The sequence below is a fragment of the Balaenoptera ricei genome, chromosome 4, assembly GCF_028023285.1.
Source record: "Balaenoptera ricei isolate mBalRic1 chromosome 4, mBalRic1.hap2, whole genome shotgun sequence".
NCBI lineage: Eukaryota > Metazoa > Chordata > Mammalia > Artiodactyla > Balaenopteridae > Balaenoptera > Balaenoptera ricei.
Window position 1 is genome coordinate 101,333,699 of NC_082642.1, and position 1,060,074 is coordinate 102,393,772.

The following is a 1,060,074-nucleotide window of genomic DNA, read 5'->3' on the forward strand; positions in this document are numbered from 1 at the left end:
AAAATGAGAGGGAGTAACCAACAAAAATGGCAGAGTAGGGAATTCTGAAAGTCTGTACCTTCACAAAAGCAACAATTAAGCTGGCAAAAACTGTCAGGACCTACTTATTCGGAACTCAGGAATCCAACAAAAAGCTTACAATAATCAGGGGAATGCTTAACTAAGAAAAAAGAGCTGAGTCTCAGTAAGAGAGCTTTGTGACATTTTAATTTACTCTGCTACCACCCCCTGCTTCACAATAGCCCACATTTCTAGGACCGGTTCCCACTATTAGAGGAGTAGCACAGAACTTATTAAAGAATTGTGGTTGTTTGCTTTGACCTGTCTTGGTGGCTCCCGGAAGGACCAGCTAAAGGATTTGCCTTATTTCCCCTAACTCAGAACTCTCTACCTAAAGGAGGGGAAATGGGTGGGATTTACGGAAAACATCTGAAGGTAAACACTGTAATAGCCACTGCCTGCCATTTGGGACAAGGGAAAACAGTTGAGGCAAACAATAGACAATCTGAGAAGTCTGAGAGGAAAGGCTAGGGAATAAGGGCTTTGAAAAGCTCCCACAAATTCCAGGGAATCCAGAAAGTCACACACATGTCCAGAGCTTGGATCATGCACAGAAAAGACCTAAGGCCCTAAGCTCTCACCTCTGGCTGACTTTCACCCTCTTCAGAAAGGGAAAGCTAGGGCAGAGTTGTAAATTGCCTAGTTGAGTTTTGAAGTCAGGGCATCTGCAAAGACTGAACTAACTTTCTTTCTTTCCTCCCTCCCTCCCTCTCTCTCTCTCTCTCTCTCTTTCTTTCTTTCTGTTCCTGGAGTTTAAGGAAATCTCTGTCAAATCTCTAGCTGACCACTAAGCTAACAGAGATTTCCGTGGCCACACATGATAAAGAGTATAAACTTTCCAAAATTAGTTCAACTTATGAGGTACTTAGAGTAGTCAGATTCAGAGACAGAAAGTAGAACAGTGGTTTCAAGGGGCTGGGGACAGGGCAGAATGGATCCCCTATTGTTTAATAGGTACAGAATTTCAGTTTGGGAAGATGAAAAAGTCCATCCATGTTGCTGCAAATGGCAAAATTTCATTCTTTTTTTATGGCTGAGAAGTATTCCACTGTATATATACCCCACATATTCTTTATCCATTCATCTGTTGATGGACACTTAGGTTGCTTCCATATCTTGGCAATTGTAAATAATGTTGCTAGAAACATTGGGGTGCATGTAACTTTTCGAATTACTGTTTCTGTTTTTTTTCAGATATATACCCAGGAGTGGAGTTGCTGGGTCATATGGTAGTTCTAATTTTAGTTTTTTGATAAACCTCCATATTGTTTTCCACAGTGGCTGCATCAATTTATATCCCCACCAACAGTGTAGGAGGGTTCCCTTTTCTCCACATCCTCGCCAACAATTGTTATTTGTGTTCTTTTTGATGATAGCCATTCTGGCAGGTATGAGGTGATTGGAGTTAGTGTTCTTATAGAAGAGATCCAACGGGGCTTCCCTGGTGGCGCAGTGGTTGAGAGGCTGCCTGCCAATGCAGGGGACACGGGTTCGAGCCCTGGTGTGGGAAGATCCCACATGCCGCGGAGCAGCTGGGCCCGTGAGCCACAATTACTTAGCCTGCACGTCTGGAGCCTGTGCTCCACAACAAGAGAGGCCGCGACAGTGAGAGGCCTGCGCACCGCGATAAAGGGTGGCCCCTGCTCGCCGCAGCCGGAGAAAGCCCTCACACAGAAACGAAGACCCAACACAGCCAAAGATAAATAAATAAATAAATAAATTTATATTAAAAAAAAGAGACTCCACGGAGATTCCTTGCCCTCCCACCAAGTAAGGACACAGAGAGTAGGCGCCGGCCATAAATCAAGAAAAGGGCACTCACCAAAACACAACCATACTGGCACCTTAATCCTGGACTTCCAGCCTCCAGAACTGGAAGAAATAAATTTCTGTTGTTTATAAGCTACCCAGTCTGTGGTATTTTGTTATAGCAGCCTGAACAAACCAAGAAACCAAGTATAAAAAGAGTAGCACAGAGGAAAGTGACCATGAACAAGGAAAAAAATCTTCAGTAAAGAAGAGTCTGTGGACTGGGTCTTGGTAGATGACTGCCATGAAGAGAGGTCGTCCGTGGCATAGTTTTCTGGCATGAAAGTGAGAGCTAGGGTTTTAGGGAAGAGTGAAGGAGAAGAGTCTGGAAGTACTAGTCAGCAGAAGGAAAGGCAATCACTTTTCCTCTGGGCCCAGTGGTGTTCCAGTTAGTATAGCTGCATGACAAAACGCCCAAAACCTTAGTGGCTTGAAAATAACAATAATCATTATCTCTCATGGTTTCTGTGGATCAGGAATTTGGGAGCAGCTTGGCCTGGAAGTTCTGGCTCACTGTCTCTCATGAGGTTGCCCACAGTAATCCTGTGGGGCTCCAGTCATCAAAAGGCCTGACTAAGGCTGGAGAAAGCACTTTCAAGGTGTCTCACATAGTGGCTGGCAACTTGGTGCAGGCTGTTGGTTTGGGGCCTTAGTTTCTCTCCACATGGGCCTTTCTAAGATGCTGCCTGGCGGGGCCTTCCTCAGAGCATGTTGATCCAGGAGAACAAGGTGAAAGCCGCAATGCTTTTTATGACCTAGCCTTGGAAGTTATACAGTGTCGCCTATACCACATTCTATTGGAGTCAGTGGTCAGCTGTGATTCACTCCGGAAAGAGGGGAACAAGTGGTAACTGACTTATAAAACTGAGAAAGCCAACTCCTAAACTGGTAGTGGGGAAAACTGAGACCAATCCAATTTATACCACAGAATCCCCCAAAAGCATAGGAATTGGCAACACCAAAATATGTGTGGAACTGGTAATAAATAAAAAGGGAAGAGGAAGTAGAATAGCAGCTAAAATAAGGAGAACGAGGTCAAAGTTGTTTGAGAAGCAGTTACATACGCTAGATCACCTCCCTACCTCCAGGTTACGAGGCAACTATATGTTATACAGTGTCTCAAAAAATTTACCACCCCGTCTGAGAAAGAAGCTACTGGAGAAACTGCTCATTGAGAGACCAATAAAGACAAAAAGTGGGATACGAAAAAACAGGAAATGGAACCAGGAGAGAAATGAAGGGAACCCCCAAGAAGATGCTGAAGGAAGATCCCAGAATGACAGCTGGAGACAAGATATAGAAGACAACTGTTTAGACAGGGGCAGTGCAACTCGAGACAAACCAACTGAGTGCTCATTTCCAAGATCCCTGTTGCCATTTACCTTCTTATAGTTGAGGACAAAACCCCCCCAGGGGTCTTGCTCAGATTCTTTCCCGTACTTAGTTTGTGAAGCTCCTATTCTCTCTCCATGCTCTGCTGCTTCACTTCACAAGTTTCTGCTTTGACTTCCTCCTGAGAGCTGGAAGTAGCCAGAGGAGGTTTAGAAGCAGAAAACATAGAGCAGTCTACTCTCTCTGACCATATTTTTGCTAAATGTCTGTTATCTGGTCCAGGGGCCTAAACTATGATGAGCGCTATGCTCTCAGGGCTCCATAAAGCCCTTGCCCCCTGACTTCCCAGAAGAGGTTCTTATAAATGCTCAGGGAACCCGACACCAAATCATGCCCCGTAGACTCTGTTCAGTTTATTTTCTCCTAGAAGCTGTTATCAGATACTGGCAATGTCACCCTTCCTTTACACGGGAAGCTTGGTGCTTGCTACTCAGCTTTTCTTTTCTTTTTCTTTTTTTTTTTTAACTAAGGAATATTGTTTAGGAATACATATGTGAGTGGTAAATCTGTAAATAAGACAAGGGACTGATTAACACAAAGTTCAGAGTGATGTGTATCTTTGGGGGGAGGAAGATGGATGCAACTGAGGAGAGACACAGGGTTTCTATGTTCCTTTAATGTTCTATTTCTTAATCTGAGTAATGGGTACATACATATTTATGCTATTCTTTAAATTGCCCATGTAAATATTATATATTCTTCTGTATGCATGATACATTTCATAGTATTTTTAAGTTAATAAAAAATAAACAACTAACAAAAGTAATTCCCTTTTTATTTAAATGTTGCTTGTTGAATGTTGGATTGACAGAAAGATTTTGGTTTTGATTTGAATCACTTTTGTAAGATGCAAGTGGCCTGAATGTATTTTTAGCCTAGAAGGAAAGAGCCAAAAGAGAAAAAGAGGATTGAGAAAGGGAAAGGGATAATAATGTTACCTGGGAGAGTAGCATAAGATCTACTGGACAGAACAACTTTAGAGACTGGCAAAATCTAAGGGTACATGTGAAGTAGAAGTTAGTGTTGGGATAAAAAGAGAGAAGAGCAAGCTGAGAGAGCTCCTACGTCACTTGCTAAAGGTATTGGGTTTCTAAATTTCATTTCATTAAACCGTGAATTATTTAAATCCACCTTGAGCCAATTTCTGAAATGGGATGCCTTATATTATCTATAATATATAGATGTAGCACTGTAACCTATGGTGTTAAATAAATAAACATACCTAAATTTGACCTGCCATCTCTCACACCCCTTTCCTATTCCTTTGCTTTAATGGTATCACTTAACCTCACAATTCTAGCATTGCTACTTTAAGTAGAAATGCTTTGCTTTTACAAAGATATAAGTAAATGTTTTCTAATGGACTATTCATAGTGTAATTAAATTCAGAGATCATCAAACATGTTGAGACAATGTTTTCCCCTATATAACACTCTTCCTGGAAATTAGACATATTTAGAAACTATATTATCTATTTTATTGAATCTAACAGGCCACAGGAGTATTATTTTTTTTAATCTCTAGCAAGATCATTAGCAGTTTAGCATTGAATTATAACAATTCATGGATAAGTGTTCATTCTGCCTACAAAAGATAAGAATACAAATTGTGCTCACGGTGATTAGAACTCAATGCTAAATATATACAAATTGTAAAATATGTAGTATTTTTTGTGTAGCTATGTTTGTTGGGGACAGAGAATAGAATACTAATATCAGTGAGTATCTTGCCTTGGACCACACAACGGTGCATTTAAAAGTAAGTCCAACCCCTGGGAAACAGCATCTGTATGTGATTCAGATCCTAGAAAAGAAGAAGGTCATAGAAGAAAACTATGTGGACTTGAATTCTCAATTCTTTCAAAATGAAGATTACAATTTGAAGGACTTTTTTCAGTGAAAACTTCTCAGAACAAGATGCCTGACCATGTTCAACATGGCTGGAAAAATCCTGGTAGTTATTTCTACTCAGTGAGAAAGTCTGTGGAAGAGAAAATGGTCCAAAGGGAGGAAATGGAAGGTGATGTGTTTGGTTCCATTCCCCAGAAATTGAACCTGAGAAAGAGATTCCTGTACAAGTGACTTGCTGAGGGAGTGCTGCTCAGGGGAAACTTATAAGGGAAGCAGGAAAGGAGAGGCAAAGTAGACACTCATGTGGGTGCAGCTGAAGTTCATCCTGATCCCACAGGGAGCTCTAGAGCATGAATGTCGTCACAGGCACACATGACGACATTCACCTTGAGGCAAGAGGATTGGTCTTTGATACCCTCATATTGGCTTGGGACCACCGGGCGTGGCGTGGTGGGAGAGCACAGGCACAGAATGCTTAACCTTCCAGGCATTGCCACATGTGGCAGCTCCTTTTGGTTGAGGGCAAGTTTCAGTACAAATATGCTGCTGTGCATCTTAGCGGTCAACAATCAGTTGGAGGCAGTGAACTGGCCTGGTAAACGGACTATGGGCAGTTCACCAACAGGATCAACTACAGGTAATATTTTTATTTGTGTTCTTTTCTCTTTTTTCCTAGGCTGTCACCATTTCCTTCAGTTGCATATTCTAACTCCAGAACATTTTTGGTAGTTGTTATTAATATATTTGTTCAAAATAAAACTGGATTTGATCCCAGGTTCCAGCACCAAAAAGAAAAAAAAAAAAAAAAAAAAACGGATTCTAGTGTTCAAACACCTTTTTATTTAGCATCTGGGTTCACTGTTATCTAATACTTTAAAAAAGCAAAATAAAAAGGTTAAATTACTTTTCAGAAAAGTTACCAAAAGTCTTCACTCTGCGTAAGGCATATTGTTGGGTAGTTAAGGGAAAAAGCTTTGAGCGAAATAGAAGTGGATTTTTTTGTTGTTGTTGTTGCACCTTGCAGCTTGTGGGATCCCCGACCAGGGACTGAACCTAGGCCTTTGGCAGTGAGAGCACCAAGTCCTAACCACTGGACTGCCAAGGAATTCCCAAAATAGAAGTGAATTTAAATTCTGGCTCTAATGTTCACTAGCTGTATGATTGCGTGTAAGTTTCTTCTATGTGCCTTATCTGCTTCTTTACCTAGAAAAAAGAGGAATAGTAATCCCTTCTTAGAATTGTTTTGAGGTTTAAAGAACACATGGTAGAGTTCTAATTGTAGTTCTGGTAATAGGGTGGGCCACTTACTTGGACCAACCTGCCCACTAAGAATAACTACAAATGCTTTATAAAATATTTTTCAAAAATCTTCTGTAAATTATCAGAGAGCTGACAAGATAGTAAGAATTATCAGGCCAGTATCTAAGGAACCCAGAAATGTGAGTGAAGTAAGGAAGCCGCTTTTGCTTTGAATCTGGCCAAACACTAAGTTGTAGTTTCCAAGGCGTGGTGAAGAGAATGACAGAAGATAAAGTCCCAATGTGGAGAGTCTAATGGGAAACCACCTCCTCATAAAGCTGGGCATGAACTTGAAGAAAGCTCATCCCATGCTCTCACCTGTAAGAGATTAGAAGGTGAGTTGGGGAACGCATACTTGAAATTTTGTTACTATAGACCAACCATTACGCTGCTTTGCAGACCATATTCACACTACCTAGGTGGTCCAAACAAATTTCAATGTGAATTTAGTTTAAAACCATCCTGCAAGTCCTTTTTATATAGAAAATTCCAAGCTAATAAATATAGAAGAAATGATAAAATTGGATATCACAAGTATGAAATAATGGATCTAGACCTGTGCTCTCCAGTACAGTAAGCACAACCACAATTTGCTAAATTTAAATCAATTAAAATTAAAATTCAGTTCCTTAGTCACACTGCCACACTTCAAGTGCTCTCTTGACTCTAGTGGCTACCGTATTAACAGCACAGATTTAGAATACTTCCATCAACTTAAAGTTCTATTGGGCAGCCCTAATCAAGACAATGGTCATCAACGGCTGCTATTTCACCACTGGGTGAAATATGATGTTAAGGTAGATGGATTGGCTGACAACATCTAAATCCACCATCAGTTTTAACACACACACACACACACACACCACACACACACTCTAACACATACATTCATTGTGACAAATTTGAAAGACCTTCATAAATTTCAGAACTCCCTTAAGGATGATGCTACCGTCACTGCGAAACCCTGATCTTTGTCTTGGCTCACGGCTACCTGGAATAAAGACTATATATCTCCCAATTTCTTTGCAGATAGGTGTGGCCTTGTAACTAATAACTGGCCAATTTTATGTTAATAGAAATGTTCTAAAAGGGAAGGACATTTTCTTCTTGTTTCTGATGGTTGGGATATGTTATGTAGGCCTAAATGGCAGGAGCTGGAGCTGTGTTGGATGAAAGACATATATTGAGGATGAAGAACAAATCTGAGTACCTGAAGTACTGAGTAAAGTACTGGAATGCTTACACTTATGTGAAAGAAATAAACTTTAACCTTATTTTAACCACTTCGTTTTGGATTTCTGTCACTCAAGCTGAACCTAACCCTAACTAAAACAGGTAGATATTTTTATCATCTCTATTTTACAGATGGGAAAAGAGAGGCTAACTTGACTGCCCGAGGTCATACAGCTAGTAAGTAACAGACTTGGGATTTGAAATTGGACCATCTAATTTAAGAACTTATGCTCTTACTGACCATGATATTTTATCCCTGCTACCAGATAAAGGGGAAAGAGACTACTGGAACAGGAGCAACTGATGATATATATATATATTTTTTTTTAAATTTTATTTACTTATTTATTTATTTTTGGCTGCATTGGGTCTTTGTTGCTGTGCGCGGGCTTTCTCTAGTTGCGGCGAGCGGGGGCTATCTTTGTTGTGGTGTGCGGGCTTCTCATTGCAGTGGCTTTTCTTATTGCAGAGTACAGGCTCTAGGTGCGTGTGCTTCAGTAGTTGTGGCACATGGGCTCAGTAGTTGTGGCGCGCGGGCTTTGTTGCTCCGTGGCATGTGTGATCTTCCCAGACCAGGGCTCGAACCCACGTCCCCTGTATTGGCAGGCGGATTCTTAACCACTGTGCCACCAGGGAAGTCCCAACTGATGATATTTTAAGTATGAGATAATTGTTGGAACAAATTTCTCAGGAGATGATGGGGACAGTAATGAGAACTGCTTATGTTTCAAAGCTTAGAAAGAAATTACACTTACATGCATTTAGTTTAACATTTTATGTAGCTGTAATTCAGGAATTATTTTCCAAAACAGCAAGCCCATCCTTTTGGCTTCTGTTATATTTGTGAAGTAAGTTATTTTGATGATGTATAATTTTAAAATCTTCACTTCATAACATTTAAATGGATATTGCTTATACTTCAACCTAATTTGTTGTAAAATCAAGGTGCATGTTTCCCCTTCTGCTCAGTATACAGACTCAATAGTCTGTGTTTCTGTTTACAAAGTTTCTAGGGATTAATTTAATTTTCTCATGAACATACGTTTTGAGGACAACGTATAGGTGACTCTTGCTATGACACAGGCCCCTTTCTTTATGGGCAAAGAATTGTTAACTAAGTTAGAATCTAATGAATGGAGGGTTCAAATAAATTAGTCACTGAATTTGGGTTACAATACAGGCAATGTGGCACATGCAAAATTCCCTTTGGGAAGCCCAAAAAGACACCTCAAAGACACAAAGCAGCTGCAGAGGTGCATTGTGTTATTTCTTACTTGAGCAAATCTATAAATACCAGAGATTTATTTAATTATGTTTATCACAGAACTACTGCTTACCTGGCAGTAGTTTAATCAAAGTAATACCAAGAGGTGCTGCTACAAGAAAGAAATATATTTGAAATGGTTCTTGTCGGTTCATTCTATTTAATTTTTAATTTTAACTATTTGACTTAGGTAAGTCACATGATTCAAGTGTGAAGAAATATGTTTTATTATTTTTGAATTAGTCACTTCCTGAAGAGTTTTGCATTTGATGATGAATTTCTATATGGAATCAGGCCAACATTGGTCCTTTCAGAAGTATTCAGTAAGCACTGACATTTTAACAAGCACTAAAAGAGTCCGGCTTTTCACTTGTAGGGGTTGTTAAAATTTCTGGTTTGAAGACTGCCTTCATGATCTGGCCATATCTTCTTATTGCCTGCACTTTTCTGTACTTAATATTTTTCTTTAGAAATGGCTCAAAATTTATTTTACTAGTTTGGCCTCCTCCCTAACCAAATCCTTGAAATCTTGGATATGAAGTACATTTTCATATGTACATATGAAAATGTACTTATTTCATAAGTACATTTTCATGAAGTACATTTTAATGTACACTATACATCTGTCTCTCCCCCGAAACTATCTCATGGACACAGAGCTGTGCTGTGCGATCCCCCGTCAAGAAAAGACTTGTTGGTCAGCTCCCAGGAGTGTGGTCAGCAGACAGCTGCCAGCTGTCAGCTCCTTCTGGGCTAGGTCTGCAGATGCCACCTCACCTGAGGTCACATCCTCCCAGGGCAGCCTGAACCGGGATTCCGTGAGGTGGGGGAGAGGAGAGAGAGAGAGAGAGGCACTGGGGTACTAAGGCCTGGCCGTCTCAATCTGATGCATGTCAACTCTGATCCGCAATATTTCCTCCAGAGCTTCCCCACTGGAGTGGCTAAGGCTTTGCCAAACCTGCTTTGTATTTTGATTTCCTCTCTGCCCAATCCCGCTTCACCCCCTTCCTTTCTCGTGTTGATTCCAAATAAGCAACTTGTACCTCCATCTCTATCTCAGTATCTGTTTCCAAAGAACCCAACCTACAATACCATGCTTGAGAAAATACTGTCCTAAATCATATTTTTAGGGCAAGTGTCAAAAGGTCTTTATAAAGACTTTGAAATAAAGCATGCAATTTAAAAATAAAGGCCATAGAGTTCCCTGGTGGTGCAGTGGTTAAGAATCCGCCTGCCAATGCAGGGGACACTGGTTCGAGCCCTGGTCCAGGAAGATCCCACATGCCGGAGCAACTAAGCCCGTGCACCACAACTACTGAGCCTGCGCTCTAGAACCCACGTGCCACAGCTACTGAAGTCCCCGCGCACCTAGAGCCCATGCTCCACAACAAGAGAAGCCACCGCAATGAGAAGCCCGTGCACTGCAACGAAGAGCAGCCCCCACTCGCTGCAACTACAGAAAGCCCGCGCACAGCAACGAAGACCCAACGCAGACATAAATAAATAAATAAATAAACGAAAATAAAGGCCATGAATATGATTTTATGTGATTGACAGTAACGTGGCTTTTATACAAGGTGTCTAAAACTCAGTGCAATTTTAAGTCATCTAGTAAATGCTAGATGTACTACTTGGAAGCTATAAAAGTATAAGAGCTGTTCAGATGATGGTTGGAAAACAAACTAAAAAATTATTGTAATGGGTTAAAGAAAAAGGAATGTTAAATCCCAGGACAAATGCTGTTTTTTAAAAATGAGACTAAATTATATTCTTCTATCATTTTATTCACAAATTAAGCCTGTGTATGAAAAAATTCAAATATATCACAGAATTTTGATTCCTATCTGAAATCTCCTGCATACAAAGAAATGAGAAGAGAAACTGCTAGTCCATTCAGTAAATACCCGAAACCACTGTAACAGAATCCTGTTTGAAATCCATAGGTGTAACAATTATTATTGCTCAAATTTCATGATTTAGGAAAACTTTGTCTTACTGCCAGACAATTCTGAATCTAAATTAGGCAGAATACACGTGAATCAGTAGAGCACTGTTTAAGGCCAATAACAGGGGATGTCTTAAAGGATAAATGGTTCAGCAAAATCTTAAAATACTGAGATTGTGGTAAAACTGTTAGTATTCAGAGAATACTTATTTAATTCTCCTGGGTTATCTTTTATATCTAAGCATTGAATAAAGATACTTATGTCCTAAAACTTGCCCCATGGTAAGAATTATGTGGGATATTTGTTAAGTTGACTCCTATACCTTTTCCCTAGAATGGATTCCAATTCAGTTGGTTTGGTGCAGGGCCTAGGAATCTGTATCATTAACACAGTCCCATATTTCCTATATTCAGACAAGTTTGAGAAACAGCTCATTAAGACATCTATATTTAAAACATCAAACCTGCTTTTAACAGTCATCCACTGCTGCTTTAAGGGCTGTGACGTGTATTCAGGGACACCTGAATACGTATTTGCATGCGACCGGCTATAGCACTGTTAACAAGCCAACCAGTGTCTGCATTCTATGACAGTGTGGTCTGGTTAGCTTCATTCTGTTCCAAGAACATACTTTCCCCAAATCCTGGTCAGCTGTCTGGCAAAGTAAGTTACTTGTTGCAAACAGAACTGAGAGCTCCTGGAATGAAAAATTCAAATCTATCACCACTGCTAGAAAAGTGCACATTTAAAAATCAAACAAACAAAAATGTGATCATTTTACTAGGTAAAATTCAAAAGCACTTTAAAACCACCACTATATATATCTTACTGTGAAACTACTTTAAATAAATAGAAATCCCTTAAGTGTAATGTTTTTGGTAAACATTATTTAAGTATGATATACATACAGGAAAGTGCTTGAATCATGTGTGAATTTTTACAAAATGAACACACCCATGTATGGCAGGATCCACAAGAATCAGAACATTACCAGCACCCTAGAAGCCCCCCCATATTCCACCCTCTTGATGACACTCCCTTCCCCACATGTGTAACTGCTATCCTGACTTCAAACACCATATATTAGTTTTATGCTTTTGAATTCTATATAAATGGAATCATACAGTATTCTTTCTTTTGTTTGGCTTCTTTAAACATTATTAGTGAGGTTCATTCATGTTGTTGCATTAACTCTCACGTCTATATAGTATTTCACTGTGTGAATATACCACAACCCACTTATCCATTCTTTCATACTACCATTTAGGTACTTTCCAGTTTGGGGCTATTACAAATAGTGCTGCTATAAACGTTTAGGGTCATATCTTCTGGTTGTGAACATGTATGTATGCATTTCTATCGTGTATTAGGTATTACTAACTCAACTTTATAGATACCACCCAAAGTAGTTCTCCAAAGTGGCTGTAGAAATATATGCTCCCACCAAAAATGTATGAGTTCTGGTTGCTCCACATCTGTATCAACACTTGGTATTCTCTGCCCTTTCCATTTTAGTCATTCTAGTGTATATAAAATTGTATCTCATAGTAATTTTAATTCACATTTCCCAGATGACTAGAAGCTGAGCATCATTATTCAACGATTTTGTGAGGTGCCTGTTCAGGTCTTTCATCCATTTATCAATGTCATCATTTATCTCTGTCTTTTTGTTTTTTTGACTTGGAGTTCTTCATATATTCTGGATACAAATCCTTAATAAGGTATTTATAATTGTTTATGTTCTTACTCCTCCCCACTTTAAAGACTTCTGTTATATAATTTTGGTAAAAATGGCTATTTCTAGACTCACCTTCCTAAACTCTGGCTCAAACTCAACAGTCTCTCAAACACATTTTCCTTCTAAAAATGACTTGAGTCATGACAATGTCCACAAGCACCTTGGCTAGCCAGTCATTTCTCCTTACTTTTCTTCTGATTACTTTATCTGTCTCACATTTATAAACCCAACTTCTTGGTTCTGAATGAAAAATACATAATAAGGAAAAGATATACAGTATGATTGAGTACAAAGAGACACTAGAAATCAGGAGGTCTGAATTCTGATATTAAGTGGCTGTGTGACACTGGGCAAATCAGTTAAACTTCCATTTCTCTTCTGTATTATGAGGGGGTTGGAATATATGATCAAAATCCCCACTAATCCAAAAGCTGCTTTACTTTCAGGAGCATTAAACCCCACATCTGCCTATTTATAACCATAATTGGTGTGTGTACTATCTGCTCTTTAAAAGACATCTTTTCTCTTTGAAGAGATGCTCTTTTAAAAACTCTTTTCAAAGAGTGTCCCGATCCTTTTACAGGGTGCTTCTTTATGTTGCAGAACAATGGCTTTTCAGTTATTGATTGAACAATCTTTTTTTCCTGTGTTCTTAAGAGGCCTGAAGCAGATGCTATGAGTTCCCCACCCAAATCTCTTCAGCCACGAGTACCATTTCAGTTCCCACCAGCTGACCTCCCAACTGCCAGCACCTAAATCTCTTTGCGGAGGGTTTCCTGTGGCCACCAGAGCCCGATCTACTTATACTCATGTGCTGGGCACTGACTCTCCTTGTCTTTGTGGGAACAGCCTTCAGTGGATGACTGACAGCAGGTGGCTGTCAATCAATGATGCTGAAAGGACGCTAGTTCCTTTGCACCCCAGGTGGAATATAACGAGGTGCATATTTTTCAGTTGTTCCCACAACTCCCCAGCAGGATGGTGCTCCAAAATGTTGACTTGCTTGATAAGAACACATATTGGGGGGCTTCCCTGGTGGCGCAGTGGTTGAGAATCTGCCTGCCAATGCAGGGGACACGGGTTCGAGCCCTGGTCTGGGAAGATCCCACGTGCCACGGAGCAACTAAGCCTGTGCGCCACAACTGCTGATCCTGCGCGTCTGGAGCCTGTGCTCCGCAACGAGAGAGGCCGCCATGGTGAGAGGCCCGCGCACTGCGATGAAGAGTGGCCCCCGCTTGCCACAACTGGAGAAAGCCCTCTCACAGAAACCAAGACCCACCACAGCCAAAAAAATAAATTAAAAAAAAAAAAGAACACGTATTGGCTTCCTTCAATTCTGTCTTAATTCTCTGTTCCCCCACTGGTGCTTTCCTAGGATCACATCCCAAAGAAACTGCCTGCACGCAAATACATGTCTCAGTGTCAACTTCTGGGGGAACTCGAACTAAAAGGGAGCCCTTAGAACAACTTCAGAGGCATTTTATCATACCTCACCTGGGAAAATTGGTTCCCTTCTTCATACTCTTATATTGTGGCAATACGTTAAAACTAATAACCTGAAAATATTGGATTATTACCAAAAAAGACTAAAAATCACCCATTCTATAATGAATAAGCTTTCCCATGAATTTTTAAGTATTTCTCTACATAAAGTTGGTGCTCAACAGTAATGTAGAGTTTTTCATTTCACATTGTTTCTTACTCCTTTAGAAATTGTTAAAAATACACTTAAGGAAATAAAATCCTTGTTGCTACATTGGATCTTAAGTACTTTGGCTTGCAAAATTACCAATTACAAAGCTTTAGTTCATCTGCCAAGAGTAGAGATGAGGACACTGATTTCCTTTCATTTATAAGTCTACTTTTAGAAACCATTCATTTTTTCAATTTAAAGTAATATTCAGAATGCTATGGGATTCCATGTACTATATTTCCAAATCACAGTGGTACATGATTATAGGACTTTTTGCAGTCTATAGTGAGGGCGCCAATTCAATTTCATGATCTTAAGTAACAATCTATAAAGAGGGAAATAAAAAACTTTAAAGTTCATACTGAAAACAAGCCAAAACACAATAAGGTGGCACGTTTTTTTAGCAGATCTTGCCACACCCACAAAAAAAAGGAAAAATGTTAATTTAAATCCACTTTTTATTCTTTCATAGATTTTAACAATTATACACAACTTTTAACATAAAGATAGTGAAACCTCAAGGATAAGGAGACAATATATATGACCTCTTCTATTCGTTCGTCAGGATGGAAGGAAGTTTCCAAAGGGTACAATGTGTGAGATTTAACACTGGAAAAATACATATGAAACTTGTTAACTGGCTCCACTTAGGATCAGGCACAGCACAATAAATATAGAACTGCATCATCTTTTTAAAAGATTGTTGTTAACTTTAACACATTCTTACTAAAGAAATATGATCAGTGACCAATGTGAAATTCTACAACATATGGGTGAAGGGACACTTACAATGAAATGAGGCTCTGAGCAAAGTTTCTCTAGCATCTTCACACCCATACATCAACATTCTTAAAAAGGAGTTAAGAACGTACATTGCAAATTCAGAACAACACAAAAGAAGCTTGGTCAAACTTTCTTCGTCATATCATTCATTACTAACACAATCCTAGTTTGCTGGTAGGTTTAAGGTAGGAATTGAAAGTTTTTGAAATTCTTTTAATTTCCACTGGTCTTAGAGCCTCTGGGTAGGAGGCCACATTGGAAAGCAAACTGATTCAGCAGCACCATTACATCCACGTCTCAACAAATCACTGCACAATTTTTATCTTCCAATATTCTGAAAGGTTAAAAAAAGATACATGGCAGAATACTTATCCTGAATAGCAGGCCACTGTAAGAACATGTAATCTGCAAGGATTTAAACAAACATAGCTGAATTCTCTAGCTGCATCTTTCCTTCACAGACCAAAAGAAATACATTACCTAATGTGCCTTATCATACAAACACAGAAACTTTTATTTTAAAACATATACTTAAAAGATAGGAAGAAATGATCTTTTTTTCACATGACCCAGATTCTGTTATCAGCAGATATAAGAATTAACTTCATCCCTATGAAACAGAATGGAAACTGTTATGCTGCTACAGCTACAGGTATTCTGGGAAATCTTTTGAGCCAGTGAATCAAAAACCACATGAAAGAATAATATTTTTTACAATCAGGAAGCTGGTTCTTCAAAAATTCAATTAGCAAACAAACAAACATGTGACACATGTCATTATCTTGTAAAAACATAATGCCACTCTGGCCCCAAGAATCACTAAAGCCCAGCTGGTCCTTAAAGGTGCAAACAGCCTTTAACCACTACTAAATATCTTCTCTGTGGCATTTTACTGCCCATCACACTGCCACATGATTCTCACAAGCTTAGGCTTCTACGATGTTTGAGGAAAAAAAAGAGGGTGTGATGTGGATCAAGTTCTCGGTGATTATTTTAAATGTAATTTTAAAAAGAATTTCCTAGTAATGTAGTATAATAGTCCTTGATACTGAATTTTTCCTAGTGAAATAAAATAGGCTTTAACAAGATGATGTTAATCTAAGTTTGATCACCTGGCTCCTTTTTCACTTTTTTAGAGGGCACTGATTCATCTATTGTGCTGAGTCCCACAAATGCCTGCTTTAAAAACAGTACAGTTCTCAACAGTTTCCCACAAATATTCTTGATTTATACTGGGGGAACAACACATAATAGAAACATTAATTATTCATGTTTAAAAAAGGTAATTATTTCCTACAAAGAAGGTTACTTAGCAAAATGCTAAGCTGCAAATAACTTTACCACACAGATATTGAGTCATTTCACAAAGAACCTGAAAAAATGTATAGAAGTCTGGCCTTCCATTCCAAATCCATTGCAAAGAGAGTACATGCAGTAGTCCTGTTTACAATTTAATGGTGATGAGGAAAGGGCAAACCTAGGACAAGGAGAGACATCACCCTACATACAAGTTTACAGTAGTGTAGCCATTGTATATCATATTTACTACATTCACCACTTTGGAGAAAGGATCAGGGAGGCCCTTCAAACACTGGAACAAAGGAATGTTTGTTTTATATAAGACCTACCAAATAAACAGGGAAACAAATGATAACACACATAGGCACTAGTCTCAAAGCTGCACAATAAAGAAGCAAAGGGTTTGAGATGAGAAATTTAGGAAAATATACACATATGAGGGCTTGCTGAGGAAAAGGAGGAAAGAAATCACAGTTCTAATCTTCAAGGCTACGGAATGCATTCTGCATATCTTCAAGAAGTTGTGCATAGTCGGCCTTGATCTTTGCCTCACCATCTTTCACTGGATCCTGAAAGAAGACATTATAGAATTCAACTTACCTTTGGAAACTAATTTTCAGAACACATAGTGAGTTATTTATATTTACTATATTTGAGTACTAGGTTGAGGTACACTGGTAAAACACAGGCAGGAGGCAGAATTAACCTTATTTTTCTTTTTTCCTTTAAGGGTAGAAATGTATAAAGGAGTAGTTTATAGACAAAATTTTAAAGACAAAAGTTTAAAGACAAAATTTCTGTTTTGTGTCTTGCTTGCTAACTGTATTCAACAACCAATGGATTTACCCCCAACAATATGCAAAATATTAGGAAATTATGCAGCAATGCGTATTAGATGCATTCCTCTCTGTGTATATGATAGTTGGAATTTAATCAAAACAGAATTTACTATTCAAGGTCTGGTAGTATCACGTTGGGACAGGGGAGTAAAATTTCTAAAATAACCTCAAAATGCACCCCATTTAAAATCTGTATGGAAAGCAACTTAATTGAATAAAATGTATGAAAGAAACCTTAAAGTGTTTAAGCCCTCTGACCCAATCATTCCACTTCTGAGAACATATACTAGGAAAATACACAAAACCAACTACATGAACAAAGTTGTCCATACCAACAACTGGAAATTTCCTAAATGCCTAAGAATAAGAAAATATTATTCTCCAGCCACAAAATAGTACTATAGAAAAATACTTAATGATATTAAAGAACAACTGAAATGTTAATTTGATACAATGTACCTGTAAACAGAAAAAAGACAGCACCTTTAGTTATACTACCAGAAGTCATCACTATTGCATATATTTTTTTATCATCTTCCTATGAATGTATAATTTTTAAAAATAAAATTTGGATCAAATTACATATGGAATTTCTTTGCAACCAACTTTTTTCACTAATTATACCATAAGCGTTTCCCTGTGTCTTCGGATATTCTTTGAAAAAAAGATGTTAATGCCTTTATAATATTTTTTGCTGTAATGTACATGCCACAATGGCTCCGTTCACTTTTGGATGACGTTTAAAAGTTTAATATACAATCTTCTACATACATCCATATCAAAATCTCTAATTATTTCCTTGGGTTATATGTTTTGAAATGGAAAGACAGGACTCAAAGGGTGTCAATATTTTAAAATCCTTGACACAGTGAGTGTCTATTCACACAAATTTACTTCCAATCTATAATGCAAACACTATATACATAACATACACATTCAGAGAATCACTCTTAATTTCTCAGTAGGAGATAGTAAATATACTTGGATGTCATGACTTAGAAATAATTAAATACAACTCAACTGATCAAGTATTTTAAAAACAATCTTACACATTTGAGTTTCTACAGATAATTTCACTTAATTATCTATTTATGTCTTGTGTACTTCCCAAAGAATGAGAGTCTACTTAAAAGTAAAAATGATGTGTAATAGGATACTTGAAGTAAGCAGCAGAAATCGTTTCAGAGGAGCATCGGGATTAGATATTAACAGGCACTTGAGGTAAGGTAATTGCTGCTTAGCAATGATTTTAGCTCTAAATTGCCTGGCAGTTAAGACAAAAGAGAAAACACGTCAGCGTTTATTTTAGACGTGACATACTATAATCTTTATCATGCGAATTCCTATTTGAACATAGCTTTGAGGTCTCTTCTGGTTTTACATAACCCGAGCATGTATGAAAATGATAAATGCCAGTTTCACACACCAGGTTTGGGACCCAAATATTTTAAAAAATCAAAAAGAAACACTTACTACTAAAACAAGTTTATGGTAGAAACAAATATACCTTGAATTTCATGGAGGAAAGCTTATAGAGGATCTCCCCCATGTGCTCACGGATAATGGACCATGTGATTTTATTGTCACTCTGGGCAGTGGTTTCAACAGCTCTGCGGGCCATATCATAAAATGCAATCATGTTCGACAGCATCCCTACTGTCTTGTAGAATGGGCAGAACCTAGGATAAATGAAAGTCAAAATAATAAACAAAAACAAAATCCAAAGCAAGTTCATAGTTTTTACTTCATCTGTAAAATACCAGAGCATTAACTTCTTTATTTAGATATGCACACTACTTATATTTATTGCATGATACATAAGGAATGAAAAAAGAATAGTGGAAAAGATCAATAATACTTAACCAGAGTTTTTGAACAGAGATGTCTCAGGAATAGGGGGTGGATGGAGAGAAGGAGCTATGTATTCTTTTATTTAAAGAGTGACGTTAATTTTTGTTAACACAATCAAACAGGAAGAACAATGAAACAGTACTGCTACAATCTAATGACTCTCTGAGGGTTTGTGTTTGTACAGTGCAGTTAAAGCAGTTACCCAAATGGTAAAATAACTGAGTTGTAAAGACTCCCTTGTGACAGTCGGTGAAGGTTTAATAAATAATAGGAAAGCAGGGAACTGTAATTTCCTAAAGTTAATAAGCATTCCCTTTCTCCATTAATGTGTTCATTTTCATTTACCCATATCTTTTAATAATGAAGACACAGAAGTTAATATTCAACTTGGATCACATGCATTCTAATCAAATTTCCAACGCATTTAAACTTATTTGCATATACAATTTCATGCACACCCTCTATTACACTCTTTTCAAATAATTTTCCCCTTGTGGAGTTATCTTTGTGTGGATGGTTCTTAGAGCTTCTTAAGTTCCTGATACAGATTTTTTTTGAGCCTTACTGATTATACTGTCATATTTTCTGCTTGTCTTACATTCTGGTAATCTTCCTATATGTTCAGTTTCCACTTCAGACTTATATGGGGCCAAATATGATTGAGGGAGAAAAACTAGCCTATGATGAAAGGGTTCAAATTATCAAAGTTTAAAAGAAATGGAAACTTTTAAATAAGCCATGGAAGTAGCAGAGACAATAATGAAAAACAAGCACTGGGCAGGAGTAGCAGGGACTGGTGAGACATCCGACAGGGACTTCAGTAGAAAGAAAAAGAACAGGACTCTTGGGCTTCCCTGGTGGTGCAGTGGTTAAGAATCCACCTGCCAATGCAGGGGACATGAGTTCAAGTCCTTGTCCAGGAAGATCCCACATGCCGCGGAGCAACTAAGCCCATGCACCACAAATACTGAGCCTGCACTCTAGAGCCCACGAGCCACAACTACTGAGCCCACGTGCCACAACTACTGAAGTCCGCATGCCTAGAGCCTGTGCTCTGCAATAAGAGAAGCCACCATAATAAGAAGCCCGTGCTCTGCAACAAAGAGTAGCCTCCGCTCTCTGCAACTAGAGAAAGCCCGCGTGCAGCAACGAAGACCCAACGCAGCCAAAAATAAATAAGTAAATAAAGAATAGAACTCTTGGGAAATGAGGCACGAAAGTATATTATTTAGGAAAAGAGTAGAAGAGGCACGGGCTGTGGTAACAGGTAGTGAGAAAAGCTTCTGAAAGAGGCAATGATCCCAGGCTCCGTACACTAAGCCACAATTTAATCTAATTAAAGATGGCTGGATAATGAGTGAAAACACTGTCATAACTGGGAAAATGAGCCAACTCAAGATAAGGGAACATACTGGATCACTAGATGTCTGCTATGAAAATATAAAATAAACCTATACACTGAGTCAGAGTGTGTCTGTATGAGGAAAAAAAAGGCGGGGAGGGTTTTAATGTGTAGGCAGCTCCTTCTTCAAAACTTGATAGAATATCCTCAAATTAAAAAAAGAATATCAGGCTAGATTACCTGTCATAAGGAGTATATCCATTTTGTTGAAGGAAATCATCTTTGATAAGTTTTGCTACCTCCAGAGTGATTTTATCTGTTTCTGCTAGTGAAGCCTAGAAGAGGAAAAAATACATTTTTAGAAATTTACTGCCACAATCTGGGACCAATAGTTCTAATCAGTTAGCATGCAGAAACCACATAATCAACACACGATCACCTATCATTAATAAATTCACTTCATAACTGCTTCCTGATTGATGTTCTTTTTTGGATTTTGTTGTGAAAAACATTTAACATAAATTCACCATCATAACCATTTTTAAGTGTAGTTCAGTAGGTTAAATATGTTCACATTGTTGTGAAACAGATTTCCATTAACTTTTCATCTTACAAATTTGAAACTCTATACCCATTAAACAACAACTCTTCTTCCACCCTCCCGGCCCCTGTTAACCACTACTCTACTTTCTATTTCTATGAATTTGACTACTTTAGATACATTATATGTAAGTATTTGTCTTTTTGTGACTCATTTATTTCACCTAACATAATGTCCCCTCAAGGTTCATCCATGTTGCAGCATGTGTTAGAATTTCCCTTCCTTTTCAAGGCTGAGATGGAACATTAATTCCATTGTGTGTGCGTGTGTGCGCGCGTGTGCATGTGTGTGTGCGTGTGCACGCGAGTGTGTTGCAAAGGACATCTGGGTTGCTCCCCCTTTTAGTGCTTAGATGTTTCTATGAACACGGGTACACAAATAGGCTGATTTTTTTTGAAACGCCACATAGAGGGAGAAATGCCCAGCCAACCCTTAGCTATTCCAGTCATCCTAGCCCAGGCACTAGACATGTGAGGGAAGCAACTTTCAAATGACTATGGTCTCAGCCACCATATGACTGCAAAAACTGTATGAGGGGACCCAAGCAAGACTTCTATCTGAGCCCACTAACCCCAAAAACCATGAGCAAAAAAACCACTATTTAAGCCACTAAATGTCAGAGTGGTTTGTTATTCAATAATAATCTAAACACCAATCATCTTTCCACAACACAAGCAGGTCCCTCAAATATCTGCTGGATAAAGGAATAATCTAAAATTCTATTCGTTTAAAGAATATTTAATAAATACTCATTTTCCCAGCAAGAATCTGCATATCCAAGGTTCTGTTTGTCCTTAAAAAGCTTCAGTGCAACTCACAGACCTGTCTTCCACAAGATTTTACAACCTACCTTTCCCACAAGCTGTACAATTTCTGCCAAGTCTTCTTCTTCCTGCAGAATCTCCTTAGCTTTGGTCCTCAGAGGAACAAACTCTGTGAAGTGTTTGTCATAGTACTCATCCAAGGCACGCATGTACTTGCTGTAGCTGATGAGCCAGTTGACAGACGGGAAATGCTTACGTTGAGCTAGTTTCTTATCTAAGCCCCAGAACACCTGATTTAAAGACAAAATCAAAAACAAAACGTAAAAATTTTTCTTAAAAACAATTTTTTTGAAGTACTGAAATATATTTGTTTGTCCTAAATATGCAATTCTATACTTTTCTGGTCAAATTATTTATCTTTTTAGTATATAACAAGTATAAATGAAATAGAATAAAACTGCAAATAGGAAAATGTATTTCTTTTCGTTTCAGTATGGGTAATATCTACAAATCAAAATTTCCTTAATAGTATGTCAAATCTGATAGCAAAAAAACTGACTCCTTTGAAATTATGATGGTGCAATATAAACAGATGAACCAGAAAATGCTTATTAAGATAGATACTTCACTTTAGTGAAAACCTCTAAATGTTCTGAATAAATTCAGTTCCCTATCATTAAGGGCCAATCCTAAAAGATCTGACAGTCATTTTTCCAAGGCCAAACATTCACATGTATTTTATGCATTCCTAAATTTGCTCTCCATTTCCCTGTAATTCAAAATTCAAAATTTTAGCAAAGGTTAAACATCTTGAAAGTTGTAAATTTAGCCTCTGCCACTTCCTTTTATCTGAAACTGACCAAAATATAGGCAAATATTCTGTTTTTCCCATATGAATAATACATATGCTTATAAATATATCAACATTAAAAAAATTATATGTCTGATTTATATACATCTTTCATTTAGGCTTACTTTTTAAAAATTTATTTATTTATTTATTTTTTATACAGCAGGTTCTTATTAGTTATCTATTTTATACATATTAGTGTATACATGTCAATCCCAGTTTTCCAGTTCGTCCCACCCACCCCTCCCAGGCTTACTTTTAATGGCCAAGTTAGCTGGCTACCCACTAGAATTCATGCCCTTGTCACTGGGAAGCTGCCTAGGCAGAAACTACACTTTCTAAGCTTTGCTTTCGTCTGGGTGTGGCTAACAGAACGAGTGGAGTGACCAGGCCTGAGCCCAAAGTAGGTGTGCCTTCTACACAGTCCCCCTGTACCAGCCAGATGCAGACAATTACCAGGTTAGGTGGAGCCCAAGGTGGAAGAAGCCCTGGTTCTGGATTACTATGGAATGGAAAAGAGCTGCCCTCTGATAGGGTTACCTGCCTTGGACCATACCACGAGGAGAAACTTCTATGGGGTTTTTGCCATTGTATCTTTTTGGGCCCATTTGTTTCTACTCCTAGGGTTACTCTAACTCAAAGTGTAGTATTACTCTAACACGAATAAAACTTGGCTACCCAGATGTATTTTCCACTTAACAGATATTAAGTCTATTATAAACTCTAGATAAAGAGCTAAGAAAGAACAGACAGCACTGAAGACTTTCAGTAGTAAGAATGTTGCTAAAACAGACTTTACCATTGCCTACTCTTCAGTGACCAAATGAAATACTTCACAATGATGATGCGGATAACATGAGGACAGCCTGGGGTGGGGTGGGGCTCAGAAGCTGACTACACTAGGGAAAGATATACCTGAACAATACCGAGAGTAGCAGATGTAACTGGATCAGAAAAATCACCACCAGGTGGAGAAACTCTAAATTTAAAAGAAGAAAAAGTCATTAGAAATGCTTATGGAAAATAACTTGTATATAAAAGCAATTTTTTGCAAGTCAATTTTAATGTAAATAACTTTAGAAATATGACCTTTGGAAAGAAAAACTTATACAAAAATCTTAAATAAAAACCAGTACTAAGTTGAAAATTAAGAATGACAACTATTAAACACCTTCTAGTTTGAGAAATGAGACAGATTTAATTATAATCTGTTTCACAATTCTAATCAAACAGATGAAGCAGGAAGGAAGGAAAAGGTCTGAGAACAAAGTATGGCTTTATGTGGGGATCGTGAATCTTCACATTGTTTTAATCATGATACAGTCTTACCTTAACATGTCTATAATTTTCTAAATTATTTCTAGGATATCGTGACTTGAATATAATAAATCAGTCAAGTCAAATCTATAGAACCAGAACATGTAGGGATGACCTAAACATGTGCATTTTAAAGAGCTCCTTGGATGACTCGAGTGCAACCTTGGTTAAGAATCACTGCTCTGGGCTTCCCTGGTGGCGCAGTGGTTGAGAGTCTGCCTGCCAATGCAGGGGACATGGGTTCGAGCCATGGTCTGGGAAGATCCCACATGCCACGGAGCAACTAGGCCCGTGAGCCACAATTACTGAGCCTGCGCGTCTGGAGCCTGTGCTCCGCAACAAGAGAGGCTGCGATAGTGAGAGGCCCGCGCACCGCGATGAAGAGTGGCCCCCACTTGCCGCAACTAGAGAAAGCCCTCGCACAGAAACGAAGACCCAACACAGCCATAAATAAATAGATAAATAATAAAGAATGAGGATTAAAAATTAAAAAAAAAAAAAAAAAAAAAAGAATCACTGCTCTCAGGGGGACTAAATATTGTCTCTTTAAAATAAATAACCTTTTTTCTTATGAAAAGTACAGTTTTGATGCTTACGCTCCTACAATGCTGACACTCCCTTCTCTCTCAGGATTTCCAAGACATTTCACTCTGCCAGCTCGCTCATAGAATGAGGCCAGACGGGCACCGAGATATGCAGGATATCCACTATCTGAAAAATGAAAAGAAATTTTAAAGAGAGGTTCTAAGCCAATCCCCAAACCCTAACAGTCTTGCTTATGTAATAAGCAATACAAAGACTTACCTGCAGGCATTTCAGCTAAGCGGCCAGAGATTTCTCTAAGAGCCTCAGCCCATCTAGAGGTAGAGTCAGCCATCATACTGACGTGGTAGCCCATGTCACGGAAATATTCTGACAGTGTAATTCCTAAATTGGGAAGAATATTACAAGTTATAATCCTATAAAGTGTAATCCTGACTTTTTCACCCTCAAGAAAAATTTAAAGCAATAAGTTCCTAAGACTGCTAGCTGTTCATCATAATCTGTGCTGCTTCTTTTGGGCGCACAGCTGAATTATATTGTCTAGTCTCCTCTGCATTTAGATGTGGCAAGTAACTGACCCCTATCTAATGGAATGTAAGAGTCATGTGTTCCACCACCAGGCAAGCCACACATCCTTCCATGCTACTTCTTCCGTCTGGCTTACTGAGAGGGCGAGAACTCCCAGGACCCATGGAAGATATGTGTTGAAATGAAAGAGCTCTTTTCAGCCTGCGTCCCAGCCCAAAAATGATAGAATAATGAAGACTGCCCTGATCATCTGAAACAAACATCTATTATATTGAGCAATTACATGTTTGGGTTTATCATAGCCTAGTATACATTTTTTAAAGTAGGAAAAGACTTTCCTCCCATTTTTTGTTGAGATAATTAGACACAGGCATCAAAAAATCCTCAACTAATTAGCTTGTTTGGTTATTTTTCAAAAGTAACAAATGTTATTAACGTGAGTAATAATCTTCATTATCCAGCCATTCTGCTATGCAGATTGGGTCCTCTCTTGTAAAATCACATACAGTAAACCATTTAGAAGAAGCTAATATATACAGAAAGAAGTCCTGGGTTCTACTTTCTATTCTGTCATTAATCTTAGCAAAATAACTTCATTTTCCCAGTGTGGTTTCCTAATCTGTGAAAATAACTCTCACCCTACCTATCTATACATATCAGATGAAATGATTTCTATAAATGCCCTCTGCAAAGTACAAAGTACTATACAACTCTAACATATTAGAAATATATATTTGTTGCTACCTCATAAGCATCCCCAAATCTACTGCCCTAATTCCCTTATTTTACCAGTAAAGAAACAGATGCTTATATAAGTAAAACAAAATAGTTGCTGGAAAACTCAGAACTTTACTATTTATCATATTACATCCTTCAGAATAAAAAATACTGACTTAGGCTTCCAAAATATGATCCAAGGAACAAAGTCTTTAAGAAATACCACTTATCATTATTAAGGCTTAAAAAACACAGTAATTATCACATATTTCAATCTGATGGTAGAATCAGATCCTCTCTTATACAAGCACGCTATGTCTCTGTGATAACATTCACTAATGCCTGTGTGTATATATTTATTAAAAAGACTTGATAGAAGAGACAGATATGTATGACTAAACCTCAAAGAAGTCTCATAGACCACTTTCACAGACCTAAAGATATCAGTGCCTACAAGAAAAAAAAAACAAACCCTCAGACAAAAATCAAAAGACAAGCAGTGGCTTCCCTGGTGGCGCAGTGGTTGAGAATCTGCCTGCTAATGCAGGGGACACAGGTTCGAGCCCTGGTCTGGGAAGATCCCACATGCCGCGGAGCAACTAGGCCCGTGAGCCACAACTACTGAGCCTGCGCGTCTGGAGCCTGTGCTCCGCAACAAGAGAGGTCACTATAGTGAGAGGCCCGCTCACCGTGATGAAGGATGGTCCCCGCTTGCCACAACTAGAGAAGGCCCTCGCACAGAAACGAAGACCCAACACAGCCAAAAGTAAATAAATTAATTAGTTAAAAAAAAAAAAAGAGATAAGCAAACTAGGACAATATCTGCAACTCATAACAGATGAAAGACTGATTTCAAAGAACTTTACCAATCAGTATGATAAACAACTACTACCAACACAAAAATGGACAGAAGGCAGTTTTCAAATGGTTAATACACACAGAAAAGATGCTAGCTCACTGTAAGAAATACAGACCGAATAGGCATCTAATAAGGTAGGGACAGTAAAATGCTAATTGTCAGATCTAGGTGTGGGGTACATGGGAATTCACTGTAATAGTCTTCTAACTTTTCTGTATGATAATTATCATAAGAAAGCGTTGAAGAAATTAGCATTGGTGAGTATGTGAAGAAGCAGAAATCTTGTCCACTGTTATTCCTTTTGAAGAGCTATTAGAAACTAAAATCTACATTAACAGTTGTATTCTTAGCAATTTTACTTCTAAGAACTTACCTGACAAAAATACAAAGAAACATGCGCATAAAACATACAAAGCCACAGTGTAAAAAACATGCTTAAGAATGTTTTATGGTGTGAAGTTTGTGGGAGCAAAAAAATTATCAATAATCCAAGTGCCCCCTAAACGGATGCTGGTTAAATAAATTATGATATATCCATACAAAGGGATACTGTGCAGCCATTTAAAAGAAGTAGGTAGACTTCTTGTCCTAAAATAGTAGATGAATACGTCACTTTCTCCTTCTTCTCATAAGAGTAATCACCAGACAAGGAGAACAAGAAATACAGAAACACAAACTCCACTGTCAAAAACTAGTGGCCATGTTTAGCTTCACAACAAAATAATGAGGAAAGCCAACTAAATGAGATAAAAAACAAACAAGGGGGTGGAAAGACACCAAGAATTCACCTGAAGCTGCACATCTCAGATTAAGCTTTTGCAAACTAGAAGGTACATCCTGAGGGGCAAAACCAAGAATCCATTGTCTGGAACACAGTAAAAGGGGTACAGGGCTAGTGGCGGGGGTTCCTTGGACCCAGTTTGGCATCAAGGGGAAGTAGAGAGATGGGGACAAATAAAACAAAGGAAGGCACTCCTTTTCAGTAAGTAAACAGTGAATGAGGCATGGTAGAAGAGAAAGAATTCATTGTAAGTGGCCTTGTAGCTGTGGATTTTTGCTGGCAGGAAAGAAAAAGTAAAATAACTTACACAACTCTATGCTATAACAAACTTCACAGATTACCAGGAAGAATTCCTGCTACCCTGGACCATAGTAGCAACCATTCCCTCCCGTCTCCTGCAAAGATGAGTAATAGTAATCATAAACATCAGCACAGGAACTAAACAAAAATAAAAGGAGAAAAAAAGAGACAGAAGAGCAGAGTACAACAATGAACCTGCCAAGAAACAAATGAAAACTGTGACCACAATTAATTAATAAAAGAAAATCTTAATATTGTATCCTACCACAAAATAAAAATCTCAAGGAATATACAGTAAGATCACAAAAGATGTTTCATGAGCCAGCAGAACTCAGCAAAGAGCTAGAAGGACATAAAGTCTTCATTGGAAGCAATACAGAGAATACATGTTGATTACCCTGTGAAAAAATGGATAAAAGGCTAAATAAAAAGAATTAGAGAGGAAATGATGCATACGGAAACAGCTAAAGGAGGCGCTATATGTTTAGCTTCAAGAAGATAACAATAATGGAAGAGAAAAAGTTTCAGAAACAATTCTCAAAAATTTTCCAAAATAAAAGACATATTCATAGATTGAAAAGGTTCACTATGTCTCAGGAAAAAATTATCAGAACTATCAATACTGGGATATATCCTAATCAAGTTATAAGACTTCAAGGTTAGGACTTCCCTGGTGGCGCCGTGGTTAAGAATCCGCCTGCCAATGCAGGGGACACTGTTTTGAGCCCTCGTCTGAGCAGATCCCACATGCCACGGGGCAACTAAGCACGTGTGCCAGAACTACTGAGCCTGAGCTCTAGAGCCCACGAGCCACAACTACTGAGCCCATGTGCCACAAGTACTGAAGCCCGCGCACCTAGAGCCCAAGCTCCAAAACAAGAGAAGATGCTGCAATGAGAAGCCCGTGCAATGCAAGGAAGAGTAGCCCTCACTTGTGGCAACTAGAGAAAGCCCGAGCGCAGCAACGAAGACCCAACAATGAAGGCCCGATGCAGCCAAAAATAAATTAAAAAAAAAAAAAGAAGAAGACTTCAAAGTTAAAGAGACATTCCTTTGGGTAAAAAGAAAAATCACCTATAAAAGGAAAAAAAGTAGGCCAGTGTCAGATCTCTCCCCAGCACTTAATGCTGAAATAAGAGTTCTCTAGGCAAGAAATACTGATCAAAAAATTTTATACTCTGTTAAAATTTAAAGGCAGCTGAAAAAACCCAGACTTACAAAGAAACAAGAATTCAAATTTTGTCCAACCATGAAACAAATGGAAAAACTGTAGTCAAGGGACTGCCAGTGGGCATGACTCCATTTTACTAGGTCTAAGGCTAATACAAATATTGGATTTATGGTTATAGAACAGAATACGTAGAATACGTAGAATATGTAGAAATCAAAGCACCAAAAGCTGGATGGAAGTGGGAGCAAAGATGGAAGATAATATATAAACATACTGATATTCAAAGTATTACAGTTCAAAGCTGATAATTCAAGTTACAGAGATACAGATATATTCAGAGATAGAGCAATGATAAAACATGTAATGAAAAAAAAAAAACCAGTAGTAGAAGATACATCATTTTAAAGTCATCAAAAAGATTGTGGCAGCTCTATTAATGTCTTAAACTGACATATTCTCAAGATATAATAATATGTGAAATATTTTAAAAAAATATTCTAGGAACATGGTTGTATGTATGAAGGTACTTTAGAATGAAAGAAAAGTTCTTTGGAAAAGAAAAAGTTTGGTGCTAGCTTTAAACTTACGAACAGATATGTTAATCGCTTTTATTCCAATTCATATACTCACCAGTATAAATAGAGGCTTCCCTAGCAGCAACAGGCATATTAGAGGTATTGGCTACCAACGCTGTCCTCTTCATAATTGACTCTACCTTACCATCAACTTCCATCGTGAGCTAGAGGCAAACAATCTATTAGTGATCCCCAGAACATTTCAGTCCCCTTTTCACAACTTGTTTATATTTAATCCCTCTTATAATCTGTATTCCCCATCGCTCCAACCTCTTCCCTCTATCCCACTGTGCTGTAAAGAAAACAGCCAGTGTTTCCATTTCATAAATGAAGTCCATTCTTTTATGGAAAAAGGAATATTACTACAGTAACCTAGTAGATCATATAAAGGCTATGTAAAGTTCACACCTATAAATATTTTGCCTATTGTATCTTTCTCCCAATAACTGAAAACCACCAGACCACAAAAAGAAACTTTCAAGTGTTTGACTGAAAAATTCAAATTCCTCTCCTTGAGTATACAAACTGAATCACAGATATAATTAGAAAATTCCTTAAAAGATCCTTGACAAATGAGAGCATTGCTCCAGATCCAACATAAAGCTTTATTAATTGCCAATTAAAGTTGATTAGTGGTATTTTCTCTAGATTAGTATTGGAAGCTTTATAGATACAGACCTCTGGGAAGTCCCGGAGGACTTCAGACATCTCATTTCCTCTCTCACCACATCCTACGTAGATGATCACATCACTGTTGGAATACTTGGATAGAGACTGCGATATCACTGTCTTTCCACAGCCAAAAGCCCCAGGGATTGCAGTAGTTCCTCCCTGTACACATCTACACAAATTAAACAAGCACTGATTACTTTACTCGTTAATACATACCAATAAATAAAGTAGGTAAGTGACACAGAAATACAAGTTAAAGAACAAAAGCACTTTATAATACTGTCATCTGTATCTATATATATACTTACAAAGACAGATATACAGATAGATATATAACAATTGCTCCCCTAGTTTCCACCTATAGCAGTATATGTTGTTTATTATAAATTAATCATTTCTATCATCTTTAATAGCAAAAAGTGAAAGTATATTCCATAAGGTAACTGGGGAAGAGGAATATGAAAATAAATAAAATAGTACTAATGATATTCTGAATGCTTAAATAAATTAGTTTATGAAAGGACAATATAAGAATTAAAGCTAAAAGAAAAATATAAACACTCTGAAAGTTGTCTTCTGAGGTAAAAAATAAGATCTAAGAAATTCCTCTTGTTACAGAGGTTAATAAACAAAGACTTTTGTTAAGGTGTTAAGTCAATCCCCTTTTACCCATTCAATAACGATTTATGAAGTACTTCCAAGGTACTACAAACTATGCTTGGAGATGCTGGAGAGACAACAGCGGAGAAAATAGCCATGTTTCTGTATTCACAGAGCTCACATTCCAGTGGAGTAAACTGGTGTCAGCTTGTGATTACATGATTACAGTACCATTTAGCAACCACTTTCAAACTTTCCCTAAAAAGTGTCAGTGGAGACTGAAATACCCTTAAGGGCAGAGGGAAGTTAAGGGCAGAGGGAAGTGAATGTCACAGGTGTGTGTGTGTGTGCAGGTGAGTGTGTGTGTCAGGCAGGAGTGTCTGGGCAGGAGAAATGAGACATAATGTTAAGAGAAATTCCTTGGAAATAGTGTGTTTATCATAAAATTCACAAACACTGCATCCTTAATAATAATAATAGAGTTTTCTCATATGAAACTAATACGCATTAAAATGTTTTCTCCTTCAAACCTTTCAGTGACTCTGATACACTAAGAAGGCATGTCCATTCATCCTATGGCTTTGTATACCTCTTTCAAATCACCTTTAAGGCAGGGTGGGGAGGCAAGGCTGGGTGTGCCCCACTTTAGAAGTTCAACAATCCAATGTGAAAAGTGCTATCATAGAGACCATCCAAGGTTTGTGCGAGTACACAGGAAGGAGTACAAAGTCTGACACTGGATGGGAGTGGGGTTAGGAAATTCTTTCCGAAAGAAGCTAAGACCTGAAAGAAAATAGAAATTAGCCAGATACAGGGAAATAACATTCCACATAGAGGGAAAAGAATGCCCAAAGGTCCAGGGACAAGAGGGAGCATTGCTTGAAGAATTAAAAGTCCTTCGTTAAGCCTGGAAGATGGTGTATAAGGAAGTAGTTGGGCAGGCAAGTGGCTGAGACAATACTGGAAGGTAAGCAATAGCCAGATCATGGGTGGCTTTGTGAGGAGTTAAGGAGTGTGTGTTTGTCTTGAGAGCAATAAAGAGTGCTGAAGGGTTTCAGGCAAAATTGTGCAGGATCACATATGTGTTTTAGTTGGATCACTATGTAATATGGACAACCACTTGGAAAGAAGGCAAAACTGAAGAAGGGAAGTCTGATTAAATGAGTTTATTACAGGAATTAGGGTAAGATCCTTAATTATAGTCATGGAGTAGAGATGACAGATGCAGATAAAAAATATTTAGGGAATAGAATAACAGCATTAGTTCACTAATTAGATGTGGGAGGGTAAAAATGATACTTGAGAGAGGCAGCAAAGTTTCAAGGAAAGGAGTGGTGATTAAGATGATGATTTTAGTTTTAAACATACTGACTTTGAGGCACCTATAAGATATTCAAAAGGAGAGGTATAATCAGAAGTGGATATATGAGTCTGGAACTCAGAAGAGATCTGGGATGAAGATACAGGTTTAGAAATCATCATATATAGATGAACATTTAAGTCTCGAGAGTGAATGAAGTCATCCACAGAGGGTAAGACGTATAATGCGGAAAGAAAAGAGAAAACCTCTAAGAAATATCAAAATTAAGGGAGAAGGAACCTGCAACGGAGAATAAGCAATAGCTTCTTGTAGACAGAAGCTAACTGGAAAAGCAAAGAAAGAGGGTGTTTCAAAGAGGAAGGAGTAGAAAGCAATATCCAATATCCAAAGTTGTAGGAATTAAGAAAACACTAAAGCTTACTTATTGAATTGGGAGTGACTGATGATGTTAGTGAGAGTAGTTTCGGTTGAGGGGTGGCACCACGGGCAGAGCAGTACAGTGAATTAGAGTGGGAAAAGTGGAGACAACTAATTTACTTTTTTTAAGAGATTTGGCTGTGAAGATAGGGAGAAAGGTAGTGGAAGGTAGAAAGGGGAAAAGGGTCGAAGGTAGATTTCTTCTCATTAGATGGGAGATAAAGAGAATATCACTTAATGGGAGGTCTTTGAGGAAACATGAGGTGGGATAAACTCCAGAAAAAGGAGAGGAGTAAGGGATGGATGGGAATGTACGTTAACTGATGGAGTTCCAAATCTGATGGCCTCTCATTTCTCTGTCAAGGATCTAGCATGATCATTTGTTGAGAAAGACTGGAGTTGAAGCTCTGAGGCAAGTGGAGAGGTTTGAAATAGTCACTAAGGAGAGCAGGAGAATGATAATTAGGGAAATGCTGAACGACTGTGCCACAGTGGTGAGATACCAACTTGCACTTATTTATTTTTCTCAGCAGCCTGTGTGTAGATTTGGGAGAAGGAGATAGCAGGACTGATTCACAGTTGATATTTCGCCAGGTGGGCGTGACAGAAGACAAAGGAACCAAGAAAATTTAATATACTGACAGATGTTAGTAAAAGTGATAGACTATTAAATTTAAACTGGATAGTGAAGGATATGGAAACAGGAGGTACTGACTAAATAGGAAGAGTCAAAGTACTGAAGATCTTATGAGAGAGTAACAGTGAGAACAACGCACAGAGTAGGTTTAAAGGTAAGAGGCTGAAGAGTAAGTGAGACATACATGGGTTGGTGATCAGAAGTTGAAAGAATTACTACATCCCGGCTTCAGTCTTTTCTGTGAATTAAATGATGAAGTTATTTGTTAAAAGTAAAGCAGGGTATCGTGATGCCTAAGATTTAAAGAGAAAGGAGGTTTTTAAGCAGGTGATGAAGAAAATGGCAAAGAGCAGACTACAAAGTAAGATAGACTGCTGGGTAGCATAGAGAACCCAGCTGATGTTAGAAGTCATCAATTTATAGTGACACCAATCTACTAATTCTAGGATAACTTAAGAAAAATAGTTATATTGTTTTGGCACAGATTTCCTTCTGGAAATTTCATTTTTTCAGAAAGTTTTAGAAATAATGCTTTCCTTTTGCAACTGTGAAAAAATAAATTTTCTTCAACAGTTTGATTCTCTAAATAAGCACTGGTAAAATATATTTCTCTAGATAAAACGTATTACAGGATTAGCACATAAAATCTTTATCTATAAAGAAGTGAAACAATAAGCACATATAATAACTCTGAGGGAAAACCATGGGACACAAATCAAACTTACGGAAAAAGGGCATCAAGGACTCTCTGGCCAGTCAACAGAGGATGATTAGCTGGCAACTTCTCAGTGACAGGCCGAACCTGACGTACAGGCCATACTTGGACCATGCTGAACTTCTCCTTTATACCTTCAAATTCAAGCTCCAACACAACATCCTACAAAAATACAGCAGGACTTTAAGTACATTATAAACATTTCTTCCTCTAAAACCAAAGTAATGCCAGATTTCTCTTGGGGGGTTAGGGAGGTGGTATGTGGAAGTGGGGAGGGAGATTTACACTTTTTTATTGTAAATCTTTACATACTGTTCTAATTTTTTTTAAACCAGGTGCATTATTATGATTTTTTAAAAAAGCTTAGACGTTTTGGAGAAAGGAGTATCTCAAGTAATAGAGGGATAGTTAAATAAATTACATGAATATGCATAGGAAAAATTCTTGAAGGGTACAGAAGATACTCCTGGGACTGAGGGAGGGAAGAAATGAAAGCTTTCATAATTTATTTTCCATTCTTTATTTTGCTTACTTTATTATAATGCTCTTATACTGCTTTAATGAAAAATACTAATCTATTAAGAACCCTAACATATTTAATAAAGTTAAATATTTTAAATTATTTACAAAAGCAAAAAGATAATGAATAATACTCTAACATCTGTGAACACTGAGGTGGTTTTAACTATTCACAAACAATCTCAAAGCCCATAGACCTATAGAAATCTGTAATCTTGTTGATGCATGAATCTGAATTGTCTACTTCAGGGTTTTCTTGCAAGTATAGGTGAGTCTCTAAGCTAGTGAGTAACGTTAGCTGACTGCCCAGAATCCCGATCTTAATTCTTTTGTTCTGTATATGTTGTAGAGCACAGACTGATTCTTGTGAAATGATTAGAAAATTATTATCTTTTATCATATTTTATTGGAAAAAAATTATATCCTACAATGATCTTCTCAATAAAGCTATCTTCATACCCACGAAGATTATCATGCATCTACTGTATTTGGTATGATGTGACTATCAATAACATTAAAGGACTAAGTTTTAAATGGCTCACCCAGAGTAAGAACTTATATAATCCATTCTACAATTCATTATGTGAATAGAGATTGACAAAAAGATCAAAGTCTATTCTATGCCTAAAGAATCAGAGGTTTAAATAATGTAGCATAAGTTAAGAAGGTAGGAAAATACTATACTAGCTATTTCTCTTCAAAAAGAAATAATATATTTTGCTTTTTTGTATTCCCAAGCTCAAGTTTTAAAGAAAAAAAATCTTAAATAAAAAAATAATTATGGGAGTAACTTAAAACATACACATTAAATATGAATTCTGTAACTATTCAGAGTACTAAAACTGGGCAACTATCACATATAAGTGGGGCCATTTTTGTGAGATAAAGTTTATATGATACTTACAGAGGTATCATAATTTCCAGGTGGAGCAATGTAAGTGACAGTTCCTCTGTTTCGTGGGGGCAACATGATTTTGTGTTTGATGAGTGAGTTCTCGTTGACAATTGCATAAATATCTCCACCAGTGATGTGACTACCAACCTAGAGAACAAATGCACTTGTTTAATGTTCAAATAAACGTCAAGCCATTTAATGTTCAATAAACGTCAAGCAGACTCACCTTGCTATTATTTAAATCATTTGCTTCACTTATGAATAGAACACATTTGTTCTATAATCCTTCTAGTGGAGCTAAAAAAAAGATGTAAACTATGCTTCTGTGGTCTATTTTTATTTTGACTAAGAGTACAAAATAGTTCAGTAAACACTCTTTTCACATTCTTTCACCAACTTCAGAAATTTATGTTACAAAGACATACCCGTAGGTTTTTGCAAGGTGTGAAATCCCATTTGACATCTCTGCTAAGAGCAGACACATTTACTCCTCTGGGAATGTAAATACTTTGAGTCTGACTGCTGATATCCGACAAAGGTCTTTGAATACCATCAAAAATGGCTCCCATAATGCCAGGACCAAGCTCTACTGAGAGGGGTTTCCCAGTGCGGAGTACAGGATCTCCAACAGACACACCAGCTGGAAATGGCAGCTGAGGAAAACTCACTATGAAAGATTAGAGATACTATAAAAAGGAAATACCACAGCTTAACAGGAAATGATACATAAGGCGCTAAACCTGAAATTCTCAAACTTTTAGTCCACAGCATCCTTAGTGTTTCAGTAACTTTTTCATAGTGACCTACAACAAAAGATATATATATATATATATATATATATATATATATATATATATATATATATAATAATTCCATCTATTAAATAATTATGTCCAAACGTCTTAATAAATGTGTATGTCCTAACAACTAAGTGGTACTTTGAAAAATATACATAAATTGAAAGAAAAAACAACATTTTAATTTCATTTTAAAATAATCTCTATTTTTACAAATGGGATTTATGTGCCTGTTGGGTATTCTACAATTTCGAAACCTTGGAGTCAGACTGAATACACATCCCACATCATTTTTGTATGACACTTGGTTTTTAGCTTAGCAATTGCCAAAACTCAGCTTCACAAAGATATGATATCATCGACAAGAATATAGTACAGTCAAATAATAGAAGTGTTTATTATCTCAAGCAACTAGTTCTCGTGGTGTCTGACAAAACGTCTAATATTCCCGTGTTTACCGCAAAACCTTAAAATATCCTGGGGCACCTACATGAGTTTGCTGCAGCTGCCCAGAGTGCCCTGGTGCACAGTTTGGGAACCACAGGCTATAAAATAGAAGCAAAAGCCCTCCATAATACTTTGTTTCAACTATCCTGGTGAGGAATATCAGTTCCCTAAAAAGGATATTAGAACCTGGACAAAAACTTAAACTCTTAAGACTAAGAAACAACCAAAAAAATCTTTAGACTTAACAATCATTAAGGGATTTATTAATAAATGTTGGTATATTCATAAGCTGGAATTCTATGTAGCTGTAAAAAAGACTAGGCACTTCTATGAATTTTTCAAGAAAGATCTCCAAAATATATTTTCATTTCCAATATTTGATTATGAAATATTTCAAACCTACAGCAAAGCTGAAAGAATTTTACAGTGATCTACCATAAACATTGTACTATATTTATCACACATTTATCCATCTTCCACCATACATATATTTTTAAGTGAAAAAAACAAGGTGCAGAACAGTGCATATAATATGCTATCTTTTGGGGAAAAAAAGGAAATAAAAAAAAATATATATATTTATATTGGTTCATATAACAAACTAGAAGGATACAAAATAAATGGAACTAACAAAATGGGCTGCATGAATGCATGTCTGTTTTGAAAAGTGGCCAAATACAGGATAATAAAGGCAGAGCGGGTTCTCACTATACACATGTTCATTTATTTTAAATCTTCAAACCACGTAGAAGACTAAATAAAAGATAAACCTAACAATAGAAAAAAATCCTTTTGATTAGTGATGATTTCATAGCTATGAAGACTTTTAATTTTATTAAAACTTTCAAATTAAAAATTTTAACTTTTTAAAAATTTTCAGATTTTGTTTAGAATTAGCACTCCAATACTGACAGAGAGAACAGGTACCATAAGCATATATTTTAGTATGGCAAAAAAGCTGTACCAAATAAAACTTAATTAAGTAGCCAAAGAAGTAATGCTGATCTTGAGAATAAAAGCAATGAAATATTAAGAGCAATGAAAGGTCAGGAGATAATACTAATTTCTTAAAATAAGAGCACTAATTCCTAGTACCTCTCTTCAATAAACTCCTATATATCAGGTTTCTTCAAAACACCAACATTCCACGTTTCTGATCTCATTGGTGCTGCTTCTACCTTTGCCATAAATCTTTCAATTCTGATTTGTAGAAAATGGTTAGAAATTGAACCAAAAAGGATACAGGTTTCTTCATACACCTGGATAGTGGCCATGTCACCCTCCAATCGGATAATCTCTCCAACCAACTCACTGTGGCCCACTCTCACCAGTTCATACATGGCTGCACCTGCCATGTCACAAGCTGTAACCACTGAAAAGAACAAATGAGTATTAAGATAATTAAAACATCCAATAAATCCGATAATACACTTCTCTCATATATTCATAGGAAAAATAAAATACCTACTATGGAACATACTATCTCATAAAAAGACAGTTTTAAAAAATTATACTTGATTTAAAAATACTGTGTTAGCCGCAGGAATACAAAGCATCCTAAGAGACTACTACAAGCAACTCAATGCCAATAAAATGGACAACTTGGAAGAAATGGACAAATTCTTAGAAAGGTATAACCTTCCAAGACTGGACCAGGAAGAAATAGAAAATATGAACAGACCAATCACAAGTAATGAAATTGAAACTGTGATTAAAAATCTTCCAACAAACGAAAGCCCAGGACAGATGGCTTCACAGGTGAATTCTATCAAACATTTAGAGAAGAGCTAACACCCATCCTTCTCAAACTCTCCCAAAAAAGTGCAGAGGAAGGAATACTCCCAAACTCACTCTATGAAGCCACCATCACCCCAATACCAAAACCAGACAAAGATACTACAAAAAAAGAAAATTGCAGGCCAATATCACTGATGAACATAGATGCAAAAATCCTCAACAAAATACTAGCAAACAACACATTAAAAGGATTACACCATGATCAAGTGAGGTTTATCCCAGGGATGCAAGGATTCTTCAATATATTCAAGTCAATCAAGGTGATACACCATAGTAACAAACTGAAGAATAAAAACCATATGATCATCTCAATAGATGCAGAAAAAGCTTCTGACAAAATTCAACACCCATTCATGATAAAAACTCTTCAGAAAGTGGGCATAGAGGGAACCTACCTCAACATAATAAAGGTCATATACGACAAACTGACAGCAAACATCATTCTCAATGGTGAAAAACTGAAAGCATTTCCTCTAAGATCAGGAACAAGACAAGGATGTCCACTCTCACCATTATTATTCAACATAGTTTTGGAAGTCCTAGCCACGGCAATCAGAGAAGAAAAAGAAATAAAAGGAACACAAATTGGAAAAGAAGAAGTAAAACTGTCACTGTTTGCAGGTGACATGATACTATACATAGTGAAGCCTAAAGATGCCACCAGAAAACTACTAGAGCTAATCAATTAATTTGGTAAAGTTGCAGGATACAAAATTAATGCACAGAAATTTCTTGCATTCCTATACACTAACAACGAAAGATCAGAAAGAGAAATTAAGGAAACAACTCCATTCACTACTGCAACAAAAAGAATAAAATACCTAGGAATAAACCTACCTAAGGAGGTAAAAGACCTGTACGCAGAAAACTATAAGACATTGATGAAAGAAATCAAACATGACACAAACAGATGGAGAGATACCATGTTCTTGGATTGGAAGAATCAATCTTGTGAAAATGTCTATATTACCCAAAGCAATCTACAGATTCAATGCAATCCCTATCAAATTATGAGTGGCATTTTTTACAGAACTAGAACAAAAAAATCTTAAAATTTGTATGGAGACCCCGAATAGCCAAAGCAGCTTTGAGGGAAAAAATGGAGCTGGAGGAATCAGACTCCCTGACATCAGACTATACTACAAAGCTACAGTAATCAAGACAATATGGTACTGGCACAAAAACAGAAATATAGATCAATGGAACAGGATAGAAAGCCCAGAGATAAACCCACGCACCTACGGTCAACTAATCTATGACAAAGGAGGCAAGGATATACAATGGAGAAAAGACAGTCTCTTCAATAAGTGGTGCTGGGAAAAGAATGAAATTAGAACACTCCCTAACACCATACACAAAAATAAACTCAAAGTGGATTAGAGACCTAAATGTAAGACCAGACACTATAAAACTCTTGGAGGAAAACATAGGAAGAACATTCTTTGACATAAATCATAGCAAGATCTTTTTTGATCCACCTCCTAGAGTAATGGAAATAAAAACAATAATAAACAAATGGGACCTAACGAAACTTAAAAGCTTTTGCAAAGCAAAGGAAACCATAAACAAGACGAAAAGACAACCCTCAGAATGGGAGAAAATATTTGCAAATGAAGCAACGGACAAAGGATTAATCTCCAAGATATATGAACAGTTCATGCAGCTCAATATTAAAAAAACAAACAACCCAATCAAAAAATGGGCAGAAGACCTAAATAGACATTTCTCCAAAGAAGACATACAGATGGCCAAGAAGCACATGGAAAGCTGCTCAACATCACTAATTATTAGAGAAATGCAAATCAAAACTACAATGAGGTATCACCTCACACCAGTTAGAATGGGCATCATCAGAAAATCTACAAACAACAAATGCTGGAGAGGGTGTGGAGAAAAGGGAACCCTCTTGCACTGTTGGTGGGAATGTAAATTGATAGAGCCACTATGCAGAACAGTATGGAGGTTCCTTAAAAAACTAAAAATAGAATTACCATATGACCCAGCAATCCCACTACTGGGCAAATACCCAGAGAAAACTATACTTCAAAAAGACAGATGCACCCCAATGTTCATTGTAGCACTATTTACAATAGCCAGGTCATGGAAGCAACCTAAACGCCCATAGACAGACAAGTGGATAAAGAAGATATGGTACATATATACAATGGAATATTACTCAGCCATAAAAAGGAATGAAATTGGGTCATTTGTAGAGACATGGATGGATCTAGAGGCTGTCATACAGAGTGAAGTAAGTCAGAAAGAGAAAAACAAATATATATTAATGCATTTATGTGGAACCTAGAAAAATGGTACAGATGAACTGGTTTGCAGGGTAGAAATAGAGACACAGATGTAGAGAACAAACGTATGGACACCAAGAGGCTAAAGTGGGGGGTGTGGGGTGGAGGTGGCAGTGGGATGAATTGGGAGATTGGGATTGATATGTATGCACTGATGTGTATAAAATGGATGACTAATAAGAACCTGCTGTATAAAAAAATAAATAACATTCAAAAATTAAAAAATATATATATAAAAAAATAAAATACTGTGTTAGTTTCAGGTATACAGCAAATGATTCAGTCATATACATTTTTTTTCAGATTATTTTCCATTTATAGATTATTACAATATATGGAATATAATTCCCTGTGCTATACAGTAAATCCTTGTCGCTTATCTATTTTATGCACAATAGTTTGTATCTGTTAATCCCATACTCCTAATTTGTCCCCTCCTGCTTCCCTCTCCCTTTTGGTAACCATTAATTTGTTTTCTATGTCTGTGAGTCTGTTTCTGTTTCATATACAGATTTATTTGTATTATTTTTTAGATTCCACATATAAGTGATATCATACAATATTTGTCTTTGACTTACTTCACTAAGTATAATATTCTCTAGGTTCATCCATGTTGCTGCAAATGGCAATATTTCATTCTTTTTATGCCTGAGTAATATTCCATTGTATATATATACCATATCTTCTTAAGCCAATCATCTGTTGATGGACACTTAGTTTGCTTCTATGTCTTGCCTACTGTAAATAGTGATGCTATGAACATTGGGGTAGATGCATCTTTTCAAATTAAGAGTTTTCCTCTTTGCTGGACATATACCCAGAAGTAGGATTGCTGATCATATGGTAGCTCTATTTTCAGTTTTTTAAGGAACATCCATATTGTTTTCCATAGTAGCTACACCAATTTACATTCTCACCAACAGTGTAGGAGGGTTCGCTTTTCTCCGCATCCTCTTCATCATTTATTATTTGCAGACTTTTTGATGACAGCCATTCTAACTGCTGTGAGAAGATACTTCACCGTGGTTTTGATTTGCAACTCTCTAGTAATTAGTGATGTTGAACATCTTTTTATATGCCTGTTGGTCAGATGTGTGCCTTCTTTGGTAAAATGTCTATTTAGGTCTTCTGCCCAGTTTTTGATTGGGTTGTTTGTTTTTTCGATATTGAGTTGCATGAGCTGTTTGTATATTTTGGATATTAATCCTTTGTCAGTCACATCATCTGCAAATATTTTTTTCCATTCCATATGTTGTCTTTTCGTTTTGTTGACCACAAGACACATTTTTAGGGACTCCCCTGGTGGCGCAGTGTTTAAGAACCCATCTGCCAATGCAGGGAACACGGGTTCGATCCCTGGTCTGGGAAGATCCCACATGCCATGGAGCAACTAAGCCTGTGTGCCACAACTACTGAGCCTGCACTCTAGAGCCCACGTGCTGAAACTACTGAGCCCACGTGCTGAAACTACTGAAGCCTGCGCGCCTAGAGCCCGTGCTCCGCAACAGGAGAAGCCACTGCAATGAGAAGCCTGTGCACCACAACAAAGAGTAGCCCCCGCTCGCCGCAACTAGAGGAAGCCTGCACGCAGCAATGAAGACCCAATGCAGCCAAAAAAAAAAAAAAAAGACACTTTTAGCATATGACATAGTCAGGGTAAACAATAAAATTTGTTAGGCTAAAGATTACTTATTTACATAATATACATGAAAACTATATTCATTTTGAAGTTCTATATGACAAACTCTTACCTAGTAGCATTGAGGCAAGTTTTGATCAACCTAGGTTGCTATAATATATGGAATGATGGGTTTCGGAACAATAGTAATAAAAAAATCCTTTAAAACTAAAATGAGAACAAGAGCTTTGGCTAGTTGCATGATAGAATGCCACACAATTATCAGTTTGCTGTGTTGTCACCATCACTTTGAGAAATATTATATAAAACAACATCTTTACTTTCTAACACTTTATACCAGTGGTTCTTAAAACTCTTCTGGAACAAAGACTCTTGATAAACTAATGACAGCTCTACCTAGAAAACCTCCCCTTTGCATCAAAAATTTTTTTCATAATCCATAGGATGTTTATAATCAGTCACCACCACTGGGTGAAATCCTAATTAAAAATCCCTATTTCTTATAAATACTGAACTAGAATTTACACTTATTATTTTGGTTTATTTATTTATTTGTTTGTTTATTTATTTATTTATGGCTGAGTTGGGTCTTTGTTGCTGTGCACGGGCTTTCTCTAGTGGCGGTGAGCAGGGGCTACTCTTCGTTGCAGTGCGCAGGCTTCTCATTGCGGTGGCTTGTCTTTGTTGCGGAGCACAGGCTCTAGGGCATGCGGGCTTCAGTAGTTGTGGCACACGGGCTCAGCAGTTGTGGTTCGTGGGCTCTGGAGCGCAGGCTCAGTAGTTGTGGCGCACGGGCTTAGTTGCTCCACGACATGTGGGATCTTCTGGGACCAGGGATGGAACCTGTGTCCCCTGCATTGGCAGGCACATTTTTAACCACTGCACCACCAGGGAAGTCCTGATTATGTTGTCTAGTAAGCAAAAATTACTTTTCTGTAAGGAGGGGAATGTTGTACATTTTCAGATATGTAGAAATAAGTCTTTTTTTTTATTAAGGAATCCACTTCTACGACTGTCATGAAGCCCAGGCTGAGTTAACAGTGACAAGTTATGGAAGTAACAACATCCCACTCTGGACTTTCTTGTTATAACCACTGTCTTCTCTCTCTAACCTCAACCTCTCTACCTCTACCTCTCTCTGTCTCTCTACCAGACTCATGAGGCCTCAATCCCTGCCCTCCTATTCCTGGAAGATGCCAAAGACAGCTATGTAAGAGGCCTTTTCAGGAGAAGACGACTTCTGTCCTCCCAGAAGACAAAGCCTCTACTATGTTTTATGAGGCGGATAGCAACCCCAAACCACAGACAGGCTGGGACCTGCGCAGGCCTCAATGGAATAAGTCCATTTTAATATTTAGCCTTCTGATACAATTAATTAGAACTATGAATTAGGTAATATTCGAGTGAAAACTATTAAGGTATTAATATTTATTTAACATTGAACAATGGAAATTTATTAATTTTATAAATACTTACCTCTGAACCTATATATAAGAATAGTTAAGATGCACCAAAATACCAGAGATCACTAAAGTTTTAAATCATATTTCATAAACAAAAGTATGCCATTTTTCTACTATCTCATTAAGTACTTAAAAATTATAAATAGGTTCCAAGAGCAGTTAACTACAAGTTTCAGAAAAATATTTTTACCTAAACTCTTTTGATAGTGTTCTTTTGCCTTTTCCCTAAGAGTTCTTGTGTATAGCCTGTCTTTCCTGAAGACCTTACGATCCTCAAGGGGAAAAATTGTTTCTCCGAATGGCAAAAGAGATTGAAAACAGTGAAATATATTATCTGCTAATAAGTTCAAGCTCAAACACCAATTTCTAAGTGGTAGAAGCTTCTTAGGGAGAAATAGGCACAGTGACTGACAGTGTTTCCTTTGCATTAACACCAAAAAAGGGTCATCACCTCTTCTGTGATTAGAACAAGAAAAAGACTACAACATGACTTTGTAAAAAGATATAAGGAAAAATGAATTTCCATGGCACTAAAGATACAAATCAATGAGCAGCTTTACCTATGGAAACTATGAATCACATTTTGCAGTAGAAGTGTGGAATAACAAAATGAATACTAGAACGAAATTTATTATTTAAAATGCAGTACCCCAAGTGTGGGCAGAACAAACATAAACTGCTTTCCATTCTCATTATCATGTCTTAAGACTATTTTCCTACAGGTAGCTAGTTATGTGATATCTGAATAACCATTCAGAAGGATTTATACATGCAAAGAGCCAAGGTTGATATTTCTGAGAAATGCTCTGAAAGCAATTATTAAAATTCAAATCCAATTAACAGATATCTAGGTATCACATACTAAAACCTATAAACTTTATAGTTTTTTAACCTCACGTTTAACAAAAAAATTAAGACATATAACACCAACTACACATTCATATAATAAACAGGATATCACAAATTAGTACCTCAATAATTATCAAATTTAGATAATAAATGTTACAGTAGCCCTTATGATGGAGGTATTACCTCAGTCTTACAGCAGCTATGAAATCTCTTAAAGACAGAATTTATGTAGGTGAACAGAAACTTGTGTATTTCTGCCTAAAACACCTTGAAAAGACATTAATTGATGTTAGGAATTATTACTATTGAGATTATTATGTATTACTTACCAGGTCCTGAGACTCCATGCACAAAACCAAACGTGCTTTCTTTATCTTCATCACGTATTTTGGGTAGCTTGGAGAAATCCATCATGTTAACTTACCTATGGTAAAAAAAAAAAAAAAAATTAAGTTATAATTACAAACTTTAAAGCAAAAGAACCAATATAGGTAGTGAACTTTGGTGTATTCTTGAGTTATTACCACGTATTCAAAGTAAAATATAAAATTCTTAAGATTTGGTTAAAAGTACCTCATTCCTGGATAGTCTACAGTTATTAAAGCTCAGAATTATATATCCGTATGCAAGACATTCAATAGAAAATACCCCATGGAATGTAACAGACTGTGAATTATTTCCAACGTCTGATCTAGCCTGACAACATCTTGCCCTCCCATTATTTCTCTGACCTCCTCTCTAACTACTCTTCCCCTTAATCAGGCTGCATAAACACTGAACTCTTTACCATTACTCAAAGCACATACACATTCTGCCTCAGGGTCTTTGTACATGTTGTTCCCCCTGTCTGGAGTACTCTTCTGCCAGATGTCAGCTCCTATATACCTGCTTCAGGTCTTTACTCAAATATCCCCTTCTCTGAGAGGCTTCTCTGCCTATCTGCCCATCTATTTAAAATACCTCCCCTCCTTCCCTGCTTTATTTTTTTATCAGCTAACAAGTTATATCTTACATTTAAAAAATGTTTAAATGTAAAATCTACCTTTAAAATATTTCTGGGATCATTTTTCCCTTTTTTCTTTTTTCAGCAAAACACAGAATAGTGTAAGAAATTTAGTTCAACTTCTTTACTTTAGAGATGTGCAATCTGAAAAACCCAAACAATGAACTATTCAAGTCCAAATAGAAAACTGGTTACAGATCCCAAAGTAGAAAGTTTCTATGTAACTGCTGGTCTAACTTATTACTGACAATTTAATAAAGAAGATAAAATATATGTATATTTAAAAAGCTAAATAATGTCTCCAAACAACCATAAAGTAAAGATCACAGGTCAATATGTAATAAAGTACCAAATAATACACACTTATTTACTAAAAGTTCAAAGATTAGAATGTTTGGGGAAAACATCTTGAAGGTCAGGTAGAATTAGCATAGGTAAAGAAGGAGAGCAAAAGGCATTTCAGGTGGGGAAATAACGAGAACAAAAGAAGGGAAATAAAAATTTCAGGAACAGTTAACAGACCAGCCTGACTGGAATAAAAGGTTTATGTTACGGCAACAGTGAGAAATAAGGATTAGAGAGACTTAATTTGTGGGTCTTGAAATGAATGCCTAGTGGACTTTATCCTACAAACAATAGGAAATAACCGAAGATTGAGGGAGAACTGTTATGAGAAGAATGATGTTTAACCAATCTAACGTTAAGTAGGGGAAGGGATGCAGGCATGAAGAGAAGTTGAAAAGCTCTGGAAATAGTTATGGGTTGAGTGTCAATATGTTACCAGAGTTGTCACCAGACCCTTGCTCAAAACCCACCAACCCTCCTTGGAATAGGAACTAACGTATATCTTTAATCACAGGGTCTGGACACAAAGAAAGGAAGCTATAGGAAGAGAAAAACAAAAACCGGATAGAACCAGCTGAAACCAAGATGGCGATGAATCTGAACTCCAAGAGACCCCGAGTCTCTTTCTATACTGATTTTACTACATTAGTGTACTAAATGACACACCTACCAGCGGCCGTGACTGGAAGTCACTGACCAAAAAAGGACAGAAAAGTGGTGGCATCCCATTTCCAGGAAAATCTGCCTCTTTCCCAGAAAACTAATGCATATGCATCCCCATCATTAGTCTCACTCCTTCCCCCCATTATCCTTATTCCTTAAAAGCAAATCCGTCTTGCCATTAAGGCGAGAACTTGATTTGTGAACTAAGTTCCCACTTATCCATTCTCTGGCCATTGAATAAAGCTTCTGTTGCTTCAATTTCTGCTTTGGTTTCATTTTTGGGCTGCTGGAACCCTAATGGAAAAAAACCTTCTCTGTGGAGGCAGAGGGCCTCAGTGGGCTAGGGCCCGAGCAGGGGTCCATACAACTTAACTGGTAACAAATGGACTCAATTTATTAAATGTTTACTGAGCTCCTACCAAGGAAAAGGTACTGTGTTAAACTTAGGGAATAAAGACTATGAATAAAAGGAGATTTCACTGGCTTTAAACAACTGTACCATAAAACAAAATTACTTAAGTGTTCAAAATGACAACACATTGGGAGCAAAGGAGAAATTGATTCAGATGTGGGAAAAGTGTAAACCATTGGGGATGAGTTAGGGGAACAGGTAACTGGAAAGTAAGTTTCAAGGCTGAGTTGAGTCCAGATAGAAAGAATACAGAAAGAGAGGAAAATCAAACCCTGAGGCTTAGGTATTAAATCAGGCAGGGTAGAGTGGTGTTTTTCAGTCTTTCCGGAGTCATTGAAGGACGGCTACAGAACCCTACACTCCTTGGAATACAATTTGTAATCCATTAACCAAGGTATCAAAGAATTCCAGAGGGGAGTGTAACAATACAGTCATTAACAGTGGATTTCTGGTTTGATACACTTAGTGCCTTCAGAAGGGGGATGGTGTACAGGGATAGCAGGGAAGAATTAAAGAGTGATTAAAGAAACAAGCAAGAGTAAAAACAATTAAAGATCAAAACCATATGGTGATTCACTTTGTTATACAGCAGAAACTAACACAACATTGTAAAGCAATTATACTCCAATAAACAAAAAATAAAAAACAAAAAACACCACATGGCGATATGGGAGATCTTCCAAGTGAGAAGAATATGATCAAAGGGGCAAGAAAAGTACCAATACCTTAAAGATGGTATCAGTGATAAGGTAGAGACTATCATCATTTTGGTCGTTTATTGATAAAGATAAAGTTAGTGTATAAGTCCTTGGAAATCATGGAAAAATAATAATAAATCTGATATTACAGTCACAAATGTCAATGTAAAGGAGGCAAGGATTTTGGTGTCAGTAGGAAAATTGGAGGAAGGGCAAGTTGAGGGAGGAAGTAAAGAAAAGGGGAAACTGGTTTACAGGATTTTCCAGCCTCCTAAAGATGCAGAAGGGAACTGTTGAGTAAGTAGGAATGGGACTGCAAAAGATTAGAATATAAAAAGATGAAAGTTTTTCTAGAAACTACTTAGATAACAGGGGAAAAAACAAAGTTTAAAGATAAGCATTTATTTGGGAAATGGGTTGGGCAAAGTCTTCAAAGAAGTACTAAACAAGCAAAGGACGTCAAATTTTAATCTCCAGAAAATCAAAGATTTTCAAAGTCAGAAGAGAATTTTATAATAATACAGCCTAACTTCTTCCCCAAATATGGGTATTTCCTATGATACATGATCATCTGCCTATTAAAGTGGAAATATCATGAAATATTGAGTCAGCAGGCTTAGGAAATATCCTGATTCTACCAGTGACATGCTGCAGGAGATCTTGGACAAATCAAAATCTCTTAACATCTTCATTTGAAAAACACGAGTACCACCTACCCTGGGGCTATGATTAAATTACAGTTTGTCAAAATGTTCCTTGTGAGATGTAAAATGCTCACAAAAAATTCATCTGTAATACCTACCATTTAAACAGGGCTTCAATTTTGAAAAAGCCATTCTATTTTTAGAAATCGCCTCTTAGAGAGTTGTTTTGTATCCAACCTAAATCTACTTCCCCAACTTCTACCCTCTGGCCGTTTCTTCCAACTACTGTAGCCACACAGAGTATCTTCCCTCCCCAAGGAATTCTCTTTGGTGTCTTCAACTGTCCCTCAAAGGATAGCCTTTTTCAGATCTTTCTCCCCTGAGGCTACCCTCTTCTGGAAGTATTCAGGATGTCAATGTTTCTTTTAAAACAGAACAAACAAAATTAAAAACTGTATTCTAAATGTCATATGAGTAAGTTCTGAAGAGTACCACTTTCATCTGTTCTGGCTGCTTTCTTTTTATTGAGAAACAGAGACCAAGGCTTTGAGTCAGACAAATGGAGTCTGAAATTATAAATTGTGCCCTTGAGCAAATCAAATTCTTTCAACCTTTTGAGACTCATTTCATCTGTAAAATCTACTGGGATTGTTGTGACGCACCTAACAGTAAGTCTAACAGAAAAGTATTACTGATGACTACTAACTTTATTCTGTTAGTACAAGCTAATATTGCCTATATTTCTAAAAAGAACCTAACATATTCTTATCTTCTTGTTATATGAACCAAATCTAGTCAAGTGGCTAGTTTTTTTCTTAGCTATTATGTGTATTTTACCATAACTTTATTTTCTAAAACTAAGTAGATTTTATTTTAAGCATCAGTGATATGCCAGGTGCTGTATCATAGATTGAAAATACTGTGGAGTAAGAATAGTTACAATAGGGTAACAAATGTGCTCTCATAGAGCAGTGCAGAGTGATTTAGAAGAGGCATCTAACCTTGACTTGGGCAGGACAAGAGTGACTTAGAGGAGGCTAAGCTGAAACTTGAAAGATGAGGAGGCATTAGAGTATACAGTAGAACTTTCTTACAGATGCTTTAAATCTCTTAGGGTTCATGAAGGTGTTCTAGAATGTTCATGAGGCAATAACAGTATCTGTTCTGATTTTTAAACACAGGTGTTTACATACTTTCCCTTTTAAACAACAAGAGCCTCCAAATGTATGAGCAATAATTAGTGGAAATGAAATGAGTTTGTTCATGATTCAGCTGCCTTGTGGATTTATCACTCAGCTGGATAATCCTAGCCACCATAGGAAACTGATGATTCTACAGTTTTAAACTTATTTTTAGGCATATATTGTTTAATTTATGCCAAAGGCAGCAGGCATTAGGAACAGTGATAGCAAACTAATAAGTGAACCAAGAGCCTAAGTGATAATACTATAAATTCACTTAAATATGCTTTTCATCAGATCCACAAATTTCCATTCATCTGATTAATATTCTTATAGCAAATCAAGATGATTCTACTTTTTAAAAAGTCATTGTTGGGCTTCCCTGGTGACACAGTGGTTGAGAATCTGCCTGCCAATGCAGGGTTCGAGCCCTGGTCTGGGAAGATCCCACATGCCGCAGAGCAACTAGGCCCGTGAGCCACAACTACTGAGCCTGCGCGTCTGGAGCCTGTGCTCCGCAACAAGAGAGGCCGCGATAGTGAGAGGCCCGCGCACCGCGATGAAGAGTGGCCCCTGCTTGCCACAACTAGAGGAAGCCCTCGCACAGAAACGAAGACCCAACACAGCCAAAAATTAAAAAAAAAAAAAAAAAAAAGTCAGTGTTTACAACAGCCAAGATATGGAAGCAACCTAAATGCCCATCAATAGATGAATAGGTAAAGAAGATGTGGTATACAAATATAATGGAATATTTCTCAGTTATAAAAAAGAACGAAATCTTGCCATTTTCAACAACATGGACCTAGAGGGTATTATGCTTAGTGAAATAAGTCAGACAGAAAAGGACAAATACTGCATGAGTTCACTTAAATGTGTAATCTAAAAAACAAAACAGGACTTCCCTGGTGGCCCAGTGGTTAAGACTCTGCACTTCCACTGCCAGGGGCACAGGTTCCATCCCTGGTCAGGGAACTAAGATCCCGCATGCTGCACTGCGCAGCCAAAAGAAAAACACAACAAAACAAAACAAATGAAGAAACATAACAAAACACAAACAGAGTCATGGATACAGAGAACAAACAGGTGGTTGCCAGAGGGGAAAGAGGTGGGGTAAGGAAAGAAATGCGAGATTAAGAGGTACAAACTTCCAGTTGCAAAATGAATGTCACAGGCATGAATGTACAGTGTGGGGAATATAGTCAATAAGTATAAAACTGGAAGGAAAAAAAAAGTCAATGTTAAGAGGAGAAAAACATGATGATGGTCACAAGTAATTTAGCTTTTTGTACACCATTGTATGATATGCAGAGAAGTGGTTACAAATACATTCAAAAACCAGCTCTTAACACATCTTTCATGATAAAATAAGAAAATTATGAAAACACCAGTTTTTAAAGAATAAAATGTAGGAATTCCAAGCACTTTTGTCCATTTTTGATGCTTCAACATGTTAAATTTTAATCTCGGCTTCAGCAACTCAGACCTTTATATTTGCTGTGCCCTGCCTAGAATGTCTTTTCCTCACTCTCATGAAATAGTCCCTCTCTTCCCATTGTCATCCTCAATGCTCTTACCCTGCTTTTCTTCATAGAAATTTTAACTACCTGAAAGAATATTTTTTCTTTTTAATTTACTTGTTTACTGTGTTTAGTATAAGCATCTGTATCACTCCCTAGAATACTTAGTTTCATGAGGGTAATGAAAACAGTGCCTGGGCAAAGAAAATAAGCACTCAGTTAATAGTTACTGAATAACTTCATACCCCCTAATACCATCTCCATTTTACAAATGTGGAAACTGAAAAATGGAGGTGTACGTAACTTTGCCCAAGATCACAAAACCAGCAAACAGTAAAGGTGGGATTATGAACCGAGGCAGTCTGACTCCAAAGCCTATGCTCTTTAAGCACTGCACTCTGCCTCCTCAATTAACTAGGCTGATTTCTATTGTATACATCTAAACAATCCTATGTGGTACAGAGGGCAATAGTCTCTACCTCAAGACTATATGTTTTATCTTATTAGACACAGAGCTGCAACATTCAGATTCCACTTCAAGGAAGTGGATAGCCTACAGCTGTCAGCCCTTCAGGGTCGGCCTCAGATGCAGAGAGCTGCCTTGCCCACATTCACACCCTTCATAGAGCAAGCTGCACCGGGTGACTGAGCAAAGTGGGGGTATAAAGAAAGGCCCAGCCCTATCACCCCAATGCGGGACATGTCACAAGCAATAAATGCTCACTCCAGATCATCCCCCCTGGTCAGCTGAGGCTTTGTCGGGCTTGCATTGCATTTGCACTTCTTTCCCAGACCAACTCTGTTTCCGTCCCCTTCCTTTCACATGTGTTGATCCTTAAGAAAATCTTATACACCAGACTCCTTTTAGACATCTGATTCCAGAGAACCTTAAATACTTACAATGAACAAACTGAATAATTACTCCCTGGATAACTGAAACTTAGACTCACACTTGAAGCACTACAATTTTTGGCCTGTTTTCTGTCTTAGTAATCTTGTAATTAGTTACTTTGTGAAATGGAAAACAATACAAAAGTGGGTTTAGAAAGCACGGCCCAATAGGCAATTCTCTGGCTAAGGTTCCCATACAACGGAAGCCTTAGTTTCTGAAAGGAACTTGCTCCTCCTCCTTCAACATAAACCTTAGATACAGCCCATCACCGGTAGTCACAGGAAAAGAAGTCTGAAGTACTATTTTCTGATATTGGAAAATATGTTTTCCTGGTCCATAAGTTTCAGGCTCCAACCTCTTAACAGTTAAACACTTTGAGAAACTTCCAAGGATCAGTCCAAGGTAACAGGCTTTCTTGAACATTAAAATCTGCAATTCCCACAGCACAGATATAAGGATATATACACACACACACACACACACACACACATATATATATAGATAATATACTTCTAAAGCTTTTTCATCAAAGCACCCCAGTTGCAGAAAAACAAGTAAGCACTAAAGTAATAAATACCTCCCCAACACTTCCCCAGAATCTTGACAGACAACAGGATGTTACAGCAGTCTACTGTAAGCAGCCAAATTTCTTTGTCTGCTCTTATTTACCCTCTTAATCCAAACAAGTTTTGCCCTCTACTTCATCATACACAATGTGTGTTTTACAAGAAAAATATGGAAGTGTTTCCTCCCCACAAATAAAATAAAAACGATAAATTAGGTAGACATATTATATTGACAACCACTGAATAGGGCAAAGCATATAGCAGTTTGATAGACATGGTCATACAACATACTAATTTGTATCCATTAACCACCCTTCATTGTTATCTATGAAAAGAGTGAAAATAAAAATACCGCACTAAAATCTTCTGCTTCACTACTGAATGCTTATGTCTCTATGTGAAAAAGCACAGGCCTTTTTTCTTTTTTTGGCCATGCGCACGGCTTACGGGATCTCAGTTCCCCAACCAGGGACTCAACCCATGCCCTCGGCAGTGAAATCGTGGAGTCCTAGCCACTGGGCTGCCAAGGAATTCCCAGCGTAGGCTTTCAAAAATGTTAAGACAACAACCTCCCAAAACAGTTTAACTTGCTATAAGCAAATGATACTGCAAGTCAGATTATACTGAAAGTTAATCTTATGCCAAATGTCCATAAGATCCAAACTATCATGATATGATTTAATCCTACATGAAGTTTTATGTGCTATGTAATAACTCCTTTCTAATACGATATGCAGCTATCATTGTTGCTTTCAATCGTTTAAAAAATAAAAGCATATTTACTTTAAAAACAGCTGCTTTCACGAAAACAATGTGTTATATGTACCTGCGCTCATAGAGAAATCAACTCGATTATATTTTTAAAATTGGCTTCAGCTGCTGGACTCCTCTTTTAAGGATAAAAAGTAAATGCAATTAAAACCAAGCTTCTAGGGACTTCCTTGTGGTGCAGTGGTTAAGAATCCGCCTGCCAATGCAGGGGACACGGGTTCAATCCCTGGTCTAGGAAGATCTCACATGCCGCGGAGCAACTAAGCCCGTGCGCCACAACTACTGAGGCTGCACTCTAAAGCCTGTGAGCCACAACTACTGAAACCCACATGCCGCAACTACTGAAGCCCGCACTCCACAACAAGAAGCCACCGCAATGAGAAGCACACGAACCGCAAAGACGAATAGCCCCCACTCACCGCAACTAGAGAAAAGCCCGCACACAGCAATGAAGACCCAATGCAGCCAAAAAAAAAAAAAAAATCCAAAATTCTAATAGTCACAAACTGTAACCACCCCCCATATTTGTGAAAGATTTAAAAAAAAACAAAAAAACAAAAAACCCTGCTGTAGAAGGGGAAAAATCCAGATAGCACAGGCAACCATCCGATCTAATGAGTCACCAGTCTCTCCCCCAAACGCTGCAGAACACTGCAGTGGCAAATCACAACACCAGAGGCCCAGTTTTGTTCCTTCTGTTTTACAAGATCCCTTACAAATTGTTACTGGTTAATGCACTATACCTAGCAATTTCATTAGTCGAGAAATGTTTTCACTACCAGTCTTGGATGATACAATTGTTGGAGGCAAGGGTAAGGTGTTATGTAAAAGCTAAATACCAAGGTTCTAAGACAATATTTATTTACATACAAAATCCTTAATTGATACCGGGGCACTTCATTGATACTTAACATAACGCTTGGAAATATACATCCTATCCAACTGACTGAAGACTATCTTTGGAAATAATAGATTTTTTTTTTTTTTAAGATGAAGAAGAATCTAGTTGATTAAAAGCAAATACTTATTTTCATACACAGTTTACCTTCTTGGAGAAAGGCATCAAGAATCTGTCTAATATTTTTATGCTTGCTATAAATTATAATGAAAGTTATAGAATTGGTAGAATTCCAGCTAATAGCACTACCTTATATTCATATAGTACAAAATCATTTTGTGAAGCACTTTTCTATTTATTTTATTTAACCTACCTCCCTAGCAACACCATTAGAAAGGCTTATGTGGCAGATTACTGACTAGCATAACTAGTTCCCCCTTTTTATCTTGTTAGGAAAACCCTAAATTGGTTCAAATTTTGGTAGACACATCAAGGTAATTCCAGGTCCCCTGTCAATGACTGGTTTGGAAATGAGCATGTTATGATGTTCTGACCAATAAGGGGTAAGGCAAAGTCTACTGGGGAGCTTCTGGGAATGATTTCTTTGCTCTCTTAAAATACACAGGCCATGAAAAACACTTTTTCCCTTGGGATCTGGTCATCTGCATGGGACATGCAGCCATCTTGGGACCTTGAAAGAAGCAAATCTAAGCAGACAGGCCACCTTGCTAAGGACAGCAAAACCAAAAGACAGAAAGCATCTGGGTCCTTGTTGCCTTTATAACATTACAGAAAGGAGAGGATTTCAAGAATAAATATTTTTATATGGTATACATATTTCATGGTGTTATTTTTTTAAAAATGGATAGGCCAAAAGGCTAAGAATAAAGGCAACTATAAGGTCATTACTTAAATAGTTCACAAAAAATTACTTGAGATGGACTACAAGGAAATATGCAGACAAAAGTGGGAATCAGAGTAGAGAAGTATAGAAAGATCACAGATGGCAAACTGGACTAACAGAATCAGAAAACATTTATTCCTACTACAATAAAGGCACACACAGATAACACCCTTTCACTTATTAAAATACAACTAATCCTGTAAAAGAAATAGTAAAGATAAAAGCTAGGGTGGACAATCAAGCTGGGAATAGAATTCAAATCTTATTGGCTACATATTCTTATGCTTTGATGACAAGCTTATCCATAAACAATTTTGATAGCATTTCTAGAAATAAACAATCACAGATTCCTTTCACTTCAAAATTTAAAAAAAAAAAAAAAAATTTTAAAAATAAAATTGGGTTATACTGAGGTGATAATCCAAAGCATTAACCAGAATAACAAAATACTCTATTTAGTGTATAAGTTCTATGGTTTGAATTTATAGGCTAGAAGCCTATGACCAATGGTAGAACTGTCATATGAACAGACTCAAGTATCCCTGCCTTCAGGGAGCATAAATTTATCATTTTCTTACTCTCTTCCCTCCATATAGCATGGAGCCTTGCACAGCAGTAACTCAATAAAATGTTCTGATATTAAAAACAGATAAACTACTAATTGTTAAGCCCATATCACACTCCGGGCATTATGTTAAAAAATAAACACATCTCATTTAACCCTTAACAACAGTCCTAGGAAGCAGGTATTATTTGATTAGTAAACAGGTTTTGAGACTTTAAGCAACCCACTCAAGATTAGAGCTATGGAGTGGAGAAGCCCAAATTTAGTCTGATTTTAACATCTAAGCATTTATAATAATAACAAATAATTCAGAAGACCTTATTTAGACAGTAGCTTTAACCTCTATTACCTTAAAAAAAAAAAAAAAAAAGCCCAGGATGCCTCTTTTCCATTATTAACTGACTCTGTTAGAATGGCAAAGAATAATATGCAGGCAAAAGGGAGAAGATGAAAAAGAGATGACATAACAGATCATTCACAAACTAAAGAGCAAGTAGTAAAACAACCAAGAATTGACTGTTTCTAGAATATCCATCTCCTAAAAACTAAGATTTTTTTTTTTTTTTAACTTTTGGGTTTATTTATTTATTTATGGCTCCGCTGGGTCTTCGTGTCTGTGCGAGGGCTTCCTCCAGCTGCGGCGAGCAGGGGCCACTCTTCATCGCGGTGCGCGGGCCTCTCACCATCGCGGCCTCTCCTGTTGCGGAGCACAGGCTCCAGACGCGCAGGCTCAGTAGTTGTGGCTCACGGGCCCAGTTGCTGCGCGGCATGTGGGATCTTCCCAGACCAGAGCTCGAACCCGTGTCCCCTGCATTGGCAGGCAGATTCTCAACCACTGCGCCACCAGGGAAGCCCAAGAACTAAGATTTTTAAAGAACAACACACAATGCTGTGTTTTATTAATGCCTAGAGCTTTATAACACAAACATAAATAACTGACAATAATAGTAAAAATAAATTTAACTGTGAAGTAAATGGGCATATTTGGAACTAATAAGAATATTAATGAAAACAGACCCAATATAATTTTGCTACACGGAATAGTAGTAGAAAATTTCTGGTTAATAGACTGTCATAAATTTGGAATAATAAAATTACCTGAAACAGTATCTGAGAAATTCCTCTTATTTTTCTTATAAGATAAAACTTATTAAAGAGTTAAAAGTTATAGTGAAGCTAACATTAATATCCCATAAGACTTCTATGTGAATTTTTAGAATATTTCTTGATTTCAGGTTACAAAGAAAAAAATGAGTCACTGATTTTATATTTTAACTTACCAAGAACGTAAAAGGCCAAGAAGATAGCTAAATGATACAAACAGTAAAGAAAATAAGCATTTGTTACATACTTTTGCTTAAAATTTATTTTCAGAAGCAATATGCTTATAATTTTAAAAATACCCAAAGAAAAGTCTCACAACTTGAATATTGTTGACTTTAATGTTATTTCCTCACAATTTTTTATATAATTGTAATCAATACTGTAATACAACTTTACATATTTTAATAAGTATCATCTTAAACTGTATGATAGTCCATTAAATGGATACCATAGTTTATTTAATAATTCTCTTTAAACTACAGTACCCCACTTTTTGTTATTTATATTTTTTATGGCTTCCCATTTTTTGCTATTTTTATTTTTTACGCTTTGCTAGTATACTTTCATTCACTTTAACTTACTGACTAGGTGAAGCCAAGGTAAGGCAACCAACTAAGGATTCATATGAATCCTCTTATGCTGCTGTCTCACAAGAGCAATTCTTACATACACACTCTCCTACCTAGAAGTACTACCATATTTCATCTAATCTAAGATACCATCAATTATAACATATTCCTTTATTTGATGTACTACTAAGAGAAAAACCAACACATTAAACTAAGGCACTCCAGAAACTGCAGGACAGACACTAACTTCAAAGGTATGAGATATGGGGGGAAAAAGTATGTCCTAGAAACGACAATATATGGTATTAGAACTAAATACAGCACAATAATGTTTATATATAAAGTGGTCAGACTTGCCAACCTTTACTGGAATAAAAACCTAAGAGACAGAAAAACAAGATCTCTGAACTGCTAGAATGACAGTCTTAAAGCTTCTGCACATTGCAAGAGAACTTTGTATAGTCTTATTGACTCAATTTATGCACAATTAAAAATTATTACCTAATATTTTAGACCACTGCAGATTTAAAGTAACAAATCATTAAAGAGCTACACTCAAAGAATAAATAGAAGAGACAAGGAAAGATTTTATGAATTGATTAATGGCCATGAGAATGACCTATAAGCATCAAAGAAAGGTCAATTTGGGTTTATTATTTTGTAAGAAATGTGGGAAGCAATTTGGCAATACACAAGGCCTTTAAAAATATTCAGACCTTTTGATTTGTAAATTGTACTTCTGGAAATATATCTGACATGTGGATAAGGATTTATTTATATATGTGTTATTTATTTATTTATGTATTATTTATTTATTTATTTATTTATTTCTGCCTGCCTGCACTGCGCGGCTTGTGGGATCTTAGTTCCCCAACCAGGGATTGAACCCGAGCCCTCAGCAGTGAAAGCATGGAGTCCTAACCACTGGACCGCCAGGGAATTCCCTATGTGTTTATTTTAACATTATAATAGTGAAAAACTAGAAATATTTTTAAAATCCAATAATGATAAAAAATGAAGTATTAGTTTATTTCAAATCCTACAGTCTTCCCCCCCAAAAGTATTTAATAATAACAATAACAATAATAATAATAATGAAATTTCTGGGGTTAAACAGTCTATATAACTCCAGGTTCACATTGCCGAGGACTGTCCTTAACAAATTTTCTTCTGAGAGGATCCTTACTCTTCATGGGCTTTGAGCATTGCAATGGCTCTTCGGCTTTTGGATAGGTTTTCTCAGGCCTATGAGTTGCTTGTAATTATTTTTTTTTAAATGCCAACAGTCTTGTATGACAACTATCCCTTTCAAAAGCAGTCAACCCAGAAATTTTACAACTACTTAAAAATAAACTATTGCTCAAAATACCTAGAAACTTCTCTTGAAAACTGCCTACAATTACCATACCACTCTTTTGAACGTTAACTGAGAAATTTCCTTGATTGCTTTGCCAAGAAAACACATCATGAGCAGGCCAAACACAAGCAATGCACGTATTTGAGAATGATATACACAGGAGAAGAGCCAGCATCAGCAGTGTTGCAGTAAAAGTGCTACTACACCTTGTGTTATAAAATCATGCTTACATATTCAAATGGATCTGTCCTGTCATTTATTTCATGGATGGGATAGAAAAGAAAGAAGATTCACAAACTGTGCGAAGGCTTATTAACTCAATGTTTAAAAGGAACCATCACCCTAACTAGGTTTACCTCCAACTCAGGAATTCATAAAATCTCTGCAATAAAATAAAAATATGACATAAAGCATAAACTGAGGACAAAAGAGGAAAAGAACGCTGCTTAATATACATAGGTGAAAAAACACTTCACAATCTGGATTTAAAGATATGACTTCAGTCAAAGTCCACAGACTGAATTCAGAGGGCAAGAAATTTGCATTTCTAACAGTCTGCCTAGTATTCTATGATTAATAACAACCAGGGTTTATTTAACTAAATTGGCTGTGGGGAGAGAAGGACTTAATCACAGATGGAGGTTTTCAATAGTATGGTTTGCTAAGGAATTAACTTCCAGTTCCCCCTGGTATGTGCTCACAGCCTTCAATATTGTTCTTCTGTAGCATTTACCACTGCTGTAATTAAAAATCTGGGAACAGAATTTTTCAGTGTCTGTCTCTACTGCCAGACTTTAAGTGTGAGGAAAACAGGGACCACACCTGCTTTCTTCAATGAGTACCCCAATTAGATAGTAAAGCGCCTTGACACATAGTAGGCAATTACTAAATACTGCTCAGAGACAGTACTGGCAAAGGTGTGTGGGAAATAGGCACACGCCTTCACTGACTGAAAACTGATACAACCCCTTTGAAGTGCACTGAATATACATTCGGGCCTAATGCCCAACGGCCAAGGTTTTAAAAATCAGTATTTACCTGAGGCCAAAGCTGAAGCCAAATATTACCATCATAGAATGACCTTTTGATTTAAAAGAATAAAAATGTTTGTTAAAAGTTTAAAATGTTATAGTTTTAGTGGTTATTTTGTTTGATGTTATAAATGCTAGAACACCAAACAATTATACAAAGAATAGATAAAATCTTGTCTCCATTATTCTGCCTGGTATTATTATTTTAAATTTTACACACAAATATTAGCTCAAAAAGGCTATACAGGGACTTCCCTGGTGGTGTGGTGGTTAAGAATCCACCTGCCAGTGCAGGGGACATGGGTTCGAGCCCTGGTCCAGGAAGATCCCACATGCCGCAGAGCAACTGAGCCTGTGCGCCACAACTACTGAGCCTGCGCTCTAGAGCCTGAGTACCCCAACTGCTGAGCCCGCATGCCACAACTACTGAAGCCTGCGTGCCTAGAGCCCGTGCTCCGCAACAAGAGAAGCCGCCACAATGAGAAGCCTGCACACTGCAACAAAGGGTAGCCCCCGCTCGCCGCAATTAGAGAAAGCCCGCGCAGCAACGAAGACCCAACGCAGCCAAAAACATAAAATAAATTTATTAAAAAAAAAAAGGCTATACAACCACACACAGAAATGGACAACTGACTAAAATGGACAATTTTACACAATTAAAATGATGGGCAAGAGATCTGAAGATATACTGCACAAAGAAGACCCATGAATGGCAAATAAATACATGAAAATATGCTTAATATTAGGAAAATGCAAAGGAAAACCACAATGAAATGCCATTCCATACATAGCGGGGCTAACATTTTAAAAGACTGACCACAGGAAGTGTTGGTAAGGATGTAGAACTAGAACTCTCACGTAATGCTGGTAGGAATGTAAAATGTACAACCACTATAAAAACAATCTGGCAGTTTCTTAGAGAGTTAAGCATACACCTATCATATGACCCAGTCATTCTACTCCTTGGTATTTACCCATGAGAAATGAAAGCTTATGTCCAAACAAAGACTTCTACATGGATGTTCATAGCAGCTTTATTCATAACAGCCAAAAAGCAGAAACACAACCCAAATATCTATCAACAAGTGAAGGGATAGACAAATTGTGGCATTTGTGGTATACAGTGAATACTCAGCAATAAAAAGAAATGCATCATTGAAACAGGTAAAAGTAAGAGGTAGACCCCCCCGCCCTGGGCAAAGGGTTCCATTTATATAAAACTCTAGAAGATACAAACTAACCTACAGTGATAGAAAAGAGATCAGTGGTTCCTTGGGGACGGGCAGTGGGGAGGTCCACTCCCCCACTATGGAAGGAAGGGATTACAAAGAGGCACGAGGAAATTTCTTTTGAGGGTGATGGATATGTTCACGATATTGACTGTAGTGATGGTTTCATGGGTGTATACATGTATCAAAATGTCAAACAGTACACTTGAAATATGTTTGCAATTATGTCAATTATACCTCAATAAAACTTTTTTTAAAAAGCACAAAGTATTGACAATATGACTCCTGTAAGGGCATAATGCTTACACAGAACACATCATATTCTTTTGTTTTTACTTGTCAACTAACAGTTATAGAAGACTACATGATGTTATGTATACCTATGATGCTAATAAGAGAACCTTAACCCCAGGAATACTGTAGGGGAAACAGCTGAAAACCACCACACAGGCTTTTGTCTGTTTAGAATGAACTGATGTGGCTCTTGATAAGGCTGTGTGGGCACCCACTTGTCCAGTCAAGTTCGGCAAATCCTGAGAATTTCCACAGTCCCTTAACAGCTCAGGAGTATATTAGTCAGAAATGCCTCTAAAGTACTTACTCATTTTTGTTTCAGAACAGGGCTTAATGGCAATATCTTGGGTGAGGATTTAGGAATCTTATCTTGAACTGTTGAGCCATGAGACATGAGGCATAGAAGGGTTTGTCCTCCAAGATTCAGGCTCAGCTCTAATATTTTGAATATCAAAGTTCCTATGGTGCAATGATTCATTTGGAGGGTGAAGGTAGAGGGAGTTCTTGTCTGTTGTTTTATTCTTCTCTGAGGTAGAAATAGTTAACAATAAAGAATTAATGGTCTTTATCATTGCCTATTTTTAGGAACTTCCCCCACCCTCCTTATCCAACAGCATCTTTGGGTGAAGATGAGATCATGTTTAAAACACACACACACCACTGAACAATAGCAGGTACTATAAATCTACATTCAAGCACTGCAGGTGTACCAAGTTGGGACTTGAGCATTCTGTACTTTAAGGGTCTGTTTTGGATCACATTGAAGAGTTTGGGTGTCACTTAGCCTATTCTTTGGATTAATAAGAGATACTTTTCTTTCTTGAAACAAATGAAATAGAGCACACTGAACAGAAGTATGTTATATTCAAAATTATTTGTGGATATTGTAACTCATCTTAATAGTCCCTCACTGTCTGATTCTGCATTATCTAAGACTAGGACTTATAGAGTGACAACCCGTTTTTCACAAGATACAGTTATTCTTACATTTAGCTAGCTATCACACCCTCAATGTTCATATTAATTGGCAATCTGATTCCCTATGTATTATTTGAGAGCTCTAACATAATTGTTTCGGTACATAAAATCAGCAACTTTCACAATTATTAACAACGGTAGTATTTTACTTTTAATAATTTACATTCAAACTTCAATTGATAGAATTTCAAGGTATGAGTCACATAAACAGCACTTCAAGTTATATCTAGAATGCTTACCATTATTTGAAAGTAACAAAACGTCATGACATTTGTCAGACCTTGTTCTCATACTGACACTGTTATACTGATTAGATATGGGGTAACCTATGCTATCACATGATGGTAGATCACACGTAATTCAGGGATGCTAGAAATGTTAAAGGCATTCAGCTATTCAGCTTCCCAAAGACTCAAGCTAAATGGGCAGATTTTGGCAAAATACTGAGGACAAACCTGACCTTCAGTGCATCCCTAAATTGGACAATAATTTGGCAATACCCACCAAAATTCAAAATCCTTTGACCCACCTCTTCCATTTTTAGGAATTTACTTTGTGTACAAAATGTGCTATTAACAAAATAATCTATTACAGCACTGTTTCTTACAGCAAAAGACTGGAATGTCCATTAATATGGAGACTACGCAGTTAAATAACTTTTAGTAGTCTGAGAGCTGTGGTGTTAAGATAGTAATCTCTGGAAAAAGACTCTCTAGGTTCAACTCCAGAGTCCTATTACTTATGAACTGTGTGACATTGGTGGGCATTTAACCACTCAAAGCCTAAACTGCCTCATCTGTTAAATGGGGATAAAAATAATACCTATCTCATAAGGTTGTTGCGAGCCTTGCATGACTTAATTCAAGAAAAGTGCCTGATACAGGAGTAAACTCTCAAAAAATTGTTGTGTAGGATGATGATGGTACATCAGTACAAGTGAATACTAGACTATTATTAAAAAGAATGTGGCATCTTTAACTGTATCAATGTGGAAAAATCTCCAAGGTAACATTGTTAAATGAAAAATGTAAGTCCCGGGAATAACATGACAAGATGCTACCTTTGTGAACAAATACATGAAAAAAAAGAGTAAGGATGGAGAGAGGGGGAGAAAACGCACACATGTATGAATATAAAAATTTTACTGTATTTGTACATGTATTATCCATTCAACTTAGTTAAAAATACTGAGTGATTCGATGAGGGCTAAACCAATTAAGCCAAGTGATAAAATTACTATATATACCTAATTAACTGAGCAAAAAGCATAGTAACTAAATAATAATGGCAAATATGTACATGGCTGTTATTATGTAACAGTCGTTCTAATCACTTTTCTTATATTATTCATTTAATCCTCACAACACTTAATGAAATAAATATACTCTTAATATCCTTATTTTAAAGCTGAGAAAAATGCAATACAGAAACATAAAAGAAACTTCCCCAAAGTCACACTGCTAAGAAGTAACAGAGCCAGGGTTTGAGCCAGTCTGGCTCCAGTACCTACACCACTAACCTCCTTGCTTGCTATGTTGCCTCTCAATACTACTCTAAAATTACTTTTTATTTACATATATCCCAATTCTTTTCAAAAGGAATTTGTACATTCCTCAAAAAATGAAAAACAGAACTCCCATATGAACCAGCAATTCCACTCCTGGTTATTTATTTAAAGGAAACAAAAACACTAACTAGAAAAGGTATATGCACCCCACTAAGTTCATTGCGGTATTACTGACAATAGCCCAGATATGGAAGCAACCTAAGTGTCCATCAACAGAAAAATGGATAAAGATGATGTGGTGTGTGCATACAATGGAATATTAGCCGTAAAAAAGAATGAAATCTTTCCATTTGCAACAACAGAGATGGACCTACAGGGTATTAGTGAAATAAGTCAGACAGAGAAAGACAAATACTGTATGATTTCAGTTATATGTGTAATTTAAAAAACAAAACAAATGAACAAACAAAACAAAGTCATAGATACAGAGAACAAACAGGTGATTGCCAGAAGGAAGGGGATTGAGGGAGGAAAGAAACATGTGAGGGAGATTAAGAGGTACAAACTTCCAGTTGCAAAATAAATGAGTCACAGGTATGAAATGTATAGTGTAGGGAATATAGTCAATAAGTATGTAATATCTTTGTATGGTGACATGTCGTAACTAGACTTATTGTGATTATTTTAAAATGTATAGAAATATCGAATCACTATGTTGTGTAGCAGGAACTAACATAGTATTTGCTTTAAGTCAATTATACTTCGAAAACAAACAAATTCATAGAAAAAGAGATCAGATTTGTGATTACTAGAAATAAGGGAGCAGGGGGAGGGGTAACTGGATGAAGGTGGTCAAAAGGTACAAACTTCCAGTTATAAATAAGTGCTAGGGATGTACTGTATAACATGATATATAATTACATTACTGAATGTTAAATATGAAAGTTAAGAGAGTAAATCCTAAGAGTCTTCATCACAAGAAAAAAAAAATTTGTTTAACTTTCCTTAATTTTGTATCTACATGAGATGATGGATGTTTACTAAACTTACTGTGGTCATCATTTCATGATGTATGTAAGTCAAGTCATTATGCTGTACACCTTAAACTTATACAGTGCTGTATGTCAATTATATCTCAATAAAACTGGAGGGGAAAAATGTGTACAGTTTACAATAAAGAACATATACATAATTAAGTTAGTAAAACTGATAAGGAAAAGGGGAAACAAAAAATATCAACACGAGAAACAAATACAAATGCTTTAAACATGCAACAAATCTCACTCTAAAGCAGGGGTCCCTAACCCCTCGGAACCCAGCCACACAGCAGGAGGTGAGTGGCAGGCAAGCGAGCGAAGCTTCATCTGCCGCTCCCCATTACCGCCTGACCCCTCCCCCACTCCCCCCCACCCCCCCGCTGCCACCCACCCCGTCTTCGGAAAAACTGTCTTCCATGAAACCGGTGCCGGATGCCAAAAAGGTTGGGGACCGCTGCTCTAAAGCATCTGTTATTTTCTATTACGGCTTTGAATGATATATTAATTTCAGATTCTTAAAAGGACTGAAATCAAGTATTAAATAACTTAATTTTGCTTCTTTACAGGCATTCTTATTTGAAGCTTTCTAAGGAGAGTTAACGTTGTATCTAGTTTTTTTATTCACCAAAATCCAAATGTGGACTTTCCCTTATGCTGACCGTCATACGATTACGTCAGGTAACAGACCCATAATTGTGCAATATGCTCTATTATCCCCAAGGCAGAAAACATTTCTGGAGGACTTAATATCCATACCAAAAATAAAATTTGTAACCCTATCTGGTAATGCCTATCACTTTCCTGTACATTTTTAATGACAACTTCTTATTGTATGCCCACGGGTTATCACATACACAAAATTAAGGAGAATTTGTGGAATTAGCAGGGTAATTTATACACTTTCCCCTCAGATACCTAAGTAATTAAGACAAAAAAAAATTTCAGACAATTGCCATTTCTGGCCATTTCAAATGGAATTCTTCCTTTTGTTAATTCCTTCTTTGCCCTAACAGATCTTTTACTTTTAATTAATTAACTTATTAATTAATTAATTTCTGGCTGTGTTGGGTCTTCATTGCTGTGCGCGGGCTTTCTCTAGTTGCGGCGAGCGGGGGGCTTCTCTTCCTTGCGGTGCGCGGGCTTCTCCTGCTGCGGAGCACAGGCTCTAGGCGTGCGGGCTCAGTAGTGGTGGCTCGCCGGCTCCACAGCGCAGGCTCAATAGTTGTGGCACACGGGCTTAGTTGCTTCGAGGCAAGTGGGATCTTCCCGGACCAGGGCTCGAACCCGTGTCCCCTGCATTGGCAGGTGGATTCTTAACCACTGCGCCACCAGGGAAGTCCCTTCTTTTTAAAAAAGGTAGTTTTTTCTAATTACAGAAACACTACATGTTCATTGTAAAAATAAAAACACGTAATACAGAAAAGGGTAAGAAAATAAAAACCACCTAAAATGCCCATCCATGTACTGAGGTAACCACTAAACATACATTTTGGTGACTATCCTTTCTGCAATTCAACTTGTACAGATATGCACAAACATGTAGTTTTATGCATGTGTTATTGTGAATACCCTGCCTTTTTTTCTTTGTCTTTCTGTTTTCTTTTGCTTACTTCCTCCTTCCAGTGTTGACAATCATATAGGCACATACAAAACTCATGGTGCTTTTCAGCTGTTTAACAAAAATGGGATCTCGTTACATATATTTCTCTAAACTTTGCCTTTCTCACTTCAGATACATGATGGATCCTTTTAGGATGTATTTGGAAATCCTTTCGATTCACCAGTATGGATTTAACTCCTACTTTTAATGGATTTTAAAAACATAAAATCTATAAGTTATATATCAATACCCCTACTGACAGGCATTCCCTTTGTTCCCAGGTTTTTGCTACTTCAAACACTGCTTCAATCGACATTCACGTGAACACTTGCTACTTACTGGTGTTTTTATTCTAAGGAAAAGAGTCCACACGGTGGGATTGCTGGATGGAAGAATATGTATTTTTAATATTAACAGATACTGCCTGATTGTTTACTAAAAAAACTGTAACAATTTACATCTCCACTAGCATTTTATGAGAAAATCCTTTACCACACATCCCTGCTAGCGGTAAGTTTACCACTTAATTTCTGCTAATCAGAAAAAAATTTTCATTGTTAGTATATTGATTACTAGTGAAGTTATACATCTTTTCATAAGTTTGTTGAATGTTTGGATTTCTCTTCTTGAAGTTCTGGTCATATGCTTTACCCATGTTTCTACTGTGTGGACTTTTTCTTAATACGTAAAAGTTCTGACAAATGTTAACTCTATCTGTTATACATATTTCAATTTTTTTTCAACCTGGCTTTTGTCCTCTATTTTTGCCATTGAAAAATTCTTCATTTCTATGTGTTCTCATACACCTATGTTTACTTTTATGACTTTCAGATTTCCTATCTTGGTTTAAAAGTTCATCACTACATCTAGATTGTATATATAAAAAAATTTTAGAAATTAATATTTTTAATATTTTATTTTAAATATTTAAGTTCTTAATCCATCTTGAAACTAGTTTCTGCATATGTTGCAAAGTACTCGCTCAAGTTAATTTCTTCCAGACAGACAAGTTGTGTCAGTTACATTTACTATATATGTCCCAGTTCTTCCCACTGGATTGAAATATCACTTCACCATGTATTAAATTCTTTTATATGCTGGGATTTACTTCTGCTTTTTAAAATTCTGCTGAGCTTACAGAGGCCTAAAAACATACCTGCACCTATAAACTTAAATAATGTATTCAGTTATCTGGATAAGTCAAAAAACATTTTCACTTAGGATATCCAAGTAATTAAGAAGAAATCATCATTTAAATGCCTTAATTCTCCATACCAAATTAAAAAATTATTGCCCAAAGCAATAAACAGTGATTGTAGGAACTCAAATATAAATTTTAAAACTTTCTTAAATCTCCTAATCTAAGATGACTTATTTTGATGCATATCTGTCCATCTTTTTCAATATGTATATACAATCATTACTACACATACAGTTTCTGTATCATGCCCTTTCTTCAATTTTATAAGTGTTTTCTAATTTAGTCTTCTCTATTTTATTTTTAAATAAACACTTAAAAGAATTAAACTAAGAAATAACTAAAACAAAACAAAGTCTGGTTGTTTTTCATTGCTCAAGCACATGTGGAGCTCTTCTGCATTATATCATGCATTACCCATTTTATTTTCAATGAAATAAGCTTAACTATTTTTCAGAAAAGAAATAAAACATGGCATGTTGTTGATATAATTTTTAAAAAGGTTTGTCAACGAAAGAACAACCGTTTCTACAGATAGCATTAAGATTCAGAAAAACACTGAAAATTTTATTGTAGTAGCTAGTCATAATATTGACACCAAAAAAATAGCAACAAAAAAAATCATAGGCTAAATCTCAAAATATCTATGAAATACCACCAATTTTGAAGGCTAAGTGCAGTTGTGAAATTTATTAAACAGAGCTAACTACGAACAAATATAAAGGGGCGTTTCAAATAAATTAATCATTAAATAATTTTACTCACAGTAGTAACTAATTCTAAAGATGACTTTAATAGTTACAGGTAAAAATAAAGATTTATTACTATGGAAATATACATCTATTTCAGCTATCTTTATAAACACACACACAATGTATATGTATTTACTATACATATAATATGTATATACTATATATATATAAAATAATACACTTATATAAACCGAAGTCACTTTCAGTTCACAACAGAAAACAAAGAAAATAGTAAATTTTTAAAGTCTCTACAGAGAAATTAAATGGAAAATATGGTTATTGATCATAATTTATTTCACTATAATAGAAAACTTGACATTAAAGAGAATATTCAATAATCTCTTAATAAAATCTTTCCTTAGAACAAATGAGTTATTTTTTTCAGGATTAAGGTGAAACATAAACTCATGATAGCTACACTTCAATTATTGTTTAATTTACTGATATTTTCCAATACAAAACCACCAAACCTTGTGAATCATCAACCTAGGAAGGGAAAAATTTTACTCTAGTTCACGTCTCCATTGTGTTCTCTATATTCCTATGCCTACTTCAAATGAGGATAAAAATAAGGCATAAAAACATTTAGAATAAGAGGCAGAAATTTTAAATATAAGCTAAACTCAAAAGTTCCACCTCTATAGGGTGGTATAATTTTAATATATTTCTATAATCTATTGTAGGGATAATAATTTAGAAATACAATACTTCCTTAAATTGATTCCACATATTAATGATCACAAGCTCTGGAAAATCTTTATATAGAAAATATTAAGTCACTGCAGTTGCCAAAATAATAGACTTTATGTTGATATTTCTTAGCTCCTATTAATAAATCTATTTTAGAATCTTTGCTAGAAGTACATTTTTCTTGCTATTTTTTGGTAACAGCCTCATTTCAAATTCTACTCTTTACTTCATACGCCAAACTTGTTGCTTAATTTTATAGGATATCTAAAAGTCTCCTTTAGAAATTCAGTATATAAAATCAAACTAGATATCAGCAAAGTTAATTTTTTAAATGTACAAAGTATGTACTAGGCCCTCTGCATTCATGATCTAATTTAACAGTATCTATGGCATAGATTTAAACACGAAATTTAAGCTTAGATTAAGTAAACTGTCCAAGGTCACACAGCTTAAATAAGTGGTAAGGCCAGACTTGAACCCAGGTCTATAGGATCACAAAATACCACTTAGTTTTAAAAATACTTTCACATAGATTACCTAGGGTTTATCTCACTTGAAATCATAATACCCTTGATAGAAAGTTTCCTAAGTATCAAACCATAAGCCCCCATCCCCAACTTTACTTAAAAGCATATAGCTAAAGTGGCAGTACTTAATGATGATTTTCTGACTTTTAGTCTAGGGCTATATCACGTGTAGCCTGTACAGTGCCCCTTTTTTCAATAAACACAACTCACTCCTCTTCCCTTCCCTATCACGCAAACACATATGTTGTGAAAATAAGTTTATCACTACATTAATAAAGTCCATCTGAGGTTTATATCTATTCTATTGACCATGATTTGGATGGTTACTATTAACAATTTATATTTGAAAGCTAATACCTAGTGCATAAACTCAGTAGGAGCTATATCTGCAAGAACTTTAAAAGTAGTTTAATCTCCCTGTCCAACTGTCAAACACTCATTCAATAAACAATTTACTGAATGCCTATCAAGTACTTCAGCATCCTGGTGCTAAAGACACCACAGTAGAGACACTGTCCTTGAATTCCTAGGAGCTTAACAGTTTAGTAAGGACAGCCCAGCAAACAGTAATTAAATACAATGTGCTAGAAATGAAAATAGAAGAATAGAAAATATCGTGTAGTAGTCTATAGAAGTGAGTGCCTAGTTCTGCCCACAGAGGAAGAAAGCATCTTGGTGGTGGCCATAATCTACAAAGGCAGTGACATATAAGAAAGACCTCAGAGTAAGCACACAAGAGGTGTCAGGGACCCGAACACAAAAACCCCTGTGTGCCATTTTATGTTGGACTACAGCACAATTCTCTACTGAATGTTAAGATTTCTACATATAGGGAATTCCCTGGTGGCCCAGTGGTTAGGACTTAGCGCTTTCACTGCAGGGCGGGGGTGGGGGGGGTGGGGGGGCGGTTCAATCCCTGGTCGGTGAACTAAGAACTAAGATCCCATGAGCCACGTGGCATGGCCTAAAAAAAAAAAAAAAGATTTCTGCATATAATACTCATAGATTGATAAAAAGCTAGTCTCAGAAATGGTTTCCACACTTCACATCACTTGTTTGTGTGTGTAAATCGTGTATAACGTCAAAGCGCTTTTTCAAATTCAACTTTAGTAGCAATTTAGTCACCAATTCCTGCTGCCAATCTTCCAGATTTCATTAGTGGTCTAAATTACTGCTTTTGTAAGTTCCCTAAAATCAGGGGAATTGTGAAGTAAAACTGCAAACTCATTCAACCTCTTTCACATTGACATTCTCTCCTCTGGTACTCAATCCTTTTTAGCCTGTTTTCTCTATCCCATTTTGGTCTCACCCAGACAGGACTGGTTTGGACTTCAAGAATTCCTCTTATTTGGTGGAATGTTACCTGGGCAATGAAGCAACACTGCTTACATTTTTCTCTCCTCTAGTGATCAGGGAACCTCACTCTGGAGCAAACTAATGGATAAAACTATATTTATATCGGTAGCAAGCACACCGATACAAAAACATCTCAAACAAATTAGTGCTTTTGTCCAATATAAGTTATGTGCACAAAATGCTAAAACCGTAAATCATAATAGTGGCCTTCGTCATTAGTTAGAGAAAGCAAGAAAGATCTTTAAGGTTATGTTTTCTAGTAATGAGCATCAATAAGCGAGTTTCTCTATTTTGAACTTACTGTAAAACATTTTGTTCAAGTGATATTACTCTAGAATTTTAACTTCCCCCTTAACAAAATAAGACCAGTTTATTGCAGAGAATTTGGAAGATACCAGAAAAACAAAAATAAGTCAGTCATACCCACCACTCAACGATAATGATTCCATCTTCCTCATTTTTCAGCTGTCTTTTTAATGGATTCTTCAATGACATGGGTTAGAAAACTCTAAGGCTTAACTAAGAATATAATTTTTTCAGATTAAGAAAATGTGTAATTTAAATTTTAAAAATCAAATTTGTAATTTCTGTAAGGCTTTTCAATTTAAAAGAACCAAGGGACTTGCTGAGTTTGCAGTATAAACAAGAGTTTAACCCCAAACAGAAAAACACTCTTCCCTAAGGCACATTGTTTGGGGTCAAAACATTGGTTACTATATTACATGTGAAATGGGAGTACATTGGGTTGGGTAAAAACCTAAACAATCTTTTCTGCACTTTCAGAAAATACAGTTCATCAAAATCTGAAGAGGTCACCTGGAGTTTTACAAATGGGGAAAGCTAAGGAGGGATACAAATGCTACTTAACATAAATTTACCACTAGTCAAGGAACTGACTGGGAGTGGCAATTAAGTAGGATTTTAGGGAGAAATGGCAAGAGGATGTCAAAGGCAGAAAATATGAAGTCAGCAATATCTCGACTTAACCTCCTTACCTTTAAGTTTGTGGTCAAACACATTGGTTTAATTATCTTTCCAGCCCAATGAGTTTCTGAAGAATTACTTCCCTTTCAGAGAGGTCACTTTTCCATAAGCTAGCCTGGGTCTCCTGCAGATCATGACACCGCAACACCATCTTTCAACGCCTCCCCATTCAATCTAGACTGTCGCATTACCAACACCTCCTGTTTTGAAGGTAGTATATATTTATTCTTTCAACTGTCCTCTCCTTTTCTGCACCATTAAGTCAGAGAAGAGAAAGGTAAACGGCCACCTTTTACCCTTCCAGATCCATTCAAAGCTTGTGGACATCTATAAAACGCCTCTCGCAAGGATGTCAGATAAAAACTCAGAATTAACTGAGAATGCACATTCGGAAGCAAGCTTTACGGTGACTCCGCAGTGAGGGCCACATCGGTGACATTCTCTCGCAAGCCTGTCTCACAGGAGACGCCTCTGCCTCCGAGGTTTTTCCTATCTCCCCGCTCCCCAGCCCGGGGCTGAAGGTAAAGACCTTACAAGGCCTCTGCCAAAGAACAGGCTTTGGGGATTGAGACCTGGAGGCTACTGCAGACCCCGAAGAATGCCTGAACCAATCCCACTACCCGAAGCCCCAAAGACTCGAAAGGGGAACCATAATGGCCGCACTCACCCCCAGCCCCGGGAAAGGTGGACATGTGAACTCCTAGGCTGCAGGGGCGACCACAGTGGGGGAGCGGGTGTCAAGACAACTGGAGAAATTACATCGCCGGTGCAGGATGACAGAGGGGGGAAGCCCGAGACAGCAGAGGTCACCATTCACACTCTCTCTTCTCTTCCTCCTCCCACCTCTTCTCTTCTATCCCAACCAGCCACCGGTTACCGGTCGCCACTCACCTGCCGGGGCGCGAGGTCCAGAAACTGTGCCGATCACCTACCCAGAGGCTCTGTCACTGTGGGAGGGGAAGTCTTCAGCTGCAGAGGGGGGCGGGCCCAGACAGTCACGTGACCCCCGGGCTCCGCCCTGTTCTCCCCAACCGGGCTTGCTGCATCTCCGGCGCCTGTATTTTTGCGGATCGTTTGAACATTAATTTTATTGCGATTAGATTTTAGGAAAACAAAAACAAAACAAAAATGTCCGCAAAGATTATGTTGTAAAGTGCAACGTAGAAGGCGTGGGTGAAACGGGCTAAAGTGCATTGCTAAGGAAGTGACGTTCACGCCGTGGTCTAGGGGCCGGAAATGGCGATGGAGTTCCGCCCCCCTGGGGCCCGCCGGCAAAATCCCAGGCTTACGGGTTTGGGCCCCTCACGTGATATCAAAACCGAAACGAGCTGGACTGAAGCCAAGTTATCCGGCCAATTGTTAATTACACCTATTTGTCTTAAAAGCACTAATTTACATAAGTCTCCCACAGACTTCTTTACATTTAGAGGAACCACCTTTATAAAATCTTATTAGGAAACAGCGTTTGAAGGTCATACTGGAGACTACCAGCTGGGAAGACCAGGGTCGGGGAAGACTGATCTTGTTGAGTGGGAGAGGTGAGGGAGGGGTGGAAAAATCTGGCTTTTACCGCCAAGGCCTACCCGGCAAGCCCCACAAGTTGCGTCGTAAGGGATGGGAGGAGGAAGATGACGCCGGAAGGCAGAGCCCAGTAGAAAGATGGAGGTCCTCAAGTGGAGGGGGAAGGGTACTCGGAGGCCTGCAGTGCGGCTGCGCGCCGGTCTGCCGACGCGCCGGCGCGCAGAGGGGGCGGGGTGAAAGGTCACAGCGCGGCGGCGGGTCTGGCTGGCGGCTGCGGTGGCGGCGGGCGGGAGGAGAGTGCCCCGTGTGCACGTGTGGAGAAGCGGCGGCACCAGCGCGGCGGCGGGAGGCACCCCCGCCCCCTCTGGAGACGCAGGGCCGTGCTCGACTCTCGCGGCCTCCGTCACCCGCTCAGCTCCCTGCCCTAAGCGAGGAGGCCGGCTTGCGGGGTGGAGTGGCCCGAGCTGAGGGCGCGGAGAGCTCAGGGCGGCGACGACAACGGCGTTGATATCTGTGGTAACAACGGCCTCAGCAGGCGGGGAAGATGAAAGGGTGAGGAAGGGCAGTCGGGCAGGGCCCGACCGGCGGGGGAGAGGGGCTGCGAAGGAAGGGAGAGACTCCGGGCAAAGACCCGGCGGAGGGAGGTTTCTGGGCTTCTCTGCTCATGGAGGGGGCGGAGGCTCGGCTCCGGCTGTTGGCGGGCGAGACCCGGGGAACCTAGGGTTTGGGCCCGGAGGACGAGTGCGGGTTTAGTGCACACCAGCTGCTGAGTGGGGCGGCGGGGAAAAGCTGTCGTGAGGCGCCTGGGGCCTCCTGCCCGGGAGCGGACGGCGGAGCCACCCCCGGCCCGCCACTCCAAGTGAAGCGGTCTGGTTGTCCTCTTCAGATCCCGGCTCGACACTGAGAACTGTGGTCTTCGACACCTTTCGGGCTTATTCACACTTGGAAGCGATGCAGAACCTTCTGGAGGGAGCAGGAATTGGAATAAAGAGCATGGAAAGGAGTATTAAGAGCTAGTGACTCAACTGGATTTGGGTTGGGTCAGAGCGAGTGGAGGAGGGGGGGAGAGCGTGAGCACTGAAGACTTGGGGTGCCAAAATGTTTAAGGAAGTATTGCTGATCAGTAGGTGGAGCTATTGCTCCAGCCGTTTACTGTTGCCCTTGTGCCGCGAGGGGGTCCTGGGTTCCTAGGAAGCTTTCTTCAGGGGTTTGGCGAAGTGAATATTCTTTCACGGGTTCCCTCTTGGACAAAGTTAGGGATTATTTTGATTCGACTATTTCCATTTGGATTAGATGTCATCTTACTATTAAATTGCATACTGTTAAAAGTATTAATTACCTAACACGGTGTTTTAACATATTGACGGAGTGAGCCGTTTTGAAGCTTGCCTTTACCCTCCTTAGAGAACGAAATGGCATCTTAATCAGTGTTAAAAGTTTTCTGAGGTGCTGAGTGTTTTCTACGACAGCAGGTCAGTTAAAGAATTGTAACTGTGTTTTGAGTTAGCGAAGCCTTTCAGACTGTTTAGCAGCCCTTTTGAAGATGAAGTAGAAGTCAGTGTTCGAAGTAATCTCATACTGCCTAAAACAAGGGTCTGTATATTACTTCGGTGTGTATATGTGTTTGAGGTCGCAGAAGAGGTCCAAGAAAGTTTAATTTGAAGGTCTGTAGTGTGATTCCTTACTCTGATTTTGCTGTAAATATTGAGAATGCACTGTAATGTCGAATTGCGTGTTTTGTATCAAGTTTAGAAATCATGAAGAAAATTTCACAGTACCTGCATTAGTTCACATCAAGTTCTAAAGAGTTGTAATCAGGATACTAATTGAGGGGTATTTGAAGTATGTGCTGCACTTGAATCATGATCTAGGAAGTTTGGCTGTTTTGTATATGATCCAGTGTAACTTGGCGAGATTTATCTCTTTTTTTCCTTGAGTATGGATGCTGTCTCTTACTTGTTTTTGTGTTCTCATTGGCACTCAATACTTATTTGTCTTTGTTAAAGTAATAAAAATGAGGCTGAAGAGTTCTTGGTGTTGAGATTGTGCATGGATTTATAAACGAGTGCCTCCAGGGAATTATTCTGGATGTTTAGGTCCAAAATCTTTTGGTCTAGCTCAGTCTGCCTAGGATGTAATGCTCTTCCTGATACTAACTTGGCAACAGAAATAATCTGCCTTCAGTTAACATACTCATGAGGCAATTATCTTTTTATTTAAAATGGTTATTTTATGTATAACAAACTGATGGAGGCCAATCTCCAGAAATGAGTAACTGGTCAAATTTAGAGGAAATTTATAGTTATTGAATCTGTACCTTAAGCCAGCAACTATGCCTAAAATGTAGAGTCCTTAAGTCTAGTTCCTGTCACCTCTTACTATTGGGAGCTTAAGATCATGTTCTTAATGGTAAACTTGTAAGATGATTTCAGAGGAATACTCCCTTTAACTTCTAAGGTGAACTAACTCCCAGGTAAGATGGGACTGTAAAATTTTTTTCATTTGTTAGTCTTGCCCTTAAGGCACTGAACAAATGAAGACAGTGGATATTATTTAAAAGATTTTAAGGTTCTTGAGTTCAAAGATTTGTATCACCGTGTACAATGTAGTCAGTGTTACAGTCCTGACTCTTGGTTTATGAAGGCCTGTGAAAATGAAACAGTGGTCCTGATTATGTGGTTTTTGTACGAAATATTATTTGCTAAGCGTTTTATTGTATATTGAGCTAATTGGACTGTAAGTTGAATACAAATATCTAAAATTGAAAACATGCAGAACTCCTCACTCTGAATCAGTCTACTGTTCCAATATTTTACATCGTTGCCTATATTGTCTATCGTTTTGAAACTTTTAAGACTTAACTATTTTACCTGGGTTTTTCTTCTTACTTTTACTTAGTTTTTTATTAGTAGGACATTCCATGGTATTGGCATGTATTTGCCTTTCCTCCATAGTAGATAAACGTCCAGTTGTTAATTACTGCATGCATTTATATGCATGGTTTAGAAATTTGAAGTATATTATGAGATGTTACATCCCTTGTACTGAGGTTGCTTGTTTTTATGAACCAGGGACATTATAGGTTGAATTTGTGGATGGTAAGCTGATTATTTTTATCTGTTCCCCTTTAGGGAGGGTGATATTCAAGCAAGAAGGTGTGCTGTACACGGCCATGACTGAAATGAGATGGCAGTGTAATTAGTCGATATAATAGAAAGTAAAACTGAATCCATTTGCCCTTCAATTGTAGCAAAGAGGTGTGAATTCTAATAAAGATGTCTTTAACTAGATGTGAATACATGTGAACAAAGTAAAGATGACAGCAATAATATAGTATATAGAACAGTGTAGTTTCCTAATTGAAGTGTTAAAATATAGGATTCTGCAAGTGGAAATGAATCTATGTTGAGGAACTCAGAAAATAATTGTTACCTCTGACAGTTTATGGACTGGGAAAGGGCACAAATAACTTTACTGAGGTGCTAGAGACATTGCGTATCTTTACCTTGGGTATTGGTTGCAGAGGTGTATACATATGTATAAAATCATTGAGCTGTAACAAGATTTGTGCTCTTTACCAAGTGTATCTTATACGTCAATAAAAGGTTTTTTTTTTTTAAGGTTTTATTGCTGTTTTTGTCAGGGGAAAAAAACCCCAAAAACAAAAAAAGCCAGTAAGGCAGAAGTATATAGAATTCGGGAACTTGTGTAAAACTGCAATTCATACTCCTTGCTTCTGTGAAGCCAGTGATTTGTGGGATGTTGATTAAGTTACTGGATTTTAACAAATACTTTGTAATGTTCCCTTGCTTTGTTCAGATGAATTCATATAAAATATAACCTGTCTGTACCATAATTAAAAAAAATTAATATCCTAACTAATATAAAGGAGAATAAAAGGAAAGTAAACTGCAATATCTATTTCAATATGTAGATGAGCAGGTACAACAACACCATAAATCATAAGATCAGCTGTTTGCATCTATCTGTAAATATAATAAACTGTATAATTTAAAAAGTATATCTGCTACCAGTACAGATGTGTGCATTGGTGAGTAATGCTGTGTTGCCATCAGTTGTGATTTCTTCCCCAAATTGTGGACAGCTGTTGGTAAAGTTCTGAACAAAATGCACAATAATCAAGAATTTGTGGGTTGGAAAAGGTCTTTAAAAGGCACTCATAAAGCATTATCTTTCAAAGCCAGTGCTTTTGCCAGACCAAACTAATATCTATATTAAATTTCACTTTGCTAAATCCTCTCTTTTGGTCTGTAGAAATTCTTTTGACTCCTGATTTTCGCTTCTAGGTATTAGCTATGGCTTCCAGCTTTGTGCCATCTAAAAAGATACACCTTCTCAATTATTTAAATGGCTGTCCTTTTTTCTTTTTTTGAAAGTGCAGCCTACAGAAACCTTTAGAATACCAGTAGTAATCAATAGAAACATCCTTCCCATCATAGAATGAGAATTGTATGATTATAGTTTAATAACTACAAAATTGTTTAATTGTGCTATCACAGAACACTCCTTTCTCTTGAGCTGTTCTCTTCCATCACCTGCTGTTTACATTCATTCAATGCCTGACGTATTAGCAGAACGTTAGTCCTGTCTTGTCCAATACAGTAGTGACTAGCTATGGTTGGCTGTGGAGCAGTTGAAATGTGTCTTGTGTTACTGAGGAGCTGAATTAAAATGTCAGTTGTTGGACAATTTTTATGTATGTTTCGAACAACTTGGATATGTGAATCCACTGTAAATTTTATGAAATATAAGTACAGATAAAACATTTCCAAGGAAAATTACCATCTGAATTGAGATGTGCCGTAAGTGTAATGTACACTGGATTTAAAGACTTAGTATGAAAAAAAAGATTTTTTTAAAAGGTCATGATTAAATTTCATTTTGATTACATGTTGCAATGATTTCAGCTGTTTCTTTTTGCCTTGTTAGTGTAGATATTAGGGGAAAAAAGTTTTTTTTAACAGGGATTTGACCCCTGGACCTAGAAATTTTTAAATTACATAAGTGACTCGAATTATATTTCTGTTGGACGGTGCTGTGCTAGACCCTGAAAAAAACAAATTTGTCTAAAACATGATCTCTTCCCTTAGGATCTAGTTCCTGGATGGTAAATGTTTCAACTGTGGGACAACACATAGTGTGTGGCTGTTTATACCTCTGTGGTAACCACTCCTGGTTTTCGATTAAGATATTATAATCCAGTCATATCCTCTGGGTAAATGAAGGGGTAATTGGAAGTATGTATTTGCCTTGCCTGAGCTAGTACAGCCTGTATTCTACCTCTGTCATTGCTAAAGCTGTTCTTAAGGGAAAACTTTGTTTCCCAAGTTCAGACCTCTCCTCTCAGTCTTCGGTAGAGCAGAATGCTTGCTTGTATAACTACTGGACACACATCCTTAATTATTTCTTTTGGATAATTCACTAGAGGAGAATTTTTTGGATCAGAAAGTACTGCCATTTTTAAAGCTCTGATATTTGTTGCCAACTGACCTCCAGAAAAATAGTAACAATTTATACTGCCAGCAGTGTATGAGAGTGCCCTTCTCTTCTTCAAGGGCTGATGGAGAAAGGGAGGAGCACTTGCAGAAACTTAAAGGAAATGGAGGAAGACATTGTGGCTGCCATTTCAGTGATGGGTGGTGTAAATTACCTTTGTCTGCGATGAGTGGCATACGTTGAGCATTCCTAAAATGATAGAAATAACTAATAGTTTCTTGACAAGTTGGTTTTGAGGACATATACCCATATACCCTTAATTCTAATTTTACTTTGCTGATTAGGTGATAAATGGCCTTTCTTTCTTTCTTCCTTTCTTGTTGATTACTTGGTGGAGTTGGACATTTCCCACTTTTACTGGCCATTTGTATGCATTTTAAACATTTCTTATTTCTCCTTCCAGAAAACTAAGATATATTTAAGGAAATATTTGGATGCCCCCCACCCCCCAGAATGTAGAGTTTGTTATATGTAGCATAATTTATCTTCAAAAAGGAGATTTACTACAATGCAAAAGGCATTTGAACTAAAAGCAACCACATTTTATAGTTCAGTGTGCCACCAATAATAGCAGTAGTAGGGACACTGACTAATAAGTTTCTTGGCTTCTGGGCCCTCATTTCTTTGTCTCTTTTGCAGGTTGTGGGATCTTTAGTTCCCCAACCAGGGATTGAACCCAGGCCCCGGCAGTGAAATCACTTGAATCCTAACCACTGGACCACCAGGGAATTCCCTCATTTCTTTGTCTTTAAAGAGAACAGCTTGAACCTGAATAGGAAAGGCCGAAGGTTTGAGTTCTTGTGCCAGTTCTAATCTGTTGATAGTATCTTATCAGTATTATATTTAGTCTGTTGATAGCTTTGATGAGTTCTCAGACTGTGGGGAAAACAAGTGATGTCATTGATTATTAATGGCATGTGTGTTGCATGTTTGCCATTCCTGGTCTCTGTCAGCTCTAGCTTTCTATGATACCAAGAAACAAAACTTTGGAATCATATTTGAATTGTTCTCTTTTCAGCTGCTCTCTTCATTTTGCTCTTGTGTCTGCTTTTTGGGACCTGCTCTCCCATCCCTTCCCCATGCCACTATTACCTTTTACAGAGGAGGCACTGTTAAGGCAGTGTGCCAGGCAATAGTCTCATTTAATCCTCCCGGTAGCTCTAAGATAGTATACATACTCTACTAATGTATCTGTAAATATAGTATAAAACATATAGAGGTGGGCCAAGAAGGGAAGAAAGCTTGTTGGGTGGTGGGGTTTTTGAGTAGTTTTATATGGCCAAAAAGCAATGGGGGGGTGGTGGGGAGAAGGCTAGGCCAGTGGCCACAGCTAGGTGATGAAGGGGTAATTGAATTTTATTTGGTAGATTATGTGCAACTTTTTTGAAAGATTTTACGCAGAGAAGTAAAGTGGTCAGATTTGTGTTTTAGAAGGATTATTCTGACTGTATTGTGATGGCTTTGTCTCCTTGGCTCTAGTCTTATTCCCCTTTATTAGGCTATTAAAATATGTGTTGAAATGAGGGGTTGAAATGATGGCCTGAACCATGCTGCTAAGAGAAAGGGTATAGGAACAGGTTATAAAGTTAGTTGGGAGGCAGAAGTACCAGGGATTAAAATGGGATGTTAGAGTACATCTAAAGCTCAGTGTCTGTATTGGATGAATGATGGAGCTGTTCTTAAAGGTAGAGAACAGATTTCCTATGGAGAACGATGAGTTCAGTTTTTGATGTGTTGAATTTGTGATTCCTGTAGAGATAGCCAGTAAGCCGTTGGAAATATGTGCTTGAATTCAGAGATTTGTAAGTAAAAACATCAGTGTTTAGGTAGTAGTAGGGGAAGAGCCATAGCTGGGAAGGGGCTCTCCTAATTGAACATATAGATAACGATGGAAAAATTTTTCAAAGGATAATTTTATTCTTTTTTAGGTTATAACCTTGAGTATATTGTGTCCCTGTGTGTGTGTTTAGCATTTCTAGTACCCAAACAAATAATTACTGAGATTTTTACACACTTGATACTTGCAGTCACACAGCTTGGAGGACTGATTCACCCACCACTGCTTTTTTGATACCTGCTAAACCTCTAGAACAGTGACTTTCAACCAGCGGTACACCTCCCACCCCACTCCGGACATCTGACAATGTCTGGAGACATTTTTAGTTGTCACAGTGGGGTGGGATGGTTACTGACATCTAGTGGGTAAGGCTAGCAATGCTGCTAAACATCCCACAGTGCTCCGGGAAACCCCTCACAACAAAATTATCAAGCCCTAAATATCAGTAGTACCAAGATTGAGAAACTGCTCTAAAATCTAGATGAAATGAAAGAGAGCTCATCGGTTTTACTAAGGTCCTAGAGATTCTTAGATTTACTAAAAGTAACTTAGCAGTCCTTGAAATAGTTGAGGTTCTGCCCTAAGTCTTGTAGTTCAGTAGAAGAGGTAAGGTTCGAAAACAGACGCTTATAGCAGTGCAGAAATTCTGTGCCTTGGAAGAGTACAACTGTAATATAGTTCAAATGAGGTGGAAATCTCAGCAGGATGACAGGTTAAGGCCTCATGAGCAGTTAGTATTTAAGCTGTGCTTTGATAAATGCTGAGTGGGCTTACTTTTAGGTTGAAGGAATTTATACTTTAGAGGAATCACTCTTTCATGTAATTTACTTGAAGGCAAGAGTTGAGAACCAGATTACTGCTAGCTAAGAAAAAATTAAGTCTAAGCCCCTTGAAATTTTTAATCAAAGGACCATGGGCATACTTTGATCCTTGCTAAAAGACTTAAATTTTATGCAAAAGTCCTTTATCAGTACACCTTGGATAAATGTTGGGTATTTCTCTCTCTCTTAACCTTGAGAAGTAAAGATGACTCCTTTGAGGGAAGTCATATGGTGTGGCTGATCTTGCACTATAATGGAATTCGTAGACATAGGCCTGATTCTGGCTTTATTGATAATTGACTGTATAACTACAGGCACATCTGTCTCTGGGCTTCAGTTCCATCATCTGCAAAATGAAGGGGAAGAGAGCCAGTGGTTCTAAGGTCCCTTCCAGATCAAACACTCTTCATAAGAAGTGACCAGACAGTTAAAATTTTGTGCCAGGGTGCACTTAAATACCCATCTAAAGTATAAAGGCTTTGGGGCTTCCCTGGTGGTGCAGTGGTTAAGAATCTACCTGCCAATGCAGGGGACACAGGTTCAAGCCCTGGTCCGGGAAGATCCCACATGCTGCAGAGCAACTAAGCCCGTGCGCCACAACTACTGAGCCTGCGCTCTAGAGCCCATGAGCCACAACTACTGAAGCCTGCGCGCCTAGAGCCGGTGCTCTGCAACAAGAGAAGCCACGACAGTGAGAAGCCCGCGCACCTCAATGAGGGGTAGCCACCGCTCGCCGCAACTAGATAAAGCCCGTGGACAGCAACAAAGACCCAACACAGCCATAAATAAATAGATAAATACATTTATATTAAAAAAGAAAGTATAAAGGATTTAAGCTTTCTCTATACATCATTTCCTCTTTTTGCTATGTAACTTTAGCAGTCAGACTTTGCACAAGAAAGACCCACTTTTGTGTAATCGTATCTCCATCTTGTGGCCTTTCAGAATATTGCCACTAAATTTTGTTTTTGTAATTATGGCCATAATTGACATTACCCTTAAAAGCTAGAAACATTTGAGTGCTTATTATCTGATGTTGCTGTACTAAATACTTTTCCCATTTTATCATACCATTTGTTTTTTAAGCCAAGGGTAAAGGTTTCCTACTACCATATTCTAAGTGCAAAGGTTATCTGAGATTTGACTGAGTAACAGGCTAATCTTGTGGTGCTACTCTCTAAAAGTAGGAGGCAAGTAGCTGTGTTTTCCAGATCTAAGTACTTGGTTCACATTTCTGTGGGTGCTTGTGCTGTATGAGTCTGTCCCCCCCCTTAGATCCTTAACCTCAAAACTTTGGTATGAAGATGCGTTAGAGTTTGTTATGGATTTGAAAAACAAGAAAAAATAACATGTCATGTGAATTTACTTGAGCTAAGAGAATAATTTAGTTTCTTTAATAACTACTGTCTTCAGTTTTTTAGTTAGGGTTGTGAACTCTAGTGCCAGCAGGAACCCAGGACCTGGGACCAAGCAGATAAGGTAAATGAGTAAAACAAGAAACGTAGGCTTTATGTAAAATCTTCTGATTTAAATATTAGCAACCAAGTTAATTTGGAAAAACAAAAAATTGTTGAGTCAAGTAGATGTGGCCACATGGCTGATTTGACTTTTAGGCCAGGAATTTGGGGCTTATCTACAGAACAGAGATCTTGAACCGATAAATTAAAAATAGTCTATATTGTTAAATTATATTGAAATCTTACCTGAAGTAAGCAGTCAGTGTAGTGATTTAAAAAATCCAGCTTTCAGAGTTAGGCTGATTTGAGTTTGAGTCATAGCTCCTCGATACCAGTTATGTCACAAACATTAAAGCTATAGTGTAACATAACTGTACTGCTTGCATAAGGGAAATGATTAACATTTTATGGGGAAATGATTAATATTTTATGGAAACCCACTCTGATCATATAGTTTATTTTTTTGCAGTGGTCTATTCCACTTCTCTATGTCTGTCTTTAGTCTCTATTTCCCTTACCAGACTCGTTGGATTTAGAAATTTACACACATGCAGTAGGAAGTTTCTTGATTAAAGTGGGTGTTTAATTTTGTATGGTTAAAAGAACAAGCTTTATTACAGAAGTAAAGATCCCAGAGTAGGATGTAGGAATTTGAATTTTTAACCGCAAAATGATTCTGGTGTATAGCCAAGTTTGGAACCCAATCTTGGATTTTACGACACTGCTTCTCCAGATTTATCCCTACTCTCTTGAACATTGTTTCTCAGACACTTTTATGGGCTCCTACTCTTTTACTTCTGAAATGAGATTATCACTTCACACCACTAGAATAGCTATAAACAGAAAGGCAGTAAAAAGCATTGGTGAGGATCTGGAGAAACTGGAACCCTAAAACATAGCTAATGGGAATGTAAATGGTCTGGCCACTTAGGGAAACAGTTTAGAAACATATTAGTTTTCCCTTACTACTGTAACAAATTACTACAAATTTAGTGGCTTAAACAACACAAATGTATCATCTTTGTTCCTGAGATACAAAGTCTGAAAGGGGTTTCACTCTGTTAAAATCAAGATGTTGGTATGTACAGTGACTCCTGTTTACCTGAAATTTTAGCATGTGACCTTATTTAGAAATAGGGTCTTTGCAGATGTAATTAAGATGAGGTCATGCTCAATTGGGGTGGGCCCTAAATGACTAATGTCCTTATAAGAAGAAGAGAGCATACATACACACAGAAGACCATGTGAAGATAGAGGCAGACATTAGAGTTATGCTGCCACAAGCCAAGAAACACTTGAGGCCACCAGAAGCTGGCAAAGGCAAGGAAGGATTCTGCTCCAGAGCCTAGAGGGCATGGCCCTGCCGACATTCTGATTTTGGACTTCCAGCCTCCAATACTTCGAGAGAATACATTTCTGTTGTTTTAAGCCACTGAGTTTGTGGTAATTTGTTAAGGCAGTTCTGGGAAACTGATACAACAGGACTGTGTTTCTTCTAGAGGCTCAAGATGATAGTATGTTTCCTTGCCTTTTCAGCTTCTAAGACCACTTGCATTCCTTGGTTCATGAGCCTTCATCTTCAAAGCCAGCAGCAGAGCATCTTTAAGTCTTTCTTGTCTCTGCTTTTATCACATCTTCTCTGACTCCTAAGGACCTGTGTGATTACAGGGGGCCCACCCAGATAATCCTGGTTAATTTTCCCATCTCAAGGTCTTACATCTGCAAAGCCCATTTTTCATGTAAAATAACATATTAAAGGTTCCTGAGATTAGAACATGGACAGTCTCTGGGGGCCATTATTCTGCCTACCACAGGTAGTTTCTTTAAAAAGTAAAACATGTACCCCAGTGTTCATTGCAGCACTATTTACAATAGCCAGGACATGGAAACAAATGTCCAACGACAGATGAATGGAAAAGAAGATGTGGTACATATATACAAAGGAATATTACTCAGCCATAAAAAGGAATGAAATTGAGTCATTTGTAGAGATGTGGATGGACCTAGAGTCTGTCATACAGAGTGAAGTGAGCCAGAAAAAGAAAAATATTATATATTAACGCATATATGTGGAATCTAGAAAAATGGTGCAGATGAACCTATTTGCAGGGCAGGAATAGAGATGTAGACGTAGAGAACGGACATGTGGACACGGGGCAGGGGAGAGGTGGGTGGGATGAATTGGGAGGTAAGGATGGACATATATACACTACCATGCATAAAATAGATAGCTAGCGGGAACATGCTATAAAGCATAGGAAGCTCAGCTTGGTGCTCTCTGACGACCTAGATGGGTGGGGTGGGAGGGAGGTCCAAGAGGGAGGGGATATAGGTATACATATAGCTGATTTACTTCATTGTACAGTAGAAGCTAACACAACATTGTAAAGCAATTATACTCCAATTAAAAAAAAAAAAGTGAAACATATTTGCCATACGACCCAGCAGCCCCACTTCTAGGTATCTACCAGAAAAAAACTAAAGCCTATGTCTGCACGCATACTTGTATGCAGTAATCATAGCAGCATTGTTTATAATAGCCAGGAAGTAAATACAGTTAAAATGCCCATCAAGTGGTAAATGGATAAACAAAATGTGATATATTCATACAATGGAGTACTGTTCAGCTACTGACACAAATTGCAATATGGATGAACCTCAAAAACATTATGCTGTGTGAAGGAAGTCTAGTCCAAAAGATCACATTTATTGTATGAAATGTTCAGAAATGGCAAGTCTTTAGAAAGAAGGTAGATTTAGTGGCTGGCTTGGAGTACGTAAGGGGATTTATCTTAGCTGTGCACAAGGGATTTTGGGGGTGTGATGTGAGTACTCTAAAGCTGAATTGAGATGATGATTTCAGAACCCTATAAATAGTTTAAAACCATTGAATTGTACACTTAAAATAGGTGAATTTTATAGTATGTAAATTATACCTCAAGAAGGCTGTTTAAGAGAAAAATAAATGAGTGGGATGTAAGGGGATGAGACTCATACACCTAAATGTAATAAAACTTCTAGAAGAAAACAAACATCTAAATGTTAGTGGCCTTGGGTTAGGCAAAGATTTGTTAGATAGTACCCTGAAAAGCATGATCCACAAAGAAATTCATCAAAATGTATAACTTCTGCTGTGTGAAAACCACTGTTAAGAAAATGAAAAAAGCCACAGACTGGGAGAAATCCTCTGCAACATACATAACTCGCAAAGGGCATGTATTCATAGTAACTTAAATCTCAATAATTCGAACCCAGGATTTTTTTAAGAGCAAAAGATTTCAACAGCACCTTTACCAACTAAGATAATATGGGTAGCAAAGAAGTACATGAAAAGATGTTCACCATTATTTAGGGATATGCAAATTAGAACCACAGTGAAATGTCAGTACACACCTATTAGAATGGCATAAATTTTAAAAGTTGATAGTGCCAAACACTGGTTTGGATGCAGAACACCTGAAACTCTCGTACACTTAACTAATGATCCAGTATCCCCTCTCCTACGTGTTTATTCAAGGGAAAGAAAAACTTATGTTCACACAAGAACCTGTACAGAAATTGTTTGTGGCAGCTTTATTCATAATCTCCAAAAACTGGAAACACCCAAATGCCCTTCAACAAAAGTATAAACCATGGTACATCCATACAATGGAGTACTACTCAGCAATAGCAAGGAATGAAGTTGATACAGTAGTGTGGTAAATCTCAAAGGCATTGTGCTGAATGAAAGAAGCCAAGCAAATGGGAATGTATTGTGTGATTCCATTTATGTGGTATTCTTGAAAAGGCAAAACTATGGGAAACAAAACATTAATGGTTGCCTGGGAGTGGTGGTAGAGCTGAACTGCAAAGGGTCATGTGGGAGACTTTTGGGGTGATAGAACCATTGTGTTTCTTGATAATTGTGGTAGTTAGGTGACTATACGTATTTGTCAAAACTCAGAACTATATGCCTGAAGTTAATTTTATATAGGGAATTCCTTGGTGGTCCAGTGGTTAGGACTCGGTGCTTTCACTGCTGTGGGCCTGGGTTCGATCCCTGGGTGGGGAACTAAGATCCCACAAGCCATGCAGCCAAAAAAAAAAGGAATTAAAAAAAAAGTTTATGTGAACTTTTAAAAGTTTTTTTTGTTTTGTTTTAGCTAAGAAAGAAATATTTTTTTTTCCAAAGAAAGTAAATTGACCCGCAAAAACGGCTGGAAAATAAAGGAGCAACTAATAGTTGATACAAATCAGAAAATTGCAAGCTGGTGGACTTGAATACACTACAACAATAATTATATTAAATCTGAACAGACTAAATACTCTGATTACCAAATTAAAGGAACAAGACTCTTATGCATTTGCTGTTTATAAAAAGACACTTTAAATATAAGGCCACAGAAGTTCAAAGTAAAGGGTGGTAGAAGATACACCATGCAACACTGATTAGAAGAAAACAGTGTGTCTGTACTGATAAAGTAGACTTTAAGGCAAGAAATATTACAGCAAAGAGGGACATTTCAAAATGATAAAAGGATCGATTCATCAACTCATAACAGTCCCAAATATTTATGCTGTTAATAACATAACTTGAAAATACAGAAGCAAGCATTGACAGAACTGAAGAGCAAGAAGAAACACTTCCAAACTTTCTTTGAGGCCAACAAACCTTATTGATAACAAAACCTATCAAGAATATTATAAGGGAAAAAAAGGGTGTGTCAGAGTAAGTCTTCCTGACATATCATTTGAACAGACCTAAAGGTGAGAGAGTAAACTTGCAGCCAAGAATGGAAAGGCCACCAACTGAGATAGGGAAAGCTACAGGTGAAGCAGATTTTGCGGGGAAGATCAGATAGCTAGTTTTGGATATGTTTAATTTGAGCTGTCTACTAGAGATGCTTTGGCATTTAGGAGTGATTTCTAGGCTAGAGACAGAAATTTGGGAGTTGGCAGCATTAAATCCATAAGACTATATATAGATTGAGGTCACCGAGAGAATGTAGAGAAGACAATGAAGTACCATCTTGATGTGCAAGGCGCTCCTCTCCAACCCCGGCTTCCACATTTACACAAAGCATACTTTGTTTTACCACAGCAAACTGCCTGTGGTTTGGGGAATACATGAATGTAAAGTCCTTTGCATTCCAGGTGTTAGCACATAGGTGTTGAAATATTTATTGAAATAGAACTGATTTATGCTTTGAATAGGCAACTATTATGTTCATAAGGACTATAGAAAATTTTAGATTCATGATGGAATTCTTAAAATCTCTATTATTTAATTTTCTAATCAAGTTCTTTTAACTTCTAAAAGCTTTTTGGTTGTTTACAGTCAAATGATGTTCTAATTTACTTGACATTTCTACATAACTCTCTGTGTTTATGCCTTTGGTACTACACGTTCTTTACTGAATTATATTTACAAGTTGGTGATATTACTCTGATATATTTAGAATATCCACATCTTAGAATAATTTGGAGCTAAGTGATCAGGATTACAGAAGTGTTCCGTTTCAATCAGACATATCATGTTCAGGAAAGTTAAACTGTATCTGAAGGTCAATTTTGCTGACAAAGTTATATTTAATAGACATTTTAAAATTCTGTTTCTAGCATATGCTGACAGTCTGGTAATAATAAAAATTGATTATAAACAGCAATGTCCTACTGTATAGCACAGGGAACTATATCCAGTCTCCTGGGATAAACCATAATGGAAAAGAATATTAAACAAAGAATGTATATATGTATAAAACTGAGTCACTTTGCTGTACAGCAGAGATTGGCACAATATTGTAAATCAACTGTACTTCAATTTAAAAAAATCAAACTTGATTAATTTCTTTCTTAAATTTAAACAGCTACCAAACAATACTCACAGTATTCCAATTCTGTTTTAAAACTTGTCAGTATATATGTGCATGGAAGAATATTGGAAGACTGTATATGTCTAACTCATTTCTATGGTGTTGGGTTTGTTTTTTTGTTTTTTTTTTTAAATCAAGACATGTTTTTTTAAATTAGGCATGGAAAGATTAAGCTGCTTATTCCTTAATGATTCAATATTGTATTTTGTATTTAGTCTTGATCTGCCCACCCTAATGGAAATTTTTTTAGTAGTTACCTTTTATTAGTTTCAGTCTACCATACTGCACCATGACCACTTTTTCCTTCTGTATGAAGTCATGAAATACCTAGTTATTATCCTTTTAAAACTTATACATATACTTGAAGCATGGTAATTACCTAGAAATTATTCTTAAACTCTTAAAAACTCAAGTTCTTTCACTTATTATCTAGAAACTTAACTTCCTAGATTCTGAAGTTTTCCTTTATTGTTGTTTACTATTAGATTTCATGATGTAATTTTTCAATCACTATTAAAATACAGAGACTGGCTTTTGAGTGCAGTGGAGTAATTTTTTTTTTTTTTCCGTGTGGCATGTGGGATCTTAGTTCCCCAACCAGGGATCGGTCCTGTGCCCCCTGCAGTGGAAGCGAGGAGTCCTAACCACTGGACCGCTAGGGAATTCCCCTGGATTAATTTTTAAATGGTGTGTTCTAAATATAATCAATATAATAAACTATCTTATATTTAAAATAAATTACTGCACCCAATCTGTGGTACAATACTAAAGAGTAGCATTAGGTTAAGTGAAATAAGCCAGATAGAGAAAGACAAATACTGCATATATTACTTGTATGTGGAATCTTAAAAAAAAAAAAAAAAAGTCAAGCTCTTAGAGAGTAGAAAAGTGGTTTCCAGGTGGGGAAGATAGGGAAAGGTTGGTTAAAGGGTACAAACTTTCAGCTGTAAGGTGAATAAGTTCGGAGAATCCAAAGTATAACATAGTTGATAACACCGTATCGTATAATTTAAATTTGCTAAGAGAGTAGAACTTAAGTGTTCTCACCAAAAAAAAAAAAAGGTAGGTGATGGATGTATTAATTAAGTGGGAGGAATCCTTTTTTAAAAAAAAAGAATAGACTGTGCAGGTAAGATGTGATCCCTGTATTTTAAGGTGAAATGTCATTTACCTCAGCCTTAAAGAAGAGAAAGCCAGGATGTGCTTTAATGAAAAGGGAAGTTTTTCTGTGAATGAGATGTAATCTAGTAAAGAAGACATGACTCAGTACTTCCCTGGTGGCGCAGTGGTTAAGAATCCGCCTGCCGATGCAGGGGACACAGGTTCAATCCCTGGTCCAGGAAGATCCCACATGAGCAACTAAGTCCATGCGCCGCAACTACTGAGCACATGTGCCACCACTACAGAAACCCACGCCCCTAGAGCCCGTGCACCGCAACAAGAGAAGCCACCGCAATGAGAAGCCCGCGCACTGTGAAGCCTGTGCACTGCAACAAAGAGTAGCCCCCACTCGTGGCAACTAGAGAAAGCCCACGCGCAGGAACGAAGACCCAATGCAGCCAAAGATAAAAGACATGCAAGATATACAAGGGTGGTCGGTCACAATAGTGAATAATAAAAAACAGTAGCATACAAATGAAATAATTGAGGCAGGAAGGCTAAAGTTCCAAATGAGTATACTGGTATGTAATCAGGTTTTTTTGTTTTTTAAGAACTGTAATACATTCTGTTGGTTTCTGATTATCTTATTAACATTTCAGAGAACATTGTTATAAAAATTATCCACAAACCACACATTGTTTGAATGTGCTTTTAAACATTTTTCTGTATGTTAACAAAAGTTGGAGATACATATATATATATCCCCAGGAAAGAATATATCAATGTCTTTCTAATGTAAATGTATCATGCTTTATTTAATTAACCAGTCCCCTAATGGTGGACACTCAGATTTTTTTCTTTTCCTTTTTTTTTTTAACCATTATAAAAGTGTGATAATTAGCTTTCTTGTTTAGTCATTTCTCTAACAGAGAGTTTTCAAAACCTCTGTGCATGTGATGTAAATGGTTAATTAGGGTGCATTGTTTGCATTTTCCTGCTATTGACTAATGCAGTTGTGATGTGGAACTAGCACCTAGTGGTAGGACATACGTCATTTTCTAGCTGCTTGGTTGGCATCAGATTGTTTTGTTTATTTTTGAACTCATTTTTAGTTTGATTTGACAATTTTTTTTTATAAGATACTATTTTTTAAATTTATTTATATTTTGGCTGCATTGGGTCTTCGTTGCTGCGCTCAGGTTTTCTCTAGTTGCGGCTAGTGGGGACTTCTATTCGTTGCAATGTGTGTACTTCTCATTGTGGTGGCTTCTCTTGTTGCGGAGCACAGGTTCTAGGCACGCGGGCTTCAGTAGCTGTGGTGCGTGGGCTCAGTAGTTGTGGCTCGCGGGCTCTAGAGCGCAGGCTCAATAGTTGTGGTGCACGGTGGGATCTTCCCGGACCAGGGATTGAACCCGTGTCCCCTGCATTGGCAGGCGGATGACATTGTTTTCTTTAAATGTTTTTATGACCCACTGTTAAGATTTTTTTTAATTTTTTTAAAACTTTTTATTTTATATTGGAGTATAGTTGATTAACAATGTTGTGTTAGTTTCAGGTGTGTTAAGGTTTTTAAGAAGGCAAATAGTGTATATAAGCAACTCTACAAATGTTAGTGCTGGTGGTAATAGGAAGAAAAATTGTGTAGTTGCTATTCAGGTTTGTCTTGTCACTTTTGATCAACCTTTAGCATGTGGTGGTGAGATTGATTTGAGCGCTTAAAAATTTGTTGACAGCTCTATAGGCAAATCAACTTTATTACTATGAGTCTGACACTTTTTAGTGGTTATCCCTTTTTCCATGGAACCGATTGTTTTGGTTAAGTATGGTTACTTAGCAGTGCTACTGTTGTGTTCTTGATAAGTAGTTTTCAAGCTGGGGTTTGTTTTGTTTGGTTGGTTGGTTTTGTTTTGTTTCTGAAATGTAGATTCCCATGTTCCATTTCCAGAGACTCTGCTTCTGAAGGGGGTGGGGGTGGGGCGTCCAGGAATCTGGATTTGGTCGCCACCCTCTGTGACTCTGGTGTATGTGGTTCCTGTGTCCAGTGGCTAGAATACACGTGATCCTTGCATATTTTGATTATTTTCTTAGAATAAATTCTTAGAGTGGGGATACTTTGACAAAGGAGGTGTACTTTTTAGGCTTTTTAGTACATAGTTGTAGATTGTCTTCCAGAGATGTTGTATCTATTTACATCCCTGCCAGCAGAGTATAAATATCTTACTTACCACCCCTTTGCCAATTAGGTATCATCAGTCTTTTTGATCAGTAATAGATGTCTTTAAATTTTTCTGAAAATTTCAGCATTTGTATGTAGATTATTATTCTGGCCTTCTTAGTAATTGTTGTTTACTGTATTTGTCTCTAAATGTATACAATTGTATGAAAGCTAGGAGTTGGAACCTGGATGGAATGACTGGCAAAATCTGCTTATAAATGGTGATCTTCATAGGAGTGTAAGGTTACTGTGAAAGGGTTGGATTTATCAGTCATGTAAAAAAGACTTGGTACCCTTTTAATATGTCCATCTTAACAAATGAAGCTAATTATATTTTATTGAGTACATTTTGGTTTGTTCCAGTAGCCGGATCGAGCTGGGAGATGTGACACCACACAATATTAAGCAGTTGAAGAGATTAAACCAGGTGATCTTCCCAGTCAGCTACAATGACAAGTTCTATAAGGATGTGCTGGAGGTTGGCGAGCTAGCAAAACTTGGTATGATACGGTTTTTCTTCTTCCCTTCATTTGTTTATTCATGTTCTTGACCTCTAGTTTTTAATATCAGGGCAAAAAAAGAGTTAACTGATTTAATCTCCTTGTCTTACAAGTGAGGAAATGGGGGTGATCCAGGTTCTGAGAAAAATCAAGATAAAATAAAATACTTGAATTTCAAACGGAAATGCTAAATATCTTTTCTTATTTAGGCTGTGTCTGTGTTTTCACATATTTAAGAGGGGTCTTAAATTCTTAAGGTATAGGATATTTTTGAGGCTATTGATACTCAGAGTAGCTGATAAAATTTAATTAATGCTAATAACAATTTAGTCGTTATATAAGGGGAGGGAAAGATTCAGTAAAATGTGTTATTCTGTCTGCTAAACTTTGTATCTTTATATTTTCCTTGGCAGCCTATTTCAATGATATTGCAGTAGGTGCAGTATGCTGTAGGGTGGATCATTCACAGAATCAGAAGAGACTTTACATCATGACACTAGGATGTCTGGCACCATACCGAAGGCTAGGAATAGGTAAAATTATTTTTGGTTTTTGGTTTTGTTTTTTTCTTTAAAGAAGCATAAATACATTGGTACTGTTCCTGACCCCACTAAGGCAATATTTCTTCTAGGAATACTGGGAAAGGGTTACTGAATTATATAAAGTAAGGTGGAAAAGAACTGTTTTATATGTCAATTGAACATAATTCGATTGAAAGCCCTATATATAAATAGATTTGTTACTAATACTACCCTTGTGCTTTTTCTGTTTTCCTTCTTCCTGGAAGGGCTGTATATAAAGATTGCTTGTCTGCTAGCAGTTTTAAACACAGCAGGTAGTGTAGAGAGAAAAAAATGGTGGAAAATCAGGATGTCTGGTGTTTACCTCAAATTCTATTAGGACTCAGTAAGATGTTTAGTTTAAAGATTGATTTTTATGAGATTACTTATTTGTTGTTTGTCTTGTTAATAGGAACTAAAATGTTAAATCATGTCTTAAACATCTGTGAAAAAGATGGCACTTTTGACAACATCTATCTGTAAGTAAAGTCATATTTAATGATCTTATCTAAAGAATTTAATAAATTGGCAATAGAAATCTTTACTAGAAAATTTAAAATCTGGTCACTTATTGTCTTTTGGAAATACCATGGAAGTGGTAGTTAGGAAGTTTGTTTTAATAATAGATAAGGAACCTGCGATAAAACATTCTTGTTTTGCTTTATTACATTGGGGTGGGAGCTCCAAAGTCACATATGTGAAACCAAGATTAAAGCTCAAATCTTCAGAATTTAAGAAATTAATACCATTAATACTACTTTTATCATGCCATCTGTTTACACTCTGAGTTTTGTTCAAGGCTCTCAGTGACACGCTCATTAGTAGTAGAATTTAATCATCAAAATCAGAGTGTACCTAGCTGATTTATACTTGAATCTTAAGAGTAAGGCTAAGATGGCAACTATGGATTCTTTTTTTCTTTTTTTTTTCATTGAAGTATAGTTGATTTACAATGCTGTGCCAATCTCTGCTGTACAGCAAAGTGACTTATACACATATATACGTTCTTTTTTAATATTCTTTTCCATTATGGTTTATCCCAGGAGATTGAATATAGTTCCCTATGTGGATTCTTTATAATACAGATATTGAGATTATTCTCATTTTCACTTTGGCATTGGGAGAGATTAAATTATATAATGCTGTTTTGAGGAGTAATTGAGAAAGCACAAATTATTTTCAAAATCTAACATGTTTTTTATCAATGAGAAAGATATATTCAGGCATTTGAGACCCTAGGTTTTGTTTGTTTGTTTTTTAGTGTGTTACTGTGGTCTCTGAATCATCCCTATAGTTATTTACGCACTTTTAGTTACAGGAACCTTTTCTCCTCTTGCAGTAAAAAATGTTATGATACTTTAACCTTTGTTGATTTTAAGAATAAACGCTGTTCCTGCATCTGCTGATCTCAGCTAGCTGTCTTCCAAATGTTAGATTAAGAGTTAGGTTAGAAGTATAAATTTGTCATCAAAGTTTCTCTGTAATGAATACCTAATCTTTGTTGATAGCTAGTAATTGTAAAGAGAGTCTAACAAATGTCTGCAGTATTCCAGCTCCAACCAGTAGCTATCTGTGGAGGACACATAAAAGCTGATGGAATCTTAATTTTTTTTTTCCGATACCCTCTTGTATCTCAGGCATGTCCAGATCAGCAATGAGTCTGCAATTGACTTCTACAGAAAGTTTGGCTTTGAGATTATTGAGACAAAGAAGAACTACTATAAGAGAATAGAGCCCGCTGATGCTCATGTGCTGCAGAAAAACCTCAAAGTCCCTTCTGGCCAGAATGCAGATGTGCAAAAGACAGACAACTGAACAAATTACAGATGAACTTTCTTGCACTTGCTTGTCGCCAAATAAAAGAGAGGCCCATTGATTCCCCCCCCCTTTCTTTTAAACCTTTCCCCCTTCCTTGTTCTTGTGTTTCCTCCTTTCAAAACTTCCTTCCCTTTCCTCTAAAAGTTTTAAACTTTTAAGGACTTATTAATCATGTTTGGATTGTTTTAGTTTTCTTATTTTTGTGAGGTGGTTTGATTGTAGGAAGGAGAAGGTATAGATCTGTTTAGTTTCACAGTTAAGATATATGGTCCCAAAAACTTGAGTGTCAATTTCATTTTTTTTTAATGTCCTGCTTTCACATTGAAGGGCAGAGCCTACAAAATATTGTATATTTCAGAGGACGAGAAGCAGCAGCAGCAATATCTTGTTCTCTCACTCATAGACAAGTTTAGTGTGTTCGTGGTACTTTGGGGTTTTCAAGATTCTGTGGGATACTAATCCCTGTACATTGCCTTCACTCCACCTTTTGTCCTTCTGAGTATTATCTCAGGAGTTGGACCATTGTTATCCTTGTAAGAAATACTAAGCTTATTTTGTTCTGTTAAGCAGTTATTTCTTCCTTCCTCGCTGGTGGCTGACGGTGGGTGGGACAGTCTGAGTAGGTAGTATTATACTTTGGTCTCAGCATTTGAGTTAAACTGCTTTTTGCTAATGAATGGGCTGGTTGTTAGCAGGTTTATTTTTCCTGCTGTTGATTGTTAGAAGTGGCATTAACTTTTGGAGTGTGGGCTGGTGAGATTAATTTTTTTTAATATCCCAGCTAGAGATAATGGCCTTTAACTGACCTAAAGAGGTTTGTTGTGATTTGCTTTTTTTTCTCCTGTCCTTTTTCTTTAGTAAATCCACAATAGTTAGTCAAACCTTAAAAATGGAGTTGATGTCCTTATAGGTCAATGCCCCTAAATAAACCTGAAGCAGGTGTTGTCTCTTGGACATATTAAAAAATACCTAAAAGGAAGCTTAGATGGACTTGTGGCACAACAAATGCATTTAATGTCAGCTAATGCAGACTGTTAGAAGTGTGGCCACTGAGCATTTGATTTTAGAGGAAGGAATATCTAGACAGTATTTTTGAGAATAACATAGCTGTGCTAATTGCTTATCTGTTGGAGAACATCCCAGATTTGCTTACATTCTGTGCCTGTGATATTGAGTTTAAGGATTTGGGGGTGGGAGAATTATTAAACATATTGCTTCTATTCTTGGAAAAAGTAGAAGTCTAGAAGTGTTAATAACGCAAATGTCACTGTGACCTCCTCTACTGACAGGACTGGTTTATGCCAGATCGTTTCCTGGCACATAGGGAGTGGCTTTGACGGGTCGATAACTTTTTGTAAGATAGAAGACATCTGAAATTTTCATGTTTTCCTCCATAATCCCATCTCCAATATTTAAAATTTTCTACATTGCCAATACTGGTGGCCCAAGAAATGTTTTCATTAGACTTTAAAATAATGCACAGAGCTTGAATTTTCTGTTATTCGACTTTAAAAGGAAGATTGATTCGTAATATTTATCCTCTTATGTAAATTCTGGCATAAAAGTTTCATCTCTTCAAATATGTTGAATGACAAAATTATTTTACACAATGTTTATGCACATTTTATAATCTTAAGTTCTTACTTGAGAATGTAAAAATACAAGGTACAATAAACTTCAGCAGTCTTAGTTGAGTGCCAAGAATAATATAGAAAAGGAAGATAGTTGATAAATGAGTTTATAGGGTTATAATCTTAAGATAGTAAAAATGTAGAAAGACCATGCTGGTTTCTTGGGTATCAGTTTCTTAAGCAGTCCAAATCTAAGCTTAGAAGAAAAGTTTAGCATTAAGCACCTTTACCTTCATGGATAAGCTTCAGCTTGCTCTTGCCAAGAGAAGAGTGCTTGAGTTACAGAAGGCATAATTAGTTTGAAGATTCAGCCTTTTTGTAAACTTCGCATATCAAAATAGATTTTGATATATAAATGAGTTTTGTGAGATGACACTGCCTCTATTTCTATAACCATTTCACCTGGACTATCTAATCAGTCCTATGAATGTATCCCTGAATGTGGTTAATGAAAACCGAATAGCTGCCTCATGACAATTAAGTACATATTATTTATGGAGGAAAAAATATTAAATTTTGAATTGAGTGTGTAGGCTCCCTATCATTTTAGTGTTTCTTTTTCCACACTAGTCACTGACTTTAACCTAAATTCTAAGTGTTTGTAAAGGGTGAATTGTCCTACATCAAACTTACATGAAATAATTCCATCCACTTATGGAGGAGGAGGATGTAGAAGAGGTAGAAGCTGGGCACTAGTTCATGTGCCTATGAGTCAGTAAAGACTGAAATAATGTCCCATGTTCAGTTGGTTATTTTGATAAAAATTATCATTGAGGTAAAACAATTCTGTTAACTGGAAGATCACAGGATATATCCATCATATTTTTCAGGGCAGATAGTTTTTTTCTGTAGGACAAATAGATAAACATTATATTGTATGGTAATTGCATTAGGTTCTAAAGAAAAGAATCTGCAGAGAAATCTATTGTCCAGATTAGTTTTCATTTGGGGAAAGAAGTTCTGAAATATCCCCAAAGCGGCTTACTCATCAATTGAAAGTCCTCCAAAAATAGAACTATTGGGAAACCATGACATATGGGGTGGAAAAGAAAAGCTCCCTCAGTTTTTTGGAGGGAATAACTTTAAAAATACTTAAATAGCTGAGTTTACTTGGTGCAGTTAAGATTTAAACTTGTTGATTTTAACATTGCTGTTACATCTGAAATAAACTTACGTGATGTTCTGGTAGTAATCTGTGATGTCTGGTAAATGTCAAAGAAATGTAAATGCATTGTGTTGAATTCTGAGGTCAGCAGCTATATGTAGTCATTGTTTACTGTTGCCCATACTGGTTTATGTACTTTCACTTTTCTTTAAGACCTAACTTAAAACTAATTAAAATAGGCCAAGTGTAATCAAGGCCTCCTAATTCAGACCTTTGGAACTTGCTAGAAACACTGCCTGGCATCTGCAGTTCAGTCCCAATGAGAGAAAAAATAAGATCTGAAGAGCTGTCTTAACTGCTACTATATTTTGAATGCAATTGTTAAAAGCACCGGACACTTTCGGCTGTGATCTAATTAGCAGTGTGCATTGACTAGAGATAACATATATTCAGATTTTTTTCTTTTTGTTAAGAGTGAGGAAGGAGTTTAGTTGAGTTGGGAATTGCTTTTTAAGTTTTTTCTGAGTACCAAACAAACATGAATTTAGAATTTTGTCTTTAACAAAATTAACTCAATATCTTAGTCAAAAGTGTTAGAATTTTGCTTATTCCATTCAAGAAACAATGGGTGATCTTTGCCCGATGTGTCTTAATCATATTATCCCCAAATTTAACAGCTTAAAACAATGAACATGCATCATCACCCACAGTTTCTGAGTCAGGAATCCAAGGGCAGCTTAGTTGCATGGTTCTGGCTTAAGGTCTCATCAGGTTACAGGACTGTAAGCCAGGGCTGGAGAAGCCACTTCTGAGATGACTGACTCACTTGGTTGTTGGAGGGATTCAGTTCCTCACTATGTGGGTGGGTCTACAGGGCTGCCTGAGTGACAGCTGGCAGCTGACTTGCCCCAGAGCGAGTGATCCAAGAGAGTAAGCAGAAGCCATACTCTTGTATGACCTACCTTCAGAGTGACATACCTATTCTGCATTATTGCATTGGTCACACAGACCAGCCATTGTCCTAGCCTGGTAGTGTGGGGGGGGAATACACAAGGATATTAATACCAGGAGGTGGGAATCAGTGGACCTGGCTATGTCATGTTTGGAGAAAATGTCGGGCTTTATTGACAACCAACACAGGGAAGTTGGAAAGGTTCTGTTAATCTTACTCTTTGAAGGGCTTAATTTCCTAAATGAGGGTTAGAAAACATTGCACTTTACTGTTATTCAGAATGTTAAAGAAGGAACTTCCCTGGTGGCCCAGTGGCTAAGACTCTGTGCTCCCAGTGCAGGGGGCCCAGGTTCCATCCCTGGTCAGGGAACTAGATCCCGCGTGCCACAACTAAGACTCAGTGCAGCCAAATAAATAAGTAAATAAATTAATTTTGAAAAAAAAGAATGTTAAAGAAGTAGGGAGTGGACCTAAAAGTTCTGCTCTTAGGGTTGGGTTTTCAACTGCGTGGGCTCACTAATCTGTCTCCCAGGTTGGTGCTTTTCTAGTTGTGTGATCTGAATATTCTGGGGAAGTTGAGTACTGTGGGGATGAGTAGGAGTGATGAGCCTTTGAGAATTTTTCAGGGAATAAACCATATGACAGAGGGTCCTGAATTGGACTTCTTTACAGTGCTGTACTCCTGAATTGGACTTCTTTACAGTGCTGTACTACAGGAATTTAGTCCTAGTTTAAGATACAGCCAAGTAGCATAGCCATATGGAAAAAAAGGCTTGAGTCAGATTTTTAAATGTATCGATAGGTATAGTTATCTTGACAGAACATTGAGGAATGTAAAGTGAAGAGAATAGGTAATCTTTTACTGGGGCAGAAGTTCTCAACATTTTCAATTCTCTAAAACAGTTTGGTAAAAAGTATCTAGAATCAAAGTCTACTCCAAGAATAACTGGGAGCATAAAGCTAACATGAATCAATCACCACTTAAACAGGCTGGAATTTAAATCTCAAAGACTTATAGCCTGTTTTTATATTAATTTGTGATGGAAGCTTAAATCCAACATTTGGGAAAATAGTCTGTTGTGCAGGGATATTTGGAGTGAGTGAACTTGGAATTAGTTATTCCTGATATACTGAAACTAATCTGCCACATACCTGAATTTCGTCCCGGTTTTTACTCTTATTTATTTACTGTCTTCAAAAACTCAAGACATCCTTGGGACTTCCCTGGTGGCGCAGTGGGTAAGACTCTGCGCTCCCAATGCAGGGGGCCCAGGTTCGTTCCCTGGTCAGGGAACTAGATCCCATACGCGTGCTGCAACTAAGAGTTCGCATGCCGCAACTAAGGAGCCCGCCCACCTGCTGCTACTAAGACCCGGTGCAACCAAATAAATAAATATTTTTAAAAACCCTCAAGACATCCTTTATAAAGGAATCTAAGTAGTATAAATTAAATCACGTTAAATGGCTGTACCCTCAAGAAGATACCTGATTATAATGTTTTTCTTTGTTTCCTTGACCAAACTTCTGAGCTCATCTAGTTAGTTCATCTTTTAGAAACTGTACTGGCAATATCAAAAGTTCTCTATAGGGACTTCCCTGGTGGCACAGTGGTTAAGAATCCGCCTGCCAATGCAGGGGACACAGGTTCGATCCCTGGTCCTGGAAGATCCCACGTGCCACGGAGCAGCTAAGCCCGTGCGCCACAACTACTGAGCCTGCGCTCTAGAGCCCGCGAGCCACAACTACTGAGCCTGCGTGCCACAACTACTGAAGCTCTCGCGCCTAGAGCCCCTGCTCTGCAACAAGAGAAGCCACCACAATGAGAAGCCCGCACACCACAACGGAGAATAGCCCCTGCTCACTGCAACTAGAGAGAGCCCCTGCACAGCAATGAAGACCCAATGCAGCCATAAATAAATAAATAAATTTATTTTTTTAAAAAAAAGTTCTCTATAAAGATTTGAACAATCTTAAATCCTATTTGTCACTAGTAATCTCTATACTAAAGTGAAATAAAACTGTATACTAAAAACAGGTACAAGTATAACTGCTTATGCAGGTGAAATTTGAATACACAACTTGAAATAATCAGTATATAGAACAGTAAAATCTGGTAAGATGAGGGCTTTCTTACAGCAGTCTAAAAGCAGTTTAATGACTTTCTTTATCCTTACCATCTTCCAATGTGAGAAAGTTATCTGCTTTTCACTGATGTAAATGTTGAAAATTGTTTTTGCGAATTTATTGAACACCTGCTATTCTAAGCTTTAGGGATATGTCAATGAACTAGGCAGATAAGAATCATAGTCTCTTTAAAGGGAAGTAAAATTCTAATTAATTTACATAGAATTCATGTCTAAGTAGAGGCCAGCTTCTTTACTAAAATAACCAGAGCCTCCAAGGACCTTGACTTTACCTTAACTTTGGAAGGAACTTGGTGGAGAGGAATATTCCCCGTGCTGACTTGTTTTCTTTAACGTTAGTTTGAGTATAAACAAAAAGCCTAATTCCCATAGAAGAACTGAGACTAAAAATATGAAAGGGAGTGCAAAAGGGATACAAATTCAGAATTTATACAACAGAAACCATCTAAGTTACATTTTGTAGAGCTTCTGCTTGTCCCCCAGTTCTCAGCCTCTACCATTCTAAACTGCCTTGAGGAAGCTATAATTTAGAAACAGCAAGCTAGCTCAACTGGCATCTTAGCTGGAGATTATACTATTAGCCAAATTAAGAATGACCTTCCACAAAATTTGACCTTTTGCATCAAAATCCAAAGAAAACTTCTACCTCCCTAGGTCTTCCTTCATCATTGGTTTCTCTTCTCTAACAAATTTGTTCTGATGACAGACACTAGGAAAGACCACCTATTAGAGACTTGATTCAATTCATTTGTTTTACATATAAGTAAATCTACATAACCTTTGTTCATACTGTGCAGGTTTCATCAGACGTCTTATTTAGTTGGTTATAGTTGAAACACTGATAGCTCTTGAAATTTTTTAAAAATTAATTTTCTTTTTTGTCTGCGTTGGGTCTTCGTTGCAGTGCACGGGCTTCTCAACAAGCTTCTCTTGTTGCGGAGCCGGTGCTCTTTGCGTGTGGGCTTCAGTAGTTGTGGCTCACAGGCTCTAGAGTGCAGCCTCAGTAGTTGTGGCGCATGGGCTTAGTTGCTCCGTGGTATGTGGGATCTTCCCGGACCAGGGCTTGAACCCGTGTCCGCTGCATTGGCAGGTGGATTCTTAACCACTGAGCCACCAGGGAAGCCCACTCCTGCAATTTTAACTGCAACTACCGCATATTAAAAGCTTCCCCTTCTCTTGCAAAACCCTCTTTCCCTACATGAGATTGTCTAGTGTCTCTTCACTCCAAATTGAAATCCAGCTAGTAATATGTAACCTGGGACAAATTTAGAGCATGGTTCCTGGATTATTGCCAGTCCTTAAAGTTATTTTTTTTTTTAAATGTTCTGGTAACTTAGATAAGGTCAAAGAATGTACCCACAATGGTTCAGGCACTGACGATACAACAGTGAAAAAGATAGGCATAGACCTGCCCTGGTGATCTTAACAGGTAGGGAACAAACATTACATTATTTCAATTGCCATGAGGTACTATGTTGGAGTGGTAGGTGTAATACATTTTACAGAATTTTGGAGAAAACATTTCAGTCAATTTTTACTTTGGTTCTCAATACAAAATGAATAATTGTTAATGTTCTTTTTATACCTAAGAGTGGGGGGAAAAAAGAGAGATGAATGATCACTGTAAAACTTTGGAATTGAAAAGCCCAAGTTATCTCAACATTTCAGTACAGAACCAACTAAGTTTAATAAAAGCTAGACACAAGTATCAGGAGCATACTGTCAGCACTCACCAGCTAGATAATGGGAAACTAACCCATTCACAGTGATCACAGAGGAGAGAGATTAATTTAGTAAAAGCTATAGTTTATACAAAATATGAAGTTCCTTTGAAACTGAATGAACTAATGGAAGAGATAAAGTGGTGATATAACACATTCGTGGATGTGAAGAATATAAAATGCCTGTAAAAATGTCTGAAAGAGTGAAGTTTTAAAAAATTCTAGTAGGCATATCCTCCAGGAAAGTTACAAAAATCATAAAGTTTTAAAAATATGGTCAGATTTAACATTTACAAATAAGTGTATTAGAAAGGGGACTGCAAAATTTTGCATTAACACAGTTTTTCTGTCTAAAGAGCTCATACCTAAGAAAAACATTGAGATCTTTTGATGGTGAAAGGACATAATTCACAAAGGAAATACAATTAATGGAAAAGGAAACTAATAAGGCAGCTTACAGAAGTATGGCCTTATTTTTGCCTAAATGATGAGAATTTGAAAATACGTGCATCCTCAGGGCCTAACCCCACTGTCTGGCATTGAATTCATTCATTACTATCACACTTACTGAAAGATTACCATGTGGCAGGCACTTTGATCGAGATGCTCTCACTGAATTCACACAACAGTCTTTTGTGGTAGGAACTTTCATTAGCTCCATTTGACAGTTTCAGAAACAGGCTTAGAGAAGGTAACTTTCTCAAGGTCACAATTAGTTAAGGGGCTGAGCTGTATAATAATGTTCACAATAAATATGATATCTCAGTATTACCCAGCTTTTAAAAACTAACAATATGATTGAAGTGGAAGAAGGCAAGGTATAAAATTGTACACAACAAAGAATAGATGGGACAAATAGAAAACAGATGGCAAGATGGAAACTTCAAATACAACCATATTGATCCTTACATTGAATGTAAATAGTCTAAACACACCAATTAAAAGGCGGAGATTTTTCATACTGAATTAAACAAAACAACATGCTACCTATAAGAAACCCACTTTAAATACAAGTGAACCAGAAGAGGGGTGGAAAAGATATACCATGTAAACACAAATGAAAGGGAAGTTGGAGTGGCTAAATTAATACCAAAGTAGATTTTGGAACAAAATATATTTCCAGGGATAAAAGAGGGATATTTATGATAAAGGAATCCACCAAGAGAATATAATCTTAAATGAATGTGAACCTAATAATAAGAGAAAACTGACAAGAGAAATAGACAAATCTTCTGCTATAGAGATTTTGAACTCTTGGTAAATGGTATGTCACAATATATTAAAGAGGATTGATACTATGCAAACCACATCCTTTAACCACCCCAGAACTAAACAAGAAATCAATAAATCTGGAAAATCCCCCAAATATTTGGAAATTAAGCAACATTCTTCTAAATACTCATGTGTCTAAAAAGGAATTGCAAGAGAAGTTAGAAAAAAATTGAATAGAAGGAAACTGAAAACAATATGTCAAAGCTGTAGGATTAAATGCTTAAAAGATAATTTATAGGGGCTTCCCTGGTGGTGCAGTGGTTGAGAATCTGCCTGCCAATGCAGGGGACACGGGTTCGAGCCCTGGTCTGGGAAGATCCCACATGCCGCGGAGCAGCTAGGCCTGTGAGCCACAACTACTGAGCCAGCACGTCTGGAGCCTGTGCTCCTCAACAAGAGAGGCCACGACAGTGAGAGGCCTGCATACCGCGATGAAGAGCGGCCCCCACTCGCCACAACTGGAGAAAGCCCTCACACAGAAACGAAGACCCAACACAGCCCAAAATTAATTAATTAATTAATTTAATTTTAAAAAGTCAAATAAAAGAAGAAACTACCATTTAAAAAAAAAAAGATAATTTATAGCATTAAATGTGTATATGAGATCTTTTTTTTTTTTCCCTTAAAGTATAGTTGATTTAGAATATTGTGTTTCAGGTGCACAGCAAAGTAATTCAGTTATTTGTTTATTTCAGATTATTTTCTATTATAGTTTATTACAAGATATTGAATCTAGTTACCTGTGCTATACAGTAAATCTTTGTTGCTTGTATATGAGATCTTGAATCAAAGATCTAAGATTTTACCTTAAGAAACTAGAAAAAGAAGAGCCAATTAAACCTAAAGTAGGCTGAAGGAAGGAAATAATAAAGAGCAGAAAGCCATCAAATTGAAAACAGTAAGAGTAGAAAAATTAAATGAAAATAAAAGGTACTTCTTTGAAAAACTAAAATTGATAGACCTCTCCTCTAGGCAGACTGACCACTGCCCCCGACCCCCTACACAGAAGACACAAATTACCAACATCAGCAAAGAAAGAGAGGACATCACTACAGAACTTACAATAAAAAGATAATAAAGGAATATTGCAAACCACTTTATTCAATAAATTCAACAAATAACATGGACAAATTTTTTGAAAGACACAAGTCACTCAGGTCACCCAAAAAGAAATAGTGTTTGGCAGTTCTTCAAAAGGTTGAACATATGACTCAGCAGTTCCACTCTTAGGTATGTAAGTATATAATTTCAAGAGAAATTAAAACATGTCCACACAAAAACTTGTACATGAGTGTTCATAGCAGTGTTATTCATAGTAGCCAAAGAGTGGATGCAACTCAAATGTTCATTAACTGATGAATGGATAAACAAAATGTTTCACATGCGTATAATGGAATATTATTCAACCATAATGGGTGAATTGTAAGGTATGTGAATTATATCTCAATAAAGCTGATACCAAAAAAAAAGTCAAATATTAGAAAAAAATAAAGAATAGGTAACTTGAATAGCCTTATATGTATGAAAGAAACTGAATTTGTAGTCAAAATTCTTCCTGCAAAGAAAATTTCAGGCCCAGATGGCTTCTCTTGTGAATTCTAAAAAATATTTAAGGAAGAAATAATACCAATTCTACACTCTTCAAGAAATAGTAGAAAAAAGAATATTGCTTAACTCATGTTATGAGGACAACATTCTACTAGTACCAAAACCAGACAAAGACATTACAAGAAAACAGTAGACCAATATCCCTCATGATTATCTCAGTAGATGCAGAAAAGTTCAGTACTCATTCATGATAAAAACTTTCAATGACAAAGGAATAAAAAGGAAATTAACTTGGAAAGGGTATCTGTAAAAACCCTACAGCTGCCATCATACTTAATAGTGAAAAACTGGATGCTTTATGTGTAAGATTGTGAAAAAGGCAAGGATGACTGCTCTCACCACTTCTATACAATATTGCCCTGGAAGCCCTAGCCAGTCCAGTAAGACAAGAAAAAGAAATAATAAGCCTGTAGGTAGATTGGATAGAAAGAAAGAAAATTTATTTGCAGATAATATGATGTAGTAGAAAATGCTAAGATAACATAAAAAAAAAAACAACTACTAGGACTAATAAGTGAGTGTAACAAGTCCACAAGATACAAATATCAATCGTATATCCAGCTATTAAAATTAGAAATTTAAATTAATATAGCATAAACATATGCGATATTTAGAGATAAATTTAGCAAAATACATGCAAGACCTGTTTACAGAAAGCTATAAAACACTCCTCAGAGAAAAATTTAAAAGACCCAAATAAATGGAGAGAGAGAACACATTCATGAATCCAAAGACTCAATATTAAGTTGTAATTTCTTCCCAAATTGAATTATAAATCCCACTCAAAATTTTAGCAGGCTTTTTTTTATCTTCTTAACTTGACAAGCTTAAGTCTATGTGGAAATGAGAAAGACCTAGAACAGTTAAGACAATTTTTTTAAGAACAAGAAAATTGGAGGACTTACATACACTACCTGACTTCAAGACTTATAAAGCTGCAGTGAATTAAAAAAAAAAAAAAAGCTGCAGTGATTAAAACAGTGTGGTATTGGTGTCAAGATCAACAAATAGATCAATGGAACAGAATAGAGTCCAGAAATAACAACCACACATACATGGTCAACTGATTTTTGCCCAAGGTACAAAGACATCTCAGTGGAAGAAGGATGGTCTTTACAGTTGGTGCTTGAGTACTTCCCTGGTGGTCCAGTGGTTAGGACTGCTGTTTCCATTGCAGGGGGGCACGGGTTGTGTTCAATACCTGGTTGGGGAAGTTCCACGTGCCACGCTGTGCGGCCAGAAAGAAAAACAAACAAACTAAAAAACCACAATTGGTGCTTGAAAAACTGGACTTCCCAATACAAAAATATAATCCTTATTCCCAATACAAAAGAATTTTTCATCCATAGTTCTGCGATATACACCAATTAATTTAAAATGCACCATGGATCTAAATATAAAACATGAAACTATAATACTTCTAGAAGAAAAATAGAAAAATCTGTGTGACTTTGTGTTAGTCAAAGATTTCTTAGATATGACCCCATAAGCATAATTCATAAAAGACATAATTGATAAATTGGACTGAAAATTAAGAACAGCTATTTGAAAAACACAGTTAAGAGAATGAAAAGACAACCCAGAACTGGTAGAATATATTGTATATCACACATCTGATAAAGGCTATGTAGCCAGAATCCATAAAGAACTCTTAAAACTCCATAAATAACAAATGACCCAATAAAAATGGGCATAAGATTTAAACAGAACTTCATAAAAGATATACAAATGGCTAATAAGTACATGAAAAATGCTCAGTATCATTAGTCATTATGGAAATGCAAATTAAGGTCACAAGGAAATACCTCTATATACCTATCAGAATGACTAAAATTTTAAAAGATTGACCATATTAAGTGTTGATAAGGCTATGGTACAATTCAGATCCTCATAGTCTACTAGTGACAATATAAAATAGTACAACAACTTTGGGAAACAATATGGCAGTTTTTTAAAAAAGGTACACTTAGCATCTGACTCAGCCATTCCACTGGATATTTACCAAATTGTTACCCAAGGAAAATGAAAGCAAATGTCCATGCAAAAATTTATACACAAATGTTCTAGCATCTTTATTTGTAATAGTCAAAAATTGCAAACAATCTAACTGTTCACCAACATGAATATATATGATATATCCATATGATGGAATACTACTTAGCAACAAAAGCTAATGAATTATTGATACACACAACAAAGTGGATGAATCTCTCCCTCCCCGCCCCATGCTGAATGAAAGAAGATAGACAAAAAAAAAAAAAAAGTATAAACAGAAAGATTCCATTTATATACAATTCTAGAAAATGAAATGAATGTATACTGACAGAAAGCAGATTAGTGGTTGCCTGGAGAACAGGATGAGGGCAAGAGGAAGGAGTGAATAAGGAGGATGAGGAAAACTGAGGGCAGGCTAGATATGTTCATTTTTTATTGTGGAGATGGTTTCACAGGTGCTTACAAACTTCAAAACTTGCCATGTTGTACATTTTAAATATGTTCAGTTTATTGAAGATACCTTAAGAAAGCGATCTTGGTTTTGTCCCTCTCCCCCCAGGATACAGACTAGGTGAAAATATTTGCACAACATATATCTGAGAAAGAACTTTTATCCAGAGGGTACAAAGAGCTTTTACAACTCAATAACTAGACAAGCATCCTGCTTTTAAAATGGGCTAAAGATTTGAACACTTTACCAAAGAAGATGTGCATCTGTCCAATAAACATGGAACATATGCTCAACACCAGTAGTAATTAGTGAAGTGCAAATTAAAATCACGAGAGACCACTTCACACTCACCATAGGGCTACAATGAAAAGGACTGACCATGTCAAGGGTTGGCGATGTGGAGTACCTGGAATCCGCATATATTTCTGTTGACAATGCGAAATACTACAACCATCCTGGAAAACAACTGACCGTTCGCTTGTACCGCTGCCATTCATTTCTGAAAACTTCTAAAAAGAACACGCAAGCTTGGAGCCTCTCTAGCCCTCCATGCATCTGGGGAAGGGGCCCAGCGTGAGCTCCGCACGGGTCTGGCATCCTGCAACACAGGGCGCCCGGAGGTTGGGTAGAAGAAGGGCGCGCGTACCCCCCATTCTCGTGCCCCACCTGGCTCCGCACGCAGGGGTCCCCCGCGAGGAGGCACACTCTGCGCGGGCCCCTCCTCTGGGAGAAGACAGGTGTTGGGTAGAGCAGAGCCCAGAGAACCCCTTCGTCCCCCAGTCTTTCATCCCCAGGAACAGGAAAAAAGAGATGGCAGGAAATGAAACTGGGGAGGCAAGCAAGGGGCTTGTGAGTGGTGCAAAGAGTCTTTTAGAGCCATTGAAGGATCTTAAGTATGTGGGTGAAAATCAGATTTACTCCAGCGGTGTGAAAAATGGACTTGGCCTAGAGGCAGGGAGACCAGTTTCACTTGGCCACCATATTTTATTATCAGTGTAGGCACTATAAGCACATGTCAGCTAGCGGGGAATTGGACTGGTGCGATATTCTGATGTCATCCTCTCATCTAGAGCAGTAAACCAACGTTGAATAGGCAAAGTCAATGAAGAGATCTATGATTGGGACTTGGGCTTCAGTCAGGAATGAGGATTAAACTAAAAAGCGAACATTCAGACCTTTCTGTTGTTGTTTTTAATTTTTTATTGAAGTATGGCTGATTTACAGTGTTTCAGGGGTACAGCAAAGTGATTAAGATTCTTTTCCATTATAGGTTATTACAAGATATTGAATATGGTTCCCTGTGGTATACAGTAGGTCCTCGTTTTTTATATAGTTTGTATCTGTTAATCCCAAATTCCCAATTTACCACCCCCACCTTTTATCAAATAGAAATTTATCTTATTTAACACTTCTACACTGTGCCAGAAAGGTATTCATGTATGTTTTCAATGGTGGTCCAAAGAAACTCTTAACAACTGTTTTCTGAACTGTCAAAACTATTTGTGTTATTTTACTTTAGGCTCGATGCATTGCACTTGCTTAGAAAATCATACATACCCGAGATATGATGTTTATTAACCAGAATAATTTTTAACCAGAATACCTTATATTCTGATCACAATGGAAATTATTTCCTACAGCTGGACATACTAATACTATACAATTTCAGGCGCTATATTAGCATTACTATTAGGCTCTGAATCCTAGGGTCTTTCTTATCTGCAGCTTTGATTTGGGTATGCTAAATGCATTCAGAGGCTAGAACTTTATATGCTGAGATACAAGAGTTAAAGAAAATTTCCAGGCTGTTTATCATGCCATAGTTTACAAGTAACACTAAAGGCCTTCTGTTTCATCATAGCTTTTAAACTGCTGTACAAACATAAGGTGTGGTTACTGTTTAACTTTACACCTTTTCCCAATACAAGGTCAGCTTCCTCTGTACACAGGCTCAAGTAATTCCCACTATGCCATGCCCTGTGTGCACCTTCTGGAAGTTGCCTGGTCTAGCCCCTGGACATGTAAGATCTGGGACATTTCCGAACCTGGTGGTGGAAGCTCTTGGAAATCTTTCACCACCACTAGGTGGAGGACACCTGTTTCAGGGGAGGAGGGGTTATGAAATAGGAAGTAAAACCAGGAAAAGGGAGTTGTGACCACGGTTCCAGGGCCTCAAACCCATCTTGGAATTAGCAGACCCTCAGGTCTCCATGCCATCACCCGCAGCTCTGTACCTCCCAGATCTAGGTCTATAAGAACCCAAGCTTGAAGTTCCAAATCCCATCCCCGAACGTCACATATTCGCTTCCCCCAGCTAGGAGGCCCCCAGGACATTTCTGAACACTGTCATCTCCAGTTCGCAGGAATCCGCCTTTGTGGCAAATGAAAAATGACAGATGACCACAGCCAACAAATTTGAGCAGCGTCAGGTCGGCAACGATCTTCCAGTGAAATGGCAGCCGGAGACGTCTGCATTCTCTTTTCTCTTCACCACCTCCTGTGTTACAGAGGCATCAACCCGCCTTCCTGCCCTCTAGGCTAAGAGGATCTCTCTAATCGTTTCTGAAAGCCTTCCGTGCCCTCCTCCTTTCCAGTTTTTCCGCTTCCAAACTCCTACCGAAGACGTGTAAAGCAGAACAGAGACCATGATACAAAGAAGTTTCTTAAAACACCTCCTTTTCTGGGTTCTCAAGGCGTCCCCTTTAAGGAACCAGGCCCACCTCTTTCCCATTCACCTACTGGCTTTCCGTCCTGCCCATCACTCTACCTTTAAGAATATTTCCTGTTCCTTCAACCCAACTTGCACACCTCCGCCCCCCGGCCCTCCTCATTGGGCCGCCAGAGGCCCGTTCACTCTTCACTTTTCCCTCCACCTCCTCCCGCCCTCTAGCCGAGCGCAACGGCGTCTCGGGTTCTGATCGGCTACCACGGCAGCCTCCCCGGGATCGGATTGGTGCCATGAGTGGCAGAGGCGGGACCGCGGTGCACCCAGGATAGGCTGTTCGCGAGCCGAGCGGCGGCCGCGGGAGGGGCGGGGGGAGGGGTCGGGAGGGGCGGGGGGAGGGGGGCTGGGAAAGTTGAGGCCGCGCTGCCGCCGGGTCTCCGGCCTTGAAGGCTCGGGCTCGCAGCTGCGGCAGTGGCCGCAGGAAGAGGCGGCGGGGGCGGGGGGAGAGGAGGGCCTGGGCCCGCGCTCCCCCAGCCCCAGAGGAGCAGGCGGCGGCCGCAGACTGAGAGATTCGCCCGGGCGGTCGGACAACCCTGCGGAACCCGCTTGGGATCATGACCCAGGCTGGGGTCGCCGCCGCCGCCGCCGCGGCCGAGACCACGCAGCCCCGGGGTGAGTGACTGTTGGAGGGGGCCGCTGACAGCTGGGGCGGGGGGCGGGGGCCGGGGCTGCGGGGGCGGCTCCGGGGGGCGGCTCCGGGCTCTGCTCCACCCACCCCTTCCCCGCTCCCGGAGGCGAGGGCTGCGCAAAGTGTGTCTTCCTCCTGGGGACCCCTGCGTGCGGAGCCTAGTGGGGCGCGAGCGCCGAAGGTGCGCGCACCCCTCTTCTCCCCGACCTCCCGGCGCCCCGCGTCCCCTGGTGCCAGGCCCGTGGGGGGCTCGCGCTGCGTCCCGACCCCCGACATGCGCGCGGGGCGAGAAGGGCTCCACGCTGCCCCGGGTGCATAAAGAGCTGGGCATTCAGGTTCATACCGGATGGCCTTTGCCCGCCTTCTTCACCTTTTCCTGTTTCCTTCATTCCCTCTTCTTTCCTTGCCCTCCGAATTTCCTTCGGACCCACTGGTCAGACTCCTGTGACTTGCTTTTTAACTCTGACACCATGTCGGAGAGTTAGGCTTGCGTCTTCTTTTTAGAAGCCTTTCTTTTCCTTTCTGAATAGGAACGATTCTCCCATACCCGCTGTCCCCTTCCCCCTCCCCCCACTACGGTTACAGTGGGATATGGTCCTTTGAATTTATTAACTTTATCTGGAAATAAGAGAATGCATAAACCTATATGTGGGATCCCAGCTAAAGACTTCCAGCTTACGTTCTCATGCTGTTTTTACTATTAAGTATATATATTGACCTAACACCACACAAAACTAGACAGTTGTGGCTAACTTAAGTTTGCGGAAAAAAGACAGTTGCCTACTTATCAAAGTACAGGTTTCTTGAATAAACCCTTCCGCGAGTAACATGGATTCTGAAGCATATTTGTACCTTTGCTTTTTCTTAAAAAGCAATCAAGCAAACCAGCAAACCTGCTTTTTGAAGGATCAACAGGCTGTCATGCACTCTAATCACTTTGATGACTTTTTCCTCCTGCACAGGACGCGTGTTTAATGTAGTACAGAGTTGCTGTATGGGATACATTTGGTGTTTCCCTTTATTTGCGAAGTACTTTAAAAGTAATTGTTACAAAATAAGCAAAGTACTTTGTAATCATTGCACTTCTGAAACCAGGAACAGTATCCTGTCTCAGCAACAGTGTAAAGAAGAACTTAATCTCACGTTTTGCTCTAATCTAAGCAGTATGACTTTTTTTATACATAGGTATTACATTCTCTCTATATTTAAAAAAGAAGTTTTATAAAATCCAGACATGCATGCAGCCTAGAACATTCTTTGGAATAAAAGCACCTCATTGCAGGGATTCAAGGGCAGCATAGGATTGAAATGCTATAAATAAAATTCCATGAATTTTATTTCATGGAAATAAAATTCTAAAGTTGCAGACTGTGCAGTCAGTGAAATAGGCAGGTAAGAGAAATTGATTTGCTGTTTTCCTATTTTCAGACCTTAGCATTGTCAACAAGGGAAAAGAAACAAGAAAACTGAGAATGTTTAACTCAAGTTAGGAGATAAGCTTCCACAGGCAATCAGCTCAAAATTGTTGCTTATAAACAGAGACTGAATCAAGCTTGGGTCTTAACCATATCTTTCATGTCTTACCTTTTTATCCTCTAACCCAGTGGTTCTCAGTCTGGACTATACAGTAGAATCATCTTATGTACTTTTACATTTTAATGCCCAGACTGCTTGCCCCAGAGAGTCTCTTACTTTTGATGTGGGGTTAACCTCAGCTGTAGGTGTATTTTTTAAAGCTCCCCAGGTGTTTCTATTCAGCAGTCAGGGTTGAGAACTACTATGTGTCTAGAACAATGTCCAATCTACTAGGCTTGCGTTCCAGGCTCTTCTAAATTAGGCCTTCACTCATGTGTCCAGCTTTCCCCCCCACTACTTCCCAACATGAGCCTCCTTGTGGTCCCACAGATATGCAGTTCAGATCCCTGCTTTTGTTAATGACATTGGTCTTTCTCAGCATATGGATGCCCCTCCCTGTGCTCCCTCTCCCCAATGACAACAGTTCTAACCCTAAACTTTAATGAAGGTTTTCCTGGACAGCTCTTTCTCTTTAGTGATTGGCTCCCTTTGAAATTTTAATCCACATATTGTTTAAAAGACTCCCTTTGTGGTTACATCATGTGGTAGTTTAACTTTCTTTTTCTTTAATAAATTTATTTATAACTTCTTTTGTATATGTGTTTCATTATTCTCAAACTTAACAGCAAGGAGTATTTTATTTTTCACTCTTCTACAGCAGTTTGCTGTGAGTTGGATTGATTTGCTTTGAAGCCTCCCCACTCTGCTTGCAACCATAGTTTCAGGTTTGATTCCATCCCAGATGTTTCTGTCGTGGTAGCTTCCTCACACCTTAACTCACATTGAATTCATGTATGGATGTCAGTTTCTTCCATGTATTTTGCTGACTTCTTCAGTAGGTTGATTATTTTCTCTTCTGTGGCCCCATAACAGCTTGTACTTATTTCTGTGTTAACACTAATCACATTGCCATTGAGTATGTGTTTATCCACCTTCTCCATGAGCCTGCTACCCCTAAAGCGTCCACATTGAGAGCTCCAGGAGGTACGATTCACACTGTATTCTTAAATACCATTGCAGCATGTGGAGCTAGAACCCCGTGAACATAGCAACTGTGTTCTCTTCATCTTTGTACTTCTGGGACCTAACATAGCACTTATTAGTAGGCACTCAAAAAATGTTTGTGAAATGAGTAAATGTTGTGTTATATATTATGCAAAGATAACCATATACATCTTTAGCATAGGTTGATTTGGCTTTAATTTATTTCACTATTAAATATTTTTATGTCCTAGACTCCTATTATGGATTTATTAAGGATTAGTGGAATTTAAGTAATTATGGTTATGATAGATCGCTTAAACATGTAATCATCCTTCCAATATGCATGGAGATATATACCTTGAGTCTTTTATTCTGAGCTGTGGAAGTCGACTCTTGTTATCTGTAAAATATTTGTGGAACTCTAAGAGAAAAGCTGTTAACTGTCCAATTAGATAATTTTTCTTTTTCTCGTTAAATTTTCCATATGGGTACAATTGCACTACTTCAGAAGTCCAGATCTTTTAATTAGATCAGTAGGGCATAATATGTTGCTCCTATTAATGTGCTAATATCCTGTTTTTAATTCAGTTCGTCAAGTATTTATTGAGTGCTTACCATGTGTCCAGTACTCTTAGGCGCTAAAGAGAATACAGAAGTAGTAAATGGTGTGGACTCAGCTCTCAAGAAGTTTTTAGACTTAAACGGGGAGGATTGGAGAGCATCATATCAAATAAGGGACTGAACACAATATTCATTAGCTAATTTAAACGTAAGTACTCAAAATTGATGATGCAGTGATTAATACCACGTAAAATTAAGAAAAACCAGATATTCCTTCAATAGACATTTATTACTCCCATACTGAGTACTAATTGTTGAGCATACAAATATGGAAGATGTGGTGTCTACCATTTAGAAGCTTACGGTCCAGTGGGAATACCCAATAAGCATATAGAGTGTATTTCCTGTTAAGATATTGTAGAGTATGTATTATGTCAGGATGTTTGGGACTAACCTCTAGGGATCAGAGAAAGTTTCAAAGAGGATAATTAGGAGTTCCCAGTTGGAAAGTTGATATGAGCATTCCAAACAAAGTGATAGGTGCAAAGGCATGGAAATGAGAGAGGGCATTTCTTGATTAAGGAGCTACCAGTAGATTGTCGTGGTAGAAAGTGGTATGTTAAAGAGCATGGACTTTGGAGTCAGACATGTGTGGTTTGCAAACTTTTATTCCTGAGAGGTCTGAGCCCTGGCAGACCTTGTCTGTGTAATGTAGCAGTAGTGTGGTAATTTTGCTGCTAGTATTAGTAAATAGAGGTGCCCCAGGGTTCTCCCAGTTCCCACCTATGCTCCTTGTGACTTCCCTTTTGTCTATTACCTGGCTGCATGAGGAGCCCCAGACAGCCTTCCCTCCAAATTAATGAAGCCATTATTGGGTCCCTTGGCAAAAGCAGTCTCCCCTTAGCTACTGTAATTTCTTAAACAGCAGAAGCCTGTAGTGAAGGTGACAGGGAGAAGAAATTTGTAGTGTAACCATGAGAGGTACCACTTCTACCTCTACTCCAATTGCAGGATCAATTTCTCTTTGGTTAAAGCAACAGAAATTGTCTTTGGCTAACTTAAGCAGAAAAGGGGGATTTATGGATAGATACTGGTAAGTTCATGGAAGTGAAGGAAGGTAGAATAATGAAGCCTTGGGAAGACCAGAGAAAGCAGCTTCTAGGATCACATGGGTCTGTGGGGCTAACTCAGCCTCAGCCAGTTTTCCTCCTTGTGCACAGAGTCTTGTTGGTCAGCCCTGTGCCCACCCCAGAGGTGAGCCCATGTTTGATAGTCATATCAGACCTCAGGAATCAGACAGAGAAGCTGTCCAAAGGAAGAGCGAGGCGGTATTGCCAGAAGGCCAAAAACAAGATATTTCCTACAGAGTTCGTAGGATCTGGCAGTGTGGAGATCTTGATGTGTGAGCTTGATGTAAACAGTTTTAGGAATAAAAGCCATGTAACAGGGAGTTGAAGAGTGAATGGGAAGTGAGGAAGAAAGGACAGTGAGTATAAACTACTTGTTCAAGGAGCCTGATGGTGGGAAGAGAGAAGAAAATAGGAACATCTAGAATCTGTGGCAAGGTCAGAAAAGGAAAAAAAATTTTTTTAATCTTTTAAATGGGAAAAAAATGAATAATACATTTTAATGTAAAAGCACTAATAGGGAAGGAGAGATTAATAATATATGAGAGAAAGGATATACTTTTGTAACAAAATTGCTAAGAAGTGGGAGTGATAGAGTCCAGAACAAAGGTAGAAGGTTTAGTCTTAGCTGGAAATGTTAGGGAAGGTTTTATAGAAGAGGACAGATTTGCACTGGGCTTTAAAGAGTTAATAGGATTTGGATAAGCAGAGCAAAGTGGAAAAGTTGTGTCAGTGGGAAAATAGCATAGATTTAGCAAAAAATAAACTAGATGATAAGGAGCACAGGGAAAAATCAGTCTGAACTGGGGAGGAGGGAAGAGTAGATGATGTGATCAGCTGTATAACCCTGCTCCTCTGTGTGTTGTACTGGGTAGAAATGGTTGAGTGAGCCCTGCCAATAAATAAGGCAGTGTGAGGTAGAGTCATGAAAGGTAGGATCCAAGAGTTTGGATTTGATACAGTAGATGTTGGAAAATGGTACTGTAGATTCTGGAGCAGGACAGGCATGTGATGGGATACAGTGCAATGGAAAGATGAATGAAACATTGGAGAATAGGGAAAAGACTGGGAGCAAAAAAGAGCCAGACCTGTGTAAAATGGGGACCCATCTAAGGTGGTAGTGACAAACATGAGAAGAACATTGTGAAACAAATTGATAGGATTCGGTGAGAAGATCTGAAGGTTACTTTTGAGTTTAAAGCCATGTTAAAATTTTGGTGTCGTCGATAAAATGGAAAAATTGGAAATAGGTCTCTTAAGAGGCAAGGCCATTTGACATGTTGCAAACAGACTCTTGTTTATTGGTTTTGAAATGAATTGTTCTGAAGAGAGCTTTGCCTAACCAAAGATTTGGAACAAGATCAGTGTTGAAATATAGCTTTATTGTAAAAAACATAACAGCTTTTACACAGAAACAATTTGAAACTTTGCAGGGAAAAAGCAAATAGAAAAAAGCATTCAGCTTTGGAAGTCAAAGTGAGAGAAAGACAAGGATTCATGTTAGAGAAAGATGATGCATAATTGGAGAGAGAAAGACAGCCTGGGAGAGAGAATTTCAAGAAAAGGCAGAGATCAGCAGCCTCAAATCCTGCAGAGAGGAGAAGACCTTTGACTTGGTGAAAAATAGTCCCTGACCTCTAAGAAAGCAGTTTCGGTTGGCAGGAGCAATCAGAAGGCATACTGCCATGGGGTTTAGGAGAGATTGGCCAGTGAAGGAAAGGTGAGAAGTTTCATAGGAAAGGAGGAAAGAAACGGAATGATAGACAGAAAAGGCAGTAAATTCCAGTTTAATATGAGGAAACTCTTTGTATTTTGGAAACAAGAGGGAAATGGTTAAGGAGGGAATATAGTACTAAAGAGGAAAGAATCGAGTATAGAATCTCTCTCCACAGATGGTGGAATTAGCTTTAGGATGTTCTGGTAGGCTGAAAGAACAGATGTATAGACAGAGGTCTGTTATGATAAATGTAGGATCCAGTTAAGGAACGTGAACCAGATGACCTTCGTCTTCCCAGTGAATTAGGGGGGAAATGGAAGAAAGGCAAGTAAAGTGTCTTTAGCTCTTGCTACATACCAGACACTTTGCTTGATCCATTAAATGTATTATTGTCTGTCATATAGAGTGAAGTAAGTCAGAAAGAGAAAAACAAATACAGTATGCTAACACATATATATGGAATCTAAGGGAAAATAAAGGTCATGAAGAACCTAGTGGCAAGATGGGAATAAAGACACAGACCTACTAGAGAATGGACTTGAGGATATGGGGAGGGGGAGGGGTAAGATGTGACAGGGGGAGAGAGTGGCATAGACATATATACACTACCAAATGTAAAATAGATAGCTAGTGGGAAGCAGCCGCATAGCACAGGGAGATCAGCTCGGTGCTTTGTGACCACCTAGAGGGGTGGGATAGGGAGGGTGGGAGGGAGGGAGATGCAAGAGGGAAGAGATATGGGAACATATGTATATGTATAACTGATTCACTTTGTTATAAAGCAGAAACTAACAAAAACAAAAAACAAAAAAAACACACACACAAAAACGTATTATCATGTAAACTCCTAAGAGTTCTTTAAGGGGTTGGTGATAATCTCCCAATTTTAAATGTGAGGGTGCTAAGACTTCAAGGAACACTTATTTTTAAAACCAAATAGCTAGTAAATGTCAACTTTGAGATTTGATCCTCAGTCTGATATCAAAGGCTAGTCTCATTCCACTCTACCATTCATTCATTAATGTGAGGTGAAGAACATGGGGAACTTGAGAGAATCTGTATTACTGATTACAGTGGCCATGCCTCAGAATCACTTGAGGAGCTTCAAAAAGCTCCTGCACCTTACCCCTGTCACTCATTCCTTTAGCAGCATGCTCACTGATTACCCACTATATTAGTCAGGCTTCTCCAGAGAAACAGTAGGATATATGTCACAAGATGAGTCTGGAGCATCTTACAGTGCCAAAAAGTAAGAAAGTACTAGAGTGTTAATAGGAAATTTGAGGAGGGCAGTTGGTGGAGAAGACTACTACTTTTACAGCTTAAATCCTTCAGAATGATCGGAGTAGTTTAATATAAGGGTGTTTTATTTGTATAATGAAAAAAATCCAGTTAAATAACAAGAAGAATAAGAAAATGGGAGAATAAGGACATATCCTTATTAGTGTTGAAAAGCTGGGAAAGGTGTCATCTAAAGACGAAAAACATTGAGGACTTTAGGAGAAATGAAAAGCATATAGGAGCAGGTTGATGACAAACCTTATAGCATTGAGAAATCTGCAACCTGATACAGGCTTAAAGGAGAAACACTAGAAAGTGAGTTTTGCCAACACAATTCTGGAAAACCCTAAAAAATCAGAGACTTTGAAAAGTTGAGGTTGGTTGTTTTAGTCCATTTTGGTTGTTGTAACAAAATACCATAGACTGGGTGGCTTATAAACAACTGAAATTTATTTCTCACATTTCTGGAGGCTGGGAGTCCAGATCAGGGTGCCAGCATGGTTGGATTCTGGTGAAGGCCTTCTTCTGAGTTGCAGACCGCCTACTTCTTGCTGCATCCTCACAAGGTGGAAGGGGCAAGCGACTTCTCTGGGCCTTGTTTTATAAGGGCACCAATCCCATTCATGAGGCCTCTGCCCTCATGACCTAATCATCTCCTAAAGGTCCCACCTCTTAATACTATCACCTTAGGGATTAGGATTTCAGCATATGAATTTTGGGGGGGGGGGGATGCAAATATTCAGATGGTAACAGTGGTCAAAACGTAATTAGTTACTGGATTTTAGAACAACTGTACTAGGCCTAATTAGAATAGCTAATTACAGTGTTTACTCGTGGGCTAAGCTACTAGAACTTATTTATACAAATCGGGTGTATCTCCATCTTGGGCTTGAGGGCCAGAGAGAGAATCAGGGTTATACCTCAGAGAACTTCTGACTGCCCCTGTGAATGTAGGGCTCCTTCCTTCCGAAGTTACCCATCTAGCTGCTTCCCTCCATCTCTGCATGATACTCTAGATAGCCAGCACTCTCATAATCAGCATACACTTTCATGATGGGGAGAAGTGTGATATTCACATATATTAAAGCAGTGGTTGTTAGTGGTGGATGCCCATTAAAACACCTAGGGAGCTTTTCTTTTTCTTTTCTTTTTTTTTTTTTAAAAGATGATTTCTACAGTGCATCCAGAGTTGAGAACCACTGTGCTGGGGAAACCAACTTTAGCTATCAGTTCGATTAACCAAGACTCACTAAATATTTAAGGAAACTCAAGAGGGTGAAAGAGGGACACCAAGCTGAACAAACAGAGGAATTGATTTTTGAGAAAACAAATTGAATATAATAGATAAAAGATAACATTTGTTATTCAAAAATATCCTGAAAGGTTTTAGGTAATATAATTTCCATAAAATAACAATGGGGTGCTATGAAAAAGAAACAAGAACAAGACAGTTTTTGGAAATTGAAAACATATTTTCTGAAATAAAAACTTTAATAGCAGGCTGAATAGCAGCATGACTGAATTAATGAACTAGAAGATCAGACCAAGGAGTTCTTCCAAAATATGGTACAAAAGAACAAAGAAGAAAACTATGAGCTGTTGGACATGAAATATATATCTAGGAGGAGAACTAATACTCTAGAACTAAAATTCTGCACAATTTCAGTAAGTCTTTAGCAGAGGGGAGATGATGGGCATTTGGTGGGTAAGAATTAGAGTGTGTTAAAACTTCTGTAGTGGTAGAAAGGAGACCATAGATACTATTTTTAATAGGAAGAAAATTTGTTTAAATTTAATATTAGTATATCTTAAGTTATTGATATGTGATTCCTTTTCTGTCAGCTTTATCCTCTCAGCTTTGCTTTTCTTTGTCAATTTCATCCTCAGGCTTTCTTCCCTCTTTTGCAAGATGTCTGCAAGTTCAGTATTTGGAATTACCTGCTTTCTCTTTAAATTGGAGAGAGAAAGGGCACAGCTACCCACATCAACAAAGAAAAGTCCTGAGCTTTGCTTTGATTGGATAGGTCAGAGACCAGTCACTGTTGTCAGAAAAAAAATCATTTGCCAAGACCTGCCAAGGCCTACTACTGAAGCACAAGGGCTGTGCTGGGGAGGGGTACATACCTAAGTGAGAATTGGGGAAGTTCATGGAGTGGAGAGGAGAAAATGTCTAACAAATGTCCACTACAGTATGTTTCTTAAAATTGTTAAGGATATTTATGAATAGAATAGATATAGAAGGAAAGAAGATATTGAGGAAAATAAACAAAAAGCCAGAGAAGGAAAAGTAAAAACTTAGTGGAGGAGGGAAGAGAAAAAAAGCAAAATATGACCAAATGTAGCAATAGTTACAATAAATGTGACTGTAATACATTCTCATTTTTTTTTAAAAAAGCTCTTAAATTATGTAGAAACAAATCTCCAGATTTGTGTTATTTTAGACATATATAAACAAAATAATGCAGAAAGGTTAAAAATAAAATACACACATACATACTCCAGGCAAATGTTGAATGGAAGAAAATGCATAGTAATTTGTTATCAAAATTTAATTCCAGACAACAAACATTTAATTTAAAATAGCTGATAAAACTTTATACCTAAGGAGCTAAAAATACACACTCTTCTCAAATACTCATATAACACTTAACAAAAATATATTATGTAACAGGGCTACACAGAAAATCTCAAATTCTGAAAACTGAAAATTTCTTATTGCCAGTTGTAATGCAAGGAAATAGTTCTCTCTCTCTCTGTCTCTCTCTCTCACACACACACACACACACACACACACACACTCTTAACAAAAGTGGAACCAAAAAAGAAGAAATATAACTTCTTGGAAAGCTTTTTACTTTACCTAAGTTTGAAGAGGATATAAAAGTTGAAATTACAAGGAAGAAAAAGTCAAGGTAATAAAAACAAGCAAATCATGGAAAAAAGAAATATAAATGATTTATAACATGTGAAAGGGTATTCAGCCTCACTAGTCCTCAAGGAGATGCAAGTTAAGCAATAATAAGATATTTTGTGTTGCTTTGGACTGAAAAATTTAAAAGATGTTGATTGTACCCTTTTTTTGTCAGCATTGTTTTTAATAGCAAACAAAACAAAACAAAACCCAGAAGTAAAAAAGGAAGAGAGATAACAACATTGTAAATCAACTATACCCCAATAAAAATTTTAAAAATAAAATAAAATAAATAAAAAAGAAAGAGGGATAAAGAGTATTCATCACTGGGTAACAGCTAAATAAATGATGGCTCATCCATGTTACACAATGCTATGCAGGTATTAGAAAGAGTAAGTTAAATTGATATGTACTTACTAGAAAGATGTCCATAATGTATTTCTAAGTAAAAATAAAGCAGATTTCAGAGTGACATAGAGCATGATTTAATTTTTATAAAAAAATTTGTGCATGTGATAATACATATATGTAAATAACTCTGTAGAAAGATCAAGAAAATTGATGTCAAATTGATTACCAACTGGGAGAGGGTAGAATGAATAGGTGGTAATGGGGACTTTGATTTTCCTCCTTGAAAAAAGGGATGTGGTTAGGGGTAATGTTTATTTTTTTGTTTTTCAGTATAGCATTTAAAAAATAATTTAATATTTAAGTGAAACTGTATACTATTTAGAAATTAATAACTTGAAAATATTACCTATCAAAATTTATGGGCTGTGGACAAAGTTGTACCTTGAGGAAATATTATAGCCTTAAATGCATTTATTAGAAAGACAAAAATTAATTCATAATGCATACATGTGGCAAAAATTAAAATTGCATTTGAAGATATACACTAGGTCTCCTGTGTACTGTGTCCCCCATTTCCCTTCCTCAAAGGCAGTCCTTCCAGAGAAATTCTGTGCATCATTTATTAACATATGTCCTCCTCCCCATCCCAAAGGATAGGTATTATATACAAGTTTACTTGTAACATTTATTTATTAATCAATATTTATTTACTTATTTATTTATTTACTTATTTGCTAGGGCTGCCATAACAAAATACACAGGCTGGATGGCTTAAACAAGAAAAATTAATTTTCTTAAAGTTCTTGAGGCTCAAAATCCAAGATTAAGGTGTCAGCAGGTTTAGTTTCTTCTGAAGCCTCTCCTTGGCTTGTAGGTGGTTGCTTTCTCCTCATGTGGTCCTCCCTATGTCTGTGTGGTCTGCATTCTAATCTCCTTTTCTTATAAGGACACCAGTCATCTTGGATTAGGGCCTACCCTAATGACCCCATTTTAACTTAATTACCTCTTTAAAGATCCTGTCCTCAAATACAGTCACATCCTGAAGTATTGGGCATTAGGACTTCAACATGTGAATTTGGGGGAGATACAATACAGCCCATAACAAATAAATAGGTAAATAAATAAATAGATAAATAAATAAATTTGACTATCAGTACATATAACTACATTGTATGGGTGGAGCTATTAGGTTGAACCATCTGAAATTGTAGTTTCTAGAGGCAGAAAATATCGCATATGGGCAGTTTCAGGGGTTCAACATGATACTGTGACATATTTAATCAGTCTCCTTTTGATGAGCATTTCCGTGTCTTTTGTTACTTGAATATCCTTGAATAAATGTCTTCTGCCACATACATACTTGCGGTAAATTTCTAGGAGTTGTTGCATTAAAGAGGTACGTGTTTCTGTGGACCAGGTATGGGTCCACATTATGTCAGGAGGGAGCTGGTCTGGTCACTGTGCTACAGGCCTTCCTGACAGGGGCAAGGGCACCTCAGCAGAAAGAGACTGGGGCTGTAAGGACAGAGGCAGAAGGCAGGTGGGGAGAGTGCAAGAGATTGTGTGGCGGGAGGCATTACCTCCATTAAAGGAACTGTACTGATACATTCTCAATGGATTATTTTGTGACTAGAAATGACTAGAGGATTTTTATTATGTAATTGTGACCAGTAGAGTCATGGGATCTGCCCTAAATTTTATCCAAGGAGCAGGATCACCCAACAGAGGAGATTTGAACTGGGACTGGAAGATATTTTATACTATTTGCATTTTATGTGTCCTGCTCTTTCAGTATAACAGTTACTAATATGTACATAAATAATTGCTTGGACATACATAGGAAAAATATCTGGAATTGATACCACCAGACTGTTAAGAGCAGAAGGGCACTGGTACTTCATGTACATCTGTGCTGTTTAAAATTTTTACAAAGAGCAAGGATTATTTTTGCAACTGAATTAAAAAAAAAAAGCCTGAAAGCATGGAGTTCTCTTGGAATTTAATTATGATATAGTTTCTGAGCCAGAAGTATCAATATTTGTAGTTTGTATGGGCAAGAGCAAGGAAAAGGTCTAAAAAATGCCGAGCTGTTTACAGTGATTATTCCTGAAGAGTGCAATTATAGAGCTAAATAACTTTCCCATTTAACTTTATACATTTCTAGACTCTTCAGAAATGATTTTTAAAATAATACTGTATTGAATATTTGGAAGTTGCTAAGAAAGTAGATGTTAAAACTTCTCATCACAAGAAAAAATTTTGTAACTCTGTGTAGTGATGGATGTTATCTAGACTTATTGTGGTGAGCATTTTGCAATATATGCAAATATCAAATCATTATGTTATATACCTGAAACTAATATAATGTTATATGTCAATTATATCTCAATAAAAACATGTTTTTTATACAAACAGGTTACTTGTGTAGCTTAAAAATAAAAATTTAAAACTGCATTCAGCAAATTACTATGCCCTTGGCTTATTTCTTTTTCTTGAAATATAGTTTCACTCAACTGCACAGTAAAAGCAGGACTTCATTATTTCATATTCCTATATATGTCATAGCATCTCAAGATTGGCATTTATGAAAACTCCATGACTGATTGCACCCAACATGATGGTGGGAGCCAACAGACATCGTTAAAGGACGTAGTATTTCTTTAACGGCAGAGAAAATTAGAACTTCTGATAGCAGTTAGAGAAAGCAGAAGACAACACAGCACACTCATAAACAGTTCCTCAAGTTCCCACCAAGATGGAAAGCAGCTGCTGAAACCACGTGTATAGAGGAAGGATTCTTTTGGGTGTGAAAAGCACCCCTGTGCTATTCCCACTATTAATACATACATGCCAGATTTCAATATTTAATGAGTTGAACCCCGTAGACCAGGTGGGAGGTTATTAACCTAAAATGCTGGAGAAGATAAATGCAAATAGTAGCTCATCTAGCAAAATACAGAGAGCAAAGATGCCTCAAAGCACTAAATAAGATGATAGCGTACATATATCCAAGATACTAAACATAAATGCTGTAATCACAATTTTGAATGACATGGAGAAATGCCCACCTTAAGTAAAAAACAGAACATAGCATTGCCTATGGCCTAACATTTTAATGACTGTGACCCAGACCAAGAATTAATGCTTAATTGTGTTGTAATTTCTGTGGATCATATTCTAGTTCAGTAGTGTAAATCATTTTTTTTTTTTTTTTTTTTTTTTTTTGGCTGTGTTGGGTCTTCGTTTCTGTGAGGGCTTTCTCTAGTTTCTGTGAGGGCAAGTGGGGGCCACTCTTCATCGCGGTGCGCGGGCCTCTCACTATTGCAGCCTCTCTTGTTGCGGAGCACAGGCTCCAGACGCGCAGGCTCAGTAATTGTGGCTCACGGGCCTAGTTGCTCCGCGGCATGTGGGATCTTCCCAGACCAGGGCTCGAACCCGTGTCCCCTGCATTAGCAGGCAGATTCTCAACCACTGCGCCACCAGGGAAGCCCCTGTAAATCATTTTGATTGGAGAGGACTAAGGATTTATTATAGATCTCATATAAAGAAATGGAACATATTTTAAAATTGCATATCTGCGTAGCCACTCTTAGAACATTTTAAGTAATTGTAAAATGCTTAGGAATGCGTTCAACAGCAGCAAGACGAATACAGAGATTGAAAAGATCTTTCTCAACCCATGGACAAATGATGTTTAAGCAACGTGCCATAAAATATTTTCAATTAAGACACTTTAATTCCAACTTGAAATTTTTATAAGAATTAGGTTTTTCTCTTCATAATATCTAAAGACACAATTAAAATTAACCTTTACCACTAAATTGCTTCTTGGTGGGAAGAAAATGCAACTTGCCACTGAAAGTTAAACTAAATCTTCTCTTAAATAAATGCCAGTACTTTTTGGTGGCTTCACATTTTCCCTGTATTGGGGAAATTGCAGATGACTGGTGACTAAGTGGAATTTTGAAATTATATGCTGAAAGAAAGCAGATGTACAAAGTGATGAAAAAGATGAATGGGTGGAGAGTTTCAAATTACCCAAAGAGACTTCTATCAAACAGTTTTTTTTTAATTTAAGATCTTGATTGAGATATAATTCACATACCATGAAGTTTACCATTTAAAGAGTAATTCAATGGTTTTTAGTATGTTTACGGAGTTGTGCAACCATCACCATTATCTAATTTTAGAACATTTCATCATCCCCCAAAGACCACCTCCCCCCCCCCCACCTTCTTCATTAGCATTCACTCCCCATCCTTCTCAGCCCCTGGCAACCACTTTCTTTCTCTATGGGTTTACCTGTTATGGACATTTCTTATAAATGGAATATATAAAGGTCGCAATATGTGACATTTTGTGTCAGACTTCTTTCATTTAATATAATGTTTATAATATAAAGGATCACCCATGCTGTAGCATGTATCAGTACTTCATGTCTTTTTATTGCTGAATAATATTCCATTGTGTGGATATATCACATTTTATTTATTTGTCATTTGAGGACATTTCGCTTGTTCCAACTCTTAAACTATTACGAACATTGCTGCTACAAATATCCATGTACAAGTTTTTGTGTGAACATGTGTTTTCAATTCTCTTGGGTATATACCTAGGTGGAATTGCTGGATTATATGGCAACTCTGTGTTTAACTATTTGAGGAACTGCCAGACTGTTTTCCAAAGTGACCACACCATTTTACATTCCCGCCAGCAATGTATGAGGTAGTAGCACACTTCTGAATATATACATATATTTTTTCCAGCTTTATTGAGGTATGATTGACAAATAAAAATTACATATATTTAAGGTGTATAAAATAATGCTTTGATATAAGTATACATTGTGAAATGATTACCACAGTCAAGCTAATTAACACGTCCGTCACCTCACATAGCTACTGTTTGTGGTGAGAACAATTAAGATTTTCTCTCAGCAAATTTCAAATATACAATACCTTATATTAACTATAGTCACCATGCTGTACATTAGGTCTTCAGAACTTTTTCAATGTGTAACTGTTTGTACACTTTGACCATTTCCTCCACCCCCTGGCCCCTGGTAACAACAATTTTACCCTCTGTTACTATGAGTTCGACTTTTTTAGTTTCCACATATAAGTGAGATAATACAGTGTTTGTTTGTCTGTGTCTGGCTTATTTCATTTAGCATAATGTCCTTCAGGCTGATCCATGTTGTTACAAGTGTCAGAATTTCCCTTTTTTTAAGGCCGAATGATATATACATACACATATATATATCACATACAATATACAAAATAATACATTCATATAGTACAGTATTTTCTTTACCCATTCATCTGTCAATGGACACTTAGGTTGTTTCCATATCTTGGCTACTGTGGATGATGCGGCAATGAATAGAGTACAGAGATTTCTTTGAGATAGTGATTTATTTCCTTTGGATATATACCCAGAAGTGTGATGCTGGAACATATGGTAGTTCTATTTTTAATTTTTTGAGGAACCTCCATGCTGTTTTCCATAATGGCTGTACCAGTTTATGTTCCCACCAACAGTACAAGAGGGTTCCCTTTTCTCCACACCCTCACCAACACTTATCTTTCGACTTTTTGATAATAGCCATTTTAACAGGTGTGAAGTGAGATCTCTTTGTGGTTTTGATTTGCATTTACCTGATGATTAATGATGTTGAGCATCTTTTCACATACCTGTTGGTCATTTGTATGTCTTCTTTGGAAATATATATTCTTCTTTCTATATATATATATATATATATATATATATATATATATATATATATATATATATATATATATTTATTTATTATTTTTTGATATGGACCATTTTTAAAGTCTTTATTGAATTTGTTACAGTATTGCTTCTGTTTTATGTTTTGGTTTTCTGGCCACAAGGCATGTGGGATCTTAGCTCCCCGACCAGGGATCGAGCCTGCACCCCCTGCATTGGAAGGCAAAGTCTTAACCACCAGACTGCCAGGGAAATCCCTGAATATATATTTTTAAAAGAAACTTCAGGGAATTAAGTGGCAGTGACCTCGAAAGAGCCTTTTGAGATGCTGGTAATGTTCTATATATTGATCAGAGTGGTGGTTACATGGTTGTATTCATGTATAAAAATGCATGAGGAGTTCCCTGGTGGCCTAGTGGTTAGGATCATGGGCTTTCGCTGCCGTGGCCTGCAAAAAAGCATGGAGCAGTGAACTTAAGTTAGTGACTTATTGTATGTAAGTTATATTACCAATAAAAAAGAAAAAATATCCTAACTGCATTGTCCTTTTTTCTATTTTACTGTAGACCGGGGGACTTCATTTTACTTCAGGCCAGTGGTGCTGGGCTAGTTTCTTGGATTGCTATTCAAGAACCACTGATTTTAAGATAAAATCTGAACACATTCATTAGGCATAGAAAATTCCTTTACAGTCTGGTCCAGGTTCTCTTTCTGCCCTCCACACCCCTGGCCCTTGGCAGTGAATGTGCGGAGTCCTAACCACTGGACCACCAGGGAATTCCCTAAATTCGCTTTTAAAAACTTTTTTATTTTTAAAATAATTATAGACTCAAAGGAAGATACAAACACAGTACAAAGAGTCCATGTGCTCTTCACCCCGCTTCACCCAAAGGTGACATCTTTTATAACTGTAGGACAATACCAAAACCAGGAAGCTGACATTCATTAACCAATCTTTTAATTCATCTTTCACCTTTTAACTTATTTTTTACATTCCCTGTGTTTTCCAGTACAGTAGCCACTAGCCACAAGTAGCTATTTAAATTACTTAAAAATATATAAAATGAAAAATTTAATTCCATGGTCTCGCCCCATTTCAAGCACTTAATAGCCACGTGTGACTAGTGGTGACCATATGGAAAGTGGATTTTCCACTGCACAAAGCTTTTTTGGAAAGCCCTGATCTAGACTGTATTCATCTTTATTTCTGCAATTGCTAGGCAGTGTACGTACTCAATCCATACTTGAACAGTTGAGTCTAGACCTACCCTCTTCTTTTACACATGAAAAAACTTAGGCCCTGGATTATGGTAAATAAAGTGGAATATAGCTATTCAGTAGCAAATCTGAGACACAGCTCAGGTTCACTGGTCTTTCCAAGTGGACCCTAATTTGTCAGCTCACCAATTTGTATCAGTTTTAGAGAAAGGGGTTTTAAAGTAATGTAATACTTTCTAACTTTGGGGTGTATAAGAATCAGCTAGGAAGCTTGTTAGAACTGCATATTCCTGAACCTCTCCCTCCCAAGATTCTGATACATTAGGTCTGGGGTGGGGTGTAGGAATCTATATTTTAAACATAAGCTTAATCAAGACTGTGTGGTAATAATATAAGGATAGATCAGAATATAGAGCAACAGAATAGAGAGCCTAGAAACGGAACTGCACTGTTACAGATATTTATCTTTTAACAAAGATGCCATTGAAGAAAGGAAATCTTTTCAAGCAATGGTGTTGGAACAACTAAATATCCATATGAAAAACAAAGAACTTTGACCCCTACCTCATGCCATAAATAATATGGATCATTGACCTAAATATTATAATTAGTAATTAATTTATAATTAATTATAAACTTTCTAGAAGCAACCATTGGAGAATTTCTTTGGGATGGGTAAAGGCTTTTTGGACAGGACACACAAAAAAATAATCATAAAAGAAAAAATTGATAAGAAAAATTTATGTTATATTTCATCAAGAACTTTTGCTCACCAAAAGGCACAGTTAAGAAAATGCAGAGGCTGGGACTTCCCTGGCGGTCCAGTGGTTAAGACTCCTTGCTTCCTCTGCAGGGGGCGCGGGTTCCATCCCTGGGTGGGGAACTAAGGTCCCACGTGCCCTGAGGTAGGGCCAAAAAATCAATCAATCAATCCAGTCAAATCAAATCAGAGAATCAATGAACTTGAAGAGAGAAAAAAAAGAAAATAAGAAAAAGCATCGGCAAGCCACGTAATAGGAGAAAGTATTTGCAAAATGTATTTCAGACAAAGGACAGGTGGCCAGAAGAAATGTCAGTTAATAACTCAGAATATATAAAGACTTCCTATAAATCAATAATAAAAAGATAAACAGTCCAATTAAAAAACTGATTAAAGATATGAACAGACAAAAGAAGATCTACAAATGGTCTTAATAGGCACATAAAAAGCATTCAGGGGAATTCCGTGGCGGTCAAGTGGTTCGGACTCTACGCTTCCACTGCAGGGGGCATGGGCTGGATCCCTGGGGTTGGGGAACTAAGATCCCGCAAGCTGCATGACGCAGCAAAAAAAAAAAAAAAAGCATTCAATATCATTAGTCATGAAGAAGGGCAAATTAAACTAGAATGGGATACTGCTATATACTCACCAGCATGGCTGAAATTAACAGGCTGACAAAACCCAGTACTGGCGAGGCTGTGGAGCAACCAGCAATTCTTCTACATCGTGGGCGGTGCGAAACGGTACTACCACTCTGGAGAAAGTGTGACAGATGTTCTTTGTGTTAGGCTTTTTGTGGATAGAATCTTTCATTTCTCTTGGGTAAATACCTAGGAGTGGAACTTCAGGGGACATGATAAACAATTATACTTGTAGGTATTTACCAAGAGAAATGAAAGACTGTATCCACAAAGAGACTTACACAGCAGTGTTCTTGGGTAGCAGCTTTATTCATAGTAGCCAAAACATGGAAGCAATCCAGGTGTCCGTGAACAGAAAAATGAATGAACAAATTGGGTTGTAAATTCACACACAATTATATATTCGTACTCAGGAGTAAAGAGGAACAAACTACAAATGAATTTTAACAACATGTTGAGTAAAAGTTTGAAACAGTAGCATTCTCAGTTAATACATTATAAAGCTCTGTGGTGAAAAAAATGAGAAGGCTGGTCACCTCTCTGGGAGTAGGGGGAAGGGACTGATTAGGAAGGGTCATGAGAGAACTTTCTCTGATGATAATAATGTTCCGTACCTTGCCAGGGGTTGTGTCACACAGGTGTATGCATTTGTCAGAACTCTCTGAATGTTACACTAAAATCTGTGCATTTGTCTAATATGTAAGCTTTACCCTGAGGGGAAAAAAAGTTTTAAAAGATGTGATTTTGATGCAGGTGATCTGAAGGCCACACTTTGAGAACCACTGGGTTTGACTAATTTCAGAAATAATTCTTTCTTACTGTGAAAAATAATAATCCATAGATTACTAATGTAACGTTTGGACAATTTTCAAAAATTCATGGCACTTTAAATATTTTAAAGGGTATATTTGTATTTAGTTACATAAATATTGTATTAAAAGTGCCATTTCCTTATTAGTAGGTTAATTAATAAGTGGACAAGGATTTATGACAATATTATATAGTTCTTCATTCCAGTAAATGTTCTTTTTCAGTGTCAGGAATGCAATTTTAATATCAGGAGGTAATGGACGTGGAAATGATTTTGCACTGAATTAGATTAATTGAATTGGTTAAAATGTGCTTTGAGATGGATATTTATAGTGACATTTGGTAAACTGGATGATTTTGATTTGCCGTTATATTCCTCTCTCAGTAAACTACTGGCTTTCACCACAGTGAAGTTTATTGAATGTATTTACTTATGTGATAGGCCTCTAGTGTCATTTACTTTTAAGATTCTAGATGTTAAAAAAAATTAAAACTTTTACTTCATGTATCTTAATTGTAACATGAGTCCGCAAACTTGCAAAAGGGCTACAGGGCAACAACTGGAACTGTGATATTAATGACCAAACGCTGACTCATGTGGGTATGAGGCAAATCTGACTTTACTGGTTTATAGGTAAAATTATCTGGTCACCTCTCATACCACATCCCAAACAATCTCTCCTACAGTAGAGAATTGGTCAGGTCCCTGAAATTTCACCAAGATATCTGCCTGTGCTTTCAAATTGTCCTGATAAGAACCACCTGGGGGCACTCATTAAATTTCAGGTCCCTCCCTCAGAGATTTGAATTCCTTCCTTAGAGACTGATTCAGTGGATCTGGGATGGGCTGAGAATCTGTATTTTTAAGCTAATACCTTCAGATTATCAGGAATGTTTAGGAAGTATTGTCCTAAAGAGGAGCTAAGTTTGTCCAAAAAAAAAAAAAGAAAAAAATCACCCAGAGACCTTGTTGAAAATACGGATTCCTGGGCCCTACCTAACACTTCTCATTTGTCTGGGATGAAGTCCCCATATATCTGCTTTTTAATTTTGGCCATGCTGCAAGGCTTGTGGGCTCTTCGTTCCCCGACCAGGGACTGAACCCAGGCCCTGGCAGTGAAAGCGCCGAGTGCTAACCACTGGATCACCAGGGAATCCCCCCCCCCCCATATTTGCATTTTTTAAGAGCACAGACAATGCACAGATCCGAGGGCTGTCTTCCTCGTGCCTGAGTGGTAGGTCCTTGAGTAGATTTTCAGTCTTTTGCACAAGAGAGAATGGGGAAGTAAGAGATTGAAGGAAAGATAATTTTAGAATTGAGGACAGCGGAGGGCAAGGAAAACTGAGCATGCATGAGAAAGGGGAGAATCACCTCCTGGAGACTGTCCAATGGCTGCTGTGCTACCATCTTTGTGCAGGGTGGAGCACTCACAACCCACGGGGAAGTGACTTTTGAAAGCAACCAGGTTCATTAACTTTTGAGAGGTGGGGAGAATTCAGGATCATCCTGTTTGCCACAGAAAATCTGCCTGCCTGCTCTAGGTTGCTAGTCCTTGTTTTCCATGCTGCTAATGGAAACGTATAAACACTCACTGATTTTTCTCTTGTGTAGTAAGAAGAAAACATAACTTATAGACCATCTTCTGGCAGAAGATGATAGATTTGGATCAGAAACGGGAGGCGTTGGAAGCCAGGAATCAAAAGTGAAGAAATTCTGCAAGCCCTTGGGTGAGAAAGGTGACAGGGATTGATTTATTTACTCACGTGTCCCACATTGTCATTCTATGGTTATCTAATGTGAACTTGTTTTTTAGGCTGATCTGGACCTTCATAAATGTTAGGGAGAAGGTGGAATAAGCTGCTGGAAATGGGTCTAGAGCACACATTTCTCCTCAGGCTGCTTCAGTTAGTACTTTTCTGTCAGCACCTTGTCTGCATCTACTTCTCCTTCTTTCCCAGGACCCTTCTCCCTCCTTTCTAGAGCTAAAGCCTTAACCTGAAATACCTCATTAATATCCATGGCTAATGTTGATTAAATTCTTACTACAGCTAGGCACCACGCTGTTGTCCTCTCCCTGCATTATTTCATCATTCCTTTCTTGAAACAGCCCAATAATCTAGATACTGTGATTATGATCCACTTTCGAGATTAAGCATCTGAGGTTCCAAGACGTTACATAACTTGCCCAGGACCTCACAGCTGGGAAATGGCAGAACCAGATTTTAAACTCACGCTGACTTCGGTTCCTTACTTGCTGCCTTCTTTCTCTCTCAAAGAGAAAATAGGAAACTGCTCTTGCAACCTCCTCCAGTGTATCAGAACAGGTATCCCAACTTGACAGACCTCTTTTGAAAAGTTGTCAATCCCTGGGATTTAAAAGCATTAAGTTTGTCATTACAAAATTCTTAAAAATCAGAAAAGAGAAAGAAGTCACCTATAATATTCCTGACCTTATATAACTGTGATTAATATTTTAATGTATTTGCTTTCAGGCTTTTTTGGCATAGGTGTATATTTCCATATTGTACATATATTCTTTAGTATCATGATATTTTAAATATAAATAGAATTTTCATACTCAAACTCAGATTTTAATGATTCTCAAGTGGTAATGTTTAAGACTTCTAGCAGTTTGAAATGAAAGAAGCCTGGCAAATGAGTGAATGAATAAATGAATGAATGCTTGCTTCCATGTATGGAATATTATATATTTGTGTACTTGTCACTTTTGTTTTTTCTGCGTTCAGAGAGGAGGACCATTGTTTTAAATTTTGTATCATGAACAAAGAACATACTCTCCCAACTCAAGTGTGTTTTACCTGTCTTTCTAGGTCTTGCTCAAATCTACACCCCCTTTAGGCTTTTCTTGATTTCCAAACCTATAACGACCTTTCTCTCCTCCAATCTTCTCAAGCACTTTCTGGCTATACCTCACATTTGACATTCACCATGTTCTCTACCTGCTGGTTATAATATTTTTTGTCCTATCTTCTTATACTTATCTACAACACCTAATCCAGTGCTTTTTCATGATGTCACTTTTATTTCTTAGAATCTTGGTATTCAAACCAAATTGCTATTAATCAGTTTCTCCAAGATACTAGAATGCCTTTAGACTTTCTGACATGTCTTTCCGTGCCTTGTAGGTTCCTATCACTGTAACCATGCCAGAAATGACAGAGAATGAGACTCCTACAAAAAAGCAGCACAGGTATGAAGACACAGTCCAAAAATAATATAGTTTGGCAGATAAGAGGCAGAATTAGTCCCCACTTTGCTAAATAGGTAGTCCTTTAGGGGACTTTCATTTGGATGCCTAGAAAACCATTACTCTTCAAAAATAGGTGTGGATAAATATAAACAGATTTACTGAAAGGGGTACATAATTAAAATTTACCTGTCCTTTAACTTCTACTAGCAGTGTAAGAAATAAAATGACTATCAGTAGTTAAAATAGTATAATACCTAATCTATGCTAAACGTTTAGTTTCTCCTGAAATTTTTACTTGCATTCAATATTAGTCTGTGTGGTGGATACTAAGTTCACTTAGGCTGCAGTCAGTTTGAATAGACATTTTGTGATATTACAAACCATTAATGCCAATATGCACATTAGTACAATATTAGTTCTGGTTCTTTGTATAATACCTCCTTCAAAATTTCTAGCATTTTGGGGGATGTTTCTGCTTAGAATTGCATGGCCAATGCTTCCATTATTAAATATTAAAATCATTATTTTCTTTCCTTACCAAATAGCTGTTAGAGAATTCTTATGTATTGAGTAATTGTACATAAAAGGGAAAATTGGTGTTTTTAGTACATTAGCTTTTAAGAAAATGTAAGAGTTTGGATAACCTAAGGTACATAAATGCAAAAGATGGCTCAGATGCCGGTTGTTAGTGCATGAGTGCTAGTGACTACCACACTTCCCTCCCTGGGGGTTACAAGGTTCTTCTGTACCATTGCTTGTCTTCTGTACATACTCATCCCTACCCCTGGCCAGGTGCCAGAGCAAACATCAGAAATCACCTACAGGGACTTTCCTGGTGGCGCAGTGGTTAAGAATCCACCTGCCAATGCAGGGGACATGGGTTCAAGCCCTGGTCTGGGAAGATCCCACATGCCCCAGAGCAACTAAGCCTGTGTGCCACAACTGCTGAGCCCGCGAGCCACAACTACTGAAGCCCGTGCACCTAGAGCCCGTGCTCCACAACAAGAGAAGCCACTGCAATGAGAAGCCCACGCACTGCAACAAAGAGTAGCCCCCGCTCACCGCAACTAGAAAAAGCCTGCGTGCAGCAATGAAGACCCAACGCAGACAAAAATAAATAAATAAAAATAAAATAAATTTATAAAAAAAAAGAAATCACCGACAGTTGACCCTTGAACAGTGTGTAGTTAGGGGTATAGCCAGACCTCCTATTCACAGTTCTCCATATCCACGGTTCCATATCCATGGATTCAACCAACTGCGGATCCTGTGATACTGTAGTATTTACAATTGAAGAAAATACAAGTATAAGTGGATCCGTGTAGTTCAAACCCATGTAGTTCAAGGGGCAGCTGTACTTGGCACATCACTTAGAGAGCTGACTAGCCCCTTAAGTACATTTTTCAAATAGGTAAGATTTTCAATGATTGACTTACTTCCCAACCAATGACTTCTGGGTATGGAAAAATGGAGAATTGTAGTTACTTTGAGAAATTGTGAATTCTAAGTTTATATTGATGTATCTGCAGTTAGGTTTTTATACCATAATATATTATTAAGAAAATTTTCCTTCAAATGGCTTCTCATTGATACAACAAATACAAATTCATAAAATTAATTTTTATGGCTCTCAAAATATAAAGTAAAATGTTTTCCTATTATTTTCATGTTCCTTTTATCTGTACTTTTTGTTTCAGAAAGAAAAATCGGGAGACACACAATGCAGGTAGAAACAGCAATTTAAGTTTTGTTTGTTAGCATTTTTTGCATTCAAAATGAAATTATACTGCAGTTGATTGTGTTTTATGTTATAAGCACAGAATCATTATTACATTTTAGGAAAGTGTTCCTTTATTGTTTGGGTTATTTTTTTTTTTTTTTTTGCATCTTTTATATTGAAGTATAGTTGTGCAATGTTATATAAATTACAGGTGTATGACATGGTGATTCAAACTTTTAAAGGTTATATTCCATTTATAGTTATTATAAAATATTGACTGTATTCCCTGTGTTGTACAATATACCCTTGTATCTTATTTATTTTATACAAAATAATTTGTTTTATATTGTTTTTAGTTGACAAAATACTCCCTAAGTCTCATGAAGATGGCTTATCATTTTCTGATTCACAGTCCATTAAATAATTTAAGGATTAATATACCCCTGGTGCTAGTGTTTTAAGTGATTTCACCCGCTGAGGAATTCCAGAAATACTCTTCCTGAAAAGAGTGAAGCGTATGTACCTCTGCAGAAATTCTAGAGTGGGCTAGCTGCCTACAGGAGTAGGGAAGAAATGGGGAGCAGGCTGTAGATCTTAAAGGTACTTGAAATGTGAACGGTCTTAAATTAAGCTGTGGAGTTCTCAATTATAAGAAGAAATGTAGAAAAAAATATTTGATTTTTATCTCAAACATCAAAATTATAGGCCACAGCCAGGTAAACATTTATAGAAGTAATTGTGCATACGTTGACAATTTGGTACATTTTTAACATTTTATTTTCCATCAGGGACTACAGTCAGATCTAAAAATATATATTTTAGACTCAATTTCTATTACTCTATAAATAATCTCTTCCCTTCCCTAAGGAAAGGACCCTGGGGAAAACTTTATCTATGGAAAGATGTGTTGAACACTGGTAGGACATTGCTGTTCCTCAGAATGGGAGTTTACTACCTTTGAATTCCCTTTTATCACTGTGGATAGAGTCTTAATGTTGTTGTTCTTGTTGTTTTATCTACACATATTAAAAAATATGCTCTTAGATAACAGCAAATACTATTGTTAGAGAATTCAGAAGAAAGGTGAGCTATACTTTATTGCTTTGTGGTTTTTTTTTTTTTTGGCCACATCAATAAATCTAATTTTTTTGGCCATATGAACTAAATCTTTTTATTGGAATCAAATGTCACATGGGACCATAAATATGTCCTGATGGTAATTTATTAAGAGAGAGTAAATGGATGTCATTGAAAGGATGTTCTTACTGCTAGATTATGAAGCAAAAAGTATATATTTTGAAAAACAAGACCTACTTATGCTATATCTGAAAGATCATCCTCTTAGAAGCGCTGAAGTCCTTTGTTAAATGGAAGGTTTTAGAAAACTAACAGAAAGTAGACTGATTTTTCTATTTACAGTGTCTTATAGAAAAACTATTTAGATCATCTCTTGTATCTTCTTGCCCCTTTCATACAACTTTTAAAGTTGTAGCACGTAAGCCTGGAACATTTCTCAGTTAATTGAGAAGTTGTCAGTTGTTCAGCTTCTTAGATGGGCCAAAGTGAACAGCACAAACCCCATAGAAAAAAATAAACCAGTGCCTTTTCTTGTCTATTTTAAGTCACAACTAATAGCCGTTTCTATTCCAAAAATGCCTTCTAGTCAGCCTAAAAGGTGTGTTAAAGTTCTTTAATCTGTCTAGAAAGGTCTAACTTGCCCATTTGCTATAAAGAAGCAGCTTTCTAGTAACATAGCTAGTGGGTTCTTGTAATTTAGTTATCGTTAAAATCTCTAATAATTACTTGAAATATAATAATGGCCTAAGAGTAATGTAGTATTAGCACTTTGTGTTTATAATTTGAATTTAATTATTATAGATTCCATTATTTTAAATCCTAATAAATGGTATGGCTTATATTGATTTCCATAACACTAGACCTAGAATATGACATTCTTAGAAATCTTATTGTAGTTATTTGTACTCAGTAGATACTATTTGATAAGACTTTCTTAGGGATCTCTTTACCTAAAATTTCTTTACCCAGGGAGAATGAGACACTTTGGCAGTAGTACTGTAAGGTGTGATAAATGAATTTTTCCTCTATCTAGTGGAGAGGCATAGAAAGAAGAAAATCAATGCTGGGATAAACAGAATAGGAGAGCTGATCCCATGCTCCCCTGCGCTGAAACAGGTAAGAAATCCACTCATACTTTCACCAATTGCTTGTGATCAGATAATTCCCTAAGTTGTTTCTGTGCTCAGAATGATTATTTTTGTTCCCTGCCATTAATGGTTTTTTAGAGTTAATAATTGCCTCATTGATTTTCATTTGCTCAATTTTCTATATACCTGCCTATCTTTAATTCTTTCCACACCTCCAACAGTCTCTTACTAGAGTTTCTATATGGTCAAATTGCCACATAATTTCCATTTTCCCTATTTTTCCTTTGAACCTTTACTTCTGGAACCCTCTACCCTTCCTTTTCAATCTCAATTAGTTGGTTTCTTTCAACTCTTCTGTTTTTTTTTTTTAATTAATTAATTAATTAATTTTTTTTTTGGCTGTGTTGGGTCTTTGTTTCTGTGCGAGGGCTTTCTCTAGTTGCAGCAAGTGGGGGCCACTCTTCATCGCGGTGCGCGGGCCCCTCACTATCGCGGCCTCTCTTGTTGCGGAGCACAGGCTCCAGACACGCAGGCTCAGTAGTTGTGGCTCACGGGCCCAGTTGCTCCGCAGCATGTGGGATCTTCCCAGACCAGGGCTTGAACCCGTGTCCCCTGCATTGGCAGGCAGATTCTCAACCACTGCGCCACCAGGGAAGCCCAACTCTTCTGTTTTTAATTTCAGCTCTTATATTTTTAATTTCCAAGTCTTTTTTTCTTATTCTCTTTGTTCCTTTTCATACATGACTTTTTTTATGGATATAATATCATCTCAGCTTTGAGAATATTATATAGGGTTTTGGTTTTTTTAAATGTTTCTTCTGTTTTCTATATTGTCTTTGTTTCTTCTGATTTCCTTTTCCCCTCCTCTGTTTTGATGTTTTGTCTTTCTTTTTGGAGACATTCCTTAAGTGTTTAACGATACTTAGCTGTTTTTTTCATGTTTGAGAACGAGGCATTAAAAAGCTGATGGAACAGGGTTGTGGTTTGGTGGTCCTGTCTAGTGACTGGCTAGTGAGCTGATGTTGCTGTTATCGTTGCTGAACTAAACAATATCAGTATTTGTAGATTTCTTCTTTTGGGGTTAGCTAGTAATTTTTATTTTCCGGAGAAGGATCCTTCAGCACCCTACCTAGGAGTGGGAATGGTGGGAAAAGAACTATAAGGTTCATTGCCATTCTTCTGGGAGCTGGGATGGGGAAGGGGTGCTGGAGAGTCTCATGCTTTAGAAGGCAGGATTTTACTTTACCTCCCTGTTTTCGTTTAGGAGCCTCATCTTGTCCACTTCTGTGCCAAGTAAGTATCCTTGAGGCTGAAATCTTCTGGTTCAAATTTCACAGAAAATAAACTTGTCTCCTGTGGTTGGGGAAGAGGGGAAGTCATCCAGCTGCATAGGATGTGTGTGTGTGTGTGTGTGTGTGTGTGTGTGTGTGTGTGTGTGTGTGTGGTTCTTATTACTGCAAAAGAAGAATCTTTCTATCAGTCCCCTCAGTTTTAACCCATGCCTCACCCCACCTTCTGGGGTAGCTGGAGCTTCCCAGTCCCAAACCATCCCAGGCTTTTGGTGGGGAGGGCCAGATCAATGTGTTCACTTCACAACACTGTCTCCCTCAGCAAGGTCTTACAATTCAGTTTCTTTTCATTCTCCCCTACAAGATGGTACCTAGTCTTGCATAAATGTGTTTTTTAGTCTTTTTAAAAAGGTACTTTCTGTTTCCTTAACACACAAGCAAACTTAAGGGCAGGTACTATGTCTTCTGATTGTTTTTCTTTCTCCACATATCAATGTGTAGTAGCTGCTCACTAAGCACTGGTGTTTGCCCAATAAAATGTTCCTCCCCTTGGCTTTTATTCCTACAAGTTTCTCTGAAAGGAAACCATAATCATTTCTCTTTCTTGGTGTCCTAGAATGTGCAGTGGAAGTCAGTATTTGGTCTCCAGAAGCTGAATAGATTTAGATTTTCTTAACTATTGCCGCATGTCCCCACCCCCATCTGCAGTAGAGAAGCAGTAGGTGGGCATTATCAGGTTCTGCCTTTGTCTCGACATTTGCTTTAAGAAAGGACACTATCTTATTTTCTTTCTCTAAAGTACAGTGTTTCCTGGGTTATACTGGATTTCTGATGGGACCCAGCCTAAGGGACCCAAAATTGTAACTTGCTGAACCAAAACCCTAAATCACCGACTCCTACATGAAGAGAGCTATCGGATAAAGTACTGGAGATATTTAATAGTGTAAATACTGGGTAGAACTTAAACATTCACTGTAACATTTTTAAAAGCTGAAGAATAAAAAAACCAAAATTCCTCTTTCGTAGCTTAAGTATTTATCAGTAATAGACTGGTAAACAAAATAAATACAGCCTTTAGAAAGTATAGCATAGATATAGATATATACACACACATATCACATCTTATTTATCCATTCATCTATTGATGAGGACTTAGGTTGTTTCCATATCTTGGCTATTGTATATAATGCTGCAATGAACATTGGGATGCATATATCTTTGGGAATTAGTGTTTTTGTTTTCTTTGGATAAATATCCAGGAGTGGAATTGCTTGATTGTATGGTCATTCTATGTTTAATTTTTTGAGGAGTCTCCATACTGTTTTCCATAGTGACTGCACCAATTTACATTTTCATCAATAGGACATGAAGGTTCCCTTTTCTTCACATCCTCGCGAACACTTCTTATTTGTTGTTTTTGGGTTTTGTTTCTTTGTTTGTTTCTGTTTTTTAAAATTATTTATTTATTTATTTGGTTGCTCCAGGTCTTAGTTGCGGCACACAGGATCTTCGTTGTGGCATGCGTGATCTTTAGTTGCGGCATGCATACTCTTAGTTGTGGCATGCATGCAGGATCTAGTTCCCCAGCCAGGGATCAAACCCAGGCCCCTGCATTGGGAGCATGGAGTTTTACCCACTGGACTACCAGGGAAGTCCCTGTTGTCTTTTTGATAACAGACATTCTGAAAGGTGGGAGGTGATATCTCATTGTAGTTTTGATTTGCATTTCCCTCCTGATAATGATGTTGAGCATCTTTTCATGTGCCTGTTGGCCATCTGCATTTCCTCTTTGGAAAAATGTCTATTCAGATCCTCTGCCCATTTTTTAATTGGGTTGTTTGGTTTTTGATATTTAGTTGTATGAGTTCTTTGTATATTTGGATATTAACTCCTTATTGGATATATCATTTGCAAATATCTTCTCCCATTCAGTAGGCAGCCTTTTTGTTCTGTTGATAGTTTCATTCACTGTGCAGTAGGTGGGCATTATCAGGTTCTGCCTTTGTCTCAACTTTTGCTTTATGAAAGGACACTGTCTTAGTTTTTGTTAGATGTAGTCCCTTTTGTTTATTTTTGCTATTGTTTCCCTTGCCTGAGGAGACAGATCCAAAAAAATATTGCTACGATTTATGTCAGAGTGTTCTGCCTATATTTTCTTCTAGGAGTTTTATGGTTTTCAGTCTTACATTTAGGTCTTTAATCCATTTTGAGTTTATTTTTGTATATGGTCTGAGAAAATGTTTTAATTTCATTCTCTTACATGTAGCTGTCCAGTTTTCCCAGCACCACCTAATGAAGAGATTGTCTTTTCCCCCAAAGTATCCTTGCCTCCTTTGTCATAGATTAATTGGCCATAAGTGCATAGGTTTATTTCTGGGCTGTCTATTCTATTTCATTGCTCTATGTGTCTGTTTTTATGACAGTACCATACTGTTTGTTTATTTGTTTTTTTTTGCTGCGCCGCACGGCATGTGGGATCTTAGTTCCCTGACCAGGGATCAAACCCACATCCCCTGCATTGGAAGCATGGAGTCTTAACCACTGGACCACCAGGAAAGTCCCAGTACCATACTGTTTTGATTACTGTAGCTTTGTAGTATAATTTGAAATCACTCATGATACCTCCAGCTTTGCTCTTCTTTTTCAAGATTGTTCTGGTTATTTGGGGTCTTTTGTGTTTCCATACAAATATTGAAATTATTTGTTCTAGTTCTGTGAAAAAAGCCATTGGTATTTTGATAGGGATTGCATTGAATCTGTAGATTGCCTTGGGTAGTATGCTCATTTTAACAATATTAGTCCTTCCAATCCATGAGCACAAAAATTACAGGCCAGTATCACTGATGAACATAGATGCAAAAATCCTCAACAAAATGTTAGCAAGTTGAATTCAATAGTACATTAAAAGGATCATAAACAATGGTCAAGAAGGATTTATCCCTGGGATGCAAGGATGGTTCACTATCTGCAGAGCAATCAGTGTGTTACACCATATTAACAAATTGAAGAATAAAAATCATATAATCATCTCAATAGATGCAGAAAAAGCTTTTGACAAAATTCAACATCCACTTAAGATAAAAACTCTCAACAATGTGGGTTTAGAGAAAACATACCTCAGCATAATAAAGCCATATATGACAGCCCACAGCTACTATCATATTCAATGGTAAGAAGCTGAAAGTATTTCCTCTAACAAGACAAGAATGTCCACTCTTGCCACTTTTACTCTTCATAGTACTGGAAGTGCTAGCCACAGAAATCAGATAAGAAAAGCAAATAGAAAGGATCCAAATTGGAAAGGAAGAAGTAAAACTGTCACTGTTTGCAGATGACATGGTACTCTTCATAGAAAATCCTAATGATGCCACCAGGAAACTACTAGAACTCATTAATGAACTTAGTAAAGTTGCAGGATACAAATTAATATACAGAAAGCTGTTACGTTTCTATACACTAACAGCAAACTATCTGAAAAAGAAATTAAGAAAACAATCCCATTTACAGTCATATCAAAAAGAATAAAATACCTAGGAATAAATCTAACTAAGGAGGTAAAAGACCTGTACTTGGAAAATTATAAGACACTGATGAAGGAAATTAAAGACAACACAAACAGATGGAAAGATATACCATGCTCAAGGATTCGAAGATCCATAAAATGACCATACCATCCAAGATATACAAATATATTTTTTTAATTAATTAATTAATTTTGATTTTGGCTGCACTGGGTCTTTGTTGCTGCACGTGGGCTTTCTCTAGTTGCGGCAAATGGGGGCTACTCTTTGTTGTGGTGCGCAGGCTTCTCACTGCGGTGGCTTCTCTTGTTGTGGAGCACGGGCTCTAGGCATGCAGGCTTCAGTAGTTGTGGCACATGGACTCTAGAGCACAGGCTCAGTAGTTGTGGCGCACGGGCTTAGTTGCTCCACGGCACGTAGGATCTTCCCCGACCAGGGATCGAACACGTTTCTCTGCATTGGCAGGCGGATTCTTAACCATGCACCACCAGGGAAGTCCCCAAAATATATTTTTGAAAATTAAAACAAAATAATGTAACATACTTAAAATTTTTTTTTGTTGAAGTACAGTTGACTTAAAATGTTGTGACAATCTCTGCTGTATAGCAAAGTGACTCAGTTATACACATATATACATTCTTTTTTTTTTTAATATTCTTTTCCATTATGTTTTATCCCAGGAGATTGGATATAGTTCCCTGTGCTGTACAGTAGGACCTTATTGTTTATCCATTCTAAATGTAATAGTTTGCATCTACCAACCCCAAACTCCCAGTCCATCCCTCTCCCTCCCCGCCTCCCCCTTGGCAACCACAAGTCTGATCTTTATGTCTGTGAGTCTGTCTCTGTTTTGTGGATAGGTTCATTTGTGCTGTATTTTAGATTCCACATATAAGTGATATCATATGGTATTTGTCTTTCTCTTTTTGACTTACTTCAATTAGTATGATAATCTCTAGTTGCATCCATATAACATACTGTTTATAGTATCCTTCTATCTGGGTTTTTAAAAAAAGATTTATATATATATATATATATATATATATACATATACATATACATATATATGTATATATGTATTGGCATAGAATATTTCTGGAAAGATACATAAGTAACTTACAGTTGTTGACTCCGGAAAGGGGTTTGGAGGCCTAAAGTCAAAAAGAATGTACTTTTCATTATATATCTTTTCATATTATTTACATTTTTTTGCCATATGCATATATTATATTTTCAATTTTAAAAATTTAAGTAAAGAATACAGGAACTTTGACATAAAATACGATCTTTTTGAGAAAGCTTAGGAATGGAATATATTGGGAGCATGACACCAAAACTCAATCAAGTGACATTGTTATCTCAACCTACTATTTAGAATAGTTTGTAGTTGTGGTTGACAGAGTAAAGAATAACATTAAAATCTAAAATCTGTCCATGGTCTTGAAGGCTCTCTCTGGCCTCTCTCCTCCCACTGTTCCCAATATACTTGACTCTAGTCTCACTCATTTCCTTACTATTCCTCCAACATGCCAAACTCAGCCCCGCCTGAGGACCTTTGTCCTTGCTGATCCTGATACCTGAGCCTTCTTCCTCCACATATACACAGGGCATGATTTCTTGTACTCCCTTCAGATTTTTGCTTAAATATCACCTTACAGAGAGGCCTTCCCCAACCTCCCTATATGAAATAGATTGTAGCAGAATGTCTTGGTCAGTTTGGGTTGCTATAAGAAAATTACCATAGACTGGGCGGCTTAAATAACAGAAATGTATTTCTCACAGTTCTGGAGGCTGGAAGTCCAAGATCAAGGTGTCAGCGGGTTCGGTTCTTGATGTGGGCTTTCTTCTTGGTTGTGTCCTCACATGACAGAGAGAATGATCACCTCTCTCCTGTCTTTTCTTCTAAGGGCAGTGATCTCATCCATGAGGGATCTACCCTCATGACCTAATTACCTCCCAAAGGCCCTACCTTCAAATACCATCACATCAGGGATTAGGGCTTTAACATGAATTGTAGGGGGACACACACATTCAGTCCACAGCACAGAGTAACCTCTGCCATCTCTCTGGCCCCCTCCTTACCCTACTTTACTATTATTTTTTTAATATCTTACAATTTTATTTGTCAATTATACCTCAATAAAGCTGAACAAATAAGGAATAACAATATAGTTCTTCTAAAGAGTCCAAGAAATAATGCATTTGAAGTACTTAACATAGGACCTGACACACAGTAGCTACAAGAAGCTAACAATTATTAAGCACTTTCCATACCCCACTAACTGTGTTCTCAGAGTGTTATATGCTCTCTCTATATTAAAGACTTTAATCCTTATCACATCCTTCAAGGTACGTACTTTTATTATCCCCATTTTACAAATGAAAAACTGAGGTTTAGAAAGACTAACTTTCCCAAGTTATAGAAATGCTAAGTGGGGGAATCTGTGCTCCCATCCATTATGCCCTTCTGTGATCTGGAATAATAAAGCACACAGTAAATATCATAGTAAGAGGGGAATAATACCTACCGTCTAGCCAAGGAAATATAGAGTGCCAGAACAGAGAGGCCCAGGGAAGAGTGCCTAGATAAAGATGCATCTAAACTCAAACCTGGACCGGGCAAGGGAGGTGACTAGATTAACAGAGAGTGAAGTACCCTACTTGATTTTTCTTCATAATATTTATCACCACCTGATTTTATTTATAAATATAAATAGATATTAATATATAATAGTTCCTCATAAATAAATAATATTCCTCAAGGTCAGGAACTTTGTCCCTTTTGTTTATTACATCCCCAGTGCCTAGAACAGAGCCTCAATAAATACTTACTAAATGAAAGAGGAACAGTAGAAGTTTTGAATATGGTGGCAGTTTTAAATTTTGAAAAGGTACGTATCACATATATGTGATAAAACCAAAGCTTTAACTTTCTTCTGGCAAATTCTTACCCTTCAGTGAAACTTTTAAATGGTTGATTTTCTTTGGCAGAGCAAGAATATGATCCTGGACCAAGCCTTTAAGTATATAACAGAATTGAAAAGGCAAAACGATGAACTCCTGCTTAACGGAGGAAACAATGAACAAGGTAAAGATTTTGAGATTCTCACTTTCTGTTGTTTTTTCAATGTTCAGGCCTTTGTGTCACAGTGCAACTTATATTAGGATACAGAAGGCTTTTTTGCCCCAACACATTAAGATCATGCATTGGGTGGGCCTGTGAGAATAGTGTTGCAAATAAATTCAACCTAGTTGACCTCTTTTTCCCCCTTCTTTGAGCAACTCTAACCTTGTTAGAGGTTACACAATTTTGATTTTTTACTCTTCTTGTACTTCACGTTTGCTAAACTCATGATGCAGATAATACTGGATCTCCTTCCTTCCAGGTGGATCTTCCAGCTAGGGGAATCCCATAAGAGGATGCAGCGGGAGTCCTGCTCAGTGTAACTTAAAACAGATAAAGATATGCCTGTGCCAGGACTTAACTAGGAGTTAACTCAGAAGGCCAAAACATTCAGTTCATAATTGTTTATACTGCATGTAATGTGTGCATGAGACTGCCTGGTCATTTAATGACATTTGATCTTTAGAGGTGACTTTTTTATGCTATCAGATGAGTTCTCTTTTCCCATTTGCATTGGAGAGAAGGTTTCCTTGTAATAGCTAAAAAGAAAAATACCCCAGGCAAGTAGAAAGCTCCGAGTCGTAGGCCAGTTTGAACTGTCTTTTATTTATGTCTCTGACAAGAGCAGAGAGAATCTCCTGTGACAACTCAGTAGGTCACCTTAAAAGGAGACAAACCTCAGAATTTGCTGATGTGGGAGCAATGCTGGGCTGTGTTTATTGTAAGAAGTGAGAAGGATGCTGGAAAGCACATCCAGAAGGTGGGCATTCTGAATTCTTGTTTACCTTCAGTTAGCTGACAACTTACCCCTCCCCTCAGTCAGCTGTCTTTTATGGTCCAGGTCCTGTTTTATGGTGCTGTCAGGCAATTAGATACATAATCAATATTTGGTAAGCATTTTGAGGCACCCACAAAAGGGATAGTAGAGTGATGGATAGACTTTTCTAATGAGGGCTCCTCTGGTTTCACAGCCCAGCATCTGAGGCAATCGAGTTACCCTAGGGAAAAGGGAAACTTGAAGAAATACAAGTTGCAGGCGGTTCAGGAGGAGCTGAACAGCCAGGCCAGGGGTTGGGGCAGCACCCGAGGCCCCTTAAGTCCGACCGTGTTGTCATCGCGGTCATGATGCTTTCTTTGGTTCTTTTTTGTATCTGCTCTCGCTTCTCTTCCCAGCAGCTTCCTCCACATACTCACTGCCCACATGACAGTCTTGCACAGTGGCCACAGCAGTGGCCTTGGGAGTCAGGCCCACCTGGCTTTGAGTCTCGGCTTCCTTTGCTCACTCAGTACCTTTGGCCAGTTACTTAACCTCTCCAAGTGTCAGTTTCCCTGTCTTAAAATGAGGATAATCATAGCATCCATCTAGTCGACTTTAGGCAAATTATATAGCTACTCTGAACCTGTTTCTTACAGCTAAAAGTGATGATGACAAAGGTGGTTGTCCCATCTCATGGTTGTTATGAGGATTAAAAGAGATAACACAGGTAAAGCACTTAGAGTAAAGCGCAGCACAAGAGTAAATGCTTGATAAATGTTATCTGTTGTTGTTGTTGTTATTATTGTTATTATCAGTAAATGAGACAGGGAATGAAAATTGCCAGGCATATACTAAGTGCACAATAAGTGAGAACAATCTTCTTTATTATTTGGTCCATGATAATTGTCCTTTAATTTCTAATGTCCATAGCACATTGGCATCTTTCTTCTGTGGCTCTTTCTTTAAATAGGTGAGAAAAACAATCTGATAGTCTCAGCTCCTCCTTGTTGGAACAGAACTTGTTACTTCAGGCTACCTTATAAGGTATTGGCCTTGAGGATCGGCTGCCTTTGGTGGAGGGAATGGGGGAGAACACCTACTGTGGCAAGGCAGGTGGGGATGTATTGGGTCCCAGAGCATACATACCAACAGCCAAGGCTGACCCTTAGTATCCATGGTTGAGGCTGTCTCCTTTAAAACAGTGTAGGGCATCACGGACGTCTTCATTACTCACTAGCATACACACATTGGCCCTACCGAGGAAAAAGCAAGTTTCACTGTTGGTGCTTTCTTCAGCACTCTCCCATCTTACTTCTTACACATTCTGCTTGGTCTCTATTGTTTCAAAGGGTAAAATAGAAACCAGTTTAAAGCCATTTATAAAAAAGACTGTTGGGAGTTCCCTGGTGGCCTAGTGGTTAGTATTCTGGGCTTTCACTGCCGTGGTCCCAGGTTAAGTCCCTGGTTGGGGAACTGAGATCCTGAAAGTCGTGCAGAGGGGCCAAAAAAAAAAAAAAAAAAAAAAGACTGTCTGTTACCACCATAAAGTAATGTTAGTTATTGCAACATTTAAATGCTATTATATTGATATTCAGTGTTATTTTCCTAGCATGTTACCATGATATCAGTGTGTCTTTCCTTGCTGCCCTATCTTGAATTTTGGAATTTTGAGATTTCTACATTATGAGTAATTTTTGACCTTTGAGTTGTTGACCTTTAAAGATACATACTTTTCAAAGGATTAGGATAGAGATTTGAGATACCATTCTAAAAAGAAGAAAGAACTTATATTAGAAAAGAGCTGAAGATTCTCAATTGAGGTATTTAGAATACTAAAATTAGAATTCAGTCGTTTAGTATACAGCTGTTTCTTAAATTATTATAAATATTGACACTTAGGGGTAATTTTTTCATTTTTGCTTTTGATATTGTAGCTGAAGAAATTAAAAAGCTACGTAAACAACTGGAAGAAATTCAAAAAGAAAATGGCCGATATATTGAATTACTAAAAGCAAATGACATATGTTTATACGACGACCCCACAATCCACTGGAAAGGAAATCTTAAAAACTCAAAGGTCTCTGTTGTTATTCCCAGTGACCAGGTTCAAAAGAATATCATTGTTTATTCCAACGGGAGTCAGCCTGGTGGAAATAGCCAGGGAACAGCTGTTCAGGGGATAACCTTTAACGTTGGTCATAATTTACAAAAGCAAACTGCCAATGTGGTGCCAGTACAGAGGACGTGCAATCTTGTGACTCCTGTGTCTATTTCTGGAGTTTACCCTTCTGAAAACAAGCCATGGCATCAGACCACGGTTTCTGCGTTGGCTGCCAACCAGCCTGTTCCTCTTTGTCTTCCTGCTACCATTTCTGCTCAAAATCTTCTTGAGGTTTCCACCTCCGAAAGCGAGTCGAGTGTGCTTGGTGCCAGCAGTGGCTCACTGGTCAGTGTCCCTGTCGGGCCTGAACCACCCCAGCATCATTCCCTGCACACATGTCTAAAGGATCAAAGTTCTTCTGAAAATAAGGATGGGCAAGAGAGCCCCCAATTATTGAAGAAAACAGTCCCTTGTGCCACAAGCGTCTCCTCCAGCTGCTCAGCAACTGCCACTAAAGGACACCAAGGAAGCAAGTCCTGCCTGAGCGTACAGGAGTGCAGAAGTGATTTTCAAACCACCTTGGTTGTTTCCGTTACCACGACGGTCTGCTCCCAGCCTCCAAGATCTGCAGGTGATTCTTGTCCAGCGAGCATTAGCAAGGGCGCAGACTTGACAAGTGTTACTGCGGTGGGGGCCCCATCTGCCCCTGGAGGAGGGGAGACCGCCACCCCTGTGAGCACCCTTCCTGCAAACCCTGTGGACAGTGGTTGGACTCTTTCTTGTTCTTTGCCTTCTTCAGCTGTTAGTGCTTCGGATTTGAAAAACATTAATAGCCTTACCCGAATTTCCTCAGCTGGAAACACGCAGACGACGTGGACTACTTTGCAACTGGCGGGGAACACTATTCAGCCCTTAAGCCAGACACCATCTTCTGCTGTGACTCCGGTATTAAATGAGTGTGGTACTAACCCCACCACGACCAACCACAGTAGATGTGTGGCTACAGGCGTCAACTTGAATAATTCCTCTCCAGCAGCTGGGCGGCCAGTTGAGCAAGTAGTTGTAACCTTGCCTTCTTGTCCATCTTTACCTATGCAGTCACTGATTGCCCAGCCACAAGTTAAATCTCAGCCTCCAAAAAGTATCCTTCCACTGAATTCAGCAATGCAAGTGATTCAGATGGCTCAGCCAGTTGGGTCGGCTGTTAACGCAGCTCCTGCTAATCAAAACGTTATCATTCTTCAGCCACCCAGCACGACCCCGTGCCCAACAATGATGAGGGCAGAGGTTCCCAACCAAACAGTAGGCCAACAGATAGTAATCATACAGGCAGCTAATCAGAACCCTTTGCCACTCCTCTCCGCTCCACCTCCTGGCTCTGTTCGACTCCCTGTCAATGGAGCCAGTGCTATCATAGGGTCTAACAATTCAGTGCAAAATGTTTCGACCCCACAGAGTTTTGGAGGAAAGCACCTTGTCCACATATTACCAAGACCTTCATCTTTATCAGCATCTAATTCAACACAAACTTTTTCTGTAACCATGTCAAACCAACAGCAGCCTCAAACCATTTCTTTAAATGGACAGCTCTTTGCTTTGCAGCCCGTGATGTCTTCATCAGGAACTACAAGTCAAACCCCTATGCAAATTATTCAACCCACCACCAGCGAAGATCCAAATACCAATGTTGCCCTGAATACATTTGGCGCTTTGGCCAGCCTCAATCAAAGCATATCGCAGATGGCTGGGCAGAGCTGTGTACAACTGTCTGTTAGCCAGCCTGCCAATCCTCAAACCACTGCAAATAGTCAAACCACCCCAGCTAACTGTGTTTCATTAACAACAGCTGTAGCATCTCCCATGACAACGGAGAATTCAGCCACACTACCCAGTACGTATAATCTAGTGACTACTCCCTCAATGAACACTGTAGCTTGTTTGCCTAACATGAAGTCCAAAAGGCTGAATAAGAAGCCGAGCGTCAAGAAACACTTAGCCACTAATAAGTCAGCCTGCACCCTGAATCCAGCCAGAGATGTGGGTAAGTTAGACTGCCCCAGCTCCGGAGGCTCCACAGAGCGATCGTGTAATGATGGACTTCTGGACAGACTCCCTGGTGTGTTACCATCTGTCACTATGTCCCAGGCAAATAGTGTAAGTGTTTCTGGCTCACATTCTTTGGATGTTCTGAATTCTGAATCAGTGATACCTGAGTCTATACCCAAATCTAAGTCAGCAGAAGAGTCTAGCTCATCCTCCCAAGAATCTGTAACAAGTGAACATTTTACAATGGCCCCAGCAAAATCCAAAGATTCTCTCCCCGTTTTCCAGCGAGAGACATCTCAGGATAAGCCACCAACTAGTTTGGCATTGCCAGATGCCGCCAAATCCTGCACTTCAGCCAACGTGTTGATTTCGTCTGAGAATGATCCCCACATTTTGGCTTCTCAGGTTTCCGATTTGTCATCCGCCACGAGCACTGCAAGTACTGACTGTGTTTCTGAGGTAGAAGTCATTGCTGAACCTTGCAGGGCTGAGCAAGATTCATCAGCTACAGTGCAAACCACAGGTCTCTTAAAAGGGCAGGGTTTAACTGCATTGCTATCTGGTCTTGCTAAAGGAAAAGACCCTCAGAAATCATCTCTTTCAGTCCAGGTGGACCATCCTGACTTTTCTTCAGAAAATTCTAAAATAGTCCATTCAAGTGTTGATTTACATCCCAAACAGGAGCTATTACTGATGAGCAGTGACGATAGAGATCCAGGACAGCATCATTCCTGCATCCCTGATCAGGAGGTTATCAGTGGTTCTTTGCTCACCAGTAGGCAGGCTGACTCTCCCATGTCAACCAGCTCTGGCAGTAGTCGTAGTTTCTCAGTTGCATCCATGCTTCCTGAAACAACTAGAGAGGATGTCACCAGCAATGCAACAACCAATACGTGTGACAGCTGTACCTTTGTAGAGCAAACTGATATAGTTGCTCTTGCAGCAAGAGCTATTTTTGACCAGGAGAACCTTGAGAAGGGAAGAGCTGGCACCCAGGCTGATATAAGGGAAGTTCCTTCAAAGCCTTCTGAAGCATCCTCTTTAGAGGGAGACCAGCCTTTCAAAACACAGATATCTAAAGAGAACGGCCCAGGACAGGCAGAAGCAACACCAAATGAATTTAATTCTCAGGATTCAATTGAAGCAACTGTGGGTCGGCCCCTTGAAAAGCCAAGTTGCTCCATAGGAATGAAAACATCAAATGCCTCTTTACAGGTTTCCACTTCTCAGCCACCAAGCATCACCAGTTTAAGTGTGAATAATCTTATCCATCAGAGCAGCATCAGCCATCCTCTGGTCAGCTGCGCTGGTTTATCCCAAACTTCAGAGCAAACAGCTGTTCCTGCAACAGTTAATCTGACGGTTTCGTCTAGCTCCTATGGCAGTCAGCCTCCTGGACCATCTCTGATGACCGAATACTCCCAAGAACAGCTAAATACTATGGCTGGTACCATACCAAATCCACAGATTCAAGAGCCACTCTTGAAGCCAAGTCATGAAAGCCGTAAAAACTCTGCTAAGCGTGCTGTCCAAGATGACCTCTTACTGTCTTCAGCTAAACGTCAAAAGCACTGTCAGCCGGCTCCCCTCCGGCTTGAAGTTCTGTCCCTGATGAGCCGAACTCCAGACAGCATTTCCGATCAAACTCAAATGATGGTTAGTCAGATCCCTCCCAACTCTTCAAACTCAGCTGTGCCTATTAGCAACCCAGCACATGGAGATGGCCTTACGCGATTATTTCCACCTGGTAACAACTTTGTGGCCCCTGCGTTGAGGCAAACTGAGGTTCAGTGCAATTCGCAGCCTTCCGTAGCTGAGCAGCAGCAAACGCAGGCCAGCCAACATCTGCAGGCCCTGCAGCAGCATGTTCCAGCTCAAGGGGTGCCTCACCTGCATAGTAACCATCTCTACTTAAAGCAGCAGCAGCAGCAAGCAGGGCAGTTAAGAGAGAGGCATCACTTATATCAACTGCAGCATCACGTACCTCACGCGGAGAGCTCTGTCCACTCTCAGCCCCACGTCCACCAACAGAGAACCCTGCAACAGGAAGTTCAGATGCAGAAAAAGAGGACTCTTGTTCAGGGCACTCAGGCCTCTCAGCTTTCTTTACAACCCAAGCACCATGGAACTGACCAATCCCGACCCAAGAGCGGTCAGCCACACCCCCACCATCAGCAGATGCAGCAACAGATGCAGCAACACTTTGGAAGCTCCCAGCCAGAGAAGAGTCGTGAAAACCCTTCCACAAGCCGGAGTCACCATAACCATCCGCAGAACCATCTCAGTCAAGACATCATGCACCAGCAGGAGGTGGGAAGCCGGCAGCAAGGTGCGGGGGTTTCTTCTGAACATGTATCTGGGCATAATCCAATGCAGAGGCTTTTGACGTCAAGAGGCATAGAGCAGCAAATGGTGTCCCAACCGAGTATCGTGACGAGACCTTCAGACATGACTTGTACTCCACACAGGCCAGAGAGAAATAGAGTTTCAAGTTACTCTGCGGAGGCACTCATTGGAAAGACATCTTCTAATTCAGAGCAGAGAATGGGTATATCGATTCAGGGTTCCAGAATTTCAGATCAGCTTGAAATGAGAAGCTACCTTGATGTTCCCAGAAATAAGAGTTTGGCCATTCATAATATGCAGGGTCGTGTGGACCATACTGTTACCTCAGATATCCGCCTTTCTGACTGTCAGACATTTAAGCCAAGCGGAGCCAGTCAGCAGCCCCAGAGTAATTTTGAAGTACAGTCTTCAAGAAATAATGAAATAGGTAACCCTGTGTCATCCTTGAGGAGTATGCAGTCCCAGGCTTTTCGAATTAGTCAAAACCCTGGTCCACCACCAATTGACCGCCAAAAGAGATTACCTTACCCACCAGTTCAGACCATCCCAACAGGAAATGCTGTCCCACCAAGGGACGGTGAAAATACATGTCACCAAAGTTTCATGCAGAGTTTACTTGCCCCTCACCTGGGTGATCAGGTCATTGGGAGCCAGAGATCACTCCCAGAGCATCAGAGGAATACACAGTGTGGTCCCTCCTCTGCAATCGAATATAATTGTCCCCCAACTCATGAAAGTGTCCATATTAGAAGAGAGAGTGAGGGTCAGAATAGGGAGAGTTGTGACATGTCCCTGGGTGCAATTAACACCAGGAACAGCACTTTGAATATTCCATTTTCGAGTTCTTCTTCCTCAGGAGATATTCAAGGTCGAAACACAAGTCCCAACGTTTCTGTACAGAAGTCCAATCCCATGAGGATTACTGACAGTCACGGGACCAAGGGCCACATGAACCCTCCAGTCACAACCAACATGCATGGGGTTGCAAGGCCAGGTTTGCCGCATCCGTCTGTGTCTCACGGAAATGCTGACCAAGGGCCTCCTGTACGTCAAACTAGTTCTTCAGTTCCCCAGCGATCAAGGCATCCCTTGCAAGACAGCAGCGGTTCCAAAATTCGTCAGCCTGAAAGGAATCGCTCTGGAAACCAAAGACACAGTAATGTCTTTGATCCAAGTCTTCCCCATCTTCCTCTGTCTACTAGTGGCAGTATGATTCTCGGACGCCAACAACCCACTACAGAAAAGAGAGGAAGTATTGTTCGTTTCATGCCTGATGGCCCACAAGTACCTAATGATAATTCAGCGCCTGACCAGCATACACTATCACAAAATTTTGGTTTTCCGTTTATTCCTGAGGGTGGCATGAATCCACCAATAAATGCTAATACTTCTTTCATTCCACAGGTTACTCAGCCTAGTGCCACTCGAACTCCAGCCCTCATCCCTGTAGATCCCCAAAATACTCTCCCCTCCTTCTATCCCCCATACTCTCCTGCTCATCCTACACTGTCCAATGATATTTCAATCCCCTATTTTTCTAATCAAATGTTCTCGAATCCTAGCACAGAGAAGGTAAACAGTGGAAGTTTGAATAACCGATTTGGATCAATTTTATCTCCTCCTAGACCTGTTGGTTTTGCTCAACCAAGTTTTCCTCTTCTCCCTGATATGCCCCCAATGCACATGACCAACTCTCACTTATCCAATTTTAATATGACATCTTTGTTTCCAGAAATAGCTACAGCTCTCCCTGACGGCTCAGCAATGTCACCTTTGCTTACGATAGCAAACTCGTCTGCCTCGGACTCTTCCAAGCAGTCCTCAAACAGACCTGCCCACAACATAAGCCATATTTTAGGTCATGATTGCAGTTCAGCTGTTTAAATACTGACTAAACATAAATGTAACGGGTGAGATTACAAATGTATTTGTGTGTGTATTCACACATGTGCACAGGAAGAGAGAGATTGCGTGAGTGTATCTCCTTGTGTTTGTATAATCAATTGTCAGTTATCTTCTGAATGTAGGGAAGCCGTGTCAGAGATGAGGCAAATACTGGGTCGTCGAAAACAAATTATCTTTCATTTTTAACCGCATGGTGTACTTTTTAAATTTTCCAAGCAGATTTACATTTTCAAGTTTGATCTGTAATCTGACATTCCCTAGATATTAATCGGCTGGAAGTTGAGGGAGATCATCTTGGTGTGTCCTGGGTGGTAGGAAGGAGCCTAGATTTTAAACTTGATTGTTGATAATTTGTAAAATAGATAGTTGAACTGGTTGAGTTGCTTTCCAAGAATACAGACAGTTCGATATAACACAATGGCTCATAACCAAGTACTGGCCAGTGTCAGCATCTAGAACAGTTTCTTACCCATGGCAGGTATTGGATTAATGTAGAATGAATGTCCATGATTCAAGTCAAGCAGTTAGCAAATAAATGAGTTGTTTAATCAACCTTTATTCCCAAGGTTTGGTTTAGGTAGAGGCTTCTTTCTTAATTATAACAATTCATAAATTATCTGAATGTCATGTCTAGTTCTCCAAATTAGGGAGCCATGTTATCCTTTAATGTGCCAAGATCCTGTAAAGCAAAGGTCTTCCTTAAACAAGTAGCCTTAAAAGTGGAAAGCTAAAAAGCAAAGTACATAGATGTTCTCCATTTTGTACTTGCATTTTGCATCAGGCCATAAGGATAAAAGCAGTTGTATTGTGGAGTTTTGCATGTGTTCAGTTAAAGATTGTTTCATTCATTGAGTTTTGTTGTAGAATTCTCTTCTACTTATTTGATCTTGAAACAAGTTCTTTTACATTTGTTAAATCATTAGGGACTGATCAGTAAATAGCGTGTTTGGAATCTACACAGTTATTTGAGCCTTACTTTTAAAATATTTCTGAACAGAGTCTTAAGCTCTGTCAGTATTTTCATTACTGATATTTATATTTAAAATATGGCATTGTATATTGCATTATTACCCTTCATAATAGAATTACAATGAGAAGATGAATTTGTTCATTATTTTTCCTGATGGTAGATGTGAAATGGTGCTTCAAAAAATTGTCTTTGTATATGTCCATGTGTGTGAGTGTGTGTGTACTCGGACATAGATTTTAAAGTATAAACTGGCTCTTTAAAAATAGGCCTGCCATCTGAAAATGAGGAATTGGGACCTGAGACCTGCTGAAGTGTGGAAGAACTTGATGTAGCGTTTTGTAAAAGCCCCGCTGAAGTTAATAATGAATTTTAAAAATATATTCAAAATTCATGTATTGAATTTTGAAAATTTAATTAAAAATTAAGAAAACAATTATATGTACTCACATTCTCAAGCCCATTAATTTTTGTTGTTGTTATAGTCTGCCAAAAATGGGATGGAGTGGGAGATATAAACTGTTCTGTCTACTCTGTTAGCAAAGTGAACCCACGGACCAGAATTTTGTGTTTTTTTTCCTTAAAAAAAAGCCTCCTAAGGCTTGGTTAGAGCAGTTAACTCCAGTGAATACCTCTATTAAAGACTCAGCAAAAGGGTCATCTGTGCCTCTTCAACTGTTCTCACCAAATTTTCCTGTCTCTTCCTGCTGCCAGCTGAGGCAGCCTCCTGGGGGCAAAAAAAATAAGAAAAATGTTTGTCTTTTCTCCCTTCAAAACGCTCGTGGGGAGGAATAGGAGAGCATCATGAATAAGTTACTTAAGACAGCAGATAAACACAGTAGTTAATTGAGAAAAAATATGTGAGGTTTATAACTTAAAAAAACCCCTGAGTTTTAAGCTTTAACTTTCAAGTTTTTCTTTGTACTTGAAAGGTCCAGTCTGCTAATTTCAAGGATTGGTTTCAATGTGTTCAGCTATTCATTCTCCCTCCCTCTCTCTTTCTCACCTTGTCTTTCTCTCTGTCCCCCGCTCCTCCTCTTGCACCCGCCAACACACACACAGTGGCTATTGAGTTCTGAAGAACTGGGGACTGTTAGAATTGGAACTAAGGTAACAGGCTAAGAAGAAGCTCAATTTGAACATTCAGTGGAAAGGCCCCAAGCCTGGTACTTGCAGATATTTCTCTGTTGCCTTGATTGTATTTTTCTGCTCAGCTCTGTTCAGAGATAGCATTTACATTCCTCAGAGCTTTCATTCCAGGAATATAACACTTTGATCCCGAAAGAGTCTCTACCCCCTAAGTAAGGCTTATTTGACCATCGGAGGAAAGATATGACCATCTGCAAATAATTTGGCTCCTGCTTACATGTAGCTCTATCTTACAGACATGTATGTATGTATGTATGTAAGAGATCATTTTATACACAAACTCAATTCTGAAAGTGTTCAGAGCACAGTAATCTTACTTGATTTATAAGCACGAGTATATAAGATTTACCAGCAGTATTAAGTATTTGATAATTAGAGCTACCTGATCTGGGGGAGGAAATTTATTATTTAATATCTAACAAGCTCTGGATATAATTTTTGGCAAAGGAATGGCAGAGAACATAGTCAATTTTTGTTATAGTAAATTTAATGTTATTCATGGCTTACTAATATACGTCTATAGAATGTAAAACCATTTCCACAGATAAATTTGTAATTTCTAGAAATACACTAACTTATGCATGAGTCATAAGTGAGAGTCATTGATTAAATCATTTCTCTCTCTTGTAGTGTTATTGATCACATAGAATCAGTTTCAGAAAGTGGTTGATTCCTATAAACATTTTACACAGCAACTTCTGATGAGGTGAAAATTTTCAGATTTCTCATCATGTAAAAACTTCTAATGTGTCAATCATGGATAAAAGAAATCAACTTTGATGTCATTTCTTTTTTTTTTTTGGTACATACAGGTTGTTTTGGGATGTTTTATACTGCTGCAGGAAGTTTATTTTTATTTTTATTTTAAGACCTTTGGGGTGTACCAGAGATGGCACCCTTTTTCTAAGTAAGGAGTGCAAATTCCAGAGTGATCATTCTTTATAAAATGTAATGTATCAGAACTTTGGGAAGAGAAGAACGAGGAAGGAATATTCTTTTTCAGTGATTTTCAGTCACATATCAGGGTGAACTGCAATGAGGATCAACTTTTAAAAATCAGGCTTCTTAATATACAAAATGATTTAAACATTTTAAAGATAATTCATTTGCCTTGCTCTTGCCTTCTAACATTGGCCATTTCATGGAGAGGCTAAGATTTATACTCCAAAAAAATGTAGAAATACATTTTAATGGGAGTGAAGTTTTTAAAATTTGAGAAAGGGTAAAGAATCACTAATATGCATCTTCTTAGCTTTATCCTTCCTTTGATACATAAGTACTTAGGCTCTTATTTTCTTCCGTCTGCTCCATGTCAAACAGGTGGCAGGGAATCTGGTCATTTCCTTAGAAGGACGATTACTCCTCTGCCTTGAAACATTTATTGGGTCCAGAGTCTGTTGGATTGGTGTGTGATAGGGCCTCATACTTCCAAATCAGTGATTCCCAAATGCCTGCCTTTGGAAACCATTATATCTCCTATTAAGGGGCAACGAGAATTTCTCGAAACAAAAGTAGTTCACGACCGATTGAAAATGTTTAATGTGCCATATAGTTCTGTCCCTTGTTTGGGAGAGTTTTTTTTTTTCCCCCATGGAGGAGTAAAGAAAGGGCAAAGGTGGTACCAAAATCAGACGGCTTTGGGTTGATATCCTTAGGAACCTGGAAGTCGTTGTTCTAATTCGGTTGTCTCTCTAAATCTACCTTTGCCTAGAGATGATGACCTATGGCTGTGTACTTCCAGAGGGCAATAATAATAAGCGATGATTTTATGATACCTTTATGCAAAGTAATGGCCAGAAATTAGTTTCTTCTCCGATACCTTTTTGGCTGAAGGATACCATTTCTCCTTCCTCCAGAGTTCAACAGAAAAGGGTCCTTTTTTTACTTAACAATATTCTCCCTGCATTCTACACTTCCTGTGTGAGCCTAAGAGTGTTTCTACTAGAGTCTGTGGGGGACATCAGGTTCAGATTGAGGCAATCCAGGTGTTCTGGGAAGAAGTGTTGAGGACCTTCTTGGACACAGAGCTTCTAGCTGTGCCCGCATGCCGCTACCCTGAGACTGCACTTTACCTGCAACTGTGCCTCTGGTCCTAGGACCAGCCATTGGAATATACTGCTCACTCACTCCTCTGTTACAGCAAAGGGCCAGCCGGGATGGTACTTGCTGTGTAATCAAACACCTAGATGACAAGTACAGCTGATGTTTCTCACTGTTGCCTTATCATTCTCTGAGCCATCTTTAAAGCTGATCTTGTAAAAAACTTACTAGTTAGATGCAAGACTCCTTTTAAACTCAGAGCTTGTATGTGGTGGCCATTCAACATCCTTCTCTCTAGATTTGCACAAACCCTGTCAACTGTAATCATTTTCTGGCGCATGCCTGTGTTCAGATGCTTCATAAACATGAGCCAACCTGGGTTGAAAATATTGGGGATAGTGTCCAAATTGGTGTTATTTTGGATGACTGCATAATCTGTCACTAGGGATCTCATGAGACATGGAAGACAACTCTGCATTTGTTAACACTTTTTTGAAAAGGTGATCATTAATTTTTTCCCCTCAGTTGTGTGTACAGCTATACACCATACTATGTCATAGGAACTTAAGGTTTACTCCATGTCAGTCCCCTCTTCACTTTTCTGGACCTCTGTTCCTCCATCCCCTAAGTCTTAAAACCGTTTTTCATCTGTGAGGCACTGGACATGACTATATTGGTAACTTTTAGGGGGAGTTGAACTGTTGATCTTCCAAGAAGAAAGGGACCAGACAGTGTTGCTTAAAATGCTGCAGTTGTGTTACTGTGAAGAAAAGATTTGCTTCCACTTTCAACAGGATATATATATATATATATATATATATATATATATATATATATATATATATATATATATATCCATATATACACATATATATTCATTTCAGTAAAAGTGGGTGGAAAAATCTGAGAACATAGTTACCTTCACAAATTATTTATAGATACACTGGGTGAGAAGCTTACTGTAGGGCAGTCACCAGAAAAAATCTAACTGTAGTGCTTTCAGTAGTGTATGTAATATTTGTAACTATTCTCACGCCAGCAATGTCTGCTGTGCACTGTGTCCTATTACTGTAAATTACCTGGTTTATAATTCTAATGGGAACTAATTTGTTTTGTAATAGAATCCAGAGCAGATATGTATAATATGGTCAGGATTGTCCTACAGCTGTAAATAAGAATAGGTCCTGTTTATTTTGACATCTTTTTACAAATGCATTGTATTAGGGTGTGAATATTCTGAACCATGCTCTTGTTTAAAGTTTTGAAATTTTTATTGGTAAATGTAACATTTTAATGGTTGTAATAATTATTTGTATAGATATGAATATAGTATTTTATTTAAGAAAATAAACTTTGCATTTTTGCATTGTGAATTCTGCCTTTTCTCATCATTGCCTGTGCTGCTTCAAACCTGGTATTAAAATGATTTGTCTTACATACTGAAGATTCATGTTCAGGTAATCTTTAAATTTTGTCAAAATGTCTGAAAATGATACCATGACACATTTCCCATGGGGTTGTGTTTCTGATCAATGAGTCAACCTCAGATAAATCATAATTATGATCAGTGCTATATTTTTGGAGTAAACTGTACACCTCTATATTTATTGTAAAAAGTAGAATTAGAATTTCAGATCTGGAGAGAATTGATAGATGATTCAATTTAAACTCTCCTCCTTGTGTGTTTGTAGTGGCGGAAACTGAAGCACAAAACTTTGGGACAAGAATTAGGTCTTTAATTACAACTACCCACATCAACTTGTCACATCTCACAAGCATGAAGTTTGAGGGGAAAAAATAGGTTGCCGAGGATCTTGTGCAGTATAAAGCTATGTAAAGTTTAAATGCCTTTAAATCAAACAATTTATTCTTTGGGGATAGCCTACAGATGTGGGAAAAATTACAAATTGAGGGGAAATTCCCCAGCAGTCCAGTGGTTAGGACTCTGCACTTTCACTGCTGAGGGCCTAGGTTTGATCCCTGGTCAGAGAACTAAGATCCCACAAGCCGCATGGTGTGGCCAAAAAACAAACAACAAACAACAAAAATTATAAATTGAGGAGACGAGAAACCCAAAATTCAGGATAATGGATACTTCTTAGGAAAGGAGGGAGGGAGAAGGTATCAAGAGAGGTACTTTAAGGGCTTCCCTGGTGGCGCAGTGGTTGAGAATCTGCCTGCCAATGCAGGGGACACGGGTTCGAGCCCTGGTCTGGGAAGATCCCACATGCTGCGGAGCAACTGGGCCCGTGAGCCACAATTACTGAGCCTGCGCGTCTGGAGCCTGTGCTCCGCAACAAGAGAGGCCGCGATAGTGGGAGGCCCGCGCACCGCGATGAAGAGTGGCCCCCGCTCGCCGCAACTAGAGAAAGCCCTCGCACAGAAACGAAGACCCAACACAGCCAAATAAATAAATAAAATAAATTTATTGAAAAAAAAAAAAGAGAGGTACTTTAAAAACACTGGTAGGGGACTTCCCTGGTGGCACAGTGGTTAAGAATCCGCCTGCCAATGCAGGGGACACAGGTTCAAGCCCTGGTCCGGGAAGATCCCACATGCCGCAGAGCAACTAAGCCCGTGCACCACAACTACTGAGCCTGCGCTCTAGAGCCTGCGAGCCACAACTACCGAGCCCATGTGCTGTAACTACTGAAGACCGTGCGCCTAGAGCCCGTGCTCTGCAACAAGAGAAGCCACTATAATGAGAAGCCTGCGCACCGCGACGAAGCGTAGCCCCCGCTCGCCGCAACTAGAGAAAGCCTGCACACAGCAACGAAGACCCAATGCAGCCAAAAATAAATTTATACAAAAGAAAACCCCAAAACATTGGTAGGTTCTATTGAATCTGAGAGCAGATGCTCAGGTGTTCATCTCACTTACACCTGACATTTTGGTCTTATGAATGAGTAAAACGTGTCCTAATATTAAAACAGGTAAAATGAGGACCTTAGAGAGCATTTATTTCACATGTTCTCCAGGAAATTAGTGCTCACTATATTTTCCTGGTCTAGCTTTTTGCGAGTTCAGGTTAAAGCTCAGTATTCTGACTATCAAGGGTTTAGTGTTCTTTCTGCTGTTGCCCACTGCCTCTCATACAGAGGTCATAGATGTATCATATATTTTGGTTATACAAGGAACCCTAATATGCTGTACAGTGCATACAACCTATAATAGTGCAACCACTGTGCATAGATTCAATATCCCTAAAATGAATGTGCAAGTTATAACAGCCATACATTTAACGTTTTGTTAGCTTTCCAGTTTAGTTAGATGTTTGAAGGAAAGTGATTTTAGTAACTTACATCTCTTTAAAAAGCTATCCAGGGAATTTTCACTTTTGGATAGAATGTAATAGCTAGTGGCATGTTATCAATCCCACTGCACCGCTAGAACTTAGAAAATTATGTTTAAAAAGATACTAAAACCCATCAATATAAGAGGACAAAATTCCTCTGACTATATAAATAGATCTGAAAAAACAGAGAGAGAAAAGGCCTCCCTAGGTGAGGTGAGATCTCTGGCCTTTCTTTTTATCCCCTGGGGACATTGGATGAGTATGGGTTGAAAAGGCAGAGTGAAAGCTCCCACAGTTTTATGAAGCTTAGGAGACAAATTCCTGCTAGATGAAGCAGTCTCACCTTCAAGACATTGAAAACCAGAAGAGAACTGCCTCTGACTACAGCTGCATCCCCATTCTCACCCAGCTCAACTCTCTGTCTAACAGAGGAAAAGTGTGATTCCCTTCTTGTGAAAAATAACACAACTTCGATCTTTGCTGTTCGTTTATGTACAATATCCAGGAAATATATACAATGTCCAGAAAAATGTGACCAATAAGCAGAAGAAAAGGCAGACATATGATAGAGAAAATCAGCAAACCCAAAAGTTGATTTTTGGAGAAGATTAAAAAGCAAACAAAAGAGTTCCTAAGAAAGACTGATCAGGGAAAAAAAGAAAATATAAATTACCAATAAAATGAATAGAAAAGGGGACTTCACAAAAGATCATACAAAAATTAAAATCATAAAAAGATCACTTACAACATTATGCCAATATTGTTGACAACTGAGATGAAATGGACAAAATTCTTGAAAAATATGATTTATCAAAAGAAACACAAGAAGAAATAGAAAATCTTTATACCTCTATACCTGTTAGCCAAATTGAATCTATAGTTAAAAACCTTCCTACTATGTATTATATAACTCCATTTCTATGAAATGTTCAGAATAGGCAAATCTAAAGAAACAGAAAGTGGATTTGTGGTTGCCTAGGGTTGGGGAGTTCGGGAGAAAGTGAGAGGTGGCTGATAGTATTTGTGGGGTTTTTGACGGGGGATGATGAAAATGTTCTAAAATTGATTGTGGTGATGGCTGTACGACTCTGTGAATACACTAAAAACTGCTGAATTGTACACTTTAAATGAGGGAATTCTATGGTATGTGAATTATATCTCAATAGCTGTTTTGATTTTTTTAAAGGTCTTCCCACAAAAAACCCTCAAGCCCAAGACATCTTGGGGAATTCCTCTAAATGTTAAAGGGAGAAGTGATACCAATCTACCCAAACTCATGAGGAAGAGGGATCATTTCCAAACCTGTTTTAAGAAGTTAATGTAACCTTGATACCAAATCTGTCACAACATTATAGTAGAAGAAAATTATAGCCCAATATCCCTAATAAACATAGTCGTGAACATTCTTTTTTTTTTTTTTTTTTTCTGGCTGCAGCATGGCTTGCGGGCCAGAGTTCCCAACCAGGGGTGGAACCCGGGCCCACAGCAGTGAAAGTGCGGAGTCCTAACCACTGGACCCCCAGGGAATTCCCTGAAAATTCTAAACAAAATGTCAGCAAATCAAATCTAGTGATATAAGAAAAGAATAGTACATCGTGACCAAATGTGGTTTATTTCAGGAATGCAAAGCTGTTTTAACATTTTAAAATCAATTTATGCAGTTCATTGTATTGACAGAACAAAAAATAAAAAAAATATGGTAACTCAATTACCATATTTTAAAAATATGGTAACTTTTTAGTTGATAAAATTCAGCATCCATTTATGGTAAAAATTCTAAACAAAAGAGGAAGAGAAGGGAGCATTCTCAATCTGATAAAGCATTTCTGCCCAAAAAACCCCAGTAAACAAAACTACAGCTAATATCATACTTAATAATTTCTCCCAAGTTGGGATCAAGACAAAGATGATCAGTGGCAATTGCCACTGAAATCACTGCAGGGATTATTTTTTTTTGGGGGGGTGGAAATTGACAACCAGATTCTTCAATTTATATACTATTTAATATAATAATTATATAAATGTGAAAGTCCTAGAATAGTCTAGACCATCTTACAAACAAAGTTAGAAGACTTAAACCACCAGATTTCAAAACTACTCTAGTAGGGTAGATCTTAAAAATCCTCAGCACAAGAAAAAAATTTTTTTGTAATTACTATGGTAACAGATGTTAACTAGACTTATTGTGATGATGGCTTCACAATATATACAAATATCAAATCATTCTGTTGTACACCTGAAACCAATATAATGTTATATGTGAATTATACCTCAATAAAAATTTTTTAAAAATTACTATAAAGCTCCAATAATTAAAACAGTGTGATATTGGCTCAAGGATGGACAGTAGACCAATGGAAGGGAGCAGAAAATTCAGAAATAGATTAGACACATATAGTCAACTTGATTGATGACAAAGGTGCCAATTCCATTTCAGTGAGTAAAGGATGGTCTTTTCTGTAAATGGGTTGGAGCAAGTGGATATCAGTATGGAAGGGGAAAAAGCCCTAGACACCTGCCGCCTGCCGCCACCTCACATGATAAACAAAAACTAATTTGAGTCGGGTCAAAGACCTAAATGTAAAAGGTAAAACACTAAAGCTTCTAGAGTAGTGCTTCTTAAAATGTAGTCTCCAGCCTCCCTGGGTTTCTCTGAGACCCTTTTAGGGAACCTGTGAGGTCAAAATTATTTTTATGATAGAACCAAGATGTGAAATGCCTATATACTGTGTCAACATATGCACTGATGGTGCAAAAGCAATGGTGGGTAAAACTGCTAGTACTTTAGCACAAATCAAGGCAGTGGCACTGACTACTGTGCTAGTAGTAATAGTCACTGTATTTTTAATCATCATAAAGTCATAGTAAAAAAACAAAACAAAACAACGTAGTTTAGAATCTCCTTGATGAAGCAACAGAAATTAACAATTTCATTCAATCTTAACTCTTGGGTACGCTTCCTTTTAATATCCTTTTTAAATATTGTGTGAGCACATGGGAAGCAAACACAAAGCACTTCTGCTGCAAGCCAGAGGATGGTGGTTTTCACAAGGAAAAGCACTGGTGTTAAATTACAGAATGAACTCCTGGTTTTCTTTATGGAATACTATTTTTAGCTGAGAGAATGACTAAAATCTATAGTTATTCAGACTTGAGTATTTGGCAGACATTTTCTGAAAATGAATGAAATGTATATGCACTGTATCCACTACTGTGAGCTTGACAGGTTCCCATTAAGACCTCTCTGATGAGATCAGTAGTGATATAAATGAATAGTATATGTATACACATACACATAATTAATAATTATATAATTAAATTTGTAATGTTTGAAGGATTTGCACAATTCAGTGAGCCAATATTTTCCAAGTGACTGAGGCATGCTGTTACAAAACCATGCATGGGTAAAAAGATCCATTCAAATTGAAAGATAGACCAATGGATTTTAACATTACAAAACATGAAAAGTTCACTGATAAGGTTTTGGATTCCACATTGCAACTAATTTTGGGAAACTACCATGTGTTGAGTTTTGGTATAGTATCAAAGAGAATATCTACAATTATCTAGAACGGCTGCTCCCTTTTCCAACTATGTATTTCTGTAGGGCTAGATTTTCTTCATATGCTTCAAGCAAAACACATACTGCAGAAGAGTGAAGGCAGAAACCAATATGAGAATCTAACTACCTTCTATTAAGCCAGATACTAAATGATTTACAAGAATGTGAAACACACTCTTCCCACAATTTTTTTTTGTTTTGGAAAGTATAGTTATTTTTCATAAAAGATATTACAGTTGGCCCTCAGTATCCTCGGGTTCCATATCTGAGGTTTCAACCAATTGTGGATTGAAACTATTTGGGAAAAAACTCCAGAAAGTTCCAAAAAGCAAAACTTGAATTTGCTGCATGCTGGCAACAATTTACAGAGCATTTACATTGTATTAAGTAATCTAGAGATGATTTAAAGTATCCAGGAGAAAGTGAGAGAGTGGCATGGACATATATACACCACCAAACGTAAAATAGACAGCTAGTGGGAAGCAGCTGCATAGCACAGGGGATCAGCTTGGTGGTTTGTGACCACCTAGAGGGGTGGGATAGGGAGGGTGGGAGGGAGGGAGACGCAAGAGGGAAGAGATATGGGAACATAAGTATATGTATAACTGATTCACTTTGTTATAAAGCAGAAACTAACACACCATTGTAAAGCAATTATACTCCAATAAAGATGTTAAAAAAAAAAAAAGTATCCAGGAGGATGTGCATATTTTATATGCAAACACTATGCCACTTTTATATAAGGGACTTGAGTATCTGTGGATTTTTATGCAAGGGGGTCCTGAAACCAATTCCTCTCAGATACCAGGGGAGGACTGTATTTGTGTTATGTAATAAGTTTATTGTTATCTTTAAATGAATTAATAAATATTCGTAAATTTTCCACTTTTTATTTCTAATGTGGTAAATATTAATAGATATTAACTCACATAAACAAAAACTCTGGGGGGTCCTCAATAATCTTTAGGAGTGTAAATGGGTCCCGAGACCAAAAAATGAGAACTAGTGTTCTAGAAGAAACCACAGGAAATATCATCTGACTATAACATAAAAGAAAAAAATAAGTTAGATTGATTTCATTAAAATCACGAATGTCTCTTCATCAAGTCACAGACTAGCAAAGATTATATATATCAGAAAGAAAAAGACTCATAGCCAATTTAAAAAATGGGAAAAGAACTTGAAAAACTCCTTCACATAAATGGCCAAGAATTCTATATGAAAAGGTGCTCAACATCAGTAGTTATCAGAGAAATGCAAAATAAAATACAGTGAAATACCATTACACCTCACGCAGAAAGTCTAAAATTGAAAGAGCTGACAAATGCCGAGTGTTGGCAAACGTGGAATAATTGGAACTCTCATATGATGCTGATGAGAGTGTAAACGGATACAACCACTTTGGAAAACAGTTGGTAGTATCCTTGAAAACTAAAGACTTATCCCGTGACTCAGCAATTCCATAGTGTACTGTGTATATACTCTGGGGAAAATGTATGTATAAGTTCACCAAAAGAAATGTATAAGAATGTTCATAGAAGCTTTCTTTACAGGTAGCCCCAAACTGGAAACAACCCAAACATCCATCAATAGGAGAATGAATAAGTGAAATGTCATATATTCACACAATGAAGCTACTGATTCACACAGATGACTCTCACAGACATTACATTGGGTGAAAGAAGCCAGACAAAAAGGAGTACATACTGCGTAATTCCATTTATATAAAGTTCAGGAATAGGCAAAATTCATCTAGGAGGGGAAAAGTCAGAATAGTGGTTATCTCTGGGGAGGGATTAACTTGGAACAGGTACAGTGATGCTGGAAATGTTTTCTTTCTTAATGTGGGTGGTGGTTACAATGAGGTGTGTGTGTGTGTATGTGTGTGTGAATATATCTGTAAAATATATGTAAAAATTTACACATCAGTATACACTTATGATTAGTGCACATTTTGTACATTACTGAATATATTTTATGCCTAAATAAAAAGGTTAAGAAAAAACTGTGGAAGTCTGATCTGATGATGTTGGTTTTCTCATGATAAATTTCTTGAGTCAGCAAAACCTAAAAGTTATTTTACTATCATTCTTTAGCAAAAGAAAAGGCCAAGGCACTATTTTGTATCTGGCTCCTGTTGCCTGGCTATGTGACTTTGAGCAAGTGGCATAACTTCTTTGCATCTTAATTTATTTGCTGGTACATTATCTGTCCTGTCCAGACCACAGGGTTGTTGTGAAGGACAAATGAGGTTTTATATTTGAAGAGGTTTCACATAGTTGCAAAGGAATATTTAAATGTAAAGTGGCGATTACTTTCCATGACATTCCTCATTTCTGTTGCCCTACATGGGAGACTGAAATGCAGGGCTCCACTAGCATATGGTTTGTTGGTCAGTATCAACACCTCTTTTGACCTTTTCTTCTTCCTGTGAGAAATTAAGGACATAATTCTAATTTGCTGCCTACATAAGTTCAGAAGTCAGGTAGGTTGCTTACCTAGTATCAATGTGCCACTTAATTTTTCACATGACCATATAAACTACAGATTTGGGGAAGATGTGAAAATCCAGGTTTTAACTAAGTGTGTGCTGTGCAGGTCTGGTTTGGGTGGTGTTTTCTTACATTGCTTTATCACATTCAAATCTGTGGTTTGGAAAGAGACTGAAGCCTAATAGTAGTGGTAGAGAACTTACTGCTTCAGGGACGTTTCCTTCTGGGAACTTGTGATTCAATTAGGTTAAATCCCATTTCAAAAAAGAAATGCTGCTGAGTGGCAAAATGTGCAAATTCACATTAATTTTTTTTTTTTTTAAGCCTAAGAGACAGCTTAGTATAGGAGAAGAAAATTGGCTAGTATGTTGGTGTTTCAAACGAAGTCATATTGGTTTTTTTTTTTTTTCTTACTTCTGGACAATTTAGAAAATTTTATCTCCATTATCATTGTACCCCCAATTGAAGAATTATGATTTCCCAGTTCAATGCAGGCTAGTTCCTCTGCCTCAATTTGGTGGAATGGAAATACTCCCAGCCACCAGGAACAAAGATGGTTCAGCCATCGATGAGAGTCGTAGATTCTGCCTGACCTATTGGACCAGCATAGACTGGTTTCAGAGACAGCTTTGGAGGACTTTAGGACTCTTGACAGTATTTTGAGTCTCTGAACATGTTTTAGGAAATTTAAAAACCCACTTATTCCAGGGACTTCCCTGGTGGTCCAGTGGTAAGGAATCCGCCTTCCAATGCAGGGGACGCAGGTTCGATCCCTGGTCAGGGAACTAAGATCCCACATGCTGCAGGGCAACTAAGCCCACGCAGCACAACCACTGAGCTTGCAGGCCTCGACTAGAGAGCCCACATGCCGCAAACTACAGAGCCCATGAGCTCTGGAGCCCACACCACAACTAGAAAGAATCCCGCGCTCCACAATGAAAGATCCTGCATGCCTCAATGAAAGATCCCTCATGCCGCAGCTAAGACCCAATGCAGATAAAAAACAAAACAAAACAAAAAAACCCGCCACTTATTCCTGTGCTTTTTCTCCAGTGTTAATTTTGTTTCTGAACCAACAGGTTCCCAGTAGAAACCTGACACCTTATGCTACATATATTTTAATTTAAAATGAATCTTTGGGTCTACAGCCCTTTGCCAAATACAGTCATTGAATGTATAAAAAGGACTTTGGTCCTTAACTTCACAAGCTTAGAAACTGAAGCAAGAGTCCTCTGAATCCCGCTGTTCCAGTTTAAAGAGCCAAAATGGTCCAAAGCTGCAGTTTTATTGGTTGACTTTCCTAAAGCACGATAGGTTTCATTGTCATTCAGGTTTATATAACAGACACATATTCTGAATTTTGGAAAAACCTTCTCTTTTTGTTAATATGTTCAAGGGTTATAGAATTCTAGGCTGTGTGTTTTGCATATATAGATACATGAACAAATAAGGGCTGCAACACCATCCACCTTCCCTGTCTCTGTTCTTGTTACCTGAACCACTCATTTCCGACTCTTAATCCAGGCTTCTGCACCTTTCACTTCACCTAGTGAATCCAGGCTTCTGCACCTTTCACTTCACCTAGTGGACATTGACTTCTCTAACTTTCAGTTTCTCTGTCTGGCAAATGGGGATGATAATAACAATACCGACTTCATGGGGTTGTTGTTGGTGAGTGTTTCAGGATCCAGCATGGAATGTATATAAAACCCTTGGCAGAATGTCCGATGACAAATGTTTGCTGTTTTAATAATCGGTTCTGCCAACTTTAATCTTCTAGGGGCAGCAATTTAGGGGCTTCACATCTAGGGATAAAAATTGCTGATAATTACTTAGACTTTCTTTGGGTCTGTACCTAATAAGATTCTTCTAAGGCCATTCTCTTCTTGGAGCTCTTTGCCCACTTATAATGAACAAGTTTTTTGTTTCATGCGTCTCTCCCCTTTTGGACCGTGGACCCGATGATTGAAAAGACTGGGTGTTTTGCCCATTGCTCTGCCCAGTTCCTCACAGTGCTTGGCCCAGATATTTCTTGACTGACTATTGACTGAAGCAGTATTTCTGATTCTACGTAAGTGAACAGAGAAATGGTGAGGAAGGAGAGGATAAAGGGGAAATGGACCTCCTAAAAAGCAGGTTACTTTACAAGGTATCCCACATTGAGAGAGAAGCAGAGTAAACCTTAGGCCTGAATTTGTCCTCTTCCTCAAAGGGCCGGGTACTGAGCCTTGTGAAACGCTCAGATAAGCAATATAATAAAAATCATAAAACGCAGGACTCCCCTGGTGGCACAATGGATAAGACTCCGTGCTCCCAATGCAGGGGGCCCGGGTTCGATCCCTGGTCAGGGAACTAGATCTCACATGCATGCTGCAACTAAGAGTTCTCATGCCACGACTAAGAAGCTCATATACCACAACTAAGGAGCCCATGTGCCGCAACTAAGGAGCCCGCCTGCCACAACTAAGACCTGGTGCAACCAAATAATTAATTAATTAATTTTTTAAAAAGTGTACTTCTAAAAATAAATCATAAAACGCAAATCAACATTTTTCTGTGTTGGCAACATCAGAGCACCTTAAAAGAGAGAGCTTTTGAATTATTTTGGATAGTCCTCTGTTTAAAGGACTTAGAGTCCTAATTCACAAAGAATGTCAAGAGTTTAAAAAAAAATATCAAGAGTTACAGGGTTAGAGGAAATTAGGGGCCCAGGAGCCAACCATAGTGGGATTGCATGTTCTGGGATGAGAAATGAGACACCCAGACATTAGCATGACTGAAATGTGATATAACTTCAAGGCTATTCTATGATGGTTAGCTATTTATCATCTCCAATGAAAGGGATAAGCCTTAGATGACAGGGAATGAAAAAGAGGTAGGATAAAATCATGGAGTTTTAAAAAATTTGGTTCAGGAAAAATCATGAAAACTTCTAATATAGAGATATTCAGAAAGAACGCAGAGCTCCATTTCCCTAAGACTGGAGGAGCAAAGGGTAATTCTATGTCAACATTGGTCACCACTTAGCCCTCCTTGTACTTCAATAAGAATAGCAAGACCCTACTTCAGGAAAACCATATGATGAACTGCAAACCCCGCCCCCCTTGTAGTTCACAGGGGTCAAAAAAGTCTAAAAATTGGTTTCTTTTTGCAGAGGAATCCCGTCCAAGTGAAAACTCTATTACTATGGCCTTTTAGAAACTCACTGAAAAAGGCTGATCCATGACCCTCGCCAAGCTTATTTGAATTCATGTGTGTTAAGGCCTAAGATTCAGCAGGCCATTAACCTTATTGACGATGGTGCCTTAATATTGAGGAGACATTTGAACTTAGCCACACAAATATATCTTGTCCCCGCCAAAACCGTGGGTAATTAGCCAAATCCATTTCCCCTGCCTTCACTAATCAAGGTCATTTTAAGGCTTGCCTGTTCTCCAAGAAGCACGTGGCCCAAACAAGAAACTGCTTGGCTGAGTTGCTTTCCAGGAATTTGGAGCAGGCTGCATCTAGCTCAGCTGAGCTGGTTGAAACCTGGTGGGACCACTGACCTTCCAACTGGGCATGCGCGAGTGTCCACCCGTGACCTTTGGAACGTAGCCTAGTTACGCCTGCGCAGCACGGCGATGACCGCACCTTTTCCCAATCACCTTTCCCCACCTCCCGGGCTTCCCACGCTCCCCGTGCCTCAGAGCAGTCCGCTTCTTCGTTCCTCGTCCCATAAATAGCCCCGCCTCTTGCCTTCGGGGAGGTGGATTTGAGATTTGTTCTCCCGTTTTCTCCCTTGGCTGCCTTGCGGATAAGCCCTGTCTTTGCCGCGGACGTCAGTGTCTCTCCGTTTTGGTTGCTGTGCTTCAGGTAAAATGAACCCGGTTCCCTAACACCACCAAACAGCATTTAAAAACAAAGCAAAGCAATGACTGTAAACTGGGCAAAATTATGGTAAACATAATTTTGGGTTTTACGTTGCTTCAGGCAGAGGCCAGTTGTATCTTTACTCATAATGCTTTTCCTTAGTTTCACCAGGGGACGTTAGAATCATTTCAAAACTAGAGCGACCCTCTCAGGCTTCCTGTGGGACCTGTTTTGTCACCCGCAGGCTGAAGTCCCTCTTCATCCAGGCTGAACATCCAGGCTTTCCCTACGGAACATTTGGTGATAAGGATCGGGGGAAACGTTTGCACCTGTCATCCCCAGGACTGTGGTAGCTATAGATGCTGGAGAGAGGAGAAAGTCTAGGTTTTCTTTGAGATTCCCAGAGTAGAATTGGCAGTAATGAGGTGTGACTTTATACACAGCCAGACTTTCCACTTGGCCCCAGCTTTGGCAGCAATTTTTCATCTGCGTTGGAGTATTAAGGGCCAAAGACAATGAAATGCAGCAATTAAAGGGCAAGGGGGGCCGCTGGGGCTGGGAGGTGTGATAATTCTGGGCAGTTTCTCTGAAGGTGAAGAGGCCTCCCAGTGCCTTCAGGGCCTCCTGGAACTGAGGACAGGAAACAGCATAGCTGGTTTCACTGAGGGGCCCCCTTGGGCAAGAGGTGCCAGCCCAGCAGGGAGACCTGCTCTGGCCCTGCCACCCTGCAGGATTCGAGAGGTGCAGGTGAGGACCTTCTCTCTGCGGGCACCGCTCCAGTTGCTCTACACAGCTCCACCCTTGTCACCTTCATGTAGCGTCATGTAGATGTGGCAATGAAGATCAGAGAGTTCCAGCAATTTGCACAAGGTCACACAGCAAGCAGGTGAACATATGTGGACTAAAGTCTGACTCAAGAATGTTTCTCGGATTCAACTGTTCCTTCTATGAAGAATGTTTATCTTTGTTTTTCCCTTTTTCCCAAGTTTTAGACAGAGAGACTGTCTCCCAGGAGGAGAAACATTTGGGTATTATTTGTTTCCCTGACACATGCATTTTGCGACCCCATAGGACATTCTCGTGGCTGCTTGGGGCTACAAAAGAAGAAGCTGCCACTCTCTTTACCCCAGGAGCTGACTCGGTGATCTCCTTCAACCATGGAAAGTCCCTTCCCCAGATAGACTCTGGTTTTCCACTGGCTTCTCCTGCTGCTAAAATAAAACCGGGCTAATCCCTCAGCCATCCAATGTTAACAGGTGGGGCTGCCTCCCCAGCATTTTTCAGAGGAGTGAAGAGGCCTTTTTTACGTGCGGTTTTGCCCCTCTGGCTGCCACACCTCTGTCCTCCAAGGGAACTGCTCTTATTACCCTGGGCCTCTCTGCCAAGAGCCTCTTCTGGCTGGCTGGCTCCCGTTACCCTCCTGCTGGACTCGGCTTTCAGAGTTGCCTTCCCTTCTCTTGTAAAGAGAGAAGTCCATGAGGACAGACAGAAGTCACACAGGCCTGTGCTACGTGTGGATGAGGGACCACTGTGAGTAACTGGCTGCCCCCTCCACCCCGAGTTCCTATCAACCCCACAGACGCAGCTGAACGACTTCTTGTGGCCTCCGGCCATGCACAAATCAGCACTATAGAAAAAGCTAGCAACAGGAACATTTAGAATTGATATTTATAAGAGCAGGCTTGGTCCTGCTGCAGAGAACAAAACTGACCACAATGTGTGAGTTTGTAGCACAAGACAGACTTTGTCAGAAAACGGTCAAGAATACAGCAGCACAATCCATCCATTTCTATGGGGCCCCTTCCCCATTTCCACGGACATGTTTCCCAGACAAGCTACCGAACAGGTAACGTGTCCTACAATTTATTCACTTCAGGCCACAGGGCTGCTTGAACAGACTTTGTCGTTCGCATTCTGCACCAGCTCACACCCCCGCTTTTTTTTGGATTTGAAAACTTTTAGTGCATTAAAAGTAAAAGAATTAGGTCAAATCAGCCAAGTTAAACAGGTTCGACATTTGTTTTAACTGTTAGGTTAATACAACCATTTAATAGGTGGCCTTCATATGGCCTATGGAAGCCAAAAATTTTTAAGGAATAAAGAATAACAGAAGACCAATTATGAATTTGGGGGCATTTTAGAAAAAAAATCATAATGTTTCATTGAAAGCATCTTTGTGTTCTTAAAATCACGGAAAGTTTGCCATTCAAACTTCCAAAATGTGTTTTTGAACATTATTTTAGAGAAAGAATTATATATATATATTTTAAAAAGAATGAAGGATCCTTCTAATGAAGGATCAAGAAAGCAGAGGTGAGAAGGTGACTTCAATTTCGCAGGCAAATATATCTGTGTGTGCACATTTGCATGTAAATTTTCTGATGACGTCATATCGCAGGTAATACAGGAGTTTGGTCAAAATGGGACTTCCTGGGGGCAGAGCTGCTGGACAGTGAGAGAGTGAAGTGGGACACTGAGCATTTCAACACCATCCTGGGGAGTGAATGTGAATCTGGTGTGTCAGAGAGACAACCGCCCCTGCCCCCAAACCAGCTGAGCTCTTTGCAACTGGAGAGGAGGAGTGAGATGCCTTCACCCTGAGAGTGGCCTCCAGAGAAGCTCAGGAGAAAGTCTAGAGCCCCTGATCTGCGTAAAGCAGCAGAGGAGGGGCTTGGCCGGTTGTACAGGAGCCCGAGAGCAGTGCCCCTGCTTAGAACACTTATTTCTTCCTCAAGGGTGATGCAGGCACAGAATGGAGCTGTTTAACTTGGAGGCCGAATTGCCTTCGCTGAATCTGCTCTAGGAGCCCAAGTCCTTAACGTGAGGCCTGAGTGCTTGATGCTGATGTCACCAGGCTCCTAGTGTTGTTGGTCATTCCTCTTGCTCCGCCTGCTGCTGGAAGTTTTCCCATTTCCCCTTCCACCTTGGAGCTGGTCTGTGGAGAAGTGGCCTTCCCAAGAAGGTAGAGCCTGAGTCAGGGGGTCCACACACAGCGGTGAGATGAAGACACCAAGGAACAGGGAAGCACCCACACCTTGGTCTCAGGGACAGTTACCTGCCAGAAGCGGGTAACACAGCCTGATGCAGAGTCCTCCTAATGCGGTCAGGAACCTGGGGGAAGCGTACAGCATTCCTTTGGTGGAGGTGACGAGCTGGTGCTACAAAACATCTGTCCCGGTTGGGTAGGGCCTTGGGGCCACCCCTCTACCAGACTCCAAAGAATCACATCATTCCAGGACTTCGGAGAAGTGGGCTGGTGTTTTGGGATGTCTAGAGCAGCAGATGTTACAGAGGTGCACAGGGGGCCACCCTGGAGTTTCTGGGCAGGGAGGCAGCTGGAGGGCAGAGGGCAGCATGGTTCCCCCATGGCTGGCGAATCTCAGGTGAGGGTGGGAGTGGTCCCAAGGTCAACTTCGATGCAGCTTTTGTCCATGTCTAACTCAGAGTAGTGACAGAAGGGGATGGTGGGTGTCTTTCGACTCTGAAGGGCTTGACTCTGTCCACAGTTGCCGCTTCCCTTCTGCTTCCCTTCTTGCAGGTTTGGGTCCCCCTGTAGCTCCTCTCCTCCCTGCGGGAATGTGTACAGAGCCAACCCAACAGAGGGTGAGTGGAGCATTTGGCAGTGGTTACTTTGCTGCAGTCCCTGTATTTTTCATGAAACAGCACCAAGATTGGTTGCTCCCTCTCCCCGCTCTCCATGCTGGAGGCTTAAAAGACAGGGATCTGGTCTCTCCGAACCACATCCAGGTCATCATCCAGGGTTAACAAAACCTGAAATGAGAGAGGCAGAGAAATGAGAGGAACCCACAGTTGCAGTAAGTCCCTATTTTCTCTCAAAGACTCACAAGTGCCCTTACTTGTTTTCATGTCTTCTGCAGCTTTCTGCAACGCCGTGCTCTTAACAGGCACTTGTCATAATTACATAGTTCATTTATTAATTCAAATGTTTATCAAGGGTCTATTAAGTGCTATTCCAGGTGCTAGAGATATGGCTTAGAACAAAAAAGACAAAAATCCCTACCCTGGTGGGGCTTACATTTGAGAGAGGGCTTCAGACATGAAGCAAATGCATGAGCAAAGTCTAGTATGTTAGCTAGTAGTATGTACTAAGGATAAATATGAAACTGTGGTGGGAATATAGGAAGTATGGGATGGGGCGAGGTAAAAAAATTTTTTTGGTTAAAATTTTATTTTTCTAAATTTTGTATTTTTATTTTATATTGGAGTATAGTTGATTAACAATGTGTTAGTTTCAGGTATACAGCAAAGCGATTCAGTTGTATATGTATAAAATTTTGTTTTTCATTGGGTGGCCAGGGACATCATTACCACTTAGGAGGGGACATTTGGGTCGGGACATAAACGGAATGAAATCTTGTTTAGGTGATATAAGAATTGTACCCTAATCCTCCATTTTTAGTTCCCTCTACCATCACTCTCTCCACATGGAACCCTTAGCTCCACTTTTGTTGTCTCTGTCTCTCTAGAGAAGGTGACTATCAAAGATAAAAGCCTTCGGGAATGATGTTTATACAGACTGGTTAAACTTCCCAAAGTGGCCACGAGGGGGTAGCCCTGCTCCACTCTTGAGGTTACATGGACAAGACTAAAGCAGGTGGGCAGCGTGAACCCAGGAGGCCTAATATTGGGCTGGCCAAAAGGTTTGTTCAGTTTTTCCCATAAGATGGCTCTAGTAGCACTTAGTTGTCTTTAACTTCATTTGAAACAATTTTGTTAGATTGTATGTGACAGCTGTCATATCAGCGTGCATTTAAAAAAAGACCTATCAAAATTGGTGAATTTTTGTGTAGCCATTTAAATATTGAAGGTGGAAGAAAAAAAAGCAACATTTTTGGCATATTATGCCTTATTATTTCAAGAAAGGTAAAAACAACTGAAACGCAAAAAAAAAAAAAGATTTGTGCAGTGTATGGAGAAGGTGCTGTGACTGATCGAACATGTCAAAAGTGGTTTGTGAAGTTTTGTGCTGGAGATTTCTCGCTGGACGATGCTCCACAGTTGGGTAGACCAATTGAAGTTGATAGCGATCAAATTGAGACATTAATTGAGAACAATCAACGTTATACCACATGGGAGATAGCCGGACATACTCAAAATACCTAAATCAAGCGTTGAAAATCATTTGCACCAGCTTGCTTATGTGAATCACTTTGATGTTTGGGTTTCACATTAAGTTAAGCGAAAAAAACCTTCTTGACTGTATCTCCGCATGTGATTCTCTACTTAAACATAATGAAAACGTTCTGATTTTGGGCTTCCCTGGTGGTGCGGTGGTTAAGAACCTGCCTACTAATGCAGGGGACACGGGTTCGATCCCTGGACTGGGAAGATCCCACGTGCTGCAGAGCAACTAAGCCTGTGCACCACAACTACTGAGCCTGCGCTCTAGAACCCACGTGCCACAACTACTGAAGCCTGTGCACCTAGAGCCCGTGCTCCGCGACAAGAGAAGCCACTGCAAAGAGAAGCCCGCGCACTGCAACAAAGAGTAGCCCCCGCTCGCCGCAGCTAGAGAAAGCCCGCGCACAGCAGCGAAGACCCAACACGGCCAAAAATAAAAACAAACATAAAAAGTTCCGTTTTTAAAACAAACTGTGATGGGCAGTGAAAAGTGGATACTGTACAACGATGTGGAATGGAAGAGATCGTGGGGCAAGCGAAATGAACCACCACCAACCACACCAAAAGCCGGTCTTCTTCCAAAGAAGGTGATGCTGTGTATATGGTGGGATTGGAAGGGAGTCCTCTATTATGAGCTCATTCCAGAAAACCAAACGATTAATTCCAACAAGTACTGCTCCCAATTAGACCAACTGAAAGCAGCACTCGACGAAAAACATCCAGAATTAGTCAATAGAAAACGCATAATTTTCCATCAGGATAACGCAAGACCGCATGTTTCTTTGATGACCAGGCAAAAACTGTTACAGCTTGGCTGGGAAGTTCTGATTCATCAGCCGTATTCACCAGACATTGCACCTTCGGATTTCCATTTATTTTGGTCGTTACAAAATTCTCTTAATGAAAAAAAATTCAATTCCCTGCAAGACTCTAAAAGGCACCTGGAACAGTTCTTTGCTCAAAAAGATAAAAAGTTTTGGGAAGATGGAATTATGAAGTTGCCTGAAAAGTGGCAGAAGGTAGTGGAACAAAAGGGTGAATATGTTGTTCAATAAAGTTCTTGGTGAAAATGAAAAAATGTCCTTTATTTTTACTTAAAAACTGAAGGCACTTTTTGGCCAACCCAATATTATTTGTTAAATGACCTGATGTACAGGCACCATGGGCTTTTATTTTGGAAAAGTCAAAATTAAGATGGAAGTATGCTGGGAGTTCTCATCCTGGGTTGTTATAATATGCATGGCTTCTGGAAAGGTGTTTGGGCAAAAAATGGAGGGACTACAGGAGAGATTTGGAAGAGACTGGTTAGAAGGCAAAAAGAGGCCTGGCTGCTATCCTGAGCCACTCCCCAAGAACTTGTGAAATGTTTGTAAGACATGCAGTGAGACTGGAAGAGGGGGAGGAATGTGAGTATAGCACAAGAAGGAATAACCTAGTGTGGCTGAGATTGTAGCCAATGCCAAAAGTGGTTCCCGGGGGATTTGGGCATGTGAGTTCTAATCAACAATTCAGTCCAAACATTGCACAACTGAAGAAAAATTATTTTATCACTCTGTGTCTTAAAGTATCGAAGCGTAAAAGGAGAATGAAAATAAAGATCTAACTGAAGGATACAGTGTAAAAAAAGAAATAAGATATTCTGTACATTGAATTATGAAGACTTGGAAAGGGAAATTAAAAATACAAAAGGGGATGTAAGAAAGAGGGGAAGAGAAAAAAAGGGGTACAGGATGTAAAGCGAGAAGAAATGAAAAAAGTTTTTATAAACTCACCAAGAATGAGAAAAACAGGGCAGTAGCAGAGAGGAAGTGCCAGATGTCATGGTCATCAAAGAAATCCAGCAGGATACACTCTCGATTCTTCTCTCGGGATTCGGCTGGCGTTCCCTGGAAGAAGGTGAGGCAGGATGTAGTGGGGGCATTCCCACAGTTCAACTCCTTAGAGGGCTGAGTATCCAGACACCTAAAAAGCCGCTACTAGATGCCTGGGTCAAAAAGTTAGCTTCCAAGAAAACATACGTCCACACAAAAACTTGACCACAGTTGTTCACAGCAGCAGCATTCATAAAAGCCAAGAAGCGGAAACAACCCAAATGTCCATAGACTGATGAACGGGTAGATAAAATGAGGTATATCCATACAACGGAATATTCAGCAATAAAAACATGAAGTACTGATACATCTACACATGGGTGGACCTAGGAACCATTATGAAGAGAAGCCAGACTCAAAGGCCACATGTTATGTGATTCCATTTATATGAAATGTCCAGAATAGGTAGATCTGTAGAGACAAAAGATAGGTTAGTGGTTGCCTAAGGCTAAGGGGTTAGGGAGAAATGGTGATTGACTGCCAACGGATGCAGGTTTTTTCCTGGGGTGATAAAAATGTTCTAAAGTTGCCTGTGGTGATTATGGTGATAGAGAGCTAAGACTTCTTCCCTGTTCTGTGCCTCAGATACACCACCAGTTTCCTAGGCCTCAGCTTTCCTATCTGTGAAATGGATTTATAAACACCTGCACCTGTGTATTTGTTTATGGATGGTGACTATGATAAGTGGAGAAGATACACTAAGCAAGGTTTCTGTACATATTAAACATCCACTGGGAACAGGATCATAATCATAATATGACACACAATGAAGATCACGTTTGCAGTGTCGGTAGAGCTTCGTGTTTAAGAGGTGCCACCCTGATAATGATGACATGCCATTTATTGAGCAGTCATGTGTGGATATTTAAAACCATCCCCTTTAGAGAAAGCATTCATGTTAGAGAATATAAAAAAGATAAACAGCAACTAGCACATGAAGAGAGGGAGGTAGGAAGGTCAGAAAGGCAAGATGGAGAGAGAACGTCGTCCTGGAAAAGAAAACTGTCCTCTTACCTCCCAGCTGCTGAGATTCTGGAAGAAAAAATACAGGGCGGCGGCCCACACCACGGCGGTGGCGACGATGCAGAAGAGCGGGATCAGGAGGATCTTCTCGGAGCTGCGAAGCTGTGGGTGAGAAGCGATGCTGCCAGGCTGCACGCGTCACCCGAGGAGGGCCCGCAGTGCCCGGCTCCCAGCCGCCGCTCTTACCTTCATGATGATGTAAAAGGCCAGGTAGAGCAGCAGGTTACAGATGAAGATGCCCAGCATGTAGGAGGCAAAGTCCCTGGGTCGATAGACCAGTCCAAAGAGGGCACTGGGCACACAGAAGAATTATTTTGTAGCTATGAAGGTGGATTTGTAACATTATTGGCTTTTTCACTCCCACACCCCCATTTCTGGTGGGAGGGGAATTTAAAAATGTTGAACATACTATAAGTAACTTTCAATTCATTACATCTTCCTCAGAACATTCGTATTTAATGATTGTAAGGTTCCTATCAGTGGATGTACCATAAGCAATCCTACCTCTCTAGTTGAAATGAAGAGTTTCTCTTTGTCCTTCAGTTGTTCACTATTATTAAAAACTGCAACAATAAATACCTTCAGACATATTGTGCTTTTTTTTTTTCTTTTTGCATTTAAGATGATTAGAATAGATTACTAGACATAGAATTATCTCAATAATTGGCTTGACACACATTACCAAATTTTTGCTAGCTGTCTACATTAATACTGAAGTTTATTTTGGTTGGCAATTGGGCTTAATTTTGCTCCAAATTTCTATTCCGTTCTAACAAAAGTCTTTATTATATAGCCGTTTCTTATCTCCTGGTTTTGAAAGCTTGTTTTTAATACAGACACACCATGCACATATATATATAGTTGGATTTCTGGCCTCTTCATCCTGATTCACTAATTTATAATTTCTAGTTTTGGAGCAGTGGCTCATCGCGTTATTGGTTAGGCTAGCTTGCACTATCCAATGTGGTAACCACATGTGGCTATTTAAATAAAAATTAATAAAAATTAAATAAAATTGAAAATTCATTTCCTCAGTCACACCACATTTCAAGTGCTCAGTAACCACAAGTGGCTAATAAACACATCATTCCAGAAAGTTCTATTGAATAATGCTGGGCTGTCACTATACACCTCTGCCCCTCCTTTCTCCGGTTAACCTTTCGCAGAGACCTTTGACAATTTTCTCTAAATAGGTAAATAATTTCAGAATAAAATCCTATTAACTTCATTCCATTTCTAATTCTAAATTTACACATTAACTTGAGAATTGATATCTTTACAATAGTTAATCTTCTCACCCAGGGCATGCCATCTTTCTTCATTTAGCTAAGTTTTCCTCTATGTCTCCTAATAAGGTAATTAAACTTTCTGCAGAAAGATTCCACACATCTCTCAAAGTTTATTCCTAAGTATTTCAAGTGTAAAGCTGTTATTAATGGACTGTTTTTGTTCATTTTTTAAAAATTTATTTTTTTATTGAAGTATAGTTGATTTACAATGTTGTGTTAATTTCTGCTGTACAGCAAAGTGACTCAGTTATACACATATATACATTCTTTTTAATATTCTTGTCCATTATGATTTGTCCCAGGGTATTGAATATAGTTCCCTGTGCTATACAGTAAGACCTTGTTGTTTATCCATTCTATATGTAATAGTTTGCATCTACTAACCCCAAACTCCCAGTCCATCCCTACCCCGCCCCCCCTACACTTGGCAACCACAAGTCAGTTCTCTATGTCTGTGAGTCTGTTTCTGTTTCGTGAATAGGTCCATTTGTGCCATATTTTAGATTCCACATATAAGTGATATCATATGATATTTGTCTTCCTCTTTCTGACTTCACTTAGTATGATAATCTCTAGTTGCACCTATATATTGCTGCAAATGGCATTATTTCATTTTTTATGGCTGAGTAGTATTCCACTGTATATATGTACCACATCTTCTTTATTCATTCATCTGTCAGTAAACATTTAGATTGTTTCCATGTCTTGGCTATTGTGAGTAGTGCTTCTATGAACATAGGGGTGCATATATCTTTTTGAATTATAGTCTTCTCTGGATATATGCCCAGGAGTGGGATTGCTGGATCATATGGTAATTCTATTTTTAGTTTTCTGAGGAACCTCCACACTGTTTTCCATAGTGGCTGCACCAACTTACATTCCCACCAACAGTGTAGGAGGGTTCACTTTTCTCCACACCCTCTCTAGCATTAGTTATTTGTAGACTTTTAAATTATGGCCATTCTGACCATTGTGAGGTAGTTTTGATTCTCATTTCTCTAATAATTAGTGATGCTGAGCATCTTTTCATGTGCCTATTGGCCATCAGTATGTCTTCTTTGGAGAAAAGTCTATTTAGGTCTTCTGCCCATTTTTTGATTGGGTTGTCTTTTTGTTATTGAGTTGTATGAGCTGTTTATATATTTTGGAAATTAAGCCCTTTTGGGTCGCATTGTTTGCAAATATTTTCTCCCATTCCATAGGTTGTCTTTTTGTTTATGGTTTCCTTTGCTGTACAAAAGCTTGTAAGTTTGATTAGGTCCCATTTGTTTATTTTTGTTTTTATTTCTATTGCCTTGGGAGACTGACCTAAGAAACTTTGGTATGATATATATCAGAGAATGTTTTGCCTATAATCTTTTCTAGGAGTTTTATGGTGTCATATCTTATGTTTAAGTCTTTAAGCCATTTTGAGTTTATGTTTGTGTATGGTGTGAGGGTGTGTTCTAACTTCACTGATTTACATTACACTGATTTAACTACACTGATTTATTTACATTTACATGTCCAGCTTTTCCAACACCACTTACTGAAGAGACTGTCTTTTTCCCATTGTATATTTTTGCCTCCTTTGTCAAAGATTGATTGACCATAGGTGTGTGGGTTTATTTCTGGGCTCTCTATTCTGTTCCATTGATTCATATGTCTGTTTTTGTGCCAGTACCCCACTTTTTTGATTACTGTAACTTTGTAGTATTGTCTGAAGTCTGGGAGAGTTATGCCTCCTGCTTTGTTCTTTTTCCTCTAGATTGCTTTGGCAATTCTGGGTATTTTATGGTTCCATATGAATTTTAGGATTATTTGTTCTAGTTCTGTGAAAAATGTCATGGGTAATTTGATAGGGATCACATTAAATCTGTAGATTGCTTTGGGTAGTATGGCCATTTTAACAACATTAATTCTTCCAATCCAAGAGCATGGGATATCTTTCCATTGATTGTTAAGTCTGATTGCAGACTTGGGTTTGATTTTAGTTCTACTAGAGGCAGGGACAAGCTAGGTGATTCTGACCCTGCAGACACTATCATCGGTTGTTCAGTATCGTATCTCCTATCAGCGCCCTCCATCCTGTCTTACAGAGTCGCCAGGACTGTGGGGTCTTCCCTAAAAGGGTGGCTGAGAGAGCATCGCAGGTGACCACGGCCAAGAATCACCCATCCTGACATGTCCCTGAGTAAAGGACAGTCCTTCACAGGTATGGACCTTCCCCAAGGTAAACCCTCAGGCAACAATATTGTGGGAAGTTTCTTCCAGAAGCATGTGGCCCCCAAATAAGATTCAAATTCTCATGACTTGATTCTGGCTTTCCCTGATGGTGTGCTACTTTCTTCGTATCTGGTATATTAAAGGGAGGAGGAGTAGGGAGTCACCTTTCTATCAAAGGTCACTGACCCAGAGGAGCACATCAGCTAAGAACCACTAATAAAAGCAGCTAAACATACTTATTTTTTGAGGGATCAATAAAATATCTCACTCATTCACATCTTTAAGTTAAGAATAAGTTGCAAAAAATAGATACATAAAATACAGCTAGCATAAATGTACTTCTGTTGCACTGTTCTACTTTGAGGTCATTAGAGGAAACAAGGCCAAGGTGATAATGAGGGAAAAGAAAAGGAAGAAAAATGATATAGGCAGAGTAGGAAGATTGAGACCTGGAGGGAAAGAAAGAAATGAGAAAGAGACACACACACACACACCTAGTAAGAGAAATGCCTACTGGGTAGCCTTTATGGAAAGTTCTAAAAAGAGTTTTAAACTGTTGCATTTTTGCAGCTGCTGGCATAATTAATCTCTCTTTATATATGTGTGTATATGTGTGTATATGCATATATATCTAATCTAATTTATCCACCTAGATATAGCAAATTTGATGTTTGTCTTGTTGAACAAGTGAGCTCAAGACATCAGTGTGTTGAACTCATTGCTTTAAGGGAGGCAACTATTGGTACACAAGAGCTTCCTAGTGCATTCTTTGCAGGAGGAAAAATAGCTTTCTTTCAAGTCACTAGAACAAGCACAGTCCTATGCTCTCCTTAATTTAAGACTTCTTTATAAAAATGTCAGCCAAGGAAAGCTAAACCACGGTGTTACAGATAAATTAATAAAGAGAAAAACGTTTTCCTAAGACTACTTACAAGGACCAGTTAACCAGATTCCCCATGATGAGCAATACCATTCTGTCCTGGAAAGGAGGAAAGAAAACATCAAATGAGGGGCCGCACATACTGTTTTTTAAAAAACTTACCATAGGGGAAGCGTCAATTATGGGAAAACAATTGCCTTGGTGAAAACAATTTTTCTATAGTTTTAGGAGAGCTGTGCCTACGACTGGAAAGTCCTCTACGAGGACTAAATGGCAAAGCCTCTGACTGCAAACAGACGTGACCTCGTCCCTGTAAAAGAAAGCCTGGCGAATAAAGCAGAAGTCTTGCTGTTTCCCCCCAGTTTTTAAAGGAGCTGGGCACCTGGGCCCACCTCTTGGTGGGAAGGCTGGTGGTATGTGCTGATTACTCAATAGTTAAAAGAATTCTGCCACCAGTGTTCTGTAACCAAGGACTCTTTCCGTGGGTTGTGTTAACTGGTGGGCCCTAAGGCAGCTCTTGGGATGCACCTGGAATTAGTTTCATTACTCTGGCTCCAAGGAGGTCCTGCAGCTCCCAGGCTCCTGGTTTCTAAACACATGGCCTTAAGATCAAAGTTATTGGTAGGGGAGAAAATAGAGAGGTGATGTCCATCTCAAAGGACAATTCCTCCAATAGAGATTTATTCACAATCCATTCCTGCTCCTTTGCCTACTACTTACAACTGTTAGGTGCTATCTAATTATACTTTAATTTGCATGGCCACTCATCTATTTAAAAGTAGTGATTCTCTTTGTGGGTGATCCATTATATTTGAAGGAAATATCTTCCTTTTAAGAAAACTAATTCACCTACTAGAAAGGCCAAAATCCAAAACACTAACAACACCAGTTGCTCGTGAGGATGTGGAACTCTCATTCATGGCTGGTGGGAACACAGAATGGTCCAGCCATTTCGGAAGACAGTTTGGCAGTTTCCTAGAAAACTAAACATACTTTTACCATTTGATCCAGCATTTGTGCTCCTTGGTATTTACCCAAAGGAGCTGAAAACGTGCCTATACAAAAATCTGCCCACAAAATTTTATAGCAGCTTTATTCATAATTGCCAAAACTTGGAAGCAACCAAGATGTCCTTCAACAGGTGAATGGATAAATAAACTGTAGCACATCCAGACAGTGGAATATTAGTCAGGACTAAAAAGAAATGAGCTAGCAAGCCATGAAAAGACATGGAGGAAACATAAGTGCATATTATTTCAGCCAATCTGAAAAGGCCTCATACTATATTATTCCAACGATATGACGTTCTGGAAAAGCTAAGACTAAGGAGACACTAGAAAAGATCAGTGGCTGCCAGGGGTTGGGGGGGAGGGGCAGGGAAAGAATAGGTGGAGCACAGAGGATTTTTAGGGCAGGAAAACTACCTTCTTTGATACTATAATGATGAATATATGTCATCACAAACTTGTCAAGAAAACCATAGAATGTACAACACCAGGAGTGAATTGTAATGTAAAGTATAGACTTTGAGTGATTATGATGTGTTAACATAGGTTCACTGACTAACAAATGCACCTCTCTGGTGAGGGTGTTGATATGGGGAAGCTGTGTCTGTGTGGAGGAGGGGCATATGGGAAATCTCTGTATTTCCTTCTCAATTTTTCGGTGAACCTAAAAAAACTAAAAACTCTTAAAATGCTCTAAAAATAGTCTGTTAAAAAAAAAAAGACAGCCTGCATCAATTAATGTAAAAAAACCCAGAAACACTAATTTCCCCTTATGGTTCACAGCTGAGGCATTCTTATATCTCCTAATACTCACAGGTGCTAATGGGCTTTTAAGCTCTCCCCTGACTAAAACCCTCCAGCTTCAGTTCCCTCAAGTTTTAGTGCCTATAGCTCCTGCCCAAGCTCTACGGGGCTAAAACATTCCCATGTTCCTTTATGTAAAAATCCTTCTGATTATAAACTATCAGCAGGAATTCAGTGAATGCCTGTGTGCCAGGCGCAAATGGCATCACTAGTTCTGATCACAGCACGGGGTAAAGGTTGGGGCAGTGGCTCAGAGGAGGTGTGTAGCCTTCCCAAGGTCACTGGCCGGCAAGCCAAGGCAGCTGGGAGCAGGGCTGATCCCAGCTCAGTGTAGAAACTACACTGATCCCTCTGCTCAGTATAGAAATGTGTAACATATTGAAAACCATACGGTAGAATTTTTAAAAGTGTATTTCCGCCATCAAGCAATAACTACAATTTTGAAAAAGCATTCGTGCTCATTGTAAAAGTCAAAGAATGTATAAAAAGCAAACAAACGTATAATGTGGAAAGTTCCTAATGAAAGTGATTGGAGTGATCATATGTCCCTAGTTTGCTTGGGACAGTCCAGGTGTCATTATTAATAGTGCCCTCTCTTCACTTTCACAAGTGAAATAATAGTATGTCTTTGGATGCTTATTTATAGGGACACCCTATCTCGATCCTCCCTCCTCCAGCACTCATCACTTCAATAGTTTCATGTATGTATATACATACATATGTTCTTTATATACTAGCAATTTTTCATGTACAAAAAAGGAACCATCCCAGCGTGTCTTTTAAGAGTGAGAAGAGGAAGCAAGATGCCTCTTCCCTCACTAACTGGACTTCAGCCACGCTAGGCCATCTGGCCCTCTTGGTTTGGGGAGCCTTGTGTGACTACCCCGAGCCCGCCCCTCCTGCTGTCCTCCTGTTGTCTGGGAGAAGGCCAAGGCACGCAGGAACACACACGTACCATATAGAGAGGCCGGCTGCACTGCTGGATGCAGTCCGTGTAGAACACCATAGCGGCCCGTCGGAAAATTCCCAAATCTGCTGATGACACAATCGCATGGTGAGAAGGCTTGGTCAGAGATAATCCAAAACACTCCCCTTTGGCCCAAGCTTTTGCGGCCAGGATGATGTGGTCGTCACCTCATAAAAGCCATGCTTTGTACCTAATAGGTCAGCAATAAATGTTTGCTTTAAAAAACGCCACCCGCAGCTGCCTGGGCTTTCGTGGCAGGTGTGCGCTATCCATGCAGCATCCCGCAGAAAGGCAGGCAAGGTGGACACAAGGCACAAGCACTCGCAAACCATTTGGGGGGCTGGCCAACCCTCCTGTGGTCTCCTTCAGCTGAGTTTCCCTCTGTTGATAGTTTACTCTAGTGGTGTTTTCTTTACAGCAGAGATGTATGGGGCCTCTCAAAAGTCACCTTAAAACATCTGCTCTCTCTAGACCGTGGGAAATCTTAGCTTGTAAAAATTTGAATCTGTGTTTCTCAGTGTGGTTGTAAGTCAGTAAGAATTGAACCAGGGGACAGTGGGATCTACTAAGCATGTTCAGAAAGCCTGTACGTGTGATGATTGTTACATGAGCAGGGTCAGGGCCCCAGGTGGGGCTGTCATTCTGTGAGCCATCCACACACAGATGTCATGGGCAAGGCTGGGGTCTTCCCGAAGCGAGCATTTCAGTAAGAGTGGACCCCAGCTCTGCTGTGCTGCTGCTCCTCTTCAAGGCTACCCCTGGGGTCAATTTAAGCAGCGTTCACTAGACTAGATACACTGGGGGTGGGGTGGGGGGGCGTGGGCGTGTCAATGCACCAGCCCAGAAGAGGCGCGTTGCGGGCTGGGTTGGGGTGCATACGTGCCTCTGAGCCTCTCTCCAAACCCCCTGCCCACCAAATCCTGCCCAATCTGGAAGAAGTGTTCAGAAAGCAGAGTTGGCAGGTCAGCCAGGCAGGTCGCTTTGTTAAGAAAACAATGTAGAAAACCCTGGGGAGAGTGGCTGAACGTTACCTGTGTCAGACACATCTGAATCAGTGGGAAGCAGAGAATTGAGGAGAGAAAAAAAAGATTTGTAAGAAGGTAGCCAAACAGGTAAACTACTGGTCGTTTTATTTTTCTCTCGAAACAGATGACTTTAGTTTTGTTTTCTGATTACAAAAGTAATGTTTTCTCGTAAAGAACACAGACTCCTTCTGCCTGTCTCAAACGTTCAGAAGTTCACTATTCTTCAAGGCGTGAATCCGACTTTCCTCTCTCCCTGTGAACTTTTGCGCACCACTTGCAACTTATAATCCATCCTCTGCCTGTGGTCCTTTTCAGGAAACAAGAGGCACGATGGTGATCTGGGCAGGTAGCTCTGCAGTTTTCTGTCCTGCTTATGAAATGCTCTGCCTCATTGCTACTGCCTTTCCTCGCGTCCACATTTATTTTCCTGTGTGGCCCGAGGGCCCCAGAGAAAGGAGTCTGTGATTTGAGAAAGCAAAGGCAGCTTATGGAATGGGCAGAGAGCTTGGTGTTGCCTGAGGCACTGTCCACTAACCCGACTTCCTGCCTTTGGACTAAATGTAGATGCCATTGTCACAATGTTTTCCTTTTGACTTTGGTAAATCCGTAACCACTTGGGGGAGACTCCCTAGGTACAGACATTTTAAATATTGGGTTAAGTTGTGTAAAGGTTATCTTCCCTTTGCCCCTCCAGACTCACCTGCCATGTCTCTCTGTCCTCACCACGCCCGGGGAGGGTGAGTGTAGGGACCACTCAGTGGGTTCCCTCGCTCCCCTTGGATTTGGACAATGAGAAACGCCAGCAGGAGACTGGAGGGACAGAGGAAGGAGAGTGAGCCCAGAGTGCTATCTGCCTGGTGCCCTCCCTGTGAGGTTGCCTGTCTGTTAACCAAAGGTCACTGCTCCACGCTCATGGGGGAAGGTGACTTCCTCTCCATGATGCCCTCCTTCCATGTTTTGGTAACCACTTCCTCCATGCCCTTTTGGGCTTGCGGATAGTAAAAGCTTCTCTGCTACTAACCCCGGGTTACTGTGCTACCCCTTTCATTCTTCTCCACCCCACCCCTGTCCTATGAAGAGTCCCTCTGTGAATAAATCTTTTGTCTTTGTATGTGATAGCTTTTTCCTGTTGGGACCCTGACAAACTAGTACATGGTTATAATAGACTACATTAAATTTCTCCTTTTTTAAAAAGGTAAATTAATTCAGTATTGCAAAGTTGCATGGGGCAAAGGTGGCATAAACATATTAAAAGCTCCTCTATGTATTAATGGTCACTACCATTACATATATCTGTATTCAAGTTTATTTTTCCAACTTGCAAAGCCCAGAGAAACAGTGCCTAACTTATTTTCCTTTTGAGAGTTTAGTTTGTATGACTTCATTCACCTTTGAGTGTGGAGGATGGAGCATGAACGAGTGCTGTACCAAGTGTTCTACCCAACCAGCTATTGATGCTTCCACTGGGGGAGTTGGAGGTATATTGGCTGTGTTAACACCAAGAGTTAACCTACTGACCATGCCAAAAGGAAAAACTAAACTGCCAAAATGAGAGATTGTTTTATTTGGTCTTCTAGTCTTAAAGCCACTTGTTTATGTAGAATCGCTCTTAGATCTGGGCAACAGGGGTGCCATATTTTAAAGGCCCTCATTCCCCAGTGAGTGAGGAGTCTGCAGGGCAAGGGGACTGCTCCTTCTAGGCCACATTCTGAATTCCTGGACCCAAGAATTCCCTGTCCTGATGGCCTTGAGCCCGCTCTCGGAGCCTGCATAGGTCCTTTCCCTGGTTTGTCTTCCTGAGGGCAGATGGCACCACTAGAGTATGCACTTCTAGGGGCAAGGAAAGGCCAATTGGATGTTAGACAAGGGTGTCCATGTGCATACCTGTGAGACCCCTTAAGATGCAGGACAGAGCCAGAGGTGAGAAGAAAAGAGGGGCAGGGGCTGGGGATCAGCTCTCCTGTACAGCTATGTTCTGGAGTACTCTTCCATGCACCTGAGAATTTTAAATTTGAACTTGTACCTTGTAGGTTGTAACGAAGGTATATTTATCAGCTTGTTGGTCTTCCTTCTTTCTTCTTTCCTTTCTTCCACATATTTAATACTTTTTTAGTCTGCTTTATAACTTAAACATTTTTATACATATGGTAAGTTGGCTCTTATTTACAGTCTTGCCTTGGGCTCTGCAAATATTAGGGATGGGCCTAGTTTATATATATATATTGGTTTTTCTTGAAATATACAAATGAATCTTTGAGTCTGACTTCCTGGACTTTAAAATGATGGGTGAAATTTAGATGCTCTAAAATGACTTGCACCTGCTCCAATGTATGCTGACTGACCAAGAGCAGATCAGAAGCTGACTTCCACAGAACACTTGGCGTTCTAATGTGATACGTTCATGCCGTCAGAGGGCGTTCAGCAGGTGTCCTGCCTCTAAGATTAGCAAGTTGGTCTCCAAAAACTCCAGCCCCAGAATTTGAAAATGATATAGACTTTATTCTTTTAACCATTTAGGATGGTTAGAGAAATGCTCCTTTTAAGCGCTATGAACTGAAAACCGTTCTCCTCGGTGGAACTCGCGGTGTGATGATCATACCGTTCTACAAACGCACTTCCAAAGTTTGGCGAATTGTAAAGCTTTTGGGACTTGGAGTTGGAAGGACGCCTCAGCTTTGAGCTAGCTTAGTGTCTCAGTTGAAAACAGAACTAGTGATAGTAGATTGTTGCTATCTTATACAGGAGAGGAAGCTCTTGGAGAGAATATATGCTATTAAACACACAGAATTCAGAGCAAACGTTCACGGTGACAAGTAACACCTCCGTTTAGGATAGGCAAGACAGTTCTTTCTCAGGGTGAGTTAATCAGCATGTTTAGTATAGAGTAACAGGTGACTCACCTATCTTGAAACGACCCATGTAGTAGATCTGGGTGCTGAGGGCCAGAGAAGCCAGAATATGGATTGCAGAGAAGATGACCCAGAACAACCACAGGTCATTTTTCCCAAACACCTAGGAGTAAAGATGGAAGTTACCTTCATCTGGGTTTTTTTTTTTCTTTCCCAGAGAACTCACTAAAATTGTTTCATCTCTCGTGTATGCATAAGGTGTCAAAAACCTAGCTGTGTGTGAACTTTGGGTTTTCCCCCTTCTCTGATCTCACAGGGATCTTACTGCACCCAGGGCAGGAAAAAGAATGGCTACCTGGCCAAATGAAAAAGAAAGAAATGGAAAAGGGAAGCAATGGGTGAGGCAGCTGAACAGCAGGTGAAGAGGCCGTAGGTCTAAAGCTGGGAGCTAATGCTCTTCAAATAACAGAAGACGACTGACACATGTGCACGCACATTTAGAAAGTGGTTTTTGTCCTTTCAAGTCAGTCTGTCTCCCATCAGCCCGTACATCTCTATTCCAGTCTCACCCGAGTCAGGTCCCAGCTTTGTATTAACACAGTCCAGGGGCAGTGTTCCAGGGGCCTGTTACATTATTAAAAATTCTAGCTCAGTAACTAAAATGCTATGAACGGACCAATGATGAGGGTGTGTCATGAGCCAAGGATTATGATTAATGAAACCTGTTCACCTGAGGTCCAAAAAACAAAATACAAAGCCTCCCAAGAGGGCTGCCAGCCGTGGGGAGGGACGCACCACTCCAAGGACGGTGAGCGTGATGACCAGGGCGAAGGAGATGTAAGCAGCGTAGGCACTGGCGTTGATGTCTGGGTGGCGGGTCTGATAGAGCTTCAGCATGCAGAGGCCGGCGATTATGTACATGAAGGAGGTGTCTGAGGAGAAGCCGAGACAATCGAGATCCAGTAGGTGGCAGACAGACCTCTCTTCAGCCTCAGAGAACCCCTCCCTTCAGGCCTTGGAGTATTTGCTGCCCTCAGACTGTGTGGTGACCTGCAACACGCCAGCCTCTCCAGGCACATTCTAGGTAAACCCTACACACTCCACCTCTCACCCCCCTCCAGGAGGGGCATTCCTAGCTCATAGGAGAGAAGTATCAGATGATATGATGAATAACTGCCTATCCCCACTCGCAGGGCTATGTGTGTATAAACGCTCCTGTCCAACAACAACAAAAGAATCCCTAATGGGAACAGGGCAGTGTGACAATACAGAGACTCCTACGTGGGTGCAGGAGGTCCTCCTCAGCATACTGAAACATAACCACATTGATTCCTGCTCATATACAAGGCTTTCTAGCCTAGGGATGGAAGACAGCTAGAAATTACATGTGGCTTAGCTGCATGGGGGTTAAGGAAATGCAAATTAAAACAGCAATGCAATGTCCCATGTTACTAAAAAATGTGGCAGAAGTGTAAATGTCTAATAATAACACGTTAGTGATGATAACGGGGGAAGTGGAAACTCTCACTCAGCCAGTGGGAGTAGGAATTAATATTCTGGGGAGAAAGTTGGCTGTTTTTGGTAAAATGGAAGATGCATCAACCAGGACCAGGTGACCCCCAAATTCTACTTCTAGGTATTCCAGGGAACCTCTCTCACATGTGCGCAAAGAGGCATATATGAGGCTAGTCATTGCAGCACTGTCTGTACTAGCAGAATAGTGGCAACATCTAAGTGTTGTTCAACAGAGGAATTGATAAATGTGGTATATTTTTATTACAGAATGACAGTCTTTAAAAATGAATGAACTGGATATCCTTGATTTAATACCAATAAATCTTGAAAACATTTTGTTGAATGAAAAAAGAAGGATGCCGAACAAAGTGTGATAAATTAATATTAATTTGTTACAAAGGAAGAAAAACTATAAAAACAAACTGGAAGGATAAATATAAAATTAATCACAGTTGTTGCTTCTGAGGAAGGGGAGAGTTGATAAGTTTAGAAAACAGTTCAAAATGGGACCTCAACTTTACACAATGTTTTCTTTCTTAAAGTAGATTTAAGGCAAATATTTAAAGTGTTGGCATTTGTTCCTTCTGAGTGGTGAATGATATTGTTCTCTATAGTTTTCCTCTATTAAAAATGTCTTCTAATTTAAAAAAATTAAAACATGACAGAGAATTTCCGTGGTGTTCTGAGTTAACAGCCAGAGGCTAGAGCACAAACACAAAATAACTGTCTTTAAAAACCCCATCCTCGAGTGTGGAGGACATTATTAATTGCCTTCTTCCAGCATCAGCTAGTCCCTTTCTCCATCCTAACAGCATCTCGATACCAACTCAAATATCTCAGCCCCATTTTCTATTCAGAAATGCACACCCTCCCAGACCACTTGCTTTAGGAAAGCTAACCGCACCCCTAGTTCCAGGGAAGGGTCTCATTGGTCTAAAGGTAACCTCACCTCCTTTGCCACCGTGACTGGTGCAGCAATGCTGGCCCGAGCTAACCCTCACACAGAGAAAGATTCTGGAGTAAGCTCAGGGCTGTGTAAGCTGTTGAGGCGTGAGGGGCTGTTATCTGGGGAGTTTGGGGAAAAGAAGTTTCCTGCTCTCAAATGAAGGCTCCTGGAAGCCAGCTCGCTGCTTTCTCTAGACATCATGGTGTGGAGACAGGAAGCCAAGACCTGCTGTAGCTATTTCTGCCACCACAAGGGAAGGCAGCCTGAGGAGATCACCAATGTGCAGACTGGGTGCAACCAAGAGGATTACAGAGAAGCGGAGCCAGAGCCACCAGACAAACCACCCACAAGGCCATTCCACCTCTACGTTCGGCTGGTGCGCTGATGAGTGTACTTATTATTTAATCCAATTCGAATTGGGTTTTCTATTACTTTCAATCCAAAGCAGGCAAACTGTTAAATTAAGCCAAGCTACACTGAGGGAGATTTCTAGATGTCTGTTGGTGGATTCTACTTGACCTGATGCCTGACACTTAGCCCATTGCCCACCTGCAAATCTAGCCATGAGATCAGTACTCAGTGTTCACTCTTTTGTAGTCTATAAAAGGTGGTCAGAGAGAACAAAACGGTACAATGTGGGGAAACCATGCCCTGTGGTGAGGTGCCCTCAGATCACTTCACGTAAAATGTCATTTAATTCTTGCAAGCACGACCTTGGCATTTCTGAGAGGGTCCCAGGATAAGACTCCTATAACTCAAATCTGTGTAGCTGATGTAAATTCTAATTACCGAATTGGAAGTTGGAGTAATTAGGGCAGACATGGTAACAAGCACTGAGCACCCCTTCCGTCATCAGTGCGATGCCCATAGCATAGAAGAGACCGAAGTGTTTGGGGATCCCATACTCCTGAAAAAGCAGAAAGCTTGGTCAGTGGAAAGATACTCCTTAGTGACTCAGCCACAGAACCGGGACGCCCATGCTCTGGCCATGTGTGGTCCATTACATATAATCCATTGTCACACCGTCTAGCCAGATGTCCCTCCTCTTTGCAGATCCCGTTTGGAACCATAACCCTTCCTAGCTCTCACCTCCCTCGTCCCACCCTCTCCTCACCATGGCAAAGATGTCCTTGGCTTCCAGGGCTCTTCGATGGAGAATGTCCCGGCGCAAGACTATCAGCAGGAAGAGGCAGCCCAGGAGCATGTGGCCCAGGTTACTGAGAATGTTGTTGAAGGCACTAAGGGGATGACAGACAGATCATGAGAGAGTCAAGGTATCAAAGAGCTTTAGAGACTGAATGAAGGCATGGATGAGCGAGTGAAATCAGCATTCAGCGTTTTCCACTGCTCACCTTTCCATGAGATTTCAGGACTGAGATCATCAGAAAGCATCTTTAACCTAACGCCACGTTAGGATGCTTAGCCTGTGATAATGTGTCCGTTTCCTCTCAGGGATGCCTGCTTAGCTTCCCTAACACCCACTCAGTCCTCCCTTGTGCTGATGGCACTGGCGGGGAATGAATCCTAGGAAAGAGTCGCTCCACAGATGGGCAGTTGGGCCAAGCGTTTCAGCTACACTGTGAGAGTGAATTCACATAGATGTATGTACCCACGTTATGTGTCCATACTCAGCTCTGTAACCATGAATTTCAGGATAAGTGTCAACTGGTCACAGCCAGCAGATTTATTTAAGGAAACTGAGACTAGTTCAGTTCTGGATCAAGAAGCCAGGCTCGCAACTCCCAGGCAAATGCTCTCTCCACTTCGCCATGTTCTGGAGGCTGGAGCATGGCCTTGGAGGCAGCAGGCCCCGGTGTGAGTCTCAACATCACTAACAGCTGAGGGACCTTCCGCAAGTCCTTACCTTTCTAACTAAGCCTTAACATCTTCATCTAAAAACGGGGGTGAAAATAATCCTATCTATCTCATGAGGTTGTTTAACGGATTGGATGTACTAGTAGCTCATGCCCATGGATGAGGGTCATCACAGCGAGGGACCTGGTATTTGCAAACACACCTCTGCCTTCTCAGGACTGTTTCCTGAGGCCCCCATACAGGCATGGAGGAGGCATACCTGATCTCAACTTCTTGATTTCATTCCTCTTTACCCTTGATTGGGGTAGTTTTCCACAATTGTTTCTAGTATTTTTAAAAACTGAAATCGCCACGTTACACAGAAAGGCATCTCTCATTGCCTCAGAGGACTGAGCTTACCTCAGGACACCCCAGGGGTGAGCACAGAGGAAGTTGTAGTAGCAGATGTCCTGGTTACCAGTGACATTGACTATCTGTAAAACCAAGAGTGAGAAGAGGAGATGCTGTTTTCCTCCACCCCCTGAGCCTGAAACCACAAAAAGTGGACAGTGCTCACGGCGATCAACTGCCAGTGATTTACAGCGTAACCAGCGCTCCTTCTCAGCAGGGGATGGGTCGTTCTCTTCAGCCTTTACACAGTATAGACACATTTCCTTTAAATGCTGCCATCTTGCTTCGAATTGAAATATTCTGTGTCCCTCATTATGTGGCCTGACGGCAGAATGCAACTGAGTATGTTTCCTTTGTTCTCATTACAAAAGGATTTTGAGAGGATGCTAACATTGGGACCTGCCTATTAGGACGGTCATGGTACATCCTATTTTCTAGATGAATCCTGGGAGGGTAAGGAGCTGTTCCGTCCTCTGTGTGGAAATGATAACCACAGGGCAGGTGGACATAAGGAGATGTGTGGTCAGTTTTCCATAGTTATCACTGTCGCTATCATTAAGAACCTTCCTAGATCACAGCATAGCTGTATCTTCTGACAGAGCACCAAAGTATTCAGAGAATATTTAGATTATAAATGGTGGTGCTCAAACCTTATAAAGTCCTCGTCCTCATCACGTATTAAGTATGGAATTGGTGAAATATTATTAAACTCCTGGCTCTCAGACTTGGCTGTACCCTGGAATCACTGGGAGTTTCATCAGTACTGATGCCTGATTCCACTCTGATCTCACTGGTGTGGGGTACAGCTTGGACACTGGGATTTTTAAAAGTCCCCCAGATGATTTTAGTGCAAAGTTTGAGAACCATTGCATTAGAAACCTTTAACCTGGTGCTATTCTAAATGGGCTTTTTCATGTGTAATAGATCCCAGACGAGATCACTTAAGTGACCTGGACCCTAGGGTTCTGTGAAGGTGCAGTGGGGATTCTCAAGCTATTTTAATTATTGTTTTTGTTTGTTTTTTTATATTTTCTTTTAATATTTCATTAGTTTTGTGAAGCTGTTTTTACTTTTACAAAACATATTTACCCTCAGTGACAGGACACAGGCTAGATTAGACATCAGGTTTCTTTGTTTTGGTCTCGAACTTTACTCATCATCCCATGATGATCAGAAGTTCAGACTGGTAAAAAATAGACATAGTTGATAGATACCAAGACTAAATGAGTGCAAGGTAATAATTTCAGATTGGTAGTCAAAATAATACAAGAGGTCTGTGATAAAACAATTGGGAACTAGATTTAAAGGTCAAAGACGAACCAGTGGAGAAATCCAGTGGGAACCCAAATGGGGAATTAATTCTTGGACGGGGCTCAAGTTATACCTTTCTCTGTAAGTCGCAGCAAAGATCTTTCCCTGCAGTATGAAAGGTGGGATTTTGGAGTTCGGGGCAGCACTTACTGTCTGGTAGGTGATAACCAGCTGGATCACAGGCAGCGCATAAAACACAGCAATGGTGACGATGTTCCTACGCAGGCACAAAGAACCAGAAATGGTTATTTCCAAAATAACAATGCAAACTTTGCCCTTTTTTTTTTTTTTAGAAGAATCTTTCCACCCCATAACTCCCTAGTTAACTCACAAAAGCGATTAGAAACTGATTATGTGGTTCCTGTTTCTCCAATCTTCCTCTCATACAATTACTTGTAAAACAGTGTAAATAATACTTGCTTCTGGTTTAACCAATTATTAATGAGGGCCTATCTATTTAGGATATTGTTAGATTAAAAGTGATCAGAGAGGGACTTCCCTGGTGGTGCAGTGGTTAAGAATCCGCCTGCCAGTGCAGGGGACACAGGTTTGATCCCTGGTCCAGGAAGATCCCACATGCTGCAGAGCAACGAAGCCCGTGTGCCACAACTACTGAGCCTGTGCTCTAGAGCTCGCGATCCACAACTGCTGAGCCCGCGTGCCACAACTACTGAAGCCCGTGCGCCTAGAGCCTGTGCTCTGCAACAAGAGAAGCCCACCACAGTGAGAAGCCTGCACACCGCAATGAAGAGTAGCCCCTGCTCGACGCAACTAGAGAAAGCCTGCGCACAGCAACAAAGACCCAACGCGACCAAAGATAAATAAATTTAAAAAATAAAAATAAAAATAAGTTGTGACTTAAAAAAAATTAAAAAAAAACAGTGATCCGAGAGTAGGTAATGGGTGATGGATCTCACAAAGGGATGTGGCTCTTTTAGATATCTCTTAGTTCCAAAATGATGGTCCTACTATGGAATTCCATGTGGTCCCCACTGGCCCTTGTTTTCCTCTAGTATCTGTATCCCAGTAAAAGGGTATCCTTCCAGAAAAAAGAATGGGAAGGGCTATCACAAGTGTCAGCTGGGGGTTTCTGAGAGGAAGGAGGGGACCCTGCCAGGCACCTCAGACTCTCTGCTTGGAGGGAGACTGCATCTTTGTCTGACCATCGCAGGTCTATTTATCATTGGCTGATGGTATCATCTTCACTCAGGGTGACTTCCAGCTACTATGAGATGCTCTAGGCATCTCATCCCTCTAATCACTGGCCCTTCCAAGAGCAAGTCCTGGTGAGGAGAAGAGGGAAGGTGGTGACATTAATGTTATCGTTACTGTATTTTCCTAGGAAAGGATTTAGTGTCCCCCTATGGGATTCCACTACTGTTCTTATTTAATACTTTGTATTTATTTAATTTAGGGCTGGTTGCCTTTGGTAGTTCATTTTTGTCTTTCCTATCGAATGTGGCATGAATCCTTTAAACACCTATACCTGTGCCTCATTAAACACTGAAACCTGTGACTTGATTCACTTATATGAATCTCATAAGTGATTGTGGCTTTTACAAAGAAAACTTTAATTTTACTAAAGAGAACCATAGCCCTCCTGGTCATCTACTCACCAAAAATAAATGTTATATTTTTTGCTGACAATTCTTCGGTCCTTCCTGGACAGATCTGACAGGTAAAGGAACATCTGGGATGCCAAATAAAGAGAGAATGCAAAACTGTACTTGCATTTCTTGCATAAAATATAAAGGAGAGCTTTACACATATCAATTCAATCACTCACTAGGGATTAAAATTATTTAACAAGACTTTTCTTTTAATTTTGTTTTTCCCAGGATGCCTTTAAAAATCCTAGTATTTCCCTTGGCTTTAGGGAAATTGGCTGTTGTGGGAAACCTATTGGGAATCTTGAATGCTTCTTAAATCTCAAGAATTGGTTTCCCAGTTTTCAGAGATGCCCATTGTGTGATTCTTGAATTACGAGGTTGAAACGGTATGATTCACCTTTGTGTCCCTTACTGGATACAACACAATGTGATACATACAAGCCAGAAAGAAATGATCTTTTACTCCTGAAGGATTTTATGTATACAACCAGGGAGTTTTTCCAAGTACACCCTTCAAATTAATCTTTTCTCCCATTTGGTTGGATCCCTTCCTCATTTTTGTCCACGGTCAGCCACTTCAGACCCTGAGAGCATTTTAGCGCTCTGTTTTCTTTACTGCTTTCACTTTCTCCCTCCGGAGAGAAGTGTTAATTAACCAAGTATTGCTTTTAGTATGTAGCTAAGTTTTATCTAAAAAGCCCCCCTGAACATATATACACTACCAGATGTAAAATAGCTAGCTAGTGGGAAGCAGCTGCATAGCACAGGGAGATCAGCTCAGTGCTTTGTGACCACCTAGAGGGGTGGGATAGGGAGGGTGGGAGGGAGGCACAAGAGGGAAGGGATATGGGGATATATGTATACGTATAGCTGATTCACTTTGTTATACAGCAGAAACTAACACACCATTGTAAAGTAATTATACCCCAATAAAGATGTTTAAAAAATAAATAAATAAATAAAAATAAAAAAATAAAAAGCTCCCTGAGAAATTTGACTCCCCCTGAAGAAAAAAAAATATATATAAAGGAAATTGAGGTATTGCTGAAGTTGTATTTGGCTCCTGAACTTTTCGCCCTCTCGAAGAGCACCACCAGGCCGAAGTACCTTGGTCCGGATGACGTTCTTATCGCTCTCAATGTCTGGCATGGTGTCGAAGTCACTCTCCTCCACGGAGCTGTCCGTGTCTGACTGGCACGGCTGTCTGCCATTGGAGGAGGACATTTGCCTGCCAGGACTGGAGCTTGACTCATCTGAAACAGAGGAGACTCATCTGCCTTCCCAAGCCGAGAGGAACCCATGGAGCCCATCTTTCTCTGCAAAAAGCACAGTGCCGACTCATTCCTGAAAACGTTGTGTTGGTAAAAACCAACTCCTTACCCACAGCACATGTTCTTTCTCTCAATTCCTCCTCAATGGACTTCTAATTTTCCTCTCCTCCTATTTTTATATTTAAATCATCTCTTTCTAGGGCTGAATACATAATATAAAGGCATCTGCTCTGTTAACTATTTGGATGCAAAAATAATATTATGCTTATATTTCATGTTTCATATTTTTAAATATAAGCATAAATGTATAAACACACACATGCACGTAATTATGTATAGCCTCTACCACATGTACGTGTAAGTACCCACATGTCCAGCAGCTATACATTTCTCGTGGATAAAAGTATTTGTACACCGAAATCCCCCACATGCCGTATCTATGATTATGTAATGGAAACAACATTCTCAGGAAGAAGAATCCTTGTGTTCCTGTGAATGTTTCCCAGAGCAGATGGGAGTTTGCGCAGCCTAATGAGCACATGAGCAGAGCCTACCTTCTGCTTTATTTCTTCTATTCAGATGGTTAAAAAAAAAACAAAACCCTGTTCTTGCAGAGCCAGAAATAAGTCTCCGGCACTGAGCCCACATGCTTCTCAAAGTTACAGAATAACAGGGCAGGCATACAGGATTCCCAGCCCCTCTACGCTGACAGCTTAAGGCGCACCATTCACAGGCCCGCAAGCATCATGGAAGTGTGTGGAAGCGTCAATGCACTCCGACTCTAACAAGACAGGGATCAGAATTCTGTCCCCTTCAGGCCACTGAGCGAGCCCTGGGGGTTGCCATGTGAATGAGTGGGTGGCAGTGAGCAGGTCATTTATGCAGTTAGCCCAAATGGAAGATCGTTAGGCTTCAGCCGTGTTCACCTGCTGCACAGCCTCAGTCTTCTGATGGCCCTTACTTCACTGAAACCTGAGAATGAAACAACGGGTCAATTGATGTGGGGCTCCCTGATGTCAGACTCTTGACGCGTCTTTCACGCCCTAAACTCAGGCTGGGTGTGAAAAATTCCCCAAGGCAGTTGATGGCAACCACAGAAAATTCTGCTCAAGTGTGGCTAGCAGACCCAAGAAACGGATCAATAGAACCAGAGAAAATTAGAGCTGGAAGGAACCTTCCAGATCATCCAGCCAATTCATCTTATAAATAAAAGATAATCTTATACGATGACCGCCTTGCCCACTCTCACAGTTATTAGTGGCTGGAGGGCTCCTTGTATCCTGTTCAGGAAACACTTCCATGAATGGACTCATTGTAGGAAATACCTATTGCCCCATAATTGCTTTCTTCAGGGGTGCTGGCAGCAATGGGATGTGACACCGATGTATTTCCAGAGCCTGTTAAAAAGAAAAGCAAAGAGGCAAACACTTTATGTCCAGTTGCCAAAATGAAAGAACATAACTCTAAATAGTTTGATTTTCTTTTCACTCTAATATAGGAGCCTGCAGGCTAATTTTATGGTCTGCAGACCAAATCTAGCCTGCCACCCATTTTTGTATGGCCCTTAAACTAAAAATGGTTTTAAATTTTTTAAATGGTTAGGGAAAAATCAGAAGATGAAGAGTATTTTATGGCAGGTAAAATTATAAATTTCAGTATTTATATATGACGTTCTACTGAAACACAGCCACTCGTTGAGTATGTCTATGGCTGCTTTTGGCTAAAATGGCAGAGTGGAGCAGTTGCAACAGAGACTACATGGCCCGCAGAGCCTAAAACATTTACCATTTGGCACTTTACAGAAGAAACGTTGCTGATTCCTGCCTGACAGTATTGCAGAATCACAAGAACAAAGGCGCATGGGTCCTGGAATCACTGTGAGGAAGGCCACCACTGAACATAAACACCAGAAATAAACCTCTGTGATTAAGGCGCTATAGTTCGGAGGTTTATTTGTCACAGTCATTAACAGTACCCTAACTATAGGCAGGATGAGCCCTGACAGGATGGAAATTACTGCACTCCTTGGAGCAAAAAATAATGACAACATGAACTAAGGATGTGCAGGAATATGGGTTATTTGGTGGATAGTTCAGAGGTAGAATAGGCATGTCTGTTGCCAAATGGTTGCGGGCAGTGAGAGAAAAACATTCTCTAAGATGACGTGCCTCAAACTTTTCCAAATATTACATGTGCAAATAGTAAGCGAAGAATGATACTAAAGTCATAAACCCCAGAATTTTTGGCATTTTCTGTTCCTGGGAAGCCCCCTGGCATGGGAAGTAGACACGTGCGTCGGAGAACGCTTGAGTTCTGCTGCAGCGGGGGGTTGAAATGGTCTGTAGGAGGCAAAGGGTTTTCGTGTGTGTAATCAAAAGAGAAAAAAATGCAAAAACTAAAGTCAAAGCAAGTGAGCAAACAAAAACAATCACTGTTTTGTTAGGCGACAACTTCACTAAAAAGAAAAAGCCAGCTGTGTAGGTTTGTTCAGACTTCAATGATTTCTGCACTCTGCCTCGCAATCGAGCAGGACCTGGTTTCGATGTAGTCGCTGGTTCTTTTCACCCCGAGGCAACCACAACAACAATGGTTCTGTGATGGACAAGAGCATCGAGATTTTCCTGAGCAGTACACTTGTTTCAAATCTGTGCACTTCTATATGCACAATTAAATAGGAGATTGGTCAACACGGGATAACGGTATTCTGTTAACGTTTCTAACGTCTAAGACCTTCTTAGAATGCAAAAACCGAAGCATTACCTCCCAAACTTCAAACATGATGGATGCGCCCAGAAGGCAAGCCATATTTCTATTTAACTGTATGGCATTTAGAAAGCAGAATTAAACACAAAATATCAGTTTATAGGACAGACCAAGATGTTCTGGCTGGGAATAAGCAAACATATAAAGTTGTGAATGAGCTCATCTTAATGAGGAAACTTGTTCTGGTATGTTTTTCTCTGCGCGCGAGCCCTTTGCCATCTGTCTGCTTTACTAACTTAGAATAGGATATGCTTGCATGCTTCCCTTTTATATTAATTGCTCCATGTGAGGAGAAAAACTTCATTTCATTTTGAGCATGCTTGGCTCTTTCAGGGACGTCACATTTATAATTGTCCTGCCCCCTTCCGTCTCCAGACTCAGGAGGTTGGAAGCGGAAGAGGGAGTCAGCAACGCTGTGAACTAGCTGCCATGAGATTTCATTTTTATGCCAGTTGGCTACCTATCCCAACGGGTGTCAGGCTGTATCTCAAAAGTTGAGGAGAAAATGAAGAAAACCACTAATCTTTGCAGAAGGATGTAAAAGTAAAATTCCTCTAGAAGAAAAAACTGGGCAGGCAAAGTCAAGGACGTTGGGAAAAAGCAGAGTAGAGAGTCAGGACCAGAGTCTGAGGCCCGTTGCCACAGAGCCTGAGGATGGCCTGTGCTCCCTGACCCCTCTGAACTCAGCACGCTGCTTGTCTTATCCCTTCCGGGCCCTGCTCTTTGCTGGGAGGCTGATTCAGTAATCGCTCCATCCAGGGAAGGATCTGATTGGCCATTCGGTTCTTAAATCTGCAAACTTGGCAAGTTCACCAAGCTCCCTCACTTGAGAAAGTACCCTCCTCTTAGGCTGCACCCAGGTTCGTGGTGACAGCTCATGTGGTCCCAGAGGCCTGTGAGTCACGTTTCATCTGTCTCTCTTTCAAGGTGGTAACTGAATTTCTGTATAGGCTCTTTAACAATGATGTGAAGTGTGGGTTTTTTCCACGGATAGAGCCACTGGAGGACGTGTCTTTAGAACACAGAGCCTTGCCCAGTGCCCCTCAGATTACCGCAGAGGCCCCTGTCCTAAGTGCTAAGTGAGGAATAGAGAATACAGTGTCCATCCATTCACACCACAGTAGTAAAGTCCCTTCACAGTCTGAAGCTGCGCTTTACCAACACTATTTCCATTTCACCTGGGCTCCAGGCTCTTATCTCCTTCTTTATCCCATGAAGTATGAAAGAACTTCCTTTGCTTTTTAGTTTAGTTGGAGCCAATGTCAACATTTTTCAAACACAGCTTTAAAAACTGCAGGCAAATCAAAGAAAAGCACATGCAGGGGAGCCGACAGATTTTCCAAATGCAGCCTTCCTATCGTTACATAACTAAAACAGAGCTGCCGACAGTTTAGCAAATTGTAGGGATCTGGCTCCATTTCCTCCATCTCAGGCGTACCTAGGGTGAAAGCATCAGGCCAAGTTCCTCAGCTATCTAGCTCCACGTTGATTGCGGCAGACAACATGCCAAATCTAGTGGGGTCCCCTTTCTCAAACGCTGCTCCTAGCATTTATTCTAGGCACTAGCCCCCAGGGCATTTCCTTTAGCTCTAAGCTCCATTAAATTTCTTGTAGCCCCCGTGGGCACACTGATACTGGCCCTTGGGAGACAAAGACATTTCTGTACCCTTGCTCCTCTCTAAAGGTTCCTCCCTTGAATCTTTCACATTAGCTTTCAGTTAAGGTCCCTCACTTGCCTCTGTCTCTTGCTACAGGCTGGTTTCTCCGTGCTCTGTTTCATATGATTAAGAGTCACTAACTGGTTCCTCCCTAGGGTAGAGCTTATCTTCTCTGCTCTTGTTTGAAGAACCTAGGTCTTGTCTCACCAGTGGCCATGTGCCATCTTTCCCCGTAGCCTCTCAGCATTACATAGGTTCCTTACTTCCTCCTGATTTCAAAGCCCTTTGTGGTGAACATTCCTATTTCCTACTTCCTAACTAAGCTGGGATTTTGTTTGGGTATCCTCCCTCACCTGTGCCTGGCAGCCCATATTTTTAAGTCAGTGATTCTTGGTTGGGGGTAGGGGTGGGGGGAACGTTTTGCTCCCAAGAGGACGTTTGACAATGTCTGGGCATAACTTTAGTTGTCACAGGGAGGGAGTGTATTACTGAATTCTAGTAGGTTGAGGTGAAGGATGCGGTTAAACATCCTATAACGTACAGGGCAGCTCCCAACAACAAAGAATCATCTGGCTGTAATGTCAATAATGTTGAGTTTGAGAAACCCTGGTCCTAGAAAAAGATGACTGCACCCTAATTCTATAAGCAGGCTTGATTGATCTGTAAGTAAATAGATTCCTTTGCAGTGACTGGTTTAGCAACAAGTATATGATCCTCTCTAGGCCAGTGAAACATGAGAGAAGTTGCTAGGTGCTTCTGAAACAGTCCTTCCTTCTGGACACTGTCAGGTGAGGACCCATCTCACTACCAGCTCTGGGGGCAAAGCAGAGTCAAGGGAATGGCAGGAAAAAGGACCAGAGCCACTGGACTCAGTGAATCCTGAAGCCCACCCTTCTGCTCAACTTCCAGGGAGAGGAGACACTCTTTATTGTTTAGGTATGTTTGAGATAAACTTTGCTGTTACCTGCAGCCACATGAATCCAACGGATGCATCTTTATTTATTTATTTTTTTGGTCACTCATTCATTTCTGCTTGTTATCTGAAGGGTACCTCTAGCTCTTAGCTAATTTTCAGAGCCTTCTTGATCTTGGACAGTGATTTGGCTCAAGTCCCAGCTCTGTCCACCAGTGCTTCACTGTTCAGAAGACCCTTCTGAATACGAAATTCCTTTAATTGTCATTGCAGTGATAAAATGACTTCACTCATACGATAAAAATAACAGAGCGTCCATTCACAGAGCACCTATCGGATCCAAACAACCAGGCTTTCTAAGTTCGACTAGGCCTAAATAAGAGCAAAACCTGGAGAGCATCAGAGGGAAAAGGCTGAGATCCAGAGAGAAGACATTTCATTTTAACATTTTATGAATAAAATAGAAAGTAGTGCTTAGCATTTTAAAGACACTAGAGCAGGTGTTCTGTTATATTCCTTTACATTGGCTGTTGAATATTATTAAAACCAATTGCCTGGATGCCTGCAAAAATAGACACGTTGACATTAAGGAAGACAAAAGTCAAAGGAAGGCAGGAGAAGCAGACCTCCAGCAGAGGGAGAGATACTCCTGCTGGGTGGGGTAGGGAGTCGCTTTGTGTCTTTCAACTGTAGAAAACACAGAACTAAACATCTGCTGCATACCTACTGTACAGCACAGGGAACTCTACTCAATGCTCTGCGGTGACCTAAATAGGAAGGAGATCCAAAAAAAGAGGGGATATATGTATAAGTATAGCTGATTCACTTTGCTGTATGGTAGAAACTAACACAACATTGTAAAACAACTACACTCCAATAAAAATTAGAAAAAAAAACCCTGCTGCATGTGACTTAAAAATCAAGTCTCACTCCATCATTCCTTTTCCAAATGATCATTCTGTGCCAAATAGCTTGTGAGCACTGAGTAACTCATGCTGATTTAGGCTTTTCAAAAAATAGGACACTTACAAAAGGTGCAAACTTCAAGTTATAAAATATAAATAAGTCCTGGGGATGTAATGTACAACATGGTGACTAGAGTTAATAATACTGTATCGTATATTTGAAAATTGCTAAAAGAATAGATCTTAAAAGTTCTCATCACAAGAAAAAAAAGTATAACTGTGTAGGGATAGATGTTAATTAGATTTCTAGTGGTGAGCATTTTGCAATATATACAAATATAGAATCATGTTGTACACCCAAAACTTATACGATGTTATATGTCAATTATATCTCAAGTTTTAAAAATAAGGACATTTAATTTTTTTTTTAAAGATTTGATAAAAAGATCAAGCAACTGAATTCCTTTGTTCAAATCCTCAGAGTGGAGGAAAGGGCATATTACAACGGTTGGATAATCAATTACTCTGGATTTCCCAAAGTTATAATACTCTATTATACTTGCTAGTCTCAAATACTTCAGTTTTCTAGATCCTTGAACAAAAAAACCCTCTATCTCAATTTGGGAAAAGTAAGCTCTGTATTAGATTTGACACAATAAATTCTTACTGTTGTTCACAAGTCAGCTCTGTGATAAGACATATGAACAATTTATGTCCTAGAAAAGATTAAACTTTTTAAAAAGATGAATTGCTGACAAATGGGCTGTGGACAACTACAAGGAACTCTCCGAACAGAGGCTCTTAGTGTGAGCTCCATATCTCATTAATTATCAAGTGCGTAAATTGGTTCTCACTGGCTCTGCTTTCTGTAGAAAGACTGCAGATTAGACCACTCTGTGTGTGTCTGTTGGGGGGTAGGAATCAATAGAGGGTTTGGGAAATCACAAAAGTCAGAGAGACAAAAGTACCAAATGGAATGTTGCCACATACTTGACATCAGTTTGAATTGAAACCAGGGATTTTTCTTACCGTCATTGGAACCAAAGCTTCCATCAATGGACTTTCTCTGATACCTGCAAACAAGCACATACACATGCTCCTAAGACCGCAAAAACTTCAGCATTTTCCATTTGTTCCCTATAGACTTTGTTGCAGATTTGTCTGCTAGGATCTCTTAAAAATGGGCCTTTGGATGTGCAGAAATTGGGACTCTGATACATTGCCGGTGGGACTATAAAATGGAGCAGCCACTTTGAAAAACCATTTGACAGTTCCTTAAAAAGTTAAACCTAGAGACACAATATGACCCAGCAATTCCACACCTAGGCACATACAGGCATACATATATTAAATTCATCAATTTATTTCCATATTCATTTATTTTCAGATAATTCACATGCCATAAAATTCACCCTTTAATGTGCACAATTCAATGAATTTTAGTATGTTCACAGAGTTGTGCAACCATCACTATTTTCTAGTTCCAGAACATTGTCATTATCACCCAAAGAAATCTCAAACCATAGCAGTTACTGCTCATTCTCTACTCCCAGCAGCCCTTGGCAATCACTAATCTACTCTCTGTCTCTATAAATTTGCCTATTCTGGACATTTCATATAAATGGAATTGTATTGCATGTGGTCTCCTTGTCTTCTTTCACTTAGCATAATGCTTTCAAGGTTCATCTATGTGGTAGCATGAATGAATACTTCAGTCTTTTTATGGCTGAATAATATTCCATCGTATGGATATATACCATGCTTAATTTATATGTTTACACTTGATATACATTTTGATTGTTTCCGCTTTTTAGCTATCATGAATAACACTGCTATGAATATTTGTGTACAAGTTTTTGTGTGGATATATGTGTTAAATTCTCTTGGGTATGACCTAGGAATGGAAGTGCTGAGTATGAGGTAACTCTATGTTTAACATTTTTTTCTAAACTGTTTTCTACTGCAGCTCTATAGCAGGAACTAAATATTTTACATTCCTACTAGCAATGTGCAAGGTTCTAATTTCCCCACATCCTTGCCAACTCTCGTTATTTTCATTTAAAAAATTTTAGTATAGCCATCCTAGTGGATATGAAGTGATATCTCATTGTAGTTTTGATTTGCATTTCCCTGATGGCTAATGTTGTTGAACATCTTTTCACATGCTTATTGGCCATTTGCATATTTCTTTGGAGAAACATCTATTCAATTTAAAAAATGCCTATTTTTAAATGGGGATATTTTTCTTTTTATCTTTGGGTTGTAAGAATTCTTTACATAGTTTGGATACTAGACTCTTACTGGATATATGATTTACAAACATTTTCTCCAGTTTTGTGTATTGTATTTTCACTTCCTTGATAATGTCCTTTAAAAACACAAAAGTTTTAATTTTGATGAAGTCCAATTTACCTATTTTTTTCTTTTTTTACTTGTGCTTTTGCTATCATATCTAAGAAACTATTACCTAATCTAAGGTCACAAAGATTTACACCTATGTTTTCTTCTAAGAGTTTTATGGATTTGGCTCTTTTATTTAGACCTTTGTTCTATTTAGAGTTAATTTTTTTTATATGTTGTGAGGTAGGGGTACAACTTCATTCTTTTTCATGTGGATACCCAAGTGTCCCAGCACCATTTGTTGAAAAGAATATCCTTGTTCCATTGAATTGTCTTGGTACCCTTGTCAAAAATCAGTTGACCATAAATGTAAGTGTTTATTTCTGAACTCTCAGTTCTGTTCCATTGATCTGTATGTCTTTCCTTATGTCAGTGCCAGAGTTTTGAATATTGTCGCTTTGTAGTTAGTTTTGACATCAGAAAGTGTAAGACCTCCAGCTTTGTTCTTTTTTGTTTCATGATTTTTTTTCCTATTCTGGGTCCCTTGCATTTCCATATGAATTTTAGGATCAGTTTATCAATTTTTAGAAGAAAGTCAGCTGGGACTTTCGTAGGGATTGTGTTGAATCTATAAATCAGTTAGGGGAGTAGTACCACGTCTTTTAGTTTATATTGCTGCTGTAACAAATTATCACAATCTTAGTGGTTTAGAACAATACAAATATATTATCTTCAGTTCTGGATGTCAATTCTAAAATGAGTCTTATGTGGCTAAAATTAAGATATCAGCAGGGCTGTATTCCTTCTGGAGAATCCAGGGGAGGATCCATTTCTTTGCCTTTTCCAACTTCTAGACGTGGCCTGCATTCCTTAAGTCATGGCCCCTTCCCCCATCTTCAAATGTATTACTCCAACCTCTGCTTCCCTCATCACACCTCCTCCTGTCTTTGACTCTCTTGCCTCCCTCTTATAAGGACCCTTGTGATTACATTATACCCACACAGATAATCGAGGATAATCGCCTTAATTTTATCACATCTGCAAAATCTCTTTAGCCATGTAAAGTAACATATTCACAGGTTCTGAATATTAGAACATGAGCATTTTTGGGGGGCCATTATTCTGTCTACTATACCATCTTAATAATATTAAGTCTTTCAATCTATGAACACAGGATATCTTTTCATATATTTAGGTTCTCTTTAAGTTCTTTCAAGGATGTTTTGTAGTTTTCAATGTACAAGTCTTATATTTAATTTCTTAAATTTTTTCTTAAGTACTTTATTATTTTTGGTGCTGTTGTAAATAGAATTATTTTCTTAATCTCATGCTGAATTGTGCACTGCCAGTGTATAGAAATACAATTGATTTCTGTATATTGATCTTGTATCCTATAATCTTGATAAACTCAGGGTTTCTTTTTGGAGGTGATGAAAATTAGATAGTGGTGATGGTTGTGCAGCTGTGAATATACTAAAACCACTGAATTTTTAAAGGGGGGTGAATTTTATGGTCTATGAGTTATGTCTTAATAAAGTCGTTATTTTAAAAACTGTGTGTATCAAATGTAAATGTCTATCAAAAATTAAAATGTGAATTGCTCTCTTCCCCCCAAATGAGCCTCCCTTTTGGATATGAGGTTGGAGTGGGGGGAGAAGGGAGAAAAGTTGGGGACTATATGTGCCTGTGCTTTGGTACATGTTCTTGTTTACTTCCAAATGGGGGCTCTAGATCACACCCCTGATCCTGGTATGTTTGGTGGAAGGACTTCTCTTCATACCTCTTTCATTGCTAGGCACAGCAAACCCATCCCTGCCTCAGGGCCTTTGCTCTTGTTCTCTGCCTGGGCCACTCTCTCCCCAAATCCTCACATGGCTGGCTCCTACTTGCCATTCAGGTCTTGGTCCTGAGAGGTCTTCCCTGCTGAACAAATCAAATCTAAAGTAGCTTCCCCAGTCCAATCATTCTCTGTCCCACCACTGTGTTTGTTCTCCTCCTGTCACTAGCTGAAATTATTTTCTTTATTAATTGCTTGCTTGCTTGCTTATATGTTTTTCCTTTGTACAATGTAAGACCTATTAGAGCAGGGACCTAGACTGTCTTGTTCACCACTGTATCCCTAATCTTTGGGACAGGGCCTGGCACCCAGGAAATGATAACTAAATATTTGTTGAGTGAACAAGGCATATCATTAAGGAGAGTAGTTACAATTGGGTCTGACTGTTCTAGCTGGCAAATGAGGCTCTAGGGAAGTCCCTTTAAAAAAACAATTTTCGTGATATTAACTAGCAAGCAATTATATGAACTCATAAAAGATGATGTGTTTGGACTGTGTTTGTATTAACAGGCTTTAACCACATTTGCCCTAGGTTTTGGAGCTGATAAAGTTCTTAATTAGAGGAGTTAAATGATTTACAAAGCTAGGGTGAGGCAGGCAGTATCCAGTGAACAAACAAAAAAGAGTAAATGAGACCTATGCTAGATTGATTGAAAAATGGCTATACCTCATCTTGTATCTAGCTCCTTCAATCAAAAGTGGAGTCTGTATCTTTACCTCTTGCAGCTGGACTGGCCTTATCACTTGTTTTGGCCAAGAGAAAGAGGGGGAAGTGATATCATGCCACTTTTGAACCTACATCTTAAGGAAGCCTTGCATTCTTCTGCTATCTCTCTTAGAGATACAATAACGAGGGCTAGGCTGCTGGAGGATGAGAGGCAAAGTACAGCTGAGGCCAGTCTAGAAAAGCCAGCTCTTCTCTGACCTGCCAGTTGATTTCACTCTATGACCACACCCAGCTGAGATCTCTGAGCCTAGTCCAGATTAGCAGACTCATCCAGCTGACCCATAGATTTGTGAGCAAATGTAAATATGTATTGCTGTATGCCATTGGAGTTTTTATGGTTGACTTTTATGCAGCAATAGATAACTAATACGGGAATCAAGGGAAGAACGGGTAATCAGGATCATGTAGTTTGAACTCAACATCTGGCAGGGTGACTGAGAGTAAGGAATAAGAGACATGTATGCAGGGCTTCCCTGGTGGCACAGTGGTTAAGTATCTGCCTGCCAATGCAGGGGACACGGGTTTGAGCCCTGGTCCGGGAAGATCCCACGTGCTGTGGAGCAAGTAAGCCCGTGCGCCACAACTACTGAGCCTGCGCTCTAGAGCCCGTGAGCCACAACTACTGAAGCCCGCGCGCCTAGAGCCTGTGCTCCACAACAAGAGAAGCCACCGCAATGAGAAGCACGCGCACCGCAACAGAGTAGCCCCTGCCTGCCGCAGCTAGAGAAAGCCCCTGCGCAGCAACAAAGACCCAACACAGCCAAAAATAAATTAATAAAATAAATAAAATAAAGTGATATAGATCTAATATAATTAAAGAAAAAAAAGAGACATGTATGCAGTGCTTGACCCAGGGGGTCATTGCAGGGGCTCCATAAATACTTGCTAAATGAATTGGAGCTGGGAGGTGGGAGGGGAATGGAGTTTAGGGTTGAGCCAAAAAACATAAAAACAAAAAAACATAAAAAACAAAAAATAGCATAAAACCACTTTGAATTCTTAGCTCCCTGAGGACAGGAGCCATGTCTCTAATCATTGTCTTCATCCAGATCTCATAGCATGTACTGCGAACCCCACATGTATTAGTAATAAAGAACAGGGGCTCAACAAGCAATTGGCATTCTGCTCCAGGACTGGCTGGCTTCACGTGGTTTTGTAGAAAACTTTGTTATTTCTGCTTAGTTCAATGAAGGAAGAGTTCTATTAGCATTTTCTCTCAGTTTATTCCCCTATTTAGATGCCAAGTAGTTCTTATGTCTCCAGATTTCTATTTTCAGTTTCCCTATATTTGGAAAGAATCTATGCTTGTGCAGTTGGCAGTAGCAAAGTAATCTGGCAGCCAGAGGTTTCAACAGAGCCTTGGGCCACAACTTTCAAAAACTGTGCTCGCTTCAGCAGGCTGAATAACAACTTTAGAGAGATTGACATCTAGCTCTTAATTTTTGTCTGTTTGTACACTGGTTATGTCTGCTAGGTAACTAAAGAGGTGAAACCTATTTTCTAAAATCTAAAACATCAGCGGTAGAGACAGCCTTCCTAAGAGAGGCAGAAAAGATGAACTTCTTTTCCCATGATGCTGTAACTCACCTGAGTCAAAATTGGCAGCTTTTCGGACCCCTTTTCAATCAAATTCATGCTGGGGTTCCAGGCTTTTGACCTGGTTTCCTTGATTAGGACTGCCCTCCTTCACATGCCCTGACCACTCCAGACCCATCTTGTCTGGGCTGCTTAAGCTAAGGCTCTGGAACCAGGCTGCCTGGGTTCAAGCCCAGGCAGTGAATTCTTGGTCAAACTGCTTAACCTCTGAATGCCTCAGTTTCCTGAACTGTCAAATAATGATAATACTACTACTTGTTGTGGGGCTTTAGATGAGCTAGTCTACTCAGAGTGCCTGGCAAAGAGTAAGTACTTGTTCAGTGTTAGTGATTATGATCTGATAAATTAATGAGCTGATAACCAGTTAATGTATTTATACTTTCCAGGTATAATATTTGCCTGTAGACTGGAGTTTTTGTTTTTAATTTTTTATTTGAAAATAATTTCACATTTATAGAGAAGCTGTAAGAATAAGAATAGAATATAGAATACCCATGTATCGTTACCTAGATTCACTTATTGTTAGCATATTACCCCCTTTGCTTTCTCATTCTGTCTCTGGGTGCATATGTGTGTTTTCATATACATGTGTATATAAAAAATTTTTTTCTCAACCATTTGAAAGTAAGTTGCATATGTCATGAACTTTTATGCCTAAATATTTCCAAAGAATAAAGATACTCTCTTCCATAACCACAGTGTAGTTGTCAACTTCAGCACATTTAACATTGATATGATAATCTTACCTAATCTGCTATCTGTTTTACAGTTTTGTCAATTGACCCAATAATGTCCTTTATAGCATATTTTTCTTCTAGTAAAAGAACCAGTCTGAGATCAAATATTGTCTTTAGTGGTCACATATCTTTAGTCTCCCTCAATCTGGAACATTTCCATAGCTATTTTTTGTCTTTTGTGATACATTTTAATAGAATGTTCATCATTTTGAGTTTGTCTAATTTTTTCCTCAGGATTATATTAAAAATGTGCATTTCTGGCTGGAATACTGCATAAGTGATGCTATTTCCTTCTCAGGGTGTCACATCTGGAGGCACACAGTGTCCATCTTTCCCTTGGTCATAATAATTTTTATCACCCTGTCAATAGTCTAATTTCTCCGCTGTATAGTTACTGCTTTTTCCATTACAACTACTAAGCGATTTGTGGGGATGCACTTAAGGTCATGCAAATATGTTGATCCTCATCAGATTTTCCTGCTAGTTTTAGCATTCATTGATGATTCTTAACCTGATCTATGCAAAATGATGATTTTCCAATTCCAGCACTCTCTCCTTATTTACCAGTCAGTGTTTGGTGTTCTGCTGTAGGCAAGAGTCCTCCCTCCTAGGTCAGTATTTGCTAATGGGTCCTGTCCCTAATGTGTATCTATTTTAGTAATTTTGTTGAGTTTATTAAATGTATATCTGTAAGTATTTTGGTCTTTCTTTCCCTCCTTCCTTCCTCCCTCCTTTTCTCCCTTCCTTTCTTCCCTTACTGATATGGATTCATGAATTTCTATTTTTCTCAATGGTTTATAATTCACTATTCTCCTTAATTGTTTTGGTGCTCAAATTGTCCCAGGTATGGTCAGTGGGTTTTTGAAGTCAGTCTCTCAATTGCAAAGCTTCATAAAAGTCACAGAGTTATTTTTTGAGTTAGAGGTAGGCCTGTATCACTGAGCTAGTTGTATCACTGTGGTAGCCATGAGGTTTTTCTACAGATGAGGCTAATCTTGCCCAATAATCTGAAAACTCTATACTGGCTTTGTTTTCTTTACATGCTCAAGAGCAGAGAGAACATTTGTTTATTGTACCTCCTGCCATTCCTTTGTAGTTGTTTTACAGAGACCACGACAAGCTATGGAATTCTCAAGGTTCAGGCCTGCTCTGAGATACAAGGAAAGACTGGTGCTCTTTTCATTGGGGGCTCAAAACTCTTGGGAAGGGAAATTTCCAAATTACAGTATGATTATCTCCTTTTTTTCTCTCAAGGAACATTTTACTGTAAAATTGATGCTACAACAGTAAGAAAGCACCTGGTAATGTAGTGTCAAAGCATATTTATTACTCCTGCTACTTATTAGACCTCAATATTTATTTTAGGCATTAATTGTACTTTTTGATGGAATGTTTAAAGCTGTTTCTAAATCTCCATGTTAGGTAGAACTCATTTCCTACATTCCATAAGATATACATTGAGTATTTTCTGGTCTAAAAATTACCCAAGCTATCTTTCTGTTGAAGTTTCATTAACTATGAAAATAGCTAACACTATCAGCACTTACTCTGTGCAGGACATTGATGTAAACACTGCAGTTATACTGGTCTATGAGGTAAATTATTGTCTCATTTTACAGATGAAGAAACTTAAGCACAGAAAGTTTAAGTAACTTGCCCAAGATCACACAGTTAGTGGCTAAGGTAGATTCGAATCCAGTTAATATGGCTCTAAAATCTAATGTGCTAATCACTAAGCAGAGACAGGTGAAGGGGGTTGACATTTCTTGAAACTCTTGACATACCTGATATAATGAACAAATGCAACAAGCAGGCATCCCAAGTAGAAGGAGAAGAAGATGAGGAAACTGAGAAGAATGGATTTCACATAAACAGATCCTGAGGGAAGAGAAACAGCTTTGGTCAGGATGTCCTCAAGAGAAGAGAGGACCATATTTGGGACAGGACAGCTTCATGGGCCCATCTGCATCACACTCGTTCTTAAATCCTAAGATAATTCCACGCAAAGCAGCAAAGCTATTGGAGGTCACCCAGACATCGTCCATAAATGGCTGCCTTTCACAGTGATGACTTCCTCAGGGAAGCTGGGAAGGGACATCCTGTATACAACTTCATAATTGACTTCCCTTTCTTTCTGCAAAGGGGTTAACAAAATGCTTTGATTCTCTCTTCTATCTCTAAGGTAAACATTAGTTTTCTTATGATGTTTCTCTGGAAGGATGACATTACCGTTGAATGACATGACTGCCTTCCTGACATAGGAATCTCTCCACTGAATCTTAGTAACAAGACTGACCTTTAATGGAAGGAACAATGGTCACTTTAAGGTTCTTTGCACGTTGTAGATTCCAGGTCTGGTTCTCCTTTTCTGGTAAAAAAGAACAAAGCACAATGGATCAGATACTAGGTTCCTGGCCTCTGATCTGAACAGTTGTTTAAAAACTGTCCAGAATTAACTCTGGTTGCTGAATTTTCTTTTAGCAAGAACTACGTGAAAACCTTCAAACTGTCTAATACCCTTTTTGGTTAAAACTTTCAACTTGGCCTTTGTTTGGGTGCATTTTGGTAGCACTAAGTGACTCAAATGAGAATGCAGCCTCCTTTCTTGAATGAAGAAGGCTTGACCCTTCTCCTGATATCATATGGCTCAATATGCCACAGACATCTGAAGAAAACAGCTGCAAAAATAGAGAGCTACTACATTTTTTGGTCTGCATTTTTCTTTTTCTTTTTTGTTTTAAACATCTTTATTGGAGTATAATTGCTTTACAATGTTGTGTTAGTTTCTGCTGTATAACGAAGTGAATCAGCTATACGTATACATATATCCCCATATCCCCTCCCTCTTGTGCCTCCCTTCCACCCTCCCTATCCCACCCCTCTAGGTGGTCACAAAGCACCGAGCTGATCTCCCTGTACTGTGGAGCTGATCTCCCTGTGCTGTGGAGCTGATCTCCCTGTGCTGTGGAGCTGATCTCCCTGTGCTATGGAGCTGCTTCCGACTAGCTATCTATTTTACATTTGGTAGTATATATATGTCAATGCTACTCTCTCACTTCATCCCAGCTTACCCTTCCCCCTCCCCGTGTCCTCAAGTCCATTCTCTATGTCTGTGTCTTTATTCCTGTCCTGCCCCTAGGTTCATCAGAACCATTGTTTTGGTTTTTTTTATAGTCCACATATATATGTTAGCATACAGTATTTGTTTTTCTCTTTCTGACTTACTTCACTCTGTATGACAGACTCTAGGTCCATCCACCTCATTACAAATAGCTCAGTTTCGTTCCTTTTTATGGCTGAGTAATATTCCACTGTATATGTGTGCTGCATCTTCTTTATCCATTCATCTGTTGATGGACACTTAGGTTGCTTCCATGTCCTGGCTATTGTAAATAGTGCTGCAATGAACATTGTGGTACATGTCTCTTTTTGAATTATGGTTTTCTCAGGGTATATGCCCAGTAGTGGGATTGCTGGGTCATATGGTAGTTCTATTTTTAGTTTTTTAAGGAACCTCCATACTGTTCTCCATAGTGGCTGTATCACTTTACATTCCCACCTAATGAAACTTAAAAGTTTTTGCACAGCAAAGGAAACCATAAACAAGACAAAAAGACAACACTCAGAATGGGAGAAAATATTTGCAAACGAAGCAACTGACAAAGAATTAATCTCCAAAATATACAAGCAGCTCATGCAGCTCAATATCAAAAAAACAAACAACCCAATCCAAAAATGGGCAGAAGACCTAAAAAGACATTTCTCCAAAGAAGATATACAGATTGCCAACAAACATGTGAAAGGATGCTCAACATCACTAATCATTAGAGAAATGCAAATCAAACTACAATGAGCTATCACCTCACATTGGTCAGAATGACCATCATCAAAAAATCTACAAACAATAAATGCTGGAGAGGGTATGGAGAAAAGGGAACCCTCTTGCACTGTTGGTTTGCATTTTTCTAGGCAGTGAGAATTTGTTTTTATCTTATATGGCCATCAAAGGACTTACAGTTTACCAAGAACATTGGACATTGGCAAAACTCTAGAGCTATGTAATTAAGAGATTAAAGAATATATTAGAAGAAAATTCACCTAAATACTGAGGGAACGATGTTACACTCAACAGTAAACACTTTTCGTGTTGATCACATATGGCCTATCAGCTGCTGGGGGGTCTGTGTTTTCAATCAACAGCCTATTCCATTCCCGTGGTAGTTAGTGGGTAGTTGCCCATAACCACTTGTACTATGCCTAAGATCTGACATAACCCCTGCCATTGGGATAAGTTGCCCTACTTTGCTTACTTACTGTCTTGAAAGGTACAATTTTGGCAATGGGAATTGAGAACTCTGAATTTTCCTTGGGGAAATGATGACTACTGATAAATATAAGTGGCTCCATTACTGCTCGCTACCAAAATGATCTTTGAAAATGGACCTCGATCTACTGTATAAGATCATTACTTCACAGTAGTAAATATTTGTTGAGTAAAGGGCCAACTGAGTCAACTGGGCCAACTGGGCCAACTGAGGGAGTACAAGACTTTGAAAAGATTCAGGCACTAAATGGCATTTTGTAGTAACAATAATATCTTGAGATTTATTATTTTCTTCCCTTTATTTTTTTCTCACGTATGTCTCAGACTGCCTTGCCAAGCCACTGCTGATGACCCTCACTTAGTGGGAACTAGAGATGGGTGGAAGGGGCCAGAAGGGGCCAAAATGAGCTTTTGGCTTCCTTTCCATTCCATTCTGTTAGGTTTTTCTAAGTAGACAAACACTCCTCACTGTTGCTTACCCTGGATGAAGAAAGATCCTCCACAGGCATAATCTTCAGGCTTTATCACAAACACCACATAGAACTGCTCACCTGGAAAATCCTTCTTCTGCACAAGACATAAAGATAGTGAGAAGAAGGGAGAAAGTCCATAATAGTGGGGGCAAAAAGAAAGAGGAAAGAGAAGAAAAGTAAAGTTCACCTCTGCTCCCTAACTCCTTAGAAAGGACTCTCACATTCCCATGATCTACTCCAGGTTATCCATAATAAAATAATTGTTATATCCAAGAAATTATGTAAATAGACTGTTTTGATTTCAATCTGTCCGGTGCCCACTTGAGTGCTTAGAATTGTAATAGATCCCATATAAAATATATGTCAACAGTCTATGTTTAATAATTCATACTTGTATATTAAATTCTTTAATAAACTTTATTTTTTAGGGCAGTTTTAGCTTCAGTATATTAAGTTTTTATTATTTTAAAATTTAATGATAAATGACTTTCCTAAAAGTCACACAGTCAGCAGTTAAATAAACAATTTAGGTTAGGGAAGCAAAGACTCAAGTCAGGAGACCTGAGCTACAGTCCTGGCTTTGACTTTCTCTAAGTGGGCTTCTCTGTGTCCCAGTTTCTTATCCGTGAATGAAGCATGGTTGACAAGATAATCTTTAAGGTCCAGTATATTTATACAACTCTGAATTTTTTAATTTTCCCCAAATTTCTGATATTATGTTTAACCCACTGAGAAAATGGCCCAATACTGAATCATGGGTCCAAAAGAGAAGTAATAACTTATCGCCAAACATATTGAAAGTAGGAATGTACTGATATGATTTGTACTTCATTAATTTAGTGTCCAGATGATATAAAGTCTGAGTTTCCTACTGTGGTTATTTTTCTGTCTTTTTAAATTTGGGACCACATAATGCTGATGTGCTAAGGAAAAAAAAATACTAAAAACAAGAGCAGATATTTGAGATATCGAATCTGAGACATTAAAAATAAAAGCCTGACTAATAGAAGTTTTTTGGTCTGATACCTCAATTATAATTAACCTCTCCTCATTCATGGCCTGCTATTCAATAAACAGTATCTCCTTACCTAGAGAACAGATCAAATTGCAGGTACCCCAAGTAAGTACCACTCTAAAGCCAGGGACAGAATCTTTTTGAAAATATGCTGACATGATGTGTGTACATTTTTGCTATAAAATTACCATTGAAATAATAATTTAATTATAATACCAAAAGGGCAAACTTCTGCACAAATGTGGTTCATATTCCTTTGAACCTATCCATTCTGTCCAGAATTGAAGTTATTTTTTGGTTACAATATGTTTTTTTTCAATCGAAGGATAGTTGATTTAAAATATTGTTTTAGTAGAATATGTTTAGTTGTTTTAAATGGATCAGAAAAACTTTACCCTAAACCGGCATCCCCCATTGGTTAGGTTGGAATCTTTTGCCCTTACTTCTCTAAGCAATCTGTCAGACACATGTCCCACCGCATCACAGGTTCCCAAGATTCCCCAAGGGGAACGGAGCACCTGGCAGAGTAGCAGTGTCTACTATCACCAAGGCTTTGATTTCAGGTGTAGCAATCTTTGTTTTAAAATCAATCAGAAAGGAAAGAGATTCAAGGCACACAGTGAGCGGTAATCCCTTAGGTTTGTCTAAGTCCAGCAGGTAACCTGACTGGTCCAGTAGGTAATCTGATTATAAACTGTGCACTGTCATTGACAATAACAACCACAGAAGTGATGTCTCACCTGTAGTGTGATGGCAGCTTTCTTGGTCATGGACTGATAGACACCATTAAATTCTACATTGTGGTCGAGATCATACACTGGGCACTGTAACATGCATGAGGGATAAAAAAGGAAAGCATCACTAATGTCATAGTATACATACCACATATGCCACCTGGATCACAGGGGAGGGGGTCCCTACTGAGCCAGAAACCATGAAGAGTTTTCCCCCAGAACAGTCATGAAATAGTCCTCCTAAAACTTGGTGCCTTGTCCTCTGAAGTCAAGGTCACTTCATATCAAAGAGAACTGAAAAGATCATCTTAAAGTGTATCACACCTTTCCCATTTTTTATTAACACCATATGAGACAGAAAGGGCCTAATGACACAATAAAAATTAAAAAAAAAATAGAACAAACAGGTTTCTGTTTTTCTTGTGCAGCCCACAAGTTGGTCTTCCTTGTTCTCTGTCATGATCCTCCCTCCCTCCCTTCCTTCCTTTGTTTATTTTGGTGAGGAGTCAACTGCTCTCTGTCTCCCCAGATCAATGTCTACAGACACAGACTGCCCACTTGTGTGCACAAGATACTGTTTTTATTATTTAGCAGTTTTGTCAGGAATATGTAGTACGAGGATGACATGGTGCTCACCCTTCTCTCATTTATCCTGGGACAATATGGTACTCCATATTGGAAGGTTGACAGGTTATGAAGACTCACCATGATATTCTGGACTGAGACAACAGAGCATGGATAAGCCATTTCAGACACAACTTTAATGATAACTGAGTCCACATCTTCAGGAAATTTGTATAGAAAATACTAAGAATAAAAAAAAAGGACAGGATTTGTTAATGTTAAGAAATGTTTACGGTCAAAAACTCAAGCTATTTTCCCATGAATAAGGTGGTTTCCTCAAATATTAAGCACAAAGTTCAGATGTAAATCTCAGTAAGCCTCCAGTAATTCAGTCAGCCATTCATCTCTTGCATATTGAGCAAATGCTCTGTGCAGGGCTCAGGCACTAGGAACACAGCAGTGAACAAGAGAAAGGAGACATTTCATACAATATTGCCATATTTTTTATGGTTTTTCCTTCTCATCTAAACTTTGCTACACTTCATTCCAATTTTGACTTAAGAAGATGCCCCCAACCCTTTGAATTAGAGATATGTGAAATGTGACGGGAGAGGTTTGAGGTTTGCCTCTGTGCGGTCATTTTGAAATATGAAGCTCCTCCTTGAAAAGCAGATAAGCCTGTTCTTCAAGAATCTTAACCACCTTCCCATAGGCAAGAATTAGCACTAGACCCACCCTTCCCTTAGACTTTTTTGCCAAAGAATCTATTTCCTGGCTGGAATCCAGTGAGATGACATTTAGATTCAAAGACCAAGCCCTACATCTAGCCTCCTGAAATATGTTCACAATTTTGGGCAGAAGTATTTCTCAAATATCAGAATAAGAAAACATTTATAATAGACAAAAGTTACACTATTTACCTACTAATCCACTGGAAAAATTTATTAACTCTAAGCCTTAAACATGTTGCTAATAATGAAGAAAGGGGACTTCTGCCCAGTAGTTATAAATATAGAAACTGGTTGAGAAGCTTGACATGAAATACATGATTAAAATTTTGAGGAAAACAAAGCAAACCCCTATCCTAGGGCTTTAGTAAATCTATCACTTTAAAGGAGAAGCAAAACCCGTTAAAACTTCATTTTGCATTCCAACATCCTCTTTATTAACCTTATTCTGAGAACCAGAGCAATAAAAATAGAACTTTTTCAACAATCCAAAGCCTTCTGATGGGGAAAAAAATCATCTCAAGATTAAAGAGTGTCATTAACGCTACTTTTTGGAAGTCTGTTCATGCCTTGTAACAGATGGCAACACTCTTAAGAACCCACTTCATTTTTGTGCTTTTATTTTGGAGCTTGATTCAAATACATATAATACAGGGCTCTTCCAATGGTGAATACTCTGGAATTCCCAAGAGGCGTTCTTGGTTCTTAGGGGAACCATACTTTGTAACTCAAAAGCATTATTATGGTTACTATTAGCAGTAATGAGCATCACATATATGCCTGTATATTCTAGGAGTTGGTTTTGTTCAAGCTGTAGGCATCTACCGAAGCCTTATCTGTATACCAAGGTATTACTAATCGTTTTTTACCTTTAAATTACCATAAACCCCAAATAAATAAACCCCTTGCCTTGATAATCTACTTTTACCAGAAAGAAGCAAGTGACAAGGATCCAAAGCAATGCCTAGAATTTAGGCTAAAAATCACCATCTTGTGTCCTGATTATCTATCCAGTTTCTGTAACCTGCTTCTATCTGCAGGAATAGAGGCAGACAGTGGTGATTCAGGTTGTCTGAGTATGTGCAATAGTTTGGGTGGACTTACAGGAACAGAAAATTTTTCCTACAGTTGAAGAGGTTATAAAATATAGGCCGAAATGGGAACAGTTACGAGTAAAGTAAGACCTTCAGAGATGTCAAAGAATTTCTATTTTTTTTCATGCATTTGTTTTAAGTATATTTTACTCTAGTTTGTGATTTATATACAAATTATTTGGGCTTTAGTGTTTAATACTTTTTTAAAATAGAAAGAAGCTATAATATATAATCACTGATTTTCAGTCTACAAAGTACATCACGACATTCAGTCTATCATATTTATTATAGCTTTCGACAGGACTATTAGACTGTACTCTTTCTGCAGTTGGGGTACAAGTTTTCCCCTCCCTTTCTATACAGATATCTCCCATTGCACCTAGCAACTAGTGCTTTCAAATATTTCATGAATTAAGTGGCTAATACTCTGAGGGCAATGGATCGTGGGACTGTAGTCCTCTTCTGTCAGTGGGTGGCAGCATATATGCACTGTGGAGGCTTTCACTGATGGGAAATTTAACTCTTCAAGGTGTGCTGGAGTTGGCTCTTGCAGGCTGATTGTGCACATCGATTCCAAACTCTGTGTTCAATGATGTCACGCTGGCAGCTTGAAATCTACCAGAGTGGAGGTATTTACACTGCAGAAATGGGCAAACGCTACAAAACAGGGCTTTCACTCTAAGAACCAGTTGTTAAATATTCACCAGCTCACAAGTGGTTGTAACAGATTTACAACGTTATCCATATAATATGTTAATCCCAGTTTTAGTACAGTATATCCAAGGCCATTTTTGACAAAGTTGCATTACAGCCTACAGAAGACTTAAAATAAATATCAGGACATTAAAAAAATCTGTTTTAAACTTGCTATTGCATAAACTTCACTCTTTCAGAAGCTATGAAAGGAAAAAGGAAGGTAGCTAGAAGTGTCACCAGAAAAGCAGCCTGAGTCAATCAAAGTTTTCATCTATTTAGTCTGTTTATGATTAAGGCCTAATGGAGAGCACACCACAGATATCTAATTCTTCTAATAATTTTTGTCAGCATTCCTGTTCTTTCTTAATGACAGGAGAAACTAATTAATTTTACCCATAACACTGTAGAAATTAAAATCTGTCTCATTTTTATTGTACTTTCAGATCAATTGATTATTTTTGTATCTGTTTAGTGGTGGTCTTCCACTCTCTGTCTCCCCAACCCCATCCTGATTATAAGGTCCGTGAGGGCAGAAGTTGCACCTGTCTCTTCTTCATCCTTCTATCCCTGACACCTAGTACAGTCTAACACTGTACTTGGTATATAATAGGCCCACAATTTTATAAATGAAGGTTGAGCCAAGGAACATCTGCAAATACTTCATGCCTCCCATTTTACACCAATTCAAGTGATAAGGTTAAAGGTATGTCTAAAATCCCAGTTACATGAACAACATTCCAAAAGTACAAATATAGCTCATGTTGTGAAAGATCAAGGGTAACATCACATGCTAACTCTACCTGTTACCATGGTTTCTTTGGGTAACACCAACAGGAAGAATCATGATAACCTTAAAGCCCTTCGCTTACCTGGGGTTGAGAGGGACTGGCAGTGAAGTGAAAGGCAACGTTTGTCCTGAGAAATATCAGAGGGAGAGGGGGAAGTGGGAAAAGTGAAAGAAAAGCATAAGTTAGCAAGCAAAAATTATTTATTAAAAAAAATCTTAAACTAGATGCAAGGAAAACCCTACCCTTTGAGAAAGGAGTTCTGGGCCCATAAAAGTGACAAAGTACGCTGCATGGGAACTTGGTGGTTTCAACTCTCAAGAATGATCAAATTGGGGAAGGGATCAATTTTATGTCTTTGTAAACCCATGAAGTCATACCTATACAAGTGAGTACTTTGTTGACTTTTATAGACACAGTTGTCTTTGGATTCTCTTAAGATTTTACAATCAAGTACAGGGTTTAGGTATCAGAAGTGGTCTGAAAGAGAGAGGAAAAGAAGGTTTGAGGTTCATTTGCATAATTCAGATAGCACTTCAAAATTTTGATGTGTCCATGGCAAAAGATCACTTTTTAAAAAATGTGGTGGATAGATAATCACCATGGGAGGGTCTCTAGGGATAGGAGCATACTCTTCCTGCCCCAAAGCACCCCCAGTTGTCTACATTTCCCTCCAAGGTTGTGTCCTCTTTGGGTTAGGCATTGCCTTCTAAGACCCTTCTTAAAATGCACATACCACCAAAAGAATATAATGAAGTTATTTTCTCTCCAATTATTAATTTGCTGTGAATTATTTTATTAGATATTTTATTAGATATTTTCATTCTTCTGTGAAAGACAGAAATGATCCAGCACTGAGGAAAGGAGAGTGTGAGGAGCATGTGGGAACCATACATCTGTAGCGTAGAGCGCTATTGGAAGGAACATATGTGAACAGTTCAAGAGACTGGAAAACAAAGAGAAATTTGGTCTTCTCGTAGTCATGTAAGGGCTGTTTGGGGCTTTTGTTCTTTCTGGTTCTTGCCTCGTTTTTAGTTGTGAAGATCACTCACACATGCCCACTGCACTCTCAATGCCTGTGTCTGGGGAATGTCATGATCCCAACTGTCCAATGTGACCTGCACTTCTGGGAACCTGAACCTGAACTTCTTCTGGGGTCCTTCCCCAGCTTTATCCCCCAGTGCTAAGGAGTCTTTCTTCCACTCCTAATTTTCCTTTTATAAAAATTAAATAGTTTAAAATTTTTGTTAAAGATTCCTTTAGAAAGGGCATGTCAGGACATTTAAGCATGAAGTTTATAATTGAAGGTGTTGTTTAGAAGTCATAAAATTTGAGCACTATTTCTAAAGGTAATGACGAACAATTCAGGCTGTCAGCAGAGGAGGCTCAGAATTTAGCAATGGATACAATTTGTATATATTCACTCTCAATAGAAATCATCATCAGAGTCAAGGATTGGTTCTGCTGACATATGGTTAATAACTCGTGATCTTAAGTCACCTAAAGAAGCCAAAGTCAGTGTCAAATCCAGTTGTGTGTGTGCTCCTGAGATTCCACAGCCAGAGTCTGGACCGGCGGTGCTGTGTGTGGCTCTCAGTGTGTGGGGAGTGTCATCTGCTGTTACCAGGGCAACAGGGGGCCCTCAATTCTGTTTGTTGCCAGGTCAGGGGAACGAAGAGGAGAGTGATTTTCTTGGCTGGCAACAGACAGTGTAAGATTTCCAGAAGCAAACAGTTTTCTTTGGCCAGCAATTTGTTTTTAAATTCTCCCCTGTCATTTGAATTGCAGTTATAACATTGAATGTGTGGACATTGATAGGAATTTTCTGGGGTTTTTTTTTCTTGTTCTTTATGTTTGCTTTACTAGTACAACACATACAAACTTTGAAAACACTTTATTTTCTTTAAGGCTATCACATTTAAGTCTTCTCTTTCTCATGGAGTCAGCAGTGTGTACAAAATAAACATGGTGCCTGTTGCAGATGAAAGGTTCTGTTTCCTTCCCCATGGGCCTCAGTGGAGGTGAGGAAGGTTTATTTTATCAGGTGTCATTAAGCAACAGAACAAATCTGATTGAGACACATGTACACCTTTAGTTTTAGAGAAGGAAGTACACAATTTTTGACTTATTTGAAAAAATTAAACACAGGAAACAAAAGTTTATTCAATAAATAAGAAAACCCAAAAGCTAATTTTGTTTCCTCATTTTGGCTAGTTTGAGGGAGAGGGAAAGAGAAAAGGAACAGAGGAGTCAAGAGAGATGGGTGTGCAGGGAAGGGAGACAGGAGAAGAGGGAGGAAAGGGCCCATGGGGAAGGGAGAGAGAAGGGGGAGAAATATCTACAGGAGAGTAATAAAACAGAAGGAAAAGGAAGGGGGGATGGGAAGAAAGGGTAAGTGGAAAGACAGGCAGAGACAGAGACTAAGTCGTTTTTGAGGTGAGTACAGAGAGGACTGTGAGATTCAGGGCATCATATTCATCTGACAGCAAGCCCCTAGCCCAGAGCACGGTGAGCGTTCAAAACCCTCACTTTGTCGAAGGAAATTACACTGGTTATGCACTTGGACTATGGACTTCAGAGTATCATTTCCTGTTATCTCCTTACTGCCATCTGTCATGAACTGCCTTTGCTTATCCCAAATCTTTCCCCAACCCTCCATCATCTGTAACCCTCCACCTCAAGGCTCTGGTTGAAGTATAAACTCTCCAGGCATGTGCTAAATCCTGTCTTTTCTTCCCTCCTCTGGGACGTTGCTTCTACAAAAATCCAACTGTCCTATAAATTTTATCTGCCTTTCTACTCCTTGGTTTATAAATATACTCTAGTCTCAACCATTTTCAAAATAAATAACAAACAAAAGCACCCCCCAAAATTGCCCTCTCTTCCCCAAATTTCTCTCCTTTGATGTCATTCTGTATCCTTCTTCTCCTTCACAACCAGCCTCTTCAAAGAGTGCTCTGTTCCCATCCCTCATTCATTCTTTCCTCTCCCCACTGCTGTCAGGATTCTTTTTCCAGCATCTCCCTGAGGTTGCCCGTCACCTCCTTGTAGCTAAATCCAGTGACTTAGTCCCTAACTTTCTTTACCTGCCTGTGACAGCTGACACTGACTGCCACTTCCTCTGTCTTAGAACTTCCTCCCGTGGGCTCTGTGACCCCTGCTTTCCTGGGTTTTCTTCCACACATCTGACTATGCCGACTCAGCTTCTTCTGAGAGCTCCTATTTCTCAGACCATCCCTTATATGAGAAGGTGACCCACAGTCCTGTTCTTGATCTCCTCGTTTCCCTTAGTCACATACATCTTCATTCATATATGTATAATTATATATATTATAATTGCCATAAAATCCATATATATAAATATTCAGTTGCCACCAAAACCACAACAATGCTAGTGAATCACAAGTTTCCATGTCCAGCCCAGGGCTATCTCCTGAGCTCCAGTCACAGAAGAGTGTTTCTCTGCTGGGCTTCTGCACTTCACCGGCCCTCAAGCATCTCAAACTCCATATGATCAAAATGGAATGTACTCCCCTTTCCCTGACCCTGACCTGTCACGTCTGTCGATAAGCCTCACCTGACTTCTGACATCATTGTTGGAGTTGTCTTGGATTCCCTTTGTATCCCTTCCACAGCTGACTGCTCACCAAGTCTTACTGATTCTATTAGTGTAAATGTAACCTGGATGCACCTGCTCCCACCTGAAGCACTGTCTTTGCTCAGTAGAGCATCCAATAAGAAAAAAAAAACAACTGAAAAACAATGTAAATCATTACTGTACTCTACCCCAAAATACCAAAGGGCCATTACATAGGATGACATATAGCAAAATGGTCTAAAAGCCTCTTTACTCATCCATTTCCTCGAAAATCTATTAACTTTTCACAGCATAGTAGCTGAGCTATCGCACTCAAAACTCTCTCTCAAAACAAAGACTCAAGATCCCTACTTAGAAGGCTAGAGGAGGGTTGAAGGCTTTAAGTACTCATGTAAGACTATATTTTTGATTCTGCCACATGTATTTTTGAATCTGTGAATTATCCCCATGTGTATTACTTGACTCTTTTTCTCCCTTACAACTTTGTTGCTGCCATGATATGTTCAGGTCCTAATAATTTTTTAATTCTTCTCTGTTCAAACTTTTTATTTGTCTGCATGCCTCTACCCTCTTCTCTCCAGTTCATCTTCTACACGACTACTAAAGTCATCTCAAAAATCAGACCTGTTCAGGATATTCTGTTGCTTAAAATCTTTTAGTGGCTCCCATAGCCTTAAAGATGAAGTCTAAACTGCCTGGTGCAGCAAAAATATCTCAAAGATCAAGGACTGGGTACTGCCTGTTTCTCCCCTTACCTCCTGTAACTCCACCTCAGGCACCGTATGGACCAGCCTTCCTGAAGCTTCTACTCAGCGGCCTCTCTGTCGCTCAGCCCTCTCTCCTGAGCATCGTGCTGTATAAGTTCAACACTCTGCCAGGCACTGCACTTCAAGTTCAACATGTCCCAAAGTGAACTTACCATCTTTTCCTTCCCTCCTCAAAATTCTCATTTTCTCTTAGGGGCACCACCATCTACAAGTTAGATGGTCATCCTAGACTCTCCCATTTCCCTTACCCTGAATATCCAATCACGTTTTGTCAACTTTACCTCTAAATTCTTCAGTTCATTTCATTATTTATCTTGACCATGGCATCAGCCTTCTAATTTCTCTTCATCCAGTCTAGTCCCCCTCAAATCCATTATCTATACAAATATCACAACATAGACAACTGCCTAAATTTCTTTCTTTTTCTTTTTAAACTGTCATGCATTTTCCATTCTTGGGGATATCTTTTTTTTTTTTTTTTTTGGCCGAGCCACATGGCTTGTGAGATTGAACCCAGGCCCACGGCAGTGAAAGCAGGGAGTCGTAATCACTGGACCACCAGAGAATTCCCAACAGCCCTTCCAAGCGCCTCCCACCCCAGGATCAGGTGCCTGCCTGTTCCTGCAGCCTCCTGCTCGTCCCTATCTGCAGCTTCACACTCTGCAGCACTGAGTGCCAGGGCAATGGGGTCTGGGAAAAGGAGTAGGGGCAAAGCTGTTATATGTGCATGTGTGGAGGCAGGTTGGGGAGAGCTAAGACGGCAAGGAGTAATGCTTTAAGGCAGAAGTTAATTTTTTAAGCTGGATTTAAATAAATAAATGCTTCATGGAATTGAGAAACATATTTAGGGCAACAAAAATTAGGAGGACAGTGTTAAACAGAAAGTAGAAATAGCATGGTATAGTGGGAACAGCTCAGAACTGCAAGTCAGAGCTCGAATCTAATTTTGATTTTGTCCTTTCCTGGCTGTGTGAGTTTGGACAAATCACTTAACCTCTCTGGGCATCAGTTTTGCTCATCTGTAAAAATGAAATGAGTGGATTCAATTCCCAAAGTTCCTTCTATTCTTAAAATTTATGGTTCTAGAAAAAAAAACAACATTTGTAGTCTGCCACTGAAAAACATACAACAGAAACTGCAATGTTGGGAAATTTGAGTTAGTTCTTCAGTGTTTCTCTCAATACCTGAGTTCAGATCTTCCCACACTCCTCAGCTCTTGCCTGTTACCATCATCCTCTGGATTTCTGAGTTTCCAGCAAGGCTGGTGTGGGACAATCCAGAGCCAGGGAGGAAGAGACACATATATCTCAGTTACCATCTCTTCTCGGGCTTATCTTATTCGCATAAAACCCCTGGTAACTGTGTGCATTTTGAAATGCTCTGCATGTCTGGTTGCCAAGGTCAGGTCACATTGTGAGAGGCGGAAACAGAAAACAATATGAGGGAATAGACTTGTAGTTTCACCACATGCGTATCATTCAATAACCCTCTCATAGAGTTGTGACCTTATGGCTTCAGTTTCACAGAATTCAGTTCTCCAAAGGGTCTAATTAGCTTCACAGATACCAGCCCTAGAATTCAAGTACACTACTACCAGGTGACAGCGACAGGTCAGACACACAGAGACCAATTAGTAAATGCAGGGGTTCTCCAAAGTTCAAAATGCACTCTGTTCGGGTAATGTGCTGCCACCTCCTTCAAATTATGAGCACGAATTCCCATACTGTTTAATATCACAAATAAATTTAGTTATTAAAACAATTAAACACAAGCACCACATTTAGAAATTGCTTAAAGGTAGTTGTTCTCAACTCTGCTGCACATTAGAATCACTTGGAGAACCTTAAAAATATATATACTATAATGCTCAAACCTCCCTCCTAGAGACTCATATAATTGATCTTTTTCTGCCTTTTTTGGGGGGGTGGTTCTTTGCTCTTGAAATTATCACATCACTTTTTTCTACACCAAAATTAACAGAGGGACTTGGAAAAAAATGCTGTAACTACTTCACCATCCTTCTGACCATTCATTAATCTATCTGTCCATCTGTATCTATGGGTATACACTGTCAAGGGGTGTAGAGAGGACCAAGATAAATATTTGATTCATATCAGCAACTCCACTGGCTACAGACTTCAGAATAAACTGCCTTAGAAAATTTAAGGAGAGCTTTATAATAGAGCAGAACATTCTGACCAGAAAAATAAGCTGCAAAAAAGTAGTATGTAAATATTCTAAAATATTCTTATTTTTAAAAAATTAACCTTTTTATTGAAGTGTAACAAACATATAGATAACAAGTCATAAGTATATATCTGAAAGAATTCTCACTAAGTAAACATAGCCATGTACTTCTTTCCCCCCCGACGGTACCACTGTCCTAACTTCTAACATTACAGAATAGTTTCACCTGTTTTTAAACTTTATATAAATGGAATCAAACAGTGTGTATTCCTTTTGTCTGGCTTCTTTTGCTCAACATTTTGTTTGTGAGATTTATTCATGTTGTTAGGTACAAAAATAGTTTGTTTTTATTGTTGTGTGATATTCCTCGAATGAACAGCACAATTATGTATCTAGGAGATGGGTATATGACTAGGAGTGGAACTGCGTTGACAGTCCTTTCAAAGTATAGCAGTTTGGTAGGTGCGGTGGAATCTCATTATGGTTTTAATTTGCATTTCTGACAGCTGATGAGGTTATGTTTTTGGACCATTTGTATAGTTTCTTTGGTGAAGTGTCTGTTTAAGTCTCTTGCCTATTTTTTTTCCAATGAGCTTGCCTGTCTTTTTTATTTTTTAGAAAACAATTATAAAAATAATACTAGTCATTTTAAATAGTTGACCTGTGGTTTGGTTGATTTTGTCCATTGTTAATTTGTTCTCTATTTCATTGTTTTGTGCTCTTATTTTAGTACTTACTTACACTTTCTTTGAATTTTATTTTCAGTTCTTTTTCTAACTTCTTAGAATGGGTACTTAACACAATGATTTTCAGCCATTTGTCTTTTCTGACATATACATTTGAAGCTATACATTTTCCTGTAAGCAGTGCTTTAGTTGCATCCCAGAAGTTTGGATATGTATATTTTCTAAAGATTAGGCATCCTATCATTTTGAGATGCAGTTTTCAAAATACATTAATTAGCTCAAGTTTGTTAATCATGTTGATCTGCTCTTTTATAGCAGGTGTTGGCAAATTTTTTCTAAAAGGGCCAGATAGTAAATATTTTAGGCTTGCAGGCCATAATTTCTCTGTCCCAACTACTCAACTATGCCATTGTAGTATGAAAGCAGCCAGAGACAATATGTAAATGAATGGGTAGGGCTATGTTCCAATAAAACTTTATTTACAAAAACCATTGGCTAGTATGTGGGCCATGGTTTGCCAATATTTGTTCTAGGTACTGCATACCGCTATCCTTCACTTTTTGAAAATTCGCTTTATGCCAACTTGCTACCTTAGTATCTGTTTTCACTAACTGAAAGAAATCTGAAGATTTTTGCTTTTATGAAAAAAGATGAAAAGCAAAAACAGTGCTCAGCGTTTGTTTTGCAGTGTGCGCCCTGAGCGGTGAAGAGTGGCACCGCCACCGCCTTCCCTGGAACTACACTCAGCATCTCAGCATCAAGCCACCATAGCTGTGAATTGTGTCTGGGAACCTCTGTGCTTTATCTCAACTTATTCTGTGCATCTGTTAGCAAGATGTGTCCTAAGGTAATTGCTTCTTTGCTTAATATCATTTGGCTTAAAAAAGGTTTCACAGGAACACTCTACTTTCACACAGTGGGGGAACACTGTACATACATTTTAAAATTTTGGTTTGTTATTTTATTAGCTATAGAGAAGGCTACCACAAAGATTGTGAATTTGTACACTTCTTCTTCCCATTCTGCAATTTTTGCTTTGTATATTTTGAAGTGATATTACTAGGTACACAGAAATTTAGAATTTAAATTTGTCTTCCTGGTAAACGATTATTTTAGAAATACGGAATGTCTCTATATCTAATAATGTTTCTTGCATTAAGGAATATCTTGTATAATGTGATATAATACATCAACTTTCTTTTGTTTAGTATCAGTACAGTATGGTGTTTCTTTTACTATCCTTTTATTTACATTTATACATTCTTTTTAAAGATTGTACTCCTGTAAGCAGCATATATTTAGTTTTCTTTTTTTCTAAATCCCATTTGACATTCTTAGTCTTTTACTTGGCATATTTGAGTCTATTTATATGTCATTTATTTTCATTGGGTAAATATAAACATTGATTCCCCTTCTGAGATCTTCTGTCTCTGTCCCAAAGTTCTAGTGAGAGGTCAAAGTCTCAAGTATCATTTCTGTTCCTGAGATCTCCTCATTTTTGCCTCAGAGAATCTATTTATTTCACTGAAGCGGAGTCTGAACCTTGCACCCACCTGGGTGCCAGCCCCCACTCTGAGCAGTGCTCAGACTCATAGGCTCCAAGATTCTTGCCCAGAAGAAGCCAGAGCCACGGAAGGGTGGGTGGTTCTGGGGACAGCAGCCAAAAGCTTGCCAGTGTTTTCTTTTTGATTTGTAGGGGTTCTTTATATATTCTGCATATGAGCCCTTTGTTAGTTAGTGTTGGAAACATATTCTCTAGTCTATGGCTTGTCTTTTTGTTCTCTTAATGATACCGTTTGATGAGTACAAATTAAAATTTTAATATGACCAATTTAATGACATATTTTTAAAAATTTTATTTAAAACACTGAGAGGGGAGGGAATAGTTTGACCCCTTGAGAAACCTTGAACTTAGAGTAGGATAGGGCAGGAAACTCCCTGAAGTTTCTGGCCTTATTAAGGAATAATCTTAGCCTTTCTGTTTACATTTTCACACAGATTTATGCAATATTTTATGCGACTAACTCTGGGAGAGAATAGATCCCTTAGAGACAATGCCCTCCACTGAATTTATTATACTCCATGTCTAATATAAACAATTCGAGATGCTGTATCCTGACTGATTTGGTTTCAAAGGATGGTAGAGCAAGGAGAAGGAGGAAACAGTCATAAGTTTTCGCACAAAGCCACATAACATATTATTTTCAACCTGTATACATTCCTAACCAGAAGGAGAAAACTGGAATAGTAATAAGGGTAAGAAAAATAGCTTAAGATCTTCCTTAAAACAAAACCAAAACTTCCTTCAGGAGAGTGGCACTGGTGAGTGACACAGAAGTACCCATCACTAGTGCTTGGATGTCACACTTGCTTGGACGATAGACAGGAGGGGGCCCTCACAGTTGCCTGGGAACAGATACACCTATCAGGTGCACCTCCCTCTGCTCTGCTCTGGTCCCCTACTGCTTCCCCTTTACACAGATTAAGGCCCTGCTGCCCAGCTGTGCACAGGAGAGTTGAGAAGTTGCTAAGACAATATGCCAAGTGGATGATTTCCTTCTGGAGTGCTGATCTGGGAGGAAGGAAGCTGGACTGAACACAGACAAGGTCAGGAAGAGCAGACAAGTGAACAGAGAAAGGCCACAAGGAGTCCCCCTTACTGCAGCTGGAAGTGCTTGATCTTGGTAACCAGCAGTCTGTACTGGGCACCCAGGGGCGCCATGGATGCGACATCTACAAATATCAGTTGCTCCAGAGGCCCTGTTTCATTGGTTGCTTCTGAGGGACATAAGGTGCGGCTCACTTCCTGGTAGTTGTAGCTCCTCTGGTATCTGCAGCAGCCAGTGGAGAGAAAAGCCAGCGAGAAGGAAAAGACATTCAATGAATGAGCAGGGAAAGGAACATCTCGTTTCACTTCTCCCTGAACTTCTTTCCAAGTCCTTATATTTAAAATTTCATACTGGACCTACTGATAGTAATTTTAGAGCTACTGTGTTTGGCACACATTGTGTGACATTATAACACAGATATGAGGGCTGTTGAGTGCTGAGCAGTTCAGTTAGGTGTCTTCAGTACCAAATCATCCTCCTAATTCAGTCAGGAAAATTATCAGATTTTGAAGGGAAAACTGTTCTGATAAAACAACCAGTTGATTCCATTTTTCCAATCTTCAAGCTTTTGCTAAATGAACATAAAGAAAGCCCCAGAGTCCAAGTCAGGGCATTAGAGTCAGCATTTCAATCCTCACATGTCTTAACCTTCAAAAATGATTTAACACTGTACTATGTGCCCATGTCTGCATGCCTTCTGGTTTGTTCTTGTTAGTGCTCTAGTGCCTTATACAGCTTCCCCTGCAAAAATATAGATTCCACGAGGCAGGGATTTTGCTGTTGTCTTCCACCACTGTATCCCCAGCATCTATCATTTAGTAGCGCTCAATAAATATTATGGGATAAAGAAAGTCCACTCGGTGAACATTATGAAGAATTGGGGGAGGTGTCACTCATTGAAGTTGACTGTGGGACCTAGCCCTGACCTTGGTGGATGACCCGCTAACCAACCAAGAGTAACAGAACATTCTGGGTAGAACTAAAATGTTAAACGTTCTTCTAGGTGCTACAAATCTAGACAGAGTGCTTGTCAGAACCTCAAAGAGGAGAGAAACTGAACAGAGCTGAACGGTCAATGCACGCACCACGACAACAGTTTGCACTTAGCATGCCTAATATGTCAACATTCTGCACGTCTGATTTCTCCTTTCACTAGGGAAAAGAGCAATTAAGGTCTAGCACATTGAAAGAAAACAAAGGTAATGAAGCTGTCGGGGAAAGATCCACTTACAGTCCTTGGAAGAGCAGAGGAACCTGCCAGGACAGCACCTCTTTCTGCTGGCGAACCACGACCAGGACCGGGTAGTCGAGGTTCTCGGAGGAGCTGTTCACATACACCCGCACGGCGTTCACCTGCGAGCCAGGGCAGAGAGAGGGGAAATGCAAGTCACACGCGCACGCGCACGCGCACGCACAGACGTGGTACATCACAGCTGCCATCAGAAGCTCTGAAAAACTTTAATTCATACGTTTGCTGCTGACCATAGACACTCCAGATATCCCAGCTGTCTTCTCCTCATTCATATTGTAACCATAGTCAGTTTTGACACTGATTGCACAATGAAATCACCAGGGGAGATTAAAAAAAAAACTGATGCCTGGGTCCAACCCTCAGAATTTTGACTTAAGTTGTCTTGGGTGAAGCCAAATTATGGAGGCTTCAAATGGCAGGCTGAGGAGTTTGAATTGGGTGGTCAACACAAGATTAGGAGAATAAGCCCAAACAGAAAAAGAAAGATGTTGATGTGCTTCTCTTCTTATCTGAATATAAGTGCTAAATATACAAATATCTTTAAAAAAAAATACCTACAAGTGCCTCAGTTGCTAACAAACTTTAATTTTGGTTTGGAAAATCATTCTGTGCTTCAGACCAAAATGTTATTGCCACATTGTATTAAAGTCTAGCAGATGGCCTGACGCTCCCCCAGCAACAGTTAACGATAGGGGCTGAAGAGTCTTCTCTTTGCCCTGCTCCAAGGCATAGATCAATCCCCAACACTAAATGCTTTGTTTTATCAGCAGATCCGTGGCTTCTTCTGAATACATGTGTCACCCCGAGGATTGAACACTATCATGGATGTTTAAAAGACAGGAAGTTGAATTGTGCCCCTGGATCTAGATGGTTTTGGTGTTTCCCTTCAGTTTTTTTTTTTTATAATACTATAGGCAATAGAAAAAAGGCAAAGTAAGAAAAAGTTGATCTTTCGTATGAGAATTTTTTTTCCCCTAATGAATTTAAGCCCTAGTGTTCTCTTGAAAACACCTTATTAGGGGAAAGAATTGAAGCAAGAAAGGCTTGCAGTGAAACCCTGAAGATCTATGACATGTTCAAAATGGAAACTGAGAGGTAGCAGAGTAGCATGGGAATCATAGATTATTACTATTTGGATCTCTTATATCATTCTTGATTAAGACACTTAGTTTTTTAATGTTAAAACCGTCCAAGAGTAATTTATAATTAGATAAGAAGTGCTTGCTCACAAAGGGAGAGTTTTCTTGTGCCTGTGCTCTACATGTTTCCATGGAAATTATGCTGCAGCTGATCATTGCCAACACCCTGTCTCTAGTGCAGACCTCTTTCCTAAGCTCTGGATGTTCCACAGGCACCTCAAACTCAACCTGTCTGAAGTGGCACCTGTCACTTCCTTCACCCCTAACTTTCATTTTTTCTGAATTTCCTTGCTCCTTGAATGGCCTCACCACACAGCCATTATTCTGAGCCCGAGTCATCCTTGATTCCTACTTCTGTAGCGTTCTCCATCAATAGGTCATCAAGTTCTACATAGTGTTCATACCCAGATCCTCCCCTCCCCCACCAATGACACTCCGAGTCCAGTCCTTTATTACTGTGACCCTCCCTGACAGCACCTTATCTAGTCTTCTTATCCCCAGGGCTGTACTCCCTCAGATGCCAATTTCATCTTGGCATTCTCCTGCTGAAAAGGCCTTCAGTGGCTCTGGGAATTTTCAGATTTTCCTCCAAAGGAATGGGAATAGTATTTTTATGACAATATAGAATAGAATAATGAATCCTCATGTACTTATCCAGCTTTAATAATTATTAAAAATTGTACCATTGTATTTCATTTACACCTTCCATTTTCCACACACATCCTTTTTGGGTTATTTTAAAGTAAATACCAAAGATCGTACCTTTTCATCTGTAAATATTCCCATCTATACCTCTAAGGGATAAGGCCTCTTCTTTTTAACATAACACATTACCATTATCATACTCAGTAAAATTAATAATAGTTCTTTAAAATCACCCAATATCCACACAGTGTTTGAATTTCTTCATTTGTTTAAAAAATTGTGCTTTTTTCAGTTTTTAAATTTTGAGTACAAACAACAAGATCCACATATTGCATTTGGTTGATATGTGTTTTGAATCTCTTTTAATCTAAAGGTAACCCCCCCCGCCCCCACCTTTGGGAGTTTATTTGTTAAAGAAAGCAGCTCACAAAGCAGCAGTACAAACCTGAAACATCCACATACTAGATTTTGCTGACTGCATCCTGTGGTGTCATTGAACAGGTTCCTTTATCCCTGTATTTCCTGTAAACTGGCAGTCAGAGCTAGAGGCTTGACTAGATTCAAGTAAATACATTTCTCCATCTTTTCCTTGGATTTGGAATTAGAGTCAAGAAAGTTTTCACCACTCCAGGTTACTGAGGCCTGTATTTTATTCTAGTACTTTATACTTCTAGTATCATATTTTTTTTTAAGTATTTGTTTATTTACTTATTTATGGCTGTGTTGGGTCTTCGTTTCTGTGCGAGGGCTCTCTCCAGTTGTGGCAAGCGGGGGCCACTCTTCATCGCGGTGCGCGGGCCTCTCACTATCGCGGTCTCTCTTGTTGCGGAGCACAGGCTCCAGACGCGCAGGCTCAGTAATTGTGGCTCACGGGACCAGCTGCTCCGTGGCACGTGGGATCTTCCCAGACCAGGGCTCGAACCCGTGTCCCCTGCATTGGCAGGCAGACTCTCAACCACTGCGCCACTAGGGAAGCCCAGAGTATCATATTTTTAATACTTAAATCCCTATCCCTTCATGATTAATACTAACATATGGTATGAGGAATGATTTTAATTTCATCTTTTTTTTTTTTTTTATATGGCTCTCCAGTTGTCCCAGCACCACCTATTAACAAGTCCATCTTTTCTGCACTGATTTGAATTGCTCTGGGCTTTTCTTGATTACTGCCTTCTTCTCTAGTTTCTTTGCCTGCCAATCCCGCACATGGCCAATTACTTGCTGTTTCTCAAAAGGGCTCTGTCCCCAGTGATTGGCCTTTCAGTATCTTTCTCATCACTAAAGTCCTTTCTTTGGGATGTCTTCCCTGATATGTCCCCATCCCATCAAATAAGGGGTGTCTCTCTCTTGGGTGGGGGCATGTGGCCTCTGATTACCTCTGTACAGCATATTAATACCACTGTGAAATAATAGAAATATGGCCTTTGCCCCCAGTTCCTGGAACAGAGCTCCTAAAACCCTTGTATTTTTCTAAGTGATAAGAGCACTAGTGGCATATTTTGTTCTAATATTTGGTCTTATTCCTGACTGCTGACAGAGCTCCTAAATCCTTTGGAATTTTCTGGGTGACAAGAGTCTCTTTTGTTCTAATGAAGAGACTCTTGGTGGGCTCCTGGCTAACTTCAGTATGGGAGCTGGTCACCCAAAAGACCTAGCCATGATTAGAAGATTGGAACTTTCAGTTCCACCTCCATCCTCCAGGAAGTGGAGGGGGCTGGAGATTGAGTTAATAATTGATCATGCCCAAATGATGAAGCCTCCATAAAAATTCCTAAAATACAAGGTTTGGAGAACTTCCAGGTTGGTGAATGCATCCATATACCAGGAGGATGGAGCAACCCAACTCCATGGGGATAGAAGCTTCTGTGCTCAGAACACTTTTGGACTTTACCCTATGCACCTCTTCTATATTGCTCATCCTAAGTTATATCCTTTTATAGTTATATCCTACTATAGTACTATAGTAATCTAGTAAATAAACTGTATTCCTGAGTTCTGTGAGCTGCTCTAGCAAATTAATCAAACCCGAGGAGGGGGTCATGGGAACCTCTGATGTATAGCTGTTTGGTCAGAGCATAGGTCACAGGCTGGACTTGTGATCAGCATCTGAAGTGGGAGGGAGGCAGTCTTGTGGGACTGAGCCTTAACCTATGAGATGTGATGCAAACATCAGGTAGACAGTGTCAGAACTGGATTGAATTGTAGGATACCCACCCACACAAAACTGCTTAATGTGTGGAAAACCCATAAATCTGATGTCAGAAGTACTGGGTGAGTAGAAGAAAATAGAAGCTAGCTTTTTCTACAGACAACCACAAAACACTTTTTCATGCAGTCAAATTTATTCCTTTTTTCTTGGTCACTTTTAAAAATTGAGATATAGATAACATACCACACAACTCACTCTTAAAGTGTATAATTCAGTAGTTTTTAGTATATTCACAGAGCTGTGCACCCATTACCACTACCTAATTCCAGAATATTCTCATCACCCCAAAAAGAAGCCCTGTACCCATTACCAGTCACTCCTCATTCCCTTCCTCCCCCAGTGCCTGGTAACCACTAATTTAACTTCTCTATGGATTTGCCTATTTCACATAGGATATTTCATATACGTGGAATAATGTAATATATGCTCTCTTGTGTCTGGCTTATTTCACTTAGCATAATGTTTTCAAGGTTCTTCCATGTTGTAGCATGTGTCAATACTTCATTTCTGTTTATTGCTCAATAATATTCTAATTGAATGAATATACAACATTTGTTTAATCTTCAGTTAATGGAAATTTTGGTTGTTTCTACTTTTGGCTATTACAAATAATGCTGCTATGAAACATTTGTAAACAAGTTCTTGTGTGAACATGTGTTTTCAATTCTTTCTTTTTAAAAAAAATTTTATTGGAGTATAGTTGATTTACAGTGTTGTGTACAGCAAAGTGAATCAGTTATTCATATACATATATCCACTTTTTTTTTTTAGATTCTTTTCCCATATGGGTCTTTATAGAGTACTGAGTAGAGTTCCCTGTGCTTTACAGTGTTTTCAGTTCTTTTGAGTGTATACCTAGGAGGAGAATTGCTGGGTGACATGGTAACTCTTATGTTTAACTTTTTGAGGAACAGTCAAAATGTTTTCCAAAGAGGTGCATCATTTTACATTCCAGCAATTTACATTACCAGCAATGTAAAAGTTTCAAATTTCTCCGCATCCTTGTCAGCACTTATTATTGTCTGTCTTCTAGATCGTAATTATGTGGGTGTGAAGTGATGTCTCATTGTGGACGTGGACCTCTCAGTATTCTAACATTTAGTTTACTTGCCTGGCTCTTCTGCAAAGCTGAAAACTTCACCTTTGGCATCTCTGGTGCTGGCAAAATGAATTAACTTAGAAGCAGGCTCACTTCTGAGGTTCATAACACAAACACCAACTTACAGCACATGTGTTTAGAGCACACTTTTGTCTGGCTTAAATCTATAGCAGTCAGAACTGAGGTAAAAACCTAAGGAAAGCTGTGAACTAGGCCAGCTTCATCTTTTGCTTGTCTGCTTCCCTTTTCGTTACCTAGGCTGCAGTCTTCTCCTTCCTTCTTAGGTACTTAGTTCCAGAAGGGATTTCCCTCCATTTTTTTTTTTGTTTGTTTGTTTTACATGTCACTCTAAGGCAGTGATTCTCAAATTTTAGTGTGCTTTTTAGCATTTGAATCTCTCAAACCCCCCTCATCATTTCTGGAGTAGAACTTAAAAATAATGTGTTTTTAACAGCATGCTAGGGGATTCTGATACATGTGAATTGGAGCCCACACTTTGGGAAGTACTGTTCCAAAGAAACCATCTCGTAGATGGCCCCATTTGTCAGCAACTTGCCAACTGCCCATTATTATGAGATGCACAACCGTGGGATCACCAATGTCACTAGCACGTCTGGAAGCTAGTGTGTCTGGTGGGGCTGAAACTGAGCCAGCAGGAAGGAGGTCTGCTGGGAGCAGAGCAGGGCAGATTGTTACTCCACTCCACTCTTTATCTCCACACTCTTTTATTCCTGGTCTGGCTCTTGTAACCCACTTAGTTTTTTAAATTATTTAATAATGATCTTACTAATTATAATAAAAAAACTCAGAGATACTGGCATAATAAATTGCAAAAAAAATACATTAGAGTGGGAAATAGAAAACACTGGGTAGTTTTTCAAGATGAGCAGTAATGCACCACCCCCAGGAAAGGATAAAAAGTCCTGTTAAAATGTTGCTTTGCTTTTCCAGAGGCCAATATGCAACTGAGAAAGTTGGATTACATTTGCAGCAGTGAAGTCAGCCATGTAAAGCCAAAACTAAATGAAGGTATTGACAATACATAATGGACCCTGATACCCGGTAACAGACTACTGGTTGTTTTTAAATTTTATTTTATTTATTTTTTTTATACAGCAGGTTTTATTAGTTATCTATTTTATACCTATTAGTGTATATATGTCAATCCCAATCTCCCCAGACTACTCTTAAGAGCCAAGATTTTCCCTCCTGTTGCTTCTTCCTGTTGTCATGACAACAAGAGCACTTTTATTACATATATCTTGTTCTCTTCCTATGGTACTACAAGCAGGGAATTGCATTATAACTATGAGGGAAGAATTATTTAAGTACTCCCATCTCTGTTATTATATAGATCACAATTACAAAAGGTCTTAAAGCTTAGAGAGTCCCTTTTTAATCTTTTAGAACATGTCAGTAGGGAAAAGTTCAAAATTACAAATAATCGAGTTCTGTTGCAGAAAGAGGGTGAAAATGAGTTTAATTCAAATTCTAGTTTGGTTTTGCTAAAATAATGAGACTGTAGGCTTTATTGGAATATCAGATTAAGAATCAGAGATTACTGGTTTCCATTCTTAGGCACTCCATTGTTTTCTGGTGTGATCCTGAAAAACTGACTCCACTTGTAAAATAGCTACCATAGTATTTGCTAATGGTTCCTTTTCCTCATGTTACAAACATTATGAAACGATTTTTTTTACAAACACATACAAATGTTATTTGGTAACTGTTTTAATAACCCTGTTATGTTCACTGGGTGTGTATTTTGGGGGTGTTTAGGTTCTTTGGTCCTTCTGTCTGTCCTTCCTTCCTCCCTCCCTTCCTTCCTTCCCTCTTTCCTACCGTGCCATGCTCCCTCCATCATTCATCAAATAGTCACTGAGTCAGGAGCTATGGGAGGTGCTAAGGATATACTAAAGGGAACCCTGTCCTTGAGTAGCTCATCATCTAGTCAGAGAGACAGATGGTGTTATCATCAAAAGCATAATGTGATGATATTATAGTAGCAATGTGAGCAGGTGCTGTGGGCCCCCAGAGGACAAAGTGGCTACCCATGTGGAAGAGTCAGAGTAAAAAACACAGAAGCTAGTTGGTTACTTCCCAAGTTATAGGGAAGTTGGGATTGTTCACATAGGTCCTGCTGTTGCCTGCCTGGTGCACATGACCTTGACTCATGGCGTTAGAGAACCTTGCATCTGGGAAGGTACTCAGGGAGATCATCTAGTCCAAAGGTTCCATTTACAGAGGAGGAGCCCGAGACGTAGAGGTGATATGATTTCCCTAAGGATGCTCAGCTATGGAAGAATCATTACTAGAACCCAAGCTTCTTGCAGCCCAGTCCCCACACAATGCTTGGTCAGATCATGTTATCATCACCATTTTGAAGCCCTGACTCCACTGAACACCATTGTGGATGTAGACTTCTACTGTGACATCAAGAAGCTATATAAACACCATAAATGAAGGGAGAGGCAAGCCACAGTATAGGAGACGTTATTTGTACATATACAACAGACAAAATATCAGTATTGTGAATACATAAAGAATCTTGAAAACTCATAGAAAAACACAATAACCCAATAGAAAAATGGGTAAAGGATGTAAACAGCAACTGAAGAGAAGAATGACCAAAGAACATGTGAAAAGATGAGAATATTTTACACTCATCAGAAAGGTAAAGACTCAAAAGTATGACAATACCACATTTACAAGGATGGAGAGAAATAGGAACTCGTGCATATTGCTTATGAGAATGTTATTCGGTACAACCATTTCAGAGAACAAGCTGGCAATATCTACTAAAGCTGAAGACGACTTCACATTACATCCCAGCATTTCCACTCCTAAGTTTACACAAGGAGTCATGAATGAGAATGAAATGAAATGAAGTAGATTATGGATCAGGGTGGATAACTCTGAAGAAGATAAATTAAGAGAAAGAGCAGGTTGCATGATCCTATTTACATAAACTTTGTAAACAAACAAAACAATAATATCTGTCTATCTTTCTATTTATCTATCTTTAGTAAAATAATATCTATCTATCTTTTTATCTATCTTTGTTAAAATATATGTACATGGAATTAATAAGCACCAAATTCAAGACAATTGTTTTCAAAAACTTGGAAGGATCTCAGACTTAACCCCAGTTGCCACAGTTTCAGAGATATTGATAGAAGACCCAGACTCCTGGGTTAGAAGCAAGGACATTATTAGTCTGGTCACAACATGGGCAGAAAGCCTGCCTGAACTTTGCCCCAGAGAGGGACACCGTCTCTATTTTCTGAGGTGTTCACTATACAAATGTCCTTGAAAGAACAGTGTAGAAAAATTTCAGTCATTGCCTTCCTGTAAGATGTGCAGAAATCAAGAGACCTATGAAGAACTGTCTCCCTAAAATGGTTACTTTGGGGGATGAAGGAAGAGGATGGGTGGAGGTAAGTAGGGAATTACAATCGTCTTCTTGTTTCTTAAGCTGAGTTGTGGGTACACTGGTGTTTGTTATATTATTTTCTATACTTGTTTATGTGTCTGAAATATTTCATCACCATCATCATCAAGAAGCCGTGATGTGCTGGCATTTGTGTTTGCCCACTTCTGAGCAACAACCCTCATTTCATACATTTTATACAGGTTCTTTGTTTTTGTTTTTGGCCACGTGGCTTGCAGGGTCTTAGTTCCCTGACCAGGGATTAAACCTGGGCCATGGCAGTGAAAGTGCCGAGTCCTAACCACTGGACTGCCAGGAGATTCCCCGTACAGGTTCTTTGCTATTCAAGCAAGTGGCAAACAGTCTCCAAAACATACTCTCATATAGTCTTCCTTACTAGTGCTTGACCTGCTTATACTAACTTCACCGATTATAGCCTGCCCACCTCCCCACCCACCTTGCGCATGCGCAGCCAGCTGGAAAACTTTACATTGTCTTTGGTCTGATTAACATAACTCATTTCTCCATTGCTCTTCCCTGGAAAAGAAATATGAAGATGAAGCTAGTACTGCACTGGACAGTAATGTGCCAGCCTAGATTCCGTGTTATTAGGTGTGTGAGTTTCCTAGGGCTGCCATAAGAAAGTATCACAAACTGGGTTCTTAAAACAACAGAAATGTATTCTCTCACAGTTCCAGAGACTAGAAGTCTGAAATTGAGATATCAGCCAGGCCACGCTCCCTCTGAGAGTCTGGGTAGAATCCTTTCTTGCCTCTTGCTGCTTCTGGTGGTGATGATCAATCCTTGAGGTTCCTTGGTTTGCAGCTGCATCACTGCAACTCATGCCTCTGTCATCACGGTATTCTCTCTGTGTGTCTGTTTCACATTCTGTCCTATTCTCTGCGCATGTCTGTGTCCAAATTTCCCTCTTCTTATAAGAATTTCAGTCACATCGGATTAGGGCCCACCTTAATAACCTCATCTTAATTTGATTACATCTGCAAAGATCCTACTTCCAAATAAGGTCATATTTACAGGTCCCAGGGGTTAGAAGTTCAACATATATTTTGGAGGTGGGGACATAAATCAACCTATAACATTAGATCTGTAGAATTTTTGAGGAATAAAGCCATTCAGGTACAAATCTGTACCTTTCCCTGACCAGCAGCTTATCTCCAACTTGTACCCACCTGCCAAGAGCCTTCATGATGAATGAAGGAAGACTTGCTGGGAGAGTCCATTATGTGACTGTTGTATGAAAACAGCTGCCCTGGAGCCAAGTGGCCTTGCAGTTCTGAATCCTTTTCTTTCTTTCTTTTTTTTTTTTTATAAATTTATTTATTTATTTATTTATTTATTTTTGGCTCTGTTGGGTCTTCGTTTCTGTGCGAGGGCTTTCTCTAGTTGCAGCGAGCGGGGGCCACTCTTCATTGCGGTGTGCGGGCCTCTCACTATCGCGGCCTCTCTTGTTGCAGAGCACAGGCTCCAGACGCGCAGGCTCAGTAGTTGTGGCTCACGGGCCCAGTTGCTCTGCGGCATGTGGGATCTTCCCAGACCAGGGCTCGAACCCGTGTCCCCTGCATTGGCAGGCAGATTCTCAACCACTGCGCCACCATGGAAGTCCTCCTTTTCTTATTAGAGGCTGGAAAGTCCTAGTAAATGAAGCATTTCATCCCACAAGTTTTATAACTACTGCAGGGAACTGAGCTGCTTTAATCACAGGTTATACTTTTTTTTTTTTTAAAGATAAGCTTTAAAGTAATTCCTGTAGTTATTGATGTGACTGTTTAAAATTCCCTCTGCCTGATGTAGCCTTGGAAAACCATCTTCTGTAAACTTACGCTATAAGGCAGAAAGATACATAGAACTGGATTTTATTTCTGGCACTACATCTACTATCTGTGTGACTTTGTACATTCTCAGTTTCCTCAACTGTAGAATGGGAACAGTAACACCCAAACTATCCACCTCCCTAGACTATGGGTGACCTGTGTTTTGTGACCTGCCGAGCACCAGGCAGGGCAGAAGGCAGAGCTGTCCCACCCGGGCTCTGGGTTGGGGCAGTGCTTTTCCACTCCCACGCGTTCACCAATCAATCAGTTATTGACTGTCTTTTTTCCACGTGTGGAGACACATTTATAAGCCCAACTGCCCCCGGGCAGAGGAGAAGGTTATGCAGTCCATCTCACATAGGATATTAATTTCCTTTCGCAGCTTGGCTTCCAGCTTTCCTGGAACAGCTCATTCATCTCATCGAAAAGAGCAGTTTACCCCTTGGGAGCTATTTATTCCCTATTCTTTTAGATTCTCAGCATTACAAAATGAATACAATTCAGAGCACTTTCCCAAGAATCATGCTTTACAGACCTCATCTCACCAATTTCATTATGCCAACAATAATCTGGACAGAAATACATTTATATACTCTTTCCTCTTTTGGCTTATGATTTAAATTTTATTTTAAACATTTCAATTCCAATAAAAACATGGGAAAACAGTGAAGAGGGGTGTAATGATTGGCAGGCCAGGAATATAGAACAATATATGGTCTAGATTCTAGCTACTTTAGGATGAACTTTGTTCATTCTATAAATATTTGACTCCCCACCCTGTGCCAGGCATTGTTCTGGGCATGGGAGATACATTACTAAGCAGTGTGGACATAGCTTTTTGCCCTCACTGAGATCACAGGTTTACACATGGAATGCCAATTCCACAAGCAAGTGCATTAATATTCAAGTTGCTGTGGAAGTGCATGGCACAGACTTTCCAGGGAATATCTTCCTAAAGGATGAGTAGGAATTAACCAGAAAAATGTGGACAGAGCACGAGAAATGTCCAAACAAAGGGAACTGTGTAGCAGACATAAGGAAGGAAAGAGAGGAAGGAGGGAAGGAGGAAAAGAGAGAGAGAGAAGGGAAGAAGCGAGTTTGAAGAATTAAGGGAAAATCAGTTTGGCTGAAGCCTGAGGTGCATGAAAGGCCATGATAGTCCTGAAGAGTCTTAAAGTCATGTTAGAGAGGTTGGGGCTTTACTCTAAGGACAATAGAAAGCCTCTGGAAGGTTTTAAGTGCTACCACCCCATTGCTATGGCCATCCCTGGACACCCAGTGCTGCCTCTGTTGCTGCTGAACAACTGCTTTCCTGCATCACTGGCTCCCAAGTCAAAGTCTGGGGAAAGCAGATCTGATTGGTAGCGCCGAGGCCACAGACCCGAGCCTGAGCTTGGTGGGGTTGGGAGGGGTGTATTCAAGACAGCAGATGGCTGCTGTTCTGCTTCCCTAGTGGAAGGAGCTCTATCTCCAGCAGAGACTCATGAAATGAGGAATTTCCCCAAAACATATAGGAATGGGGTTCAGATACTGGGCAGTTAAAACATGGCCAAATTCCACTACACTTGGAATGCCTTTCACATGCCACACCAAGACTATCCGACAGAACAAATGTTCTATAGAACACACTTTGGGAAATGCTGTGATATTTTTTTCACAAGAACTGAGGTCAAATCAGGTATGTCCTGAAGACCCTAACTCTCCCTAATCTGGCCATTTAATATCATAAAACTTAAGGACTGTACTACCCAATTTAGTGCTCAGTTACATCATATTTTCCTGTTTTGTAATATTTGCTAATTGTTCCATGTATTTGTTTTGTCTCTCTTTGAGGATTTTATCTGTGACATTATTTGGAGTCAAGCATGTATTTGACACTTAGTACATACAGTTTCTGTTTTCATCTGAGCGGAGGTAGTCCAGCTAAGGTTGTAGCTTTCAACAAGTCCTAAAAAACACCCCAGGATGTCACGCAAATGGCTGTTCTTAATTCTTCAGCATTATTTCTACAGATATTCCTTTCTCTCCATTTGTTTTCTTCCTGTGGGACCCCTATTATGTTGATGTCATAATTGGGTCCACCCTCCCAATCTCTTAATTTTTCTCTTTATATCCTACATCTCTTTAGGTAGATCCTCAACACGATCTTCCCGTTCTCTAATCCGTTATTCATTCGAACGTCCAACCCATTGCTGAGGTCTTTATGTAAACAGTATTATTTTTTAAATCTGGGATTTCCCAGTTGCTTCATCTTTCATCTTTATAGCTGTAACCTGTTTCATTTGAACAACGTCCTCCTATCCACATCTCTTCCAGGATAGTCACTTTGCTTATCATGAAGTCTTATTCTTCCTGTTCATTAACTCTGCTACATCTGGTAAAGGTCATTCAGTTTGACATTTCTCACGTAACTTCCCTCTGTAGACCTGTTGTTATCTTCTCCCATGAGCTCTGATTCCCTGGGCTATCAGCTACCTGGGGTCGTAGCGTGAACTCCAGAGGGGAGGAGCTAAATGTGAGGGGAGTTCAGTGAAGAAGGAGGGACTGGAAGGGTGGAGAGCCTCTGAGTTGACCATGCCCCTTTTCACCCCCCTCCAGGGGTCCAGTCTTCCCCCCCATCTAATTTTACTTCTACCTTCCCGCCCCTCGCCCCCCACTATTCCTGCTCCCTTCCTAACCTGCCGGCATCTGCCCTGTGAAGGGGCCTGTGGGAAAGCAGGGACTGCTCAGGGTCAGCAGGTCAACAGGCACAGTGGTTACCCTTCTCCACGCCAGCCTCCACAGACATTATCCCGCGAGCCAGCCCGCCCTGGGTGGGTGCTGCTTGTTTCCTCCCTCCTGATGATGACGAGGCAGGGCAGGCAACAGTACACCTGGGCCAAACCGAGGGAGGCCAAAAAGCACCACAAGAAAGCTCTCCCCCAACCTATTCCCTACCCATGGCCTCGTAGACTGAGGGTGGCCACTTGCCTCTCACCCCAAGAGCTGACCATCTTCTGTCTCTCCAGGCCTCTCACAGACTTTGCATTAGCTCCTCTGTCCCACTGCCCTCCGTGGCTTGAGGCATCTCCAGCCTTGGCTCCTGGGAGAGAGCCAGGGGCCTCTGTTGGTTCACCAACCTCTTAGGTATCTGAGTCTGCTCATCTCTGTGTGTGACTCCTTTTTCCTCTTTATCTTTCCTGTCTTTTTCTCTCTATTTCCTGCTTATATTCCTTCTCTTGGGAGGGAGAAAAAATTACAAAGAGGTAAAAATAATTTATTTTATGGTTTGAGGTAGAACACAAGGATCTACTCCCTGGATTTGATTTATATGCTGAGTGATTGCACTGCAGGCATGTTTCTTCTAGAGCTATTCTGAGGCCTACTTAATTAATGCTCTAAAGATGGAAAAGCACTACAAAACTGCGATGATTGTCAGAGTTATGATCTGATGTTTATCAGCTGTTTATTTCTGTAGTGGTATTCATTGCCAGACTGGTGCCATTTATAACTTTAAATAAGTATTGGCAGGATATAAGTATTACCTAAAGAAAACTGCTTTCTAAACAAGACAAAGCCAATCATCTGCAAACATCATCCCCTTCAAAATCTTCAAAGAAAATTTCCTGAGACTAGCAGAAGCGGCCTCAGGGAAGGCCATATTTCAGAGACACAACTATTTCTAATCATGGAGTAAACACTGTGGCCGAGATGATATATATGACTTGAATTCTTCTCTGGTGCTCAGGTAAGATGTTCCTCTTTAAGTGGGCAAAGATAGCCTGCAGTAGCCCAGATTTGCTCCCTTTGGTCCCTGATCACTTATGTCTGGGTCCATGTAGCTGTCTTCCAACAAATGTCCTAGCTAGAGAACACCCCATGAAAACTTTTGGTGGGGTTGATTTGGGGGCTGCCCAGCATCCAAATGCCTTGCATGTTTTAGAGGAACTTCCTCCCCTCCACCCCACTGTGTGAGTTTTGTGGGAGGCAAGGCTGCCTGTAGACGCCATAGGGGCCAGGTACAGGACCCACGCTCAGAGAGTTGGATGCTCCCACTTGGTACTTTCAACGGTGATTAAATGATACAAAGATGAAGGAAGAGTTTAACACTCGCTGTCAATGGTGACATCAGTAGGGACCATGACAACAGGGCCCAGGGGTGACCATGTCTAATGGCAGAGGAGGTGGTAGTGCCTAGGTGAGCATCCTGGCCACAACATTCCTGCTGTGTGACTCTTGTTATAATTTCTTGCAGTGTATTCTCTCTTGGTCCCCATAGTGTGAGCTTAGGAACTCAAGTTGGGTGCTGTCCAATATCCTTCTAGTAAATTCTTTTTCTGCTTATGTTAGCCAGTTGATTTCTGTTGCCTGCAGCCAATAACCTTGCCCGACCCCACACCCTCTTTCCTTCTCTGTCTACTTCACTCATAGCCCACAGCTAACTTGAGCCTTACTGTCCACAGATCTCCCCAAACCATCTCTGCACACCCAGACTTCACTCTGTTTGCCTGTTTCCTTATCCCCCGCTTTTTATCCCTTTATTACCCAGATAAACATTGTCCTTCTCCTAGAAACCTATAATTCCTCCACTCTGGTGAAGACGGTGCAGGGAGAGAGTGGGGACGAATACAGGATTCCTTTTTTGCAAGTATTAGAGAGGATAAAATAAAACTGTGAGCATTTACATGCTAAGTTTGGGGGAGCAAAACATACGCCCCCAGTTAGACAAATTAAAATAGTTGTGAGTCGCTTCGTCCACAAAAGGGCAGTTAGATCTAAAGGGACAGAAAGAGTCAGTCATTCCTGTTTGCTATGGCTTATCTTCATAGCTATTTAGTGGGGATCCGGAAATACCAGTTCTCAGGATTAATACTGCCCTAGAGGAACATATAGGTTAACTGCTTAGGTCTCCAAGCTGCCCTATGTCTGCCGCAAAGAAGGAACCCAGCATTAATGACAATAAAGCACAAAAGAGATGAAGACTGGTCCACAGGGTGGTGGGTGCCTGTGGCTCTGTGAAACACTGAAGGAAATCTGTCACATTCACCGTTTTCCTTAGTGTCAACTCTGCTTGCCTGACTTAACACAGGCAAATGGATGCCTGGACGATCCATGGAGGAAAAACAGAAGTGAAAATCCTCTTGTTTCAACTTTCAGTAACTGTAAGGGGGTCAGACATAAAGCTCTTAAACTGTATGATCAAGCAACCTGACTGTGGAATTATGACCATGGTATTTAAACATTTTTATTGTTGTTGATAAGCATAACAGATGTGCTCTTGTGGGAGGTTTAGTAGAAATATCCTGAGGAAATGTCTTCAGGAACCTGAGTTATGTTCCTGGCTTTGCTTCAAACTAGTTATATAATTTGGACAAGTAATTTATTTTACCAGCTCAGTTTTCTCTCCTTTTAAGGGAGAGGAGATTGGGTAATTTAAAAGCTCCTTTCAGCTCTTAAGTTTAAAATACAATTACCTCTTTCTTATGGTTTTGAGGGATATTTTGTGTTTCTTTTATTGATAGAAAAAATAGAAAAAACATCGCAAATGCAAGCCCAATGACACACTTCTGTAGCTAAGCAGACTTGACAAAGAAAATCTTGTTGACGTGAAGAAAGGAAACAATGGTACGTGAAGTCAAAACACATGTATACTGATTGCCCGAATAATGTAAGCTCTTCATCCTCCACTGTTGGTATTATTAACATTCTATAGCAAAACCTTAAAAATTGGGAGGCCGGCTCTGAATCAGGAAGGAGGGAACAAAACATATCTCCTGAGATGAAGAAGAAAAATATTTTGCCAGTAGCAAAGCTTCAAACGACCAGAGAAGAGGAAGAACCTTGATGGACTGACAGTGTCCAGAGAAGACTGGAAAGACAAAAGGGATGGAAGAAGCAGAGAGACATAAGATACATAGAAAAAAGAAGCAACAAGAGAATGGTAGAGATCGGAGATGGTGGTAACAGAGGGGAAGGTTGGGAACAATGGTAAGAACAATGAGCCCCAAATAAAGAGTTGCTTCAAACTCTTTAGCCCAAGATAGGCTATAAATGTATACACACATACGCAGTACTATAATACTAAAAATATAGGGTGGCCTTTTCAACAAATGGTGCTGGAACAGCTGGATATCATATGCAAAACAAAAACAAAAACCAAACAAAAATTCTAGACAGAGACCTTACACTTTTCACAAAGACTAACCCCAAATGAATCATAAATCTAAACGTGAAATTCAAAACTATAAAACTTCCAGAAGATAATATAAGGAGAAAATCTAGGTGACCTTAGATTTTATGGCAAACTTTTAGATACAACACCAAAGGCATGATCCATGGGGAAAAATTGATAAGTGGTACTTCATTAAATTAAAAAATGTCTGCTCTATGAAAAATGCTATTAAGAGAATGAGAAGACAAGCCCATAGACAAGGAGAAAATATTTGCAAAACTTGTTTCTGATAAAGGACTGGTATCCAAAATCTACAAAGAGCACTTAAAATTCAATGACGAGGAAACAAACAATCCAATTTAAAAATGGGCAAAAGATCTGCAAAGATGCCTCACCAAAGAAGATATACAGATGGCAAATGAACATATGAAAAGATACTCAGCTGTATATGCCATTAGGAAACTGCAAATTAAAACAATAAGATATCATTCTACACCTATCAGAATGGCTAAAATCTAAAGCACTGACAACACCAGATGCAGATGAGGATATGGAACAACAGGAACTCTCATTCATTGCTGGTGAGAGTGCAAAATGGTACAGTCATTGTGGAAGACAAGTTTGACAGTTTCTTATAAAACTAAACATACTTTTACCATATGATCTAGGAATTAAGCTCCTTGGTATATACCCAAATGAGAAGAAAACTTATGTCCACACAGAAATCTGCACCCAAATGTTTTCGGCAACTTTATTCATAATTGGCAAAAATTGGAAGCAACCATGATGTCCTTCATAGGTGAATGGATAAACAAACTATGGCATATCCAGACAATGTAATATTATTTAGTACTAAAAAGACATAAGCTATCAAGCCATGAAAAGATATGGAGGAACCTTGAAAGCATATTGCTAAGTGAAAGAGGCAAGTCTGAAAAGCCTACATGCTGTATGATTTCAACGATATGACATTCTGGAAAAGACAAAACTATAAGGAGAGTAAAAAAAAAAATCAGTGGTTGCTAGGGTTTGAAAGAAAGGAAGAAGGGATGAATAGGTAGAGCACAGGGGATTTTTATGGAAGTGAAATTATTCTATACAATTCACCATAATGATGGATATTTGACACTATGCATTTCTCAAAACCCATAGAACTGTACAACACTAATAGTGAACCTAATGTAAACTGTGGACTTTAGTAAATAATAAAGGCCAATACAGTATCAATATAACACCAATATTTGTTCATCATTAGTGTACCACGCTAATGCAAGATATTAATAATAGGGGAAACTGTGTGTGAATGGGGGAGGGTGGGGAGAGGATATATGGGAACTCTCTGCACTTTCTGCTTAATTTTTCTGTAAACCTAAAACTGCTTTGAAGAATAAAGTTTTGTTAAAAATATGTACATATAGGGGACAGTGAGGAAGCAAACAAAGTCGTAAATCTTTTGCAGCCAAGCTTAGGCAGAGGGAGAGGTGAACTTTTATCTACACTTTTAAATGTCCACAGTATCAAGTGTAAGTTCCCAGGTAGCCAAAGGATGTTTTTACTCAGGACAACATGTTACTTGATGATGTTAGATAAACTTTAATTTTGCCACCATTTTTGGAAATTAAGTATTTTATTCAAACACTTAAGAGTCTAACCAAAACATAGGTGATCTTCACTTTTAAATAACCAATACTTTCATAATTACATAGTGACGCCCCTGGCCATCCTTGGGATCAGCTTTAGAAGGCTGGGTTCAAAATAAAGTTCCTTAAAATTATGGATTGAAAACTAGCTCCTCAAAACCTTTTCAGTGGTCCAAATAGAGAGAAAATTTCCCACTTCTTGGGAGCTGTGACAGGGAAGTGGATTCCTACAGCTTTCTTATCAGGAAAGAAAACTTATATTCAACTTTCTCTGGACACATTTTTCAATATAAGACAACTTCAAGCCAGCTTTACTCTTCTTGTTAAACTCACTGAAAAATCTCCTGTTGAATCTTGAAGCAAAATTAACATCTGCATATAACTTCTTCCCAATAGTAAAATCAATTTCTTTGGCTATTACTGTCACTTCAAATAAACTGAGGGGATGAGGGGAATAAGAATTTGAAGTAATTAATTATTACAGCAAATTAATTTTAATTAATTTTATTAATAACATTTACTATATAATTTAAATTTGCTATATAACATTCAGCTTTGCTTTTCAGGAATGGAGCACTGTCTTTTAACATGTAAATCAACTGCTTCTCCTATCTAATTTTTACACACATTCTTATATATAAAAACCGAAGGATCTTAGGCTGAGGACTTAATAGAATACAATGTTATTCTTATTGCTGACCTTAGGTTTTAAGCAAAATACAGGTCCTTAGGTTTTGTTTTGGTTTGCATAGCCAACTAATGTACTGGAAAACCTCAAAGTTTCCATTTTCAAAATGTCCAAGAAAAGAAAAAAAAAATCAATGTTTATAATTTTTTTGTTTTTTTAGCAAAATAGAAAAGACTATGATTATATTGTCTGGCAGCCCATGATATATTTGATATCTTTCTTAGCAAATAAGCAGAAAGGATGGTGAGGCCCCAATTCCAATAGCTCATTAGATGTGCCTTTAAATCATTAACACACCATCTTGGTGTGTTGACATGAACTTCAGTCAGTTCCAGCATTAAACAATGCAGGAAGAGCTGGCTAACATACTCTGGGGTGCTGCACGGCAACGTGTAAAAATGTCAACAGGGTGTGGTTACTTCTATTTGAAATGAAGAAAGACATGCTGGCACTTCTAGCAGCAAAGAGGTTTCACGGTATCTTCAAGTCCCTTGGTCTTTAAGATTCAAGCTAACAGTGAGGAATGACATAGGAGATACATCAGGTAACACATTGAAACCAAATCGGGAAAGGCAGAAAGGCTGAAAATCTCGATGAACTGTATAAGAACCTAAAACACCCTGTCAGAAGGGACCATCACAGCAGTAAAATCTACACAAAACAAAATAACAACTGAAAAACCAAACCCAACACTACAGCAAGCTTATAGACATGGCACTCAGCAAGAAACAAAAAGGAATTGAAAAACAAGTTCAGCACAAGTAGCAAAGGTAGAGGTCCATTGTACAGTTTAACATATGATTATCGGGTCAAGGCAGGCAGAAGATGGGCCCTCCATAAAATCAGACTCATAACTGGAGTAATGTCAGCCTCTAAATACCCTTATGACATGTCGATACTCTTTTTTCAGAGCCACGCAGGAAAATGTGAGAGGTGACTCTACAGACTGAATGTTTGTGTCCCCCCCATCCCCAAATTCATGTGTTGAAGCCTAATCCCCAGGGTGATAGTATTTGGAGGTAGGGCCTTTGGAAGTTAATTAGATCATGAGGTTGGAGCTCTCGTGATGAGATTAGTACCCTTATAAGAAGAGACATGAGAGAGCTGGCTTCTCTCTCTGCTCTCTGGGCCACATGAGGACACATCTGTAAGTGCTGTTTACAAGCCCGGATGCCAGCTCTCACCAGATACAAGTCTGCTGACACTTTGATCTTGAACTTCCCAGCCTCCAGAACTGTGAGAAATCAATGTTTGTTTTCTAAGGCACCCAGTATGTGGTACTCTAACAGCCCGAACTGACTGAGACAGTAACCAACCACCCAGGTAATGTGCTAATGAGATGATTCTTCCCAAACAAGCACCAGTCCAGTTCAGTAAGGAGATGTGGGAGGACAGCAGAGGAGGTTTCTCTGCCTCAGATTGTAAAGAACACGGGGAGAGTACATACGAGATGGAGAGAACTGAGGCTATTGCATCAACATTTTTAATTCTTCTAAGTAGTAATGTATACAGCTAGAAGTTACCCCTGGCATGTCCTGTTCATGAGAACTGGATAGGCTTTTTCAGTCTGGATCTGACAGGCTGGTATAACTGGTTCTAGATACTGGTTGGTATTAATAAAGCCAAGATTTGTTCCTTAGGTATAGAAAACTATATGTCATTAAAAGATAAATGCCTCAGTTTAATAAACAAAATGAAAGAAATAAGTCCAGAGAAACATTTCAAATTCAAAAATCTATGGCAAACAATGAACTCTGTTACTGAAAGCCTCGAGAAGACCTCTTTCTGGGTCATGGTTAGATTTTTATTTAAGGGCTTCTTATCACCATCTAGCTCAAATCTAAACATCTTATTATTGTCGCCACCTGTCTCTACAAGAGTGTTCTCATTTCCCAATAAACCTGCTTTTATGCCCTCTGTCCCAGTCAAACCCATCCCTGACAATTTTCTCAACAAGGTGATTTCCTTCTAGTTTGGTCCCAGCCCTTGGCACAATGAAACCCTATGCCCCTTGAAAGGAGTCTCCAGACACTGCCCCTCCAGGGACTGAAATGAACCACGATCTTGCCTGACCTGTACCTTCAATCGTTCTTTTCATTATCCTTCCTTAAACCAGTCACTCCATTCCTTCAGTGATTTTTCTTTTAACGGCAACTTCATATTTACATTACTCTCAGCCTGGAAGGCATGTGAGACTTTTCTAGGCGCTAGCTTAGCTAATTAGCATGACACATTTGGCTAAATAGTTCTCCCAAGACAGCGCTTGGTATGGAAGATGCAGTGGCTGACAGGGGAGGTTAGGAACAAAGTCTCCCACGGCAGTTTCCTCTCTGCACCAAAGCCTAAACTTAGAATAGACTTTCTCCTCCAAGCTGAAGGAAAAAGAAAGGCAAACATACCAATGGCTTGAAGAGAAAAGGAAAAAAGATTAAAACGAAAAAAATTAGTCTTTTTATTTTTCTAAACCGAATTCTGTTTTTTCCTTTTTTTTTTTAAAAAAATGCACTTATCCACATTGTTTTAATTTTTCTTCCTTTGCTTACAGCATTATAATCAGTATTTGCAGACAGTGTCTTTATGAAACATCCAGTGTAATTTTATGAAACATCCAGTGTAATTTGAATGATGATTAGTCTTTTCAAAAATAAAAATCTTTAAATAAAATGTACCTAATTAAATTGAGAAAAACTTGTGTGAAGTCAAGATTTCTGGAGAGCTGCTCTCTGGAGAGCTAGATGCTACATGAAAATTAGGAAATAAAATTTATGTTCATTGGAAAAGAAATGGGAAGCATTTGAAAAATAGTTCAGGAAAGTCTTCCTTTTATAATGCTCTGTAGTGTGAATTTAATGATTTAATGTGCTACATGTCCATTAGTGCCAATATAAACACTGTTATATGTATTTCATTCAATATTTTTCACTTTTCCAATTAAGAATACACCTGTGTCTAAACCAAATTCTTAGTTGCACTGAAGACAGGTAGATGGGAAATGACGTGTGCAGGGGAGAGAGCCCTGACCAAGACTTTGCTCAGGTTAAAGGAAGAAGGTTCTGCTCTTGGGCTCATAGCTCTTTATTTAGCAGAGTTCTTTAGTGAGTTTGGGGTTGGTCATGGAGGCAAAACTGCTTGATGTGAGAGAATAACAAAAATTTAGAGACTGAGAGGCCAGCATTTGGGGTGAGGGGTGGCCAAGAAGATGGTGACAAGCCAGGGCCTGAAAAATAGTGCCACCATCCTGATATTTCTCCTGGTGGAGGAATAGCTGGTAAATTGTTATGACAGTGTCGCTTAGATTTCTGGTTTAGTCTATCACCTACTCCGTGCTTTTCTGCAATTCCCTTATGTTACTCCAAACCTTCAGTAAAATTCTGCTATATCCAACAGGATTGTGTTCATGGTATTAGAAGGAGGGGGCGCTGGTCTCCAACATGAGGCAAAAGGGACCAAGAAGAGAGGAGGCCATCAAGAGAAACAGAATAATGGTTTGGATGGGTAGGTCAGAACAATGCCATTTCTGGAGAAAGCAACTGGAATACAGGACTGGAGGGAGAGAAGGGCAATTTTCCAAAGTAAATTGATTGAGGATTCCACGGTCTTATTTGCACATTAAAGAGAAGTTTCAGAAGGCTATAAGATTTGAGGACATCTGGTTCATATTATTGCATACTGGCATTAAAATAATTAAAACACTTGAGTTTTCTGCTAGTCCTAAGGTTTCCAACTCTATTTCTCAGACTAGTAAAATTTAGGGACTGTCAGCTTTTTATTGTATTATGCAAAGATATTTTAAAAACTATCACCATTGTTTCATAAAATAAAGGGCATTTTAACATACATACAGGCAAAATGGAAAGAGCATAATCTCAGAACAATTTTTAAAAACTTTGTTTTTATCTGAAATGACCTCACATTCAACCTACTAAAATGTATATTTTATTTAGTTTTAGCTTAAAGACTCCTTAAATCTTTTTTCAACTATTTATTCATTTTTTCAAAAACATTAGTAAACCTGTTATGTGCCAAGCACTGTGCTAGGTACTAGGGTATAGAGTGGACATAACTCTGCCCCCATCCTCAATATCTCACGGTTTTCTGGGAAAGTCAGGTAGGTGTCCCTAACTGCAAACAGTGCAACGTGTGCTGAGGTAGAGGAACTCACTGAATACTGTAGCCAAAAAGGTCCAAAGAACAGTAAAAAAAGCAGTCACTCTATCTCTAAGCAGCAGTGTAAGAAATACTAAAGCCTGATGTAGGGTCTTACTTTGCACACATCATTTGAGTTTCCTTACCAATGATTTAGGGGGAAACTGGCAGTACACCCCAGAGATCATGGGGTTTTTCAGACATTTATTTATTCTGAGCCAATAACAGGGCTGGGAACACACTTTAGGTGCAATGTCAGCTGGTCCATACAGCACACAGAACTGGAAAAGGTGGGTTACAAGGAATGTGGGGAGTAAAAACTGCCCCCCCCCAACTTGTCTACAGTGGAATGGCTCTGCACACAGCCACTCTGCTTACTTCAGGAGTACAACCTAAAGGTCAGCGAGGGACAGGACAGGGTAAGAATATGGTGACATGGTCCATGGTGAAGACCAAGCTTAGGATCTGGTGCCAGACTGGAGATGGTGCACTTGCTCAGTACACACACTTGGGAAATGTCTGGGAGTGGTGATGGGCACACTGGTCCCTCTTGGCTAAATACTACCCCAAGCTACCAGGTTTCTGAGTTTTGATCCTAAGTGAGAGTTAGGGAGGCATATCATGGTATCCCAATCATCTGGTTCTGGAATTTCCCCAGTGAGTAGGGAATGCTGGCATAGTAAGGGATACATATACATTCATACATATGTATACATATATATACACATTCATTCACATACGTTCATGGGAAGAAGATCTAGAGGCAGGTACACTGGGGAGTTTTCTCTTTTCTCTGTGCCTCCTATTAGAGGGGAAAAGCTAACTGTATGCGTTTTCTTACATTATACAATCAGAGTATATGTGTCAAAGGGGTAGTTGCTGGAACAGTCCTTTCCTTCCCTTGTCTCACCTCAATTTTTGTCAGAAATAGGTCTAGAACTTTCACTCAATTATCCATCCTTGTATAAAATCAAAACCTGGATAAATCGGCTGATGGCTGCAGTTCCAATATCTTTGGCCGGGTCTTCTGGCTTCTCTGAAGCACAAACGTGTGACAACGGTACAGAAACGCAGGCAGTGACTCTTGAACACACAGAGGTTCTGCAGCTTGGTCCGTTCTCACACATTCCCATTTTAGATTCTGAGCAGCTCTCCCTCCCCATGTGCTATGAAATAGAAGTCTGGCAGAATCATCCAAAAGAGGTGAGGTTCCTGCCCCGCAGGGGATTAGGAACAGAGGTGTGGTCCTTTCCCTCCTCAGCCTTAGAAATCGTGACCTCCCTAGAGAAGGGCCCAGCAGGGGGCCAGGACCCGCAGACGGTGCAGGGAACCAGCGCCCCTGCAAAGCCCAGAAACGCGAGAGACCAGGCCGGGAAGGCGCGAGAGGAGGCGAAGGTGTCCCCGAGGCCGGTAGCAGAGGATGCGGCAGCTTGGGCAAGGCAGTGATTGCTTTGAAGGAGAAAGGGAACGAGGGTCCCCTGGTCCCTGTGGTCTCCCGAGGTCGATTCCCCAGGGACCCAGAGCAGCGACGGGGCTCTGAGATCTGGCAAGTTCCTGGGAGCGAAGGGAGCGAGTGTCTTACCTGGCCGGGCTGGCTAGTGTAGTTGAAGGAGTAGATGTTCTCGGTGCTGAGGCTCACCACCCCGTTGTAGATGCGATCGAACTCAGCGCCCCTGGCGGGGTCGCGGGGGTCGCGGCGCCGCGCTAAGGGTTGCGCGGGGAGCCCGGGTGCTGCCGGTGGCAGAAGCCAGGGCAGCGCGCAGAGCAGCGCGCAGAGCAGCGTGCAGCCCCGCATGGTGGGCGCCGCGCCCCAGGGGAGGGGGCGAGCGAAGAGCCGGTCCTTCCAAAGCCCCTTGCGGGCCCCGGCGCCGGCTGCAGCGCAGCGCAGCGCAGGCGATGCCTGACAAGCCCTGCCGACGAGTGCTGGCAACGCGCTGGCGAAAGGCTGATCAAATATTGATGCAGCCTCCTGGGGTCTCCACGGAAGGTCACGGGGCGGAGGTAGGGGTTGCGGAGGATGGGGGGGCCGGGGGCTGCTGCTTTGCTTGCCGGCTTCTAAGTCCGTTTCCTTCCCCCTTTCTCATTTCTGAGAATCCCCCACTTACCCAGCCAGAATTTCAACCATCTCTTCCCCGTCAACCTCAAAAAAAAAAAGAAAAAAAAAAAAAAAGAAAAAAAGACAGAAAAAGAAAAAATTGCATTGGAGACATTAAAAAGAAATATCCACTAGTCTTGAAGAATCGACCTGACCAGCCATTGAGAGGAAATTCAGTCAGTTTCAAATAAATAGGCACGTGGCTGCAAGCGAAGAAATAGAAAGCAACAGAGCCTGTCCCCAAAAGAGGGTGCACGAGTTCGCATTTCCAGACTGCTACCTGCAGAGACCTCCTGCTCGTCTGAACGACGGTTAACTCTCAATTCTCCCTTCTCTAACAGAATTCTCCCTTCTCCCTTCCCAGCCACCTGCTTTATTTTCTTATCACCTCCTAATCTCAAGAAGCCTCACGTCATCACTTTCTCTCTCCCTCGCCATACGTGTACGTATGTAAATATGTACAGTCATAAAAAATAAATAGATATGGTAAAGAAAACAATTTCGAACACCACCTTAAGTCTGGTCCCGGAAGTTGTCAAAGACGACCCAGAGCAGAGGCTCTCTGGCTTTGTGCAGAGGGCACAACTTCTGCCCCAACTTCTTGTCTACTTTACCTCTGCAGTGATTTCTTAGATTTAGCAGAATCCCCAGGATTCTGTATTGTTTTTCAGGAGAGAAACCACAGCCCCAAATCAAAAGGAGAAACCCTTCAGGAAAAAATTAGGGGAGTCAATTGAAACAGTTGAAGAGGCAGGTAAAAGGGTGGGTTGAGAAGAGGATCCCTCGGAAGTCCTTGCAGAATATGTCACAAGTCAGGAGGACTCTTTTCTTTCGGCTTCAAGTTATTTGTAAACTAGAAAAGAATATAATTGAGTTCAACCTGAGGGAACATTAAAAAAGAAGCCACAGAGAAGGAAAAAGAACATGTTCAAAGAATTAAGATTACAGATTAAAATCCTAGCATTTACCATTCAATGGGAAGGGTTTCTCTCTTTTTTTAACCTTACTGAATTACTACAATTTATTAAAACATCAAAAACAATGAGCGCAATACATTTGGTATAAAGTTATAAGCGCACAATCAGAAAACAATGCAGATGGATGATTGAATTAGATGACTTCCTATTAGTACTTTTATTAGAATTTAATTTTTTTTCTTTTTAAAAAATGTTTTTGAAAATATATGGGCAAGAGGACAAAAATACTGATTCAAAGAAGAGTCTGGGGGTAAAGTTTAAAATAGAACTGATTGTTTTTGAGAAACATAGCATGATAATTTCATTCACAATTTGAATGATGTTAAATTGCTGTATTTAAAATGTCTATGCCTCTTTTTATAATTTAAAAAATTTTCATAAACTTGAAGTTTATGATGTCCTTTGAGATTAGCTGGCCTGGCCAGTGCAAGCACTTTCTAGAGGAGTAGGATCATGGAGTCCTACTCAAACACTAAGAGAGGTGAGGAACTGGCCCTTTCACAAGGTGACCTCTTCTTTGGGGGGCAAGTGTCTCATTATTAGAAAGATATTTCACATTGTAAATTGAAATCTGCCTCTCTTCCACTCACTGGTGTGAGTTCTGCCGTCTGGAGCCGTAGGAATAAACTTAATCCTTCTTCCACATGACAGCCTTGTAGGGATTTGAAGGGAGCTGTGACCCTTCAAGGATTTATCCTAACTTTAAGTAATGAATTTAGAAGCAATTGGAACAGACCCTTTATCCCATAGAGCCCAAAATATTTATTTTAAAGCCATTATAGATGATATCTCTGCCAATTTGAGTGTTATATTGCAAATCAGGCTATACTGTGACTGACCCCTAACTCTAGCCCAAATCCAATGAATGACATTAGGTAATTAACCTCCCCAGTATTACAAGGTTGCTGTAAGGATAAAAGGGGGGGGGGGGAAGAATGTATTTGAAATTGTATCAATATTAGAAAGCATAAAATGTTATACGACCAAATATTATTATATGACTATATTGTTCAATAGCTAAAATGTAAAACATGGTCCATCAGCCAGGTTTTAAAAATATCTACAATGCCAAGCTTCCACTGTGAGACACTAAACATACACACAGACAATGCGCAGTCCATGTAGGGTGACAGACGCCCAATCCACAACCTCTGCAGCAGCCAGTCCAGGAAGCCAAACCACAAGCTCTGTAGCAAACGGCCCAGAACAGTCAGGACTCGGTCAGTGACTGCCAGCTTCTCCAATTTTTGCCCCTGCTTCCAACTTAGGATCAGTCAGAGGAAGCCAAATATGTTCTACAAACCATAAAATGCGCCTGCTTCCAGCTTCTCCATGCCACCAAGATCCAATCAGAGCACTTCTGAAAACCTTCCCTTTTTTTCACTATAAAGCTTTCCTACTCCCCTGCCTTTAAGTCTCTGCCAAACACAAGTGGTGGCTTACTTTAGCATGCTCTGAATAAATAACTTCTGGTTGTTTTCCTTGGGTGGTCCTTATTTCCATAGTGTTCCTGAAGGTTCCATTGAGATGTTGTCTGTACTGCCTGTCATCATGGGCGCCAGCCTTCAACCAGGTGCAGTACCCACCGAGTACACTTATAGGCGTTGACATGGTAAGTCAGCACTGGGTCTGAACTCTGCCCTTTGCTTTGAGTTCTTTGGTTATCGAGTCTCAGTTTGATATCCCGGTTTTGTTATTGGTTCCCATTTGTTTGGCATCTCTGGTGGAGTTAGGTTATTCCTTTTTTTTTTTGCTCTCTTTTCTACTTCTGTTTTATGTTATGTCATCTAAAAGTGTTGTTTATCACAGAGTAGAACACAGGCATAGACCTTTTAAGCTTTTTGTTTAAGCTGGTCTCACAGACCAGTATTGTTCTCACTTGCCTGGCATTCTTTTGGACATACGTTGCTTAGCCTAGATAAGACTATCCTTGTGTTTCAATTTTTTTTTTTTTTGGTCCCCAGAGTTTGGCTTTGATCCACAGAGAGCTTCCTCTCTGGTTCTACACCTGCCTGGAGGTGTAGCGTGCTGGGTCTACATTTGGAGGCAGTTACCATCGCACTGGGGGCTCAAGACTCACGGTGCACAGCAGCACTTTCAATGGACTGTTTGTTGCCAGCTCTTATGGGGTCAGCTAAGTCTAATTCCTCTCTTCCTTCTGGAAAAACTCCTACTTCTTATATGTCGGCTCATGACAGTTCTAATTCTTGCACCTGTGTTTCAAATGGCATAACTTCCCCAAGGATGATCTGGGCCTTCAGTGGCCAGTGTGTGGAACACTGGTCTTGAACAAAATTGTTCATTTGAGAGGGCCTTACGAAAGAAAGAGAATAAACTTCTCAGACTCAATGGGCAGCATTTTTTTTTTACTGGTTTGCAGACACCTTGAAATGAAACTCTGTTCAAAATTGCTTCACTAGAAGATTCTTTGGTCGAAGCTAATGAACAATTTGGCAAACTTAAACAACCATCTAGACTCATTTCCATAGCAAGTCCCCCGCCTCCTTGTCTTCCAGTTGCCTTCCTGTAGCCAGGTCCCCCCATCCCGTCCCCCTTATCTCCTGCTCTCTTCCCTTCTGCCCATCCCCCTTCATATTTCTCTTGTCCAGACCTCCTACCTTTTATCAACAACTCTTCTAAAACCCTCAAACGCCAGTTGCCTCTAAGAATTCATCCCTCCCATAAGCTAGATATGCAGACAAGCATAAAATTTAAACCTTGGACCCAGGGGGAATTAAGAGCTGTAATGAAAGATTTCTGTAAACCCAAGCAACACCAGCAAATATTCATGGAAGAATTTGGAATTCTTTGGATACATATGACCCAGGGCTACCTGACCTATATCAACTTGTACACATTGTGATCAGAACCTCAGATGCTAAATCCTGGATGGCAAAAGCTAGATTGGACTGACGCAGAAAGGGACCTACAGGATCCCTCTTTCCACAATAAACCCCAGGGTCAAAAAAAGCCCATAAGATAGGTCAAACTCTCCTAAAAGCCACACCTGAAACATTTCCAATAAAAGTTGATTGGACTATAATGCAATCATGCAACAAACAAAAAGATGAAACTATAAGAGATTTTGGGATAAACTAGAAAATATCTTCTAACAACACTAATCTTTCTACATCAACCCCTGCCATCTTTGCTCAGCCTCTTCTTTGGAGTAAACATAGCACACAGGTAGGTATTTCAAATAACCCACAGATTCTTCTTTAACTACAATCCTTGGGTCTTTGACTGAAGAACATTCCTTCCTGCTCTGTGATACCATCCCTACAAATTTATTATGGAGAGATAACTTTGCAAATGGAACTGAAATATTAAATGCACACAAGAGGGACTATTTCTGGTTTCAGCGGACTCACCTATTCATAGTCAAGTTGCGTCTGCTCTATATAAACCTCCCTTTCTCCACTGTATTTGGTGTATACTCCAGATGAAGATCTTGACACTACCTGACGTTCTATGGGCTAAAGTTCCCATAGGAATTGACATAGGAAAAACAATTGGAATGGAATCTATTAAAGTTCTGATAGGTCCTACCAAACTCTTATCCAAACTTCCCCAAAGCCAGAAGCTAGAGCAAAGGAAAGCCTCAAATCTATGGTCCAGGGCTTCATATCCAAAGGCCTTTTCATAACCTTCACTAACCCTTGTAACATTCCTGTGCTGCCAGTAAAGAAACCAAATGGACAAGGATACTGATTTGTTCAAGATCTCAGGGACATCAATACAATTATTATCCCTTCCTTTCCATTAGTACCTAACTGAAACACTATGCTGTCATCAGTTGTTCCCTACATCACCTGCTTCACTGCAGCAGATTATTGCTCTGCCTTTCTCAGTGTGCGTCTACACCAGGGCTGTCAATTCCTTTTTGCCTTCAACTGACTGGACAACACTCTATGTGGACAGCTAGGCTCTAGCTGCCACTGCAAAACTTGTTGACGCTTCTGTTGAATTAGTTCTGGGCTCCCTGCTTGAATTTACGGTTCCACGTGGGGTAAAGACAGAACACACAACACTCTTTTTTTTTTTTTTGAAGTTTTAAATTTTATTTTATTTATTTTTTTATACTGCAGGTTCTTATTAGTTATCCATTTTATACACATCAGTGTATACATGTCAATCACAATCGCCCAATTCATCCCACCACCACCCCCCCCCATGCCACTTTAACCCCTTGGTGTCCATACATTTGTTCTCTATATCTGTGTCTCAATTTCTGCCCTGCAAACCGGTTAATCTGTACCATTTTTCTAGGTTCCACATCTATGCGTTAATATACAATATATGTTTTTCTCTTTCTGACTTACTTCACTCTGTATGACAGTCTCTAGATCCATCCACGTCTCTACAGATGACCCAATTTCGTTCCATTTTATGGCTAATATTCCATTGTATATATGTACCACATCTTCTTTATCCATCGTCTATCGATGGGCATTTAGGTTGCTTCCATGTCCTGGCTATTGTAAATAGTGCTACAATGAACATTGGGGTGCATGTGTCTTTTTGAATTATGATCTTCTCTAGGTATATGCCCAGTAGTGGGATTGCTGGGTCATATGGTAATTCTATTTTTAGTTTTTTAAGGAACCTCCATACTGTTCTCCATAGTGGTTGTATCAATTCACATTCCCACCAACAGTGCAAGAGGGTTCCCTTTTCTCCACACCCTCTCCAGCATTTGTTGTTTGTAGATTTTCTGATGATGCCCATTCTAACTGGTGTGAGGTGATACCTCATTGTAGTTTTGATTTGCATTTCTCTAATAATTAGTGATGTTGAGCAGCTTTCCATGTGCTTCTTGGCCATCTGTATGTCTTCTTTGGAGAAATGTCTATTTCGGTCTTCTGCCCATTTTTGGATTGGGTTGTTTGTTTTCTTACTATTGAGCTGCATGAGCTGTTTATATATTTTGGAGATTAATCCTTTGTCCACTGATTCGTTTGCAAATATTTTCTCCCATTCTGAGGGTTGTCTTTTCATCTTGTTTGTAGTTTTCTTTGCTGTGCAAAAACTTCTAAGTTTCATTAGGTCCCATTTGTTTATTTTTGTTTTTATTTCCATTACTCTAGGAGGTGGATCAAAAAAGATCTTGCTGTGGCTTATGTCAAAGTGTGTTCTTCCTATGTTTTCCTCTAAGAGTTTTATAGTGTCCGGTCTTACATTTAGGTCTCTAATCCATTTTGAGTTTATTTTTGTGTATGGTGTTAGGGAGTGTTCTAATTTCATTCTTTTACATGTAGCTGTCCAGTTTACCCAGCACCACTTATTGAAGAGACTGTCTTTTCTCCATTGTATATCCTTGCCTCCTTTATCGTATATTAGTTGACCATATGTGCATGGGTTTATCTCTGGGCTTTCTATCCTGTTCCATTGATCTATATTTCTGTTTTTGTGCCAGTACCATATTGTCTTGATTACTGTAGCTCTGTAGTATAGTCTGAAGTCCAGGAGCCTAATTCCTCCAGCTCCGTTTTTTTCCCTCAAGACCACTTTGGCTATTCGGGGTCTTTTGTATCTCCATAACAATTTTAAGATTTTTTGTTCTAGTTCTGTAAAAAATGCCATTGGTAGTTTGATAGAGATTGCATTGAATCTGTAGATTGCTTTGGGTAATATAGTCATTTTCACAATATTGATTCTTCCAATCCAAGAACATGGTATATCTCTCCATCTGTTGGTATCATCTTTAATTTCTTTCATCAGTGTCTTATAGTTTTCTGCATACAGGTCTTTTGTCTCCCTAGGTAGGTTTATTCCTAGGTATTTTATTCTTTGTGTAGCAGTGGTAAATGGGAGTGTTTCCTTAATTTCTCTTTCATATTTTACATCACTAGTGTATAGGAATGCAAGAGATTTCTGTGCATTAATTTTGTATTCTGCAACTTTACCAAATTCATTGATTAGCTCTAGTAGTTTTCTGGCAGCATCTTTAGGATGTCATCCGCAAACAGTGACAGTTTTACTTCTTCTTTTCCAATTTGTATTCCTTTTATTTCTTTTTCTTCTCTGATTGCTGTGGCTAGGACTTCCAACACTATGTTGAATAATAGTCATAAGAGTGGACATCCTTGTCTTGTTCCTGATCTTAGAGGAAATGCTTTCAGTTTTTCATCTTTGAGAATGATGTTTGCTGTGGGTTTGTCACATATAACTTTTATTATGTTGAGGTAGGTTCCCTCTATGACCACTTTCTGGAGAGTTTTTATCATATATGGGTGTTGAATTTTGTCAAAAGCTTTTTCTGCATCTATTGAGATGATCATATGGTTTTTATTCTTCAACTTGTTAATATGGTGTATCACATTGATTGATTTGCATATATTGAAGAATCCTTGCATCCCTGGGATAAATCCCACTTGATCATGGTGTATGATCCTTTTAATGTGTTGCTGGATTCTGTTTGCTAGTATTTTGTTGAGGATTTTTGCATCTATATTCATCAGTGATATTGGTCTGCAATTTTCTTTTTTTGTAATATCTTTGTCTGGCTTTGGTATCAGGGTGATGGTGGCCTCATAGAATGAGTTTGGAGTGTTTCTTCCTCTGCAATTTTTGGGAAGATTTTGAGAAGGATGGGTGTTAGCTCTTCTCTAAATGTTTGATAGAATTCACCTGTGAAGCCATCTGGTCCTGGACTTTTGTTTGTTGGAAGATTTTTAATCACAGTTTCAATTTCATTACTTGTGATTGGTGTTCATATTTTCCATTTCTTCTGGGTTCAGTCTTGGAAGGTTATACCTTTCTAAGAATTTGTCCATTTCTTCCAGGTTGTCCATTTTATTGGCATAGAGTTGCTTGTAGTAATCTCTTAGGATGCTTTGTATTTCTGCAGTGTCTGTTGTAACTACTCCTTTTTCATTTCTAATTTTATTGATTTGAGTCCTCTCCCTCTTTTTCTGGATGAGTCTGGCTAATGGTTTATCAATTTTGTTTATCTTCTCAAAGAACCAGTTTTAGTTTTATTGATCTTTGCAATTGTTTTCTTTGTTTCTATTTCATTTATTTCTGCCCTGATCTTTATGATTTCTTTCCTTCTACTAACTTTGGGTTTTGTTTGTTCTTATTTCTCTAGCTCCTTTAGGTGTACAGTTAGATTGTTAATTTGAGATGTTTGTTGTTTCTTGAGGTAGGCTTGTATTGCTATAAACTTCCCTCTTAGAACTGCTTTTGCTGCATCCCATAGGTTTTGGATCATTGTGTTTTCATTGCCATTTGTCTCTAGGTATTTTTTGATTTCCTCTTTGATTTCTTCAGTGATCTCTTGGTTATTTAGTAACGTATTGTTTAGCCTCCACGTGTTTGTGTTTTTTACATTTTTTCCCCTGTAATTCATTTCTAATCTCATAGTGTTGTGGTCAGAAAAGATGCTTGATATGATTTCAGTTTTCTTAAATTTACTGAGGCTTGATTTGTGATCCAAGATGTGATCTATCCTGGAGAATGTTCCGTGTGCACTTGAGAAGAAAGTGTAATCTGCTGTTTTGGATGGAATGTCCAATAAATATCAATTAAATCTATCTGGTCTATTGCGTCATTTAAAGCTTGTGTTTCCTCATTAATTTTCTGTTTGGATGATCTGTCCATTGGTGTAAGTGAGGTGTTAAAGTCCCCACTATTACTGTGTTACTGTTGATTTCTTCTTTTATAGCTGTTAGCAGTTGCCTTATGGATTGAAGTGCTCCTATGTTGGGTGCATATATATTTATAATTGTTATATCTTTTTCTTGGATTGATCCCTTGATCATTATATAGTGTCCTTCCTTGTCTCTTGTAACATTCTTTATTTTAAAGTCTATTTTATCTGATATGAATATTGCTACTCCAGCTTTCTTTCGATTTCCATTTGCATGGAATATCTTTTTCCATCCCCTCACTTTCAGTCTGCATGTGTCCCTAGGTCTGAAGTGGGTCTCTTGTAGACAGCATATATAAGGGTCTTGTTTTTGTATCCATTTGGCGAGCCTGTGTCTTTTGGTTGGAGCATTTAATCCATTCACGTTTAAGGTAATTATCGATATGTATGTTCCTATTACCATTTTCTTAATTGTTTTGGGTTTGTTTTTGTAGGTCCTTTTCTTCTCTTGTGTTTCCCACTTAGAGAAGTTCCTTTAGCATTTGTTGTAGAACTGGTTTGGTGGTGCTGAATTCTCTTAGCTTTTCTTTTCTGTAAAGCTTTTGATTTCTCCATTGACTCTGAATGAGATCCTTGCTGGGTAGAGTAATCTTCTTTGTAGGTTCTTCCCTTTCATCACTTTAAGTGTATCATGCCACTCCCTTCTGGCTTGTAGAGTTTCTGCTGAGAAATCAGCTGTTAACCTTATGGGAGTTCCCTTGTATGTTATTTGTCATTTTTCCCTTGCTGCTTTCAATAATTTTTCTTTGTCTTTAATTTTTGCCAATTTGATTACTATGTGCCTCGGCGTGTTTCTCCTTGGGTTTATCCTGCCTGGGACTCTCTGCACTTCCTGGACTTGGGTGGCTATTTCCTTTCCCATGTTAGGGAAGTTTTCGACTATAATCTCTTCAAATATTTTCTCGGGTCCTTTCTCTCTCTCTTCTCCTTTTGGGACCCCTATAATGCAAATGCTGTTGTGTTTATTGCTGTCCCCGAGGTCTCTTAGGCTGTCTTCATTTCTTTTCATTCTTCTTTATTTTGTTCCACAGCAGTGAATTCTACCATTCTGTCTTCCAGGTCACTTATCCATTCTTCTGCCTCAGTTATTCTGCTATTGATTCCTTCTACTGTAGTTTTCATTTCAGTTATTGTATGTTTCATCTCTGTTTGTTCTTTAATTCTTCTAGGTCTTTGTTAAATATTTCTTGCATCTTCTTTATCTTTGCCTCCATTGTTTTTCCAAGGTCCTGGACCATCTTCACTATCATTATTCTGAATTCTTTTTCTGGAAGGTTGCCTATCTCCACTTCATTTAGTTGTTTTTCTGGGGTTTTATCTTGTTCCTTCATCTGGTACATAGCCCTCTGCCTTTTCATCTTGTCTATCTTTCTGTGAATGTGGTTCTTGCTCCACAGGCTGCAGGATTGTAGACCTTCTTGCTTCTGCTGTCTGCCCTCTGGTAGATGAGGCTATCTAAGAGGCTTGTGCAAGTTTCCTGATGGGAGGGACTGGTGGTGGGTAGAGCTTGGTGTTGCTCTGATGGGCAGAGCTCAGTAAAACTTTAATCCACTTGTGTGCTGATGGGTGGGGCTGGGTTCTCTCCCTGTTGGTTGTTTGGCCTGAGGCGACCCAACACTGGAGCCTACCTGGGCTCTTTGGTGGGGCTAATGGTGGACCCTAGGAGGGCTCACGCCAAGGAGTACTTCCCAAAACTTCTGCTGCCAGTGTCCTTGTCCTCATGGTGAGACACAGCCACCCCCTGCCTCTGCAGGAGACCCTCCAACACTAGCAGGTAGGTCTGGTTCAGTCTCCTATGGGGTCACTGCTCCTTCCCCTGGGTCCCGATGCACACACTACTTTGTGTGTGCCCGCCAGGAATGGAGTCTGTTTCCCCCACTACTGTCGAAGTCCTGCAATGAAATCCCGCTAGCCTTCAAAGTCTGATTCTGTAGGAATTCCTCCTCCCGTTGCCGGACCCCCACGTTGGGAAGCCTGACGTGGGGCTCAGAACCTTCACTCCAGTGGGTGGACTTCTGTGGTATAAGTGTTCTGCAGTCTGTGAGTCACCCACCCAGCAGTTATGGGATTTGATTTTATTTTGATTGCGCCCCTCCTACCGTCTCACTGTGGCTTCTTCTTTGTCTTTGGATATGGGGTATCTTTTTTGGTGAGTTCCAGTGTCTTCCTGTCGATGGTTGTTCAGCAGTTAGTTGTGATTCCGGTGCTCTCGCAAGAGGAAGTGAGAGCACGTCCTTCTACTCCGCCATCTTGAACCAGTCTCCACACAACACTTTTAAGTCCGTCAGTTAACCTTTTATGAATTTCTGTTGCCCTCTCCCTCTCACATTACTATTAACTGCACAACACCCTGAATTTTGCCACTCTCCTGCCCTTACCAGAAAGGGAACCTCACAATCGTCTTGCTTCAGCTAGGGACTTTCTGTACCTCACTCAGCTTTATTAGAGAGGATTCTCCCTTTGAGAATTCTCCCTTTGAGAATAGTATTTGTTGATGGGTCATACTTCAAAGTCGAAACTGGAGATTATCATGCCATCGCTAATGCTATCACTAATCTCAACTCTCCATTACAGGATAGTCCTCTACCTTAGGGAAAGTTAGTCCAGACGACAGAATTTATAACACTTATTAGAGCTTGTCAACTAGCCAAAGACCAGAGAATAAACGCATATACAGATAGCAGGTATGCTTCTGTAGTAGTACATGCTGCTTTAGAAACAAAAAGATTCTCTCACTTCTGCTGGAATCCCCATCAAAAGTGGACAACAAGTTAAGAAATTTTTAGATGCACTTCAACTTCCCAGTGAAAGGGCTATTGTAAAGATTGAGGCCCATGGTAACAGAGACAAAAAGATTAAATGGAAGTTAAGGGAGATGCTCTAGTAGATCATTTTGCCAAACAAGCAGGCTTAACCAAGATTATGATACTAACTAACCCCCTAAAAGACAAATCTCTGGATTGAGACAAAGAAGCCATTATCAAATATCCACATCAAAAATCCAGCCCATGATTTGGAAAAGGAAGAATGGAAGAAATGTGGTGTATACTTCACTTAGATAATCCTTGAGACTCTCAAGATGACAATTTGGTGGCACCAGATGATTTCAAGTGGATATTAGCTGAATTTCTCTATGAAATTACGCATCATGGTGAAGACATATTGCTTACTATCTTAAATCAATGTTGGTGGGAAAACTTTAAAAGACAGCTGAGATTATTTTGGGGACATGTGTTACTTGTGAACAACATAATCCTGGAAAAACTGTAAAGATGAGGCATGGCCAGGAACCCAAACCTCCAGGACCCTTTGAAGAGCTTCAGATAGATTTTATCCAGCTCCCACTCTCCATGGGATTTACTTATTTTTAGGATGGGTTACAGCATTTTCTTGCTGAAAATCTTCTTTGTTGAACATTCTTTGCAGTCTCTAAAAAGCTGCTTGATTTTGTGTTTCGAATCTGGGGTATACCAACTTTTATATCGAGTGACCAAGGCATACAATTTACATGAACTACTATAAAAGAACTTTGTATGGCATCACTCTTTCTCAAAAACTATACTGTCCTTACCACCCACAAACTTCTGGAAAGATGAAAAGAACCAATGGAATCCTTAGATTAAAATTAGCAAAACTTTCAGAAATTCTTGAGCTCTCTTGGCTAGAGGTACTCCCACTAGCCCTTTTGGCCATATGTCTCAGTGACACATTGGTTATATCCCTATGAACTGTTAACAGGAAGGCACATACTTTTAGAAATTTCACCCCTGATATTAGACTCTTTTCTGCTCCATGCAGATGTGGCAAAATATTGCAAGTCCTATAATGGACACGTTAAGGCCAGCTTCACATGACACTTCTTAAATTGGCTGTTGGTGATCATCAACTAGGAAATTTTATCTATTGGAAGAGACACTGGGAAAAACCTCTCTTGAACCTCACTGGAAGGGACCTTATTAGGTACTGTTAATAACTGTTGAAATACCTTTCTAGGCCCAAGATGGAGCCACTCCTGCCTGGGGTGCCACATTAGTAAACTGAAACTTAGATAACTTTCGCATCCCTTTAAATGCTCCACTTGACCAGAAATGCAGTATATTTACTCGGTCAATCCCCAAATGCAAGCCAGCTCTTGGCCTTCTCACCCGAACATGGTTGACTGTGGGGCCCCAGCCAATCAGATATTTTCTGTTTTTCTCTTTCCTGTTCTTTCTTTATCCTGTAAAAGCTTCCTTCCTTCTACCCCATTTTGCAGTTCTCCAAAAGGAGATTGTCTACTTCATGAAGTGTTAAGTAAAGTTTGTTTGTATCACGTAAGTTGTCTTCTTTAATCATTTTTTAACACAACAAATATATTAGTGAAACTTCAGTAAGTCAATTTTTGACTTAACTTTTCACAGCTAAATAAGCAACTCAGAGTTCCATATAACTGGAAGTCTACTCCAATAGGGGACTTCAAGCTGAGGATTATCACAGATCCTTTAGAAGCAGATGATCTTTGGAAATAGACAATGGACCAAAGACCTTTGGAATAAGCACATGGCCTTGGAAAATGGACAGATTCCAACTAAGACATTGTACCAGGACCCCTGTCTAATTGTTGTTTTGTTTGTGACCGACTTACTGATATTCTCCTTCTCTATTACTATATAGATCACTGATGTTTTCTACCCAGAATGCTCCCTTCTCTCCTTTCCCCCCCTCTTTATTATAATTGTTGGATCAGAACATAGTCACTCTTCTTAGATTGTCCCAGATAGGACCCTCTGCCCTCAGCCTTACTGACTGTTGGATATGCCATTCATCATTGGATTCTCACAATGAAAACGTATAGGCTAGCATCAAATGAGATCATAGAGAACTATAGCCAATGGCTATTCCACTTGCACCTACATGGACAAACTACAATAAACACATTAACCTGTGACTCTGCTATTTTCCCTTCTCCCAGAGAAAGAATCAATTAGTACAATCTATTGATCAGACCCCAGGTAATTCTAAATTTGAATTCAACAAACTTTTTAGGGTGATGGGCCAAATACTTGCCACTTGGAAGAGACTAATAGAGATCTAAATATGTAAGTTCTTGGTTCTGACTTCATTTTATGATAAAATCTTTTTTCTTGGATCTCCATGTGCCCCTATAGGCTACTACTTCCTTTGCAGGCAGAACACATGGTCTTGTTTGCCTCAGACTAAGATTTTATCCACTTTAGTAACAGCATCCCAAGACTTCTTTATACACCTAAACTCTAATTCTATAAACTACCAAGCTTGGAAATTCTGACTCAGATGCAAGCTACAAAAGGAGACTACCCTTGATTGTTCAGGTACTCTACCTAGAGGAATTGCTGACTCATTGTTTATCCTAATAATCAGAGCAGTCTTCTCAATGGTGAGAATTATACAAATAGAAAAGGCTATAAGATGAAGTTATCATTAACTTTGGCAGAAGTTATTAATGATACTACCTAAGCTCTAGAAGGAATAGAAATCAGTCTCAACTCATTGGCATGAGCAGTGGTGGACAGTTGCATTGCTCTTGATCTCTTGTTTGCTAGTCATGGTGGTGTCTGTGATTGAATATTCAAACAGACAATGGCCAGATGATATATAACAATAGAACTTGACCCACAATCTCTGCAGCAGTCAGTCCAGGAAGCCAAACCATAACCTCTGCAACAATCAACCCAGAATTGTCCTGATTTGGTCATGTCTGCCAGCTTCCCTATTTTTTGTTCCTCATAACCAACCAGAGATCTATATGATTTATATCCCAGTTTAGGTATTTTTACATTTTGAAAATCAGAATATATAAAACGTATGATTCTTTTCATAGTAGTACTGAAGACGAATCTTCTCCATAGTAAAAAAAAAATCAGTGTCATAAAAAATAGAAGCAGTTGTGGAAACAAAGACTATTGACATGAGAATAAACAGAAACTATTTATTTGGCATTTGATATAGGAAGGATCATCCACCATCACTTGCATTTGGCAGAGACTCAAAGACAAGAGGGGAGTGGGAAAGGTTTATAGTGAAATAAAGGGAAGACTTCAGAAATACTCTGATGAGAATTTGGGATGGGGGAACTGGAGGTGGACTAAGCAGAAGTAGAGCATCTTATGGCTTGGGGAGCATATCTGGCTCACATTTGGACCACCCAGAGAAAGCTAAATAAATAGCTTTCTTGAGGTATAATTGACACACAACAAACTTCACATATTTAAAGCATATATATCACCTGTGTTATAGACACACATACTCATGAAACCATTTTCTACATATCCAACATCCTCTAAAGTTTTCTTCTTCCTTTAAATCTCTCTCCTACTTCCTCTCTGCTTCCTTTCTATTCAAGCATCCAGTGGTCTGTTTTCTGTTACTACATTAACTTTCATTTTCTAGAGACTCATAAATGGACTCACACCGTATATACCCTTTTTAAAATTTGTTTGGCTTCTTTCACTCAGCATAATTATTTTATTAAATGAGTTCTGTTAAAATTTTGCTAAGAATTTTTGCATCTATAATCATGAGGGATATTCGTCTGTAGTTTTCTTGTAAACTTATCTCTGCTTTAGATATCAGGATAATGCTGGCCTCATAGAGTGAGTTGGAAATTATTCCCTCCTCTTCAACTCTTCAATTTTTTTGAAAGAGTTTCTGTAGAATTGGTAATATTTCTTCCCCAAATGTTTGGTAGAATTCACCAGTAAAGCCATCTGGACCTGTATTTTTCTTTGTGAGAAGGTTTTTTTTTTTTTTTTTTAAATTGCAACTTTAACTTCTTTAACAGATATAGGGCTATTTAGGTTATCCATTTTTTCTTGAGAAAGTCTGGTAATTTATGTTTTTCAAGGAATTTGTCCATTTTTTCCTATGATGTTGAATTTATTACTATAGGGTTGTTCAAAATATTATATTATTCTTTTAGTATCAGTAGAATCTGTCACCTCTCTCATTTCCAATATTGGTAATTTATATGTAACTTTCCCCTGATCAATTTGTTTATAGGTTCATCAATTTAATTAATCATCTCAAAGATTCAGCTGTTAGTTTCATTGGTTTTCTCTATTGTTTTTTGCTTTACTATTTTATTGATTCAGCTTTAATCTTTATTATTTCTTTCCTCCTTGTATTTAACCATTGTGGTCAGAGAACATAGCTAGTATAACTTGAATCCTTTTGGATTTATTGAAACTTGCTTTATGGTCCAGATTATTGTCCATCTTGCTAAAAATTCTGTATACATATGATAAGCATTTGTATTCTGCTGGTTGTTGGAGTAATATTCTATATATGTAATCAGGTCAAGATGGCTGATAATGTTTTTCAAGCCTATTATAACCTTGCTGATTTTCTACCTACTTGTATTACAGGTTATTCAGGGAGGGGGATTGAAATTTCTGACTATAATTGTGGAGTTTATTTCACATTGCAGTTCTATCAGTTTTTGCTTCATTTATTTTGAAGCTCTCTTATTAGGTGCATAAATGTTTAGAATTGTTGTATACTTTTGATTTAATGGCCCCTTTACCATCATGAAATGATCTTATTTACCCCTGATAATATTCTTTGCTCTGAAATCTACTTCATCAAATATTGGTAAAGCCACTCCAGCTTTCTTTTGATTAGTGTTAGCATGATATATCTTTTCCCATCCTTGTACATTAAACTTACTTGTGTTTTTATATTATTGATAAATGTGTGTCTCTTTTTATAGGCAGTAATTTAAAAAATCTAATCTGACAATCTCTGCCCTTTAATCGAGGTGATTAGACTATTTGCATTTAATGTAGTAATTGATTTGTATCTATCATCTTGCTGTTTTTTTCTATTTCTCTCATCTGTTCTTTGTTTCCTTTTTTTGCACTTTTCTGCCTACTTTTGATCAACTATTTTTTGTTATCTCTTTTATAATATCTCTTTTTATAGATATCATCTTGTTTAGCTGTAATTCTTACTACTTTAGTGATAGCTTTAGGGTTTATAGAATACATCTTTAACTTGTCACAGTCTAACTTCAAGTGATTTTATAACACATCAGAATAGTATAAGAGCCTACAACAATATATTTCCTCTGGACTTTATGTTATTGTTGCCATGCATTTTGCCTTTACATATATTATAACATCACAATACATTTGCATTATACTTGTTTAAGTAGTCAACTATCTTTTAAAGAGATTTAAATAATAAGAAAAATAATCTTACGTACTTACTCCTGTAGCTATTTCCAGTGCTTGTCATTGTGTAGATCCAGATTTCCACCTGGTATCATTTTCCTTCTGCTTGAAGTACCTACTTTAACATTCCTCATAGTGGGGGTCTGCTGGTGATAAATTTTATCAGTTGTGTGTGGAAGCATATTTATTTCATCCTCATCTTTAAAATATATTTTTGACAGATATAGAATTCTAGGTTGACAGGTATTTTTCTTTTAATACATTAAGGATGTTTTACTGTCTTCTTGCTTGCAATAGTTCTGATGAGAAATATGATGTTATCCTTATTTTTGTTCCTCTGTAATGTCTTCCCTCTGGCTGCTTTTAAGATTTTTTTCTTTACCACTGAATTTGGTTATTATGTACCTTGATGTAATGTTCTTCATGTTTGTGTTTGGATTTTGTTGAGCTTCTGGAAGGCAGGTTGGTGGGTAAAGATGCTGATAGGAGGATTGAATTAGTGCTGAGAGCTTATGGAAGTTCTCTTCAGATTGCTTCAGTGTTGTCAGTGAAGTAGGGAGCAAGGTCACTGGCTGAGACTGAGGATAGAGGAAGAGATGTTGAGCACGAGAGAAGGTATAAAGTTGTCATTTGGGAGGGTAGGAGAATTAATAGAGCAGGGAACGGTACTGTGGTCTTCAGTCATTTTTAAAGACCCACTTAAAATTAGTGATCATGAATTTAAAGTCAGCACGGCTGAGTGTTTTTCTCCTTCCAGTTTCATCTGGAAAGGTTCAGGCACTTAGTAAATACAGTGTTGAAATAGCCAGGATTGTGGTTTTGCCATGTTTTCAGTAACTCAGAGAGGGGCAGGGAGTTGAAGATGTATGCAGGGGATGATTATATTGACTGACCGTTGAATATAACTACATCAAACTTCCTCAATCAGAGTGGAAACTATTAGAAGGCAGTTCTTTGCATCTAGAAGGTGTTGAATGTGTATTTGCTGGCCCATGTATGGGTGTGTCTTAACAGTAGAAAACCGGGACCTGAAGGAGGTTGTATTATTGGAGCAACTCTGTTTTCCAATGAAATGCTCTGTGAAGATCTTAACATGGGATACACAGCTATGCCTGTCTTGGCTCCGCCCAATTAGGGCAGCCTTCCTTACACCAACACCAGAGGTACTGGACTTTTTCCACTCCCTTGCACTTGCCACACACCTTTGCATATGTGGCTTCCTCTGCAGGAAAGCTTTATCCGTCCCTGGTAATTTACTCATCCTTGCTTTTCAGCTTTCCTAGTAATTCAATTATTCCTATAAGTTTAGTATCTAGTTAGTATGCCTAATTGTTAGCACTTGTCACAGTTTTCATTTGACATTTGTATTGTTGGTAACTGTTTGCTATTACACAGTAAGATTCCTGAGGCCAGGCACTTTGCCTGTTTTTAGACTCCGCTGAATATAACATAGTCTGTGGCACATTGGTAGGTAGTAATAAATATTTTTGAATAAACAGAGGTGAAAGCAAGTGTGACATGTGAAGTTTGGTGTGGGGAGCAACGTCTTTCTTTCTGAGAATTCACAAGAACCTGGCTAATGCTACATGCCTACCCTCCAAAACTATGCCCGGAACCCTGCCGACAAGCGGCCAACGCAAGACACGCCAAGAGCCTTTTTATCTCATAGCGCAAGCCAGATTTTGGGAGGCGCCTGCACACTGGCCTCGCCGGATGTACGCAATGGAATGGGCGGGGCTCCGGTAACCTAGGCAACATCCCGGAAGCGGCGGGCTGTGTTAACTTGTGGCCGGCTGGGTGGTTCTGGAGCCTGGAGTTTTAGTCGTGGTGGAGGCAGCAGTCAGGAAACGGCAAGGCAGGTTGCGATGACGGGGCGGAGGCCTGTAGCCCGCCCCACAGAATCTTAGGGACCGGGGCTACAGGGCGGGGCGAACGGTCGTGGCGTCTTCCTCTCTGTTCCCTGGAGATCCAGGCGCCTGGGTTGAGGATCCTTACTACAGAAAGTGCACCCGCGACTCCATGTGTTTTGCGAGTGTGTGTGCGTGTCACGATGCCTGTCTGGGTGTGTTTGTGTCTAGCGCGCTCCCCCAGGAGCATCCTGAGTGTGCGCGTGCGCACCGCTTTCGGGCACTTACGCGCAGAGCTAGAAATTGGGGTGCCCTAATGTAGTTTTCAAGGAATTTCCGGTCTCGTGGGAGAGAGTCAAACTACCCGGGGTACTTGGGGACAGGGAGGGTCATTTAAGTCGATTTGAAGGTTAGGAAAGGGTTTATCAGGAAGGCCCGCCTGAATGAGTTTTGAAGAGTGAGTGGGAGTTAACCCCGTGGAAAAGGGAGTGAAAGTGTGACGGGTGTTCCAAGCAGAGCGTAAGGAACGGCTGGAACTATATGTGAAGGCGAGAGCTTTGTTTTAGGATGTGTGGGAGATGTGAGAGGAGAAATGACTGCAAAGAAAGGTCAGCTGGGCCGCGCGGAGCGGGGAGAGTGTCTGAGTGCCGAGCTGAGCTGGATTCCTCTCTGCAGGGGAGCGCTGTTAAAATCTTTTGAGGAAGGAAGTAAAGTTTTGAGAGCTATACTCTATCCATATATCTGGGTAGGAGTGATTGGAGGGATAGTGTTTGGAAAGAGGTCTTGTTTCCCTTTGATCAATTTTCTACTAGCCAGAGTGGTTTTACTAAATCGCATCGTAACTGACCTTGCTTAAAACACTTCAGTGGCTTCCTATAGGTCTTTAGGTTAGTGTTCAAATTGCTGTGGCTCACAAGGCCATAATCTGGCCTCTGCCTTTCTTTTTTATCCTCTTTCTAGCCTTCCTACCCTCTCAAATCTTTGTTAGTCAAACTGAACTTCTCAAACCCTTTGTAAGTGCCCTCCCCCGACCCCAGCCTGGAGCATTTTTTCCCCAGCTTCTAACTTTTAGTCATAGTTCCGCTCTCAGCTTAAATATTTTTAGGGGAATTAGAAGGAGGAGGTTGCCTTTTCTCACTGTGTAGAGTAAGTTAGGTATTTCTATGACACTGAATTTACTTCCAACGTTAGCCTTTTATTGCAATTACTTATTTAATTGTGGTCGGACAAGCTAAGCTCTGTGAGGGTCCAGAGTTATTCCACTTTTCTTGCTGTATCTGGTGCCTAGCTCTTGGCAGGTGCTTTCAAAATACTTGTTGAAATAATAGATGGTTGATGAAGTGGGCGAGCAAATGAGTGAAAGGAAGATTAATTAGGGGAAATAATGAGAACCTGGACAAAAACATTCATAGTAAAGATGAAAAAAGGGGGACATGAGAGAGATGTTTGAGGGAAAGAATGAATAGATTCTGGTATCTGATTAGCTTTGAGACAAGAAGGGAGAGAAGGTGATGCTAAGGTTTTAAACTGGAGCAACTGGAAGAAAGGTAATTCTGTACTTCAGGGTTATTCAGCAGACATTTACTGAGCAAGCCAGTTATATATCAAGAACTAGACATTGGTGGGGAGGGGCCATGGATGCTAAGCTGTATATTAGCCATAGTATTTGAGATATTTGAGAGATGTGCACAGAAGCCAGTTGGAAATGAGTGTTAGGTGTTTTGAGGAAAGGTACGCATCCTTGATTTGGGACTAACTTTCACAGTGTGTTTGTGTTCCCAGTACATGGATAGCTTTGCGCAAGGGAGTAGGTGAGATCACTAAGGGAAGATGTGAATTCCCCTTGGTGATCTAGGAAGTAAGCTCCATGAGAGCTGGTGCCATGTTAGACTTGTTTACTATTGTATCTCCAGTGCCCGGCCAGTGCCTGGCATGTGGTAGACTCTCAAAAACAATTATTGGACAAAGAGAGTGGGTGTCCAATGGAAAGAAAAGAAGACTGGGATAGAACTGAGTGAAGATCCTTGATTACGTAGTATGTGAGTATTGTCTTAGCCTGAAAAGAAAAGGAGAAAAGAATAGGAGAGAAACCAGGAGAAAGAGTGTCATGGAAGCCAAGGGAGGGGCGAGCTTCCAGGAGTGGGTGTCTCTAGAGATGGAAAGGGCCTGAGAAATAAGGGACCAATAATTTTAGCAATTAGGAAGCTATTAGTATTTTAGATTTTCTCCCAATGAACCTAGATTTTCTGGGTTATGCTAATTTTATTATTTGACATCTTGGCACTGTAAACCATCAGACTATCTTTATAGTCTTACATTTCAGCATGTAAACTATAGCTCCCTTATGATACCTGGTTCCTGTAAATGGCACAGAATCCCTTCGTTAGACCACGAAGTCTGATCTTTGGTCAAGAAAAACATGGTCACCTTTACTGGTGATGTTCAAGAGAACACTTTTCAGTGCATAGGTGGTTCCTGTGTTATAAAAGTTTGAAGTATAACTGAGGCTTGGTAAATACAAGTGCTGAAATAGGCCTCTCCTTCATGAAGTTTGTTGGTGAAGGGAAAGTCAGAGATAGGATAGCAGCTTTGTTACACCATTGTGAACTTAACCTTTGCGTACTTCAGATTCAGGGACGGTTTTTCAGAATTGTGGCTGGTGGAAAAGTATAATATTTTAAATAACTTGAAATAAAGTATTTTAAGAGTAACACGAGTTCATCGTAGAAAGTTTGGAAAATATAGAACCAACCAGAGATAACTTAATTCTAGTAATGTTTTCTAGAATGTGCATTATTATAATTAGTCATAATTAGTCAGATCTGGTTTTGAGTGTCAGCTCCCAGCTCTGTGCATTATTATTTCTGTGACTTTGAGCAATATCCCAAAAGCCTCAGTTTTCTCATTTGGGAAAGGGGGTTAATAATTGTTGCTGACATAATCATTAGTAATCCTTAAGTAGAACTTAGTATGTGCTGGGCAGGGGTTCTGAGCAGCTTGTGCATTTAATTAGTTCCATTTTACAGCTAGTGGCAGAGCTGGGATGTGAACCCAGGCAGTCTGGTTTTAGACTGTACTCTTAACTACTATGCTCTAGTGTGTCTCAGGATAGTATGTGCCTCATCGGGTTGTGGGATTAAATGTGAAGCTTTTAGCACAGGTAAGTGCTTTATTAGTATTGTGTGTGTGTTAACATCATGAGAATATACTATATGTGCAGTTCTGTATTCTACTTTTTACACTGAACTTTCTATGTACTTTCCTACATTCTTCATAATATAATTTTAATGAATACATAATTCATCATTTAGATATACTGACATTTTATGATTTCCCTTTGTTTCTGCCAAGTAAATCGAAGATCTAAGTGGTTAAAGAGTAAAATACATAAGAAAGCCTTTTTGAATAACCATTATATTTTTCCATATCTTTTTTTATAACAGCATTGTTGAGATATAACTCACAGACCATAAAATTTAGCCCTTTAAAAGTATACAGTTTAGAGTTTTTTAGTATATTCACAGTTTTACAACCATCACAACTATCTAATTCCAGGACATTTTCACTAATCTACTTTATGTCTTTATGGACTTGCCTATCCTGGACATTTCATATAAATGGAATCATATAATTTATGACCTTTGGTGTCTGGCTTCTTTCTCTTAGCATAATATTTTCAAGGTTCATCCATGTTGTAGCATGTGTCAGTACTTCATTCCTTATTATTGCTAAATAATATTACAGAATATGGATATACAATATCTTATTTATCCCTTCTTCAGTTAGTGGATATTTGGGATGTTTCCACTTTTTGTCTATTAAGAATAATGTTGCTATGAACATTCATGTCCAAGTTTTTGTGTGGACATAAGTTTTCAATTCTTTTTGCTATATATGTGGGACTAGAATTGCTGAGTCATGTAGTAGTAACTCTGTGTTTAACTTTTTTAGGAACTGCCAAACTGTTTTCCAAAGTGGCTATGCCATTTTGCATTCCCACTAGTGGTATATGGGGATTCCAATTTCTCCACATTCTCGCCAAAGCTTGTTATTTACATCTTTTTGATTATAACCATCCTGGTGGGTGTAAGGTAATATCTCATTATGGTTTTGATTTGCATTTAATGACTGGTGATCTTGAACATCTCTTCACATGTTTATTGGCCATTTGTAGTATCTTCTTTGGGGAAATGTGTATTCAAATCCCTTAGCCATTTTATTTATTTATTTTTTCTTTCTTTTTTTAAAAAAATTTAAAATTTATTTTTGGCTGCATTGGGTCTTCGTTGCTGCACGCGGGTTTTCTCTAGTTGCGGCGAGTAGGGGCTACTCTTCGTTGTGGTGCGCGGGCTTCTCATTGCAGTGGCTTGTCTTGTTGCAGAGCATGGGCTCTAGGCACGCGGGCTTCAGTAGTTGTGGCACATGGGCTCAGTAGTTGTGGCTCGTGGACTCTAGAGTGCAGGCTCAGTAGTTTTGGCGCACAGGCCTAGTTGCTCTGCGGCATGTGGGATCTTCCTGGACCAGGGCTCAAACCTGTGTCCCCTGCATTGGCAGGTGGATTCTTAACCACTGTGCCACCAGGGAAGCCCCCTTAGCCATTTTAAAATTGGATTTTTTGTTGTTGAGTTGTAAGAGTTCTTTATATATTCTGGATACAAGTAACTTATTATATATATGATTTGCAAATGTTTTCTCTCATTCTTTTGGTTGTCTTTTCACTTTCTTGATGGTGTCCTTTGAAGCACAAAAGTTTTTAATTTTGATGGAGTCCAATTTATTTTTTCTTTGGTTGCTTGTGTTTTTAGTGTCATTTTTGAGAAACCATTGCTTAACCCAAGGTTCGTGAAAATTTATGCTTATGTTATCTTCTAGGAGTTTTGTACTTTTAGCTCTTACATTTAAGTCTGTGATTCATTTTAAGTTAATTTTTTTACATGTTGTAAGGTAGGGGGTGTTACTTCATTCTTTTTCATATGGATATCCAGTTGTCCCAGCACCATTACTTTAAAAGACTGTTCTGGGGCTTCCCTGGTGGCGCAGTGGTTGGGAGTCTGCCTGCTAATGCAGGGGACGCGGGTTCGAGCCCTGGTCTGGGAAGATCCCACATGCCACGGAGCAGCTGGGCCCGTGAGCCACAAACTACTGAGCCTGCGCGTCTGGAGCCTGTGCCCCGCAACGGGAGGGGCCGCGATAGTGAAAGGCCCCCGCACCGCGATGAAGAGTGGCCCCCACTTGCCGTAACTGGAGAAAGCCCTCGCACGAACCGAAGACCCAACACAGCCAAAAATAAAAATAAATAAATAAATAAATAAAGTAGCTATAAAAGACTGTTCTTTCCCCATTTACTTGTTTCTTGGCACCTTTGTTGAATGTAAACTGACCATAAGTTTAAAGTTTTGTTTTGGACTCTTGGTTCTATTCCATTCCATATCTTTTAAAATGGCACATATGGCTCTGCAATTTACTGTGTGACCTTCCCAGTCAGTTAACTCTTTGTCCCTTAGTTTTCTCATCTGTAAAATGAGTAACAAATAGTAAATACTTCATGGGATTAGTGTGAGGATTAAAGGAGATAATATATGGGAAGAGTTTAGAGTAGTACCTGGCTTGAAGAAAGTACTTAGTAGCTAATTCCATCATTATAACCACCACCACTGTCATCATCATCGCCATCATCACCATCACTATGATAACACTTAAATGTTATTCTCTAACTTGTATGTGACTTATCTCCTTTGCTGGACTGTACGTTCTGAAATTAGATACCATGCTTAAAGAATGAATGTGGTTGCTAAGAGTTATAGGACAGAGGGCCAATTCCTGAGAAATACTTGCATTTAGTCATCTTTATTCACAGTAGACTAAATGATTTTTTTTAATAGATGTACTTAAGGAAAATACTAGAGTCTTTGTTTTAGGATAATTTGGAGTAAGGGGGTCAGCTGGAAAGTTCCGTAATTATTTAGATGTTAAAGAAGTTCTGGAATTGGAGTCATGTATATGTGTTGCTTTTTAAAAATCACATATGTATCCTCAAATCCTAGTGTTCAGGCACTGTGAGTCTTTTTCTAATTTTGTATGATGTTTAGTCTAATGTCCTTAGCATTGCATTTTAAAAGTGCCAAGCAACTGTTGGCCATTTTCGTATTCTAGTTTAGTATCAGTAATCACCCCCATTTAGTATTATGTGAAAAATATACTAGAGATCGTATCATAACTCATTCATTCTCTAAAATTTAACCACCTTTATTTTAAGGTAAGTATGTATGTGTCTGGTAGTGATTTTGAGTGTTAGATGCTTAAAAAAGAACCCCAACTATCTCTTGCTGTCCTTCTCTTACATTCATATTGTTCACATGTGATTGACATTTCCTCTATTCATGGCGAATTTGTGTAACAGGTGACAATGCTTATGACTGCTGTCAGATAGATCTCTGCTTTAGGTCATACTTGCTTCATTCCTAGGGTTCTTTATTAATCACATATATTTAATTTGTTGATTTGAAACCTCTTTTATCATAGTTATCAGTATCAACTTTCTAATCATTGTGAAGTGAAAGAACCAAGTCTTTTGGTAGCCTGTTCCTTTCATTATACTTAAAGTTCTCTTCTGATGTTTTAAAATTTATTTTCTTAGATATCTTTTTCCCTCTCTGGTGATGATTAATTATTAGTTTTTCATGTATTTTTAAAATTTGATATGATTATTACTCCTAGATGTCATTTGTCAGAGTGAACCGTTACGGTCCCCATGGAGGAGGAAGGAAAGCACTGAAAGTAAAGAAGAAGAAAATGTCAGTAAAGCAAGAATGGGATGTAAGTCTAGGTGGGATAATACACAGTATAACATTACATGGAAGGAATAAATGTGATGACATGACCTTAGTCACTCAGGATGGTGCTCTGAATGGGGCTTAGCATGCGATACGGTGGAATTGGTTTCTGGGCATGTTATTGGGTTGGCCAAAACGTTTGTTTCGTTTTAAGTAAAAATAAAAGACATTTTTCATTTTCACCAAGAACTTTATTGAACAACGTATTCTTTAACCGAATGAACTTTTTGGCCAATCCAATATCCTAGGTCTTGGAGGGAAGAGCAGATGCCTTTGGGGAGTTTTTAAACAATATGCATGCTGAGGCTATAGCTCTACCTCTTTTTAAGAACTGAAATCTTAAGTGAGTGGGGAGTGTGTTTTTAAAAAGTCCCCCTACCTCTACTTTGAAAACTCACTGCTTTAAGGCAACTCTAGTTAACCTGAAGTCTGAAATTTTTTGGTACATATTTTAGATTTGCCCATAGCAACCTGTGATATCATAATCATGTGAGTGGCATTTTTGACTGAAAAAGTGGGTGATCCTTGCTCTCTTACCCCTCGAATTGTTTTTTGCTCATCTCCAGAGATTTGTCAATTTCGGTACAAAGGTTCTCGTAAGATGTAAGACAGGTCTCAGGTATCTGAGACATGATCCCTGGCTCCTACCCTGAGTACCAGTTGGTATTATCAAGGGGATTTTTATCTTTTGGAGCTGGGTACTTTGGTTTGGACCATGAGACTTTGGGTACTTTTACTTTCTGTTGTGAAGATTAACTGGTCAGGGACTAGTTTGGATCTTAGGGATTCTTTTGGACTTAGAATCTTCTGGGTTGTGGCCAACCACCTTAGCCAGGTATCCTGGGCAAACTGACAGCCTTAGAAAGTGGGGCAGGGGGATTTCTCTATGTTTAGATTGCTTTGTTGCCATGTGATTGGCTATAAAATAGTATAAGGATATGACTCTAAGGTAATGATACTGATTAAAAGGTGAAAAAATGCACATGATAACATAAGTTGTGCCCTTCAGAGTGGTTACTTTGGGAAGTTCCATATTTATTTTGATATGCTGCTGTTGCTCAAAACATAATTGAAAACCATTATTTGAAATTGCATTCAGAGCCTTCCTCATTTACTTGATATTATCTCCAGTGGTGGAAAAAACTTTGTTATTTGAAGGTAGATAGAACTTGAAAGGAGTTATAGGTCATTTGGTGTGAATGGTAAATGAGGAAGGAGAGCTCAACTGAATAATACTGTTTTGATGAAAATACTGAGGCATTTTCTGAAATGGCTTGTAAATTAGATTTAAAGGCAATTTCAGAAGAAAATACAGTTGACCCTTGAACAACATGGGGGTTAGGGGCACCGACCCTCTGCACAGTCGAAAATCCACATATAACTTTACAGTTGGCTCTCTGTATCTGTGGTTTTGCATCCATGGGTTCAACCAACTGTGGATCGTGTCGCACTGTAGTATGTGTTGAAAAATATCGACACATAATTGGATCTGTGTTCAAACCCATGTTGTTCAAGAGTCAACTGTAGTTTTAAGCAATAGTAGTATAAATGAAATTATATTTTCTCCCATGAAAACTAATTCCAAGCATATTACTTATATGCCTGAATTTTTATTATGATTATTAAAAACAATTCTCGGGAATTCCCTCGTGGTCCAGTGGTTAGGACTTGGCACTTTCACTGCTGAGGACCCAGGTTCAATCCCTGGTCGAGGAACTAAGATCCCATAAGCCATGTGGCATGGCCAGAAAAACCCCCCAAAAAACAAAAAAAACCAATTCTCATGATCTTACCGTTGTATCTTGTACTTTTCTAAATCAATATGGAAGGAATAACAGTTTTAGTATATAAAAGACGAGCTAAATACAAACTGTGGCCCAAAGGTTAAGTCTTTGAATACATCAGAAGCTATTTCACTAGGCTCAGTTCTCTGTATTTCTCTTAGAATTAAAACTCTACATTGCTTTTTTTCCCGCCTTATCAAATCTGTATAACACAATGGCTGAAGTCATTTTGGAAAGGACCAAATTGCAGGGCTGCTACTCAGAGCTGTGCAAGTTGTGCACTGCACAATTCCAAGGGGCACTATTTACATGCCTGTGATATCAACGGAACCACCTGGAGTTGTGCAATGTGGAAGCCCTGCCATTTGGTTTAGTGCCCTTTTACTTGAGTGACTGTTTTCACATTTTATGAAATTATACAATACCCTCAAAATTTGTCTCTCGTTATGATAGGTTCTATGCTTAAGGTGTTGGCATGGGCACAAATTGAACCTCTCTGTAGTGATCACACTTTATATTTTAGGAATCTTTAGAGTTGCCTTGTTCCATGAAATATAGTTTGAAAACTATAACTTTAGTTAAACTAACTCGTTTTGAATTATGTACTACCTGGTTGTTTTCATTATTTTAATATAATGTATGCTTGCTTGGTGAATTTAGTGCTTAATTTCTGTGAGACACTTAAAAATAGTCAGTTATTTTCTACAAGACACCTAAAAGTAATCCATGTTAATATTTAAATTGAGAATTTAATTCTCAAGGAAAGACTTTTTGGTCTCAGGATTTTGAATCCGTTTTCAGCCATTAAAATTCAGCATATACTAATATTTTGTAAGAAACCTTTTGCTTTTTAAAGAAAGTCCATCTTTTTTTTGCAGAACACTGTAACTGATCTAACCGTTCATCGGGCAACTCCTGAAGATCTGGTAAGTTTACTATCGAAAGTTAAGTCGTTTGTTCATCGTCTTATTTGATATTTGATACTTGATACTTCTAACCTACAGAATAGAAACCAGAGGCACTTCTTAGAAGTTGTTCAGTTATTTTTAATCTTGCTTATGTCTATATAAAATCAAAAAGTGTATGTCCTGGGCTTCCTTATTTTACTTAGGCATATCAGTTAGCATGCGTTAGAATTTCATTAGATAGGTTTGGTTTACAGTTCAGAGCTCTCTAGTCCAGTATTTTCCTGTACACAGTTATCGTCTTTTCCTATCTGTAGATATCACTGGCATTAATTACCATTACTTCCCTATACAAACATACATTATAATTTATTCCTTGAACATGCCATGTACATTTCCATATTTGAGCCCCAATTCATGCTATTCTCTTTACTTGGAACAGTTTCCCTACCTTCTTCTCCTCCTGTACAAATCTTACTTTGCTTCCTTATCCTAGTTCAAGTTTTACTTTAAAAAAAAAAGCTTTTATTATAGGTTTGTTTGTTTTTTTAAACAGTTTTATTAAGATATAAATCACATAACATAAAATCTACCCTTTTAAAGTGTACAGTTCATTGCTTTTTAGTATATTCACAGAGTTATGCAACCATCATCACTTTCTAATTTTATAACATTTTCATCACTCCCCCAAAAGTAACCCTTTACCCATTAACAGTCACTCTCTATGCCCCACCCGTCCAATCCCTGGCAACAGCTAATCTGTTTTATGTCTCTATGGATTTGCCTATTCTGGACATTTCATATAAATGCAATATAATATGTATTCTTTTTTTTAAAAAAAAAATTTATTTATTTATTTTTGGCTGTGTTGGGTCTTTGTTGCTGTGCGAGGGCCTTCTCCAGTTGCGGCGAGCGGGGGCCACTCTTCATCGCGGTGCGCGGGCCTCTCACTGTCGCGGCCTCTCTTGTTGTGGAGCACAGGCTCCAGACGCGCAGGCTCAGTAGTTGTGGCTCACGGGCCTAGTTGCTCCGCGGCATGTGGGATCTTCCCAGACCAGGGCACGAACCCGTGTCCCCTGCATTGGCAGGCAGACCCCCAACCACTGCGCCACCAGGGAAGCCCCAATATGTATTCTTTTATATCTGGCTTCTTTCTTTTAGCGTAATGTTTTCAAGGTTCATCCATGTTGTAGCATGTATCAGTACTTCATTCCTTATTATTTCCAAATACTATTTTGTTTACGGATATACCATGTTTTATTTATCCATTTATCAGTTGTTGGATATTTGGGTTGTTTCTACTTTTTGACTGTTATAGATAATGCTGCTATGAATATTTGTGTACAAGTTTTTGTGTGAACATATGCTCTTAGTCTCTTGGGTGTACACCTGGAAGTAGAATTGCTGAGTCATATGATATCTCTGTATTTAACTTTCTGAGGAACTGCCAAACTGTTTTCTAAAGTGGCTGCACCATTTACATTCTCACCAGCATGTATGAGGGTTCCAATTTTTCCACATCCCTTGCCAGCATTTGTCATTGTCATCTTTGTGGTTTTAGTTCTCCTAGGGGGTATAAAGTGGAATCTCATTGTAGTTTTGATTTGCATTTCCCTAATGACTAATGATGTTGAGTATCCTTTCATATATTTATTGGCCATTTGTAGTATCTTCTTTGGAGAAATGTCTCTTCGAGTCTCTTAGTTATTTAAAAATTTCCAGAGGAAATATGTGACAACTATGAACTGGGCTTGATAAAGAGAGGGACACAAAAAATAAAATATAATAAAAATAAAATTGGATTATTTGTGTTTTTATTGTTGAGTAGTAGGAGTTCTTTATATACTCTGGATATGTTTCTTATCAGATATATGATTTGCAAATATTTTCTTCCATTCTGTTAGTTGTGTTTTAGCTTTCTTGATAGTATCCTTTGAATCATAAAAGTTTTAAATTTTCATGAAGTCCAGTTTATCTAATTTTTTTCTTTTGTCACTTGTAGCTTTAGTGTCATATCTAAGAAACCATTGTCTAACCAAGGTTCACAAATATTTACTTCTATGTTTTTGTCTAAGAGTTTTAAAGTTTTAGCTCTTACGTTTAGGCCTTTCATCCATTTTGAATTAATTTTTGTGTATGGTGTGAGGTAGGAGTCCACCTTCATTCTTTTGCAAATGCATATCCAATTGTCTAAGCACCATTTATTAAAAAGACTGTTCTTTTCACATTGAATTGTCTTAGCACCCTTGTTGAAAATCAATTGTCTGTAAAGGTAAGGGTTTATTTTGGACTCTCATTTCTGTTCCACTGATCTGTGTGTCTATCGTTATGCTAGTACCATACTCTCTTGATTATTGTAGTAAGTTTGAAGTCCTACTCTTTGAAGCTGCCCAACAGTTGCTTTCTTCTCTGAACTGTTGTTGTACTTACTACCTACATAAGGCATTGAGTATATGCTATCTAATGCATGTCATTTATCTTTATATGCATATGTCCAATCTCTCTGGGCAGATTATTAATGTTTTTGAGGGATAGAGACAGTATCTTATACGTCTTTGTGGGCCTAGGAATCTTAATCGTAGTAGGTACTCATTAAATGTTTGTTGAGGATAATAATGATGCCCAACTGACTTAAAATTTTTTTATTATGAAAAATTTCAAACTCACATGAAAATAGCGACAAAAGTATAAAGAACTCCCATATACTGTTCACCTAGATATAATAGTTATGAAAATTTTGCCATACTTGTTTCATTTATCTTACCCGTTGCTTCTTCACTGGAGCATTTTAAAGCAAAGCCCAGAGGACATGTCATTTTGTGCCTACATATTCAGTTTGCATTAAAAAAAATAGATATTTTCTTATATAACCACAATGCCATTATCATGCCTGACAAAAGTAACACTAATATTTTGGTATTACCTAATCCCAATCCATATTCAGATTTCCCTGATTGTCTCAAAAATGTCATCTTCATTTGTTCTTTGTGAATCAGAATCCTTACATAATATTTGGTTGTTAGTCTCTTAATGGACTGATTTCATATTTACATGGTGCAAACTCAGTAGTACATTTTATCAGATGACATACAGGTTTTGTTCATATTCATAGTTCTGAATACTAGTGTGCTTGTAAAGCCAATATCTGCTTTTGTTCCTGAGCCACCTTAGTGAATTCCTCCCTTCTAACTCTTAAGCTGTGGCTCATATCTCTGCTTCTGCTTCTGGAATTCCACTTCCTTGGAGTCCTGCATCTCCATGGACCCACTTCCACATGCAGCCATTGCAGGGCTATAAACACACTGCATTGTGAGTTCTTGGTGGTGATGTGAATATCATGGAATGGGTGTGCCTTTGCCAGAGATGACTCAGTGGATTTTGTGCCTTTTATGTCATACTCAGTCTGTGTGTGTGTGTGTGTGTGTGTGTGTGTGTTTATAATTGTACATGTACACACATATGTAACTGAAAAATTTAACAAAAGAATTCTTAAATTTTATTATGTGCAATGTGTTCTTAATATTTTCTATTCTATATTCTATTTTATTTTTTAAAAATGTTGGTTTTGACCCACTAATTTATTTTACCACCCATTAAGTGAGTACCAAGATGCAGTTTTCAAAACACTACTTTATTGGATAGTCTTGTGCAAAAGAAGTAGAAATTAATATTCTTTCATTTTGTGTTTTAGCTAGGTCTACTAGTTTGTTTTATTTATTTTTTGACCATGCCACGTGGCTTGTGGGATCTCAGTACCTGACCAGGGATTAAACCCAGGCCACAGCAGTGAAAGCCCAGAATCCTACCCACTAGGCCACCAGGGAACTCCCTAGGTCTACTAGTTTTAGATACTTGTTTTTCAAAAAATCATTTTTGAAAATTCAGGAGATGGAGAAAATTTTGTGAATATATATTATATATATATAATATATATATAATATACATATATTGGACTAGAAAAAATAAAAAAAGTTGAACTAGGTTAGGTTGTCCTACCATCTGAAGAGGCAAGTTCTTTGTTCCTGAAACATTCTTTTATATATTTTTTCTTCCATATAGATCCGTCGTCATGAAATACACAAATCGAAGAATAGAGCGTTAGTACACTGGGAGCTCCAAGAAAAAGCTTTGAAGAGAAAATGGAAGAAGCAGAAACCGGAACTTTCTAATCTTGAGAAAAGGAGATTGTCTCTCATGAAGGAGGTAATGCTAAACTGCATTATCTGTAGAGTTAGAAAGAAAAGAAGAGGTAAATAGGTGTCTCTCTTTTCCCATGTATTTGATTCACATTGGAGAGACTCTAATCATTATTGTGCCCTTATGCAATGATCTACAGGTAGACTTTGGAAAAAGGAGCAGAGTGACGATTACAGTCTAGTTTCGTGATTTGAATTCCCGCTCTTCAGTTTACTAGCCAGGTGACCTTAAATTATTAACTTCTCAGCCTGAATTTTCTTATCTTTAAACTGGAGTAACGGTGTTTGCCTGATTGTATTATTAGGAGATTTCAGTGATAAAATATTACTAAAGTGATTAGGACAGTCCTTGGCACATAATTAATGCCCTATATATATATATAAAGCTGCTATAATTATTTTTCTCCATTCAACAGCCATGCTGTTAGATTACTTTGCAAAAAAAAAAAAAATATGTGTTTGTCCAACAAATTAGTAAGGCACTTGTCTTTGGCTTAATCTTTTGTCAGATGTAGGGTGTTTGAATCAGTAATCAGAGTGGGTAGTAATAAATAATATAGAAAATAAGAAGAAGCTACAGTAAAACCCTTCTTTTATTTGGGCTGAAATCATTGTAAAAGAAATGCCCTTATTCTTCTTGTTCAGTGTTGGAGCTTATGGCACTTGGCTGTCTGGGTGACCTTCTGCTGCAGCTTTAAGTCACATTCTGTCTTTTGAGGAATTTGTTAGGCTTCTTAGTGAAATATGAAAGTCATGACTTTATATATCATGAGGAAGAATTATATCTCCCAAATAAATGTTTACATGAGCTTGTAAAAAGAACAGTGGATTGAGAGCAAATGGTTCTTTAGAGGTACGTATCTTTTGGTGATCTTAGGCAAGTCACCTACATTTAAATGTTACATGGTAATTCTCCATGAAAGGCCTAAGAACACAAATCTGGCCAGGGAAAAAGGCAGCCCCTTTGAGGTGACTCTGGGCTTTTGTTTCCCCTCCCTAGTGGCCCCTGCTCATGTCCTGAATCCCTTATACCTTGTAGATGTGGTAGAATTAGGGGTTGAAGAAGAGTGGTAAGAGAGGGTGAGTGAAATTTCTCTGCCTTCTTTCTGTAATGCGGCTTCCTCATGCTCTAGCATAGTGTTTCTCAACTCTGACTGATTCTAATTTCCATTTAAAAAATTCCCATTAAAAAAAAAACCAGTATCTGGACTCAGACATATTTATACTCAGGTATTCTAATTCAGTTTATCTGGGATGCGGCCCCACTTAGGTATTTTCAAGACAGTTGTTAATGTAATTTTTAATATTTTGCTAGGGTTGAGAAACTGCTATTAGTGGGATTTAGGCATTTCCATTTAACAACATATTTTGGAGGTTTTGCTATGTCAGTATTTATAAATCTACCTTTTCTTTTTTAATGGCCAGGTAGTATATGGATATACCACAATTTATTTATCTAGTGTCTTATTAGTGGACATTCGGGATGTGTATCAGAGTATGGTATAAGCATCTGGAAAAAAAAAAAGACCCCAGAATATACTGGTTTAAACAAAATAGAAATCTATTTCTCTTTTATGGAACAGCTCAGAGATACATGGTAGTGGGTAGGGGGATCTCTGGTCCTTTATTACAGGGCTTCCATATGTGAGTTTGGAGTGGCTGTTCCAGCTTCCTTCAGATGTTTCCCAGGCAGCATGAAGTGGGGAAGAGAATGCATGTCACTCCCTTTACGTATCCCCCAGAAGCTCTGGCTTCTATCCCATTGTCCAGAACTTCATCAAGTGACCACTGTCACCTGCAAGGGTGGTTGGGAAATTAACTATGTACTTGGCTAACTTGGGAGTTCTGCTGTTAAAGAGAAAACAGAAAGAAAGGATATTGGTGGATAAGTAGCAGTGTCTGCCACCCACAGATTATTTCCGCCTTGTCACTATAAATAATGTAATGAATATCCTTGAATATGTTTTTGAGTACATGTATAAATATATTTGTAGGATAAATTCTTAAAAGTGGAATTGCTGAGTCAAAGGATTCGTACATCTATTATTTCAGTGTTGCTATATTTGTAATGTCTGTGATAAGGTATGTGAGGGGACCAAAGGAAGAGTCCTCCTTGGGCATATCCACCTAGGTTTTATCGTTATGTGTTCGAGCTACCAGGACCCGTCCCCCAGAAGCTGGGCTCCTCGATTAATGTAAATTAAGAGAAAAGCTCTTTGACCAGCATAATCTTAGATATCATTTGCTGTATGATCCACTCATGCCATGGGAATCAAGCAAATAAGGGTCCAAATCCAAATCAGAGAGAGGGTGGCTTTGATAAAGATTCTGTAAATTTTAAAAGTATAGTAACTAACCTAGTCTCTTTGTACTTTCCCAATTCTGTCTGGTTTTTATTACCAGAGAGCAAAACGGCTAGCATGAGAAGTTTCTAATAATGTTTTTGAAGGGACCTTGACTGATCTTTTGAAAATCCAAGATGTATTCTGTTGTACTCTTCATAAGTTTGGTTTTGTGCTCTGCAAACCCATCTGCAGAAGTAATATATACAGATGGGCCTGCAGAGATTGATTTACCTATCATGAGGATGAGTTTTATCATAGAGGAGTGATAAAGAAATCCAGAAAGAGCAGGAGAAAGCCAATGCTCTGACCTCTGGCCACTCAAGCCATCTGCCCCAAGGAGCCTGGGCAGGGACTAGCAGGGAGAGGGCTGCAGGCCGGTGGGTTTTCTGGAGACCTCATTATAATTAGTATCAGGTCTTGATATGATAAAATTATTTCTCCACAATCTGCTTCTTTCAATTTATATCTCTTCATTTTGATAGGAAGTCAATACCTTTTTAAAAAATAGTAAACAAAACTGCTGCTAGGGAATATATTTTGTATAATTTTTCTTGTATAAGTGGTAGATTATAATGCTTCATTTACTTTCTTTCCTAAACTCTAATCGCATGTGCTACAAAATGGCTAACCAGGGATGAAAATTTAAGTTGTAACAACATTCTCAAATATCTCTAGAGTTGTATACAGATTTAGTATACACTTTTGTATCTCTTGACAGGGCCTAGGATGCCAGCCTTCTGACTCCAAATGTGCTCTTTGTCCTGTGCCATTCCAAAACTTACTCTTTGTGGAGAGAACAGATTCAGGACTTTAGTCTCACTAACAGAGTCAGCCAACCTGCTTGGCTTTAGCAGGGGAAGAAGGGGGAAAAAGTCAGAATGTGACTCTTGTTATTTTTCTTCATGTCCTAAAACAGTAACTGAGGTCACATTGTATGCTTGTTTCCGTGGTCTAGAGAAATTCTGGTAAGAGCATTTGTTACCAGATGTTTTGATTTGAGTCAGTGTTGGAAACTGGAAAATTTCCAATTTTGAGACTCCTTTCAACCTAAGAATGCGATCTGGTGGTGGTGGGTGTTGACTTGCTTTTACTCTAGCCTGCGCAACCTTGCTTGTAGCTGGGAAAGTTCCTGAGTTGAAAGTGTATAATCAGAGACACCGCTGTATTGGTATTTTTTGAGTTCTCATTTCTCCAGGATAAAAATCGAGCTTGTTTATAAATGCAGAAGCATCACTTTTTTGTTTAATGCCCCCAAAGTCGTATCTCACGTCGTGTTTTTTAAGTTGTGGGTCATGACCCATTAGTGGATTATGAAATCACTTTAGTGGTTGAAACACCAGAGTCACACTCAGAGTCTGAGTTTATGGCTCAAAGATTCATGTTTAATCAGTGTTTTTCAAACTGTGGATCACAACTTGTTAATGGATTGTAAAATCAAGTAGGTGGGTTGCGACCATCATTTGAAAAAATAGAATAGACACTAAAAAGAAAATATCAGAGTGGTTCTCAAAGAGTAAGTTTAAGCAAAGCTTTTATTTTGGTGTTTGTCTACATTTGTGTGTGGACTGGGTCATAATTTAGTAATGTATTTCTTTGGATCAAAGCCAAGCATTTGAAATCCACTAATTATTATAATAGCTCCATCTACTGGTACTTAATGATATTGCCGCTGAAGGATTTGAGATTATTTTTAAGCTCCTGCCTTTGTATGGACTTTTCCTTTGTGATTTATTAAGTGTATATATTTTTTTCTGAATAATAATATTTATCACTAACATGTGTCTAGATTCTTTCTGATCAATACCAGATGCAAGATGTATTGGAAAAATCTGATCATTTGATGGCTACGGCAAAAGATCTGTTTGTTGATTTTCCTTGTAGGCGCACAGGTAAAGTAGTCACATCGAACAAAAGTTTCTTTATCTTATTCATCATAGCCCACACCTGGCTATTTGAAAGAATTTAAAATCTTTTCTCAGGCATCATATTATTTCTATCACATGTGTTCTAGGGTGGATAGCATATAAGAGTTGTTAGACATAGATTTATTATAATTTATTTGCTTTTCACTAAGAATATTAACTATTACAAATTACTCAGTTAAAGAAAGGTAAATTGTTATTATTTACTAAAATATTTTGTGACATGTATAAGATTTCATAATTTAAGGTATGATTTCATTTTCAGCTTATTAATATTAAATTACCATATAATTAAAGTATCTGCTTTGTATGTAATTTGAGTGAAGCTTAATTCGAAACCTAAACCAACTTCAGTGTCTCTCTAAAAGGAACTTTGCCTCTTGTGAGATGCACAACATTATTCACTTTAATGTGTATATAATCTGTTGTTTATCTTAATCCCTAAAAACAGATCATTAGTTTTTAGTTTAAGGTTTGAATCCTGGCTTGGCCGCTCACTAGTGTGACTCTGTGCCTGTTGCTTCACGTCTCTGAGTTTCAGTTTACCCATATGTGAAATAATGATACTAATAACCTCATAGGATTTTGTGAGGGTGAAATAACTTAATATATGTAAAAGCATTTAGAACAATGCCTGGCGTATAGTAAGCACTATTTAAGTGCGAGTTGCTATTATTATTATTTAAGATTTTCATACGATAATTCAGACCTATGGCAGTGTATAGTATGTGTGAAGTCAATTTAATTAAATGAAACAAAATCATCATGACTTATTTTTCTTCTGCAGGGTTTCCAAATGTAACAATGGCTCCTGATTCCTCTCAAGGTCCCATTGTGGTAAATCAAGACCCTGTCACCCAGGCCATCCTTAGTGAATCTGTTATTGAGCCTCAGGTAACGTGCTTTACTCACAGCCATAATGCTCATGCTGAAATTCAGTTTAAGTTGATGTAGATAGGCATAGTGGTAAACATTTCAAAAGCTTTACTATCTAAATACCAAGTTGTGGTTGCTAGAATTGTTCTTACTCAAGCATAGTGCACTTTCTGTGAGTAATGCTTGTATTAAACAAGATAGGACTGGATAATAATAGCTAACATTTATTGAGTGCTTACCTAGGAGGTAGTTACTATTATTATCCCCATTTAGCAGATGGAAAAACTGAGGCTCAGAAAAATTAAGTAACTTGTCCAAGATCACATAGATAGTTAGCATGAGAGATGGCATTCAAATCTAGGCTGTCTGGCTCCATAAGACTGTGTCACCCAGAGATGTAGAGAACAAAGGTATGGACACCAAGGGGGGAAGTTGAGGGGGTGGTGGTGGTGGTGGGATGAATTGGGAGATTGGGATTGACATGTATACACTAATATGTATAAAATAGATAACTAATAAGAACCTGCTGTATAAAAAATAAATAAAATTAAATTAAAAAAAAAAGACTGTGTCACCATTACAAATATGGAAACAGCAAGAGAGTCTTTCCACGTCCCACTTTGGAGTCAGGTGAATCTATGTTCATATTCTGTTACTTACTAGCTGTTCGATGTTGAGTTGATTTCTCAAGGTATCTGAGTTGGCTCAGAGAGTTTTTTGTTAAATGGGAATAGAATATACCTGCTATGGTTGTTGTGAGGATCAGCTCAGATAGGTTATGTAAAGTGTTGAGCATGATACCAGGTGTTAGTTCTTCATTAAATCTTTGTCCCTTCTTTTTTTTTTTATAAATTTGTTTATATTATTTATTTATTTTTGGCTGTGTTGGGTCTTCGTTGCTGCACAGGCTTTCTCTAGTTGCAGCGAGTGGGGGCTACTCTTCGTTGGGTGCTTCTCATTGCAGTGGCTTCTCTTGTTGCGGAGCACGGGCCCTAGAGCACGCGGGCTTCAGTAGTTGTGGCACCGGTGCTCTAGAACGCAGGCTCAGTAGGTGTGGTGCACAGGCTTAGTTGCTCTGCGGCATGTGGGATCTTCCTGGACCAGAGATCGAATCCCTGTCCCCTGCATTGGCAGGTAGATTCTTAACCACTGCGCCACCAGGGAAGCCCAAAAAGAATATTTTAGACTATATCTGAAAGTCAGTGAATTAGTCACTATGCAACAGACTTGACTATTTCTTTAAAAATACCTTTGTCCCTTCTAATGTATTAGTGTGTTTAAAAAGCCGCTGCCCAAGAAACTTTGAATTTATTGACTAGTTACATGGGAAAAGTATAGTAGTAAAACATTTATTAGCTGTATCTTAATCTAATTGGAAGTCTTAATTAATCAAAATGTTTAGAATTTTGAGATTGGAAACATTTTTTAAAAGCCCATGAAGAATTTAATACTAAAATAAATCAACTTTTTAAGAATGACTAGGTCTCAGTACCTGTTTAATGCAATTTCCTAAGTTATTTGTATCTTTTATGAAAAAAAGGAGAATCATCAATTAGATGGATGGTCCTAGGGAATTACAAGGTCCAGAATCATATAAATATACTGTTTTCTACTTATAAAGGCAATTAAGTAGAATGTTACACATTTTTTTTTTTTTTAATTTTATAGCTACTTTATTTATTTATTTATTTATTTTTGACTGTGTTGGGTCTTCGGTTCGTGCGAGGGCTTTCTCTAGTTGCGGCAAGTGGGGGCCACTCTTCATCGCGGTGCGGGGACCGCTCTTCATCGCGGTGCGTGGGCCTCTCACTATCGCGGCCCCTCCCGTTGTGGGGCACAGGCTCCAGATGCGCAGGCTCAGTAGTTGTGGCTCACGGGCCCAGCTGCTCCGCGGCATGTGGGATCTTCCCAGACCAGGGCTCGAACCTGTGTCCCCTGCATTAGCAGGCAGATTCTCAACCACTGCGCCACCAGGGAGGCCCTACACATATTTTTAATAGCCAAAGTCCATTAGCCATATCCCTAGCCAAAAGCCATGTATGTTTTGGCACTTACTAAAAAGTTAGCTTTCAAATGATCATGGTCTCTATGATGAAGGTTGGGAAATGGCAAGAGGCAAGGTTAGAGAGACAAGAAGGAGCTGGGTCAAGAAGGGCTAAGGAGCCCGAAAGCAAGAGTAGAGCCACTAAAGGATTTTAAGAAGAGCGCAGTCATGGCGAAATTGACGGTAACGTGGAAGATGGATTGGGGAGGGAGGGACAAGACTGGTGAGAGGATCTGGTTAGAAGACTCAGGTTGGAATCTTAGCGAGAAGTGGTGAGGACTGACCCAAAGCAGTGGCAGTAGGGAAGGAGGCAGAGGGGAAGAGGGATAGATTGGAGAGATTAAGAAGGGATAGAATTGACAGGATTGGGTGATTGATTGGATGTGATGGATGAGGAAGAAGGATAATTTCCAGTTTGCTGGCTTGAGAACCTGAGTAGATAGTGATGCTGTTTATGGTCTTGGTAATATGACAGGAACAAGGTCTCTGGAAGAATGATAGTACAGGCTTAGGAAAATGATGAATTTTAGACATGTTGAGTATATGTATATAGGATGTTCTAAGGATATCTTTTAGGCAGTTGGATATAAATGTTGAGGGCTCAAGAGAGATCTGAGTGAAGCTAGAAATTTGGAAATTAACAGCATTTGGCTCGTAATTGCACCTTGGAATTAGATATAATCATACAGAAAATGAGTCAGATGAGAGGAGAAAAGGTCCAAAGGGAGAAACTTGAGTGACATCAGAAAAAGGGAAGGGTAGGAAAAGAACCAGTAAAGGAGATTGGGAAGGAATGGCCAAAAGAAGAAAAACCAAGAAAATATGGTATCATGGAAGTGGAAAAGAAAAGTTTATCTTCCTCAAAAGATTTTGAGGGAAAGACATGAGTGGTCATTGATGTCTAATGAGTCAGAAGTAAGGGAAGGCAAAGACAGAAATATCCATTTGATTTGGGAACAGGTGTGTTGATGTTGACCATGTAGAGAACAGTTTAAATGGGGTGGCAGGGCAGAAGCAAAGTTGCAGGGCATAAATGGTGAATGAGAAGTGGCGGGCAGCTCTTTCAAGAAGTTTGTTGCACAGAAAGAGTAGATGGTAGCTCGAGGTGAGTATAGGGTACGGATAAGATGGCAGAGACTTAGATTTAAATGTGGATGAGCTGAAGCCAGTAAGGAGAAGGTGAAGATGCAGGAGAGAGAAGGGGCAATTGATGGACTAGAAGGAGGTAAGAGGGTTTGGGTTCTAGGCCACACGTGGAGGGATTAGCCTTAGAAGGAGGGATCTCTCTTCTGTTACGACAAGAAGAAAGGATGAGTGTGTATATAACCAACCTGTGTTATTATTTTATTGTTGTGTTGATAAAGGCTCTTAATGAAGTAGATGATGACCAACGAGAAGGAACTGTTAACAGCCAGTCAGAAGAAAGTGAGAATGAGTTGGATAACTCTCTAAGCTCTCAGTCAAACACAAATGTGGACACGTAAGTATAGATGGCATAAGTATCTAAGATGCTTCCCTTTTTTCCAAAGCCATTTCTTCCCCCACCCCTACTTTATTGAGATATAATTGACATATAATGTTGTATAAGTTTAAGGCATACAACATGTTGATTTGATATATACTGCAAAATGGTTACCATCATAGCATTAAGTGATGGATGGTTAATACCTCTGTCACATCATATAATTACCATTTCTTTTTTGTGGTGAAAACATTTAAGATCTTCTCACTTAGCAACTTGCAAGTATAAAATAAAATATTATTAGCTATAATCACAAGAAGTTATTCATCTTATAACTGGAAATTTGTACCCTTTTACCATCTTCCCATTTGCTCCACCTCCAAGCCCCTGGTAACCACCACTCTTTATCTATGAGTTCAGCTTTTTTATTATATATATATATATATATATTTTTAAATTTTTTAAAAATTGTTTTATTTATTATTTTTTTTGGCTGCATTGGGTCTTCATTGCTGCACAGGCTTTCTCTAGTTGCAGTGAGCGGGGGCTACTGTTTGTTGCGGTGCACAGGCTTCTCATTGCAGTGGCTTCTCTTGTTGCAGAGCACGGGCTCTAGGCTTGTGGGCTTCCGTAGTTGCAGCACGTGGGCTCAGTAGTTGCGGCGCGTGGGCTCAGTAGTTGTGGCTCACAGGCTCTAGAGTGCAGGCTCAGTAGTTGTGGTGCACGGGCTTAGTTGCTCTGCGGCGTGTGGGATCTTCCTGGACCAGGGCTCAAACCCGTGTCCCCTGCATTGGCAGGCGGATTCTTAACTACTGCGCCACCAGGGAATTCCCCTCAGCTTTTTTAGATTCCACATATAAGTGATATCATACAGTGTTTGTCTTTCTTTGTCTGACTTGTATTTCTCAATGTAATACCTTCCAGGTTCATCCATGTTGTCACAAATGGCATGATTTCCTTCTTTCTCATGGCTGAATAATATCCCATTGTATATGTATACAATGGAATATGATATGTATCTATGTATCTCAATCACATTTTCTTCATCCATTCATGTGCTGACATATACTTAGGTTGTTTCCATATCTTGGTTATTGTGAATAGTGTTGCAGTTAACATGGGAGTGCAGATATCTCTCTGAGATCCTGTTTTCATTTCCTTTTGATATATACCCTGAAGTGAGAATCCTGGATCATATGGTAGTTATATTTTTAATTTTTTGAGGAACTTCCACACTGTTTTCCATAATGACTGTACCAATTAACAATGCCACCAACAGTGCACAAGGGTTCCCTTTTCTCCACATCCTCATTAACACTTGTTATCTCTTGACTTTTTGATGATAGCCATTCTTACAGGTGTGAGGAAATATCTTATTGTGGGTTTGTTTTTTTAATCATTTATGTGTGTTTGTTTTATGTTTGCTTTTTTTTAGTTTGCTTTCTGTTTTTGTTTTTGTTACTTTTGTTTTTATTGGTTTTTTTTTTGGGTTCTTTGGTTCTCTTGTTTTTTGTTTTCTTTGTTTTTTTTAACTTCTGTTTTATTTTTTGTTTGGTTTTGCTTTTGTTGTGGTTTTGATTTTCATTTTCCTTATGATTAGTGATGTCAAGCACCTTTTCATGTATGTACTTGTTGGCTATTTGTATGTCATCTTTGGAAAAATGTCTGTTCAGCTCCTCTGCCCATTTTTTTTATTGGATTGTTTGGGGTTTTTGCTATTAAGTTGTATGAGTTCTTTATGTATTTCGGATATTAACCCCTAATTAAATATAAGATTTGCAAGTATTTTCTCCCATTCCATAGATTGCCTCTTCATTCTGTTGATTGTTTCTTTTGCTGTGCAGAAGCTTTTTGGTTTCATGTAGTTCCAGTTATTTTGTTTTGCTTGTGCTTTTGGTGTCAGATCCAAAAAATTGTTGCCAAGATCAATGTCAATGAGCTTCCTCTATGTTTTCTTGTAGGATTTTTACCATTTCAGGTCTGATGTTTAAGTCTTTAATCCATTTTGAGTTAATTTTTGTGAGTGGTGTAAGGTAGGGGTCCAATTTCATTCTTTTGCACATCTTTATCCAGTTTTTGCAATGCTATATATATACACATATATATACACACACACAAGTATTTAAGTTGTTTCCAATATTTTTCAATTAAAAAATGCTGCAGAAGGGCTTCCCTGGTGGCGCAGTGGTTGAGAGTCTGCCTGCCAATGCAGGCGACACGGGCTCGAGCCCTGGTCTGGGAAGATCCCACATGCCACGGAGCAACTAGGCCCGTGAGCCACAATTACTGAGCCTGCGCGTCTGGAGCTTGTGCTCCGCAACAAGAGGCCGCGATAGTGAGAGGTCTGCGCACCGCAATGAAGAGTGACCCCCACTTGCCATAACTAGAGAAAACCCTCGCACAGAAACGAAGACCCAACACAGCCATAAATAAATAAATGGATCATCATGTTTAAAAAAAAAAAATGCTGCAGTGAATAACTTATGCATATGTATTTTTGTATGGTTGAAGGTGTGTATTTAGAGTAAATTACTAGAAGTGAGATTTTGGGATTAAAAGGTAAATGCTATGTAATTTTGTTGTAAAATTACTGAATTCTGCTTTATGAGGGTTGTAGTCTTTTGCACTCCTACTGGCAACTTACAAGAGTGTCTGCACCAGAGTGTGTTGTCAGACTTCTCTGCTGATTTCATAGGTGAGAAATGTTATCTCAGTGTAGTTTTACTTTGCCTTTCTAAGTGAAATTGATAATTTTGTCATATATTTAAGGGACATTACAGTGAATTGTCTATTCATGACTTTTGCCCATTTTGCTTTTAGGGTTTTGGTCCCTCTTTATTAATTTGTAAGCATTCTTTACATATTAAGGATATTAGTCTTTTACCTGCGTAATATGTTATATTTTCTCCCAATTCGTTGTCTTTTGAATTTCTTTAACAAGTAAAAGATTTAAGAATATATATGTAGTGCTCGCTTTGGCAGCACATAAGCTAAAATTGGAACAATACAGAGAAGATTAGCATGGACCCTGTGCAAAGGTGACACACAGATTTGTGATGCATTCCATGTTTTAAAAAAAAAGGAATATATATATAGTTTGAATTTATCATTCATTGTTTTTACATGTGGATCTTGAATCACACTCTGAAATTCTTTCCTAAAACTGGTTTTAGAGGAATTCACTCATGTTTTCTTCTGATACTTCTGTGGTTTTATTTTTTATTTAGTTCTCTGATCCATTGAGAGTTTATTTTGATATGTGGTATGAGGTATGGCTCTGATTCTTATCTTTTCCTAAATTGGTATCCAATTGCCCCAGCACCATTTATTACTGCCCCACTGATCTGATATTCTGCCTGTGTACATTAATTACCACGTGTACCTGGATCTACTTCCGAATTTTCTAGTCCACTGGCCTTGTTTCTGTAGTCATGCTCCAATACCACACTGTTTTAATTAGAGTTTATATTGTTTTAATAGACTTCCCTCATAGCCTTTTCCAGTTCAGAGTTTTCATAATGATTGTTACATGTTTACTTTTCTGTATGAATTTAGTGTCAACTTATTTAGCATCATAAAAAAGTTTATTGATATTTTTGTTATATTAATAAATGAACTAGAGAGACCTGACATTTTATTATTTACTATCCAAGAACAAAGGATGTTTTTCCATTTATTAATGTCTACCTTTTTGTTTTCGAGGAGTATTTTAATGTTTTTCTCATATAGGTTTCCTCATTTCTTGTTAAATTATTCCTGAGTATTTTTGTTGTTGTTGTTGTTACTATTTTATTTTATTATTTATTTATTTATTTTTTGAGAGAAGGAAGGATTTATTATTACTGGCAGCAAGTAAGATGAACTCGGGGGATCTTTCCCAAAGTAGTGTCTCCCCAAACAGCAAAATTGGGGAAGTTTTAAGCTAAGAGTACATGCATATTCATGAAGAGGCTTGAGCAGAGGAGAATTCAGCATAGAATTGGGACAAATGTTGACAGAGTCCAAGCTTTAGTTGATTGAAGTCAGGAGGGTCAACATCATCATTCCATCTTCCACCTAGGTGGGGGCCTTAGTTCCTGCAGAGCTCAAAAACTGTATCAGATTGTTATGTATATCCCTTGAGGAGCAATTAGGACTCGTTTTATTGCTGAACTTTTGTTTCTTGACTGCGTTTTCTTTGTTACTGAATTCCCTTACTTCCCTTAAGATCATTAACTACTGAGACTGGTTCAAGGGCAAGCATTGTGGTCAGGCTTAGATCACAGAATGGCTTAGGCCAAAAGTGGCTTCTCTCTTTTTCAAAAATTTATTTATTTTATTGAAGTATAGTTGATTTACAGTGTTGTGTTAGTTTCTGCTTTACAGCAAAGTGATTTAGTTATACATATATGTGTTCTTTTTCACATTCTTTTCCATTATGGTTTATTACAGGATATTTTATATATGTATATAAAAAATACAGTAGGACCTTGTTGTTTATCCATTCTGTATATAATAGTTTGCATCTGCTAATCCCAAACTCCGAATCCATCACTCTCTCACCTCCCCTCCTGTTTGGCAACTACAAGTCTGTTCTCTGTGTCTGTAAGTCTGTTTCTGTTTCATGGAAGTTCATTTATGTCATATTTTAGATTCCACGTATCATATGATATTTGTCTGTTTCAGTTTGACTTGTTTTACTTAGTATGATAATCTCTAGGTCCATCCATGTTGCTCCAAATGGCATTATTTCATTCATTTTTATGGCTGAGTAGTATTCTAGTGTGTGTGTGTGATGCCACATCTTCTTTATCCATTCATCTGTTGATAGACATTTAGGTTGCTTCCATATCTTGGCTATTGTAAATAGTGCTGCTGTGAACATAGAGGTGCATCTATCTTTTCAAATTATAGTTTTGTCCAGATATTTGCCCAAGAGTGGGATTGCTGGATCATATAATTCTATTTTTAGTTTTTTAAGGAATCTCCATAATGTTTTCCATAGTGGCTGCACCAATTTCCATTCCTACCAAAAATGTAAGAGGGTTCCCTTTTGTCCACACCCTCTCCAGCATATATTATTTGTAGAATTTTGATGATGGCCATTCTGACTGGTGTGAGGTGGTACCTCATTGTAGTTTTGATTTGCATTTCTCTAATAATTAACGATGATGAGCTTCTTCTCATGTGCCTATTGGCCATCTGTATCTCTTTTTTGGAGGAATGTCTACTTAGGTCTTCTGCCCATTTTTTTGATTAGGTTGTTGGGGTTTTTTCTGTTATTGAGTTGTATGAGCTGTTTGTGTATTTTGGAAATTAAGCCCTTGTCGGTCACATTGTTTCCAAATATTTTCTCCCAATCTGTAGCTTGTCTTTTCACTTTGTTTATGGTTTCCTGTGCTGTGCAAAAGCTTATAAGCTTATTTGTTTATTTTTGCTTTTATTTCTATTGCCTTGGGAGACTGACTTAAGAAAACACTGGTATGATTTATGTCAGAGAATGTTTTGCCTATGTTCTCTTCTAGGAGTTTTATGGTATCATGTCTTATATTTAAGTATTTAAGCCATTTTGAGTTTATTTTTGTGTATGGTGTGAGGGTGTGTTCTAACTTCATTGATTTACACGCGGCTGTCCAACTTTCCCAACACCACTTGCTAAACAGACTGTCTTTTCTCCCTTGTATATTCTTGCCTGCTTTGTTGAAGATTCATTGACCGTAGGTGTGTGGGTTTATTTCTGGGCTCTCTATTTCATTCCATTGATCCAAATGTCTGTTTTTGTGCCAATTCCATGCTGTTTTGATTACTGTAGCTTTGTAGTATTGTCTGAAGTCTGGGAGGGTTATGCCTCCTGCTTTGCTCTTTTTCCTCAGGATTGCTTTGGCAATTCTGGGTCTTTTATGGTTCCATATAAATTTTAGGGTTATTTGTTCTAGTTCTGTGAAAAATGTCATGGGTAATTTGATAGGGATCATGTTAAATCTGTATATTGCTTTGGGTAGTATTGCCATTTTAACAATATTAATTCTTCTAATTCAGGAGCATGGAACATCTTTCCATTTCTTTGAATCATCTTCAGTTTCCTTTATTAATGTTTATTGTTACTATTTTAAATGGGGCTTTCTCTTCCATCGCACCCTCTAACTAGTTGTTTGTGTTATGAAGGCTATTGATATCAGTGTTTGTTTTTTTTAGTTTGGGGATCTTTTTTTTTATATTTATTTATTTATTTTTGGCTGCGTTGGGTCTTCGTTGCTGTGTGTGGGCTTTCTCTAGTTGCGGTGAGCGGGGGCTACCCTTCATTGTGGTGCGTGGGCTTCTCATTGCAGCGGCTTCTCTTTTTGCAGAACACAGGCTCTAGGCGCACAGACTTCAGTAGTTGTGGCACGCAGGCTTAGTAGTTGTGGCTCGCGGGCTCTAGAGTGCAGGCTTAGTAGTTGTGGCGCACAGACTTAGTTGCTCCGTGGCATGAGGGATCTTCCCAGACCAGGGCTCGAACCCATGTCCCCTGCATTGGCACGTGGATTCTTAACCACTGCACCACCAGGGAAGTCCCTGGGGACCTTTTAATTAAAAAAAATTTACTTATTCATGATTCGACAGGCATTTAAACAGCAAAACATGTATTTATATGATTACAATTTGTATTTTTCAGTAATCTACATCATCTTCAGGTCTTTTGAGTGTCCTATATGTTTTATCTAGTGAATTTCTGCATTTAGCACTACATCTGATAAAACTGGTGCTCATTTCTCAAAGAGATTTGCTAAATATTACCAATGCTGGCCCCAGACCTAGACCTGCATTGACAAATACCGTCATACGGTTTGAGTGTTTAGCCCCTTCTTTAGAGAGCACAAAGTCTCAGCACTCACATGAGGGTGACCCCTGCACAGAGGTTGCAAATTCTGATGTCTACCAGCTGATCAGTCCCAGTTCTTCGCAGGCTCCACGGGCCCAGATCCTCTAACTTTTAAAAGGAAACTAGAGAATGTAGAAACGTCCTAATTTTTAAATTTTGGAAACTTTGAATGTAAAAAAAAAAAAGAAAACCTAACTATGTGTGGAACACTGTTGGAGCCAAACAAAGCAGGCTTTCTGCCAAGAGGTGTTCCTCCGGTTGCAATTTTCAGCCTCTGCCCCAGGGACTTTTGAGGACTGAAGTTCAAGGCACCCCTAGGGGATGCCTTCTTGATCAGATCCTGAGGACTGTGATGCAGAATCTCCAGAAGGGAAGAGTTGCTGGGTGCTTCTGAGATGCTTCACTGTCATGGTACATGTCTCGTCGAGGCAAACAGCATATGCTCTTACTCGGTAATTTCCCTTATTTGACACTCTCATACTTGGATATTTCCACTGGTTTCTAAGAATATGAGAATTTGCAGTCTATTGTAAAACACTCTTTTGCTCTCTTTGTAGTCAACCAGAGTCATCTCTTCTTTGTGATCTTTAAAACCTGACCTTCAGTAAAACCCACACCAGTGTTCTGGATTAGCCTACCATATCTCTAGCAGGGATTGTGGAATGTTCTGGAAGACAGTGCACAAATTTGAAATGGGGTCAATGCGTTGTTGCATTTTCAGCAATACGAAGAGAGGGTTCCTCTATTAAAAGTCTACTTAATCATTTCACATCTTTCACTATTAACTAAGGAAAAGGAAAATGTGAGTGGGTTTTCATTTGGGAAGAGATTTGCTCTGGGTCTGTGCAGCTTCAGAATTTAAATGTCTGCTGATTTGTTTAAGTGTCAAATGTGTACCTTTAATAAATTCTGTAAGCACTGCCCTCAACTCAAAACTTTCTCGACAACAGAGCTGTCTTACTCTGATACAGAGCAGGTATAAAGCCACCTGTACTTGGGTCATCCAAAGAAAAAAAATACTTAGGGAACTTTGCACTTTTTAGGAGGAATAGCTAAGAAGCAGATGTCTCTGTGTAAAAAAGGGCCTTGTTGAAGCTTCAATAGGAGATCAGGACAGAGACCCTCAGGGAGGATGGGAGGAAACACTAAGGGGCCCTTTCAGAATCCTCAGGTTAGCTGCCAGAACACCAGAGGCCTACTATTACATATACACAGTGGGACTTTAAAAGTTACAGGTTCAGCAGCTTTATGGTTTTCAACAGGATTGTGGGAGCTTTGTTCCCTTTTATTTCGTTTCTTTAAAAGATGAATGGAATGAGGGCTTTCCGAGACATGGGGTGGTTCTCAAACATCTTGAGGTAGAACCTATGGTGGTGAAAAGCTCGTAGCCCACGGAAAGAAAGTGAGAAAAATGCCCACGCAAGTGCTGGGAGGGACCAAGTGGCCAGGGCATAGCCGATCCATTCAGCGATCTCACCAAGGAAATTGGCTCCAGAAATGTACATGAACAAGCCACCTTCTGGAATCCTATAGATGATTTCTCCAGGCTTCCTGAGCTGGGGTATTACAGTCACTATGAATTGATTCCCATTAACAAAATAAATAAGACACCCAGGCTAAACTGTATGTCTCTGTACCACTCAGCAGGGTATTCAGCACAGGAAACCAGATAGTAGCCTTGGAGGAGTCCGTTTCCCATGCAGAAGGCAAAGCCTCTGAAAAGGAATACAACTGGAAAAGGCCTCCCTCTAGTGAGCATTGAGTAAACAAATGTCCTGCTGGTCTTGGAGGATCTCCTGGGGAGGTAGGGGGCGGCTGTGGCTCACTGCGGGGACTGGTGGCCGAGGTACTAGGGAGTACTCATTGACGTGAGCTGTCCTGGAGGCTGCCATTTTGATGCCAAGCTGATTTCAGTATGTTATTTTGATATTCTGCTACCTTATTATTATTATTTTTAAAATAAATTTATTTATTTAATTTATTTATTTATGGCTGCACTGGGTCTTTGTTGTGGTGCGTGGGCTTTGTACGTGGGCTTCTCTTGTTGCAGAGCACGGGCTCTAGGCACGTGGGCTTCAGTAGTTGTGGCACATGGGCTCAGTAGTTGTGACTCGCGGGCTCTAGAGCGCAGGCTCAGTAGTTGTGGCACACGGGCTTAGCTGCTCTGCGGCACGTGGGATCTTCCCAGACCAGGGCTTGAACCGGTGTCCCCTGCATTGGCAGGCAGATTCTTAACCACTGCACCACTTGGGAAGCCCATCTTCCTCATCAATTTTTGCTTTTATTTTTATTTTCTTCCTTGTGCTTTCTTTTGTTTTCTGTTTTTTTTTAAAGCTTTTTGAGTTTAGAATTTAATACATTTATTTTCATTCTTTTATTTTAATTGATAAATGTATTTAAGGTTTTGAATTTTTCCATGATCACTGCCTTAAATGTGTACTACACATCTGAATATGTAATGCTTTGTTATTTTAGAAATTAGATAATTTCAGTTTATATTGGCCCTTTTACCTAAGAGTTATTTAATAGTTTTTTGTTGTTGTTTTCTTTCATTTTTAAGTTTCCAGACAGAAGAGCCTCTTGGTTTTCTTGTACAGTTAGTTTTAGTTGTACTGCATCCAGAGTGTGGTTTGTAATATTTCTACTTGTGGAACTTAATGATATTTTCTTTGTGACCAAATATATGATCAAATTTTTGTGAATGTCCCATGTCTGTGCTTGAAAGTTCTATATGTATATCCATAAGGTCCACCTCACTGATTATGTTGTTTACTTCTTCTGTATCCTTATTTATTTTTGCCATTATCTTATATTGAGAGTAGTGTTTTAAAGTCTCTTGCTATTACTATTTGTTTCTTTGCATTTGATGTTGTATATGTAATTCTGTTTGCAGTTAAAATACCTCCATCTTTATAAAGATGGTTATTGTGTTTTTTGATACATGGATATCCATGTGTATTATATCTTCATTGTGAAGTACGGCTTTTAGCATTATAAAAGTGTCACATTTAGTGCCTCTTGGCTTCAATTGTACTTTGGTAACAGGAATAAAACGTCTGCATTTTTCTTGTTTCTAATTGCTTGGATCATCTTTGCTCATTCTTTTATTTTTAGCCTTTCTGAATTATTGTGTACTAGGTGTGTCTCTTGTATTGAACATAGAATTGGGGATTTCCCTGGTGGTCCAGTGGTTAATACTCTGTGCTTCCATGGCAGGGGACGTGGGTTCTATCCCTGGTCGGGGAGCTAAGATCCTGCATGCTGCATGGCATGGCCAAAAAAAAAAACATATAGAATTGGATCTTGCCTTCTTAGCCAATTTGAAAATCAATTTTTTTTTTTAAACTGGTGAAGTAAGCTTGTAACATGTATTGATATGGTTGATATGTTTGGTGTCAACTTTGTCATATTATTTTATGGTACTAGGTGTATTATACTTTACAGTTTTCCTTCTCTATGTGAGATGTTTTCTCTGTTCTTTTTAAAAATGTCTTTGGTATTTAGGAAGTTTGTAATTTTTGTTGTAGTTGCTTATTTCTTTATATCAACCTTTTATAGAGCCTTTAGTTCCCTGTTTTCTTGCTCAACCTTTCACTGTCAGGTTGGTTTTCAGTGGTCTTTTTGACTTCTACCTATTGCCTATGCTGCAAGTGAGTTATGCTGCATTCCCATTTTTTCCCTTCTTTTCTTTCCATCTTCATCCCCATTTTTTTAGCTGCATTTTTTTTCCTTTAACAGAACATAAAACATTTACATATTTTTTTCCTCTTGTATCTCCATTTTTGTTTTAATCTTAGATCTATAATTAAATATATGAAATGCTCATCATCGGTCCTTTTATGATGTTTCCCTAGTTAACTCTTGGTTGATTCTCTCAGTTAGACAAAGCTCATGTTGTAGGGCTTGTGAATACAGTATTCCCTGAGTTTTTGAAAGTTTAGAAGTTTTTGTATGGCTTTGATATTTGAAGGACATCTTGGCTGGATATAAAATCTTTGGTTTCCATTTTGTTTTCTTAACTTTCTTGAAAATGCTACTCCATTCTTTGTTTGCTTTGAATGTTGCTTTTGGGAAGTCTGATGCTAGGATAATTTTCTTGCCCTTATAAATAATTTGGCATTTTTATCTAGTGACTTGATTTCCTTTGTCTTTAAAATTTAACTATCGCTAAGCTATTTCTTGGAGTTTACCTTTCCAGGTCAATTTTTCCTTTCCCAACACAGTTGGACCTTTCCTATATTATATATTATATATATATACGCCTTTTCCTATATATATTATATATATATTCAGTTCTCCCTCTCTTTTTTTTTGGTCTGCAAAGTTTTCTTGGATTATAGTTTTAAATATTAGTTCTAAATCACTGTTTTCTTTTTCTTTTTCAGAGATTCCTTTTATATACACAAAAGATTTTTCCTGTTTTCCACTTCAAGCACTTTCTCTTTAACCCTTTGTATTCTTCTTAATCTTATTTTTATTCTTTTTGTTGTTTTTCTGTAATTCTTTAATGTTGCTTATTAAATGTTTATTTAACAATTCTCCAATGGACACATTGTAATTTAATCTTTATTTCTGACATAGTTTTTCTTTTTCTTTGATTTCTTTCCTCAGTTTAATCAGTTCTTACTTTATTCCTTCCTGTTCTTTGTCCATTTCTGGTCTTAGTTTTAGAATTTCTGATTCAAGAAATGCTTTTTAAAGTATATTTAATTCTGTTTAAAGTATTGTGTTATAGTTTTCTTTTTTTTTGCATGTTGGGGGCAGGAATTCTCATTAGCTGAAATATTTCAATTTCAGTTTTCTGTTTTGATATACTGCCTTTGTTATACTGTACATTTTGTGGAGAGGGTTGGGAGTTTTGGGTGATTCTTCTCTCACTTATGGTGAGGCACAGCTTATTTAAAGCCTTTTTTCTTTAAAAAAAAAAAAAAGTGTTGGTGGGTTAAAGTTGGCTTGTCCTCCAATATCGTGGTTCTTTTTTGTCTTGAAGGACTTTTGCATCTTTTCTCCTTTAGCACTCAGCCTCTAAAGGGTACCTCTCCCTTCCTGTTCACTCTCTTCTCCTTAAGAAGTGATGCCTTCCCAAGACTACCACCTTGGGTTCTATAAACTTCTTGGTGGTGTTATGATTGCCCAGGTTTTTGTTTTTTTGTTTTTTGTTTTAAGTATTTGCATACTTAGAGTGGACTTTTTCTTTCTAGAGGTGATTTTTATCACCATTAGGCTCTCAGCTTTCCTTTTCTCTGTGCAGTCATTTTGAACTGCCCCCATTCTTTGCAAAGGCTTCCTACAGGAGCTCAAGAAATATCTTTGCTGGAATTTGATGCTTATTTTTCTACTTACAGGTAGTTTGAAGTTAGTAGTATTCTCTGTCTTCCAATAATATAGAAGGTATGGGTCATACGCTGTTTTATTTGCTTTTCTTGTTTCACTGTATAGTTTTTTGGAGGATGTGTAGAGTAATTCAAATTTAGCTGGTCACCATTTTGTTAGGAATACCTGGAAATATGTATCATCTTTTAAGTACTTTTTCTTTCAGAGCCTAATATAACTAATCTTGTACAGAATTACTTTTATCCTTTACACTTGAATCAAATAATTTTTTTTATTTGGTAGGTTAAGTTTAGTTTTATCTCATTAGTTGTTTGAAAAGGCAATTTCCAACTTATGAATACCTTATGTCTCAAAATGTTACTTATTGACCGCTGGGCATGAGGTATTAGAAGATGCATTAGACTTGGAATCTGGGGACTAAGCCTGTGATTACTTACTAATTAGATAATCTGTGGGTCTTTATTTCCTCACTTGTAAAATATGAGGGGGGTAGAACATATGATTTTTAAGGTGCCTTCAGGTTTGAAAATTTCTGTGAATTCTGTGAGTTCTTGTGAGCACTGAATTGATTTCTCATAGCAATAATATTATACATGGTAAATATGTTCCTGACCCAATCCTCAAAAGCCTCTACTGAGTCATTGCTGTTTTTTTGGGGTCAGTACATTCCAAGTGAGGAAACAGTGATTGCAAGCATTTCTCTCACTTTAACTGTTATCAATACCTACTTCCTCTGTAGATCTTTGTGTATAGGCTGGGGAGAGGGAAAGGTGATGTTAGAGCATCCATAGGAAAAAAGGGAGAAAGAATTGAGAGGAATAAACCCCTAGTAGCAAAAACTGAATGACAAGGAAAATAGCTCTTTCCAGAAGGCTTGGGTAGCTTCCTTTGGATGTGGTTTGTATGTTAGGAATATAAATTAGAGATGCTGATATTCCTAAGTTGTCTATGAAATAAAGTCATTAAAATACTGTTGTGATTGATGCTGCCATAAAATAGAATTGGTGCTCATAAGTGGTCATCAATGGAAATGGAAGGAGCTTGGATGTGAATCAATGCCCAAAGTAAATAAAATAAGTAAAATTGAGTTCTAGATCTAAAGGAGAATATTGTCTTCAGATGGAAGTAAATACTTTAAAGTAATTTCTTTTTCTTCCCATCATATTTCAAAAATATTGGGTTGGCCAAAAAGTTCACTCGGGTTTTTCCATAACATCTTAATCCAAACAAACTTTTTGGCCAACCCAATAATACCTATAAAGTATTTTAAGTTTCTAAACTGAAAGTTGCCAAATTCAAGGTAGTATGTTAGTTTCCTGGAGTTGCTATAACAAATTATTACAAACTTGGTGGCTTAAAACAATAGAAATTTATTTTCTCACACTTCTGGAGGCCAGAAATCTGAAATCAGTTTCACTAGACCAAAATCAAGGTGTTGATAGGGCCACACTCCCTCCAGAGGCTCTAGAAGAAAATCTGTTCCTTTCCTCTTCCAGCTTTTGATGGCTTTTGGTCTTCCTTGGCTTGTGGCTACATCACTTCAGTCTCTGCCTCTGTCTTCACATCACCTCCTGTGTGTGTGTGTGTGAGAGAGAGAAAATCTACCTCTGTCTCTCCTTTATAAGAATATACATGATTGCATTTAGGGCCCACAGAGGATAACCTCACCATCTCAAGATCTTTCACTTAATCACATCTGCAAAGACCCATTTTTGGCCACTTTCAGGTTCCAGGGATGAGAGCATGGACATATCTTCAGGGACCATAATTTAGCTACACAGTCCACCCACTGGCCCACATGCAAAATTTACATTCACCCCATTCCAATATCCCCCAATGTCTCAGCATCAACTCAAGTTCAAAATCTCATCTAAACATAAACTCAGACTGAATCTCATCATCTAAGTCAGGAATGGGTATAACTCTGGATATGATACACCCTGGGCCAATACTCTTCTCCATCTGTGGTCCTGTGAAACTAGAAAACAAGTTATCTGCTTTTAAAATACAATGATGGAACAGACATAGGATAATAATTATAGACATCCCCATTTGAAAAAGGAGAAAATCAAAGGAAGAAATGGGTCACCAGTCCCAACCCAGCAGGGCAAATTTTATTAGGTTTCAAGGCCTGGTAATAATCCTCTGTGGCTTGACACTTCACCCTTTGGGTCCATGGTTCAATTCTCTGTGCTTGTGGCTCTGGCCTTGGACTCTGTGTCTGTGGATCTAGTCTCTATACCTGCAGCCCTGGCTTTGAAATCATTATTCCTTTTTTCTGAAGCCCATCTTTTCCCCTGAGTAATTTTATCAGCCTGTTTACTATCTGGAGAATTTTAGGAGTTTGACACCCTTCCTTCATTTTGTCCTATCTCTGTCCCTTTCAGTACCAGCTTGTAGTATTTCTGATGGTATAACATTGTCAAAAGATCTTATGGGTCTCCTGTGTATGTCATGGGAAAGCATGCCTTTAGATGAGAGCTCCTCTATTGATCTTTCCTGGATAATCCCGTCTTTGTTGTTGGCTTCTGCTGAGATCATTGAGGAGATCCAGGAGTCACATGCCTCATCTCTTTAGAAGTAGCAAAAAATTATCCAGCCGTACACTTGTCCTTCTCTCCAGAGCCTGCTTTCCTAACAGTGACTCCTAATTTGAGCATCTTTTGCAATCTGAAGAGTGAGAATTTCTCAAATCAAGTCCTGGTTCCCTTTTGCTTAACAGTTCTTCTCTCAATTTATCTCTTTCCTCTTGCATTTCACTGTAAGCAGCAAGAAGAAAGCAGGCTGCACATTCAGTACTTTCCTTGTAAACTTTGACAGCTAAATATCCAGTTTCATTGCTTACAAATTCTGCTTCCCACACAACTCAGCTAAGTTTTCTGCCACTTTATGGTAAGGTTTGCCTTTTTCCCAGTTTCCAATAACATGTTCCTCATTTCCTTCTGAATCCTTACCAGAAGCTCCTTTAATATTCATATTTCTACCAACATTCTATTTATGATGACATGTTATTTTCTATGATAATATAGGCTTTCTCTACCATGCTCCTCACTTCCTCTTGAGGCCTCACTGGAAGAGTCCTTAACATTCATTTTTTTTTAAAAATTTTTATTTATTTATTTATTTTTGGCTGCGTTGGGTCTTAGTTTCTGTGCGAGGGCTTTCTCTAGTTGCGGCGAGCGGGGGCCACTCTTCATCGTGGTGCACAGGCCTCTCACTATCGTGGCCACTCTTGTTGCGGAGCACAGGCTCCAGATGCGCAGGCTCAGTAGTTGTGGCTCACAGGCCCAGTTGCTCCGCGGCATGTGGGATCTTCCCAGACCAGGGCTCGAACCCGTGTCCCCTGCGTTGGCAGGCAGATTCTCAACCACTGCACCACCAGGGAAGCCCAACATTCATATTTTTATCAATAGTCTTTTTAAGGCAATCAGGCTTTTTCTATCATTCACCTAAAAATAATTCCAGCCTTTACCCATTATCCAATTCCAAAGCTACTTTCATATTTTTAGGTATTTGTTACATAAGCACCCCATATCCAAGTACCAAATTCTGTATTAATTTTCTGGGGCTGTGTTAACAAATTTCTACAAACTTGGTGGCTTCAAGCAACAGAAATTTATTCTCTCACAGTTCTAGAGCCCAGAAGTCCTTATTCAGTTTCACTAGACTGAAATGAAGGTGTTGGTATTGCCACATTCCCTCTGGATACTCTAGGTTATAATCCACGCCTTGCCTCTTCCAGCTTCTGGTGGCTGATGGTGTGTTTTTGGCTTGTGTCCACATCACTCCAGCCTCTGCCTCCACCTTCACATCACCTTCTCCACTTGTGTGTGTCAAAACCTCCCTCTGCTTCCCTCTTAAGGATGCATATTATTGCATTCAGGGCCCACTTGGATAGTCCAGGATCATCTCCCTATTTCAAGACCCTTAACTTAACCACATCTGCAAAGTCCCTTTTTAGTCAGATAAGGTAACATTCACAAGTTCCAGGGATTAGGTTATGGGTGTCTTTTGGAGGGCCATTCTTAAGCCTACCGTAGATAGTATTGTCTTATTTTGTTGTTGTTATTTGATATAACCTAATTCTTAAAAGTATAAACATTAGAGACGGTAATGGGAGTTCAGACTGGTTTGGATTTTCCCAACTTGTACAGAAATCTTATTATGACACTTTTCTTAGGACTTATCCTGAAGGTTGGACTTAGACCTAACTAACACTGTCTTACAGAGGAGTCTTTCTGATGCTTTGATAACTAGCCATAATGTGGATGGACCACATTACAGCCTTTTGTTAACTAAACTTTATAGCAACTAGTGTTCAATGTGCTGTCCACAGGTTGCTTGAAAGCAACTCCTCTAGGTTGAGGTTTGTAGAGCCACTAAATAAGATTTCCCCTTTCCTCTGTCATTGTTGTTGTTGTTTTCCCATAACAGTTTTATTGATTTATAGTTCACATACCATACACTCTACCTATTTAAAACATAATATTCAAAGATCTTTAGATTTTTAGTATATTCATTGAATTGTGCAACCTACAGTCAATTTCAGAACATTTTCATTACCCTCAAAGAAGCCCCATACTCTTTAATAGTCAGATGCCATTTTCTCCCAAACCTTTCAGCCCAATCTAATTTGTTAGATGAATCTGGGTTTTTTTGTTTTTGTTTTTGTTTTAAATCTCTGTAGATTTGCCTATTTGGACATTTCCTCTATATAGAATCATGCAGTATGTGATATTTTGTGTCTGGGGTCAGTCACATGTTTTCAAGTTTTATCCATATTGTAACATGTTAGCACTTCATTCTTTTTATGGCTGAATAGTATTCTTTTGTGTGGATAGAGCACATTTTACTTATCCATTCATCAGCTGGTGGACATTTGGGTTGTTTCCACTTTTAGACCCTCTGCCTCTTTTAAATATTAGTCTAGTTGGGGAATAGACAAAGAAATCAGACAACTGGAGATTGAAAAATCAGCTTTATCAGTGATAAAGATGATTACAGCAAAAGGCTTATCTCTCTCACCCCCTACACTGTAGCTCTTCTTCTCATTCCCTCTCCCCGCCTCCCTGAAACCCAGGGGTAGAGTCTGCTCCAGTCACTTTACTTCAGTGTTGAGCCGAGACTGTGCTCTGAGGACAAGCTCCTTCATAGAAACCATGTACTTTCTCTAGAGGAAGAGAGAGGAGGACGTAACCTATAGCACAAAACTTCAGAAAGGGCAAATCGCTCCTGGTTTAGGAGCCAACATAGCTAGGAAACTGGGAGGGAGATGGAATGATTCCTTCTAACACCAAGAAGAATGGCATTTTAGATTTTTATCTTATAAGTTAAAGCAAAACATATTTCTCTTTGATTATGAATTATTAAAAGTTTCTTCAAATCAAACATGTAAACAGTTGAACAAGTTAAATGATAGTACTTATTAATTCTAATATAGCTTGTTGTCCCATAATTTATAGGTTTCTCCACCAAATAAAGGAAGATAATTCCGAGTTAATTAATAAACTACGGACTGATATTCAGCAGAAAGTAGCAACACAATCACAAATAACAACCTCTTCAGGAACTCCATCATCTCCTTCTCCATCAGGAGAACAAAAAGGTTTGGTTCCTGACTGTATTAGTTCTCCCAGAGTAGTAGCTTACTTTATTATGTTCTTTCTTAAGCACAGTAATCTTTTAAAGGAATGTTACTTGAGTTTTGACTCTCTTAGCCTGGTTGAGTAAATACTCATTGACCTGTCAATTGACATGCTTAAAATTTTGTTGTTGTTGTTCACTTGAGATACTTTTGGAAAAATTCTGCCTTTTAGCTGCTCTGAATGCTACCAATGCTGTTAAGAGAATCCATACGAGGCTTCAACTGGAAGAATCTACTGAGACTCTAGACTCAAGCTCTGTAGTGAGACAAGTGCTGAACTCAAGGAAGCAAAAACAGCTGCTAAATAAAGGTTCAGTCTCTTAATTGACAAAGTGGGTTATTAAACATGTAACTTGACACAGCTATCTTAGTTTCTTAGTGCATGTCTTTTCCCTTAAACTCATCCAGTTGGATTCTACTAAGTAAGAGTTTGTTGAATGGTAGCCAGGCAATGCCTCCTTTTATTCCATGTAACTCTAGAAGGATGGTTCTCATCCATTCATTATAGATAGTGTAAATCTGGTTCAAACAGTATAGATTCTTTATGAGAAAATGATGATAACTTCGATAAAAACCTTTTATAAATTGTGAACAACAGTCAGACGTTTTTCTAGTGTAATTTTTCCCGGTCTTAACATAGAATGACTTCTGTCATTATCAGTGAAAAGAAAACCAGATTCGCGTGCTCCTTCCAAACAGAAGAATAGCGTGTTATCAGCCAGCACAGCCTCCACACACTTACCGAATAGCAGTAACCCCAGCCTAGATGTCCTCAAGCACATGATACACGAAGTGGAGCATGAAATGGAAGAATATGAGCGGTGGACAGGACGCGAGGTCCGGGGGCTCCAGAACAGTCAGGGTCTCACCGGCTTCACCCTGTCGCTCGTGAGCTCCCTCTGCCGCCTGGTTCGCTACCTTAAAGAGGTGAGGTTATTAGAGTCTTCTCTTCTGCCAGACTAATGGCAGAAATGGGTAGGTTTTTCCCCTCTGCACTTGAATTATTGCAATCTCCAAATAAAGTATAGTCAAATTTGAATAGCTTTGTTCAAAATACCTCAGCTTTAGATTATCTGTAGTAAAGGTTTATCCTCTTAATTTTCCCCTACATCCTGATACAGATATATCAGATAAGTGATGTTGATTTTAATATGAGCTTTAGTAAAATATGATTAGTTAGGTAAATCTGCTGTAAATAAAATTATATCTTGTGCTAATACTTAATATTACTGTTTGGCAGTTACAGATTAATTAGAACTACTAAACATGTCCTCATTCTACTGCCTTTCTCTGCTTGCTATTCCCACTTCAGTTCAGTTTGGAGAGTGGTATGCCTGTAATCTGTAGACACAGATTAGGAAAATTCTTCATATTATTTGTATCACTGGTAACTTGGGCTTTGCTTTGGTGTCTGAAGTGGGAGACATTTTATTGTTGTAAAAATAATTTATAAGACAAGCAAGAATTGTATCTTTAATTCATTTGTGAATAATAATCAGTCCTCAGAATGCTGTGGGATTAGAAATGGTTATGTATTATACCTTTTTAAAAAACCTATCTAAACTGTTATTTATTTTTTATATATTTAAATTTGTTAAGCAAATATGACCAAAAACTGTTTAAGGAAATTTTATCATTTAAAAAAAGTTGATTCACCACCCTAATTTACATGTATCAGTTTCTCTGGAGATGTCTTCCTAAATTTGCTTTTTAAAAAATTAATTAATTAAAATGTTTACTTCTGTTTTTTATATATATGTTTTTATTTTTTATGTTGGAGTATATTTGATTTACAATGTTATGTTAGTTTCAGGTGTACAGAAAAGTGATTTAGTTATACATATACATATGTCTATTCTTTTTCAGAGTCTTTTCCCATATAGTTTATTACAGAGTGTTGAGTAGAGTTCCCTGTGCTATACAGTAGGCCCTTGTTGATTATCTATTTTATATATAGTAGTGTGTACATGTTAATCCCAACCTCCTAATTTATCCCTATCCCCCCCCGCCAACCTTTCTCCTTTGGTAACCATAGTTTGTTTTCTAAGTCTGCTAGTCTGTTTCTGTTTTGTAAATAAGTTCATTTGTATTTTTAGATTCCACTATAAGTGCTATCATATGATATTTGTCTTTCTCTGTCTGACTTACTTCACTTAGTATGATAATCTCTAGGTCCATCCATGTTGCTGCAAATGACATTAGTTCATTCTTTTTTTATGGCTGAGTAATAATCCATTGTATATATATACCACATCTTCTTTATCCATTTATCTGTCGATGAACATTTAGGTTGCTTCCATGTCCTGGCTATTGTAAATAGTGCTGCAGTGAACATTGGGTTGCATGTATCTTTTCGAAGTATGGTTTTCTCTGGATATATGCCCAGGAATGGGCTTGCTGGATCATCTGGTGGCTCTATTTTTAGTTTTTTAAAGAACCTCCATACTGTTCTCTGTAGTGGCCATACCAAATTACATTCCCACCAACAGTGTAGGAGGGTTCACTTTTCTCCACACCCTTTACAGTATTTATTGTTTGTAGACTTTTTGATGATGGCCGTTCTGATAAGTGTGAGGTGATACCTCATTATAGTTTTGATTTACATTTCTCTAATAATTAGCGATGTTGAGCATCTTGTGCTTTTTGGCCATCTGTATGTCTTCTTTGGAGAAATGTCTATTTAGGTCTTCTGCCCATTTTCTGATTGGGTTGTTTGTTTTTTTGATATTGACCTGCATGAGCTGTTTATATAATACATTTTGGAGATTAATCCCTTGTTGGTCACATCATTTGCAAATATTTTCTCACATTCAGAGGGTTGTCTTTTTGTTTTGCTTATGGTTTTCTTTGCTGTGCAAAAGCTTTTAAATTTAATTAGATCCCATTTGTTTGTTTTTATTTTCATCACTCTAGGAGATGGATCCAAAGAGATATTGCTGGGATTTATGTCAAATACTGTTCTGCCTATGTTTTCCTCTAAGAGTTTTATAGTATCCGGTCTTACATTTAGGTCTCTAATCGATTTTGAATTTATTTTTGTGTATGCTGTTAGAGAATGTTCTAATTTCATTCTTTTACATGTAGCTGTCCAGTTTTCCCAGCACCACTTATTGAAGAGACTGTCTTTTCTCCACTGTATAATCTTGCTTCCTTTGTCATAGATCGATTGACCATGGGTGTGTGGGTATATTTCTGGGCTTTCTATCCTGTTCCATTGATCTATAAGTCTATCTTTGTGCCAGTACCATACTGTTTTGATTACTGTAGCTTTATAATATAGTCTGAAGTCAGGGAGCCTGATTTCTCAAGCTCCATTTTTCTTTGTCAAGATTGCTTTAGCTATTCAGGGTCTTTTGTGTTTCCATGCAAACTTTAAGATTTTTTTGTTCTAGATCTGCAAAAAATGCCATTGGTAATTTGATAGGGATTGCATTGAATCGGTAGATTACCTTGGGTAGTGTAGTCATTTTGACAATATTGATTCTTCCAACCCAAGAACATGGTATATCTTTTCATCTGTTTGTGTCATCTTCGATTTCTTTCATCAGCATCTTATAGTTTTAGGAGTACAGGTCTTTTGCTTAGGTAGGTTTATTACTAGGTATTTTATTCTTTTTGATATGATAGTAAATGGGATTGTTTCCTTAATTTCTCTTGCTGATTTTTTGTTGTTAGTGTATAGAAGTGCAACAGATTTCTGTGTATTAATTTTGTATTCTGCAACTTTACTGAATTCATTGATTGCTCTAGTAGTTTTCTGGTAGCATCTTTAGGATTTTTTTATGGGCCATGCGAAGAACCATAAATATTACTTACTCTGCAGGCAAAGGGAAATCCTTGACCTGTCCTCAACAAAGGAATGACACAATAGATTAACATACTGAACCTACCCAGGTTCTGCATGGCGGACTCATTGTAGGAGAGCAGAGCTCCACTATTCTTTCCCCACATCATTGCAAGGAATAATGGTTCTGCTTTCTCTGAGAAAAAGCAAGGAGTGAAAAATACCTCCACCTTCATTAGGTCCAGAAGCTCCACCTGGGGAAGAACTTTTCACTAAATGTAATCACTGATTTCCACTGGACTGCTGATGAGATCTTTGTTAAGTGAAACATATTTCCTCAATTCTTACACCTGAACATATCTCCTCTCCCTATTATTTTACCTAGAAGCAATAACAGTGTCCAAAGATATGCAGTTCTAGCAGGAGTGATAGTGCACACGTTCTCAAGCAGGACACCTTTTGGAGTGATTCAGAAATTACAGCCACAGGTCTGTAACAAAGAGAAATGGATATGGCAGCTCTCTGAAAACAATAATGCATCATGCAAGTAAACATTATTACCAGGAGTTGGATACCAAATATGTGTAAACTAGGACAAGCACCTGCACTAAACTTCTGCTTCTCATCACTTGGCCCATTGAGTCTCTATGTGTAAGCAAGTATCAGAAAAAGATGTTTGGCGCTGCCATGACAATAAATCTATCAAAGTTGGAAGCATTGAACTCTGTGAATTATTTCCCAAAATACAAACCTCAAGCTGGAAAGAGTTGTATTCACCTGAGGCATTTCCGTGAAAATAAATTAAATATTACATAAAAGAGACAATGGACATAATCAGTGTCCAGATTGATATAGGATTTTTAGTGACTTTCAGAAGACACTTATGATATGCAAAATTGCATTCTCTTCTTGTTTGTAATTATTATACTGAAATGTATTGAACAAACCCTTTGATGTAAATATTGAAGCAGCTATTTGCTTTTTAACACAGTAGTGCAAGGTCATTTCTCCAAAGTGGGGGGAAAATTAAAACTACATGAGAGAGTAGCTCTGGAATGTCACACTGATGTTAAGGTTACTATTCAGATTAAAATATCAGTTTCAATGACTATGGAAAAAATTGAAAAGCATTTTTCCCATTTAAACTCATCAGACAGATAATACCAAGGTAGGGACATGATTTTCCCCTCGGCTCTGGTTAGTCTCGTATGTAGAAAATGTATGGATAATTTTTCAAGCTTATCAGGGCCTATAGACATACTGACTACATTGTTCTGCAGGGCACAGATCCTACTGGCTTGAAGAGATACTGCAGAAGCCTATCAGCTTGATGAATGTACCTCTCATGTTTTTGTTTGCTGGTTGAGTACATAGATCAAAAAGGTGGCATGTCTTTTTTTTTTTTAACATCTTTATTGGAGTATAATTGCTTTACAATGGTGTGTTAGTTTCTGCTGTATAACAAAGTGAATCAGCTATATGTATACATATATCCCTATATCTCCTCTCTCTTGCATCTCCCTCCCGCCCTCCCTATCCCACCCCTCTAGTTGGACACAAAGCACCGATCTGATCTCCCTGTGCTATGTGGCTGCTTCCCACTAGCTATCTATTTTACATTTGGTAGTGTATATATGTCCATGCCACTCTCTTGTGTTTGTGGTTTTTACAGTTTTTTTCTCGTAGTTGATTTCTAATCTCATAGTGTTGTGGTTAGAAAAGATGCTTGATATGTTTTCCGTTTTCTTAGATTATTGAGGCTTTCTTTATGACCCACTGTGTGATCTATCCTGAAGCATGTTCTGTGTGTACTTGAGAAGAATGTGTATTCTGCTTCTTTCAGGTGGAGTGTTCTATAAATATCAATTAAGTACATTTGGTATAATGTGTAATTTAAGGCCTGTGTTTCCTCATTGACTTTCTGTCTGGATGATCTGTCCACTGATGTAAGTGGAGTGTTAAAGTCCCCCACTCTTATTGTGTTTCTGTAGATTTCTCCTTTTATGGCTGTTAGCATTTGCCTTATATACTGAGGTTCTCCTATGCTGGGTGCATGTATATTTACAATTGTTATATCTTCTTCTTGGATTGATCCCTTGATCATTATGTAGTGTCCTTCTTTGTCTCTGGTAACAGTCTTTATTTTAAAGTCTATTTTGTCTGATATGAATATTGCTACTCCAGCTTTGTTTTAATTTCCATTTGCGTGGAATATCTTTCAGTCTGTATGTGTCCCTAGGTCTGAAGTGGGTCTGTCGTAGACAGTATATATATGGGTCTTGTTTCTGTATCCATTCAGCCAGTCTGTGTCTTTTGGTTGGAGCCTTTAATCCATTTACATTTAAGATAATTACCAATATGTATTTTCTTATAGCCATTTTGTTAATTATTTTGGGATTGTTTTCATAGGTCTTTTTTCTTCCCTTCCTCTTTTGTTCTCTTTTCTTGTGATTTGATTATCTTTAATGTTGTATTTGGATTCCTTTTCCTTTTTTGTCTGTATATCTATTGTAGATTTTTGGTTTGTGGTTATCATGAGGTTTTGATATAGCAGTCTATATATATACAAGATTGTTTTAAGTTGCTGGTCTCTTAATTTCAAATGCATTTCCAATATCCTGCATTTGTACTGTCCTCACGATTGTTGATTTTGATATCATATTTGTGTATGGATGATTTCCTACCTTTACTGTATGTTTGCCTTTACCAGTTAATTTTCCCATTTGCAGTTTTCTCATTTCTTGTCATGGACTTTTCTTTTGCCCCTAGAGAAGTTCCTTTAGCATTTGTTGTAAAGCTGGTTTGATGGTGCTGAATTCTCTTAACTTTTGCTTGTCTGTAAACCTTTTGATTTCTCCATCGAATTGGAATGAGAGCCTTGCTGGGTAGAGTATTCTTGGTTTTTCCCTTTTATCACTTTAAATATATCTTGCCACTCCCTTCTGGCCTCAGAGTTTCTGCTGAAAAATCAGCTGATAACCTTATGAGGATTCCCTTGTATGTTATTTGTTGCTTTTCCCTTGTTGCTTTTAATATTTTCTCTGTCTTTAATTTTTGTCAATTTGATTAACAACTTATTGACCAGAGATGTATTAATACATCTTTTGTTACTTGAATGTTATTGACCAGAGACGTATCAGTACGTTTTTAGAAAGTGATACAATTAATATCACTGTGTGAAGTTGTTAGGGCTTAAAATTGATCAAGGGTTCATTATACAACTTGTGATTGTCATTATCATTCACGTTTTGCTCCATTAGGTTTTTATTCCAACCTTGTGTAAATTATAACGCAAGTTTATTATCGTAAAATCTTCAAAAATTATGCATCATGAAATTTTGAGTGAAGAAGAATTTTTCGGTTAATTTTATGCAGATACTTTCTCTGATTGTCCTAATGACATATATACTAGTGTCTCAGAAGATGATAGTTCTTCATAATATAGTTCTGATTCAGAAGATGTGAATATTAGACCAAGAAAAAGACAAAAAACCTTAGTGATTGATTTTGATACAGAAAGTGAAAATGAAACTCACAGTGCTGGAGAGTGCTTCTTTGCTTGTACAGAAGAGTGGGTTGAAGGCAACATTTCACAAAAATTAGAAGACTTTACGGGTGTGTCAGCTGTAACTATTGAATGTAATAACCCACAAAGTGTTAGTGAAATAGCAGAATTAATTTTTGGTAACGACTTTTTCGAGTTGGTCACTTCTCAAACAAACTTGTATCACCAACAGAATGAAAAATCATATAAAAAGTATGATAAAGCATTAAAATGGGCTGACGTAAGCAATGGTGACATGAAGAAGTTTCTTGGATTAATAGTTTTGATGGAACAAATAAGAAAGTCACACTGGAAAGAATATTGGTCGACTAATCCCTTACTTGAAACACCTATCTTTCCAAAGATTATGACGAGAAGAAGGTTCGAACAAATAATGACATTTCTTCACTTTAATGATAACTTGGAAACTCCACGTCCTGCAGACAGAATTTCAAAAGTTAAATCTCTTTTGGATTATTTTCTACCAAAATTTCAATCGATCTGTTTACCCAAACAAGAGCTATCACTTGAGGAGGCAGTGATAAAGTGGAGAGGACGACTCAGATTCAAAACCTATAATCCCAGAAAACTTACAAAATATGGAATTTTGGTCAGGATGGTTAGCGAAAGTGAAACTGGATACACATGCAGCCTTGAGATTTACACGGGTGAAGGAAAGAAACTGCAAGAAACAATATTATTGGTCCTACAACCTTATCTTGGTTCATGGCACCATATTTACAAAGACAGTTATTACAACTGTGTCCACATCTGAAATATTGTTGAAAAATAAAACCAGAGTTTGTGGGACTATAAGAGAGAATCGTGGTCTATTAAACCAATTAAAGGCGAAATCTAAAAATCTACAGAGGGGAGAAATGACATTCTTACAGAAGAGAGAAGTGATTCTTCTTATATGGAAAGGCAAGAGGCTAGTCCGCATGGTGACAACTATTCATGATGCCTCCATAGCATCTACAGGAAAAGAAGACAGGAGGACTGGCCATCAGATAACTAAGCCCACTTGTATATAGAGTATAATAAATATATGAAAGGAGTTGATCAATCTGATCAAATCTGTCAAACTTCAGTGTCCTCTGGAAAACTCGAAAATGGTATAAGAAACTGGGTTTCTTTTGAGTAATTGTGGTTTATTCAATGTATTTAAAATTTACTGTAGCCTTAATGCACAGAATAAAATGACTTACAAGTAATTTTTATTAGCTAGAGAAGGACCATTCTGGTGAATGTAGTGGGAGTCCTGTACCTGGTCCTTCTTGTGGCGTTTCTAAAAGAGCCCCCTGCAAAGATCCACCTTGTCAACTATCAGGTAAAATAAAAACATATTCTAGAGGAAATAATACCCACAGGACTAAAAAAAAGTGCCGCCAGAAAGTGTAGCATCTGTTCTTTCAGGGGAAAGCGCAGTGAAACACAGTATGTTTGTAATAGATGTTCTGTTCCCCTGCACAGAGGTGCCTGCTATACTGCCTATCACACTCTAACAAAATATTAGAATGCTTTAGTAAGACATGTACAAAGTTTCAAATAAATACATTAAGTGCAAAAAAAAGTTGTCAGTATTTACTCAAATGCGAGTGTTTCCATATTCACTTATATAACAAATTGCCGGCCGCCAGTGTTAGTTTCTGCAAAAATCCCCTGGTCAGTAATGTGTTAATATGTGTCTTGGCATGTTCCTCCTTGGGTTTATCCTGTATGAGACTCTCTGTGCCTCCTGGACTTGGATGACTGTTTCCTTTCCCATGTTAGGGAAGTTTTTGGCTATTATCTCTTCACATATTTTCTCAGGCCCTTTCTGTCTCTCTTCTCCTTCTGGGACTCCTAAAATGCAAATGTTGGTGAGTTTAATGTTGTCCCAGAAGTCTCTTAGGCTGTCCCCATTCTTTTCATTCTTTTTTCTTTATTCTGTTCTGTGGCAGTGATTTCCACCATTCTGTCTTCCAGCTCACTTATCCGTTCTTCTGCCTCATTTATTCTGCTGTGGATTCCTTCTAGTGTATTTTTCATTTCAGTTATTGCATTGTTTATCTCTTTTTGTTTGTTCTTTATATCTTGTAGCCCTTCAACATTCCTTGTATCTTCTCAATCTGTGCATCCATTCTTTTTCCGAGATCTTGGATCATTTTTACTATCATTACTCTGAATTCTTTTTCAGGTAGACTGCCTATCTCCACTTCACTTAGTTGTTCTTCTGGGGTTTTATGTTGTTCCTTTGTCTGAAACATAATCCTCTGTTGTCTCATTTTGTCTAACTTTCTGTGTTTGCAGTCCCACAGGCTGTAGGATTATAGTTTGTCTTGCTTCTCGTGTCTGTCTCCTGGTGGATGAAGCTGATCTAAGAGGCTTGAGCAGGCTTCCTGGTGGGAGGGACTGGTGCTGCCCACTGGTGGGTGGAGCTGGGTCTTGTCTCTCTTGTGGACAGGGCTGTGTCAAGGAGTGTGTTTAGAGGTGGCTGTGGGCTCAGGAAGACTTTAAGCAGCCTGTCTGCTGATGGGTCAGGCTGTGTTCCTGCCCTGTGGGTTGTTTGGCCTGAGGCGTCCCATCACTGGAGCCTTCAGGCTGTTGGGTGGGGCCAGGTCTTGGCATCAAAATGGCAGCCTCCAGGACAGCTCATGCCAATGATTACCCAATACCGCTGCCACCAGTGTCCTTGTCCTTGTCCCCACAGTGAGGCACAGCCGCCCCCACCTTCCCAGGAGACCCTCCAAGACCAGCAGGTAGGTCTGGCACAGGCTCCTCTGCAGTCACTGCTTTTTCCCCTGGGTCCTGGTGTACGCGAGACCTTGTGTGCACACTCCAAGAGTGGTGTTTCTGTTTCCCCCAGTCCTGTGGAGTTCCTGTGATCAAGCCCCCCTGGTTTTCAAAGCCAAATGTTCTGGGGGGGTTCCTCCTCCCAGTGCCAGACCCCCAGACCAGGGAGCCTGACATGGGCCCAGAACTCTCACTCCTGTGGGAGTACTTCTGCAATATAATTATTTTCCAGTTTGTGGGTTGCCCACCCAGCAGGTATGGGATCTGACTGTGTCGTGAATGTGCCCCTCCTACCATCTCGTGAATTCTTATTTGCCTTTGGAAGTAGAAGATCTTTTTTGGTAGGTTCCAGTCCTTTTTTGTCAATGGTTGTTTAGTAGTTAGTTGTGATTTTGGTGTTTTCATGAGAGGAGGTGAGCTCAGGTCCTTCTACTCCACCATCTTGTAGAGATCTATCTAAATTTGCTTTTTAAAGATTTATTATACTGTCAGACTTGTGATAGTCTTAACATTCTTCTACCCGGTAGTTAGGAATCTCTAGGAATGTACTTTTGGCTCTCTGAACGTATTACAGGCTTAGAAGCCTGTACTTTTTAGTTAATCACTTGCTTTACAAAGCTAAATCATTTAAACCTGTTTTTTATTTTTAATTATATTTTAATAAACTTAATTTTTGAATTGGTGATACATTTACATGGTATGAAATTCAAAGATACAGGAGAATATACGATGAAAAACCTAATTCCCACCCCTAACTTCCATTTAACCTGTTTCCTTCCTTGTAGCCAACTATCATTACCAGATACCAGTGTGTCCTTCTGGAGATGGCCTACATACATTCAAGCAACATGTATATGTACTTCCTTCCACTCTCTTCTATAAAAATTGTAGTTGTTTAATTCTATATACCATTCTGTTCATTGTGTTATATTTAAAGAAGGGAAGAGGATAAAGCAGCACATTATAATCAACTATAAACCTTTTAATAAAAATATTTAATTGTCATTACTGTCACATGATATATATTTTGTAAGTATTCTCTTCTTTGACAGCTTTGAGTAGAAACTTTTAGTTTTCAACATGTGATGCTGTGGATGGGAGTTTATTTGACATTTTTTTTTGTAGAGTGAGCTCCAACTGCGTAAAGAAGTAGAGACAAGGCAGCAACTGGAACAAGCATTAGGCGAACATCGAGAGCTGATTGATGCTCTGACAGCTGAAATTCTTCTCCTTAGAGAAGAAACTACTGCTACCCAGGTACTTAGATGAGATCCCAAACTTTTCTGTGTTTAGTAGTATAAAGCATCTTTACGGATGTATGAGATTCTCTTCTTTGCCTTTGACTTAGTTGTGCTGGCATGATTACTTAGTGCTTCTTTATTATCATCAAGAGTAACTTTTATGGAACATTTATTATATTGGAGGTACTATAGTAGAAACTTGGACTACAAATAGTGTAGAATAAGTCTACTATCTTTAAGAAACTTACTATTTATTGGGGAAGACAGAATCTACATTTAAATGATAACTACCAACATTATAATAGTTTATCCAAAACGTGAAATGAGTTATGAAATGAGTTCTGATAACTACTTTTCATTTCAAAACAGCAGAGGATACCCTTTGAGGAACCCTCCTATAACATGCTGCTTAAAGTTGTTTATAGTATCTTCAGTATGTTTATTCATCTTTTTGTTCTCAAATAGTGGTTATTATTACTTTTACTTAACAGCCAAAAGAGATTAGAAAATAAGTAGTTAGTAAACAAGTTATGTTTGTGTCAGTGGACATTAGATATAAGACATGTAATTTTTTTTATTGATATATAGTTCACATACCATTTAACTCACCCTTTTAAAGTGTGCAGTTCAGTGGTTTCTTAGTATATTCATGGAGTTGTGTACCAGCACCATTAGCTAAGTGCAGAGTATTTTCATTAACCCGAAGAGAAACCCCATACTCATTAGCATTCACTCTCCATTCTCTCCTCCCCTCAACCCCTGGTAACCACAAATATACTTTATGTTTTTATAGATTTGCCTAATCTGGATATTTTATATAAGTGGAATCATGCAATATGTGGTGTTTGGTGTCTGGCTTCTTTCACACAGCATAGTGTTTTCAGGATTCATCCATGTTGTCACGTGTATCAGTACTACATTCCTCTTTATTGCCCAATAATATTCTACATATTATATGCTCTACCACATTTTGCTTATCCATTCATCAGTTGAAGGACGTTTGAGTTGTTTCCACTTTTTGTGTGTAATGAATTAATAATGCTGCTATGGACATTCATGTACAAGTATTTGTGTGAACATATATTTTCAGTTCTCTTAGGAAGATAGTACACTTTTAAAGTATACTAATACGTTCAACAAATCTTTATTGAGCACTTACTGTGGGCCTGGAACCATTCTAGGTGCAGGAAATACAGTAGTGAACGAAAAAAAAATCTTGGCCCTCAAGGAGCTTATATTCTAAATAAACACACCCCCCAAATAGTGAAGTATATTGTAAGTTAGATGGTTATTATGTACTATAAAGAAAAATAAAGCAGGTAAGAGGCATAGGAAGTGCCCAAGGTGGGAAGGTATAAATGGGATGGGCCATGTCTGTCTGAGGAGGTGACATTGAGCAAAGGCCTGAAGGAGGTGAGGAAGCGAGCATGCTGATAGCTGAGGGAAGAGCACTCGAGGCAGAGGAACAGAAAGGGTAAAGGTCCTAAGGTGGGAGCATGGCTATTGAGCTCAAAGCCATCAAGGAGACCAGGGTGGCAGGAGTGGGATGTGGGAGAGGGAGCGCAGGAGGAGACAAGAGCAGGGATGCCAGATCACATGGGGCCCTGCAGGCTGAGTGAGGACTTGGGCTTTTGTTCTGAATGAGATGGGAAACCACTGAAGGGTTTTGGATAGAGAAGAGATGTGATCTGACTTAAGTTTTAAGAGAATCACTCTAGGCTGTTGTGTTGAGATTAGATCAGAGATCACTGCCCTAGCTCCATTCAAGCCCTTAGTGCCTCAGGACACTCCTAGACCAAAGAAATACCCAACAGTTCCATTTATTAAGTAGTTAGGTTCAAACAACTTAATAAACATTTATGTCTTTACAGCTTGGGTGCTGTGTGAAAAAAATAATACATGTAAATTGATTGAAAAAGTCTTATTTTTATCATGATTAAATAGCCACAGTTATTTACTAATGGAATATGTATACGTGTTGTTCATGAAGCATTGTACAGCTTCTCATAGATTGGAATCATATTGGACACCATCAATCTTATTTCCTATTCCACAATCATTTTTATGCAGTGTTGCTTTTTAGCACAGCAGCTAATGAAAACTCAGCCTCACGAAGATATGACATCATCAGAAGGAATGTATCTTGACCTGATGTTGAATCTGTAAACACTTTAAGCTAGTAGGCAATGTCCCTCGCATTGGCAGGTGGATTCTTAACCACTGTGCCACCAGGGAAGCCCCTTAATATATTTTGAAGTCAACCAGTAGAATGTGCCAATGGGTAGGATATGGGGTGAAGGGGAAGATGCGAGAGAAGAGTCAGAGTTTTGGCCTGAGCAGTTAGAAGGATGGAGTTGTTATTGATGAGGTGGGGATGTTCAGGAGGAGTTTAGTTTTGTGTATTTTAAGTTTGAAAAGCCTATGTGAGTTCCTGGTGGAGATGCTGAGTAGGCCACTAGATACATGAGTGTGGAATTTGGGAAAAATTTGGGCGGATATAAAAATGTTTAGTATACTTCATTCAGCAGTCCTACTAATAATATTTCTGCCTTCTGACCACATCTGATTTTTATCTAATGTCTGTTCATCTTGGAGATATCTATGTCTGTTTGTGTATATACCATTGGCCCTTGAAAAACACTAGTTTGAACTGTGCTGGTTCACTTATATGTGAATTTTTTTCAATAAATATGTACTACAGTACTACACAGTCTGTGGTTGGTTGAATCCACAGATACAGAACCTCGAATATGGAGGGCCAATTGTAAAGTTATACATGAATTTTCACTGTGCAGAGGGTTGATGCCCCTAATTCCCGTGTTCAAGTGTCAACTGTAATATATATACATATATATATACATATGTGGTGTGTATATGTATATTTATATATATATATATATATATATATATAGTCTCTTAACACTATTTTATATACATTACCATAAATTTTTATAATGCTCATGTTTATCAGTTTAAATGCCTATATAATATTCTGTTGAGTTTCCTCCACTTGATGTATCTCTCGGGGTAGCTCCAGAGTCAGTAGTGTATCATCTATATAAAGAGATTTTGTAAATTGAAAGCCCTATGAAAAGGTTAATTCTTATTGTTGTAGCAGTGTATTTATTAATTAATAATATTCCATGATTTATTAGACCATTCTTCTATCATGGAATTTAAAAAATATTTATGATTATATGTTTTAATGAATGCATTGTTTTAGTATTTGAAAGTCTGAAATGATATAGTTATACATACCTAGGTGATGATTTGTTGTCTGATATGCCAATGATATTATTTTGTTCATTTTTCTCTAGGCAAGACTTCAGCAGTACATGATCACAACAGATGAGCAGCTTATATCACTCACACATGCCATTAAGAACTGTCCTGTGATAAATAACAAAGAAAGTCAGGCATTAGAAAGGGGAGCCACAAGTAGAAATATGGACAGTCCAGGTGAGTGGAATAATCTTATTATCCCAGATTAGGATTAAAATACTTATAGAGAAAACAAAACTGTAAACTTGTACGTAGTTATTGGCTGTTTATGTGTAAACAGCATTAACACTATTACATTTGCCACTGCTACTTCCAGCTAATATTTATTGGATACTTGCTCTATGCCAAGTACTTTCACAGTGTTTTACATGTATTATCTCGTTTAATCCTCATAATATAGCTTTCATTTAATTTTCAAGAGTTCTTCACTCAGTCTTATGAGGTAGGTGTCATTGTTACCCCCATTTTTTAGATGAGAAAACTAAGGCTTAGAGAAAGTGTTGGTAACTTACCAAAGTCACAGAAATAGAAAGTAGAAGAACTAGCTTCCTAGACATGTGGGAATTTAGTACCAGCACCTTTCATTATGGTGCCCCAGGTTCAGAAGAGGAAGAGATGGTCATGGAAAGAAAAAAAAATACTGACTTTCAGAAATTCCTGACTTTGGTTCATTTGTGGTGATGCTTTGAAAACCTTTTTTTCACCTCATGTGCCATCATTATATGCCATAGGCTGAATAGGACATGTAGGATTTTTTACTTCTAAGTAATATTTTGATGAGTGTCTCTGTGTGGAAAGAGTTTTATGTATTTAGGCGCGTTTTCTTAGAAGGGATTCTAAGAAGTGGCTGACTCTAAAATTTAACTTGCATGAGATAAACTCGATGGTGAGGGCAGGTCTTCAAGGGCAGTGCTTTTCCCAAAAACAGCCACTCCTTCCCAGTGCTGGCCCCCCAGGAGCTTTGCCTGTGAGTGACTGCCAAATGAGGATATGGACTAGAAAGTGAAGGCTCCGGAGGCCCCGTGATTTTTCCCCTCTGCGGAAATGCATCTAAGTATAAACACCTGAAATGCGCTCATAATTCCTTTGAGTACTCATAGCCTCTCATCTTCTTCAGAGGGTCCAGCTGTAAATGCTAATGTCTCCGTGCCATTGATGTTCAGAGGGGAAGATGTGGTTGAATTCCCACAGGAAGATTTGCCTGTTAAACTGTCTCAGGTGCCAAACCCTCCAGAAAGCGGGAGTCTGGCCAGCAGTTTTCCAGGGCACGTATGTGAGCCAGCAGTATTGTTAACACCGCCCAGGCAGAAAAGCAACTCAGAATTCTCTCCTTTGCAGGATGGTAAGCAGGCTTCTTCTAAAGCTATAGGGCAGCTGTTTTTTTATGCTTCATATATGTAAAATATTGTGTTCATTTTTCCCTGATAAACAGAATTTTAAAAGATACTGATTACCATACCTAATCTTTAAGCTGAAGGAGGGTCTTTCAGGGTGGTTTATATCATGTGTATTATACCTATGGTGAAATGTGACAGGGAATTTCATTATGTATCTGTTCCATCTGACATTGTAAATATTAATTAAACTCAGATCAAAGGACCAAAGTCCTGAGCAATGAAATGCAGAGTAAGGGGAATCCCATTTGTGTCTATGGTCCAGGGGCACAGGAAGGTGTAAGAAACAAGGGGAGATTGTACTCCGGAGAGTAAGGAAAGTTTAACCAAGGAAATGAAAGCCTATGTATAATTAAAAGTAGCTTTAGAATTACTTTTGCAGCACATATAAAGAGAACTTTGAATAAAATATTAAAAATTTATTATTAATCCTTAGCTCATAGGTTCTTAAAACTTGGAGCCCATGATGTTCCATGGACTCCTTCACTGTTTGGAAAATTATGTTTATTTGTCCACATGTACATTTTTCTGGAGCTGTAGCTTTCATTTCATTTTCAGAAGAGTTCTTCAATCAAAATAACTACCTTAGACGTTCCTCCAAAGTTTTTAGAAAAATGTTATTCAGCCCTGATTTGCATAAATTTTTCTTTCTTTAAAAAGAGTGTTTATATTTTTATGTAGAGGAACAGAAGAATAATTTTTATTGTCATTAGGACATACAGAATTTGTCAGATTTTCTGCACTTCGTTTCCCTTAGAGGACGTGAAAAGACCATAAGAGGTTAAAGAAAATGACAAATCCTTGCTGTTATAAAATTTGTTTTGGCATTTACAATGCAGATGTAGAGTTTGTCAGATCTGTGTGGTGCAGGGGGACAGCACTAGGCTGAGGGTTAAAAGTGCTGGAGTCTTGGCCTGCCGGTCCAGTGACTAGCTGTGCGTCATGGGGCTAAGATACCTCTCCTGGACTTTAGTTTTCCTGTCTCTCAAATGAGAGTCTTTTCCTTTATCTTTAATGTCCTTCCAGCTCTACAGTTCTGTGATTTGATATTTCCTCTTTAGAGGTCTAGTAAGTATTATTAACATTGGCTAGATTTATGAAATATAATTTCAATTCTGATTTCTGTTCAAGTTAGCTTTTCATTCCTTAAAGTAATTTTTCAAATGTTTGCATGTTATTAATGGTCTTGCCTAATGACTTCTTATGAGATATTGAAAATTATTTTTCATTGGTGATAATAAGTTAGCTTGAAATCCTTTTAAAGAAATAATTATAATAAATATTTTTACTCTGCAAATATATTAACTGTTCGTTAAAGCAAATTATTCAGCAATTCAGGATTGCTCTAGACAACATTTTGTTAGCATCTTCAGCAGGTTCTGCATTGAAAATAACACTGCACATTTCTTTTACAGTGTGCAGGTAGGACTACCTTGGAATATGTATTCTGAATTGGTGAAGTTTTATTAGCATACTTTTCAGCATTTTCTTTGGAATGCTCACATGTAAAGAGTTGTTCAGTTAAACTGAACATGCAGACAGAGATGAGAGGTACATAGGGTACATCATCAGTGTTCAGTTATGCTCTAGAACAACTGTTCAATAGAACTTTCTGTGATGATAAAAAATGTTCTATATCTCCCCCATTTAATATGGTAGCCACTATTAGCCTTATGGGACTGCTGAGAACCTGAAATGTAGCTACTGTGACTGATGGAACTGAATTTTAAATTTTATTTAATTTTAATTAAAGTTTGAATATGAATAGTCACATATAACCAGAGGCTACCATATTGGACAGTGTTGTTCTAAAATTTCCCATCATAAATACTTTCCTTTAGCTACTAATCAATTTCTACTTTCTTTTTTAACCATGCTTCTTGAAAGAATGGTATACATATGCTGTTTTCACTTTCTTATCTCCCATTCACTTTTTAAAGTATTAATTTAATTCATATTTGCAGGTGGTTAAAAAAAGCACATAGAAGGGTCTCCTCCTCCACCTCTAGGCCTACCTCAAGAGGCAGTTATTTTTATCCCAGTTTGATTTCTGTTTATCTGATGGTGGTCTTAATAATTAACATAAAATATTTTTACATCTCTTTTCTTGAAATATCAACTTTATACAATCATTCTAGACTCTCTCTTATTAAAGAAGAGGGTTTAATTCATCTTAACACCTGCCTCTCTTCTCTATCTAATTTGGATAATTATATTTTTATTTTTAATTCTTCTGTTGCAGAACTTTATGACTTTAAATGCTTTCTATTTCTTTTTCATTAATTTCAGGTAGTATCTATTAGCTTTCTGCTATGAGAGGAGAACACTAACTCCCCTCCCTTCCTACTTCCTCTCCTTTGTTTCCACCTCCCATCTTCAGTCACCTTTACCTTTCCTTTGGTAGTATCAAGTTTGATAACATTTACAATGTTCCATTACAATTATGTCTTCTCTGTCTCATCTATAGATGGATACTGACATTGAAAACAAATAACAATTACATTTTCTTTTTGGGTCCATTGTTACTATCAGTCCTTGTGCCACACAAAAGGAAAAAGTTCATAGTATGAAGATCAAGGTGAATTCTTATTTCACTTCATCATTTGCTCAGAATGTTTTACTTGGCTCTGTGTTTATACTGTGATTTTCTTGTTCTGTTTTTATTTTGCCTGAAGATTCAAATTGCTTTTACCATCTTGTTGACAAAAGTATAATGTGCTTTCACCCATTTCATTTGCACGTCCTTTAGTCATTCCACTTTCACACCAGAGATACCTTCCCAGAGCCCCCCAACCTCTGTTCCAGTCTCAATGGATTGCTTTCTGGGCCTGTTGCACAGCTCTTATCCTGGGACTTGCTGTTGTCACACTTTTTTAAAAAATATTTATTTATTTATTTTATTTTTGGCTGCGTCAGGTCTTAGTTGTGGCACACAGGATCTTTGTTGTGGCACGCGGGATCTTTTGTTGCGGCATGTGGGCTTTTCTCGAGTTGTGGTGCGCAGGCTCAGTAGTTGCGGCACATGGGCTTAGTTGCCCCACAGCATGTGGGATCTTAGTTCCCCCACCAGGGATTGAACCTGCGTCCCCTGCACTGGAAGGCGGATTTTTAACCACTGGACCACCAGGGAAGTCCCTGTTATCACACTTTTGGTTTGGATCCACTGCGTCCTAGATTCCATTTCTTCCTCTTTTTTGGTTTTCTCCCTCAATTTTCTGAAAGAAGTCATCAGAAGGGGTATATAGAAGGTAAACTTTGAGTTTTTGAAAACCTGAAAATATTGTCATTTTTCTCTTATACTTGATTGATGATTTGGCTAGAAATAGAATTCTAGGTCCTTAGTCCCTTTTCCTGAGAAATTAAAGGCATTGTTCCATTGACTTTTAGTATCCAGTGTTGCAGTCGAGATGTCTAATGTCATATCGAAATTTTATTTCTTTGTATTTTTTTTTTTTTTTTTTTTTTTTTATTTATTTATTTATTTATTTATTTATGGCTGTGTTGGGTCTTCGTTTCTGTGTGAGGGCTTTCTCTAGTTGCGGCAAGTGGGGACCACTCTTCATCGCGGTGCGCGGGCCTCTCACTATCGTGGCCTCTCCCGTTGCGGAGCACAGGCTCCAGACGCGCAGGCTCAGCAATTGTGGCTCACGGGCTTAGTCGCTCCGCGGCATATGGGATCTTCCCAGACCAGGGTTCGAACCCGTGTCCCCTGCATTGGCAGGCAGATTCTCAACCACTGCGCCACCAGGGAAGCCCCAATTTCTTTGTATTTTTGACCTACTTTTCCTCTGTGGAAGCTTTTAGGATCCCTTTATTTTTATTCTGAAATTACACAGGGTGTATCTAAATGTGGATTTTTTCCTCATTATACTGTGAGGCACCCGTGGGACCTTTCTGTCAGAAGACATGACTTTCTGCAGTTTGGGGAAATTACGTGTTGACCTTCTGGATTATTTTCTCATGTATTTGGTCTTATATCTTCCTTCTTATATTTTGGAAGTATTTTTCACTTTATATTCAAGCCTGACTTTTACATTTTTGTATTTCACCAACCATATTTTTAATTTCCAAGCAAGGACCCTTTCTTATTTTCTGATTGTCCTTTTTTCCATTGCTGCTCATTATGAATGCAGTATCTTCCAGAAACTCTCTTCTGAGGAAACCAGTTAAAATTTTGTTACATTTTCCTCTGTACCTGAATTTTCTTTCTTCTCTTCTTAGTCTGTTCTATTTATCTATCCTGGCTTTTCTTTTTTGTGCTGCTGGCTTTCCTCAATGTTTGGTCATCCTTTATTGTCCATTCATATTTAAGAATAAATGACTAGGTTGAATAGTATAGGTAGTTGGCATAAGTTTTCTCCTCTATGATGTAGGTAAGGCTAGGTCTGTTTTCCCAGTATGTTTTGCCTTAAGTAGTTGCTTTGTGCATATGGGCATGAGATGTTAACTGCAGGCTTCCTGTAGCATATGGAAGCAGGATCCAGATATTCAATTGGGTCTACCACATTTGCTCTTCCCAACCCTGTTTTTTTTGTTGTTGTTGTTTTCAAGGATGGGTGTCGGAAGTAGTGAGCAACAGGTTGACTGACATAACTATAAAAGACAAGCTTTCAAGTAATTCCCCAGTTTAGCCCTACTTTTCTCTTTCTCTGTACCTGTCAGCTTTGAGCCTGCAGCCTTTTCAGTACTCCCCAAAAGAAACTGGCTTTACCTGTAGCTTTCTTTTAATTAATAGACATATTCTGGACAGTGGCTTCTGCACAATTTCATTCTTTCACACACTTCCCGTCCACTCTCAGTCTTCCAGAAATGTGTTGAAATACCTAGTTTGCTACTGCTTCTCCTCAGACCATTATCTTTACTGGTGTGAGTTTATTTGTGTTTATATTTCCTTACTGTCAGTTAAAGAAGGTGAGATAAATGTATGCTGAGTCTGTAGTCTTGAAATAGAAGCATCTATTCCCCCAGTTCACTCCCATATTGGTTATTCTACCTAAATCACTCTTGCTAAGGGCTCCAGTGGCCAATGTGTTGTTAACTCCACTGTACACTTTTCTGTCCTTATGTTTCTAGGTCTTACAGTAATATTACACACAGTTAACCACTGCCTCTTTGTTTCCTTGAAACCACATTCTTGTAATATTTCTTTATCTTTCTGGCTGCTCCATTTCAGTCTGCTTTGCTAGCTTCTCCTGCTTTATCTGACTCTAAATGTTGAGTTCTTCGTGTCTTGTTACTGGTTTCTTCTCTCACTTTATTCTTTCTCTCTAAATAATCTCACTTGTTCTTGTGGCTTCCACAAGATGTTACGGAAAAACCCAAATGAACTTTTTGGCCAACCCAGTATATGCCAGTGACCTCCAGTTTTGGATCTTAGCCTAGACAGTCTCTTGAGTTTCTGACCCATGTTTCATCTGCTTGGATGGATATATAGGCACCTTAAACTTAGTATGTTCAAGACAATTCTTAATAATCCTCCTTCCACCAAATCTGTTCTCCTTGTCTTCTGCATCTCAGTAAATGGCATCACCATCCATTCACTTGTGCATGCCTTCTTGCTCTGCGCGTTTCCCTCACTCCCTACTTTCAGTTCATCACTCTCAGTTTATTGCCACAATATTTCTCAAACATATCTACTTCTCTCCATCTTTATAGCAAACATACCTTAGTCAAAGCTACCATCGTCTTTCTTCTTGACTACTACAGTTGCTTATTGGTCTCCCTACTTCTATTCCTGGACCTTCCAATTATCAACAGCATTTAAGAAATGTAAATTATGTAAATTGAGTCATTCCCAAACCTCCAGGTTTCATTGCTCTTGGATTAAATTATAAAATTTCTAACATGGCTTTAAAAAGCTCTGCAAGAAATGGCCCTGCATGCCTCTCTGGTCTCATATACTCCCAGTTCTGCCTTGTTGCTATGCTACAGCCAGACTGGCCTCCTTTCTTTGCTGTTTCCTATTTTGGGGCCTTCACATATGTTGTTCTCTCTGACTGTAATGTTCTTTGCTCTACTTTCTGTCACATATGTAATCATTTAAAAACTTTACTTCTTCAGGGATGCTTCCCCTGCCCATCCTCAGTTTACATTATGTATCTATAATCCCCCCAGGATTCCCAGATATGAGTTAATATATGTGTTAAAATGTGAACTTGGTAGATGGTTTTTCACAAGGATGCCGATAAAGCTCTAAGGAATATAAAAGACTCTGTACTTGATTGTTAGCGCTGGTATTGCTGGTATGTTCTCTGCTAAAATAAATGAGGCATTCAGAAACCAAATCCTTCTATTGAAATATTTCTCTAACTACTAAGGAGGGCTAATGAGATGATTATAGTGCCAACTATGGTTAAACGTTACATGTTTATTATGCTTTAATTTTATCTACAGTGTTGAGGAGGACCGTTCAAACTCGTCCTGCTCCACGAATTCCTCCAACCGTGGAAATAATTGAGAAGGAACAAAATTGGGAAAAGAAGACCGTACCTACTGGCACAGACATTCAGAATTCAAGTGAAGAGAGTCATCTCTTTACTCAGAGGTGGAGGGCCTCTCACATGGGAGAAGATTTGCAGAACAAAACCCAGGCTCCTTTTGTTAACCTCTCACAGCCCCTCTGCAATTCCCGTTCAAGCACTCAGCAATCAAGAAACCCCGCACTCTCAGAAGAACCCCCAGTATTGGGAGATGGGCAACAGCTTAGAACAAATGAGACATTAATACAAAGAAAGGACATCATGGCACGAATTGCTGAGTTGACACTGCAGAATTCAGCTATCAAGGCACATCTGAATAATATTATTGGGCCAGGGGGAGAGCAAGGGGATGGACTTGGGGAGTTTAACAAACGGGAGAGGAGTCATGCCAGCGACATGACCTCTGTGAGTACCAGTTAAGGGTTGACTACAGACATATAGGTATTTAAGTATATTGCTGGAGCATCCAGAAATGACCCTGGATATCTTTGAAGCTGGTACTAGATGGCTTATGCTGTGTCAAGTCCTCATCACAAAATAAGTAGAGGTTATTTATCAGTTTATGTCACACATGCATTAAAAGAGTACAACATAAAATTTAAAATGAGGAAATGAATGGGGAAAATAGGACAAAAGTAAAACAGGTAGGAAAGCTAAAATTAAGCTAGGAATGAAGTTTTAAATATAATATGTAGAATAAATATGTCTTGAAAGTTTACCACATAATTGTGTTTTAATTGAAATCATTTTTACTCTTAAAGGGGCTCATAAAAGAGAATTATGTGTAGTTGGCCCTCAACTCGTGAGTAGTTAATTTTTTAGGACACAGAATGCATTTTCCCTTAGAAGTGATGTTTTAAAGAATTATTAAAGTCAGACTTTAGTGTACATTCTAATCATCTGGTAATCTTGCTAAAATGCAGACTCTGATTGAGTAGGTCTGAGGTAGAACCTGTGCGTTTCTAATAAGTTCCCAGGTGATGTTGGTCCAAGGATTACACTTTGAGCAGCAAAAGTTTGCATATTGTAGTGCTGGAATTTTGTAAGTTAAGTAACTGAGGGCTGACCTGGCAATGTAAACCTTCATTTCCTTGTTTGTGGGGAGCAAAGGGATTCTAAGTTCCAGTTGTGGAGTGTTTATAACACACGCCCTCATGCAGATCCCAGTGACGGGAGAGTCTTCCTTTTACCCGGTCATGAGCCAATGTGGCGCCTCTCAGAGTTCTGATGGGAGGCGGGGCCGTGAGAAGGAGCTGGCCAGCTTCATGGATTAGGGGTTCCAGAGTGATCACTTCCATAAGGGCTTTACCAACTGTGGATTGAGGGCCTCCGTGAGGAAGGTTAGGGGAGGGTGGGGGTAAGGGCCATCTCTGTCAGCACTGGCTCATGGGCAATAAGGGCAATACGGGTATCGAGTGACAGAAATAGCAGTCAGAAGAGACTGGAGAAGAAGCCGAGATGGAGATTAGGAGTGGGCAGCAGTGATCGATACAGTTGTATGTAAGTACAAGCTGCCTCAGTTTTAGTCAACAGAGACATTTCTGTGTATGCAGAGTTTTGAAGTTTATTTGAAACAGGCAACTCTTGGTTTAAAAAAGCCCACAGAATTAAAAATGGAGCTTTGCCCCCTTTTCCAATTAGTATAACAGTTAGGCTAGAGAGGACAATCTAGTATTATTGCCCTCACCACCCTTTTCATTATAATCAGAATTACAAAATGATTTTTAATTCATGCTGTTTTGCTTATCTCTTTTTTAACTAACGGGCATAAGCTACAAATTAATGACTTCTAGTAGGAATTGTTTTTCCCCAAAGGGACATATTTACTAAATGAAATACTTAAGAGTGACATTCCTTTCAGGAATTTTCAAATCAAACTTACATTATATTCCTTGGGTGGCTCCTTTTTACTCTGCCTCTCATATTCCTTTCCAGTCACCAGCCTTCTTGAATCAGGTATGTTAGGCCAAAAGTGGCCTGGGGAGGCTGACACATGGTCAGAAGGAGTGATAAGATTCCTAGAAATCTTTGCCAAATAGCTCATGGTGCATGTGTGAAGATTATAATTATAGAAGCATCTATTTCAACTAGAGCAGGTCCTCTTTTGTATACTGTGATTCAAACTCCAGACCTGTCTTTAATAGGGATGTTAGAAGTCAATCACTAGGAGTAGTATCTTTGCTCGTGTGATCTTTGTGCAGCTCAACAAACACTAAGAGATGCAGGAAGGCTTTGCTTTGTCCCACAGACACTCTCCATGGGCAGAGGGACTAGAGGGCTTATGTGGCACTGATACTAGAAGGATTAGTATCCCTTTACTTTAGCCTTTATTTTTCAATTAAGAGATTTGTAAATTCTATTACTATTTGCCCAGTATTCACGTTCGCATGTAGCAAAGGCTATGAATACTAATTTGCTGGCTCTTAGTGGAAGAGTTTGTTTTTACAAAAGGTCAAAATTGTTTGTATTATTTTTAATATGGAGTCTGTGTCCTTTTTTTTTTCTTAAGACTTTTCCAGCAGTACAACCTCTAACCCCAAGTAGCATGGAGGAGCGGATTGCAGAATTGAATCGACAGAGTATGGAGGCTCGTGGAAAACTCTTGCAATTAATAGAGCAGCAGAAACTTGTTGGTTTGAATCCTTCCTCTCCACCAGTATCACCTATTCGGTCACCTCTCGGAGCATGGACTGGTTAGTCACAAATTCATGATTTAAAAGCTTAGACACATGAAAATTTTCATTTTCTTGATTTTGCAAGTATATATTTAGCTAAAAGAAATCTCAGAGCGCGTATATTTCCGTGTCTTCAATTTTATATAGAAAGAAACAGACTTAAGTGACAGAAATGGGATTAGAAGACTGGTCTCCTCTCTAGCTTCTAGAAAGCTATCCCATGGCGCCTGCAGTTAATCTTTGGTGTCTGAGTTCCTAAGTTGCCCTACATGTAAATGGGATCTATTTCTGTATATGATTCATTCATGGCATATGCTGCAGCTATTTATAAGCATAAGCATCAAAATAATTTAGAATTTCATCAGCAACAAATTACAAGTTATTATTCTGTTAAAACCATTAAAACATTTTCACTTGTAAGTTAAACTTCCTATTTAATTGTTACATTTAGGAATGTCGAAAGCTACAGGGGATTCTAAACAATAGAAAGTAACTGAAAAATTAGTTGTCATAGTGATCACATTCAAAAAGGTGCTGACAAAAGGAAGTAGACCTCAAGTTGCTCTTTAGCCAAAAATTGAATTATTAAGACCCTCAAGGGGTAGAGCTGCATGAAGGTTCTAGAGAGACTAATTTGGGCCTGGTGTAAGAGAAGGTTCTAATTGTCAGGAATAGACAAAGCTCTGTATCAGTAAGTGGTGTGCCCTCTGAGGTGTTCAAGCATCGGTGTTTTAGAGAGATTCCTATGTCCTGTGGCTGGTTGAAGTAGGTTACCTATGAAGGATCTACCAATAAGACTTTTTCTCTCAGAAGTTATTTCCTTTTTGAATTACAGACCCAGAAAACAGAGTGATTTGAGGCACTTCCCTGGTGGTCCAATGGTTAAGACTCCACGCTCCCAATGCCAGGGGCCTGGGTTTGATCTCTGGTCAGGGAACTAGATTCCACACGCATGCCGCAACTAGAGATCCCGAGTGCCGCAACTAAGACCTGGCGCAGCCAAATAAATAAATAAATAAATAAATATTTTTAAAAAAGAAAACAGGAAAACAGAGTGATTTGGAAGTTACTGGAAAGTGATGGATAACGCATTTCCCTAAGGTCCTTTCCTCTTTGTTTATTCTAGGCTCCTTCATATTACAGCTTTATCTACCGTTCTTCATAGTCAGAAAGTCTAGAGGCAACTTCTGACTAGAATAAATAAGTGAAATCACTCAATATATGTGAATACCAACGGTGTGCCACCATGTTCTGGGCACTGGGGATACTGCATCGAACAGGACAAGCCCCTGCCCAACTTGACTACTCCGGGGTTCAAGTTGGGGAGCAGGCAATACAAATAAGCAAATAAGTACATGAGACAATGTCAGTTAGTGCTAAGTGCAATGAAGAAAAAATAAAGCAGATCACTCATAAGAATAATTCTGTGATAAAATGAGACACCTATTTCAGTAGTTCTTTGAGGTTAATACTTTCATTTCTGTTGGCTCATTTAGTTTTCAACACACCCTCAGAGTAGACAAAGCTGATACAACTATTTGATAATAAGTAAACCGAGGCACAAAGAGGTTGAGTGATTTGTCTGAAATTCTAACGCAAACTGGTAGATTTGCAACCGTGTTCTTTCCATTCCAGTGCTTATTTGTCTAAGGTATTCTTTTCTTAAGTAAAATTATTGGTTTCACAGGAACCTCTGTGGGCTATAATGATAAAGATAAAAATAAATCATATGCCATGCAGAACCTCTTTTGTTTTCTAGGGTAACCAAGGAATATGTTATAAAATTGAATAGAGCTTCATTACCCCTTAAAGTCCAGAAATCACTGGTTTTAAGCAGTGATTCTTAGGAGCACTGCCTGAGCCTTTCATGAGTAGATACTTAGTAAATATCTGTTGACTGATTATCTACTTCTGAAATATTGAAAATGTACATAATTATACTTGCCTTTAACCATATGAGCTCTTCAGCCAACTTTCCCCTCCAAATTTAATGTCTTCAGTAACAGTAATAATGTAATAGATTTAGGAGATTTAAAGTTTTACTGCATAACTCCAGAAATTTTCTTTCTTTTTCCTTTTTTTTTTGGAAAGCTTTAGATAAGCCGCTCTGACCAAGATCTCCTATTCTTTAGGGCTAGCTCTTAATTTCTGTTTTTCACTTGCAGATCTGACATGATACCACTTGTCTGAAGATTCTGGCTCTCTAGGAACTGGCATGTTCCTGAATTGACACTAAGAGCTAAAGTTTCTTGTCCCACAGTTCATTTTTTAAAAAATCCTTAAAGTGTATTTGTGGTCCATGATGATAAAAATATAGAAAGAACCCTCAAATTTATAATGTATAATTTGCAGTAAGACAGAAATCAAGTTAAATTTTAATTTTCATTTTATTGAAAGATAATGAAACTAATGTTTATTTTTATATTATAGAAGGAGGAAAGAGGATGATTGAGGTATCTATTCCAGTAGCGGAAGCCCCAGAAAGCTCAAAATGCAGTACTGTCTCTCCTACCAGTGGGCTAAATTCAAGAAGGTAGGGTTAAAATCAAGAACGTGGTTTGTGTTTTATTTTCTTTGTGAAAAAAGGTAGTGCATAATGTCTGACTTAGATTCAGACAGATTCACTCATGTAGAGAAAATCAAGTAATTGGGGAGGAGAATTTTGGGGGAAAAAAGAAGAAGAGTGAGGAACAAGCCTTAATTAAGTAGAAAAGCATTGGGTTGGCTATTGAAAACAAAAATGGGATAATAGCACATATGTAGAGCGTTTTATGGGTTACAAAATAAGGAGGTAATATATGACAGGGTAAATTGACCAATAGTATTTTCCTCCTTTACAGTAAGTGAAACCAAAGCTCATAGAGCTAATTGGGCGATTCGCCTCGATGGGTCACGTGGTTGGTAAATGGTGACGCCAAGGATGTACCTGGCTCTCTGTGTCCACTCTACATGCTAGTACTGCACTGCTCCACGTCTCATTACTCTTCCACGACCTTGACCTTCTTCCCCACCGCTGCACATCCATTCTTCCTCTTTAATGTTAAAAACTTATCTGTCCTCTAATGGTCTCTGTACATTCCATTCAGTCTTTCTGTAAACCTAAACATACTCTAAAAAAGAAAATCTATTAATTAAAAAAAAAAGACTTAGGTTGGTGAAAATATGTTGCAAATAATTTACCTTATTTGGACTTAAGTCAGCCATTCCTTTCAAGCTCTTCTCAGTATTGAGAATTGTGTCTTATATAATTTTTAAAGGTGAATAATAATAGATTACTCTCTCACTCTCTTTCATTTCTCATAAATAGATCTCCAGGGGCTACTAGTAATTCTTGTTCTCCATTAAATGCCACCTCGGGAAGTGGGCACTTGACACCTCTTAATCCAAGAGCAAAGGTATGTGATAAAATGTAATTGTGAAATGTGTCTAGAGGTTGGGAGGGCAAAGGTAGGAGGTGGCTGATTTAGCAGTTTCCATGCTTAATTATTATTCCGTTATCTTAAAGATAATATAAAATTCTCAGAAGAAAAGAAAAACTAATTCACCTTCATTAGAAAAAACAAATAAGCATACACTTCTTTTGTTTTCTAGGGTAACTAAGGAATAAGGTAAAATTCAATAAGATTTCAACAAAGATCGGACATTATTGTTTTAGTCAGAGCATTCCAAATAGTGTGGCAAGACTCGCAGGGGTGCCTTGAATGGGTTGTGGGCTTACTGAGATACTGGTTACCTCAGTCTTTGCTGTGGCTGTGCAGGGCTTGGGATAGCCAGAGCACTGGGGCCAGTCACTTTCCTTGTCACTCTGCCCCAGGGTGCTGTATCTGAGTGTGCCACAGAGAGGTTATGTGCTACACGTAGAGAGGTTATGGCACAAAGGGTAAATAAATGTCTTACGTATTTTTTACGTGTTCTGATTTGCTATAGGAATGTACAGAAACTAAGCATCTTACAGTATATCCAAAATTTTTGCAAAAGGCGTTTTTCTGTGCTGGTAATACAGCAAAATATAGTTCCTTTGACTGATTAGTCATAGCAAATTGTGAGGGTATCTTTAAAATCATAAACATTACACTTGCAAACATGAGCTAACAACTGTTTGATGGGGTTGGGGGGGGAATCTTCCTTGCTGTTCTTATTACTAGCTTCAGTAATTAGACCAAATAGTGAATGCCTCAATAAACATTGAGTATTTATAGTCCAAATTAATCGATAGGCTCAGAATATTCCAGTTGCCCAGCACTGGAAGATTTGTCCTTTGTTGTTTCTTATATTCTTAAAAAGCTTTAACGTAAACTATTTTATATAATTTGCCCTTAATTTCTGGAATTTAGTGACAGATTTAATTTACCAAGGTCAAATAACTTTTTTTGTTATTTTAAAAAGTTGTACATATGATTTGTATAAAATACTGGATTGATTCTTTTTAAAAAAATTAGGCCTCCCAAATCAATAAGGGGATCTGTTGACCAGGGAATATTTGGGAGTGTCTCTGATAGAGAATAAAAATTGCTAGTAGCAATAATTTTTAGTGCCATTCAGTGGTGTAAGATAAGTTTGGTTCTATGTACTTGGTATAAATAATTGTAAATCTTGAGTGGTTTCATGCTCCTGATTACTTTCTAAAGCCTTTCTGCATCTTTGTTCAACAGATTGAGAAACAAAATGAAGAAGGCTGGTTTGCTCTTGCTACCCACGTGTCATAAGTGAGGTCGAGTTGTAGAGTTTGTTCTCAGTAATATATTCTTGAGTTTCCACTCCCCTTTCCCTGCTCCTGCTTTCAAGTTTTTATGTTCTTCTTTCAGATAAAACTTACAAAGATCTCGTGACTTAGTACTAATAGAACAAAGAAATAAAGCAATTATTTTAATTTTGACCTTTTCAAATAGATTTCCAACAAACAAACAACCTATAACATCTTGTGAATAAAATTTTGACTAGAGGGAAATTAAAGTTTTATATTCTAATAAATTCAAGGATTTTTTTGAGTAATATATATATATATTTTTTAAATTAATTAATTAATTTATTTATTATTTATGGCTGTGTTGGGTCTTCGTTTCTGTGCGAGGGCTCTCTTTAGTTGCGGCAAGTGGGGGCCACTCTTCATCGCGGTGCGCGGGCCTCTCACTATCGCAGCCTCTCTTGTTGTGGAGCACAGGCTCCAGACGCGCAGGCTCAGTAGTTGTGGCTCATGGGCTTAGTTGCTCCGCGGCATGTGGGATCTTCCCAGACCAGGGCTCGAACCCATGTCCCCTGCATTAGCAGGCAGATTCTCAACCACTGCGCCACCAGGGAAGCCTTTGCGTAATATATTTTTATCTTTATCATCTTTATTCAGATTTTTTTTGGTCCAGTGTATCTCAAATGTTGATCTATTTTATTTTTGTTTTATTTTTTTCTGAAGAACTAAGTTGCTTTTGCATATAACTTACAATAAAATGCCTCGGTGTGACTAAAGTCTGGCTTTCAGAAAAATTTACGCCCCCTTTTGAGAGAAGTCACTGTAGTCCATCACTTTTTCCATCAAGTGAATGTATAGTTTTAAAAAGTAAGTGTGGGAGTATTTGTTTATATTTGCTTAAGCAGGTAAGGGTGGTTATGTATATTATAAAATTCTTATATAGTCTTTACATGTGAAAATGTTATCAGTAATGGTAATATATATCAAAAAAATAATGATTGAGCTTAAATATCTGAATGCAGTAACATTGATTTATTGGTTTATTTAATGTTTGAAACAGAATTGAGTACAAAACGTTGCTATCAATTTTCCCAGCCTTGAATCTACAATGCATTCAGGGTAGATTTTTCTTCAAGGCACCTGTTTGATCTCACATATTGGTTTCTGTTTTAAACTTGGTTTTTGAATGGTCTCTGCTCCTTGGCTCTATGATAGGAATTCTCAGCCTAAGTGAGGTGGGAGTGGTGAGGGGAAAGCACACTGAAACTGCTTGGGGAACTTTCTCAGATAACACCTTCCCTCCTCCTGCAGTTGTAAGTCACTGTTGTAGGAAGTGTGCTATGCAGCTTTCATTTGGGCCTCTTCATTGTTGTAGGGGCAAAAAAATTATTATCCTTTGGTATCACTGATTTTATTTATGTGAAGTCATCTGTATGCATTTGCATTATTGCAGATTCTTCCATCTGTATTGCACTTTTTAAACCTTGGTATTTAATAAATACTATCCCTGTATGGCATATAAAACCATTTTAGTGTTATTCCTTCTCTTATTGAAACGTCAAGTTATCTGCTTGGTTTGTGAATGCATTCTTTTTGACATATATTTTCCTTAATATTCTCCAACTGGTTGGCTCTTTATTTTTTTCCTCTATATTCCTTTCAACCTCTAAGATGCCTTGGCGTGGCATTTTAAAAAGCTGCTCACAGTGATTTAACGTGCAGCCAGAGCTGAGAACCAATGCAAAAACTTTTACCGCTAGCTCCCTGGCAACCTGTGGGACTGATATTGAAGTATTCATCCTGTTAATGTTTGTTTTTGCTGATAAAATACAAAGGTAGATTGAAAAAACTCCAAGAATAATAGATACAGAGAAAGGAGCCTTTCTTTCTTAGGCCTTCTGGAGTAGTGCTTCTCAACTTCAGCTGTTATTAGAGTCATCTGGGGACCTTCTAAAATTCCCAGTGCCCAATTCTCACTCCAGACCAATTAAATTAGAAACTTTGAGGACGGGACACAAACATTAGTATTTTAAAAACCTCCTGAGATGATTCCAGTGAACAGCCAAGCTTGGGAAACATCATTATAAAAACATTTATTATCCCTAAGTCATAAATTAGTGCATATTTGGTTTTAATTAAGTTAAACTACCTTTATTAGCGTCTCTTTATCAGCTTTCAGAGCCAGCTGCATCAGTATCACCTGGGGTACTTGTTAGGTGCGAAAATTCTTGGGCCCTACCCCAGACCTATTGATCAGAAACTCTGGTGTCTTTTTTAATAAGCCTTTCATGTGACTCGGTGCATGCTCAAATTTGGGAACCATGGATCTATAGCACTGCAGACAGGTGAACTCTGCTGTATTTGACTGTGATGTACTACATTTGTATTTACTTTTAACGGTCCAAACTCAGATTACTTGTGTTTCTTGGTTTTAGAAGCAAGTTTTTTGCTAACATATGTCTTGTCCGATATGTCCCAGAAAGCTGCTGATCAGTTGCTAATAAACTTTAATAAAATTTACAGTTCTCCAAATTGCGGCTTGCGAGAGGAACTAGACTGATAGCTAAATCCATATTTATGATACAATCACTCCTACACTGTATAGCAAAATCATTTGGATTAGCAGAATTTAATAATGGTTTACTATGTGCTAAGTGCCAGGCAGTTGAGGAAATTAGGTACGAGGAGGTGAGCACTCTCTCAAGGTCACGTAACCAGGGAGTGGTGGCACTAGAATGGGAACATGGGCAGTCTTTCTCCAAAGCCTATGCTGCGCTGCCCTCTTATGGTGTGCACAATATGGAAGCACCATAATGGTAATAGCTGTCCTTTATTGAGCCGTTCCTGTGGCAGGCGCCGTGATAAGCCGCAGTAGCCCATTATTGCGTTTAAATCTCACAGTCAACCTCTGAGTTAGACGTGTTTAAATGCCACCCTCCCCCCTTACAGATGAGGAAATTGAGCTCTAGGGGTTGAATAAGCTACCCAATGTCAGAGTGCTTATAAGAAGTAAAGCCAGGACTTGAAGCTCTTTTTAAAAACAATTATTGGACTTCTACTAACTTAAAAGAAATAACTAATATAGCATAGTGGCTTAGGGTGCAAGTGTTGCCATCAGAAAGCTTGGATTCATATGCCATCTGTGTTCCTTGGGCTGTGTCCCTTGGGCAGATTAATCTCATTTTTCCCATTTGAAAGTCAGAGATAATACCTTTCTTACAGGGTTGTGAGAATTAAGTGAGGTAAATAGATGTAAATATGCTAAGAACAGCACCTGACTCACAAGCATTCAGTAATGACTGCCAACTTTTTGATGTAGAAATAAATACACTATTCCCTCTGTATTCCTGGATTTTTAAAGACATTCTGTAGTGAGTTTGTGTTTTTCTCAAATTAATAACTGGATCCAGTGCTTTAACTTTAAAGATGTTTGTAGGTTGAAATAAAATATGTTGAGCATGTTATTTGAAAATAACTAACATACTGTTTAAAAGTAAGTTTATCCTATGTTTTCTGACTTTTTGACACCCTGGATATACTATTTATATAATTAACAGCAGCGATAATGGTCTCGTTTTTTAATCCTCGAGAATACTTGACTAAAGAGAACATTTCAATATTACCAATAAATGCATGGTACAAAGTTTTTGGAAAATCGTTGTGTAACATTACAGAAACCAATAAACACAAAATATAATACAGCCATTTTTTTCTTACCAACTTTATTGAGAAATAATTTATATACAACAAAATACATCCATACATCCATTGAAAGAGAACAGTTCATGGACTTTGGCAGTTGTATATCCACACAAAACTATCACCACAATTAAGACCATTTCTATCATCTCCAGAAGATTCCTCATGTCTCTCTGCAGTGCATCTCTCCCTTTACTCCAGCTCTAGGGAACCACTGATCTGCTTTTGGTCATCACAGATTTGTTTGCATTTTATATAAATGAAATCACACACACTGTAATATTTTGTGCCTGGCTACTTTCACTCATCCTAATTGAGATTCATCCATGTTGTGTGTATCAGTTTCTTCCTTTTTACTTCTGAGTAGTATTCTGTTGTACAGATATTTATCCATTCACCTGTCAGTGACCATTTGGGTGGTTTCCAGTTTTTTGCTATTGTGAATATGGCTGCTATGAACATTCACGTATAAGGCTTTGTACGGATGGAAATTTTTTATTCTCTTGGGAAAATACCTTGGACATGGAATCACTTGGTAAATGTTTAACTTTTAAAGAAACTGCCAAACGTTTTTCCAGAGTGGTTGTGCTACTTTACATTTTCAACAGCATTATATGAGAGTTCCATTTGCTCCACATCCTTCCACATTTGGTGCTGGCAATTTTAAAACTTTTACCCATCCCAGTAGATATGGAATTTTTGCATTGTGGTGTGCATCTCCCTGGGGCCTACTGTTATGAATCTTTCCATGTGTTTATTGACTGCTCATACATCTGATGTGGTGAGGTATTCAAAGTCCTAGGTGGTTAATTTTTTCGTTATTGACTTTTAAGAGTTCTTTACATATTCTGGATACAAAGTTCTTTGTCACATATTATTGCGAGGCTGTAGCCATTTAAAAACAATGTTTTGTAACCAGTAACATTAGTTAGGTGCTTAAAAATAATTAATAATGATTGCTGGCTGTGCTACAGAGCATTTGGAGAGCAAACTGCTAAACCGAAAAAATCTGTCAAGCTAGGCCTATATTTTGTGCACCTAGAGTCCTGTGACCAAGGAGCCCACAACATAAAATACTTAAAGTCAACAGAGATGACATAACGTAAAATAAATAAATAAAACAAAAATCGCCCCGCGACGTATCTTTGCTGATGACGGCGTGTGATCAGGGCACCTTTGAGCCATTTTGTATTATTGGGCATATCTTCGAAAGTCATCAATATACCATCCTTAGGATAATAATAATATAAACTAGACATAAAAATTAAACGGGGATAATAAGCTGGTAGAATGCCGGGGTTTCTGTTTGGCTTTGATCCTGAGTCATGGGCCACGAAATAGCCGGGCCAGAGGGCAAGCGAGATCACGGGTACCCCTGCAACCGCCCTGGCATTTCCCAGAAAGCGGCCTTAGGGCGGCGCATGCGCCTCTCGGCCCGTCCGTCTCCGCCCACCCGGGAGGCGGGATGGCGTTGCCGTGGTAACCGCAGTAAACGGAGACCTGGGGCAGACGCCGTGACTGGGAACGCGCGGCGGAGGCCGGTGCCTTAGGTAAGTTTTGACCCCAGCAGCCTGGCAGTTCCCACAACCTCCCCCTCAAATCTGTTGGTGAGTCAGGGATCAGTCGACCCCATTTGGACTTCTCTTAGGCTGAACTAGGGTTCTCCGGGCTTTGCTGAGACACATTCCTTCTCCTTTCTATGGATCAGTTCGACAAACATTTGAAGCGACAGCATTCACAGGCATGGGGCTACACACTGTAGATACAACGTGGACGCTGTTCCTGCCTGCAAGGAGCTCATGATCCAGCTGGGGAGGAAGACAGACGACGGCAGGAGTCCGAGTTGGACCGGGCTGAGCCAGGAACAGGGAGTCGGTGGGAAAGTGCCTGGGTTCTGGGGTCAACAAGCCACCCAGACCTGTTAAGCGTGACACTTGGCAAGTTGACCTTCTGCACTTTAGATTCCTCATCTAGGTAGGGAAGGTGGTAGTGCTTACTTCATGGGGTTCCTATTACAATTAAATAGGATAATGCAGGTCAAGTAAGTGTGTAGCACATGCAAGACACATTAGGTGCACAATAAATCCTTGTTACATACAAGTAGATATAGTAGCATACAAGTACTCAGCATGCCCGGCCAATTGTGAGTTGTCCAAGGTGGCTACTGACTAAAACTTTTGAGAAAGAGGAGGGGCTGAGGAGGATCCAGGAAAGGGGAAGGTGACAAGAGATGAATTACAGACCCTAAGATGAAGGACCTTTGTGCCACACCAAGGAATCTGAGTTCTTGTTCTGTGGCAATGAGGAGCCATTAAAGGTTTTAAACAAGAAGAGTGGCACATTAAAAGCTGTGTTTTAGGAATATAAGAGGCAGTGTACAAATGGACCAGAGAAGGGAGAGAATGAAGCTGTGGTAATGGTAGAGGTGAGACAGTATGAGGACCAGAACTAGGATGGTGACAGTGGGACTAGAAGGGAGAGGATGAATTCAAAAGGCTTAATAACTGGACGCTGGGCAACAGGACTTGGAAGTCAATTGCATGAGTTGGGTGAGAGCGAAGGATTCAAATAGTAACTGCTCTGCTATCTCATCTGTAAAATGCACGTAACTCATAGAGTTTTGAGAAATATATGAAACAATACGTGTAGAATCCTCAGAACTGTGCTCGACACATGGTAAAAAAAAAACCACGAGCTGTTATTCTCTCCACAGTTGTATTTCACACTGTAAAGTAAAAACTGAGTGTCTGTTTTTATACAGGAATCTCTATGAATCTCAACGTGACCAGCTCTGGCACACTGCTGAGATGGAGTGTTTGAGTTTGTGAGAGTGGGGACCGACCCTGGAATCTAAGGAATGAATCTTGAGTGATGTCATCTTGGGGAGCCCTCTGTCCGGCTTCCAGCCAACCTCCTTCTAGCAACACACACTCTGCAACACTGTGTACTATAATTTTCTTTTTTCTTTACACTTCCTCAGGGTTGACTCAAAACTTCACAGTCTACCTAATGAGTTGGTTAACAGAATTAACCGTAGGCTGGACCAGTAAGCCCGAGTCTAATGAAAATAGATTTAAGGTAGTTCTGCAAATAGACTCCCAAACCTAGCTAGTTCAGTTGTATAAGATAGGACATGGTTAGGTATACAGAAATAAGGTTTAGTCATTCTAGCTGGTTACAAATGGATTATTATGAGTCAGTATATGATAAGCCTGCCCACCCCCCCAACCCTGGCAAGATAATGTAATATTAGGCTGCCTTGAAAGAATATAATGTCCCCAACGGGTAAAGTGATGGTTCATATCTTTTGGAAAGTGTCCAGATCCTTCAAAGGACATACAAAATTGGGAGGGATATATGATGCATTGGGAATTAATTTTTTGAGCTATCCAGATGCTGAAAAGAGTTGAAAACATGGTAGTGAGAAATAGTTGAAAGAATTGGGATGCTTTATCTGGGAAAAGAGAGGATCTGGGAAGGAAAGTTAACTAGCTACAATTATTTGAATGGCTATAGTAAACAGGAAAACGTGTTCTGTGTGTCCCCAGAAGAATAGGGCCAAATAGATCCAAGTTGCAGGGAGGAGGATTTCATATAATATAAAATGAACTTCCTAAGAACTAGAGCTGAGAACATTAGCAGAATGTGCTCACCCTCTTACCTGAAATGTTTAAATGAAAGCTGATTTTCTCTTGGTGTGTTCCTTCATTTGTTCCTTTATTCAGGAATTAAAACATTCATCCCTTCAACTATTTTACCTACTGAGTGCAAGGCACTGTTCTTTGAAAGCTTTACTGTATTAACTCATTGAGATCTCAGAACCACCTTGTGAAGTAGGTACTGCACTTTACAGATGAGAAGGCACAGAGAGGTTAAATACTTGTTTAATACCTCACAGCTATAATAGTAAGAGGAAGAGCCTGGCTTTGAGGCCAGTCAGTGTGATTCTAGCCAATACTCTTAGCCTGGGCTTGAGTTGTAGGTGTGTGACTTATATTGGGTGGGAGGATTGGACCAGATTAACCCTCTTTCAACTCTCAAGATTCTGTGATCATATTTATTGAGCCCTAGCTGTATTAAAGAGAATGTGTAGTAATTATAGTAAAACTACCATTTTCCAGTACCTACGAAGAGTTTGATATAAACCCATGGTCCTTAACTCTGGTTCCTATTCTTTGGCTCCACAAAAGAATTATATAGGGAGTGAGACCCTGAGAATGGTACACTGTAAAAAGTTTTCCAAGTGATTCTAAAGTACAGCCGGAGTTGAGAACTGTGGGCATAAAAGATCTCATTTAATACTTACAATAACTCTGCCAGACAACCTTAACATCCCCATTGTACATGTAAAAGGACTGACAGGTTAAGGGATGCTAGGGGCTTGGCCCTTGGCCAAGTTAACCTTTTTTCTTGGCCAAACAAGGCTCTCTGACATCAAAGCCTCATCAGGTTACAATACAACTTCTCAATCCCTTAATTCTAAAAAAATAAAAACGAACACAGAAATCAAGAGAGGGTATCATTATGATGTCAGTGCAAGAAAACAGATGGTACAAACCCTAATGTCCAGATGAAGGTGGGTAGTTGTCATTCTGCACTCATGCACTGATCGTGTAGTGTAGATCCTGGCTGCTCTGGGCATAGTAGTCTTTCTTGAGAGACCAGGAAGGTATAATAATGCACTAGTTCAGTTAATTCTCATAGCAGCCTTATACATAGTTTTTTCTTCACTCCCATTTTACAATTGAGGAATTGATGTAAAGTAATTAGCTAGTTATGTGGCAAAACTGGGATTCAAACCTGAATCTAACCACAGATCTCATCCAAATAGTACTACTACTCTGCTCTGCCTGCCAGCTGTGCCACAGAAGAATGTTGAGGAAACACGGGATGTTTAGTGTGGAGAAATGAAGACTTAGAAGGAAGACATAGTAGATGTTCTCATCTACAAGAGCTGCCATAGAGAAGGAGGACAGAGAAAACCTGTCGTGTCACTCCCCTCCTTAAAAACCTTCAATGGCTTTCAATTACCATAGAAATAAGTTCTAAACTCCTTAGCAAAGCTTAGAGACAATTTGATGATCTGCTACCCGCTTCCTCATCAATGTCCATTTCACTCTCCTGCTCTAGCCAATAGACTGCTCTCAGGCCTTCACAGACACAAGCCTCTCTTAGAAGCTCCCTCTGCCAATAATCTCTTTCCCATTTTATGCCTGGCCAACGTCTACTCATTACCTGTGTCTCAAATGCCTCTTCCTTAACCCCAGACATGGTTTAATCTTCTTGCTGTATGTGCCCACAGCACCCTATTTTTTTGTAGCACTCATTATATTTTAGTTACTTGTTTAATACCTATATTTCTAAAAAAGCTCCACTAAGTTAAGGATCGTATCTTTCCAGTTCAGTACTGCAATTTAGTGCCTAACATAAGATTTGATACATAGAAGTTATCCTCAACAAATATTTTTAAATTGAAATTGATTAGTAACACCAGGGGACTTTGATGATGGGAGGAGGAAGAGGAGGGGATGAACCAAAGGAAGGATGGCAAAGGGTTAATTTTAATGTGGAGCATTTAGAGAAAAGATAGGCTTGGGTGGTGTTTCACTGTGGACTTCTGGAAAACAAGAGGACACCACAATGACAAGTTTGCCTGGAGGAAGGGAATATCTGACTATATTTTGCCATTCTACAGAGGTCTCTGATGATGGCTGTGCCCTCCAGCTGGTGAAGTCATTTCTGATACCTTGCAAACATACAGATTGTCAACACACATGGTGTTTGGTGCTCATGGAATTTGTTTAGGGGGAAAAAAATCTGTTAATGATTTCTATTTTACAGCTCTATCCCTTTCTCTGTCTCAATTTTGTGCTTACAGAGAAAATGAAGGAACCAGATGATCAGGATACTGATGAGGGGAAATCAGAGAGATCAAAGAGTGATGGAAGGCAGTCTCATTCTTCTAGATCTGCATCAAAATGTGAGTAAAGATTATAATATACACTTAGGGTCTTGATTATCAAATTTAGGTAAAATAATTTTTAAAGAGTGCATATCTAAGTTTATACGACAGAAAGTTTGACTTGTTTAATTCCCTTACTAAACTCTAAGTTCTTTAAGAGCAGAGTCTGTGTTTTAATCATTTTATCTCTAGTCCTGGAACACAGAAGTTACTATCATCTCTATGTTGATAATGACCCATCTTCACATCTGGTCTGGCTCCTTCCTGTAGGGTCTACAAGGTCTTTAATGGGCTTCTCTAATACAGTGTAGTGGAAAGAGAGCTGGCCTTAAGTTTTGAGTCCTGGGTCTACCACTTAGAGATGCTTGATCTTGGATAAATTATTTCACCTTTCTGAGCCTCAATTTTCTCACTCATAAAATGATCATTGTGAGCTGTTTGAGGGTTAAATTGGATAACATATGTGGAAGGATATCATAGATTGCAGATAGAAGGGAAAGTGAAGAATTTTGTAATAGGATTTTTAAAAGATGACTGGCTCTTTCTAACTGGACATCGTGGTGTTAGGTGGCTTAGTGGAATATTGACATTTTTAGTTGTAATCCTAAATATAGTTTCAGAATCTAATTTTTACTATTCACCTAGAGGAGAGCAGGTCCTGGGGAAATCATTTCATTTACAAAATGTACATTAAATTCTTTCAGTTTATCTGAGGCATGTCTGGTAAATCCATGATTTCTCCGTATCGTATTTTATTTTAGAGGTCTATCTCCTCTTGCTTGGACTCTTACAGCAAGGATTTCTGCTTGAGTCTTCCTGTCCATACCACCATTAGAGTTATCTTTCCAAAAAATATGAGTATATCACTCTCCTCAAAAACTTTAATTCGCTTCTCTTTTGTTTTTCCATTTCCACTTTTCTCCACTCACGATGTTTCTGACACAGGATTGTCTACTTTTTAGTTTCTAGTCCTTTGCAGTATTTTCCTGGATGATTTCTTTTTTTCTTTTTTTTTTCACATTTTTTTTTATAGATCTTTATTGGAGTATAATTGCTTCACAATACTGTGTTGGTTTCTGTTGTACAACAAAGTGAATCAGCCATATGCATACATATATCCCCATATTCCCTGCCTCTTGTGTCTCTCCCTCCCACCCTCCCTATCCCACCCCTCTAGGTCGTCGCAAAGCACCGAGTTGATCTCCCTGTGCTATGCGGTTACTTCCCACTAGCTAACTATTTTACATTTGGTAGTGTATATATGTCACTGCTACTCTCACTTTGCCCCAGCTTCCCCCTCCCCCTCCCCATGTCTTCAAGTTCATTCTCTTCTTCTCTAAATGTTTGATAGAATTCACCTGTAAAGCCATCTGGTCCTGAACTTTTGTTTGTTGGAAGATTTTTCAATTTCATTCCTTGTGATAGGTCTGTTTATATTTTCTAATTCTTCCTGGTTCAGTCTTGGAAAATTGTACCTTTCCAAGAAGTTGTCCATTTTTTCATGGCTGTTCGTTTTATTGGCATATAGTTGTTTGCAGTAGTCTCTTATAATCCTTTGTATTTCTGCGGTGTCAGTTGTGATTTCTCCTTTTCATTTCTAACTTTATTGATTTGTGTCCTCTCCCTTTTTTTCTTGATGAATCTGGCTAAGGGTATATCAATTTTGTTTATCTTCTCAAAGAACCAGCTTTTAGTTTTATTGATCTTTGCTATTGTTTTCTTCATTTCTATTTCATTTATTTCTGCTCTGATTTTTATGACTTCTCTCCTTCTACTGACTTTGGGTTTTCTTTGTTCTTCTTTCTCTAGTTGCTTTAGGTGTAGGGTTAGATTGTTTATTTGAGATTTTTCTTGTTTCCTGAGGTGAGATTGAATTGCTATAAACTTCCCTCTTAGAACTGCTTTTGCTACGCCCCGTAGGTTTTGGGTCATCGTGTTTTTGTTATTTGTTTTTATGTATTTTTTTATTTCTTCTTTGATTTCTTCAGTGATCTCTTGCTTGTTTAGTAGTGCACTGTTTAGCCTCCATGTATTTGTGGTTTTTTTCAGTTTTTTTCCTGTAACTGATTTCCAGTCTCATAGCGTTGTAGTCAGAAAAGATGCTTCATATGATTTCAATTTTCTTAAATTTTCCAAGGCTTGATTTGTGACCTAAGATGTGATCTATCCTGGAGAATGTTCCGTGTGCACTTAAGAAGAAAGTGTATTCTGCCACTTTCGGGTGGAATGTTCTATAAATATCAGTTAAATCTATCTGGTCTATTGTGTCATTTAAAGCTTGTGTTTCCTTATTTATTTTGTTTGGATGATCTGTCCATTGGTGTAAGTGGGGTGTTAAAGTCCCCTACTATTATTATGTTACTGTTGATTTCCCCTTTCATGGTTATTAGCATTTGCCTTATGTATTGAGGTGCTCCTATGTTGGATGCATAAACATTTATAATTGTTATATCTTCTTCTTGGATTGATCACTTGATCATTATGTAGTGTCCTTCCTTACCTCTTGTAACAGAGATAAGGTCTCTGTTAGTCTTTATTTTAAAGTCTGTTTTATCTGATACGAGTATTGCTACTCCAGCTTTCTTTTGATTTGCATGTAATATCTTTTCCCATTCCTTCACTTTCAGTCTGTATGTGTCCCTAGGTCTGAAGTGGGTCTCTTGTAGACAGCATATATATGGGTCTTGTTTTTGTATCCATTTAGCCAGTCTGTGTCTTTTGGTTGGGACATTTAATCCATTTACATTCAAGGTTATTATCGATATGTATGTTCCTATTACCATTTTCTTAATTGTTTTGGGTTTGTTTTTGTGTGTCTTTTTCTTCTCTTGTGTTTCCCACCTAGAGAAGTTTCTTTAGCATTTGCTGTAAAGCTGGTTTGGTGGTGCTGAATTCTCTTAGCTTTTGCTTTTCTGAAAAGCTTTTGATTTCTCTGTCAAATCTGAATGAGATCCTTGCTGGGTAGAGTAATCTTGGTTGTAGGTTTTTCTCTTTCATCACTTTAAGTATATCCCGCCTCTTCCTTCTGGCCTGCAGAGTTTCTGCTGAAAAATCAGCTGATAACCTTGTGGGTATTCCTTTGTATGTTATTTTTTGTTTTTCCCTTGCTGCTTTTAATATTTTTTCTCTGAATTTAATTTTTGTTAGTTTGATTAATGTGTGTCTTTGTGTGTTTCTCCTAGGGTTTACCCTGTATGGGACTCTCTGTGCTTCCTGAGCTTGGGTGACTATTTCCTTTCCCATGTTAGGGAAGTTTTCCACTATAATCTCTTCAAATATTTTCTCAGACCCTTTCTTTTTCTCTTCTTCTTCTGGGACCCCTATAATTTGAATGTTGGTGCATTTAGTGTTGTCCCAGAGGTCTCTGAGATTGTCTTCAGTTCTTTTCATTCGTTTATCTTTATTCTGCTCCTTGGCAGTTATTTCCACCATTTTGTCTTCCAGCTCACTTATTCGTTCTGCCTCAGTTATTCTGTTATTGATTCCTTCTAGTGTATTTTTCATTTCAGTTATTGTGTTGTCCATCTCTGTTTGTTTGTTCTTTAGTTCTTCTAGAGCTTTGTTAAACATTTCTTGTATTTTCTCAGTCCATGCCTCCATTCTATTTCTGAGATTCTGGATCACCTTTACTATCATTACTCTGAATTCTTTCTCAGGTAGATTGCCTTTTTCCTCTTCATTTATTTGGTCTTATAGGATTTCACCTTGCTCCTTCCTCTGTGACATGTTTTTTTGCCATCTCTTTTTTTTTTTTATGAGTGGGATTGTGTTCCTGCCTTACTGGTTGTTTGGCCTTAGGCTTCCAACACTGGAGCTTGTAGGTTGTTGCTTAGAGCTGGGTCTTGGTGCCGAGATGAGGATCTCTGGGAGACCTCACTCTGATGAGTATTCCCTGGGGTGTCTGAGGTTCTCTGTCAGTCCAGTGGTTCAGATTCAGAGCTCCCACTGCAGGAACTTCAGCCCTACCCCTGGCTTGTGAACCAAGATCCCACAAGTTGCGTGGGGCAGCTGAAAAAAAAAAAAATGGAGAACAATAACAAGTAAAAAATAAAATTAGACTAGGAAACTAACAGATATGTTAGAAAGAATATAAAAATAAAAATATAGATGAACCAACAACCAGAAAGTAAAAAAGAACCACAATAGTAAGAAAGAGGAGGAGAAAAAAAAAAAAAAAGGTGGGAAAGGCCTTGGCTGTGGGGGGCGGGGCCTAAGCAGGGGCAGGGTTTGGGCAGTGGGCAGGGCCTATACTTAGGACCCACAGGGCTGGAAAAGGCCCTGGGAGGTGTGGGGGGTGGGGCTTAGGCTCAACAGAACAGAAGAGGCCCAGGGGTGCCTCCCGCCTCTGGTCTCAGAGGGCAGGGGACACCACCTGGGAGCCCAGCAGGCTTCCAGGGCCCGAGTGGGTGGGACCAACGCCCTCTACTCCTCTCCCGCTCTGGATGGATGAATTTAATGATAATGGCCCTTTGTCCAGCACTGCCTGAATCTCCCTTTTTAATGTCAGACCTTCTTAAGGGCAGGTCTTATCAAGTCTGGCCTGGCCCTGTCCTCAGCTCATAAATTAGTTCATAAATCATGGGTTTTAGGATCTCAAATCATAACGTGAAATACTCTGCTGACACTCTGAAACCTTCTACCTTGGTGCTGTGAGAAGAGGTCTCTGTCCTGGTTCAGCTACATACCTGATAGCTGAATTTTTTTTCCTGGAGCCCTTACCTTGTTCTCAGTCTTTCTAAAATATCTAAGCAACATCTTACCCTTTGGAATTCTCATACAGAGTGAATCAATTTCCTGGTTTTCTACCTAAGTACGGAGATTAAGGTAGACTCTTCCCCATACCCAACAATAGGACTCTGCTATAACAGAGTCCTATTAAGAGATTTAGGCCAAATGTACCAGCCAGACCATCCAGCATTTTTCACAAGGGTGAAGGACTTTAGTTACCAAGACATTGGTTTCTGATTCTTATCAAAGGACTAAATTATTGCTGACTTCATATAATAAACTGGGAAGTATTTTGGTCTCTTCTATTTTCAGAAATATTTTGTGTAGAATTAGTATTATTTCTTCCTTAAATGTTTGCTAGAACTCACCAGTGATGTATCTGGGCCTGTAATTTTCTTAGTGGAAAAATTTTTAACTGTGAATTCAATTTCCTTAATAAATAGAGGGTTGTCTCTTTCTTCTTTAGTAAGTTTTGTAACTTTGTATCTTTCATAGAATTTATACATTTCTTCAAAATTGTAAAATTTTTTGACATAACTCTGTAGGATGTATTTTAATTCCTGATACTGAAGATTTGTATTGTCTCTCTTTTATTTCTTGATTGGCCTAGCTAGGAGTTCATCCATTTTGTTGATCTTTTTAAAGAATAAGGTTTTGTCTTTGCTAATTTTTCTATTGTTTTGTTGGCTTTTTATTTCATTGAGTCTTGCTTTCATTTTTATTATTTACACTTATTCTATTAATTATTGTTTTATTATTTTATTTTTATTATTTTTATTTCCTTTCTTCTACTTACTCCGAGTTTTGGGTTTTTGGGGGGTTTTTTTGCTTTTCTTTTTCTAGTTTCTTGAGGTGGAATGTTAGGTCATTGATTTTTGAGTTTTCTTATATATGTACTAAAAGCTATAAATTTCTTCTAAGCATTGCCTTAGCTGTATCCCACAAATTTTGGTGTTATATTTTAATTATCATTTACTTTGAAATGTTTTATAATTTCTTTATTAATTTCTCCTTGACCCATACATTATTTTTAAGTGTGTTTTTTAATTGCCAAATGTCTTCTGTAATTTATTTTTAATTTACTACTGTTGTAATCAGAGAATATGCATATTCTGTATTATTTCAATCTTTTAAAAGCTATTAAAACTTGTCTTATGTTCCAGCAAGTGATCTATCTTGGTAAATGGCCCATGTGCCTTTGAATGTGTAGGTATAGTGTTTTTTAAGTATCAGGTGGGGATGTTTGATAGTGTTTTTCAGATCATCATATCTTATGGAGTTTTTGACTGGTTGTTCCATCAGTTGATGAAAGATGTGTATTACTATAATATTACCTAAGTAGACTGTGAGAAGTAAAGGATAAATATTATAATCTCTGAAGCAATTATTTAAAAAGCAAACAAAGAAAAGTACTTAAAAAGCTAACAGAAATTAAAATGGAATTTTAAAGAATAAATAATCTAAAAGAATAACAATAAATGATCTAACAGAAAATAGGAAAGAAGAAATAGAGGGAAAATGGAAGAGTGGGAAGCGCACAAACAGAAAATAAATAATTAAATGTTAGATCAAAATCCAACTATACCAATAATTATATTAAATATTAATGGACTAATAAGTCTTGTAAAAAGGTACAGATTATCAGAATGGATAGTAAAAGCAAGAACCCACTATATGATGTATAAGACACACTTTAAGTATTATGATACAAATAGGTTAAAAGTAAATTGATGGAAAAGGATATAGTAGGCATACAGTAAGCATTTGAAGGCTGGAGTGACTATATTAATATCAGATAAAGTAGATTTCAAGACAAAGAGTACTATCTGTGACAAAGAAGTAAATTTCATGATGATAAAAGGAGCAATACATTAGGAAGACGTAACTATCATAAATATGTATGCATCTAATAACAGAACATCACGATACATGAAGAAAAATAGAATTAAAGGGAGAACTAAATAATTACAAAATTGTAGTAGAAGAACAGTCTGGTACTCCATAGTGGTTACTTCATCATGGCCAAAATGGAAGTCCCAATTATTAATTTTTGTATATTGTTTTTGTATGTAGTAACCATGCAGAACTCTTTTAAAAACTGTAATAATTATAGGGAGTTCTTATGGATGTTCTATGCGCACAGTCACATCATTTGCAGACTTCCTCATTGTGTTCACAATCTCACAAAGGAGGTGGAGGTAAACAAGGACCAGAGAGGCGAGCTGTATTTGCAGGAGGCAGCTTGCCTCTGTAGCAGCTGGTGAGGAGAGGCACCACAGCTTCTTATTTCCATTGGCTAGAGGGAAGAAAAAGCTGAGGAAACTCACGTATAAAATCCTGGGTCAGGAACTTCCTTGGTGGTCCAGTGGGTAAGACTCTGTGCTCCCAATGCAGGGGGCCTGGGTTTGATCCCTGGTTGGGGAACTAGATCTCACATGCACGCCAAAACTAAGAAGTCCGCGTGCCACAACTGAGTCTCCATGATGCAACTAAGAGCCCACATGCCGCAACCGAAGATCCCGCATGTTGCAACTAAACATGCTGCAACTAAACATACCACAACGAAGATCTTGAGTGCCATAATTAAGACCTGGTGCAGCCAAAATAAATAAATAAATTAATTAATTAATTTTAAAAATCCTTGGTCATAAAACAAACTTTCAGCTTGCTCTTTTTGAGATCTGTGGCTATGGTGTCTCCTCGCCTTGGTTACCTCCCTTTACTTCCTCCTGCACCCATCCTTGTTCAGTATCCACTAATTTTGCCAGCCCTTCCACCAGCCAGCCCTGCCATCCATTTCTGATTTGAGGTTTTAGCAGCTTCTAGTTCTACACAAAATGGCGTTTGTAATTTTGGCTTTCATTTTCAATGTTGATTTTAGATTATTTCCAAGAATAGAAAGACAAATGCTGATTTGTGCATCAAACCATAATCCTTCCACCTGTCTATTTTGGGATTATAAAAAGTATAGAAATCTTTGTTGTCACCAAGTTGCTAAGATCTGCTGCTTTACCAATCTGATTTAATGTGTCTACTTCCGGTTAAGTTAGTTTTTTTCCAAACTCCACTTTTCCTTTCAGTGGCACAACCCTTCAACCAGGCTCAGAATATTCATTTTTAGAAAAATGATTTACTCCCCTTCATTCGTATTCAATCCTGATTCCTTTATCAGTGATTCCCTCATCCTAGCTGGCAGCCTGAACTCATCTAATGGCAGCTTGAACTCTGTTCCCAGAGAGAGGCAGGCCAGCAGATAATATCCTAATCTTGAGATGGGGATATAATGTTTGATTGCAACAGTCACAAGAAAGAGCTAAGATATCTGTTAAATGGTATTACTGTAGAGTATTTACCCAGGGCTCTCCCCTAGGGGAGTTCAAGAAGTGGGCCCCATTTAGGTGTCCAGAATTATTTTCTTTCCATCAAAATGCATGAATCCTACAGAACCCTGTCCTCTTGTCCTGCTAATTGGATTGGCCCAGCTTTCTCACCTCATTCATGTTAGTCTCGGGCCTTGTTCCTCTTCTTTTAGCCTCATCTCCAAAAGACCTACTAGGTGGTTCTACTCTGTTTCTGACACACTTACCATTTCTGCCTTATTATTCTGAAAGTTCATCCAGCCCTTTCACCTGCTGGACATGGTATAGGTGAACCATAACCATGTTTGGACTTGATCTGAATGTTGGCTTATACCTAGGTCTATTCTACTCCCATTCCAATTCTTTTTCTCTTCTAGCTTGTCCTGAAGCAAATAGGCTGATGTATTCCTAGGATATCATTCAGACATATTCATACCCAGAGGAGTTTATTCTTGAATATGCATTATTTATCTTTGACATAAAAGGTCCTTATAAATAACGTGTTGTTCAAGTGAAATTGAATTGAAAAAATGATGGCAACATACGAGCCAATCTTTTTTTCTTTATCCTTTACTTTCTTGTAAGTGTGCAGTGGTAGGAAATAGACTGCAAATGAAGTGAAAATGGAGATTTACTCACAGGAAAAGCTTTAAAAATTTTTTGTAAAGCTATAAGAGTGACCAAATAAAATGATTTTTGTAGCAATTTTTGAGTTTAAAATTCATTCAGTTTAGAGCACAAACGAATTGGAAGTATTAGGTACTTTGGAAATAAGAAATGTTTAATTCAAATTTAGAAATTATTTAATGTTTAATTCAAATTTAGAATTTGAAAATGTTTAATTCAAATTTAGAAATTATAAAAACAAATTATTTTGAATAGCCGCTGTGAAAGAGGATTACAAATCTGTTGAAGATACCACAGGCGAAACATTTACTGAAGGGGAAGAATCATATTTAGGGGACAATGAATCCTATGTGGAACATTTGGAAGGAAGTTCAAGTTCATTTCAAGATGATTATGTGGAAAGAATTGGAAGTAAGTATGACTAGTTTTCTATCAATACTTGTCACTGTTTTAACTGAACAGTTGTAAATCCATAAAAGAAATGGTTGCAGGAAGTGTGGAGGTGATAAAAGAAAGAGCATCAAACATATCCTGATAGGGTGGTGTAGCAGCTCTGGAGTTGTATATTCTGAGTGTCACATACTCTCATACTGGGTTTTTCTGGGGAGTGGGATTGTCTAAGGAGTGATCTATCCCACATTAGTGAGACTGACTTTCACTTAGAACTGACTGTGCACTGTTCTTTGAGACTGCCGGAACCATGACCAGGGCTAGGCGTTCACCCCAATGCACACAGGCGTGTTGCCTCTTCTTCCATGCTCACTTGTGGGTGGCATCCTATGTTTGGGCCAGAGGTAGTAGTTACTGCTATAGTATTATGGGCTACGTACATTCCTCCTGTCTTCAAGATATACGATTTTAGGATTGACCAGACACTCTTCTTAGTTAAAATATTTTTAATTTTTTAGAATCTCAGTACATGGAAACTCCTGTCCCAGATGCAGAAGAGGCAGAGGAGGAAGTTAAGAAGAAAATATCAGACAGCTTCTTCTACGATTATACGGAGCTTGCTTCGATGCCTTTTGTGACTCCGGATTCAAACATACCACTGGATCTTCTTACACTTGTGTATCCACTCCAGTTACATATGTATAATCTTGGAATTTCAGCTTTTTAGGTCAGGGGTTGGCAAACTGCAGCCCATGGACCGAATCTAGCCTCTGGCCTTTTTCCCTAAATAAAGTTTTATTGGAACACAGCAATGCTCATTCATTTACATGAAGTCTATGACTGCCATCACACTACAAGGGCAGATTTAAGTAGTTACAACAGAAATCATCTGGCCCACAAAGCCTAAAATATTTACTACCTGGCCCTTTACAAAAAAAGTTTGCCAACCCCTATCTTAGGTAATTCTAAGAAGCTTAAGATAGAAATGCTTGATCTTAATTTAAACTAAGCTTTTGTTAGCTTTTGTTAGATGCCAAATAGCCATAAAGAGATATAATGCTTTTCTGGCTGTCCTTTCAGGAGATGTGATGTGAAGGAGACCAGGAGGCCTCTTATCCCCGTTTATCTCTACCAGCCTGGCACCCCTTTTTCAATGCCTGTTAAGTTAAAATCATTGATCTCCCTGCTTGAAATGCTGATGTGGCCATTGTCAGGCATTAGTGCTTTCACATTATTTACCAGATGAGTTACAGAGAAGACAACCCTGAGGAAGTGGACACAACATAACCCATTTTAATAGAAGAATAAGAGTCTGTGAAGAAAAGTAAAAGTGGGATGATTAACAAGGGGATTTAGGGTTTGCCATCACTTTATGATGTTAGGTTTGTGAGGCGCTAGTTAGGAGACAATTTCCATTAAGGCCCTTAGTTAGCAATTTAGCATGCCTGCCCTCAGAAGGGCAGTGGTTATGACTGCATGGCCTAGACACTGACTGGCCCCTTATAAAAGGGGTGCTGCGAGGGGAAGGGCAGTGTACTTCCTGACTCAGTTTTGCTTTTTATGTAAAAATAGAACATGTTATTGTTATTATATCTTCTAACTTTATTTCGATCCCAGGTGTAACTAAAACTAATTCACCCTGAAATTTGTAACCTGGAGTTTTCTCTCTTGAGGGCCTTTTTTTTTTCCTTTGTGGCCTTTGGACAGGTTACTGATGAAAGTTATGCTGTTGGCCTTCTAGTCGATTTTTTTCAAATGAGGTGGTTTATTAGTCACCTAGAAGCTTTTCCTGAAATGCACGTGCTCTGATAGCTTCCTGGACCTACTGCATTATTTCCACGTGGAGAGGGGCTTGGGTATATGTACTCTGAAAAAGCTTCTCGGGTAATTTTGATTGTGCTGCCTTCTCCCGGCTCTCAACACTGGGGATTTGGTGCTCCAGAATACAAGGATCTCTGTATTAGAGAGACATGCCTAGTCTGTAAATAAGGGAGTCAGAGGGATCTTGACGTTTGGCTCCGTGCATGAATCCTTTCTACTCATGCTGGAGGAGTGGCTGTATAAGCTATGGACTTGTCTTGAACACTTTCAAAACCAGGGCAATTACAAAGCAGCTTATCCCATTTTTGAATAGCTTACGTTATTAGAGAGCTCCTCCAGGCCTTGAATTAAAATCTGCCTTTCTGGAATGTCCTGCATTAGACTTAGTCCTACTCTCTAGAGATGAACAAATATAATCTCTATTTCTTGTGAGAAGCTGTAAGAAGTCTGCTCTCATGTATCCCCATATACCCTTTTAATTCTTTATCTACTTCAGTTTTAACATTTGTGTCTTCTAAATCAATCAAGAAAGTATAATTTATAAAATATCACCTAAACCACAGCATAATTTATAGAAGACACTAAACAGCACTTAAGACAGTGTTTAAACACCATTTTAAAGTGGAGGTCCTAGATGGCCATGGACAAACAGTGAAGGCCCTGGGCCTCTGATAGGAAGTTAAGAATAGGTGCCAAAAGAGAGGATGAGATAAAACAGAAGGGAGGTGAAGGTACGTCAGAACACATTTTAACATTTTCAGAGCTCCGCTTAGGGACTGCCTTGTCCTCTGGGGTTAAAAGGGAAAGATCAGACTCTAGTTATTCATTCATTCATTCATTCATTCAACCGAATAAGCTCAAGACTCTGTGGTAGGCATTCCAGGAAACACATGAATGAGAAGCAGTCTCTGCCCTCAAGCAGGTTGTGATTGATTTAGAGGGAAAGTGTTTGGGAAGCTACAATCTAACCCATTTCTGCATTTGAAAGGGCCTTCAATCAAAACAGCAGCAAGTAAGAGGGAGTTTTCCCCCTGAAATTACAGATGATAATATTAGATAAATGATCATGTCTCCAATTCCCTACTGTCATCCAAGTTAGTCAAGGGATGGTAGCCCACTTCTACCCTCATAGTTAGACATTCTTCTAGCCCTGTAGAGTATTACACTGGCACCTGGGAAAAGGGAAAGGAGAGAAGGAAGAAGGAAAGGTGAGAACAGTAGTTTAGGGAGAGAAAAAGAGGGTAGGCAAAACTTCCTGCCCCATACCAGGCTCTGTAAAGATAAGGGGCTGTAGACTCTACTCTTTATTTGTGAGGTGGCCCCAGGTATTCTCCATGAGGGCAGAATAGCTTCATCTAGATCTTGGATCACATATTCATTTGCATTTCTATATAAGATTCAATTTTAGGCATTAATGTCTTCTAAATTTATAAAATTCCTTTTTCTTGTACAAATGCCCTGCAATGTTCTCTCTCTCTTTTTCAATTTAACTATGAGGCAATGAGATAGGTATAGTTACTTGTAGTTAGTTATAATTTATATATTCTTCACAATTCAAATTGCATTAATTAAAATTTGCTCTTCCTTTTTTACATTCTACATATCGTTCTTGTTAAAAGTTTTGTATAATTTCTTTCTCTGAAAATATTTGCTTACAAATAAGGGGAATCGTCTAAAATCAGATTGAAAAAACAAAACAAAAACAAGGGCTCAAGAAATAAGGATTGCTCCAGTGATCCTTCAACTTTTGTGTTCAGCAATGAATTCTTGGAAAATAAGAATATATCTACTTAAGATACACTACATAATATATTTCTTTGGCAAACTATAATTTTTTAATAGGTTGATCTCATTTAATTATTACACTTATATCTTGGGTTATATTAATTTGAGCTTGAATGTAATAACAAAGTTCACTTAAAAAATGTTTTATAGCTCAGTTTTTAAACCTCTATTTTGAATTAATACAGTTTTACTCTATAGCATAAACGCACACACACGTATATACTCATCTGCACACCCGTACATACTAATGATCTTGGAAAGGAAATGTTAGCCTATTTATTTTATATACTTATATATTAGGTATTATTTAGTCAATTTTCATAATTTTTCATATGATTAAATTTCAATTATATTTATGTGAATTTATTACAGTAGTCACATTGTCACTGGTGTGTCAGAATTTCACAAACATGTCAGAATTTTAAACATCTTGTCTTTCAGCCTCAAGGAAGAGGCCTACATGATCCTTTTACTATGTTCAGTCAACAAACTGGACAGGCTTTGGGAGTACAAAGATGACAAAAACAGACTTTCTCTCACATTATAATGTGATTCAGTTTTAGCAGGAGAGAGGAAAATGAAATTATTTAGGGGACTACTTTGCTCTCTATAGTACCCAAATAGAAAGTTTATTTTTTATTGCAAACAAAATTAATGTGCTTTCAGGGTTTTCCTAGGAAAACTAAAATATTGACTGAATCTGAGTATGAGAATTTTCACCTAATTTAAAAACAAGATTACATTAGTAATACAGTAAAAAACTCTGAGCTTCAGCATAAAATTCAACTACTTCAACCCTGGATCTTTATCTAAGTGTATGGGTTTAAAAAATATATTCATTTCGTTACTTTTCCCCTCTAGGATGATTATGTTGTTTCACTTGTTTTCTTTTGCAACTTTCCCTCAGACATTCCTTTGGTTATGACTGCAGAAAGCGGGCCAACCTACAACTTCTGGACAGCAATATGGTGTTGTACGTAGCTGGGAACCAGCTGATCCTTCTGAATTTGAAAACCAAGGAACAGACCTACCTGCGAAGTAGCAGTGGCAGAGGAATTGGTGTCATTGGGGTATGCCTTCAGTAACTTAGAAAACAAAAATCCATCCCTGTGTTTGTTTGTTCTGTGGACCAGCCAGCCTGTGAGGTGGGATTACATGAGATGCACAACAGTCTTCATTCTAAGGCACTTTCAATTCGCGATTACAACCACTACGTCGTTCACTGACATTAGCTCCATGCAATATTATAATATTATATTAATAATATTATCATCTCATTTTGCAGATAAGGAAACTGGGGCTAATAGAGGTTGAGTGACTTTCCCATAGTCATGCAGGTTTTTCACATTAAATGCTATGTTGCCATTCTGCAAAAATACTGAGATGAATGACACAAATGATAATTCACATAATAATTAAAGCTAAGTGCCAGATAAAATGTAAGTAAAGAGTTGAACATTAGGGAATGAAGCACAAATTGTACATTCAGTAGTTTCAAGCAGTTGACAAAAAGATCTGTGTGTGATTTCGAGTCTGTCTCTTCATCCCTCCTCAGGTGTCTGTCTCCATCAGTCATTTTCTTTCTTGTATCTTCAGCCTTTACTTCCTTAGGCATCCTCAGCATAAAAGCATACTAAATCAACTTGTTCTCATTTTAAAAGGCCCCTCTCTGGGAATTCCCTGGTGGTTCAGTGGTTAGAACTCCGCGCTTCCACTGCAGGGGGTGCGGGTTCAATCCCTGGTCGGGGAATTAAGAAACCGCAAGTCGTGTGGCACGGCCAATTAAAAAAAAAAAAAAAAAAGAGGCAAAACAAAAAAGCTAGGTATATATACACAAGTACATGCTACGGTGGCACCAGCTGTTGCAAATATTCCCAGGCCTGACATGAAGGCTCTGTGGAGGAAGTCGGTCGGGACCATCTCAAAGTACCATGAGCCCTGAGGTCCCCCCCATCTGCAGAGGACTGAGCAACATCTAGCCTGCTTGTTTTTCTATCACTTTATGGCCAACGGTAGTTATGAAATGTCCCTTTTTCTATTTTGTGGCACGATAATTTGGTTTGAGGTCAGCAGTTAGGGGTGTAGTGAGAACAAGAACGCTAACCCTAAACCTCACCCTCCTGGACCCTGAGCGCTTGTGTGTCGGTGGGGCTCTTCTCCGTGTGTACTGGGGCTGCTGGTGCCCAGAGAGCGACAGCGACCTTCCTCCACTGCCCACGTCGCTTCAATTTTTCTGAAACAGTTATCCATTTGTGGATGAGAACTGCTTTTGTGAGGCTATGAGAAACCCATGAGAAATGTGGTTTGGGGCATACAAGCTCTCTTCCAGAAAAGACAGGGTGAATTTATGTGTTGCGTGTAAAGTAAATGTCCTGCTTGTTCTAGGTCTCCATTAAAAATAAAGCAAAACACCAAACGCAGGGTAAGCAATTCATCTAACTTAGTTGTCCTCAAAGAGTGGTCCCCAGGTTCAGCATCACCAGCATCACCTGGGAAACTGTTAGAAATGTAAATGCAAAATATCAGGTCCCAGCCCCAATTTACTGAATCAGAAACTCCAGTGTTAAAGCTTGCAATCTGTGCTTTAATAAGCCCTGCCTGTGATTCTGATGCCTGCTAAAGATTGGGAACCACTGTTCTAGCTCTTCTGATGGCAATTAAAAAAATTGTAGAGTTAAGACATGACTCTCTTAATGAAAGTAAAACTTAAAATGAGTATTCTTCTAGTTTTCAGTTTCAATTATATTCATTGTCAAGTATTTATTAGATGCCCAGTTTTGAGTTTTCTATTAGAGTGGATCCTAATAAACAAATTATAAAGTAGCAGATGCTAAATACTGTATTAACTGAGCGATTTATATGATAATCTCCCTTTCAGTGCTTTAGTGAGATTTTATCTTTTATAGGTTCACCCCCAAAAAACTTACTTCACAGTAGCAGAAAAAGGAGTTTTCCCAAAGATTATCATTTATGAATATCCTTCTTTGAGGCCCTACAGAATACTTCAAGGTGAGTCTAGTAGAATCTTTAAAATATCTCACGTTTAAGGTTAACAACATTTTGAAGATGTAACATTATTGTAGCAGTCAGGGTCCTCCAGAGCAACACAGCTGGTGGGAGATAGAAGAGAGATTTATTTGAAGGAACTGGCTTATGTAATTATGAGGGCTGGCAAATCTGAAGTTTGTAGGGCAAGCTAGCAGGCTGGAAATTCTTGGGAAGGAATTGATTCTACATCTAAGGGCAGAACTTCTGCTTCCTCAGGGAAACCTTAGTTCTGCTTTAAGTGCTTTCAACTGATAGGATGAGGCCCACCCAGGTTACCAAGGATAATCTTAACTGATTATAGATGTTGACCACATCTACAAACTATCTTCACAGCAACATCTAGATTAGTGTTTAATTGAACAACTGGGTACTATAGCCCAACCAAGTTGACACATAAAATTACCATCACAATTATCTTACAATTCTGTTTTCCATATAATTAATTTCAGTAGTCAATTTTAAAAAAAGATTTCATTTTTCAGAGCAGTTTTAGGTTTACAATAAAATTGAGAGGAAGTTTCAGAGATTCCCACATACCCTCTCCCCTCACCCATGCTTAGCCTACTCATTATCAACATGACTCATCAGAATGGTACATTTTTACCAAGGATGAGTCGATGTTAACAGTCACAATTACCCAAAGTCCATAGTTTCCCTTAGGGTTCACTTGTGGTGTTCTGTATTCATTTAGACAAATGTATAATGACATATATCCATCATTATAACATCATTCAGTATTCTGAATAGGAGTTTTCCCAAAGCCTGTCCTAAATATCGTGTGTGCTCTGTCTATTCATAACTGCCCTACCCTCTTTTGCAACCACTGATCTTTTATTGTCTCCATAGTTTTGCCTTTTCCAAAATGTCATGTAGTTGGAATTATACAGTGTGTAGCCTTCTCAGATTGGCTTCTTTCACTTAGTAATATGCATTTAAGCTTCCTCCTTGTTTTTTTTTTTTTTAAATTAATTAATTAATTATTATTATTATTTTTTTTAATTTTTGGCTGTGTTGGGTCTTCGTTTCTGTGTGAGGGCTTTCTCTAGTTGTGGCGAGTGGGGGCCACTCTTCATCACGGTGCGCGGGCCTCTCACTGTCGCGGCCTCTCTTGTTGCTGAGCACAAGCTCCAGACGCGCAGGCTCAGTAGTTGTGGCTCACGGGCCTAGTTGCTCCGTGGCATGTGGGATCTTCCCAGACCAGGGCTCGAACCTGTGTTCCCTGCATTGGCAGGCAGATTCTCAACCACTGTGCCACCAGGGAAGCCCCCTCCTTGTCTTTTAATGGCTTGATAGTCCCATTTCTTTTTAGTGCTGAATAATATTCCATTGTCTGGAGGTACTACATTTTATGTATCCATTCACCTATTAAGGGGCATTTTAGTTGCTGTCATTCATTTCACCTACATATAAGCTTATATATAAGCATTCATTTCACTTATATAAAGCATATATATATACACACACAGACATAAGCATACATAATCAAATACATTATTGCTTTTATTCTGAACAGTTATCTGTTACATCAAGAATAAGAAAAATAAAAGTTTTATTTTACTTTCATTTACTCCTTTGATTCTCTTCCTTTATGTAGATCCAAGTTTCTGACCTATATTATTTTCCTTCTTTCTAAAGAACTTCTTTTAACATTTCTTGCAAGGCAGGTCTCCTGGCAACAAATTCCCTCAGTGTTTGTTGGTCTGAGAAAGTCTTTATCTGTCACCTTTGAAGGATAATTTTCCAGGGTGCAGAATTCTAGGTTGGTGTTTTTTAGGTAAGATTTTGTCCCCCCCCCCCCCCCGTTTGTTTGTTTGTTTTTTCCCAGTATTTTTTTTCTTTATCTTTCATTTTCTGTAGTGTTTCTGGGCATTTATCCTGGTTGGTGATCTCTGAGCTTCCCGGATCCTGGTTTGGTGTCTGACATTAATTTGGGAAATTTCTCAGTCACTATTGGTTTAAATATTTCTTATGTTCCTCTTTCTTCTCCTTCTGGTATTCCCACCACACATACATTACACCTTTTGTATTTGTCCCACAGCCCTTGGATATTCTGTTCTGTTTTTATCAGTCTTTGTTCTCTTTGCTTTTTGGTTTTTGAAGATTCTATTGAGACATCCTGTAGCTGAGACAGTCTTTCCTCAGCTGTGTCCAGTCGAGTAATGAGCCCATCAAAAGCATTCTTCTTTTCTGTTACAGTGTTTTGTTTTGTTTTTTTATCTCTAGCATTTCTTTTTGGTTCTTAGGATTTCCATGTCTCTGCTGACATTGCCTATCTGCTCTTGTATGTTGTCTACTTTATCTGTTAGAGCCCTTAGCATATTAATTATAGTTGTTTTAAATCCCCAATATGACAATTCCAACATCTATGCCATGTCTGGTTGTGCTGCATGCTTTGTTTCTTCAAACTGTCTTTTTTTGCTTTTTGGTATGCCTTGTAATTTTTTCTGGGTAGCCAGACATGAGGTACTAGGTAAAAAGAACTGCCTTAAATAGGACTTTAGTCACCTGGTGGTAAGGTGTGGGGCAGGGGAAGCATTCTCTAGTCCTGGGATTAGGTCTCAGTGTTTTGGTGAGCCTATGCCTCTGGACTGTGAACTTCACAAATGTTTCTCAGCATTTTTCTCCCCCCTTAGGTAGGACAGGATGGCTAGAGTGGGCTGGGCTGGGTATTTCCTTCTCCTGGTCAATTAAGCTCTCTGATAACACTCCAGCCGGTCAGGCTCTGGTTAATCAGTTTCCCCTGAGGGCAGACCTTATTAAGAAGAACAGAGGGCTCTTGGGTATTTCAAAATGGTTCCTTTTCCCCTCCTTCTGTTGGAAGCCTGGGGGGATTTTTCTAGATATTTTTACTTTAGGAATCTGGTCAACTCCTGGAGGTAAATCTCACCATATTGTTGGGGCCACCTTATGACTGGGTCCCCCTGGAGTTTTTAATTCTCAGGCTTGTCCACACTGAGCCTCCAGCAATTCGTCAGTTAGAGTTCATGTTTTACTCCCCCGGCAGTGGTTCCTTGAGCTGTTCTGGCTGTTTCTGCTTGGAAGCCTCTGCTCTGGTGAGTTGCAAATCCCTGTACTTACCTGGTGGTCTCTCCATTCTTGGGGGCAGGGGTTTGCCCTGGTTCCTTTCTTCTCGTATAGATCCAAGAAGAGCTGTTGATTTTTCAGTCTGTTCAGCTTTTTACTTGTTGTTAGGATGGAATGGTGATTTCTTAGCTCCTCACATGCATAACCAGAAACCTGAAGTCATCAGTTTTTATTTCGTGAAATTTTCAGTGACAGATTTTAAATTGATTTCTCTCTGCTGTCTAACATGCTTTTATGTCACCCTTCCCCGCTTCATAAAATAGAATGTATTCTCAAAGTGTTTTTCTCATGCAAAGTGTGATTAAGATTTCTTCACCTCCCCCCCACCCCACCCCGTATCATGTAGTTCATTCTACAGCCAAGGGTGATGAGTGATTTTGGAATTGTTTCTTTAGGGGAGTCTTGGCATTCTTCCACCAATGCACATCACTAAGGGTGCTCGCTCTCTCTTTTTTTTAATTTAAATAATACACTTTTGAAAAGTAAGTGCTGTCCGTGTTCATTAGACTTGCATTCATCTTTTCATCCTTTCAGATGGGACTGATCTGGCCTATGCATATGTCAACTTTAACTGCGACGGTACCTTGCTGGCCTCTGTTGGTGGCAACCCTGACCACACACTGACAATCTGGAATTGGAAAGAAGAGCAGCCCCTACTGAGGACAAAAGCTTTTTCCCAGGAAGTTTTCAAGGTTACTTTCAATCCTGAAGATGACGAGCAGCTCACTACATCGGGATCCGGCCACATCAAGTAGGTTGCATGACTGATACACGTGCTAGTCGTTTAGTGTTAGGGTCTTTTCTAAGAGGATTGACCAGCTGGAGACATTTTTGCTGATGTTGTTAACATTAGGATAATTTTTAAATGTGTTATTTTAAAAACTAACTGTAGTGCAGCTTTTCTAGTTGGGTATGGAGATTTTATTACTGAAAACAGCATAGATAAAAGGAGGGCTTTTGAATTTTGCTTGCTGCCTTCTTGTAGGCTTCACTTCCTAAGAGAGTTTGTATAATGTCTTACTGACATTGGCATGCTGTGTCCAAGTTCATATTGAGCTTTCAGATCCACTGTTCAGTGTGTTGTAGCGATACTGTGAGATGGATAAGTCATCTTGATGTCTCTGAACTCAGTCTTCACTTGTAAAATAAGAATTATAACAGAACCATTCCTGATGCAGGACCCTCAATACTAAATGGTAACAGAGCCTACTCTTGATCTCAGGTCTCTGGGTGTTTTCCACTATATTATACCCTTTGTTCTTTATTCAGGATGGAATTGATTTTGTCCTTTATTTAACAACCTTCTAGCACTACTCTCGAGCTGCCCTTAACTTGATTCCCAGTGTCTCTTTATGAGAAAGACGTTTTTTAATCTATCTTAAACTCTTTTCATTCCAATTTAAATCTGGTCCTTTTGAAATATAGAATAATTGAACAGATTTTTAAATCTTGGGGGAATTGTCAACTAACTCTCTGCTGGCTATAGGTTAAAAAATTCTAATTTTTCCATTGCTTACTAGAGTGCATATTTTCTATGTCCTATGTCTTTGGGGAAAGATAGACCTTGAACAATTTCATGTGTGGTGTGCTATAAAAGAAACAGAGGAAATGGAAACATATGATCAGGGGATCTACAACAGCCTTGGAGAAGGGTGTTGGTCATTTAGGCTCTTGGCTTCATATTATTGGCTTGTTGATACTGTCCATTATCTATTCTACATCCAGTTGGTAGACCAGATTCTTTCTTTTTTCTACATGGTTTTCATCATTCTGACTATTCATTTGTTTAGATTATGAATGAGAAAATATTAGTAACTAAACATTTATTGACTTTACGTGCCAGGCCCTGTTCTAAAAGAGTTCATGAGGTTGGTGCAAATAATATTCTCATTTTACGCATGAGCGAATGAAAGCACAATGTGATCAAGAAAATCACTCAAAGTTACACAACAAGTTAATTAGAACTTTTGGAAAACTTTTATATCCTCTAAAGTGGCACTATGCAGTAGAACTTTCTGCTAGGGTGGGAGTGGTCTGTGCTGGCCAATCTAGTAGACAGTAGCCACATGTAGCTGTTGAATACTTGAAACTGGTCGGTCTGAATGAAACACTGATGTTTAAATTTCATTTAATGTTAATTACTTTAAGTCTAAATTAAAATAGTCAAATGTGTGGCTATTGCATAAGACAACACAACTCTAAAATGTAAGATCTACAAAGGCAGGGAATTTTTTCTTTTTGGACTATTTTGCTCGATGCGGAATTCATATTGCCTAGAACTTTGCCTGACAGGTAGTTGATACTTAATACATTTTAATTGAATGAATGGGTAAATGAAATAATATGTGGCTATGAAATATGTAAATGTTTGGGTGATATTAAAATTAAAACAAATGAAATTTCTTTGAGGTACATTCAGGCTCTTATTTGTTGGCAGGTTCTGGGAAATGGCTCTAACGTTCACTGGCCTCAAGCTTCAGGGTTCATTGGGTCGATTTGGCAAAACAGCCACTAATGATATAGAAGGTTACATGGAGCTCCCAGATGGGAAGGTGAGTACAGCTACTATTCTACAATAATGAAATTATTGAAATGAAATGAAGTGATATACATATATGAAAGCAGTCTAAAAAGCACGGCCAATATTGGCAATAACAGATACTATAATTGTAAATATAATGAGCATTTAATTTTGCCTTTTCAGATTATCAATTTTAATTCTGTGAAGTTGTCATAATCCACATGTACATATCATTTTGTCTTTACTAAATATTATATACACATATAAAGTATGCGAGCATTTTCATATATTAACATAGTGACTTACTTGTCACTTTTAACTATGTCATGGAGTTGCAATGTTTATAGTGTTTATCTTTCCCTTCTCTCTTCTTTGCCATGATCCTCCAAGAAGACTTACTGGGTCAAAAGTTATATACAGTCTTGTGGCTTTTGCTTTTATTACCAAATTATTATTCAGGAAGATTGAGCCACTGTATAGTGACATCTACAACACTGCAATTTTAATCTGTTAGTTTCTTCTTTTCTTATAAAATTTAGACATATTGCCTATAGAATCAGTTCTTCATTAATATTGTATAAGGCTTCCTATTAGGATGAGTTATATAGTATTATTTGTGGTCATCTCAGTTATAAGTAAATGCCAACATACAAATATTACTCTGAGGAACCAAATGGTCTAGTCATTGCCTAGTGGAATATTCTTAATTTGAAATCATGGTGTTTGGAGGAAATAAAAAGTCTTGGATGCTGGCTAAGTTATAAATTATATATCCAAACCTATAAGATGATAATAAATCATTCCAGCTTCAAATTCTGTAAGAATTAAGCTAAGATAAAGATCACTAAAAACATGGTATGAGGTATATCTGAAAAAGGTTCAGTAGAGTTTGTGTAGATGTAGGGGAGAAAAGAACCCATTTTATTTATTTATTTATTTTTTAAAATTTATTTATTTATTTTTGGCTGTGTTGGGTCTTCGTTTCTGTGCGAGGGCTTTCTCTAGTTGCGGCGAGCGGGGGCCACTCTTCATCGCGGTGCACAGGCCTCTCACTGTCGCGGCCTCTCTTGCTGCGGAGCACAAGCTCCAGTCGCGCAGGCTCAGTAGTTGTGGCTCATGGGCCTAGTTGCTCTGCGGCATGTGGGATCTTCCCAGACCAGGGTTCGAACCCGTGTCCCCTGCATTGGCAGGCAGATTCTCAACCACTGCGCCACCAGGGAAGCTCAAGAACCCATTTTCAATGAAAGAGCCACAAAAGGAAATATTTAGAGTTGGGAGTAAATATTATATATGTAGAGGATTAATTGGAGTACTCATGTTGGGAAGGAGTGGGAAAGGAGATTGAGACGTATGGTGGTGCCCTAGTGTACAAGGACTTGACCAGCCAGGCAGAACTGTTAGGTTCTGGAAGAGTAGAGTTGCAAATGAAAGAGGTTATATATAAACTTGGTCACAAATGCCAAGCATATTAGAAGGGAAATGTGGAGTCAAGGAGATGAGCTCAGAAGGAAGATACTGCTTTTATGTAAGAAGAGATGATGAGAGTCTGGACTCTTCTCAGGACAAGTGGAAAAGGGAAGCTAGACATGAGTGACATTTCAGAAAGGAATGCCTTATAGGCTTTGGTGACTTTTGGTGGCTTTAGTTACTGGACAGAAAAAAACTCTAAGTAAAGACAAGTGGGCTGAGGCTTAATAGGTAGAATAGATAAGCATAGGTAGACTGGAGAAGTAGAAAAGACTGAGGAAGGTCATAAGTTCCTCTAGGTGAGAGGAAAATGGGGCTGCAGAGTCCTCGAGCAGGCAGGCAAGAATTAGATCAGAGTTCCCCAAAGGGCATTGCACGCAACATTCTTTTGCACAGAAACGCTATGAAAAGACTTTCCTGGTCAAATTCCTTTGCAGCTAGAAATTTCTCATGGTGATTCCCAGTGAACACTTCTGTATTAAAGCTTCCAAGGGGTCCTAGAGAAAAGAAACTTGTTTGACTTTGTTTTTCCTAGCATATGTCTTCTGAGGCAGCGTTAGTTGGAATGGGAGGTTTTGAGCCACAGTGCGTGGTTTAGAACCCTGACTCCTCTGAGTAATTTTGGGCAACGTACTTAACTGTTCTGTGCTTCAGTTTTTTTACTTTATAAAATGGGGATAGTAATAGTCAGGACTTCCATTGGCCCAGATGGTTCCTTTGTGCAAATGGGAAAAACTGTCTCTTCTGGGAAAATAAAGTACCCAATCTGTACAACAGCACATGGTATCCTTGGTAAATGTACCTAGTTCATATGGTTTTTAGGATTAAACAACAATATATGTTAAGTGCTCAAGCACTGCTTGGCATGGAGTCAACACTCAATTAGTATTATTTATTATGTTATACTAGTTAAACATCTTAAGAACTAGTGTTTGGTGGTACATACTTTGGGAAGTGCTGGATTAAGTGCATTAATGTGAAGTGGTTCTAGATGATCATCCTTATTTGAAATTGAATTATATTCTGCTATAATTTGCTGAGTTCAGTACTGGCCTCACAATTATCAAACATCTTATAACATTTGATATTATCACTCTTAAAAAGTAGAATTTCATCTATCAAGAACTTTAAACATGTCTCTAAATTTTGACCCGGTAATTCCACTCCTGGGTTGTGTCCTTAAGAGAGGTACAAAGAAATCTACTGCAGATATGTTTGAAAAATTAACCAACATACAGTCCGATCACAATGAAGTATAACTATGTATAACGCTAGGAGCAAATATGTCAAAATGTGACAAGTGGTTGTTTCTGGGGTAGTGAATTTTCATTGCTGTATTTTCTTATTTTAAAAATTAAAAAAAATTTTTACCTTCATAACCAAGAAAAATCTTTAGAAACAAGTCTCACCAGCTCTTTGAAGCATATATACACGTTTGTCTGTCTTAATGCACGTTCGTTCCTTTCCACACACCTGCCAGGTGCTCTCAGGGTCAGAATGGGGCAACATGCTGCTTTGGGAAGGTGGCCACATCAAAGTCGAGCTGAGTCGAGCTGCAGGCAAGCCTTGTCACCAGGGTCCCATTAACCAGATAATGCTGGACGAGGGTGAAGTCATCACCATCGGGTCAGATGGATGTGTTAGGGTAAGTTTTCTTTACACTTGGACAGTAGCACCCACATCAAAACCTTGCAGATCACCCTGTGGGTTTTATCAGATTTTTATTTCTCACAAAGGTCACTTGATGAAGGAGATCAGTGGTCATTTACTCCTAGGGCCAACTCATTTTAAATAATGCTTCTCTTGTGGTAAACATTTAAATTCTAGTCAAAATTCATTTACATCTTGGCACTGAAATTTTCTGAGGGGACCTTTTGTTATTTTGATTCTGCTGTTGATATATCAGTAGTAGCTTCAGAAAATGAATATCCATGTTAGCACAATATTAACAGTGGACTCAGATGTCCTTTCAAAATGCCTGGTATGAATGGGTCATTTTCTAGGGACAACGAGGCCAAACATTTGTTAGTTATTTTTTACTGAGTTTACCAATTAGAAATAGAAAGGTGGGCTGATAGGGTTTGCCTGTGGATGCTCCCTTCCTGTTGCTCTGTACACTAGTGAACTCGCTTGTCCTCACCTGTGGACACTGTCCTGCCCATAGTGTGGGCTAAGCTGGGACATTGCTTCTGCATCTCCGTCCTTCTGGCTGTTGTCACACCTCTTCTCCCACCTACCCATGTGTAGGTACCCTGCTGTTGCTGGCAAACCTGCAGCCTTCTGATTTGCCTTGTGGTCCCCACAGTATGTATTTCTACTGGGGCCTTTCATAAGAAAATATTCATAAAAGGGAGTATTAAAGGGACATTCTTTAGGAAGTAGTAGTATCAGAAGTAAGACTGTATTTTTTTTTAAATAGTATGGTTACTCTGACACTTACTGAGCTTACGTATGGCTCAAACAATATATTAGAGACATGTCTTCCACAGTTTGTCCTCTTACCATTGGCTTTTTGAATCATGTTAAATTTAATTTTATTCTATTTTACTCATTGCTCTGAGAATCTTTTGTCCTTTATTATGTCATACAACGTATTCACTATCCTTCCAAGGCATATGTCACCCCCAAATACATCAAAATACCAAGTGGAGGAAAACGTCAAGAGAAGAGAAATTAAATACTTCACAGAGGATCCCTTCATGGACATCACTAATTTGCTTCCCCTTTCAAAGTCTCCCCTTATCTCTTCAGTCCTCTATGTTGTAAATCTCTACCTCTCACCCTCTAGGAAAAACCTACTCCAACTCCCAAGAGTTAGTCTGACCCTAGGATCTGGGACTCTCCTCCACAAGGCTACTCTGTGGGACAACATCAATCCTCCCAAAGGCTGAGTTGTTGAGTCTAGGGTGACATAGCAGGATGTGGCTACAGAACCATCCAGGCTGGGCTTTGGCACTTCACAGAGGAAGTCCTTCCGAGTCTCTTCACCGCATGAAGTGAAACTGTGCTGCCTCATCCTTCCCTAGTACTATTCTGGTCTCCTATCCCAAGAACAACCATCCTTATCTGAATAGTACAGTCTAAATCTATGATAAGGAAGAGAAACATTATCTCATAAAGACATTACCTACATCAGTTTTTCTCTGCTTATAATGAAGATAGTGCTTGAATCATTAAGCAAGAAGGTCTATGTCCCCTTTCCAGGAGCCCACAGATCTAATGTAAAACGAGGCTCGTCATGGTGTCTCAGTGTATGACTGAACCATTTATTCCTTGCGGCCGCTATATATGCAGAAAGGCCTGACAGAAACCTTGAAATAAAGTTTACTTTAGGCAAATTAGAATTCTTATTCAGGTCTGTATTTTCTCACTAATCTCCATAAATACAAAGGAAATTATAATAATTCATTATTCCCATTTCAGAGCAAAATCCCAGGGTTAGATTTTGTCTGGTGTTTTAATTATATCTACTCATTATTTTCCTGAAACAAGAAGAAATGACTTTTGAAAAAAATGGGGCCTTTTCTGGCTTAGAAAATGTACATTCAGAAACTGCTGATTGATTAAAGTATTTTCTTATTTTTTAAGATATGGGATTTTGAGACAATAGACACTGCTGATACTATAGACGAGACTGGATTGTTAGAGATAGAGCCCATTAATGAACTTCAAGTAGACAAGAATGTCAGACTCTTCTCTATGATAAAAATGAATGAAATTGGAAATAACTTTTGGTTGTCTCAGGTAAGATGCAGTCTTCTCTCTTTGCTCTTTAAAGTTATCTGGACATTGGGACTTCGCTGGCAGTCCAGTGGTTAAGACTTCGCCTTCCAACGCAGGGGGTGCAGGTTTGATCCCTGGTTGGGGAGCTTAGATCCCACATGCCTCATGGCCAAAAAACCAAAACATAAAACAGAAGCAATACTGTAACAAATTCAATAAAGACTTTAAAAAAATACATTAAAAAAATAGTTATCTGGACATAAAATTAAAATAGTAGTATAATTTATTGTCACTGTAAATCCATTGTACTATTAAGACTACTATTGATACTACAATGAAGAGTTCCCTGAATTTTGATAGTTAATTGACTTGTATTTTATACACAGAAAACAAATTAGCATTTTTATTATGTTAAACTGACTATAAGTTTTATGAGATTGCTTCATTTATTGTGTCGTTGTGTTCTAAGATGCATGGAAGTTGCAATTGTTTAATTCCAATCACACTTTAAAATATATGTAAGTTTTTGGTATGTTTTGTCCTTTAACTAAATCATAAAAAGAAAATTCCTTTAATTTGATAAAAGTCCAAAACGATGAACAAAATATGATTGGGTATTTAATTTTTTAGGATTCCAATGGAGCCATATGGAAGCTTGACCTTAGCTTTTCAAATATTGTAAGTTGACTATTTTTCTTATTTTTTTCTAATTCTCATAGTAAAAACCTTTGTTGTTATTCTTTAAGAGACACTCTTTTTCCATATTTGATCATTGTTCTCATCAAAAACTTGCTCAACATATCCAAAGAATTCATACTGCCTCTGTCTCTTTCTCTCGTTATGATTTTACATAAAGAAGAATCTATCTCATAACAGAATTTACAGGAAAAGTGGCAATGACAATGCCTAACATTATACAGTGCTTTACAGTTTTCATAAACATATGGCATTTTAATGTATATTATCTCATATAATCCTCACAACTACTCTGTTTTGTAGGCAGGCAGTTGCCATCATCTCATTTTACTGATGAAGAAATGGAAACTGGCATTTGAAGTGACTTGTGCCAAATCACACAGCCATCAAGCGCATCATCTGTCTCTCCTAATTCCAAACTTCAGTGCTCTTTCTGTCTTACTGTGCCTTTTCTTATTTCTGTTCAGATAAAGTCACACATGATACAGGGTTCTATTTGCATTTCTTTAAACTTGGCCTTAATTCTATGTTAACCTATCTTTGAGCTCTAATAGGATCTTTTTACCTATCTTTGAGCTCTAATAGGATCTTTTTTTTGTTATCAGACCCAAGATCCAGAATGCCTCTTCTCCTTCCATTCTGGAGCCATTGAAGCCTTGGCCGTCTCTCCTCTCACTTATCTCATGGCTACTACTGGCTTGGACTGTAAGTAGGAACTCATGTCTGGACCTTTGTGTTTTGTTTTCAATTCATTTTTTAATGTGTTTGATTAAAGTATTTGAGAATTTTTCCAAAAGGGAAGCTTCTTGATACAAGTGAGGTGAGTTTCAGGAGAGGGGAAAGGGCCCAAAATACGGCAACCATGGTTATTGCGAGAGATTAAAATAAAGACACATCAATAAGTTACTCGTGAAAATACCATTCATGTTGGCGTTATCCACATTCGTGCTTTTCCTTTTCTTTCCATCTCCTTTCTTCCTTCTTGACTTACAGTGAATCTATGTGGACTGTGCAAGGTGAAATTGATCCACCAGTCAATCATCAGTTGTTTCTTTACTACAGTCGTCCCTCTGTATCTGTGTGGGGATTTGTTCCAGGACTCCACTGATACCAAAATCCACAGAGGCTCAAGTCCCTTATATAAAATGGCATAGTATTATTCATGTTTATAAATTACCTGATTGAAAGTATACATGTAAATTTTTGACTAAAGAAAGGCCATTAGATTATCAGTTGATTTAATTTTTATGATGTTTCTTGCTTAAATGTGAAGTGAACTAAAGTTATTAAAGATATTTATATATAAATATATATATAAATAACTTGTTTCTTTTAAAACTGTCTTTCTGTAGGCTCTGTTAGACTCTATGATTTTGCTAGCAAAACTCCTTTGGTTCAGATGAAATTCAAACAAGGAGGTACTGCCCTTTCTTGGGTACCACGACTGGTAAGCTTATTGTTATAATGAATTTCTACTAGAATCTATTTGTAAATATGGTATATTAGTGCTATTTCTTAGAAACACAGATATTTTCTGACTCTGGATTTTAGAGAAGAACAAAAATTTTAGTTCACTCAGAACGTGATAGAAATCATATCATGACTTTGCTATTGTGGTTTTGGTTCTGTTTTAATGAAAATCTATTGTTATGCCACCTAAAGTTTAGAAATAGTTCCATGTTAGAAAGTAAATTACCTGACAGAACTTTGTGTATCTGTCCTCTGTCTGACTCTGATTCATTCATTCTATATATTTCCAGCATGTCTGCAACGTGCCAGTCCTTTTACTAGATTCTGGGAATATAGCAATGAACAAAAAGACAAAAATATTTGCCCTCATGAATCTCCCACTATAGTGGGAGACAGGAGGCAGAGACAGACAAAAAACAAAATAAGTAAATTTATATGATATGTTAGATACTGATAAGAGCTATGGAAAAAATCAGAGATCATTGTTCTAGTTGTCTATTGCTGTGTAATAAACTACCCCAAATGTAGTGGCATAAAACGGCAATCATCTTATTTTGCTCACAGTCTCTGGTTTGGGAATTCTGACAGGTGACAACAAGGATGGATAATCTCTGCTTCACAGTATCTGGGGCCTCAGTTGGGGAGATTTGAATGGTTGGGGCCTAGAGTCATCTGAAGGCTTCTTTGTTACAGGTCTGGCACCTGGGTTGAAGGTCAGGCTAAGCTGGGATGTCAACAGCAGTGCTTACCTGAAGCCCATGCCACATGGAGAGGTCATTATCACAGCATGGTGGCCTCAGGGCAGTCACTTCTTTATGGCAGCTCAGGCCTCCAAGATCTAGTGTTCCAACACATAAGGCAGAAGCTGCTGTCCTTTTATGACCTGGCCTCCGAAGTCACATAATGTCACTTGTACCATACGCAGTTGGGTGAAGCAGTCACAAGCCCCCCCCCAACCCAGATTCAAGGAGGGAGGGACTTAAACCCCACCTCTCCATGAGAGGCATGGCAAAAAATTTGCAGCCAAGTTTTTAAAACGTCATGGGAATGTTTGGGGAATATTTTATCCTTATTGTTTTGGGTTGAAGTCAAAGAGAAAATGTTCCAGGCCCAAAATAGATGTGGAGGTGGCTGGAATGGAGGGGAATTTCATGATGAGATCAAGACCAGAAGGAGAACTCAGGCCAGGGAATAGAAGCAGAACAATGATGAGGCTGGATTAAGTAGAAATGACAGAGTATTTAGATTACCAAACATGGATCACTCTTTATCCTAATCTATTTACACACTTACCTAAATTCTTTAAAATACAGCCTATGTAATTGAATCATTTTTCAGATGCTTGGGCAATGTCCATAGAATGTTTTCTTTTTTAGCCTTATATCCAAGTAATGATCATATGGATATTATGCTTGAATTGCCCCTTCTTCATACCCTCTTGCCTTTCTGGAAAACTGCACATCATTGTTTACAATTTAGCTCCGGTCAGATATCATCTCCTCTGCATAGCCCTCCATGACCCCGCCTTCAAGTAGAGCTGCGTACTTCTTCCTTTGTGGTTTTTGTTTAAGGACTGTGTATATACCTCTTTTATAGCACTTATCACAGTGTACTAAGATGACTTGCTTTATTGACTGTCTTTTCCACCAGACTGTTTGTTCTTCATGGCGACGCCATATCTTATTCTTCTTTGTACTTCCAGTGCCTCTACAGTTACTGGTACATTTAGACACTTAGTAAATGTTTGCATAAACATTCAGTTGGAATTGAATGGAATATAGTTTTCTTTATTAATTTATTTATTTTTGGCTGTGTTGGGTCTTCGTTTCTGTGCGAGGGCTTTCTCGAGTTGTGGCAAGCGGGGGCCACTCCTCATCGCGGTGCGCGGGCCTCTCACTGTCGCGGCCTCTCTTGTTGCGGAGCACAGTCTCCAGATGCGCAGGCTCAGTAGTTGTGGCTCACGGGCCTGGTTGCTCCGCGGCATGTGGGATCCTCCCAGACCAGGGCTCGAACCCGTGTCCCCCGCATTGGCAGGCAGACTCTCAACCACTGCGCCACCAGGGAAGCCCTAGTTTTCTTATTCCCAAGATTTTCATAATTGCCTGGCCTCAGGGATGATCAATCTGCTCTAAAGAATACCAAGGCTCTTGCCCTTCTGAATGCCTTCTGAGATAGCAGATTTAGTACATTAAGACATTGCTAGATTTATATCTCTGGCCCAGACTTCTCCTCTAAGCTGCAGACTAGGTCAGCTTTCTTTGCTATGTGCTCTCAGGGAATGTTTATTTCCTTTTACTTTTTTCAGTTCATAATTCCATATTCATATGTGTGGTTGATTAATGTCTGTCCTCCCACTCGACCATAAATTTGTGAAAACGGGTTGAGACTGTTTATGCTGACACTTGGGTTGCTGGTGATGGGTGCCTGGCACGTAGTAGACAGCACTCCACCAACTTTTGCTCATTGAATGCTTGGATTGTCATTGTTTACCTGTCTCATGGTCAGCAGTGATAAGGAACTGTCATAGAAGAGATGGAGGTTACCAGAAAGTAGTATAAGGAATTATTGATTAACATTTATTTTAGTTAATTATTTAGTTAAATAACTTAAGTCTAAATAAAATACAGAAATCTGTTATGTAGTACAGCTTTCTTAATCAACTAATTTCAGAAACCCTGCATTTCATTTTTGTCCAAGGTAAGCTACGGTGGAGCACAGATTACTGCAGGATTTGAAGATGGCGTTGTTCGAATTCTTGAAATTTATGATCCAAAAGGGCTCACAATTTTTGTGGGACGGAAGAGAGTTTCAGATGCAGATATTCGTTTGAAACAGGTTTTCAAACCTCATACTTCTCCTGTCACTGCTTTAGCTTATGATCGTGATGGAGAAGTTCTAGCCACAGGGGTAAGTAGTAGATTTCCTTGTGTTTCCTATTGAATTTTCATGGTTAACCCTGCCTTATTAGTCTTCCTACTTAATGATGCCTTATTTGCTTATATTCCTTTCTGAGAATATATCCATATTTTGTTTTCTTTGTATTCAGATTCTTTCAGTATAGTCTGTGCATGACATTTACAAATATTCTTACAAATTGAGTTGTAATGCTTATTTTAAATGAATAGAAATTTTCAACTGGGAATCATGCAACATGTTTTATGTATCATCAACATTTTATAATCTAGGTATGTTCTTATATAGACTTGTCATAAATGAAGAGAATAAACATGTAAATTCTTTATGCATAAATAAGTGAGCATATGCATTGTGGAATTTTTTGTGAATTAATCTTATATACAGGTACGGTGATCATCTTTTCAGAAACACATACAAGAAAACATGGTTTGTCAAGTGTTCTCATGGGGAAAATGAAGCAAATATTTGAAATAAGAATGTTCCCAGAATAACCTGGGGAAATATGATCATTGTAGGTATAAGTATACAGTGGGTGTAATATAGCTGTTAAATGCTTCTTTGTACTGTATGCAATATGTTTCATAATAAATATATTTGGGTATCTCTCTTTTTCTTAGAGTAAAGATCAAACTGTCTTCTTCTTTGAAGTGGAAAGGGATTATAAGCCAATCGGTTATATTACTACTCCTGGACCTGTTTGCCAGTTAACCTGGTCTACAGCCTCTCATGTAAGTAGTTATTTGTCTTCGTGTTTAAATCTCAATTACTGCATAGTGAAGTGATCAGGTAGATAGCGAATAGTGGGTGGAATTATTAGCTCCACTCCTGGGTCCTGCCGTGAGGGGCCAGGGAAGCTGCTCAGCTTTACTAGTGGAGCATTACTCAGGAGCTTCAAGCCCTTCCCATTACCTCCTCCCTCTTCCATAATCTAATTAATCTATTATATCAGACTTTGCTTCAACAATGGAGACTTCAGCCCAAAACACAACATGTCAGAATGTGTTGAGTGTACTTGTCCTCATGTTTATCTCTTTACTTCTCTTCTGCTCCCATTCCAGCTCCATTTTCTCTTCTAATCTTCCATTGCCTCTTTTCTAATAACAATTGGTGATTCAGTATTGACTACTAATCTTATTTAATGCCCCAAATTTCCCTAATTTTGAGCATAGGATAATTCAGTCACCTGAATATTGATTGAATGTCTAAACCAGGTACTGTACTAGTGTTCCAGCATATTAATAATGCTGATGAACTGCGTAGAAGTACTGTCAGGATTTTGGTGGGGGGAGCAGTAACATCTGTAATCTATTTTAAGCTCTTCTAAAGAAAATGGCTATAAAAATATAGTAGTACCTAGAAAACATATTTTTTAAATTAACAAATACTCATTGTTTTCATCTTTGCTAGGCCCTGGCGATGGATTCAATAAGCAGTACATAACAGTATCTTCTGAAGGAGAAAAAAATACACGTGTTTAAGAGTTACATTGATCTGTGATAGAATTATTTAAGATTTCACAAGGGAATGGGTGACTAAAATATCAGTGATATCAGTCGTATAGACAATACTTGCTGTGAATATAGAGCATGTATATCAAGAAAGGGAATATCAAGAAAGGGAGAAGTTAACACGTGATGTGAGTTAGTTGAGAGGAGGAGAGTGCAAGTTGTGTAGGTGAAGGGAAAGAGAGCTGCAAAGCATGAGCTATTGTATCACAACATATAATATTTTGTGCATCCTTCAATCATTTCCCTATATAACAAAGTTTTAAAAAACCCAGCAGTTTTCAGGGGTTGGGAATGATGGGTGGGAAGGGGGTGGGTGTGACTATAAAGGGGCAGCTTGAGGGAGATCTTTGTAGTGGTGGGATAGTTTATGTTTTGATTGTGGATGGTTACATGAATCTGCACATGTGATAAAATGACATAGAACTATACACGCATTCTATATTAATGTTGATTTCCTAGTTTTGATATTGTTGCAGAAGAAGTAACCAATGGGAGAAACTGGGGAAAGGTATAAACCTCTTTGTACTATCTTTGCAGCTTCCTATGTATTAATAATTACTTCAAAATAAGAAACTAAAACAAAAATTAAGGCAGGAAAGGCACCCCGCCCCCCCCAAAACAAAAAAACAATTCAAAAGTCATTTCAGGCAGTGGTGCCAATTAGCACTTATATTTCTAGTATTATTTGGGAATTACTAATGTAAATTACTCTCATCTTGCAATATATACATGCACCAAATCATCATGTTATGCACCTTAAACTTACACAATGTTATGTCAGTTATATTACAGTGAAGCTGAGGGAAAAAAGTAAATTAACGTGTGTAACTGATACTGCACACTTCAGTTGTCCAAATAGCAATAGCGGTTAGCTCCTACCAGCTCACTGGTCAGACCTCCTACCTTCCTGAATGCATTAAGCTTCTGCTCATTTTGGTTTCCAATAAAGGTGCATCACACACAGAACCATTCCATCTGCAATGGTCACTACCATGATCACTTAGGCAGCAGTGTGGAGAAGTTACAAGGGAGCCAAATGAGAGGCAGGTAGATCTATTGGACAGCTATGTTCCAGAAAAGATGTGACCAAAGTGTGAAAGACTGTGTGGATAAGAGATAGGTAGAATTGACTGAACTTGGTGATCTTCTGAATTTATGGGGGTAATTTTGATGTGTCTAAATGAAATTCATTACAGTTTTTCTAAGACATGTTTTTTCTCTCCTGCATTTTTCTGAGAGCACCATTCTCCCTGTTACCTAAACCAGAAAATCTTTAGAGCCATCTCTTCCCTACCTCTAACCACCCTGCTTTGGTGGTTCACCAAGGCCCCCCATTGGTTATGCACCCTAAACATCTGTTAAATCTGTCTCTTCCTCTATGTTGTCTTTGTTCCTCTTTGTTTCATGCATTAAGCTTTGAACTTGATCTTCTCTGCCTAAAATGACCTCCTTCTTGTCATCCTAGCACTCATCAACTCACTATATTTTAACACACACACAATTTACTAATATTTTATTAAGGATTTTTGCATGTACATTCATAACAGAGTGATAATTCCCCCCTTTTGTAATGTCCTTGCCAGGTTTGGAATCAAGGTATTTCTGGCCGCTTTTTGTTTTTTAAAAAAGAGGTCTTTTCTATTCTCTGGACCTGATTTGTTGTTTGTAGGAGGATTTTTAATAATGGATTGAATTTCTTCAGTAGATGTCTTCTTTTAGCAGTTTATAGTTCTATAACTTCCAACCCACAATTTTATACCCAGTGGTAGTATCTTTCAAAAATGAAAGTAAGTAAACAATAATGTGACTTTTTGGATGAAATGAGCAACTCCTGTTCTCATGCAGCTTAGGGTTGTGCAAATGTTTTAAAGGCAAAGGCCCAGCAGAATGTCAGGCTCCCTTTTCTGCATTTCCCTTTTCTCTGGTATCATGTGCCATCAAATCCTAACTTTCTTGTCACTTTGAACTTCAGCTTGTGTCTATTCATCTCTGAGAGAGTGCCTAAAGCTCTAGAACACTGCATTCTGTTTGGCTTCTAGGTCCCATGCAGGAAGTTGACCAATGCCCTTGGGAGAAAGAGGTGCAGAGAATGCCCAGCTCACCTCACCCAGCTTTCCTTCTCCTGTGATCTTGGCTCTTAGAGCTGTGGCTGTACTGGTTTCTCTGTGTTGTCTTGAACTAGCTGATTTAGCAAACTTTTCATGTGTCATTGAATTCAGTTTGCTAACATTAGTGTTTTTCATCTATGTTTATAAAAAAGATTTGGATAATATTTTCTATCTTCATAGTTCATCATCAAGTTTGTTATTAAGGTTTTTTTAATCTCCTAAGATGAGTTGTAAAATATTCTCTCTCTCTAATCTCTTGAAGAATTTGTAATATATTAGAATTTTGAATTTTTGGCAGACTTGGTAGTAGAGTCATCAGAGCATAAGGTTTTTTTTTTTTGAGGTGTTTAAAAAAAATTAATTCAATGCCTTTAATGATTATAGTTTTTCTTTTTAAATTTTAAAGTATAATTGACATAAATAAGTCTCAGATATACGACATGATTTGATACTTGTATACATTGTGAACTGATCACCACAATAAGTCTAGTTAACATCTGTCACCATACATGAGAACTTCTGAGATCTACTCTGAGCAACATTCAAATATGCAGTACAGTATTATTAACTATAGTCATCATACTGTACATTACATTCCCATGACTTATTTTATCACTGGAAATTTGTACATTTTGAACCCCTCCATTTTACCATCACCCAGCCCCTGCCTCTGGCAACCACCAGTCTGTTTTCTGTACCTAATGTTTTTTTCTTTTTTAAAGATTCCACATACAATTGATATCATGCAATATTTGTCTTTCTTTTCCTGACTTATTTCACTTAGCATAATGTCCTCAAGGTCCATCCATATTGTTGCAAATGACAAGATTTCGTTATTTTTTATGGCTGAATAATATTCCATTGTGTACATATAATCACAATGGAATATTTTCTTTATCCATTCATCCTTCAATGAACACGTAGTTTCCATATCTTGGCTATTGTAAAGAATGCTGTGATAAACTTGAGGGTGCATGTATCTTTTCGAGTTAATGTTTTCATTTTCTCAGATAAATACCCTGAAGTAGGATTGCTGGATCATGTGGTAGTTCTATTTTTAATTTTTTGAAGAATCTCCACAATGTTTTCCATAGTGGCTGTACTGATGTATGTTCCCACCAGCAGTGCACAAGGGTTCCCTTTTCTCTACATCTTAGCCAACATTTCTTGTCTTTTTGATAATAGCTATTCTAACAGGTGTGAGGTGATATCTCATTGTGGTTTTGATTTGCAGTTCCCTGATGATTAGTGATGTTGAGCATATCTTCATGTACTTGTTGTCTGTCTCTATGTTTTCTTTGGAAAAATGTCTGTTCAGATCTTCTGCCCCCTTTTTTTTTTTTAATTATTAATTAATTTTTATGGCTGTGTTGGGTCTTCGTTTCTGTGCGAGGGCTTTCTCTAGTTGCGGCAAGTGGGGGCCACTCTTCATCACGGTGCGCGGGCCTCTCATTATCGCGGCCTCTCTTGTTGCGGAGCACAGACTCCAGACGCGCAGGCTCAGCAATTGTGCCTCACGGGCCCAGTTGCTCCGCGGCATGTGGGATCCTCCCAGACCAGGGCTCGAACCCTCGTCCCCTGCATTGGCAGGCAGACTCTCAACCACTGCGCCACGAGGGAAGCCCCCTGCCCCCTTTTTAATTGGATTGTTTGTGCTTTTTTTTCTTTTGCTAATGAGTTGTACGAGTTCTTTATGTATTTTGGATATTAATCCCTTTGCAGGTAGATTATTTGCAAATATTTTTGCTTATTCATAAGGTTGCCTTTCATTTTGTTGAGTTCTTTGCTGTGCAAAAGCTTTTTTAGTTTGATGTAGTCTCACTTTGTTTGTTTTTGCTTTTGGTGCCTTTGCTTTTGTTATCAGACCCAAAAACTCATCACAAAGACCAATGACAAGGTCAAGGAACTTACCACCTATGTTTTCTGCAAGGAGTTTCATGGTTTCAGGTCTTATATTCAAGTCTTTAATTCGTTTTGAGTTAATTTTTGTGCATGGTGTAAGATAGTAGTCCAGTTTCATCCTTTTGCCTGTGGCTGTCCAGTTTTCCCAGCACCATTTATTGAAGAGACTGTCTTAACCCCCTTGTGTAGTCTTGGCTCCTTTGTCATTGTGGATTTATTTTTGGGTTCTCTGTTCTGTTCCATTGATCTCTATGACTGTTTTTATGCCAATACCATATTGTTTTGATTACTATAGCTTTGCAGTATAGTTTGAAATCAGGTAGTGTGATGTCTCCAGCTTTGACTTCTTTCTCAAGATTGCTTTGGCTATTCAGGGTCTCTTGTGGTTCCAATCAGATGTGTTCTTCTTGATTTAATTTTGGTAAGTACATTTTTTCCCCCAGGGAACTTGTTTATTTCCTTTGAACTTTCAAATTTTTTATCTGTAATTTTCATGATATTCTTAATGTCACAGGATCTGTAATGATGTTTCCTTTTCATTTTTTTATACTGGTCATTTTTTTCCCTTCCTCTTGCTTAATCTTCCTAGAGGTTTGTCAATTAGTGTTTTCAAGGAACTTTTCACTTTATTGATTTTATTTTGTTTTTTATTTTATTAAGTTGTATTCTTTTATTACAGTCCTACATTTACTGTCTTAAGGTTTATTTTCTTGTTTTCTAATTTCATGAAATGGATATTTATATTTTATTATTCTTCTTTATATGTATCTTTATGTGTACCTTATAAAGCTATAGGCTTTAATGTATCCCACAAGTTTTGATAATGTAGTATTTTTATTATCATCCAGTTGAAAATATTTTCTCAGTTTCATTTTGATTTCCTTGACCTATGGACTATTTAGAAGTATTGATATTTTATTGTTTATTTATTTTTAATCTTTTTTTTTTTTTTTTGGTTGTATTGGGTCTTTGTTGCTGTGCACAGGATTTCTCTAGTTGTGGTGAGTGGGGGCTACTCTTTGTTATGGTGCGCAGGCTTCTCATTGCAGTGGCTTCTCTTGTTGTGGAGCATGGACTCTAGGCATGTGGGCTCAGTAGTTGCAGCACATGGGCCCTAGAGTTCATGGGCTTCAGTAGTTGTGGTGCGTGGGCTTAATAGTTGCAGCACACGGGCTGTAGGGTGCACAGGCTTTAGTAGTTGTGGCTCATGGGCTCTAGAGCGCAGGCTCAGTAGTTGTGGCACACAGGCTTAGTTGCTCTGCGACATGTGGTATCTTCCTGGACCAGGGATCGAACCTGTGTCCCCTACATTGGCAGGCAGATTCTTGACAACTGCGCCACAGGGAAATCCTTTATTTTTATTATTTAAACTTCATTTTTATTGAAGTATAGTTGATTTACAATATTAGTTTCAGGTGTACAATATAGTGATTCAATATTTTTATAGATTATACTCCACTTGAATTGATTATAAAATATTGGCTATATTCCCTATGCTGTACAATATATTCGTGTAGCTTGTTTATTTTATACATAGTAGTTTGTACCTCTTAATCCCCTACCTGTTTCTTGTCCTCCATCTCCACTGGTAACCACTAGTTTGTTCTCTATATCTGTGAGTCTGTTTCTGTTTTGTTATATTCACTAGTTTGTTTCATTTTTTAGATTCCACATATAAGTGATAACATACAGTATTTGTCTTTGTCTGACTTATTTCACTAAGCATGATACCGTTCAGGTCCATCCATGTTGTTGCCAATGCAAAATTTCATTCTTTTTTATGGCTGAGTAATATTCCATTTGTGTGTGTGTGTGTGTGTGTGTGTGTGTGTGTGTGTGCCACATCTTCTTTATCCATTCATTTGTTGATGGATAGTTAGGTTGTTTCCATGTCTTAGCTGTTGTAAATAATGCTGCTATGAACATTGGGGTGCATGTATCTTTTCAAATTAGTGTTTTTGGATTTTGTTGGGTATATATACCCAGAAGTAGAATTGCCAGATCATATGGTAGTTCTATATTTAGTTTTTTTAGTAACCGCCATACAGTTTTTTTACAGTAACTTCATCAATTTACATTCCCACCAACAGTGTACCAGGGTTCCCTTTTCTCCACATCCTCCCCAACACTTATTAATTATGGTCTTTGGGTTGATAGCCATTCTGGCAGTTGTGGGATGATATCTCATTGTGGGTTTTGATTTGCAGTTCCCTGATGGTTAGTGATGTTGAGCATCTTTTCATGTGCCTGTTGACCATCTGTATGTCTTCTTTTAAAAAATGTCTATTCAGGTCTTCTGACCATTTTAAAAATTGGTTGTTTGTTTGGATATCAAGTTGTATGAGCTGTTTATGTATTTTGGATATTAACCCCTTATGGGTCATGTCATTTGCCAATATTTTCTCTTGTTTAGTAGGTTGTCTTTTTGTCAGTGGTTCACTTTGCTGTGCAAAAGATTAAGTTTAATTAGGTCCCATTTGTTTATTTTTGCTTTTGTTTCCTTTGTTTTAGGAAACAGATCCAAAAAAGTATTGTATGATTTTGGTCAAAGAGTGTTCTGCCTATGTGTTCTTCTAGGAGTGTAATGGTTTCTGGTCTTACATTTAGCTCTATAATCCATTTTGTGTTTATTTTTTGTATATGGTGTGAGAAAATGTTCTAATTTCATTCTCTAACATATAGCTGTCCAGTTTTCCCAGCATCATTTATTTTCCCCATTGTATATTCTTGCCTCTCATTGTAGATTAATTTTGCCCATAAGTGTGTGGTTTATTTCTGGGCTCTCTATTCTGTTCCATTGATCTATGTGTCTGTTTTTGTGCCAGTACCATACTGTTTTGATTACTGTAGCTTTGTAGTATTGTCTGAAATCAGGGCGTGTGATACCTCCAGCTTTGTTCTTTTTTCTCAAGATTGCTTTGGCTATTCAGTGTCTTTTATGGTTCCATATAAATTTTAGGATGATTTGTTTTATTTCTGTGAAAAATGCCTTCAGTATTTTAATGGGCATTGCATTAAACCTGTAGATTGCCTTAGGTAGTATGGTCATTTTAACAATATTAATTCTTCCAATTCATGAACATGGGGTATTTTTCCATTTCTTTGTATCTTCAACTTCATCAATGTCTTATAGTTTTCAAAGTATAGATCTCTTACCTGCTTGGTTAAGTTTATTCCTAGGTATTTTATTCTTTTTCATGTGATTTTAAACAGGACTGTTTTCTTTTTCTTTTTGGTATTTCATCATTAGTATATAGAAAATCAACAAATTTCTGTACATTAATCTTTTTTTTGCCTTTTTTACTTCTATTTATTGTAAAGTTTATTTATTTTTATAATTGCTTCCATTTCAACATTTGCAAGGACGACCACAGAAACAAACTTTTTATCAAATTTGTTATCATATCCTAGTATATGCCTAAATTCTTAGAAAATGTCATTTTATATTTGCAAACATTCACTTTGTTTAAACATACTTTGGGGTGATTGATATGTTCATACATGTAAAATAGATTCTAGGTAATCAAGAACTAAAGCATCAGACAATCAGGAACAAAAGTTTGCAAATTAGCCTTGAATAGGATGTTTATAAATGAGTATTTTATTAATCAGTCTGGTATTCTGCTATAACAGAATACTGTATAGTAGGTGCCTTAAACAACAAACATTTATTTCTCACTGTTCTGAAGGCTGGAAGTCTGAGATCAGCCTCGTGGTCAGCATGCTCAGATGCCAGCATGGTCAGATTCATAGTGAGGGCCTTCTACCTGCTTTTCAGATCACTGCCTTCTTGCTGATTCCTCACATGGAGAGAGAGAGAGAGCTCTGGTCTCTTCATCTTATAAAAGTACTAACCCCATAATGGGGGCTCCACCCTAAGGATCTCATCTAAATCTAATTACCTCCCAAAGTCCCCACCTCCACATAGGGTTTCAACATATGGATTTTGGAGGAACACAAATATTTAGTCCATAGTAAGTGGCAAGCAGTTATTCCCTAAAAATATTTGATTTCAGGAAGTGTATTTTACTGAAGATCACTTAGGATATGTTGTTAGTATCTAAAATATTTGGGATCCATTATCTAACCTTTCAATATTAGCATCCAACTTGTATCATTTCTTGAATAACAAGACAAGGGTAGACTGATATTTTCAATTTTTGAGAGAGATTAATGAATCAAAAAGAATGACAAGATTAATAGTTGCTATATTCTTAAAGTTATGAGAATTAAAATATTCAATATTTTTCATCATGGGGAGAGTATGTTTACTAATTATCAAATTGGAAAATTGAAATGATACACTTCAGTTCATCTCCAAAATGTAATATTACTCAAGTGATAAAAGCTTAATAAATGTATTTTTGAGTGCACTACTTGAAAATTTGAAAAAAATGCTCTCCTCCCCACAATGAAGGGGCTTTGATTTAGCTAGTTCTCATTGGTAGTTTTTCCAATGTTAGTAACTTTGTCATATAGAGTAATTACAGAGTATAGCCATGTGGGTGACTATTACATTAACTATGATTTCTCAATTGAATCTGTTAATTTAATAAGGAGTAAATGTCTAGTTCTTAATAAAAACAATGGAGTTCTTCGTAGTACTTCACAAATACCCAGCCAACCCTTGTCAATTAATTTAATTTGCTTAGTGGAATTTAGATGACCTTCATAAAATATTCTCTTGATTTATCTAGTCACGTTGTAAATAAAAAGATTAATCAAGGTGTAATACAAAAGAAAATGAGTTTCCTTTTATAGAATTTCACTTGATTAGAAAAGGAAATGAAGTCTATAAAATGTGGTAGAGAAGTATTAAAGCTCCTTATTCCTATAGGGCATATATTCTGCTGCTTTGATTCATCTTGGGGATGAAGTCTATAAGTAAATGTATATGTAAGAAAACCACAGCATTTTCTCTTTAGATGATTCTAAAGTTTTCTAGTTACCTAGCAAAAATGGCATGACATGCATATATATGTATATATGCATATATGTGTATATACATAATATGTCATGTTTCTGTATACATATATGCATACTGTACATAAATATCAGTCTTCAAAATTTAAATAAATTTACCAGTTGTTGATATACAGCTTTTCATGAAGGAATTTTGTAAGACAGATTAAAGACAGGAAGAATAGAAACTGCAAAACAGTGCCTCTCTAACATCTTTCATCTCTAAAACATAGACTACATTCAGTCATCAAGGATACAGACCTTCACGAAGGATAGAGAAGTATAATGAAATTGAATTTTCAGGTATTTTAGAATTAACAATGTGATGAGACTGACTTACTGTGATACTCACACATGATGGATGAAAAATATCTGGTTGAGTTATTACAATTACAGTGATGATTTTGTCATTTTATCTCAAAACATAACCCAACATCTTCCACTTGAATAAGATTACTTACGAATGTGTGCATAGAACATACAGTTGGGTAAGGGTCTGCATTAGCTCATGGAGTATTAGGTGGCTCAATTCAACCTTTTCATGAGGAAAAATAAAAGGTTTGACAGAATAACCAAGGCATCTTATTGGTGGTGTGAGATGTAGCACAAATACTGGGAAAACTTCAAGTACCGAAAGCTGATTCTGCTAAGAGGGCAGGCATATTCTGATCAAAAGGAAAAAAAGAAAGAAAGAATAAAAAAAAGGAGCCTCAAAAATTGGCTATCTTTTTGATGTCCTCCTTAGTCTATGGAGACTCATGTTCAAGATGAGGGCATAGCAAAGGAAGAAATTATGACAAACCTTCACTAACTTAAGCTTTTTTTTTTTCTTTTAAGATTTAAACAAGGAACCAGCTAAAGGATCCATTCTAATTCACTATTTTTTTCTAACTCTCCCTCCATCCATCTTCCTCTCCTCCTTGGCAACCACTAACTAAAGCTTATATCCCCCAAAACTATGTACTAAGATAAAGATGAACCATAAGTTAAATAGCTCTAAAATGCACACTTATGGTCCTGTGTTGGATCACCCAAGTGATTTGGAAATCTTCAAATATTAAAATTGGAATAATGTAGTTCTAGACTAATAGAAACCCCAGAAGACCTCAGGAGAAAGAAACTCTTTCCTCCTCTACAGAGGAAAAATATTCTAACACCAAGTAAAGAAAGGTTGATTGGAAATTCCAATAAATTGTTTCTCTAACATTATTTCCAATGTCTGGATGCTTGAAGGGAATAAGCTGATGAAGTCATGTAGAGACATGTGACCTTGATTTATATTTTGGGTATCTATGAGTCAAGATATTCCTTGGATAAGGAATGTTGTTGCTGCCATTGGCTGTATCAGGCAGACAGACAATTGTTAATGGCTCAAGATTCTATAAAAATATTGATGAACTAGTTGTTGGCCAGGGCATCCAGTGCTAAGATGACTACCAGCAGTATCTCCAAATATGTTGACCCTTGGGTCCTGACCTTTATCATGGGTGTCTTGGTTAAGGGATGTAAAACAGCAACTTTCCAGTGGGTTTATCATGCATGATGGTAGTTGATACCATGTGTACAGTGTATGACTGTATATTAATCTTGTATTTTGCAACTTTATTCTAATACAGACTTTAGGGTTTTTCTATATATAGTATCATGTCATCTGTAAAAAAGTGAGTTTTACTTCTACCCTTCCAATTTGTCTTATTTTTCTTATTTGATTGCTGTGGCTAGGCCTTCCAATACTATGTTAAAAATATTAATAGAATTGGTGAGAGTGGGCATCCTTGTCTTTTTCCCGATTTTAGAGGAAAAGCTTTCAGTTTTTCACTGTTGAGTATGATGATAGCTCTACATTTGTCATAAACGGCCTTTTTTATGTTGAAGTATGTTCCCTCAATGCCAACATTGATAAGTTTTTTTTTTTTATCATGAATGGATGTTGAATTTTGTGAAATGCTTTTTCTGCATCTATTGAGATGATAATGTGATTTTTATCATTCATTTTGTTAATGTGCTGTATCATATTGATTTTTGTGGATATTGAACCATCCTTGCGTCTCTGGAATAAATCCCACTTGATCATGATGTATGATCCTTTTTATATATGATCTTTTCTACATATTGCTGAATTTTGTTTTCTAATATTTTGTTAAGGATTTTTGCTATTGACCTGTAATTTTCTTTTTTTTGTACTGTATTTGGTTTTGATATCAGGGTAATGGTGGCCTCATAGAATGAATTTGGAAGTGTTCCCTCTTCAATTTTTTGGAACAGTTTGAGAAGGATAGGTATTAGATCTCTTTATATATTTGGTAGAATTCTCCTGTGAAGTGGGAAGTCCCAGATGCATATATGTTAATGAATGTTATATTCTCTTGTATTGATCCCTTTATCACTGCATAATGCCTTTCTTTGTCTTTTGTATAAAATTTGTTTTAAAGTCTACTTTGTCCTATATGAGTATTGCTACCCCAGCTTTCTTGTCATTTCCATTTGCATGAAATATATTTTTTCCTCATTTTCAGTCTCTGTGTGTCTTTAGCTTTGAAGTGAGTCTTTTGTAAGCAGCATATGGATGGGTCTTTTTTTTTAAAACCCAATGAGCCACCCATAATTCTTTGTTGAAGTATTTGGTCCATTGACATTTAAAGTAATTATTTATAGGCATGTACTTATTGCTATTTTGTTACTTGTTTTCTGGCTGTTTTTGTAGTTCTTCTGTGTTCTTTTAGTTTCTTCACTTGTGGTTCATCCTGTTTGGGAATCTCTGTGCTTCCTGTACCTGGATATCTATTTCCTTCTGCAGGTTTGGGAAGTTTTCAGCTACAATTTCATCAAATAGATTTTCAACTCCTTTCTCTCTTTCTCTTCTCCTTCTGGGATCTCTATAATGGGAATGTTAGTATGCTTGATGGTGTCCCAGAGGTCCCTTAAACTATCCTCATTTTTAAAATTTGTTTTTCTTTTTGCTATTCTGATTGGGTGATTTCCATTATTCTACCTTCAAGATCACTTATGCTTTCTTCTGTATCACTTAGTTTGCTCTAATTCCTTCTAGTGTGTTTTCCATTTGTTACTGTATTCTTCAGCTCTGATTATTTTTTATATTTTTCTAGTTTTTGTTAAAATTCTCACATGTTCATCTATTCTTTTTTCAAATTCAGTTAGCATACTTATTACTAATGCTTTGAGCTCTTTATCTGGTAAATTGTTTCTGTTTCATTAATTGTCTTGTTTTTTTCAGGGTTTCTTTCCCTTGTTCTTTTGTTTGTAACAAATTCCTCTGTCCTCTCATTTTGTTTAACTTTCTCTGTCTCTACTCCTACTTTTCCCAAAATTTCACACTGGTTTTTTGTGTCGTATAAATGACAGATCTTCCATATTTTCTAGCTTAAAAAAATCTCTCCAGGCTGTATTTTACAGATTTCTTCTCATATTTTCTACTGACTAGTAATCTCTTCAGTTATCTGGTGTTAAAGCCATCCTTTGTGATCTTATTTTCAACTTCTGTATTTTTTAGTTCTTGAAGTTTTATTTGGTTGTTTTTCATATTTGTTTTGTTAGTTTTATATTTTTTGTTCCCTGTGGATACTTCTATATTCCTTTAAATATAGTAAGCATAGTTGTTTTTTGGGCTGAGTCTGATAATTTCAACATCTGAAGTCTTTATGGATTTTTTTTGGTATTTGTTTTGTTGACTCTCACTCCTGATGTCTTATTTCTAATGTGTCTGGTTATTTTATCTTCACGGATATGTATTGATCATATCTTCACTGAATGAATAAATGAATACCCTTTTCTGTACTCGAAAAAATTCTATTCTGAGGAGAAAAGTGTGAAAGGATACACATCAACTTCTTAGCATTCATTGTATCTGTTTGGGGTCAGGGAGAGAAGTATAATAGTTAACTTTTGTTTCATTTGTGGCAATATTTATGTATTACTTTTATGACTTGACTCATAAAATAGAAACACAGCTCCTCTGAGGCTCTTATAACTTGGCTATATCACCTTCTATCTTTTTATATTGCTGTTATCTTCTGACCACCTGGTCAAGCCTGCTCCTTTATTAAAATTTTGAGAATATGGTTATCTTTCTCTTTATCCAAAGTGTAAACAATTATCCTGAATGATATTAACATCATGTGCCTAGTTGATCAAATCACATCAGCCTCTGAGCTTCTTGACCTCTTCGTTTCCCATGACCTTTACAGTTTATCCACACACTTTCACAGCCACCCACTGGGCACTACTACCACCAGTTTATTAGTTTACTAGGGCTTCCAAAACAAAATACCACAGTCTGGGTGGCTTAAAGAACAGGAATTTATTTTCTCACAGTTTTTTAGGCTAGAAGTTTAAGATCAAGGTGCTGACAGGTTTGATTTCTTCTGAGACCTCTCTCCTTGGCTTGCAGATGGCCACCTTCTCACTGTGTCCTCACATGATTGTCCCTCTGTGTCCTAATCTCCCCTTCTTACAAGGACACCAGTCCTATTGGATTAGGACCCACCCTAACAACTGTATTGTAAAATAATTACCTGCTTAAAGGCCCCATCTCCAAATACAGTCACATTCTGAGATAATGGGGGTTAAGACTTCTGCATAAGAATTTGGGGGGCCATGATTCAGACTACAACGTCTTGTAAGAACTCAACTTTAAAAGTCAACTATTCAGATATCTCACATTCTAACCTCAACCTCTCTTCTATCCAGCCTGTTAACTTAGCTACTTCTGCTCTACTTGTTCTCTGAAGTCCCAGGCACCCCTTGTTCATTCACCATTTGCTTTCCCTCACTCATTAGTCCACTCTTGTCTTAAGTTCCCCCTATATCCGGCTTAAATGGCATGATTCTTTTCAGTAGGGTTCAATAGCACTCTTCCAATGCCTTGAGCTCCCTTCTCTTTTTTTCATACACTTCTGGCAAAAATCCGTCCCTGAATGCCCCCAACTGATTTATATTTGCCTACAGTGATTACCAAGGGCAGCTGGAGATAGTCATACATCAGGGAAGATTAGCTTCTCCATAATTTAGTGACTCTAATGGCCTCAACACAACTCATGGTATGGCTTAGCAATCCTATGACATTGTTCTTATCAACTCTCTCTTTCACCCACAATGAACACTTAAAAACCCCTCCTCTCCTCAAAGCTTCAAGCCTCCCACTAGCTCGCTCACTCTCATTCTCAACATCACTTATTTCATAGAGTGGGAGCCCTCTGCCAGCAACTCCTTTACCTTCCCACTACCAAACGTAAAATTCTGTTACCTCTTCATGTACCTGTTCCTCTTCCCTTTTTTTTTTTTTTTTTTTTTTTTTTTTTTTTACAATAAAGGTGCTGTGTGCCTTCCTACTTGAGGCCAATTCTCCCTGTGACCTTTGATTCTACTCCCACTTTTTTCAACATTTCACACATTTATTTTCTCTTTTCTGTCATATAAATTTAACCTTGCCTATTAAATGGATTATTTCCATCAGTATTTAAATATATTCAAGACTCTCTCATGTATAAAAAATAAATTCCTTGACTTCATGTTCTCTTCCAGTCACTGCTCCATCTTTCTCCTCCCAGTTTTCTTAAGGCGATTGTTTATTCCCACGAACTGCATTTCCTTACACCTACTCCTTCCTTTACACATTCTTACGAGTTTCTTGTGTCTCATAATTCCACCAGATCAGCTCTTCTAAAGATACCGGTGGTATCCATTTAACAGTTTTAGTTCTTATATTCTTGCCCTCTTAGCCTCAATTGACCTTGTTGACCCTCACTTCCTCTTTGAAATACCATCTTTCTTTGATTTGGGGGACATTATGCTCTCCTTGTTCCTTCTTTTACATCTTGTCACTCCTTCTTAGTCTCCCTCACTCAGCCATTGAGTGTTGTTTCCCCAAGGCTCTGTCCCAATCTCTCTTCTCACTCTGTTCTCTTCACCTAGGTGATACCACCAAGGCCACAACTTTTTTAAAAGCCCAAATATGCCACAGGATATTTGCACATGGTATGTCCTTTACATAGCATGCTCCCTCAAACCCTCCCCTAAGTCATTATAAAAATATCTTCTACTCATCCTTCACCTTGAAACTTAGGTACCACCTTCTCAGGAAGCCTTGTACAACCTCCTTACTCTTGTGGTACCTCTGCAACACTTATTGCGGTTATAATTTGCATTTATTTATATGAGTTGTTAAATGACAGGCTCTCCCATTGGAGGTAAGCTTCATAATGGCAGAGGCAATCCCTATTTTTCTTATTATAATTTTGCCTATAGCCCTCTACAAAATTTTGAACACATAATAGGTGTATAATAAGTATAGAATAAAATAACTGAATGAATAAACATTTCGAATAAACATTTTGAATAACGTTTCTGTAGACTATCAAGATGGGGATTTCCCACACATGGTTAAATACATGATTTTGGACTGGACTAGAGAGATTAATCTGGAGTCTAATTGCTTGTGAGTGGTAATGAAGCCTTGATCGGCTATAAGATTTCCCAGGGCATGTTTATGGAGAGAAAGAAGAAGAGGGAAGTGAACAAAAATCTTGGGGACATCCACATTAAATGAACTCAGGCAGAGAGAGGATGATCCATCAAAGGAGGCTGAGGTTGTATATGCCATTCACGTACTGCAGATTTTCCTTGGCAGTCCTAATTTTAATATTTTGCCCTTTGGGCTAACATTTCACAACCAAATTTTTGGCTCAGAAAATATGGCATCTATAAGGGAAATGAATCTAAATCTAATTTTAACACTTAGCTTATTAATTAATAATGATATAATTGTACTAATAATTGTGTATAGTGATTAATAAGATTGACTAAGTTCCTCACTGTGGTTATTACTGGTAATAAGTATCTTTTAAAAATGGCTAATATACATAGCAATTATAGTTTGCCTGGTTTAAAATCTTTTTGAACTGTGCTTCTAAAAATTTGCCTAAATGTAAATGATATGTTTTAATTTTTTTTTTAGCCTGAAAGTACTTTACTGATTATTTGTGAGAATGGCTATGTTCTTGAAGCTCCATTTCCAACTATAAAGGAGGAGGAGGAGGACCATGATGTAGTTTCCTATGAAATCAAAGACATGTGTATAAAATGTTTCCATTTCTCAAGTGTCAAATCTAAGATTCTGGTATGAAATACCCTTGAAGCATTGTCTTCTAATTTTTTTTCTTTCTTAGAATATAAAATATCCTGTGTTAAGTGCTGGGAAAATACGAAGAAGAATAAGACATAGACTTTTACTTTAAGGAGCTTATTTGGTAGAAAGCAGCTTATTGTATTAGAAGGTGGTAATGAGTAGATATTAAAATCACAGTGCAAAGAAAAGAATTTTAGGGGCACGCAGAGGAAAGAATATATGATTCTGATAGAGGGGTGAGAGGAGGTCAAGGATGACTTCATGGAGGTGATATTTAGTATTTAAAGAATGGGAAGGATTTTGACAGGTTGAAAATGAGGAGGAAGGCAATAAAAGCTGGGAGAACATCCTGAGGGAAGGCAGAGTTGCAAGAGTTTTGGTGTTTTCGAGAAATGAAGAATGGACCATGAGGCAGAGGGATGCAATTTGTGGAGGGGTGTGACAGGAGTCTGTGACCACCACATGGAACCCCTTAAATATTAGCCAAGATGTTTTAATTTAATTTTTGGGCCATTGGAATCCATTTTGAATTTTTGAGGAGGAGATTGATGTGATGAGATGATATAAATTTGGAAGTTAATTCTAAGAGGTAAATGGAATAAAGAGGTAAAAGATGGGAGGTAGGGATGCCAGTGCTAGGGGGCTTTTGCAATAGCCAGTTGATAGAGGCTGAGGGCCTAAATCGCTGTATTGCTAAAGATAGAAACAGCTTCCCTCGTGGACTATTTCAATCCACCAAATTCATGGATTGACAGTGATAGGCTCTGAGAGAAACTATATTTAACTTCTCTATGAGGAAAAAAAAGGCAAAATAATTTCTGTAAAACCAGGATCAATGGGAGTTATGCAGAAAAATCATTCCAATGATTTGAAAATTTTAACAATAAAAATATATTCCCAACTTGATAATAATCTTTAAATGACATTATTTGTTACATTAGAGCTGTGAATTTTTCTAGGACTCTATCTTTCTCCTACTTTCTTTAATAATAGTGTGAATGAATGAATGAATTACAGGTTTTATCTCAATATCTCTTTTGCACAAGAGATTAATAGAAATTGCAAAGAGAAAGAAACAAAAGGAGTTGAAGGAGAAGGAAAAGGAAGAAAGGAGGAAAAGCCTAGAAGCAGAGATGGGAGAAGATGGAGAAAAGGAACTCCAGGGGGAAGAGGAGGAGGAGGAGGAGGAGGAGGCATTACCCGAAATCTTTATTCCTTTAACCCCCTGTCACATCCTCTGTGGATTTTACTCTGGGCCAGGGAAGTTCTGGGTTTCTTTGGTAAGTAATAATGTAATAAATTTTTATCTCAACCCTAATCTAATTATAGGTATTATTTTCCATCACTTTCTTACTTCCTTACTCTATGGTAAGACTCCAGCTGTTAACTACTACCGAAGGTGTGAATTTTGATGAATGAATGTGAGTTTGTTTTTATATCATCTTAATATGTTTTATATGTCTACTTATTGTATCTGTTATCTGCGACAATCACACGTTTCAGAAGGTCAAAGGGGAGGAGAATCAAAGGTAGAAGGGCAAAGGGCTAAGGGGTATTCCAGCTGTGTTTGTCGTTTTAAAATTTTGAATATGATGGCAGCACAGTCCACTGGACTTTTGCTTACCTTTCATTATCTACAACTATGCTGTGTGGCTGCATGAAAGTCTGGGAAAATGACTGTTTTTAGATGGTCACATTGCCACCCTGAGTGAAATTGGGACTTGGCTAATAAGGAAGAAGAGAAAAATGCGAGGCAAGTACCTGTGAATGTTACAATAATGTGACAATTACATCCCCTAATTATATATTTTCTATTCTTATAAAATATTTTATTGATCTATTGCAAAGCAAGATTTCCTTCATTATGAATTTATCACAAATTTCAATTCCATTCACCAAAAAAGTAATAATTGACATAAAAGTATATGTGAAAGACTATCTCCAATTCGTAAGTGGTATCAGATCTTTTGCCAGGCCAGGAGACTGCCTAGCTGAGTACTGTTGCTATAAGGAGTGATGAGAGTTAACTCCACTCCTCTTCAACATTTCTTAGAAATATATCTTTGATAGCAACTTCTAAGGAGACAAGCAGCAAGAAGGATAGAAAGTAGTGATGGAGGCACCTTAGGATTCCATGTAGTAGTGCCTTGAGCTTTTATCTTCTGTGCTTTATGAAACAATTATCGATGGCTACTGTTGTGTGGGGTTCACGGGGTAAAGGAATAATTAAGACATGATCCTGCCTTCTGAAAGTTCCCTCATATCATGAGGGAGAGAGGCGCAGAAACAATTGTACAGTAATATAATAGAGTTCTAGTGTCCTTGAAACATATGTAAGAATTATTAATTATTTAACAAGCATATTTAATGCTTACCTTTAGGGGTGCCAGATAAGTATTACATGGGACATACTTACACTAAAAACATATTTGTTGTTTATCTGAAATTCAAATTAACTGTGCATCCTGCATTTAAAAACTTTTTTCCTGGTTTTACTGAGATATAATTGACATGCAGCATTGTGTAATTTAAGGTATATAGCATAATGATTTGACTTGCATGTATCATGAAATGATTACCACAATAAGTTTAGTTAACATTCATTCTGTATTTTTATTTGCTAAATCTGGAAACCTGCTTATTCTATACCAGACACCATTCTAAGTGACCACCCTATAAAATAAGCGCTCTTCATAATTTGCATTTTACATAAGAAGAAACCAAGGAGTGGAGAGGTTAGGTAACTTATCTGAGGTTGTATAATTAATGAGAGGTGGAACCAGCATCTGGACTCAGGCAGTCTGGGTCTAGAGTCCACGCTCTTAACCATTAAACTACACCAGCATACAAGGTCAAGGCATAGTTCAGAAGAAGTGACACTAACCCTGCTTGACTCAACTATTTGCCAACTCTGTACCTGCATCCAAGCAGATGCTGCAGAAAACCAGTCTCATTCTGAAGGCACGACCACAGTTCTCAAATCAGCACTCACAGTGCAGGCTGGTTCTACTGCCCAGCCATGTTCACTTTCCCGCTTTCCAAATTATCGCTTTAATTCTTCTCCCATTAATCATTTTGTACCTTCCCTCAATTTCTAATGATAACCTTATCTCACATTTCTTTTCTGTTTTCTTTTTCTTTCTTTTTTTTTTTTTTTTTTGGCCCCACTGAGCGGCTTACAGGATCTTAGTTCCCCAACCAGGGATTGAACCCGGGCCCCGGCAGTGAAAGCACAGAGTTCTAACCACTGGACCGCCAAGGAATTCCCATCTCACATTTCACTGAGAAAATAAAATAAAAACAATCAGATGGAATTTCCTTATCTTGTCTTAATGAGATCTAATGTCCTATGGAGATCCATACACGTTTGTCTGCTATTGTTAACAATTGGTGAATGGTCCCCTGCAACTTTCCAAGGACACTATTCCAAATGGCCTCTTGATCCCATCCCCTCTCACTTTCTCAAAGATTTTACTCCTGAAATAAACTAGCTGGTCTCCTGTATCTTCAACCTCTCTCTGTTTACTCAGTTCTTATCGTCAGCACATAAACATGCTCCTAGTACTTGAATTTTTTTCTTTCACATCTCTTTTCTTCTCATCCACTGCTCCTTTATAGGAAAACTTGAAAGAGTTGTCTGTAGTCACTGGCTTCATTTCTTCATCTCCTATTTGGTTTTTAACACATTCCAGTCAGGTTTCTAGCTCCACCACTTCAAGTCATCAAAGATTTTCCTACTGCCAAGCTCAGTGGTCACTTCTCTGTCCATTTGACCTCTCCAAAATATTTGATAAAGTTAACCCTCCATTCTTCTTAAAGCATTTTCTTTTTTGGCTTCCATGACACCACCATCTGCTGGCCACTCCTTTTCAGCCTCTTTTGCTGCCTTCTTATATGTTGAACTAGCTTTGAACTTTGAAGTACTCTAGGATGTGGTCTTGGGTGCCCTCTTTCTTGCTAGATGATTTTATCTGGTCCCAAGATTTTAAATATCAAATATATGCCAATATATTTCATTTTTATCTCTAGTCTTGACCTCTCCTCTCATATTCGGACTTGTATGTCCAACTTGACATCACTACTTGGCACCTCAAAATGGACATGCCCAAAATATAACTTTTTTAAAAAAAAATTTTTATTTATTTTTATTTTGGCTGCTCTGGGTTTTAGTCATGGCACATGGACTCTTTAGTTGCGGCATGTGGGATCTTTAGTTGTGGCACGTGGGATCTTTAGTTGTGGCATGTGGACTTCTTAGTTGTGGTGTGCGGACTTCTTAGTTGCGGTGTGTGGACTTCTTAGTTGCGGCATGCATGCAGGATCTAGTTCCTCAACCAGGGATCGAACCTGGGCCCCCTGTATTGGGAGCACATAGTCTTTTTTTTTTTTTTTTAATAATTTTATTTATTTATTTATTTATTTGGCTGTGTTGGGTCTTTGTTGCTGTGCACGGGCTTCCTCTAGTTGCGGTGAGCAGGGGCTACTCTTCGTTGCGGTGCGCGGGTTTCTCATTGTGGTAGTTTCTCTTGTTGCGGAGCACGGGCTCTAGGTGCACGGGTTTCAGTAGTTGTGGCTTGCAGGCCCTAGAGTGCAGGCTCAGTAGTTGTGGTACACAGGCTCAGCTGCTCTACAGCATGTGGGATCTTCCCGGACCAGGACTCGAAACTGTGTCCCCTGCATTGGCAGGCAGATTCTCAACCACTGCGCCACCAGGGAAGCCCAGGAGCACAGAGTCTTACCCACTGTACCACCAGGGAAATCCCCAAAATATAACTTTTAAATCACACTTGCCCTGTGCAAACCTGCTCCATCTCCATCTCAGTAAATGGGACAACCATCCATCCTGTTACTAAGCCAAAACTCTGAGAGTTGTTAATGATTCTTTTCTTTCCTTTACCTTTGATATTCTTATTTCAAAGTACGTCTTTTGTAAGCAGTACATGGTTAGGCTTTTCTTTTTAATCCTGTAGTAAAATCTTTATTTTAATAGAACACTGTGTCCTTTTATATTTAACGTAATGGCTAATATAGTTTAGATTAAATCTACCATCTTATTATTTCTGTTTATCACACCAATTCTACTTTTGGTTTTTCACCTTCTATCAGATGATTAGGTAGTTTTTCCCCCAATTTTCCTCCTCTATTAGGTTATTAGTTATACATTTTTTTTTACTATTTTGTTTTTAGTGGTGATGCTAAAGGTCATAGTATATATCCTTAATTTAATATAATTTGATACAAATTTATTCTTTTACTAGCTCTAGAGAAAAAAGATCTTAGGGCACTTTAGTGTTGTGTATCCTCCCCCTCACCTCATTGTCACATTTTATATATATATATATACATACACACACACACACACACACACACATATATATGTATATATAAGTTTGGGGGGTTTTTTTTGCCTTATAGTGCCCATTTTGCCTTTACAACTTTTAGTTCTTCTGTATATTTTCTTTTTAAAACTTTGATATCTTCTTATCATCTTTTGTCGTCCATTCTGCCATCTATATCTTTTTTTTTTAAATTTATTTTTGGCTGCATTGGATTTTTGTAGCTGTGCGGGGGCTACTCTTCTTTGCGGTGCACGGGCTTCTCGTTGTGGTGGCTTCTCTGTTGCAGAGCATATCCTCTAGGTGCACGGGCTTCAGTAGTTGTGGCACGCAGGCTCAGTAGTTGTGGTTTGCGGGCTCTAGAGCACAGGCTCAGTAGTTGTGGTACACGGGCTTAGTTGCGTCACGGCATGTGGGATCTTCCTGGACCAGGGATCGAACCTGTGTCCCCTGCATTGGCAGGCAGATTCTTAACCACTGCGCTACCAGGGAAGCCCCATGTACATCTTTTTATTGTTATTTTTTGTAACCTATGCATCTTTTTTTCTCTTGTTGCTTTGAAGATTTTGTGTTAAAAGGTGTAACTTCTTTATTTTTTTATTGAAGTACAGTTGATTTACAGTGTTGTGCCAGTCTCTGCTGTACAGCAACGTGACTCAGTTATACATATGCAGACTTCTTTTTTTCATATTCTTTTCCATTATGGTTTATCACAGGATATTGAATATAGTTCCCTGTGCTATACAGTAGGACCTTGTTGTTTATCCATCCTATATATAATAGTTTACATCTGCTAATCCCACACTCCCAGTCCTTCCCTCTCCCACCCTCCTCCCACTTGGCAACTACAAGTCTGATCTCTATGTCTGTGAGTCTGTTTCTCTTTTGTAGCTAGGTTCATTTGTGCCATATTTTAGATTCCACATATAAGTGATATCATATGGTATTTGTCTTTCTCTTTTTGACTTACTTCAGTTAGTATGATAATCTCTAGTTTCATCCATGTTGCTGTAAATGGCATTATTTCATTCTTTTTTTATGGCCGAGTAGTATTCCACTGTATATATGTACCACATCTTCCTTATCCATTCATCTGTCAATGGACATTTAGGTTGTTTCCATGTTTGGGCTCTTGTGAATAGTGCTGCTATGAACATAGGGGTGCATGTATCTTTTGAATTATAGTATTGTCTGTGTATATGCCCAGGAGTGGGATTGCTGGATCATATGGTAATTCTAATTTTAGTTTTCTGAGCAACCTCCATACTGTTTTCCAGAGTGGCTGCCCCAACTTACATTTCCACCAACAGTGTAGGAGAGTTCCCTTTTCTCCACACTCTCTCTATCAATTGTTATTCGTAGACTTTTTAATGATGGCCATTCTGACAAGTGTGAGGTGGTACCTCATTGTAGTTTTGATTTGCATTTCTCTAGTAATTAGTGATGTTGAGCATCTTTTCATGTGCCTGCTAGCCATCTGTATGTCTTCTTTGGAGAAATGTCTATTTAGGTCTTCTGTCCATTTTTTGATTGGGTTGTTTGTTTTTTTGTTGTTGAGTTGTATGAGCTGTTTGTATATTTTGGAGATTAAGCCCTTGTCTGTCACATCATTCGCAAATATTTTCTCCCATTCCATAGGTTGTCTTTTTTTTTTTTTATGGTTTCCTTTGCTGTGCAAAAGCTTGTAAGTTTGATTAGATCCCATTTGTTTATTTTTGTTTTTATTTCTGTCGCCTTGGGAGACTGACCTAAGAAAACATTGGTATGATTTATGTCAGAGAATGTTTTGCTTATGCTCTCTTTTAGGAGTTTTATGGTGTAATGTTAAAAGGTGTAAATTCTTCATATATCTTGCTTGTGGATCATTGCATTTCTTGTACTTCAACACATTTGTATTCAGTTTTAGAAAATTCTCAGACATTTATCGACCACAATATTGCTTCTGGTCCATATTTTTAGTCTCTTCTTGTGGGATTCTAATTTTGTGTATATTAATCATTATCATTATGTCCCATGTAGATCTTACACTCCTTTTTAAAAAATTTTACATCTGTATTTTCTCTCTCCTGCCTTACTCTATTTTTTCTCATTCTGTTCCGGCTTCATAACTCTAGTTTTAGCTGTGTCTAGTTGCTTTTAAACCAATCTATTGAATTCTAATTTTTGTCATTTTATTTTTCAGTTCTAGAATTTTTATTTTTTCCATTATCTACTTTGTTATAGATCCTAATTGACTTCTTTCTGTATTGCCTTCAAAGTCCTTAAATATATTAATCAGAGTTATTTTGAAGTCCATTTTGAAAACACCTCTATCACTATTTCTTGTACTTTTGTTTCTTTGGTCTGTTTTTTTTTTTTTTGATTTTCAGTCAAGACTTTTCTTTGTTAGTATACCTAGTTTTTTTTTTTAATTGAATGCTGGCTCTTGTCTGTGAAAAACTGTGGCATCAGCTTGAGTCTCTGTATATTGCTATTGTCTCCTGGAATTTATTTTTGGTTCTGGAAAGCAACTAGAAATCCTAGATCAGTTTCATCCAGTCAGTGATTGAGATGACTTGAAATTAGGTTTTACTTCCTACGAGGGCCAATCTATTTCTGGTTTATCCATACGTGTGGGATATAGTGCTCCAGGGTTGCAATGGAAAGCCCAGTGGAAGGTGTGTTTACAATGGCTCCTTCTTCTTGGAGGACCCTGGGAATTCTTTGCCTTTCCCTAAGCCCATGACACTACAGATTGCTCTGCTCAACTTCTTAACGTCTCAGCTGCCACTTTCAGAACTGGCAGTTGCCTTAGGGAGAAAAAAAATCTCCTAGACTGGAAATCTCTGAAAACCATGATCTACAAAACTCTATTGTTAAATACTGCTTATGCCGAATAATTCTTAAAATAAAATGGAATTCAGTATGTAGATAGAAATGATATCTCTCCTGTATTGTCTTTTTTTAATATTTATTTATTTAATTAATTAAAAAAAATTTTTTTATATTTATTTTTGGCTGTGTTGGGTCTTCGTTTCTGTGCGAGGGCTTTCTCTAGTTGCGGCAAGTGGGGGCCACTCTTCATCGCGGTGCGCGGGCCTCTCACTATCGCGGCCTCTCTTGTTGTGGAGCACAGGCTCCAGACGCGCAGGCTCAGTAGTTGTGGCGCACGGGCCTAGTTGCTCCGCGGCATGTGGGATCTTCCCAGACCAGGGCTCGAACCTGTGTCCCCTGCATTGGCAGATTCTCAACCACTGCGCCACCAGGGAAGCCCTAATATTTATTTTTATTTATTTATTTTGGCTGTGTCGGATCTTCATTGCAGCACGTGGGATCTTTCATTGCAGTGCATGGGCTCTTCCTTGCGGCACACGAGCTCAATAGTTGCAGCGCGCAGGCTCCAGAGTGCATGGGCTCTGTAGTTGTGGGCGCATGGGCTCTCTAGTTGAGGTGCACGGGCTCAGTAGTTGTGGCACACAGGCTTAGTTGCCCCGTGGCATGTGGATCCTAGTTCCCCAACAAGGGATCGAACCCACGTCCCCTGCATTGGGAGGCAGATTCTTAACCACTGGACCATCAGGGAAGTCCCTCTTGTATTGTCTTTTAAGTGGGAAGAAATCATTGTAAGGTGTTTTATTTTTATAATTATGTAGTTGCATATAAATGAATAATAGGTTTTATAAAGCATCTCCATCTGTAACCATAGAAATCATACAAAAGTATATGTTTTAAGACACCTATTTTATGTGTTAAAATTTGAAATAATCAAAAACTCCTCATGTGGTCATAGGTTTCTTATATTCAGGTACTACCTTCTATGTTATTTATCTCTTTTCCAGGGTGGCTATGATTCTGGTTTTCTATATCACTGTGAGTTTCCCCCATATGACAAAAGCAGTGATATCACAGAAAAGAAAGATGAACCTTTTGATTTCCGTCTTCTTGAGGATACAGAGGATAATCCCATCACAACTATCACTTTCAGGTGACCAGAATTTCAGAAAGCTTTAAAAAAAACTATATCCCATTACTGTCTGTTTTTGTCCGTCATTAATATTGTCAATTTTAAAGATCTGTCCAAATGGAGGAGTACTCAAACAATGTTTAGTTAAATAGATCAAGTGAGTAAAGTAGAATCTAAGCTACTCCTGAAACTACTTCAATCCCTTCTATCAAATATTCTGTCAGAATTTATCACACAGTTGAATTGTATGGATTTTCTTTCTGTTACTTAGGAGGATGCTACTGCACAGTCAGATAACGAAAGTTCTGGGTTACAATGATTCTGGAAAGATCACTAATTGAATCATTAGTCCTTTAATAATTAAGAATTAAGCATATATGCTGGTCATTCTTTTGAAGACCGAATATAATAGCTCCAAATTTCAAATTGTCTTTTTCTCTTTCTACTCTTTTGTATTAGTTTGCTAGAGCTGCCATAGTTTGTTAGGGCTTCAGCATATGAATTTTGTGGGGACACAATTTACTCCATAACATCTTTGCTTTTAAAACTTTAGTCATTTGTCAATTAATTTAAAATTAAACATTTTCAGATTAATTTGAAGAACGATTTACTTTCCTTTTGTTTCATAGCATTAACCAAGAAATGATGTTTTGTGGAATGCAAAATGGAGCAATTCGAGTCTATATCCTAAATAAGAATGATCCTTCATTGACCACTATGGAGGACTACTGGCACTTCAGTATGCATGACAATAATTATGGATGCATTAAAGCCATCTCCACTAGCTTTGATGACCGTTTCTTGGTGACTACTGGAGCAGACAGTAATATCTTTGTTTTCAACATTTTTTCTGAATTTGAGTTAAAGAAAGTCATGAAAGCCAAAGTGCCATCTCCCAGGGTATGTAACTGACTAATAATAATAACTTTATTTTAATATTGTGATGTTAAAATGCTCATATTCTTTAAAAATGAAACTATTTAGACACAAATACCTTGCAGTCTAATCTTCCTACCAGTATTATAATTTTGCCTTTCTGGTGCCTCTGTTATCAAATATTAAAGATGTTGAATTCACCTTATTACTAAAGGTGTAGAAGTCCCCTCTATTAAAAAGGCTGTCAATTTTTCTGTCTCCACCACTTTCACAAAGTTTTTGTTTTCAAGATGCCCAACATTTTTCAGATATATTTTGCTTTCTATTTATTCATTTGCTTATTGAGGAGGCATATGTGGGATGTATACCATAATTTGTACCTTTGAAAGGGGTTGTAAAAATATTATCTTTAGTATTAGAATATGAGAGTGTCATCAAAGATTCAGATAAATTATTGTATTCTTAAACAGAATACATTATTGGCTTTGTAATGAAGATTGAGGGTTTGAATCCTCAAATTATATCCCTTTGTCCTATCACAAGACCTAAATTTTCTATTATCAAAATGGTTCCTTTGGAGAGAAGAGCTAACACCTATCCTTCTCAAACTCTTCCAAAAAATTGCAGAGGGAGGAACACTCCCAAACTCGTTCAAAAAGGCCACCATCATCCTGATACCAAAACCAGACAAGGTATCACAAAAAAGAAAATTACAGACCAGTATCACTGATGAACATAGATGCAAAAATCCTCAACAAAATACTAGCAAACAGAATCCAACAACACATTAAAGTATCAAGATCAAGTGGGATTTATCCCAGGAATGCAAGGATTCTTCAATATATGCAAATCAATCAATGTTAATACATCATGTTAACAAATTAAAGAATAAAAACCATATGATCATCTCAATAGATGCAGAAAAAGCTTTTGACAAAATTCAGCACCTATTTATGATAAAAACTCTCCAGAAAGTGGGCACAGAGGGAACCTACCTCAACATAAAAAGGCCATATATGATAAACCCACAGCAAACATCATTCTATATGGTGAAAAACTGAAAGCATTTCCTCTAAGATCAGGAATAAGGCAAGGATGTCCACTCTCACCACTCTTATTCAACATAGTTTTGGAAATCCTAGCCAAGGCCATCAGAGAAGAAAAAGAAATAAAAGTAATACAAATTGGAAAAGAAGTAAAACTGTCACTGTTTGTAGATGACATGATACTATACATAGAAAATCCTAAAGACAGCACCAGAAGACTACTAGAGCTAATCAGTGAATTTGGTAAAGGTGCAGGATACAAAATTCACAGAAATCTCTCACATTCCTATACACTAACAGTGAAAGATAAGAAAGAGAAATTAAGGAAGCAATCCCATTTACTATCGCAACAGAAAGAATAAAATACCTAGGAATAAACCTACCTAAGGAGGCAAAAGACTTGTACTCAGAGAACTATAAAACACTAATGAAAGAAATCAAAGATGATACAAACAGATGGAGAAATATACCATGTTCTTGGCTTGGAAGAATCAACATTGTGAAAATGACTATACTACCCAAAGCACTCTACAGATTCAGTGCAATCTCTATCAAATTACCAATGGCATTCTTCATAGAATTAGAACAAAAAATTTTACAATTTGTGTGGAAATACAAGACCCCAAATAGCCAAAGCAATCTTGAGAAAGTAAAATGGAGCTGGAGGAATCAGGCTCCCTGACTTCAGACTATACTACAAAGCTACAGTAATCAAGACAGTATGGTACTGGCACAAAAACAGAAATATAGATCAATGGTACAGGATAGAAAGCCCAGAGATAAACCCAAACACCTATGGTCACCTAATCTATGACAAAGGAGGCAAGAATATACAATGGAGAAAAGACAGCCTCTTCAATTAGTGGTGCTGGGAAAACTAGATAGCTCCATGTAAAAGAATGAAATTAGAACACTCCCTAACACCATACACAAAAATAAACTCAAAATGGATTAAAGACCTAAATTTAAGACTGGACATTATAAAGCTCTTAGAGGAAAACAGAGAAAACACTCTCTGACATAAACCATAGCAAGATCTTTTTGAACCCACCTCTTAAAGTAATGAAAATAAAAACAAAAATGAACAACTGGGACCTAATTAAACTTAAAAGCTTTTGCACAGCAAAGGAAACCATAAACAAGACTAAAAGACAGCTCTCAGAATGGGAGAAAATATTTGCAAATGAAGCAACAGACAAAGGATTAATCTCCAAAATATACAAACAGCTCATGGAGCTCAATATCAAAAAAAAAAAAAAACCAATCAAAAAACAGGCAGAAGACCTAAATAGACATTTCTCCAAAGAAGATATAGAGATGGCCAACAAACACATGAAAAGCTGCTCAACATCACTAATTATTAGAGAAATGCAAATCAAAACTACAATGAGGTATCACCTCACACCAGTCAGAATGGCCATTGTCAAACAATCTACAAACAAGAAATGCTGGAGAGGGTGTGGAGAAAAGGGAACCCTCTTGCACTGTTGGTGGGAATGTAAATTGATACAGTCACTATGGAGAAAAGTATGGATGGTCCTTAAAAAAGTAAAAATAGAACTACCATATGACCCAGCAATGCCACTACTGGACATATACCCTGAGAAAAACATAATTCAAAAGAACACATGTACCCCAATTTCATTGTAACACTATTGACAATAGCCAGAACATGGAAACAACCTAAATGTCCAACAACAGATAAATGGATAAAGAAGATGTGGTACATATATACAATGGAATATTACTCAGCCATAAAAAGGAATGAAACTGGGTCATTTGTAGAGATGTGGATGGACCTAGAGTCTGTCATACAGAGTGAAGGAAGTCAGAGAAAAGCAAATATCGTATATTAATGCATGTATGTGGAATCTAGAAAAATGGTACAGATGAACCTATTTCCAGGGCAGGAATAGAGAGAAGGATGTAGAGAACAGACATGTGCACACAGTGGGGGAAGGGGAGGGTGGGATGAAATGGGAGGTTAGGATTGACATATATACGCTACCATGTGTAAAATAGATAGCTAGTGGGAACCTGCTGTATAGTACAGGGAGGTCAGCTCCATGCTCTGTAATGACCTAGATGGGTGGGATGGGGGGGAGGGTGGGAGGGAGGTCCAAGAGGGAGGGAATATATGTATACATGTAGCTGATTTACTTTGTTGTACAGCAGAAACTAACACAACATTGTAAAACAATTATACTCCAATTAAAAAAAAGAAAAAATAATGGTTCCTTTGGAAAAAATGACTAATAATTGTTAGAATTGCTTCTAAAGAATAAGGCATTGTATTAGACCAAAGTTAAAATTCCTGTGAACACATTGGCTTCCTGTTTAACAGGTAGCCTGCTTCAAAAGAATATGCAAAGAATGTAGGGAAGATTTGAGCAGGTAAATTTTCATTTCTATTAATAGCAGCAAAATTTGGAGAATGAACTGTTGTCTAATGAGGTCAAGCTAAGGAAGAGGAATTTTCCAGAAGGGAAAGTGTATGAACAAGAAGAAAATCTTTATCTTTCTACTTAGTGCCAACTCTCTATGGAAACCCATATGGGATAGAAAAAATTCATTCCACATTTGTATAATGGTCTCCTTTTATTTATGACTGCAATCAATATTTCTTAAGTCACTGAAGCAGCCTCTGTTTTTTAGAAGGCAAAATCAGAAAGAATTGAATAAACAAAATAAAAAACTAAGCTCTGCATAGGCCTGAGGTTCTTACCGTATTTTAGAATCACAGGGGAGCTCTTAAAAGTATAGATGCCTGAGCAGTTTAATCAGAATCTCAGAAAGTGAGGCCCAGGCAACAGTACAGATCTTCTTCAACTTAAGATACGATGGGATTGTGCCCTGATAAACCCATCAGAAGTTGAAAATACCATAAGTTGAAAATGCATTTAATACACCTAACCTACCAAGCACCACAGCTTAGCCTAGCCTACCTTAAACATGCTCAGAATACTTGCATTAGCCTACAGTTGGGCAAAATCATCTACCACAAAGCCTGTTTTATAATAAAGTGTTGACTATCTCATAATTTGTTGAATACTGTACTGAAAGTGAGAAACAGAATGGTTGTGTGGGTACCAGTTGTTGACCCTCACAATCATGTGGCTGCAGCAGCTGCCCAGCATCAAGAGAGAGGATCTACCACATGTCCCTAGCCAGGAAAAGGTCAAAATTCCAAACCTGAAGTATGCTTTCTACCGAACGCAAAGTCGTCAAGTTGACCGTTGTAAGTAAGGGACCATCTGTATTTTATAAAACTCCCCCCTCCCCCCAGCCCCCGTGGTTGTAGAGTGCAGTCAGGATTGAGAACAATTGGCAGGTGTTTTGGAACTCTTTGGGAGCATCTTTGTTTAATTCAAATTTATTGTAAACAGCTGAGGTCAAGAGATAGTTGGCTGATATCAGTATCAAATCCTGGAAATCGTAACTGATATTGGAGAAGCAAGGGGCTTAACTCTGAGCAATAAAAGAATAGAGTTCAGTCAAGTTGTGTCCAAAGTGATTAATAGTAACTAAAATGTATTAGCCATCACTTGTCTCTTACATTGGTCATGTTTTATGACTTCACTTTGTGAAAGTCATAAACCTTGTCTTACATAAATGTAGATTTATATTTTATGTGTATAAAGACTAGTACTGTAATAAAACAACTTGATCAAAAGAGAATCTTTATTTCTTTACAACAAATGATAGCAAAACAGAGACCTATGTGCTATGAAGAGAATAGAAAATAAGTTCAGTTTTACTTAAGAACTGGTTAGCTAGCAAACTAGGACTTTTTGTTTCATTCACTGGGTTATAAATCCTCTTCTTTAACAGCCTAAGACATTCTTCAGCACAGCACCTGAATAAACAAAGTACTTCTAAGTGATTTACTTCATAGTACTTCTTAATTTAAACTGATTTCCCTTCTAAAGGGAGAGTCATATTTCTGATTTCATATCTTTCTAAGGAGAGGGATTATGTTATTCTGTGTATTTCTCACTGAATATCTTTGATAAGATCAAGTGAAACACTTAAAATTAAAAAAATATACATAAACTTTTTCCTTGTATACACATGAGGTATTGTGGTGGGAATCAAAGCATGTATGAAAGGAATATGCTTTTTAAAAAAAGTACTTTAAAATAAATGACCTAGAGGATTTTTTTTCGGTGTATTTTTTGTTAGTAACACATGAATATTACTAATTCGTATTTTGGAGGGGAATATGATGATATTAACATTTTGCATACATGTGATTTTCTTTTTCTACATACCTCTTTAAATGAAGTAGAAACAAATAAGGTTTTTTCCCTAGTTTATTTTTTGTGACAATACTTTCCAGGCTTACAGTTGTTAGAAATTATCAGAGAAAACCCCTCAATTTACTGCTTATTAGATATTTTAAGGTAAATATGCAATTTAAAGGAGCTAAGCTTTTACTCCTTTTCCTACAGTTTGGAATAGAAACAGAGCCAATTCCAGAAGATATTGAAGATCCTAAAGCCTACAGGTATGGGAATTTTTGATCAATACCTAATAGGACTGGGCTTTTGCAAAACACACCAACATTTTACCAAAGCTGACCAAGTTAAATGAATTTCCAAATTATTAAATACTAATTTTCTCTGCTGTTTCTCTATCTTTAACCTGTTACCTTTTAAAATTTCTGTTTTCAGTATTGAGAATGCCAGAAGAAAAAGAGAACATGACAAGTTAATGAAAGAAGGGGAAGAAATCAAGGCTGAGAAGAGAGAACGAATTGAAGCTTTAAGGAATCAGTTACAGAAACTACTACAGATGAATGAAGAATTACCAAAACATATGCAGTTTAAACGGACAGTAAGCCTAAAATAAATTTGATTTTAATTTTAACATATGCTATTTCTGAATTGAGGCTGCTATTTTGCCAACAAGTAGGAACACTTAAAACCGTCTTTAAATTTCCCTTGTCTGGTCGGTCAGTGTGTTGGCAGCAACTAAACTACTGTAGAACTTGTCATGCAACTTGGTTTGGATGTAGATGAGCCTCTTTACACACAGTTTACTTCTGGATTTAGCTACTTCACATATTTTTGGTAATAAGATATACGTTTGAATCTGGTTATCAATCCTTACCATACTTAGCCAAGATATCTAACTGTTGGCTAGGTACATACTATATAATTTGATTCTCTGTGGTTCCTTTTCCATAATTCATCAACTCTATTGAAAAGATAGTACCTGGTTCATCCACAAAGTTTCTAAAAGATGACTTAGTGTAGTTGTAGCTATGGGGACAATCACCAAATTGTTTAAGCTAATATTGTATTAAATTTTTTTCTTCTGTGACTTGTTGCAAAGCCCCATCTACCTCCTAGTGATAACTTTTTTCCTCATTTTTTTTTACATTATCTTAAATGGAATTACTGTCAAGAGCTTAATCAAATAAAAGCTCAGAATTTATTATCCTGACTATACCCATGGGTTACCCAGTCCTATAATTCCAGAAGCACTTAGCCAATTTCATATTAAAAAAAAAAAAAAAACTGTGGTGAAGTCATAATGATTAACTCATTATATTGGTTAAAAGACCGACTTATAATGGTTAAAAGATGTTTGTTATTTTACTAAGAAAAGTGTTGATACTTGCAGAATATGGGTACATAACTCAAAATAAAGAACTGAGGTAAGTTCTGTGGCTAAGCATTTTACATATACCATTATTTAAAGCACCAACACACCTGGAAAGAATAATTACTTTCAATTCAGTGTGAATGAAGGCCCTGATATTTTTCCAGGAGTGAAGGAAAGAAACACGAGGCCCCTAAGTATCCTTATGGGGAAAATAGCCCCTTTGGTGAAAGATATTCAACCAGAACTTGGTTATATCAGGAAGACACCAAAGACATTACTGTCTTTCCTAGGTGGGCATCACATGGGAGGGAAGGTTCAGCTAATGATCAAGTGCCATGAACTTTTACCCCATGCCCAGCTGGTTATGTAATAGTAGTTATTCTGGGGTGGAGAGAGTTCCTCTTTTTTTTTTTTTTTTTTAAACTGTGTAAACTCTCCAAATATTCTGTTAGCATTCATTGTTTTTATTGTGGGAAAAATCTTTTAATATGTAACTGTATTTTCATCATTGTTAATTATTTCTGGGAACTTTTCTCCATATTTTGTGACAGTAAAATCAAAAGTATGTTGCTTTTTTCTAGAATGAGAGTTTATGATACTTAGACAGTTATGATGTGGCATAAAATTGAGGACAAACCTTAAAAATCTGTATTTATGTATGAAATAGGATTGATAAAGTCCATTGATAAAAGTACCCATTTTGATGAACAAATCTACCTATCTGCAGGATTTTGATCTAGATTCCAAAATTCGTGCTGAGATTGACAGGAAAACAGCTAATAAAATTCAACGAGTGGAAAAGGAATTAGCTTGGGAAAAAGAGAAACACCAACTTGGCCTAATGAAGCTACAGAATAGGTAGGATCCATATTTCCTGCAAGTTAAGATGTTTGAGAGCACATATTTGAAGAAAGTAGTTTCCAGTGGCTTTATTGAAGTGGTCAGATAAGAGGTCTCCTGAAGTGCCTACTAACTCCTAAAATCTCAAGGAATCCTCTTGTCACTGCTACTGATATCCTGAACTCACTCCTTCCTAGTTTAAGTCTGCGAAATTTTTTGCAAACCAAATTATGTCATACATATTTACTTTCTGTTTTTAACAAGCTATTTATTTTATAACTAATTAACACATGAGCATGTATATATTAGAAAATCAAAAATAAAATAGAGCCAAGGGGGCTTCCCTGGTGGCACAGTGGTTAAGAATCCACCTGCCAATGCAAGGGACACGGGTTCGAGCCCTGGTCCGGGAAGATTGCACATGCCACGGAGCAACTAAGCCTGTGGGCCACAACTACTGAACCTGCACTCTAGAGCTCACGAGCCACAACTGAGCCCGCGTGCCTCGTGCCGGTGCTCTGCAAAAAGAGAAGCCACCGCAATGAGAAGACTGTGCACCGCAGCGAAGAGTAGCTCCCGCTCGCCACAACTGGAGAAAGCCCAAGCACAGCAATGAAGACCCAACGCAGCCAAAAAAAGAAATAAACATTTTTAAAAATTTTTTAAAAAAAAGAACTTTTATAACACTCCAGAAATTTCCCTCGTGGCCTCCTCCCGATAAATATTTACTCTCCAAAGATGAATGTTTATCACCATAGAGTAGTTGTGTCTGTGAACTTCATATACATGGAAAGCTGCAGTATGAATGCTTTTGTATCTGGCTTCTTTATTCAGTATCATGCCTAAGATTACCCATGTTGATGCAGGTAGCAGTACTTCATTCATTTTCATTGCTTTGTAATATTCTATTAAATGGTTATACCACAATTTATTAATCCATTTAACTGCTGATATTTGAGTTGTTCCTATTTTTTGGCTTCGATGAATAATGCTGACATTCTTGTGCATGTCTTTTGGTGGACATAAGCACTTATTTCTGTTTGCTATATAATCAGGAGTGGAACTGCTAGACCATAGGTTCTAAGCATGTTTAGCTTTATTAGACACTGACAAACAGTTCTCCAAAATGGCTCAATTTATTTATACTCTGATCATCAATGTATGAGAATTCCAATTGATTCCCATTGTATTCATTTTCTAGGGCTTCCATAACAAAGTACCACAGACAGGCTGGCTTACAATAACAGACATTTATTGTCTGATAATCCTGGAGAGCAGAAGTCCAAAATCGATGTGTTGACTAAATTGGTTTCTTTTGAGAGCTGGGAGGGAGAATCTGTTCCATGCCTTTTTCTGAGCTTCTGGTGGCTTGGCCAGCAATCTTTGGTGTTTCTTAGCTTGTAGATGCATCACTCTAAATCTTCTGTCTTCACATGGTGTTCTCTCTGTGTCCCTTCGTATAATATTGCCTCTGTGCTTGTCCAAATTTTCTCCTTTTATAAGGACATCAGTCATGTTGGATTAGGATCCACCTTGATGATCTCATTTTAACTTGATTACCTCTGTTAAGAACTTATTTCCAGATAAGGCCATATTCTGAGGTACCTGGGGAATTAGGACTTCATATTCTTTTTGGGGGACACAATTCAACCCATAACACTCATGCTTGCCATCACTGGGTATTGTCAGCTCTTTAAATTTCAGCTATTCTGGAGCAGTGTCTCAGTGTGATTTAAATTGGCATTTTCCAGATGAGTGACAATTTTCAGTCCCTTTTCCTATATTTATTGGTTATTTTTATATTCTCTTTTGTTAGGTGTTTGCTCAAGTCTTTTGTTCATTTAAAAATTGGGTTGTGGGAGTTATATATTCTGGATGAGTCTCGTTATACACATGACACATGTATATATGACATATCTATGTGTGTGTATGCATGCATGTAAACTATCTTGCTCTACTCTGTGGCTTGTCTTTTCATCCTCATTATAGTGTCTTTTTGAACAGAAGTTTTTAATTTTAATAAAGTTTAGTTTATCAGTGTTTTCCTTTGCAATTTATCAATATTTTCACTAACTTTTTATGGTTAGTGCTTTTATGTTGTAGTTAAGGAATCTTTGCCTATTCCCAATTCATGAAATAATTCTCCGTTTTCTTCTAGAAGCTCTACTGTTTTGCCATTATCTATCTTGGGTAATTTTTGTGGGTGGTGTAAGATAGAGATCAAGTGTCTTTTGTTTCTATATGGATATCCAATTGGCCCACTGTCATTCGCTGAAAAGACCATCCTTACTAGATTGTAGTGATGCTTTTGTCAAAAATCAGGTAACCACATATATGTGGGTCTGTTTCTAAACTCTTCATTTTATTCCATTGACCTGTTTTTTGTGCTAGTGTCACAAGACCTTAATTATTCTTGACATCTGATATTATGAACCCTCTGGATTGTTCTTCACCTTCAATATTGCTTAGGTCCTTTGCACAGAATAAGTTTGTCAACTTTCACAACAAAACCTAGGATTTTGATTGGAATTACATTGAATCTATAAATCAACTTAGACATAAAAGGATGAAATAATTGTGAACCAGCAAAAAATAACAACAATTAAATTGATGAAGAACTTTTAAAAGATAGATGTCTGTGAGCTATAAGAGAAAGTTGAACTGGAGAGTAGTACAGATTCCTGAGCTTAATGTTTTTTATAGAGACAAATAGGGTAATATGTACATACATGTATCACCACCTGCTATCTATCATATATGTAATATATGAAATATAATATTATATATAATAAATGAGATAATAGGAAGATGAATTACATTTCCTCAGAGTTTGATATGATCCATTTACCTTTAAACTGCAGTCTGTCTGAAAAATTTTGACTCTTCATACTATCAAAACAATGGTATTATACTGTTTATAATGAGATGTTTAGTATTTTCATTAAGAAGAAAATTCTACTTGCTCTTTAATCAAGTCCTATTCAACTTCCACTACATCCTTGTTGGGTTGGTATATGCATGGTTGAATTTTGGATCCAGTGTGATATAATGGTATTATTTATCAGCATAGTACATTGTGAGCTTATTTTATTATGTAATAATCATGCAGCGTGATTAAAATGGTGATGATTGCAAATACTTTTTTCCTTCAGATTTCGTGATTCATTGGAAAGCGATACTATTGTGGTTCATGCCATACAAAGTGATCACAAGATATCCTCCTATAGGCTTGTGAAGCCCTCTAAATACTCCAAATCCAAACGGCCAAGTCAATCAGAGAGAAGAGTGAGCAAATTTGAGAGGTTTGAAAAAGAAGGAACTGGAAGAAAGGACAGTCAGAGAGATACAGGTAACCTAAATGACAAGAAGGCTTTTAAATCCCTATTTATTAAAATTTCAAGGTTGAATTATCTTTTGTGAGCAGAACCTTTGACTCCCAGTCATGTGACTGAGAGTGGATGAGAGCACCTGGTGCTGTGGATTTCTTACTTCCCATGTCCAACTGTTCTTAAATCTAGGATTTCCCCAGATGCTAGTTTTCCTAGGCAGTGTTTGTTCCCAGATTCCTGGGCCCCATCTCAGAGGGTAGGGCTAGAACACAGCATTTCACACTCTTTTCCAAGAGCGTATGCTTTAAACAGAGTGATGAGCTGAGAATACAGATGTGAAAATAGTGCCTCTAATCCCTGCGCCCTGCCTCTTGTGACTGCCTGCAGGGTGACTGCAGGTGAGTAGGAGGAAGACAGGAATTCTGGGAATGGCTTGCAGAACCCAGTCAAGGATAAAGGTCACTGTAGCCTGGCCAGATCTAGACTAGTGCCCATGATACAGTACTGACCTTAATACTGGTCCACTTTCTTCATTGAGAAACCTTTAATGGCTTCTTTCTGCCTCTAGGATAAAATCTGAAACGATTATCCCCATATTTAATCCTTCCACAATATCCCTAATTTATTTCCAATAGCGCATTCTCATACTACTTGATTGGCACGTTGAGCTTATTGTCCTGTTTGCTGCTTCCTAATTATGTCTGAAACTTCCACATCCAGGTTCCTGATGGAGTGACTAATTCACTCCTCTCCTCTCTGAATTCTCCCCGGTCCTTGGGGATCCAGATCAAATTATACTTTTATTTTTTTAATTGAAGTATAGTTGATTTACAATGTTGTGTTAGTTTCAGGTGTACAGCACAGTGATTGTTATATTTATATTCTTTATCAGATTCTTTTCCCTTATTGGTTATTATAAAATATTGAGTATAGTTCCCTGTGCTATACAGTAGGACTTTGTTGGTTATCTATTTTATATATACAAATTACACTTTTACTATAAAGCCTTTCTGTGGCCACCCAGGCCACATTAAACTCTTATTTTTCCATGGTGCCATATATTTGAAATATGAAATGAAATGGTAGCTTATAACTATATGACCATCCATATTATTTAAATTTTTTCATGTATATCCAAAGTATATCTCTATGCAACTTGAACATAAATAGAGTAATTCCCCCACTAGATACTTATAACTGATAAAATCAATTATTTTAATTAATTAATTGTTATAGAAGTATGATTGACCTACAAAACTGTTAGTTCTAGGCATGCAACATAGTGATTCCATATTTCTATACATTACAGCATGATCACCATGATAAGTTTAGTTATCATCTGTTACGATACAAAATTATTACTACATTATTGACTGTGTTACCTATGCTGTACATTTCATCCCCCGGCTCATTTATTTTGTAACTGGAAGTTTGTACCTCTTAATCTCCCTCACCTATTTCATCCCCCCGCCCCCTCCCCTCTGGCAACCAGCTGTTTGTTTTCTGTATCTATGAGTCTGTTTCTGTTTTGTTATGTTTGTTCATTTGTTTTGTTTTTTTAGATTCCACATATAAGAGAAATCATGCAGTATTTGTCTTTCTCTGACTGATTTCAGTCTAATACCCTCTAGGTCATCCATGTTGTCACAAATGGCAAGATTTTATTTTTTTATGGCTGAGTAATATTCCATTGTGTGTGTGTATAACATATATATGTATACCACATCTTCTTTATCTGTTCACCTATCGATGGACACTTAGATTGCTTCTGTATCTTGGCTATTGTAAATAATGCTGCAGTGAATATAGGGGCACATATATTTTTTGAATTAGTGGGGTTTTTTCCCCTTTGGAAAAATATCCAGAAGTGGAATTCCTGGGTCATATGGTAGTGCTATTTTTAATTTTTGAGGAACCCCCATACTGTTTTCTATAGTGGCTGCACAAATTTACATTCCTACCAACAGTGCACAAAGGTTTCCTTTTCTCTATCTCCTCACCAACACTTGTTATTTGTCATCTTTTTGATAACAGCAATTCTGACAGGTGTGAGGTGATATCTCATTGTGGTTTTGATTTGCATTTCCCTGATGACTAGTGATTGAGCATTTTTTCATGTGTCTGTGATAAAGCCCATAATTTTTAAATTCTAGATTTGTGTGTTTCTGACCAGTTTTTTGATTGGTCACAGACCACTGCAGTTGGTATATGTCACCTGAAATTATACATGTCAAATAGGACTCACTTGCTTTTCCCTTCCTCCATCATCATGTTACAGACACTCTTTCCCTGCTTCCCAATATCTGTCAGTGGTCTGTTATTCATTATCTTGTTCTCTAGTTGTTATCTCACCAACTTTTTAATAAGGTTCGGAGGAGCAAAAATTGTGATTTAGATCTCTTTATTTTGGTATTCTAAAATACTTATGGGATTTAATTCATGGTAGTTGCTTAATATATACTGCAGATTATAATATATATTACAGATTCATTATATTCTTGGATTTTTTTAAATGTGGCAGGTTAAAAACAATATTTGAAAGTTTTATTTTGATGTTTCAAAAAGATTGAAAAAAAATGTTGACTCTCTGTACAGGTGGGAGTATTAGTGTGCCAGAAGAATCAATCATAGAAAAAGGGAAGAAATTTCGGCCTAAAACCCTAAGTGAAATTATGGTGGAAAACCAAATTGAGAAAACAAGGAAACTTATATTAAAGGCTGAAAGGGCCCAACTGAAAATTCAGCAGCGAAAAAAAGAATGGGAGGACATGTAAGTTTTTTTACCTGAAATCTTTTGTTTGAATGAGTCTCAAAATATCTTTTAAAATCTTTACATTTATTGACATTGGTATTTAAATAAAGAACTAAAAGAAATAGAAACTGATAGAGATATTAAAGTCAGGTTAGGTGGATCTTTCAGGGTGGTGATACTGTGGTGGACCTTCAGTGACCCCTTGAGTTTCAGGTCTAGGAATTTCATTTTACTAATATATACAGTGATTTTTAAGAGTTAAGAAATTCTTTTCTATCCCAACATTAAGAAGATATTACTCCTGTACGTTCTTCTAACATCTTATAGTTTGAGTCTTCATCTTTAGGTCTCTAAAGGTACTTTCATTTAACAAGCACATCTTTTCATTTATTTGTTTTCCACCTTTATATCTTTGGTTAAATATCTCTTCATGTCTTTTGCTCATGTTCGGATAACAGTGTTTAACTTGTACTGTTGACTTTTGAGAGTTCTTTGTATATTCTAGACATGAGTACTGTGTTGGATATTTTATTTGCAAATATTTTCTCCTAGTCTGTGGCTTGTCTTTTTATTCCCTTAACAGGATCTTTTTCAGAGCAAAAGTTTTTAATTATGTTGAAGACAATTTATTGATTTTTTTTTCCCTATGAATCTTGTTTTTGGTATCAGGTCTAAGAACTCTGCCTAGCCATAGGTCCCAAAGATTTTCTCCTATTTTTCTTCTAAAGGTTTTATGGTTTTACATTTTACATTTAAGTCTGTGATCCATTTTGGTGTTCATTTTTGTGTAAGATGTGTAAAATGTGGGATTTAGATGTAATTTCATCTTTTTTTTTTTTTTTTTTGCCTGTGGATGACTAATTACTCTAACACCACTTGTTGAAATGGCTCTCTTTCCTCCATTGAATTGCTTTTGCACCTTTGTCAAAAATGATTTAGGCATGTTTGTGTGGGTCTATTTCTGGGTTCACTTTCTGTTCCATTGATCTATATGTCTATCCCTTTGCCAATACCATAGTGTCTTGATTACTGTAGCTATGTAATAAGTCTTGAAATTGGGTAAACTGATTCCTTTCATCTTATTCTTCTTTTTCAAAATTATTTTAGCCATTCTAGTTATTTTGCCTTTCCATATAAATCACATATTTACCCCCAAAAAATCTTGCTGAAATTCTTTAGGAATTATTTTAATCCTGTATATCAGTTTGGGGAGAATTGGCTTATTTATTATGTTGTCTTCTAATCCATGGACACGGTATGACTCTACATTTACTTAGATCTCCTTTAATTTCATCAGTGTTTTGTTGTTTTCAATATAAAAGTCCTATATATATCTTGTTAGATTTACACACAGATATTTCACTTTTGGGGTCAATTGTAAATGGTATTGTTTTTAATTTTGATACCTATGTGTTCATGGTATAGAAATAAAATTGTATTTTGCAGGTTTATCTGGTATTCTGTAACCTTGCTGAACTGTCATATTAGTTCTGAGAATATTTTTGTAGGTTCTGTGGGATTTTCTATGTAGACAATCATGTAATCTGTTAATAGAGACAGTTTTATTTCTTCTTATCCAATCTGTTTGCCTCTTCTTTTCTTTTCCTTTCCTACTGCACTGGCTAAGACTTCCAGTACCATGTTGAAATAGCATAGGGAGAGCTGGTGTCCACAACTTGTTCCTGATCTTAGGGGAGAAGCATTCAGTACTGATGGTGTAACTTTTCATTCTTTTATTTCAATCTGCTTATATAGCTACATTTGACTTTAGTGTCTTTTTGACAGCATATAGTTGGGTTATGTTTTTAAACCCACTCTGTCAATCTCAGTTCTTCACTGGGTGTATTTAGACCATTTACACTTAATGTAATTATCAATGCTTAGGGCTTATATCTGCTATTTTATATTTTGTTTTCTATTCTCTATTTTTCATTTTTCTTCTTTTTCTTGCTTTCCTGTGGTTACTTGAATATTTTAGAGTTCCAATACGATTAATCTGTAATGTTTTTGAGTGCATCACTTTGTGTAGCTTTTTAGTGTTTGCTCTAGGTATTACATTATGAATACATGACTAATCACAGTCTGCTAGTGTTGACATTTTATCAGCTTGACTGAAGTATGGAAACCTTACCTGCCTTTATGTCCCTTTACCCACCCTTCCTCATTTCCCTTGTTTGTAATATAATTGTATAAATATTTCTTCTATGTACATTTTAGAACCATATCAGACAGTTACAGTTTTTTCTTCAGTCGTCAAACATAAATTAGACAATAGTAGAAGAAAAGTGTATTTGCCCATTTTTTTACTATTAACATCATAATTTCTTCCTTCTTGAGGTTCCAAGATTCCTTCTATCATTTTATTTCTGTTCAGAGAGCTTCCTCTAGCCATTCTTTTAGAGTAGGTATGCTGGTAACAAATTCTCTTAGTTTTATTTGATCTAAGAATGGCTTGATTTCCCCTTTATTTCTGAAGAATATTCTTACTGTACATAGAATTCTGTGTTTATTGTTCTTTTTTTCAGAACGTGAAAAATTCCTGCTGGCCTCCATGGTTTCTTATGATCAATCTGCTGACATTCAAATTGTTTTCCCCATAAATATAAGGTGTTATTTTTCCCTTGCTGCTCTCAATATATTTTCTTTTAGTTTTCAGAAGTTTGATGTATCTTGGTATGTCTTTGAATTTTTTTTTTTTTTGTATTTATTAAACTTCTTGAATCTGTATACTGTGTCTCTCGCCAAATTTGGGAGGGTTTTCAGCCATTATTTCTTATAGTTATTTTGAAGACCTGTCCTTTTTTTCCTTTCCTTCTGAGACTCCAATGAGACAAATATTAGATCCCTGAGACACTGCTTTCTGTTGTTGTTGTTTGTTTGTTGTTGTTGTTTGTTTGTTTCTAGTATCTTTTCTTTCTGCTGTTCAGATTGGGTAATTTCTATTCTATCTTCAAGTTAATTGATTCTTTCCTCTGTCTCCTCCATTTTGATTTTGAGCCCATCTATTAAGTTTTTTTTTTTTTTTTTTTGGTTATTATGTTTTTCAGTTCTTTTAAAGATTCCGTTTGGTTCTTCGTTATCCTCCATTTATTTCTGAGACTTTCTATTTTTTCATTTGTTTCAAGCATCTTCCTAATGATTTTTTGAAGAACTTTATGATGGCTGCTTTGAAAACTTGTCAGATTATTCTAACATCTCTGTCATCTTGGGTTTGGTATCTGGTAATTGTCTTTTCTCATTCAAGTTGAGGTCATCCTGATTCTTGGTATGTCAGATTATTTTTTATTGAAATCTGGACATTTGGGGTATTATGAGACTCTGGATGTTATTTATACATTCTGTTTTAGCTGGCTTTCTCTGATTTCAGCAGGATAAGGAGGCGTGCCATCTTATTATGAGTATAGAAGTCCAGGTTACCCATTCTTCTCCAGTTGACACCTTAGGAAGGAAGGGGCTACTTGCTGGTCAAAAGTTGGTGTTCCAGATTCCACTAGGCTCTCACTAATACCACTTTGCTCTCCAGTTGACCTCCACTGTTACTGTGGAGCATGGTGAAAATCATTACTCTCCACTAGGGCTCCTCACACACAACTGCAGCAGGGAGGGGGAGGGGTAGATCACCTTGTTACTGCTAGGCAGGAGTGGAAGTCCAGATTCCCTTTGGGGTCTCCACTGACACTGTGGTAGGGAGGTTTGTTCCACACACTGATGATGAAATTCCTGGTTCCCAGGACTCACTTCCTCTAACACCACTCTGTTGGGGTTGTGTTGCCTTGTTAAAGCCTGTTGATGGAGGAAGTTTAGACTCCCCACTTGGCCTTTGCTGGCATGGGTGGAAGTAGCACCGCATTTTTTTTTTCTGTGGTATTGGCTGGAGTAGAGAGTTTAGTGTCTACAAGTTTTTTCTCTCGCCATTCTGTTCTTTTCTTGATGCTTTAGCTAGAGAGAGCAGGATTTTGTTGGGCCTTTGTTGTCTAAACACACTGGTGTTTCTGAGTTACTGTTTTCTTTCTTTTTTTTAATTGAAGCATAGTTGACTTACAATGTTGTGTTGATTTCTGCTGTATAGCAAAGTGATTCAGTTATACATATATACACATTCTTTTTATATTTTGAGACATTATGGTTTATCACAAGATATTGAATATAGTTCCCTGTGCTTATAAAGTAGGACCTCATTGTTTATCCATTCTATATATAATAGTTTGCATCTGCTAACCCCAAACTCCCTATCCATCCCTCCCCCATGTCCCCTCCCTTTTGACAACCACAAGTCTGTTCTCTATGTCTGTGAGTATGTTTCTGTTTCATAGATAGGTTCATTTGTGTCATATTCTAGATTCCACTTCTAAGGGATACCTTACGGTATTTGTCTTTCTCTTTCTGACTTAACTTCACTTAGTATGATAATCTCTAAGTCCACCCATGTTGCTGCAAATGGCATTATTTCATTCTTTCTATGGCTGAGTAGTATTCCGTTGTGTATGTGTACCACATCGTCTTTATCCATTAATCTGTCAGTGGACATTTAGGTTGTTTCCATGTCTTGGCTATTGTGAATGGTGCTGCTATGAACATAGAGGTGCATGTATCTTTTTGAATTATATTTTGTCCAAATATATGTCTAGGAGTGGGATTGACGGATCATATGACATGAGTTACTGTTTTCTTTAGCTCCAAGTCTGAGATATACAAGGCAAAAATAAAACCCAGAAAACTTGCCGTCATATACTTCCTTGGGTCCCAAGGTTTTTTGTGGCCTACCTCCTTTTCACCTTTCAGAATCTTCTTATATTTGTTTTATATATAATGTCCAGGGTTTTTATTTTCTGCTTGCTGGAAAAAATAGAAAAATGTGGCTCTATTCCATCTTCCTGGAAGTGGAACTCCTCTCAATTGATTTTTCTCATATTTATCTTTAATCTAATGATGTTGCTAAGCTTACTTGGTGTAGTAGCTTTTTTTTCAGATTCTTGACAGTAGTTTACAGTAGTACAGTCATCTGGTCTCATGGGAGATGAGCCTTATCTTTCAGCCTGGCCTGAGATCTTCATTGTCTCTTAGACCTTTGGGATTATCCCAGGCATCTTCTTTGTTCTTAATGGCCCCCAATGGCTGAGAGTGTGCCAAGATCCATTTCAATATGTGTATTTTTTCATTCACCAACGTGTGGGAATCATTCAGCTAGTTTCTGAACTTCTTTCAGAGGCAATTATACCGTGAATAGCTGTAGATTTGGTGTGTCTGTAGAAGATGGTAAGTTCAGGAGCCTCCTATGTCGGCATCTTGGACCAGAATCCCAAACCTGGTGTTGCCTTAGGAGAAGCTACTGAATTCTGCTTCTTCTATGAGCTTTACTTTAGACAGTAGTTACTCAATCATTTGTGAGCTGCTCCACCAAGCTCAGGCATCAGTGGAAATTTAACCTGTGGAGATTTCAAAAGCTTACTAGCTCTTTTTACTGTCTGGCTCACTCTGTCTTGCTCACTCTGCTTCCGTCTCCCTTTCTCTCTGTCACACACACATACCCTTCTTTGCATCAGTATCCCTGATGAACATAGATGCAAAAATCCTCAACAAATTTAGTAAACTGAATTCAAGAACATATTAAAAGGATAATATGACATGATCAAGTGGGATTTATTCTAGGGGTGCAAGGATGATTGGACATCCACAAATCAGTGTGACATATCACATTAACAAAAGATAAAAATCATATCATTTCAATAGCTGCAGAAAAAGCATTGACCAAGTTCAACGTCCATTCATAATAAAAACTCACAGCAAACTGGATATAGCAGGAACATAACTCAACATAACAAAGGCCATATATGACAAGCCCACAGCTAACATTATACTCAGTGGTGAAGAGCTGAAAGCTTTCCCTCTAAGGTCAGGAACAAGACAAGGATACTCACTATTGTTACTTCTATTCAACATAATGAAAGTTCTAGCCAGAGTAGTTAGGCAAGAAAAGAAATAAAAGGCATCCAAAGGAAGAAGTAAAGCCATCTCTGTTTGCAGATGTCATATTATATAAAGAAAATCTTAAAGACTCCACCAAAATACCATTAGAACTAATAAACAAATTCAATAAAGTTGCAGGATACAAAATCAAGACACAAAAATCGGTTGTGCTCCTATACACCAATTATGAACTATCAGAAAGAGAAATTAAGAAAGAAATCAAATTTACAACTGCATCAAAAAGAATAAAATACTAAAGAATAAATTTAACCAAGGAGGTAAAATATCTGTACACCAAAAAGTATAAGAACAGTGAGACAGAAATTAAAGAAGACACAAATAAATGGAAAGATATTCTGTGCTTATGGATTAGAAGGCATAGTATTGTTAAAATGTCCATAGCATCTAAAGCAACCTACAGATTCAGTGCAACCCCTATCAAAATGCCAATAGCATTTTCCACAGAAATGGAAAAAAATCCTAAATATTGTACAGAACAACCAAAGACCCCGAATAACCAAAGCAATCTTGAGAAAGAAGATCAAAGCTGGAGGTATCACACTCCCTGATTTCAAAACTATATTACAAAGCTGTAGCAATCAAAATAGTATGGTGTTGGCATAAGAAGAGATATATGGGCTAATAAAATAGAATAGAGAGCTCAGAAATAAACCCATGCATGTATGGTCAATTTATGACAAAGGAGCCAAGAATATGCAATGAGGAAAGGAGAGTCTCTTCAATAAATGGGGCTGGGAAAACTGGACCACTATCTCACACCATACAAAAAAATAAAATGGATTAAAGACTTGAACGTAAGACCTGAAACCATAAAACTCTAGAAAAAAAATAGGTGGTAAGCTCCATGATATCAGTCTTGCAATGATTTTTTTTGGATTTAACGTCGAAAACAAAGGCAATAAAAACAAAAAATAAATAACTGTACTACATTAAACTAAAAAGCTTCTGTACATCAAAGGAAACCATCAACAAAATGAAAAGGCAACTCAGAATGGGAGAAAATATTTGCAATCATATATCTGTTAAGGAGTTAATATCCAAAATGTATAAAGAACTTATACAACTCAATAGCAAATAAAATAAAATAAAAATGGATAGAGGAACTGAATAGACATTTTTCCAAAGAAGGCATACAGATGGCCAACAGGTATGTGAAAGTGTTCAGCATCACTAATCATCAGGGAAATGAGAATCAAACCCACAATGAGATAACATTTCACACCTGTTAGAATGTCTGTCATCAAAAGGACAAGAGATAACAAGTGTTGGTGAGGATGTGGAGAAAAGAGAATCCTTGTGCACTGTTGGTGGGAACATAAGTTGGCGTAGCCACTATGGAAAACCGGGGGGATTCCTCAAAAAATTAAAAATAGAACTACCATATAATCCAGCAATTCCACTCCTGGTTATATATACAAGGGAGATAAAGTCATTATCTCAAAGAGATATCTGTACCCCCATATTCATTGTATTTGTAATAGCCAAGACAGGAAAACAACCTAAATCTCCACTGATGGATGAATGGATTAAAACAAGTTGTGGCACATATATACTGTACAACAGAATATTATTCAGCTATAAAAAAAGAAAGCAGCCCTGCCATTTGTGACAACACAAATGGATCTTGAGGACATTATACTAAGTGAAACAAATTTGACAGAGAAAGATAAATACTATATGATCTCACTTGTATGTGGAATCTAAAAAAATCTGATCTTATTGAAACAGAACAGATTGGTGGTTGCTAGAGGCAAGGGGTGTTGGGGGTGGGATGGGAGAAACGGGTAAAAGTGGTCAAAAATACAAACTTGCAGTTATAAGATAAATAAGTTCTGGGAATGTAACATACTGCATGGTGACTATTAACAATACCGTTTTGTGTATTTGAGCTGAGAGAGTCAATCTTAAGAATTCTCAGCATAAGGAAAAAATTGTAACAGTGTGTGGTGATAGATGTTAACTAAATTTATTGTGGTAAATGTTTTGCAATATATACGCATATCAAATCATTATGTTGTGTACCTTAAACTAATACAATATTGTATGTCAATTACATCTCAATGAAACAGAAAAATAAAATAGACTTTTGATATTTTCAAAAAATATTTTGCTGGATTTGATTTGCTAGTAATTTGTTAAGGACTTTTGTATCTTATTAACGAAGAATATTGTTCTCTAGTTTTATTTTTATGCAATGTCTTCTCTGGGTTGTTATCAGGATAACAGTGGTTTCATAAAAAGAGTTGAAGTTTTTCTTTTCTATTTTCTGAAAGACTTTGTTTAGACTTGGTATTATTTCTTCCTTAAATATTTGATAAGATTTATCAGTAAAGCCATCTGGACCTGGAGTATTCTTTGAAGGAAGGTTATAAATTATAAACTCAAAATTTAAATTATTACAGTGCTATTCAGATCTTCCATTTCTTCTTGGGTCAGTTTTGGTAATTTGTGTCTTTCAAGGAATTTGTGCATTTCATCTAGGTTATCAGATTTATTGGCATAATATAGTTCATACAATACTATTCCCTTATTATTATTTTAACTTCTGTAGTATCTGTTGTGTTGTCCTCTTTTATTTTTATTTGTTTTTTTTTTTAGAGATTAGAAGTGGTCCCTGATCAGATTCAGGGCCAGTTGCTTCTCAGAATGTTTGGTGATATTCTTTTTTTTTAAAGTTTAATTAATTAATTAATTTATTTATTTATGGCTGTGTTGGGTCTTCGTTTCTGTGCGAGGGCTTTCTTCTAGTTGTGGCAAGCGGGGGCCACTCTTCATCGCGGTGCGCAGGCCTCTCATCACCGCGGCCTTTCTTGCTGCGGAGCACAGGCTCCAGACGCGCAGGCTCAGTAATTGTGGCTCACGGGCCCAGTTGCTCCGTGGCATGTGGGATCCTCCCAGACCAGGGCTCGAACCTGTGTCCCCTGCATTGGCAGGCAGACTCTCAACCACTGCGCCACCAGGGAAGCCCCTCTTTTATTTTTGGCATAGTTAATTTGTATCTTCTCTCTTTCTTGATCATTCCAGCAAGAGGTTTATCAATTTTATTAATTTTTTTTAAGCAACTAGCTTTTGGTTATAGATTTTAAAAAAAATATTGTTTGTCTGATTTCTATGTCATTGATTTCTGTTCTATATCATTTCCTTCATTCTAGTTTAATTGGGTTTAATTAACTCTTTTTTTTCTTGTTGAGGTTTAACTTTAAGGTGTAAACTTTGATTTTATACTTTTCTTCTAATGTAAGTATTTAAAGTAAAATTTTCCCTCTAAGCCCTGAGCTGCATTCCACTAGTTTTGATATATTTTCATTATTATTCAGTCCAAAATATTTTCTAGTATCCCTTGTGATTTCTTCCTTGACTTGTGGTTTATTTTAAAATGTGCTGTTTAGTTTCCAAATATTTTGAGGTTTTAAAAAATATCTTTCTGTTTGATTTCTAATTTAATTTTTTGTGGTCATAGAAAATAGTCTGTGTGATTTAAATTCTTTTAAATTTATTGGAAATTGTATAGGCCTGCATATAGTCTCTTAGTTAAAGTTCAATGTGTGCTTGAAAAAGAGTGTGTATTCTTGTATTCTTGGGTGTACTGTTCCATACGTGTCAATGAGGACAAGGTGATTGATAATATTGTCTAAATCTTCTGTTTCTCCTACTTTGAAGACATGACTCTTTTGGGGTTTCTACTGAATGTCTTCTACATTTAACAAGGTCTCTCTAGCTGGTGGGATCATAAGCGAGTCCCAGCCATGTGTAAACTATGAGAATTAGTTGTCTTACAGCTTCCCAGTATTTGACTTTCCCCAGATGTTCTTTGTTCACCTTCATGGTGTTTCCCATTACAAGTGTACAAATTAATACTCAGCCAAAAACTCAAGAGAGCCCTATATAGATTTCTTTGTGGAGCTCTGATAATCTTCTCCACAAAATTCTAGCCATTCTGGCCTCTGTGAAATCTGATTTCTGGGATTCCAACCCTACTCCATAGTATAATTTCCTCCATGCAGAGGAAAGACAGTAAGGATTAGGAGACAGTAAGGATTACTTATTTTGTTTCACTTTTCTCAGGAATTACAGTCCTGTGCTGCTTATCATTCAATGTCTGAACATAGTTGTTTTATATATTTTTGTTCAGTTCTAGTTATTTGTAGCATGAGGATAATTATGGGCTGTGTTTCTCTCACATGGCAAGAGCAGAAGTAGTTTGTTTCTTCCTTTCTTTCCTTTCCTTTTTCTCTATCCCTTTCCTTTCATTAAAAATATTAATCTTTCCTTTTAGTGCTGTTATACACAAATGAACTATTGTCAGTTAATACATTAGATGGCATGTGTTTCCTCTGCTATACGTATGTTTGCTTCCCCCTAAAGGGCTGACTGAAGCTATATGCTCATGTTGACTGACAGGCTTCACTTTAAAGAATTAGGTAGGTTAGGGTCTCCCAATGAAGATCCCCTCCAGTGGGGTGCCAACCCATAACATAGCTACCGTAGTATTTCCCAAGCAGAGAGGTCAGTTTCTGTAGAGATTAGTTCTTCAGTTTTAGTTTACGTATAAGGTTGCTACTGCCTTGCATGTGTGTAGATGGGAAAGCCGGGAGGGCTCAACTGGTTCAGGTATTCCTTTTCAATCCTCTAATTAATTTTGCCAAATAATGTCTAGCATTCCATTCCCTGCTCCATACCTGCTCCATCTTTGCTTGGAGCCTCCTAGGAACTCTATCAAGAAGACCCAATCCAATTCTTTTTATAGCCTTCTCCTGGGGGTATCTGGGACTAGAGTTTTCATTGGTCTGGTTTATCCATTAATACAATTTCATCTTCTTTCTGTCTTCTAGAAATGTATCTCCATCACTAGTTTGCTCATGGTTTTCTACCCCATTCTCAGCTTTCCTAGTGATTTACTTCCTTTGACACCCCACAATGCCATTTCCATGGAATGTGGGAAAAGAGAGGGAGGTAAATACATATATACTCGTGCTATCATTTTGAATTATGTGCCTTTTTTTGAAAATGTTATGACAAATGTTATGACAGTCGCTTATGTTTTTTTAAAAACTTTAACATTTTAGTGATTAAAAAAAGAAACAACAACAACAAACCTGTATCCAAAGCGTAATTTCTATTGAGGGAATAAATGACAATGTTGATCTAAATTACTTTGAAGTTAACCAAAGCCTAAGAATGATTCAGATTATTTCAGCACCATCTAGTTGATTATTTTTTATTTATTACTTATTATTTTGCTTGAGCTGCTTTAAAAATAGTCATTAACATAAAAAAAATTCTTGGGCTCTATAGAAAAAGGTAGCACCACAGACTCAGCATTATGCTTTTGCTTCATGATTAAATTTGATTATATGCCTAAAGTAGACAAATTAGAGTTTATTGTTATGTTTATGGCTGAGTTTTCTGTTTTTCTGTTAGGTACAAGAGTAAACCTGATGATGACTATGAAGATCCCAAAGATGTTCAAGCCATCAAAGAGGCCCAGTTGTATATGGGAGACTTCAATTTGAAGACAGCCCCAGACTATAAGATACCTGAACACATGAGAATAAATGCTGCCAAGAAGAAAGAGGAACTGGGATACCTCGACTCTATGGTACTTCCCCATAGCTTTCATGACAATGAGGCACACACCTTGGTTTTGTTTTGTTTTTTTATTGAATTCTGCTGAAACCACCCATTTTGTTAGCTAGTCCATAAAGATACATAGTCATAGAAATTTTGAATTGGAAAAGGCCTTCATGATTATCTAGAATAATGCCCCTTTTTACAAATGAGGAAATTGAGTCCCAAAGATAAGAGATTTATTCATGACTAGTTAACATGGCAGAACCAGCCTTCAAATTAATTACTTGGTTCAATACCAGTTTCATGAGTGAAGGCATTATATTTTATGAACTTTGAATCTCTGAAATTCAAACACATCCTTGTTGGCTATTGTTTTTGGCTGCTGTGGACCACCAAGACTTAGGAAAATAGACCACTGTATTTAGCCTTTGTTTGAAGGACTTCCAAACTATTGCAGGTGACTCAATACTGAACAATTAATATATTCCTTTTTGATTCTCTCTGCATTTCCCCAAACTGCTTCTAATCATCCTGATTTCTCATACCTGTTTTCATCCTAAAGTTTCCTCTCCCTGTCATAGTAATTCCTTGCTTTGAATTGACAAGTGACTTTTCACACTTAGAGGCTCAGAAGGCATCTGAGCTACCATTTTGAGGAGAATTTTGTATACGGCCACCTAGTATGGCTGTGCAGGTTGCCCATTTCAAGGCATCACATTGAAAAGAGTGCCAATCATACCACAGATATAGCATGTTTGAATATTTTATAATTTTCTGACAAATGGAAGTGTAAAGTGTCTTGAGGAAGGAGTGTCTTTTTCTATTTCACCAAAGATGCTGTACATGCCAGCACTACAAAGATCCTGGTATGGCAATTCACAGCCACAAGTAAATTTTCATAGCTCATGCCTATAACTTTCTGATCAAATGGACATTTTGAACATTTTATTAGTGACCGTTTGGATTGTTTTTCTAGCTGTTTGTCTAAGGCAATTCTTGTTTCAACTATCATGTTTCATCCATTGTCATAGAGAAATGTTCTTTTGATCACAATTTGCCAGTCATCCCACCTGAAATTTCATAGTCCAGGTAGAGGTGATGGACAGGTGTGATGTCTTGAATGGAACTTCATTGTACTGAAATCTATTTTATTAAAATGACAGCATTAAATAATGCACAGCACACAATTCTACCAGTCACAAGATCAGAGTTCCTTTCCAATCTCTGCCACTTAATAGTTATATGAACTTGGCTAGTCATGTAAATCTCCCTAAGCCTCAGTTGTATTGTCTGTTTAAAGAAAAAAGGTATTACTACCAATGAACAACAGTAAGACAAGACATGTCTAGTCTTCTTCATAGGGTTAAAGTAATGGTCAAAGTCAATAAACAGTCATTCTTATCATGGTTAAATTCAAAGTCACTGAAAAGTATCAAGCATTTTAGAAGTCGTGTATTATACATTCCTCCCCGCCCCGCCCGCCTCCTCCTCCCCCCCGCCACCTCCCCTGTCCGTGGCTAGTGTTTAGGTGTGTGGTATTTGGAAAATTAGAAAGAGAGGCTTGGTATGTAGATTGGGCTCCTAAAAGAGGTGGGCCTTACAGCCACCAGGCTGGTTTGGGTTTGTTCTCCGCTTAATTCTCGGTCCTCCAGGTACTTCAGAAGTGGTCCCCCACTCACCCAAGGGCTGGATTTTGAGTTTAAACCCTAATGCTTTAAAGGTTTGTTCTTAAGTATGTAAAACATCTCCTCTATTTTGTTACAGTAGATAGTAAATATACAGGTAAGTTTTGTAAGACGACTTGAAGAAATGCCTTTCGATCTTTTATTTTTCTTAACCTGTATATTTATGCAAAGTTACTCTTAACAGCCTTTGGGCCATCTAGTTGCCTAACTGCACACCAGGAGCAGGGTTGCATGTGACTGGAGGCTCTGGTCAGGGCATTTAGGAAACACAGCCTGGAGAGAGAGCTGGCAGTGAGGGAGCAGTGGGCCTGTTTGGCACCTGTGACTGGAGGCAGGGGCATAGCTGGGCTCGGATGAGTGGAGAAGGAACCAAGGAAGAGTCCAGGAACCTCTTAGTGTGACGTGGTACTGGAATTCAGGATCATGACCTTGCCTGCACAAGGAGTAACAGAAAGAATGTGGCCAAAATACAGAATGACAACAGGCTAAAGTGGCCTGAGGTGGGCAACCCTAAGCGAGTCTAAGCCAATAGGATTTGAGTTTTCATCAGGGAAGGACGGTTACTGTGTGTTCCTGACCAAAGAATGGCCTTCCCCTCCCTGGGATCTGGCTGAGTATAGGGCTCAGGAAGGACTTCCATTGAGTGGTGGAAGGAGGATGGGGGAACTCAGCCCTGCAAGCCAGCTGGGGGACACCAGAGGTCACATCCAGACCATCTTCCCCTTATGGAGAGGTGAAATGGGGAAAAGCCTAAAAACTAGAGAAAGTAACTTAGTAGTGAACAGGAATGATCAGATACATTTTTATCTTGAATTTTTGCTAGGCATTCCAGTCAAGGGACAAAAGCAAATTGTATTTCAAGCTGCCCTTTGTGAGCAGGTTGTCATTTTGCTTTCTTCCTGTTCTTTTTATCAGGCCTATGCAAAGAAAATGCACATGAACAAGTGCATTGTCTCTCTTCGAGACCTTAAAGTGGCTGTCATCGAGGAAATACAGTGCCTGGTGCAAGAACTGAAGAACATTCAGTCGACTCTTCATGTATCCAAGCACATCCCCATTCCCCAAATCCCTCAGATATACCCAGAAGAAGTTCCAGAAAAGAGATTTCAGTATGATGAGGAAACCCTCCTAGCTTTTAAGCGACAGCAGATGAAAAATCAGGCTGAAACGGCCCCTCAAGTGGAACAGGCAGTGTCTGCAGGCTCAGCTGGAAGCTTCTTCAGACTCTCTTCTGGAAAGGATGGGGATTTGACGGCACGTGATTCATTGTCTAGATCATCAAAAGCGTCAGTATTCAATCTAGATATTCCAAAGTTCATGGAATTTGAAAGAACAGATCCAACTGAAGTGGAGCTGGAGATTATGAAGAGGGATGAGATTAAACACTTGTACATGCAACAGTATTTGATCAACAGGGTAAGAAATGAGACTGCTTATTTAAAGCTGAAAGAGAGAAGAGCAGGATAATTAAAATTAAATTATAATTTAATTAAAAATAATTAAAATTATTTTTAATTTCTCTACATTAATCTTCCCCAAACCCTGACCAGCCCACAACTCACTGATGGCTTGGCTTTCTCCCCATCCCTGGTCTTCTGAAAATCATTGTGCTCTGCCCAGAACTTTGGAGCTTTTTTCTTTTTGGAAAGCTAAGAATTAAGGGCAAATCCATGTTAATTGGTATCTAACTAAAGTCATGGTAAAGCAGAAGTGATGGCGCAGCCTTCAGATGACGGATAGAGCATAACTAAAAACCTTCCGGTGAAAATGGGGCACCCTCTGCTTTTCACCCCCTGCTCTTTCTCTAATGTGTGATTTGCCCCATTAGTGAGAGTGTTCATGGTAATGACTAGCTCCAGAATTGTTCTGGAGCTGGAATGGCAAATATTTGTATTTGTAGGAAAATCAGGACCAGGCTGGGGCCAGTTGTGTGCAGAAGGTGCTCTGAATATGGAAGGAAAAGTTCCTTTCCTGGATGGAAGTTCCCTCCTGCCAGCCGTATAGAGTCCCCTTCCTCAGTGTGTCTGAAAGCAGCACCTATTACTCCCCAACCTTATTCTTCACCCATTATCTCTACTTCTTCCAGCGCTGTTTTCTCACTCTTCCTGTTTCTCCCCACTTACCACCCCACTTCTGAGTTTCATATCTGTGCTTTTTTCTTTGCTATTTCCTTCTACCTACAATGACTTCTTCCAAAGTTGTCATCATTCAAACCTCAGCTCACTTCCAAACCCTCTCCAGAATCTTCTGCCCACACTGCATACTCTCCTTTCTTCTAAATTCCATTTGCACTTATAATCAGCACCTTAGGTTTTGTACTTATTTTTCTTGCTGTTTTATATGTGTTAGTTTTGTCTTACAAATTATACAATTTTTAATTGAAGTATAATTGATGTACAATATTACATGTTACACATGTATAATATAGTGATCTATAATTTTTAAAGGTTATACTCCATTTGTAGTTATTATAAAATATGCTGTGTTGTACAATATATCATTGTAGCTTATTTTTTTTTAACATCTTTATTGGAGTATAATTGCTTTACAATGGTGTGTTAGTTCATTGTAGCTTATTTTATACATAATAGTTTGTACCTGTTAATCCCCTACCCTTATATTGTTCCTCCCTCCTTCCCTCTCCCCAGTGGTAACCACTAGTTTGTTCTCTATATCTGTGAGTCTGTTTCTTTTTTGTTATATTCACTAGTTTGTTTTATTTTTTTTAGATTCTACATATGACTGCTAACATATAATATTTGTCTTAACCTGGATGACTTATTTCACTACCCAAAATATCCCCCAGGTCGATCCATGTTGTTGCAAATGGCAAATTTTCATTCTTTTTTATGGCTGAGTAATATTCCATTGTATATATGTACCACATCTTTTTCCATTCATCTGTTGATGAACACTTGGGTTGCTTCCATATCTTCGCAATATCTTGTAAATAATGCTGCTATGAACATTGGGGTGCACATATCTTTTTGAATTAGTGTTTTTGGTTTTTCTGGATATATACCCAGGAGTGGAATTGCTGGGTCATACGGTAGTTCTATTTTTAGTTTTTAAAGAAACCTCCCTACTGTTTTCCACAGGGCTACACCAATTTACGTTCCTAACAACAGTGTGTGAGTGTTCCCTTTTCTCCACATTCTCGCCAAAATTTGTTATTTGTGTGTGTGTGTGTGTGTGTGTGTGTGTGTGTTTTAATGATAGCCATTCTGACAGGTGTGAGATGATTATCTCATTGTGGTTTTGATTTGCATTTCCCTAATGATTGGCTATGTAGAGCATCTTTTCATGTTCCTTTTGGCCACCTGCATTTCTTCTTTGGAAAAATGTCTATTCAGGTCTTCTGCCCATTTTTTAATCAGATTGTTTGTTTGTTTGTTTGTTTTGATGTTGAATTGTATCAGCTGTTTATATATGTTGGATATTAACCCCTTGTCAGTCATATCACTTGCCAATATTTTCTCCCATTCAGCAGGTTGTCTTTTCATTTTGTTGATGGTTTCCTTTGCTGTCTGAAAGCTTTTAAGTTTAATTAGGTCCCATTTGTTTATTTTTGCTTTTGTTTGCTTTAGGAGACAGATCCAAAAAAATATTGCTACGATTTATGTCAAAGTATGTTCTGCTTATGTTTTCCTCCAGGAATTTTATGGTTTCCCAGCCTTACATTTAGGTCTTTAATCCATTTTGAGTTTATTTTTGTGTATGGTGTTAGAGGATGTTCTAAGTTTATTCTTTTACATGTAGCTGTCCTGTTTTTCCAGAACCACTTATTGAAGGGACTGTCTTTTCTCCATTGTATATTTTTGCCTCCTATGTCATAGATTAATTGACCATAGGTGCATGAGTTTATTTCTGGGCTCTCTATTCTGTTTCACTGATTGATGTGTCTGTTTTTGTGCCAGTATCCTACTGTTTTGATCATTGTAGCTTTGTAGTATGGTCTTGAAGTCAAGGAGCATAATTCCTCCAGCTCCGTTTTTCTTACTTGAGATTATTTTGTCTATTTGAGGTCTTTTGTGTTTTCACACAGAAATTTTTTTGTTCTAGTTCTGTGAAAAATGCTATTGGTATTTTGATAGGGATTGCATTGAATCTATAGATTGCCTTGGGTAGTAGGGTAATTTTAACAATATTGATTCTTCCAATCCAAGAACACAGTATATCTTGCCATCTGTTTGTGTGATCTTCAATTTCTTCTATGAGTTTCTTATAGTTTTCCAAGTATAGGTCTTTTACCTCCCTAGGTAGATTTATTTCTAGGTATTTTATTCTTTTTGATGTGATGGTAAATGGGATTGTTTCCTTAATTTCTATTTCTGCTAGTTCCTTGTTAGTGTATAGAAATGAAACAGATTTCTGTATATTAATTTTGTATCCTGCAACTTTACTAAATTCATTGATGAGCTCTAGTAGTTTTCTGGTGGTGTCTTTAGGATTTTCTATGCATAGTATCATGTCATCTGCAAACAAGGACAGTTTTGCTTCTTCTTTTCCAATTTGGATTCCTTTTATTTCTTTTTCTTGTCTGATTGCTGTGGGTAGGACTTCCAATAATATGTGGAATAAAAGTGGCAAGAGTGGACATCCTTGTCCTCTTCCTGATCTTAGAGGAAATGCTTTTAGCTTTTCACCTTTAACACATTTTTGACCAGAGGCATATTATGGCCACAGGCATTAGTTTCTGCAAAAATCCCCCAGTCAATAATGTGTTAGCTATGGGTTTGTCATATATGGCCTTTATTATGTTGAGGTATGTTCCCTCTACGCTCACTTTCTGGAGAGTTTTTATCGTAAATGGATGTTGAATTTTGTCAAAAGCTTTTTTACATCTATTGAGATAATCATGTTTTTTATTTTTCAATCTGTTAATGTGGTGTATCACATTGATTTGTGGATATTGAATTATCCTTGCATCCTTGGAATAAATCCCACTTGATCATACTGTATGATTATTTAATGTATTGTTGGAATCAGTTTGCTAATATTTTGTTAAGGACTTTTGCATGTATGTTCATCAGTGATATTGGCCTGTAATGTTCTTTTTTGTGTGATATCTTTGCCTGGTTTTGGTATCAGGGTGATACTGGACTCATAGAATGAGTTTGGAAGTGTTCCTTCCTCTGCAATTTTTTTGGAATAGTTTTAGGAGGATAACTGTTAACACTTCTCTAAATGTTTGGTAGAATTCATCTGTGAAGCTCTGTGGTCCTGGACTTTTGTTTGTTGAGAGTTTTTAAAATCACTGATTCAATTTCAGTACTGGTAATTGGTCTGTTCATATTTTCTATTTCTCCCTGGTTTTGTTTTGGGAGATTGTACATTTCTAAGAATGTACATTTCTAAGAATTTGTCCATTTCTTCTAGGTTGTCCATTTTGTTGTTATATAGCTGTTAGTAGTAGTCTCCTATGACCTTTTGTATTTCTGTGGTGTCAATTTTAACTTCCCTTTTTCATTTCTGATTTTATTCGTTTGGGCTCTCTCCCTTTTTTTCTTGGTGAGTTTGAATAAAGGTTTATCAATTTTGTTTATCTTTTCAAAGAACCAGCTTTAGTTTCATTGATTTTTTTTCTATTTTTTTAGTCTCTGTTTCATTAGATTATACAATTCTAGGATTCCCCTGAAGTGTCTAGGACAATGCCAGACATATAGTAGATATTCAGTAAAAAGTTTTGATTGATTTAATTTTAACTAATTATTAATTTAACAAATGTTTATTGGACATTCTATGTGCAGAAACAGTGCTAGCTAGGTAGTAGGGATGAAACAATTGTCAAGTCATACATGTTCTCTATCCTATAAAGCTTACAGGCTATGAGGGGTAGTGAGAATAAAGCAAGCATAACCCTTACAACCTTGGATACCTATGTGGTATAGTTGCAGAATGGTGTTGCACTGAAGAAAACATAGTGCTTTCTCCAAAGAAATTTAAAAATAATTCAAATTTGTTGAACAAGCATTAAAGTGGAACCTACTTAGTCTACAGTCATACATTAAAAGTTTAATTTTTCTTCTCCTTGGTTTGTTGGGTTTTTTTGTTTTTGTCTTTTAGCTCTCTGAAATTCCCCAGCAGTTTCACAGACCCAAACCCACAGATATCTTCCTCTTTCTCAACCCCAGGCTGAGCCCTCACTCATTATAGGCATTTGATAGTCGAGGCTCCCCATTCAAGTACAGCCTAATGAAAAACATGAAATGGTTTGTCTTTTTCCTGTTATACTAGTTTCATTGGGAGAATCAGCCCTTTGGGCTCTCTGTTGATCTCTTCATCTCCTTTGGGATGGGGCAAGGGAGATGCTGTGTCAAAATCAAAGTAAAACTGAGGATTTAAAATCATTTGAAATCGCAGTGGAATACAGTCTAGACCAGGACATGAGATATTTGGGTTCTTTTTTTTTTTTTTTAATTAATTAATTATTTTTATTTTTATTTTTGGCTGTGTTGGGTCTTCGTTTCTGTACGAGGGCTTTCTCTAGTTGAGGCAAGCAGGGGCCACTCTTCATTGTGGTGCGCAGGCCTCTCACTATCGCGGCCTCTCTTGTTGCGGAGCACAGGCTCCAGACGCACAGGCTCTGTAGTTGTGGCTCACGGGCCTAGTTGCTCTGCGGCATGTGGGATCTTCCCAGACCAGGGCTCAAACCCGTGTTCCCTACATTGGCAGGCAGATTCTCAACCACTGCGCCACCAGGGAAGCCCGATATTTGGGTTCTTATCCAAGCTCTGTAACAAATTTGATCTCAGGGAAGTCACTTTTAGTCTCAATTTCTTCATCTGTAAATAAACCAAGAAGATTGAACAGGTTTCTTGTGGCTCCACAATTATATTTATCTATTTAAAAATATTTACTGTTCTGTAGATTTGAAACTTTTCAAAATAAGAAGGTGAGGAAAATATTTTTTTAGTGCTTACTGTGTGAAGGGCAGTGTAGAGATACCATGGGGATAGAGTGGAGACAGACACAATACTACCCACAAAGAGCTCACAGTCTCCAATTTAAACCAGCAAGAAGGACATTCTTGATCAATGGCTTAATCAATAGTGAAGAAACAGCTCGAAGGACTGCAGTTACAGAATTCCTACCACTTAATAAACCAGTTCATCAATGGTATTAAATGTACATAAATTAAATTATGTGACTGTATACACACCCGTGTGCCCCACCCACCCACCCTTGTAATTCTCCATCCATAATAAGGGCATAATAAGAAAATGCTTTTACCCAAACAAATCAGTATTGTTGGATAGTTTTTAAAATGCATGTACCTATTTTAAACTTCTAACATACCCTCAAATCTTTTTCCACCTCAGATCAAAGAACTGATTGTCACTTTTGATGCAGAACTCCGTCTCCTGAGACATCAGAAACTGAAACTAGATACTCAGATGAAATTATCTGACCTGCACCATGTCACATTATTTCAAGAAATGCTTCTCCTGAAGAATTTTGAGAAACAGGAGAACATACTTCAAGAGCGTGTTAATTCATTAGACAAAGAGGAACAGGACATGCAAGTATGAATGGGCAGAAGAGTGCTAGCTGGCTACAGCCTTAGTTATGGAGGGGACTTGATTCTTCTTTTCTTTTTTCTTCTCAACTTAATTTCCCCCCTTGTTCTAGTCCACATCTCTTTCTTGTCTTCTCTTCCTCCTCCTTTTCCCCATTATTCCTGTTTGCTCTCTGTTTTTGGTAGCCGTGCTCAGGGAGAAGTGAATCATACTTTTTAATGAATTTGATCTGATATTTTGTAAGGTAGGAGAATAAATTTTTCAAAAGTGACCCTTATGTTTAGTTTACCTATGGATTTCAAAATTAAAAGTCTGTTTTTGTTGTCAGTAGCTATCATGTGAAGTTGAGTTTTGATTATATATTATCCTTATGAATGAACATACTTGGAAAAGAAGTTGGTAAATTTCTTAAATATTATAGCTAGTTTCAGAGTAATAAATAATTGAATAGCACAGGAAATTAAGGTTATTTGTTACATATATGTTAAATTTAAAGAGATTAATTAGACCATCTATCTTTGTCTTAAAAGAAGAAGGATTATATTAGATAATACATACTCAGTAGTGACGTCAGTTTTTAGGTATATCAGCTTCACTAAGAGCGGATGTGCCTTTTTGTTTTAGTTATCTTGTATTGATATGAAAAAAAACTTTTTGAGACCACACATGGAAAAATACTAGCTGATATCCACATATCAGTAAAAATTTCAATTTACTTAATTTAATTTCTTTTTTTTTAATTTTTTTATTTTTATTTTTTTTATTTTTTATTTTTTATTTTTTTGGGGGGGGCTGTGTTAGGTCTTCATTTCAGTGCGAGGGCTTCCTCTAGCTGCGGCAAGTGGGGGCCACTCTTCATTGCGGTGCGTGGGCCTCTCACTATCGTGGCCTCTCATGTTGTGGAGCACAGGCTCCAGACGCGCAGGCTCAGCAGTTGTGGCTCACGGGCCCAGTTGCTCCGTGTCATGTGGGATCTTCCCAGACCAGGGCTTGAACCCGTGTCCCCTGCATTAGCAGGCAGACTCTCAACCACTGTGCCACCAGGGAAGCCCTAATTTAATTTCTTGAGGAAGTTAAACGTCAAAGAATCGGTCTTATCTGATTCTGAACTTAACTGATTTTTATAAAAGAATTATAAAATTTTAATCAAATAAATGAATGACTGCATTCAGAAACGTCAGAAATGTAAACTTCTATTAAGAAGCTTAAAAAATGTTTGTAGGCTGTAACCTTACATTGTAATGCACATTGTTCTCTGAACCTGGTTTATCAGAAATATTTATCATTTGTTCTTGTTTTTTTTCATTTAGTGGAAAATAAATGAAAATCTTAAAGAGATGGAAGAGAAAAAGAATGAAGTCGCCAAGGTCCAGGACCAAGAAAAGGCACTCTATGCTGGTTTCCAAGCAGCCCTTGGAGAAAACAATAAATTTGCTAACTTCCTCATGAAGGTACTAAAGAAGAGGATTAAGCGGGTGAAGAAAAAGGAGGTTGAAGGAGATGCTGGTTTGTATTTCTTTTTACATATGATCCTATTTTTTTCTCATTAGCATGAAATAGAGAAATAACTAAGGGACATAGTACACCCTTTTATTTCACTACAACATAGACAATGTAGAGGCACTATGGGGTTACAGAGGAGAGGATATAAACCTTTAGGTCTCTAACCATCTGGATTGTGTGTGTGTGTGTTTGTGTGTGTGTATCTGGTATAAGATATCATAGGATAGTTTCATTTAACAAGCACATCTTTTCATATGTTTATTTGCCACCTGTATGTCTTTGGTAAAATGTCTCTTCATGTCTTTTGCCCATGTTTGAATAGGATTGTTTGCTTTGGTACTGTTGAGTTTTGAGAGTTCTTTACATATTACACCTACTAGTCCTTTGTCAGATATGTGGTTTGCAAATATTTCCTCCTGGTCTATAGCTTGTCTTTTCATTCCCTTAACAGAGTTTGCAGAGCAATAGTTTTGAATTTTGTCAATGTCCAATTTGTCAATTTTTCCCTTAAAATTTTTTTTCTTCTTTTAAATTGAAGTATAATTGATTTACAATGTTGTGTTAATTTGTGCTGTACAGCAAAGTGACTCAGTTATACACATATATACACTCTTTTTTTATATTCTTTTCCATTATGGTTTATCGTAGGATACTGAATATCATTCCCTGTGCTATACAGTAGGACCTTGTTGTTTATCCGTTCCATATATAATAGCTTACATCTACTAACCCCAACCTCCCACTCCATCTCGCCCCCAACCCCCTCTCTCTGGGCAACTACAAGTCTGTTCTCTATGTCTGTGAGTCTATTTCTGTTTCGTAGGTAGGTTCATTTGTGTCATATTGTAGATTCCACATGTAAGTGATAGCATATGGTATTTGTCTTTCTCTTTCTGAGTTCACTTAGTATGATCATCTCTAGTTGCATCCATGTTGCTGCAGATGGCATTATTTCATTCTTTTTTATGGCTGAGTAGTATTCCGTTGTATATATGTACCACATCTCCTTATTCCATTCATCTGTTGATGGACATTTAGGTTGTTTCCATGTCTTGGCTATTGTGAATAGTGCTGCTATAAACATAGGGGTGCATGTATCTTTCTGGATTAGAGTTTTGTCTGAATATATGCCCAGGAGTGGGATTGCCAGATCATATGGTAATTCTATTTTTAGTTTTCTGAGGAACCGCCATACTATTCTCATAGTGGCTGTTCCAACTTACATTCCCACCAAGAGTGTAAGAGAGTTCCCTTTTCTCCACACCCTTTCCAGCATTTGTTATTTATACAGTTTTAATGATGGCCATTCTGACTGGTATGAGGTGATACCTCATTGTAGTTTTGATTTGCATTTCTCTAATAATTAGTGATGTTGAGCATCTTTTCATGTGCCTATTGGCGGTTTGTATTTCTTCTTTGGAGAAATGTCTATTTAGGTCTTCTGCCCATTTTTTGATTGGGTTATTTTTTGTTGTTGAATTGTATGAGCTGTTTGTATGTCTTGAGTTTTCCCCTTTTTGGATCTTGTTATGGTGTCAAGTCTGAGAACTCTTTGCCTAGCCCTAGGTCCCAAAGATTTTCTCCTATTTTTTTCTAGAAGTTTTATCAATTTACATTTTACATTTAAGTCTGTGATCCATTTGGAGTTAATTTTTGTATAAGATGTGAGACTTTGCTCAAGGTTTTTTTTCTCCTAGGAATCTCCAATTGTTTTAGCACCATTTGTTGAAAAAGCTGTCTCTCTTCCATTGAATTGCTTTTGATCTTTGTCAAAAATCATTTGGGCCTATTTGTGTGGTTCTATATCTGGGTTTTCTGTTCTCTTCTATTGATGTATGTGTCTATCTCTCCACCAATACTATAGTCTTGATTATAGCAGCTATTGAGTTCTGAAATCAGGTAGACTAACTTCTCCCAGTTTATTCTTTTTTTTCAAAATTGTTTTAGCTATTCCAGCTCCTATATATTTCCATATTTTAGAATTTTTTTTTCTCAACCTACAAAAGATCTTGTTGGAATTTTGATAGCAATTGTGTTAAACTTCTATATCAATCTGGGGAGAATTTGCATCTTTACTGTGTTGAGTCTTCCAATGAATGAACATAGTATGTATTTATGTAAAGCTTTGATTTGTCATCAGCATCGTGTTTTCAACATACAATTCAAGTTCATGTTTTGTTAGATTTACACCAAAGCATTTCCCTTTTTTTTGAGTAATTTTAAAAGGTATTTTGCTTTTAATCTTGGTGTCCACATATTCATACTAGTATATAGAAATATAATTGCTTTTTAGATGTTTATCTTATATCTTATAATCTCGCTTATTAGTTTTAGGGTTTTTTTTGTTTTTAAATTTATTTATTTATTTTATTTATTTATTTTTGGCTGCATTGGGTCTTCCTTGCTGCGTGTGTGCTTTCTCCAGTTGTGGTGAGCGGGGGCTACTCTTCGTTGCGGTGCGTGGGCTTCTCATTGCAGTGGCTTCTCTTGTTGCGGAGCACGGGCTCTAGGCGCGCGGGCTTCAGTAGTTGGGGCACGAGGACTCAGTAGTTGTGGCTTTTGGGCTCTAGAGCGCAGGCTCAGTAGTTGTGGTGCACGGGCTTCATTGCTCTGCGGCGTGTGGGAATTTCCCGGACCAGGGCTTGAACCCTTGTCCCCTGCATTGGCAGGCGGATTCTTAACCACTGCGCCACCAGGGAAGCCCAGTTTTAGGGGTTTTTGATTGATTCCTTGGGAATTTCTATCTGTAAAAAGGGGCAGTTTTATTTATTTCTGGTCTGTATGCCAATTACCTTTTATTGCCTTATTGCACTGGTTAGAACATCCAGTACTATCTTGAAATAGAGTGCTCAGAGCTGATATCCTTGCCTTAGTCCAATTTTAGGGGGAAAGCATTCAATCTTTCACCATTAAGTATGCTACCTGTACCATTAAGAAACACCTGTAAGTGTTTCATAGATAGTCTTTATCAAGTTCAGGAAGTTCCCCTCTGTTCCTATTTTTCATGAATTTTTATCATGAATGGGTGTTGAATTTTATCAGATGCTTTACTGCATTGACAATTACGTGATTTTTTTTTTCTTTAGCCTGTTAAGATGGTGGATTATATTGGCTGATTACTGATTACCAGATCAGACTAGGATTTCTGAAATAAATCTCCCTTGGTGTGATGTAAAATTCTTTTTATATATTGTTGAATTCTACTTGCTAATATTTTGTTAAGAAATTTTATGTCTATATTCATGAGGATCATTGTACTGTTTTTGTACTATATTTATTTGGTTTTAGTATCAGAATAATAGCTTCAAAATGTGAATTGGGAAGTCTTCTCTCCTTTTTGATTTTTCTGAAAGATATTGTAAAGAATTTATGGCAATTCTTTATAAATGTTTGGTAAAGTTCTCCAGTGAAACTATTTGGGCCAATGGATTTCTTCAAGGTAGTTTTAAAATTAGAATTTCAATGTTCTTAATAGTTACAGAACTATTCAAATTATCTATTTTATATTGGGTGAGTTGTGGTAATTTGTATTTTTTGTGGAATTGGTCTATTTCACCTAAGTTAGCAAATTTATGTGCATAGAGATGTTCATTGTATTTCCTTGTTATCCTTTTAACATCTGCAGGGTCTGTAGTAATATCACCTGTTGCATTCTCGATATTGGTAAGTTGTTTCTTATCTTCCTATTTTTTTTTTTCAGTCTTGCTAGAGGTTTGTCAATTCAATTGATCTTTTTGAGAACAAATCAGCTCTTTGTATAAGTGATTTTCTCTATTATTTTTCTGCTTTCAATTTTATTGATTTCTGTTATTATCTTTACTATTAGCTTCCTTGGGTTTATTTTGTACTCCTCTTTCTAGGATTTGAGGTGGGAGCTTAAATCATTGACTTGAGAATTTTTCCTCTTTTCTAGTTTAGTACTATAATTTCTCTCTCAGCACTGCTTTAGCTGTATTCCACAAATTTTCAAGTGCATTTTCATTTCCATTCAGGTCAATGTAGTTTTAAAATTTACATTGTGACTTCTGGGTCCCATCGATTATATACAAGTGTGTTGTGTAGGTCCAAGTGTTTTGAGATTTTCCTGTTATTTTTCTGTTATTAAGTTCTAGTTTGATTCCATTGTGGTCAGAGAACACACTTTGTATGATTTCAGTTCTTTTATATTTGCTGAGATTTGTTTTATGGTCTGACATACAGTCAATCTTGGTGTATGTTCTGTGGGCACTTGCAAAGAATGTATATTGTGCTGTTTTGTGTGAAGTGTTTTATTACTGTTAGATTCTATTGATTGATGATATTGTTCAGGTCTTCTGTATCCTTGCTGATTTTCTGTATAGTTTTTGCATCAAATGTTGAGAGAGGGGGTGTTGAAGTCTCCAAATATAATCATGGATTTGTCTATTTCTCCTTTCATTTTTGTCAGTTTTTACTTCACATATTTTGCAGCTCTGTTGTTTTATGAATACACATTTAATATTGCTATGTCTTCTTGATGAGTTGACACTTTTATCATTATATAAGGTCTTTTTCTGTCTTGGGTAATTTTCTTTGCTCTGAAGTCTATTTCTCATATTAGTATAGCCAGTCCTGCTTTGCTTTGATTAATAGTTGGATAATATGCCTTTCCCCTCCTTTTAATTTCAACTTGACTATATAATTATATTAGAAATGAATTTCTGATAGACAGCATATGGTCAAATAATGTTTTTCATCTACTCTGTCTTCTAATTGGTATATTGAACCACTTACATTTGATATATTAGGGCATAAGTCTGCCATTTTATTTTTTATTTGTTCTTTTTCTCTGTTTTCTGTCTTTGTTCTTTTTCCTACCTTCCTGTGGGTTACTTGAACATTTTTTTTAGAACTCCATTTTAATTTTCTCTAGCACTTTTTAATGTATCTCTTTGTATACTTTTTTTAGTGGTTGCTCTATATATTATGGATACATTATATATACATAATTTATCCAGTCCACCAGTGTCATCATTTTACCAGTTTAAGTCAAGTATAGAATCCTCATCTACCTTTACATCTCTTTATCTTCCCTATTTATAATATGGTTGTCTTAAATATTTCCTCTACATACATCTAGAACCGTATCAGACAATGTTATAATTTTTGCTTCAATTATCAAACATAATTTAAGCACTTGGAGGAGGAAAGCCTATTGTATTTATCCATGTTTCTGCTCCAAGTTTCCTGTTTTAAAAAATAATTTCCCTTCTGTGTAAAGAATTTCTTTTATCCATTCTTTTACGGCAGGTATACTAGCGGCAATTTAAAAAATTTTCCTATAATCTGAGTATGTCTTGATTTCTCCTCTTTTTCTGGAAGACATTTTCACTGGGTATAGGATTGTAGGTTGGCATTTCTTTTCTTTCAGCATTTGAAAAATATTGTGCCAATTCCTCTGGTCTCCATAGTTTCTGATGAGAAACCCTCTGATATTCAAATTGCTTATCCCCTTTTCTCTGTTTGCCTTCAAGATTTTTTTCTCTTTAGTTTTCAGAAGTTTGACTGTGATAAGTCTTAGTGTAGATTTTTTTTGGATTTATCCTCTTTGGAATTCATTCAACTTATCCGTAGGTTTATGTCCTTTGCCAAATTTGAGAAGTTTTCAGCCATTATTTCTTCAAGTCCTTTTAAAGACCCCCTCTTTTCCTCACTCCTTCATGCGACTCTGATGGCATGAATGTTAGACATTTCATTATGGTCCCATAGTTCCCTGAGGTTCTGGGGTTTGGGTTCTGTTTGTTTTTCCAGTTTGTTTTCTCTCTGTTGTTCAAATTGGCTACTTTCTACTGTTCTATCTTCAAGTTCACTGATTCATTTCTCTGTCCCCTCCATTCTGCTGTTGAACCCATCCATTAGTTTCTATTCTAATTATTGTATTTTTCAGTTCTAAAATTTCCATTTAGTACTTCTTTATATAAATAAACAAACAGGCTGAGACTATTTATTTGAGGCATTGTATTTTTTCATTTGCTTCAAGTGTGTTCATAATTGCTCATTGAAGCATTTTTATCTTGCCTGTTTAAAGTACTTTGTCAGATAATTCTAACATTTCTGTCATCTTAGTATTAACACTTATTGGTTGTCTTTTCTCATTCCGTTGGAGATATTCTTGGTTCTTGGTATGATGCATGACTTTCAGTTGAGAGCTGGAAACGTTCATATTATGTATGAGATTCTGTATCTTATTTAAATCTTCTGGTTTACTTGGCTTTCTCTAACACTGTTCTGCCAGAGGAAGGAGTGGGTGCATCCTCCTTACTGCCAGGTGGAGGTACTCAGCCTTTTTTTTCACCCAAGGGAAGGGAGATCTCCTTACTATTGTTGTGTGCAGATGGGAGTCCCAGATCCCCACAGAATCTCTACTGACAGCATGGTGAGGTCATTTGGCTAGAGAGAGCAGGTTCTGGTTGGGCCTTTCTTTATCTGCACCTGTTGGTGTTTCAGGTTGCTTAGTCTTCTCCACCTCTGAGATACAGGGCAAAAAAAAAGGCCCAAGGAACTCACCACAGTGTTGTTCCTCAGGGTTTGAGGTGCATAGTAGGTCTGCCTTCTTCTTTCCACTTCTCAGAGTCTTCCTGTGTTTGTTTTACATATAATGTCCAGGGGTTTGGGCTGTATTTAGTGGGAGGAATAGGGGAAGTAGATCTGCTTCATTTTCCTGAAAACAGAAATCTATGTAAGAATTTTAAAGCCTAATTTTAAACTTTGCTGATTTATTTCATAAGGTGGTACAGATCACTTGTAGTCATTTTAAGAGACATTTTAATTTTTTTAATTAATTAATTTATTTTTGGCTGCGTTGGGTCTTTGTTGCTGGGTGCAGTCTTTCTCTAGTTGTGGTGAGCGGGGGCTACTCTTTGTTGCGGTGTGTGGGTTTCTAATTGTGGTGGCTTCTCTTGTTGTGGAGCACGGGCTCTAGGCATACGGGCTTCAGTAGTTGTGGCTCGTGGGCTCTACAGTGCAGTCTCAGTAGTTGTGGCACACAGGCTTAGTTGTTCCTCAGCATGTGGGACCATCCTGGACCAGGGCTCGAACCCATGTCCCCTGCATTGGCAGGCAGATTCTTAACCACTGTGCCACCAGGGAAGTCCTGAGACATTTTAATTTAACAAATCTTCTAGTGAGTATAAGTTCCACTTCTTATCTCTATTTTTTGATGTTCCATATAATAGAAATTGCCAATTGTTCACACATGGGCTCAAGGTGTTTTAAAAGAAAATGGGGTTAGAATTGAGTGGGGGAGGTCTACAATTCCTTATCCAAAACTCTTGGTAGCAGATGTATTTTAGTATTCAAAAAATTTTATAAAAGATATTAAATATGACATTGTTAAAGGAAAAAAATCATTCATGACACTTGTTAAGAATAAGGCAGACTTTATTCAGGGGGATCACTATAATGGGATTTTGTAGTAGGGGAGAGATCAGCTCAACTCTGAATACAACAAGGCAAGTGGAGATTTATAGCCAAGCAGCACGGTCAGGGTTAGTTGATAGAAAATTACTAAGAGGTAGGGTAATTCTTTGCTAAACTGACCTAACAGGGTTTTTGTTGAAGGCAGGCCAGAGTGATAAGATATTGATGGTAGGGAATAAGGAATTTGACCAGATATCAAGGGTGAGGAATTACTCAGCAGGACTCTTGCTAAAACTGAACTAAATGGGCCCAGGACAGAGCCCATTTAGTTCAAGGTCAAGGACTAGTCAGAGGACTCAGAGGAGTCTGACTCAAGTTTGGTTAAAGGCGAGAGTCTTTGTCAACTAACACCCACAGCAAGGTTTGGGGCAGAATCTCTAAATCAAACATCGTAATACTTCTGCAGCAAGACATGAATATTCACACTAAGTAGGTTAAGTGAAGATTATAAATGGTATTACTTCGGTTCAGAGAAGTTATGAAAATCTTCTGTTTTCAGAGCACTGTGATTTAGGAATTGTGGACTGTATAACCAAGCGTGTGTTAGGTGGGTCACAGCATAAGCGGCTTGGCAGCTTGATCTCAACCCTCTCTGACTCAATGCATTGAAATTAATTGCACAACCTTCTGCAGGCATTTGAGTTTGTGGTCTCTGTATCCGTAACCATTTTAAATTCTCCTAAAAATACTGAATAATTTCCTTATTTACCTGTTGTTTCCCTAGTAACTAACTCATTGAAAAATGATTTATTTTTAAAGTCTTAACACAGGAACTTCTCTGCTTATTAACAATGTTTCCCTCTGTCCTTAGATGAAGATGAAGAAAGTGATGAATCAAGTGAAGAAGAATCCAGCTTGGAGAGTGATGAGGATGAGTCTGGATCTGAAGATGAGGTTTTTGATGATTCTATCTGCCCAACAAGTAAGTAGGATAAAACCATGCATTCTCTGTTACTTGTGACTGTGGATTGATAATACCAAAAACTCCCTTTTTTTGGTTTCTCGATTGTCTCATAATGATATTTAAGGAAAGGATGGCTTAATATGTATGAAGTATAGTCTAATGAATACTCTTTGGGGCTCTCTGGACAATTAATTTTCTGTTTCTTGAGGCAGCTATTTATGAGTACCCAATTAAATAATCTGCAGACAATCTCTAGTTGATTCAGAGTCATAAATTATGCAGAAAGTTTCATTTTATAGAGAAACAGAAGATTTATATATGTGTGTGTATATATAAAAATATATGTTTAAGTATATTTTTATAAAGCTCTCCCTTTTTGCCAAACCATTCAGTTTTCATATTTCAAACCTGTTTTGTAAGGGCAATTTTTACATTTCCTGGAGATGCTTGGCAATTTATATTCACTGTTTTCACTGGTGAAACCAGTCTGAAATATTCTTACAGTCCAATATTCTTACAGTCCAGACCAATATTCTTACAGGCTCAATACATGAATGGTTCAGTAGGAAAACTATTTCTTCTTGATCTGAAATTATTTTTCCTAGGTATTTCATATAAATTATAAATCAAATTTTAAAGTCAAATAAAGTTTAAATCTTGTTTTGATTTTGAAAATAAGAATCTCCTTAAAATCATATTTATGAGTGGAAGAAAGCTAGAAAATCTTTGCACAAGTAGTGCAACTTGTTATTTTATAGCAGGATTAAACGGCTTGAACAAAGGCTCACAGTTAGTTTAGTGGTAGAACTTGGGATGGAGCTATGGTTCCTAAATTCCACTGTAGTGATCCATTATATTTTCACATTCTTTATCAATTACTCAGTGGATAAATGTGGCTGTCAGTGTGATATAGTGGAAATTAATACAGAGATACTGTACTTGAATCCCATTCTGTCACATATCAGCTGTGTGACCTCTCTGAGACTTATGGTGGTCGGGTGGTCATGACCTATAAAATGGGAACAATAGTCTCTACCTAGCAGGGCCTGTGAGCCTTGAATGAGATAAGGTACATAAAGGACCCAGCACCAAGCCTGGCTCAGAGCACTGCTCAGAACATCAATACTAGTATCATAACCACTATCATGATTATTAATACCATTAATAATTTCTACCTGGAATAATTTCTACCTGGAGCCCTAAGTGTGATGGAACCTTGCTGGAGTAGATGGACATTAATAATTCTGAAGCTCCAAAGTCCACACTTATTGTAGTACTACATTCCCTAACAAATGGGGCCGCTTTATTGTTTTGACTGTCTTTTCAGATTGTGATATGGGTCTCTTTGAACTGGCCCTTCAACTTCGAGAGAAAAGGCTGGACATTGAAGAGGCCTTAGTTGAAGAAAAGAAAATGATTGATAACCTCAGAAAGGAATATGATACATTGTCCAAAAAAGTATGTTGGTCTGCCCTTCTCAGGTCTGTTTATCCTCTCCCAACAAGCTATACCTCCTTGGAGCTATAATGTTGCTATTTCACAGCAATGGCATGAGTTAGGACTTCTTGTAAGAGAACAGACCTTTCCCATGTTATATCCATTTACAGTTGTGGTTGAGGGGCCATTGCTCTTTTAATGACTGGGACTTCCTTTATCTAAATCATTGGCCTCCAAACTTTTTTGATTACATACTTCTATAAGTAAAAAAATTGTGGAGCACATATTCCCACAATAAATCTATATTTATTTATAAATTATATACATGAACTATTGTACTAATATATTTTATGTATTATGAAACATTTGCAAAAACAGAAATTAAAAAGAATAAGATAAAAATAAATAGAAATTGAAACTTCTTTCCGGACCCCAGTAGATCACTTTGACACTCTGGGGTGTATGCATTCCATGTGGGAGGCCACTAAGCTAAACTTCTGGTACAATTATATTGATTTTTCTGCTGTATCTGCTCAGTTTCCCTCTTAGGTACTCTTTCCTAGAGCAGCATCACTTGACTCGTATTCAGAAATATTTTTGATAGATTGCTTCTCCTCTTGAAAAAGGAAATGATTTGGAAAACTTTCAAGTATTTTAGGAGATGAAGCATGTGCTTTAGAAATACTGTAGTTAGTAGTTTCATTACTTTAAAGGGCTTTTTTCTCTTGTTTATTGATGTCATTATGACCAAATGAGATTTGAACTATCCTGACAAAGACATTCCAGGCTGAGAGATGCCTTTTCTGCAGAAAACAAAAGGGAGATGGGGACAAGTCTTCTGAGTTTTCATTCACAAAACCTATACAACTCTGGGGTCATTGGAACAATTGAAAAAGTGGTGTGGATCATGACTTAGCAGGAAGAGAATAATATACATTCCTGGGCTGCAGACTGGGATCGTCCATTTAATCACAGCCCAACAAAGCAGATCCAGCTCATGCTTTTGCTTCCTCCCAGAAAGGCTTCATTTACCACCTTGGGTATATATTCGTGAATCTTTTCAACATCTCACACATGGGCCTTTCCACAGGTAAACATTGTGGCAACTAATCTGAACATGGCAGAGGAGGCCCTGGAGGCTTATCAACGTGAGAAGCAGCAGCGGTTGAATGAACTGCTGGTTGTGATTCCTCTCAAGCTCCACCAGGTGACGGGTCTGAGAGGTTGCCCCACCCTGTCTGAGCAGGAAAGCCATATGACACCCAGGCTTTTCCAGAGAAAACTTCATGGGCCACTAGGGGGGAGAAGTGCAGTCCTTGGCTAAGAAATCTACCTGTAGAATGACACCCCAACTTTTCTTACCCCTTCTGAGATTGTTATAAAAGCATAATATGAAAACATGTATATTTCCCTGTGGTCCATTATCACTTTGAAAGGTGAATCATTTCAAGTCTGAAGAAATGAGAAGCCTATGACTTAAGGGAATGGCTTGGAGGTTGAAATCTTGGCTCTTGGACACATGTCACTTTTCACACCATCTTTAAGTAGACATGAACTAATGATGCAAGAATTATCTTCACTTAATCTCTACTTGTTAATGAGGGAGGTTAAGATAAAAGGAAAATATTCTTTCTCTTTTTCCCCTCTCTTTGTTCATCTCTATAGCCCGCTCAAACTACAACTTACATTAAAATGCAGAGATCATATCAGTGAAAGCCCATCTTACCATGTTTTGTCACATAAATAGAGAAAGCTGTATGTTAGAAGAAAAACCTAAGATCAGCCTTACATACATCTTGTTTAACCTGACCCAAACAGGATTAGCTATCTGTAGCAATTTGCCTAATATGCCAACCCTGAAATGTCTGTTCCATCCGTATGCAGTAGATATCAAGCATGGTGTTTTTGGAAAGAAGTGCTGTCCCAGAGGGACAAAATGTGACTTCTATTTGAAAGTGGCTTCCTACTTTTACCTTAGTCAGTGGTGACAAGGGACAGAGAAAGAAGTGTTTCCCTTATGCTTTCCATGACCTTAAATTTAGCTTGATCTTTGTCTATTTTGATTTCTGTTTTGTTTTGCTTTTGTAGATAGAGTATGTGGTATTTGGAGAAATACCCAGTGATCTTTCTGGAACTTTGGTCTTTTCCAACCACTCCTTGGGACAACTGCAAAAACGAATTGTCCAGCTCCACGAGGAAAATTCCCAGCAGCAAAAACTTAACAAAGAATGCCGGGAGAGGCGTAAACAGCTCACCCGAGAAAAGAGAGAGATGGCCCGCACTATACAGAGTGAGTATTAAGCCCGTGGCTTAGTTAGTAATCAGGATCAACCACCAGGCACGTCCATATACATATGGATGTATCCACACACAGTATACAAAGTGCCTTTGCATGTTTTTAACTGTAATATAATATTATTCTTATCATTTTGCAGTTCACTTTATTAAACCAGTTTTTGAGAGTAATCCATATTGCTACAGATAATTACTCACTTTAACTGGTACTACAATATTCCATTGTAGGACTATAAAGGAGTTTTTCTTCAGTCTCTTGTTGATGGATATTTAGGGTACTTGTAATTTTTCATGATTACAGACAGTGTTACAGTGAACCTTCTTGTACATGTCTCCCTGTGCATGTGTGGAAGGAGGTGAGTCCCCAAGACTGAGGGCTCTGGGTGACAGGGGGGTGGGTACCCGCTCTCCTGGGTATTGTCAAGTTGCCCTCCAAAGTGGTTGTACCCTTTTCTCTCCCTTGGCAGTGTGAGAATTTCCTGGGCTCCATAGTCTAATCAACACTTAATACTGTTAGACTTTCATATTTCTGCCAACCTCATGGATGTTAAAATTGTATTTCACTGTTTCCTTAAGTCCTTGAGGTTGAATGTCTTTACATAGCTTATTTGCTGTTTATTTGTGTTTCCTTTTCTTGCCTGTCATACACTTTGCCCATTTTTTTACTTCTGTTTTTTATTTTACTTATTGATTGTAGGGAGTTTTTTCCTATATTTTATGTCTTTCTTTGTCCATTACATTCACTTCAAATCTTTTCTAATATGTGTCTCACCTTTTTACTTTATTTAGTGTATCTTTTTGGGATACAGACATTTAAAAATCTCAATATAATTAATTTTATCAATCTATTTATAGTTTGTTCATTGTGTGTGTGTGTGTGTGTGTGTGTGTGTCTGTCTGTCTGTCTGTCTGTCTTAAGAAATCCTTTCCTATTTTGAGGTCACAAAGATATTTTTCTATCGTTTCTTCTATTAGTAGTGTTCCTCACATTTACATTCTTAATTCAGTTGGAATTGAGGTGTATAATATAAGATGTATGGAGTAAAGACAATTCTTTTAAAATACCTTTTGAATATTTGATATATGGAACATATGTGTAAGTGATGAAGTATTCCAACTTTAATAACAATAATATTACCAATACTATAATAGCATCTACTTTAATGCCACAGACCTGTACACTTTAAAAAGATTAAAATGGTACATTTTGTTATGTGTATTTTACCACAATTGAATAATATTTTTTAAAAGAAAATTTCAAAAGAAAAATAATGGGAAGAATACAGCGGTCAGTCAATCCAGGTTGCTTGGATTTGTAGAGGTCAGTTTCCAATGAGTGATGATGGTTCTACCCTCATGGGTGGGTATATAAAATTATATAATCCATGGTTGGATTATAAAATTTTAAAATACATGTTAGGACTCTATGTTTGAATAACACTTATTTGAGACATAGAGTTTTCTCAGGTATAAACCTTGAGGCCCCAATGTTTCTCACGTACTTCACATTCCTTTGGCTTCTGTAGCCTGTGAATGTTGTTTATATTTGGAAATACTATTTGTCAAACCAAGGAACAAACTAGTATGAAAATGAGGAAAGAAGCTTACTTCCATCTGAGTAACCTCGCAGTTTGGAAAAATGTGTGAAGAAGATGAAATGAAGTATTCACATTTCTGGAATGTTAGTTGAAATTAAAAAAAAAAAAAAAAAAGTCCCACGTGGTTCAAGTTTTATTCAGTGACTTTCAGTTCTTCTCCTACCCCCGGTCCGTTTTCTGAAAGCAAGTTGTGAGTCTGGTTAAAGACTGATCTCCTAATTCTGAAGGTGAAGCTAGGAGTGGGTTCCTTTCCTGTATTTCGGAGAACAAATGCTTAACAGTGATGAGAAACACCACAGTCACTCACTGTTGCCTGCCTCCATCCCTAGACCCAATGGGGAAGAAGAGGAGAGTCTAGAACATGGGGTGGGGAGGTAAGTTCTCTCCTTTTCAAGGAGAGCACAGCTTGCAGCCGTGGGGACAGAGGATGGGGAGTGTTCCAGAAGCCTTTATGTCCCCAGGGAACACTAGCTGGCCTAATGGAGTCAGGAGAAGGGTGTTGTTAGGCTGGCCCCACAGTGGGAAGGGCAAGGACCAGAGTCCATGTCCTAGTACATGAGGCTGCCTTGGGAGAGGGCACCTGTTGTATGGGGCTAGCTGGGGGAAGTCCAGGTTCTTCCTGAGGGAGGCCAAGCAGCCAGCCACAGGCTAGCCCCACATGTGCAAATAATCCAGTCATTTCATTTGCATCACTGATTATCATGGCCACCGCATGACACAAGTCCATGGGGCACCACTCACATAGAATAGAAATGAATAACCCTCCCTGGATTGTGCAAAATGGCAGCCATGCTGATTATACCATTATCATTCAGCCATAACGATTATATACCTGAATACAAATTCCTGTACTGTAACAGAATTGCATCATCTTGTTATACCTTAGGGCCTTCAGACTTCACTTAGGGGACTCTGGTGACTGAGAAAATCTTGTGTTACGAGATTATACTTTCTTGGGGAGCTCAGACTCCACAAATGGAATTTTCTCCAGGTTTTCCTGTGTTCACATGTTGAGGGAACACAGTAAACAAAAGTAAAACATATTGCATGTTAGATGGAGAGGATTGTTAAGAAGAAAAAATTAGAAAGGGACTGGGAAAGAGTGCTGAGGTCCATAGGAGGCCAGGGAAGAGCTCCCTGGAAAGGTGATATACTTACTAAGATGTGGTTCTCCCTGGTTAAGGGACAAATTACACTTGGTCACACCTTCAGAAATGGGTGTTTTGGAAATGAGTCTTTCACCAGTCTCACAACTTGTTTTCAGAAAATGGGCTGTGTGGAGTGAGCCATGTGGCTATTTCGGGAAAAGAATTCCAGACAGTGGAATTCCAGACAATTCCATATGAGAATATCCAAGTGAGCCTGGAATGTTTGAGAAGGTTGAGAAAAAGGTGTCTGGAGTAAATGAGGAGAGAGGTGTGGGAAAGGAGGTGGGAGAGATAATAGGGGCAGAGCAGGACAGGTAGGACCTGGTGAACCACTGCAAGGATTTTAACATTTTTACTTGGAATAAGATGGAAACTTCTGTTCAGTGACTGTTCTATTCTCAACACCAGATGTTATAGAGATCAGTAATAAAACATTAAAAACTGAAGGCTTCATAATCCCATTGGGGCCCATGAATAATCTGAGGAGGGGCAGATCAGAAGGTGTAGCCAGTTGGGAAAGATGAGTCCCTTTTACACAGGAGTTTGAAGTAGATGAAAAGACAATAGAGCAATGTGCATTCTAAGTGAGGAAAGTAGTAGGTGAAAAGTCACAGAGGAAAACCCAACTGGTAACGTAAAATCTCTTATCATCTTCTTGCAAAAGCTGTTCCTTAGAATGGTATTGGTATTGGTATTATTCATTTAATAACAGTGGGATCTGGTGAACAACCTGACAGTGACTGTCTTCTTTTAGAAATGCAAGAAACAGTCAGTCAACTAATGGTCAGCAAGTTTGGCCGTGTGATCAACCTAGAAGCCCTTCAGACACTTTCTGTGAATACAACACTTGAAGAACTAAAGATCAAAAAACTTCGAAAGGAGCTATCGAATGCAAAGGAAATGAAGATGTGGGAGGTTAGGATGAGAGGGCAGGGGATCCACTGGGTGGAGGCAAGAACTCCTGGTGAGCTTTCAGTGGTTCCTGGGAAGCGTCTGTACAACTGGAGACACGTGTGTGAGCCCCACTTGGTTCCTCCATGATCTTAAGCCTGTCTCGGCTTTCTTACCGTTCACTTAGTTGAGCCACTGGTCTATTTTGGGATGAAAGCACTAGCACTGGGTCTGGGGTCCAGGATTCATGTAAATATGATGGCAAAATGGCATGAAAGATTACAGAGAGATTCCACTCTGAGGTCTGAATTAACGTATAAACGTTCTAATAGTGTTAGACATGAACTGCTATACTCTGAGGACCTAATTGTATTATTCTACATAGCTTTTGCATGCTGTTTCCATTCTGGAAATTAGGAAAACATCTCTGAGTAATACATTTTATAACAAGGTATATACTATTTAGCTGGTAGGGTCTTAGAAGGTATTAAATGCCTACACTGTTCCCGGAGCCATGAGATGAGGCAGTACCCCAGTTACAGCCTGATTCAGAGACAGGAACTTTTACAAAGATTTTATAAGCCCACAAATAATTGTGGCTTCTCCAGTTTTCTGTCTTCACAGTAGATAGGGTAGGAGGAGAGGTTCCTAGCGCTATCTTTTTTTTTTTTTTTAATATTTATTTATTTTCCTTATTATTTTTTTTGGCTGTGTCAGGTCTTAGTTGCAGCACACGGGGTCTTTGTTGAGGCGTGCGGGATTTTTTTGTGACGGCGCAAGGTCTGCTCGGGTTTCTCTCTAGTTGTGGTGTGCGGGTTTCCTCTCTCTAGTTGTGGCACGTGGGCTCTGTAGTTTGCTGCGCGTGGGATCTAGTTGATGTGCGCAAGCTCAATAGTTGTGGTGCATGGGCTTAGTTGCCCCATGGCATGTGGGATTGAACCTGCGTCCCCTGCACTGGAAGGCGGATTCTTTACCACTAGACCACCAAGGAAGTCCCTCCTAGTGCTATCTTGTCTCATCTTTTCCTATCGAAGATTTGCCACTGTACTGTGAAGAAACAAATTACTTCAGTGTTCGTGTCAGTGAGACTGGTCCCTATCAGGGTAGTGCTGGAGATAATATGTGCTATCTAAAATAATTTGTTGGAGTAATAGGAGAACAAAGGAAAGCCACTGGCAGATGTATGGCCATTCAAGCCGGTCATCTTGAGGATCCTGGGCCAAGACTGGGGAAAAAGCGATACAGGAACATTTCCTGCTTAAAGGATCTTTCTCCCTTTTAATTAATGAATACCATCACTCAGTATGCACACTAATGTCATTTCTCAACAATGGAGTGATGTCTATCTTATTTTTACCTACTTTCATCCTGCTTACATTCTTCTTTAATCAAACCAGACCCAGTGCACTTGCTTCTGATATTATTGGCTTATTGTATTTTTCTATGTGCATATCACTCCATTTGTCTGATGGTTTTGATCAAATCCGGACATTCATTTTTCTCTGTTTCCTCACTCACTTAATCCATTTTGCATCTTTCTGCCCTGGTAGGAAAAGATTGCTCAAGTGCGACGGGAATTGATGATGAAGACAAAAGAACACACCAAAAAACTTCATCAGATGAATGATTTATGTATTGAAAAGAAGAAACTTGATTCTCAGCTGAATATTCTACAGAACCAGCAGGTATGTTCCTTTTCTTCAGACCTTTTGTCAGAATTGGGGATGTTCTATAAAGGGAATATCAAGTGCTGGCTTTTAAACAAACCTTGATCTTGGATGTTTCTGGCCCACGTTCCCTGAGGACACTGAGTTTATACCGTTTACATTACAATGAGCCTGAGGGACTAGCTTTACTGTATGCCTAGTCGGTGCCATGAATTCATATAAGTACTAATTAAGGGATTTGCCTTGGCCCTTGGAGAGGTAAGGTTACTTAGGTGTAAATAATGATATCAACATGCTCCCTGAATTTGGTGTCAAACATCCATTTCCAATACAGGTTTACTTCCTTTGACCTAAAGCGGGCCTCCTGAATTATGGGAGGCCACAGGTTACTTATTAAAACACTTGTTACTTTTTAGGGCTTTCAACTTGCTTTTAGATAATGTTTATTGAGGCTAACCTAGCAGTACTTAATACACAGTATGTGGTGGATAATACTTATTTCTAAAGTTTCACCCTAGTTAAGCCTTGCCTTCTAGGGACATAACACATGTATGGCATATTCTGAACTATGTGCTATAATCTTTTAATAGTACCTGCAAAAATGCTGTTTGTTTTTTTTTTTCCTCTTGGTTTTCTTTACTTTGTTTTCTTTAAGCGCCCAGGAAATGTTCTAAGCCAGGGGTTCTCAAAGTGTGGTTCCCTGAAGAACAGCATCTGCCTCGCCTGGGGAACTTGTTAGAAATGCAGATCCTAGGGCTCCACCCAGATCTACAGAATCAGAGGCTCTGTGGGAGGGGTCCAGCAATCCAGAACAAGCCTTCCAGGTGATTCTGCTGCATGCTAGAGCTGAAGAATCACTGGTCTAAGCAAAAGTCCAAAAGAAAGAATGAATAAGAGGCTTTGGGAGGTTTACAACTAAAATAGAGAGGAAGACAAGAATCTGAATATCAAAGGCCCTTTATCCACTAAAGAATTTTTGAGGGAAGAGTCACAGCAGTATTCAAGAGGGGTGATGCCTAGACAGAATCTTCACAGAGTCGTCAGTGAGTAAACATCTGTTGACTTGATGTGCTTTGAACGTCCAGATACTTTGGAGAGGGAAGAGTTTGGAGGCAGATCAGTTGACTGGGAAAGGAAATTAATTGTGTAGGTCTCTTTACATAGTATACCTTTATATATATAGCTTTACATGTATGGTCTCTTTCCATTGGCTGTCTCATTGAATCTTCAAAATACCACTTTCCAAAGCTCCGAGTGGTGAAGTAACGTGCTCATGCGCTCAGAGCTAATGCGTGGGGAAGTGTCTTTTTTTTTTTTTTTTTTTAACATCTTTATTGGAGTATAATTGCTTTACAACGTTGTGTTAGTTTCTATGTATAACAAAGTGAATCAGCTATACGTATACATATATCCCCATATCTTCTCCCTCTTGCGTCTCCCTCCCACCCTCGCTATCTCACCCCTCTAGGTGGTCACAAAGCACTGAGTTGATCTCCCTGTGCTATGCGGCTGCTTCCCACTTGCTATCTATTTTACATTTGGTAGCGTATATATGTCCATGCCACTCTCTCACTTCGTCCCAGCTTACCCTTCCCCCTCCCCGTGTCCTCAAGTCCATTCTCTACGTCTGCGTCTTTATTCCTGTCCTGCCCCTAGGTTCTTCAGAACCAATTTTTTTTTTTTTTAGATTCCATATATATGTGTTAGCACATGGTATTTTTCTCTTTCTGACTTACTTCACTCTGTATGACAGACTCTAGGTCCATCCACCTCACTACAAATAACTCAGTTTCATTCCTTTTTATGGCTGAGTAATATTCCATTGTATAAATGTGCCACATCATCTTTATCCATTCATCCCTTGATGGACACTTAGGTTGCTTCCATGTCCCGGCTATTGTAAACAGAGCTGCAGTGAATGGGAAGTTTGTTTTTAAACTGAGGGCTGTCTGCCTCCATAGCTATTACTCTTACAACAATCTAGGCTTGGATTGGGATGAAGATGGTAAGGACAAAAAACCAAGGGTCAAAGACATTTCAAAATAAGAAGAGCCAAAATTTGTTTGGATATGGTGAAGACAATGAGGGAAAAGCTAAGGTGACTTCAGAGTGACTGTCTGGACTGACTGGGCATGAGGGGCTGTGCATTTGGCTACAAGTAACCAAAAGCCCCACTTTTGGAGAGTAGCTTAAACAAATAGGGGTGCTTTTCCTCACCTAACAAGAAGTCTGCAGGAGATGACTGAGGGGTTTTAGTTTAGTGGGGCTGTGATGTCAGGGCCAGTATCTCTGTGACTCTCTCAGTGACTGAAGTTTCCTTCAGAGTCACAGACAGCTGCCCCAGCTCTGTGGTTGCTGCCCCAATGCCAGTCTCTTGTGTCCCTTTCATTAAGAAAGCAAATGTCTTCTGCTACGTCTACTTAGCCACTCCCAGCTGGAAAAGAAACTGGCTAAGGTTAGTGTTTAGTTTTCACAGCCCCTGAAGTGAAGGTGGGCAAGGGAGAAGAGGCAAGAAGGTACTGGGTAATGACAACCCCTACTTATGAGGAAGGGCTGCCATAGTAAGTGGGGTAACAGACAGATCCTGGGCTTTTGGCTTCAGGGAACCCGGCTCTCATCCTGCTTCCGGTCCTTAATATTATAGTGACTTGGGCCAGTTCATAAACCTCTGTCAGTTTCTGTATCTTTAAAATTGGGATACCACCACCTGGTTCTGAGTTGTGAGGATCACGTGAGGTCGCAGACACGAAGCACCTGGCACAGAGAAGATACTGGGTGTTATGTCCCTTCCTTTGATGCACGTTCAGATTTATTGAGCATCTACTTATGTAACAAGTTCTAGGGCGGATGCTGGGTGGAGTGGTGAGATCCAGGCCTTCTGGGCTCTATTTCTAAGGCACAGGATCTGGCAAGAAAGATATCAAACAAGCACTTAGGTCAAACCATATGAAACGGCTACTTTTTAGGTTAAAAAATGGTCACATGTCACAAATTTCCAATGGTTCAGTCTAATAGCTACAATGATGTGTGATGGATGATTTGACAGAACATAGAGCAGGAATCCTAACCCAGCCCATGGGGTAAAGAAATCCTCCCTAAAAATGATGTCTGAAACATGAGCAGGAATTGGCTGGGCAGGGGAAGAAATCAGATGAGGGAATAAAGATTTCTTTTTTGGAAAACAAGATATGGGCTGTATAGGAAAAGGAGGTATCTGGCCTTTTAGAATTCCAGCGATGAGCCCTGTAGGGTATGAGTGACTGATAGCTAGCTTAATGAGTTACCCTCTAAAGGGGATTTGCATTTTAAGAGTTGCTTATTAGCTCAAAGGGACACCTTTCCAATGGTAGGATTTCAGTGGAGGACTTGAAGGCTTCTTAAAATCAGGAGCGATGGCTATTTAAGTCAGGCACACCTAAAAGACAAATTAAGACAGGCGTGTTTCCATAGTCCAAATGGTGCTTAAAGCAGGGAGGTGTTTTCTCTCAACAGGGCAACGCCTTCCAGGGCCCCCGGAAAGCAGACACTGTGGCAAGAGAGAAGGTCACTGAATTGATCCACGTCCAGGCCGAAAGGATTCTGGCCTTAAAGGAAGAGGTTGCTCTTTTGCGTAAGAAAGGTGGCCTTGTTCTCCCCCCAATTCACTCTACACAAGAGAATGAATGAAGCCCGTGGGCCCTAAGTTTGCTTTTTTCTCAAATCCAGCCAAGATTTCTGACACTTAATTCAACAGAAGTTCTGTTTCCTTGTCGCCTGCAACAATCCTACTGTTTTAAAGTGAACTTATCTGAAAGTCTAAAACCACATCCAGTCATGTAGTTTTAACAACTTCCCCCCAACTGCTTATCTTAAAACTGACTACAGCACCCAACAGCTACTTATTATTGAACTGAACCATTGCAGATGTGTTTGGAACCAACTGGGTCGAATATGAAGTCTTAGGAGGCTGTTACCTCAAATTGCCAGAAACCGTCGGTAATATATCCCGTTTTAGGAAATTTGTTTTTTGGTTATCTGAATTCTTAGCCATTGGCAAGAAAATCGATCATTCAGCAAACTATGAGAAAACTTCCTTTTCTTGGTCGTTGGATCCTTGGAAAATAAACTTTGATGTTATCAGGTATTCTCTGAGAGGACACAAGAGAAAAAAAACTATTTTGCCAACAATATCTGAGAAAAAGAAATGCAATTTAGAATTCTGACATTGTTAACTTCATAAAGCAGTTATTTGAGGGGTCGGGATTCAGGAAATGCAGACAGAAAGAGCAGAGCAGTTTGCTTTAGACTGGCATAAAGCAAAAAAATAATCAGCTTCCTGAGTCACCCATAGTTTTAGCAAACTCCTCAGCTCTGGGTGGAGCAGAGAAGTGTGTTTGTTTTGCAAAATGGTTAAGAAGGAGGCTCTTCTCTGAACGTTTCTGCAACTCCACCAGTGTTCTAAGTATTTCCTATAGTTTCTCATGTCCTGTGCCGTTTTCTTTCTGTTTCTACTTGAGTCATTTGCTGGTTTTTTGATATAGATCAGGAAGTAATGAAATAGATTCCATCACTGAGAGATCAACTCTAATAATCACTTTTGATTGTACATAACATTTAAACTAATTTGAGAGTATTCTTTTGGTTTGGGGGTAAGTAGTCAGTAGAATTCATCATCTAAGAATGATTTCAGTGATATTTGGATTCCTGTTAGTAATAGAACATAGCACTTTAAATTCCGTGCTCTATGGGTCCATTTTAATGAGCTACTCCCTTGAGGCTTTCCCAGAATATGAATTGGTTACCGAAAAGGAAAGGTAAAGAAGGCAATATTGCACCAATGTAGAAAGTGACCTCAGCAAGGTCAAGTTTTCCTAACCTGTGGCTAGCCTGCTGATCTGCCCCCCAAAATTATAGACAGGACATGGGTTCTTTTGTATGTTGGAATATATATGTATGTTACAGGCGGCCACTTGGCCTATTGTGTCTCTAAGATCCTTTCATTCTCCTATTTGAGAGGTCCAAATAGCTTACTGTTTGTGCCTATCACCACAGAACTCTGATGTAGCAGCTTTTCTACTGGAGAGCACCCTTTATCATCACATTCTCTGCTGTACGCCCTAAACTATGTGTGCCCTTCAAGCACTTCAAAAAAATGTGCTAGTCATAGTTCTGAGTGTTTTACCTACTTATTTATTCCTGCATAAAAAATTACCCCCAAACATAGCTTAAAACAACATTATCTATCTCACCCAGCTTCTGAGGGTCAGGAAGCTGGGAGCTACTTAGCTGGGTGTTTCCAGCTCAGGTCTCTTACGAGGTTGTAGTCAAGCTGTGAGTTGGGGCTGCGTCTATCTGAAGCTTGGCTGGAGCAGGAAGGGCTACTACCAAACTTACGTCACTGGCTGGCTGGCTACGACCCTGAGCGACCGCCTGGATACAGTGGGTGGTCCCGGAGGAGACACTATCCCCTTGTTGTGGTGACAGCTAAGGTAAAAATTACATTATTTTCCTGGGCCTCATTATCAGACAAATGAGAGATCTGGATAAGCTCTGAGGCTTCTTCCCATTCTGAAATCCTGTGATTCTAATTGCAGCAAGAATGAATTTAGTCTATGGAAGAGCCATGTCTCAAGGATTCCATGTGTCTATCAACTCTCTTAGAGTAAAACCAGTCAGGATTATTACTTTTTCCCAAACTGAACTAGACAAAAATCACTAAAGTTTACAATATTAGGCTTTCATACAGCATGTTTGGGATTTGACAATACAGTTAATTCATTTTGATTTTGAATTAGATAAGAGAGAAAGATGATAGCTTTCATTTCATTTCATTGATCCCAGGCTTAGTCTTGAATCTATAGCATCTGAGTCTTTGGGAGGTTTAATATCAAGCAGGAGAGCACCAGGGTGCAGCCCTGGCTGGGGGTGGATGGAAAGCTGTCCTAGTCTCCTGATCTAACTGTTCTCTGCCTCCTGCTGTGCCCTTAGAGAAGGCGGCCTCACCTTTGAAAGAGGCCAAAAATCAGCCTGAGTTACTTGCAGATCAACTGTTAATGCCCCTTGGCTACTTTGAACCCTCGTCCATAGTATCATCAAATCTCAACATTGAAAGGAAAACTGTAGAGTCCAGCCCCTCTGGCAGAACTTCACAGGAAAAGGAGTTACTCATTCCTGCCGACTCAGCCTGTCCTGTTGGGCTGTCCCAAGCCATGAGCTGAACTCCGCACCACCACCAGCTCCTGCCCAACTAGGTCTTACTCTTCCTTTTGATTAATTTATATAGCCATTGCTGACTGAATCCGATTTTTAAAAGGCACTATAATAATTAACCTGAATCTAAAGAAATGCAAGATGCAATGAAACTGAATATCTAAGCTGTTTCATTTTCTAGGCTAAAATTTAAAGGCCTGATGCCTAACCTTTTCCTCCTTTCCTGCAATTGGCTAAAGTAAATATGCACATTTATCTCATTTAACCTGCCTTAGAAGTGCTTTTTCATTCCTAGGCTTTTTTTTTGAGAGCTAAAAGCACTGTTGTCACATAAAACTGCTTTCTGCACAGCACTGGAACCATACCACTTCCATAAAGTTCACCAAAACTTACTTTGCCAACCACTGGTATCATCAAGCATTAAAAAAACAGGGGAGTTTTGTTTTTTTTTTTTTTTTTTTAAAGCCAATGGGCTAGAAGTTGAGTTATAGCTCAGATCTGAGAGGTGAGATCTGTCCCCCTCCTGGAAGTGACCTCTAGGCCCTTGATGCCAGATTGTGTCTGAAGTCACAATATCTTATTTCTTCTCTTCCCTGCTCTACGTCTCCTTTCCTATCATTTCCATATTCCTACAGTCCTTCATTTCATTTCTTGAAATATTTTTAAAATACTGCTTTTCTGAAAACCATGTTCCAATTTAGCTGCTGGATGGAGAAAGGGTGCAGGAATCTCTTCTGGCCAGCAGAGGGCGCACTTGCCCTAGACCATCAATCACCTCCTGGGGCTTGCCTAGGACTTTATTCAATTTGTGACTGGAGTGTGAAGCTAGGGTCTGCCACTGATGACTCGGAACAGGATTAAGTGTTTCAAGTGGCATTTCATCTGTAACTCAACTTTACTGAAATCTAGAAGGTACATTTCCCTCCTGTAAACAGTTAAAGTGTGGTAGGGCTCTAAGCAAAAAGCTTCAGCCTCCATCTACTTCCACTTGCCCGGACAAAGGGTGATCCTGTGGTTGGACGGCAGTGAGTAAATGTTGATTTTAAACAACTAGTGAGTCAACTGCTCTGGCCACGTCGCTGTGTCTTTGGAAAGAAGGGAAGTGAATTTTACCAGGCACCATATGTTCACCTGTAGCACAGCACTTCACGAAATGGCATTTTGGAGAAAATACTTAGTCTTCAACACACACCTGTATAGAAAAGATGAGTCTCATTCCTTCCGATCTGACCAAAGCTTTACCTCAAGTCCGGTCAGGGAACGGCGAATCTGCTTCTCCTCGCCCACTGTACACTGTGTCCCTCTTGGACTAAACAGTTACCACACATCTGCATTAATGAGAACACAACTGAGAGTCAATATTTAAAAAGACAAAATTAGAAACATTGGCTACCTTTTCCAGATTTCTCCTCGATGGATCTGAAAACATCACAAGTGGATGTTTCTTCAAATACTCAGACTGAATCCTAACATCGAAAGAGAATGCTGACTCTACATGACTAAGCTGTAGGTTACAGGGAAGACTAAACATTTATTTAGACATCACAGTGTTTATTTTTACAGAGCTATGTTGCCACAGATTATTGATTCTGGAAGGTTTGTTAATGCTTATAGTACTATACACATCTTAGTCTAGTCTCACGGGCATCTTGGGAAAACGTTTCCTGTAGCACCAGATCCAGCCACTGTCACGGGTGGCTGCAGCCTCTGATCGCATGGCCCTGGCCCTTCCCTTGCAGTCACTGTGGACAGTGTGCCTAGGAGTCCTCCTTCCACGGGCTTCTCTGTGGGCCTCCTGCAGGGGCCCAGGCAGCGGCGGAGGGTCTAAGGGACGGGCTGGGCTGCCTCCTCAGTCTGTGCTGCTCTTTCCCCGTTGACTCCTGTTCCGTTGCGGCTTCTTTGCTTCCCACCTCAGACCTCAAGAGGGGAGGATTCCCTATGTCTCTCCAGAATTATAAAAACATATACATTTATTTACAAGTGCATAAATATATAAATATGGCTATTATAGAAAAATAAATACCAATTTCCTCTCTTTCTTAAAGAAACAAACAACAATATATAGTGTCTTTCTGGGATATCAGCTTCTGCCTAAATTGTAGGAGGTGGTGTTTCGAAAGACACGTGAACTGGTGGGCTGGGGGAGAGCCGCATCCCAAGTTCCTGCCCTACGTAGGCCCCCACGGGGTGCTGGGGACACCAGTCTCCTCTCCCCGCAGGGCAGGAGTCAGGACTGGCCACCTCTTCAACCGGTACGAGGCCCAAGCAGCACCGGGGCCCTGAGGGGAGAGAAAAGTGGGAAACGTTAGAATCCAGACTGACCAGGAACTAGTGCTCAGCAGTACTGGGTCAGCCTCTCTCTGGGACGGGAGCTGGCTACTGGCTTTAGAGGAGGGACAGAGACCTACAACCACAGCAAGGACAATTACACTCCCTCTAAGTATGGGCCACTTCTTACCCACGTCCCCCCTGCACATTCCAGTGGTGAAAGCGTGGAGACCCTCATGCATCTACCCTGTAACCAGGGGCAGATGAAGTCAGCTGAGCCCAGGAACTGTGCAAGAAAGTTCTGGTCTCTCCAGGTGTGGGCTGCTAGTTCAACCTTCTGCTATGCTTTCTGGCCATGACCATCCCACTCACGACTCACGGCCCCCGATGGAGGGAGTCCCGTGTGGATGCTACTGGGGTCTGGCTCTAGGAGGTACCTGTCTTAGAATTTCATCTCCCAGCGTCTGGGAGCTGCATGTGACCCGGAAGCCACACCGTGGAGGCTAAGAAACACCAGCTAATTCTCTGAGCCAGCCTGTGCCCAGCCAGGTATCAAAAAGATGGGCACAGAGAAGGACAGCGGGCTGGGCGCGCTGTGCACCGAGTCCCTTGGAGGGAAAGTCCTGTGGAAGCACAGAGTTCTGATGATGTGAGAACTTGGCTTAATGATGGATGCGACCTCATTCCTTAATGAAGAGACAAGACCCAACAAAGCAAGGTACTTCAGAGTGATTAGAGAGTGCCTCTTAGTGTGACGAGAGGCGGCGGGAATGTGTGAGTGGCCTTGAAATGCTGAGACCAAGAGGGCTTCCTTCTCTGAAATGGAGAAGTGCCCGTTCTCTCAGCCTTTGAGGACAGAGCTTGCCATGTCGGACCCACCTGACACTCCCCGCAGATCTGCTGGGCCTTCAGCAGGGAAGGAGGTGGCCAGCTCCCCTTTGCACCCCCATCTCGGATATACAAGCTGTGGATGGTCCTCACCAAGCACCGCCTTCAGGGACGGTTCTCGCCCCGCCTGCACGTCACTCCCGCGTTGTGGATGCCTACACTTCACCCCGTCCCCAGCCTGTTCAACTGCCCGCCCTGCCCTCAGCACTGACCTGGGTGGAAAAGAGGGTCCCACGTGGCTTCCAGCCCAGCACCCTGGGGTACACGCCTCATGCCGGGCTGGCCCGTGGCTGCTGGCTGCTCCTGGAGGCGGTGGCAGCCCTGCCGAGGCTGGAGCAGCTGGTGAGCTGAGTCATCGGGCAGTGTGTATAAGAGCGAGCCCTCGTCCGGGTTAGACTTGGGAGCCCTGCATGCACAAAACCAGGCGGAGGGGTGAGGTAGGGGCAGCGTGGGCCTGGATCCCACTGCCCTGGCCGCTCCCGTCTGAGGCAGCAGAGCTGGGCAGGGCTCAGGCGGGGCAGGGGCTGCTCCCCTTTGGACATCAAGAGGTGCCACACCATCGCTTCCACAGGCAGTTCTAGTCTCCTTCCGTTTGACTCCATGCGTGTCCTGAGTATATGAGAGGACGTGGGGCCTATGGGCAGAGCCAGCTGGGCGGGGCTGCTCTGGCCTGAGAAGTGAGGGAGGAACTGCTGAGCAGAATAAGGCATCATAACTGCAAACACAGACCCCCTTACGCTAAGAGTCCAGGGGAGCAGTTTGTCAGATGAGGGGATCGTGAGGGAAGCACTAGTGCTCACCTCTCAGTGACTGACGCTGGGTTTGAGGAACTAGCGAGAGAGAGCGCGCTGGGGCTCAGGGGTGGAAGGCGGGGAGGGGCCTGGGTACCTGGGGATCTGGTGACTGGGGGGGTCACATCCACTGCCAAGAACGGTCTGCCTCAGCGTGCTGTAGGTGTCATCCTGCTGCCCAAACGAGTAACGAGAGGGTCACATCAGAGAGTCCGGGGAACGTCCCCATTCGTTGTTGAGCAGGCCCAGCAGCCCGGGATTAGAGGCTAGAAGGGAGGGAGCCTCAGGAGGTGGCCCGGCCACGCCCTCCATGGTGACCCGTCCCTGCGCGCCCACACCCCCAGAACTGCGTTACCTGCTGAAGCTCCCCTGGGCGGCGCTGCTGAGGCTTCATGCCCGGGTAGCCCATGGCAGCTGCAGGGCAGGCCCTGTTCACATGTACCCCGTTGGTACAGGCCCGTCCGCTGGTGCCACTGAGGTAGGGCTGCCCATTGGCCCGGTGGCCTGGGAGCCCTCCCAGTGGTACCATAGTGTATTGGCAGGAGGAGGGCAGAAGGGCACTTCGAGGAAAACCCAGGTCTGTTGTATGTTCTGGAAGAACAGAAGGATAGAGCTGTGCTTAGGTCTAGGAGGCCTGGGGCAGCTTGAATAAGTCCCACGTGGACCTCAGAAAACTCCTGAGGACTTAAGGTCAAATGAGGTGGGCAGGGAGCTGACATTGCGCCAGGGGAGAGAATATTCTCTCTCTCGGAAAATTCTTCCTGTCACCCACTTCTTCCTAACATCTAGACGTTTTTTTTGCAGTAGGGAGAGGAGACACAGGATCAGGATTTGGGAGAATGAAGTGGCAAGTGAACAGAAGGAGCAATATTTAATGAAGCAAGTTGACCAGATGTGTCGCCATCTGAAGCAGAAATTAGTGGATAAATCAGATTAACCCAGGATTAGGGGGAAAGCTCAAGGGAGCCACAGACCCAAAGAAGCAGGAAGAGGCAGGGTCAACTGAAAGTATGAGTACGTGGTCAGAGCTTGAGACAGTAAAAGAACACAGAGCCAGCTAAGTGCTGAGCTCCAGGGATGCAGAGAACACAGACTAACTCCCACTTCATCCTCTCCATCTGCCAAGGTCTATGAGCCGAAGGGAAGGCCCCACCTGTGAGCGTTCTCCGACTCTCTCCAAGCCCTCTGGGGGACGCACCAGGACCTTGAGCTCCCATGAGTGTGAAGCAGGGCGCCTGGGATCCTGCCCTGGGCAGAGGCCTCCTTAGGGACTGGGAGACCCCTCCTCCCCTCACCCCCGCCCCAGGTTCCTTCCCCTTGGTGTTGAAGAGGATCATCCACTCACTTTGCTTAGACCAGGCCCTCCACAAGCAGAAGGGGATGAAGGCAACGATGATGAGGACGATGGAGCCCAGGACGACCCCGACAATCAGGTAGGGCAGGTCACTGGAGCGGGCCACCATGGCCCCTGTGCCCACCGGCCGCTCTATGGTTTCATGGGGTGGTAGCTGAGGTGGGGCCAGAGTTGGGGGTGGGAGTCGACCAGGCTGACCAGAAGACTTCCGGGCTGTTAATTGGGACAAAACTCACTTCAGCCTCTATTTCTTTGATATTTCTTTCATGAAAAATAGGAAAACAATATCCTGATTCCATGGGTGTGAGAAATGGGGTCAAACTTATAAGACAGGGCCTTTGGTAGATGAGTGTGGTGTCCAAGCTCAGCACGAAACTGACATCTAATGTGAAATTGGGCGTCGCTGAAGAGACTTGAGCCTCATACTTCAAAAAACACCCTGAGATATTTGTGGACCAAGCACTAGGGGCAGACTGGGTCTTTGGGGGCAGAAGTGGTGTAGGGGTTTTCTAGAAGCATAGCTGGGGAACTTTTGGAAGAAAATATAAAAAGTACATGAAACCAAAAAGAACTGGGAATGGAAGAACTTCCCTGTGAATTTGCTATTCCTGGGCGCATCGAGAGATGTGAAGTTCTAGGTCTCAGCTGGGGTGCAGAGCAGGGAGATGGGGTTCGGGGCTCACTAGGACTGACAGTGCTAGAGAAATGCCAATCCAAAAGTTTACGAGGTGGCAACCTCGGCATCTGGCTTTTGCTGTTATCAGGATGTATCTGACGTTGTTAACTCCGTTTCGCAGCCGTCCTCCCTCTTGACTTTCTGACACGACAGTCTTCTGGGTTTCCCGTAACCTCTCTGACTGCTGCTGCTTACATTTCTCTCTTCTTGCCCTCTTCTTCCTGTCTTTGCCTCAGACACTGAGAAGTCCTCCTGGTCCCTCTCAGTCTACACTGTCTTCTTCTTCCCTCTATTCCCATGATTTCAGCCTACATCCCAGTGACCGCCAAATACCCTTACCCAGGGTCCTCCCTGGGCAGGAGACCTGCTTCCCTCACGGGACACTTGCATTTCAACGTCTCAGAAGAATCAGACTCAGGTACGCCTCCAAGTGGTTCACGTTGTTCCTTTCTTGTGGAAGCGAGTTCCCTGCTGGCTTTCCCCATTTCAATAAATGGCACCACCACCTGTGTGGTTCTTCAAGCTCGGAACCTCAAGGTTTAGGCTGAACTCCTTTCACTCTCTACCAGCCTCAACACACTATCAGTCCCTGGTCCTCCCTACGCTCCCTCAGAAAAGAGGCTCAAACCCACCCCTTCTCTTCACCTTTCCTTCAAAGCCCCGGTCCTCTCCCCTCAGCCCATTCCTGCATAGTCACCAGTGACCCTTCCTGACAAACAAATCCAACAATGACCCTTCTCCACCTCACAGCCCACAGGGTCCCTGATGCCCTTGGCCTCTTCCCTGAGCACTTCCCTCTCTCATCCTTCTAGTGCCACATACTCCCACCACGTGGAGCTACGTGAAGGCTTGTCCTATTCCCCAGGCCACTCCCTCCACCCTGCTGAAGGTTCAGTCCTTCCAGAAGACCAATGTGAAGGCTGTGTGAAGTCTCTGTTCTTTGCCCCGGGCACTCTGTGTGTCCCCTGACACAGGCCTGCTGGCTGTGTGTGCATCTGCCCCTTCACTCCACTGTACGTGACAGAAGAGGGCAGGAAGAGCACACGGGAGAGAGAATGTTGCCATGACAGGAAAATGGATTGTTTTCTTGGCTCCATCCCTGTTCCTTTGGGATCTTCTCCTGATCACATTTTTTTGCAATACACCTTTCAGTATTTGCAAAATGGAAATGATATCTATCCACTTGACCAATGTGCAAAAATTAAGTTATTATATGAATATATTTAACGTGTTTTAGTTCAGGGAAAGAGTCTGGGCTTGTAGTTAGAAAAACTTGGCCCAAAGTGTGCTCCACCTTGACCAGGTGACCTTGGTCAAGGTATAGCATGTCCTGATGCTCAGTTTCTTTCTTTTCCCATGGGGTTGTAGTTAAATTAAGTAAACTAACCAATGTGAGTACCAAATGTTACTCTAGGAATAAAGTGTTTATAGAAAGCTCCCAACTTAAGAGTGGGTTCTAACCCGTGAGTTCATGTGTGAGTTAATTCCCAAGCTCCATGAAACCGTCATGATGGCAGCCCACTCGTACTTAATACGAAGCACAGGCAAAGGAAGAGAAGGGTTAAGATGACAAAGTTTGGGGATACTTGGAAAATAAGGAGTCATTCTGGAGAATAGATACCCAGCATGGCACACAGAGCAGTGACTTTGCCCTAGTCTGCTGGGAGGAGAGCAAGAGGAGATCAGAGAACCCAAAGAGATCACCTTTGGTTTCACAGATCATCACGTTGCTGAACTCACTCTCCCCTCCTTCGTTGAAGCACTGCATCTTAATGTCATAGGAGGTCTCTGGCTGCAGGTGGCTGATGGAGTGCCAGTATCTATCCCCTGGGAAAGACAGAGAGAGAGCCAGCGTGATGATTATGCATGTGGCTTGCTTGGCCCCCACTGGAGGCAATGTTCTAGGTGCCCACCCATGTTCCTGTTGTTCCATCACCATGGAACGAAGCATGTGGGTTTATGAACTCAATGACCCCAAGTGTGTCAAGAAAGAGCCAACGATGTGGGGCAGGCCAGCCCACATTTTCTACTTTCACCAACTCCTAGAGCCCCTTGCCAACAGAGAAAACTATCTCACACACGTGTTTCTCACCTTCCACCATATCCTTCTTGTAGTCACTATCATTGTCACTGTCCGTGGGTCGGTAATAGATATAAAAGCCATGGATTGGGGTGTTGTTGTTACTTGCTGGAATATACTACAGGGAAGAAAGAAGAAACAAGTTGACAATGGAGCAGAGAAATCATTGTGTGAGCAGAACCACTGGTGGATGGAAATTTTACCCTGGCCTAGAGTTTAAAACTCACTGGAGACCCCGACCAGGGGTTGGGCCTGGGCCTCCAGGGTGGGGACATAGAGTCCAGGATGCTGGAACACCAGAGAATTCCTGGGCCCAGGGAATATTAATTGGCGTGCGTGTTCCTGAAGATATCCATATCAACACCAAGACCCGACCCCACACAACTGCCTGCAGGCTTCAGTGCTAAACACCTCACACCAAACAACCAGCAAGACAGGAACACAGGCCCATCCATCAGTAGACAGGCTGCCTAAAGTTGTACTAATTTCACAGACACTGCAAAACATACCACCTGATGCAGCCCTGCCCATCAGAGGGAAAAGACTCAACTCCACCCAACAGAGCACGGGCACCAGGCGCTCCCACCAGGAAGCCTGCACAAGCCCCTGGACGAACCTCACCCACCAGGGCACAGTCAACAGAAACAAGAAGAACTACGACCTGCAGCCTGCAGAAAGAAGACCATAAACAAAGCAGGTTAGACAAAATGAAACGACAGAGAAATACTCTGCAGACAAAGGAGCAAGGTAAACTCCCAGAAGACCAAATAAATGAAGAGGAAATAGGCAAGCTGTCTGAAAAAGAATTCAGAGCAATGATAATAAAGATGATCCAAGATCTAGGAAATAGAATGCAGAAAATACAAGAAACATTTAACAAGGACCTACAAGAACTAAAGAACAAACAATCAGTGATGAACAACACAATAACTGAAATGAAAAATACATATGAAGGAATCAACAGCAGAATAACCAAGGCAGAAAAACGAATAAGTGAGCTGGAAGATAGAATGGTGGAGTTAACTGCCAAGGAACAGAATAAAGAAAAAAGAATGAAAAGAATTGAGGACAGTCTAAGAGACCTCTGGGACAACATCGAACACACCAACATTTGAATTATAGGGGTCCCAGAAGAAGACAAGGAAGGGAAAGGGCCAAGAAAATATTCGAAGAGATTATAGTTGAAAACTCCCCTAACATGGGAAAAGAAATAGTCAATCAAGTCTAGGAAGCACAGAGAGTTCCATACAGGATAAACCCAAGGAGAAACACGCCGAGACACACATTAATCAAACTAACAAAAATTAAATACAAAGAAAAAATATTAAAAGCAGCAAGGGAAAAGCAACAAATAACCTACAAGGGAATCCCCATAAGGTTATCAGCTGATTTTTCATCAGAAATTTTGCAGGCCAGAAGGGAACGGCAAGACATATCTTAAAGTGATGAAAGGGAAAAACCTACAACCAAGATTACTCTACCCAGCAAGGATCTCATTCAGAATCAACAAAGAAATCAAAAGCTTTACAGACAAGCAAAAGCTAAGAGAATTCAGCACCACCAAACCAGCTCTACAGCAAATGCTAAAGGAACTTCTCTGGGAGGGAGACACAAGAAGAAAAAAAAAGACCTACAAGAATAAACCCAAAACAATGAAGAAAATGGTAATAGGAACATACATATCTATAATTACCTTAAATGTAAATGGATTAAATGCCCCAACCAAGAGACACAGACTGGCCGAATGGATACAAAAACAAGACCCATATATATGCTGTCTACAAGAGACCCACTTCAGACCTAGGGACACATACAGACTGAAAGTGAGGGGATGGAAAAGGATATTCCATGCAAATGGGAATCAAAAAAGCTGGAGTAGCAATACTCATATCAGACAAGATAGACTTTAAAATAAAGACTATTGCAAGAGACAAGGAAGGACACTACATAATGATCAAAGGATCAATCCAAGAAGAAGATATAACAACTGTAAATATCTATACTCCCAACATAGAAACACCTCAATACATAAGGCAAATGCTAACAGTCATAAAAGGAGAAATCAACAGTAACACAATAATAGTGGGGGACTTTAACCCTCCACTTACACCAATGGACAGATCATACAAAATGAAAATAAATAAAGAAACACAAGCTTTAAATGACACATTAGACAAGATGGGCTTAATTGATATTTATAGGACATTCCACCCGAAAGTGGCAGAATACACTTTCTTCTCAAGTGCTCATGGAACATTCTCCAGGATAGAGCACATCTTGGGTCACCAATCAAGCCTTGGTAAATTTAAGAAAACTGAAATCATAGTCAGCATCTTTTGCAACCACAATGCTCTGAGATTAGAAATCAATTACGAGAAAAAAACTGCAAAAAATACAAACACGTGGAGGCTAAACAATATGCTACTAAATAACCAAGAGGTCACTGAAGAAATTAAAGAGGAAATCAAAAAATACCTAGAAACAAATGACAATGAAAAGGCGATGACCCAAAATCTATGGGATGCAGCAAAAGCAGTTCTACGAGGGAAGTTTATAGCAATACAATCTTACCTCAAGAAACAAGAAACATCTCAAATAAACAACCTAACCTTACACCTAAAGCAACTAGAGAAAGAAGAACAAACAAAACCCAAAGTTAGTAGAAGGAAAGAAATCATAAAGATCAGAGCAGAAATAAAAAGAAATGAAGGAAACGATAGCAAAGATCAATAAAACTAAAAGCTGGTTCTTTGAGAAGATAAACAAAATTGATAAACCATTAGCCAGACTCATCAAGAAAAAAAGGGAGAGGACTCAAATCAGTAAAATTAGAAATGAAAAGGAGAAGTTACAACTGACACCATAGAAATACAAAGGATTGTAAGAGAGTACTACAAGCAACTATATGCCAATAAAATGGACAACCTGGATGAAATGGACAAATTCTTAGAAAAGTACAACCTTCCAAGACTGAACCAAGAAGAAATAGAAAATATGAACAGACCAATCACGAGTAATAAAATTGAAACTGTGATTAAAAATCTTCCAACAGGGCTTCCCTGGTGGCACAGTGGTTGAGAATCTGCCTGCTAATGCAGGGGACACGGGTTCAAGCCCTGGTCTGGGAGGATCCCACATGCCACGGAGCAGCTGGGCCCGTGAGCCACAACTACTGAGCCTGCGTGTCTGGAGCCTGTGCCCCGCAACGGGAGGGGACGCGATAGTGAAAGGCCCGCGCACCGCGATGAAGAGCGGTCCCCGCACCGCGATGAGGAGTGGCCCCCGCTTGCCGCAACTAGAGAAAGCCCTCGCACGAACCGAAGACCCAACACAGTCAAAAATAAATAAATAAATAAATAAATAAAGTAGCTATAAGAGCACCCAAGCCCTTACATTAAAAAAAAAAAAAAAAAAAAATCTTCCAACAAGCAGAAGTTCAGGACCAGATGACTTCACAGGTGAATTCTGTAAGACATTCAGAGAAGAATTAACACCTATCCTTCTCAAACTCTTCCAAAAAATTGCAGAGGATGGAACACTCCCAAACTCATTCTATGAGACTACCATCACCCTGATACCAAAACCAGACAAAGATATCACAAAAAAAGAAAACTACAGGCAGTATCACTGATGAACACACATGCAAAAATCCTCAACGAAGTACTAGTGAACAGAATCCGACAGCACATTAAAAGGATCATACACCATGATCAAGTGGGGTTTATCCCAGGGATGCAAGGATTCTTCAAAAATGCAAATCAATCAGTGTGCTACACCATATTAATAAATTAAAGAATAAAAACCATATGATCATCTCAATAGATGCAGAAAAAGTTTTCAACAAAATTGAGTACTGATTTATGATAAAAAAACTCTCCAGAAAGTGGGCATAGAGGGAACCTACCTCAACATAATAAAGGCCATATATGACAAACCCACAGTAAACATTATTCTCAATGGTGAAAAGTTGAAAGCATTTCCTCTAAGGTCAGGAACAAGACAAGGATGTCCACTCTTGCTACTATTATTCAACATAGTTTTGGAAGTCCTAGCCACGGCAATCAGAGAAGAAAAAGAAATAAAAGGAATCCAAATTGGAAAAGAAGAAGTAAAACTGTCACTGTGTGCAGATGACATGATACTATACATAGAAAATCCTAAAGATGCCACCAGAAAACTACTAGAGCTAATCAATGAATTTGGTAAAGTTGCAGGATACAAAATTAATACACACAAATCTCTTGCATTCCTATACACTAACAACGAAAAGGCAGAAAGAGAAATTAAGGAAACAATCCCATTTACGACTGCAAAAAAAGAATAAAATACCTAGGAATAAACCTACCTAAGGAGGCAAAAGACCTGTACTCAGAGAACTATAAAGCACTGATGAAAGAAATCAAAGATGACATAAACAGATGGAGAGATATACCATGTTCTTGGATTGGAAGAATCAATATTGTGAAAATGACTATACTGCCCAAAGCAATCTACAGATTCAATGCAATCCCTATCAAATTACCAGTGGCAATTTCACAGAACTAGAACAAAAAATTTTACAATTTGTTTGGAAATACAAAAGACCCCGAATAGCCAAAGCAATCTTAAGAACAATGAAGCTGGAGGAATCAGGCTCCCTGACTTCAGACTAGACTACAAAGCTACAGTAATCAAAAAAAGGATAATACTGGCACAAAAACAGAAATATAGATCAATGGAACAGGACAGAAAGCCCAGAGATAAACCCATGCACCTATGCTCACCTAATCTATGACAAAGGAGGTAAGAATATACAATGGAGAAAAGACAGCCTCTTCAGTAAGCAGTGCTGGGAAAACTGGACAGCTACATGTAAGAGAATGAAATTAGAACACTCCCTAACACCATACACAAAAATAAACTCAGAATGGATTAAAAACCTAAATGTAAGACCAGACACTATAAAACTCTTAGAGGAAAACATAGGCAGAACACTTTATGACATACATCACAGCAAGATCCTTTTTGACCCACCTCCTAGAGTAATGGAAATAAAAACAAAAATAAACAAATGGGACCTAATGAAACGTAAAAGCTTTTGCACAGCAAAGGAAACCATAAACAAGACGAAAAGACAACCCTCAGAATGGGAGAAAATATTTGCAAACGAAGCAACTGACAAAGGATTAACCTCCAAAATATACAAGCAGCTCATACAGCTCAATATCAAAAAAACAAACAACCCAATCAAAAAATGGGCAGAAGACCTAAATAGACATTTCTCCAAAGGAGACATACAGATGGCCAACAAACACAGGAAAAGATGCTCAACATCACTAATTATTAGAGAAATGCAAATCAAAACTACAATGAGGTATCACCTTACACTGGTCAGAATGGCCATTATCAAAAAATCTACAAACAATAAATGCTGGAGAGGGTGTGGAGAAAAGAGAACTCTCGTACACTGTTGGTGGGAATGTAAATTAATACGGCCACTATGGAAAACAGTATGGAGGTCCCTTAAGAAACCAAAAATAGAACTACCATATGACCCAACAATCCCACTGCTGGGCATATACCCAGAGAAAACCATAACTGAAAAAGACACATGCACCCCAATGTTCATTGCAGCACTATTTACAATAGCCAGGTCATGGAAGCAACCTAAGTGCCCATCGACAGACGAATGGATAAAGAAGATGTGGTACATATATACAACGGACTATTACTCAGCCATAAAAAGGAACGAAATTGGGTCATTTGTAGAGATGGGGATGGACCTAGAGAGTGTCATACAGAGTGAAGTTAAGTCAGAAAGAGAAAAGCAAATATCATATAATAACGCATATATGTGGAATCTAGAAAAATGGTATAGATGATCTTATTTTCAAAATAGAAATAGAGACATAGACGTAGAGAACAAATGTATGGATACCAAGGGGGAAAGGGGTGGGAGGCAGGAATTGGGAGACTGGGATTGACATATATACATTATTGAAACTATGTATAAAACAGACAACTGATGGGAACATACTGTATAGCACAGGGAACTCTACCTAATGCACTATGGTAACCTAAATGGGAGGGAAGTCCAAAAAGGAGGGGATATCTTTGTGTGTATGGCTGATTCATTTTGTTGTGCAGTGGAGGCTAACACAACATTGTAAAGCAACCATACTCCAATAAAAATTAATAAAAAATTCACTGGAGACCCTGACAAACATTTCTGATGATCTCCCCAAGGCTCTCTGGACAGTGCTGTAGCGATCACTCATTATTTTATTTAGCCTAGGAGTCCCCAACTTTTGGAGACAAGAAACAAATGGTCATTTCTTCAAAGACTTAAGTCCCCTCTGAAGCTTCCCGGGTATTGTGAGGTTGAGTTCCTCTGGCCCAATTCCCAGGTACGAAGGTGGAGGAACACTTAAAGGGGTGGCAGCCTAGGATGAGCCAAGGGAGAAAGGTGATTCCTTCCTGCCCGGGCTGCAGCGTCCAGCTCCCGCCCAACGTGGAGCTCAGCACCGTCTTCTGCTGCTGGCTGCGCCAGGCCACTTACCATCCACTTGAGCATGATGGTGGTCTCATTGACGGCATCGGTGAAGGTGATGTAAGGGCCTGCCACGGGCCTCTCGTACACGCGGCCGCTGTAGCCTGACACAGCGTAGGGCCGGGAGGGGGCGCTGGGCTCGCTCTCCCCCAGCATGTTCAGAGCCCGGACTCGGAACTTGTAGGAGGTGCCTGGGGAGAGACACTCACTGAACCTGGGGGCTGGGAGACACCATCCATCTGCCTCCCCTTCAGCCCATCCAGGCTCAGGACCTGGAGGGATCTTTTGGGCAGCCCTTCCCCAAAAGCAAGCCCTAAAGGACTCAAGCACTCCTACCCTCATTAGAAAGGAGCCACACAGAGTAAAGGGAACCCTCTTGCACTGTTGGTGGGAATATAAATTGGTATAACTGCTATGGAGAACAGTATGGAGGTTCGTTAAAAAACTAAAAATAGAGCTACCATATGATCCTGCAATCCCACTCCTGGGCATATATCTGGAGAAAACCATGGTCCGAAAGGATACATGCACCCCAATGTTCACTGCAGCACTGTTTACAATAGCCAAGACGTGGAAGCAATCTAAATGTCCATTGACAGAGGAATGGATAAAGAAGATGTGGTACTTATACACAATGGAATATTACTCAGCCATAAAAAAGAATGAAATAATGCCATTTGCCCCAACATGGATGGACTTAGAGATTGTCATACTGAGTGAAGTTAAGTCAGAGAAAGACAAATATCATATGGTATCCCTTATATGTGGAATCTAAAAAAAAAAAAAAAAATGATAAAAATGAACTTACTTACAAAACAGAAACAGACTGACAAGACAAGGGGGGAAGGGGGGTGGGGCGGGGGAGGGATAGTTAGGGAGTTTGGGATTGACATGTACACACTGCTGTATTTAAAATGGATAACCAACAAGGACCTACTGTATAGCGCAGGGAACTCTGCTCAATGTTATGTGACAGCCTGGATGGGAGGGGAGTCTGGGGGAGAATGGATACAGGTATATGTATGGCTGAGTCACTTTGCTGTGCACCTGAAACTATCACTACACATTGTTAATCGGCTATACTCCAATATAAAATAAAAAGTTTTTAAAAAAATATTATGTAACAACCTAAACGGGAAAAGAATTTGAAAAAGGATATATGTATAACTGTGCTGTACACCTGAAACTAACAAACCATTGTTAACTCTACTCCAATATAAAATAAAAAGTTTAAAAAAAAAAAAAAAAAGGAGGAACCACACAGGAGACGGCTTGGGACCAATTATGGAGAGAGGGAGGGAGAAGGAAGGGCTTGTGGGACTGAGGTAACACGACCAAGAGCGGCCACAGAGGCCTGGTGGTGGGTGGAGGACGAGCAGAGAGAAGATCCTCCGAAGCTTCCCTTCTCCTCCAGGGGGCCAGGGGCAGCCGGGGGACCAGGGAGGGCAGCGGCCAGGGCCCTACCTTTCTCTAGGCCTGTGATCTCCACCGAGAGCCGGGAGGGAGGGATGGCGCTGGTGGCCAGAATCCAGTCCCCCACTTTCTTCAGCTTCTTGTACTCCACTCGGAAGGACTGGATGGGGAAGCCGCCGTTCCCACGCGGAATCCAGGTCACATACACTGAGGTCTCAGAGGCCATGGAGATAGTGGGCCTGTCTGGAGCTTCTGGGGCTGCAGGAGACCATACCCAAGGGAGGAAGGAAGCGGGAGGAAAGGACATGATGAGAAGATGGTTGTAATGTGACTAGACCTGGCCTGTTCCTGATGGGGGCCGGCTTCACCCCACAGCCCTCACCCCCTGGTGGCCGCGTCAGATCTTCCTAGGGCTCTCTGGGTCACTCTCTCCTGGGAGGAGCCCTTGAAAAGCTCCAATCCATATCTCCTCGCTGTGGTTAACTGGGGAGAGGCCAGGAAAATGTCACAAGGACTCCGGGACCCCATTCAACCTGCAGCAGCGAGCGTCCTGAGGCGGTGGGCCTGGTTCCAGTTCTGACTGCTCGTCACCCCCGCCCTCGGGGCTGCCGGGGGCTTACGGGACAGGCGGCCGTGGTCCGGCTGGCTGCTGCTCTGGGGGCTGGCTCCGGGGTCATCTCTCTGGATCTGCTGCTCCTTGCTGGCCATGATTTCAGGTTTGGGCCGCCGTCCTGGGTAGAAATGGGTTGAGATCAGAACGAGAGGGAGTGTGCATTAGGTCTCTCTTTCCACGCAGTCCTTTCCGCCTGAAGCTCTGCCAGGGGGTCTGACAAGACCATGGAAATCATAGAGGACACTGGAAGTGTGGTCTGATTTCCAGCTCTGCCTGACGGTCATGGGACTGCACGTGGCCCCCGAGTGTGAAAGGGGCAAAGGGATGCCAGAGGCCAGCTGGTGCCTGTCCTGATGGGAGGTGGGACCTCAGCCTACGCATGCAGACCAGAGGGAGGCAGGAGCTGAAAGGAAGATAAAGTTCAAGGTGAAAAGCTGGGGCAAGGTGAGCAGGACTCCCACCTGGCCTGGTAGGACTGCTCAGGCCCATGGAAACCCCAAGCTGGGGGCAACACTGGACCCTTACCAGTTCGGAAGGTGACCATGGCCGTCTGGCCTTCGCCTGCACAGGTGTAGGCTGCCATCTCCACTTCATACAAGCTCCCAGGGTCGAGTCTGGTGAGGGTCAGGCGGTGCTGGCTGGCTGGAATGCCAGAGATGGTCCAGTCGTCAGAGGAGTTTGTGACCTGCTGGAGAAGGGGGCTGGTATAAGGACCGGCATCTTGGCCTGGAGCTACAGGTGGGCTGTAGGTTGCAAGGAAAGCAGAACTGAGCCCAAGAGGACAGAAGAAAGGGAGGGAGAATGGGCCAGGTTGGGGGAGAGGTGGCCCTACAGAAGGCAGACTGTTCCCGCTGGCTCTGGGACATCCATCCTCGCTGGGACAATAAAGTCAGGCCCCCTGATCCCTCATCTAATGATCTCATCAAAGAAAAAACTCCATGGGGAGGGTCAAAAGGCCCAGCTGACATTGCTGAGAGTTTCTCCAAAGACCTTCTCTCTCTTTCTAAAAACCTCCCTATGGCTTCTCGGCCTTTTGGCTAAGATCAAGTGTAAAAACCTCTCTGTTTAACTTTCTTTCTCCTTGATCTGTTTAAACCAAACAAACACAGTACCTTTAGTTTATATTCTAATGAGATGATGATGAGAATGATAAAAGCAGCAGCATCATAGACATGGACACATTTTTTTGAGCGCTTACTATGTGCTGGCAAATCAGCGACTAAGCACGTCGTATGCACCATAACGCGCTTCCACGACAACAGCCCAAGAGATGGGTGTTAATATTGTTCCCACCTCACAAATGTGGAGACTAAGGCTTAGAGAGATGAGTGATTTGTCTAAGACCACATTGCCAGTGAGCGCAGAAACCCTGACTTGACTCCAGAGGTCAAGCTCATAATCGTAACCTACCCTAGAAAGGAAGTCTGGGAGCCAGAAAACCCTGGGTTCAAATCTGGATTGTGTCTCTTACCACACACAGGTTACCAGCTGTGTAACCCTGAGCAAGTTCCCTAATCTTTCTGATCCATAAGCTTTTCTTTTGTAAAACGAAGCAAATAAAACCTCTCAGGTTACTCTGAAGTTTAAATCCGATGATTTACGTGACGTGTCGAGCATTGAAGCTGGCACACAGTAGGTTCCCAACAAGTACATGCCGCCCCCCCTCTTCCTCCGCTCAGTGAGGATTTCAATCCTCCTTTTTCTGCTCCTGCCCTCAGGCCTTGCTTAGAACTTAAAAACCGTGGATGAACTGTAACCATTGGAGATTAATCTTTAATGGCTTCAAATTCCTGGCTCTTTAAAGAAAAAAAAAAAAGAGTTCCAGGCTTCCGGACAGGCATTGCTGAAAGGTTGCTTCATCTCATCCACCCACCTTTCAGGACACAGACTTCACTGCTAACTGCACATCTCCGAGAGCCTGCCGGGGCCTGAAGCTGTGGTTTGCTGAAGGAATTAAACAGCTGGTAGGAAAAGCTCTTATCCCCAAGCAGAATATTCCAAAATAGAACAAAACCTACTATTCAAGGGACAGGGATGGTCTGGGCTCATTCATGTCAGGCTTCCAGGACTTGTTCCAAAGGGAGAAGTTTTTACAAACTGAGAATCCCCAGTCGTGCTGGAAACCCAAACACAGTAGCCCAGGGTCTGCAGATGCACCAGGAAATGAAAGCTGGCTTCATGCATGTGAAAAAGTGAAAATGAGTTGAATGACTCCAGTCTCCAGCAAGAGGGGAGGGGCTGAAAAAACACAACCCAAATGCTGATTTTTGCTTTCAAAATCCTTTCCTGTGTGATGATCTTGAAGACATGTTAGTCCCTCAAGAATGAAACTGCTTTCAAGACATAATTGTGCCTTGGCAATGTCCACCTAACAGCTCCAAGTGCCCCACGGGCCAGAGCCTAACAGGAGCCAGACCCAGCGGGGCACTGTCCTCTCACTTCCCCTGTGCCCCTTTTCTCCCTCTGCCTCCTAGCGCTGGCCTCACTTCCACTGGGCTCAGAAATGAAAATAAGAAATGGAATGGTAATTAGTCACTGTCACGCATACTGAGAGGGTGAATGCAGCCTCAGCCTGGCGTTTCCGGATCACCTCGTGTGGCCTTTGCCAGCCTGCCTCGTGGTGAGGCCGTTTCATGGCCACCTATTGGCCCGAAAAATATTATTCTTGCTCTCATGCTGGTTCTTGTCTCCTGGGGACCACGAGCATTTGGCCTGCCCTGATCTTTGTCTCCAACTCTGCGATGGAGGTGTCCAGTTACACGGTGAAATGAGGATTAGGACCAGCCCTGCCCCATAACCTGGGCTGAACAACACTGCTTTTTGTTAAAAACTCATCCACCCCCTTTGCTGGCTGCCTATGAAGAGGCCAGCAGGCCGAGGGTTAATTAGAAACTGCCCCCTCTCGACCCCCACCTAGGAGGCGGCTTTGCCTTAGGTGCCTCTGTGGACCTGTCCTGACCAGAGGTCTCATCGGAGAGCGTGTTAAGAGGAAGACCAGAACGACGGGGCTGTTGGGGTCCAGAGCAGGGGCACAGCTTCTGCCTAGGCGGCACCTTTCACTGAGTTTCGCTGGTTTTGTTTCTTTTTGGAGAGGGAGGCAAATTGATAAATGCTTTTTGTTCCGCATTCCTATATTTTCCGTATTTTCTACCAAGTGCACATGGCACTTTTGTTAGCAACAACTAAAGAAATGCATAATAAAACCTGGCGTTTATGATACATTATTACTTATCAAATAAGATTTTTAAAAATAGATTAAGAACAATAATTTTCTACCGTCTAATGGCCTTAGAAAAAAAACCAGCACGCACCTGGGATAAACAGAAATGTTTTCAAGGATATTTTCTTAAGGGGAATTTCATGTCCTTCTCCCCTGAGGGGTCACAGCAGGTGACAGTGCAGCCTTGAACGGGGGTGGCAGCCTGGGGGCCTCGTCCTGCCTCGGAGGGCAGAGTGTCTAAGAGGGTGGGCCGGCCCAGCTCTGTCCCCGATCCCTCCCTGACAGCTCCCAACACATCCACCTGGACAGACTTCCTTCTGCCAAGGAGAAATAGCTGAGGTCTGAACAACACGATGTGCTTTTAGCTCAAAGGCCTGCTTGTCAAACCTGAGCCAGGAGGAATCCTGAGAACTGAGGCGGTATTTTGCAGCCCTCAGAGAAAACACTTGCTCACAGATATTTGTTGTCCTGGCTCTAGAGCTAGCTTGCCACGCCTGGGTTCCTGCAGGTATGCACCAGCAGAGCTTACTTAGATTAAAAAGAAAACAAAACATCAACAACCAACGGCAGAGGGGAGGATGGGGGTGGTCATTAGGGAGCCTGCGAACTCTCCTCGGTACTAGAAGCCGGTGCGCGAGGCCCAGACCTGGAAGCGCACCCGCGGCGTCTTCCCAGGCCTCGCAGGGCCCCAGATGCCCCTCTCACAACCAGCTTCCCGGGAGGTGGGGAGAAAGCACGCCGGAGGGATCAGAAGGTCACGATCAGCAGTGGAGACGACTCATCCAGGCTTCAGGAGCTCAAGGGGAGATGGCCGGCAGGCGGAGGCCCCTGCCCAGCCTCAGCGAGAGGCAGGCGTAATGCCAGACACCATACCTTGCGGTGTTTCACCACATAGTAGAGGATCGGTGCCCAGCCGCTGCCCTCGTGCCGAGGCCGCCACACCAGCTCGTACGAGTCAGTCTTGGAGGTGCGGGGCGAGCTGAGGATGACGGGTGCCTCGGCGGGAGCCGCCTGCCCCTGCTCTCCCAGGCACGGCAAGGGGGCTGGCTGCGCCGACGCCGGCGGCCTCAGGGGCCCTGGCTGGCCCTTCGGCATCTGGTCAGGGCTTCCGGGTCCGGGGGGCGGCACAGGAGGTGTGGCAGTGGCCGGCTTAGCAACCCGCCATGGCCTCAGGGTGGTGCCTGGAGGACAGAGCAGGAAGGAGAAGGTAAGGAAGAGCCAGTTAGTCCCCTGGCCACCTGCTGAGCTGCTGTCTCCACGGAGAAAACAGGGAGAAGTCAGAGGGAAGGGCTGCCAGGGCAGGAAGAGCCCCTGGCTTAGGACCTGAGGGGACCATCAGCCCACTGGACACACAGCCGGGCTCCGTGAGGATAAAGGGCTGTGCCCCAGCCTGGCCAGGAGGGAAAGGCAGCCGCATGCCCCCTGCCTGGGCTTCTCGCCGCCGGCTTGTTTTCCTGTGTCTGCACCAGGTGCGTCTGAGTGAACCATCTCAATTTGCTCCTGAGGTGCAGGAACCTGCGTCCTCTTTCTCACATCTGTGCGGGTGTGGGGACGTGTCCCCTTCACTGTGGGATCCACACCATGGGACAGTGTGGGCCTCTCCCTGCTCCACCGTGGGGACCTGGAGATGCGAACTGTGCATGTAAATACGTCTGAGACTCTCAGAGGCGGGAGGGGCCGCTCCTCCTTCAGGAGGCGTCCACAGACTCCGCCAACACTAGTTTCTGCTCCCTGACCTCCTGCGCAGGAGGTTGGCTCCTGATAAAGATGAATCAGCATTACTCCTTGCTGTATTTTTCTCCAGTTGATTCTTTGGTAAGTTTTATTTCCTCCCTAGGAAAGTTCCTGAGGGTAGGGTCTCTGCATCCCCCCTCATTGCCTGGCCCAGTGCTGAGCAAAGAGCAACTGCTCAATCCATGCAGATGTCAACTGAAATGAATCAAACTAAGAAAGACAGAGGTGCTTTTCTTTGTGCTAGACCAGTGGCTGTCCAACTGGGTTCCACGGAACTCTAGGAAGCCACAGGTTCTGCAAACTAATTTAAAAGGTTTTTTTTTTTTTTTTTAAATACAGTGTTTAAATGGGTCATCTGCACTACTGAAAATCTGCACTTCTGACTTATTAGGAAGTCAATGTAAGTTTAAACTTACAACTAAAAGCCACTTTTATTTATTTTATATACTGGGGTTTTAAGCTGGATTCCATTTGAGAAAAGGGTTCTATAAATGTTCAGCTGGAATCTCAGACCCTTGGGCTGCACTCACCCGGCCTGGCGGTCCTCAGCTGGACCACAGCGTGGGCGCTCCCGACTTCATTCTCGGCCATGCACTGGTAGACGCCTTCATCCTCGGGCCCTACACTGACCACCCGCAGGGCCCTACGGGACAGTCGGAGGCGCTGGCTGGAGGTGAGGGGCACGGCGTTCCTTAGCCACAGCACGGAGGGCGGGGGGTTCCCTCGCACCTCACAGGTGAGCTTGGCGCTCTGGCCCCAAGGGATGACCAGCTGGGACAGCTCCATGGTGACCTCGGGGGGTTCTGCCAGGAAACCAGAGCAGAGGTAAGAGAGGCTGAGCCCTTCCGTCCAGGCCCAGACAGGCTGGGGAGGGGACTGCTGTTGGGCAAGGCTCCCTCCTTCCCCATGATGTTGGTAGAGGAGAGAAAAGGTCCCATGTCTCCTCCATCAGAGTCTTGACAGGGAAGGGCTACCGGGCCCCTACACCCTGGCCCCTGGGATCCAAGGCCTCCTACTCTCTCAGTTCTCCTCCATCACTCGCTTGGCACGTGACCTTTACAAGGCACGTGACCCTGTCTGAGCCTCAGCTTATGAGCTTCTAGAGAAGCCGTGCAGATAAGAGAAGGCCGAGGAGAAGGAGGCGTACAGAAGACACTCACCGAACACCTGGACGTTGTAGAGGATGACCGCGGCCCCGGGATCCCCAACCCCGTTGTCAGCCATGCAGCGGTAGGTCCCGGAGTCCTCCTCACTGGTGGTGTCGATGAGAAGGTTGCTCAGCAGGAAACGTGTCTTGTTGTAGCTGGCGACACTGGACCCGTCCTTGGCCCAGGTGACCCTCGGGGGTGGGATCCCACTGGCCACACACTCCAGGATGAGACTCTGGCCTTTGGTGACAATGATGGTCTGGGCCTCTGGTGGGTAGATGATGCGGGCAGCCTCGGCAGTGGAGCCTGGAGGGGCAAGGAGAGGAAGGACAGCGTGTAGGACCAGGACTGGGTGCAGAGGCTCCCCTCCGCCCTGGCTCAGGTGGCCCAGCCCCAGGGGGCAGCCTGGAGACTGTGGATTTGGAAGCAAACAGCTCTTCAGGGGCTTAGGACCTATGTCATGTGGGGCAAGATACTAATTCCCTTGGGCTCTGGTTTCCTTAGGGGAATCAAGGTCCTCCTGCAGAGAGCTGCCATGAGGAAGAAATGAGACAGCAGTGGAGCATAGCATCAACACAACTCATGCCGGATGCTCCTCCGGCCCCAGCCCCCCTCCATCAATGAGACCCTCCCCTTACGGCGCACGCGCAGCCTGTCACTGGAGCCCGAGGTTTTCACTTCCTGCGTCACTGGGTTGTAGGCAGCGCACTTGTACATCCCCTCGTCCTCCTGGCTGGCGTTCACAATCTGGAGGTTCCCCGATGGCATGATCAGGTAGTTATCTGAAGAGAGGACAGGGATGAATTGGGGCCCAGAATACTGCACTCAGCAGCTCCCGCAAAGGTTAGGGGCAGGTAGGGCACAAGTCAGAAGTTGTATACCTGAATTCCAACAAGCCCAAACTGAAAATGCTATTCTCCCCATAAAACCTCACACCTCGTGGGGCGGAAGTGTCGGGAGTGACACTAACCAACCAGCTAACAGACTGGCTGGCTGACAGCCCACCACCATCCCAAGTTCATACACAGGTCTGTGGAAGAGCATTTTGTGACTTTTAAGGGAGCTTGGGTGCCATGGAGAGGAGGCAGGATTTGGGATCTGCCAGACCTGGACTCAAGCTCTGGATCTGCCGCGTACTAACTGTGTGATCTTGGGCAAGTTAATGAACCTCTCAGATCCTGTTTCCTCATTTGCAAAACTGCATGATGTGCGCTGCCTCGGAGCCATCTGTAAGGACTGAGAGGCCCGTGCTGCATACATGGGAGATGAGCTGATCATCCCTGCAAGCCGCCAGGAAGGAGGGAATTGACTTTAGAATTTCCCATCAGTCTCTGCCATGGTCACAGCTCTGAGCCATCTCACTGTTGAATTTCTGCAGCCAGGGAGGGATATTCTAACCCCCAAGCCCCACCCTCTCCATGAATACCACTGAAGCCCTTCCCCCTGCATCACTGGCCTGCTAGGCTCTGTCTGCTTATGGACCAGGGGTGCCATGGGGGTGGGGTCCCAGGGCTGAGTTCAGCTTCTTCCCACAGGCGACAGATTCACAGCGACTCACAGTACACCTGGTGACGGGGCTGGTGTTTAGCTTCCTGGCAGGCAAAGCACTGGCCATCAGCTTTGAGCTTCCTGGTGGCCTGCCCTTGGCAATCTGGATGTCCCTGCAGTCCAGGCTCATTGAGTCTGGTGCCTGCCTGTCACTGGGCCGCCCCAGGTGTGAGCTGCTTAGGCAAATGCCAGATGGAAAGGAAAAAGCCCTTGACTCTTGTGGGATGGGCAGGCCTTCTCTAGGGGCTACTGCCAGGCTTCTGCTAGGGACAGTAGACATTCATACTCTTCTCAGTCTCCGGTTATTTCTGAGTGGCAGGATTAGGCTTTTTACCCTTAAAAAAAAAGTTTTTTGTATTTTCTATAGTAAACATATACTCCCCTTTCATAACCAGAAAGTTAACAAAGATATTTTAAAATCTCTAGGACATTTACAAAGGTACACATTTGGAAGTGTCGGGTCCAGCCATAGGATCTACTTGGCCCTGAGTGCAGGTCAGTTGTGGAAAGAAGCTGACGACTTGGCCTTGAGAGAGAGCTTCTCTCCCCGCTGGCACTCTGTGGACGAAAGCTCGGTCGCCGCTGGACCAGCTGTCACGTCCACTTAGCAGGAAGCTGTGACTGTTTAGACGGTTGCGTCACCAGGAAGAAGGGGAGAGGGAATATTTCAAGCTCCACTAAAGACTGCTCTGCTGTGCGGGGAAGAGCCCCATCTCCCCCCAGGGAACCCCACCGCTCCAGGAATGTCTGGTACATCAGGCAGCCCTCCTGTGCAGTGCCTGGTGGCGGGGAGCTTGCACAGGGAGAGTCTGAGCCCTCATCCAACGGCAGCAGCTCAGCAACACCTGTCAGGGCCTCAAAGGATGAAGGGATTCCTCGCGACAGGTTCAGGGGACCTCCACAACGGAGGCCAATCCCTTCAGGATCCCACAGGGCTAAATATCAGGGCAGAAGACAGCTGATGAGCGTGGGGAGGGGGCTGCCGGTGTGGTGACGGGGGTTTGGGAAGCGCTGCAGAGGCGGCCAGCTTCCCTCCTGGCCCCGGCCGCTGGGCTCCTGCTTGTTCACTCACCTCTGGAGGCCTCCAGCCACTCGTGTTTGACGCTGTATCGGACCTGGGCTTTTGGGTGGCTCTCAGGAAGGTGACAGGCGATGACCGCCGTGTTCCCCTCATCCACTTCAATCACGTGCTGCACGTCTAACTTGAAGTCCTGGAGATCTGTGGAGAGAAGGGGAGGGGCCGGTTGGGCCTCGATGGAGGAGAGAGGCAGACAGTGCAACATTTCAGGGTGGGCTTGTGCCTCAGTGTCTTTAGTCACAATCAACAGCTGCAGGAAGCTCACACACTGGGGGTGCTCTGGGGGTGCTCCGAGTCCTTCCTGCAACCTTTTGGTGTCTAGAGGAGTCTACAGGAGGGAATGTGTGGCCCGCGTCACTGCATGGGGGGCTCAGCTGGGTGTGTATAAGCTGAGGGGGCAGGGTGTAGAGAATCGCATGAAGTGGTGCCTGTGACGCAGACCAGCCTCTTTTGTTACACTGACATGGGGGGCAAGTTGGCAGCCCATCGGCCCCACTGAGCCTGGCTGGAAATGGGTCAAAGTCAAGGCACAGATGTCCCGGCACAGCTCATGGAGACTGAAAGGAACAACGATAGAGAATGCTTATGTCTGTTTTCCAGTTCAATCAAGAATCGCCTTCTCCTCAGACATCCACAGTGAAAAGTGAAAGGCCCGAGATTCTGCTCAATTGCTAACCGTGGTTACAACCAGCAGGCTGATTCCTGCTACCCAGGAGCTATGCGGTCCTCCCCAGTATCCTCGGGGATTGGTTCCAGGTGCCCCAGTGGATACTAAAATCGGCGGATGCTCCAGTCCCTTATATAAAATTGTGCTGGAAAACGATTACAGTCGGCTTGCCGTATCCTCGGATTTTCCACCTGCAGGTTCAGAGAGCCGACTACATGTCATGTCACGGCTAATTCTTTCTCAGGGCTAAGGATGGGGATCTGTGGATGCCTGAAGGATTTTCTAAGGCAAAGAGGGATGTCCCCAGTGTGGCTTAATGGCAGTGGAATGCGGGCAAGCCGAGGGTCCTGACACCAGGCTGCAGTCTCTCCTGACTTAGCTCAGTGGCAGGAAGACTGGGATTTAAACTGGGGAGGATGGAGATCCATCTGGAACAAAAGCAGGATGTTTCCTAAACAATCCAACGGTCCAAACAACAAAACTCTCTTTGAGCCAAGTCACTGCTGTTGCTGAACAAAATGGGCCATTTGTGCAACGAAACCACATTCCAAATTTGGTTTTCAGGATTGTGGCTAAATTTAATTTAAGAGAGGAAATAAAACTAATAGAGAATAAGGTAAGAGAGATGAAAATATTTACCCAGACACTCTCTCCATAAAGGTACTTAGAAAGCCCTGGAGGCACCATCTCTGAGTGCTGACCACACCACATTCTGATCGGCTCCTGAGAACTGATACTATCGCAGCGTAACTGCAGTTCATGGCAAGACTCCACCTGCCTGAGTGGTTGGTTCCCAGACAAGGCAAAAGGAGCGGTGGGAATCAGGTTTCTCACAGAAGACATGAGCTAATTACCAAAAACAAACTACTGTCACCAGAGGAGAGCTCAGTGATCAAGGCACTCAGTGAGGTCAAAAGGTTTCCCATTTAATGGAACTTTCAAGAAGTTCTTAGTCAAGCCAAGCCAGAGCAGGGCAGGAAAGCCCTTTTATTTCTATGAAAGGATCACTGTCCCCTTGATTCCAATATTCAATTGTGAACTTTTTAGGGGCAGGAACCCAGCCTTCTTCACCTATGTGTCCTCTGAACCTAACCAGTGCCTGGCGCAAGTAGATGCTCAGTGAATGCTGAATGACCAATGAGTGACTCTCTTGGAGCTGGGCCCCTCAAGTCAGGTACAAGATGCCCATGCATGTTGCCTGTGACATCAAGTTTCATAGTTGAGTTGGGTCTATAGTATGAGCTCAAGGGCTTAGCACAACAAATTTTCTATGAACCTTTTATCCAAGTGTGGCCAACCTTTATCTAAGTTTGGATATTTTGAAAATAGAATGTTTCTTGAGTGATTACTTCCAGGGTCACAGGAAAGAGGTAAAATAGGTGTAATAAATGTGGAATAAGAAATACATGCCGTTGGTCGGGACAAGGTGGCAGAGTAGACCTTGAGCTCACCTCCTCCCACGAGCACACCAAAATCACAACTAACTGCTGAACAGCCATCAGTAGAAAAGACTGGAACCTACCAAAAAAACATATTCTACATCCAGAGACAAAGAAGGAACCACAACAAGATGGTAGTAGGGGCCCACTTGAGATATAATCAAATCCCATATCCCCAGGTGGGCAACCCACAAACTGGAGAATAATTATATCACAGAAGTTCTCCCACGGGAACAAGAGAGAGTTCTGAGCCCCATGTCAGGCTCCCCAGCTTGGGGGTCTGGCATCGAGAGGAGGAGACCCCAGAACATTTGGCTTTGAAGGTCAGTGGGGCTTGATCGCAGGAGCTCCACAGGACTGGGAGAAACAGAGATCCACTCTTAGAGGACACACACAAGGTCTTGTGTGCACTGGGACCCAGGGCAAAAGCAGTGACTTCATAGGAGCCTTGGCCAGACCTACCTGCTGGTCTTGGAGGGTCTCCTGGGGGTGGCTGTGGCTCTTTCTTGGGACATAAAAGCTGGCGGCGAACGTATCGGGATTACTCATCTGAAGGCTGACATCTTGCTTGGGTCATTAGCACCAAGACCTGACCCCACCCAACAGCCTTCAGGCTCCAGGGCTGGCACGCCTCAGCCAAACAACCAACGGGGCAGGAACACAGTCCCACCCATCAACAGACAGGCTGCTTAAAGACTTCCTGAGCACACAGCCACCTCTAAACACGCTCCTTGACACAGCCCTGCCCACCAGATGGCCAAGACCCAATTCCACGCACCAGTGGGCAGGCACTGGCACCTCCCACCAGGAAGCCTGCACAAGCCTCTAGACCAGCCTCACCCACCGGGGGGGGGGCAGACACCAGAAGCAAGAAAAACAGTCACATAGCCTGCGGAACTGAGTCCAAAAACACAGGTCTGGACCTACCCTGGGACCAGCTGGTCCCTGGCCACCAGGTGACAAGAGGGGAGGGTACTGCTGGGATACATAAGACATCCCCTACTGAGGGTCACTTCTCCAAGGCTGAGGAACATAACTAACCTTCCACATACATAAAAATACAAATAGAAGTATAGACAAAATGACACGACAGAGGAATATGTTCCAGATAAAGGAACAAGATAAAACCCCAGAAGAACAACTGAGTGACGTGGAGATAGGCAATCTACCAGAGAAAGAGTTCTGAGTAATGATCATAAAGACGATCCAAGAACTTGGGAAAAGAATGGATGCATAGAGCAAGAAGTTGCAAGACGTTTTTAACTAAGAATTAGAAAATATAAAGAACAACCAATCAGTTGAAGAATAACTGAAATGAAAAGTACTCTAGAAGAAATACATGCTGTTGACCGAGTAGTGTGGCAAAAACAATGACAGAATGCCTGATTCATCTCTATGGCCCCATTTTGCTTTCCAGGCTGAACCAGTGGTTCCTGGGGGTCAAGGTGAGCTCTCTCATGGATTCCTTCCTTTGGGTGGGTGCAGGGCCTTCTGAGCTTTTAAAGAATTATCTCATCATTATTTAATTTTGTGTTGGTGATATCCAACCCAAACTAAATTGCAAACTCCTCGCGGGCAACCTATTAATTTTGCACTCCATGCCCCCGCCCCAAGCCCCACTGCACTGTCTTCAGGATGCACCATGCTCATTTAGTCCTTGTTGAGTGACTAGTTTGGAAGGCTGTGCCCAAGGCCAGATTCGTGGGCATGCACACTGTGCAGCTGTGCCGGGCCCTGCGCTTGGAAGACTTTCACTTTGCACTGAGCCCCACAAAATCTGTAGCCCAGTCCTGGCTGAGCCTCTCAGCCAAGAGAGCGGATGTGTTTTCTCCCAGAGAGGAGGAAGGTATGGACTGTGGGAAGGGTGGACTGCCTGTGCTCGGTGTGTTCTAGCTGGATGTTGCTATCTGCTTTCCCAAGCAAGGCACTTCAGCAATGCAAAGGTCTTAACCCTCCTCAGCACAGGGTGTGCCCTACCTGCCAAGTCAGGAGGCTCCCCACGAAGTGAGCTGTGAGCGATCGTGAGCTCAGGGGCACCTGGAAAAATTCCTCAGTCACTGAGAAGCACTCTCACGCACGCTCTAACAAATCTAAAAACTACTCCACCAAGAGTTTCTGAGTTTTTGTTTCACCCTCCTCCTTCACCTCATTCTAAGAAAATCTGCCTCAAGCAAGAATGTACTTAAGCCTAACAGATCATTTTGCAAGAAAGATGTGAGCAACTGAAAGGAGTCTGGGATCAGAACGCCATCTCCAGCTTAGCCCTTGGCTTCTGCCCCATTGTAATTGAGGTCTTGTCCGTGCACGGAGCACGCTGTCCTCCACGTACCCACCTCACTGCCCCAACACTAGATAACACTATGCACTCCCCCTTAAGCCCCTCCTGGTGCCTTCTGCACGCTCTGACAATCCACTGCTGCCTTGGAGACAGCAGGCTGTGTGTGCAACAGCGGGGGCACTGGTCAGCCATGCGGCAGACGGCCCCTCTGTTCTGATGCCAACATGTGCACGACAGCCCATGCGGGCAGGACCCAGGACACCCCAGCTGGGCTTCCAGCTCCCCACAAGGGCCGACTGGCAGGCGAGCCTCCTGGCTTCAAAACAAATAAGCAGCAGTTGGGTCCTTGGCCCTGTCCCCCCAAAGCTTAAGCTTTAGCTGTTGCTTCACTAGACAAATGCTCCCAATTTGGCTGCTGGAGCCAAAGTTGAGTTTCACTAAAAAGGGATCAAAGGCAGAGTAATGAAGTGATGGACGATCTGAAAATCAGAGCACCCCCTTTTCTAGCAGTTTTGGGCAGGAAGGAGGCCAGGGCAGGGGCAGAGGCTTTGTGATCAATAACAGCCTCATCAGCCACCAGATGAGAGGCAGATGCAGGGAGATCTAGTTGGCTGCATATGAAGGAAAGCAGCCTGTTCTCAGGCCCCTTTGTCTGCAAGGCCAGTTTCCCGGCGAGTCCCTGGGCTGCTCAGAGTGCCTCGCTGGGAATAGGGGGGCAGGCCCTTCAGTTACAAATGGGGTTCGCCGGCCTCAGGCCTCGCTGCAGAATGATGGATCAGGTTTCCTGGGGGAAATGGTTTGACAGGACACCTGCCCTTGCCTGTTGGCTGGTGTGTTTGAGAAATCCATTAGAGGAGTGTTTTTGCAGCTTTAATCCTCTTACCTTCCCTCAGACCCTTCTTTTGCATCCCCTCTCTGTGTATTCTTCCAACTATTTTATTAACTTGTTGGCACTAATCAAATGTCAGTAGGCTCACTCCTGTTTCTCAGCTCTCAACAGGTCAGAAGCCCTGGTCTTTGAGGCCATCTCTGGGTTTATGGACCTTCTTTATTAGTCACAGAACTTCGTGCTTTCTGAGAAAGCCCATAACATCTCAGGCTCCATATGGAACCCTGCCCAGTTCCTTGCCTTCTAAGCACTCCATTTCTTAACAGAACATATATCTTCTGATATATCACTTCCGTAGGAGTCTTGGATACACAGATTACAGGGATCTGTTCAGACACAAAACATGCAATATGCTCTGAGTTTCCTCTTCACATTTACAGGGTACATCAGGCTCCTACCTTCTTGGCTATGGGGAAAAAAGAAGGAAAATAAACTTTCAGAGGCATGTCGGGGTGTGGCTGCCATCACCAGGATCGTATGCGAAGCTACAAATTGACAAGTTTCAACTTGGGCCCCTTTTGAATTTCTTTCTCTCCACCTTCTAGCCTGGATCCTTCCTTTACGAATAAAAGGCTCAGTAGATCTATGAATTAAATGACAATATTTAGTGTATGTTTGTTCACTCTCATGACACCAAATTGTCAAATCTTAACTGTAGGCTCAGCCTCCAATTTTTATAGACTTTACCTGTCCCGTTACGTGGTACACTGTGCCTCAGCAAAATGCCCCCAGTGTAATCAATAAACCTAAATTTTACTTTCAAGGAGTTTCCTTATTTGATCGTCTTCTCCCCGAGTCCTCCCTGAGGCTGAAAATTAAAGTTTGCTTCTGTTTAAGAAAGAAGTCAGGTAAGACGGTGTCTTCAGGTGGAGGCTGCCTGGATTTACCAACGTCCCCATCTCCCTGAGCGCTGCTGAGCGATTAAAAACATTCCGGCTTTCAACGCATCCAGGCATTTCTCGTACCTGGTCAGTCCCGTCCTACCCTCCTGCCTGTTCTCAGGGAGCACAGGACAAGCCCGCACTCATCTGCCGAGGCTTGGATGGGATCCACCAGATCGCGGGGCGACTGCACTGGGCTCACTTGGCAACGCCGCCGGGGTGGCTCAGCAGCCTCGTGGCCGTCGGCAAGTTTCTAGGCTGACCGATCATTCTACACCCCCAACTCTCCTGGCCTCCAGGCCTCAACGTGCCCCTGTGCTGGCTCGCTGCGTCTACGGCCAGTGGTACAAAGCGTAGAAAGAGCTTGCCTAATGGAGTACCCCAGTGACATGCTGACCCTGTGGCCCATCCCTGCAGGTTTTGAAAGGCAGCAAAGGTGCAAAGGAAGTAGAACTAAGAGCCCGGGGCTCACGGCTCTACAGATGGACTTGGAGGTGGTGTCTGAGCAGGTGAAGGGTCCTAGGCCTTGCCTCCCTGTGTGGGCTCTTACAATGCAGGGGCTCCCCAGTGCCGTGAACTGCTTCACGGGTGGGCAGAGAATCACAGCACGACTTGATCTCCAAGTCACCTGAGGAGCCACGGCCTGGCGTGACCCCAAGGTCAAGCCTCTGAAAGGAAGTGCGCTACAAGTGGAAAACCATGGTGATGGACTGCAGAAGCGGAGTGGAGGCTGGATCCTGACGGTGCTCCTGTTAGAGGTGGGACTGCCTGGGTCCTGGTGAGTGGACGGGGTTTACCGTGGGATGGGCAGGCCTCTCAGGCGCCACGCATTCTGGGTAGTGACTAAGCCTATTACTAGTCCATAGGCCTGGCACACAGACCACTGAAGTCAAACCCAACTGCAGCCCACAGGACTGGGCAAAATCTGCATATTCTGCAGTCGGCATCTGGCACGATACCATCCCTCCAGACACCATTGATTCATTCACTCAGCCAGCCAGAAGCTGCAAAGATAGCAAGAAGATAAAGACATAGTTCCTAACCACAGGAGCTTTTACTCTAATAGAAAAGACAGTTAAAACAACACACAAGGCAGGGTACAACAATTCGCAAGAGTGGTGTCCCCAGGAGTAGTCCCTGCCACCTTCACCAGCATTCCAACCTAAGTTAGGTTACCTCGATCTCCAGAGCAACTTAGAAAGGGGGTTGGTGGAGTGAGTAGCCCTCCCTTTGCAGGCTGGAAGAGTGGACAAATACATTTGCTCTCTTCAGGATTTTTTTCTGCCTGTTCAATTGCATAATTTTGGCTCCAAAGCTCTCTCCTGACAGCCATGGAAACGTGACATGAAACTTCTCACACACACTTTCTGATGAAAGTAAGGCATGCTCTCTTTTATTTAAATAAAAACAGTTTCTATGGGGGAGAAAAAAACCTTGGCAGATGCCAAACACATTAGTTGTTAAATCTTGTGTTTCTTTCTTTTCTTTTGAGTTAAGGTGGGGTGTGCACCTAGATTGGAGCAGTGGGAGAAAGCTGAGGATGGGGAAGAGATGAAAGAGCCAGAGGGAGGAGGGCAGAAGATCAGAGTCAAGACTGGAGGTGGGCAGGACAGGAGAGAGGGCATAAAAGGAGGGGTGTGAGAGGAAGAAGGAGGAAAATAAAAAGAACCTAGTTTGCAATGTCATTAAATGATTTGCAGTAAACTGGCCTAATGCTTCAGGAATTTCTTGGCTTGAACCAATTAAAAATATATATATATATATTTTTAAAAAGACATATGAGAATGAGAAATGTTATTAATCCTTGAAAACAAATCAAGGATGGGAGCCGTTTCTCCACTGAGTCTGGCAGCCAGATGAACAGAGAAGATGTCTGTAGACCATCCCATTTATTTGACTTCAGTGCTGCTGTGAAGTAGGGCTGGCTAGCAGAGCTGGGGAGTTTCTTTTGGACCAGACGAAGGAATAAAATGGTTTGAAAACATACACTGGGGAAAGAGAGAAGAAGGAAAAAAAAAAGATTTACTTGCCAGCAACCCACATCAAACATATTTCTCTGATCAACCGAATATAAACTAGAAACTTAGCAATGGGAAAATTAATGTGAATCCCGGTGGTCTGGACTCATCAGAGCCAGAGCTGGTTCCTGGCATGGCCTTTGGCAGGCTGACGGTCTGTACAGGAAGAGAGAGAGGAGAGAAGACGGAGGCGTTCAGAGGAACAGTGGACGTGAACCCTTCAGCGTGGTCTTTACAAACAGAATTCTAGGTGGGAGAGAGAGGCAGGGGCACAGTTTGAAGGCCGTGGGACCCACAGTGGTTCCCACTTTCCCCTCCACACACCTGGGAACTACGTAGTCCTAAAAGCAGTAATGACTACCCGTGTCATCCACCCACCCTCTCTGACGGTGTCCTGTGAGGTGTCTGGGAGGACGTGGAGACACTTCCACTGGCGTCTCCCTTCAAACGTTCCAGAGTTTCCTCTAAAAATGCTTTATGCTTCTGACGTCCATCAATTTTTCTAAACCCTTCCTGAATCTATTTGTATTTTCAGCCTGTTTATATCCCAAGATGTTGCTTCATCCTTTCTTGTTTATTTCCTCAAATTTTTTACTATGTCATAATCTGGTGAAGAAATCTTTGTTCACCTTCGGCATGCCCTTTCTGATCTTCTAGACTTCAAACACATCTTATCTGGGAGTCTGCCTCTCCCTAGACATTCACCGAAGGCCTAGCCTGTGCCAGGCCCTTTGTGCAGCAGTGTGGTGGTCACAGAGGTGAAGGGCAAAGAGACAGTGGCAGGAGAGGCCTAGAGAAGTAAACCCGGGATGGTAGGGAGCCGGGAAGAGGGGACCCTACTCCAGACTTGGGGGGTCGAGGGGGTCAAGAAAAGATACTTAGAGGAGAAGATACTTGAATCTTGAAAACTGAGAAGGAATGTATTAACCCAAGGGAGGTGGGAACTTTCTGGGGAAGAGAACGGAAAGGAGGTTGTTACAGGTGGACGGAGCGCCATTCCAAAAACCAGTGCAAGACTAGCTGAGGAAATGGCAGGGTTGCTGGGTCTAGGGGGTGGTGGGTAGGGCTGAGAGTGGGGCTTAAGTGTCGCGCTGCAGCCTGAGTCTTACTCTGTGACGCCTTTTCAATGTTTTTAAGTAGAAAAGGAGCGCAGTCACCAAAAAGTAAGCACAATTTTCCCTAAAGAAAAAAACATGCTGTTTCTGCCTCAGCAAGTTTTGCTTTTTCCTTTGGCTTACCTTTTTTTTCCCTCAGTATTAAGTGATAGTCCTTTATTTAGATTTGAACATTTTGTCCCATTTGCAGGACAGACTCACTGTTCTATAGTTCCTGGGACTATTACCAGATTCCAAAAATGGTTGAAAGTCTAAAAACAAGATCAGGGGGCTTCCCTGGTGGCGCAGTGGTTGGGAATCTGCCTGCCAATGCAGGGGAATGGGTTCGAGCCCTAGTCTGGGAAGATCCCACATGCCGCGGAGCAACTGGGCCCGTGAGCCACAATTACTGAGCCTGCGCGTCTGGAGCCTGTGCTCCACAACAAGAGAGGCCGCGACAGTGAGAGGCCCGCCCACCGCGATGAAGAGTGGCCCCCGCTTGCCGCAACTAGAGAAAGCCCTCGCACAGAAACGAAGACCCAACACAGCCAAAAATAAATAAATAAATTAATTAATTAAAAAAAAAAAAAAAAAACAAGATCAGGGTAGAAATCCCTAAACTCTTCTACACACACAAAAAAAGGAGCCAAGGAACTCATTTGCTCTCTTGATTCTTTTTCATTTTAAAGGAACCATCTTGCATCATGTTCTTTAAAGGTTCCAGTGATTTCAAGCAAGCTAATCAATCCTCCCCCTCGTCTTCCTGGGCAAAAGCCTTCTTAAAGTGTGTTCTGGCTCACTGAATCTATAGTTGTACCTGCTTAACACACTGTGTGGTCCTTCCCTTTTCTCTTAGCTTAGAAAATGAACCTAGGATTTTATTTAAGCATATGGCTGTGTGTGCAAAGAACAGACTGAGGAGAGGAGTGGGGTAGGTTAAGAGTTCTAAGCATGTCCTTGGGAGAAGATGAACCATGGAATTGAGTCCTCTTTTGGTAAATATTGACCGTTGCTGAATAGAGAATTGGAACCCTGGCTGTTTGGGGCAGTTGCTGCCATGATGCCCTGAGCTAACTCCACACATTTGTCTGGGCACCTGTGCCAGGCCTACTGGGATTAGCATTGCCAAAGCCATTTGAAGATTTCACCAGAATACCAGGGGAAATTCTTGTGAGGTGTGAATTTCTGCCTGTATCCAGTAGAAAACAGACAGGGTTAATATGACTTTGGCCTAGAGCTGTAAGGTATTCCTTAGTCATCTCCTATTTAGGTACTCAAGTTGCTTAGTACCTTTTAGGTTTAAGCTGTCTTTCAATAATTTTCTCGTCCAACTGGCAAAGTAAAATACACAACACTTAACGGCATAAAGCAGTTGGATTTCAAGCTCAAGTTAGTTCTCCTTTTCCAACTATACCACCATGTGGAGCTGTCTCTCTGCCTCTCCCAGCAAAGGCAGATTCACACTCTGCCTGGTGGGTATCTTCAGACCCAGCTTTCAGCTGCAGACTCCTTTCCCCTCCCAGGGAAATACAGCCACTGAGTGATTGTCTCTCTCTTGCTACCTCATCCTAATTTCAGGACCTGACTGAACTCACTATGGAATTATCTGCACCATCCAAGAAACTGCACTGGGCTTAGGTCTAAGTACACGATGTAGAGAGCTGAACTTCGCTGTTGAAGGTCTGAGAAAGGGATGTGAGGACTCAAAAAATTAGAGATAAAGGTTGTCCCGCACACATTCTTCAAGGCTCAACCCTGAGTCTTCCTCGATCCCCTGAAACTGAAATGAATCACTGTTCACCTGAGCTCCCATTAAAATCTGTTCATATCTCTATTAGGCAACTCGTGGGTCTGACTGACTTGCTTTATGGCTAACATGTAAATGCAGTCCACCTTCTCCATCAGACTAAGAGCTCCTCAACCGGAGGGACTCGGTTGTACTGTGCTGTTGGAAATTCTAAACACTCCCCAATTCGCAGGACACCAACCTCCAAAACACCCAGATACTGAACTCAGGAGAATGGTTGGTTTGCTGGTTCCCTAGTGGGACTCATGAATCGCCAGCCTGCTGTCTAGCCCTATGGATTTTGGACTTACCAGCCTCCACAATCGTGTGAGCCGATTCTTTAAAATAAATCTTTCTCTCCCTTTCGTTTTTCCTTTCTCTACTCCTTTTTCTCTCTCTCTCTCCCCATATGTGTGTATGTGTGTGTATAATTATATATATGTTCGCCATAAAATTACGTGTATAATTATATAAGTGTATATATACATATGTATATATATGTGTGTATGTGTGTGTATAATTATATATATGTTCGCCATAAAATTACGTGTATAATTATATAAGTGTATATATACATATGTATATATATGTGTGTATATATAATCATATGTATGTTCTCCATAAAATTATATGTGTGTTTACATAATTATGTGTGTGTGTATATATACATACATGCATTTTATATACATATGTAGAGAGAGAGAGAGTGGGGGAGAGAGATTGGTTCTTCTTCTCTGGAGAACCCTGACTAAAAACAAGGATAAAGGAAGCTAGAAATATTTTTTAAAAATGTCGACAGCAATCCTTAATGGCCTGTTCTAATTCAGGGTCACAGCACAGAAGACATGGAAGTGTCTGATGGGAATCACAGCTGGGGAGCTGAGTAAGAAGAGTCACGGCTTCTGTTTGTGGAACTCACAAGGCCAAGGGCCAGGGTTGGCCCATCCTGCCAGCGCAAACCAGCACTGTCTCTTTGGAACAATAAGCAGCAGTGAACCAACACAAGCATAAATGGGCAGCTCTGTGGGCTGCACTGACAACATACATGCAGTGACACTACGGCTGCTCTCAAAGGTGGCGGGGAGGTGGGAACCCAGGTTGGAGAACATGTGTGCAGGGGAAGCTAAGAAATTCACAGGAAATGGGTTTGTTCTCTCTTCCTGATAAGCCAGTCCTCTCTCTTGGCTCTGGCTGTGATGGAAGCTTTGCCACCCCTGGGCTCTGTCGTCCTAGGGCTGCTCCCAGAATGGAGTTGGGCAGCACAGGGTTGGGCACAGGCCTCAGAGCCTTCTGCAAGAGGACACTCCACAGATAGGGGCTGACCAAATGGGTGAGTGAATAAAGTCTAGGCTTCATAAAATGCCAGAAAATATTACTATCATATACTCTCTCATTTGATTCTCTAAAAAACAAAACAAAACAAAACCATAAGATGGATGAGGTAATCATTACTGTACTCATTTCACAGTTGTGGCAATCTGAGAAATTAAGTGACTTGCCCAAAGCCACATTAACTCTTAAGTGGCAGAGTTAAAACTTAAAAAAAAAAAAAAAAAAAGATCCTCGGTTTAAATTTCTTGTTTCTTCCATTATACCAGTTTGGCTTTTCATTTCACTCATGGGTTAAATTATGGTAACAAAGGGCCCCTGTCCCCTTCTGACCTTTCCTCAAAGGCACAGAGTCATGGACACAGCTGCCTAAGGGGAACTCCTTCCTTTCCTGTCAGCTGTCTTGCCTCTGATCTCTGATGCCAGAGAAGGATAATTCAGGAGTACGTGACTAGTCCTAGGGCTTAAAGACCTTACGGAGGGGTTACAGATCGGCTCTCAATTAAAACAGCACCAGCATAAGACTTCACATTAGCCTGAGGACTAAAATCCCCAGATACAGAATTACTACCCAGTTACTGCCTATTTTATTTCCAACTATGACGAGGACCTAGGGATTATAGGATAACTGGGAGAATTAACTAAAAAGATAGAAAGAAGGTAAAAATGAAGAATTATTAGGAGTTTATCTGAATGGTAGATGACTAGTGGTAAGGGGCAGGAAACAGCTTTCACGCTGCATGCCAGCTCTGAACTGGTTGTGGTTACGTGCTGTGCTGTGTGGAGAACAATGCTAAGGACGCCTCGGGGTCCAGGAACAAGGAATGCGGTGTCCACGGGCAACACCTGCTGTTGGTTCAGGCGCAGAGTGGTTGGCACCCGGGTGTAAAGCTTGTGAAAAGGGAGGTAAGAGGAAGAGAGGTAAGGAAGGAGAGCAAAGTCAAAGCATTTCAAGAAGAATTAGACAAGATGGTCTGAAGAGAGGCATTAGCAGCAAGAGAGATTCACCACAAAGAAAGCTTAAGTGAAAAGGGAAAAAATATCTCCACAGAAGACAGTGGGAAGGGCACCTCCACAGAGAGTAAGAAAAGCAGTTCTCCACACAGCCAGGACCACCTGGAGGAGAGGGTGGGAGTGCACAGGTGAGACTTCAGGTGGTCCCATTTTACCTGAAGAACACAGGCTGATGTCACCAGGCAGGGGTAAAGTTCAAGTGCACCCCCCTGGCATCAGAGTAGAAGTGGTCTGGACCAGGGAAGTTCTGCTAGCAGCCTCCTCCGCATTCCTGAATCCGCAAGCCAGGTCTTAGCCCCCATCACTGAAAGCCCCCATTACTGAAAGCCCCCATCACTGAAAGCCCCAACACTGAAAGCCCCCAGTGATCTCTAGGGGTTCACCGAGATGCAGGAGGCAGCGTCCTGCCAGGGAGGCCAAACAGCAAGTGCTCTGCCTGAGGATGAACATCTGAATGCACTGGGGAGAGGCTGGAGGAGAAGGAAGCCTGAAACACCAAGTGTGGGTGTGCGTGCGTGCGTGTGAGCGCCGGCACACCGCTGCCGGCCTCGCCTCCAAATGCAGACCGTGCCTTCCATAATCCCTTCTACCGCTCGGCCTCCCTCGCACATAAGCCACCCAGCAAAACACAGCCCCCATTCTGCTCAGGAATGTGCTTTGGGAAACTTAATCTAGCTGCTGAGTCTGGGCCAAATCCCCCATGGCATTAACCCAAGGACAGCAGCCCTCGCTCCCGCCTTCCCGCCACCCCGTCATTGCCTCCTCCAAGTTCGGGAGGCTGTAGTTCCAGCCCACCAACTCCCTCTCCCCAGGACACAGACCCTCCAAGCGCGCTCTCCCCATTTCCAGCACTTCTCCATCCATCTTCTGGTCAGGGCCAAACATTTCTCTTCTGATTCATGCCTAAATGACACGCCAATAGCTCTTGGTTTTCAAACAAGACTCGCCTCAGCTTCTGCACAAGCCCCCTCTTCTCTCACTGTGCCTTCTTGGGTTGCAACCAAACATTCCCTTTGTCCTCACTGCCAACTGCAGATCCCTTTGAGCACCAGAGAAAGAAGGGGCCAGGAATTTTTTAAAAATAAAGGCTATAAATTGTCTCTCCTCACACAGATTCACCTTGAAGTAGAAGGAGGGCTCCAAAATAAATCTTCTACTCTCCAGCTCTCCCGTTCTCCAAACAACGAGAGGTTCAGCCTGGCTTGTGATTAGGCCAAGTTAGGGAGTCTCCCAAGTCTTCACAGACGAGGGCTGACCATTTGCAGGTGAGCAAACCTCCTGGAGGAGCGGCGCTGCTAAAGGCACAGAGGTGGCTAAAAGGCACCTCTTATTTGTAAGAATGAACAACTGGCAAGGACCTTATTGCCCAGCACTAGGAAGAGCGTTCAGGACACTGTGATAGAGCCACTCTGGGATGTTCTAGGGCCGTGAGCAATGGTGCTCCTGCTCTGGTGGGGATGGGGGACAGATTAACCAGGAGCGTGCCGGAGCGGTGCTTACACGGTATGTACACGCGAAAAACACGTTGGGCTGTTCACTTAACATTCGAGCATTTTGTGTACTTTACTGGATGCATTTTATACTCAATAAAAAAGAAAACGTAAATACGGTCATATGGCCAATGGAGAATGCTTGCCATACGATGCCAAAGGGGAGAGAATAAGGACAGAAACTGTATATTCAGTAGTGTAAAAATATAGGTAGGGATGAAGACCAGAAGGGTATACTCCAAAATGATGATGGTGGTTGTACGAGGATGGTGGGGAGACATTATGTTCCATATATTCTAAACTTTCTAGAGTGTCAATTTAATTATAATTTAAAAATATACGAGAGAATTGTGATGGTAAGAAGTGTAGCTCTGGCCCAGCCCTTCTTGTTATGATGAGATGACCCCTGTCACCCTCCTCCCCCAGCTCTCCCAGCACCCTCCCCCAGCCCACCAGCACACCTGGGGGGAGGGCCCAGCAGGTGGCCCAGGGCCTGCCTGCCTCATTGAACCCGAACCCTAACCCTAACCCAGAGGCCTGGCACTCAGATTCAGTGAGTGCTGCTGTGGCCACAAAGGCAAAGTGGCTCCAAGATGCAGCCCAGGCTTGGCCTCCTCCCCTAGGGAGGTAGCTAGGGACCCACCCTGTCTTCCGGCCTCCTCTGAGAAGAGGGCAGGGCTGCTAGACTGGTTCCCCAGGAAACAGGAATACCGTTGCCAGCCTCGTTCTATTCTCTATTCTCCCACGGGAGCGAAGTCCCTCTAGGGATCTGGAAACCAGAGGGCAGGGCGGGGTCCTTTCTCCCCTGCTTTCCTACTCCCCCATCTCTCACCACTTTCTCCCCAGGACTCACACCTCACACCTCAGGGACCCCAGCCGACGCTTAAGGAGCATCTTAGAAGCTGGCTGCCTTAGGTGTGACCCGTAACATAAGGACCACCAACCTCCTGGAACCACATGGTCCAGGAGGTGATAACGATGGTGACGTGGAAGCAGGGCTGTCCGGGATAAGGAGGCTCAGCTAAGTCGTGAGGGGACAAGCTCAGGAGACCTTCTCAAAGGTTAAGCCCAAACACCATGGAACTCTCAACAAGATCCCCTGTTTCCTAGGCTTCAGCCACCAGGAAGGGGAGGTAATTCTTAATACTGTTGACCTTGAACAACATAGGTTTGAACTGCGTGGGTCCACGTGGCTGGGGATCTTTTCCCCCACAGTAAATACTATGGCACTGCATGACCCGAGGTTGGTTGGACCTGCAGATGCAGAGGACCCCTTATGAGTTATATGCCAATTCTCGAGTGCCCAGAGGGTCGGTGACCCTCACCCTGCATTGTTCAAGGGCCAAGTGAATGTCCTGGCTCTAGACTCCGCATATAAGAGCAGGTGTTGCGGCTGTGCTTCCAAAATAAGCCTTTGGAAGTTTATTTAACCAGTCAAGTCTCATTTCCCATATGTACTATGGGTAGAAAATCAGGTAATGTGTGTATTGAGCTTGGGCACAACAGTGTATCCTAGTGGTAATTATCTATAAGAGCAGCATGAAGTCTTCTCCCGGCATCCTCCTTGGACCAAACTGTCGCCTCATTTCTTCCTCTCTACCCTCTGTCCCACAGTTTCCTTTTCATTGTGTTCCACTATCTCTGTTTCAGGAATTTAGACTATGCCTGCCCCGCACAGAGGCAGGAGGCCAAGGGGGAATGGGCGGGCTCTGTTCGGACCACACGTGGCCCTGTACACGCTCCGACTGCAACTGCTGCGAGGATGGGGGGCGGGGGCACAACGACATCGAAGACCACAGGGCGACCAAGTAGAAAGGCCCGGCGCGGCCCAGCTCCGGGGCCCACAGAAACAGTTCAACCATGTCAAGTTCCCTTCTTTCTACACGCTCACTCCAGACATCGCCTCTGCTCAGAGAGCACAAAGGTCCCCAGCCACTGGAGATTACGGGGCAGCTGCCACTCTCTGACTGGAAACGTCAGCTGGCAAGGCCCCTTTTATGGTGGGACTGATGACAGGGGGTTTGATTGGGGTGGGGCACAGAGAGAGAATGGGAGGGGGCAGAGGAGCAGTACTCACTAGCTAGTGTCACGGTGGCTGGCACGCTGGCCACAGCCCCTGCAGGCATCCGGGCCACACACTGGTACCGTCCCACAGTGTGGTTGCTGAGGGCAGTGATGACGAGGGTCCCGCGGGTGATGAGGACGCCCCGGGCATCATCCGAGCCATTCAGCTCCTTCCCGTTCAGGCGCCAGGTGGTGTTCATCCAGGGGGGCTCCACCACGCAGCCCAGGATCACGGTTCCTCCGAGCTTCTGGACGGTGGAAGAAGGCTGGACAGTGACCTGAGGGACCTCGTCTGGAGGAAGAACAGGGAGGCAGCGATGAACTGACACCCCCAAGAAACCAACGGCGTGACCTGCTAAGAAGCACAGCACCCAGGCAGCCTTTCAGAGTTGAGCAACCCAGAGAGGAGTTGACCTTTCTCTGAAGAACTCTGCTGACCTTGGGTCCATTTCCCCAACCTGGCCTTTTCCCCAGAAAGTAGACTGGAGTGGCAGTGTGGTGTGAAGGCAAGAGCTCAGGCTTTGGATCTGAACAGGAGCTGCGTCTGAATCCCAGTGCCACTGCTTCTGAGCCAGGGAACTTTAGCCTTTTGGGGTCTCGGTTTCTTATCTGTAAAATGGGACTAATAATATTTGTCTCACAGCGTCGCTGGGAAGCTGACAAACAACGCAGGTAAACTGCCTGCTGTAATGCCATATAGTAAGTGCTCAATAAAAGGGAGTTCAGCCATTATCGTTACTCCTCCTCTAGTATAAGTTTCAAATGATTCAAATACCAAAATACAACCAATATGAGGTTATTGAGATCATTTCTCATCTTGTATTATTGAGCGTGTCCCTGAAGGTCAGTGGGAAGGAAATGCTCTTTGAATTCCAGGAGGAAGGAGGCCTTTTATAGAGGGTCCTCGTAGAATGCTTGATGCTTCCCTCTGACACTAGGGGCAAAGTGTTCTTCCCAGAAGGGCCACTGAGAAGGCAAGGAAAACACTCACTCAGGTTCGCGAAGCAGCCCGCCATGGCCAAGAGGAGGCAAGCAAGTGTGACCTTGGGCCTCTTTCCTCTCTGCGTTTTCATCATCCCACGCGGCATGGTGTGTCAACGTCCCATAAGCCAAAGGAGTCACTCAAAGAGGCACCGCAATCCCCTGCTACACTCTGTTGTGAAAAAGAGAGAGAAACAGCCATGGTAAGAATGCCTGGGGCGCCCCTGTGGTAGCCATGGGGCCTGGCTTTGTCCCCATGCCCCCTGCTTCCATCACACAGGTGGTAACATTCAAAGTCTTGACCTGACCGGCTGTTGGAAGACTAAAGAACACTCTCATGCCATTTCTCATCTAACATAAGCTGCTTCTAAGTTGCCCCTTTGAGCTAGAAGGTGATGTCATGGTAAGAAGGCCAGAGCCTTGCCCAGTGTACCCATAGCAACAAGGACAGGAGAGCCCAGGACATGGAGAGGCGGAGACTGGCAGCCATGTGCCAGGCTCAGGGCAGTGAGTAGCCAGCACAGATGCTGGAAAGGATGCAGTTATCTTTACCATTTGCTTGCAGGAGGCTAGGTGCCCAGGGCTACGTGGCGCACCACGCTGCTAGTTTAGACTACTGTGCACAGTGCTGTCACAGTATACTGAATGCGTGCTGCATCCCTCGTTTAGGGGATGTTACTAATTAATGAATCCTAAAGTCTCAGGGGCTCATGAAAGATCTCCTGTTTTGACTCACCCCAGCCCTTCACCTACATCCTTGTCAACATTCTTTGATTTCCTGGAACCTACCAACCCTCCTCAACTTGTCTAACCTCTGCAACTCCAGACACAAACACAGACAAAAGTCACACTCAGCCAAGGCCCCTCTTCTTCTCTTCACCCCCTGGTGCTGAAATTCCGGTATTTTCCATCTCTACAAAATCTGTACTTTTTTTTTTTTTTTTTTAAATAGACAACTCATTTTTATTTTGGTCTTCTGCCAAATCATTTTTTTTTCCAGAGGCTCTCCTTTATATGCATTCTTTTTGGCCCTGAGTACTAATCAGATTATTTTAAGTTTTAGTGACATAAAATTTTCACATAGTGAAACACACAGATCTTAAGTGTATAATCATAAATGTGCATGTGCCTAATACATTTTTAAAAAGTGACAGAATTAAAGTGGAAATTAGGCAGTTTTATAATCATAGTGGCAATTGTTACACTCCCCTCGTAATAACTGATAGAACAGTTAGACGAAAAATTGTAGGGATATAGAAGATCTGAATAACAATGTCTACCTTCCTGATCTAATTGACATTCATTAATCATTAGAGCCAACAACAGTATTCTTTTCAAGTGCATATGGGATGTTCACAAATGCAGACCAAATATTGGGCCATAAAATTTCAAAAGACTGAAATTTTACAGAGTATGTTACTTGAACACAATGGAATTAAATTAGAAACCAACAAAACAAGATATCTAGGAAAGCCCCAAATACTGGGAGTTAACACATTTCTAAATAACTTATGTATCAAAGGAGAAATCACAAAGGAAATTAGAAAATACAAAATCTGTACTCTTGACGGCTTGCTGTGTTGCATCTCCACCCAGAACATTTCCTTGGGGGTCTAGACTGTACTGCTCCTCCAGCTGCTTGATGACATATCTCGGCTATCAGCCACCCTCTTATTGCCTGCCTAGAACTTTAATTCCGCCCTTCCACAGTATCATTTCTTTATGCCTCTTTTAAGCTATGGTGTTTAAAAGATTCATCAAAATCACAAAAAGGCAAATGTACACACGCTTCTGTCACAGCCGAAACCAAGATCTTGCCTCTGTGTTTTCACTGCTGTACCTATAGAACATGAGACCAATGAGGAAGGTGTGCCAACATCCTGCTAGGCAGGGAGACAGTAGAGTGAGAGTCAGGTGACTGAAGGCAGCGTCACAATGATCTAGACAGTGGATGCATATTCCTGAATCGTGCAAATGCGGCAATATTAATAGTATATTTCCAGGAGGGTGACATATACTCAAAATGCTAACACTTTTGGACCGGTTTATCTAAACCAGCAACTCTTTCAAAAACTTACAGTCATCACTGAAAAATCATAGGAGGTAGTTAAGCTGCCCAGCTGACAGCTGCGTTACGCCCTCCAGTCTCTGGAGTTCTGGCTACTTGTACAGTCTGTTGTAAGAGCCGGTCTTGGGCCTCTCAACACCCATGGCTCCTTTCACAGAGGACTGAAGGCTGGGCTTCGAGGCTCTTGCTCTGTGCTAGGGGGTGCTTGAGATTTGCCTCAACCTCTCCCTTCTCCAAGCTCCTCCAGCTTTTCACCTAGCTACTTAGAGAGTTAAGAGGGCTACACTGCTTTGCCAAACAAGCACCCCTCCAAACCAGATCTAGGGCCCAGCCCCACACTGATGTTCGGAACGGTTTCTAGGGCAGAGTCCTTTCCCCTTGATTTTTAATCCTTCCCTTTGCCGCGTGTCTTCGACATCAGAGGACCTCCACTCTTCTGGGGAAGAACAAGGGGACATTTTCTAAAAGAGGTTTGAAAGAAAAATTTTAAGCTCTTCCTGACAAGTTTTTACCTCTTGGGGTAGACAGAGCTTTTGCTCTTTTCCAGACAATCCAGGAAATCAAAGGGTCATGTTATTAACAAAGTGAAATTAAGGGAAGCTGCAAAGGATGTGAGTATGGCGGGGGAGGGCAGCCGTGGTGGGAGGGAGGGCATGCCTGTTACCACGATAGGTATCTTGTTAAGCTCTTTGCACAAGGTATTCTTTTAATCTTCAGAACAACTCTACATGGTGGGGACTATTATCCCCATTTTACAGGTGAGGAAACTGAGTTCCAGAGGGTAAGTAACAAGCCCAAGGTCATATAACTGTAGGACTGGAATGAAACCCAGGTTGGGCTCATTCCAAAATTGTGTGCTTTTAACCACAATAGTAGCCTTTTCATGGTTTTTTTTCTACCAGCCCTCTGCACCAAGTGGGTGCTTGACGAACAGAGTTGGAATAGGGTGAGGTAGAACAATGAGGAATTTTAACAGTGGTTTCTTAATCACTGTTCATTAAGGAAAAGTTCATTAATATAGTTACAGACAAACACCAAAAAGCAAGCCTTTGGCGTCCCCTTGATCATCCAGATACTAGCTTCAGTTCTCTACTTTCCCCCAATGAAATAATGTATTTATCTAGAACACTGCATGAATGACTAGTTATAGGATTTTAGGGAACTTGCTTGCTCATGATGTGTTCCTCTTTCCCCAACTCCTCGAGGAGATTGCCCACACCTGCTCTTCCCCTGCCCCAAGAAAGGAAGAAGGAAGGAAAGGGAGGAGGCAGCAGGGAGACAGAATGAATACAAAGTAATAAAGGGCAGAAAGAAGACAAGCAGACAAAGAGGGACAGAAAGGCTGCTTCTTATCCCAGCACAGGGTGGCTACCGAGGTGTTTGGGTTGTAAAGTCGACAAAGGTTTTACTGAGGAAACTCAGCCCAGACCCCCTCCTGCTTAACAAGGACCAGCCAAACAGTTCCCGTTACTTCTGCACCCTGGGTAATTTATACGGTTCAAAATGGAAACAGACCCCACTACTGCTGCCAGCCACCATCCCGCTTTTAAAGGAGAAAAAAATGTAGCTGAGGAGGGAGAGGGAGTGAGGAAGCAGGTGTCCAAAGGGGGAGAAAGGAGTTAACTCATGAACTCCCACAACAGAGTTGTAAGCAGGTACCACTCAGTGAGCCCAAAGCAGGACACATGGGGTCTCCGTCATGGCAAAGCAGAACCGTGACAAAAATACAGAGGTGGGGGGATCACCGTAGCTATGATGCATCTTCTTTAGCAGCTGGGGAAACTGAGCTGCTTCCTGGAGCAAGTTACCTAGTGAGCTTGGTCTAGAAAAATAGTTCCAAAAATGCAGGTTTCTGAGAACAGTTTTTTAATAATAAAAAAAAAGGCAAGTAGGGCTTAATTGGAGTACCTCCCACTGTGAAATGAACAAGGTACAGTTTCAAAATTGGGTGAAGGCAACAGTAAGTCCTGTTATTTTTCTTGGCAATGCAAGGTATGTCTAGATCCTTCTTATTTTTTCTGCATATTCTCAGAAAAAGAGATCAAGAAAAATAAAATCAAAAGCAGAGAGAAGGGAAAACGAATTCTTGACATGAATTCCTCATTGAGGCCTAGGTACTTTCTATTTTTAAGGGTTACTTGGACACAAAAAATAAAAGAAAATGCATCTGAGAAGTTGAACTGCTGACATACATGTTCCCACTGAAACAATCTCCAAGCAGACATTTTTAAAACTTTCCAAAAACAACAGCAGCAGAATACACGTTTAAGGTTGAGACCAAGCACTAGAAATTACAGCCTTAGAGTATTTATTTTGCGAGAGAAAATTACAAACAACTGAGAGTCGATCATCAGCAGGAGGAGGCCAGCTCCACCTTCTCCCGAGAGGGCTGGCGGGCTGGCAGGAGCGAGAGGGAGGCAAGGGCACCCGAGGCCACATCTCATCCCCTGATCACCCAGGCCACTACAGCTCTCTGAGACAGAAGCCTCCATGGTCTAAAATGCCCAACACAACCTGTGGATGTCCTATGACCACTAACAAGATGAGCTACACAGAAGAGCACGTGATCTAGCAGGTGGCACAGAGAGTCTTTCTTAAAAACATTCTTCCAGTGGCAAGAATGAGATCTGACAAAATTCTTGTTCCATTGGTTGAGAGGGGCTGGCTAGATGAAAAAAGGAATATTTCTGACCCCCAGTTACATGTTTTTCACATGTTCCCAATTCTGTGGAGTAAGACTGGCCTTTTCCAAGGTAGAGAGAAGTTTTGCCCCGAGAAGGTGATGCCAAGTGACTAGAGGGTGAGGGCTGGCAGCCCTCTGGCCTCAAGAAAGAGGGTGGTACTCCTGCACAGAGGACTGACATTGGGGGAAATCTTGGGCAAACAAGTGAATTTAATTCTCAGCTGAATATGTGAGTTCAGACAGATCTAGGAGAAGGATTTAAGAAAGGGCATTGTTTTTTTTTTAATGTAAAAAGTTTTTACTCCCAGACTTAAAGGGAAACATTTTAAATCAGGAGGGACCTCAGAAAAATTAATAGCTTTGGATGACACCTAACAGGTACCTAGTATTATAAATGAGGAAAGCAAGGTGCAGAGAGGCTGAGTGATTTGCAGAAGGTCTCCCAGTTAAGACGGATCCACGGCTACAAGTCAGGTCTCCTGACTCTTAGTCTGGTGCTCTTTCCACTACCCTGACACTGTCTCCCAGAAGATTGTTTCTGGGTCGTATTAATCAACTGCTTAAAACTGCTTTTAGAACTAAATTTAGAATGTTCTTGAATTTACTTCCTTAGGCATAAAAATGTCAACTGGATCATTATCTATAACAGTAACTTTCTGTGTGGTCACTTTCATTCTTTTACCATTTAGATCCTAATCTAGAAGAATCTCTTACTGTTCTTTACATGAATGTCTTCGATAGAATTTTCTGCAATGATGAAAATGTTCTATATTTGCATTGTCCAAGATGCTAGGTAGCCACTAGCACTTGTGGCAATTAAATACTTAAAGTGTAGCTAATATAACTAAGGAGTTGAATTTTTAATTTTAAGTTAGCCAATAGGGCTAGTGGTTACCACATTAGGCAATACAGTTCAAGACTAATATCTGGAACATCTACCCAGACCACTCTGACATCACATAGGGGAGAATAACAATGGTTTGATGGTCTTAAGTATGAGCCATGCTCTAGCCAGCCTCTAAATATATTTCTAGCTTATTCCTTATCCAAAGTTTGTGTATGTTTTCTATTAAAAAACTATGTGTAGGGGACCTCCCTGGTGGCTCAGTGGTTAAGAATCCGCTTGCCAATGCAGGGGACAAGGGTTCGATTCCTGGTCCAGGAAGATCCCATATGCCACGGAGCAACTAAGCCTGTGCGCCACAACTACTGAGCCTGTGTTCTAGAGCCCATGAGCCACAACTACTGAGCCCACGTGCCACAACTACTGAAGCCCGCGTGCCTAGAGCCCGTGCTCCGCAACAAGAGAAGCCATCGCAATGAGAAGCACGCGCACCGCAACAAAGAGTAGCCCCCACTTGCAGCAACTAGAGAAAGCCCACACGCAGCAGTGAAGACCCAACGCAGCCAAAAATAAATAAAATGAAAAAAAACCCCAAAAAACAAAAGACTATGTGTATTGTGATTTTATTATCATTATTATTATTGGGAAGAAAAAAATATCACTGTGATCTACCATACAGAAGACAGTACGCAAGGCACTGTACTAGAAGATGGATTCTGTCCTGAGAAGCTTAAAACAAAGCTTGGAACGTAAGTCAGCCAGTGCTCGGCAAATATCCATAAGCTTCCCACTTCCCAGCCTGCTCTGCAGTTGGCTTACGTCCAGGTGACAAGTGCTGGCCAATGACATGTAAGTGAACATGTTCTGGGTCACTTCCAGACCAAGACAGTTAAGAGAATTGGGGGGCTGCTTCTCCCTCCTCCCACTGCCAGTGGGCCACATCCCATGTTTCACAAGGCATAGTTACGAGATGGAAGAAGACAGCACAATCTATGACAGGAGAAGAAATAAATCTTTGTTGCGTAAGACCACTGAGGTTTTGAAATTACTCTCATCTAACAACTTCAGCATTCTTTACTCTAGAATCTTAATGGATATCAATTTAGTCACAAATGGGAAGTGGAAAATTAGAGCAGAGGGAGGAGAGCATTTTCAATTTCAGGCCTTCAGGAAAGGTTTTTCTGAGTAAGTGGTTTTGAAACTGGGTCTTCTGGAATACGTGCACGTGTAAGAGCCGGAGGGCACTACAGAGGGTGATGCTGACCTGGTGGGAAAGTTCTGTTTGGAGGGTGCTACCTCAAGCAGATGCTTATCTTGAAAGTGGTCTCCTACCTAACCTTTCTGATTTTGCTCTCTCATGAGAAAAATATTCTGGGCAAATCTCCCAGAATATCCTAATACATGCATATTTATTTATAAATTAAATGCACATACTACCAAACTAAAATTTAAGAGTAGGTAGAAGTGTAATCACATTTTAATGACTTGTTAATCACAATTGTTTTATAATATCATGAAGCTAATACCTTAAGGCGGAAAGCCTATTCAGGATTAGATTCATCACTAATGACATGGATGTAATCTCTTTCAAATGGCCTGCTTGAATGTTAATTAATTTGTTCACTTCTCATCAGATGTGATTCCATTATTATTGTTTCTACCTCCTAATGTGACTTGAAAAGGGTCAGCTCTGCTGTTTTCATCCTGTTTGCATGTGCCAGATTATCAGCACACTCTTCAACCCAATTTCTTCGCAGCAATCTTTTTAAGCTACTTGTCCTTTTGTGAGAGTTAATTTAGTTAAAACTAAATAATATAATCTACAAATCCACTTAACAGAGAACAAGAAAACTGGGGAATGAATGATCAAGCGAGTGAGGTCCCCACTGTCAAGGCCTCCGAGAAATACAGATCTCTCTGTTGCAACACGTCATTGCCCGACATACACACTAAAGACTGTCAATCCCAGTATTAAATATTAGAAAAGCTGAATTTCTTTCCTATTCCTTTTGTAGATAGAAATAAACCATAAGAGAATCTCTAATATTTTCTTCCAGTGCCCCAGTGGAATATCTTATATTTCCCCTTTGGAGCCCCCAGTTTGGAGACCATTCTAGAGGAATGAAAAGAGACAAGGGAGGAAATTGAGACTGGGTCATGCCGTGGAAGACTAGGAAAAAGAGTCTGAAATTAACACCATAGACAGAGGGGAACTACTGGTGGTTTGAGAAGGGAATATATAAGCAAAGAGGCATTCTGGGGAGATTAGCTAAACCTGGGCTAATTCACACTGAACCCCACATTTATAACAAGCTGCTTAACAACATGGACAGAGCTTATTTCTTCTCAGGTTGGTAGACCCCTTTACCATCCAGGCAAGGGGAAAGGAAGAGTCTGGACACAGCATCTTAGCTCTGGGGAGGAATCCCCCCAGAGAGAAGCCCCCTCTGCCTTCGAGTAAAGAGAAGGTCTGGTCTCTTGATTTGCCCACTAGACAAATCTAATCCTCTCCCACCTCCACCACTTGAGGAAAAAGTTACTAGGGAGTCTTATTTCTTTGTCATATATACCTCTTCCTGAAAATGGCCTCATCTCCTTAAAGAGATTTTTTTTTTTTTTTAAATCTACCTTTAAAGAGAGAAAGGTGAGAAAACCCCCCACAAACCTTGTTGCTAAACTGGCAAAAAGAGAGAAAAGAAAAACCACTTCCTTTCTTCTACACTCGCTTCTCAATTCCCCCCACCCCTATTCCATATAAATTCAACTTGACAACCCTGCTAATTGGATAAACGCAGCTTCTACACTCCTAGAAGGCCATTCCCTTTTCTTTTTTTTTGTCTTTGGAGGGCTCAAAACAGGGTGATTGTGCTGTTCTTTAACACGAATTCCATCTGCTTTATTTCTCTCTCCCCATTCACCGCTCCTCTTGCATATTTATGAGGCCTTCCCCCCTTCCCTGCCCCTTCCCACCCCGCCTCTACCGCCTTCCTCCGCAACCCCCTCCCCTCTCCTCTCCCTTCTCTCAGAACAGCACAAAAACCTTCCAAATGGCCCCCCCTCCTTGCTTTAGATAAACACAGGCAGTGTCAAGTGTGAGGAGTAGGGGGAGGTGGGGGGGAGGTTCAACTGCCAGTCAAGCCCCCCGCCTTCAATGAGGCCCAGGGGCCTCCCCTAATCTGCTGCATGCCTGCCATATGGGGGCTGTGTTGCCCAGGGAAACACTAACAGGCAGAACGGAGCTTAATAGAGTCCATATTCATTGTAATGCAGTGAGATAGCTCGAGGCACCACTGCCTCTTCGGTCCAGTTTCATTCTTCTGTTTCCTTCTTTCTTTCTGTTTTTCCTCTCTTTTCTTTACTTCTTCTTTTTAAAAGGACCAGGTCCCTAGAGAGCTCTAATCTGGAGAAGTCTGGGCTGGCAGAAAGGCAGGGCTGTGGGGTAAGGAGTGAGGAAGGTGAGGTGATGCTGAGATGGGGGCCTGGGGTTGGTGGGGAGAGGTGAGGAGTGGGAGCTTCTTGGGCAGCAGAGTGGGGAGAGCAGCACAGCATCTGCGCAGGGGCCAGGGCACGTGGTGCCGCAGGTGTGCGTGGTCCGTGCACGTGTGGAGAGACGGTGTGGTGGGTGGGCAGGCCCATCGGGGCCTTGGCGCACACAAGCCTTCAGAGCTATTCAGCCTTCTATGCCTAGATATCCCAACCCCTACCTACCTACCCCCAACACCCACTCCAGTCAGTTGAAGGGCATTCAAGCCAGCAACACCTACCTCCCGGAGGTGTCAGGCCTGTGGTCAATTCCTAGCTCTCCACAGTTGCTTGGAAAAAGTCACAGGTTTTGCAATGAGATGAAACTACTTTAGAAATAAATCCCGGTAGGGAAAGAGGACCCACCAGCCTGCCAAGCTGGGGCCCTCTTTCTCCTCGGGCTGCTCTGCCACAGCCAAACTAAGGGCATATGGGGTTTCTCTGAGTTGATGGAGTGGGTTGTCTCCCACTGAGCAGATGAAGCCTTGTCATGAATATATATGATGGAAGTGAGACTTAGGGCTCCCTGAGGTCAGAGGTGATCTTTCCCCAGGGCCAAAAAGGGAAGGAGGGGAGAGATGTGGGGAGGGAACAGAGTACATTTCTCCCAACTTCTTAGAAAAAATAAAATTGGTAACCAAGCTATGATAGAATTCCTAAAGAATAATCAGTTTTGTAAGTTGTGAAACATAGTTTTTTGTTCTGTGACTGTAAAAAAAAAAAAATCACAAGTTTAAAATCAAGACAGAAAGTAAAAACGAAGAAAAACTATAAAAACTTTCACATACTCTCCTACAGTTGAAACTTTAATCCCATGGTCTGGTACACAGGAAGATCTCAGTAAATGGTTGCTGAAGGAATGAACCATGTACACGCTCCTATAGTTGTACTATTGCTGACCGAGAACTTGAAACTCTTTACCCAACTGACAACTACAATCAGGGTTCTGGTGGGTGACAATGGCTTAAACAGAAGCAAAATGCTGCTGCACCTTTGCTAGGAATGCCCCTGCCAGAGAGATGCTAGCGCCTATTACACGGGCCTTTTGTTACATGCCTCGCCCAGTGCCAGAGTCAGGCAGGCTAGGTCAGATACAACTGCTCAAACCGAGGCAGATTCTGGTGCTTGCTGTGGTTTGTTTTTTGTCCTCCAAGCTTGCTCTATTCTACTTTCCTTGCTCTTACCCGACTGAAATGCATCTTGAACCTGTGGTTTCCTAAGCTCAACCCCCGAGGCGGGAGGGGAGGGGTGGGGGCGGGCAAGACTGTAGGAGAGAATATAAAAGTGCTCATAATTTTTCTTTGCTTTTATCCTGATTTTAAGGCCCTACATCCCAGCAACCCTTCAGGGAAGGCTACAGTGGATATTTCGAGAGCCAGGTACAATTTCAATTCCTAGTTCTAAAACCAAAATAGCATTTGGGTACCTGAAATGCTACCCAGAAGTCTATCTCAGCGTCATATCCATTTACATCTATTAGGGAACCACAAAGGTCTGAAGACCCCAAACCAGGGTAGGTGAAGACACACAACCAACCAGGGCCTGACAGGACTCTGGACACTTACGCTCCCTGCAGAGCAGGCTTCCCCTCCAACTTCTGTGTTTGTATCGCGTCCTAGTCCCGGTCGTTCTGACCCCACATATTGTGTGTGTTACCGAGAAGTGCGTGGGGTGACCTGGGGGGAGACCGCGAAGGAGCAAGTGGGAACACCTGGGGCTCCGGGACAAACCAGTGCTGGAGCATGCTGGGAGCTCAGCAGAGCAGCCAAGCTCTTCCCAGCCCTCCCGGCAGTGAGCACTTCGGTCAGTCATCTCACCACGGATGTGTGTGATGTGGTGACAGCCAGAATGGCAGCTCTGAAGGAAAGCAGGGACAGCTTCTCTGGTCCAGACCAAATACCTGCTTTTCATTTCACAGCTCAGAGGGCACCCACTAATGACCTGCTTCTACAAACACAGACTCAAACCCATCTACTCTTGCCCGGTCTTCCCTAAAACTATGTAAAGATTCACCACCCACTCAGCTGCCCAACCTGGGACTCATCCTTGTCGCCTGGCCCCCTCTGATTCTCCACCCCGGTATCTGGTCGCGTGGACTAACTCTGGCAGGAGCAACCAGAGAAACACAATGCAAGCCACATACGGTGTTTACAATTTTCTAGTAGTCACACTGAAAAATCAAGTGGAAATCATTTTAATAATATCTTTTTTAACACAATATATCCCAAAATACTATCATTTCAACATATACTCGATATAAAAATCATTAATAAAGTTTTATATTTTGTTTTATACTACGTCTCCTAAATCTAGTGTGTATTTTCTATTTACTACACATCCTGGCGCAGACTAGCCACATTTCAGGGGCTCAATAGCCACATGTGTTAGTGGCTACTGTTATCAGACGGTGTATGTCAAGGGCCTTCAAACTGGCTCCCTGATTCTCATCTGCCCACCTAATAAGCCTCCACGTTGTCACTCACCTTATTTCTAGAATATCAAGCTCAACCGAACAGTAAAGATGACAAATGAGCAGCTACCATTCACTGAGCAATGCCTTACCTACAGGCCAGAATCCATAATTTGCCTAATTTGATATAATTCTCACAATGGCCCTGTAAGGTAGGTGTACGACCAACCCGTTTTATAAATGAAGAAATTAAAGCTCAGAGTGATTAAATATTTTGTCCAACATCACACAGATGGTAAACCACAGAGTCAGGATTTGAACGAGGTCTGGCTGACGCTAAAAACCTTGGCTCTTTTCACTCTACCACACTGCTTTAAGTTATGGCAGAAAAATCAATGGACTATTATGCAGCCATTAAAAGTAATAATTAGAAAGAGCAAACAGCAACATGAAAAATGGTTAAAGGATATTAAGGAAAAAAGCAGATCTCATTTCGTAAAAAGCATGTAAACAGTTGGGTAAGGCCTGGAAGGAAACAGGAAGCAAATAAAAAGAGCTGATTTGAAAATGTGAAGGAATTAGGAATGATTTTTTTTCCCCTTTTGAGGTCAGTTAAAAACAAACAAGCAAAAGCGCTAATAGACGCATCTTTGATAGCTCCCCAAACAAGTTTGATTAAATAAGGTTCAAACTTCTTCACACAACCTTCCAGGCTCTGTATTAACTGGCTGCAGCCAACCTTCCCCTTGTCTTCCTCCCACGAGCCCTAAGCCCTGGGCAAGCTGCTTTTTCACACCTTCCTTCTCCCAGAACCATCTTCTGCTTCTCCCTTTATTATCCTTTGAAACTTACCTCCAGCATCACTGTATAATGCCTCCAGTGCTTATTCCTCACCCCACTTTCCACAGCGCTGTGCACACCTACTGCAACATTTCCATGATGATTTATGCCTGTCTGTAATATGCCTCTTTTCCCAGACTCTATACTTCCTGAAGGCAAGGAGGCGTCCACTTCATCTCAGTAACCCTAGCACCTAGAAAAGTCAATGTCTGCTGAACTGAAGGGTCTATCTGGATTAGAAATTTGGGATTGAGAAGGAATGTTACTCTGACCCATGGACCTATAAGAGGAACGCACACAGACACACTTACCAGTGGTGGAACCAAAGGGTTTTTCTAGGGGGAAATGACTTTAACTGTGGCCTTTATTTTTCAAACCCAAATGGCCCTTAGATGAGTTGGCAGCCCTTGGGGAAGGCCAAGCTACCTGACAGAAGTCAGTGCCTCTGCAGATACTCCTATGGCTTGAGGTTTCATTCAAGAACCTTCTTTGTTTTCCTTCTTGTCTCTTCTCCCAAAACAAACACCCAAATAAGCTCGAGACTTCAGGCTTCCTGCAGCCACTGAACTGCAGGGAACCTCATCTAGGATGATACCGTGATTGGCTATCATCTAGCCAGAGACAGCATGGCCCTGAGCTTGAGGCCAGGGTGGAAGGAGGCAGGCAGAGAGGGATGGGAGAAGGAGAAAGAAGAAAGCTGTAAGTGAGAAAGAGGACAAGTTCAGGCCTGAAGAGAGAGCACGGGGAGAGGAGTAGGGATGAGAACACTAAATATGCCAAGCGCCTACTCTGTGCCGAGCCCAGCGCTGGGGCTGGACACACATGGTCCACTTTTCATCGTCACAGCCCAGGGAGTGTTACTGTCCCCTTTACAGATGGGGAAGGAGGTTACTAAAACACTTCATGATGCTTTACCACATAAGGATTTTAGGGCTCACCTCAAATTTGTATTATAGACATAGCTTCTCTAAGTGACAACATTGAAACTCTGCAAGATCAGGTACTGAAATACCATGAGCCTTGGGTTTGGATAAGAGCTCTGCCACTTCTGCCTTTGGTTCAAGTTGACTTTGGGTAAATTAGTCTTTGACCCTCAGTTTACTCTCTGTGAAAATGCGAATGATAATACCCCCCCCTTTGCTGAGCTGCTAATAAGAGTTAAGGAGATTACGTGTGAAGGCAGCCTGGCACATAGCAGTGAGGGGGGACAGGTGTCGTGGAACTTTTCTACCGAAAGCCATTCACTGGAGGTCTAATTTCATACTGTGACACTGGTGGGCTTTGAGATTAATGTCCTTTAAGACTTAAGGACATGTTGCATTTGAACAACTCCAGACAGATGTGCTATCCTGTCTTTGCTCATTGTTCCTCTTAAGCTGGACACAATTAAGCAATGGCCTGATTTTGCTGCCCTACAACACATGCATCAGAAGTTCAAGAAACATTCTTTGTCGAAAAAAAGCAGTAACACCTACATTCTACACAGTGTTTTACAGAACCTCACAAAAGCCCAGTGGGACAGGAGATCCCTGGGCGGTACTATAGTGTTCCCAAGTCTGTGGCAAGACAATTGCTAGCCTCTCAATCTCCACCCAACACTAGTCAACATTTATATCACTTAAGCTAATAACCTCTCCCACCATCCCACCCTGTTTATGCCCTCTCTCTGCACTCTCTTGATGATGATAATGATGATAATTTCTCCGTAGTGTCTCTACTTGTTTGGAGAGAAAGGGGAAAGATCCCTGTCAGACAGTAGGTCATCTGGACATGAAGTTATGGAGAAGTGTTTATAGAAAGGAAAACACACCCCCAATCCCTCTCTGACCCACCCCCCCACTCCCAGCCCCAGTATGGAGCTCACCTCCGAGCACACCTGTGAGCTCACAAAGCCACAACAGACCACCTGCTCTTTTTACACCTACCTGTTTCTAATTACAGTCTATGGCCAGGGCTATAGCCACGCAGGTAAACAACAAAGTAAAATGGTAACAGTGACCGGAGAGGAAACAGGAGCATTCACTTCCAAGGCTTCTGGTGCACAAAGCTGATGAGAGATCCAACGTGAAAGGAATTAATTAGAGTGTAGGTAGACAGCACAAACACAGTACATAGGCAAACCAGTCCCAGGACCTGAACAGCACTTAAGGCAGACCTTAACAGCTTAAGTCCTATCTCTTAGGACAAAGAATTTTGGACAAGTGAGCCATGCATGAACACAAACCTTGCCAGAAGAAGAGTAGGACAGACAAGGGTATTCTGCTTAGTGACCACGGTGAGCGGAGCAGATAAAACAGCTGGCAACCCCAAAGTCACTCCTGATGAGAGGTACAAGTCCCTGGGTGGGCTCAGGGCAGAATTCAGGTCAGTTCAGCAAAACCACACTTAGCACCCACTAGGTGCCACACACTGAATGGAGGGTGGAGGGGACAGAGAGAAAAGTAGGCAGTTTCCCATCCTTAAGTTTCCCATCCTTAAAGAACCTGGGACCTAGTCAACCTTCGCTTGACACCATCTTTCTATCATTCATACCAAATGCAGCATGGTCTCAGGAAAAGATCAAAGATAGACTGGATTTTACAAAGTACAGGCAAAGAACCAGAACCACTAGCAAAGGCATCAGAGGCATGATGAAAGAAATGTGGCATACATTCGAGCACACGCACACACACTCACACTTGTACACTCAGGCCCTGCTCAGCGCAGAAGGTCAGTCCTCCAACTTAGCCCTCCTCACAAGTCCTAAAAGAAGCCTCCTTCCCATCATCCACATTCATTCCTACTAGAGTCCCGGGAGAGTCATCAAAGTACATCACTTAAGGTAGGTAAGAGGCTTAGAGCTAATGGAAGCCTATGAGGACTGAAGCCTCAGCTTTGTCGCTGTCACTTCTCACGCTGTGTTGTACCTTATTTATATACAAGTCTCTCCTGGACACATAATAGATAACTCAGTGAATGTCTGCTAAGCTGTAAAGACCTACCTCCAGGATCTCTTCCAGGCCTGACTCTATTTGGTCCTTGGAGTTTGGAGCCAGTGAACCCCCAGGGCTGCTTCTGACGCAAAGCAGAGCTTGAGCAGGGGAGGGTGGCGCACGGGTGTCTGAGATCTCCGTCCCTATCGCCCTGCCTCTGGGGAGCCCACTGGGGTTCTTATGCAGGGGAGAAGACAAGCAGGACACAGGGCTTCCCTTCACAGCGCCGGAGCATGGCGTGGGTGAGGGCAGGCTTGCCAAGGAGGAGACGGGGGAGAGTGTGAGGAGAAGCAGGCGCCCAAGGAAACTCGCTTCCCTTCGCTAGGCAAGCTCCCAGCACCTACTCTACGTCAGGCAGCAGTTGGGCCACCAGCTCTTGTCCCCTGGAGGCCTGCACTTCCCCCGTGGAAGCACCATCACACTAATTATTTATGGTCTGCCTGACCGCTGGACCAAACGCTCAGGGGTCAGGAATGGCGGTGATCTTATTACAGGGGCATCTTGAGTGTATAACACGGTTCGAGGTATTCAGCAAACACCCGTTGAGTGAACGAATTACAACCCAAAACACAAAAGTGAAAGGTCATGGCAGAGAGGAGAGAGAACTGTAGTCACGTAGTCAAGAGGGAGCTTTTTCTTAGGAGGGGAAGCTGGGCCTTTAGCAAGTTTGGGGGTTGAAAAGACTGATTTACTCTGTTAGGCAACATAATTACCACCAATTCCAATTAAGCTGTCACCTGCAGTCATTTTCTGTGCCCCTTCCTCATGATGACTAAGCAACCAATGGCACCAGGCCCATACCCATACCCTCCCCAGGGCTCAAAACCGGTCTCCGGTTCTGTGACCCAGCGTGAATGAGGGTCAGGCTGCCACTTCTTGACCTGTCCACTCCTGGGGCCGATTCACGCAAATGCTGGGCTGAACCAGCCCCAACTCCAACTCGCGGACACACTCACACCTCAACCCCTAACACACAGACACACACACACACCCCCAACCCTTAACAGGCTCTTGCAGGCTGGCAGGAAATCTGAAGCACTTAAATGAAAAGCTAAGCCATGGGGCAAAATGGCTGAACTGCTAAGTCAGAGCCAAGACGGCATCAGAAGCTGCCTCTCTTTAGCTGGCGTCTGACCTGACTGCACTGTGACACAGACAGCGTCTCTCCTAGACTTTCCTGCAAGCAAGAAACCCTCACCCGGACATTTAGGGGGAACCACTTTGACGCAGGACAATAAAATCTCTCACACAAGCATGTTGAAGGAGAAACAGATCACATCAGCAAATTATCTAGAACAATGACTGGTTCAAAGCAGTTGTTCAATAAATGACAGCAACTTACTCAATTTGAGTCACTTCCTTTAGGGTTACTTGTAGAAGTACTTTCGTTAGTCTGATCCTTGTTACAGATTTATCCCTAATATTTCAACAAAAGAGGTTTAAGAATAGGTAAATATCTCAGGGGCCAGACACCTCCACCCAGACTTTCCAGACATCCTGCTCTGGGCTTGTACATGCACCACCTCTAAGACAGACAAACAACACACAGACACACACACACACACACACACGGGCGCACGTGTGCACATGTGCTCACACAGCAAACAACTCCAGCTCTCCAGCTCCAGCTGGGAAGTATGCTTTAGAATCATGACAGTTTACTTTTTTCCTATCTGACCTCATGCAAACCGACTTTCTCCACCTCTCTGACCCCCAAATATACACATTCAGTCCCCGACCCACCCCCAATCTTCCTCACTTAGAAAGCTCTTTTAAACCATCTAAAACTTAAAATAAATACCAATTTGGAAACCTGAAGCATGCTCCAGTCTGTCCGTCTGTCCCCACCTTCTGCTGGAAGCCTCCGACCCCAACTCCTGTCAGCCCTCCCCAACTTGGGAAGCCCAGTGGCCTCCGTGCAGGGCTGGCACACGCAGAGAAAACAAACACATGAAGTCCCGCCAGCTGGGTCAGGCACCACTATTTATAGCAGAGCGAAGTGTGGGGAATTGGAGGCGTGATGAAGGGTGTGGGGCGGAGGGGGTAGGGATAATTCCAGCCGCTACCCCAGGCTCCACAGCTGCAGAGGATCCCTGCTGATGTTCTGCCGGCCCAGGTGCAACCCATCCTGTGTGACGAATACCTTCGCTGAGCTGGAGCCTCCCAGGGTAGAGGGCCTGTTATCTTGCTCATTACTGTAGCCCCAGCATCTATCTCTAGGAGCACGGTAAGTATTTGTTAATTAAATGAATAGATGAGCTTGTTTTCTTCCTGCCTACCCCACAAGGTTGCAGATGGAGGAGCTGGGGTAGGTGGAGGGGAGGTTAGTGAGGAATGCCTAAAACAGCGCTTCTAAAAATCTATCGCTTGTTAAAATGTGCTAGCAAAAAGAATGTAGGGAAATGCTCTGTTAAGAAAAGCAAATTAGGTTTCTTTAGTGCAGGCCTTTTCAGAGCCTTTAATGGGCTGTTAACGTATTGTGAATCACCAAAAGGTGGGTAGAGTATGCACTGAACGCTGAACTCACTCAACCACAGGCCTGGACTTATTTGACCACAGGCCTGGACTGACTTGACCACAGGCCTGGACTGACTTGACCACACTACTCTTTTTTCTCAGAGTACCATTAGTGAGGAGAATTTCATCAAATACACTTTGGGAAATGTTGGCCTAAGAGGTTCCTGGAGAATATCCCAGAAACAACTTGTAAAACAGCATCCCATGTTTGTAATTTTAAAAAATTACATGTGAATATGTGGTGTACAGTTATTTGGATTGTCACAGGATAAGGTCAGGAGACACTTAAATGTTCACATCAGTTATGGTGAAGAGCAGGAAATCTGCACTTTTTATACTAAACACTTCAGAAATATTCCAAGTGAGTGTGTAGTTATTTTTGTAATTAAAAAGGTAAATTAAAAAAAAAACTATCCCCAAATATTATCATGTCATCACTGAAATTTTATCTTCCCATAGGCCCAGGAGCCTCATTTCCTAATAACTCCTTGGGCTATAACATATTGGTCTTTGCTCCATGATCACATCTAAAGTGTTTCCTGTGTCTATATCCAACAGTCAACTCTTTTGGCTTGTAAAGAACCCCTCCCCTAATTCCAGGATTCTGTTGCATCCACACAATGTGGACGAGTATTTTGGAAAAAATGAAAACATATTTAATATTCTTTTAGCAACCTTTACTAATCTGAAATTACTTTGTTTAGTAAATTGTATAAAATATCCACCAAGCACTTCGTTTGCTGAAATTACGATGTTGGGCATATTAACATTTAAAGACTGCTTTTTTTTCCTGCTAAATCACTGATTTCCTAACTTAACTGATTTGTAAATGTAATTAAAAGTCATTCAGATTTAGTGAATGTAACACACTAGGTTTTGTTGCAATATGAGATTAAGGCAAATATTTAGAGTTGGAAGAAATATTCCATCTTAGCATAAAAGAGAGTATGTGACCATTTGTTGAGTTACTATGTGTGAGATGATGTGCACGTATTATCTTGTCTAACCTCTAAGTAACTCTGTGAAGGAGGTAGTATTGTCATCCCCATTTTACAGATGTAGCCAATTGAGGCTTAGAGAGGTTAAACACCTTGCTCAAGTTAAGGATTCAAAGCCAGGGTTACCTCCTTCCCCTGCCTGCTGGTCCTGGTGTCCTTGGTAGATTCAAGCAGACAAACCGAAAAAGGAAACTGAGGAAGGCTGAAAAAACCAAAATCAGCCTGGGTTGGAGTCATGCACTAGCCACCATGTTTCGGGAGGGACTGGTTCGTCAGGTCCCACAATGCGCTCTGTAGCCAACTCATGAGGATGTTCAGTCCCCCTCCCCAGCGGGAGTCAGCCCTGAGTGAGCGCCTCAATCCCATCCACAAGTTGGCCGCGGCCCTCTGAGTCTGGATCCATGTAATATGCACCAGCATGTAGTGAGAGACAATAAAATTCTTCCATTTCTTAATCTGACCTCTCTCATCTTCCTTCTGTTCTTACATAAGCCTAAGATTGGAGGTTCCCAACGCAGGCTGCATGGATCATCCAGGGACACTAAGACACATCAACACCTGGGCAGCACCTCAGGCAAATTCACTTAGAGCCTGTGGAAGTGGGGCCCAGGTATCAGCATTTTCAAAACCCTTTCCTGGAGACTGTAATGTGCAGCCAGGGTTGAGAACCCCTGGGAGTCTCCGCCATGGATTTGTGGGTCATTTTGACAGAGAAGGTCTGCCAGAAATGCCTCGGTTGCACTGGATGCCATGGTTGGAATTGCGAGTTTTGTATCAAGATGTTCCCTGCTCTATTGTTTTTAGTGAAATTCTTGCCATTTTTAAAGCTATTTTCTTTTATTCCACAAATTGAATATCTTAATACACTTTGACGAACAAAACATTTTCTCAAAGTTTCTCTCAGATATCCCCAGATATTTTCTGGACTTTCAGATTCCTAGTTTTCACCTCTTCACACAGAAATAAAAACCCCAGAAGAGACCACCATTGCAAACAGCACCTACTTTGGGGGCCGAGACGGCTTCCAGAGTAGCAAAGGTGACACTTAAACAGGTCCCTGGGCCACAGTCACCCCTGCTGGGGCCACCACCACTTCTGGGGGCAGAGAGGTTAGCAGGAGAGGAAGTTTTCCAAGCATATGCACATTTTAGAGTTTGCACATGAAAACCTGAAGAGCTGTCAGTGATTCCCTTAACAAATTGAGAACAGTCTCAGGGGCTCACAGACCACCAGGAAGTAGAACAGGTGTTGGCTGTCCAGGGGTCCCACATCCACTTAACACCGGATTGCACCACTGGGCTTTGGCTCCCCTGGAACTGGCTTTTTGGCATCCCAAAGGGTTAACAGCGCAGCCTCTAGCTTCCGGCCTTCCCTTCCCCAAGAAGTGGATTTTCAGTTTGGTCCCTGCCGGGGGTGGAAGCAGCGCCTCACCCCAACCTTAGAGACTTGGGTCCCGCCCAGCCCCTCCCCACCTGCGGCCCTCCCCCTCCAGGAATGAAGCTGCCACTACCCAGCGTATACCAAGGAGATGGTTTCATCTCCTTCCAAATCCATTTTGTGTCTTAACTTCTGCCAAGGATAAAAATTAAAACACTCACACACACATCACGCATGTATGCCAGGACAGAGCTCGAAGTTTAAACTGAAAAAGACCAGGCGGGGAAGGGAGGGGCAGGTCGCTGATCAAAGTCGGGGCCTGGAGACTTCCCTGGGGTCTGTGTGGCCCTGAGGCCCCTGCTGGCTACACCCAGGGTCAGACCTGAGCCGGTGTTTGCAGCATCTCCCCTCCTGTTCCTCCAACACCCATTTCATACCACCCCAAACGCTGCCCAGGGGGCCACAGAGCAGCCCAGCTGCCCGGCACTCCACAGGCTGGAAGCAGACTCTGGTCCTCACACTTGGAGAAGCCCGTTCCTTGCCAACTCCAACATGAATAAAAACAGTGCTTGGAATGACACGCGGGCCCTGGTGGCACAGGCGGCTTGAGGACTGCTTGTGGCCACCCAGAAAAATGGGTCTGGAGCTGGAGCCTCTGTTCTTAGAGCCCTGTCCCCCCATACCCGGGTCTGCAGACACCTGAATCTGGGGGCCAGGCAGAGAGCAGCTCTGTTCCAGCTGTCTCCTGTCATCTCCTGCCGCTGACTTCTTCCTTCTCGGCCAAACCAGAAGCCCCTGCATTGCAGAACGATCACGCCTAACCTTTCACCCATTCAGGATCCCCCAGAGTTCAGATAATGGCCCCTTACTCAACTCTAAACCCCATCAGCTGCCCCTTTTCCTCCCCAAATGGTGAACTAAGTACTCACATCACTTACACCTGTCCATTCTGACTCATACAATCCTTTGCCTTACAAGTCTATAAACACTTATTGAACACTCATTCAATATGAAGCTCTGTGGATCCAAAGATAAAGTTCAAGCTTTCTCTAAGAGCTCAGCACCTGGTAAAGGAGACACACAGAAACATCTCAGAGCACCGTGGAGCAACTGAGAATCAAACCCGAGGGCCCTGGGCTGGGGTTCTTTCTTTTCCATGCCTCTGTTAGGAAGGCATGGGAAGACTGGATCACACACTTCTTTTGGAAAAAGTACCCTTGTGGCGTTCATCCTTGTCCTATCTGCACACAGAGCAGAGTAATGAAAACAAAGTAGTATTTTAAAAAACTCTTTTGTCTTGATAATTGTTGAATCTGGGTGATGGGTACCTGGGGTTCATGATACTCTTCTTTCTGATTTTGTGTATTTGAGTTTTTAAATAATAATGAAACTTGCTTTTTCAATAGGATGACTAGAACAAGATCATCCCAAACCTTCTCAGTCCTGCACCAACTTCCAGGACGCCCGCCCCTCCGCCCCCCATTGCCCCCCATGTCACCTCAGTTAAGCCAAATAGCACTGTCCGGCAGGTTTCCACGAGCGCCCAGGTTCTGGTAACGGAGGGCAGTATACCTCTCTTCAACCTTTAAAGGCTCCCTAGTGTTGGGCCAAAGAGGCAGCCCCACCCCTGAAAGGGTACTGCTGGCCGCAGACAGAGGAGGCCCTGAGGAGCCTATCTCCTTGGTGCTCTGGCTTGGGAACCTGGACCCCGTTGGCTGCCCCCCATGCCCTCTGCTTCCTTTCTGGGTTCCCTGTCCTGGATGGGCCTTCCCCAGAACCCTGAGCATATCTCACCAATGACAGGTCCGCAACGTTGGCGGGCTTTTCCCTGATGGCAGAACCAACCAAGTGCACAGGCTTCAAGGTCCAAGTGAAAGACCATCACTTTTCTCTGGACCTCCATTTCTCTGCCTATAAAATTCCCAAACATACCTAAGTGACACAGCTCTTTAAATAGCCAAACCCTCCGAGAATATGGGCTCTTGGGAAGGACTTATAAATCAGCAGCTTATCTCAAAAGCCAAAGTAATAATAATCATGATGATAATAATGGTGACATCTAGCACCTCCCCTGAGCCAAGGGCTCTTCCAATGAGAGAAGGCAGATAACGCAGCTCAACGTGAAATGACCTCTTGCTTGGATTTGGGAAATATTCAGAATCTAAGTTATAAGTGTCTTGAGGGCAGCACGCATGGTGCTCAATAATCTGTTGGCTGATCAACTGAAAGGCCACTCTTTAATGGTTACAAACATGTCTTTGGGGCCACGTGGAAAATGCCTGAAGAGGCATGAACAGCACTGCTCTAGGCAAGGTTTATTGCTGGGTCTTTGGATAACCAGAAACAGCTCAGTGTGGAAGCTCAGTGACTGAAGGGAGGCTGGCTGCAGCGGGCATCATGATTTTCAGAGGGTGGGAGACAGGTCAGAACCCCCTGCCCGGGGAAGGGTAACACACCTCATTCTGGCTGAGGTTCAGAGAAACAAGGCCTTGCTGCCTGTCCCCCATCTAGGCCAAGGGCGTTAGCGCTGGCACTTTGGTTAGTGTCCTTGTGTAGGGAGAATGAGTTCTGCTGCCTAACACTCCATCACAACGGGGCAGGCTGGTCCTCTTCACCTCCTGACTTTTTTTTTAAGTTTTATAGTTTTTGCTCTTAAATTTAGATCCATGGCCCATTTTTAAATTTTATTTATTTATTTATTTATTTATTTATTTATTTATTTATTTTTGGCTGTGTTGGGTCTTCGTTTCTGTGCGAGGGCTTTCTCTAGCTGTGGCAAGCGGGGGCCACTCTTCATCGTGGTGCGCGGGCCTCTTCACTATCGCGGCCTCTCTTGTTGCGGAGCACAGGCTCCAGACGCGCAGGCTCAGTAGTTGTGGCTCACGGGCCTAGTGGCTCCGTGGCATGTGGGATCTTCCCAGACCAGGGCTCGAACCCGTGTCCCCTGCATTAGCAGGCAGATTCTCAACCACTGCACCACCAGGGAAGCCCCTACCTCCTGACTTTGAAAGCTGTAGAACTTAGTTGTTCAGGAGCCTCCCTGTTCCACGGCCATGGAGGCTTTTTCTAGAGAGGGGAGTCGGGCAGTGGTGGGTAAAATTGGGACCCTGCCCTGGTTTCCCACGGATTGTTCTGTAGAGAAAGTGCTAGAGAAAACCCAGACTGCCCTGGAGACTTCCTTCCACCAACATCGCTGGAGCTTCACACGTGTGGCAAGGCCACGCCGTGTTTCCCTGCACAACCTGCCCTAACAGGCGACCACGCCGCTGGGAGGTCCTGGCCTGGCCCCCAACTGGACAGAATGCCATTCCTCGTACTAAAGGGTTATTTTTTAACACATCACAAGATATTTATAAACTCAGCATTTCTGAGATTTTTTTCCCCCCAAAATCAGGGAAAAAAAGTCCCATCTAAATGCTTCGTCAGATCATGTATTTATCTTTTGGTTTAGCAAACGTGGCCCCTGCTCCTTGACACACACTGCTTGGCTGCACCTACGGAAGCCGGTCTGGGATTCTCCCACAGGACCTCCTGGGGGGACAGCATGTGAGGAGGTGACTCAGGGATGAAGGCTGGATTTGGCAGGGAACATGGGTCTCACCCTCCCACGTTCAGCAGTTCTCTATCCTCAGCCTCCGCAGGCAAACTGTGACAAGGGCCAAGGCCTCCCATGTGTTGACGGCCAATAATCAGTCACAGCCTTCCAGATGCTGGAGCGAGACGCAGGAAGACAAGAGGGTGCAGGGCACACCACCCTGATTCCATAATTAACGACAAAAGCAAGGACGGCTTGCCTGTAGACAGTACTTCTCTGAAGAGTTTATGGAGCATTAAACACTCCACTGCATGAGTGCTCACAGTCTTGGTGACACACCTGGGACAAGTACTATTAGTCTCCTCTTACACAGGGGACATGTAGGAAGAACCACTGGATGGCAGCCCGAGAGCTCGCGGCAAGTCCCTGAACAGGATACAGACGGGAGGGTGGGCTAGGCAGAGAGCAGACCAGAGGACGAGGTGGTAAGGACTGGGATCGCTGGCATGGAGTTTCTACCATCTGAGAGCTGACTTCCCAAGGAGGCCGTGTCTTCTTTCTCCTTCTCACTGAACTCTGAGGCACCTGCCTGGTGTCCTTGGAAGTGAGGAGGTGCCAGCTGGCCTCAGCTCTTCGCTTATTGCACACAGAAGCAACAGAAGCTGGGGTCTAAGTCTCAGTCCCTGCTCCCCAGGGCTGGAACCCTCTTCACCTAGTACACCCCTTTCCTCTCAGCCCTGGGACGTTTCAGCCTGCTTCAACCAGATGGCCCACGTGACCCCCATTCACACGCACTTCCCTTTCCTCTAACTGTGGTCCAGAGTTGGAGCCGGGTTGGAGGAGCTCCTCCTGCTCTAGTTATAAAATCCATCATTATCCCTCATCCCCCGAGAGCCTCACTGTTTAATGACTGGTGAGGGCACTGAATACTGGGGTTCCTGCCACCCCCACCACCCCCACCCCCCCCAAGGAATCCTCGTTTGTGAGGCTGACTGAAGAAAGAAGCACTTCTTGGCAGGGAAAACGTTCTCACTCTCTTTGCGTCTGATCAGTCTTCCTGCTTAATGACCACAAAACAAGCCCTGAAGCTCAGTGCCTCCCAGGGCTCAGCACAGACACCACTGGGGCTGAGACAGCAACTTCAGCGGCTGAGGGAGCTGTGGCCGCCGCCGGATGCGGCGTGAAGGAGCGCTGCCTGCCCTGTCTGCCTGGGTGGCTCACTTCCCCGCCGCTCGTCCAAAGCTCCGGAGCAAGTAAACCACACTAGCGAGGAGGAAGGCAAACGGCCCAGTGCTCCTCCTATCTCTCTACTTAAGAGTGCAACAGAAGGTCTGCACAGCCGATACTTCCAGATGCGGAACCAAAACACAGGCAGCAACTGACAGTTTACCAGCCTGGGCTGAACTCCAGTAGCACCAGCGCCAGGCGTGTCCAGTGGATGATGACACAGGGGGCAGCACTGCAGACCCGTGGGCTCTGGGCAGGTGGGTCTCAGCGCTGGCTGTGGGCTCCTCCGTTGTCAGCGCCTTGCACCCCAGCTGGCTGTATGGTGTGAGGGGGCGTGGCGTGGGGAAGGCCATGTTTAAAACTGGAGGAGGTTGCTAAGTGAAAGAAGCCAACCTGGAAAGACTGTATATACTGTATGATTCCAACTACATGACATTCTGGAAAAGACAAAATTGCAAAGACTGTAAAAAGAGCAGTGGTTGCCAGGGATTGGGAGAGGGAAGGAAGGAGGGCCCAATAGGTGGAGCACAGGGGATTTTTAGGCAGTGAAACTATTATTCTGTCTGATACTATAACAGTGGTGGATATGTATCATTACGCATTTGTCAAAACCACAGGCTGTATAATGCAAAAAATAAGTCGTAATGTAAACTATGGACTTTAATTAATAACGATGTGTCAACATTGACTCATCAGTTCTAACAAACGCATTACACCAACGTAAGATGTTAGTAATTCGGGAAATTGGTAGGGGTTGAGGGGTATGAGGTAACTCCCTGTAATTTTCACTTAATTTTTTTCTATAAACCTAAAACTGCTTTTTAAAAAAAGCCTATTAATTTCTTTCTAAGTTAAAAAAAACCTGGAGGAGCAGGTCTGGACTATTCCCCAGCTCCCTGAGATGCTGTAGACGTTGGGTCCGGGGATCTTGGTAGTGTAATATCTCAGGCACGTTTGTTGTCAGCACGAGACCTCTTGGGATATTTGCCCCTATTTTTACTCTTCCTTAGCTTCTAAATTTAGAACCAAGCTAGAAATGACTGAGATGCAATTTGAAGTCAGATCTATCCCCCTCTGGGCAGACATCCAAACCTCCTATTCCTTGTATTTCAGGCTGTCAACTCTCCAACCACAGAGGCAATTTCTGTCACCTGTGTGCCTACCATGGGGCCTGACTCCACCAGGCCCCCACAGGTGGGGAACTGAACTAGTCTCAAATTCATCCCGTGTTCCTCAGATGCAACAGAACTCCCATTCAACTGTGCAAACAGAAGGGAGCAGTACAGTGGATGGTCCAGGCACACTTAGGAAATTCCAGATGAACAACTAGACTATAAACTTTTGATGGAGTGAGGATGCCCTGGGCTTCTCTGCAGCTCCCAGCCTGGCCTAGCACAGTGCTGGACGCAAAGTCCACGCTCAGTAAGCTCCTCTTGAGTGACGCAGAAGGGCCAGAGAGGCACCCATTCTCACCCTCCCCTTACAGATGGAACAGTGGCACAGTGGCACATCCACGGACATTCCTGAAGTCAGTCACCTTGAGGAAGACAGAGGAGCTGAGCTACTTCCACTGCGGCCTAGCACACTGCTTTCCAGCGTTTCTAAAACAGACACCCTAATAGTACTAGAATTCCCTACCCCTCTCTCCCACATTCCCCCCATATACATATATACATATACCCAGAATGCATTTTTCTTATATAAATCCTTAGGTAATTATTTCATTCTGTTTGAAACTCTTATTATACTCATCTTGAGATTCAGGAAAGACCTGTAGACTAGTAAAAAGAAAAACTGAGTACCAATTATATCCCAGAGTCTACTCCAGGCACTGGGGAGGTGGTGAGAAGCAAAATGAAGTCCCTGATCCCGTGGATCTTTCCTTCTAGAGGATAAGCAGGCAATAAGGAGATGAACAAGTAGAGACACGTCAGGAGGTGTAACGTTGAGAAGGAACAGATTAGGTTGAAGGAAGAGAGAATGATGGTGGGAGTGTGATTTAATAAAGGGCAGTCCAGTGAGGGTGCCACGAAGCAGACACCTGAATGAAGTGAGGGAGGGGCTGTGCAGCTATCGGGGAAGCACCTTCCAGGCAGCGGGCAAAGCCCCGGAAGAGACGCTGTTCTGCTTCGGCGGAGGAGCAGCAAGGGGGCCACTGAGGCCTGTGCAGCGAATAGGGGAGGTGAGGGCACTGACAGTGTGTGGCATTTTCTCTGCATGAAAGCAAACCATGGACAGTTTTGAGCAGAGAACTGACCTCGCCTGGCTCCTCTTTTGGAAGCTGACACTGACTTCTCCATGAAGAACAGACTGTGGGCAGGGAGGTCAGGGTTGGGTGGAGGCAGGGAGAACACTTAGGAAGCTACTGCAATAGACCAGGTAAGAAATGTCGCTGGAAGACAAGGATGGTGAGAAGTTGCAGGATTCTGAATACATCTTAAAAATAAAGCCAACATCATTTGCCAACTTCAAGTGGAGTATGAGAGAAAGAACAGAGTCCAAGGTGACTCTCAGGTTGGGGGCCTAACCAGTAGAATGGAATATGCTGAATCAGGGAAGAAGCAGAGGAGAAGGCTGGGTGGGAGCTGTCTTCTCAGTGACCAGGCCTAAAGATTGGTACCTACAGGGGCACCTGGGGCACAACCTTGCCCCACTGTGGGTTCCTCTCTTTCCCCATCTTCTCATTCCCTCATCTCTATAGAGCCTTGAGCCAGTGGGGGGTTCCATCAGTGCAGCCTTCCACCTACTCATCTTTCCAGCTGCCCAATCCATCGATAACTCTCCTTCCAGTCTGTTTTTCTTTCCTTTCCTTTCCTATTAACGGCCACCTTCTCCTGAATGTTCACAATGCATTTTGTGCGCTTTATATGCAGTATCTTGCTTTCTCTTTGCAACAACTTTAAGACACTAGGGTTTCAGAGTGGAGGTGACTAGCCCAGGGTCATATGCCTACCACCTGGCAAAGCTATGTTCAAATCCAGGCCTGTCTGGTTCCAAAGCCTGCCCTTCACCAGGATGCCTCACTATCTCCAACCTGGAAGTGGCCCCAGAAACATGGCTCCCTCCTGCAACAACCGTCTTTCTCCAGCACTTCCCCCTTTTTCTAATAAGATTCACTCCAAACCTCTGCTCTATCAGATGGGGTCACCCCAACTCTCCTCAGACTCCTCTGTTCCTTCCTCTCTCAGGAAGAGTGCGAACCAGGATCCTCTTGCCACGAGAGCTTTTCTTCTCTCAAGTCCTGCCAGACCCTGAGGCCTTCACTGTCTCTTCCCACAAGAGAGGGAAAAGCAGCTTCTCTGGCAACAGGACCTAACTGCCTTCAGTTCCGGCCTCTGCTCTTAGAAGACAAACACAACCACAGAAGCAGATGCAGCCCTTGTGCCCAGACTCTGACCTCTGGCCAGTTCCCTCAAATGTCTTATCTCCCAACTCATCTTGGGTGAGCACAGATGCCAGAGGCTTTTGAGGTGAGCGGAACCTTCTGCATCAAAAGTGTTCCCTTGTGCCGTTTCTCTGCATCCTCATAGTGCCCTGAGAAGGCAGCTTGCGAGGATGGGGGGAGAGAGGCTCAGAGAGTTCCCATGATTTCCTCTGGGTTACCCAACTAGCTGGCCACATAATTATATCTTAAACCCAGGTATCCTGTACCCCACACCCCCCGACACACACACGCAAAGCCAGAACATCCTGGCTTCAGGTTTTCCACGTTTGTTAAAGAAAAACAAGGAACTGAGGGCAACTACATGCTCATGGCAGCCAAATCTCCCCACTCTCTGAAGCCAGCTGGGAGAGTCGGTTTTGCTCTGCAGGTAACGGCCTGTAGCATTCTTTCTGCTGGCTGCCCTGTATTTGCCTGGAAGGTACCATCTCCTGTCAGTTACCTGTCTGTCAAAGTTGCTACTTCCTTCCCCAGGGTATTTTTCTGCACAAGCTGCCACTTCTCCTAACCAGAAAAAGTACCTGCTGGGCAGAACACCTTCTCCCCCCTCACCCTGCCGAGGCTCAGAGGACCTTGATCAGACTTGCAGAGACCCAAGGCGCATATGGATTCAGCTGGCACCTGTAGTGGAAGCAGAGACTCAGACAGCCAGTTCAGATGATGTCCCAGGGGGAGCAAAAGCCAGGAGACACGTTCCAAGAGGAGACCCAAGACAGAGGCAGCTTTCAGCACTGCCCACGAAGTCAGACATCAGCTGGGCCTCAGGACCCGGCTTCCCTCAGGCTGCTGCTGTGGAACCAGTCAAAACCTTCCGGTTGTGGCCCCAGTTTTCAATTCACGTCTCTTAAAGCAAGTCTCATAAAGGCCGCCACCTGCCCCTTGCACTCTGTTAGTTGCAAAAGAAACAGTTCTCCCAAGCTAAGGGGGCTCTACTTAGAGAGACTGAGAGGAGAGATTGTCTGGATACTTTTTTTTTCTCAAAGCCCAAGTTTTGGAGTCAGCAGCCCTGCCATGAAATCTTGGCTCTGCCACTTACCAGCTGTGAGACCAGAACAAGTCCCTATGATTATTTAGGCTTCAGCTCTCTTACCTGCCGAATAGGATCATGCTGCCCATCTTCACAGGACTGCTGGGGGGTTGCAGGGACAGTGCTCACAGGGCTTAGCACAGGGTCTGGCACACAGTAGGTCTCGCTAAATGGCAGCTCTCGTTCTCCCCGTCATCAGAAGGACGACGGAGGCAGGTGGGGCTGCCTCTTTGGCACTGGGATCTGCTGGTCTCGGCCTTCTCGGCCTGCCCTTCGGGTCCACAGCTGACTCCCTGAGAGGGTAAGGGAATGAAGGGCGCGGGAATGCCCGTGACGGAGGGCACCTGCTGCTCATGTGTGCTCACCCTCTTGAGGGAGAATCACCACATACATGTAAGGCTTGGTTTGTAAAATCAGGGGAACAAAAATGAACTCCATCACAATACTGCTTTCAGCAACCTGTTCTGTCCTTTTCACGCACACTCGGGACCTTTGTGGTGTTTCAGTGACGGGGTTGGTTGCCAACCTTCCTGTTCCCCTTTGGTGAGGAGAGCTGAGCTCCCCACCCCTCCCATTGTTGAAGACCACCCAGTGAAATGCGCTGGCAAGCTGCCACCGTGCAGGCAGGCGAAAGCCGGGCCTGACGACCCAGCCTCCATCTCTGCAACAGAAGGCTAGAGAACGACAGGCACCTGACTGCGGGCCTTTCACCTGGAGCCGACGCGGCCTTCACGATGGCCAGACCCCCAGCGCTGTCCAGAAGGGGCTGCAGGTGATTGTTTGGAAGGCCTGTACATTGCAAGAGCCATTAGACTCTAACCCTTGGCTATAACACAGCAGATTTTTATGTAACTTGTTCACTACAAAACATCCATTCATAATGACACAAGTAAACAGCCGTGAATTTCCATCACTTTATGTGGTCTCACTTGCAAAAGTGGGTACTGTGCTGACTGCATGATGAAATCCCCTCACATGGGTGCAAGTACGTAAAAAAGGACAAGGTACCGTAAACACCTCTGTGGGATGACAGTCATCAGGCAGAAAAGCAGACAGCCAAGTCAGGAGGGGGCGGCGGGGGGAGATGCTTTGTGAAGCAATTAAGAGCAGCCTCTGCTTTCACAGAAAAGTAAGAAATCCAGAACCCCCCCAATTTTCCTCTCCAATTAACTGTGACCCATACCTAATAAACCTGCTGGGACTGCAACGTTAGGTAAGTTCAGACTAGTAAAGGCACTTGGCTGGGACTATTCTGGAAAAATATTGGCAGGCCGGGAGAGGTGCGGAGTGCTCTCTTCAAGAGTCCAATTCCAGCCCAGCCTCCAAGGCCAACCAGTTCTACACTCCCTTCTCCTCTTACCTGTAGCTCCCATCCTGTGTGACAGCCACCTCTTAGCAGCCAAGGAGGTTCCTGGGCAACTGGAGAGCCCAACAACTTTTATTTGCCCCTAAAATAAACGTCTTCTCACTTGTTACTCTGGGAATAATTTCAGAACCAAGCAAACCTACCCCAGACAGCAGAACAAAGGGCAAACGGAATTTAAAAGTGAAAAGCTGAATTCAGGCATGTGTTTCTAGCATTCTCAGCTAAAATCTGACCTGGCTGAGAAAGAAAAGAAGATCACAAATTTCTCCTTTTTCCCCTGAAAGCTACTCAGTAACCGCTTTTAGAAACTTGTCGAAGACTCGCATTTCTGAGTTTCTGTATTTAATGCAGAGATTCCAGTTTTTAACTTTACTAAAATTTAAAAAAAACACTCTGAACTTGAAATCTCCTGTCTTAAGAATACTTCAGTCTATTATCCGCTGAGGAAAAGTAAGTTTGCAGGGAGAAAATAATGAACAACATACGGGCAGAGGTAAAAGAACGTTTCAGTCCTGCCAGCCCCATCTCTGCCTCTAGGACTTAGCCTGAGAGGCTCTCAGGCTCTCCTCCTTCCAGGAGCCTTTCTTCATGACCCAGTCCAAGCACTTTCACACTGCAGTTTGCATTGCCGTGCCCTGCATGTCCCTTCCCCTCAGTCATGGAATTCTGGAAGGCGTGGGCTCTGGTATCGATATTGAGCACACAGCGAGCGCTGAATAAAAGCTTGTTGAAAGGATGAAGGCTCCAACCTACACGAGTCATCACCCTCATCTTGTCCAATGCTGTCCAAACTCATTTTGGAGAAGAAAAAACATTTCTTTTCCATATTTTCTGTTGCTCAGCTCCTTTTGGATGATTTTTTATTCAACCCATAATATGTACTTTCCTGTTACTAACTAGGAGAACTAGTTGAGACTTTCCTCAACGTTTTCTCTGGCAACCAAGTTAAGTTGACTGTGTATCATTGGCTCTGATCTTTCTCCTACGATTTCCTCTTACTGCCCAATAACCCTGTCCCAAACATCAAAGGCCTTCTTTGAAGATAAGGCCAAATTCACCATTAGGAAAAGAGAAACTATTTCCTAACTTTATTTCAGAAGATGGTATGACACGGAATCCCTCTGGGTTTTGTGAGATAAACACCGCCCAGTACATCAGATGAGAAGGCATTTGCTGTAATACCATTGGTAGACACATAAACACAGGACTTTCCTCATCCAAACCTAAGCAGGACTTTTCCACAGCAGTCTTGGGCTCCAAATCCACAGTAAATGGTTTATAACCAACATGTTGAACAGAATTTGCCACAGGGAAAGGGGGGTGACATGGTCACGCCAGGGGAAAGAGGCCACCACAGGCTCTGACTATAACAGTATCCGAGCTGAACTAGAACCAGCTTGTCTAGTTCAGATTCCACTCAAAAATGGACCCTTCCAATACTGAAGGACGGGAAACACTCTTATCTTCAAGTGGAAACATAAAACATGAAAATATGACTGACCCAATAGGCTAGAGATATTAGACTATGGGCAGAAAACCTCATCTGCTTCTTCTACTTCATTGCTGATACCCTCAGATGGTGTGAATGTTGACAAGACTTCATGGGTCATGGGTTGCAGGAAGCTTGTTCTGGGCCTGAGGAAAAAGAAAGTGTCTCAAACAAAATAAATAAACACTTTGAAAGTATTTGCTTTTTATAAGGTGCATTGCTATAAACCAGAGTAATTCCTTATTAGTCCATTTTACAAATAAGAAAACAGAGAAAAAGCAGTTTTTCTAAACCATAGGCTTCCTTAAATCTCCAGTTACCTGGCCCCTTGCTAGAAATGAACTGAAAAATAGATGAAGGACAATGATTACATTGAAAACAGTCTGTTGCTCTTACAAAACCATTACCTTTGCATCCAGTGGTCCATTTTCACCAATATTCACCAAATATCTGTTAAGAACACATTATCAGCAGCCCTCATATGAAGTAAAGTGGGTTAACAGGGAAGGGGCTGGGGCTGGTAAGGCAGCACAAGGAGTGAATCCCCTCCAAAATCAAGGGTCGGCTAATAGATGGGTCCAGCTGGAGCAGAAGGGTCCTATCAAGGTAATACTATCATGAGATGAGACAGAGCCACATGTGAGAGGGCTAAGAAATTTAGATTGTAAGCTTAGACTGGGTGATGACTTTATGGGACTGATGGACGATGGGTGTTGGCGGGGGGTGAGGGTAGGGGGGTGATGGGTAGACAGTGGGGAGTCCAGCCATGTGTCAGCAATTGTCAAAGGCATGAAGAAGCATGGTGGTGGCAGAAATGGAAAAGATGGTAGGATGGCGGAATAATAAAAGGAAGGGCAGGAGAGACTGGGCAAGCTTGGGGAAGGAGCTAACTCAGTGGTAATGGAGATTTAGTGATGGATTAGCTCAGTGGATTGAGTCAGTGTGAATGGAGTCCACAGGCAGAGCCAGGGGTCCAACCCAAGTTTCCTAATCCTCAGGGCAGTGTCACTTGAGGTGGATCCTTTAAGTCTTACTCCCTGATCCCACCACCCCTTCTTTACCCATTTCCAACCCTGAGGGCTCCAAGGAGGCAAGAGCCCTATTTAGGAAGGCTTTTTGTAAACATGGATTTCTAGATTAAAAACAAACACCCTCTTCCATCCCACCCTCCAGCCCCAATAAAAACAAACACCCTCTTCCATCCCACCCTCCAGCCCCAAATCTTTGATTCAGCCTCATAAATGATAAAAATATTACATGTAAAGGCTCCATGTGGCAGCACTCTCAGCATTTAGGCTGTTCCCAGCAAGAGCAAAGTGGTTGGATATACCTGCTCCGTATGAGTCTTTGGTCAAAAGTGTAGAGCTGCTTCAGGGCTGTCTGACTACAGGAGTCTTTACTTTTATCGGAGCTATATGAAAAGTATGTATGCACATGGATGAATAAAAACAGTTATAGTGTGGGTATGTGGTATAATGTATACCACATAATGTATACATTATGTATACCAGTATACCAGTATACTGGTATGTATACCAGTATAATGTGGGTAACTTTAAAACACATTTTTTTTTTATTATTACTAGATGCTTGTGCAAAAAATAAAAATTAGGAGGGGAGGGTCGTTTGGAGAACCATCCTTTGACTAAGAAAGCTTATTTTCTTGGGACAAAAAAGCTCCCAGTCTGGGGTCTGGTGTGCTATAAACTTTTGCTGAATTGAAGTATGGAGATGACAATAAGTTCCATGTGTTAAAGTAAATACACTTTAAAAAATGTAACAAATCACTTTCTTTTCTCTCCCTCCCCAATTTCCATCCCCCCTCCTCCTTATTTTGACAGATAGCAAGAAGGCTTGGAGTTTGGATGAAAGAAAGCAAACTCCCAATGTACAATATCTTCTGGTGCCAGGTTAATACTCTCTTACTCAGAGTACAGAAAGTACTGGAAGCAATTATCTGGTGCACTTGGGTCCTCTTCAGCTTCTATCCGCTTGTTTAAAAGACACAGAAAGGGGCTCCCCTGATGGCGCAGTGGTTGAGAATCTGCCTGCCAATGCAGGGGACACGGGTTCGAGCCCTGGTCTGGGAAGATCCCACATGCCGCGGAGCAACTAAGCCCGTGAGCCACAATTGCTGAGCCTGCGCGTCTGGAGCTCCGCAACAAGAGAGGCCGTGATAGTGAGAGGCCCGCGCACCGCGATGAAGAGTGGCCCCCACTTGCCGCAACTAGAGAAAGCCCAGAAACGAAGACCCAACACAGCCATAAATAAATAAATAAATAAATAAATAAATAAATAAATAAATAAATAAATAAATAAATAAATAAATAAAGACACAGAAAGGAAAACCCTTATTCATTAACCATACTGGTGACTTTGTCGAAATCTGAACTCAGAACCCTAGGGTCCCATGGAATATTGTGACCACCAGCTTCACTTCTCACCATCCTTGCTTATACCCTGGGGATCCCTGGGGAAGTCAACTGAATTATCTCATGAGTAAAATCTCCTACTCCTTCTTAGGGTATGGAAACCACAGATAAGTTGCTGAAGAGAGCTAGGAGCCCAAACATTTGAAAGAGCATTTCAAAGAAAGGAAAATCTCTGGACCCATTTGGAGGATGTAAAGGAACAAAAATCACCCTCTTATTCAAGTTGGCCAACTAATCACAGCTAAGCAGGGTTCCCTCTATCCCACCCCCCACCCCCCCATCCCAACTGTGGTCAAGGAACCAACTATCCTGGACTCTATCAACTTCCTCTCCTCAGTAAAGCCAATGCTGTGGCTTGGGCAATTTCTCCTGAGAAGCTGTTTCTTGCAGTGTTCCTCTTCTGAGATCTCTTGACAGAGGATGAATGAGACAGTGTCTGACATCTCAATCCTCAGATTTCATAGGTGTAGACAGCCTCCGGCCTCCTGAAGCGCCAAACTTTAAGCAATAGTTGCGGGCAGGCAATGTCAGCAAAGCGGCAACTCTTACTTCTTTCATTTTCCATACACTCGCTCCAAAAACTCATCCTGCAGGAAAATCATAACTCCACTTCTGTTTTCACCCTGCCTCTGTCCCACTGACCCCAAGGTGCTTCAAGATTACCATGGGAACCTTCTGGATTTCAATTATGAAACCATTAAAAAGTACCAATTATAAGACCTCAGAAATGTTCCTGGGAAACCTGTTATACCTCAAAATGGCCAAACTCTTGCCTCAGATTCACTTTAAGTTCAGAAAACAGGTTGGACAGATGTATGGGGGCATCAGTCCCCACCTTAGTCCAAGGAGACTGTTTAAATACTGTCATGCTGCCCTTGAGAAAAGGGAGATTGATTTATTGATTGTAACCAAAGGGATGAAAAACCATCGCAGGGCTAGGCTGCCTGCTTAGGGCCCAGTTGTGGAATAAATCAGAAATGTTTGTGCGTTCAAGAATTTTGAAAATTTCATTCATTCAATGGCCAGTGTTTGCAAAGTTCTGGGTAACAAAGATCTAGGTGACAAATGTAAGCTGGGTACAAGGCACTTGGAGGTGGCACAAGGGCCTGAAACCAAAACATACTTTTCACTCAGTCCATTCAAAGAGGCAACTCTGGGTCAAAAACTTATGCAAACCCATTTGAACTTGCTGAGAAGGGACGGGGGAGAGGCAGAACACCCCACCACGCCCAGAAAGTGCCTGTTTAGGATCGTTGGTGTGTGGTTTGGGTATTCTTAGCTCTACTGCCACATCTCTGGAGGCACACAACAACCTTTCAAGTAACCCTGCCACTGCAACCCCATCCCCAAAACAAAACTAAGCAAACAAATCCCTAGGGCTCCTTAAACTCCACCAGGTCTGCCTGCACCTCCAGCCCTCAAAATTCTCCTACCATCTGGAAGGTCAAACTAACACTGGGCACCCTGAAAGTTAAGCAGAGCCTTCAAAAATCCAGCAGAAAATTCTTCCTGGGTTCCTTGCCCTTCTCCACAGCCCCTTCCCACTTGTTCCAAAGGATCATTTCCCAACCTCTCACAGTTACACCAACAAAAACCCCCAAGAGAACAACCCCAGGAGGACGTTGTGCCCGCGAACACACACACACTTCCTCCCGACGCTGCCCCAAACCCACAGACACCTCTGGACACCCTCACTTCAGCCTCGGCCCTTCCACCCCTCTAGCGGGGGATGCTTTTCTGGGACTGTTTTGCTCCCGGTCCGTTCGGTCCCTCATTTCGGTTTAGTATATATTTTTTTTAATTTTTAAAATTTATTTATTATTATTATTTTTAAACGCCGAGACGGTAAACCCTCACCCCCTAAGAGGCCAAATGGGTGTGCGGTGGTGCTGTGTATTTGCCGACCCCATGTGGGTTTCTCCCCAGAGCCCCGCGCTGGGAGCCGGAGACCGGTGTCAACCTCCGGGGAAGTTTGGGAGGCTGTCCGGGCCCTTCTTCCACCGGGAAGCTTCCGGGAACGACCGTCCAGACCGCACCCGCACGGAACGAGATGCGGCGCCCCCGGGCCCGGAGGCGGCAACCCGGCACCCCGCCGCCCGCCTCGGCCGCAGCCCCCCGCCGGAGCCCGCGGGCCGAGCGCTGGGACCCGCTCCCGCCGCCGGCGCGTCCCCACCAGCCACCCGCCGGCGCTTCCTCGGTATCGCCCGGCCTGCGGCCGCCTCCCGCCCCCTCCCCTCCCCAAACCAACAAATAAACACAACTTTTTATGAAAAGAAAACAAACTTCAGCGACGTGACTCACCTCTGGTGCAGCCGGCTCCTGGGAAGGGTGAGCCGGGGCCCGGGGGCGCGGTGGGCGCGGAGAGAGCCACACAGCCCGGTGCCGCACGGACACACAACCCGCACAGTGACACCCAGGGACACACAAAACGGGAGAGCGGCGGCCGCGGGAGCAACAAAGGAGCCCCGGACCGAGAAGCTGCGGGCCGGGGAGGGAGGGCGCGTGCGGGCGCGTGCGGCTGCGGCGGGCGTGAGTGTGAGTGTGTGTGCGCGTGTGTGTAAGTGTGAGTGTGCGTGTGCGCTCGCGGCGGCTGACACCGGCGGGCCGGGGCTCAGGGTCCCTGCGGCAGGAAGCGGGGGCCGCGGCGGCAGCAGCGGGAGGACAAGGCAGGGGACGCCGCGCCCTGCGCACCCGGTCCCTCCATATGGAAGAAGCTTTTTTGGATGACTGAACTCTCAAACAATTCCTTCTTTTGCTTCTGCCTAGGAGCCTCCCATTACCGCGCGAGGAGGAGGAGGGGGAGGGGGGGAGAGGAGGCGGGGAGGAGGGGGAGGAGCAAAGTGGAGCAAAGAAAGTCTTGGAAAGGAAGCTGGAAAAAAAAAAAAAAAAACCAGTCCCCCCAAACTCAGTTTTTCTCCTAATACCCATTTTTCTTTCTGTTGCGCCTGAGTCCCGTGCTCTCCCCCAACTTCACTTTCTTTCCGGTACCAAAAGCAAAGTCCTCCGCCTTTCTCCCACACCCACGGGCTCCCCGGAACCCCCATTTCTCTTTAGCTTCACCTCAGACCCTTGCTCTCCTATGCTATCCTTCCCTTCTCTTGCCCAGTCTCTTCTCCCCAAGTCTTTTTCTGACACCGCCCCCCCTTCTTAATGGTCTCCTTCATTCTGCAAACAAATGATTGGATAAATCATTAAAAGTAAACTCTGTTGTTAAACGCGCCCCTACCCCCCGCCAAAATGGGGCAGCGGCTGTCGAGAAATTTATAAGGAAACCACAGCCCCAGTGCTACCTCCCCCGCGACCCACCCGGTGGGTCGGGGAAGGGAGGGTTCGCCGCGTCCTCCTCCGTTGACAGCGCCCTGCCCTGACCTCCATTCATCATCCCAGGATGGAAGAGCGAGGAAAAGGATGGGGGGGTGGGGGGAGGCGAGGTGGGGGTAGCGGCCACAGAGAAAAGTTAGTTACGTCCTTGTGCGCGTGTGCGTGTTAAGCCCTCCCTTTAGTGTTGGGCAGAAAAGCATTCAGAGTAGCGGTTCTCAAACTTGAGCTGCATCAGAACCCCCTGCAGGCTTCTTGAAACACAGGCTGCTGAGCCCCACGCGCAGAGTTTCGGCTTCGGTAGGGTCTGAGGTAGGGCCGAGAATTTGCATTTTTAGTAAGTTCTCAGGTGGTGCTGATGCTGTGTGACCAGGGCCACGTTTTAAAAACTACTTTTCCACGGTACTGAGAAGTCAAGCACGTACGGAGTTGGTGGCAAATGGGTCTCCTTCTTAATCTGTAAGCGATGAGACACAGTGACGGGTCACCCAGTCCACACCCTTCTATTGAGGCTGAGGAGACCGAGACCCAGAAGGGTGAAGGCAGGGGTTCGCTGGAGTTTGTGCCAAAGTGGGAAGGAACCGTTCTGAAAGCTGACGGGCAGGCGGGGAGTGGGGAGAAGGAAGGTGCTGCCTCCTTTATGGCAGGAGAGCCGCCCTGGGAGGCAGCAAGCTACCGTGTGGCTCTGAGAAGGTCACCTGACCTTTTGGGGCCTCAACTTTGTTTTCTTCAGTTTCTCATCAGTAAAAATGCATACTTTACACCAAGTATATGATTTTAATTGAACCTGAATCCAAAGATGTTTAAAAGGGCAACACAAACATCTCTTAATCAGTATGTTGTACTATTTTTTTCTCATGCTTTTGGAAATCCAGGCATGAGCCAGTTTCTTTATTGATGTATCTGGAACGTTCAGCTCCACGTGCCTGGATTCTTGGGTCTGTCCCCAGGGGAAAGTGGATAAAGGGGGCGATCCATCTTCAACAAGGTGAAAAAGACTGTAAACTCCTTCTTTGAACTATGCACTTGTATTCTTTCCGCTCCTTTCTTCTCCAGTTCCCTCCCTCCTCACTTTCCTCCTCTTAATCTCCAACATTCTCCCCCTAACATTCTCCAAGGCCTATTTTTCTCTCCACTCGATGCCCGTATCAGCTTCCACCTTCTTACTGTCCTCCTCTAGGGCACAACTCAGGAGTACAGGCCTGGGGCCCATCCTGGGTACAGAACTCTTAATTTCCCAAGGGAATGGCCCAGCAGCCTTCCACTGCAGTGAAAACACTCCCTCTCCCCAGAGCCCCAGCAGAGTATTGACCTGCCTGTTTTTCAAAGATGACTCCGAGTACCACTCTCACTGATAATGTGGGATACCAATGAGGAAACTATGCATGAAACTCTCATATTGATTCTTCTATATTCTTTTATATACTATTCATTGATCAACATCTCAAAGATGTCTCTTACCCCTTCCCATTGTCTTCTTCCAAAGACTTTCTCCTAGGACTCTTGATTCCCTCCATTCTGGCCTTTGGGTGTCCCCTGAACCCTGAGTCAACCAGTCAGAGCACAACAGAAAACAAAGCAGGTTGAAGTCCTTACCAACATTATTTGGCCAGGAGAAAGACCCCATGGCCTGTACTTCCCTCCATCCCAGGCTGCTCGTGTGGCTGCTCATCTTTCCCACAGAGTTCAGACAGAATGCAGATCACAGCCGAACTGAGAGGGCTTAATTCTGCCGCAGCACCAAGCACACTGTTGGCAACTCACATGTGTTTATTGTTTTTATGGCTCTTTGTGTTAACATAATTGTGTTTATTATTATTACCCCTGTAAGAACATTGTATCTCTGAACTCTCTCCCTTTGCCTGGAGCAAGTTCCTTGCCTAATTCTCCCTTCCCCCCTTTATTAGTTTTCCTATCCCTGCCCGACTCTAACCGCCCAGCCATCTCAGAACAGAGTGTGGGCTTGTGATCAGATGCTCTCTGCTACTCTCCACTTTGTTCATGGTGATTCCCTCTGGCGTTTTGCTTCCTTGGGGGCTATCCGGGCCTCTATCAAGAAAGAAGCATTTAGTATGGAAGTGATCGTCACATTTATTATGTTGGGGGTGGGTAGGCAGGGATATAAGTTGCATATCACTAAACTGTGCAGAGTGAACTGGAAGGAATCACAGTGAGTGGCTTGAAGAGAGGGTGCTCCCTCCTTAGTGTGTTGTAGACACTCCATTTGTATCATACAGACAGGGAGCACCTTGGTGGTGAAGTATATCTGGAAAGAACTGTGCTGAGAAAATTACTAACACGTAGGCAAAGAGAAATAGGGACTTGATAATCTCCCCTCTGTTTTAATATAAATCTGTTTTCCTCATTATAAAATATGTTCATTGAAGAAAATTTAAAAAATACGGAAAAGCACAAAGAAGGGGGAAATTACCTTAATCCCACTACCCACGGGTAACAATGTTAACAGAGTGTTTTTTCTAGTCATTCTTCTCGTTTTTGTTTCTCATCATACAAATCCATAGTTCATCTTCACTGAGTATATGATTTTAATTGATCAGAACTGGAAGATGTTTAAAAGGGCAGCATAAATGGATACCTTTATTCAATATTTTGTATTTTTTTCTTATGCATTTGGTAACTTAGGGCTCAGTTTCTTCACTGATTCATCTGGTACTTTCATATTTTGTAAAATTGTGTTCACTGTATACACAAGTTGTGATCCTACTTTTTAAATTTAACATTGAAATGTGATTATTTTCCCCATGTCATTAAATCTTCTCCAAAGTTCAACTTAAACAGCTGTATGCTATTCAGAGAGGTTGTTATTTATTCAACCATTCTCCTATTGTCATGTATTTAGATTATTTCTATTTTTATTATGATCATGCATCACAGTTGACTAAACATCTTGTCATAAATCTTTATTTATAATTCTGATTATTTCCTAAAGGTGAATTCCTATGAGTAGAAGTTTTGGATCAACGGACAGAACGTTTTAAGGGCTTTTGGCTGCTGTTGCAAAACTGTCCTGTCGTGGCTCCAATATATATTTTCATCTCTCAGATCTCCACAACAATGAGATCATCAAATACAAGGCTCCAAGTGGAGACTTGATTGAATTGTCCAGTTTGGATGACTACACAGATAAAGAAAACAACTGCCTAATATTCACTACAGTGGAGACAATGCTCAAGTGGGAAGGGTGGAACAGTAATTTCTTACTGTGTGAGCTCAGTTATATTTATGATCTTATTGAACTTTCCCAACAACCCCCTGAGAAATAAACTAACATTTATTGAGAACTTACTGCTCACAGCCTCTGTGCTGGATTCTGTGTGTACCTGTGATCTCAAATCCCCACAGCAACCCTTTCCCGTAGGGTTCATTATCTCCATTTTGCAGATATGGAAACTCAAGTAACTTGCCTAAGATCCCTAGCAACTAAGTGGTGGTACTAATTCTGAAACCTGGGGTTTTTCAAGTGCAACCTATGGTTTCCCTGCAACTGTTTCATGAGTTACAGGCTTCTTAGTGGAGTAAGAAAGGCATATTAAGAAGATGCTTGAATTTTGTCAGGCCATTAAGGAATCTTTTGTGGGCTTCCAAATGACTGTTTTTTTAATAGGACATCCAAATACATTCAAAGCGCTAAGGTGACTTACTAACTGTAATTAATAGAAGAGTCCAAGGATTGTATACCTTAAGAGAATGCTGTTCTGATGTATGAGTTAAGATATCTAGATTGAAGACTAGACATTAAAATTCACAGTACTAACAATAATAAGTAAACTGGCTTTCGTACACATTCTTATTCCCAAAGCTAATGTTCGCATAAAGACTTTTTATCTTGATCAGAGGTGCTAGAAATAAAATATTTGTGTGTCCAACTTCCTAGTTTCAAATTCTAGCTGTTGAATGTACACTTTTTATTTATTAAAGCAATATCTGAAAACATTTTCAAAATAAATGCAAAACTTAATTCATTAATTTATTATTAGGAAAATTAGGGAATTCCCTGGTGGTCCAGAGGTTAGGACTCTGCGCTTCCACCGCAGGAGGCATGGGTTCGATCCCTGATTGGGGAACTAAGATCCCACGAGGCACATGGCACAGCCAAAAAGAAAAAAAATAAAAAGGCAAATTAGCCCTCATTTGCTCTTTAGTGGGCCATTAACTAGTTATCTGAGTTGGCCTACCTCTCCATGCTGTTTATCACAAGGGCTGCCCGAGAAGGAATGTGCCCAGTTGCTCCAAAATATTTGATGACTGAATGAAGAATGATGAATAAAAGTATAAGATTGACCTCTGCAACAATTAGTAAACAATGCAAGACAGTGTGTAATTAAACCCCAAACTGCAGGTTGAGGCAGGATTACAGGTGAGCCTGGTACAATGCCATCTACTCCCCATTCAAGTTGAGCTGGCTGGGACTGACTTCTGTCGTCCAGCGCTGCCAGCTCAGGTGTTCCTACTGGCCGTGTGTTCTTTGACTTTAAGGAATCATTCTCCAGATTCCCTTGAGGCTGCCTACAGACAAAGTACCCTAGGGGGAGGATGACATAAAAAAGCAAGATTGTGGGACCAATCTGGATTTGGATCCAGTCTTAAGCTGTATGAGCCTGGATACTCTGAATCCCACTTTCTTTATCTGTGAAAATTCAAAATAATATATATGAAGCATCTCTCTCAGTATATGACTCTTAGTGGGTCATCTGGTACAACTATATCAGTTGTTTACAGCTAGCACTTATTCTGATTGGTCAGTTCCAATGTCTTGACCATTATTTTACATATATATTTAATATAACCCTTGGTGGGTATTCTATAAGTGGTAGTTATATTAGTAAAAGTTTGAGTCAGAGGTAAAGCTAGGACAGAGAAATGGAAACTAGAGTAATCCAAGGCCATTTCCATGACCCATGCTGCATGCTTGATTTTGTGCACTCCTTAAGTCTCAGACAAATGGAATCTGTCTATTGACACTGAGTTCTAAGAGACTCCATTTTTCCATGATATAAGATCCTCTGATGCAAGCACAGGCCCCATTTAGTCCCGAATGAAACCCCTACATTCGTCAACTCCCTCCATCCTTTCTCCCCCTGCCCTCCTCGTGTGTTAGGCTGAGAAACGTGGATCCTGGAGCTGCCCAGACTCCATCGGTCTGATATTGTGAGGCTGACGGCAGTGGAGGGCAGGAGGCGAGAGACTTCAGATAAAAGCAAAAACTCCAGGAGAACTTGACCTCAGAGCTTTGATACCGAACTCAGTGGGTAACAGCCTCCGTTAAATTTGTTCAGTCAGCCACTTAAGAGGGAAGGAGTTTCTCACACATCCTGGAAGGGTATTTAGCGATGAGATGCTTCCACGGAGGGGAATCAATGTTCCGGGGACTGAGCAGAGCAGAATCAAATGCCAAAGCTGCCATGGCAAGCTTAGAGACAGGTAGTGTGCTGGCTTGTTTTGCTCTCAATATATTATTTGCTTTCTCTTTCATGACTTACCAGGGATTTACTAGGACTTTTGGTCACAGCAACAGAAAACCAGCTGTGCCCCACCTTAACTCCCTCCACCCCACTTCTTTGGGTTTTGGGGAGTAGCCCTCAGGGCAGAGGTCATGAGGAAGAAAGGGGAGTTGAGAGGAAGACAGAGTTACTGGGCTGGTGATGTTGCATGAGCCTCCCCACTACCTCTCCAACTCAGATTCAGAACCCAGATTCATCTTCTTTGCCTTCTACTGGTTGGATTCATCAACTAGGAAATGGAATCATTTGAGGCTTGGTGGGCCCAATTTGAGAAGCACCTTACCTATGAACCTCTGCCTGGGATAAGGAAGGACTAAGAAAATGAATCATACAGCCCACTGATTCTCTTATTCCTTAAAAAAAAAAAAAGAAATCCATAAGCCTTGTCCTTATTTATCCAGGAGAGGTGAAGACAGGATCAGTCATGTCACTACCTTACTTAAGGTTTATGAGTGGCTCCCAGCTCCCTTGGTATAAGGGGACAAGTACTCCCTGCTCTGGTCCAGCCCACCTCTCCAGCCTGGCTCGCCCGTGGCCCACCTACCTGTATCTTGCACTCCGGCATCTCCTTGCCCCTCCTCAAAGCACCACACTTTCTCATGCTTCCAAGCCTGCCCAATTCCGTCTTCTCTGACTTAAATCTTTTCTCCTCTTTTGTATTCACCTAACTCCTACTTACTCTTTAAGATTTTCCTCTAACATTACCTCCTCTAGGAAAACTTGCCTGAACCTCCCCTCCCCAATTCCACTTGTCCTCCATGGACCCCTCTTCTTACCTTTATTACAGCATCTATCATGAGCATTGTAGTGGTAACTGTGGGTCCATCTGACTTCTCCTCTTGACTGGAATATCTTCAAGCACAAAGGCGATCCCTGCTTCATCTTTGTACCTCCAGTGCTTAGCCTGATACCTGGCCCAAAACGAGTGCCCATATATAAATACTTGAACGAAGAATTAATAAAATCAAGTATCTCTGTCATAGCAGTCGAAGCCTAATGGATCTATATAGTCTGGACTGTTGAAAGGATACCAATAACTGGTACTGCACCTGAGGCGAAATCATAGTTATCAAAAACCAGGCTCTTGCCTAAAGCACGTAAAGACTGATTTGTCTTAAATATAAAGTTGGATGGCTATTATTTAGTATTTTGCGTTTAGATGCTAACGGTACGTTTGAAATGATAGCACATGATTGGCATATTTTTTTTTACTTTTTATTTTGAGTTAATTTTAGATTCACATGGGTTGTAAGAAATAATACACAGATTTCCCCCTAACTGGAACACAATATCTAGCCTAACTGTAATACAATATCTTAATAACTGACTTTGATATATCAATCATTAACTTTATTCAGATTTTGTCATTTTTACTTGCATACTCATTTGTGAGTAGTTGTATGTTTTAAAAATGATTTGTAGGTTATTGTGTGTGTGCAGCCCAGCCCCTAAAAGTCTGGCCACAATCAGTAAGAGTCAGGACCATGCCCCTCTGGTCCCAAAAAGAAGGGGCTTGAGTCTTTTCCAAAAGTCTGTGGCAACGGGATTCATTCCTGACCTGGTCTCTGCTTTGCACCCTCTTTGACCCTTCCTTGAATGTCTTGTTCTTCCTCCGACAGGTCAAGAAAGGACCTAGTTTCTGGAGGATGCATGATGAGTTGGAACAATTCCATCCACCATTTTCTGCCATTGGTCAACACACCCCGGGGTAGGCTATATTATTTGCAGAGTTCAGTGCAAAATGAAAATGCAGGGAGGGTCCCAGTCAGGAGTCAGGGAGTCAATCTCCCTTTTTCATACCCACAGCAGAAAAGTGACCCCCAAGGAGTTGTAATCTCTACACCAAGACACACTAGGGGATGGGCTAGAGGCCCATGTCCAGGTTTCTGCTGAAAGTCTGTGGACCTGCCAGCCTAGGGTGGGGACAGCCACTGCTTTGCCCTTCTCTGAGATGCAGGGTGGGTACATGCTGCACCCCAACCCTCCGCGTATTTATGCTCAGGCCCCCACCTGGGGCAGAAGGCAACTGAGGAGCAGGTATGGGGAGGGGAAGGCTGGGGGAAACTAGGGCACGAGGGTTCAAAGGAATGCACAGCTGAGAACTTATCCCAGGGAGGAAGAGGGAGGCAGGACCACATGTGAGCTGAGACTCCAAGCCTCCGGTGTGTGCTTCATTGTCCAGTCTAACTTCATTTACAAAACACAAATTCAAAGACAGACTTTCAAGATGGTGGCCACAGAGATTAAAACCAAGCAAGAGGCCCTTCTGAGTACAAGGCTCTGTGTAAGCACACTGACCACCTTCCCATGAAGTTGCCTGAACACACCAAACTCAAACTTTCCTGAAACTGTAACTTTCTACTCTTCCTTGGGACGGAATCATCTCCTTTATTCTACAGTGGGGTCTAAGAATGATGGCATGGAGCAGTGAAACTTTCTTATTTGATTCCTCCTCAATGAATATGAGTAATATTAGCAAAACCCCACTTATTTAGCAGAAAAAAATCTGCTTATTTCTCTCTTTTTTTTTATATCTGTCTGATGTAAACCAAAAAAAAAGTTAGTCTGAAATCAAACTGCCTTAGTGAGTAATACCATGATCTATCTAGCTGTCAGAAAAACTTGGGAATCATCTTTGGTGCCTCCTTTTTCTTCACTATTTTCATTCAGTAGTCACTAACTCCTGCAGTGCCACATCCAAAGTCTCCCCAGAATTCATTACCTGCATTCAGTCCCTTCTGCAAGTGCCCTAATCCAGACCTGCATCATTTCTCATATTGCAAAAGCCTCTTGATTAATCTCCCTACTTCCCATCTGCCGCCATCACTGGTCCATTTTCCACATTCCTGATGGAGACACCTTTAGAAATGGCAAATTTGATCATGCCATATCCGTCTCTCCTCCTGAAATTGTTCAGTGACCTCAGCACTTTTGGGATGAAATCAAACTCCTTAGCAAAGCACACAAAACCTTTCACACAGTCCCTAGCAAGTATCTCCTCAATATGATCCTACCATTTCCCACTCCTGACCCTATTTCCTCCCTCACCATATAGAACTTCCTTAGATCATTCCAGATCATTCATTTCTCTAGGTCTTTGTGTATGTGGTGCCCTTGCTTGGAGTACCTTTACTGACTCCTGCACCAAACTCCTACTGCAAAGCTGAGCTCAATTGTTAACTCCTCTGGCCCTCCTTGCCCACCTCACCTCCCCAGCATGTGAGAGGTGCCTGTTAACCAAGTACCCATATCACTTGGTGTTTACCCTTATCATAGCACCTACTCACCATTTTAATAATTGTTTCAGGCTATCATGTTTCCCAACCACAGGGGATGCCATTCACACTGTGGTGTATTTTCAATTTTCCTTACTTGATGTGAAACTCTTGAAGCCGGGTCCTGGGCCTTAAACATCATTGCACAACTTCTGGAATATGGTAGGTAGTGGGTAGTTGTTATCTGAAGAAAGGAAGGAAAAGAAAAAAAGGAGAAAGGAAGCACTGCAGCTGCCAGCCTGTAATATTCCTTTCTCTCTCAACCCTGGTCCCCAAAACCCTCCCCCCATCAGCTGTTTCATGTCTTAAGAGCCAATATAGATTGACAGCACAGCCAATCTGATTGTGCAGACCTGGGTTCCTTAGGTGATGGAAAATCATGATTTGACCAAATTTGAAGCACTGGCTGCATACAGACACAGTTTGGCTCCTCAACTTGGGCCCTTCTGATGTGAAACACAGAGATGCTGAAACTTTTCTCCCTCATGAATGACCAATCAATAAAGTTCTAAGACAGTTTGAAAAATAAATGGAAATGCCTAGATATATAAGCTAGAAAAAAAATTTCAGTTTTATGAACATAGAAAACAACTTAACAATGCATAACATGCAGTTGTCAAAACTCATAGAACTATACTTCTTCATAAAGAAAATTTTACTATATATAAATTTAAAAAAATGAACCAGGATGAAGGAAGAGCCCCAAGCGGAATACAAACTATAACAACTGAACCTAACTATATTGCAAATGAATAACAGACCATAATGGAGTGGGGAAAAAAAGAACTAAGTTACTTTGGGAATCAGTATTTTGGCTGGATACTGTAAAGCTAATGGCAAAAAGAACTGTACACAAATACTGCATTCTAGTTAGTAAATTTATTTTTCATGGGGATACAGATTAGCAATTCTGGAACTACTTTGTTTATATACTAGGGTTGAACAAATACTTTAATACACTGTAGATAATGAAAGTCAGGTTTTTTACTGTCAGAGTAATAAGTTACAAATAAGGAAAAAGGGAAGGCTAGAATGAAATCTATGGTTTTGGATGAGAGTCAGAGGTATCAGTATGAACTCATGGTTTAAAAATATATATATATGTACTATAATATATGTATATACACACACATACACACACATACACATATATATATAGTGAGAGAGAGAGAGAGAGAGAGAGATACAGAAATAAATATAGATGTGAATACATACCTAGTATGCTCCTAGTATTCATCCATAGATTTCCTAGCTCTATCTGCTCAGAGGGGCTAGAAGCAGTGACATCCCAGTAGCAGTGAGCACACCCACCACCTAAGTCTTGGTATTTACATCCCATTCTCCAATCTAAAGAATTAGGGATTCTTAGAAAAGTGTTTGATTCCAGGGCTGGGGTGGGATAAGTACAAGTTGAGACAGGAGCATCTCATGCTGCTAGAGAAGCAAGGAAGTACCCGAAAAAGGCTGGGTAGTGTTGAAAGGGCAAAGCGGCCAACCTGCAGCCAAAGCTGGAAAAATTTCAGCAACAAAACAGTCATTGTATTGGATTATAACTCATAGAACAAAATAAATATCCATGAATCCATACTGATATAAATAAATAATTGAATGAATGAATGAATGAGGTAGAAGGGGCAGCTCTTCCTTACAGAAGAACTCCAAATAATAAATGTAGAAGCAGTTAGGGAAATAGAAAATCTTTATTAGAATACCACAGCAATAATTTTTCAGGCCAAGAATGAGTGATGGATGCTAAAATTAGTGAGCAAAAGTTTGAAGAGAAACAACGTGTTTGCATAGTCTCAAAATATCACCCCCAGTATATTTATTAGTCACAAAGATGAAAAAACCTGCCTTTACTGTGAAGAAACCCAGGAGGTACCACCAAGTGATTAATGTTAACATCACTAGTGGTAAGATATTTTGATGTTATGCATCCCCAGTATGATACACTGAGAAGGACATATCACTTCTGTGGTATTCTTGTCCCCAAATGGAAAACATCAGACAAGTAAAAATTGAGGGACAGTCTATAAAATAACTGACCAATACTCCTCAAAAGTGTTAAGGTCAAGAAAAGACTAAGGAACTGTTAAGGATTAAGAAGACCCAGGATCCATGACAACTGAACGCAATGTGGGATCCTGGATCGACTCCTGGAGCAGAAAAAGGACATTAGTGGAAACACTGATGAAATCTATACAGTCCATAGTTTATAGTATTGTAATGATGTTAGTTGCTTAGTTTTGATTATTGAAGTTGGTTGTTAAGGATGGTAATAATAGAGAAATTGGGTGAAGGATCTAAGGGAACTCACTGTACTGTCTTTGCACTTTTCTGTAAAGTTACTTAAATACAAAGTTGAAAAAATGAGTGGGGATCATGCAGGTAAAAAGCAAGATGGAGACAAGAGAGAAAAGGGAGAAAGGCATGTCTGAAGTTCTCTAAGAGTGAACAAAATGTACTGTAGGAATGGAAGCAAGTTCAGAATGGCTCAACAGAGATGGGAGGTGGGAATTTTTTTTTTTTTGAAGCATAATGGAAAAATCAGTTTCTCACTTTAAGTCGCTCATTTAAAAACTGGAGGCCCATTCAAGCAGCCATGGACTAGTGCTGGCCTTCACAAATGTTAAGGCCTATTCTGGAGCTATGGACGGCACCTCCAGGACTTGCTCTGGATGCTTCAAAAGGGCAAGTGAGTGCTTGGCCAGGGCCCAGGTTGGGGCTCACCTGGAGAGCCTGGGGACTTGTATCTCTCAGACCCCACAGACACTTAAGTAGGGAAGTTAAATCTCAGAGTTACTTCAGTGAGCATGGAAACAACACAAGCGGGTTAGGGTTTTTGGTCCAAATTTTAAGAAGCATCTATTATCACAGCAAAGCTGCCCATGCCACTGGGCCTGTATGGGTCAAGTCACTGGGCCACATCTTCCTCTAAGCTGAGCTCAAGTGGGTCTTGCCACATTTGTCTCTGGGATGATGACCAACTCCCCTTTCTGCCTGCCATATAATTTCTTAGATGTGTCACAATATCTTACAGGTTTGGAAGCCATTCTATTAATACCTATAAGGTGATTTGGGATATCGCTTGTCTACTAGAGTTAACCTTACAGTTTCATTCTAAAAGCAATCTTGTTTCCAGTCTAGTTGACCATCAACTTAGACATAGTTTTCATGACCTCACTCACCTCTCTGTCAAAGATATTTGAAATGAAAAAAATGTTGAGGCAACTAGCTGTGAAGCTGAGCTACAGGAGAATGTTGAGGTGTGAGGGGGATAACTGACATACCTGCATTCCCACTGACTGCCAGGGTTCCTGCAGCAACTGTGAAATCATGGATCTTGGAATCAGAAGACCTGAGATTGGCTTCTGGAGCCACAATTTCCAGCTGTATGGATTTAAACAAATCAGTAAGACTTACACTTTGCTTTCTCATCTGTAAAATGGGGATAATGATAATACCTATCTCACAAGACTATTTTAAGAATCAATAGAGGCATAACATGTAAAAGTACTTTTCAAAGGGTAAAGTACTTTACAAATGTTAATTTTAATTTCACTGTCCCAACACAGTGAAACATATGGCATTTTTTAAATGTTAAAAAAAACTCACAGGCACAAAGTTTTAGAAACCAATAATTTCAGTAAACCCATCACTTTTGTTTTTAACCTAAAACATAATTTTCTGCACTTAGCTATGTAGTCAGATGTGAGACGCGGGATTCTTTTCTATGGCATCCTTAGCAGTGCGAGCCCAGTGTGGTTGCCAGGACCATAAAAACAGAAGGCTGTTGATCATTAGTCTGTGTAAAACACAGCACTTGGGCATCTCACTTGGAACTCGCTTTTTAACTTGTTTCAAGAGGTGGCGCTTAGAACTGAAAAGAGTATTGTATGCCTGAATGAGTGCACCAAAACACCAGGCCAGACTGGGGTGTGGGCACCCACTTATGCGTGCAACTGCCTTTTTACCTAATTAATCCTCTCCTTGCAAGCCTGAACACGGCCTGTGAACTTCACATTCCACTGGTAACTGGAACTCTGGGTCCTACAAAACCTGGAAGCTTTAATGGAATGTTATTTGTTCAGGGCCCTTGAAGCAATGATATCTAATGGAGCAGAAGCAAAGAGAAAATGCCCTGAGCTTTAGTAAGAACGGTTGATTTCCATCACGGATCAGGCCCTGTCACTCCCCTGCTTAGAAGCCCTGGAGGGCTCCCCTCCTGGACAGAGTCCAGACTCTTCTCAACCAACGCCAGCTTCATCTTTCCACACGCTCAAGCCACTCCCACTGCCAACACTTCCCACATCCCCAGGCCTGTGCTCTCCAAGTGTGGTTGGCAGACTACCAGTAAGAAAATAAACTGGTAGTGTTTGCTTAAAATGCAGATATCCTCGCTGGCCCTCAGGGCTACGGAATCCGAATTTCTGAGTGTAGAGACCTCAGGACTCTGCAGATCAAAACTAGCTCCTCTAGCCATTCTTACAAACACAAAAGGTTGGGGGACACCTATCTAGCCACACTTGTGCGAACTCTCTGTTCCTTGAACTCGGCATGCATTTTATATCTCAGTCCCTCTGCCTTACTCTTCTTTTCCTCTCCACAAACTTACTGAGGAAAGCTTCCTTTATTGAGTACCTCTGTATGCCAAATGCAGCCTGTACATTTAATGCTACAAGGCCTAGCTCATATTCATGGATTCTCTGACGCCTTTCCTGATCCCTCTCCAGCAATGAACAAAAGTAACTGAGCACTTACTAAGTATCAGGTTTCATGTGCAGAGGGGAAATAGAAATAAATTAGGCTTAGTTTGTGCCCTCAAGATGCTCACTCAGAGTGACAGAGATCTCATATGTCTGTCCTCTAGTCTCTCAGTTGAGAGGCCATAACCATAGCACTGGAAGAGACTGGAGTGTCCGCCAGCCCAGATGAGGAGGGGCTTTCTAGCAGCAAGACGCACAGGCACTTTCACACCTGGAGTTCATCGCGTGTCAAGCCAGAAGTCCTTTTCTTTTGAAAACCGCTTTCACTGAGGGAATGCCAAAGTGCTCTTCTAGTAGGTTTGATTTGGGTATACGTTTTACAGAGGGTAAAACTGAGGCTCTGGTGTACCGAATCTCCTTCTGTAGTTCTTCAAGTAAGCTATGGCAGAACTGAGTATATAAGAACTTCTCCAAGTGTGTGCTGGCATGGGGCCCACACATCATCGGCCCTAACTTAATGTGCTCCAAGTAAGAGAGTGAATCAGTGAATGATCGATCTGCTTTATAATCTTCTAGAAAAATAAACCAGGCTTCCCTGGTGGCACAGTGGTTAAGAATCCGCCTGCCAGTGCAGGGGATACGGGTTCGAGCCCTGGTCTGGGAAGATCCCACATGCCGCGGTCAACTAGGCCTGTGCTCCACAACTACTGAGCCTGCACTCTAGAGCCTGTGAGCCACAACTACTGAGCCCACATGCCACAACTACCAAAGCCTGCGCACCTAGAGCCTGTGCTCCGCAACAAGAGAAGCCACCACAATGAGAAACCTGCGCACCGCAATGAAGAGTAGCCCCCGCACAGCAACAAAGACCCAACGCAGCCAAAAGTAAATAAATAAATGAATAAATAAATAAATAAATTTATTTTAAAAAATAAATAAATAAAATAATAAACCACCTCTGACAGAACTAGCCTGGAGCTTGAGCCTCTCTGCTCCCATACTGAATGTCCCTCACATTCTGAGACTTTGGGCCTACCCCCTTTTTTTTGGTCCCTTGTTCTCTTTTCAGATTTTTAGCTTTAATTTGTCCAAACTATATTTTTCCCTTAATTTTGCAAATTAATTTCTTTTTCTTCCTAGGTTTTTTACTTGGTACTTTCAAAGTTTCTTTTCCTTCTTCCACCTTATTTCCCTCCTCTCCCCATTCCACTTCCCCCTCCTTCCCTCCCCCCCGCCCCCTCCCTCCCTGTGGCCCACATCCTCAGTATGAATGCAGGCAGGATTAATCCAGCAGGGAACACGATGTCTGAGAGCCGTGACAGACTCACTAAAGCGTGCAGCAGTGATAAAAGGCAGCTCTGATGGGCTCTGTCAGAATCCCTGAGAAACACTGACGGGGAACCTTTGCTAAACCCCTTTCCTGGCTCCAGGTCCCCAGGGCCCACAACAGGATCATACCTAGAAAACCCAAGGGAGAAAAGTAGAGAAACTAGAAAGTCTCCTTCCCCTCCTGGCACCCTACACAAGAGACTTTTCCCCAACAGCTCAATTCTCTGGCTCTTTACCTGAAAAGCCCCCTGGGTTAAAATTGTGAGTGGCCACAAACTTTCAAATAGCCCTGGATTGCTGAAGGAATGCCACAGGGCATCTTAGTAAAGAAGCCTGGGTAACCTGCTTCTGGCCTGTAAAGAGAAGGATGAATGATAGGAAAAAAGATCCCTTTAAAGCATGTCTGATCCAATATCTAGGGGGTGTGCATATATGCACATGCATGTATGCATGAACATACAAACATACTAGTGCGTTCTGCTTCTATTTCCCCTCCAAGTACATCCAATTAGAAAGGATTTGCCCAGCTCAGAGAGTTTGTGGGTATGTAGGACAAGAAACAGCACTTGATTTATTACCTAGTGAATTTGGTCTACTAAACAGCACAAACTTTTACCCAGGTTGACCTAATTAACCAAACAAATAATGATTGATACACTCCATGTAGATGAAATAGAAAGACTGAAATAATTCCCAGTATTTATTCATGTTTCCATTTCTGTTTTGTCCCCTTGGACTTACTCAATTCCCTAGACCCACTGCCTTCCTAAATACCTCCACGTTAGTCACTACTAGCTGTTCAGACAGTCATCGCCTTCCTTGTTTCATAGGGCTGCAGCCTGGTTATTTAAACATTGTCCCACTGGTACTGTCTGTCTCTGGCTCTCCCTCTCTCCCCTTGATTCCTGGTCTCTCCAGCTCCACTATCCAGGTAGGCAGGGGCCCAGCCAGGCTAATGGCTGACTGTTGGGGTCTTCTGAGATAATAAAGGCTGTGTTTCTAAACAACCTCAGTTCAAATGCTCACCACGTCCTGAGAGCCTGAATTTTAGCCCTTTTCCATTATTATTTTAGCATAAATTAGATTTACCTGGTCGATACTAAGGTGATAAATTGCAGGGCTTTCACGTTTCCCTAAGGAAAAACAAGGTAGTTATAACATCCAATCATTCACCAAATAATATTCAAATACTATCATCTGCCAAGCTCTAAATGCAGTGGGCAGAGGTCTGCATGGCAATCTTAGAAGGTGGCTACTTCTTAGAAAAAGAGAAAAGCAAATTCAGTCATTTTGCTTGAACAAATAATCCCTGAATTCTTATTATGTGCCAGCCATTCTGCTTGGTCGTAGAGACATGAATGACACAGGTCTCTGCCCTCGGAAGCTCGTACAGGCCTTTGGTGACAGATGCTCTGAGAGTGGCTCAGCCAGTGGGCTGGAAGACCTCAGAGTTGGGAGAGGCATGAAGAGAGAGTAAACAAATCAATGACGTCTTCCAGAAGGAGGTAGCACATTAGCTGTGGTGTGAATGAAGGGGGGGGGGGGGAAGAAGACTTCAAGCTGTAGAGATGGGAAGTAGGGACATTCTAGGAGGAAGAAGTAATCTGATAAATGACAGAGATAAAATTGCTCAGAGGACAGATTATTGAGAACTTTCAATGCTAGGCAAAGTTAGGTTTTCTTTTACAGTCAGTAGGGAGCATTACAGGTTTTTGAGCAGGAAACTGACATGATTTGAGTTATGGTTTATGGAAGAAGGTAGAGATTCAAGCTAGAGGACTAGTCAGTTAATTGTAATAACCTAGGTGAGATGTAGTGAGAGTCAGAACTGGATAGTGGGAGTGGGAATTGAAAGAACAGGTGAGATGGCCAACAGGCACATGAAAAGATGCTCAACACTGATGCAAATCAAAACTGTCAATACAATGAGGTATCACCTCACACCAGTCAGAATGGCCATCATTAAAAAGTTTACAAATAATAAACGCTGGAGAGGGTATGGAGAAAAAGGAACCCTCCTACAATGCTGGTGGGAATGCCACTATGGAAATCAATTCCATACGGAACTGTGGAAGTTCCTTAAAAAACTAAAAATAGAGCTACCATATGATCCTGCAATCCCACTCCTGGGCATATATCTGGAGAAATCTCTAATTTGAAAAGATACATGCACCCCAATGTTTATAGCAGCACTATTTACAATAGCCAAGACCTGGAAGCAACCTAAGTGTCCATCAACAGAAGAATGGATGAAGACGATGTGGTGTACATATATGTGTATGTATATATTATATACACACAATGGAATATTACCCAGCTATAAAAAAGAATAAAATAATGCCATTTGCAGCAACATGGATGGACCTAGAGATTATCATCCTAGGTGAAGTAAGTCAGAGAAAGACAAGTATCACATGATATCACTTATATATGGAATCTAAAAAAATGATATAAATGAACTTATTTACAAAACAGAAATAGACTCACAGAGATAGTAAACAAACTTATGGTTACCCAGGAGATAGCGGCGGGTGGGGGAGAGATAAATTAGGAGGTTGGGACTAACAGATACACGCTACTATATATAAAATAGATCAACAACAAGGACCTACTGTGTAGCACAGGGAACTGTATTCAGTATCTTGTAATAACCTATAGTGGAAAAGAATCTGAAAAAGAATATATATATATATATATATATATATATATATATGTACACATATATATGTATAACTGAATCATTTTGCTGTACACCTGAAACTAACACAACACTGTAAATTAACTATACTTCAATTAAAAAAATGGTTAAATAAAAGAATAGGTGAATATGAGAGATATTAATTTCTATTGATGTGTGCTGTAGGTAGTAATAACATCATAATTGAGGCTTTAGAAAGTAATAATATTAAGATAGAAATCTCTGGTTCGAGGTGGTTGATTAAGCATACACCTTTACGGCTTCACTCCCCAAAATATATCCAATAATACTAAAGGAATAATAAAAAAGTTATCAATTCTCTTTAACCAGGATGGAAAAGGGCACAAGAGGCTTCAACATATTGGTGGAAGACTAAAAGTAGAAGAAAGAGCAGTGACTGATGGAGCGGTGCGGGGGAGACAGGGCTGACAATGTACATGCAGAGACGGCTGCAGCCAAGGAGGAAGCGGTCTACATATAGGGAGAAAAGGCAAGACTCTATAGATGTTAACAGTCAACTTTCAACACACCCCCACCAACTGCCTGCAAAAGTGCCAGGTAGTCAGGTATGTAACTCCAAATGGGAGAAAGGAGGGGGTCTACTCTAAAGAAACAGACCAAACTCCTTGGGGAAAGCCAAGGGAACTATTGTGGAAGCTGGCACCTCTGGCCTTTAGGTGTCTCAAAGCAAACGTACTGTCAACTGTCCCATCACCCCTGGAGTAAATACTCCCTTTTGATCTGCTTCACTTGTGTACACAAAGCTCAAACTGTATCTGCCTGTTGCTTTATATTTAAATATAAATGAGGAACCAAAGATCTCATAACATGAAGGAGAAACATGAAGAGAAACTCATATGAAAAGACTGGAAGTAGGAGAAAATTCAGAGAAACAAAACAGAACTGTAAAAAGGACCTACAAGTCTTGTTTTATGAACGATTTCTCAAATCTCTCTGAGAATACAATAATTTGTAATAGCTAAGCAAAACAAGAAAAGGATGCTATTTAAAAGCACTTAAAACTATGGCTACCTGAAAAATAAAACAATAGTAAATTTCTCTTCTCAGTTGGAAAGTAAAATATAAAGAAAATTTCCTAGAAAATAAAATTTAAAAGACAAAAATGTATAAAGATAAAAGAGACAGAAAACATCACCCCAATTGTTCTTATATCTGATTAATAGAAATATCAAAATAAGAAACAGAGGAAATGAAGGAAATAAAATTATAAAATAAATAAGAGAATTTCACAGAACTGAAGGACATGAGTCCTCATATTTAAAGGTCCCACTGAGTACCCAGCATGGTGAATAACAAAATGCTCACCTAGACACCTAGTTGTGAAATTTTAGAACATCAAGGTGAAACAGAAGATCCAAAAACTTCCAAGAAACAAAAACTGAACACAAAAAAACGGAGAATGAGACTAGGATCAGCATCAGATCTCTCAACAGAAATGACTGAATGCAGAGAACAGTGTCTTCATATTAGGAGAAAACTTACTTAAACTTATTCTATACCCTGTCCAACCATCTTATTTGAGGATATACAGAAAGAGAGAAAAGTGGGAGAGAAGAAGTGAGGAAAAGGGAGTGAGGGAGGGAGGGGAGGAAGCGAGAGGAGAAATATATGGTATCCAGAAAAAAACAGATCCAAGCTAGATCAGTGCAGTTCCAGTAGTTCCAGTACAACAGCTGTGCAGCAGACTAAAAAGCAGAGCAGGAGGGCAGAAGGGTCTAGAAGAAATATCTTCCAGAAAAACAAGTAGGTGGCATCAAAAGAAGGGGTTTTGTTAAATGCAGCTGTAACAAAGGCAAATAAAAAAGAGGGGGAAATACCTCACAAAGGCAATTAGAAACTCCAGGAAGAATCAAACACTAAGAAAGTAAGGAAATATAATCATTGTGAGGCACTTGGCATTGCAGTGAATAATTATTACAGAGCCATAATGATGTTAACATAGTTTATTGATTTTGAACTTTCAGGGTCAATCTACAGATGAAAAATGGAAACTTAATTACAATTGAAGAACAGAATATAAATGTTATCAACTTGACAATGTAAAAGTTACAGAGGATGGAAGTTGGGATATGGAAAAATGGAAAAAGGATGCTAATATCCTTACTTTCAAAGTGGGAAGTCAAGAAGTATAGCCTGCAGGTGACAGAACTATGCATAAAAGTGTAATTTAAATCTATAATGGAAATAAACAGAAAAACTGAAAATAGAATAAGTGTTGGGTTACATAGTGAACTAATTTCTCATCTGTCATAATAGCAAGGTTTCCCACCACCAACACTATAGAGTCTTCTGGGTCACATGGCACAAGAGGCAGGGCTGCTTCCACTGTAGCCTGGACCTGCTACGGAGCCCTTTTCTGCTGTGTCTCACTCAGAGCAGGCAGCCTTTTTGTGTCCCCCAGTATATAGACTGAAACAGTGGAATGTGTTGCCTCAAGAATCCAGAGAGGCCTATCAGGCGGCCAGCCTCCTCCTTTGTGCTGGGGGTGCTTAGTGAAAAAAAAAAAAAAAAAAAAAAAAAAAATTGTCTTTTACTTTGGGATCCCTAAAAACTTCCCAGAAGTGGTAGGTCCTTGAATCTTCATAGGATTTATCTTCCATCTTCTGGAGCATATGCATTTAAACAAGACCTCCAGTGAACTAATCACCTGTTGTTCTTCCTGCCTAATCAGTGTGGTCATCCATGGAAGATGTGATATTCTTCGGGATGGCCTGGTCGTCTAGATCTCTTTGGGTTATATTATGACAAATGCAGGGGAGTTAACATAGCTTTAAGGCAAATTGTAAATAAATATTGCTGTTCATTTCACATGAATGCAGACTGTTTCTGGTTCTCTTTTCTCATTGGGATTGAAAAGAATGCATTCACCAGATTAATGGCCACATGCCATGTACTTGCAGCCACGTTAATCTGTTCTAAAACTGATACCAGGTCTGTCACAGCAGTTGCAGTCAGTGCTACTAGTTGGTTGTCCTTGCAGTCGTCTACAGTCATTCTTCAGGATCCATCCAGTTTCTTCAGCGGTCAGACTGGTGAATTAAATGAAGATATGACGGGGGCTACCACTTCTGTGTCCTTTGGTCTTTAAAGTCGGCAGTAATCTCTGCCACACTCCCTCCCCAGGATATGAGATTGGTTTTGATTTCCTATCTTGGCCCAGCATTGGAGGATGTTGGGGGAGGTTTAAGAGGTTTCCATTTGGGCTTTCCCCACTATAGCAACTCTACTCAGCAGGCTAAGGACCCATGAGGTGGTTACTCCAACTGCAAGCATATCATTTCCAATTATATACTTGGACTCTGGGGAAATGACCCCTTGGTGTATCCACAGACTCAATGGGTCCACTGTGAGCCAGACTTTAGTCAGGACTCCATTATTACTTGGTTCCCATAGTCCCCTATTCTAACGGGGTGGGGGGCATGATGATGCTTTGGGTCTCTAGGTATCGATGTCTACTCAGACCCTGTGTCCAATAGTCCTCAAAATAATTGATTATCCCCCGCATTGCAATGTATAGTCACTGGGGTAAATAGATCCCTTTGGGGAAAGATGAGGGGAATGATCACAGTATAACCTTGCTATGATGTCACATCTCATGACTCAGTGGGTTCCAGATATGAAAACAGGCTCAGGTCTGGGAACTGAGCAAGAGATCATGACATTTTATGATCTGCGACTGCCCTCAGCCTCCTGCTCCTCCATTCTTGACTTTTTTTTGTAGATACTGAGAAGCATCCTTGTTGGCTGCCCATCTGCTTTGTCTTGTTCGTTCTTTATCAAGCTCAGCACCTCCCCAGCCAACTTACACTAAGATTTAACCCTAGTTATTCGCCTATCATCCAGAAGAGGAGTTGGGAGCAGCTCTTGAGGGGGTGTGGCCTCTGGGGAAGGGACCTCTGCAGCATCTTCCAGCACAGGGGAAATGTTACCTCTGACTAACAAGGAGGGAGCCAACTCTGCAAACGCTGAAAGTTTAAGGAAGTGGTGCTTGTAAAATCAAAATCTTCAGGGGCATCTGTCCTATTGATCCCATGCTGATTCAGGGTCCTAGTATTTTCCGACGAGGCCCCTGATTTTAGCATAGCAGACCTGCCTTGCTGAGCACTCAAATATCTCTGGAGCGCTTCAGCTTTAACTGTGAGATTTGTTTTTTGCACATTCTACTCTTAGCTGCATCTTCGTCGGCTTCCAAAGAAACCTTCTGGCTTGTACATTTAGCTCTTAGCTGCTTACTGATGGCCCTGTTTCTCATGAGCCCTCTGCAGGGAGTCAATACATCTTATCGGTAACCAGAGGCTCCACTCTCTTTGTAGACACTGTTTCCCACGTGGTTTTTCAAATTCTTGACTCACTGCACCTGCCGTGGCATCACCCTCCATGGAGACATTTTTATCTCCTGTGAAACCCTCAGGGATAGGACCGCTACTGTGTGACCATCTGTGCCACACACATCACTTACGATGGTGTCCTCTTAGCCCACTGGTGATTGAAGGAGTCAGCCTCAGAACCCTATTTATTGCCCCTATCCTCAGACCAGTCCTGGCACCACTGTGTTAGTTTAGGTCCTCGTTTTACAGATAATGACACTGAGATTTAGGACTAACTCTTAGGTTAAGGATTTTGCTGAAGACCACACAGCATAGGATTTGAACGCAGGTCTGGGTCTGTGCTCTTTCCATAAGTAAATGGGGAAGAGGTAACTGATGGATGAAGGGCACCTGAGGGTGAGCCATCTTCTGATCCTTGGCCCATAAGCCAGCCTAAACAAGGCCTTGGCCCAACAGAGTTCCCAAGGAGCTGAGGGGGCCAGTGTTAGTCATTGTTTAGCCATATCATACATATTTAGCCTCTTAAATCTTTTCTGACAAATCATTTCTTTCTACTCCCTTAATCACCCTTGAATATCTTCTTATAATAAAAATACACAGAGGAAGATGTGGCTGAGAGCTGGGGCCTGTCTGGGGCGGGATTGGAGGTTGGATAAAGTCCGCAGCCTGTTTTCTGCTGAGGTGGACAGAGCACATACTACCAGCCCTGTGCAGGCACCCTGCCCAGGGACCAGCCCTGAGGGCAGCTGGCGACTCTGTCTGTTTATCCTTACAGCCTGAAAAAGACTCTTTGCCGACAAGTGTAATCTTTCTTGATAAACATATTAATTTTCTGTCTCAGCTCTGTGGAGACGATCCCTGGATCTGTGATACAAGCTCTAATAATATTTTCTATTTCTATGGTGACTTCTTCTGGGTTGGCTTAGACAGTAGAGGAGAAAGTCAGAGGTGACCAGTGTCCACAAAACAGCAGTCTTTGGCCTCGAAATGAATGAGATCACACTGTGCTATTCTGCTGCCATTGACGGGCAGGCGACAACTACCAAGGGAGGGTGAGGAGCAGATGAGCAGAGTCTCGGGGCCAGTAAGTGTCCTGGGCAAGTTGACAGGTGCTTGACCAAGACCACCCCTGTTCAGCTCAGCTTACTATTGACTGCTGGTGACTCCAGCGCCTCGGAGCCAGTGGTTCATGGTACATAATAGTATCCACCTCACAAGGAGTAAATAATAAAAAGCAGATTAAGTATTAGCTCAGTGCTTTGTGACCACCTAGAGGGGTGGGATAGGGAGGGGGGAGGGAGACGCAAGAGGGAGGAGATATGGGGATGTATGTATATGTATAGCTGATTCACTTTGTTATAAAGCAGAAACTAACACACCATTGTAAAGCAATTATACTCCAATAAAGATGTTTTAAAAAAAAGTACTTAGCAAGTGCCTGGCAAGTACTCAGTGCATGTTAGCTATTACTATTAAGAAACCTATTAAGTGTACCTATTTTATTCTCAGAGGATGGATTTATATTGACAGTACTTTTGAAATAGAAGTTTTGAATCCATATGCAGTTAGATCCATCAATCTTTTACTTTCTTTTTTGTTTCTCCTTCCCTATTATATGATAAATATATACCTACATTTTCTTAAAGTTATTTTATGGTTTACCTTTTTTTTAATGTTTACCTCCTTAATCCATCAGGAGTGTATATGGTATGAGGTAAGGAGATAATTTAATGTTTTTCCAAATAAACAATTTCCCCAAAGCCACATATTGATTTGAGATAATACTTTCCTCTTATACTGATTCTTCTGTGTATTTTGGGTTTACATACTACAAAGCAACTTCTATACTAACATTTCTCAATAATTTAAAGTTAATTGTTTCCCACATTAAGGATTTCTATTTAATAGTTTACATTTAAAATCCTGCTCAAATTATTACTAACTCTAGAATGGACTCCATATACTGCTGGTGAAAGAGTAATATAGACCAACTTTCTGGAGAGCAACTTGGTTTGAAAATGTTTATTTACCTAAGTTGTTCCACTCCTGGCAATTTTTCCTAATGAAAAATAAATTCAGACAAATATTTATGTATATATGTATATTTATGTATTTATGTATAAAGCTGTGCTCCCACTACTTGTAAAAGCAAAGAGTTGGAAACAGTATTTTTTGAAAGGTATGGTTATGCAAATTATATTACATTTATTGAACGGAATGCTGTAAGTCATTAGAACCATATTTTTGAAAAAAAGTAATAACATAGGAAATGCATTTTTATATTACATGAAAACACAGTATATAAAATTTTATATTTAATATTATCTCATTATGTTTTTTAAAAATTAGCTTTAGTCATAGTGGCCTCTGTTCAGTTCCTTGAACAAACTCTTTCCAGCCTCAGGGACTTTGCATATTCTGATTCTTCCCACTGGAAAATTTTTTCACCTGTTCTTTATAAGGCTGTTTTTTTTCATTCTTTAGGCCTTTGCTTAAATGCATCATTTCAGAGAAGCTTTCCCTAACTACCTTATTAAAAGATCTAGCTCCCCTCCGTCACTAGTCTCCATGTTTAAGTATCTAATTATCCATTCCACGTGGATGAATTCTGCCTACCCATTTAGAAGGGTTGCTCCTAGACATCTAAGACCATATTTTTTCTATTTTCTTTCCAAAGCACCCATTCCTGTGATCTGAATGCATCGAATATACACTGAATATTGCCCAACCCATTTTTCCATTTCCTAATAATTTTAAGTCACCTGATACATTCTTTAAATAATCGATACGCAAAAGCATCAAACTGGTCCCTTATTTTACACCACTCACAAAAATTACCTAGAAATGGATAAAAGACTTAAATGTAAGACCTGAAACCATAAAACTCCTGTAAGAAAACATATGGAAAAGCTCCTTGACATTGATCTTGGCAATTATTTTTTGGATATGACACCAAAATCACAAGCAACAAAAGCAAAAATAAACAAGTGGGACTACATCAAAGTAAAATGCTTCCGCACAGGAAAGAGAACTATCAACAAAATGAAAAGGCAACCTACAGAATGGGAGAAAATATTTGCAAATCATATGTCTGATGAGGGGTTAAGATCCAAAATATATAAGGAACTCATACAACACAATAGCAAAAAAACCCCAAATAATCTTATTTAAAAATGGGCAAAGGACCTGAACAGACATTTTTCCAAAAAAGATATACAAATGGCCAACAGATACATGAAAAGGTCCCCAACATCACTAATCATCAGGAAAATGCAAATCAAAACTACGATGAGCTATCACCTCACCTGTCAGAATGGCCATCATCAAAATGACAAGAGTTAACAAATGCTGGGGAGGGTGTGGAGAAAAGGGAACCCTCTTGCACTGTTGCTGGGAATGTAAATTGGTGCAGCCACTATGGAGAACAGTATGGAGGTTCCTCAAAAAATTAAAAATAGAATTACCATATGATCCAGCAATCCCACTCCTGGGTATATAACCAAAGGAAATGAAATTACTATCTCAAAGATATATCTGCACCCCCATGTTCATAGCAGCATTATTTACAATAGCCAAGACATGGAAATAACCCACGTCCACTGATAGAAGAATGAATAAAGAAAATGTGATACATATATATACATATATAACGTTCTGTTTTATATATATGACATAATATTATTCAGCCATAAAAAAGAAGGAAATCCTGCCATTTGAATGAAACTTGAAACATTATGCTAAAATGAAGTAAGTCAGAGAAAGACAAATACTGTATGATCTCACTTATATGTAGAATATAAAAAACTAAATTCATAGAAACAGAATAGTTTGGTGGTTGCTGGGTGGGGCGGGGAGCACTGTAACAATGGTCAAAGGGTACGAACTTCCAGTTAAAAGCAGAATAAATTCTGGGGATCTAATATACATAGCATGGTGGCTATAGTTAATAATACTGTATTGTAGTATATTTGAAAGTTGCTAAGAAAGTAGATCTTAAAAGACCTTGCCACACACAAAAAGTGTACCTACGTGAGGTGACGAATGTGTTAACTAACCTGATTGTGGTAATCATTTCACATATATACGAATATCAAACCATCACATTGTACACCTTAAACTTAAAACACAGTTATACGTCAATTGCACCTCAATAAAGTTGGAAAAAAAAATAAGCATTTCAGTGTGGAGACACTGTTACCAAGAGAACCTGTGCAGAGGAATTAAGTTGCTGATGATCAAACTTAAGGTAGTTGTAACACATGAAACAGTGACGAAATTCTGGAGGGTGTACGTCAACAGCCATGGTCCTCTCCACCACCTGCATTCCTTTCAATTCATGTCAGAAAGGGGATGAGAGTCTGGTGAGAGTGAAGTCAGTCTGGGAGAGTCAGATGCAGTTTTTCTTCTAGGTAGATGGGGCCCTGGATAATTGGACCCAGGTGCCTGGGAGAGAGGCCACAAAGCTTTCAAGGTGTAATCAAGCCTACTCAATTTAAGATTATAAACAGCATGTGTCCTTTGCTTGTCAGAGCTCTCTGGGCCTCAAATCTGACAGGAATGTCCAGTTCTTCCCTTCAGACTAAATTCCTCGCCTCCTCCTGCTGTTTCCCACAAACCCAACTCCCATGGCTTTTATTCTTCCTGCTGCAGAAGGGGTACTGCTTCAGTCCCTTTTGCCAAACCCAGAATCAATCAAATGTATCTCCAGCCCGTGAAACCCAGTATCAAGGATTCCTGGGTGGAGCTCCAAATGGGCAAAGAGATGGAGTCCGGGCCCTCTGCACAGATGGAGTTTGCCCACAGCAGCCCTGTGCAACGCAAGATCATGGCGATAACTACCTTGGCAAACTTCGCAGTGGCTGCCAAGCTCCCAGCACGATGTCTGGCCTATTGGAGTTCAAAAAACCACATGAAGGACTCATCACAGCCGACACCTGACATTCACAGCTTAAGAACTTGCAGTTTTGACAATTCTGCCCAAACTTTAGGATCCATGAAATGCCAGTCTTTCATTTTCTTGAAGCTCCAATTTGAATTTCCTCTTTGTGAGGCTAATCCGTGGGGACTAGTGATTGAGCAGAGTCGACTGCTCAGCGTCCAGAGTTCAAAGCAACTTGGTATATTTTCTTATATCACAAGGGCAGGGATATAAACGCTCCTTGGAGGACAGAAGGGACTCCTAACATTTTCACTTACACCCTGCTGTAATTTCTGGGGGAAATTATATGCTATAGAGGTATGTACAAAAGTGGAGCTCCACAAGGAGATCCTCTGGATTTTCATGGGTCTCTTATGGTCCTTATTTTCTAACTCTTCCCCTAGGTTTTAAAACAGAGCAAGACAAACTCCATGTCCTCTTGCAGACAAGATTCATTTAGTGTTTTCAGGCTGTCAGAGGGTCAGGAAAGGAGCTTAGAAGAGGGTCCCCTTTATAGACCTTAGCTACAGAGGTGGGCAAACCTGCGATATGCCCCCAAACTGTGTCCACAGGGTCACTTTCCCTCCACCAAAGGGAAGAAAGCTCCTGTTGCAGGCTGCCCAGGCGTCAGCTGTTGGCAGGCCAGGGCTGGCCTCCAGGGACCCTGCCCCCCACGCCCACGTGGAGGTGGTTAATACAGGGCCTCCTCCCCTGTGGAGAATTAATTGGAAATGTTACACTCCAAGAGGAAACACAAGAGTAATGGAAAAGGCATCTGTGTGTGACCAAAGGCTTAACTGAAAACAGGCTCTCTCCGCTCCCAGGCTGGGAAACCGGGGAGGAGAAGCAGCCCAGGAGAGAGCAAGCATGGTGTGCATCTGGGGATGGAGTGACGTGGTCTGTGTGTGTAAACTGAAGGCATCTGAGGGGGCTGGGAGGTTCGGGGGAGGCAGGGAGGAGAGAGGGAAGGTGGGTGTGAAGAATGAGGAATAAAGCACAGTTGTGGTGGGTGGCTTCTACTTTCTTCTGGGGTTGGGGCGGGGTGATGGAGGCAGGATACACTAAGGTTTTATCTGGTGGCTTCTTAGGAAACTGGGGCTTTTGATTAATAACTTAAGTAATTTGACAAATGTACACTCAGTCCTGCTTTAGTTGTCTCTCCTCCTCTCTTCTGAACTCATTCCTATCCAGATAAGCCCACCCCTTCCCAGGCTCCCAAACCCAGCTTCTCTTGGCTGCCCTTCTACCAGCCCCATTACACTGACCTTATTTTAATACAGAACCATTTTTCTCAAACCAAACTTATGGGGACTGTAAGTCCAAATATTGGAAAGAGTCTCTTGGCTTGCTATGTCTCTGGGCCCAGTCTATTGTTTTCAAATATATTAATTCATTCCATAAACTTTTACTGAGCCCATTCTGGGCCAGAGTGATGCCAGGCACTGGAAATAAAGACACAGTCACTTTCCTCTAGCCTAGTGAGAGACAAATACGTGAGCAATTGGGATACAAGGTGAGAGAGTCATGAAATCCCAGAAGAAGGGCCCCTGACTCAGTGTTAAGAGCGATGAAGACTTCTTGGAGATGACATTTGAACTGACTCTTGAATGGTGAGTGGGAGTCACAGGCACTAAAGAGGAAAAGGGGAACTTGGAGAAGACGACTTGGTTCACATCCCAGGACTGCTTTTTCCAAATTGGGGGAGCCCAAGTTTGGTCATCTATGTGCTGTCTCTAGTAACAGACATTTTTTTTTTTTTTAATTTTTGAATTTTTTTAAGGCACAAAAAGAACTACCCCCCAGGGGGTTATGAAGATTATAAAACAACATAAACTACAAAGCGCTATACGTAGCCCAGCCTTCTGGTTTCTCAGTCCCAGCGGCCTTCATCCGTATCTTCTTCTCTTCAGCACCCTCCTGCGTGACCACACTGCAGACCTCTCAGTGCTCAGCTGCTCGACTTCTAAGATCTCAAACCATGAAAGTCCTTGAGCCTCTCACCTTCCCACCTCTCTCCCACCCGTGCCAATGCTGGGCTGCCTCTGTATCCCCTCTGTGAACTTCAGTCCCTTGATATTCCCCAGCTCAGTTCATCTGATCCATGACCTTATTTGCCTTTTTCCCCCTGTGAGAGGCCATGGTCAGCAAACAAGTGGCCTCTCTGGCCTCATCCACACCCTTACCTCTAGGCTTCCACTTACGTATCTCCAACCCTTGCTCAACTGTACTGTCTTCTTCAGATTCCTGCTCCTGTCGTTTGTGCAACTTACAGAAAGCCCAGACTGCTTAGTTCCATTACACTGGACGCTTTCCAATCGCCAAGGAGCCCTTGCTACTTCTTAGTTACCTTTTTAATTTGTTCCCGTTGAAATAAGTCAATGTATGCAAAGGGCCTAGCACTTAGCCCGAAACATAGCAAAAGCCCAACATGTTCACTTCCCTCTCCTCTTCCCCTGACTCCTTATCACATAAGGGTGCCTAATCCATGTCTTTTTTATTCCTCTCACATCTCTAATTGCCTCAGGTCTAAGCTTTTGCCATCTTGCGCAATCTTGTTCTACTTCCAAATTCTCAGCTTACACATAATGATTGAGAGAACATGGCCTCAACTAGCCTGGTCTAGTCATGTCTCTAAGCCTCAGTTTCCTCTTCTGTAAAATGGAAATTATAATAGATATTATAAAAAGTACCCATGCCATAGGTCTGTTCAGATGATTAAATGAGATAATATGTGAAGTGCTTAGTACAGGATCTTTTGTACAGTGTACTCTATAAATGTTAGTTGCTGTGATGGCAATGATAATTTTTTATGCTTTTTAAAGTTTTTTTATCTTCTCTGTTTCAGAGAAGTAGAGTTGCCAAGAACAAACTTGTGCATCAGATTCTATCCTCTCCCATTCCTTAGAAGACCTTCCTCTACAATGAACCTCTCTTACTTCAAATGCTTCCTTCCCACTGGCTTCTACTTCTGAACCTACAAGCACATCAAGTCTTCCCCATCCTTAAAAAAAAACAAAAAATCACATCCCAGCTGGGATATCTCCTCCAACTTTCTATATCTACTCCTCAACTCACTGTCAAACTTATCCCGATGGTATTTATAATTACAATCTTTCTCTCCACCACCCCACCTCCAGCGCTCACCCATAAATCCCTTGAAATATGGCTTCTACACTCAGCAGTCCACAAAGCCAAAAATAGCTTTCTTAAAGGTCACTGACCTTTTCTCAACCTTCATCCTTCTCAAATCATCTCTGCAGCATCCTCTGATGTTGGTCACCCCTGTCCTCTGACATGCTCGACTCTACCTCTCCTGGTTGTGCTCTCTCCTCTCTGACCACCCATTTGTTTTCTTTTCTGGCTCTGCTTCCTCCTGTACATACTTGAACATACATGTTTCTAAGAATCAGACCTCAATCCCCCCTTTTGTTTCTTGCTTTACATGGTCTCCTAGGACAAACTCATCTGCTTCCATGGCTTTAATAGTCACCTCCCTGGTAATATCTCTCAAATCTTTGTCTCACTGGTGCAACTACTTTGAAAACCAGTTTGGTGTTATCTTGAAGAGCTGAACATTTGTGTGCTGTATGACCCAGCAATCCCACTTACACTTGGGTTTAAGCCCAAGAGTAACTCTTACACAGATGCACCAGGAGACATGTGAAAAATTGTTCATAGCTCACTGCTCAGAATAGCAAAGAAACTGGAAACAACTCATATACTTAATTACAACAGATAAGTAGTATATTTTCACCCAATGGAATATTATACAGTAGTGAAAACTAATGGTATTCAGCTTCACATAACAGGTATGAATCTCAGTGACATAATGTTGAGTGACCAAAGAAATTTCCAACAGACATTATAGTATAACCTGTTTATAAAGTTGAAAACCAAGAAAAATCAGTCAATTTACTTTATTAGATTTACTTTTTTAGATATATGTAATAAAACAGAAAACAAAGGAAAGGAATTATAGACACAGAAGTCAGGATAATGGTTTCCTCTGAGGTGGAGGGAGGGGATATGGATGACCAATTGGGTAGGTGTGGGTTACTGGTAATGGTTGGTTCTTGTGTTGGGCTATAGTTTCACAGTGTTCATCGTATTAGTAAAGGTTAAATAAAATAAGATAGGGTCATGCATGGACCAGTGATGAAGAAAATCTAGTTCTAACTTGTCTCCTAAACTCCATTCCTGTTTTTCTACCTTCTTACTAGCATCTTCATTTGATTATTTCATTAGCTCTTGAAACTCAAAATGTGGAGAACTGACTTTATATTCATCTTCAAATTTGCTTAGCCTACCTAATTCCAAATTTTTATAAATAACCTTCATCTCCTCCAGGGCAGTTTGGCCTATACCTAGACTTCTAAAAGACTCTCTGTTTCCCCTTAATTCAGCTATTTGCCAAGTCTTACTTTCATCCTCAGAAAAATGCATCCAGAAAAAGGCAGAGCCAGAATTTTGATGTATACTGTTTGTTGACACAGCCTACACTTTTAATCACCTCTGTGATAAAAAGTGGTGATACTGGCTCAGAGTGACCCCTAGGCAACGACCTCTGGCACTGAGACCTGAGGATGCATCGGCTCTTCCCAACAGGGAAGATGAAGCACCAATCCACTCTTACCGTAGCCCCTACCTTCTGTTGAGTGCTGGCCTCTCCAAATCCAGGCTGCTGAGCACCCAGACCCACCCCCTGAAGTCCTGCCCAGTGTCTGGCTTTGACAAAATTTGCCAGGCCTGTTGGACAGCTCTTAAGGCCACCCGGTAGGGAGGACGGCTACACTAGGCTCAGTGTTGGTGGGAATAAACAGCTCTTGTGAGTAGCTGGGATCAAGGTAGACTCCGCCAGATGGAATCCCTGGCTTTTTCTTTTCTCGGGTCCTGCTGAGCAGCAGTCTCCAGGAGCAACCATAGAGTACAGCGTCACTGGGTTCCTACAGCAGCAACGGGGAGGACGAGGCTGGGGCCAGGAGGGAGGAAGGAGGTTGTGAGCACAGTCTCAACAGCCGCTTCTCCGCCTGGAGAAGTGATTATTCCTAATAAGGACACAGCAGTTCCTGTTTACAGTTGTCCCAAACATCCCTCACACCACAACCTGTTGCGAAATATATGCCAAGGCCCAGGAACCTTTTCTGTTTAAAGACTCCTCTGACTTTACAGCTGGTTACGTCTGCAACCTTGCTGGATTCTGGCCTCTGCTCCCTTATAGAAGAGGCACTTTCTCCCTCCATCTCAGCTCTGCCCTCTTCTCCCTCTTTTGTGTCTATCTGCAGGGCTCCCCTTTTGAGTCTAAGCACGTGAACAATGAACACCTACAGACCGGACCGTCTGGTGAGATCATTAGCATTTCTTCAGAGGTCTGGTCACCAAACACAGGAATTCTTCAAAATGCAAAGTAGACAATTCCTAAGAGATTGCCTGTACAGGGAATTTATGTAATTCAAATCCTAGGGCTTCAGGCTCTGTGACAGGAGGCGTTTCCTGACTGGCTCGGCCATGCATGAGGAGGTAATCAGCACAGGGGATGAAGGGTCTCAGGATATAGAAGGGAGAAACCTTCTATAAGACAGTTTTCTTTCTTTAGGCAGCTTGGGGAAACGCTGTTTTCTTCTGAAACACTCAACAAACATTTATTAAGGAGCTACAGTATAAAATCATGCTGTTTCCAGGACTGTTGCCTTCTTGAGATTTTAAAAGAACTGGACTCTTGACTACAACTTTCTTTTCCTCCTTTCCTCTTCTTCTCACCCCCTCTTTACCTCCTTCATCAAAGGGACCTAGCTCCCACTCTAAGGACGGGGGCCATTTAAAAGTATTTTCAATCGCAATGAAGGGAAAGGACACTGTTTTGGAATCCTCTGTGATAGGAGCCAGGTCTGCAGATAATTAGCTCTGGGACCTTGGGCGAGGGATGAAATTCTTAATCTACAGAGATTAAGGGTAGAGATGAAAACAGTTAACTCATAGAGGGGCTATGAGAATTAAATGAGATAATGTATGTCGAACACAATACAGTTAGCATTTTAATGATCGATAAATGATGGCTGTTGTTATTTTTATTAATGTCATTGTCTCATCTAACTGGAACTCATCGAAGAAACTTATCCATGGAGAACTCAACTGAAAAATAGTACGTCAAAAGACAAAGGTCTCTGAGCAGCTAAAATTAGTGTCTGTGGGCTGAAACACAAATATTTTTTGCATATAGAATTTAATATTGCATATAGAATTTAATATTGCATATAGATTTAATATTGCATGTAGAATCCTATCAAGCTCACAGCAGATGAGGAGCAGCAAACTAAACAGGGAAGCAGGTGCAGAGCATCAAAGTGTGAGAGCTGAATTCTGATGATTAGAAACCAGAACTACAGAATTAAGACATAAGAATTACAACCACACACTATTCAGGGACATTTAGAATAGGGCCATTTATTGACTACCCAATGGGTGATGGATACTCTATTGGGTGTACTGGGCATATTGTTCTATTTAATCCTCACAGCAATCCTCTGTAGTGTGTATTTTATCCCTATATTACAAAGGTAAACGTGGAGGTTCACTGAGTTTATAAGACATTTGTCACCAAGCTAGGAAGGGGGTATACCTCAGAGCCTGCCTGCATTTAAAGCTCCCACATTTTTGATACTCCACACTCTTTCCCATATAGTTTTTTAGATCTCTAAAGGTCCCAAGTCTGCCTGTCTGTCCTCCCTCCCTTCCTTCTTTCCTTCCTTTCTTCCTTCTATTCATCTACTTGATAACTGAAACAAGAGTCCCTGATCTCAGGGTACTTTAAAAAAATCTTATTTTGAATGATTTTAGACTCACAAGAAGCTGCAAAAATAGTTCCTATGTATGCTTCTCCCAGCTTCCCCCAATGATATCATTTTACATTAGTCCGTGATCAAAGGGAAGAAACTAATGCCAGTACATTGCCACTAAATGGACTACAGACCTCATTTGGATTTCACTAGTAGTTTTTGCAGCATTCACTTCTCAATGAACTTATTGTCTAGTATTTCTCTTATTGTAACATAGTTTGTAATTGGCATTCCTCCAGTGAAATTAAGTTTGTATTTAAGAAGTAAAGGAAAGGTATATGCCTTTGGAAAAGATTTCATTCAAAATCACTGAAGTAAAGTTTTGGCACTTAAAGGGGTAAACCCTTTTCTCTCTGTAACATTTAGCCCTTCATAACAATAAATTTTCCAAAGCATTCTAGATAGCCAGAGGAGATAGTCTATAATTTCTCTTCATAGGAGGAAACTGGCCAAGTCTTCAGTGACACAGAAATCTCATAAAGAATTTAGCCCCTGTTCAAGGTGTCCATATTTAACTGCGCAGAGGTTTTCCCACCATGGTGCTCTTCTGTTTCCAAAACGCATCAGGACGCCACACTGTGGGGGTGGAGTATTTAAGTCTGGCTATCTCCTCAATTCCTTCCACGTGTGCATGGAATCTAAGTGCTGGAGTCGGGCATTTCTGAATACAATCTTCCATATGTAGAGCCACCACTACCCACTGAAGCACACACATCTGATCTAGTTTTAGGGGCTGTGAGATTACTCGTTCCTCTCACTTTGAGAACACTTAGAGTGATCAAAAGTGAGACACAGCGGTGTGCTAGTTCTGATCTAGGCGTGCTCAGGCCAAGGGAGCCCCCTGTTTCTGCTGATCTCATGTCAGGCCAGAATGCAGCCCCTTCAGCAAGGGCTTTCACGCTCTCTCACCTCATTTTTCTCTCCTTTTTGCTGCGTGTGTATGAACTTTCTAGGCAGCCATTTTTTTTTTCTCCCCAGATGAATAAAGGCCTCCCTTAGTGCCATTTTACAGAGATGTCTCACCAGATTTAGCAGGTAGGTTCCAAATTGGCCCTGGCATCTTCCCTCTCAACTGCTTTTCTCCTCTGTAATCTCTATTTTTGCTAATATCACCACCATCCTCTGAGACACCGAGACCTGAACCTTCAACAGTTTCCTTAATGCTGCCTTGTCCTTTGCCCCTCACGTCTGCTCAGGGCTCAGTGCTGTTGATTCCATCTCTTGCTTATCTCTCCTTCTGTCCTGTCATTTCCATTCACACTCCCTTGAATATCGGGTGGGCAAGAAGGAAGCTGGCCACTCGCCTGTGCCAGACTGTGAACTCTCTGAGGGTGCATCTTAGCCACCACTGTGGCTCTGAGACAGCTGGGCCATGCTTGACAGGTGGCAGGCCTTCAGTGCTATCTGCTGAGTGGTTAACTCGGAAGCTGAATATCATTTCTGGAGGACTCATTCCCCAGGCATGGCTCTGCTCATTTTAGGCTGGGCTCCAAGGTCGCAGAGGAGAAAGGACGATGGAGAGGCAGGCCAGGTGGCCTGGGGAACATGGGTCTCCTTATGCCTCTGCTTCTCACCACTTGCTTAGGCCACTGCTAACTGCCCAATGGCCATCTTCCTTTCTCCTGTTACCCCCAAACTTCTATGTCCGCACGGTGGAACAGGTGAGCCTATTATCTGAGAGTTGACGGTTGTGGATTCAGATTTCCTGTTACCTATTCTCAGCAACATGCAGTCACTCCTCATTCAACAACTATTCACTAAGTTTCTTCTTTGTGTTAGGTGCACTGCATACTTTCTCTATTGCTCACTCATTGTGTTTATATGGGACATTTATATACATTGTGTGTGTGTGTGTGTGCGTGTGTGTATCAGCATTGCTTTGAAACTCACCCACCCCAGCCATTTCACCATTTCACCTGTAAGTGAACCAGAACACAGAGACCAAAGTGGTGGCTCTCAGTTTTCAGGGCCAATTTGGGGCAGAGCCTTAAGAGATAACAGGACACCCTACGTTTCCTGCCTCATTCCCTGCCCTGAGATAATCAGATCATTGAAAATCCATCCCATAGAACTACATCTTTGAGCTGCATTTCTGGTGGTTTTTCTTTGCCAGGTACTTTCAAACTTCAAAAGTTGTCTCTAACACCCTAGGATTTATGTCTTATCTGCCTAAGAAGATAATCAGGCCACAGCCAGGCATTTTGCAGGATTACACGTGGAACATGCATCTGGGGTACTGGTTGTAAAATATGCTTGGGAGTCTCCAGACAGATTAAGCTTTGTCACCATTGGGTACTGAAGGGTCACAGAGTCTGCCAAGCCTGGGACTTTCAGCTACGCTTTGATTCACTGAAGAGACAGGGATGTGAGCCTGGACTGTGCTGGCTCTGAACCCCTTAAGCCCTGCAAAATTAGGATTCTGGAAAGGCCCTCACATCTTTTTGTGTTAAAGGCAATGTGTTTTAAGAAAAACACACCTTCCTGTTTTTTATGCTGAAAGCAAGGTTTTTAAACTTCCAAATAATGCTCATAAAGTTTCTTAGACATCAAACAGATCTTGCATAACAGTATTTTGATGATTTAAGGGTAAGTAAGCATATGCATTAAATGTCCCTTACAATACACAGGTGTTTTAAGATTATGGGGGGAAAGTGCTTGACAAAAGGCACACTGGGTTTCACAAATCCCTGAATGTTTGAAAAATAGGACATTTGATGAATTCCAAACAAAACCAGGTTCTCCCATCTATGGGAGAAAGCAGCGAGCCAGTTTTCTGTATTTCCAAGGTAAATGGTCTGCCTGATCCCGGAAAAGAACAGCAGCCCTCACTCCTGCAAGTGTGCCCTACACCGTGAGCCATGGTTTTCAGTGGAGAAACTGGAGTGAGGTAATGGCTGCAGGCGCACCAGTTAACCCTCCAGAGTGGCCTGATTTATAGCTGCTCTGGGAGCCTCACAATCTCTTGATTTTGTACACACATAATGTCTCAGCCTTCCCACACACAGATGTGTTAGGTAGTATTAAAGACTTTTCCACTGGGGCATGTGAAACCTTGGCTTTGGTCCAAGCCAAAATTCAGCCAACCCTTGGGCATTATAATTGAGTTCTAAATAGAACTTGGCATCATCCTAGGGTCTCTCAATCAATCAACTGACATTAAATGCCTACTAGAGCAAGGCAGTACTGGGGGGATGGTGTATGGAGGAGGAAGGGCATAAAAAAGTTCAGAAACTCAGCAGACCAAGTCCCAGTTTCAAGTAGCTAATGATCTAGCTAAGGGGCTGAAACACATGGGAAACTATCAACTATCGCCAGGCAGGTACAGATAAGGAATGCTGGGCTAGGAAGGCTCTCTGAAAGAGGAGAGACTTGTGATGGGCCTTGAGGACTGAGCTGGTTCATTCACTCATGAGAATTCACTTGTGAAATGTTTATTGACCACCTGCTATAAGTAACACCCTGGGCTAGTACTGGGGATACAGAAGTGAACCAGACAGGACTGGTCCTTGCCCTTGGACAGCTTGCACTTGACTTGGAAGATAGGCATCAAACAGCTAATTACATCATTTATCCTTAATTGTAATTCTGAGTACTAACAAAGAGAAGGACAGGGTCCTGGGAGAAGCCTCTAGCAGGGGTATTTGACCAACATTACATGAGCTGAATTGTCCTAGACTCCTGAAGTGTGGTCCATCCACCAGCTTGTTATACATGCAGAATCTCAGGCCCCTCCCCAGTGCTAGTGAATCAGAATCTGCATTTTTAACTCAATGCCAGGTGATTCTTAATGCACATTAGATTTCTAGAAGCAGTACTAAGATAACAGTATGCAGCAAGAGAGCAGAGGACTCCTGGATCGCACGAGTGTTCAAATATCTGGATTAAATGGAACAGACACCCCTTTTCCTGGATGATAGTTCTACACCTGAATCAAATGTGGAGGATTCTGTATCCCTTGCATAGATGCTGAAGGATACCCAAGGTCAGTTAACAGGTCACTCATCTGTGCCTCTCATGGGGGGCCTCTTTGTCTACTTGTATCTTATTTTCAATTATACGTCTACTGGGTCAGGATCCCTGTTCCAAAATAGGAGATCTGCTCTGTTTGGCGTCCATATTTCCCTCCTGTTTCCCTCCCTCCACTCTCAGTGCTGGCTAATGCGTTCCAGATGAGGTGCGAGCAGCTGCTAATTGTACCCGGATCAGCCTTGATTTGTGTTTCAGTCAGCAAGGCACCTCACTAATGGGTCTGAAACTTGGCAGCAGGCCTGGGACCAGTGTCAAAGGAAACAGATCCAAAAGGCACACCGAGAAAGGCAAGGAGACAGGGAGTGGATGGAAAAGGTTTGGAGGATGAAAGGAGGGGGAGGGAATCAAAGGGACAGGAGAGAACTAGAGCGGTTTTTTGGGGGAAATCACCAGAAAAACAGATGGGGGAAAGCAGGGGATGTGGAGGAGTGGGAGAGCTGCAAACCCAGGAAAAGGGTGGGAGAGGCAAAGGGGAAGGGAGCGCGGGCCTCTGTACTTCTGAGAGGAGGCAAGATAATCGCACTGTATTTTGTGATGCGATCCTGAACGCTGACGATGCCTGGGGTTGCTCACCCACCCCGCTGTACACGTAACGGTGACACTGTACACCAGGGGAGGGGGGGTGTGTGTCAGATAGGGCAGCCCCCTCCTTTCTGCAGGCAGTAATCTGACACCTCTCTGTTCTCTCTGGCCCCCAGCTTTCCAAGGGCTTGGCAGGGAGCACTGAACTCTGACAGCAGCCAGCGAGTGAAGGCTCAAGTTCCAAGCCTGACAGAGCTGGGGGCCCAGACACACCTTGGCTTTATGAGCTCAGGCCCGAGGAAGGGCCTCTCCTGGCTTGAGCTCCGGGAGCCTGATTTCCTGGAATCGACTTGGAGAGGGGGCCTTGTTAGGGGAAGCTAAGCTAAGAACTGAGGCCTAAGGGCTTTCTGAATTGTACACATTCATTGTACATATATATATATATAAAAGAAACCTGTGTAAGAGGAGGAAATCCACTTGCCAATATGAATTCCAAATTGTTTGAGTGGGGGAGAGTCCACATACATGCAAATTTGTGCAGGGAAGAGAGGGTAAGGGAAAAATGGGAAGACAGATGATCAAGAGGCACAAGAACAAGGAACAGATGGAGATCACCAGTGGACAAGCTGAACCTTCCTTAGGGCATCAGCGAAGCAGTGCCACACCCACCCCTGTCCCGAGCAAGAAACAAACAAGCCTGCGTTTTGGAGAAAAAAAATTAATACTTCCAAAAAAGCATTTGTGTTCAAACAAAAACTTGTATGAAAAAGTTCATAGCAGCACTATTTACAATCTCTGAAAGATGGAAACCACCCAAATATCCATCCACTGATGAGTGAATGGATAAACAAAATGTGGTATATTCATATAGTGGAATATTATCTAGCCATAAGAAAGAAATGAAGTACTGATGCATGCTACAACAATGATGAACTTAGAAAACATTATGCAAAGTTAAAGAAGCCAGACACAAAAGGCCACGTATTGTATCATTTCATTTATATAAAATACCTACAAATGGCAAATCCATAGTGACAGAATGCAGTTTAGTTGTTGCTGTAGGTTTGGGGGAGGGGAGAATGGGGAATGCTTGCTTAATGAGCATGGAGTTTCCATTTGGGGTGATGCAAAAGATCTGGAACTAGATAGTGGTGATGGTTGTACAACTTTGTGAATGTACTTAGTGACAGTGAATTGTACATTTTAAAATGGTACATTTTGGGTGGTGTGTCTTTTACAATTAAAAAATGCCCAAAAAAAGCATCGAAATAATCATTATTGTCAAAATCTGAAAAAAACAATTTGTTCTCCCATAAATTTGTTTTATAGTTAGGTACTGCTTTTATTTTGATTCATGTTTGGAGGGGTGGTATTACAATGTCTCTAACTGTTGCAATATGACCCTAAAAGGGAAAGAGAGAATAAGAAGTTCTGATGAAGAAAGAAAAAGGGTGATGGGAAATAGGAGGGGAAAAGTCAAAGAAAGCCAGTTACCTATAGGGTAGAAAATAAAAGAGCAGGGATGGTTTCCAAAGAAAGGTGGCCAGGATGAAGTGGGGAGAAACAAATGTTTCATCTGGGAGAGAAAGAAACCTCAGACATAAAAAGAGAGAAGTAGAGAACAAGGCTAATCTTTGAGTGGTGCCAGACAGCATGGAAAAGAAACTTAGATGAACGAAAAGAGATTCTTAAGTCAAAACAAAACAAAAACAAAACTACCGAAAAACAACAGAAAATGTCAGTTCTTCATCCCACACCCCCTTTTATTTTCCTTGGGATGAGCTCTTAGAGCCATGAGGTGCCATAAATATGGGGCTAGGATCTGAGGGTGCGTGTTCTGTGGGGATAGATCCCTCCTCTCTATAAGGTGGACCTTCTTAACTAAGGCCATTACCCAACAATGGCTGGTCTCCCTACCCTGTGATATGACTAAGCAGAGACTGGACAGGCCCCAGTCAGACATGTAGAAAGGAGAGCTGTGCACTGAGCAGGCAGTCAGGCAGGATCATTTCTGAAATCTCTCTCAGTTCTGTGACCTTGCCTGTGAATGGTTCTAAACCGAGTGCAGGCACCTAACAAAAGGAGGTTGGTCACTAGGTCAGGGGATCAGTCCGTCAATGTTTACCACACACAAGTGCTCTATTTAAAAGAGGATTTGTTGGAGGGACTTACAAGGCCCTGCCTTGTAGAGAGTTGTTAGACAGGAAGTACTGAGGTTGAGACGGTAACTTTCTGATATTATTATGTATCCAGGTAGATGGGATATACGGATTTTTAAAAATATGTTTTAAATTTGAAAATGCACAGAAAAAAGATGAAAATAAAAATCACCCATAATGCCATTACTCTGGCAGTTATAGCTATGCATAATTACCTATACTTAGATTATACTGAGCGTACTGTTTCATGTGAATATCTTTCTAGGTCAGCAGTCTTCAACAACAGTATCATGATGTGTGTGCGTGTGCGTGCGCACGTGCATGTACGCCAGTGTGTTCAAAAACTTTATGATGAAAACAAAATAGGGAGATAGGAGCAAGAACGTGATGCTGGGCAGACAGTATGGGCTTCTTTTGCCAAAGAAAGCACAGAAGTTGCACCCTGTTTTGCACAAACCATCAGTGTTTGGGAATGATCCTGAGGACGATCGTGAGCCTGTTGCAGCAGGGACTATACCTTCAGCCTTGGTTCTGGAATGAAGACAGTGTGGGCCTACAGCCATGCACGCGGGACATGCAGCATGAGCAAGAAAGAGACCTTTGTGTTGTAAACCAAACACACACACACAAACACAGAACAAAATGTACAAATGACCAGACCACCTGCATTTTCTCAGACTTCAAGGAAGGACCCCTGTGAAAGAAGTCAGCTTCTGGAACCTGGGTTCCTGCCTTGTGCGCATCTGCTAATGCATTTGAATCTAATGAGGAGGGTGGGGTTTTCCAGGCTGAATCTATAAACTCTCTAGACAAAGCCCATTCTTTAACTGTATGGGGACTTAGGGGGACATCTCACTTCCTATGCAAGGAAGAAGCTTGTAAAGGCCTGCCCAGTCCTTTGTCCCAGGCGGAAGAAGATGGACGTAGCAGGTGTCCTCCTAGGCTCTGTTAAGCAGAGGCCTGGTCTATGGAGAGGTTAGGAGGAAGAATTCAGGGAGCAGGAAGCAGACACTGTTTTCTGAACACTGGAGCACCAGCCACTTACTAGCACAAGATGCAACTCAAGTAGGAGGCCAAGGCTAACCCCCACCTGCAAGGCTGCATCTGCCATCATCCAGATGAGGAAGGCTTTGCTCAAGTGGCCTGAGACCTGCACGCTTTATGTCTTTCTCCCGGCTTCAGGCCTCTCTGTGGCCTACAACTACACAATCGGCGGTTGAAATACACATCTGTTTTCCCTGCAACTGGGGCTTTGGGGGGCACAACCTTTCACAGGCTAGGAGGCAAGTACAGCACCGGAGAATCACACGTACATGTGGGCACAGTGTCTCCCAGGCGGCCCAGTAACCTGATGAGTATGTGATCCTACAACTGCCTCTTACCGCACTCAGAATACATTCCTAAATCCTTGTTATGTTCTGCCAGGCCCCATGTGGCCTATACCACGACATCCCCTCTAACCTCTGTGACCTTATCCCCTATGATGCCACCCTCACTCACTTATTTCCAGCCCTAGGGGTTTCCTTGTGGCACCAGCACACTCCCGCCTGCCTCTGGGCTTACTGCGCCCTTTGCCTTGGATGCTCTTGCCTCTGTCTGCATGGCTCCCTCTCACTTCATTCCAGTTCTGCTCAAATGTCACATCGTTACCACCGAAGCATTCTATGTCCATTCTATCTAGAATAGCATCCTCCCTCCATCACTTATCTATTAACAGTAGGGAAAAGTGCTAATAGAACCAGGGAAGGGGATAGACAGGTAAGTGATGGAGGGAAGGTATATATAAATACATAATTACAGAAATATATATTAAAATACATAGATAGATATCATCTGTCACCCCCACTAGAATATAGGTACCAGGAGAGCAGGGATTTTGTTTTGTTCACTGCTATATCCCTGGCACCTTAAACAGTATCTAGCACACAAGGTTTAGTGAACAGTGGTGGAATGAATAAATGCCCACTCTTTCCTTTCCTGCTGGCTGATTACCTTTCAGTCCATAACTTGGAGCCTTTTCTCTCATGTCTCAATCTCTTTTTCTTACTTAAGTCTCAAGTCACTGCCATAGTTTCAGACGGAAAATGCCCTCAAACCACCTGAATCCCAACTCAGGGGACAACGGAAAGACCTGCCTGTAGAACTTCCTTGGATATAGCTGCCTTTCTATTGGACACAACCTCTTCCTCATCGATTCTGAATCCCCTGACTCAAATGAATCCTCTCTTCTTTCTACCCCATCAGAAACAGGTGGGGCTCTCTTAAAACCACTGAGGCTAGCCGTGTCTCACATGTGTGCTAACTAATGCCCCAGATGTTAAATGACCTTATCAGATATATCCAGCTGCTGACTGTGTAGGGCAGCAGTAGAAGAGCATCTCCAGGCCTCTACCATCTTGGCTCTCACACAGAGCTGTTACCATGACTATAACAAACCTCCTCCATCCTTCAGCCCCCACTTCTAACTCTACCCCAAGATTCTGTGTCCATGATACAGTCTATGAGACTGACTTGAGATGACCTGGCCTCCTGGCACCCAAATCTCCTAATTCTCCTCTCTGTGGCTGCCCATCACTCTGTCCTGCTGGACCCCAAGCAGCCCCACCATTCACCTCCCCATAGCCCAAGCCCTGGGAGCACCTGACGAATGAGGCCAATATCCTCAGAGTGACCCACCATGTGTGACCCAATGGCAGCAGAGCTTCTGACCACTCCTCTCAGTTTAGAACCTTGTATAAGCAGGACATGATCTCAAAATGCCCTAAAAAAATGAGAAAACCAAAGGACAAATCCTTAAAGCCTGAGTGGTGCTCCTTGGAAGTAAGTCAAGATGCTCTGGAGCCCAGTTTGGGGTCATAAGTGGCCAGCTTCTCTGCTCCTCTGAGGTTGTAAGGACACTGCGCAGGGGCGGTGGGGGGGTGTTGGCTGTTGCTTCTGCAAACTCAGATGCTGCCATCTTGGGAACTGGCGGAGGCTTCCCAGTCCTGCAGGAGGGCAGCTTTTCCTGTTCAGGTGCCTGTCTGGGATTTTGGCTTCATCTGAAGGAGGGAGCTAGGACCCATACGGCTGGGAGGCTATGGCTGGTGAAGACGAAGAGTCAGGATGGCTCTAGCTTGTTACAGGTGCCTCATTACACACGTCTAAGCTTGACTCCCTCTCAAGCCCTGCTCAACCAAGGAGTGGTGACTGAACGACTCCCACCCCTCACTCCCACCTCCCTCAACTTCCACTGAAATGCAATGTATTGGGGGATCTTTCTCAGCTGTAATGAGTTTTTCTATAACTCCTATGCCAGAATCTTTATCTTCGAGGAAAAACAATATCAACATTATACAGACAGGAAGCATCTACATGTCCAGCAGAAGACATGACACTATGATATGCAGAGGTGAAGAAATTCAAATGTTTATGCACACATGTCATCAAAGCATCTTAGAATCCTCCTTTCACTTTCACATACACCTAGCCCATGGAGCTTTCGTGGACACGTTCATTCACTTACAGCAGACAAATGGATGGAGTGGATGTCAGAATAAGTCCAAGCCCTCTTACCTAGCAACACAACCAGGAGTGGAGAGGATCTGAACCCAGATTCTCACCATCTGCACCCCATCCTCCATCTGCTTTGATTCCTGATCATTCTCTAACCTGCACTAGTCACATAAGAAACAACTTATTGACTGACATTCAATATAATGTATAATCAAGAAGGTAATTATAGGGGCTTCCTTGGTGGTACAGTGGTTGAGAATCTGCCTGCCAATGCAGGGGACACGGGTTCGAGCCCTGGTCTGGGAAGATCCCACATGCCACGGAGCAACTAGGCCCGTGAGCCACAACTACTGAGCCTGTGCGTCTGGAGCCAGTGCTCCGCAACGGGAGAGGCCGCGACAGTGAGAGGCCCGCGCACCGCGATGAAGAGTGGCCCCCACTTGCCGCAACTAGAGAAAGCCCTCGCACAGAAACGAAGACCCAACACAGCCAAAAATAAATAAATAAAATTATTTAAAAAAAAAAAAAAAAAAAAAGAAGATAGCTCTCAGGTCCTTAACAAAAAAACATTCCTGGGTTGTAATGCTGACAAGAGACTGATTTAGCTTTAAAAAAAAAAAAAGAAGGTAATTATAAAAAACTCCTCTTCCATCAGAAGGCCTTTCTAAGAATGAAACAAAACTAGAAATCAGAAGTGAAAAGATTAATCAATTTGACTACATGTGAACTGCCGGGTAAAAGTCCTTGATAAGCAGAATCAAAAGACACGTGCCACACTGGGGCAAAATAGGCATCTTATATCACAAACGGTTAATTTCCCTCATGAATAAATAACTTGGAAAATAGCAATAAAAAAATCTTACCAACACAGTAGAAGAAAGGGTAAAGGATATTAACAGATATTTAATAGAAAAGAATATGCAAATAGCTCTGAAATGTGTGAAAGATGAACAATCTCGTTCATAATAAGAGAAACTACTTAAAAATACACTGACAGACCATTTTTCACCTATCAAATTGACGAAGTCCAAAAAGTTTGATAAACTGAGTTGGTGAGGGTTTAGGGAAATAGGCACTTCCATACACTGTAAGTAGAAGCACAAAATAATATATTTTATGAAGAGAAATTTGGCAATATTTATCATAATCACAAGCGTTCATACTATTTTACTCCCTTCTTGGAATTTATCCTAAAATACTCTCTCATCTGTGAAATGATGCATATATAATGCTATTTATTGCATCATTATTTTAAATAATAAAAGGTTGGAAACAAATGTCCATCAGTGGGGGCTAAATTATGATACATTTATGGAAAGAAACATTTTCAGCTTAAAAAAGAATGAGAATGCTTTTTTATGTGCTGTTATGAAAGATTTTTTTTTATGTTTTTTTTTTTTGGCCACACCCCACAGCATGTGGGATCTTAGTTCCCCGACCAGGGATCAAACCCGTGCCCCCTGAATTGGAAGCGTGGAGTCTTAACCACTGGACCGCCAGGGAAGTCCCTGAAAGATTTTTAATATATATTAAGTGAAAAAAAAAGAGGTATGTAGTATATGCCATCTTTTTGTAGAACAAAGTGGGGAAATAGGTGAACATATTTACCTGTATATAAAATAGTTATGCAAAGATACACACAAAACTGGTAATGTTGGTTGTCCTGAGCAAGAGAGCTAGGTGGCAGATGTGAGGGAGATATTTTACATATATACTTTCAAAATTCTTAAATTTTGAAACATGTGAATGTATTACCTCTTCAAAAATGTTAAAGCAATTTATTTTTGTTTTTGCGAAATATCAATTAATTTAATCATCAACTTCAAAAAATTAAAATCTTGGATAAAATTCTCTTCAATAAAAGCAGCAAATAACATTAAAAAAATTATTATTCTTAACTCATGGTTGGATAAGGGAGAGAGAGATGGACCGTGTGAGAAAGTGGGAGGAATAGATGCCAGCCAGAAGACTAGGGAGGGCTGATGGGGAATGAGGCAGGAAGCAGACAAGGAAAGAGGAATGCACCCGAGAGAATCACGAATTAGGGAGAAAGGCAGGGCAGCCTCTGCTGCAGTAGGTGCCCTGGGTGGAAATGCCGCTACCGCACTTTGGCATTCACTTCTGGGTGTGCTTCAGACCAGACTGTCCTTTGTCACTGGTGCTCTTTGAGACTCAGTTTATTTTTCCATGGACTTCTTGGGGTTTCTCTTGTATATAAGGAGTTGACAAAGGTTTGAGAAATTTACCTACGAAATATGGAGGGCCTCTGACCCCACCAGAGAAAATAAACAAGTGTAAAGTGGTACTTATGGGAGGATAAAATAACTGTGACTTCATGATTTGACAGGCAATATCAATAATATGAATTGTGGCTATTCAGTGAGTTTATCGGATTTACCTATATACGTATATGTATTATAAGGGATGAGAATAACTTATAACGCCACGCAGTTTACCCCAGTACATTTTGCTTCCTTATTAATAATGATGACTGTTCCCAGAACACTTTTAACAAACCTCCACTTTAGAAGGTATCGACTACAGTAGAATAGTTTGCTTATGTATCTTCTCTAGTGCACTAGTTCGTGAACTCTCTGAGGGTAGTGGGCTTTATCATTCTCATCCTCGTATTCCCAAACCTAGCACATCATAGGTGATCTCTGCTGAATCTAACTCATTTCAAATTGCTAGCAGTTAGGGGTTACGTTTGGCTGCAGGCAACGACGTACCCAACAAACGGCGCCTTAAACGAGATATGACTCACAGGTGGTAGGCCAGCGTTAGTGCAGTGTCTGCTGGGAATCATCAAATATCTGCGCTGCTTCAGCATTTCTGCTCGCCAGCCTGCCATTCTGCGGTCCTTCTCTCAGGGAGGGAGGCCGGTCCCGGCGTCCACACTCGCGTCCGAAGTGCAGCGCAAAGAGCAAGAGGCCAAAGCGTGGCAATTGCTCAATACCTGACTCCAGCGAGCTCTGTTCATTATCTCATTGGTCAGAATTGGATCACGTGGCCTGCCCTGGCCACAGTGGAGTCTGGGAAGTTGAGGGGTTTAACTGACAGCACTGTTGCACCTCATAATAAAAGCAAGGTTCTCTTAGTATGGAAGAAGCGGATAATGAACAGTAGTGTTGGTCACAAGTGTGTAAAGGCCAAAAACACAAATACATTTCCAACTCTGAAACCTCCCTCTCATTAGCCGTGCTTCTCCTTGTCTGTAGATTGGCACTGGTGATGTTCCACGCTTCTGCAAACCCAGCCGGTTCAATTTGACTACAGAATGTCAGAGGCCCTGCATTACCTTCCTCCTACCCACCCCCCTTCCCGGGAGTGATGTTCCTGGCATCTTTTAAGACTCTAAATAAAGTAACGTAAGTGCTTGGGGGGCAGGGGGCAGTACCTTCCCTCGACTCCATGGGCTGTCTTCAGGGTTGAGGATTGGAGGTTCCTGAGGGGCAGAAATGGACGCAAATTCCTCCTCACTCTGTTGTTCTTCTGCAATTCCAGCCCCTCCCCGCAACGCAGCAGTCCTCTGTGGATTGTATCATGGGATTGTCTCCATCAGTGTCTTTCTTACAAACATCTGGCAGCAGAACCTTGCCTGTTCCAATGCTCTGAGTCCTCTCAGACCACAGGCGTTTTCCTGGATGGTCAAGTGATCTTTCCCCTGAGTCTGAGGAGGAAATTTGTGCTGGTCTCTTGGGCTTCTTTCTGAGCAGCGGAAGGTTGTTTATTCCACATAATTAATGGACAGAGAAACTGAACCTAATTTATTTTACTCATAGGAATGCAAGTCTATTCTTTCAAGAGAAGAATGTGTGTCTTTGCCTCACCCAAGCTGACTCACAATTTCCCAAAAGGGGTAGATACACTTGGGCCAAAGTTGAGGGAAAGGAGCAATTCTCAAATAATCTAAAAGAGAGATTAAACACATTTTTAAAAGAAATCATGTTTCTGTTTTGGTCTTACCATTTTAAGCTCTTTGTGTGATCATCTAAAAATATTATTGAAAGGCATTTAATGAGGATTTTTGGATTACGGCTATGTGTTACAGATTAGATTTCTGCGGCCTTTCAGAATTTTCTAGCTCTTTAGGAAGTCAACATTCTTTAACTTATCGTGAACCAAGATTATTGGATTTTACTCACACATCTGAAGCTAAATAGGGAACAGCACATTTTCAATGCCTGCCTGCTGTATACAGAGCAGTGTGCTAAGGAGGATGATAAATTACAAAGGCTGTGGCTCCGAGACCCTGCCCAACTGCATTTGCAAAACTCTTTGCAGATGAGTTTTATGAATTCTTTAGAGTAAATCAGCAAAACTTACGTCCTTCTCAGCAAAGGTCATTGATTCCACACTGGTAGTAGTCATGTGTCTGCATAGTGGTAAAGGAGATAGCAGAATGGGAAAAGCATGGCTTCAGACCCAAGCGTATGTCCAGCTCTGCTGCTTGTATTAGGGAAGCTACTCCTAGCAAGTAGCCTCTCTTTGCCTGTTTCTTCATCTGTAATCCTGCCTTGTGGGGTTGCTGTTACTGAATGTACAGTTCTTGCCTCATGGCAAGGTACTTAGTAGATGATAGTTATCATTCATATGCAAAGCTTTTCCCAGTGTTTACCTTCCTCTGAAACCTGCTAAACTCAAAACAGGATGGGCATTGGTCTCAGCACTGCCTCCCATGACACGGATACTGCTGTCACTGACTTGGTGTGGCGCCTCTCCTGCTCTCCCACTCCCATTTACTCTGCCTGGAACAGTTTCTCCCAGGCAGACATCATCTCCTCTGAGAAACTTCCCTTGAGCGCCAGGATTGGGCTAGGTGCCTAAGTGCCCCCAGAGCCCCCAGGGCTCACCTCCATGGCAGCCCTTAACTGACAGTGCTCTAATTGCCTGCCTCCTCTGCAGACTGTGTTTTGCTTTGTTTTGACAGAGTAAAGGTCATGGTAGCCACTCTTTTCTTTTAAACAGCTTTATTGAGGTATAATTAAAATCCCATAAAGTCCACTCATTTTCAGTGTACAATTCAATGGTTTTTCAGTAATTGTACAGAGTTGTGCAATCATCACCACAATCTATTAGTGCTAGAACAACTCTACCACCCCAAAGAGACCCCTTGTGCCCATTTGCAGTCACCCCATTCCCTAGCCCCAGGGAACCACTAATCTACTTTCTATCTTGATAGATTTATCTTTTCTGGAAATTTCATGTAAGTGGAATCATACAATACATATGTTTTGCATCTCAATTTCACTTAGCATGAGGTTTTTTAGTTTTATACACATTGTAGTCTGTACCAGTAATTTGTTCCTTCTTCTTGATATACAGTATTCAGTTGCATGCACACACAGGGACTCTGCTCTTTGGACTAGTATCCTGTGGGTAGTTCAGTGCCTGCATATTACAGTAAAAGCTGAGAAAATGTGTGTTGCCTGAATTAGGTTCACACTGTGATAACACTGAAGCTGGTCTGACATTGTAATGCACATAGTAACGAGGGAAGCAGACAAAACACACAAATACCTGTGCCATGTTTTGGCGACGTCAAGGTATTAACTAGGGGGACTCCTCAGTAGCTTCTTACCTTGCCACTCTACCTTGTGTGAATTTTTAAAATTCTCAAGTGAGAAACACCCCTTCTCCCACTCCCAGCTATTCTGACCTTACTTTCTTCTCATTTTCCATGCCAAAATTGAATGCTCATATTTGTCCCAATACATAGTGGGTATCTTATAAATATTTATTCACTTATTCAATACTTATGTAATGTGCACCTGCTGTGTACATTATTTTAGGTGCTTGGGATACTTCAGTGAACAAAACAGACAAAAATCTCTACTTTCCTAATGATGAATGTTTCCACATTTGGGTATCCACAACATCAGTAATGCTTAAGAATTTGGCCCACAAAAGCCTTAACACGTTTTTCAAAAATCATTGTACCTGAGGTCAAAAGACATGAATAAATTATTCACATAGGAAGAAATACGGAGAATTATTCAACACATAGAAAACAGATCAGCCTCAGTAATAGTGAAAGAAATTAAAATATAAACAATTTCATAGAAGTTAGTGGAAACATACAATTTTAGGTTATCAAAAAGAAATTTAAATTATTATATGCAATGTACAAAGGGTTATAGAAAACCAAAAATGCTGATAAACTGCTGATGCTATTATAAATGGATCAGGTATTTGGAAACAGATCACATCATTGATCTAGAAATTTAATTTTTTTTGTGAATGTCCAAAGGAAATAATTTAGGGGGAAAGTTATACCAGTGCTATTAATAAAAGGAAAAAACCAATATATTCCAAATGTCCCACTATTTGTGAGTAAATAAGAAACCTAAGGTATGATAGGATGGAATGCTCTTATCTACTAAAAGCAATGGGAAAAACATACACTCTGTGATACACAAAATGTATATACAAAATAACAGATAAAACAAAGGATATTATGCAAGAACTGATTGTAGCTAAATAAAACATGTACCAGAAAAGAGCATAAAGTGATACACATATTCGTATTTGAGAATTTTTTTGTGACATATATAATGGATTTTTAAAACTCAGTAGCCATTCTTCCCTGCCCCCCACCAGCCCCACCTTATATGGCAAAACTTGATTTTCTTGCAAAACATAGTCTCCACTTCTACCTCCTTTTCCAGTTCTTTACATAAGTAAATTAAGAGGACATTATTATTCTCCTTAGGTGCTGTTCCCAGGCCTGCTCCACCAGCACAGATTGCCATGAACTGAGGCAGGAATTGCCATCCATAAAGGGGGAGGGTCTTGCCCAAGGTCTCCCAGATAGTTAGTGGCCAGGATACTATAAAACATGTCTCAAACTTTTCACCACCGACCACAGTCCCTGGTACATAGTAGGAATCCAAGATAACGTGTTGAATGACTGATTGTCTTTTATGACAGAAAATTGATATGCCAGTATTCACGGAAATGCCCACATCCTGGGGTTCTTGGCTCTGGGTACCCAGCTGAGAGTCAACATCTGAGTATGAAAGATTTGAACTCATAGAGCAGAACCAAAAACCAAAACAAAACAACAAAACCAAAAACCAACAAAAAACAAGAAAAGGAAACCTAAGCAGTATTCTGCCTTGGTAGAAGGCTGCTATTCTACCTAAAATACTTGGAATAGTCCTAATTTTCAAGGATGTGCCTGCTGTCCTGCTGATCTAGGTCCTGGACCAATTTAAAGCTATGGGTTTATTTTGGTTTGTTTTAGGCGGCCTGCTGTGGCATCTTCCTCTTGCGGCTGACGACTGTGTCTGGTTGAACCAACACTCGGACTCTTATTTGGATTAGAGCATAATGCTCATTGTCGTATTTTAAAAAGAAGCAGAGCTGGTATAGGAGGTCTATGGAGAACCCTGGAGGGAGACAGTGACATCTCTCACTGAAGAACTGGGGCAATAGGAAAAAAAATTGAGATGGAAAAAGGCGTCTGGCTACTGGTGTTTGTTTTGGAAGCAGTCCAGGCTAGGGGGAAAGATCTCCATTCTAATGTGCGATCCCGGGCAAGTCACTCTGATTGCAGTTTTTCCTAGGGTAAATGACAATCCCAATTAAGAAGTTTAGAGGAAGTAAACAAACTAGTAGTGGTGATGATGGTCACTGGAATTGAATTCAGCATGGCAATAATTTTAAAAAGAAGCAGTTGATGTGATGTCATTTCTTTTGAAACAATGGTAAGTAGGAGAGAGTGACCAGAGGAGGCCATGCTTATAAAGAGGAAGGGAAATGACCGGATGACAGGTTTTATACAACAAGGAGAATGAGAAAAATCTTTGGCCAGTTTCATCTTGTCCATTCACCTACCTTCCAGCTACCTCTAAACACTGAACAGTCGTGAACCCCGGCCAAAGTTTAGTCTCCCTGTTTCATCATCCTTTCCCTAATGGCATAACGTTCATCATGGGACACTGGCAAATAGCTGTGTTGAATAGAAAGGACAATAGACGGATTTGAAAGCTTGGGTGTGGACCCGAGTTCCTCCACACATTAGCTGCGTGACCTGGAGAGGTTTTTTTCACCCCTCTCATCACAGGTTTCCTCATCTGTAGCCAAGGGAAGAACAACCTGTTTCACCTACCACACACCCTTTACAAACTGCAAAGTGCATGACAAATGCCTTTTGTTGTTTTTCCTTAGCCTCTTTTGGCCCCAGTTTCTGCATTTGTCAAGTAGGGACAGTGACATCTATCTTACCAGGCTATTAATGGCTCTAGGTGAAAGCCCTCTGCATATAACAGGGTCTCACATTACAGCTCACGGGAGATCTACAGGCTCCAGGTTTTCTAGCACATACTGGAATATTTATTTCCAATGTGACATTCTTTCTGTCCTGTTAAATTTCACCCTCAGAGAACTTGCAGTTCCCCTGGGAAGCTAAGACCCGTTCGTGGTTTACCTGGGCCCCCTCTCTTACAGGAGCCTGCCACTCTAGGAAGCTGGGAGCCACATCTGACACAAGAAGCTCTTGCTTATCTTCTCCAAGGGGATTTAGGCAGGCCACTTACTCCAAACACTCCGGCCATGCTGATTAGAGGGTGACCCGGGACGAGATGAAAAAGCCAAGTGGACAACTAGAAGACACCAAGAAGGAGCTCGCAGACCTCCTAACAGCCCTGGGGATGCCAAGTGTGAGGAGGGGCTGTGTCCCCCAGGCCTGCTGTCTCCTGTCTCGCCTCCCAAACGGATAGCCCCTTCCATTCACATCCACATACGTCTGTTCTCTGCCTCTTGAGTGGGTCTGAAACTGGAAAACATCTGCACTAGTTTCATCCGGGTGTGATTTATAAGGACTCCCTGCGGTCCCCTCTCGCCTTTCTCCTCCTCTTCACCTCTGGGGCTTGGGGGTTTCGGGATTTTTTTTTGTTTTTAAACAGGCTTGTGTTTCTTGAGACTGGGTCACCTTGATTTATTATGCCCTGGACTCATTAACAAAAGACTCTGGGACAGGTCATTTATTTTCTGAGTGGCGATTTCCTGTCTTACCCCAGCCCTACTCGGCAGGGGCCTAGTGGAGCACAGACTTACATGAGCTGCACTGTCACGGTGGGAGAACGGAATCGAGCAAGGAAGGTTCAGGGGGCAGAAAGCGTCTCTTTTCTTTAGAGCTTTTCTCCTCACTTTAATATTTCCTTCAGAGTCCCTTTTGGTAGTTCTTTCTTTTTTTCCTCCTCCAGCAAATGGGACAAAGTTTAACAAGTAAGTTGTGGGGTTGCTTTCTTAAAGGAACAAACACTGACCTTTCTTCTCCATTTCATATTTGAATTGTTTAACATTTATATACAAAAAATATTATATATATGTGTATATATACATATATACACGTATATATTACTCTCTATATAGGGTACTAGTGGGCACCCAGGCTAAGCATGAATTAGATGAATTAAACTTTATGTTCACTATGGGCAACATTTTTATCAGGCCATTATTAAAATTATACATTCATGTTTGGGCACTAAAAACCAGAGATGTTAATAATTTAGAGATAGACCATAAGGTAAAAATGAAATCATTCAAGATTTTCAGGTAGGACCTTAAGAGGAAGATGAAAGAAATTGGCATTGCTTAGCCTGAAGATCAGAGGCTGAAGAGTGATTTATTAACTGTTTTCAGGTCTCTGGAAGGTAGTTATATATAGGAATGATGGTGACCACCTGTTTTTCTGACTGCACTAAGGACAGAATAAGAGGAAGTAGAATTAAACTATAGCAAAGTGACAAAATAATAGTAATAAGGGTGAGTAGCCATGGCTAAAGTCTGTTAAGAAAGATGCAATACATCTGTAAGGTGGTAAAGTTGTTAGTCCCATTTTATAGATTAATGAATGGAGGCTCAGAGAGGTTAAGCAATTTGCCCAAGGTCACACAGTGAGGATGTGACAGAATCAGGTCTAGCTGACTCCAGTGTATGAGAAGGCTGACTTATAGAGCAAAGAAGTGAGCCAAAACAAACAAACAAACAACCTTATCAAGTTTCCATCTAGATTGATTTGTGTTCAGAAGACAGGGGATTCAATCCCGTGAATTTAAGGCCTTGGGATTCTGTGCTATGCCTGACTCTAAGCTGGGAGGGCATTATTCTCCACTCACCCTCAGCCCAAGAGACAGACAGAGTGGGCACACCCAGCACCACTGTCCCCCCGAAGCACTCTGGAGACCTTTGGCTCTGCTTGGACTGGTCTCTGCTGCCTGTCATGGCTGCACTCCCAGACAAAGGCTGTGGTCTAAGGAAGGCCATGGAGTTGGTTGGCGTGGATGGCTGAGGATAAGGAAAGGCATCCCCGAGCTCACAGTGCACGCCCTCCTAAAAGGCATCCCCGCATGGGAAGGCCAGGTAAGGAGCTTCCCGAGTTTGTTCTGCTGTGAGGATTGGAATTTATCCAGAGCCACCAAAGTGTCTGGACTCCTTTTGAGGGGTGTGCAGAGGTGGGAGGGGCAGCTCCCTGCTGGATCAGTGCCCTGTGGGTGGGTCTGTTTGGGAACGGCCACGATGGAAGAGCAAAGCTGTAAGACACCAGGGCTAATTTGCTGGATGGGACCGATGGCTAACATTTCCTGCACACTTACTCTGCCAGGCACGGTTTGAAGGGCAGTGAACGATCTTAGCTCATTCGATCTTTGCAACAATCCTATGAAGTCAGTTATATTATTATCCTCCTTCACAGAAGAGGAAACGAAGCACAGAAAGATCAATAACTCATTCAAGCTCAACAGCTAGGAAGGACTGGAGCTTGAATCCAGACCCAGAAACAGCCTGATCCTGAAGGCTGCATTCATGGCTTAGAATGAGGTGCCTGGATTCCCCCACTTCCTCCCACCCACCCCTGGAGGATCTTTTGCTCTGGGGTCACTGACTCAACAATGACACGGCTTCTTGCTGCCTGGTTTGTAAGAAGTACTCACAATTGTAACCATTGTTCTAGTTTAAGCCTTTTACATTCACTCTTCCTCTGTCTCTTTCTTTATCTTAGAGAGAAAACATTTATCAAGAAGCAAACATTTTACACTCCTCAACTCAGACCTTGGGTATTTAGGGGTTAATTCTTCTCTAATTGTTCAGTTAATTACTTGGAAGGTGTAGGAGGAGGTAAAAAAGGAGGGTGGGTTTTTCCACAGTCAATCCTACTGGAAGGGGCAAGAGGAGAGAACTAGTGTTTGCTAAGTGCAGACTTGAGCTAAATATTTTCCCACTAGTTACTTCATTTTCATCCTCCTAGCAGTCCTTTGAAGTAGGTGTCATCAGCACAATTTTACAAATGAGGGAGGTCAGGTAATTTGCCTGAGGTCACGCTGCCTGTGTACAAAGAGGCTGGGATCTGAACCCCAGAATGTCCCCCTCCAGAGCTGTGCCCAAGACACCATCCACCACTCAGTGCAAAGCACAAGACAGAGAGGACTCAAAAAGGCTCAGCCAGCGGTGCGGTGGAGAGCACAGAGACGCTGCAGACCCTGGCAGCATCCTCGAGCTCACGTGGAGCTCAACCCTCCTGCTCTCCTGGCAGGATTTCAACCTTTGGTGTGTGGAGCAGCAAACTGGACAAACAAGAAGCCATCATTTCTGGGTTCTGCTCTGCCAGAGGCCTGGGCTATGACAAGATGGTTAATGCAAAGTTTGGCATGTCTTCCCTTCTTAATTTAGGCCTCCTCCCAGGAGGGAAGCCAGAGGCAGGGAGGGGAACATGAGAAAGGGAAAGGAAAAATAATAAGAGATAAGTGAGAAAAGAGAATATTTATAGGGCTTGGGACATCTAATGGAAACCAGCTGCCTGATTGGGGGTGGGCGTGGGGGATCTCTGGTCTTGCCTACAAGGGATTATTAGGCCTTCTTTTGTACGCACCTGTGTGTGGAGGGATGTCCGAGCAGAGAGGGAGGGAGAGAGGAAAGAGAGACAGAGACAGAGACAGAGACAGAGAAGGGAGCCAGGAGGCCTGGGGGAGGGCTGTGCACTTGGAACATTGGACATGAGAGAGCTGATATCCCCTCCTGGCCTCACCACCCCCACCCCCCAACCTTCATTTTAAACTGGAGCTGATTCAAACCTGCTGCTTTGGAAAGAGGCCATCAGCATAGTCTCCAACAGAAAGATGATCCGCGAGGGGATATGAGTGTGAGAGAGCAGGGCAATCAGAAAGAATGAGAAAATGAGACAAGGGAATGGAAAAGGTGAATAAACAGAGGACGACGAAGGAGGGAGAAAGACTGAAAGATTAAAATGTTGGGCTGAGTGGACAGCTTGAAGAGAAGGGAGTGACTGAAAGCCTCGAGTTGGAGCAAGTCCAGAGCTGACCCTTCTGGGCCCTGTTCTCTCTCACAGATGCAGAGGGTTGCAATAAAGATGTGTCTGTTGGAGATTTTCCAGGTCTCTTTCCCATAAATCTGTATTTTCTTCTTAATTAAGGTCTTCTGGACCAAAGGTGTCATCCAAGAATTGTGTAAAGAACACAAAGATAGGAAGAGGTATCATCGATGGGAAAAGTATGATCATTAAGGGCCAGCATCTGGGGCACACATTGAGAAAGACAGCAGTTAACAGCAAGGTACTTTCCAGAGGCCAAGTGGTCCTGAAACTAAAGCCTCAAGTGTTGGACCCTACCTTTTATTTCTGGCTCTTACTTAGGTTCTTGGGAGAGGATATGCCCATGAACCGTGGAGTCGAGCGCCATGTGTTTTTAACTGACATGAGTTCAATAATATGTGTTAGGAAAAGAAAACAAAAGAAAGAAAAGAAAAAGAAAGAAAGAAAGAAGGAAAGGAGGGAGGGTCATTTAAATAGTGAGGATGATTTGCCCATCTTTCAACTCAATGAGTAGTGTTAGATGAGCTGAAATGAGAGATGTGAATCTACTCTTCCCTTGTTCCTCTCTGATCTTGGTTCCTAGATGTATCTCATAATATGATCTGATTGTGTTTAAAGAAATAATTTATTTTATAAAACATGATCCTTTAAATAAAGGTCTACTGCTTTATCTCCTACCCAACTGAAGGAAAACATCCACAAAATTATGTTGCATGTGTTGAAAGCTGGTATAACAATGAAAGATGGTATAAAAATGGTGGGGCTTCCCTGGTGGCGCAGTGGTTGAGAGTCTGCCTGCCAATGCAGGGGACACGGGTTCGAGCCCTGGTCTGGGAAGATCCCACATGCCGCGGAGCAACTAGGCCCGTGAGCCACAACTACTGAGCCTGCGCGTCTGGAGCCTGTGCTCTGCAGCAAGAGAGGTTGCGATAGTGAGAGGCCCGCGCACCGCGATGAAGAGTGGCCCCCACTTGCCGCAACTAGAGAAAGCCCTTGCACAGAAATGAAGACCCAAACACAGCCATAAATAAATAAATAAATACTTAAAAAGAAAAAAATGGAAAAAAAAAGTTTAAAAAAAAATGGTGTAACAACTTGTTGAAAGATGGTATAACAGGAAATTTAAGGGATTTTTCAAAAGTCATTTTAATTAGACTTTTTTTCCACCTAAAAGTGCTGCGTTTAGACTTCACTGTCCATTGGGGTTGGTGAGTGTGTGAAAATATTGAGAGTATTTGGACTTATGGTTGGTTAATGGACTGTTTTCTCCTGATTATCCAGCAAGTCCATAGGTATATAATAAATTGAGAGAGCTCCACAGACCTTTGAACTCAGGCAGAGCCATAAGAGGGGGCCAGTTGAAACTCTCTCCTTCAACTGTGTCTTTTCCTCTCATCATAAACACTCAATTCCTGTCCCTTAGTTTGAAACAAGTGGCTGCCTTGCTATCCTCTGGCACCACCCTATATGTTATAGTGGGTCCTGTGCACTGTCGCCATCTCACAAAGACAAGCCTCTAGCTCCCTCGCTATCTCAAGGTGGTCTTCCCTTGTGTTTGTCCAGCTCATTCACTTATTGATCCTCTTCATTAACTCAGCAACAAGTTTTCTGAGCCAGAAGGATTAGAGAGAAAGTCAGTTCAAAGCCCATGCTAGCAAGAACAGCAACTTTCCTTTAGGAAAGAATCATTACTACTGCTTTAAGAATTTCAGGGAAAAAAAAAAGCAGACTTACAAATAAAAGGCAGGGATGTTGTCCCCTTTGGGAAGAAATTCCTGATCAAATTGTCAGATAGGTTCTGTCACAGACAACCTCTTCCGACTGGTAGATTACAGCTCTGCAGCAGCCTCACCTTGCTCATGGAAGCATCTGGCTTCTAAAACTGGCGTCCTTGATCATCCACAGATTATACATTCTTATGATTTGGAAAACTTCTATCCCATTAACTCAACCAGAAATCCTAAGACACTGGGCAGAGAAGAGATTTTGAGAGTACTTAAATCTCCCTACTTTGACTTCCAGGTCAGACTGCTGCTGGATCCTTATTCTTCAAGAATCACCAGGAATGTGATTCTCAACCTTTCAAAGTAATGTTAGAGAAGATGCCTTGGCACTTTATAATTTTGTGTGCTGAACTCTGCTGGTTTGGTACTTATTGATCCACTATGTTCCATATTTCCAGGTCATTCTTTAGATTACATAATCTTTTAAATTTTTACTTATTTCTCAGTAGACCCACTGCCTTTAAAAAAAAAATAGCCATCTCTATTTTCGTCTTGATGAACTGTAAAAACATCTCCCACCATTCCTTCCATCCTATGACCAGTCCTCTCTTCTCTAAACTTTCTACTATTGTCTTCTCATTTATATGTGTTTTACACAAAATGCTAGATATAGGTCAATCACTATGATTATGCTAGTCAGTGCGTGTTAGTAGGAAAACATAGACATAATTCATATTTTTCAATGGCAAGAACATTATGTGGGGCATTGGCACTTGAACTTCTTATTCTTACCACGTGAGTTGGTCTAAATGGAAACATTAATTTATTTAAGCAGTCTAGCATACCTAGATGTCAATTTGAATAAAAGGTTTTCACGACCTGAGAAATGGAAAATACAAGGGTCCCACATACTATGTGAAATATATAGGACCACGGTGTTTCATGGCCTGCATTTAGGTCCTAGAGAAAGTTGACTGCCTTTAAGGCCATTAAGTACCTCTACTGTGACAACTCATGCCATGGGAAACTCCAGAGGTACACTGATCTGGGTGTGAGGTGACTTTTTTTAAGGATCCACTACCACTTCTACTGGGTGAATGGCCAATGATAGAGATAAGGAAAACAAGAACAGTGGCAGATTTGGGGCAAGAGATGAGTATCATTTTGGTCCGTGATTGAACCAGCTATAAATTTATTTAACCATACTTCTAGCCAGTCAACTTTTCTCCATTTGACGTGAAAATTCATGGAGGTTTTGCCAGATTCTTTGCAGATAAACCTTTTCTATGCGTTCCCTAATCTCCCGGCCTCAACCATAGAATGCTCCCTCCTGTCTAGAGACTCCCAAACAATCATGGATGGGGTTGGAATGGTGCATGGAAGCTGAAGGTTGTGAGAAGTGTTGCACCAACCACTGAGTTCCCTCAGTAGATCCTTCCGGTCTGACTCTTCCACACATTGGCTCCTAACATACTCTTTTACACTCTCTTCTCCTTGTATAGTCTCTCCACCTGAAATTCCCTCACTTCTCTTTGCATGACTGAGTCCTGCTCATTCTTCAAGATTCAAATTCATTTCCTCTTTCTTGACGATGCAGTTCACCATAATTTCCCCTCAAACAGCTTGTAGTGCCTACCTGTTCTCTGTCTTAGGTTTCTGTACTGTCCAATAATCTCTGCTAGGTTTCTGGGTGTTTAGGAGCCAGCCAGTGTGAATGGGTTCTGTAACTCCCCTGATACAGAAGTTGTAGAATAATCATACTGGACATGGAAGAGATAAACTGTGGGACTGTGGGGCTCACATGAGAATGGGTAACCGATATGCTCTTCCTTCATGGGAAGATATTTAGCACAGATAGCATCCTTCTGTTCCTTCTCCCTTCTTTCTCCCAGAGGGAGAATGAGCAGACCCAGGCTTGAACCCAAGGAGACCAGACTGACCTAGATGGGGAAGACTGGGCTGAGCTGTAGTAAGGTGTTTGCAGTTTATAAACAAGTCCTGACATCCCAACTTGAGTGCTGGCAAACAATGTTATCAGCCCAGAGAGTTCTCAGAGATACACCAAGGCCCCAGGCTAAACTGCAAGGTAGGCAAAACTCTTCCCCACTCCTCCTCGCACCCTTGCAGTTCCCCAACACCGTGGATACCCTCATACTGCTTTTCTGGGGCCTTTGTCTCTAACTGGGCCTGATCATCATAAGGAACCTACAAGGTAAAGTCAGTCTTTCCTTCTACTTACCAGGTACAGCTCTCTTAAGATCAGGTGATCAATTGGCTTTATATTTCCAGGAGTATTCTGGACTAGAACTTCCACTAAACTGGTGTAATTTGGTAGGGGACATATTGAGAGGTTAATGGCTTTGTCTCTCTCTATCAGCTGCACCCCTCTCCCGAAACTAGACTTTGAATAAAATAACTAGATCATGTATTCTCTGACTTAGCATTTGGTTCCCTTTCTCCCAGATCTCTTTTGCCCCTTCATCTTCTAACCAGCCAGAGTGCCCCTCATGGGAAAGACTAAGAGTTGGTACAAAGACTGTTGGAAACTGCAGGTGATCCCAAAACAGAGAATCTCCTGAATGCCCTATTAGTGTAAGCTTCTGGAGGACTATCTTTCACAGGGTCCTGAAGCCTTTGGAAGAGACCTTCACTGTCTCTTCTAACACTCAGTGCAGGATAACCTTCTACAATGTCCTCAGTTGGCAGCAGCCAGCTTTGGATGAAATACTTCCTCTGAGGGGAAGTTTAGTTCTTTCCAAGGCAGCCTGTTCCATTGTCCAAGAGCTGTACTTGTTGGAAAGCTCTTTTTACATAAAGCAGAAGTTCAGTTCCAGTTTTACATTTTAAGGGATGTGGAATACAGTGCCTCTTCTCCATGACAACCCTTCAAATTACTGAAAGGCAATTGTGGTTCTCACTACCTCTCTCCTTCCCTCCCTCCCCCTTCACATACGCACACACACACGCATATGCACATGCGTGTGTGCCCGCACACACACTCCTTTAGGTTAGACATTTACACTCCCTTAATGCTCCTCATCTGACATGGTTTCAGACTTTACTACCCTTGATCCCCTTCTCTTCTCTGGACATTTGACTTTGTTAATATCTCTTTTAAAGTTTGGCCCTCAAAGTTGGCTATGTTCCATTTCTAGAAATGTGCTGGTGTTGAGACTCTATCCTACCTTGATCTTGATTTGATTGAAGTTAAGTATTTCTTATTTACCTAGTATGTGTCAGCCCCATCCATTAACAAGGAACCTGTCTTCAAGGAATTTTTTTTTCATCCACTGGGTGACAGTAGCTCACACTGAGACTGTTAGCTATTAAAAATCCCAAAGGTTCTTTGCTGCGAGAACCTTCATCACACAAAGATTCCCCATCCTATTTTATACAAATATAATTCACATTCACCTATGGCTTTTTTTTCTGTTTGTCATTAGGCAGATATTTTTTCCTTTTCAATTATATGCTTCTCCAGGGTCAGGTAAGAGCTTAGTGATGGTTTTACCTGCTTTCAATCACTTGATGGGTTTATTATTTAGGGTAGGCTGAACTACTATCACAAATACACCTTAAATAAAGGCTCAAGCACAATAGAAGTTTGTTTCTCATATAACTGTTCAAGGCAGGTGCTCCTGGCTGGAGCAGAGCTCTCTTCCATAAAGGTGGTTAAGGAACCCAGGCTTCTTAGACCCCTGTGACTGCCAACCCTTAGGGCCACATAATCCAGCACACAGAAAATGTGTGGGACAACAGAGAAGAATTTTTATCACATAGGCCTTTAAAGAGTATACAGATATCCTATGAGCTTTACCTTCGTATCAAAAGCTCCCAGAGGCCCAGAATCAAGATGGCGGAGTAAAAGGATGTTCTCTCACTCCCTCTTGCGAGAACACCAGAATTACAACTGACTGCTGAACAATCATCAACAGGAAGACACTGGAACTCACCAAGGAAGATACCCCACATCCAAAGACAACAGAGAAGCCACAATGAGACGGTAGCAGGGGCGCAATCACAATAAAATCAAATCCCATAACTGCTGGATGGGTGACTCACAAACTGGAGAACACTCATACCACAAAAGTCCACTCACTGGAGTGAAGGTTCTGAGCACCACGTCAGGCTTCCCAACCTGGGGGTCCGGCAACGGGAGGAGGAATTCCTAGAGAATCAGACTTTGGAGGTTAGCGGGATTTGATTGTAGAACTCTGACAGGACTGGGGAAAACAGAGACTCCACTCTTGGAGGGCACACACAAAGCAGTGTGCGCATCAGACCCAGGGGAAGGAGCAGTGACCCCATAGAAGATTGAACCAGACCTACCTGCTAGTGTTGGAGGGTCTACTGCAGAGGTGGGGGGCGGCTGTGTCTCACCGTGAAGACAAGGACACTGGCAGCAGAACTTCTGGGAAGTACTCCTTGGCGTGAGCCCTCCCAGAGTCTGCCATTGGTCCCACCAAGGAGCCAGGGTGGGCTCCAGTGTCGGGTTGCCTCAGGCCAAACAAGCAACAGGAAGGGAACCCAGCCCCACCAATCAGCAGAGAAGCAGATTAAAGTTTTACTGAGCTCTGCCCACCAGAGCAACACCCAGCTCTACCCACCACCAGTCCCTCCCATCAGGAAACTTGCTCAAGCCTCTTAGATAGCCTCATCCACCAGAGGGCAGACAGCAGAAGCAAGAAGAACTACAATCCTGCAGCCTGTGGAACAAAAACCACATTCACAGAAAGATAGACAAGATGAAAAGGCAGAAGGCTATGTACCAGATGAAGGAACAAGGTAAAATCCCAGAAAAACAACTAAATGAAGTGGAGCTAGGCAACCTTCCAAAAAAAAGAATTCAGAATAATGATAGTGAAGATGATCCAGGACCTCAGAAAAAGAATGGAGGCAAAGATCAAGAAGATGCAAGAAATGTTTAACAAAGACTTGGAAGAAATAAAAGAACAAACAAACAGAGATGAACAATACAATAACTGAAATGAAAACTACACTAGAAGGAATCAATAGCAGAATAACAGAGGCAGAAGAACGGACAAGTGACCTGGAAGACAGAATGGTGGAATTCACTGCTGCAGAACAGAATAAGGACAAAACAATGAAAAGAAATGAAGACAGCCTAAGAGACTTCTGGGACAACATTAAATGTAACAACATTCGCATTATAGGGGTCCCAGAAGGAGAAAAGAGAGAGAAAGGACCCGAAAAAATATTTGAAGAGATTATAGTCGAAAATTTCCCTAACATGGGAAAGGAAATAGCCACCTAAGTCCAGGAAGTGCAGAGAGTCCCATAGAGGTTAAACCCAAGGAGAAACATGCCAAGACACTTAGTAATCAAATTGGCAAGTATTAAAGACAAAGAAAAATTATTGAAAGCAGCAAGGGAAAAATGACAAATAACATACAAGGGAACTCCCATAAGGTTAACAGCTGATTTCTCAGCAGAAACTCTGCAAGCCAGAAGGGAGTGGCATGATACACTTAAAGTGATGAAAGGGAAGAAGCTACAACCAAGATTACTCTACCCAGCAAGGATCTCATTCAGATTCGATGGAGAAATCAAAAGCTTTACAGGCAAGCAAAAGCTAAGAGAATTCAGCACCACCAAACCAGCTCTACAACAAATGCTAAAGGAACTTCTCTAAGTGGGAAACACAAGAGAAGAAAAGGACCTACAAAAACAAACCCAAAACAATTAAGAAAATGGTCATAGGAACATACATATCGATAATTACCTTAAACGTGAATGAATTAAATGCTCCAACCAAAAGACACAGGCTCACTGAGTGGATACAAAAACAAGACCCATATATATGCTGTCTACAAGAGGCCCACCTCAGACCTAGGGACACATACAGACTGAAAATGAGGGGATGGAAAAAGATATTCCATGCAAATGGAAATCAAAAGAAAGCTGGAGTAGCAATACTCATATCAGACAAAATAGACTTTAAAATAAAGAATGTTACAAGAGACAAGGAAGGACACTACAAAATGACCAAGGGATCAATCCAAGAAGAAGATATAACAATTATAAATATATATGCACCCAACATAGGAGCACCTCAATACATAAGGCAACTGCTAACAGCTCTAGAAGAGGAAAACGACAGTAACACAGTAATAGTGGGGGACTCTAACACCTCACTTACACCAATGGACAGATCATCCAAAATGAAAATAAATAAGGAAAGAGAAGGTTTAAATGACACAATAGACCAAATAGACTTAATTGATATTTATAGGACATTCCATCCAAAAACAGCAGATTACACTTTCTTCTCAAGTGCACATGGAACATTCTCCAGGATAGATCACATCCTGGGTCACAAATCAAGCCTCAGTAAATTTAAGAAAATTGAAATCATATCAAGCATCTTTTCTGACCACAATGCTATGAGATTAGAAATGAATTACAGGGGAAAAAACGTAAAAAACACAAACACATGGAGGCTAAACAATACGTTACTACATAACCAAGACATCACTGAAGAAATCAAAGAGGAAATCAAAAAATACCTAGAGACCAATGACAATGAAAACACAACGATCCAAAACCTATGGGATGCAGCAAAAGCAGTTCTAAGAGGGAAGTTTATAGCTATACAAGGCTACCTCAAGAAACAAGAAAAATCTCAAGTAAACAATCTAACCTTACACCTAAAGGAACTAGAGAAAGAAGAACAAACAAAACCCAAAGTTAGCAGAAGGAAAGAAATCATAAAGATCAGAGCAGAAATAAATGAAATAGAAACAAAGAAAACAATAGCAAAGATCAACAAAACTAAAAGCTGGTTCTTTGAGAAGATAAACAAAATTGATAAACCATTAGCCAGACTCATCAAGAAAAAGAGGGAGAGGACTCAAATCAATAAAATTAGAAATGAAAAAGGAGAAGTTACGAAAGACACGGCAGAAATACATAGCACCCTAAGAGACTACTACAAGCAACTCTATGCCAAAAAAATCGACAACCTGGAAGAAATGGACAAATTCTTAGAAAGGTATAACTTTCCAAGACTGAACCAGGACGAAATAGAAAATATGAACAGACCAATCACAAGTAATGAAATTGAAACTGTGATTAAAAATCTGCCAACAAACAAAAGCCCAGGACCAGATGGCTTCACAGGTGAATTGAATCAAACATTTAGAGAAGAGCTAACACCCATCCTTCTCAAACTCCTCCAAAAAATTGCAGAGGAAGGAACACTCCCAAACTCATTCTATGAGGCCACCATCACCCTGATACCAAAACCAGAAAAAGATACTACAAAAAAAGAAAATTACAGACCAATATCACTGATGAATAGAGATGCAAAAATCCTCAACAAAATACTAGCAAACAGAATCCAGCAACACATTAAAAGGATTACACACCATGATCAAGTGGGATTTATCCCAGGGATGCAAGGATTCTTCAATATATGCAAATCAATCAATGTGATACACCACATTAACAAATGGAAGAATAAAAACCATATGATCATCTCAATAGATGCAGAAAAAGCTTTTGACAAAATTCAACACCTATTTATAAAAACGCTCCAGAAAGTGGGCATAGAGGGAACCTGCCTCAACATAATAAAGGCCATATATGACAAACCCACAGCAAATATCATTCTCAATGGTGAAAAACTGAAAGCATTTCCTCTAAGATCAGGAATAAGACAAGGATGTCCACTCTCACCCCTATTATTCAACATAGTTTTGGAAGTCCTAGCCATGGCAATCAGAGAAGAAAAAGGAATACAAGTTGGAAAAGAAGAAGTAAAACTGTCATTGTTTGCAGATGACATGATACTATCCAAAGAGAATCCTAAAGATGCCACCAGAAAACTACTAGAGCTAATCAATGAATTTGGTAAAGTTGCAGGATACAAAATTAATGCACAGAAATCTCTGGCATTCCTATACACTAATGATGAAAAATCTGAAAGAGAAATTAAGGAAACACTCCCATTTACCACTGCAACAAAAAGAATCAAACACCTAGGAATAAACCTACCTAGGGAGACAAAAGACCTGTACAGAAAACTATAAGACACTGATGAAAGAAATTAAAGATGATACCAACAGATGGAGAGATATACCACGTTCTTGGATTGGAAGAATCAACATTGTGAAAATGACTATACTACCCAAAGCAATCTACAGATTCAATGCAATCCCTATCAAATTACCAATGGCATTTTTTACGGAGCTAGAACAAAAAATCTTAAAATTTGTATGGAGACACAAAAGACCCCGAATAGCCAAAGCAGTCTTGAGGGAAAAAAATGGAGCTGGATGAATCAGACTCCCTGACTTCAGACTATACTACAAAGCTACAATAATCAAGACAATATGGTACTGGCACAAAAACAGAAACATAGATCAATAGAAGATGATAGAAAGCCCAGAGATAAACCCACGCACCTATGGTCAACTAATCTATGACAAAGGAGGCAAGGGTATACAATGGAGAACAGACAGTCTCTTCAATAAGTGGTGCTGGGAAAACTGGACAGCTACATGTACAAGAATGAAATTAGAACACTCCCTAACACCATACACAAAAATAAACTCAAAATGGATTAAAGACCTAAATGTAAGACTGGACACTATAAAACTCTTAGAGGAAAACATAGGAAGAACACTCTTTGACATAAATCACAGCAAGATCTTTTTTGATCCACCTCCTAGAGTAATGGAAATAAAAACAAAAATAAACAAATGGGACCTAATGAAACTTCAAAGCTTTTGCACAGCAAAGGAAACCATAAACAAGACGAAAAGACAACCCTCAGAATGGGAGAAAATATTTGCAAACAAATCAACGGACAAAGGATTAATCTCCAAAATATATAAACAGCTCATTCAGCTCAATATTAAAGAAACAAACACCCCAATCCAAAAATGGGCAGAAGACCTAAATAGACATTTCTCCAAAGAAGACATACAGACGGCCACGAAGCACATGCAAAGATGCTCAACATCACTAATTATTAGAGAAATGCAAATCAAAACTACAATGAGGTATCACCTCACACCAGTTAGAATGGGCATCATCAGAAAATCTACAAACAACAAATGCTGGAGAGGGTGTGGAGAAAAGGGAACCCTCTTGTACTGTTGGTGGGAATGAAAATTGATACAGCCACTATGGATAACAGTATGGAGATTCCTTAAAAAACTAAAAATAGAATTACCATATGATCCAGCAATCCCACTACTGGGCACATACCCAGAGAAAACCATAATTCAGAAAGACACATGCACCCCAATGTTCATTGCAGCACTATTTACAATAGCCAGGTCATGGAAGCAACCTAAATGCCCATCGACAGACGAATGGATAAAGAAGATGTGGTACATATATACAATGGAATATTACTCAGCCATAAAAAGGAACGAAAGTGGGTCATTTTTTGAGACGTGGATGGTTCTGGAGACTGTCATACAGAATGAAGTAAGTCAGAAAGAGAAAAACAAATATCGTATATTAACGCCTGTATGTGGAACGTAGAAAAATGGTACAGAAGAACCAGTTTGCAGAGCAGAAATTGAGACACAGATGTAGAGACAAATGTATGGACACCAAGGGGGAAAGTGGTGTGGGGGAGGGGGGTGGTGGTGGGATGAATTGAGAGATTGGGATTGACATGTATAGAGTGATGTGTATAAAATGGATGACTAATAAAAACCTGCCGTATAAAAAAATAAATAAAATAAAATTCAAAATAAATAATAAAGAGTATACAACACTTCGACTCACTTCACTGGAAAGAATTTAGTTACGCGGCTGTACAAAACCGCAAGGAAAACTGGGAAATGTAGTCTAACCACGTGCCCAGGAAGAAGGGGAGGATACCTTGTAGACGGACACGATGACATAATTCTATTTCTACTTTTAAACACTGCTGTTTCCAGCCCTAGTTTAATTTCTATAACATTTCTGTAATTTCTCAGGTATGTTGTTGGATGACCACTGTAGTAAATAATAGTTGGGTGGATGGTTCTAGCTCAGTCAAGGACTGAGGGGTAAGTCATCAGGGAGACCCAAGAGGCAGCATTCTGGCTGCTGATGAATTTAGAGGACTGGAGGAGACTGAGTGCAGGAGGCCAGAGGTGACTGGGAGGGTGAGGCCAGGGGCCCTGGGTGGAGGTTAACATAATAGCGAAAGGAAGACTGAGACAGGAAGAAACAGGAAGATGGTTCATTTGGGTTTGGGAAGGACTTTTAATACCCTAGTCATGGCCAAGCATATTATACCCCTAATACTACATGTCTCCCAGGAAGTTTCCAAATGATGAAGATGATACTGGTAACCAGGAGGTGCACAGTTCGCTTACCTATGCTGAGTCTCCACCTTGACCCCTGCTAGGGCAATGTTGTCTGTCCTACTTAGATCTGACCTCAGAGATCACCTCCTATGTCCATCTGGAGACAAGGCCTTCTGCTTATTTCTGCTTATTTCTTTATACTCATTAGGGCAAGATTCAGCTCTCAGCACTGGTTTGTTGGTCTCCTTGGCTCACCACACTTTTAAAAACAAAACAGAGACTGTATTTTACAGTCTCCTAGTATAGCTGGAAGGAACATCTGAGATAAATTACATAAAAGTGTTTCAGAAACTGAGAAGGACCATACAAATGCAATGGACAATCACTGTGGTGACCACCGAAGATGGTCAGTCCCCTGCTCCTTGGAGCACAGCCTCTCAGGGATGGGTTTTGCGATGATATGTGTGCAAAAGGCCCTGACTTTTGGATCCTTAGCTTACTGCCTGTGCAAAGAGGCCAAGTTTGGCAGCCACAAGTGACTCACTTCAGGCACATTTACCTGATTTGGCTGTTAGCTAGTTTGTTTACAGGTGGTATAGTCTGCATACAGGGCTGGGAGTCCGGCTCTCCAGATCCCTAATCCCTGCTCAGCTTTTAGCCTGCTGTGTGGCCTTGGGTAACCTGCTTAACATCTCTGCCAGTTGGGTTTTAACCATCACCTCAGAGTCATGCTGATTTGCCCAAGAGGAATTTTGTCAGGATGAACTGATTAATACCTCTACACTGATTTTAAAATACTGACGTAAGGACTTCCAGTTTCCTGTTCAGCAATGTAAAAAGCTTAGAATTTGCCACTCAGTTCTAACAACAAGTAAAAAGCTGAACAAACTGAAAAATCAACAACTCTTCTTAGATCAATCAGAGAAGTAAGATCACAGTGCAAACTGCTGCCCCCCAAATTGGAGAGACAGACAGATATGGAGAATCACAACTTACTGGACAGAAAGCCACAAGCAGCAACCTCTGAGGGAGCCAGTACCAGGGTAGGAAAACCTGAACTGTACCAGAGGAACTGCTGGAGGCTCAGGGTGAACAAGCCTGAGATATAAAAACTCCAGGGGGATCCCAGGCATGGGGGGGGGGCACGGAGGGAAGTAACCCTTACACTTTGTCTTTTGTGACTTTTAACTCCCGTAGCTCTACCAGGTGCTCACAGTGAGGATCAGAGAATAATCTCCTGGTGCTTTAGGCAGGGGGAGAGGAAAAGAACCATTTTGAAATAAGTTCACAGCATTCTGTTCTTCTTAACAAGACAGGCCCTCAGGAGAAACTTTTTTTTTTTTTGCTAGGGCCTAACCTGCTGGGATTATCAGAGCCTAACCCCCATGGAGGAAAGGAAATATCCAGCTCCAGTCCCTTCTGAGCTTCCACATGAAGGAAGGGAAATACCAAAGGCCAGCCCCCTCTAGCCATCCTGTTCCACCAAAGGGAGGAAAAAAACTGAGCACTGGTGAATTTCACAGTCCAGGGGCACAGGCTCACCAAAAGCCTGAGACCTAATCATAAGACTATAGAATACTTCCCTTCCCTGCACATCTTACCACTACATTACTAAAGGCCTATTTGTTACAGTTTCTTTTACCCAGTACATCATATCTACCTTTCAACAAAACAGTACAAGACATATTAAAAGGCAAAAAACACAGTTTGAGGAGACAGAGCAAGTACCAGAACCAGACTCAGATATTGGCAGGAGTGTTGGAATTATCAGACCATGAATTCAAAACAATTATGAGTAATATGCCAAGGGCTCTAATGGATAAAGTAGACAACATGCAAGAACAGCTGGGTAATGTAATCAGAGATGGAAACTCTAAGAAAGAGTCAAAAAGAACTGCTAGAGATCAAAAATTCTGTAAAAGAAATGAAATAATGTCTCTGATGGGCTCATCAGTAGACTGGACATGGCTAAGGAAGGAACCTCTGAGCTTGAGGATATGTCAATAGAAACTTCCAAATCTGAAAAGCAAAGAGGAGAAAAGGCTGAAAAAACACAGAACAGGATATCCAAAAATAGTGCATCAACTGCAGAAGGTGTACCATATACTTAATGGGAATACCAGAAGGAGAAGAAAGAGAGAAAGAAACAGAAGAAATATTTGAAGGAATAATGACTGAGAATTTCCCCAAATTAATAACAGACACCAAATGACAGGTCCAGGAAGCTAAGAGAACACCAAGCAGATTAAGTAATGAAACACTACACCTAGGCACATCATATTCAAACTGCAGAAAAACAAAGATAAAGAAGCCAGAGGGAAAAACACACCTTACCTCTACAGAAGCAAAAATAAGAATTACATCTGACTTCTCAGAAACCATGCAAGCAAGAAGAGAGTGGAGTGAAATATTTCAAGTGTTGAGAGAAAAAACTCACCAACCAGAATTCTGTACTCTATGAAATTGTCCTTCAAAAGTGAAGGAGAAATAAAGACTCTATCAAACAAACAAAAATTGAAGGAATTTGTTGCCAATAGACTTGCCTTATAAGAAAGGTTAAAAGAAATTCTTCAGGGAGAAGGAAAATGATACAAGTCAGAAACTTGGATCTACATAAATAAAGAGTATTGGAGAATGAATAATGAAGGTAAAATAAAAACTTTTATTATTCTTAATTGATGCAACAGGTAAGAGTTTGTTCAAAATAACAGCTCCAACTATTTGATTATGAATGCTTATGTATATATACGTATGCTTATGTATGCTAATATATAAATGAATGGTACAAGAAATAATGATACAAGGAACAGGAGGGAAAAAGTGGGAATATTTTGTTATTACAGAGTACTTGTACTACCCAGGAAATATTATAGTGTTATTTGAAAGTGGACTTGGTTTAACTGTAAAGGCATATTGAAAATTCAAGGGAAACCACTAAAAAAATTAAAAAATAAGTATAATTGATATACTAAGAAAAGAGAGAAAATAGAATCATATAAAATGCTCAAATAAAACCGCAAAACACAGAAAAACAGTGGAAAACAAAATAAGAACAAAGAAAAAGGGCAGCAAATAGAAAATAATAATACGTTAGACATTAATCCAACTATATCAATAATCTCTTTAAATGTCAATGGTCTAAATACACCAGTTAAAAGTCTGAGATTGTCAGAGTGGATAGGAATAAGACCCAACTATATGTTGTCTACAGAAGCCTACTTTATTTTATTTTTTTAAATTTCATTTTATTTATTTATTTATTTATTTATTTATTTATTTATTTATTTATTTTATTGGTTGTGTTGGGTCTTTGTTGCTGCACGCAGGCTTTCTCTAGTTGAAGCGAGTCAGGGCTACTCTTTGTTGTGGTGCATGGGCTTCTCATTGTGGTGGCTTCTCTTTGTTGCAGAGCACGGGCTCTAGGTGCATGGGCTTCAGTAGTTGTGGCACGTGGGCTCAGTAGTTGTGGCTCGCGGGCTCTAAAGTGCAAGCTCAGTAGTTGTAGTGCACGGGCTTAGTTGCTCCACAGCATGTGGGATCTTCCCAGACCAGGGGTCGAACCCATGTCCCCTGCATTGGCAGGCGATTCTTAACCACTGTACCACCAGGGAAGTCCAAGAAGCCTACTTTAAACATAATGACATGTATAGATTAAAGGTAAAAGGATAAAGATAGTGCCTGCTTACATTAATCAAAAGGAAGCAGAAGTAGTTATATTAATTTCAGACAAAACAGACTACAGAGAAAGTAAAGTTTTCAGGGATGAAGAGGGGCATTACATAATGATATAGGGGTCAATTCTCCAGGAAGACATAACAATCCTTCATACGTATGTGCCTAACAAAAGATTGTCAAAATATGTGAGGCAAAAACAAATAGAACTTGTCTTAGTCCATCTGGGCTACAATAACAGAAATACCATAAACAGAGTGGCTTATAAACACAAACATTTATGTCTCACTGTTCTGCAGGCTGGGAAGTCCAAGATCAAGATGCAGGCAGACTTGGTGTCTGGTGAGAGCCCACTTCCTGTCATAGACAACTATTTTTTGCTGTAACCTCACATGGTAGAAGAAGCAAGAGAGCTCTCTGGAGTTTCTTTATAAGGGCACTAATCCTATTCATGAGGGCTCCACCACCACGCCCAAATCACCTCCCAAAGGTCCTATCTCCTAATACCATCACCATGGGGGTTAGGATTTCAACATACGATTTTTTATGGGGGACATAAACATTCAGTCCATTGCAGAAATACCAGGAGAAATACATGAATATACTATTATAGTTGGAGACCTCAACACCTCTCTGTCAGAAATGGACAGATCCAGCAAGCAGAAAATCAGTAAGGACAAAGCTGAACTCAACAGCACCATCAATTAACTGGATATAATCCATAGGCAACTTCATCCAAAAAACAGTAGAATACACATTCTTCTGAAGTGCACATGGAACATTCACCAAGATAGTCCACATTCTGGTCAATAAAACACACCTTAACAAATATAATATAATAGAAATCATATAATGTCTGCTCTCAGACCACAATAGAATTGAACTAGAAATCAATAACAGAGAGATATCTGGAACATCCCAAGATCCTTGGAGATTAGACAAAATACTTCTAAACAATGTATGGGTCAAAGAAGAAATCTCAAGATAAATTTAAAAAATATTTTGAACTAAAAGAAAATGAAAACACTATTAAAATTTGTGAGATGTGTAAAGTAGTGCTTAGAGGAAAATTTATAGCATTGAATGCATATATTAGAAAAGAAAAAAGTCAATAATATGAGCTTCCACATAGGAAACCAGAAAAAAAAAAAGAGCAAGTTGAATCCAAAGCAAGCAGAAGAAAAGAAATAATAATAATAATAATAATAATCAGAGCAGAAATCAATGAAATTGAAAACAGGATATCAATAGAGAAAATCAACAAAACAGAAATCTAGTTCTTTGAAAAGATCAATAAAATCATTAAGCCTCAAGCCAGGTTAACTAAGAAAAAAGAGAGAACAAACAATTACTAATATCAAAAATGAAAGAGGAAACATCACCACATGGACATTAAAAGGATAATAAAGGAATGCTATAAACAACTCTATGCTTACAAGTTTGATAATCTAGATGAAATGTAGATTCTTTGAAAGACACAATCTGCCAAAACTCACATTAGAAGAAATAGACAGTCTGAATAGACCTATATCTATGAAAGAGATTAAATAAATGCCTTTCCAAAACAGAAAGTATAAGGCCCAGATGGGTTCACTGGTGAATTCTCCCAAACATTTAAGGAAGAAATTTTACCAATTCTTTACAATCTCTTTCAGAAGATAAAAGCAAAAGGAATATTTTCTAACTCATTTCTATGGAACCAGCATTACCCTAACAGCAAAACTAGAAAAAGACATTACAAGAAAGCAGAACTACATCAATATCTCTCATGAACATAGATGCAAAAATCTTCAACAATATATTAGCAAATTAAATCCAACAATGTATAAAAAGAATTATACACCATGACAAAGGGAGATTTATCCTAGGTATGCGAGGCTGGTTCAACATTCAAAAATCAATTAATGTAATCCATCACATCAACAGACCAGAGGAGAAAAATCACATGGTCATACCAATAAATGCAAAAAAGATTTGACAAAATCCAACACTCATTCATGATAAAAACTCTGAACAAATTAGGTATAGAGGGGAACTTTCTCTACTTGATAATGAACATCTACAAAAACCCTGCAGCTAACATCATACTTATGGTGAGAAACTCAAAGCTTTCCTACTAAGATCAAGAACAAGGCAAGTATGTCCCTTCTCACCACTGCTTTTTGACATCACAATGGAAGTCCTAGCTAATGTAATAAGACAAGAAAAGGAAATAAAAGAGAGGTATACAGATTGGGAAGGCAGACATGAAACTGCCTTTGTTCACAGATGACATGATCATCTATGTAGAAAATCCAAAAGAATCAACCAAAAAAAAAAAAAACACCCACCAAACCTTCACAAACTAACAAGTGATTATAGCAAGGTTGCAGGATACAAGGTTAATATGCAAAAGCCAACTGCTTTCCTATATACCATCAATGAGCAAGTAGAATTTGAAGTTAAAAATACATTACCCTTGGGCTTCCCTGGTGGCGCAGTGGTTGAGAGTCTGCCTGCCAATGCAGGGGATACGGGTTCGAGCCCTGGTCTGGGAGGATCCCATATGCCGCGGAGCAACTGGGCCCGTGAGCCACAATTACTGAGCCTGCGCGTCTGGAGCCTGTGCTCCGCAACAAGAGAGGCCACAATAATGAGAGGCCCGCGCACCGCGATGAAGAATGGCCCCCACTTGCCGCAACTAGAGAAAGCCCTCACACAGAAACGAAGACCCAACACAGCCATAAAAATAAATAAATAAATAAACCCAAAGTTAAAAAAAAAAAAAAAATACATTACCCTTTATATTAGCACCTCCCAAAATAAAATGCTTAGGTATATACCTAACAAAATATGTATAAGATCTATATTAGGAAAACTACAAAACTCTGATGAAAGATATCAAAAAATTAAATAAATGGAAAGATATTACATATTCATGGGTAGGAAGATTCAATATTATCAAGATGTCAGTTCTTCCCAATTGGTCTATAGATTCAATGCAATCTCAGTCACAATCCCAGCAAGTTATTTTATGGATATTGACAAACTGATTCTAAAGTTTATACAGAGAGGCAAAAGACCCAGAATAGTCAACACAATATTAAAGGAGAAGAACAAATTTGAAGGACTAACACTAACCAACTTGAAGACTTACTATACAGCATTAATCAAGACAGTGTGGTATTGGGGAAAGAAGAGGCAAATAGATCAATGAAACAGAATAGAGAGTCTAGCAATAGATCCCCAGAAATATAGCCAACTAATCTTTGACAAGGGAGCAAAGGAAATATAATGGAGCAAAGATAGTCTTTTCAACAAATGGTACTGGAACAACTGGACATCTATATGCAAAAAAATGAATTTAGACACAGACGTTACACCTTCCACAAATATTAACTCAAAATGGATTACAGACTTAAATGTTAAATGCAAAACTATCAAACTCCTGGAAGATAATATGGGAGAAAACCTAGATGACCTTTGGTATGGTGATACCTTTTTATATGCAAGACCAAAGACATATCCATGAAAGAAATAACGGATAAGCCAAACTTCATTAAAATTAAAAATTTCTGCTCTAAAAAAGACAATGTGAAGAGAATGTGAAGACAAGGCATAGACTGGGAGAAAATATTTGGAGGACATCTGAAAAAGGACTGAAATCCAAAATATACACAGAACTCTTAACACTCAACAATAAGAAAACAAACAACCCCATTAAAAAATGGACCAAAGACCTCAAAGACACCTCACTAAAGAAGATATACAGATGGCAAATAAGCATATGAACAGATGCTCCACATATGTCCTCAGGGAATTGCAAATTAAAATAACAGTGAGATACCACTGCACACCGATTAGAATGGCCAAAATCTGGAACACTGACAACATCAAATGCTGGCAAGGACATGGAGCAACAGAAGCTCTCAAACACTGCTGGTGGGAATGCAAAATGACACAGCTTTTAGAAGACCATTTGGCTGTTTCTTACAAAACTAAACATACTCTTACTACAGCATCCAGCAGTTGTTCTCCTTAGTATTTACACAAAGGAGTTGAAAACTTATGTCCACACAAAACCTGCACACAGATGTTTACAGCAGCTCTATTAATAATTATCAAAACTTGGAAACAACCAAGATATTCTTCATTAGGTGAGTGGATAAGTAAACTGTGGTAACCTAGATAAAGGAATATTATTCAGCACTAAAAAGAAATGAGCTGTCATGCCATGTAAAGATAGGGAGGAAACTTAAATGAATATTTCTAAGTGAAAGAAACAATTTAAAGAAGGCTATACACTGTGTGACTCCAACTACGTGACATTCTGGAAAAGGTAAAATTATTGAGACAGTAAAAAGTTAAGTGGTTGCCAGGGGTTAGGGGAAGAGAGGGATGAGTAGGCAAACCCAGAGAATTTTTAGGGCAGAAACTATTTTGTATACTACACTTGTCAAAGCCCGTAGAACGGACAACATCAAGAATGGACTCTAACATTAACTACGTACTTTAGGTGATGATGTGTCAGTGTGAGTTCATCAGCTGTACCACTGGGGTGCAGGATGTCAATATTGGGGAAGACTGTACATTTGTGAGGAAAGGGGGTATATGGGAACTCTCTGTCCTTGCCACTCAATTTTGTTGTGAACCTAAAATTGCTCTAATAAAAAATAAAGCTTATTTTAAAAATATTGACATAAGTGCTTATATAGGATCAAGTAAAAAAATTTTTTTTGCTTATTTTTCCTTTGAGCTATATTTTATTCCTTCCAGTGGTAAAGTTTATAACCAGCATGTAATGTTTTTGTTTTCCCCTTTGGAAGGCATATTTAGGTAAGATGTGAGCTACATATGTTCACATAGAGGAATTCTGATCTCCAGTTCACTCATTACCTCTCTTTCAACAGAGGTCATTCCTGCCAGAGTTTAGGAACTACCCAAATTCCTGATTCTAAGTATGGACTAGATGTCCATATTTTTGTCTTGAAAGTATTGCCACTGTTCATAGTCCTCAAATTATATATCTGGTATTCTTCTCCATGGCAATTGGGCTTGGGTGAGAAGAAGTGGAAGCATGAAGGGAAGGGATGAAGGAAGGAAAGGATATATAAGGCCACTTTGGATCCTTGTGTGGTCTCTCAGAGGCCAGTATCCAGGGCACCTCTGGGGTGTAGTACCAAGCCATCCTTAACTACAGAGCCCATCCAGTCTGCTGCATCTGGCCTCTAGCTCTGCTTAATAAATTGCAGTAATCAAAGTTTAAAAAAAAAATCAAAGTTTAAAAAAAAACAAACCTGTTGGTTGACAGTAAGAGCATGGACAGTTAAATTACAAATTAATGCTCGAGATGAGAACAATCTAGATCTTATCTCAATTAGGGCCCTTAGGTGCCATCGTTTTCTTCATAGCCTTTTACAGCTAGGCAAGAGAGTTACCCTTACTGGAGGAAGTAGAAGTTGCTTCATTTTTACAAACGGCCAGGCAAGTCCCAGTATCTCTGGGTAAGGTAACAGGAAGTCTAGGTTTACTTTTCTTTTGCTGGAGAGACTCTTATTTGTTTCAATTCTTTGATTCACATTAAGTCTCACAATCCTGAAAAGAAAAGGAGGTGTTATGCTCAGCTGGCTGGCTTTTAGCTAGCTTACTTGAGATTTTTGGAGGATGCCAGTGTTAGAACAGGTATAAGCTACTCTGGTTTTTCTTAGGGTTGTAGAGATTTAGAACATTTTAGGGGGTCACCTATAGATCCTGTTAACACTTACAATATCTGGTCCTCAGCAATTTGCCAAGAATTTTTACTTATGAAGGCATAAGAAAGAGTTTTAAAATTCATATAAAATTCTAATAATGAGAATCAACTTATATTTACAAGGAAGTTGTATTAATTTGCCAAGGCTGCTGTAACAAAGTACCATAAACTGAGTGGCTCAATCAACAGAAATTTACTGTCTTATAATTATGGACGTTAGAAGTCTGAGATAAGTGTTAGTAGGGCCATGCTCCCTCTAAAGGCTCTAGAGAAGGATCTATTCCAGGTCTTCCTCCTAGTTTTTGGTAGTCCCTTGGCTTGTGGCAACATAATTCCAGTCTTCACATGGCATTATCCCTATGTATCTGTGTTCACATTTTCCCCTTTCATAAGGACACCAGTCATGTTGGATTAGGGGCTCACCTTCCAGTATGATCTCATCTTAACTAATTACATTTTTTTTATGTATTTATTTTTGGCTGCGTTGGGTCTTCATTGCTGTGTGCGGTCTTTCTCTAGTTGCGGCGAGTGGGGGCTGCTCTTCGTTGTGGTGTGCGGGCTTCTCACTGCAGTGGCTTCTCTTGTTGCAGAGCATGGGCTCTAGGTGCACAGGCTTCAATAGTAGTGGCTCATGGGCTCTAGAGCGCAGGCTCAGTAGTTGTGGTGCACAGGCTTAGTTGCTCCACGGCATGTGGGATCTTCCCGGACCAGGGCTTGAACCCATGTCCCCTGCATTGGCAGGCAGATTCTTAACCACTGTGCCACAGGGGAAGTCCCACTAATTACATTTTCAATGACCCGGTTGCCAAATAAGATCACATTCTGAGGAACTGGGGGTTAGGACCTCAACATACACATTTTGGGCAACATAATTCAACACATAACAGAAGTCAAAGATGAGGAAAAGACTTTTAAACTGGATTACAAAGCAAAATTCAACTATAGGCTATATAGAGACCTACCTAAAACGAAGGAAACAGACAGCTGAGAATAAAAGGGTGGGCAGAGTAATACTGGTAAATGCAACAGGCCATAATCTTAGTATTAAAAAAAGAGAAGCTTAAGGAAGTCAAGGAATGGTACTTTATAATGTTTTAACAGTATGATTTTCAAAAAGTTAGAACACCAACTAGCAGAGAACCAACAATCCTGAAGCAAAAAAAACCATGTAAGACAGGGTGAGAAATAAATGCTTCAGTAACAGGAAATTTTAATTCTGCCCCCATGACAGATTAAGTGGAAACAAAAAAAGTATGATATAGAAGATCTAAATAACATAATTAGTGAGGTAGATCTGACTGATATGTATCAAACCCTATACTAGACATAGACAGTATGCTGTTTCTACATGAGTTGTGTGGCATTCACAATTGACCATATTTTAAGCCAAAGAAAAAAATCAATAAATTCCACAATGTAAAAATAGTGCAGAAAACATTCTCTGCTCATGATTTTATAAAACTAGAATCTTAAAAAATCGAGATAGCAAAACAAACAAAATACCCTAAGACCTGAAAAATAAAGAGAAAACAAAACTCTTTTTAAACAACTCTTGGGTCAAAGAGGAAATCAATATCAAAATGACAGAATATTTAGAAAATAATGAAAAAATTTTAAATCTACAATAAAATATATTTTAAGAATATATATGGGAATAGATAGATGTCATAAAACTACACAAAAAGAAAAGCAAGGGAATGAAAAACAAAGAATTGAGAATGATGCTTATCTCTGATTTAGCTGGGGGAGGAGGAGGCAGTGAAAGGGGATGGGAAGGACCATGTAGGTAGATATCGGCTATTGTCAAGACCATGTTGGATGGTGGGTCCATAATTATAAAAATTATAACTTTAAAAAAGCTAACAGAATAAACACATAAGTAAATAAAAGAAGACTGTGCATTGACCAATGATGAGTGTGTGCCATGAATCAAGACAATGATTAACTCACTTCTGTGCCAAAAACAAATTTAGAAATAATTACACACCAGAAACTAGAGCGTGCAATTAAAGCACTGCTCAGAGAAAAATTCATAGCCTTACATAGGTAGAATGATAAACAAAAAAAGGCTAAAAATGAAAAAAGTAACATCCAACTCAAGGAGTTAATAAAAAGAACTGAATGATAACAGGGATAATAATAAGCCTAAAGAAAGTGGAAAGTAGAAATTAATCAAAATAAAAGCAGAGGGCTTCCCTGGTGGTGCCGTGGTTGAGAATCTGCCTGGTAATGCAGGGGACACGGGTTCGAGCCCTGGTCTGGGAAGATCCCACATGCCGCGGAGCGACTGGGCCCGTGAGCCACAATTGCTGAGCCTGCGTGTCTGGAGCCTGTGCTCCGCAACGGGAGAGGCTACAATAGTGAGAGGCCCGCGCACCACGATGAAGAGTGGCCCCCACTTGCCGCAACTAGAGAAAGCCCTCGCACAGAAACAAAGACCCAACACAGCCAAAAATAAATAAATAAATAAATAAATAAATTTTAAAAAATAAATAAATAAATAAAAGCAGAAATTTCTTAACCAAAAACAAACAAAAAAAGAGTAGAGTATATTACATCTAAGAGCTAGTCCCTTGAAGGAAGAAATAATGTACTTAAGGAAAAACACAAATATATAAAATAAGAAAATAAAAAATTATAAAGGGGGACAATAACTTCAAATACAAGGGAAGTTAAAAGAAACATAGAGATTACCTTTCTCAAAAGTATGCAAATAAATTTGAAATCCTAGTAAATATATAATTTTCTAAAAATAAAAGTTACTTAAAATGTCTCTAGAAGACAACAAAATATCTACACAAACAAATTGTCATTTAAAAAAATAGTAAAGTTTTTAAAGAAGTAACATCCTCCAAACAACCAGACAGCAAGAAAGCACCAGGACCAGATGAATTCACAGGTAATTCTACTACATCATTGAGGAGCGGATTATTCCAATGCTCTTAAATTTTTTTCTGGGAAATAGAAAAAGAAGAAAATCTCTAAGATAACATCGATACCTGTAAGAAAACTAATAAACAGAAACCTCAATTAAATAGAGTTGGGAGACCAGAAAGGGAAGCTGTCATGCCCTGTGACTATAGCAGAGTCCAACAGGAAGAAGAAAAACTCCTTTTCTTTCCTGGCAAGGTCTCAGCCAATGAAAAGCCAAGCACTCTTAATTTACTACAGCCCTCCCAGCTTCCTTTTCCTTTGTATTAGAGCACTCTCCTTCCTTTGCTGTGTGGGGACTGGCACATAGCTCATCATGGTTGTAGACTCGAAGTTGCAATTCTTTGCTGACCCTGAATAAACCCATTTTTTTGCTGGAGAAAATAACTGGCAGTCTATTTGTTTTTGGTAACATTTTGGTGGCCTGTACAGGGACCAGAGTAGACCCCTGACAGCTTGAGAGCTGGTGAGTGAGCAGGTATGGTACTCACAATTGAGCATACTGGGTTCACTGCTTTTCTCGCTGACCCTGGAATTTAAAGGTATGTCTTTCTTCTGGATCCAAGCTTATGCCCCTCTTTGCTTTTGAAGCTCTCCAGGCTTTGTTCAGGATCTATTTTTGGGTTTTGTCCTTTCTGATTAAGGCCTTGTCTGTATGCAAGTACTCGTTTGGCACTTGGTCTGATTTTGAGATCAGACTCTTTCAACTGAAACTAGCTGAGAAGCCTGTGGCCCATTCCTTTGGAAAAGCAGCTATTCTGTGGGAACTGGCTAAGAAGTCTTCAGCCTGGTCCCTCCAGGACCAAGCTGTTCCCTTAGAACTGGCTGGTATTAGGCCTGCAGGCTGTTTGAGTTGCAAGTTGTTTGAATTGAGCTGTTTGAGCTGTAGGCTGTTTAAGCTGTTTGAAAATTGTTCTTTTACTCTAGTGAAAAATCTCTGAGAAATGGGGTCTCAGTTACCTAAATATTTTGAGGGTGTTCCCTCCAACCCAGGGATTCCAGCTGATTTTATGTTTAAAAACTGTGGTCTTCCTCATGCACATTTCTAACTAAATGGATCAACCAAACTGAAGGCAGTTTAGAATATCAATAGCCATTATGGGGAACTTTTGAAATTCCCAAACAATCTTCTTAAAACTGAATTGGACCACTATAGCTCTAAAATTTCCAGAACTGAATGAAATGCCTATTTTGATTGATATTTTGAAGCTTCCAAATATTATCAGGAACCTAAAATTGCCTCTCTACAAATAAAGATTTTAACTGAGTCAAACTAAAGAAAGATAAAATGGCTTCTAAGGCCTCATGCTCCTCTTCCTTGGTTTCTTTTTCTCAGGATCCGCCTCTGGCACCATCTTCTTCCTTTCTTTCTGTGCTGCCTACGCCTCCTCTGTACTCTCAGATTCCCTATACTAATTCTCTCACCAAACTTCCCTTTTCCTCTGAAACTCTCCCCACTCCCTTTTCCTCTGAACTTACAGAGCCTGTACCTTTAAAATTAAGCCTTCTGAGGATCTAGAGGCTAAACTCTTACTTTCTTATATTCTCTGGACTAAAGCTGAACTGCGAGCCATAGTCCAAGATTTTCCCAAAATAACTTAAGATCTTTACAGATTTGTTGAGCTATTTAAATATAGTGATTCAAACTTATCAACCTGGTTTCTCCTATTTACATCAGCTAGTTCATATGCTTGTCGGTGAAGGCCAGGCCCAGCATTCGATGAAACCGCTAATTGGGAAAATCCTGAAAGGTCTCTAGAAATTATAACCAGGAGACCAACCCACTACTTATTATATATCAGGCTTGGGCAATTGCTTGGTGACTTCATCAAGCAATTCCTAGGGCTTTTCCAAAGCTTGTTGATTGGAACAAAATTCAGGATTGCACACAATCTGAACCTGTTCATGACTATTACTATTGACTTCAGATTCTGGTCTTCCTTCAAATGTTGATTCTATCCAGGTAGCTTTTAACTTTATGTTTATTACTGGGCTGAACTGAGACCTTTCCTTTCTAGTAAAAAGGACCAGGATGGAATGGGAAACTATAACCACTCCAGATTTAGTTAATCTGGCAAATAGCTTTCTCTAAATAGCTTTCTCATCTCTAAACAGATGAGCCACCTAAAAGGAAGACCACAAAAATTCTTAATCTTCAACTCTAGCAAATGAAGACTCCTAAATGAAACCAAAAGCCTTATATTTTCTGCTATTATTGTAAAGAGCATGGACACTGTAGAAGAGATTGTTACAAATGTTAAGTGCTTCAGGCACCTTTAGCCTTCTAATCAGCCTCTCCAAAGTCCTTCCAATTATCAATGACAGGGCTCTAAGGAACTATAGGGGCTCTTTCTAATCCTCCCTCTTCATTGGATTAAAGAAACATATCTCCATATTGGGGATGAATCTCTTCCAGTCCTGACTGACACCGGAACCACACTCTTGGTACTCAACACCACTACTATAAAGCAGCCCCTGCCTCAAAGTACTAAAACAGTTTAAATCATGGGGATCTCTAATGAACCTCAAGAGGTTCCTGTTTCTGAACCTATTCCCTTTGGCTTAGGCCCTTGGAAAGCTGTATACCCTTTTCTCCTTCGTTCCTCTGTTCCTAACTGTTTATTAGGCTGAGACTTCTTAGAGAAGTGTCACACTGGAATTTCTTTCTCCCCAAAGGGGTAAGTAATTCTAGAATTTGACAGTAGTCATCAAAGTAACCAACCAGGTGAATTATATGACTCTTAGACATCTTTTATTTGTTCTGTCTCTTAGTACTAAAGCTGATTCTAGAACACAGATCATTTGTTCCTTTTGAATCAGCTATCACCCACTGATATGGGCAAAATCTCCAGCTGATACTGGCAAAATTCATAGTGCACTCTCCATCATGATTCAAACAGGTTCCTCAAACCCTCTTCCTAGAATTAATCAATATCCTATAAGTAAAAAAGCACTTCAAGGCATATTACAAAGCTCAAGGCCTCATTATCCCTTGTACTAGTCTCTGTAATACTATTATTATTTTACCAATGAGAAAACCTAAGGGCTGAGGGTTTAGACTGTCCAGGCCCTCTAGGCAATAAACAACAACACGTTTTTTTTTTTGGCGGGTGGGTTTTGCCCACACTGCGCAGTGTGCAGAACTTCCCCAACCAGGGATTGAACCTGTGCCGCCTGCATTGGAAGTGCAGTCTTAACCAATGGATCACTAGGGAAGCCCAACACCCTGTTGTTTTTAACCCTCATACTCTACTAACATCCATTCCCACAGAAAGTAAATTCTTTACTGTAACTGATTTATGCAGTACATTCCTTAGCATTCCAACTAATGAAGCTAGCCAATACCTTTTTGCCTTCACTTGGGAAGAAAAGCAATTCACCTGGACAGTAATTCTTCACTGTTCTATTGAGAGTCCTTTCTACTTCTCACAAACCCTGAAGGCTGATCTGGCTGATACTAAGTTCCCTAGATGTTCTACTTTGTTGCAATATGTGGATGATTTGCTTCTTTGCTCTCCTTCTCAAGCTTCCTCACAGGAAGACAGCATCCACTTGCTAAAGCTTTTAGCCCTAAAGGGACATAAGGTCACCTAAGAAAAACTGCAGTTTTCCCAAATCCAGGTTTGATATTTAGGGCATCTGATATCAGAATAAGAGCTACACCTAGATCCAGATAGGCTTCATGGTGTCCTAAGTTTCCCCAAACCCCAAACTAAGTACCAACTGAAAGGTTTTCTTGGGCTAGTTGGTTATTGCTGAAATTGGATTCCAAATTTCTCTGTTATGGCCAAAGCTCTGTATGTTTTACTAAACAATAACAACCCCAACCCAATTTTATGGGAAGAACTGGACAACATAGTTTGTAAGGCCTTGAAGGAGAGTCTGATGAACCCACCTGCCCTTGGGCATCCCAATTATTAGGTTCCCTTTTTCCTTTTTCAAAAGGAAAAAGGAAGGAATGCCCTTGTATATGAAAAGGAAGGGAATGCCCTTGGGACACTCACCGCAAAACATGGAGACCACCACTGATCCACAGGGTTTTACAGCCGGTCCAGCAACCGGACCCTGTGGCAATGGGGATACAGCCCTTACCTTAGAGGCATTTTGGCCACTGCCCTTTTGGTTAAAGCCACTGAGAAAATTGTTGTGGGATCCCCTTTAACTATTTTTCTACCTTATGCAGTAGAACTTCTCCAGAATTCTCATCAACCTCAACATTTTTCAGTCAGCTGCCTCACCTTCTATGAAGTCCTTTTGTTAACTGCCCCTCACATACCTCTTTGTTGTAATAACCTTAACTCTGCTACTCTTCTCCCCTCTGTCACCAAGGAAGTCCCTTAAGACTGCTTAATGCTCACAGACCACCTCCTGACTCCTCATGATGACCTACAGGAAATGCCTTTGGGTAATGCTGAACATGCTTCACTGATGGTTCTTACTTAAAAGGAGATGCTGGCGAATACTGTGCTGCATATGCTATCGCAACTCCTTTTCATGTTGTTGAGGCAGCATCTTTACCTATGGCCACCTCAGTCCAACGGGCTGAATTATACACTTTTACTTGGGCTTGTACTTTAGTCAAGGACAGAACTACCAATATTGATACTGATAGTAGATATGCTTTTAGAGTAGTTCATGATTTTTGGAATGTACTGGAAGTTTCCAGTGGAAATTAGATTAAAATGGCCCCTATGTTCAGGAATTACTGAATGCAATACTTTTCCCTGCTGCTTCAACCATTACTAAGATTACAGGGAATTCTAAACTTGAATCACTGGAAGCTGACGGAAATCACCTTGCTGATATATCTACAAGGAATTCTGGTGTTTTTTTAAAAATTTTATTTTATTTACTTTTTATACAGCAGGTTCTTATTAGTCATCCATTTTATACACATCAGTGTATACATGTCAATCAAAATCTCCCAATTCATCACACCACAACTCCCACCCCCCCGCTGCTTTCCCCCCTTGGTGTCCATACGTTTGTTCTTTACATCTGTGTCTCTATTTCCGCCCTGCAAACCAGTTCATCTGTACCATTTTTCTAGGTTCCACATACATGCATTAATATACGATAATTGTTTTTCTCTTTTGGACTTACTTCACTCTGTAGGACAGTCTCTAGATCCATCCACATCTCTAATATGACCCAATTTTGTTCCTTTTTATGGCTGAGTAATATTCCATTGCATATATGTACCACATCTTCTTTATCCATTCATCTGTCGATGGGCATTTAGGTTGCTTCCATAACCTGGCTATTGTAAATAGCACAGCAATGAACATTGGGGTGCAGGTGTCTTTTTGAATTATGGTTTTCTCTGGGTATATGCCCAGTACTGGGATTGCTGGGTCATATGGTAATTCTATTTTTAGCTTTTTAAGGAACCTCCATACTGTTCTCCATAGTGCCTGTATCAATTTACATTCCCACCAACAGTGCAAGAAGGTTCCCTTTTCTCCACACCCTCTCCAGCATTTGTTGTTTGTAGATTTTCTGATGATGCCCACTCTAACTGGTGTGAGGTGATACCTCATTGTAGTTTTGATTTGCATTTCTCTAATAATTAGTGATGTTGAGCATCTTTTCATGTGCTTCTTGGCCATCTGTATGTCTTCTCTGAAGAAATGTCTATTTACGTCTTCTGCCCATTTTCTGATTGGGTTGTTTGTTTCTTTAATATTGAGCTGAATGAGCTGTTTATATATTTTGGAGATTAATCCTTTGTCCGTTGATTTGTTGGCAAATATTTTCTCCCATTCTGAGGGTTGTCTTTTCGCCTTGTTTGTAGTTTCTTTTGCTTTGCAAAAGCTTTAAAGTTTCATTAGGTCACATTTGTTTATTTTTGTTTTTATTTCCATTACTCTAGGAGGTGGATCAAAAAAGATCTTGCTGTGGTTTATGTCAAAGAGTGTTCTTCCTATGTTTTCCTCTAAGAGTTTTATAGTGTCCGGTCTTACATTTAGGTCTTTAATCCATTATGAGTTTATTTTTGTGTATGGTGTTAGGGAGTGTTCTAATTTCATTCTTGTACATGTAGCTGTCCAGTTTTCCCAGCACCACTTATGAAGAGACTGTCTTTTCTCCATTGTATATCCTTGCCTCCTTTGTTATAGATTAGTTCACCACAGGTGGGTGGGTTTATCTCTGGGCTTTCTATCCTGTTCCATTGATCTATATTTCTGTTTTTGGGCCAGTACCATATTGTCTTGATTACTGTAGCTTTGTAATATAGTCTGAAGTCAGGGAGTCTGATTCATCCAGCTCCGTTTTTTCCCCTCAAGACTGGTTTGGCTATTTGGGGTCTTTTGTGTCTCCATACAAATTTTAAGATTTTTTGTTCTAGTTCTGTAAAAAATGCCATTGGTAATTTGATAGGGATTGCATTGAATCTGTAGATTGCTTTGGGTAGTACAGTCATTTTCACAATATTGATTCTTCCAATCCAAGAACATGGAATATCTCTCCCTCTGTTGGTATCATCTTTAATTTCTTTCAACAGTGTCTTATAGTTTTCTGCATACAGGTCTTTTGTCTCCCTAGGTAGGTTTGTTCCTAGGTATTTTATTCTTTTTGTTGCAATGGTAAATGGGAGTGTTTCCTTAATTTCTCTTTCAGATTTTTCATCATTAGTGTATAGGAATGCAAGAGATTTCTGTGCATTAATTTTGAATCCTGCAACTTTACCAAATTCATTGATTAGCTCTAGTAGTTTTCTGGTGGAATCTTTAGGATTCTCTATGTATAGTATCATGTCATCTGCAAACAATGACAGTTTTACTTCTTCTTTTCCAATTTGTATTCCTTTTATTTCTTTTTCTTCTCTGATTGCCGTGGCTAGGAATTCCAAAACTATGTTGAATAATAGTGGCAAGAGTGGACATCCTTGTCTTGTTCCTGATCTTAGAGGAAATGCTTTCAGTTTTTCACCATTGAGAATGATATTTGCTGTGGGTTTGTCATATATGGCCTTTATTATGTTGAGGTAGGTTCCCTCTATGCCCACTTTCTGGAGAGTTTTTATCAGAAATGGGTGTTGAATTTTGTCAAAAGCTTTTTCTGCATCTATTGAGATGATCATATGGTTTTTATGCTTCAATTTGTTAATATGGTGTATCACATTGATTGATTTGCATATATTAAAGAATCCTTGCATCCCTGGGATAAATCCCACTTGATCATGGTGTGTAATCCTTTTAATGTGTTGCTGGATTCTGTTTGCTAGTATTTTGTTGAGGATTATGGCATCTATATTCATCAGTGATATTGGTCTGTAATTTTCTTTTTTCGTAGTATCTTTGTCTGGTTTTGGTATCAGGGTGATAGTGGCCTCATAGAATGAGTTTGGGAGTGTTCCTTCCTCTGCAGTTTTTTGGAAGAGTTTGAGAAGGATGGATGTTAGCTCTTCTCTAAATGTTTGATAGAATTCACCTGTGAAGCCAAGAGGTCCTGGACTTTTGTTTGTTGGAAGATTTTTAATCACAGTTTCAATTTCATTACTTGTGATTGGTCTGTTCATATTTTCTATTTCGTCCTGGTTCAGTCTTGGAAGGTTATACCTTTCTAAGAATTTGTCCATTTCTTCCAGGTTGTCCATTTTATTGGTATAGAGTTGCTTGTAGTAGTCTCTTAGGATGCTTTGTATTTCCGTGGTGTATGTTGTAACTACTCCTTTTTCATTTCTAATTTTATTGATTTGAGTCCTCTCCCTCTTCTTCTCGATGAGTCTGGCTAATGGTTTATGAATTTTGCTTATCTTCTCAAAGAACCAGCTTTTAGTTTTACTGATCTTTGCTATTGCTTTCTTTGTTTCTATTTCATTTATTTCTGCTCTGATCTTTATGATTTCTTTCTTTCTGCTAAATTTGGGTTTTGTTCGTTCTTCTTTCTCTAGTTCCTTTAGGTGTAACGTTATATTGTTTATTAGAGATTTTTCTTGTTTCTTGAGGTAGGCTTGTATAGCTATAAACTTCCCTCTTAGAATTGCTTTTGCTGCATCCCATAGGCTTTGGATCATTGTGTTTTCATTGTCATTTGTCTCTAGGTATTTTTTGATTGCCTTTTTGATTTTTTCAGTGATCTCTTTGTTAATTAGTAAGATTGTTTAGCTTCCATGTATTTGTGCTTTTTACGTTTTTTTCCCTGTAAGTGATTTCTAATCTCATAGTGTTGTGATCAGAAAAGATGCTTGATATGATTTCAATTTTCTTAAATTTACTGAGGCTTGATTTGTGACCCAAGATGTGATCTATCCTGGAGAATGTTCCATGCGCACTTGAGAAGAAAGTGTAATCTGTGGTTTTTGGATGGAATGTCCTCTAAATATCAATTAAATCTATCTGGTCTATTGTGTCATTTAAAGCTTCTGTTTCCTTATTAATTTTCTGTTTGGATGATCTGTCCATTGGTGTAAGTGAGGTGTTAAAGTCCCCCACTATTATTGTGTTACTGTCGATTTCCTCTTCTAGAGCTGTTAGCAGTTGCCTTATGTATTGAGGTGCTCCTATGTTGGGTGCATATATATTTATATGTCATATCTTCTTCTTGGATTGATCCCTTGATCATTATGTAGTGTCCTTCTTTGTCTCTTGTACCATTCTTTATTTTAAAGTCTATTTTATCTGATATGAGTATTGGTACTCCAGCTTTCTTTTGATTTCCATTTGCATGGAATATCTTTTTCCATCCCCTCACTTTCAGTGTGTTTGTGTCCCTAGGTCTGAAGTGGGTCTCTTGTAGACAGCATATAGATGGGTCTTGCTTTTGTATCCACTCAGTGAGCCTGTGTCTTTTGGTTGGAGCATTTAATCCATTCACGTTTAAGGTAATTATCGATATGTATGTTCCTATGACAATTTCTTAATTGTTTTGGGTTTGTTTTTGTAGGTCCTTTTCTTCTCTTGTGTTTCCCACTTAGAGAAGTTCCTTTAGCATTTGTTGTAGAGCTGGTTTGGTGGTGCTGAATTCTCTTAACTTTTGCTTGTCTGTAAAGCTTTTGGTTTCTCCATTGAATCTGAATGAGATCCTTGCCGGGTAGAGTAATCTTGGTTGTAGCTTCTTCCCTTTCATCACTTTAAGTGTATCATGCCACTCCCTTCTGGCTTGTAGAGTTTCTGCTGAGAAATCAGCTGTTAACCTTATGGGAGTTCCCTTGTATGTTATTTCTCATTTTTCCCTTGCTGCTTTCAGTAATTTTTCTTTGTCTTTAACTTTTGCCAATTTGATAGCTATGTGTCTTGGCATGTTTCTCCTTGGGTTTATCCTGTATGGGACTCTCTGCATTTCCTGGACTTGGGTGGCTATTTACTTTCCCATGTTAGGGACGTTTTCGACTATAATCTCTTCAAATATTTTCTCGGGTCCTTTCTCTCTCTTCTCCTTCTGGGACCCCTATAATGCAAATTTTGTTGCATTTAATGTTGTCCTAGAGGTCTCTTAGGCTGGCTTCATTTCTTTTCATTCTTTTGTCTTTATTCTGTTCCGTAGCAGTGAATTCCACCATTCTGTCTTCCAGGTCACTTATTCGTTCTTCTGCCTCAGTTATTCTGCTATTGATTCCTTCTCGTGTAGTTTTCATTTCTGTAATTGTGCTGTTCATCTCCATTTGTTTGTTCTTTAATTCTTCTAGATCTTTGTTAAACATTTCTTGCACCTTCTCGATCTTTGCCTCCATTCTTTTTCCGAGGCCCTGAATCATTTTCACTATCATTATTCTGAATTCTTTTTCTGGAAGGTTGCCTATCTCCACTTCATTCAGTTGTTTTTCTGGGGTTTTATCTTGTTCCTTCATCTGGTACATAGCCCTCTGCCTTTTCATCTTGTCTATCTTTCTGTGAATGTGTTTTTTGTTCCACAGGCTACAGGACTATAGTACTTCTTGCTTCTGCTGTCTGCCCTCTGGTAGATGAGGCTATCTAAGAGGTGTGTGCAAGTTTCCTGATGGGAGGCACTGGTGGTGGGTAGAGCTGGCTGTTGCTTTGGTGGGCAGAGCTCAGTAAAACTTTAATCCACTTGTCTGCTGATGGGTGGGGCTGGGTTCCCTTCCTCTTGGTTGTTTGTCCTGAGGCAACCCAACACTGGAGCCTACCTGTGCTCTTTGGTGAGGCTAATGGCAGACTCTGGGAGGGCTCACGCCAAGGGGTACTTTCCAGAACTTCTGCTGCCAGTGTCCTTGTCCTCACGGTGAGACACAGCCACCCCCTGCCTCTGCAGGAGATCCACCAACACTAGCAGGTAGGTCTGGTTCAGTCTCCCCTGGGGTCCCTGCTCCTTCCCCTGGGTCCTGATGTGAACACTACTTTGTATGTACCCTCCAAGAGTGGAGTCTCTGTTTCCCCGAGTCCTGTCGAAGTCCTGCAATCAAATCCTGCTAGCCCTCAACGTCTGACACTTTAGGAATTCCTCCTCCCATTGCCGGACCCCCAGGTTGGGAAGCCTGACGTGGGGCTCAGAACCTTCACTCCAGTGGGTGGACTTCTGTGGTATAAGTGTTCTCCAGTCTGTGAGTCACCCACCCAGCAGTTATGGGATTTGATTTTATTGTGACTGCGTTCCTCCTACCGTCTCATTGTGGCTTCTCCTTTGTCTTTGGATGTGTGGTATCTTTTTTGGTGAGTTCCAGTGTCTTCCTGTCAATGATTGTTCAGCAATTAGTTGTGATTGTGGTGTTCTTGTAAGGGAGTGAGAGCATGTCCTTCTACTCTGCCATCTTGAACCAATCTCAGGAATTCTGTTCTTAAAGAGACCCACAGCAGCCAAACCTCTGCCATGGTCCAGAGGGATATTTCCCCAAATGATAACTTAGAAAAACTGGCTAGAGAAGCCCAAGAGTTGGCCTCAGAAAGGGGAAAACAAGATTGTTAATTTAGCAATTGATGGTTTGATAAAAAGAGAAAGCTCTGGTTTGGACAAAATAACAACCCAGTACGACTGGAGATTCTAAAATTCTCACTCCTCACCACTGTACATGCACTAAGCCATTGGTCTACTGACAAAATGATAGCCTTCATGAATACATATTGGTAGGTAAACATTAACAAGGCTGCAAAAGGTGCCTACCTCACTTGTCCCACTTGTCCAAAGTATAACCCAGGGAAGCCTGCTCATACTGGTTCCAAACATTTTAAACTGCCTAATGAACTGTTCAAGTTTATTTGTATGGCAAATGGGTTTCATACAACTTCCTTCATCTCATGGATGTAAGTATGTTTTAACATGGTCAGTATGTTTCCACACTATTCTGAAGCCTTCCCTTGTACATAGGCTATTGCTTTTTCTGTGGCTAAAGTCCTTTTGGAAAACATTATTCCTACCTGGCAAACTCCTCTTGAACTTTATAATGATCGAAGAACCTATTTTATTGATCAGGTACTTTGACAAGTCTATGTTGTTAATTTTCAGTAAATACCGCAAATAAGTGAAAAAATGCAATGAAAATAGAAACAGCTTTCCTTTCTTAATATAATTATATGTTTTTTCAACCCAAAACAGCATTAATAGGCAAACACTAGAAACATTCCCTCTCAATTCTGAAATAAGAGAAAGATGTCCACAATTATCACTATTACTTAACATTGTTCTGGCTCTGGCCAATACACTTAACAAAATAAGGAAAATAGAGCTTGCATCAGTTTGCTAGGGCTGCCATAACAATGTACCACGGACTGCCTGGCTTAAACGACAAATTTATTTTCTCACAGGTCTGGAGGCTACAAGTCTAAGATCAAGGTACAGTAGGGTCAGGTTCTAGTGAGGTCTCTCTTCCTGACTTGCAGATGGCTGATTTCTCATTGTCCTCACATGGTGAAGAGAGGAAGAGAGAGAGAGATTTCTGGTGTCTCTTCTGATAAGACACTAATCCTATCGGATCTGGGCTCTCCCAACCCTTATGACTTCATTTAACCTGAATTATTTCCTTAGAGGCCCCCTGTCCAAATACAGCCACACTGGGGGTTAGGGGCTTCAACATACAAATTTTTGGAGGACACATTCAGTCCACAAGAGAGGCATACACAATGGAAAGAAGGAGATAAAATTATCATTGTTGAGTCACAATATGGTTATAAACCCCCAAAACTTAAGTGATTATTACAGATAATGTGAGAATTCACTGACGTGGTGAGATACAAACTGGGTACAAAAATCAAAGCTATATAATAGCAACCACTCAGAAGAGATACAAGGAAAGATTCCATTGAAAACAGCAGCAATAAAAATAAAAACATCAAGGGATGAACTTAAGAAGAAATGTGTGAGCTTTTTATGAAGAAAATATCCAATTGCTACTAAGGCTGGAAATGAACCCTTTATCAAATGAAAGGCATCTGTAAAGAGACTCAACATCATAAAGATATCTATTCTCCCTAAGTCAACCTATACATTTAATGCAATTCCAATAAAAATTCCTACATGATGTTTCTTTGGGACAAAAGTTGATCCTAAAGTTCATATAGAAAGAAAAGTAAGAATAGAAGAATGGTGAAAAACAGAGCAATGAGGAGGGCTGGGTGGTGAGAAGGCAGAAAGACAGGCCCTCTCATATCTCTGGGGTTACAGATTCTAAGAAGGGCAGTTTTGCAATACTTATTAAACTTACAAATGCACATATCCTTTAACCCAGCAATTCTGCTTCTAGGAATTTATCCTTCAGACATATGCTCCTATGTGCAAAAAGACATATGAACAAAGTTATTCATGGCAGAATTGTTTCTGGATTGATAGGGAATGATTGCCAAGATACTCAGCTAAGTAAAAAAAAAAAGAAGAAGAAGAAGCAGCATGCTTTTGTATAAAGTATGCTATGATTTGTGTAAAAACAAAGAAAAATAAAGAATGTATAAATACACATATATACATACATACAGATGCATATACACATATATAAATATATATGTTTAACTGCTTGTATATGCCTATAATGTCTCTGGAAATATTTTTCAGAAAATAGTAGCATTAGGTGCTTCCAAAGAGAACTGTGTGGCTGGGAGAAGGGGTAAGTAACATTTTTACCCTTTCGTATCATTGGAATTTTGAATCACATGAATGTGTGTATTTAAAAACTTAAGTTAAATAATTGAAAAAGTAATTTATTTCTGATTTTTAGAAATATCATGGAATTGAATGAGCCTTACCAAGAAATACAGCAGTAATTGTTTTTATTTTTCTAAATCATGTATTCCAAATTTCCTCTCAGTCATAAGAGATTGTAAAAAAAAAATAAATAAAGGGCGTGAAGAACCACAAGAGAACAGAGAGATTGTGGAGGATGAAACTAGGAGTTAGGAGCTTAGGAACCTCTCCAGAAGGAGAGAGAATCAGAGAAAGCTGGCAAAACAGGAAGAAGTGCAGACAGTCGGTAAGTTTTCGGGTGAGGATAGTCAGGTGAAACATTCTTGCAACACTTTGCTGTCCATGGAGACATGGGCTTCACAGCACACTATCTTGTTCCACTGGCCTTTGAAATTATTGTGTGTAAATAAAAAGTTTATTTTTCCATTGAAAACTACGGGTTTTCTCCTGTGTGAAAGGAATTAAGAAAGGTCAGAGAAATTCACTTAGGAACCTAATGTCCCTTTGATATTCAGAAGCAGTCTGATTGCTCCATCTTTGCTCTTTGAGAGTTTGGGTTAGCTTACTTAATAGTATCAGGAGGTTATATTTGAAAGCAGTGTTTTATTTCACCTTTTTGAGCTTCCCTAAACCACGAACAAATCTAATTTATGATATGAAACATGATTTTGCCATTATTTCTAATTTTTCAACTAAAAACATCAAACTCTTAGAGGAGGAGCCATTCAGAAATCAGAGTGCAGCAGCAGATCAGTGAGGAAAAGCTTATATGTCTGGCTACAGTATTTTGGCTTGAACAATTCCAACTCATAGAACGCTAGTGTAAGGCAGAAAGAAGTGAAGTTGGGGCCCAATCAAGTTCTGAAGACTCCCATCTCTGGTTTATAAAGTAATACGAGTTTAATCTTTCTGGAGACACAATTACCTCTATTGCCACCTGCTGGTAAACTTATGTCTCACTTAATTCAGTTAGTGGCTTCCCCACCCCTAATGAAGCACTTTTTGGAATACAGAGATAGATTTGCAACAAAATAACAAAATAGAAGAGGAGAGGATGGGTCACAAGTCAAGTGCCTGGGTACACAGGACAGCAAATATCAAAGACTCCACTGATATGAGGAGTTAGTTTCCTCTGGCACTATCTCCTGCCCTGCCAATTCTTTAAGTTTGTCAACTCTCTTGAGTTCATCTAAATACAGTAGCCCCCCGCACACCCAAAGAGACCAGTTTTTAAAGACGCTCAGTGATTTTAAGCCGTAATTTTAAAAGTTTTTTAATCCAACACATACGCAGGCACTTGCCTCAATTTGGTCCTGGGGTTGAAGTCAACGTTGACAAACACAGACTCCTTCATTTATTCTACATGCAGACCTTCTCTTGCTTCTCCCACTCAAATACTTCACCCTTCTGCTCCTTCAAAACCTACATTTCAGGGACTTCCCTGGTGGTCCAGTGGTTAAGACTTCGCCTTCCAATGCAGGGGATGCAGGTTCAATCCCTGGTCAGGGAGCTAAGATTCCACATGCCTCATGGCCAAAAAACCAAAACATAAAGCAGAAGCAATATTGTAACAAATTCAATAAAGACTTTAAAAATGGTCCACATCAAAAAAAGAAATCTTAAAAAAAAACCCCAAAAACCCTACATTTCATACTCAATACCTATATGCTTAGGCACAGGGAACTCACACATACACAGCATGGCTAACACAAGCGTCAATGAACAGCTTGCACATTTTCTGATGTTTGTGGTAGCATAAAATCCTCACTTTCTCTGGAATCTTAATAAGTAGAAGAAAACATATGACCATTTTCCTCCTATGGTACCACCTCATGACACTAACTGATCGTAATGTTTCTTCCCCCCAAAGTACTGTAAAATTCTGAAGCAGCTTTTGTTTACCCACTCACCTAGTGAAGGACGTTGGGGTGGTTTCAAGGTTTTGGTGATTATGACTACAGTGGCTATAAACATGCATGTACACATTTTCATGTGAAAATAAGTTTTCATTTCACTAGGGTGAATATCCAGGAGTGGAATTGCTGGGTCATATGGTTTGTGCATGTTTAACTTTTTAAAAAACGGGCAAACCTTTTTGCTTTCTCACATGCAATGCCTAGAGTTCGAGTTGCTCTGCATCCTTGTCAGCACATGGCATTATCAGTGCTTTTTTTTTAGCCATTATAATAAGTGGTAACTCAACTGGTTTTAATCAGCATTTCCTTAATGATTAGTGCTGTTTGACAACTTTTTATGTGCTCACTTGTCATCCAAGTACTCTCTTTGATGAAGTGCCTGTTCAATTATCTTACCCAATTTTTTTCCATTGGGTTATTTGTTCTCTGTTGTGTTTTAAGAGTTCTAATATATTCTGGATATGTCTTTTGATAAAGTAGTTCTTGAATCATCAAAAAAACATAAACATTTAGGGTCTTTTAGTGTAAGCCTATTTTATTCTATTCACTTCTTGATGATTTACATATGCCATGCACAGTCAAGTCTATAAACTAAACTTTTCCATTAACCAACACTGTGGGTATCTTGAATGATGAGGTGCTCTCTCAGGAGGCCCAGAGGGAAATCTGGTGAGCTGCCCAAATGGGACTCGAGAAAGGGCCATTTACCTTGGTGAATTCAGCAAAGTCCAGGGTTTAGTCTTAAGTTTTGTTTTGTTTTTTTAATTTTTAAAAATTAATTAATTAATTAATTAATTAATTTTTGGCTGCATTGGGTCTTTGTTGCTGCACGTGGGCTTTCTCTAGTTGCGGCGAGCGGCGGCTACTCTTCGTTGCAGTGCGCAGGTTTCTCATTGCGGTGGCTTCTCTTGTTGCGGAGCACCGGCTCTAGGTGCACAGGCTTCAGTAGTTGTGGCTCGCGGGCTCTAGAGCGCAGCCTCAGTAGTTGTGGCTCACGGGCTTAGTTGCTCCGAGGCACGTGGGGTCTTCCCAGACTAGGGCTCAAACCCGTGTCCCCTGCATTGGCTGGTGGATTCTTAACCACTGCGCCAGCAGGGAAGTCCCTAGTCTTAAGCTTTGAAGATTCAGAAACGTGATTTGGCCAGTGTCCTAAGAGCAGATTCCACTTGAGGACACATTCATGCTAGCAGAGCCCTAAAGAGACTAACTTGCAAGGCCAGGGTGGCAGCTAACTCACCAAGGTAGCCTTCTTCTCCTATGGGCTTACATGATAATTGTAGGCTTCTTTGGTGAGCTTGGAGTTGCAGTAAGGAAAACTCACATATCAATGGCTGTGATGAGCTTTCCACTGGGCCATGGCGAAAAAAATAAGCATAGTTTAATTTTCTTAACTGGTTCAATTTAAAGAGCTATCTTTTATTCTGAGGCTATGTTTTCCACAACTTTGACACAGTCCATATGAATTTATCTCCTTCGCATAGAGTGATGGCTTGTTGGCTTAGCAGACACTCAGAAAGTGAAGAGCTGCTCTCTGCTCTAACATCACCCTTATCTCCTGAATTCCTGAGACCTTGGGAGGTACTTCCCAATCTGACCCCTAGCTTCCAATTTCATTTCAATACACTTTCCCATGTGATTACTCTCCAGATGAACCAGTCTCCTTGCAACTCTCCGTGCGCTATACCTTTTTCTTTGCCTCTGGAGATTTGCTGCTCAATTCCTAGACCACCTCTTCCCTCTCTACCTCTCTTCCTCGATGTCTTCTGAGCCAGCAGTGAACATTTACTTCTCTGGATTCCTACAGCACCTATCTTCGTTATCGTTCCTAAGGCATTTATCCTACATTATCGCTCACGGTGGGTTACTTGTACGCTTTAGTGGATGAGCAGATAGTACCCCCATCAGATGGTAAGCTTCTGAAGGGAGAGGAATAAAGGCCCATCTTTTAGAAATAATAGCATGTCTCACAGCAAACACCGTCTCACAGTAGGTGCTCAATGAAGGTTGGTCAAATGAATGAAGAAAGAAATATATGAGACATGGTATATTTAAATTCTTGCAACAGAACTCCTCTTTTCACCCACAGTTACCTAAGTATTTTGATACTTGAGTGCCCCCTTACACACACCTCCTATATAAATATACATATCGAGGGCTCCCTCGGGCTATCTCCTCAGATGTGTGCGTCTGTGAGTGTGGCCTGCACATCAGCATGCCCAGGGAGATGGAAAAACAAGCAGGCACTCCCAACTGGGGAAGTCATTTTCAGCTCCTCCCATTATTACTGGCTGAATCTCCTTATTTAAAACAAACAGAGAGCTGGAAGCAGCAATTCAAGTGGTGGCTATTAGCAAGTTCAGTTATCAAAACACAGACCTAGTCTTTAAACATACAAAACAGCAAACCCTGAAAGTCCACTCCTGACCTGTAGCATCTTTGCAGCCAGACCCTCCCCTACCATCTCCCTTTAGGACCCTTAGGGGTCATGTGTTCTTACCACATGGAGGCTATTTTCAGATTTTACAGCTGAGAGCACTTTCCTTAATCTCAAAAAGACTTTCCTCTCCTTTCTTTTCTTCCTGTCCCACAGGGCAACCACTCCCCCCAAAGGTAGTCCAGCTACCATTTTCCACCCAGTCTGTGTCTAGTTAAGGAAGTTTCTGAGGGTTACAGAGAAGGCAGTCCTGAAGTTCAGATCACAGGGATGAGAGGGCTACGGTAGAGCCAGCAAAAATGACCAAAGGAGGAAATTGGAACATGACCCAGCCCACATTAGGGAGAAGTGGTTCATTTCCTGTTTCTGATGTCCACTGAGTGGTCCTGTAACCTGGGCTGCTCAAGTGTGGGCCTATCCAGGCGTAAGCCAAGGGAAGGAAGTATAGTTAAACTCCTTTAATCTGTGATGCTTGTGAATCATCACTGTGGTCATCATCATGGACACCAAGCCTCACTGTGCTGCAGATAGAAAAGGGATGGAAAACAGAAGAGAATTTATGGCGACCACAGCCCACAGCCTGGCAGTGTTTTTGTTTGGGTTTTTAAAATAAGATCTACCAGCTTATTTGTTGTCCTTTACCTCTTTCTCTTAAAAAGTGGAGTGCATTAAAATACTGGTTACATAAATACTCTGATGTTTTGATTATTTAATACCCACTTTATAGGTTTAGATAAAAGGAGATACTTTAGTTAAAACTATTTTGCATGGCGCCAGACATATAGAAATAGTCAATAAATGGCAACTATAATTATCAGTCCCTGAATTCTTATAACCAAAGATTTTATTATATTAACTTGAAATGACTACTGAATTCATTCTTGGTCTCTTAAAAAATAACATTACAAACTGTTGCAGTATGATCTCAACTATAAAATGAAAATGAAATATAGAAAAAAGATCTGAAGGAACTATACTAAAAGACTTAACAGTGATTGACTCTGGGTGAGTCATGGATAATTTTTCCTGCTTCTTTGCACTTTGCACTACTTTCCAGACTTTCTATGATGATCATTTATTACTGTGATTATGTGGGAAAATACTGACTAAAAATTTTTTTTTTAAATGAGATTACATTTTTTAGTTAGTAAAGGTTGTTTTCAACCTAATTCATATTTCAGAGGCTTTGCTATTTTTCATCTGTGTGACCTAGGGTAAGTTACCTAACCTTTTAAATCTTAGTCTCCTCTCCTGTAAAATGAGGAAAATAAGTATGTACTTCCTTCACAGGTCTGTGTGAATATTAAATGAGAAAACAGGGAAATCACCTAGCACAGAGCCTGATGGATGCAGGTACTCAATAGTAAGTAATCTAAAACTCTGAAGTACCATCTCCGCTTTCTTAAGAGTATAAGCATCTTTAGGAGCCAATCTGGATGAGTACTGAAAATAGAGTGACTCCATTTACTTATTGCCACTGTCAGAGTCTGCCCACTGCACAATTTCTTGCTTTTTCTTCAACTGTGTCTGAGGATTGCCTGACCCAAATTTCAGAAGATTAATGCAGTCTTAAGGGCAATTATTTGAGTGTAAATTATGGAATGATGTGGTTAAACAAAGGCAGATGTGCTTTGGATTTGGAAACACCAGAGTTTAAATTTTCCTAATTACTAACCGTGTGATCTCAGGCAAGGGACTTATGTTTTTGGAGACTTGATTTCCTCATATTTGGTAATTCTAGCTAACATCCATCGAGCCCTTATTACATGCCAAGCCCTGGGCTCAGCACTTTACATACATTATCTCATCTAATTAACACAGCATCTTGGTGACATGTAATTATTATTCCCATTTTACAGATGAACAAGTGGTAAAGTAAGTTGCCTGAGGACATGCAGATGGTTGTTGGTAGAGTCTGGATTTTAATCCAGGCAGTCTGACACCAGAGCCCATGCTCTTACCCACTCTGCTGTAAAGGCTCCCATTCATAAAATGGGGATCCAAATCTGAGCTGATGGGTTTATCACAATGATTAAATGGAATAATATTTGTAAGGTGTCTATGTATAGTAGGCTCTCAATAAATATCTAAGATTAGAGTAGACATGCTAACCTTAGGAGATATTTAGGAGTGCTATATACATAGAACCCCCAGGCACTGTATGTTGGGAAATGGTGTATCCACTGTATCACACCACTGACTTCTCCATGCGTGTTACTTGTTGTTATTTGTGCACATCTCTCCCACACTCCTTTTCTTGACACTTAGTAGAGCATCTCAAGGAAAAGGCAAAAAATTTAAAATATCCTTCAGATTTGCTACGTGATATCTTTTCGACATTGCACTGATATTTGCTTATTATTCCAATCCTAACACTAACAATAATGGTTATTACTTATAGGACTTGTCAGTTACCAGGCACTGGGCTAAGGGATTTGCATGATTTCTCTCAGTGTACCCCAACAATAAACTTAGGAGTTAGGCATTATTAGTCCCATTTTTCAGATGAGGTAACAGAGACACAGAAGAGTTAAGAAATTGGCCCAAGTTCACATGGGCAGTAAGTGGTGAAAGCAGGATGCAAACCCAGCTCTGTCTGATTTTGAAACCTCCGCATTTGATCATCTCATTACTCTAGTCCCCCCCCACCTCCCTTATCTCCACTGTGTGTGTGTGTGTGCGTGTGCGTGTGCGTGTGTGTGTGTGTGTGTGTGTGTGTATCTATACAGCTGGAGAGTGGCATGAAAGGTCACCCTGGAATCAGACTATTCCAAGAACCTAGTGGGAATTGTGCTTTTCCTACTTTCCTTTGAGGCTGAGGAGGCAGAATTCACTATGATAAGGTCGAAATTCCCCAGTGGCCTAGAATCTTAGGGTTTGGATCAGCACCTATCAAATCTACTACACACCACTGTGGTAGTCACTAGTACTATTTGCCAAATATTTCATTTTCCTCAATTCTGGCACAGAGGAAGATTAAACTTCTTGGATTCTTATGGTTGAATGGGGTATTGTGACTAGTTATATAGCCTTTGAATTTTGTGTGGAAGTGACATGTAACGCTTCCTGGCTGGGGCCTGGAGCCTGTTTTTGAGACTTTCCAGAACATTCTTTTTCCTTTGGCACAATCACCAGCAACATTCAAGACGGTAGCTGCTCCATCAGCTTGGGTTTCTAAGTGACTACAAAAAGCAAAGATTCCTGCTGACTTGTGATGCATATGTGACTTGAGTGAAAAACTAAATCTTTGTTGTTTTAAGCCACTAAGATTTTGGAGTTGTTTGTTACTATAGCATAACCTAGTCTATCCTGACTGATACAACCACACAGCAAAGTATGGATGATACAAAGCAGTGCCTGGATGTCATTGTGGTAGTTGCCAACAGACTCTGCCCATGACTATCACCAGTGTGAGGAAAGAGAGGAAGACAGAGGGAGACGGATAGAAAGAAAGTGGGGGGAGGGTGGAGAGAAAGAAAGGTGGGGGAGAGAGAGTGAGAGAGCAAGAGAGAGCACAGAACTTTTAGGAAGCTGTGCCTTTTACTTTGAAGAAACTTCATCAAGGAACCATGAGGGCTGAGACTGACTTGCTCAGTATTTCCAGTGCTCACTAAGGTGACTGACACTAAATATTTGTCAGATTCATAATATCTTGGATTACCATTTTATGAACAATAGAATCTGTAGGGATGCCCGTTCTTGGAACATTTCACTTGGTTTTGGAACTTACTTTAGCTAAAATTAATAACTCTCGTTAGCTTTTTAAATGAGGCTAGTTTACTTCCTAGCTTTTTCTCATTCACTAGTCCATAGTTTCTAGCCCTGGGGGGGTCTCATGATACCAGGGTAGGTACATTTTAAAAAATTTACCATATCCCTGTGCTTTAAAAAGGAGTGTCGAAGCTCAATCACATTCAAATAAGAGTTTTCACTCTTTAACCTCTTTAAAGTAAGTAAATATATTGGCCCAAACTTGAGCTTACTCCGAAGATCCCTGTTCCTTTCATGGAGGGGTGCCGCCCTATGTGTGGGGACAGGTGGGGATGACTTACCCTGTGAAGCAGCGCCTCAGCCCTCAGGCGGGGAGAACAGTCAGACTCAGGCAGGGAGGAAAGAGCCGGAGGGCAGGGAGAAGGAGGAAGAAGGGGAGCGCAGCTCCCAGTGCAGAAAAACAGCCTTGTGCTTGCAGGAAGGATCGCAAGAGTGGATGCCGCTCCAGGCAATTCCAAATGTTCCTTCTCCTTCTTGCCTGTTATTACCCCATAACTTATTCCAGGAACCACTTGCCAGAAAGCCAGTGTCCCTGCCTTCACTAGACTGTGAGTTCCTGGAGGGCACGCACCATGTCTTATTCATCTTTTATTCATCCTACGCCCACACTCCGTGCCGTGAAGGTTGGAGGCTACTAGTAGATGTTTGCTAAGTGAGTGAGACTTCAGGAGCTGGGACCATCCTGAAAGCTACAACCAATAAACTGATCCAGAGAGAGGACAATTAAACTTCAGCCCCCTGTCCTGCTTGAGGGCCCAGGTCACACATACTCATTTGCAGCTGCTTTTTCATCTCTTATTTGATTCCTCTGCTGTTCAAAAAGTTGCTGTTAAGGGACTCAGCCATCTCTCATCCCAATTCTTTCTGTGCTGTGTGGGAAGATTGTCTAGAGCCAGCTTCACTGAAGAGGTCAAGGCGAATGCCTAAGTCAGAGGAGGGATGGTAGAAGGAATACACCAACTCAGTGTCCATCTCTGTGACTCAGGAGCTGTCACTTGGGGAGAGTTTGCTCCTACCAACAGATCACAGGATTAGAAGACATTGTAGGGCCTAGAGACCACAATAAGATGTGTTCTAAGACTTTGGAAATATAGTTCCCTGTAAGAGTTAAACTACTAAGATCCATACACAATGGATGTGATTAGCCACCTGTGGAAGTAAACCACGATATCATCGCTAAATATGTGAGTCAAAAGCTTGGGGATACCTAAGATACCAATCAAGGTGAACTAGGAGAAAATTCAGGGAAGCAGGTAGTAGGACAGTACTCAGAACCCAACCAATTGAGTGCAGGCTGTTTGAAGAACCCCTCTGAACAGAACACATCCCTCTGGGAAGTAGAGTGGGGAGAGGAAAATGATCAGCTTTAAGAGTCAAGAAAAAGGAAGTTTGCAGAGGCACTATGCTGGACAGAGGTTTTCCTGGCCCCTGACCTTGTGAGAGTGCCTAAAGCTTCTTCAAGGAGAGACGCTTCTGAAACTCAACTCACATCCTTCATTCTGAAGGAATGTTCTGATCAGGCCAAAGGGAATAACTAGTACTCTTATCAGTTGTATTTATCAGGGTTAATTAAAAAATTGGCAACACGTGTGTGTGTGTGTGTGTGTGTGTGTGTGTGTGTGTGTGTAATATCTGGATGCACACAGGCTTGGAGTTTCAGCTCTTGGGGGTGGGGAATGCTATTCTAATGATGTCAGGAGAGTCAGGATTCAGAACCTGAAAGGATGGTGATGAGTCTCTGAGGTCAAGGCCATCTGCGGACCTTCTCTGCATCCCTGTGTGTCACAGGCTGAGCTGCCCATTTTCAGGTGCAGCAGAAGACACTTTTCAAAGACAACGGCCATCCCTTTGCTTCCTGGCATGACTGTACTTTTATCCAATGTTCTCAAATTTTTTTGACTATGGCAAAAAGCCCCATGGCTCACTTACCCCATCATCTACCACATGAAGCTCCATCCCTCCCCACAAAAGACATACTTTAACCCTTTCAAGGCTCACAAGTCCCTTCCTGCCTGCTGTGAGCCTTAGACCACCCTTTGAGGGTCCCTGTCTCAGACGCAAGCCAACTTCTATTGGAGTTTTATGGCAGAAGGGTATGTCCCTTTCTTGGTAGTCTGTTCGACTCTGCCAACATATACACTGTGCCCACCATGTGCCACTTGTGCAAAACACCTCTAATCCATTCTAATGATAGATGCCACCAAAGCAGGAAGTAACTTTGTATATGGGGGCAGGGAGGTCAACTATAGGGGGCTCGTAGGTCTGCAGAGGCTATGTCTTCACCTGGAAAGAGAGTTGAGTGGGAAGGTGAGACTTGTGATGATGAGAGGCCTGGAGGTTTCTGGATAATTTACACTCACACCACTGAGAGTGGGAGGAGAGCTCTTAGGAAGCAACAGGGCCCCCAGAAGTTCCTTCTCCTCAAAGAGCTTTAAAATAGTTTTACAACTGCAACAGCTTCCTTTGTTTTGCTCACAAGCCTGGCTAAGAGTCTTGACTCCCTCTGTGATAGTGGAGAAGAGAGGTCTGAAGGGGCCAGACTCAACCTATAAGCAGACCCTCCATGGAGAGCTGGAGAGGAGTGCTGCATGGAGGCTCTTTGGCCCCCAAAGTTCCCTGTTCCGGGGATACATCTGAAATTGTCCAATTATCAGGAAGTCATACCTGGACTGGAAACTATTGATGAAGGGGGGGAAATGGGTTTGCTCCCAAGTGAGAGATGCTACTCAGGGGAAACATCAAAGTGTAGGGCAAAGATCAAGAACACCTTGATGGAATGATAAGGGCCACCTAATTCACAGGTAAAAACAAACCACTAGCAGGGAGAGGAGCACAGAAAAGGAAAATAGCTGAACCCACGAGAAACATCTCCATGGTTTTTCCTACAATCAGTTGTGGCCACAGGTATCATATTTTAAAAAAAGAAACCATGTCTGTCACCTACTGGTCATAACTCAACAATAATTTTTAACCTCACATCCCTCACCTATTCCTTATGGAAAAATAACTGAACACAATAAGCTAAATTCCTTGCTTGCAGAATTCTTTTCATTTTTATACTAGGCTTTCAGGCAAAAATATTTGCCCCAAAGTTATTTAGCAAATATCTTAGTTGAAGACCCCACAAAAGACTGCTCCAGCTCCTTTTTAAAGACAATGCCTATAAGCTGAAATGCTACTTATACATACTAATATATGCAAACTTAGACTTGCCTTCAGAAAGATGCAATTTATGACAGCATAGGGCAGCAGAAGGTCAAATGAAGAAAAACATATGAGTACAAAACAAAAACAAGTGATTATTTAATTCTGTGAGTCATCCTAATAATATACTCTCCCAGATACTTTCAGCAGTTGACAAAGACAGAGTGTGGCATTTAGATTAGCATGGAGAGGGGTAGCATCACGTCCCTATTTCCCCAACCAGGAAAGTTACTGGTTGTTGCGTGGCATCCTAATTGCCCATCCTCTTTCTGGGACTTACCTGTGGAAGGATGACAGCAATCTGCTCATTCTCACCACCATCCATTCAAAGTCAAGGATCATGTCTGGTGAGGAAGCTGGCCCAGGTGATTGCAGCAGCATACTGTAGACATAATAGGCAGCCATAAGAAACGCGACCTCAGCTTTCCCACTTATAAAATGGGACTATGCATAATCCCAACCTACTTCACTAGAAAGGTGTCGGAATATTTTTTAAAATGCCTAGCTAGAGGTTCTATGGAAAGGTACAAAGTATTGTAACCGCCATAATGTGTTAAGAAACATAAATTACTTCAGGACCCTAAAAGGTTTCATGCAGAAGTCCGTGCAAGACTTTCATTTTGAACCTCATCAAAGTGCTCCTTGGTTATTAAGTGTAAAAAGGATCTTAATTTTATAAAATTAAACTACAAGTGCTCCTACAACCTGGTCTAAAAGGTAGTGTTAAAATGAGGTTCTTCTATCAGCTATTACCTAACTCCTCAGGTGCCTTGTCTTTGCCTCTTTGTCCTCCCTTTTCCTTCTGGAAACCTGTAATCCCACAGTGTGTGTGTGTGTGTGTGTGCGCGCGCACGCACGCCGCGTGCGCACGTGCACTGGGGGAGCTGGTGGGCTCAGGTCTCAGGGAGAACACAGAAGCTGTGCCTGGATTGCCAAATAAGGCTGTGATTTCCTTTGTTCCTACTGCTGGAGCCTCCTTGGCAGATTAAGTCCGAGGCTTCTCCCAGGTTTTGTTGGTCCATGAATGGAGCCTCTTCAGTGCTCACTGGAGTGCAATACCATTGATACTTCTTCTGCCTACTTCCCTTCCTCTCCCAGCCCAGCTGAGCTGATGGATTAATCCTGCTGTTTACTTGGAAGGCTCACAGGCAGAAATGCAAGTTGAGGTAGAAGACAGAGACTAGGGCTGGAAGGGACCATGGAGACCTTCTTTCTAGAGTCTAAACTTCTTGCATTGCTTCATTGCACTTGACTGAAGCCCAGGGCAGAGCAGTTAGGGGCCTGGCCCAAGCTCCACAGCAGCGGGTTAGGTAGAGTCTTAACTTCCAAGGCTTTCCAGCCTTCTCACCACAGGCACTTGTCAGAGGGAAGCCCGAAAGAGCTCTGCTGCTCTCGCTATGGAACAATACACTGGATCCACACACAGAACTTCCCACACACCCTTCACATTCTTACAGCCAACTGAGGGATCTGGTGACTAAAATCATGAATCTTCGTTGGGAGAAATGAAGGGGGTCTAGAGTACTGTCTAATAAGAGTCTCTTGCTATAGAAAAATACACTGGATCCACACACAGAACTTCCCACACACCCTTCACATTCTTACAGCCAATTGAGGGATCTGGTGACTAAAATCATGAATCTTTGTTGGGAGAAATGAAGGGGGTCTAGAGTACTGTCTAATAAGAGTCAGAAAGCTGCCTTGTTTGCTAGTGATTTGTCTGTGATTTTTGTTTTCCTGCCATATCCCTCAGTCTCACATACACGCCCCACATCCTTGAGTCTGGAGATTATCTATCCCTGGAGTCCTTCTCAGAGACTGGCTTCTGACAATTTTCCTCTTTAGAAACAACGCTTTACAGCATTATTACTTCCTGACACATTATATGTTTATTTGTTTGACCGTCTCCTGTCACTAAAATGTAAGCAATCCTTAGGGCAAGGACTTTGTTTTGTTCATGGATGTATCTCTCTCCAGCACCTGTAATGCTGTCTACATCATAGTAAGCACTCAAAAAAAATTTTTGTGGAATGAATGAATAAAGGAATAAATGAAAACTACCTTCCTATGCACAGCACTGGAGAGGAAAAACAAAGTGTACCCTTGGCTAGTAGGGGAGGGAACAGACTTGCATGTTCTTTCTTTCTTTCATTTTTTTATAGATTTACTTATTTTATTTATTTATTTTTGGCTGCGTTGGGTCTTTGTTGCTGCGCGCAGGCTTTCTCTAGTTGCGGCGAGTGGGGGCTACTCTTCGTTGCGGTGCACGGGCTTCTCATTGTGGTGGCTTCTCTTGTGGAGTACGGGCTCTAGGCGCACGGGCTTCAGTAGCTGTGGCTCGTGGGCTCAGTAGTTGTGGCTCGCGGGCTCTAGAGTGCAGGCTCAGTAGTTGGGGCGCACGGGCTTAGCTACTCCGTGGTGTGTGGGATCTTCCCGGACCAGGGCTCGAACCTGGGTCCCCTGCATTGGCAGGCGGATTCTTAACCACTGCACCACCAGGGAAGCCTGCACCTTTCTTCTTGGCTCTCAGTCCCTCCCCAAACCCCCTTTCCCACCCCATGCCCCCAGAACTCCAAACACTGTCCCCTGGCTTCCTTTCCTTCTCAAAATAACCTGGTTCTGTTCCTTCAACACGGAATATAAATAACTGATAGACATTTAAAAGTAACACCTTCCAGGGGACATTTTAGAAAAACTCTAAACCTTAAGCCAAAAGGATGAGTCCCTAATGGTGGAATTACAGGTATTGGCCAACAGATGGGAGACGGGGTAAGAGGTAATGGCCTTCATACAGCCTATTATAATCCAGCATGTTCACAGCCTTGGGATGCTACTGGCCACGAAAATAGAATTCCTGAGAACCTTTGCCATTGATCGTGGAATGGTGGCCAGAGAGCAGCCAAATCTTATCAGTAAATAGACAGTGTCTGAAAGGATTTGAGAAAAATGGGTCATTTGTATGGTGATGTTCCCAGTGTAAATGAGCAAAACCTTTAAAAATACAATTTGGCAATACATAGTGAGAGTCAACAAATATTTAAACCATTTAATCCAGACATCTTACTCCTGTGAATTTATTCTTAAAAAAAAAAAAAAAGATCAGGAATAAGAGAAAAACTTTATGTACAAAGAGTACACTGCCATGTTATTTCTAGTAGTTAAAATTTGGAAAGAATCTTAAATGATGAATAGTAATGAGAAAAAAAACCACAATGTAAACTACACAATGAGAGATCTGAGTTACAGTGCATCTGATCTATTTCCTAGATCTTGGGTAAGTTACTTCACGTCTCCAAGCTTCAGTTTCTTCGTCTGTACAATTCCTTCTCTGTAATAACAGTGCCTAATTCATGGAGCTGTGAGGATTCAATGAGATCACTGCAGATAAAGTACTTAGCACAGGCACAGAGTTATCATTTTATTATTATCATTATTATTTCAATAGGTGGCATTATATCTTTGTGGAATGAATTAGTGAACCAAAATACCTAAATCTCCCAACATTCCAGATAAATGAATATTGTAGGAATCATATTGAAGCCTGAGGCTCCATTCTGAGTATACATCTTCTTACCGTTATGAGTTTGGGATTTGTTGATTCTAAACAGGCAGGACTTCAGGGTATCTTTGCTCAGAGGTTGCCTCACATTTTCACCCCCAATTAACCAAAAATAACTTGGCTTTGAAGAACAGGGCAGATAATCCCTTTCAAATGTTTTGCCTGGATACATTCTGCGGAGGGAGGAGAATTGTTGGCCGGAATGGGGAAAGAAAGAGGTGAAAGGAGTCCAATTAAGGAGATAGCTTCCTTTCTGGCTTTTCAGCTGTTTCTGAGCTTGTTTTTAATCATGGAACCCCTCACAGAGCTTTTACCCCCTCCCCTTCTCCCCTTGTCTTGACCCCCAACTCAATCCTCAAACCTGATGTTATTACTGGCTTGTACAGATCTGGAATCCTTCAAAGAGCAGGGGATGCCTAATTGGGGAGACGCTGAGAGCCATCATTAATAACTGCTCTGGTCTTGGACCTTGAAAAATAATAATAATAAACGCATTGGCTCAATCTGCACTGCCTTATTCTTTTTCCCACCCCCTCTTTTTTTTTTTTTTTTTTTTTTTTCATGTAATGTCTGAAACATTTATATTAACATATAAATACACTGATGTGTATAAAACTGATGCCTAATAAGAACCTGCAGTATAAAAAAAACAAACAAAACAACTAATACTAAACTTTCATTGGGTTATTTGTATGGAAATATGTTAATATAAATGTTTCCCACCCCCTCTTGATCCTTTATTTACCTACCACAGATTGGACTGCAAATCTGGGATTTTTCTCTTTTTAACTGTTCATGGGATAGTAATTTGATCTTCTTGGCTCCTTGTCTATTTGTTTTGTTGTTGAAGAAGTGTGTGTGTGTGTGTGTGTGTGTGTGTGTGTGTGTGTTTGTGTGTGTGTGTGTGTCTTTGTGTGTGTTGGTGATTATGTTTACAGTGAAGGTTCTAGGGCTGTCCCATGGTGCTTATGAATCTATGTCCATGGACAAGTTGGGGTACACAATTCTTGGGTATAGCTTGTGAATATTAAGCTTTAAGTATCTGGTCACATTTGTATATCTGAGTATTTAGATATATTTGTATCAACTTTTATGTCAGCCGAAAAGAACAGCCTGCCAAGAAAAGCATGTTCCCTACTTAAGGATTTCTAGAATGATATAACTCCCCAAATGAATGAAAGAGGAGGTGGTGCTACGCAAGGATTGCAATTACACACCATACACTTTCCAGATTATTTAAGAAAGCAGGCAGGGCTGCATTATGGTTTTCATGGGCCTTTTGTGTGCCCTTTCCTCCACATAAAAGTATTAAAAATTATCCTTTATAACTTCTTTGAATATAATAAATTATATTAGTTTTTCTCTTCTGATTTTATGACAAATTAAAACATTTTTGTGGGTCCTTAAAAGGATTGTGGGTTCCCTGTGCCTGCTGTGCCTAGTGGGCATCAGCCGGGAACTGGGAGCCGGCCTAGAGGAAGGACTGTGGTGAAGGGGGCCAAGGTCCTTCCCACAAAAGCTCCACCACTGCAGCCTTCCATTTCCAGTGTCTCAGAGCTTACGGATTTCTCATATAAAATCTATGACATTTCTTGCTACCAGCAGTAAGGAAGTGCATTGTAGTGGTTCGTGCTGTCAATCAGACTTAGAGGTGAATTCCAGCTCTGCCACTTGCTAGCTCTGTGACCTTGGGCAATCATTTAACGTCTCTGAGCCTCAGTTTCTTCATCTATGGTATGTGGAAAATAATACATTCTTCATGGTGCTGTGAGAATTTAAGGAGGTGATGGGTGTAAAATGCCTTAGCCCAGTGTCTGGCACTTTGGGTAGGCATGCACTGTATAACAAATGTCATCATTTACTTCTCATTTATGTTTGGGGGCTTTTGGGCAATGTGAATTTAGTCACCTGGCTCCAAGTGCAATGAAATTGCAGGGTAGACATGCATCCAGGTGAGTAAGAGTCAGGTGCTCCTAGTGGAAAAACTTGCTTGATGCTGAGAGACACACTGACTGGTTCTCTGTATATCCAACAGGCAGGTCCCCAAGTGGTGTCTCAACTTTTCCCGCTGTACCTTACACCCATCCCTTAGCTCCACTGCGCTATGTTCTGGTTATATACAGCTCAAGACACCTACTTTAGAGGCTCTGGCCTTCCCTGGAGCCTACCTAGCCCACTAGCAAGTTTCCATTCTTCAGACTCTTCTTTCCCTTGTTCCTTCACACTCTCAAATTAAGGTTTTCCATATGGTTCACTGCCCTCCCCACATCTGTTTCTTGTTTCTTCCAACATTTCATTGCTCTAGTTCATCCCTCATCCCTCCACATATCCTAAAATTAAGTTTTTTTTTTTTTTAACTTAACCTATGCTGCACATACCATGTCTCATTTAATCTTCCAAACAATACGACAAGGTGGTAGTTCAGTCCAGTTCAGGAAACTGAACCTCAGAGCAATTAAGTGACTTCCCCAAAATCAGCCTGAAAGGATTTGCATCTCTGTCCTCTGGTGCCGAAGGCTTAGTATGCTTTTTCCATTAATTAGCTCCATAATCATTTACCTGTAATTTCCACATCTGAAAAGGAGCTCTAAAAATCACAACATTTTTTTCTCAAAACTCTTTTGGTCAAAAACCTGACATGAACCGATGAGGCTGGTTATAATGTTCACTTTTCTCAGTTAGTGAGTTCAATAAAGTCTGGACCTCCCCGGGCACTGCTTTTTCTGCTATAACATGCTATTACTTAAAGTTAAAAAAAAAAGCAGTTAAGTCCCAGACCTGAGTACTCCCCTACCAGCCTGAGGGGTGCAGGCCCCACATGTGCTAGCAGTGACCCTGCAGAGTAAGCGAAGACAAGTATGTTGGAACTCTGAACCCTAATCCTGCAGCTAAGCCAGAACAATATTCCATGTGGGCTGATACTGAATTTCCCATCCAGGTCCCAGCAGAGCTGATGCAAACTGGCTAAGCAGCTCTTCCCAATAAGCAGATCTTGGGCCATAGCAAAGTAAAATAAATATCCCAACTTGGCTATCAAAGGGAGAAGATTGAATCCTGCTGCTGACAAAGGGGCCCACTGGGACAAGAGCAAATCAGCCAGCTGAGAGTCCTTTGGTTAGGGTAACAAGATGTTTGAATTACACACGGAGCATCTCGTTGAGTACCCCTCAGTAACAATTCCTACCCTGCCCTTTACAACCCTGGGATAGACAGCGGTGTACTGGGTATCCAAAATGGAACCATATGGGCTCAGGAGAGAGAGGAGACAGAAGAGATACCAGCTCAGAGGACGAGAGCCTAGGACCTGAGACCTCTCACCCTGGAATTTCCCTCTGTGGCCAGTGGTGCACTTCATCTCTTTCTTCCTGAGAACAGGGAGCCGAAACTCAGCCCCAAATAGAGCCTCCCCAGGTCTCTGAGATTTGAAAACCTGACAAGAATGTGACATGGGAAGGGGCTGATAGGTTTAAACGTGGAGATTGCTGGTGGAAAGCGACTGCCCATCTATGAGGCTCAAGAAGGGCCAGTCTTCCTGAGGGAGATGTCAGAAGTGAATCTTGGAGAGGCTAGTCTACACGGACATGCACTCACAGTCCTTTCAGGCAGTGGCTGGAAGCCAGAAGGGTCTGCAGAAGCTTATCCAGTATAGAGAAGTAAGTGGGGAGTGGATATTTAGCCATAAAATCTCTCAGAGCGATCCCCGACTTCATACCAGTTCTCCATCCCTTAGTCACGAAATGGCTGAGGAGAGACCTTTGGCTTCTCCCAGTTTGGGTGATGTCATTTCCGTATTTGGACTCTGGCTTAGAAATAATGTGATCCATCCCTCACCAGAACAGGGGAAATAAAACTTTTCAGACTGGAACAAAGCCTAATTTAACATAATCTTGGACTTTGCAAAAGTACACTGTGTACCTTGTCTTTTATTTCTGGGCATTGTCTCAGTCGAGGGTGCAGAGACTGGGAGAGGAGGTTCATATGAAAGGCGATAGCATTGAGTGTGGGTGCTTGGTTATTCCTTAGGTGCTTTTGTCACTTAGATGAAAAGGTACAAAGAACAGCCTGTCATTTCCAACATTTTGAAGCCCACAGAGACACTTGGATGCTGTTACAGGCAGAGGCAATTGCTGGTGATGGACAAAAGGGTGCTCAGAGTTGGAAAATTGTAGATTTGGAAAGAACCCTGGACATCATCAAATATTACTCCTTTAATTAAGGGATGAGAACACTGATGCACAGATAGGGTAAGGGACATACTTAAATGACTGAGGAAATGCAGAGTAAGAAACCACATGGTCCTTCTATGTGGCCATAGAGGCATCTTGGCATAGTCTAGGCTCCAGTACCCCAAGCTACATCTACTTCTTCTTGGTAAAAGGGAAGAGGATCCACTCATGCCAAGCTTCCTTTTCTCAAATGTAAAATGAGGAAGCTAGATAATGCCAAGTGTTGGCAGGGACGTGGCTTCAGAGGACCCTCATACGCTGCTGATGAAACACGGATAGTGTAGCCATTCTGGAAAGCAATCTGGCTCTACTGGGCCAAATAAATATTTACAAACCCAATGACCCGCCAGTTTTAGCCCTAGACATACTATTCCAGTGAAATGCTTACAATATGCCATAGGGAACAGACACAAGGATGCTTATTCTAGTACTGTCTGTGGTGTCAGGAAGCTGGATAGATAAAGTACAATGGAGGACCACCCTGGAGTGCTGGCAGCAATTGGAAGCAGCAGAAGAGATGAACACATGGCAACATGCATGGTCTTAAACTGGTATTCCAAGGGGGAAAATGTAAGAAGTAGGATGTGATATATAAATTATCATACTAAGTGAAGTGAGCCAGACAGAGAAAGACAAATATCATATGATATCGCTTATACGTGGCATCTAAAAAAAATGATACAAATGAACGTATATACAAAACAGAAATAGACCCACAGACATAGAAAACAAACTTATGGTCACCAAAGGGGAAAGGGAGGAGGGATAAATTAGGAGTTTGGGATTAACATATACACACTACTATATATAAAATAGATAACCAACAAGGACCTACTGTATTGCACAGGGGACTATACTCAATATTTTGTAATAACCTATAAGGAAAAAGAATCTGAAAAAGCACATATATTTGTATGTGTGTGTGTATATATATATATATATATATACATACATAAAACTTTAATAAAAGAGGACAAGATAAGCCACACTGCAAGCTTGCTGACACTGGAGACTGCAAAAGCAACCATGCTGGCCACTGTGAGAAGGGCTGCTGACATCAGTGCCATTTTCTTTATAGCAAAGAACGCTACTCTGGATTTTCTGCACTAATGGAGGTTTAATATAAATGGTTGCCACCCACAGTGTCTAGAAAACCACACTATTAAGAGGTATACGAGAGAGGGGTTGAGTGTGGGATCTAGGCCTCTGCCGCTTACAAGAGGACAGGCACTGGGGAAAGAAGCTATAGCGTCTCTGGGTTCCTGGACATCTTTCTTTCTCTTCCTTTGCCTTTCTCTTGAATTTCAGCTGCATGGCTGATTCCCTCTGTGCAAGCATTCTCTAGGGTTTCAATGAACTCAAGAGTTTTATGGTTTACTACCTGGGGCGCAGTAGATAAGAATCTCTCTCTTCATCTCCTACAGTCACAAAGTTTGTTAGAAAAGACAAAGAAGGAGCTGTTTCCCTTAAATTTCTAGCCAAAGGCTTTTGGAGGAAATTAACAACCAGGATTTAAATCCAAATAATGACCATTTCCTTGATTTTGCATTGTTTTACCCTAACTATGAAGCCAGTAATGACTGGTTCTGAGTGGAAAGTCCAGCCAGTGGGCAGTTTTGTTTTTCAGAGAGAATCTTCAGGGTAGGCTGAAAGGAGGGGCAAATTCAGGTCACTCATGACTTACTCATTCACCCTCAGATTTCTAGACTTGGAGAATCCTGAAGCTGGCAAGAGCCTCACAGATTATCTGGTGAAGCTCCAATCTGGGGTCCTTGAACAGGTAGGGGATACTCAAAGAGAAAAATAGTGGCGCTAGAAGCTTTACTTCAACAACTTTAAAAGTTTAAAAGGAATCATACATTTAACTTTCAACAAACTCCCCAACTGATGATGATGTCAGGCAATTCAGTTGTTAGCACTGAGAGCTCATGGGGATTTGAGGCTCTGGTTGGCTGATGACATCATTGCCAACATAGAGGAATGGGGGCCTTGGTAGTGACAACACCAGGAACCTAAGATCAAGATCAAATCTCACTTTGTAGGCTTGGTAACTGAGATTCTCAGTGAGTCATGACAAGTTATGAAGAATGATTGGGTGGACTTTTCAGAAACTCTTAGGGCCTCTCAGTTTACAGAAAGTGAATGAAGATGTTAATGCTTGTTTCTTTTGTTCAAGATTAGGTTTAAGTACCATTTCACTTTTTTACATTTTTATTCTGTTCATGATTGGATGCTGGAGAAGGTACTTGAAACAGAAGATAGCCTGCTTTTTTCAGTTTTTCTCAGAGACACAGTACTTGGCCCAAACCTTAGAGCGGGAGGCAGACACATATGGACTCATTCCCTCTTTAATTGACAGGAATAGAGCAGACAGCAGCCCTCGAACCTGAAACCCTGTTTGTCTAAAAAGTCTGCTACTGATGTATTAAATGGTGCTTAAGATTTAGGAGTTTCCTTTGCCAGTACTAAACAAGCCACTGAAATAAGCTCCACACAAAATCCTTTGAGAAGTGTGCTGTGCATAAGTTAACCACACAATCTCACAAAACTGACGTGTCCATAGCAAACAGTAACTTCCAACACCAGGAAGACATCTCTGTGTATATAGGTCCTCTGTGTGGGGAGGTTGAAAGAGCAGACGAATCTACTGCTAGACTTTGTTCTACTTCACCCCGTCTGGAAAATCATTTCTGCTCACTTGAAGGCCCCTGACTGTCAGGGAAGATAAGGTGTTTCATAAAAGCACTTAAGGCTAACATACATTAAGATGAGGTAACAGTGCCATTGATTTCCCAGAATTTCTTAGCGGCTGAGCCTCAGTGGCTGGGACGATGTGAAGAGGTTCACGCAGAGAGTGAATCTTTGTGTTCATGCAGGAAACGTTTACACAGCTCCTAGAGAAATGTTCCAGAGGAGGCTGTGCCCCTCCTATTTAGCCACCTCGTTTCGATGAGATCTAAGCAACCTTGGTCTCACTTAGGTTTCATGGGAACTTGAAAATCCAAGGAAAACTTGAAAAGACTTTTTAAGGTAATTATTCTGTCCTTATGTTCTGAGAAGGAGCAAAGGGATGGGAAGAGGACCCAATGTCAAGAGCAAACTGGAAGATAAGCGCTAGTTGTGACTGTTTCTCTAAGGCTGTAGCTTATGCTTTTATATTTATTTTATTGAGATATTATTCACATACCATACCATTCACCATTTTGAAGTGTACAATTCAGCAATTTTAGTACCTTCACAAGGTTGTACAACCACCACTACTATCTAATTCCAGAACATTTCCACCCCCTCACCCCCGAGGAAGAAACCCTGTAGCCTTTAGCAGTCACGTAGGCCTGCCTCAACATGACTCATTCATTCATTCACTCACTCATTCAACAAACACTATGGAGAATTCAGCAAGCCCCAGGCATGGGATAATTTAACCCTTTGCGGCACAGCCACCCAAAGCATGAAGTGTCAAACATTATCTTGGAGAACCAAGTCTCTTTCAGGAGTACAGTAAAGTCTGCAGGTGTGAGGCTGTGCAGCTAGAGGTGGGGCATTCATCCATGGCTCGGGGAGGGTTGGGAAGGAGGACTTGTGACTGACAGAAAGTATACAGAGGGGTTATACGTTCTGCAGGAAGGTTTGCTCTGCTGCTTACGTTCTTTTTAAATACCCGAAAGCTCATGGCTTTTAGGAGTTGTTACCTCCCCAGAGGACTCACTGGCCGGCAAACCAAGCCCTGCACGTTTCCAGACTCCTCTGCCTCTCATCCACATTTCCTGCTTAGTCTGTATCCAGCTGCAAAAATTCTTTCCATCTTTGACAATTTCCATTCTCTTTTCTTTCACTTAGTTTTCTCTCATGTCTTTTTCCAGTTATTTCTCCCTATAAATCTCCTTTGCTAGCATCATCTCTTCTTTTTCTCTCACTTTTCTTCTTTTTTTTACTGGTCTTTCCCCTCACACCCAAGGTACCTAGCAGACGTGGCTGGGAGAGTTGCCATAGAAGGCAATGTTTAGAGGTAAGAAAGAAATTAAGTCTCGTTATACACATTCTCCTTTAGAAAATGTGTGAACTTGGTGGCCTCTCCTTTCCTGCAATGCCATTATTTATAATCATATCAATGTAAAATAATACACATTAAGCTCTTACTGTGAACCAGACACTGTACTAAACTCTTTACAGGATTTACCTTATTTAATCCTCACAGTAATCCAATAAATTAGGTGCTCCTATGAGCTCCGGTTTACAGATTAGAAACCTCAGCCTTGGAGTGGTTAAATCACTTGTTTAATATCAGAAGCTAGTAAACGACGGAAAGTCACCCAAAGTCAGCTTTATTTGACTGCGGAGCCGAAGCTGTGACTTGATAATGCCTTATTTACTCTCTGGGTTTCTCTCTCTCCTCAGACCCGCCTCCCAATTAAGCTAGCTCCCTCTCTCTTCCTGAAGTGAACTTGCTTTAGAGTTGGCCTCTTGCCAGCTTTAGCGAGCTAGGGGATCCTTGGCATGGGCTCAGCTCTGAGCTCCACGGAGCATTGTAACTGCTGGTACTGGGGCAATAAACCTTAACGGTCTCCAGAAAAGACGCTGTAAATTCTTCGTAAGGTCCCACTTTGGGTGTAAAGGTTCACGCCTCTCTTCCTCCTCCTCCTCTTTTTCCTCCACCCCACCCCCATGAATTCCCTTGGGTTTCATGAAAGGGGCCATGCATGAAAACAAGGCACAGAAATCCCAGCCGCCTCCAGCTGCAGCCAGGGTTGTTTTTTGTCTAAGGAACATTCTTAAAAAAAAAAAAAAACTTTTGGAATCAACTTTGTTCAGGATCATACACACATAGCTTGTGCTTTGGGGAGCAATACAGAGAAAAAAAGAAGTGGCAGGGAAGATGGCCAAGGAGAACAACAGAAGGGAAACAAGGAATAACCCTGAGTGTGTAAGGATGCCCAGAAGAAAACTTTGTGGAAAAGACACCCAAGGGATTCTGAGATTTTTTCCTCTCTCGATCATTTTAATATTGTTACCTGGACCCTGACACTCCAGATGTAGTTTTTCTGAAAAATTCATTTGGCTGTTTGTAACTGACCTGGGAAATAAATATCAGCAGAGACCTGAGAGGGAATAAAAACTCATTTCTTCCTTCAGGGAGCAAGAGAACAGATACCAGGAGTACCTGGGGGCTGATGCATGCAGAGTAACAAAGGGGCCCCTTTTAGGGTCTCCTTTTTGCCCCACCCTAATAACTGACTGACTTACATTTAGAGAAAGTGTGAAAGTGGGACAGTGATCTGGGAAAGTGACCACTGGGACAGATATCTTGGGAAGCATGTGACTTAAGTCCTGACCACCACACCAATGAAGTTGCCTTAACTTCTCTTCCCCGAGGAGAGGCAGCCCAAAGGGAGGGGGATCTGAAGGGCTGAGCTCAAGACAGGATGTGGTGCCAGTCAAGGATGGCTGAAACTAAGGGGGCCTTGGGCCTAGTGAACACAACAAAAGGGTTTTATGTATCTTGTGTGATAAAATGCAAAATGTATTTGTCTAAATCCTGCTCCTCTCCTAGTTTCTAAACCCCTGTGCATTTCACAGGAAATTAGATCTGTGTTTGTCAGGCTCCTTTGCCTTTACCTCATCGAAGGGAAGGTAGGTTGGAGCTGGCTTATGTACCAGAAACTCTAGGCTTTGTTTCTTTAATGAACTTCTAGTGCTTTTCTGATCAAGACTGAAGTCCTGTGGCAGGGCCAGCAGCCACTGGAAGGCGGATCCTTCACTGGCCAGCTCCACAAGGACACGACTGCTGCTGAAGTGTGTGTGTGTGTACACGTGCACATGTGCATGTATGTATGTGCGTGTAAACGAGAGGGGTTGGGAGTGGATAATTTGCACTCTGCCTTTTTGCCGAACTCCAAATCTCAAATTTAAGTCAAATGTTTAAAAAAAAACTTTGGGAGTTGCTTTGTTTTCTCCTTTTCTTCAGATGTTATTTTGGAAGGAACGTGCACAATTTTTCTATTTTCTTCTGTCTTTCTTCAAAGGCTCCTGCAGGGCAGGAATTGTGTCTTATACATTTCTGTCTCTCAGAGTATAGCAGAGTCCCTGGAACCCAGTAGGTGCTCAATTATTGTTTGTGGAATGGAAGTAGAAATCTTTAACAGGGCACTTTAACCACCCCTTTGGCTCCTAATTGTGCCTGCTTTTCCTTCTTTAGCCTCTTATAGATCTGAATATGTGGTTTCTCTCTGAAACCCCTGAACTTCTCTCTCTTTCCTCTTTGTTTTTTTTTTTTTTGATACCTTATAAAAAAAAAGCTACCTTTATACAGATGACTTCCAAATTCCTTTGTTTCCACCCCTCCAGACTGCCTTCCCCCCATCTCCACTCTTGGGAATCCTATTGTGGGAGAAGGAAAGTGCTAGGGAGAAGGTACTCCACTGGCATCTCAAAGCAGCATGGCTGAGACTACCCTTCTAGGACCCTTTTCCTGGCAGAGCTGCCCTCTTTGCACAAGTCTAGGCCAGGAGACTCAGACTTCCCTGCTGCTCTCATCTGGCAACAGAGTGGGCAGTGCAGTCTGCTGATGTCCCAGGCTGCAATGGGATCGGAGGTGCCCCTGGGTCTTGGAATCTGCGGAGGGGCTGGGAGTGTGGAGGAGGGAAGGCAGTCTGAGGTTGCGAGGTCTGAGAGGTCGCCTGGGGCAGGGCTTTGCAAACAGTGCTGTTGTACAAAGTGTTATGGTTCCTGCTGAGATCTCATCCTTTGGTTGGACACCCCAGGCCGCAGTCCCTCTAAGCTGCCTTTTCTTCCAATCCCAAACACAGTCGTGTAAGCCATCTTCCTGTTTCCTATACAGAGAGTCGAGTCCAACCTCCTTCTTTACCACAAACTGCTTGACCCTAAGAACCTTCTGATTGCTTGCCAAGCCTCCAGCCCTTCACTTACCCTGTGGTTCTCCAACTTTAGGGTGCTTCAGAATCACCAGAGGGCTTGTTAACACACAGGGTGCTGAGTCCCACCCCCAGAGCTTCTGATCAGTAGTTCTGGGATGGGGCTGGAGATCGCACATTTCTAACACGTTCCCAAGGATGCTGCTACTGGGGGGACCAATTCAGACCAACAGGCCCGCTGATGAACTCTTCAGAAACCTCTCATCCATGCTTTCTCTCAGTCGAAGTAAGTGCTGCCGTTTACTGAGCTTGCTTTCTGCTTAGCTTTTTAGACCCTTTATCTCATTTAATCCTCACAACAACCTTATGGAGTAGCTCCCGTTAATATTCCCACTTTAAAGAGGAAGAAACTGAGGCACACAATTGTACGTCTTGTCCAAGGTAAGTGGTGCAGCTGTTTCAAAGCTGGGCAGTAATGTTTAATCACCCTGGCATACTGCCTTAATGGTCTAAGGATTTCTTTTTCCCCCGAATGGACGTCTTCGTTTTCTACCTTAGAAACATAGAGCTTTGCAAACAAGGTGCCCTTTCATTCTGCACCCCCCAACCCCCCACAATTTCTCTTTGCTGCTGGCTAAGTACAGCAGGAGAAAACACACATTTAATCTCCATTAAGACTTTCAGACTTCTGGGAGAGGAAGTCTAGTCTGACTTGGGAATGAAGTCTGAGGTACTGAGAATTTTAAAGAAAGGCAGTTTTACTGCCTCCAATAGTACATGGTAAAATACAAATGAGCGACTAACTGGAACATTTCTCCAAGAATTCCTCTTAGCCTTTTATAATAAATAAATATGGCTCATTTGCATAAAAGCTACTGTATTAAAGATCAGGGGCTGATTCTTTGAGTTCTGGTTAAAAATATGTTAAGAATTTTGCAGCTGATTTTTCAGAGGCTCGATATGGATTAAGAACCCATGTTTGGGAACATGCAACCTTTAAGATCATCCCATCAAATGGATTGCTTTCCTTTTGTGTCAGATTCAGGTTTGGGTCTCTCAGGAGAGCTCTCTGGCGGAATTCACAAACTCAGAACTGGTACATGAAGGCAAAATGTGATGCCCAGCAATGGAAAGCAGGGTAGGATTTGCTTTCAAATAAAGGCAGCACAAACATCTTGGTGCTCTGCCCCAGCAGGGGTTCCCACACTTACTGGGAGTTTGTATAAGTTACAGAATTTTCCAGAGATTCACTGTGTCTGGAGGGGACCAGGGAATCTGCAACATATGTAGTCTCAAATTTTATTTTGTTTTCTTTTCTTTTCCTTACCAATTTTTTTCCTCCCCATACAATTCTAATGCCCCACACTTTGAGAACCACTGCTGCGTTTTGGGGAGAGCGTGGGGCCTGGGGGTGGGAGTGGTTCTCAGATACTTCAGTGGCTCTATCCTTACCTGTACATTGGACTCACCTGCAGCTTTATTAAAAAAACACCAATTCCCTGGGCTCTACTCAAGACCTGATTAAAGCAGGATTTATTAAGAGTGGACCTCCTGCACATCGGCATTAACAAACGAACAACAAAACACACAAAACAAAAAACTCCCTAGGTGAGTCTAACGTGGGGGCCATTGGTGAAAACCACGAAAACAGTCTGATTTGGAGCAACACGCTCAGGGTTGTAGCTAGCTGGGAAGTAGAGGACAGCGTAGGCCTAATGTACGGGTGGGTAGGTGTGTGTCTTTTCCAAATTAGCGTGAACTCCTGTGGGAGAAGACCCTGACTTAGGAAACAGGTGCTGCCCAGCTAGGCAGCCGCAGTCCTTCCTACACCTGATTCACTCTTTCTCTCCGCATGCTGCGGTGTGGGTCCACAGAGCAGGGCTCTCCGTGCCCGTCAGCCTAAGGTGCTTGGGCAGGACCTTGCCCTCACTTGTGCTGGGCCCTGCAGGCGCTTCGCCCTCTCTCCCGGGCTGCTCCGCAGCTGCTCAAATCTGGCAGCCGCAGGAACCACTGCAACCCGGTGGTTTCTGAATGATATCCCTTCAGCTTCAGCCCAGGGGCTCTGGCTTTTCCATTTGTTTTCTTTTTTCTTTCTTATTTAAGAAGCTCAAGAGAACTTAAAAGCAGACCCTTGAAAGCTAAGCATTTCTAATCACATAAAGGTGTCTCTGCAGGGCCTGGGCTGAAGAGGGTTTGTTTGGGGTCTTTCATCTTTCTGTGTATCCCCTTCCTTCTTCAAACAATCTTTCTGGGCTCTTATCCACCCAGCTTCTTTGCTGGATGCCCACCCCCATCATCTCCACGTTTGGGGCCCAGAGGGTAAAGGAGCAAAGGGTGGTGGCTGAGGGCCTGAGGGGGAAGGGCGGAAGCAGGCAGCCCCCAAGCTGGGCCCAAGGAGACTTTGTGAGAAAGCCCCTCTCCATCTGCAGCCCAGCCCCGTGGGAGTCAATTAATTCTGAATAACCTAAACCGACAGAGGTATTTGCATTCACAACCTGACTGATGACCGTATAAAATTGATTTATGAATTAAAGTGCTTCCCCTCCCTTTATCCCGATTCAGGCTGTAATTGATTATACGTGCTGCAGCGAAATTAAATAAAAGGAAATTAAAAAGAAAAGAAAAAGGAAAGTGAAAAAAAGAAAGGCCCTTGCTTGGCGGTCCGGCATTCTCAGGGTTCCCCAGGATTAGCCATTCTCTTCATCACTTATCATTTTTTTATTTAAGAAGTTACTTCCCCCTTTGTCTCCACCTCACTGCCCCCACCCCCATCCCTGCTATTGGCAGCCTTCTCCTCTCTGGCCTCTGCCCACTCGCTGATCCTTTCGGGTGAACTAGCCAGTTACCCTTATGTTCCCTGGACAGGAAGAGAAGCTGGGAGGGGGAGGGCTTTCCCCGGGTAGCACAAAAATTTGAGGATTAAGCAAAGGTGTCTTCCATCTCTGCCTCCCTCTTCTGTGTCAGTCTCTCATTCTGTCCCTTTTCTGACTGCCCCCCATTCCGCATGCACATGATCAAAATTTCCTTGCAGGAAATTATCTCATAAATACGTTCTCAGTAAGGAAGACGTTAATGCTAAACTTTTTAATGGCTCATTCCTCTCAGCAGAAATTTACTAAAGAATAAAATGTTTAGATAAAGGATAAATCTCTAATCGTAAAATTTCAAGCTCCTTCTACCTAAGGGACAACCGTTGTCTTAGTGGGAGGAGGGTCTGGAGTAGGGGGAGTAGGGGAGCTGAATTCCAATCAACTACATAGCATGAGGACAGGCTTTGGAAACAGCTGGACCAAGACTTTTAAAATTACTAGTCATGTGTCCTTGTGCAAGTCACTTAACCCTTCTTGCTTTCATTGACTCCCATTTAAGATAGAGATACCTCCCTAAATGGAGGTAATGCATGTAAATCCCCTGGAAGTGTGGCTCAGCAAACATGGCAGATTGTGCAAACATTAGAGCCTCCTTCCTTGCTTATTCTGCTTATGAAACAAGGTAGTGCTAACTCAAGAGTTTTCTGATAGGAGGATAATCAATGGCTTTCTCCCAATTCAAACCCAGTGTTGCTATTTGAATGACAAACAGACAACTGTTTTTCATTGCCAAACCAGATCTTGAAAGCAGACTTCCTTCTTTATTTCCATAGCCACAGAGATCCTGGCACACATAATACATCATAATTAAACCATCTCACTCAGTTCACCCTCACTGCTTCTTCACGTTTTGTCTTCCGCCTTCCTCCTCAGGACTGCCAAGATTTGATGCCCACTTCCTGCTACTTCGTTTCCTGCTTCCGTTGCTGTCGCAAAAAGTCCCCTTCCTACTGCCCTCCTTTTACTGCCTTTAACAGGTACAGTATCCACCCCTCTCCTCTAGTGCTAATGTGTACTTTTATGGGTACTCTCATACTGAGTGCTGTCGGCCGCATTTCACAGAAAGTTAAACAAGGTAGGGAGAGGTTGCGCTTGGGCCTGGCCGGAAAAAGCCCGCTCTGTTGACACCCAGCACAATGCACGCATTCCTCAAGCAGGAGCTAGTCGGGAACAGATCTCTGAACAAGAGCGAGGATTGTGAACTCCAAAGAATCACCCCAAGAAAACTGAAAATCAGACTCCCTTCAGGGAATGTTTGAGAGGTGAATTACCTGATGAGATAGTTTCCAGTAGACGTTCGGGCTCCTCTAAGTGAGGAGCTAACCTGGAAAGGAAACTTTTAAGGGGTTTGGAGCCTCCCTTCTCCCCACCTCAGGAGAGCCAAAGTGCCTCCACCTCGAGGTGGGGTCAGGTATCTCGAAGCTTCATGTGTCTACTCTTCTCCTGGCTGATCCTAGCAGTCCCTTTTTGAAATGCATTAAGGGAGGGAAGATGCTTAAGCTGTTTTCATCCCTTTACTGCTCGGGATGACTGGGGTGACTAGGGAGCCTGGGAGCGGGTTGTGAGCGATCCTGTGAGGGCTGAGGGTGGGGCTATGGTGAGCACAGAGGCCCCAGGGGGTGGCTGGGAAGGAAGTGGCTAAGACAGGAGCCTGAGGAGACAGACCATCTCTGCAACTTTGCTGTGGAAGCCCCCATGTTCATAGGAAAACTCCCCAAATGCATTTTAATTGTATGTGGATGTCAAGAGGATAACACATTGACATAGGGAAGAAACCAATGGGAGAAATCTAAAGTGGATGGTTCTAATTGAAACCGAGTCCCCCTAAAACCGAATTCCCGTGCCGTGTTTATAATGAACCTCTCTACCTAAGACTTTATTCCCTTTCTTGTCTCACCCCTGTTACTCTCAGGATTGAAGAGTATCACAGAAAAGGGGGGATTAAAACCAAGCAGGACCCTATGGGGTCCTCCCAGGTATGAAAGCCCTTTCGTATCCCCATTTCTTGTTTTTAAAAAAGGCTTTAGTCTCCTAGGCCTTCCCTGAGTTTCAAAGAGCAGACTCAAGCAGTTAACTAATTAGGAAAGTGAGGGAATGCAGAAACAAAGGACAAGCAGTCAAACAAGAAAAGTAATGATAGCTTAAATAATAGTTCAGTGATGAAACAGTCCTAGTTCCTCCTCAAGGAATATAGATAACAATCTGACACATATCTTTGAGTTGTTCTGCAGAAATTAAGACCTCCAGCCAGGTGGAGGATGGTGACTACATGCTGACCACAAGCACACAGACCCCAGACTGGTCGGAACCAGAGGGTTGATGATTAAGATTCCTGAAACACCACCCTCTTACCTCACCACCAACCAATCAGAAGAAAGTCATGCCCCCTGAAACCCTTACCCTAAATGTTGCCTTTAAAAACCCTTCCCTGAAAGACATTGGGGAGTTCGGGTCCTTTGAGCATGAGCTGCCTGTTCTCCTTGCTTGGTGCCCTGCAGTAAACACTGTACTTTCCTTCATGACAACTGGTGTCAGTATATTGGTTTTGCTGTGTAGAGTGCGTGAGCAGACCCAGGTTTGGTAACATAAGAACGTCTTTTTTAAGTGAAACTAAGAACTTCATGATGACTATTTTCCTGAGGCTGAAGCAGGTTTCAAAAACACACAGGTGGGGCTTCCCTGGTGGTGCAGTGGTTAAGAATCTGCCTGCCAATGCAGGGGACACGGGTTCAAGCCCTGGTCTGGGAAGATCCCACATGCTGCGGAGCAACTAAGCCCCTGCACCACAACTACTGAGCCTGTGCTCTAGAGCCCATGAGCCACAACTACTGAAGCCGGCATGCTTCACAACAAGCCACCGCAATGAGAAGCCCATGCACTGCAGCGAAGAGCAGCCCCCGCTTGCCACAACTAGAGAAAGCCCGCGTGCAGCAACAAAGACCCAACTCAGCCAAAAATAAATAAATAAATAAATTTATATTTAAAAAAAACACACACACAGGTGGGAAGGTGTTAAGGGTGGGCTGTAAATGTAGCATCTAGCTAGCTGGAAATTGGCTTCAGAAGGTGAAAGTGGTCTGTCTGCAGCATGTGGCTGGAAATGGCATTTCCAAGTGACTTCTCAGACAGAAGTCCAAGTTCCACGGGCCAAAGGCTGTGGTGGAATAGGTTCCTTTGGGTCAGCTGAGACTGCCTCTCCTCCACAATGGTGATATCTTAGAGTTCATCTTGCCCTGGGCTGGGATCAGCCATCAGGCCATTTGGACATAACTATGACCTTAACCTCTGCATGTTAAGCTTGGAGGACAACCAAGAATGGTTGTGAGCAATCAGTTCCTAGAGCCTTGGAGCCAGCCAGTCAATGAGTCAGATGGGGAAGTGTGGGGATATTGAATTCTGGGAGGCTTGCTTCTGTTACTCAACTTCAAAATGAGAAAAACCTGCACATGGATGTTTACATCAGCTTTATTCATGACTGCCAAAACTTGGAAGCAACCAAGATGTCCTTCAGTAGGTGAGCGTGGTATATCCAACAGTGGAATATTATTCAGTGATAAAAAGAAAAGCCAAGCCAAGAAAAGACATGAAGGAACCTTAAGTGAATATTGTTCATTGAAAGAAGTCAATCTGAAGATACTACATACTGTACAATTCCAACTATATGACATTCTGGAAAAGGCAAAACTATGGAGACAGTAAAATTATGAGTGATTGCCAGGGGTTAGAGGACAGGGAGTGAGGGAGGAAGGGATGAGTAGGTGGAGCACAGGGGGCTTCTCAGACAGTGAAACTATTCTGTTTGATACTGTAATTGTGGATGCTTTTCATTATACGTTCGTCAAAACCCATAGGGTGTATAAAATCCTAACATACACTATGGACTTTAGTTAATAAATATGTATAAATATTGGCTCATAGGTTGTAAGAAATGTACAACAGCAATACGAGATGTTAATAACAGGAGAAACTGTGGAGGAAGGAGGTAAGGGAATGGGGAGGGAGAGAGAGTATAAGGGAACTCTGCATTTTCCATTCAATGTTTCTGTAGACCTAAAACTGCTCGAAAAATAAAGTCAATTAGAGAAAGAGAAAGAGAGAGAGGGATTCTTTTGTCATTATTGAGTTTTAGATGCTTGTTGGAAAGATCCTACATGAATGCCAATTTAGTTTATCAATCTTAATGACAGGCAGAAATGATTTCTGAAGACATAAAAACAGCTTGCTAAAATATAGAAGAAGATATAGCCTGAAACAGTAACACTGTTGGGCCTGAGTGGCTGTCATTGCCACGGTGCCAGTGGCAAGCTCAGGACAGTCCACATGGTGTGACTCTGCTCTGGCAGAGTCTGATCCTCCTTAAACAATGATTTCCTTGGAGCTTCCAAAGATAAAAAGAACGAAAGGTCAAAACTCATACTTATGGTAAAGAAGGCAATCTGCAGAGAATGGATAAAGTGTTGTTAAAACCACAAAAATCAGATCCTGGAATCAGTTTTGTCGTAATAGCCCAGTCAAACATTCCTGGCAAGTCACTCAACCATATTAATGCTTTTCTTTGAACATCTTCGTCTCCGGTATCCCATGGGTTGGCTTTCCATTCTCAGTGCAGATGTTTCTCCTGGACTCTTCTCTACAAATGTTACGGAGAATGTCTCTTCTTTTGTTTAGAGAAAACCCAGTCTTACTTCCGGTCTCTAACTTCAGCATCTTCCAATATTCTGAACAGTCTTCCTCCTTTGGTCCCACCATCACAAAGGGGCCCAGGTTGGATTCCAGCTCCATTTCTACTGCTGTCTGGGCTCCTGACCTCACCTAAGATTATCTTTCCATCTGCCAGAATCTGGCACAGTCCAGACCAACATTTCTCCTCTTCTAGATGTGATACTTTGTCTACTTGGCCCAGTTTCCCAATCAATTCAGTGCTCAGCAATCATACTTAGGGAAATATGTCATTTATATATAGCACTGTCTCTAATTCAGCTCATCAAATTGTCTGACCTATAAAATCAGGCTCTGCAGAGTCTGCAAAGAAAAAGAATAGCCCTTTTCCTTGGCTAAGATGTGTGCCACTTAAATAAATAGAGAACAATCCCAAGCCAAGATAATAAACAAAAGCTTGGTGGTGAGGTGCTGTCTATATACTTAAATGCCAAGAGAATTCAAAGAAAGGAATAGATACCTTTGGGAAAGGCTTGTCAGTGAAGACTTTTGGAAGAAACTAGTATGTAAGATCTAACAGAAAACTTGTTTGGTCTAATGTACTCACTTCCCTTGGTTCAGCAAAGAGATTAAAAACAATCATGGTTTGAGTCTTCAGTAAAAGAGATGATAAAATAGTTAAACCAACCCAGAAAACACATACACAAGGAAAAAGTAAAATAATAGCAAAAAATTTCACCAAGCATATATTTTTTTCAATTGAGTTATTTAGAATACATTTCCCACGTTATCTGATTGTGAAGTTTAAACCAGGTGATTTCAGAACACCTCTTATATTAGCCTTTCCTTCTCCTTTTATCTTGCTTTAATTTCTGCTGGTGTTGGAATAGGAAATTAATAGGATAAAAATAAAAACAGAAGGAACAAAAGTAAAATTGCCAAACATAATTGAGGGAGTCTTAAATACGTTGTAAATAGTGTAGAGTTCAGGGCAGACTTGGAGAAGTTAGGGGACGAAAAATGAAGAAGAAAGACCATATTGACTATGTTTTAAAAGATAAGTCACTTTCAACTCTGCAAATGAACAGGCCATCAGAAAACCTGATACTTGGCCATAAACTCTAAAAGCTGAGAAACATCTATGTTCTCAGAATACTCTTCATGTCATTAATGTTCTCTTTTTGGAAAGGAGGATAATAGTACCTCATAGAGAACTGTGATAATTAGATAATTGATACATATAAAGCATTTTGAACAGTGCCTGGAACATAGCAAATACTACAGTATTGACTTTTATTATTCGTATGTGATAAATACACACAAAAGGTAAAAAAAGCAAACAAAAACTCAATCACTCTTAATATTTGGTTGGTATATTATTTTTAAGTAACCACATATTTGCTCTTTGCAAAATAAATGATATCTAGTATAGAAATGAGACAGGTTAAATGAATGTTTGGTCTGGGTTTAATAACAAATCCATGTTTTTGTTCAGATGAGGAAATAAAACCCTAATAATTACATTAAAATGAACTTTGATTGCCTGATATTAAGATCCAAAACAGGCATGTTTTGGATACTATATATATATATTTTTCTGATTAAAGAGTGGTTTACGGGGATAAACCAATGTCACTAGAAATAGGGGCTTATTCCATTAAAAAGACCCTCTTCCAACCTTGGAGCCAATGTTCCAAACCTCGTGGAAGAGTGGGTTGACCAGCCCTCAAGTGTCCCTGGTGGCTCCCACAAGAGTCCTTGTGCCACATGAAGGCTCTCTGCTTGATTTGGTTGGATGTCCTCACCATGTAACAGCCCCTGCTGGTCTAGCTACATGTTGGTAGATAAAGGGAAAAAGAAGTGTTCCCTGATGTGTTCCTCCAAGGCTGTGTTTTGGTGGAGAAAAAGAGCTGCTGGCTCGAGAACTCTGCTCTCCTGACAATCTGGAGAGGAACGTCCCTGCCACTGCCTCACTGAATTCTGCTTAACTTCCATGAAACTGAGGAGTGGGGACACACAGTCTCTTCACTGCCTAAATGACGTCTCTTCCTAGTCCTTCCAGCTCTCAGCATCTGAGTCCCATAGACAGAGTTTCCAAGGACAGCCCTCTGGTCCTCAGTTCCTCATGGTGACCTTAGGGAGGAAGACCTTTCTCATCATATTTCAACCCCTAGTCTTCTTTTTTTTGTTTTTTGTTTTTAAATTTATTTATTTATTTATTTATTTTTATTTTTGGCTGTGTTGGGTCTTCGTTTCTGTGCGAGGGCTTTCTCCAGTTGCGGCAAGTGGGGGCCACTCTTCATCGCGGTGCGCGGGCCTCTCACCATCGCGGCCTCTCTTGTTGCGGAGCACAGGCTCCAGACGCGCAGGCTCAGTAGTTGTGGCTCACGGGCCTAGTTGCTCCGCGGCATGTGGGATCCTCCCAGACCAGGGCTCGAACCCGTGTCCCCTGCATTAGCAGGCAGACTCTCAACCACTGCGCCACCAGGGAAGCCCCCTAGTCTTCTTTTTAAAAAGACACATTTCTGTTCTCCAAAATGACATTTTCTCAAAGTACAGGTCTTTGCTTGTCTGGATTCCTAGAGATATTCCCCAGGAGTCTGGGGGCAAATCTTCCATAAAACGATGCTGGACAACAGAGCAGCAACCTGAAGAGTGAAGCGTCTGCACTACAGCACAGAGGAAACTCATCTCTGCAGAAGGTCATGAAAGATTTGAGGTGACGTTCAATTTTGGGGAAGAGTAGCATGCTGAGAAAAATGTGCTGAAAATTTATCCCTAATATCAAAAAGCCACAACTAATTTGGAAACTTGTTTGTGTGTGTGAAAAGCTGAATGCTTATGCAAATATTATTTTTGAAATGAAGAACAAATGCAGACAGGCAAGGCCAATAATACGAGAAAAGCAAAGAAATAAAAGTCAAAGCTGTAAGTTTGTAGGTACCTGACAAACAATTCTGGCTTTGAAAAACAACTTGGAATTCTTAAAAGTTATTTCAATATTTACACCTTCATGTGCTATTCATAGCAGAGGCAACTGCTTTTATTTTTATTTTGAATATCTTTACCATTAAAAACTACATTCTAGAAAGGTAAAAATCCTTGGGAGATAATTTACCATGGGTCTGTGGTGAATCATTCTTCAAGGTGTGATAAATGGTGTATTTTTTACAAATTTCTATTTGGGCTAAACAGTTCTAGCACATAAACATCATCATTAATAGAAGGAAAAAATAAATGTCCCCTCAAAACAACATGAGACTGCTCAAATAAAGAAGATCTGTTGTAAAATTTAAAAATTTGATTTCAACTCTGAGGATGAAGTTGTAAAAAGCTGGCCACTTTTGATTGTGAAGTGGGTCTTTGTAGCTGTTTTCTGAACCCCTGGAATAAAGAGGGTTGATTTGCGATGGAACCTCCGGAGGCTCCAGTCATATATTACAATATGTTGTAAATCCAGAGGGTACAATATAGATTTCACAGGGGGCCCTGGGGTTAACTGAAATTCCATCTGTTTCTTCTCTGTGGCAAACTTAGTATCCTGGAATATTAGCTCAGGATAAAATAGGGGATTTACAATTTTTTATTTTTAGGCTAAAGTAGAAGTTTGTCTAAATCTGCTCCTCCCTACTTTCTACCTCTTACCTTCACATTAAAAGAAGTTTACAAGACAGCCTTTATTTTCCCCACAGCTGCCGCCGAGGCAGCCCCCCCCCCTTCTTTCCAGTGCATGCCGGGCAATGCCATGTATTCTTAGACTCCCAATGGCCCCCATTACTGTCAATTAGTTACGGAATGCTACAGGGATTCATGCCTGACAGCTCGGGCAAAGGCTGGAGAAATGGGCTCAGTAGGGAGCGAGGGGCCTGATTCTTTTTTGTGCACAAGAAATACCTTTCTCAGCAAGGCTTTTAATGGCCTTGCCTTCTTTCTTTCCCTCTGCCCAAGCGCTGTGCCCCCCACGATCCCAAGACACATCATATACACATAGGATCCCATATTCACACCCTGGCGTGTTTGTGAGACTGCTGCACAGGGCTGTGGGAACTCTCAGAGCAGGAGGCTCTGACGCGTCCTTATAACCTCTGAAAATTACTGAGCTTTAAAATTCCAACTTGTATCTTTGTTATAATCTGATTCCTAACTTCCTTTCTTCACAAGGATTCTTGTTACTAAGTGCCTGTTTTGCCTCTGGCTTATTAGTGTCTTTTCCTTCTGCAGCTCTCCTCCCTCCAAAGAAGAAATGCACCCTCTGGCCGCAGCGCCTGGGTGGGAGCCCGTGAGCTGTGACGGCCATGGCTGGGGCAGTGGCTGTGATGGCATCCCCTACCACTGCCATGTCTTTCTGACTTCTTTCTCTACCTCTTGCCTTCCTCTCCTCTACTTTCCCATATTTTCCCCTCTTCCTCCTCATATCTGTGCCTAGATCATGCCACTTACTCTGGAGGTTTGAGGCCAGAGGTTTTGTTGTACTCATTTTTGTTCTCTCTCTCTCCTTCCTTACCCACCCCAAATATCTATCACGGAAAGACAAAGAGATTCTGTTTTGATCACCAAAATACCAGCACTCCATAGAAGAGCATCTGGCACAAGTAGGAGCTCAATAATATTTGTTGAAAATGAATGCATGAGTAAAAAAAAACATGTACGGTGATGTCATTGGTGGTTCTCAGGGTTAAGGAGAACCCAGCATCACACCAAAATGGTTTGCCTGTTCCTGGTCTGCTGTCTTTGCTCTTTTATATGAGCACGAGTCTTTTTTTTCTATTCAAAATGAAGATACACTTAAGAAAAGCCTAATCGGAAAATAACAGATCCCAACAAGAAATAAATACAATACTTATAGCAATTACGTTTCTCCAGATGGCTTTGAGAAAGATGACAGACTGAGGACAGCAGCAGATGACATACTAGAGAAAAACGCTCTCTGGGGCAATTTATGCCTGGGTTACACAGAGTTCCAGGCCCTTCCTCTCCTGGAGCCTGGCCTCGTGCAGGGTGTTGAGAGGCACTCAAAGGGCAGCAGCAGGAACTCACTGCCAGCCTGTCTAAAGCAGGCATCTGTAGAAGGGCAGAGTGGGAAGGTCCAGGAGGAGAGCAAAGCGACAGAAATGAGTGAGGGCTGGAGGGTGGACTAAATCTTGGAGGGATTTCCTGAGCCCAAGAGGAAGGCTGCAGGCATTTCCTTCAGGGCTCTTGCAGTCTTGAGCATTATTCAGGACTCTGGTCTGCAAGATGAGGGTATCTTATATTGTCAATTCATCAACACCCACATATTTGCTTTAAGATTCCTACAGAAACAAGCATCCCATTCATGCCACCTGAGATGAACTTCCAAGGCTGTCTGACCATCAAATCTGCTTTACTTCAGTGCTTTTCAAACTTTAATTAATGTGAATGTGAATCAATTGGCAATCTTGTGAAGATTCTGATTCTGAGGGGTGTCCTGAGATTCTGCATTTCTCACAAGCTCTCAAGTGATGCCTTTATTGCTGGTCTACTGATACACTGAGTCAGTCACAAGACATTACTTCACCAACTTGGCAAGAAATGGAGACAGCTTTGAAGAAGCTGATGATGGACAGTGAAGATGGACTGACTCTAACCTGAATTAAAGTAGCAAAGTCTCATTAGTAAAGATTTTGATTCCTCACATAAGGAAAAAAGATGTATTTATATCTATGATTCTCACATCTCTCCTTTTTGGTAAATGAGTGTGGGTGGTGCTTAACTCATGATCTAGATATACTAAAGCTGTTTGTCTGGTATAAATTTCCATTTTTTTAAAACATACTTAAATCAGATTCTATTACAAAATTTCTTCCTTTTTTCCTCCCTTCCTTCCTTATTTTTTTTTTTTTTGCTTTAAACCATGGACTTACTTTAGCATAAAGAAAGAAATTAGCCATTGTATGAAAAATGAGGTTACTTGAAAGAGAATATGACTTGCTGTCTACCTTGCTTCTTTCCCACCTGCTAAGAAGGCAAAAAGAAAGGATAGGGAAAGATACATACAGTTCCACTGGTAGCCAATCAATAAGATTTTGTTTGAAAAGAAGCACAACAAAATATCCACACCAGCACGTAGTTAATCGTATTGAAGATGTCTGCTCTCATAAACACACAGGCTTGGAACTTAATTTACAGAGGCAACTTATATTTATAAAGCCACAGAAACTCAGAAGAGAACAGCTAGTATTTCCTAAGTCTGAGTTTGGTGTCAGTTGGGGGTCCAGATCCAAATTGAGCAGACAATCTAGTTAGGAAGATAATAAGAAATTAAGCAAGATTTTAAATCTAAAATGTAATTTTATATAATTTCATAACCTTCCAGGAGTTTATGAGAGTTAAAGGGAGTTTAAGGAAAGAAGAGATTTAGATTGAGATGGGCAAGGAAGGTTTTCTGAAAAGCAGGATTTGAATTGGAATTTGAAGGAAGGTTAGGCCAGGAGAGATGGGAATAAGGATGAGTGCCTCAGGAAGGACAAAGCAATTGTGTGGATATAAGAGAACGTAGAGTGTTTGGGAGCTTACGAGCAGAACAGCTTGCTGGAGTGATGTATTTGTTTAAGAGAAATATGGTAGAGGGAGAAGCATTGGGAACACAGAGCTGAGACTGAATTAAGAAAGGTCTTGAATGTTAGGCTAAGGTTGGACTTGATTCTGTAAATTATATGGAACCACCGGATGTGTGAGTACAAAAAATACATTTTAACAGATTAAAAATACTTTTAAAAGTATTTTAATAGATTAATTTCCATAGTCCAAGTGTCAGGGATAAGGGCCAGAATTAGGATGGTGGTGAAGGGAACTGAATAGATAGGATTGAGGGTTCATCTAAAGGAGTCATAGACTTTAATGACTGATGGGATAGTATAGTTAGCAGAAAGGCAGTGACCTTGAGGCCTGAAGTTAGTAGAACAGAAAATGAACAGTTTAGGAGGAAAAATAAATTCAATTTGAGATATTTTAAGTTTTAAGTAATAGTAAGATGGACAAGTAGAAAAATCCAATAGACAATTGGAAGTGTGACAGTGTGACCCTACTGAGACGTGGTAATAAGTGGAGGCTTGTAAGTGAAAGACATCACCAAGGAAAAACATGCAGAGACTGAATCTTAGGAAATGTCCACATGTGTGGCCTGGATGAAGAAATAGCAGTAGTACAAGAAACAGAGGCACACAGAGTATTAAAGAAGTGAAAGGAAGAGGGCGTGGCCACAGCATCAAATGCAGCAGAGAACCCAGCACGATGAGGTCAAGGAAAGACTCTTCAAGGTTACTGTTGCTTTTCCCAGTATGAACAACACAGAGTGAAAGGGAGGAAACCAGATGACAAAAGATTAAGGAGTGACCGAGTCATAACAAAGTTAGAATTTATCCTTTAGATAAAAGGAAAAATAGGATGGAAACTGAAGGGGAACGTAAGGGCAAGTGCTTTTGTTGTCTTTTAATTTATTATAGTGGTGACATATATATAATATATATATATATATCTTTATTAAGGAGAAGGGAAAAAAAGGAGAGAAATTTGATGGTATCTAAAAACCGTAGAGGGACAGGAATTTGAGGGAGGCAAAGGCCTGAAGGAGAAAGGCCCATTGGTAAAGGGGTGAGCCCTACAAATACCCACCAAAAACAAAAAACAACCCCAACCAACCCTGCCTCCACATATCTGGAAGAAGAGGGCTACAGAGATGGAATACTCAGGCTCCTGGGGGCCCCACTACCTCAATAAAGTAGCATGTGGGATTGTTTCCAAGCTCTGGGTCTGGAGGTAAAGTGGAAGAATGGAGAAGGTTTGGACTGGCCATTGTATTAAGAAATTGGCAACAGGTGAACAAGAAGCATTGCTAAACAACAGTTGAGGGGCTTCCCTGGTGGCACAGTGGTTAAGAATCCGCCTGCCAATGCAGAGGACACGGGTTTGAGCCCTGGTCCGGGAAGACCCCACATGCTGTAGAGCAACTAAGCCCGTGTGCCACAACTACTGAGCCTGCGCTCTAGAGCCCGAGAGCCACAACTGCTGAGCCCACAGGCTGCAGTACTGAAGCGTGCGTGCCTAGAGCCCATGCTCTGCAACAAGAGAAGCCACTGCAATGAGAAGCCGGTGCACCACATCGAAGAGTAGCCCCCGCTCACCCCAGCTAGAGAAAGCCCGTGTGCACAGCAACGGAGACCCAACGCAGCCAGAAATAAAATTAATTAATTAATTTAGAAAAAAAAACAAACCCCGAAACAACAGTTGAGATGAGTATGAATATGCCACGTAAGCACAGACACACACCTAAAGACAGTGGGCTTGACTCGGGGGTGTAGAACCAACACAACAGGCTGGGGAAAGCGAAGTGGGCATCAGAGTATGTAAAGAGCTGAAGGCAGCACTGAAGTCACTGGCCAAGTCCACATGGAGTTAAAACACCTCAATTGGGATGATCCAGAAAGTGGAGCACGCCAACAAGAGGAAGATGATTCAGAATGGTGAGCAAAAACAACCGGCAGACCAAATCCACCCTGAGCATTCCAATTTAAAAGGCACTCGTTGGGAATCCAGCAAAGGCCAGTTACCGAGCAGCATGTGCTCCCTACTGGGCTTGGGCATGTTGGGGGTGCTGAAGAAGTACGAGGCAGTGCTCCTGCCCTCAAGGAGCTTTGTAGTTAGAGGGAGGGGATAGCACATCTGAACCCTGTGAGCGAGCGCATCCACACTGTGTGGTAGAGTTAGGACTCCAAACATCGTGAAGAGTTGGTTGGAGGAGAGCTGGTTAAGAAGCGGCCAGATGGCAGAATGGGCCCCTGTCCTACCTTATTCACATCCTTCCCAATATTCACAGTCAAGCCACACAGCTGCACCTTCAAGACACTGGAAATGGAGCCAAGGAAAGGGTAACTGTGATTTCCTCATCATGTGTGAGAGACCTGAAAGCTATACTCATTTGCCTGCTCAGAGATAGGTTTAAAAGCAATACTCATCTTCCTTCTACTCCTGGTGTGGGGTACTTTGCCCAGCAGAGCAGGTTGTGTTAAGAGGAAGAAATGAGATTTGTGAAAGGTGAGAAATCTGGAGTCCTTTAAGAAAATTATTTACTCTCCCCTCCCTGCCCAGTTATACTGAGATATAATTCACACATAACATTATATAAGTTTAAAGTATACAACATTATGATTTGACATATGTATACATATGCTGCAAAATGATCACCACAACAAGATTAGTTAACATCCATCACTCCCTGTAGTTATAATGTTTTCCCTCATGATGAGAACTTCTAAGATCTATTCTCCCAGCAACTTTCAAATATACAATACAGTACTGTTAAGGACAGTCATCATGGAGCCCTTGATGAGAAGGCAGTAGCCAGGAGCCACTTCACAGCTCACAGCCACTGAGTGCATGACCAGCCCTTAGGAGCATTCCTATGAGCTGTGTGGAAGTCTACTTTCCAGCACTCCATCACTCCCATCCCACTCCTGGGGTCTCCTCCCACTTCAGAGCATGCTGTCCAGATCATTCAAGCCTGGGGAGGCATTCTGGCCCTGCCACTTACCAGTTGTGTGACCTTGGGCAAGTAGCTTGAGACAACTGAGTCTCAATGCCCCTTCTAATTCTTGGAGGAACTATGTGGCACTGAGCAACTGTTTGATGTTACTGTCATCTTCAATTCCTCCTTCCCCTTATCTTCATTGTTTGGTAATGAAAATGATAATTTCCTCCTTCCCATATCTTTCATTCAGCTACACTGCTTAGTAGCAGAGAGCCTTTCCCTGGTCGGATGGATCTAAGTCACCATTTGCCTGGCACTGGCTTAGTGTCTGTGACTATTATTTGACTAATGCCTCTCTGATCCAACACACACACACACACACACACACACACACACACACACACACACACACAAACTGACAAACCCTGAGCCCCTTTCAGAGCTACTGAATCAGAATCTTGAGGCCTGGAGCCTATATTTTTTCAAGCCTCCATCCCTGACTAAGAATGTTGTACCTATTCAGACTCCCATATCCCACGAGAATCCATAACGATATTCTTTGAAAACTAGATGAATTATTTTCTATCAGGCTAACTTCAGAGGCTGCGGCTGCCTCAGTGATAGACATAGGAACAAATTGACAGGCATCTGTCTAGTTGGGGACTTAACATTTCACAGAAGTCCACCATCAAAAACAATGTTGTTGTTTGTTGTCTGTTGTTTTCTATACACTAAAACAGTCTAGAGTTCAGGCTTGGGTTTGCTCCCATCTTGTTTTTGCTTATTTTGTTAAAAGTAACCATCACTCCATCACGGAGCTCTGCTTTACCTGTCATCATATGACTTATGTCTTTTTAAAGAGTCAGAGACTGAGGAATCCATGGGAGGAGGAGAGAAGGGGTGCACAACAGAGAGAAGAGGGATTAGAGGCTGAGTGTGGTGACACGGGGAGAAGAGGGGCAGAACAGTGGTGGGGATGGCTGTGAACTGAGTGTCCGTCCCATATGTGCAGTTCCGGCGGGGGGACAGAAAATGCAGCAAATCTGCAGCTGAGGAAATAGCTTTTCAGACATTTCTAATGTCTTGCTCTGTGTCCCGCACTTTTAGGGGGGTGTGTGTGTGTGTGTGTGTGTGTGTGTGTGTGTATGTGTGAGATGGGGCATGGAGGTGGCTGTACACACAGAGTTGAACATGAAAAAGCTCTCCCTATTGACCCCTGAATGGCCGAGATAAAGAGAACCACATGGGACTCATTGTCAGAAATGAGAGCTCAGAAGCTGGCCTCCTTTTTCCCATTATTGTGCTATTTTCCTCCGTCCCCCTACCCCTCCCACCTCAAAATGTCCCCCCAGCCTCCACCTAACCCCCCCCAACAACCCAAAGAGACCCTCTTTTCAAGGCCCCCTCAACGGAACCCAAGACCTCCATTCAGAGTCACTGGTTTGGGTAAAATCCCTTATTCACCCTCTCGCCACCCCCCTGCCCCATCAGCTGAGCCTCAGTTCAGACCTCACAAAACAAAACAAAACCACCCCACAGAATTGATGGTTGCTGCTGGAGGACCCCCTCCACTCCTTCCCCGGGGGGCTCCTGCCCAGGCAGCTTCTATTCTCCACGGTTCCCTCCCTCCCTGCCCCCAGCTCCTGCTGGATTTTTGTAGTTAACAAGTGCACACTGTTATTATTGTGCCCCCTATCATATTTATTCCTTTTCAGAGCTGATCTGCACTTTTGTCAGAGGCAACCAAGGCATCTTTTGACACTTTAGCCTTTCTGTCTGCTGGGGAGTGATGACAGTGGTGGCAGCAGGGGCGACCCAGCCTTCTAAGATGAGCAAGCAAGGCAGAAATGAGGAAGAAGAGAACAAAACCCCAAAACAAGGGCGAATGGGGAGGAAAGAGAGAAACATTGTAACTTGTTAGTGACCCAGTGTGAAAGAGGTAAGGGGAGGAGGACGCTAATGGGTTTGAGGACACTCCTATTTAAAAGCGCTTTATTTCCCAGCAAGGCTGTGAGATGGCTAACTTTGTTAAAACACTCAGCTGAACTTTCATTTTCACAAGTTCCCTAAAGTTTAGGGAAATGAGAGAGAGAAACAGAGAGAGTGAGAAAGAGTGAAACCCAGAGAGATTCAGAAAGAGATATCAACAAAGAAAGAAAGAGGAAAAGAGAGAGAAAAGAAATAAAAACAATTTTGGTGTTTTTAACCTAACACTCAGCTGAAAGTGTCTAATAGATCTAGCAAGAGTCTCTTGTGCCTTTTTAAAATGTAAAGCTTAGGAAATTTCACCAGAATCCCCAAACTGTAGTGATTAGTAAACTTCCCAGATTCCTTCATATCCATTTCCATTGAGAACTTTGTGGTCACAGGATAGAAGTAATGTCTGAAAGCGTTGTTCCAATTAATGACACAGAGAGTGCTGAAATATCAATGGAGAGGAACTTAAAGAAAACACAGCTAATTAATTTTCACTTGACCTCCCAGAGAGGGGCGTTTTTATTCCACTTGTACATATGAGGAAAGGAAGTTGAACAGCACTTGATTTGCACAAAGCCCAAGGTAAAACGGGGGAATCAAGAACATGTGACTGCTGGGCCCACAGCCAGCAACTTGCAAAACTTCACTGTCGTATTTCTAGGAAAGAATGCATTTATATTTATGAGGAAATCTGAACGACAACATTCCAATGTGCTCCTTCAGGAGAACAGCGTGTGTCCAGAGAACATTAAAGGAAGAGATTAGCCTGTGGGTTTAGTCATCTCCCAACTTGGTTTTCTTTCCTTATAAGACAAAAAGAGGAATCTCATGAAAAGGCTACGGAGAGGGAGATGTCCCAAGTGTTCTCTGATCATGTTCTTTCACTTTTCTAAATAATATGTTGTATTCTTAGAACCCTTGTTCTGCCAAATAGCTCAAAGCATTTTGCAAATATTAACCAAGCCTCAGGACAGTTGTAGGTGGCCTAAATTATTATCCTCAGCTCTCGGATGGAGAAACTGGTTTGGAGAAGTTAAATCTCTAGTGCAAGGTTACTCAGAAACTCCATGGTAGACTGAGGTCTAGAATTCATCATTCCTAGGCTGAAATCCACCCACCTTTCTGTAAGACCAATGTCATCCAACATGTCCTTCAACAAAATTTCCAACGGCTTATTCTTATTTTCATACCCAAGCTTTCCCCTTGTCTCCTTGGGCAAACTTAAAAAGCTGCCCATTACACCTTTTATAATCTTTCCTGTGATATGAAATCTAATGTTCTCACAGGTTTTACTTCCAAATAAACCCTGCAACCTTGACTTTATTCTCTCATCATACAAATTTTGCTCACACTAGGCAGGACTCACATGTATTCGAAGGCAGAAGCAGAATACCTGCCCCAATTTCCCTTTCTTGGGAGAATAGGTACACCAATTGTTATTAGCAAAAAGAAAATATGGCTCCATGATATTTGGATAGTACTTCGTAGTTTATAAAAAAGCTACATATAGCCTATCAGCTGAACTTCACTGCAGTCCTAAGAGTTTTACAGGTAAGGAAACTCAGTCAGGCTTAAAGAGGTCATGTGTCCAAAGTCACACAGCTAGGAAGCTGTGTGTGTGTGTGTCTGGGGAGGTGGTGTGGAGTGACAAGAACCCAGGTCTTCTAGGGCTCAAGCACAGAATGTTTCATCCTGGTGCCGGGGAATGAATTTTCTGTTCACACTGAAGAAATTAATGTTAGCAATACAGTCTCTGAAAATAATTCACCCTCAAAGAAAATTTGTAGGTTTGATAGAGTATAGTATTTTTCAGGTCTTACTAAGGAACCTAGAACCACTACGGGAAAAACAGAAAGACTGTAACAAATGTAAAGTAATCTCTTCGGATGCAGGGACCTGAGATTTGAATGACACTGAAATGCTCTGCCTCATTGTGGGCAAAATTTATTCAGGTAACCTGTACAAGCTTTGAGGTAAGAGCTATCACCCATTTTTGAAAAGAACGTGTGTGTTCTCTAGATGCTGGGTGAAGTGTTCGAAAATATTAATTCACTCAAGGGGGTCAGTAGTGTTATCCAAATCATCTACATCTTTACTAATTTTTTGTCTAGTTCTAGCAATTGCCGAGAAAGGAAATATAAATTAGTTCTATCAATTGTGTTAAAATCTCCAACCGTGACTGTGGACTTGTCTATTTGTGCCTTTGATTCCATCCATTTTTGCTTTGTATGTTTCCACTTCTTATTTTATGTCTTCCAGTAGGATAGACTCCTTTATCATTACGAAATGTCTCTCTTTATCCCTGGAAATACTTTGTCTTGAAGTCTATTTTATTTGATATTAATATAGCCATTCCATCCCTCTTATGCTTACTCCTTGGGTGGTTTATTTTTTTCTATCCAGTTAGTATCAACCTATATCATCCACTCAGAATCAATACATCTAAATTCATGTTAACATAAGAGCCTTTTGTGAATTTCATTAATTCGAGTAAGATACTGAGAGTAGGATCATCTCCGGGTGAATTAGTAAGAGGAAATTTCTGGACCTAAAAAGTTAAGATCAGGTGTAGATGGCCCAGTTAACGGAAGTGGCCAATTCCCTCGACCCACGTTGAAAGCTCATCTTCTGAACTCTCCGTTTCTTTTCCTCTCTTTTCTCATTGAGACTCCCTCCAAGTCTTCTCACACTTTTGATTGCCATCTTTTCCTCTTTCTCTCTGAATATTAAACACTAGTCCATGACTTTGTCACCTTTGTCCAGGATCATTAAAGTTTTCTTCACCCGGACATCTCTGCCTCTCATCTCTCCAGCCAAAAGAGGCACCCAGGGAATCTCAGTGAGTCCTTTCTCCTGGGACTCTGCCCTCAATGCTCCTTTTGTTTCCTTTTTAACTCCTTGGTTTGGTAATCTTGCTTAGATGCTTCTTGAAATGGCTCACATTTTCATGCTACCTTTTCCTCCTTCACGTCCCTCCATAAACCTCACTTTTTTCCTCGATCTCCCAGGTTTTTCCTCCTTTCCAGCCACATCAACTCAACTAGATGTCTGTTTATTCAGTGTTTTGTTTATGTCTAAATCAGGCAGTCAACGCCTTGAGGCTGGGGTTTCATTCTCAGAGTTCTGTGCTTTGCAAAATGCCATCTGCACTTACCACACTCTATAAATAATAATCAGGCAAAAGAATCAGTAAACTGGTGCCAGATTACTGATTAGCATAAGCACTCAACACATCGAAAGACTTGCTGCTGCTGCTGCTGCTGACACAAAAACTTTTTCTCCAAGAAAAACAGAGCAATGAAAAAGAATCTTGGAAAAGACACTTGGTCACAATTCCATTTGGACGAGGTAGAGGACAAACTGACTGGGGAAGGAAAGGCTCCCAGGACTCCTTCCCACCCTCTGTCTCATAAAAGAACATTCATGTGGACTGAGAGCTCTTTCAGGTCTTATTACTCCTCTGCACCCAGCCCCTGGCACAGTGCCTGACATGAAGTAGCCATAGAACAGACATAGTCTTGAATTGTTGACCTGAACCTAAAGAATTAGGGGGACATTTAGCTCATTCCAGTACCTAGCTATAGAATTATTCTTTGAGACAGAACCTCACCCTTGACTAATCTGTAGACATATCCAATTGCTACAGGAACTAGACTACTATATTAAACCATATTTGATAGTCATAATTTGATGTTCAGAACATAGAGAATTACGTTCAACAGGCTCTGGTTAAGAAGGGATGTATATATATACATACATATATATATATATATATATACACACACATATATATATTTATATATAGCAAATGAAAATATATGAAATATATATGAAAATAAATATATCTATAATTTCAACATAGTTCAATGAAAATATTTGATACTTAAAGGGATACATCCTCAGCTGCATAGAAAGCTCGTATTACAGAGGACTTGTACTGAGGCCCCCGGTGGGGGGGGACTGAAATTTCAGTTTATTGCCATTATATATCCTAGCTATATACCTAGGCATATATCTTTCTAGCTTGCTCTAGAAATACATGTACTATATCTTCCCATATGAGGTATGGAGTTGAGGTTCTCCAACTACTAAGGTGTAGTGTTCAGGTGCTCTGGGCACTGATCTCTTTTTTTTTTTTTTTTTTTTAATTTTTATTTATTTGTTTATTTATTTATGGCTTGTGTTGGGTCTTCATTTCTGTGCGAGGGCTTTCTCTAGTTGCGGCAAGCGGGGGCCACTCTTCATCGCGGTGCGCGGACCTCTCACTGTCGCGGCCTCTCTTGTTGCGGAGCACAGGCTCCAGACGCGCAGGCTCAGTAATTGTGGCTCATGGGCCTAGCTGCTCCGCGGCATGTGGGATCTTCCCAGACCAGGGCTGGAACCCGTGTCCCCTGCATTGGCAGGCAGATTCTCAACCACTTTGCCACCAGGGAAGCCCTGGGCACTGATCTCTTTAACACTCACATCCAACAAAGTTGAGAATGATCATTCATCCATTCACTCAGCACACATTTCCTGAGCTCCTATCAACCAGCTCCTTCATGAGTGAGATGTGGTACCAGCCCTTTAGGAGGACTACAGCAGGGCCCTCAAGTCCTGAATAACTTGGAAGGTTCTTATGTTGTAGCTTTACTTTGGGATGGAAAGTGAAGTTCAGGCTGATAAAGACATGACATTGATGGTCCAGATACCTTGCCTGTATCTTCTCAATTCCAAATATACAAGACTCCCCTCTCATCTGGGACAGACCTGCCACCAACTAAGCTAACAGACAAAGACCTTGAGGGCAGAGAAAAGGCAGAAGCAAAGGAGTACACTGAGAAAATAAAGTAGAGGGATGTGGAAGAGAGGAGGCAGAGACAAAGTGAAGTATGCTCTTGGAGGTAGCGTTGGTCCAGCATGGATCTTGTGGATGCTTCGGGGCCCAGTGATTGTAGAGATCTGTGCTCCCTTTCTTGGCCTGAGTGGGGTCTTGCAGCACCAGGCAATGATTTGCTAGCCTGGAATGATTTAGATGGAAAAATAATGACTAATTAGGACAGTTTCAAGCCCCTGGAGAGCTGGGGTATAGGCCTCTTGTTAGGAAGGGACGTTTAGGAAGATGATTTACAATATACATTTTTGGCTGTGTAAAGAGGATTTGCTCAAGAGGGCTCAGCTGCCTCTTCATTTAAGGGGCTCTGGATTTGTGAACTGGCTCAAGTCTAAAAATTGAATGAGGGGCCACAAGTCCCTACTGTGGTGATTCAAGTCAGAGTTCTATTGAACAAACCTAGAGTTTTTCTGCTTTTACAAATCAAATAAGCCTTTAGTAGACTGTCCATCTATTTAGTTCTAGGGACACCACAATTAATTAGCCAATGCCTTTGACCTCTGAGATTCAAACCCTTCTATTTATTGTTTTGGTTCTGTTGCCCATTATGGTAACTATATCCACCTGTCTTTGGCAACTGTCTGCACTTAGCTGGATCAACTTCAGTGTGCAGCAGAAGTGCTTTATATGTACTTCCCATTTCATTAAACAGAGTATTAAAAAGATGTATATTCAAGGGTTGAAATTTAATAGAATTAATATTTTTACTACTTCATCAAGGATATTCTTAAGTGCAACTGACATTTTCCTTTTTATTGTGAGTGTGTGGCAGTGAAGTCTATGATGATGTGTAGAATAGTTTGGTGATCCTGCTTGATTCTTGCTAACACACTAGCAGCTCTACCCATTATTGATTTTTAAACATCAGTGGAACTATCAACATAGTGAAGAACGGCAAATAACATCATAGTATTATTACAAAAATAGGTTTGATCTTATGGACCACGTAAAAGGGTAATGGGGACCCCCAGGGCTCGGTGGATTACATTTAAAATTTTTATTTTATTAAGTTTTTTGGTTGTTTTTTTTTTAATTTTTATTTTATTAAGTTTTTTGGTGGATTACATTTTAAAAACCTCTGCTCTACAGCGTATCAAGGAAGTTCTGGCATTTTATTTGGGATAGGCCAACTTTGCATCCAGAATTCAATCAAACAACCCAGGTTAGAGCTATTCCCAGCTGCCTGAGCCAATACTTTGAATCCAGAATCTCTATTTAGTGCACTCATCTCAATGAATTAGGCCATGTCCAACATTATAATCCTTCCACTCTGACCCATCACCCCTAGGATCCATTCCCATACCTTTCCTCAAGGTTCTGTCAGTAAAAATGGGCAAAATTGTGCAATTATTTTTGTGTATGTTGCACCCTCTCATGGACCATCAACTCTGTATATTACCCTTGGGCCTACCAGGACTTGAGTCTGGTTCTAAGTCTAGAAGCAGTGAGAATGCATGAGGGTAGGTCTGGAAGGTCAGTAGTCTTCAAGGCAACTACCTCAGGATTGGCCATTTCAGGTCCTTCAGGTGAGGGGAGACTAATCTTCTTAGAAATTAGAGGAAGGAATGCTCCTTCTTGCAAAGAAAACTCAGCAGAATTTAGAAGTTTACGGTCAGGATTTGCCCATATGTCCTCATTAAAATGTGAGTTGGCAATTTAAAGCCCTGAACTCACCCTTTTCTTCCCCTCCAGTTCTCCAGCATACTAAGGAGTATCCAACTAGCTCCATTACACTTCTTATTTTTACTACAATGTTCTATGACACAGCTGCTTTGTCACAAAGAAGCCTTGACTTCTACTGGCAATTGACTACATGTGTCTGCAGGTGATGGGTGATAACATAAGTGCTGCCTCAGTATGTTATGGGCTACCTGTGTCTCCTTACCACTAGAAATAGGGTAATCCATGCCTTTAAATCTAATCAGATCAAAGAAACAATTCCAAAAACCCCAAAGCCAATTCAGAGAACTCACCCTTAAAGATATGCTTCTCTGAAACCACTTCCAGTATTAATTTCTGTATCAGTCAGGGTTTGATCAGAGCAGCAGAGCCATGAATGACAGAGAGTAAGGGACTTATGATAGGGATTAGGCCTTGCACAGTCATGGGGGCTGGTTAAGCAGTCTATTTAGGGCTACACTTCTGTATCTGATGGTAGGCCTGGGGTCACCAGGGGCAATAGTCAGGAAAGAAAATTAGACATAAACTGGGGAGAGTTGATATTCATTAAGTGCTTACTATTATGGGCCCTCTGCTCTTCTGGGCCCCACCGTGATGTCCTTTGTCCAGCTGGTCACTACTGGCCTTTCTGGAATTCATGGCTAATGTCAGTGGGTAGCATAATGCTTACTTAGGTCTCTTTGGGCTCCTTTGGGGATAGTAACCATCCCTGGAAGTCTTGCCTCATCTGTGGATCCCTCTGGAGTTGAGCTAAGACATATATTTGGCCTTGGTCCAGGTGGTCCTCTATGCTGAGTATCATCCCACCCCAGGTTGGCAAATCCTCTTTGGCAAGTTCTCCAGATAGATTCTCAGCCACATCTGAGTTCTACGTATCATGGGTAACTAAAGGTGGCTTAGAAAAGCTAACTTTATATGCTTTCTGTGCTCAACTACACTGTATCCCTTGGTTTGCATTAAAGTAACACATCCCATGTTGATCAAGAGTAGCATAGGAAGTCATCTCCTTCCAGAGCCCCAAGTGAGGAGCTAGAATAAAGATTCCTCTCCTCAGAATTCACTTGACTTATTGGGTGTTTCTGAAGTACCCCTGCTGTTTCAGCTCATGGTCTGTGTACATATGTGCGTGAACGAGAGTGAATGAGGATGAGAGAGAAAATGAGTTCTCTGGAGCCAGGAGTGTGCTGGTCATCTGGATCTGTGAGGGAAAAAAAGGGCTCTGGTTTGTAGTGTTTGCTGATTTCTGTGGTGTAAATACTCCCATCATGGCTGATCTCAAGCTATCAATGATTTAACAACCTGCTCAGAAAATTTCCAAATTTAAAAAGTGACCTTGCTAGCCAGTATAAGCTGAGTCCAGAATCCAGCTGCCTGGAGCCTTCCTTTATCAACCTTTGTTCCCTTCTCATTTATCTATTTGTTTCTTCTCACAGTTTCTCAGCCATGAAGAGTGGGTTTTCTTTTCTTCCCAATATATCATATCCTCCTTCCATTATGGAGGGATAAGTCTCTTGGCTAGGAGAACTACATAATTTATCATCCAAACAAGGACGTTTTTTGAGAGTGAAAGGGGCACTCTTAATTATTCATCAGTATAACAAGAATAAACCAGGACTGTCCCAGAAAACTGGAACGCATGGTTATCCTATTCACGACCTAGTCTTCATAATCAGAAATTGTATCTTCTATAAAATATGGGAGATACTCTATCATCTGAGTTTTTCATGCTTCCAAAGAAATTCAGGAAATCTTCTTTCTCATCCAAACCTGGTTTTTAAGCCTGTTGCCTTGTTAAATAGGCCTCCAACGTGGAGAGCTACAAGGAAACATCCAGCTCTTTAATATTTTCACATCTTTCTCTGTCAATAAATATAAATCTCCTTAAAGGCTACTGAAAGGAAAGTCCTGTCTTTGAAGTCAGACTGGGATACCAATTCAGGTTCTGCCATCAAATAGTTTGTGATCTTGAGCAAGTTTCTTAATTTCTTGGAGTCTCAGCTTCATAATTTGTGATTTAGGGGATAGGTGGAACTGGGGTTTAATGGTGTTACCAGACCTTTCTGGTTCATCTGAGACTATCCTGATTTTAAAACTAAAATTCTGCATCCCAGGAACCCTTTCAGTCCTGGGCAAACTGGGATGGTTGGTCACCCTATAACCCAGCAGAATTGCTATGAAGCTCACATATAATGTAATAGTGCATCTCATTTAGATGGATTGCTGTCCTCAGAGTAGCATGAATGAGTGGTCAGTTTTGCTTTGCTCCATGTCTCTACAGTTCCACTTTATTCCCAGCTATGCAGGGATCACCATCTGTTCAGTGGATATATCTGTGGATGATGAGTTAGTCTTTTAAGTCATCTCAGTAGTATGATTATTAGGCAGAAAGTAAAAATTTTGAAGATTGATCTGATGTAATTCATCTTCTCCTAGTCTAGTCCCCAAAATGACCCTTTAAAGAAAACCTCTGTAATCTTCTTGCTACGAAAAGTCCTTGCCAACGGTGGACTGATTCTTTTATTACTTCTGTTGGAATAATCAGTGCAATCAGAGAGGCAGAGGATCAATCAAGCTATACATTCTATCCACCGCTCTGGGGACCAGCATGGAATTGTTCTCTCACAAAGGCTTTATTTAGGCTAACATAATAAGAACCTCTCTTCTTAAAATATAATGTGAGTTTAATGCTGATGACAAGGGTTGGACGGCAAGTGCAGAACCAAATCTTTTATGCCTTGAGAAGGTTCAGCTGATGTAGCCACTGCACAAGTTTCTCTCCCCAGGTCTGAGATGTGCAATCCTAACAGGTAGGAAATAGCTCTAGAGAGGCCTGTTTGGTCTCAGGGACTCATTCCAACTCTGATGCCTCTACCACAGCTGCCCAATTATGCCAGGCAGAATAAATGACACTAGTAGAGGCAATGCTCAGGCTGACATCAACCTTTTTCCATCTGGAAAGAACTGAAATCACCAGCTCATTTTTGGTAGTTTCCTAGGGAGTAAAAGTTGTGATTTAAGAAATTGTGACTTGGAACTCAATTTAGGACAAAAGATGCCTTTTTCCCAATTACACCAGATGGTACATACACAGCACCTTCATTACCAGCTCTTCAAGCACACATCCCTTTTCTAAGTTGGCAGGCCCTAGGTGGTTGGAATTAATAAACCCAATTCTTCCTGAAACATTACATGTTCAATGTGCTGGCTGGGAGGGAGGAATTAATGAGTCTCAGTTCTTCCTTTAATTCCACTCTGCTTCCCCCTACTTGTGAGTAAGTTACACTGGAGGTAGCAGTATGAAAAGCAAGGATTAGGAACCATCACAGTACCTGGCACATAGTAGGGGTAGTGAATGAGACGTGGTTCCAGCCCTGGCTGTGTCATTTGCTAACTGTATGACCTTAGTGTCATTTTACCTCTTTGGCTCTATTTCCATGACTCTAAGTGAGGGGTTGGATTGAGTAATCTTCAAGGCCCTTTCCATCTCTAAAAGTCAATGAATTGTATGCTTCCGCACCTTTTCTACTCTCTCCTTTTCTTTGTTTGTGCTCCTCTCTGCCTCTCCCTAGAAACAAAGTAGGCTGATGGGATGACTCTGGTTAGGAACGAGGTGGGGATAATGAGTAAGACTGGCTAGGAAAAAACACAGATGTTTCTTTCCTCCCCTTTACTCAAGTCCTGCTCTCAACAGGAGCCTCCCCAAGACACCATATGGCTTTGCCCTCTTATGGAGGCTGGCTTAACAGGAGCCACATTAAAACCTAATCCCCAATATGATAGTATTTGGAGGTGGAATCCTTGGGAGGTAACTGGGTTATAAGGGTGGATCCCTCATGATTGGGATTAGTGCCCTTATAAAAGAGACCCCAGAAAGTTCTCTCACCCCTTCCTGTCATGTGAGGACACAGTGAGAAGATGGCCAGCCACCTATGAACCGGGAAGGGGCCCCTCACCAGACACCAAGTCTGCTGGCACCTTGATTCTGTTGCTTTGATTTTTTAATGCACACATACATACCCATGAAAATATAATCAACTTTAACCTTCCATATTAGCATCTTTGAAAGGAGAAGGTGCTTCTAGAGCTAAACTTTATGCAGCATGAATTCCATCTCACACTGGAGTTTTCTTGTGGTCCATGTCAGTCTGTGATTTACTCAAGGTTTCCTTCTCAAAATGCCATCCATGGTGATCTCTGGGAATTGACCATCAGGTCAGAGGAAGATTTTAGAGACCAATCTATTATTAGCAAATCAGATATTGACTTCACAAAGGTTTAATAAATTAAAGAACCTCCTCTGTTGCGTTCTTTCTCTTTTTAGTTCTTCTCTTGTTTAACTTTTTCCCTAATTTTGTTGTGTAAGCTTGCTTTGCAGGGCCATGTCAGCTGTGGCTCTGGGACAGAATGTTCCTTTTCTAGGCAGAGATGTTTCATCTGGAGCCAAACCTGACTTTCCTTTCAGCCATAATGTAAGCATGAAAGTATGAAAATTAACAGCACAAATAAGGTTTTCTTGCTTTCTCTAGCAACGTCAAAAGCCAGGAAAGGCAATATCAGAATGCAGTCATTCATCCTCCTTTTCTAATCACTTGATTTCAATTTCTCTTCCAGAATAAACATTTGACATGTTTCTTCATTAGTGTGGAGCTGGAGAAAGGGCAATAACTTTGGCTCAGGTGGGTTAATACTGCTCTACCTTGGCAGTTCTGGCTTGTGGAGTTTAGTGTTGGGTTTATGATCCCTACTAGGCTATATGGCAATGATTAAATAAAGAAGGTGATGAGGTTGCTGAGTGATGGTCCAAGGTTGGATCAGCCAAGAGCAGACATCACAGGCCAAAGCAGAGGTGTGCTGGCAGAGATGTGCTTAAGACAAAACTGTGCATCCACTGGCTATACTCACGCGCAACGGCTGCCACCACCTCACCCACCAGAGACCCTCTGGCTCCTGGGAGGACTGCTGGGACAGACAGAAGGGCTGGAGAAGCCTAGACTCTACTCATGGGGAATGCAAACAGTTGGCTTGCTGACAGTCAGGGTGGAGAGAGCCTTGCACTGGTGGTTGTTGCCTTGCTGCACTCCCCAATCCGAATGGGGTGAACACCCTGGCCCTGCTCACTCCATGCCATAGCCTGGTGGGAAATCAGGGCCAACCAGGCCATGGGAAAAGACTCGGTCTACTCTCACTTTGCCCCAGCTTCTCCCTCCCAGATTCGCTTTGCTGTACAACAGAAACTAACACAGTATTGTGAAGCAATTATACTCCAATAAAGATCTCCTAAAAAAAAAAAAAAAAAAAAAAAAGACTCAGTCTAGCTACACAGAGATAGTCCAGCAGGGGCAGGCCTGGGGTGTGATCCAGGTGAGGTGGTGGCAGCCATTGCCAGCACATGCTGGAGTGGCACCATGAGAGAACTTGCAGTTCTTCTCCCAGCTGAGCGAGAGGGCTCCAGCCCCACGCACTCCACGCTGTAGTTTAGCGCTGGATCGGGGGTAGACCGGTCTCAGGAGAAGACTGCTACAGAGGCAGCCCAGATCTCTGGCGGCAGCACAGCCACCTCAATTCCTGCAGCCACAATGCTCCAACCCCCAGCCCCAGGCCAGCGAATGCTCTGGCTGTACCCACTCCACATCACAGACTTGCACTAGATCTAGGACGAGCACAACAGGGGAAGGGATGTGACCTTGGGCTATGTCTGAGCAGAGCTACGGATGCCTACACAGGTGACACATCAGTCCTCTGTGAGAACTGGGCCTCACTTCCTTCAGCACTCCCCACCGAGGGGCAGGGCATACACTAGAGGGGAATAGAACCTGATCGAGCTTGACCCTCAGGGCTTCTACTCCTACAACTGGGGACCATACCCCACCCCTGACAGGGCAGTGACTGCCAAGGAGCAGAGACGAAGTCCCACCTCACACCCTGCACAGGCTTTAGGTCTCCCAACACCAACCAAATCCCCTATCAAGGTGATAACAGCCAGCATACCCTGAGGAGAGAAGATATGGCTGGTGTCCATATCAAAACCAGACCTCACACCAAAGACACTGGACACACACAGTCTACACAGGGACTCTCCCACATAAAAACACGCCTTCAAAACCACACTAGATCGTTGTTTCTCCTAAATTCAGAGACAGAGAAAATTAAATAAAATTAAAAGGCAGAAGAACTGGTTCCGATTAAAAGAGCAAGAGAAATCCCCTGAAAGAACAAATAATGAAACAGAGCTCACCTGTCTACCAGATCCTGAGGTCAAAAAGGTGGTAGTAAAAATGCCAACTGAATTAAGAAAGATTATCAATATAAATGCAGATTACTGTAACAAGGAACTAGAAACTATAAAGATGAACCAATCAAAAATAGGTAATTCAATTTCTAAGGTAGAAAGCAATCTAGAAGCAATAAATAGCCAACTAAATGACACAGAAAAACAAATAAGTGATCTGGAAGATAGAACAATGGAAATTCCCAATCAGAACAGCAGACAGAAAGACAAATGAAAAAGAAAAATGAAAGCAACACATGAGACCTATGGGATAATATAAAGTGTGCCAACCTATGCATAATAGGGGTCCCAGAAGGTGAAGAGAGAGAGAAAGGGATCTAAAATGTATTTGAAGAAATTATGGCCCAAAACTTCCCAAACCTAAAGAAGAAAACATATATCCCAAACCTAAAGAAGAAAACATATATCCACATATGGGAAGCACAGAAGGACCTAAACAAGATAAACTCAAACAAACCCACACCAAGACATATTATAATTAAAATGGCAAAAGTTAAAGATAAAGAGGATCCTCAAGACAGCAAGGGAAAAACAAAGAGTCATTTACAAGGGAACCCCCATAAGGTTATCAGCCAATTTTATTACAGAAACTTTGCAGACCAGAAGGGAGTGGCATGATATATATTCAAAGTCCTGAAAAGGAAAAACCTGCAACCTAGGTACTCTACTCAGAAAGATTATCATTTAGAATATAAGGAGAGATACAGAATTTCTCAGATAAGCAAAAACTAAAAGAATTCAGCAATACAAAATCTACCCTACAACAAATATTAAAGGGTCTTCTCTAAATAGAAAAGAAGCACGAATCTATAGGAAAGGTAAAATCACAACAGGAAAGGCAAATATATAGTAAGAATTGAAGGTCACTTAAATAAGCCAGTATGTAGATGAAAAAATGATTTAAAAATTGTATAAGCAATTATAACTACAATTAACAGTAAAAGGATAAGCATGAAGCTTTAAAATAGGATATCAAAATCACAAAATATGGGGGGAGGGAAGCATAAAAATGTAGATCTTTGACAATGTGTTTGAACTTGAATGACTATCAGTTTAAATCAAACAGATGTAGTTATGGATCAACAGCTATGAACTCCATGGCAACCACAAATCAAAAATATATAATAGATTCACAAAAACCAAAAAGAAAGGAACTCAAGCATTACAAAAGAAAATCATCAGACCACAAAAGGAAAAATAAAAAGAAGAAAAGAACACATAAGAACTACAAAAACAACTAGAAAACAAGGATTAAAATGGCAATAAGTATATATCTATTAATAATTACTCTAAATGTCAAAAAACGAAATGCTCTGATCAACAGACAAAGAGTGGCTGACTGGATAAAAAAACAAGAACCTGCAATATGCTGCCTACAAGAGAGTCACTTCAGGGCAAAAGACACATATAGATTGAAAGTTAGGGGATGGAAAAAGATATTTCATGCAAATGGAAACAACAAGAAAGCAGGGGTAGCAATACTCATATCAGACAAAATAGACTTTAAAACAAAGGCCATAAAGAAAGACAAAGAAGGGCGTTATACAATGACAGAGGGATCAATACAAGAAGAGGATATTACACTCATTAACATATATGCACTCAATATAGGAGCACTGAAATATATAAAGCAGATACTAACAGACCTAAAGGGAGAACTTGACAATAATACAGTAACAGTAGGAGACTTTAACACTCCACTGACATCAATGGATCGATCATCCAGAAAGAAAATCAACTGAGCAACAGAAATGCTAAATGATACAATAGAACAGTTGGATTTAATTTATATCTGCAGGACACTACATCCAAAAAGAGCAGAATACACATTCTTTTTAAGTGTGCGTGGAATATTCTCTGGGATAGACCACATACTAGGTCACAAAACAAGCCTCAACAAATTTGAAAGTACAGAAATTATATCAAACATTTTTTCTGACCACAACAGTATAAAACTAGAAGTCAATTATAGAAAGAAAAATGGAAAAATGGAACAAACACATGGAGACTAAACAACATGCTACTAAAAAACCAGTAGGTCAACATTAAGATCAAAGAAGAAATCAGAAAATACCCTGAGACAAACAAAAATGAAAACACAACTTTACAAAATCTATGGGACTCAGCAAAAGCAGTTCTATGAGGGAAGTTCATAGAGATACAGGCCTTCTTCAAGAAATAAGAAAAATCTCAAATGAACAACCTAATCTACCACCTAAATGAATCAGAAAAAGAACAACCAAGGCCCAAAGACAGCAGAAGAAAGGAAAAAATAAAGATTAGAGAGGAAATAAATAAAATAGAGATCAAACAAATAATTCAAAAGATCAATAAAATCAAGAGCTGTTGTTTTTTAGAGATAAACAAAATTGACAAACCTCTAGCCAGGCTCACCAAGAGGAAGAGAGAGGACCCAAATAAACAAAATAAGAAATGAAAGAGGAGAAATAACAACTGATACCACAGGAAAACAAAAAATCATAAGAGAATACTACAAATTGGACAATCTAGAAGAAATGGACAAATTTCTAGAAACATACAGCCTGCAAAGACTGAGTCAAGAAAAACAGACAATTTGAAGAGACTTATCATTAGAAGTGGAATGGAATCTGTAATAATAATAATTTTAAAAAAACAACAAACAAAAGTCCAGGACTAGATGGCTTCACTGGGAAATTCTACCAAACATACAAAAAACTTACACCTATCCTTCTCAAACTACTCCAAAACACTGAAGAGGAGGGAACACTCCCAAATTCATTCTATAAGGCTACCATCATCCTGATACCAAAGAAAGGGAAAGATATCTCATGTTCTTGGATTGAAAGAATTGATATTGTTAAAATGGCCATACTACCTAAAGCAATCTACAGATTTAGTGCAATCCCTCTAAAAATACCCATGACATTTTTCACAGAACTAGAACAAATAATCTTAAAAATTATACGGAACCACAAACACCCAGAATTGCCAAAGCAATCCTGAGAAAAAAGAACAAAGCTGGGTATAATTCTTCCAGACTTCAGACTATACTACAAAGCTACAGTAATCAAAACAGCATGGTATTGGCACAAAAACAGACACATAGATCAATAGAACAGAAGAGAGAACCAAGAAATAAACCCACGCAGCTATGGTCAGTTAATCTATGACAAAGGAGGAAAGAATATACAATGGAAAAAAGACAGTCTCTTCAAAAGTGGTGCTGGGAAAGCTGGACAGCTACATGTAAATCAGTGAGATTAGAACATTCCCTCCCACCATATACAAAAATAAACTCAAAGTGGTTTAAAGACTTAAATGCAAGACATGACACCATAAAACTCCTAGAAGAGAACATAAGCAAAACATTTTTTGACATAAATCATAGCAATATTTTCTTAGATCAGTCTATCAAGGCAAAAGAAAGAAAAGCAAAAATAAACAAATGGGATCTAATCAAGATTAAAAGCTTCTGCACAGCAAAAGAAACCATCAACAAAACAAAAAGACAATGTACGGAATGCGAGAAAATATTTGCAAATGATGTGATGGACAAGGGGTTAACATCCAAAATACACAAACAGTGCATACAACTCAGTACCAAAAAACAAACAACCCGATACAAAAACTGGGCAGAGGACCTAAATAGACATTTTTCCAAAGAAGATATACAGATATATACAGATACAGATATACAGGCACATGAAAAGATGCTCAATATCACTAATTATTAGAGAAATGCAAATCAAAACCACAATGAGGTATCATCTCACACCGGTCAGAATGGCTATCATCAAAAAGTCTATAAATAATAAATGTTGGAGAGGGTGTGGAGAAAAGGGAACCCTCGGACACTGTTGTTTGGAATGTAAATTGGTGAAACTGCTATGAAAAACAGTATGGAGTTTCCTTAAGGAACCAGAAATAGTATTACCATATGATCCAGGAAGTCCACTCCTGGGTATATATCCAGAAAAAAACAAGAAGTCTCATTCGAAAAGATACACGTACCCCAATGTTTACAGCAGTACTGTTTACAATAGCCAAGACATGGAAGCAACCCAAGTGCCCATCAATGGTTGACTGACTTAAGAAGATGTGGTATATGTATATACAGTGGACTATTACTCAGCCATAAAAAAGAATGAAATATTGCCATCTGCAGCAACATGGATGGACCTACAGAATACTATGCTCAGTGAAATAAGTCAGACAGAGAAAGACAAATACCATAGGATATCACTTATATGTGAAATCTAAAAATTAATACAAATGAATCTAGATATAGAACAAATAGATTCACAGACACAGAAAACAAACTTAGTTACCAAAGCTGGGGAGGGACAAATCAGGAGTATAGGATTAACAGATACAAACTATTATACATAAAATAGATAAGCACCAAAGATTTACTGTATAGCACATGGAATTACACCCAGTATCTTGTAATAACCTATAATGGAATATAATCTGCAAAAAAAAAAAAAACACTATGCTGAACACCTGAAACTAACACAATACTGCAAATCAACTATACTTCAATTTTTTAAAAAGTGAGGAAGATGCAGAGGTGACAGAGAAGGCAGCTGGAAGGTTGGGGATTGGTTACCTTCAGCAAATAAATTAGTTGGCTGAGCAAGTATCAATAGACAAGTACATTGAGGAGAGTCAGATCCACATTTTTCACCATCTTTTCACTTTCACAAGATTTTCAAACACGGAAACTGGGAAAACTAAAAAGATACTGAGGTGTTGGATTGAAGTTGGAAGTACTGGTATGAACTTATGAATTTTTAAATACATATATATACATAGATATAGAAAAGTTATAGATATATGTAGCAATGAGCACATCAAATCCCCAGATTTTGGCTTTTAAATACCTCCTGCACTAAAAGGAGCCAGGATGCCTTAGAGGAATGGGTAATTGTAAGGCTAGGGCAAGGAAAGAACAAGATGAGCCTGAATCATCTTGTTGTGACAGAAAGTAAAGAAACGCCCAAAGAATGATAGGGACATGTCAGTAGGATAAAGAAGTCAGCTTGAAGGAGTTTGCACTGGCCAAATCTAGGACAACTACAGCATCAAAATAAATGATGAAAATATTGGATTGAAACTCAATGAATAAAATAAGAATCCATAACTTCACCTGATACTAATAAATGAATGTATAAGTAAACAAATGAAAGAGAAGTTCTTCCTTACAGTAGAATTCCAACTGTAAAATGTGAAGATTTGATGAATAGTATATTGGTGTAATATTTGAATATCTCCCCACAAAATACTAATTAAGTACAAAGAAAAAATGGTGACTTCACAGTGGAGAACTTGGCAGACCCAAATTTGGCCAGAGGATCAAGACTAACATCACCAGCAGTGGGACGGATTGGTATAATATAGCCTCCTAATGCGGTGCAGCACCATTTCTCCTAGTGTGCGCTGAGAAGGCAAGGCTTGAGTCAGAGGAAACATCTGACTGATTCAAGTTGAGGGTCATCCTAGTGAGTGAAAAGTCAATGCTTCTTTAAGACTGTCAAGGACACACAGCCAGGGAAGGAAGGAGGAAATGTTCCACACTGAAGGAGAACAATGAGATAATGGGTGTTCCTGGAGAGGAATGAGGAAAAAGAGACGATGGGACAATTGGAGAAATTTGAATGGGGTCGGTGGATTGGAGGCTGGTGTTGTGTTGACGTTGATTTTCCAGAATGGAAAGGTGGTACCATAGAAGAGTGTTCCTGTTTTGTGAAAGTAGACAGGGAGTATTTAGGAGTCATGGGTCATGATGCCAGAAAAAAAGACTCTCTCTCTCTCATATATATATATGTATGTATATATACACACTTACACACATATATTTGCACATAGACATATATACACATATAAGCAAATAAAAATAATATATATTTCTCTATAAATACATTTATAAATATACACATATATACACATACGTAGATACGTATGTGTGCTAGAGTTACTAAAATTAGCCTAAATAATAGAGCCCTTAGGGGAATAATCAAGAAATGAATTGGTAACTTCTAGTATTTTCCCCATCTTTACTTGTTGTCATTTGGATCAAATGCTCACAAAACCTCATGGACCCATTCTACCTCCTCAGAGTCCCTGAAATACCCCTCTTTGGTTGTCATGTTAGAATGAAAAGCTATGACACTACTCTAGTTTTTCATTTATCTCAATATCTCAATGATCACTCAAAGCCATGAATAGCATTGATTCACACAGCAAGTATTCAAGGAGCACTTACCATGTGCCAGCCTCTGTTCAGGTTCTTGGGCACATCAGTGAACAAGAGGTAAGATCTCCTGCCCTTATGGTGCTTCTTCGTTAGGTAGTGATGTATGTGACATAAGGACAACGGTCTTCTGGTTGGTACCATTGCACTCAGTTGAGACCATGCCACAACAGTGTTGAGACAGACTGTGCTCATTCTGACTGAAAGGGAAACTGTTCATACTGTGGTACAGGCAAAACATTTGCACCAAACCAGGAAACCTCAAGAAATTCTTTTGTAACATAACGAAGTTTCCTTGGTGACCTGCATGGGCTGCACCTCTTCTCATTCACACTGGGGGAATGCACATGACCTTCAAAACAATCAGATGCTTCTCAGCACCAGCTGTCCCCTGAGCAGAGCCACATGCTCTGGTGTGTCTGAGGCAAATACATGTTTTCTGGGCTGAAAATCAGAACACTATGGCTTCCTTGTTGTAACTTCCAAATACATGGGCACAGGAGAGATGAGCACAAACCCTTACAAGTGCTTGGTCACTTCTGTCTTGACCTGAGGGTGGCTCTGACGGGTCCTGCTACTGGGGCTTAATGTGCTACCAATTAAGGAGAAGCAGCACATCTATGCCTTGGGCCCTGGACAGATTGGCAGTGCCAGAATGCTTCTTCTTCTCAGGGTCAGCTTTGGTAGGAGCTTGGGCCTTGCCCTTGAGTCTGGCCTCCCCCTGACCCAGCCTGACATTGGTTTAGCCAGCCTTCCTCTGCATGAGAAATGCACCTTAGGGAGATCGCAGCAGGGGAGAGGGGTGCTGGGTGAGAGACTCAGCTAAAGGTTTCTTTACCACAGTGTAGACATTGTGGTTTTGTTGGAATCACATCCAGGTTAATGTGCATTTGGTTTTATGAAAAACCCAGGGCCATTTGCCCAGAAGTGAAATGAGTTGACCCAGCTCAGCCACAAATGATATTTTGGCTACAGATAAGCTCCTGTAGGGAAGGGGAAAAACCTCCTTTCTCTAACTTTAAAGGCTCTCGAGGGTTTGGTGTGGTAAAAGAGGAAGGACACTGGACACCTGTGTTCTGCTGCCGCTCTACCACCAATGAGCTGTGTGACCGAAGGCCGGCCAGTTCGCCTCACTGTGCCTCAGTTTCCTCACCTCTAAAATGGGTGGTGGGGGGGAACTGATGACCTCTCAAAGCCCTTCCAGCTCAAACATTCTATGATTCTACACAGGACTGTCTACAAAATTTGCGGGGCCCAGCACAAAATGAAAATGCAGGGCCTCTTGCTAAAACTTATTAAGAATTTCAAGACAGCAACAGCATAACACGAAGCCAAGCACATGGCCCTTTTAAGCACGGGGCCCTGCATGCCTGACCAGATAGCTCACTCAGTAAGCCATCCTTGATTCTACAGGTGGCCCCTCACTACCCTTTTTTGATCACATATGATGGAGCATCTGCTTAATATCATGAGAAAAATATGGGCTTTGCAGTTAGAAAGACTTGGTCTTTACCAGAAACTAACACAACATTGTAGATCAACTATACTTCAATTAAAAAAAAAAAAGAAAGACTTGGTCTTTAATCTTGGCCCTATATACTAGTGTGTGACCTAGGGTTCCTCACCTAATTGCTCCTTGCCTCAATTTCCTTGTGTGTAAAACAGATGCATCACATCCACCCAGCAGAAAGACTGTGAGCACGTGTTGGGATTCAGTAAACAGCATCACCAGTGTTTCAAGGTACCAGTATGTACATTAAACTGAATTCCATCTGAACGAGGGTTTCATGAAGCTGTTGTTTTTTAAGGCAAGGTCATGTGCTGCTAGAGAGACTGTCAGATTCAAAACAGACTTTCTTTTTGCCAAAAAAAGTCACGAGTGGTTTTTTTTTTACAGTAACTGCATCTGTGGTGCTCTGCTCCTGGACCACACACTCTACAATTCAGGAAGTCATTCCATTCCCAACTGTAAATGATCTCTTGGACCTGTTACTTTTTTCACTTAGCTCCCCATCCTTCCACTCGTTTCCCCTACTATTCAGGACTGCATATGGCTTTTGAGAAAACCATTTGAGTTTCACATTTGTTTCACGGCTATTCTTGTTCTCATTTGCTTTTACTTCACATGTATCCACACGTGCAGTTTTCCCCTAATCTCCCTCCTGAGGTCTCTCTCTGCGTTAATACACTGGAAGCAGAAGTCAGCTTCCACCGGGGGAGGATATATCATTCATTCACACATCCATCCCTTTGTTCATTCACTCACTCATTATTTTTTGAGCACTTACTGTGTGTGCTGGCCATGTTGCCAGACACTGGGTATATAGAGATAAATTATGACCTTTGAGAAGCTTAAGAACTGATGGGAGAGACAAATGAGTGAAACTTGAAATACAAGGTAAATACTTTTATAAAGGCTGCAGGGCCTGGGCGGGGCAGGGTGGGCGAGTAGGACTCCCGTGAGTTCAGTTTTCACCTGGGTGAGCCAGAGGAGGAAACATTTGAGCTGGGTCTTGAAGGGTAAGGAGGAGTTTCCCAGCAAAAGATGTGCCCATCTGAAAGGAATCCTGGGGCCTCACTGCTGCTTTGCCACCCCTTCGCTTGTCTCTTGTCATCTCCCTGACACATTTGTTTCAGGATTGTTCTCATGTAACTCCAGCTTCACAAACAGGGCACGCCTGGGCACACGGTTTCCCCTCCTGCTCTGGTGGATAAGAACGTGTGGAGGTGAGGCCCCCTCCACCCTCCTCTTTGCCTCAGTCACGTGATTCCTCACTCCTCCTGCTTTCTTTCCTTCTCTCTTGGAGGAAGAAGTCTTTTCTCCTTCCAAAGCCAGCCCGTCCGCCGAGACTCCAATCCTATCCCACCTCCTCCAAGACTTTGCTTATTACATTTTCTCTCTCTTTTGGGTAGGAGCCCAAGCTCCTACCAAAGCTGACCCTGAGAAGAAGAAGCATTCTGGCACTGCCAATCTGTCCAGGGCCCAAGACATAGATGTGCTGCTTCTCCTTAATTGGTAGCACATTAAGCCCAAGTAGCTTCCAAATCTCCTACTTTTGAGCTCCTTTCCCTCTGTCAACAAACAAGTTCCAGTCTCACACAACCTAAAAACAAACACAACCTTTCTGAACCCTGCTGTGCCCTCAAGCTATTGTGGTACCAACGGCCTTCCTCTCACTGACACACTTGTTGAGGAAATCGGTTTCTTCTATCTTAGCCATTACATTCTCACTGCTCCTTCACTCCTTACCTCCTAGCAGTCTGGCTTTCAGCCCCTCTACCCCACGAGTCTCATCTTCAAAAGGCAGCAGACCACCACATCAACAAATCCACTGGCCTATCTCCAGCCCTCATTCTTACCCTTCCTGCAGTGTTGAAGCCCTTGAAATGCTACTCCACGGCATTGTGCCCCCCTTCCCCTTCTCCGGCCCGGCCTCCCTCGCCAGCCTCTCTCCTCTTCTCTTGTCACAGACCCCACCCCTCAGTCACCCTATACTGTCCCTTGGCCTCAGCTATATGACTGACTCCCAAACTCCGTCATTGGGCTCCCCTGCTTGTCTAAGCCTCATGCTCACCTTTCCAACTGTCTCTGTTATATTTCTATTGAGGTGGCTCATTGACACTCAACTGCTGCACTCATTATCCTTTCCCCCAAAACTTTATATTTCGCAAGTGATGCTGTCATCATCCCAGCACCCAGAATCAGGATCTGAATATTATTTATTCCTACTCCTCTCTCTCCCTTGTTTCATTTTGAGTTAGGTACCAAATCCTGTACCCCATCATTTTGAAATCGTTCCTGACATCTGTGTTATTATCAAAGCGATGGCTTTACCTTACCCTTGGACTACTGTGGTTGCCTGATAATGCACCTCCATTCTTTCCTGACCCAGGCGAATTAATCTTTCTAAAGCTTCCCCATGATGGGTTGCAATCCCCTTCCTTTCTGTATACCCTTACATTTGTCTCTGGATATGAACTGAGTATTTTTTTCTTATTGGAGTATAGTTGCTTTACAATGTTGTGTTAGTTTCTGCTGTACAGCAAAGTGAATCAGCTATACGTATACATATATCCCCTCCATTTTGGATTTCCTTCCCATTTAGGTCACCACAGAGCACTGAGTAGAGTTCCTTGTGCTATACATTAGGTTCTCATTAGTTACCTATTTTGTACATAATAGTGTATGCATGTCAATTCCAATCTCCCAATTCATCCCACTCTACGTCTGTGTCTCTATTTCTGCTTTGCAAATAGGTTCATCTGTACCATTTTTCTAGATTCCATATATATGCATTAATATACGACATTTGTTTTTTCTTTCTGACCCACTTCACTCTGTATGACAGTCTCTAGGTCCATCCACGTCTCTGCAAATGGCACAATTTCGTTCCTTCTTATGGCTGAGTAATATTCCATTGTATAGGCAGAACACTCTTTGACATAAACCGCAGCAAGATTTTTTTGACCCACCTCCTAGAGTAATGAAAATAAAAACAAAAATAAACAAATGGGACCTAATTAAACTTAAAAGCTTTTGCACAGCAAAGGAAACCATAAACAAGACAAAAGACAGCCCTGAGAATGGGAGAAAATATCTGCAAACAAAGCAACTGACAAGGGATTAATCTCAAAAATATACAAGCAGCTCATGCAGCTCAATATCAAAAAAACAAATAACCCAATCAAAAAATGGGCAGAAGACCTAAATAGACATTTCTCCGAAGAAGATATACAGATGGCCAAGAGGCACATGAAAAGATGCTCAACATCACTAATTATTAGAGAAATGCAAATCAAAACTACAATGAATTATCACCTCACACTGGTCAGAATGGCCATCATCAAAAAATCTACAAGCAACAAATGCTGGAGAGAGTGTGGAGAAAAGGGAACCCTCCTGCACTGTTGGTGGGAACTGAGTATTTTTTAAACGACCTCTGATTTTTCTATTCAATTCAACAAATTCTTGATTAGTGCCTAGTATGTGCAAGTCCCTTGGTGAGGAGCTGCAGAAAGGAAGATAGAGTCTCTGCCTTCAAGGAGCAGAATCCAACTTTAAGAGAAGACCATTGGGAATAAGATGGAGAACGAGGAGAACTAGAAAAGAAGAGAAGAAAAGCAAAGATGCTTTCAGGAGGAAGAGATGATAGTTTGTGCATGTGAGTAAGTGTGTGTCTAGAGTTGTGAAAAGTAGAGGTGGTGTTTAGGAAGATTTTAATTGGGAGAAATGAGAATAGGTGCTTCCAGAGGAAGAAAATTTCAACTGTGGTGTAAAGATGGGAAATTACCATGCGTGTTTGGAAAATGGTGAGTAAACCAGATTTGCTGAAGCATAGAAATCTAGTGGGGTCTAGTCTAATTTAATCTACTTGATAAATATGAAAATCCATGTATTCCTTTAGGAAATACAGAGTAAATGTTATAACTCAGGACTTTGGCTTATGCTTACATAAACATCTATTTGAGTGCTGTGTATATTTGGTGAGAAACACACACACACACACACACACACACACTGTGTTGGGTAGTGTGGATATAGAGACCTTGCTCTTGAGAAACTCACTCTCTTGAGAGGAGGGGATAATTGCAGCTCTGTGTGGTAAACACCATTAGTACTAGTAGTAAAGATGTGTGTGGTGCCTCTGGCAGCCAGAGGCAGGGAAGGAAATTATGCTGGCATAGATTGTAAGGAAAACTATACAGATAGATAGCATTTGATTTAGGCTTTCAAGAATAAGTAGAGGGCTTCCCTGGCAGCGCAGTGGTTAAGAATCTGCCTGCCAATGCAGGGGACACGGGTTCGAGCCCTGGTCCGGGAAGATCCCACATGCTGCAGAGCAACTAAGCCCGTGCACCACAACTACTGAGCCTGTGCTCTAGAGACCATGAGCCACAACTACTGAGCCCATGTGCCACAACTACTGAAGCCCATACGTCTAGAGCCTGTGCTCCACAACAAGAGAAGCCACTGCCATGAGAAGCCCACGCACTGCAACAAAGAGAAGCCCCTGCTTGCTGCAACTAGAGAAAGCCTGAGCTCAGCAACGAAGACCCAACCCTGGGGTAGAGTATGATGGTCCTACAAAGAAGTGGCAAGAAATGAGGTTGGAAAGATAGATTGGTGTTAACTTGTGAAAGGTCTTAAATGCCATATAATATAATGGAGGTTTCTAGGAAGGTAAGAGTTTTATTTTTATTCATTAAATTGGTCTCCTTTTATTCAATGGTACTCATTTATAGTATAGTTCAATAAAAAGCAATAATGCTTACAAGTGACAAAGGAACATTTTCTTTATGAAATTCTAAAACTAAGCTGTGAGGTAAGCTGAACAAAAATCTTCTTATGGAAAAGAGTTCATTCCTATGTATTCCTTCCTTGATTACCAGCTAAATTCCTCTGCCCCCTGCAACTCCTCCACCTCCACCCCCACCGCCACCCAAGGCACCCAGGGTTATCCACTGAGCTTGCTGCTGAGCTGAGCCATGAAGTACAAGGGCTGAGCTCTGGGTAAAGGTGGACCAGGTCCCTCTGAGACTATAACCAGGAACTGATCACTTGTTTAGCTTACAGCTAGGTATGGGTTCTCAGGAAAGACTGGCTCTGGTCCACGACCAATACATGATGTTTGTGGACAGAAGTCTGGGGATCACTTTTTCTAAGCCATACTCATGTTGGAAAAACTGAGTACATACTAGCATTATTTAATTCAATACTTTCCCCCCATACTCTTGCATTATGAACTCCTACCCAACTCCCAGAATTAGGTTTTATCACCACTTCATGATCAAGAGGTTGATAATTCACTGGAAATCACTCAGGAAACACAGGACATCCTAAGCCTAGTTTCAACCTTCTCAACTAAGGTATCTGCCCAGAAATTATCATCCAAAGTATAGGGGATAAAGAACGTTATAGGGCAGACCCTTCATTCAGATCAAACAAGGCTGATACCAAAGACTCTATACTAGTGGTGTTCAAAACTCTGAGTTCAGAGGACATTTTCAAACACTGGAATTTTCGATGGCACACCTAAAGGAATTAAATGGAACCCATTGTCATCATCATACTACAGTGGCATTTGTACATCAAAGTAAAAAAGATACAATCTGGGGAGACCTTCAAGATGGCGCAGGAGTAAGACGTGGAGATCACTTCCTCCCCACAAATATACCAGAAATACATCTACATGTGGAACAACTCCTGCAGAATACCTACTGAATGCTGGCAGAAGACCTCAGACTTCCCAACAGGCAAGAAACTCCCCACGTACCTGGCTGTGTGGCTGACAGGGTCTTAGTGCTCCAGCCAGGTGTCAGGCCTGTGCCTCTGAGGTGGGAGAGCAGAGTTCAGGACATTGGTCCACCAGAGACTGCCCAGCTCCACGTAATATCAAACGGCAAAAGCTCTCCCAGAGATCTCCATCTCAATGCTAAGACCCAGCTCCATGCAACAACCAGCAAGCTACAGTGCTGGACATCCTATGCCAAACAACTAGCAAGACAGGACCACAACCCCACCCATTAGCAGAGAGGCTGCCTAAAATCATAATAAGGTCACAGACACCCCCAAACACACCACTGGATGCGGTCCTGCGCACCAGAAAGACAAGATCAAGCCTCATCCACCAGAACACAGGCACTAGTCCCCTCCACCAGGAAGCCTATACAACCCACTGAACCAACCTTAGCCACTGGGGGCAGACACCAAAAACAATGGGAACTACGAACCTACAGCCTGCAAAAAGGAGACCCCAAACACAGTAAGTACAGCAAAATGAGAAGACAGAGAAAATCACAGCAGATGAAGGAGCAAGGTAAAAACCCACCAGAGCAAACAAATGAAGAGGAGACAGGCAGTCTACCTGAAAAAGAATTCAGAGTAATGATAGTAAAGATGATCCAAAAACTTGCAAATAGAATGGAGAAAATACAAGAAACGTTTAACAAGGACCTGGAAGAACTAAAGAGCAAATAAACAATGATGAACAACACAATAAATGAAATTAAAAATTCTCTAGAAGGAATAACTGAGGCAGAAGAACGGATAAGTGACCTGCAAGACAAAATAGTGGAAATAACTACAGCAGAGCAGAATAAAGAAAAAAGAATGAAAAGAACTGAGGACAGTCTCAGACACCTCTGGGACAACACTAAATGCACCAACATTTGAATTATAGGGGTCCCAGAAGAAGAAGAGAAAAAGAAAGGGACTGAGAAAACATTTGAAGAGATTATAGTTGAAAACTTCCCTAATATGGGAAAGGAAATAGTCAATCAAGTCCAGGAAGCACAGAGAGTCCCATACAGGATAAATCCAAGGAGAAGCACGCCAAGACACATATTAATCAAACTATCAAAAATTAAATACAAAGAAAAAATATTACAAGCAGCAAGGGAAAAGCAACAAATAACATGCAAGGGAATCCCCATAAGGTTAACAGCTGATCTTTCAGCAGAAACTCTGCAAGCCAGAAGGGAGTGGCAGGACATATTTAAATTGATGAAAGGGAAAAACCTACAACCAAGATTACTCTACGCAGCAAGGATCTCATTCAGATTCGATGGAGAAATTAAAACCTTTACAGACAAGCAAAAGCTAAGAGAATTCAGCACCACCAAACCAGCTTTATAACAAATGCTAAAGGAACTTCTCTACGCAGGAAACACAAAAGAAGGAAAAGACCTACAATAACGAACCCAAAACAATTAAGAAAATGGTAATAGGAACACACATTGATAATTACCTTAAACGTAAATGTATTAAATGTTCCCACCAAAAGACAAAGACTGGCTGAATGGATACAAAAACAAGACCCGCATATATGCTGTCTACAAGAGACATGCTTCAGACCTAGGGACACATACAGACTGACAGTGAGGGGATGGAAAAAGATATTCCATGCAAATAGAAATAAAAAGAAAGTTGGAGTAGCAATTCTCATATCAGACAAAACAGACTTTAAAATAAAGACTATTACAGGAGACAAAGAAGAACACTGCATAATGATCAAAGGATCAGTTCAAGAATAAGATATAACAATTGTAAATATTTATGAACCCAACATAGGAGCACCTCTATACATAAGGAAAATGCTAACAGCCATAAAAGGGGAAATCGACAGTAACACAATCATAGTAGGGGACTTTAACACCCCACTTTCACCAATGGACAGATCATTAAAATGAAAATAAATAAGGAAACACAAGCTTTAAATGATACATTAAACAAGATGGACTTGACATTTATAGGACATTCCACCCAAAAACAACAGAATACACTTTCTTCTCAAGTGCTCATGGAACATTCTCCAGGATAGATCATATCTTGGGTCACAAATCAAGGTTTGGTAAATTTAAGAAAATTGAAATTGTATCAAGTATCTTTTCCGACCACAATGCTATGAGACTAGATATCAATTACAGGGAAAAAACTGTAAAAAATACAAACATATGGAGGCTAAACAATACACTACTTAATAACCAAGAGATCACTGAAGAAATCAAAGAGGAAATCAAAAAATACCTAGAAACAAATGACAATGAAAACATGACAGCCCAAAACCTGTGGGATGCAGCAAGAGCCGTTCTAAGAGGGAAGTTTATAGCAATACAATCCTACCTCAAGAAACAAGAAACATCTCAAATAAACAACCTAAACTTACACCTAAAGCAATTAGAGAAAGAAGAACAAAAAAACCCCAAAGTTTCCAGAAGGAAAGAAATCATAACAATCAGATCAGAAATAAATGAAAAAGAAATGAAGGAAACGATAGCAAAGATCAATAAAACTAAAAGCTGGTTCTTTGAGAAGATAAACAAAATTGATAAACCATTAGCCAGACTGATCAAGAAAAAAAGGGAGAAGACTCAAATCAGTAGAATTAGAAATGAAAAAGGAGAAGTAACAACTGACACTGCAGAAATACAAAGGATCATGAGAGATTACTACAAGCAACTCTATGCCAATAAAATGGACAACCTGAAAGAAATGGACAAATTCTTAGAAAAGCACAACCTTCCAAGACTGAACCAGGAAGAAATAGAAAATATAAACAGACCAATCACAAACACTGAAATTGAAACTGTGATTAAAAATCTTCCAACAAACAAAAGCCCAGGACCAGATGGTTTTACAGGCGAATTCTATCAAACACTTAGAGAAGAGCTAACACCTATCCTTCTCAAACTCTTCCAAAATATAGCAGAGGGAGGAACACTCCCAAACTCCTTCTACGAGGCCACCATCACCCTGGTACCAAAACCAGACAAAGATGTCACAAAAAAAGAAAACTACAGACCAATATCACTGATGAGCATAGATGCAAAAATCCTCACCAAAATACTAGCAAACAGAATCCAACAGCACATTAAAAGGATCATACACCCTGATCAAGTGGGGTTTATCCCAGGAATGCAAGGATTCTGCAATATACACAAATCAATCAATGTGATAAACCATATTAACAAATTGAAGGAGAAAAACCATATGATCATCTCAATAGATGCAGAGAAAACTTTCGACAAAATTCAACACCCATTTATGATAAAAACCCTCGAGAAAGTAGGCATAGAGGGAAGTTTCCTCAACATAATAAAGGCCATATATGACAAACCCACTGCCAACATTGTCCTCAAGGGTGAAAAACTGAAACCATTTCCACTAAGATCAGGAACAAGACAAGGTTGCCCACTCTCACCACTATTATTCAACATAGTTTTGGAAGTTTTAGCCACAGCAATCAGAGAAGAAAAAGAAATAAAAGGAATTCAAATCAGAAAAGAAGAAGTAAAGCTGTCACTGCTTGCAGATGACATGATACTATACATAGAGAATCCTAAAGATGCTACCAGAAAACTACTAGAGCTAATCAATGAATTTGGTAAAGTAGCAGGATACAAAATTAATGCACAGAAATCTCTTGCATTCCTATACACTAATGATGAAAAATCTGAAAGAGAAATTAAGGAAACACTCCCATTTACCACTGCAGCAAAAAGAAAAAAATACCTAGGAATAAACCTACCTAGGGAGACAAAAGACCTGTATGCAGAAAACTATAAGACACTGATGAAAGAAATTAAAGATGATACAAATAGATGGAGAGATATACCATGTTCTTGGATTGGAAGAATCAACATTGTGAAAATGACTATACTACCCAAAACAATCTACAGATTCAATGCAATCCCTATCAAACTACCACTGGCATTTTTCACAGAACTAGAACAAAAAATTTCACAATTTGTATGGAAACACAAAAGACCCCAAATAGCCAAAGCAATCTTGAGAAAGAAAAATGGAGCTGGAGGAATCAGGCGCCCGAACTTCAGACTATATTACAAAGCTACAGTAATCAAGACAGTATGGCACTGGCACAGAAACAGAAATATAGATCAATGGAACAGGATAGAAAGCCCAGAGATAAACCGACGCACATATGGTCACCTTATTGTTGATAAAGGAGGCAAGAATATACAATGGAAAAAAAACAGCCTCTTCAATAAGTGGTGCTGGGAAAACTGGACAGCTACATGTAAAAGAATGAAATTAGAACATTCCCTAACACCATACAAAAAAATAAACTGAAAATTGATTAAAGACCTAACTGTAAGGCCAGACACTATAAAACTCTTAGAGGAAAACATAGGCAGAACATTCTATGACATAAATCAAAGCAAGATCCTTTTTGACCCAGCTCCTAGAGAAATGGAAATAAAAACAAAAATAAACAAATGGGACCTAATGAAATTTAAAAGCTTTTGCACAGCAAAGGAAACCATAAACAAGATGAAAAGACAACCCTTAGAATGGGAGAAAATATTTGCAAATGAAGCAACTGACAAAGGATTAATCTCCAAAATTTACAAGCAGCTCATGCAGCTCAATATCAAAAAAACAAACAACCCAATTGAAAAATAGGCAGAAGACCTAAATAGACATTTCTCCAAAGAAGATATACAGATTGCCAACAGACACATGAAAGAACATCATTAATCATTAGAGAAATGCAAATCAAAACTACAATGAGGTATCACCTCACACTGGTCAGAATGGCTATCATCAAAAAATCTACAAACAATAAATGCTGGAGAGGGTGTGGAGAAAAGGGAACTCTCTTGCACTGTTGGTGGGAATGTAAATTGATACAGCCATTATGGAGAACAGTATGGAGGTTCCTTGAAAAACTAAAAATAGGACTACCATATGACCCAGCAATCCCACTACTTGACATATACCCTGTGAAAACCATAATTCAAAAAGTCATGTACCACAGTGTTCATTGCAGCTCTATTTACAATAGCCAGGACATGGAAGCAACCTAAGTGTCCCGCGACAGATGAATGGAGAAAGAAAATGTGGCACATATATACAATGGAATATTACTCAGCCATAAAAAGAAACGAAATTGAGTTATTTGTAGTGAGGTGGATGAACCTAGAGTCTGTCATACAGAGCGAAGTAAGTCAGAAAGAGGAAAACAAAGACCGTATGCTAACACATATATATGGAATCTAAAAAAAAAAAAAACAAACATGGTTCTGAAGAACCTAGGGGCAGGACAGGAATAAAGACGCAGATGCAGAGAATGGACTTGAGGACACGGGGAGGGGGAAGGGTAAGCTGGGACGAAGTGAGAGAGTGGTATGGACTTATATATACTACCAAATGTAAAATAAATAGCTAGTGGGAAGCAGCCGCATAGCACAGGGAGATCAACTCAGTGCTTTGTGACCACCTAGAGGGGTGGGATAGGGAGGGTGGGAGGGAGATGCAAGAGGGAGGAGATATGGTGATAAATGTATATGTATAGCTGATTCACTTTGTTATAAAGCAGAAACTAACACACCATTGTAAAGCAATTATACTCCAATAAAGATGTTAAAAAAGAAAAAGAAAAAAGAGTCATGTACCACAATGTTCATTGCAGCTCTATTTACAATAGCCAGGATGTGGAAGCAACCTAAGTGTCCATCGACAGAGGAATGGATAAAGATGTGGCACATATATACAATGGAATATTACTCAGCCATAAAAAGAAATGAAATTGAGTTAATTGTAGTGAGGTGGATGGACCTAGAGACTGTCATACAGAGTGAAGTAAGTCAGAAAGAGAAAAATAAATACTGTATGCTAACACATATATATGGAATCTATATATGTATATAGTGTATATGTATATAGTGTATACATATATACACTAATATGTATAAAATGGATAACTAATAAGAACCTGCTGTATAAAAAAATAAAATTCAAAAATTCAAAAAAAAAGAAAAATATTTTAGCCCTCTTTTGCTGTGTATTATTAACTCTGCCCTACCCCCAACTCTCATTTCCTTTAGTTGTAGAGGCTCTTGTGACAGCTTCTCTATATGTGACTCCTCCTTTTTTTTTTTAAAAGTCAGTGCTTCTGTGATGTTTCCCCACCTCCTGTTAACATTTCTATTTATTCATTCTAAAAGCCATAAGTGTTCACAAAATGCTAGCTGATCAATTGAAAATTATTGTTTATTCCTTTAGTATTTGTGCTAACTATAAATGTACCCTAGGCATTTTAATTTCAATTTGGGGGCTTATTTTGGAGAACAATTGTTATTTTGTCAGAATTATATTTGCATCTTATTTTTTTCTTTATTCTTAAATCTGATTTTATGATTGAAGACAGAAAGTCGTCTTTTTTTAAAATTAATTAATTTATTTATTTATTTTGGTTGTGCTGGGTCTTGGTTGCAGCAGGTAGGCTCCTTAGTTGTGGTTCACCAGGTCCTTAGCTGCAGCATGTAGGCTCCTTAGTTGTGGCTCCAGGGATCCTTAGTTGTGGCATGAGAACTCTTAGTTGAGGCATGCATGTGGGATCTAGTTCCCTGACCAGGGATTGGACCCCGAACCCCTGCATTGGGAGTGCAAAGTCCTGTCCACTGTGCCACCAGAGAAGTCCCCAGAAGGTCTTCTTAAAGGACTGCTTTCCGCCATAAAAATATTTATTTTAGCAAGAGCAAATAAAGATTTAAATGAGAGGAGCCTCCAGTTGACCGTCAACTGATAGTCACAATAAAATTAAAAAAAAAAAAAAAGGTTCTGAAGAACCTAGGGGCAGGACAGGAATAAAGACGCAGATGTAGACAATGGACTTGAGGACACGGGGAGGGGGAAGGGCAAGCTGGGACGAAGTGAGAGAGTAGCATTGACATATATACACTACCAAATATAAAATAGATAGCTAGTGGGAAGCAGCCGCATAGCACAGGCAGATCAGCTCGGTGTTTTGTGACCACCTAGAGGGGTGGGATAGGGAGGGCGGGAGCGAGATGCAGGAGCGAGGAGATATGGGGATATATGTGTATGTATAGCTGATTCACTTTGTTATAAAGCAGAAACTAACACACACTTGCAAAGCAATTATACTCTAATAAAGGTGTTAAAAAAAAACATACAATCTGTGTCACCCGAGAGAAAGGTCACAATTAATTAATTAGAATTTTATTTATTTATTTATTTTTGGCCACGTTGGGTCTTTGTTGCTGCATGAGGGCTTTCTCTAGTTGTGGTGAGTGCGGGCTACTCTTTGTTGCGGTGTGTGGGCTTCTCAGTGCAGCGGCTTCTCTTGTTGCAGAGCATGAGCTCTAGGCGCATGGGCTTTAGTAGTTGTGGCACATGGGCTCAGCAGTTGTGGCTCGCAGGCTCCAGGGCACAGGCTCAGTAGTTGTGGCGCACGGGCTTAGTTGCTCTGTACGTGGGATCCACACGGGCATATGGGATCTTCCCGGACCAGGGCTTGAACCCGTGTCCCCTGCATTGGCAGGCGGATGCTTAACCATTGTGCCACCAGGGAAGTCCAACAATTTAAAAGTTAGACAATTCTCCCACCATTTTGCTCAGGAAGAGCAAAATGGTGCAGTATATGCCGCAGATTAGGATTACCAGATAAAATACAGGACACCCAGTTAATTTTGAATTTTAGTTAGTGATTTTTTTTTAGTATAAGTCTTTGTCCTATGCTAAATTCACTTATCTGAAATTTAAATTTAACTGTGCATCCTCTATTTTTATTTGCTCAATCTGGCAACACTACCCCAGAGAGAGTGTGAGATGGGAATCTTCATTTATTCAGTCAGCATCTGTGCCCATGGGCTTCTCTGGGGTAAACAGCTTGCCTCTCTGGATATGACTGTTGTTAAAGATGCATACAACATGGCCCCTTGACCCAAGACAACTACATCAGCTAGTGTTCAGCTGAAGAAATCATGATCTGCTTTCATGCTGGACGGGGTGGAAGATTATCTGAAATGGACTTACTAAGAGATGTTGGTCTCTGATGCGGTAACTTTCTTAAGCACTTTTTTCATTTGACATATTAATTGAGCATCTGAACTGTTCTAGGCATTTAGGTCAGAATGAGGAACTGAATAGTTTCTTGTTAGAACAAGGGACTAAACATTCCTGTTCTTGTGATGCCTACAGGCTCATGGGGGGAGATTTTCCATGCCAATTTTAATATCCTTCATTTTTATTCTAGAGTTGACCTGAGTTAGATGTGACTCCATGTATTGGCTTTATCACACTTGAATACCTTGTCACTATTTGAATACATCTGCTTACTGCCCTGATCATGTTTTCTTATATATTCCTGAGGCAAAATTCTTGCTATGCCAGCATTTCTTATAGTAGATTTTATGAGAAGAGACAGCAGTAAATACTGGTGTAAAAGAGAGAAAGCTTTCAGGAGCATGATTCTCCTGAGAACTTTTTGTTTCTTGGCAAGTGTGCATCTGTGTATGTGTGTTTTTGTGAGTGTATCTGGGGGCACAGATGATGTGTCTCTTGAAAATGTCGGGCGTAGACAGACTATCTCCTTTCTGAGTGAACCCTAATTTTAAAAAACATTTTCTTGACCAGTTTAGTCACAAAAGCAAACACTTGAAAGAGTCCAGTAACAACTTCTTGGGCAGAAAAGATGGCCCCTGCTCGGAGCTTGGTTCAGCGGCAGACACTGAAATGTGGCTTGGCTCTGTCCCTTGGCTTAGTACTAGGGTGTTATGTTCCACTAGAGGCCCTGGTATCTTTTCAGAAAGGCGCCAAATCAGGCACAGACTTGCTGGCAGCCACGGCGGAGGGATTTTACTGATCCATGCCCGGATCTCAGGAGGTAACTGGCAAGAGAGAAGAAAGCAAAACAAGCAACCAAATCCCTATACACCTTGTAAATTTGACTTGGAAATTTTGCCTCAAGGCTGTCAAAGAGCAGGAATAATGATTTCACTTTCTCCAAGGTCAGTTCTTGGGCACTGAGTCTTTAATGCAGAAAAAAATATATCCAATTATCTGATTATCAACTTTTTTTTTTTTTAAAGTCTTGCCATTCCCAGGGTCAAGTGACTCTGCGCCTTGAAAACAAATTTAGGTTATGCCACTCCTGGCCAAAACTATGCCTTCAGGTCACATGACTTGCTTCCAAGTTAGGGGCAAAGCCTTGAAATCATGTGCATCTACTTTGCTGTAAGACGTTTCTTTGATAATTTGAATCTCTTCTGCCAGGGATAAGTCGATTTGTCTCCATTCTGTCTGAGGTTGTGAAGCTGGGATTCCACTGGCGAGCTGGAATGTAGATTAGGTTCTGCTTGGCTTCTAACTAAACCAGGAGCCATTAGAGAGTAATCTGGGTACAGCCTCTTGTTGCCCTCTGGTGGAGAGGTGGGTATTGAGCAAGCCATAACTGCGGACTGTGGATTTCCTCAGCAAATGCTGTTAAGGTGTCTGTGTAAAGGTCCGTGGGGAATAATTACACTTAAAGCTATTAAGTCATACTCTATTGTGAAGCTAAATGTTATAATAAAATATATATTGAATGGAGTTTGACAGGTTGCTCTATAAGAGTCTGATTTCTCAATAATGGGTGCTTTAATTCCACTCTCTTTTTACTTGTTTTTTGGGAACTCATTTCTCATCTTTTTTTCTCTAAACTCTTCCTTTTCTTCAATCATCACTTCATGTATCTTTAGATAATTATAAGATTCTTGTAAGGGGTTATCTTTACACACTTCCATAAAGTGAAAATCAGCATTTGACCCAAGAAAATTGTAATTCTTTTTTTTTTTTTAAAAAGAAATTCACGTTCTTTTATTTATTTATGACTGTGTTGAGTCTTCGTTTCTGTGCGAGGGCTTTCTCTAGTTGCGGCAAGTGGGGACCACTCTTCATCGCGGTGCGCGGGCCTCTCACCATCGCGGCCTCTCTTGTTGCGGAGCACAGGCTCCAGACGCGCAGGCTCAGTAATTGTGGCTCACGGGCCCAGTTGCTCCGTGGCATGTGGGATCTTCCCAGACCAGGGCTCGAACCCGTGTCCCCTGCATTGGCAGGCAGATTCTCAACCACTGCGCCACCAGGGAAGCCCTGTAATTCTTATATATACTCCAGATCTTAAACTGGGATTTATACCTATACATTCAGATCAAAATCCAAACCAAAATTCACTTCAGGAATTCAAATGAAACATGTTAGTCTTATATCTTCTGAAAGTTCCTAACTACAAGTCAGAGGCTGTCTCCTTAAGGCTTTTGCGTGCAAATTACATTTTGAAAGAAAATGTTTGTTTTTTCAACAGTCCTAAAAATGCCAACATTTTCAAAAAGTATAGTCAGGTAGAAGCATGCTTTTTAAATTAAAACCTGGATGCCTTTTAGAATCAAGGAAAATTTTTGGAGACTATCGTATGGTTTATTAACACATTATGCATATGTATGCCTAGCCTTTCAAACGTGTTCCCGTGACTTCTAGAGCTATTGTGTTTCTTGAATTAAGAAATTCTTGATGCCAGGCTAGTATTTGGTTCTTATTGAAAGACTTTTTTATTCATTACTTAATTCATTCAGTATTTATTCAACAAGTATTTACTGAGCACCCATGTGCCAGCAGGAGGGAGGATATACATCCCTGCATGAAAGTGCTTACAGAACTCGTTACAACTGTCTCAAGAACAAGGCAGAGTGTGGGCAGTCAGTATCATAAGAGAGGTAGAGAGAAAGTGAGATGGGAGTTCAGAGATGGAAGAGATAAGTTCCAGATTTTGGGGGAGGTGAACAAGGGGCATCGGAACTAGGAATTAAAGGATGAATAGGATTTGTACATAAAATTATTCTAGATGACAGAAATTTATTCTAAAGGAATTTATTTGGAAATTTATTCTAAAGGAAGAATTTTTCTCAGGAAAATAAATTATACATAGCTAATACGTGCCATGGAAATGACTTTCACCCACTCAGGTGACTTTTGAAATGTAAGAATTATTAACAGTTCAAATACTGTCAATTCTTGATCAACCTCTGTCCTTTATGTATGAGAAAAATTCTGCTCTCCTCCTCAAAATACTCTTCTCTCTTCTGACCAAAAACAGTAAAATAGGATAGGAAGAATAACTCTTTTATTCCTTTTCTCTGTCCCTATCTTTTCCTTAACTCACCAAAGCCATTCATTTGATAAATACTGTGCACTTTATATGCCAGATACTCTGCTAGGTCCTGGAAGGCAGCAGTTAACAAGCACACATGATCCTTTTTCTGAAAAAGCTTTTACTGGATGGAGACAGCCAGTGAAGGGATTCACCTCAGGTGAGGGGAGGATCGCCTTATGCATTGTAACTGGAGGAATGGAAGATAGGATGGTGGAGGGACAAGTAAATTTGTAGGTTTGGCATTAGTAAGTTGAGAGAGTTCTTGTCTGAGGACTTCAGTTTTTTTCCCCATAATTACAGAAAATTCAGAGAGTGGAATTAATAAAGGGTTGGACTTTGGCTAAGCAAATGTGATGGAAGTGTAATGGGGAGAGGGGATTGATAACATTGGCATGCAATGGACTGGGAGAATCTAAGCTGTATACAAAGAAGGGTGAAGGTGGAAGGGTACTGATGTGAAGACAGTAAGAGGTTAAGGACTGGTGATCCAGTAAGGTTTAAGATCAGATTTATAAGAAATAACTTGAGTAAGAAAGTTGAAAAGATAGGACGCTATCATCAGAAAGAAAAATGTCTGAATTTATGGTATCAGATATGGACTAATTCTGGATGGTGGCAAGATTTGGGATATGATTTGAGAGCATGTGACTGAAGTGAAGTGAATGTGAAGGTTACTGGAGCTAAGGACAGTGAAGGAACTGGGATGACAGAGGACTTGGGATGGAGAGGAACTAAAGTATTCAAGATCACTACGTCTATGAAGGGGAAAGTGAATGGGAAAAACATCTCTTCCCCATCTTAGGAGTCCCTAGCATTTCTCCCATCATCCTAATCTGACACCCCACCACTGTATCTCCCTCAGAATCCTGGGTCTTAATGTGATCATACCGCATGGGGACCCCTTCCCAGGCCTAGAACCCAGCTCTCCCCTCCACCTTCTTGCTCCCGCCATGCCAGGGGCTCACTGCTGAGAGATCTCAGCTCCCACTTCCCACCTGGTAGAGAAACTGGTTCTGGGAACATGGCAGGATGTAAGCTCCCACTCTGAGTGCCAGAGCTTGTTGGGGGTGAGGGTGACCCAAGCTGAGGGAAGATGTGCTCCTGCTGTTTTAATCTTGACGGTGGAAAGCACTTTTCTGTAACAATCCTGGAATCCATAGTTGTCCTCTATAGAACCAATGGCCGGGACATCATTGGCCGGAACCAATCACATGAGTGATTGGAGGAAAGCGGCTTTGGGGGGCTGGCTCTGGTTCCTCATCATCATGTTTTACATTCACTTTATGGGCGAAGATGTTCAGTTTCAAACAATGCACTTAGAAATGGCTTTTCTAAATTAGGAATTGTCTGTATTAAAATTGTATGCTGGTCCCTAAATACTTCAGAAAACAGAGTGGCAAAAATAATGCTATCTATCAATGGGCATTTTTTCTTTACATTTCTATGAGATTCTAGGAGTTGAGACAGACTGATTGTCAGCAATGATGCTAAAAGAGTGCTTTGAGTTTATAATTTAGATATTTTAACATTTAAAAATATTATTTATCATGTTATGGAGGTCATTTGTATTTACTGAACACAATTCTGAAAATGAAAAGAATAGAAGATAAAACGTTTGTACTCTCACCAACCAGAAATAAAAATCATTAATATCTTGGTACCATTTTCACTCCAGATATACATTTCTCTTTGCCCCTTCCCCAACTTGGAGTCATATAAAGTTTTGTAATCCCTTCCATTCATTTAATATAATGTGAGCATTTCCCTGTGCCATTGCCTATCTTTAAAAAATGATTGTGGCAGAGTCTTCTAGCTGTTCATCAAAATCCATTTCCTTCTCCTTGGGCATGCAGCTAGACTACATTTCCAGGCTCCTTTGCAGTTACGCGTAGCCAGAAGAATAGGAATGCATGTGATGTGTGCTATTCCCGGGCCAATGCTTTTAAGAGGCAGGTGTGTCTCCTTTATGTTATCTCTTCTTACAGCTAGATGCAGATGATGACAAGGCCCTAGGGGAATTCAAAGTCAAAGGATGGAAGGAGCCTAAAATTTTGAATAATCATGTATTGAACACAATGTGGGTGAGAATAAACATCTATTGTGCTTGAACCATTATATATCTGGGGGTCTGTTTGTTACAGCAATTTTGCCTACTCTGTTTTTCATTGTATGGATGTACCTTAATTTTTTAAGAGATATGTTTCTTGTTAGCCTGTAATAGGTTATTGAAAATGGACCCAGTGACTGAATTGGGTCTCTCTGTGTCCACACCTCTTTGCAATACGTCTTTACTGCTTTTTCCAACAAGAGCTCGTGTCTGTTTCCCCATTTCTTGAATCTATGCTGCCCTTCTGACTTGTTTTGACCAATAAAGTGTGATGGAAGTGGCATTTGGGGACTTCTGAGTTCAGACTCTAAGAGGCCGTACAGCATCTGCTTTTGCTCAGGGTGGATCCATCTGCTGCGTAAAGAAGTCCAGGTTATCCTATTGGAGAGGGAGTCTACATGGAGAGATGGGTCCTAGAGGATGAGATGCCATGTGGAGAGAGAAACCACATGGAGGAGAACCAAGGCCCCACACATATGGGTGAGCCCAGCTAACGCCACGGAAAAAGAGAGACCCAGCCATCCCAGTTCACCCTCAGTCATTTGAGCCATCCCAGTGGGAGTGCCAGACTTGTGAGTAAGGCCATTGTAGGTCCTCTAGACCCAGTAGAGCCCTCCCAGCCAACACTATGTGGAGGAGAGACAAGCCATCCCTTCTGAGCTCTGCCCAAACTCCTGACCCACAGAACTGTAAGTAATAAAATGATTAAGTCGTGAATATGTTGACTGCTAACCAGCAATAAATAACTGATACATGGATACTTATATGTTTGGAAAGTTTTGTTACTGTAAATGACACTGATAAGCATCTTTGTACCAGCTTCCTTGTTCATCAAGAAATTTTGTGCTGCTGAACTTGTTTAAGTCTGGAAACTGAGTAAGTAGTCATGTCTCCTGTCCATTTTGGTGCTCAGATTAGGTTTCTGGTCCCTGCTATATAAATGAAGTAATATTTTTTTTTGAAGTAATATTTTAATAGGCTGCTATCTATTCAATTCCTACAGACACCATGATCAATTAGCTACTACTAAAGATGCCTGCTAGTCAAAAAATTTGGTTAACGTTTTGTCTCTATTGCCCATTATAGTAAATGAACTAACCTTGTCTCCTGTCTCTTGTAGTTAATTGTTGCCACTTGACCGTTGTCATTCTGGGATCCCATCGTTTTCACTGAAATCATGGAGCCAATTTCAATGGCAGTATCTTCTACCATCACCATAGCCTACAGAAGACAGCCATCACAGAACTTTGTGAGGACACAAAAGTAGCCCGTCATTAATGCCTTTCTCAATGCCTCAGTGGTGTGAGTGACCTCTCAGAGGACATAGTTGGGGGTAGGTGGGTGTGCAAGTCAGATTATATATGCACCCCATCATTCTAATCTCTCTGAGTCTTTGGATTCCTCCTTCTACATTGTGCCAGGAAAAATCTGGTATTTTACCTGCAGTGAGTATAGGCTATAGTTGAGTTCAAGTTTCAAGCAACCAAGAAAATCATTAGACACACTTCTAACTGTAAGATCTTTTTAATTTTTTTGGTCGCACCATGCAGCATGCGGGATCCTAGGTCCACGACCAGGGATCGAACCCGCACCCCCTGCAGTGGAAGTGTGCAGTCTTAACCATTGGACCACAGGGGAAGTCCCTAACTAAGATCTTTAGTAACTGTAATAATGACCCATATCAATACATTTGGTCTAATCCAGTGTTTTATATTCCTTCCTCTTTTAGTCTAATAACTTAAAATCCCCTATTATTTCCATTTCTGTCAATTAGCAACATTTTGCAATTATTTTGGAGTAAACCATCTCCTTCCATGTCAGACTTTGTACTTGTCCCTTTGGAGCAAACTGAGATCTGAACTGGGTTAGCTCTAGAGGTGATGAGAAGTAGTTGGAGTGGGTCTTGAGGTTATTATGGGGTCTTAACACAAGTTCCCTCAGACACAAGAAGGCAAGCAACTCCAAGATTCTCAGCTTTTCCCAAGTCAAACTAGATGGTTCCTATTCCAAGTCTCAGAGTTCTTCTTACCAGTCAGTGCCCTAACTTTCACATACAAGATTTTCAAATCTATGAATTCAATTCTGGTTGAAATTCTGTAACCCACAAAATTAAATTCTGGGTCAAGGTCAGCCCTGCAGCTATAAGAAATAGGTGATTCTTTTAGAGCCACTATAGAAACTCTCTGATTCTCTGTGACTTGAGCTAAGAGTTAATGATCTGAGCTTGTCATTTCTTGTAGAAGCATCACTGCTATCATAACGGTCATCTGGTCCCTCTTAGGGCCACAGAAGGCATTTCATCACAATCAACCACAGGTGATTAAGTATGATGCCACAGCGTATCATGGATACTCAAATCCCATTTCCCCTTGCTAAAGAGATCATTATGGTGTTCAAAGCTAAGGACAAGCTCAGAGCAACCTCAGAATCCCATTTTGAGGGGCTGTTTCTTAGGACCACTTCTTGTTTAAGAATCATGTTAGTAAAACAGACTCATACTAAGTATTTCACCAGAGAGAATTTAATATAGTGAACTGGTTAAATAGATGTTTAAGAACTTAAAAGCACACATGCAACACTGAGGTAACACAGAGGTAACTGCTGAAAGCAGTTACAAGCCCTGGAGCTGGGGAGGCAAGGAGAACACTAGAATTTAGATTTTTGGAGGAAGTGATCTGCAGAACTGGGACTCAGATCTTTGACAACAGAACGTCATCCAGGTGCTGCCAGTACCTTAGAGGGGTCAATTAGTTCTCCAGTGTGTAAAAATGAGTCAGGGACTAGAAGCAACTGTCATTACCTGGGATGAAGAGCTGTTGCCTGGCAACACTACCAGGAATAAGAAAACAAACAGGAACCTCTCGCCTCCTCCTGCCTTCCAATCTCCCTCTAGTGGTCCATATGGGTATAACCACCAGCCGGCAAAGACCGTGTGGCTTTGCAGAATCCCAGCCCCGCATCACAAAGTATAGAAGCATGAGATTAGACCACAGCTGGATGGGCCAAAAAATGTATGTCCGAATATGCTGGTGTATGCACGCACACTCACACACACACACACACACACACACACACATCCTAAGAGTTTGATACACACTTAACATTAAAAATAATTTTTTCTTATTACAATAGCAACATGTATTTCTCTCCTTTAGAAAGTACAAATAAGCTCATAGAAGAAAAAAGATCCATCCTACTGCTGAAAAGATAATCATTATTAACACCTTCATTTAGATCCTTCCAGACCTTTTTCTCATGTGTGGAGGTATATTTTTGCATGTAATCACATTGTACATAGAGTTTTCTAAACTGCTTTAGAAAACACCTTAATGTATCATAAACAGTTGCACACATCAATACATATTTATTTATTTACAACAGTGGATTCCAAAATGTTCCTAGGAAGTGTCTTATGAGGTACTTCTAGGAGCCTGGGCAGGAGGCCTTTATGGGAGGACCCTGCATTCTCCCTTGTACCCTTAACCACTACAATTCTGCTTTTACTGTTTTTTATATTTGATTTCTGTGTTAAGATTTTGTGGGGGAAAAAGAATTCCACTGCCAAAATATTAGAAAACCACTGATTCATTGTGTGAATATATCATTTTCCATTTTCATGATTACAACAACAAAGGATCACTTTGTATCTGAATTTTTGTCCAAAGTCCTAGTAACATGAGACACCATGCTTTTACTCTGTCTCTATGACAATACCTCGAAATTATTTTAATCTGTATTTTTTGAATTGCTAATGAGATGGACAAGGTTCTATTTCATGGTCATTTGTGTCTGTGGCAGTCTTTCTTTGCAAATTTGAAATTTTAAAAACGTGGCCGTAAATCCTTACTTTCTCCCTAATATACAGAACACATGACTCTTCCATATCCCCCAGTTCAAGGAAACTCTGATTTTAAATATCCACTGCCCACCCAGAACCCATCTCCCTGCCCTCCCCTCTTGGTAATGATCCTCCTTCACTGACAACATAGGAGCTCCCTCATCTTTCTGTTACCGTACCCCAAACATAGCCATGTCTAAAGCTATCTTGATTTTTCTTCCTGGCTCAGAGGATAAAGGCTTTTTGATCTTTAAGACAACCCCTCTACCTAAGCTCTTGATCCCACCTTTGCTTGTCTCCTCTGGGATGATGCTCACAAACTTTGTTGAACGAATAATGGATCTTTCTTCATCAATTCTCTCACCTTTATCTCTTTAGTAGGCCCAGCTTCTCTTACTCTTTTGGCCCCATTTCTCTTAGCCTGTTCAGGTGATGAAATCACTTTCTGTCTGTAATGGTCAGTTTTATGTGTCAACTTGACTAGGCTGAGGCACCCAGTTATTCAATCAAATATGAGTCTAGGTGTTGTTGTGAAGGCATTCTGTAGATGTGATTATCAACCACAATCAGTTGACTGTATGTAAAGGAGATTATCCTGGGTTATCTGGATGAGCCTAATCCAATCAGTTTAAAAGACCTTGAGAACAGAACAGGACAGGAAGGAGAAGAAATTCCACCTGTAGACTGCAACTTCAGCTCCTGCCTGAGTTTCCAGACTGCCATTTACCACGGCCTGCGCTATGGACTTCAGACTTGACTATTCAACCCCTACAGTCATGTGAGCCAATTTCCTTTCAAAAGTATATATACATCGCCTACTGGTTCTGTTTGACTGGTGGAACCCTGACTGATACACTATCCTTAAAATGAGAACAAAACAAAACTATACTCTGCTTGATCCTACATCTCTCTGTCATCACATAAACTCTGTCTTCCCGTCTCATCTAAGCTGCTAAAAACATTATCCTATATTCATCATCTCTACTCCCTCCCTTTGTAATTACCCTTTGAGCTACAGTTCCATTTATTCAACTGGCGAATTGGACATACTCTTGTGGGCAGCCCATGGGCAATCTCAAACTCAGTACATAAAAAGTTATCTCATTATTCCTATTATTTAGGTGTATCTAAATTTGTTCTTCTTTTGGATGCCACATCTCACACTCAAGGCAAAAGTCTGGAAGTCATACTAGACATATAAATACCTAAATACTAGACATCTAAATAAGTCATACTGTCCATCTTCAGTGCCAGTGTTTGAATTCAGGCCTTCATTATCTCCTGCCTCAGCTTTTGTAACAGATCCCCTTAGGTCCCTTCCTCCAGTCTTATCTTCAAATCTGTTCTCCAGAGCGCTCGTCCTCTGATGCAAGGTGCCAAAATTGCCCAGCCTAAATCTTAGTGACTCCTTTGTCACCTCCAGAAAGGGATCCCTAAAGCAGACCACCATCACAAGGAGCTTTTGAAAAACCCAGATTAGAGCCCTATTCAGACCTAATGAATAAGAATGTCCAAAGTGGAGCCTGAAAATTTTCTAAATATTTTTAAAAGACTATCCAGGTAATTATGATCAGCCAGGTTTGGGAATCACCAGCCTTCAGGGTAAATCCAAATTCTGTCCCTGATCTGACACTACTACTCCCAGCTTCGTCCCTCGGAACACATCATGCTCCAGCAATACTGACTCAGCCAGGACTAATGATTCTTCCAACCCATGCTGTTTACCATCTCTCTGTCAGGAATGTCTTCTTCCCTTATCTGCCTGGGAAATTCCTACTCGTCCTTCAAAAACTCTATTCAAGCATCATCTAGTCTCTTATTTAGCCAGTAAATATTGACAAACTAGTAAAATTGTACACATTAACTATGTGCAGTTCTCTGTATACCAATTTTACCTCAATAAAGCTGTTAAAGCCTTATTCAGGTCTTACTACACACCAGGCTCTGAGCTAAGCATTGTGATATAAAGATCAGTAAGCTACACTGGTAGTACTGCCTTCAGTCAGCTCACATGCCATTGGAGAAGGAGACATATAAATATACAAATTAATACAACACAGTGAGGTAACTTCTGTGAGAGTCTGTGGTAGCCTGAATAATGCCCATCCCCCAAGACAGCCACATCCTAATCCTCCAAATCTATGAATATGTTTACTTACATTGCAAAACAGATTGTGTAGATATGATTAAGTTAAAGACTCTGAAATGAGGAGAGTATCCTGGGTTATTTTGGGGGGCTCAGTGTAATCACTAGGGTCCTTTTAAGATGAAGGCAGGCAGGAGGGTGAGAGAGAAAGAGAGGCTGGAGGGAGACTGGAAGATGCTATGCTACTGACTTTGAAAATGGAGGATGGAGACATGAGCCAAGGAATGCAGGTGGCCTCTAGAAGCTGAAAAAAGCAAGAAAATGAATTCTCCACTAGAGCCTCAGAAGGATCCAGCCCTGCCAACTTTAGTCCAGTGAAATCCATTTTGGACTTCTAACCTCCAAAAATGTAATATAATAACTGTGTTGTTTTAAGTGACTATGTTTGTAGTAATTTGTTACCGCAGCAATAGGAGGCTAATACAGAGGCCAGCACAGGGCACTACGGTTGTACATAAAGTCGTCGCTACATCAAGCTATGGAGTGGGAATGGGATGCTCAGGAAGAATTACCTAGAGGTGATGACGCCAGAGCTGAGGGAGATTGTGTTTCGGGGAAATGGCCCAGATAGAGAAATTAATATGTACAAAGGCACACACAGACAGCATGCAAAGTGTTTCAGTTTGGCGTGGCTATCTGTATTAAACAGTAAAAATAATATCAACAATACTAATTCTGCTAAGAGTAAATACTGTTTGTATGCCAGGCACTATTCTAAAGCACTTTTTAACTGTGAGCACTTTACAAGTTTGTATTATTATCTTCAATTTACCTGTAGGAACACTAAGATTTGGAGGAGTTAGGTAACTTTCCTGAGATCATAGAGCTAGTATAGGGCAGATCTAGAATCAGAACCTTGCTGGTCTGTCTTCAAAACCCACTAACTGCCTCTCTAATATGTTGCGCAGGGGGCCTTAAGTAAGCTGGCATCAGGGTAGCTGAAGATAAATGAACTATTAGAAAGCTATAAATGAGGTGAGGATCAGGAAAGCTTGGAATATCGTCTTGTTTTGGACACTGACAGAAGATGGGGCTGATGGAGAGTCAGACGGCCTCCAAGTTTCTATGATCGTGGTTTTGCTGCTGCTCCAGGTAGAGCCTTCCTCGACTAACTTAAATTACTTCTGCGTTACAAATACGCACTTTGCATAAGCCTCTTTATTTCATGTCTTCCTTTTCCGCTAATGGTTGAGGTGGAGATGGGGGTGTATGCACCAACTCAACTGCGGGCCTCACTTTCCACATCTGTAAAATACCTTTTAATAGTTCCAAAACTGGTCGTGCTTCAGAATCCCGTGGGGAAGCATAAACACAAGGCGGATTCCTCGCCCCATTCCGAGATTCTGATTGAGTAGTACCGGGATGCGGCTCCCCCAGATTCTCCCAGGTAATTCTGATACGCGGCCAGGTATTTGAGACCAGGGGCTGGATGACTCTGGGGGTTCTTCAGGTTCACCGTACTTGGTCCACTATTTCGTGAAGGACCCTCCCCTTTCCCCGCCCCCGCCCCACCCCTTGCCCTCTACCTTCCCCGGACGTCGGCTCATCGCCCCTCCTTCGGTCGCTCCACTGGGCCTCGCCCAGGTCCGCCTTTCCCAGTCCCTCTCCTGCCTCCCAAGATGGCTGCGCTGCTGCCGGGCCCGGAACCATGGAACCGCGTGAGGATCCCTAAGGCGGGGAGCCGCAGCGCAGTGACCGTACAGGACCCCGGCGCGGCGCTGGGTGAGTGAGGCGCCCGGCGAGGGGCGCAGGCTTTTCCGGAGGAGGCGTCAGGCAGGCGTACGTGCGTGGGGTGGGGGCGGGACTTCCGGAACCCGCGGGACGCTGCGCAGGGCCGTGGCCAGAAGGGGCCTGGGCTCTGGAGTTTGCTGAGGAGTCTTGCAGGGCATCTGGCATCGCCGTTCCTCGCTGGACCCACCGAGTCTACCGCAGGGCCTGGCTGGGGCGCCGAAGGCCTAAGATCCAGCCCCGCACCGAAATGGGGAAAGAGGGCGGACGCAGCTAGCGTCAGGAAAAATTGCTGCCTGGGGACCCTGCGTTCACTCAGGCCACCAAGTGCCGTGGTTACCCCTCAGTCTTTCTCGACCTCTGCCTCTGAGAGGCTGCGGGTCGTCACTCAAGCACTCTGCACTTAAACCGCAATCTTTCTGGATCCCCCGTTTCTTATCTGTAAAATGGGGTTAGTTTTCCCTATCACCGGGTTGTTGGGAGGATCTAATGATGTCATTTAGGAGAGCGTGGTCTAAAGTGTTCTATCAATGTATGGTGGCATTGCCGTTATTAGGCAGTAGGGCAGTACACGCTGGGCTCAGAAGCCAAATTGCCTGGGTTTGAATCCTGTCTCTTCTCTCTGCTGGAGCTGGGGTGAGGAGTGGGGAATGTCGTTGTTTAACCTTTCTGGGCTTCAGCGCATTTTCAAATGGGGATAAAAATAGTACTTGCCTCACAGCGCTGTTCTGATGAGAGAATTAACATTATAGGTAAAGCATTTGGAACAATGCCTGATACAGTAAACACTCAAATGACAGCTGTTATTATTAAATACTTGTAACTTATCTAATCATCACATCCCCCTCCCCATCCATCCATCCTGCTCAGTTTACAGATTAATCTTACCCCTTCCTCTATTCAAAGATTCTTTAACAGGATTCTGTTAGGCGTGGAAATTCACCAAGTCTCTCCCCACCCCAAAGGCAGCCCATTCTGGCCTCAAATAGTTCGTATAGTAAGAAAGTTCTCCACGTTGTGTGTAAGTCTTCCTTTGTGTTACTGCCACTTAGGATGCTACTGCTACCCTTAGAGCCATAGAGAACATATTTACTCCATCCTCTATTCACAGCTTTTTCAGACTAGGAGGCTGTGACCTTGTTTTACTAAATAAGCACCCCGTGTTCAGTCAGACATTCATTATGTAATATAATTTCCAGTTGTTATAGTGATTTCTCTTCTGAATATATTCTTAAAGTGGTAGAGAACTATACAACATGTCCCACCTTTAAGGTACTTGAAGTGTTAAGTGTACACCAAATGACTGGCTGCAGAGTATTCGTATGAAAGATTATTAAAATCATGATAAAATGTTGTGTAAAGATGTACATTCTACTTTAACACATGTTCTCTTAATGATTTCCTGGACTTGATATCATCTGTCACTGTAAGATCACTTCCTTCCTGTGTCACTTATCACATACTTGGAAACATTAATTATGTTCTTACAGGTGAGGCTGATTATGTTAATTTGTTCTTGATTTCCTTAAACATAAGGAAAGATGCTTCTTTCAGTGTATTTTTTATGGAATATACTTAATGTAGAAATGCATATTAAGTCTTACGAAACACCTCTGCTTTAGACCTTTGCATTGCAGCTGTAATTAAAGAATGCTGTCTCGTTACATTGTCACTGAAGAGCCAAATCTTAGATGCAGAAACAGATGTATTATGTGCAGTCCTTTACAGCAATCACAACAGAATGGGCCGCCACAAGCCCCATTTGGCCCTCAAACAGGTAAGGAGGGAGCCCTGTGTTTAATACTCAACATGTTTACTTGATGAAGATGGAGATCACACTGCCATTTAGTATTTTGTAACTTAATCGCAGTAACTTACTTGTGATTTATAGGTCATCTTGCAATTGCATGTGGGCTTTTTTTTTTTTTTCCCCTGAAAGCATTTCAAAAAAGTTTATTTAAAAAGGAACTATGTTGGATTCTTTCCCAGTCTTGTTTCTGGTAGGTAGGTAATTTTTTGTTTTTATGGTTATTTTTTATTTATTTATTTTTCTTATTATAGGTAGGTAATTTTTATGAAAAATTTTCTTCATTATATGCAATCTATAATAAAGTACCATGCCTTTGCCTAGTTTAAAGATTGAGTAATTTGATCAAGACAGAGTTTTGGATTAAGAAACAATTTTCCTGACCATAATCAAAATTCCCAAATCATAAAAAGAACAAAGTTGCGGTCTATTTATTGTGGGGTATATAATCTAATCGGTAATATATTTAATGAGTATATAACAAGTTGTGTAAAGTGGTTTTGTGTAACTTTTGGAGTTTAAGACAAAATTGGGCCCTCCAGCTCAGGGACTACACCACAGAGTAGAGCCTCCTAACCTGAGTTCCTTATGTGTCCATTTGTTCATTCATTTTATTAATTCTCCAAGTATTTTTGAAACTTTCTATGTGCCAGGCACTGTGCTTCGTGCTAGGTGTACAGGGTGAAAAAGACAGACATAGTCTCTAACCTTACAGATTCATGCTCTCTGGTTAGTTTTCCACTCCCATTACTTAAGGCAAAAAAGATGAAGATTTTTTCAGCAAAGAAAGATTTGGGATCATGGTCTTTCTTAAGTTTTCTTCTCTGGGGCAGCTTTTATCTCCTTCTGAGTCTTTAACGCCAAAACCAAACTTACCATCTCAGATTGAACATACGTATTTCTCCTCCCGGCTTCCAAGTTGCGAATAATTATCCAGTCAGAAAAATTTGGTGTTCTGTTTTCTCTGCTGCTTTCTTTTACGTAGCTCTCCTATCCGGCCAACCGATCAGTCAAAACTTTCTCTGCATCTAGTCCCTTTTTAGTTCTGGCTGCCATTTCTTTTTTCAGACCTTGTCAATTTTTAGTTGTCTTGCAATTCTGACTGATCTTTCATCTTCCAGTCTTTCCTCCACTCTGGCATATTCATGTGTACCAAAGCCAGGTTAATCACCCTAAAACACAGCTTTAATTTTTAATGTTTCTCCATTGTCTCCTGAATAAAGAGGAAGCCTCTTAGGTTAACTTACAAGATCCCCCGTGATCTGGCCTCTTCAGTTTTCCTTAACTCAGGCTTCTCTCTGGTCTTCATCTTCATATATTTTGTATTTCAGACAGCCTGAACTGTTCTGAGTTCTCCTACTCACCACATTCGTTCCCTCCTCTGAGCCTTTGCTCACCTGGTCCTGTATGTTTACAATGCCCAATCCCTCTATCACTTGATCCCTTATGTCTGTGGCACTTACAGACTGTTGAAATTTAGTACTTAATAATTTACTATCTTGTTTTAATAGTTTCACTATTAGAAATCATGTTGCTTCAGAAAAATATAACCTTGAGAATAATCTTATACTTAACCTTGGTCCCCTTTATAGCATCAAGCACGTCCTGGCATGTAGTACAATAAATTCTTAGTCATAACCTGATTTGAGAAATTTATTTGGCTGGATAAATTTCAAATTTTTAACCAGAAGCAATTGCTTTGGGCTATGGGTTTCTTTACCCTTAAAAAAAGGTATTCTTTGGTATTGAGTGTATTTCCATACTTTGAAATTTTGTATTTCTTTGTTTTCCTGGTCACATCAGTGGCTTTGTCTGTGTCACACATAAACATGTGAATTTGAGCTGCTCTTCCCCTTTCAGGTTGAACAATGTTTAAAACGCTTGAAAAACATGAATTTGGAAGGTTCAATTCAAGATCTCTCTGAGTCATTTTCTTCTAAGTAAGTGGTCCAGTTGCTCTGTAATGGGCTTTTTGGTGGGCTGGGCATGGGAACCCAGTGTCTTGCTGTGACCTTGCTTTAGACTTTCTTCACTTATTGTTAGAATATAAACAATTATACCTTAGCTGTACAAATTTGTTTCAACAAAGGGCCCCTGGTATTTTGTGGTAATCTCCCTCTGTCGGCCAGTGGGAGGGAATAGTGTGACACTGAAATCTGGGTCATGGTAGATTATTTTGAAACATAAGTGTCAGTCAACTTCAGTGAGTCATTATTAAACATAACTACCTCAAATTGAGCTTAAAGCAAGTCTGCACTTGAAAATTGCTATATAAGTGCTTTATATTTAAGAATGAAAGTAATGTGCTTCTCTATTTTTGCCAAGTGAAAATCAGCCTGTAAATACCAAAGCGTGTGTCATCCCTAGCCAACCAGTGGTGGAACTGGTGTTGATGAAGATTTTGGGAGCCTGCAAGTTGCTACTTCGCTTGTTGGACTGTTGCTGCAAGACATTTCTGTATCCTTGAATCAACTAAAGTACCTTCTTCTGAATTGGAATTGTTGGGATATATTTAATAGTATTTCTGTTTGAAAGCTAGGGAGTCTGTAGGAGTTATAAATTATGGGAATTCTTAAAATTTTGCTCTTTGGCTTCCTTTTCCTGGGATTTGCCTGATATAGCCATTGCCAGAGACTTCTGTCTCTACCTAGTATGTATTATCCTAAGGGCATTGACTGTTAGAAATTCTTAATCTTAGAAACTAAATTTATTAATGAAACCTCTAGCAGAGTGTGTATTACTTTATTTTTCCTCTAGCAGAGTGTATATTACTTTATTTTTAAGCTTCCATGACTTAAATAGAACATGTTTTAAGGTTTTAGTTCCTTCAAGAAAATTCTTTCTACTTCCAGTCTGTTTTTTTCATAAATGTAACTTAAAAAAACCTAAATTCCTTTGATTCTGTTTTCCAACTTTAACTTGATTCTCCAGCTTGACTGTGAAACATCTAGGTTTGCAAGAATTCATTATTTTAAACCTTGTGATGGTTGGGCTGGTGAGCAGGTTATGGTATGTATGTATGTACCTTTGAAATCCTTCATTTCTCTAACTCAGACTAAGTTTCTCATTAGTAGTTTTCATATTTGCTTTCCCATGGGATGCTGAAGGTGCAGGAATTCTGTTTCTTCATTTGATCAGAGTTTATTTGGGGTAGATTGGGAAGCTAAGTGTTGATGGTTATGTCAAAGGATTAGGCTTTGAATCTGAATCCATGAGATCACCTCAACACTAAACAACTAGGCAAATGAATTCCTAGGATTAGCAGCTGGAATTAAAAAAAAAAAAAAAGGTTCCTCTAATCATTCAGCAGCTGGGCCATTTAAAATGAAGGTGTTCCTGAGCAGTCTGTATCATTTGTTTCTGCCATTAGGTTTCTAATTTTTAATGGCAATGACCTTCCTTATGTTTTCTAGATTCCTTTCTTCCACCTGAACCACCACTGCTTTTTGAGCCATAGTTAGTTGATGGAAAGAACACTGATAATACTAGTTGCAAACCAAAGAGCCCTTCCCTTGCAGCTCACAATATATATTATGAAACTTATTTGATGGATAATTGGATTCAAAATCTGCCCATATTTATAAGGAGACCTATTTTTGGCCATTTTAAACAATTGGGGTGATTAGGTCTAATTTGAACGAAAACCAAAAAAAAGAGAGAGAAAATTCTCTCTAAACCTTGCTTTGATATCTTAACCTGGATATCTCAAGTACTATTTCCAATCATCTTAGTTTTTATTCTGCTTGTTTTTAGCACTAACAGTGTTAGAATTACTAATATTATTTTAAAATGTCAAACCTTCATTATTCCTATAATGAAAATAGCTTTGATTTTTGCTGATTATAATAATACATGGTTATTTTAAGAAACTTTAAAAAATAGAAAAAATGCAAAGAACCTGAAATTTGCCTAAAATCTCATCGTCGAGATAAAACCACACTTAAGATTTTGAGGCACATCTTTTGAGATATCTCTCCATGTAGTACTTTATTTGGTTTTATATAGCATTTTGTACTTGCATTTTTCTGTTTAGGCTGGACTAATCTAGCTCTTTGCAAGTATCCGCTTTAGCGTTTTTTTTTATCTATAGTGGCAGATTGACAGGCATTATTTTCAGCTTTGACTCTCTTATTATTATATAATCTGCAAATGATAATTACTAGCTAATTCATGAGATCCTACTTCTTTCTCTAGGGTTCTCTATAAAGATGTTTTAAAAAGGCTGGTTTCTTTATATGAGCCATTGTTTGGATTACTTCAAGAGGTCTCCAGGATTCAACCATTGCCTTACTTCAAAGGTTTTACCTTTCCTTCTGATATTGCTGAATTTTTAGGAGAGCCCTACTTTGAAATCTTTAAGAAAAAAATGCCTACAGCTTTTGCAGCTAAAGGAGTAACTAAACTGCTAAATAAACTATTTTTAACAAAAGAGCAATCACAGAGGTCCAGTGAAGAACCATTACTTGGAATTTCCAAAAAAGCTAAACAAATGAAGATCAATATTCAGAATAATGTGGATCTTGGACAGCCAGTAAAGAATAAGAAAATCTTAAAAGGTAATTTGCTTTGATATGGCACATACTCTAAAAAAACAAACAAACAAAAAAACTTTTGAAATTACAATGTAGTCATGCATTGTGTAGGAAGAAATTCAGCATCTTTCTTAATTTTAACTCTGGTTATTCTTAGAGAGGTATGGTAATACCTGTGTTTTCTCAGCTTGAGCATATAAAGTTGTTTCTGTTGTTGCTTCATAGTTCTTTGCTTGCTTAATTCCCTTTGTTTCTCTTGTAGTAATTTGGCAAGAAATGTAGTCATGCACTTAAGAATTTGTTGATTTGAAAATAGTATGCCTAAGTTTTTGTATCTGTGATCTTTCCATCTTCACAGAAAAGTCATCAGAATTTGACGTGAGGGCTTTCTGCAAACAGCTGAAACACAAAGCTATTCAGGTTTGTCTGGCTTATTTTAATATAGCTTATGATTTCTGCTAATTTGTAGAGTAGATGCCACTTACCAGTGGCACAGACTGAATCTTCTGTTTTTATCCCCAGCTCTAAGAGTAGTGCCATCTTAGTTCTCAGTGTGTTTCTGAATGAATAGAGGCATTCCCAAGGGATTTGAGTGCATCTAGTTAATTCAGTTAATACAATGCCTTCAGAAACATTTTACTAAGAGTTTTGCTAGAATTTTAAAGTGATCCTAGGCTCCATCATAGGAGTGGATTGTACTGCAGCTTAAGAGTATGGGCTTTACAGTCAGACAGAAGTGGTTTGAGTCCTGGCTTTGGTTTGTACTAGCTCTGTGACTTATGTAAGTTTCTTGGCCTGTCCATACCTCTGTTTCTAATAACAGTATGTACCTCATAGGGTTGTGCCAGTTTTAGTTCATGTAAAGTGTTCAGCACAGAGTCTAAAGTGTGGTAAGCATTTAACTGGTGTTAGATATTGTTAGCTACTTTCATCGTCATTATCGTCATCCTCATCCTTTGTCATGAGGCTTCTATTTCTTTCTTCCTGTCAGCGTTCGAGCTTTAACATGATTCCTCTCCTTGGCCAGTGTCTGCTAATTCTGTTTGTTCTGGACCTCACATGGATAAGTACATCAGTGTCATCCTCTTTCATCAGTAACTTCTTGACTTCTTTTACCCTTTCTCTTTTCAAAATTGCTTTCTTCTGGGTTCCTTCATGGGTTATTTCTTCCATTCGATTCAAGAATTCTTAATCATTTCTAATGAGTCAGTACTTTCTTGAAGGCTTACAAGGATTCCAGTTTGCATTTATATTTTGTCCGATTCACAAGTTCCAGAGGAAGATATCATCATCGTCATACTTACATTGCATTTACTCTTTGCCAGGCATTGTTCAAAACACTTTATATGTGTTAACTCATATAATCCTTGCAAAAGCCCTGTGAGGTAGGTGCTATTATTACTGTTTCCATATTTCAGATGAGAAAATTAAGGCACAGAAAGGACAGGAAATTTGCGCAGGCCACACAGCAGATATGGGGCAGAACTGGGATTTGAATGCAGGCAGTTTGGTTTCATAGTCTTTGTCCTTTATCGTTACACCAGTCCTCCAAATAGTTTCGTCAGCTCTCTCTTAATAACTATGGCTCTCTGTGACTCTTGAAACTTTCTGCAGTCCGTCCACCTGTTCCTAGGTGAGCTGCTTCCAGCATCCCTCTTATTCATGACCAATGACTACCATATTTTTAGCGTTTAGCACCAATATGCTTAGCTTGCTTTTAGGTCAAACTTTTATGGATCACCAACACAAAGTATTGATAGGTCTCTGCTTTCATATTTTCTACTGCTTTATGTTCTTGAGAGTGAGAAATTTGGAAGAAGGTAAGTTTTGAACAGAGGATGGAAGCAGACCTAGTAGGTGGCATATTTCAATAAACAGTAAAAGTTGATAAAATTCAAACTTGACTTGATATAGAAAGATGAGGTTGAAGAGACCAAAGGTGCCACATCAAAAGATGGTTGAACTGGAGTTGGAAATGTTGCTCAGTTAAGCATTTTTAACATACATTCAGCAATCATCCCCATTTTCACATGTTTTCAATAACATTTATGACCCATCATTGAGGAGGGTGACTCAGCATATAGAAATAAATGAAAAACAAGTTGTGGTAGTCCAGTATTAGAGGAAGAGGGCTCTTCAGTGGTTTTTTTTCCCACTAGATAGGCTTTCACCATAATCATGTGGAGTTTTATTCATATGTATAGGTTAAATAAATAGATATGTATGCAAATATTTATATTGTTACCTGTGTACAGCTGAATTCAGCTATAGATGGGATCTGTTGTAGCACAGAGGGGAAAAAATCTTGTGTTTGGAGCAGTGAATAAAAACATTTTTAAGAAAAAGGAAGGGAATTCCCTGGCCGTCCAGTGGTTAGGACTCTGCGCTTCCACTGCAGGGGGCACGAGTTCAATCCCCGGTTGGGGAACTAAGATCCCACAAGCCGAGCAGCATGGCAAAAAAAAAAAAAAACAAGAAGAAGAAAGGAAAGCATAGTGAGCTGAAAAAACTTTTTTTCCTTCTTTTAAAAAGACATATTTTCAAACTTTTATAGTCTGTGAGTCAACTTCTCTCTGTTGTTATATAAGTCAGTAACAAATCCAATATATTTTTCTCATCGTTCCATATTTCAGGAGAACAGTTTTGAGTTTAAATGTTCTCAATCCAGACTAAAGGCAACCAAACGTTCTTCTCGGAAAGCAATAGGAACTCCCTGTGTAAAAAGTCTTGTGCAAAGATTCCGAGAAACTGAGACTTTTGTACAACTTTCTGAAGAGATCCAAATGGCAATTCTGTGGTGTAGGAGCAAAAAACTCAAGGCTCAGACCACCTTTCTGGGTAATAAACTTCTTAAAAGTAACCGGCTTAAACATGTGGAAGCTCAAGGCTATAGGTAGGTACATTACAAAAATTATATTTCTTTACTTTTTCTATTATCATATAGGGCAAAAGTATATATATTCAAGTTAGCCTTTTTAATGTCCAGTAGTGTAAAATTGAGATCTACTCAAAGTGCAGTTTTGTTAAACCTGTTACAGTACAGTACTATATAGTCGATTGTGTTAGTTGGGTACCTAGGCTAACTTTGTTGGACTGATGAACAAATTGGACTTAAGAACGTGCTCTCGGAATGGAACTCGTTTGTATGTAGGGGACTTACTGTATCTATTCAGGGCTTTATAATGGTTCCCGTGGGTGAATCACAGTCTAAAATTTGTTAAATTTTCTTTAAAAATTTATGGAAAAGATATTCCTATTTTAGTAAAAAATATGATATATATTGAAGGTTTTATATCAAGTTTTCATTAAAAGCTGTTGGGGAAGTTAAGGGTTTTTACATTATATTCTAGAGTAGAAACTCAGCCTAAGATGGAGGTGTTCTGTTCAAGACTGCATGTACCGCGATGAAGAGTGGCCCCCGCTTGCCACAACTAGAGAAAGCCCTCGCACAGAAACGAAGACCCAACACAGCCAAAAATAAATAAATAAATAAATTTATAAAAAAAAAAAAAAAAAAGACTGCATGTAAAGTCAGAGGTAGATGAGGCAGAGATGATAATTAAAAGTTAATGCAGAGGGTAAGAAACTGGTAGTTATTTGATTAGACCATTATTTTGCACCCCACAAAAATATAGTGTTCTTTCATTCTGCCCTGTTTTGCTGTTTCAGTAATATATTTGTAGTACATTTGAAGTTTATTTAATGTCCACAATAACTCTGTGAGGTAGGTAGTATTATTCATATTATATAGAAGAGGAAATAGAGGATTTTACTCAGGGTATTAGAGCTGGAGATCTAGAACTCAGTGCAGATCCTCTGATCCTTCTGTTTTCATTCTTCCTATTTCCACTTCAATTGGGAAGTACACCTACCCTCTCCTCAATTAAAGATTACTGCTTATGGTAAGACAAAATGGTTTGGAAACAGAGATCATGAATTAGTACATTAAAATGGGCTTCCTCAAAGTTCTATATTTGTTTAAAAAGGAAGAGGGTAGGGTAGGAGGTACAGGCTCATGCTAATCTTTTGCAGTCTATCACAAACAGGCAGTTAGCAGGGTACTGATGTACCTTGTGGCAGTGTACCCTATTCAAAAGCAAAACACCTAAAATAACTGGCCATTTGAGTTCCAAATTCCCAAATTTGAAGATGATGTATGAATCACAATTAGGGTAGCTCAAGGCTGTCATTATGTCTATGCCAGGAGCCCTGTTTTCTCATTTTACATAAACTCCCTCTTCACTTTTAGTCCTTTTTCTTTGTTCATTTCCTGCTGTAATATGAAGCTGTTAATCCAGAAGTGGGTTGATGCATCCTAGCAATTTTTCTATTTGTGATTCATCTTTTCCCCAGTTCCATTCCTATTATATTATGAACAGATTAGCAATTATCGGGGAAGAGCTCTGGCACTAAAATATGGAGGTATCTCACCATTCAGTTACCTTGCTGCTTGTAGGAGCTACTTTACTTTGGAAACATAATGGGGACACATTTGCTCACAATCTAAATCAGAGGGAAGTTGTGCTCTGAAAACACAGACTTGGGTTGAAGCTCCTATTTCCTTATTTTTCCTTATAATTCTGGAGTTGTACACAGGCATAGGACTTATAAATTATATATTTTTCAATTGGAAGTTGGTAAAAAGGAGACAAAAGTTTCTGAGAATGTTTTTCTGCATCTTAACAATCTCCAATTTTTCCTCTCTCTGTCTTAAAGTTTGCCAAAGAAACTAGAGTGCATAAAAACATCAATTTGCAACTGCCTTCTTCATGGCTCAGGTAGCAAAACTTTGAAGGATCATCTGAGACAAAGAAGATCACAGAATAAATTTTCATTGAAACGAAGGAAACCACAGAGAAAGTTGCAGTCGACTCTTTTAAAGGAAACCCAGCAGCCCCCTCAAGGGACTCAGAGTGCTACCGATATCATTAAAGGGAGACTCTCACACCCTACAGTTCATACACCTGATCTCTACCCTAACAATAAGCAAGTGTTGAGTAGAAGAGTTTCAAGTCCTGTCATACAAACTAAGGAGAAACAAATTCATGAAAATCTTATAGAAAGCAATGAAAATGAAACTGATTCTTGGACAACGATGCAAATAAATAAACATAATACATCAGGAATCACTAAGGGGACAGACGACATTGATGATATTTTTGCTTTAATGGGAGTTTAGATGCTCATATGTGAGACTTTTAACTGGTTAACCAACTGCTCCAGTGTTCTAAGTAGAACAGCTGAGATCTGGAAGTACCATTTGGACTCAGAGGAGCTGCTTAAGTGCAACATTGTAGAGCAGTTCATTTTAGTTCAGTAAACACTTGTCATAGCTTTGTGTCATTTAACTGACAAATATTTGACTAACAGTCAATTTTTGACTTAATTAGGACCTGAATAATTAGGTTTGCAAAACCTACACTGTGCCTTAGGTAAATGGGGAGCAGGGGTGGGGAGTAGCAAGGAATCACCAAAAAGGTCACTTTAGCCTTCATGGCTCCATTGTAGGTAAGTGCTCTTCTGAACACCAAGGTTTGTAGCTTTTAACAGTTGTGCCGTTTTCTGTATGTTAGAATTATCATCGAGGTTTTGCCACTATTACCAGGGAGTGGTCACAACCATTATTTCACTTCATTTGTTAACCTTACCGCATAGGAGGGCATATTAAAATGCTTTTGGAGTTCTACAAAGTTTGTGGGGGCTTTTGTTTATTTATTTATTTGGGTGCTAGCGACTGAGTACAAATAAAATTTTTTCCAAAAAGGATGTAAAATGACTTATGGTTATACACAAAGTAGAAGTAGGTGAGAAAGTTAGATGAAAAGATAAAGCTAAGGAGACACAAAATCAACCAACCCAATGAGGCTAAAAATAAATTCATAATTTGGTGCTGATGTTGTCATCTGATTATTTGTATGTTGCTCATACAATTGCTCTGAGAAGGTAAATCTTACATATTTTCAAATAATGATGTGAAGTTTGAGGTATCTTTCAAATGTTCTAGTTTTCTAGAATTAGGTTAATAAGCTATTTGTTCAGCACGTTGTAGGCTTAAGTTTTCTGTTTATATACAGTAATTTATAGAAAAATGAAACAGTGCCCTAGTATATACTGCATCCTTCCTTTCCTCAGCCATCCTATCATTTTTTAGCATCCTTTTTGTTCTTTATCTGGCCTTGTTCTTTCCTCATCTGCTTTCTGTATGTTTTCCCACTTAACCTACAATACTGTATCAGAGGTTCTCAAACTGTAGGATGTTTTGGGAATCACTTGGTGGGTTGTTTAAAAATGCAGGTCCCTTCCAAAGAGATCGATAAATATGGGTAGGTGATAGGACCAGAAGCCTGCATTTTTATTAAGGGGCTCAGGTGATTTTGATGCAAGTATCCCGAAATGCAAAGTTAGATAAATGCTGGTTTAGCTTCCTTTTCTGAAGCCTTGCTAAATATCCTATTTAATTCAGAGTTCTTAATCAATCTCTAGCCACTTTTTATTGTTTATATTTCTCCTGGTTTCCTACCAGGTGGTAGAGCTACTTAGTGCTTTAAAACATGGACAATACCAAGGAAGTCTCATTCATGACAAGTCTAGAAATAGCCACCAGCTTCTAAGATTTAAGGTCCGGTCTTGCATCTACTTTATTTGCATATGCCTCCACTAGTTGTGTGGAGCTAGTAGGTTTCCCTGGGCTTAGGTCCCTCCATCTGAAGTGGCATTATTGTCCAAGAATCATAAACTTTTACAGCTGTAAGAGGCTTTGGAGATCATCCTTCACTGGAAAAAACAGAGTGGTTCAGTGAATTGTCTAAGGTAAAACTGGATTAGACCATAAGCCTAGCATTTTTTTTCTACTTCATTAATGTTCCTTTGGAGTATGTTTCTTTATCTCCTCCTTATCCCATCTGCCCCTTAAAATTCTGGGAAAAATGTAAAGAGCTTCATGTGTCCATAAAATGATAATTTATATATAAGGAACATAGTATTCTATATGTTAGTTTTTCCAAACAACTTAAATTCAAATGTTTTAAAATTTTAAAAGTGAAATCTTAAATATACAAATCCATAACTTATCCAGTAAATTAGATTAGAAAATACTGTTAGCGTCATCATAGTGAATACCAATTTAATCACTTCGGGTGGCATTAAAACACTCTGGTCATTTTAAGAGCAGTGTGGTTGACCTCCCATATGTCACTTCAAATCCTCTTGGCCTCTTACTTGAGCCACTAGTATGGCAACCAGTTTCAAGCAGGACTGGGCAACTGCACCTTGCCTCCTGGCTTCTGACAAGCTACAGGAACTGCTAGGCATTTGGGCATATACAACTTGGGAGAGGTGTGGGGCCGTCCTCTAACCCCCCTTCAAAGACAATTCAGAGGCACATTTCATAAGGCTCCTCAAGATCAAGCCCTAGTACTATGTTGTTTCCAACTCGATGCATCCTTGATTGGCTTTCCTGCCATCTGTTTCATTTCCCCTTCACTCCTGTTCCCTGGGATCACATCCCCAGTAAACTATTGGACGCAAGCTTTTGTCTTGGGCCATGCTTTTAGGAGAACCAGAACCAAGGCTAAGACAAGCAGTAAAAAAACACTGGCAGGCAGAAAGATGACTTTTAAGAAATTCTGTTATATATTTTGCTTGGTGAATGCATATATTAAAAGTTTTTTTAAATTTATTTATTTTTGGCTGCATTGGGTCTTCGTTGCTGCACGCGGGCTTTCTCTAGTTGTGGAGCACGGGCTCTAGACGCATGGGCTTCAGTAGTTGTGGTGCACGGGTTTAGTTGCTCCGCAGCAGGTGGGATCTTCCCGGACCAGGGCTCGAACCCGTGTGCCCTGCATTGGCAGGCAGATTCTTAACCACCGCACCACCAGGGAAACCCTTAAAAGTTTTTTGTTTTGTTTTTTTTAAGCTTAAATCACTGCTGATTAGAATAAACCAGCACTACTAACTATAAAACTGAAAACATATCCAGAATTGAATTTTCTAAAAAAGTCACAAAGTTGTTTTACAGAGTTAATTTTTTATCCAGTGCTATTGCTGTAACATTTTAATATTCAACCTCACTTTGAAAAGCTAAGCCACTTATATGAATAGGTCAGTAGCATCTTCACAAAACTATTTTCCATTAACATTAGTTCAAAGTAAGGCTTTGTCTTTCCATTCTGAATCTTAACGAACCAATTATAAACTGTCCGGTCAACATTTTTCTCTTGCCCTTTGCAAATCATTTTTCTCACCTAAAACTTTTTTTTGGTCTTTCATTAGATAAAATGTTACTTCCTCCATGACAGGATGTTTTCTGTGATAAATCTACCTGTGAATTTTGCTATATACTTAAGTTGGTTTTGCTTTACAAATACGTACAATATGCAGATGTCCTTTTCATATTTTAATCTTCATAGCTTCTGAGGTAGAGTTATAAAAGAAGTTCAGAGAACTCAAGTAATTTGCCCAACGTCCAACATATAATAAATATGAGAACTGGAACTTGAATTCTGGTCTTCTGATTCTGAACCCTGTGAAGGTGACTGACCCCAGCCTGAAATAACTGGTATTTCCACTATGGACCGACTGAAATTTTATCAAGAATAATTTTTTTTATATTCAAATAAGGTCTCTAAAAAAAGATAAGTTATAGCCATACATACAAGAATTTATCTTCAACCTACCTATTAGTGCTTAACAGAAAAGTAGCCCCTTTTTTACCTAGTCCATTGTAATATTTTTTAAAAATATACATAATAGACATTCCTTTAAAAGACAAAAACCCAATAAATAATATGGCAAACCCTTGTCTACACGGTAGGAAACCGATTTTCATTTTATGGACCTCTATATGCTCTTGTTTGTCAGTTTGTTAAAATAGGAAAAACGGCTGGTATCTCTTCTAATGAACAGCATAATTCAATCATGTATAAACCTTTCCCCCGCTGCAGACACAAATTCATTCTTGCTTTGGGAATATGCAGGTTTTAAAGCTGAAGTGATCCTTCTGCAAGTTACAGATACACAACATTTAAAACAATGTTGAAATTCTAAGTCTTTAACTTCAGTTGGCATAGACAATTTTGAATCTTCAGCTAAACTGGAAGCCATTAGTCTTCAGATTTCCTGTTATATTTGCTATAAAGCATTTCAAGAGATGGATTCCAGAATAGGTCACAGCACTGTGAAAAAAAAAGAAAAAAAGCAAAATCATTTTCTTCCTTACTTCAGAGGTAGTAACAGATCTGAATTCATCTAACTCAAAATCTGTTTACAAACTCATGTGAGTTCCATGTATGAAACAGAATGTCTTAATCTGTCCTACTTTTCCTCTCTTCCCCCAGCCTCTTGAAGTATTCTAAATCTGGAGATCCACATTATCGGATCTATGTCCTTCATGATTCTAAAAATTTCACATCTACTGTTTTGCCTTTTATTTTCCAGACTAAAAGTGTTTGTTTGTTTTGTTTTGTTTTTTATTGCAGTATAACTGACACATAACACTATATTAGTTTCAGGGGTACAACGATTTGATATTTGTATATATCGCAAAATGATCACCACAATAAGTCTAGTTAAATCCGTCACCATTTATAGTTAAAAAATATTTTCTTTTCTTGTGATGAGGACTTTTAAGATCTTCTCTCTTAGCAACTTTCAAATATGCAATATAGTATTACTGTAGTCACCATACTGTACATTACATCATCCCCACGGCTTATTTTAGAACTAGAAGTTTGTACCTTCTGACCTTCACCCATTTCTCTTACCCCCAACCTCTACCTCTGGCAACCACCAATCTCTCCTTTGCATCTATGAGCTTGTTTTGTTGTTGTTGTTGTTTTAAATTCCACATGTAAGTGAGATCACACAGTATTTGTCTTTCTCTGACTTATTTCACTTAGCATAATGCTCTCAAGGTCCATCCATGTTGTCGCAAACGGCAAGGTTTCCTTCTTTTTTGTGAATGAATAGTATTCCACTTGTGTATACACAATGACCCTTGAACAACATGGGTTTGAATTGCATTTATCCATTTATATGTGGATTTTTTCGATGGTAAATACTACAGCATTACACCTGGTTGGCTGAATCCAGGGATTTGGAGAAAATGTGGATATAGTGGGTCGACTATAACTTATACTTGGATTTTCGACTGGGCCAAGGGTCACAGCCCCTAACCCCTAACACTATTCAAGAGTCAACCGTATAATACCACATTTTCTTTATCCATTCATTCACCGAGGGGTGCTTAGGTTGTTTCCATATCTTGGCTATTGAAAATAATGCTGTAACAAACATGGGAGTGCATATATCTTTTCGAATTAATGTTTTCATTTTCTTCAGATATATATCCAGGAGTGTAGTTCCTGGATCACATGGTAGTTCTATTTTCAGTTTTTTGAGGAATCTTAATACAGTTTTCCTTAGTGGCTGCACCAATTTACATTCCCACCAATAGTGCACAAGGATTCCCTTTTCTCCACATGCTTGCCAATACTTGTTATTTCTTGTCTTTTTGATAATAGCCATTCTAACAGGTGTGAGGTAATATCTCACTGTGGTTTTGATTTGCATTTCCATAATGATTAGTGATACTGAGGATCTTTTCATATACCTGTTAGCCATCTGTATGTCCTCTTTGGAAATATGTCTATTCAGATCCTCTGCCCATTTTTTTAATCCGATTAATTAATTAATTAATTTATTTATTTATTTATTTTTGGCTGCGTTGGGTCTTCGTTTCTGTGCGAGGGCTTTCTCTAGTTGTGGCAAGTGGGGGCCACTCTTCATCGCGATGTGCGGGCCTCTCACTATTGCGGCCTCTCTTGTTGTGGAGCACAGGCTCCAGAAGCACAGGCCCAGTAGTTGTGGCTCACTGGCCTAGCTGCTCCGCGGCATGTGGGATCTTCCCAGACCAGGGCTCGAACCTGTGTCCCCTGCATTAGCAGGCAGATTCTCAACCACTGCACCACCAGGGAAGCCCCGATTTTTTTTTGTTATTGAGTTGTATGAGTTCTTTATATATTTTGGATATTAGCCCCTTATCAGATATATGACTTGCAAATATTTTCTCCCATTCAGTAGGCTGACTTTTCATTTTGTTGATAATTTCCTTTTAAAACTAAAAGCTGTGCAGAAGCTTTTAGTTTAATGTAGTCCTATTTACTTATCTTTGCTTTTGTTGCCTTTGCTTTTGGAGTCAGATCCAAAAACTGATCACCTACACTGATGTCAAGGAACTTAGGGCCTGTTTTCTTCTAGGAGTTTTATGGTTTCAGGTCTTAACATATTCTTCTGCATGTGGCTGTCCAATTTTCCCAGCCCCATTTATTGAAGAGACTGTCCTTTCCCCATTGTATATTCTTGGCTCCTTTGTAAACTAATTGCTCATATATGCATGGGTTTACTTCTGGGCTCTCTATTCTGTTCCACTGACCTATGTGTCTGTTTTTATGCCAATACCGTACTGTTTCATTACTATAGCTTTGTAACACAGTTTGAAATCAGGAAGTGTGATGCCTCCAGCTTTGTTCTTTCTTAAGATTGCTTTGGCTATTCAGGGTCTTCTGTGGTTCCACACAGCTTTTAGGACTGTTAGTTCTATTTCTGTGAAAAATGCCATTGGAATATCTTCTGTTTTGCTTTTTATTTCCCAGACTAAAATTCTGATTTCTTTAATTTGTTCTTTTTGTCTCAAAGATGCAGTTACCATGATAATGTAGACCTTTTTTCATGATTTTTTAAAAAAATCGTCAGCATTATTGTGTCTATTATTAGATCTATCTTACTGTATCCATCCATATCCTTTCATCCATCTGTCAGCATGGAAGTGAACACATGGTTTCTTGGGATACATGGACTTTTATGGAAACACTATGACGTTTATGGATACAGGTATGGTGTATACCTGTATATAAAACAGGTAAAATATTTTCTGCTGTATTGCTAATTCTCTTTTTGATAAAGTACAGCATTTTAGACTTTTTGACCAAAGCTGCCTACTTGAGAACAGCCCATAATGATTCTCAGTTATAACTGAAGTTGCACATGTACGGTTTAAAGGAGCGATACAAGTTGGATAGTCCACACACTAACTATGGCACCGTGAACTGATTTGCAACATTTCTGTTAACTCATATGATTTTCTTGTCCTTAAGATTCAGTTCTCATTTGCTTGAAAACCACAGAAACAATTATATTGTGCCTACTTATATATTTCTTCCATACCATTTATAAAAACAGACTGATCCCAGCATCAATCTTTAGGGGTCTTGCACCAATTTTATTTCTCTTCTCAGCTGGGGCAGAGTTCAGACATGAAGGTTAGCACTTAACTTTTGCCAACAGGCTTAAAGGCCAAACCCTGTTGGACTACATGTCTACCCGCACTTCCACCTTTCTCCTACCAAGATCATACAGGAAGAGAAGGAAATAAAACCTGACTTACTTTATAATAATTATTCTGTGAGTAGGCCAAATTCTCTTTTGGAGGGATGTACTGGGACTTGGTCAAGCAAATAAAAGCAAGCAGTATAAACAACTCTACTTTCTGAATTGGGTTTTGAGAACTACAGAGTACAACCTGACAACTTCCTGTATGTTGTCACTGTGGTATGGTGAATGTTGAAGTTCTTGAAAGCCAGCAGCCTCCTGCGTGTGTCTCAATTCTTAAGACTTTGAGTGCTGTGTGGCTTCTGCAGTGCCTCAGTCACTTAGTGATACAGTGGCACAGTGATTCCAAGGTCATGCAGCAGAAAATGCTGGCACATCTAAAGAAGGGTATGCCTCTAAAAAGTATTGAGAATCTGATAGTTTGGGTTGTTCGCCTAACCCTGCCATTCACTGACTGACTGACCTTTGGGAAGGAAAGAAACTAACATTTATTATGTGGCTAATGTGTGTCCATCAGTCACAATGCATTTTATTTAATCCTTCTAACTGTCATATTTTTTTACTCAGAAAATGAAATAAGTTGCTTAAAAGCTACTGCCAAGAAGTAGAGGAACCATGCAAAACCATGGCTGTCTGACCCTGAGGTCCATGCTTTTTTTTTTTTCATGCTCTTTCTATTTCAGCAAATACCTCTCTGTAACTTACTTCACTTCTCCGACTTGTAATCGTATCTGTGAAACAGGGATGCTTACTTTGTGGATCAATTAAGTGTTTTGAATGATCTAGTGACATAACCTCCCCCAAGACCATCTGTTTTCAGATAGCTCTAGTTGTTCTTAATGTCAAGCCACAATCTAGCTCAATTGATCTGGTAGCATACAGCTTACAGCAGTGTGAGACTACTGTTTGATCATTCCCTTGTTTTGAACACTATAATTCTACTAATGTAGCTCAAGAAAACATTGTCAATTTTTCCCCAGTCCCATTATACTATTAAACTCAGCTTACAGTCAACTAAAACATTTTTTTTCAATAAATGCTGCTGTTAGGCCATAATTTGCCCATCTTATGTTTGTTTTGCCTTTTTAGATGAAGTCTCACTTCCTTCTTATTAAATGTTTAAAAGAAACAGATATATTTCTATGACAATGCTCAGGGCTCTAAGAAGAATTAGGATTTCATTCCTGCCCCTAGGAGATTCCACTGTATATATGGGACACAGACAAATGAACAGGATAAATACTTGAATGTAAGACAAGGGGGAAAAGCATTTTGTAGGAAAGAATGAAGATGGATTTAGACTGGCATGTTCATAATTACAAACAATTTAATTGTGATCTGGATTTGTAGGAAGAAGAATGACTGCTTAGAGGGCAGTTTCATATACAACTAAGTGCTACTTGGTTTCATTATTTTCTCATAGAAACTATCATAGTGCCTCAAAGAAGTTAGAGTCAGAAAATCACAGGGAAATGGCACTGCATTTTTGCTAGTAAAGAGGTTACTTACTGTACCCAAACTGTACACTGAAAAGACAAACTCATGTTTCATTGCTAAACCACATCTAATATCTCAAAAATTGCTGCTCAGGAAATAACCATCCTGTCTGCTACTGATGCTTAATTCTAACTTATACGAAGCATTTCTTCTTTGCACATCATCCTTTAAAAGGAAAATTCTTATCCTTCACAGACTGAATGAGCTTTCTACCATAAAGATGAGTTGTTTTTCTTTAGAATTGAGAAGGAGATGGTAGTATCTTTATTATGGCTGTTGTTTAGGTGATTTAAAAAGTAAAACGTTTTCACTTCTACTGTGGTCTAGGGTTGAAATAGGCTGAGGTAGAAAGATCATGAAGATACTACAGGGAAGATTCAGCAAGAATCTGCAGAAAAAAGAAAGAATAGAGGGAAGAAAAAAATGAAAGTGTTGATGGGTTGTACCAATAAATTATGGTGCATAGTCTTCCAAACTCCTCTAATTTTAAGTGATACCTCAGCTACACTGATTTAATACTAAAGGTTGTTAGTACATAAAGTTATATGTTAGTACATAAAGACAATTCAACTCTTACCTTACAGGAAACAACTGAGGAAAACATCCTTGTGTTTTAGTGTCAACAAATTTCTGGATCTGAAGGACTTGTTTTAAAAGATGTCCCTTGGAAGATTTGTCAATTTTTGTCAATACCATCTGTAGGAAAACAAATATTTAAGCATTAGAAATAAAGTACAGGTGACCCTTGAACAACATGCGCTTGAATTGCAAAGGTCCACTTATATGCAGATTTTTTCAATAATAAATACTACAATATTACACGATCTGTGGTTGATTAAATCCACAGATGTGGAACTGCCAATATGGAGGAACCCCGAATAGGGAGGGTTGACTGTAAGTTACACTTGGATTTGTGACTGCAAGCAGGGTTGGCGCCCCTAACTCCCACACTGTTCAAGGGTCAACTGTTATTTCTTAATATACAGTTTTATACATTAGTTACAAATTTCAATAACAACTAGGTGACCTATGCAAGTTTCTTAATCTCTCTGTACATGTTTCTTCATCTATAAAATAAAAGCAATACCTCCTAAAGGAGTTGCTGAGAAGATTAAATGAGTTAATGTATGCAATATATAAAGCATACACTGTATAAGTTTGCTGTTTCCGATGCTTTAACTACACAGGGCCATAATATCTTGGATTCAAGACCAGTGAAAAGCACCCTGGAGCCATATTTGCAATTGCCATATGCCAAATGTTTCATACGATCACTATATATCTTGTGGTCTAAGATACAGAAGTGAATATTATTAGGTTGATCCATATAAAACCTCCAACTTATAATCATTTTTGAACTACATAATTGTTCTGCCTTATATGTAAACTTTAAAGGAAAAATTAGAAATCAGGCTATTTGTAGGTTGTAGCCAATATAGTTATATTCCAAGCTATATCGATATATAGTTATATTCCAAGTAAGCCTAGATTCTACTAGGTTCAACAGTAAATACTTTGAATAATTTACTTACTCAAAGACAATTATCAATACATACTAGAGGAAGGTCAATGCATGGATGATTACAAAATCAATTAAAAAGTAAAAGCTTGATGTATCTGTCAGAGGTTTTCCTAGGGAATTTCTATAAAATTAAATTTCCTGACTAATCATTTATGCTTTTCAGTTATAAAAAAATTAGTGATTGTAAATCAACTATACTTCAATTAAAAAAATATTAATGGCAGAAGGAGTGAGAAGCAGAAAAGTGAAAGTCTTTTTTCATAAAAGCAAATATGCTGATATTTAAAAGGAGACATAATTCCTCTATCACAACTTCTTTTCCAAAGAAGAAAGGTTAATATTTCCTTAAAGTTAAAACTGAGAAAAATATATGATTCCACAAAATGGTATCTATGATATCAAATTAGGAGTACTATCACTATCACTTAATATAACTGGTTGGGCAATATTTGGGCTTTTTTTTTTTTTTTTTTTTTACTACGTAGACTATGTTTATCAATCCTTTGGCTCCTCATAACCATAAATTATCTCTAATGTTTCACAGGGCTTTTGCAAACCCCAAGAATTCCGTAACCCCAAGAATACAAAAAAGTTTCTGACTGGTAACATGGTTTGATTTGCATTAAACTCCAAAACCACTACATTTTAGTGGTTTTCAGACATTGTTTTGAAACCAAATTATAGTCAGTGGGCTCTTTTCCTTAGAGAGGAACTTTCAGACTGCCATTTTATCTGGAAAACCTACAAAGCAAAATAAATGTGGATACCAACCTACCAATCTGTATTCTATTCTAGGGTAAACAACAGTAACAACTGGTAAGATATTCTCATAAGAAATTTTGTTTTCCTTAAGAATATAAACATCCTACTTATGTGTGCTGGAGCCTACTATATTCTTGTGATGTTCTTAAATTCCAGATTAGTTTCGCAAATTTTTCAGTTGCAGTTTTGTTTACATTCTGATAAGTACTATCTGCCAAGCTGCTGTTAAGGAGCTACTAATGAGTCGTAGCAAATATTTATATTGTCATTTTAAAAAAACCAAAAAAACAAAGAAAAGCACTTAGGAACACTAAATGAACAGTTTAGAAAACTTTTACTTTGACTATAATTTTGAAAACTTAAAAGCTAGGAGAAGGAAAAGGGAATAAAAGTACCACAGAACTTATTTTAATATTAATGGCTGATAATTGAAAAGATTGTTTAAAAGGTACTCCTTTATCTTTTGAGGAGGCAAGACCTACTCTTTCATTAAAAAGATGTACACATGTGCACATGCACACACACACACAGACACAGAGGGAACTTGTATTTCTAATTGCAACTATGATTCAAAAGAAATACCTACCACATAAGGTAATGCAAATTCTTCACACATTTCTATGGCAATGTTGTCAGTTTTTTGAATTCCAACAACACTATCCACTAACAAAAATGTTCTCATCAAACTATAAGAATGCAGAAAAGAAGATTAACGGCAATATAAAATATACTCATTCATTTCTTCCCCCCAACCTTCACTATACTAAGAAATTTTACTTTGAATAATTATCAGTTCAAAATTTAAAAATTTCTTTAAGCAAAATGAATTCTCAATTCACTGTGAAGTCCATCCTACAGTCCAACAGGTCTCAATGTTGTTTACATTCAGTAACTAAATTCATTAATATTAATTTATTTCAATAGCATATATTGGACATAAGATATTCTGCCTAGAACTGGATACAAAGATGAATGAGCCCCTTCCTCTAAGAGCTTGAACTCTAGTGGGAGAAAGAAACAGGAACCCAATTAACTATAAGTTACCATAAAAATGTCTAAATTTTCAAATATTACTTTAAGGCTAACAGATAACAGAAACCAAACACGTTATATTTTGTATTTTCTTTTGCAAGTATTTTATCTTAGTTTCTATGTAAAGCTACAACAAGCAAGGTTGTAAACTTGTACCTTGCTTCAAAAGGTTAACATTAATTTTTCTATATATTGTGCAATGCTTGAAACATAGACCTGCTACTTGACTACGTATGGCAACAAAAAAAGGTAGTATTTACAGAGGCTGTGATGTCAGAAGTATTTTAAGGATAATCATAATTTACTGAAGTTTATTTAAATCTGGTAACTACCACATTAACCAACAATTTTCATTTTTAAAAACAGCCAGCTTAGAGTTTGGTATAAAAAAATTAATAAAGTCTGCTGAATTACTATTGATAGTCTCAATTTAGGAAAACAACTGAATTTAAGTTTAAGCTAACTTACAGGAAAAAACTAAGCAGGCAGTATATACCGTGCTCCTAAATACTGTATTGTAGAATATTATGAGAATAAAGTGGACTTTCTAAAAAAGTCATTTGATAAAACTGAAGTGTTCATCATGTGTAGAATGTCCTAGTCATGAGAACGTTTGGGGATTCAACATAACAATTATAAGAAAAATGTTTTTCTTACTTCTTTCGTTCTTTTAGATAGGTTTCTACCATGTCAACAAAATCTTCAGGTGCTCTATAGCCATAACCTGGCATGTCCACCAATGTAAAGTATTTTCCAACTTTGAAAAAATTCATTTTCTTTGTGTGGCCCTGATAAAGTAAATGGAAAAATAAAAGCTTTCTTAAAATATGTCCTTTATATATTTCATGACTCAAAATATTTTCTGTTCAATTAACAATTACTTATTAAAAACATAAAAGTATTCTGTATATAACCCTATGCTGATGATGATACAGGAAAAGAAGACAGAAGACAAGTGGCTGGAGATAAGCTTAGATGATACTACTTCTTCCCTCCAATTCATTTTTTAAAGAGAATCTATACGATTTAAGAACTTTAGATTCCATATTAGAAATAACGTAGGCAAAATATTTTCGAGTCTTTCCTATTTCATTAGCTCCCTCTCAGTGAAAAAGTTATACTGTTCTAAATAGTACGACTGCATTAGTCAATATTCTCTGATGAACAATATAACTCCACTTTAAAGAGGAATGAATTATGGCACAGATAGGTTAAATTAAATGCTTACTATCAGTCATACAAGTTTGCCTAACACCTAGATGCAAAGCCTGATAGATTATTATGCCTAGACTATAACTTTCCTAAAATCAAGATGTTTTGCATGTTTTATTAGATGGGTTTAGTGCTTTCATTAAGCATTTTTTAAAAAGCATGTACAACTGTAAAATGTGCAACTAAAACTGATGTAAAGATGATAAAAAAAAAGTGGTTTATTCATGTGGTTTCGTGTCCATGGACATTATTAATCAGAAAAGGAAAGATTAACACAAATAACTTTAAAAGTCAATTGTTTAGAACTTAGAAGAAATATTTTCAGAGGAAAGATTTTATAAATGATGCTTAGGTTGCCAGGCAGCTTTTGTGTCTACCTATAGGAAAATAATTTTAGAATTACAGATTAGGAATGTCAAGAATACATTTCTTCCATTGTCCTCTCACAGCAGAAAGGGAACAACCCTACCTAGAAGTGAGAGTTTAGCTGGGGTATTTGGCGAGGCAGGGCAGGAGGGAGTAAGGCTAGGAGGGTTAACAAATGACTACAATTGGCAGGGATGGTATCAGGGAATCAACCATAGGAAGAACTGCAGAGCAAGAGAAGACCAGTGAAGCCTCAGGGAAGGGTTCCAATGCAAGGAAACAGGGGCAGTGAGTATTGAGTTGGTGCGAACATTTTGCCAAGAATAGATAATAAGGTGAGGGGAACTGAGGTGAGTTTTGAGGAGAGGATATCTTAAATACTGGTAGAGTCTGCATTATTGAGAAGGAAGCAGAGGAAATTAGAAAATGACAGAAAGCTAGTACAGCAGGCTGGCTGGGATATTAGGCACCTAATTTGGCCCTGGGTAAACCGGGAAGTGCCTGATGGGTGTACATATATGAGTTAGCAAGGCATAAAAGATTACAGGAGGAAAAAATAATACATTTTAAAGCTGTTTTCTTTAAAATCAAAGTAGAAGTAGATGATCATTCTCAACGAAGCAAATATAGAATGACACTAGAACAACTCTTTGGAAAAGACTGGACTAAGGAAGATTTCCCCAAGATACTGGCAAGACTACTAAAATAACTCCAGATACACTTTCTTTTCTTCAGAGAAATACACAGGCATTAATGAAATGTCTTACATTAGTACTTGTGTGAAAGAAATCACTTTTCTAGGAACATGGCAATGATGGTTTCTTCTACCCCCCCCCAACATTTATTATTCATCTTAGTCAATTCAGAGATAGTTAGATATATTTTAAATTTTAACATACCGGTTTTTTGGAGACTCTAACTTCAACCTCTGGGGCAAGTGAAAATAAAGCCTTTATTAGAGAGGATTTTCCAACATTGCTTCTGCCTATAAAACACACCTTATACAAGCAAAAAGAAGATAATTGAGTACTAGTTTATATATATATTACTATATAATGTATTAGCTGCAAAAATCTGTGAATACGACTCAGTCTTGCCTAACCATAAAAAGTGGCTTATGGTTAGTCAAACCTCAAATTCTAATAGACAGCTACTATCTACTAAATGATTTCAATGTGGCAGGTACTGTTTTAAAAGCACTTAACATATTTTCTTATTTACTTTTTACAATATCTCTATGAGACTGAAAATATTCGTATCCTCATTTTACAGGTGATAAAACTAGAGGCAGAGAGAGGTTAAAAAACTGGTCCAAAATTATAAAGCCAGAAAGTGAAGAAACTGGAATCTGAACTCAGGGCATCTACATCCAGAACCTGTGCTTTTAATTACACTATGCCACTCAAGAATATCTGCAACATTTATTAAGAATTCCATATTTACAAAGCTTTTTTGAAGTTAAAAACTAGACGTGTTTCAACAAAACTGGCTCTACATTTGGAACCCCATTTCCCCACAAACTCTCAAAGTACACCATAACACCATTATAATTACTCCTTTCTCTTGACCTTTCTTGTTCCAATTAAGCTTTTCTCCTTTAGTCTGAATGTAGAAAGCAACAAAATATTCCTAATATTAACCATTAATACACATGGCTCGTCTTTTTAATACAGTATTGAAGAAAGTAAAGTATTGGAAGTATTGGAAGTAAAGTAAAGAAGTATTGGAAAATCAGTGCTTCTAAATGAGGGCGGTACCGCCCCCTGGGGTGTTTTAGAAATTTGTAAGCGCATTTTTGGTTATCAATAGGATTGGGTGGCATTTAGTGGGCAGGGGCCAGCAATGCTACATATTTTGCAAAACTGGGGTCAGTCCTTCAGAATGAATTGATTTGGGTCCTGGAAAAATTTCAAATGCTCTCCCAGATTAAATCCAATGATAATATACAGATAATAAAACTGAATTAAAAAGCCAATTACACAAAAAGTCCAGTAATTTAGAAAATTGAAAATCGATGCTATCTCAAAATCATTAAGTGATTTATGTACTCTTAAATTATTACAGCAGTTCTAAATATATTAGCAGAAAAGTTTCAGTGCAGTGGTACCGTTATCACAAGTATGTAAGGAGGTCAGAGCCTTCATTTAACAGACAGAACAAAATAGTAAACTGCAGGACATGAATAAAATGCACACTCACTGAACTGCACTTAAGTTGTTTTAAAAAATCTTATACATTATTGCCATCTATATATAAGTTTTTTTTGCCACAATAGGAAATTTAGATTGGGTGAAAATTACGTACTGATAAGAATCACTTCATTTGTGAAACTACTATACTTTTCATATTCTTCACTTTGTCTAATTTGTCTCGGCATATATTCTCTACTGCAATTAATTAGAAAAAAGATAGTTAATTTTTTAAACGCCTTTTAAAGTGTTTTATATTCACTATCAAAATAATTAAAACTATATCTGCTTACTTTGTTATAATAATGATATGCGTCCACAGAAAGTTAGTAAATCTCTCCGGTTTGCTGACAAGAAAGAGATGACAAAAAAATCCCAGCCCAAATCCTCAGCACCCGCATTCGGCTGCCGTTCTCACCTCAGGACGGCGGAGGTCCGGGGCGTGGTCGAGACGCACGGCGGAGCTGAGGTACTCGATGCGGTTCCGCGAGGAGGCCGTGAAGACGCTCTCCGCCCTCGCGATGTCATCCAGGCTCGGGTCGAAGATCTTAAGGTGAAGGTCGGGCCTCGAGCCCGGGACGAAATGCCGCTCGAGTTCTTGCAGTGGGAACACGAGCTTCGTCAGTTGCTTGCTGGGCAGCCGTAGAACCTCCGCGAAGGCCTGGGACGTGCTGTAAGCTCGTCTTCCGCTCCCCAGCTCTGCCCCCACCGCAAACAGCCGGCCGACGTCAAGCCGCAACCGGCGTGCTGCCATTTTCCTCTCCTAGAAGCCCCGCCTCGGGCCTTCGTGCCGAAGGTCTGAACTGCGCGTGCGTGACCCCGCTCCCGTTACGCCTGCCGGGAATTGTAGTCTCCGCTGGCTTCGCTGGTTCCCGCTTAAGCTCTTCGCGTACAGAGAGCCGGAGGCAGGTGTTGCTTCGCAGGGGGAAAAGAGTTCGCTGGGTGCCTTTCACACTCTGGCCCTGACACCTGTGCCTTTGACTTGTATGTCGCTGTGGGGAGGCTGTTTAACGATTTTCAGAGGTGAAGAGACATATATGGCTGTGTGAGCCTTGAGGCTCAAATGAAGAAGAAAACGTGTGAAGCTCTGGTGGATTTCAGGCCGGTTTGCTCTTCACAGTTTCTGGTTGTCTCACGGACGTTGACGTTGTACAAATCACTAGGAAAAACACTTTCGCAAAAATGAAAAGGGCTGGTGAGAAATGTAGTTGAAAAAGCGCCTGTTCATATTTCATTCAGCCTTCTCTATAGTTGCAGGAAATGTCATTAAATTTTAGAGATTTCTTACAGAATAAAAGAAAAAAAAACAGTTTGCACAGGTGTTCGAGTTGTTTCATTGAAGTTACGTAATGACATCTTATTTCAAAAGTTTCTTTTCAAAGCAATTCAAACCGATCACTGCTGGAATGGGAGATACAGGGATCATGATAAAATGAATATCTGTAAGATATTCCTGCTTAAAAGACGATGGGTCTTCTAAAACCTTAGCAGCAAAAAGCATACCAATGTTAACGCACGGTCTTTTGAGCGATTCCCCAGGTTGTTCAGTGACTAATAAGGGCAATTCTTGAATTAATGTTACACAAAAGTTAATGAACAGGACCAACGACTTGGAGAGTAGCCTGACCTGCCGGCCGGCTAATTTTTTGTTGATCTTTGCATTAGGCTTTGAGGCTTTCCTCCTTCCCCTAGTCTCACTCCTCCAAAGAAAACACTTCATTGTAAACATCCAGACATTTTGGATATATATAGTACCATGTATGTATTTTAACTCAAAATACTGTTCTAAAGCCTTTAAAATTTTTTAAACAATATATTTGGAAGTCTTTTTATATCAATACGTACCGACCTACATGATTGTTTTTTTTTTTTTTACAAAAAACAAACTAACCCTAAACTACCATAAAAACACAAAGTCCTCATTCACTCCAAGCACTAGTTAGATATGAGAGGGTGGCCTCTTCTCTTGTTATCATTGTTCACATGTGGTTTTCACATTGTCATAGTGACATTTTCCTACATGATTGTTTTTAATGGAGGCATATTATTACGTTTATTTCTCCAGTGTCTTATTGATCACTAATTAGGTTTTGTTATTACAATGCTACAGTGAGCACTCATGAATAGATATCTTTGCACACTTGTGGAAGTAGGATAAATTCCTAGAAGAGGACTTGATAGGTGCATAAGGTGTGTGCACTTTTATTTTTCATATTTCTGTAGAAAAATCATCTAAAGAAATTGCAACAAATTACTCCCTAATAACAGAGTATTCTAGCATCAAAACAGGCATTATAAAAGTAGGGTATTATAATGTTATATAATATTGCCATACATAGATGAAAAAATAAAAAAATTATTTTTTGTTTTAGTTAATATTTTCCTGATTATTAAAGAGGATAAACATATTTTGAGATTTTGTTTGGTCATTTGTACTTATTTGTTGTAAACATCATGTTTTCTATTAGGTTATTCACTTTAAAAAATTTGATTTGTAATAACTGTTTCGTTATTGAGAATGTTGATCTCTTGTCTGTCATGTTTTAAAAATATTTTTCCCAACTTGTTTACTTTTGACTTTCTAATAGTACTTTTGATTGTACAGATTTTTAATTTGTAGGTGGCTAAGCTGAACAGTCTCTTATGTATTCTAAGCTTTATGTTATGTTTAGAAAAATTTTCTAAGATTATAAACAAATGAACCTCTCTTTTCTTCTAGTAGTTTAATTTTTTTTACAGTTAAATATTTAATATAATTGCAATTTGTTATAATGAAAAGAGTCTGCTAGGAATTCAGCTTTATTTTTTTCCAAATGGTTAGCCATTTGTCTCAACAATATTTATTAAATAGTCTATCTTTTCTTCACTGAATGTGTATGTGGGTACATTTGCAGACAACTCTGAACTTTGAAAGTGCTTTCATATGTGCCATTTCATTTCTAACTTTGGGGTCCCAGGTGTGGACATAAACCCGAGCATGAAGGACTTTTGCCAATTCTTACAAGGGTTTGAGAGGTGTTCAGGGATTAATAGACATAACAGTACTCGTTTTGTAATCCTGCATGAGGCATTCATAGCTGTGAGGCCCGCTAGTCAGAGGGAAAAAGCTAGAAACCGGAGGAATTAGTGTAGGGGAAATATCTCCATGTGGAGCTGCAATGGAAATCATAGGGTACACAGGGAATTGTCAAAGTCCAGGAAAATCAGGCCAAATCAGTATTGAAGGGAATCCAGTCTGGTGGATGAATGTTGTAATAGTATTATCTGTTTTCTGGCAATATTCTGCCTCTGACTGTGGGCAGCATCTTGGTTCCAGGTGGTCTGTCTGCATGAAGTAGTACCCTAGCTAACGGTTTTGGATTGGGAGTCAGGATCCTCCTGGATAGGCAGGGTGTCAGGGATACCATTCAGAATAGGATTTAAGTCCTAGTGGGAAAAAGGAGTGTGAATTAGGAAACCAAGCAGCTACTTAGTCAGGCAGATTCCATAGACATAACAAGGATGTGAGATAGGGCTTGAATTGATCTAAGGGCATCTTAGCACTCCTCCCAGAGAACTGTGGAAAACCCACACTTTGTTTAGTTCCACAGCACTGAGGTCAAGACATACTCGCTAAGCTGTGGTACCCCAGGGAGGCTGATAAATGAGGACTGTATTCATGGACTGTACTGTTCTGTACTCCTTCCTGTATAATACTGTAGTGTACATTATCTCATACTGAGAGTGATAAGGCACCCCTGGTCAATTCCACCATTTGTTCATTCATCAAATATTCATGCTAGGCACTGTACTAAGAGCTGGAGGTATAAGACAGTAAATGAAACAAAAAAGTTTCTGTTCTCATATGTTATGGTCTTGAGACAGTAAGTAAAATAAGGGTATATTAGATAATGAAAAATGCTTAGGAAAAAGCTAAAGCTGGGTAGGGAGGTTAGATGTGTATGTGTGTAGAGACATAGGAATGTTGCCATTTTAGTGTGATCTTCACTGATAAGGTGACTTTTGAGCACAGATGTTAAGGAAGTGAGGGAATAACCATATGATTATCTGGGAGAAGTATTCCAGGTGGAAGTGTGAAGGCTCAGAGACAGGAGTGTGTATGGCTTGTTTGAAGAATAGCAAGGAGGCCAATGTGGCCAGGATGGAGTAAAAAAGATGGATGCTGGCAATGACTCTAGCCAGCTTTGGCTTCGATATAGACATTTGAAGTGAATGTATGCATAAGTTATTTTTAGCTGGTTGGCATCCCTTGTGTAGGGAGGACCCTCCTACGTCTACTCTATGTGGTTCTAATGGGCCCATCAATTAAAGAACTCCACTCTTCTGGTCGCAGGAGGTGGGATTTGGTTACACATTGTGTGTATTATGACAATAACAATTACTTGGGTAATGTGCAGGTGATCGCAACCAAGCCAGTCATTATGTTAAAGTTGGACAGGCAGCTGGCTCTACCATTAAACCTGTGTCATGATGTTGGAATGTGAGGCCAACACTCATGATGGCTGATGGCTATTCTTCACTGCTACATGAAGGATACCTATGGGGATTTAAGAGGGAATGAAGCTAACACAGAAAGAAAAACAGTATTGAGAGGTGGGGATGGGAGGTGGCGTGACTCCTGATGACCTGTGTTGAATATCATGTTCTCTGTCCCTCTGCTGTCCAATCACACAAGTCAGTATGCTCCTCTCCTTGTTTACTGAAACTGATTTGACTTGGATTTGATGGCAGCCAAGAGTCCTGTTTAATAGAGATTTTAAGATGATGTGTGGTTCCTTGTGTAAATTCAGAGCCCTCAGACTACCATGCAGGATAGCTGGAATGTCCTAGGTAAATTTCAACCCTATTATAGAGGAGTCATGGTAAAGCTTTAGGGCTTAGATTGCCTGTGGCTGCAGGTTAAGCAGGGCCAAACTATTACCCTGCCTTAATGTAACAGCTGGACTTTAGGAGGCTTAAGAATCTTCCTTCCACTCAGGATATTTCCTCATCCAGTGGATATTCATGATCTTTGGTAAAGGTCAGTAATCTGGTTATGTTATGAAAATTAGCAGAGTTCAGGATGTGTTTATAGTCATCCTTCTGAGAAAAAGTACCTTCTGTTCGACAGCTTAGGAGGTAGTTCACCACAAAGTTAACAAGATTTTACTATTTAATATGATTTGGAAAGGTATTACATACTTTATACACACTCCTTAGAATCAGCTTTCATTGCTAAAACCTATCTGACCTAAATGCTATAGTTATACTGTCATGTTTATCTAATAAGAATGGAAGGAACATAGATAGAACAGGGGTGGGATCTTACCATTAGGACAGGATCATCTCAGTTATTCCTTCAGTGATGTCTGTCTCTATAACGAACCTTCATAGAATTCAGAGTGATCTCAATTTATGTCCAAGTCCTGTAAGTGTTAAGTTTAGAGAATCCATCAAAGACATGAAGAAGGAAAACATTGTAGGCAGAATCGGTGACATCAGAGAGTTAGCAAGCATAGAATACACATAGATTAACTCTCATCCTAGGCTAGAAATGGTTTGAAAGCTCTAACAGAAGCAAGGGCAGAGATTCTAGGAAAACACAGAGAGAGGTAATGGATTAGGTCTCAGTGTCCAATTTACACAAGACCTTTTCCTACCATACTTTCCCCCTTGTTTTAAACAACAGTAATTAACGTTTATTGATTGCGTGCCATGCCAGGAGTTGATCTGGGTGTCAGGAATCAGAGAAACATGGTTACAATCTAATTTGGATCTCAAAGTCTTGTATTAGGAAGACACAGTGTATGAATGAGAGTAACATGGAAGAGCTTTCCACGTGTAACTTAAATTGCTTGAATTGTAATAACTACTGTCTGAGTGAATGCTATAAACTAAAAATGCATTTAATTATACTTTTTAAATTTTTCTGTGCAACAGCTGATTAAAAAATTAAATTACATATCACCTAACATGTTGACCCAAATTTATGGCACACATATGTAACATGATGTATGATTTGTCCACCTAATTTCCTAATTAGGTTATAAATTGTTATTCTTGAAATTTATTATTTGACCATCATTCAAGAAACAACAGAGACATAATTCTTATAATCCTCTTCTTTGGGAGCTCATCAATCACTTAGTTTCAGTTTATATTTCATTAATGTATCTTTAGAGAATATCTCTAACAGAGAGATTTTTTTTTCCTTCAGAGAAGCTTTTTGAGCCTTCTTTTAAGGTTATGCCTACTGTACTAACAGATTTCTAGAAAGATCTGGAGATTAAATATCAGACCTTGATCATGTGTAGGAGGTGATTTCTTAGAATGATTTGGGTTTGGAGGAGGAGGAGAGTAGAGCTTCACTTCCTTCAAGGCTGTTTTTCTCAATAAAGAGAAAAACAGTTGTTTTATGTAGTCAGTTGTTCTCACTTGTAACTGCATATTTGCTCTCTCTACCATACTAGTGCTATTAAAATATTTTAGAACTCTCTTCAACTTGTGTTTTTATATTATTCAGTTTTTATTTTTGTTGTTGTTGGAAAAAAGCATTTTGCTGTTCTCACAGATAATTCATTAACATTTTAATTCTTATTACCTATTAGGCAAGATCATTTTGATGGGCAAGTTTACATTCTATCAATAGTATGCCTCTAATTTATATCTTCATTGCCTTACTGGAAGTGAATGGTGTGTTCTCTGGCACCCTGAATAGATGAGATGACATTCCAGAGGCAGAGATGTTGAGATAGATTCAGGTTCTTTAACTCACTCACAGGTAGATTGTGTCAGTGGTCCCCAAGACTACTCCCCAAATTTGGTGATTCACTAGGTGGGCTCACGGAACTCAATATATGGGTGTACTCATGGCTATGATTTATCCAAGTGAAGGGATACAAAGCAAAATTGGTAAAGGGAAGGACACTCAAGGTGAAGTCTGGAGGAAACCAGTCACAAGCTTCTACGAGTCATCTCCCAGGGGAGTTGCACAGGATACACTTAATTCTGCCAGCAGTGAACTATAACGACACGTGTGAAATGTCCACTGGGAACATTCACCTGAGCCTAGGACTCCAGTGTTTTATCATGGGCTGGTCATATAGCACATAGTGCTTGTGTGGCTGACTGTGGTCACTGAAATTCCAGACTCACAGAAGGAAAGCAGATGTTCAGCCTAAACCACATTGTTTGTACAAACAGTTTAGGTCCACTGAGCCACTGTTATCATTTAGGGGACGTTTCCTAATCAAGTTCTCAGATGCCAATCTTGCAAGCAAGCCTTTTTAAGGATAGCAGTCACAGGCCTGCTATGTTAACTCTTTTCTGCACATAGATTAAAAGGTTAAAAAAAAATTTTTTAATGAGGAGTTTCTTATCTGCACTTGTTGTGAGATCATATGCTTGTAGAAAAGCTAAATTTCAGGTTTTGCTCTAAATACAAATGACTTTTCTAGAGATTTTTGAGAAAGGTGGGACAAACCTGCTCTAGTCATTTGAGTGAAACATGGCAAAACTAGAACTCTTTATGCTGAAGGAGGTTATAATCAACATTGCTGTGCCATCTACCTGTCATGAAGTATGGAGACCCTAAGAGCAGTGCAGTTAACATTAATGGTTGAATTGGTATGAACAGCAGAGCCTAGGGTAACTAAGTGAATCCTGGGGTATTTAGCTGCAGTTGAGTGCAGTTAGGTTCTGGAATATTCCCTCCAACCTCCTTACTCACCCTCCTTCATGAGCTGGACAATACATTTCAAAGAATGTTTTGTGATTACTTTTAGAAAGGATGCTTGGATAGAAGTACAAGGCAGTTACCTGATAGGCAGATCTCATGGGTGGAGGGCATAGAAGGAGTGGCTGAGCCCAGAATGTAATGCAAGATGGTCTTCATGCTGTGGGGTACCCCTCTACTGCCCAACTACTACAAGCTAGGGCTTAATTCACTCTTCTCACCCTGTATCTGTATCTGTTATTTGCCAATGTAGCTAACTGATTTTACCATGATAATATGAGCTCACAAACTTATATTACAAACCCAGAAGCCAAAAAAAAAAAAAGATAAAAGTAAAAAAAATCATTCTAGATGTAATCAGAGTGAACAGATCTGGTAGACACAGAATTTAAAATAAAACCAGTAAATATTCACAGAGAGATAAGGGGGAACATGAAAAACATTAAACAGGAAGCTTCAAAGAAGAACCAATTGGAGATACTGGATATGAATGTATTATTGTTGAAGTAAACATCACAATGGATGGGCTTGATAATTGAATAGCAGAATGAATACAGCCAAAACAAATGGTGAGCTGGATGATCAAGTTAAAGAACAGTCTAGGAAAGTGCTGGGGACGGGTAATAAAATGAAACATAAAAAAATTAAGAGCTGTGGGGAGTAGAAGAAGAAATGTTAGTATCAGTATTATTGGAGTCACTGTAAAATAAATGGAGAAAAGTTAGTATTTTAAAAAATAATTATTGAAAAAATTTCCAGAATGGGAGATGTGAAACCTCAGTTTGAAAGGGCTCATACAACAGAATAGATGAAAGAAACTTTATGCCTAGTCATATTAAATTAACATTTTAGAGCACCAAGTACAAAAAGCAAATGTTAAAAATTTCCAGAGGATAAATGCAAGTCAACTACCAAGCAATAGGAGTCAGATTAAATCTTCTGGGTAGCAGCACTGAATGCGAGAAAATAATAAAGTAGCATTACTAAAGCACTGTAGAAAATGAACATCAAGCTCAGTATATTTTATTGTTGACTAAATAAGCAATGACACACAAAAGCATATTCTAACAACCCAGAACTAAAACTCTAGTCTAAACCACTGCTATTCTAAGTGCAAGTCCAAGAAGTGTTTGTTATCCATCTGGATGAGACAAGAAGCATATGCAGGAATATAAATGAATACACTGCTTCCTTTTTTTTTTTTGATAATATCTTGTTAGGGGAAAAAAAAAAGTAAGCTGGACTAAACTGTGTGCTTAGAAATACAGATGATTTAGACTCTGGCACAAAGTTCTTTTTTCTAAAAATATCAAAACTGATATCAAACAGTTTGTAGACTAGTGCTGGTTCAGGGACAATATTTTGAGTAGCCTGTTTGCAGAGGATATCATTATGAGGTGTGTGTGTACTGGAGGTGCACAAGACCATAGGAAAATGAACATGAGCTTAGGTATTTGTCTTGGCTTCGTGGTGGAAAGAAGTTTTAGATATTGATAAACTTTAAAACTTTATAGAAAAAATAAGCATCAATCTGAATCTTATTAAGTTGGGCTATCCACTGTAAGAATAAAAATAGGATGTAGATCTTTTAAAATAGAATAAGAAAATGGAATTCTTCTAACGGGAGTATTAGAAAAAGATGCGTAAATTTTAAAAGTATGGTAAATAGATAACTGGAAATAAGATGGCTGAAATATGATCTAATATCACAGCAATATAATAAATATAAATAGTTTAACCCATAAAATGATACGATTCACACATTGGTAAACAACAAAAACAAACACAATGAAAATGCAACGTTCAAATTCATTAGGTAATTCTATATGCTGTCTTTGAGACAAAGTTTAAAATAAAATATGTAGCCTTTTAACTTCTTTTAAACTATTGGAAGGAGACAGATGGGGTGGGCCCGAGCCAGGAGGTAGCTGAGGTGATTAACATCTTGAATATAAGGAACTTCAATATATCAACAAAAATTATAGTTAACTCAAATAGAAAGAGAAAAGGCTAGGCAAAGCACATTAATGGTCAGTTTACTGAGGAGGAAAACTGAATTGTATAGAAACAAGAAAAGGATTTATGACATAATTACACAATGGCTTATGAATTATATATGTTTTATGACTCTTTCAAACATAGATAGACCATCAAGAGAAGACTCAGACTTACATAATAGTAATTGAATTTGACCATCTCTGATATTTTGCCAACATTTGGCCTTATACAAATCATAGGTTTATATTTTAAAACTTTTTTGCTTTGAAGTTCTATTTGTTAAGGTAGGAGGATAAAACACACTTTATTTAACAATTTGTTAGCTTGACTTATAACTTTAAAATATTTAGACATGTGCTATGTGGGCCTCCATCTGTACTCTCATGTGGGCCCAACAAATATTAGGAGTGGACTGATAAAGGAGAAAGAATAATAAAAGAAAATCATAGCAGGCCTTTGTACCTATTGTGGAAGACTATACAAGCATAACATTGGTTAAACAGTGTATTAATTTTCTGTTGCTGCTGTAACAAAATACAGCAGTTTAATGGCTTAAAACAACTTTTGTCTTACAAATTTATTGTCTTACAGTTCTGGAGGTCAGAAATCTGAAATGCCTTTAACTGGGCTAAAATCAAGGTGTCAGCAAGGCTGTGTTCCTTCTAGACGCTCTAGAGGAGAATCTGCCTCTTTGCCTTTTCCAGCTTCTACAGGCAGCCTGCCTTCCTTGGCTCTTGTCTCCTTTCTCCATCTTCAAAGCCAGCAATGTAGGGTCTTTCATCTCTCTGACTCTGAGTTGCTTCCTTCCCTTTTTCCCCTATAAGGGTCCTTGTGATTATATTGGACGCAACTAGATAATCCAAAATAATTTCCCCATTTTAAACTCCTTAACTTAATCACATTAGCAATGTCCTTTTTGCCATAAGAAACCTATTCACAGGTTCTAAGGATTAGGATGGACATGTTTGGGGGAAACATTGTTCTGCCTACCACAAATGGAGAGTGGGAATGGGAAGGCAGGTAGAAATTGGAGCATTTGGAGGAATAGTTTCATTTTTTACTTTATATAACTTTGTGCTACTGTTTAAATTGCTTTCGCAAAGAGGATACTACTTTTATAATAATAACCATTAAAAGTATATTTTGATCCCTCTCCATTTTTTGTTTCTTTTTATAGAAAGTATATTTTATATCATGCATCTCTTTGCCTTTTAGGAGAATTATTTCAAATGGCCTCTTAAAGTCACTGTGTTTAACCCCATTTAATAGAGATACAAATTGGTGTATATAGAGCATAACTGAGTTACCTAATTTTTATACTTGAATAAAGGGACAATCTTTTGGAAGAAGAATAACAGTGGAATAAGAGACTATAAATAAGATTTTTAAAAAGATTCCTTTCAGCATGTCACTTCCCCAAAACTAGTTCCAATCTGTGTATTGAGTCTGATTCTCCATAATACTGATACCCCAGGGCTCAAGGAGTTGTTATTTGCTTCCAAATGGGCCCAAGTTAAAATTTAAGTTAAATACCTGATGACATATTCCTGGGAAAGCTTAACTCTTTTAGCGGTAGTAATAGTTTATTTCTCTTTTTTCTTGATCCTCTCATGTCAGCAAACCAAATTTAAGCAGTCATAAAATGCATTATCTTAGAAGAGAGATTATTTAATACATGCACAATGGACAAAGATAAAAGCAGCCTACCCTTCACATCACTGCCCACATCCCTTCTCCCCAATGTATCTCCCAAGACATTCTAATGGTCTGGGTTTCCTCCCTCTGGATGGAGGTGCCTCACAATAGATACTGTGGTGATGATTTGCTTTGGAAGATGGAAGCGTGGCTGCTGTGTTCCCACTGCCGTTGGTTCTGGGGTTTTCATTTTGAAAAATTAGGGTTTATATATCAACAGGTGGTGAAGCTCATCTCTGATTCATTCTCCCCAAGGTTGGTGCATCTCCAGCAGGAGCTCAGTCATAATTGGCTTAGGACAATTTTGTTAGAACCAGGGCACCACTTCTTATAGGTATGATTGCTTTATCATGTTCACCTAAGTAAAATATAGAAACACTAAACCAGATAGATCTTATCTACTTCCTTTTTTTGATACAGAGCATTCAACATCCAAACAGTCTCATAACCTTCTCCCCCACCGACAAATGTGAGATGATCGTAAAAATATTCCTTAGAAAATTCCCCTAGACATACTTTCAAGTCATACTAAACCACTCCAAAATTATTGGAAGTATATTAAATAAGATGAATTAAAGCATACAAGAAAGAAACGTCACTAGTAGGAAAATAGTCACAGAAACATAATTTAGACAGATATTAATACAGCATAAATGATTTCAAGGAAAAATAATGTAGGACTTATGACTTTTAAAATTCTTAAATTTGATGTATGGAATATCTGAGCTTTTATGTTTCATTAACATAGTCAAGTCTACAAGTGACCAAAATAAACAAAGATTTTAATAGAGCAGATTGTGGAAAGTTGTGATAAAATGGAGCAGCTACCAAATGCACGGGTTCTTCAGCTTCTGGTATCTGTTTATCTTTTTGCTACTGCCCACAAGTTAAATTTTAAAAAAAGTGCTTTTGAATTAAGAACTTTAGTCTCTCTCTCTTTTTTTTTTCTGATCCAGTACAGTGGAGATTGGTAGAATGGCCAAGTTAGGAAATTTTTTTTTTAAAGTTAATTTAATTAATTAATTTTTTTATACAGCAGGTTCTTATTAGTTATCTATTTTATACATATTAGTGTATATATGTCAATCCCAATCTCCCAATTCATCCCACCACCACCCCCACCCCCACCCCCGCCCCCGGCCACTTGGAAATACTTTAAAGGAGGAAACAAAAAGACTTGCTGATGGATTGTGAGAGATAAGGAAAAGTAAAGAATCAAAGGATGGGACTTCTATATCCGGTAATGGCAGATAGAAATTTAGACCAACCTTCTCACTGAAGACAAGGAGAAAAGCTAGAAATAGTAATAATAATAATAATAATAATAAATCTGTTGGAAGGTATCAGAGAACTCACAAGGTGATGCAGAATTACCTGGTCAAGATCCAGAAAAAGAAAGAAATACAGATTGGTGAGGCTAGCACTTGTAACTACTTTTACCTTGGGGATATTTGTTGATCTAGATGAGCTGGCTGAAAAGTTAAGTAGTGCTTTACAGTTTCTTGGGGCAGGAGAGGTAGGGAGGCAAGGAGAAAGTAAAACCATTCCTCACGTAGACTGCAACCCAGCTTTCAGGCCCCTGGTGGCCTAGAGAATCTGTCCTTAACATTGGATTAAGATGATGCCAGATTGCTAATGTTCAGATTCCTGGCAGAAGTAAATGAAAATCTTCTCTGGAGAAAGATAAAATCATACAGGGCCTCAAATTATTTCTACACTTTGGAAAACAACACACAATGCCTGGCACATGAGGAAACCCAACATCACAGAAAGAAAACAATAGAAAAAATAGATAATAGAGATTTATTCACAGCCACTCTAACATTGGAATTCTCAGATACTTTGAAACATTCTTTTTATGTTCAAGGAGACAAAAGACAAAATCAAAAATTTGGGCGGAAAATGAGAAATTAAAAAATGACAGCAGATTTGAAAAAAAGGATCAAATAGACATTCTAGAACAGAAAAAAAAATGCAGTAATCAAAAACTAAGCAGCAAAACTGAAGTTTGAACCCAGGAAGTTCAACTTTAGGGACCATGGTCTTAACAGCTACTCTGAAAACTAGGAAAAAAATTGTTAACATTCTTAAACTTCCAAATTTAATGAGAGTTTAACCAACTTAAACTACATTCTGGTTAATCATTGAAAACATTATACGATGTCATAAAAGTTAGACAGTATGGTCAAATATGTAGTTTGGGAATATAAATTTTAAGCCACTGATATAATAAAACCATGGTCAACAGAACATTTGTCATTTCCCTGAAAAAGTTCCATTGAAAATTGAATGAAATTGTAGAGAGATACCAGCTTCTATGAATGATATAATTTTCATGTTTCATATTCTTTTACCAGAAAGTTGCACAGAAATAATTTATTAATTTAATACTGTCTAAAACTTTTAAGGTGATCCCATTTAGCTCAGTCTGGAAAATTTATTTTTAAAAGTTCCTGCTCCTTCTTGACTCTAGTAATTAGGGCGTTTTGGAAATTAGATACTATGTGTCTCTTTTCAGAATACTTTGCCTGGATATTGGTTTTAACCAAGGTATATGACTTGGCTTTTCATTCTTTTCAATTCATTTCTGTATTCTTCTGGACTTCCCCTTCCCAGTTGTCACTCATAGATGAAAATAACATAACTTCCTCTGAAGTGTTTTTTTTTTTTTCTTCTCTGAGAATTGCCAGTTTTACCCGAAGTTGCCAAAATCGTCACCAAGATTCACCAAGGGGTGCGTAAGGAGAATTAGGAGGCTCAAACACTGATTGAGGGGCTGGTCAGGAGTTTGGAAGGAGGGGGAAATGGGTTGGGTAGGTCCCCAGCTGTCCCTCCCCTTTCTAATGCCACAGAAAAGGGATGTTGCTCTGGCCAGCATTCCTGCCACTCCCCCATATCCAAGTTCTCTTTGGGAAGTGGAGTAACATGTTAGAATGTTAACATACTTTGTAATCAAAATCTCAAAGTGTAGCTGTTACTGAATTTGCTAACAAATTTGTTTGTAAAAACATTAGCTTTGGTTTTACCAAATTATCCCCAGGGGGCAGCAGAGAGTGATCTTACTGCAAATAGTGATTAGAAGCAGAGCACAGAGTTTCTCCCTCTCTCTCTGTCTCTGTCTCTCTGTCTCTCCGTCTCTGTCTCTCCCTCTCTCCCTCCATCCATACGTCCATGTATCTCTCTCTCTCTCTCTTCAAAACAAACTATTAAGTTGTAAGAGTGCCCAAATGGAAGAAAGAATGAGTGAATAGATGAATAGATTTAGGAAGGGTGATAAGTGTGGGAGATGTATTAGAGTCAAGACAGAGTTAAAAAATAGGTAGTAAAGTAATTTGCCACATAATTAATAGATTTGGAGTGAGATTTCTTGGGCTTGAATCCTATCTCCATCACTTATTAGCTGTATGACTGGACAATTTACTTAACATCTCTGATTTTAGTAAACTGTAAAATGGGGATAATAATGTTTTTACTTCATAGGGTTGAGAGGGTTAAATGAGGCCATATTTATAAAATGCGTAGAACAGGATCTTAACTATTTACTATGGACACAACCAGTGAGGTCTAGGATTGATATTTTAACAAAATATAAATATATAAAATGTGGTTACTAATTTCTCTGTTCTGGTTTTACTTGTTTATTTGATATTGCATACATTTTATTTTCCAATATTTATTTCTAAATTTTCTTTTTGTACAATTTATGAACTTATATTGAAAAATAATTAGCTCTTATCTATCTTCTAACTTTTAAAGGAGAATTATGGAGGTATAGCTTATATTCAAAGTGAAAATTTTCAAGGTAAATATCAATGACATAGTAGAATGTAAAAAATAGAAATATACATTTTGTGAGGCTTTTAAAAAATTTTTTATTTATTTATTTTTGGCTGCGTTGGGTCTTCGTTTCTGTGCGAGGGCTTTCTCTAGTTGCGGCGAGCGGGGGCCACTCTTCATCGCGGTGCGCGGGCCTCTCACTATCGCGGCCTCTCTTGTTGCGGAGCACAGGCTCCACACGCGCAGGCTCAGTAGTTGTGGCTCACGGGACTAGTTGCTCCGCGGCGTGTGGGATCTTCCCAGACCAGGGCTCGAACCCGTGTCCCCTGCATTAGGAGGCAGATTCTCAACCACTGCGCCACCAGGGAAGCCCTGTGAGGCTTTTTAAAGTTACTCATCAGTACATTTAATGATTGTGCATGGCAGAAGATCCAGGACTTCAGATGGGTCTTCAGAGCTTGGGTCAGGGAAGATTGCAGAAAAGTGAATTAGAGAATAGGGAAATAGGAAATGGCTAGGAGACCAGCCATTTTATGCAATCATAGATTGAATTATAGTGGCTCTGTGGTAATTCATTAGCCTTAGATCTCTAACCATTGTACCATGAGGGCAGGGAGGAAATAAAATAAAGAGTGGCGCATTGTAGAGTTCGAATTCTTTGAAATTCTTCACATTGTTGGACATTGTTCTTTCACTTCCATGAAATAGTTACATTAGCAACTGGGTGGCAGTAGGACAGGGTAAACTGAGGGACTTGGGATTAAGTGTTTAGTAGTGTGCATGTGAGTTTGTGTGTGCGCGTGTGTATGCATATGCAAATGGAAGGGTAAGTCAGGCCACATATCTAAGCCAGAATGTTCAAAGAGAGCAAAAATGACAAGGCAAGTAGGCACTGGCCCATTACCGCAAGGATACACATCCAGAAAATTCAGCTAAAGAAGGAGGAGCAGGCAGGTACTTCAGTTATAGGCAGTCAAGACTCAAATCCAAGACGTGAAAGAGCAGGCAATGGAGAACAAGGGGTCAGAAATAAAAGGCCATTAGAGTCTGTGCAGTAAATATTCAAGGTCCATGCAAAGCCTTTATATAATGGGGAGGGGTCCCAAGGGCAAGATGACAACATCTTCTTGACTGGTTTCAGTTGTGGCTAAGCATGACTGTGACACGAGACAAAGAGATACACCTGACTGGAAGACGTTTACTTCAAAAGCATTTATAGGCAGATGAATCTTTTTTTTTTTTTTTTTTTTTTTAGTAAATCAACAGTGCAAATTCGGGGGCATTATGTCTTAAAGCAGCTCTAACTTATTAAAGCTTACTAGGCCTTTTTGTCTTGGCTACTACAACATTAACCTGCATAACATTGTTCTGTTTGCCTCTGTGGGCACTGATTCGTAATTGGCAGTACTGAAGAGGAGTTGGAAGACTGGTGGAGTAAAAGGTTTTGAGTTTCTGGTTTGAGGGGTACCTTTCTCTTGATCTTGTTTCCATCTTTTGCTCTGCTTTTTGGGACCCAAGGAGCACACCTAAGGAGAATCCTTGAGATTTTTCAGAGACCTGCATATACAAGACAAGCACATTTTTCTCTCATTCTGTTGACTTTCACGGCTTATGTTTGGTGGATGGTTATGATGACAAACTCTTGGTCTCTTTATTGTTTTTCTAAATACTTACTCTGCATAAGAGGTCAAGGTGGGAGTTGGGAGGTTGGGGGGATGGGGTTTTGGGATGGAGGGGATGTAAGAGTGTGAAGAGAAGGTCTCATCCTGCCAAATCTACTTTGAGAATTCTATGGTTTTTCACACCGCGCACTTGACTCTTAAAATGCTGATTGTACATTGTGGTTGGACCTGAGATGAGGGCATAGGAGTGTGTCTATTTAAAGTTGTTGCCTGAAATTTCAAACCAGAGGAGTTAACTGGAAAGAACAGAGGGCTAGTGAACTTGAAATGTGAGTTTTACTCCCAGCTTTGTCACCAAGTCACTTTGGGACCTCAGGCAGATCATGTAACCCTTCTGTGCTTTAGTTTTGGCTGTGTCATTGAACAGGCATTAACATAAATGATCATCAAGAATTTTTGATGACATGAGAAAATGCTCATATCAATATAATATTAAGTGGAAAAATTAGGTCATAGACTCAATTAAGAAACTTGCCTAGTATCATCAGATTAGTAATCGTCCAGCAGAGACTCAACCCATGGTCTTTTTAAGTATTCCATGCCCTCAAGCACCTGATTTCACTGTCTTAAATTGACTCACTGGAAGGAGAGCTTGAGAAGGGGAAGAGGGGAAATATATATAGTTTACTCTTTGGCAAGAGGCAAGATGGAACTGCTAGCTTAAAGAAAAAAAATGCATGTTATTTAATTTTTTTCCTGTTTGCAATGTTTTCTTCCCCTTCCTGGGGAGTTTTGCCTTGGGGTAGGAAACTCTTAGCACACAGAGGAGTTTTTTCCTCCCAAACATAATCTAAATACCTATGAATAGTCACATTAAGGCAGGTGTTTGTTTTTTTTTTTTTTTTTGTAACTCTAAATTCCAGACGTGTGGCAACTAAAGATGAGTATTCATTTGTAATTTGGTTCAAATGATCATTCTAGCTCTTCCAACATGAAAGTGAATGGGAATAAGTACTGAATTGTGATAGACAGTATTATGCTCCCCCCAAAGATGTCCGTGTCCTAACCCCTTGTAAATGTGTAGCCTTACACAGGAAAAGAGACTTTGCAGATGTGATTAAGTTAAGGATTTTGAAATGCGGATATGATCCTGGATTACCTGGGTGGTCCAATGTAATCACAAAGGTCTCTATAAGAGGGAGGCAGGAGAGTTACCACCAGAGAAGATATAACAAAGGAACCGGGGTGGGAATGAGACACAGAATTCAAGTGACCCCTAGAAGCTGGAAAAGGCAAAAAATAGATTCTCTCCATGTGTCCAGAAAGAACACAGGCCTGCCAACACCTTTATATTAGCTCTATAAGATCTATTTTAGACTTCAGACCTCTAGAATGGTAAGATAATTAATTTGTGCTGTTTTAAGCCACTCAGTTTGTGGTAATTTATTACAGTAGTAATAGGAAAGTAATACACTTATGATGCTTCTAGAGTTGTATGTGACTCCCATTATAGACAGTAATCACATAAGAATTTTCAAGGGAAAATCTTTTATTCTAAACTTGATTACTGAGGCTATACACCTCTTCAAACTGGAGATAACTGCTAAAAGTTATGATGACTGGGAAATTTACAGGATGGGTCAAATATAGAGAAATATCCTATTTTGCTTTTTAAACCAAATTTAGACAAATCAGTTTATCTTGGGCACGTTCAATGCCTTACTGTAAAGTTTATCTGTATACAGCAGAAGTGAGAAGAGGACCAATGAGCTGAAAGATAACTCAATCAATCCACTTCCTCCGTCTTTGCTTCAGTGCTTCATACAGGAAATCTATTGCTGTGTCAAGTTCCAGAGAAGTTTCTTCTGTTCCAAGTTACTAATCAGGCTGAAACACATAGAGTTGAAGGAAGGGGCTAGGAGGAAAGAAGTGTCGTACTGCTAACGGGCTAAGAGGATCCAACACGGAGAAGTGGACCAAAGAGAGCCTCACCATGTCCATAGCTCCTTTTACACCTGTGTGGAGGAACAGTGCTGAGTGAAGGGCAGAAAATAAGAAAACAGAAATGCTCTGCACTTGGATAACTTCAGATCTTCAGCTACTACTGATTTTGACTCTCTTCTTAGTTGCAGGTGGGTTTGAATTCACTTTGGGAGGGTGACAGGGGAATGACTGGTGAGAAACCTGGTCTAAGCTTTTCCTGAGCTTTCTTTGCCTTTCTTATGGAGCAGAGCACGATAAATGCAATCTGAGATATGGGGGACGGGGTTTCCTTCTAAATTTACTTCACTTTATTATTCTTATTTTCCACTTTGCCTTACTTATTTTATTTTGTGTCCTACTACACTATACATATCTCTATAATTTGCCCCACTGCCCATTTCCTTATTCCCCCTCCCCCTTTTTTGAACGAGACAGAATTAATTTCTAGTAGCAATTCAAGTCACCTGAAAAAAGTGGAGCTATTTTCGTCTCCCCCTCTTAAAAAACTTAAATAATAATCCCAACCTATTTATGTCCATATTGTTAACAGTATAAATTAGGAAAGTTTATTGCTTTCTTGTCACTTTTGATGACCAGGCACTTTTAAAAATATAATACGTTCAGGAGTTTGGTGGTGCATCTGTGATGTAGGTCTGTATTTATCTTTAACATGTGTGGGCTGTCAGAGACAGTTTCTGGGTTAGAAGACACGTTCTTCAACATCTAGGTTCCTGCAGGAGTTGTGGAGAACTTGGGGCTATTGCGGGGCTGTCCTGGTTTCACTATAGAGGGTTGGTAGGAGTGGGAGGGAGTTTTCAGGTTTCACTTTTAGTAGATGGAAGCAGCTGCAAGGAAACATTTGGTTTTAAATTTTATAGTTTGGTAATTGAAGGAAGAAAAGTATTTTTTCTCATATAAATGACTTTAAAATACTGTCTATCTTCCAGCAAAACATCTGTTTTTCTGCATGTTAATCTTACTGGTGAGCACACGTAAAGTAACTATACTGTAGTACTGTACTTTTCTATGGAGCATTTTCACATACTTTTTCTCCTCTGATCTGCACAGCAACCCAGTGAAGCAGGCATAGAAGACATTTCTCCATCTTACAAAGGTAGAAACTGGGGCATAGAGAGGTGAAATGATTTGTCCAAGGTTACATTACTAGTATATGGCAGTCATACCCAGTAATAATATACATCTGTAAGTATCACTAAACATTTGAATGGGCAGTTTTCCTCAATACTTAGCCATTATGCTTTTCACTAACAAGTGCCACTAAGCCAATACTTAGTTATAAACTGAATGGAGTATTTACTCACTTAAAAAAAAAAAATCAAGTGATCTGAATCTTTCAATAGTTGAGGTCTTGTTGTAGACAGTTTTTAAAGAAACCTGTGCAGGACCCAACTTGGCAGGGAATGTCAGCTAGGCAATGAGCTATTTATGTCAAGTTGCACTATGACTTTTGGGTAAAAGAAAAAAGATCAGGATTAAAACATAATCAATAATTTTGAATTTAATGCTTTAAAGGTTTGGATTTTAAAACTGTTTCTAACCACAACTAGGCGATACTACAAATATCGAATCTCTGAAGTCTGTGCTTCTATAATTATAATGTTATCAGAACGTTTAGGATAAAGATATGGAAAAGCAAATTACTTTATATGCAGTGATTTGGCATGATAAATTCACCATGAAATAATTCAGAATAATGATATGCAAAGCACTTGGGGCATGAGTTTATATCTTTATCACTAATACTTCTTTGTTATTAATGCTGCCAAACAGAAATAACTCACTTTATTATACAAGACAAACTCACAAAGGAGAAAGAGAGCTAATGACTTCACTGTAAACAACATACTATTTTTAAAAATCCACTTACTTTTTTGTTTTACTTATTTGTTTATAAATTCAAGCAGTGTGGTAGTTGATAGACAAGATTTATTAAGAAAATACCTGAGAGGGAAAAATAAAAACAATGCTAATCATCCACTGCAGAGTAAAGCTCTCCAACCCTGTGTCCGGTCCCCTTCCCTCAAACTCCCTTTACCCCACACCACTTCTTCTTTTTTATTTTATTCTATTGTCTTCTAGATTTTTTCTTGTGTTCAAATTATATTTTGATGTCCCCATTAAAATCTTTTATAAAAGATTCTATCATTTATAAAAGTCACAGATATTGAGATTATGAGTTACTGAAAAGGAATCCTCCACCTTTTTTCTTCTTGGGCTAATTTTGACCATTTGTTATTATCTCCCAGTAGGGGGCAGGCAGTGACAAGAAGAGGAGATGATAAAAATCGAGGCAGGGCTGTTTGGTAGCTTCAGCGGTTTGCAAAAAACCGAAAAAGAGATTAAAAGCAATTGAGAAAAAGAAGGTGTTTGTCCTCATTAATTTCAGTCTTCTCTTCCTTTTCTAATTTGTGATAGCTGTGAATTTACACATTATAGTAATTTTTAGGTGTGGTTTCCTCTAAACATCCATGCTTAAACAATTAATAAATGAACCAAAAGTCTTTATATAGTCTTGTATATAGAGTGTGTGTCTGTGTGTGTGTGTCTGTGTGTGTGTGTGTGTGTGTGGGAATAGGGCCTAAAAATTGTTAGCAATCTAAATTAGAGAGATCAAGCTAAGATGAAACAAACGGAGAACATTTTCAGTCAGTCTTGAAATTGTGTATGAATCTAGTAAAAATCCAAAGATAGGAGAAATTATGGTGGGTTGGACTTATTGAAGCCTTTATGGAAGAGATGGGTCTTGAAAGGTTTGGATAGATGCGGAAAGGCAGAGATAGAAAGTGGGAGGAGGAGATGTGTAGCATGATCAAAGGCAAGGTTGTTCAGGGAGAAAAAGAACTCTTAGCTTCATGGATCAGAGATTGGTTGTTATATGACTGCGGGAAATAAGGCTGAATTTCAGGGGTCCTTGATCTCTAAACAAAGAAACTTGGATACTGTACACTAGTCAGGAAAATAATATAATAAAACAATATTTTGGAGAAAAATGTGGCATCGGTATCTCACTGAGTGGGAGTGGCACTTGGTAAAGCTTTATTCTGAAGCAGGGGCAAGAGCTCCTACCCTTGAGTTTACATTTTAGGAAGGCCCATGATATTACTGAGAGACATTGGCAGCTGAGAAGGGAAGTTTCTTTGCAGAGGAAGATGTTAAATTCAGTATAGAGAGGGCAAACACATAAGATGAAAATCCCTAAGAGTACTTGGAAGTATAGCACATCCAGAATTTGTGGATGGAGGATCCCACAAAGAGAGTACACATGAAGAGATAAAAATAATAGAATAAACTCTAGAGATTTTTGGATTTGGGTCCTAGGAGTGATAATTATTTCTTCCTCTCTATAACAGAGAGTAAGATCTGAGAAGAGATGGGAAGGGAGACAATCTGCCGTATAAATGGAATGCTTCACTTTTAATAAGAGGATAGAAACTCTTCTGAAATTGCAGAGTAAGATGAGAAGTTGGATGTAAGGATGCTAATAGGTTGAGGATAGAAATAAGGAAATGGGAACAAATGAGAGTTCCACAGTAGATAAATTCCTTCCCAATAAAGTCATGAGTATTTCAGTTAATGGTGCTAGTTAATAAGATAATTCAGTTTTCATTTGGTTTTATGTTGTATCTGAAAAATCAATCTGTACAGTGATTAAAATGTAGTAACTTTTAATATATACTTTTGCCTCTTCTCCCTTGTTGTCATCAACACACATTTGATAATTCCTAAATGGGATTAGGGAGCAGATCTGTGGTTATGAAATGACTTTGGACTGTGTGATGCTAATTGCTCCTAAGAATCAAACCATTACTTTTTTTTATAGTTATAAACTTTAAAAGTTGAGTTTTGAGCAGAGAATGTTTATTAGCGAGGACCCTTGGAAGAAACAGCTGGAAAGTAGGACAAGGGAGCAGAGGGAGAAGTCCACCAGCAATCTTAACCATGACCCTTATCTGACCCCTCATGGGGGTCTCTAGAGTTAGAGTGGCTCCAGAGAGACTCTGCATTGAATCAAAATGGCTGGGGCTTTATACCTCCAAATTAGTCAACGGCTGCCCTGGGAAAAGTCTGACTGTGCGTGAGATAACTGAGGTGATTTCCGAAGATGCTGAGAACTGAAGGCTGTCTGCTGACAGTGCTCCTAGCAGCAGGAGCAGAAACTCATTCCTCGAATAGGATTCTGGGTACACATACTATCTCCATCATAGCTGCCATTTCCAGGGCTCTTCATTCCTCCCTGAATTTCTGAGTTTCTGTCTGGTGTTATTTCCCTTCAACCTAAATAATTTCTATTATCATCACTAGTAGTGTAGTTCTGCTGGTGAGGAGTTCTCTTAGTTTCCTTTTATCTGAATATGCTTCATTCTTGCATATTTATTCTTGCATATTTTTGCTGGATGTAGAATTCTGGTTGACTTTTTTTTCTTTCAGCACTTTAAAAATGTTGTTTCACCATTTCTGATGAGAAGTTGGCAGACTCAAAACATTGCCCCTCTGACTATAATGAGTCATTTTTTTTCTGGCCGCTTTAAAGATTTTCTCCTTATTGTCAGTTTCACCACATATAATGTGTCTATGTATAGTTATTTTCATATTTATCCTGCTTGAGGACTACTGAGATTCTTGAATCTGTAAATTTATGCTTTACAGCAAATTTAGGGAAATTTTTAATCACTATTTTCTTCAAATATTTTATCTATCAACTTTCTATGCTACTTCATTGCAGGTCCCTATAGCTATTATAGGTTGTTTTTTTCAATTTTTTTTCTCTCTGCTCTTCAGATTGGATAACTTCTATTGATATATTTTTAAGTTTGCTAACAATTTCCTCTCTCACTTCTCTTAAGGCCATCCACTGAATATTTTATTTCAGATATTGTATTTTTCAATTTTAGAGTTTCCATTTATTTTGTAACTTGTCTCTTTTCATTCTGTTGAGATTTTTTGTTTTTTCATTCATTGTGAGTCTATTTTCTTTTATATCACTGAGCATAGTTTAATATTTACTTTATGGTCCTTTTCTGATAATTGCAGTATCTGTGTCAATTTGAGGTTGATTTCCCTTTAATGTTTTTTTTTTCCTTCTAAGAATGGGCCACATTTCCCTGGTTCTCTGTAGGGTGAGTAATTTTGTTTAGATTGTGAATATTCCATCTTAGAGTCTATATTCTGTTATATTACTTTGTTGATTTTTTTTCCCCAGAAAACATTTACCTTGGTGGAACTCAAACTAAAAACTCTCTCAGACAGTATTTTATTTCATTATTTTTTTTAAAAAATTTATTTATTTATTTATTTATTTAGGCTGCACCAGGTCTTAGTTGTGGCATGTGAACTTTTAGCTGCGGCATGCGAAATCTTAGTTGCAGCATGCATGCAGGATCTAGTTCCCCGACCAGGGATTGAACCCGGGCCCCCTGCATTGGGAGCATAGAGCCCTACCCACTGGGCCACCAGGGAAGTCCCATCTCTTGGACAGTATTTTAAATCTCGGTGCTTTTACCTTTAGCTAGTTGGCTTCAAGTGTGCCCTGCCATGTGGGGCTTGGGGTCAGCCAGAGAGGTGGGTACAGTTTATACACAGAATTTAGAACTCTAGCTCTCTGTCTCTCTCAATTTCAAGAGACCAAGGCTGCTCCGAAATTTATCTTCTTGTTCTTCAGAGAACTGTGGGTTTTCTATTAGAGTTTTAGCTGTCCAGTGTCATGCCAACTGCAGCCTTTCCTGGGACTAGAAGTGGTAAATATGGGAAACTTTCTTTCTTTCAAGGATTGATACCTCTCAAGAATCTTCTTGCTTTTTCTACTTGCCAGTGGCTTCAAATAGTTGTTTTTCTATTTTGTCCAGAATTTGTGGTTGTTATGTGTGGCAGCTTACTTGTCCATAAACAAAGTAGAACTTTCTTCAAATCTATGTCTTTTTAATATCATTGTGTTTTTACCAAGTGATATTGATTTGGTTGGTTGTATTGTCTTGGACATTTAGATCAAATGTATTATATTATTAAATGCCTTTTTGTTTTCTAAATTTCATCCATGCCTTGACTATTTTGGTGCTTTTCATTTTTCTCAAGAAAATCTCACTCCCCTTTCCCTTGTTTTCTAGATTCTTATATATCTCTGTATTGGACTTAAAGATCCGTCATGAGATATAATTCTAACCGCTAGCTATGTCATCTTTAAGAAATTACTTGCCCCCCCTTTAAACAGTAATTTCCTCATTTGTGAAATAAAGGAGATGCATGACACTATTGAGAAGTACTGAGTTTTCAGACAGGAAGGATTTTAGAAACCTTCAAATTAAATTCTTTCATTTTATACATGGGCAAATAAAGCCCAGAAATGTTTAAGGAATTACTAAAGACATAACCCAACTTTTTAGTGGATGAGCTGAGCTTGGAAATCCTCCATAGCACCAAAAATAGAGGGGAAAATGGATGTGGCAAGCATATGTGGGAGAATCTATGGTTTTTTAGATGTGATGTACTTGAAGTAACAGCAAGCATTCAAGTGAAGAGAAATAGCAGCTTAAGGGTTGAGATTTTTGTTTAGGAAAAATAAGTCAAGGCTAGCATGTGGGCTAGTTTTTCTGTCAGTCAATAAGTAAGTGGGTGTCTGCCATGTGTCAGACACTATGCTTCATGCTGCAGATACTTGAATAAGACAGACATTGATCCTGCTCTCATGGACCTTAGAATCTGGTAAGAAAGGTAGATATTAACTAAATCATCGCAAATAATTAAACAATATAAAATGTGTAAAGAGAAGTATAGGGTGGCATGGAAATGTGTAATTGGTAAGTCTGATCTGGTCTGAAGGTCAGGGAAGACTGCCCTGTGGAAGTGAGGTTTAAGATGAAGATGAGCAGAAAATAGCTAGGCAAGGAGGGTTGAGGGGATGAACATTCCAGAGAGTCAAACAGCCTGTATGAGGGCAGAGGGAGCTACACTGTGACTGAAGTGGTAAAACAAGGAGAAAGCAACTGTGTCGAGGTCCAATTCAAATTCTGGAGGTGGGAAAGGATGGTGAGAGAAGGTATAAAGAGAAAGAGGGGCAGGCGAGACTTGGGGCAATACCTTTATTAAGGTGCCTGAGGAGACAGGCAGGCTTGCAAATGAGGAGACAGATAGAGAGAAGCACAGGGTAGTGGTAGAGGTGAAGGAAGGGGTTTTAGAGGGAGAGGAAAATAATAGCATCAAAATACGCCAAGCAACTCAGGAACAGAAGCATTGAAGAAAGGTCTAAAGTTTGACTGTAAAGGGCCTGGTGACCTTCAAAATTGTGGTTTGAATCGAAGGGTATAAGAGCCACAAATTGCTGACATAGAGGATGGAGTGGGGTGGGGGGGAAATTGAGGCTGTGGGCTTAGACCACTAATTCTATGTTAATTTTCTATCAACATAGGGGGAGCCTGAGTATGTTCAAACTGTGTCATTGGAGAACAGTCAGTGATTCGGTAAAGATGTTTTCCCAAACAGGGTGTTCGCATATGCAGTTTTAAATTGTTTAGTGATTTCTTTTCTTTGTCTTTGCTATTTTGTTACTTTACCATGAAATACTATGCCATCTTTCCCTACAATTTATCTATTACGTAATATGGGAGTATCTGGTTATAGGATTTATTTTTGTGGTATTGACAATTTTTGAAAACATGTTCAAGTAGTAAATAGTGGTAGATTCAAAATTATTAAATCTAGTTGTTTTTATTATCCAAAATATCATTCTCTCTGCTTTTTTTGGCTCTCTCCTACATGTTACCCAGAGGTTGTTCTAAGCCAGTAATTTTAAGCTAGTTGCCAGACAGAGTCACCCACAGGGCCTAAAATATTAAAGATACAGTGGTGGTATCTTAAGCCTACTTAATCAGACCTTTCAGGGCATCTGGACTTTCACAAATCTTTGCAGGTTATTCTGATGGGAGCTAGGATTAAGAACACTGTTTTAGGTCTTTCTTCATTACCCAAACTATCCCTGTTGTCCCAGATCTACAGGCTGCTATAGATCAGATTCTGCTCACCTTCAGATTTACCCATCATCCAATGTGGACTTTAACTTCCCCAAATGATAAGGTTTCTGAGGGCTAATGCCTTGCCTTATTCATTCTACCATCCCCAGAGCTCTGCACAGCTACCTGAAGCTGAGTACGTATACTCAGAAAACGTCTGTCAACCTAAACTTCCTCAAAATGTCTCTTGTATCTGTAACCACTCTTGCCCTTTATGCTTCTCTCTCAGAAACCAAGTGTCAGTCTTCAAAAGCAAGCCTCCACTTTGTGTTTGTCTCATCTCCTCCCCCTACCTCTAGGATCCTGCTTTACCAGTTAGCCTCCTTCATTCTTGTAACTTCTAGCGCTCCCTCTTTCTGTCTACAAATATGCTATGTTCTCCTCTCTTCTTAAATACCCTCTCAGTCCTCATAGTTCCAGATATTGCCCCATGTCTCTCTTTCAGGTTTGACATGAAAAGATAAAGCCACTGTCCCATTCTCCCATACCTTCAAGGTCAAACTTCTTGAAAGAGCAAGTCTACATTTGTTGACAATTGCTTCTGCTTGGCCCCTTGCAGTCTGTTCTGCCCCTCCCACTGTACTATAACACTACTTTCTTACAGCTCCTAAATGTCTCTGATGACCTTGTTAGCAAATCATAAAGCCTCTTAGTCCTTACTTTAAGACTTTTCATACATGATTTGACCTTGATTATTTCTGTCTTGAAATCTCTTTCCCTGGCTTCAAGACACTGCATTTACTTTCTACTTTTCCTCATCATTTCTGCTAACTTCACTTCCTCCAACAGATCCCTAATTTTAAATATTTTCAAGACTCTGGTTGTGGCCTCTTCTCTAATTTCCACAGAGGCAGCAATTTGGCAGCCCATGGGCTGGATCTGGCTTGAAGAGACTTTTGACTGGTTCATGTAATATTTTTAAAAATTTGAATTTGTTGCCAATATTTTTAAATTGGGAGATTTTACCCAAAAACCCTGAGATAGCATCTAGGGTTGCTGTGAGGATTAAGCTAAATGATGTATATAAAGCACTTAATACTGTGTCTGAATTTTACAAACATTAAAAAAAAATCGTATCAATAATTATTTTGCAGTTTCCAAAGCTCTTTCATGGATATTATTTTATAACTTATTTAATTGGCCCCTACAGATCGACTTTTTGGTTGTTTCTAGTTTTTTTTCTTGGAATTAAAAACTATGCTGGAATTAATATCCTAGAACATAAGGCATACCTTGGAGATATTGTGGGTTCAGTTCCAGACCACCACAATAAAGTGAATATTGCAATAAAGTGAGTCACACAAACTTTTTGGTTTCCCAGTGCATATAAAAGTTATGTCTACACTATACTGTAGTCTATTAAGTATGCAATAGCATTATGTCTAAAAAACAATGTACATACCTTAATTTAAAAATGCTATTACTAAAAAATGTTAACCATCATCTGACAACACAGGGTTGCCACAAAACTTCAATTTGTAAAAAACTTAGTAAAGTGAAGCACAGTAAAAGGAGGTATGTCTGTATCTTTGTATATTTGATATGCATATATATTCATGATCTGTCCACTGAACACACTGACCCTTGTGATCACTGATACACATTAGTACAACATCTTCCATGAGTTAGGGAACAAATCTGTCTTCATTAACTAGTTTTGGACTATGTGATGGTAACTGCCTCAAAAAAATTAGCCCAACAATATGGCTTTTATTAATACTGTGTCCTAATAAAATGATGCAGACTTTGTGACTATCGTCACACACACAAAAATTATTCCCAGAAATATGGTTTTTATTAGCATTGTGTCCTATCTATATTTCTTTTCCAAATAGCTAATTAGTTCTCCTAGTATCATTTATCAGTGGTATAAATAATCATCCTTCCCCTTACGAATTTAAATGACCACTGTTATCAGATACTAAATTCCCATATGTGTAGATAAAGCAGCTGAGGTTCAGAGAGTAATCTGTGCAAGATTACAGAGGTAATAAATGGAAGAGCCAAAATGTTAGTTGATTTTCTTACTCTAATTTTGGTGTTTTTTTTCTATTTTGTCTCTGCTAAAACTTTGGGTTTTTACCCAATATTTTGTTTACTGAACACCTAATTAGGTGTTGCCTGCTACTAAATTAATGTATTTTAAAACATAAATCACTTTCATAAAGTGTAAGAACACGAAATATATGTTGTGATACCAGGATCAATTGTTGACATTATTATGTTAAAAAAAGTACGTATTCTTGTGTTTCTTTGTACTTATTTTAATTTTCTTGTATAGTGACATATATAATATATATTGCAAAGTGTATGATATATGTGCATTTTAAAGAACAATTATACAGTGAATATCTATGTAAATTAAGACATAGACTGTTGCCAATTCTTCCTCAATTATAGCTCCCAAACTTTGCTCTAAAGGTAGCCATTATCTTTTGGGATAATCATTCTCTTTGGGGTACAATCATTCCCTGTTTTTTTTTTACATTTTACCATGTACATATGTAGTCCCTAACAATAAAACTTATTTTGCCTTTTTTTTTTGGTATTGTGCATAAATGGAATCATACTATGTATATTATTTTATAACTACATTTATTTACTCAGTATTATGTTTGAGATTTAGCTATATTTAAGTTTGTAGCTGCTGTTCATTAATATAAATAATTTTTATCATACAATTTCAGATGTTTACAAAATAGTTTTTTTTCCCCTGGAAAAATTCTGGTGCAGAAATAACAAATATGATTTAAAATAAAAAATTTCTTATTTTGCATTTCAGTTTCTTTCCTTTTTTGGAGGCAAGGATCATGTTAATTGAAATATTAAGCTATGAGACAGATGAAGGAGATAGTTTTAATTTTAAAAGGCATGTTTCATTTTATATTGCCAAAATGGCAAACATTTATTTTGCTTTTCTCTTCTCTTTCCATAGGAAAATACATTTGTCTCAGGGAAAAAATCCTGAAATCATTATGGGAGACTAGATTTATAGCAAAAGCTGAAACTATCTTTTTTTTAGCCCTGGTCTTTCTTCAGATCTAGTATATTCCCTCCAGATACATGTTCTCTGCACATAAAAGTACTTTTATTTGGAATGTTCTCCTCTCATTCTCTTTCTTATTATCAGCTTCTTGTTCATTGGGCCATGTATTAATCACCTATTACTGCATAATAAATTACCCCCTAACAAATATTTATACTCTCACTGTGAGCCAAGAGTGAGTGAGAGAGAAAACACCAGGATAGAAGCCCCAGTCTGTTTATAACTTAATCTTGGCAGTGACATTCTATCACTTCTGCTGTATTCTATTTGTTAGCAGTGAGTTAGTAAATCCAGCCCACACTCAAGAGAAGGGGATTTTACAAAGACACAAATACCAGGAAGGGGGAACAGTAGGAGCCATCTTAGAGGCTGCCTACCATGCCTCAGTACTAGGATAAGTTACTCAAGGTACATTTTATGTACTTTTCATTTATTGCTATTGCAATTTCACATAATTATTTGATTATTTGGTTAATGTGTATTGTCCCCATTAGATTGAAAGCTCCATGATAAATGGGCGTTTATTGAGTGCTTAGCTATTGTAATTGAATAAATAAATATTATTAATGCAGCTTCCAGCTTCCCTCCACCAGTCCAAAAGCTCTTATATATGTGATAGGTGGTCACTAAGATACCATCTCAATGAAAGCTAGTGAAAGAAGGCAGAAAAAAACCTATTTCTTTTCTTCCAAAATTTCTCGTAAAATTAGTGCATTACTTTTCAGGTAGCTTTAGTAGAGAAAAATATCACATGAGTCTGTTATTCCAACTATTCCTGTTTCCTATTTAGAAAATAAAATTGGGGGGAAAATTGGCTATGCTTTCAATTATTCTTACAGGGGTGGGAGTACTTTTAAATTATATATCAGAAAAAAAGTTGTAAATTAGGATCCCTTCCCCCAAAGTTACAAAGTTTATGGATTTTCTGGCCAATTATCATGGACTTCCACTAGTTCCCAACATGAAAATCATCGCATTAGAGGCAGAAATAGAATTAGACTATTTGGATGACAATTCATCTTATTTTCAGGACCTCTAAAGAAAACAATTCAATGTCTCTTCTTGCTTGAATCCATTCATAACTCTAAAAACTGTTGGGAAATAATACTTTTATCTCTAACCTATATCCACAATATGCAGTTTTATAAAACACAATACAAACATACAAACTAAAATGTTAAGGTTGATATTTTAAGCTTTCTGGAGCCAAAAAGTTATAGTAAAGTTTTCTATACTGTATTTACTTCACCATACTGGTGATTAGAAAAAGTTATGTGCTCAGTATAGCTAAATAAAGTTCTTCTGGCAATGTAATTTTAATTTTCTTTGTGTGATTAAGATCTCAGTCTCAGAGTTGCACTTATTTTAAATGAAACTTGCATCTTTAGGAGAGATGTACGGTTTCCTTTTTACTGGGTTTAAAACCTCAGTTTGTAATGTTCGTTGGATACCTTTCACTAGTTATTCCTTACTTATTAAGTAAGGATGACAGTCTGTGTTTTGCAGAGGAGAGAACTAGAGTAAATAAATTCATTTAATTATTTATAATGATTCAGGGAAGAAGCAGAGTAAGAAGTAAAACTCATATCTCTCATATTTTCCTGCCATTGCTTAATCCAAAATCATCCAGTTCTGTATTTATTATAACTTGCAGAGTTTTGAAGTTTGAAAGCTTGAAACACCAAATATTTTCCTTGTGTAAAATATCAGAATATTCCCACAGATTTCAGTGTATTGAAATATATCCAATATATTTCAATGTATTCTATGTTCCTTCTTTTAAAGTGTTGATAGTAAGTTCATTAAATGTTAAATAACAATAAAGATGACAAGATGCAAAGACCATAATAAGCAATAAGAATGATTCCTAATTAGTTCAATACTAGCATAGAAGCCTCAAGTTTTGGAGAGAAATATCAGAAGACATGTAAAAATAAAGCTATTCTACATTATTCTCTTTTACAGCTATATGGTCATTTTATTAGAGCATAGCCAGATACTTTAAGCTACAGTTTTGCTTCAATTTTAGAATTCTTTTAGCTTAAAATTCATTTGATCAGACTCCTTACTGCTTGTTTGTATTCTCCCAAAACCTTGCCAATGAATGAAAGGGCAGAAAAATCTTTAATTTTTTGTTTTCCATCTTCATACATTAGAAATTATACTGACTATACTGACTATTTAAGTATGGCATAATCCATGTTCTATTTTGGTTAATAACAGTTACTGAATCAGAGGTTTTTATTGAGAATGGTGAAATTATCAGAAATGCCTATCTAACTTTTTTAGTCAGTAGAGCCCAGCAGAGCACAGGATTTTACAATAGATAAAAACTGTTAAGTAGCACAAGAAAACCATGCGCTGTTTCTGAGAGCCTTTTTCACTCACTGGAGGAAGCCTTTGGAGTATAGGTTTGCACAGTCAATGCCTATACAGTGTCTATTGTGTGGGTGGTATATGCTTGCTCAGGCATATGACAAGGACGATTTGGGAAAGAAAACTCAAAGCGAGTGCTCAAAGTGACTAAGAGGTTTCATTAGTAGTCAAATCACAAAACATCTTACTTCTACTGATGATTTTGACTTAGATGGAAAAGGGTTTTTTTAGACATTATTTTCAGCACCAAGCGTTTTTCATTTGTATTTTCTTCTATGTTTATTTGTGTAGATGCATGTTCTAATATTATGTGTGTTACAACCTGATGTTTCTGATATTATTTTTAATTAAATCTAGGGATAATTTATGTACAATTAACTGCGTCCATTTAAAAGGTACATTTTGATGAGGTTTGACAGTTGTATATACCTGTGATCATCATCGCAAACAAGATACAAAACATTTCCATCATTCCCAAAATATTCCTCCATGTATATTGGTAGTCCATCCTTGTCTTCATTCCCATATCTTCAGGCAACCACTGATCTGCTGTTTGTCACCATAAATTAGTTAGCATTTTACATTAGTAGTACTCTTTTGTGTAGTGTGTAGTGTACTCTTTTGTGTCTGCCTTATTTCACTCAAGGGAATGATTTTGAGATTCAATGTTGTGTGTATTCCTTTTCATTGCTGAATAGTATCCCATTGTATGGATAACTAATCTATCTATTTGCTGACTGGCATTTGGGTTGTTTCTAGCTTCTGGTTATTTGTGAATAAAGCTGCTATGAACATTCATGCACAAGTCTTTGTGTGGACATATGTTTTTATTTCTCCTGGGTAAATACTTAGGATTGGAATGGTGAGGTTATATGTGGGCATATGTTTGACTTTTGAAAAACTGCCAGAAATTTTCTAGTGTAGTTATACTTTTTTACATTCCCATTTATAATGTGTGAGAGTTCCAATTGCTTCACATTCTTGCCAATATATATTATCAGTCTTTTTAACTTTAGCCATACTTACAGGTGTGTAATCATTATCTCACTGTGATTTAAATCTATATTTCCTCTACGATTACTAATGTTGAACATCTTTTTGTGTATTTATTGGCAATTTGAATATCTTATTGGTGAAGTGTCTGTTCAAGTCATTTGCCTGTTTTTTAATATTGATTTTTAAAATTACTGAATTGTAAAAGTTCTTCACATATTCTACATAGCAGTCTTTTGTTAAATACATGTATTATAAATACTTTCTCCTAATCTGTGGTTTCCCTTTTCATTTTCTTAATGTTCTTTTTCAAAGAGCAAAAGTTTTAAATTTTGATAATGTCCAGTTTATCAAATTTTATTTCATGGTTTGTTATTATGTATTATAAGAAATCTTTGTATATGCCAAAGTCACAGAGATTATCTCCTATGTTTTCTTCTAGAAGTATTACAGTCTCAGCTTTGTACATTTAAGTCAATAATCAAATTTAAGGTAATTTTTTGTGTATGGTATTAAGTAGTGGTTAAAGTTCTTTTTTTTGTCTTACATACGGATATCTAGTTGTTCCACCATCAGTTGTAAAAAAGACTTTTCTTTTCCTTTTAAATTGCCTTAACATTTTTGGTGATAATCAATAGACCACAAATGTGTGAGTCTATTTTCGGACTCTCTATTCCGCTCTATTGAAGTATGTGCCTATCCTTTAGCCAATGCCAGACTGCCTTGATCAGTGCAGCTTCAGAGTAAAGCTTGAAATTAGGTAATATGAGTCTCCCAGTCTTATTCATTTATTAACTGTTGCTTTGGCTATTGTAGGTTTGCACACCCATATAAATTTCAGCTTCTTAATTTTCACAGAAAAGGCTACTAGATTTTTTTTTAAATTTATTTATTTATTTTTGGCTGTGTTGGGTCTTCGTTGCTGCGTGCAGGCTTTCTCTAGCTGTGGCGAGTGGGGGCTGCTCTTCGTTGCGGTGCGTGGGCTTCATTGCGGTGGCTTCACTTGTTGCGGAGCATGGGCTCTAGGCACGCGGGCTTCAGTAGTTGTGGCATGTGGGCTCAGTCGTTGTGGCTCGTAGGCTCTAGAGCGCAGGCTCAGTAGTTGCGGTGCACGGGCTTATTTGCTCCGTGGCATGTGGGATCTTCCCGGCCCAGGGCTCGAACCTGTGACCCCTGCATTGGCAGGTGGATTCTCACCCACTGTGCCACCAGGGAAGCCCGGGGCTACTAGATTTTAATTAAGACTGTGTTGAATCTGTAGACCAATTTGAGGAGAGTTGACCTCTTGAGTCTTTCCATCCAAGAACAAGTATTTATCTCCATCTATATAGGTATTCTTTAATTTATCTCAGTAATATATTTTGTAGTTTTCAGTGTATAAGCCTTGTGCATCTTTTGTTAAATTTATTCCTAAGTTTTTTCTTTTACATTACTATAAATAGAATTGATGTAAAAATTTTATTTTCTAATTATGTGTTGCTAATATATAAAAATATAATTTTTTAAAATATTATTTTAATACTATGACCTTGCTAATTTCAATTAATTCTAGGAGCTGTTTGATAGATTTCTAACAATCATGTCATCTGCAAATAAAGACAGTTTTATGTTTCTGTTTCTGATCTATATGCCTTTTTTTCCTCTTGCTTTATTGCAATCGCTAGAACCTGTAGTACAAAATTGAAAAGAAGTAAGAGCAGAAATTCTTGCTTTGTTCTTGATTTTAGAGGGGAAATATTTCGTTATTAGTATGATGTTAGCTATAGGATTTTCATAGATGCTCTTTAACTGTTTGAGGAAGTTTATTTCTATTCCTAGAGTTTTAAAAATCATGAATGCATGGTGAGTTCTGTCAAACGCTTTTTCTACATCTGCTGAAATGATCATATGTTTTTTCTCCCTTATTTTGTTAATGTGGTCAATTTCATTGATTTTTGAGTATTCAATCCACATGCATTCTTGAGAGAAACCTTATATGATCATGTTGTATTACAAGTGCTAGATTTGATTTGTTAATACTTTGTGAAAAACTTTTGTGTCTTAAAGTTTATAAGGGTTACTGCTCTCTCCTTCTTATTTGTAATGTGTTTGCCTGGTTTTGGTGAACAGTTTATTCTACACTCATAAAATGAGTAGGGAAGTGTTCCCTCCTTGTGTATTTTCTGAAGGGGGTTTGTGTGTAGAACTGATATTTCTTCTTTATTAAATGTTTGCTTAAATTTGTCAGTGTAACCAATCTGACGGGAAGATTTTTATCAACAAATTTAATTTCTTTAATAAGTATAAGGCTTTTCAGATTATCAATTTAATCCCAAATGAGGTTTGAAAGCTGTGTCTTTCAATGAATTTGTCCATTTCATCTGTTACTGAATTTGATTAGCATAAAGTAGTTAATATTTGCTTGTTATTCTTTTCATGAATGTAGTATCTATGTTAACGTCCCTTCTTTCATTCCTGATATTTGTGTTCTGTTTTTTTCTTGATAAATATGGCTATTGGTTTATAAATATTGAAGAACTTTTCAAAGAACCAGCTTTTTTTTTTTTTTTTTTTTTTTTGTCACGCCACGGCTTGCAGGATCTTAGTTCCCCGACCAGGGATTGAATCCGGCCCCTGGTAGTGAAAGCACCGAGTCCTAACCAATGGACCACCAGGAAACTCCCAAAGAACCAGCTTTTGATTTTGCTAATTTTTGTCTTGCTTGTTTTCTGTTTTGTTGATTTCTGCTCTTCCTTTTATTATTTTCTTCTTTCTCTTTCGTTTTTAGCTTCTTCAAGTGGATTTTAGATATTTCTTGTTTTGTAATTAGTATTTAAAGCTATTAATTTTTCTGTAAGCATTGCTTTAGCTGCATATCACAAAATGTGATACTGTATACACTTTTATCTGTCCCTCTTCTTTCACTTAGCAATATGCCCTGGAGATCACTCCATAATAGTAATATAAAGATATCTCTCATTCTTTTTAGTAGTTTCATTATACTTCATTTTGTGGATGTCCCATAATTTAGACAACTAGTTCCCTATGGGTGGCTATTTGGGTTATTTCTAAAAGCCTTGCTATTACAATGTTGTAATGACGAGTCTTCTGTATATATATATTTTCATACTGTTGCCTGCATATCTTTGGGATAGATTCTGAGAAGTGATATGGCTGCGTCAAAAGGAAAATGCATATGTAACTTTGCTATTTACTGTCATATTTTCCATTATCGAATCGGTAACATTTTACATTCCCACCAGCAGTATATTGGCATGCCTATCTCTCTACAGTTGTGCAAAACAGAGTATGTTGTCAAACTTTTGGGTTTTGACTATCTTATTGGTGAGAAATGGCATTTCTGCATAGTTTTAATTTGCGTTTCTTTTACATAAATGATGCTGTGCTTCTTTCTAAATGACTAAGAGACATGTATACTTCTTTTTCTGTAAACTAACTTTCCGTATCTTTAGCCCAGCTTGCTATAGGGTTGTGTTGACCTTTATTTTTAACCCACCTTGAGCCAGCCACATGCCAGGGAGCTGTGCAAATCACTCTTTTAAGCACTGAGGATGAAGAATGAACAACATAGATGAAAATCCCTGCCCTCCTGGAGCTTACAATCTTGTGAGGGAGTGGTGGGTTTGGCCCATGAATTTTGGCAATTGTCTCAAATCTTCCTCCTTAGCTTAACTATTCCCACTCAGATCCAGCATTCATAATGCTTGTATCCATGTGCCATTATAATCCTGATTTTATGGACTTGCCTTTTGATGTGCTCTTTCAGACCGTTGTCTATCAGTATTTCTTCAGAAACGTGGCTTGGACTTTCTTCTCCAACTCTCTCAATTTGGGTTAATTTGGGTAGTGTATTTATCCTGGTATACTTCTTAGGATCCAACCCTTGGTTCCTACTCACTGCAGGAAGAACTACTCGCACGAAAATAATTGGGCAATTGGAGCAGCTTACAAGTTGGGCGGCCTTGGCCAAATTGCTTCATCACTGTGTATATATATTTCTTCATCTCTAAAATGAGGATGATAATACCTGTCAATGGGAGAGACTAAAATGAATAACATGTGCAAATTACCAAAAATCTGTTTCTAACGTGAGTGTTCAAAAATTATTATTTATCAATGTTTTGTAAAAGAAAATGGTAGCTAAGAGAAGCAGTGTATTCAAATTTCTCCAGAAAAACACTGTGCACTGAATTTTACTGTAAAATGTTTCTCTTTGCTGGACAGATACGTCCATTGTAGATGCATTAGAAGTGTATCATTTCCTCGTGAAAACTTTTAGGAGCGTTGTGTCTTCCAGAGTTAGAGCCCGCCAAGATCCAACCTCAATTCTAATCACACATCCAGTTTTTCTCACATAATGGCAATACAATACATAATGTGTAGTTCCTTGAAGATCCCATGGCTTCATGCCTTCTTCTAAATGTCATTCTTTGTGCAATTTTCTTTTTCCTTCTACCTTCCTGGAAAACTGATCTTCTAAGATCCAGCTCAAATATCATCTATTGTAGAGTCTTTCCTAATCTCTTACTACTGCACTCTTAGAATGAAACATCTCTTCTTTTTATCTTCTGGACATTATGTATACTGCTATCATCATACCAACAACTTTATGTTATTATTGTTTACATAGCTAATTTCTCGCCTGGACCTTAGGCTCATCGAGGGAAGAAGGTATTGTTTATTATGATGTCTCTATGCCTAGTGAGTATTTGCCTGGAGTTGATACCCTAAAAATGCTTATTCTCACTGAGAGCTCGCCTGATAAAATTTGAACTTAATAGACAGTTGTCTATGTGATGTGATCTCAACAATGTTTAGGAAGCTCCTTTTTTTGCTCTATACCAGCATCCAACCAACACATCACTTCTAAACTTCTTCTACCTCATCACTGGTGCCTGAAAAATCTGTACCAGATAGTACAACACTTTTTCACAATTGGAGATAGATTAAATGCATATAAGCCTGGGAGAAGAAATACTTTGACTTGAATATAAAGACAGGAGGGTGGTAAGGGGCACTCTGGACTGAAAGTAGGGGTATGCCAAACAGGTAGGAAGATCAAGCCAAAAGGTCATACTGAGACAAATTTTTCTGAGACTTTTGCTTGCCTGTCATAATTTACGTATTTATTGGCAACTGCAACCCTAAAATAGCCCAAAGGATGTGAAAAAATGTGATTCTAGGTAGGAGTCAGAAATACTAATGCATATTCCTCTCTTTACTCCATATGTCTTTTCAGAATGCATAAGTGCAGTAATGGAAGATCTTGTTACATCAAACAACTCATTAATGCAGGAGATGGGCAAGGACAATTACAGTTGGGGTAATGCTCACCTTTTAATGATAATTCTAATAGAAGAATGCTTGATGCTCGTATAGTTTTTATGTATAGTTTTACTTTTTAACCCCAAGGTAGGTGTATTAGTCAGGATTCCTGAGAGAAACAGAACAGGATGTACATGTGTGTTGGGCATACATCCTGTAGAGAGAGATTCAGAGAGAGATAGAGAGAGAGAGGTTGTGTTACTTTAAGGAATCGGCTCACACGATTGCAGAGGCTTGGCAAGTCCAAAATATGCAGGGTAGGCCAGCAGGCTAGAGACCCAGGGAAGAGTTGCAGTTTGAGCCTGAAGGCAGACTGCTGGCAGAATTCCCTTTCCCAGAAGGTTAGTCTTTTTCTATTAAACCTTCAACTGATTGGATGAGACCCACCTACATTTTGGAGGGTAATTTACTTTACTCAAAGTCTACTGATAAAAGATACCTTCACAGAAAAATCTCAAATAATGTTTGACCAAGTACCTGGGTACTGTGTCCTAGCCAAGATGTCACATAAAATTAACCGTCACAGTAGAAAAATGGGGAAGAAAGAGTGATGAACTATTCTTCTCAATTCTGGTTTCCAAATTCTTGAGAATGTACTCTGATTTGTCCTGCTGGGTGAGGTGCCTACCACTGGACCAGACAATTTTAATCAGGGTGTGGCATCTGGAAGGACTATCATCAGCCCAGATCATGTGAGGTGCCCATGATGGACGAATCCATTATGGCTAGGGAACGGGTGGAGGCTGCGTTACCTTGTACAGAATAGTTTTACATATAAAATGAGGTGTCACATAAATGGGGAATCATTGATTAACAGCTTATAAATGTAATTTTCAAATGTTCACATGTTTTTTTCCATATAGTGATGGAACAGCTTCTAATTTCTCTTTCTCAAGGATTTTTGTGTAATTTTAGTTATGGTTCATTGATTTTCTATTATGTTGTATACAAGCTCTTGTGGAGAAATAATGGTTTTCACTCCATTTAAATATCTAAGATTGATTTCACCTACTTTCCTCTGAATATTTTCTAGCTTCAACAATTACTTCATCTATGGACAGAAAGCAGAGCACTGTAACACCTCCTGCAGAAGGTAGTATGCTGTTTTTGGTTTTTGTTTGTTTGTTTGTTTGAGGCCAGTACTGAAGCATGGAATGTTGAGCTTCCTTAGAAACATAGTCGATGGTCTGGACCAAGTGCCAGCCTCGTGCCCAGTTGAAGAATATGGTGATCTGAATGCTGTGGGATGAGGGACCTGAATGACCTCACCCATCTACCCCTAAAACAGTTCAATTCCACTGGAAGACTGTGGAGCTTTCTCTATCAGGCACTGTGCTGGGCTTTGTGGGGAACATAAAGATGAGCAAGATGAGCAAGACGATCAGAGAGCCCCCAGGGAGCTCAGTTTTGTGGGGGAACCCCGACAGGAGCACAGGTATCACACAGGCAGAGGAGGTAAGCACTCACATCGAGTGTACCAGGAGTGTACAGAGGGAGTGATTAAGCACCAAGGCTTAGAGAAGGCCTCACAGATGATGTAGCATGTGAATCAGGTCTTAAAGGTAGAGTATTTTAATAGAAAAAGAGCACCGTGTAGGGCACCTTAGAGAGTGAAAACGATGTGAGAAATGACATAGAAATGGAATTGTGCTTGGTGTTTTTTTCTGCAGTTTGGGGGAATGTAGTGGGTGATAAGATTGCAAAGTGAGTCAATGTGAAAATGAGGGCTTTCAAAGCCAATATGAAGACATTTAAACTTATTCTTCAGGCAGTGAGAGATCTCTGTGTGGCAGAATGATGTACTGGTGCAGTGTAAGGTATGAACTGAAAGGAGAAGAGTTTTGAGACAGAGACAGAAGTTAGGAGGCCTTTGCAGCAATCCAGGTGCATGGCAATGAGGACTTAATCTAGGTTATGGTTGTGAGAAAAGAAAGGAAATGCCCCAAAGCCAACAAGAATTTGTCAGTGTGCATAAGGTTGGATGAGACTGCAAGATATTTGTAGACAAAGGATGCAGAAAAGATGGGATGTGACTGCTGGTTTGGGAGCAGAGGTGAGAATCTACTATACTCTCAGTGAAGCAAGAAGTGAAATCACCCTAGCTGATCACAGGAGCATATGGAGAATATATCTGTCAGACAGGTGCCAAACCCACTGAGTGTTGTAGAGGTACTGGCCATTGTGTAACTTATCACAACAGGTATGAAAAAGGAAAGAAGAGGATGAAGAAAGGGTGAAAAAATAACAATAACATAAGAACTATCATTATAGGTGTAGGGTGATTGACTGAAGTTTATAGAATGGAGGAAAGTGAAAGAACAGAGAATATCTGCAATGCTTGGAATCCTCAACATTAGAGTTACTTCTTTGGATACTGTGCCCCTGTTCAAATACATGTTTATTTGATTAGCAAGAACTTTCTTTTACAAAAATGAGTCAGATATTGAGGTTAAATATTAGGCAAAACATTAAAGCCTTATACTGCTTATAAGCTAAACTTCCAAATCCCAAGAACAACAGGACATTCACAACTTGCTGTCTCGCCAGTCTCTTATTTTTCTGGTTTTATCTTAATCATGATTCTCTTATGCACATATATGCTTCCCACACCCAACCTCTAGCAGTTCTCTAACAAGCCATGTTCTTGCTTCTCTCCAAGCCTTTGCCAAATTGGAATTTCTCACTATGAGGGGATGCCACTTGGAGTGATGGAAAGAGCATGGATTTACCTGCCCTCTTAGATCTGCATTAAAATCCTCCCTCTTCCTTCATCTAGTAATATGATCTTTATTTGGCCATGAAATGCAAAGGCTTGAGTACATCACAGAGGAGGCACATGACACCAAAAGAGGAGAGGAGAAATATTAAATGCAAAGTTTAGAAAAAATAAGCTTCATCCACATAAAAATTTTGCCATACCACAGCTGGTTCTGTTCATGTTAAACTGATGAAATCAATGACACTCTCCTTTGTTACAGGTGACTTGTGACAGATACACCTAATGACCTGTCAGCAAACCCCTTTCTGTCAGGGACACATGTCAGCTTATGGGAAAGTGTGAGCTTCTACATTAGGAGATGCTTGCCGGTCTTAATTTGTACTTTAAAATATGGAAAAATAGGTCAATGCTATATTTAATACTGATAATGATATTGAACGTATGGAAACAAAATCTGTGAGCAAGGTTCACAGCAAACTGTCAGGGAGTATATGTGTGAATGAATAGGAAGGAAGAGGAACTCATTGAAAGGCCATATTTGATACTATTACATGCTTGCAATAAAATCCTTTTTATAGAAAATTTACAGAGGAAAATAATCCTTGTTTTTGCATTGATTTGTATTTATATACTATAGTACTTTTTTTCTAGAAAAATACTTCTAAGCATCTCTTACCACTTGGCATCATCATTTTTCATTTTTGTGAGGTGGTCCAACTAAAGAAATTACAGATTATTTTAAAATCTGTTTATTTATTTATTTATTTTTATTAGTTAATTTTTATTGGATTATAGTTGCTTTACAATGTTGTGTTAGCTTCTACTGTACATCAAAATGAATCAGCCATACATATACATATATCCCCTCCCTTTTGGATTTCCCTCCCATTTAGGACACCACAGTGCATTAAGCAGAGTTCCCTGTGCTTTACAATATGTTCCCATCAGCTGTCTATTTTATACATAGTATCAATAGTATATATGTGTCAATCCCAATCTCCCAATTCCTCCCACCCCACCCCTTTCCCCCTTGGTATCCAAACATTTGTTCTCTACCTCTGTGTTTCTATTTCTGCTTTGCAAATAAGGTCATCTATACCATTTTTCTAGATTCCACACATATGCATTAATATATGATATTTATTTTTCTCTTTCTGACTTACTTCACTCTGTATGACACTCTCTAGGTCCACCCGTGTCTCCACAAATGACCCAATTTCGTTCCTTTTTATGGCTGAGTAATATTCAATTGTATATATGTACCACATCTTCTTTATCCATTCCTCTGTTGATGGACATTTAGGCTGCTTCCATGTCCTGGATATTGTAAATAGTGCTGCTATGAACATTGGGGTGCATGTGTCTTTTTGAATTATGGTTTTTCTCAGGGTATATGCCCAGTAGTGGGATTGCTGGGTCATATGGTAGTTCTATTTTTAGTTTTTTAAGGAAGCTTCATATTATTTTCCATAGTGGCTGTATCAATTTTCATTCCCACCAACAGTGTAAGAGGGTTCTCTTTTCTCCACACCCTCTCCAGAAATTACTGTTTGTAGATTTTTTGATGATGACCATTCTGACCGGTGTGAAGTGATACCTCATCATAGTTTTGATTTGCATTTCTCTAATAATTAGTGATGTTGAGTATCTTTTCATGTGTTTGTCGGCCATCTGTACATCTTCTTTGGAGAAATGTCTATTTAGGTCTTCCGCCCATTTTTGGATTGGGTTGTTTGTTTTTTTGATGTTGAGCTGCATGAGCTTCTTGTATGTTTGAAGATTAATCCTTTGTCAATTGCTTCATTTGCAAATATTTTCTCCCATTCTGAGGGTTGTTTATTTGTCTTGTTTATGGTTTCCTTTGTTGTGCAAAAGCTTTTAAGTTTAATTAGGTCCCACTTGTTTATTTTTGTTTTTATTTCCACTACTCTAGAAGGTGGATCAAAAAAGATCTTGCTGCGATTTATGTCAAACATTGTTCTGCCTATGTTTTCCTCTAAGAGTTTGATAGTGTCTGGCCTTACATTTAGGTCTTTAATCCACTTTGAGTTTATTTTTGTGTATGGTGTTAGGGAGGGTTCTAATTTCATTCTTGTACATGTAGCTGTCCGGTTTTCCTAACACAACATTGTAAAGCAACTATACGCCAATAAAAATTAATTAATAAAAAAAAGAGTGAGGTCGATGTAGGTATACTGATATGGTGATAGGTCTATTATATATCAACAAAAAAGCAAAAGACTTAGGACAATATACACAGTATGATATGCAATATACCTCTCCATTTATATATATATATATAAATTAAAATATACATGTTTGTATGTAATACATACTTAAGTGTGCATATTTACATCTGAAAGACAGAGCAAGTGCTTTTCAGTGTTGTTTTGTAGACTTGGGAAGTACATCTGAGGTGTTAGGAAGAATAAAGGAAATTTTTATTCTTTACATAAATAAATAAAATCTGTTGATTTAACTGATTTTGTGATTCTCTGAATAAAAATTAAACAAAATAATTTCCAACTTGTTCAACCTGATTGCCATCTTAGCTATTTTTAATGAAAGTACCATATCTTTCCACATTTATGTTTGTCTGAATTGCCACCCTTAAGGATAGGTGTTTAGTTCTGATGTTACCGATTTTTCACTTTCATCAAAACTTAGGAGGAGAAAACCACATCACTAATTATTCCATTTTTTTCCCCCTGAGGAGCATGAGTTGTATGATAAATCTAATAGTCTCTGAAGCCAAAAGATTAGATTTAGAAAACTGCCTTTGTCTTTTAATTTAGATTCTGCATTCTCATCTCTTTGTCTTATAGATATCAAATCTCCTGAATTAATTTCATAACACTTTAAACAATTTTGTCACATATATAATTCATGTTGTTTTCCTAATGATGCATAATACTGGAGGAAGTTGGTTAATCTTTGGATGGGTTTAATACTTTATGTATATTTCATGAATGTTAATTTCTTACGTAAGTCTAATATTTCTGGAATAAGACCACAGCAAAGTAATGTTCAAGTACAATTTCAGGTAATATGCTGTGAATATATTTTAACACTGAAATTCTTTATCAAGCTTTTCTCTTATTATTCTCTGTGCTTGTGCATGTGTGTCTGTGTGTGTGTGTGTGTGTGTACAGTTAACACTTCACTATCAGTACTAGTGGGTACAAAGGCTGTGCTCTCTTGCCCTCCTGTGCTGTGGACAAGTATGCTGCTAACAACATGGGAAATAGTCCTCAGAGACAAGTTGCCCTGCTTCAGAGCCTTCAGGGGTGATACAAATGAGACCAAGGGAGGAAACTGTACCGACGAGAGAATAACCTGGGCCTCCAGACTTGACGAGAATCCTGCCCTTCAGATTGATCCAGTGGCCATCACTCATGATGGGTATTACAGGTGTCAAATGGTAACACCTGATGGGAATTTCCATCGTGGATATCACCTCCAAGTGTTAGGTAAGGAATGTCATATATTGTGGTGTTTCAGATAACCAGATTTTGGGCTGAAACAAATCTCTAAATTCCATGTCCCATGTGTTAAGACTGAAGCATTTCCCCTACATTTCTGCAGTGCCCCCTGAGGTGACCCTGGTTCAAACTGAGAATGGAACTGCAGTGTGCAAGGCAGTTGCAGGGAAGCCAGCTACACAGATCTCCTGGACCCCAGAGGGAGATTGTGTCACTGAGCAAAAACGTCATTGGGGCAATGGCACAGTGACCATCCAGAGTACATGCCACTGGGAGGGCCGCCATGTACCTAATGTGTCCTGCTCTGTCTTCCACTTGACTGGCAACAGGAGTCTGTCCATAGAGCTGGATCAAGGTTAGTAATTTTTCTAGTTTTGTTTTTGATTTTCCCATTCTTTCAGAAGAGTTACCTTAAGAAGGAAAAAGGAGTGTGCAGAGAAATTTCATTCAAGGATGTCCTTTCCACCCTCCACTTTATCTCCCTTTCCTCCTTAAAGTAAAGAGATTGTCTGGAAGAATAATACAAAAATGTATTGTAAAAAGCCATATTATCGAATGCAGTTTATTCTACTTCTTTTTTTTTTTTTCGGCCATGCTGCGCAGCTTCCGGGATCTCAGTTCCGGGACCAGGGATTCGAACCGGGCCATGGTAGTGAAAGCCCGAATCCTAACCACTAGGCCACTAGTGAACTTCCCAATTTATTATTCTTTTAATGTTCTCTTCTGTACTACTAAATTGGCTTGTGTAGTGTACTTTTACATAAATACTTATGGTTTTAATAGAAGGAAAACGGGTAATTTTAAACAAATAATTATTATTTTATTAGAAGAATAACGTTGCTCATAAATTATCTTCATGAATTTTCAGTCTGGTAGAATTTTCTCCTCCAGGCTCTTCCAGTGAAATTTCTTTAATGTCTTATAATAGCATCTATGATTCAGTTCATTACAGTTTAGTTTCTCTACTCTCTGCTCCCATCTACTCTTATTTCTTGTTATAAAAAATATTATTCTAATCAACATAACTCATATAGTTTAAAGTCTATGTCGTTCTATCAGGCTACCATGAAAAACGTTAGCTATCTCTCTGCCTCTCCAACCCCACCTCTCCATTCTTACACAACTCTCTAGAGACAAGTACTTTCAGATCTTCAAGTGTTTCTTCTAGTAATTGACTCAGTTTTTATAAACAACATGGTCGTGCTGCTATTTCTTAATATAGCAAATTTAAACCTAGTGTACCCACTTCCTCTTATGGTAGATGAGGATTTAACTTTACCTTCTCTTCCCTCACCATTCATATGGAGTAAAACAGCAATTTTTGGTTAAATTAAATAGCCAGTGTTTACATTATTTTGAACATGTATGTTTTGTTAAGCTCTGAATCAAGAAATAAACTCATACTTTCATTTTTGAATAACTTTTTGTTTTTCCTGGCCTTAATTGCTTTCCTTTTTCATTTCCTTAATAATGCATGTACCTATTATTAATTATCACTAACACTAAAAACAAAACAAAACAAAACCCTAGAAAACGCCTCTTAATACTGCTTTCCACATGGTCAGATTTGTTAGGTAATTTCAGTTCCATTTTTTTTTTTCTTGAAGACATTCTCTCTTGAGTTTTTACACGCTCTTGTTCTAATCTGGCCTGGTTGGTCACGAGACATGCTGCATAGCTATTGTCCTGGATGTTCTCTTTCCCTCAGTCCTCTGGTTGATGCCACGTCTGTGTAATCTGAGTTCCTTCTGCCTTCCTGACATTTGTTTGTTTTCATCTTTCTTCCACATACAAGGCTTTCCTTAACTCCTTGGCTATCCGTTCACTTCAAAGTGAGCACTAAGGAGCTGATTGGAAGCTATATTATCTGTGAGTGGGTTTGTTAGCTAGTAGGTTTCTATAGGGTGAAAACAGGTGATTGTTTTAAAATTGGGGATTCCTTATTTCCTTATGTACCTGAAGGTCTTTTCTCTGAGGCTATTCAGACTCTGCAGAAAATAACTCTCCAGTCTCTTGCCTGGGAGGGATAATCCTGACTATCAGTGTTCTGGGAGCAGGGAGGAGAGGGGAGAGAGAGAGAGAGAGAGTGTGTGTGTGTGTGTGTGTGTGTGTGTGTGTGTGTGTATGACTGTTCAGAACTCAACTTTCTTTCAATGACACTTCATCTTCACCCTCCATTATGTCTGGATCCTTGACACTCTGGAGTTTCTCCAGTTCATCTTCTTTGGGCCACACTTCCTGTTTTCTGCTGGTCGGGGAAGGTGTGATGACCTGGTTGCATGGGGTGGGAGGAGACTTGGCAGCCCATCTGTTCTTAACACAGACCTTCAAGGAAGCTTCCAACTTTAGCTCCACAGTTCACTCCCTACATTCCCCCTTCCCTATATTTGGTCTTTCCTAGTCTTCCTGGAGTTCACTAAGGTTTATACTTATTTCACTCTGAATTATTGGCCATTCTTCTGTTCATTTTTCACCCTAAAAACAAGTTGAAATCTTTCATCTGCTCTTGTCTTCATCCATGTTCTCTTTGTCCTTTCAAGTCTATACTTTAAAAAATTCTCTGCTGATATTTTAGTAAGTGTTAAGAAAGGAGAAGAGGAGAACGCATGGGTTTAAACCACAATTTTCTAATATCTATTCTTAAAGTTTTATATACATATTAATAGTTTAGCAGTATTTACTGAGAAGAGTAATTGCCACTGGTTATGTATGAAGTCCAGCCACCCAGTGTTACAATATGATGTCATATTTATAGAATCTCAGAACTGGAGGGACTCTCTAGTCCACTCCTACCCAGTGCAGATATGTCTTCCTCGCAGGGTGGACCTTCACCTGTGCTAGTGCACTTCCAATAAAAGAGCCCATTAGTTTGAAAGAGAGGGTTTCAAAACAATGTTGTCATTTTTTAAATGCAAAACCAAACTCTTTTTCAAATAAAAATCCAATGTTTAAAAACAAAGTATTGAAGGAAGGTGGAGGGACTGGATGAGGCCTCCACTCACCTCTCTCTGCTGCCCCAGCCGCGTTCATGAAACACCAGGAGCACAGTCTCAAAACCTCTCAGAGCTGGCAGTTCCTTGGTTGACTTGTGCTCCTATCAGATTGAGCTTTGTATTGCTGCCAGCAGTCAGTGAATAGTTTAAAGTTGCTGCCATGCATTCATTTAGTTTCAATGCCCTGGAAGAAAGGTGACTTCAGAATTAGGGTTATTTTTCCAAATACCTTCCTTACAACTCTATTTATTTCTGAATATTGGAGATGAGAAACACTCTATTACTATAACAGAGAGGTCTGAATTTCACATCTCTCTTACAGGAATTCGCCACAGGAATCCTTAAAGCAACAAAATACTGATACAAGATGATGTCTTGTTGAAAACTTAAGAGTCTGAAATGATAAAGCAATTTAATTATAACAATTATTTGAACTATAAATGGATCAAAATTTTTCAAATAAAATCACAGAAATGAATGTCATGTACTGTGAGACATTCTTGAACCATGCTATATATATAATTTTTAAACAGAGTTTATTTTTTAGAGCAGTTTTATGATGACGGCAGTATTGAGTGGATAGTACAGAGTTCCCATGTAACCCTTGACCCTGCACATGCATGGTCTCCCTGTCTATCTAAATCTCCCGCACCGCGGTTGTACCTTTGTTATAATGAATGACCCTACCTTAACACATCATTATCACTCAAAGTCCATAGTTTACATTAGGGTTCATTCTAGGTGCATATTCTATGAGTTTTGGCAAATGTATAAATGCCATGTATTCACCGTTATAGTATCATATAGTGTAGTTTCACTGCCATAAAAGTCCTCTATGTTCCACCTATTTATCTCTCCTTCCACCTTAGCTTCTAACAACCCCTGATCTTTTTACTCCATAGTTTTGTCTTTTCCAGAATGTCACATGGTTGGAATCATACAGTATTTAGCCTTTTCAAATTGGTTCCTTTCACTTAGTAATATGCTTTTAATTTTCCTCAATGATTTCATGGCTTGATAGCTCATTTCTTTCTACTGCTGAATAATAGTAAATCATATATTTTTGTGTCTACATTTACAGATGCCAAAACATCAGCACCCTTAAGAATTTTACGTATCGTCCCCCCTATTTTTATTATCTTGGTCATCGTTGGATCCATTTGGCTTTTGAAAATCAGCGGCTGCAGGTACTGACTGATGCTTTCTCTTCTCCAGCTTTATTGGATTAGAAAAGAGTCAGAAAAATGGAATTGACTGGGTAAAAAAGGAACTCTGCTCAATATTCTGTAATAACCTAAATGGGAAAAGAATGTAAAAAAGAATCGATATATGTACATGTATAACTGAATCGCTTTGCTGTACACCTGAAACTAACACAACATTGTAAACCAACTATAGTCCAACATAAAATAAAAATTTAAAAAAAAGATGTTAACCTCAGTTCTCTCATAATCAATAAGTGTGTCCTGAAGATAACAGACTTGGACTACGCTAATGACCAGGGAGATTTTTCTAGGTTACTTAGACATGCAAGCATAGTGAATTAGACATGCAAGCATAGCCCACTTAGGGCAGGATCTTGGGAGAGACAGTGCATGCTATTTTCTATTTGAGAAAAGAATTATAATAATTCATTTCATACACCAAATATGAGGTGTCACATATATTCTATTATATCAAGCTTCTTTGCATAATTTCACTTCCCTTTCCAAAATCCAGAATTATCTTATTTGGATGACTTAACTTACAAGCAGCATTCTTCACTCATTTCTGGTAGTGCATTTCTGATTTATTAAAGTTTCTATCAAAATGAACCACAATTGTCAATAGCATACTGTTTTGTTTTTCCATTTTCAATCTGAATAATAATGTTTTGACATTCACTCCAGCTAATTTTTATTTTTGCAGAAAACGTAAATTGAAAGAAACAGAACATACTTCAGTTGTTGAGGAGGTAAGATAAGATTAAAAAGAATATTTACAAACTTTTAAGCTATGTAGTCTGAAAATCTAGTCACATAATTTGTAATTTGCATCATTATTAGTATTTTAGTTGAAAAGCAAAAATTCTAACTTTACAGTGCTGTCAGGTGTACTTATTTTGTTAATTATCCACCAAGTACTATTTATATACACTCCAAATCCATATTTTTATTTCAAGAACTGCATCCTACAAAAGACATAATATTTGCCTTATTTGGGCTGTAATCTTTGGAGAAGTTGAATTGGTATTTCCTCTCCCATTAAACCATCTCTAATTCTTTTTTTTTTTTTAATTTTTATTTATTTATTTATTCATTTATTTTTGGCTGTGTTGGGTCTTCGTTTCTGTGCGAGGGCTTTCTCTAGTTGCGGCAAGTGGGGGCCACTCTTCATCGCGGTGCGCCGGCCTCTCACTATAGCGGCCTCTCTTGTTGCGGAGCACAGGCTCCAGACGCACAGGCTCAGTAGTTGTGGCTCACGGGCCCAGTCGCTCCGCGGCATGTGGGATCTTCCCAGACCAGGGCTTGAACCCGTGTCTCCTGCATTGGCAGGCAGATTCTCAACCACTGCGCCACCAGGGAAGCCCCATCTCTAATTCTTGACTTCCTTTTTTCAATAACATCATCATTTCTCTCTTATCCAAGCTTAAAACCTATCCAGCTCTATAATCTCTTATAGCCAATAGCTTACTAAGTCTTTGACACTCTCCTCTGAAATACTTCTCATATCACTCCATTCTTCTCCACTCCTACTTTCAGACAGCTGTTATCATGTCACACTGAGACTTAAATAATCAATAATTTTTTGATAAAATATTAGAAAAGTCTTGCTCTTATGTTCATGTAAGCCCAGAGACTACTATTGGTAGACACTAAAGCTGTGGGCCCTTGTTAGAAAAACATAGGTGGTTACTGATTTCTGGCTTTTTTGAATTGATTTTAACTTTGGGTTATTTCTTAGGATGAAATGCAGCCTTATGCCAGCTACACAGAGAAGAACAATCCACTTTATGATACTACAAACAGGGTGAAGTTGTCTAAGGTGTTACAAAGTGAAGTTGATGGGATGAGTCTCCATACTGTATATGTTCCTGAAGTGTAGCACCAGGACAAATGAATCAAGATACAGTACAGATACTGTTTTGATTTTCTTGGAGTTCTGGAATGGAAGAACTATTTTGAAATTAGCTTTTCAAAGATTCTTAGAAGACAGAGACATTCTAGAGGATTTGCATTCATATCCTTATACATTTGAAATTTTAGAATTTTAGCTGTTACTAGGTAGTTCTTTGAAGAACTGATATTATTACAAAGAAAGCTCATGCTCATGATAAAATATTCAAATTGTTCAATACAGTAGATGATGAAAACTGAGTTACCTCAAGTAACTCCACAGAAGGAACAATTAACCAACAGTTTTTATGTAATCTTCTAGAAAATTTCTATGTGCATATGTCATATCTATATGTGCATGGTATATGTGTACACTTATATGTCCATTTACATATACATACACATATCCTTGTCAAGACACAAATGGGAACATACCATAGTTTTGTTCTGTACTTACAGAAAGCTAATAATATAATATATCCTGAAGATCTTTTATATCAACACAAGCAGAACTACCTCATTCTTCCTAATGGTTACAAAAAATTCCATTGTATGTAATGGAATTTAATTTAATTAACCACAACTCTAGTGGTGGACATTTAGATTAAGTTTTGTTTGTTTTGCTATTATAAACAATACTACATAGAATGTTTCTTGTGACTATATCTCTTTGTGTTTGAATATATTTGTAAGATAATTTCCTTGAGTGACATTTAGATTGTTTTGTTTGTTTTGCTATTATAAACAATACTACATAGAATGTTTCTTGTGACTATATCTCTTTGTATGTGTTTGAATATATCTGTAAGATAATTTCCTTGAGTGAAATTGCCAGGTCAAAGGGTTTGTGCATTTCTTTTATTGACTAATACGTCAAACTGTGTCAATTTACATCCCTTCCAACCCTGTTTGAATGTGCCTTTTCTGTTATTTTAATATCCGTAAAATGCCAACCTACTGTTAGCTAATATGATATAAGATTATAATAAGAATTTCACTATTTAATAAAACTGAATTTATATTTTTCTTTCATGCTTGTGTGTGTGTGTGTGTGTGTGTGAGAGAGAGAGAGAGAGAGGGAGAGGGAGAGAGGGATGGAGGGAGGGAGAGAGGGAGGACAGACATGTGAGGACATTAGCTTCTTCTGAACTTATATCTCTATAGAGGTATTGCTATCTAATCCCTAATAGTTTTGCAGATGTGATAAATTGGAAATGTGTATTTTTATGGTGTGCACTTTATTGTGATGCATTTATCAAATAACAAATTTTTATAACCAGCTAAATATGCATTATGGAGGACTTGGGATATTTATAAAATATGATATGTGCTAAGGGAATAGCCATGGGATGACATGACCCTTTTCTACATTTTTCTATGGAATAATATATTGGGAATGTGTTTATTAATCATTTTTAATATTATTAAATATATGTTTTAATTTTGAAAAATATGTCTATTTACTCCATAACAGGAAAAAATGATACTGAAAATTAAAAATTTTGAACATGGTAGAAATTAAAACAAAATCCGTTTCATTCTTTAATTGTGCCATTTGAAACGTTTAAGACAGCTATTTTGCTTTGTTAATATGTTTGTCTCCCTGAAGACATTTTGGTTCCTCTAGGCTTTATCCTTAAAAGGATTTTTAGTCTATTTTGGATGTAAAACTAATGATGACACCTGACACATGATATTTTGTGTATATATGTACCACATCTTCTTTATCCATTCCTATGTTGATGGACATTTAGGTTGCTTCCATGTCCTGGCTATTGTAAATGGTGCTGCAATGAACATTGTGGTGCATGTATCTTTTTGAATTATGGTTTTCTCAGGGTATATGCCTAGGAGTGGGATTGCTGGGTCATATGGTAATTCCATTTTTAGTTTTTTAAGGAACCTCCATACTGTTCTCCATAGAGGCTGTACCAATTTACATTCCCACCAACAGTGTAGGAGGGTTCCCTTTTCTCCACATCCTCTCCAGCATTTATTGTTTGTAGATTTTTTGATGATGGACATTCTGACCAGTGTGAGGGCGAATTTAAACTTTTAATAAGAGAATTTAAACCATTCACATCTGTTGTGATTACTTACATATTTGGCCATATTTCTACAATCTTACTTTACATGTCTCATTTACTATGTTTCCTCCCCCAGCTCTGTTTTATTTTTTCTTTTACTCTGCTTTGCTGGATTGATTATTTACAATAGTCAAGACATGGAAACAATCTAAGTGTCCATTGGTGGATGCATGGATAAAGAAAATGTGGTAAATACCTACAATGGACTATAATTCAGCCATAAAAAAAGAATGAAATCTTGCTATTTGTGACAACATGGGTGGACTTTGAGGGCATTATGCTGAGTGGAATAAGTCAGACAAAGAAAGATAAATACCATATGAACTCACTTATGTAGAATCTAAAACAAAACAAAACAAAAAAAAACAAACAAAAAACCCCCAAACAAGTTCACAGATACAGAGGATAGACTGGTGGTTGCCAGAGATGGGGGGTAGGGGATGGGTGAAATGGGTGATGGGAGTCAAAAGGTACAAACTTCCAGTTATAAAATAAATAAGTCATGGGGATATAATGTACAGCATGGTGACTATAGTTAATGATACCCTGTGTTGCACATTTGAAAGATGCCAATAGAGTAAATCTTAAAAGTTCTCATCATAAGGAAAAAAATTGTAACTGTGTGGTGACATGTGTTACCTGGACTTATTGTGATAATCATTTTATAATATATTCAAGTAACAAATCATTATGTTGTACACCTGAAACTAATATAATGTTATATGAGTTAATTATGCCTCACTAAAAAATGAAAAGGCAACCTATAAAATGGAACAAAATATTTGCAAACCATATATCTATAGGAGGTCAATATCCAAAATATATAAGGAACTCATACAACCCAATAGCAAAAATAAAACAAAACAAAACAAAACCAAATACTCTAATTTAAAACTGGACAAAGGACATGAGTAGACATTTTTCCAAAGAAGACATATAAATGGCCAACAAGTACACGAAAAGGTGCTCAACATCACTAGTCATCAAGGAGATGTGAATCAAAGTCATGATGAGCTATCACTTTGTACCTTTTAGGATGGCTATCATCAACAAGAAAAGAGGTAACAAATGCTGGCAAGGATGTGAAGAAAAGGGAACCCTTGTGCACTGTTGGTGGGAATGTAAACTGGTAAACCACTATGTAAAACAGTATGGAGATTCCTCAAGAAATTAAAACTAGAACTACCACATGATTCACTAATCCTACTTCTAAGTATATATCCAAAGGAAATGAAACTATTATCTTGAAGAGATATCTGTACTTTCATTTTCACTGAAGCATTATTCATAATAGCCAAGGTATGGAAATAACCTAAGAGTGTGTTGGCGGATGAATGGATCAAGAAAATGTGGTATATACATGTAATGGATTATTATTCAGCCTTTAAAAAGAAAGGAAATCCTATCATCTGTGACAATATGGATGAAGCTGGAAGGTATTATGCTAAGTGAAGTAGGCCGGAGAGAGAAAGACGAATGTTGCATGGTATCACTTATATGTGGAATCTAAGGGAAAAAAAGTCAAAATCATAGAAACAGAGTAGAATGGTGATTATCAGGGGTTGGGATGTTGGGGAAATGGAGAAATGCTGGTCAAAGGGTACACACTTTCAATTATAAGATGAATAAGTTCTGGGAATCTAATGTACAGCGTGGTGACTATAGTTAATGATACTATATTGTATACTCGAAACTTGCTAATTTCAAGTATACAAAGAAAGGTACCATGTGAGGTGATGGGTTTGTTTTTAAAAAACTTCCTATGCCTGATGTTAGAAATGACAACCACCAACTCCCAAATACTATATTAAATCTCTGTCAGAGATACTAAAGAACAATTTTGAAAGGGTGTGAATTCCACTAAAACTTAGGTGTAGTGATGAACTACAGAATATCCTAATTAATTAGAGGTATCCCTTATGGATGGATCATGTATATAATAATACCTCAAATTATTTTATTCCATCCATGTGTTGCAGCTTCTGAAATTAGGCCAGTAAGGTCTGTAAGTTTGCAACCAACTTCCTTTCTATTATCCTAAATTTACTAACATCTAGATTCGAGATATAGACCCCAGTTTCAATTTTTTTTTTCAGCGTACTTCCCACTTTTACTAGGCACACCAGATACACACCAGATACATATTTTTAAAATGGGCTTTACAATGTATAGTTTTATCATCTCGTTTATAATTAAATATATTGTGAACATTTTATCTTTTACCACCGTTAAAATAATTGCATAGTATGGAGAAATCATAATGTATTAAGCACTCTTAATACATTGGGGGAATTTACATAGAATTTTTTTTCAAGGAGACTTTATTCTCTTTTCAAATCCTTGAGAAAACAGGTGCCCTTGTCTTATACAGCTTCCTACAGATGATAGAAACTTGTCCTTCAACTTAGCTTTTTAACTTGCTTCTCTATACCCATCCGATCAACCAAGTAATCCATTTTATTTTCTCAACTCTTTCTCATTTGTTCCCACTTTAATGTCTAGTCTCCTAGGGACACATGCACACTTCAGTTTCTCCAGCACCCTGTCTCTCACCTCTGATATCTGCCCCTGTCTTCTCCTTTGCTCCCTTTACAGATACTTCCTTTCCTTTCCTTTTCAAGATATTATCTTAATTGATTTTGATCAACTCTATTCAGTGCTTTATACTCAGTTCCACACTGGGAGTAACCTTTAATAATCTGAAGATAGAATTCAATTGTTTAAAGGAAACTATTAATAAGCCATTGCTAGAGTTACATGTATCAAGAAACATAGGACTTGGGCACAAGATATGGGTTACTTTTTTTTTTAAGTAGTTTTTTGGAGAGGGCAGGGCAGAGGAAAGTAGTTGGTACTTTAAGGAAATGTTAGGGACCATCTATTCACTATTTCACTGTGTTAGGGAAATCTATTCACTATTTAAAGGCAACTAACAAATCATCATCTCTCAGGTGGGACGTTGGAAGGACAGCATTTACAGGTCATGAAATTTGCATGACAAATGTTGCATGCAAATATGGGTTAATTATAACTTTGTACAGCAAGGCAGATGCCAGGTAGCATAAGAGCACATGCAGACAGTGTTAATTCTGGAGTCCCAGAAGCTGTGAGGTGGTCGTCCACCACAACCAGATAGGAATGACTGAGGAAGGCAGCAAAGCTGGCCATGCCAGCACTTACACATGGAACACTTCCTGGGCAACCAGGTGTGACGGGGCACAGGTCCACAGTTCTCTTTGTGCAAGTCATGCTCACAGTTCCGTCCATAGAAAGAGGGAGGGCAGGCAAAAAGGACCCCGGGATGCAGGTTTCCCCATACAGACAGCAGGTTCTGTTTAGCTCCTTACTGTCCTGGATTCCCATGGATGGTACAAACTGGGAAGGCTGATGATGAATTGCAGGCTCCTCCCAGGACTGAAGGCCGTCATCTCTGAAGGCCAGGTCTCCCCGTGATGGATGGGCAAGTTCACGGTGGCCCAATCCAGCAACTAGTTCAAATGCTCTGGAAAAGGCCATGATCAAAATCACACTGGAAGAGAAGCGTGCCATCTTCCTTCAGTCCATGTCTCACAGGTCAGTCTTAATAAACGCTTTGACTATAACCTTCAGGGAGATTCTCCTCCCTCAGCCACACCTGACTTTCAATTTTTTTAATGGAAATAATTAAATAATTATAGATTCACATGTAAGTGTAAGAAATAACACAAGAGATCCCTGTGCACCATTCTCAGTTTACCCCAATGATAACATTCTGCTAAATTATACTATATTGACAGTAACCAAGATATTGACAGTAATAAAGTTCACCAATTAAAAGAATCCCAACTTTCATCTTCAAATATGTAGAGGAATTATCTATCTGGTGACAAGAAGCTGATCCTGATGTTTTTCACAAGAAGTTTTCATTAATCGTTCCTTTGGATAATCAAACTGAAACCTATGTTAATCATTTGTTAATAGAACAAACCCAAAGGGAAGGATTATCATCTGTTCAAGAAGATGTGAGGAGAATTTATAAGCAGAAACTTCTGCCTACCAGTCCAGCCCCTCAGTCTTCACTGTCTCCTTCCACATAGAAAACCCAGGTTAACATTGCATTGAATCTGCAGATTGATTCCCCTACCCCGCCACCCTCTATTTTGTGGCAGAAGACAGCATATCCTAAAAAGGCTTAGCCAGAAACAAACAGAATAAAGAAGAAAAAAGAAATAAAGTGGAAATTATGAAGTAGAAGAGGGTAACATCATCAGCAGGGTGTGAAAGTGTAAGGGTGAATGTTTAGGCAGGTCGGGTGGAGGCAAGGAGGACCTGGCCTCTCCCACAAAAGGTCTGAGCTTGTGCAGTGGGCAGTGGTGTCCTCTGTTACTTTGTGGCAGGGATGACATTCCACTAGGGCCATGTTCAGAAACAGCAAGGGGGCAGCTGCGCTGGAGCCAGGTTGGAGGTGCCTCAGAAATGCCAGCTGCAGCATTATCATGGTACCTGGTCCCCTCCTCACCTGTGGAAGACAGAAGTCCAGGGCTTGTGCATAGGATTTCTTGGATGGATCAAAGTAAAATTTCCCCAGCTGGGCTTTAATTCCTGAATGCAGACTGACCTCTAGCCCCAGCCCAAGCTTTTTACTTGGAAGGGGGTCATATGAGTGGAGAACTATTTGTATTATGGTTTTTTGGAGTGTTTTACTTTTAAATACTCTCTGCCTCAGTGTTTTTTGTATTAAAGTGCATACTTCTAGAGGAAGAGATCATGTTTGTCGTCTCTCATAAACGACACAACAAATTACCAAATATATATAGACACACACAGACACATGCACACACTCACACACACACAATACAATGCAAGGGAAGGAAAACTATCCATGAAAAGATCACGGTTTCTATCCGGGTTATATAGCTCTGTCATTAATCAAGTTAGGATAAGTTACTTAACTTCTCTACTTCTTTATTTATAAAAATGAATATACTGGGACTTCCCTGATGGTGCAGTGGTTAAGAATCCGCCTGCAATGCAGGGGACATGGGTTCGAGCACTGGTCCGGGAAGATCCCACATGCCACGGAGCAACGAAGCCCGTGCGCCACAACTACTGAGCCTGTGCTCTAGAGCCCGCGAGCCACAACTACTGAAGCCTGTGCACCTAGCCCCTGTGCTCTGCAACAAGAGAAGCCACTGTAATGAGAAGCCCGCGCACTGCAAGTAAGAGTAGCCCCCACTCGCCGCAACTAGAGAAAGCCCGTGCACAGCAGCGAAGACCCAACGCAGCCAAAAATAAATAAATTAATAAATAAATAAATTAATTAATTTAAAAAAAAGAATATACTGATACATACTTCATAAGAATCATTTTTTAAAATAAATTTATCTATTTTATTTTATTTTTGGCTGTGTTGGGTCTTCATTGCTGCACGCGGGCTTTTCTCTGGTTGCAGCTACTCTTTGTTGCGGTGCACAGGCTTCTCATTGTGGTGGCTTCTCTTGTTGGGAGCACGGGCTCTAGGCACGTGGGCTTCCGTAGTTGTGGCACACGGGCTCAGTAGTTGTGGCTCATGGGCTCAGTAGTTGTGGTGCATGGGCTTAGTTGCTCCACGGCATGTGGGAACTTCCTGGACCAGGGCTCGAACCCGTGTCCCCTGCACTGGCAGGCAGATTCTTAACCACTGTGACACCAGGGAAGCCCCAAGAATCATTTTAACATTATCTGGGATATAACTCAAGTGATTACCATTGGATCTGAATAGTGGGTCAAATATATATGCTTCGCTGGAGAGAAATAAATGTATAAAAGCACAAACCAGGAAGTTCAGTCATTATCACCTCAACTCTCCAAACAGGGAATGCTTCTTCTTAAATTGCTCACGAGCCAGAAATACAGTGGAGTAAGACAGTAGGGGATTTCTCATCAGTGCTTATGGGAGCGATCAGGAGAAGAAAAAGACCACAGCTAGGTAATGGTATGGTGGAAGGAAAACAGAGAGGTAGGGATAGGAAAAAAAAAAAAGAAGGCGGGGACCCCCTTCAGAATATGTCTTCAGCTTTTGGGATACTTTTCACAATTTTTCTCCCTTTCACAGCTGGTAAGTCTGTTGGGAGTAGTGGAGGGAAGAGTGAAAGGTATTGGAGTGAAGTAGAGGAAACCATGATGAGAAAGATACTTTAGATTGTTTTCCACTAGAATTTTTCTGTCTTTGAAAATGCTCAGTTTTATTCTTCTCTTTCTAGTTTCCTTGGCTAGCAATTTTATAACAGTCCTTGTCTGGGTGCCTAATGTTCTGCATTTCTAACAAGCTTCCAGGTGAGACTGCTGCTGTTGGTCTGTAGATCATAATCAGTAGCAAGGCTTTAAAGAAGTCGTGTTTTTTGAAAAAAGACACCTGTGATAATTCTTAGACTGCATCTTTGTGCCATTTGCAAAAACAAAGAAACAAACAGAAACCCCAAAAAGGAGTCTAAGAACAAACTCACACATAAACGTACATCTCCTTATAAGTGGGTATGTGTTATTTAAGCCATGTTAGGGGATTTTTATTTTTTGAAGCATTCCAGAGGCAGTGTGATATAGAAAAGTCATGGTTGTTCCCTGTGCTCCCCCCTGCTGTCTGTGGAAGCTTTGGGTTTGAGTCTCTGCTCTGCCCTTCAGAGGTAGATTCCTCATCTGTACAACCGGGACAGCCGTTTCTTCCTGTTAGACAGTTTGTAAGTACTCAGTCTTGAAGTGCCTCTCACATAGTGGATGCTCAATGAAGATTAGTTTTCTAATCTCTTTTCTATCTAATCTTTTGAAGAATCTATTTATTTATAAATAACTACCATTTTTACATTCAAGATAATTTTAATTTCTTATCTTTTTATCAATTCTTAGTGCATTCTGACAATGCATTTTAATTATTACATTGTGTTACTGTACATAATTAAAACTAATAACACCATTTATTCTAAAAAGTGTTTTAAAAGTGCTTTTGCACTAAGGTAGAGTGATCTTCTTTCCAGTTATTTTGGATTATCAAGGAAGTTTTGATAGAAGAATACTGGGCTTTAGGTCAAAATAACTGACTTAAAGCTGTCACTTACTAAGATGACCAGGATGCTTTGTCTTTTACCCATCTTTGTATAATTCATGGCACCTATCACAATGTTTTAAATACACTAATGATGATATTTATTGAGAACTTATTACATGCTACATGCTCTTCTAAGTACTCTACATGCATTAGTGCATTTAGTCATAATAATTCTAAGAGGAATATTATTCCTATTTAAGAGAAATGAAACTGAGGCACAGAGAAGCTAAGTGATATGTTTCACTATATCTTAGCTGCAATATTTTTTTCACATTTTAATATCTCCAAAGTGGGATGTGTATCAGTCAGAGCAGCAGCAGTAAACAAACAGCAGACTTTGAGTAACTTGAGGAGAGTTTTATAAAAGTATGCATGCTTTAAAAAGATGTGGTTTCCCTAACCAATATGAGATAATGAAGGACCTGGTGGCTTGCACCCTCTGGAAGACATTCTGCTCCTTGGCCTGAAGTTACACGATGAAGGAACCTGAAGAAAGCAGTGGTTTTGAGAGAGCTGCCTAGAGGACTATGGCTGTTGTAGTGGTATATAGGCAAACCCTGACACCACCACAGGAAAGATATAATACCCTGACCTCACTTTCCTCCCACCTCTGACCTACATTTACTGCCAATTCCTCCAATAAGTCAGCCTCTTAGGACCCAGAGAATGGCAGAAGAGATTGGAGACTGATCTGGAGGAGAATATGGAGGATATACCAGCACAAGATGCCTCTTACAGTAGAGAATATGTCATGAGTAATTGGCAGAATTTTTGTTTCCTACTGTTACATAATTAATACATTACAAATTAGTATCATTCTTTTATTTGGTAAGCACAGAAACTTGTTCAAGGCTACACAGTTAGGAAACAGTTGTGGCAGAATTTGGACCCAGATAATCTAACTCCAGAGCCCATGCCCTTAACCAACATGCACTATAAGTAGATCCTTAATAAATATTCATGGATAAAACTTTGTTGCTTTTTTAATATTAAACTTGAACAATTTTTTTCTGTCCTCACCTACAGCATCTCCAGAGGTGACCCTTCTTCTGGGGAAGAATAAAACTTCAGTGTGCAAAGCACTTGCAGGGAAGCCAGCAGCACAGATTTTCTGAGCCCCAGAAGGAGATTGCATCACTGAGTATGAATCTCAGATTAACAGGAAAGTGACTGTCCAGAGCACATGCCACTGGGTAGGCAACAATGTATCTTATGTGACCTGCTTTGTTTTACAGTTGTATGGGAATAAGAGTCTAACCATAGGTGAGTAGGCTTGCAGCAACTGATCTGATTATCAAAACTTCTTACCAAACAAGTCATCACCTATTTATGTACTCGGTTATCTCCTCAGGAAATTCTAATTGACTTACATTGAATTTTTTCATTCTGTCTTCCATTTACTTTATTCCCTCTTTCATGTTTTACTTTGCCTTATGTCTTATTATTGGACTGAGGTTGATTTTCTCAGAACAATTTTCCACTTTAATTTTTTATCTGTTTATCAATTCTTAGTGCATTCTGACAATGCATTTTAATTATCAGGTTATGTTACCACTTTAGAATTTTTCTTTTCAATTGTGTCTAATCTGCTTTTTAATCCACCCACTGAGATTTAATGCAATAATTGTATTTTTCATTTTAAAAGTTCAGTTCTTTCATTTTATTTTCTGTTTCCTCTTTTCCCTTTTTAACCTTGTTAACCTTATGTTATTTTATGGTGGTTTTGGTACTATCCTATTATTTCTAGTTATTGTGTTGCCAATTCTCCTGTTGGTTGCTGTAAAAGAATTACAGAATTATAGAAGAAACAGTGACCCTTAAATGGTAAATGGGAGTGGGGAGAATTTAGAGAGTACTTTATACAAGGGATAAAATTTGAATGAGGCCTGGAGGATAGATAAGAGTTTAAAAAGTTAATTAGGCTGTCAAAGTAAAAAGAGGGCATTTTATTTTACTTTCAGTTAATTTTTATTGGAGTATAGTCGATTTACAATGTTGTATTAGTTTCAGGTGTACAGAAGAGTGAATCAATTATACATATACATATATCCACTCTTTTTTAAGATTTTGTTCCCATATAGGTCATTACAGAGTACTGAGTAGAGTTCCCTGCGCTATACAGGTTATTATTAGTTATGTATTTTATATATAGTAGTGTGTATATGTCAATCCCAATCTCCCAATTTATCCCTTCCCCTACCCCTTTTTTTTAAATGAATTTTTTCAGCATATACAAATTCAAATTTTCTTATATACCAATATTTAGGTGTTACTTCCTTTTATTTATTTATTTATTTAAAATTACTTTTTTTTTTTTTTGGCTGTGTTGGGTCTTCATTGCTATGTGCGGGCTTTCTTTAGTTGCAGTGAGTGGGGTCTACTCTTCATTTCAGTGCGCGGGCTTCTCATTGCGGTGGCTTCTCTTGTTGTGGAGCACGGATTCTAGGCGCACCGGCTTCAGTAGTTGTGGCACGCAGGCTCAGTAGTTGTGGCTCACGGGCTTAGTTGCTCCGCGGCATGTGGGATCTTCCCGGACCAGGGCTCGAACCCGTGTCCCCTGCATTGGCAGGCGGATTCTTAACCACTGCACCACCAGGGAAGTCCCCCCTACCCCTTTTTCCCTTGGTAACCATAAGTTTGTTTTCTACATCTGTGACTCTATTTCTGTTTTGTAAATAAGTTCATTTGTACCATTTTTTTAGATTCCACATATAAGCGATATCATATGATATTTGTCTTTGTCTGACTTACTTCACTCAGTATGAAAATCTCTAGGTCCAACCATGTCACTGAAAATGGCATTATTTTGTTCTTTTTTATGGCTGAGTAATATTCCTTTATATATATATATATATATATATATATATATATATATATATATATACACACCACATCTTGTTTATCCATTCCTCTGTCGATGGACACTTAGGTTGCTTCCATGCCCTGGTTATTGTAAATAGTGCTGCAATGAACATTGGGATACATATATCTTTTTGAATTATGGTTTTCTTCAGATATATACCCAGGAATGGGATTGCTGGATCATATGGTAGCTCTATTTTTAGTTTTTAAAGGAACCTCCATACTGTTCTCCATAGTGGTTCTACCAATTTATGTTCCTACCAACAGTGTAGGAGGGTTCCCTTTTCTCCACACCCTCTCCAGCATTTATTGTTTGTAGATTTTTTGATGATGGATATTCTGTCCAGTGTGAGGTGATACCTCATTGTAGGTTTGATTTTCATTTATCTGATAATTAGTGATGTTGAGCATCTTTTCATGTGTCACTTGGCCATCTGTATGTCTTCTTTGGAGAAATGTCTATTTAGGTCTTCCATCCATTTTTCTGATTGGGTTGTTTGGTTTTTTGAGCTGCATGAGCTGTTTGTATATTTTGGAGATTAATCTCTTGTCGGTCATTTTGTTTGCAAATATTTTCTCCCATTCTGAGGGTTGTCTTTTCATTTTGTTTATGGTTTCCTTTGCTGTGCAAAAGTTTTTAAGTTTAAATAGGTCCCATTTGTTTATTTTTGCTTTTATTTTTATTACTCTAGGAGATGTATCAAAAAAAATCCTGCTTGCAATTTATGTCAGAGAATGTTCTGCCTATGTTTCCTCTAAGAGTTTTATAGTATCCTGTCTTACATTTAGGTCTTTTTTTTTTTTTTCAAATTAATTAATTAATTTATTTTGGGCTGTGTTGGGTCTTTGTTTCTGTGCGAGGGCTTTCTCTAGCTGCGGCAAGCGGGGGCCACTCTTCATCACGGTGCGTGGGCCTCTCACTGTCACGGCCTCTCTTGTTGCGGAGCACAGGCTCCAGACGCGCAGGGTCAGTAGTTGTGGCTCATGGGCCCAGTTGCTCCGCAGCATGTGGGATCTTCCCAGACCAGGGCTCGAACCCGTGTCCCCTGCATTGGCAGGCAGATTCTCAACCACTGTGCCACCAGGGAAGCCCCCATTTAGGCCTTTAACCCATTCTGAGTTTATTTTTGTGTTTGGTGTTAGAGAATGTTTTAATTTCATTCTTTTACATGTAGCGGTACAGTTTTCCCAGCACCACTTATCAAAGAGGGTGTCTTTTCTCCATTATATATTCTTCCCTCCTTTGTCATAGATTAGGTGACCATAGGTGTGTGGGTTTATCTCTGGACTTTCTATACTGCTGCATTGATCTGTTATTGTGCCAGTACCATACTGTTTTGATTACTGTAGCTTTGTAGTATAGTCTGAAGTCACGGAGCCCAATTCTTTCAGCTCATTTTTTCTTTCTCAAGTTTGCTTTGGCTATTTGGGGTCTTTTGTGTTTCCATACAAATTATAAAATTTTTTGTTCTAATTTTGTGAAAAATGCTATTGGTAATTTGATAGAGATTGAATTGAATCTGTAGATTGCATTTTGACAATATTGATTCTTCCAATCCAAGAACATGGTTTATCTCTACATCTGTTTGAGGGCATTTTAAATAAAGATGACTGAATATACGAAGACTTAGAATCATCAAATTACTTGAAATCACTTGAAAGAAATGCAGTGTGGGGAGAGTGGATGGTGACTAGGGAAGCGGTGTTAAGGAGTTTTAGGAGACAGACAGCTAACATACAGGAGTCTAAGTGAGCTAGATGGTAAACTGTGGCAAAATGGAGAGCAATATTCCATGTAAAGCATGTGAGAATGTATAAGAATAATTTAACACTTCAGGTCCAGCAGATGATTTCCATTAGAAAATGAGGGCTCAATATTGCCACATCTTAAAATTTCTCAAAAGAGCTTGATATCTAGATTTTTATGTAAAATTTTCTCATTTGAAAAATGTTGTTGTATGAGCTCAAAACAAATTCAAGTATCTGCAGTTTAGATTTGACCAGTGTTTCTAATCTCTCGATTAGATGTAAGTCTTGAAAAATAAACTAAGGCCCAGTTGTGAAGAGCCTTCTATGCCATTCTAAGGAATTTATATTTTATTCAATAAGCAATAGAAAGGCAACAGGGGTTCTCAAATAAGGGAATGACATGATATGGTTTTCATGGACTAGGATTAAAAGAAGTTAGTGGCAAGGAGATCAGTTTGCAGTCTATTTTAATAGTCTAGGACATAGATAATAAGGGCTAGACTTGGACATAAATAATGGTAATATAAAATATTTGGAAGGTATTTTGGTTGCAGGATCAATAGGATTTTTAATCAATTAAATACGGGACTTAAGTAGGAGTTACATGACTGGGTATTTTATGTCAGTAAATGTAGATGATGATGCCATTGCTTACATAAGGAATGCAAAGAAGGAAGTGAAGATGATTTGTTTGGATTCAATCTGTTTTACAGATGAGTTGGAAGCACAGGTTTGAAACATAGGAAGTTAAAGTGGGATTCAGATTAGGAGTCATCATCTTTCAAGCAATGGATAAGCCAATGGGAATGAATCAAATTTTTTTAGGGAAGGATGTTGAGTTGGATAGAGAAGCAAGCACAAGATGGAATCTGGGGAACACCACATTTTTAGGAGTGGGCCAAAGAATAGAATCTAATAAAAGAGGCAGAATGCAGTCCATGGGGAAAGAAAATCTATGGAAACCAACAGAAGAGTTTGAGGGAGGAAGAAGCAAAAATTTCACGTTCCTTCAAGATGTCAGGTGGAGTAAGAATTTTAAATGTTCTTTGAATCAATCAGTGGATCACTGATGACTGTCATAAAAGCAGTTTTGGGGGGTGGTGGAAAGAGTAGAGGAACTGTGTAGGAATGGAGAGGGCTAGCTTTTCAGGCAGCTTTTGATTATTTTTTTAAAAAAATATTGTGAATCATATCAGGAAATATCCCAAAATACCTTACTGATGTTCTTTTGTATAATATCATAATATTCATTTTCTAAGAATAAAACTCTTTAAATAATTTTAAATAGCACATTGGTCAAAAATATTTTGATCAGAATGCTAACATTTGATGTCTTATTTACAGACTCCTTTCCAAGGAACTTTTGTGGAACATTAGGCAAAATTTCACTAGAAATTCTTAAATTTTTAAGAGAAAAGCAAAACACCTTTTTCCAGATTCCTTTGCTACTCTGAGCAAAAAGCATTATTAGTATCAATAATACACTATAGAACCACCTGACTTGTCAGTAAGGAATGTACCTTTAAGGCATTACTTGTGCTTGTATTTAAAGGTCTTGAGCCTCCAGGTTATTCCACCCACTGGACTCTGCATAAGTCTCTCTTTCCTTCTGGGCATTCTGCCTGTTGTGGGATCCATTGCTTTCTGGAAGTTTACTGGATGCAAGTTATCTATTAGTTAATTAAAATGGACTGTGAATTAAAAGTACGTTTATTTAAATGGGAAATTCATAGGCAACAAAATTTGTGATCCTGCTATGCTACCCCTGTAGTCTCAGTATTCAATACTTACAGCAAACAGCAATAGCTGTCATTATTTGAATGTTTACTACTCTGCCAGGCACTATACCATATGCCTCACATGTCACTTAAACTATTTTTTTCTTATTGACAAGGATGGAACTAAATATTGGGGGTAACTGACCATTTATGTGAAAAGCTTTTATGTCTTATATGCATGCATTTTTGGATATGTCAAGGTACAGCAGTGATCTTTGTGGGGGAAAAGAACATATAATAAAAAAAAGCAGGTTTCTCTTTCAAAGTGTAAATAGCTTTTTATTCACAGTTGCTTTGCCAACTAGAATTGTTAAATGAAAAATAATGGAACTAAATAAATCAAATCACATTTTTCTTTTTTCTACATTTTCCTCCTCCCTAACATTTTTTGGCACACAAATGGATAAAAGAAGAATAATCTTTGAGCTTTCAAGCTTGTTTTAGCTTAGCTCTAGTTGAAATGTAGTCCAAGGAACCCTTGCAGGAGGTCTTCAAGGTTGTTTATATTTTCATAATAATACTAATATGTTATTTGCTTTTGGTGCTTACATTCTCTTGCATGAGTGCACATTAGTTTTCTAGATGCTACGTGGCATATGTTGATAATATTGCCTTAATGGCTTATGGAGTATTTGTGTATTTGTGTGTGTGTGTTTCCAAATTTTTCTAAGGCAAATTCTTTGGGATTCTCAACAATTTTTAAGGGTATAAAGAAATCCTGAGACCAAAAAGCCTGAGAATTGCTGTTTTAGCCGATATGAAATACATATTAGGATCACTTATGACTGAATTAGTTTTAAGTTTGGAAAACATAACTTTAGAAAATTATATAAAATTATAAAATATTATCAAGTGTGAAAAAATAATGAAAATTCTTAAGCTGTATCATTTGGTTTACCTGAATTGATTGTAAATTACTGAGTTCCTGGCTGTGAGTCTCTCTCTCTTTTTTTTTTTTTTTAGAGTTATAACAGGTTCTGGTAGTTAAGACTAAAACTCATTCCTTAGCTTCAGAGCTTCCTCTCTTTCTTTGTTTTTGTCGTGTTTTATAAATAAACATTTAGATTTTTATTGGCTACTTTCTTTAAAATTAACACAAGCATAACTTCAGTTTTTGTTGACTACCAACAAACACACCTTCCAACCTTAATAACCTGCCTTTTGGACAAACACCATGTGGTTAAGCCAAACAGTCAGTCTGTGGTGTTTTGTTACTGCTGCCATAGCAGACGAGTACACTATGGGACTTGGTCTAACCTGCCTTAAGTATGGGTTATGTTTGATGTAAATACTTTCCATTTTTAGCCTAAATAAACATTTGAAGTATTCCATTTATCCCACTTATTCTTATCTTCCTAAACCGAATTGTTTACTATATCTTTCTCTTTTGTTTTCAAGTCTCCTGCTGTTTTTCAAGATAGCTTTCTAAGTCAATTCTGCCAAATATGTTATAAATCAGCATTAACACTTACTGTGGAAATATTTATCAGTGGTCCCTAAGGTGTATAATTTTCTCTTTAGTTTTTTTTTAAACAATGACATTTTATTTTTGTGAGATGAAACACATTTATTATAGGACATTCAGGCAAAATAGAAAAATGTAATTTCTTCAAATTCCACCACTCAAAACAACCAGTGTTAACAATAGCTGAACACTTTTCTATGACTATATGCAAAAAGAAAGAAAGACAGAAATTATTTTATAAAAATTATTTCATATAAGCATGTTTAAATAAAAATTAGTTACTTTAAATAAAAATTATTATGTTTATTGTTACTTTAAGCTAGTGAAAGAAGCAGAAGTCATTACTGAATGTGAGCTAAAAATGTCTCTACCACATACAAAAGTGAACATTAATGTGAATTATGATCTTTGAGTGATAATGCTGCATCATTATTGGTTCACTGATTGTAACAAATGTACCACTCTGCTGGGGATATTTGCGATCAGGGAGGCTATGCACGTGTGGGAGTAGAGGGCAAACGGGAACTCCTTGTACTTTCTTCTTAATTTTTCTGTGAATCTCAAACTGCTCTAAAAAAATTTAGCTTAAATATAAAAAAGTAAGCTCCTTTTCAGAAGCAGTATTTTCTGGTGTATCATAATGATGTATAAGGCAGCCAATAAACTAAAAACCAAAACAAAAGCACAGCATGCCAAGTAGAGAAAGTGTCTATTCCAATGAGTTTGGACTATTGCCCCCTACATGTTGAAAAAAAATATCCTTACCAGATGAGACACTCATTTCTAAAGGAGTTCTGTAAGTTAAAAAAAGATTGTGAACAATATTAAGAGGATGATGTAACTGTACATTTTAAACCTGTATTTTCACTCTCACTGTGTCTGTTGACTCCCTGCCAACAGGGAGATAAGATAAAGACTAACTTTACACTTCTTCAAACAGCCTTTCTTCCCACTTTCTGATTTGTTGGTTATATATTATTTTTACATTTTGAAGGTTTAAAACACTTGTGTTCTTTATACATAATTCTCTCAAGTATTTAGTTTTAACTATATATTTAAATGGATTTATTGTTCATCAACCAATCATGATTTAAAATTTTTATTTATATTTTTTTTGGTGGGATATCACCATCTACAATAACCCATTGTAGCTCACCCTAGTCCAGAATATGTCTATCTCTCTGTCATGCCACTCACTGAATGTGTGGTAGGATCTATTATATCTGACAGTGTAATCATGGAGTTATTAGCAGAGCTAGTTTTCATTCTGAGAAAAAGAGATAAAAAAAAAAAAAACTCTCTCAGGATCAAAATAAAATGAAACATACTAACAAAGTCTTATTCATAGTCACAATAATTTAGAGACTACTGATTAAATAATATATTGCTAAAATGTTAGAACAGTTATAGCAATTATAGCATTAACATAACCAACCACCTTGCCTGTGGTTCAGATGAGAAATAAGCAAAGAACAATTTCTTCTGAGCCATGATGTTTATGATAACCACAATTGATCACACTGTGAAAACCTAATATTTGGTTTGTGCGTATGTGGTATATTTCCATTCATGTGTTTAAAGCTATTAGATAAAATGTTTGTATTAGTGGTGGAAATATCTGTGATAAGAATCAACCTGAACAGGAAATTCACGTAAGTAACTATTTCAGTGTTAAATATGCACTTTAGAAAGGCAGGTAGAAGAGAAAGATGAGAAAGGCTGTCCAGAGAATTGGGGAGGAAGTACAGGGAGGCAAGCTGATTGTGGAGGGTGACAGACTACCTGGAGCCCCAGATAGGTCCAAGCAGAAGCAGCTGAAGCCATGTTGATGAAAGACTGTAAAGTCTCCAAAAGTGACCTTGAAAGTGAACAGATTTTGGCACATAGGAAATAGGTTACCTCCAATGCAAATAAAAATGTCTAAGTTTTGAGAACAAAGTCAGTATGTGGGATATAACATATGCAGGATATAATTATTATAAACATATACACAATTTGACAGAATTGAAAGGAGAAATAGGCTGTTCTACAATAATAACTGGAGACTTCAATAACCCACTTTCAATAATGAATACAACAACTAAACAGATAACCAATAAGGAAACAGAAGACTTGAACAATACTATACACCAACTAGACCTAGCAGAAATACAGAACACTCCACCCCCAAAAAGCAGAATACACATTTTTTGTTGAGTGTACATGGGACATTCTCCAGGATAGACTATGTGTTAGGCCACAAGTCAAGTCTCAATACTTAAAGAGATTGAAGTCATACGAAGTATCTTCCCTGACCACCATCACTGAATGAAACTAGAGAATTCAAAGATATGTGGAAATTAAACATCATTTTTTAAAACTAGTAATGGGACAGAAAAGAAATCACAAGGGAAATTATAAAATACATTGAGATGAATAAAAATAAAAACATAAGATACCAAAACTTACGGAAAATGAAAACAGTGCTCAGAGGCAAATTTATAGCTGTAAAACCCTATGTTTAAAAAGAAGAAAATCTCAAATCAATAACCTAAATGTACACCTTAAGGAACAAGACAAGAAGAGCAAACTAAACCCAAAGCTAACCGAAGAAGGAAATTATAAAGATTAGAGTGGAGATAAACAAAATAAAGAATAGGAAAACAATAGAGTCAGTAAAACCAAAAGGTCGTTTTTTAAAAAGATCAATAAAATTAGCCAGTTGACTAAAAAATAAGAGAGAGAAAACTCAAGTTACTAAAGTCAGGAATGAAAGGGACAGTATTACCAAACTTACAGAAATAAAAAGTATTATTATTTATAGAATACTATGAACAATGGTGTACCAACAAATTGGATAACGTACATGAAATTGATAAACCCTTAGAAACACACACATTACCAAAACTGACTCAAGAAGAAATAGAAGATCTGAGCATCCATAATAAGTAAAAAGATTGAATCAGTAATATAAAACCTCTCAACAAATAAGAGTCCAGGGCCAAATGGCTTCATTGGTGAATTCTACTAAACATTTAAGGGAGAATTAATGCCAATGTTTCTCAATTTTTTTTTTTTAATAAACAGAAAAGAAGGAAACACTTACCAACTCATTCTATGAGGACAGCATTACCCTGATATCAAAACCAGACATAGACATCACAAATAAAGAAAACTACAGACCAATATTCTTTATGGATATAGATGTAAAAATCCCCATCAAAATACTATCAAACTGAATCCAGTAGCATGTTAAAAGAATGATACACCATGTTCAAGTGGGATTTATCTTAGGAATGCAAGGTTAGTTCAATACATGAAAATCAATCAATGTAATTCATCATTTGAGTAGATTGAAGGAAAAAAACCCACATGATCATCTGAATTGATATAGAAAAAGCATGTGACAAAATCCAACACTCTTTCATGATAAGAACACTCAACAACCTAGGAATGGAAGGAAAGTTCCTTAACATAATTAAGGGAATTTATAACCCCTCCCCCAGAGCTAATATCATATTTAGTGATGAAAACTGGAAGCTTTATCCCTAAGATCAGGAGCAAGACAAGAATGTCCACTTTTGCTACTTCTATTTTTTGGAATTTCAACATTATACCAGAAGTTCTAGCCAGGGCAATTAAACAAGTAAAAGAAATGAAAGATGTCCACATTGGAGAGGAAGATATAAAACTATCTCTATTCACATATGACATGATCTTCTTATATGTAGAAAATCCTAAACGTAGTACTCCACCACCAGTACAATTAGGGCTAATAAACAAATTCAGCAAAGTTGCACAATACAAAATCAACATGCAAAAATGAATTGTATCTCTATGCACTAGCAATGAACAATCTTAAAAGAAAACTAAGGAAACAATTTTATTTATAATAACATCAAAAAGAATATAATATTGAGGAATAAACTTAATCAAGGAGTTGCAAGACTTGTACACTGAAAACTGTAAAACTGCCCAAAGAAATTAAAGATCTAAGTAAATGGAAAGACATTCTGTATTCATGTATAAGAGATGTAGTAACTGTTAAAATGACAATACTCTTCAAAGACATCTACATATTTAATGTAATCTCTATCAAAATTCCAGTAGCCTCTTTTTTTTTCCAGATATGTAAAAACCTCAAATTCATATGGAATTGCAAGGGACCCCAAATAATCTAAACAATATTGAGAGAAAGGAATAAAGTTGGAGAACTGACATTCCCAATTTTAAAACTTCCTACAGGTTTACAGTAATTGAAACAGTTTGGAACTGGCCAAAGAATAAACATGTAGACCAATGGAAAAGAATTGAGAGTCCAGAAATAAAACCATTCTGCCATGGCCCATTGATTGTCAACAAAAGTGCAAAGACCATTCACTGTACATAAGAAAAGTCTCTTCAACAAGTTGTTCTGGGACAAATGGATCACCACATGAAAAAGAATAAACTTGGATCCCTATTTCACATCATATTAAAAAATTAACCCCAAGTAGATTTTAAAAACCTAAGTATGAGCACTAAAACTATAAAACTCTGAGAAGAAAACATCTTCAATCCCCTTAGATTTGGCAATAATTTTTAGATATGACATCAGGAGCACAAGTATCCAAAGAATATATAGAGAAATCAGAGTTTATCAAAATTAAAAACTTTGTACACAAAGTTTTATGTCAAAATATACTACCAAAAGAGTGAAAAACAATGCATAGAATGTGAAAAAAAACTGCAAATCATATATCTGATAAGGTTTAAGTATTCAGAATATATAAACAATTTGTACTACTCAAAACCAAACAACCCAATTTAAAAATGGGTAGAAGAATTGAATAGGCATTTTCCCAAGGTAGATATACAAGTAGGCACAAGCACATGATAGGATGGTCAATGTCACTAGTCACTAGGGAAATGCAAATCAAAACCACAATGAGATACCACTTAACACCCACTAGGATGCTACTACTACTACTACTACTACTGAAATGGAAAACAGGTGTAGGCAAGGTTGTAGAGGAATTGGAACTCTTTTTAAAAATTATTTATTTATTTATTTTGGCTGTGCCGGGTCTTAGTTGTGATATGCAGGATCTTTGTTGCGTCATGCGGAATCTTTAGTTCCGGCATGCGGGCTTCTTAGCTGCCACATGCATGCGGGATCTAGTTCCCTGACCAGGGATCGAACCTGGGCCCCTTGCATTGGGAGCATGTAGTCTTACCCACTCGACCACCAGGGAAGTCCCAGGAATTGGAACACTTATATATTGCTCGTAGAAATGTATAATGGTGCAGTCACTGTTAACAGCAGTTTGGTGAGTCTTCAATAAGTTAAACATGGAGAGGGAGATCAAGATGGTGGAATAGGAGGATGCTGCACTCACCTCTCCTGTGAACACATCAGAAATACAATTACACGTGGAACAACTCTTACTGAAAACAACTTGGAGATCAGTTGAAAGGCTCTTCTACAACCAACACTGTAAAGAAAGATCCCCGTGAAGTTGGTTAGGAAGGGAGGAGAAGCTATCAGGTCAGGACCCAACCCTTAGCAGGGAAACAGAAGAGGAGGGGGACATCATGGGCTCAGGGATCCTCCCTGGGGAGCAAGGATTTTGAGGTACCCTAGCACAAGTGTCCAACACCAGGAAGATGAATCCTCTTTGAAAACCAGTGGGACTTACTAGAGAGCTGAAAGAAACCAAGATAACACTCTTGAAAAGCGCTGCACATGCTTGCTTACTCCCGGGAACAGCATGGAAGAAGCAGATTGAAAACTGCCGGGGCTCTGGTCAGCTTGCCAGGGCAGCCCCAGTGTGCACCCTAGCCACACTGGGTGCCTGCTGTAGCCCCTCCTGCTCTGGCCCTGCTCTCCATTAGGGTGAAGGCTGCCTTTACCAAGGAGAGTATGTACACTTAGAGGAAACAGAACCAGCTCGGACCCAACCCTGCCTCGGACAAGGGTGGAGGCAGCCTTTGCCAGCACACATGTTCTGGTACACCTTTAGGAGGAGCTAAACTAGTTCCAGGGTAGAGACTGACATTGCCAGCAGGAGCAAAATCAGCTCAGTAGTGAGGCACCAAACCCTCTGGCCTGACCCAGCCTCTAACCAAAGTGCACAATGGGGAAAAAGTGACCCAGCACTGATATGCAGTCGCAAGCCTTCAGGCCCTTTCCAGTACCCCAACCAAGGCAGAGACTGCCATCACACATGGGAAGAAACCCAGCTCCCTCAGGGCTTCTGCTCCAAACCCTTGGGCCCTGCCCCTGCCCCTGATACGGTGGTGACTGCCATTGGGCACAGGAGAAACCCCAGCTCACATCTGGCTCTGGCTCTACCCCTCCACCTCCAGTCCTACCTCCCACCAAGGTGGTGGCTGCCAGCATACCCTGGGGGTAGATGTGACCCATGCTCACTTCAGATCCAACTGTCTCACAAAAGCCAAAAGTTACATGCATCCCACTGTTCACAGCAGCACTATTCACAATAGCCAAGACGTGGAAGCAACCTAAATACATATATACAATGGAATACCATTCAGCCACAAAAAAGAATGAAATAATGCTATTTGTAGCAACATGGATGGACTTAGAGACTGTCATACTAAGTGAAGTAAGTCAGACAGAGAAAGACAAATATCATATGATATCACGTATATGTAGAATCTTAAAAAATGATACAGATGAACTTATTTACGAAACAGGAATAGACTCACAGACACAGAAAACAAATTTATGGTTACCAAAGGGGAAAGCAAGGAGGAGGGATAAATTAGGAGTTTGGGATTAACAGATACAGATACAGACTACTATATATAAAATAGATAAACAAGAAGGACCTACTGTATATAACAGAGAACTATATTCAATATCATGTAATAACCTATAATGGAAAAGAATCTCAAAAAGTATATATTTAAAACTGAGTCACGGGGCTTCCCTGGTGGCACAGTGGTTGAGAATCTGCCTGCCAATGCAGGGGACACGGGTTCAAGCCCTGGTCTGGGAAGATCCCACATGCCGCGGAGCAACTGGGCCCGTGAGCCACAACTACTGAGCCTGCGCGTCTGGAGCCTGTGCTCCCCAACAAGAGAGGCCGTGACAGTGAGAGGCCCACGCACCGCGATGAAGAGTGGCCCCCGCTCGCCACAACTAGAGAAGGCCCTCGCACAGAGGTGAAGACCCAACACAGCCAAAAATAAATAAATAAATGGATAAATTGAGAAAAGAAAAAAAAAAAAAGTTAAAAAAAAAAACTGAGTCACTTTGCTGTACACCTGAAACTAACACAACATTGTAAATCAACTATACTTCAATTTAAAAAATCTAAAAAAAAATAGGAGGATTCTATATTCACTGTCTTTTCTATGCCACCTCACATCTACTCCTTAACTCACATGCATCCCTCTGCACATAAAATGTTCTAACAAAAAGCACTGAAGTTCTCCCAGATGCCAAATAAAATATAAAGTTTTAAATTCCTTGTTATTAATTAGCTTCTCTGTGATATTTGATGCGGTGTCTCCTCCCTTCTCATCTGTTTTCCTCCCATATTCACTTGGTTCTCTTATTAACTTTCAGCCAACTTCTTAGTCTTCTTTAATAGATACCTTTTCAACTACTCATTCCATGAAGGAAGGCATTTCTATGAGTTCCATCACTGACTCTCTTTTCACCTTTACCCCTGTTCCTTGAGAGATCTCATCCTTACCCATGGCTTCTGCCATTGTCTAATTCTTGACTCTTAAATCTATATTTTTAGCCCAGATTTCTCTCCTTGGTTACCCCATGATCAAAATCAATTTCCAATTGAAAAGGTTCATCTGAATGCATCAGAGACACCCCAATGTGCATATTTCTGAAACATAATGCCTCTCCTCTACTCATTCTGTAGCTCCATACCTATATTTTATGTCTTGATAAATGACCCAAGCCAGAAAATTAAAAATATCCCACAATAGCACTTTTTCTTATTTCCCATAATGAAAATCAGTTACTATGTTATGCTGATTTTACCTTAAATTCTTTCTTAAATCTAGACCTTTTTCTTTCTCCTGACTGCACTAATTAAGCACATGATCATCTCTCACCAGGGTTATTTCAGTGTCCTTTAAACAGGTCTTCTGTCCCCCAACTTACCTCCCTCCATTCCCCTATACTGTGGCCAGTGACTTCCAAATTGAAAAACATGCTGCTCCCCTATTTAAGTGCCTCCAGTGGCTTCTCTTTGCCTCATGGAAAGCTAAATCACTTTGGCCTGCTGCTCTCCTTGCCTTGTGTCTTGCTATTCTCCAGCCTGTACCCCGTGCATATGGGCCTCTTTGGGCTCCTCAAAAGTGTTATCCTCTTTTAGTCTTCTTTCTCTTTTACAAGTAATTTCTACTTCTTCATAGTATACTTCTTTCCCCAACTCTCTTCTTCCATTCCATTTGATCAATTCCTATTGAAGTTTTAAGACTTAGTTTGATATAATTCCTCTGGGATAATTTTCTCTTGCCCTGAAGTTTGGTTAGCTGTTCCTTCTCTGTGCTCACATAAAGCCTCATGCATGCCTCTGTCTGAGTACTTCTATAGCCCTTTAATTGACTGCCCACTTCTCTAACTCCCAGTATTGGGTAAGCTCCTTGAGAATGGGAACCATATCATTCATTTCTATATCCCCAGAGTTTGGCACAGTGCCTGACACAAATAACTGCAGACTTAAGTTCAGATCATCACAGAGTTCATCTCTATATATCCCACTCTATGCTCCGAATATGGTTAAAGTTAACTCATCTTCAAAACTTTGCTCATATTGTTTCTTTACCTTGAAAAGTCTTTTTTTCATCTCTTAACCTATTTAATCCTGTTATCGGTAAGGCTCAGTTCAAATTCCACTTCACCTTGACCTCCCAGTTAGAGTTGATTAAGCTTTCTTATTCCTTAGATGATTTACAATCCGTAAGGCTCACTTAGAGCTGTTTAGTGTCTTGTAAGTTATCTTTTCATTTGTCTGGGTCTGACTCTCCAATTGGATTGTGAGGTTTTTGAGGGATGTGACGTGTCTTCTTCTTCTTCCCTGACAGTGCCTAGGAGATAGTCTTCTAGTTTAGACCTTGAGCAGATTATTTACCAGGATGACATGACCTTTTGAGTGAAGAGTCAGACTAGTACTTAGAGTTCACACACTCTTTGGCTGCCATTTTCATAGGAGTAAAGACTTCAGAATGATGGTCCTAATTAGTCCCATTTTATCTTTTCAGCAGTTCTTGGGGCCATTTCACAGATGGATAAATGAAAGTAGGAAGACATAAAATACCCTACTAAAGGGGTGACAGCAACTCAGTAACAAAACCACTTCACTGTGTAGAAAGTACCATAAAATAGTGCTCAAAATATTTAAGAATAATGCCCCAAAAGACTAACATTTACACAGGAAGTTAGAAGGTACATTTCCTTTTTATAAAACTGGGAAGTTTTTACAATGCTTACTGTGCATTTATTCATTCAGAAAATATTTACTAAAAACATACTATGTTAATGACTCATGCTGACTCTAATACCATAAAAATAAAATATTAATATAATGCTAATTGTGTGTACAAAATGTTATCTAATTAGCATTTTAAATGAACTCAGGGTAACTCTTAGATTTGCTATTAAATTAAAATTGCCCTAAATTTGGTTTTGAAGAAAAGCAAGAGGAAGGGAAATTAACAAATGAGGTACTATACAAAATTATTTAAACATGCCTCAATTAATCTCATTAATTCTTTGCAATGTGATTATTACAAAAGTTAATAGAAAAGGAAACAGAATTTCAGAGAGGCAGGTCCTTTGGAAAAACCCAGTTGGCAGAAAAGTTTCAAATTGCAAATGGAAATGTGATTTTAAAACATCTTCTTTGTCCTATAAGACATTTTAATCAATCAAGCTATAAACAATTGCTATTCTTCAAATGTCTGGAGTTGGGAAAGATTATCTGATAAAGAATGATATCAAGAAGTAATAAATAATATAACAGTCAAAACTATAAAAAAAAAATACCATGTACAAAAACAAAGACACCATTCCTAAATTCTGTCCTGAAAGAATTATACACTAGCAGAATTCAAATTGTAATTTAGAAGGGGTTTTGATTATGATAGTCTGTGAATTTTAGGAATATTGTAAAAGGCTCTTTTAAACTATAGACTCTAATTTTTTCATTAGAAGAATTTTTCAAATGGCTCTTCACCCCTGTCTGTGTTGCCTATGCTTAAAGGTGTCAGAACCCTGAGATTTCCAGCATCAGGCTTACTGATCATTCTCTACGTGAAATTCTCTCTTTTCTTGGTTATCCTAGTCACTGTGGACTTCATCTACTTCCAGAGAACAAATGGTTGCAGGTAGGAGATGAAGAGTGAAAAATACAGACTCATTAGAAAGAAAACATTATTATAAGACTTTGTGTTTACAATGTCGTGGGAAAAGCTTGACCCATTTTTTGGCACACTGTTTGTGCCCCAGCTCCTTCTTTGACATGAAAGCCTTGTTAACAACTGAGATCCCAGGCAGAAATGCTTGCATCGCTGGGGCAAGAGAGTCTGCTTCATTGTAGTTTTTTCCTGAGAAAAGACCTGTCCTAGATCATCCTTTGAAAATTCTGTGGGGGAAATGAAGTTTAGCTGGGGCTCCTTCAGTGTATACTTCCCAGTTTCTATACTTCTGAAGGCTTGCATTCATTTCTGCTTAATTTTATATTTTATGTTTTTTCCTAGAGCAAGAAAATAAAAAAATCTGGAAGTTAATTTAGGCTTGATATCACAAAAAAGCAGCCAGTTGAGATCAGCCTTCGGGTTCAACATCTAGCTCAACTGCTCCTGTTACTGTTAGATACATTTGTGTTTAGAATTCGTGTGATAGGTGTCAAAACTGTTTCAAATTCTTAGTGTATATGTATATACACATGCAAAAGCTTGTCGCCTGCCATTATAAATGCCTAGGATGACTCATCTACTTTCCCCTTGCCCTACTGAGTTCTTATTTGCAAACGAGAAACAACCCTGCTTCTCAGCCGAAAGAGGAAGATGGCTCAGCAAAAGGCAAATAACAGTGCTGTGCAGTTTTTCTACACTCATTGGATTCTTTGGATGGTGCTTTCATCCTATCTAGTTGTTTCCTCTACCCACTTGAGATGTTAATCAACGTTGCAATGGCTGGAACCACTACAAACACTGCTTTCAAGTCAGCCCATAGCTGACCTCACATCCTTTTCTCGCTTGCTAGCAATTACTGAGGTATTTGTATTGCATGTTTGACCTGATCATTAAATAAATGGCCATGAGTCGTTTTTAGCAGCACCTGCATTTTTGCAGAAGTTATAAGTTGATCCCACATAAGGAACTGTTAGAATCACTGGAGACAGTGCTGAATGTCACTTCACCTTTTAGAGCTCCAGTGTCTCAGTTTCTTGTCTGCACTACACAACGGGTTAACTGTGGTAAGAGTAAGAGTGCTTGGTGAAACTCTAACATATTCTAGGGCCACTGTAAACTAGAACCTTAACTTCACTGATATTTATGGCAATCCTATAGTAAAAAAAGGTCCTTTTAGTTAAAGGAAAATTTTATTGTGTAAAGTGGCAGGTGGTTTGGGTTGTTACTTTTATTTTAAGCAAAACTCTAAGAGAGAAAATGAATGCATACTACCTGGAGGATACTAACGTAAGCAGGATAGTCTAGATGTTGACAAACAACCCCCAAATCTCAGTGTATTCATACACAAAAATTTAATTGTTGCTCACTTCACATTCCAATGCAGGTTGGTGGGGCTAAGGCGGGTGGCAGGAAGAATTCTGCTGTAAGCTAGCATTTTATCCTATGGCTCTGCCCTTCTCAGAGTATTTTCCGTTCAGCTGGTGAATGGGAGAGAGATGGAGAGAAAGAGAGAGAGAGAGAGAGAGAGAGAGAGAGAGAAAGGGAGAGAGATGGAGGATTTTAGTAGTAATCGGTTCTGGTCACATTCCATTGGCTGGTGCTTGTTACATAGCCACACAACTGCTATGGAAGCTGAAAAATGTAGTGTAGCTACCTTGGAAGAAATAGAATCAGGTTTTGGGTACATATATTATACATCCAATCTCTGCCTACAGTAAACAGTAAGACAAATGCTAAGATTAATACCTACTCCATTAGTTAACTGAACATGAGTCAAGAAATAAATTAGTAAATAATGTCATGTATAACATATTTGCTCTTTTCTCTTTCTTTTTAAATCGTAATTCCCTCACGTTTAAGACAGGGCATAAAATGGAAAAAAGCCTAGTACCACAATTCAATCACAGACTCAAAGATACTGTTGCACAGATTGCTAGCTGCCTGGTTCAATGCTCATTTTCTCTTTTCTCCTCACAGTAAATGATTGTATTCATGATTCCAGATTTTCTCTTCTCCCTCTACTCATGTAATTTGTCAATAACCTTAGAGTTCTTTTCATAAAGAAAGTGCATATTTTTCCACCCCATGTAATTTGCATTAGCCAATCAAATGAGGCAGAAGTGGCATGTACCAGTTTTGAGCCTAGGTCTCAAGAGGTCCTGCAAGTTTCTATTGTTACTCCACAAGAACATGCCTGAGCTAGTCTTCTGGAGGATGAGAAACATGCAGAACAGAGCTGAGACACCCCAGGCTCATCCTCCACTTCACTGTTGAGGCCAGCCTACACAATCCAATAGTCGTCAGCCATCTCCCAGAAGTGAGAAGAAGCTCAGTCAAGATCAGAGGAGCTGCCTACCTGACCCCCCAGTTAATCATTTGAGCAATTGTCACAGTGGTTTTTGTGGTTGGTTGTTACAGAGCATTATTGTGACATTAGGTTTCTGATACACTGCTTAATAATATAACTCCAATTTTATTTAGTGTGGAGACATACTTAGCTAAAAGATATTTCTCAGTTTCCCTTGCAACTCAGTATGACCACCCACAAAAGTTTTCAAAAATGAAGTGTAAGCAAACATTTTGTGTGATATTTTTAGGAAAGCTCTTTAAAGAGAAAGAAGAGGTCCTCTTTTGCTTTTTCTTCTTATCTCCTGGACTGCAGCATTGGTGTGATGACTGGAAGTCCAGCAGCCAACATGGGTCTTAGGTAACATTGAGGATGGAAGCTACTCATTAAGATGGTGGAAAAGAAAGATGGAAGGATCCTGGTCCCTGATGAGCATGGAGTAGCCATAGACTACCTACCTCTAAACTTTTGTGTGAGAGAGAATAAGCTATTTTTTTCATGGCACTGTCATTTTGGGTTTTACTCCATGTGTAGTTGAACTTAATCTGATTGATACAAATATCTAGTTTACCAATCATAAGGTTTGCTGTCAATCTTGCAACATGGATTATGTTCTATTCATGTGCATTATCATGGCCTACTTTTGTTCTTCCCCTAGAGATTAGGAAGCAAGTTATATTCTATTCACGTGCATTGTCATGGTCTATTTTCATTCTTCCCTTAGAGATAATGAAACAGATGTAACTTCAGAATATAGTAATCATAGGTATGAGAGCCATCTCTATGACAGTTCCAGAGGAATTGCTGGCTGTGTAAGCTCAAGGAATGCTGTAGGCTTGTGACAGGAAAGGACGTGGGAATCTGGGAGTGTGCAAAGATGACCTAATAGTCAGCTAATCCCTAGACATGCGAGGACATGTCTGCATTATAGGATTGGGAAGATAAAGATACTGTTGTGGGCTCTTAGAGAGGATGTGAGCAGGAAAAACAGAGGAACTAAAATCTATGGGACTTTATTGTGTTAATTCTTTTTCCACGAAAAAGACTCCATCATTCCCTGAAGAGATTAATCCAAGTTCATGCTTCTTGTCTGTTCCATTCTCACTGCCAAGATTTTCTGGGCAGAGTAAAAAGCTAAGCTACTCCCTCTCAACCTCTTACCCCTACATAAGACAAAAAACATTTTTTTCTTTTCTGAACACATATGTGCATACACATATACACGCACAACAAATTAATTGTGGTCCTAAACTGAGGGAAATTGGGAGCAACTTTTATAGAACACAATTGAGAGCCACTAGATGGTGCTTCAACTTAATTTTTTTAACATTTCCAAGCAAGCTAAAATCTAACCTCAGACATTAACCCCGCATTTTTTTCTTTAATTTTTCCGTACAACTGTCCCTCCATTTACTAATTCTTAGGTCTTCTTGGGTAGTTTTGAAACAGTTACAGAAGAAAGGGAAAATGGTTTAAATTAAAATTAAGGAGAAAAAACTTTTTTTCAAACTTGAATTGTATTACCCCTATCACTTAATTTTAGTTGAAACATTTTGTTTATCAAACCAGATAGGGGTCAGTATTAATAGTCTTATTTCAGGGAAAGGGGAAATATGAGGATCTCTTAGCGCTTAAATCAAGATTAGTACTCACTTATTTCTTACACTGGAGAGTTGAGATCACTCGATTACTAAAAAACAAATAGCGGCTGTTAGTGTTAATGGCAGCAGATGGTCGGAGATACAAATAAGATTAGCTGGCCTTTTCCACTTCCTGGATCCAACCCCTTATCTCCTCCCCCATCATCTTTAAGAGGCATACATGGTATTCTAAAGCTGGAAGGAAGCTACAGAAAAAGTAGGCAAACTTCCTCATTTTACAAAAGAGGAAGCTAAGACTCTCAGTGTAAAGTGACAATTGGGTGTTACTCAGAAGCCAGATGGAGTGTGAAATTGCTTTGCTTGCTGATGAGAGCATTCACAAAGTGGACTTTACAGTTTGTTTTGTTTGGATTGAGAATTAGGGTTCAAGAGAGAATTTATGGGAGTCTTCAAAAGGATCACAAGATGAAAAAGGGAAACAACACATGAAATATTCATGAGATTAATCACTATCTTCAAGGAAATATTGAATATTACTCTTGTTAAAGACTGAGTTTTGCCACATGCCAAGAACCTCACATGCCAAGTATATTGCATATAAACTGAGAAACAAGTGCAATGAGGAGATTTAAAAATTGCTCATTTAAATCTTACTTTAGTCTCTTCTACAATCTGGATGCAAGAAAAGAGACATGAGAGAAAAATTTGTCTTTTTAGGGAAATACACCAACAGTTTAGACAGGGAAGGTAGGGCTCAGGTTGTAGATTGCATTGGAAATACCAAAATAAAGGGAACTAAAATGATCAGCATAATTTAAAAAGTGTTCTTTCTGAGATCCAGTAATAGGAATTTTGGAATCTCTTGAGGAATCAGGTAAAAGAAGAAATAGAACAGGTCTTAGCTACAACAAGAGAATTGGTTGGTCATAAATTCTCTGTGAAGGGATAGTTAAAGAATTTTAGAATTAAAGATGCCTCTCTGTTAATATTTAGTTAAAATCTGTTATATACAATAGCCTTCATGTGATTAACAGTGCTTTAGAAATGAAGGAAGAGGGAACTCTGCCCACATCCTGGGGGAAACAGAACAAAGAGGGCAGCAGTTGGCAGGCGTGGTGGTGAGAAACCAAGGATGACCAAGAATTAGTTGGAATTCGAAGTTTAGGGAGAGAGATGACAAGAAGCCAGCAGAGGAAGGCAAGTACTCCATTAGGCATTTTCAGAATGCTGGAGAGGGTGTTGTACTTCCCCAAACTACAGTGGCCAGTTATTTGAGTTATTTTGCATTATTTTATTTGGACATTAAAGGAAAAGATTTTCCCAGAAGACTGGAACTCTTAGGGACCATTGGGAATTGCAAGGATGATTAGGAGAAGTTCACAGTCTACCAATAGAGATATTACTTGAACTCTGAACACTTAAACATATTATGTCCTGATAACAAGGAGAAGAACTCCAGAATCTTTGAAGGTCCTGGCTATATCTAGAGTCTGGCCTTCTCCTGCCTTCTTCCCAGTGGCTTGAAGCATGTAATTTTCTGGACTAGAAGAAAAAACAGGGAATCAAATAGGAATACTCAGAAATCTTTAAATTTCTAGAGAGTGTTCTCTTAGGAAGCTGCAAGCTCTCTCCATTACTAAACAGCCACAATCGGCCAGAAAGACAATTCAGCAGATGTGCCCAGTGACTCTGTGTAACCAGGCCCAGTGAGAATCAGGGCCCCCAGTTCTCAGACGGGAAGCAGCACCCTCTGCTATTTTTCTCTCTTGGATGTGTGTCCACCTGTACTTCCTAGACAGAAAACTAAGCATTTCCTTGTCAGTGCTGACCTATATGTTTATACTGAGAACTATAGTTCTGTCCATTGCCAGCTTCCCACATGCCCCCAGAAAGAGTTTATACCTGAAGTGGTATCAAAGGGCCAAAGGGCCCCCAATTTACATTGTGGAGGACAGAATGGAATCTATACCAGCAGCGGACAGGGTATCTCTCTGAATTCCTAGGGGTTGGCATGGTGCCTGGCATTTCTGTGGATTGGATGGATAGATGGACAGATGATGGAAAAATCAGTCAGTCCAGGAAGCAGGGTCTAAAGGGCTAGGATCTCAAGGAGTTATTTAAATTGCTTATGCCTAAGGCTGCCTATGGCACTCACTTGACATATTCTGAGTAAATTCATTCCTTCATCCATTAAATATTCATTAATTACTTGATATGTGTCAGCCGTAACACTAAACTCTGAAAATAAATAAGTAAAATGTGAATCAAATAAAAATATGATCCTTGAAGATTTCGTAGTAAGGAAGATAGACATATAAGAGGATCATTAAAACCCAGAATTGATTTATTGATAGAGGTATATACACAGTGCTATAGCAATCAAAGGAAGAAATACCCAATTCTGACTGAAGGTGTGGCTTGTAGTTAAGGAAAAGCATTGGATAAATTAGGAGGCTTTCAGCTGCTGCAAGAAACAGAAAGTAGGGCTCTGGCAGTTAATAAGGCCATTTACTATCTTATATATGAAGGCATCCAGAAGTAGGTCCAACCTCAAGTCTGGTTGCTTCAATGGCTCTACAAAGCCTTGAAGAACTCGGATTTTTGTCCTTGTCTCTGCTCTGTTATCATCAGTATTTGCTTCATCCTCAGGCTGGAAGTGAGAAGATGGCAGCCACCCCAAGGCCACAGCCAGACACAGCATGTCCAGAGGAAGAGGGCTGAGCATTTCTTCCTCAAATCCCACTGTACTCGTGAGGACCAAGAGCCCTTATATGTTTCCACTCTTGTCTGATTGGTCAAAGCTACAGATCCAGTCTCTGGCAAAGGGGCTGAGATTATGCTTACACTGATGAGGCCTTCCAGGGATCTGGGCTAAAGTCAGTGCCTTTCACAAGGTACTCATGCTGGTGGGAGAGGAGTGAGTGGAGAGACCTGAACAAAACTGGGACTTTGTTAAGAAAGCAGAACTTGAGAATGCATGTGAAGCCTTGATAAAGGAGATGATAACAGTCACAATGAGTTCTAAAAAATGCACAGGAATGCTACATGTGGACAAGGGCAGGGAAGAGAGGACAGCATGGGTAAAGGCAGGGAGCTGTGACAGGGTGTGTCTCTTTCAGGGCAATGGGAAACTGCCTGTATCATCTCCTCACACAAGCCCCACATTTCATGAAGTCATCTGGGGACAGAAGATTGCTATTCTATTGAGAATGCCAGGATACTTTTGCAGATCCAGCAAAACCTGATGAATTTATAAACTTGTTTTCTGAACAGAATGTCCAAGTCTTCTGACTGATTCACCCAACACTGATTTTAAGATCAAACAAGGAGCCAAGAACATTGGTTATACACAGTGAAGAACCAAAGAGAGGCAGGGGACCTCAGGCTGGAGCAGCAGTGGGTCAACTGATTGATGTCCCTCACCTCTGAAGGGTGGGACTTGGTTTCCGAGGTGGGTGAAGCTGGCAGAGTTGAGGCACTTCTCCTTATTCTGGTGTCCCCTCATGAAATATGAAAATAATTCTTTATTTTTAAATTTAATTAAATTTAATTTTTTATACAGCAGGTTTTTATTAGTTATCTATTTTATACATATTAGTGTATATATGTCAATCCCAATCTCCCAATTCATCCCACCACCACCACCATCGCCCCCACGCTTTCCCCCCTTGGTGTCCATACGTTTGTTCTCTACATCTGTGTCTCTATTTCTGCCTTGCAAACTTGTTCATCTGTACCATTTTTCTAGATTCCACATATATATGTTAATATACGATATTTGTTTTTCTCTTTCTGACTTACTTCACTCTGTATGACAGTATCTGGGTCCGTCCACGTCTCTGCAAATGACCCAATATCATTCCTTTTTATGGCTGAGTAATATTCCATTGTATATATTACCACATGTTTATCCATTCATCTGTCGATGGGCATTTAGGTTGCTTCCATGACCTGGCTATTGTAAATAGTGCTGCAATGAACACTGAGGTGCACGTGTCTTTTTGAATTATGGTTTTCTCTGGGTATATGTCCAGTAGTGGGATTGCTGGGTCATATGTAATTCTATTTTTAGTTTTTTAAGGACCCTCCATACTGTTCTCCATAGTGGCTGTATCAATTTACATTCCCACAAAAAGTGCAAGAGAGTTCCTTTTTCTCCACACCCTCTCCAGCATTTGTTGTTTGTAGATTTCCTGATGATGCCCATTCTAACTGGTGTGAGGTGATACCTCACTGTAGTTTTGATTTGCATTTATCAAATAATTAGTGATGTTGAGCAGCTTTTCATGTGCCTCTTGGCTATCTGTATGTCTTCTTTGGAGAAATGTCTATTTAGGTGTTCTGCCCATTTTTGGATCGGGTTGTTTGTTTTTTTAACACTGAGCTGCATGTGCTATTTATATATTTGGGAGATTAATCTCTTGTCCTTTGATTCGTTTGCAAATATTTTCTCCCATTCTGAGGGTTGCCTTTTTGTCTTCTTTATAGTTTCCTTTGCTGTGCAAAAGCTTTTAAGTTTCATTAGGTCCCATTTGTTTATTTTTGTTTTTATTTCCATTACTCTAGGAGATGGGTCAAAAAAGATCTTGCTGTGATTTATGTCAAAGAGTGTTCTTCCTATGTTTTTCTCTAAGAGTTTTATAGTGTCTGGTATTACATTTAGGTCTTTAATCCATTTTGAGTTTATTTTTGTGTATGGTGTTAGGGAGTGTTCTAATTTCATTCTTTTACATGTGGCTGTCCAGTTTTCCCAGCACCACTTATTGAAGAGACTGTCTTTTCTCCATTGTATATCCTTTGTCATAGATTAGTTGACCATAGGTGCATGGGCTTATCTCTGGGCTTTCTATCCTGTTCCACTGATCTATATTTCTGTTTTTGAGCTGGTACCATATGGCTTTGATTACTGTAGCTTTGTAGTATAGTCTGAAGTCAGGGAGTCTGATTCCTCCAGCTCCATTTTTTCCCCTCAAGATTGCTTTGGCTATTCAGGGTCTTTTGTGTCTCCATACACATTTTAAGATTTTTTGTTCTAGTTCTGTAAAAAATGCCATTGGTAGTTTGATAGGGATTGCATTGAATCTGTAGATTGCTTTGGGTAGTATAGTCATTTTTACAATTTTGATTCTTCCAATCCAAGAACACAGTATATCTCTCCATCTGTTTGTGTCACCTTTGATTTCTTTCATCAGTGTCTTATAATTTTCTGAGTACAGGTCTTTTACCTCCTTAGGTAGGTTTATTCCTAGGTATTTTATTCTTTTTGTTGCAATGGTGAATGGGATTGCTTCCTTAATTTCTCTTTCTGATCTTTCCTGTTAGTGTATAGGAATGCAAGAGACTTCTGTGCATTAATTTTGTATCCTGCAACTTTACCAAAATCATTGATCAGCTCTAGTAGTTTTCTGGTGGCATCTTTAGGATTATCTATGTATAGTATCATATCATCTGCAAACAGTGACAGTTTTACTTCTTCTTTTCCAATTTGTATTCTTTTTATTTCTTTTTCTTCTCTGATTGCTGTGGCTAGGACTTCCAAAACTATGTTGAATAATAGTGGTGAGAGTGGACATCCAAGTCTTTTTCCTGATCTTAGAGGAAATGCTTTCAGTTTTTCACCATTGAAAATGATGTTTGCTGTGTGTTTTTCATATATGGCCTTTATGATATTGAGGTAGGTTCCCTCTATGCCCACTTTCTGGAGAGTTTTTATCACAAATGGGTGTTGAATTTTGTCAAAAGCTTTTTCTGCATCAGTTGAGATGATCATATGGTTTTTATTCTTCAATATGTTAATATGATGTATCACATTGATTGATTTGCATATACTGAAGAATCCTTGCATCCCTGGGATAAACCTCACTTGATCATGGTGTATGATCCTTTTAATGTGCTGTTGGATTCTGTTTGCTAGTATTTTGTTGAGGATTTTTGCATCTATATTCATCAGTGATATTGGTCTGTAATTTTCTTTTTTTGTAGTATCTTTGTCCGGTTTTGGTATCAGGGTGATGGTGGCCTCGTAGAATGAGTTTGGGAGTGTTCCTTCCTCTGCAAATTTTGGGAAGAGTTTGCGAAGGATGGGTGTTAACTCTTCTCTGAATGTTTGTTAGAATTCACCTGTGAAGCCATGTGGTCCTGGATTTTTGTTTGTTGGAAGATTTTTAACCACAGTTTCAATTTCATTACGTGTGATTGGTCTGTTCATATTTTCTATTTCTTCCTGGTTCAGTCTTAAAGGTTATACCTTTCTAGGAATTTGTCCATTTCTTCCAGGTGGTCCATTTTATTGGCATAGAGTTGCTTGTAGTAGTCTCTTAGGATGTTTTGTGTTTCTGTGGTGTTGTAACTTCTCCTTTTTCATTTCTAATTTTATTGATTTGAGTCCTCTCCCTCTTTTTCTTGATGAGTCTGGCTAAAGGTTTCTCAATTTTGTTTATCTTCTCAAAGAACCAGCTTCTAGTTGTATTGATCTTTGCTATTGTTTTCTTTGTTTCTATTTCATTTATTTCTGCTCTGATCTTTATGATTTCTTTCCTTCTACTAACTTTGGGTTTTGTTTGTTCTTCTTTCTCTAGTTCCTTTAGGTGTAAGGTTAGATTGTTTATTTGAGATTTTTCTTGTTTCTTGAGGTAGGATTGCATTGCTATAAACTTCCCTCTTAGAATGGTTTTTGCTGCATCCCATAGGTTTTGGATCATCGTGTTTTTGTTGTCTTTGTCTCTAGGTATTTTTTTATTTCCTCTTTGATTTCTTCAGTGATCTCTTGGTTATTTAGTAATGCATTGTTTAGCGTCCATGTGTTTGTGTTTTTTACGTTTTTTATCTTGTAACTGATTTCTAATCTCATAGCGTTGTGGTTGGAAAAGATACTTGATATGATTTCAATTTTCTTAAATTTACTGAGGCTTGATCTGTGACCTAAGATGTGATCTATCCTGGAGAATGTTCTGTGTGCACTTGAGAAGAAAGTGTAATCTGCTGTTTTTGGATGGAATGTCCTATAAATATCAATTAAATCTATCTGGTCTATTGTGTCATTTAAAGCTTGTGTTTCCTTTTTAATTTTCTGTCTGGATGGTCTGTCCATTGGTGTAAGTGAGGTGTTAAAGTCTCCCACTATTATTGTGTTACTGTTGATTTCCTCTTATACCTGTTAGCAGTTACCTTATGTATTGAGGTGCTCCTGTGTTGGGTTTGATTATCGATACCATTACCATTTTCTTAATTGTTTGGGGTTGTTTATTGTAGGTCCTTTTCTTCTCTTGTGTTTCCCACTTAGAGAAGTTCCTTTAGCATTTGTTGTAGAGCTGGTTTGGTGGTGCTGAATTCTCTTAGCTTTTGCTTGTCCGTAAAGCTTTTGATTTCTCCATAGAATCTGAATGAGATCTTTGCTGGGTAGAGTAATTTTGGCTGTAAGTTCTTCCCTTTCATCACTTTAAATATATCGTGTCACTCCCTTCTGGCTTCTAGAGTTTCTGCTGAAAAATCAGCTGTTAACCTTATGGGAGTTCCCTTGTATGTTATTTGTCGTTTTTCTCTTGTTGTTTTTAATAATTTTTCTTTGTCTTTAATCTTTGTCAGTTTGATTACTATGTGTCTTGGCATGTTTCTCCCTGGGTTTATCCTGCCTGGGACTCTCTGCACTTCCTGGACTTGGGAGACTATTTCCTTTCCCATGTTAGGGAAGTCTTCGAGTATAATCTCTTCAAATATTTTCTCAGGTACTTTCACTCACTCTTCTCCTTCTGGGACCCCTATAATGGGAATGTTGTTGCGTTTAATGTTGTCCCAGAGATCTCTTACGCTGTCTTCATTTCTTTTCATTCTTTTTTCTTTAGTCTGTTCCGCAGCAGTGAATTCCACCATTTTGTCTTCCAGGTCACTTATCCATTCTTCTGCCTCAGTTATTCTGCTATTGATTCCTTCTAGTGTAGTTTTCATTTCAGTTATTGTATTGTTCATCTGAATTTGTTTGTTCTTTAATTCTTCTAGGTGCTTGTTCTTTAATTTTCTAGGTCTTTGTTAAAGATTTCTTGCATCTTCTCAATCTTTACCTCCATTCTTTTTTCAAGGTCCTGCATCATCTTCTCTATCAGTATTCTAAATTCCTTTTCTGGAAGGTCGCCTATCTCCACTTCATTTAATTGTTTTTCTGGGGTTTTATCTTTTCCTTCATGTGGTACATAGCCCTCTGCCTTTTCCTTTTGCATGTCTTTCTGTGAATGTGGTTTTCATTCCACAGGCTGCAGGATTGTAGTTCTTCTTGCTTCTGCTGTCTGCTCTCTGGTAGATGAGGCTATCTAAGAGGCTTGTGCAAGCTTCCTGATGGGAGGGACTGGTGGTGGGCAGAGCTCAGTAAAACTTTAATCTGGTTGTCTGCTGATGGGTGAGGCTGGGTTCCCTCCTGTTGGTTGTTTGGCCTGAGGTGACCCAGCACTGGAGCCTACCCAGCTCTTTGGTGGGGCTAATGGCAGATTCTGGGAGGGCTGTAACCAAGGAGTACTTCCCAGAACTTCTGCTGCCAGTGTCCTTGTCCTCACAGTGAGACAGAGCCACCCCCCGCCTCTGCAGGAGACCCTCCAACACTAGCAGGTGGGTCTGGTTCAGTCTCCTACAGGGTCACTCCTCCTGTGTGTGCCCTCTAAGAGTGGAGTCTCTGTCTTCCCCAGTCCTGTCGAAGTCCTGCAATCAAACCCCACTAGCCTTCAAAGTCTGATTCTCTAGGAATTCCTCCTCCCTTTGCCGGACCCCCAGGTTGGGAAGCCTGACGTGGGGCTCAGAACCTTCACTCCAGTCAGTGGACTTCTGTGGTGTGTTCTCTAGTTTGTGAGTCACCCACCCAGCAGTTATGGGATTTGATTTTATTGTGATTGCGCCCCTCCTATCATCTCATTGGGCTTCTTCTTTGTCTTTGGATGTGGGGTATATTTTTTGGTGAGTTCCAGTGTCTGCTTGTCGATGATTGTTCAGCAGTTAGTTGCGATTCCGGTGCTCTTGTAAGAGGGAGTGAGCACATGTCCTTCTACTCCACCATCTTGAACCAATCTCTGAAAATAATTCTTGCTTTTAACACAGTTGAAGAGAGGGTTTTGAGCATAATCCTTCTATATTTATGTATGTCCTTGGGAAAGGTGCTATAGAAACACAAATTCTTATTATTCATTCTACCTGCTTTCAAATGGTCCTTATGCACACATTGGTATGTAGAAAAGATTGAATGAAGTAGCCTTCCCTGAAACTTTTCTTCTACCTAAGACATAGAGGCCCCACACAGGGACACCTCAGACATAGATTCCCATTTCCAATCATGTCCTCTCTACACTAAGCTTCCCACATATGGAGGAGAGCTCCTCAAAGGTATGGTAATCACCAGAGAGGAAAGAAATGATCACCTCTCTACAGGTAGAAGGAGGCCATGGGACTAATCAAGAGAAATCGCAAATTTAACAAGAGAGAGTGAAAAAAATACACAGTCCCAAAATAAGAAAAAAATAAATTTAAACAAGATACACTAAAACAAATATTAAGATTCTTAGGGGAGGAGAAATGAATCATTTTCCAAATTGCTATTATGACTTGCTTGTTGTTAAGAATGTGATCCTCCTGGAAAAAGTTGTATATGATTATGAGATTAATCATTTACCTTTTTCCTTAAGATGATGAAAATGCGCATCTTTTCAGCTTCTCTTCTATGTTATCTTTATGAAAACAGGAGCAAGAGACCTATTGAACAGGTGGTTTATGGCTAACACAAGAGTTTTACTTTGTTTCCGAAGGGCATTGTGTCTACTCTGAACTTCCTGGGGTTCTATGGGGGCCACAGAACCTGGGAAGGAAGCAGGTCTCCTCCTTTGTTGGTGCTGTGTGGACAGGTCATGCTACTGGAAAGACGAATTTTATATGTTGCTGCTGACCCTTGGAAAGGACGGGAGCACCTCTGTAGACCTGAATAATGCACTGTGGGAGACAGGAGATGGACCAGGTTGTGTATTTTGTGTCTGAATACAAGAGCTTACAGTTTGTTTACAGTTCATGCACTCCCAGTTTAAGGCTTTTGACTCGAGGACACCATCTGCTACATAACACCTTTTAAAGAAAACTCACCCACAGACCTTCTCATATTCCATGTGATGGAAAATCACAACACAACACATTTACAAGATATTGAAAACCAAGGAACTGCCCAAGATGTCAGCTCCAAGAAACTACAGTAAATGTCTTGGGACTAGAAAGAATGATTAAACAACTAGCATTCCAGCAAGAAGCATCTGTCTTTTGTCATTCTCCCCAAAGCAACATAACATATGCAGAGGAAGGCAGTCATTTCAGTGGGGGCGAAGGAGGTCAGCTGTTTGTAACATTTTCCACTGTTCCCTTACAACGAAAACCCAAATCCCATTACTTTCCAACTGCCTATCAGAGGAGGGTGTTTGCTGATGCGGCCCAAGGAGGCCTAATCTCTATCCATGGTTCCCCGTGGCAGCCCCTGCATCCTGGAGGATGATTAAATGGCAGAGCCTAGAGAGGAGCTGAATATGAAACCTTATCCCTATGCCAAATTCATTTTGGGCATTTAAATTTTGGGGTTTTTTAAAATTTTTCCTTTTTTTTCAGATTTCTATCCAAAACATGCTTTCTTTGGCAGCTTCCCCAGAGGACTGTGAGGTCATAATGCATAAACTATCCAACTCTTACCTCTGCAGGATGGTAAAACAGACTTAAGACTTGCAAACTGTAGCAGGTAAGGGCTCAGGCCAGCGAAAAGCAGCAGATACACTGGCAGTGCACACGCACATGCTGAAGGTTCACGGAACAATCCATCTGCAGGCTGTCATCAAGCCAGAGGGCGAGGCTATCTATGTTCAGCCAATCACTACAAATCTTTACTTCAATTCTCATAGTCGACAGTCTTCTTCTTTTATTTAATGGCTACTTTTCAAGGAAACTAGGAGTTGTCGAATTTATTACTATATTTCCTATTTATGGGTAAAAGATTAGGATAGTTCCACCCTACCTTTTCAATCTGGTCTTCCACTATGTTTACTTCTCTTATTCCTACCCACATACCCACTATCCAGCTTTCCCAGAAATTTCTCCCCAGCACTTCCTGGCTGCATTTTCTGCCTGGCTTGTGCCTTTCTCCTTTATGCCCAGTCCTGCCTTTCAATGCTACTGCACCTGTGAAACCTTTCCAGGTGCCTTGTTCTGAGCTAGGCATTGCTCCACCAAATTAATTCTTTTTATAGGACTTTTCAGATTGGCTTTATAGGCATTTGTGCACATGTGTCTCCAACACTAAATTGTGAGACCCATGAAGGCAGATGTCAAGTCTCTATTATTTTTATATCTTCTAAACTGCCTAGCACAGTGAGTTACACACACTGAATACTCAATAAATGAATGCTGAATTTGAATTTACAAACTCAAAATAATAAAAGAGGTATGATTATTATAGGGATATATGGATATATTTGACTACATGAATAAAAGAAGCTTTATATGATGAAGATAAAGACAAATAATGGGAGAAAATATTTGCTACATATATAAGATAAAATATTACTACCCTGAACACATTAGTGCCAAAAAATCAAAAGAAAAAGACAAAAATCCTATAGATATATGGACATAGGATACGAAAAGCCATTTTACAAGACAGGAAATATAAATGTCTGATAAACATATGAAATGATATTCAACCTAAGTAAGAATCAGCAAAGTGCCAATTACTAAAAAATCTAAGATACCATTTTTTTTCACATATCAGATTGGTGAAATTAACAATTTTGATAGACTCAACTAAGAGAGTTACAGGGAACAGGCAGTTTGTGATGGGAGTATAAATCATACAGCCATTTCAGAGAGCAGTTTGCAAGCATGACCCAGTGATTCTAGTTTTCAGTATCTATTCAAAGACTATTGTTCATGTGCACAAGGAAGTAAATATTACAACATGGTTTGTAATAAAATGGGAAACAAACCTCACTATCCTTCTTTAGGGGGATGTAATGCTATGTAGAAGCTGAAAAGAATGAAGTTGCCTCTGCAGAGAGGTCCCCTCTATCTAAAAAACCACCCCTGTCTCTATCCTTTTACCCCATTTTCTTTTTCTTAATTCCAGTCACTTCATATTATATTACTTATGCACATGTACAGTTGACTGTTATCTTTCCCCTAACATGTAAGACCAATGAGAATAGACACTTTGTTTTTCCAGTGCCATATATGCAGACTCTGGCACACAATAGAGGCTCAATAAATGATCATTGAAAGAATAACATAGGGCTATGTATAGCAACATGGAAATAACGTCAAGGCATATTGATTAAGGAAAAGCAAGTTATAGAATAATACATATAGGATGATATAATTTATGTAGAGTAAGTACAAAATTATTTTTTTCTTTTTTGCAATATCCTTCTAATAACCCCACTCTGTCCTCATTCCTTCCCATGGCAAGCTTGGCCATCCCAGGCTCATTACCTCAGAAGAAAGATATATTTAGGCAGAAGGTAGAAATGTCACATACATGTTTCTTTCTAAGGCTGGTTTTCAAAAGTGTAAATTCTCTTAGGGGAACAGAGAGAATTCTGAGTCTTCTCCTCCCACCTTACTCCACAACCTAAAAAACAAAACAAAACAAAAAAACAATACCCCACACTGAGCTGAGGAGAAGGGCAAATGAGGCAAGTGATGAGAGTATAGATTCCTTTGGGGGGGAACCTCTCCCCCAGGCAGAGCCCAGGAGGTGAAAGACCCGAGGGAGTTAAGGCAGAAGAGACCTTGGAAGTCATTGCAGGAATTCTCTCGCTCTACAGGCACTACAGGTAAACTGATTCTTACTATACCAATCTTGATGTGGCAAAGGCAATCTTCATTCTAAAGAGCTAGACGAGAGGGAACAAGGGTTTTCTCCACAAATGCCTATGGGACAGATGACTTAGAGGACCAGATGCTTCTCTAACTAACACCAAATTTAAATTCAGCCATGGTGAAATAGAGGACAGAAGGCGCTGATGGACTGAAGTAATTTTTTTCATGCTATTAGAACGAGTATGAATGAGTACTCTAAATATAAGTGATTTTTCTTTGCAACCCAGGGTAGAGGCTGAGTTTTACAGCTGTATCTACCTATTCCAGTAGATACATAGAAAAATGTCTGGAAGATTACAAGCATGCACAGAGGACTGTGGGTAGCAGTGAAGGGAGGAGTTAGCTTATCTGTAATGTTTGGATTTTGTACGCACAATGTATCCATGTACTCCGTGTAGTTAAAAATAAGAATTTCTGAAATATTTAAAAAATAAAGAATAAGACAATCCAATGTACTTTCTTGCCAAAAGGCAGGGTAAGACTTATAGGGATTTGCTAAGGCCATGGAGAGGGGCTGAGTTTGGAACTGACATGTTACTAAGGGTGAGCCCAATAAGGCTGGGGTGAAGCAGGTGAACTCTAACATATAGGAAGCTATGATTCTGCGTTTTTATTAATTCTCTGTGATTTCTCTGGCTTCCCTACATATCTGTTTACCAGCCTAAAAATACCGGAATTTATGAGAATTTGTAACTCAAGTATTAATCAAAGGCATATGAGGATAAAGATGAAACAAAGAATCCAAGTTCTGTCATGGATATGACTTGTTAATTATTTGGGAAACAGTATAAAAATCTGATATTTATGACTGTCTCATACTTTTATAGCTGGTTTCAAGTACTTTAAGTTGTGTGTAAATAAAATTTCATTTTCTAAGAGTCCTTGCTTTAACCAGTATGGCTTTAAAATTAGTTTTGTTTTTCACTTTTGATACCTCTGTTTTTTGAAGTACATGAAAGGTTTGAAATTTAGTAAGTTAATAAACCTATAATTATAAAGCTACTGAACAAAAAGAATGTTTCATTTATAAATCACTAGTGTTCGAGGATTCCAAACTCCTAGCTCACTGATGCACACCTACGATGGTTTATTTTAAATAAACTATATCCTTTAACATTTTTCTTTCCATATCAGGACTGATTTCTCCCTGACAATTAAGTTGTGTCTTTGAAGACAGATTCAACTGGCCAGAATGAGGTAATCTTTTCTCTCAGGCAATTCCTACTGGCAGTAGCCTTTTGTTGTATCTGATGCCCTTGTAATTTCCTTGTACCTACCATGATGTAGGATGCATATGGTAGATGATGCTTTAAGCACAAAAGAAGTTTATTAAGGAATATTGGGTGGCTCATGGAATCTCTGTGGCTGGAAAACCAGTATTGGGAAATGGCAGGCACGAACCAGTCTAATGAGGAATGGCACTGCTGCCACAGCTGCTGGTCCATAGTGGATGCTGTAGCTTACAATATACCACCATTACTGTTACTGGGTATTGGATAATTCTTCCACCTCTTATTGTCTTCCTGTTTGCATCACTAGCCCTTGATTCAAGATCTTGGATGAACAAGTGCAAATCATGCCTGGGGCACTTGTTCAACAGCTGCAAATCATGCCTGGGGCACTTGTTCAACAGCTGCCAGAGGAACTGGCAAAGTAGGTATCTTGTATTTTCTGAGTCTAGAGTAGAAGGAAATGCTCTGCCTCTCACCAAGACCCAGAAGATGGAGAATTTGCAAACATAGGAGGGGAGTTCAAAGGCCAAGGAGTTTCAGAAACCTAATAAATGTTTATCACAGGGATTAAAATGGAAGCGTTTTTGCACTTACTGACCCTGAGATGTTTATAAACACTGGCTGTCTGAATATTGGGTTTTAAATGCCTGAGTATATTAGTTTTCTATTGCTGCATAACAAATTACCCCCCCCCCAAAACTTAGCAGTTTAAAACAAAAAGAAGCATTTATTATTTCAAACAGTTTCTGTGGGTCAGGAATTCAGGGGCAGCTTAGCTGGGTGGTTCTGGCTTGGGAGCTCTCATGAGCGTGCAGTCAAGATGTCAGCAGGGGTTGCAGTCATCTGAAGGCTTGACTGGGGCTAGAGGGTCCCCCTCCAAGAGGGCTCACTAACATGCTGGCAGTTGATGCCTGGGGTTGACAGGAGGCCTCTGTTCCTCCCCCATATAGATCTCTCTCTAGGGCTGTTTGAGAGTCCTCATTATATGAAAGCTATTGATGATCCAGGAGAGAGCAAAGCAGAAGCTGCAATGACTTCTATGACATTTCTGCACAATATTCTACTGGTTACACAGGTCAATCCTATTTAGTGTAGGAAAGGATGACACCAGAGCATGAACACCAGGAAGAGAGGATCATTGGTGACTGGTAATTACACTAAGCAAAATAGAAATTTGAGAATTATCTAGTTAATTTCATAATCAAAGTGGAAAGTCAAATAGATCCACTATCCATCAGACTCAGATATGTAGACACAAATTTGGAATAAGGTTATCATATTTATGTGATCTGAAGGCCCAAAACTTTGCTGAATCTACTAAGTTACAATGATTAAACAAAACCCAGAAATTGAAAGTGTCTCACAAAATAGATTCAAGAATTTTTTTCATTTGAAGCCAGTTTGGAATTTCTTCATCAAAAGATACTTTCTGTTACTCTTCCAAAGCTGTCAGAATAAAATGAGAAATTACAAATGTAAGGGGATTTGTTCTTCTTGGTGCATTATTTGGCTGGAGTTCTACCTGATTGAAAAGTTTTAAAATTATTTTAAAATATTATATTCTTTCCCCTAGTATTATGAGCAGTCATGCAGCTTTCAACATGGATGGTAAAAGATAAAGATCATCATTTTTCATGCTAGCATAAGTCTTAGCTTGCCTCTCCTGAACTTGACTCTCTTTTTACCCTACTGCTCTTACAAGAGCCCTTGAGAAATGGGGAGAATTTTAACAGGTTTTTTTCCCTTCTTTGGCCCCAAGTGAAATTATGTGTATATATGTTTCAGGGTTTAAATAAGTATCAATGTGTTTAACATGGTTTAAAAGAAAAAAAAAAAAACCCACTTCCTAATAAGCAATTTCCCAAGGGTAGAAAGAATGGTTTACTATCCTGATAAGGTGAATGGATTTGTAATCTAATCGTGGAAGGGCTCAGTACCCTTTACTGAGCTCAAGTGGGCTGCAAACTAGAGGTGTCCCTCAGCTGGAAGAAGGACACAGTAGAAGGTTCTATGAAGTTTGATGGTGGTTACAGAATACAAGGACATCTCCTTGAATGAAAGGAGTATTCAGCTGGAATCTGTATCAGCTGTGTGCTGGAGCCAGCTCCTACCAGCTTGTGAGATCGATTATTAAATGTTCAGGATATTTGTGAGCTGGTTTTTCAAGCTACGACTGGTAGCTTGAAGTAGGCTTTGATGGGAATACTTGCTCCATGCCATACATCAGGGCTCCTCCCTCCCCGCTTGCCAAAGAACCAGCTGTCATGGGCTGTATTGTGTCCACCCCCCAAAATTCATGTTAAAGTTGAAGCCCTAACCCCCCTACCTCAGAATGTGACTGTATTTGGAGATAGGGCCTTTAAAAAGGCAATTAAGTTAAAATGAGGTCATTATGACGGACTCTAATCTAATCTTACTGATGTCCTTAAAAGAAGTGAGAATAGGACACACAAAGAGATAGCAGAGATGTGCATGCACAGAGGAAAGACCATGTGCACGTGAGGACACAGTGGAAAGATGGACATTTGCAAGACAAGGAGAGAGGTCTCAGAAGAAACCAAACCTGCTGATACCTTGATCTTGGACTCAATAATTTCATTGATCTGCCAAGGCAGGTAATTATTAATGACTTTATCTATTTTATAATAAAGAGCATTGAAGCTCAAATCATTAAGTGGGGGAGATCCAGAGTTCTAACTCGGGGTTTTCCTACAATACTGTTTCATCCTTGACCTTCTTCTAGAAATCTGGGAAGGGTAAAGGGAAGAAGTATAATTGTTCTAGGACCAGAAATCTCCAGAAGGAGCAGGAAAGTATCTACCAAGTTAGTGAAGAAAGATACTAAGTTCAAGGGAAGAATATCTGAGCAGATGGAAACTTCCTCACCAAGAGAAGTTAGGCTGACCTGAGAAATGGGTTTTGTATCTAAGTGTCTGCTCTAGAGCCAGGAAAGTATGTGCATGAATAGGAGAAGTACAGTATTGTAGGGGACAAAGGAGTGTTTTTATAAATTAGACCTGAGTCATCCATATAGTAGACAGGTCTATGGCTCTTATTAAAGGGCCCAAAGGCAATTGGTAAGGATTCTTCTTGGCTTGAGAGTAGCTAAAGGAGTAAAGTGTACTCCCCTTCAGCTTGACTTCACTCTCATTACCTTTTTTGAACCTCTAGTTCTTTAAACTAGTATTCTCTGTGCATGGAGAAGGGGCATTTAGGAATGACACATTTGTTCTTCAACAGGATTGTATACTCCTAGAGAACAGGAACTTGGTCTTCTTCTTTGGTATGTTTCTTGACATACTGGATGAAAAAATATTACTTTTCAAATAAATGTGTTGAGCAGACATCTAAAGTGTCTGCTTAAAATAAAATTGGCTTCAAGTTCTGTAGTTCTACCTCTGTGGTCTCATTGCACAAACATATGTTTTAGATCTTAGGCTATTCAAGACATGTGCTCTGATCTATTATTTAAAACAAACTGAAATGTAAAATGTGCCCAAAAAGCTTAAAGAATTTGCCTGAGGACTGCAAATGGAACACATGCAGGTGGTAAGATAGCCAATTTGGGGACCCAGGAATAATCAGGAATTATTCATTCAGGCTTTGTGGCTCATGACCATGTAGGACCCTTTTTTCTTCCTGCTTTGCAACTTACCCTGCAGATCTGTATTGCTGTCTGTTTAATGGCAGTCTTCTATATCTGTTTTTCTAAGAGTAGTTACAGTTTTGAAGTTTGTGACACAGGTAATCTGTTCTTGTCCTTTACCCAGGCAAAGAAAGGTACAATCAGGTGAAATAAGAGAGTTGTTGAAATGCAGTGTTCAAGTCTTTCCTAGCTCAGAATACCCAAAATCAGGGTGTGAAGGAGCCCAATAAAAGATAGACCTCAAATCAGCTTCTGTTCCAGAGAAGTCCTCAAGATAGTTGTGACGGCTCATCCCAAACATGTTTGCTCATCCTTAATTATACACGCAACACCAGTCATGAAATACTTGAGATACCCCGTAGATGGACAGTTGATAAACAGAATATATCATTTTAACCAAAGATGTTTCTATTCCCTTTGTCTTTTTCACGGAGTGAGTATAAAGATGTAAAAGACTCTCGAGCTTTCATTTTCATGTGTCCAGCCTCACCTTTAACAATTTTATTTCCCTTTATTCTGTGAGTTATGAGAATGGGAAAAAATTGAAGGTCTGCCAATGAGTTCTGAATTCTCTTCCCCTTCCAGGTGATTGATAGGGATAAAAAACTAGAATTTGTTTATGAAATGCTGCCATTACAGAAACTTACATGGTTTAGTGGAAAGAATCCTAACTAGAGCCTGAATAACTGTGTGCTAGTACTGTTATCGGGTCATAGGTATTTCACTTTCCCATACCTTAGCTTGGTCATCTGTGAAATGAGGAGTTTAAATTAGATACTTCTTGCTTAAATTAATATGTGTAGCCTCTCAAATATTCTAGGCTTCTGTGGCACCTGGGTATAATCCCAGACCTTCAGAAGGAAAGGCACTGGACCCAAAGGTCTGGGTTTTAGATCTGGCTTTATACATTTTGTGGTTTTATTCTCTCATCTCTAAGAAATGGAGAGTAGTAGCTGTCATTTGGCCACAGGTGTGATGTGCAATTAGATATTTCCTTGTGTAAGAAATTTATAAAAAGATCTATATAAATGGAAGATGAAGCCCCTACCCCCAAAGATTAAAACATTAAAAAACTAGATTAAACATGAAGCATCTATGTAGGAAAATGCAAATATAGATTAAAAGAATAAAGTAGAGAAAGAGCTTATGAATATACTAGCAGGTAGCTTATTAAAGAGAAAATCATCAACACACTCTTGGAAAGATGCTCAATATTACTACTAATCAGGAGGATTAACCAAGATGGCGGAGTAGAAGGACGTGATCTCACTCCCTCATGTGAGAGCACAAGAATCACAACTGGCTGCTGGACAATCATTGACAGGAAGACCCTGGACTTCACCAAGGAGGATACCCCACGTCCAAGGACAGAGGAGAAGCCACAGTGAGGTGGTAGGAGGGGTGCAATCAGAGTAAAATCTAATCCCATAACTGCTGGGTGGGTGACTCACAGACTGGCGAACACTTATACCACAGAAGTCCACCCACTGGAGTGAAGGTTCTGAGCCCCACCTCAGGCTTCCCAACCTGGGTGTCCGGCAACGGGAGGAGGAATTCCTAGAGAATCAGACTTTGAAGCCTAGTGGGAATTGATTGCAGGACTTCGACAGGACTGGGGGAAACAGAGACCCCACTCTTGGAGGGCACACACAAAGTAGTGTGCGCATCGGGACCCAGGGGAAGGAGCAGTGACCCTGGGGGAGACTGAACCAGACCTACCTGCTGGTGTTGGGGGGTCTCCTGCAGAGGCGGGGGGTGGCTCTGTCTCACTGTGGGGACAAGGACTCTGGCAACGGAGGTTCTGGGAAGTGCTCCTTGGCGTGAGCCCTCCCAGAGTCTGCCATTAACCCCACCAAAGAGCCCAGGTAGGCTCCAATGTTGGGTTCCCTCAGGCAAAACAACCAACAGGGAGGGAACCCAGCCCCACCCATCAACAGTCAAGTGGATTAAAGTTTTACTGAGCTCTGACCGCCACAGCAACAGTCAGCTCTACCCACCACCAGAGCCTCCCATCAAGCCTCTTAGATAGCCTCAACCACCAGAGGGCAGACAGCAGAAGCAAGAAAAACTACAATCCTGCAGCCTGTGGACCAAAAACCACAGTTACGGAAAGATAGACAAGATGAAAAGGCAGAGGGCTATGTACCAGATGAAGGAACAAGAAAAAACCCCAGAAAAACAACTAAATGGAGATAGGCAACCTTCCAGAAAAAGAATTCAGAATAATGATAGTGAAGATGATCCAGGACCTCGGAATAAGAATGGAGGCAAAGATTGAGAAGATGCAAGAAATGATTAACAAAGACCTAGAAGAATTAAAGAACAAACAAACAGAGATGACCAATACAATAACTGAAATGAAAACTACACTAGAAGGAATCAATAGCAGAATAACTGAGGCAGAAGAACGGATAAGTGACCTGGAAGACAGAATGGTGGAATTCACTGCTGCGAAACAGACTAAAGAAAAAAGAATGAAAAGAAATGAAGACAGCCTAAGAGACCTCTGGGACAACATTAAACGCAACAACATTCGCATTATAGGGGTCCCAGAAGGAGAAGAGAGAGAGAAAGGACCAGAGAAAATATTTGAAGAGATTATAGTCGAAAACTTCCCTAACATGGGAAAGGAAATAGCCACCCAAGTCCAGGAAGCACAGAGAGTCCCATACAGGATAAACCCAAGGAGAAACACGCCGAGACACATAGTAATCAAAGTGGCAAAAATTAAAGACAAAGAAAAACTATTGAAAGCAGCAAGGGAAAAACGACAAATAACATACAAGGGAACTCCCATAAGGTTAACAGCTGATTTCTCAGCAGAAACTCTGCAAGCCAGAAGGGAGTGGCATGATATACTTAAAGTGATGAAAGGGAAGAACCTACAACCAAGATTACTCTACCCAGCAAGGATCTCATTTAGATTTGATGGAGAAATCAAAAGCTTTACAGACAAGCAAAAGCTAAGAGAATTCAGCACCACCAAACCAGCTCTGCAACAAATGCTAAAGGAACTTCTCTAAGTGGGAAACACAAGAGAAGAAAAAGACCTACAAAAACAAACCCAAAACAATTAAGAAAATGGTCATAGGAACATACATATCGATAATTACCTTAAACGTGAATGGATTAAATGCCCCAACCAAAAGACATAGACTGGCTGAAAGGATACAAAAACAAGACCCATATATATGCTGTCTACAAGAGACCCACTTTGGACCTAGGGACACATACAGACTGAAAGTGAGGGGATGGAAAAAGATATTCCATGCAAATGGAAATCAAAAGAAAGCTGGAGTAGCTATACTCATATTAGATAAAATAGACTTTAAAATAAAGAATGTTACAAGAGACAAGGGAGGACACTACATAATGATCAAGGGATCAATCCAAGAAGAAGATATAACAATTATAAATATATATGCACCCAACATAGGAGCACCTCAATACATAAGGCAACTGCTAACAGCTATAAAAGAGGAAATTGACAGTAACACAATCATAGTGGGGGACTTTAACACCTCACTTACACCAATGGACAGATCATCCAAAATGAAAAGAAATAAGGAAACAGAAGCTTTAAATGACACAATAGACCAGATAGATTTAATTGATACATATAGGACATTCCATCCAAAAACAGCAGATTACACGTTCTTCTCAAGTGCGCACGGAACATTCTCCAGGATAGATCACATCTTGGGTCACAAATCAAGCCTCACTAAATTTAAGAAAATTGAAATCATATCAAGCATCTTTTCTGACCACAACGCTATGAGATTAGAAATGAATTACAGGGAAAAAAATGTAAAAAAGACAAACACATGGAGGCTAAACAATACGTTACTAAATAACCAAGAGATCACTGAAGAAATCAAAGAGGAAATAAAAAAATACCTAGAGACAAATGACAATGAAAACACGACGATCCAAAACCTATGGGATGCAGCGAAAGCAGTTCTAAGAGGGAAGTTTACAGCTATACAAGCCTACCTAAAGAAACAAGAAAAATCTCAAGTAAACAATCTAACCTTACACCTAAAGAAACTAGAGAAAGAAGAACAAACAAAACCCAAAGTTAGCAGAAGGAAAGAAATCATAAAGATCAGAGCAGAAATAAATGAAATAGAAACAAAGAAAACAATAGCAAAGATCAATAAAACTAAAAGTTGGTTCTTTGAGAAGATAAACAAAATTGATAAGCCATTAACCAGACTCATCAAGAAAAAGAGGGAGAGGACTCAAATCAATAAAATCAGAAATGAAAAAGGAGAAGTTACAACAGACACTGAAGAAATACAAAGCATCCTAAGAGACTACTACAAGCAACTCTATGCCAATAAAATGGACAACCTGGAAGAAATGGACAAATTTTTAGAAAGGTATAACCTTCCAAGACTGAACCAGGAAGAAACAGAAAATATGAACAGACCAATCACAAGTAATGAAATTGAAACTGTGATTAAAAATCTTCCAACAAACAAAAGTCCAGGACCAGATGGCTTCACAGGTGAATTCTATCAAACATTTAGAGAAGAGCTAACACCTATCCTTCTCAAACTCTTCCAAAAAATTGCAGAGGAAGGAACAGTCCCAAACTCATTCTATGAGGACACCATCACCCTGATACCAAAGCCAGACAAAGACACTGCAAAAAAAGAAAATTACAGACCAATATCACTGATGAATATAGATGCAAAAATCCTCAACAAAATACTAGCAAACAGAATCCAACAACACATTAAAAGGATCATACACCACGATCAAGTGGGATTTATCCCAGGGATGCAAGGATTCTTCAATATATATGCAAATCAATCAATGTGATACACCATATTAACAAATTTAAGAATAAAAACCATATGATCATCTCAATAGATGCAGAAAAAGCTTTTGACAAAATTCAACACCCATTTATGATAAAAACTCTCCAGAAAGTGGGCGTAGAGGGAACCTACCTCAACATAATAAAGGCCATATATGACCAACCCACAGCAAACATCATTCTCAATGGTGAAAAACTGAAAGCATTGCCTCTAAGATCAAGAACAAAACAAGGATGTCCAGTCTCACCACTATTATTCAACATAGTTCTGGAAGTCCTAGCCACGGCAACCAGAGAAGAAAAAGAAATAAAAGGAATACAAATTGGAAAAGAAGAAGTAAAACTGTCACTGTTTGCGGATGACATGATACCATACATAGAGAATCCTAAAACTGCCACCAGAAAACTGCTAGAGCTAATTAATGAATATGGTACAGTTGCAGGATACAAAATTAATGCACAGAAATCTCTTGCATTCCTATACACTAATGATGAAAAATCTGAAAGAGAAATTATGGAAACACTCCCATTTACCATTGCAACAAAAAGAATAAAATACCTAGGAATAAACCTACCTAGGGAGACAAAAGACCTGTATGCAGAAAACTATAAGACACTGATGAAAGAAATTAAAGATGATATCAACAGATGGAGAGATATACCATGTTCTTGGATTGGAAGAATCAACATTGTGAAAATGAGTATACTACCCAAAGCAATCTACAGATTCAATGCAATCCCTATCAAATTACCAATGGCATTTTTTACAGAGCTAGAGCAAATCATCTTAAAATTTGTATGGAGACACAAAAGAGCCCGAATAGCCAAAGCTGTCTTGAGGCAAAAAAATGGAGCTGGATGAATCAGACTCCCTGAGTTCAGACTATACTACAAAGCTACAGTAATCAAGACAATATGGTACTGGCACAAAAACAGAAATATAGATCAATGGAACAAGATAGAAAGCCCAGAGATTAACCTACGTACCTATGGTCAACTAATCTATGACAAAGGAGGCAAAGATATACAATGGAGAAAAGACAGTCTCCTCAATAAGTGGTGCTGGGAAAACTGGACAGCTACATGTAAAAGAATGAAATTAGAATACTCCCTAACACCATACACAAAAATAAACTCAAAATGGATTAGAGACCTAAATATAAGACTGGACACTATAAAACTCTTAGAGGAAAACATAGGAAGAACACTCTTTGACATAAATCACAGCAAGATCTTTTTTGATCCACCTCCTAGAGTAATGGAAATAAAAACAAAAATAAACAAGTGGGACCTAATGGAACTTCAAAGCTTTTGCACAGCAAAGGAAACCATAAACAAGACGAAAAGACAACCCTCAGAATAGGAGAAAATATTTGCAAATGAATCAACGGACAAAGGATTAATCTCCAAAATATATAAACAGCTCATTCAGCTCAATATTAAAGAAACAAACACCCCAATCCAAAAATGGGCAGAAGACCTAAATAGACATTTCTCCAGAGAAGACATACAGACGGCCACGAAGCACATGAAAAGATGCTCAACATCACTAATTATTAGAGAAATGCAAATCAAAACTACAATGAGGTATCACCTCACTCCTGTTAGAATGGGCATCATCAGAAAATCTACAAACAACAAATGCTGGAGAGGGTGTGGAGAAAAGGGAACCCTCTTGCACTGTTGGTGGGAATGTAAATTGATACAGCCACTATGGAGAACAATATGGAGGTTCCTTAAAAAACTAAAAATAGAATTACCATATGACCCAGCAATCCCACTACTGGGCATATACCCAGAGAAAACCGTAATTCAAAAAGACACATGCACCCGAATGTTCATTGCAGCACTATTTACAATAGCCAGGTCATGGAAGCAACCTAAGTGCCCATCAACAGACGAATGGATAAAGAAGTTGTGGTACATATATACAATGGAATATTACTCAGCCATAAAAAGGAACGAAATTGAGTCATTTGTTGAGAAGTGGATGGATCTAGAGACTGTCATACAGAGTGAAGTAAGTCAGAAAGAGAAAAACAAATATCGTATATTAATGCATGTATGTGGAACCTAGAAAAATGGTACAGATGAGCCAGTTTGCAGGGCAGAAGTTGAGACACAGATGTAGAGAATGGACATATGGACACCAAGGGGGGAAAACTGCGGTGAGGTTGGGATGGTGGTGTGCTGAATTGGGCGATTGGGATTGACATGTATACACTGATGTGTATAAAATTGATGCCTAATAAGAACCTGCAGTATAAAAAAACAAACAAAACAACTAATACTAAACTTTCATTGGGTTATTTGTATGGAAATATGTTAATATAAATGTTTCAGACATTAAAAAAAAAAAAAAAATTGATGCCTAATAAGAACCTGCAGTATAAAAAAACAAACAAAACAACTAATACTAAACTTTCATTAGGTTATTTGTATGGAAATATGTTAATATAAATGTTTCAGACATTACATGAAATTTCTAAAAATCTTATATTTGTATTTGTATGAAAATATGTATGGAAATATGTTAATATAAATGTTTCAGACATTAAAAACAAACAAACAAACAAACAACTAATACTAAACTTTCATTGGGTTATTTGTATGGAAATATGTTAATATAAATGTTTCAGACATTACATGAAATTTCTAAAAATCTTATATTTGTATTTGTATGGAAATATGTATGGAAATATGTTAATATAAATGTTTCAGACATTATATGAATTTTCTAAAAATCTTATATTTGTATTTGTATGGAAATATGTATGGAAATATGTTAATATAAATGTTTCAGACATTAAATGAAATTTCTAAAAATCTTGTATGTTCTGGTATAATGTTATAAGTAATAATCCTAGTTATTACTTTAAAATGTATATCTCAGAAATAACTAATTTTCTTGTCAACTGCATTATTATGAACTTTCATCAAATCTTTAACAGTGGTCATTTTTAAGTCTTTTGTCATTTACAGACAGTTCTGGGTGTACTCTGATGATTTTGCAAATATGTTCCTATAAAAGGGTTTCATCTTCAAGAAATTCATGGAAAAGACTCTGACAAGTCCAGGTTTCTGGTAACTGACTGTACTGCTGAACTGAATGAATAAGCATTTTCAGAACTCTAATGAAAAACTGATGAACTCATAAAAGTGCTAACAAAAGATCAAGATGAAAAAAAAATTAATTACATGGGACTGAGTGAACTGATGAGGATGAGTAAAATTTTTGTGACTTTCTGTCTGAATTAAAAAAAAAAAATCCCACAAGGACTCAAAGGCAAAGAATATACAAATCAATTTTCACTGCAAAGTAAAGGAGCTGTTACAGTGGAGGATTGCTGGACTGAATGTCAATATTATGACATAGTATGAGTGTGTTTCATGTTTGGTAATTGCAATCATTGTTGCTTTTGTTGTGGTCATCCATGTACAAGGCTTGGTGTCAGTCTATTTATCTCTTGTAAAAATAAAATACAGTGTGTGTGTGTGGAAAAAAAAAAAAAACAGAACTGAACCTAAAAAAAAAAAAATTACTACTAATCAAAGAAATACAGGACTTCCCTGGTGGTCCAGTGGTTAATACTCAGTGCTTCCACTGCAGGAGGCATGGGTTTGATCCCTGGTTGGGGTAAGCTCTCACATGCCATGCAGTGTGGCCAAAAAAAAAAAAAAAAAAAAAAAAAAAAAGAAATACAAATAAAGACAGCAATGAGATACCATTTTCCTGTCATTAAGCAAGAAATTGAAATATTCTATATCAAATGTTGGTAAAAGTACAGGAAAATGGACACCACAATACACTGCTGGTCAGAATATTAACTAGTATAGACATTTTGAAAGGTAATTTGACAGTGTTATAATTTTAAACATGTATATCCTATGATCAGTAATTACTTTTTCATATTTATTCATATGCCTAAGAAGGCTTGGTCAAATATATTCATTGTAGCAGTATCTATAAGAACAAAATATTTAAGACCTGTATGCAGAAAACTATAAGACACTGATGAAAGAAATGAAAGATGATACAAACAGATGGAGAGATATACCATGTTCTTGGATTGGAAAAATCAACATTGTGAAAATGACTATACTACTCAAAGCAATCTACAGATTCAATGCAATCCCTATCAAAATACCAATGGAATTTTTCACAGAACTAGAAAAAAAATTTCACAATTTGTATGGAAACACAAAAGACCCTGAATAGCCAAAGCAATCTTGAGAAAGAAAAACTGGGCTGGAGGAATCAGGCTCCTGGACTTCAGACTATACTACAAAGCTACAGTAATCAAGACAGTATGGTACTGGCACAAAAACAGAAATATAGATCAATGGAACAGGATAGAAAGCCCAGAGATAAACCCACGCACATATGGTCACCTTATCTTTGATAAAGGAGACAAGAATATATAATGGAGAAAAGACAGCCTCTTCGATAAGTGATGCTGGGAAAACTGGACAGCTCCATGTAAAAGAATGAAATTAGAACACTCCCTAACACCATACACAAAAATAAACTCAAAGTGGATTAAAGACCTAAATGAAAGGCCAGACACTATAAAACTCTTAGAGGAAAACACAGGCAGAACACTCTATGATATAAATCATAGCAAGATCTTTTTTGACCCACCTCATAGAGAAATGGAAATAAAAACAAAAATAAACAAATGGGACCTAATGAAACTTCAAAGCTTTTGCACAGCAAAGGAAACCACAAATAAGATGAAAAGACAACCCTCAGAATGGGAGAAAATATTTGCGAATGAAGCAACTGACAAAGGATTAATCTCCAAAGTTTACAAGCAGCTCATGCAACTCAATATCAAGAAAACAAACAATCCAATCCAAAAATGGGCAGGACCTAAATACACATTTCTCCAAAGAAGATATACAGATTGCCAACAAACACATGAAAGAATGCTCAACATCACTAATCATTAGAGAAATGCAAATCAAAACTAAATTGAGGTATCACCTCACACCAGTCAGAATGGCTATCATCAAAAAATCTACAAACAATAAATGCTGCAGAGGGTGTGGAGAAAAGGGAACCCTCTTGCACTGTTGGTGGGAATGTAAACTGATACAGCCACTATGGAGAACAGTATGGAGGTTCCTTAAAAAACTAAAAATAGAATTACCATATGACCCAGCAATCCCACTACTGGACATATACCCTGAGAAAACCATAATTCAGAAAGAGTCATGTACCACAATGTTCATTGCAGCTCTATTTACAATAGCCAGGACATGGAAGCAACCTAAGTGTCCATAGACAGATGAATGGATAAAGAAGATGTGGCACCTATATACAATGGAATATTACTCAGCCATAAAAAGAAACGAAATTGAGTTATTTGTAGTGAGGTGGATGGACCTAGAGTCTGTCATACAGAGTGAAGTAAGTCAGAAAGAGAAAAACAAATACCGTATGCTAACACATATATATGGAATCTAAAAAAAATGTGGTTCTGAAGAACTTAGGGGCAGGACAGGAAAAAAGACACAGACGTAGAGAATGGACTTGAAGACACGGGTAAGCTGGGATGAAGTGAGAGAGTGGCATGTACTTATATATACTACCAAATGTAAAATAGATAGCTAGTGGGAAGCAGCTGCATAGCATAGGGAGATCAGCTCGGTGCTTTGTGACCACCTAGAGGGGTGGGCTAGGGAGGGTGGGAGGGAGGCGCAAGAGGGAGGAGATATGGGGACATATGTATATGTATAGCTGATTCACTTTGTTATAAAGCAGAAACTAACACACCATTGTAAAGCAATTATACTCCAATAAAGATGTTAAAAAAAAATAAAAGTAAGAACAAAATATTTGAAATGATTCGCTTGTAAGACAATAGGTAAATGGTTAAATCAAAGATAGCACATTCATACTGTGGAGTACTATGCAACAGTTAAAAAGAATGAGGTGGATATCTTCATGTTGACTAATCCACACTGTAGAGTAAAAAGCTAGTTAAGGATAAATTGTATTATTTATGTATGAATATACACTAATGAAACTATTTGTATTAAAGAAAATGCAGAGAAAAGAGTTCTGAAGGAATATATGATGAACTGATAACAGTAGTCAGTTTTTGGACTGACTACTATTTTGAGAAGGGAAGTGCTAATGAAAGGGGTTTAAACCTCATAGGGTTTAAACTTTTTTCAAGTAAGAATGTATTCATGTATTATTTAGAAATTAAAGAGAGTTAATTTTTTTCCAATGGAAGAAGATAAATTAACTTAAGCATTTTCTATTCATTAAACTAAAAATCTAACTCAACTTATTGTCTTCCAGGCAATATTATGTAAACTTTCATGCATACCCCATGTTCTAAAAATACCACCCAATTCACTGGGTCTGAACTCTTAAAGAACTCAGGCTTTCATAAGCATTATCCTTTGATTTACCCAATAATGCAGCCAATTAGCTATAAAATTTGACTTGTAGAGTGTTCAGGAACTATTACTCAGACTCTTAGTAAAGGTAGTTCTGGGATTTAAATTATTATGGAATTATTCCATCTTATTGAACTTGAAAGCACAAGGTCACAGAAGGTGGTAGCATTTCTCCAGAGATGGATAATTATCTTAATCATGGCTGTTACTACTGTTCTGTGTGGAGGGACTAGTATTCTGTTTGCCTTTGCATATAAAGTGTTCCCTCAAAGAGAACTGCAGAATTCCAGAACCTAGCTGTAATTCTTCCACTGGATTCTTTATTTATTTATTTATTTATTTATTTATTTATGGCTGCGTTGGGTCTTCGTTTCTGTGCGAGGGCTTTCTCTAGTTGTGGCAAGCGGGGGCCACTCTTCATCGCGGTGTGCGGGCCTCTCACTATCACGGCCTCTCTTGTTGCGGAGCACAGGCTCCAGACGCGCAGGCTCAGTAATTGTGGCTCACGGGCCCAGTTGCTCCGCGGCACGTGGGATCCTCCCAGACCAGGGCTCGAACCCGTGTCCCCTGCATTGGCAGGCAGACTCTCAACCACTGCGCCACCAGGGAAGCCCCCACTGGATTCTTCTGAAGGCTATTCATTCCATTAGAAGTAGTGATTTGAGAAAACAAAAATACATACTTAACAATTGTTACTTTTAGAAACAGAAGAAATACAGAATCTGAAGATTGAGGAAACACAAACTTTGCTTCTCTCAAAATCCTGGAAAGTGGAGTGAGAGGATATTATTATGTCCATTTTGCACATTAAGAAAATAAGACTTAGAAAAGTTAAGAAATTTGTCCAAAGCCACACAGCAAATAATAAGCACAATTTAGTTATTTTTCTTGACTCAAAGTCTAACACTTTTTCCACTCCACTATCATCCTTATCATCTTGAAACTAGAATCTGAAATTTGAAGATACATGTCCAAGTTGATCTACTGAGTCAACTAATATTTCACCTAACATTTGTTGAATGCTTGCTATGCATCTGTCTCTGTTCCAAATTCTTTCATGGTATTCACTTAAATCTTTACACATGAAGAAAGGGAGACATAGAAATTAAAGAGTATTCTCATGCCACATCACCAGGAAGTAGTAGAGTAAAATTTCAAACCTCTAATCTCTGGCTCAAGTAAGTACTTTTCCCATTAACATTAGGGTTCTAGTACTCCCAAGGAACAGCTCTCATCAGCAGATGATGCAATCCTTGAACAAAATTTACCCCTAAATAGACACAGGCCCTTCGGTCTTGTTAACTACCTTGTTGTGGACACTTCTTAAGCAAATCAGTGTAGGTTAGAATGTTTTTATATATGGCTGGGAGACATCTGGTCATATTAGCAAAACGAGCTATTTCTAAATAATGTCATGTGTGAGCCAACAAAATATCCATTCTTTCACTCCTTTTCAAGGGGCCACCCAGCCTCCTCTGTCAGAATGAGTGTTAGGGCTCTCCTCACAGTGACCCAGTGTAATTTGTTTTAATAATGTCTGAGCACTCTGAGGTAATGGTCTCATGACCTCAACTAGTACTTTTAAAAATGACAAAAACATGAATAAGTAGAACATTTTTATTTCTCTTTTTTTTAAAGTTCAGAAGTAACTGGAAAGTGGACTATCCAAACACTGAATTAGGATGCATCTTAACCATGAGTCTCGGGAAAGTGATTTGAATGAAAATATTCAGGTACAGGGCAAATTTGAAAATGTCAGACAGCTGGGAGAAAGTAAGAGCTAGAAAAAGAATCCTAGACTGGTGATTTATATAAACCATGGCGACATTATTTATGAGTGTTTTTTGCATGCCAAAAACACTTTGCATGTGGTAACTAATTCCATCCTTATAAAAATCCAGTGAGGAGGTTTGTCTTATTAGGTCCATTTTATAGATGAAGAAATCAAAGCTAGAAAGTGGCAAGGCTAGAATTGAAATCCAAATCTATCTCCCTCTTTGAATATCAGTGCCCCTTCTCCACCAGCTCCCAGGACTGAGGGCAAAGGCATGGAATCCACACTAGTGAGTTTCTGAGTGTTGTTGAAGAGGGCCCAGGTTGCAGATTTAGGACAGATTCACATTCTTCCAGAATGGAATCTTGTGAGCTGTCTTCATTGTCTCATCTGAGATATAAGTTCTCAGGTCAAAAGAAGGCAATGCACTCCAATGATGAGCAGACCTTTGCTTTGTTCACTTGGAGGGGGCATGTTGATCTCAGGGAAAATTTTAAAAATCATGAAATGTTTCAAAAAACCAGAAGATGTAAACAGTAAAAGGCAAACACCTCAGTCATCTCCTAGCTTGAGAAATAAAACTTGACAAACCCAGTTAATGCTCTCTGTGTGTCCTATTCAGATTTCACCTCCTTCTCTTCTCTCCAGAGATAACCACTGTCCTGAATTTGGGGTGTATCATTGTCATGAAATTCACAGTAGCTTCCACATAGGTATGTATCCTTATAAAATATATTATTTAATTTTACATATTTTAAATTTTATATAAATGGACTCATATTTATGTATTCTTCTACAATTTCTGTGTTTTGCTTCTCATTATGTCCACAATATTTATCCATGTTAATGCCAAGTAGACAAACTAATCACAATTTCACAATTTGTGGTGCTACCATTTTTACTTTTCAACATTCAAATGAGCTTTCTGTGAAGACCACTGTGGTTTAAAGCCATCAATGTCACTTGTAGCAAAGTTTCTGTAGATACTTTCATTTTAGACACATTTGAACTTCAACGTAATTTTTCTTTAGGACAGAATAATCTTTATGTGATTAGCTCAGAAGAAGTTTTTGCATGTGATCTAATTTTATGTGGCTTTTTTTTTTCATGGTCCCAAGAAATGAAAAAAGAGGTGTTTTCTGTAAAGAAATTAAATTTTAGTATCTTTTTTTCCCCTAAAGTACCCAGCAGAAAGCTGGAAAAATAGACTGCTCACGGAAAACCGTTCCCTTCAAAGCAAAGATTAGGATTAGAGTTGTCCTCTAATTTGGAGGGATGGCTGATCACAGCTTGGTTCTTGGTCATCTAGTGCCAACGCCCACCTCTCCAGTGTGGATAATTTATCCTTTCCCTAGTGTCAAGCTGGGAGGCAGTATAGTGTAGTGGTTAGGGCTTGAGCTGAGGTCAGAAAGCTCCATCACATTCCACAAGGTTATTTAAAGCAAATTATTTAAAATCTCTGAACCCCAGTTTCTGTGTCCAAATGCGTGACAAATGCTGCCTATATACTGAGACTTCCTTGGCGATTAAATGAGATCATGTCTATATGGTACTTGTGCATAGTAAGCATTCAGTTAATGGTGGTTACTATTACTTGGTTCTAATGAAACCCTCAATCAACTGAAAAAAGTGCTTTAAAGATGCTATAACTTCTCAAAAGGAAACATACCTCTTATTTCCCTCTTTAGAGGCACTTGTTCAGGACTAAGAATTTTTCTGAAAAACGTACACTTCTGTGAAAGGAATTAAAAAGCTCCTCCCCTCTCAGCTCCCCAAATGGAACTGTTAGTTTTGTTATACAACATGTGTACACAAGAACAAAGTTTATTAGGTTGGATCTTGAAGGCCAATAGAACCTGAAAATAACCTGCTCATACTGAGATGATAGAACGCTAACCCATGTTTCCCTTGGCAGAACACTTGGTTTGGCCACAATGTTTTTCAAAGCTACAGAACACTCTAGTTGTTCTGTTGTATACAATGTGCTTTTTCTTTGGCTTTACCCAGCTCTATATTAAGTTTATTTGTTTACCGCATGGACACCTCTAACACACACACACATACACAAACACCCCCAGTATTAAAGCACTAATGCTTAAATTGAGCTAACAGCTCATAAACAGAAAGTAATTCTTTGTAAAATAATTAGGAGACTTGTTTAGACTTCTTTTGCCATCTGTGATCTACTGGTGTCTGCCAGAGACAGATAATTTGCTTAGAATTTAATAAAGACACGTCTGGTTGTCCTAATAGGGATGCAGCCTCTCTTAATATTAAGAAGTTCCAGTCTTCTTCAAGTATCTATCTTAAAATAACAAATAAACCTAAAAATGTTTTACTGAAATATATATCCAAAAAGGCCACAAATGGGTCAAGTCAACCAGAAATGTCAGTTTTTAATCCTGAATTATACAATTTACTACCTGTGTGACCTGAAACGAGTCAGTTAATCTCTCTGAGCCTCAGTTTACCTCATCTGCAAAGTAAGGCTACTAAAAGAAATAAGAAACCAGAGACTAAGGGTGTGGGTTGTTGGTTTTTTTCCTTGAATTTTTGAATTTTATTTATTTTCTTATACAGCAGTTTCTTATTAGCCATCAATTTTATCCACACCAGTGTATACAGGTCAATCCCAATCGCCCAGTTCATCACACCACCACCACCACCACCCGCTGCTTTCCCCCATTGGTGTCCAAACGTTTGTTCTCTCATCTGTGTCTCAAATTCTGCACTGCAAACCAGTTCATCTGTACCATTTTTCTAGGTTCCACATAAATGCATTAATATACGGCATTTGTTTTTCTCTTTCTGACTTACTTCACTCTGTATGACAGTCTCTAGATCCATCCACGTCTCAACAAATGACCCAATTTGTTCCTTTTTATGGCTGAGCAATATTCCATTGTATATATGTACCACAACTTCTTTATCCATTCGTCTGTCGATGGGCATTTAGGTTGCTTCTATGACCTGGCTACTGTAAATAGTGCTGCAATGAACATTGGGGTACATGTGTCTTTTTGAATTATGGTTTTCTCTGGGTATATGCCCAGTAGTGGGATTGCTGGGTCATATGGTAATTCTATTTTTAGTTTTTTAAGGACCCTACATACTGTTCTCCATAGTGGCTGTATCAATTTACATTCCCACCAACAGTGCAAGAGGGTTCCCTTTTCTCCACACCCTCTCCAGCATTTGTTGTTTGTAGATTTTCTGATGATGCCCATTCTAACTGGTGTGAGGTGATACCTCATTGTAGTTTTGATTTGCATTTCTCTAATAATTAGTGATGTTGAGCATCTTTTCATGTGCTTCGTGGCCGTCTGTATGTCTTCTTTGGAGAAATGTCTATTTAGGTCTTCTGCCCATTTTTGGATTGGGGTGTTTGTTTCTTTAATATTGAGCTGAATGAGCTGTTTATATATTTTGGAGATTAATCCTTTGTCCGTTGATTCGTTTGCAAATATTTTCTCCCATTCTGAGGGTTGTCTTTTCGTCTTGTTTATGGTTTCCTTTGCTGTGCAAAAGCTTTGAAGTTTCATTAGGTCCCATTTGTTTATTTTTGTTTTTATTTCCATTACTCTAGGAGGTGGATCAAAAAAGATCTTGCTGTGATTTATGTCATAGAGTGTTCTTCCTATGTTTTCCTCTAAGAGTTTTATAGTGTCTGGTATTACATTTAGGTCTCTAATCCATTTTGAGTTTGGTTTTGTGTATGGTGTCAGGGAGTGTTCTAATTTCATTCTTTTACATGTAGCTGTCCAGTTTTCCCAGCACCACTTATTGAAGGGACTGTCTTTTCTCCATTGTATATCCTTGCCTCCTCTGTCATAGATTAGTTGACCATAGGTGCATGGGTTTATCTCTGGGCTTTCTATCTTGTTCCCTTGATCCATGTTTCTGTTTTTGTGCCAGTACCATATTGTCTTGATTACTGTAGCTTTGTAGTATAGTCTGAAGACAGAGAGTTTGATTCCCCCAGCTACGTTTATTTCCCTCAAGACAGCTTTGGCTATTCGGGGTCTTTTGTGTCTCCATACAAATTTTAAGATTTTTTGTTCTAGTTCTGTAAAAACTGCCATTGGGATGATAGGGATTGCATTGAATCTGTAGATTGCTTTGGGTAGTGTAGTCATTTTCACAATATTGATTCTTCCAATCCAAGAACATGGCATATCTCTCCAACTGTTGGTATCATCTTTAATTTCTTTCATCAGTGTCTTAAAGTTTTCTGCATACAGGTCTTTTGTCTCCCTAGGTAGGTTTATTCCTAGGTATTTTATTCTTGTTGTTGCAATGGTAAATGGGAGTGTTTCCATAATTTCTCTTTCAGATTTTTCATCATTAGTGTATAGGAATGCAAGAGATTTCTGTGCATTAATTTTGTATCCTGCAAATTTACCAAATTCATTAATTAGCTCTCGTAGTTTTCTGGTGGCATCTTTAGGATTCTCTGTGTATACTATCATGTCATCTGCAAACGGTGACAGTTTTACTTCTTCTTTTCCAATTTGTATTTTTTTATTTCTTTTACTTCTCTGATTGCCGTGGCTAGGACTTCCAAAACTATGTTGAATAATAGTGGCAAGAGTGGACATCGTTGTCTTGTTCCTCATCTTAGAGGAAATGCTTTCAGTTTTTCACCATTGAGAATGATGTTTGTTGTGGGTTTGTCGTATATGGCCTTTATTATGTTGAGGTAGTTTCCCTCTGTGCCCACTTTCTGGAGAGTTTTTATCATAAATGGGTGTTGAATTTTGTCAAAAGCTTTTTCTGCATCTATTGAGATGATCATATGGTTTTTATTCTTCAATTTGTTAATATGGTGTATCACACTGATTGATTTGCATATATTGAAGAATCCTTGCAACCCTGGCATAAATCTCACTTGATCATGGTGTATGATCCTTTTAATGTGTTGCTGGATTCTGTCTGCTAGCATTTTGTTGAGGGTTTTTGCATCTATATTCATCAGTGATATTGGTCTGTAATTTTTTTTTGTAGTACCTTTGTCTGGTTTTGGTATCAGGGTGATGGTGTCCTCATAGAATGAGTTTGGGAGTGTTCCTGCCTCTGCCATCTTTTGGAAGAGTTTGAGAAGGATGGGTGTTAGCTCTTCTCTACATGTTTGATGGAATTCACCTGTGAAGCCATCTGGTACTGGACTTTTGTTTGTTGGAAGATTTTTAATCACAGTTTCAATTTCATTACTTGTGATTGGTCTGTTCATATTTTCTATTTCTTCCTGGTTCAGTCTTGAAAGGTTATACCTTTCTAAGAATTTTTCCATTTCTTCCAGGTGGTCCATTTTATTGGCATAGAGTTGCTTGTAGTAGTCTCTTAGGATGCTTTGTATTTCTTCAGTGTCTGTTGTAACTTCTCCTTTTTCATTTCTAATTTTATTGATTTGAGTCCTCTCCCTCTTTTTCTTGATGAGTCTGGCTAAAGGTTTCACAATTTTGTTTATTTCTCAAAGAACCAGTTTTTAGTTTTATTGATCTTTGCTACTGTTTTCTTTGTTTCTATTTCATTTATTTCTGCTCTGATCTTTATGATTTCTTTCCTTCTGCTAACTTTGGGTTTTGTTTGCTCTTCTTTCTCTAGTTCCTTTAGGTGTAAGGTTAGATTGTTTATTTGAGATTTTTCTTGTTTCTTGAGGTAGGCTTGTATAGCTATAAACTTCCCTCTTAGAACTGCTTTTGCTGCATCCCATAGGTTTTGGATCATCATGTTTTCATTGTCATTTGTCTCTATGTATTTTTTGATTTCATCTTTGATGTCTTCTGTGATCTCTTGGTTATTTGGTAACGTATTGTTTAGCCTCCATGTGTTTGTGTTTTTTACTTTTATTTCCCTGTAATTCATTTCTAATGTTATAGCATTGTGGTCAGAAAAGATGCTTGATATGATTTCAATTTTCTTAAATTTACTGAGGCTTGATTTGTGACCCAAGATGTGATCTAACCTGGAGAACATTCCGTGAGCACTTGAGAAGAAAGTGTAATCTGCTGTTTTTGGATGGAATGTCCTATAAATATCAATTAAATCTATCTGGTTTATTGTGTTATTTAAAGCTTCTGTTTCCTTATTAATTTTCTGTTTGGATGATCTGTCCATTGGTGTAAGTGAGGTGTTAAAGTCCCCCACTATTACTGTGTTACTGTTGATTACCTCTTTTATAGCTGTTAGCAGTTGCCTTATGGATTGAGGTGCTCCTATGTTGGGTGCATATATATTTATAGTTGTTACATCTTCTTGGATTGATCCCTTGATAATTGTGTAGTGCCCTTCCTTGTCTCTTGTAACATTCTTCATTTTAAAGTCTATTTTATCTGATATGAGTATTGCTACTCCAGTTTTCTTTTGATTTCCATTTGCATGCAGTATCTTTTTCCATCCCCTCACTTTCAGTCTGTATGTGTCCCTAGGTCTGAAGTGGGTCTCTTGTAGACAGCATATATACGCATCTTGTTTTTGTATCCATTCAGCAAGCCTGTGTCTTTTGGTTGGAGCATTTAATCCATTCACGTTTAAGGTAATTATCGATATGTATGTTCCTATGACCATTTTCTTAATCGTTTTGGGTTTGTTTTTGTAGGTCTTTTTCTTCTCTTGTGTTTCCCACTTAGAGAAGTTCCTTTAGCATTTGTTGCAGAGCTGGTTTGGTGGTGCTGAATTCTCTTAGCTTTTGCTTGTCTGTAAAGCTTTTGATTTTTCCATCAAATCTGAATGAGATCCTTGCTGGGTAGAGTAATCTTGGTTGTAGGTTCTTCCCTTTCATCACTTTAAGCATATCATGCCACTCCCTTCTGGCTTGTAGAGTTTCTGCTGAGAAATCAGCTGTTAACCTGATGGGAGTTCCCTTGTATGTTATTTGTTGTTTTTCTCTTGCTGCTTTCAATAATTTTTCTTTGTCTTTAACTTTTGCCAATTTGATTACTATGGGTCTCGGCATGTTTCTCCTTGGCTTTATCCTGTATGGGACTCTGCACTTCCTGGACTTGGGTGGCTATTTCCTTTCCCATGTTAGGGAAGTTTTCGACTATAATCTCTTCAAATATTTTCTCAGGTACTTTCACTCTCTCTTCTCCTTCTGGGAGCCCTATAATGCGAATGTTGTTGCGTTTAATGTTGTCCCAGAGGTCTCTTAGGCTGTCTTCATTTCTTTTCATTCTTTTTTCTTTATTCTGTTCCACAGCAGTGAATTCCACCATTCTGTCTTCCAGGTCACTTATCCGTTCTTCTGCCTCAGTTATTCTGCTATTGATTCCTTCTAGTGTAGTTTTCATTTCAATTATTGTATTGTTCATCTCTGTTTGTTTGTTCTTAACTCTTCTAGGTCTTTGTTAAACATTTCTTGCATCTTCTTGATCTTTGCCTCCACTCTTTTTCAGAGGTCCTGGATCATCTTCACTATCATTATTCTGAATTCTTTTTCTGGAAGGTTGCCTATCTCCACTTCTTTTGGTTGTTTTTCTGGGGTTTTATCTTGTTCCTTCATCTGGTACATAGCCCTCTGCCTTTTCATCTTGTCTATCTTTATGTGAAAGTGGTTTTTGTTCCACAGGCTGCAGGATTGTAGTTCTTCTTGCTTCTGCAGTCTGCCATCTGTTGGATGAGGCTATCTAAGAGGCTTGTGCACGTTTTCTGATGGGAGGGATTGGTGGTGGGTAGAGCTGGCTGTTGCTCTGGTGGGCAGAGCTCAGTAAAATTTTAATCTGTTTTACTGCTGATGGGTGGGGCTGGGTTCCCTCCGTGTTGGTTGTTTGGCCTGAGGGAACCCAACATTGGAGCCTACCTGGGCTCTTTAGTGGGGCTAATGGCAGACTCTGGGAGGGCTCACGCCAAGGAGTACTTCGCAGAACCTCTGCTGCCAGTTTCCTTGTCCTCACGGTGAACCACAGCCACACCCCTCCTCTGCAGGTGACCCTCCGACACTAGCAGGTAGGTCTGGTTCAGCCTCCCCTGGGATCACTGCTCCTTCCCCTGGGTCCCAATGCACACACTACTTTGTGTGTGCCCTCCATGAGTGGAGTCTCTGTTTCTCCCAGTCCATTCAAAGTCCTGCAATCAAATCCCACCAGCCTTCAAAGTCTGATCCTCTAGGAATTCCTCCTCCTGTTGCCAGACCCCCAGGTTGGGAAGCCTGATTTGGGGCTCAGAACCTTCACTCCAGTGGGTGGACTTCTGTGGTATAAGTGTTCTCCAGTCTGTGAGTCACCCACCCAGTAGTTATGGGATTTGATTTTACTGTGCTTGTGCCCCTCTTACCCTCTCATTGTGGCTTCTCCTTTTGTCTTTGGATGTGAGGTATCTTTTTTGGTGAGTCCCAGTGTCTTCCTGTCGATGATTGTCCAGCAGCTGGTTGTGATTCTGGTGTTTTTGCAAGAGGGGTTGAGAGCACGTCTTTCTACTCCGCCATCGTGGTCCACCATCGGTTGTTGTTTTCTTGATCTAAGTGAAATGCAAAAAAAAAAAAAAAAAACATGTCCTATGGAAATGTAACCTGTGTTTTGCTATAATACCTCTCTTATTTTGGATATGAAAATCTATATACTTTTGGACTTCTACGTTTGCCATTCTCAGAAGGGTAACATGGGTTTTTGGCAGACCCCCTCTGAAGTCATATGTCAGAGTCTAAGTCTTATGGGTACCAAGGGGAGTGATCAAGGAATCTGTTTCTGAAGATCATCTCCCTAGTCACCCAGGCCTATAAAGAGGGCGAGAGCTCCTTGACCTCATTTTCCCTACACCACGCTGCCTGTAAACTAGTGGTAAGAAGGAAGTGTGAGGTCTGCTCAGCGCCAGGGTTCCTGTTGCTTCCTCCTAACACAGAAAGCTATTTCTGCTGTTTCCAAAGGCAGCTGTTTCTGGTAGGAGTCAGTTAGGGCAAGGCCTGCCTTTGGCTAACACACCCAGAATTATTGCTGACATTCTCCTGGAGGTGGAGGTTGGAGCTGGGAAATGTCTTCCTGATGTTTACTGCTCAGAGGTGATTCAGGGCTGCACCCAAGGCCCCTAAACTCAGAATTTCCTCAAGTGCTTTGTGCTTGGGCAGAGCCTTTTGGAGAGGGACCTTTCCCAGACCTGAAGAGTGCTAAAGGACCGATGTTAAAAGTCCCATTCTTTTGGGTTAAAATATTACTCCTTCTGCAGTATCTTGTCGAATACATGTTTGAGTGTTCTGTTGAAACATTATTTTGTGTTCTCCTTTTGCAGTATGTTTTTCTATAACTTTCCCAGGAAGGTAGCTTTGCCCTCTGAGTCTCTCCCTTGCTTCAGGGGAGGATTGTGTTGTGGGTCCAGGAAGTAAAACTGACTATAGACATTGGCTCTTTCCAGATTTTATGTCCCCAAGGGCTGATCTCCTTGAGAGGATTCCAGTCATCTCTCAGTATCTGTGGCGGATTGGCTCCAGGACCCGCAACCAGATACTAACATCTGTGGATGCTCAGGTCCCTTATATAAAATGGCAGAGTATTTGCATGTAACCTATGCACACTCTCCCATATTTTTTAAAAATCACCTCTAGATTACTTATAATACCTAATAAAATATAAATGCTATGTAAATATTTGCTGGTGCAGCAAATTCAAGTTTTGCTTTTTAGAACTTTCGGGATTTTTTTTTCAAGTATCTTCCATCTGCAGTTGGTTGAATCTGCAGATACGGAACATGTGGATACAGAGGGCTGACGGTATACTAGGGAAATGGGAGAGAAGTGAGTGTCCTTTGAGAAGGGAGACTCCTCAAAATTGGAGGGAATGGAACTCTGTGTGGGGAATCCTGCACCATGAAAGAGACCCAGGTGGGAGGCAGGAAAGCTGCACCTAAGGAGGCTGGACACTAGCACAGGGCTCCTGCCTTAGCTACATTCTCTCTACCTACACACAGCAGAGGAAACTTTGGAGCCACCAGACTTCAAAGAGCAATGAAATATGTACAATGTGTATCAGCAGGTAGGACGGGCTGAAGGCCGGTGACTTTTCCCTCTATTTTCAGGAACCACATCAGGTTCCTAGATTATAAATGGAGCCTAAGAAGGAGAAGACTTCTCTCTACCAATCCCAATAATGACAGAAGTTGAATTTTTCTACAATTGCAGGAGGAAAGAGGCTCAAACTTGGATTTAATTTGAAGAAAGTGAAGAAATGGTACTCTTTTCTCATACGCAATATTGTGGGGTAAAGTTCACGTAGGTTATAAATGCAAATGACCCAGGGAGCTAAATACATAAAATACATTCACTTATTACCAGTTATGAACAAGTTAGTGCAGATTTGTTCGTCAGATCAGAATCACATTAGAGCTTATTCCTCAGAAGTGGGACCAATAAAAAGAAAATTTTGAAAGCGTTGAAAGAGATAACAAGAGTTTGTAAAAGCATTGGGCCATTTTTATGGGACTCTGGGATATGACCCTTTCTGTATATCCACAGCCCAACTTTTCCCACAAGTTTCTTCTCCTTTAAAACAAAACAACCATTAGCATCAGGGGAAGAAAATAAAAATCAGCGCTTAGGAATGTGCCTGAGCGCTGAGTGTGCCTGTTCTCTCTCTCAATCTTTAGGGTACAGTGTGTGTATAAAACTCTTCCTTTAACATGGGCCTTCCATGACTGGATGATACCTTAGGGTAAATTATTTTGGCAGTTTTCTTTCCCTTTTCAAAAAAATGTTTTGTCCCTGCTACATTTTTACCAGTATGTGGGTAACCTAGATATCTCCTGGTCCTTATATGTAGTCTTTTTTAATCTTGATAACCTCAATATTTCCATATTTCTCTAAACCACTTGCAATAAGAGAATGATTGAGCAATGTAATATTTACTGAAATTCTGGTAAGAATGACAGAGGATAAAATTTCCCTTACACATTCAATAGCAAACTCTTTCAAAATATTGTTGAATATCTCTGTTCCCCAAAGTTCTCATTTCGGCTACTCAGCAAACAGGGTGTTCTCCTTTTCACTTTTCCTAAACATGGTCCAGTTTCCTCTATTTTGCTGAGTTATTCAGTTCTTTTCCTAAACTTGCAATCTCTACTCAGCTAGGTATTCGACAAAGCAAAAGGGTCTGCTATGAATAGCAACCCGCCCCCTTAGAAGAAAATTTAGCAACTATTTATTACTACTTGAACATGAACAGAATGTCTCACTCTGCCCTACTCTCATCGCATTTCTACCATGAGTTGATCAAAGTGTATTTTCCTAAATATATGGAACAATCTTTCTTAGAAGAGTTCTTGTAAATATAATCTTCTCTGTCTGATTACATTACATGACTGCTTGTCAAGGCCATTAGCTGTTAGCAAATTCTAGGAACTCCAGAGTGCTGCAAAGTTCAAGGTCAACTGCCTCAGAAAAGATACTCCTTTCCTGAAGGTGGTCAGAAACTTCTGATTTTCTTGGATTCTGAAGCAGTCTGAATAGTAGGAAGTAAAAGTAACTCTGAAATAATTCTGTTTTGGCTACTATTGTTGCATAACAAATTACTCCCAAACTTAGTGGCTTAAAACAGCCATTTTGTTTTACTCATTATTTTTTGCATCAGGAATTTTGGAGGAGCTTGGCTGGATGGTTCTGGCTTGGGGTCTCTCAGGCAGATGGAATCACATTCACTGGGGCTGCTGTCATCTGAAGGTTAGACTGGGCTGGATGATCAAGAGGATGCACTCATAGGTTTGGCAGCTGGTATTGATGGTTTGCTGAGAATGCCACTGGGGCTGTTGAATGCAGCACCTTCTTACGGCCTTCATGTGGTTTGGCTTCCTGACAGCATGGTGACGTCATGGTAGTTGAACTTCTTACTTGGCAGTTCCAGGCTCCAAGTGGAAGTGTGCTAGTGAACAAGACAAAAGCTACATTGCCTTGTATAACCCAGTCTTGGAAGTTATACAGCATCACTTCTGCCATACTTTACCAGTAGAAGCAGCCACAAGCCCTGCCCAGATTCAAACAAAAGGGAACTGGACTCTCCTCTTGATGGGGGGAGTGGCAATATCACATAGTAGAAGAGTAGGAAGGATGGGAGATATTTTTGCAGCCATTTTGGAAAATACAATCTCTCCAGTTATGTGGCAGTTATAGCCAGAGGCTCAACCACGCTGCTTTTATAGCCATAATGTGAGTGAATAAAAATGCAATGTGGAAGAGGGTTATCAATGTCCTTTCAGAAGAGTAAATCCCATAACCCTCTTTCATTTCCATCATCTCCTCCTAAATCACTCATCATTGCACTGTCAGAAATGCACCTGAGGAGATGTGGCTCGAATTCCTATCTGTCAGTAGAAAGATAGTGTACAGATTTCTGAGATATACAATAGATTTCCTCCTTGGCATTTCAGTTCACAATTTTACATAGAAATGGGAATTATTTTGTTATGGTTAAAGTGGTTGTTGGATCTAATTGTATATGGACAGGGACCTTTTATTCTACTAGTTTGGCTTACCTAGGACCAAGTATTAGATTTTTAGTCTACAGAAACCTACATAGTAGAGATGTCCAACCCTATCTGTAGTATCTTTCTCAAGCTACACTGTTACTAAGCCTACAAAATACCATATGCTCAGATTAGGCTGAACTAGCTGTGTTATCAGACGAATGGTTTAGACTTGATTCTACAAAGTTTTCTACTGGGTTTGTCCCATGCTATGAATGGGTATATGCTGTCCTTAATGGTTTATCCACTGAGAAACTCTTCAGCCATCGATTATCAAGTAGACTCTATGGCTAGGATACAGAAAATGGCAAAGTCTGTGTGTGTGTGTGTGTGTGTGTGTGTGTGTGTGTGTGTGTGTGTGTGTATGTCTGTGTTTTGAATATGTAGTGACTTTTTTTCACTGGAGAAATTTTAGAATTTCTTCTATCACATCCAGATTTTTGAGTTATGGGGGCCAACACTGTTTAGTATTTGAACATTATCTTTTTCCAAATGAAAATGTAACTCCAAATCACACTGAGCAGTCTGTTTATATTTCTGCATAACTGAAGAGTTCAACTTTATTTAATGGGATCTTTGAGCTCAGCATAGTGGGAAAAACAGGATCCTGGCAGAGCTATGTGGCAGTCTTGCAAAATAAACTCCCGATAAGGCTGTAATCCCTTTACTGGCTTAACTGTGATTAGATTTGAGACTCTGGAAAAGTCCACAAAGGACTTCCATGTAACATGGGCAATAAATTTATTACTCACATATTCCTAAGGGCACTACAGGGAGAGATGATAGGCCCTTTGCTATGTGCATGATTTCAGCAAACCTTTAAAGATGAATTGGATATACCTCTAATTCTGAGAAATTTGAAGTCCTTGGCCCATTCCTACTCCTCTGAGAGTCAGATGCATGTGGTTGGCACAAAATAAGGGAAGAGATAGTGTATCTTCTAGGACAACCTGAATTATGGGGCAGAAGATGTACTCTCATGTTTGGGTTAAGTTTAAGTTTAGTTTGACTGAAAATCATGTCCTGGAAGCAAAGAGAAGATCAAGAGGGGTTCTTCCTTGGCCCAATAATTCTACCTGTTGGTTGGTAGGAGGATGGAGAGATTTTGATTAGTCTTTGTAGTTTTGACTCAAATCTGTGAGGTTTAGTATTGCTTGAAAGTATAGCTTGTGGGTATGCTAGGGTGGACTTCTATTTTCAAGCCCCAGTCATCATTTAAAGAAGTGGATTTGTGGAACTGCAGAAGGCCTCACATAGCCAAGACTATGTTCACTGGCACCCTACTTAACCCTGCCCTGCAGAATCCTCTGATATGCAGGCAGAGGGTCTGGACCTCAGATATGGTGTTCTACAGCGGGGTGGGGGGGGGTCGCAGTCTTGTCTACAACTAAAAAAACCTGGGAGGAGTTTTAAAATTCTGTCCCCAGTCTTACTGAACTCAACTAAATCAGAAATGCTGCTGGGGCTGGAACTGGGGCAAGTCAAGTTGAGAACCACTGTTGTCAAGTTCCACATTAATGTTTGTGAACCAACACTGTCAATCTAACCTGTGGCACTTATCACTTTGTTGGAGGCCCTGATAAGGTTTGGGGAAATGTACTGCAGGTAGAAGTTTGGGAATTTACAATAGGACTGATCTTCTTCATTGTAGATTCAACACCGCTGGAATCAGCTGAACTCAAAATTCCATTAACAGCTGTTAATTCACAGGCATTAGAAAGTAACAAAAAAAAACCCCAGGCCCCCTAGAGCTGAGTGTGGCTATTCTCTCTCTCTCTCTCTCCTTTCTTTTGTGGTCTTCTACCTCCTTCCACTCACCACTCCAGCCCCAGACTGCTGTCTGGCTTAACTAAGAAAAATAAACTTGTGGGCTATGCCGCCTAATTCTTGCCCCTCTGATAAGGCAGTCAGCAGCAGTGTTCACGAAGATGTGGAAAATGGATCTGTTCTAAGAACTGATCAAGGACAATTATGCTTGTGGACTACAAAGGCTCCCTGTGATGGGGCCACTAAGTGAGGATGGTAAAGTCCCTTGTATTTCCTTTTGGAAACTGGATGAAGGGATGTGAAAAAAAAGAGTAAGGATTCTGTAGGAAGTGATGGGCATAGTTTTGTTGCTACTTATCTCCTAACTCAAAGAACTTGGAAAACAAGGGCCCTGAAAGTTGAAAGCTCTTCAGCATTCTCTCAGACTAGTTCCATGAGGCTGAACCTGATCAGCTCACTAATGGGCAGAATGCGTGTGGGGCCATCTTCAAGTGCCTTTGCATTAGCTCCTGGAACACTTGGAGCTTCCTTCAAGATTATTAAAGCAAGCTGAGTTCAAGATTTCTCTTATTCCTTTGTTACTATGACATCCTCTAGTCTATCTGATGCACTACAGGATAGTGAAAAAAATAGACAGCAACCAAGATGTTCAAGTTCCAATCCAGGCTCTGTCACTGAATGGCCAGGTAACTTTGAATAGGTTACTCAGCTTTTCCAAGTCCCAATCTCCACACCTATAAATAGGATCTCAAATTTTATCTACCTCATAGGGTGGATGTGACAGTTAAACCAGATCATTAAAGTTAAGTTAGTATTGTTAAAATATTTCAAAGATCTCACTTCAGTTTAACGCAGGCACTACTTTTTGCTTTTAGAAGGAAATTTTATGTTGATTATAGACACCAGTTTCTGGTAGTGTTGACTGAACTCAGATCTTTCTTGAGAAGTATAAGACATTGAAATTTACTACTGCTTTTGAAAACTAGAGTGCATTTTTTGTTTCTTTATAGACACTAGTAAAGATACATTACATCTTCCTTAAGAAGTGTTGGGCCTTATCAAATACGATATAATCCAAATAATGAATTTAGGGCTTTTTTTCCATCTTGCTTTAGATCTTAGAATTGTGGAGTGTTAGTACTAAATGAAACCTTAAAGAGCATCTTTTCAGATGTAGCTGCTTTTCTGACACATTCAAGCATTCAAAAGTAGGGAGTTCCATGAAGACAATATCTCTCTTGCTACCACCAGGCCCATCTCTGTCTTTGTCTGACTTTGTGTGTGTGTGTGTGTGTGTGTGTGTGTGTGTGTGTGTGTGTGTCTCCCTCTCCTCTGATGGTTCTACTCTCCCTGGATAAGAAAGAGATTCTGTCACCCTTCTCCTCACCACCCAAACCCTTCTTGCATTCAGCATGCTCTAGGTGTCTCAGTCCTGGACTGTATGCTGATGCCCTTCAACTCAGGTATTGCTGACTATATGAGGGGGAGGGTTTGAATTCTAGTCAATGAGAGAAAGCAAAATGGGGGTGCTCCATTTCATTTTGGTGTACTTATCACCTGAGTGCTGGTTTATTTTCTTGCTGTTTTGCCCTAGAAGCAAGCACTCCTTGCCAGGATGAGCATTCATTTTGGTGGGAGACAACACAATCTAATCACATAGGATGAAAAGTTATTCCTTTTGATATCAAGACTTTGACCTGTGTCTTGTGGAAAACATTGCCTTAATGACCTTAATAACAAACTCTGCTGGCTGTAGGCTCTCTATTCATTCTGAAAAGTCAGAAGCAGCTCTAGGAGGACAGAGAACAGGGTTTTTCCTGCCTTGTTGACTGCCATATCCCGTGCATACAGAACAGGGCTAAGCACAAAGTATAGCTCAATATATATTGGTTGAAATAACGAATTTGTTTATTCTCCAAAATTTCCATCCTGCCCTCTACCCGTTAGAAGAAAGAACTTTAAAATTCATTCTGCACTACATATGCACGCACACACACACACACAGTTTGGATCTTTTTTACAGGGTTTATTTCCAGAGGTTCTTAGGCCCAGGCTGCTTTTGGTTCCTAGAGACCATTGGTTGAATGCAGAGCAGTACATCATTTGCTTTATGGTTAAAGGTAAGCATACCCAGGGAAGCAGCTGGGGAGGTAAATCTTGAGAAGACATGTAGACAATCTAAGTATGTTATCAATCTTAAGGGGCTTGGTAGAGAGGGTGAATCAGGGTACAGACCCATTGGAATGGAATGAGTTGGAGATCAATAAGAAAGAATGTTCCATGTGTAGTGTGGGAAAATCATATTTTGGAGTAATCCTCAGATCTCAGGCAGAGAGTGGCCATGGAGTTTACAGGGTGACTGTGGCCTCAGTATGGGCAGGGACAGAGTAAAGACAACAATTTGGTGTGGTTCTCATATATATTAAAAAGGAAGGTGGAAGGTGGACTTTACTCAAATCTACCAGTCCACAAGGTAAAGAAGCTTTAATTATTTCTTAAGGTTTAGATGAATTCAGAGAGTGACTTGTCAAGTAAAGGAAAATCCAGCTAAAGTGCTATATCAGTCAGGAAAGCCCAGTCCATGCTAGGTAGTCCAATATTAATAATTTAATACAAGGAACTAGTTACAAAGGGGCTGGAAAAGCTTTGAAGCTAAATAACTTATCTCAAAGAGTAGCAACTCAAAGATTAGTTATAGCAGAAGACATTACCAGTCACAGGGATGCAGGGACAAAAGAAGGAGATGATGTTTACTGGAACATAGGAGTCATTGCCACATGGAGCCAGATCTACAGGATGGCTGTTTGGTGGAAGATGGGACCATGGAAGAGGGGTTGTCAGCAGAAATTGAGATACAGAGGTGACACAGCCAATGCTGGAGATACTGCCTGAAGCAGAGGAAAAGGAGGAATTCCCTGGCTTCTCCTTTCCTCTCAATCTCCAGTCTCTTGCTAATGCTGCCAATGGACTATACTTAGTTGGACATAAGCTGCCAAGAAAGTTTAGAACTATCAATTACAGAGAAAGATGTGAAGTAAATCTGGGAATAAACAGGTAAATGACCAGTAGAATGGACTTTAAAAATAAGGTAATTCCTACTTAATAAAGGATCCTGAGGTAGACACTTGTTAGTGTTGGTTCAGTGTCTATGAGGTAAAGGCTGATGAACATGAAGTTCTCTTGACTGTCACTCAGACACATGACATGGCCTTGTGCAGGTCCATTTCTTATGCCCTTTGTTCAAGACAGGAAGAAGAGGGAAGAACCATGACAACCATTTACATCTCTATCAGAAAAACTAATTTTTATTTTTCAGAAATGCCTAGTTGACTTCCTGGTAAGTTCTCACTGGCCGGGATGGAAAGGCTGAGAAAAAGGGAAAGAATGGTCATAATTGGCTTAGACCCAATTAATGGCTCCCCATCCAAAGTTGTGTATAATGTCATTATAAACAAAACAGGGTTTCCAATGGCAATTAAGGGTGGGGAATGGAAAGCAGACAGGTAGCTGACGGTATCTGCCAGGGTCAGGAGTCATCTGGACACCCACTCATGCTGACTTGCTTCTGGCTTCAAAGCTTCAGAGCAGCTCATAAACCTGAGGCTCACTGAATTTCAACCCTTGGTCCATCTCTGTTAGATATTTCACTATTTCCCCATAACTTGGTTTGAATCATTAATACTTACCCTTAACATGCTGATGTGACCTTCCTTACTTGGTATGATTCTGGTTCTGTTTATATAAGATTCAGTGAATAAACATTCAACACATATTTATTTATCATCTACCCTGTACTAGGTAGGCACTGTTCTAGGAAGTTGAGTTACATCAGTGAACAAAACTGGCAAAAAATCCTTACCTCTTATAGAGCTTACATTCTGGTGTGGTGAGACAAACAATAAAAAGTAAACATAGTCTGTTAGAAGGAGGTCGGTGCTATGGGAAAAAACAAATAGAGCAAAGTGGAGAGGACTGGAAGTTCCAGTGTAGGGGTATTTGCAATTTTAAGTAGGGTATCTAGGGCAGGACTCTTCTATGCTGTAGCCTCATCTGACTTTAACTCAAGTGGTTCTATTTCTTCTGAAAAAGCCAGACTGGTCTTTCTCATAGTTAGGGACCCTCATACTTCCTCTGGATCTAGATAAAAGCCATGAGAGTTTTGTTTTTTTTTTCCAGAATTTCTCTATCTTTCAAAGGGTAATAATTCTCTGTTCTTTGAAGCTAGAATTTATGTTATTTTGTTCTAGATTGCTGAAGAGGACAGGTTAAACAGCTAAATCACCCAGGATTTTTAAAAATCTGCTTTCACCAGCAGTTGTAGAGTTTTACTAGTTTTATCAACATATCCTTTATCTAAATATTTCTGAATTAAATCGTTCTTAAAAATAGATATGCTACTGTGAAATAGAGATACACCTTAATAAGTCCCAACCAGTGACTTCATGCTAATTTTGTGCTTAACCTCATAAACCCTCTGATCAAAAATTTTTATTTTTGAGTACAATTTTTTCCCAAGAAGGTGGTGCTGTGTGAAGACGATTACTTGGTTGCAAGACTAAGAGTTGCTGACTTTCTGTATGAATATCCATCCCTTATCTGTTATATCCCACCTCCTTTCATCAACTCCAACTGGGCTAGCCCTCCTCTTTCATCCTATTCCTATCCTTCCCCAGTGTCACAATTCCAGAGCTAGGTCCCTAGACCTACCCTACCTGCCCTATCCTGAATATGTAACCAGCTGCCCCTGCTGAATCCTAAGCATGGTAGCCCAGACTTGTAGGTAATCCATTCTTCTCTGAGAAGACCAAGAGCAATCCTCACATTAATCCAAAGCCATGGTGTTATCCCAATTCACTTTGACTTTTATTTACTGAACACCATCTCATTTCTAAATACACTCTCTCTTTCCTAGGACTTCTTATTAGGATTATTCTTCCTTCTATAACCCTAGTAGTATGTTAGGAATATTTGTATGTTTTGAAGTAATCTGAAATTTATATTTAGAGATAAAAACCAAAGTAACTTGAGTTCTGTTCTATTATTCTGGTGCTGTATAATATTTTAAAAATTGGACTGCTCGCTGAGTCTTCAATTATCTATATGCTGATGACAGAAAAAGCCACTGCTATTTCAACAAGTCATAGAGAAGACAGTTGAGGAATTTATTGGCAAGATCCGGGTATTGCTTTTTACAGTATTTAATTGTGAAATGGAGGTGAGTCATTGCCAGATTATTGCTACAAGACCGCAATACTCTCAAAGAATTTTTATATAAGATTTAAAATGAGGTTGAAAAAAGGACTTTTGAAGAGACACACATAAATCAACAGAATGTCCACAAGTGGTACCATGCGGGGGAATCCTGGTATAGCATTAATCCCTCTTGGAATGTACTGAATTTATGGAATGTGGAACATTTTTGATGGAGCCTGTGTTCATTCTTAATATACCACCACCACTTGACTGAGACCAGAGTTTGCTCCAGTATTTACTATGGGACTATAATGCTATAAATGCAATGATCCATCATATGGAATTACAGCAGAGAAAAGCTATTAGCCAGCCAATGACAAGGTTGAACCCTTGAAAAAAGATTTATTGACAGAACCAGTATGTGTCAAATACTTTGCCAGGTACTGGGGTTACAGAGATGAATAAGCACAGTCTCTATTTTTGAGAAATGTACAGGCCAGGTCAAGAATTGCAAATATATGGCATGTGATCAAACTACTCCTTCAAGTTGCATCCAGAGCAGACATAACACTTTTTTCCTTCCAGGCTTAGGTGCTCAGTAGATACACTCTTCCACACAGCCCTCTAGGAAGCCATCACCAAACAACTGGTGTTGGCACACAAGATTATAATAGTACTATATTACTACTAATAGGGGCTAACGATGATGGGGACTGACTCTGAAGCCAGGGTACTATATCATTTCCATAAATTAACTCGTGTAATTTCCACAACAGTTCCATTAGGCAGGTATTATTATTATTCCCATTTTACAGAAAAGAAAATTGAGGCTTAGAGAGACAAACTAACTTGCCACACTGACACAGCTGGTAAACGTCAAAGCCAGGATTTGAACCCAGGCAGTCTGTATCAAATTGTTTATACTATTTAATACTGCCCCTTATAGTCCCTCCCTAATTAAGTCCTTCAACTCTTTTAATGTAAATTTCTCTTAAATTTTTCTCTTCTTGAAATAAAAGAAATTAAATTCCTTTGTTATACTTCGTGTTTTATATTTTCTTTTTCAAACTTATAACTCTTTCAGATATTGTTTTTATTCGTGCATGCAAGTATTATTGAACAAATACTAAATGCCAACTCCTGGACTAGACATTGGGAAATGGCAGTGAGTAGGAAAGAAGTTTCCCATCTCGTGGACCTGATATTCTACCTTTCTGAATAAGTATCCTGGTCTTTAACTCTAGAACTCTATCCTGGGGACTTTATTCTGTGAATTTTAGGAGAGGATCTGGCCAGAGGATGCTGTTCTCAGGAGATTTGCAAGTGGGATCCAGCTCTGTGCCTACCACTGCTACTATATTATTATTCTGGGTCCATGTCCCACAACCTAAAAGAGAAGTGGCTTTGATTATCATGACTGTGGCTTTAGGCTGACAGGATCAGGTTGTTATTCAGGATTTAGCAAAGACTGGGTTTTGGAACTTCAAGACAAGCCCAAGTCATTAGAAGGATACACCTGCAGGTTCTTGTGAAAGTAGATTCAGGCCACAAGTATTATCATAGACCCAAGCTGATTTTAAGATCCATGGAGTCACTGTGAGCCTCAATGAGACAGGAAGGAAGTTTCCTAGCAGGCAGGCAGATAGAGAGTGGGACACTGAATAAAATGGATTCAACCATGTGACAATGGGTTCTTAGTGGGCAACTCAGACCTCTTAAGGAAAGAGTTACGGAATTTTTTCTCTGGAGAACAAGGTAAAAGTTTAGTTACCTTTTGTGGTTCAGCTCTCTGGGAGTAAGTGTACTATAAAATTTGGGAAAGATCAAGTAAAAGCATTGTGTACAATGAATATGTACATAAGTTTATGTGTTCCTAGAGTCATACGTATGAAAATATGAGGTTAAGGATGGAATACGGGCCTGCTTGAAACCTCTAATTTGATTCTAATCTTATTTCTCAGGAAGTGCGCTTTACTTACTTCTATGCTATTTTCTGTGAAGATCAAGACAAGATCAGGTAATGTAAAGGACTGGTGTGTGCTCCTTGTGAAGAAGGTGTCCTGGGGTAACTGTTGCTTCCTTTATTCAGTGTGGTGAATCTGGTCCCTGGAACAGGAGGCAAGGGCTAGAGCATCGGACGGTGTAGAATGACTTGGATGGGTATAAGTGATTTGTTGGCACCATTCAAAGTTTATAGCCCCTTGTCAATTCAGTTCTCTTTTTATTAACTCTCCTTCAAAATCATTTCATCTAATTTAATCCTGGGAATCCCAAGGGAAGAAGAGGGCCATCAGAAAGACAGATCATATGTGTAGTTAGTGTTCATTATAAACCATACTCCTCACCACCACCATGCTATCCAAGTACAAGGTTGGCCCCAGAGAGTGGAGCAGCACCTTATGGACTGAAATTCAGACTATCAGGCTCCAGGGGAGGGGAAGCAATGTCTTATAACACTGGTTGTTTTCTATTGTGAGGTATATTAAAGAGGCCAAAGTTCTATGGAAATGAAAGTTCCCTTTAGCAGATATAGCACTTCCAAGATAATAATGAAGGCAGTGATGATCTGCCATGATGTGGTAGTGCTATGGCAAACACAATCCAAAGCAAAGTGGAATTTAGGTTATGATCCTGGGCTCTGCACTTAGGGGCTGGATTTGCTGAGGGGACATGTAGAGCCCAGTGGTTCAGGACAATATGGCATGCGTTTGGTTGGAGGAAGAACTAAATGTATCTGTATCAGTGCAGTAGATGTGAAGAGGATCAGGCTACCAGCAATATGCTTTTGACCTCTGTGTACCTGCCACCCCCCTGGAGGCCAACATTCTAGGGCTCACATTTGGTTAATGGGTTTTGGGCATGAATCCAGCTAAGCAAGCAAAAAGAATAGATGCATGGGAGTGGCCAAGATGGTGCAGTACAAAGACCCTGAGCTCACCTTCTCCCATGGGCACACCAAAATTACAACTATTTTCAGAGCAACTATTGATGAAAAAGACTTGAAGACTAGCAGAAAAGACCTTCTACAAGTGAAGATATAAAGAAGGAACCACAAGACTGGTAGGAGTGGTGGAGATGTGGTACAGTCAAGATAAATACCCTTGGTGGGCGATCCACGAGGATAATTACAATTACAGAGGTTCTCTCCAAGGAGCAAGGGGTCTGAGCCCCTAATAGGTTCCCCAGCCTGAGGGTCCTGCACTGGGAAAATGAGCCCCAGAATGTTTGACTTTGAAGGTCAGTGGGACTTAATTTGAGAGCCAGAAGACTATAGGAAATAGAGGTTCCACTCTTGAAGGGCACACACAAAAACTCACATGCTCTGGGACCTAGGGCAGAAGCAGTAATTTGAAAGGTGCCTGGATCAGACCCACCTGCTGATATTGGAGAGCCTTCCAGAGAGGCAGGAGGCAACTGGAACTCACCCTGGGGACATAGACACTGGTGGCAGCCAAATTTGGGAGCTCTTTCTACCATGAGGAAACTAATGCTGGCAAGTGCCACTGTGGAATCCTCCTTCTAGCTTATTAGCCTGGGACCTGGCCCTGCCCACCAGCCTGTGGCACCAATACTGGGATGCCTCAGGCCAAGCAGCTACCTGGGTGGGGACACAGCCCCACTCACCAATAATAGGCTGGCTGCCTTAGGACCTCCTGAAACCCCAGCTGCCCTGGGACATGGCCTCACCCACCAGAGGGCCCAGGGCCTGGCCTTGCCCACCAGTGGGCCAACATCAACTCTGTGAAAACCCAGACACTGCAGCCAGAGACTCTAGGACCCAGTTCCTCCCACTAGTGGGCTGACAACAGCCTTAGGACCCTTTGGGCCCCAGCCCCACCCACTAGTAGGCCAGCACCAGCTTTGGGACACCACAGGTCCCATAGCCAACTATGTTAAGAACCAGTCTTATCCAACAGCAGGCCAACACCATATCTAGGACCCCTGCCCTTGCAACCAGCCATCCCAAGATCTGGCTCCACCTACCAGTGGGCCAGCACTAGCCTCAGGATCTTCTGTGCCCTGACCCTACCCATCAGCAGGCTGACACCAGCTCCAGGATCCCCTGGGCTCCAGCTCCACCCACCAAGTGGTACACACCAGCTCCAAGACACCTTGGGCCCCTCAGCCAGCTGCCCTGGGATCTGGTCCCACTCATCAGTGGGCTGACACCAGCTTTGGGACACCCCAGACCCCATAGCCAGCCGTCAAGAACTGGCCTCACCCACCAGAAGGCTGACACTAGATCTGGGACCCATGCTCACAACCAGCCACCCCAGGACACAGCTCCACCCACCAGTGGGCCAGCACTAGCACTGGGACCCCCCAGGGATCCACAGCCAGCCACATCTTGAACCAGCCCCACCCACCAATGGCTGGCAGTCTCCACACAAGGCAGGGCCTGGCAACCAACAGGAACAGGAGCCAGACACACCTCCAAGACTGCCCACAGTAGTCAGCCTGCCACAACAGAAGGACCCATAGAGCCCATATAGGGAACTCCCCTAGAGCATATAGCTCTGGTGACCATAGGAGTGTGCTGCTGGGACGCATGGTATGCCTTCTACATAAGGCCACTTCTCCAAGATTGGGAAGTGTAACCAACCTACCAAATACATAGAAGTAAAAATAGTGAATTAGGCAAAATGAGGTGACAGAGGAATATGTTCCAAACGAAGAAACAAGATAAAACTACAGAAGAAGTAAGTGAGATGGAGATTAGTAATCTACCTGATAAGCAGAATATAGAAAATATAATGAAGAACCAAACAGATGGAGAATACAATAACTGAAATAAAAAATATACTAGAAGGAATCAACAGTAGATTAGATGATACAGAGGAGTGATCAGTGAACTGGAAGACAGAATAGTGGAAATCATTCAAGCTGAACAGGAAAAAATTTTTTTAAAAAAATGAGGACAGTTTAAAAGACTTATGAAAAAACATCAGGTATGCTAAAATTTGCATTATAGGGGTCCCTGAAGGAAGGAGAAGAGAGAGAGACAGAGACAGAGAACATATTTGAAGACACAGTAGCTGAAAAGCTCCCTAATCTGGGAAAGGAAACAGACTCCCAGGACCAGGAAGCACAGAGAATCCCAAAAAGGATCAACCCAAAGAGGACCACATCAAGACAATTAAAATGGCAGAAATTAAAGATGAAGAGAGAATACTAGAATCACCAAAGGAAGAACAAGTTACATAAAAGGGAAATCCCATAAGATCATCAGCTGACTTTTCAGCAGAAACCCTGCAGGCCAGAAGGAAGTGGCACAATGTATTTAAAGTGATGAAAGGGAAAATCCTACAATCAAGAATACCTGGCAAGGCTATCATTCAGATGTGGAGAGCTCCAAAGTGTTATAGACAAAAGCTATAAGCAAAAGCTGAAAGAGTTCAACACCACGAAACCAACTGTATAAGAAATGTTAAAGGGACTTCTCTAAGTGGAAAAGAAAAGGCCACAACTAGAAATAAGAACATTATAGAAGAAAAATTTTCATTGGTAAAGGCAAATATACAGTAAAGGTAGTATTATAAATTAGCCATGTATAAAGCTAGTAGGAAGGGTAAAAGACAAAAGTAGTAAAATCACCTATATCCACAATAAGTAGTTAACGGATACACAAAACAAAAAGATGTAAAATATGATGCCAAAAACAGTAAATGGAGGGAAGGAAGAGTAAAAATGTAAGGTCATTAAAATGTGTTCAACCTTAAGAGATCAGCAGCTTAAAATAGTCATATCTATATTGCTATATATAAACCTCATGGTAACCGCAAACCAAAAATTTATGATACACACAAACAAAAGAGAAAGGAATCCAAACATAACACTAAAGACAGTCATCAAAACACAAGGGAAGAGAGCAAAAGAAGATGAAAGGAATAAGAATAAACTACAAGAACAAACCAAGGACAATGAACAAAATGGCAATAAGTACATACTTATCAATAATTACTTTAAATGTAAATGGACTAAATGTTTGAATCAAAAGACATACATTGGCTGAATGGATATGAAAACAGGACCCATATATATGCTGCCTACAAGAGAGACTCACTTCAGATATAAAAACACACACAGACTGAAAGTGAGGGGAAGGAAGAAAATATTCCATGCAAATAGAAAAAAAAAAAAAAAAAAGCCAGGGTAGGAATACTTGTATCAGACAAAATAGATTTTAAAGCTATAGACTATAACAAGAGACAAAGAAGGACATTACATAATGATAAAGAAAACAATCCAAGAAGAAAATATAAAAATGTAAATATATATGTGCCCAAAATAGGAGCACATAAATACATAAAGCAAATATTAACAGACATAAAGGGAGAAACTGACAGTAACACAGTAAGAGTAGGGGGCTTTAACACCCCACTTATATCAATGGACAGATCATCCAGGCAGAAAATCAATAAGGAAACACTGGCCTTAAATGACACATTAGCCAAATAGACTTAATTGATATATATATATATAGAACATTTCATCCAAAAGCAGCAGAATACACATTCTTTTCAAGTGCACACAGAACAATCTCTAGGATAGGTCATGTATCAGGCCACAAAACAAGTGTCAGTAGAATTAAGAAGACTAAAATCATATCAAGTATCTTTTCTGACCACAATGCTATGAAACTAGAAATCAGCTACAAGAAAAAAACTGCAAAAACCATAAACACGTGGAGGCTAAAAAACATGCTACTAAACAACAAATGAACCATTGAAAAATCAAAGGAGAAATCAAAAAATACTTGGAGACAAATGAAAATGAAAACACAATGATCCAAGATCTTTGGGATATAGCAAAAACAGTTCTAAGAGGGAAGTTTATAGAAATACAAGCCTACCTCAGGAAACAAGAAAAATCTTAAATAAACAGCCTAACTTTACACCTAAAGTAACTAGGGAAAGAAGAAAAAACAAAACCTAAAGTTAATAGAAGGAAGTAAATCATAAAGGTCCAAGCAGAAATAAATGAAATTGAGACTAAAAAAAAAAAAAAAAAAGAAAAGATCAATGAAATTAAGATCTGTTTTTTGGTTTTTTATTTTAAGATAGGTGAAATTGGTAAATCTTTAGCTAGATTCATCAAGGAAAAAAGAGAGTGGGACCCAAATCAATAAAATAAGAGATGAGAAAGAGAAGTTAAAACTGACACCACAGAAATACAAAGCATCATACGAAATTACTATGAACAATTATCCACCAATAAAATGGACAACCTAGAAGAAATGGACAAATTCTAGATATGTACAATCACCCAAGATTGAGTCAGGAATAAACAGAAAATATGAACAAATTACCAGTAATGAAATTGAATCAGTTATTAAGAAAACTCCCAAACTAACAAAAGTCCAGGAACAGAAGGCTTCACAGGTGAATACTTCCAAATACTTAAGAGTTAGCACTTATCCTTCTCAAACTATTCCAAAAAAATTGCAGAGGAAGGAATGCTTCTGATCTCATTCTACAAGGCTAGCATTACCCTGACACCAAAACCAGGAAAAGATATCACACACAAAAAAATTGCAAGTTAATATCCTTTATTAATATAGATGCAAAAATCCTCAACAAAATATTTGCAAACTGAATTCAAAAATACATTAAAAGGATCATACACCATGATCAAGTGGGATTGAACCCTGAGGAAGGTTCAATATCCACAAATCAATGTGATACACCTCATTAACAAATTGAAGAATAAAAACCATACAATCATCTCAACAGGTGCAGAAAAAGCTTTTGACAAAATTCAACATCCATTTATGATAAAAACTCAACAAAATGGGTTGAGGGAACATACCTCAACATAATAAAGGCCATATATGACAAGCCCAAAGCTAAGATCATACTCAACACTGAAAAGCTGAAAGTATTTCCTTTAAGGTCAGGAACAAGACAAGGATGCCTGCTCTTGCCAATTTTACTCAACAAAGCTTTAGAAGTTCTAGCCATAGCAATCAGACAAGAAAAAGAAATAAAAGGAATACAAATTAGAAAGGAAGAAGTAAAACTGTCACTGTTTGCAGACAACATAAATACTCTACATTGGAAGTCCTAAAGATGCCACCAAAAAACTTCTAGAACTTATCAATAAATTCAGTAACGTTTCAGGATACAAAATTAGTATACACAAATCTGTTGTTTTTCTATACTAACAAGAAACTATCAGAAAAAGAAATTAAGAAAACAGTCCCATTTACAATTGCATTAAAAGGAATAAATTACCTAGGAATAAATCTAACTAAAGAGGAAAAAACTTGTTCTTGGAAAACTATAAGTTACTGATGAAAGAAATTGAAGATGGCACAGATGAAATATATATTGTGTTTGTGAATTGGGAGAATTAATATTGTTAAAATGACCACGCTACCCAAGGCAACCCAGAGATTCAATGCAATCCCTATCTAAATACCAATGGCATTTTTCACAGAACTAGAACAAATAATTCTAAAATTTCTATGGAAACACAAAAGACCCTGAATAACCACAACAGTCTTGAGAAACAAGAACAAAGCTGGAGATATCACAATCCTTTATTTCAAACTATACCACAAAGCTGCAGTAGTCAAAACAATATGGAACTAGCACAGAAACAGACACATAGGTCAATGGAACAGAACACAGAGTCCAGAAATGAACCCACACTTACATGGGCAATTAATCTATGACAAAGGAGGCAAGAATATACAATGAAGAAGACAGCCTTTTCAATAAATGATGTTGGTACTTGTTCATGACTACTGCCAAGTTCAGGTTCTTTAAAAAAAATAATAAAGCAAGCAAGTTATATTGAGCCTCTGGCACAAATCAGACACTGAGCTAGGTTCTATCACCAGTGTTCTTTCCTAACAACTGTATGATATTGCCACTGTTTTATTTTGCAAATGGGAGAATGTGTCTCAAAGAAGTCAAGTAGCTTGTCTAAGTTAATAGAGCAGACTGGATGTGAACTCTAGCCTTCTGATGCTGACTCAGTGCATATTTAGGTGTTGGTAAAACATGAAACAAACGTAATGTGAATAATAAGTTTGTTTTATTAGGAGATATATAACTCAAATAAGTAGCTTTTTCAAGATTGTAGATACCATCTCTTCTGGAAGCCCCTGGTTAACTGCTCTGGGAAAAGATCAACTACAGAAGCAGAATATAAAATTATTACCACTCACATGCACAGGGCACATATAGGAGAAGTCTTGGCCTCTGGGAAGGAGGCCAACTGGTCTAGCAGAAGGAGGATCAGGAGGCTTATGACTGACTATGGGACTGGGCATATTTGTAGGTTACCCAGAAATGAGGGCAATATGTGAATCCAAATATACAGAAAGGCAGGTTTCCTCCTAGGAGAAGTTCAGCAAGAACAAGTCAGGGCCTCTGTACAGGAGGGACTTATGTTTCAGGCAGGCCACTGAGGTGAGGCTCAGTAAAGAAAGACATAAACCCAGATTCAGTTAGAGCTGAATCTCTTAAATCAATTTATAAATAAAGTGATGATATGAATTGGTTTGCCAGAACAGTCCCAGTTTATAACTGCTGAGTCTTCAATTTGGACAATAAATGTGTATGATCTCTCTACTTGTAAGGCCCATGGTCATCTGGCTCCTCCTTACTACTTGAGTCACATCTCTTGCCCTTCCTCCATGATCCTCTGTGGCTTTAACCATATAGAATTATGTTTAAACCCTTGAACTTGTCCTGCTTTCTTTAATCTCTAGGCCATTTGGAGGAAGGAACTTGCTGTTCCTTCCTCCAAAATCTCTGACCCACCAATATCCACAGCCCTCTTCTTTGCTGGGTTCACTTCTACTTGTGTTTTACATCAGGGCTTAGCTATCACTTCCTCTAGGAAGTCTTTCCTGCCCCACTCCTCCTCCCCAAGTTCGGGTTAGCTGTCTTCCTACATGCTTCCATTTCTCCATCCCAGTGTTCATCACAGTTTACTGCAACTTCCTACTTACTGGACCCTAGCCTGTAATCTTCATGAGACAAGGGCCAGTATCTTATCCATAACTGTATCTCCAATAAGGACCAGAGTGCCTGGTTCATAGCAGGTGTTCCATAAATATTTTTGAGCTAAGGCTGAGAGACCCAGTTTTCAGAATTGGGGGGTCAAAGTCAGGGATAGATCAGAGGCCACAGTAATTTGGGCCAGGACTTGGGCTTAAATTTCTTCTTTGGGCCTGTCTCTTCTGGAGCAGGGCAAACCTGTGGATGGGGATTGAGGAACCTCATTTGTACGGCCATGGATGCTGGATCCACTAGGGCCTAGTCCCAGAAGGAAAAGACAGGGACACTCATCAATAACAATTTGGCACCAAACTGGGGAGACAAAACCTAAGATGCATTCCCTCCCCTGGATGCAATGGGGTCTAGCTGCAGCCCTGCTTTCCCTATGTGGGAGTGGGAATGGGATGGGAATGGAATATGCTGTAAGGGAGAAATCATGGATAAGGGGAAACTGGCACAGAACCTCCTTCTCTGGCATCTGGACCCAGTTCTCAAGCCTCAACCTCTTTTATCGCTTGCTGTTTTCCTCATCCCAACCTCTCCTACCCTTACACACCTAGTCCCTGCCCTTACCTCCTGTGCCCAAACCCTACCCCCAATATCAGCTTTCAACTTGGCAGTTATTAAGTGTAAGGTTTATCATCTTTATCATGATGTGGGTGCCAGGATGGATTTAAATGACAGCCTTCAGTGGGCCTCAGAATCTCCTCTAGAGCTGTACTTACTATCCCCGAGAGGGGACCCTGGACACACATCTCCCAAATCTATCAAACGTTGATCATACTTTGCCTACCAAACTTCCAAGTCCCTCAAGGACTCCTGCCTAGATGCTTACACCTTTTGGTACTAACAGGTATTGGGCTGTAGGCAATACAGCCCAAGTTAACATCGAGCCCAGATAACATGTTGGTAGACCTTGGTCTTCAAGAGAAAATATGGGCTTAACTCAAAAGACTGAATTGAGTAGTGACATTTCTGGTATTATCCAGGCTACAGACGGCTGTCTGACAGTAGGAGAATTTTCTGAACAAGGGAACCTTCCCACTCCATTAGGTTGCATCGGCCCTGATGCAACCCTGGGCCCTGGGTCACCGCAGGCCCAGCCTTCCCGCAGTGGTTCTCCACCTTTTGTCCTGTGCTGACAACATCCATCCATCAGCACAGTGGCTCCCAGAGGCAGGGGCTCTTACTTGGGGTTATGGAGTGAGAGATGCATGCTCTCCTAGGGTGTGTGAGTCAGAATCCCCTGGTGAAGCACTTTGAACCGCATTCCTCCAGGGTGATTCTGATACCCTCCCCCAAAGTTATGAGCCTACTATTTGATAATTACTACAGAATTTAGGGCTCTGGAGAGTAGAACAGCACAGACTTCTAAATCAGCCACATGGCTTAGAGCTGTTTCTCCACCCAACTTGGACAGAAGTCTCCCAGACAGATGATGTCAGTGCAACTGGAGAGGAGACTTGTTAAAACCTGTGCTCTCACTGGCTGAGAAAACTTTTCCCAGAACCCTCGGGGACTGATGGTGGGAATGTAGACTGGAGCAGTCATTATGGAGAGCAGTTTGGCAGTACTTGGTGAAATTAAGTGCGCCTATGCCCTGTGACCCAGCTATGCCTCTCTGGAGTCTACACCCCAGAGAAACTCAGGCACAAGTCCATTAAGGGATGTATATGAGGGTGTTCTATGTACCACTGGGTGTGGGAATTATAATGATGATGATGATGATGATGATGACGATGATGTTGATGGCTCACACTTGCCGGATGCTTATGTGTGCTCAGTACTTTACATGTTCTCAGTACTCTACATGAAGTAGGCACTATTACTATCTCTGTTTTGGAAATGAGAACACAGGTATGGGGAGGTGGAGTAAATGGGCTAAGCTCACACAGTTGGTAAATGGAAGTGATGACAGGCAGTCTGGCTCCTGAGTGTGCACTCCTAACCACTATGCTTTATGGTCTACCTCTGTGTCCATCATTGGGGAATGAATAGATAAATGTGGAATACTGTTAATCAAACACATGGGCAAGTCTTAAAAGCATAGAGCTGAGTGAAAAAGGAAAGAAAAAAAAGAATGAGTTCCATAGTCCACTGCCATATATACATATATATACTTATATATTTACATACATATATATTTTAAACGTATACAATGATGATACAGCATCATGAAATTTCAAATGTATTAATATATGTATACATCCAAATATGTATTAGTATCTGGGATGGGGGCAAGTAGAAGCCAGGGATGAAAAGGAAATGTATAAAAAAAGAAAAAATAAAACAAGAGCTAACAAAATGAGAGAAGGCCTTGCCCAGAATGGTGATGACTGGGGGCCATGAATTGAGGAGTGACTTAACTCTGCTCTCTTCTCCCGAGACTCATATCTCTCCCCAGTAATTCCCTTCAAGAAACTAGATGCAAAGCTCCATCCCACTTCCAGGAGAATGAGAGCAGGCAAGTTCATTCTCATTCTCTTCCTCGGGGTTCCCCCACTCACCCCTGACCCTCTTACCCATGGGAGCAGCAAAGCCCTGAAATAGATGTGCATTCTGCCCAGTGTTTGACTCCACCTTAAGAAGTAAGTTTACTTCCTCCCATTTTACAGATGAAAAGAGAGGCAGTTCAGAGAGCTAGTGACCTGTACTTGCTCTTGTGTGCTCACGTTCATGTTCAGCAGAACTGGCACCTCACCCAGGTCAGTGTAGAGCTTCCATCCTATGCTTTACAACATACCCACGGACATGGTAATGGAAACCACCAGTGTCCTCTGTAGAAACAGCCATTGTTTCCAAGAATCAAAGGGATTTCCATGGTTTTGTTTGATGAAGGCCTCAAAGCAATGACCATATATTCAGGGACGATAATACAATTATTTTAATTAAATTTTTCCTAGTGTTACATAGGAATAGGGCATTATTGCAAACCTTTTGAGAAAATTATTTATTTGCATCTCATGTATCTCTGGCAGTGGCTGATCCTAACACTTTGCATTGTTAGGACCTGCTCACGCCTCCATGGCAGGCTTGTCTGCAAATGAGCATCTCTCAGTCCATTATTCCTGGAGCATCTCAAAATGTGAATTCCAGCATTTCTAAATGAGTTAAATACACGCACAGCTCACATTATCGTGTATCATTGTTTCCTATACAGATGGAGAATTCATTCATAGTCAATGTTGTAATCAGAAAGACGTCAGAGAATGATTCAACAGGCCGTTATTTGGCAAATGTACAATGACTGTTAAGATGTAGTTACCTCATTCATCCTGTTTTCAGAGTCAGGTAGGCATGAGAATTCAGCTTCTTTCAACACCTTGACGGTTTTATTCTCACAACACTTATTTATAAGTTGCTCACTGTCTATCTGACACTGATAGAAGATACAGCTCTGATCAGAGGACAAACTGACAATGAAACTGACTGGACAAGTGTATGTGGGGATACACATACGGGACTGTGCAGCCCAAACTGTGGTTGCTAGTTAGAGTGGAGCGCTTCATAAATTATGTGAAGAGGCTGTATCAGGATCGTGAGCAAAGAGTGGGGAGGTTTAGAGAGGCAGAGAGGAGGAGGCAAGAAGGCTGAGTAGCAGACCCCAAGTTGTGAGTCAGGAATGAGGAGGGGGGGGAAGTGGGTGCAGAAGAGAAGAGGGTGAAGAGCGAGCCTGAGGAGGGTGTGCCTGAAGGGGAGTGGAGGGATAGCATAGGAGGTGAAGGTGGCCAGGCTTGGCTTCCTACTCTGAGACTTACAGAGGTGTGGCTGAAAGGAGGCCTCATATTGACTCCTATAGACTGTGCGTCTGAAAGCCTGCCCCCAGAGCATTCTGGCAGAGGCCGTTTTGGATGTGTGCTCTCAGCTCTCTTTAATCACTGAGGCAGAAAGGGGTCTTGCCTTTTTTTGCCAGAGCAAATTTCCCTGGGAGCAGCTATTGGGATGCTCAAATTCTGGCAGTGCATGGAAAGACGCCCTAAATGCTCAGAGCACTCCTCTCCCTGAGCCTTCTCACAAGCCATTCCTCTCACCTGGGTAGTCTTCCTGTTCCTCTCCTGCTCTCCAGACCTGTGCTGTCCAAAATGCTGGCCACAAGTCACCTGTGCACCTGAAATGGAGATATACTGTGAGTGTAAAATACACTCAGGATTTCAAAATCGGGTGTTAAAAAAATGTGAACTCGCTCATCAATAATTATTTTTATATTTATTGCATGTGAAAATGATAGTATTTTGGATATATCTGTTTAAATAAAATATAACATTAAAATGAATGCACCTCTTTCTTCTTACTTTTTCGTATGTGGCTCCCATTGCATGTCTACTGGACAGCCCTGCCTGAAATTTCATGCATCCTTTGAGTGGTTATACAGGTTGGTGGTCAAGTTTCCAAGCTCTGGAGCCAGGCTGCAGAAGTCCAAATCCTGGATTCATATCTCGATACTTCACAGCAAGTGACTGGATTGAGGTAACTTAATCTCTCCATGCCTCAATTTTCTTCTAGCAACAGTCCCGGTCCCTGCCTCACCAGGATCTCCTATACCATGCTGCCTGAGCCCTTCTAGCAGGACACATGGCCCTGACTCTCTTTTAAGGTGTGTAAGCTGTTTCATTAATTCACAGAATTTCTCAGAGTTGTGCCTGATTAACTCTTCATTGCCCACCTGATCTTTCTGTCAACCTGTCAACACCCAGATGGGGACGATGTGCCCCCTCCCAGAAAGGCTTCAGATTTCCAAGTCATCTGGCAAAGTTGCCTGCACACACAGGGCCATATCTCACAAGTGACGGTGATGCATTCCTCTTTCAGGGGTTACATAGGAGTGGGGGGAGGTTCTGCTTAGTTTACAAGTAAACATTTTTTATTGATCTACACATTCAGAAAAATACAAAATTCATAGTCAAATCGATGAGGTTTTAAAAGTGAAATTTTTGTAACCTCCATAAAAATCAAGAAACAGAGCATGAAAAGTGATCCCAGGGCTTCCCCCACCCCCACTCCAGGGTCCCTCTCAGTTACCTCCTCTTCCCTAAAGATAACCACTGTCTTGCCATGGATCATCAGAGAGAGTTTTTTTCCATTTCAGCTTCAGGTAAATGAAATTGTACTCTTGTGTTGGACTTTTTTCACTCAACATTATGTTTACAAGGTTCATCTATGTTGTTATGTTAGCAGTTGTCTGTTCATTACCATTGCTGAATAATATTCCATTTCTATAAATTTATCACAATTTGCTTATTCATTCCACTATTAATGGATATTCGGACTGTTTTCAGTTTGGGACTATTGTGAACAATGCTGCTATGAGCATTCTTCTGCACTAAGGAGTAGAATTGGGCGGATATAGGATATGCATATGTACAGCTATACTTCTAAACCCACTTTCAAAGGGTTTGTACCAGTTTCCACTCTCAGCAGCAATGCATGAGAATTCCAGATGTTCCATACCTTTGCCAACACCTTTTTTCCCCCCATTTGGAAGGTAAGGAGTGTTTTTAATTTGCATTTCCCTGAGGAGTAAACTCCTTTTCATATGCTTATTGGCCATTTGGATATCTTCTTTGTGAAGTTCAAGTCTACTACCACTTTCCCCTTCCCCCTAAAATTTTATTTATTTGGGTTGACTGTCATTTTCTTATTGACATGTATGATATCTTTAAATACTTCAAATTTAAATCCTTTGTTGGATACATGGGTTGCAGATATCTTTTCCTAGTCCGTGGCCTGAATTTTCATGCTCTTAATGGTGTATTTTAATGAACATTTCTTAAATTTAATGAAGCCTAATCAATCTTTTCCTGTAAGAGTTATTTTTGTAATCTGTTTAAGAAATCTTTGCCTCCCTGATAGAGCCAGTTTAAAGTTAGTAAATTTCTTCAACCCATACCACAGTGCTGGAGCTAAAAACCAGCAAGAACTTTCCATATTAACAAACTAACAAACCATTTGATGCACTAAACCATTTGTTATTCTTCTAAATGTCATAAATTCTGTCCCTTGAGTCACACTCTCTCCTGTCTACTCCCTAAACCTCACACTCGAATTCAAATGCTTGCTCTGTGGTCTTTCCCTGTTTTTCCTTCCCATCCTTTTGGCACTCACACACCCCACACCTGGGCTACCTTTATTTTTTATTTCAAAAATTCATAAGGCTCTCCTTTGTATTTAATAGGAAAAAAATTGCTAACATTTACTGAGAGCTTACTATGTGCCAGGCACAGTGCTAAGTGCTTTTCATGCATTCTCTCATTTAATCACGTGAAAAACTCATCAGGCACCTACTAGCACATTTCAGATGAAAAAAGTGAGATTTAGGGAGGTCAAGGTCTCTAGCTAGAAAGCTACAGAGCCAAGATTTCAATCTGAGGTCTACCTGACCCGAAGCTGGTACCATGAACCTTCACATCATACTGCCCCTCCTAGCCCTTAGATTAGCTTTGTAACTCTGGTTGGGGTCCCACGTCTTCCATCTAGGACAGAAAGTCTTAGAATTGTTTTTTGATTGACCAGTCAACTTCTGAGCAAGAAGTTCAATAGCTCCTGTCTAAGGGGAGCACCTCCTTTTTACTTCAGCCCACGGTGGAGGTGATCAGGCCCTTCTCTTTGCAGGATCTTCACACTTCTAACACCCCATTTTCCTTCCTCCTGCCCCACCACTTTCCACTTATTAGGTCCACTGCCGCTGCTTCCTGCCAGGCTACAGCTCTTTGCGTATTGCAGGGTGAGCGAGTCCAGGTGTGGCCCCAGGGGGAAGGCAAAAGGGATCTTCATGAATCAAACCTCATGGGAAACTGCAAACAGGGGCTCAGAGAGAGCACTGGGGAAGGCTTTCTGAGGTGACTTGGGGAACCAGGTTGGGGGATGAGTGGACATTCTTTTAAAATGATCCTTCATAGTATAAAAGCATTTCTATTGCTACTGCACAAAGAGAGGTACAAAAGCTTCATCCCTGGATGCCTACAATCTAATCCAGACCAGGAGACATGGATGCAAGCAGGAGGCTCCTGAGAAAACCAACCTCACATTTCTCTAACACTTTGCATTTTTTTATGCTTTTATACCGTGACCTCATCTAATCCCTAGAAGGAATCCTTGTAAAGTCAGGAAGGCAGGTGCAGTGGGGTTTATTTTATAGTTGTACAAGCTGACATCTAGAGAGGCCAAATAACTTGCCTAAATTAGTTTAGGTAAATGATGATAGGCCCAGGATTAGAATTCAAGTCTCCATATTTCTATACCAGTGTTTTTCTACCTGACCTTGCTGCCTCCATAATAAGGATCACTAAAATTTAAATCAAGGCCTCCTGATAACTCTTTAAGTGTCAAGCATTTTACTGTAAGTTACAGAACATACGGAGAATACTGTCCTCAGGATATAGTCTAGTGGACAAGATAAAAGTATTAAGACCCTTTTATTGAAATATAACATATGCAGAGGAAATGCAAAAATCATAAGTGTTCAGCTCAATGAACTGTCACAAAGCAAACACACCTGTGAAATCACCACTTAGATCAAGAAACAGAACAATATGGGCATCTAGCAGCCCTCTTTTTGCCCCTGGGATTGGAGTGCTAACAATTAAATATGCTACAGGTTAGACCAAAATTAAGGTAAATAGTTGCAGAAACAAAACTTCCAGAGGGTAATGAAAGAAGCAAAGGTCACTGAAAGAAGTTTCCCAGGTGAGGTGCCTTGGATAGCTGCCTAGTGCAGGTAACTCACAGGAAAGTGTCCTAGGGTAGGGAATCAGAGATGCAATGGCAGGAGAGAAGCTCAAAGAAAGGAAAGAAGCTGCCTCCTAGCCCCATAGGAAGAGGAAGGGGATGGGAAAGGCCTGGGCAGCCCGAGCAGCTGAGGAGACCCAGGGAGCCACTGCAGCCTCCTACCCACACTGACACCATGGCGGTATCGTCTCCACAGCTGGGTGCTTTTCAGTTCCCCTCTCCCCAGACTCTTAACCTCATTCTCACACTCTGTGAGGTTTCCACGTTGGCAAGAAAGGTGAGAAAATGTCAAGCATACCCAAATGAGGAAACTTAGAAGAGATGCTTGTGGCTTTAGCTCAGCGGCCTGGGCTGCAGCCTTTCTAAGTTACTGTCTGAGATCTAACACGGGGTGAAGGAACCACACGAGCACACTCCCTGCACAATTTAGAGGGAACCGTGCAGTGGATGTGGTTTAAATGGACACTTCCTTAGGAGAGACTGTTGCAGTGTTTGTAGAACAAGTGATATAGGTGACTAAGAACACTAAACTTCAGGTTTTCTCAAGTTTGAATTATAACTGCTTATTATCTAACCTAAAACTGGGGGATCTATGTATGATGTTATTCATCTAAATATTTCAAAGCAGAGACTCTAAAATAGGATGCTATGCAAAGAATAGTTGGGTTGATCACCCCTTCATTAACTGTTTATACCAGCCCAGGAAAGAAGCAGAAGTCTCTGGGTGTTCTTGATCTTCTTCTTGAGAACATTGGCCTGGACTGCTGTTTTCCAAGAAGACTCCTTCAGACCAAGGGTAGAGTCTATGGCATTTATGCCAGGAGCAGCAACTGGGGAGTTTTTAGGCATTTAGGAGAGTGATGTTAGGGACAGAAAAATGTGTATGCAGGGTGTGGTATGGTGTGGTGTGTGAGTCTGGTGAATTGTGAAGGACTAGTTTATTTTTGGTACCTGCCCAAGAACCCACCTTTCTCCATCACCCTACTCTTCCCAACCTGCCTCTTTCAAGACTCTAGTATCAGTCCACTCTCAAGCCAGGTTCCTATCCCAAGGGTTTTTCTTTAACATTTTTGATTGTGATCATGGAAAAAGTATTTTGCCTTACAAAGACATACACACACACACATTTAAAAAATCTACTTGCATCATCTATTTTGTACTTTGATATTTTCTATTTTATTCTATTCTTTCACCTAAAAATGCTGAACTCCACCCACCAAACTAATTTTCACAATCCATGTCTTTTCATAAAGTATTACTCCATCTCAATCCAGGAAAGTTATTGATAAATAAGGCAGATTTTTATTTTGCTTTGCTTTGGTTTTTGATAAGCATTAAGGTTTCACCACTGCTTGATATTTTTAAACTTTACCCCTGAGCTTCATAAGGCTCTCTCAGAAGCCTGGGTAAAAGAGAGAGGTTCTGTATAGACCCTCAGTTTTCTCCCACCTGGGAGGGAAGCCCCCAGGACTCTTGGGTTCTGCCCTGCACACTGTGTGAGAGAGACTTGCAGGAGCAGTGGGTGCTCTTCCAAAGTACACAGAAGTCAGATACGAGGGTGCAATGGACATGAGATGCAATAGCTCTTCCAATATTTGAATTCTGAATTACTTTAGCATGTGGACAAAATACCACAGCAGTTCTTGAAACACAGCATCAATATGATTTATCATAGCCATTTAAAATTTAACCTTCATTTACTTCAAGAATGAAGAAGGGTTTGCAGGCTCAAGCTCATGGTTGCTCACCTTCGTTCTAGGTGGAGAGACATCATTGGCATGACTGAGGCTGGTAGGTAGAGACTGAAGGTGTCTTGAAAAAGGTTAAAGAAGGGCATCTGGAGAAGGAAGGCAAGAGCTACAGTGAGAGGAGTCATGGCCATAGCTAAAAGGAAGGCTGTAATGGTAGTGTCAAATGAGAAAGCTAGGAATGTGGAGTTCAGCATTTAACTATGAAAAATAAGCCCAAACAAGAACATTATTGGTAGTTAAATACTGATCCTAAACCAGTGCCATATATGAAAAGGAAAGGGGAGTACTCCTCCTTAGTGACTCATACGTAAAAATGATCAGTTTTTGTTGTTGTTCAACTTCCATTTATTAAGCATTTGCTCAACCTGAAGGGATTTGCCCAAGGACACACAACTTAGAACTGGAATTAAACCCAGGTATTTCTGATCCCAAAGGCCATGTTCTTTTCACAAAATCCCAATGACTCCCAAAATTACTTCCAGTCCAGTAGGACTGTAGGTGGATGGTTTTTGTGAGGTTTTTTCCTTCTTTTTTCATATTTTTCAAACTTTTTCTAATGATCATGAATTGCTTTCTTAAACAAAAGCGAATGCAATATACTCTATTTTTAAAAAAACAGTACCCACCAGGGATTCATTTCCAGTCTCAGAAGGAAACAACATTCCAACATCTCAAACAATTTTGCCAGTGCTGATTTATTCTATCTCTAAATATTTTTTCAGGTTGGAAGGCACTCTGTGTTTGAGAAGTTCCCTACTCTAGTAGCCACCTTCATTAGGTTGCATTGGAACTATCTTTTTAAGCTCAATTCCATTTTCTCTCTTCTCCCCATTAGGCAAAACACAGCTGAATTTTCTAGCTTTTTTTTTTAAGCGGGGGTGGGGGGGATTGACATAAATTCCCCAGTGGAAGAAAGTAACAAGAGTGAAAGGGTCTTATTACTGAGGATGAAGAGTGTTCAAAGTACCAGTGATTGAAGAGTTCTGGTATATATCCATAGGGCAGCTTTCCTCTTTGTAATAAAAGGGTGCTATAATAAAGCAGATCCAAGAAATTTCAGGAAGAGAGCTACAGAAACAGAGAAGTTGGGCTTGACCTCAAAACTTACCTTCTTCACAATTTTATTTTTAACTGGTCTCAGTTCTGGGCTATCTTCTCATTGTTATCATCTTCCCTTGTGAAATGAGCAGTCATGACTTCGTGCTACTTGGATCCAAAAGTCATCCAAGAAGACATTTCCTGGACTCTATAACACTGGCCCTCTGAGACAAACTCACTAATGTGAATACACAGGAGGAAAAGGAAGCAAATGTGCCTTAACCAAACTGGTACATACAAGCATGATAACTTGTTCAAATGAAACCACCACCTTCCACCCCTCCCTACTTCTCCTTCAAGTACTTCTCCTTGTTTGTACTTATAGCTTGCTTTCAAAAGATTTTTTATTCTGTATGTGCTAGTTTGGCCCTCAAGTACAATAGGGAGAGAGATATTGATAGCCTATTCCAATATTTGCTGGATAATTTTGGCATCATGAAGGGTTGAGGAAAGGAAATCATTCCTTGTGGCCCAAGACTTATTGATTTCCCCACAGACAAGAGACTAAAAGCAAAGATCCCATATAGGTCTAAGGAGCAGATATTTTGTGGGCTGAATAACCAAATCTGAGGGCACAAAGCATCTGGAAAGTGTTGTAAGAAAACTAAGCATCTGAAAACACGTATTGCCAAATGTTATTAAGCAAATAAAACTGCAGTGCCACATGCATAAGAAATGCTGCCGTGAGGGTGTCTGGAATGCACCCTAGAAGGGAAAAGTGGTCAGGGTCTGGGTAAGTCTCCCTTATTCTTGTGACCTTCCTTGGGGATAAACAATCCTAAGTAAAGAAATCTCCAGTTGACAATTTGGAAGCCTTCTGCATATATGAGAGAGGGCCAAAGAAGAATTATAAGGGAGACTGGGAAGGGCACAATGAGACTTACTTTGGGCGCCAGAAATGCATTGCTGTAGAAGGAGTAAAAACTACAAGGCAGCTTCCCATCCAGTGTAATGCCAGACTGGAGTTCCCACAGACAACCATTCTAAGGGTATAATCATGGAGTGAATTTGTGTCCTTAAACCAAATGCAACCAACCAATTAAGCATGTATGAGGACCAGAAGAGTTCTGGTCATGACAATAGCAGGAAGAATCAACCAGCAGGCCATCCCCCTCTTATGTCTGGAAATGCAATTTTAAGTCGGAATCTGAATCAAGATCTTTCTTGTGGGCACATTCATCCTGATTCCTCTCTCTGAAACACCAGGCCCTGGTTGGCTGCTTTGGCAAATTGGGCCTTGAATCAGGTCAGACACGTACTTAATTCAAAAGGTTCTCTCATTCATATTCATTCATTCATTCATTCATACATATTCTCTCTCTCTCTCTCCCTCTCTCCCTCTCTCTTTCTCCTGTTGGGACGCTCAAACCAAGAAGTCCTGGGCTCTGATCTCAGTTGTGGCCCACGCCAGCAGAATGGTAGTAGAACACACTACTTTGCTCAAGTCTTGCTTTTAAGCTTTACTCTTCCAGAATTATAGGAGGTTAGACCTTTTCTAATGCTTCTTGCAAAATTGAGGCATATGCATCCATAAAGGTATAAATTGTTATTCTTTTCTGTTCACACAAACACTATCTTTCAGAAGTTGTTACATTAAGAAGACATCGAACAGCATCAGCTTATAAACCTGCACAGGCTTGCTGAGCTGAAGGTTCACAATAATAGGAAGAAAAATACACCAAATTCCGTATCTGAGGTAACAGAATGAAATATGGAGTGGAATTAAAAGCATTTAGCACTTCTTTATTTTTAGACACAATTTATTCAGTGACCTTGATTCTTGTAATTTCCGGTGGTTTAGGGTCTTCGCTTAGTGGATCAGTCCTGAAATCCATACTGACAGAAAATGTTAGCAAAACGGGGCAGTCTCTTAATTAGGAGAGAATGTAGAGCTCTACGGGAACTGGTCCTTATTTTTATGGGCTGCTTAGTTAGCTTCATGAGAAGAAAGACTGGAAGTACTAATTTTCCTTTAGAGCTCATTTATTGAGTCCCATCTTTGGATTCTTCAAAATTCTTCAAAAATAATGCTTCTGGGAATTACTTAGAATGTTGATTACTTGATACAGTGAATGGTTTTTTTGACCTCCACATTCCCGTAAGAGTGTCTGGCCGCAGGAATCAAACAGAGATGAAATTGGCCAAAGTTCTGATACCTACCACACAAAATCTTTTCAAAGGGTCCCAAGTTTGACATGTCTTAACTCTACTCACTTCCTGTAATGTCATCTCTCTGTGACATTACTGTGAGTCCACACCAAAGGCAAAGGAAATGATGGCATTTCCTCTAACTGTGAGAGAGATTTTAGGAGAGACTTTATGTTGCTGTTAAAACTACTCACATATGCTAAGTACATCTCCAAGAAGATAATGACATAATGTCTGCTACTGTACTTGTACCTCGCTAATCTCCTGGATCAGTTACTCATATACCTGTTAGTATATTACAGTTAGGTGGGCAGTGGGAGGTTATTTGTTTTTATGTTACCAGCTCCTAACTCTATTAATTTCACATAGTAGAAGCTCCAGAAGCATTTTCTTACTTAAATTTATTTTGGACTCTGGTTTTCTGCTCAGTTCCAGCCTATAGCAAGACCAAGATGACTCAAATAAATCCAAAGGAATAGGACGCAGGGGATCTGTAGTGGGGTGGAAGGTGCCCACCCCATCCCCCCCAAAAAAGATATGTCCATGTATTAATCCCTGGAACATGTGAATATGACTTTATTTGGAAAAAGTGTCTTTGCCGACATAATTATGTTAAGGGTTTTGAGATGATATCATCCTGGATTATCTAGGTGGGCTCCAAATCCAATAACAAGTGTCCTATGAGAACCACAGAGGACAGACACTCACAGTGGAGAAGGTGATGTGAAGATAGAGGCAGAGGTTGGAGTGATGCATCTATAAGTCAAGAACACCAGTAATTGCTGATGACCACCAGAAGCTAGAAGAGAGACCTGGAACTGACTCTCCCTCAGAGCTTCCAGAAGGAATCAATGCTGCTAACACTTTGATTTCGGACTTTTCTCTCCAGAACTGTGAGAGAATGAATGTCTGTTGCTTGCAGCCACTAAGTTTGTGATAATTATTTATGGAAGCCACAGGAATCAAACACAGGATCTCCAGAAAGTCCATAGAAAGCAGAGTATTTATTTTTCAAAGGTTGTACATTCCTGCTGAGCTGACTGTACTCATCCTACAGTATGGATAAGGAGACAAGCCAAACATGTTCTGGCCACAGTGTCTCACCCCTGGTGCCATACTCTACTGCAAAGTTCACCCAACAAGGACTTCCTGCTTCTGAGTTCTGGTCCAGCTTCACCTTGGTCAAGTTACTCTTTCTGTCTGGACTTCAATTACCTTGTTACAAAATGGAGGTGCTCTTGTTGTACTCCACGTATGGGGTACAACAAGAGCACCTTCATACCTCACAGAAGTGTATGAAGCAGGGTGGAGGGGCATGAGTTAATAGAATGGGTGTTTGTGAGAGAGAATAACTTGAGTGGCACAATTTGAAGCCTGGCTAGTAAAGCATTGAACAGTAGAAGATGTCTAGGTTTAGTAATAGTCTCCTACCAGTAGGTTTGTGGCTCCTATGTAATTTTGCAGAGGGGGCATTTTGCTCTTGGGGGGGGCATTATTTTTCAGACAGACCCAGACCAATGCTTATATATCATTACATTTATAAGTCTTCAGTTGATGACACAGCTGTGTCAGCTAGAGTGCCTGCAGCTGAGTCAATATAAATTGTAACCAAGAATACTATAAGCCAGAAAAATGGTCCACTCTAAAAGAACATCAGTCCCAAGAGAGGTCACCTGGGGCCTTGAGCTTTCACATGGAAGGTTAGAACTTTCTCTTGGGCCCTATGAATTGAGCCATTCTTACTATTCCACGGCCAGCTTGTGCCCAAGCATCTGCTGTGTGAAGTGACAGGAATGCAGCAGAGCCCCCCTTACTCATCCTAAAGGGTGGGGCACAGGAGCACCCAGGCAGGCATGGGAGCCTGCCCTCGAGGGCTCACAACAGGAGGTGATTCTGAGTTCCCGTGAGAATCCTATTCTGGTCCTTGTCTGGGTGCCAGGGAGTTGTGAAAGTGGGCTGAATACCACTTCCTTGATCACCCAGTTTATGGACAGTCTGTAAACGGAATTTAGATTTCTGAAGGATACGCTCCACAGAGCATTCCTGGCAAACATACAGAGGTCTGTGAAGCAGGCAAAGCCTATCCCACATAGCCCCTCCCAGCCCAGGATCTAATGTCTGATAGTTAGGGTTAGAATCCTGGCTCCATCTTTATTCACTGTGAGATGTTACTTTTCTCAGTTTCAGTCTCTCATTTGTAAAATAATACCATCTAACACATGGTATTGTTGTAAATATTAAATCCAATAACACAAATGAGTGGCTTCGCACTGAAAGTAGAGGCATAAGGCATGGTAAATACTTGAAAATGTTAGCTTTTTTTAAAAAAAAAAAAAGCCTGATTTCTATATCCTTTTTTTCCCCCTCTTTTTGTTGTCTTCCTACAGGGCTCACAGTCCTCAACCTATCAACACACACATTTCTAATATCCCGACTTATTTCCTCTAATTAACAACACTGCATACCTCAGACAAAGAAAATACCCTTCCCTTTTTTTCTTTACTTCCTTTGAAGGGGACATTGTTAAGACCCTCTCTTCATCACTTTGACACTCATCCCTCCTCTGCATGTGGATGTCTTTTTTACTGTAAGTAAGACCATGCACAGCCTGTCAGGAGGGACAGACCAAGAATGTCAGGGAGTTAATGACCCTGGGAACAGCTCTGGGCTACTAGTGGGAGATAGTGGATAATGTCTAAATGTTCCAGTTAAAAGGCAGAGATGGACAGAATGGATTTTAAAAAGCAAGAACATAGTACATGTTTCCTACAAGAGTACACTTAAAATATGAAGACACAGATGGGTTGAAAGTAAATCACTGGAAAAAGGTAAGCCATGCAAACAATAAGCATGAGAAAGCTGGAAGGTCAGATAATAAAATAGACTTCAAGCCAAGGTGTATTACCAGAAATAAAGAGGGAAATTTCATAATAATTCAAAAGAACAATTCATCAGAAAGATATAACAATTACAAATGTGCATGTACTTAATAACAGCCTTAAAAGGCATGAAGCAAGACTGAGAGAATAAAAGAAACAGAAAACTCAACACACAGTAGAAAATTTCAACTCCCCTTTATCAGTAATTGCTAAGGACCATAGACCAAAAAAAAAAAAAAAAAAAAAAAAAGACAAGAAAAATCACTAAAGACATGGAGGATTGTAAGAACAGTATAAACCAACTAGACCTAATTGACATCGTGAAATAAAATCACATTTTATGGCAAGACAAGGAAAATTTAAACAAAAAAATTTTCTTTGCCCTTTGGCCTCCTCCTCTCTGCCCACTACTGTGCATTGTGTATCTGCATTAGGCATCAACGCAAATGAAGCTCTGAAAACTGAGAAGTTTCCCTTTCCTAAATGGTCAGTTTCCCTTACATTTATAAGGGAAACCTCCATTTGTCAAGGTGTTTCCCTCAGAAACTGAGGTTGTCTTTGCCAATATTTTATTTAACACAGGTTCTCTGTGGGAGTTATAATAACTTCACAAGCCGATAGCATCCAGGATAATGTATCTTAATCAGTCAGTAAAGAAATGACATACACCAAACTAGTAAGAGATTAATCACACTATTGTTCTGAAACCGAGTAGGACCCTGTAGGGCCCTCCTGGATACAAATCCTTTCTGTGTCTCTCATTTGTTATTTGTAGGAAATAGGCTTCACTCAGCCTCCTTGACCTCCCCTGAGTTCCAAAGGGCAGATTCAAACAGTTGCTTATCAGGGAAGGGAGTGAATGCAGAAACAGGAAGAGCAGTCAAGAAACAAGGGTACAGCCATGGGGCAGGGTTCTGGTTTCTCCTTAAGGAATATACATAACAATATCTTTGAATTCTGCAGGAACTAAGGCCCCACCCAGGTGGAGGATGGTAACTTCAGGCTGAGTACAAGGTTCCTGGAACACTGCCCTGTTACCTCACCACCAGCCAACCAGGAGATAGTCTACACACAGTGGAAGACTCTGACTCTCTCCCCAAATGATTCTCCCTTTAAAAACTTTTATGGTCAAGCAGAATCTTCAGAGTTGGTTTTTGGACATGAATCTGCTTTCTCCCCAGGTTTCTGACCCCCTGAATAAATAACCTTTCCTTTCCAACCGACACTTGTCTCTTGAGTATTGGGTTTTTAGCAGTGAGCAGCCAAACCTGAGTTCGGTAACAGATTCAGGCAAGGGAGATATGAAAGGAATAAAGTTCTAATTTTGTTGAGATGTACCTTTCTACAAGTTGGTTCTCTGGAGAGCTGGCTTAACCAACCAAGAGCTGAAGTCCAGCTACCCACACAAAAGCAAAAGTCCCTTGTTGTGTTGACTGAACAAAAATGCACAACGTAACAGTTGCAAGTTAATTTTTTTTATTGAAGTATAGTTGATTTACAATATTGTGTTAGTTTCTGGTGTACAGCAAAGTGATTCAATTATATATATATATATTTATACATATATATATATGTTTTTTTGTTTTTTTTTTTTAATTTTTTGGCCATGCCACAAGGCACGCGGGATCTTAGTTCCCCGACCAGGGATTGAACCCGCTCCTCCTGTCGTGGAAGCAAGGAGTCTTAACTGCCAGGGGAGTCCAATATTTTTTCAGACTATAGTCCATTATAGGTTATTATAAGATACTGAATATAGTTCCCTGAGCTATACAGTAAATTCTTCTTGCTTATCTATTTTACTATAGTAATTTGTACCCATTAATCCCATACTCCTAAATTGTCCCTCCCTCCCTCCATAAGTAACCATAAGTTTGTTTTCTATGTCTGTGAGTCTATTTCTGTTTTGTATATAGATTCACTTGTATTATTTTTTAGATTTCACAAATCAGTGATATAATATAGTATTTGTCTTTGCCTGACTTACTTCACTAAGTATATTATCTAGGTTCATCCATGTTGCTGCAAGTGGCAATATTTCATTCTTTTTTAGGGTTGAGTAATGTTCCATTGTGTGTATGTATCACGTCTTCTTAAGCCAATCGTCTGTTGATAGGCCCTTAGGTTGCTTCCATGTCTAGCCTATTGTAAATAGTGCTGCTATAAACATTATGGTACATGTATCTTTTCAAATAGGAATTTTCACTTTTTCTGGATATATACCCAGGCATGGGATTGCTGTATCATATGGTAGCTCTATTTTTAGTTTTTTAAGGAAACTTCATACTCTTTTCCATAGTGGCTGCACCAATTTACATTCCCACCAATAGAGTAGGAGGGCTCCCTTTTCTCCACACCCTCTCCAGCATTTATTATTTGTAGAATTTTTAATGATAGCCATTCTGACCCGCATGAGGGAATATCTCATTGTAGTTTTCATTTGCATTTCTCTAACAATTAGTAATGTTGAGTATCTTTTCATGTACCTATTGGCCATCTGTCTGTCTTTGGAAAAAATGTCTATTTAGAGCTTCTCTTCACTTTTGGACTGGGTTGTTATTTTGAAATTGAGCTGCATGAGCTGTTTGTATATTTTGGATATTAACCCCTTGTCAGTTGCATCATTTGCAAATATTTTTTCCCATTCTATAGGCTTTTTGTTTTGTTGATGGTTACCTTTGCTGTGCAAAAGCTTGTAACTTTATGTCCCATTTGTTTACTTTTGCTTTTATTTCTTTTGCCTTGGGAGACTGATGTAAGAAAATATTGCTATTATTTATGTCAGAGAATGTTTTGCCTATGTTTTCTTCTAGGAGTTTTATAGTGTCATGTCTTATGTTTAGGTCTTTAAACCATTTTGAGTTTATTTTTGTATATAGTGTGAGGGAGTGTTCTAATTTCACTGATTTACATGTAGCTGTCCAGCATTCCCAACACCAATTGCTGAAGAGACTATCTTTTCTCCATTGTATGTTCTTGCCTCCTTTGTCATAGATTAATTGACCATCAGTGCATGGGTATATCTGTTTCTCCTTGACTCAGTCTTGGAAGGCCATAGTTTCTAAAACTTGTCCATTCTGTCTAGGTTGTTCAATTTGTTAGCATATAACTGTTCATAGTATTCTCTTATGATTTGTTTGTATTTCTGTGGTACTGGTTGTCATTTCTCCTCTTTTATTTCTTACTTTGTTTATTTGAGTCCTCTCTCTTTTCTTCTTGGTAAGCCTGGCTAAAAGTTTGTTGATTTTGTTTATCTTTTAAAGAACCAGCTCTTGGTTTTGTTGATGTTTTCCATTGTGTTTTGTTCTCTATTTTATTATTTCCTCTCTGATGTTTGTTATTTCCTTTCTTCTGCTGATTTTGGGCTTTGTTTGTTCTTCTTTTTAAAATTCTTTTAGGTGGTAGGTTTGGTCGTTTATTGAGCTTTTTCTTGTTTCTTGAGGAAGGCCTGTATTGCTATGAACTTCCTTCTTAGAACTGCTTTTGCTGCATCCCATAGGTTTTGTAAGGTGTGTTTTCATTTTCATTTGTCTCAAGGTATTTTCTGATTTCTTCTTTGATTTCATCATTGACCTATTGTTTTTTTAAGTAGCATGTTGTTTAGTCTCCACGTGTTTGTTCCATTCCTGTTTTTCTTTCTGTGGTTGATTTCTATTTTCATACTCTTCTGGTCAGAAAAGATGCCTGAAATAATTTCTATCCTCTTAAATTTATTGAGGCTTGTTTTGTAACCTAGTATGTAGTCTATCCTAGAGAATGTTCCATGAGTAATTGTTCCATGAGTAATTGAAAAGAATGTGTGTTTTGTTTTGTTTTTTCTTTTTTTTTTTATGTAGTGTCCTGTAGATATCAATTAAATCCAACTGGTCTATTGTGTTATTTAGGAATTCTGTTGCTTTACTGATTTTCTGCCTGGATGATCTGTCCATTGATGTCAGTGGGGTGTTAAGGTATCCTACTATTATTGTATAATTGTCCATTTCTTCCCTTATGTCTGTTAGTATTTGTTTTATATATTTAGGTGCTTCTATATTGCATGCATATATGTTAATGAGTGTAATGTCCTCCTCTTTTATTGATCCCTTTGTCACTATATAATGCCTTCTTCGTTTTTCTTTATGGCCTTTGTTTTAAAGTCTATTTTGTCTGAGTATTGCTCCCCCCACTTTCTTTACATTGCCTTTTGCATGAAATATCTTTTCCCATCCCTTCACTTTCAGTTTGTGTGTGTCTTTCACCTTGAAGTGAGTCTCTTGTAGGCAGCATATTGCAGGTTCTTGCTTTTTTAAATCCAATCTGCCATTCTATGTCTTTTGAATGGAGCATTTAGTCCATTGACATGTAAAATAATTTTCAATAGGTAGGTACTTATTTTCATTTTGATCCTTGTTTTCCAGTTGTTTTTGTAGTTCTTCCTTGTTCTTTTCTGCTTCTTTTTGTTTTTCCTTTTGTGGTTTGATGATTTTCTTTTGCAGTATGCTTCAGTTCCTTTCTTTTTGGTTTTGGTTTTTGTGACTCTGATGTATGTTTTTGATTTGTGGTTACCTGGCAGTTCATGTATGTTGACTCATAACTATATCTCCTTGCTTTAAACTGACAGTCATTCAAGTTCAAACACATTCTAAAGGATCTATATTTTTATACTCCTCTCCCCCACATTTTGTGATTTTGATGTCCTACTTTACATCTTCATGCTTATCCTTTTACTGTTAATTGTATTTATGATTGCTTTAAATTTTTTTGTTTTTTAATCTAAGTACTGGCTTATTTCGGTCATCTTCAATCCTTACTGTATGTTTGCCTTTCCTATTGTGATTTTCCCTTTCCTATAGATTCTTGCTTTTTTTCTATTTAGAGAAGATCCTATATTTCTTTTAGGGTAGGTTTAGTATGCTGAATTATTTTAGTTTTTGCTTATCTGAGAAACTCTTCATCTCTCCTTCTATTATAAATGATACAATCTTGCTGGGTAGAGTATTCTATGTAACAGGTTTTTCACTTTCAGGACTTTAAATATATCATGCTACTCCCTTCTGGCCTGCAAAGTTTCTGCAGAGAAATCAGCTGATAGCCTTATTTTGGTTCCCTTGTAACTGACTCTGTTTTTCTCTTGCTGCATTTAGAATCCCCTCTTTATCATTAACTTTTGCCATTTTAATTATGATAAATCTTGGTGTGGGTCTGCTTGTACTTATCTTGTTTGGGACCCTCTGTGCTTCCTGTACCTGATATCTGTTTCCTTCTTTAGGTTTGGGAAGTTTTCAGCCATAATTTCTATCTATCTATCTATCTATCTATCTATCTATTTATGGCTGCATTGGGTCTTTGTTGCGGCGTGTGGGCTTTCTCTAGTTGCTGTGAGCGGGGGCTACTCTTTGTTGTGGTGCGCAGACTTCTCTTCACGGTGGCTTCTCTTGTTGTGGAGCACGGGCTGTAGGTGTGCGGACTTCAGTAGTTGTGGCATGCAGGCTCAGTAGTTGTGGTGCATGGGCTTAGTTGCTCCGTAGCATGTGGGATCTTCCAGGGCCAGGGCTCGAACCTGTGTCCCCTGCATTGTCAGGCAAATTCTTAACCACTGTGCCACCAGGGAAGTCCCCAGACATAATTTCTTCAAATACATTTTTGATTCCCTTCTCTCTCTCTCTTCCCCTCTGGAATCCCTATTATGCATAGTTGGGCATGCTTTATATTATCCCATAGATCTCATATGTTGTTTTCATTTTTTTTCTTTCTGTCTGCTCTTTGGATTGATTTCCATTATTCTATCTTCCAGATCACTTATTCATTTTTCTGTGTCATTTAGTCTGTTATTCATTGCTTCTAGTTTGGTTTTTATCTCAGCAATTGAATTGTCTAGCTTTGATTGGTTCTTTTTTTATAGTTTTTAGTTCCTTGTTACTGTGATCTCCATTTCTATCGATAATTTTTCTTAATTCCTTTAGCATTTTTATTACCTTTTTGAACTCAGGGTCTAGTAGACTCGTGAGGTCTATTTCAATAATTGTTCTTTTAGGGGATTTCGCTTGTTCTTTTAATTGGGAATAGTTCCTCTGCCTTTTCATTTTGCTTCGCTTTCTCTGTCTCTATGAATTTAGAAGAAACAGTTAACTACTGTGGTCTTGAAGGGGTATTTTATGTGGGAGCATCCCTGTGTAGACTGTGTGTGTCCAGTATTTTTGGTGTGAGAGTTGGTTTCATCATGGATGTCGAGCAGAGTGTGCTGGCAGTTATCCCCTTGCTAGGGGGTGTGGGTTTTGTTGGAGCATTTAAAACCTGTGCAGGATGTGAGGTGGGCTTACTCTCTGCTTTGTGGCTGTAGCTGCACTGTCAGGAGTGGGGTCTGCTCCCCAGTTGTTGGAGTAGAAGCCTGAGAGTAATGTTTAATCACGTTCCATTGCCCTTGATTGAAAGCCCTGCCCCAAAGGAGGTGATTGCTGAAGCAAGTGAGGCGCATGGGGGTCACAGAGGATCTATGCACTGCCTGTGCAGGCACCTGCGGTTCTCCTCAGAAGCAGCCCAAGGTCATGTCCTTTTCTCTGTTGTGTTTGTCCCAGATCTAGTGCAAGTCTGTGGTGTGGAGTAGGCTGGGGTTGTGGGTCAGGGCATTGTGGCTGCAGGAATTGAGGTAGCTGTGCTGCTGCCTGAGATCTGGGTTGCCTCTGTGTCAGACCTCTCCCAGGACCTGTCTCCTCCAGATCCAGTGTTAAGCTGCAGTATGCAGTGGGCAGGGCCAGGGTCTTCTTGCTGGGAAACAAACTGGTGTGTACTCCTGCCCAGGGCCTGTCTGCCTGAGATTCAGCACTTAGCTGCTGCACCCTCCTGTGGTGCTGCCCTGTGGGGGATCTAACAATGGGCTTCACAGCTACACCTGGTTCACACCACAGGCACTCCGGGCTGTCTCTGTGTAGCTATATTGAGTCCTCTTCCATGGATTATCTGCCAGAGATTCAGCCAGCACCTAGCTACTGCACATTCTTTAGACCCACTGTGCCATGCATGCACTGACAATGGCCTCTGTGGTTCTGCCCAGACCACACTCCAGGTGCTCTGGTCTGTCTTTGCATAGCTAGACCAAATCTTTGCCCAGATCTCATGCCAGGTTGTGGTGTGGAGTGAGCGAGTGAGGCCAGGGTGTTTGCCCCTTCAGATTGGGACGTGTGGCAAGGCAGAAGTTGCCAGTGCAAAGCTCTCTCCACCCTGATTGTTGGCAAGCCAGCATGTGTGCACTCCTCATGAGTAGAGTCTAGGCTTCTCCAGCCCTTCTATCTGTCTCTGCAGATTCCGCAGCAGGCAAGGGGGCTTGTCTCATCCACTCAGGACCCCAGAACTGGGGTGCCCAGATTGTGGGTCAACCTGCTCATTTCCCAGGGTGAGGGTGCCCCCATGTGGACCTCCTCTTTCTTACTGATCCCTCACAGGGTCACAGCTCCCAACCCAACGTCTTTTTTTTTTCCTGTCCTACCCGGTTACGTGGAGATCATTCTTGCAGCTTTGGCTATATAGGATTTCTTGTGCCAGTTTCCAGTTAGTTTTCCATGAGAACTGTTCCATATGTAGATATATTTTTGATGTGCTTTTGAGGGTGATGAGCTTCAGTACTCCTACTCTGCCATCTTGAGCCCCCTTGCAAGTTAAGTTTTATTCAGGAATCTTACTGAGGACTATAGCCCGGGAGACAGCCTCTCAGAGAGCTCTGAGAAACTGCTCTGAAGAAGTAAGGGAGGAACCAGGATATATAGGAGTTTGGGGCTGGAAAATAAAACAAAACATGCAATCGAACATCAAAAGATTACTGCTAATCACAAAGAACAAACACCTCAAGTTAATGATTTTAGTGCTTTCTATGTATAAGACGATGCAAGAGTCTGGGCTCATTGAAATTATTCCTTAGATATGCATATTAACTATCTAGGGCCAGTACCTAAAGCATGCTTTGGGTACGGCATGCTTCCTGTTTTTCTCCATCCTGAATTCTCCTCAAGGTGCACTGTCAATGGCAGCTGCAGTGGCTAATGGCTTGATCCTTGTAGAACTGGGATGGCAGACAACATTCTTTGTTTACTGTAATGGCAGGCAACATTCCTTGTCCACAGTTGCTAGAGCACTTTGCTAGGTAACTGTGGTGCTGCTGTTGACCAGCAAGATGATCTCCTTTGCAGGGCCAATTTACATTCCCACCAACAGTACCTAAGGTTCCCTTTTCCCCATATCCTCACCAACACTTGCTATGTGTTGTCTAACAGGTATGATGTAATATCTCATCAGAGTTTTGATTTGCATTTCCTTGATACTTAGTGATGTTGAGCATCTTTTCATGTGTCTGTTGGTCATCTGTATGTCTTCTTTGGAAAAATGTCTATTTAGGTTCTCTGACCATTAAACTAAAGAATTTTAATAGTATTTATTTATTAATTTACTAAAAAATAACAATTGCAAACCCATTACATGTTAAAGTAAATGACACATTTTAATGAAGAACAAATATTTCCCAAAGAAAAAAATTTAAGGGGAAAATGGCATTGTTTTACATCATTGCAAGTCTCTGACGTAATAGAACATAGGTGGATTCTCACATCTGCTTCAGCATTCAATCTATTGTGAGATGATATTTTGGTTGAAGTGTATGAAGAAAATCTGGTCTCTTACAGATATGTAGTTGGAAATAGTCAACTTTATGAGCCCCCTGAAATAGTCTTGGGAACTTCCAGGACTCTTCAGTCCTCTCTTTGAGATTCCCTATCCTAATGTTATGACCCCCATAATCATTTTGGACTTCTCATGCTGACTAACAGACAAAGAAGAGTTCTATAGTGGGAGGGGTAACTGGCCCTGATTACCATCAGGAGATAGGAGATAGGATTGCTAATATTTAATACCAACAGGGAAGAAAATATCTGGAACCCAGGAAATCCACTGGCTCACTCTTTATTGATTTCATATATGGTAATAATCATAAACAGGCATTTTAAGCAGTCTCAGTCTAACAAGAGCATGGTAATCAAGGGCTTAGACCCCTCAGGGATGAAGGTCTAGGTTATCACACCAAGCAACCAAGACAAGCCAAACTGTTTAACACGTAGTAGAGGATGGAGATGATGATTACCAATTATGAATTTGGGACCAACTGCACCAATGGAGACTGTATCTTGCCCCATCAACCTTACTAATGTCTTTTTTTCTTTTCTCTCTTTAAGTTTTAATGAATCACCTCCTTGGGGAATCAATGATGGGACTGAGTCAATTTAACATAGGGCCCAAGGGGATCTAAGTGGTGCAAAGGGTAGACTGCAGCAGACACTGTTGGAACCCAACCCATGTCCCCTAAGCACTCATCAGTTTCTTACATACTGATGGATTTCTCTTTCAAGCCCGAGACTCAAGTCACTCAATCCATACAAGTGGAACACTGGAACTGCTTGGGGGAGATAATGCCCTGGAGCACCCCTCAAACAATGGAGTTGGTGAAAAAATACCCCAGCTCCTTACGCCTTGGTTGAGAAAACTCTGAGGCCTCCTATGGGATAAGCCCCAGTTGCCACAGTAGTAAATTGCTCATTATCACACCCTCTCTTGCTTTTTTCTCTTCCCTGTTTCACTTCCTCATTGCCCTACCTGTGACTCATTTGATATGACCTCAAATAAATAGAATCCAACTTAAGACAACCTCCTACCCACTGAAACTTACCTGACCTGGGTGTCATTACATCAGTTATTCTAAGTAATTGCTACATACATTCTAGTAAAAGAGTTTACAATTGGTTTATAAGCTACTCTTTCCACATAATGATCTGAAGTTACAGCAGCCCTAAACTAAATAAATTAAAGAAATGTGATGTAGAAATGGAAGGCAGTGGGTGGCTGAATGGGTGACTAAATGGGTGGGGAAGATATTTTGGAAAAGGAGGGACTTTCTTATTCTGTTATGGGTAGGAGTGACTTGGCATGTGGATGGGTTACTTCTTGAAATACTCCTCCTTTTTATTTTTAGTCATCTTTGAGTTCGAATGTGTTAGCATCCTGATTCTGCATGTGTTTAGCAATTTTTAGAGTTTATTGAAAAAATAAAATTATTTTTCACTGACAGTGTATGTTTTCATTTGTTTCTTCTTGTGACATTCTCTTTTTATAAGGAAATGTATATCTGAACTTCAACTAGAATTCTTTAAAGGCAGGAATAAAACAAATATTCTGTAGTATTGTACCTATCCTTCTGGGTAAAAGTTTATGTTTGGATTGGTTAAGGAAAAAAGGGATATGGAAAATGGCTTCTAGAATTGTAGTTAAAAGCTAGATTTGAAAGTTCAAAATAACCACTAAATATGCATTTGTGAGGAATTGCATTTATATGATGTTTGTTTCATGATGGTATAATTGATAGGCTATCCCTACTGCTAATTTTGGAAAAGTTAAAGGTATTCCTAGAGAAGTGTTTTCCATTTTTATCTTGATCACAATCACTTGGGAAATTGGTTTAAATGCAGATTCCTGGGTGCCACACACTTACTGTATCATAATCCCTTACAGCAAGGTCCAGGAATCTGCGTTTTATGTAGTCATCCTTGTTGATTCTAATGTGGAGGGTTCTTGGGTCAGAATTTGAGAAACACATCCAGAGATGGGCTTTCCTGAATAGAACTTGAATAGAACTCTTATGCTGAAGTTTATCAAAAGCCTAAGAGGGAACTCCAGGTGGGCAGAATCTACAGTGGTGCCATCCACGTTGAGGCCAATAGGGAAGAAGTTAGAAACTTGAGCAGGATCATATGTGAATCTGGATCAGCTCAGATATTAGGACAAGAAACAGGATAAGGTCTGCAAACCCAGGCACCATCTAGCTATGGTGTGGTTATATACTTTAAAAGTCAGACAAACTTTATTTATTGGTATATTCTTTGCTCGTGTCCCTATTGTTCTCCCTTGGCATATAACAAAGTCTTCTTTAAAGTTTCAGCTTGACTGTGTCTACATCTGGCCTTAAGAGGGAATTTACATATCTCTAAGGCAAAGTGTGGTGGTGGCTACAGTGTCTCACTTCAGAGAACTCCATGCGGACGAGTGAGATCCTTGGGAATGTATCAGTTAGCTACCCATCTCTTTTACACAAAATGATTTTCCTTTCTGTCTAATCACTGAACATTCTGGGTTTTATTTTAATAAAGAAGTAAGCTTCCTCATCAACTTCCTGAATTCTTCTAATAAGGTTTTAAGCCAGTTTTCAGCTGCAAATAATAGACAACTCCAAGTAAATTGATTTAAGTGATAAGGAAATGAATAAATCCATAGGTAAGATGTGTTTCAGGAATGGCTGATTTAATGGTTCAAGAATGTCTTCAAACATGAAAATATTTTCCATCTCTCTCTGTGTCAAAGCTATTGCATCAACCTACGATTGGTTTCTCTTGTTTATAAAATGGCTGTCATTAGGAATCAAGGTGATATGCTTCTTTATTCATGTCCAGCAGGAGAGAGTGATAGCATCTCTTCCAATCATGAAATAAAAGTCCTTTCCATGTCAATCAATAAGAACGCATCCCTGAACTGGAGATAGGGTCAGCTTCCCCTAAGTAATACAGACTGAAAAGAAAAGGGATAGTGGACACCTAATAAATATTTGGAATCTTTTTGGAGAAGATGGGAGAGGGAATGGATACTAGAGGGGCAATCAGTGAATCACTATCCTTACATCACAGAGCTTTCCACTTAAAAATTAATGTCTCAGCTTGAGATGTAAGTTTGTACAATTCAGCCCTCTCAAGTAAAGTTAGAGAAGTTCCATCCCATGACTCATAGAAGAATCCAGGGAGTCCCTTGGGCTTAAGATGTCCTGGGATAGATATAGTGGCAAGATAGTCCATACATTGTCACTTCAAATAACAAAGAAAGTTCTGTGGCAAGGATGGTTGTTGTTTCCACAGAGAAGTCAATTTAGTGAGGAGTTGGTACAGATGGAGAAAAATTCCCCCTGAGGTTCTAGATATCGATTTTGGGATGATTCTCATTTATGTGAATACTGGGTGGTAGGTGGACAGGACTATGATACCTCTCATATTCAGTACTTTTTTCCAATTACTCATCCTGTATTTTAAGGTCAGTGCCCCTTTTCTCCACCCTTTCCAGCCCATCCTTTTCCCAGACAATTCTCCCCATCCAGTGACTCCCTTTTCTCTTTCCTTCTGCCCCCAAATTTTAGTACTTTCCAGAGCTTCAGCCCTAGACCCTTTATCAAGCTCAAAGTCCTATACTATTTACTTTTCTTTCACGCAATAATCTTCAATAGCTATGAAATCCAGAGCTCAAATTACTAGCAACTAAACACTAGTTTCTCTTTCCAGCGTAGGAAGGCTTAGTCATTAGACACTTCCTGGGGGGGAAGGAGAAATGTTTGCTTTTCTTCCTAGGGGTGGAGAGTGATGGAAATAAAAGGAGGGCAGAGAAAGTTCCCTCCATCCTAGAATGGGTTGAATCACTCCTTCCAATGCACAGAAGCAAAGAAAAACAGAAAACAGGTAGTGACATTCCCATACTAAAACATGGAATAATTTCCATATTAAAAATTCATATCCTGCTACCTTTGTATTACTATATATTGTGTCTTGTATCTCTAGAGTAATTCCTTATAATTAAGGGAGAAAATTATGGCATCGTGAGAATTTCGTGAGTCTTGGCCTCTATAAGCCCTCTGCTTGATGGTATCTATGCGGGCTATTGGAATTAAAACTAGTGTCAGTGATTCCATTATAAGTTTCTCTTTTTTATTAAGTTATCTGGACCCTGCTCACCAAATCTCCTAGGCAGCCTCACTGTAGGAGCACAGCTAATAGTAGAACTTTATCACACTGAGCAGCCTGGATATTTTATACTATGGAAATGCAAAATGAATACATTGTATTTTTATTAGAAAAATCCATAGATACTATCATGTGCAAGTGAGACGATTATGGGAATTAATGATAGAAAAAGAACATTTTGCCACTTGTTGAGCAGACACCTGAATCTTTAAGGGCTGAAATCTTTACTTGGTATGCAAAAGCCAAAGAGTTAAGGTTTCATTTTTGCTTGTCTCTTATTAAGAGGAGAAAAAGAGAAAATTCTCTCCCTCCCACATTCAACCAGTTAATTTTAGACCACAGAGTTTACTAATAATCAGTTATATGCCTAGGCTTGAATAGATAAAAATAGCCAAGCTGTTTCATTTAGAAACAGATTTCTGTAAGCACAAGCTTATTTTCCCCACTGGTGTAAGTGTAATTGTCTCTTTCTGTGGAGAGAGGATCATTTTCCTACCAGTGATGAGCATGTGGGATGGCCATGACCATTTTCATTAATTTATTGTGTTTTGTGAAAGGCTGCATCCTTTTGTGCTTCTGCCTGTCAGCATCTTTGTCTGTTTCTCTTTCTACTGCACTTTTACCTCCAAGCCCCAAAATATTAAAGCAGCTTAAATATCTTTTCTATCTGTTAAGGGAAATAATAGTCTCCTCTAGTAAAAGATGTAAAATTCCCATGTCATCCCAATGTTGCCATGATCTGCACATGATAGAGCCTCAGGTAGCTATTTAAATTTAAATTCATTAAAATAAGATAAGGGCTTCCCTCATGGCGCAGTGGTTGAGAATCTGCCTGCTAATGCAGGGGACACGGGTTCGAGCCCTGGTCTGGGAAGATCCCACATGCCGCGGAACAACTAGGCCCGTGAGCCACAATTACTGAGCCTGCGCGTCTGGAGCCTGTGCTCCGCAACAAGAGAGGCCGCGATAATGAGAGGCCTGCGCACCGCGATGAAGAGTGGCCCCCACTTGCCGCAACTAGAGAAAGCTCTTGCACAGAAACGAAGACCCAACACAGCCAAAAATAAATAAATAAAATAAGATAAATAAAATAATTCAATTCTTCAGTTGCATTAACCATATTTTAAGGGCTCACTGGTTATCTGTGGCTAGTGATTACTGTACTGAACAGCACAGGACACTTTCATCTTTTCAGAAAGTTCTATTGAATAAAGGCTCAACTGAGTAAAATGCCATATAGAAAGAGATGTCAAATTCCAGTTGGCTGTAACTATTATTTTTAAGCCAGTTTAAGAATTCTAATTGGGTATAACTCAAAGGATTTTGTTGTTGTCATACTGTTTTGTTTTTGTTTTCCAAATAGCTCACATTTTTTTCAATCTGTGAAAAACAAACGCTTGGATAGAAAACTAGAGAGTTATGATCCAAAATTTAGATAGTCCTGGGTTTAGTTCAGATGTCATCACTACCAGCTATACAGCCTCCCTTAATCTCTGAGTGCAGAAAGAATCTACACTCAGAGACAATTATGTTGCCTAATCTGCTATTTTCATTTCAATAGGCAGATATTGTGTTGTATTTATTTTTGTACCCACAGCCCTTAGAACAGTTACTGGTACATAGCAGGTGATCAATAAATGTTCATCAAGCTAAACAGTGAGGTAATGTATATGGATCCTCTTTGTAGCTTTAACCTGTTCTTTAATCTATCAGCACATAACTAGATGGAGGAGTTTATTCATGAAAATTTGAGGAAAGGTGCCCTTGGTCATATGAAACTTGGGGAGAAGAAAAGCTGTCTAAAGAGTATTTTTAGAAAGTTTTAAGAAAATTACAACAAAGATCTAGTAAATTCTTGAAAGCCTTCTGAGGCAGGGTGACGTGGTTTAAATGTCATGGCTGCACCTGGTTTCACAGCAAGAATAATAACCAGGTCTCATTTTATATGGGTTATAATCATGTGAGAGAGTAAATATGGATCATGTAAATTAGTTTCTTAGGAACTTTTAAACCATAATCTTCTTCTCTCACTCTTTGCTCCCCACAGCCCTCACTACCTCAGGGTCTGTATTGCAGCCATAGTTTTAGGAGAGCTTAGAGAGAGTACAATAACCCTCTGCACTGTAGAAGCCAGCTTTCTTTATATATATCATATACATAGCCACTTTATGAACACCACAGAGCAAAGTGCTGCAGACCCCCGACAGATATACACGCCAGAGAACACCAAAATCACAACTAACTGCTGAACAACCACTGATTAAAAAAAAGACTGGAATCTACCAAAAAAAGATATTCTACATCCAAAGACATAAAGAAGAAACAACCAGATGGTAGGAGGGGTGTACTTGTGATATAATCAAACCCCCTACCACCCAGGTGGGCAACCCACAAACTGGAGAATAATTATATCGCAGAGGTTCTCCCGCAGCAGTGAGAGCTCTAAGCCCCACGACAGTCTCCCCAGCCTAGGGGTCTGGCATTGGGAGGAGGAGCCCCCAGAGCATTTGGCTTTCAAGGCCAGTGGGGCTTGATTGTAGGAGCTCCACAGGACTAGGGGAAACAGAGACTCCACTCTTGGAGGATGCACACAAGGTTCCACATGCACTGGGTCCCAGGGCAAAAGCAGTGACTCCATAGGAACCTGGGCCAGACCTACCTGCTGGTCTTGGAGAGCCTCCTGGGGAGGCAGGGGGCAGCTATGGGAAAAAGGGAGAGGGCTCAAATCAATAAAATTAGAAATGAAAAAGAAGTTACAACTGACATCACAGAAATACAAAAGATCATGAAAGACTACTACAAGCAACTACATGCCAATAAAATGGACAACCTAGAAGAAATGGACAAATTCTTAGAAAGATACAATCTCTGAAGATTGAGCCAGGAAGAAATAGAAAATAAGAACAGACCAATCACAAGTACTGAGATAGAATCTATGATTTAAAAACTCCCAACAAACAAAAGTCCAGGACCAGATGGCTTCACAGGCAAATTCTGTCAAACATTTAGAGAAGAGTTAATACCTACCCTTCGGAAACTATTCCAAAAAGTTTCAGAGGACGAACACTTCCAAACTCATTCTATGAGGCCACCATCACCCTAATATCAAAAGCAGAAAAAAATACTGCACAAAAAAAGAAAATGACGGGCCAACATCACATCAAGAGTCAGATTTTTGTTAAATTAGTGGGAAACAAACAAACCAGGCAGCCAGATGTATGGCAATAAAATTCCAACTGAAGGAACACAGAAGTCAGGCTGTGTTGGCAGTTTGGAGGAAGGCTGGGTTACTCTGGAAAAACTTTCTGGGACTTCTCTGGTGGCGCAGTGGTTAAGAATCCGCCTGCCAATGCAGGGGACATGGGTTCAGGCCCTGGTCCGGGAAGATCTCACATGCCACGGAGCAACTAAGCCCGTGTGCCACAACTACTGAAGCCTGCGTGCCTAGAGCGCGTGCTCCACAACAAGAGAAACGACTGCAATGAAAAGCCTGCACACCACAACGAAGAGTAGTCCCTGCTCGCCTCAACTAGAGAAAGCCCGTGCACAGCAACAAAGACCCAATGCAGCCAAAAATAAAATAAATAAATATATTAAAAAAAAAAAAACTTTCTGGAAAGAAGGACTGAATGTTCAAAACAGATTAGCACCCTGATAGATTGAGAATGGGTTTGAGGATCTTTGTGGCCCGAGGACTATGAAGATTATATTATTCCTTGCTTTCCTCTGTAAAGCCAAGAGCCCCAATGTGCTGAGCTCCAGGGGTGAGTTGGCCAGGCACATGACCCAGCCTCAACTCTATTTTTACTTCACAGAAGGATGAAAGTCTGTTCTCTACATTCCCCTAGCACAGGAGAACCTGGTTCAGGGCACTGCCATTCTTTACAGGCTACCTTTACTTAGGCTGTTTCACATATATTCATCTTCATTAGGTCGTGTGTGGTGAGCTTTCAGTCATTTGCATGTTTTACAAGAGTTCCATTTGTGTCGCAACATCCCACAAGATGTAACTGAAGTGGTAAAATGACCCGACTGTTTCTTTTCAAAGTGTGGCTTCTATATCTTTTCTTCTTCTTTTCTGAATTTAATGGGAGTGGTACATGTATGGGGAGGTCTTCCCTTTTTGTCTAATATTACTTTTATCTGTTATTGCTGATATTCGCAAAGTACCCTCTAAAGAAGGTGAAAAATATACTCTCCAAATGTTGATTTGATGAAGATCCAGTTCTGTAAATTTAATTTAAATAACCAGTTAATGTCATTCCAAATCCCTTTCCTGTAACTTTCCTTTTTCATCTCGGGATAGTGATAGTGATTCCAGATCTGAGGTCCATCAAGCTGTACGAAGGTCCTTTGCAGATACCCGGCAGCACTGCAAGCCTGCTTATTTCTGCGCTAGAACATTGTACTTCCTTTGGCTCTTTAAAATGCATGGAAGTCTGGGTCCCTTTGGACTAATTGTGGCCATGGTCACATAAGTGGTTGGTCAGTCTCAAATTCTGGACGTTGCCTCACCCTCCTTTCTCAAAACACATACCAAGACAGCTAATCCTGGGAGACTGTATGATCAGGCAAAGGACACTGGAGGGACAGGGACTCCAGAAGCCTGAGTTCTAGTCGCCAGCAACTAGCATGAATGCTTAGGAAGTCTCTTCATCCCCCTGTTTTCCTCAACTGCAAAATGATGGAGCCGGACTAGGTAATCGCAAAGGCTCTGCCGGCTCTGCCGTCACTCCTTGAATCCACAAGGTGCAGAGAATGCTATGGCAAATGACAGTAGGGAGGGCAGAACTCATATAGCAACTACGTCTCCTTACTGCAAATGTAAGAAAATTCTAAGCAGCAGACTTTAGACCTCTTAACTGATACTTCTCATCTGGTTTGGAAAGAAGCCAAAAAGCAAAAGATATCACAAGAAAGAACTTGCTCGAAAGTGTTCCTTTTAATGAATTCCTTTTAAAAAATGTCCTAATTGTGTCTCAAATAAGAAATTTGTTCTTTTCCACACCTCCTAATTCCAGGAAGTTTCTAGGCTCTTTGTGTTGCTGACTATTTGGTAAAGTATTTGACTGACTGTATGAGATTAAGACTATTACAATATTATTTTCAGATACTCTTGTATTTGAAAATCTTTAGGCATTCTTAAATACAATTTTTAAATGCTAATTTTACATCTGTGTGTGTGTGTGCGTGTGTCTGTGTATGCGTGTATCCATGTCTTGGAATTTAGTGTATATCAACAGGAAAATGAATCAATTTCCAAAAAAAGTGAAATTTCAGAAATTAATCTATTCTGTAAATTAGGTTCATTGGCATATCCTTTAGTCTCTTCCCCAAGGTTCCACAGCAAGCTTCTGTGTCATGTTGCTCCTCATCCTGGCATGCACTTCCCTCACTCCTCTGCCCCCGTCAACATATGAACCCTAGTTTAGAGCAACAGGTCCTAGCCCACTTTCACAGCCTCTGGTGCTGACAGAATTCCTATAAAACCTTTGGTCTTTATACCATAACCTTTCATTCATTCAGTTAATCTAAAGAATATTTTATATACCTGACACTTTGCTAGGGAGTGAAGCTGTAACAATAAATAAGAGAGAAGTGTACATTAGATGAATAGGAGTTGACTGTTTTGTTACAATTATAATAGTGCTACATACAAGAAGTCAGGGTGCCCCAAGAGCAGAGAATGGGAACCTAACTTGTGGGTGAATGTGTGGAAGAAGTGTCAGGGAAGAGCTCCTAGAGGAAATATGTCCTTAGACTTAAAGGAAGATGAGCAACTGTCCAGCTGAGGATGAAGTGGGGTGAGAGTGGGGAGGAGGATGAATCTCACAAAGTCTCATATAAACAGCAAAGTTAGCGTTAAGCCTTCAGTTTCTAATCCCCTCAGCACCTCTGCCAGAAAATACACCTCCTCAAGACACACTACAATTTTTCAAACACAGAACAGTCTTAGTTCACATACACAAAAGATTCCCCAAGTTAATAATAATTATCTCTAGGGATTGCCATTACGGATGATAATAATTTTCTTCTTTGTACCTTTCTATATTTTCCATATTTTTTATAACGATCATATATTACTCTTATAACTTTCAAAATAATGAGTTTTATTTTTTAAGAAAAAAAGTCATGATGTGTACATTGTGTGGTTGATTTAGAATGAAAAGACATTTTACATGTAAATTGGTTGGCACAATGCCTGGGACAGCCTAGGTTCTCAAACGTTTGTTTCCTTTTTTCTTATTTATCTTCTAATCCTCAGTACTGGGCCTGGGCCTGGTGCTCAATAAATATTTGTTGAATGAATGCATAAGCAAAACCTCTAGCTAGAATTATGGGTATTGATTATGAGACTACTGATCTATAAGGAGGCAAAAACTATACATATTTTAGGGCCAAGCAGCTCTCACTCACCCTGGCAATGACATGGAATTTAGAAAGACCTTCTGAGATCAAACTTTTGATATTGCACTAATTAATCTGGGACCCTAAACCACTGAAGTAACTAGAAACAGACAATTGTGATATCTGAATACTTTATAAAGCAATTTAATACGAAGAATATTGTCTTTCATGAAAAGACTTCTGATCATGTTGCTCATATTAGAAACTGAAATCTAACAGTATAAATTCTGGTTAGTTTGCCTATATGGTATAATTATCCTATTTTAAATAATGGCTGTGGAAAGCCACTAGAGAGTCATAATTTGGGGGTTTTGTACCCATTATTATTCAAGATGAATTAGTTTTGGCAAAATGTATTAGTTCTTGGCTTTAGAGACCAAGGAGGGGAGCATAAAGGTTGACAAGAATCCCAAAGTCTTCACCCCTCTTTGACCCCAAGCCCATCCTAGGCTTTCATCAAAAGTACACAAATCTTTTTATATGATGGTAATCAAGAATTTGCAGCATAATTTGCAGCATGAGTTGCTTTACTCTAGTAGAGGAAACTTCAGTTTGCTTCTTCCCTTCCTGGCTCCTTTCCCTTGGCCTAGGAGAATGAAAATAAAATTCACACGATCTTTACAGATTTCTTCTCTGCTCCACCTGAGTGCACTTCCTCTCAGGTTACCAACTGCCCAACAGACACATTGCTTCCATGAAAGATATTCCACCAAAAAAAAAAGATATTCCATCAAGCAGTTCACTACTTCTTCCTAGTGTCCATCTTCTGGCTGTCCATATGGAAATGAACATTTTATCATGACCCTGTGACCTACACATCTCTCTATCTCACCCCATGCCATCATTCCCAGGGAGTTTATCAAAATCAAATGATTTAAAAATTCTAACACCCTCAATTATAGGGCTAGCAGCAGCTGGGGTATTTATTGAGTCCACATGCAGTTTCTAGTTCTTCTAGTTGAAATAAGAATAATCCAAAAAGACAGCTAATAATTTAAAAGCTCTTCTCCTCAAAAATATTATGGGTAGCAGAAAATCTGTGAACAGTATAGACTTGGTTTGGGAATCCCCACATACTGAAAATTGGTTCAATTTTCTTAGTCCTAGAATATGTCTAATTTTACCTGCTTTTTGATTCTGTATGTGGGCTCAGAAAATTGAGTGCTATGAAAGACTATGAAAAATCTTAACTTCTGCAAAGAATCCCACTAGAATAAAGGCTTGACTTAATGGCTAGTTCAAGAGTCAATAATGTGGAAATTTGGGATCTAGTCATAGAATTTACAACAGCCATTAACATTTCTGGGCCTAAATTTTGCTTACATATAAAATGGAAAAAAAAATAGTCTCCAGCCCTTCCCAGAGTCTTAATGAAATATCCTACAGCTTCAAACTAAGGACATATTTGTCAAGTTTCTTTACTAACGTCAGAGTTGATGTTCAAACATGTGATTTTAAAGTTCTTATGTGAAATGTTGAGGTTATCTCTCTCTAAATTGCTATTGCAAAAGTATTATTGTTTAACTTATAACCCATGGCTAGAAGGTGATACAGACCTTGTAAATTGCACTGAGATTATTCTAGATGAAATTCATGTGGCAATCATGGACTCCTTTATTAACTGTCTCTATCTCACAAGTCACTTTGTACAGCTTTGCTCTAAGATGTACAAGTCCACGTGATTTGAAGGAAAAATTCATTTGGAGCAGAGGAAAAATGAAGTCAAATGTAACTGCTACCTCAAACATTAAAGAGATGTCCTCCTAGATTCTTTAGAGTATTTTGTGTCCTCCTACCCACCTCCTCCATTCTCTCCAGGACCCAAAAATTTGTCTATAGTGAGACTAAAATCTTCCAATTTGTATATTCAAGTTTCCTCAATTACAAAAAAGAGAGAGAGAGAGGGGAATCAATGGGGGAGGACAAATGGAATGACAGCACCTTGGTGCAGTAGTTGCTAATTCAAACCATACTAATTGGCAGCACATTGGGGCATCTCTCACCATATAGACAAGAGAACTCAACCAGGAAACTCAGAACAAAAGGCTGTGATTCAACCTTTTGGCACTTTCTTGAATGAATTACATACCCCACCTTCTCTATGAATTCAACAAGGCTAAAGCTAAGCTCCTCATCTTGACAGCTGACCCAAGGGGAATATGAACCCACTCTGAATTGTGGATGGGCCCTTGGGATGCTGCCTTTTCAGAGTCTTTATTTGCCCAAGCTCCCCATGCAGTACCAACCACTGTAGCCAAGGCAAATTTCCTGGGACCTGTGATGTCTTGCCCAGAACCTAACCTGAGGTTGCAGCATGTTCTTTCAAATATTTTTGCTGAAGAGATCTCATTCTACTTCCCCAAAAGTACACTTCTTCTGATTCATCAGATCAGTGTTTCCAACAACCTGACCCTTGTAAGATCCAAAGATTATCAAGAGGTTTGTAACTTCTTCATTGATTTCTTGTGTTTTCCTGTTTTTGAATTCAAGGAAAGCTGACTCTGGATGATCACAAAATTAACCAAACAACTAAAACCACTGTACCCAACAGTTAATTTTGCACTTCTCTCAAAGCATATAACAAGCATAATTGGGTGGAACAATTGAAGGTTATGGGTAACTCACTATAGGTTGGACTTTCAAAGGTAAATGTAATAATTGATTTTTGGCCATCACTTCTTGGAGATTTTCAGGAGAGATAGTTATGCTCCTAGAAGTCTATACGCTTGCCTTTTATTTTTTCTAACTTACTAAATTCTTGTCAGTTCTGGTCACCCAGTCACCATTATTAGAAAGACAGTGGTTTTCAGACTGTGCCCTAGGGGTCTAAGAAGGTGTCTCAGGGGCTATTGTGGGGCCTGAGGGAGGCTAAGTGAGTGAGGAACCAGACCACCTTATTTATGTCACCAGAATATTTATTGTTTGTTTTAAAAATGGAATTCTGGGTAAAAGTTTGGAGAAAGGAGTTCTTTAATTAGAATGAGTTTGAAGATCTCTAAACTGAGTATCCAAAAATCTATGTATACTTGTACACAGCCCCTGAAATCCTTAGTGATATAGTAATAGGGAACAAAATTGGTGTGATTATGTTCCTCTTGGTTAAGTTCTATGAGCATTAGAAAGGATTCAGTACAGAAGGAAAAATCTGTGCTTGTTCATTTAGTCATTCATCCCACTAATATTTATTGAAAATTAGATTTGTGCCAGGCCCTGGAAAAACTGTCCTACTTTTGTGAGATACCATTGTTTAACCTGTAGTTCTAGTGAAGAGATCTTTAACAAGTCCAAATAACACAATTTTTTAAGTGATTACCATATTTTCTCATTTTTTTTTCCATCAAGTCTTGAACTTGCAAGGTATTATTATCTGCTTGCTTCAGATAAGGAAAGTAAACTTCAGAGAGATTAAGCAATTTCTTCACAGTCACTAACACAGTAAATAGTCTTTCTACTCTCTCCTGGTCCTCTCCAGCTTGTCATTTCACACAGGGCACACTATTTCTGAGCTCAGTAGAATCACATATAAAATGTAGATAATATTTTCTTTCCCATCTCATATGAATGCAAAAATTAAAATGAGCTAATGTGTTTTCAAGGTTAAAAAACAGAAACAAAAATTATACTGATGTTAGGTGATAAGATTCTTTTTATTGGACATTGTACCTGATTTTGCACTCTAGGCATTGCTAATTGGAAGGTCACAATTAATCATCACATAATTATGGATTAGGGCATGGCAACTGGAAAGACTACAAGTCAGGATAGTGCTTCTCAAGCTATCTAGAAGTAAAAGAAACAAAAAAACAGTTTTTAAAAATTCCCACTGCTTAATGGATGAATACTCAAAATATAAGCCCCTCTCTTTTTATGATTAGCTTCAAGAAAATTAAAATTATTGGGACAAATGGCTGAAAAAATTTCTAAATGCTATTCTCAATTGCTGTATAATCTTGTCAGGGACTGATAAAAAAAGTCAGCAGTGGTATGTGAACATACTTTCAGTAGTGCTGGGTTAGGAAATCTGGAATTGGGGGAGTTAGGATTTTCAAATTTCTGTACAGAGCTGTCCTTCAACCTATAAATATGAGCCTAAAATAAGTACTTGAAGGAAAGAGAGAATGGGAGAGGAGAAAAAGTTCTTCATACTTTGTACTCTATTCTCTCTAGTCTTGAGAAATATAAAGGGGACACTTTGTCCAATGGCAGTCATCCCATGTTTTATGCAACAGAAATGTCCCAATCAAGGAGGCCATTAAACCAATTTTTATAAAGCGGGTTTTACACAGATTCATCAGAAAACTTCTCTAAAGGACTTAACGGAAATTGAGACGAAGTTGAAAGATTTGTGTTCTTCTCTGTAGAGTGGGAGGCTATATTAATGTTTGTTCTAATGTTAATGCTTTGTGCTTTTGCCTTGGAAGCCAACCCCATGTCTGGATATTGTAATGAACCAGATGAATCCTTCTGGTGGGAGCTCCTGGCTGCATCTTCCTGGCCAGGGGGCCTCTCTTCCAATTCTGTTTTCTTGCTACTGCTCACAATAGGGTTTTCTTGCAACAACTCCCATATCTTAGTTCTCTTCTTTTCTCTACTATTTAGGATGTATCATAGATCCACAGTGGAGTGTCATACTTTGTCAAAAGGTGCCACTGACTGATGTGTGCAGAAACTACTCCCGAGTGAGACACTATAGGTCATGTACAAAGGGCAGCTTGGTAGCTGACACTTCAGAAAGTTCAAAGCTGTTTAGATGAAATGTGTATTTTTGGCTCCTGGTATTCTCCATTGCTGGGCAGAAGGTTATGTTGCTGGCAAAGCCCATTAACAATTCCAGGGGAATAAAAATAAAATCTGGGTAATAAAGTCCAACCTTTTTTTCTTTTCCTTTGTGCTTAGTCTTGTTTCACTTGCTTATAGGGTGCCACGTGCAGAGGCCTTGCACCTGGCCCTTCAGACCAGAGTTCCTAGTGTGAAATGGCTGCAGCCGACACTTCAGCATGGTGGACCGTGTGCAGGGATGCTGCACCCAGCACTTTTATCTGGAGTGAAGTGAGCAGCATAGCTGTACCTGACCCACAAGAACTCCACCCCCATAAGGACTCTATAAAACAGCCCCGCCAAGGGCCTTTCAGGGAGAGCGTGTACTCTAGAGCACAGGCTTGAACCACTCCATTCTCCGATCAAAGAATATAGCTTTCTTTTGCTTCTGAACAATCTTGTTCTATTGGCATGAGCATCACAGGGCAGAAGACCCCTTATTGGGGACCAATTCAGGGAGTTTGGTAACAAATTTTTGGCAGCCCAGATGGGATTGACCATGGCCCTGCTGCCTATACCAACCTACTAGGCTTCAGACTCGCTCTGGCTCCAGCTGAAGGACAGTGGACGTTTTGGAGATTTGCATGGGAATGATTGCCTCTGATCTTGGGTACACTCTGACAGGGTAGAACCGTGGCAACCTTCCACTGAATTCAGAGTGACTCTGCCCAACAACCTGATAGCCGGTAGTGGTAAGCACATCGCATAGCCCCCAGAGTCATCTGGACTGTGCCCCCTTGAGGGAATCATACTGTGCCATCACTGGGGATTGGAGACTAAAACTCATGCCCGCCTGCCCATTGCCTCTGGCTGGCCTTCCCGCAGTGCCAGGCGGCCCAGGGGTGATGGGAACTTGTGGGCAAGAAGAAGCCAAGGAAATCTTGCCCATTGTCTCACCAGTAGCGCTATCCTCCTGACCCCTGTACAAGGCAGGAGCAGCTGCACCATGACTCTTTGCCCTCCTGCTGACTTCCAGGGGTCAACACTGGTCCCCACCAAGGGATAGCAAGCCAAGGAAACTAGGACCCAATCACTGTGTCATATGTAAGCCAGAGGAATACTGGAAGGGAGAATGCCTTCGCCACCCCTGGAGGGGGTTGGAAATGGCAGATCCTGGCCACTACCCTCAAAGATAGATGGTCCAAATAGATGAACAATGATGGAGCCAGGGGTCTCCTAGTCTGACACTCCAATTGACCCCCAAGGAGCCTTGGCTGACACCGGACATAGGGGGAAAGTCTGTTGAATTCTTAGTCGACACTGGTGCCACTTACTCATTTCTGAACACCATATCAGGCAAACCCGGTCACAAGAGTGGTAAAATTATGGGGGTATCAGGGAAGGCCCAAGGATGAGCATTCATAGAGTCATTAGAATGCAAATTGGAAGAACATACTCTCACCCATTCCTTCCTATACATTCCTGAATGCCCTGCATCCCTGTTAGGAAGAGATACCTTACATAAATTGAGAACTACTATCCACCTAATGGGAGACAAATTGGAGATCGGCATCAGAAAAAAGGCACAAGGTGATAATGTTAATGGCTGAGGACAAACCTCCCTGGACAGAGCAAGTTGACCTCCCCAGGCCCATGGATGTGTGGGACAAACTGTAGAAGCCAGTCTCGTGATAGTCCAACTAAAACCTGGACATACATGGCTGTCAGGAGAACTTGTTGGGCATTGCCCCTGTTATACAGGGCCTAACTGATCAAAGCTTTATTAGACCAGGCCAATCAGCCTGTAATACCCTAATTCTCCCCATAAAGAAACCCAGTGGGGAATACCGCATAATACAGGACCTCAGGGCAGTCAGTGAAGCCACCTGGGATATATATCCAGTTGTCCCTAATCCCTACACCCTGCTGGTCACGCTACCATCCACCAGGACCTGGTATTCTGTATTATTAGATTTAAAAGATGCCTTCTTCTGTTCTTGTGTATTCCATTAGCCCCAGAGTCACAAGAAATTTTTGCTTTTGAAAAATTTGGCAGGAACCAAACACACAACAAAAACAACAACACTGCTAGACAGTCTTACCCCAAGTGTTCAAAAATTCCCCTGCCATCTTTGAGGAAACTTTAGCTAAAGACATAAAAGTTATACATCTGGAGAAGGGAATCCTCCTTCAGTATGTAGATGACATTCTGACCACCAGCCCTACTAAGGAAGCCTCTGACAAAAACACTGTAACCACTCTGAACAACTTAGCTGATAAAGGATATGAGACGTCCAAGAACAAGCCTCAAACATCACAAAATAGGGTGACCTATCCAGGCTTCATTCTCACAGAAGGCCAGAGAAGCCTACCTCAGGAGAAGAAAGAAGCCATTTGCAGCCTTGCCCCTCCTAAAACTAGAAGGCAGCTTAGGGGTTTCCTGGGGGTGGCCAGGTTTTGCCCATCTGGATCTCTAACTATGGTCTAATAGCTAGACTTCTATATGAAAAGTTGAAAGGAAAGGACGATGATCCTTTTGATGGAATTCAGAATGCGAAGGGACCTTTCAAGAATTGAAAAAGCAATTCTAACAATTAAAAAGCTCTTCCCTGAATTCGGCTGAAATTGGCTTACAAGCAACTACCAGTTTTCTGACCCCTGGCTTTGTCCTCTCTGAAACAAGGCAAAATTAGGTGAATCCCTTCTCTACATGATGCCCATTCACCCCAGGAAGCCTTTTTTTCTCCTGGCTTCTCCTTGTCTCTCCGGAAATGAGAGGCCGGAGTTGTTATTCCAACCTGTCACTAATAACTAAATAACAACATACATCTCATTAACCAATGTAAGTCTCATTTTCCCACACTATGATCCCTTCCAGCTGCAAAATCCTAAAAGGCTGTAAATTACTTCAAGTAGTCATTCAGCAAACATTACTGGCTGTCTATATGTGCTGGCTGCTGAACTAGGTTTTCTTGAAAAGAAGTGAGTTGCCCCTAATTGGAAACATTCAAGTAGAAACAGGATATGTTTGAATAAATAGTCAAGTATGTTTGAAAAGAAAAAAAAATGTTTTGTGTGCCTGGTTGGGATATATGACTTCTAAGGTCTCCACCAAAACAAAGATTAAGTGATTTTATGAATAGACAGATAGCCAGATGGACAATTTTTTCCTTGTTGATATGTTACTTTGTAATTAAGTCTTCTGAGTGTGAACCCATTGTCTCTTCATTATAAATGGGACCAGATAAATTATCTGGTCTTTACTGCCCCAAGGGAAAAAAAAAAAGAATTGAAAAAGCAATTACTTCAGGGCCCTGCCCTGGCCCTCCCAGATTTAGCTAAACCCTTTAACCTTTTCATTCATGAAAGAAGGGGAATCATCCTTGGGATATTAGCTCAAAAACTAGGACCCCTTACTCTGGTGGTTGCTTATTTCTATAAACAATTAGATCAAACAACTAAGGGATGGCCTCCTTGCCTACCGGCAGTAGCAGCTACTACAACCCTACTAAAAGAGGCTGAAAAGTTAACTTTTGGTCAGCCAATCACTATATGGACTGCACACCAGGTTCAGGCTTTAGTAAGTTCTAAGGGGACAGAATGGCTGTCCCCTGGAAGGTGAATTCAAGTTCAGGCTAGGCTTTTAGACAACCTGGTGGCTACCATAAGAACTTGTCACATGCTAAATCCTGCCACCCTGCTACCCACAGAAATGGAGTTCCTGGATGGAGCATGATTGTACAGAAACCACAGACACGATCTATTCCAGTTGCCCCAACCTAGGAAATGAGCCTCTTCGAAACACTGATGAGGAATAGTTCACAGATGGGAACAGTTTTATGAGAAAGGGAAAAAGATCAGCGGAATATGCAGTGACCTCCCAGGGAAGATCTTAAAATTTTATGAAGATTCCCAGTATGTGTATGCCATCCTATATGCACACAGCCTATTTGGAAAGAAAGAGGTATGCTGACTGCAGAGAATAAGCAGGTAAAAAATGGCGTAAACATATTGAGATCCCTAGAAGTAGTGCAGTTTCCAAAAAAAGTGGTAGTGATTCAACGTAGGGGCTGAAAGGGTGGCCCTAGAACCAGTAAGTTGACAATTACCCTTCATACCTAAGAGGCCAGATCCAGCCAATTACTCCCCAGTCTACACAAAGGAAGAATTAGACAAAGCCCAGAAATAGGGCTTCAGTAGAGATCTAGGAGACCCTGGATAGCTAGTTAATAAATATGGGCAATCCTTCTTTCCCCAAACTGCAGCTTGTCAAGCCATCAGGGAAGTTTATCAAGGAACTCACCACAGGAAGGAACCCCTATATAATTGTTCAGTTGAGGTCATGGTAACTCCTGGCACGAAAAGCATTATCAATCAGTTAGTTAAGACATGCCCCATCTGTACAATGAACAACCCCAATACCAGACCCCCCAGAGACCTCCACATAAGGTCCATCAGACTGGGAAGGACTGGCAGATTGATTTCACTGTCACACCAAGTGCATCGGGCAACTTCAGGTATCTCTTGGTGCTAGTGGATACATTTTCAGGGTGAGTAGAATTGTTCCCCACTAGAAGTGAAATGGCAGCCAAAGTGGCTAAAGTATTACTAAAAGAGATAATATCCAGGTTTGGGCTCCCAGGATCCCTACAAACTGATAATGGCCCAGCATTCGTGTCTCAAGTGACAAAAGGGATAACAAGTGCCCTGGGCTTAAAATGCACCTTGCACTCAGCCTGGAGACCCCAATTGTCCGGGAAAGTAGAGAGATCCAATCAGACCTTAAAATGAACCTTAGTCAAACTATGCCAGGAGACTCAAGAAAATCGGATTAAGTTACTCTCAACTGCAGTTAGCCCCAAGGGATAAATTAAAGTTAAGTGCACTTGAATTTATGTGGTAGACCCATTTGCCAAGCCTGAGAGAAGGGACACCTTAACACCCTTGAAATGGAACAATTCAGTATGCCCTCCAGGTAGGAGAAAACATGAAAGCTCTCACAGAATATGGTAACCAGGTGCTGCCCACACCCACCAATTTGGCCCTCCACCCTTTCCAGCTAAGATACTGGGTGAAGCTAAAAACCTGGCAAACAGGCAGCCCACAAGATCAGCTTACTCCTAAGTGGAATGGACCCCACTTGGTTATCCTAACCACCCCTTCTGCCCTGAAGTTGCAGGGGATCACTCCGGGGGCACATCACACTCGAGTGAAGGGGGCCCCCCCCAGCCCCAACCTCCAGAGAGACAACCTGGGGCAATGGACCCCCCCACCCCGACTACTTGTGTGAACCTCCCTCTGACCTGAAGCTTCTCTTCCGAAAAACGACAAAAATGTGACCAGGGATATTCAGGAAGGATGGAACTTCACTGATTGTTGGATCTGTCACACCCAACCTAAAACAGGAAAGGACTAGTAATTGCAGGAAACACTGCACTCATAGGGGTGCTAGTGACCTTGGCGGGGGGAACCATATATCACACTATCACCATAAAAAAGGTAACAGGTGCTGTGGCAATGGTGGCCAGTGACACCGGCTTCGACTTCCAGCTATTCAGCCTAATTTGACTGAACAAACTTGCATTTGGGTAAAACAGGCCCTCCCTGGTGTCACATGGTTTTTACCTTTCCTGGGTCCCTTAATGACCATTATTCTCTTTCTAATATTTGGGCCATGAGTAACTATAAAACTCCAAATGGCGGTGCTCAGGGACACAAAGAGTTGGGCTCAAGCCTGGTGACAACGAAACATATCTAAAGGCAGCTGGGGAGAAGTTCTGCTCTTCTACCCAAGGTTACGATGACTGACACCCCAAATCAGCAGGAACCAGTTACAGAAGATGGACCTTCGCCCCTCAGCACTCCTCAAGAGGGAGGCGCAGGACAAAACACAGAGGAGAGATCTGTCACTGACAAAGCCCATTAACAAATCCTGGGGAATAAAAATAGAAACTAGATAATAAAATAGGTTCTAACCTTTTTCTCTTTCCTCAGTGCTTCGTCTAGTTTCACTTGCTCATAGGGTGCCACGTGCAGAGCCCTGGCCTCCAGAGGTTCAGACCAGAGTCCCTCTTGCGAAACGGCTGCGCCCGACACTGCAGTTCAAGATGGCGGAGGCGGCAGTGCGCAGACGCGCTTTGCCCGCCTGTGGTCTGGAGCATGTGCAGTGCGGCCCCTCGGGAGCTCAGACCCCTCCCCGCTGCTGGTGTCCTGATAAAGCAGCCCCGCCCACGGCCTCCGAGAGGGGAGGGCAAATGCTCGAGGGTGAGAGGTCGCGCCTCTCCATTCACTGATCAAAGAATAAAGCTGTCCTTTGCTTCTGAACCAAACTCTGTCTCGTTCTACTGGCATGAGCGACACTGGGCAGGAGGACCATTGTTGGGGACCAACTCAGGAGGGTCGGTAACAGTTACAGTCAGCAGGTTTAGGAAATATATTTTGGGATCTTTCTAGACTGAATATTTGAATGGTGAAAACAGCAATTCTTTGTGAGCTGAAGGCTTGATGCACTCTCTTAAGACCTGTCCTTTTCGAAGTAAAAGCGGATTCTTAGAGGCCACAGCCTGCCTTTCAGAGAGATATCAGCTTCTACTAGAAAAGAGTTCCTTTCTTACTACACATAAGTGGGTAGAAAGAATAATTAGCACTGTCATTGGCTTGTTATTTATTTCTTCCCACTGCAGCATGTATTAGAATGGTTTTATTGCCATAGGAATTTTCTCTGACTGCCCTTCCTCAATGTTACTTGAAGATACAGTTCACAAGTGAGCCAAACAAGGAGTAGAAACTAGAATAGAATCATAGGCTAGTTTCTTATACAGACACACATGAGCCCGGCTGAGGCTCCACCAGCACCGCTCGGCACAGCCCGTTCTGTTGTTTGTATCTGTTGTCTGTTCTGATTGGTTGGTGCCTGTGCCATTCCAGTTGTTCAGGGTTTTGAATACCAACTCTGGGTGCACAGTTACCCTCTGAAAGCTAAACTGGTGAAATATAAGACATAAATGGATGCAATGAGCTATCTTCAGAAATAACCCCAGAACGTTCCTATAAACGTGGGCCTGAGAAAGTATGAAAACACCCAAATTCAAGGTGTAACAGAGGGGAGTAGGCCTGGAATGTGACTGAAACTAAGAAAGCCCACCCCTAGAGAAACATATTTATAAACTGTGTCTAAATGATAATGAAACAGTGTTTGTCCGGGGACCTAACTAAACAGTCTTACTATGGCCGCCTCCCTCTGAAGTTCATATGAGAAATATGCATCAAGGAGAAGACCAGAACACATATGCTTGCTTCTGTGAACTTGTATCCCAGATTCCAATAGGGTGACCTGGTGAACCAGGCTGAGGATGCGGAGGCCTCTCTCTGCTACATTTAATGAAGGTCTGTTTTGCCCATGTTCTTCTGGGCTTAGATTAATGCCTCTGACTTCTCAAGTGTACCACACTGACAGCAAGGAAAGGCAGTACGAGAGCCTGCCAAGGAAAAGGGAGGGCCAGTCTGCATCTCCTTAAGGGCTATGGGAGGCTGATCTATTTAAACTCCCCACCCCATGCTCTCTCAGGGCAGGGTGGGCCACAGGCAGGAACCGCTCCGGGTCATCTATTGCATCAGGTATGCAGAGGCAAGACGGACTCCCAAGAAAGAATATACTGGGGCAAAGAGACCGCAGCCTTAGTACAGTGACTCAATAAAAGGCCTCTTGACACGTCCAGATGCTTGTGCACTGGGGTGTGGGGAGTGGTGAAGGGGAATGAAACTGGAGGCCTGGAGCTCCCCTTACAGGCTAATTGCGTTTTACCCTGACTGAAAAAGGAACCTGGTATTAGAAGACTGGTGGCTCATAAAACTTAAAATAAAACAGTAAGGATCAGCAGTGTTCTGTCAACACTATCCAGGAAAGAGAGAGATACTAAATGTAGTGAACAGAGCTGGGCACTTGAAAAGAAGTCAGGTCCAAAATCCTTTATGAACAACTATAAAATCCAAAAATCTCTGAAAATGGAAGCTGTTTTACAATTCCTTTGGCAACGAAATGTGACCTGAGTAGATATAAGGTAACTTATAGCCTCCATTTATCTCAGCCTGAATATATTTATGTTGTGTTATAGATACATTCATGTGTTTGATCATGAGCTGCTCCCCAACCCCACTAGCTAGGGGTGTTGCCATATAGAGTAAATGAACTGTTTACTTCTCTAAAATCTTAAAAATTGTGAAATCTGAAATACATCTGGCCCCAATCAGCTAAGGGATTGGGGATCTTTGTGTCATGATGCTGTATATGTGTGGGCCTCAATCCCAGCTCAGCTACTCACATATCATGTGACTTGGAACCAGTGACTTACTGGCTCCGCGGTTTGGTTTCTTCTTTAGTAAGATAAGGATATTACAAGTTCAGACATTAAATGAAGTTATGCACAGTGTTCAGCACAAGGCCTGGAAAATGGTAAACATCTAATAATGTTAGTGTTTATTATCTTACTTGATCTGAAAGACTACATACCTCACCTTTCTCTCATTCATGGTCACCAGGGAGTTATCTGCCTATCAGCTTCCAGGCTCCCTGTTAGCAGGAAGGTGGAAGCTTGGATAATGAACAAGAGTTTTTGAGTCACTGATGATTTATTAAAAATCAATAATTTGGCACTCTAATTCCAACCTTAATCTCTTGAATATCTAAAAAAATCAGATCAGACGAAAATCAGAGATAGCCTCACTTCTGAGATATACCTACAATACCTACAACCCTCCTGATTGCGAGCAGGTTTTAGTTAAACACACTCAAGAGCACTTTGAAGTTGGGTAAATTGAGGCAAAGGAACTGAGAAAATAAATTTTTATTTTTATATGAACATTGTCATTTTATGAGAGTCTTGGCTACTGGTTTGTTATTAGCTTATAATGTGACAAAAATACAATAATCTGGAATAGAATTATCTGAAATGCTTGACATGGAATACTAGCCCTGTGAGAGGCTCTGTAAATAAAAATCTTCCTCCAAATTACTTTAAAATGAAACCCTTTTTTCAGTGAACATTTATTAACACTAGCAGAGTTAGTGTTAGATTGAGCACACATTGGAAAATACTGTTCTAAAGAGTATCAGCTTCTGGTATATTTTCCAGACAGTTCTCAGCTATTGGGTAATTTCAAGGGTGTTAAAATTTAACTTTTAACAGATAAAATCATCATTCTCATACTGATAAAAAATGAATACCTGTCAAAGATTTAATAAGAAATGAGCAAGATGTTAAAACTGATTCAAAGGAAACTCTGAAGAGCAGACACATATCTAGGTACTCAGCAATGCTAAAATTAATTTACTAATTGATGTAGAACTATTTAATATCTATATGGCAATGAAATATAGTTTGGAATTATCTTTTCTACAGGGAAGAAATAAATTATATATCTACTAGATATAATTCATTTGTATTTCTATAGAGAAGAATTATTTGCACTGCTCTCAGTTTTTCCAGTTTACAGAGTTGTGAAATAGCCTTGTCAAAGAAAAGGAGAATATTCATATAAAATCAGATAACCCCAGAGTGTCCAGTAGATAGATAACAATGAGCATTCCATTGAAAGGACACTGTGGTAGGCAGAGTAATGCCCCCTGCCCCAGATGCCCATGTCCTAATTCCTGGAACCTGTGAATATGTTATGTTATGTGGAAAGGAGGAATTAAGATTGCACAGAAAAAAAAAATAAAAATAAAAAATAAAAAAAAAAAGATTGCACAGAGACTTAAGTTTGCTAATCAGATGACTTTATATAAGAAAATTGTCCTGGGTTATCCAGGTGGGTCCAATGGAACTACAAGGTCCTTTAAAGTGGAAAAGGGAGGAGAGGAAGAGGTCATAGTCAGAGATTTGAAGATACTAGGCTTCTGGCTTTGAAGAGGGAGGAAGAGTCTACAAGCCAAGAAATGCTGTGGCCTCCAGAAGCTGGAAAAGGCAGATTCTCCTCTGGATCCCCCAGCCCTGCTGACACCGTGATTTTGGCCCAGTAACACCCATTTCTTTTTTTTTTAATTAAAAAAAAAATTTAGTTCATTTATTTATTTTTGGCTGCGTTGGGTCTTCGTTGCTGTGCGTGGGCTTTCTCTAGTGGCAGCGAGCGGGGACTACTCTTCGTTGTGGTGTGTGGGCTTCTCATTGCAGTGGCTTCTCTTGTTGTGGAGCACGGGCTCTAGGCACGTGGGCTTCAGTAGTTGTGGCTCGTGAGCTCTAGAGCGCAGGCTCAGTAGGCTCGATCCGGTGTCCCCTGCATTGGCAGGTGGATTCTTAACCACTGCGCCACAGGGAAGCCCCCCAGTAAGACCCATTTCTGACATCTGACCTCCAGAAGTATAAGATGATAAATTTGTGTTGTTTTAATCCACTAGGTTTGGGGTGATTTATTACAATAGTAAGAGAAAACAAATAGAAACACCTAGGAATTTCTGCCCATTTAAAAGTCTTTTACAAATTTTCCTAATAAGGGGAAATACTCGACTTCATAACAAATGAATTTTTAAAACCCCATAAATGCCTCCTTCAGTGCATAGGAGTGCATGTTAATATAAACAAAGATATTTAAAATCTATATCAAATAGGAAAATGACAAGTTCAGTAAAAAGAATTAATTCAAATTATTTGGATTAAATTATTAAAAATCTGGACATTTCTTCAAACTTTTAAGAGAGATGAGGTTTTATTGCTTTTGTTTGGAATCAGAACCTGCTCCTCCTCCATCTCCTGCCCTGGAAGGAGACGCTGCCAAGCTTCAGGAGAAGGCCGAAGAAAACGTGCTTTAAAATGTAAAACAGAGAGGGGAGTTGGTGGTGGTGGTGGTGGTGTGGTGATTGTGTGTGTGTGTGTGTGTGTGTGTGTGTGTGTTTCGGGTGGGGGCGGGGGTGATTACTGGACAGGTCTCTCTGCAACGAGCAGTAGATAGGGAATAACACACACACCTTGGATGAATTTTGCTGAGCACAGCCCTAGAACTGCAGGCCACGTGGAAGCAGGGTATCTAGGCTCAAAGAGAGCAAAGGTTCCCCAACTTGCCACTCCCACTTTCCCTCCAAGGTTGGCAGTTGGGGGACTTTGTAATTTCCTAGTGGCTTCAGAAAGCCTTTGATGTTAGTTGGTGGCGTTTATTTGTTTATCAACTCTAAAAGGCTGCCTGGGCAACCAATGGGACAGAGAGACACCTGAGGATGCTCTTTGACTTCTACCTGGGGGAAGAGACAGAAATAGCTGTCTGGGATCAGGTGAAGCCAAAAATCTTCTTGGAAAGAAAATGGCTGTCACAGCCAGCCAATTTTCACCTGCTAGTCAATGTCAGGTGCTGAGTCCGGGACCAGACTATTTGAGACTTGAGAAACTGCAGAGAGACAGTGCAGGACAGATATGAGAAAGTGAGGCACTCCCCTTTCTTCTCTCCAGGGCAGTTAACCCAAAACTGGCTTGGAGAAGAAGAGAAAGAAGCAGTTGTGTAAACTGGACCGGTCGTGAGATAATAATTTTGAATTTGACTGGATAAGAGTAAGTATCTGAAAGTGACTGAATTAGTTTTCTGCCATCATCACAAATGGGGATTTGGAATCACAAGATTCATGTAAAGTTATGAAACAAACTATGTTTTTAAAATCCTGGGTTATGTGACAGTTGTAATTGGGAAACATCATACGTTTCTACAGGATGAAGAAAGTAATCCAAGGGAGAAGTCAGGAGGAAAACTTATCCCAAGCGATCAAATGGAATTGAAGTCAATATCAAGAAGTTAATGTATAGAGAAAGTGACTCAGGAAGGGGTGACCGAATCTTCTGAAAAAGTAGCAGCAATTGACTCTCTCCTCAAACTCACCAACTATTTGGCTGTTTTGCTGATCTTATGGGAATGAATAATACAACAGCCAAAGAAATCTGGAATGTATTGCTGGTGACTTTGAAGTCCAGGCTGCAGATTGAAGCATTTGGAAGAGAAAAAGGCATTGGGGAAGTGAACCATTGGCCACAGAAATGGTTTTAAAGTGTTTTAGACCATGCCTTTTCATGCCAGAACATCTGAGCCTTGGCAAGGGATAAAGTCTAACCCATGAGAATAGGAAAACTGTGTTTGACTGGAGAATTCCTAACCTGTTCAAAAGGGTTTAACCTGAAATATGAATGAGAATGAGAAAAAAAACGTATAGATAAAGATGTAGAAGTTTGGTGATTAACTGGTAGGACGTTGGAAAAACCATAACAAATTGTTCAGTTATTCTAACAAGAAAACATCAGGGAAGAGAATCAATAAATTTATGGCCCTGACTTACTCTGTACCCCAGCGCATAAAGAATGGGTACAAACCAATAGAACATTTAGTACTAACTGGTAATGTGATTTCATGAACATGATTTGATGACATAGAGGGACGGGGCTTATGACTGTGATGTGTACCATAGAGTGTGATAACTAAGACTACTCCAGCTGGTGCAATCATGCTGGAAAGCAAAGTGACAGCTCTTAGATTTATTATATGTTTTTTGAGAAGCCAGCAATTTGGATTTTGGATATACATCTCAGAGAGTCTTACACAGGTCCATAAGGATTTATTGCAGCTGTTTTGGTGGTGGTAGGGAATTGGAGGCAACCAAGGTGTCCATTGGAGGAAAGTAGATAATCAAAATGTGGTGGATGAATACCACGGAGCATCATACAGTTGTTAGAAACAGCAGACTGGACGTAGGTATAACAAACTGTATAGAACTAAAAAAGATGGTACTGAGTGAAAAAAAAAAGAAATAGGATGGGATAGATAACACAACATCAATCATGTATTCAAATAATACATGAACATGAAAAAAATCATACACGTTTCAAAAGTACACTTACCAACACACACACACACACACACAAATCCATTAAATATGTGAGAGCAATTGCTTTTGTGGGGAGGTTGGGGTATGGTGATTAAAAAAAAAACTTGGACAGACTAATAAGATAACATGTCATGAACTAATGGGTTCAAATTATATAGAAGAGGGAGGAGAAAGAGAAAGAGAGAGAGAGGGAGCTTTGATAGAAGGGAAGTAATAGCATCTCTGCAGAGCATGAAGGACTGAATAACACTTGTAGAGAAATCCACGTCTGTCTGTGACCAAATCCTGTCTGATATTTTATCAATAACCTGCATAAAGATGCAAAGGGAAGAATGCCCATCAACTTTCTATGACACAAATCTGGGATAAATTGTCACTCTTTTGGATAATGAAAATCAGGGATAACATGTTGGGAGTAGCCAGAGAAATAGTAGCATCCAAGCTTAGGGCCACTGTCTTCCTCTGATGGTGATGTATACGATATTTTGTTGGAGAGAAAGAATCTGGGGTTATGATGCCAGCCTTCTAGAGAAAACAGGACTGTATTCCTGGGTCTATGGGCTACTATTGACTCAGTGTTTGCCTATGGGCCATTATTGACTCAGGAAGATTCTTCCATGGGACATGAGATGCCCTGACACCCATAATTTTTTCTTCTCATGGGAAGCATTAGGAATTAACATGTTATTATTTTTAGCTATTTTTCTAAAGCAATGTTTTTAATGAGCAGCATTTATTGAATTCTTATTGTGGGCCTGGTATCATTATAGATTATTTGCATCTATTTACTTCTTAATTTTAATAAAAAAAATTTTTTTTAATTTTATTGAAATATAGTTGATTTACAATGTGTTGGATTCAGGTGTACAGCAAAGTAATTCAGATATATATATATATATATACTTACGTACATATATACATATATTCTTTTTTTAAAATTTCTCTTCCATTACAGATTATTACAAGATATTGAGTATAGTTCCCTGCGCTATACAGTAGGTCCTTATTGGTTATGTGATTTATATATAGTAGTATGTATATTTTAATCCCAAACTCCTAATTTATTTATTTACTTCTTTTAATTCTCATAATGACCCTGTGAAGTAGGTACTACAATTACCTCACCTTTATAGGTGAGGAATCTGACGATAAGTTAATAAACTTGTCCAAGATCACACAGTGATAGGTGGTAGAACCGAAATTTATACACAGACTATCTAACTCCCAAATCCATTCTTTTAACCATTACACTGTAGGTGTCTGAGAGTCGGGCTACATATTGCACCAAGGACAGAACGTGTAATATTGGCAAATTCCCTATTAAAAGGTCTTTTTGGCTTATAAACTCTGCTTGCTTGCTTTTTGTATCTCTGAAAGAGGAAAGAGAAACCTGCTCATGGTATTCCAAATTAGACAGGAGAGTAGTTATTGGATAGCATCATGCTACGCAAGGCCCGCCCTCTTTTGCCTCTGCCTCAGGTGGCCAAGGAAGCCAGGCAAGGCCAGGGGCCCAGAGCCTTTGTAGAAATGAAGAAGCCTGCTTTCAGGTAGAGGGCAGAAAGCCTTGTGAGTAATCACCGGGGATGGCTTGGCACTGCATTTGATGGGTCATAAAAGCACGTAAAACCTTATGGTTTTCCTCTCTTAGTACCCTGAATTTCCATTTCATCATAATCCAAAGTATGATCTTGCCCAGAGAGTGGAGACATTCTTAATTTTGCCTTAAAACACTGCTTCTTCAGATCTCAGCTATACCACATTTCTTCACTCAGTCAGGAAATTTCAGTCCTTCAGTATCTTTTTCTCCACTTGTTTTCTCTTCCCTCCCTTCCCCTCCCCTCCTCTTCTCTTCTCTTTTGTATTTCCTTCACTTGTATACTTATCTGACATCCCCACTACATTTCAAGTTTGTTGAGGAGAGGTATTATGTTTTTCTCACCTTTTCCATCCCTCACTTGCCAATCTAACAGTGTTTTGTCTATAGCATTTCATGATAAATATTTGGTGAGTTAATGTATGTATATGTGTGTGTATTTATTAGCTATGGTTCCTAATTTGCTTCTTATTAAAAACACCTAGTCATTGCCTCTGGTTATCATCTGGTGTTATTTTATAACTCTGTCTGACCTGATTTCCACTCTCTAGAAAATGCAACTAAAGAGGTCTGTTGTGTAAGACTGCAAATGAGTCCTCCTCTCACTGTGACTTATCTACTGCTCAAAATATCGTACTTTCCCTTTTCCTTCTCTTTCCCCATCCTTTTTCTCTCTCTCTTTTTAATTTGGTATACTCTTCAATTTTAATTTGGTATACTCTTCAAATAGTTTTTTCACAAAGAAATAGAAACATTTGATAAAGTGAATAAAATATAATTATTAATTTTAGTAAGACAAGGCTATCAATAACTTTAATAAGATATAGGCCTTTATATGAATTTATTAGATACATTATTTTTCTTCAACCCAGTGACTTAGGCTGGATTTGATTGATTTTTATTACCACAGAGATGTAATGTGGCCATCTTTTCCTTAGGGCAGGGGTTGGGTAGGTTGGAGCTAAGTGTGGCTGGGGAGCTAGCCTTGGCTTCTGAGTCTGGTTTGTTGCCAGTTGGTAGACACTTGAGAGTTTCTAGTTCTTTTCAATTTGATTACATAGTAAGGAGAAAAATGTACAAACTAGGCAGCTGAGAAATAATTTCCCTCAAACCATGTAATAAAAAACTCAAGAAGCATTTTGACTTCATTTGGCTGTCATAAAGCAGAGAAAATTAAGCGATATTTAAAGGTTTTCCATGCACCAACAGGAGCCAACTGCAATTTAGATGATCCTTACAAAAGGTATGCATTTTTTCTCTATAGAGTAGGTGTGAACTAACCTGCTTCACAATACAAAAATACTAGTGCTTCGGGTGGGATTCCAGATACTGTCATTTGTTAATCAATTTTGCAACATGTCTTTACACTAAGCCAAGATATTATTTGAAACGGTCAGTAGTAAATGAATGACAGCTTTCTCCCACCACCTCTCCCTGTTTCTGAAGCTCCAATACTTGTGACATTTATCCAAAGATTCTCCACTTCTCCATCTTCTAAAAATGCATTTCTGTCTTCCTTCTGTCTCCTGGCCATACATATTGCAGATGCTCATCTCTCTGGAATATAATTAGGGCTAGACAGCTTCATGGAACATTCCCATCAGCCCAGACTCATTCCCACCCTGCATGTGCTCAACTTTTTCATTGGTCATTGCAAAATGTTGATTGCTTTTTGGTGTTACCTAATGAATATATTCACCTAGGGAATATGACATCTACTACTTTATTGCATTAGCTTTTTATTCTGGGAGACCTATATAGGGTGATGAGGTTTGCCATGAAAAAAATGTGTGATAATTGTGTGGTTTTATCTCCAATACTGTCTAGAATGCTTTGCCAATATCTGCAAGTTTCTCTGAAGTTTTTTGTGTGTTTTCTGGGGTCTGTATTCTTCAGGCAGATTCCACATTGCTCACCTGGTCTTCCAAGACCTCCTCTTCTTCCTGGGAACATTTTCCAGCCGTCTCTCCCAGATAGGTACGGCCATGTGCTAAGTTCTGGCCAACAAAATTTAGGTGAAAGGAATATGACCACTTCCATATTCTCTGAAACCTCTGGAGTGATCCTTTAAGCCAGTGTTCTCAACTGGTGGGTGATTTTGCATCCCCATTCCACCCCAGGAACTTTGGGTAAATATGGAGACATTTTGGCTGTCACAACTGGAGACTGCTACTGGCATCTAGTGGTAGAGGCCAGGGATACTACTAAGCATCTTACAACGCACAAGATAGCAAACAAAGAATGATCCAGCCCAAAATATCAATAAAGCTGAGGTTAGGAAACCCTGCTTTAAGCTCTTACTTTGTCTTCTGCTTAGATGCAGAATCCACAACAGGGTTCAGAGAACCTAAAAGTTGGCCAAGCCACCACATAGAAGGAGATTGGGGCTCTGAATCTCTGCACAATGGTCTTCACCAAATATACAGTTGGCCTGTAACTTCAGAAAGGAATAAAGTTTTCACTGTGTTATGTCATTCAGATTAGAGGGTTGTTTGTAAAACCATTTTAAAAACTTTGACTAATATTAGCTCAAATCTTGGGCAAATTACTTAATCTCTCCTTGTCTTAATTTCCCCATCTTTTAAATAAAAAAAAAATAATAGCACCTACCTCATTGGGCTTTTGTGTGGATTGAATGAGTTTGTATTTGAAAACACTTAATTAGTGCCTACCTAATTGATTAACAATTATATCCATAAAAACCTATTTTTTCGGTGACCCATTCCTACAAAGAACTACTCAAAGGTCTGATAATGGCTGTGGTGCTGAGCTTCTAAAAGAACTGTTTATGTAATGGGCTCATTCAGCATTTTAACCAAAGTGGAAGACTAAAGATAGAGATTTCTCTAGATTGTAAGCTTCTCTAGATCGTGATGTCCAATAGAACTTTCTGCAATGATGGCAACGTTCTATGTTCTGTACAGTGTGGTAGGCGCAAGCCACATGTAGCTGTTGGACACTTAAAATATGGTTAGTATGACTGAAAAACTAAAATTTAAATTTGACTTGATTATAATTAATTTAAATTTAAATGGCCCTTGTGTCACTTGCTACTTTATTGGACAATGCAGCTCTAGAATACAAGTTCCATGAGACCAGGGAATTGTTCTGATTTGTTCATTGTTGTATCCTCAGTGCTCAGAAATGTCCTGGGACATAGTAGCTGCTCAATTAATATGTAGTGAATGAAGTCTAGTCCATGGGTAAGATGGTTTTTAGGGGAGTCAGGTATCCACACAATGTAATAAAAGCAAAATTCGTCCATATATCTGGGATAAACTGGTAATTTTTTGTCCCCCATTCTCATTGAAGTGGGTTTCTTCACTGCTGTTTTGGATTCCTAGGGTCTCTCACAGGAGTATCAGTATAGCTAAATAAGACTATTCACCTTGACTTTACTGCTGCCTCATGTGCAAGCTCTACCTTCCCATGGACCAGTCCTGAGTTAGGTACCACTGATCTGCTTTCTTCTCCTGCTGCACCTTGACACTTCTAAGAGAATGGAGAAGGCTTCTCTTAACGTTAATGCAAGAAAAACACAGAACATGGTGACAACTTCCTAGTGTGAGCCTTCCTGATCTAGCCTGAGTTGGGTCTCTAAAGTTAGCTAGCCTCACCTAACACCAATAGAAATCAAGACTATGGTCACTTGTCTACGATTGCCCGTAGAGAAGAAGATGAAGCAGAGAAGGTGAGGAGCCTTATAACCTAGAGGTACAAGTGGTGGTCATGCAGAAATCTCACAGATCTGGGTTAATGTGAGAAAGAAATGAAGGCATCAAGAGGACCTTGATATAACCATTTCACACGTAGGCTGCCTGACTCATTATGCAGAGTAGAGAACCCACATTTCCCTCTCCACGTTTGAGACCTTGCTGACTTCCCAGCTTGCTGTTGAGAATACTGTGGAAGACTGTGGTGATGTGCCTCAAGGACAACTAACAGTGTGTGCTGATTTCCAAATGTAGATGTAGGCTATAAATACACTTCTTCAGAAAGAAGTCCAACCCTTCCCATCCAACCAAGGAAATCCAGGCTAGGTAGGCAGAGCTCAACTGCTGGTTCCATTAAAAAGTGGGTGCAGTGAGCAGAGGTTGGCCCTTGAGAAGAGAAAGTGAATTGACAAAGTTGGATCTTCTCTATATCAGGCTCTTGGTCCAATATTTCTATTGTTCTTATGCTTCCCTTACCATCCTGAGCCTCAGCACCCATCCTGTGAGCCCATGTGGCTGTGTTAGCTGCACCCACCCACGACACTGATGTGGGTTTCTTTTTCTGCCTTGAAGACTACTCCATGACAGCAGCTTTTATCCCAATCTCAACCTCCTCTTCCTTGGCAACTCTTCTCAAGTATTCTGAAGTCAAAATCTATATTCACCTAAGGAAGTATAGTAGGGGCAGAGAGCTTCATTTCTATCAAGGAAAACAATTCCAACTCCTGATACTGGGCCATTTAGACCCTTATTGTGTCTCTAAATCACTTAGGAAATCTAAGAAAACTGCAGATGCCCAGGCTCCACCCCTAGAGACTGGGGTCTACTCATCTTATGTGCAGCCAGAGTTTAGACTGCTGATGTAGACCCTTGTTTATAGATATAAACAGACAACCTAGAATCACTCAGCTTTTGAAAAAAAAGCAGCATGGGGGACATCAAAAACAGGTGAATCAGGGAATTTCCTGGCAGTCCAGTGGTTAGGACTGCATGCTTCCACTGCAGGGGGCATGGGTTCAATCCCTGGTCTGGGAACCAAGATCCTGCATGCTGTGCAGTGTGGCCAAGATAAAACAAAACAAAAGAAAAAACAGGTGAACCAAATACTGGTGAAATACATAATTTTAGGAAAAGATAATATTTTTAAAGATATATATTCAGTATCATTTAAGAATTTTGAGAGGCCATCACATCTATGAAATAAACAAGGCTACTATGAAGAAGAGAAAAACATTTGCATATAGGATCTAGGACTCTTTTAAATTTTTTCTTTCCCTGGGTAAACACCCCCACTTCCTCTACCCCAGGATTTCCAACGTTACCATTGACATTTGAGGTCAGATAATTTTGTGTATTGTAGAAGTATCTCTGGCCTCTACCCACTGGATGCCAGTAGGATGGCCCTCTCCCAGCTGATGACTAAAAGTGTCTCTAGACATCGTCAAATATTGCCTGGGGGGCAAAATTGCTCCCCTGGTTGACAACCACTTCTCTATTCCAAGAGAAGGACCATGGCGTTTAAGAGAGAGAATCCCAAAGAGAAGGCCAGTTGTTCATTTCACCCGGAAACCTTGTTTTGGATTAGCTTACCAACCAATATCTTTGAGAGGCTGGTTTTGTTTGAGGTAGTGCTCCCAGGTCATGTAATTTTAGCATAGACATAAATACTCTTTCTAATAGTGGTAACGAGAATGGACATTTAGTGGTTGTCAGGAACTGGAAGGAAAGAGAAGGTGTTAAGTAATGCTTACTAAAAGAGCTGAAGAAAGAATAGCTACAGAATTAGAGAGCCACAAAACAGAAGCAGAAAACCACTAATGCAGTAACAAAAAAAGCTGAACAATGGGGTGTGAAAAAAAGCCAGGGTCTTTTTCCTCTGCCATCTGTGTTGTTGTCTGTTCTTAATACCGATGTCATAGTGAGACCTCCATAGGTCAGAGAACTCGCACTGAATAAGGAATCAGCACCGAAGAAATCCTTTGAAGCATGTTGAGTTGCTGCTGCCAAAGAGCAAACTGCTTGCCTACTGTGGGCAGGAGCCCACAGAGCCCCAGAGGCATGTGTGTGCAAAGCAAATGCTGACTTTTTGTGGGATTGAAAGCCTCCAGGAACAAATTCTTTCATCCTTTTGTTCTAGGCCACTTGCCAACAGCAACAAGCAATTTTAGTTCTTAAGAAAAATACACCTATTTCAGGTTGGCCTTTTAATCTTCAACCACGACCTACAGGACTGAAAAACATACTTCCACATGATACTTCCTCCTCCTCCTCAAAGCTGAAGGCTTTGAAACCCAAGGCTAGTAATGCCCCCTTTGATGGAAAATCCCTGGTAAGAAGAGGTCAGCCAGGACAGAGTGCATCAAAAAGGTTGACTAGAGTAAAGGAAATTTTAGATCCAGGACTAACAGGTGATAAGTTAGCCAGCCCCCCACCACCTGTCTACACCTACCTGGGTGCAGACCATTTGTTTTATTTACCTGAAACACAAACCTAATGTGTTTAATTTGCAATAGGTTTTCACAGAAACAAGGAGAAAACACTCCGGATTTTACTGATGCTCATAATGCAGGTTGTACCTTCAAGTCCAAATATGTAAGGAAATAGAGCATCCCAGCCAGCCCTCTCTGTTCCCATCGTATCTGTGAAGGAAGAACTTGGAGGTAGAGGGAGAAGGAAATCAGGGGAAAATAAGGTAGAAGCCAATAAATTTATAAGCATAAGTGTCTGCTTATTGAACATGATCTTTTATATCCTACCTGGGATGAGTCACAAAACAGTCGCTGGCAAAACTTGAGAGAAGCCTTTATGTTTCAGCTTTGGTGGGTTCAGCTTGCTAGAATTACTGGCATATCAAGTCCTCAGAGAAAGCAGTACACAGAAGTCATGTACCCTGGACTTGGCCCTCACCTCAGTCTCAAGCCCAACTTGGTTCCTAGTTGTGACCTTCCCAGACATCTGGCTACACCTGGCTCCTATTTTCCAACTGGGCTCTTGCTTTAAGCATTAGTCTTGACCAGCCCTATTACCACATCCAATCTCACCTATATAATACTCATTCCTCTATCTCTAGAAGTTGTCTTGTTGTGGAAGAGGCAGTGGTCAAATGTAGATGAAGCAGGGAAAAACTCATAACTTTATCATTCAACAAATATTTATTATCTACTCTGTGCCAGGAGCTAGGCCTTCAGTGGTTCATGAGGTCATCATCAGCTGAGCTTTAAGACTCTTACACTTATTGCACTTGGGTTCCACTTTATACCACATGCAGGTAACATGTACTGAGCCCTCATTCCATGCCAGGCATTGTGCAAAAACCTTTATCTTATGAAATACCCAATGCAGCCATGTAAGGATTAAATTTGTCAGTTGTGGGCTTCCCTGGTGGTGCAGTGGTTGAGAATCCGCCTGTCAATGCAGGGGACACGGGTTCAATCCCTGGTCCGGGAGGATCCCACATGTCATGCAGCAACTAAACCCATGCACCACAACTGCTGAGCCTGTGCTCTAGAGCCCGCGAGCCACAACTACTGAAGCCCGCACACCTAGAGCCCGTGCTCTGCAACAGGAGAAGCCACCACAATGAGAAGCACGCGCACCACAACAGAGTAGCCCCCGCTTGCCGCAACTAGAGAAAGCCCGCGTGCAGCAACGAAGACCCAACGCAGCCCAAAATAAATAAATAAATTAATTAATTAAAAAAAATTTGTCAGTTGCATTTTGTAAGTTGAAACTCAAGTAGAGGTTGAGAAACAGCTCATAGAGCCAGTAATGGGTGAAGCCAGGATTTTACCCAAGCTCTAACTCTTGCCCAGTGCTCTTAATTTCTGTGCTGCATTCTGCTGGTTTAGAGTCACAGATCTTTGCACATTGCCACACTTAAATGTTTGTAGAATTGAACTGTTTGTTCAGGGAAGTGCTGTAGGGTTAGCCTTGTGAGTGAAGAGAAGGTGGTAACATAGGTGATGAAAATATGATTAATTACACATGGCCTGAAATTCTGCTTTGGGATTTTCTGTGGGAGGTGACTAATTACTCTTTTTTTCAGTTCTCTTTCAAAGAGTGCATGACTCTGGAGTATTGACGGAGGTTCACATTCAGGCCTGAACATCCTAATAAGAAATGGTTTTATCAGTCTTTTCTTCCCCTCTGGAGATAAACAAACATCCTAAGAGAAGGAGATTTTGATGAGTGTTTAGAATGCTTTGAGGGCCAATGGGTCTCCCAGTGCCATTTGAACCCTAGGGCTGGATCTAGGAGTGTTATATGGGTATTTCACTTGAAATCAACTACTCCTGTGGGACTTTACCTTTGGCAAGTTATTTATCTCAGATCATAGCATGTCCCCTGGCCATTACTCAGCATTTCTGGGAAACTCTCCACCCATCTGAGTTTGCAATAATCTTCTTGTTTGGCTGAATTGCAAGTCAAAACATCACCCTCCCTGGTCCAATTTGTTTTTCTTAGCATGGTGGAATCAGTCCCCACCGATATCACACAGGGGATTTGGAGGACTGTGGTTATAGTTTTCCAAGTTATACTAGGGTCTATGATAGGGAAACTGCTTTCTCCCCATGTTGGGAATTCTCTACTGTCAAGGGAAAGGCACATCCCAGTAAAACAAAGATTTGGGCAATTGATTTCAAAGACACAGCCATTTTATTGCTCAGGTCTGCAAAAATAAGCATGGTGTCTTCTGGGACAGTGCCCTTGTAATTCAGCTATTGTTTAAACTCCAAAGCCCTAGGAGTTCTGTTTGGTTTGTGGCTCAGCACCAACACAGTTGCTGTCAATCCCCAGGCAGACACAACTCTGCCTGGTTGGCAGGACAAAGCCCATCTTCAATGGGAAAAAGGATAGTTTCATTGTTTGAGGCAGTGAAGCTCCATAAGAGAAAGAAAATGTTAATTTCAGACCTATAAGTTGCTTTCTCTCCTGAGCAGACCCAAGCACAGAAAAGGAGAGGCACCATAGTGAGAGAAACCATTTGTTTCGAGACTGAGAAGCATCTGCTTTTTTCCCATCCATAAAGAAGCAGGTGGCAGAAAGAATCAGATGTGGTCCAGGTGCGAAAAGGATTAAGAATTCTCCAAGGAAATAAATTCTAAGTCTGACAATCTTTCAAAAAACCTATTCAAGAAATTTTACACCTTACCAATGAATTTTCTTTTTTGAAGGTTAGCACAACAGTAACTGATATTTACATAGTGTTTATTCTGTGCCAGACACTAGTCTAAGTGCTTTTTTTTTAAACATATATTAAGTCCTTAAATTCTCACAGCAGCTCTATAAAGTGGGTGCTCTTTTTATTCCCATTTTTAAAATGAGGCAACTAAGACACAGAGAGGATCAGTAACTTGCCCAAGTTTTCACAGTGAGCAAGGACAGGATAAGGAGTTAAATTCAAGCAGTCTAGATCCAGAGGCTAAAGATACTCCAAACACTTTTGAAACAGGAGGGAAGGGAGCAGGGCACAACCTCTAAAAGAATGACATAGCCCTTGAGGGTAGACATAAACTGGCTAGAGCCACCTAGGTCCAAGATGGCGGAGGATTCAACTTCCAGTAAACCTTGAGCCTTATTATACACTTATTGTAATACATTAGCATCTAAATGACACACCCACCAGCACCAGGACAGTTCCGATGCCAACCATCAAAGGTCAAAAAGTGGGTGGTGGGGCTTCCCTGGTGGCACAGCGGTTGAGAATCTGCCTGCCAATGCAGGGGACACGGGTTTGAGCCCTGGTCTGGGAAGATCCCGCATGCCACGTAGCAACCGGGCCCGTGAGCCACAATTACTGAGCCTGCGCATCTGGAGCCTGTGCTCCGCAACAAGAGAGGCCGCGATAGTGAGAGGCCCGCGCACCGCGATGAGGAGAGGCCCCTGCTTGCCACAACTGGAGAAAGCCCTCACACAGAAAGGAAGACCCAACACAGCAAAAATAAATAAATAAATAAAATTAAGAAGTGTTGTAAGAAAGGTTTAATTAAAAAAAAAGAAAAAAAAATTCCGATTCCTAGGCAACATTCTCGACCAATTAAAAATAATAATAATAATAATATTAAAAAAAAAGTGGGTGGTGGGGCTTCTCTGGTGGTGGAGTGGTTAAGAATCCACCTGCCAATGCAGGGGACACGGGTTCGAGCCCTGGTTCTGGAAGATCCCACATGCCATGGAGCAACTAAGCCTGTGCATCACAACTACTGAGCCCGCATGCCACAACTACTGAAGCCAGCGCACCTAGAGCCGGTGCTCCTCAACAAAGAGAAGCCACCGCAATGAGAAGCCCATGCACCGCAACGAAGAGTAGCCCCCACTGGCTGCAGCTAGAGAAAGCCCGCGTGCAGCAACGAAGACCCAATAAATAAAATAAATAAATTTATAAGAAAAAAAAAAAGTGGGCAGTGGCCCAGTTCCTGGAAATCTCTGCCCCTTCCCCAAAATAGTTGCAATAATCCTCCCACTCATTAGCCTATGAAATTACCCAGCCCATAAAAACTAACCACCCCATATTTCGGGGCCTCTCACCTTCTGAGATGGCCCACACTGTCTGTGGAGCGTGTTTCTCCCTTGGCTGCTCTCACTTTCCAAAATGATCTCATGCCCTGGGGCCGCTCTTGGGAGGGACCTTTTGGGAGTGACCTAATTCTGTCTATGGAATGTGTATCTCTCTAAATAAATCCACTTCTTACCTATTACTTTGTCTCCCACTGAATTTTTTCTGCGCTGAGACACAAAGAAACTGAGCCTCAGTAAGTCCAGACACCAGGTGAGTGATTCTAATTAAAAGACCATGGGTGCAAGTCCCAATCTGGGTTTTGGCTGGGTTCAAGTCCTGGCCCGTGGGTTCAAGTCCCAATCTGAGGTACGTGGTTTCACTTTCACCAGAAAAAAGGGAAAATGTAAAAGCAGGTAAGTAGCATCAGTCATTTCTTTCCATTGATCTAGGTGGCCATGCTTTATATGAATGACAAGAACTAAGCCACAATGTCCCAACCAGCGCTAATACTCTGTGGCTCTGGAATCCAGTTCTCTCTCCCTTTATCCTTACTCTTGCCTCCCTGATCTGGCAGGCTACTTCATGCACCAGCCGGTATCCGTGGGCTGATTATGTCTGAAATGATGCTGGGGAATGCGGCATATGTCCATTTGTAAGAAAAGTTATCATAGAGTGTAGCCCTCAGTCGGGGTTTCTGGGTGGGTTGGATCAGGTCACTTTCCTTTCAGATCTGTTACAGCAACCCACACATGGACTCTGGTTAGACAGTATGTCATTTTCCAGAACTCAGCACATGATTGCCAAATTTCTATTCAAAGGTGACCTATAAAATACCAGATGTTCTTTGGTGTCTGACTAAAGTTAAGTATAAAAACAGCCATGGATCCATAAAAATAGAACAATAATCTCCCCAGGAAAGTTTTCTGTCTCTGAGATCACTAATAATTAAGTTGACCAATTCAGGAGGATGATTAGTGTTGCAAAGTGAAGATAATCAGCTGTAATGGAAAGAGATGCTAGCTAGCTGAGCTCATCCAGGTTAAAAAGTAAATCTTTGTCATTCGTTTTATTTGTGTTTCAGTATGTGACTCTGTTTTTCCTACTGACTACTTTAATAGTCTCTGTTTTATATTCATTACTTAATATTTTACATCATACGTTCATGGTGATTGCTTCCAGTTCTAGGATCTCCAAGTCTGAGAGCTTGGACAGATGTTAGGGCCACCTGGGCAATCATCTTGTTTTGTGAATGAAAAGGCTGAGACCCAACTAGGTTAAGGGACTTCTTAAGATTGTGTAGTGAGTGAAATGGTAAGAGATGATGCCCCACTGCTCTCATGATGGCTAGAGCTCGGCTTCCTCCAACCACAATTGGTGACGGGGCAGAGACAGGAGGGCAGGAGCTATTTGACACTGGCTTCCTCCCTTCTCCCTTTCTCTCCCGCTGGTAGGTTATCCTGTTACAAACACCAGCAACAATACTGATGACTTTGGAAGTAGAAGGGTGAGACAGGGTAGTGTATGGGTCTACTCATTGTAGAGTGACTGCCTCCAGATGCTGTCTGCCTCCTCGTGGTTTTCAGTCCTTAACTTCAGGGCATTTTTTACCTAAAGCTTTCAGCCATTGGGATACCTGCACTATGTCCTCCTCAAGGACAGGAGATAGTTTGGGGGCTTACAATTATAAAGCCTTCACATTCTTGGTCACAGGTAAAATAAGTTTTTATTTTCTTTTCATCATTTTTGTTAAGAACAGCTTCTTTTTACTCAGAAGCAGTTAAGGGGTCTAAATGGCATCTAAAATTGCTTACATTCTATAATTATTTTGTCCTAAGTAGGTTATAGTCACAAGGTTTATGTGTATATTTATTTATTCCTATTTATATGTCTGTTTCTGAATCTGGGATACGAATTTCTGAATCTAGAAAGGAAGTGGGGTGAGTTTTATTTTTATGTCTCAGAGTTTGAACTAGAGTTAGATTGAATTAAATGCTAATTGCAGAGGTTGAATTTAATAATATACAACAGTCCATATGTCAATGTAGAGATTTGTGTTTCTTTGAAATCCTATTCTTCTTTAACAACTCTTTCTTATGCATAGCTTGTAACTAGATATTAATTCCCTTAACTTGGTATTTAATATGAAGTTAAACTTTTTTTTTTTTTTTGAAGTTAAACGTTTAAGGAAACATTTAATTTATATTCTTGGTTCATTGAGTCAGGGAAATACCATGGGTCAAACATATTCACAACTAAGGCAAACCCCTTGCTTGGTGTTAGCTGCTAAAGGAACACAACAAAAGAAAAATGGCATCTTTTTCTTTGTGGCAAATATCACAAGATCCTTACTAGCTGAGTTTAATTTTCCTGTTTCTAAGTGGTGAAAACAAAACCTCTTTGATCTGACCATGATCATGCAGCAGGATGCCAAAGAGGAAACTGCAGCCTATTCTAGGTATCAATGTGTTCTATTTACCTAGTTCACTTCCCTTCTACTTGCAGAACTCAATCTGATCTCAACTTTACTGGCTTAGATATTTCCTCAGATAAATAACCCCAAAGTGGGCTCTGAATCATATTTGAGAGGAGAAGAAGTAAAAAACATTCGGAGAAGAAGTAAGGGCTTCGGAGAAGCAGTAAAAAACATTCTGAAATATCCTAATGGGTTGGCAGAGGCCAGGAAAGGCAGCCCTGTTATGAAGAGGAGTTTCACTGAGACTTCTGAAGGAAGGGAATGTTTTATTGTCCTAATTTCAACACAGTCAGTGAGGGGGGTGTCAGCTGGAAGCCAGATAAGGAAATTAAACCTGTAATGGAAAAAACCCACCATCAGAAATCCAGCCACATCTATCCTGATGTTCATTTGAATTTTGTAAAACAGCTCTTACAAAGTAACCTGATAAATTTAACATTACATTCATTTCCACCTACTGCACCAGTGTGCCTGGGATTGGAATGCCCTTCAGCTCCACCAACCAGAGAAATAAGGGCATTCCTAACTTTAACCCATTGAAATGATTTGTGATCTGAGCCAGGAAGAAACCCAGATAGGAAAGCCAAGCCCAGTCCTCATTGTCTGCATTCTGCCTGCAGAAGACAACTTAGCTTCTAAAGAAACTCCAAACAGCCAAGAGTGAAACTTGACAAAGGCCAGAGGGTTACCTCAGCAACCTTCACTTAGACCTGCCTTGGAGGGTGTACCTAGATCAATATGTTTTTTTTTTTTTTTTTTTTTTTTTTTTTTGCGTTTTATAGCTACTTTATTTATTTATTTATTTATTTATTTAGTTTTGGCTGTGTTGGGTCTTCGGTTCGTGCGAGGGCTTTCTCCAGTTGCGGCAAGCGGGGGCCACTCTTCATCGCGGTGCGGGGACCGCTCTTCATCGCGGTGCGCGGGCCTTTCACTATCGCGGCCCCTCCCGTTGCGGGGCACAGGCTCCAGACGCGCAGGCTCAGTAGTTGTGGCTCACGGGCCCAGCCACTCCGCGGCATGTGGGATCTTCCCAGACCAGGGCTCGAACCCGTGTCCCCTGCATTAGCAGGCAGATTCTCAACCACTGCGCCACCAGGGAAGCCCCTCAATATGTTTTAAATGGCTGAAATCATGTGAAATATATTCTCTGACCACAGTGGAATAAAATATGAAATCAATAATAGTAGGAAATTTGGGGAATTCATAAACATGTGGAAATTAAACAACATATTCTTAAATAACCAATGGGTCAAACAGTACTAAAATTAACTCAAGAAGAAACAGAAAATATGAACAGATCTATAACAAGTGATTGAGTTAGTAATTAAAAAACCTCTTAACAAAGAAAAACTCTGGACCAGATGAGTTCACTGGTGAGTTCTACCAAATATTAAAAGAAAAATTAAAACCAATCCTTCTCAAACTCTTCCAAAAAAATAGAAGAGGAGGAAATAGTTCTCAACTCATTCTATGAGACCAGCATTACACTGATACCAAAACCAGACAAAGACTATAAAAAGAGAAAACTATAGAACAACATCCCTCATGAATATAGATGCAAAAATTCTAAACAAAATTTTAGCTATTTGAATCCAAAAATATGTAAAAGGGATAATATAATATGAGGAAGTTGTGTTTAGCCCATGAGTGTGTAGTGCTGGCTTAATATTCAAAAATCAATCAATGTAATTAACCATATTAACAAACTAGAAAATAAAAACAAACCATGCTGTAATAATTGGATACCTTTATGCAAAACAAAGCAAAAGAGGTTTGATCTATCTCACACCGTGTGAAGACTTAACTCAAGATGGATTATAGACCTAAATGTAAAATCAAAGCTATAAAACATAGAATAAAATCTTTGGTGCTTGGGTTAGACAAAATTTTCTTCTGTCCAACACCAAAACCACGATCCATAAAAGAAAATAAAAATAAATTGGAGTTAATGAAAATTTTTAAATTTCTACTCTTTAAAAAGCACTGTTAAGAGAATGAAAAGTCAAGCCACAGACTGGATGAAATATTTGCAAAACATATATCTGAAAAAGGACTTGTATGCAGAACATATAAATAATTCTCAAAAATCAATAATCTGAAAGCCAACTATCCAATTTTTTAAAATGGGCAAAGTACTTGAACAGACACTTCCCTTCATCGAATAAGACAGACGACAAGTAAGTATATGACAAGATACTCAGCACTGTTAGTCATTAGGGAAATGCAAATAAAGTCACAAGGAGCTAACACCACCTATTAGAATGACTAAAATGAAACAGAGTGACCATTGAGGGGAGTCTGGGGGAGAATGGATACGTGTATATGTGTGGCTGAGTCACTTTGCTGTGTGCCTGAAACTGTCACAACATTGTTAATTGGCTATACTCCAATATAAAATAAAAAGTTAAAAAAAAAAAAAAAAGAAAAAGAGTGACCGTATATAGCATTGATGAGGATGTGGAGAAACTGCTGGTGGGAATGTAAAAATGACAAAACTACTTTGGCAAACAGTTTCACAGTTTCTTAAAATGTTAAAAATGTATTTACTCTATGATCTAGCCATTTCTTCTCTTAGGTATTTACATAAGAGAAACAAAAACCATGTTGACACAAAGAGATGTATACACATACTCATAGCAGCTATTTTTGTGGTAGCCCAAGCCTAGAAACAACCCAATTATCTATCCACAGGTGAATAGATAAATTATGGTGTATCTATACAACAGAATACCACTTAGCAATAAAAAGGAATGAACTATTGATACATGCAACAACATGAAAGGATATTAAAATAATCCTTCTGAGTGAAAGAAGACACACAAAACGAGCACACATGATTCTATTTATATAAAATTCTAGAAAATGCATACTAATCCGTGGTGACAGGAAGCAAATCAGTTGTTTGTTGGTAACAGGGAGTGGATGGGAGTGTGGAGGATTGGAAGGAGGGACAACTAAGGACCACAAGGAAGATTTCTGGGGTGATGTATATGTCCACTTTCTTGATTTTGATGATGGTTTCATGGGTGTATATAACCTCACATATATAATATGTGTATATATATATATATGTACTCAAAATTTATCAAATTGTATACTTTAAATATGTGCAGTTTATTTTATGTCAATTATACCTCAAAACCAAATTTTTGTAAATAACAGAGGATTATGACTATAGGTTGAAAGTTTTTAAAAATTTAATTCAGTGATCAAAAAAATAAAAGTTGCGGTATTGTGACTAAACTCCCTATTCCTCCCAGCATTAAGTAATAATAAACAGCTTACCATGAATGAGGCCAAATTTTTAACTACTTTACAGGTATCAGCCTTTTTAATACTCAAAACATCCCTGTGAGATCAATAACCCCATTATAGCATTTTATAGCTGGGGAACCTGAGGCACGGTTAGATTCCACCAAGAACTCACTGCTAAAACTAGCCAAGCCAGGACCCCAGTCCAGACTGTCCTGCTCTACTACATTCACGCATGACCACCTCACTGTACTACCTCTCAGAAAAAACTCTCAGATGGTTGGGAACTGAGCTTACTGGCTTGAAATAGAAATATTAGGACTAGGAGAGAGACCTCCAGGTAGCCAGGGAGGAGGGCTGAATGGGGGGCAGAAAGAGTCCAGATCTGGCTGCACACGTGTCCTGCAAGGTCCCACCCGGCTCTGTGCCTGATACGTCACCGCCCGTGTCAAATGGCTTAGCCTAGACCTCGACTCTCTCCCAGGGTTGTGCAGGCTGACTGTTTCTGCCCCAGGCCAACCTTGATGCTCAAGGCCGTTTACCAGCTTTCACAAGAAATTCAATCACACTAAGAATAGCCAGAATTTTGTTTGTAGTTTTCACAAAGATCTGGGGGATTCGTGGGAAAGGGGCACACCTCCCAATGCACCGCATTTACTCAGTTCCTCTACTTCAGGTAACACGAACTTCTCTAAGGCTCTCTCCCCTTCCCAACGAGTCTCCCGTCATGCCTCATGTTTGTCCTGCAAGGCTTGGTCCCAGTCTTTTTAAAATTTTCTTTCTCTACTTAAAACCTAGACCATGGCTTTTAGCCTCCTCACAAGCCCATCAAAGACATTTCTGCCTTAGGAAACTCTCAGATCAGCCGCTGAGAAGATAAAGTTGTCAACATATCCGAATAGAAGCAGACTTCCTAAGGTGAATCTATGTGTAGCTGTTGGGGCCATATCAGAAAGAAAGGCATAGCGAATGGACAAGGACCTTCCTCCCGAGCAGAACCTCAGCCCTTGGGTATTGAAGCGAAGGTCAAGGCTCAGTGCGCCCCTCAGGAACCCCACCAAGATTTCCTCAGACCAGTACTGGATGTCCCCTGGTGGCTAGTGGACTCATCCGCCTCAGTTTGTGTGGTTCTGTTTTGGGGGAGATTAAAAGGCTTGCACACTTCTCTCCCCACAACCTATGTACAACTGTCTCACTTGGGCTTGCAAAACATAGTTATAAATGTGAAGGTAGCATTGGCAGCGGGGGAATTTATACCTCAGGATCTCAGGTCTCCGAGGGCGGAAAAAGCACAACTGGGATGATCTCAAACACCAGTCTGGGTTGTCCCAGCCACGCCCTCTCTACGATTGCATGTGGGAGGCCAAGGGCTGGAACGGGAGGAAGAGAAAGCACATGTGGCTTCTCTCCAATCGTTCGTGCAGCGTGAGGTACTGGAGTGAAGTGAAATCCCCCGTGGGACAGTCTTTGTCAAGCCTCTTCTTTGCTAGGTCACCCCCTCACTCCAGCGATGACGAAGCTGATTCATTCGTGGCATATCCATTTTCAAATGTCGAGAAACAGGTCTTGAGAGAGAAGGAAGGTACAGACCACAGTGTCCCCTCCTACAAGAGGAGAGATGTGTGTACAGGGCAGAGGGGTCAGTAGACATGTCCTTTGATTAGCAGTCACAGTGTTTCAGAAAGGCACTGAATGAATCAGTTGCCATTTCTTTTTTTTTTAATGGCTTATTTTACATAAAAAGAGTTCATGACTACCAGGTGAGCTGACAACCTCACCTATATTTACTTTAATAGCTTCTTAGCAGGCATCACTGCTTCAGTCTGTTTTATTTTTTTTAATACCATTTGTTTTATTTGGCAATAGTGACTTTTTAAAAATAAATTTATTTATATTGTATTTATTTTTGGCTGCATTGGGTCTTCATTGCTGCATGAGGGCTTTCTCCAGTTGTGGAGAGCGGGGGCTACTCTTCGTTGTGGTGCATGGGCTTCTCATTGCGGTGGCTTATATTGTTGCGGAGCATGGGCTCCAGGCACGCGGGCTTCAGTAGTTCTGGCGCGCGGGCTCGGTAGTTGTGGCTCGTGGGCGCTAGAGCGCAGGCTCCGTAGTTGTGTCACATGGGCTTAGCTGCTCTGCGGCATGTGGGATCCTCCTGGACCAGGGATAGAACCCATGTCCCCCGCATTGGTGGCAGATTCCCAACCACTGCACCACCAGGGAAGTCCCTACAGTCTGTTTTAAGCCCAGCAACCAGACAGATCCTTTTACAATGTAAATCAAATCATATCACTCCATTGATTGAAATCTTTCCATGGTGTCCCATCTTGCTCAGAGTAAAAACCAGAGTTCCAGAAGTGCTCTGCAAGACCCTACAACGGTGGGACACCCCCTTACCTTTGATGTCCTCCCCTTCCTCTTCCTCCTCCTTCTTTCCATAGATTATGCAGATTCAAACCCTGGCTCTATTTTCTGTGTGTCTTTGGGTGAATAACTTAACCAATCTGTGTCTCATTTCCTCAACTGTAAAATGAAGCTAATAATCCTATCTTGCTCATAGTGTTGTTATGAGGACAAAACATTTAATATTTTGAAAGCCCGTAAAATAGCCTGACACGTAATAAGGACAATCCTATTGCTCCCCTGCTCCAGCCATGCTGGCTTCAGTGATTTTCCTCAAATAAGCCAGGTTTGTACCTGCCTGAGTGTCTTTGCAAATACTGCCTTCTTTGCATGGCCCTGGCTTCCACAGATACCAACCAGACTTCCCCTCATCGCCTTCAAGCCTTGCTTACCAGTATTTGGGATGAATCAAAAATTTAAAAGTTCAAAGCAAAAGTAGAGAGCAAAAAAAAAAAAAAAAAAAAAGCCAGTCAGAAAGAAATGAAATGAGTAGTGATCAAATTCAGGAAAGAAATGGAAGAAAAAGATAAAATTATCTCACAGTGAAGACTCAGTTACAAGGTGGCTAAAGGTGAAGAGATTTTTTTTTTTAAATTTAACAAGGAGCGTTGAAGAAAGACTGGAAAATAACTAAGAGAATTGAACTGTGTGATAACTTTTTTTCCTAGAAAATCATGAGGACACCTAAATTATAAACTGGATATGGATCGGCCCTGTCTAGCTTCGGATTTACCAAATTACTGTTCTAGATATTTCTGTCTGAGCGTCCCAGACCAGCTTGTCACCATCCTTGGCTATCAGGAAACCTTTTGGCCAGTACCTCCATTCTGCTTCTTCCCCTCGTCCCAGCTGAACTGTCTTGTCTGGCCCTGTGGCCAGCCAGGAAACAGAGAGCCCTCACTCTCTGAGGCCGGGCTGCGATGCACCCATCACCAGGCTCCCCGGCCTTTCCGAGCAGCAAGTCATGCCACGTGCCTGGTCCCCCTACTCCCCGTCCATTCTCCTCCTTCCCCTCCATCTCCAGGGCTCCCTTTGACCCATTGCTTCTCCCAGCAATCACACTGCTTCTAATTCTGTTCAGCATGCTGGTGGTTATTACTTTCATTCTTCCATCAACAAGATTTATTTTAAGCAATAAGCGCCTACTTGTTTTCTTCCCCAGAGAATTCTAAACAACTTTATATATTTTTTCTCATTTCCAGAGAGCTCTAAACAATTATAAATGGAGACTTCCACGTGAGCACTGTTGGGGCCCAGAGCAGGTTGCTCCAAAATATGGCTCAATGGCATATTGATTATTTTGAATTTTAGTTATTTGAGAAGGAGCCAGTGGGGGAAAAAGTGATATTTAAAAACCCCATTCTGACCACTTTTTCGCTCTGAAAGCAGGAAATAAATCTCCCCTATGAAGGTATCCTCCCCATCCCAGGAGGATAGAAAGCATCCTTATCACCAGAGTTAGGGAATTCAAGGCTAAGAAAGATGCATAAGCAAGCTTTGTTACTTCTCCATGAGTCGACTACCCCAAGCATAAGCCCATTTTTTGGTTAAATCTTCACAAATAATTGTTTCTTTGTCTAAAAATGGTATATAAACAGCCTGTTTGGTCACTTCGGGGGTTCCATTTCTATGAGACCTCTGTGCAATAATTCAATCAGTTTTTTCTCCTGTTAATCTGTCTTGTGTCAAGTGAATTATTAGGCCAGCCAAAAGAACTCAAAAGGGGTGGGAGGAAATTTCCCCCTCCCCAACAATACAGTGGACTCTTGAACAACACGGGTTTAAACTACTCATGTCCACTTATATGTGGATTTTTTTCAATAGTAAATACTACAGTCCTCTAGGTTGGTTGAATTCACGGAGGTGGAAACAAGGATGTGGAACACGGACTGTAAGACTATAAGTTATATGTGGATTCTTGACCGTGCGGAGGGTCGGCGCCCCTAATCCCCTCCACCCCCGCCATTGTTCAAGGGTCAACTGTACTTTAAATAAATACCACCTATTCAGAGACAGAGGTCGGGGGGAACTCTCCATACTCCAGCTTTGCTCCTGTGGGTGGCGGGACTACTGAAAAGGGTATCTTCTAGGCAGTTTGGAAGATCGCAACTCCTCACCCATCCTGCCCTTGGCCATGCCTGTACTGCACTCCATGGCTCTGTGGGGCTGTGTAGGGAGGCCCGGTCCAAATTATAAAAGAAAAAGATATTTTCCCTCACTCCTGGCATGAACCCCTCCTACACTCTATCCTGGAGAAGTGAGACTTAAGTCTGGGAAACCCAAACTCGCTAAAGTGGACTCAGAAATAAATAAGCTGTCAAAGAGATACAAAGAAATGTCATATGACTGAACAGTTTTCAAAATACTAAACATCTCAGAGTGGGGAAGGGGAACAAAAATATAAGAAGAAAACAAAATCTCAAAACACGTATGACGATTTTGTTTGATGTCCTTTGAATTAGAGCTGGGGGAAGAGTGAAAACGATGGAGTTACGGGCATCTCCCCCAGGAGAATCTTTAGGGGAGGAAGGAGAACTTACAAACCTCAGGTGTTGACCAGTTTGTTTTTCTTTTGTTTCTTTTCAGGAAACTTGCCTGCTGGAGTCCTCATCTAACAACTGCTCTCGGCACCTTCAAATGAGACCATTATTTTGCTGACAAGTTTTGGTGTGAAAAAGAGCTCTGTGAATTTGTCCCGGAATAGAAAGTGTCAATTTCACTGAGGCTCACTCTTTGATTGCAGAGTTTTCTTGCAACCTGAAACAAAACCAACTTCCCCATTTTGCCACATCCCTCTTCTCTCTTCTCCTTTAACCAGAAGCACGCTGATGGGACCAGAGTGGGGAGGAAGTGCGCTGGCTCGGTGTTCCCACCCCAAATAGAACCCTACAGAGCACGAATGACCTACCCAGGATGATCACCATCACCGCCCGCTGGCTCTGACCTATGGCCGAAGGAAGAAGGAATGAGAAGCATGGGGAGGGAGAGGGTTAAATTAAGAGACCAAACATAAAGAACATTCATGAATGTTTTTAAAGTTGGAGTTTACATGCACATTGATTCTAGAAATACAAATTCTAGAGAAATTCTAAATTTGTTCATTTTCACAGTTTGAAGGCCGTATTGGTTATCATTTTTGTAGTTATGCAATATACCACTTCCCCTAGTTTCCCATTCAACTCCAATACTACTGCAGCCTGAATTTAAGATTTTACTACTTGAGTTTTGACTTTTGACATTAGATGTTTGTAAATATAAAATAAACTGCCTTTGAAAATCTAGAAGTGAATGGCTTTTAGTCTGTCAGCCACACTGAGAATATTAGGGTTTGGGGGGCACTTCTGTATACCCAGCCCACTCCCTTTAGCTTTTACTCTCTGCCCATGGACATACTTGCCCACCTCTACTCTCAACCTGCTGTCCCTGGATGAAACTTGGCTGCTGTTCACACATTCTATGGGGTGTAGTGGAAGAGTGGTTAAGTCCACATTCTGAACACTGACTGACTGAGATCACAACGTGACTTTGCCACTTCTTGGCTGTGTGACTTTGGGCGAGTCACTTAATCTCTCTGTGCTGTATTTGCCTCCTATTTAATATAAGGGATAATTTATATTGGAAGGAATAAAATAAATTTTTGTGTATAAAGTGCTCGGAACAGAGCCTGGCAATGTTACATGAATGTTAGATAGTACTTTCCAATCCTAGGGTTCATATTATTCCTCCATGACCCCCTCCTGAGTTGCTCCTCTCTCTGATAATCTAAAACTTCCCTATTGCTTTTATTATTTTTTTTCCAAAGAAGTCTTTATTCTGATTATTTAACAAAGTCACAATGAAAGCCAATATTTTAAAGTAATTATACTTTTTAAATAAGGTATGTAAAAGATCATTTTTTAGTGTTTATAACCAACTTATATAAATAATAACATAAATCACAAAATATATACTTCAAAATGTCACATCAAATAGCTAATGGAAAGCAATATACTGATTTAAGCGATAGTATCTAAATTATTTGGGCCTCCTATTGATTTCTTTTCAGAATTTCAAATGTTCTTCACAACAAAATCAATATGGCACTTTACAAGACAGTTGGCCAAAAGTGAGGCCATTCTCTAGGTAGTACTTTCAGAAACATATCCATCCCATACCGATCTAGTTACCCTTATCAATTTGTTAATAGAGATATTAATTTGAACAGTACAATGGACAACATATATTTGCAACTAAGTACAGGACATTCAGATATTTTGTACAACTAGTTGACAATGAAAAAAGGGTTCTAGATCTCTTTTTTAGACTGAATTCCCAAGATGGATTAGAGAATTTGAGAGATTAAGAGAGTGAAGACTCTGCTCTCATAAACGAGACCTCAACAGGTGAATTGGGATGTACATAGGTGCACCTGTCCAGTATGATATTTCAATATTGGAAGGCTATGGTTTATATCCAAAGAGCCAGTTTTGATGAGAAATATGATGGAACACATTGTTGGGTATTGGGTATAGTTTTAATGGTACTATCAGAATTTAAAATTATATTTTATCCTAAATGATAAATTATGAAATATTTTATCCTAAGCATTCATTTTGCATCACCATTAAGATTCTTTCAATTTTATGTTTTCCTCTGTTGGAAATCCCTTAACATTTTTTTTCAAAAGACCAGAAATTAGAAATAATATAATCAAAAGAAAAATGTTTATGAAGTTAAATAATACCAAATAAGAAGATGTAGTTTCAGCAAGAGTAATGAGACGGGACATTCATTGACACCTGCTTTCTCCTGTTAATGAAATTATTTAAAATATTACTATGTACTTCACAAATAATTCAGAGAGATACATTTTGACAAAAAAGATATATATGCTTTTATGTTATTGATTCATAAGTACATTTCTGGTTATTTCTGTTTTGTTCTTAGGATTCTCTAAGACATATATGCTTTACCTAAATATACAATAGCATTGTATTCTATACATAATATAAAGTAATACTTCAGGAAGTTTACTCCCTTGGTTGTAAAAATAGAGGAAGAAATAATCCTCAAGAAATTTACAGTTACATGGGGAAAATAAGAGAAATGACATTGTGGGACCAAATTTGAGAAGTGCCAAACTATGGTCACTGTGTTGGCCTGACTCACTGTTGGCTCTGAATCTCTCCAACCCACGCAAATAGAACACATTACTCTTCAACTAAATGTCCTATTTCAGATCTGAGGACCAATTCTGCCTTTAAGCTGATGGATTATAAAGATCTCCATATCTATAGCACATTTTTGGAAATACATTTTTTCTTTCGGCAACTCATTCTGCCAGATGCAGATCCCTAAGAAATACAGCTGGGGGCATGACCCAGCCAAATGCATATTCTTATCTTTGCCCCATCTTATCTTTGTATACGGGCTCCATAGATAGAAAGGAACCTAAACTTTCTTGCTGACGTCTAGAACCTCAAGCAAGTTTAGAGGAATTATCTCTACCCTGGGCCCCTACCAGTCTTTCTTTAAAATATGCGTTCTGAAGATTGAATCTCTCACTCTGTGGATCCCCTGAACTTTTATAATCCCCGCACTCCTCCTTTGCAAAACCCAAATGTGGAGTCAAACTGTACTTTCCGTGTGAACAATGGCAGGCTGTCTATGTCCTCTCCTCTTGGAAGTAATTTTTTCATTTTAATGTACTAGATTCTATTATTATTATTACTTAGGTGATGAACAATGTCAGTTAAGGAAAAGAAAACCAATAACCAAACATTGTTATTGATTATATGATTGATAATAATATGTTGTAAATATGTGTGCACACAAAAATATGAAAATATCATTGAAAAATAATATCATAAAATGTTTAGGTTAGTTTTGAAATTATTTTTTAGTCAAAATATTTACTTTTCTTTTTTTTAAACTGGAATACCTTTCAGGTTTATACCAGAAAGTTTAAACCCTTCCTCTCACCCTTATTTAGTATATAGCACTTAATCAAATTTTACAACACAATGTTTTGTTTTTTAAAGTTAATTTTAGCTTATTCAGTTATAATAATATCCACAATATAGATAAGAAAGATAGACTCAACTTTTTACCATTGATCTTCTATTCATGCTAGAAAACTTCATGAAGTTCATGGAAATGGCAGTAGTTATTCTCCTTTCAGAAACTTTGGTTACAGTATCAGGAGTTTATTTGCTTTTGTTGTTTTTTAGTATATCTTAAAAGATAATAGTGTCTAAAAACAATCTTATTAATGTAAATTTTTAAATGTAATAATCAATATCTACCATAATGGATATGTATCTCTCATTTCATATTTTATTTCTCTGTTATCCTTTTTTCCCTATTGCTTTTAATCTCTGATAACTCTCCTCTTTCCTGTGAAACCATTGTCTGGACGATGTACTTAATACATAGCATATTTTACCTTATTGTGTTATTCATTTTTCCTTATATCTGCTTCAGTTAGACTGAAGTCTTCAAGGACAGTGATGCTCTATTATGCATGTTTGTATCTCCTGTGCCCTGAACAGTGCTTTGCACGCATAGGTCCTCAAGTAATTTGTTGCTGGGACTAGTGAAAACAGTGACAATGTAGAATTTGGAAAGAAGAGCATGACAGAAAAATAGAAAATCTCTACTTTGGGTATGTTGGCTCCTAGTCTAACACTAAAGATTCCAAATAATCTATGCAAGCAAGAAGGTAGAATTTTCACCTTTTCTGGATTGGAGAGCTGGGAAGATCACAGTTTCCTCTGTGGACACCATGTGGGTTTTATTTGAAATGTCTCTACAAATGACATGGGGATTTTCATTAACTTCTGATTTGTCTAATAAGGTAAAGATGCTGACATGCTTTAGCCAATGCAGTTCTGATTCCAACTTAGCATTTCGCCCACAATAGTCTGCAGGGCCCTCTGCAGAAAGCTCTGCAGGGCTTTGGCATGTGGGTTGCTCAGTACTTTGTCACCACACATGATTATTTAGAAGGCAGGGACTCTACATGGACCAGTGTGACTGGTGTTCCCACTGTGATTCTGATAACGAAATGGATGCACGAAGGTAAGTGCAGAGGGAGGGTGGAGAGAGAGGTGCATAGAGCTGGCTCTACATTCTCTCCTGCTTAGGGGGAAGAGTCTGCCTCTTCTGGCTTAGCTTAAAGGATATGGGTTTGTCCTGGGATCAAGTTGATGGGAAGAGTTTGCTCTAGCTTTGAGCTCAGTTCTTGGAAACTCATGCCAAACTAATGTCTGTTGAATGAAGAATGAGTTGGTAAGTGTGTGAGTGAGTAACCTTAAGAAACTGAGGTTTCTCAATAAGATGTTTTTTAAAAAGAAAAAAGAAATCCAGGTTTGGTTCTAGGTCATCAGCTGGAAAATGGGAAAAGGACTACGTTGTTCTGTGTCTTTGTCCCATTGGCTCAGGTGTCTCCTGAATTTTAGGATAAAACGGCATCATGAATTTATGCAACCTTTCCACCCAGGGCTCTACACCTTATACAATACTCTGATCCATTTTTAGAGTTATCTAAGAGGCAAATGTTATCATGATACACTCACTCCTTCAATGGCTTTTTGCCGCACTCAGAACAAGTCCAACACCTTTACCGTGGCATGCCAAGGGCTCTGTATTCTTCGCTCTGCCTTTTCTTCCCATCTTGTCTCTTATTGCTCCTCCATTCAAAATTCAAACTTCCATTTCTTGTGCTCCGACTATGAAAAGCTGTCTGCTGTCCTCCAGTGTGCCAGATTCTCTCAAGCCCCCTCACATTTGCATAAGTGGTTCCTTCACCAGGCATGCCCACTAGTCTTTTTTCCTTGGCCAACATCTACTCTTCCTCCAAGGATTAGCTCAAGAATTTCCTCCTAGATGAAGCTCCCTCTGATGCCCTTCTAAGCAGAGTTAGGTGCTCTCTTTCCTATATTCTCCAGGCAACCTTTGCCAATTTCTATTGTAACAAACTTTCTGCCTCTCCAAACACACTGTGACCTAATTGAGAAAAAATATTCTATCAGTATTACCACTGAGCATAATTCTGGTAGAGAGCTATTGTTGTCCACAAATATAATTATGGAATTTAATATAGTATAATGGTTATTTTCTGGAAGTTGAATTTAATCTTGCCTGAGTTTGTATCATAGAACCTCCATTTTCTGAACTGTACCAGTTTTGTAACCTCTCTAAGCCTCAATTTCTCTGTCTGTAAAATGGAGTTAATAATCATGACTACCCCTTAGTCTGTGTGAGCGTTAAATAAAATGTTGACTGTAAATGTCACAGTGCCTTGAACACAGTGTGCATTCCATATTGTAATGCAGGGACTTCCCTGGTGGTCCAGTGGGTAAGACTCCACACAGGGGCCCTGGGTTTAATCCCTGGTGAGGGAACTAGATCCCGCATGCATACCGCAACTAAAAAAAAGATTCTGCATGCCGTAACTAAGACATGGAGCAGACAAAAAAGTAAATAAATAAATATTTAAAAAAATATATTGTAAGGCAGGCACAGCTGGGGATAGAATTTGTTTTTGTTCTCTCTGCTTCAACAAGAAAGGAGCTAGAAGAGCACTTGAACTCACTGAGGCCAACATTTCTTAGAAAGAGGTTGAGATAGGAAATGTTCTCTAGAGTCACTGTAGGTGGCTACATTTAGAAGGTGACTGCCTCATTATCTGGGGAAGAAAAGATGGAATAAGACTCTCTGTTTTGATGCCCAGACCCTGGGCTAGAGGGGAGGAGAGGAAGATGGGTCCCTGCATTGGCAGACTTGAGCCAAACCTAACTCTGTGCTCTAGGTCTGACTTATGGCTAGAGTGGGCTGTGCCTAAAAAAGAGAGAAGAAGCACTGATGGAAAGATGCTGGAATAGAGAATGGGCCTTGCAACCGAGTGCTGGCCTCACTTCTCCTTAGTTGTCAGTGCCTCACCACCTAGAGGTAATGCAGCTAAATGGAAGGGTGCTGGCCTGGAATCGACTTTCCAGCCCAACATACTCTTATACTGGAACAAAATAGGGAGTAGGGAGTCCAAGGTCTCGGGTTGGCTCTCATTACTGGCAGGTAGAAGGATGGACTTGTTCATCAATTCTCTGGGTTGAACTGGGTTGTATTAGTTGTTGCACAAGATACTTTGGAAATGATTAGGGCAACCTCACATTATGGTGTTGCCATTAGTGGTTGAATGAATGGATGCTGTAAGGTGGGGTTGATTTCGAGCTCCCCAGTAGCAACCAAAATGGGGTGGATATACCACAGGGGTATGCAAAACTGTCCACTGAAGTGTGGGAAGAAAATATTAGAATTTCTGTTTGTGTGTGTGTATATATATATATATATATATATATATATATATATATATATATATATACACACATACATACGAGGGAAGTAGCTCTTTCCTACGATTTAGTGTACAGATTGACATGGGCTTCCCTTACTGAGCGTGACAGTTAGATAGATAGTCACATGTCATAGACATACAGAGATATTCCGGGGGAAGAGTAGAATCTCACACCATGGGGGAACTGACAGAGGCATCTTCACTGATTTGCTTGCTCTCAGAGAATTGTAATGTATTGTGATTTTTGTATTCCTGGCTAAGTGTATTTACAGCATATAGTGTTTGGTTTAACCTAGACAAAGCTCACAAAATGGAAAAATGGCTTAAAAAATATTTCTGCCAAAAAAACCTCAAAACCAAAAAATAAACATTCTTCATCTTAAAGATAATACTAACAGTACAACACAAGGAAACAGTAAAACATGTCCAAAATGACGTTTTTCTTATTTTTAGTGTAAACTTTTCGTCAACCATGATATGATGTAAAAACCACGATGACTTCAGCAGATCTGACAGTATGCTACATTGCAGATATTTTTTGTAAAAGTAAATTCAGTATCTTCTTTCAAGGTAAAATATTTTAACAATGAGTGGGAAAATAATTGTTTTTCAAAAGAAACTCATTCTGAAAAAAGCTTTATGAAAATGCTTTTATTAATAAGTGATTTTTTACTGAAAATGATTAATGTAATCAGGCATTATTCTTTCTCTGTATATCTACAAAATCTGAAAATAGAAATTTCTGAACTATTTTCAAAACCTCCCAAAAAGATTCAGTGTAGTTTTGACCCATTTGCTTAAAATATTTACTTGCAAGAATTAAAAACGTTTGCATAGTTTGTGGTTTTATATATATATGTGTGTGTGTATATATATATATATATATATATATATATATATATATATATATACTCAAACTCTAGCAGCAAAGAAGCAAAGAAGAGTAAATGGAATTGAAACTGTCTCAACTTCTAGACGAATTGCTTCTTGTCCACCTTTGCTCTGGAGAATTATACCTACAGTTTGCAGCTGCAATGAATGTCGAATCTTCTATGTCCCATTTACCTCCTACTTTCCTCAACATCCAACACCACATCCAAGCAGAATCCTGGGGAGGAGAGAATAAAATATATCAGTTAGGATTAGGTTTATCTGAGAATAACATGGACCAATTCTTCCCCTCCCCCTGACACACACACAGAAAAAGTATCTTAAAAAAGATGAAAGTGTCATTCTCTCTCAAGGAAAATAATTTCAGATATTAAGCCCAGAATGATGGCAACTTCGAAGTCATCAGAGAACCAGTCTTTCTCCAAGCTTTTGCTCCAAGATGCTTAAGGGGTGGTCCTTGTTCTTATGTTTCAATATGGCTGCTGGAGCTCCAACCATCACATCAGCAAGGTAGAGAAAGGGCAGAGAAGGGCTTTTTGATCTTTAAGAACTCCTACAATGTCACACAATACTTCCATTTATACTATATGGGCCAAAATTAATCACATGGTTAGCTCTAACTGAAAGGGAGATTGAGTATATATATATATATATATATATATATATATATATATATATATATATATATTTGCTATATTCCAAGCAAAAATATGGGTTTCTTAACACTAAAGTAGGGAAGAATGAATGTTAAAAGATAGCTAACAGTCTCTGTCATATGTCCCATTCCTCCTTTTAATTATTTCTTATTTTATAAAAACAGAAAAGCCTATCTCAATTATGTTAATGGGATCTTTTTGTACTATGGAATCTAATTCCTTTCATTCCATTTCCCAAAGAATTTTGAGTTTCGGGTCCAGAAACCAAATTTCCGAAGTCTAGACTTCCATGAGAGCGGGTTGTTCTCAATGCAGTTCATATCTTTGCTCCAATCCAAAAACCAATGATTCTTCCAACCATTTTGTTTATTAATGATTCCACTCCCCCAGTTTGCTATTAATAACCATAGAAACTGGTTAATCTCAAATATATTCAGATTCACAACATGTACTCAGATGGCATGAATTTTAAGCAGTGTTACTCAAAGTGTGAATTATTACTTTTTTTAAAGGAATGAAATTCTAGGGCCTATAACCACCAACTATCCAGTATTTCCAAATTTCTAGATATTAAGACATTGTGAGATCCCAGTTACTCGATAATTGACCAATTATCTCTTTATATGGATGTTTTGACTTCATTTTTTAAAAAAATAATAAATACTTCATCTGGTCAAGTTCAAAATTTTGGAAAAATCATCTTGGTATTTCAGGTTGTTCTGTAATGATTTTTTGAGCTATTTATAATGTCAGCCATCTTTAACTTGACACATATTAAGTCCACTTCTTTATTGTGGTTAACTTCTTAGTTTATCCTCTTAGTATTTTTAGCATTATCTTAATATCATGGGCCTCCTTCTCAACAATTCTCAAAACTTCTAGAAGAAATCCTGATAATGGAGGCCACATATGTATGAATAAATGTGTATTTCCTGTTTCAATCCCCACAGAAAGATCTTTGTACCAGGAAGAGACGGAGAGAGCATGAAGATTTCTAGGAAATCCCAATCCTAGGCTGTATTCAAGTGTTTCTCTCATCTGTAGTTTGTACACAACATTTTTGATGTGGCCAACTGATCAAAGAAAGTGACAGGGCTCTGTGCATGGTCTTTGCAAGATGCTTCCTAAAACCCACATTTTGATTTTGAAATAGTTAGTGGTTAAAATTAATTTACATAAATTAATGTTTGTATAAAATTTGATTATACCTTTCAACTGGTCCTCATGGATTTTCTGGCTTATTCCTCATCAGTTGAAGGTATCAGAATTTTCCCCTTGGTATTGGCCTTGTGATTTTGTTTTATCTCTTCTCTTTCACTTATTCTGATTCATACTCCCATATCAAAAGAAGAGTAAAACAAAAGAGGGCTGGAGGCGCACAGAGAATAAGAGAGAACGACAGAGCTTATAGGCAATATAGGCTGTCTTATGACATTAGTTAGGCAACTATTGCCTTCAAGAATCATTATCTCCACTCATTATAATGTGCACTCACTGGGTATGTCTTGTCAGAATCTGAAGGATGAACTTCTGTGTCAATCAGCTGGGGTTATATCTGCTTTGAGCGGGAAGAGGCATTAAATAGCTATTATGGTGGGAAATTCCAGTGGAAAAAGGGGACTAGAGAAGTTTACAAAATAGGCAGTAAGGATGAAGTAGGCCAGAGCTCTACAAAGACCAGAACCAGACAACTGAAGAGAAATGATGTTAAACTTGATGGCCAAGAAATGACAGTTAACATCAAGGTGTACGATAGTTATAAATCCTGAGAGGTCAAGACTAAGGACTATGGTAAGGAAAGAAAATGGTGCCCATCACATGCAGGCAGAGGTGGCAGGGGTGATGGACAGAGCTCTAGAGGCATCTGCAAGGACCCCTTCTCTTGCCTTGTGGTTCTTGAAGGATGCTGATCTCTCTGGACCTGGGGACTCTGCAGAACTGACCTGGAGCCCTGGAGTATGTGTGTGGATATAGGGGCCCATCAAAGAAAAGACTACTTCCCTCTTCAGAAAAGGAACTTCTGTTTCTATTTAAACTGATGCAATTATTTAGAAAACTCTGATTTAGAAGGTACGTTTTTAGTTTTTTACAGTTGGCATTTCCATGTCCCAAACTCCCTTTGCAGATGTTTCTTTCAAGGTTCTCTTGCTATAAAGGGGCAATAAATTTGAGGTGAGACCATGAAGACATCGTAAGAAGACATGAGATGATATGGTTTCAATAGTCACTTTGAAAAATTTGGGTTCACGTAAGTATTTTGCACTGCAAGAATAGCCACAGGAACAGAAATTTCTATAAAAGATTCTCTGTGATGTCAGTTTTGGATGCATTTTGAGAGTAATGGCTCCATCCAGGAATGATTAGATGTTGCTAATCTGCCATGTTTTTAAAAGCTTTCTTTAAATCCATATCATAATAATAAGAACATGCTGTGGAAACCAAGCAGGCTCAGGGGAATGGTGTTAGAGAACAAAGCTTTGGCCTTAAGGTCTTTTGTTTTGATCAAATACACTTTGTGAAAACTAACTGCTTACCAGTAGTTTAGTAATTGAGGTCTGCGCAAAAAAAGCAGAACACACTGTGACTAAAGACACATTAAATATTAAAGATTTATTAAATATTAACTATTAAAGATGCAAATTAGATGATGGGTAGTAAATGTAGATTAACATAGATTTGTAAAATAGGAATAAACTGAACTTTCTCTTAGAAATCATGTTGAAACCTTTCAAGGCAAGTAGTTTCAGACTTGACTTCCCAAACGTGGGTTGAGAAGGAGAAGCTAAAGAAATATGCAGATCTTATGACAAAAAGAAAACAAACACATTAAATCATTGTCATCATCATCATCAGACATTACTTAATTCCATTTTTGCAGGCTTGTGTTAACCAAACACAAAATTTCGAGCCCAACGACTTAACCACAGTATTAAAACACTATGAAAGAAGACTGAAAAAAATACAAATTTAAAGTTTCCCCTTTTGATTTTAGGTATGAAAAATGTTGTTTAATCAGAAGAAAATCTTTGCCCAAATTTCACATAAAGAGAAAGCAGGGTATTTGGACAATTGCATGATAAATTCAATTTTTTATTTGAATTTTAATAGATATGAAAATAAACTGTGCTTAGAAATAAAAGCAATACTGTCTTCCCTTGTAAAATAGAGGAGATAATAATACTTACTCATCAGGTATTAACCTAAATAAAGTCCTGGCATGAGGAGATTGCTCAATATACATTCATTTCCTCTCTTCAGTGACAGTGATCAAAATGTAACTATGACTATTCCTCTGGATCACTTAGGACAAAATAAATTGCGATGGGAATTTAATTATGTTTCGTTCTTAGATCAAAAGCAGGAAACTACAGAGGCAGAGAAATCTGTAAAAAATTATTTCCTCCCTTCCAAGAGTGAACTCCCATCTACCCTCAATGATACTGTTGAACTTGGCAATAGTGACTAACACACTATCCAGTGTTTTGTAACTGTTTATAATTAACAGAGTTAAATATTTAAGAGTTAAGGTAACTCTTGAAATTTCTTTTTTTAAAAAAAATAGAATTATAAAGCAATTAAGGGTAAAAAAAAAAACAACAACAGCAACAACAGAAAGACAACCAAAGGCACTGATGGTGTGATGATAAACACATAACACCTATAATCATGAGATCTGGGTTTCAATTCTAGTTACACACATAAGCATTGTGTACCCTGGAGACTTAATTTCCTTGCCTGTGTGATAGAGATGACGCCTGCTGTGAGAGTAGAATCGTTCATATAGAACATTCAGCCCACTGCTTGTCTCATAACATTGCCTCATTCATTCATTCAGCCATGTTCAGTGAGTTTTTACACTATGTCCGGCACTGTGCTAGGCACTGGAAATACAACACTGACAAAACAGACACGGCTCTGCTCTCAAGGAGCTTAAAAATGTGGCAGAAGAGGCAGACATTAAGAAAGACACAAATAATAGTTTGATAAATAAGTAAAAGTTAATTCTGACTAAAAATTAATTCCCTTTCCTCTCTCCTCATTTTTAATAAAGGGAACACGTGTGCTTTCTACTTTCACTTATGAGAATTAAGTGAGTTAATGAATTAAGTGAATCCATTCCGGAAACTTCAAAGCTCTCCACAAATGTCTATTGCTATCTTTGTAACAAAAATTTATCAACTCTGCACTAATTGCAAGGCCCTAGGGAAGGCAGAAAGAGTAACGGGATGCAGGTTCTCCCTGCTTCTGCCAGGGGAAGTAGGCAACTGGGCACTGTGAACCACAAGTCCAGACATAAAGTATGCGGTGGCCAAAAAAAGTTCGTTCGGGTTTTTCTGTAACATCTTATGGACAAACCTGAACGAACTTTTTGGCCTTCCCAATACTAAAACGTGCTTTGAGAGAGGGTGGGGAGAATCATTGGATATCTGGAGGTGGCAGAGGTGGGCTCCGCTGGAAAGACTCTATGCAGCAGGTGCATTTGGACTTGACAGTTAGGGGACATCTGGACTTGCGATCAGCCAACAGAATAAGCAAAAGTACAGAAGGGGGAGATCATCAAGGGGCAACAAAGAAAACATATGTGGTGTATTTTGGCTAGATTGAAGAAGGCACTAATGGCAGTAGTTGGCAACAAGCATTTGGACAAGCAGTTTAAGATCAGATCATAGAGGACTTTGAACACCGAGCTAAAGAGTGTGACCTGTATTGCTGGCAGCTGCAAGTCATTAAAGGAGTTTGCGCAAGACAGTAACAAGACTGGAGCTGCGAGTCAGGAAGAGTAATCATCCTACAACAGTGTGTCAAATGGATGGTTATGACTACTGGTATGATTTGGCTCAAGGGTTCGGGGAAAGAGCTTTAGGGTCTTATACTTTGGTCCTCTTGAAAGCCAGGGTCCTGAAGCTATCAGAGTTGGAGTGGTCTGTGGAACTTGAAGCATTTGTGTATTTGCTGGTGCTGAGGCATAAAGAAAATAAACTTCCTTTTATGAATAACATGGAACTCATAATGTAGATCCAAAGAGCATATTTCCTTGGTGAAAATAAAGCACTCATTGCAACTACATCTCTCATTTGCCTTAGCACAGGTCACATTATCTATAATGTATATCATAGACATAGGGAAGAGAGACACCAGGAGGTAAAAACAATTGCTCTAAGCACTAAGCTGCTATGACCCACCATTCTAAAAGGCACAGCCAGACCCTCTGCCTGCTTCACATACACACAAAGTCCAGTAATGGCTGATCAGAGCAGCTTAATTAAATATCCCCACTCCTGGAACTCCCATGGGCTACATGCACAGAACAAGCTGACCCTGACTCCCTTCCTCCCCACCCTGGAGCTTCTCAGAGCCAAAACAGCTGTGGGAGATGAGTGGTGGCCTGTCAGCCAATCAACAAGCAGCTGACAGATGGCAGGCTCCGTCTGTGACTCTGCAGAGGTAGTGGAAGAAGCCAAGCTGCCCTGCCCAGCTGGGTTCAGAACCTTTAGACTGAAAGAGAATAACAGATGTTCATTTAAAAAAAAAACCAACTACAAACCTCAAACATAATTTTATTACACAAATTCATGCCAGTGAATATTTGGAGAATAAGAACATTTTTGCCAGCCCTCACAGAGTGTCTGGAAGACAGACACAGAGAAGGGTCTACATATTTCTAATCTCTGTCACATTTCCATGATGAACTCCAGAGAGTGTGAGACACTGCCTTGGTATGTCCCACAGAGGAGCTTTCAGGGCTTGCTCTGGGTTTATTTCGAGCCAGGAGGAAACAGGGGACTGGGCTTCCCATTCCCAACGCAAGGAGATCTAATTAAGTAGGAGCAAGATAGGTAGCTGAAGACTTTGTCTTATTACTTCATGTAAAAGTCATCACATTAAATAAACACATTTGGCATGAATTTACCAACATAGAGGAAAATGACACTAAGCCACCCAGATAAGTTTTAAAGAATTCAAAGTCCAGGATTTAAAATTCTCTTCATCCAAATAAGCAACCAGCAACTAGGTTGGGCCCTCAGTGACGAATGGATTATGTAATAAAGGAAGGCAGCCAGAGGTTAAACTCTTTCTCCCAGTGATGAGCAAATAAGCGAAAAACTCCCACAGAGAAGAAGACTACCTCAGGGCCCTTCTGCAAAAGCTTCACCTTGCTGCCTTGGCCCAAAAGCCAGTGTGTTTATGGCCAACATGTGAGGTCATAAGTTCTGTAAAGGGCAAGGAAGGTGCCAGAAAGGTCTTGAAAGGCTGTTTGGGCTGATCTTTGGGCTCTTGTCTGCATTTGAGGCTCTGTCTTTTCTGACTCTTCCTCCAAAGTCTTCCTAGCTCAATTATGAGAAGATCTAAATGTCCACCTCAGTACCAGGATTTCCTGACCTCCCAACTCTCTCCTGGGGCGTTACTCTGTAACTAGGGAAGAACCAAATTGGTTTCTGGTAAACTAGAAGTTGTGCCTGCCCAAAGCAGTCTTTCCTGATAATTTACTGTTAAGATGGAGCCTTGGGGTAGAGATAGATTTACTTTAAGAACCCTAGGTAATACCTGTGGAAGAATTTAACTTGAAACTGGAGGATATAAAGAGAATCTCACACACATGCCCTCAGGAAGACAAAACTTATGGACTAAGAGAATAATTTCCTATAAACGCCTGATTTACAGAAAACTGATAGTGTGAGAATTCTCTCAGATGATGGGGGTTGATCAGAGGTTGTCTCACATCAACCGTGAGAAGTTTTGCCAAAGGCACGAACGAGAGATGACCCAGGTCGTGTCAGTCTCACAAAGTGGGCTGGATCAAGCTTTGTTTGTGTGACTAGACTGACTTTGTCTGCTCAGGAAGTTTTCAAGGCTGGTCTTCATTTGTTTTTGATTTTAACTGACTCTAACTGAACTCTCCCCTCTACATCCCCTGCCTACAAATGCAACGTGTTACAAACCCTCAGCTGACTCACCTGTAGCTTGCTGTAATTTGCTTGTCCCAAATTGCAATTCCTCTGCTCTTCCCGAGTAAACTCATGAGTTTGCCTCAGTTTACCTCTTTATTTAGGTCAACATACCTGTGAGGGTTGTGGGAGTAGAAATTGACTCTAGTAGGTACTCAGACTGATGTGCTGGACCCCGAAACCCTAGAGGTAGGTCAAGAGACCAAGGCAGGGTTCATGGAGCAGAGATCACAGGCAGAGGGGGGACAGACCTAGTCCAGGAGAAATACCTGACTGTAGGTATGCTGAATCACCTAAAAATATGAGCCATAGTCCTTGCATTCGAGGACAGACATCCCAGGGGATGCTTCCTGCCTTGCACAAACTGTTTTTGGTATAACTTATTAATGGAATTATCTTAGATTTCCAAAAAAGCTTCAGATTAGATTTTTTTTTTTTTAACAGGCTTAGATTTTTCCTTTTGAGGTTGACATATATCAGCTATTTCTGCTGTAGATTTGTGTGCGGTAGGAAAGTTTAAATAATTTCTTAAAAATTATTCGTACAATGTATCTCATTGTACATGTTTGTTTTCATATTATTTGGAGGAGCTCTTTGTGAAAGTGCAAGAGGTCCATGTTACTCAACAAAAATTTAACCCTGAAAAAAGGTCATTAGAATTAATCCATCTCAACAGGTACTAAATGTCATAGCAAATAATTTAAAGTTTGTTTGCAACCTTATCTTGAAATCTGAAAGGAAAATATGAAGTTTATTTCAGATTTAACAAACTGAGTTGTAATTGCAAATGTGCACTACATTTCTTTTCTTTTTGGCTGCGCTACGCAGCTTGCAGGATCTCAGTTCCCCAACCAGGGTTGGAACCCGGCCATGGCAGTGAAAGCCCAGAATCCTAACCACTAGGCCACCAGGGAACTCCATGCACTGAATTCTTAGGATGATGAAAGAGTGACTCACCTGTTGATTTGGGGGAGAGTAAGATTTTCCCAACAAAACTGCATAACGTGACCTAGTACCCATCACTTCACAGTTGGACTTTTACAGCACGGTCCCCATGAGGATCACATTTTTAAGCTTATTCAATAGCTTTTCAATGGCTTTATTGATATTCTAAAAGACTTATTTTAATCTGTTGATATCCAAATAATTTTCCCTTGAGGTACCATTTTTTTTTCCATTCTTGTTGATTTTCTCTTCTGCCAGATCTATTTGTTAATATCTCTGCATGTAATTTCAGCAGTTCTTTATCACTTCTTATTAGATAAAGGTGCCAATTGATGGGCAAAGTTGTTATATGGAGAAAAATGTTTGGGAACTAACTTTGTAAGTGAACAGTGCACTAGTAAATATTTCTGTGTTATGATGACACTTGCTTCTCTACCTTGTGCCTCTAGAGGCAAACTCTGATAACAAACATTTCAAGTAAATTTTTCTCAGAAAGAAGTCAGGGAAATTCATCAGTTCATACATAGTAATCATAGTAACTGTAGCCTCCTACAGTCTTTAAGGCTAAACTTTCACCTGAGTTAGCCACTCACCTAATACTTAAATTCTCTGCTAAGGAACCCCTATTTTAACACCTCCAACAGGGAGCTTACTGCTTCTGCATACATCTCTCTTCATCTCTGAACAGCTCTGATATTTATAACATTTTCCTTCTAGCAAGCCGAAATGTTATCTAGTATTTGGGCATATGAAAGTACAGCTATCAGGATGCTGGAAAAACACAGTGGGGAAAGGGAGGAACAAAAAATCAACTGGGTTATTTTTTCCACTGAGATAAATTGAGTTTGAAAAGTTGGATGAACATTTAACTGGCTCTACTGCAGTTGAAAACACAGGAAAGAAATTGGTTCTTTTAAGCATCAGTCAGATTGTCATGCTCTGAATATCTGTGAAACAGATAGTTTCAAATCTCTCGCTAAGTACTTGTGTCACTTCAATAAACTGGGTGAATATTACTCATTTACACATAATAAAATATTTGTTTTTCAAAAAACACCTTTTAAAAATAACATCTGGGTTTAAAATATTGTTTGATGCTATATTTCTATTTATAATCACTTATACAGAAATCTTGATAATTTAGACAGACTAGCTCACCATGAATAGTGTACATATGTCATGTTATAATGTCCATCTATTTTGAGACATTAAATTAAAAATAAAAGTCAAAAAAATAAATTAAAAAAATAGTCACAATATTTTAAAAATAACATAAATTATTTTGTTTATAAAAATAAAATTAAAATCACAGTCTTTTTCCTGCCTTTTTCGAAGTTTTAAATATAACTAGGTTAATTGAGGTCTACCATGGTGAAAATAAATTATTTCCATCTTATTCCAGGTTTACACTCAGGCAAACTTTCTTATAGCCAAGTCGTTAAGACCCATAATTAATGGAATCAGTGCTCTTCAATTTCCAAATCATGCAGTTGAGCTGCTCTTTAATTGGAAACAGAGGCTCTGGGGCTCTGCTTTCCCTTCATATATGGTGGTGTTCTCTATTCAATTTACCCTGTGAGATGTGTCTCTAAGGGGTTTCATAGTTCCAGTAAATTCTGTACCACTCACACTCAAAGTAGCAAGTGGTTTTTTCCTGAAGACCATGGCCTTGAGGCCATGCATTTCTCTTGCTCCTCAAGGCATCTTCTACACCATATTCATCTGTTGGTTAAAGTTCAAAACCTTCTTTGCAGGAGGAAATCTCAGGGTGCCAAGCTCCACTCGGGTATTACATTGCAGGCATAAAGGCTCATTCCTCCTTTCAACTTGATCCAACTTCACACCACCACCAGTTTTCCATCGTTACTGCCAGCATCAGTGCCTACTTTCCCATGTCACTTCTAGGCCAGGGGAGCCTTGAGCTTTCTCTCTGAAGTTCTCTGCTCACTGTTGAGGAATTTGCAGCAGGAATGAAACGTTGATGTTTGAAGAAAATTATAGTGACAATCATTTGGAGGATGGATTGGAAAGGATGAGTCTGGTGGCCAGAAGACCAGTTGGAAGACTATTACAGCCTTAGAAGTGAGAGTTACACAAAGTGTAAACACTGCTCTGGCTTCTGATTTCATGACAGATTGGCACAAAATACATAATAGGTGAGTCTCCTTCCAATGCTTAGTCATTCCTCTTTGTGTCTGATGCTTAGCACCTCTGTCTGATCCTTTAGCTCCTTCCCATGTTGCTTCATTTGCCTTTTGCCTTAGGCTAGAAGTCTGAATTTATGACTGCTCTTGTGTGGATACCATTTCCCCCACCATTAAGCTGAGTATTAGGCACATTTCATACATTAAAAATAGCCATTCTCAGTCATAGAGACAGAAAGTAGAATAGTGGTTACCTGGGACTGAGGAAAGGGGGGAACAAGCACTTATTGTTTAATAGGCACAGAATTTCAATTTGGGAAGATGAAAAAGTTATGGAGATGGACAGTGGTGATGGTTGCACAACAATGTGCGTGTACTTAATGCCACTGAACTCTACAGTTAAAAATAATTGAAATGGTAAGAGTTGTGTATATTTTACCACAATAAACAAACAAGACTGAGAACTTTTGAAGCAAATCAACCCAAAAGCTTGCCACACTTCAGGATGTTTTATTTGTGTGAGCTGACAAATTTCCTGTCATTTACAGCAGTTAGCCGCAAATTTGTTGTTATTTGAACCATGAAACAGTGTAATAACATCATCTTTAGAAAAAAAATTGAATCCTATTATTTATATAAAAAATAACCTTTCACATTTTTATAGATGAAGAAACTGAAGTTCAGGGAGGTTGACACTTTGCCCACGTCACACAACTAGTAAACAGTGAAACTGGGATCCCAGTCTAAGGTTTGTTTGGCTGCAAATTTTGTGCTGCTTTTTCAGAGGCAAAACAAATCCTATCCAATGAATGAGCGAAATCTCCAAACATGGAAACTGTTCTCTAATCAGGAATTTTTTTTCAATCTAAGCTGTTCCTCTCATTTTGATGCAGTTACTAACATTTATTTGTACTGACTGAGTTTTCTCAATAGTTAATGCCAAGGTTTCTGCCAAAATCCACCATCACAAATTATTTGTAAAGGGACCACATGTTTTTATTTCCCATACTTAACTTGTAAATAAAAATATTATTTGAAACTTTGGAATGTTACCTGTTAACATATTCAGAACAAATTCGACTTTGAACTTTTAAACTTGCTTTGAAGACCACATTGTATTTGACCTTCATTCTGGAGTTTTTGCAACAGACTTTGGTTAAAAGCATTTAAGTTAGAACAATATCATTTTTTAACAGAGATTTTTGAGATGTGATTACAAATGAATGTGGCTTTTTTTTTTTTTTTTAAACAGCAGAGTTCAAATTAATATCGTTGACTTCAAAGCAGTCATCTTAGGAGACTGTAGATAGTGATGGTCCAATTATTCATTCATTGAAACACGTAAGTACTTAATCTATGTCAGACACTCAGAGCTTTTTCCTCCAAATCCAGTTAATGAACCATGCAGGAAACTTATTACTTTATAGTCATTTATTATTTTGACCCCAACCAGAATTATACAGTTTGATCACCTACCTCATTCAATAGACTTAGCTCCTTCAGACTATGACTAATACTCAACTCCAAAATCAAAGATTGAAGAGTTGACAAAGTTGAAGATATGCCAAAGATTCCTTGACATGCAGCATATAACCACTTTGATGAGGCTAGCCCCGATCATGTCTGATCACCCCATCTTAAATGGTACCTTTCTTCATTCACTATTACTTTTCCCTTCATTGTTTTTCTTTAGAGTGCTTATCTCTCACTAACAGAATGTGAATTCCATGAAAGGAGCAATTTTTGTCTGTTGCTGTATTCCCAACACTGGAATAATGTCCAACACATAAAAGGTGCTCTATAAATAGTTTTTGAATAAATGAATGAATAAAATGAAGATTTATATTACTTTACATAAAATGTTTTGCCTCAATGTCATAATTCCATAATTCAATGCAAGTATAAGGTTTAATTTTGATGGTTTATAGTGCTATGTCTTTTGTTTCTACTATTATTATTTAATAAATAGAGATAAAGAGACCCTCTGGTTCCTTAACTGTAGTTTTTTTTTTCTTTTCTTTCCTTCTTTAAAGTGATATGTTGTATTTGGGTTGTGTTCTGGGGTTTTGCCATTGCTCCTTTTAACTGTAAATTTTTGTGCCTTAACTATATGCAGGGCGCTGTGAAGGATGCAAAATAAATGTAAGGTTATTCCATGTTCTCAGGAGCTTAAAGATCTGCTTGGAAGGAAAGAACCCATATGTGAAGTACAAAAAAGATCAGAAGAGTGATGCTGTACAGAATACCTTCTCAGAGAAAGGAAAGTGACTCATATTGGAGTTTCTGGAAAAACCCCGTGGAAGAGATAATTACAGGGCCTGCACATTGCAGAATGAACTGAAGGCGGACACATGTAGGAAGGACTTGTGGAGAAAGGGCCAGAGGTAACGTATGGTTCAAATTGTGAGTGAGAATAAACCACCATGAGCTCCTGCCTTTCTCCCACCACGAGCTGCCCCTCTTCCCTGTCCCTTATCCTCTTCTCATCTTCTGAATATTGTATGCCAGGCCACAGAGCTCTTCATCTCCACCTATACTTGCTCCTTAAGTGATTTCTCCCAGCCTCATACTTTAAATAACCTTCCAAATGTATAATCCCTGTTCAGTCCTCTTTGAAGTTTAGACTCATGTACCAACAGCCTACTCAACCTTTGTACCAGAGTGTTAAATGGGAATTCAAAAAAATTTTTTTGATTGTTTCTGCCCCAAACTACGCTTGTTGGCTCTATCTCCAAAACATATATCAAAGAGGCTGACTTTTCTGCACCTCCACGGCCCCTGGCACCCCAATTCAATCTACCCCCCGACCTTTCCCTTATACTAGTACAATAGCTTCCTCACTGGTCTTCCTGCTGCCATTCTTGCCCCCATACTCCGTTCTCCGTGTAGCACCCATTTCAAACCATGTATCAGGTTTTTGGAAACTCTACTCAATATTTTGTAATAACCTATAAGGGAAAAGAATCTGAAAAAGAATCTGAATCGCTGTGCTGTACACCTGAAACTAACATGACAGTTGTTAATCAATTATACTTCTAATAAATAAATAAAAAATAAATTTTTTAAATGGAAAAAAAAAGCCCTCACCATGTATCAGGTTCTGACACATCCTCACTTAAAGTCTTTCAACATCGCTCCTCTGAGACACATTTGTGACACAGTCCCTGCTTCAATGCCTGTGTGCTTGCTGCTCCCTCTTACTTAGACTGTTCCTTCCCTCCCCCGATACTTGAGTGACTTTCTTCCCTAGCTTCACTTAGAATCATTATCCTTGACCCTTATCTAATATGGCCTCCTTCCTTTCATCACCCTATACTCCCTTCCCTTTTAAAAATCTCTTCCAAGCACATGTCTAGGTCTAGGTCTATTTATTTGTTCATATTCTTATAGTCTGTTTCCTATTACTGGCACAGAAGCTCCATGAGATCAGGGAGTGTTCATTGTTATATCCCTAGTGACTAGAACAATGCCTGGCATTGAATAAATATTTGTTGAATGAATGAATTACCATCCTTATGGCTAACCCCTCCTCATGTAAATAAGATGATGTCCTGAGTGATGTGATCAAAACCTGAAGTGCGGGGTCAATACAGAGAAACAAGTCAAAGAGAGGGTAATCCTAGCAGGACAAATGCAGGATACAGAGCCAAGATGGGAACTGGGAAAATGAGGATGAAAGGCCTGTCAGGCAATCTAGCACATCCTGCCAGGCAGAGTATCTTGGACTCTTGTGGACCCTAGTGGACTTTAGAGCCAATGGAATATACCAAGCAAGTTTTCCAGGTGCCACTCAGGAGCTGCCATGGGAAGCCTCCTTCACGGTAAAGCCTGCTCCAGGAATCAAAGAGGCAAAATCTCCAACAGGAGTGGAGCCATAGTCATGCACTGAATTTTTACATGAAGAGAAAGTTGTCAGTACTGCTGCAGAGAGTATAATTGACTAATATTTGTTATCTTCTCCAGTGGGCTGTGAGCTTCTGAGGGGAAGAGACTGCCTCATTCTCTACCATTCCTGGTATGAAGTCTGCACTCTTGCAAACATTTGGGAGAAAGAAATTGGATCATTGCTCTCTACTTGGTTATACCTAAGGGCACGGAGAGCAACATATTCAGAATTTTCCCCTTGAAACCTGATTGATATAAACTTTTGTATGCATTAAATGGCTAATAGCTGACTTTGAACCCAGTACAGGTCAACCCCTCCCAATTCACAACTAACCCTTCAAGCAGCAAATTGAGGGGTTAAAGACTTAAAATTTAAACGTTAAAGATTTAAAATGAGCCGTTAAGTCATTCACATAGTTCCTTAATCTCTGCTATGGCAAAAAACTTCAATTTGCTCTAATTAGGACTTCAACATTTTCTTAATTAAACAGCTTTCCATCTGGAAAAAAATGCCTTCAAGGTCCCTCCCACCCAAAAAAACCTCTGAAGTAATCAAAACTAAACGAATAAAAAAAGCATATTAAAACTGTTCTTCCCAATAGTTTTGGCCACTATGTATCAGGTAACTTTTATTTTTATTTATTTTTTTAAAAACGTATACACATACCTCAACTTCAGATTAAACCTGTGAGCTTGTTGACATTTCAGAGACAATTTCAGAGTGTTTCTTTTTGGGGATTACCCTTTCTCAGCATTTCTCTGGGTAGCCGCAGCAGCAGAATCCTGAGTTCATGGTCACTGTGGGCTTTCCCCTTGACTTTGCTGTTCATTTCTTCAGTTTGTCCTACACTGTGAATGCTGAGAAAGAGAAGAGTTCATTTTCATTCTGAATGACATAAATGTGGCTGAAGACTGAACACTGATTACAGTCTGCAGATGGAAAGGAAAACCACGTAGCATTATCCCCGATGTGAACACTGTTTGTGTCTCTGCTACAAAGATGTGAAAAAATGGCTCTGCTATTCTTCCTGCTGGGGGTACAGGTTATCACAGAGTGGGAGAGGTGGTTTCCCTTCAAGACCACACTGAAGAGTTTGCACTTTTTTCCTCTTTAATTTTTTTCTGGTTTCCTCTTAAGCAAATGATATTTTCGGGCAATAGAACAATGTTTTGAATCGAGTTGGTAAGATCCACCGAGGGTTACTCTGTGTAGGGGACCAACTATGACAGAACCCATAGTTCCTCTAGGGTGCCTGGGACAGGATATTTTCCTGAGTCTTGGTCTCAGGTCGCTGCAGCCTTAGGTCAGCATGGTTCTGATCAGTTAGCACACCAGCTTCTGGATGTCTCCTTACATTTACTCTCATTTTCATCAAATAATCACCCCCATCCCAGTGTCTCTAAAGCAAATCTGTTTTGCACATTCTTTCCTTCCCTCCCTCCAAATTACTATGTGACCAATGTCAAGGCAGTGTCTTGTCAGTGAATCCCTGAATTAGCATTTCTAAAATCTAGTTTTGAATTTTATTCTTTTTACCTTTCTCTCACTCATCATCAATCCCCCCCCCCTCTCTAAAATCTCTCTCCTTTCTTTCTCTCTCTTCTCTGCAATTAGTTAATGTTTCTTTCTTAGGTTACAGAAAAAAGGGAAAGATCTAGGTGGGAGACGTTTAAAAACAGGGCTCTTAAATCAGGGACTAGAAATTGAGAGTCATTGCAAATCCTACATCATTAGGGGCTTTTTCAGAAAGGGATGCATGCTAACTTGCTTCCTAGGCCCTTATCAGACATGTGCTCCCTGGACTTCCCTGGGAGGCTTCTCTGAGGTCCCAGGGAAGGCTTTGGGTGTTGAGGTTGAAAAATCCTGAGCAGGCACGAGAAGTCGCAGGCTGCCAGTGTGTCTGCGGGGCGTGTGGGAGCTTTGGGGAGACACTGAGGTGGAGGTATTAGGTCCTCTCCCGCGTATGTGTTTAGCGCGCCATCTAGTGGCTGAAGCTCACAGAAGGGAAGAAAGCCTAAGTACCCCAGAAGACCCAGCTCAGGGTTGGGCTGGCTTCCCCTCAGGGTCAAATCCAGGTCGCTAAAGTGGCTTTATTTCAACTTTACCAGTGCATAGGTGACAACTGTTGTGCACTTCGTTGGGAGGTTGGTGGAAGCCATGGGACAATCAAGAAAAAGGATAAAAGAATTTAAGGATCTATTAAGAAAGGCAAAAAGTACTGCTACACAATTATTCCAGAAAGTAGGACTCTAAAAGTGTTAAGTGCTCTGACTGAGCAAATAAATGAGACTCTTCTATGAATATGGGGAACACAAAAAGAAATTGAAGGAAGAGAAAAAAGAGAGGGCATGGGAAGAAAGGGAAAGGGAGAGGCAGGATAACATAATGCTTTGTAGACAGTTCTACAACTGGGTTCAAATTTCAGGGCCACCTCTTTTTAGCATTTGTGTGACAGTAGGCAGTTACTTAAACTCACTCAGTCTTAGGTTGCCCATCCGTAAAATGGGGATGATCCCACCTATCTGTTAGGGAGGCTGTAAGGGTTAGATAAAAGAATATATGAAAGTGCCAAGACCAGAGCCTCATGTGAAAATGCTCAATGGATAGGAGTTGTTATCAGCAGGGAGAAGACAAAAGGAGGAGAAAAGAAAGAAGCGGGGAGACCTAGTAAGGGATTGTGTGGAACACATTATGGTATGAGAAAGGAAATCACATCTAGGACTGTCCAACTCAGCACAAGGCATTTGATCAACTTAACAGGTGAATCCCATGAAAGGGGAAATCTCTGCCTCCAGGAGACAGACAGAAGGTCTCTGCCTGAAGCCCACCTTTGTTCTGGACTCACAAGTATCTGAGAAGGCTCCACAGGAGGGCCTTCCTTCTTGGCACCCCTTGGTCTTCACGCTGTGGACTGAGAGCCTGACACTCAGCCCTCTACAGATCTTCAATTCGGTGCTGGGAGCTTATGTGAAGGAAAAGTCAATGACCAGTCGGAGATGGGGCTGATCAAAGGGAGCAACCAGGGACCAGGTTTTATTCAGAGAGGGTAGCCATTAACATGGCCTAGCTTTCAAGGAACCTCCTGAAAACCCTGGCTCACCACTGTCCGTGGCAGTTGATGCTGACTGAATGCACTTGAAGAGGCTGGAAGAAGTATCTGTATAACCCAAGGCGTCTTCCCTCCCCACTGAAAGCTGAATCCTCATGGCGGATCCAGGCGGTGGATGCACACAGCTGCCTCAGTATCTCCTTTGGAAACCCGATATGGCTATTTCAAAGGATTGCCTAAAGCCCTCTGGACACCTGAAGCCTCCAGAGAGCAAGACAGTGCAACACACGTACACACACACACACACTCATGCACATACACTCGTGCCCTCTGAGGAAGCTCTTAGCCTACCATCTCTAGCCAGAGTCCAGAATTGGAGGTCACAATGGCCTTTCCCTGTGTAATAGCTGCCCACAATCTCAGGGGAACAGCAGCCATTGCCTGCATTTCTAACCTTTTACCAGCTTCCTTTCATGCCAAGGAGAAACTAGGAACAAGAACATAGTAATCTGATCCCCAGTTAGCATAAAATAAAAACAACCCAGCCATGTTTTCCATGGGCTTTTCCAACCTCAAACAAAATGCGTGAAGCAGGGAGAAAGAGATAAAAATACACGCATGGAACTATAAACATACATACTGTCTGTGTATGTACAGACAATCATCCTGATGCAAATGAATATCTGTCTCTAGGAAAACCAAGCAGTCAGATGTAGAAATCTGAGAATTTTCGCTTTCCCAAGTGCAGTCTGTGTACAGACAGGAAGGGATAGTGCCCTGATGACTCAGTGGGGAAGGGGTTAAGTCCTCAGCCATCCTGTTTTAAAGTGATTTATGATGATGTGCAGTGTTTCAAAACTCCCCCCACCACCGCCCCGCCACCCGACCCCAAAGTACAGCCCCTCTCTGTCCCCCAGTCCAGGCTCAGGCTCACCATGCTGAAATGGGAAGGAGGCGGTGTTTTGCTGATCTGTTAAATTCTTAGTGAAGTTTCCTTGATTTCCAGTGGCTGCTGTTGTTTGAGTTTGGTTTGGATCAAAACTGAGGTTGTCCTGGCATTGCTGGGACTGAATCCAGGCAAGAGGAAGAAGAAAAAGGAGAAGGAAAAGAGGAGAGAAAAAGGTGGGAAGAAATAAAGGGAGGAGAGAAGCGTAAGGAAAAGAAAAAAGTCCTTTTTCAACATCACATTCCTGTGTTTTCCCTCAGCCTGGAAACTATATTAATCCCAGTGCTCTTACGCTCGGAAACAAAGGGACTAAGCCAGACTGTGGGGGAAAGGGTGATAAGAAGGATCCTGGAACTCGAAAACGAGAAAGAGCGAGATTCAGAAATAGCTGGGGCTCCACTTTAAGGGGCGTCCAGTACTGTCGGCCGGGGGCATTGGCACACACAGACACACAAGCCTGAGCAGAAAGAAGCTGCAGACAAATGGAGGTGCAAAGACTTAAAAGGACAGCTCCTTTCACCTCATTCTACTTGTCAAGAAGGTAAAAAGGCACAGCCAGAAAGAAAAGAAGAAAGCTCAGCCCTCAGGTCCAGACAGGCGGTGGTCTGCGTGTGGCTTTGGGAGCTGGAGCTGCAGTACACCCCTTTGTATCGGACAGCCTCGCAAAGGAGAAAGAGAGTTGGGAGGAAAAGTATTTCATCTAGGAACTGTCCTGGGAGCACACTTCAGATTGCTTTTTAAAGCCTCTGCATTCCATCTCCATGAGCCACCATGTAAGTGTGTAATCCTGCCTGTCTTTGCTGTGTTTGTTTGTTTCTTTGTCGCTTATTTGAAGAAATGAAATGGGAATGTTGTCATAATTAATATGCTCAGTGTGCGTTTTCTCTGGAGCATCAGACAGTCAGTTGAAACAGTGCAAGCATGCTGAATGGGTTTCCTGCTTAATATAACTGTCTCTGCTAAGCACTGACAAATTACAGGGACTTAAATGCAACAGGATCTCATCCGACTTTCCGTTCCCTGACCTCCCTCCTTCTTCTTCTTCTCTAACCACCCCTTCCCCTCCCCTTGGCCAAGATAGAGAAAGAGATAATGCCCAGCTCTGTTTGCAATTAAATGATTTTCTTTCTTTCTTTTTTTACTCTGCCCTCCACTTTCCGTCTTTTGACCCTGCTGCCTCCCCAAAGTGGATTGCACAATGACATGGAGAATGGGACCCAGTTTTACCATGCTGCTGGCACTGTGGCTGGTGTGCGGATCAGAACCCCACGCGCATGCCATGAATAGAGGGAGCCACGGAGGGCAGAAAGCGCCTCCGGTTTCCCCCGTCAACAGAAGGCCAGCTCGGTTACTGAGGCACACGGGGAGGTCTCAGGGAATTGAAAGAACCACTCCGGAAGAAGCAAACCGCCAGCCTCTCCAAAGAAGGAGGAGCGTACCGGTGTTGAGAGTGGCTCATGCCACGGCACCGTCAGCCTCCCTGGGTATCCACGGCGCCCCAGTGAGAACTGAGCGGAGACCGGCAGCCCGGAGCTCTCCCCGTGAGATGGTCCGAGACGAGGGGTCTTCAGCTCGGTCAAGAATGTTGCGCTTCCCGTCTGGCTCCAGCTCTCCCAACATCCTTGCCGGCTTTGCAGGGAAGAATAGGGTGTGGGTCATCTCGGCCCCCCACGCCTCGGAAGGCTACTACCGGCTCATGATGAGCTTGCTGAAGGACGACGTGTATTGTGAGCTGGCGGAAAGGCACATCCAGCAGATCGTGCTTTTCCACCAGGCAGGCGAGGAAGGAGGCAAGGTGCGGAGGATCACCGCTGAGGGCCGGGTCCTGGAGCAGCCCCTGGACCCCAGCCTCATCCCAAAGCTCATGAGCTTCTTGAAGCTGGAGAAGGGCAAGTTTGGCATGGTGCTGTTGAAGAAGACGCTGCAGGTGGAGGAGCGCTACCCTTATCCGGTCAGGCTGGAGGCCATGTATGAGATCATCGACCAGGGCCCCATCCGCAGGATAGAGAAGATCAGGCAGAAGGGTTTTGTGCAAAAATGTAAGGCCTCCGGGGTAGAGGGCCAGGTGGTGGAGGAGGGGAACGATGGTGGAGAGGCAGGAAGGCCAGGCCTGAGCAGTGAGAAGAGGAAAGGGGAGCAGAGGAGAGCACAAGTGCTGCCAACCAGAGAGAGTCGGCTGAAGGTGATGAGAAAACCGGCCACGGCTGCGGGGGCCCCTCCTCCACCGCCCACAACCCCACGGGCCACCACCCTGCCTCCTGCTGCAGCCACAGCAGTGACTCGGGCCACCTCTCGGGTGGTGACGGTAACTGCAAGACCTACAACCCCCACGGGCTTTCCGATCACCCAGAGGCCCTGGACCCCCCGGGTGCACCCTTCCTCGGAGCCTCACAGGGCCTCCGCAACAGCCGAGGTGGCCACTGCCAGGGGGTCCGTGGCCTCCAAGAACCTCTACCCTCCACCCAGGAAGGAGCAGCCCAGGGAGAGGCCGCAGACCGCCCGGAGGCCCAGCAAGGCCACCAGCTTCGAGCGCTTCACGGCTGCCCCTCCCACCACCGTCTCCGAGCCCCGCACCAGGGCTGGCGCCGGCCGTTTCCAGGACAACCGCACGGACAGGTGGGAGCACGGGCCCCGGGACCCAAATGTGGGGCCGGGTGCTCACAAGCCAGCGAAGGGGAAACCTCCCCAAAAGAAAGCCCGGGACAAAATCCTTAGCAATGAGTACGAGGGCAAGTATGACCTCAGCCGGCCGACCGCCTCTCAGCTGGAGGAGGAGCTGCAGGTGGGGAATGTTGCCCCCAAAAAAGCGAAGGAGTCTAAAAAGCACGAAAAGCTTGAGAAACCCGAGAAGGAGAAGAAAAAGAGGGTGAAGAGTGAGAAAGCAGACAAGTTACTCAAGAGTGAAAAGCAAGTGAAGAAGGACAAGGCTGAGAAAAAGAGCAGGCAGGAGAAAGAGAAGAACAAGAAGAAGAAGGCGGGGAGAACGGAGCAGGACGGGCACCTGAAACCCACAAAACACTTCACTCAGAGTCCCAGGAAGTCGGTGACCGACCTGCTGGGGCCCTTGGAAGGCAAACGAAGGCTCCTTGTAAGTAATCTTCTCCTTGGCATTGTTCTGGGGGCCGAGGCAGTGTTAGGGCTTGGTGTGTTAGTTTTCTAAAATCACATTGTTGGATGGCAGCCTGTGGCTGAACAGGTGCTATGTCAGGAAGATCATGAGGTTTGTCAAGGAAAGCCAGCCAGGCCAGTGGTTCCTTTTGGTTAATATATTCTATGAACCTCTATCCACACAGACCCACAGCCCTAAGTACAGAATCAGTGACTGGGGGATCTTAGCCATGAGCCCAGGGAAGCACCTGTACTCAGCTTCTTCCAAACCCATCAGACCCATCCCCACTTTACTGCTCTCTTCCACAGGACAGTGGAAAGATACACAGGAGGGTACCGCTCCCTTTTGCCAAGTGCGAAGAATAAAAGACTACCTAAAGTGGAATGCACTGGCTGTGGTCACAATTTAGGAAAAGCGTTTCTCTCTGCATGAGCTTAAAAACTAGAAGCATGTGTATGGGTAAATGGCAGGTGTCCTCCTTTCCCCCCTAATTAGGTATATATCAGCAATTGGAAGACTCAAAGGGGAAAGTAGGGCAGCCTGGGTGGGGAGTGGGTATGACGGGAGTGGGGAAGGGTCCTTGTTGGTCTGCCCTCACGAATATACTTTTAGAACCAGCTGGCTAAAATCTTCTCCCCTAAAGGCTGCCTCCCCCACTGCTTTGCCACCGTCCAAAGAATGATACCAGAACCTAGTCAGACCCAAGAGGGCTTTGGACAGGAATAAGCACCATCTTAAACGTACAGACAATTCTCATCAGTGTAGAGAACGGCTCCTCTTCTCTCAGTGTCTCCTTGCCCCTATTTTAGTGCCCTTCCAAGATTTTGCCCCTAGCTTCTTAATGCTACATTTTACTCCAGGCTGTCTAGGAGGAAAAGGGCATAATGCAGTTAATTCAGAGAAAAAGATCAGCAAGTTGATGTTGGGTAACCTGAGTCAGGAATAATTCTCTCAGCTAGCTGGGTGGAAGGGAGCTGTCCCATGCCATTGAGGACAGCATCTATCCTGCTGAAGACACAAGGTGACTCCATGCCCTGCATTCCTGCCACCGAAAGAGATGGCATCTTTTAGAGGGTCTTTTAGTTTTTCCAACTAAATTTGGATTAATGGTCTGAGCAAAGTGACTCTGGTGTCCATGTATCTTTAGTGGTTTCAAAAAGTTAAATGTGCATTTGAAATGTTATTCAGAGCAGAGTCCCTTGTGATATTTATCATGGGTGGGGCATATCCCCAGATTCTCTTAGCTATTTCATCCATAGTGTGTGTATCTATGCATTAGAACAAAGCCTAAGTTTTGGTTGATTCTACAGGTTCATGTGTGTGTGTGTGATGTGTGTGTGTGTGATGTGTGTGTCTTTTTATATATTTTTTGTATGTTGTTACCTCGTTTTTCACCAGAGCCTTAAAGTAACTATATAAACTTAGGTTAGCAGAGGATAGGCTGACTGTTAGAGTAGTTTAACAGCTGCTTGGTTATTCCCAGAGTACACAGGTTTCCAGTCAGAACCAGAAGAATCACTGATTTCAGAGTAGAATTCTACCTAGTACAGAAACTCCGGGGGCAAAGTGTTCTCTTTGGGGTATGGGAAAGCATTAGTAGTGTGCGCTATTGCTCTCTTCCTGAGTACCTGGGACTTTGTCCAGCCTACTAAAGCATATCACCCAACCCTGGCCATTTGGCCAGCAGGGCAGACATAGTGTTCCTCATGGTCAGGTTTTAACCAGGGGGGAAATAATCATGGGTAAAATGTCAGGATTGTAATTGTGCACCCATCTGGCAAATACTTCCACTGCCCCTAGCTTGTGAGTCAGAAGAAAGGGGTTTTCATACTATATCCCTGATATTAGTCATGCCTTTCATTTCTCTCTCTTTCTCTCCACTCCCTTAGTCAGGGATTTGAAAGCCCAGCTGGGTCTTTTCTGCTTTTAACAGTATCCCTGATCATAAATTTCTAGCAAATGAAACTCAAACGACAGGTTCTGCTGATGTCATGTGAGGCAAAACAGAAACCAGCTGGGCTTGCTCATGGCAGGGTTGCTCTTTGGGGTTGGACAGAGAACCGGGATTGTTATTAGAAAGAAAATACCAACAGGAGGCATTTCAGTCCCACGTGTGCTCAGCTGATGATCATATCGGAACTGTGTTCCCTGAAGAGTAAGGATGTCTAAAATAAGAATGGATTAGACAAGACTTGATGAAATAAACACAACATAAAGTCAAAAGATGGAGAGAAAAGTGTCTTTTTCACCAGACAGAGAGGAGACCAGGGTCTCTGGGTGAAAGGTTTTGCTGGTGCCATTTATCTTTTTTCCATTCATTTTTCCCGTCAAGCATGGCTGACGTTATTCAGGAAGTTTCAGTGATTCAATTAATATTCATTAAGGCTCAGCAGCCTCCAAGCTGTTAAAGTACAGCTGACAACATAGCCCTCCAACTGGCCTCAGCCTAACCCGTGTGCTCAAACTGAAATGAGGTTTGCATTCCAAGAAATTATGCTGGCCTTTTAGCTCACCTTTCCAGATTCTCAGTAACTTGGTGCCCAACTACAGTTAACCTACTGCTTTGCATTTATTTATAGCATTCTTTAGATGTGAAAACATCACATAACTGCTACTTAACTACTTAGAGAAACACTGGCAGAGATGGTATAGGTTATGGTCAGGTGAACAGCATCCTAATGGTCTTCCAAAGGAGCTGCAGGTAGAGCCAGGTGTCCTATTCTTAGGCCAGAGGTCAAGCTTCCAAACCCTCTGCCTCTCAGCCTGTCAATTGAAAGGGACACATCCTGCAAGGTGCTTTGCTGAGACTGTGGATTAATTTTCACAACAGTCCCATGAGGAAGGACTAATCAACTCCATTTACAGAGGAGGCAACAGAACCTTAGACAAGTTGAGAAGTTTCCCAAGGTGTATAGCTAATACGTGACAAAGGCAGAATTAGAACTGGGGTCTGTTTGATTTTTAAAACTGAGGGTCAAACCACTTCCCCGTTCTGCCTTCCCATGGGTGTGAGCTTATCATGGGCATATGCCATAAAGAGAAGGGGAAACTGAGAAATGAACCTGTTCGTTAGTAATACGGATGTTTTAAAATTCATTTTCAACCTTGAATTACTCATGTAAAGGGTGAGGTACACCAATTGTCAACATTTTGTGTTGAGCACCAATGTAGAGTTTCTGTCTTTAATACCCAGCTAGTTCTTTGCACCTCAACTCACCGGCTTTCCACACAGTCAGTGGAGAACAACAGATTGAATTCCAGTTAATCTAACCCCTCAGACTGGTTGGTGTTGGTTTGGGGATGACAACAGTGAGAATATAGATGCGTTGTTTATCACTAAAACACTGGACTCTGGAGTGTAGCTGAAAAGCCATCATGTTGTGCCCTGAGATCTACCTACTGGTCAATGAGCAAGAGGGCTCATCACGCCACAGTACATAGATTCAAGTTCAAGTTTAAGCATTCTTTGGAGACTGAATCTCCCGTAATTCAAGTACGTTAATACTTTTAACCTTACCTCAGAAATTTGGATATTGGGACAACAATCTACTTACTTGGTTTAATTTTAGAAAAGGAAATAAAGCTCCGGTTTACTAAGGCAGTCTACCAGCTGGGATGCTATTTGTCAGAATCCTGTCCTAGTATTTTGAGCTTAGCACAGTATTTGGAATAAGTTGAAACTTAAAATATCTTCCCCCTGACATCTTCACATTCCTGTTTGTGCCCTTTACTTATGCAACCTGGCTTCATTATACTCTGAGGCTGCTTGTGCCAACACACCAGTGGGAACAGAAACATAAAAAAGAACAACACAATTCTAAATTCACTTTACATGCCCTGATTTATCACCACTGAACTGGAAAGAGGCCAAGTGCTAGACAATAATGTTTACTGAGAAGTGCTAGAATGCTCTCTTTAGGAAGCGGGGACTGGATACCATTTTAAACACTGTTCGAAGTACTGCCACACTAGAAAATGAATGGGACGTAGATGTCAACACAAAGGGAAAGAGTCGCTGAAATACGTTTAGATGATCAGCCTCTTTTACTTTCTGTGCTGCAAACTCGAGGAGCAGATTGAACGTAAGGGAGAGTGTCTTTACCAACGGTTCATGGGCTGCACCTAGACTTTCATAACCAGGGAACCACTCCTCTGGCTGGAATGATCTGTGTAGCCTGAGGAACGTGGGCCAGAATTGTGCTTCTACTGTCTGCACGGCAGTGGTGGGGCTGTGGCTTCAAGTGCCTTGAAGAACGGATCCTCTGGTTGGGGAGATATGACATAAACATAAAACAAAGTGGTAAAAGGAAAGACATAAATTTCAGATGAGCCGTGCAGACAATAAGAACAGTAATTAAAAGGAGAAAGCATTGTGGGCTAGAAGACACTTTAAGGAAGATGCTGCATTTGAAGAATGACTCAGATTCTGATAAGGTGGAAGGGTGGGGAGGACTTTCTGGGTGAGAAGGGTGACATGGGTGAAGGCAGAGGAAGGAATGTGAGTGAATTATTCAGAGGCAACATACATCTATGATGCTCTGGTGCACGCAGCCTGTGTATATATTATATATAATATATATACTAATATAATATATATACTAATATATATGCTTGATTCTCACTGCTTTATGAGTTCGTAGGGAAGTTGTTCCATAGTAAAGGTGAGAAAAGTAAGGTTCAGAATGTTAAGTGGCCTTGTTGAGGTTACAGAGTAGCCAGGGGTTGAACTAGGGCTAAAATTCAGGCCTTCCAATTTTGACTGCAATCACCCTTCCTCTGTGCCACTCTGCACAGATTCCTCTCATTTCACAATTTAGGCCGGTCTGGCTGCAGCGTGAAGAGGTCACGTAAGGGAGGAATACGAGGAAAGTTAGCTAGAGAAAGCCCGGGGCCAGGTTGTGGAGGGCTGGAAGCTAGGAAATGAGTCATGCTAAATGAATGTCACCTCACGGGTGGGTTAAGGCTTCCTTGGGCAAAGGACCTGAGGTGAAAGTAAACATCAGAGCCCTTTATTTATTTAAGTACAGTTCCCACTGGGTATCCAGGGCCTAAGGCTACTGTATTCAGAGATACATGGGAGAAGCTGCCAGGCAGGGGAGAATGAGGTTCTATTTGATTACATATTCTCTGAATTCTCAATTATGCACAAGGGGGAGAAAAAGACCAAAGGGGGCTTTGAGGACTCTTAAAATCCTGTCATATCATGGTCTGTCCATGTACTGTAAGGGTCCATGAATGGAATGGAGTCTATGTATGGATTTGAAGTTACAGAGGCAGGTAATTATCAGTCATCTGGCATATATTCTAAATATGGGCCTATCCTTCTTTTAGAACAGGGAGTGCAGAATCATTACCAGTAAATCTTACCTTCGTTTTTTTACTCTTTTGTGTTCTCACTTAAACATTCATTTTATTTATTTTAAAATAGTGTATCTGTGAACAAAAAAAAAGCCAGAAAGAAAAACCTAAAACACACCAACGAAAAACAAAACTCCTGGATATGGGCTACCATGAAAACCTAAAGAATTATTTTCAAATGTCATGTAGCTAATTAAAAAACTAACAAAGTGAAAATACCATCACTATATCTTTTTATAGCCACCTTAAATCTTTTTTAAGGCTAAGTAGGAATCAATGAATAAATAAGGGGAAATTTTATTATTTTCCTCTTGGGAAATTATTTTTCTAAAACAAGCATTTCCTACTCGCCCTGTCCATCTGAAGAGGTATATAAACACAAAATCAAAAATAATGAAATCATGTCTATTTAAGATAAATAACAATCTGAGAAAAACGAAACAAAACAAAACTTCATTCTGGAAAAACTTTGTTAATGTTCCACTCAAAAGCTATTGAACTCATTTTGATTTCCATGAGGGATAGTATTTTCTCAAGCACAGAGAATTCTTAGAAGGGAAAGCCTGCAGGCAGCAATAAACACGTCTCTGACGGAGCAAAATAAACAGCAGGATGAGCTGGGACCAGATTTATTACCATTTTGATAAAGTATTCGATAAAGAGGTTAACAACATGGTGACTTTCCCTCTGCAATATGCCGAGCTAATAGCCACAGACTTAAGAAATATTTTATAAGGTTAGATGGGTAAGTAGAAAAGTGGTTGACAAATTTGAATTGGTCAAATGAAAGAAACTGTATAGGGACTTCCCTGGTGGCACGGTGTTTAAGAATCCACCTGCCAATGCAGGGGACACGGGTTCAAGCCCTGGTCCGGGAGGATCCCACGTGCCGCGGAGCAACTAAGCCCGTGCGCCACAACTACTGAGCCTGCGCTCTGGAGCCCGTGAGCCATGGCTGCTGAGCTTGTGTGCCACAACTGCTGAGGCCGTGCTCCTAGAGCCCGTGCTCCACAACAGGAGAAGCCACCGCAATGAGAAGCCCACGCACCGCAATAAAGACCCAACACAGACAAAAAAAAAAAAAAAAAAAAAGAAAGAAAGAAACCGTATAGATGGTGGTCCAGTGGTTAGGACTCCACGCTTTCGCTGCCAGTTCAGTCCTGGCCTTTGAGCTAATGGGTGAGTAGACAGTGTTTACTGCAGACATCAGCCTAGTGAGCTGCTGGGGTTAGAGAGGTCAACAAAGACCTGGTCATCATCGGCATAAAACTTCACGTCCTTCCACTTCCAGGGTGAACAGCACATGCCCACACACTCATGGATTGTGGTACACAGTTCTGGTTTTTGCTCAGGAAGAACCTGGTAAAATTGGAGAAAGCTCGGGAAAAGGCAGCAAAAATCATCACCAGAGTCAAAGGGCTTTTATTTCGGGCTCGATTACAACACTGAGGCATTCTTAGGGAGAGGGTTCAAGAGGAGACCTAAAAAATAAGAGTAGCCTCATTTTATCCAAAATAATGAAATATATGTTTTCCCAGATAGCTGGTGACTAAAGCATCTCTTTCTATTGCTCTATCTTCTCTTTCCCCAGAAAAAGTCAGAGGTTCAAAGTGAGTGTGAGAGACACAGGGGCTAGGTGAAAAATACCAGTTTTGAATTGGAGAGAAGGCTGAACTGAAAGAGTAAAAACCATCCTGTTCGAGGACTCCAACATCAGACATCCACCGCGAGCTCTATGCAGGCCCAGTGTGACAATGACTGTATTCCGTGACAATACTGGGCCAAAAGGCTGTCCTAAAAATTCTCTGCAAGGTTGCCTGATAAAAATTCTAAGCCGTCGAATCTTCTATAGTGCCCAAGGCCTGTCGATGAAACTCAACCCCGTGAGACATGAAATAATAGTGGTAACCACTGAATTCATGAATGTCTGAGCGGCCAATTAAGATAATGAAGATCAAAATAAAGGAAGAAATGGGAATTCCCTGGTGGTCCAGTGGTTAGGACTCTGTGCTTCCACTGCAGTGGGCACAGGTTTAATCCCTGGTTGGCGAACTAAGATCCCACATGCCGTGCGTGGTGCAGCAAAAAAAAGCGAGAGAGAGAGAATACAGTCATTTAAAAAATAAATAAGTAAAAAATAAAACAAGAGAGATAGCATTTATTGAACAATTGTTGCATGCCAAGTATCATGTAATGCTTACATCAGCCTTGCGAAAGAAGCATTCCTGTGCAGAGTTCACAAATGAGAAAACCAAGACACATGGAGACTGATAATGAAGGCAAACAATAGTGGAAATGAATAGAAAACTCTAAGCTGTCTGGAGTCATTAAAAAAAGGCCTTTCCAAATGGTCTCTTTTGGCCTTAATTATACTATCTATTCAACAAAACAATCTAGTTTCTTAGTTTAGGTGTCAGTCACTACCAACCCTCTATTCCAAATCATCCCTTTGGCTTTTGCCTCTGTGTGAAACTATCACCGTGAGTTAATATTTTCTTGCTTTCACCCTCCTCCAGCTGATCACCGCTCCCAAGGCCGAGAACAATATGTATGTGCAGCAGCGAGATGAGTATCTGGAAAGTTTCTGCAAGATGGCCACCAGGAAAGTGTCCGTGATCACCATCTTTGGCCCTGTCAACAACAGCACCATGAAAATCGACCACTTCCAGCTAGGTTCTCTGAAACACTTTATTATATTCTTGCTTTTCTCTCAGCTAAGGTGGGGCACACCTTATGGGAGAGGTCGGTGGGGAAACAAAAGGAAAATTCAGGTTTCAAGAGGGCCCTTTTCTTGTGGTAACAAAGGTCAGTCTGCCTAATTACTGATATGTAGCCATTCTGAATGGTTCTGGTTTAAGTTCTGGGCACTTTAAAATGAAAAATATGCAAGCACTCTATGGTTTGAAAGTCAGTAAGATGGAGGAAAATGGGAGAAGTAATACAGTGTGTCGGGGGCAGCCAGAGAGGAATCCTGACACTTTCTTCTGGATCCTGAGTCTTCTTGCCTGTGAGCAGCGCCATCTGATATTCCTGCAGCCTTTATGCTGCAGGCGACTCCCTCACAGATGGGGCTCGTGCAGACCCTTGGGGGTCCTTGACTCTGGCCAGGCTTGGGGGGAATGAGCCGGGGCTGAGAGAAGCTGTGAAGCTAAATGAAAAATCACTGGAAATACAGACTGAATGGCGCCCACGTCCTTTTGGAAAGCAGAGGGATTTGGCTGAATGTGGAGTCTTCACAATTTTTCATATTAATGATGCGTGTGAGGCGTACAGCTCAGCGTTGGGCAGCTGAGGTCTAACTCACTGAGTTCTCATGGGAACATGGCAAGACTTACTGTGAGTAGTTATGCCTCATGGTCAGAAGCCCCAACTCTAACCCACCCAGTTTCTTTTATAACTGTTACATCTCTAGAGCTTTATTTTTTTTAAAAAAACGTTTTTTCTTACATGATTTCTCTACTTTTGTTTATTGTTGTTTCAACTATAATGAAAATCCTTCTTCTTGTACCATTTGCGTATCCTGCATATTTTTCATAAAATATATTTCATCTGAAAGCATATAAAACATACTTTTTCCATTAGTTAACTTTTTTTTTTTTCTGGCCGCACCGCGGCATGTGGGATCTTAGTTCCCTGACCGGGGATCAAACCCACGCCCCCTGCAGTGGAAGTGCGGAGTCTTAACCACTGGACCACCAGGGAAGTCCCTCCATTAGTTAACATTTAACTTCATTACATGTAACATGTTACCTCACATATTTTTCTGTCATGTGATCTTGGTATCATTGAACACATATCAGTCGTAATTATGTCATGATAATGTCAACTTGATTTTAATATAGTCTAGATTTCTAAATCATATTTTTTATTGTGGTAAAAACACTCAGCATGAGATCTATCCTCTTAACTAATTTTTAAGTGCACAATACAGTATTGTTTAGTATAGGTACAGTGTTGGCCAGCAGGTCTCCCAAATTTATTTGGGTTTGAAGTTTCAGTTATGCATTCTCTATTTTTATTAGCTCACTTTTCCCTGAGATAGTTCTAAAGGAAAATAAATAGCATCCTTTCCAATGTCCTCTCATAAATCATTGTGGGTCAGTGATAGGTTTGTGGACATTTATCTCTGTGCTGTATGTATGTCTGGGAGGGAGAACAAAAAGAGTGAGAGAGAGAGAGAGAGAGAGTGTGTCCTTACCAACAATAGCAATAATCATACAAACAAAAGACACAAAAGAAGTTCTAGAGTTAAATAAAGAGGTTCAAATCCACGGTCACAATGTATTTGCTGTGTGACTTTGGGCAAGTTACTTCCTAAGTCTCAGCTTAGAACATAGTTATATACATTTCACAGGTGATGGTGAGGATTTAATAAGAAATTATATGTAATTACCTGTCACATAATAAGTACTACTATTGTGGTCATCACCACCATTTGATCTGGCAGGCATCTGGAGATCAATGAGCTGTCACAGGGACTAGAGCACGTATAATTGAAAAATACTTGTAAATTGCTTTCTGCTAATTACACAGGGCTGACAGGGAACCCTCACAACTGCTTCTCAGGGTCAGGCTGCATTACTACTCTTGGTGACAAAACGGAAGCCCAAGAGGGACTTCCCTAATGATCCTGTGGCTAAGACTCCTTGCTCCCAATGCAGGGGGCCTGGGTTCGATCCCTGGTCAGGGAACTAGATCTCGCATGCATGCGCAACTAAAGATTCTGTATGCCGCAACTAATGCTCCCACATGCCACAACAAAGATCCCGCGTGGCGCAACTAAGGCCCCGCACAGCCAAAATAAATAAATATATATTAAAAGAAAAGATTTTTTAAATGGTGTATTAAAAAAAAAAAAACTGAAGCCCAAGAGACTAATACTACAAAGCCACATATTCAGTGGTTAACTGGGAGTCAACCATTGGCTTCCTGGATTTTTAAATAGTAGCATGAGTCAGTGAGCTTGGTTATAATCCAGATGTCTAGAGAGGAAGTAGGTATTCAATCCAGTACAGAAACATGCTGGCTGGTGATGAAAGCTTTCCTCCACCAGGTGTTCCCAGTGTCAGATATGTTACCCACCAACTCACACAAAGAATTGTCATTCCTTATTTCAGAGAAGTTTGGAAAAATCATTATATCTTCCACCTCAACCTCTACATGGTCCTAACTGTTACAAGCATCTGGTGCTGCCTTGGCAAAATTTTAACATTAATCCTGCTGTCTTTTAGACATCTGGGTTGAATATGAACTGTAGAGGACTGAGATTTTCTTTTCTGCCTTATTGGAAACCAGGTATTATGATTTGGGTATTTGCCACTTACTGAATGGCAGCTTGGACATGATTTGGGGGCCTTTTATTTTGTTCCTCATCTAATTCCTGGAAGGCCTTTCTCTCCTTGTGTCATGTCCCAGGTTACCCTTATGGGAAAGGCTGTGGTACTTTCAGCCAAGACTGGGAGTCAGCCATGGGAAAACAGGAGTTGGCATGCGCCATGGTCTCAGTGAACCAATCTCCAGCCTTGACCGATTTTCAGCTGGAGATCTATCAGATGGCCTTACTTTCCTCAAAATAAATCAAGCACTCTCTACTCTTCCAGTCTTTTACTGGTCCTTAAAAGCAGAGGCCCACATCCAACTACAGTGTGGGCTGTACTCATCAGCTGGCCTGTCTTGCTAAATGTATTTGAGTTATAGATGGTGGACCTACAAACACCAGGAAACTTACTTTAAGGTTTCAGTCATTATTCGTTCTCGAGCAAATTCCAATGCAGAATAAGCCCAACTGGTTTTGCCAGCCCAGAGTATATTATACGTGAAAATAAAAATTAAAAAAAAAAAACCCCAAACAAAAGATGAAAACTAGAATGAACTAACACATAAAGGCATTCTTAATTGTTAGAGATATTTAAAATATCAATCTAAGATAGGAATATTGGTGTCTATGTTAAGAGAATGAATTATAGACAAAGTTTGTCAGGTGGGAAGGAGTTGCTGGCTAAAGGCATTTTATTGCAGAATGAAAAGAGAAGTGGGAGGAAAACACAGCAGGCATGTATATATATATATATATTTATGTGCTTAGCAAAATGTAGAGATGAAAAATATTTTGACACTGGTATTGATCACCAAATTTTAAGAGTTAGAACACAGGGCATTTTTATGGGGCAAAGGCAGCTTTTTGATAGTTTCTTTTGAAAGAAGAAAAAAAGGGAGGTGGAAGAGTTGATGGAAGTGTAATGTGGCAACAAGGAGAGACAGTGTTGATTCCTTATTCATGTGAGTCGAGAATTCCTAGGTGAATGTCTAACACAGCTTTCCTAAGTGAGACTGATAGAATACATTTCAGCCTAAAATACTCTATCTTTGATCCTGTTGAAGAGAATTGCTCTTTATGGACAGCCTCACAACCATCAGGATCCATAACAATGCAGAAATGCTGCTTTCCCACAGGAGCACCTGAAAAATTGACCCTTTGCCCCAGTTCCTCCTTTCTTCAGTGGTGACTAAGGCAGCTGCCTTCTCTAGACCCTGCCACCCTGTGCCGGGAGACAAGGCTGGGTGAGTGATCAGATTTCCAGACACTGCCTGTGGTCTCCCTCTCTGTTTTTTCAGTCTTTGATTATCAATCACTCCGTGCCCTAGAGGCTGGAGAGGCTGCCCCCTAACTTGTCCAGTCATCCCATTCAACATCAAGTGTATCAGTGTCAAGATCAACCCCTGCAAGCAAGGGGTGAAAAACACCTTGATAAGTCAAGTGTATAAAACAAGTGCTTGAAGAATGTGGTGGAGGAATAGCTCTTCCAATTGCAGTCATCACAGTACTGAATTTTGAAAAGGGGGTGGATTTAAAGGAGGGGCCTTGAAACTGAGTAGTTTTTTTGGTAGATGATGACTCTATCATAGGTACTTTTTGTTTTTATTCTTTTATTTTAAACAAGTGATAACATTTTTTGGATTCCAAAGTCAAAGCTACATAAAAAGGCATACACAGACAAGTCTTACACCTGTTCCTGACCCTTTACCTTATTACTCTCTGCCCCAATAGGAATATTTATGATTCCTTGTTTATCCATTTAATGCTTGTTTGTGCAAACACAAATAAATATAAATATCTATATTCCTCTTCTCTCTCTCTCTTTTTTTTTTCTAACAGGAAACTGTTTTATTACCTTGGCTAGGAAAGACCCTTTTTTTTTTAAATTGAAGTATAGTTGATTTACAAAGTTGTGTTAGTTCCAGGTATACAACAAAGTGAATATATATATGTATATATATATTCTTTTTCAGATTCTTTTCCATTATATGTTATTACAAGATATTGAATATAGTTCCCTGTGCTACACAGTAGTTTCTTTCTGTTTTCCCCTTCTTTTTTATACAAACTATAGTATACTATATGGACTGCTTTGCGTTTTGCTTCTTTCATTTAAATATATTTCCTGGAGATCTTTTCTTATGAGTATATAGAGATCTTCCTCATTCTTTATTATTAAGCCATTGTGAGATTCTACCACAGTTTCTTTAACCATTCCCCTTGATGGACATTCGGATTGCTTTCAGTATATTGTTTTTATAAACAATTTCAGAATTAACCTGTACCCATGTCACTCTATGTATGTGGGTATATCTTTACAATAGATTCTGAGAAGTAAGATTGTTGGGCCAAACAGAAAGTGTATCTAGTTTTGGTAGATATCACCAAATTTTTTCCATACAAGTTGTATCATATTGCAGTCCCACCAGAAATGTGTAAGAATGTCTATCTCCCCAAACCTCTTCAATAGACTGTGCGATCAAACTTGTGAATGTTTTTAGGGAATGCGGTGTGTGAAAAATGGTATCTTAGTGTGATATAGTGTTAGGTTGCATTTCTCTTTTTATGAGTATGATCGAAGATATTTTCATATGTTTCAGGAACATTTATGCTTTGTTTTTAGTGTCCTTTGCTTATTTTTCTATTGTGTTGTTGGCCTTTTTAATCTCAGTTTATAGGCATTCTTTATAAAACAGAATGAAAATTCAGACTCCCTGGTCCTCTCCCCACTCCAAGATGCTGACCCAGTTTGGGGATGGGGTCCAGGAATCTGTTTTTAAAATGTTGCTCAAGTGATTCTGATTTGCAGCTAGGTTTGGTCTAGAGCAGAAGGTTGGGTGTAGGATAGAAGGGAAGAGAGGGCTAGAAATTTAGATTGACACCCGATTTTAGAGGATTTCAAATACCAGGACAAAGAATTCAAACTTTATTTGGTAAACCATGTGAAGTCACTAAAGATTTCTAAATATATTTTTCAAGTAAATTTTAAATAACTTTTAAGGTTTAGTAGTCAGTCTGTAGGACAGAAAAGCACCTGGCAGGACACATTCTTCATAGACAAGACAAACTGGCAAATTGGTCTTTCTAGACAATTGAGACAATTGATTAAGGCAGAGGAATAGTGCCCCCCGGGGAGCATGAACCGGATAGATCTGGATTCAAGGATTGTAATTTTAACATGCACTCCAGGTTCATGATGAAGGCAGACAGTGACTCATACTTTGAAAAACTGCAAGAGGAAATTGGGAACTTCTGAAGCAATGGGAGAGCTGAAGTGGTCCCAGGACACTGGAGGAATGGCCTTCAGGGCCTAAGGGCCTTCCTTAGGGATGAGAAGGAGGAAGAGGAGAAACCATGGATGTCACAGAAACGCAGCAGTCACAGAGGGAGGCTTCAGACACAATGCCTGGCACACAGTTGGTGTTTAATAAGTTGTAATTGGAGCTGAATTTTTCTGCAGTGTCATTGATGTCTATAGTCAGACATGGAAGAACAAATACATGAAGAAACTTACTACTACATGAAGACCACTGACTTTTGGAGTTGGAGTTGTTAAAGGGTGGGAAACTAGGCAGGTGTTTGTCTTCTAGGGCCAGTCCTCATCAGCACACAGCAGAGTTCATCCTCTCTCCTGTCCCTCCTCAAAAATCTTAGGTCCAGGGGCAGGTTGTGTGGAATGACCAAATCCTACCAAATGGGCTTGGATCTGTGCATCATTTTAGGTGGATCAGGACCATATGGGCAATTTATAGGATGTGTTCTAAAGAATGTTTGCTTTAAGCCCTGCCACCCTTGAGGAGGACTAGAGATCTTTGGCAGAACTTGGATAAATTTAATAAGAAGCTGCCAAATCTATGTTGCTTTTCCAGATTGAAGAGAACCTCTTGTTCACCCAGCCCTGATTTAGACAGAATGCAGAGCGTAACAGAGACCTGTGTCAGGAGTAGGCAGCTGGAGACGGGAACTGGCCTCACGCTTACCCTCCTCAGATTTCAGCCAGAGGTAGACTCTGTCTTGCTCTAGAGTTGTCCCCATCCTAGTTGGATCCAGTGTTCGTCAGGCCTTTCATTGTTTTTCTTTGGCTGATTCTCTCAGCACAAACACTGCTTAGGGATGTAGACCTTTCTGTAGGCTGGGAGTGCAAAATGTTTTATTTATCTTTTTTAGTTTGATCAAATCATTTCAGAAAATATTCTAGTTGAAGGGAGAATCCAGACCATGAAGTTGGTTTCTTTTTTTTTTTTTCCTCCATATCTTAGTAGAATAAAATTTGGTTTAAATCTTGGTCTTGGGTCATCTCTATCCTTGAGTGTGATGCATTTTATGAAAGTAGAGAGAGGACTGGATGGGAGTGAGGTCATGTTACCTGAGTCCTAACCTGCAGTCTGTTATTAACTAGCAATGTGAACTTGAGCAGATTGCTCCCTTCATGGTGTCTGTGATAGATTGGTTCTCTGGGAAACAGACTCTGAGATTTGCATGCAAGAGGTTAATGCGGAGTATTCTCAGGAATCATGCCTATGAGGGGTGAGGGATACAAAGTGACAGAGAGAATTTGAATGCAATTGGCCCTTCAGCGTTGTTCACTTTGAGGCAAGGGGGCAGCTGTTATATCTTCTCCCTCCCCCACTGCAAGCAACCACTGAATGTGGGCTGTCTCTTTGTAAGGGTGTGATTTGGGGAAAGGCAGCACTTTTCTAAGGAGAGCAGTTTTCAGAGAGGGATTCAGCTGCTAACATTCACAGCAGCTTTAGTCCTGAAGGTAGGGTCTGGCCAGCACTGCAGAGTGTCCACTGCAGTCCTTGGTTTCATCTTCAGTAACGTGACTGTGTTGGGCCAGATAATGTCTGTAGCAGTTATCTATTGCCACAATAAGGCTATGGAATAAAGACCCACACACCTCAGTGGCATACGACATTAAACATTCATTGAGTCACAAGCCTGAAAGGTTCAGCTGATTTAGGCTTGGCTTGGCTAGGCTTGCCCATGTGTTTGCAGTCAGCTGCCTATTGGTTAGGTGGTTCTGCTGATCTTGGCTGGGCTTACACACATGTTAGGGGTCAACTGGCTGTCAGTGGATCTGGGATAGCCCTGACTGGGGTGAGACCAGAGTAACTTGGCTTGACTTATCCTCTACAAGGCTAGTATGGACGTAGTCTCATGGTAATGGCAGAAGCAGCAGGAATCCCAAATGTGCAGGCCCATTTCTAACCTCCATTTGTGTCACTTATGTGAACACTGGCTAATCCTGACCGAAGCAAGTTATATAGATGAGCTCAGAATCAAGAGGTAGGACAGTTCCACCCATCCACCATAACAGGGAGCTACAGCTACTGGGCAAAGTGTTAAGTATAGGGAAGGGTGGAGAATTGGGACCATTTTTGAAATCCACTACAGTCTCCAATTTCCTTTCATCTCAGCCATTCAATGGTTTTTGTGACTTTATCTGTTAGGTAGATGTAAATGTTCTAATTTTGATTCTACTTAGGAACTTGAACTCTGTCCAAGTTACTTATCTCTGAATTCAGCATCCAGCACAGAATCAGCTTAGGACACTGGCAGCAAATATTTTGTTCAATGAACAAAAGCAAAAATGAATGTATGTATGGATTAAAAATAGCAATTCCTAGGTTCAAGATAAAATCTGGTTTGTAAAGTCTTAGAATCAGAACATTAGTTGTTGAGGACATTTACAAATCAGTTTTTTAATGATTTCCTTCATCATTATTATTATTGTTGTTGTTATTAATCACAAAGTAAAATATGCTCCTTGTTAAAATTTAAATAATATAGACTTACATGGAGTAAACAGTGAAATTTTCTACCTCACCTCTTCCCACTCCCCAGAGGCAACCATTTTTATCAGCTGTATGTCCTTCTGGACTTTTTACTATGCATATTCCCATATGGATGTATTATGTTTTCTTTTGCTTTATTTCCTTTTAAGAATAACATCATACTATGCATTTTATTCTGCAAGTTGCTGTTTTTATTCAGTGAGCTATACTAAACAAAAACCAACACCATGAACCTAACAATTCTTTTAAATTAATTTATACTTTATTAATGATAGCATTCTCTCCCCTCTCATTATGATCTGCTTGGGAGAATGAAGCTTTTTGTTTATATACTTTCAACAATCCTAATCAAATAAACCAAAGTAATACTTGAATTGTAATTGTCCCCTTTATATCAATAAAAGAGTAATAGTCTGTGGTACTCAGCTGTATAACCTCTGTATCTGCAAAATTGTGTTTTTTTCTACTGTAGTACTATTCATTGGGTAGCAGTATTGATAATAACTGATAGATTCCCTTCTGTAATAGATCTGTTATCACATATTTGCTAACTTTAACTTTTGCACATTTTTTTAAAATACAGGGGATTATTTTGCAGATAAAAATTTTAATAGGGTTGAGGGAAACACTGTGACCTGTATGGGAGAGAAGAAGTAAATAAAGCTGTCCTATCCTTTCCAAAATGCTTTCCAGACATAGTAATTTGCCATGTTCATACTTCCCATTAACCCAGTAGCACCTTTAGGAAACATTCTGAATTATAATAATTTGCTTCAGGGCTTGATATTTGAAAAAATACCTAACATTAAAAACTTCCATAAATTCAGTAACATTTTACTTAAAATTGTATTCACTTACAAAATTTATATTATGAATAGATTGACTTTTTTTGGAGCCAAATGACCAGATTTGAACATAGGCTTTTTATTTTTCTCTATTGCAATGACATAGTTCACTGAGTCCCAAAGTGATTCTCGAAGTGGGAGCAACAGACACTGATTTTAGACTTAAACAAATAATTAAAACTAAAATAAAATTTAAAATGAAAAAAACTTAACCAAAGAATCTGGGTCTGTTTCCCTGGTGAGTTAGGGTGATGACTCATCCCCAGAGTGAGTTGGCAATCTTCTTCCAGGGATGACTCAGCAGCTTCACTCTCACGTTGCTCCTTCTGATTCACTATGACCAGGGTGGGCAGAGATGGCGGTTTGATCATCTTTGGAAGAGTGATTTTCAAAATGAGTTTATTCACTTGTTTCTATATTTATTTGTTCACTTTGGAAACGCTTGTTCAAACAAAATGTTAGTCAAATGTGTGCAACTAGTGAAAACTGTTCTAATTAACTTGGGGTGAAGGCTCAGGGCCTCCACCCTTTGGTTTCCCACTGATTTCTGTTTTGTCACATCCATATTTATTCACATTTCATTTACCTTAAGATAATGAGAAACCTATGCGTGTTGTGGATGATGAGGACTTGGTAGACCAGCATCTTATCAGCGAGCTGAGGAAGGAGTATGGAATGACCTACAATGACTTCTTCATGGTGCTCACTGATGTGGACATGAGAGTCAAGGTACGGGTTCCTGTTTTGGATGATGCAGTGACGTTCCTTAAGATAGCAACTCAATTTTTTGTCAGTGAGTCTATTAGACATATGACTAAGCACAAGTTATTTCATAAATGGGAAGGTTTTGAAATGGTCCAAATAGTTCCCATTGTCCTGTAGAATTTGTGTCTAGAAATGTGGTCTATGGAAAATATTGGATTGGATGACCACCTATGGCCCAGCTACTTGACTCAGACTAAATTCTTCTGTAACATCAAAGTCATGCATTCACCAGACAATTGTTGCATAGCTATAATGTTTATCACCAGCCAGGCCCTGGTGATAAAAAGTAAAGAGTATTTAGCTTCTGTTTTCAGAAAACCCAGATTTAACATAGACCTACTTTGAAAGGACCTGGAAGTTTACCTCCTGATCCAACATGGGCAAGACAGTAGGGTTTTACACCTACTTTCTTCCTATGATAAGGACAGAGATTCTGAACCCTGAAAAACTGTGCCATGTAGTCATAATAATATTAACAATAACTAACTTTATTGAGTGCTTTCATTATGTCAAGCACTCACCTCAGATGTTTACAATCTTTGTCTCAAACCTCTAAGATAAATAGCAAGTATTATCATTGTTTCACAGAGGACAAATAGAGACCCAGAGTAGTTAAGTAACATGCCCAAGTTCACCCAGTTAGTGTTGGACTTCATACCCACGCAGGTTGACTCCAGAGCCCATGCTTACATGAAAATCCTTTTAAAAAAAGCTGCCTGGGCTATTAGAATAGCTGATTCAACCTACAGTATTTTTCTGGATCTGGAGAGAGATCCCTTCAATAATTCATTCTGCATTTGTGTTGTGCCACCTCTAATGTGAGAGGTTGGACTAGATGATCCCCAAGGTCTTGGCCAGCTTTCACATTCCATGATTTACTAAATTCCCATTGAGGGCACTTATGCTGATCAGCCAGCCCTCAAATCCACCTCAGGTTGCTGTTCTAAGTCCAGACAGCTTTGATGCAGGAAACTGAATTTCATTATCCCCAAAAAAGTTAGATTCCAACTTTTTTTCTGAGCAAACATGACCTAATTTTAAGTAATGCTCGCTCAATAAAATAGTCTCTGGGAATCACAAAGAGTTTATGTAGATTTCTGATGACCACAGAGCAGGCCTCCTTCTGGTGGAAAATTACCGTTATTGCTCAGGTCAGATACTCTAATATGTTATTCCGTTTGTTTTCTTGTGTTTAGTACAGTGTTTCTGACCTTCTCTCCAGTTGTATAGTGAAGAGGAACCAGCTTAGTCCCAGAGGTAGGGAAGTGAGCCTAGAATATGTGTGATGAGGAAGGCATGGACCCTTCCCAATAAAAAGAGTGAAGCTAAGACCTTCATGGAAGGTAAAGGCTTTTGTTTTGTGGATTCAAAACCTCAAAAAATCAGCAGAGGTACTACTGCAGGAGAGAATTTATAAATCAAAGAGCCCTCCAGGCTCTGATTTCCCTGGAGCCACCCTGAATTCTCTCAAGCTCTCTGTCCTCTGGACATAGGGAAGAAACACCTTTATACATTATATGCTTTTTATTTTTCCTTCAACAGCAATATTATGAGGTGCCTATAGCAATGAAGTCTGTGTTCGATGTGATTGATACCTTCCAGTCCCGAATCAAAGACATGGAAAAGCAGAAGAAGGAGGGCATTGTTTGCAAGGAAGACAAGAAACAGTCACTGGAGAACTTCCTATCCAGGTACATCACCTTTGGAGACCCTGAGGAGGCAGACGGGAGAGTGTTCTGAGTGAGCTAATGAAAACCCCAGAGAAACACAGAGCAGACATGTGTGTGCAGAGTGACCTTCCCTGTGAGACGTCTGTCCCCTTCACGGCACTCTAGCCACCAGGCTTAGTCTTGTCCTTTTGGAAGTTGCTCTGGTTGCAAGGCTGGCTGGGGTCAGCTCCAAGCTTGAGTGTTAATTTGGTGGCTTTGGATAGGTCTTTTCTTTTTTTTCTGCCTTTTTTTTTTTTTTTTTTGGCACAGATACAGAATTCTGAACTTCTGTGAGTGTTAGTTTATTCAGTCAGTCAATTTGGAGAGCTTTGTATACTGTACTTTTATTTTACATATTTATTGGGCCCTTTCTAGTTCCAAACAGGATTTGGAACACTGCTTGATTTTCTGCTTCTTTCCAACTCTGCAGAGAACAAAAGCTCCACCAAGACCTCAAAAGGAGAAATCCTCTTGACCCAGCTCCCTGATTCCTTGGGGAGTATGGTTTATTGAAAACCATTATAGGGAAACTCTAGTACATACACAAAAAAAAGTGTAAAAAAAAATCACTCTACTTCTTCCCTTCTCCATCCCTTCCCTCATGTTGGATGAAAATTCTACAAATCCTTGGGACCTTAAGATGTGCAAGGATGCAGAAATTTCACCTAGGCATCAAGAATTCTGTGATTAGGAAATGGATAATCTGAATTCCTCTAGATTCAGGAAGCTTGGGTCTTTTAAGAGATAACAACATGATGTGTAAAGAGCATAGGACTTGCCATTCATCCAAGTTTTCAGTTTACAATTTTCTAGGTATGTTGCCCCTATGCTTCCAATTAACCCTATCTTAAAAATCTCTCACCCATGAAAATAACGACAGCAAGTAGCCCTACTTCCACTCCAGGGTTGCTGTAATCACCTTTTGTGCCAAGCACTTCTTCTTCCCTCCTGAGTTTAATCTTCACAACAATCCCATGATCTAAATACTGTTAACTACTGTCTTGCTGCAAACAAGACAACTTAGGCTAATGGAGATTAAATAACTTTCATCACTGAGCTAGTGTCAGTTCTAGAACTCAGTGGCCCCAGGATAATCTGGTTCCCAAAGTCCACGCTCTTATCTAACACTCGTTTTGAAAATATAATGTGAATTATTTTTAGTGTGAACCCAGAGGCCCAGAGTTTGAAGTGAAGAAAAATACTCCTAAAACCACAGGATTTCAGAGCTGAAAGGAACCCAAGATTCTGCCTTCATCCAAATTTTCAGTACAGTGCAAATACCTGGAGTGGAGATGAAAGGTGCATGCCTCCCTAAGGACATAAGGCTCATTCAGTCTTCAGGCCACTCTCCGGGCTGAGAAAGGGCTCTAAGGCTCTACTGGGCCGATGGCTTCTTGTCCAATCCTGGGGGCTCTGAAATATCAACTTTTAGTTCAAGGTCATCCTTCTAGATGGCAGTGATTTAGAAGATTGAGGATAAGAGCTTGCTGTTGTCCTTGAGGTATTTTCTTCCCCTCCCCTTCCCTTCTTTTTATTTCTTTTACCTTTCTCTCCTTTTTTAGGCAGAAAAGATTCTTTAGAAGTTTACTTTTGATTTTAACCAATAGTGTTAAATATATCCAAGTTATAAATTCAAGACCTTAGTTTTCTCTTAAACTTTTAAGTTAGGTTTTTAAATCTTATCATTTTATTTATAACCTGGCAAATTTTAACTATCACTCTTAAGGGGCTTTGAATAATGTTTAATCTCACTTATGAACTCAGTAATTAAACAATGTCATTATGCCAAACAGCCATTTTACATTTAATAGATTTCTTTCAATTCCTTGAAATAAAACCTTTCTGAGTACTTAAATGAGCCATAAGTTTGATAAGTTAATCTTGTAAATACAGTGAATCTAAAGTTTTCTCAGATGTTCCAATAACTGTATACGCTTAGTAAGATTTCAACCTAAAACTATACATCTAAACCAAATACTCAATTACACATTCTAGTTTGGAGTTTCAAGGCTGTCATTTTAAGCCAAATTCTCTTCAGTTTCACAAGAACATAAATTATATAAAGAAAATCAGAAATGTATATTATTACTACAATTTTGATTCTTTGCAAACTTCCTCTTCTTAATTCTAAATCTTCTAGGACTGAAAGAGGCACACCCACTGAACCAACCCGTTAAACTCACACAGCCTGATCTCCAGAGCAGTAGCCATCCAGTTCATTGATATTATTTATAACCAAGGATTTAGTCCAGCCATGAGACCTGCAACTACAGACATTCTGAGGGATTATTCTCACCATTTCCAGGCAGAGGGTCTTTTTATAATCACAGTGTCATGGGTTTCAAAACTTGAAAGGCAAAACTGACATTATCTCACTTTTGTTCACTCACAAAGCTTGCAATGCTCATTCAAGTTGATCACTGATTTGAATTTGTATTTTTTTGATTCTTAAGACATTACACATATTTTGCATCTAAAGTCTTTTGAACTGGATAGGGCCCTACATAATGTAAATGTATTTTCCTTCTAATGTTAGAGCCTTGTGAGCTCTTATATTCACTACTATTTCAGGAACATACATCTTTTATGGATATTCAGAATGGCATAGGATTATAAGTTAGATGTCCTATGGCTATCTATGACCTGTGGTCATGGAATCATCGTGCTGACAATTATCACTGATCTTAAAAATTAAAGTAGAATAGTGTATTACTTAAAGGCATGAGTAAGACAGCCCTGAAGTTGATTCCTGGTTTCTCCACTTATTAGCTGTGTGACCTTGGGCCAATTGCTTAATCTCTTTGGGCTTTAGTTTTTTCATTTGCAAAATGGGCATAATAAATTTATCTATTCTTAAGATTGTTGTGAAAGGTAAATTTGATACTAAAGGTAATGAGCTAGAACCTAGCACAAAACAAGTAATCAATAAATGGTGGTTATTAGTAGTATTAGGGCCATTTATTCAGGTCCTAGTTAGAGAACTTTGTCATCAAAGGAGAGCTAAGAGGAGATTTAATAAACACCTTCAGAATTGAAACCCAGGCAAAGAGAACTGAAAAAATAATTTTTTTTCTACCTAACCGCTCTATAAATAAAGGAATATCCAAATGGGAATTTTCCTTCATATTTGCTGAATTGTTGGTGGGTCTATACAGCCTGGTTTCAGCTGACCAGACTCTGAAGCCAATCTAGTTTTTAGTGACACTCACATGGTTCAGGCTATAATTACCTTTCTCTGAGACAGAAGCCCTAAAGAGTGGGCAAATGCACACTAATTTGGCAATGCCAGTTAAAAGAAGCAAACACATGTATAGCTTGTAGACTTTCTATTTACTGACAAAGTAAAGTGACAGAAAAACAATTTGTCCAAAATAAGGATCTGGGCCACATTCACATCTCTTGTTACTTCCCACAGAAGTTAGTTCCATTAACATTTGTCCTTCAGTGCTGGGAGCTGGGGCCTTGTATCTTAATGTAAAGGTCTGTGGGATAAAGAATGATCACTTAGGGGAAATGACCTTCTCTTGATTCTGTCTGGGACAGGGAGTCTCAGATCCCATCCTTCTCCAGTCTGACAGCATTCAGTGGTACACACAGGTAAACAAGCTAAAATAGACCTCACCCAAAATAGCTCCCTCCAGGATACCCTGAAGCTCTGTGTGAGGCCAGGAAGGCTGGCCTGCTTTGGGTGCTGGCTGGGGTGCCGGTGCTGGTCTGGCATGCCTCCTAAGGAAGCAGGGAAGATACAGGAGACCCTTTTCGTGATCCGAGAGCCGTCACTGTTCCGTTTCCCAGGAAACCTCAGACAGTCTCAGACTCTCCTCTCCCCTCCTTTATGCAAATACATTCATCTTCCTATCCTCAGTGGAGATTTTAGTTTTTCTTTCCCTTTGAAGAAAAACAAGCAGAGGAAGCTAATGTAATGTCACAGCAAACAATTCTTGGCGAGCCTTGCTACAGGCGCCCATTCAGAGGTTGTATTTCATCAGACTATCATTTCCTCTCATTCATCCAAACCACTATTCCCCTAAGAGGCCATTTTCTTTGGGACTGAAAACTCTCCTGTTCACTGTGAGGCTTGAAGGGGCACAGGGAGAGAAGCCATGAATAAAATCAACTGGCTTCCGGCTCCATGAGTGCATTGACACCCCGCAGTCACCAGCGCTGAGGGTAGAAAGCAAAAAACCCTTCTCCAGTGAAGGTGGAATTTGAGACAGATGCATGCAGCGGCCCCTTGGATGCACACCCTCTCTCCTTCCTATCCTCTTAGGGACCCTGACACGCCAGCCAAGCATCAGCACCTCTGAGGGGGTAGACTAGGGAAAGCCCTGCACCAGGAGTCAGAGAAATCTGTATTTTGGTACCACCTCTTAGATTTACTAGTCAGGCAAGTTACCTCGCTTCTCTAAGCCTCGTTTTGTTATCTGTAAAATGGGGAAAACAAGTCATGCCCTCACTGAACTCTAGTGAGGATCACATATTGTGTAGGTGAAAGTGAGCTATAAAATGATACACAAACATAAGGATTAAATCGGTTGTTGTATGACATCATGATAGACAATGTCCAAGATCTGTTAATGGGGAAATGGACCTTATCCATCTGTAGGACAAAGTTCTAAACCTAGAAGCCTGCAGATTAAGACATGATCTATATCCATGCCATCACATGCATAACTTACATTGATGGGTTTTAGAGTTTAATTCTTATAACACCTCTTTGAGGTGGATTCTAGAGCTAAGGAAAAACTATGACTTAGATGAACAGAGTGACATGCTCAGGGAACCCAAAAAGTGGCAGTGACAAAATATGGACCAAGCTTCCTGGCTGTAAGACAAAAGCTCTTTCCACTGCCCTGCCGTGTTGGCGCTGTAAGAGCAGAAACAAGTTTATCATATAATCTAAAATCCTACGGCTCTAGGTTTAGCCCCATTCTACTTCATAGGGGTACTCTGTAAGTGGTGGTTCTTACTATGATGATAGGGTACATTTTAGAAGTAGCATTTGCCCCTGGAAGAGCCACTGGCTACTGAGGAAGGTACATAGGGCTTTGTTTTTCCAGGAACCCTCCTTGACCGTTTGAGACACTTTCCTATTTTCCTTCTTCCTGTCACTGTCATCTACTTAAAATTCAGTTCCTTTTTTTCCATACTCTTTCCTGTCCATATATTCACTGCTCCCTGCCCCACCCAAAAACCCTAAGGAACTCTACCAGAACTTGAGTTTTCTTCAGTTATTTTCTGATTCCCTTATTTCTGTTGCTACAATTTAACATACAATATCAGCTGGTTTTCATTGTATCTGAGAGCTCCGTCTCTCCCTAAGTGACCTCATCAGGCATGGGGACCAGACTCATGCCTGATGACCAGACTCATGCCTAACACATCACGCAAATGTCACAGTAGGCAGACTGTGAAGTTACAAACGAAAAAGTGCAAGAAATGTGGTAATACAGTTTAATATTAGGCTTTGAGGAGCTATGAAATATTTCTAAGGGTCATTGTTTTTTATTCTGGGCACAGGAAAAAAATGACAGCCGAAGTTCCTCTGTGTTTTCACACTGGCCTCTATTGTTTGAAGCAGCCATTGTGGCCTTCTGCTTCTTTTCCAGGTTCCGATGGAGGAGGCGGCTGCTAGTGATCTCAGCGCCTAATGATGAAGACTGGGCCTATTCACAGCAGCTCTCTGCCCTCAGTGGTCAGGCATGCAATTTTGGTGAGTGGGAAGCATCACTGACCTGCTTGTCTTAAAGCATCACTGCTTTCCCATACCACTCTCTTCCTGGTCAGTTCTAAAATGGAACATTAGGTCATCCAAATATTCCCCAGTCCAGACTGTAGATTCCTAGACACTTACTCAGTTATACTGAGGATAAAGTTGCTTTCAGACTGGAATCTTAGTCAACTGGGGTCTGTTTTTCTTTTTTCTTTTTTCTCAGTATTCTGCCCTCTCAGGTTCTTCATTAAAGTGTTTGAAAATACCTGCTGCTTTACTTTAAGTGATCTGTATTATGTTGTCTTCTTGTTTGCTTTTTAAAAACTTGTCTCAAGATCATAAAACTCAGGTATTATCATTTACTTAGGTAATAATTAGGTACCAACATTGAGTACTTCTCCATAGATTAAATATCTTTTGTAAAACAGGAATGGCTTTGGGAATTAATGAATGGATTGAAGCACACTGTACTATATTGCCGTTCCCTTAGAAAGGATTTTGATCTATAACTGGGCACCAGGAAGACAGCAAGATCTGTTAAACAGAACCTTATGCTTTAAGACAAGCAGGTCAAAGAGAAATGCAGTTTATTATTACTATCATTATTTGCAGTAAATTTCTCAGTGTTTTGAAAACTAATGTATGCTTTCTTTACCAAGCATTATTATCCTAGTGGTCAGAAAGAGCTAGTATGATTTTGAATATGGACATACAGAAAGGAAAGGAAATGCATAATACACAGAACTTATTACTAAGTTCTGTTTTGAACCAAAGAGATAATGGCAATTTCAAAAGTGGAAATCACGACTGAAATCTCATGTAAGATACACCTCTGCAGAGGAAGAATTTTGAGAGAGTCATTAGAGGGGGGAAGAGTAGCTAGGGGACCACAGATTAAAAAATTCATAAGTGGAACATTGATGAATCTGTATTATTTCGATACTTCTATTAGGAAGAAGAATCATGTATTAGTTATAAAACTGTGTTTGATTTATAAAAGGTGGTGTGGTGGTATAAGTCTTGTAAAACATTACGAGAGCCTGGCCCTTGCTATGACCCAGTACCTGAACATTATAAATACATTTCAATTTTAAGATATGAAATAATAACTCAAAAGAAGGCAGAAAACGAGCTCATAACAGTAAAAACAATGAGAAAATTTGTGAATTTTTATTTATACTCCTATTAACAAGGTTAATGTTTTAAGAACTTATGTCAGTATATGTAAAGAAGATTTGACTGTGCCAGCATTCTTAGGCAAAATTTATATTGTGTATAGCCACCAACAGTGCTGGGTAAGACAGAAGTTTTTAGAGCAGTTAATGACCCTCCACAATAAGAATATTAATAAAATCATGGTTTGCTAATTTTCTACAGATGTCTTTGCAGCAGCTCTTAGGTGATGTTTCATTTTGAATCTCTGCACAGAGCCCTAGTCAAACACTTTTGCAGTAGACAGGAAATGTGAACAAGTCATGTTTTTAAGGGATAATTAAATTCATGATCTTCCCTTTTGAAAACATGACTCAACAACATGTAGAACAGAAATGCTTCACTTCTCTGGGGGAAGAGTAAAGGCCACAAAATTTTTTTTGTAATAGCATTTTGCTTGGATTTCAGCTCTTCATTAAAAGAGCCCTCCATGGTGGCTTTCAGTTTTCTCCCCTGGACAGTCAACACCGTCCACATTCATATTTAGTTCCCAGTTAGTACCATGACTAGGCCCGGATTTTGTCTAAAACCGCGAAATCTGAATAGGATGAATCTAGAGCCTCCTTGTCCTCCTGTGTTCTTTCTCCTGAATCTTTTCATATGCGCTTCATCTTCAAAAGAATTCCAACAAGCTACCAAGGCATGACCTTCTTTCCTTTCCTGAAACTTTAGCTGAGGCTGGGAAGCAAGCTGTGCCTGCTGTGCTACCCCTTTGAGACTTCTAAAGAAGTGCTAAGAACCTGCCCTCTAAACTGACAAACTTTTCTTTGAGGAAGCCAGAATGATTTCTTAAACGATCACAACGGCTAGGGTCTGTAGTCTTTTCTTTGAGAGAAAATTAAATTATCCATGCAAGCTGTTATAACTTTAGGCATGACTTTCTTCCAGAACACTAATCAGCTTAGATCATCTTAGATATTTTAAAGTTCCGATGGCTTCATTTTTGGTTTGTCATTTAGTAGAGTGAGAATCACAGTTTAAAAGCAAATTCTTCTATTTCAGTCTGCAAAAACAAAACAAAACCAGACCACATCTGACCCTGTTGTTAATCCTAAAATCTGCAATTAGTCTTTTTTCAAGATTTTATAAGTATTTAAATACTTTTTTTTAATGAAAAAACTTTAAAAAAATGAATTATTTTACCTAATCAGGTTATGTTTTATATTCTTTTTAAACTTAGAGATTTTTAATTCTCAGACATCCAGTCTTTGGAAGTGAAAGAAGACTTACAGATTCTACCGCTTTCTTTTTTTCTCTTAGGTCTGCGCCACATAACTGTTCTGAAGCTTTTAGGTGTTGGAGAGGAAGTAGGGGGAGTTTTAGAACTGTTCCCGATTAATGGTAAAGTGTTGTTACTTTAAAACAGTATAAACTACTGATAAGTTCAGTTAAATTACGTTAATTTATATGTAAGCAGTGGGTGTACCCCTCAGGTGAAGAAAGGTCACAAAATCCTCCCTCCTCATGTTTGCCCGTGTGTGTGTGTATGTGTGTGTGTGTGTGTGTGTGTGTGTGCGTGTGTGTGTACACAGGATGGATTTGGAAGAAGGGGAAGGGGAGCACAGCACTAATATTGTTTTTACTAAAAAAATCATAAGTGACAGCAAAAATATCCATTTTCTTAACTGAAATAAGTCATTCTTTTTTGTCTGCATGGGGCTTTATTGGCTTACAAAGCATTTTCATCTAGGTTATCTCATTTAATTCTCGAAATAGTTTTACGAGGCACAAAGGTCATATCTCACTGATTCCCTTGCAACAGATGAGGACATATACAAAAAGGCTCAGAGAAGCTGAAAGAAAATGACAGTGACTAAAAGTTTCAGAAAGTAAACCCAGTCTTTCCATCCAAGATCAAGCACTTTACCTGAGATAATGTGTATAAATCCCTGGCACAGTGCTGGACAGAGCAGATACCCAGAAAGTGTCATGTGCCCTTCTCCCTTCCCTTTCTTCTTTTCACTAATGATAATAGTTTAAATATATTCCCAGCTCTTAGATAATTGGTATTTTTCACCTTTGACAATGAAATAAGAGTTTTGTTATAAAGACAACAGCATCAAAAGGAAAACTGTACCCGCAAAGAAACTAAGCTAATTGGAAATAAACTTAGAAATATAAACAATATAATCTTTGTTAGTGACAAATTTTAAAGCGGTTGATCTTGCCAGGATTAAATGAAGGGACTGGTTTTATACTTTGTAACACTCCTATAAGGAGGCATTATGTGCCCCAAAGTTTGATACACTAATAATGTTGTAGAACAGCAGGGACATTTCTTTGCTAGTAGAAAAAACAAGCAAACTTTTTAAATTGGATTTTTGAGCTGAAGAGAAGAGACTCCTGGGTCCTCTCTCTATTCTCACAGTGGTTTCTTCTCACTTTGATGCTTTCCTGAGTGCTGCCTCTTCAATCCGCTAACAACTTTTCTAATCCTATTCTAGGGAGCTCTGTTGTGGAGCGAGAAGACGTACCAGCCCATTTGGTGAAAGACATACGTAACTATTTTCAAGTGAGCCCAGAGTACTTCTCCATGCTTCTAGTTGGAAAAGATGGAAATGTGAAATCCTGGTATCCTTCCCCAATGTGGTCCATGGTGATTGTGTATGATTTAATTGATTCGATGCAACTCCGGAGACAGGAAATGGCTATTCAGCAGTCACTGGGGATGCGCTGCCCAGAAGATGAGTATGCAGGCTATGGTTACCATAGTTACCATCAAGGATACCAGGATGGTTACCAGGATGACTACCGTCATCATGAGAGTTACCACCATGGATACCCTTACTGAACAGAAATATGTAACCTTGGGCTTCCCTAGTGGTGCAGTCGTTGAGAGTCCGCCTGCCAATGCAGGGGACACGGGTTCGAGCCCTGGTCTGGGAAGATCCCACATGCCGCGGAGCAACTGGGCCCGTGAGCCACAACTACTGAGCCTGCGCGTCTGGAGCCTGTGCTCCGCAACAAGAGAGGCCGCGATGGTGAGAGGCCCGTGCACCGCGATGAAGAGTGGCCCCCGCTTGCCTCAACTAGAGAAAGCCCTCGGACAGAAACGAAGACCCAACACAGCCATAAATAAATAAATTTATAAAAAAAAAAAAAAAAAAAAAAAAAAAAAAAAAAAAAAAAGAAATATGTAACCTTAGCCCCAGCCAGTTTCCCCTGCAGCTGTTGAAGCCACATGTGGCCAGCTATGTAAAGGAGAGTTCTTCCACACTGCCTACATTCCCTGCCTTTTTCTTTCAGTGTTCTTCCAAGATTAAATAAATAGCAAACTTTTGCCTTCTCATGAGTTATTACTGAAGCCTTAAATCATAAAGATGTTTAAAAGAATTGTTTGTCTAACTGGAGAGGATCTGGTGCTGAATAATGTTATTGAAAATGGATATTTTCCTTTTCTTAATATGGTGGACGTGATCGGGAATACAGTATTCTATAGCGTAAGTATTTATACCTCTCTTTTTAGTATTTTTAGTATTAATTGGTAAGTGAAAACCATGATTGTTAAAGAAAATTAAAGATCACAGCACAGATATTTTCAGATGAACATCTGAGCAGATGGGACAGACAGAGCAGGTAGCTTCTTAACCCTTTTTGAATGTTAGTCTAAAAATGATTGACAGCTCTGCTCTATACTGTGAATTTCTTTTTTTTTTAACCATTACTTTAAACATAATTAATTCTAGGGCTTTCTTTCTTTCTTTTTTTTTTTTTTTAATGCTATTCTTGTCTGCTTACATTCTTTTTTTTTAATGTATGTATGTATGTATGTATGTATGGCTGTGTTGGGTCTTCGTTTCTGTGCGAGGGCTTTCTCTAGTTGTGGCAAGCGGGGGCCACTCTTCATAGCGGTGCGGGGGCCACTCTTCATCGCGGTGCGCGGGCCTCTCATTGCCAAGCACAGGCTCCAGACACGCAGGCTCAGTAATCGTGGCTCACGGGCCGAGTTGCTCTGCGGCATGTGGGATCTTCCCAGACCAGGGCTCGAACCCGCATCCCCTGCATTGGCAGGCAGATTCTCAACCACTGCGAATTTCTTTCCTGAAGTTTGATACTATAGGAGTCCGGTGACACTGGCTACCAAAGCCAGGGCAAGTACCAAACTCAGCTGTGTTATCATAGCCACTTCCTGCCCTGTTTCTGTTAACTCTTAGTGTCTTTTCAGGGAAAAGGAACTTCTAAATCACCACCAGAATCTGGCTCTGCAGCTAGAGGTGCTACTTTCAGAGTTCTGTCAGGTACCATGGCATTCCCAGCATGGGACACCTTGACTCTTCACATTTGACTCCCTAATGGGCCCATTATCATACTGGCACCTTGTAAAATAAAATTACAAAGGAGATTATTTTTAGGGGTTCCTTTTGTTTTCAAAGGAAAATGTTACTAAATTAACAGTGGATAAAATTGTAACTGGATTGCAGAATATAATCCTTGTCTTTGAAATAGAGCATTTATTTTTTACATATGGCATATAAACTAAATATTCTCCCTTCCTCCCTCCCTCTTTCCCTTCCTTCCTTCTTTCCTACTTTTCTTTTTTTTTCAGCAAAGACCAAGTAATATTAACTAATATGTATGAGTTTGCCCTAAGGTGATCAGATTTCCCAGCGTTTCGCATCCGGACAGTGCCAGCCTCTATCAGTAATGGGGATGCTTATTTTTTGTCACTGTTATTAACAACTAATTCTCCAAATAGTCTTGAAATTGGTTATTAACTCTAGTGAGCCTAGATATTAATAACTGCATTCAAGCCACATGTGAATACTACTAGCATTTAACTTATCTGTGCCTATTTGTACAAGTTTGTCTTTACATCATCTGAACTTTGTTATAATTATAGTAAAAGTGGAATTTGTACCTCAATGAACCTGAGGAATCACTTGTTTTGTCCCTTATTCTCCATGAAGACCATTCATTCTTACCTGTTTTACAGGTAACTGAGGTCCAGAAAGTACAAGTGACTTCAACACAGTTTTCTTATTATAAAAACTATGCTCCCACCCTACCCCTCTCCCATGGTGGAGAGCTTTCCTCCTCTCTCCTTCTAGAACAGTTTGTACCAGCTGCCTGAGGGGTGAAGGTGCAAGAACCAGGTTGATGTGCATTGCTCTTACATTTTTGCCAAAGTGAAGCACAGCTTAAAATTGCCAATAAGAATGGTTTTCTTTATGATTGTTTCTGAAATTACATAGGGACAATTTCTAAGGGGCCCAAGTTGTCTCAATTTCAGGAAATATAATAATGAGGGAGTTTCATCTCCCAAGGAAACTAGATAGGGATAATAGAAAATTTACTTATAGAATAATATGAATAAGGTTCTAGTTCCTGCACCCAAAGAAAGACAACACTTTTTCATAACCTGAGATTACTTTTTCAAGAATTCTTCTGGTTTCAGTGACACTGAGACGATCATTAGCAAATGCATTTGAAGACTCCTTCCTCTAATGAGTGGATGCAGAAGTCGTGTATAATCATTTGGGGGACTGTAGTATAAGCCATAGCTCAGCAAAAGGACACATTCAGAGGAAGATATTTTTGGTAAATGTCCTCAAATTCTATAATCTGGAAAAATACAGAGTAAATCTCAGCAAATGGGAGGATTGGAGAATTAGGCAACCTGAATCTCTGTCTTCCAGGGGTATAGATCAGGTTGTTTGAAATCTGAGTATTGTTTTTTTCCTATAAAAGCATTTCCTTCCAAAAACAGCAACAACAAAAGGTAAGAAATAAATAAAATATCGTTTCTGAGAAAGTTTATGGTATTTAGAAAGAAAAGCACCCAGTTGAGTTAGGAAAATCTGGAAAAAGTCTGTAAAGGACACAGCCTCACCGAAGTTGCTGGTTGTCATAATTCCCTTCCATGAATTTCCAAGAATTGGTTTCCACTAGAGAAATCCCAGGGCTCTAAGATGACTATTAATTCAGCAGAGAGATCCTTCTCCTGCCTGCTACAGAGGCTGGTGGCCCAGACACAGCAGAGTCGGTAGAGCCCACTGGTCTCATTCTCTGGATTACAGTTAATAGCGAAGCTCACACCTTCTCAACTCCTAGAGCCTTGAGGATAAAAATAGCTCAGGACCAGGGTGAATGATGGCCTCAGCTGACCCTGACTGATGATCTCAGTGCTCAGCACTGTAGAGAGATTCCAGAAAAGGAGACGCCTCTTGAAAAGGACCTCTGTACATTTCTGTGCCACCACGAATTCCCCTTTCCCTGCTGAGGAATCCTTTCTGCTCCATGGTTGCTCTGTACTTGATGGTTTGGTGTGTGTGGACAGAGGGTGTGTTTGGTGAGTACTCTTAACTTCAAGTGAAGCTCAGTTAAAATGCTAACTAACTACTTCTCCTCAGTCCTCTCAGAGCTGGTGCAAAGCTCCTAATGCCAGACTTTCCTCTTCATTTTGTACACGTTATTAGTTTTTAAGAACTCAAGAATCAAGGTCGGAGTGGTGCTTCCTGATGGTCTCAACCTGTCGATAGTGATGCTATCAGCCAGGAATGCCCGGGGGCACTCACCTGGGCCTGTATTACAGACATTTCCCCATAGGAACCAATGTTGTGGCTGGACTGGCCTTTGTGGTTCTTATTATGATCGCAAAGTGCACTTCAGCAACAACCATGTTGATGAAAAATTAATCGACAGCAGATCTAAGAAAGAAGTGGAAATTTTTATTCAAGCCAACCTGAGGATTATAACCTGGGAGACAGTCCTTCAGCAAGCTCTGAGCTTTGTTCTACCAATTAGAGGTCAAAGCTCAGTTACATACTTTTTTTTTGAGACAAATGGTTATGCATCATTTGATAGTTTACAGATCAACACGTACAAAATGAGTAGTGGGTCATGGGTCATAGTGGCCCCTTATGAGGTTAAGGAGGAAGGTTATCTCCTAAGGAGGTCTGGTTAGTGCAAATGCATAATACACACTAAAGGGGAGGGAGGAGGCCAAAACAGGCAAAGAAAAATTTTATGTTTAAGTTTTTCTCATCTTGCCATAAAATATGAATTTTTATTTCATCAACCATCAGGAAACTTTGTAAAAAACAAGATTTATTATTCACAGGTCCTGGAGGATACACACAGCGAGGCTGCAGGTAGAGAGCAGAGACCTGGGGTTCTGCCTGTATTGGGGTTGAGGGTGAGGTGCCTAGGGTTTCATGGGTTTACTTTTTATTGGTGAATTTAAACCTAAGAGTGGGAATTTAGGCACATGAAGGGAAAAGTAGGGTCACTCAAGGGGTCAGTTATGTAGGTCACCCAGGGCTTTCCAATAGGGGAACTTCATGGGGGTTGCTGGATCTTTAGGTAGTTGTGTAGCTGGCAACATGTTTATTCGAGATGGATTCTTTGACGTGGATGCCTTAACAATCAAAAGATTAATGTTAAGCATTTACATTACCCTCAGAAAAGCTAATTGTCAGGCACTTACACAAAAGGTGATGAAGGGCAAAGGGCGAGTTGTAACAGAATTCGATGGGTGTTTTAAAAGGGCCACTGGACTTGGGAAAACTACTGGTCCTTGCCCTGACCTGAGATGAGTCACTTTACCTCTGGGACTCAGCTTCTTATCTCCAAATGAGAGAGTGGGACTAGACATTTAAGTTTCTTCTAACTCTGTGACGTTTATGAATCTTTCTTGGTCTTTAGGGAGTAGAATGCTAAGCTCAGAGAAGCTCAGAGATTTCCTATGATCCAATCGATGTTAATTCTCAGAGAACCCAGACTTCATAGTTCAGAATCCAGTTCCAAATTGTTATGGGAATTGGGAAAGGTATTAAGCAACTTCACTGAATTCTTCCCAGCACAGTACTGATGCTGCGGCTGCGATCCAAAGGGGTCATCACCTCTAACACACAGAAACCCTCATCATCACCTTAACAGCCAGGCTGGAGCTTCCAAGGAATTCAGGCTGGCAAGGACTGTGAGCTTCCTGAACATTTAAGGAGTCCCTTAATGTGGTCCCCCAATTAGGAAATTTGTGTTGCAGCATATGCTTGTGCTTCAACACAAATTTCCTAATTTGGGGACCAAATGCATCACCTGAAGCTTGGAAACTGGGCAGTCCCTGGGCAGACTTCAGAGACCTTAAATATCAGTACTTCCTTCTAGAAAGCAAAAGAACGGTCCTCCATCCTCCACTCCATGGGTTGATACATGTGCCAAGGAGGCTGGGTGAAGGGGTGGGGTGATTTTAAACAGCTAAAACTGACCCTGGGCAACATTTTCGTTGGCTTTCCTCCTCCCCCATAAGCATCCCTTTCCTCTCTCCTGGCCCTTTTCTCCTTTCCCTGGCCCCTCTCTCATGAACCATTCCGGCTCACCGATGACTACAACTGATTAGGTGTAACTGACATGCTAAAGGTACCACCCTTTCTAAGGACATCTGCAGCGCAAAAGGAGATCCTTGAAGAAGGGCCATAGGGAACAGCTTGGCAAACCATTTCTGAAAGACTGCTAATCCCTGGAAGCAAGCCTCACTTTCCTTCCCAAAAATGTTAGAGAAAGAGTAAATTCCTCCTGTGGATTTCACCATCATTCTGTTTGTCTCCTTTTGTCCTCTTTTCTATCTTTGGCTTGCTTCTTTTTGTGAATACTCTTTAGAGAGCCAAATTAGACCAGGGTAGGCAGAGGCAGGAATACACCCAAATCTGGCAAGACTTGATCAAGAATGGCTGAAAGCCTTGAGGTGTGAAGAGAACCATCTAGTCATTCCAGGTCTTAATCCAAGATACTCATTTTCAGGTTATACTCAAGTTATATGATGATTCCAACATTTATTGTATTTATATTATTTTCTATGTACTTTGCCAGAAACCAGTAATACAAAACTGACATTTTCCAGTACAGATTAGTAGAGAGCAGCCATGTACACAGTCAATTATAAGCTAGTATATATAATAAATGATTGGGGAGAGGTATAAAGAAGGGACCAGGGAGATATAAGTGATGATAGTTCTTCAATCTTTTGGAGACTAGAATTATTACATTGCTCTTCCTGTCAGCCTCGACATGATTTGAGCAAGTACCTCATATTGACTCCACTGTCACCATAGTTAATGGCTTTTGGATACTCACAGTGTAGGCACTTCTTCTCCTGGGAACTTCTTACCTCTCCCAGATTTAAGAAGTTGTCTGGATGTCCATGGAAGGATGGTGGCACTAATATTAATTCATTCATAAACACTACCCCCTCCCTGAAATAAACTAAAATGAACAATAAGCATGAATTTATAGAAGAAAACTTCATCAAGATTGAAACTAGGGAATAGCTTTAATCTCAAAGCATGAACTTTGAGTAATGTGTGCCTACTTACTATCCCCAACTTGGGGAAATTGAGCACTAGGAAAGCTAAGAAATACACTTGTAGTCTATTGCTCAGGCAAGGATCAGCTGTAGCTGAGAGGCCAAAGTTAAGTGACATGGCTATGCCCTGCCCTTCTTTTCCCCTAACTTCCTAATTGGAGGAAGGAGGTTTGGAGATAAGGGTATATATATGCAGGATGGAGTTGGTTTACAGCTAGACTGGAAAAGCTCTATCTCTGGGGACATGATGGTATCTTTTTTGACTCTTGGCCAAACTAAGGGCAGTGGGATTTATGATGTGCTGTTTAAAGTCTGAAACTACCCCAGGGATCCCCAGGGTTAATTTCTTTAATGATGGTTTCCAACTGGCCTAATAGATTACATAAACCTGACTGATGAGTTGGCTAGAGAGGCCATGAAAATCCTGGGAAATTCTACTTTGAGTTCTCCCAAAGTCAAGATTCCTCCCACAGATCTTGGGAGTTCCAGCTGGAGACAGTGGAGACAGTGAGGTCTCTGTGTAATAAGGACCCTGGGGAGCTTAGGCTTCGGCTCTCTTGGAACCCCAGTGTCTACACTCTCCTTTTCTTGCGGCACCATGTCCTTCGCCTTAAATAAAAGTCTTATGTGAGTGTCCTCTGTGGAGTCTGGTGAGTCCTTTCAAATATATGAACATGGGAAATCTTTGCAGCAGGGCAGTGTGTATAAATTTTACATATAAAAACTTAACAAAATAGGAAATGTTAAAATATTTTATACAATATGTTAAATGTCTGTAACATGTTAAATGTAAGAATATATACAAATATAATTATACATAAGTATACAATACAAAAATTCTAGTAGCAAATTTCACAGTTGTAGAGAAAGTGTGTGCTGCTTTCAAGGCACTTCACTTAGCCTGACTTCTTATCAAAGCAGGGGGCTCAGTCTCAAACAGAGGAACAAACTAAAAGTCAAGTGAAACCCTCTCCTCACAACAGGAGACAGTACTACCTCTATCTCTATGGAACTGGCCCTCAGAGCAGGCATTTCAACCGAGATAGAGGAAAAGTACACACCCAGAAAGTTCCCTCGTTGCAATTTTCTATGGTCCTGCTTCCCTTCCACCTTCTTAAAACAGCTTCTAGCTTTAACACAACTTCGAAGATGCCATTCAGGGTCCAGGTAAAGAGCAATTGGGTAAGGAAGATTTCACCTACACCATTTTGTGGGAAATACTGGGACTGATTAAAATTTTGTTTAAAGATGAGTACACAGAAATCTTAAAGAAAAGATCTATACAGAGGCATCCACACACCCAGGCTTAGAAATCAGCTCACCTACAAAAAGGGGGGAAAAAAATATATATATATGCATATACGCATATACACACACCTAGACATACATACACACCTACATACATACATATGTAATATAGCAGGGAAACAACTTTTTGGCAACACTAAATGATAAAAAAGGAGATTTCTAAATGGAAAAGAAAAGGTGACTTAAGAATTATTTTTCAGACAAGCCATTATTTATATTACATTAAATAGCTATAGAAAGTAATAAAAATGCAAAACCTCTGAACAATAATATGACTCGAAAAAACTGCAGTCAGTAGTTATTAGACACCAAAAAAAATTAACAAAACCTCAGGAAGTGTATCAGTCGAAAACACCTTCGGAAGAGAAAATTCTATTTTAAGACAGCTCCCAGCTGAGAGATGAACTGGCATTTAAAGTTATGAATAAACAAATTATGTCATGAACGAATAAAGTTTAATTAGCTGTGGTAATTGGGATTACAAACTAAAAGGCAAACTATTAATTCTTGAAGGAAAAGGTGCATAATAAAACATTTTAAAAAGAACTTCCGAATTTCATCATCTCCATGACAACATCAAGTCTAAGAGACACCACTATTTCATGTCCTGCTAAGAAACACACTGTCAATTAAACATATTACTTTCTTGTCATTTAGAATTTTCATTTTATATCTTTTTAAAGAGCTTTTAAAGACTTTGCATTTATCATGTAGCATTTTCTGATTACATAAAAAGGGAAACTATAAGTTAAATAAATTAAGCTATTTCTAGAATATCTTCCCATTTTGAGCCAGAATCTCTTGAATCACTTTTTGACGCAGAGTCGTAGATGTCTGAGGTTTTCCGGGCAGATAGTTCCCTGCACCACTGGGAGACGTGATGATGATGAAGCATTTTAAGAGAGTTTCTCTGCTATCTCCAGGGTCTTCTTCCAAGCTATTGACACTCATTCTGTAAAATTTGATGCTGGCATGTTCTTGATCTTACCAGGAGGTACCAATGAAAGATTTTCAGACAACAACCAGAACTCTTATCCTCTCCTCAAATGGTCTTTAAGTGGTTTGTTGACTGAAACATCAAAAAGTTGTATGCACGTGCCAAATGCCTGCATGTGCAAGAAAAGACAATTTCATTACTGCCAGGAGGCAGCAGCTATATTAACATGCCATTGCTTAACACACCCCAATTTCAGAGATGGTAATGTGAAAACATGAGTCCTAGAAGAGATGAAATACAGCGTAGCAGACCTAGATAAAATTCTCAGAGCTTATTAAGAAAAACTAGGAGTTGGGAGGAAATGTAATAACCTAAGTTCCTCATCTTTCAATGAAAGGAGTCAATGACCATATTTTAATTTTTGAGGTTGAAACATTTATAAATAAGGTTCTAAGTTTGCTTTTAAAAATGTAGAAGTAACTACTAGCAGTGAAACAGACTAGAAATGCAAGTTGAATAAATCTAAAATATGACAAGAAACTTTCAAACTGGTTCAAAATATCAAACCAACATCAACTTTCTCAAAAAAGTTTTTACACAAAGGATGAGCCGAACTACAATAATAAATTCAATAAAAATATGCAAATAACAACAGGAAGAGCACAGCTCTCATTTTCCAACCAAGTGTATAAAAACTAGAAACTAACAAAAGTATGAATAAAATCCTCAATGACACTACTCTTGACTCGAAACAGAATTAGAAAAAATAACAATGATAATGCTATATTTTAAAGTCTTTGAGGATTGGCCTGGAGTCTACTTACTCCAAGGAATTTTTCTACTAGTTATAAACATGTTCATTAACAAGCAAGAAAGAAAACAAATACATTTGAAGAAGATGGAAAAAGAACAAAACAAACTTTAGAAAAACAGAACATAAATTTTAATAAAGTAAAAATTAGAAACTGCTCATTAACCTATTTTCTAAAAAACCAAGAGACACCATTCATACACAAAATCAAAAGTGAGAAAGAAAACAGAACTATAGTAAAAGAGGAAATAAGTAAAAGAATTATGAGCATGATTCACAAATTCCTGTGCAAATAAATTTGAAAATCTGGATGGTTAATTTTTTAGCAAAATATTGAATATAAATGATCAAGAGTGAATCAAGAAGAATATGAGGAAGAAACAAAGAATGTTGGAGGGAAAAAAGTACTCCTCAAAACAGTGCCAAGCTTAGGCAACTTTATTTGTGAGTTCTTTCAAAGCGTCAGGGAACACATAAAGCTGACGTTTTTAAAATCTTTCCAGGGCAACGCGGCCAATGGGAGTTGGCAGCTTGACCCACACCACATCCGTATGGGATTGTTAGGGACATAGGTTGATAAATCCCAGCAGGATTAAATGCATTACCAGCATTGTCAGCAGGTTTCAGTTATCTTGGCAGAGACAGGATGGTGCTTGAAGCAAGTAAAATAGCAAGTGAGGACAGAAGTTCTGCAGATCTGTTAGGGAGTTTATTGTGATTCCATGTGAGCAAAACATCACCTTCTCACTAAACTCCTATTTGAATTGAAAATTTACTGCTTTTATAGCTTTATACTTTAATTGTAAATTTGTTTTGGTTTTCATATAAAAACTATAAGAAGTTTATACTTTATGTTCATATGCATTTAAATTACAGTAAAATGAAAAAAAGGTCAACACTGATCTGTGAGAGGTTTTTTTTCCTTTAATGGAGGGATACATATTACTCAATTTTAGAAAGTCTGCTCTAGGCTTTAGAGAAGGAAAACCACTCTCTTTCCTTTGGGTTTGACATTCTCTGCCCCTTCACCATACTAGAATGGTAAGAGTTCGCAGGAAAAATCAGGACTTAAGTAAAAGGAGAAGTTGCCAAGGAGGACCTGGGCTGTGTCTGGTCAAGGTTGGGCCTGTACAAGAGCAAAAGGTTTCCCTGCAGCCCCACATAGTCTAACCCAGGTCACCAGCAACAGGGCTTCCACATGGGGATTCAGATGCAAAAAGCCTTAGAGTTATAAACAAAGTAACTCTGCCCTGAGTCTCCTCTGCATATGGACCTTGAAAACCTATGGCAGCAGGACATAGCTGGCCAAGCATTTGGGATCTGGGTCTAAGCCATCTTTCCCTCTGTAACCAACAGCCACATCCTGCTTCCCCCCAGGATTAGGCACATTGCTGGATAGAAGTTTGACCCTAGGACCAGTGGCAGAGCTGGAATCAGGTCACTGCAGGCCATACTTGTGGTCCAACCAAAGGCTATTCAGCACATTAGTTGTAGGTCAAAACTGCTTAGAAGAGAATCTAAAAATAGGAAGGGATTTTAGAAATCACTTAGTCCAACTTCTATACCAATGATGGAATCTCTTCTAAAACATACTGCTGATACAATCTCTCCTTAACACTTCAGTGATCGAGAATTTACTACTACTCTCTACTACTCTTCAGGAAGGCCTTCTCCATTATTGGAAAGTATCATTTGTTAGGAGAGTCTTCCTTATAAGGAAAGAATAACCATCACCCTATAACTTGTTCTTTAGAACAGGAAAGAAGTCTACTTCTTTTTCCGCATGACACTCGTTCTCCCCAGATTATGCACTTGATCCAAGAGCACCTAAGATGATAGGATATGGTTTCTAGACCTCTCACCTTTCAGTTACTCTCCTATTAAAACAGTAGCACCCACGAAATACAGTTGTCCCTTGGTATCTGCGGGGGATTTGTTCCAGGACCCACTGCGGACCAAAATCTGAGGATGCTCATGTCCCACAGCCGGCCCTCCATATCTGCAGTTACGTATCCGAGGATTCAACCAACCGGTGATCGTATAGGACTGTATTTATTGAAAAAAAATATGCATATAAGTGGACCTGCACAGGTCAAACCTGTGTTGAGGGGTCCACTGTACTCCAGCGCATCCACATCAGAACTTCACATTTTAGTTCCAGCTCCTTCCCTCTAATTTTTAAATTAACATGAGTAAACCTTCCTTTGGGCAATAAATGCTTTCCTGAAAAGGAGGGTGAAAAAGCAACTGTAAATGAGAAAATCAATCTCCATGAATTAGTGGGATCTGCTATTTAATACATCCCGTAGGCAATACCTTCACAAGTAATATTGTTGCAATTTTATGTTTCGTAAGTATGTTTTGTATGCTATATTTCTTAAAA

At 39.9% G+C, this 1,060,074-nt stretch overlaps 11 protein-coding genes, 1 long non-coding RNA gene, 1 other non-coding gene and 2 pseudogenes across 49 annotated transcripts; 8 read left to right on the forward strand and 7 right to left on the reverse strand.

Moving 5' to 3' along the window:
- Positions 1-14,724: 14,724 nt before the first annotated feature.
- Positions 14,725-72,678, reverse strand: ATP6V1A (ATPase H+ transporting V1 subunit A). Its single transcript, XM_059921112.1, has 15 exons — positions 72,579-72,678; positions 44,805-44,899; positions 37,668-37,796; positions 35,606-35,820; positions 35,190-35,327; positions 33,777-33,928; positions 30,083-30,245; positions 29,460-29,568; positions 24,735-24,857; positions 24,527-24,641; positions 23,529-23,592; positions 21,850-22,053; positions 20,639-20,733; positions 18,713-18,884; positions 14,725-16,935 (listed from the first exon to the last, which is right to left on the reverse strand). The coding sequence occupies exons 2-15, from the start codon at positions 44,887-44,889 to the stop codon at positions 16,843-16,845; spliced, it is 1,857 nt and encodes a 618-aa protein (XP_059777095.1). The 5' UTR covers positions 44,890-44,899; positions 72,579-72,678; the 3' UTR covers positions 14,725-16,842.
- Positions 72,679-73,445: 767 nt separating this feature from the next.
- Positions 73,446-97,890, forward strand: NAA50 (N-alpha-acetyltransferase 50, NatE catalytic subunit). 2 transcript variants are annotated; one of them, XM_059921113.1, is made up of 5 exons: positions 73,446-73,760; positions 92,372-92,508; positions 92,922-93,041; positions 93,481-93,547; positions 94,706-97,890. In XM_059921113.1, the coding sequence occupies exons 1-5, from the start codon at positions 73,753-73,755 to the stop codon at positions 94,881-94,883; spliced, it is 510 nt and encodes a 169-aa protein (XP_059777096.1). In that variant the 5' UTR covers positions 73,446-73,752; the 3' UTR covers positions 94,884-97,890. The 2 variants fall into 2 exon arrangements, with proteins under 2 accessions (XP_059777096.1, XP_059777097.1); XM_059921114.1 differs by having other exon boundaries at positions 92,375-92,508.
- Positions 97,891-110,851: 12,961 nt separating this feature from the next.
- USF3 (upstream transcription factor family member 3) lies at positions 110,852-160,431 on the forward strand. 2 transcript variants are annotated; one of them, XM_059921117.1, is made up of 7 exons: positions 110,852-111,102; positions 132,400-132,524; positions 133,935-133,999; positions 135,697-135,725; positions 137,830-137,912; positions 145,686-145,782; positions 148,510-160,431. In XM_059921117.1, exons 3-7 carry the CDS (start codon positions 133,953-133,955, stop codon positions 154,950-154,952), a joined length of 6,699 nt encoding a protein of 2,232 aa, XP_059777100.1. In that variant the 5' UTR covers positions 110,852-111,102; positions 132,400-132,524; positions 133,935-133,952; the 3' UTR covers positions 154,953-160,431. The 2 variants fall into 2 exon arrangements, with proteins under 2 accessions (XP_059777100.1, XP_059777099.1); XM_059921116.1 differs by having other exon boundaries at positions 132,400-132,515.
- On the forward strand, positions 145,738-350,530 carry SPICE1 (spindle and centriole associated protein 1). Of its 7 annotated transcripts, none has more exons than XM_059921121.1 (19): positions 145,738-145,782; positions 183,734-183,849; positions 285,694-285,792; positions 288,472-288,519; positions 292,558-292,701; positions 296,826-296,928; positions 297,749-297,855; positions 301,246-301,361; positions 318,981-319,123; positions 319,335-319,472; positions 319,824-320,089; positions 330,391-330,522; positions 333,824-333,965; positions 334,906-335,130; positions 341,576-342,066; positions 344,171-344,354; positions 346,767-346,869; positions 347,644-347,731; positions 348,989-350,530. In XM_059921121.1, exons 3-19 carry the CDS (start codon positions 285,694-285,696, stop codon positions 349,040-349,042), a joined length of 2,583 nt encoding a protein of 860 aa, XP_059777104.1. In that variant the 5' UTR covers positions 145,738-145,782; positions 183,734-183,849; the 3' UTR covers positions 349,043-350,530. The 7 variants fall into 7 exon arrangements, with proteins under 7 accessions (XP_059777104.1, XP_059777102.1, XP_059777105.1 ...); XM_059921119.1 differs by lacking the exon at positions 145,738-145,782 and adding an exon at positions 172,169-172,333; XM_059921122.1 differs by lacking the exons at positions 145,738-145,782; positions 183,734-183,849 and adding an exon at positions 263,398-263,418.
- Positions 175,305-260,012, reverse strand: SIDT1 (SID1 transmembrane family member 1). 5 transcript variants are annotated; one of them, XM_059921128.1, is made up of 26 exons: positions 259,800-260,012; positions 235,218-235,339; positions 234,038-234,208; positions 224,224-224,269; positions 220,978-221,079; positions 220,279-220,362; positions 218,530-218,617; positions 216,023-216,094; positions 215,511-215,604; positions 207,519-207,562; positions 201,576-201,647; positions 200,087-200,232; positions 198,986-199,059; positions 197,520-197,586; positions 196,068-196,141; positions 194,968-195,091; positions 194,643-194,760; positions 192,188-192,324; positions 191,444-191,555; positions 188,550-188,564; positions 187,507-187,583; positions 184,793-184,839; positions 180,553-180,658; positions 180,358-180,468; positions 179,245-179,358; positions 175,305-176,101 (listed from the first exon to the last, which is right to left on the reverse strand). In XM_059921128.1, the coding sequence occupies exons 1-26, from the start codon at positions 260,010-260,012 to the stop codon at positions 176,039-176,041; spliced, it is 2,493 nt and encodes an 830-aa protein (XP_059777111.1). In that variant the 3' UTR covers positions 175,305-176,038. The 5 variants fall into 5 exon arrangements, with proteins under 5 accessions (XP_059777111.1, XP_059777110.1, XP_059777112.1 ...); XM_059921127.1 differs by having other exon boundaries at positions 187,507-187,586; XM_059921129.1 differs by lacking the exon at positions 220,279-220,362.
- Positions 304,310-304,416, forward strand: LOC132365670 (U6 spliceosomal RNA). The gene has a single exon (XR_009503192.1). It is a non-coding gene; the product is annotated as a U6 spliceosomal RNA (small nuclear RNA).
- On the reverse strand, positions 309,483-310,987 carry LOC132365088 (3-oxo-5-alpha-steroid 4-dehydrogenase 2-like; annotated as a pseudogene).
- A 3,592-nt stretch (positions 350,531-354,122) lies between the features above and the next one.
- CFAP44 (cilia and flagella associated protein 44) lies at positions 354,123-475,938 on the forward strand. 6 transcript variants are annotated; one of them, XM_059921131.1, is made up of 35 exons: positions 354,124-354,269; positions 358,598-358,699; positions 367,651-367,806; positions 368,304-368,463; positions 372,299-372,461; positions 374,298-374,400; positions 378,058-378,274; positions 379,961-380,075; positions 382,992-383,156; positions 385,100-385,255; positions 385,865-385,912; positions 386,536-386,635; positions 387,283-387,377; positions 390,098-390,307; positions 390,934-391,044; positions 407,770-407,931; positions 408,987-409,220; positions 417,095-417,240; positions 417,849-418,119; positions 423,593-423,648; positions 423,815-423,977; positions 425,479-425,609; positions 428,744-428,940; positions 431,516-431,690; positions 443,082-443,259; positions 445,832-446,332; positions 452,239-452,442; positions 453,747-453,942; positions 462,188-462,298; positions 463,608-463,738; positions 464,808-464,924; positions 465,806-466,007; positions 469,513-469,673; positions 471,200-471,334; positions 474,809-475,938. In XM_059921131.1, the coding sequence occupies exons 2-35, from the start codon at positions 358,603-358,605 to the stop codon at positions 474,980-474,982; spliced, it is 5,541 nt and encodes a 1,846-aa protein (XP_059777114.1). In that variant the 5' UTR covers positions 354,124-354,269; positions 358,598-358,602; the 3' UTR covers positions 474,983-475,938. The 6 variants fall into 6 exon arrangements, with proteins under 6 accessions (XP_059777119.1, XP_059777114.1, XP_059777116.1 ...); XM_059921132.1 differs by lacking the exon at positions 354,124-354,269 and adding an exon at positions 355,576-355,663; XM_059921133.1 differs by lacking the exons at positions 407,770-407,931; positions 408,987-409,220 and having other exon boundaries at positions 354,125-354,269.
- Positions 475,939-478,998: 3,060 nt separating this feature from the next.
- On the reverse strand, positions 478,999-744,754 carry BOC (BOC cell adhesion associated, oncogene regulated). Of its 18 annotated transcripts, XM_059921142.1 has the most exons (26): positions 744,527-744,754; positions 738,116-738,237; positions 664,014-664,115; positions 570,930-571,029; positions 567,737-567,823; positions 565,141-565,275; positions 553,105-553,238; positions 535,068-535,189; positions 520,786-520,947; positions 519,808-520,086; positions 502,840-502,986; positions 500,858-501,001; positions 500,232-500,525; positions 499,602-499,874; positions 498,211-498,518; positions 494,643-494,805; positions 494,125-494,235; positions 493,556-493,762; positions 492,101-492,282; positions 485,575-485,680; positions 485,187-485,309; positions 482,798-483,019; positions 481,808-482,043; positions 481,550-481,626; positions 480,874-481,067; positions 478,999-479,784 (listed from the first exon to the last, which is right to left on the reverse strand). In XM_059921142.1, the coding sequence occupies exons 9-26, from the start codon at positions 520,880-520,882 to the stop codon at positions 479,597-479,599; spliced, it is 3,351 nt and encodes a 1,116-aa protein (XP_059777125.1). In that variant the 5' UTR covers positions 520,883-520,947; positions 535,068-535,189; positions 553,105-553,238; positions 565,141-565,275; positions 567,737-567,823; positions 570,930-571,029; positions 664,014-664,115; positions 738,116-738,237; positions 744,527-744,754; the 3' UTR covers positions 478,999-479,596. The 18 variants fall into 18 exon arrangements, with proteins under 18 accessions (XP_059777125.1, XP_059777126.1, XP_059777136.1 ...); XM_059921143.1 differs by lacking the exon at positions 553,105-553,238; XM_059921153.1 differs by lacking the exon at positions 535,068-535,189 and having other exon boundaries at positions 494,643-494,802.
- On the forward strand, positions 744,540-756,961 carry NEPRO (nucleolus and neural progenitor protein). 2 transcript variants are annotated; one of them, XM_059921158.1, is made up of 9 exons: positions 744,540-744,722; positions 746,351-746,505; positions 748,396-748,475; positions 748,861-748,992; positions 749,467-749,544; positions 750,730-751,091; positions 751,426-751,487; positions 753,701-753,960; positions 755,784-756,961. In XM_059921158.1, exons 1-9 carry the CDS (start codon positions 744,620-744,622, stop codon positions 756,244-756,246), a joined length of 1,695 nt encoding a protein of 564 aa, XP_059777141.1. In that variant the 5' UTR covers positions 744,540-744,619; the 3' UTR covers positions 756,247-756,961. The 2 variants fall into 2 exon arrangements, with proteins under 2 accessions (XP_059777141.1, XP_059777142.1); XM_059921159.1 differs by having other exon boundaries at positions 744,649-744,722; positions 746,407-746,505.
- Positions 751,479-857,400, forward strand: LOC132364852 (cell surface glycoprotein CD200 receptor 1-like). The gene is made up of 7 exons (XM_059921162.1): positions 751,479-751,487; positions 810,499-810,582; positions 811,618-811,677; positions 816,456-816,773; positions 816,889-817,140; positions 850,092-850,215; positions 857,313-857,400. Exons 2-7 carry the CDS (start codon positions 810,516-810,518, stop codon positions 857,398-857,400), a joined length of 909 nt encoding a protein of 302 aa, XP_059777145.1. The 5' UTR covers positions 751,479-751,487; positions 810,499-810,515.
- On the reverse strand, positions 758,677-772,827 carry GTPBP8 (GTP binding protein 8 (putative)). Of its 2 annotated transcripts, none has more exons than XM_059921161.1 (6): positions 772,453-772,826; positions 770,745-770,843; positions 768,925-769,055; positions 767,822-767,921; positions 765,529-765,647; positions 758,677-760,240 (listed from the first exon to the last, which is right to left on the reverse strand). In XM_059921161.1, exons 1-6 carry the CDS (start codon positions 772,786-772,788, stop codon positions 760,150-760,152), a joined length of 876 nt encoding a protein of 291 aa, XP_059777144.1. In that variant the 5' UTR covers positions 772,789-772,826; the 3' UTR covers positions 758,677-760,149. The 2 variants fall into 2 exon arrangements, with proteins under 2 accessions (XP_059777144.1, XP_059777143.1); XM_059921160.1 differs by lacking the exon at positions 758,677-760,240 and adding an exon at positions 763,098-765,339 and having other exon boundaries at positions 772,453-772,827.
- LOC132365089 (teratocarcinoma-derived growth factor 1-like) lies at positions 827,982-828,524 on the reverse strand (annotated as a pseudogene).
- Positions 857,401-1,012,130: 154,730 nt separating the features above from the next.
- On the reverse strand, positions 1,012,131-1,015,826 carry LOC132364854 (uncharacterized). Its single transcript, XR_009502942.1, has 2 exons — positions 1,015,497-1,015,826; positions 1,012,131-1,012,370 (listed from the first exon to the last, which is right to left on the reverse strand). It is a non-coding gene; the product is annotated as an uncharacterized LOC132364854 (long non-coding RNA).
- Positions 1,015,827-1,016,014: 188 nt separating this feature from the next.
- CCDC80 (coiled-coil domain containing 80) lies at positions 1,016,015-1,048,621 on the forward strand. The gene is made up of 8 exons (XM_059921163.1): positions 1,016,015-1,016,281; positions 1,016,696-1,018,596; positions 1,026,492-1,026,648; positions 1,036,528-1,036,664; positions 1,038,243-1,038,391; positions 1,044,019-1,044,122; positions 1,046,595-1,046,675; positions 1,047,779-1,048,621. Exons 2-8 carry the CDS (start codon positions 1,016,707-1,016,709, stop codon positions 1,048,123-1,048,125), a joined length of 2,865 nt encoding a protein of 954 aa, XP_059777146.1. The 5' UTR covers positions 1,016,015-1,016,281; positions 1,016,696-1,016,706; the 3' UTR covers positions 1,048,126-1,048,621.
- Positions 1,048,622-1,060,074: the final 11,453 nt, after the last annotated feature.

Excerpts from the sequence above, each read along its gene's own strand:
- ATP6V1A (XM_059921112.1), bottom strand. The coding sequence starts at position 44,889 with ATGATGGATTTCTCCAAGCTACCCAAAATACGTGATGAAGATAAAGAA. Across the intron at positions 33,929-35,189 it reads CTGGAAATTATGATACCTCT|GATGTTGTGTTGGAGCTTGA; the intron begins GTAAGTATCATA and ends GTATTTTTGTAG. Across the intron at positions 20,734-21,849 it reads TTGTACAGCTTGTGGGAAAG|GCTTCACTAGCAGAAACAGA; the intron begins GTAGGTTGTAAA and ends TTCCTCTTCTAG.
- NAA50 (XM_059921113.1), top strand. Across the intron at positions 92,509-92,921 it reads TGGCGAGCTAGCAAAACTTG|CCTATTTCAATGATATTGCA; the intron begins GTATGATACGGT and ends TTTCCTTGGCAG. Across the intron at positions 93,548-94,705 it reads ACTTTTGACAACATCTATCT|GCATGTCCAGATCAGCAATG; the intron begins GTAAGTAAAGTC and ends CTTGTATCTCAG.
- USF3 (XM_059921117.1), top strand. The coding sequence starts at position 133,953 with ATGCCAGAAATGACAGAGAATGAGACTCCTACAAAAAAGCAGCACAG. Across the intron at positions 134,000-135,696 it reads CCTACAAAAAAGCAGCACAG|AAAGAAAAATCGGGAGACAC; the intron begins GTATGAAGACAC and ends TTTTTGTTTCAG. Across the intron at positions 135,726-137,829 it reads TCGGGAGACACACAATGCAG|TGGAGAGGCATAGAAAGAAG; the intron begins GTAGAAACAGCA and ends TCCTCTATCTAG.
- SIDT1 (XM_059921127.1), bottom strand. The coding sequence starts at position 260,012 with ATGCGGGGCTGCACGCTGCTCTGCGCGCTGCTCTGCGCGCTGCCCTGG. Across the intron at positions 235,340-259,799 it reads ACACTAGCCAGCCCGGCCAG|GTGAACGCCGTGCGGGTGTA; the intron begins GTAAGACACTCG and ends CCTGGCTCGCAG. Across the intron at positions 221,080-224,223 it reads CCAGTCCCTCTCAACCCCAG|TATTTTCTATACAAATTTCC; the intron begins GTAAGCGAAGGG and ends TTTTATTCTTAG.
- SPICE1 (XM_059921121.1), top strand. The coding sequence starts at position 285,694 with ATGTCATTTGTCAGAGTGAACCGTTACGGTCCCCATGGAGGAGGAAGG. Across the intron at positions 320,090-330,390 it reads TGGTTCGCTACCTTAAAGAG|AGTGAGCTCCAACTGCGTAA; the intron begins GTGAGGTTATTA and ends TTTTTTTTGTAG. Across the intron at positions 342,067-344,170 it reads ATGCCAGCGACATGACCTCT|ACTTTTCCAGCAGTACAACC; the intron begins GTGAGTACCAGT and ends TTTTTTCTTAAG.
- CFAP44 (XM_059921131.1), top strand. The coding sequence starts at position 358,603 with ATGAAGGAACCAGATGATCAGGATACTGATGAGGGGAAATCAGAGAGA. Across the intron at positions 368,464-372,298 it reads CTGGATCTTCTTACACTTGT|ACATTCCTTTGGTTATGACT; the intron begins GTATCCACTCCA and ends ACTTTCCCTCAG. Across the intron at positions 464,925-465,805 it reads TTCCTCTCAAGCTCCACCAG|ATAGAGTATGTGGTATTTGG; the intron begins GTGACGGGTCTG and ends TTGCTTTTGTAG.
- BOC (XM_059921145.1), bottom strand. The coding sequence starts at position 520,882 with ATGCCGCGTGGGATGATGAAAACGCAGAGAGGAAAGAGGCCCAAGGTC. Across the intron at positions 499,875-500,231 it reads CTACAACGTCCAGGTGTTCG|AACCCCCCGAGGTCACCATG; the intron begins GTGAGTGTCTTC and ends GTTTCCTGGCAG. Across the intron at positions 482,044-482,797 it reads GAGGGCCTGGTCTAAGCAAA|AACATACAACAGACCTGGGT; the intron begins GTGAGTGGATGA and ends CTGTTCTTCCAG.
- NEPRO (XM_059921158.1), top strand. The coding sequence starts at position 744,620 with ATGGCTGCGCTGCTGCCGGGCCCGGAACCATGGAACCGCGTGAGGATC. Across the intron at positions 746,506-748,395 it reads CCCATTTGGCCCTCAAACAG|GTTGAACAATGTTTAAAACG; the intron begins GTAAGGAGGGAG and ends TTCCCCTTTCAG. Across the intron at positions 751,488-753,700 it reads TGAAACACAAAGCTATTCAG|GAGAACAGTTTTGAGTTTAA; the intron begins GTTTGTCTGGCT and ends TCCATATTTCAG.
- GTPBP8 (XM_059921160.1), bottom strand. The coding sequence starts at position 772,788 with ATGGCAGCACGCCGGTTGCGGCTTGACGTCGGCCGGCTGTTTGCGGTG. Across the intron at positions 765,648-767,821 it reads AATTTGCATTACCTTATGTG|ATGGTATTGACAAAAATTGA; the intron begins GTAGGTATTTCT and ends GTTTTCCTACAG. Across the intron at positions 765,340-765,528 it reads CCTCAGTTGTTTCCTGTAAG|ATTCTTGCTGAATCTTCCCT; the intron begins GTAAGAGTTGAA and ends TTTTTTCTGCAG.
- LOC132364852 (XM_059921162.1), top strand. The coding sequence starts at position 810,516 with ATGGAAGATCTTGTTACATCAAACAACTCATTAATGCAGGAGATGGGC. Across the intron at positions 810,583-811,617 it reads CAAGGACAATTACAGTTGGG|CTTCAACAATTACTTCATCT; the intron begins GTAATGCTCACC and ends AATATTTTCTAG. Across the intron at positions 811,678-816,455 it reads TGTAACACCTCCTGCAGAAG|TTAACACTTCACTATCAGTA; the intron begins GTAGTATGCTGT and ends GTGTGTGTACAG.
- CCDC80 (XM_059921163.1), top strand. The coding sequence starts at position 1,016,707 with ATGACATGGAGAATGGGACCCAGTTTTACCATGCTGCTGGCACTGTGG. Across the intron at positions 1,036,665-1,038,242 it reads ATGTGGACATGAGAGTCAAG|CAATATTATGAGGTGCCTAT; the intron begins GTACGGGTTCCT and ends TTCCTTCAACAG. Across the intron at positions 1,044,123-1,046,594 it reads TGGTCAGGCATGCAATTTTG|GTCTGCGCCACATAACTGTT; the intron begins GTGAGTGGGAAG and ends TTTTTCTCTTAG.